Source organism: Bos grunniens, chromosome 12 (assembly GCF_055505025.1).
Source record: "Bos grunniens cultivar Pamir isolate PY7600 chromosome 12, Bosgru_T2T1.0, whole genome shotgun sequence".
Taxonomy (NCBI): Eukaryota; Metazoa; Chordata; class Mammalia; order Artiodactyla; family Bovidae; genus Bos; species Bos grunniens.
The window spans coordinates 27465416-28537995 of record NC_141176.1 but is presented as its reverse complement, the minus strand read 5'-3'; the positions used below and the strand labels follow the sequence as shown (position 1 = coordinate 28537995).

At 40.3% G+C, this 1072580-nt stretch overlaps 3 protein-coding genes and 2 long non-coding RNA genes across 25 annotated transcripts; 3 read left to right on the top strand and 2 right to left on the bottom strand.

Annotated features, from left to right (window-relative positions):
- Window positions 1-215062: 215062 nt before the first annotated feature.
- KL (klotho) lies at window positions 215063-270553 on the top strand. Of its 6 annotated transcripts, none has more exons than XM_086329410.1 (5): window positions 215063-215167; window positions 244614-245124; window positions 246123-246391; window positions 251749-252850; window positions 253387-255687. In XM_086329410.1, exons 1-5 carry the CDS (start codon window positions 215111-215113, stop codon window positions 253722-253724), a joined length of 2277 nt encoding a protein of 758 aa, XP_086185536.1. In that variant the 5' UTR covers window positions 215063-215110; the 3' UTR covers window positions 253725-255687. The 6 variants fall into 6 exon arrangements, with proteins under 6 accessions (XP_086185536.1, XP_086185535.1, XP_086185534.1 ...); XM_086329409.1 differs by lacking the exons at window positions 215063-215167; window positions 253387-255687 and adding exons at window positions 217634-218470; window positions 270294-270553; XM_086329408.1 differs by lacking the exon at window positions 215063-215167 and adding an exon at window positions 217634-218470.
- Window positions 270554-293151: 22598 nt separating this feature from the next.
- STARD13 (StAR related lipid transfer domain containing 13) lies at window positions 293152-785243 on the bottom strand. Of its 14 annotated transcripts, none has more exons than XM_086329392.1 (18): window positions 785161-785243; window positions 731789-731866; window positions 658774-658909; window positions 594029-594062; window positions 511389-511430; window positions 351149-351220; window positions 348384-348465; window positions 329399-329462; window positions 317112-318502; window positions 315746-315919; window positions 314453-314669; window positions 306526-306724; window positions 302136-302346; window positions 301471-301585; window positions 300411-300632; window positions 299456-299673; window positions 295570-295746; window positions 293152-294864 (listed from the first exon to the last, which is right to left on the bottom strand). In XM_086329392.1, the coding sequence occupies exons 3-18, from the start codon at window positions 658801-658803 to the stop codon at window positions 294747-294749; spliced, it is 3366 nt and encodes a 1121-aa protein (XP_086185518.1). In that variant the 5' UTR covers window positions 658804-658909; window positions 731789-731866; window positions 785161-785243; the 3' UTR covers window positions 293152-294746. The 14 variants fall into 14 exon arrangements, with proteins under 14 accessions (XP_086185518.1, XP_086185521.1, XP_086185520.1 ...); XM_086329395.1 differs by having other exon boundaries at window positions 314453-314612; XM_086329394.1 differs by lacking the exon at window positions 511389-511430 and having other exon boundaries at window positions 785161-785241.
- LOC147361566 (uncharacterized) lies at window positions 325651-328388 on the top strand. Its single transcript, XR_015138109.1, has 2 exons — window positions 325651-326958; window positions 327172-328388. It is a non-coding gene; the product is annotated as an uncharacterized LOC147361566 (long non-coding RNA).
- On the top strand, window positions 682095-931503 carry RFC3 (replication factor C subunit 3). Of its 3 annotated transcripts, none has more exons than XM_086329405.1 (10): window positions 682095-682550; window positions 689627-689727; window positions 916076-916213; window positions 916651-916718; window positions 920115-920212; window positions 924116-924297; window positions 925469-925605; window positions 925695-925793; window positions 929696-929765; window positions 931215-931503. In XM_086329405.1, exons 3-10 carry the CDS (start codon window positions 916145-916147, stop codon window positions 931404-931406), a joined length of 915 nt encoding a protein of 304 aa, XP_086185531.1. In that variant the 5' UTR covers window positions 682095-682550; window positions 689627-689727; window positions 916076-916144; the 3' UTR covers window positions 931407-931503. The 3 variants fall into 3 exon arrangements, with proteins under 3 accessions (XP_086185531.1, XP_086185532.1, XP_086185530.1); XM_086329406.1 differs by having other exon boundaries at window positions 682101-682517; XM_086329404.1 differs by lacking the exons at window positions 682095-682550; window positions 689627-689727 and adding an exon at window positions 914202-914395.
- Window positions 931504-978678: 47175 nt separating this feature from the next.
- Window positions 978679-981816, bottom strand: LOC147361563 (uncharacterized). Its single transcript, XR_015138108.1, has 2 exons — window positions 980221-981816; window positions 978679-979576 (listed from the first exon to the last, which is right to left on the bottom strand). It is a non-coding gene; the product is annotated as an uncharacterized LOC147361563 (long non-coding RNA).
- Window positions 981817-1072580: the final 90764 nt, after the last annotated feature.

Below are 1072580 nucleotides of genomic sequence, written 5' to 3'. Positions count from 1 at the left end.
GAATTCCTACTATGTGCTAGGCTGGCTACAGAGGACAAGTGTGATCAGGATAGTGAGTCTCTGCTCTTGCGGAGCTCACGTCCTCCACAGAGAGGTGGGGGAATAAGGAGAACAACAAGCAGTATTTAATATCATATCATATGGTAGAAAGTGTGGAGATTAGAAAAGGACAGATTGGATAGAGAGTAGAAATGATTGGAGGAGAACCTGTTTTATACACTTGGAAGCTATGTTTTTCAGTAAAATTTAGGCTCATTACATTTTTATGCTGAGTTGACACTTTTATAATTATAAAATGTCACTTGTTGTCTGTATGAATACATCATGCTGGCTTTGATAATCGATATAGCCATTACCAGTTTTGTTGTAACTGTTCTTTGCATGACAAAACTTCTGTCCTGTTATTTTCAACCCGTTTGTGTCCTTATGTTTAAAAGCGTGTTATTATGTAAACATTTTATCCTTTGGTCTTGTTCTTTTAGCCAATCTCAGAATCTTGTTTTTTTAATTAGAGTGTTTAGGCTACTTATTTTTGGTTTAATCACTGATATGGTAGCTTTTTTTGGTATTTTCTTTTTTTGCCATTTTTTTCCTTCATTCCTTTATGTTCTCCTTTTCCTACCTTCTTTTGGCTCAGTAAAGTACTTCTTGCTATATTCTCTCTTTTACTAGCTTTTTAGTTATACCTGATTGTGTTATTATTTCAGTGGCTAACCTGCAGATTACAATATCTATATTTTACTTATTATAGTCTACCCTGTATTAATGTTTTTATAACCTTATGAACAATGCAAGAAGTTGAAAACAATTCAACTTCATTTGCTGTGCCTCTACTTTTTGTTCTTTTTTTTTTTAATACATCTTTTGGTTTTAAATGTCAGAATATCAGTGCTTTCAATAATCAGTGTTCTTACTTGTTTACTCATAATTTTCTCTTTGCCTTTTTCTTTTAATTTAGATAGTTCTGTGTTTCCACGTATTTCATTTTCCTTTGGCCTGAAGAACTTTTGGTATTGCTTATGGTGCAGGTTGGGGGCAGTTAATTCATTCAGGTTTTTTTTGTTTGTTTGAAAGGTCTTAATCACACCTTCGTTATTGAAGGGTATTTTCCCTGGATGTGGAATTCCCAGATGGGCAGTTTTATTTGGCAGCTTAAAGGTTAGCATTCTCTTGTCCTCTCATTTCTGTATTTTTTGTTGGGAAGTCAGCTTAAAACCCTTTTGCTCTTTGTAGGTAACATGTCTGTCTTTTCTGGCTGCTTTTAGAATTTTCTGTTTATCTTTGTATTTAGCAGTTTGACTTTGCTGAGTGGTTTTCATTTTATTTGTCATGCTTGGGGTTTCCTGAGCTTTTGAAGCTGTGGATTGATATGTTCCATCAGTCTTGAAAGATAACCCTCACAAATTACTTCTACTCTATTATCACTCCTCTCTGACACTCCAGTTATAAATACGGCTTCCCTGATAGCTCAGTTGGTAAAGAATCCACCTTCAATGTGGGAGACCTGGGTTCAATCCTTGGGTTGGAAAGATCTCCTGGAGAAGGGAAAGGCTATCCACTCTAGTATTCTGGCCTGGAGAATCCCGTGGACTTATCCCATGGGTCGCAAAGAGTCAGACATGACTGAACGACTTTCACTTCACTCTCATTTTCCCTGTTCTTTCTACTTGTTTTTCTCTCTGTGCTTCACTGTTTTGAATATTTTCTATTAACCCGTCTTCAGATTTATCAAGTCTGTCTTCTGCCCCATCCAGTCTTCTATGTAACCCACCCGATTAGTTGATTTCAAACATTATACTTTTTAGTTTTAGAATGTCCAGTTATATTTTATAGATTTCATTTCTCTGTTGAATGTCTCTTTTTATGCTTTTCTCTCATTTATAAAAATATGCAACTGGCAGAGATTGGAATTATATAACTAACTCTTGATCATCTGTGGACCTGATACTATTGCCTAATTCTTTTTTTCTTCATTATCAGTCACATTTTTTCTGGTCACATTCCTTTCTCTCACCTTACAGGGCTTTTAATTTTTTTCTCTATTGCAGGAGAATGTGCATAAAAGAACTGAAGGATTGAAGTTGATGTGATTCCCCCCCCGACCCCCACCCCCCCAGGAGAGAATTTGCTTTGTTTTCTGTTAGGCAATTGATTACCTCAATCCATGGAATTGGGCTTGGGTTGCAGCTTATGTTAGACTCAAACTTGTTTCAAAAGTCTTGGGACTTGTGTTTTGTGAAGGCCTTTCCCTTTAGCACAGCAAGACTATAATTTCATTCAGCTTTTCCCTCCAGCCCAGACTCTCAACAGGAGGGTAGTTTTACAAAGGATCATCAAAGAAGGTTCTCTGAGAAGGTGACATCTGATTGTGGGCTTTGATGAAGTGAGGGAATCGAACCAAACCATATGAGGGGAAAAAGAGTATTATAGGCAGAGGGAAGAGTTACGTACAAAAAGTCCTTAGGGGAGAATGAGCACATTAGGGATTTCAAGAAGGCTGTGTTTCTGAAGTGAAAGTGAACAACGGATAAAAGGGCTGGAGGGAAAGTCAGAAGCCAGCAAAGAGCTAGACCATACCTGTGTGCTCTTGGGAGTTTTGTTCAGAGTTTGATGGGAATCCATTGTCTTTGATGAGTAGGAGAATGGCAAGATCTGAATCTGCTTTTATTTATTTTTTAATTAAAAATAAAAAGATGTTGGACTGAACATGTCTAAAACTGAATGCATAACCTTTCCTTCCGGGATCTAGTCGTCTTCATACATCTGAAAGTAGAGCTAGTATTCAGCTAGTAACACAAATCAGAAACCTAGAAATTTCCCTCTTTCTCCTCCTTGTCCTTATGCTTACATTCTCATCTGTCACTAAGTCCTGTTGATTTTCCTTTCTGATTGCTCCTGGAATTTTTCTACTTTAAGTTCTCATGTCTTTGTCTCCAAACTTGTCTGTCACATTTGCTCTTGCCTGAGCTCAAATTGATGTTCACAGTGTAGCCAGACCATTGTGAAATAGAGTGATCCTCTCAGCAGCAGCAGCAACAACAGATCTTGCAGTGTAAACCCTACAATCCCTTAACACTCCACTGTTGCCTTTAGGATAATGCGCCCTACACAGCTTTGCATCTTTGGTCACTCCTGTCTAGCCAGACCTTTCTTCTTAGTCTGTGTCAGCCACACTGTTCCCTTACACCTAGTTGCCGGAGGTACAAGCTATTAGGTATTAGGTATTAGGGTGCGTATAAAGGGATATGGACATTCAAAAGATAAAGTATAGTCTGTTCTTTGTGCCTGAAGCCCTCTTCCTTTTTCTGCTGCATCTAGTTGTCTCATACTCACACAACAAGAATTTTCCCCGAGGAAGCTGTTGTAGGTTTCTGTGATGAGGACAAACCCTACTATTGTATGCCCTCTTAGTTTACTTCTTTATAGAGCCTCTTAGCCCAGTTGGTATTTGGATGGTCTTACTGCCTCCAACATTGTAAGTTACATGAAGACAGAGATGGGGTTTCTGTTCACTAGTTTTATCTCCAGCACGCAGCACAGTGCCTTGTACTTAGTAGTCAAGAACACTCATTGAATAAGTCTAAATTTACCTTATTAAAATGTAGATAAATAACATGACATTATTTTATTTAAGATGAAGTCAGATAATTTATTGTGCCAGATAGCCTTACTAAAGGCTTTCCGTGTACTAGGTCACGTAGCCCGCCCTCACTGTAGCTCAGTGTGGTAGTGGATGGTGTGCTCCTTAACAGATGAGGGAACTTGAGGGTCAGAGAGTGGTTTACTCAAGCTTCCTCATCTTAGAAGTGATGCCAGAGGGGTTGATCACATCTGTTTTACTCCAGAAGTGTGCTCTCTTTCTGCTATCTCAGATATTAATCATCAAACCAATTGATGGAATAAATGTTAATGTGTCTTAAAGAAGTCATGATACAGTTCTCAAATTATGTTGGAATTTCCCAGTCAAGGAAATACTGGGCCACATTTTATTGGATACCCTATTACTATATCTCCCATTGAGAAATGTATATTTTCAACATTTTACAAAGCAACCTAGACTTGCCCAAAGGTCACAGGGTAGAGCCAGTCAGAGTTGATGGTCTGAAGTGATCTTTATGCTGCTCATTTGGACTAGAATTCAAATACTAATAACTTACTGAAACCAATACTGCTTGCTTTTTACTGAAAGCATATTCGATGCTTCAGACTGAGATCCTAGAAAGTGATGGATAAAAATGTAAGTTTTATTTACGTGACAGCTTCCATTCTTGAATAGATGGGTTTAACTGGTCTCACTAGATAGTCTTCTGTACCCCCTGGGGGCCTATAGGTATCATGAATAAAAATCCTGGAGAGGAGATGATACTGTTCACCCTTTATAGATGGTATGTGAATGTTTGGAGGGTGCTGCATACTAAAAGTGTTCATTTGGGATGTGAGATCAATCAACTTGGCTCAAGAGAGCTTTCTGAGTTGTGGTTGGGTAGTGGGGAGATAACCTGTGCAAAAGTAGCTTGGGAGAACATGGTGTGGGGCTTTGAATTACAAAGCCAGTTCAGGGAGCTACCCATGACTTTTTAGAGCAAAAGAAGCTATTAAACTATTAATGTTAGGAATTTTAATGCAACAGCTTTAGAAGAATGTGTAATACAGTTTAACGGGCTATAAATAGGGAGTCCAATTAGTTAACTCTTAAGATTAGCTTAGTAGTTTGCTCTGAAGAAGCAATTACCTTGTCATCAAGCCTCAGACTGTTCATAATTAGTAATTGTTAGATGAGTTCTATAGTTTCATTAGTCAGATAAAGACAGTGTTCACAGTAACTAACAGCCAGTTGAACATCTTTTTTGATTTGAAACCTTAACATATGTACTTCCTAAATATTTCACCAGAGAAAGGAGGTGGAAACACAAATTCAGAGCAAAAATATGAAAATTACCCTTCACCTGATCAGGATTTCAGTTACACTTCCTCATGCATACCTGTATAGCTTTTGTTTTTATGTAAGTGGGACCATGTTATGCCCTTCTACCATTTTTTCCTCTACTTACAAAGCTATCAGCACATATGGGTTTATTGCACACTTTTAACAGCTGCATAAAATTCATTGTGTAGTTATGCCATGATTTATTTAATCAATGTTCTATTGATGGGCATTTGAGTTATTTACATTTTTCACTGTTACAAATGAGGCAGTAAATGATCTTTCCTGTATGTCTTTGTGCTGAAGTGCCAGATTTCCTATAAGAAATAGACTCCAGTGTAGAGGATTGTGGAGTTCCTTGAAATTTTAAGTTTTGCCAAATTGCTTTCCCCAAAGTCTACCAGTTAATGCTGGTTTTAACTTCTGTCAGCTGATAAAAATTACTTTGTTTTCATTTGCATTTCTCCAATTAGAAATGAAAGACCATTGTCACATATGTTTTCTTTTTGATTGGCTCTTTCTAGTCCATGAACTACTTGTTTGTATTTACCTGTTTTTCTATTTAACTGTTTCTTTTTATCGTTGTTGTTACTCATCTCTGGGCAAAAAGGGAGGAGGTAGGGATGGGTTATGGACTTTAGCTATACCGAGTTACATTTTGTTATAAAAAGTACTGTAGGTTTTGGCTAGCATATATAATAAAGTGAGTTTACTTTTTATTCCATGAGCTCTGTACATATTCTCACATTATTTACTTGCTTGTTAAATCTGTGGAAGTTACCTTCTGGTGACTCACTTATCTTCTTAAGCTTTTTTTTTTTTTAACTGTATCACACAGGTTGTAGGATCTTAGTTCCCTGACAGAGGATTCAATCCAGGCCATGGTTGTGAAAGCATTTGAATCCTAACCACTGGACTGCCAGGGAATCCCCAGTTGATGTCTTCTGTCATTATTTCTGTAATAATTTGGGAGTTTTTCCTCTTCGTGAGCTCAAATCTGTCAGTATTTTTCACTGTGGCCTTGGAGTTTTGTGCTATCTACAAGATTTTTAAAAATACTTTTCTGTTTTCTAATATGTATACTTTTTTTTTTTAACATTAAATCATTTACCCCATCTGGGGACTACTTTTGTATATTGTGTGTGATTGTGTTCTAACTTTATTTTCTCCTAAGTGTGTGGTTGCTTTTCTTAATACAGTTTATTGCCTAATTTCTTTTATCTCCACTGGTTTGAAATGCCACAGGTATCATGAACTAAATATCTTTGTCTACCTGGATATGATTTTGGGCTCATGTGTCATTGATTTCTTTGTCTTTGCCTATAACCAACATATAATGTAGTTACTATATCAATATGATAAGGTTTTATATTTAGTCTGAGATATTTCCCTAAAATGTAATTTTAACAGTGTCTTATTTGTTGTTCTTTGCTATTCTGGTTATTTTCTATTACTCAGAATATCAACATCTTTACAATATTGAGTCTGCCCACTGAGATAGATTTTTTAAAAGTCCTTCCTTTCAATATAATTTTACTATTTTCTTTATAAGAATAGGCTTTGCATCTTAAAACATATATTTTACAAGTTTTTTTGGTCATTGCTAACGTTGTTATTCTATTTTCTAACTGGTTATACCTATTGTGTTACGTTTTCAGCCACTTTGCTGAACTTTTACTAGTTGTAAGAGTCTTTCAGTTAAGTCTCTTGGATTCGTTAGGTGACACTGTCTGCAAACAGTTTTGTCAGTATTTCAGATTGTTCTGATACTTACATCATGTTTTTCTGATCTAATTGTGTTGGTTGGCATCCCCAGAGCATTGTTAAATAGAAAGCATCCTGTCTTCTGCAGTTTAAGAAAGTTTCTATTTCTGTCTAATCAGGGTTATTAAAAAATAAAATCTGGAATGTGTGTTGAATTCCATGTTTGCATGTCAGTTTATGTTTTTTTAAATATATAATTATCAGTGTAATGAATTATATTAATAGATTTCATAAATAGAATCACTCTTGCTTGCTTTGGCAGGATTAACCCAACTTGGTCATCCTACTAGATCCAGCATGCCAGCATTTTACTCAGTATCCTTATGTTCATGTCGAGTATTGAGACTGTAATTCTCTTTGTTGTGTTCTCCTTACTCCAGTTTTGGTGTGAAGGGTTTTGCTAGCCTTTAAAATGAGTTGGAAAGCTGTCTCTTATTTTTCTATAAAACAATTTATATAATGTAGGAATTATCTACTTCCTGAAGTCTTCATGAAGCTCACATTTTACATTGTACTTGGTGCCTTTTAAAATTTTACTTTTTCACTTTTCCAGTAAAAAAGATTTTCAGCATCTGGGAAATAATATAGCAGACCATCATGATCTCATTCTCCAAATATAAAAGATGTTAATACTTCACTGTATTTGTTTCAGTTCTCAGTATCTCCTCCCACCCCCAACACACACACACACACACACACACACACACACACGTTCTCTGCTCTTGCTGTGAGTAAGCAGTAAAATCTCTCAGGAATGTTTAGCAAGCAATGTTTATTTACTATATTTTAAGAGTAAACTTACTATGCAAAAGATGCATTCCTAATTTTTTTTTTAAAGAAGAAATAAAATACTAAAAGATATAGTTAAAACTTATAACCTTTTTTCATTTGTCCCCTTTTCTTCACTGCTGCTGCTAAGTCGCTTCAGTCGCGTCCAACTCTGTGCAACCCCATAGACGGCAGCCCACCAGGCTCCCCTGTCCCTGGCATTCTCCAGGCAAGAACACTGGAGTGGGTTGCCATTTCCTTCTCCAATGCATGAAAGTGAAAAGTGAAAGTGAAGTTGCTTAGTCATGTCCGATTCTTAGTGACCCCATGGACTGCAGCCTACCAGGCTCCTCTGTCCATGGGATTTTCCAAGCAAGAGTACTGGATTGGGGTGCCATTGCCTTCACTAGGAGATAAATATCCTGATATTAATGTGTATCATTTACATTCATGTTTTCATCCTTGTTTTACATATGTATATATTTTTAAATGCATAGGTCTATTTTGTATATTTTTAAACTTTATGGGGAAATGCATTGTATCTATAATTTTGAAACCTATTTTTCACCCAATACTGTGTATTTGAGGAATAGGTATAGCCATGCTTATTACATGTTGTTCTATTTTTTCATGATTCAACATCTCTGAAATTAGGATGCTTCTTAAATCGTGATGTCAGATTTGATGAAGTCCAAAATTCCCTTAATTGCTTTTGTGAGGCATTCTATTGTTTGACTATATACCACAGTTAATCCATTTTTATAGCACCAATAATCATTTTTCATATTTTTATCCTTGTTATCAGATTGTTTACACTTTCACTATTACAAACCAGGGCCAAAGTGAACAACCTGTCTCATAGACAATTATTTTGAATGGAAATGTTAAACTTAATGAATATGCTTCATTAAAGCACGAGGTTGTTTTACTTTATAGTCCCACCAGCAGTGCATAAGAGCTTTTGTTTGCTTTTAATTTTTAGATTTGAATCCTTTTAAAATTAACTGTGTGTGTGCTGTGGGCTAGGGGTCTTATTTTATCTTTTTCAAATGCATAGCCATTCACCTCAGCACTGTTCCTTACTGGTTTATTCTTTGTGCTTTGATTTAAATACTATCATATACCAAGTGCCTTTATAGGTTGGGAGTATAAAATAATACTTATATTTATAATATTTATAATGTTCTAGGCTCTCTTTTGGGAGAAGGCAATGGCACCCCACTCCAGTACTCTTGCCTGGAAAATCCCATGGACGGAGGAGCCTGGTAGGCTGCAGTCCATGGGGTCACTAAGAATCGGACATGACTGAGCAACTTCACTTTCACTTTTCACTTTCATGCATTGGAGAAGGAAATGGCAACCCACTCCAGTGTTCTTGCCTGGAGAATGCCAGGGACAGGGGAACCTGGTGGGCTGCCGTCTATGGGGTCGCAAAGAGTCGGACACGACTGAGCGACTTCACTTTCACTTTTCACTTTCATGCATTGGAGGAAGAAATGGCAACCTACTCCAGTGTTCTTGCCTGGAGAATCCCAGGGACAGCGGGGCCTGGTGGGCTGCCGTCTATGGGGTCGCACAGAGTCGGACACGACTGAAGCAACTTAGCAGCAGCAGCAGGCTCTCTTTTTGTGTTCCATTAGTTTATGTATGTTCTTCTGCAACTAGTATATTTTCATTACTATAGTTTTATAGTAAGGCATCTTCCTTAATATTACCATTCAAAATTGTCTTGGCTATTTTTGTCTTTTTACACCTCCACATGAATTTTAAAATCAAGCTGCCAGAGTCTGGGAAAAGTCCTTAGGATTTTTACTGGGATTGCACTGAACTAAAAAACTGTTTTGAAAAAAATGATCATTTTTACAATATTGAAATCTTTCCATTTGTGAATATGACAGGGTAGTTGGTATCTATCTTTAATATCCATAAGTAGTTTTGTATGGTTTACTTCATAACAGTCTTGCAAACTCCCATTTTCCTTTCAACTTATTCTTCCTCATTGTCGCTGATGGATAAGGAACCCCGGCTCAGTCTGCCCTCACTCCTTTACTCTTACTCCTTGAGGGCCTTGAAAGCTTTTCTAGGAGCTGTAACTTTTATCATCTTTTTAGCTTCTTTTATAGTTCATCTACAAGTGTTCCACTTCTTCCTGAAGTGAGATTTTGGTAACTCATGTTTTCCTTGGCATGTCTAGATTTAAACATTTGTTGGATTGAGGTTTCATGTAGGCAATTTTGTTGTTTCATGTTTCTGTAATTTCTGCAATAATATTTATTCCTTTTTTTCAACTTGAATTTTTTAATTCTTCTTTAGTTTCTTGGGCTATATCCTTACTTCATTACCTTTAATCTTTAGTTAATATATATGTTGCTCTTCTAACTACAGCTTGATTACAATCCAAAGGTTTGGTTTTGTAGTGTTATCCCTTACTATTCACTTCTAAACAGCTTATAATTTTTGTTTTGAGTCTTAAGCTTAGTGGGGCTTTTTCTCCCTGCAAACTTGAAAAAAGAAAAATTCTGAATGTTGGTAGGATTGAGGGGAGGGGGTTGGTTATTTTGTTATCTTTTTGTGATTAACTTCTAATTTAACTAAATGTAGGCCAAGAATGTCACTTGTGTAATTTTGATTCTTGGTCTGTGTGAAGAAATTTTTGTTGCATGTTTCCATATGTGTCTGAAAAGAAGGTTTGTTTAGCTTTATTCACAGTGCTTTGTGTACCAAATTTTGTGTGTGTGTGTATGAATGTTCTGGATTGAACATATTTGGTTATTTAAATGTATATATCTTGGTTTTATTGTCTGTCAAACCTATTAGTTTAGGAGATAGTCTTTTTATGTGGCCAATGAAGACCATGAACTTATCCATTTCTCCTTATATCAGTTTTAACTCATATATTTCAAAGTTGGGATGTTAAAAGCTCTATGCCTGATACAAGTATTTGATACTCCTTTCCCAGCTTCCCTCTGCCATTTTGTTTCTCATCTGATTTTAAAATACCATATCACTATCTTTACTACTTATTTTTTCCCCTTCATTTTCTCTGTTCTGTTTCTAGAATTCCTTTCAGATATTCAGAGATTTTCTAATAGTCTTCCACATCTAAACTTGAACCTTGCAATGCTTCTCTAGCATGCATTTTAGGTTGTGTTTCTTGTTAAAGATTTTTTTTCTTGCCTGAATTTGACAAAATTTTAAATTTCTTTCTCTTGTGGATTTATCTTGGAGTACATGTGCATGTGTGTGTTATCTGCTTTCATTTTATGAGGGAAGATAATTGCCAGCACTTAATTTTCTGTTTGAATCCCATGGAATCCCATCTTGACTCCAGCACTTACGTTGTAGTCCTACCCATTTTCTTTTTGTTTGCTTGGGGGATGAAAGTTTCCTAAGCTTATACTTAATGCATCATCTCAGAGCCTTCCAGAGCCGCTTTAAAAAAACAAAAACAAAAGCTAATTATCTTCAGCATGTCTGGGTGTGCTACTGCTGTTTATCATTGAAAGTTGGAGTCACTTCAGTTTCTCAGAGTTCCTACTGTCCAGAGCAGCTTATTTTATGGAATTATTACTGTAGATCACCAATGACCAAATCTAATCCTTTCTTCTCAATCTTCTTTCTTCAGGACTTCTCTTTATCACCTGCTTTTGACTGGCCCTTGTGACACTGTTAGACTAGGATGTTCTTCCTATCCTTCTGAATGTCTGTTATTTTCACTATAGTGGTTTTTCTTCCTTCACCCACTCCTTAATTGACATTATAACTTCACCTAAGTGTTATCAACTTTTCTGTCCTCTTTCTAAAGGCAAGAAGACAATTTTACTGACTATTGCACACTAGAAATTGTACTTTTAAATATCCATTGATAAAGTTTATATAAAGCCATAATACTTGAGTAGAGCCACATCATATTTAACTTATACACTGATTTTAAAACCAGTCCCCATGAAAGATATGGGGATGTGACTCCACTAGCTTCTTTAATCACCTCAGCAACATATAGTATTAAAGACTGAGTAAGTAGAATTCTCTGGCGGTCCATCGGTTAGGACTCTGCACGTTCACTGCTGAGGGCACAGGTTCAATCCCTGGTCTGAAAACTAATATCCCACAAGTGGCTTGGTGTGGCAAAAAAAAAAAAAAGAATGAGTAAGTGTATAAAAGGCAAATATTTAAATAAAATGAAGTAAATATTGCAAGAAGCAGTATCTATTTTCCATTTGTCAGTGTTTTCATAGCTATCCTAAAGGCAAAGTTGTTTAACTGCCCTGACATCTTAAATACATTGGGTTGGCTGAAAAGTTTGGGTTTTCCCATAAAATGTGGAAAAACCTGAATGAACTTTTTGGCCATCTGAATACTCCCTTTTGTGCCTTTCATAGGTTTAGGACATTGATAAGTCAAATTTTAGCATGCATGGAAATCACTGCTTTGGGTTATGTATATAAAACCAATGGAGATGTAAGGGATCCTTAAGGGTACTTTCAAGTTTACCTAAAATTTATATGTCAACATTAGATTTGCCACACTCGATAAGTTTTTATTCCTGTCTATATACATTTGAATGATATGGCTACATACATGGAAAATACATTTATTGAAACTTTATGTAGATATGTTCATTCCATGTGATACTCCTTATGTAAAGTGTGGACAAACAGTGCTTTAATTTTACTGGCTCTGCAAATGTAGTAGAAGTATGATCTCAGTCAAGTTACTTGACATATCTGCGCTGCAGTTTCCTTATCTATAAAATGGCAGTAAATAACTGACTAAAACCTCAAAGTATAGTCAATCAAATAAAATTGTGTGTGCAAAGAAAAAAACTGTAGATGATGAAGTTTTCAGGTGTCAGTAATTCAGTTATTGGGATCATTACCCACTTTTGGACAAGAGGGTAATGGTTGGTTCTTAAAATATGTTTAACTGAAAAAATGAGATACAGTCATGGGGAACTGAGTTAACACGTGGGTGTGTGTGGGTGTGTGTTAGGGTATCTGTATTATATTTGCTGCCTTGGGACAGAGGTAGGGAATATACAGACTATGTTGCTGTCTTCAGTACTATCCACCTTTGGTAATTGCTCAAATTGCTGACCTTTGCCCACTGTCCAAATTATAGTTCACCTTGCCCACTCATCTTGTTTTTTTTTCTGATTTTTTCAAATGATGGTAAAATTCACCAAACAAAATTTACCATCTTAACTATATGTAAGTGCATAGTTAAGTGGTATTAATTATATTCATAATTATAGCCATCACCACCATCTATTTCTAAAACGTTTTTCTTTTGGAAAAACTGAAATGCAATACCTATTAAACAATGATTCCACATTTCCCCCTCCTTCAGGCCCTGGCAACCACCATTCATGTCAGTGGACTCTGGGGTTGCTTCTACATGTTAGTTACTGTGAATATGCTGCTAGAACATGAATGTTGCAAATATCTCTTCAAGATCCTGCTTTCAATTCTTTTGGGTATATACCCAGAAGTTGGAATTGCTGAGCCATGTAGTAATTCTTTTTAAAATTTTTGAGGAGCTTCTGTACTGTTTTCCACAGTGGCTGTGCCATCAACAGTGCACAAGGGTTCTGATTTCTCCACACCTCTGATTCTGTCTTGGTTCCTATTTATTGTATCTCTTCTGTAATCCTAAACAAACCTGAATCTGAGACTAAGCCCTGTGCTTTCTGCTTATGATCTGTTAAACATTAGGTTATCCTTTTAAATGGCCCAACTTGATACTTTGGCTATAGACCTTCATGAAATCTTATTTATCCTACATTTTAAAACCAGACTTTTTCTATACCAGTGCAACCACTGAAAAAAGGATTAAAATAAGTAGAAAACTAGAAAACTTCATAAGAGCTAAGCAAAGAAATAGCCATAAGTATATACCACAAATTATGAAGAATATCAATATTATTTGATAAGATAGTTTTTAATTTTTATAAAGAATACATAGTTGGGAAAATCTAGTATTACAGAATGACCTGCAATTAAATGTCCCAAACTCTCAGAAAAAAAATCTCTTGAATCCCATCTTCACCCTACCCCCAATGCTTAAACCTGAACATCTCTCCTAGAGTTTTATCATTCTGTACAGCTCTCATTCTGGACTTTCCTTCTCTTAGGTAAAATCTGTTTCCTAAATCTCAGGTCTTCCTCTTAGATAATTTCCTTATTTTGCTGGAAGTCATCTTCAAGTAAATTCCTAAGAAAGGGTTATGGAAAGTATACTTTGTGAGTACTTGAATGTCTGAAGTGAAGTGTAGTGAAAGTCACTCAGTCGTGTCTGACTCTTTGCGACCCCGTGGACTCTACAGTCCATGGAATTCTCCAGGCCAGAACACTGGTCTGGGTAGCTTTTCCCTTCTCCAGAGGATCTTCCCAACCCAGGGATCGAACACAGGTCTCCCACATTGCAGGTGGATTCTTTACTGGCTGAGCCACAAGGGAAACCCAAGAATACTGGGGTGGGTAGTCTATCCCTTCTCCAGTGGATCCTCCCAACCCAGGAATCGAACCGGGGTCTCCCTGCAGGCAGATTCTTTTTAAAACCAGACTTTAAAACCAACTGAGCTATCAGGGAAGCATAGTATGAACTAAGAATGTCTGAATGAATGAATGTCTGAAGATATATATTCTACATTCATACTTGCCATTTGTCCTGAATACAGCCCCCACTTCTTGTTGGAGAAGCATCAGTGATATTGTAAGACGAGCCTGGGAAAGGGATGAATATTGGTGTGGCTCTCCAGGAAATTCCACCTGCCACAGCGAGCGCCTTAGCAACAGGTGTGCTTGCCTCTTGTAGTTTCTGGCTCCTGCTCCCTTGCCTGGCACTGACCCTCAATTCCATTTTTCTTGTGAGCTCTGAAGCCCTTGGAAATGTTGACCTTTCTGACTCCTGTTCCTTGGCTCTTATTCCCTGCCTGTCAGCTTTCTTCTCTTTGGCTTTCTTTCTTTTCTTCATGGCTGCGGCTGCTGCTGCTGCTGCTAAGTCGCTCCAGTTGTGTCCGATTCTGTGCGACCCCACAGACGGCAGCCTACCAGGCTCCCCCATCCCTGGGATTCTCCAGGCAAGAACACTGGAGTGGGTTGCCATTTCCTTCTCCAATGCATGAAAGTGAAAAGTGAAGTCACTCAGTCGTGTCCGACTCTTCATGGCTATCCTTGGTCTAAATATCATTGACACTTGGACTGATATGTCTGTAGAGCTGAAGAAAGAGAAATAACGTTTGCAATCACAGTAATCCAATCCAAAAGACAAATACAACAGAAGTAATTATCCCTCTTTGCCTGTAAAGTTTTATATTTCCCCTTTCCTCTACTTCAGTCTACAGTTTTTTCTGCTGCACAACAAAACAAAAACGAGACCAAAAAAAAAAAAAACCCAACAAACTAGAGCATTCAAATGAAGAGTGACTAATTAAAAAAAAAAAAAAAGGTGGTTTTCACTTGAGGATTATTTTCTTGGCTGAAGGATTTCAAATGTGGAACAAACTTCATAGATTGATGTGTTTAGAGATCAGTGAATAAGGTGCACAACTTTTTAGAGCTCAAGGATGTGGAGCCATGATCAGAGGAAGACTAGATTGACCCTCACCACCTCCAGGAAATGTGGTGTTAAAATGTGGTTTGAGAATGGTTTAGAAAAGCTATAAGGGATCTTATATATAAGATCCCTGGTGGCTCAAACAGTAAAGAATCAGTCTGCAGTGCAGGAGACCTGGGTTTAATCCATGGGTTGGGAAGATCCCCTGGAGAAGGGAATGACTACCGACTCCAGTATTCTTGCCTGGAGAATTCCTTAAAAAGCCATGCTTTTAAGTTCTCCCCACAACCCCTACTCTGCAACACACGTGGTGAAGGGCTTGCAGGGTGTCTTGGCCCAGGCTAGGGAGCTGAAGAAGACAGCTGGAGGGAGGCTGCACATGGGCAGTGCCTGGCAAGTAATTCCCCCACCCCCCTCCCCTTCTCGCTGGCCTGGCTGGTCCACGGCACAGAATCTGGGCACCAGATGTTGAGCTTGGGTAAAGAATAGCTTGGGGTCATTTTTTTAAAAAGAGATTTTGTCTGAGAAAGTGGCTTGCCAGGATAAGGACTGTGCATCCTTAAGAGCTGTGTTGGATTCCAAGAGCCAAAGTTGAGGAGGGGGGTCCAGAGAACACCCAGAAAAAGTACTTTATTATTATCTCTTTGAGTCCTCCCAGAAATTCTGTGGGATAGCTACTATTATTATCTCCGAAACTCAGGGGTTCTGATAACAAATGTAATTTATTTGTAACCTGGTTCAGACAGCCTCTTGAGTTGGCGCCCGGGGTCATAGGAGACCCTGACCACAGAAGAAGGTGACCCCACACCCTGGACTCTAGCCTTCGTTCCTCCTTCAAGAGCTCTTTGGGAGGGCCCTTGAAGGGTGATCACAGACAGGCATATTTTGCCTTCGAGGCCCGGTCCCCGGTGCCTCGGACTTCCCGCATCCACATACAGGACTCCAGATACAGCCGGGTCACACCATTGTCCCGCTGACCTCCCAAATTCCCTGTCTCCACTTGACTCCCCGAGCTGAGTGTTCCTCCCAGCCGGCAGGGAGCTCGCGCTGAACCGCGGGTGATATCACCATCCGGGTGCCTTCCAATTGGGTGCTTTTCGTCTTCTCAGCACCGGTGATCCGATTGCTTTTTCTGTCGCAGAGCCCTACACAACATTCCAGGACAACCGAAAGAGATGATTTAACAACCCATTAATCTTGGCAGTGCCACATGGAAAACGGCAACCTGGATCTAAATTTAGGTCTGTCTGGGTCCCTCATCTAATCTGTCTCTGTTTCTACAGAGATAGGCATATTGTTTGTATGCATGGACTAAACATGAAAAGGAAATTCAACATCTTAACTTGGGGTGAAAGTGAAAGTGAAGTCGCTCAGTCGTGTCCGACTCTTTGCGATCCCCTGGACTGTAGCCTACCAGGCTTCTCTGTCCATGGGATTCTGCAGGCAAGAATACTGGAGTGGGTTACCATTTCCTTCTCCGGGGGATCTTCCCGACCCAGGGATTGAACCCAGGTGTCCCGCATTGTAGGCAGACGCTTCAACCTCTGAGCCACCAGGGAAGCCCTTGGGGTTTAACGTGGGGTAAGGGGTGGGTTTTACTGTTTATGGTTTTTAAAAGTTATTGAAAATAAAGTGAGCAGAAAAGTCACAAAGTTTTTTAAATGATAAAATTGATACATTAGGAGTCTAGGCAAAATTGTTAAAGCAAAGGTCCAAAAGATGGGAATAACAGATTGGAAGACAATGTCAGTTGTTTTCAGGCAAGAGTGTTGGCTGATTGAGCCATGGACCTGTTGTCTTAGATTAGTTTTCATTTGACATGTAAAACTAACAAATTCCTTTATGTTAAAAAAATAACTTGAAATGTCTTTAAAAAAAATCCTAAAATTTTATTATTGGTTTAAATGCTAAAAAAGTTCATTTCTTCCCTGACTCAGCATGAAACTCATGCTGCATTGAAAATTAAAACGTGGAAAAATACACCTGACAAATACTAACAAAATAAAAGCTGAGAATGGTATATAAGGAGGAGATAGATACCTTGGGACAAAAAACATTATCACTACATAATAAAAGGATCATTTTTACTGGGAACATATGTTCTAAATTTGTGCACTAGTAAAATAGCATCAAATTATATGAAAAAAGAGTAAGGGACAAATCCATTATAATAGGTAAGTTAATTCTCTCAATTATTAAGTTAAATGAAAAATTAGTAAAGATACAGAGTACCTGAACAAAATATTGATGTGTTGGGCAATTAGTGTGATGTGCAATAAACTTCAATAACATGTTTTTCTTGAGCACATGTGGATACTTTACAAAAACTGACCATGTGTTAGCCCATAGAGCAATTCTCAACAAATTTCAAAGAACTGATATTATGTAAACCACATTTTGTTTTCTGACTGAAATTCCATAAAGATAAGATTAAATTTTCCATACATCTGAAGATTGAGAGAATATATCATAAGGGAGATTTAAAATTTTAGTATCATCCATGATGATAATAGATATCAGCTGTTATGAGATGGAGCAAAAGCAATACGTAAGAGATTTATAGCATTAAAGGTTACATTAGAATACTCTGAAAATTAGTAAGCAAAACTCCTAACTTAAGATACTAGGATGGCGAAGAAAATGGCAACCCACTCCAGTATCCTTGCCTGGGAAATCCCTTGGACAGAGAAGCGTGATAGGCTACAGGCCATGGCGTCACAAAAGAGCTGGACATGATTTAGCGACTAAGCAACAAGATACTAGAAAATAAAACAATTCTTTAAAAAGTATAAGGAAGGAAGAGTAGAAATCAAAGAAACAGAAAACAAACATCTAACAGACTTAAAGCCAACAAAATTGATTCTTTATAAAGAATCTATTTATTTAGATATATTAATGGAAAAGGCACAAATAAGGTAGGGAATGAAATGGGGAACATACATATAGACAGAGAAAAGACTTAAAAGATAACAAGAGAATATCATGCACAACTTTGTGCCAATTAACTTGAAAATTTAGATAACTGACAAATTTCGAAGGAAAAAAGTATAACTAGAATTATAGAGAATCAGTAAAGATATCCTTAAAGAGAAGGCTCTAATTAATTACAGGCAAGTCCTATCAGAGTTTTAGGAAACTCTAAATCATGACATAAGCTATGACACTTATAAGTTAGATATCAAAACCACACAAATATAGCATGGGAAACCTCAGGCCAATTACATTTATGAATGTAGATTAAAAATCCCAAACAAACATTAACAACTGAGCCTAGTCATATATTCTAAAAAGAAGAGATAAACCAATGGGCTTTCAAATTTCTGGGTTTATTCCAGGAATGCATTTTAATAGAGTAAAAGAAAAAGAAAACATGATCATTTCAACAGAGGCAGAAAAAGCATGTGGTAAAATTAAACATTCTAAATAAAAACTCTTAGTGAAATAGAATTGCCTTAATCTGATAAAGAATATCTGCCAATAACAAATATTTTCCATAAGTAATTATTAGAAGTATTCCTTTTAAAATTAGGAATAAGAGAGTATAAGCATATGTGATAAAACTGTATATGTAAAAAAGTCAAGAAAATGAGAAAACTGACATTCAAGAAAGGTTATACCTGCTAGGAGCCCAAGCCTGGGACAGGAAAGGAACACAGGGTAGTAGTGGGTCTGTTCTACTTAAGTCGGGTGGTTTTATAACAGGCATTTCATTTATTATTATGCTGTGAGCACATTATATACATTTTTGTTTATGTAGTAAGGGTGTTAAAATGAGATATAGAGGAGAAACACATGGAAAATATCTCTAATTCTGGACTCTGGTGTCTCTGGGTATCTGGTGGATTTGGAGGGGAGGGTGGATACAAGAGCCCAGTGTGCTGGAGTCAAGACCCTTCAACCCAAGGACAATGAGGCAGCCGGTACCCTGCACCCTGGAGCCCTGGTTCCCAGAAGGAGAGGATTTCTGAGCAGGGTTTGCGGTTTCTCTCACTCGACTAGCTCTTGGCCCAAGTCTGTGCACTAAACAGAGGCCTGGAAGTAAACAGCCAACGGCTCTGTGACCAAAACCCTGCAAGTCCCTGGTAGAAAAGCTGCGCTGATTAGCAACACCTCTGACTGAATGTCACCTAAAAAGGAAAGGAAGATATTTCCCCCTCTGTGGAGCTCTGAGTGCACTGTGAGGGTCCGAGGAGCGGCAATGGCAAACAGGAGGGTGTAGGTTCCCAGAGGCAGCCCTGTGGCCCTTCCACGAGGCAGTACCCCTTGGACACTTAAGGTGCCAGCGGATGGAGGCTCAGTGCCCAGGGAACATGCATGGGAGCGGCCCTGTGTGTCCACAAGAGCAAGAAGAGACCCTTGGAAGTGCCTTGCCACATCTGGTGAGAGTTACTCCTCTGACTTCATCTATACTCACAACCCAGGTGACATTTCTGTTTCAGAGAACGATATTTACAAGCTGCTGCATTTTCCTTTATAGGAACGTAGTATCAGCATTAGTCCTATCTCTGTCTCTGTTTCCCTCCCTTCATCTCCCTGTACCCTTCTGATAGGAATGTTGGGCTAGTGTTACCGACCTTTCCAGCCGGGTCCAACCAGGCCCTCCTGCCTGGGGTCCCTCGCACCCGCAGAAGGAGACCAAATTTGGTTCTGAAGCGAAGGAAAGTCTTGTTAATTGATCAAAGAGTGGACAGGTGAACCCTCTGCCCTGAGGACTCGCTCTCTCAGAAGGCGGGGCTGCTATACAGAGATCTGCTCACCGGGAAGGACCAGGGCTTCTCGCGAGGCCGCAGGGCTGTGCTGGACTTGCCTCAGAAACCGTGTCCGGGCAGCCTCCCTGCACACGGCCTGCCACCGCCGCCATCTTAGGCTGAGGTGCTGCTCCTGATGCTTCTACACGCGGAATTGTGTCAGCGTGTCATTTCACACCGGGCATGCTGGACTGAACACCCGAACTGAAGTGTCGCGTCCACGGCCTCTGCATGCGGCCCCCTGTGAGCAAGTGAGACTAGACTAAGCACAAAGGAAAAGGGCGGGGGTGGTGGGGGGAAGGTTAGACTAATTTAATTACCTAGACTGTTTTTATTTCCCAGGAATTGTTAATAGGCTTCGCCGGTGACACTAGCTCTAAGCACTAGGCCCCTAGTGGATACTGCTTGTTCTTACAGGGGTTTCTAAATATTTTTCCAGAAATAAATTGTACAGCTCCCCAGGAAGTGTGCCAGTGTGCCTGGCCATGCTTTCAACGTGTCTCCCCTTCCCCGTGGCTCCCTCCCTCTCCCTCAGTCTACCGGATGGGTGTGAAGCGTGAGCACAATTCCCGTCTGTGGGGATGCTCTGCTGAACGGCTTTTGTTTCCAGAGCTGTGATGTGAGCAAGACCGCATTAGTGTTTTCATTTTGCCCTTTCTCTGGCATTGTGCTTCTTAGCTCGAAACATTCTAAACAGATCTCTTAAGAATGTTTACATAATTGTCAATGTTCTGTGTGTAAATGCCAAGGTTGACAAACTGCTTCGAGAAATTTAATTAAAAACGGAGTAAGCTTGTTTGGAAGTTGAGAAGTGGCATTTTATATGCTCCTAAATATATCTACCCATCTAGAGAATATAATAGGATGCCAGAGTCCAAGAGACACTGAGCACTTGCTAATTGATTCTCAGGGCAAGAGAATTGTTCTCTTGCATCATCAAATGATGATGCTCCAAGCCAGTTAAACAACTCGAATCTCTGTACAGCTAACAGTTGTCAAGCCCTAACAATAGTCACTTATGTCAAGCAAGAGCCTGTGACAAACTGTGAGACTTTCAGAACACCTCTTAGAGATCTTGCAATTGAGTTATTCTATAACGTTAGGATTATTCATCATGCAACATAGTTTTCAGTTAATCTTTCATAGATCAACTTGTAATGAGGTTGCCAGATCAATAAGTTTAACGTTGAAATGGCAGTCTCGCCATTCAAACAATTACAGCTGGGTGTATAAAACTGGCATTTTGTAAGGTCAGCTTTTTCCATTGGAAGCCTGTAGAAATCCTTAAATTTTAGCAAAAAGCATCAGATTCATTAATTACATGAGCTTTGTTGAGCTACTTATCAGATAACGATTAGGATTGTGTCAACAGTATGTAAACATTAACTACTGGCTAATTTCTGTGGACCTAGAGGGACCTCTGATCATATATACATGTGTGGTAAGAACACCTCTGAGGTTAATAAGAATAATTTCTGTGAATGTTTCTAATATTGAAGCTTTTCAAATCTTCTAAAATATTATTTTGAAGGACCTGGCATTATGAGAGAGTAGCAAAGAGTATACATATTTCATTAGATTTATACCTTTTTAGTATTTATTTTCTTTGTGGTTGTCAGGGTTTAATTCTTGTTTTTTTTTTTAATTTATTGGAGTATAGTTGATTTACAATGTTGTGTTAGTTTGTGTACAGCAAAGTGAATCAGTTATACATATACATATATCACTCTTTTTTAGATTCTTTTCCCATGTAGGCCATTGGAGAGTATTGAGTAGAGTTCTTTGTGCTATACAGTAGATCCTGGGGCTTTTATTTTTTGCTCCACCATTGAACCGAAAAAAAGAGTCTGAAAACTATATTAGTTCCCAGTTGGTTGTAAATAAAGTTGTTACCATCTTTGAATATACAATCAAAGTAAAAATAATATTGACAAAATGAATTATTGGCAAATTAAGTCAAACTGTGTTTATTGGGAGCAAGAGTATATTGTGGGTGAGAGAAATGATGTAGGTGCTAGTGCTGGCTTGAGATCCTGAAAAAGTCACAAGACTTTTCTCAGCCTTAGATTCCTTGTGTGAAGTGGTTAATTAGACCCAATAATCTTAATTTATCTTTCCATTCAGTCAGCTCAGTTGCTCAGTCATGTTGGACTCTTTGCGACCCCATGGACTGCAGCACGCCAGGCTTCCCTGTACATCACCAACTCCTGGAGCTTCCTCAAACTTGAATCAATGATGCCATCCAACCATCTCATCCTCTGTCGTCCCCTTCTCCTCCTGCCTTCAGTCTTTCCCAGCATCAGGGTCTTTTCAAATGAGTCCAGTTCTTTGCATCAGGTGGCCAAAGGATTGGAGTTTCAGCTTCAGCATACTAATTTCCTTTAGGAGTGACTGGTTGGATCTCCTTGCAGTCCAAGGGACTCTCAAGAGTCTTCTCTAACACCACAGTTCAAAAGCATCCATTCTTTGGCACTCAGCTTTCTTTAGAGTCCAACTGTCACATCCATACATGATTACTGGAAAAACCATAGCTTTGACTAGATGAACATTTGTCAGCAAAGTAATGTCTCTGCTTTTTAATATGCTGTCTTGGTTTGTCATAGCTTTTCTTCCAAGGAGCAAATGTCTTTTAATTTCATGGCTGCAGTCACCATCTGCAGTGATTTTGGAGCCCCCCAAAATAAAGTCTCTCATCGTTTCCCCATCTATTTGCCATAAAATAATGGGACTGGATGCCATGATTTTAGTTTTTTGAATATGAGTTTTAAGCCAACTTTTTCACTCTCCTCTTTCACTTTTATCAAGAGGCTCTTTAGTTCTTCTTTGCTTTCTGCCATAAGGGTGATGTCATCTACATATCTGAGGTTATTGATATTTCTCCTGGCAATCTTGATTCCACCTTGTGCTTCATCCAGCCCAGCATTTCACATGATGCACTCTGCATATAAGTTAAATAAGCAGGGTGACAATATACAGCCTTGATGTACTCCTTTCCCAATTTGGAACCAGTCTGTTGTTCCATGTCCATTAGGGAACATTATTTTTCTGAAACAAAAATGAAGGGGGTTCCTTATATACAAAAACAGAAGAACTGCTAGGGGCTCCTGATGGTACATGAAATTACCACATCGTATAAAACAAGATTGCTTGTGTGCTGAGAAATAAGCCTTAGCCTGCCAAGTCGCTTCAGTCATGTCTAACTCTTTTGTGACACAGTAGACTGAAGCCTGCCAGGGTCCTCTCTCTATGGGATTCTCCAAGCAAGAATACTGGTGTTGGTTGCCATGCCCTCCTCCAGGGGATCTTCCAGACCCATGAACTGAATCTGCATCTCTTACATCTCCTGCATAGGCAGGTAGGTTCTTTACCACTAGTGACACCTGGGAAGCCCTAGAGCTCTCAATTAGATGCCCAGTCTTGTTTCTTGTATCACACACTACCCTTCAACCTACTGGATGAGAAATGATATGTGTAGATGTTTCCAAGGGTGCTATGTGCCTCTGGAGCTTGCCACTGGGGTCTTGCCCAAGGCACCTAGCGAGCAGTAAGCCATCTTGAGGAGCACAACTATCTCTACGCAAATCAAGAACCTCAGGCTTTGTACTTCCTAATGTGTGTGCATTATAGAAACGCAGTTTTATGTCATTCATGGTCTTGGCACAGGTGAAAGCAATACATGTTTCTGAAGATGCTTCTCTGTGTTATGATTTTTCTCATCACATGAGCTTTTAACTATATCCTTGGAAGCATATACTAGTTCACCTCACCTCTGTTATGTTCTTTGGGGGTGTTAGCATCTTTTCTATCTGGATCCAGGGGCTACCTTTTGGCTCTCACTATTTCAGTGCCACATATATGCCCTGCAGCACTCTCTCCTTCTACTTATATACGTATCTTCTATTATAAAATCTCAGAGCGAATACAGTGTCCAGGACACTTTACATTGTTGGTACTGTTTACCTGGTTTGATTACTTTTAGCTCCAGAATCCTGATGGTAATAGAGTTAATTGGAGTCTTTAATAGAACATCTGGTTTGTGCTACAAGAAAAAGAAAATCCCCATTCAATTGACGTACACAAAAAAGAAACTGTAGTATGGCTGAGTCCCTTCTCTGTTCATCTGAAACTATCACAACATTGTTTGTTAACTAGCTATACCCCAATACAGAATTAAAAGTTTAATAAAAAAGAAATAAATGCTGGCATGTAAAAAGAAAAGAAAATGTACCCCAATACAGAATTAAAAGTTTAATAAAAAAGAAATAAATGCTGGCATATAAAAAGAAAAGAAAATGTATCACATATAACAGGAAGTCTGGCTCAAGAACCTAAGGTTCCTTACTGCTTAGCATTGTGGTTTGTCCTCATGGTTGCAAAATGGCTGCAGCAGTTCCTGTCACCACAATTAGCCTGATAATAGCAGAAGGAGAGAGGATTTTCTGTGTGTCTCTTTTTGTTAACAAAGATATCTTTTCCGTACTGTCTCCCTACTTCCAGTCAGATTTTTGCTAGTACGTCACTGACCAGAATCTATCAATAGTCATACCTTTGCTAGTTACTTGGTAAGAGGAATAAAATTATCATGACTAATTTAATTGATACCTTGTTTTATTTGAGCAAGTTAATTTATATAGGTGTAACAAGAGGTGTTGACTAATATGTAAATACTTTCTTTTTGTATATAATGAAGCTAGAGCTACATGTGAGTAAAGCTTTAGAATCAACTTCTGTCTGGAGGCTTTGTAAAGCCTCGAGAGTTGTAAATTACCTTTATGAGTGAAAGAGATTTTATCATTTTCATCAGTATTATTTTCTCTAAGACTCCCACATTTGTTAATATTACTGGATTGCCAGGAAGTGACATTCTTTACTGCATGAGGTTGAATGTCATAAGTCATAGAGCATATAGGTTTCCCTAAGAAGACTTGTAGATGTAGTCTTTGTTCCTTAATAGTGGAGAACTATAGTCTTTGTTTCTTTGTCACATCTAATTAAATGAATTTTGGGCATAGGCAATATTCAACTACATTTTGGTAAGAAAAAGACATGGTCATAAGTAGTAATTCCCTTCAGAGGTGGCTAAGCTATATTAATTTATTAGGTCAAAATTTTTTAAAATTATGAAATAGGAAATTGGTCACAGAAAATAAGGAGCTCAATAAAGATACTTTCCACACTATCTAATCTTGGTTATCATTATTGTGTAGGCCCATCAATACATGTCATTATAATCCAAAAAGTTATTTTAAAATTGCCTTGATGATTTATTAACTTATAATTTCTACCTCATGGGACACAATCTCTCACAGGATTTTTTTTTTCTTTTGAATTTTCACTATTCATTTGGGACAAAGTGTCATGTTAGGAGTATTTTATTCCAGTGTATGAGTAGGTATATCCTACTAAATTGAAAGTGAGAGATAGTTTAAGTAGTTTTCTAAAGATTTATGAAAATATTATTCACAGTGAAATCAGTACTCACAAAACCTTTGGGGAATACATATCCACCTTTGCTATAACTCATCTTTCAATTTATTGAAAATATTGAATTTATTATGCAATATAGTGGCGCGAGTGGTAAAGAATCTGCCAATGCAGGTTTGATCCCTAGGTTGTGAAAATCCCCTGGAGGAGGCCTGGCACCCCATTCCAATATTCTTGCCTGGGAAATACAATGGACAGAGGAGCCTGACGGGCTACAATCCGTGGAGCTGCGAAGAGGCAGACACAACTGAGTACACAACCATATTTATTAAATAAAAATTTTTTGTTGTATATGTGAATATGTGTGTGAATGTTCATTTACACTGGGGGAAGTGGTAATATATTTAGTGGAACTGCAAGATCCAGAGCAGACAGCATTTTCTGCTACTTGTCTTGATTTTCTTTTATACTCCTAGACACATACCCAGCAGGATTTTAATGTAGTTAAATTAGCTCATAATGGCTAACAGGAGAAAAGAGCCTCCAGGATAGCACATTATAATGTCCTTTCTGAGAAGAGTTGTCCTTTCTGCAAAATTTGGGCCTAATTGTAAAAACATTAATGTTATAAAAGCATGAAATTGCATCTTAGGGTGTACAGGAATGAATATCCTCTTTGTACTGGTAGTTTTTCCATCTATGTCACTCAGGCTCAAACACAAACAGAGAATGTTTTTGCACCACTGAGGATTGCATTGCAAAGCTGTATTGTCTGCTCAAAACAAGAGAAGGAAAGGAAAAGAAAAATACTCAGAATAGTTTGGGCTGGTCTAGAAGTGAAGGTAATTTATAAGACTGTCCTTCTCCCGGATTCGTGCTCTTGTGTTTTTCTCTGAATGTGAGCTCATCCATTCCTTGTTGACTGACAACCTCTGTGAATCCATGGGGCTTGCCTTTCTGGGCCTCCTGGCCCCACATTCTTAAATCCAGAGGATCAGGGCTGGGACAGATGGCCTGACACCACACAGACAACCATGTCATTGCCACTTAAACCCAACTTCAATGTTGATTGGTTTGCAAAGGACTATCCAATACTGCAAATGCCAGGCACCATTGCTTTGTGGAGGAAAGTGCCTCTGCACCTGTGGATAATGAGCACGTTGCCTTGACAATGTTGCAAGCCAGAGGGAAGAACAACTAGCTCCTGCTTATGGAGTGGTTTTTTATTCTTTGGTTTTAAATATGAGTAACAATTCTTTTTGGAGAAGGTGATGGCACCCCACTCCAGTACTCTTGCCTGGAAAATCCCATGGACGGAGGAGCCTGGTAGGCTGCAGTCCATGGGGTTGTGAAGAGTCGGACCCGACTGCGTGACTTCACTTTCACTTTTCCCTTTCATGCGTTGGAGAAGGAAATGGCAACCCACTCCAGTGTTCTTGCCTGGAGAATCTCAGGGACGGGGGAGCCTGGTGGGCTGCCGTCTATGGGGTCGCACAGAGTTGGACACGACTGAAGCGACTTAGCAGCAGCAGCAACAATTCTTTTGGGGAAACAGTGGAAACAGTGTCAGACTTTATTTTTTTGGGCTCCAAAATCACTGCAAATGGTGACTGCAGCCATGAGATTAAAAGACGCTTACTCCTTGGAAGGAAAGTTATGACCAACCTAGATAGCATATTCAAAAGCAGAGACATTACTTTGCCAACAAAAGTCCGTCTAGTCACGGCTATGCTTTTTCCTGTGGTCATGTATGGATGTGAGAGTTGGACTGTGAAGAAGGCAGAGCGCCGAAGAATTGATGCTTTTGAACTGTGGTGTTGGAGAAGACTCTTGAGAGTCCCTTGGACTGCAAGGAGATCCAACCAGTCCATTCTGAAGGAGATCAGCCCTGGGATTTCTTTGGAGGGAATGGTGCTGAAGCTGAAACTCCAGTACTTTGGCCACCTCATGAGAAGTGTTGACTCATTGGAAAAGACTCTGATGCTGGGAGGGATTGGGGGCAGGAGGAGAAGGGGACGGCAGAGGATGAGATGGCTGGATGGCATCACTGACTCCATGGATGTGAGTCTGAGTGAACTCCGGGAGTTGGTGATGGACAGGGAGGCCTGGCGTGCTGCGATTCATGGAGTCACAAAGAGTCGGACCTGACTGAGCGACTGAACTGAACTGAACTGAACAATTCTTTGGCCAGCAGTTTGAAAATGGCCCTTTAGAGATACTCTTTTCTAGCACATGTAAATTGATGGTAACATTCACTTTGGGATGACCTGGAATCACCTCCATCTTTCAGAGCAGGTGGAAAGAACATTGGTTCTGGAATCAGAAAGGATAGATTTCTAGTCTGAGCTTTGTGATCTTAAGCAAATTCCAGTTGATTCTTATTTTTCATGGCAATTCTTTTCTACAAAGTCATTGTGAACCCTGAATTAGCAAATACTGAACCACTGCTCCTGGGAAAATACAGGGTGAGGTTCCTGTGAGCCTCTGCTCACAGCATCTTTGTCAACAGATCAGTACATACCCTTGTTTTGTGTGTGTTTCTGTTTGAAGACAACTTATTTAATATATATTGTTGATTCATTAATATTGAACTCAGAGTCACAGCGCTGTAACTCGTGTCTGAAGGAAGCTTATTTAACGCACGTATTTTCTCTGTAAAGCACATTCCAACCTTCTTGTACGTAGGAACACCAGACAGCACCCCAGCACTACTTTTGGGGGCCATATAAACAGTGAAGTCACCAATAAAAAGCAGAAAAAAGGAAAAAAGGATGGTACTAGACTATGAAAAGGATGCAATATTATGAGATATAAAACCAGAAGGCTGAGCATTGCCTTGTTGAACCTCACCTGGAAGGAGCATGTCAGATGACTCAAATTTTTTGTGGCTCTGCATGTGATCCCAGATGAACCTGCAAGTGCCGCGAGTTTTGATTTCTGGCTACAAATACATGTTTAAGGTGTTGGTGGGTTCCTAAGTATGGAATCCACAGGGAATGAGGATCAACTGTATTTACCCACCGTGGACGCTAGTTTTCTCATCTGTGAGTTAGAGCTTATACAGTTTATTCCAGATTGCTGGGAAGAGTAAATGAGATGAGGTTTTCGCAGCACCTGGCTCATATCGGGACCTTTGTTGTTGTTCAGTTACCCAGTCATCTCCAACTCTTTGTGACTTCATGGACTGCAGCATGCCAGGCTTCTCTGTCCTTCACTATTTCCTGGAGTTTGCTGAAACTCATGTCCGTTGAATCAGTGATGCCATCCAACCATCTCATCCTCTGTCACCCGCTTCTCCTGCCCTCAATCTTTCCCAGAATCGGGGTCTTTTCCAATGAATTGGCTGTTGCATCAGGTGGCAAAGGTATTGCAGATTCAACTTCAACATCAGTCCTTCCAATGAATATTCAGGGTTGCTTTCCTTTAGGGTGGACTGGTTGAATCTCCTTGCTGTCCAAGGGACTGTGCATCAGTTCCTTCTTTTGTCTCTTTCCTGCATTCTCCCTAGGCTTGACTTAGGATCCATCCTGCTCCCGCCTCCTTCTGTCCTTCTCTCAGGTACCCTTACCCGCATCTTGGTAATCCCTGTCTGCCTCATCCTCTGAGGCTGGGTTAAGACTCAACTTTGCCAAGAAGATTTCCAGGTGATCTTGCTCCCATGCAGTCTGTACTACACATGTTAAAGTGGTAACTCTTTGAATCTGGTTTTTAGGTCTTGTTTTCTCCTAACTTGTAAGCTTATGTGCCCAAGGACCATGCCTTCAATTTTTCCTGTTTATCACAGAATAGATGCCACTGCTGGGGCTTTGAAGGTATTCTATAATTAATATGTTCAATAAATAAATGAAAGAAAGAGACACATCAACCAACCTGGGTGTTCTATACAGTATGTGCTTACCTGCTTAATGTAGTCTAAGAACAAGGTCTCTGTGACTGACAGTACTTGATTGACACCAGTGTCCTGTGGTCTGAGGATCACTTTTTACAGTTCCTCACAGCATCAGCTCATCAGAATAGAGACACAGCTCCATAGAGAGGCTGGCAAGGAGAGAAGCAGCCACATGCATGATTCAATACTGCCATTCCCTTGTCACATCTTCCTTTTATTTCCATGTTAGCTCTTGTCACAGTCAGAGATTCTCTTCGACTTTTGTTACTTGTTTATTATGCAGTCCATGAGGCCAATAATCTTGCCTGCCTTGTTTTCTACTATGTCTCCAATGCCTTGGACAGTCCTGACACATAGTCAGTGCTCAATCAATGTTTATTGAAAGAATAAATAAATAAATTCAGTTCCACTATCATCTGTCTTTTTTTTTGAAATTTTAATTGACTCGCCTATACCACCTGCACCTTTGGACAAAAATAGTCACTTTCTAGCATATGTAGATGGCCTTCCTGGGACTTTTTATCCATTTACTCTGTTATTCATCCATTCACAGGTGTATCTGCTCACTTCTGTCTTCTGTGGGCTCCTCAAGGACACAATTATTCAGCTTTGTGTTCCCAGCACATAGTGGGGATGCAATAAATCTTTCATGAATGAATGGGTATTTTCTCTAGAGAGTAGAGGTGAGAGGACAGTTGGTAAGGTGCCCCATGAACAAAATGGAAAGTGAAGAGAGAAAAACAACTTAAAAATCTAATATCATGCTCTGTGGTGTTAAATCTGCTTTCTTATAGAGTTACTTTTTTCTTGCAAACACCTATAAACTAGGGCAGGTATTACTGTTCCCATTTAGAAATGAAGACATCTACTCTTGTGGATTAAGTCTGAGGTTATTAAGTTGGTAGGTAGTGAATCTAAGATTAAAAAGCCAGGTCATTTGATTCCAAGATCAGGGCTTTTTGCATTCAACTAGGGTGAGGGTGTCTGATAAAACACAGTGAGACAGTGTTCTTTTGTGGATGATAAATGTCTGAAGGTAAATTCGCAGAGGAGAGCTGACTCTGCTATCAGATTGTTAGAATGAGTATAACCTCAAAAGGGCTATGATGGATAAGACCCATCTGGGTGTACAAAGCCTGGTGTGAGTGTGTGTGTGTGTGTTTTAATCAGAGTCTCACTATCACTCTTGTCTAGAATGGGAGCCAAGAAACAAATGAAGGAGAGCATATGGATGGGTGCGAGTAGGGAAAAGATCAGTACGGTGGCCTGTGGTGGTGAGATAGCAGCAGTGATGTGGCAAACTAGGGTTTTGATTAGCAGGGGGCTGAGTGGTACCTGAAGGAACAATGGACAGTTGGTGGGCAGTGCCTCTGCAAAGGTGAAGCCAAAGTGAATGACCCGAGCCAAGACCAAATCTTGTTAAAGCCCACTTGGTGTCCTGACCTTGGGGATCCTCTGAAGTGAGCCCTCAAAGCATGGCTTGTGTGTTGTTCCTGTGGGCCCCTTTATTCCCTCCGTACTGCACACTATCTCTTTAAACAGCTTAAATGTCTAAATTGGATTCTGGAAGAAAAATGCCACAAAGTTGCCAACCTCATTCTTTCTGTAGGGGGCTCCTGTTGTGTTCTTGGTGGGTCCTCACAGATAGTTCCTGCAGCAAAAATACTGGAGTGGCTTGCCATTCCCTCCTCCAGTGGATCATGTTTTGCCACTATCGTTCTTCCAGTGGTCATGTATAGACGTGAGAGTTGGACCATAAAGAAGACTGAGCCCTATGCTTTTGAACTGTGGTGCTGGGAAAGACTCTTGAGAGTCTCTTGGACTGCAGGAGATCAAGTCAGTCAATTCTAAAGGAAATCAACCTGGAATATTCGTTGAAAGGACTGATGCTGAAGCTGAAGCTCCAATACTTAGGCCATGTGATGCGAAGAACCGACTCACTGGAAAAGATCCAGATGCTGGGAAAGATTGAGGGCAAGAGGAAAGGGGGGTGACAGAGGATGAGATGGTTTGATAGCATCACCGACTCAACATCATGAGTTTGAGCAAACTCAGAGAGAGGGTGAATAGCAAAAGAGCCTGGCGTGCTGCAGGCCATGGGGTCACAGAGTCAGACATGACTTAGGGATTCAATGACAACAACAACATGTATGATGGAAGCAGGCTATTGAGAACCTGAGAAAAAGTCTCTCTGGGGCCCCCAAGGGTGTTCTGAATAGAAACAGGCCGTCCCCTCCAGCTCTCATGCAGCAGCCTCCCTGCCTTACATAAGACAGTTGAGGGGTGCTCAGCATTTGTGGTGTTTTCTGAGCACTGGCTGCTGCTGCAGGTGAACAAGATGTGTTGGAAGTTGGTATTGGACCCTCCAGCTTCACCCATCCCTGCCAAGCTTCACTGTCCCCCTGTTGTCCCACTGTCCCCTTGGCCTCACCATTCTTGGCCACTGATGCTTGGACCTCCATCTCCTGTGTCAGGCAGCCAGGTCAAGGCATGGATGTTCTCTATTCAGAGAACCCTGCTCTGAGAGACCACCTCACTCTAAATACTTGCCTCATTCATTGCCATAATTTTACTCTCTTCATCAAATAACCCTCAAACACACCACATTTCATGGTCTTGGAGGCAGTTCTAACTCTTGCTCCTCTTTTCCTTCCCTTTGCATCACAGAATGCCCATAGGAGTTACACCACCTATATCCACGACTACACCTTGAACTTGAAGGGGTGTTTCTCAAACTTGTTTGGAAAACAGTGACATATTATTCATTTAATTTTTAAGATCTAAATACCAAATGTTAGGCTAAAGCAGACATTGGGCTTAGTCGCTCAGTCATGTCTGACTCTGCAACCCCGTGGACTGTAGCCCACAAGGCTCTTCTGTCCATGTAATTCTCCAGGCAAGAATACTGGAGTGCGTTGCCATGCCCTCCTCCAAGGGATCTTCCCAACCCAGGGATTGAACCCAGGTCTCCCATACTGAGCTGAGCCACCAGGAAAGCCTAAAGCAGACACTATTTCACACTAATCTCTAGTGGGTGAACTTGAGGTAAAAAGATATCAGCAATATAGGAAAAAATGTATTTTGAGAAATTTTAAATTACAAAATTTCATCCATGAACATAGTTCTCCCTTTTCCAAATTAAGACTTGGGATTATGGAATTCTGGCAGCAGAGCTATTGGTGGACTTTTGGGATAGACAGTATTTTAAGCGGGGAGTGAATAAGGAGAGGGGCTTCCCAGGTGGCTTAGTGGTAAATAATTTGCCTGCCAGTGCAGGAGATGTGGATTCGACCCCTGGGTCAGGAAGAGCCCCTGGAGAAGGAAATGGCAACCCATGCCAGTATTCTTGAGTGGAATATTCTATGGACAGAGGAGTGTGGCGGGCTACAGGGTCGCAAATAGGTCCCTAGAATTTCCATGACTGCATTCTTACTCTGGAGGAAAGCTGTAAAGAGGTTGGGAAGAATACTGATAGCTAACACTTAAAATAATGACAACACTACACCCAGGTTTTTTTTAAAACCACTTTAAGATATGATTGAGATATGAAAAGCTGGACATAATTAATGTATACAACTTGAGTTTGGAGACTGTGTATATACCCATCACCATAATCAGTACCATAAACATATCCATCACCTCCAAAAGTTGCTTCCTCCCTTATTTGTTTATTCATCATTCCAGCACTATTTTAAGTGCTTTACATATATTAATTCATGGAATTGATAAAACATCCTTATGAGGTAGGTGTACTTGTACTATTTCCATTTTATAGATGGTAAAACAAAGTCACAGAGAGTTAGTTGCCCAAGATGAGTTAGTAAAGGTGAGATTTGCAGTCTCTTCTCTTACCTTCTGCCTTATACAGTCTTGCTGAGAACTTGCCCTGCTGTTTCACTAAGTCCTGTGTGTGTGTGTGTGTGTGAGTTCAGGTGTTGGCATTAAGTTCCAACAGCACTGAGACTTTGTTTTGCTCACAACAGTGTCCTTGGCCCCCAGCACTGTGCTCAGGATATGTTTGTTGACTTAATTAAGGACTAAACTTCGATTCTTCTGAGTGCCAGGCTCACGTTACTCCTTCGTTAGCAGTTATTTTGCGGCCTTCATTATGACCCAGTTTTCTTTTTTCATTCGAGTGAAAAATGATTTTGGCATTTTAACAGCCTGACTTCATTATTGATATCTTTAATCTGCCCCCACCATCAAATTCCCCTTTTGGTATTTTGTCACTCCAAATATATTTAGAAACATTTGTCTTTGTCTTTTTCTCCTTCCTTTTGAATCTATGATGTATTTTAACAAGGAGTATTCTATGAATGCAAAAATAGTTGTATTTTATTTTAGTTTATCTCCTTTAGTCCGTAATAGAGGTTAAGAATATACCCTTTTGATAACAAAGAACTTTCTTACTATCTTTCTGATTGACTGAATAGTCAAAGAAAACACCATAATTGTGTGAAATGGTCTGATTTAGAAACCAATTATAAGGAACATAATTATCTACTAATGAAATATGCATGTAAGTCCTTGGTTTGCTGCTTCTAATGTCACTGTAGACAAATGTGTATCCAGCAGTAACTTGCATAAGGTAAATTGAAAGTCAACCATTTCTAGATTGTGTCTGAAAATCTCATGACAGCCAACAACTCAGAATCAAAAATATCTATTTTTCTCCTACAAATCTCTCCCTCACTGTGTGTGTGTGTGTCTAAGGGATGTTTTCTGGTCTGAAATTAAGATTTGCTTGCTCCTCCCTTATGTCTACTGATGATTATCAAAGATTTAATCTGTGGTTTCTCTGGGCTTCAAAGGTGGAGCTGGAGGAGATTCTTTTATTATTATTACTTATTCATTTACTTGTTTACTTATTTTTGGTTGCTTGTTATTTACTTATTGTTGGTTGCACTGGGTCTTCATTGCTGCGTGGGGGCTTTCTCTAGTTGCAGCAAGTGTGGGCTACTCTTCACTGAGGTACATCGGCTTCTCATTGCAGTGGCTTCTCTTGTTGTGGAGAGAGCTTCCATAGTGCAACACGCGGGCTCTAGCAGTTGTGGCGTGTGGGCTTTAGTTGCTCCATGGCATGTGAAATCTTCCCAGACCAGGGATAGAACCCGTGCCCCCTGCATTGGCAGGCAGATTTTAGGCACTGTACCACCAGGGGAGTCCTGAGGTTCTTTTATTATAAGGATGCAAACAAACAAAAAAGGCCCCTTGCTTCCCTTAGGAAATGTATTGTTAAGAACAATCTCACTCTCTCCACGCATACATCAGGAGTAAGCCTTCAGACACAGAAGTACACGCGCAACACCAGATGAGAGCAGACAGGAGCACCTGAACAGCAGAAAAGAATAGTTCAGTTCAGTTCAGTTCAGTTCAGTCGCTCAGTCGTGTCCGACGCTTTGGGACCCCATGAATTGCAGCACGCCAGGCCTCCCTGTCCATCACCAACTCCCGGAGTTCACCCAGACTCACGTCCATTGAGTCAGTGATGCCATCCAGCCATCTCATCCTCTGGTGTCCCCTTCTCCTCCTGCCCCCAATCCCTCCCAGCATCAGAGACTTTTCCAATGAGTCAATTCTTGCATAAGGTGGCCAAAGTACTGGAGTTTCAGCTTTAGCATCATTCCTTCCAAAGAACACCTAGGGCTGATCTCCTTCAGAATGGACTGGTTGGATCTCCTTGCAGTCCAAGGGACTCTCAAGAGTCTTCTCCAACACCACAGTTCAAAATCATCAATTCTTCGGTGCTCAGCCTTCTTCACAGTTCAACTCTCACATCCATACACGACCACAGGAAAAACCATAGCCTTGACTAGACGAACCTTTGTTGGCAAAGTAATGTCTCTGCTTTTGAATATGCTATCTAGGTTGGTCATAATTTCATGGCTGCAGTCACCATCTGCAGTGATTTTGGAGCCCAAAAAAATAAAGTCTGACACTGTTTCCACTGTTTCCCCATCTATTTCCCATGAAGTGATGGGACCAGATGCCATGATCTTCGTTTTCTGAATGTTGAGCTTTAAGCCAACTTTTTCACTCTCTAGTTTCACTTTCATCAAGAGGCTTTTGAGTTCCTCTTCACTTTCTGCCATAAGGGTGGTGTCATCTGCATACTGAGGTGATTGATATTTCTCCCGGCAATCTTGATTCCAGCTTGTGTTTCTTCCAGTCCAGCGTTTCTCATGATGTACTCTGCATGTAAGTTAAATAAGCAGGGTGACAATATACAGCCTTGACGTACTCCTTTTCCTACTTGGAACCAGTCTGTTGTTCCATGTCCAGTTCTAACTGTTGCTTCCTGACCTGCATACACATTTCTCAAGAGGCAGATCAGGTGGTCTGGTATTCCCATCTCTTTCAGAATTTTCCACAGTTTATTGTGATCCACACAGTCAAAGACTTTGGCATAGTCAATAAAGCAGAAATAGATGTTTTTCTTGAACTCTCTTGCTTTTTCGATATAGACCCATGCAAAACTGGGTAGTACAAAGGAACTAGGGGGGAAAAGGGACTGTTAGTAGGACTGGACCTGCCCATGTAGGGTGGGGGAACTGAAGCAAGGGTCCTATCCCCACACTGGGGCAACTGCCTGAGTCAGAGGAGAAACATTTAAGGCTGAGAGGGGAACAGCTGATCTGTGGCAGCCTAAATGGGATGAGAATTCGACAGTCCTTGCCACAGCCATACATACCCTAGACAGCAAGGTGGCTGGGAGCTGGAGTTTAGGGATTGTGGAGCAATCCCAGGGGGAGGGCTGCTGTCGACTGTGGAGAGATGGATGGAGGGGATGTGAGAGAGGAGACTGTGGTGGGAAATGCCTGTGGAGGAAAGCCTGGCAGTCATGGAAGCAAGGTGATACTGCTGAGTCCTGCATAGGGGGTGGAGCCATAACCATAGCCTCTATCCCGCCACGCGCCCGCATTGGCAGCTGAACAATAGAGAGACTGGCCCATCAAAGCCTGATGCCCTGATCCACAGAGTAGGACCCCAGAGGGGAGGGGTGGCCCCTCTATGTGCCTGATGTGCCCAACGACAGAGAAGGACCCCAGGCAAGGAAGCCCTCTAAGTGCCTGAATGGGCAGAGCTACAGAGAAAGACTGGGCAAAGAGCCCCTCTGACCGCCAGCTACAAGAGGCTCAAAAAAAGACTCTGATAGGGCCCTAACTCCTGAGTTGGAGCCAATCCGTGTCCCTGCACACTTGGCGCCGCCAGGGCCCCCGCAAGCCAAGCATCTGCACTACCTTCACACTCAACTGTCACTGGGGCAGAGCTGCCACAGGCAACAAAAGTCTTGCACCTATGCACACAGGGTCGCTTTGTAGTGTCCGGCTCGTTGCGACCCTGTGGACTGTGGCCTGCCAGGCTTCTCTGTCAGGGAGGGGAGTTCTCCAGGCAAGAATGCTGGAGCGTATTGGCCAGTGCGGGTTGCCATACCCTTCTAGAGCACTGTGTTTCCTGCTGCCCTGGCCGCCAACCCCCTTGAGTCCCTGGTGCTGCCAGAACCCCTGTGCCTCAGGCAGCTGCACCACCTCCACACTTGGCCCTCACAGGGGCAAACCCAAGGCCTCCAGGGCAGCCTCAGGAGTAAACCCCAGTGGACAACCCATATCCAGAGGTGGAAATAAAACCACAGTTGAAACCCAGGGGCAGTGTGACTAAGGAAGAAGACCCCCAAACCCTCCCACCAGCTGTACAGCTGCAGATCAACTAGGCAGACTCTCTGTGGAATATATAAAAGGTCATTGAGAGCTCCCACAAAAGAAAACACACTAGCTCTGATAGCTGTGGACATTAGAGGCAAGAACACAGAGGAGTAGGAGCAGATTAGAATCTGAGCTACCCTCACAGCAGGTCCAGAGATGAGCACAGTGTTTGTTAGAGGACATCCTAGGGAGGTGAAGTGGACTGCAGTGACTCAAGAAAAACATTTATTGTTCTTATGTTTTGATGTGTTCTATGGATTCTTTTGGATTTTTTTTTTCTTTTTTTCTCAGTCACATTTTTTATTGTTGTTATAAACTTCTGCCTCTATACCGGGCTTTTGCTGTTCTGGGGAGATTTTTTTTCCCTCTTTTTTTTTAATTTAAAATTTTAAACCTATTATTATTTTTTCTACATTTATTCCTTTGTTTGCTTTTCCTACTGTTCTTTTTCCCTTGCAGTTAATCTTTAATATATATAAATCTTCTTTATCTATTTCTGTTTAACTTTGCATATCTATTCTTTTCTTCCTTTAATCTCAACATATTTGTTAGTTTTATTTGAATTGCTTTATACCCCCAATTGGCACCTTGCTTTAGTTTTGTTTTCCAGTTTGTGCTTTAGTTAGTTTCATTCTGGTAGACATAATTTTTGGTTCCCTTTGTTTGCCAGGTCAGTTTGCTTATGGGTGTATATGTATATGTGTATATTCAGTCACACTTTTTATTCTTGTTATGAACCCCTGCCTCTACTTTGGGCCTTTGCAGTTCTGTGGAGTTTTCCTTTTTTTCCTTTTGTCTTTCTTCTTCCATTTTTTTTTCTTTTCTCTATTTTATAATTTTAATTTTCTTAAACCTATTATATTTTCTACATTTATTCCTTTGTTTGCCTTTCCTATTGTTCTTTTCCCCTTGCAGTTAATCTTCAATGTATATGAATCTTCTTCATCTACCTCTGTTTAACTTTGCATAGCTATTCTTTCTTTCTTTTCTTTCTTTCCTTTCCTCTCAACATATTTGTTAGTTTTATTTTCATTGCTTTATTCCCCAATGGCAACCCACTCCAGTACTCTTGCCTGGAAAATCCCATGGACAGAGGAGCCTGGTAGGCTACAGTCCATGGGCTCTTGAAGGGTCAGACACGACTGAGTGCCTTCACTTTCACTTTGCACTTTCATGCATTGGAGAAGGAAATGGCAGCCCACTCCAGTGTTCTTGCCTGGAGAATCCCAGGGATGCAGGAGTCTGCTGGGCTGCTGTATATGGGGTCACACAGAGTCAGACATGACTGAAGCGACTTAGCAGCAGCAGCATTCCCCAATTGGCACCTTGCTTTAGTTTTGTTTTCCAGTTTGTGCTTTAGTTAGTTTTGTTCTGGTAGGTATAATTTTAGGTTTCCTTTGTTCGCCGGGTCGAGCTATTGTACTTTATTTTTGTTGAACTGTTTTGAGCTCCGGGAGTTGGTGATGGACAGGGAGGCCTGGCGTGCTGCGATTCATGGGGTCGCAAAGAGTCGGACACGACTGAGCGACTGAACTGAACTGATGGGTATATATAAATATGTGTATATTCAGTCACAGTTTTTATTGTTGTTATAAACCTCTGCATCTACATTGGGCTTTTGCAGTTCTGTGGAGTTTTCCTTTTCTTCTTCCATTTGAAAAAAATCTTTTCTCTTTTTTATAATTTTAACTTTTAATTTTTTTAAACCTATTATATTTTTTCTACAGTTATTCCTTTGTTTGCCTTTCCTACTGTTCTTTTCCCCTTGCAGTTAATCTTTAATGTATATAAATTTTCATCTACCTCTAACTTTGCATAGCTATTCTTTCTTTCTTTTCTTTCAATATATTTGTTAGTTTTGTTTTCATTGCTTTATTCCCGACTTGGCACCTTGCTTTAGTTTTGTTTTCCAGTTTGTGCTTTAGTTAGTTTTGTTCTTAACTGGTAAATATAATTTTTGATTTCCTTTATTCTCCAGGTCAATCTGTTGTACTTTATTTTTGTTGGACTGTTTTGACTTTGCTTATGGGTGTATATGTATATATGTATATTCCATTATGTTAAGTATTATTTGCATGATTTTGTAACTGCCATTTAGTCTGGGGTTCATCTTTGGTTTCTCATTTTTGGATATTTGTTTTAATCTTACTTAATGCCATAACAAACCACTTGTGGAATCTTTGTTCCTGACCAGAGATCAAGCCCTGAGCCTTTGGACTGGGAGCACTGATTCCAAGACCCTAGAATACCAGAGGACTAACCATGCTGCTACTGCTACTGCTGCTAAGTCGCTTTAGTTGTGTCCGACTGTGCGACCCCATAGACGGAGGCCCACCAGGCTCCCCCGTCCCTGGGATTCTCCAGGCAAGAACACTGGAGTGGGTTGCCATTTCCTTCTCCAATGCATGAAAGTGAAAAGTGAAAGTGAAGTCACTCAGTCGTGTCCGACTCTGAAAAGTGAAAGTGAAGTCACTCAGTCGTGTCCGACTCTGAGCGACCCCATGGACTGCAGCCCACCAGGCTCCTCCATTACCTTGTGCTTAATTCCAAAATCACCTGGGGGACTGGATCCCCTTATCACCAATCAGATAAACTCAAGTTTTTCCTTCATTTGATCACCTTATAACATAAGCTCCAGGGAAAAAGATTAAGTCAGATGAGGCTATCAAATAGTGAGAACTCACACAAAGGAAACCATTGTAATACAAGACCCAGCATCACCCAACCACCAATAGCATCTCTGTACAGGATGCCTCATCTAAACAACAAACAAAAATACAAACCCAATCACCAGCAGACAGGATTACCACCTCACTCAGCCTTGCCCATCAGAGGAAAAACAAACAAAAACTCAGCACAAATCTCACCCTATAAAAAGCTTACACAAACCACTGGACCAACCTTAGAGGGCAGAAACCATAAGGAAGAAAGAATTCAACCTTGAAGCCTGGGAAAAGGAGACCTCAAACACAATAAGTTAAAAAAAAAAAAATAATGAAAAGGCAGAGAAATACTACACAAATGAAGGAACAAACTAGAAACAGAGAAGTCCAGATAAATGAAGAGGAAATAGGCAAACTACCTGAAAAAGAATTCAGAATAATGATAACAAAGATGACCAAAAACCTTGAAAGCAAAATGGAGAAAATGCAAGAATCAATTAACAAAGCTTCCCTGGTGGCTCAGAGGTTAAAGTGTCTGCCTGCAATGCAGGAGACCTGGGTTCGATCCCTAGGTTGGGAAGATCCCTTGGAGAAGGAAATGGCAACCCACTCCAGTATTCTTACCTGGAGAATCCCATGGATGGAGGAGCCTGGTGGGCTACAGTCCACAGGGTTGCAAAGAGTCAGACACGACTGAGCGGCTTCACTCACTCACTCACTCACTCAGAAGAATTAAAGAATAAACCTGCAGAGACAAACAACACAATTACTGAAATTTAAAATACTCTAGAAGGAATCAGTAGCAGAATATCTGAAGCAGAAGAACAAATCAGTGAGCTGGAAGATAAAATGGTGGAAATAACTTCTGAAGAGCAGAATAAGGTAAAAAGAATGAAAAGAGCTAAAGATAGTCCCAGAGACCTCTAGGACAATATCAAATGCACCAACATTGGAATAATAGGGGTCCCAGAAAAAGAGAAAAAGAAAGGGTATTAGAAAATTTTTAAAGAGATTATAGTTGAAAATTTCCCCAATATGGAAAAGGAAATAGTCTATCAAGTCCAAGGGATGCAAAGAGTCCCATACAGGATAAACCCAAGGAGAAACACACCAAGACACATACTAATCAAACTAAGATAGACTAAACACAAAGAAAGAATATTAAAAGCAGCAAGGGAGAAGCAACAAGTAACACACCGGAGACCTCATATGCTTAACAGTTGATCTTTCAGCAGAAACTCTGCAGGCCAGAAGGGAATGGCAGGATATATTTAAAGCACTGAAAGGGAAAAATCTACAACCAAGATTTCTGTACCCAGCAAGGAGCTCATTCAAAATTGATGGAGAAATCAAGCAAAAGTTAGAGAGTTCAGTACCACCAAACCAGCTTTACAACAAATGTTAAACAGACTTATATAGTCAAGAAATACAAGAGAAGAAAAAAGATCTTCAAAACCAACCCCAAACAATTAAGAAAATGGCAATAGGATCATATAAATCAATAATTACTTTAAATGTAAATGGATTAAATGCTCCAACCAAAAGACATAGACTGGCTGAATGTATATAAAAACAAGACCCATATATATGCCGTCTACAAGAAACCCACTTTAGACCTCAAGACACATATAAACTGAAAGTGAGAGGGTGGAAAAATATATTCCAGGCAAATGGGAAGCAAAAGAAAGCTGGAGTAGAAATCCTCATATCAGAAAAAATAGACCTTAAAATAAAGAATATTACTGGAGATGAAGAAGGACACTACATGATGATCAAGGGATCAATCCAAGAGGAAGACATAACAATTGTAAATATCTATGCATCCAACATAGGAGCACCTCAATACATAAGACAAACACTAACACATAAAAGGAGAAATTGACAGTAACACAATAATAGTAGGAGATTTTAACACCCCACTCACACCAATGCACAGATCATCAAAACAGAAAATTAATAAGGAAACACAAGTCTTAAATGATACATTAGATGAGATGGATCTCATTGATATCTTCACAACATTCCATCCAAATTCAGAAGAATACACCGTCTTCTCAAGTGCACATGGAGTATTTTCCAGGATAGACCACGTCATGGGTCACAAATCAAACCTCAGTAAATTTAAGAAAATTGAAATCATATCGAGCATCTTCTCTAACCACAATGCTATGAGACTAGGTATCAATTACAAGAAAAAAACTGTAAGAAACAGAAACACATGGAGATTAAACAACACATTTCTAAATAACCAACAGGTTGCTGAAGAAGTCAAAAGGGAAAACAAAAAATTCCTAGAAACAAATGACAGTGAAAACATAACTCAAAACCTATGGGATGCAGCAAAAGGAGTCCTAAGAAGGAAGTTTATAGCAATACAATCATACCTCAAGAAGCAAGAGAAACATCGAATAGACAGCCTAACTTTACACCTAAAACAGTAGAAAAAGAAGAAGAAAAAAACACCCAAAAATTAGTAGAAGGAAAGAAATCATAAAGATCCAAGCAGAAATAAATGAAAAAGAAATAAAAGATTAATAAAATTAAAGGCTGGTTCTTTGAGAAGATAAACAAAATTGACAAACCTTTAGCCAGACTCATCAAGAAACAAAGAGAGAAGAATCAAATCAACAAAATTAGAAATGACAAAGGAGAGGTTACAACAGACAATGCAGAAATACAAAGGAGTATAAGAGAATATTCAGTTCAGTTCAGTTCAGTCACTCAGTCATGTCCAACTCTTTGTGACCCTATGGACTGCAGCACGCCAGGCCTCGCTGTCCCTCACCAACTCCTGGAGTTTACTCAAACTCATGTCCATTGAGTCAGTGATGCCATTCAACCATCTCATCCTCTGTCATCCCCTTCTCCTCCTGCCTTCAATCTTTCCCAGCATCAGGGTCTTTTCCAATGAGCCAGTTCTTCACATCAGGTGGCTAAAGTATTGGAGTATAAGAGACTATTATGAAAAACTATATGGCAATAAAATGGATAACCTGGAAGAAATGGACAGATTCTTAGAAAAGTTCAATCTCCAAGAATGAACCAGGAAGAAATCAAAATTATGAACAACCCAGTTACAAGCACTGAAATTGAAGCAGTGATCAAAAATCTCCCCAAAAGCAAAAGCTCAGGACCAGATGGCTTCATAGGAGAATTCTGTCAAACATTCAGAGAAGAGCTAGTGCCTATCCTTCTAAAACTCTTTCAAAAAATTGCAGAGGAAGGAACACTTCCAAACTCATTCTCTGAGGCCACCATCACACTGATACCAAAACCAAAGACAACACAAAAAAGAAAACTATAGGCCAATATCATTGATGAACATAGTTGCAAAAATCCTCAACAAAATTTTAGCAAACAGAATTCAGCAACACATCAAAAAGCTTATATACCATGATCAAGATGGGTTTATGCCAGGAATGCAAGGATTCTTCAATATATGCAAATCAGTCAATGTGATACACCATATTAACAAATTGAAAGATAAAAACCATATGATAATCTCAATAGATGCAGAAAAAGCCTTTGACAAAATTCAGCACTCATTTACGATTAAAACTCTTCAAAAAATGGACATATAATGGCCCTTTACCTCAACATAGTAAAGGCCATACATGATAAGCGTACAGCAAACATTATTCTTAATGGTGAGAAACTGAAAGCATTCCCATTCCCCCTAAGATCAGGAACAAGACAAGGGTGTCCACTTTCACCACTATTATTCAACATAGTTCTGGAAGTCCTAGCTATAGAAGGAAAAGAAATAAAAGGAATCCAGACTGAAAAAGAAGTAAAGCTCTCACTGTTTGCAGATGACATGATACTGTACATGGAAAACCTTAAAGATTGTATCAGAAAATTACTAGAGCTAATCAGTGAATTTAGCAAAGTTGAAGTATACAAAATCAATACACAGAAATCACTTGTATTTCTATTTACTAACAATGAAAAATCAGAAAGAGAAATTAAGGAATAAATCCCATTCACCACTGCAACACAAAGAATTAAATATCTAGGAATAAACTTACCTAAAGGAGACAAAAGAACTGTACACAGAAAATTATAAGACACTGATGAAAGAAATCAAAGATGACATGACATAAACAGATGGAGAGATATTCCCTGTTCCTGGGTAGGAAGAATCAATACTATGAAAATGACTGTACTACCAAATGCAATCTACAGGTTCAATGCTATCCCTATCAAATTACCTACCAATGGCATTTTGCACAGAACTAGAACAAAAAATTTCACAATTGATATTAAAACACAAAAGACCCAAATAGTCAAAGCAGTCTTGAGAAAGAAGAATGGAGCTGAAGGAATCAACTTTCCTGACTTCAGATTATACTACAAAGCTACAGTCATCAAGACAGTATGGTACTGGCACAAAAACAGAAATATAGACCAATGGAATAAGACAGAAAGCCCAGAAATAAACCCATGAACCTATAGGTACCTTATTTTTGACAAAGGAGGCAAGAATATACAGTGGGGCAAAGATAGCCTCTTAAATAAATGGTGCTGGGAAAACTGGACAGCTACAGGTAAAAGAATGAAGTTAGAACACTTCCTAACACCATACACAAAGATAAACTCAAAATGGATTAAAGACCTAAACGTAAGACCAGAAACTATGAAACTCTTAGAGGAAAACATAGGCAGAACACTCGATGACATAAAGCAAGATCCTCTATGACCCACCTCCTAGAGTAATGGGAATAAAAACAAAAGTAAACAAGTGGGACCTGATTAAACTTAAAAGCTTTTGCAGAGCAAAGGAAACTGTAAGCAAGGTGAAAAGACAATCCTAGGAATGGGAGAAAATAATAGCAAATGAAACAACTGACAAAGGATTACTTTTCAAAATATACAAGCAGCTCATACAACTCAATACCAAGAGAACAAACAACCCAATCAAAAAGCGGGAAAAAGACCTAAACAGACATTTCTCCAAAGAAGACATACAGATGGCTAACAAACACATGAAAATATGCTCAACATCACTCATTATTAGAGAAATGCAAATCAAAACCACAATTAGATATCACCTCATACCTGTCAGAATGGCCATCATCAAAATGTCTGCAAACAATAAATGCTGGAGAGGGTGTTGAGAAAAGGGAACGCTCTTGCACTGTTTGTGGGAATGTAAATTGATATAGCCACTGTGGAAGTCAGTATGGAGATTGCTTAAAAATCTGGAAATAAAACCACCATATGACCCTGCAATCCCACTCCTAGGAATATACCCTAAGGCAACCAGGATTGAAAAAGACACATGTATCCCATTGTTCATTGCAGCACTATTTACAATAGCTAGAACATGGAAGCAACCTAGATGCCCATCGACAGATGAATGGATAAAGAAGTTGTGGTACATATACACAATGGAATATTACTCAGCCATAAAAAGGAACACATTTGAGTTAGTTCTAATGAGGTGGATGAACCTAGAACCTATTATACAGAGTGAAGTGAGCCAGAAAGAGAAAGATAAATATTGTATTCCACATATATGGAATCTAGAAAAATGGTTCTGAAGAATTTATTTACAGGGCAGCAATGGAGAAACAGACATTGAGAATAGACTTATGGACATGGGGAGAGGGGAGGAGAGGGTGAGATACATGGAAAGAGTAACATGGAAACTTACATTACCATGTGTAAAATAGATAGCCAACAGGAATTTGCTGTATGGCTCAGGAAACTCAAGCAAGGGCTATCAACCTAGAGGGGTGGGATGGGGAGGGAAATGGGAGGGAGGTTCAAAAGGGAGGGGATATATGTACACCTGTGGCTGATTCATGTTGAGGTTTGACAGAAAATAACAAAATTCTGTAAAACAATTATCCTTCAATTAAAAAAAAAAAAAAGAACAATCTCAGTTTCCATAATCTGAGGACAATGCAACAAGATAGCCCCACAGGCCAGTCCTCTTTCTTTCAGTGTATTATTAACAGAGCCATTGCTGTCTGCTCTGGAGAAGATATCAGGGGATGCTTCTGAGTTCCAATCTCTCTCTCTGTAGGGGTTCATGAGAAGCTTGCTATAGTCTGGGTAGGAGGGCAGCATGGCCTGAGCAGGGCAGAGCACCAGTCTCCTTGGCTCTAATTGTCTAAGGAAAGGATACTGGACTATGAAGGCTCCTAGCCCCAAATGTTTGCCTCACTCATGCTTATAATGTCAGAGCAACTCTTGTTGTTCTGAGGCCAATGAAATTCATGTCACTGAAATGATCCTTTGTGCTTTCTTCTCCCCAGTACACTGCTTCAGTCTCCTCACTTACTGTATTTTATCATCTCTAAGACATGGGGGGATTATATTTTAGCATCTTTGAAATTGGGGTATGTCTTACCATCAGTGTTTTGTCGCGGTTTGATTTGGTGCTCTGGGACATAAAGTAACCATGTGCTACATAAGGGCTTCCCAGGTGGCCCTGGTGGTAAAGAGCCCACCTGTCAATACAGGAGACATGACAGATGTGGGTTTGATCCCTGGGTCAGGAAGATCTCTTGGAGGAGGGCATGGCAACCCACTCTAGTATGCTTGCCTGGAGAATCCCATGGACAGAGGAGCCTGGCGGGCTATGGTCCATAGGGCTGCAAAGAGTCAGACATAGCCAAAGCATCTTAGCATATGCTTCAAAATCTACAATGTCTCAGGTTGGATGAAATATCAGTCGTAGCAAGTCTATAGGCTTTGCAAGAATGTCCCCCTTTCCAGCCTTGTCATCTGCCACCATCTCACACAAATGGTCCTAAAGGACATGGTGTGAGTGACTTCTGACCTCCAAACGTGTGCTGTACTTTCTTACCAGGCCATCTTTGCTCCTGGTTGTCCTCTGCCTTTCATGCTTTTTCCATCACTGTCCATGGAAATCCATTCTATTCTTCAGGGTCCATCTCACTGACTTTGGCCAACCTGGACACTCCTCTGATTATTCCCAACCAGAAACCATCCCTTCCTTCCCTAAAATCCATATACAGTTCTATGTGCATGCATGTATGCCTGCGTGCTCCATTGCTAAGTTGTGTCCAACTCTTTGCGACCCCATGGACTGTAGCCTGCTAGGTTCCTCTGTCCATGGGATTCCCCAGGCAAGAATACTGGGGTGGGTCGCCATTCCCTTCTCCAGAGGATCTTCCTAACCTAGGGATCGAACACAGGTCTCCTGCATTGCAGGTGGATTCTTTACCACCTAAGCCACCAGTGAAGCTCAGGAAAGGTAGATAAATGTGACAGAGATGATTTTAAGAGAGTAGAGTGAAGTCGCTCAGTCATGTCCGACTCTTTGCGACCCCATGGACTGTAGCCCACTAGGCTCCTCCATCCATAGAATTTTCTAGGCAAAAGTACTGGAGTGGGTTGCCATTTCCTTCTCCAGGGGATCTTCCCCACCCAGGGATTGAACCCGGGTCTCCTGCATTGCAGGTAGAGTCTTTACCATCTGAGCCACCAGTGAATACCTAAGAGAGTAAAGGATGAGTTCAACTGGGTTCCCAAAGAAATCCGAACCGATGTACCTTTAACTGAAGAAGTTGCTTAAGCTGTTATCAATCTGTCCACCTCAGTGTGAATGAGTCTGGGATCCTTTCCGGAGAGCAGGTTTTAGAAGGGTGGATGTGGGCGTCATTGAAGCCCTGAGAGCAGTGGGGCAGTGCTGGGGGTGAGCAGGGGGCTCCTTCCCATCTTCCCAAAGCTGCCCAGGAGGAAGAGGTGGAGGGGCAGGTCTGCTCCAGTTTTCCTGGGGCCAAGGCTGCCCTGCCGGGGGTGGGGTTGAGGACTGTGCCAAGCCTGGCTCCACCTCCAGCACTTGCTTGCAGGAGTGCTCGTGGTGCCTGGGCGGTGGACAACCTGCGCTTGCCTCTGACTGCTCTGCCCACCGCACAGCCTTTGCAGCCGTGTGACTTGCAAGCTCTAGGTTTGGCCTAGTCGCTGCTGTACGCATCTTTCCACAGCTCCGCAAAGTCTTATTTACTCCAGCGATGGTTACACAAAGAAAGATGGGTGAGTCACTGGGGCATGGGGAGAAAGTGGCTTTCTGTCATTCTCCTGAAGACGCGGACTTAATATTGCACCGCAGGGAGGAAGCCTTTGTTATCAGACAAATAGATATTCCAGTGTGTTCTCACTGCTTGTCATTCAAGAGTCGTCTCTGCAGGAAACTTTCAACCAAGCAGGAGGATTGTTTTCTTACTCCCTTAGGTTTGAGGAATATTGAATCATTGCATTGATATGTCTTCTTATAGTTGGTTTTGTGTATTTTAAGTGAGATCTGTGGCCTTACTGTAGATCTCAAGAAGCTTGCCTTGTTTTTCAGAGCCAACATGAAAATGGTAGCATACATATACTGCTCACAAAAGACCTTGTCCTCTTCCACGGGAAGGTTTATTGGCAAAGTGGTTTCCACGCCAAAGCAACTACACATCTGTTGAGCATCTGCAAAGGACCAAGCTTTGTGCTGGGCACAGGGGATGGGAAGTTGAATAAAGACCCATCCTCACCCTTGAGTTTTATTCATTCATGTATTGAACAAATCCCTGCTCTAGGCACTGGCAATACCACAATGAGTAAAATAGAAAAAGTTCCCACCCTTGGGGAGCTCATATCACAGTGAGGGCAAGAAACAAATAATACAGTAGCAGGTGGTGATATGTCTTGGGAAGAAGGATAAGACAGGTAACCACGGAGCTTGTGTGTGTGCTGTTTTCGAGTTTTTGAGTGGTCAGGAAGAATGTGGGTGTGTGCGTAGTATTCTGAGTAAATCAGGGAGTGAGCCTCCGTTACCTGGAGGAGGAACACGCCAGACAGAGAGGGGAGCAAAGGCCCAGAGGTGTCTGAGCAACCAGAAGACAGTGTGGTTGTGCTTAGTGACCAGGCAGTAGCTGCAGAAGGTGAAGGTCACAGAGCCAGGCCAGACTTGCAGGACTTGGAGGCCACTTATGGACTTGGATTTGATCCTCTTTCATTGAAATGTCTGCATTGGAATTTCTTTTTAATCACATGGGATTTTAAAAGAGAAAACTTTTTTTTTTTTTTTTTAACTGAAGGATAATGAACACACAGAAACATACAAAAATTAGAAGATACCTGTGTACCCTGCACCCAGGTTGAGAAATAGAATTTTACCTGCGCCCCACCCTAGAGACTTCTCCCAGTCAGAGAACCGCTGTCAGACTTCTAGAAGCATAGAATTATTCTGAACTTCCTATAAGTGAAAGTGTTACCGAAAGGTTTGGGTTGCCTCCACCTGCTTGCCTCAAAAGCCAATAAACAGATCAGGTTAGTGGAAAGTTTGCTTTATATCAGATGCTGGCAACCATAGCGGAGGGCAGATGTCTGTCCAAAGGCTGACTCCCCCCACTGACAGTCAGTGGGTTAGAGATTTTATAGGCTGAGTGAGGGGACTACGGGCAGAAACAGCACAATCAGCTCTGACAGTCATCTTGAAATTGGTCATTGGTGGTCTGACCAGTGTCATCTTTATTGTTTTAGGTACAGTTAATCTTCACTTCCAAGGTTGGTTTGTTTCCATTTCTTTGAGGCCAGTTCTGGGGACTGCAGCAGCTTTTGTCATGGCTACAGTCTAGGCACTATGTAGTTAACCTCCACCTGGTGGGCGTTTCAGTATCTATGAGACAGCTCCCAGGATATGGCTCAGAATATTACCTATAGCTTTGAGAAGGACCTAAAGGTTCTTGACTACGCTTAATGACTACGTTATTATTATCGGTCTCCTTTGACTGTTTTCCTTTGTTTCTGCATGCTCTCATTTCTCTGATTAAACTTATTCTTTGACTAAAGTTTTCCACAGACAAAAGGCAGGCAGAGGACATTGTGAAGGCAAGGACCAGAGGGTCCTGCTGGGACACAGTGGAGGCAAGGACCAGAGGTTCCTGCTCCATTTCAAAAGCATACAGTGTGTAGTTTTTACATTTGGTTTCATTCACCTAACATTATGCTTGTGAGATTCTTCCATGCTGTTGTGTGTTATAATGCTTGTTCATTCTTGTTGCTGTGTAATATTCCATTGTATGAATATTTGACAGTTTATTTTATGTGGATTGTTTCCAGCTTTGGCTGTTATAGATACAGCTGCTACAAGTACTGATGTTTGTGTCTTTTGGTATATCTGTATGTGTTTCTGTTGGGTATAAATCTAAGAGTGGAATTTCTGGCATATGTATATGTTTGACTTCAGTAAATAGTGTCAGTATTCCAAAGTGCGGGCTTCCCTTGTGACTCATCTGGTAAAGAATACGCCTGCAATGTGGGAGACCTGGATTCGATCCCTGGGTTGGGAAGATCCCCTGGAGAAGGGAAAGGCTACCCACTCCAATATTCTGGCCTGGAGAATTCCATGGACTGTATAGTCCACGAGGGTCGCAAAGAGTCGGACAATGACTAAGGGACTTTCACTTTCACTTTTCCAAAGTGCATGCTTCATGTTTCACTCCCACTGGCCTTTTGTGAGAATTCCAGTGGCTTCATATTCTCGCCAACAATTGAGATGGTTTGTCTTTTCTGTTTAACCATTCTGGTGTGTCTGTAATGGTATGCCACAGTAATTTTCATTTTCCTGATGGCTCGTGAAGCTATGTTTTCATACATTTGTGAGCAATTTGGATATCTTCTTTTGTGAGAAAAATCTCTCTGCCTGTATCACTCTTCATATTTGCATTGTAATTGTATGTAGTAGGGAAAGGGAAAGATAAAAAACCTAACTCAGTTTCATTCGTCTTTCTAGAAAGTGTGCATGTGTGCATGTATGAGTGTAGGTATAAGTGTGTGAGAGTGTGCATGAATGTGTGTGGGCAAATGTGTCATGAATCAAAGGTGGATAAGGAAAATCCCTACTATATCCTTCTGCAGAGAAGCTCTCAGGTGAAGAGAACAGCTGAAAGACTGTAATTTGTGCTGCCCACGGCTGGAACTTGCCACAGATTTATAACAAGACTTGGAGAGACAGGCAGGCAGGGGAAGAACTCTTTATGATAAAAGTGGGGAAAAGTCAAGTTTTTCTGCCAGAGAGAGACGGGGAGCCAGGCGGAGGTCCTCTCAGAGTGACACAGGTAGGGTGGTGTCCAGAGTGGGTCACAGGATGCAGATGGCCCGGGGACAGCTCACACAGGTGGAGCAATGAAGGGAGAGAATTCAGTAGGTGCTGAAACTCAGAGCCAAGGATGCTGCTGCTGCTGCTGCTGCTGTCACCTCAGTTATGTCTGACTCTGTGCGACCCCATAGACGGCAGCCCACCAAGCTCCTCCGTCCCTGGAATTCTCCAGGCAAGAACACTAGAGCGGGTTGCCATTTCCTTCTCCAATGCAGGAAAGTGAAAAGTGAAAGTGAAGTCGCTCAGTCATGTCTGACTCTTAATGACCCCAGAGACTGCAGCCCCCCAGGCTCCTCTGTCCATGGGATTTTCCAGGCAAGAGTACTGGAGTGGAATGCCGTTGCCTTCTCCAGAGCCAAGGATGAGTAGTAGACAAAACAGAAGCTTTGAAGACCGGAAGGGGCCCCACTGGGAAAGGCCATTTTAAGTCTTACAGAATAAATATGGCTTCCCAGTACTGGTGGCATCATGTACACCGAGGCCGTCCGGCTCAATTCACATGTCTTTCTCCACACATGGGATGTGAGCTCCTTGGCTTATTAGAGTTTGTGGACACCCAACACAGTCTGGGCCTTTATTGTTGAATTAATCAATGAGTGAGATTAATCAATAAAGATGGGAGATAATGAAGTGAGAATAAAGAGACTGGAAGTGCTGTAGCAGACCAAATAAGTTTGAGTGATCGAGGAAGGGAATTAGATAAGAAACCAATAAGGTGAACTTCAGCTGGTCTAATATTTTCAGACTGATGCTGAAACTGAAGCTCCAATACTTTGGCCACCTGATGCGAAGAACTGACTCCTTAGAAAAGACCCTGATGCTGGGAAAGATTGAAGGCATGAGGAGAAGGGGACAACAGAAGGTGAAATGGTTGGATGGCATTACTGACTCAATGGACATGACTTTGAGCAATCTCTGGGAGTTGGTGATAGACAGGGAAGCCTGGTATGCTGCAGTCCATGGGGTCACAAAAAGTTGCACACATGGGGTCGCAAAGAGTCGGACACAACTGAGCGACTGATCTGATCTGATCTGAGCCACTGAACTGAATATTTTCAGCATCCATGTTCCCTGAGAAGCCGGGAGGGGACCTCGGCTCCTGTTGGGGGTGGGGAGTAGCCTCCATGTGTGAGCCCTGCAGGTAGAACCACCTGGGCCGTGGCTGTGATACAGACAAGGAGACTTTCCTCTGGCTGGGGATTGTACTGTTGGGTGTTTTTTTGTTTTTGTTTTTTATTTAGTATAGCCATTGACAGTTTACCTTATTATAAGAAGCGTTGCTTGAGAACCTTTGTTGTGTTTGGATAATACTAAGCAAAGCAGTGATTTATGGGCAACTATTGAGAGTAGCCATAAACCCCAGCCCTGGGCTGGCAAGGTAATACTGCTATCTTCTCTAGAAGATCCTCTCCTCAGGCTTTATTACTCTTCTTGTGGCTGTAGTTGAATAAAGTTACATTTTTATAAATTGAACATGCTTATCTGACTTGTCTTCTTAGGGAAACACACACACACACACACACACAAACAACAGATATAGTGACATAAATCTGCCCAGCATTGTGGAGATAAGGCGGAGGGGACCATGTGCAGCTGAGGTTGAGTAGATTATGTCCTGGGGGATGGGAAAATCAGGGGAAAAGGGAAAGCAAACAGTCACGTTCCTACAGCACAAGCCCTGGAAGTGAATCTTGATTCATTTCACATGCAATTCCAGTGTGCCCCAACAGCGGTGACCCTTCTGTGTTTGCTTATTTGTTTAGTAAAGGGAAACGTCCCCAGCCTGGCAGCCTTCATGAGCTGTTTGCCTGGAGAGGATCACAACTATTGAGCCATCCTGGAGGGAAGGAAATAGGGCTCTAAAAGTAGGATGTTTTTTTAAAAGGACATTTTAAAAATGACTATGAAATGTTCCATCTGAAACAAAACCAGCAACGTATTTTTTAGGACTTTATCTGTTTTGTCACTCCTGGTTCCTCAGTGTCACATAGTAGGCATTCAATAAATATGGCTTCAATACGTTTGATGGGTTTCCAATTTTTATCTTTATGAACAACTCTTCAGTGAACACAGATATCTGTGCATCTTATGATTTCCTGAGAATAAATTCTTATGACTGAAATTACTGGTCTAGAGTAGTGCTTCTTAAGGTGCCTATGAATTTTCTGGGGCTTCCCTGGTGGCTCAGATAGTAAAGAATCTGCCTGCAATGCAGGAGACCCAGGTTCAATCCCTGGGTCAGGAAGATCCCCTGGAGAAGGAAATGACAACCCAGTCCAGTATTCTTGCCTGGGAAATCTCATGGACAGAGGAGCCTGGCGGGCTACAGTCCATGGGGTTGCATAGAGTCCAACACAACTGAGTGACTAACACACACACACACACACACACACACACACACACACACACACGAATCTTCTGGGGAGTCTTGTTAAACTGCAGGATATGATTCTTCAGGTGTCGGGTGGGGCCTGAGAGCCTACATTTTTACAAAGTTTCAGGTCACGCTGATATTGCTGGTCCACAGACTACACTTTGAGACTTGAAGCACTAGATAAGCAGCAGGCAGGGCCAGCCAGTGCAGCAGTTCACCTCCGGGAGGCATATTTGAGTGGACCAGGGCCCCTGTGTATTAGGAGAAAAGAGAAAACTAACCCTTGGTCACCAGACTGTTCAGAGTGAATTTCTACTCCTCCCTCAAGAAATGTTAGAAAGGGTAAAGAAATCTCAGTGCTGATTTTTGTGATCTATTTGGAGTCAAATAGATACACTGGCAGCCCAGAGGAATTATCAATGAATTGATAAATGGGATGTGGGCAACTTGCCAATTCTTATTAGCCTCCCTCCAGGCCTCAGAGAGGGAGCACATCATTGGAGTGGTCAACTCAGAGGCAGCCTTTGCTGAGGACAGACCTACTGCTGTCTGCTCGGCTTTGCGTGGGGCAGAGTGCAAATTACTCTCGCCCTCCTGCCTCTGCTGTGGGAGTGATGCTTGCCTCAATTCTGCCCTGGGTCATCAGGAGCCCTTTCTCGGAAGAAACTTGACCCTCTATGCCTATTTTCCTTCTATCTGTGGTTTTGCCTTTTTATGTTTATTTCCAGGATCTGCTTTCTTCAAAGTAGCACCCAGGGACCCAGAGAGAAGGGAAGAAGGACAGGTGGGTCATGTGTACCCCCCTAGAACTGGTACAGGAGATTTACAAATGGAGTTTGAGTTTGGGCTTGTGATGTGGTTGACCTCCAGGGATGGTTGGAAAAGCTGCCATGATTTTATCTAGTCTTATTAACAGTTTCATTTGGAGAGATTTGCCCCTGAGGTGATTTTGTGAAATGCAATCTAAAAACTGAGTAAAGAAGTGATTCACCAAAAGCATCACTTAGCCTGCTAGGGGAAAAAAATAATTTCTTCCAATGAAGGCCTTTGTCTGCTAAGAGCCTAGTGACTTTAAAATGCTGGAAGCATATTTCAAATGCTGCAGTTATTCTCAGGCATTCTTCTGTGTCCTGTGTTTCTGCTAGTTAGACGATACAAGAGGAAATTTTGTCTTCAGCAGGCAGTTCCAGAGAACTGGCCAATGTGGGACATCATCTGGACCCCAAGGAATGTAGGAAGGGTCTCGAAAATGTGGGCTCTGCCTACACTTAGCCACGTGACCCAGCGGGGGAGGCATCCCAGAGGCACAAAAACTGTGCATGGCAATAAGAGTTAAAATAAAAACAACCCATAGACTGGCCTGATACATACAGAAGTCTAATTTTCCCAGGAGAAGCAGTCTCTCCCACTAAGCTGTTCTGTGGCTCCCATCTCATGTATACCACTCTCCTACCACTATTGCTTTCTATCTTATACAATTTTATTTATGAATTTGTCTTAACTTCCTAACTTGTAAGCTTCTTGGATACTCTGTGATGAACCAGTATCTAGTAGAGGATCAGATATAGCCAAATCAGTCTAAGAGGGCTTCCTGGAGGAGGTGACTTTCCTCCTAGATTTAGAAGAAAGTGATAATCTCTGATTTGGTGAAATTATCCTCTCAATTTTCCTTTGTCCCATTTTGTATTTCCCATTTCCCTACCTCTCTGTTCTCATTTTTAAATGTGAATGATCCTCCAGGCAATATATACATACATATATACACAAACATATTATATATGAAATACTCTTTCCTTTTAATCATCTAACCCTCCTCTCCATTTAGATGAATCTTCTCTTGTTCTTCAACTTCAGTTCCACAATCCTCTAAGACAGAGCCCCGTGATCCATGCCTCCTGGTACTCATGACTGTGTATGATTGTACCCTCCTGAGTAACCTGCTTCTGACAGATATCATATAGCAATATTGGAGGGTATCACTTTTGTGATAAGTTACAAATAAGTGTGACCTCCACCTTGTTAGCAGACTCTCCCTCTTGCCTTTGTGGTTTGCCCAGTTTGGTGAAGATGCCACATAGAGAACAGGCCCGTGTGGTGAGGGACTGAGAGTGACCTTCATGCAACAGCCAGCAACAACCTGGGGCTTCAACACACAACAGCCCATGAACTGAATCCTGATACCAGACACTGGAATAAGCTTGTAAGTGCCCTAGTCCCCACCCCAAGACTTCAGATGAAAACCCAGGTCAGCCGACTCCTCCAGCACAGCTCTAAACCCCAAGGAGAAGGACTCAGCTGTGCCCAATTCCTGACCGGCAGAAATTGTGAGATAATGAATGCATGCTGTTGAAGCCACTGAGTTTTGGGGTAATTTGTTACCTAGCAATAGATAACTGATACACTCCCCGTGACCTTTGTTGCTAGAATGGCAAGACTGAACTCTTTACCTTCTCCCTTGATCCCCCTAGTGCAGCTCCTCTTGCTTATTTATCTCCTCTTGGTCGCTCTTTAATCAGCCTCTAAACTTGGGATCCTTCTTCATTCTTTCTGCCCCTCCATCTGTTATTTTCAAGTCTCAAGCTTTGCTCATTTTCCTTGGCGATGCAGTTAACTAAGTGGAAAAAATGGCAGGTGGCAGGAACCACACAGGTGAAAGGTCTAACATGGGAGCCAGCAGTTTCTCAGTTCTCACTTCCATCTCCTGGTTTCCTTGCCAATCAACTCTGTTCTGCACAATTTAGCAATTAATTAAACATTGCCTAATATCATTCTCTGACATCTCATGGACTAACCTTGTCTTCTTAATTAAACTAGAAGCGGGGCTCAAACCTCATAATTATTTTTTCTTTAGGGCACCAAAACACGATGCTAAGGACACAGTGTATTAAAAAGGCTTGGACTGAGGTCTAAGGTTGCATGTCCTGTGGAACTACTCAGTGTGGGTCTCAATTCAGTGCCACGGGTAGAGGGCACTGCGGGTGGGCACTGGAGTGACTGCAGGTGGAGATGCAACATGGGGCAGACAGTTCCCACTCTCAGAGTGTAGCTGCTCCACTGGGGTGAAGGTGGGGTTCCTCCTTCATGGTCCCTAGGGTACTGTTAGACCTCCCGGTGCAGAGGGGTTATTCCCACTCATGTAACTGTGCTAATCAACAACACGTCTGCAGATTCCTGCTGCTTCCTTTCATCCCTTGAATCTCAGGATAAGATTTTATTGACAGCCTTAGTCTTTTTGTAACTCCTCTGCTGAACTCTTGACTCAGTTTTCTTGCAACCTTTTGTTGACTGTAACTCAAGTCATCTGTGACTGATGGAATGACAGGAAGCTCAAGGTTCAGGGGGAGCTTCACAGTGGGCAATGTGCCCACTCCCCTTGTTTGTGAGGACACTTCAGATCCAAATTCAAGGGCTCTCACCTTTGCCTGAGACTGACTCATGAACTAATTAGTCACATTTGCAGCTAATCAAGGGTGAGCTCTGGGAACAACCTGATTTATTTTCTCTTTCAAGAATCTTTTGGCTCTGACCACATAAGGAGCAAGGGATCTGCTCCTGTATCAGCAGCTTGAACTGAAATATTTGTTGAACCACAGACACAGGACATGAGGGCTAAGAATTTACAGTGAAGGGCAAAGGCTTCTGGGGCAAGGCTCCTTTGGTCTTCAAACTCACTTCCAGAGCTTGACAGGCAGGTCTCCGGAGAGCAGGAGATGGCACTTAACTTTTGATCCCCAGGGAGGGGCCAGTTTGGCTCTGCTCTCTTCTGGGTTTCCTGCGGTTCATAGGAGGTCTCTGGGGGCAGAACCAGAGGTAGGAGGAGAAGCAGAAAGCTTCCAACAACCTGACCTAAGGGAAACAGCAGGCAGAGAGGAGAATGTCGGATGTATGGCTGTATTCAGTGCACGTCTTATCAGGCAACAAGAATGTGAGCATTTGGTGGGGCAGTGGTATAGGAGGAACCAGCACTTAGCACTGCCCACTTGTACTCAGAGAGGAATACCTGGCATCAAGCGAGAAGCACTCAGCATCGCACAGTCCCAGCTCAGTACCGGGATGAGGCTTTGATCAGAGGCTGTCCCCCTAGCACGGATACAGCCTTTTGCATCACACCTTTTCAGCACCTTGCCTTTCTCAGCTCTGAGCTCAGACAGCAGACACAGGCTCTGTCTTCGTGTAATGTGTGCATCAGGTAAACACTGCCTAAATTAAAGGGCTCGCTGACAAATGATCTGCTTCTCAGCAGTGCCTCTTATACCTACTGAAAGAGAAAAGCTCCGGAAATGCAAATAAAAGCAGAAGCCTTTTGAAAGTTCCCTTGTCATAACTCTCTTCCAGTTAAGACACTAGTCTTGTGAGCGTGTGTGCACACGTGAGGTAGAGATGAACACAGCGTTGTTTTGAATGTATGTCTTGATTCTGATGATGTGGTTAAGCTAAGCACCACAAATGTGCCCTCTTCCTTCTTCCCACTTTCTCTCTCCCTTCTTCCTCCCCCTCCCGCTTTCCTCCCCCCTCCCCCTTTCACCTCCTCCTCTCAGTGGAGCATATTTACAAAGGAGGCATACACCTGGCAGGGTTTGATCCCCAGGGTCTTGAGATCTGGGTTAATTTGGCAATGAAGGACTAGAATGTCTGGTGAAAATGGTGTATCCACCTGAACATCTCTAACTAAAGGTTCCTAATTCATTGTGCTCTTTAACATCTGCCATATGACTGCAGGATTTTGCTGTTAGTGGAATTCTGGGGTCCTTAACTGTTAGTATCTAAAGAGTATATGGCAGCTGGAACAGGAAGCATGGGGTTGATCTGTGTTCTGTGTACTGAGGCTGGCTGGGGTTTAGAAACCCCTCTGCAGCAGGATTGAGTAGCTCACAGCCAGGGGCTGGTCTCCCGGTAGGGAAGAGATGACAGGAAAGTTAGAAAGCTTAGTTGATGGCATCTTTCCTAAAATCAACCCAGATTTGAACATTTGTAGGTGGGTGTGACAGAAAAACAGTGGCAATTGCTTCCTAGACATTCTTCTAATTAATAAACCAGGTAAATCTCTATGCACGTCCCACCAAGGGAGAAAAATACAGCCCTTAAAAGTTTATTTCCCCTAAGTTGGCCCTTATGCAAAACAGTTGCCTCCCCTCTGCTCACCCTAGAGTTTGCTTTCAAAGAAACTTCCAGGGGCCCTAGGTTTGAATTTCAAAGAGCTTTCAGATGGTTCCAAGCCTCTGTAATTCTAGAAACATTCAGAACAGAAGAGAGCATGAAGATGATTATTTTTCTCATCTGTACAAATAATTTCTCCTCTCCACCCCCAGCTTTATAGAGGAAAAATTGACAAATAAAAGTTGTATATATTTAAGGTGTGCAGTGTGATGTTTTGATATACACTGAAATATTCATCACAGTCAAGCTAATTAACATATCCATCAACTCACAGTTACCTTTTTTTTGGTAAGAATAATTAAGATTATTAGCAAATTTCAAGTATAAATACAGTATTGTTAACTATGTGCAAATAATTTTTAAAATCTCCAGTGGGTCAGGGTCATGGCCAAGGTTGGAAAGGAAATACATTCCTGAAATGCAAATGTAGGTTACCTGCAGGAGTGTTGTGCACTTTATACTCTTAAAACTCCTGCTTTCAGAGTCTAGGGAGGAAGATATGGGGATGGGAAGGCAGCCTGGGACTCAGGAGAAAGAGGAGGAGGAAGAGAAAGATGGTGAGTCATGTGTTCACCTACGCCTTCATCATCAGCCATGTTATTACTGAGCATCTTGAATGTACCCAGAGATGTGCTGGGCTCTGTGGGGTATAACAGTCACTGACTCAGTCCCTCCTGCCTGGATTTCAGAGACTGGCTGGGGAGCCCTGTGAGGACATCGATTCTTGAACACAAGACTGTTGTGTTATAATAGAGGTTTTAAAAAGTGTTCTGGGAAACCAGAGGAAGGAAGGATTAATGGTACTGGGGCCAGAAGGGAAGACCTGGCAGAGGAGGAAGAGAGGGAAGGTGAGTTCTTGCAGAAGGTCTTCACCCATGCCTGCTGTCTCCTCTGAGAGGGCCAAGTCCAGGGAAACCTTGAGAAACAGAACTCTTATTGGAATGCACCAAGGGCCTGAAATAAATTCAGGATCCTTTTGGCATTCAGTGATAAACAGAGAGTAGAAAAGATATTCAGAATATTTTCTGAATGTAGAGGAAATACATATATATACTTTCCCAGCATTGGGACAAGTTCCATTAAACCTGGCAGGATCCAATGAATGATTGCTTCCTTTTCACAGGGAGGCTAATGAGCTTGACAACCTAGGAGGTCTTTCTCAGTCCTCAGAACTCAGCACTCAGAGCTCAGTGCTTGATGCTTAGAACTCAGTGCTCAGAGCTTGGTGCTTGGTTCTCAGTGCTCAGTACTTAGAGCCCAGTGCCTGGTGCTCAGTGCTCAGAACTCAGTGCTTAGAACTCAGTGCTCAGAGCTCAGTGCTCAGCAATCCACATTCACACAGCCATGAAGTGAGCAGAAGCCTCACCAAGGACAGACGCTATTCTGGGATGTCAATCACTCATGGAGTCCACTGGCTTCTCAATAGCCTAAAAATACTTGGAAATGCTTCATTGTGACTCTCTGTGTAGGAAAATCCAAAGAAAACAATTCTCTGGGCTATCAGTTCTTTCTGCATTTTCCAGAAAGAGAAAGCCTAAAATGAAAGAAGCAGATATGGTTCCTGACCCTACTTTCTCTGTGGCCTCAGTGTCTTTGTCTGTACCAGGAAAGGGTGGGGCCGCTGGGGCATGAATGCTCCTCCCTGCTGGACGTCCTCTTAGACTGAGCTTTGTGCAGACTGGCAGCTGTTTGCAGTTCCTTAGGCAGTCAGAGGAAGTTTTCTCCCCACTATGTCTCTCCATGTGCCAAACTAAATTCTTTTCTGGGCAACATCTGTTCACATTTCCCATGCGATATTGTCTCAGCTGACCACAAAAATAATTACATACTTATTCCAGAGTAATCAGTTCATCTGAGTCCTTTTCAACAGGACAGCACACTTCACTGGGAAAAGTGACATCTCAAGAACAGAAGTCCTCCGGTGTGCCACAGATCAGGGAGCTTAGCAGTCAGTGCCTTGTCCTTAGGGCAGTCAGGGGAGGCAGAGATGGCTCTGCCACTTGGAGCCACGCTAGGCCTGAAGTGTCAGCCCCTTTTCCTTCCTCACTCTTTCTCCTTTGGAACAGAGCTGTAGGAGTAGACTGTGGGAGGGTTTCTCACAGACTCTGATATGAAGTTTATGGTAGGGTAGAAAAAGAGCAGAGGGTTTTGTTACAGCCAAGAGTGACACAGTTAAATGTATTGTTTCCTTTGATATATATGTAAAAGGCATAAAGTAAGCCAGCAGTGAGAAACAAAGGTAAACAGTGTGCTTATGACAAACTCATCTCTTTTTGAGCTGTTGTACATAGCCTGAGTAGGGGGGTTGGGACAAGGGGTGATCATATGAGATGCATAATGATTTGGGGGAAACAAGGTTTATGGAGCAGAAAACCACATTGGAAAGGCCACTTAAGTGTTAGGTCTTGGATGACCTTGAATGACGGGCTGAAGCTTTGGAATACATTTTATGGCAAGTCATGGGAGGGTCACCAACATTCATTTATTAATAATTGGATTTCACATCTTTCATATCTCAGGCTGTCGTCTGTGAGGACAGGGAGTATGGAGTGCTATCTGTCCCTGGGGTGTAGTGTTCTGAGCTTCACATACTTCCCTCTTCTTCCTCCAGTGGTTATTTTGCATATAACCATCTTGTAGGAAATTGGAAGCGTTTCAGGTTTCTGAGGGGACTACTACACCTTTTAAAGGCAATAATTCTGGAACTGGCCTGTGTTCATTTATTCAGCTAACTAAGGTGTCTGGTAAAGAATCCGCCGCCAATGCAGGAGACGCGGGTTCAACTTCTGGGTCGGGAAGATCCCCTGGACAAGGAAATGGCAACCCACTCCAGTATTCTTGTCTGGAGAATCCCATGGACAGAGGAGCCTAGTGGGCTATAGTCCATGGGGTCATGAAGAGTCAGATACAACTTAGCAACTGAACAACAAAAACAAATGTGTCAGATACAGGTTCTGGAGATAACAATGAGTAAATCATGGTGCTAGACTTCAAGGATCTTAAATGGGAAGGGAGACACTGAAATATGCTTTCATTATAATGTAGTCAGACAGAAATAAGCACCAGCATCTGTGGGACGACAGAGGTTTCAAGGAAAGGCTTCTTAGAGAAGATGAAATGTGCCCTGCAGAGGTTAATAGATAACTGAGAGTTGAGTAAACAGGTCAAGAAGAGTACAGGGGCATTTGAGGTTGAGGGATTGATTTGGTGTGTGCATTTTGGCATTATTAGAGTGGAGTGCTCTAGACAAGAGAGGAGCAAAAGCCAGATTGTCATAGTTGGGATCTGAATGGAACTGGAGGAAAACCAGGCAGGTAGTGAACACTCCTGTTTCAGTGACCATGCTGGTTCCAGATATGTAGAACTGGGTAATCTCAAATCCGTCTGCAAATATCTAGAAATTCTAGACAAAATATGGCAAAGATCTTTTTGAATGACTAGCTAGCTTTGAGAGAAAGAGGAAACCCCGTAGCTCTAGAAACTTGGATTTTAATGCCCACAAGGTGATAGGCTATGAGGCCATGAGCTGATGAAAAAGAGCTGGAACTGAAGCTGGAACTAAGCTCCTCCCTAAACCCACATGCTCAGATGGTTATACCCTCAGTGACAGAGTGGACTAGGAAAATCTGCATTGGCACAGAAGAGAACAGGAAGCTTGACTATTTTGGGGTGGGAGAAAAGAAATCCCTTCTCCCTCTGTTCTACCAAAATTCATAACCACACTGTATGTTTGGCCTGAGTTTTGGGTAGTGAGTTTATACTATCCATATGGTTTGGCCGATGCCAAGCCAAAAATTTTTTTAATAAAGATTGTCCCCAGACTGAGGATACAAAGAGCTAGGAGTCTTTGTAGGAATGAACGCAAAGATGTTCTGAAAGGGCAGTGTTTTCCCAACTTGGGAGGTAAAAGATTTGTACAGTGGAGACAACAAAAAATCAAGCTAGACCCCTAAAATCTTTAGATAATTGAATGGCAAAATTAATATTTTTATAATGAAAATTAATATTTTGAAAATGAAGATTCATATTTTGATAATAAAAATTCGTATTGTTAATATAAGATGAATATATTTAAGTGACTAAAAATATGAAAGGGTTTAAAACTTATAGAGCAAGATAGCATGAGGAAATAACTGAAATTTTAAAGAATCACATAGAACTTTTAGAAAAATATTGGAAAAAATTTTGTGAATAGTTTGAACAGCAGAATAGACATAGTTGAATACAGAAATAGTCAACTGGAATTTCTGAAGAGAGTTCCAAGAATGCAGAGATAAAGAGATAGAAAAATATATAAGTGATGCTAAGAAGCATGGATGATGGAATGAAAATATATAAACTATGTCTACCAAGAGTTCTCAGAGGGAAAATGTTATAAAAGGAAAAGAAATATTAGAAGAGCTAATAACTTTGAACTTAGTATTGGTAAAAGATATCAATCCTCAATTTCAAGAAACACAATGATTCCTGAAGAAAATAATAATTCCACTTCCAGACAAATCTTATTGAAGATTCAGGATTTCAAAGGCAAGAAAAATATTCGAAGAAACCAGAGAAAAAAAGATGGATTACCTAAAAAGGAATTAAGGTCTGCAAATATCCTGTTTCTCCACATAGCTTTGCCCATAATGTTTTGCATCTAGAGGCTTTTATTTATTTATGGCTGCTCCCAGACCTTCTCTGGTTGCCGTTCTTGGGCTCAATAGTTGTGGTACATGAGCTTAGTTGTCCCGCGGCATGTGGAATCTTCCCGGACCAGGGATTGAACCCGTGTTCCTGGCATTGGCTAAACCACTGGACCACCAGTGAACTCCCCAGCACCTATAGAAAATTTTTGTTTGGGGAGGGTGGGGGGATCTTCCTGTTTTGACTGGGCTCCATTCAAGGCTTACCCACTCTCCCCAGCCAAGGGGTGAGGAAACAAGCTGTTCTTCCAGGTGGGCTGGGTGAGAGGTCAGTGCAGACAGCCCAGCCCTTTCAGACCTGTGGGGTCTAACAGTGGACCAGAGCCCAGCTGGACGCCACGATCAGAGTAGCCAAGATGAGAGGGGAGATGTGACCATTGAGGAATTATAAGCTGTTTGCAAATAGGGACTGAGTTTGTCCCCTTCATGGGTGTAACCCTAGGCTTAGCACAGTGCCTGGACATGGTGATGCTTATTAAGGTTGAATTGTGTCATCCCACCTCCCGCCAATTTATATAATGAATCTTTAAACCCCACCCCCAGTACTTCAGAATGCAACTGTGTTTGGACATAGGGCCTTTAGTGAGGCCAGTAGGGTGGGCTCTAATCTACACGACTGATGTCCTTATGAGAGGAAGTAATTAGAACACAACAGAGAGATACCAGAGGCTCACGTGCACAGAGGAAAGACCATGTGTGCTCACAGCAGAAAGACAACCATCTATAATCCAAGGAGAAACAAAACCCTGCTAATATGTTATCTTGGACTTTTAGCTTCTGGGACTGTGAGGAAATAGATCTCTGTTGTGTTCTAATTACTTCCTCTCATAAGGATATCAGTCCTGTAGGACTAGGGCCCACCCTACTGGCCTCATTAAAGGCCCTATGTCCAAACACAGTTGCATTCTAAAGTACTGGGGGTGGGGTTCAGCCCCCTAGTCTTGATGTTTTATTGTGACAGCTGTAGCAAATGCATATATTGCTTCATAGACATCTTCTGAGTCAGTAAAAGAATGTGAAGTCCACTGACCTGTGACTCAGAGGTCAAGGGTAGACTTTCTAAAGTAGTGCTTCTCACACACTTGGGCACATGCAGACCACCTAGCCTCTTACAAGACTGCAGATTCTGACTCTTCAGCTCCAGGCAGGGGCCTTAGATTCTTTGCGTCTGACAAACCCCCAAGGCAAGTGGCGAGTCCAAAGACCACACTGTGAGCAGTGATGCTGGGAGTCCTGAGGCTTGCCTTTGAAAATTGGATGATCTTTAATGATTTTAGAGGAAGATAGGGGGCTTAATGAGCTCAATTCAGCAACTTCTCTAAGCACTTTCCAGATGCAAGACCCTGGGCCAGATCGTGGAGCAGACCCCCGGTGGGCCAGCAGGCTCAGCCCCACCGGGAGGAGGACACGCAAGCCAGCATGTGTCCAAACTGCCAGGCTCTCCTTTGTCTCCGGGAGAGCCCATTTTATTCCAGCGTCGGTACAGAGGATGAGGCTTCCCCATCAGTCATGCAGGGCCGCTGGAAAGACAACTTTTTCATCAAGGCTTCAGGAAAACCAGATGAGTTTTTGAAAAGAGTGGGAGGCAGCTGAGAGTTATTTGTTGACCTTGTAATTCTAAATGGGATTCTCTTTTGTTTTCCTGCCCTTGGGTCGGGATTCTGCGGGGGCATCATTCTCCTCCTGTGCCTGCTTGAGAAGGCAGCCTGCTCATGATCGTGGACAAAATGTCAAGGGTGCCCCCCGCTCCCCACTCGTCTTTTTAATGCACCTTTCTCTCAGCTGAGCAATCAAGACTCCTTTAGGAGGCAAGGGAAGAACAGTTTCTACTGTTCTCATGAATAAATAACCTATTCTTCACGTGGCTCTTTTCCCAGTGCCCTGGGGAAACAATTTGTGATGCAAATTAGGTACAAGCCATCGCTGAGAATTACAGAATGATTGAAGTATTATTATTATTATTAATTTATCAATCTATAAATAGCCTCAAAAATATCCAGGTGGCTCGGCCTGAGAGGGATGAGACAGGGTTCCATTTGATCTCATTATCAAACCCTCACCTGCATACAGAACAGGAGGTGGGGATGGTGCGGGCCAGGCCTGAGAGGGGGCCTGCCTGAGATAGCGCAGGGCAGGGCTCTTTGGGGGCTAGTGTGGGTGGAAGCTAGGATGTCTCTAAGGAATAATTTACAGAGACTGTTGAGGCTTCTCAGGTGGTTCAGTGCAGCATCCACCTGAGATGTGGGTTCAATCCCTGGGTCGGGAAAATCCTCTGGAGAAGGAAGGGGCAACCCACTCCAGTGGTCTTGCCTGGGAAATCCCATGGACAGAGGAGCCTGGCGGGCTACAGTCCATGGGGTAACAAAGAGTCAGACACGACTGAGCATACAGGCACACACATTGGATGGATCCACTGAGTTTTTGTTTGCTTCTTTCAATAGAAAGGATCCACACTCATGACTTTTGCCTTTCTCCTGTTCCTTCTGATGGTGGGAGGATGGGTACCAGTGTCCCAGCACCAGAAGCCTGAATGTGTGCCCCCCTTCTCCACCACTGGCTCTTTGAAGGAGCAGCTCAGGAGCAGAGCCGCAGCCCCCGGGTGTGTGCAGGCTGCTCTCTCTGGAGCCTAAGGGCCCCTAGGAGAGCACCTCTGGCACCAAATGGCATGGAGCTGAAAAGTCCTTGTTGCTTTTGCTATATTTCATTATATTTTATTTTCTAGTTTTACTGGGCTATAATTGGCATATACATTGTATAAGTTCAAGGTATACAGTGGGCCTCAGCAGTAAAGAATCCGCCTGCAATGCAGGAGACATAAGAGATGTAGGTTCGATCTCTGGGTTGGGAAGATCCCCTGGAGGTGGGCATGGTGACCCACTCCAGTATTCTTGCCTGGAGAACCCCATGGACAGAGGAGCCTGGTGGGTTACCGTCCGTGGGATTGCAAGTAGTCAGACACAACTATAGTGACTGGGCATGCAAGGTATACAGTGTGTTGATTTTATACATTTATACAGTGCAAAATGGTCACCACTACAGCATTAGTTAACACCTCCATCCCATCTCATAATTACCACTTCTTGGGACTTTGCTGGTGGTTCAGTGGTTAAGACTTCACCTTCCAATGCAGGGGATATAGGTTCAATCCCTGGTTGGGGAGATAAGGTCCTACATGTCTTGTGGCCAAAAAAACCTGAAACATAAAACAGAAGCAATATTGTAACAAATTCAATAAAGATTTTAAAAATGGTCCACATAAAAAAGTCTTTAAAAAATTACCATTTCTTTTGTTTTTTTGATCGTGAGAGCATTTAAGAACTATGCTGTTAGTGCCTTAAAGTATGTAATACAGCATTATTATGTACCGTACGTTAGATACCCAGAACTTGTTACTCTTATAACTGGAAGTCTGTACCCTTTGACCAATATCTTTCCATTTCTCCCACCCTCCAGCCCCTGATAACCGCCACTCTACAGGTTTTTAAAAATTCCACATGTATCAATAAGCGACACCATATAGTATTTGTCTTTCTCTGTCTGACTTATTTCTTAAGTGATAGCATAATGCCATCAAGATTCACCCAAATTGTCACAAATGCTAAAGTTTCCTTCTTTCTCATGTCTGAATAATATTACACTGTGTATATGTATATATCTCACATCTTCTTTATCTGTTTATCCTTTGATTGTTGTTTCCATATCTTGGCTATTGTGAATAATTCTGCAGTGAACAAGGAATGTAAATATCTTTTCGAGATCCTGTTTTTTTTTCCTCTGGACACATTGCTGTATTGCTGGGTCGTAGGTCATTCTATTGTTAATGGATTGAGGAATGTCCATACTGTTTTCCATAGCAGCTGTACCAACGTGCACTTCTATCAACAGTGCTCAAGGATTTCCTTTCGTCCACATCTTTATCAACACTGTTAATCTTGTCTTTTTGATGACAGCCATTCTAACAGATATGAAGTGAAGTCTCACTGTGCTTTTGATTTGCATTTCCCTGATTATTAGTGATGTTGAACAACTTTTCATGTAACTATTTGTCTTTTGTATGAAAGAAAAGACTTGTCAGGAAAAATGTCTATTCAGATCCTCTCCCCATTTTTAAATTGTGCTTTTTTTTTTTTTTTTTTGCTATTGAGTTGTATGAGATCTTTATACATTTTGGATGTGAATCCTTTATCGTGTATTCATTCTATATGATTTGCAAATACTTTCTCCCATAGATAGCCTTCTTATTTATTTATTTTTGATAATTTTTTTCTGCTGTGCAGAAACTTTTTAGTTTGATGTAGTCTTATTTATTTTTGCTTTTGTTGCTGTGCTTTCGGTGTCATGTCCAAGAAATTTCTGCTGAGTTCAACACCAAGGAGCTTTTCCCTACTCTTTATTCTAGGAGTTTTATAGTTTGGTCTTTACGGTAGAAGTCTTTGATCCATTTTGAGTTTATTTTTGTGAGTGGTGTAAGCTAGAGGTCAAGCCAATATTCTTCCCTAGAACCTTTAGGGAGAGAACAGCCCTGTTGACACCTTGACTTTGGACTTGTAGCTTCCAGGACTGAGAGATATTAAAAATCTGTTTTGTTTTTTTTTTTTAATTCTGTTGTTTTAAGCCACTCATTTTGTGTCCTTTTTATGGCATCCCACAGAAACTAGATCACTTGGCTTAGTTCTAAATCTGAATCATAGATCATTTCATGATCTTCATATACTAGTCCATTCATCTCTGCCCTTTTCCCAAGTACAAAGGAGAGCCTCCTGCTCCTGGAGTTTGGCGTACTGTACTATACTGTACTTTGCCCCTGGTCCTTTGCTCCACGAAGTCTCCTTCCCTAGCATGCCCATGTCCACCAAACAAACTCCTGCTTTTATCATTTTGGACAGCTTTAGCCTATTGTCTCGCACTCTTCCCCATCTTTCACAGAGTTAGATGTGTTCTTCTCACGAGCTCATATACCTCAGGATACATCTGCCCTGGAACATGTGTAATATTGGATTGGATAGTGATTGTTCACTGGCAGTTTTTCCCCCCACTAGACATTGAGCTCTTTAAGGACAGGGACAACCAGATCTTTTTATCTTTTGTATTCAGAGTAGTGTCTGAAAGATAGGTGCTCAGTGCTTTCGGAGCAAAGATCCTTTGATACCAGGTCACTGGGTCATATTTTTGAGACATTGCATTCTAGAATAAGTGACGTTTTACACTAAGCTTAGAGGCAGGGAGTGTCAAAATGTGGGATGCCCAGAGTGAAGGCATTGGCAACCCTTGTCTCTGCGCCAACCCTGAAAGAGTGAAGGGAATCAGTGGCTCCCTGATTGAATGCCCCACTGCTTCCAAGGTACTTCTGGATTCCAGAACGTGCTCTGTGCCAGAAGCTCAGGACTGGCCATGCATTACATTATGCAAAGTGTGAGACAGCATTTATACTTTATGGACTGTCCCTGGAGAAAATGGATTTTCCATCCTAGACTCCAATCTGATATTTCCAGGATGGAAGAGAAAAGAATGAACGCCCGGTTGCCAAGAGTTCATTTTAACCCAGAGCAGCAGCTTAGTGACGAGTTCAAGTTCACATGCAGATAGTTTGAATCCAACTGGAAACTGAATATGAATAAAAGAGGTATAAGTATGGGACTTCCCTGGTGGTTCAGTGGTGAGGAATCTGCCTTCTGATGCAGGAGACATGGGTTTAATCCTTGGTTGGGGAATTAAGGGATTTCCCTGGTGCCATCCCTGAGCCATCCCTGGTGGCTCAGATGGTAAAGAATCTGCCTATAATGCAGGAGATGCTGGTTCAATCCCTGGGTCAGGAAGATCCCTTGGAGAAGGGAATGGCTACCCACTCCAGTCTTCTTGCCTGGAGAATTCCATGAACAGAAGAACCTGGCAGGATGCAGTACCTGGGGTCTCAAAGAGTTGGACACAACTGAGCAACTAACACTTCCACTTTGTGTTTCACTGGAGAGCCAAGATCCCTCAGTTACAGGGAGCCCACAAACCTCAACTAGAGAGAAGCCCCCTGCACTGCACCAAAAGATCCCGCATGCTGCAACTAAGACCCAATGCAGCCCCAAAATAAAATAAATAGAGGAAGTTAAAAAAAAGAAAGAGAGAGGTGTAAGTTTTGGCATCTTTTGCCTTGAATTTGTAATGCCTTCCCAAGTGTTCTCCATGTTACTAACTTCTCTCCTCTTTAGTCAGTTTTCTGTGCTTCTGTTGCTGTTTTAATCATGCCACTCTCTGCCTCCAAATCACTGAAAACTCATTTCACACTGGACAAAGTCCAAACTCCGCATAGTGTCCAAATATTTCCTTTCTTCAGCTTCTCCCTAGTTTCCAGGCTCACAGCTGGCTCCCCACTCTTTTCTCCTGTTCTTGGGAAAGGACTTCCACTTAAGCTCAGCTCTTGACTTGCTGGTTATTTCTCCAGGTTTCTTTCTCTTTGGGAAGCCTTTTGGTTTCTTGACTAAAGCCATTGCTTCCTTTTTAGGATGTTCATAGAATTTTGTTGTTATAGCCCACTCTACCTCAATACTGATTTCTTTAATGAGAATTTCATCAAGTGTAACTGGAAATGGGGAATAATTTCAGTATAACACAGACATTGTGATGTTTCCTTGTGATTTTTTTCAACATGCTAATTTTTCTAGAAATCAAGGTCATGCTTTCTTGTAGAGAGCACACCTTGGCAATATATGAAGACTTAATGGAAACAGCTAAAAATCTACAGATGAGCCTTGCTTTAGTGCAAATATTGGCTGGAGGAGTGAATGGCCTCAAGCACCACTATCCTTTCCACCATTTGCTGTTTGATGAAGTTGTGCATGTGGGTGAAACTCAAAAGACATTTTTAAAATATATTTATTTACTTATTTTTGTTCATTTATTTGGCTGTGTCAGGTTTTAGTTGCACCATGCAGGATCTTTCAGTACAGTGCATGGACTCCAATTGTGCGCAGGCTCAGTAGTTGCAATGCTCAGGCCCCGTTGCTCCACAGCCTGTGGAATCTCAGTTCCCTGACCACAGATTGAACCTGTGTCCCCTGCATTGCAAGACAGATTCTTAACAACCAGACCACCAGTGAAGTCCCCAATCTGCAAAGACATTTATACCCATGTTAAAATGGGTTGGGGGCTTCCCTAGTAGTCCAGTGGCTAAGACTCTGCACTCCCAACTTGGGGGGGGCCTGTGTTCAATTCCTTGTTGGGGAACTGACTGGATCCCACATATTGCAACTAGAGATCCTGAATGTGGCAATGAAGATCGAAGATCTCAAGTACTACAGCTAAGATCAGGCACAGCCAAAATAAATAAATACAAGCAAACAAACAAAAAACCCCCAACCAACCAAGCAACCAAACAAAAAAACTTAATACATTGGTAAAGAAGATCACACTCTAAGTCAGATGTTTGGTTCTGATAAAATGATTTCTATTCAAAGCAAATGGCTGAGTGAGTCCAAAAAGGTAGAAATAGTAACACCAACTTCCCTGTATGACCTCCAGATTAAATGAGACAATATATGAGAAAGTACCTAACCTAGGACTTTGTACTTAATCACTCAGTTTCCAGTCACCTACTGACCTCACCCAGTTAAGTTTTCGCTTGAGATATTAGCCTTTTTGTAATTTCTACTTGGCTTTTTAAAGTGGTTTCCAGTCAGACAGCCAGGGTAAATGTGGGGCTCACCTTATGTGGTATTTCCTTTCTCTCAAGGATTACAGTCCTGCTTTACCTCTGTCCAGTTCTTGTAAGTAACTGTTTTGTGTATTTTAAGCAGTTTTATAGTTGTTCATGGTAGGAAGGAAAGTCCAGTGCCAATTACTCTGTTGTGGTCAGAAACAAAAGTCTCCTCTTTTGCATGTACTTAACTTTTAAAATATTTACAGTCATGTGAAATAGACATTATTTTACGTACTTTAAGCATGAGGAAATTGATTCTGATAAATCACAAATAATATGACCTAAATCACATAACTAATAAGTGGTAGAGTTGTGATTTGAACCCAGATCTTTTTGGTGGTCAAAGTCATGCTTTAACCCCTATATCAGATTTCTAAAAGGGCTTTGGTTAAGAAATTATGTTTATAGGTTCTTTTAGACATTGTGAAGATCTATCTTTATTTTTCGTGCTTAGTTTCTTATGAAGTTTTATTTATATTATTGGCATTTTTAAAAAGAACAGTTTAATAAAGGATCAGGTATAAGTTATTTCATAGGAGAAACAATTTTCTGTGGGCCAGGATCATACAACTTCCATGGAGGGAACCTCCAGAGCATTTCTGGCTGATAGATGAACTGTTGAAGTGAGGATGACAGCTGGAGTCCAAAGAATCCAGAATTGAGAGATAACGAGCAGGAAGCAAGTGAAGGTGGGAGCCCTGAAAGTAAACAGACAAAGACAGATGGGACTGGGTGGTCAGAGGAAGACCAGGAGTCTGCTGAGGGAACCGAACGAGAATTCTGTAAGAGCTGGTGAAGCTATGGTCGCTCTAATGAAGCTACAGCAGTAGGTCCAACAGAATCCGAAGTTGAGTGTCCCTGAGAAGGGCCTTAGGTTAGCATCTTTGCACCAAAAGCACCACTACTCCCTCGTGGTGCTGAGACTCCTGTCTGCATCCCCAAATTTAAACCATCTCAAGGCTGAATTCATTGTCTCTTCTATGTTACATATAGTTTGCACTCATGGTTTTCAATCCTGGCAGCACAATAGAATAATATAAAGAGCTTTTGAAGGTCTTTAAACATGAACCCTACCCCAGACAGATTAAATCTCTGGGAGTGTAGTCCAGATATTAGTTGCATACTGGAAGACACCTCAATAGAAATTATTTAATCTTAAGAACATGGAGAAAATGGACTTCAAAAAAGACAGTCTCAATGCCCCACATGATGATATTGATTGTTATGATATGCATATCTAACACACATGTAACTGGAGCCCCGGAAGTAGAAAAGAGAGAGATTGGAAGAAAAAATATTTGAAAAAACAATGACTGAAGAGTTCTCAAATCTAGTGAAAAAAATCTGTAGATCCAAGAAGCTCAGTAGAACTGAATCAGGATAAATACATAGAAAACAATCACACTTAAGTACATTAAAGTAAAAAAGCTGAAACCAAAGAGAAAATCTTAAGGTCATCCAGGGAAAATGCATTTCATATAAAGAACGACAGTAAGAAGACTGAGTATCTTCTCTTCAAAAACAATGGAGGCCAGAAGACAGTGCAACTACTGTCTTTAAAGTTCTGGGGAAGACACCACAATAGCAGCTATCAACACAGAATTATATGTCCAAAGAAAACAGCCTTAACTGTCTGTGAAATAAAAATATTTTCAGAGAAACAAAAGCTAAAAGTCATCAGCAGAAGACCTGCAAAAGAAATGTTAAAGGAAACTTTTTCAAACTGAAGTAAAGTGGCTCCAAATAGGAATTGGGAGCTGGAAAATGCAATGTAGAACCCTCAAAGAAGGGGCTCTCTGGGGTGGTCCAGTGGTTAGTGCCTCATGCTTCCATGGCAGGAGACTTGGCTCCAATCTCTGGTCAGGGAACTAAGATCCCACATGCTGCACGGCCAAAAAAAAAGGAAAAGAAATTTCAAATTTTTCTTTGAAAAAGAAATTAGGTAGGTAAATATAAAAGACTTTTTAAAATGTTTTTTAAAAATATTTTTAAATTTCAATTTATTTAAAAGACAACTCAGAGTTTAAAACAAAATATGACATTGTGTTTTGGGGTTTATAACACATGTAGAAGTAAAAACATATGACAACAGTAGCACAAAGAACAGATCTTTAAAGGGATCTTCCTCCCAGTTGTAAGCTTGTAAGATTTATACATTTACCTGAAGTGGTAAAATTTTGCGCCGAAGAATTGATGCTTTTGAACTGTGGTGTTGGAGAAGACTCTTGAGAGTCCCTTGGACTGCAAGGAGATCCAACCAGTCCATTCTGAAGGAGATCAGCCCTGGGATTTCTTTGGAAGGAATGATGCTAAAGCCGAAACTCCAGTACTTTGGGCACCTCATGTGAAGAGTTAACTCATTGGAAAAGACTCTGATGCTGGGAGGGATTAGGGGCAGGAGGAGAAGGGGACGACAGAGGATGAGATGGCTGGATGGCATCACTGACTCAATGGACGTGAGTCTGGGTGAACTCCGGGAGTTGGTGATGGACAGGGAGGCCTGGCGTGCTTCGATTCATGGGGTTGCAAAGAGTCGGACACGACTGAGCGACTGATCTGAACTGAACTGAAACTGAACTAAGTTAAGAATAACTATTGTAATCTCAAGAGTGATTACTTAAAAAAGTACATATAAAAAGCCAGTAGTTAAAATTAAATACTAAAAATATGCAACAAACCTAACTACAGTAAAGAGCATCAGAGGAACAAGAAACAGACAGCAAAAATAGGAAACAAATAGCAAGGTAGTGGGCTTAAAACCAGTATTATTAGTAATTGCATGAAATGTTGATAGCTAATTATTTCAATTAAAAGAAGATATTGTCAGGCTATTTGAAAAATAAGATTAAACCAAACATTGTGTGTACAAGATGCACTTTAAATATAAAGATATAGATTGAATGTAAAGGGATGGAAAAAGATAGCATAAAAATAATAATCATAAAAATAATAATCATAAAAATAATAATCATAAAAATGGCCATATTAAAGTCAGACAGTGGTTTGAAGGTAAGGAGTATTATCAAAGATGAAAAGAGTCATTTCATAATTATAAAGGTCAATTTATAATAAATACATAGGTTTATGAATCTATTAAGAGAACTTCAAAATCCATGAGGCAAAAACTAAAGGGTAAAACAGACATTATATTCAGAGAGAGAGGACACAAATTACTGAATTCAGAAATATTAGGAATCAAAGAGGAAATATTTTCTCAGATCCTACAGACATTAGAACAATATAGAGGGCATATTATGAGATTCTTTATGCAAATAAATATAGCAACTTGTAAAGAACTGAGCAAATTTCATGAGAAACATGTGGAATTTATCAAAACTGACACAACAATGTAGAAAATCTGAATGGCCCTATATTTATTAAAGAAATTAATACTCCAGTTCCAGATGGTTTCACTTGTGAATGGTATCATACATTTAAGAGATATAATCAATCTTACTCAAATTCCCCTAAAAAATAGAGAAGGGAGTATGCCTCAACTTGTTTTATGAGGCCAAAATAGTACTGTTACCAAAAGCTGACCAATAAATGGCAAGCAAAGAAAATGACAAACCGATTCCCTCATGAACACAGATGTAAAAATCCTTGACAAAGCATCAGCTAATTTGAATATAATAAAAGAATTATAGATCATAGCCAGGTAGAATCAATTAAAAGAATGTAAAATTGTTTTAATATTTGAATGTCAATCAAATGTTAATATAAAAGAACATACCACATTACCATCTGGATAAATGCAGAAAAGGTATTTGATAAAATTTAGCCCCCATTCCTGATAAATATTCTCAGAACATTGGAAGTAGAAGGTACCATCTTCACTCTAATAAAGTTCATCCGTAACAAACTCGGCTAACGTTATACTTAACGGTGAAAGACTGAATACTTTCCTCCTACGATTCTGAACAAAGCAAAGGTGTTTCTTTTCATCGGTTCCAACAATGACTATACACACGATTTTTGTTGGGTTACATTTACAATGGCTTTAGCAATGGTAGTATGGATAACTCCTGTCTAAATTGCTTTCAATTCTAGTTTTACTTTTTTTGGCTGTGCTACACTGCATGCAGGATCTTAGTTTCCCAATCAAGGATTGAACCTGCTCTCTCTGCAGTGGAAGCTCCAAGTCTTAGCCACTGGACCACCAAGGGACCTGTGGAAGGAAATGGCAACCCACTGCAGCACTTTTGCCTGCGAAATCGCATGGGCAGAGGAGCCTGGTGGGCTACAGTCCATGGGGTCCCAAAGAGTCAGACACGACTGAGTGACTAAGTACACAGCACCACCAAGGGAAGTCAAGTCTAATTTTCTAAAAATTATAGACCATTTAAAAATATATGAATACATCAAATAATTCACGACAAACTAAATTGCTAATGATAAAGGCATAGTAACTGTAATTCATAATTATAAATAATAATAATAATGATTTAAAAAACCCCAGCAACTGGAAACTCTAACCAACTGACAACAATGCTTACCGTACTCTAGTAGCAGAGGGTGCTTCCAGAAAATTGTGGAAATTACAAATCTGTACCCTTGTGCTTTTTTTTTTTTTGCTAAAGATTGTGTGGCTGCCGGACTTACTAGAATAATGAATAAGTGGCTTCAGTAAATTCCAGTTAATTCAGTAATTCCATGTTAATTTTGGTTTAATGAACTCTAATTTTGGTTTCTACCCATAAATCTTTTAGTTATTACTACTGAGTAGTGTTAAAAGACTGGTTGAGTGCCAGTTGGAGGGACCTATAAGAATGGAGGATAGTTCAAATTAGTTTAAGACTCACTTTTGTTTGTTTGTTTTGTTTTTGTTTAATTGCTAAGTCATGTCTGACTCTTTGCGACCCCATGGACTGTAGCCTGCCAAGCTCCTCTGTCCATGGAATTCTCCAAGCAAGAATACTGGAGTGGGTTGCTCATTTGGTAGCCCTAAGGGACTCACTGGAGAAAATATTGCTCTGGGAAAGGAGAGGAGACGGGGTGGAGAGGTGCTGTATCAGAATATCCAAGGGGAAATATGTAATTTGAAAACAATGATATATAATTTCTTTTGAATTTAAAATAATATGTTAAAGAAGTGCATGAAATTGTTTTTATGCAAACATAGAATGTATTAAAAGCTAACAAAGCACTGAGCATAAATGAAATTTGTGTAAGAGGAGTGGTGTATTCTTTCCCAAATTTATTTACTTAACTGAATCTGGTTGAAATAGAATGTATGCTCTTGGTTGAGTCTCTTGTCTCAGGTCCATAACCTGTATGTTGTCACCCTGCTTATTTAACTTATATGCAGAGTACATCATGCAAAATGCTGGGCTGGATGAAGCACAAATTGGGATCAAGATTGCCAGGAGAAATATCAATAACCTCAGATATGCAGATGACACCACCCTTATGGCAGAAAGTGAAGAGGAACTAAAAAGCCTCTTGATGAAAGTGAAAGAGGAGAGTGAACAAGCTGGCTTAAAACTCAGCATTCAAAAAGCTAAGACCATGGCATCCAGTCCCATCACTTTATGGCAAATAAATGGCAAAATAATGGAAACAGTGATAGACTTTATTTTTGGGGGCTCCTAAATCACTGCAGATGGTGACTGCAGCCATGAAATTAAAAGACACTTGCTCCTTGGAAGAAAAGCTACGACCAACCCAGACAGCATTTTAAAAGCCGAGACATTACTTTGCCGACAAAGGTCCATCTAGTCAAAGCTATGGTTTTTCCAGTAGTCGTGTATGGATGTGAGAGTTGGACTATAAAGAAAGCTGAGCGCCGAAGAATTGATGCTTTTGAACTGTGGTGTTGGAGAAGACTCTTGAGAGTCCCTTGGACTGCAAGGAGATCCAACCAGTCAATCCAAAGGAAATCAGTCCTGAATATTCATTGGAAGGACTGATGCTAAAGCTGAAACTCCAATCCTTTGGCCACCTGATGTGAAGAACTGACTCACTGGAAAAGACCCTGATGCTGGGAAAGACTGAAGGCAGGAGGAGAAGGGGACCACAGAGGATGAGATGGTTGAATGGTATCACTAACTCAATGGACATGACTTTGAGTAGACTCTGGGAATTGGTGATGGACAGGGAGGCCTAGCAGGCTGCAGTCCATGGGGTTGCAAAGAGTGGGACATGACTGAATGACTGAACTGAGCTGAACTGAACTTTGGCCACACTGGCATTTTTATTGCTCTTCAAACACCAAGACATGCTCCTGTCTTATCTTGGGGCCTTTGCACTGGCTGCTCTCTCGGCCTGGAATGCCCTTCACTTAAGTTTCATCAAGGTTCACTTCCTCATTTAACCTCTCTTTGTCCAAAAACTCGTTTTCATAATGAACTCTACCATGATCATCTTATTTAATGTGCAAACTGCCCTGCACTCCTTTCCCTTAACTATGGAATGCCCCTATCTTGCTGTTTTTTTTTTCTTTTTAATAGCATTTTCTTTCTTTCTCTCTCTCTCCCTTTCATTCTTTTTTAAGGTTTAACAAACATTTAATAAGCATCTATGTAGTCAGGTGCCTGTGGTTAGGCACCATGAAGGGCAAATGTATATAAGACTAGCTCTTGAAGAACTGTAATATAAGTGAAGGAAGAGGCTATCAAACAAATAATTAGTAGCTGCAATATAATATCTTAGCTTGCTTGGGCTACTATAAGAAGGTTCTATAGACTGGATGGCTTAAACAACAGACATTTATTTCTGACAGTTCTGGAGACAGAGAAGTCCAAGATCCAGGTGCTGGCAGATTCAGGTACTGGTGAGAATCTGCTTATTGGATTTTAGACAGAGAGACACACCTTCTATCCTGTGCTCATGTGACCTCTCCCTAAGCACTTATCTTTTTACCATAAACTCTAAAATAAATAATTACTTGTTTGTGTTATTTATTGAGACATGAACCTGTAGAGTGAGGTTTTGAAACTCAGGTCTGTAATAATATTTGGAATGTCTGTTTCCTCTCTGTTTTATACAAGGAAGATAATTTTGAACATTGTAGACCTTTTGGATTGAGCGTAAGTAATGTTCCTCCATATTTAATTCGAACTGTTCAAAAAAAACACAAATTAAATAAAACTTCTCAAGACTTCTTCTGTTAGTGTTGCTTATAGCCAGCTCTGGTCCAGTTGGCATTAGGGTTGCAGATTTGTTTGCTTTTTCACTTCTCCTGGTCCCAGTGGAGGATGCTGTGGTACACCACCCAGATGTCCTCTTCAGTGTAGAGACACTCATTTTCTCAGCTGCTTGGAGTATTAGCTGCAGATAGCTCTCTGGGTCTTGCCTTTAGCCTAAGGGAACCATCTCACCCAGAGGTATACCTCTCTCTAAGCATCCTACATTCACTGACAGGATGAAATGCGGTGCAAAATCATCCTCGACTCATCTGAGGACAGTCCTGAAGGGCCAGAGCTAAGACCTTCATTGCATCTCCATGATAATTCAATTTCTCTCTCTGCCTAATCTGATTTTTTCTGAAACTCCCTTTCAGTTGTTCTTACAACATTCTCCAACAAAAAAGATCTCCATCTCATAGTTCGTTTCCTAAGGAACTCAATCTAAGATATTTAGGACCAGAAGTAGGATTTTGGAACTGGGTTTCTTATTGGATGACTGGCAACGAGGAGCCCATCACTGGTAGATGAGGAGTTTGGAGAGTTTTTGGCAGGCTGTAGCAGGACAATTGGAGAAGGCAATGGCACCCCACTCCAGTACTCTTGCCTGGAAAATCCCATGGGCGGAGGAGCCTGGTAGGCTGCAGTCCATGGGGTCGCTAAGAGTCAGACATGACTGAGCGACTTCACTTTCACTTTTCACTTTCATGCATTGGAGAAAGAAATGGCAACCCACTCCAGTGTTCTTGCCTGGAGAATCCCAGGGACGGGGGAGCCTGGTGGGCTGCCGTCTATGGGGTCGCACAGAGTCAGACACGACTGAAGTGACTTAGCAGCAGCAGGAGCAGCAGCAGGACAATTAAACTTGTTAACCTTTCACTTGTGAATTAGAATAGGATACTGCAATACCACTGATAGAAGAGAGTGCACTGGTGGGAGCAACAATGGTAACAATGAGAGAATAAAATTCTGAGTAATAGAGTCTAGGTGGCACAGCGTTCTTTATGAGTAACAGAGTTGAATGGATTCCTTGGGACATGACGTGTTGAGAGCCATGGAGATGAGTAATGAAACATGTCTGAAGGGCAAGATAGATGCTTTGACAAGAATATTGTTCAAATAAAGCAAGTAAAAGAGATCAAGGATAGATTATCAGGAGGCTGAAGGCATCTCAGTAAAAAGTCAGGTCCTTGCCCTGTTTCTTCATCTAATCTGGTTTTAAAGCTCAGGGCCCACTGGCTGAAGGAGAAGGAAGGTTCCTGGGAGGAGGAATCCTGCAACCCTACAGCAAGTCCATACGGTAATGAGTCTCCTAGTCCTTTTCCAAAGCAACCTCCGGCAATTTGCTTGGGTAATTTTACTCTGGGGAGAGGAAAATAACCAGACATTTCAAATACTGTTGGGCACAGAGTTCTGTAATCACTGATGGTGTGACTAAAGCATTGTTATGGCCCCCTTGGTAGAATTGAGGCATGTGCATGCGTGCTGAGTCACTTCAGTCGTGTCTAACTCTTTGTGACTCCATGGACTGTAGCCTACTAGGCTCCTCTTTCCATGGGATTCTCCAGGCAAGAATACTGGAGTGAGTTGCCATTTCCTTCTCCATGAGATCTTCTTGACCCAGGGATAGAACCCGCAACTCTTACATCTTCTGCATCGGCAGGTGGGTTCTTTACCATTAGCACCACTGCTGAGATATAGAAGCCAGATAATAAATGGAGTCCTGGTCAGACTCTGTTTCACCATGGTTCCACTGGCCTGAAGACCTACTTTGCAATTATTTCCCAGATTCCTGAACACATATTTGAACTGGACATACTTGGTAGTTGGAAGAATTCCCATATCTGAGCCTAGGAGTATGCAGCAAGAGCTAATATAGTGGAGAAGCTCAGTGGAAACCTCTGAATCTGCATCCTTGCCCCAAAGGTGGTAAAACACAAATCATATTGTATCCTGGGGATAGCAGTATAGATGAGTGTCATGCCCCTTGCAGGTTTCTGCAGCTGCACTGTTGGTGTTTGGGTTTTCATCTAACCTCTCTTGAGAACATCTCCTTCAGCTTCTGATTCTCATGCCCAAATTCCCTGATAGCCCTGGTCAAATGAAAACATTCATATCCTCCCAAGAGTAAACAGGAGGTTTCCTGCATAAAGGTATCTCAAGTCAGTCTTAAAACTTAAAATGAAAAAAGTCTCTCTAAAGGCAAATACATGTGTAGGGTGAAAAGTATATTTTATATATAGACAATATTTTTCATGATGACACGGAGGATTTCATTCCTAAGACCACAACAGTGTTTCAAAAGTCTCTTTCTCCAATTACGATCTTCCTCTACTTATGATCAAGTTCAATTCAGTTCAGTTGCTCAGTCATGGCCGACTCTTTGGAACCCCATGAACTGCAGCACGCCAGGCCTCCCTGTCCATCACCAACTCCCGGAGTTCACCCAAACTCATGTCCATCGAGTTGGTGATGCCATCCAGCCATCTCATCCTCTGTCGTCCCCTTCTCCTCCTGCCCCCAATCCTTCCCAGCATCAGAGTCTTTTCCAATGAGTCAACTCTTTGCATGAGGTGGCCAAAGTATTGGAGTTTCAGCTTTAGCATCAGTCCTTCCAATGAACACCCAGGGCTGATCTCCTTTAGAATGGACTGGTTAGATCTCCTTGCAGTCTAAGAGACTCTCAAGAGTCTTCTCCAACACCACAGTACAAAAGCATCAATTCTTCAGTGCTCAGCTTTGTTCACAGTCCAACTCTCACATCCATACATGACCACTGGAAAAACCATAGCCTTGACTAGACGAACCTTTGTTGGCAAAGTAATGTCTCTGCTTTTGAATATGCTATCTAGGTTGGTCATAACTTTCCTTCCAAAGAGTAAGCATCTTTTAATTTCATGGCTGCAGTCACCATCTGCAGTGATTTTGGAGCCCCCCAAAATAAAGTCTGACACTGTTTCCACTGTTTCCCCATCTATTTCCCATGAAGTGATGGGACCGGATGCCATGATCTTTGTTTTCTGAATGTTGAGCTTTAAACCAACTTTTTCACTCTCCACTTTCACTTTCATCAAGAGACTTTTTAGTTCCTCTTCACTTTCTGCCGTAAGGGTGGTGTCATCTGCATATCTGAGGTTACTGATATTTCTCCTGGCAATCTTGATTCCAGCTTGTGCTTCATCCAGCCCAGCATTTTGCATGATGTACTCTGCATATAAGTTAAATAAGAAGGGGGACAATATACAGCTTTGACATACTCCTTTTCCTATTTGGAACCAGTCTGTTGGTCCATGTCCAGTTCTAACTGTTGCTTCCTGACCTGCATACAGGTTTCTCAAGAGGCAGATCAGGTGGTCTGGTATTCCCATCTCTTTCAGAATTTTCCCCAGTTTATTATAATCCACATAGTCAAAGGCTTTGGCATAGTCAATAAAGCAGAAATAGATGTTTTTCTGGAACTCTCTTCCTTTTTTCATGATCCAGCGGATGTTGGCAATTTGATCTCTGGTTCCTCTGCCTTTTCTAAAACCAGCTTGAACATCTGGAAGTTCACGGTTCACATATTGCTGAAGCCTGGCTTGGAGAATTTTGAGCATTACTTTACAGGCGTGTGAGATGAGTGCAATTGTGCGGTAGTTTGACCATTCTTTGGCATTGCCTTTCTTTGGGATTGGAATGAAAACTGACCTTTTCCAGTCCTGTGGCCACTGCTGAGTTTTCCAAATTTGCTGGCATATTGAGTTCAGCACTTTCACAGCATAATCTTCCAGAATTTGAAATAGCTCACCTGGAATTCCATCACCTCCACTAGCTTTGTTCATAGTGATGCTTTCTAAGGCCCACTTGACTTCACATTCCAGGATGTCTGGCTCTAGGTGAGTGATCACACCATCGTGATTATCTTGGCCGTGAAGCTCTTTTTTTGTACAGTTCCTCTGTGTATTCTTGCCACCTCTTCTTAATAGCTTCTGCTTCTGTTAGGTCCATACCATTTCTGTACTTTATCGAGTCCATCTTTTAAGTTATGTCCCAATAAATCCATCCTAAGTTGAAAATATCATAAGGCAAAAATGCATTTAATACCCCTAATCTACTGAACATCACAGCTTAGCCCAGCCTATCTTCAGCATGCTCAGAACATTTACTTTAGTCTACAGTTAGGCAAAACTATCTAACACAAAGTCTATTTTATAGTAAAGTGTTGAATATCCCACACCATTTATTGAACACTGTGCTGAACATGAAAAACAGAACAGCTGTGTGAGTCTAGCATGGTTTTAAGTGTGTTGGCTGTTTCCCCTTGTGGTCTTGTGGCTGGTTGGGATTTGTGGCTCACTGCCACTGCCCAGCATCATGAGAGATGATGGGATAGTATATTGTTAGCTGGGAAAAGATCCAAATTCAAAATTCAACGAGTGGTTTCTACCGAATAAGTATCATTTTCCCACGTTGGAAAATCATTAAGTCGAACCATTGGAGGTCAGGGAGCACGTGAAAAGTTTCAGCTTTATATTTACCTACTCAAATGGCCTATTTGAGTGGTTTTTCTAGAACAAAGGGTCTTCTGAAGGTACATTCAAGCTGTTATCTCTTTACAAACCAAATTACTTTGAAGTGGCAATGCTTTTCTTTCAGCACCACTTTCACCTCACACAGACTTCTTACATTCCTATTATGTTTTCAGAATCTTAGGGTCATGTTTTAAGGGACCAGTGCTATCTGCAAGAGAACAGGTCTCAAGCAAGTGGCCTCAGAATGGAATATCTCAGAAAATGGGAAATATCAATTCAGCAAAAAATGTGATTCTTTAAAATAGGAAAAAGTCATGTAAGATTACTCATTTTAAAAAAGGCTCAAAAGAAAATTAAAAAGAAAAAAGAAAGAACACAATTATAGATGTTGCAGAGTTTAAACATATAGATATAGGGAGTAACTTTATGCCAGTTAAGTTCAAAACTCACAGGAAATAGATCCACCTTTAGAGAAATAAAACTTACCAAAAATGACTCTGTACAAATAACAAAATGAACAGTACTAAAAAAAAAAAAAAAAAAAAGAATGGAATATCTCTCCTTTAGCATAGGCAAGAGAATGTCCTGTAGCCTCCTGGACGGACCTGAACATGAGTGCTGACCACTCCAGAGCCATAGTTTGGGTCTTTCACCATGTTTGTGCCAGTTCGAGGTCAGCTTATAAACTCAGGGTCATGTTAGCCTCCTGTCTCAGGCTCATGACAAGCAGTCTTTCTGGCTGAAAGTACAAGACTGTTTCTGATGCCTCTTAGAAAAGAGGTTGGGATTTTTGAGGATATCGGGGACCTCTCCAAGAGGGTCCTGAGGAGGCCAGCTCTGGGTAGCTGTGGCCAACCACCCAGACAGGAAAGTGACCATCATAAACTCTCATTTTGAAGAGGCTGGATTGTGTGAAGACAGCTGGGCAAAAGCCCACTCTTCAATGTGAGTTTTAAAGCCTTCAGGAGTCCCTCTCCCACTCCAGACTCTGCTAATAGAGGGGGAGACTTGGGAAAGCTGACTCATCCTGGTTAGCTCGGCTTTGCTCTGCCTCCCACTCACTCATAAATTGCTGCACAGACTGTGCTGGATAAATTGACATTAAAAGTTATTAAAGGAACAAATCGACAGTTTAGAAGATGTGCATTCATGGCAGGCATCTGCAGAACTCTGGGAGAGCTGGGGCAGGGCAGAGTGATGTGGTGAGTCATAGAGCTGGGGCCTCACAGCTCTGAAAGCTGGAAGAAATCCCAGTGCTCACAGAGGCCCAGCATGTCCCCTTAAGGAGACCACCTGAAGGAAACCCAGAGGTGACTCAGTATAGCCTTGTCTGTGGTCCTAGGTCTCACTGTGGGTTTATGTGATTATTTGGGTTTTACACAGATGTTTGCTTATTTATATCTTTTAAAAAATAATATTGCTCTTATTTTGGGCAGCCCAGTGGTAATTAATCTTGGTGGGGGTGGGGTCCGTCCTGTCTATATGTGGGCATATAGATGTCTAGCTTCCTGTCTGCTCTGATTCCAAGGGTCCCACACGTCCAGGAGGGGCACTTGCTTCACTTTCTCTTGGGTCACATCCAGCCTGGTGCTTCTTAGCATTCATCTGTTTAACTCTCTTGTTCCCACCTAAGTGTATGGTTTGCTTTTCTTCCCAGATAGGGAACTCCTGCTGTAGGTGAATATTTGGCCTTCCCCACTGTTTTGGGGAATAGGAACTTCCCAGGTGACTTGGTGGTAAAGAATCTGCCTGTCAATGCAGAGGGGACAGATTTGATCCCTGGGTCAGGAAGATCCCCTGGAGGAGGAAATGGCAATCAACTCCAACATTCTTGCATGTAAAATCCCATGGACAGAGGAACCTGGTAGACTACAGCCCATGGGGTCACAAAGAGTCGGACACACACTGCAGGGAATGAACACATGCACTCCCCAAAGATATATTTTTAAAACCTCATTTTTTAAATTTATTATCTTTGGCTGTGCTGAGTCTTTGTTGATGCACTGGGGCTGCTCTCTAGTTGCAGTATGCAGGCTTCTCATAGCAGTGGCTTCTCTTGTTCTGGAGCATGGGCTCTAGAGCGTGGGCTCAGTGGCTGTGGCACACAGGCTTAGTTCCTCCATGGGATGTGGAATCTTCCCAGACTAGGAATTGAACCCATGTCCCCTGTATTGACGGGCAGATTCTTAACCACTGGATCATCAGGGAAGTCCTCCCCAAAAACATTTTGAATGAGTGACTATGAAGCTGTTTCAAGGGCTGACAACTGGAGGAAGACATTGACTGTTACTCATAATTTGCTGTATGGTGGGAGCAAGATACATGTTAGCATTTAAAAGTCAGCTGATACATGCCTATGACTCAGGTGGTAGGTTGACTCAGGTGGTAGTGCCCAGGTCTTGTAGAAGGCTTCCTTGGGCATTTTTCCAAATAACAGTGGTTGCCAGAGAAATGACCTCTGATAGTATCCGTTAACATTTAATTACACATTTGCTGTATGCCAGACAATGTTCCACGGGCTCTGTGTGCATTAGCTTATTTAATCTCTATAACAAGAGTTTGAGCTAAGTTCTCTTATGATTTTACACATGAGGAAACTAAGGCACATAATAGATATTATGTACCTTGCCCAAGATCACACAGCTAGCAAGTTATGGAACTGGGATTTAAACTCGGACATTCTGGCTCCAAATGGCAACCCACTCCAGTATTCTTGCCTGAAGAATCCCACGGGCAGAGGAGCCTGGTGGACTGCAGTCCATGGGGTTGCAAAGAGTTGGGCATGACTGAGCGACTAACACTACTGGTTCCAAGAACTGTGCTGTTTAGCAGGACACTGCAGTGCCTCTCAGGAAGGTTTAAACACATGACACCCCACCCCTCCCTCTTACCTATCCACCAAAACTTTAAGTCCCCTTTGAAATAAGTGGCTTACATATAATGACTAGGTCTATGAGACATCCAGCAAATCTTTTCCATCTTTCTTCCCAAGCTCCTTTTTGGCTCTCAGACTTGGTAGAAGACATCCACAGTGAATAAAACTTCTGTCTAGGATTTTGAAAGCAATACTGAGCACTGGAACTGATGACAGTAATTTGGAGTCCACCGAGTTTATTCTGGAGAAATCAAGATAGGGACTGGTTGGAAATGACTTGTGATATGTATGAAAAATCCTAGGAATTATTTTGGTTTGCAGCACTCGTATTAGGTAATGTTCAGGGTGAGCCCTCCCAAGTTTTTCCCACTATGTTTCAAATGTCAGTTTGTATTTTTATGTTCTATTCCCCCAAGAGCTCTGAAGGATGTTTATTGTTTATGGGTTTAAAAGAGTATCTGCCTCTCCTACTGTGAAACCTCTGGATGATTTGAATATTAACCTTTGGTTTACCTGTACCACCGCTGGCTGCTTAAAGTGAGAAAGGGGACCACCTGGATCCAGATCTGGTAACCCGGGAAACTGCTAATCGCGTTGGGACTCAATTTCCTCACCTGTAAGGTGAAGGGAATGAATGAGATGACCTCCAAGGTCCATCCATGGTTCTGAGTACTTTTAGACATGTTTCTGGAAGGCTAAGCTTTCTACACATTTTTCTTACAAGTGTATCAAAACTTTTTATCTTTGGCACTGGGTTCTGGCATAACACCATCTTCAGACAAGCCTTCCAATCTTGGAAAATAGCATTCAGAAAAAGAAGTGATTTAAATTTTCACTCTAGACAAGTTAAAAAAAATTTTTTTTCCTAGTCTTACAAGTCATTTTCTTATTACTCCTTTCTGTAATTATTAAGTAGGCAGGGTGCCCAGGAATCAAGTAACTTTTAACTTTAGAGGACTATCCTATAGCTTCATCACATTTCCTGGAACTGCCAATTAGCTTGATTAGATTCAGGTTAATTTTTAAATTCTTAGCAACAGTACTTTTGCTACAGTATTGCACCATCAGTTCAGTTCAGTTCAGTTCAGTCCCTCTGTCGTGTCCGACTCTTTGCGACCCCATGAATCGCAGCACAGCAGTACACATATACCATTTGCCTGTCTTACTTTCAGGGTTCATACAGTAGATAGAGGGTTTCCCAGGTGGCTCAGTGAAAAAGAATCCGGCTGCCAGTGCAGGAGACTTGGGTTCAATCCCTAGGTCAGGAAGATCCCCTGGAGAAGGAAATGGCAACCTACCCCAGTATTCTTGCCTGGGAAATCCCGTTGACAGAGGAGCCTGATGGGCTACAGTTCATGGGGTTGCAAAGAGTCAGACACAACTTAGCGACTAAACAACAATGTTGATGGAAGAGTTCAGATGGTCGCTGTCAGTGCTTTCCATATAAAGTTCCCCTTTGACAGGGTGATGAGAGCAGTTTTCCTTGGTCAATCTCATTTTATGGTTGTTCTGCTTGTGTGATGACAAGTTTATTGTTTGTTCTAGATTTTTAATTTCTAAACAAACTGTTGTTATTAGCAATTGCATTAAAACAAGCTGAGGTGGACTTCGTAGACCTCTACTACATATATCTAGCTTCTACCATACTCTCATGTAAAAGTTTGTGATGCAGTGAACACAATTCTTACATGAAAATGTGGTTAATCTGAAAAGTGATGAGAAAAAACCAATTTCCTGATGCAATCTAAGTAGCAGTTTCCTTTCAAGGACAGCATGCAGGATGTTTGTTGATAAAACATTTACTCAAGATATGGCAGGCTGGGGACAGATGACCCTGTCCAGTTTCAGATGGTAGTGGGAGATGTATTCAGTGTTGCTGCCCTCATCAGGCACTTGGTTTGCTGGACAGTTGCACAGTGGCCTGTACTGTGGTCTGCAAGATGTGTGAAGCCATACTTACACTCAAGATGTGTGCAGTCAGTCACTGGGAAATATAGGAAATTATGTGATAGGTACACATAAATGTGTGTGGTAAGTAGAGGCTATCTTGTCATGGATAATGCAGGCAGTAGTCTGAATGAGCTTGCATTATCTCTTATTGTATTGTTGAATGACTACAACTATTAATTAAAATTAATTAATTTGGCTGTGCCAGGTTGCAGCACACCAGACCTTCTACCTTCACTGTGGCATGTGAGTTCCTTTAGATTCAGCATGTGGGATCTTTAGTTTTGATATTCAAACTCTTAGTTGTTGTATGTGGGATCTAGTTCTCTTACCAGGGATTGAATCCAGCCCCTCTGCTTTGGGAGCAAGGAGTCTTAGCTACTGAACTACCAGGGAAGTCCCTTAGTTTGTTTTTGATTCACTTGCCTGCTGGCAAAAATCTAAAAAACCGGCAGTCCACGTTTAATGGGAAATTAAGTAATAATTGTCTACTTAAGAAAGTTGATGATGAATATATAACTTTACCCAAAATATTTGTCAATATTTACCATCCACTCTGGGACCCATAGTGTTATTATCAACCGCATGAAAACCAGAAGATACAAATTTCACGAAGAAACATCATATCTGCTTCAAAAGCTAGTGGTTATTTTAAGAAGCCCTTGCCTGGAGAAAACCATAATTTGAAAGGATACATGCACCCCAATGTTTGTTGCAGCACTATTTACAACATCAAGGACATGGAAGTGACCTAAATGTCCATCAACAGAGGAATGGATTTTATATATATATATATAAGGTGGGCATCCCAGGTGGCTCAGTGGTAAAGAATCTGCCTGCCAATGCAGGAGACACATTAATCTTAATCTTAATGATTAATCTTAATCTCTGAGTCATGAAGATCCCCTGGAGAAGGAAATGGCAACCCACTCCAGTATTCTTGGCTGGTAAATCCCACGGACAGAGGAGCCTGGCAGGCTGCAGTCCATGGGGTTGCAAAGAGTTGGACACAACTTATCGACTAAACAGTGACAACAACAAATATATAAAAGATAACTAGCAAGAACCTATTGTATAGCACAGGGAATTCTATTTACTGCTCTGTAGTGACCTATATACCCACTCCAGTGTTCTTGCCTGGAGAATCCCAGGAACGGGGGAGCCTGGTGGGCTGCTGTCTATGGCACTGCACAGAGTCGGACACAACTGAAGTGACTTAGCAGCAGCAGTGACCTATATGGGAATGGAGTCTAGAAAAGAGTAGCTGTATGTATATGAATGGCTGACTCACTTTGCTGTGTAGCAGGAGCTAACACAACATTGTAAATCACCTAAACTCTAATAAACAATTGATTAAAAAAAGAAGACCACTGAAGATGATGAGCTAACATCAGCAGCTGTAGGTGGCGCTTCTACACATCACTCTGCCAATCATGACTTATCATTTAGATCAAATAACTATTATTCTAAATGAATTTTGCTCATTTTCAATTTCAAATTTTCTTCTTTATTTATGGATAGTGAAATAATAGCTGTTGATATCTTCGGCCAGTATTGGAGGAAATTCATAAACAGTTAAGTAAAGATGGATTCATATTAATGGCCTGAGAGTCCTCAAACAAGTCACTTCCAATAGTGTGTGTGTTTTTTCATCTGCTCCATGGTATTAAAATGAAGCTTTTAGAAGTTCATTCTGTTGAAGGGAACATGATTGTTAATGCTATTATAAATTCAGATGTATGTTTAACATTAGAGAAAAATGCTTTATTTTTATGGTGTTAATGACAAATACAAATTGTGGTGGGGCCAAGTAATGTAAGAACAATGCTTTTAGTAAATTAAGATGCTTATGGAGCATAAACATATTTGTGATTGATTGTGATGCACATATATTTTATAATTTCATCCAAAGAAGCTATAATATCTTACTAATCAAAACAGAAGATTTAGTTGTCAAAATTTACAAATATTTATACATTATCAGAGTTGTTGTAATTGAGTGACAAAATTTTTGTGGTAAAGTATTTTTGTGTGTGTGTTCATCAAAAAATGATGCATTTGATGAATATGAAACAATATTTTAGATGATCAAACATGCTTTCTCTCTCGGCTGCCAGCTATAAGCCATAGTTCATGTTTGCTCGAACCTTTGAAAACCAACCTGTGTGTTGTACAATGGTATTGAACTTTCTGCAAAAGATTCTGATAAATTTTGTTTGTATTTTGTTCGAAATAAAGTTGAAAGTTTTAAATTACTGTATTCAAAGGTTATGAAATACCAAAAACTTCAGCTTTTGAAAGCTTTTGGTAAAATTTAATTACTGAGGTAGAAAAAAGCTTGTGAATAGGAAGGCATTAAAAATTATCTCTATAAAAGGCAAGAGAAAAACAGAACAGATGAAACAATGAGATCGCAAACTATATTTAAAATTTAATTTTGAATTACTGTAATTGCATCTTGGAATATATTGAACTGTGGGAAGAATCTCTTGATGGAACCTTTACTTTAATTAAACATTTATGTTCGGTTTTAGAATGGAATGATTTTAGAAGGTCTTTGATTTTGCAGCGTCTTCATTTGGTGAAACCTTGAACATAATCATAAATAGAGACCATGTATTTAAGGAGGTTTTTCTTGTAGAAATATTTGTTAAAAATAGAGGCAAAAGATGATTCTTTTCAAAATACTTGAGCTAAAATATTTATATGCTTCAAGGTAAAGAATATTAGAGGATGAATTAAGCATTCTGCATGTCTGAGAAAGAGAGGCTAGCAGAAGTGCTGAGAGGGAAGGCAAAGCCATACCCTGCTGCTGCTGCTAAGTCACGTCAGTTGTGTCTGACTGTGCGACCCCATAGACAGCAGCCCACCAGGCTCCCCCGTCCCTGGGATTCTCCAGGCAAGAACACTGGAGTGGGTTGCCATTGCCTTCTCCAATGCATGAAAGTGAAAAGTGAAAGTGAAGTCCGACTCTTAGTGACCCCATAGACTGCAGCCTACCAGGCTCCTCTGCCCATGGGGTTTTCCAGGCAAGAGTACTGGAGTGGGTCGCCAGTACCTTCTCCGATCCATACCCTGAATTGGAGTCTATTCACATGAGGACTGATATTATCCCTTCCATGGTGCTGACTGCTGCCTTCAGGTAATGATGCCATTTTGGCCTCTCAGCTTTGACCTCTGTTTCTGACAGCTCAGGTACTGAGGAGTGGTGGCAGCCAGGTTAGATTTATTGAAGACAAAACTATGTTGTGTAACCTCTTTGGATCAAGCCCTAGGGTGGCTGACTGACATGCAAAGAATGGGTTATCTTTTTTACCTGATTATTGAGAACCTTCTCTATCATGAATGTCTCTGGCAGACATGGACCTGGGCCATTAACATCTTCATGCTCTGTAATTATTCTGAAAGATCCACCCACATATCTTAACCTAAGACTTCCCTGTCACCAGTTTTGCAAGTCTCCGAGCAAGCAGCCAATCATCAGGCGTGGCTTATGAATAATTATAGATTTACATCCTAGGCCATTTCTCCTTCCACACAAAGTAGATGACCAGATGTGTCACTTGAAGTTTTGCCCACCAGGATTATTTAATTTATCACTGCTTTCCAGGGCCATCTCTGAGCGTGGTGTGGTGGTGTAGGCTCCACTCTTGCTGGTCCCAGCGTATCACATCAATTCATCTGTAGACAAGGCATGTGCTTTACCTTCTTCTGATAATTGGACATGATGGACTCACCCTGAGGCCATGGGGGTGTGGGAGGTGGTGAAGCCGGGAAGTCAGAGCCAGCTGTTGGTATAGTTTGCTTGAACTTTCTGAACCTGCTTAGTTCTGGTTTCATATATATTAATACCACTTTCAGTTAAGAATGGAAAGTTGCCACACTTTGATTTGATGGTTTGGTGGATTTAATTCTTGATGGATAATTAAAACATGATGGACACAGCATATGACTGACAATTGAGTTGCACAGTCAACTTGGTATTCCTTGTGTGTGCTAAGTCTCTTCGGTCATGTCCAACTCTTTGTGACCCCATGGACTGTAGCCCACCAGGCTCCTCTGTCCATGGGGATTCTCCAGGCAAGAATACTGGAGTGGGTTGCCATGCCTTCCTCCAGGGGATTTTCCCGATCCAGGGATCAAACCCAAGTCTCCCACATTACAGGCTGACTCTACTGTCTGAGTTACCAAGGAAGCCCTTGGTGAGTGTAAATCCTCTACCAGATGGTAGTAGCCAGCCATAGGCTGCTTTAATAGTGAAAAGTAGTTGTCAGCAGAGGAGGGCTTGCCAGCTATTCTAATGGAGCTCCACTGACACTTTCCATACTGTTGGTTAAAGCTGCAGAACAACTTGCACCACAACCTGAAAATGCTGCTTGTGCTTATTTTTTAAATAACGTTTCTTCCCTTTAAAAAAATTATTAAAATAGAGTTGACTTACAATGCTTCAGATGTATAGAAAAGTGATTCAGGCATAGTGCTGCTATGAACATTGGGATGCATTTATCTTTTCAAATTAGAGTTTTCATCTTTCTTAGATATATGCCTGGGAGTGGGATTGCTTGATCATATGGTAAGTCTATTGTTACTTTTTAAAGAAAACTTCATAGTGCCTGCACCAATTTCCATTCCCAACAGAAGTGTGGGAGGGTTCCCTTTTCTCCACACCCTCTCCAGCACTTTTATATGTAGACGTATTAATAATGGCCATTCTGACTGGTGTGAGGTGATATCTCATTGTAGTTTTGATTTGCATTACTCTAATAGTTAGCGATGTTGAGCATTTTTCATGTGCCTGTTGGCCATCTGTGTGTCTTCTTTGGAGAAATATCTGTTTAGGTCTTCTACCCACTTTTTGATTTGGTTGTTTGTTTTGATATTAAGCTGTATGAGTTGTTTGTATATTTTGGAAATTAAGCCCTTGTCGGTCACATCATTTGCAAATATTTTCTCCCACTCTGTAGGTTGTCTTTTCATTTTGTTTATGGTTTCCTTTGTTGTGCAAAAGCTTTTAAGTTTAACTAGGTCTCAATTGTTTATTTTTTACTTTTGTTTTCATTACTCTAGGAGACAGATCGAAAAAGATGTTGCTGTGATTTATGTAAAAGAGTGTTCTATGTTTTCCTCTAGGAGTTTCATAGTATCTGGTCTTACATTTATAGGTCTTTAGTCTATTTTGAGCTTTTTTTGTGTGTGTATGGTATTAGAGAATGTTCTAAACTCCATTCTTTTACATTCAGCTGTCCAGTTTTCTTAGCACCACTTATTGAAGAAAGTGGTTTTTTTCCTGCATTGTATATTCTTGCCTCCTTTGTGCTAGAATAGTTGACTGTAAGTGCATGGGTTTATTTCTGGGCACTCTATCCTGTTCCATTGCTCTGTGTGTCTGTTTTTGTGCCAGTACCATACTGTTTTGATTACTGTAACATTGTACAGGACACTTTTTTGATTTCTGCTCCACTCAACATTAGCAGCCTGTAGGTTCCTTGGTAAATGAGCTATAGCAGCACATATCTATATATAGTATATATTGCTTCTCCAAACAAGGGAGGACCACCAAACATTGTTTTTTTCTTTTTAGTAGCTGGGACAGGTGCAGTGACTTGGTTCTTACTGTAGAGGGAAATCCACCCCCTTAACTTCATTTCACTCCACTGAACCCGTGTAGACTTTGCTATCGCAGGCCCATTTAAGTTTTCATGGGGATTATCTTCTGATCTCTGGCATGAAGATGTCTTATTTGGGCATCTAGGGTACTTGACCAGAGAAGGCAATGGCACCCCACTCCACTCCCCACTCTTGCCTGGAAAATCCCACAGGCAGAGGAGCCTGGTAGGCTGCAGTCCATGGGGTCGCTAAGAGTCGGACACAACTGAGCGACTTCACTTTCACTTTTCACTTTCATGCATTGGAGAAGGAAATGGGAACCCACTCCAGTGTTCTTGCCTGGAGAATCCCAGGGACGGGAGCCTGGTGGGCTGCCGTCTATGGGGTTGCACAGAGTCGGACACGACTGAAGCGACTTAGCAGCAGCAGCAGCAGCAGGGTACTTGACATGACCTGTTCACAAGATTAGGTCGTCAGTATAATGAACCAGGATGATGTTCTGTGAGACATCAAGATGATCATAATCCTTTCAGTATCTTTTGGATTCTTCTATATACATATATATAGTTGATATAGTTCTGGTGGGTAAGCAGTAAAGGAAGGACTGATGCTGAAGCTGAAACTCCAATATTTTGGCCACCTGATGTGAAGAAATGACTCATTGGAGAAGACCCTGATGCTGGGAAAGATTGAAGGCAGGAGGAAGAAGGGGCGACAGACAATGAGATGGTTGGATGGCATCATCAACTTGATGGATGAGTTTGAACAAGCTCCAGGAATTGTAAGACCCTGAATCTTACGTCAAAGAACTGTGGCCGTGGCTCACCCACGGACAGGTCTGCCATAAAGGAAGAGGGTGATGTTCATTTTCTGACTAACACTTAAGAACTTGGGCATGATGTCTAAATACATAATTAAAGTTAATCTTGTTGCCATTATCTTATTCATTATAGTGATTTTCTGGTTGCTTTTATGGATCATTGTAAAACTAGTTTTGAATGAGATATGTCTTTTTCAATCTTAATTTTTAAGAGTGCCTATATTCTTCAGTTGCTAAGTAACAAGCCTATAATGTGTTATCACAGTGGTTCTAGCTGAATAATTTCTATAATCACTTAGGAGATTGCCTTAATAGTATAACATCTTAAATGGTGAGAGATGACTAATTCTAGGCTGTTTGGAGAAAACTGACAAGTATTTCCTCAAAGGCAGGAGGTTCATCAGCCAACCAACATAAATTCAGAGCATGCGATGTCTTCCTCACCCACCGCAGCTCTCCTTCACAAGGTTACCACTGCCTTCAGTGTCTCCAGATGGAACAGGCACTCACTAGGAACTTTCTCAAGTTTCAGAGAGCCAAGGAATCCAGAAGGGGAGATTTTTAAAAAAGGAATATTTTTCTCCAGTGACTTGCAAAATTGCATTTATCATAAATGAAGCATGACACAAAGTAAGGCAGTGTTGCTCTAGGTCTGTCAGGGCAGAAGCACAAGCAGAGCTGAGATATGGGCAGACCACAACTGTCCTAATCAAGGGAGCCCTTGATTGGAGGCCCATCGGTGTGACTCCAGATGACCCTCTGTAGCCACACTGGAACAGGTTGCCAGGAGCTCAGAAATCTGTTCACCCGAGTTTGGAACCAACAGGGTGAATGCTGTGAATCTGAGCCTCCAAACACTGGCCGGGTTTGTGTAGTTCTCATGGGCAGAACCTACTCCAGCCCTGACTATCTTACAGAGGCCATGACTCAGGTCAGTGTGAATAAGCTGCACAAGACATGTTTGGGTCTCTCCTCATCAGAAGAAATGTTTATCTTAACCTTTCCTTCCCTTCTGTGACTGACCGATTTCCTTCCTTCACCACTAGACTTTTAGGAAGACCTGTGTTTCTTTCGCTGTCTACAGTGTCTCACCCTCCTTTTCTCTTCATCCCATTGCAGTCTGGGTCCCGACCTTCCTCCCTGAATAATCACTAAACTGCTCTTCCTGTGGTCATTCCTGATGCCCTCAGTGCCAGACTCCCTGTCCTATTTCAGTGCTCAGCCTGAGGGATATGCCTGCATGTTTGGCATGGGGCACAGTCTCCTCCTTGAAGTTTGCTTCTCCAGAGGCCCTCGGCTTCTCTCTCTCTTGATCCTTAGCCCTTTCTTCTCTTACCTCTTTCCTGTCCACCTCTTCCCTCCTTCCTCCCACCAAATCCAGAGTCATCAAGTCCATTCTACTTTGTTCTAGGCACTATGCTAGAGCTTCCCAGGAGGTGCTAGTGGTAAAGAACCTGCCTGCCAATGCAAGAGAGGTAAGAGAGGCAGGTTTGACCCCACTCCAGTACTCTTGCCTGGAAAATCCCACGGACTGAGGAGCCTGGTAGGCCACAGTCCATGGGGTCTCGAAGAGTCAGACACCACTGATTGACTTCACTTTCACTTTTCACTTTCACACATTGGAGAAGGAAATGGCAACCCACTCCAGTGTTCTTGCCTGGAGAATCCCAGGGACGGGGAAGCCTGGTGGGCTGCCGTCTATGGGGTCACACAGAGTCGGACATGACTGAAGCGACTTAGCAGCAGCAGGAAGATCCTTGGAAGAGGGCATAGCAACCCACTCCAGTATTCTTGTCTGTCCATGGAGACTCCCATTCTCCATGGAGAATCCCATGGACAGAGGAGCCTGGTGGGCTACAGTCCATGGGGTTGCAAAGAGGTGGACATTGCTAAGTGACTTAGCACAGCACACACATGCTAGGGCTGGAAATACAGAGATGAGTAAGACCTAATCCCTAATGCACTGCATATGCTAGAATCTAGAGGCAGCAACACATGAGTAAATGTTAGTATACCAACGGGCAGGTTTGGACAGGGGCATGGTGGGGGCAAGAGTCAGTTCTACATGATGGGGAGGTACAGTAGCCTCTGGAATACTTACAGTGTTGCATGTTCATTAGATGTGAAGGGCTGTCAGAGCTAAGTCATGGCTTTCCAGAAGAAAGTGTGTGTGTGTGTGTGCGTGTGGTGTGTGTGTGTGTGTGTGCGTGTTATATGCACGTGTGCCCAGGAGCCTTGAGCAGTGGAGGAGCTGTGTGGAGAGAACCTAAACTCTTTCCAAGAAGGAGACCTTATCTTAGTGCTTCAGCTGTAAGTTACCAGGAGACTAGTTAGGGAATCTGGCTTTGCTCCAACCTGCAGATGAGTCATTAATTCTTTGTAGTCCTCCTTTGAACTTTATGTTCAGGCTACCAAATTATTCTTCTGTCTCCAAGGGTGATTTTAAAAATATTTAACAAAGATATCAACACAGGTCAGTCAGAATAAATGATCGAACGTGATTCTGGAGGTCTCTTTCTGTGCCATAAGGTAAATCCTTTAGTTCCTGATCATAGAGATGTGTGTGAGTGTCTGTATGTGTGTACATGTGTGATGGGGGTGTCCTGAGGGAGGGGCTAGGGCAGTTGATAAAGAGAGGAGGAAACGTTTGGGAGTCTTGGGACAGTGCAGTTTCCCAAGGATATGAAAGTACTTCAATATTTTAACACCCTGAATACAGGGACATTACTGACTTCCTCCTGAGACTGCAAATTCTCTGAGGACAGGCCACATCTTAATCAATTCTGTGACCCTAACTCTGAGTGTAGCACTCTGCTTACAGTGAGTGATAAATTCTTACTGACTAGACAGAGGGGAATTAATGATTTAGTTTAGTAGGGCTTCCCTGGTGGCTCAGATGGTAAAGAATCTGCCTGCAATGCAGGAGACCCAGGTTTGATCCCTGGATCGGGAAGATCCCCTGGAGAAGGGAAAAGCTACCTCCTCCAGTATTGCCTGGAGAATTCCATCAATAGAGGAGTCTGGCCGGCTACAGTCCATGGGGTTGCAAAGAGTTGGACTAGCACTTTCACTTTCAATGGTTTAGTAAAATTTGGTGAACGAGTCATGCAGACCAGGTTTTGCCATGACAACAAACAGCCTCCAAATCATAGTGGCTTATTACATAAAGGTTCATTTCTTGTGTATATGACTTGTCTGTTGCAGGTCTCTGGGGCTCCTGCTGCATGTCTTCTCCCTCTGGGACCAGGTTCCTGGGAAACGGGGGTCCCTGCAACAGAGGGCAAAAGGAGAAAGTGACAAAGTGTGTTCTGACTCACTTTCTTAATGAATGAATGAATGAATGAATGGATTTATGTTTATTTTTGGCTGCACTGGGTCTTCTTTGCTCTGTGTGGGCTTTCTCCAGCTATAATGAGTAGGGGGCTACTCTCCCCTGTGGTGCACGGGCTTCTCATTGCAGTGCTTTCTCTTGTTGCAAAGCATGGGCTCTAGGGCGCAGGCTCAGAAGTTGTGACACACCCACTTAATTGCTCTGTGGCATGTGGGATATTCGTGGACCAGGGATCAAACCCTTGTCCCCAGTATGGTCAGGTGGATTCTCAACCACTGGACCACCAGGAAATCCCTGCCCCGAGTCTTAAAGCTCAAGCCAGAAGCTTATGACATGTCACTTCTTCTTGCATTTCATTGGCCAAAGCAAGCCTTATTTGTTGACAATCATTTTATTTAAAATGAAAGACAATGTCATAGGTGTAACATAATTGCTAATTCTGGACCCCAAGATGTGTCAGGGAAACAAAAGGAGATAACCTACAGTCCCTGCTCTGGAGAGGATCGCACTCTGGTAGGAAAATAGGTATGTAAACTGACAGTACAGGAGGAGCAGGCTTTAATGGTCTGGGAAGAGAGGCCTTCTGTAAACTCCATGAGTGGTTTAAGTTCCCTGCCAGCCTGTGCATGTCTGTATCCAATGAGTATTTTTATAGTCACAGTTATCAAGCTTTTCTGGGATTATTTGTTATGCTCTGTGTCTCCTCCCACCCTCCCACTGGGGAGCAAAGATGTTAAGCCAAACACACAATTCTGTTAGGAAGGAATTAGTCTTACTGGTCTGTCTCCTCAGCGTTAGGCTCTTTGTTGTTGTTGTTCCGTCACTAAGTCGTGTCTGACTCTTTGTGACCTCATGGACTGCAGCACGCAAGGCTTCCCTATCCTTTACTATCTCCTGGAGTTTGCTCAAATTCACGTCCATTGAGTTGGTGATGCCATTCAACCATCTCATCCTCTGTTGTCCCCTTCTCCTCTTGTCCTCAATCTTTCTCAGCATCACGGTCTTTTCCAGTAAGTTGGCTTTTCACATCAGGTGGCCAAAGTATTGGAGCTTCAGCTTCAGCATCAGTCCTTCCAATGGACATTCAGGGTTGAGTTCCTTTAGGATTGACTGGTTTGATCTCCTTACTGTCCAAGGGACTCTCAAGAATCTTCTCTAGCACCACAGTTCAGAAGTATCAATTCTTCTGTGTGCAGCCTTCTGTATGGTCCAACTCTCACACCTGTACATGACTACTTGAAAAATCATAGCTTTGGCACAAAATAAATGAATGAGGGGATGAATGAATGAATGAAATAAGACTTCTTAGCTTCTTGAGTCTGGTCTTACTCAGGAGCCTTATCATAATCTTTAGCTACACTTGCTGCAGTTGGCCACCCATTTCGTTGACTGCTGTTCTACTTTTCCTCTGCTTCTCTTCCTCGCACATGGCTCCTGGGAAGTGGGGATATGGTAACCCATGTTATATCAGCCTTTGTCTGTGTTGCAGGGTTTCTCCACCTCCCATGTTGTCTTGCCTTCCCTCAGTTGAGGCGATTCACACTATAGAGTTTATTCTAAGAAGCATGTGGCAGCTGTAAAATCTGTGTAGCTTTTGTTGTTGTTGTTGTTTATACTGGATTCAATAGTGTCTCCCCCAAATTCAAATCCACCAAGAAACTCAGAATGTGACCTTTTAGGAAATATATCCTTTAAAGATGTAATTAGTTAAATTAAGATTAGGTCATACTAAATTAGAGTGGGCCCTAATCCATGAACTTGTGCCCTGAGAAGAAAGAGAAACAGAGACACTGAGACACACACAAGGTGTGTGTGTCCACACACCTTTCCTGGTGGTCCAGTGGTTGAGAATCCACCTGACCATACTGGGGACAAGGGTTTGATCCCTGGTCCACGAATATCCCACATACCACAGAGCAATTAAGTGGGTGTGTCACATCTTCCGAGCCTGCGCCCTAGAGCCCATACTCTGCAACAAGAGAAAGCACTGCAATGAGAAGCCCATGCACCACAGGGGAGAGTAGCCCCCTACTCATCATAGCTGGAGAAAGCCCACACAGAGCAAAGAAGACCCAGTGCAGCCAAGACACACACACCGTGACAACAGGGCAGAGGTTGGAGTGATATGTCTGCATGCCAAGGAGGGCTGTCGATTGCCTGCAACCCCCAGGAGCTAGGAAGAGGTAAGGAAATATCCTCCCTTTGAGCAGTCATGGACAGCATGACTCTGCCGACTCGATTTTGGACTTCTGTTTCCCGAAGTGTGAGAGAGTAAATTGCCACTGTTTTAAGTCAGGCAGGTTGCAGTGATTTGTTAAGGCTGTGCTCTCGGTACTCATACATGACGAGGGTGCTTCTCTTCCTTGTGGTTCTTCACACTTCTGCACCTGGATGGTGTTCCAGCCTCCTTTGCTCTGGAAAAGAGAGGAGTGAGGCACAGTTTTACAGTAGTCTTCCACCCAAATGTCCATCCCCTGCTGGCTATGCTTGCCCAGGATGGCTGTCTTTGTTGCGCTTAGGGCATTTCAGGTCAGGCTGGAGCCAATAAAGAGACAATAAAGAAATCTTCTTAAGTCTCTAGTGGTGAGGCCAGGGGAATGAAGGGTCAAGTGGGAATTCTCTCTTCCAGCCCTGCTCTCTGGAGCCTGTGTAGGTGGTCATGAAATGGTCACGAATATAATAGATGATCTTCTCCAACAAGTCTGGTCATTCTTATAGCTCACCTCTCCTCTCTGCTTTACGTCATGCCCACCCCACTCCCAGCTACCATAGCTCCTCAACTACAGAATTGGATCACTCCCCTAATAATGGCACTAGCTCCCGTTTATTCAGAAGTATTGTGTGCCATGCAATCTATTTAATGATTTACATAACTTCTTAAATCCACACAACAGCCTTATGAAGTAGGTAATATTGCCCTCATCTTACAGATGAGGAAATCAAAATCCAGAGAAGTTAAATAACTCACCCAGTATCACATAGCCAGCAAGTTGCAGAGATAAGATTTGAACTTAGATGATGGAATTCCAAAGCCTGTGCTCTTAAGCACCACTTGTAACATAAAGAGCACCATTCAGTCCAATTCAACACACATTCCATAGAGTTACCATAAACAATTTCCAACGTATGGCTATTTTTGAAATACAAAAGGGCAATTTCATATGGTTCAAAAACTAATATATGCCAAGAACACTGGACTAGGTGCTGTGTGTAATCCGTGCAAGGTGCCTGGGACATGTAATTCATTTTTTTTCCCCTTAGGCACCATGCATAGCATCCTTACACATTAGGTGTCATGTGATGAGAATTAGTTCTGGAGTAAGACAGACTTTTATGTGAATCTAGGCCCTGCCACTTGCTGACCATGTGCTTTTATGTAAAAATTATTTCTTTTCTTTGAATGTCATTTAAACTTCCATCCCCTTTTCCATAAGATAGAGGATGTGGGTACATGCTTAGTTGTTTCAGTTGTGTCCAACTCTTTGCGACTCCATGGGCTGTAGACCACAAGGCTCCTCTGTTCATGAGAGTTCCCAGGCATGAATACTGGAAAGGGTTGCCATTTCCTTCTCCAGGGGATCTTCCCAACCCAGGGATTGAACCTGTATCTCTTGTGTCTCCTGCATTGGTAGGGGGCTTCTTTACCATTGAGCCACCTGGGAAGCCCGAGAATTGAAGACCTTTTCCTAATTAGCTGTGTAACCTTGAGTAATTCACTTACTTCTTCATGCTGCAATTCCCTCTCCTGAGAGAAGGCATTTAACTAGATGATCTCTAGGGCTTTAGCAGTTCTAACATTGACTCTGAACATACAGTCAAGTTTCTGTCTGCCTCAGCTAGGCAAATATTCACAGAGGATTTTGGAGAACTGCTAATTATGTCCTAGGAAAAAATTGAGAAAAGTTGTTCTTTAGCAAATGTTTAGCTCTGGGCTTGTAAATCATGAGTTTCTTTTTCATTGCTGAGTTTGTGTCTAATAGAAGTCTTACCTGCTCTAGGGGACTTATATCTGATGTTTGTTAGGTGTCTCATTTATAAAAAAATGATTTGCAGGCGAGGAACAAATGCTTCCTTTTCAGGAGCAGATGTTGTGGGATGAAGCAAAACATGCTGGCTAACGCCTTGTCATCCAAATTCACAGACATCTCTGGGACTCTGGGCAGCTCTGACACCATTCTAGGGAGGGAACTAAGAGGACACAGCTTCTCAATAAATTAGTCTGTTTATTCAGTTTCTGGTTCTGCAGAATAGAGCTTTGGCCAAATCACAGAGAGGCATCAGCAGGGAGGGGAAAAAAATCACATTATTTTCTGCTTTAACCAATAGCGTTTTCCTTCCCAGGCTCTGCAAAATGGACATGATTTGCTTTGCAGGCTCTTCCAGCTGTTTTGGTTTCTCTCTGGCCTTCTGGTTTCACATGTTCCTGGTTCAGTCAGACTGCTTCAGTTCTGTTTTTTTCCCCCGCCAATCATTTTTCTTTAATTTCTCCTTGCTCTTTACTGCAGTGATATCCAGTAAGCTTTTCCCTTTTTTTCCCACGTCCTCCAACTTTCTAGTATCTCTATCACCCTCTCTTCCTTTCTCTTTCTTCTGCTATGTTCCAAAAGGCTTCTTTGAATTTTGAATATTGATGTCCCTAAAATCAAATGAGAATTTTGGGAGTCATGATCATCTGAGGTAACCACACATAAGGATTTTGCCAGCTACTATTTGCTGTTCCAAGAGAATTTTGTAGCTACGGTCCTGCTCTGTTTTCCTTATGGTATTATGCAGTCTGACTTTTAACTCTGTAAACATGTTGGGTAAAAGTGGATTTTGGGAAGAAGGGCAAATTCTAGGGCATAACTGAGGTAGAGCAGTTATGAGACCACTCGAGCCTGTGAGTGTCATTTGTTTATTGTTGCTTACTCTCTAAGTTATGTCTGACTCTTTGTGACCCCATGGACTGCAGCATGCCAGGCTTCCCTGTCCTTCACTATCTCCTGGAGTTTGCTCAGGCTCATGTCCATTGAGTTGATGATGATGCCATCCAATCATCTCATCCTCTGTCATCCCCCTTCTCCTCTTGCCCTCAATCTTTCTCAGCATAGGATCTTTTCCAATGAGCTGGCTCTTCGCATCAGGTGGTCAAAGTAATGGAGCTTCAGCATCAGACCTTCTAATGAATATTCAGGGTTAATTTCTTTTAGGATCTATTGGTTTGATCTTCTTGATGTCCAAGGGACTCTAAAGAGTCTTCTCCAGCACCAAAGTTTGAAAGCATCAGTTCTTCGATGCTCAGCTTTCTTTGTGGTCCAATTCTCACATCCGTGCATGACTACTGGAAGAACCATAATTTTGACTGTATGGACCTTTGTCAGTGAAGTGATGTCTCTGCTTTTTAATACGCTGTCTAGGTTTGTCATTGCTTGCCTTCCAAGGAGCAAGCATCTTTAATTTTGTGGCTGCAGTCACTGTCATTTATTTACTACACATTTTACCAACCTCCATTGAAGATGCATGTGAAATTTTAAAGCACTGAGCTAAGGACTATAAAGGGAGATACATTACCTTATACACAAAGGTGTCATATGTGGAGCTTTTATAGAGGAGCAGGCAGGAGCAGTAAAAGGAAAAATCTCCACTTACAGCAAGACATGCCCAAGGAGATATCAAGATTAAAGGTTATGCTTCATCATAACTGATTTTAACCAGCTGAAGTAGACCCAAACCCCAAACCTCTACTGGACCCATGTAAAGACTGGACATTAGAAATGGATTTGTGTGAACCCAGCAGGGACAGACCTTTAGATTAATTTCCAGAGTGATTAATTTCCAGAGTGCTGGTTTTCAAGCTTTAATCTCTGTGAACTCCACTTTCTAGATTTATCCCTGACTTTCCGTCTCTCAACTCACTGTTCAGTGAATTTCTTACCTTGTGTGTGCTTCTTTTTGCCTGGCAAGCCAATAAACTGGGCTTTATGGGTTTTATTTTGTTATTTATAGATCTGGTAGTCTTCATTTTATTATTTTCCAGAATATAGGCTGCAGGGAAGCCAACTAATGCTTAACATCTGGCAGCAGCACGCACAAAATTCTGAACAGCAAGAACAACTAAAAGGAAAACAACCAAAGCAAACAATAAACCAACAACAGCAGCAGTAGCATAATTATGGCAAATCTCACTCATTGGACAGGGCCTTGCTGGAAATGAGGCCCACAGTAACTTCCCAGCTCGGGTAATTTCTAACTAGGCGTTGGTTTCAACTGGACTAAGCCAGTTTCATCTGTGAAACTGTTCAAAGCTAGACCTGAGTATTGCTTCTGGGTGTTTGTGTGGCCTCTTTGGTTTCACATTCAAAGTTTCACAGACTGATAAAGAACAAAGGCCATTATTTTTTTTTTTTAAAGGCCATCATTTTCACAAAAATTACTTGCCTGCTACTTTTTAATGACTCAGCAGGTATTGCTGCAAGATTTGTTTGTTTGGGTTGTGCATCTTTGACTCTTGTGTACTGATACTTGTTTTTTCTCAGAAGAATCCAGAGCCTGAGTTCATTTTGTTTTGCCGTTTTCTTTAAGAAACTCGGGAGATTTCTAGTTGCAAGTGGTGATCTGCAGCACAACTTTCAAACTCTGAAAATTATTGAAGTCCTGTACATCATTCTTCATGGAAAGAAACAGCTGGCCTTTCCCCCATAAGTGTACTTTCCTCCTACATCAAGATGCTATTATGATTTGTTTTACCCCTTATGGAATATTACTAATGTACTACATATTTGTGAAGGGAATTTATTGAAAATGTAGCAGAATCTATTTGATGTACTCCTTGCTGTAGCCTTAAAGTGGTAGTTTAGTCGCTAAGTCATGTCCCACTCTTTGTGACCCCATGGACTGTAGGTCACTGGGCTCCTCTGTCCATAAGATTTTCTAGGCAAGAATACTGGAGTGGGTTGACATTTCCTCCTCCAGGAGATCTTCCCCAGATCTGGAATAGAACCTGGATCTCCTGCATTGCAGGCAGATTCTTTACCAATCAAGCCACCAGGGAACCCAGTTGGTTTTCTGCCTCTGGCTGTGCCTGTCTTTTAGAGGGTTTGGTCTGTAATATAAAGTATTATATAGTGCTTTGCTTGTCCTAAATAAGATGAGCACCCAGTGTCTTTTATGGTGACCTTCCTGGTTCCTCCCTTACTATTATCTTAAAATGTTAGTAAGTGTTTATATATGCCTACCACCTAGGGCTTTATCCTGGGCATGTATGAAATGTTTGAGTGCATTCCTTCTGACTTCTGGCCATATTCCTCCCTCCCTTCCTTAAACATTTGTTAGCAGGCAGGAGAATGAATGTCAAAGGATCCTTGGAAAATTCAGGACTCAAGTCAAAGCAAAGGCCCCACTCAAGAGTGAATACTAGTGGCATGTTTCCAGAATACAGAGAGCAGGACAGTGTAAGCAGAGTGGTAGGAGTAGGTCATAGGAAGGAGGGGAAACAATAGTGATTTCTCTTCCTTTTAGAGAAACTTTCCCACGAGACATGGTTTTTTGGAGGATCTGTTATCATCAAATATAATTACTACCCCAAACTTTGTGGCTTAAGACAGCAATGATTTATTAGCTCTCAAAATTCTTAGGGCTGGAAATCTGGACAGTTCTCTTGCTTGTCTTGCAGTAAGAATTGAAATAGGCACAAGCACAGAAATTGAAACTGTAATCAGAAATCTTCCAGCAAACAAAAGCCCAGGTCCAGACGGCTTCACAGCTGAATTCTACCAAAAATTTAGAGAAGAGCTAACACCTATCCTACTCAAACTCTTCCAGAAAATTGCAGAGGAAGGTAAACTTCCAAACTCATTCTATGAGGCCACCATCACCCTAATACCAAAACCTGACAAAGATGCCACAAAAAAAGAAAACTACAGGCCAATATCACTGAGGAACATAGATGCAAAAATCCTTAACAAAATTCTAGCAATCAGAATCCAACAACACATTAAAAAGATCATACACCATGACCAAGTGGGCTTTATCCCAGGGATGCAAGGATTCTTCAATATCCACAAATCAATCAATATAATACACCACATTAACAAATTGAAAAATAAAAACCATATGATTATCTCAATAGATGCAGAGAAAGCCTTTGACAAAATTCAACATCCATTTATGATAAAAAATCGCCAGAAAGCAGGAATAGAAGGAACATACCTCAACATAATAAAAGCTATATATGACAAACCCACAGCAAACATTATCCTCAATGGTGAAAAATTGAAAGCATTTCCTCTAAAGTCAGGAACAAGACAAGGGTGCCCACTCTCACCATTACTATTTAACATAGTTTTGGAAGTTTTGGCCACAGCAGTCAGAGCAGAAAAAGAAATAAAAGGAATCCAAATTAAAAAAAAGAAGAAGTAAAACTCTCACTATTTGCAGATGACATGATCCTCTACATAGAAAACCCTAAAGACTCCACCAGAAAATTACTAGAACTAATCAACGACTATAGTAAAGTTGCAGGATATAAAATCAACACACAGAAATCCCTTGCATTCCTATACACTAATAATGAGAAAACAGAAAGAGAAATTAAGGAAACAATTGCATTCACCATTGCAACGGAAAGAATAAAATACTTAGGAATATATCTACCTAAAGAAACTAAAGACCTATATATAGAAAACTATAAAACACTGGTGAAAGAAATCAAAGAGGACACTAATAGATGGAGAAATATACCATGTTCATGGATTGGAAGAATCAATATAGTGAAAATGAGTATACTACCCAAAGCAATTTATAGATTCAATGCAATCCCTATCAAGCTACCAACGGTATTCTTCACAGAGCTAGAACAAATAATTTCACAATTTGTATGGAAATACAAAAAACCTCGAATAGCCAAAGCGATCCTGAGAAAGAAGAATGGAATTGGAGGAATCAACCTGCCTGACTTCAGGCTCTACTACAAAGCCACAGTCATCAACACAGTATGGTACTGGCACAAAGACAGAAATATTGATCAATGGAACAAAATAGAAAGCCCAGAGATAAATCCACGCACATATGGACACCTTATCTTTGACAAAGGAGGCAAGACTATACAATGGATTAAAGACAATCTCTTTAACAAGTGGTACTGGGAAATCTGGTCAACCACTTGTAAAAGAATGAAACTAGAACACTTTCTAACACCATACACAAAAATAAACTCAAAATGGATTAAAGATCTAAACATAAGACCAGAAACTATAAAACTCCTAGAGGAAAACATAGGCAAAACACTCTCCAACATACATCACAGCAGGATCCTCTATGACCCACCTCCCAGAATATTGGAAATAAAAGCAAAAATAAACAAATGGGACCTAATTAAACTTAAAAGCTTCTGCACAACAAAGGAAACTATAAGCAAGGTGAAAAGACAGCCTTCAGAATGGGAGAAAATAATAGCAAATGAAACAACAGACAAACAACTAATCTCAAAAATATACAAGCAACTCCTACAGCTCAATTCCAGAAAAGTAAATGACCCAATCAAAAAATGGGCCAAAGAACTAAATAGATATTTCTCCAAGGAAGACATACAGATGGCTAACAGACACATGAAAAGATGCTCAACATCACTCATTATCAGAGAAATGCAAATCAAAACCACTATGAGGTACCATTTCATGCCAGTCAGAATGGCTGCGATCCAAAAGTCTACAAACAATAAATGCTGGAGAGGGTGTGGAGAAAAGGAAACCCTCTTATACTGTTGGTGGGAATGCAAACTAGTACGGCCACTATGGAGAACAGTGTGGAGATTCCTTAAAAAACTGAAAATAGAACTGCCTTATGATCCAGCAATCCCACTGCTGGGCGTACACACTGAGGAAACCAGAATTGAAAGAGACACATGTACCCCAATGTTCATCGCAGCACTGTTTATAATAGCCAGGACATGGAAGCAACCTAGATGTCCATCAGCAGATGAATGGATAAGAAAGCTGTGGTACATATACACAATGGAGTATTACTCAGCCATTAAAAAGAATACATTTGAATCAGTTCTAATGAGGTGGGCGAAACTGGAGCCTATTATACAGAGTGAAGTAAGCCAGAAGGAAAAACACCAATACAGTATACTAACGCATATATATGGAATTTAGAAAGATGGTAACAATAACCCTGTATACGAGACAGCAAAAGAGACACTGATGTATAGAACAGTCTTTTGGACTCTGTGGGAGAGGGAGAGGGTGGGATGATTTGGGAGAATGGCATTGAAATATGTATAATATCATATATGAAACGAGTCGCCAGTCCAGGTTCGATGCATGGTACTGGATGCTTGGGGCTGGTGCAATGGGACGACCCAGAGGGATGGTATGGGGAGGGAGGAGGGAGGAGGGTTCAGGATGGGGAACACATGTATACCTGTGGCAGATTCATTTTGATATATGGCGAAACCAATACAATATTGTAAAGTTAAATTAAATAAAATTTAAAAAAGAAAAAAAAAAAAAGAATTGAAATAGGGCCTGGAGAGTCCAAGGTGGCCTCACTCACCATCAGGAGTTGAAGCTGACTCTATGCTGAAATTCTATGCTGGCTCTATTCTCTTTCCCATGACCTCTTGTCCTCCACTAGATTAGAAGAGGCTTGTTCACAGGACAGTGGTCTCACTAGGCTCTGAAATTTGTACAATGTCACTGTCTACTGGTCCAAGCAGGTCCCAAGAACATTCCAGATTCAAGGCCTGGAAAAATAGATTCCACCTTTTAATGGGAAGACCAAAGGGATATAGACCCAGGGAGACATGATTCATTGGGAACCTTTATTAAAACAACCTATCACTGCAGAAGTGGGTCAAAAGAGTGGGGATGAGGGTGGGACTAGGAAGTAGGAGGAGGACAAATTAAGAATTAAAGATGAAGGGCTCCTCTGGTGGCTCAGTGATAAAGAATCACTGAGATAAAGAATCTCCTGCCAATGCAGGAGGCATGGGTTCATTCCCCTGCCTCGGAAGATACCACATGCTGCAGAGCAACGAAGCCCATGTATCACAATTATTGAGTCTGTGCTCCAGAGCCTGGGAACTTAACTACTGAGCCTGCGTACTGTAACTGCAGTAGCCTGTGTGCCCTAGAATCCATGCTCTACAACAAGAGGAGCCATTTCAACGAGAAGCTCTTGCATGGCAACTAGCGAGTAGCCCTGGCTCCCCACAACTAGAGAAAAGCCCTCACAGCAACAAAGACCCAGAATAGCCAGGGGGAAAAAAGTTAAGACTTGAAGATGAAGTCTTCCTCGGAATCTTTGTTTTTGTCTTCAGTTATGGAATTATGTGTGTCAGCAAAGGGTAAATTGTCCCCCATGGTTTGTTTCTGAGGATATAGACTTAAAGCCACGTATTAGTGAAGGAAAACATGATAGATGCCTGAAATGAAAATTTGGCATTTAGGGGATAATGTATATATATATATATATACATATATATACATATATATAAGCAGAAACAATTAGCATGTCAAAGATATGAGGGGAAACACAAGAGTTTATCAAGCAGTTACATTCACATTCGAGGTTATACATACATATTCAAACATATGAAATGTTTTCTGTTGTCAGATAACTTTAATTCTATGGTTGAAAGTTTTAAAGATGGTTTTCTTTTCTATAACCCTGTGATTTAGGTAGGCTTTCACCAAGTTATGGGTGTGTGCTTTAACTGGGAGCCATGTGGGTTCTTTAAGTCAAGTCTCTTAGAGTTTTACAAATTTCTTATATATAATCAGGAAACATGCAAATCTTTATTAAAGGAATTGAACCTCAAAGGCATTTTTAGCTGATTTTTTAAAGTTGAATTTTAGAAGTAATTCTTGTAGTACAATTTTTATCCTTTTCATCAGTCTTCAACATTCCCTTTTATTGATTTGCTCTGAAACTAATTTCCATAGTCTTTCCGAATAGTTCCTCTTTTAGTAGATACTGTTATCTTTCTGTTGGAGCCATAGGAACACTGAAGAGGTTGTTGGACTCAAAGACTGGCTTCAGTTTACCTTTTCACATTGCGTGTCTGTTTTCTTTATCTACATGCAAAGTGGGAGAAAGTAAAATGAAGCATGGAAATAAGATGCCACAGAGATCATAGCTGTGTCTTCATTTGCTGCTAGTTTACCCTGAGTTTTTGTTTTTGCATTACTTCCTCATCTTTCTCTTCTCTTAACTTCTTGAGCTGGAATCAGCACGGCCTACATGAAATATAAGCAGCTTAGTCTTTCCTTCCATTGTAGTCAACAACCACATCCTTATAAATTGCTGTAGCTTTAGGTTTTTATAGAAAATTTCCTGGTACACCTAAAATCATTTTTAAATTAAAATTTAAAAATTTAAATTTTTATTGAAATGTGATTGAGACCAACAACATTTTTTGACAGTTTGAAAACTAATCTTCAAAGATTTGCATAGTGACTTACACCACATTTAACATATAAACACCATTTTTATTTCTTGAACCAAGACAGCTCAGATAAACGAACAAACACATGAAAAACGAGAAAATAAAAATCACTTACTTAGAGATGATCACTCTTAGCTATGTCCCAAGCTGAGTTATCCTTTTGAGAAGTATTCTTTGTTATTGTTGTTGTTCAGTTGCTAAATTGTGTCTGGCTCTTTGTGACCCCAAGGACTGCAGCTCGCCGGGCTCCTCTGTCCTTCACCGTCTCTTGGAGTTTGCTCAGATTCATGTCCATTGAGTCAGTGATGCTATCCAACCATCTCATCCTTTGCTGCCCCCTTCTCCTTTTGCCTTCAGTCTTTCCCAGCATCAGGGTCTTTTCCAATGAGGAGGCTCTTCTTATCAGGTAGCCAAAGCATTAGAGAACTATTCTAGTATGGTTCTAGATTAGCCTACCTGATCCTTTTCCGCTTACAGTCCCTTCAAATTACTCAGACAGTTGCCCTCTTTACCTTTTAACCAAAGGCAGCAGTGGCTGTTCATCTCAAGTTGCCTTCTCATTCTGCATTGGCAAGGTTTTTTTCTCCAGCTCCCTCTGTGTGGGTGTGGATGATGCTTCTCATCTCCCACTTCTCCAGAGGGAGTCTTGGGTGTAGTCAGCCTCAGCTGAATCTCAGTAAGAGAGTACAAGATCAAAACCCCAAATTGGCCCAATGCTGAAATACTGAAGTTGCCTGAGAGTGAAGTTATTACTGGGTGCAGCATCTGGTCTTTGAGTCCCAAGGCCACAAGCAGAATGTTACAGTCTCAGAAGCGTAACAATTTCAGCATTTCATGTAGTAGCTTAAGTTTTCCAGCCTGAACTCAATTAATCTCTAGTCCACTGGGGAGATCACCATGGAAATGCCACAAGTTTCTGCAATGGACGCAGTATCCTGCCAGTGCAGGAGATGTAAGAGACAGAGGTTTAATCCCTAGGTCGGGAAGTTTCCCTGAGGAGGAAGGCATGGCAACCCATTCCAGTTCTCTTGCCTGGAGAATCCCATGGACAGAAGAGCCTGGTGGGCTGCTGTCTGAAGTGTTGCAAAGAGTTGGACTTGACTGAAGTAACTTGACATACATGCTCGCACCCTGTACCTGGGGTCAACTTCCACAAACTGTGTCTGTGGGATTAGGAGTTAAGGCTGGGGGCTGGTAGCAGTTCTGGCCTCTTATCCTGAGCCTCCCTTGAGGGGCCCCACAGTCCAGAGCCTGGGAAGTCAGCCTAGCATTTCCTGTCTGCAATACTCTTCAGCCTAGGGTATGCAGAGGAAAAACTCTGGAAGGGAGAAAGGCAGCCCTAGCTTTTCAGGGGAGTTAGGAAATCTCACCAAGGCTCTGTCCCACAGAAAAAACAATCTCAAAAAACAAGGGTGCTTGATAGTTTTTAGTTCTGATTTCTATCTCAGTCATTAGAAATCAAGCTTTAAAAATAAGACCCTATCCACCATGTTTTAATAATCATCACTGGGGCTTAAAGTGATTAATAACAGAAGGCTTTTGTTTAAATATTAAACATTAATGGTTTTGTTCTGCTCTTGAGAACTGGAGGCAGACAGTTGGAAGTGAGTTCACAAAAGGCTCTGCCCCTGGGGTCTGGGTTGATGACAAAGGTGACCTTTGAGAGATGGTGCCTGTAATCAGAGGACCCTTCCAGCCCACCATGGTCCTGGGCAGCACCTTCACCAGGGAAGCATGTGACTTCACAAAAGCGTTTTGCAAGTTTTGTTTCCCAAATGACTGATGAGTCTATCGGAGAGGAATTTTATTGTCACTTGCTTCTTTTGTATGATGTCACATGGCTACACTGAGGCTCAAAAAGCCAAATCCCTTATCTTAATAAGAATAGCTATCAACTGGCACTGAGCTGACATTTTATATGCATTATTCTATTTGAAGTTGATAGTATCCCAAGGGGTATGTAATATTATTCCTATCCTCAATAACCATGAGGATATTGAGTCTTGAAATGTTGAATAACTTTCCAAGTATACCCAGCTTGTAAGAAAGATTTGGAAACCATCCTTGGGTGCGTGCTAACTCTCTTCAGTCGTGTCCGGCTCTTTGCAACCCTATGGACTGTAGCCTGCCAGGCTCCTCTATCCATCGGATTCTCCAGGCAAAAATACTGGAGTGGGTTGCCACGCCCTTTTCCAGGGAATCTTCCTGATCCAGGGATCAAACCCATGTCTCTTGCATCTCCTGCATTGGCAGGCATGTTCTTTACCACTAGCACCACCTGGGAAGCCCCGGAAAGAATCCTTATCTGATTCCGAATAACAGTCTTTTGCTTGCTGTAGCTCACCTAAGTTAATACTATTAAGTATCTAGTGCAGCTCTCTTGAGACATGACTGCCTCCCAGACCTTAGACCGTCTTCTTTTCATTTTTGAGTGATCTGTGTGTCAGGATGACTTCAGAGCATGGAAGTAGAGGCATGAATATAATAGAAGACACTGGCACTGGCTTTTACTGAGTGCTGGACACTGTTCTGAGTACTTTGTGAACATTAAGTTGTTGAAGCTTCACAACAACCCATCAGGTATCCCTGCGCTCAACACCTGAGTCACGGAGATGGTCAGATAACCAGCACGCGGGGGAGCAAGGACCAGGTGGCTGGCACCAGAGTAACCTGTGCTATTACTCATAGGTGTAGGGCCGCCTGGACTAAAATGGGGAGCGGGGAGACTTCAGAGCAGGATGAGGGCCGGTGGCTATCAAGAGTTCTGCTTGAGCATGTTGTATTTTAGGTGGAGTGTTAGGTGTCTGAATGGAGCTATCGAGAGGGCATTTGGATATTAATGCAGCAAACAGGTGGTGTGTAAAACCCCAGGTAAGATGAAATCACCTCTAGAAAATGTACAGGTGAGAGAAGAGGCCCACGGCCCCTTCCACATCCCAAGGGTGGGCAGAAGAGACAGGGTTGGCAAGGGACCCAAGGACCCCTCTGTTTCTCTTACACCTCACATCCCAGCCCACAGTGGGACCTGTGGATCCCTGCCACCCCTTTCTGTGCCCTAGAATGAGTCAACAGCAGGGCTCTCTCCTATAGTCTAGAGTCCCAGCTGACAGGATGCTCTGGTCGCCCCACCCCCCTCCAGCCTTCTTGTTTTGGGGTGCAGGCAGGCTCCCCTCAGGGCCTCTGCACAGCTGTTCCCCTGCAGGCAGTGCAATTCCCTAGATGGTCCCAGAGCCCATCCACTGTTTTGTCCACTTCTTGCTCAAATGCTACCTCCTCATAGGGGTCTTTCCTGACCATCTTATCCAAAAGCACACACCCCCTCCTTCCCTACGACCTCCTTTAGTTTCCTTCATAGTCCTCTTTACTACCTACATTATATTACATGCTCACTGACGACCTCTTCTCCGTGATGGTCAATTCCGTGACACTCTGTTAATTCTCTGCTGTGTTCCCAATGCCCAGAAGAGTGCCTGGCCCCATGGGAAACACAACAGATATCTGTGAATGAATGAATGATTGAAAAAAAAAATTAAGAGGCAGTGGTTGAGGAACACAAGGAGAAATGTGCTGTCACTGAAGGAACTGGAGAAAGTGTTTCAAGAAGCAGAATGTCCATCCATATCTGATGGTGATGATGGTCAAAGGGATGCAGTACTGACCTTGGATTTGGGTGCTGGTGGTCCTCCCATTTCACTTTTATTGGTGTGACAGACTCCTCTGCAAGGATGGCCATTGTAGCCTTGAGAGTAACAGCAAAACATTGACACAAACGAGGATGGATAGGCCTCATTAACTTAATGGTTGAATACATTATTTTTTTCGTTTTTTCTTCCAGGTTTATTGAGATATAATTGACATATGGCATTGTGTAAGTTTAGGGTATACAGCATAATGATTTAATTTACATATATCATGGAGTGATTATCACAGTAAGTTTAGCGAATATCTATCATCTCATGTAGCTATAAATTTAAAGAAATAGAAAAAAAATTTTTTTCTTGTGATGAGAACACTTAAGATTTACTCTTTTAGTAGCTTTCATATGTAACTTACAGCACTGTTAGTTATATTTATCATGTTGTACATCACATCCCTAGTACTTATTTAACTGACAAGGTTGAATATATTATGATATTCTTACTATGGAATATTATGCAGCCATCCAAAAAGAGGGAAATGAAAGTGAAAGTTGCTCAGCCATGTCCAACTCTTTACAGCCCCGTGGACTGTATAGTCTATGGGATTTTCCAGGTCAGAATACTGGAGTGGTTAGCTGTTCCCTTCTCCAGGGGATCTTCCCAACCCAGGGATTGAACCCAGGTCTCCCACATTGCAGGCAGATTCTTTACTAGCTGAGCCACCAGGGAAGCATAAAACAGGGAGCTCTATAGCATTTTCTGGAAAGATATCCAGATATATAAAATGCAGAAAGTAGTTGGAATTCAGTTTGTAGTATGAAAAACTATTTGTTAGGAAAGATATATATTTACTAAGAAAAAATTGGGATGGATAAACAACAAATTATTTCAGAAATTTTCTCTGTGGGGTTTGATACCTAGGGAGATTTTCACGTCTTATTTATACAGCTGTTTTTTAAGTGGTAGGATTATGGGAATTTTTTTTCTCTTTGCAATTTGCACAGGTTTCCCAGGTAATTTTAAAGAAAAGAAATCCATAGGCTGATTTTATATCTATTTAAATAAATAGATGAAAAAGAAGTGGAGGGTGAAGGTTGGAGACTCTGGGCCAGATAAGAGCCAGACGTCCCAGAAAGAGAGCTCCAGACATGAGTAGAAAGCTTTCTGCCCATTTGCCCCTGCTCTGAGTACTTGAGACGCCTCATACAGCTGGGCTGCTGGACAGCAGTTGTCATGAAGTGTGCTGGTCTTGAGCTCGTCACCGTGACTCTCCCATAGGGAGAAGTCTGTGGTATGTGCCAGTCAAGAGGCCTATGGAGAGTTTGCCTAGCTTATGCCAAAACTTCATCACTTCGTCACTTATTTTACTTAAACTTTTTTTTTCTCCCCAAGACACCTAGAGTCTGTGAAGTGCACTGGTGAGAACAGGGCATGCAGATCCAGTTCTCCCTCCTTCAGGGCGCATCATACATCCGGCTTGCTTTGACCGCTGAGCAGAGGGAGGTACTTGGCTTTCTTCCTAGAGATGTCAAAGCAGAGCAAAATCCACGCTATTTCAATAGGTAAGTGAGAGTCAAGGTCATCCTCTAAAACAGAGTTTCTTGGAAACTAGAAACTAGTAAATGACTCCATGGATTATATGTATATGTATATTTTATAATTTTATTTATTGATTTATTTACTTTTGGCTGCTGGCCTCTCTCCAGCTGCAGTGAACTGGGGCTCCTCTCTGCTAATAGTTGTGGTGCATGGGGTTCCCACTGCAGTGGCCTCTCCTGCTGTGGAGCACAGGCTCCAGGGCTCAGGCTCAGTGGCTGTGGTACGTGGGCTCTGCTGTTGTGGTGGATGGGCTTTGTTGCTCTGTGGCGTGTGGGATCCTCCTGGACCAGGGATCAAACCCGCATCCCCTGCATTGGCAGCAGGATTCCCCACCACTGAGCCAAATTAAACTCTACTTCACTAATGGGAATTGATGAAGGATGTTGATGCTTTTCTGTCTTCACTTTGTTCCGGGGTCTGGATGGAAGCCAGCTGTGTGTGTTAGAGACTCAGCAAGATCTCTATCTCTTTTGCAGTCAGAATTCTTCAGAGAGGTGCCCGTATTCTCATCCCTCCCTCACTTCTCCATCTTCCTCAGCTCCCTGTATTATGACTTTCTTCCCCTGGCTTCTTACTGCCTGTCTCCATCAGCTCCCTTTCTTTGGTCACCCACATGCCAGGAGACTGTCTTGTGTCTTCAGAGCCCAGCCGGGCCCTCCCTGTACAACATGCCCCAGGGCCCCAAGCTCTCACTCACCCTCTGCCTTCACCTGGGTTGTTCCCTTTGCCTGGCTCACCTTTCCCTCATTTCTCTACCTTTTGTGACAAACTCCACTGTCTCTTCCTTGGAGATTCTTCACTGGCCGCTTCCTCCCACCCTTGAGGACACCGGGGTCTTCCCCAGTCTATGTCCCCACAAGTGTGAGCAGACTGCAGGTACAGAGCTCCCTGTGCAGTGTCATCGTGAAGCTCATGTCCGCCTCTTCCGTTGGACTGTGTGCTTCTTCATCCTTAGCTCCTAATACAGTCCTTGGGGTAGGGTAGGTACTCTGCTCGTGGTGGCTGAATAAATGAATGATTCCCATGGGAATATGAAAGGCAAGCCCTGCGATTTTTCTGGGGATTCATTGTCCTGAGGATAAGCATACTAAAGAGCCACATGTGCACAATTCCCCCATCCAGGTACCATCTTGACTCCCCTTCTTCCAAGTTCACACAGAAGGTGGCCCAGGAGTTTTAAATCCCATTCCCAATTCTGTTTCTGACTCACTCTAGCCCTTTAAATTACTCACTTCCTGTCTGTGATGGCATTTGCTCATTTGTAAAACAAGGTGACCTTTGACAAGTAACCACTGAGAGCTTAAAAAAGATTTCAGAGCACCATGAGCTATGTGAATGCTAGATGCTGTGATGAATCAGTGAAGTGAGTGAGTGAACTGCTAAGCTCCCCATTGCATTGCTAACTACCTTATTTGTCAAATTAAAAAGTACTAGAACCACCCCAACAGGAGGAGAGTCTTGATAGTCACTCTTCCTCATGAATAATTTCTTATAAGGAACAGCAAAAATGACACGAAGCCAGGATTCTGGATGAAGGGGAGTTGGGTGGGAGGGGCTCTGTCTCTCTCATTCTAATTCCCACTCTCGGTGTATTTAAGTGTTTGCCTGCGAAGAGAAGGATGCTCAAATTATTATTGCCCGAAGGCGGTGCCTATGAAAGGAAGAGAGTTTATAAACGTTGCTGTGACATTTCCTTCCTAGGGGTGCCGAGTGGATCCAAGGTCGTCTTGGATGTTTACCCCTGATTTCCCCTGCGGGGAGAAGTGTCCACTCCAGTGTCATTTATCGGCATCTTTGCAATCCCCCAGGGTGGAGGAGGGCCTTCCCTCTCTCATCCAGTCAGGCCGGGGTGAGCAGTGAGTGCTGCTGCATCCTTGACCTCCCTCCTGAGTACCTTACAGGTCAGAAATAATTAGCTGATTCAATCCATGGCCAGAGGAGTGAGGCAATGCCAAATGCCAATTAGCCTGGCATATAAACACGTCACTTCCCAGCAGTCAGGTCTAATGTTGAGACAAGCACTAAAAAATGACAGGCGGTCGGAGGACGAAGGTTCCTTTTTTAGATCGTGATTGGCTTCAGGCCTAAAAGTGAGGACCTTGCTATGTTGGCTTTTCTCTTGTGTTTTCATAATAATATATGGCATGTTGCCCGATATTATGGATTTGAGTTAAGCTTTTTATCTTTCTGGTTGTAGGGGGAAATGGTCGAGTGGGGGTGGGACACTCTTGTCCCTGTCCCCCTTAAAGATGAAGATGGTGGTCTTCTTCCGGTCACCCTGTTGGGTGTTCAGGGGTCCCCTTTGCCCTTACAAGTGTCCTGAAGGCCCTGCGGGTGGAGCGCACGCTGGTGGCAGGGCAGGGTGGGCCAACAACTCACCCTGCAGGGCTTGGTGGGGATGAGGGAGGAACAGCACAGCGTGTGAAGACTGGATGGCCCATGGCTGCAGGTCTGGGTCTGGACCATGTGCAGTTCTCATTCAGGGAAAAGGTTTTCATTCTCTCCTGGGAAGGGCCGGGTGGGCTAAGTGTCTCCTTCCAGTGTTGAAAAAGACCAAAAAGCTGTAAAGCTGTATTCAGACATTTCTAAAAAGCTCAAATATTCATATGTAACCAAATATATAAAATATGTATACATAGTGTATAACTGTTTACAGTATGTCTATATGTGTGTGTTGGTGTTATATTTTGTTGTTGTTTAGCTGCTCAGTCATGTCGGACTCTTTTGTGACCCCGTGGACGGTAGCCCTCCAGGCTCCTCTTTCCATGGGATTTCCAGGAAAGAATACTGGGATGGGTAGCCATGCCCTCCCCTCCATGGGATCTTCCCAACCCAGGGACTGAACCTGTGTCTCCTGCATCCCCTGCATCAGCAGGTGGCTTCTTTACCACTGAGCCGCCAGGGAAGTACACACACTTACAAGTATTTATACATATTATACATATATTTATATATGTGTGTATATTCTCAAGATAATACCATATCTTGAGGAGCTCTTTCTCTAACCACAGTTTTCCTGGGCACTATGGAAATCACCTCCTTAGTATCTGCTATCAAAGACTATCACATAGGAGAAAAGCAATTCTTTCCAGCTAACGGTAGCCTACATGAAATTAAAACTGAAATAGGCCACTTGAGATTTTTATTCGATTTATATTTCTTTTTAAAAGTTAATTTTTATTAGAGTACATTTGCTTTACAACATTGTGTTAGTTTCTGCTGTACGTCAAAGTGAATCAGCTGTCGGGCTTCCCTGGTGGCTCAACCGTGAAGAAGCTGCCTGCAATGCAGGGAACACAGGAAACTTGGGTTTGACCCTGGGTCAGGAAGATCCCCAGGAGGAGGGCATGGCAACCCACTCCAGTATTCTTGCTTGGAGAATCCCATGAACAGAGAAGCCTGGTGGGCTGCGGTCCATTGGGTCACAAAGGGTCCGACCCGACTGAAACGACTGAGCACCCATGCACCCATACATAGCTCCCCTCCTTTTTGGATTTCCTTCCCATTCAGGTCACCACAGAGCATTGAGTAGAGTTCCCTGTGCTATACAGTAGGTTCTCACTGGTTATCTATTTTATATGTAGTGATCCCAGGGACGGTGGAGCCTGGTGGGCTGCCGTCTGTGGGTTCGCACAGAGTCGGACACGACTGAAGTGACTTAGCAGCAGCAGCAGCAGCAATAGTGTATATATGTCAATTCCAATCTCCCAATTCAGCACTCCTCCCCTTACTCCCTTGGTATCCACAGGTTTGTTCTCTACTTCTGTGTCTCTGTTTCTGCTTTGCAAATAAGATTTATTTATATTTCATTTTGAAGCTTGTATTATATTAATATCTTGGAAAAGCACTTTCAGTACACTGAATGGCAAGAGCCTGCGTTTGGTCCTCTGGCTTGGTGCTGTGATTACACCTTGGGATGTGTCTACTGACGTATGAAGTGGGTCGGGGGCTAATTAACTCCAAGAGACTACCACCCTCCTCTCATATCCAGTCCAGGCTAAGTGTCTGTATGTTTGTACATTCCACCTTTATGACTACACCCCAGAACACATTGCTGAGTCCGCCACCCCTCCCCTGACAAATATCATACGCTTAAACAACCACAACATACTGAAGCTCCATTAAGCACTAGGGGAAGATGTCAGATCTTCAGAATGTTTAGGGACCTCTGTGATTGGTGACCTTAAAACACTGCCCGTTTATTTACCTTTTGCATTCTATAGGCACAATCCCAGAAGGTTAGTCCCCAAATGTAATCTGTCCCCATATTTAAAGGGCAACTCTTGGCTCTGACAAAATTATCAGCCTCTTAACTTCTTGGATATTCTATCTAAAATTATAATTGTTTCCTAAACTTCAAGTCTGAGCTTCTCAGGTTAATATTTTACATAGCAAGTAAGATCCTTGGACATGGCTATCATATGCTCAAGCACATTATACATTGAATAACTTTGTGAACAAATATGTTAGGAATTGCATATAACTATGGTAGTTTTCGACTATATCCTAGAGTCTATAGATAGTAATCGGTTATGAGATGGGCTGCAGAGCTCAGGAGAAATCCCTGGTGGTTGAATATAGTGAATATATTTCTATATAAACTGTTTCTAAGTTCTTTTGACAGGTAAAGCAACAATTTTTAAGGTGACACAGAGATGTACTCTCACCACCCTCTAAATTTATAGTTTAATGACTTGAAAACACACACACACACACACCAGGGATAGCAAATAGGTGTCATTCTTTTTTATTTTTTTGGCCTCACAGAGCAGCATGCAGATCTTAGTCCCCCGACCAGGGATTGAACCTGTGCCCCCTGCAATGGAAGCACGGTCTTAACCACTGGACTTCCAGGGAAGTCCCAGTGGGTGTCATTTAGGAATGCCAACTGACTGGTGGAGACCACTCTGAATGCTATATTCCATAGACTTGTGAAGTGGTTAATGGAAAAACATGATAATTGATTACACATCCACTAAGGGCATGGTACAGAGAAGGCAATGGCACCCCACTCCAGTACTCTTGCTTGGAAAATCCCATGGACTGAGGAGCCTGGTGGGCTGCAGTCCATGGGGTCGCTAAGAGTCGAACACGACTGAGCGACTTCACTTTCACTTTTCACTTTCATGCACTGGAGAAGGAAATGGCAACCCACTCCAGTGTTCTTGCCTGGAGAATCCCAGGGACGGGGGAGCCTGGTGGGCTGCCGTCTATGGGGTCGCACAGAGTCGGACACGACTGAAGCGACTTAGCACTAGCACTTAGCAAGGGCATGGTGAGTGGCAGGGGCTGAGGGTAATTTTCTGTATAAATACGAGAGCTCTTTTTGTGGGGAGAAGCTAATGTAGATGAAGAATCAAATATCGCGTTGACTTGGTGTTGAATCTTTCAGTTGCATTTTTTATTTATTTATTTTACTTTTGGCTGTGCTGGGTCTTTTTTGCTGCATGGGCTTTTCTCTAGTAGTGAGCGCGGGCTACTCTCTAGTCGCAGTGCACAGGCTTTTCACTGAGGTGGCTTCTCTTGTTGCAAAGCACAGGCTCTAGGGTGCAAGGGCTCAGTAGTTGTGGCTTCTGGGCTTTAGAGCACAGCCTCACCAGTTGTGGCACACGGGCTTAGTTGCTCTGTGTCGTATGGGATCTTCCCAGATCAGGATAGAACTCATGTTCCCTGCATTGGCAGGCAGATTCTTTGCCACTACGCCACCAGGGAAGCCCTTGTCGGATGTATTTTTATTTCATCCGAGCTTGTTAAAACAACTGCAGCAGCTTCAGTACATAGTAATAGCCACCTCAAAACATCAAAAGTTCAACTAGAATTTGTGTAGTGAGTGTAAAACAAGTGACTTAGTTTAAGGCAGGAAATGGGAAAGAAAATTGGTAAGTTCATCATAAGCTAGTTATATATGAAACAATTAAGTTAAATTCATATGCTATCCTTAAACTCACATTTGCCATGTTTCATGATTCCTACTATTAACCAAAACATGTTTCACAAACCTTAACCTTCACAAACACAGAAACTATGCATTTTAATTGGGTAAAGATATGCTTTGTAGTAAAATAATTTTATAAGAGGGCCCTTATCTCTTTGCATTGGATAGCAGGGAAGAAATCTGTGACCTGCGAAGGAAAAGAGAGAAGAGCCAAATATATATTCCTTGAGACCTTTGCCTCAATCTGATTAGTTTGCAAATAGTTTCCTTTTAATTGTTTAGTTCACTAGGCCATAAATTCAGCTTCCTTATCAGCACAGAGCAAGGCATTTTCTAGCACAGCATCCAGAATAAACAAAAGCTCTCTAAACCCAAGTGATTTGCTTCATAGTTTCCCTGTGAGAGAGACTGATAATTAAAGTTGACTCTCTTCTGATTTCCTAGTTCCCCCTTTTCAAGAAGGGCTTGTATTTTTCTATTCCTCCATAGGAAAAGAAAACAAATAACAAGATGCTTTTGGGCAGTGATTCTAAATGCATTTAGAAATTGCGTTTGGCTGCTGGTCACACAGGCCTGACTGTAGTGACTTAAGCAGATGCGATTACTTTCTCTGTCTTTAGAGAAGGCTGGCCGTTGGCGTGTGCGCAGTGGCTCTGGGCACTGTCGGGGACCTGGGCTCCTCTTGACTCCGAGCTCTTCCATCTTTGGTATGCAGCTTTCCTCTCAACTTGACTCGTGGTGCAAGATACAAAGAGCTTCAACAGCCATTGCGTCTCCATTCCAGGCAGGAAGTAGGAGGAAGAGGGTCTGAGTGTTTTTCTAGAAACCTCCTGAGAAGTTGTAACTAACAGCTTACTGAATTCCAGATGACTCTCCACCTCACCCGTCTCCATGACCCTCGGCCACTGGATCAACTCTGCATTAGCCTGGACACAGTGTGCCAGTGACTCACCTCCCGCCTATCCGCAGTGGCTCTGGTCCCCAAGCTTCATCATTGCCACCCCGGCCCGAGGAGCGGTGAGGCAGCCTGGCACCCATGCTTGTGTGATTGCGAGGAGGGAAGAGTTAGTTTTCCATGGGCGAGGCTTGACTAGGGGAGCGAGAGCTGTCAGATCAACTGGTCTTAGAAGATCTTGGCTGCTGCTCTTGTGAAGTGACTCAGGAGACTGCAGAGCTGGGACTGGAGCCCATTTCCCCAAAGCACTCGGCCTTGTGGAGGAGCCTGGTTACCTGATGAAACTCACCTTTTCTGAGCCTCAGTTCTTTTGTAAACTTCACGGATTGGTTGTGATGAATAAATAATGCAATGAGCATGAGATGTCAACCATACAGTGAACGTGCTGTAAGTGGTCTTAAGAGTATTTTCCATTCCTGGACTTTGATTCTAGAACATGAATTGCTTCTGCCATGGATGAAAGACTGAGCACAGAGGGAGAAGGACAGCTGCAGTGCCTCTGCTGTTGGGAAAGATGCTCTTTCTGTGTTCGGTGCTAAAGCTCTCGTCCTGGCTCCTTTGTCAAAGCTGCAATCAGCCCATCTTCCTGCAAGGATTCAAGGATATTTCACCACACCGGCATTGTAATTCTCTTTTTGTCAGCCTTGCTACAACAGATGATACCTAGGCTGCAGAATTTAGACAGTAAATTAATGGAGGATTAAACATGCAGACTCTGGGATCTCAATTACTACGACTGCAGGGCTCCATGAGCTGGCCTGGCAGATAAAGCTTTCAGCATAGACCCTTGGGGACAGGCCTGCAGCTACCCAATGACTACCCTGTTACCACCTTTGGCTTCTCCAGGTCAGGACATAGAGTGGCCTGGCTAGTGAAGAAGGATTTTTAGAGTGAGATAATCCAATCTGCATTTGAACACTGGCTCAGTCACTTGCTAGCTGTGTGGCCCTGCAGAAGTCACTGAATACCTCTTCAGCTTAGTTGACTTATTTTTCATCTGGAAAGAAAGTGCTATGGCCCAGCTGTCATGGAACATACATTCAGTAAGCCATAACTACTATTATTATTAAACAGGGTTCATCTTTGCTATACTATCTGTATCTATATCTATCTATCTATCTATCTATCTATCTATATATATAAAAGTAGCTTTATTGAGGTTTAATTTCTATACAATAAAAATTAATTCATTTTAAGAGTATGGTTTGAGGAGTTTTGGCAAATGTATATGCATGTAATTGCCACCACAATCAAGACACAGAACCTTTTTATCATCACCCCCCACCCCCTCACTAAACTTTCTTTATAGTCAATTCCTGACTCCTATCCCTGGCCTCAGACAATCAGTGGTTTGCTATCATTATAGCTCTTGCCTTTTTGAGATTACATAAAATGGAATCACATAGTATGGTCTTTTGTGTTGGGCTTATTTCTCCTTGAATAATGTTTTTAAAGTTAATTAGTTATTTATTTGGCAGCACTGGGTCTTTGTTGCCACACATGGGCTTTTTCTAGTTGCGGTGATGGGAGCTACACTCTAGTTGCATTGTGAGGGCTTCTCACTGTAGTGGCTTCTTTTGTTGCGGAGCCTGGGCTCTAAAGTATGCAGGCTTCAGTAGCTGTGGCTAGCGGGCTCAGTAGTTGTGGCTCAAGGGCTCTAGTTGTGGTTCATGGGCTTAGTTGCTGCACGACATGTGGAATCTTCCCAAGTCAGGGATCCAACCTGTGTCCCCTGCATTGACAGGTGGATTCTTAACCACCAGGCAAATCCTTTGAATAACGTTTTTAAGATTTATCAATATGGATATGTTAGTAGTTTTTATTGCTAAATAGAATTTCATTTAACAGTTAATGGACTTTTGGGATAGTTTCAGTTCAGTTCAGTTCAGTCGCTCAGTCATGTCTGAATCTTTGCCACCCCATGGACTGCAGCACAACAGGCCTCCCTGTCGATCACCAACTCCCAGAGTTTACTCAAACTCATGTCCATTGAGTCCGTGATGCCATCCAACAATCTCATCCTCTGTCGTCCCCTTCTCCTCCTGCCTTCAATCTTTCCCAGCATCAGGGTCTTTTCCAATGAGTCAGTTCTTTGCATCAGGTGGCCAAAGTATGGAGTTTCAGCTTCAGCATCAGTCCTTCCAATGAATAATCAGGACTGATTGCTTTTAGGATGGACTGGTTGGATCTCCTTGCAGTCCAAGGGACTCTCAAGACTCTTCTGCAACACCACAGTTCAAAACCATCAATTCTTCAGCATTTCTTTATAGTCCAACTCTCACATCCATACATGACTACCGGAAAAACCATAGCCTTGGCTAGATGGACCTTTATTGGCCAAGTAATGCTTTTTAATATGCTGTCTAGGGTGGTCACAACTTCTCTTCCAAGGAGTAAGTGTCTTTTAATTTCATGGCTGCAGTGACCATCTGCAGTGATTTTAGAGCCCCCAAAATAAAGTCTGTCACTGCTTCCACTGTTTCCCCATCTATTTGCCATGAAGTGATGGGACCAGATACCATGATCTTAGTTTTCTGAATGTTGATGGGGATATCTCATTGTTGTTTTAATTTTTTATTTCTCTGATAACTAGTGATGCCTGAATATCTTTTCATATACTTATTGGCCATTAGTATATATTCTTTCACGAAATGCCCAATTTTGGAGGTCCATTTAAAAACTGGGTCCTTTGTCTCCTTATTGTCCTGCTATCATGGGTCTATTTCTGGACTCTCTCTGTTTCTCCATTCTTCTATATGCCTGTGCCTATGCCAGTGTGATACCTACTTAGGTTTATCACAAGTATGAGGTCAGATAGTGTAAGTATTCTGTTTTTTCTCAAAGTATTTTGGTATTTTTAGGTCCTTTGTATTCACAAATAAATTTTAGGACCAGTTTATGATTTTCTACACAATGTCTGCTGGGATTTTGATTAAGATTGAATTGAGTGGATAGGTTAATTTGAAGAGAAATGGCATCTTAATGAGATTGAATCTTCCAATTCACAACATGATATATTTACCCTTTTATTTAGATCTTCTTTAATGTTCCTGGTAATGTTTTATAGTTTTCAATATAAAGATACCATGCAAGTCTGATTAAATGTATTCCTAAGTGTTTTTTTTTTTTTTGATGTTTTGATGTCTGATGTTTGATGGGGCTTCCCAGGTGGCACTAATGGTAAAGAACCCGCCTGCCAATGCAGGAGACCTAAGAGATGCAGGTTCAATCCCTGGGTCAGGAAGATCCCCTGGAGAAGGGCATGGCAACCCACTCCAGTATTCTTGCCTGGAGAATCCCATGGACAGAGGAGCCTGGCGGGCTACAGGCCATGGAGTTGCAAAGAGCTGGAAATAACTGAAGCAACTAAGCATGCATACATAGATTTTCCCCCTAAATTTCATTTCTAGTTATTACTTGCTGGTATATAGAAATGCAATTGATCTTTTCATGTTGACCTCAATGCTTGTGAACTTATTAAATTCATTTTTTAGTTCTAGTAGCAGTTTTGCAGATTCTTTGGGATTTTACATATACATGATATGATTATCTTAAAAATATAGATGATCTAATTTCTTTCCAAACCACATGCTTTTGTTTGCTTTTCTTATCTACTGCATTGACTAGGACTTCCAGTAAGTCACTGAATAGAAGTAAGGGCAGCAGAAAGTTTGCCTTGTTACTGCTCTTAAGCAGAAAGCATTCAATCCTTCATCATTAAGAACAATGTCAGTTGTAGGACTCTCATAAATTCTCTTCCTCAGGTTGAGAAAATTTCCTTCTATTTCTAGTTTGCTTAGAACTTTTATCGTGGATGTGTGTGTGTAATTTTGTCAAATAGATTCTGTGCATCTGTTAAGATAATCATAAGGTTTTCCTACTTTACTGGATTAATATGGTGAATTATATTAATGATTTTCAGTTATTAAACTAATATTGCATTCCTAAAATAAAACTTACTTGATTTTAATGCATTATTCTTTGTATATATTGAAGAATTCAGTTTGCTAATGTATTTTAGAGCATTTTTGTTTTCATATTCTTGAGTAATATTCTTTTCTTCTCCAAGCCAAGCTTCAACAGTATGTGAACTGAGAACTTCCAGATGTTCAAGCTGGATTTAGAAAAGGCAGAGGAACCAGAGGTCAAATTGCCAACATCCACTGGATCATCAAAAAAGCAAGAGAGTTCCAGAAAAACATCTACTTCTGCTTTATTGACTATGCTAAAGCCTTTGACTGTGTGGATCACCACAACTGTGGAAAATTCTTAAAGAAATGGGAATACCAGACCACCTGACCTGCCTCCTGAGAAATCTGGAGGTATGCAGGTCAAGAAGCAACAGTTAGAACTGAACATGGAACCATAGACTGGTTCCAAATGGGGAAAGGAATACCTCAAGGCTGTATATTGTCACCCTGCTTATTTAACTTATATGCAGAGTCCATCATGAAAAATGCTGGGCCGGATGAAGCACAAGCTGGAATCAAGATTGCTGACAGAAATATCAATAACTTCAGATATGCGGATGACACAACCCTTATGGCAGAAATCGAAGAAGAACTAAAGAGCCTCTTGATGAAAGTGAACGAAGAGAGTGAAAAAGTTGGCTTAAAACTCAACATTCGGAAAACTAAGATCATGGCATCCTGCCCCATCACTTCATGGCAAATAGATTGGGAAACAGTGGAAGCAGTGACAGACTTTATTTTGGGGGAGCTCTAAAATCACTGCAGATGGTGACTGCAGCCATGAAATTAAAAGATGCTTACTCCTTGGAAGATAAGTTGTGACCACCCTAGACAGCATATTAAAAAGCAGAGACATTACTTTGCCAACAAAGGTCCATCTAGCCAAGGCTATGGTTTTTCCAGTAGTCATGTATGGATGTGAGAGTTGGACTATTAAAGAAATGCTGAAGAATTGATGGTTTTGAACTGTGGTGTTGCAGAAGAGTCTTGAGAGTCCCTTGGACTGCAAGGAGATCCAACCAGTCCATCCTAAAGGCTGCCAGTCCTGGGTGTTCATTGGAAGGACTGATGCTGAAGCTGGAACTCCATACTTTGGCCACCTGATGCAAAGAGCTGACTCATTGGAAAAGACCCTGATGCTGGGAAAGATTGAAGGCGGGAGGAGAAGGGGACGACAGAGGATGAGATTGTTGGATGGCATCATGGACTTAATGGACATGAGTTTGAGTAAACTCTGGGAGTTGGTGATGGACAGAGAGGCCTGTCGTGCTGCAGTCCATGGGGTGGCAAAGAGTCAGATATGACTGAGAGACTGAACTGAACTGTTTTTTTTGTAATAGTAATATAGGTTAATAAAATAAGTTAGGGAGTATGGTAAGTTAAATAAAGTCCTCATGGACTATATCCTGCCAGGATCCTCGTCCATGGAATTCTCCAGGCAAGAATAATGGAATGAGTTGCTGTTCCCTTCTCCAGGGGATCTTCCTAACCCAGGGATCAAACCTGCATTGCCGGGTCTCCTGCATTGCAGGTGGATTCTTTACTGTTTGAGCCACCAGGGAATTCCAAATAAGGTCCTCAAAGATGTGCTAATCCCCAGAATCTCTGATTATCATCTTAAATATAAGTAGAATTTTGCTAATATGATTAAGTTGATGGAATGAGGAAATTGTCTTGAAATGGGGAAATTGTCTCAGATTATCAAGATTGTCTGTAAATGCAATCATTTAATGTCCTTACAAGTAAGAGGCAGAGGGAGATTTTACACAGATGGAAAGGGAGAAGAGAAGGAGGCAGTGAGACCATAGAGGCATAGACTGGAGTAACAGGGTCACATGCCAAGGAATGCTGAAAGCCACTGGAAGCTGAAGGAGTCCAGGAAAGAGTTCTACATAGAGCCTTTGAGGGAAGCATAGTCCAACTGACACCTTAATTTTGGCCCAGTCACACTATTTGGATTTCTGGCACCCAGAACAGTGAGGAAATAAATTTCTGTTGTTTTAAGCCAGCAAATTTATGTTAAATTGTTGCACCAACCTCAAGACAATGAATACAGGAAGTATTCCCTTCTATATATTCAAAAAGATTTTGTGTAGGATGGGTACTATTTCTTCTTTAAATGTTTATTAGAATTTACCTGTGAAGTTCTCCAGACATACATTTTTTTTTAAAGCAAAGAGTATAAATTATAATTTCAATTTTAAAGAATTAATGTAGAACTATTTAGATTCTCTATTTTATCCTGAATTAGTTTTTGCTGTTTGTGTATTTGAAACACTTTGTCAACTTCATCTATATAGTTGGGTTTGTTGACATAAAGTTATCAGTAATATTTCCTATCATCCTTTTAATTTCTATGAGATATGTGGTGAAGTCCTCTCTTTCATTCCTGATATTGTTAATTTATTTCTTGTCTTTTTGGTTCTTTTTCAGTGTAGGTAGATGTATATCAATTTCATGAATTTTTTCAAAGAACTTGGTTTTAGTTTTATTGATTTTCTCTATTGTTTAATTTTTATTTTTAAACTTATTATTTCTTTTCTTTTCCTTATTTTGGGCTTTACTTATTCTTCTTTTAGCTCTTAAAATGGGAATTTTAGATAATTGATTTTAGGCTTTCCTTCATTTCTGTTATTAACATTTGAAACTATATTTTCCTTTGAGCATTTCTTTCACTAAATTCTGTAAGTTTTAATTTCTTATGTTTTCAGTTAAATTTAGCTCTGAATATATTCTAATTTGTTTTGTGATTTATTTCTCTGATCCTTCAATTACTTAGAAATATATTGCTTAATTTCCAAATATATGGATATACCCAGGTGCATTTCTGTTATTAAGTTCTAATTTTATTCTTTTGTGAGCCATAAAACACATGCTATGTGAGTTCAGTCCTTTTATATTTACTGAGATTATTTTTTTTGCCTGGCATATGGTCTATCTTGATGAATGTTTCACAAGCACTTGAAAATACTGCCGTTGTTAGGTGGAACTTCAATAAATGTCAATTTAGTCATGTTGGTTGATAGTTTTGTTCAAATTTTTCATATTTTTACTGATTTTATGTCTACCTGTTCTATCAATTACTGAGAGGAGTGTAAAAATCTTGGCTCAGATTGTTGTCTATTTCAGTTTAGACAGCTCTTGCTTTATGTATCATGCAGTTCTTTTAGTAGGTGTTGTACATGTATGACGGAGAAGGCAATGGTACCCCACTCCAGTACTCTTGCCTGGAAAATCCCATGGACGGAGGAGCCTGGTGGGCTGCAGTCCATGGGGTCGCAAAGAGTTGGACACGACTGAGCGACTTCACTTTCACTTTTCACTTTCATGTATTGGAGGAGGAAATGGCAACCCACTCCAGTGTTCTTGCCTGGAGAATCCCAGGGACGGCAGGGCCTGGTGGGCAGCCGTCTATGGGGTCGCACAGAGTCGGACACGACTGAAGCGACTTAGCAGCAGCAGCAGCAGCAGTACATGTATGATTGTTATATCTTAACTTTTTTTTTTCTTTGTCTCTGAAAAGTTTCCTTGTCTTCAAGTCTTTCTTATCTGATATTAATAGAGTCTCTATCTTCCTTATGCTTAGTGTTTGCATGATATGTCATTTTTATTTTACTTTCAATCTATTTGTACCTTTGTATTTTAAATGCTTCTGTGATAGAGCACATACAGCTAAGTGTTGCTTTTTATATGATATAAATATTTCTATCTTTTAATCAGAGTATTTAGTCTATTACATTCAAAGTGATTAATCATGTGGTTGAATTAAGGTCCACTATTTTGTCATTTGTTTTCAATTTGCATCATCTCTTTTTGTTCCTCTGTATCTTCTTGCCTGTCTTCTTTCTTTGTACATGAAATGTTTTTAGTAACATTTTGGTTTAATCTACTGGCTCTTTAGGTATATTTATTTGCATTTAAGGGGGCTTCCCTGATAACTCAGTTGGTAAAGAATCCTCCTGCAATGCAGGAGACCCGAGTTTAATTCCTGGGTCGGGAAGATCTGCTGGAGAAGGGATAGGCTACCCTGTCCAGTATTCTGGCCTGGAGAATTCCATGGACTGTATTTGCATTTAGCACTTGCTCTAGGGATTAAACATGGATCTTTTATTGATCACAGCTTATTTAAATTACAATAGGAAACTTGCCTCAGTACATGGATCCACACACATTTGTGTTTTAATATTCTTTTTGGTTTTTATTTGACGGAATGCTGTTTTGTTTTGTTTTGTTTTTTTTGATAGCTGCTAGTTACATAACCAGTGGTTGACCTCTTTTAAACATGAACTTACTGAGGCATCTGCCGAGAGAAAGTCTGAGGAGGAAATTAGAACGAGGGGTCAAGTGGTGTGACATCGTACATGTAGATTATAAAAGGCAGAGGGGCTTCAGAGAGGTTGTGGCTGATGGAGAATGGGAGAGAGGAATATTGTTGCAGAAGGTAGGACAGATCTGAGGTTCAGCCATGCGTGAGCTATGGCTTCTGAAAGATAAGGAAAGTTGGAGAGTGGGTGAGTGGGTAATATTTGGAAACTCAGTTGAGGCATTTACTTCTTTTTAAGATTTTTTTATGCAGACCATAAAGACTTTTTAACAGTCTTTACTGAATTTGCTACAATACTGCTTCTGTTTTATGTTTTGACTTTTTTGGTGGTGAGGCATATGGGATCTTATCTCCCCAAACAGAAATCGAACTCACAACTCTCTGCATTGTAAGGCAAAGTCTTAACCACTGAACTGCCAGGGAAGTCCCCGAGACACTTTTAAATTAAGAGATTAAATTAACAAAAAATGTGTTAATATGGAAAAGTATATTTTACTAGCACCTTGACTATATACCTGAGAGTAAGCTGAGCTAGGAAAACCAGTGAAAATTCTTGAAGACATTTTTAGAAAAAAAAAAAATAGAAAGAAATGAAATTAAAAAAGAATGAATGGAACTTGAATGCTTCCCATATTTAGAAATCTATTTATTAGCCTTTCTTTAAAGGTGAGAAAAATGACTCTTCATGTTTTTTCATAGTATGTAAATTTAGGGTAAATTGACAAATTCTTTTTCTTGTTATATATATTAAAGAAATTTCCCTGCAAAACACTATCAAGTGAATTGTACTCTACCCTGTTTTTTTTTTTTTTTTTTATGTTTGTCTCTTCCTGAGGAAATCTTAACTATTGCACCTGTTCTGATTCTCAAAAAAGCATCTTTAATCACCCAACAGATGCGCCAGTGGCAAAGGAAAACATGAGGTCTTGAGCAGCTCATTAGATGAACCCTAGGATAGGATTGGTTACGTTTAATTCCCAAAGCTCTCATATTATATTTCTCTTTAAGGGCTGTTGCAATATAGTTTTTATGAGCTGGAAAGTTGTCATATCTTGGGAAATTTTAATGTTTCATCTTGTCCTTTAATGTGCCTGCCAACGTATTTAAAGAGTTGAGTAAGAATTATATGTATTAGGATGATGAAAATGTTTTAACCACTTTAAATGATTTAAATCATTTTCCATTGGAAATAAATTCAGAAAGATAAAATTAATAAAGAGGCCCAGATATGCTGCCACATGGTATTGACATGGTTGAAATTGGACATGGTGATACTCCAGCATTTAATGGTTGACAGTTGAGTGTAATCAGCTGCCTCACGCAGATTTCCAAGACTCATCAGCCAGTGACACTCAGGGGCTTCATCTCAATATTTCATCATCTGTTGTTCTCACCTGCTGACAGAGGACCTCCTACCCTTGCAAATTCTTCCCAAAGTATGTTAGGGTGTTTCTGGGGGGTTTGTGGCGTGTTCCTGAAGAGCTTCTCCTAAGTTTGCCATGCCTCCTTCTCTTCTATGTCAAAGCCTGACATACAGGGAGGGAAGCGGGAGTGCCGTCTTTCCGCCCATAGTACACTCTGTGTCTTAGTGGAACACTGGGCTCATTGTGCTCTCTGTGTTTTTCAGAGGCTGCAGGGAAGCAGTACTTTTATATTCCTTGCAGTGCTCTCTCTTTCTGGGATGCAGTCCAGGAAGATGAACATGGGATAGTCTGTAGGACAAATACTGCTGTACTCTAAATAGCTGTTCTCAGTTTCTAAGGATTGATTACTTGGCCAAGTGGGATGTTTTCTTGCTTCTTGGCCTTCTAAGGGGGATTTCTACAGAGTTAGGTTCTCTGTTCTGGGAAGGCAGAGACCATACCTGACTTATTCCTCTCTTTGTTGCCACAAAGTAGGCAAATAATAAAAACTTGTTCTCTCTCTGCCTGGGGCTCTTAGGTCTTTCAGCAAAGAGAATTCTTTGGGGGCTGACCCCGCAAGTTTTTCAGAGTTGCCCAAATTTTATCTTACATACAAGCTAGAACCTTCACTAGTTTTAAAATATCTCATAAAGTATCTTATTGTAGTTACTGGGCTAAATTGCCTTCTTCTTAAACAGCTTGGAAATTTTGACAAAATTTCATTGCCCATATTGATATCACTTCAACTCAGGTGTCTATTTATTTCCCTTATTTTGTTTTTGGTTAAAGTATAGACTAATGTGGACGTTTCAATGATGGATCATGATGAAATGATTTCCTTTTGCCTCACTGCTAACAAAATCTATTGGTCTAGAGTTGCCAGAGAAAACACAAAATACTCAGCTAAATTTTAATTTCTAGTAAATATAATGAACAATTTTTTAGTATTATTAAATCTCATACATTTTGGCATCAAATTTAGTCTCAAATTTACCCTAGAGTTTATTTATTGTTTATCTGAAATTCAATTTTAATTCAGTTCAGTTCAGTTGCTCAGTTGTGTCTGACCCCATGGATTGCAGCATGCCAGGCCTCCCTGTCCATCACCTACTTTCAGAACTTACTCAAACTCATGTCCATTGAATTGGTGATACCATCCAGCCATCTCATCCTCCGTCGTCCCCTTCTCCTCCTGCCTTCAATCTTTCCCAGCATCAGGGTCTTCTCCAATGAGTTGGTTCTTTGCATCAGGTGGCCAAAGTATTGGAGTTTTAGCTTCAACATCAGTCCTGCCAATGAATATTCAGGACTGATTTCCTTTAGGATTGACTGATTGCATTTCCTTGCAGTCCAAGGGACTCTCAAGACTCTTCTGCAACACCATAGTTCAAAAGCATCACTTCTTTGGTGCTCAGCTTTCTTTATAGTCCAACTCTCACATCCATACATGACTATTGGAAAAACCATAGCTTTGACTAGATGGACCTTTGTTGGCAAAGTAATGTCTCTGCTTTTTAATATGCTGTCTAGGTTGGTCCTTAACATTTCTTCCAAGGGGCAAGCATCTTTTAACTTCACGGCTGCAGTCACCATCTGCAGTGATTTTAGAGCCCCCCAAAATAAAGACTGTCACTGTTTCCACTGTTTTCCCATCTATTTGCCATGAAGTGATGGGATCAGATGCCATGATCTTAGTTTTCTGAATGTTGAGTTTTATGCCAACTTTTTCACTCTCCTCTTTCACTCTCATCAAGAGGCTTTTTAGTTCTTCTTCACTTTCTGCCATAAGGGTGGTGTCATCTGCATATCTGAGGTTATTGGTATTTCTCCCAGTAATCTTGATTCCAGCTTGTGCTTCATCCAGCCCAGCATTTTTCATGATGTACTCTGCATATAAGTTAAATAAACAGGGTGACAATATACAGCCTTGAGGTACTCCTTTCTCCATTTGGAACCAGTCTGTAGTTCCATGTCCAGTTCTTCTTCTTTTTTTTAAAATTTATTTTAATTGGAGGCTAATTACTCTACAGTATTGTAGTAGTTTTTCCCATACATTCACATGAGTCAGCCATGGGTGGACATGTGTTCCCCATCCTGAACCCCTCTCCCACTTCCCTCCTCATCCCATCCCTCAGGGTCATCCCAGTGCACCAGTCCTGAGCACCCTGTCTCATGCATCGAACCTGGACTGGCAATCTGTTTCAAATATAATAATATACATGTTTCAGTGCTATTCTCTCAAATCATCCCACCCTTACCTTCTCCCACAGAATCCAAAAGACTGTTTTATACATCTGTGTCTCTTTTGCTGTCTTTCATACAGGGTTATCATTACCATCTTTCTAAATTCCATATATATGCGTTAGTATACTGTATTGGTGTTTTTCTTTCTGGCTTACTTCACTCTGTATAATAGGCTCCAGTTTCATCCACCTCATTAGAACTGATTCAAATGTATTCTTTTTAATGGCTGATATTCCATTGTCTATATGTACCACAACTTTCTTATCCATTCATTTGCAGATGGACATCTAGGTTGCTTCCATGTCCTGGCTATTATAAACAGTGCTGCGATGAACATTGGGGTACACATGTCTCTTTCAATTCCGGTTTCCTCAGTGTGTATGCTCAGCAGTGGGATTGCTGTGTCATGTGGCAGTTCTATTTCTAGTTTTTAAAGGCATCTCCACACTGTTCTCCATAGTGGCTGTACTAGTTTGCATTCCCACCAACAGTGTAAGAGGGTTCCCTTTTCTCCACACCCTCTTCAGCATTCATTGTTTGTAGACTTTTGGATAACAGCCATTCTGACCATCATGAGATGGTACCTCATTGTGGTTTTGATTTGCATTTCTCTGATAATGAGTGATATTAAGCATCTTTTCATGTGTTTGTTAGCCATCTGTATGTCTTCTTTGGAGAAATGTCTGTTTAGTTCTTTGGCCCATTTTTTGATTGGGTCATTTATTTTTCTGGAATTGAGCTGCATGAGCTGCTTGTATATTTTTGAGATTAATTCTTTGTCAGTTGCTTCATTTGCTATTATTTTCTCCCATTCTGAAGGCTGTCTTTTCACCTTGCTTATAGTTTCTGTTGTGCAAAAGCTTTTAAGTTTAATTAGGTCCCATTTTTTTATTTTTACTTTTATTTCCATTACTCTGGGAGGTGGGTCATAGAGGATCCTGCTGTGATGTATGTCGGAGAGTGTTTTGCCTATGTTTTCCTCTAGGAGTTTTATAGTTTCTGGTCTTATGTTTAGATCTTTAATCCATTTTGAGTTTATTTTTGTGTATGGTGTTAGAAAATATTCTAGTTTCATTCTTTTACAAGTGGTTGACCAGTTTCCCCAGTTCCACTTGTTAAAGAGATTGTCTTTTCTCCATTGTATACTCTTGCCTCCTTTGTCAAAGATAAGGTGTCCATAGGTGTGTGGATTTATCTCTGGGCTTTCTATTTTGTTCTATTGATCTATATTTCTGTCTTTGTGCCAGTACCATACTGTCTTGATAACTGTGGCTTTGTAGTAGAGCCTGAAGTCAGGCAGGTTGATTCCTCCAATTCCAGTTTTCTTCCTTTGCTTTGGCTATTCGAGGTTTTTTGTATTTCCATACAAATTGTGAAATTATTTGCTCTAGTTCTCTGAAAAATACCAGTGGTATCTTCATAGGGATTGCATTGAATCTATAGATTGCTTTGGGTACTATACTCATTTTCACTATATTGATTCTTCTGATCCATGAACATGGTATATTTCTCCATCTATTTGTGCCATCTTTGATTTCTTTCTATAAAACATCAGTGTTTTATAGTTTTCTATGTATAGGTCTTTTGTTTCTTTAGGTAGATTTATTCCTAAGTATTTTATTCTTTTTGTTGTGATGGTGAATGGAATTGTTTCCTTAATTTCTCTTTCTGTTTTCTCATTGTTAGTGTATAGGAATGCAAGGGATTTCTGTGTGTTAATTTTATATCCTGCAACTTCACTATATTCATTGATTAGCTCTAGTAATTTTCTAGTGGAGTCTTTAGGGTTTTCTATGTAGAGGATTATGTCATCTGCAAACAGTGAGAGTTTTACTTCTTCTTTTCCAGTCTGGATTTCTTTTATTTCTTTTTCTTCTCTGATTGCTGTGGCTATAACTTCCAAAACTATGTTGAATAGGAGTAGTGAGAGTGGGCACCCTTGTCTTGTTCCTGACTTTAGGGGAAATGCTTTCAATTTTTCACTATTGAGGATAATGTTTGCTGAAGGTTTGTCAAATGTAGCTTTTATTATGTTGAGGTATATTGCTTCTATTCCTGCTTTCTGGAGGTTTTTTTTTTTTTTATCATAAATGGGTGTTGAATTTTGCCAAAGGCTTTCTCTGCATCTACTGAGATAATCATATGGTTTTTATGTTTCAGTTTGTTAATGTGGTGTATTAAATTGATCGATTTGTGGATATTAAAGAATCTTTGAATCCCTGGGATAAAGCCCACTTAGTCAAGATGTATGATCTTTTTAATATGTTGTTGGATTCTGTTTGCTAGCATTTTGTTAAGGGTTTTTGCATCTATGTTCATCAGTGATATTAGTCTGTAGTTTTCTCTTTTTTTGTAGCGTCTTTGTCTGGTTTTGATACTAGGGTGATGGTGGCCTCATAGAATGAGTTTGGCAGTTTACCTTCCTCTGCAATTTTCCGGAAGAGTTTGAGTAGGATAGGTGTTAGCTCTTCTCTAAATTTTTGGTAGAATTCAGCTGTGAGGCTGTCTGGTCCTCGGCTTTTGTTTGCTGAAAGATTTCTGATTACAGGTTCGATTTCCGTGCTTGTTATGGGTCTGTTAAGATTTTCTATGTCTTCCTGGTTCAGTTTTGGAAAGTTATACTTTTCTAAGAATTTGTCCATTTCTTCCAAGTTATCCATTTTATTTGGAGAAGGCAGTGGCAACCCACTCCAGTATTCTTGCCTGGAGAATCCCAGGGATGGGGGAGGCTGGTGGGCTGCCGTCTATGGGATCGCACAGAGTTGGACACGACTGAAGCGACTTAGCAGCAGCAGCAGCAGCATCCATTTTATTGGTATATAGTTGCTGATAGTAGTCTCTTATGATCCTTTGTATTTCTGTGTTGTCTGTTGTGATTTCTCCATTTTCATTTCTAATTTTGTTGATTTGATTCTTCTCCCTTTGTTTCTCCATGTCCAGTTCTAACTGTTGCTTCCTGACCTGCATACAAATTTCTCAATTTTAATTGGTTGTCCTATTTTTCTTTTTTTGGAACAAATCATTTCTCTTTTTTGTGTTTCCACTTCTTCATCTATAAAATGGAATATCAACCTGTGTACCTCCTTAAACTAAAGCTTAGAGAACATTAAGTACATTAATATTCTTTGATAAGTAATAACTTGCCATAAAAATGAGACTTTCCCAGCTATTCATTCAACAAATGTCTGTTGTGTATCTGCTATTTGCTCTGGCTGATGTTAGTGCACATTTGCTAATAGTGGATTCAAAACAAGTGGAAGACAGGTTTTGCTTTTAAGGAGTTTTCTATCTAGAAAAAAAGCTCTATGGTCTTTTCTTTTAAATACTACAGAATAGGAATAAGTTAGTAAAATGTAGTGAGGACTGTGGCATAGCATCCTAGAGGATGCTGAGAACAGAGTCATGAGTTGGATCCAAGGACCTAATGGCTTCTTGCTGAGAGTGGATACCTTGCTGGGATACTCAGCAGGCCTGTGAGTGCTCCTGTAGAATGCCAGTAACAAAGGAGGCATTTGGAAGTTCATAAGAAAGACTTTAAAACAAGGAGGAAATTTCTCCTGTAGCATAATTTCAGATCCAGGTTTCAAGTTCAAATATGAGTTAATATGTTCCCATTTTTAATTTGAATTTGAGCTTAAATAATATCTGGATGTGAGAGTTGGACTATAAAGAAAGCTGAGCACTGAAGAATTGATGCTTTTGAACTTTGGTGTTGAAGAAGACTCTTGAGAGTCCCTTGGACTGCAAGGAGATCCAACCAGTCCATCCTAAAGGAGATCAGTCCTGAGTATTCATTGGAAGGACTGATGCTGAAGCTGAAGCTCCAACCCTTTGGCCACCTGATACGAAGAACTGACTCATTGGAAAAGACCCTGATGCTGGGAAAGATTGAAGGCAGGAGGAGAAGGAGACAATACAGGATGAGATGATTGGGTGGCATCACCGACTTGATGAACATGAGTTTGAGTAAGCTCTGGAAGTTGGTAATGGACAGGGAAGCCTGGCATGCTGTAGTCCATGGGGTTGCAAAGAGCCAGACACAACTGAGCAACTGAACTGAACTGAGTATCTGGAAAACACACTAATGTAATTTTATTTTCAAATGAGAAAGCCCTCTAGTATTCCATACAATCCATCTTCTAAGTACATATTCAGTGTGGAAGATTATTGTTTTTTCATTATTTTCTTATTCACTCAATAAACACATATCAAGCATGTACTATGTAAAATAGACAGTGTGCTAGGAATATAGAGTAGGGATTAAAAAAAAGGAATAATCTCATTGAGATGCTCACTTTACATGCTGCTATAAATGAACTCTGAGATCTTGTTAGAGGTTCTAGTAGGACAGATAAGCTTTGAGTGTGCCCTTGACCTAGGAACCATCTTTCTTGCTGAGAGAAATATCTTTTCCCAGTGAACATGATGTTTGGGTAGGATCACATGATCCAGATGAGTTGACCAACTCTGGTCTCCAAGAAAGTGAGTGATATTATAGACAGACAACCCTTCTTTCTTTCTTATTATTAATTATTTGTGCGGGATCTTTGATCTTTGTTGTGGCACGTGGGATCTTTAGTTGTGGCCTATGAACTCTTAGTTGCTGCATGTGGGATCTAGTTCCCTGACCAGGGATCGAATCCGGGCCTCTTTGCATTGGGAGTGTGGCAACTTAGCTACTGGACCTCCAGGGAAATCTCTGATGAACTTTATTTTTTAAAACAAATCAAAATCTAGTGGGGAAGACATACATGTAATGCACAGAGTTAATCATTTCATGAGGGGCATATGTAAGGTGCTGCAGAAGCAGAGGAGAAAGTGGCAGAGAAGGATTTCTGGTTGGCTCCTTAGAGTAGGCGGCCCTGGGCTTTAGAAGAGCTGGGAGCTCACCAGGGTGTAAACGTGGGCGAGCATTGCTGGCAGGATGAACATCTTGTGCCTCTGAATAGCATTTATCACTTTCTTCCTTATGGCTTCTGCTTTCCTGCCTCAAACTGTGGGCTCCTCCAGGCCTGATGGGGCTGTGTCTTAATTGTCTTTGCAGCCCATCAACTAGCTGTGTGTTTTTCAAATTGCTATTTTAGCTTGATGGACTAAAGTTGCACCGAAAATGTTTTCAAGTAGACTCTAATGGTAAGAATGGAATATGCAGAATATTCCCTCCTCAATTGGGAAGTGGGAAGTCAAAGACTTTTGGTTCAAACCCTGGTTTATCCCTCATTGGCTTGTATAATCTGGAGTATGACACCCTCGAGGAAACTTTTCCATATAAGAAAAATGTTATCTACTTTATATGTTGGTTTGAAGACTGAAAGAGATAATGTGTATGGTGTGATTAGCACAATCACATATTCACATATTAATTCCCCACACCCACTTATAACATGCTTCTTAAGCTGATTTTGAATTTAGTTGCTACTTTCGTTGGAAGAAAAATTTAAGGGCCTGGCATATAGTCCACCAAAAAGAATAAAAATTCTACTAGTGTGAAAAATAATCATGTTTATAGCCTCATACACTTTCATACATAATGCTACGTATCCACATATTGCAAATAGATTGTGTTTAGATGATTCTTTCAGGGAAGATGCTTTAATTGGCTGATGGTTGTATGTGAGTCCCAGATGTGCTCTGGTGAGATGGCATCTGGAAAATCAGGAGGCTATTTGCAGGATGCCATCAGCATTTTAAATGTTAAATTTAAAAATTCTGAATATACATTTTGCTGCAGAATCCTTACAGATAAATAATAACCCAGGAAAAGTGTTTAAGAAAAAAAGTTTTTTGAGAAAAACACCTAAATATTCTCTCCATGAATCTCTGTGAATTAGGAAGCACAGGCTGTTGTTTGATTTCAGGAATGTGGTGTGCACCCCTATTCCTTGGCAGCAGGGTTTGACTACCTCTGGTCTGTTAGACTGAGCAATTTCAGTGCAAACCAGTTCTAAATTATTATAAATATTTCTTAAACTGATATCACTCTAAATATAGACCCAGCCTTGAGAGAGGTGGATCATTTGGGGGAACAGTCAATTTCTGGAATAATAATAGAAGACTTAGCTTAAGCACTCAGCATGCATGCGTGAATGCTAAGTCACGTCAGTTGTGTCTGACTCTTTGCTCTGTAGTCCACCTATCTCTTCTGTCCATGAGATTCTCCAGGCAAGAATAATGGAGTGAGTTGCCATGCCCTCCTGCAGGGGATCTTCCCTACCCAGGGATCGAATCCACATCTCTTACATCTCCTGCATTGGCAGGCGGGTTCTTTACCATTATTTTTGTTGTTGTTCATTCGCTCAGTCATGTCCGACTCTTTGCTACCCCATGGACTGGAGCATGCCGGGCTTTCCTGTCCTTCACCATCTCCCGGAGCTTGCTCAAACTCATGTCCATTGAGTCAGTGATGCCATCCAACCATCTCATCCTCTGTCATTCCCTTCTCCTCCTGCCTTCAATCTTTCCCTTTTATGTGTTTCTCTTGATTAAAACACCCAGGACAGAGGGTTTTTTTAAGTATTTATTTATTTAGCATTGGAAGCTCAGAGTCTTAACCACTGGACCACCAGGGAAGTCCCTGGGCAGAGGATTTAAGTGGCTTGATCTGTATGAGAGAGTTAACATTCCTGGGAAAAATTCCCATGTAAGAAGGGGTGGGTGGATCCTTTGGGACAGAAGAAGTCATTTTCTTTTGAAGAATGTTACAGCATAACTTCCAATTCTGTCCTCTTCTCCAGCCATATTTTCTGGTACAGCTCCTTTCTCCAAATACATTCTGTGATGCAGACACGTTGAGCTGTTAGTGATGGATTTAGGAGGAATTCACAGAGCTGCAAAAGAGAAATATGTTGCAACATATTTTGTCTTAGCACATGCTATTGCTTTTGCCTGGAATGTCCTTCACCCTGGTGTCTGCAGTAAAGCTTTTATTCATCCTTTAAGATTCTCCTTAAGTGATAACTGTTCACTGAAGTTTGCTTCAACATCCCAAAGCAGTTAGTTGATTTTTTTTCCTCTGGGCTCTACTTGGCATATTTAATATCTCAGTCTTAGCACTTACCACACTATTTTGTAATTTACCTGCTTATTTTTCTGTCTCCTTGGGACACACTTTCTTAGCTCTCTACCAAAATCTTTACCCCATCTCTTCTCTTTCTTACTGATAGAGTCTTAATGTTGTTCAGATATCCAGCTTTAAGGAAAACTGGGCTTCCTCCTCAGCCTCTGGGAGTCAATTTTGATTAGCCTAAGCCTATAATGGTAATTGTAACCTGCCTGCCAGTAACTGGTTTTAGTTTGAGTATGTGATGCAATGCTGACCAAGGATGGGAAATCAGCGGTGGAGATATTTCTGAAGCTTGATTGCACATGTGAATCGCCTGGGATTTTTCTACAAGGTAGATTTTGAGTCTGTCGGTCTGGGGTGGAGCTGAGGAGCTACCTAATAAGTCCCTAGGGGAGGTAGATCCACATGCTTCCAGTCTGAGGACCACACTGAGTAAGTAGTAAGCTAAGGGGGGTTCTAGGTTAAGTTTCTTTACTTAAAAAAAATTTTATCAGTATTTTTTTAATTGAAGTATAGTTGATTTGCAATGTATTAATTTCTGAAGTACAGCAAAGTGATTCATATGTGTATATATATATATATATATATATAAAACATAGATAATGGGCTTCCCTGCTAGCTCAGCTGGTAAAGAATCCACATACAATGCAGGAAACCCTGGTTCGATTGCTGGGTTGGGAAGACCTGCTGGAGAAGGGATAGGCTACCCACTCCAGTATTCTTGGGTTTCCCTGGTTATGTATATCAATTCTTTAAAAAATATTCTTTTCCATTCTGGTTTATCATGGGATACTGAATATAGTTGTCTGTGCTATACTATAGGACGTTGTTTATCCATTCTATGTAAGAGCTTACATTTGCTAACCTCAACCTCCTGCTCCATCCCTTCCCCAACCCCTCCTTCTTGGCAACCACAAGTCTGTTTTCTGTATCTGTGATTCTTTCTGTTTCATAACTATTTTCACAGGTAATTTGTGTCATATTTTAGATTCCACATACAAATGATATCATATTGTATTTGTTTTTCTCTTTTTTATTTACTTTATTTAGTATGACAATCTCTAGTTGTATCAGTGTTGCTGCAAATGGCATCATTTTGTTGTTTTTTATGGCTGAGTAGTGCTCCATTACATATATGCATTACATATTTTTTACCTATTTATCTGTTGATGGACATTTAGGTTGTTTCCAGGTCTTGGCTATTGTGAGCAGTGCTGCTGTGAACACATAGGAGCATGTATCTTTTGCATTATACTTTTGTCTGGCTATATGGCCAGGAGTGAGATTATTGGATCATACAGTAATTCTATGTTTAGTTCTCTGAGGAACCTCCACAGTGTTTTCCATGGTAGCTGTTACAGCTTATATTCCTACTAACAGTGTAGGAGGGTTCCGTTTTCTCCACACCCTCTCCAGCCATCATTAAAAAAGTCTACAAAGTCTCTTTACTTCTAAAAAAAAGACCTGAGAGAAAAACAGGTGCTTTGATATCTCTGAAATCAGCTTGTGAAGTGTTTCCTGGAGCAGGTGTATTGTGATGTCAAGGAAGTAGCCAGCATACTGAGGATGACAGAATGAAAAGATGGGGATGGGACTTCCCTGGTGGGCCAGTGGTTTAAGACTCCAGGTTTCCATAGCACAGGACATGTGTTCGTTTTCTGGTTGGGGAACTAAGATCCATCTGCTGCCCAATGCAGCCAAAAAAATATTAAAAAAAAGGTAAAGAAAAACTCAGTTCTTTCTTTTTCTTTCTGTAAATTAATTAGTTATTATGCTGTGCTATACTTAGTCGCTAAGTCAGGTCCAACTCTTTGCGACCCCATGCAATGTAGCCCACCAGGCTCCTCTGTCCTTGGGTAAATACTGGAGTGGGTTGCCATGCCCTCCTCCAGGGGATTTTCCCAACCCAGGGATCGAACCCGGATTGCCTGCATCACAGGCAGATTCTTTACCGTCTGAGCCACTAGGGAAGCCCAAATTAGTTATCAGGTATAAAATATACACTATTTTTCTTGGTCATAGATTTTTTTTAATTTAATTTTTTTTAACACCAAAAACATTTTGTTTGGGGCATAGCTGATTAACAATGTTGTAATAGTTTCAGGTGAACAGGGAAGGGACTCACTCAGCCATACATATACCTGTATCCATTCTCCCTCAAACTCTCTTCCCAAACCCAGTTCTAGAGCTAATGTTGTAAAGTCTGGAACTGCGCAACCACAACACATTTTATTGTTTATGTTCCAGGAGGAGTTATTTTATAAAATGTTTATTTCAATCATGTATATGTATATAGTGTATGTATGGAGTCAAGATGTAAAATGTCTTCTAATTCTGGGTCATGGTCATAAATGTTTGAAAACACTAGCCTGGTGAAAGGGCCACTTTTCCCTCTGGGGAACAAAGCATGTACTCTGCATTCCTGCAGGAGGCAAAGCTGTTCCCCCAGCCCCACCTACCAACCAGGCTTCTGTGACATCTCCTACCCATTCTGTCTCCCTGCAGTCACCAAGCCCCATGCTCAGAAACCCAGCCTAGAGCTGTCTCCTTTCCAAACTTTCCTGACTCTCTGAGGGAACAGCACTCACTGGTGGTTCAGAGGTAAAAGAATCTGCCTACCAGTGCAAGAGATGTGGGGGTTTGGTCCCTGAGTCAGGAAGATCCCAAGGAGAAGGGCATGGCAACCTGCTCCAGTGTTCTTACCGGGAAAAATCACATGGACAGAGGAGCCTGGTGGGGCTACAGGCCATGGGGTCACAAAGAGTCAGACACAATGGAGTGACTGAGCCCTGTGATCTCCTCGTTCAGCTGCTGCCTGTACTTGGCACCGTGGCTTCTCTGAGCACCTTGCATGGCCTGGCCTCTTACTTGCTGGCTGGCTCCATGCCAGATTACAGAGATTCCCAGACAGGGCTGTTTGACCCTTAGGTCCAGATGTCTGTGCTCTGTCCCAGTGGAAAATGGACTGGGTCAGCATTTGGGGCTCAAGGGGCTTTGACAAGTTAACCACCTGGAATTTTGGACCAGATCTTGCTATGCCTGCTTCTTGGAGTGCTGAGGGAGGGGCACCTTTAGGACTTTGGTCCTGATGCTGAAGCATCACTCTGGAGACTGTTGGGAGGCACACCAGGCCTGCAAAGCCACTCTAGGAAAGGGGATGTAGAAACTCACCTCCCCATCATTTTCCCTCCCTTCCTGTCCCAAACTCAATTAGCATCCCTGTCTTCACTAGCTCTGCAAATCCATGTCTGGGGTGCTAGCACGAGAAACGTTAGCACCTTTCATTTTTTCTATATACACCCAGCTCTGCATCAGGAAATCCAATCCTGATGCCAAGGGAGAGCTTTAGAAACTTCCCATGCTATGAAAACTTTCCCAGTCTCCCTTGCTGGAATTAACTGTGCTTTCCTCCAGGCCCCTCTGGGTTCTGTTTGTGCCTCTGTTTGAGCACATGTCACATGCTGCCTCATTGTAGTTATTTGGCTTTCTGTACATGCTTCTGAGCTCCTTGAAACTGTGTTTTACTCATCTTCACTCAGCAAACTGCTGTGCATGCAGCGGGTGCTACACACGTTGTAGGGCTGATTTGCTATTATTTTCAGGGTTAAAAGTGGTCAGTGACTTCGCAGTCAATGACAGGGGTGCCAAGACCGTTCAGTGGGGGGAAAAACAGCCTTTTCAACAAATGGTGTTGGGGAGAATGCACATCCACATGCAAAACAAATGGAGTTTGGACTCTTGGTTAGGTGGTTTAGTCACTCAGTCGTGTCTGACTCTTGCAATCCCTTGGACTGTAGCCCACCAGGCTCCTTGTCCTTGGGATTCTCCAGACAAGAGTATTGGGGTAGGTTGCCATTTCCTTCTCCAAGTTGGATGCTTACCTTATGGTATATACAAAACTCAAAATGGGTCAAAGACATAAATATAAGAGCTAAAGCTATAAGACTCTTTGAAGAAAACATAGGGAGAAAGCTTCATAACACTGATGTCAGTCAGTCGTGTCCAACTCTTTGCGTGCCTGCTAAGTCGCTTCCGGAGAAGGCAATGGCACCCCACTCCAGTACTTTTGCCTAGAAAATCCCATGGATGGAGGAGCCTGGTAGGCTGCAGTCCATGGGGTTGCTAGAGTCAGACACGACTGAGCGACTTCACTTTCACTTTTCACTTTCATGCATTGGAGAAGGAAATGGCAACCCACTCCAGTGTTCTTGACTGGAGAATCCCAGGGATGGGGAAGCCTGGTGGGCTGCCGTCTGTGGGGTCGCACAGAGTCGGACACGACTGAAGCGACGTAGTAGTAGTAGTAGTAAGTCGCTTCAGTCATGTCTGACTCTTTGTGACCCTATAGACTGTAGCTGGCCAGACTCGTCTGTCCAAAGGATTCTCCAGGCAAGAATACTGGAGTGGGTTGCTATTTCCTTTTCCAAGTTGGACCCTTACCTTATGGCATATACAAAACTTAAAATGGGTCAAAGACCTAAATATAAGAGCTAAAACTATAAAATGCTTTGAAGAAAACATAGGGAAAAAGCTTTATAACATTGGTGTGCCTGCATGGTAAGTTGCTCCGGTCATGTCTGACTCTTCGTGACCCTGTGGACCATAGCTGGCCAGACTCCTCTGTCCATAGGATTCTCCAGGCAAGAATTCTAGAGTGGGTTGCCATGTCCTCCTGCAGGGGATCTTCCTGACCCAGGGACTGAACTTAAAGAGTTTCTTAAGTCTCCTACTTTGGCAGGTGGGTTCTTTACCACTGGTGCCACCTGGGAAGCCCATTCATAACATAGGATTTGGTGATAAATTCTTGGCTATGGTACCAAAGTCACAGGTAAAAAAAGAAAAAATAGACCAATAACTCTCTCACTCTAAGAATGTTTAACTTGCAGAATGGGAACTATGCTCCAATTAACCACAACTCCCCACCACCCCTCCCCTCGGTCTCTGACAACCACCATTCTACTTTCTGTTTCTACAAATTTGACTACTTTAAACACCCGTAGAAGTGGAGTTCAACCGTTTGTGGTTGGCTTATTTCACTTAGCATGAGGTCCTCAGGTTTACCTGTGTTATAGCATAATAGCATATGTCAGAATTTCCTTTCTTGTAAGGCTGAATATATTTTTTGGGCTTTTAACTTATATTTTATGTTCTGTTTCCACCTCCTGTGCTCCTCACCCCCGGCAGTTTCCAACAGGCTTTTGTACTCTTTGTTATTCTTCCTTATCTCAGGCATTTTTGCATTTGCATTACATTTTTAAGTCAAATCAAGCTGTTAATAGGCTGAAAAGTCAGTACACAAAAATTTTCAATGAAAATTACATGAAGACACTAAAAATATCATTAGTGCAAATCTATTTGTGATTCAGTTTCTTTTTTAAAAATGTATTTTATTGAAGTATAATTGATTTACAATGTGTACTAACTTCTGCTATACAGAAAAGTGATTCACGCATATATATATGCATTCTTTTTTATATTCTTTTCCATTATGGTTTATCACAGGATGTTGAGTATAGTTCCCTGTGCTGTACAGTAGGACCTTGTTGATTATCCATTCTATACATAATAGTTTGCATCTGCATCTGCTAATCCCAAACCCCCAATCCACCCCTCCCTGCCTCCCCTCCCTATCTTGGCAACCATGAGTCTGTTCTCTGTGTCTTGAATCTGTTTCTGTTTTATAGATAAGTTCACTTGTGTTGTATTTTTGGTTCCATGTATAAGCAGTGTTATATGGTATTTGTCTTTCTCTCTATGACGTCCTTCAATTAGTACGATAATCTCTAGATCCAGCCATGTTGCTGCAAATGGCATCATGTCGTTCTTTTTTATGTCTGAGTAGTATTCCATTCTATATGTGTACCACATTTTCTTTATCCATTCATCTGCTGATGGACATTTAGGTTGCTTCCATGTCTCGGCTATTGTCAATAGTGCTGCTATGAACATAGGGGTGTGTGTTTCTTTTTTGAATTATGGCTTTGTCCAGATACATATTCAGGAATGGGGTTGCTGGATCATATGACAACACAATTTTCAGTTTTTTGAGGAACCTTCATACTGTTCTCCACGTGGCTATACCAATTTACATTCCCACCAACAGTGTAGGAGGGTTACCTTTTCTCCACACCTTCTCCAACATGCTATTTGTAGACTTTTAAATTATAGCCATTCTGACTGATGTGAGGTGATACCTCATTGTAGTTTTGATTTGCATTTCTCTAATAACTTGAGATGTTAAGCATCTTTTCATCTGCCTGTTGGCCATCTGTATATCTTCTTTGGAGAATATCTACTTAAATCTTCTGTCCATTTTTTGATTGGATTGTTTGTTTTTTTGTTACTGAGTTATATGAGCGGTTTGTATATTTTGGAAATTAAGGCCTTGTTGGTCACATGTGATTCAAATTCTTGAGAATAAATAACTGGTGAAACTCAAAGAAGAACCAGTTGCAGATTACTGCTTTTGCATTTTCCTAAAATCTAAGCCACTGAAGACATAACTTAAGACTGGTGGGGATGGAATATACTGGGGGAGTCAGGAAAGAAGAGCAGTCTTGGGTGTAGCAAAGGAAAGATGAGTTTCTCAGGACAGGAAGGAATGGAGATCAGAGGGTGAAGGGGCAGCAGGGACCTCAGAGGTGAGGTTAGTGGAGGCTTGAGGTCTTTGGACTCCAGAACTTGGCAAAGATTCCATGCCTCACCTGTGAGGTGGAAGGCAAGAGCTTCAGAGGACCATGTGAGCTTGGATCTGAGAAAACCACAGCAACTACCCCCTGACTGGGGGGTAGGGGTCTTTGCTCCATTTTCCAGGCACTTCCCAAGCTTCCTGGGTTCTAGTGAGATAATGACTGATATTTAATTTCTTCGAATTCAATGGGATGGGTCTTAATTCCAAATTAAACTGACCTAAGTAGAGTGGCATTTCCATTGCACTTGAGTTTGTAGACTGAAATTCATTCCCACTATGCTCTCCAGTTTTCTTCAATCTTTCTCTCTCCTAAATGAAAAGCACTGTAATTAACTTATGTGCATTAGAGCATAGGGGTTTATAGAACAGTGGGTTAGTAGATGTGAAAACACTTTGAAAAGTTGTTAACATTGAATAAATGAAAAGGGAGAAACAGTAAAGCCTGGCTGAGAGTGAAAACCTTCATCTCATTAATCCAGAAAGCTCCAATAATCCTGAGACCTGGCAAAACTAGAGCGAGTAACTCTCTTTAATTGTGTATGATCAACAATATTAGCTCTTACTATCTTTTATCGTCAAAGGTTCCTGGAGAGCAGGAACTAGTAAGGAGCCCAGCTAACGAGGTCACCACTTTTGTATTACAATTTTTGATAAACAGAAGGGAAGAGAGGGAAGAAAGGAGAGCAAAAATTGCTGTCTCTACCTTCTTCCTGCAGTTCTACTTTGCATCTTAATAATGTAGGCACTCTCGGGAAGAATAAGTTAGAGTAAGAGTAAGCTGCTGTCAATCATTTATATTTGCACTCAACTCTTTCACTGGACCTGAACAGACTTGCTGGAGAGAGTGAATTCTGTGAATAGGCAGAGGAAGCCCCCTGCTAGCGAAAAACAACCCCCTTTCTCCAGATAATACAGGGGGATGAGAACAGACTTGGGTGACTTTGCAGTCTGGCTCAGGACAGTCTCAAATGTACCAGACCAATCTGCTTTTGATGCAGATGGAAATTTGATAATTTCTACAAGAAATGGTTCAGATTCTTGCCCTTCACTCCAGAGTTTCAGGCTTCAGTCTTCTAACAGTTTAATTCTTAGAGGATCATTTTTTTTTTCTCTTTTCCTTAGAGGCATTCTTTAGGTGGGCAGCCAGGCTCACTTGAACACAGACAATCCTGCACGTCACAGTGCCTTATCCAAATGGAAAGAAGTCCAGAGGACACAGTAATCAGGTGTGAATCTCACAAGTGAGAGAATTGTGAGGGTTGGCGGGGTGGCAGAGGAGCAGCATCTGTCTAGTGTTTGCTAGAGCACCAAGCCCAGGAGGATGGGTTGCCTAGCAGCTCCAGTCACTTCAGCCAGTGCTAGGCAACAAGATGCACTGTCAGCTGCAGCCCATCCTGGTTTTCTCCTGGTTTCTAGAAGACATGTAGGTATTTCAGAAGCATCTAATTAGCTTCGACCTCATTCACTTTACTGTCTGCATCAGGTGTCTTCTTTCTGTCTCCTCTCTACCCTCCACCCCGCTTTGTCTGATATTCAAATGCTCTTCCCACTAGGAGGGGACCTAAACCTTGCAGGGAAATTTCGTGCATTTCAGAGAACAGGAAAATGAGAATTTGTCACTTGGATTACATTAGGCATTTCCCCACTTTTCATTCAGCCAGCTCTCTGCGGTCATTTTCAAGGCTTCTTACTGACATGCAAATTGTTCAACGCACGAATAGAAATTCACTGATGGATACCAAGGAAACCAGGGCCTATATTTTATGATGCAAACAGCCATTCTATTGCCTTCTTGCTCCTTCACTGCAAGGAGAGAAGAGTTTTGTGGCGGTGCTGGATTTGTCTGATTTCTGTAGCCCGTTGTCTTCAGTGTGCACTTTCTACGTGTTAATCCTTTTTTTGCTGATTAATTTCATGATCATTATTATTATTTCTGCTTTACAGTTGGGGAAACAGAGGCTTGGGAAGTTCAAGTCTCTAAGACACAAAGTCCCTTAGTGCCCTAAGTGTCACCTTGATGCCTCCCCAAAGTTGTTGAGACATGACCTCTGTTCACTGGGAAAATTCTAATCTAGTTGAAAAAACTGTAGTAATTCTGAAATATATTATATACTTAAATCTGAGACCATATGTAATTTAGAGCGATTCAGGCACGTGGGAGTCTGCGATGTGGCTTCTTGCAGGGAATGAGGCCCGAAAAAGGCTTAAAGGAGCGAGGAGGGGTTTCAGGCTCTCCTGAATCTTCTTCCAGGGAAGCCACTAAAGGGCAAGGCATCTTTGGGTTCTGCAGGCAGGTCTTTAATTTTCAGATGGCAGCACAAAAACTGGAAACCAAGGGGGACCTAGATTGTACTCTGTTCTCCGTTTTGGTTGAACTTGAACTCACAGTTTCACAAGCCTTATTATGCCTGGGTTTTCATCACACCCACCTCTGCAGGCAGTCCTGGGGCTGAGCACACTGCCATCCATCCAGAAACTGAGTTGAAAATGGGATAAAGATTAATCCTTCCTGGCACTGCAATGCCCAGTTCCCCAAAGAGGAAACTAAAGAACAAATAGGGGAAATCAAGTGACTCAGAGCAGAAAGGGGAGAAACGAATCAGCAAGCTTGATTCAAGTTCAAAATAAATAAGATGAGGATTTATAAATGTATGAGTTCTCCCTTCATTTTTAGAGTAGCCCACTCAAAAGTCAATTGTTTCTGGAAAGGAAAGGAGGTTTATGACAGGCAAATGCTCTAATACTTAGGACTCTCCCCACCTACACACACACACACACTACAGCTTTGCTAAGTTATTGATTCTCAGACCATCTGTGAAGGGTATTATGTAGGGCAATGATCTTAAACTTTAACATACATATAAATCATCTTGTCAAAATTCAGATTCTTGGATGAGGTACGTAGATTGATGGTAGGGTTCAAGGGTTTGCATTTCTAACAAGCTCCTGAATGATACTGATGCTGGGGGTCCAAGAACTATACTTTGAGTAGCAAGGCTGTCAGGGCTTCCTGATTCAAGAAAGACAATAGGCCAGAGCATCCTGAATGTCCTTTCTGGCTGTTATTTAAGATCAGAGTATGATTTAAACTGAAACTATCAAAGGTACAAAAATTGACAGACTCGTTAAATTTTCCTCTCTTTGTTCTCTGAAAAATTCCCCGTCAACATAAGCTAATTTTCTCCCCCAGCAGCAATTAGGTTTGAAGTGATGCTTGACGTGGTATACAACCTCTCAGCATCTTTGCCCTAGCACTTTGCAATAGGTGTTACTACCTTTGTATTCACAGTGAGAAAGTTGATAGTAAGTGCTGAAGTCAAGGCTAGCATCCAGATCATTTGCCTTCAAACCCTAGATCGTACCTCTAAACCATGCATAAACACATCACAGACCCCTGAGAAGGTGAGAGGGAGCAGGTATTTATAAACTCAGCTGTGCCTCATCTGCTAGGGTTGTCACGGATACTTTAGCGGGAGGGAGGCGTGGGTTGCAGGGAGAAGTAATGTTGGATCAGTCAGCTCTGGGGGAAGACGGGGGATTGTGTTCAGTGTGACCTTTTCCACCTGGTGCCTCCTTCCTTCCTTTTTTTTTAATCTCCTCTTCCTATCTACTCCCTGTGTAGCCACACCCAGATAGGCTGCTCTCAGTCTCACCTGGCCTGGTGGACCTAGAGAAATATGACTGGAACGCATTTAAAAAATGGGATATATTTAATCTATCAATTTCCTTGTTCCAGAAGTAAAGACATTGATAACAATATGCACTTCCTCCATCACCCTTTCCAGGGTGGCTGGGAAGATTTTTGAGAAGATTGTTCAACTTCAAGAACAGAAGTTTCTTTCTCTTCTCAAACGGGGAGGATTTCTTTTGCCTTCTTCTTCTTTTTTTTTTTAATAGTTATTTATTCAGCTGTGCCGGGTCTTAGTTGAGGCACACGGGATCTTCAGTCTTTGCTGTCGCATGCAGGATCTTTTTAGTTGTGGCATGCAGAACCGACCAGGGATTGAACCCAGGCCCCCTGCATTGGGAGCGCAGCGTCTTAGCTTTTGGACCCCCAAGGAAGTCCCAAGGACAGAATTTCCAACCGTGGATTTGGAAAGATTTTCATTTGTATGTGGGGGAGGGGGGTTAGTGATGGAGGAGAATATGGAGGAGGGGGCATCGCTGCCCACAGATGCTCAGATCCACCCCTAGAAGTGCCAGCTGAGGTATGGGCAGAGGGCATGTCCCCACTCAGCACCACTATGTACCATGGCTTTTAAAAGATACTTGACACTGTTTAAAAGAAAACAAAACAAAGTCATATTAGGTGAGTTTGTTCAACTGGTTTGGAAATGGCCTTGAAGTATGAACACAGGCTGTGGAGACATAAACAATGATTAATAGCAATGTCTGCTGGGCTGCTCGAGGGACCTTTATTACATTTTATCTAACAGCCTCATTAATGGTCTAGAAGAGGTAGACGCTAACAAAACTTTAATTAAATTCATGGTGGATATTAAATTGGGAGTGATTGTGAATCTCAGGAAAGGCAGAAAGGCAACCTAAGAGGACACAAGAAGGAGAAGATAAAATAAAATCCAGCATTTAGAGGTGAAGAAAAAGGCCTTCCAAACACGACTTTCACGGAAATGACAAGGGTTTTCAGGTTCGCATGTTCTATGTCCAACACTGTCCTGGGTGCTTTGGCGGTGTGAGCTCATTTGTTCTTTCCAGTAACCTTGGGGCAGGTGCTGTTGTAATTCTTATCTTGTGGGTAAGGAGACTGAAGCAGGAAGAGGTGAAGTGGTTTGCCCAAAGCACACAAGTGACAAGTGGTCTAAAATTTAAAACAAAATCCCCTTGAGACTTTTTGTCTTTTATTTCTTTTCCTCTAGGGTTATAAAGCAGTAGTAAAACTGCTTTAAAAATGTTTCTCTTCATGTGGTTTTAGTGGAAATGTATATTTCGTGTATTAGTTTAAAGGTAACCTATTTAAAGAACTGCTTTTCAGACAGATGTTCATAGTATCCATCTCATTGCCACCATGCATTTGGGCATCCGGTCTGCCTTCTCTGAAAGGGGCAGTGACCACGGGCTCTGCCCTTCATCAGAAAATGTGCTGTGTGGTTGGGCCCTGGTGTGCTTGCTACTGCTGTGTCACCCGGCTTCTAAACAAGAGCCCGGCACTCAGGAGATGTTCAAGAAATAATTATTAAATGCATGTCTATTAGGCCACATCAGTTTTGCCCCAGCTTCCATTTGGAATTCAGAAAGCACTAGGCAGTGGTTTTAATGGCAGAGAGAAGAGCTGTGGATGCTGCAGAGTGACACACTCAAGCTCTGTGCCCTTAGGGGCTTGAGCTCCGGCTCAACAACTGCCATTCCTAACACGCAGCCCGAGTAAGGACCTCATCCCATTGTCCTTGCTGGTGCTGAGGTCTCGTGGCTAGGCTCTATCTCCTGCCTTCACAGGGTTGGGAGAAGCAATGGAGAGCAGGGCTAAGAAGGTATGTGTCAACTATGCTGCTAAGTCGCTTCAGTCATGTCCGACTCTGTGCGACCCCAGAGATGACAGCCCACCAGGTTCCCCTGTCCCTGGGATTCTCCAGGCAAGAACACTGGAGTGGGTTGCCATTTCCTTCTCCAATGCATGAAAGTGAAAAGTGAAAGTGAAGTCGCTCAGTCGTGTCTGACCCTTAGCAACCCCATGGACTGCAGCCTACCAGGCTCCTCCGTCCATGGGATTTTCCAGGCAAGAGTACTGGAGTGGGGTGCCATTGCCTTCTCCAGTGTCAACTATGAGGAACAGCATAAATTGTTTTCTTACAGCTAGGACATTACATGGGTGCTTATCAAGTTTCATATATCCCAGGCCACTGTTTGGAAAATAGTTAAGCTAGTTTAAGAATTCGAATAAATTTACTGTAACACAGAGAGGCCAAGAGAGTGTGGCTCATCTCTAAAGAACAGGTTGCAACAGACCATGCTTTCTCTCCAGGTGAATTTCAGAATCTTTGGGGCTGGGGCCCAGGAATGTTGCTCTTCAAATGCTTCATGTGATTGTCATGCTTCGCCAGGTTTGAGAATAATGACACGTTCACAAGAAAAACTGTTTTCTACGGGGTTGGTAGGAAGGGGTAGGGCTGGGAGAGCAACTGGCCAGAAGGGTTGCGGAATTTTGGGGAACCTTGACTTATACAGGAGAAGAAGTCATAGGAAATAGTGTCAAAGTCAAGGTCAGGGTGGATGTAGGGCCTCCTGTTGCTCAGCTAAGAGCCAGTGGAGTGTTTAGTGTCTGTGTCAGGAGTGAAGTGGAATCGGTAATTGATAGTTCTGGCAACTGAAGATCATCTTCCCGAGAGAGGGGAGTTGTTCCTAGTGTCAGCCTTCATCATTGATGGAACTCCTCCTCTAACTAGAGCTGCTAACTAGTTCCCCTTTCCACGGCACCCTCTGACCCACCTATTTCCCGGACACCAGAAGTGGGTGAAAGTGAGAGAGAGAGAGAGAGTCTCGGCTCTCTAGTCTGTTCTGGCTGCCATGGCTAAATACTGCAGACCCGGTGGCTTAAACAGCAGAAATTGATTTTCTCATGGTTCTGGAGGCTACAACCCTGAGATCAGGTTGTCAACAGGGTTGTTTTCTCCCAAGATCCCTCTGCTTGGCTTGGAGATGGCTGTCTTCTCCCTCTGTTCTCACATAGTCTTTGCTCCGTGTATGTCTGTGTCCACACAGCCTCTTCTTATAGGGACACCAGTCATATCAGACTAGGGTCCACCCTTATGATCTCATTTTACATTAATCTCCTCTTTAAAGGCCCTGACTCCAAATACAATCATATTCTAAGGTCCTGGAGTTTGGGGCTTCAACAGAGAAATTGAGGGTAAGGAGCATTATTCAGTCTGTAACAGAAGTGACGGCAGATTTAGGTTTTAAAAGGCTTCTCTGGCTTCAGGGTGGAGAATGAACGAAGGCCAAGACTGAAAGCCAGAGGCCGTATGAAGCTCCCCTGATAACCCAGTCTTGGCTTATGCCTCACACTGAGACTGCTGACACCTGTCTCTGGTGGGGTTTCCACCCTCCACCCTGTCTCCCATCATGACTTTATTGCATTTTCATGCAGAATATTCTAATGCTATGAAAATCTAAACACTGATTTACAAGTTATATATTTTTTTAATGGTCAAAGGAAGCACTACAAAATTTTACATTGGAGAGTACTCTCCAGATTGAGTTTTTAAAAAAGCAAAAACAAATTTAAAAAATTCCCCAATCATTTAAAGGCAAGAGGGAATCATTTTTGTAACTTAATTATGAAAACATCAGATAAATTAAATCATTTTATATTATCACATTTTTGCTGAAATGTCACTTGAAATAAAAATAAATGAACAAATACTAGCAGTTCTTTAAAATGTACTTGTCTGACTTAGAGTTTTAGAGAATGAAAGATGAGGGAAAATGATGTTATTTAGCTATTGAAAGTTTGTTTTATTTTCTAGTACTTGAGAATACAAGAAAATCTGGAACAGCAAATTAGAACAAATTAGAATCATATCCCAATTCAAATCATCACCATCATCATCACATATTCATCATAAGGAAATGCTTTTTAAAGCTTTAAAAGGCAGCAGTCTTGAAGAAGCACACCGAGAAAATAAGCCATGACCTAGAATGGAGACAATGACAGATATCAGATTTGTTAGTCTTTCAGCAATATGCATTTTGTACCCACTGTGTGCAGTAGATAATCTCAAATGTGGTGATGGGTCACCTGCATTAGAAACACCTGGGAAACATGTCACAAATGCAAATTCCTGAGCTTCATTCCAGACCAAACCCAAACACATGGACAGGAGGCTGAGGCGTCAACAACTTGAGGACATTATAAGTCACTTCAGGTGATTTTTCAGCCCAGCAAAGTTTGAGGGTCACTGTCAGAGATAAATGTATATTGTGTTATGTGGGTGGGAAAAGAGAAATGAGTTCCATGTGTCTGCCCTGAGGATATTTTTTGGCTGCAACATGTGCATGTGGGATCTTATTAATAGTTCCTTGACCAGGGATCGAACTGGCGTCCCCTGCAGTGGAAGCCCAGAGTCTTAACTACGAGACCTCCAGGGAAGTCCCTGACCCGAGAATTTACTGTTGGGTGGGGAAGTCTATTTGGAAACATGGAATCATTAGGAAACACATTATAGCATAGAATTTCTTGACTTCAAGAGAACACCGCTGTCATTTAGCCTAATCCTTTCAATTTGCAATGAGCAACTAATACCGAGAGGACTGACCCAGCCAGGATCACGCTTGGGGCATGTGCTGGGGTGAATCCTGGCCTCTGGCTCAGCATTTTGTCTACTCTGTGGTGACACATTGACCCTTACCAGCTCATTGCCTCTAATACGTTCAGACAAATACAGACAGGGGGTGGGGGGGCAGGAGGGGTTGGTTTCTACTTAAGATGCTTGGTTTTATTCTTTAAGGGGACACATAATCCTTGCTCGTTTTCCACTTTGAAATAATAAAATCTTGCAAGCATTCTTCAAAACATGGTTCTGGGAAAAACTCACCATCTGTGCTTGTTGTTGACTGAACATGGACTGGAAAAAAAAAAAAAAAGGCCATTCAGGCAGTGTTCATGCCTGTTGAGCTTCACTGATTCCAGGATTTCTGAAGTCATCTCCTGGAATTAATTTTTAACTTATCTAGGTATGTTTCTTAAAATAAATTTTTTATCTTGCTGAGGAAGAAAGTAAAGGGATCGGAGGTTATTTTGTCCTAAAAGATTGATGAGTGTTTACTATCATCGAGGAAGCAAAATGTTTTATGAAAAAACCAGAGAAGAAATAATTCTATTACATTGTGAGGGATGTAAGCGCTACAGATGGGAACTACCACCAATAAGAAAGTATTGCCATCCTCTTATTGGATGGATTTTGAAGACAAATGGATAATCCCCTCTCTTCTACTTTTTTTCTGTTTGTTTTTTAATCCAAGGCCACGGCTTCCATCGCCCTTTACATTCAAAAGTCCTCCAAATCCTGATTCCCAGCCCCTACTGGATCAAGGATGAGACGGAGATCTTCTCATTGCCTGTTGGTCCCTTGGCATCAGGTCCAAAGTTCCCAGATGGCAGATATGGTTGAAAGTTCCATGAGACTCTTGCTGTGTTCACTAGCAGGTTTATCCCCCTTCAAAATCCAGAACCTGTTAGCCTGCAGAGCTCAGAGATGCAGGGATAAAAAGCAGAGCTTTCCCATGTGGTAACAAGTGGGGCTAGCCTGGCTCATGACGTGTCCCAGGTGGCTCAGTGGTAAAGAATCCACCTGCAAAGCAGGAGACATGGGTTCGACTCCTGGGTTGGGAAGATTCCCCTGGAGAAGGAAATGGCTACCCACTCCAGTATTCTTGCCTGATGTATTCTGATCCCATGGACAGAGGAGCCGGCAGGCTACAGTCCATGGGGTCGCAAAAGAGGCGGGCATGACTTAATGACTAAACAACCCTGCTCACATCCCTTGGTTTCTGGATCCACGCCTTTTTTTCTTCCCAATGGGGACATATCATCGTCCATTGGTTACTGATTTAGCAAGTCTACTGTGTCCTGCAGGATACACTGCATCCTAATTGGCTGTTCAGCTCTTCCTGCAGCAGACAATTTTGTCCCTCTGTTAGGTCAGCAGCTTCTGGGTAATGTGATATGTGAGAGACCACAGGGGTCCCTGGTTGGGTGTTCTCCATCACATCTCCTAGCTGTAAAGGTGGCTGCTGACGTTTGTTTTGCAGGCAGCAGTGTTATGAGGACTGTGAGAATGTGAATCAGGCACTCTGCGGCTGGGGCCCTGGGAGCAAAGAAGATAAATTCATATTAGGAATATGTCAGTTCTACTCTACCATGAGTAACATAGATGGCCAGTGGGAAGCTGCTGTAAAGCACAGGGAGCTCAGCTCAGTGCTCTGCGATGACCTAAAGGGGTGGGAGGCGGGGAAGTGGGAGAGAGGCTCAAGAGGGAGGGGATATATGTATCACTTCAGTTCAGTTCAGTTCAGTCACTCAGTCGTGTCCGATTCTTTGTGACCCCATGAACCGCAGCACGCCAGGCCTCCCGGTCCATCATCAACTCTCAGAGTCTACCCAAACCCATGTCCATTGAGTTGGTGATGCCATCCAACAATCTCATCCTCTGTCGTCCCCTTCTCCTGCCCTCAATCTTTCCTAGCATCAGGGGCTTTTCAAATGAGTCAGTTGTTTGCATTAGGTGGCCAAAGGATTGGAGTTTCAGTTTCATCATCAGTCCTTCCAATGAATATTCAGGACTGATTGCCTTTAGGATGGACTGGTTGGATCTCCTTGTAGTCCAAGGGACTCTCAAGAGTCTTCTCCAACACCACAGTTCAAAAGCATCAATTCTTCGGCGCTCAGCTTTCCTTATAGTCCAACTCTCACATCCATACATGACTACTGGAAAAACCATAGCTTTGACTAGATGGACCTTTGTTGGCAAAGTAATATCTCTGCTTTTTAATATGCTGTCTAGGTTAATCATAGCTTTCCTTCCAAGGAGCAAGCATCTTTTAATTTCATGGCTGCAGTCACCATCTGAAGTGATTTTGGAGCCAAAGAAAATAAAGTCTGTCACTGTTTCCATTGTTTCCCCATCTATTTGCCATAAAGTGATGGGACCGGATGCCATGATCTTAGTTTTCTGAATGTTAAGCCAAGTTTTTCACTCTCCTCTTTCACTTTCATCAAGAGGCTCTTTAGTTCTTCTTCGATTTCTGCCATAAGGATGGTGTCATCTGCATATCTGAGGTTATTGATATTTCTTCCGACAATCTTGATTCCAGCTTGTGCTTCTTCCAGCCCAGCATTTTTCATGATGTACTCTGCATATAAGTTAAATAAGCTGGGTGACAATATACAGCTTTGAAGTATTCCTTTCCCAGTTTGGAACCAGTCTGTTGTTCCATGTCCAATTCTAACGGTTGCTTCTTGACCTGCAAACAGATTTCTCAGGAGGCAGGTCAGATAGTCTTGTATTCCCATCTCTTTAAGAATTTTCCACAGTTTGAGGTGATCCACACAGTCAAAGGCTTTAGCATAGTCAATAAAGCAGAAGTAGATGTTTTTCTGGAACTCTCTTGCTTTTTTGATGATCCAGTGGATGTTGGCAATTTGACCTCTGGTTCCTCTGCCTTTTCTAAATCCATCTTGAACATCTGGGAGTTCACGGTTCACGTACTGTTGAAGCCTGGCTTAGAGAATTTTGAGCATTGCTTTGCTAGTGTGAAATGAGTGCAATTATGTGGTAGTTTCAACATTCTTTGGGATTGCCTTTCTTTGGGATTGGAATGAAAACTGACCTTTTCCAGTCCATTGTCAGCCCCCTCAAAACTCTGTAAGCTGTGAATGGGGGACAAGTGGTTCCTCACCTCCCCCTACCAAAAATAACGTAGGAGCTACTTTCCACAAAAGGGGGAGTGCATACTGTGCTCCAAACCAAACAAACTGAGAAATCAGATAATCTACTGTATTAAGGATCTTGGTTTCAGTGCTTTTGATCCCTCAGGGCCTGGTACCATGTAGAACAATTTTGTTCAGTGGTTATATGACTGAATGAATGAAGAGTGGATGAGTAAATGAATGAGTGAATGAGTGAGTGAACAAAGGCTGGAGAATAGTCTAGATAACCTCTTGAGGTCTTTCTAACCCCGTGGTTTTATACACCTCCTGTGAAATAAGGTTCTGAAGTCTGCATTTGTGCGTGTGTGTGTGTGTGTGTGTTACATAAGCAGAAAGAGGATGGTGAGCATGACCTGGAGGTGGCAAATCTCAAGCTGCCGCAGCCAAGGGCACTCAGAAGGTCAGACCAGGGGTAACTGGGAATCTGGAATGGATGGAAAGGTGAGGTGGCAGCAGCCTGTCCACTGCCTGCCTCCTTCCCTTCCCTGTCAAGGCCCAGGTGGATCAATCGGAAAGCTGAAATGCTGGTGGGAAGAACTTGGGCATCTTGATGCTGGTCTGAAGGGAGGCCCAGGTGTTCATAGGTAACAGAGAGGGTTGAATATGATACTTACAGATGACATGGCCAGTCCACAGGACAGTGAGCTGCAGGCATGCATTTTGGAGCAACTGCTATTTTGGATTGACTGGGAACACTGTTCCATGTACCCAAATATAAGACACACATTTAGGAATGTTCTTACAGGAACCTGGAAAAGAGAATGACTCATAGAGCCTCACAGGACTGGGTAGAACTAAAAGAGCAATGGGGGGAATGTGACAAAAATACTTTTAACAGATAATTGCACTGGGGTTGCCCAGGGCTGGGAGATGCCGAAATGAATCAGAGCATCATGCCAGCTTCGTTTAGAGCACGGATCACGTCTAGGCTCCATGCCCTGTGCTCCATGCCTCATTGGTGCTGCTGCTGGAACTCTGAGCAAGTCAGCACCACCTGCCTATGGATTTCTCTTTCTTAGAGAGAAGGGCCAATGACTTGCTATCTTCCAAATGTCTAAAATTGAAATGTGTGAAATTGGGAATTGCCAACAGATTTACTGAAGCCTGGCAAAGTGTTTTGAAATTCTAGTGGGGACTTCATCACCCAGTAGAGATGAGTGACTTGTTTTTATTGTAGGAATGGCTCCCATGACAGATGAACCCAAGAGGACTGGGAGTAGGGGGGTCTCGCTGACAGAGTATGGTGTCTATATCCCATGTGGCCTGACAACCTGGGGAGCGCTGGAGCTTGATAGCCAGGATGAGCAGTGAGATAAAGAGATTTCTTTTTCCTTGATCTGTCCTCAAGGAACACATGTTTAAGAATCATCCTATGTTAGAACCTAAGAGGTATCATTAAAACTGAGTCTGTACGTGGCAGCCTGTAGAAACTTAATGTCTTCCAATGCCATGTCTTGGATTTTTATAGTTTTCTTTGGATCTGATGAGCCACACTTACCTGAATAGGAAAAGTTTAAAGTAAAAAGAATAAACAAGTCATAGGTAGTTACTAATATCATTTTAGTGTGCATACCTTTTTTGGTGCGCCTTTATATATATATTAAAAATAGAATGATAATTGTTTTTTAAATAAGCAGCAAACTAACAGAAAGGTGGTGAGGAAATACATACAAATGCACACATTCATAAAGTGATGCTAGCTGAGAGATCAGTAGCTCATTCAAAGGGTAACTGCTTGGAGGACAAGGTCTTTGAACTGGAATTTAGATTTTCAGTATAGAAGTGTCCTAGATCCTCAAGTTATCTGTCAAAAAACCAACCCCTGCCCCCCAACAAAAGGCCCTTTCTTTAGAATGATGGGTGGGCAACTTTCTGTATGTATTTGTACATAATGTATATTTTTAAAGGCAATAAAGTTCACAATTAAGAGCAGGGACGTATTATCTCACATGTTTGGGGTTGAGAAGGTTGAAGCCAACAGAAAAGATTTAGATGAAATAGGCTGGTGGCGGTGAATGCTGGCACCCTGACATAGGGGACAGTGACAGAGTGGGACCATAAAGTGGAGGCTTGCACGCAGGCACTTGTTAGAAATGCTAGGATTAAATAACTGGTGTGTGAAGAGAAAAATGGGTTAAGAAACCTAAACAGGGCCATTGTTTTTTTAAATTGAAGTATAGTTGATTTCTCCAGTGGCTCAGATGATAAAGAATCTGCCTATAATGTAGGAAACTCAGGTTTGATCCCTGGGTTGGGAAGATCCCCTGGAAGAGGAAATGACAACCTACTCCAGTATTCTTGCCTGGAGAATTCCGTGGACAGAGGAGCTTGGCGGGCTACAGTCCATGGAGTTGCAAAGAGTCGAACAAGACTGAGAGACTTTCATACACACAGACACACACACACACACACAGTTGATTTACAATGTTGTGTTACTTTAAGGTGTACAGCACAGTGATTCAAACATATATTTGTATCTATGTATCTATTTATTCCTTTTCATATTCTTTCCTCCTATAGGTTATTACAAAATATTAAGTGTAGTTTCCTGTGCTATACAGTAGATCCTTTTTGGTTATCTGTTTTGTATGTAGGAGTGTGTATATGTTAATCTTAAACTCTCAATTTATACCCACCTCCCACCCCCTGCTTAAATAGGGCCATTGTTGGAAATGAAGAAATGAATGAAGCAGGAAAGGACAATAGAGATAATAATCGATAGTCAGTGGCCTCCTCTGCCCTGTGATTTTACATGTGGTCCATCCTCATTAATGCTTGTTTTTGTAAATAATGGCAATATCATTAATAATGATTCCACCAGGAAGAAAGAGAACACTGTCAACTCCAGGAGATGCTCGGGTTGGTATCCTACTGTATTTGTGAGCATTTTCTGGTAACCCACAAACACTTGTTCTGCCATTAAAGTCTGGTTAAGGGAGTGCAGACACAGGTAATAGGATAACTAAAACCTCAGGCAGCACGCAGTAGATGCCAAGTGAAACGTCCAGGGGATGGTTGTGAAGAAGTGCATGATGGGAAAAGACCTTGTGGGCAATGCAGCTCAAGGCAGGGACCCAAATGCTTGGGCTCCCAGAGACAGTGGGAGCCTGTATAGAAAGGCATTTTTACAAATTAATTTTTACTGGAGTCTAGTTGACTTACAACGTTGTGTTAGTTTCTGCTGTATACAAAGTGAATCAGTTATGCATATTCATATATTCGCTCTTTTTTAGATTCTGTTCCCAAATAGATCATTACAGAGTACTGAGTAGAGTTCCCTGTGCTATCCAGTATAGAAAGACATTTTGAGGAAGACAGATTTGGTTGCAGATTAGAGCATGAATGAACAGGAAAGGCTTTGAGGCAGAGACAAGAGTCAGGAGATGATGGGAAAGTGCCAAACGGAAGGCACAGAGGTGGTGATGGGAGGGTTAGAAAGAAACAAGTGGAAGCATCCACAGAACCAGCTGACTGGATGCTGGGATCCAGAGAGAAGGTGTAATCAAAGGTGGCTTCAAACCTGGGAGGCGAAGAGAACCATGCTCTTCTTGGCAGAATAGATGCTAGATTTAAAAAATCAGGTAATGAATTTGAGATGTGGCAAGTTCCAGGGGCCAGGAGGCGTCCCAGGAGAGGTGTTTGGCAGGCATTTGGTGGTGGATTCTGGTGATAGTTTGGAACTGAATGGTGATGTGGGGGCTGTGTGCATTTAAGTCTTTGTAATTGAAAACTGAGAGTGGGTTTGGAGAGAAAGATGACTGAAGAGAACACCAGAGGGGTGTGCGTACAGCAGGTCTGTGGAAGGAAGCAGCATTGGTGGTGGATATGGACAAAGAACGTGCCATTAGAGGGTGAGGCAGGCTCAGAATGGTGTGGCACAGAGAGCCAAGAGTTTCAAGGAGGGATGGGTGGGAGACATGAACTATTACAAAGATCTCGGAGACAATCTGGACAAAATATCTCATAACTTCCTGCTTACAAATTGAGCTTTGGCCCTGTTCATTACTGTTTTGAAAATATAAAGTGAAGAGGAACCCAAAAGCCTCTTGATGAAAGTGAAAGTGGAGAGTGAAAAAGTTGGCTTAAAGCTCAACATTCAGAAAACGAAGATCATGGCATCCAGTCCCACCACTTCATGGGAAATAGATGGGGAAACAGTGGAAACAGCGTCAGACTTTATTTTTCTGGGCTCCAAAATCACTGCAGATGGTGACCGCAGCCATGAAATTAAAAGACGCTTACTCCTTGAAAGGAAAGTTACGACCAACCTAGATAGCATATTCAAAAGCAGAGACATTACTTTGCCAACAAAGGTTCGTCTAGTCAAGGCTATGGTTTTTCCTGTGGTCATGTATGGATGTGAGAGTTGGACTGTGAAGAAGGCTGAATGCCGAAGAATTGATGCTTTTGAACTGTGGTGTTGGAGAAGACTCTTGAGAGTCCCTTGGACTGCAAGGAGATCCAACCAGTCCATTCTGAAGGAGATCAGCCCTGGGTGTTCTTTGGAAGGAATGATGCTAAAGCTGAAACTCCAGTACTTTGGCCACCTCATGTGAAGAGTTGACTCATTGGAAAAGACTCTGATGCTGGGAGGGATTGGGGGCAGGAGGAGAAGGGGACGACAGAGGATGAGATGGCTGGATGGCATCACTGACTCGATGGACGTGAATCTGGGTGAACTCCGGGAGTTGGCGATGGACAGGGAGGCCTGGCGTGCTTCGGTTCATGGGGTCGCAAAGAGTCGGACACGACTGAGCGACTGATCTGATCTGATCTGATTACTGTTTTGAAAATATAAGTTCTTACTTTTAGAGCAGTTCTGGGGTCAAAGCAAGTGATAAAGTTAAAATTGCTCAGTCATGTCTGACTCTTTGTGACCCCATGGACTATAGTCCTGGAATTCTCCAGGCCAGAATACTGGAGTGGGTAGCCTTTCCCTTCTCCAGGGGATCATCCTAACCCAGGGATCAAACCCAGGTCTCCCTCATTGCACGCAGATTCTTTACCAGCTGAGCCACAAAAGAAGCCCAGATATAGAGTTCCTGTAACCCGCCTGTCCCAACACGTGCACAGCCTTGCCCACTATTAACATCCCCACCAGAGTGGCATACTTGTCACATTAGAGGAAGCTACATTGAAGCATCATTGTCACCCAATGTCCAAAGTTTAATTATGGCTCACTCTTGGTGTTGTATGTTGTATGGGTTTTCACAAATGTATAATGACATGCATCCATTATTATAATATGCAGAATAGTTATATTGCCCCCAAATCCACTCTATTCCATCTTTTCATCCCTCCTTCTCCCCTGACCCTTAGCAACCTATTGTCTCCAGAATTTTATGTTTCCAGAATGTCATACAGTTGGAATCACAGAGTATGTAACATTTTCAAGTTGGGCTTTTCCATTTAGTAATGTGCATTTAATGTTCCTCCATGTCTTTTCATGGCTTGATGCCTCATTTCTTTTTAGCACTAAAAACATTTCTTTGTTTGCTGTACCACAATTTATTTATTCATTTACCTACTGGAGGACATCTTAGTTGCTTCCAAGTTTTTTTTATAAATATTTTGGGATATATACCTAAAATATAGGAATTGAGGTATTGCTGGGTCATATGGTGATTCCATATGCAGTTTTTTTGTTTGTTTGTTTGGACATGTTTTCAATTCATTTGGGTAAATATCAAGGAGCACAATGGGTCCACCATATTGGAAGAGTATGGTTTAGTTTTGTCAGAAACTGCCAAACTGTCTTCCAAAGTTTTGCGTTCTTACAGGCATCTTGCATCCCTATGGAAAGTATCGTCCTGCATTCCCACCAGCAATGAATGAGAGTTCCTGTTGCTTCACAGCCTTGCCAGCATTTGGTGTTGTCAGTATCTTGGGTTTTTGCCATTCCAATAAGTGTAGTGATATCTCAACTGTTGTTTTAATTTGTAGTTATCTAAATGGCGTATGATATTGAGCATCCTTTAATATGCTAATTTGCCATTCTTACATCTTCTTTGGTGAACTGTCTATTCAGATCTTTTTTCCACTTTAATCAGGTTGTTTATTTTCTTACTGTTTAATTTTTAAAGGGTTTTTTTTTTTTAACATTTTGGATAATAGTCCTTATATATTTTATTTAAAAGTCCAAATACATCATTTACAAAAATAATATCTTTTACAAAGATTTTCTCTCACTCTATACCTTGTTTTTTTCAAATATTTTGGGATTTTTCCAGCTATCTTTCTGCTTTTGCTTTTTAGTTTAATTCCATTGTGGTCTGAAAGCAGGTATCATATGATTTCTATTCTTTTAAATTTGTTGTGTTTTATGGCCCAGAACGTGGTCAGCTTGGTGAATGTTCCATGTGAGCTTGGGAAGAATTGTGTTCTGTTGTTGTTGGATGAAGTAGTCTATAGATGTCAATTATGTCTGGTTGATGGATGGTGCTGTTGAGTTCAACTATGTCCTTACTGATTTTCTGTCTGCTGGATCTGTGCCTTTCTGTGAGAGGGGTATTGAAGTCTCCAAATGTAATAGTAAATTTACCTATTTTTCCTTGAGTTCCATCAGTTTTGCCTCATGTAGTTTGACACTCTATTGTTAGGCACATACACACACACATTTTAAGGACTATTATATCTTTTCCAATAGAGTGCTTAGTATATAAGTCAGTTGGTTTAAATTCCTGGAATGATAATTTCAACATTTCTGCCATAATCGAAGTCCATCTCTGATGCTTGACCTATCTCTTCAAGCTGCATTTTAGGATACCTTGTAATTTTTGTTGAAAGTTGGACATGATGTATTGGGTGAAAGAAGACATCTCCAACGTATCTCCCCAAATATTCTGATTAAGTAGTTTTATGGTGGGGCCCAGGGAACTGCATTTTACAAGTTTTCAGGTGATTCTGATCCATGAACCCTGTGAACCATAGTTTGGGGAAGGTTGACTCAATCTGGTGAAGTCTCAGGCCTTTCCTCCATACAATGAGGCAGTGACACCTGCTCCATGGTTTGTGTGTGGAAAGCATCTGGCTGTGAATCTGGTCTATTGAGGGTGTTCAGAAACATTGGCCCTTTTCCCTCTAGATATCATTGATGTCATTCAACCATGTGCATCCAGTGTCAGAGAGGAGACCAAAATCCCTAGAATGTGCTGGAAGTTGACAGAAGTGAGCCAGCAAATTAAGGAGCATCAAACGGCAAAGGGTAATAAGAGTCTGTGAAACACAATAGATGTATTTTGAAGAACATAGGCTGCTAACAGAATGGATTCCCACTCCCTCTCCACAAGTCAGCCATGTATGGAAATCAAAAATTCCACTCCGATGAGCACACTTTCCTGTTCTCAAATGCCAGAAACCATGGAGCAGCAAGCAGGGCTGTACCATTACCACTGGCAGCAAGCAGTTTTATAATGAGTTTTGGAAATTTGACTACTTGCCAGGCTCTGATTCATTAATGTAATATTAGAAGAAAATTAACAGGGGATATTGACCTCAGAGGACATTTGGGGAGAAGGCCAAGTCCATGCTGCACCGTCAGCTACCAAGAAAGTGAAACTGGTTTGCCCATGACCACGGGAGCTTTCAAGGTTCTTGCTTGCAATGTGTACATTCCATCGTCTTAGCTGGTGACTGCTCCTGCTGTTGCTATAGAGTGGAACTTTGAAGCACTGATGTCTATAATAAGCTAGATGAGCTCACTTGTTAATGCTTTTTCCTTCCTGTTATACTTTTCAGTATGTTAAGCTGCTATTTAACTTTGAATTGTCACAATCTGTGGCATTATATAATTCTATAATTTCTTTGCTATATAATTGGTAAAGAACTTTGCGATACTTCTGGTTGGAGGGAGATTAAAAACTATAGAGAAACATAAGGCTGTGTTTATTTAAGGGCATAAAAAAAAATTCCATCAACTATCCCCAAAATAAGCTGGGCAAAAACCATTAAGACTTCTTTATTCCTTTTCTTTTTCTTTCATGCAAAAAGTATACTTTAAACTGAAAAAAATTCCCCTTTTTCATCCATTGTTTGTGGACATAGGATATATAGCAGCAGAGGAAGAGATAAGAAAAATCTACTGAAAGCCGTCTCTGTTTAACAGCTTAAATTCAAATTTTTTTTTAAAAAAAGAAAGAGCCTGTAACGTTTTATTCAGGTTCAGCAATGGCAACATTGTCAGAATTGAAGCCTGTCTTATGGAAAGAATTTTTAAAATTATAAACTACTAAATAAAGCTTTGAAACAGAATCTGATTTGTCTATGGGGAGGGTTTGTAAAATTTTTTTACATTTATTCTTACATTCGTTCATTCATTCAACAAACACTGGCTGTTGCCATCTGGGCACTGGACAGTGGAAGGAAGGAGGGGAGGTAGTTGTGCCCTCCAGGAACTCTCTGATCGCCCTTGAATCAGCTTCCATGGAGTTCTATGTGTGCTCCATCACAGCGTGTTGGATATTTTATTGAAACCACTGATTCAGCAAATACCTGTTGAATATTTCCTTTGTGTTGAAGTGAGGGGCTATAGGGTTCCTGCCTACCCCATGGGGCTCTTGTGGGGATTAAGTGGGTTAATGCAGCTAATGTTTAGCACCTGGAGCCTAGGAGGTCTTTAATAGATATCTGAGGAATTGAGTCAGTCAACTTAATGCCCAGTGGGAAACTGTTGCTGGGAAAAGACTGATAGTGACCCTGTGGTGTAGACTTCAGTAGGATGAGATGATGGAGAAAGGAGTTTACTATCTCGAGGCAGCAATAATTCTGCATGTCTCTGGCAGTCATGCTTTTTGACCTTCTGGTCTACCCACTTTTGCTTACATTTCTTTCTTTGGTTTCAGCTGGTTTGTGACTTCTTTCCTCCCTCCCTCCCTCTCCTGCTTCCGTCCTATTATCTTTCCTTCCACCCCTCCCTCCTTCTCTCCAGGCTTCCTCATATTCATTCTATTCATACTGCTGTCATAAAACCCCACCGATATTACTCCATACAAGTTACTCAGGGTAATGTAACAGCAGCCACTGTGGGACAGGCTACCCAGGAGGATCCACAGGAACACTGAGTCATTGATCTGTGGGAGCTGGGGCAGGGGGCCAGGCTCAGCCTCTACAGCTGGGCTGACCTGAGAAAGGAGTTCCTACTATAGTTTAAAATACCTAAATACAGTGACCCTTGAACAACCCAGGTTTGAACTGTGTGGCTCCACTTATTTCAATAGTAAATACTATATTGCTAAGTCAAGTGGGCCTTAGAAAGCATCACTACAAACAAAGCTAGCAGAGGTGATAGAATTCCAATTGAGCTATTTCAAATCCTAAAAGATGATGCTGTGAAACTGCTGCACTCAATATGCCAGCAAAGTTGGAAAACTCAGCAGTGGCCACAGGACTGGAAAAGGTCAATTTTCATTCTAATCCCAAAGAAAGGCAATCCCAAAGAATGCTCAAACTACTGCACAATCGCACTCATCTCACACGCTAGTAAAGTAATGCTCAAAATTCTCCAAGCCAGGCTTCAGCAATACGTGAACTGTGAACTTCCAGATGTTCAAGCAGGTTTTAGAAAAGGCAGAGGAACCAGAGATCAAATTGCCAACATCCGCTGGATCATCAAAAAAGCAAGAGAGTTCCAGAAAAACATCTATTTGTGCTTTATTGACTATGCCAAAGCGTTTGACTGTGTGGATCACAATAAACTGTGGAAAATTCTGAAAGAGATGGGAATACCAGACCACCTGACCTGCCTCTTGAGAAACCTGTATGCAGGTCAGGAAGCAACAGTTAGAACTGGACATGGAACAACAGACTGGTTCCAAATAGGAAAAGGAGTATGTCAAGGCTGTATATTGTCACCCTGTTTATTTAACTTATAGGCAGAGTACATCATGAGAATGCTGGGCTGGAGGAAGCATAAGCTGGAACCAAGATTGCCAGGAGAAATATCAATGACCTCAGATATGCAGATGACACCACCCTTATGACAGAAAGTGAAAAGGAACTAAAAAGCCTCTTGATGAAAGTGAAAGTGGAGAGTGAAAAAGTTGGCTTAAAACTCAACATTCAGAAAACAAAGATCATGGCATCTGGTCCCATCACTTCATGGGAAATAGATGGGGAAGCAGTGGAAACGGTGTTAGACTTTGTTTTGGGGGGCTCCAAAATCACTGCAGATGGTGATTACAGCCATGAAATTAAAAGACGCTTGCTCCTTGGAAGGAAAGTTATGACCAACCTAGATAGCATATTCAAAAGCAGAGACATTACTTTGCCAACAAAGGTTCGTCTACTCAAGGCTATGGTTTTTCCAGTGGTCATGTATGGATGTGAGAGTTGGACTGTGAAGAAAGCTGAGCGCCAAAGAATTGATGCTTTTGTACTGTGGTGTTGGAGAAGACTCTTGAGAGTCTCTTGGACTGCAAGTAGATCCAACCAGTCCATTCTAAAGGAGATCAGTCCTGGGTGTTCATTAGAAGGACTGATGCTAAAGCTGAAACTCCAATACTTTGGCTACCTCATGCGAAGAGTTGACTCATTGGAAAAGACCCTGATGCTGGGAGGGATTGGGGGCAGGAGGAGAAGGGGACGACAGAGGATGAGAAGGCTGGATGGCATCACCGACTCGATGGACATGAGTTTGGGTGAACTCCGGGAGTTGGTGATGGACAGGGAGGCCTGGCGTGCTGCGATTCATGGGGTCGCAAAGAGTCGGACACGACTGAGCGACTGAACTGAACTGAACTAAACACCATTTGTAAATGCAGAGGAATTGTGCATATGGAGGGCCAACTATAAACTGTACTCAGATTAACCCCACCACTGTTCAAGGGTCAATTGTACATACACAGCCATTACTATTAATCTATACACCTACATATAAACCTGGCAGGTGAGTTCTTTACCATTAGCACCACCTGGGAAGCCCTGCTGCTGCTGCTAAGTCGCTTCAGTCGTGTCCGACTCTGTGTGACCCCATAGACGGCAGCCCACCAGGCTCCCCCGTCCCTGGGATTCTCCAGGCAAGAACACTGGAGTGGGTTGCCATTTCCTTCTCCAATGCATGAAAGTGAAAAGTGAAAGTGAAGTCGCTCAGTCGTGTCTGACTCTCAGCGACCCCATGGACTGCAGCCCACCAGGCTCCTCTGTCCATGGGATTTTCCAGGCAGGAGTACTGGAGTGGGGTGCCCTGCACACATGTAAAATCTTTTTCAGGGGAGTTTTGATATTCTGAATTGTGGAGCAAGAGTGGATGATTCCTCTGTTGAGAAACATTGAGACTAGGATGAGTGCCTGGGATATTTGAAATAAAATGAATGAGGAGTTATTGATTCTTAATAGTGGTGGTGGGGGTGTGTGTGGGGAATACCACTTGAAGAGTTCAGCTGTCATTTCCTCAGTGTTCATTTAGGTATTTTAAGTATGCAAGATTTTAGACAAAGAAAATATGTATCTTCTATACTTACAGAAAATTTTTTACACAGACCTTGTAAATAAAACCTTGTTTATTGCTTCCCAAAGGGCAGTCCCTAAACATACTCTCTGCCTTCCATGAGGGCAGTGCCTCTCCTACGTCAGTAAGCTCATGAGGGCAGGACATGTTTACTTTTGGTCACCATAAGTCCCCAGAGCCTGGTATGCTGCCTGGTGCCCAAAAGTGCTCAGTCCACGTCTACCCATGTAAAATTGTCAGATATGTGAAGTCATTTTGAAATGCTGCATTTTATAGCTCAGATACTCTAAATGAAAAATGATGATTCCTCTGATGAGAAGTACTGAGACTAGGATGAGTGACTGCGATGTTTGAAGTAAAATAAATGAAGAGTTATTGATTTTTAGTGGTGGTAGAGTGAGTGGGATGCGGGGACTACGCTGAACGGGATTCTTGACCAAGTGACAAACTAGAAACCCTAGGAGAACTAGGAGAACTTATATAGCAAACAAACATGCTGTTAAGGAATAGTTCTACTAGTGGGATTTTAAACCCTTGACGCAAATTTCAATAACATATCCTGCTTTCGGGTAGTAATTGTTTGAGGAACTGAGAATCTACAGGATGACACCCACACTTCTACAGCGGAATTCATGGTGGGGGCCCAAGGCTGGCTGTTACTGTGATGATCTAAACACTCACTGTGTAAGTGGGTTCAGTCTGCTGACGAGGGGAGGAATCATGTATAAGGAAGACGTGAGAAAAATGAAATAAATCCCGACTTCACCTTCCAAAGAATAAATTTATAGTTTAGCATCCACAAAAATGACCAGACCCAAGCCATTTGAGTAATTCCTGGTTATATGGAACCCAAACAGGTGAACTCAGCAGGACTGGTTTATTGACTAGAATCACTATCCAGTCTGCACAATTGGTGGCAATCAGTTTTAAATCAGATCAAAATATGCATGAGGGGCAAAGAAGTTGACTCAGTGGCTTACCTAAAACATAGTCACTTTCTAAGGATGAAAAATATACATAGTTAAGCACACAAAAAAATCAGGATATGATGGAAAATAAAATCTCAGTATAGTATGTTAATGAATTATTGGATTACATTGATATACTTTTGATAAGAGCTGACAAACATTCTGATCTATTTGATATATTTTCTTCCTTACCCACTACAGCATTTTTCATGATATTATGTTATTAATACAGATTCCAAACCTTCAGTAACCGTTAGTTGCTTCCTGTGTTAAAGATAATGACTTCATATAGCAGGAAAGTTTGTTTTAGCAAACTGGCAGAGTATGTCTGCAAACAGGCGGCTGAATTGGACACAACTGAAGGATTTGGTTTTCAAATTTGCTATGGCTCATTAGGATAGTATTTGGAGCAGAGGGACAATTATTTCTTGGATCCTGGTGCTTGCATAGTTGTTTAAACAGGCCACAGAGGAATGGAACGACCATATCTTTTCCTCGAATCCATTTAACCATGCATGTATGCATATGATTATTGTCTTTGGTGCCAGTGAACCTAAACACAAGAATATTATTTCTAAATGTTGCCAATATCCTTAATGGAACTACTTATAAAATGACAGTATATGAGGTAATTTTGCTATTATGTTGTTTTAACTCTTTTTTTGTTTAGTGTCAATCTCTAGCAGTTTCCTTTATTGCTAACTACTGCTGAAATGCATGGTACTCACAGAGGTGCAACTCAGAACTGTCAGACCTGGATCCAGAATCTCTACTGAAACAGTCACTAGTGCTGACCTGGTCCTAGTCTCCTCTTCTTATTCAAAACTGGTCTCCCAATTGTGAAGACCCAAACTGGGAGGGTCTTCACTTGCAATTTTATGAGGACAATAGAAATAGCCGAGGAAGACTAAAATCATACTGTAGATTAGAATGAAAACTATACACAGTTTATCAGTAACTCAAGTCTTATTCTATATAATGGAATCCCTCAATGGGGGGCCAGCCAGAGCCCAATTTATAATTTAAAAAAAATTAGGTAAATCTGCCAGCAGTTGTTCTATATAAGCAGGAATGAGACCTAGGAGTGTAAAGACATGTGTGTGTGCTCAGTTGCATATGATTCTTTGTGACCCCATGGACTGTAGCCTGCCAGGCTTCTCTGTCCATGGAGTTTTCCAGGCAAGAATACTGGAGTGGTTGCCATTTTCTACTCCTATATATATGCTGTGCTGTGCTTAGTCGCTCAGCTGTGTCCAACTCTGTGACCCCAAGGACTGTAACCCGTCAGGCACCTCTGTCCATGGGGATTCGCCATGCAAGAATACCGGAGCGGATTGCCATGCCCTCCTTCAGGGGATCTTTCCAATGCAGGGATTGAATTCAGGTCTTCCACATTGCAGGCAGATTCTTTTATTAATTTTTTAATTAATTTATTTTAATTGGAGGATAATTACTTTACAATACTGTGATGGTTTTTTGCCATGCATCGACATAAATCAGCCATGGGTGCACATGTGTCCCCCATCCTGAACTCCCCTCCCACCCTATCCCTCTAGGTTGTCCCAGAGCACTGGCTTTGAGTGCGCTGCTTCATGCATCCAACTTGTACTGGTCATCTAGTTCACATACGGTAATATACATGTTTCAATGCTCTTCTCAAATCATCCCACCCTCGCCCTCTCCCACAGAGTCCAAAAGACTGTTCTTTACATCTGTGTCTCTTTTGCTGCCCTGCATATAGGATTGTCGTTACCGTCTTTCTAAATTCCCTATATATGCATTAATATACAGTATTGGTGTTTTCCTTTCTGACTTACTTCACTCTGTATAATAGGCTCCAGTTTCATCCACCTCATTAGAACTGACTCAAATGTGTTCCTTTTATAGTTGAGTAATATTCTATTGTGTATATGTACCACAACTTCCTTATGCATTTGTCTGCCGATGGACAGCTAGGTTGTTTCCATGTGCAGGCAGATTTACCATCTGAGCCACCAGGGAAGCCCACTCCTACACACACACACACACACACACACATATATATATGTAATGTGTATATATTATGCATATATGTAATTGTGGTAAAAAATATATATAACATAAAATTTACCATTTTAATTATTATGTGTATAGTTATTGACATAAGGTACATTCACAATGTCATACCACCATCACCATTATCAATTTCCAGAACTTTTTAATCATCTCACAGTGAAACTCTGTACCCTTTAAGCAATAACCCCTCACCCCATCTTCCAAATCCTAACAACCATCATTCCAGTTTCTGTCTTTATGCTTTTTCATACTCTCGGTATCTCATGTAAGTGAAATCATACGACATTTGTCCTTTTGTGTCTGGCTTATTTCATTTAGCATAATGTTTTCAGTTTTCATCCATGTTATTATATTATATGTATCAGTTTCCTTCCTCTTTAAAGCTGAATAATATTCCACTGCATGTCTTACTACACTTAGTTCATCTATCGATAGACACTGGATTTGTTTATATCTTTTGTCTGTTGTGAATAGTACTGCTATTAACACGTGTGTACAATTATCTCTCCAGGACATTGCTTTCAATTTGGGGAGTATATACACAGAAATTAGTGGATCATATGGTAATTCTGTTTTTAAGTTTTTGAGGAGCCTCCAAACTGTTTTCCATAGTGACTGTACTATTTTATATGTGGAGTATGTATATCTTCTTTTGTATGTAATTCATTTATTGGTTTTTGGTTGTGCTGTGTTTTTGTGGCCGTGTGAGGGCTTTCTCTCATTGCCGATAGCGGGGGCTACTCCTGGCTGTGGTGCACAGGCTTCTCACTGTGGTGGCTTCTCTTGTGAGAGGCATGGGCTCTAGGCACTCAGGCTTCAGTACCTGCTGCACAGGGGCTCATGAGTTGTGGCTCGCAGGCTCTAGAGAAAGGGCTCAATAGCTGTGGGGCACAGGCTTTAGTTGCCTCGTGCCATGTGGAATCTTCCCAGACCAGGGATCGATCCCACGACCCCTGCATTGGCAGGCAGACTCCCATCCACTGTACCACAGGGAAGTCCTGGAGTACATCTTTTTTGATGCAACCTCTTTTTGACATGAAAATGTAAGGCAAGCAGTTCCTCTGTCCTGGAAGATGTTGGAAGTCTTTCTTCCTTCAGTGTTCAGAGCAGGGGTAAAAGAGGTGGATTAATGGGGCCTTATTGATGCAAAAAGATCTATATCTTAGTCCCTTTATCATCTGTATTTTATCCACTAGTGTTTTCTGCACTGGACAGAAAGAGGAACACCTCGACATGTCCCATGCTGCTTCATTAAACTCTATGGCTGTAGAACCCCAGAGAGAAACTGTTAAAATTTCCTACCATCCTATGGGCTCTGGTATAAAAAAGTTGGCAGGGCACAAAATTAACATCTTTTCTTGATAAAAAATAGTGTGACAACATTAAGTTCCATATTAACGGAAGAAATACTTTGGTACTCATTGGAACAGTACTTTGGGTATAAAAAATGACGTGAGGAATAGTGTTGCAATCTGTGTCCTGTTTGAAACAATGATGCCACCATTTAATTTGTCTGAATGGAACCTAACATGGAAGAAAAGAGATTAGGAAGGAGATTTCGATTCATTTTTAGGTCCTGCTTTTAAAATTAAGCCATTTTATCTCTTTTAAATGTGCCCCCTACCCTCCCCACACACCAGAGTCTCCTAAAATAGTTTTTCCTACATGAGTGATTAGTTTCCTTCTCTATACAGATTTTGGGGGAATTGTCATTTTGTGCCTTTGAAACAAAAGAAAATTTGATTCAGAAGATTAAAAACACATTCTTGCCTGCTCTAATTATAAAGATTAAAAGCATCGGGCCTCATCTCAACAGTGAACTTAGAGGATAAATATATGTTTGTCCAGATGTTTACCAAACTCGAGAGAGCAGTTTCATTTGTTCTAAACCCACGCACACGGAGCCTTCCACACGCTGGGTCCTGATGCCCTCCGCTGCATCTCTGTGCTGTCCAGTTTGTGAGGAAGGACAGTGACACAACTCCAGGACGAGGGCTTTGTCGGTGTCAAGAGGCACTAGACTTGAGCTATTTAAGTGGCACAAATAAACATAATGTGTGTCTTTTTGTGAGTGTTTATGTTTGTGTTTCATTCTACTCAGATGAATAAAAGACTTCTCTTCCACATCTGAGTAAATGAAATGATCAAGTAAGAATGTGCCCCACATGTGTTCAAAAGCCAAGGAAATGGCTAGCTATATTTAGGATCCTATTCACTGTAATAACACTAAAAATACTTTTTAATTGGCCCAGTTACTCCCTGATCATTGAGCTCTCCTATATAGTTTTTTAATTATCTAGGTCCTTGTGATGGTTAATTTTATGTCTCTACTTGGAGGTGTTTTGGGGTGAGATTAACATCTAAATCAGTGAACTTTGCGTGGAGCAGGTTGTCCTTCATGTTATGGGTGGGCCTCACTCATGCAGTTGAAGGCCTGAGTGGAACGAAAAGATTGATGTCGCTGGGCAAGGGGGAGTTCTCTGGAAGACTGCCTTTGGACTTCATCGGCACCATCTTGGGAATTCAGTCTGCCAGCCCACACTGCAGATTTTGGGCTTGCCAGCCTCCGTAGTCGTGGAACCAATTTTTTTTTTTTATAACACATAAACCTCTCACTCTTTCTCTCTCCCTCTCCTACTGGTTCTGTTTCTACAGACAGCCCTGACTAATATGCTTCCTTTCCTATATTTACATTTCCCTTCTGTCCCTGAATTTCTACATTTTGTAAAGTGAACTCAGATCAATATTTTATGCTTTTTCTTCTTTTAGTGGTAAACTAAGATGACTTGTTCTATATAATAAAAAAATAGATGTAAGAATATATAGGGATAAGTAGATGAGAATGTATCAGGCAGGGTTCTAGCAAGAAATAGAATTCTACCCCAAAGACTTTAACCAAAAAATGATTATTTACAAAAGTATAGACACAGTTAAGGGAACTATAACTAGGAATAGTGAAAACCTCAGGGAACCAACATTAGCAGGAAGGTTACCACCCAACAGCCTGAAGGGACAAAGGCCGTGTTTCCAGAGCCCATGAATCTTGGAGGGGCTGCCTGGCAGCGGCTGCTATATGAGGAGGAGGTGGCCACAGTCAGACTATGACTGAAGCAAGGAGCAGAGGAAGAAATACCCTGATCTTTCTCCCATCCTTTCTCTGATCTCCTGCCACTGCCTCCTGTTGTCTGAACCCAACCAGATGTCAATGGCCAGGAACTGGGAGATGCAGTCTAGAGAGCCCAGCCTCCTGGGGGCACATGACAGTGTAGAGGGGATAGATCTGGGGAGACAAATGGGATAGCTTGCAGATCTTCAAAATAGCCCAAAAGATTCTGCTAAGGACTGAAGAATAATCAACCTTCACCTCCAGTTGACCTCCCAGCTTTGATGACTGAAGAAAGCTTCTCCCAGCTCTGTGCATGAGCTTTTTCTTTCTGGAAACTTGCTCTTTTCTAGAGAGATCAGTATGATTCTACTCACTGGATGTAACATGAAAATTTATAAACCATGGAAAGAACTTTCCGGAACAGCTGTGAGTGATAAGACTGGATGGAATCAGCAAGAGGCCTATTTGCAGAGCATGAGAGAGGAGCCTGAGGAGCTCAGAAGTTGAGCCTGATTCTGAGGCTTCAAGTATTTAATTGAAAACAGAGCAGGCAGTCAGTGAACACAAATGAGTACAAAGGAAAGAAATGCTGATTACTTACAAAGATGCCCTGATGTTCTAAATCCCAATGTTCATCCATTCCTTTGGGTAAAAGCATCTTATTTTAAAAAGCAGACTCTTTGTGTAAGTTGCAGGAGGGTGGGTGGTACAGTTGTGTGGCCAACTCTGTCTTAGGAATTAACTTTTGAGATTATTTTCCATAAAAGAGGAGGTCGGAATTGATGAAGGTACATTTTGTATTCTTCACAGAATATTCTCCCAAGGTCAGCATGAGATTACAAAGGCTCCAATCAGCTGGTGAGACTCTTTTGGCCTTGTTTGCTTCTCAGTGTCGGACTTCATATATAAAGCAGAGAGAAAGTAGCTGAAGAAATAATTGTTGAATGTATCTGTTCAGTCCCTATGGTTATCACCAATCACATGTCTTAGTCTGCTCAGGCTGTTATAACAAAATACTATAGATCAGGTGATGAGATGATTAGATAGCAAAATTGAGTTTAGCTAGTGAAGTTGAGGTAAGACTGCTGATTCCATCCAATCTTATTACCCACAGCTATTCCATCACCGACTCAACAGACCTGAGTTTGAGCATACTCCAGGAGACAGTGAAGGACAGGGAAGTCTGGCATGCTTCAGTCCATGGTGTCACAGAGAGTCAGACACCACTAAGCTACTGAACAGTGAACAACATATAGATCAGGTGGCTTAGACAACAGACATTGGTTTCTCAGGATTCTGGAGGCCAGAAAGTCCAAAATCCAGGTGCCAGTCAATTTAGTTCCTGGTGAGGACCCACTTCTTGGTTTGCAGCTGGCTGCCTTCTTACTGTGTCCTCATGTGGTAGGAGGTCTGGTGTCTCTTTCTCTTCTTACAATGACACTAATCCCATCATGAAAGCCACAGCCTCATGACGTCATCTTGCCCTAATTACCTCCCAGAGGCTCGTTCTGCAAACACTATCATGTTGGGAGTTAGGACTTCAACATATAAATTTTGGGGGGGACACAAACATTTGGTCCTTGATGAGATGGTACAAGTCACACACTATGAAGATGTTTGCAAAATTGCTGCTAGGAGTATTGCTAAAATGTTAGCGTTTTTCCTTCAGCTTCACTTTAATCCATTATTCTAGTGTTTTAAATCATTGGTTTTACACATACAGGGATTAAATGTATTGCATCTTACTTCACTGGCAAAGAAGTATGTGGTCCTCCAGCTCAGGAACAGATGGCCAAAGTTTACAAAACCACTAAGAAAACATACTCAATGCATTAAAACAAAGTTCACTGCTAACACTGAACTGTTTCTTTTATATTTTGATCCATAAGGTAACAGCTCTCTAATCTGGAAAAAAGAAAACACTGAACGTCATTTAAAAAGAACTAACACCCTCTTTAGCTGTTCAGAGCAGTTTCTGTTTTTGGATTAAAAGGCACTAAGTAAAATACTTCTAAGGGAACAGTTATATGAGGCAACCTTGAAGAGAAAATTGCTGACATGAATGGTATTCTACTGTATTCAGTGTGATAAAAATGGAATTATCTTCCTCAAAATACTTTGTGAATAAAAATTTGCTAGGCAACATGACAGTAATGAAAAATCTGGAAAAGAATTAGAAAATAATTACTGTTTACATGAAAGCTATTCAATTATTTATGCAAGAAAATCTCTCAGCTTCACTATGATGTCATTCTCCAAAGTGAAAATGTACACTTGAATGTCTGTTGTTGGTCTATAACTCTATCCTTATATCTACATCTCTCTCCCTTATAGATGTTATTCTCATGGTTAATCAGAATGCCTCAGGATTTGTAGAAATAAGAAATCTAGGGAGAGGGACTTCCCTGGCAGTCTAGTAGTTAAGAGTGGTTCCTCTTCCAATGCATGGTGGACAGGTTTGATCCCTGGTTTGGGAACTAAGAGACCACATGCCATGTGGTGTGGCCAAAAATTTTTTTTTTAAATAAAAGAAATCTAGGAAGAAAATACCTTTCTGACATCACAATCAATTCATTTGTTTATTTACATGTAATTGATCAAAGTAAATTTTTGAGAGATTAAAACTATTATTCTCTGTGTCTGCAATAGGGTGATCAGAAGCTCTAGAGAGAGAACACAGGTATGTCTGTGACTCCCTTTGTACACCGTCTGACCCACTGCCATGACTTCAGGTATTTTCATGATAGTGAAGGTGAAGACCAAGGGCACCAAGTGAAGTTTGGAGTCATGGTTCAGAGGCAAAGGAGTGGCTCTAAAGCAGGGCCAGAGGGTCCATGTGAAAGAGACGAAACAAGCAACCTTTCTGGTAGACACTTCAGTCCTTGATGGAAGACTGTGTTTCCAGAAATTGAATTGAAACCTCCACTTGGGGAATTTAAAGGGACGAATGGATCACATTGCCTGTGAATTTTTTTTAACATGATAATGACTCTTAGTACCTAGAATAAGGAAATAAGAGATTACCATGAGGTAACACAAGAATGGAGAATCAGGAAGACTAAAACAATGAAACAGACAGACTGACATCATGCCACAGGGTATATATTATTTCTTAAAAGTTCAAAGATGCTACAATTTCTGTGGCATATATAACCCTCCCAATAATCCCTAAGAGGGCTTCCCAGGTACTCAGTGGTAAAGAATCTGTCTGCCAAGCAGGGAACCCAATTTTCAGTCATTTGAATGTATCCTAAGGCAATTATGCTAGTTAGATCATATGAGATGATTTCATACGGGAAACACACATTTGAATTAAATACAGTGATGATAACAATGATATGCATTGAATGCTTAACATATGCCAGACTTTTCTAACTGCGTTACTTCTATCAACTAATTTCATCAAGGAGAGAGAACAAGCATCACAAAAATATAAATTTTATTGTTGGGAAAGTAATTCACTTAAAAAATGTATCTGCTAAATGTAATAAGGTGAAAATAAAACACTGTGGTCCCCTGGATCACTGGTGACACAAAGAGGTATGATATTTATAATGTCTACCTTGGACAAGGGATTGACATCTGGAATATACAGAAAAACTTCTGTATATCTACAACAACAAAATAATCCAATAGAAAAATGAGCAAAATGTGGAAGAGGATGTTTACAGAAGAGGAAACTCTTCGAGGTAAAAAACAGATGGACAGATGCTCTAACTATTAATAAAGGAAATGAAAATAAAATAATGAGATATCACATTGTGCCCATTAACTAGGCAATAATCAGAGAGATGGGTGTTGCCTACTGTTGTGAGGATTGTGAGATTAGGAGCATCCTGGCCTTCTGGTGAAAGAGTAGACTGGGCAGCCATCTGTGAGGCAGTGACACTACTCAGCCCAGCTGAGTGTGTGTCTACGCCTGTTGAGGCAGGAGGCAATCAGATGTCCTTCATCAGAAGCAGATGGATAAAATGTAAGGGTGAACCCCCCTGGAGAACCACACTCCAGCTAGAAGCAACAGATTCGATTTTCATATAGGAGCATGGGTAGATCTTAAAGTTATAGCACTGAGTGAGCAAAGTAAGAAACAGATGAGATATATGACATAATTATATTTCTATAAATAAAAGATATATCCTAAACTATTTAACACTTAGAAAAAACATAATGAAAAAGCTTCCTGGTATTACATTTGGCAATAATTGTTTGGCTATGATATCAAAAGCTCAGGCCATGAAAGAAAAAAGTTGATAACTTGGACTTCATAAAATTATAAACTTTTGTATACCAAAGGACACTATCAAGAGAGTGAAAAGGCAACCCATGGAATGGGAGAAAATATTTGCAAATCATATGTATCTGATAAGGCGTTAATACCCGGGATATTAAAAAAACTCCTACAACTCAACAACCAAAAAACAAACAACCTAATTTAAAAATGGGCAAAGAAATTGAATAGACACAATGCCAAAGAAAATATGCAAACAGCCAATAATCATATTTAAAAATCCTCAACATCACTAGTCATTAGGGAAGTGCACGTTCAAACCATGGTAATAAATCACTTCACACCTATTAGGAGGGCTATTATTAAAAGAAAAACAAACCAGAAAATAGCAAGTAGTGGGGAAGATGTGGAGAAACTGGAAACCTATGTATCACTGGTGAGGATGTAAAGTGGTAGATCCATTGCGAAGAAAGAGTATGGTGGTTCTTCAGAAAATCGAATGTAGACTTGCCATTCGATCCAGCAATTACCCTTCTGGGTATATACCACAAAGAAGTGAAAGCAGGAACCTGATCAGATATTTGTATACCTATATTCATAGTAGCATTATTCACAATAGCCAATCAGTGGAATCAATCCAAGTGTCCATCAACAGATGAATGAATGGACAGAGTGTGGTACAGACAAAGAACAAAATATTATTCAGCCTGAAAAAGGAAGGAAATTCTGACTCATGCTACAATGTGGATACACTTCAAAGATGTTATATTCAGTGAAATGTTAGTCACAAAAGAACAAATGTTGTCTGATACCTATATGAGGGACCTGAAGTAGTCAAATTCATAAAGAGAGAAAGCAGTATGATGGTTGTCAGGGTTTGGAGGGAGGGGAAATGGGGAATTATTATTTAATGAATGCAGAGTTTCAGTTTGGTGGAAAAAATATGCAGATAGATGGCTGTGATACTTGCATCACAAGTATATGCATCACATATACTCTAATTTATATTGCAAATGCATTTACTGCAACTGAACGATACACTTAAAGTGGTTAAAATGGTAAATTTTATGTTATGTATATTTTATCACAATTTGAAAAGTGAAAAATAAATTTAGAAAGACAGAAAGATTCTGCACTTCCAATTTACGGGGCACGGGTTCAATCCCTGGTCAGGGAAGATCCCACATGACATGTGGTGTGGCCAAAAAGTTAAAAAAAAAAAAAAAAAGACAAAAATATATGTAGTTTTGATGGTTTCAGGGAAGTGTTTCAGAGAAGTTTCAGAGAAGAGTGCAGCAATTTTTTTTTAAGAAGATGGGAGAAGATGGAAATTTATGTCTTACTGATGTGAAGCAGTCAAAACATGTAATAATTCAGTGGTTGATGTTACACAGATTTTAAAATTAATGAGTTAATTAGTTCAAGAATAATTTTTAAGAGAAAATATATATTCACACAAAAGAGCAAATACCCATTTCAAGGTATTTGTAAAACACACTAGGATGTTTGATGTGGGGAGAGGAAATGGGTTGGTTACAAGGATAAAAGGGAATAAACAAATAAATGGAAAAGGAGACTGGAAACACACTTGTAATCTCTCAATTCAGTTTAATAAATACTTATTAAGGCTCTACTTTTTCCAGACACTTTATTTGCTCTTTCTGATGGTATCCAAACCTAAATATGATTTATGAACATGGCGTAATGAGACTGTTTATTAATTTTAGTCAGAGAATTTCATGTGCCACAAGAATAGAGATAAAAATAAAAATTTATTACTGGAGGAAAGTTCCTTCTGAGATCTCTTATCTTTTTTATATGGAAAGATAAACTGAAATATAATAAATGAGATTCTATCTTCAATGTAGCTTTTATCTCAAGCAATGATATTAAACCATTACAAGCTAAGAAATATAATTAAAAATAAGCCATAACATAAAAAATATGATAAATTTGGGGAAGATAAAATGTTATTTGGATTATTTGTGTATCAGTCTTTTATAAAAATAAAGCCTTAGAAGTACATTTATCTATTTCTAAGCCCAATTACTACAAATTCAACATGCCCTAATAAAATTCATCCTTAATAATTCTCAACCACTCATTAAGTCAGAAAATATTTATTAAATTCCTACCATGTACCAGACACTGGGGCTCAATTACCATTCTACATCATAACTTTCAAACTTATATCTCTACCCCAGGTTTCTCTGAATTCCAAACCCATAGCATAGTCTTCTTTATATGACTTGACTCTATCAAAAGAACTTTAAATCCAACATGTCCCCCCCAAAAAATCCTTTGTTATTCAGCCCCCCAAAAATGTTCTTTCAGTTATTTTTCTCTAGAAGAATAGTTCCACAATCCATCTCATTGGCACAAGCCAGAATCTTGGTGATTCTGGAATCATGATAAGGAATTATCCTGATCACTCTCTCTGTCATTTGTCTTATTCAGTCAATTACCACGTCATATTGATTTTATTTTTTAAGTATCTCCCCAATGCATTCACTTTCCTCCACCTTCAGTTGCCATCACAGTCCAAGCTACATTATTATCTCTGATTTCTTGATGGGGCTCTATGCCAAAAATATATCCAGCCTTCCAAATCATTCTCTACACTGAAACCAAATCTAGTCACATCATTTCCTATCCCTCCTCCCCTCCTAAAAATGAATGTCTCTTAAGTTGGAGAAAGCAGTCTTTAAGGTGGCCGGTGATGCGTTCATAGCATGCTCCTACCTTCTCTTTGTCCTCTCATTCTTCTCTCCTTCATTCTCTTTGCCCTTCCACAATGGCCTTCGAGTTAAGTCCCTCATATGCACCATGCTGCCTCCATCCATAGGATCTTTGGACATGATCTTCTCATAGATTGGAATATTCTTCCACTTCTTCTTTCTCCCCTTTTCCTTTTCCTTGTATAGCTCATCCACTCACTCACAAATGCTTATTGAAAACCTATTGCTTGCAGGCACTAATTCAGGTGTCCCTGGCTCAGTGATAAAATAAACTCCCCACCCTCTTGAAGGTTTCATTTTAGTGAGTTGAATTTAAGACTCTGGTATATTAACTCTGACTGAGCTCAACATTCCTTCTTCAGAGAAGTCTGATCAAAGTCTGAACAAAGAGATCAGGTCTCTTTGTTACAAGTTCTCAAAACCCCATGTACTCCTTGCTAGTACTAAGTCAACTCAAAATGCGTTAAAGACTTGAAAGTAAGACCTGAATCCATTAAAAGACATAAGCTCCTTGACATCGGTTTTGGCAATTATTTTTTAGCGTTCAAAGCAAAAGCAAAGGCAAAAAAGCAAAAGTAAACAAGTGGGACCACCTCAAACTAAAAAAGCTTTTGTTTAGTCAAGGAAACCGTCAACCAAATTAAAAGGCGACATACTGAATGGGGTAAAATACTTGCAAATCATGCATTTAATATCTAAGCGATCAGGACTCTTTGTTACAAGTTCTCAAAACCCCATGTACTCTTTGCTAGTACTTAGGCACAGACGGAAGGGGAAATTCCCTGGAGAGTTATGGGGTCCAGAGCTCCATGGAGAGGCAGATGTGTGTGGTGGTCATGCCTGGGGAGATCTCCCTAATGGTCTCAATTTCTCTGTGAGTCATAGTCTAGACCTGCTATGTCTAGGACTGTAGCTGCTCACCAGATGGGACTACTGAGCCCTTTGAATGTGGCCAGTCTGAAGAGATGGGTTATATGTGCAAAATACACATCAGATTTTGAAGATTTTTAATTATAAAAAGTAATGTGATATATCTCATTTTATAAAATTGCCGTGAACACAGCATCAGTGAATACTGAACCATTGCTTCTAGGGGAAATACAGGGTTGGGTTCCTGAGAATCTCTGGTTATGACATTTCCACCAATTGATCAATACATAATCTTGATTTATGTGTGTTCCTATGTAAAGACACCTTATTTAATATCTCTTATCTCATTAACATTAAGCTCATGGCCAACAGCACTGTAACTCATGACGAATGAAGCTTATCTAACACACATATTTTTTCCATAAGCACATCACAGTCTTCTTGTGTTCAGGATCAGTAGACAGCACTACAAATTATGCTTCAGTTCAGTTCAGTTCAGTCGCTCAGTCGTGTCCAACTCTTTGCAACCCCATGAATCGCAGCACGCCAGGCCTCGCTTAGGAGTCAGTTTAGACAAGAGACTTACCAACAAAAAAACCCCACAAATATAAAAAATGTGGCACTAAGTAGATTGCAAAAAGGACACTATTTATATAGGATGAGAGCCGAAACAGAAGGCAGAGCATTGCCTTGTTTGACCTCAGCTGGCATGTGAGTCAGGTGATTCAGATTTTTTACCACTCTTCACATGCACACAAATTGAGGGTAAAACAAATTTTAATGAGCAGGCAAATTTACAAAAACAGAATCAGTGATCCACCAAAAACTTGTTCAAATTAATAAATGATTCACTAAAGTGACAGGATACAAAATCAATATACAGAAATTTGTTGCATTTCTATACACTAATAACAAACTATCAGAAAGATAAGAAAACTAGAGTTGGACATGACAGCAATTGAACAACTATCCATTTATAATTGTATCAAAAGAATAAAATACCTAGAAATAAATGTAATCAAGGAGCTGAAAGACCCCCTACACTGAAAACTATAAAACATTGATGAAAAAATTGAAGAAGATAATGAGATGGTTGGATGGCATCACCGACTCAATGGACATGAGTTTGAGCAAATTCTGGGAGATAGTGAAGGAGAGGGAAGCCTGGTGTGCTGCAGTCCATGGGATCACAAAGAATCAGACATGACTTAGCAACTGAATAAGAACAAACAGTCCGAAAATTCATAGAAAACCACAAAACCCCCAAATAACCAAAGCAATTTTGAGAAAGAAGAATAAAGCTGGAGGCATCACACTCCCTAACTTCAAGTGATATTACAAAACTATAGTAATCAAAATAGTATGACATTGGCATAAAAACAGACACATAGATCAATGGAACAGAATAGAGAGCTCAGAAATAAACCAACACATATGTAGTCATTTAATTTATAACAAAAGAACCAAGAATATACAGTGGGGAAAGAGCAGTCTCCAACAAATTGTGTTGAGAAAACTGAACAGCTCTTTGCAAAAGAATGAAACTGGACCACTATGTAACACCATAGACAAAAGTCAACTCAAAATGCGTTAAAGACTTGAAAGTAAGACCTGAAACCATTAAAAGATCTAGAACAAAACACAAACTCCTTGACATCAGTCTTGGCAATTATTTTTTGGATTTCAAAGCAAAAACAAAGTCAAAAAAGCAAAAATAAACAAGTGAGACCACCTCAGACTAAAAAAGCTTTTGAAAAGAACCTGTGTCCACCAATGAGTGGACAAGGAAAATGTGATAAATATACATATCAGTTCAGTTCAGTTCAGTCTCTTAGTGGTATCCAACTCTTTGCAACCCCATGGACTGCAGCACGCCAGGCTTCCCTGTTCATCACCAACTCCCGGAGATTGCTCAAACTCATGTCCATTGAGTCGGTGATGCCATCCAACCATCTCATTCTCTGTGGTCCCCTTCCCCTCCTGCCTTCAATCTTTCCCAGCATCAGGGTCTTTTCCAATGAGTCAGTTCTTCACATCAGGTGGCCTAAGTATGGAGTTTCAGCTTCAGCATCAGTCCTTCCAATAAATGTTCAGGACTGATTTCCTTTAGTATGGACTGGTTGGATCTCCTTGCAATCCAAGAGACTCTCAAGAGTCTTCTCCAACACCACAGTTGAAAAGCATCAATTCTTCGGCACTCAACTTCCTTTATAGTCCAGTTCTCACATCCATACATGAATATTGGAAAAACCATAGTTTAACTAGGACATTTGTCAGCAAAGTAATGTCTCTGCTTTTTAACATACTGTCTAGGTTGGTCCTTACCTTGTCTCCCAAGGAACAAGCATGTTTTAATTTCATGGCTGCAGTCACCATCTGAAGTGATTTTGGAGCCAAAGAAAATAAAGTCTGTCACTGTTTCCCATTGTTTCCCCATCTATTTGCCATGAAGTGATGGGACCAGATGCCATGATTTTAGTTTTCTGAATGTTGAGTTTTAAGCCAAGTTTTTCACTCTCCTCTTTCACTTTCATCAAGAGGCTCTTTAGTTCTTCTTTGCTTTCTGGTATAAGGGTGGTGTCATCTGTATATCTGAGGTTATTGATATTTCTCCTGGAAATCTTGATTCCAGCCTTTGCTTCATCCAGCCCGGCATTTCGCATGATGTGCTCTGCATAGAAATTAAATAAGCAGGGTGACAATATACAGTCTTGACATACTCCTTTCCCAATTTGGAACCAGTCCATTGTTCCATGTTTGGTTCTCACTGTTGCTTCTTGACCTGCAAACAGATTTCTCAGGAGGCAGGTCAGGTGGTCTGGTATTTCCTTCTCTTTAAGAAATTTTCAGTTTGTTGTGATCCACATAGTCAAAGGCCTTGGTGTAGTCAATAAAGCAGAAACAGATGTTTTTCTGGAACTTTCTTGATTTTTTGATGACCCAGTGGATGTTGGCAATTTGATCTCTGTTTCCTCTGCCTTTTCTAAATCCAGCTTGAACACCTGGAAGTTCTCAGTTCACGTACTGTTGAAGCCTGTCTTAGAGAATTTTCAGCAATACTTTGCTAGCGTGTGAGATGAGTGCAATTGTGCAGTAGTTTGAGCATTCTTTGGCATTGCCTTTCTTTGGAATCGGAATGAAAACTGACCTTTGCCAGTCCTGTGGCCACTGCTGAGTTTTACAAATTTGCTGGCATATTGAGTGCAGCACTTTCACAGCATCATCTTTTAGGATTTGAAATAGCTCAACTGGAATTCCATCACCTCCACTAGCTTTGTTCATAGTGATGTTTCCTAAGGCCCACTTGACTTCACATTCCAGGATGTCTGGCTCTAGGTGAGTGATAACTCCATCATGGTTATCTGGGTCATGAAGATCTTTTTTGTATAGTCCTTCTGTGTATTCTTGACACCTTGTCTTAATATCTTCTGCTTCTGTTATACCATACCATTTCTGTCCTTTATTGTGCCCATCTTTGCATGAAATGTTCCCTTCGTATCTGTAATTTTCTTGAAGAGATCTCTAGTTTTCCCCATTCTATTGTTTTCCTCTATTTCTTTGCATTGATCACTGAGGAAGGCTTTCTTATCTCTCCTTGCTATTCTTTGGAACTCTGCATTCAAATGGGTATATCTTTCCTTTTCTCCTTTGCCTTTAGCTTGTCTTCTTTTCTCAGCTATTTGTAAGACCTTCTCAGACAGCCATTTTGCCTTTTTGCATTTCTTTTTCTTGGGGATTGTCTTGATCACTGCCTCTTGTAAAATGTCGTGAACCTCCACCCATAGTTTTTCAGGCACTCTGTCTACCAGATCTAATCCCTTGAATTTATTTGTAACTTCCATTGTATAATCATAAGGGATTTGATTTAGGTCATACCTGCATGGTCTAGTGGTTTTCCCTACTTTCTTCAATTTAAGCCTCAATTTAAATATACGTATATATGGACTATTATTTAGTCTTAGAAATGAATAAAATCATTCACAACATCTTAGGTGGACCTTGAGGGCATTATATTAAGTGAAATAAGTCAGGCAGAAGATGACAAACACCATATGATGTCACTTACATCTGAACTCTAAAAACAAACAAATCTCCCCAAAAACCCAAGCTCACAGATACAGAGAACAGTTTGGTAGTTGCCAGAGGCAGGACTGGATGGTGGGTGAAATGGTAAACGGAATTAAAAGATACAAACCTCTAGTTACATAATAAATAAGTTGTGAGGTGTAATGTATAGCATGGGGACTACTGTTAATAATACGATATTGCATATTTGAAAACATATGCAAATCCTAAAAGTAAATCTTAAAAGTTCTCATCACAAAAAAGAATTCTGTAAATGTGGTGAGAGACAGTTTGCAATATATACAAATATCGAATCATTTTGTTATATACTTAAAAATTAACATAATGTTGTATGTTAATTGTGCCTCAAAGAAACTATTTGAAAAACAGAATCAGTGGATAATAAGGGTCCAAGAAGGCAATAGCACCCCACTCCAGCACTCTTGCCTGGAAAATCCCATGGGCGGAGGAGCCTGGTGGGCTACAGTCCATGGGGTCGCTAAGAGTCAGACACGACTGAGCGACTTCACTTTCACTTTTCACTTTCATGCACTGGAGAAGGAAATGGCATCCCACTCCAGTGTTCTTGCCTGGAGAATCCCAAGGACGGGGGAACCTGGTGGGCTGCCGTCTATGGGGTCGCACAGAGTCGGACACGACTGAAGCAACTTAGCAGCAGCAGCAGCAGCATATTGGATATATTGAACTAAACAAAAAATATTATTAAAACTAATTTCACCTGTTTCTTTGTACTTTTTAATTTGGCTGCTAGGAAACTTGAAGTTATATGAGTAGCTCACATTACATTTCTATCTGACTCACTGGGCTAGATCATCTGTTAAGAGAGGGCGTCAGAAAAGGGTCTTGAGCACCTTCTTTGAAATTTTCTAAGGCCCCTCGAGTGTCTGCAAATAGCCAGATACAAACAAAAGGCTACAAACAAGGTCAACAGAAAACTTAGAGTTCTGGCCGAATTTACAGAGCTTGACAAGAGTTATAGAATAAAGTCAGAGGAAAAGTATTTTTCTTGTTCTACAAACTATCCTTGAAGCTTCAAGTCCATCGGGAACCATTAATACCCAGCTCTGAGTCTGGTTCATCACCCTGGGCCAAGCTCCTCCAGCTTGGCTCCCAAATCCTCCAGGTGCCTCAGGTGTGAGAAGGAGGTGGGGACGGGTCTGTGTCCCTCCCACCTCTCAGGAGTGTTCTGAGCGAGAATTGTTTAATATATAAGGCTCCTTTTATTTCTTTATTTTAAAGAATTTTTTTTTGCTTTTTTTTAATGAACTTATTTATTCTTTGGCTACCTTGAGTCTTCATTGCTGCGTGCAGGCTTTCTCTAGTTGCAGCGAGCAAGGGTTTCTCTCTTGCTGTGGAGCACGGGTTCTAGGGCACGTGGGCTCAGTAGTTGTAGCTCATGGGCTTAGTTGCTCTACGGCATGTGGAATCTTCCCAGAGCAGGGATCAAACCTGTGTCCTACGCATTGGCAGGCAGGTTCTTAACCACTCGACCACTAGGGAAGTTCTATAAGGCACCTTTTAAGGGATGGGATTCTGCAGCTAAAATCAAGTTTGAAAGCCATTGCCCTAAGTCCTGATAGTGAAAACTGAAGAGGCATACAGGAGAGCCCATCAGGAGGCCTGAGGTTGGAGGTGGCAACCAAGCACAGCAATGGGCCTCTCCCCCTGGGGCAAGGTGACCCTGAAAGGAATGCACTTTGCATTAGGTGACTAACTCAAGTGTTTCTGCCTTGAAAAAGCAGGTTAGATTTTAAGTGTGTCTGAAAATACTGTTTTCATTATCAGCCATTTGATACTCAAGAACAGAATGAAACTTCCAAACTGGATTCCCACTCACATTTACTTTTTGACTCCCCTCAACATTGCTGGAGGTATATTCTACAGACAGAAGACTACTGCATACTGAGATGGTATTTATCTTGAGTTTGATGAGCAGAAAAGAAAATGAAAGGATAAGATTATCTGTTTGTTTTTTTTTTTAAGATGGCTACTTAAAAACACAGGTCGATACACAATACCAATTTCTCCACATTATTCCCTCTTTCGGAAATGCCTGTTCTACCTTACTTCAGTCCCTTTTTGGTTTGCAGTGTAACATGATTTAAGGAAATTTACTTGGAATGTAAGTTGCTGAAAATTTTGTACATACTGAATAATAGTGGTCATGATTTTTATTCTTCTTTCTGTATTTGCAGAATTCTACTCTTGCTATAACGAGTTTTAAATTTCCTTATATTCATATTTCTGTAAGTGGCTTACATTTCCATAACAATAGCCCAAATAGTGAATTTAACAAATTGTAGACTGTAAAAAGGAATCCACTTCTTACCAGCCTTAAAGAAACATTCCTATTGTCTCATTGAGTACTATTGTGTTCTTTCCTGTACTAGAGGAAAATTCTATATTGCATATAATGTGAGGTGCATGCATCTTTATAAAATGTCATTCTATATCTTTTTAAGGAAACACATCACATCCTTGCTGAATTATTGTTTAATGTATACATCACAACCTTGATTTCTCAGTGCCTATTTTCTAGAAGGACACAAAATAACTATGACCCATACTCTCCTTATTTGAACACATATGGATCATGTTTAACTTAAAAGACTGTAAAGTTTGTTTTGCCAATGTTTTGCATGAACACTATTATTCTACAAGCCAACTTGCCTCCTTTTGTCTCTGATGCTTCGGTCAGTTCCTGCTTATTACTGCACACAGCACTCTTTAAGTTTTTCATAGCAATACTCTATATTCTCTTTGCAGCATGGTCTGAATGTCTTGTTATGTTTCTAGCCAAATTTCTCTATTCGGCAGATGTCTTCATTAGGCTGCCTCTGACAACTCCTATGGCTTTCCCTGTGAGGTTTCTGCTAATTCCAAAGCTATTGGTACACATGAATGGCTTACATATTTTTTCCCCTACAATGAACTTCCTTGCCTTTGTGAATCTTGAGACTCATGAAGCAACAAGCCAGCCAGGAATCAGTTTTGGTGTGTGCTTTTTACTCTTAATGAACTAAGATAATGGACGGACCCCGGCAGATTCTGACATTTCCTGGGACATGAGCTATCTGGCTGGATTTTATGCAGATCAACCATGCAATGGTAACACCTCTGCGTTCACTTCATGGTTTCCTCATTCGCCTCGCTGACTTCTGCAGGAGTACTCACAAGAGCAGCTCTCTGGTTATCTTGCAGGCTTGATATAGATGTTTTTAATCAACACTTTTTTCTGATGATAAACTAATAATCTAGAAAATCTGGAGATTATACAAACATCCAAGAATTAAAATTACTTGGAATCTTACTCCACAGAGGGAATGAGTATTAATATCCTGGTATATTTCCTTTTAGTCTTTTTGTTGAAATACACACACACACACACACACACGTGTGTATATATATGTATATTGTTGCTGTTTAGTTGCTCAGTCATGCCAGACTCTTGCAACCCGATGGACTGTAACCCACCAGGCTCCTCTGTCCATCGGATTTCCCAGGTAAGAGTACTAGAGTTTGGTTGCCATTTCCTTCTCCAGAGGATTTTCCTAACCCAGGGATCAAACTTGTGTCTCCTGCACTGACAGGCAGATTCTTTTTCAGTGAGCCACCTGGGAAGCTGTATGTCACAGGGTGTCACCGTTGAACCCATACTGTGTCCTTCTGAGTTAGACTTTGGAAATTGACTGGGCTGCTGACCTCTCTAGGCATAAATGTGTGTTCGATGTGCTTGAGGGCACAGTTCTCCAGAGGGTATGTTTAGAGAGAGGGGTGTGTTGGATTTTGTTGTGTCTCTGATGGCCCAAGTGAAGACAGAGATGAGGATCAAGGCAGCAGGGAAAAAAGTGTGGTATCTCTTTCCCACCAGGCCCTCCAGATAGAGTCACAGCCTTTAGGGAGAGAGGAGTTGGAATAGCAACAAGATGGCTTGCTTTTATGGACTTCTGAGTTTAGAGACACAAAGAATGTAGCTTTGGGGTATGGGCAACAACATGCTGGAGCCGGAGAGAAGGCCACTGCTGTATTTCCAGGCACTGCAATGTGATGTCTCCAGGGACAGAGCCCAACTTGGTCAGACATTGGCATTTCCTGCTGGGCATTATTAGCCCTTCATGTGGCTTCACAGCAGTGGACAGCATCTGGGGAATACGCTGGGTACCAGGTAGCATCCTGTACCTGAGAGTCAGATATGATCACATGGGGGTCCCTTTTGGAGAGTCTTTTAAGGAGGAGTCCCAGTTTCTGCAGGAGGGAATGAGAACAGAAACTTAAGCATCTAAATACTAGTGTGATGCCATTTGCATTTGTAGGCTAGTGACGTCTGGAACTTCCAATGACATATTTGTCTCTCTTAAAATTTGGATATATTCTATGCATACTACTGTGTATCCTGCTCTTTTACCTTAATATAATAATTCCATGTGCCTTTAAATGCCTTTTAAAGAAAGGCTTATGCTTATAAAGCAGCAGGAAAATCATCTCTGTCAGCAACCTCAGTTCAGTTCAATCGCTCAGTCATGTCCAACTTTTTGCAACTCCATGGACTACAGTGCGCCAGGCTTCCCTGTGCATCACCAACTCCTGGAGCTTGCTCAAACTCATGTCCATCATGTCAGTGATACTATCCAACCATCTCATCCTCTGTGGTCCCCTTCCCCTCCTGCCTTCAATCTTCCCCAGCATCGAGGTCTTTTCCAGTGAGTCAGTTCTTTGCATCAGGTGGCCAGAGGATTGGAGTTTCAGCTTCATCATCAGTCCTTCCAATGAATATTCAGGACCGATTTCCTTTAGGATGGACTGGTTGGATCTCCTTGCAATCCAAGGGACTCTCAAGAGTCTTCTCCAACACCACAGTTCAAAAGCATCAATTCTTCGGTGCTCAGCTTTCTTTATGGTCCAACTCTCACATCCATACATGACTACTGGAAAAACCATAGCTTTGACTAGATGGATGTTTGTTGGCAAAGTAATGTTTCTGCTTTTTAATATGCTGTCTAGTTTGGTCCTTAACTTTTATTCTGAGGAGCAAGTGTCTTTTAATTTCATGGCTGCAGTGGCCATCTGCAGTGATTTTTGGAGGCCCTCAAAATAAAGTCTGTCACTGTTTCCATTGTTTCCCCATCTATTTCCCATGAAGTGATGGGACCAGACGCCATGATGTTAGTTTTCTGAATGTTAAGCTTTAAGCCAACTCTTTCACCTCTCCTCTTTCACTTTCATCAAGAGGCTCTTTAGTTCTTCTTCACTTTCTGCCATAAGGGTGGTGTCATCTGCATATCTGAGATTATTGATATTTCTCCTGGAAATCTTGATTCCAGCTTGTGTTTCATACAGCCCAGCATTTCCAATGATACACTCTGCATAGAAGTTAAATAAGCAGGATGACAATATACAGCCTTGACATACTCCTTTTCCTATTTGGAACCAGTCTGTTGTTCCATGTCCAGTTCTAACTGTTGCTTCTTGACCAGCATATAGGTTTTTCAAGAGGCAGGTCAGGTGGTCTGGTATACCCATCTCTTTCAGAATTTTCCACAGTTGGTTGTGATCCACACAGTCAAATGCTTTGGCATAGTCAATAAAGCAGAAATAGATGTTTTTCTGGAACTCTCTTGCTTTTTCCATGATCCAGCAGATGTTGGCAATTTGATCTCTGTTTCCTCTGCCTTTTCTAAATCCAGCTTGAACATCTGGAAGTTCTCAGTTCATGTACTGTTGAAGCTTGGCTTGGAGAATACTTTGCTAGCAAGTGAGACAGTGCAATTGTGCAGTAGTTTGAGCGTTGCTTCTCTAGTGTCTCAGAGGTTAAAGCGTCTGCCTCCAATGTGGGAGACGTGGGTTCAATCCCTGGGTCCGGAAGATTCCTGGAGAAGGAAATGACAACCCATTCCAGTATTCTTGCCTGGAGAATCTCATGGATGGAAGAGCCTGATAGGCTACAGTCCACGGGGTTGCAAAGAGTTGGACACGACTGCGCGACTTCACTTTCTTTCCTTCTTGAGCATTCTTTGGCATTGCCTTTCTTTGGGATTGGAATGAAAACTGATCTTTTCCAGTCCTGTGGCCACTGCTGAGTTTTCCAAATTTGCTGGCATATTGAGTGCAGCACTTTCACAGCATCGTCTTTTAGGCTTTGAAATAGCTCAACTGGAATTCCATCACCTCCATTAGCTTTGTTTGTAGTGATGTTTCCTAAGGCCCACCTGACTTTGCATTCTAGGATGTCTGGCTCTAGGTGAGTGATCACACCATCATGATTATCTGGGTCATGAAGATCTTTTGTGTATAGATCTGGGTAGTCTTGCCACCTCATCTTAATATCTTCTTCTTCTGTTATACCATACCATTTCTGTCCTTTATTGTGCCCATCTTTGCACAATATGTTCCCTTGGTATCTCTAATTTTCTTGAAGAGATCTCTAGTCTTTCCCATCCTATTGTTTTCCTCTATTTCTTTGCATTGATCCCTGAGGAAGTCCTTATCTCTCCTTGCTATTCTTTGGAACTCTGCATTCAAATAGATATATCTTTTCTTTTGCCTTTAGCTTGTCTTCTTTTCTCAGCTATTTGTAAGACCTCTTCAGACAGCCATTTTGCCTTTTTGCATTTCTTTTTCTTGGGGATTGTCTTGATCACCGCCTCCTATACAAGTTCACGAACCTCTGTCCGTAGTTTTTCAGGCACTCTGTCTATCAGATCTAATCCCTTGAATCTATTTGTAACTTCCGTTGTATAATCGTAAGGGATTTGATTTAGGTCATACCTGAATGGTCCAGTAGTTTCCCCTACTTTCTTCAATTTAAGTCTGAATTTGGCAATAAGGAGTTCATGATCTGAGCTGCAGTCAGCTCCCAGTCTTGTTTTTGCTGACTGTATAGAGCTTCTCCATCTTTGGCTGCAAAGAATATAATCAATCTGATATCAGTATTGACCATCTGGTCATTTCCATGTGTAAAGTCTTCTCTTGTGTTTTTGGAAGAGGGTGTTTGTTATGACCAGTGCATTCTCTTGGCAAAACTCTGCTAGCCTTTGCCCTGCTTCATCCCGTATTCCAAGGCCAAATTTGCCTTTTACTCCAGGTATCTCTTGACTTCCTACTTTTGCATTCCAGTCCCCTATCATGAAAAGGACATCCTTTTTGGGTGTTAGTTCTAGAAAGTCTTGTAGGTCTTCATAGAGCCTTCAACTTCAGCTTCTTCAGCATTACTGGTTGGGGCTTAGACTTGGATTACTGTGATATTGAATGGTTTGCCTTGGAAACGAACAGAAATCATCCTGTCATTTTTGAGATTGCACCAAGTACTGCATTTTGGACTCTTTTGTTGACCATGATGGCTACTCCATTTCTTCTAAAGGATTCTTGCCCACAGTAGTAGATATAATGGTCCTCTGAGTTAAATTCACCCATTCCAGTCCATTTTAGTTCCCTGATTCCTAAAATGTCAATGTTCACCCTTGCCATCTCCTGTTTGACCTCTTCCAATTTGCCTTGATTCATGGACCTAACATTCCGGTTCCTATGCAATACTGTTCATTACAGCATCGGACTTCACTTCCATCACCAGTCACATCCACAGTTGGACGTTGTTTTTGCTTTGGCTCCATCTCTTCATTCTTTCTGGAGTTATTTCTCCACTCTTCTCTGGTAGCATATTGGGCACCTGCCGACCTGGGGAGTTCATCTTTCAGTGTCATATCTTTTTGCCTCTTCATACTGTTCATGGGTTCTCAAGGCAAAAATACTGAAGTGGTTTGCCATTCCCTTCTCCAGTGGACCATATTTTGTCAGAACTCTCCACCATGACCCATCCGTCTTGGGTGGCCCTACACTGCATGGCTCATAGTTTCACTGAATTAGACAAGGCTGTGATCCATGGGATCAGTTTGATTAGTTTTCCATGATTGTGGTTTTCATTCTGTCTGCCCTCTGAAGGATAAGGATAAGAGGTTTATGGAAGCTTCCTGATGGGAGAGATTGACTTGGGGGAAACCAGGTCTTGTTCTGAGGGACAGGGCCATGCTCAGTAAATCTTTAATCCAATTTTCTACTGATGGGTGGGACTGTGTTTCCTCTCAGGTCAGCAACTTCTCTAGACATAGATATTCTGCATCACCAATATTTAGTGTATAAGGAAGGTAAACCAGGAAGCAGATAGAGCTTGGATGTTTGTTTATTTGGAAGTAATTGACATTCAATTTCAATAAACACGTAGTCACTGAGTTCCCACTCCACAGGCACTGGTGTAAAGGAAGTGAAAAAAGGTAAGAACAGACTGTCTTAAAAAACTTCAAGTCTAGTTTGGGATACAGCATTCAAACTTAAGTAAAATTAAATAATACAGAAGTTTAATAGTAGCATGAAATATTTTACAGGAAATCACATGCTAATCCATAATGCAGACAATAGTGAGTCATCATAAAATCATTACTGGAAAGAATGTTTGAAATCATGTCACCCAAATTTCTCATTTGTGTCTCTAAGCTGGTACACACAACATGTTTGGTAGTTGTTGGTCTGTCTGCCTCCTCTGTTTTCTATGACTCAACCATCCTCTCAGGCCCTTGGGGTTAAGGGCGTCACCTGGGCTATTGCCACAGGTTAAGTCTTCTTCATAAGGGGAAAAATTCATGTGAGCACTAAGTAAAGTTTGTGGCAATGGAATGAAACTGAATATGTCAGGAACATCTTCGTACTCCACAGTGCATTCCCATAATATGTGATCAGTGAATGAAGATGGGCCACAGAAGACAGGAGCTCTGGGAAGGAGGGAAGGGCATGAGATGTCACGTTCAAAACACCATCCATCACGTGTCAATTGCATTTTATTGGGGACATTAGTGAATTCTTGTGGATCTTTCTAGTCACTGTGTAAATCTAGCTGGTATACATTTCTAGCCTTATTCCTAGTGTTAGTTGCTCATTTGTGTCCAACTCTTTGTGACCCAATGGACTGTAGCCCAGGCTCCTCTGTCCATGGGATTCTCCAGGCAAGACTACTGGAGTGAGTAGCCTTGCCCTCCTCCAGGGGATCTTCCTGACACAAGGCTCGAACCCAGGCCTCCTGCATTGCTAGATTCATTTAAAAACCCTTTCTTTTATCTTTTAATTTATTTCATATTTCATTATTTATCAATTAAATTTATATCATCAGAACAATTTTTTGAGACTTTGGAGATGTTTAAAAAATTCATTGATTTATTTGTCTGCATCGAGTCTCAGTTGTGGCATGTGGGTGCTTTGTTGCAGCATATGGGATCTTTTGTTTTGGCACACAGGCTTAGATGCCCTGTGGCACTTGAGATCCTATTTTTCTGATCAAGGAACTGCTTTTCCAGTCCTCAGAGGACACACGGAGCAGTGTAAGGGACGCCCTTTGCTGGATGAATATGGGAAGGTACCCCCAGTCTGGCCCTCCCATTGGTAGATGGAGAGGGAGGAGAAGCCTACTGCGGTCCATCAGCTGAGCTTTCTAGTGGGTGTTTTGCAGCTGGAGTGGGAGGTTAGGTGACAGAGAAATTTCTACTCCTTGACGTTGGAATATATGAGGAAGGGCTGTAGCTAACAACGTGAACAAGAATGGTGTGACCTAGTAACTGCTGTACCCAAAGGAGCAGGGAGGCTCTGTTCAATGCAATGCTTTGCTTAATTTTCCCTGGTGGTCCATTCAGAAGAGGAATAGTACGTTAAGTTTCTTGAGAAATTTCTCATTTTTAGGAGGTTCTGGAAAATAATTTAAGAAGCCATTGGAGTTTTTCCCCCCCTCCCAATTTTATACTCTTTGAACAGAACTTTCAAGCAAAAAAGGACTTAGAATGCCCTACCCTCCCGATCCTCCTGGACCTGAGGGCTGACTTGAACCTGGGGTAGATGCCCTCAGGGAGACATGGTGGGTCCCGAAGCTGCTATGAAGAGCTGGGGGAGGGGCTATTCAAAGCCAGAAGGCTAATAGCCCACACACCCACCTGCCCCAGCACGAACACTCCTGACACCACTGGCTTGAATTAGATTGATGTTCAGTGGTCCCCTTGGTGCCTTAAAATTTCTTTGCAATCACTGCCCCCACGTCTCACAAGAAGGCTCTCATGTCCCAGGGAGACAAACCCAGGTTCAGAATGAAGCCAGGCGTGTAGTTTTATCAGCCATTCACAGTACGGCATTTTTAGCACTGCATTTTTAGCTTATTAACATGCTATCTACTTAGTCCCAATAGGATTTTCTTTAATGTAATCACACACACCACTCAGTAACCGTTATCTTCATGTTGTATGTATCACCTTAAAAACTGATATCTCACAACTAGTAGCTGTCTGTAGTCTGATGGAACACCTTTTAAAGTCCTGGGGGCTACAGGGAAAATGCAGAAACCAGTGTCCTAAGGAAGCGATGAGGGTCAAGGAGGCTCCTGCCTGACCTCTGCTTTCCTGTCATGTTGCTTGTCTGTGTTTCCATTTCTCTCCTGGAGTGTCTCCTTTCACATTTTGCAGTTATGATTTGAGACATGTTCATTCTTTGAAAATCAACTTCTGCTTTTTGGAGAAATGATAAATGCCTGAACAGAGCAGAGATGTGGAAGGAAAGGGGGAAGGAACAAAAATAAGAACTGTTTTGAAGAAAAAACCAACCCAGTCTGCCTGATCACTGCATATCAGAGGCAAGGGAAAAGAAAAATGAAAGCTGACTCCAGGGTTTTAAGCCTGGAGATGAGAGAGTATCCAATATCATCACCACCGAGAGAAAGAGAAATGAGCAGCAGGGTTCAATTTGAAAGCAAGATAATTTTCTCATTTTTAAAGATATAGTTTAAAGCAACACATAGTCATCATGTCCTTGTATGATAGCATATTGGGAGATAAAAAGAAAAAATAATTAGAGGTAAATTTTGGTATACATTTTCCTGACTACTATCAATATGTGTGTTTTGAAGAATAAATTGTATCATAATTTACCTAAAATTGTATAACCTGCTCTTTTAACACTTAACGTATGTAGTAAACCTTCTAGGTCATTGCATGGCCTACTACAGTGACATTTTGAATAACCACATTAAAGTCCATCATGCATATAATTTATTGTACCAACCATCTCTTGTTGAATGTTAATGTTGTTTCAGTTTTTTTGCTACATTCAGTTATTTTACAATAGCTATTCTTGTAGCTAAATATTTGTTCATACTCACGACTCTTTCTTTATTCATTTATTTTTCAAATACATATTGAGTGCTGAACCCCATGGGATCAAAAATGAATATGAAACCACCCCAGTCCTCAAGATTCACATATTTTAGGGCAGGGAAACAGACAAGTAAATAGGCTTAAACATATGAGGCAAATGTTAGACTCTAATTCTCTGACTCCCTAGAATGTTGTATTGTTTCGAATTTAATTTAAAATGTATATCCTCAACACTGGGCAAAATATCATGATGAGTTCCTTAGGTTAATTTTTAGAAGTGAAGTTGTGATTCAACATTTCAAAGTTTTCAATCCATCTTGCCCAGTTGCTCGTGGGAAACGCTGCATCAGTTTTACCCCTGGTGATGGTACAGCAGAGGTTGCCAAGTCTCTTGTGATGTCCATGCTTCCCTCTGTCTCAGGGTGATAGATCTCCCCAAGTTGCAGCTGGCACCCAGCGTTCCAGCTGCAGATTAATTTCCTAGCATCCTTGCGACTACGTATGGCCCTAAGATTTGTTCTGGCAAGTGGGATGTGCAGGGCAGGATATGTTTGCAACTCTGGGTCCTTACTTGATAGATCTGTACTCTGGACATCCTCCTGTTGATTCCCTTGCTGACGGCTGAGAAATGGTGATAACAGGAAAACCTGGGAAACATGCTGGGGATGGCAGAGCCAGGACAGACCCAGGGGTGTCTTCTCCTAGATTGTCGTGGGAGTGAGAAATAAACTTCCATACTGTTTTTAACGCATGCATTGGGTCGGCCAAAAAGTTTGCTTGGGTTTGCATGACATCTTATGGAGAAATCTGAATGAACTTTTTGGCCAACCCACTGTTTTTTGTTGTTGTTGCCTCATGGCTCAGATGGTAAAGAATCTGCCTGTAATGCGGGAGACCTGGGTTTGATCCCTGGGTTGGGAAGATCCCCTGGAGGAGGGCATGGCAACCCACTGCAGTATTCTAGCCTGGAGAATCCCCATGGACAGAGAAGCCCGGTGGGCTACAGTCCATGGGGTCTCAAAGAGTCGGACACGACTGAGCGACTAAGCACGACGCACACGGTACAGCTAAACCTGCACTCAGTTCATATAAGCAGCATTTAAGAGAATCTCTCCCCCTGAATCCTCACCAACACCTTGCAACTTAAGACCAAAACTCCTCTCTCTTAATTTTTATTTCTTTAATGGACGGCCCAAATTCTATCTTCTTTTATTTACATGTTTAATGGTAACAGAATTACTTTGGACTTGTTAATTGGAATTTTAACAAGTTGTTATATGTTTTGCTTCTAATTTAACCCAATTTAACCTAATTTACCCTGGAGAAGGAAATAGCAACCCATTCTAGTATCCTTGCCTGGAAAATCCCATGGACAGAGGAGCCTAGAAGGCTACAGTTCATGGGGTCTCAAAGAGGCAGACATGACTGACCGAATAACATATTCACTTTTTCAACCTAATTTAACTCTGGAGTCATTCTTTACTTCTCTTTCTCAAAGGCACTTCTAACCGTCAAGAAATGTTTAATCTCTGCTTTCCAAATAGATCCAGAAATCTGACTCCTCACTTCCACGGCTACCAGCCATCCTGTTCCCAGCCCCCTTACCTCTCCCATCTTTTCCCGAAAGAGCAGGCAAGGCCGGATCCTTTAGAAGCAACACGGGTTCACGTCACGTCTCTGCTCAAACCCTCCTGTTTCCCTTCGCACCCAGAGCAAGAGCCAGTGTTCTCTGCTGTGGCCTCAACGGCCTCCTTGCTGATCCTGAGTGGGTCAGGCACACCCTGAACAAAGCCCTCCGCACTGGCTCTTCCCTCTGTCGTTTATTCTTTGACCAGATATATTCATGGCTCACTCTCACCTCCTCCAGATCTCTGCTGAAATGCTGCCTCCTCAACGAAGCTCATCCTGACCATACCGTGTAAAACTGCAAGCAGTCTTGTCAGCCTGGCAGTCCTGCTCTCTTTCCTGTTTATCTCCCTATAGCATGTATCTCCTCTGAATATACTAAATACTAAAAAAAAAAAATTTACTTAATAAGCTGCTTGTTTCTGTCTCCTTTCACTAGAATATACTTGGCATGAGAATAAGGACTTTATTGCTGCTCTATGTGAAATGCATAGGACAACACCTGGCACATAGTAGGTGTTTTGTTTCCCATCATTGCTGTAACAAATTACCCCAAGTGTGGTGGCTTAAAGCAACACATTAATTATCTTACAGCTCGAATGTTAACTTGTCGGCAGAGTTGTGTTCCTCCCTCTGGAGGTTCTAGGGAAAATATTTTCCCTTGCTTTTGTCCCTTCGAAAGGCTGCTGACATTCCTTGCCTCATGGCTGTGCTTCATGACAATCCCTGCTTCCATCATTACATCTTCTCTGATGATGTAACGGACACCTTCTATTCTTTTCCTCCCTATTTCCCTTATAAGGACCCGTGATTACATTGGGCCCACCTGGTATGTTAGCTTGGGCTTACCTAGTAACCAAATCACCGGAGAAGGCAATGGCACCCCACTCCAGTACTCTTGCCTGGAGAATCCCATGGACGGAGGAGCCTGGTGGGCTGCCATCTATGGGGTCGCACAGAGTCGGACACGACTGAAGCGACTTGGCAGCAGCAGCAGTAACCAAATACCTAGACTGGGTGGCTTCAACAACAGAAATGAATTTTCTCACAGGTCTGGCGGCTGGAAGTCTGAGATTAGGGTACAAGCTGGGTTGGGTTTGGGGGCTTCCCTGGTGGCTCAGTGGTAAAGAATCCACCTGCTAATGCAGGAGATGTGGATTCGATCCCTGGGTGGGGAAGATCTGCTGGAAGAGGAAAAGACAAACCAGTCCAGTATTCTTGCCTGGGAAATCCGATGGACAGAGCAGCCTGGTGGGCTCCAGTCCATGGGATCGCCAAGAGTTGGACCTGACTAAGCACAGCACTGCACAGGGATGGGTTCAGGTGAGAGAACTCTCTTTCTTGTTGAATGAGTGAATAAATTCCTTGGAATATTAAATAAGTTTCAGGTTTTGGTCTGGTTGCTGTACATTTAATTTTAGATCAGGCCAGACTGACCTCGCCTCTGGCATTCTAGTGGTTGTTCCCAGAGGATCTTGTCCCATACTGATGACACAGCCCCAGGTCAGTCCCCTGAACTCTTGCTCTCCTCCCGAGGAGGTTCAGTCAGCTCGTTGGATAGTGCACACTGGTAACAGCTCCCATTTCATTCCTGTTTCTGCTTTCCAGGTTTCTCAAGCCTCAGAATGCGCTGAAGCCTGGGCCACAGTATGTCCCTCTCAGTATTGCCCGCTTACGGCTCATCTCCTCTGACGCCATTCCCAGGTCACACTTCCTACAAGGGTGCAGAGGGTCTCTCCCTTCCTCCCACCATAGGGAGCAGGACTGGGGGGGCCAGTACTTCAGTGACCATAGGTTGGAGTTTTGTAAGAATGATTGGTCACAAGCTCAACTATACTATAGCTGCTACAGCACCTAAGGGGAGATATTAAACTGCCGCTCGTTTGTTTATTCATTCCACCAGTGTTTCCTGAGCACTTTGCAAGGCAGGAGGGCCCCAGGCTCTGCCCTTGAGAAGTCCACTAGAGAAAATGCTGCAGGAGCACAGAGAGAGAGAGATGGAGAGACATGTGCTTCCTCCAAACCACAAAGATGCTAATGCCCTACACCAGCGGTGTGTGGCTCCTGGGGACAGAGCTCAGACTCTCTGGTGGAAGGTGCAGCAAGGCAGATTCTGTGGGAGGGGTGATATTTGACTTGCTGTGTCTCCACCAGGTAGCGATCTCCCCGTCACAGTCACAGGGAATGTTTAGGCAGAAGTCTGAGAGGACTGGAGGAGACTCCTCCACCGGTGGGAGTTTAGATCATATGATTCCAAAGCTTCCTTCCAAGATTCCTTTTTTTTTTTTTTTTTTTTTAGGGTGGAGTCCCAGGCTGGATAAAGCCATAAGATTAGGTGCATAGGTCATGGTCAGTATCAAACATCAGAACCCACTCTGGCCAGTTTAAGCAGAAAAAGGATTTGTTTATGAAAGGATGTTAAGTCACTCACACAATGGTTGGGATGGGGCTTTTCAAAACACGGTGGAGGCTGTGCTTCCAGGAACAGGAAACCACTCCCCTTCTTGTTGCTGCCAAGTGCTGGGAGCCGGCGTCACCAGGGGGTCATCAGTAGATGACCACAGGAATGATTGCTGAGACCTGGCTTCCCTGTCCTTCCTTCCTTCACTGCCCTTTCTCTGTCATTACCATCTGCTCCTCAAGATGCAGCTCTTTCTTTTTTTGATGCAGCCTTCATCAGAATATGGGTTGCTTGTTTGGAATTTCCTTTTATGTTATAGCACAGCTTCCCCCCCCCCTCCCCCACAAGGTACAGTTGAGAAAGAAAAGAATTAGGGAGAATAAAACACTTAAATCAGAGATCATTTCCATTCACATAGCATCAATCCTTGTTTATCACTGCACCTAAAGGTACTTCAAAACTGAGTTAATCCTAATGCAGTTATTTAGCTGACGTGTTTCCTTTTTCCTCTCTTCCTGTCCTTTTTCTTTCTCTTCTGGGGTAAGGGATGGAGAGTTAGTATTTATAAAGTAAAGACAAAAGGAAAAAAATTCCCCCTCTGATTCCATGTCTCAAAGATAAGTATTTTCAACCACAAGAGATGTTTTTTTTTTTTTTTTAATCTAAATTTGCAACATAATTTATGTAACATTCTCCAGTTGGGGATTTCCCTATTGTCTGCTTTTGCAAACATCACCGCAATGGGTGTGTGTGCATGTATATCTTTATGCATTTTTTTGCTACTATTGGTATAAGATAGAGTCCGTGAAGTGGAATTTCTGGATCAGATGGCCTGGGTATGTGTATTTTTTATAGATGGTGATAAATTACCCTTTTCTAAAGTTGGAAGATTTACACAGGTTGACCAGGCTCTGGAACAACAGTTTCCCTTGAGGGCAAGTCTTGCTGAGGAGGACAGAGAGTGATGGGTGCATTTTATTTACTTATTAATTAAGTTTTATTGGATAGAGTTGCTTTACAAAGTTGTGTTAGATTCTACTTTACAGTAAAATGAATCAGCCCTACATGTACATATATCCCCTCCCTTTCCCCTTCCTTCCCATTCAGGTCACCTCAGTGCCTTTAGTGGAGTTCCCTGTGCTATGGAGTATGTTCTCATTCCTTATCTATTTTTTACCTACAAACTATTGATATTATGTATGGGTACATTTTTAGAATAGTTACTTTTCCCCTTCTCAGGAGCAAGAGGGGATTTTTCTCCTTTCACAGTAAGAATATGGTAGGGCTCATGGAAATAAAATTGGCAAAAGAGTGGGGGTTGCTTAAAATTGGGTCCCTTCAGAGCTTTTTCCTTTTCCCAGGAATTTCCCTGGTGGCTCAAATGGTAAAGCATCTCCTGCAGTGTGGGAGACCTGGGATCGATCCCTGGGTTGGGAAGATCCCTTGGAGAAGGAAATAGCAACCCACTCCAGTATTCTTGCTTGGAAAATCCCCATGGACAGAGGAGCCTGGTTGGGCTACAGTTCCTGGGGTTGCAAAGAGTCCGACATGACTGAGAAAATTCACTTTCAGAGCTTTTAACTCTCAAGCTTGCCCCAACTGAATCTCCAGAGATCTATCAATTACTGTGTTAAGGTTTCCTACTCTATTGGCTACAGCTGTGGGCTTCTGCGCCTGGTAGGTTATGCTCCTCTGTAGTTCCCCGTCTGTCTTTCCAGTTTTCAGGGCAGCAGTTTGCCCCATGACCTCACTTCTTTGATGCATCTAAGAAGAGCCATTGATTTTCAGTTTGTTCAGCTTTTTTTCTTATTGTGAGGATGGAAGTGATGACTTCCCAGTTCTTTACACGTAAACTGGAAAACTCAAACCCTTTATCTCAAATCTTTAAGTTTTCCTCAGCTCAGCTCAGTTGCTCAGTCGTGTCCGACTCTTTGGGACCCCATGAATCGCAACATGCCAGGCCTCCCTGTCTATCACCAACTCCTGGAGTTTACCCAAACTCATGTCCATTGAGTTGGTGATGCCATCCAGCCATCTCATCCTCTGTCGTCCCCTTTTCCTCCTGCCCCCAATCCCTCCCAGCATCAGAGTCTTTTCCAATGAGTCAACTCTTTGCATGAGGTGGCCAAAGTACTGGAGTTTCAGCTTCAGCATCAGTGCTTCCAAAGAAATCCCAGGGCTGATCTCATTTAGGATGGACTGGTTGGATCTCCTTGCAGTCCAAGGGACTCTCAAGAGTCTTCTCCAACACCACAGTTCAAAAGCATCAATTCTTCGGCACTCAGCTTTCTTCACAGTCCAACTCTTACATCCATACATGACCACAGGAAAAACCATAGCCTTGACTAGACGAACCTTTGTTGGCAAAGTAATGTCTCTGTGTTTTAATATGCTATCTAAGTTGGTCATAACTTTCCTTCCAAGGAGGAAGCGTCTTTTAATGTCATGGCTGCCATCACCATCTGCGGTGATTTTGGAGCCAAAAAAAAAAATAAAGTCTGACACTGTTTCCACTGTTTCCCCATCTATTTCCCATGAAGTGATGGGACCAGATGCCATGATCTTCGTTTTCTGAATGTTGGGCTTTAAGCCAACTTTTTCACTTTCACTTTTATTAAGTGAAATAAAACTTTCACTTTTATCAAGAGGCTTTTTAGTTCCTCTTCACTTTCTACCGTAAGGGTGATGTCATCTGTATATATGAGGTGATTGATATTTCTCCTGGAAATCTTGATTCCAGCTTGTGCTTCTTCCAGCCCGGCGTTTCTCATGATGTACTCTGCATAGAAGTTAAATAAGCAGGGGGACAACATACAGCTTTGACATACTCCTTTTCCTATTTGGAAGCGGTCTGTTGTTCCATGTCCAGTTCTAACTGTTACTTCCTGACCTGCATACAGGTTTCTCAAGAGGCAGGTCAGGTGGTCTGGTATTCCCATCTCTTTCAGAATTTTCCACAGTTTATTGTGATCCACACAGTCAAAGGCTTTGGCATAGTCAATAAAGCAGAAATAGATGTTTTTCTAGAACTCTCTTGCTTTTTCGATGATCCAGCGGACGTTGGCAATTTGGTCTCTGGTTCCTCTGCCTTTTCTAAAACCAGCTTGAACATCTGGAAGTTCACGGTTCACATATTGCTGAAGCCTGGCTTGGAGAATTTTGAGCATTACTTTACTAGCACGTGAGATGAGTGCAATTGTGTGGTAGTTTGAGCATTCTTTGGCATTGCCTTTCTTTGGGATTGGAATGAAAACTGACCTTTTCCAGTCCTGTGGCCACTGCTGAGTTTTCCAAATTTGCTGGCATATTCAGTGCAGCACTTTCACAGCATTATCTTTCAGGATTTGAAACAGCTTAACTGGAATTCCATCACCTCCACTAGCTTTGTTCATAATGATGCTTTCTAAGGCCCACTTGACTTCACATTCCAGGATGTCTGGCTCTAGGTGAGTGATCACACCATTGTGATTATCTGGGTCGTGAAGATTTTTTTTTGTACAGTTCTTCTGCGTATTCTTGCCACTTCTTCTTAATATCTTCTGCTTCTGTTAGGTCCATACCATTTCTGTCCTTTATTGAGCCCATATTTGCATGAAATGTTCCCTTTGTATCTCTCATTTTCTTGAAGAGATCTCTAGTCTTTCCCATTCTGTTGTTTTCCTCCATTTCTTTGCATTGATCACTGAGGAAGGCTTTCTTATCTCTCCTTGCTATTCTTTGGAACTCTTCATCAGACGCTTATATCTTTCCTTTTCTCCTTTGCGTTTTGCTTCTCTTCTTTTCACAGCTATTTGTAAGGCCTCTTCAGACAACCATTTTGCTTTTTTGCATTTCTTTTCCATGGGGATGGCCCTGATGCCTGTCTCCTATACAATGTCATGAACCTCTGTCCATAGTTCATCAGGGACTCTATCAGATCTAGGCCCTTAAATCTATTTCTCACTTCCACTGTATAATCATAAGGGATTTGATTTAGGTCATACCTGAATGGTCTAGTGGTTTTCCGTACTTTCTTCAATTTAAGTCTGAATTTGGCAATAAGGAGTTCATGATCTGAGCCACAGTCAGCTCCCGGTCTTGTTTTTGCTGACTGTATAGAACTTCTCCATCTTTGGCTGCAAAGAATGTAATCAATCTGATTTCGGTGTTGACCATCTGGTAATGTCCATGTGTAGAGTCTTCTCTTGTGTTGTTGGAAGAGGGTGTTTGCTATGACCAGTGCATTCTCTTGGCAAAACTCTATTAGCCTTTGCCCTGCTTCATTCCGTTATCCAAGGCCAAATTTGCCTGTTACTCCAGGTGTTTCTTGACTTCCTACTTTTGCATTCCAGTCCCCTATAATGAAAAGGACATTTTTTTTGGATGTTAGTTCTAGAAGGTCTTGTAGGTCTTCGTAGAACCATTCATCTTCAGCTTGTTCAGCGTTACTGGTTGGGGCATAGGCTTGGATTACCATGATATTGAATGGTTTGCCTTGTAAACAAACAGAGATCATTCTGTCATTTTTGAGATGTATCCAAGTACTGCATTTCAGACTCTTTTGTTGACCATGATGGCTACTCCATTTCTTCCAAGGGATTCCTGCCACAGTAGTAGATATAATGGTCATCTGAGTTAAATTCACCCATTCCAGTCCATTTTAGTGTGCTGATTCCTAGAACGTCGACATTTACTTTTGCCATCTCCTGTTTGACCTCTTCCCATTTGCCTTGATTCATGGACCTAACATTTCAGGTTCTTATGCAATATTGCTCTTTACAGCATCGGACCTTGCTTCTATCACCAGTCGCATCCAAAACTGTGTATTGTTTTTGCTTTGGCTCCATCCCTTCATTCTTTCTGCAGTTATTTCTCCACTGATCTCCAGTAGCATATTGGGCACTTACCGACCTGGGGAGTTTCTCTTTCAGTTTCCTATCATTTTGCCTTTTCATACTGTTCATGGGGTTCTCAAGGCAAGAATACTGAAATGGTTTGCCATTCCCTTCTCCAGTGGACCACATTCTGTCAGACCTCTCCATCATGACCTGTCCATCTTGGGTGGCCCCACATGGCATGGCTTAGTTTCATTGAGTTAGACAAGGCTGTGGTCCATGTGATCAGATTGGCTAGTTTTCTGTAATTATGGTTTCAATAAGTTTTCTTATTGACTCCTAAATCCCTATAAAATCTCTCTCAACAAAGTATATTGGATATTCCCCTGTTCCTTTTGTGTTTTATTTGTTTCCTGGAGACATTTATCCTGAAGCCATCTATCCTCATTCTCCCATCTGGAATGAGGGAGTGTGTGTTAGTTGTGTCTGACTCTGCGACCCCATGAACTGTAGCCCACCAGGCTCCTCCATGAAATTTTCCAGGTAGGAGTACTGTAGTCAATTGCCATATCCTTCTCCAAGGAATCTTCCACACCCAGGGATCTAATCCAGGTCTCCTGCATTGCAGGCAGATTCTTTACCCTCTGAGCCACCAGGGAAGTCCCCCACCCATGCCCCAGTCTGGAATGCTCTGCCCTAAATTGGCTGCATCCTGAGATTTCCTTTTGCTATAATCCTACAAATTCCCTTTGTATTTATTCTGCCTTCTGTCCTCTGTTTCATGCAATCTACATTTTCTCTTTTTTGGGGTTTACTTCCTTGTTTTCATGGAACACATTTTTATAACTTCAGGTACCTGGAAAACACTTTTAAAAGGACCTTTAATGTCTGAAATGTCTATTCTGCTGTCCCTCGTGATTATTAGTTTGGTGGGTACAGAATTCTAGGTTGAAAATAATTTTCCTTCAGAATATTGAAGGTGTGGCTCCACTCTTCTCTAATTTTCAGTGTTTCTTTTGAGAAGTCCAAGGCTACTTTGATTCTTGTTTGTTTGTTTGTTTTTTCCCTGACTTCTGGAAGCTAGAAAATCTTATCTTTATCTTTAGGATTCTGAAGTTCTACAATGGCGTGCCTTACTTTGGCTTTTTTTAAAAAAAATCATTATTGTGCTTCTCAGACCGATTTAATTAGAAATGCATGTCCTTAAACACCAAGACATTTTAGATTTTCTCCATTCTCTCACTTGGACACCTAGAAGTTGGATGTTTGATTTCCTAAATTTTCCTTATTTTTTCTTTCCTCTTTTCCAATGCTTTATTTATTTTTTGTACTGTTTTCTGAGAGATTTTCTTATTTTCCAATACTTTTGCCAATTTAAAATTTTTATTTTTACTTGTTATCATATTCTTAATTTTCAAGGGTTCTTTTTTTGGCTCTCCATTGTTCTGGGAGTTGGTGATGGACAGGGAAGCCTGGTGTGCTGCAGTCCATGGAGTTGCAAAGAGCCAAACACGACTGAGTGACTGAACTGAAATGAATTGTTCCAGTATTTATCCGTATCCTTTTCTTGTATCATAGATGCAATGTTTTCTCTTGATTTAAATTATTAATGATGGCTTTTGGACTCTTCCATGAGGAGGTCCCCTTCACCTGTCTGGTGCTTCCTGCTGCGTTCCTTTATATTTAAGAGTGAATCACTATTCCAAGGACGTGGAAGCAACCTAGATGTCCATCATTAGATGAATGGATAAAGAAGTTGTGGTATGTATATACTATGGAATATTACTTAGCCATAGAAAGGAATGAATTTGAGTTAGCTATAGTGAGGTGGATGAACCTAGAGCCTGTTATTCAGAGTGAAGAAAAAGAAAAACAAATATTGTATATTAATGCATATATATGGAATCTAGAAAAATAATGATGAACCTGTTTACGGAGAAGAGATGGAGATGCAGACCAGAGAATGGACTAGTGGACACAGCAGGGGAAGGGGCGGGTAGGACAAATTAAGAAAGTAGCATTGACATATATACACTATCATGTGTAAAACAGACAGCTAGTGAGAAACTGCTGTATAACACGGGGAGCCCGGCCGGGAGCTCTGTAATGACCTAGAAGGGTGGAGTGGGAATGGGGCCGGGAGGGAGGCTCAAGAGGAAGGGGATACATGTATAATTATGGCTGGTTTGCATTGATGTATGGCAGAAACCAATATAACATTGTACAGCAATTATCCTCCAATAAAAAAGGAAGAGTAAATATATATATTTTATATTAATATATTAAATATATTTTGTATTTGATATAAAATAAGATTTATATATTTATACATGTATTTATAAACATTTATATTTATGTATTTATACTTAATATAAATACATTTATATTAAATATATTTTATATAAATATATTATAATATATAATGTGTTTATATTATATACATTTATATATATAATAAATATATTATATTTTAATATAAATATATTTACCTTAAATATATATTATATATATAAAAGAATAAATCACTAAGAAGCTGTCTGGAATCTTTATGTGTATAGGCATAGCTTGTAACAGATGGAGTGTTACTACCAGGTACCCTGATGGAGTTCTGGAACTAGCCTGGGAGAGCATTGGGGGTCCCACTGCTGGCTATGCAGAATCTGATTTACTTAGTTAACTTTTAGTTCCCTGCTTCACCCACATTCTTCTCCATACATGCTATTCCCAAGGCAGTAGCCTCTTTGGATCCATTTCTCCAGAGAGAATAAGTTTCCTGTGGAGCTAGCAGATGAGTAGAGCCAGTCTGTACTTAGGATGGAAAGCTGGGATCTAACGGCTCCATTTTCAGCCCTCCAGCTGCCCCTCTCCTTGCACAATACCTCCGCTCTTGATCTTTTCTGGAGTGATGTTAGGTACACCATCTTGCTTCGCATGCACGTCTCCCTCAGTTAATTCACTCACCAGCCCTTCATCTTCATTTCCTTCATGTACACTAACCTCTCTCAATTTTACTGAGATGGCTATGTCTCTCCTTGTTGTATTGGGGTGGGGGAGTTGAGGAAAAAAAGGAAGTAGAAACATTTTCACTCTAGCAGTGCAATGCCCTAAGTCCCTAATGGCCATGCTCTTTGCTGCTGGACATGAACCTGGTGTCAGCATGTGTTCAGTTGGTGTAATAAGACAGTTCCAGGCTAGAGAGGCAGTGGTGTTACTTAGGAGGATAAGGGGAGGATCTGAGCCTTTGGACTCCCTGCTCCACTCAGAAGAGTTGAAAGCGTAGATACGTCAGGAGCACACAGAGCCCAAAATAGTGTCTCCAAGGTCTACTTCAGCCCCAGAGAGCTCAGCAGAGCTGCAGCTTCCTGGGAACACCTTTGCTGTTGTTTTGACTTTACGACAACAAGATCCTCCTGTAGAGCACAGGGAACTATATTCAATATTCTGTGATAAACCATAATGAAAAGAATTATGAAGAGGAGTGTATATATATGTATAACTGAGTCACTGTACAACAGAAATTAACACTGTAAATCAAATATACTTCAATAACATTTTAAAATATGCATATTTGTTGAAAAAAAAAAAGACTTCACAGAGCTCCTTTTTGTTCCCTTTCTTTTTAGTGATTTTTTGTCTACCACTCCTTGTCTTTTGCTCCTTCCCCACCATTCCAGCATTCTAGCTGCACGATCTTGTTTTTCTGCTTTTCTTAATGTCTCCATGTTTAATATTTTGGGACCTGAAAAGCCCACAATCAGCTGCCTTAGGTCACAGCTATGACTGTACGCGTACTTCACCTTTTTCCTGAAACTTCCAATTCTCCTTCTCCTTCCCCTTTCCTCTTCTGTGTACAAAGGTGTGCAGGGTTTCTCATCTTGAAAATATTTTCTCTGAACTCCGAGAACCCTTTAAGTGACCATCGTTTCTCATTCGCTCTCCTGGCCAGCTTGTCAGAAGATTATGTGCTTGTGGCCTTTATTTTTTCATCTCACACAGACTCTCACTTAATGCCTTACACTGTAATCTGGCTTAAGCCCTGTTACAATCTAAAACATCTGTCTCCAAAATCTCCAAATGATCTAATTTCTAGGTCAGATGTCTTTTCTCACCAAGTTTGATCATCTTTCCTTTTTGAAAGGCTTACCTCCTTGGCTTGAAAAACACATTACCCCAGGCTTCTGGCGCACCCTGTGTGTTCTCTTTTTCTTTTAATTCCACCCTATCCACTCCCTACAAATGGAGATAAGGCTAGCCCTTGGCTTTTAGTTGTCCTTGGATTTTTTTCAATATATATATTTTTTGATTTTTTTAAAGTCTTTATTGAATCTGTTACAATACTGCTTTTGTTTTATGTTTTGGTTTTCTTGGCCAGGAGGCACGTGGGATCTTAGCTCTCCCTGCATTGGGAAGTCTTAACCACTGGACCATCAGGGAAATCACAATTTTGATTTTTGAATGTCCTCATCCAATATCCTGGGATCAAAATTTCTGATCCTAATCTCCAATCTGTAACTGCCTTCTGAGCTTCAAAGTGATAACTCCAATTATTTGCTTAATACCTGGCTTACAAATTTGACTGACACTTCAAATTTAACATATTTAGCACTGAAGTCATCTTTCATCAGAAATTAATTACACCTCCTGATGTACTCAGGAACATCAATGGTGGTGTCGTTTTTATTTTCAGCTCATCTCAAAACATTTAAATCATCATTTACTTTCCCCTCTCACCTACCTGTCACATGCAATCAGTTTTCTTTTTTTGTATTGTCTCTCATCTCTCTTTTTTTTGGATTTTTTTACCATGCTAGGCAGAAGCCTTCCTTAACTCATTATGTACTTTACTATAGTTGCTTTTAAAGTGATCTTTCAGGTTCTAGTATCTCCCCCTCAATTTACTGACAAATCAATTGACTAATATTGTCCCCTTTCTTAAAATAAATTGAGCCATCTTGCTGTTTGCCCTTGTAGCTCCACTACAAAACTTTTCTGTGGCTCCTGAGTTGACTGACCACAAAAGCCCTTACAGATTTGAAGTTAAGCTGCTGCTGCTGCTGCTAAGTCGCTTCAGTCGTGTCCAACTCTGTGCGACCCCCTAGACAGCAGCCCACCAGGCTCCCCCGTCCCTGGGATTCTCCAGGCAAGAACACTGGAGTGGGTTGCCATTTCCTTCTCCAATACATGAAAGTGAAAAGTGAAAGTGAAGTCGCTCAGTCGTGTCCAACTCTAGCGACCCCATGGACTGCAGCCCACCAGGCTCCTCCATCCATGGGATTTTCCGGGCAAAAGTACTGGAGTTGGGTGCCATTGCCTTCTCCGGAAGTTAAGCTACTGGATTGTAAATCAACTTAGCTTTGTTTCAATGACAAATCAGCAGAACAAGGATAAAGCAGGTGGGAACAGAGCCTTGTTGCATTCCTAGTTCTTTAGGAAGGTGCATCTGATACTTAGTGGCTCTGAAAACCCCTGTGAAATGAAGAACTTACCTTACCAGCTCAGCGAAGCTCATTGCCCTAGTCTCAGTGCCTTTTCCATCTTTTGGAGCTTGTCAGAGGTGTGCCAGGGGAAGTGGAGATGTTGGCAGTTAAACTATTCCACAGTGACATTGTTTCGTGTTCTTTTTCCTGTTGTAGCATCAGACTTATCTGCAGTTTTAGTAGAGTGGGCCTGGGCTATTGCCCCCTGAAATACACATAGATGCAGGATATCAAATACGGCCGTTGCTGTGACCACGTCTCCTGCCTGTGCTAAGACAGATATTACTAATCAATCTCTTGATTGATTAGTAGACATTACTAATCAAGCCTCTTTTGTAATCCGGGATGTGGCTCCAGAATTCTCAGCATGTGCTTCAGCCTCTCTTACTAATGGTTTCATTCATTCATTCCATAAATATGAGTGCAGCAACTATAATGGATAGACATTATTCTAGGTGTTCCAGGTACTGCAAAGAAAAAACCCCATGCCTTTTCTCATTGGGCTTACATTCTAATTGAAGATAAAGGGAAAATGTAAACCAACAAGATAATCTGGGTTAGTCCTAAACTCGACGAGAAAAATAAAACAGGACAATGTGATTGAGAGTGACTGGGGGAACTACTCTGGACAGAGAGTTAAAGAAGGCTGCTCTCAGAATGTGGCTCTTGTTCTAAGACCTGACAGGAGAAGCAGGTGGTTCTGAAAAGCATTCCAGAGAGACATTGCCTTGAGGTTGGGAGCCAGTTTGGCTAGTTCCAAGGACAAACAGGAGGTGTATGTGGCTGGAACAGAGTAAAGAGTGGTGTGACAAAAAGGCAAGGGTTGTTGGTCTATTTTGTTAACTGTTAACTGTTGCATTCCCAGTGCCTAGAATAGTGCTCAGCACAAAACAAGTATTTATTTAATGAGTAAAAGAAGCTCTGATGTGATACAATAATAAAACCTGTTAAAGACTCTATCCCTACCTACATTTTCAGCCCACTATTTCCTTCCACTGACAAATAGACTATTTTTTTTTTTTTACCATGAATACACTGAGGACACTTTTTTCCTTCCATATTTTGCTTCCCCATATCCTTACCTCCCAGACTTTTTGCAAGTTTTACTATGTAACCCCAGATAGTATCATGTCTTATCTGTGAAACTTTTCCAACCAACTCAAAATAGAATACTTTCTCCTTCTGAATTCTTCAAATACCTGTCATAGGTGTCATTTGTTAACACTCAATGTAATAAACTGAACATTATTACCAACTTTGTTTGTCCTGTTTCTTCCAATCACTACTGTTGTTTTTAAGATTTTTTTTTTTAGTGTGGACCATTTATAAAGCCTCTATTGAATTTGTCACAATATTGCTTCTGTTTTATATTTTGAGTTTTTGGCTGTGAGGCATGTGAGATCTTAGCTCCCTGACCAGGGATCGAACCTGCATCCTTTGCATTGGAAGGTGAAGTCTTAACCACTGGACTGCTAGGGAAGTCCCCATCACTACTGTTTCTGAGGACAGGGGTTGTCACTTGTTTTGAAGGCTTGAACTCCTTGTGGTTGCTTTGCCCATGGTGGTTGCTGAGAGAGATTGTTTTGATGATCTCAGTATCTCCTCAGAGAAGCTAGTGTCTGTAGCTGGTGAGCTGGGAGCCCCCCCATTGGGTTGATGTTTTGTTTGTGAGTCAGTGAACCCCTTTCTGCTCCCTTCGCAGGCAAGGGCTCTGCTGGTCCCAGGAGCAGCCAGGAGAAGGGATGGGATGAAGGATGTTAGTCACCTTGACGACTCCCTTTAGGCTGTTGAAAATCATCATCACGACAAAGGTCAGTAAGTAAATTTAAATTTAAAAATCTCCTCCAATCTGTCCTCTGTACCTCAGAAACAAAAAAAAAAATCTCCTTTCCTTCAGTGCATCAATAACTTTACCTTCATATTCAAAGCACAGCAAGTAATTAATCTCTTGTTTGTGGGAGAACAAAGCATTGAATGAAACCCACATTTTAGATGTGAAAGAATCAAAATAAAACTGAACAAATGCAAAGCAGCAGCAGCAATTATTTATACTCCAGGAATCCAGAATTTAATAACCATGAACAGAACCTTGATAAACAGCAAGTTCTGGAAATAAAGTTTAATTATCATGCAATCTTTATCATTGGGTTGAATTAACTATCACCTGGGAACATCCTTGAAATACTGAAAGCTATGATGTTCAACTGGAGATACATAGGCTTTATGTACCCCTCAGAGAGAGAACTTCAAATGTGAAGCATTTATTAGTCACCTTGGTTCTACTTTTTAATCACTGCTTTAAAAATCCATCTCTTTAAATCTCTCTCTCTTTCTCTCACTGTTGGTTAAATAAAAGTAGCAATAAATACAATCTGCCCTGAGCAAACAGACCATACATCAATAAGTGAACACTTAGCCTAAGCTATTTTCCATGAGACCCATGAAGCATTTCTAATTGAAACTTAACAAGCTACAAGAAGCAGACACTCTAATCATCAGTTCTAGAAGGGAAATGTGAGCCTGGGTGCAGACATAGAAGCTTTTTAATTTATTTGGAAGAGAGTGTGACTGTATGCTTGCATGGTATAATTTTTTTTTAATTGCTGGAGTGTCATTGTTTGTTATTTCACATTTATTGAAAACTGTAGATGCCACATGTAACAGAATAGTAATGTCTTGTTCCGACCTGATGGCTTAATCTTACTAAACCACAATAATATATGCTGGCTAGAGTTGGGAATATTTAATAAAACACTGGAATAAATTTGTTGTGCTTACATTTTAAGGAAATTAATTGAAGCACCTTCATTTGAAAAATTTAAAACTTTATTGATTTTAAGTTTGTATGAAACAGCAGTGCAGGGGTGATAACTAAGTAAGAATAGATGTACCTCTAAGAAGATCTGAGTCATTGATCATAGGAGCAGGTGTGCCATGATGGAGGCATACCTGCTCTGCGTGCACATTTGTTTCATTTGAGCGTCACAAGTGTCTAAGGTGGCAGGGCAGACATGACCATCTCTATTTTATAAATAAGAAGCCTAAGGCTTGGAGAGACTGTCCCACCCAAGATCGCAAAGGAGGAGGAGCCCAGAGCGTCCAGTCCCCAGTTAGTCACAGATCAGGTCTACGCAACCTCACAGTGTCTCCACAATTTGTCAAAAGGGCTCTTTGGTGACCGGAAAGGCGTCATGATTCTATTTTGTCCTCGAAGGCGCTTGGGCTAAACCCCTCCTCCCTTTTCTCTTCACTGATCAGGGATCCAGAGTCCGCCCACTCCACCGGCAGCTGCGTGCACGGTTTGTTCAGATAAATTACTTGCCAAGCTAGAGCTGAAAGCTGAAACATGTGACTATTCAAAAAACAGATGCAAAAGGACAACAGAGGTGAATGAGAACTACTCAAAGTCCAAACCTTGGCGGTTCTCTTTCTTCTGGAAGAACAACCAACAACTGTCGTTAGACATTCACCAAGTCATTTTGCACGATCCAATTAAAGAACAAGTACTGGTTTGAAATGGTTAAAACATAACCGTAAGAGGGAGATGAAAGCAAAGTTCAAGGGAGCCTATGCGTCTCCCTTGTCTTCCTCGAAGGCGTCCTAGACTGGGGTCTTGCGGGAAGCGCCACTCGGGCTGCGCACGTGGGGCGGCTCTTCACGCGAGCATCTTCCTTAGAGACCGCAATGGAAAGTCCACCTCGGGTCCTTCTCTCCCAACATTTCAAGTTCCAACATATTTCTCCCCACCTTGCCCTCCCAATACAATCTCGGCCAGTTCCTAATCAACTCCAGTCTCATCAGTCGTTCTTCTCTGCCTCCGAGTAGGGAGAGAAGAGAAAAGCAGGTGCTTTTCCTCTGGGCGCACCCCGCTCCCACAGACCCCGCGCCGAACTCGGGAAAGTTGGGGTGGCCGCCTCCCTTCCCGGGCTCGGCGGCTTCTTCCAGGAGGGGCGCGGATGGGGTGTAGAAAGCGAGCTCGCAGGGAAAGTCCTGCAGCGGAAACATCCCTGGCTGCCCCTGGGCGCAGAGAGGCACAGGTGCTTTTTCTCCGACGTCCGAGAGCCGCGCCCGCTGCGCCGGGCCCACGATCGCGCCTCCTGCGCGGGCTCCCGCTCGCCCTTTGCGCCCCAGTCCCCCCTCGCCCTCCCCCTCATCCAGGGAGGCGGGGGGAGGCGCGGGGCCACAGGTAATCATTGCCAGCGGGGCCCGCGGGGGGAAGCGGGGGTGGGCGGCGCGGCGGGGCGCGGGCATAAAGGGGCGCGGCGCGGCGCCCGTGCGCCCGGCTCCCGCGCAGCATGCCCGCCCGCGCCCCGCCGCGCCGCCTGCGGGCGTTGCCGCCGCCGCCGCCGCTGTGGCTGCTGCTGCTGGCCCTGGGCGGTCGCCCCCTGCGCGCCGAGCCCGGCGACGGCGCGCAGACCTGGGCCCGCTTCGCGCGCCCTCCTACCCCCGAGGCCGCGGGGCTACTCCACGACACCTTCCCCGACGGCTTCCTCTGGGCCGTGGGCAGCGCTGCCTACCAGACGGAGGGCGGCTGGCAGCAGCACGGCAAGGGCGCCTCCATCTGGGACACGTTCACCCACCGCCCCCCGGCGCCTCCAGGCGACCCCTCGGCGGCCGGCTGGCCGTCGGGCGCCCCGTCGCCGCCCCCGCCCGCCACCGGGGACGTGGCCAGCGACGGCTACAACAATGTCTTTCGAGACACGGAGGGGCTGCGCGAGCTCGGGGTCACCCATTACCGCTTCTCCATCTCGTGGGCGCGGGTGCTCCCCAATGGCAGCGCCAGCGCCCCCAACCGGGAGGGGCTGCGCTACTACCGGCGTCTGCTGGAGCGGCTGCGGGAGCTGGGCGTGCAGCCCGTGGTCACCTTGTACCACTGGGACCTGCCCCAGCGCCTGCAGGATGCTTACGGCGGCTGGGCCAACCGCGCCCTGGCCGACCACTTCAGGGATTACGCCGAGCTCTGCTTCCGCCACTTCGGCGGCCAGGTCAAGTACTGGATCACCATCGACAACCCCTACGTGGTGGCCTGGCACGGCTACGCCACAGGGCGCCTGGCTCCCGGCGTCCGGGGCAGCCCGCGACTCGGTTACCTGGTGGCGCACAACCTCCTCCTGGTGAGTGCGAGGGGGCCAGGTGGAGGGCCACGCCGGGGAGAGGGCCCCTGGAGACGCCAGGGCAAGAGGGGTGTCTGACTGGGGGATGCCAATCAGAGGAGGTTCCATTGGAGCACACCTGTGCGGTTTCCTGGGGTTCACGCCCAGGGAGGGTGGAGGGCGCTGAGCTTCTTGGGTTTCCCAGGAAATCGTGGAGTCGAGAATGGGAGGGAAACCCCGCGGTGGGCGCGCCAGGGGACTGCCTTTTTTGAGGCCACCGTCAAAAAGAAATGGGGATTCGTTTCTCTCATGAGAAATGGGAGCGCCTTTCTCTTGAGGGTAGAGAATTCCTAGAGGTGAAATAGGACTAGGAGCGGCCGCCAGAGCACGAGGAAAGAAGTTTGCTTGGAAGCCACACAGACAGCATTGCTCTCTGCTAGAGTTTGTGGAGATGTCACGAGTTCAGTTTAATCCAATAAGATCTGCCTTGCTTGTGGCACAAGTTCACACTGCAGCAAACTCGAAGATGTTAAAATCGCATCTCCTGCAGAGCAGAGTTTCAACTGTCTTTCTTTGGAAGTTCTTTCAGTGGCAGGATTGAGAACTACATCCGCCAACCTTACTTAATCAGCAGGAGTGTGAAGACCCCTTGTACAGTCTTAAAAAAAGCTACCTAAGATACAGAAACTACTAAAGGGCGGGATAGATTGTGTACTACAACTGTATGTACGCGATGCTGTCTCCAGTTGGAAGGATTCCCCAGGGATGAGATTATTAGCCTGACAAAATTGATTTTAACACCCTTGTGCAAAAGGCTTAATACATTTTGGCAGAGGAGGAATTAATGTGCCATGATGACGACGTCTTCCAAAGAATTATTTCTCCCTTTTCTCCTTTACTTAGTCTTCAAGATTAGGTTCATCAATTTGAGGGTTCCTTTATAACGTCAGTTGTTTGTACACTTCTTACAGTTTTGTATCATAATAGAATATTTTATATGTATATGTGCAAACCTTTTAATAAATGGGCTTAAATGTATAACATTTGGCACAGTATTTTGGTGACTTCTGCATTTACTGGAAGACCTATTTTTAAATTTAGAATTAAGCCACATATTTTGAACAAAGTCAAGATGAAGACTCACTTCTACACACTTTTAATCGAAGCCATAGGTAATTGAGGCAGAACAGTTCCTGGGTCATTGAGTTGACTTACCACTCAGAGCTGCTGATAGTGTGTAATAAGGGCTAATTAGATTGTGTGTCAGCTCCAAAAAAACCTGCTTGCTACCACAGGTCATAAAAGAATGTTGAGTTTGTTTGACCAAAAACTTGTGATTTAGTGATTCCATATTGACATATATATATTTTTCAGTAAGATACTTTAGAGCAGTGGTAATAAACGTGTTCAGTCTGTCAGCTCTTTGAAGGAATCAGAAGACCCAAACAGCACCTGTTCATGATTGGTGATAGAAAACTATGGAAAAAGCTTGTCCCTCTTTTGGAGAAAACATAAGCAAATTTCAGTTCATGTCAGAAACAAGAGATTTGTGGACCAACTGAAGGACCAAATAGACTATTCCTGCAAAATTACTATTGTAGATTTAAATCATATGGGTTCTGTTTTTAGAATGCATGTAATAAACTCTGTATGAATATAAAACTCATCAATTGTTATTGTAACTACTTACCCATTCATTTCATACATAAGATAAGGAACTGGGACCACAGGAGCTTTCTGGTACTCTGGTATATTAAATAGTCAACACGCTTTTGACTCTTGTGCCCACTTTTTGCCTTTCGATTAACTTCCCAGTTATATTTTTGTCTCCTTACACAAAAACTTGCCAAACACTAACCATCCTTCCCAGTGGACTTTGTGTTCATAAGAAATTAGTAACAAATGGACAGTTGCTTTTGCTGATGTTGCAAACATAATTACAGTTGCTGTAAAAAATTAATTTTGCTTTCACGTATCTTTGGTTCGGAGTGTAGTCATTCTTGTATCTTATGAAGAAGTAAGTTGTTATGATCAAAGATGATATCTTTAATTATGTCCTATGAGATATTTTCATTCTGATGTTAATATTCTTTCTTGGTGTTTGTGTTATGGGGAGGGGAGTATGGAAGTTTTGATCTTATTTGAAAAGATAAATCATATTCCCAGATTTTGGTAATGGAACATTTTGGTGATATTAATAGAACTTTTCAGCCAGGTTTTAGGTATTCCTGGTAGGGGCTACTGAGCCCTTAGCACATTTATTTACATTTGGGGATCTGATGCTGGTGAAGGATTGATCTGGCCAGCACTCCTCCCCTCCCCATTCTGTGTTTCCACTAATTTACAAGTAGACTAAGGAGATGCCTTAGGGAGACTGGAAATTTGACATCCCCCCCCCCCAACCCTGTCTCCCCCCATCCCAGCACCAGATTCTTAAGAATCATTGTCTGATGGCCTGGAGGCATCAGACACAGGCAGGCCAGACAAACTGCAGGATGAATAATGGGATGGGGAAGCTTTGCTCGGAATGGAGGTCTTCCTGTTTTTTGTGGGGTTTTGGTACTGAGGTCCCCTTGATAGAAATAGCCTGTGTGTGTGTATGTATGAGAGAAAGAGACAGAGCCTGACAGAGCCAGAACTGACAGAAAGATTTCCCTGCAGAGCCCATGGAATCCAGACCGCTTTGCTCATCCAAATATAACCCGGAAAGAAGACGTTACTTCTCTCTAGCTTGAAGAGGGACTGCTGTGCCTTCGCAGCTCTAGAAAGATGGGTCTTAATGGCTCCTGAAGAACTAGTGTTAAGGCTGGTAGTTGGAGTCCAGCTCCAATGGTGCCTGGGAGTTTTTGTTCTGCCCATGGGATTCTGGGGAGGACCAGGACCAAGTTCGAGATACACATGGGACTCCCAGGGAGTCTTGAAAATGTCTGTTCAGGGAACCTGTGACAAAAAGACAACTTTTTGGGGGGGCACGGGGGATATTTACTTATTTATTTTGCTGTGTTGGGTCTTAGTGCGGCACATGGACTCTTAGTTGTGGCTTGTGGGATCTAGGTCCCCAACCAGAGGTTGAACCCAGGCCCCCTGCATTGGAAGCACAGAGTCTTAGCCTCTGGACCACAAGGAAGTCCCAAAAGACAACTTCTTTCACTTAAGGAGGTGGGGCTGGGAGATACTACTTTGGGCATTAGATACAGTACAGACCTGCCTGGTTCTGAGCATCAGTGCTCCTGTCAGCTGATCTGTCTACAGCATCTGTCCAACTGCTCTTCTCTTTCTTGACACACTTTCTTAGCTTGGCTTCCAGAACCTCACTGTCTCTCCCTTCTCTCAGCTCACTGGCAACTTCTTCCCAGTTCCCTTTGCTTATTCCTCCCTGTCATGTCTCTAAATGTTGGAGTGCTGGGGCCTCCCTCCTGGGGCCTAAGCTCTAGATTCACTCCATATGAGTTCTTTGAAGACTCTATATCCTGATGACTCCAAATTTTGAGTCTCCAGCTAGAACTTCTCCCCTGAGAAATTCTTCTTCTCCTATATCTGAGTGTAGAAGAAGAACTTCTCCTTCTCTATCTGAGTATAGAGCTTATCCTCTTTGATGTCAAATAGACATGCCACATTTAACATCCAAAAGCAAATTCCTGTCTTCCCCATCTCCATCATGGTAGCTTTGCTCTTTCAGTTGGTTGGACACCAAGGCTTAACTTCTTCCTTTCTCTTAAATCTTATGTTCAATCCATCAACCAATCCTATAGCTCTGCTGCTGCTGCTGCTAAGTCACTTCAGTCGTGTCCGACTCTGTGTGACCCCATAGATGACAGCCCACCAGGCTTCCCCGGCCTTGGGATTCTCCAGGCAAGAACACTGGAGTGGGTTGCCATTTCCTTCTCCAGTACATGAAAAGTGAAAGTGAAGTCGCTCAATCGTGTCTGACTCTTAGTGACCCTGTGGGCTGCAGCCTACCAGGTTCTTCATCCGTGGGATTTTCCAGGCAAGAGTACTGGAGTGGGTTGCCATTGCCTTCTCCAGCCTATAGCTCTACTTACCTTCAAAATGTATACAGAATCCAGCCACTTCTCTCTTTATCTAAAACTCCAGGTCCAAGCCCCCATCACATTCTGCCTGGATCACTGGAACAGCCTAATGACGGATGTCCTTGCCTCTGCCCTTGCTCCTTGCAGTTTGCCATGGCAGATATTCCCAAGGATATCATTATGAATGAACAGGATAAAGTCCCCTGTTTATTAAAATCACATTTTTTTTCTTTAAGAACTAGCTCACATGCTCCCTTTGGCCCTACACTCAAATGCCATCTGTTCCTTCTGTGGAACCCACAGTGCTTCACTCTGATGCCCCCTACCACACTTTTTCTTTCATTTAATCATTTGCTTCACTAGCCAGGTAATTCCTTAAATGAGGAAAACACATTCACTTCATCTATCCTAAAATGCCATCTTGCCCTTGGTAAGTGCTAAGTAAGTGACTTCTGGCTATTTAACAGCCTGACTTTGCCCTTATAAACTCATGTTCCTAAGATCTGTTCTCTTCATCAATTTTCTAGCCACTTTCTTATGGGACAGGGAGTATTAAATCCTAATCAGATAGTAAGATCAGTAACTATAATGGTGCAGAATCTGACATTTTCAGTAAAAATTTAAGGGTCATCATCACATGTATGACTCCATTGTAAAAGTTTCCAAACAACTTAAAACTGTCTATAATCACTATGAAACATTATGACAAAGTTTTCAGAATGGGAGATGGGGGAATTCTCCTGGCTGGTTTTAGGAGCATGTATTGGAAGTGGCTTTGTTATCTGGTTGAGCTGTCCTTCCCCAAGTAATAGTGGAGGCAATTTATCTATTAGATACATGTTCGAATTATAAGGCTATGTACTTTTGTGAAGCACTTTACCAATTTTCCGCTCATTAAAACTTTTTGGTACATTGCTGGAATAATCAACTGAGTTGAATGTTAATGTATTTTATAGACTACTGAATTCAATAGTGTATTTAATCAGAAATGGTTAAAATATCTCCTGAAGAGCTTGACTCACTCTTCTTTGAATATCTGATTGAACACAATGTTTTTTGAAGGTCACAGTCAAGTCCAAGAAAAATTTAAGAATAGGAAAAAAACTAATAAAATAATTTCAAAATCAAAGTAGTGTTTAACAATATCAATTCTTTTGAGTTGAAGAGGGAATACTAAGCATTCAAATAATGCCAATGTGCATTTCTCAAGTACAAAATGACTAAACGCACAATCTGAATATAGTAGTTAGTCATAAAGTTTGCACACAGAAGTCTTCTGAGTTATCTTATTTTTTCAAACAACATGATGTTCCAAGCCAGAATTTTAAAATTAATTTGTACAAAAAGTATGTTTCTTTGTAATTATTTCAGCAGCATTTGACTAGATTTTCAAATCAGTTTTGAAATCACCTACTTTACATAAAACATATTACCAAATACCTTTTCTGGATGTTTAAAAGGAATGTTATCTTTTTAAGGCATAAAGGAAATTTTAGGTCTAGGAAGAGAATAAAAAACAAAATTGGGAGGACGAGAAATAAAGAGAGGGTAAGTAAAAATGCATACGGTTTCTGAATCCTTCAAGATCCACATCTCAGGAAACTACAAAGTGATACTTGCAATCTCAGTTGCTCAGTTGTGTCCAGCTCTTTGTGACACCACGGACTGCAGCACTCTAGGCTTCACTGTCCATCACCAACTCCTGGAGCTTGCTCAAACTCATGTCCATCAAGTCAGTGATCTATATTTAAACAGATAAGCATAATTTAAACATATAATTATGCTTTGTTTATAGAATTATGTATTTATGTGATTAAAAATAATTTAAGCATATATTTAAACAGATAAGCATAATATATTTAAATAGATAAGCTTAACTACCTTTTATATGCTCTATCTTGATATATTCTGGGTACAGAGATAAACTAAAGTATCACCATGGCTCTTCTATCTTGGGATAAACTCTTATTTATCCTTCAAAGACTTGACTCAAGTACTCCCCTTTTGTAGTAACAAGAGGCAGAGAATCATTTACTCATTTGTGGCTCTTTGAGGCCACAGACTGTATATCATATTTTTTTTTAGCACTTATCTGAGTCCTTGGAGCAGAAGAAATACTGATACCAGTTTTAATGAATGAATAAACACAGATATAAAATAATCTTTACTTATTTCACTATGTCCTTCTTTTCTTTTTTGTAAATTGAATATCTGCAATCTGCTTTCTCACCCAGTATCTGGGAAGGAGTTTTAAAAAGTGAGGAAGAGCAAAGGAAACAATTTCTACCCAGACAGGAATGTGACCTTTGTGCATTTCCAAGGCAGATAATATCTCCATTTTCATCCAGTGGATGGGGGATAGGGAAGGAGGAGTATGTGACCTTGTGGGAGCTTCACCTGAAGGCTGCACCATCTCTTGCACTCACCTCCCATTGACAGAATTCAGTCACGTGGTGCAGGGAGCGGAGGCGTATGCAGCTGCGGAGCTGTGTGCTCAGCAAATCAATTGGGAACAGGTCATTAAGGACAAGCGGTGATCTCCCCCACACTGTCCACCTCTCAGATACATTGTGAGAATTAAAACAAAATCAGGTATGTCAACATGTTCTGAAAAATGTAAAGAGCTCTACAAAGGTGAGGTATGAATCTTTATAGTCAATAAAAGCAAAAGAACTTGAGAAGTGATCCTCTTGAGCTGTTTAGATGAAAGGAATTAGACAAATGCGTTAGAAATTGTTGCCTCACTTAACTTCATTCGTAACCCTCAGCATTCAGTGGGACAGTCTTTGCAGTTATTTCAGCAGCATTTGACTAGATTTTCAAATCAGTTTTGAAATGACCTATTTTACAATAAAACAAGTACCTTTTCTTGATGTTTAAAGGAAATCTACTAAAATTTATGACTGATATAATTTGGTATATTGACTTAAGATAAATGTTTAGTCAACTTGCATGGCTCCAGTCTGAATAGATTTTTTTTTCTTAATAACATTATTTGCAGTATGGATGTCAGAACATCAGCCATGAACCAGTATCATTTATAGTTTGACAAAATAGTCAAGGTAAACTGAAACCAGTTTTATACATTAAGCCTTCCCTGGTGGCTCAGATGGTAAAGAATCTGGCTGCAATGCACAGACCCAGTTTCGATCCCTGGGTTGGGAAGATCCCCTGGAGGAGGGAATGGCAACCTGCTTCAGTATTCTTGCCTGGAGAATCCCATGGACAGAGGAGCCTGGTGGGCTACAGTCCATGGGGTCATAAAGAGTCAGACACAACTGAGTGGCTAATGCTTTAAACATAATTTGAACAGACATTATTTCTATGTCTGTAAATGCACTATTATTTGATAATTAGAATAAAAAGGCAACAGAGGAATCTTAGGTCAGATTTCTTCTCTGGACCAACTCCTTGCAGTTGTCCTGGGATCCTCTGGCTTCTGCTCAACTATTTCTAGCAAAAGCAACCCAGCTTCTCTGAAGTAGCCCACTTGATTTTATCTTTCATATTGATTAGAAACCTGCCTCTATAGAGGACTCACCCCTGGTTGTGTCTGCCTTCCTCGTGTCAAAAAATAAAATTGTTTTTTGTGGAGACAGCTTTTCAAATATCTGAAAAGGCCACTATGTTCTTCCTAAGTATTTTCTCCTTTATTCACATTCCGGGTCAGGCCTCCAAGAATTAGAGGGAGCTGCCATTTAGTCAGGGCTCCTTCTTGGGGAGATGCAGTGGGAGAGACAGGAAGGTGGTTGAATTCTGAGAAAGCAAATGTGACCCTTGAGAGGCCTCTTTATCTTCTGACCCTTGAGGAGAAGGTGGGGAGGGAGAAGGAACAATTGACCTTTCTATTAATATCTCCCCAGGGGGGTGTGTCTTTGAGGAACAGTGCAGAATGGAGTTGGCTGTCTGTGGGACCTGCCCATGGCCATTGTCCTTACCAAGGGGCTGCGGATGGTGGAGATGACTGAGGACACCTGGAGTTGGAAGGGTGTTCTGGGTTCTGTGTCCTGGGGGCCATTGCGCAGCCACACCAGGTGAAGCAATGCCCAATTCATGCCACAGGATCAGTGGCTGGAGGGGCAAAGGGAAGGACGCGGAGGCTTCTCTTAAGATTTGATGTGCAAACCAAGTTTCAGCTGCCCCCAGGATTCAGCACATATTTCTTGTTCTGGACACTGGATCCTTACCCTACTGTCCAAGATTGCATTGACGGCTTTGGTTGTCACCTTCCTGTGGACTCAGATTGGTGTGAGGTCAGCTAAAACCTCTCAGGTTTTAAAATTTTTCCCTGTGTGAATTGCTCTTAAACCAGATTTTCCCTGTCATCTCCTTTTGTTGTTTATTTTTGAACTTTTAATCTTATTAAATTTCATCCTCAATATGTAAAGGTGAGAGGAGGATTATGACAGATGGTGAATACTTCTTAAAAATTGAACATCACCTAAATATATTAGGGTGAGCAGTTAAAGGAGTAGCAGTGCGCAAGTATAGTGGAATAGTGTTGGCCATTAAAAAGTTAATGTATGGTGATTAAAAAGTTGCTCATGGTATGTTAGTAAGAGAAAAATGCCATTTGCTGTATTATGCTTCTTACATATCTTAGCTGTGTGAGTGAGTGTGAATGAGTAGAGAGCATTCTCCAGTTGTCGCCCTTTACCCCAGCTTTTTTCCTGACATGCCAAGCCTAGATTTGCTATCCCTGCTTTCTGCTCCATAAAATTCTGTCCTGCCTGTCTTATAATATTTCACATATTTTATTGAAATAATTTGTTTCTTGGTCTTCCCCCTGCAAAGATCTCAGCTTTGTGATGCCAGGAGTCATGTTTATATCGCTTACCATTTGGGGGTGTTTCTAGATAGTGTTACAGGTAAATTTTTTTTTTCTTCTGATTGTCTGGGTTTTTTTCCCCTAATTGTTCTATAAGCAAAATGTGGTACTTTTGTGGTGGAGAAGTCATAAGAAATGTTTCTGGGAAAAGATGGCAGATTGAATTTACCCATCGAATTTTTCTCTCTTGAAACCCCATTAAACTTCAGTAACTGTTGGTTGCTCAGTTGTGTCCAACTCTTTGTGACCCCATGGACTGTAGCCTGCCAGGCTCCTCTGTCCATGGAATTCTCCAGGCAAGAATACTGAAGTGGGTAGCCGTTCCCTCTCCAGGGGAACTTCCTGACCCAAGGATAGAACCTGGGTCTCCTGCTTTGTAGGCAGATTCTTTACCATCTGAGCCACCAGGGAAACCCTTTAATAAAGTGACCATTAGCAAAGAAACAGTTAAAACAAAGAAAGGGGAATGGGCAAGAGGAGGGAAGGAGGGAAGGAGGGAAGGGAGACGGAGGAAGACATAGAGTGAAGAGAACTGTGGAAACAAAACTTTAAAAGCTCAGAAGCAGATGGTGGCGTATTCCTGACTCAGTGGATCCGTGCAAGCTGACTACTAGATTGGCTGTGGGAGAAGCCAAGAACCAATCCTACGATTGCAGATTCTCAGAGAATAGCAAGACCAGGTGCTCTGGAAAGGGTGCTGAAGGGTGTGGGTGCTAAAATGAGAACTGGTTGAAAGCTGTGTAAGAAACAGCTTGATTTCCGGATCTTATCCCCATCATCCCCACTGCTGGGCGTATGTCACTTCTCCACTTAAGGAGAAAACTCAAAGTGGATTTTCTGGAGTGTATAACATGGAAAGCATCTGGACTGAGGGACCTCAGGCATATTTGAGGGCATGAGCACCACGCTGGAAAAAGGGACTAAGTGAACATATGAGCCTGGAAGTGGAGACCCGCACCCCCTTTCCCGGCCCCTCTTTTTATTCCATCCCCAGCCCTTCTTGCTCAACAGGCTCTTGGAACATTGGCCATGTGACTTCTGCTCTCCAGGTAGGGACTGGAAGCATCTTCTCCTGGGAATCTGATGAGCTCATGTGGAAAGACCTAAGACACTGGTCCTAAAGGTTCCACAACAAAATGGCAGAGACAGAGCACTCCACAGTGAAGCTTGCAGTCAACACACCCCACCCACATGTTCCAGCCGGGGTTTTTGTTTCTCATTCTTAAACATGAGTAGACAATTAGGAATCAGCAGGATCTGAGGAAAGTGTCTAACATGAAAGACTGAGACCCACCTAAATAGAGAGGAAAAAAAGCAACTTTGGGGGGAGAAAACTTGGAGGAAACTGAGACTATATGGGGAGAAAAAAAGCTAAAAGGAAAAAGACAGTCAAAAGATAAAAATTCTAGTTATAAAAATAAGGAAGTCATAGGATGTAATGAACAGCTTTGTGATTACAGTTAGTACTGTGTTGTGTATTTGAGAATGCTAAGGGAGGTTGATCCTAAAAGTTCTTGTAAGAAAAAAAACTGTAACTGTGTTTGGTGATAAATGTTGATTAGACTTATGGTGATGGTCATTTCATAATATAGGCAATCTATGTTGTGTACCTGAAGCTAATATAACATTATATGTGAATTATATCTCAGTAAAGAAAAATAAATTTTAAGAAACCTCAGTAAACTCTTAAAGAGTTAAGAGAATATGTTGCATCTAGGAAATAGGAATAGGATAATACAATAAAATAGGTGGGGGGAAAGAACACATGGAAATTAAATATTATAGCAGACTTGAAAAATTTAATAGATTGGAAAATACAGGTGATAAAATCTCTGTAAGAATAGAGCAAGGAGGCAAATAGATGGACAATTTAAGAAAATCAGTGAACCATCCAGAGGTCCATCATTGAAATAACAGGAGTTCTGGAAAGAGAGGGGTGCAAAAGTGTTGTGTCTGGGGACCCCATTGAACTATGCTTCTCAGTTCTGTATACTTGCATCCCACATAGTCTGTGGGCTAGAACATGTGACTTGTTTTGTTCAGTGGGACAGTAACAAGTGTGACGCAAGCAAAAACTTGATAACTACTTTCACACTGAAGTTTGTCTTTCTGGATCACTCCCTCTTGAAAGTGCCAGAGATAAGGGCCTCTCTGTAGGCTACCAATCAGACCTTCTGGCTCTTATATCTCTCTGTAAGGACCCAATACAATATAGCAGGAACCAGTTCATTCTTCTCTTTTCACCGGAGTTGGAATGCTTGAATCATTGCATCGGGAGCAGCATTCCTCCCAACTAAGACATTCCCCCAGGTTACTGCTGGTGAAATACTTAGCAATTAGGGCACCATCTTGTGACAGAGGTCTATCTGGCCCCCTGAATATCACTCAGAATGGCATTCGCTTTGCCTTCTGGGAAATCAAGCCTCAGTTGGGTTTAGTTGGTCTTCTGAGAAGCAGATGTCAAGACAGCATTAGATGTGCAGGACATTTATTGATGGGCAACAACAGTAGAGTGAAAAGCGGGGGAAGCCAGAGAAGGCAGATGAGCCTTTAGGACATGATGGCTGTCTGACGCATGAGCGTGGGAAGGAGGGGGCATGGGATGAGAAGAGTCTCAGATGGCAGTATAGGTCTAAGAACCATCCAACCAGGCCCATGAGGAGTTCTGAGCCATCATTCTGAGCCATCGTTGGAGGAGTCCATGGCTTGCAGGAACAGGTCTGCTTAGTACCCCTGGCTTGTTTCAGTTATAAGGGAGTAGCCATTGAGAAGCATGGCCTCAGGGCCATTGCAGTGGAGGGTGACGAGGGTAGCAACTGGCGCAATCCGTCAATTATGCTTCTCATGGCAGGAGAACTGAGTGACACATTTTCACCGCTACCAAAAAAACCAGCAAGTTATGCCATTTAGAAGAAAGGAATGAAAATTATTTCCAACCAGAATGTATTTACCTCTACTATCAGTCATTCATGAGGGTAGAATAATGAGATTTCAAGACATCCAAAGTCTCAGAAAATACATCTTGAATGCCTTACAGAGAAGTTATTGGAGGAAGAACTCCATGTAGCATGATATAGATCAGACAGAAGAAGACATGGAATGTTCAGAGCGGTACATATAACTTGGGAGCATAATGATGAATTGAAAAATCTGCTGTGCAGCAGACCTAAGAGCAACCAGTCTGGAAGAGGGGAAGATTCCAGAAGTGTCTCCAAGAAAAATATTGGAGGCCAATGTGACCTTGCAGAAGTTTGTGCTATTGGGAAGTGTGAGAAGAATTAGCCATAGGTGCAAAGAAAACCAAGGAAGTGAAAAAGCAATGCAATAATTAACAAAATCAAGGAAAACAAAAATAAGAATGGAAACTTAGTCTTAATTACCACATTAGATGCCCAGCTGTGAGTCATAGTCATGTTGGCAGAGTAACGTCAGCATTGAATATTATTCAACCAGATCCTGCTATATAACGAAATTGCCTGTGTGAGACAGCTAAATCCTCATCCACCCTATCAGAAAGTCAACGGATCTAAAGTAGGGAAGTGTGGAAATGTGCTGTGTGCTCAGTCGTGTCCAACTTTTTGAAACCCCATGGACTGTAGCCCTCCAGGCTCTGCCCATGGAATTCTCCAGGCAAGAATACTGGAGTGGGTTGCCATTCCCTCCTCCAGGGCATCTTCCCGACTCAGGGATCGAAGCCGTGTCTCTTGCATCTCTTGCGTTGGCAGGTGGGTTCTTTACCACTGAGCCACCTGGGAAGCCCCTTGGAAATGTGTAGATATCAAAAGAAAATGTCATAAAAGTCATAGATGGCTACCTCTGGGGAGGTAACTGGGGACAATGGGGGTGGGAAGTAGGGCAGGAAACTGTGATTATTATTTTAAGCTCCCTAAAAATTAAAAAAAGAAATAATTTTTACCATCACTTAATTTTGTTGTTATAGCACATATTTGCAGCATTTCAGCCTGGAGAATTATTTTTGAATCAAGCTTTGAGGTATTTCCCAATTTTCAGATTAATGCTGTCTGAGTTTTTCATCCTTTCGATAAAATAATAAAAATGTTGAAAAGAAACAGGGCCATGAGCAAACTCCATAGGATATTGTTAGTCACCTTCTCCCAGCTGGACTGTCTCCCACTAATCATGTTTCAAACATCTATCAGTGTTTGACACCTAACAACAAATTAGTAAATTTTTGTTTAATCAATAAACTCTTAAAATATGGCCCTTCAAGCACGATTCATATATCTACAGTAGTATCCTTATATCTGTCCGACTTTTCTTCTTCTTGACCCCAAGAATATTCCAAGAAGATCTGACAGTTGTCAAAACTATTACATTGAGAGTCTATTGTGTTTTCAGACAAGCTATAAAACTGTAAAAAAAATTAATTGGGTGCTGGTTTGGCATTTATTTTATGAATCCATGTTTCTTCCTCATTTTCCTCTCTTCCTGTACTGATGTGCTTTTATTAAGCTGTTATGTAATTTTGCTCATGGGTCTGTTGTTTCTGAAATGCATATTTTATTCCCTGTTAAAAATTAAGAACATTTTCAATCTTCAGGCACCTTATGCTTAGTGATCCCTCAAAGTTTCATAATTTCATAATTATAACTGCAAATCCTTTTGGTAGGTCCTTTTTGGAGATGATGAATTTGGAAAGGCATCTAATCTCCTGGAGTGCTTTCCTCGTGCTGTGATTAGGAATCCAAGTCTAGAATGTAGTCTGAGGATAGATACGATAGAAGGCCAAGATGCAACAGAGTCAAACATGCTGGTGACAGTAGTTAAAAGGATTCTCCAGGATAGATAAAGACAATCTAAGAAAGATCTGGAAGATTAGAGCAGGCCTGGTGGTCTTCAGGAGACACAACACAGGCATTGGATTAAGGAAGTTAGATAATTGAAACGATCAGTCAACCTCCCAACGCAGTGCTGCCGTTGAAATCAACTTTATTATGTTGAGGGTAATAAACTGATTTTTAGAAATAGATGTCTTTTGTACAAATAAGCTCAACCACTCGAATATCATTAAGCGTTTGTGCCTGTTGTACAAGTCATGTACTGTATACGCAGTTTGTAATCCTAGATTTTATTTCACATAGATTCAGTTCTGCTGAGCAAGCTCAGAGTAACATGGGGGTTGATATCTTGATGAATTCATGCCTGGCTGGGCGCCCTGCTGAGAAGTGTAATGCCTAACAGGGCAAAGAGGTTGTTTCACTCGAGTGAAGTGGGCTGATGTGGGGGAAGCTGTGGCCCTTGGGGTGCATGTACCCCAAGTAAACCTCTGTCAGGAGGGAGAAGGGATGGCTCTGCCAGATTCTCTGATTGTAAAAGAAGCTAGAAACTTTGAATTTTGAGTGAAATTTCTTGATTTTTGAAGGTCATCTCAAAAAAATAAAAGTAAGCACGACATGGGTTTCCCAGGTGACACAGTGGTAAAGAATCTGCCTGCCAACGCAGGAGATGCAAGTGACGGGTTCAATCTCTGGGTCAGGAAGATATTCTGGAGCAGGAAATGGCAACCCACTCTAGTATGCTTGCCTGGAAAATCCCATGGATAGAGGAACCTGGTGGGCTACAGTCCATGGGGTCGAGCAGCTGAGCGCATACACAAGCCCTAAGGAAGTGACTGACTTCCTGGTAAATCAACGTAGGGTATAGCTTGTTCCCTATAAGGTGTTCCCATGCCTGTCATTTTGACCAGTTTTTAAGTATTTTTCTCTTAAATATGAATGGATGGCAAATCATCAAAAGATATTTAAGGAAAGTGCTCAACATGAAACAGTGAGAATAAAATACACAGAAAAACAAACCAGGAAAAAACACATTATGTAGGAAATTGAATACATGCAAACTGAAAAAGGAAGAATCAGAGAATATTAAAACATTCTTGAACATCAACAAGGTGATTGTTGATATAAAATGTTTAGTAAAAAGATTGAAAGAGAGGAAAAGAAATGCCTCCAAAGTAGTACAAAACGACCAAGAACTGGAAGCATTAAAGAACGGGGAAGAGATTTAAAATATGAAACACACAAGTCCGACGTCAAACTAACAGGAGTTCCAGAAAGAAAACAAGGCAATGGAGAGCAGGAAATTAAGAACTAATAAGGAAAATCCTCCAGAACTGAAGAACACAAGCCTTTAGCTTCAAAGATCTTTCTGAATTCCTAGCACAGTGGATGCACGGTTCTATATAGGGGTTTAGAAAGCTGCCTTCTGTGTAATCTTTCCCAAGAAGCTAAGGCATGTATCAACAAAATTACAGAGTAAATGGGGAGAAGTCGGATCTAGAAAACTATGACTATCATCAGTAAGAAATAAAGAAAAATCCTAGGATGAGAGCAGTTCTAGACAGCATCTAGTCCAGGTGGAACCAAAAGGATTCAAGAGAAGGAAGAACTCTAAGTGAAAAAGCAGAATCAGTAGAATAGAGGATATGGTAGTGAATATGATGGAGAATCACAAAAACATTAAAACACATAGGAAATATTACACAAATTTAATAATGAGGTGATTATTTATTCAAGGGAAAACAAGAAGCTGTACAAGAGAAAGGAAATGTTATAGACTCCTATCTGGCTCTGCAGTGAACAATATTTATATGAGATCCTGGGTATGGTTATTGATTAATGATTTGAATAAGAGCAAACATTTGGGAGAATTAGGGAAGAAAATTGAGAGGTGTGAAAGTTGGCTTTTTATTATTATGAAGAATTATTAAATGTTGGAAGAAGCATATTATTTAGAAATATGGTAGTACTTACTAAAAGAAACAGCAAAAAGTTAAATGTAGTTGTCTGCAGGGAGCAGAAGTGGGAGTTTGAGATGGGGTAGGAAAGATGTTTACTGTTTTTCATAAGCCTCTGATTTTTAAACTACATGAATGGATTTATTTAATTAAAATAATTTTGAAAAAACCTGTACCACTGAATAATGCTTTAAAGTTTCTGAAATGCTTTTGTGTTTTTTGGGGGGTGGGGCAGGTAGGTAAATGAGTTGAGAGGCTCAGAGTTTAGGGATTTAAACTACCAAGGGATTGAACTGGAATCAGAACCCAGGTTTTCTGAATTCCTGTTTCCAGTGCTCACTGCCTTACTCCAAGACTGAGTTCCCTCCTTGTCCTCACATTCAGTGCTCAGAATGGAGGAGTCACCAAAGTCTTCATTTATTTGTTTGTTTATTTTTTGGCTTGCTGGGCATCATGTGGGATCTTAAATCTCCGACTGGGGATCGAACCTGTGCCCCCTTCAGTGGAAACATGGAGTCTTAACCATGGGACCACCCGGGAAGTTCTGAGTCATCAATGTCTTTAACCTTCATTAACATCTGGAGACTCATCACTGCTAATTAAAACAAAACAACACTACTAACCCATAGACAACTATTCTCCTTACTATTGCTGTGTAATATGCCCAAACTTATTGGCTTTAAGAAAACATTTAATTTTGTGGGTCAGAATTAGGGAAAGGCACATCTGGGCAGTTTTTCAGTGGGCTGCAAGTCATTTAGGGTTTGACCAGGCTGGGCGTCCAAAATGACCAGACGTCGCAGAGCCTCACCAACACGGTGGTCTCAAGTTAGTTTAGACTTACTGTGCGGAAGCTGGCTTCCCCCAGCAAGCATCCCAAGAGAACTAGGAGGATGTGGTGCTGACTTTTGATTAGCCTCGATGTCATGCAGTGTCAGCTTCTGGCAGAGAAGTCACAGCACCCCCCTCCCCCTACTCCCCCCCACCCTGTGAGGAGTGCCAAGGTCACAATGTTGAGAGCCTTGGGGGATGTGCTATCTTCAGAAAAAACGTTTTGGCATAGCATCTCAGGCTTTCTAGCTCACTGTGATCTGCTGGGAATGCCTTTTTTCCATCTCCCCAGGACCTACACATCTTTCAATATATGGTTTATAAACTTCCTCCTCCACAGAGACTTCTATGATGTCCCTCAACAAGAAGCACTTTTTCTTTTCTCTGAATCCCTGTTGTATTTTTAATTTTTTTTTGATGTAGACCATTTTTAAAATCTCCATTGAATTTGTTACAATATTGTTTCTGTCTTATGTTTTGGTTTTTTTGGCCATGGGGCACATGGAATCTTAGCTCCCTAACCAGGAATTGAACCCACACCTCCTGCACTGAACCACCAGGGAAGTCCTTCCTTAATTTTTTTTTTTTTTTAAAGATCCTTCTTATGACACTTTCATTCTGGTGTCGTCATCATCACCTTGTATACCGGTGCTGCAATCTCTGCATATTCCCTGCATAATAACTTGCCTGTTGTGTAAATATTTGCTTAGTGAGATAATGATTCCATGATAATTCAAATAATAGTCACGAAAAAGTGCATTTCAATTCAGAGCTCTTTTTTTTTTTCTTCACCATTCTCATTTCTGAAAACGGAAAGAAACCAAGCAGTCTCTGAGGAGGAGTTACAGCAGGAACCGTACGTGGCTGTTTCCTGGTATTTATTGCTACTCTGTGAGAAATAAAGAAGATGGGGGAATGAAAACCATGTCATTTACAATTTGATTAAAAAGGTTTTCTTCTTTTTTTTTTTTTTCTTTTCCTTTCATGTTTAAGCCCTGTGGTTTTGAATTTTCCCTTTCGTCATAGAGGAAGACAGATCAAGCAGTTAGGATTCCAGTTCCCTGTGCTGGACGCATCCTCACTTCACAGCTGTTTAACATATCCGGCCTCAGCTCAGTCCCTGTCCCCTCACCCACTGCTTTCCAGCTGCAAGAAGGACTTGCTCTTGTGCCTTGGGGCCCTTTTATCTGGTTTTTCTCTCTGCCTGGAATGTTCTTCCTCCCCACCCCACCTCCAGATCCATAGCTCCCTCACCTCCTGTAAGCCTGTGCTCAGAAGCCACTTTCTCAAATGAACCACATCCTGAACACCCCATTTAAAATGCTTCTCCCAGCACCCCAGACTTAACAGGGACCCCTTCCTGGCTCAAGAAGCGCTTCCTGGGAACCTGGAGGAGAGAGGAATTCATGAACTTCGTAGGTATGGCAGATAAAATGCGTGAACACGAATTTTTTGGGTTTGGTTTTTAGCTTCAGAATAGAAGACCCTAGAAGAGCAATTAAAAAACAAAAACAAACGCACGACCTCTGGCATCATAGTGGCTATTAAAGAGGCAGCCTGCGATTCCTTATGCAGCCCCCCCACGGAAGCTCATTCTTTGCATTTAGTAGTTGAGCAACCCTGCAGGGGCAAGAGGCTTATGTGTGTTAATTAACACCCTTGATGAACACTGGTAAATGAATCTGACCAAAGCCCAAGTGGACCTGCTTTTTTTGTGTGTGATAAAGAATAATCTTTGGGGATTATTTATGATCACATAGGGAGACTGCAAGGAACATTTTCCCTAGACTTGGAAATGGGGCAGAGGGATGACTGGTGTCCTCCTGAGCACCTGCCCAGGTTAATCCCGTTCTCTGATTCTCTGCGGGTAAAGAAGAGAGTGCACCTTTGTTAGGTTTGCAGTTTACTGTGCATCAGGGTATTTTAAGTTCTATAAGGGTAGATGTTAATGGAAAAGATTCTTGCCTAATAGGCAATCCATATATGGATTTTGTCTTATTAAGATGGAAAATGAAAAGATTAAAATGACGGCATAGTCAATGAAAGGGAAAGGAAGACTCTTGTGAGTGTCACCAAAAACAATCGCATCTCCTCTCCTTGGCACCAGGCCTCCCTTGTTTTCATACCATTTATCACCTATTTAAAAAAATTATTTACTTGTTTTGGGCTATGCTGGGTCTTCATTGCTGCACGCAGGCTTTCTGTAGTTGCTGCAAGCAGGTGATACCCTTTATTGTGTGCGCTAGCCTCTCATTGCGCCGGCCTCTTTGGTTGTGGGCACCGGCTCTAGAGCGTGGGCTCAGTAGTTGTGGCGCACAGCCCAGCTGCTCCATGGCACTGGGATCTTCCTGGACTAGGGATTGAACCCGCATCCCTTAATAGGCAGGTGGACCCCACAACCACCGAACCATCAGGGAACTCCCCACTTATCACCCTTTAATATTCTTTTTTAGTTCACGTTTGTTATGTTTGTTGTTTGCTGTCCTTCCTCCTCCTGAGATGGAAGTCCATGGGGGCAGATGTTTTTCTCTGACTTGTTCACTGTTGGATCCCTAAGAACTGGGCCAAGCCTATAGCTGTTGTTTAGTCACCAAGTCGTATCCGACTCTTTCCTGGTGTCCAACTCATGGACTGTAGCCTGCTAGGCTCCTCTGTCCTTGGGATTTCCCAGGCAAGAATATTGGAGTGGGTTGCCAAATAGTAGATGCTTCATGAATACTTGCAGAAGGAAAATATTCCTTAATGTAGATCAGTGACTTTCAAACTCTTTTGACCTTGGCCCCAACAGTAAGAAAGGCATTTCACATGTTGACACATGCACAACAGAGAGGTTTCACAAAGCACTACTTAGCCTTATGACATGTGGTGTGCTTTTCTTTTCTTTTTTTAAATATTTGTTTATTTTGGCTTCGCTGATCTTAGTTGTAGCACGTGGAATTTTCTATCTTTGTTGAGGCCTGTGGGATCTTTCATTGCCGCATCTAGGATCTTTAACAGCGGCATTCGAACTCTTGGTTGTGGCACTTGGGATCTAGCGATCCAACCCAGGTCCCCTGCATTGGGAGTTCAGAGTCTTAGCCACTGGACCACCAGGGAAGTCCCCTCATGTTTTCAAATCAGTTCTATTTTATTTCCATTTTGAAAATTGTTGTGGCTACACAGAACTTGATTTCACAACTGGAATCTGTGGTATGAAAAACTTTGACTTAAAACCGTGTAGAAACTGCTGCCACGTAAGGCAGATGGGAAAAAAGGGGAAAGGGGGCAGGCAGATTACTTTCATTATTGGCTAAATATTTCCTATTTCTGTAATCTTATCCTGTCTCACAGTATAGAAGCCTTCATGACACATCCACATGTCACTTTTTCTTCAGGTGAAAAATGTTCTCTCCTGCAATAAAAATGAGTTATTTCCAAAGCAAAGAGCTAGAAATGAGCCTGGGAGCTGAGAAATGATCTTAAAGTCTCAGAGAGAGTCAGTTGGTTGGCATCTGCTGTTGATAAGTCAAAGCAGAAGAATTAGAGGAGCAGACAGAGGTAAATATTTAGAAAGTAAAGGTGACTGTTATGGAAAAAAACCCACTTTTCTCAATGTTGTTGAAATCAGAGAGTAGCTGTTTCATGAGGGTATTATAGGATTACTTTGGTGATTAGAGTGATAGATGTTTATTGACAGAGCCTGGTTGACTGATGGAACTTCTGATGCTTTTGCTGATCTTGTGAATATATCCCTTATCTGAGGCCTTGATCTTCTTGTTGCTTTTTCTCATCTAGCCTAAGGTCTCCCCTACCTGTTCCTTTCTCAGCTCTCATTTTGTTGCTGTTAGAAAAAACAGATGCAAACACCAGGAACTGGAACTCCTCTGTGTCTCTGATAATGCTGTGATTAATGGACCAGACAGATTCTGGTCATAAGCCGGATATTTTGTTAACAGCCTAGCATCAGTGATTTAGAAGGATTTTGGTAGCAGCGTGATTTAGTGTTAAATAGAATGATTTAACTGATGTTGATTGGTTCTGTACAGATAAATTAATGAGGCAAGAAACCTAATCTCTGATTTATTAACATATTTTCCCAGAGTGAGTTATGAAATAATTTTTAACTTCATTTGAAGTAAAACAAATGAATAAGGCCTTTTCTGTAACCTACTTTGGAAAAATCCAGACAAAATGATCATAAGTAACAAAACTCCAAAACTACATCATGGTTTTAAAAAATCTACCTTGATCTCTATCTTGTCTAGATGTAAAAGCATGCCTTTGAGTGGGTTCTAATAGAATCTCGTTTGGTTACATGTATATTAAGGACTTCTATATTTGCAAATGACTAAGCCCAACTAAAACTAGGTTAAAGAGGAAAAGGAACTTTATTAGAAAGATGCTGGAACGAGTCACAGAACTGAGCTCCAAAGACTTTGGAGATCGATCTTGAAAAGCACCATTACCATCAAAGAAGTAATAACTGGGGAAAACAGCAGTAAGAGTGGCGGTGGTGATGGTGGTTTAGTTGCTAAGTTGTATCCAACTCTTGCTTTCTTGTGGACTGTAGCTGCCAGGCTCCTCTGTCCATGGAATTTCCCAGGTAAGAATACTGGCGTGGGTTACCATTTCCTTCTCTGGGGAATCTTCCTGACTCAGGGATTGAACTCATGTCTCCTGCATTGGCAGGCGATGCATTACCACTGAGCCACCAGGGAAGCCCAGCAGTAAGAGTGATCAGGATTAATGAGGGACTGCTTCTTGGAAGAGGCAAGTCTAAACAGAAGGCAGAGAGGGATATAGATAATAGAGGAAAAAGTAGAATGTTGTTTCAGGATTGACAGATTGTCATCCAAGTTAGGTACAGGCCTGGATGAAGGGTGATGAGAAATTGACCTGAGAAAGTAACCAAAGAACCGAGTTGGGGAGTGATGAGGTACCTGTTGATAGGAAAGTGTTAATTTGTGGGACTGTATGGTTTGGTGATTGAGCTAGAAATTTTACTTGTTTAAGTGCCTAAGAGGGCTTCTCAAGTGGCTCAGATGGTAAAGACTCTGTCTGCAATGTGGGAGACCCAGGTTTGATCCCTGGGTCAGGGAGATCCCTGGGAGAAGGGAATGGCCTAAGAAGTACAAAATGAAGTCAGGCAAGCTCAGATGCTTCCTATATCCATGATTTGTGTGACAAGGTGTCAGGGAGGGTGACACCCTGAGGTGCTGGGCACAGGTTACGGCCTGGGTGATAGAAGCAGGTTCCAGGAAACTTTTGACAAACTGCACACAGAACTACTGGTTATTTGGGGGGATAAAAGCTATAGATGGCTATTTTCCAGAAATTATTTATATGCACTATTAAATGGTTATTTTGGGGGGAGGCGCCTTGAAATTCTATCTTAATGAACTTCAGTTTATAATCCATGAGGCTGTGCTGATAGAAGTAAGAGTAATACTTTGGTCTACAATCAGGAATATTAGGCTAGATGGTGTGCTTGTGTAACAGTGCAGGGTAGCTATGACTTTGAAGAAAAAGTCCTTAGATATGTAATTGTGATACTGTTCTTAGTGGTAAGAGGATGCCAAATGGGGGAAAAAAGTCTCCAGGGCTCCCTGAAATCTGTCTGCTCCTTTGACCTTTCTCGGAAGAGTGCACCTTTATTTTAGAACCAAAACAACATCTTGAGGGCTCTTCCTGGGTAGGTAGTGGGCACAAACTAGCCATCAGAATGATTTACTTTGGCCACCTGATGCGAAGAACTGACTCATTTGAAAAGACCCTGATGCTGGGAAAGATTGAACCAGGAGAAGGGGACGACAGAGAATGGTTGGATGGCATCACCGACTCAATGGACATGAGTTTGAGTAAACTCTGGGAGTTGGTGATGGACAGGGAGGCCTGGCCTGCTGCAGTCCATGGGGTCGCAAAGAGTCAGACACGACTGAGCAACTGAACTCTACTGAACTGAAAGATTTTCTCTTTATGGCCTGTATTTCAGTTATTTCATCATTGGTCTCAGTCCATTTAATTAAGATTATTTGTAGGATTAAATTAATCCTTTAAGAATTATTCCATTTCAATGTTTTAAAAATTTAAAGAATGATTTTAAAAAGTGACCCATTAAGTGTTACCTCTGAGGTACATTTGAGTGATTAATACCATCCATGTTTTCTCCAACTTCAGACTTATTTACCCAGCTGCCAACCAGGCATCTTCACTGAGATGAACCCATGACCTAAACAGAACTTAACATTTGTTAAGTGGAACATAGGGTGCCTAAGCTGAGCCTTGGTTTAATAATAGATCAAAAGAGAAATTGAAATAGAGAAGTCTGTCACTGACAGGTCCTGGAGGAAGTACGTGGACTCCTTGAGGGACCACACAGGATGACAGAGAAAGATAGAGAGAGACAGGACCCAGGACACATGCCTTTAAGAGGGTCCATGTGTGAGTGCTTTGGGGTTCCTGGGCCAGACGGGTCAATTCAAACCAAAAGCGGGCTTTTGGTAAGCATCAGGGGAGTCTCACCTAAGGGGTGCATATGGCATGTAGATGGTGGGAGGCAGGGGAGAACTGTTGATCACAAGGGCTGGTGGCGAAGTCATATTGGGAACTCACAGTAATTTGTGATTGTGGGCTGTTATCCAGGGCATGTGCTACCTTGATGGGGCTAGTGCACACAAGGTTCCTGCAGGACACAAGGTTCAACAAAAGGGACGCCAAGGCAGAACACCATGAGGTGGCTTAGTTAAACTCTTGACACGTATTTTACCAGCAATCTGGTTGGGTCCCTTAGCCCAGTCAATCAACACATAAAACTAATCATCACACTTTCCAATGCTACAAATTTATACTACATTTTTCTAAAATAATTGACCACTAAAAAAACACTTTGAATTGTTTCATATAATTTTATCCTTGCCACGTTCCTGTAGGAGAACAGATGCTATTCCCATTTGTACAAAGAAGCATGAGACAGGGCACTCAGGGCTGGGGCGCTGGGACAACCCTGAGGGATGGGATGGGGAGGGAGGTGAGAAGGGTTCAGGATGGGGGACATATGTACACCCATGGCTGATTCATGTCAATGTATAGCAAAAACCACTACAATATTGTAAAGTAATTAGCCTCCAATTAAAATAAATAAATAAATAAATAAAAAAGAAATACCTGAGGCTCACACTGGTAATGGGAAGAGGATTTGGGAGCCCAACTTAAGAGTCTTCTAATGCAGACTCCAGGTCATATCATGTCACTGCCATGGGCCGAATTCCTTAGCAGGTGGAATTTCCTTTGCCTGCTGTGTTTTTCTTTTTGTTCTGTTGATCCTTTAGGGAGAGAAGGAATAAGCATTCATGGAGACCCTACCGTATGGAAACTGTTAGGTGTTTTACATAAAGTATTTCATTTAATCCTCATTATAGCCTATTAGTGGAGAAGGCAATGGCACCCCACTCCAGTACTTTTGCCTGGAAAATCCTATGGACAGAGGAGCCTGGTGGGCTGCAGTCCACGGGGTCGCTAAGAGTCGGATACAACTTCACTTTCACTTTCACTTTTCACTTTCATGCATTGGAGAAGGAAATGGCAACCCACTCCAGTGTTCTTACCTGGAGAATCCCAGGGATGGGAGAGCCTGTTGCGCTGCCGTCTAAGGGGTTGCACAGAGTCGGACATGACTGAAGTGACTTAGTAGTAGTAGTAGTATAGCCTATTAGTGGAGAAGGAAATGGCAACCCACTCCAGTATTCTTGCCTAGAGAATCCTGTGAACAGAGGAGCCTGGTGGGCTGCTGTCCATTGGGTGGCACAGAGTTGGACATAACTGAAGCGACTTAGCATGCATGCATAGCCTGTGAGAGACACACGAAAGTTAGTCTTACCTACTCAAGTTAAGGTATATGGTCAAAAGCACACACAGAAAGTGGTGGCACAGGAATTTTATCTGCCATCAAATACCGCATATGCACTTTTCTATAGCCAAGGTCATTTGTTTCCTTGCTAAACCTCCTCTGAGCCATGTCAAAGCACTCAAGCTTAGAAGAGTGCTGTGTGAGTGTAGATGTTCTACTGTATGGCTCTGACTCGGCTACCTGCTATACGGACCCAGATTGGGAATTCTTGGCTACTCACACTTCTCCCTGGCCTTCTGACTTTCCCCATCACAGCATTTGTTCTGTGGAGGTATGTCTGTTAGGTTTAGGTCATGACTCTCTGTAGGCTTCAAACCAGCCAAATTAGGAAATTCCTCTAGTCTAACATTCTGCCTACTGTAGCCTGAATTTCTCCCTTTCTGTTCTGTTTAACTCTTCACTGATGAGATTTCTTGTCAGCTGGGAAGGGTAAGATAGGTTGATAGAGGTGAGGAAGACAGAGAAGGGTGGGGCACCTCACAAATCCAGCTAGTTCCTTGAATCACATGGGCAAAGGCCATTATTCTTCTGATCAATATTTTATTCTCTTTTTTCTTCTTAGCATATAGATAGCTACCTCAGGTCATAAATAAAATATATTTCATGAAATGAAGAATAGCAGGTATTTACTAAGAAAATAAAAATGAAAGAATGCATTATTTGATTCCATTGAAATGTTTGGCTGAACCCGTAAAAATGAGGATGAGGCCATTCTTGGACACTTGCATTGAAATGAACAAAGAGAAAAATATTAAGGGCAAGGAAGAGGATATTTGGCATATGAGTGCAAGAGCTTCTTCAGGACCAGGGAGTGGAATGAAAATTGGCAAGATCATTGGGAGAATATGAATCAAACAGAATTAGGATGGAGTTTCCTAAGAGAATATGTTAGGAGAGCAAAAGGCTGATAAATAGCTCTTGTATTTAGATACAAACAGGGGGAGTAAATCAGGAATTCAAAAGTAAGAGAAACTTAAGGAAGAAAAAAACCACTATTCTTTGTAAATATAAGGGAAACAAATGAAAATAAGATATCAGAAGTCAGCAAGGTCTTATGGGAGTCTACAGCTGATCTTATGGAGGCCAAGCCCATTTCATTGCTATAGGAAACTCCCAGCTGAGTGCTGACTGTGGACATCTGATTTCCTTGAAGCTGCATTTAAGTGTTTTTTGCTTTTGGCTTGTGTCTTGCACTCTGCAAGGGTTGGCAATAAGTCAGCAGTGTCCCAGAGTTCTGGAGAGTGGGCCAAGGTTAGATATTGGAGTTGGTTCTTTAATTTAGTGCACTGATTCTTCTTAAAGAGAAGAACAAAGATTGTGAGAACACGTGTTAGAATTTTGTTATGAGAGATGAATACAAAATATTAAATTGACTCCAACAACTTGTGTCAACTTGAAAACTCCCTGTCTCTTAGGATAAAAGAAAATATAATCCTATTTAGAAATTCCTGGTGTAATCACACATGTGGAATTGGTTCTTTTCATGAAACCTATTAATTAAAAAAGTACATAATCCAAAGTCAGTTAAGTAGTAAGATATTACAAGTTCTTATTCCATTAACTTTTCAAAGTATGAATAATAATAATACATTCAACACTAGAAATTCATATTTTTCCATGGGCTGCTAAAAAACAATGGCAATGATTCCAGTTATGGTAGCAGCTCACTGTGACCTGACTTACCTCTGGAATTATTTATTGGTTTCAGGTGACTTTTACATTGAGGGATTAGTCATTAGTTAGACTTGATGAGAAACTAGAACTGGAGTTTCAAATATGTGTTGTTTTTCTGCTCACAATCAGAGATAAATTCACCATGGTTTTTCTCTTTATAGGCTCATGCCAAAATCTGGCATCTCTACGATACTTCCTTCCGCCCCACTCAGGGAGGCCAGGTGTCCATTGCCCTAAGCTCCCACTGGATCAGTCCTCGAAGAATGACTGAACACAGCATCCAAGAATGTCAAAAATCTCTTGACTTTGTCCTGGGCTGGTTTGCCAAACCCATATTTATTGATGGAGACTATCCTGAGAGCATGAAGAATAACCTTTCATCTCTTCTGCCTGATTTTACTGAATCTGAGAAGAAGTTCATCAAGGGAACAGCCGACTTTTTTGCTCTTTCCTTTGGCCCAACCTTGAGTTTTCAACTGTTGGACCCTCAGATGAAATTCCGCCAACTGGAATCTCCCAGCCTGAGGCAACTCCTTTCCTGGATTGACCTTGAGTATAACCACCCTCAAATCTTTATTGTGGAGAATGGCTGGTTTGTTTCCGGGACCACCAAGAGAGATGATGCCAAATACATGTATTACCTCAAAAAATTCATAATGGAGACCTTAAAAGGTAGGGTTGAAGATGAAATCCTAATTTCCTGTCAAAATCCACTGGGAAAACAATCCTTAAGATGATCTTAATAAACTGTGTGAATTTATAGTTTTTAATCAGAATGTAGAAATTCATTTTGGCAACAGTAGGAATGCATTTATATAGCACCTTTCTCATCTGGGGGCTTGAGGAACTTAATTTTTTAAGTGCGTTTCATAAATGAGAAATGTTATAATGTTTATGTAACTATAAAGGTTATAATGTTTAAAATTACTTGCCTTTCAGAGTTACTACTCCAGATTTTTACATTATATTAAAGATTAAGTAAATCCCAAGATATTTAGATCCTTGTATACATTTTTCCAGCTTAGATTGCTTGTACTGAATAAAACACTTCGTATTTGTTTTTTTTAAAAAAAAGGGATATCAATATTTTCTGGCAAAGAGTAAGTAGTCCGTATCTTTAAAGACTTCATTCATTTACACCATCAAGCACAGAGGTAGGTACTTAGGATAGAAAAGTAGAACAAGACACCTTGGCCCAAAGAGCACCCATTAGAAACAAGGGAAATCCAAATAAAAACTTTTTGAAGATAAGCTTATTTGTGAGGACATTTATTTGCAGAGTTCTCTAGGTTCTACTAGCTTCCCAGGTGGCACAGTGGTAAAGAATCTGTCTTCCAATGCAGGAGATATGTGTTTGATCCCTGGGTTGGGAAGATCACCTGGAGTAGGAAATAGCAACCCATGCTAGTATTCTTGCCTGGGAAATCCCATGGACAGAGGAGCCTGGCGGACTACAGTCCATGTGGGTTGCAAAGAGTTGAACATGAGTGAGCATGCATGAACTAGGTTCTATCAGAGCCTTTCATCAGTGAGAAAGGTCATCAGTTTACCAAACATTAAACATTATACTTAATTTATGTCCTGAAATAGTAAAATCCCCAAATGCTCTTGAATCATGTGGCGAGTGCCCATCACAGGGTCACGATGCTCTTGTCCTCTTTCCTTTGCAGCCATCAGGTTGGACGGGGTGGATGTCATTGGGTACACGGCCTGGTCACTCATGGATGGCTTCGAGTGGCACCGGGGCTACAGCATCAGACGTGGACTCTTCTACGTTGACTTTCTAAGCCAGGACAAGAAGCTGTTGCCGAAGTCTTCAGCCTTGTTCTACCAAAAGCTGATAGAGAACAATGGCTTCCCTCCTTTACCTGAAAACCAACCCCTAGAAGGGACATTTCCCTGTGACTTTGCTTGGGGAGTTGTTGACAACTGCATTCAAGTAAGTCAGCTGACAAAACCAATCCGCAGTCTCACCAAGCCCTATCTCTAGTAAGTAGTGCTTCCTTATTAGGTTGTCATGGCACGTGGTCCATTCCTCAGGCCAAACATGGTTCCTTAGTGAGTGCACAAAAGGCATCATTTGGAATGCTGCACACTTCTCTCCAAAAATGTTCTTGGCTTCATCTTGCACTTTAAATCAGCTTCGAAAGGGAACAGATTTAAAATATATCCATCTTTAAGATCTGATAAGATAGTAAAAGATAAAATACTCTCTTTAATACCGTGGTTTTCAATCCCTTTTAAAGTAGTTGTTGAGTTCTTCCATAAACAAGATGTAATACAGAACTCCACACTATCTGAGATCTCGCTGGAGCTGCTGAGAAGGAGGCAGGGACATTAGGCAGAGCCCTCCTGAGGCATACCTGTGGAACCCCCAAGATTGTGGAAATACCCCCGAATGAAAGCCCTTGCTCAGTGATGCACTGATGGGAATGCCATTTCTAACAGCAGTTTTCAAGTTGAAATGGTAAGGAAGTTCTTCAAAATGGTCAACCAAATATTTATTGAGCATCCTCTATGCAGTTAGCCCTCAATATCATTCTTCATTTTTTCAGCTTCAAAGGAATCTGTTTTCTAGGGTTTGATTAAATACTTTAGTGAGCACTTTTTGGAAGCTTCGTGTGTATCTTGTTAATTGTGGGAGGGAAGAGGGCTCAGTTTTAAGGGGGGTACACAGTGAGATGAGGAAGATATGATTCCTGCTTTCAGAGGAGTCTATTGAGGGGAAATGATGGGTCACAAATAGTATGAGTGTGAACAGAGCATGGTGGCAAGTGAGCAGGGTGGTAGGGGATGGAGGTGTTGCTGAACAGAGTCTGTGTGTGAAAACAGAGACCAAGATAGAAACAAAGTTTGGTGTCCACAGACGAACAGAGCGTTTATAGCACGTTGGGTGCTTCTAGCCATTTTGTTGGTTCTGCAGGGGAGGAAAAATAACTTCCCCTGTACCCTTCTGAGTGTTTAACTGAGACCCCTGTAGTAAGAGATAGATTCACATGAGAAAAACAAACAGAAGTTTATTAGTATGTATACCTCATTTATGTATGGGAGATACCCTGAGAAGAATGAGTAACTCGCCGAGCTGGCTTAAAATTTCAGGCTTAAATATCATCTTAATAGGAAAAGGGGAGAAGTAAGTGATATTTAGGAAAGATGAATAGGCCCTTAAAAGAAGAGATGGGAGCTCTGATAGCTTGTGACAAAGTTTGCCTGAATGTGATGTTGACTTCGGATGCCCTCTTCTGTGATAACAGTCAGGCTTCCCTCATTGGCAAAACTCCCACAAGGAGATTTATGACAATCCTTTTGAGTTTCTTTTGGAGGATTCATCTCTAGCAGATAAGGGAAATTCAAAGAAAGCCCTTCGCTTGCATTTGCTATTTTTTCAAGTGCCTGAAGCTCAAAATAATATCCTGAAGGGGCATTTTAGGGGTGGTGTGCCTTGACTTCTACAGTCGTATTTTGGGGCATCGTATTCTGTTACCTTTTGGTTCAGAAGAGATATTTGAAGAGAGTGCTTGGATCTGGGAAAAGGCCTTCTAGTTGAAACGAGTTGCTGTTTCCTGGTAAATATCTAGTTGAAATCTTTGATTCATTAGGAAATAAATCAACACGATCCTTAATACTTTTTTTTCCCGCTGAGTCATATTATGCTTACATCTTATTCAGACCTCCAGTTAGTTTTAAGGACAGTCTCGACTTTAATCCCTTCCTTTGTTGTTGTTCAGTAGCTCAATCATGTCCGACTCTGTGACCCCATGGATTGCAGCATGCCAAGCTTCCCTGTCCTTCACTATCTCTCAGAGTTTTCTCAAACTCATTTCCTTTGAGTTGATGGTGCCATCCAACCATAGTAATCCCTTCCTTAAGATTTTTTAAAGATTTTAAAAAATATGAAGCATTTTAAAAGTCTTCATTGAATTTGTTACAGTATTGCTTCTGTTTTATGTTTTGGCTTTTTTGGCCATGAGACATGTGGTATCTTAACTCCCTGACCAGATATCGAGCCCCACCCCTCGCACTGGAAGGCAAAGTCTTAACCACTGGATGGCCAGGGAAGTCCCCCTTCCTTATATTTCAAAGGCAACCAAGAACGCTATGTTCTCAAGAATATCTGAGCCCAGTAGCTTGTCCTCTGAGCTCTACCTGGCTCCTTTGGGGTTTTCCTCTGTCTGCTCCGTCTCCCTCAACCCACTGCTATTTAGAAACTCCCCATTCTAACTTCTCTCCTGCAAGTGGGATCCATGGTGAGGTTCAAGTAGGATCTGAAGGGACAGAAGAGGTGCTAGTGGTGGAGGAGAGAGGAGGAAGGCGATCCCGCAGTCCATCCTGGTTGGTCCCTGAACCCTGTTCTGCCTCTCGACCTTCTGCTGAGCCCTGCTTCCTGCTGGGTCCTGGGCCACCACAGTCACTGAGGACTTGTGCTCTGTCCCATTTCCAACAGCAGCCCAGCCAGGGCTGTAATTCCCAGCTTCATCCTTTGTGAAGGAAGAGAAGGCTCTGCCAGTGTTTCTGTGCAGATGGTGTGAACTCAGGGAGCAGTGGGGATGATGTGGGGAGGTCTCTTTTACTTCTGCTCTGTTCCCCATCCAGGGATTGTGTTTGTCTTGGGAAGTGGTCAGTGGTGAGAACATTTTAAGAATACATCCTGTTTCCTCCAGAGAGAAGAAAACTGATCAGAAGCAACAAGTATGGCAGCAAAGAGGAAGGGAGATGGGGAGAGAATTCCTTTTTCTGCTTCCTAGAAGCAGTTGTTTAGACTTTGATCCAGTGCCAGCCACTCATCAGCCCTGGGGCTTTGCTCTCGGGTTGCACCGCTCAGGGTCATGGCTACCTCCACCTCGCAGAGCCGCGCAGTCGTCTCCTTTGCTGACCCAGCCAGACACAAACCACCATGACCGTGAACTCCTCCAGAAGCTCTCTAGTGGAAAAAGGCTGCAGTTGCTATTTTATTCTTTCTGCTTTTCACCTTGAGCTTTGTACTGTTTTGGCAGTGTGCTTTCTAAGCTAACTTCCTAACTGACAGAACAAAAATGAGTTTTTTGTTAGGGAAGTTCTGATAAGCATATGGGTATGTTTTAATTTACAAGCGGATCTCTATACTTTTAATGCATTATATTAGAGTCATGAAAATTGAATTTTAAACCACTGAAATTTATCTTTTCACTTCTGGCTAGTATTTCAAAAATTCCCAGTATGAATGATGCATGCATTTCACCTGAAAAAAATTTTAAATTATATCTCACCTGTCTGAGATGACACACCTGTCTGAAGTCTGATCTTAGCCTTATTCACATGGATTGTCGTTGTCCTTGGACCTAATTCCCCAGCAAAGAGGTTTGTTTTTCCATAACCACTAATGTTCATAGTAAATACAGAATCTGCTATGTACTGGGGACGGAGAGCTTTTTTTAACATTGGCTACTATTAGGGAGACATTTCTTCCATAATATACTAAACACATAACATCTTACCCTTCTGAAAGGTTCGACTTAATTATTTTTTTATTAATAAATAAGTCAAACAAATTAATGGAGATTCTATTGCCTAAATACACATTTATAAATGACCTGTATTTTAAATAAATAGACTTTTTGCTCAGAAATGACACCTTTGTATCTCATGTTTGTTTTCGGATGGACTGAGTAAGAGCTGTTGTTTTGGAACAGTTATGGTAGAAAAGTTATGAATTTTGTCAACTCAGAGCTCTATAAAAATAATCCAAAGAATTCCTTCAAGCTATGAACAGTTTCACTTCCAAAGAGCATGCAAATATTTTTCTTGCGAAGTTGAGGAAACATGATTTGTGGGTGCATCACAGTGGAAAAATACTTCTGACAGCATTCCCACAAATTAGAGGAAATGTATGCGGGGGTGATCTACACAGGACAATTCTCCAGAAAAAGCAATTTCCCTCTGACACGCTGTATTTTATTATTTTCCTTTATAAACACAGCACTGACCCCTCTAGAGAAACAGAAGCTTATTTCCAACGGGCCTGAAAAGTGCAAGGAAACCTCTGCTAGAGATTCAAAACCAAAGTTTGACCTTTGCTTTTATATAGAGGGTCAAACTCAGGAACCAACTCTGACAGGCTTATTTATGAGGAGAAAACTGGCTTAGGTGGTGGGTCCTTGGGAATAAGAGCTTCTCTGATAGCTCAGTTGGTAAAGAGTCCACCTGCAATGCAGGAGACCCTGGTTCAATTCCTGGGTTAGGAAGATCCCCTGGAGAAGGAGTAGGCTACCTACTCCAGTATTCTTGGGCTTCCCTTGTGGCTCAGCTGGTAAAGAATCCACCTGCAATGCAATAGACCTGGGTTCGATCCCTGGATTGGGAAGATCCCCTGGAGAAGGGAAAGGCTACCCATTCCAGTATTCTGGCCTGGAGAATTCCATGGACTATATAGTCCATGGGTTCACAAAGAGTCAGACACGACTGAGCGACTTTCACACGCACACACACCTTGGAATAAACTTAAATTTTTGTTTGCAAGTGGAGGGAGGATTTTGTGATTTTGACTTTGTAGTTTGTCCAGGTTTCCTAAATACTTATTTTCATTTTGTAGTCTTACAGATCAGAGATTGAGAACCATTGTTCTCATGATCATCACAGAAAAAGAATTTAGAAATTTTTAAAAGCTATTTTAAAATATCCCATTATACGTGGATGATTTCCACATTCTCTGTCTTTTTCTACCATCAGTCAGAGTGAATTTGCTAAGTTGTGTTATAGACACTAATGCCAATAAAGGCAGTAGTTTTGCATACTTCCCATGTCCTTGACCTTTAGCAAACCTCCATTTAGAATGTGATTTTAAGAAACACAATTTAATTTTAAGTATCATTTCATTTTCTGACTCTCACTCAGGTTTTAAGCTTTATCATTTTTTGTCTGTTTTTTTTTTTTTTATTTGAAAGTCTCATTTCATTGGTGATTTTTTATTCTAAAAGAAAAATGTCCAAAATACTCTGCTTGCTTAACACAGACCAGAGATGTGTGAGGATTATTAATGTTTGTCATCTGAAGTGACCTCCAAAAATTCAGATTTCTTAAAGTAACAGTTCCAGACTTACAGAGAACTGTGGGTGAAACCAATGTGCACCGAACAAAGTGGAATATTTTCTTCCCCAGGAACTTAACTATTTATGAAAAACAGTTTAAAAATTCAGCTAGGAAGGTTTCTACAGTATTTTTGCTCACCGTGCTGGCTGGTTTGTTGACAGAACCAGAGCCGCACCGAACGACTTTTCAGGACTGCCCAAGCGAGGCTAACGGTTCCTCTCCTCCCGCCAGGTGGACACCACCCTGTCTCAGTTCATTGACCCCAACGTCTACCTGTGGGATGTCCACCGCAGTAAGAGGCTCATCAAGGTGGATGGGGTTCTGACCAAGACGAGGAAATCCTACTGCGTGGACTTCGCCGCCATCCGACCCCAGATCGCCTTACTCCAGGAAATGCACGTGACTCATTTCCACTTCTCGCTGGACTGGGCGCTGATTCTGCCGCTGGGGAACCGGTCCCAGGTCAACCGCACGGTCCTGGGGTTCTACCGCTGTGTGGCCAGCGAGCTGGTGCGCGCCAACATCACCCCGGTGGTGGCGCTGTGGCGCCCGGCCGCCCCGCACCAGGGACTGCCGGCCCCCCTGGCCCGGCACGGCGCCTGGGAGAACCCCCACACCGCCCTGGCCTTTGCCGAGTATGCCAGCCTGTGCTTTCAAGACCTCGGCCGCCACGTCAAGTTCTGGATCACGATGCACGAGCCGTCCACGCGGAACATGACCTACAGCGCGGGGCACAACCTCCTGAAGGCGCACGCGCTGGCCTGGCACACGTACGATGAGAGGTTCAGGCGCTCGCAGAAAGGAAAAATATCCATCGCCCTGCAGGCGGACTGGATAGAACCCGCCTGCCCTTTCTCCCCCGAGGACCGCGAGGTGGCCGAGCGAGTTCTGGAATTTGACATCGGTTGGCTGGCCGAGCCCATTTTCGGCTCCGGCGATTATCCACGCGTGATGAGAGACTGGCTGAACCAGAGAAACAATTTCCTGCTCCCTTATTTCACTGACGAGGAAAAAAAGCTAATCCGGGGTTCCTTTGACTTTTTGGCATTGAGCCATTACACTACCATCCTTGTAGACTGGGAGAAAGAAGATCCCATAAAATACAACGATTACCTGGCCGTGCAAGAAATGACCGACATCACCTGGCTCAACTCCCCCAGTCAGGTGGCCGTGGTGCCCTGGGGGTTACGCAAGGTACTGAACTGGCTGAAGGCCAAGTACGGAGACCTCCCCATGTATATCATATCCAATGGCATCGATGATGATCCGCACGCAGCCCAGGACAATCTGAGGGTATATTACATGCAGACTTACGTGAACGAAGCTCTGAAAGGTAAGGAGCACTCAGTACAGAGGTCTCTTGGGGGTTATGCCAACTGAGAATCTGATACATAGAAACTCTCAAACGTATAAACAGACCGTCACCCACAGAGCAGGTGCTATCCATTCCTTGACAACACTGAAACAGTCCAAGTGTTAGCTAGTTTCCCCAAGGAAAGAGGAGTTTGACTAAAAGTGGAAGATGAAAAAATAACTCGGAACTATTCTAGGCTGCTCAGATCCCTGACCATCTCTTCTCCATATCAGATGGCTTCATAGCAGTCTTGCCTACTTGACGTACTTAAAGGTTGAACCCAAGTACATCATTAAAGTATGTAAAACCTACTATGTTAAATGTACCTAAGTATTTGTCTTGATGGTTGCCACTTTGTCTTCGGATAAAAGGAGCTTTACTGATGAAATCTAATTTAATCGGAAGTAGTTTGAAATGGTATTGACAGTTTCTCTGATGCACCAGGGCTTGGTAAAGGCAAAATATTGTGGGCAAAATATTTTAATAACTTTTCTCCTGTCCTTTTGTTTTTCTAGCCTATATATTGGATGGTATCAATCTTTGTGGATACTTTGCTTATTCATTTAACGATCGCACAGCTCCGAAGTTTGGCCTCTATCGTTATGCGGCAAATCAGTTTGAGCCCAAACCATCAATGAAACATTACAGGAAAATTATAGACAACAATGGCTTTCCAGGTCCTGAAACTCTGGGAAGATTTTGTCCAGAAGAATTCACCCTGTGTACAGAGTGCAGCTTTTTTCATACCCGAAAGTCTTTACTGGCTTTCATAGCTTTTCTACTTTTTGCCTTTGTTATTTCTCTTTCTCTGATTTTTTACTACTCTAAGAAAGGCAGAAGAGGTTACAAATAGTCTTGATATTTTTCTTATTTGAAATAATTATACACACACATCAGCTGTTAACATTTGCACTTCTCAGTGTTGTGAGGTAGATTTTATATATCTGACTTCTAGAAAACCTTTTCATGACATGTGCTAGGTTTTGAAATGAGCGTGATTGTAGAATATTGAATAATGTGAATAGTGCCTGAATTTGTTCTATTTCCAGGGGAGGTATGTTAAAAAAGATTGATAAGGGCCATCATTTCTGTACACATTCTCTAACAAAACATGAAGAATGGAGACCATCTTGTAATATTTCTATATAAACTAAGATGAAGAATATTTTTATCTGTGCCCATTCCAGTGTGTAATGTTTGCCTTGAAATCATAATTGCAAGTATTGGAATCAAATGTTTAGTCCTGAATAACCATTCTGAACTGCCATGATATGCCTAATGGTCTCTGTGGATCCAAGTTTCCCTTGAAAAAGAAGATGGCAGAATATATAACAGATGACAAAGGGCCCTAGGTTAGAACGTTCCTTTTAAAAGCAAGGTTTCTATCAAATACTGTTAGTATTAATTTATATATCTTTTTAATGATGTGCTTAGCAGAGCAAATTACAGAATTCTGTATCTTATATAAGTATAAAATATATTTCTTTGTATTTTGAGACACTCTCTAAGCCCCAAGTTCTTGAGGGATTTGTGTCACTATCGAGGGCCTGCACATAGGGGACTTTTACTAAATGTGTGCAGAAAAATAAGCGTGAATTATGCAATATTGGGCCCTTAAGAAAGCATAAACCGACTGTGAAATGCGTTATAGCGCAGTGGCTGGAGGGGACAGAAAGGAGGAAAAAGTCCTTGTTATGAGCAACACTGCAATTAATTTGATTATAAACTCTTTTATTTAGAGAAGACCTTGGAATGAATGAGGTGACCTTTTCTGAAAGAATAAGAATGAAACAATAACTCATTTTATGAGGAGTGACTCCACTTTCTCTTCTTTAGAATGTGCCATAATTTCTTTGAATTGAGTTTTGAAAATTCTTAATAGGTTCAAAAGCCTTTGGTCTAATAACCCTGGAAGGTTTGTTTCTATAATTGCTGAGGTCCATTTTACATTTTTTGCTGCTACTTCTGTGGAGCTAGCTTTACATGAGTTTTGCTTTGAACTTTTATACTGCAACTGGCTACTGATTTTTTAGAAAGGGCTAATCGGGTCTTATCCTTTAATGCCCCTTAAATAAATCTTGCTGATTTTCAAACAGGGAAGTCTATTACACTGGAGTTGAGGATGATTTTATAGATAAGCCAAAATGATATCAAGCAAGATAAACCAATATCATATCTGGTATAACTAATCTTGCTGACACAGGGTTCTAGTGGATTTAAAAAAACTGTACTGTATTATATATCATCTTTAGAGGTGGTATGACTTTTTTCCATGAAAGATAAGCTTTTTGGTGGTACTCTTTTAAAAATCGGGCTTACCATAAAAATCACAAACTAGGGAATAATAGTTTATTTTATGTGTATATTTTTCTGATTATAATAGTAATATATGCTCATTGTAAAAAATTTAAAATCACAGAAACTATATGTACAGAAAAAATATTACGTGTAATTTCACCACCTTGAGGTAGTCACTATTAACATGGTGTATGTATGATATTTTGTATAGTCAGATCTTATTGTAAATAGTTACGTGTTTATTAATTTTCATTGTGTACATTTCCTTTGTCATTAGTCTTCAAAAGCATGATTTTTAATAGTTGTGGAGTAACTCCACTATGTGAATTTATCACAATTTATTTAATCATTCCTATTTGTTAGACCAGTTTCTTATTGTTAATTACCGTGAAATAATGGATGTTGTTTAAAAATAATTTTCCTGCTACAATATTTAATTTCCTTCAGTGTAGAGAGAAGTAATCTTGTCCCTTGATAAAGTCTTGTAATAAATCTACTTGCAACTTTGTCTTCTTACATGATCAAATGACTAGATAAATTTCTTAAGGGTTTTCTTTTGAGTTACTTAAACCACATAGAATATGATCTGAGTGGTGAAGAAAGGGATCTGAAAACAGGAGGAGTGAACTTTGAGGCTGGAATAAGGCAAGGGTGGAGAGGGTGCCCCAGGCTAGTCCTTATGGTTGATCTGAGAGGGAATTTCAGACAGTGAAAGAGAGACCAAAGAACCAAAGGGAAATGATACCTCAGCACCGCTCAACAAAGTTATCAGGTGAGCATCAGGCTAGCTTTGAGACCCTTTGGTCCTCAGTGGGAGATTGGTTGTTCCCCATGGGCAGCAAAGAAGAGAGGGCACCTCCCAGATGAGGCTGGAAACGGGGGCGGCGTGGGGTTGGGGGGGTGGGGTTGGGGGGTGGCAGTGGGAGGGGCTAGAAAGCCTTTCTAGTCCAATGGGGTGAAGAATCCTCATTTCTTAACTGGCTTCTCTGGGCCTTACATTTTTCATTAATGCTTTATGTTGATAAATTCTGGATTTTTCACTACTTTACATGTGTTTTAAAACATATATATATATATTTTTATATATATATAGAGAGAGACCATTCTCCTGGAAGTCCTGCATCCCTTAGAACTTTTTGGGGTCAGCTCTGCAGGGGCATTAGTGGTAAGCGTGGCTCCCAAGGTCTCTGGGCTAATTTCTGTTATATTTGCTTTTCCCCCATATTGCCCCTGGTTTCTTCCTTTGAACTGGCAGTGGGGTGGGGAGGAAATGGAGGTGGGGGGCCCTGCACTTATGCCCCGTTCATTTTGCCTTAGTTTGGAAGGATGGACTTTCAGATTCATTTAAGGTCATTTTTCATTTTATTTTTTGACTTCCACAGATAGTAATTAGAATCTACTAATGCCTCAGAAGCATTTCTTAAAAAAAAAAAAATTTTATAGAGCCCTTCAACAGAGATATAATACAAGCCACATATTTTAAATTTTCTAGTAGTCACATTAAAATATAAAAAGACACTATTAGTTCAAAAGATGTGGGAAGGAATGATGGAGTTAATGAATGAATAGAATCAGCTCGCTGATACCACCTTTGTCCAGAGACTGATTTAGTAGGGACCATCTGTCAAGAAAGAGAAACTGCTGTGTATTAGGTGACACACAGCTCGGTTCTTTGTATTCAGAGGAGCGAATGATGACTTACTTGTAATAACCTTTGATAACCTGTCTTTCCAGGTGGCAAGGCAGTAAATAGCTATCCTATCATCACTTCTAGACTAATAACTAGATGAGAGGATTAATAGCTCTTCATCATTCACACTGTCCCTCAACTAGTCAGTAACCTTTTTTGTTTGTAAGACTTGTTATCAGGTTAAATTCCCTTATCTGTAAATAAAAATAGGGAGCTCATTTGGAAGGAATCTCTTTACGTCGTCTGTGGATACTTGTAATCTCCTAGAACATGTAGCTTTTTGCTCAGACCCATTACCTTTATCAGTTTTTATAACCATTAAATATTGTTGGAGTTTTATTTGTTATAGTGCAATTCCTAAACCATTTTTGTTTCATACATTTGTGGTAAATACCCTTTGATATCAAGTAGAAGTCAAGAAAAACCACAAGGAACCTTGAATAAAGAGTGGAAATGCCAGTAACAACTGTGACAAGACACCTAAAACATGGTGAAATCCCGTTTCACGACATGACTGTGACATGGTGACTGATATTCAGCTCCTTTTTTGATCCAATAGATTAGAGAAGAAAAAACACTTCAACCTACATATTAATGGAGTCAGAAAAGTATAGGGGAAAGAGTCAGCAAGACCCATGTTCAAAATTCACTGAGCCTCAGTTTCCTCATATGTAAAATGGGAATAACCTGCTGCAGCACAGTGGTGAACATAGTAAATATTCAGTAAATAAAGCACCTACCCTAGAAGTATTTTTTCCTAGACTAATTTCACTTAATGTGAGTGTGGTTTCCTTCTCGTTAATCAGATTTTTAGAGCTCAGTAACATAAAACCAGGGCCTATTGCAGTCAAATGATACACCCAGAAGCCCTTTAGTTATTTTATTTGTGGCTTTGAATATACATCTTCATAGAAAGTCCTTGGTAAAACTAAACAAACAAAAATCAGTGCCCACATTTACTTAGTAATACTAGACTCTTTTCTTGGATTTGAATTTTACAAATGTTGGATTGTTAGAATCCTGAAGATGATTTGACAGAAGATGTTTCTATATCAGATTTGTTGTGCCATCTGCCCTTTTGAAATAATCTAATGACAGGCAAAACACTTAAATTTGTTTATTTGTTATTTAGTTGGTAATAATTGGAGGCCCATTAGCTAAATTTTTATGTGATTCAAAAATGTTTGGTAGAGTTTCGGATTTTGGTATAGTCTTCAGTATGTTTATTTATGGTAATGCTAATTAATTTTAAATGAGTTTACTTATTTGATATAAATTATTTGCAACTGAAACATTGCCCCTTAATTAATTGCTGGAATAAGCTGACTTTTTTTTCCTTTTGAAAGGCTCAATTGATTAGTTTGTAAAATTCGTTTTCCTTTCAATATTATAGCGGTTGTCTAATTATGGCCGTAAGCATAAATGTTGCCTAAAGCATTTCAGCCTGTTTTGATCTCCATCTATATGTGAATCAAAGCTTTAGCTAGTTTAGTTTTGAGTTGTTAGATTTGAAAGTTCTATAGTGTTTCAAGGCTGTTGATGTTTCATCTAAGACATGGAGGGTTTATAAGTTTTTTTTTTTCCCCTCTTTAAATTATGGGTATTATAAGTCTCTGGCAAGTAGTCCAAAGACTTCAAAATAAAACATTTCAATCGACAGGGGCCGTAGTGGTAAGCCACGGAGCGGTGAAATGGAGATATAATTAGAGCTAAAGATTGACGAGTCAGGTGAAAATATTCCATTAGCGAAGGACAACACGACCAGATTTTCTTCCAAAGTGGTACCATTCTAAAATGTCCTTATTTTATCTGTGCCTGTCTTGGATTTAATGAACTAACAAAACCAACACAGTGGGGGTTACTGGTTCACCAGACTGACAAGATTAGAGCTGCAAGCTCCTTGCAGTGCAGGGGTCTGGGCAGAAGTGGTTCATAGACAGGAAGGGAGGAGGTGAGGGAAGCCAGGAAGCCCATGAAGGCTTGCTGGATTGGGGAGAGCCTGTGGGTGGAGCTGGGCCTCAGAATCAAGGGGTGCGATTTCAAAATGCAGATGACTTTTACCACAGTCCCCACTCTCTGAAGTGCCCTTGGGAAGATGGCTGCAGCACCTGCAGTTTGGCAAAGGGGGTCCCCCGAGAGAAGTGGGTGCAAGAAGGTGAGGGAGACAGAAGGACAAAGGGACTGAGCCAGTAGCTGGGATGTCAGAACTCACGATGAGTTTTGGGTTCGTATCAAGAGGGTCATGTGGAGAAGCGATGCTCAGAGAAGGTTAGTCCAGGGTAAAGGGAAGGGCGTTTATTTACAAAGAGGCTGGAGAGTCTGAGAATGATTTCAGTGCTATGAGACTGGGCCCAGTGGAGGAGGGGAGGGATGCAAAACCAAGATGAAAACTGTGAGAGAGGTGATAGCTCATTGTGGTTTTGATTTGCATTTCTCTAATAATGAGTGATGTTGAGCATCTTTTCATGTGTTTGTTAGCCATGTGTATGTCTTCTTTGGAGAAATATCTGTTTAGGTCTGTTTCCCAGATTTTGATTGGGTAGTTTGTTTTTCTGGTATTGACTTGTATGAGCTGCTTGTATACTTTGGAAATGAATCCTTTGTCAGTTATTTCATTGGCTGTTATTTTCTCCAATTCTGAGGCTTGTCTTTTTACCTTGTTTATAGTTTCTTTTGCTGTGCAAAAGCTTTTACGTTTAATTAGATCCCACTTGTTTATTTTTGTTTTTATTTCCATTACTTTAAGAGATGGGCCATAAAGGATCTTGCTGTGGTTTATATCATAGAGTGTTCTGCCTGTGTTTTCCTCTAAGAGATATATAAGGAATCTAGAAAGATGGTACTGATGAAGTTCTTTGCAGGGCAACACTGGAGACACAGACATAGAGAACAGACTTACGGATACGGAGTGGGGTGAGGGGAAGAGATGGTGGGTGTATGGAGAGAGTAACATGGAAGAACATACATTACCATTTGTAAAATAGATAGTCAATGGGAGTTTGCTGTATGACTCAGGAAGCTCAAATCGGGTTCTGTTGACTATGCCAAGGCCTTTGACTGTGTGGATCACAATAAACTGTGGAAAATTCTGAAAGAGATGGGAATACCAGACCACCTGACCTGCCTCTTGAGAAACCTATATGCAGGTCAGGAAGCAACAGTTAGAACTGGACATGGAACAACAGACTGGTTCCAAATAGGAAAAGGAGTATGTCAAGGCTGTATATGGTCACCCTGCTTATTGAACTTCTATGCAGAGTACATCATGAGAAACGCTGGGCTGGAAGAAGCACAAGCTGGAATCAAGATTGCTGGGAGAAATATCAATCACCTCAGATATGCAGATGACACCACCCTTATGGCAGAAAGTGAAGAGGAACTAAAAAGCCTCTTGATGAAAGTGAAAGAGGAGTGTGAAAAAGTTGGCTTAAAGCTCAACATTCAGAAAACGAAGATCATGGCATCTGGTTCCATCACTTCATGGGAAATAGATGGGGAAACAGTGGAAACAGTGTCAGACTTTATTTTTCTGGGCTCCAAAATCACTGCAGATGGTGACTGCAGGCATGAAATTAAAAGACGCTTGCTCCTTGGAAGGAAAGTTTAGACCAACCTAGATAGCATATTCAAAAGCAGAGACATTACTTTGCCGACAAAGGTTCGTTCTAGTCAAGGCTATGGTTTTTCCTGTGGTCATGTATGGATGTGAGAGTTGGACTGTGAAGAAAGCTGAGCACTGAAGAATTGATGCTTTTGAACTGTGGTGTTGGAGAAGACTCTTGAGAGTCCCTTGGACTGCAAGGAGATCCAACCAGTCCATTCTGAAGGAGATCAGTCCTGGGTGTTCATTGGAAGGAATGATGCTAAAGCTGAAACTCCAGTACTTTGGCCACCTCATGCGAAGAGTTGACTTATTGGAAAAGACTCTGATGCTGGGAAGGATTGGGGGCAGGAGGAGAAGGGGACGACAGAGGATGAGATGGCTGGATGGCATCACCAACTTGATGGATGTGAGTCTGAGTGAACTCTGGGAGTTGGTGATGGACAGGGAGGCCTGGCGTGCTGTGATTCATGGGGTAGCAAAGAGTCAGACACGACTGAGCGACTGAACTGAACAACCTAGAGGGGTGGGATGGGGAGGGAGGAGGGTGGGATGATCAAGAGGGAGGGAGCACATGTGTACCTATGGCTGATTCATGTCAATGTTTAGCAGAAACCAACACAATACTGTAAAGCTATTATCCTTCAGTTAAAAACAAACAAACAAACAAACAAACAAAAATGGTGCGAGAGGCTTTAAGGTGTGTCCAGAAAGCCAGACCAACAAAGGTCTGTCTAGTCAAAGCTATGGTTTTTCCAGTAGTCATGTACAGATGTGAGAGTTGGACCATAAAGAAAGCTGAGTGCCAAAGAATTGATGCTTTTGAACTGTGGTGTTGGAGAAGATTCTTGAGAGTCCTGTGGGCTGCAAGGAGATCAAAACCAGTCAATCCTAAAGGAAATCAACCCTGAATATTCATTGAAAGGACTGATGCTGAAGCTGAAGCTCCAATACTTTGGCCATGGGTGCGAAGAGCTGACTCTTAAAAAAAAAAAAAAAAACCTGATGCTGGGAAAGACTGAGGGCTAAAGAAGAAGAGGGCGACAGAGGATGAGATGTTTGGATGACGTCACAGACTCAGTTGCCATGAGTTTGAGCTAACTCTGGGAACTTTGTGAAGGACAGGGAAGCCTGGTGTGCTGCAGTCCATGAGGGTCGCAAAAACTTGGACACAACAGCAACTGAACAAGAACAAGAAAACCAGAACATTCCTAAGATGAGAAACAATAGCAGGTGAATGGAGATGTCTCTGGGGAACAATGGTCAAGCCAGTTCCTCAGCTGGGAACAGAGGCCTCAATGTGGAAGGAAAGCCCCAAACCCGATCGGAATTTCCTGGTTTCTAGTCCTGTTCTTCAATTTTCTTTATAACCTGGAGCAAGTCACCAAGTCCGTGGAGTCTTATTGTTCTTGTATGTATAGAGAGGGAGTTATCAACACCAGTAGGCTTCAACCTTGGTTATACATTAGAGTCATGTGGGAGCTTTTAAACATCCCCAGACTGATTAAATCTGATTCTCTTGGGGTGGGATCTAGACAGAGGTATTGTTTAAAGCTCCCAGGTGATTAAAATGGAAAGTTTAAACTGTGAATCAGAAATCTCTGAGCTTGAGAGTGTCTCAACAGAAACCTCCGGCAAACAGGAACAGAAGAAAACAACAACAGTACCTCTCCAACTTTATTATTCAAGACAAATGACTAGGGATCATGATTATTGCAATAGAGGATTGAGATTGGGCTCAGCGCCAAATAGGTGAAGAAGGCAGGGCGTCATGGTCATCAAGCAGGATGAAGGGGGTCAGGAATTTTGGAATTATCAGACCAGGAATGTAAAACAGCTATGATTAATATCCCAAGGACTCTAGTGGATAGAGAATACAACATACAAGGACAAATGGGCAGTGTAAGGAGCGAGATGGGAGTCTCAGAAGGAACCTCCAAGAAGTGCTAGAGATCAAAAACACTGGATCAGAAACGAAGACCGCTTGATGGGTTTTAAGCCCTTCTGTAAAGTAGACTGGACACAGTGCAGGAAAGAATCTAAAATGATGATATGAACGATACTTGCTTATGTCTTTATTAAATTTAATTTTTCTATTATATTGGGGTATAGTTGATTTACAGTGTTGTGATATTTTCAGGTATACAGCAAAATGATTCGATTATGCAGAAACATAGATCCATTCTTTTCCAGACTCTTTTCCCATTTAAGTTATTACAGAGTATTGAGTAGAGTTCCTTGTGCTATACAGTAGGTCCTTATTGGTTATCTATTTTATATACAGCAGTGTGTATATGTTAATCTCAAACTATATCCATCCCTCAAACAACCATATAGGAACCTCCTCTCCAACATCTATTAAACCAGTTAGTAAGAATCCCAAACTCCTAATCTATCCCCCCAACCAAACTTTCCCCCTTGGTAACCATAAGTTTGTGTTTAACATCTGTGAGTCTGTTTCTGTTTTATAAATAAGTTCATTTGTATCATTTTTTTAAGATTCCACATAAAAGTGATATGATATTTGTCTTTCTCTGACTTTCCTTAGTACGAAAATCTCTAGGTTTATCCATGTTGTTGGAAGTGGCATTATTTATTCATTTTTATGCCTGAGTAGTATTTCATTGTATATATTTACCACATCATCTCTATTCATTCCTCTGTTAATGGACATTTAGATACTCTTGCCTGGAAAATCCCATGGACAGAGGAGCCTGGAAGGCTGCAGTCCATGGGGTCGCTGAAGGTCGGACACGACTGAGCGACTTCACTTTCACTTTTCACTTTCACTTTTCACTTTCCTGCATTGGAGAAGGAAATGGCAACCCACTCCAGTGTTCTTGCCTGGAGAATCCCAGGGCCGGGGGAGCCTGGTGGGCTGCTGTCTATGGGGTCGCACAGAGTCAGACACGACTGAAGCGACCTAGCAGCAGCAGCAGGTTGCTTCCATGTCTTGGCTATTGTAAATAATGATGCAGTGAACACTGGGGTGTATGTATTTTTTGAATTATTTTAAGTTTAATTAGGTCCCATTTGTTTTTTTTTGTTTTTATTTTCATTACTCTAGGAGGTAGATCCAAAATAGAGAGTGGATCCAGTCTTTCTATTTCTGTCAAGGAGTGTTCTGCCTATATTTTCCTCTAAAAGTTTTATAGTTATCTGGTCTTACATTTAATATGCCAGAGTGCTCTGGCATATTTCAAAATGGTTTCTTTTCTCCTATGACGGGGTCTGCTTGAAGCTTTTTGGTTGGTTAGTTTTTGGCTGCACTCTGTGGCATGGTCCCGACCAAGGATCGAAGCCGTGCTCCTGCAGTGGAAGCGCGGAGTCTTAACTACTGGACCACCAGCAAGTTTTTTAACTCTCAGAGTTGTCCACCCGGAACCTCTGGCAATTCGTGAATTACAGTTCAGGTTTTCTTACCCTGTACTGACTTCCCACTCCAGTACTCTTGCCTGGAAATCCCATGGATGGAGGAGCCTGGTGGGCTACAGTCCATGGGGTTGCAAAGAGTCGGACACGACCGAGCGACTTCACTCACTTTCATTGACTCCTGGGGTGGTTTCCCTTCATGAGCCTCTGCTTGGGAAGGCGTGATGTCCTTTGTTTGTCTGTCTTATCTCTCCAGTTGGGGGCAGCAGTGTGCCCTGTGTCCTACCCTGTTTTATGGATCCCAGAACAACTACTGAGTTTTCAGTCTGTTCAGCCTTTTACCTGTTGTTAGGATGGAGCAATGACTTGCTGCCCATCATCACTAAAGAGATAGAGAAAGAAAGGATAGAGTCAGTGAAATGCTGTAGAGTTTATAAAGCAAACTGTGAGACTGTTGTCAACCCAACTGCAATACAATTGCAAAATATAATCCCTAACATCTCAGCAAAGATGGGCACAATTCATGGAAGATGGGCACAATTAAGGACAGAAATGGTATGCACCTAGAAGAAACAGAAGGTATTAAGAAGAGGTAGCAAGAATACCGCAGAAGGCAATGGCAACCCACTCCAGTATTCTTGCCTGGAGAATCCCAGGGACAGAGGAGCCTGGTGGGCTGCCATCTATGCGGTTGCACAGAGTCAGACACAACTGAAGCGACTTAGCAGCAGCAGGAATACACAGAAGAACTGTACAAAAATGATCTTCATGACCCAGATAACCATGATGGTGTGATCACTCACCTAGAGCCAGACATCCTGGAATGTGAAGTCAAGTAGGTCTTAGGAAGCATCACTATGAACAAAGCTAGTGGAGGTGATGGAATTCCCGCTAAGCTATTTCAAATCCTAAAAGATGGTGCTGTGAAAGTGCCACACTCAATATCCCAGCAAATTTGAAAAACCCAGCAGTGGCCCCAGGACTGGAAAAAGTCAGTTTTAATTCCAATCCCAAAGAAAGTAAAAGGTGAAAGTTACTCAGTCATGTCCAACTCTGCAACACTATGAGTTGTAACCCACCAGGCTCCTCTGTCCATGGAATTCTCCAGGCAAGAATACTGGAGGGGTTGCCATTTCCTTCTCCAGGGGATCTTTCCAACCGAGGGATCAAACCCAGGTCTCAAAGGCAATGCCAAAGAATGTTCAAACTACCCCACAATTGTATTCATCTCACATGCTAGCAAAGTAATGCTCAAAATTCTCCAAGTGAGACTTCAACAGTCCATGAACCGAGAACTTCTGGATGTTCAAGCTGGATTTAGAAAAGGCAGAGGAAGCAGAGATCAAATTGCTAACATCCGTTGGATCACAGAAAAAGTAAGAGAATTCCAGAAAAACATCTGCTTCATTGACTACGCCAAAGACTTTGACTGTGTGGATCACAAAAAATTGTGGAAAATTCTTCAAGAGCTCGGAATACCAGACCACCTAACCTGCCTCCTGAGAAATCTATATGCAGGTCAAGAAGCAACAGTTGGAACTGGACATGGAACAACAGACTGGTTCCAAATGGGGAAAGGAGAACGTCAAGGCTGTATATAGTCACCCTGCTTATTTAACTTCTATGCAGAGTACGTCATACAAAATGCCAGGCTGGATGAACCACAGGCTGGAATCAAGATTGCCAGGAGAAATATCAGTAACCTCAGATATGCAGATGACACCATCCCTATGGCAGAAAGTGAAGAACTAAAGAGCCTCTTAATGAAAGTGAAAGAGAAGAGTGAAAGAGTTGGCTTAAAACTCAGCATTCAGAAAACTAAGATCATGGCATCTGGTCCCATCACTTCATGTCAAATAGATGGGGAAGCAATGGAAACAGTAAGAGACTTTATTTTTGGGGGCTCCAAAATCACGGCAGATGATAACTGCAACCATAAAATTAAAAGATGCTTGCTCCTTGGAAGAAAAGCTATGACCAACCTAGACAGCATATTAAAAAGCAGAAGACAGTACTTTGCCAATAAAGGTCCATTTACTCAAAGCTATGGTTTTTCCAATAGTCATGTATGGATGTGAGAGTTGGACCATAAAGAAAGTTGAGCGCTGAAGAACTGATGCTTTTGAACTGTGGTGTTGGAGAAGACTCTTGAGAGTCCCTTGGACCGCACGGAGATCAAACTGGTTCATCCTAAAGGAAATCAGTCCTGAATATTCATTGGAAGGACTGATGCTGAAGCTGAAACTCCAGTCCTTTGGCAACCTGATGCAAAGAGCTGACTCATTTGAAAAGACCCTGATGCTGGGAAAGATTAAAGGCAGGAGGAGAGGACAGAGGATAAGATGGTTGGATGGCATCACTGACTCAATGGACATGAGTTTGAGTAAGCTCTGGGAATTGGTGATGGACAGGGAAGCCTGGCATGCTGCAGTCTGTGGGGTCACAAGAGTTGGACACCACTGAGTGACTGAACTGAACCGAACATCTCAGCAATCTCTCCAGCCCTGGTAGTAAAGCACAAATCTACAAAGTCCACGAAGGATCATAGCTGTTTATATGATGGACTTTTGGACAGCTGGATCTGGTTCTCTTCAACATCCATCATCCTGATTCACCCTTGTGATTTTGTTAAAGTTAAGTGGAAACTGTGCATATTTGATGCATGTGAAGATCACTCGTGGGTATCCAGGTGGCTCAGTTGTAAAAAAATCTGCCTGCCAAACAGGAGGTGCAGGTTGATCCTTGGATTGGGAAGATTCCCTGGAGGAGGAAATGGCAACCCACTACAGTATTCTTACTTGGAGAATCCCATGGACAGAGAAGCCTGATGGGCTGCAGTCCATGGAGTCACAGACAGTTGGATATGACTGAGTGACTGAGCACACACACAAAGATGACTTGCACTGATGTCTTTAAAAGTCTTTAAGAATATCGTGCTACCATGAATTTATGTTTTTATCCACAATATTTTGGAATGCAAATGACAAGTGAGTATTTTATTTCTGAATACCGTTACATAATGTCAAGATCATCATAAAATGACTTTGCAAACAGTGAGCGTTCTCCGTGCATTCATAATGGATGTCTCTTGTTGGATGTCTCTGTAGCCTTCTGTTCATTTTCTTTTCCTTCCAATGAACTCTTTTGTTTCCTTTTCTCCAGTCAGTCGGTGGAGACATTCAGGTATGAAATTCTGTGGATTTTTTTCATTCTGGTATTTCTAGCATCTACCTTCATTTGGATACTTGCTGCCGTTGTCCTCTTTGAACTTTTCACTTACATTTTTTTCCAGTAATCCCTACATGGTTTCCTGGCTTGTGTCCATTCTGCACATCATTTTGATTCGGTCACTTCTCTCTTCAAATACTTTCAATGTGTGTCACGGCTCCCCACAGTCAGCTGACATTTGCTGTCAAGTCTGTCTTCTCGGGACCTCTGGCTTGTTCACCCTCAGCCTTGCTGAATGTTAGAATCAGCACCCACCACCTCTTACCAGGACTCATGCGATTGTCTGATCGTTTCCATTAGATTAGAAAATGCTCTGAGCGGGGGACTGCGTCTTAGCTGACTTGTTATTCCCTAGCGTGTATATTAGTTGCTTGAGAAATATTTCTTACATGAATAAATACTTAATGAAAAGGGATAAAAATGCATTATAGGTGGTTATTTGAAAAGAGTTCACTTTTTTTTTCCAGTTACTGAGGCTCAGTTGAACTCTATTACCTGGAGTTTTGCCAATCAGACTTCTTTTTAGTAATATTTATAATGATAATTGGTGTTCATAGTGATTACCCCAGGGCTGTACAAAGTCTTGAAATGACTTCTCAGTTATTTAAAAGAAGATCATATTAAGATGTTTGTTTCTAGTTAACAGATTCATTATATGTATCATCATGGATTATCCATTTAAAAATAATTAAAATGTAATTAAAATTCACAATAATATCACACTGAACATTAATCTTCCTTTGATGATTAGTTCATTCAACAAATAATTAGCACACGCTAAATATGTACACGTTGATAGAGTTATTAAGCAGGATGTTCTATTTAGTCGGTTCATGTGTATTGGAAATGCCTTGTGCTTTCGCTGTGCTAGATAATGGCTCGCTGTAATTGATGCACAGTGAGGTATCTAATCACTTTTTTCGGTAGCCATTAAACAAAATATGGCTCTTTAAAACTAGATTTCAGGGGCTTCCCAGGTGGTGCTAGTGGTAAAGAATCTGCCTGACAATGCAGGAGATGCAAGAGATGCTGGTTTGATCCCTGGGTGGGGACGATCCCCTGGAGAAGGAAATGGCAACCCGCCCTAGTATTCTTGCCTGGAGAATCCCATGGACCGAGGAACCTGGGGGGCTACGGTCTATAGGGTCACAAAGAGTCAGACACGACCAAGTGACTAAACAACAACATCTATTGGCCTATTACCAATTACCATCTAATGGTGGTTACCCTTTCAGTACTAGTGGGAAAGCTGAAAACACCTAAGTGTGAATTTCTTTTTAAATTCAGAATTCCTTTTTACCAAATCCTGCTGTTGGCTTATGCTTGGAATATGTGACCAAACATCAGGTGTTTGAAAAGGCTCATCCCCGTTAAAAAAAAAAAAAAAGCCAACTTCAGAAAATGCCTGTTCTTTGTCTCTGTGTATATTACCTTTGAGTGTTGTCCCTTTGGAACTCTGCTGACAGGTGCCGTATCACCCAGTGGAGCAATCGCAGACATCAAACAAAAGCCATGTGTGTTTCTCGGTTGTATACACGGACACTCACAGCCTGTTTTCAGGTAAACACAGGGCTGATCACATGCCAACTCATGGTCACTCATACACACACACTCACACACCCTCCACACCCTCAGCTGATTCTGCAGTAGCTTCTCCCAGCTGTACTTTCTGAACGACCTTCCTAAACTAGATTCTGTCTCTGCTCCCCCGTGGACTCTGTCAGAAAGCAGCAGTGAACATCCTCTGCTGCTGCTACTGCTAAGTCACTTCAGTCGTGTCCGACTCTGTGCAACCCCATAGACGGCAGCCCATCAGGCTCCCCCATCCCTGGGACTCTCCATATATTTTACCAAAAATTTGTTAGTCAAAGCTAGCCCTTTTGTCCTCTTAGGAACATCCCTGCTGTAAACTAGGAGACTGAGCCCCGCTTATCTAGAATTGAATAGTAATAATAAACATTTGTCAAGCTTTATCTTTAAAAGTAAGCCATTATCCCTGTTTTATAAATGAAAGAACCGGGGCTTGCAGAGGTTAATCACCCACCGAAGGCTCACAGCAGGAAGGTGGAGGATTTGAACAGGCAGGATTATTCCAGAGCTTGCATGCTGAATTATGGTATGGACTGAATTTATTTCCATCATGTGGTGAATGGCTGGAAGAATCCAGAACTTCCCTGGCCTGAGCTAATTAGTCTCAGGGAAAATGAGGAGCTCAGAAAGAGACAGCCACTAATTTAAGTCATTAGTAACCATTTAAAGTTAGGGTTCACATTGGTTTTCTAGAAGAGGTGCCAACTGATTTACAAGAAGAGAGATGATTGCTGGCTTAGAGAGCTGCCGAAAGCCTCTAGTAGGACAGACTGTAAATGGCAGGTTTATGAGACAAATTACTGACTAGATTGGCAATAAAAAGTGCATTAAACACTCCAGTCCAAACCACCAGCGGGTGGAAAACCAGAAATCACCATTGCTATGTGTCTGGATTGCCGGGCAGGGCCTGTGTTGAGAAGGGCCCAGTGCTCGGTTTAATGTTCTTCTGTGACTGTCTTAAAATCCCTAATATAATTTTATCTTTGAACTTGTGTTTTGTGAGGAGGCTGATGGGCCAGTGCTCCACATAGGCCACGGAGATGCGCCAGGCAGCAGTGCACAGAAGTCGGTGGTTGGGGTCCAGTGAACAGTCCGGGCTCCTCGCGTTTGGCTCAGGACACCCATGGTGACTTGGGCAGTTCAGGGTCCTGAGGGAGTGGCCAGGACGGTACAGGGGCCACTTAGTGGCAATAACGGGGACAACAGCAGAAGTGGCAACAGGCAACGCTACAAGTCAGAGGAAATGTTAGAGGAGATATTGGAACAACACTATAAATCCACATTTAAAGTGAACTTGACTATTATAAACAGTGCTGCGATGAACATTGGGGTGCACGTGTCTCTTTCCCTTCTGGTTTCCTCAGTGTGTATGCCCAGCAGTGGGATTGCTGGATCATAAGGCAGTTCTATTTCCAGTTTTTTAAGGAATCTCCACACTGTTCTCCATAGTGACTGTACTAGTTTGCATTCCCACCAACAGTGTAAGAGGGTTCCCTTTTCTCTACACCCTCTCCAGCAATTATTGCTTGTAGACTTTTGGATCGCAGCCATTCTGACTGGCGTGAAATGGTACCTCATAGTGATTTTAATTTGCATTTCTCTGATAATGAGTGATGTTGAGCATCTTTTCTTGTGTTTGTTAGGAAACCAGAAGGGAAAGAGACACGTGCACCCCAATGTTCATCGCAGCACTGTTTATAATAGCCAAGACATGGAAGCAACCTAGATGTCCATCAGCAGATGAATGGATAAGAAAGCTGTGGTACATATACACAATGGAGTATTACTCAGCCATTAAAAAGAATACGTTTGAATCAGTTCTAATGAGATGGATGAAACTGGAACCTATTATACAGAGTGAAGTAAGCCAGAAAGAAAAACACCAATACAGTATACTAACGCATATATATGGAATTTAGAAAGATGGTAACAATAACCCTGTGTACGAGACAGCAAAAGAGACACTGATGTATAGATTAGTCTTATGGACTCTGTGGGAGAGGGAGAGGGTGGGGAGATTTGGGAGAATGGCATTAAAACATGTATAATATCATGTATGAAACGAGTCACCAGTCCAGGTTCGATGCACAATACTGGATGCTTGGGGCTGGTGCACTGGGACCACCCAGAGGGAGGGTATGGGGAGGGAGGAGGGAGGAGGGTTCAGGATGGGGAACACAGGTATACCTGTGGCAGCTTCATTTCGATATTTGGCAAAACTAATACAATATTGTAAAGTTTAAAAATAAAATAAAATTTAAAAAATAAAAATAAGTAAAAACAACCACTATTTTAAAAATTAAAAAAAATAAAAAAGTGAACTTGAGACTTATATGAAACACATTTGTACAGACAGTGAAATCTTCTAGAAAAATCATTCCTCAACAATCAGTTCTAGATGTAATAAAATGGACATTTTGACAAATTCATCAGGAATTTATCCCAATGTAATATCCCCAAATAATCCCAACAATGTCACAGCCTAAAAGTTACTCTTCATAGCTCCGGTAAGAGTTGCATAGGCAGAAAGGACCTCAAAATTGAAAACTGTCAAAAAGTATTTATAATCTTGTATTTTTAAGAGCAACCAATATTGCTTTCAAGTATATTTACTAGAAATTAAATTGCTGAAAGTAAAGATTTTGATGATCTAATAAATTTTACAGAAAAGTGAGCCAGAAAAAAGAAATCTTAAAATCAAACTATCACACTAATAAAGTATTATCATGTATTATATAATATTATGACACCAAAATGTTATTTTGAAAAAATTTCTAAAATTTAGTTGTTTCTCATGTATCACTATTACCCCTACTGCTCTTCTGAAAGTAACAAAATATTCTAAAGGAAAAAATCCTTTTGTTTTAGTACCTTTATATGAGCACATTTCCCTGCTTTTTAAACAAGGGGATTGCGTTGTCATTTTGTACTGACTCCTTCCAGCATGCAGCCCTGCTCCCAGAAGAAAGAGGTGATATTATAGGAGAACAAGGAGGGTAAGGTTTTCTACCCAAAGTCCCAGGTTCTTTTTCATCCTGACAAAAAAATACAGCCCAAAGCAGAGGGATTGGCCAGCTTGGGACTGGGGTGAGAGTGAGTCAGAGGGACTGGTGAAACTCAGGCACCTGAAGGGCAAGCCTGGGTTTGGAAGCAGTCTGCTTTTTTTCTGGTTGCCACAGTAGCACGTTAGGTGTGGAGTGACATTGAAGAGGAAGAAAGCCTGAGGAGAACGTTCTGCTTAGTCACTACTCTGGTAAAAAGTCCTGGTATATTTTATGTTTATTTTTATTTTCATCCTCTTTTTCTTCTCTCCGGAATTAGAACTGGTTTACTCAGGGCTTCCCTTGTGGCTCAGCTGGTAAAGAATCCCCCTGCAATGTGGGAGACCTGGGTTCGATTCCTGGGTTGGGAAGATCCCCTGAAGAAGGGAAAGGCTACCCACTCCAGTATTCTGGCGAATGGAGAATCCCATGGACAGCATATCCATGGGGTTGCAAAGAGTCAGACACAACTGAGTGACTTTCACTTCACTTTACTCAGGGGAGGGGTATCACCGAAGAGCCAGGTGTCTGCCCTGGGCTTGAGATTTTTACATGAGCCCAGCTTTGCCTTTTACTGCAATGAGACCTTTACAAACCATCCTTAAATTTTCTCATGTGTGGTGGTGAAGGGGCGATGACAGCTGATACATTTTTGGTGACACTGTTTTGATTCATGCTAAGGAAGCAGCCGTTTTGCCTACTATTATTGCTTTTGTGTTTGTCAGAGCAAATGTCAATACAGGGGAAAAAGACACATACCGTGTTGGTATTATTATAAAAGTGCTTTGATTTTGTTGATCCCCTGAAAGAGTCTCAGGGATTCTAGAACTCAGCAGACCACCCTTTGAGAACCACTGTTCCCTGGTGTCGTTTGGAGACCTCCAACAGCTGACGCTAAGCTCTAGCATTCAGAGAGGGGCCAGAAAGCTGAGAGAGGAAAATAAGGGAAACACACAGGACAAGCCCTGACATGAAAGAATTAAAACTCGAACCAAAATATGGAAACATGGAAGAGTCGTCAGTCGTATTTTTAAAAGACTTCCTACATGATTTATGAACAACAAATGCTAATAAATTGAAAGAGAGTAGAAATCAGTGTTGGGACTCGACTTGGTGGTCTACAAACTCAACTGGAAGTAATATTTTTAAACATAGAGCAAAAAATATAAGGAGAAAACAATCATGAGTTAAAAGAAAGACTGTTGGAGGATGTATTTGGAAGAACTAACCTGTGAATCAAAGAAGATCCAGAGAGTAGAAAAGGAACAGATGAAGAAAAGGCACTAATTAAACTAATAAAGAAGAAAATGTCCTTGAGATTAAGAAAGATCTGAAGGTGAAACTTGAAGCTATTCACCAAGTTCCAAGCAGAAGGGGCAAGAAAAAGAAAAAGTCCCCCAAGCTTGTCTGGAAAATTCTTCAACTACCAAGAATGAAGAGAAACCGTAGACAGAGATAACCAGCTACTTAAGGAATCAGCCCGCCGTATTGTTTTGTATGAAGCGCCTTAGCTGGAAGATGACAGAATGGCAGCAGAGAGAAAAGGACTGTGACCCGGATTCCTGTATCCGCTCAAGATGTCTTTCCCCTTTCAGAACAGAGGAGTGCGTGATGTGCGACAATCCAGAAGATACATCTCTCATGCATATCAGTACCAGAGGAGACTACTAGAGGGAGGACTATGTAACCAAATGTAACCAAATGACTGCCATAGCCAATACTCTGCCACCCTCCACCTGCCCCACCACCAAAGACAGGAGAACATGAGAGAGAGAGGGGAGTGCTCAAAAAGGAACATCTGTGCATGCTCAGTCACTAAGCCACGTCTGACTCTGCGACCCCATGGACTACAGCCCATCAAGGTCCCCTGTCCATGGAATTCTCCAGACAAGAATACCTGAGTTTGTTGCCACTTCTTCCTCCAGAGGATCTTCCTAACCCAGGGATCTAACCCTCCTCTCTCGTGTCTCCTGCGTTGGCAGGCAGTTTCTTTATCACAGGGCCACCTGGGAAGCCCCAATGCACATACAGTTAAATTTAAGTGGACAGTAATAGACCAGGAATGTATGCTAGCTACTCCAAAGAAGAATTCTTAAAATAGAAAGGAACTATATAAGGGTAGGAGAAGGCAATGGCACCCCATTCCAGTACTCTTGCCTGGAAACTCCCATGGATGGAGGAGCCTGGTGGGCTGCCGTCTATGGGGTCGCACAGAGTCGGACACGACTGAAGCGACTTAGCAGCAGCATATAAGGGTAATTCTAATAATAATCTAGGATGAAAAGTACTGGACTATCTCAGAGAAATCTAGAAGTTAGGGGTGAATGGGGAGAAAAGTTATGAAGCAAAGTATGTGAAAGATTTTATTTTGGTTTGGGTGAGGGCACATTTGAGAAGAACAGCAGTGAAAATATTCTAAAAGGCTGACCTTATTAGTTAGACTAGCTGAGTGAAGGAAGTAAATTAAATCTTTTTTTAAAAGAGAATTACAGAAATATGTGTTTTGTTATGAGGTCCTAGAAAGGGGATGCAAACATTTAAGGTATAGAAAGTTACGAAACAACAGCACTAACAAAATTTAAAAAGACAGTGAAAAGAAACCCAGCACCACCCCCCCAAATAGCAAAAGAAAAAAGAGGAGACAACAAAGTAAACCAAAGTGAGTAAAAAGTAAACATAAAAGTAGAAGGAATAAAATAAACTACAAAAAAAAAAAATACGAGGATTAAAAACAAGGGAAGAGAAACGCTAACAGCCAGGAGAGGTCTGAGGGGCGTGAGAACTAAACAAAACGCTATGTCCTGGATGGCATCTTGGGAGAGAAGATGGACATTAGGAAGAAACTAAGGAAATCTGCTTTTGTTTTTAGCTTCAGCAAAAAGTGGAATTACCAGGCTCCAGCAGGTCTCACGACCCCAAGGACTGGGACGCAGTGGGGCCTCTGATTCACTCATGTGCTCTCATGAGCCAGGGTGTTTTCTTTTCATCCGTCTCTCAACTCTGCTTCTTTCTTGAATGTCTGCTTCAAGGCTTATTGATGTGGTTGGAAACCACTGGGTGGAAAACTGCCAGTGACGGTTCCCGATTTGTGTCTCCTCTTTAACAGGCCATTCATCCATTGAGTCAGTTAGTCACATAAGAAATATATATTGCATGCTTACTATGTGCCAGGCACTCTGCTGTGTTCAACTATGTTTTGAGGATAAGATAAAGCAAACGTTATCCCATCCTCGTGGAGGTTACTAGATAGTAGGATATTTCTTTATTTTGTATACAAATACAAGGTAATGACAAATAAGACAACTTCCAAGAAGAAAACGTTCTTTGTATTGTCAATGTTTCCCAATCGAGTCTAGGGTGTGAAGGACTTCCTGGGAAAATGACATAAAACTGAGACCTAACTGTAAATACAAGTTACCCAGCCACTGGGGACATGTGTGGTGAACACCTTTATAAAAACTTGAAGACAGGCAAAGGGAGAGAGGTAGAAATTTAGCCTATTTCTCCTAAGCCTATAGCTATTGTAAACAACAAGGAGGAGTCAATAAATTCCTGTTTATTAAACACAGATTTATTTATGTATTGAATCCTAAAGTACATGTAGTCTTTTAGGGTCCATGTAACATTTACAAACACAGTTGATCATGTTTTTGACCACACAGAAAATCTTAATCTCAGTAAGGTAATTTGGAAAGCTAGGTAACATCATTGATTTCCTAAGAAAATATAAATTGTTAAAATTCAGTGAAGAAGTAGAAATTTTGAATAGCTCGAGAACCATAGGAGAGATTAGAAAAGAGATTAAAAATCTATTATTGAAGAAGTTAACAGAATTTGAGAATTACATAACTGAACACTATTTAAGCTTAAAGAGCAAACAATTCTGATGTAATTTAAAGACTGTAGAAGAAGACAGACAAGTTCTCATTGTATTTATGAGACCAGTCTTATTATTAATACTTTGCTGTTGTTGTTGTTTAGTCATTAAGTTATATCTGACTCTTTGCGACTCCAGCCTGGACTCTAGCCTGCCAGGCTCCTCTGTCCTTGGGATTTCCCAGGTAAGAATATTGGAGTGGGTTGCCATTTCCTTCTCCAGGGAATCTTCCCGACCCAGGGATCAAACCTGCGTCTCCTACATTAGCAGGTGGATTCTTTACCACTGAGCCACCAAGGAAGCTCAATCTTATTGCTATAACATGCTGAAAATAATACCGCAAAAAAATCAATAGTACACTAGATGCAGAAAATTCTAAATGTGATATTAGCTACAATAATCCAGAAATGTATTAACAGACTAATAAACTATGGCCAAGTAGTTTATTGCAAGCATGCAAGGTTGCATTAGTACCAGGAAATCAAGCAATGAGACTCATTACATCAATAGATTAAAGCAGAAACATAAGTGAACATGTCAATAGATGTTGAAAAGCCATCTTGATAAACATTCAGCAGCTATCCTTAATAATAATTTTAGGAAGATATGTACAGGAGGAACTTTTGTAAGTAAGATAAAGTTTATAAAACATTGGCAAGTTTAGTTCAGTCTCTCAGTCATGTCTGACTCTTTGTGACCCCATGGACTGCAGCACGCCAGGCCTCCCTGTCCATCACCAACTCCCAGAGTTTACTCACACTCATGTCCATTGAGTCAGTGATGCCATCCAACCATCTCATCCTCTGTCATCCCCTTCTCCTCCCGCCTTCCATCTTTCCCAGCATCAGCATCTTTTCCAATGGCATCAGGTGGCCAAAGTATGGAGTTTCAGCTTCAGCATCAGTCCTTCCAATGAATATTCAGGACTGATTTCCTTTAGGATGGACTGACTGGATCTCCTTGCAGTCCAAGGGACTCTCAAGAGTCTTCTCCAACACCACAGTTCAAAAGCATCAGTTCTTCAGAATTCAGCTTTCTTTATAGTCCAACTATCACATCCATACATGACTACTGGAAAAACCATAGCTTTGACTAGATGGACCTTTTTTGGCAAAGTAATGTTTCTCCTTTTTAATATGCTGTCTAGGTTGGTCATAACTTTTCTTCCGAAGAGCAAGCATCTTTTAATTTCATGGCTGCAGTCACCATCTGCAGTGATTTTGGAGCCCCCAAAAATAAAGTCTGTCACTGTTTCCACTGTTTCCCCATCTATTTGCCATGAAGTGATGGGGCCGGATGCCATGATCTTCATTTTCTGAATGTTGAGTTTTAAGCCAACTTTTTCACTCTTTTCTTTCACTTTCATCAAGAAGCTCTAGTTCTTTTTCGCTTTCTGCCATAAGGGTGCTGTCATCCACATATCTGAGGTTATTGATATTTCTCCTGGCAATCTTGATTCCAGCTTGTGCTTCTTCCAGCCCAGCGTTTCTCATGGTGTACTCTGCATATAAGTTAAATAAGCAGGGTGACAATATATAGCCTTGATGTACTCCTTTCCCAATTTGGAACCAGTCTGTTGTCCCATGTCCAGTTCTAACTGTTGCTTCATTGGCAAATGTGATTCTAAATAACAGACCATGCAAATCACATTAATTATTGTCAGGAACTAGATAAGACTGCTTATTCTTGCCACTATTACTCAACATTATTTTCAAAGTTCTAGCAAACACAGTGAGAAAAGACAGTAAAATAATTTGTCTAAATATTGAAAAAGAAAGGAAAGAACTCTTTTTCTTGATGATACTGTATTCTTGGAAAATCCAAACAACATAAGAAAAAATACTTGAATTGTAACATATATAGGTATAAAAATACATCAAAGGCAAAAAATGACCTAAACATGAAAATGGGAAAAAATAATCTGTGGTTATAATAAAATGAAAAGAAATACTGTAAGAGAATAACTGTCCTGAAAACAAGACTCAAACAAATGGAAAATCATACTAACTTCTTAGGTGTATAGGCTGAAAATAACTGAAGTGTTAGAGTTTCTCAAATTCACTATATACATGTATATATAATATTTACATATAAAATTAATTATGATATATACTGCAATTCCAATTAGAATCATATAACATTTCAAAATAATATATAATGATCTTAAAGCTTATTTGGGAAAATAAAAAGCCCAAGAATAAAATGTATAAAAAAGACTAATGAGTACAGATATTAATGGCAACTATTAAGTCATTATAATCAAATAAAGCATTAAAAAATTATTTTATTGAAGTATAGTTGGATTATCATATTGTATTAATTACTACTGTACAGCAAAGTAACTCAGTTATACATATATATAGTAATGCTCAAAATTCTCCAAGCCAGACTTCAGCAATATGTGAACCATGAACTTCCAGATGTTCAAGTTGGTTTTAGAAAAGGCAGAGGAACCAGAGATCAAATTGCCAACATTCGCTGGATCATCAAAAAAGCAAGAGAGTTCCAGAACATCTATTTCTTCTTTATTGACTATGCCAAAGCCTTTGACTGTGTGGATCACAACAAACTGTGGAAAATTCTGAAAGAGATGGGAATACCAGACCACCTGACCTGCCTCTTGAGAAACCTGTATGCAGGTCAGGAAGCAACAGTTAGAACTGGACATGGAACAACAGACTGGTTCCAAATAGGAAAAGGAGTACATCAAGGCTGTATATTGTCACCCTGCTTATTGAACTTCTATGCAGAGTTACATTCACCATGAGAAACGCTGGGCTGGAAGAATCACAAGTTGGAATCAAGATTGCTGGGAGAAATATCAATCACCTCAGATATGCAGATGACACCACCCTTATGGCAGAAAGTGAAGAGGAACTAAAAAGCCTTTTGATGAAGGTGAAAGAGGAGTGTGAAAAAGTTGGCTTAAAGCTCAACATTCAGAAAACGAAGATCATGGCATCTGGTCCCATCACTTCATGGGAAATAGATGGGGAAACAGTGGCTGACTTTATTTTTTTGGGCTCCAAAATGACTGCAGATGGTGACTGCGCCATGAAATTAAAAGACGCTTACTCCTTGGAAGAAAAGTTATGACCAACCTAGACAGCATATTGAAAAGCAGAGACATTACTTTGCCAACAAAGGTCTGTCTAGTCAAGGCTATGGTTTTTCCAGTGGTCATGTATGGATGTGAGAGTTGGACTGTGAAGAAAGCTGAGCGCCGAAGAATTGATGCTTTTGAACTGTGGTGTTGGAGAAGACTCTTGAGAGTCCCTTGGACTGCAAGGAGATCCAACCAGTCCATTCTGAAGGAGATCAGTCCTGGGTGTTCATTGGAAGGAATGATGCTAAAGCTGAAACTCCAGTACTTTGGCCACCTCATGTGAAGAGTTGACTCATTGGAAAAGACTCTGATGCTGGGAGGGATTGGGGGCAGGAGGAGAAGGGGACGACAGAGGATGAGATGGCAGGATGGCATCACTGACTCAATGGACGTGAGTCTGGGTGAACTCTTGGAGTTGGTGATGGACAGGGAGGACTGGTGTCCTGCGATTCATGGGGTTGCAAAGAGTTGGACACGACTGAGTGACTGAAATGAACTGAACTGATATACATTATTTTTCATATTATTTTCCACTATGGTTTATCACAGGATATTAAATATAATTCCCTGTGCTATATGGTAGGACCTTGTCATTTATCCACTCTGCATATACAGTTTGTGTCTGTGAATCCTGAGCTCCCATTCCCACCCTCTCCCACCCTCTCCCTTTGGCAACCACCAGTCTATTCTGTTTGCCTCTGATTTTGTTTCTGTTTCATAGAAGGTTCATTTGTTTCATAGTTTAGATTCCACATATAAGTGATATTGTATGCCACTTGTCCTTATCTTTCTGACTTTCTCTACTTTGTATGATAATCTCTAATTGCATCCATGTTGCTGCAAATAGCATTGTTTCATTCTTTTTCATGGCTGAGTAGTATTCCATTGTATATACATGTAGCATATCTTCTTTATCCTTTCATCTGTTAATGCACATTTAGGTTATTTCCATGTCTTAGCTATTGTAAATAGTGATGCTATGAACATAGGGGTGCATATATCTTCTTGAATTACAGTTTTATCTGACTATAAGGGTATTAGTTTTTAAAATAAATAAAGATGGTAGTGGAATTTGAAGGCAAATCCCAATCTAGATCTCACAATATACACTACTTTAATCTATTATGAAGCTGACATTTCACTTCAGTGGGAGAAGGAGGATACAGGCTCATCTGACCATCCATCTGGACGAGGATGGGCGTGCACACATCTCTCAGCATTTGTAGAGGTAAGTTCCACAGATAATTGAAGACTTTAAAGCAGAAAATTAAATGTGAAAATAAATCAATGAATAGATAATGAATAAATTACTTATAGAAAGAAACCTAGGAGCGTATACATACAATGTAGGGATTGTGGAGATTGTTCTTAAGTAAGACAAAAAACCGACAGCTATAGAAAACGTAAATAAGGTCAGTGGGAAATTATAAAGTTAAAAATGTGTTTGCATCACAGATGATTAAAATAAAGTTAACATCTTTAAAATACTGAGTTCCTACTAAGGAGCAACAGATAATAGAAAATAGATATGAAAGAATAATTTATCCAAAAGTAGGTATAATGGCCATAAACATATGGATACTCAAAATTATCAGTAATCAGGAAATGCAAATTAAAGTAACAATGCATTTTCCCTTTATAACCATGTATTTAATAAAAGCATAATAGAAGGATAATACCATCACTCTCTTAAGAGGTAAGGATGCACAGGAAAAGGAACTGTCATACTTTGCAAATTAAATGTTAGTTGCAGTATGGCACGGAGAAGACAACGGCACCCCACTCCAGTACTCTTGCCTGGAAAATCCCATGGATGGAGGAGCCTGGTGGGCTGCCGTCTATGGGGTCGCACAGAGTTGGACACGACTGAAGCGACTTAGCAGCAGCAGCAGCAGTATGGCAATATCTTCTGAAAATAAAAATTCACATACAGTTGGATCTACCAGTCTCATTCCTAAGAAGCTATTCCAAAGAAATGAAAACATAATATAATTTCATAAAAGTATATGGACCATGATGTTTATTAGAGCATTGTTCATACAATTAAAATTCTGAAACAAAGAGAGTCTCCATAGGAGAGTGGTTGAATTGATCTTCGAAAGAAACTTTAGAAAAATTTCATAAAATAGTATGCAGCCATTACAAAGGATAAATTTTAGCAGAGTCTGTAGAGTTGGGTAGGATTCCTATGAAGTATTTTTGAGTGACAAAAATCTAGTTGTGGAGATGTATGGTATTCTATTTCTGTAAATAATACTAATACGCAAGGAAAAAGCATGCCATGTACATATATGTGTGTGTGTGTGTTTGTGAATATGGAGATGTGTTTACAGCACTAGGTTGCTAACCCAGGAGACTTAGTGTGGTTTAGGAAGAAAGGAAGAAATAAATAAGGGTTGAGGGGCGCGGAGGAACTAAACTATTTAAAAAGCCAGCATGATCCCCATTTATGTTCTCTCTGTGGAATAATAAAAGTAAAAGAATGCCAGGCTCCAACAGTCAGGCTTTCAGTCCGTTTTCCTAAGACCTGACTTTGCCACCTTGCTGTTCTTGTGGCTGCCATTCTGTCAGCAGTTACGTTCCAGTTGGCGCGCTGGGGAGAGTTCTTTTTCGTCTCTGCAGCCTAAGTAAACACAGGCGCTTCGCGTTTCTTTATCCTTCCATTTGTCAGGTGGTGTTCCAGCCACAGAGAAAGACAGAGCATTGCGCAGACGTTCTGTTATGCTTGACTTTTTAGTGGGCCTGCCAACTGTTGCCCCGACTTCATGGTATTAAATACTTTAACAAAACTAGAAATCTATACAAGGGAACTTCTGGAGAGCTAAAATTCTCTTAATTCCTGGAGTTACAGCATAGTGGGAAGAGAAGCAGGAAACCAGCCTGTAGAAGGCTTTGCATGATAACTCCTGACGCTGGGAATGCCAGTAAAATCCCTGAGACCAGATCTTCAAGGCCAGCCACTCGGGTAATAAAGAGCATCTGCAGGGGGTGTTACTGACATCTCCAGGTGGTCCTGCCGTACAGTTACTCCCTCCCTGATTTTCTTCTTCCTATTGGGTGGTTCCTTCTTCTCTGGGGCCAGCCTTATCTCCCTGGTTTCCTTGACTTTTGTCTAATGATCTTTTTGAAGACCCACCATGTCTCCTTACTGATAGATCACATGGTTAGTTTAAACTTTTTGTTGTATTAACTACCCTTTAAGGCAAATGTACTTTTTAAGGACACTTGATACAGATCTTGGAAGGGAAACTCAGGCTTTCAAAGCTAAATGGATGGGACGATCCAGACCACACTGACTGGTGAAGGGGGTAGGGTGGGGGGTGCTCCTTTCTGCTTACGGGAAGTGCTGCGTTGTTTTCCACCACAAATGCTCTCATAGCAGACTTGTACCTCACTCCCTCCTTGCCTGTTTGTAGCCTGAGCGCCCTGTGATGAACATTTTTTGTGTGTGTTAGAAAACAACTCAATAAATTACTTTGGTGTTCATACTAATGTGGAAAGATGGAGGGTCAAGTCTGAGTATTGGGGAATAAACCTTTCATAGTTTGTCCTCAAAGGAAAAAAACAAACAAACAAGCCAAACGCCCAAAAAACAAGCTTTAGGAATTTCAGGTTTCTCAGAAACTGCACTTGACATTCTGCTTAGACTGTTGTGTTCCTGTAGAGATGGGCAATTATGGGGAAAGTATTTCTGGGAGCATGGCCACATTAAACACCAGCAACAAAAGACTCCCTGTGGGTTTTGCCACTTTGCATGACCCCGCCCCCCCAACCCGGCCTTAATCTGAATTTCAGAGATGTTCAAATACCACCGAGAAGAATGGCTGCCTCAGTTTTAAATGTGCATACAGCATGATGCTTTGAGCATCTGTTCTTTGAAACCTGCCGGATTTTGAAGCTGTGGTTATTGCGGGGACTCAGCGTTTGTGACTCCTGAGATGTCCACTCTTGAGGACTCTACCTTAATCTGTGGGCTCTGATATTTGAGGATCTGCAATCATGCAAATGTCCCCCCAGGAGTGGAAACAGTGATTCTCTAAAGCTCCTGGTGCCCTGCTAGGCATTGCCTGATGTCTCAGTGCTTGGATGCTGGGGGAGGCGCCGGGTGGAGAGGAGGCGGTGAGATGATGCTTTCGGGGACCTGGAAGCCCTTTCTGAGGCTTTTTCCCCATTCTATATTCTCCCCAATCCCTCTGTTCCCATTTAGAGCTGTGACTCTAATCTGAGGACCAAAACCAGCCTCCCACACTGGGCGTGATCTCCCCCCGAGGCTCCACTTTGGGGCAGGAAATCAGTCAGAAGGGTGCTCGTCGGGCACAGGACAGAATTCAACGAGATGGGGGACGGGCTGCTGGTGGCCCATGTGTCCTCAGGGAGAGGCCACTGGATGGGGAGGGAGGCTCTGCAAGCCCACTGCCCCGATGCCATCTTTCCCAGGCAGGCCCATCTGACGGGCATTGCCAGAGTTCGCCCCTGAACTTTCCTTTCTTGTGGTTCCAAGACTGACCAGCTGTCCCTCTGGGCAGAACATTCCTCCTGGTTTTATAGAACTAGCTTCCAGTCACTTTGAACTGGGAGCCTTTTGGTTGTTTCAAGGTGTCTGTACTGTTCTGTGTGGACCCCTGAGTGTGTTTCTCAATGGTGTTCCCCCGCTGCGTGCTTAAGATTGAAAGGTTCCCCAGTATAGGCCCGGCCCCCCCATCCCCACGCACTCCCCGCGCCCCTACCGTCTCCCACAGCACTGGAAGGAATGCAGTTGACTTTCTTCACCCCTTGCTCTTCTTAATTCAGTCTCTTGACTATGGGGTCCCGGGGAAGATGTGTTCATTTAGTGTGTTTCCCTATTCACAGGAAGGGCTTCCCTGATAGCTCAGTGGGTAAAGAATCCACCTGCAATGCAGGAGACCCTGGTTTGATTCCTGGGTTGGGAAGATCTGGTAGAGAAGGGATAGGTTACCCACACCAGTATTCTTGGGCTTCCCTGGTGGCTCAGCTGGTAAAGAATTGGCCTGCAATGAGGGATACCTGGGTTCAATCCCTGGGTTGGGAAGATCCCCCAGAGAAGGGAATGGCATCCCCACTCCAGTATTCTGGCTTGGAGAATTCCATGGACAGTCCATGGGGTCGCAAAGACCCTCAGCTACAGTCAGCCCCTGACACAGGCAGACTTGGCTCCATGGGTTTGTTCTGATAGTAAGAAAATCAGAGCAAGACCAAGTGAGAGTCTGGAATTGTTCTGCCTTGCTTTGGGCATAATTCAGTTCCTGTTTCCAACCCTCTGATTGTTTGGACTGTAGATCTGAAATAAACAATGAGTGATTGAGTTAATTGAATTCTGTCATTTCCTGTGATCTATTAAAACTTCTATTTTTGCTTAAAGTTTAAAACAGTGACCAACATTTAAAACTGAATGACTTCACACCTACTTAGATGGATAAAGTCCAAAAGATGGACAGTCACAAGTTGACAAGGATGTGGAGAAACTGGAATTCTTGTGTTCAGCCACTTTGGAAAATAGCTTGGTAGTTTCTTAAAAAGTTAAACAAAGATATACTATGTGGAGCATCAATTCTAGGTAGCTAGTGGAATCACCGGAGAAGGCGATGGCACCCCACTCCAGTACTCTTGTCTGGAAAATCCCATGGATGGAGGAGCCTGGTAGGCTGCAGTCCATGGGATCGCTAAGAGTCGGACACGACTGAGCGACTTCACTTTCACTTTTCACTTTCATGCATTGGAGAAGGAAATGGCAACCCACTCCAGTGTTCTTGCCTGGAGATTCCCGGGGACGGGGGAGCCTGGTGGGCTGCCGTCTATGGGGTTGCACAGAGTCAGGCACAACTGAAGCGACTTAGCAGCAGCAGCAGTGGAATCACACTAGCATCTCCCCTCCCCTATGGTCCAACTCCTAGGTATCTACCCATGAGAAATGAATCATTCTCCATCATTTCTATCACATTCTATTCCTTAGAAGGAGTCAAGGAATACAGCTCACACTCAGGGAGAGGAGAATTAAGCTCCAACTCTTGAAGGCAGGGGTCACATAATTTGTGGACACACTTTTAAACCATCCTCTGAGCCAGGTATGGTTCTACACTTTTCAGGAGGGAGATGTTTACTGTTGGCAAGTTGATGCTGTAAGGAAGAAATATTTATGCTTTCCTTTTGTCTTCAACTGATATAACATCATCCGTGTTAAGCATGGACCCATCCTTTCCTTCTCTTTATTCTTGCACTAAATATACCTCCCACAAGTCTTCATTGCTGCTGTTTATTTTTTGCTGTCCCCAATACATTCTGAAAATCTCCATACACGCTGGGTTTCAGACTTCCTGGTGCTGCTGCTAGATGTTATGCCCGTCTTTTGAATCTGTTCTCGGTGTTTTGGTAATTTTCATGCCATTAGATATTATGATTACCAGGGCCCTTGAGAATGCTGAGATCTTGATCATCTCTTATGGATGTTCCTTCCCAGCAGGCTCGGAAGGCTCTCTGTGCACAGGAACAAAAGCAGAAATGAATCAAAAGATGTCTTGATTAACAGCTGTGCAAATGGCTGAGAATTATAGTCAAGGGCAAGGGCTCCCTTGCCACAGGGCTGGCTGGGGATCCATCCGTGTATCTGGTTGCACTTACTGGGACGGCTGCGTGCACAGAAGCAGGGAGCATGTAGGTCTGGTACCACTTGGCAGTGCTGTGATCATGTCCAAACAGGGTCACAGGGCTCAGTGATCACACTCTCATCCTGCACCGCCCCCCCACCGGCAGGGGCTGCGAGGGGCTGGACAGAGGGGCCCGGCCGGAGAAGGGGTGTGTGTTGTCCCTACCTTGCATGCCCTTCACCGTTTCCAAGCCTGGCCTCTCCAGCAGGCCTGCCGTGTAGCTTGCTGTGTAGGCTCAGTGGGCTGCCATTTCCTATTCCAGGGGATCTCCCCAACCCAGGGATCGAACCTGCGTCTCTTGTGTCTCCTACGTTGGCAGGCGATTTCTTTACCATCTGTGCCACCAGGAAGCCCTTGTGATGGAGGCTATTTGCAACTATACTCAAAATGTCACTCTTTAGAAGGTCCACTCAGCCAATCCCTCTGAGTGTTCTCACAGCCAACAGAGCTTCCAGACTTGCACGCCTGGTCCCTGAGTTCATCATCCTGTCCTAGAGGGACCCTCCTCATTAAGGGGAAAAGCAGAGCAAAGTTCAGGTCGCCTGTGCCTCAGTCCTGGTTGGGTGATTTCGGGAAAGTCACGTGTCCTTTCTGCACCTGAACTTACTCCTGTAAAAAATAGAGATAATGGTATCTATTTCACTGGGTTGTGGTGAGGTTGACGCCTGCTATATTGTATATACATGTATTCATGTATGTGAGTATGTATGAAATCTCCTTGTAAACAGCAAGACCCGGATGGTGCATGCAGCTGTCATTGTCTTACCACTTTTTACTTAGTGGGAAGTTTATTCCATGTCTGGTTGGTGATGATCTGAAGTAGGAAGACAGAAAGCCTATAGCATACAGGGCATCAGAAAGTTCCCCAGATGTTTATACTTCTAGGTTTGAAGTTCTGGTTGACTGTGGTTCCCTCTCATTAGGCATCAAAATTCCACTCAGAATTCTGTCCTGGGAATTGCCGCTGCGGGAGAGTCTCTTCCCCGTTTGCATGGCTCATAGGATGTCACCTTGGGTCTGTTTCCAATCTCTGCATAGCATCTTGACCCTGGAATGTGGGAACATGAGGAGGTGTTTGTTTTACACTCCCTAATCCTTGAACACAAACTACAAAGTGTTCTCTGCCTTCTCAGAGAAAGACTGTCCCCATCTTGTTCTCATTCAGTTTGGAGAAGCGACAGATGTTGCTGTGTTTAGGATTGGTTAAAGTTCCTTCATTTCATGTAAAGGCATGCTAAATGCTTGCTTTGTGATTATCTGAACCCTGAACGGTGACTGTCTGAAAAGTAAACAAGGCAGCCAAACTGCAATGCTGCATCACTGCTTTAACGTTCTTTATGCTTCGTACATTCGCTGCTGGCTTTATACTGGAACACCGCGAGCTGATAGAAAACTGAGGACACATCTGTTCTCCTTTGCCACTTTCAAGTTTTTTTTTTTTAAATAATTTTATTTATTTATTTTTTGTCTTCACTGGGTCTTCGCTGCATGTAGGGCGTGGGCTTCTCACTGTGGGGCACAGGCTCTCGGCACTCAGGCTTCAGTAGCTGCAGCCTGTGGGCTCTGTAGGTGTGGCTGCCTCGTGGCATGTGGAATCTTCCCAGATCAAGGATCAAACTTGTGTCCCCTACACTGGCAGGCGGATCTCAATCACTGGACCACCAGGGGAGTCCTCAAGTCTTATTTGAGTCGAATGTTCAGTTTCATGCAGTTCTAGGAGAGGAACCCTATTCTGGAGTATGTGTTTCTTGTGGGTGGGGTCCCAGAGGGTGGCTCCAGTAGATCCCAGTGGTGGGCAGTCTCCTTCCCAGTAACTGCTCTTTGGAGAGCACATTTAATTTCAGACAACTGAATAACTTTATTTCTCCAAAATAACTTGAACTGCCTATCTCTATGGAAGTCAGCACACTCTACTTGTGGCTCAGATAGAACCAATAGCTATGCCTGTTTCATTTTTCTCTGTAGATGAGGGAACTGCAGAGAAACTGGAGGACCGTGAGTAAAACCAATGATACCCCCATATCTCCAGTAGTCTTATTTTTTGGTCCAGTGCCCGCCTTGTCTCCTTGTCTGGCATCAGAGGCTTTCTTTCCCGTTATAAGGATTTCAGACATTAGCAGGTGGGTGGGAGCTACTTTTGGAATGGGCTTCCCTGGTGGCTTAGATGGCAAAGAATCCACCTGAAATGCAGAAGGCCTGGGTTGGATCCCTGAATTGGGAAGATCCCCTGGAGAAGGGAATGGCGATAAGGAGGAGCCTGAAATGATACTACCACATTAAAAGAAAGAAAAAAAGCCTAACCCTGAAAATCACCTGGTCTTGTTCTTAGATGGTTAAAGTGGGTGGGCTTCCTCACCGACTTTTGTCCATTTGGAGTGTGCAGGAATCCAGCCCCCAGAAAGGCAGGGTCCCTTCTCCCTGGCTGGCACCTCTGGATATGGGTGCTGCCTTGGGTTTTCCTTGGGTACAAAGTTCCTGACAAAGCTGTGCATTACAGGATTGAGACAAAGCGGATACGACACACCACTTTGGAAATTTCTTCAGAAGTGCTTGGAAATGAAGGAGTTGGGGGTGGGGCGTCTCAGAGAAGAAAAGATGAGAGATGAGGTTAGACAGCTTTGTGGAGGGAAGAGAGATGGGGGGAGGGGGCAGTGGGGGGGAAGGCAGGGGCAGGTGGGAGGAGGCTCCATGGAAGAGCCCTCCTGAATTCAGGCAGAGCTCCCACCCCTGACTGTCCGGAGGCACAGCACCCAGCCTCCCCAGAGAAGCCGTGACCAGGTAGAGGAACAATCCTGCCTGCTTTAACCACCTAAGAACACCAAGATCAGGTGACTTTCAGGGTTACTTTTCTATTTTTTTTTTAATGTCATAGTATCATTTCAGGCTCTTCCTTAGTGCTATTCCCTTCTCCAGGGCATCTTCCCCACTGAGGGATCCAACCTGGGTCTCCTGTATTGAAGGTGGATTCTTTACCATCTGAGCCACCAGGGAAGCCCATTCCAAAAATAGCTCCCATCTACCTGCTGATGCCTGAAATCCTTGTAACAGGAAAGTCCCTCATGCCAGGCAAGGAGATAAAAGACTTCATTATGCAAATCTCCAGTGGAGCAGCTCCATCTGAAACTTATTCACATGAAAATATCCTCAACCAGCTTTTCAGCTGATGGAGTGACTGATAGCCCATGGAGATAGCATAGGTGTCTGCCACCCGACTCACGTGAGGACAGGCACGGGAAAGGGAAGGTGAGGAAGCCCTCACACAGCTCTGGCACCACTGTGCCGGCAGGAACCGCGTGTGGCTTCCCGAGATGGCTCGGGTTTAGGGCACATCTGTGAGTCCATGGTGTCTTGATCTTCTGGGCCTTAGGGTGGAGCCACACGGCCAGCGCGCAGATAAAGTGCTGGGTCTTCCGCTGGCTGAGTTCCTGTTTGTTGTCAGCGCTGGTTGTTCATCACATCCCAAACCTGGGGACCTGGGCATGAGAGCGAGGCGACCTGGGGTCCCTCCGCCCATTCCCTGCAGAAGGTGAGCACCTCTGGGGTCAGGTTTGGGTCCGTGAGCTGGAAGCAAAGCCCTTTATGGTTGAAGCTTTAAGTTGCCTCTTACTTGGTCCTTTCCCTGATGTGTGTGTAGTCTTAGCATAAGTGACACCTGGTGTCAGCTGTGCTGTGGGGGTTCAGGAAAGCCCTCGGGCAGTATCAAGGAGGCATCAAGGGGAGAACTGGGTCTTCTTCAGGAGCGTTCCTCCCGGACCCTCATGCCACTGTGGGGCCCAGCAGTGTACCGACAGGTCACGGTCAAGGTCAGCCGGGGTGGTGTGAGGACAGCCAAGCCTGTGAGCTCACAGGCAGGGGGCGCACCTCTCGAGAACGCCCCTAAGTATCTGGGGGGCCTTGGAGACAGGCTCGGATCTGGAACTCAGAACGAGGATTTGATCGTCTAGACCTGAGGACTGAGCGCTCCCGGGTGGACAGGCAGGCGTCCAGCATGTCTGCGGTGCTTGCGGAGGCCCGCCTTCCTCCCCGGGGTGTGGAAGAAGGGGCCCACACCTGCAAGCCTAGCTCTCAGAGGCGCCGTTTCCGCCCGTCACTGTGCTGCTTTTCCCTCACAAGGAATAGGTCTCGGCAAACTGATGAACTGATCATTCCCACCGCTGTAATTGTAGCAGCTCCGGTGGAGCCAGAGGGAAGATAATCAAGCGCGTCCTTTTGAGTAGTTCTTTACTCCAGGCCCTTGCTAAGTGTTTCCCTGACTATCTCATCTGTCTCCTTCCTCTAATTTTATTTTCCTCTGTGGAGCTCCCCTGGTCAATTATTTATCTTGTTTCTTGGCTGTTTTCTCCTCTAGACCATAAGTTCTGTGAGGACAGGGTTTTTTTTTTTTGTTTTTGTTTTTGGTCTGTTTTGTTCACTGATTTTATTCACTGTTTTATTTACTGAATACCTAGAACAGTGTCTGGCACATCTTGAGTTCTCCACGCATACTTGCCGAATGAATGAACTAATCAAACTGTCCTATTTTCTGCAAGCAGATGTTCAGCATTTGCTAATTTCAGAAACAGCCACATTTAACTTCTTGGAAGACCAGCTCATGCGCCATTCTCAGTGCTATGGGAGAGCTGAAGTAGCCACACGCAGAATGTGAGTTATTTCACTAGCCTTGGAATACTCCACACTAGGTTATGACTTCCAGAATGGCTTCTGTCATCTTTATGCCCAGTTTTCAGATGCCCAGTTCATTTTAAATACTTATAGAATGGTGTAGCATAAAGTGTCCTAAAAGATGGAGTTTCAGAGCCAAGACATGGTCCATGTTCCTAAGAGCCCACAGTCTAGTGGGAGAGTTAGATTTATTGCCAAATGATGTGGTTCATGCAGTAAGAGTACTATTAAGGAAGCAGGTGGATTTCAGATGGGTGGTCAGCAAAGCCCATGGAACAAATGATGCCCAAATAGGGTTTTGAGAAATCGGTAGGCTATCACATGATCAACAAGATGGGCAGAAGGCCCATGCCAACTCAAAGAGACGTGGAAGAGTGGCTTGGTATCACTGGACCATTCTGTGCTTATCAGGAGAGGCAGGGACCACACAACTGAAGTGAGCATGGGTTGTACCTCTAGCTGTGGGTCCTGGTCACTCTTAATGTTTCAGATGCATCCTGCTGGTGGCTGGTGGCTGGGCACCGCCACCTGGGCAGTTCAGAGTCATTGCAAGAGCTGGGTGAACAGACTTACTCCACTTGGCCAGGGTCTGTTTTATCTCTTTACGTTAACTTTCTGAGAATAAATCAGATGACTGTTTTTTTTGTTTTTTTTTTGTGGCCAGATATCAAAAGACAGTGAAGTAGAACAGTTTCACACAAAAGAATTTCATGAGGTAGACTCATAATGAAGTTTGAATTCATATACTCTAGGGTCCCTGAAAGACACTGGTTGTGTGTGGCTGCTAGAATGACGACCATGTTCTTTCACAAAGAGGAGGGAAAGGGACAGTCGGAATTCCTCCTTTTGCCTATGAAAGCAAAACTTGCAAGTAATGGGAAAAGGCATGAAGGAGAGGAGCAGAGAGCAGAGTTTGGATCATTTCTATGGGGGCATATGGTCTTTTGGGGCTGCTGTGACTTTTTTAGCCTTAGAGGAGACTGAGAGCTCCTGCTGGCTTAATGAGAGGCTACCTTTGTCATCTTTTAGAAGTAAAGCTTAGAACAAGTACAGTGACCCCTCAGTGTATGCAGGAGATTGGTTCCAGGACCCCCTTCAAGTACCAAAACCCAGGGATTGCTCAAGTCCTTTATATAAAGAGGTATTATTGTTCATTGTTCAGTCACTCAATTGTGTCCAACTCTTTGCGACCCCAGGAGTGCAGCATGCCAGGCCTCCCAGTCCTTCACTATCTCCCAGAGTTTTAGCTCGAACTCATGTCCATTGAGTCAATGATGCCATCCAACCATCTCATCCTCTGTCGTCCCCTTCTCCTCCTGCCTTCAATCCTTCCCAGCACTGGGGCTTTTCCAGTGAATGGGCTTTTCCAGTGAATCGGCTCTTCGCATCAGGTGGCCAAATTATTCAAGCTTTAGCTTCAGCATCAGTCCTTCCAATGAATATTCAGTGTTGTAGTATTTGCATATAACCTACAAACATCCTCCCATATACTTTAAATCATCTCTAGATTATTTATAATACTTAGCACAATGCAAATGATATGTAAATAGTTGTAAATACAATGGAAATACTATGTAAATAGTTGCCAGTGCACAGCAAATTCAAGTTTCGTTTGGAACTTTCTGAAATTGTTTTTCAATTTTTTTTTTGGCGTACTTTTGATTCGTGGTTGGTTGACTCCTTGGACACAGAACCCGCAGATATGGAGGGCTGATGGTACTGCACAAGGATGGAGAGCCAGAGGCTCAGACTCAGGTTTGGCTACTCTTCATGGTCCAGTGGTGCCGTAAGTTGCATCATCAAGTCTCAATTTCTTGAGCACTCAAACAAAAGGGAATGTAGCTAGAGCCCACAGAATCCTTCATAAAATACTTTAAAGGTGTTCTTACAACTTCCAGATGTTAGAACAGTGAGATGTAAAAGAAATTCCTACCCATCACTATAATGGCTTAGATACAGGTTAAGGCACCCAGACTGTTAGCCTCCCTGGTGGATCAGATGGTGAAGCATCTGCCCACAATGCAGGAGACCCAGGTTCGATCCCCGGGTTGGGAAGATCCCCTGGAGAAGGAAACGGCAACCCATTCCAGGACTCTTGCCTGGATAATCCCATGGACGGAGGAGCATTGTAGGCTACAGTCCATGGGGTCGCAAAGAGTGAGACACGACTGAGCGACTTCACTTCTTCACTTACTGTTAGTGAAGGTCTGTAGATAACAATCTATACTTTTATATAAATCTTTACATTTGGGAGAGATTTGACTACAATATAGAGGTGTGAAACTCATGGTGAGCTTTTTTCTTTTCTTTTTTTTTAATAGCATGCTACTTTATAGAGAAATCTTCTTTAGGAAGCAGGTTTTCCATTTATATAAAGCATGAAACTCAACATGTATTATAGAGAAAAGAGGGGTATATTGAATGTATATAAATTTATTTGCCTTGGCAATTATTTATTTACAATTGATGATTGATACCAAAAATCGAGGTAAAGATATACATGAGGTATAAATATATTATTTAAAGGCAGTATGTTTTATTTCCATTGGCAAGATAACAATGCATAAAATACTGTGGCATTTGACAAACAAGCTTGATGCATCTTTCTCCTCTTTTTTGTGTTTTTAAGATGCACTGTGTTGTAGGCAGCAGGGGTGTACTTAGTATGTGCATGAAAAATAAAAAGGTAATTTGAAGAGAAGGGGAGTCAGAAATCAAATCATGTTGTTTCTATTCTAAGTGTCCTCGAGATCTAGGCTTCTCAGGGTGTGGTCTTTGCCCTGAAGCTGGTTCAGAATCCAGAATCCAGAATCTCAGGCCTGCCTGATCCTGCCAGAATCAGAGGCTCATGGTAACAAGATCTCCAGGTGATCCGTGTGCTGCTGAGGCTGGAAAAGCCCTGCTCTGGGTAACAGGACACTGTTCATCCTTGTGCGCCTGTCACACCTCCTGAAAACACGCGGGCCCATCTCTGGAGTGGGACCAGCATTAAGCTACATTAAAATTCACTAACGATCCTGTCTATGTAATCTGGCATATGTGGTTAAATTTAGGATGTGAATTTGTTTTGCTCACAGAGCATTGCGCAAATGGAAAACTTTGGGTTTGCCACCACCTTCTTCGGTAGGCAAGGAAACAAAAAAAATTCCTCGATTACAATTCAGACAGTATGATTTTACTTGTACCATCCAGAACTCATTTATAGCATTTTTATTCCTCTCAATAAAAGAATTGCACAATGCTGATAAAAGAAAACATTACAATATAAAAAGAAAACACTCAGTTTTTTTTCCCCTCCAACACCAATTGCTAAATTATGATACCAATCTCTCCCTGAAATCAAACACAATAAATTATCTTCCTCTTTAGAGTTGCTGAATTACAATAAAAAAAACCCCAACTTAAAATCCATCAGCGATTGGTTAAGGATAGTCAATTTGCTTAGTCCATACAATAATAAATAAGGTTCGGTCAAATGCATAGCTAGCTTGACTAACTAATGAAGAAACATGGACTTAACAAACCTGTGTATATTTTCTAAAGCTAATTGAAGAACACAGTTTTGGTCTTAATGTTAGTTTAAAACCCTGTCTTTCAGATTGCAGAACTTTAATGAGTAATATCTTAAGAGCATCATACGTAGCAATATTAGAACTCCCTGAAGCTGTAATGGTCCAGGACTCTTGAGTGACCAGCATCTCCCTTTATCTGGTGTCCAGAGTTAAATTCAGTGCAAGACGTTGGTAAGAAAATGTCAATTAACTGTGACCATTAAATAGGCCACTGGTCAAATAGAATGACATTTAAGAACATTATGCAATGTATCTATGAAACCTCAACAAAACACAGAGGCTCCCTTTGGTTGTGAATATGCCAAGGCTATGATATTCAGCTCTAATCAGCAGGGAAGTACAGGTTCTGTTTCAGTCATTGGAGCTGACTCCAGTGGTCCGCGGGCATCTGGCATTTCAGTGAAACTGTATCTGCCGGCCCCATGGCAACTGGTAATATAGTCTTAAATCTGCTAACGACTACTCACCCACTTCTTGGCTTTAAAGAGGACTATTATTTTCCTCGCTTTATCCAACGCCCCACTCTGTTTTGAATGATACAAGCTGACAACACGTGAGAACCATTTAATGTGTTTTCCTTTGGTTGGTTAATCTTTGGTAAAACATCAGGGCGGACCACTTGTTTTCACACTTTGGTGTTAGCAGCAGATTCTGCTCAGCTTACAGGGCAGCGGGGACACAGGGCCCAGAGAGGCTTGGAAAGAACCGTGTGCCAAAAGGGCTCACCTGATCAGATGCACTCCTTTTCAAAATACGCAATTATATATAAAATTGACATTTTACATATATACAGTAAAGATAAAGATATACACACATATGTACATACGCTCTACATACATTTATTTACAGTTAATGATAGTGCTTCTTAGAAGCCTTTAAATAGCAAAATTAGGCAACGCACAAGGAATAATCGATTTAATTTTAAGTAACATAGATAAATGTTCTTGATTTTTAAAAATATTATATTAGTAGGGATGTAGCCGTCTCCAGGAAGGCTAGGAAAAGTTCTCAGAAATTCTTGCATCTTCAACATTCCGATTTCTCAGTGCTTCTGCTTTTGAGCAGTAACCTTGTCAATCGGTCTCTCTCTCTCCCTTGCTTCCTCGCGCTCACACTCTCTCACACAGTTTGCTTCCGCTTCCTCTTCCCTGAGTTTGATGTCACACTTGGGAAAACTCAGATTTTAGTCTCTGGACCCTCAGCAATGAGGGGCTGAAAAGAGTTTCTAATCCTGGCAACTTCCGCCGCACACAGATGTCCAAAGCCTTTATTGTACCATTCTGGGGAGTGACCTCTGTGGGGACAAAAACGGGCAGGGAAGTGGGAAAGCCTCTTCCATATCACAACAGTCTGTCACGGTCAACATGGCGCGCCCGTGCCCGGCCTGTCAGCTCGCCTGCCTTCCCCGGGGGGCTGCTGCTCCGAGGACCTGCGAACCTCATTCTGTCAATGCGGGCCCGTGAAAAGCCTTCCTGGCTAAGGGTTTGGTCTGTCTTTGCAGCATTCACCAGGTGCTTTCAAATGATAGCGTCCTCTCAGGGACGAGTCTGACTTAATTCAAGAATTTACGGAGAAAACCCAGTTTATATCCACCCAGACCAAGAACTCAGTTTAGCATCATGAATGCACTGAAAAAGGTTGGATTTAAATTAGTTCCTTCTCAGAGGAGGGCAACTGGAGGGAGCAGAAAAGCGTACAGGCTGGAAAGCAACATAAGAGGACTCGTATTTCCTGAGCATCTGCTATGTGCCAGGCGCCAGTGCTGGCGTTCGTCCCGTGAGAGCAGCACAACACACGTGGGACAAACGGAAAATAAAGACGGGCATGGGACCTTCTCCTGAAAGTCAGAATTTTAGCACAGCTGGAACGAGAAGTGAGGGGAATGATTCGTAATCATTGAGACAATGTGTTAATGGTCAGGAGGAGGGAAGGACAGAGCAGTAGGGGTCAGATGGGAAAGAGGGCCCTGTGCCTGCCACCTCCAGGAGCCCGCACTCACCTCAGGTCCACCCTGCAGATGTGGGTCAGCCGCGACTTGCCCGAGCCACATGGCTCTATCAAGTACTGGGAGTCCATCACCGCAGCGCGCACGCCGCCCATGAGCTGGGCTTCCTCGTGCTCCACGGACAGGGACACTAGGGTGCACATTCCTTTGGGCAAATCGGTCTTCCAGGTCCTGCAGCGCAACAAACCCACACGTGGGAATTATGGCGGAGAGAGAAAGAAAACCCTGAGCACGGCGCTGAGGCTTACGCTGACATTTTCTTGCTCAAATTCCTAGCCCAGTTACTTGGATTCAGCTAATGGTTCTCACAAGTGTGTGTAAAGCTTATACAGTGCGGTTCAAAGCAGGGGTCTCATCCCTCTGACCCAGAGGTCAGAAACGACTTTGCAATTTTTAGAGATTCTTTCCAAATTCCAAACTGAGGCTGCAGAGACTCCTGCACATTCCGGAAGGGCCTGCTGGTCCCACCATTTGGGAATCGGGACTTGCTCATTAAATTCTTTCACCAAACATCTACTGGATGTGCAAGCTATGAGAAGCCACTGAAGACACAAAGGTCCAATCAGGAGGAGAAAGAGACCTCCAGAGAGAACTCTGAAACACGCTGACAAGCACAGTGATAAGGCTGTGCAACGAGAACTGAGATCATGCACACGGGAAGGCTTCCTGGAGGAGGTGATGCTCCACTCAAGTCTGAAAGGATACATGAGCTGACGATGCTCAGTTAGAAGAAAGCTCGACACATGTGGACTGCTAACTGCTTTCAAATCCTTGAGAGGCTCTTGAGTGGGAGAAGAAATAAATACAGTTGATTTGACTCCAGAAAGCAGAGATATGAAGGTGTGTTTCAATCCAGTGCAGAGAAGAGCTGTCTCACAATGTGTACTCTTCAAAAATGGAATGGGCTGTATGAGGAGTAGTGAGCTCATTGTTACTGGAGCTATTTAAGCATAGAAGGGGGTAAGTAAGTGAAGTTGCTCAGTCGTGTCCGACCCTTTGCAACCCTGTGGACTGTAGCCTACCAGGCTTCTCCATCCATGGGATTCTCCAGGCAAGAATACTGGAGTGGGTTACCATTTCCTTCTCCAGGGGATCTTCCCGACCCAGGGATTGAACCCAGGTTTCCCGCATCGGAGGCAGATGCTTTAACCTCTGAGCCACCAGGGAAGATATAGAAGCGGGTACCACTTAGGAAAAGGTTGTAGATGGAAGTCATGAGCATCTCTGTAGCAACCATTTCTACCACAGGATATGGGTTTGATTATTATAATCTCAGTTATTAAGTCACAAATCCTATCCCCTTGCTTAGTTATCTTATCTATAACTTCATCTTCTTCTACCACACAAGAAACATGTTACCAAGAAACTTGGGAATAAGCAAGCCCAACAAATTTCTTAGCAACTTCTCCATGGGTATGAGCATTCTCTTTTCATGCATGATGCTATAATTAAGAACAAAGACGGAAAGTTGTATAGATTTGTGGGGATAAAATGGAAAAAGCCTTCAGTGACTACCACTGGAACCTCCTGAGGAACTAGAGAAAGGGATGAAGTGAGACATGAACGTGGTAATCTTGAAAGGAGACCATCCATGGCACTTTCTACCTCTTGTATCACAACCACAAGGAATTCCTGCTACAAGCAACATGTCTGGTTCATTATTCATCTTCTTGGGTGCCGAGTTTTCCTTCCTCAGCTTCATGGTCCACCCACCCTCTCCTTCAAGTCTTGGATCAAATATCAACACAGTGAGACTCTGCTCCGACCCTCTATCTTACGTATCACCCTAAGATAAGTAACCCCTTCATGGATCACAGCCTTGTGAGAGCTGGGCGATAAAGACTGCTGAGCACCAAAGAACTGATGTTTTTGAACTGTGGTGCTGGAGAAGACTGTTAAGAGTCCCTTGGACTATAAGGAGATCAAACCAGTCAATCCTAAAGGAACTCAACCCTGAATATTCATTGGAAAGATTGATGCTGAAACTGAAGCTCCAATACTTTGGCCATCTAATGTGAAGAGCAACTCAACAGAAAAGATCCTGATGCTGAGAAAGATTGAGGGCGGGAGGAGAAGGGGGTGGCAGAGGATGAGATGATTAGATAGCACCACCGACTCAATGGACATGAATCTGAGCAAACTCCGGGAGACAGTGAAGGACAGGAGAGCCTAGTAAGCTGCAATCCATGGGGTCACAGAGTCAGAAACGACTTAGTGACTGAACAACAACAGAAAAGAAATCCTAGTCCCCTTGCTTATTCTTTATTGACTCTTCCTAATAAAATATAAATCTCAAGAGAGCAGGACTGTGGTCTGTTCACAGCAGTATCTTGAGTCTCCAACAGTGCCTGGCACAAGGCCGGGATGGAATGGGACTCTAAAAATGGCAGGCGGGTGGCACTGCAGGAAGAGTGGGAGGAGGGCTGTTCCATGAACGGACTCTGGCCCTCAGCCTCCTCTAAGGGGAGTGGAGAGTGGACCATGGTAGGGCTCTAACCTACCAGTTCCCAGGGCTGCCATCCTGGAACTATTTGACTTCTTGCTTGCAACACTGAAGGTGTAAAATTTAACTTCCAATGAGATGAGTAATGTCCCAATAACTGTGTCAAGAAGCCATGCTTACAATTTCCCACATTCTCCACCAGCATCCCATTGTGGCTAAGATAAACATGTATATTTGGGTGAAAAAAAAAAATGACCCTTGAAATTCAAGGTCCTAAGGACCAATTCCAAAGGCAGAAATAGCTCATGCGAAAAGTAATCTTTAGTTTGTCATCAAGACTAGTTTAATAAAGAAACTATTTTAAATATGCATTTGGGAATTTCACCAGTGATTTTTTTTTAATACTGCTAATATATGAGAAGAGATGGTATTCACCATCAGTTATCAGTAAAAAAAATTTTTTTACTTAATTATATTTTATTTGGGTTTGTCAGTATCCTCCATCCCCATTCTTTCCGATTCAGTACAGACTCACCAGCCAACATACACAGCTCCACTGTCCCACTGCCTACTGTTAGTCAAGCATCCCATTCTAAATCCAGAGAACAGGGGTCTGGAACTCAACTCACAAATCTATTAGAAGCAATATTTCAGCAGATGAGATCAGAGTCTCAAGCCTTGTCAGGCCCTGAAATCTTTCTGGACATTCAAGTGTCTCAGCATAGTTGGATCTTCAGGGCTGGGCCAACGTTTCCTTGCATGGGGATGACTTATAAACACGTAAGGGCTTCCCTGGTGGCTCAGAGGATAAAGAATTTGCCTGCAATCCAGGAGACCTGGATTAGATCCCTAGGTCTGGAAGATCCCTGGGAGGAGACCAAGGCAACTCACTCCAGTATTCTTGCCTGGAGAATTCCATAGACAGAGGAGCCCGGCAGGCTACAGTCCATGGGGTTGCAAAGAATTACACACGACTGAGCATAGTCTGAATGTGTGAAGTTATACAGATGAATTCTGAAGTTACACACACTCTGGATGGAGAGCCACACCACTGAAGACTTGCCTTTTCCAGGCGGAGAAAAACAAAATCAAGAGAAAAGCCAGTGAGATTCAATTTGCATAATTTGGCAGAAAGTTCAGCTGGACAAACAGCAGCTCTTCTTGGGACTCTGTTCTAAGGAAATGAACGATATTTATGGCCTAATAAACCGTATGCTCTATAATGAAAGGGGCCATAAGAGAGCACGGCAGAACTGTGAATTGGGTGAAAGAAGCAGGAGGTCGGGCATGAATACGGCAGTCAGTTTTCACTGAGGGAAGTGAACTGAGGGCCGGCGCCAGTGTTCCCGGTGGAGGCTGAACTTCGGTGGGAGAATGCAGTGACATGCTTCCATCTGCAGCTCTCACCCTGCTTTTGGAGCAGAGGGTCAGGCTTACCTGAGAACCACGAAGTCCCTGGAGGGGTGGGGCGCCATGCTGTTCAGCACGTACTGATAGACTTCAGTCTGTTTGTCCAACGTTTCCACAACCTTCCACTGCACGAAGTCCTCGTCCCACAGGTGGCGCTCCCTCAACACGCGGTTCAGAACCACCGAGGGGGGCGCCTCCACCTCAGCGGAAGCCTTCCACAGCCTCAGCGGGGGCCCGTCTCCCACCTGGGGAAAGACACCCGCAGCGGCTGAGAGGTCCCTGGCTCTTCAGAACCTACCAGGCTTCACTGGGTGTTCAAGAAGCCTCATCGATTATGGAACTTGACAGTGATTCTGTACACCTCAGGTTTAAAATGTTCACCCTTAAGCTTAAGAAGAGTGGCAGTAAAAACGATAACCAGCAGCACACAGTGCTCCCTGTGTGCTAAGCATTGTTCTTAGTTTTTTATTTTCCATTTTTTTAAAATTAATTTTTATTGCAGTATAGTTGCTTTCCAGTGTTGCCTTAGTGTTTGCAAAGTGAATCAGCTATACGTATACACATATCTCCTCTTTCTGGGCTTCCTTCCTATTTAGGTTGCCACAGAGCACTGACTTCCCAGTGCTACAGGGTAGGTTCTGATTAGTTATCTATTTTATACATAGTATCCACAGTGTATATATGTTCTCTGGTAGTGGTCCTGTTATTATGTCCGTTATGCAAATGAGAGCATGGAGGCACAGACAGGAGTGTGACTCGCCCAACGTCACACAGCTCAGGGGCAGAGCCCGGCCTGGGTCCAGAAGGGTGGCTCCACAGTCTGCTACCTGGTTACATAGTCAGACTCTGGTGCAGAGCTTTGACCAGTTCCTATGTGTGACAAGCCCTGGAGACAAAGGGGCCACCTTCGAAGCAAAACAAATTCCAGGTTGTTAGATGTGGCTCTTTGGGAGTAAATTATTTTTCCAAGACCCAAGATTACCTTTTTGAAAGCAAGCTCTGTGCTGTCTGTGCTTGGACATGTGACCCATCCTTTGAACTTCTCCCTGGCTTCCTTCTGGAGGCCCTGGACAAGATGTTCCAGGTACGTGTGGAAAGTGGCCCCGCTGTCCTCCAGCTGGGCCCCCAGCTCTTCCAGAGTTGGCGGATGGATCTCAGCCTCCACATACGAATTATGAGACTGGGCCACCATCTCAAGCGGGACCTGAACCAACGGGCACACAGAAGAGCAACACAGAAATGTTGAGACTGATAGAGAAAGTGAAGTAGCGTCACCGAAAACCACGGTATTGGTGACAGGCCAGGTGCCGCAGGGCAAGAGGTGTTTGTCTGAGATCAGTGACAGCAGTCGGGAGAAAGGGCTTCTGAAAGTCAGGAAACCCAGATCTGTTTGAGGCTACATTTATTATTCAGAACATCGCCACGACTTCCCATTCATCCTTTCCATTTTTCTTTGATTTTACTTGTCATATATTTTTATTCAGTTTGGCAAAACTTGGACTAGGGAAATTTAAAAAGTGCACAGACTTAAGGGGAACATCAAACATGACTCAGAAAACAGCTTTACCTTTTTAGCACACTTTTTCCTTTTGCAAATGCCAGTTTTGCCACAAAAAGGATGCCAGAAGTCTAGTTCACTTACTCCTTTAGCATGTCTGTGGCTGTATTCATAAGCTGTCACTGATTCAGAGTTAACCGCAATTGTTCAGTATCCCCCCTCTACATACACACATACATTGAATCTAATCAAGTCCTGAGGTCACATTAAATATACTGTAGTTGGCTGGCCCAGGACCTGGCACGGAAACTTGATGCAGCCGTTTTTATAAACATCATCATCATGGTAAACCCAAGTGTCTTTAACTGTCAAAGCCTCAACTTTGGGGTTGCCTCCTCATATTTCTGGGAGGCACTATTCAGTGTACCATTGTCAAAAAAAAAAAAAAACTCAGAAATAAGCCATAAATGCAGCAACCATTCCAACTGTCTTATCGAGTTCCAAGAGCTATAAGGAAGGAAGACGGTTGGAGCCTTTCACTCACCTCAAAAAGTCTGTCACATTCCATGATCATGTGGGCCAGCCCCTGAGCCGCGGCCAGATTCTCACTGAGGTCCTTTTGATCTGGCTTCCCAGCGGCATATTTTTTCTGGATGACTCTGTAATTGAAGGGGACAACGCTCAGCGGATCCCAAACCCCAGAGCATTTCACAGGACCCAGTTCACCCCTCTGCTATCTCTTCATGCCTGGATGCCACCCAGATCCCAGACTTCCTCATTTCCAAATAAAAACAGTGACCACACATCTTAGATATCCCGAGGCAGGTTAAGAGTCTGACAAATGGAAAACCTTGGAAAAACACAAGGGCAGGAATAACTGTTGGGGGAGAAATTAATTCATTTTTCCCCAAGTTTGAAACTACTTCACCGCAAGCTGCCATGCTTGGGCCTGAAATCCAGTCTTCAAATTGAAGATTTTGTAAAACACATACAAAACAGAATTCCAGGTTTTCTGAATCACAGAGAACACTCTTCAATGCTACCTTGGTAATTCTCTGACTCTGAGCCGCAACTCCAAACATTTTCTGATTATAAACGAAGTGCTAACAGATCCCCAGGTTGAAGTGCAACGCATGTATTTTTCTTTTTTTTTAGTAGCCCTGGGGAATACCTGATTTGGGATTAGCATTCCTGTCGAGAAAAACCCACCTGGGGGAGCTTTCTTTCTTCAGTAAATTCAGGTGGAAGAGGGAGGGGGCCAGACACACGGCCAGGTTCATGGGCGTCATCTGATTCTCTTCCACCGCGTGGACCACATCGTTGAGGAAGCACAGCAGCGTCTGCAGCACCTCCCGGCTCTCGTCGGCCAGCAGCAGGACGGCCGCCTGCACTGCCTGCAGCCGCTGCTCCTTGGGGACATCTGTTAAAAAATGGGTGCCGGGCTGTCAGAGGGCCAGTCGCAGAAGGAGCCGGCAGGGTAGGGGTAGAGTGTGCTACCTTCCTGCGAACATGCTTGGGGTCCTTGGGGTCCTCGTCGTCATCAACAGTGACCGTGAGGACAGCTAGGAGCACAGAGAAATCATCGCTTTGGACCCGGTGTCAGAACCCCCAGTCTCACTCCAGAACTCACGGTCTTAACGACAAGGCTGGACTCCCAAAGAGCACCCTGTGCTGGCTTTCGATACTCACCTGTCTGCCGCCTCTTGCCCATCGCCCCCCTTCCCTAGCTTGTGAAGTATCTCTCAGGATGCCCAGGGCTTGTGGGAAGGGGAACCAGGTCCCCCCTCCTCTCAAGCCTTTCTCCTTCTGGGTGGTCCCCGTGGTGATGAAGGTGGTGGTGAGGCAGGGGGTGGGGCGGGGAGCCCTGGTCATGCAGGCTTGAAAGAGAATTGGCCTCAACAGTAAGAGGTAACTAAGAAGGAAAAATCCTAGAAAAATGGGTGCTCCGTGCTGCATTTTGCTGCCCCCTGGCTGTGTCTATCAGTGATCTTTTAGGACTGTTGCTGCTGCTGCTAAGTCGCTTCAGTTGTGTCTGACTCTGTGTGACCCCATAGATGGCAGGCAGCCCACCAGGCTCCCCCGGCCCTGGGATTCTCCAGGCAACAACACTGGAGTGGGTTGCCATTTCCTTCTCCAATGCATGAAAGTGAAAAGGGAAAGTGAAGTCGCTCAGTCGTGTCTGACTCTTAGTGACCCCATGGACTACAGCCTACCAGGCTCCTCCGTCCATGGGATTCTCCAGGCAAGAACACTGGAGTGGGTTGCCATTTCCTTCTCCAATGCATGAAAGTGAAAAGGGAAAGTGAAGTCGCTCAGTCGTGTCTGACTCCTAGTGACCCCATGGACTACAGCCTACCAGGCTCCTCTGTCCATGGGATTTTCCAGGCAAGAGTACTGGAGTGGGGTGCCATTGCCTTTTCCGCTTTTAGGACTGACTCACTGCCTTATTCCCCTCACTGTGAAAGACACCATCAGGAGCTCACTTGAGTTAAGAAGTGTGAAGTGATAATAGCTTAGTCGTGTCCTACTCTTCCTGACCCCACGGACTGCAGCCCACCAGGCTCCTCTGTCCTTGGATTTCCCAGGCAAGAATACTGGGAATGGGTTGCCATATCCTCCTCCAAGGGATCTTCCCCACCCAGGGATCAAATCCGTGTCTCCTGCATTAGTAGGCAGATTCTTTACCGTCTGAGCCACCTGGGAGAAGTGGCCTCTTCCCCACAGACATTGGAAAACTCTTGACACCACAGTCTATCCTGGAACGTTGTTATTTCTAGTCTGGCTACTAGAAGTCACCGCAGGTAACTCAGAGCCTCAATCAATGTGCTGGCTACCTGACCCTCCATTCTTGTCCTGTCTGGTAGCTCCTGTTCACCACTTCTGGATTCATGGGTCAAATAAGCAGTTCTCATGGACACTGGCCCTGCAGCAGAAGCTTGGCTGCCTGGGATATACTTGCTCTCTCTTTCTTCTCTAAGAAAGGCCATCTTCTGTTCAGGTTTGGGCTGTATTGTGCTCAGGGAGGTTGGGCCCTTCCCTCTGACCCACACTGGCCCAAACCAAATATGGTAACCCCGTTCTTCTCTCCAGTGATTGATTTAGGGGAGAAAAATGTATACTTTCTGGCCTGTGGGACCAAGATAAATGTTAGGTAGGCGCTTCTGTAAATTTATCTCCCTGATAGAAAGAGACACATGCCTGAGGAGACCCCTTCTGCTGACCTCTTGCCTTTGGATGTGATTTTGGGAAGACATGATAATGTGAAGTTGTGGCAGTCCTATTGTGACCTTAAGGGGATAACCAAGAGAGGCGTACTTCAGCCATGGTGTCCCTGAATTAACCAACTCTGGAATTACTCAACTCCAGATTTTCTGTCTTGTGCGATTACATGATGTCTTTATTGTTTAAACAACTGTTTGTTGGATCCTGTGTTTATAGCTGAGAACATTGTAACTGGTCATCTCTCTCAACAACGCCCAGAGGTTCTCCAGTGATTAATGAACCAAATATAAGCCCTTTGCTCTAATGTTCAGTGCCCTTCCTGGGTACAGGCCTCAGTCTAACTTTTGGAGTCATTTGATGCTTCACTGGACAGTTACCCTTCTGCAAGCCAGACGGAAATCCTATAATCGCCTGACACATGTGCTGTTTGCTTCACTCAGCATGTGCTCCTTGTGTATCTCAACCTTGAGTTGTCACCTCTCCATCAAGTCCTTATTCCTCATCTCAACCCCATTGGGTGCTTTTTGTAACTTATCATGGAATGTCTCCAGTTTTGCTGTATTACAGTTATCTATGTATGTCTTGTCTCCCTAAGTTGTAAGATGCCTAAGAGCAGAGTTAAGTCTTACTCATCCATGTTCTCTGCAGTGCTCAGCACAGTGCCCTGAACATAAGCTGAACTCAGTAAATGCCTGCTCAGCTAAAATAAACCCTGCTTTGATCTTTTTTTTTTTTTTTTTGCTTGTGCGTCTCACAAAGAGCTGAAAGCATTTATCTCTTGGAAATAATCTGGCTTTAACCTTAGACTGATGTCAACCATAACCCAAGAACCGATTTCATGTAAAGGCTCATATATGCTACTTCCAAACCATAAGGGAGGTTTTACTGAAAAAACACCACAGCTCAACCTCTTATGGCAGAAACATGAATTCCCTGTATTTAGGCTCCAGCAACCTGTATCACTAACTTAACCTACTCATTTTGACAAGATAATATTTATTTAGTGGGTCACTACTTTATCCTGTTTTGACAAGTGGTACTTGTTATAATCCTTTTTGATTGCAAACTCCTAAAATACATTTAGTACAGAATTCTCAATAAGCAGGAATCCTCTTCGAGTTGGATCAATTTCACGTCAAGGTCCATTTCATGCATATGTTGCTAAAAACTTGAAAGTCCACAGGCTGAGTGTTTTTTTCCTGAAGAATTGAGACTTGGACCATTAAATACTTATCGCTGACCCTTGAACAACATGGTTTGACCTGCACAGGTTCACTTAACAGGCAAGTGCTTTTTCCTGATAAATACATAGTCAGCTCTTCCTATACTTGGGTCTTGAATTTGCAGATTCAATGAACTGTGAATCCTGTACTGTGTTTATGACCTAAAGTTGTCTGAATCCTCGGATGCCCAATGGAGGATACGGAAAACTGACAGTGGGACCTGAGTGTCCTTGGGGAGTCCTGAAAGGAAGCCCATGCGGATGCTGTGTAAACATAACAGTGCTGCTGGGAAAGAGCCACGTGTTCATTTCTGCCCTTAGCAACTACCTTTAGCAGGGTGTGCCTTTAAATCAATAATTGCTATTTTTAATTATTAATTATAGGGGCTTCACTGAGCATTATCAACTTCACATCACTTAAAAAGTTCTAAGTGAAAATATAAATTAGTTGAATTAAGCTTAAGCCTTGATTTGCTTTGCTTACTTATCACCAGTTAAAATGCATGGTATTAAAATACAATTTTCCCTTGATTTCTAGTCATTTTAACACATCTAGATTTCATATATACCAAGGAAATGCTTTCTTTTTAAAAACACCTGTATGTAAAATAAATTCTATTGTGTCCCTTTTCATTTTAAGTTTATTAAAATTACATTGAAAGTTAGTTAGTTTTTTTTTTTTTTTTTTAATATATCTTACACAAACCCCTATTGAGAGAAGAAAGGTTTTTATGTCAAAAAGTATTTTCAAATGCATAAAATACAGCCTGGAGATTTTCATATCAAAGTGTGAACAAAGTTTACTCCTGTAACTTTTATATACTTCATGCATTGCGTGTAGGGTTTCCCTGGTGGCTCAGTGGTAAAGAGTCTGCCTGCAATGCAGGGGCCACAGGACGTGTGGGTTCGATTCCTGGGTGGGCGATCCCCTAGAGAAGGGCATGGCAACCAACTCCAGTATTTTTGCCTGGAGAATCCCATGGACAGAGGTGCCTGGTGGGCTACAATCCAAAGGGCTGCAAAGAGTCAGCTACAACTGAGGCAACTTAGCACGCATGCATGTATTACCTGTACGATTAAAATTCAATCTGTGTACTTTTTTTTTTTTAGGTGAATGGATGTGCTTTAGAACAGTTTGAGCACTGTACCACTTACACTGGTAGATGTGGAGGAAGGTCTCACTGAGCTTGTTGGTGAAAAGAGGCTCGGGAAGGTCCCGGAAGAACTGCTTCACCATGTCCGCCACGTCGTAAGCGGACTGGTCCTCATAGCTGACGTTCTCAGGGAAGTTCTCATTCATTTGACGTAAGGCATGGATTCGAGATTTCACACCTGATTTTCGAAAAAGACCCACCTGAAACAAACCACAGGGATGTGTCAGTGAGGCTGCCTTTGGCCCCAGATATTTTCTTCCTACGGCAAGCACCTGGGGGGTGATGGGAAGGCAGTGGGACCAGGACTTGGTAAGCTGGAATTGTGGCCAAACTAGTCAATTGTAAATTACTAATTTAGCTACTCTGGGCAGTAGCAGAACATTGACTTCCTCTCCCACAAAATGAAAATAATAATAGTACCCCATCTTACAGGGCTTCGGAGAAAATAGATGTGATTGTGCTTTGTAACCTGTCAAGTCTTAAAACACCACCGATGTTATTATTGTTTTATTGTATTGTATTTAGTTAACAAGTAGTGATTAAATACCCATTATGTATCAGGCATACTTATAACTTCTTGGAGTCATCAGTGAGCAGGCCAGACAAAATTCCCTGTCCTCTGGTTGTGTGCACTTTAGTAGGGGTTTTGAAAAAGTTCCGTCAATGGAAGGTTTGATAGATACCAGATAAGCAACCATATCCAATGCCCCTTTGAGGGAAAGGTTTATTGGGAATGTGTTCATGAAACAAAATAATATCATAAGCATGTATTTTGATTGAAAAGTCTTACTTCTACGCTTTTCCTTCTCCAGAATCCTTGTGACATAGGTTTCTCGTATGATGCACCTACTACTCTAGCTGGTGAGTTGTTAGGTATGTAAGTTACGGCTCTGGTGAGAATGATTCCTGAGTGGCTTTTCTTCAGACTTCAAGACATTGTCTTATGCCTTTTTTATTTTTAAGCACTTACACTCCTCTGCTTGACAAATAAATGGAGCAGTAGGGCACCATGGGGATGATGCCCCAACAGGGATGAGCAAGGGGGAGCAGAGCCCTGTGGGGATGCAGGGTCCTGCAGTGGTTTCCAGGTTATGCTGTAGGCTCCCCTCGAGTGGATCTGCCGCCACCCCAAAAGAACTGAGCTTCTCTGGGAGCCCAGGCTTACAGTGCATTAGTATGTCTGTTATTTTTAAATGCCTGCAGGGCACTGAGTTTCTCAAAACCAGTTCTTCAACCCTCCATCTGCACTCTTCTCACTCCCCAAGGGCTCCCTAGTTGGCCCGCTTCCACGCTCCCAGCGGTCAGAGAGGTGGGCAGTGGCCGGACCGGGAGTCAATGCTGGCTGCTCTTTCCCTGCTCTGGAGAGTCACGCCTCCCTGGCTGCTCCGTGTGCCAGGCCGGCCTCGACCCAAGCTCCGGCGTCTGAGGAGAGCTCTCTCAGTTGCTGCTATAAATGGAGAGCAGCCCTCACTCTTTCGAACTGCAGTAACAGCAAGGGAAGAATTCCAAGCAGTTGGGGAATACTCGGGGTTTTGTATACGTCAGAGGCACGGAACACAGGGGAAATTATACACCACTACTTTTTGTGGCAATAAAGACAGAATCCTTAGTAATCCTTCTCTGCATTCTGAGGCTTACCACCCCAATTCCACAGAATTGGATATTCAGGCGGAGTGTCATTTAAAACATTAATCACTTTCTTTTTGATTCTTAAGGTTTGGAATGCCTAGAAAATGCACAAACGTTGCCAAGAAGAATCTAAAGAACATTTCTCTTCCTCTGGCGACTACTCCAAATTTCATCAAAAGGCAGGAGAAGAAAGCATGTACTGTCAAAAGAAAAGTTCAAGGTGTCAGATAAGTGATTATCGGGAGTGAGACCCGGCCTCAGTGTGTTTACATCTCTAATTCTGGAAGGAGGCCCAGGACCGGGCCTCAGGGCCGTGATACACGGGAGTTCTCAGAAGCCAAGTGCCCCAGAGGTGAATTCCTTAGCGTGATTCACAAACAGGGCTCCTCCTGTGAGTTGGGAGTATTCCATCCAAGAATTCCTGTTATTATTGTTTTTGACGGTGGAGAAATACTGATCGTGTTCTATAAAAAGAATAATGCTGACAACTGTGTGTGTGTGTGTGTGTGAGTGAGTGAGTGTGTGTGTGTGTGTGTACATGGCGGGACCAGGTTCCTCATTGTCCTCTGTGCCTCGCCGGCGTGGATTCTGGTGCACGTGAGGTGCAGGTACACACACATCCCAGGGATGCTTTCTTTGTACTGTTCTGTCTCCAAGTTTCTTTCTAGTTTCAGCAGATACTGTTATTTCAACGATTTGAGACGTGTCTGGAGCTCTCCAGCCGCCGGGTCTGTGCTGCTTGTTCCGACTTCAGATCTCACAGGATGTCCAGAGGGTTGTCAGGTATTTATTTGTTCAGACTCAAATTCTGACAGTAACCTTCCCATCCCACCCTTATCTTCCAGGGGACGTGGGAAATATCTGTGGGTTCTGTGGATTTTGGGTGCTTCTGTTGGAAGTGCCAAAGGAATTTTTTTTTTTCTAAGTCTAATAAAAGTAAAGGTGGTCTGAAACCAGATTCCAGATGGAGTACTGAGGATGGCAGAAGAGACAGATGGGAAGGGCCCCTGTCATAAAAAATGGCACTGAGCTGATGGAACAAGTGCCCTACTACCTGCCTTGTTGTTATGTGACCATGGGAATTTTCTATTGTTTAAGCCATTTGGGGGCAGGGCTACAGGTTCCTGCAATGGAAAACTTCTGGTGAGGTAAGTAGAAGCTTTTTCTGGGACCAGAGGGAAGAGCTTTTCTTATCCATCATCGTAGAGCAGCCAGGGCTAGGGGTTCCCAGGATTGCCAACCATCACTTCCTCTTCAAAAAGCTTTCACAGCTGCGATAAAATGCACATTTCTGACTAATTTCTTTTTGTAAGTAAAAAGTGGAGGACCAAAGAAACCACTGAAAATGCGTTTCTTCTAGGGACACCATGGTCATTGTGGCCGATGGGAGGCGACCCCAGGCCCTTCAGCTTCATTATGAAGAAGACCCAAGAAGTGTGAAATGTCTTTCATTCGCTTCTGTGTCTGTCGCTGGCGGCCCGGTGACCTGGGTAGTCACATGTGGACGCACCTTTAGTTTAATGCTCTGTGGTTGCCATTTTGAAATTCTTTGTAATCTCTATGCACTTTTCATTTTGCACAAGACTCCACAAATTACACAGCAGGGCCTGCTCTCATGTACCAGAAAGTATGGCTCCAACATCCTCTCTTAATAGGGAAGAGTAGTGGTCAGCAATGCAAAACCCATTTCATAAGCTTCTCTCTTGCACGTCATCTTCATTTTCAGGGTAAAAGGATGAGTGATGAGTGTCCCTCTGGTCTGGTTTTACTGTCCTCTCTCTTTGGTCTTCCACCTAAACACTCAGCTTTGAAAAGCAAGGACTCAACGTGTAATTTAAAAAGACAGACCCAGGAACATCTCATTTTATGATGTTAGGTAGGCAGCAGGTGGAGGACACTTGTGCTGAGTATGAAGTGTCTTCACAGCATAATTGGGCTTTTAAAACTTGCTACTCCATTAGAAGGAGAGCGTGGGCATGAGTGCTGCATTAGAATTCAAGTTTCATCTAAATAATGTTAAATCTCCTACTTGGCATCCTGCTTATGCTAATCCTTTCAGCACTTAATGATGTTTATCAGGACTTGTGTTTCCTCTTCTTTAGGGATGTGAGCCACTAATGAAGAAAGGTTGGTTTTATCCAGAGAGAGAAAGATGCCTGAGAGCAGTATGTAGCGGGTTCTTATGTGGAGCCTTGCAGGTTTGGCCACTCACTGCCATGACTCCATACTCATCAGGAGCTGGGTATAACTTGGGTATCATCTACCCTTCTGTGTAGCTGATTTAGGGCAGAAATAAAAGCTCAGCCAACAGAGCCTGCTCCTTTCACACACTGCCATGTCTGCAATGATTCATAATCGAAGGTAAACATCCTTATTTCATCTCCAGCCAACTGCTCAGGTGAAAATGGATACACTGTGTTTCAGCACGAAGAAGATGTTCTGTACTTGGGGATGTAGGCGGCCCTGTTTCAGGCCTCTGTCTGGCTGTCTTCAGTCCTTTGTGACAACCTCCTGTTTGAGAAGAATGCTTAGCCTGAGGGGAAGGAGTGGAGCAGGGAGGGAGCCTCCCTGTCTGGGGTGAGAGGCTGAGCCTTGGGACAGCCCGAGAAGGTGGTTGGAGGGGACCACGTAAAAGGAGCAGCAGAGAAGTCGGTCAGCGTGCTTCAGAGGAAGGGCATCTTAGACCCTTTGGTCCTGCACAGTCGTGGGGCTGGGGTCTCAGGATCCTGAGTAGACCTGAGTCTTCGATTCAGAGGAGGTGCCATTGGTGAAGGAAGAACACTTATCTGGCGGGTTCTCCTTCCTTGTTCTTTGGTCTCTCTTTGTTTTCAGATTCACTGGCTTTTATTTGCTTGAGTTGGCTCTTAAATCTCTAGGATAGTCTTCCTCCTGAGCCTGGTTTTCTTATTATGTTTCTCTGCTTTCCCCTCATTTCTTACTGTTACTGCCTGCCTTCTTTGCAGGGACCAGAGGGGGCCCTCTGTGTGCCCCCCACACTCTTTGCTGATGAAGGTAGGGGGTCCTTGCCAGCACTGAGTGCTTCCTAAGGGAGGGACTGGCTAAGGCGAAAGTCCCTTTGGCATCTGACAGATTCTTTCTTTGGACGGAGACAACAGAAGGGCTGACTTGGTCATTGTGTTTACATTTACAGTCAGTATCCACGTCCACGAAATGAGCCTTTTTCTTATAAAGCTTTGCCAGCATACTGTTTTTCAGGGTAGTGTTTGTCCAGATTAAAAAAGAAAGACAGAAAATAGTTACAGGCCTGAAACAGAGACAGGGAATAAGCATAAGCCAGGGAGCAGGGGTTGATGGGGATTTGGCGCCACTTTCCTTCTCTCCATTTGAATGACTTTTGCTTCAAACAGGAGACTGGCATCAATAACAGCAGCAGTGCTGGTGATACACGTTTATTCAGAGTCTACAGAGGGCAGGACTGGTTTCCGTTCTACATAAAGACTATGCAGTGAGTGGAGTGGTGATATTACAACACATGTGTAGCCAGTCTTGTATAGGAAAAGAATTCAAAGTGACTTATAGTGATCTATAAATTAAGGATCATAGATGAGACCATCAGAGCAATAGGAAAATAAAGACAGAAAAGGAGAGCAGGAAGTAGGAATGAGGTTCACACACAAAATTCACGCATGCCCCCATGTTACATATATTAACTACAGGCAGAATGTGCATTTGGTTTCAATAATTCTCGCAGCCAATGTAGAGAGGAAAACATATCCAGCTGAATAAGCCTGGTGTACCTAATATAGACAGGTCAGTTATCCCCAAAATAACAATGCTTTCAGGTGCTGGGGGCTGAGGAAGAAAAATTCTTTGGTTCTTACAGAAAAGACACCACATGACACAATGAATAACACCATCAGCACAATCCTGACACTGAATCCATCAGTGAGCTGTTTAGGGCCACTTCTCAAAGTGTCCCTCAATGCCAGAGGTGGCATCACCCCAAAATCACTGGGGACAAACAATTCTAACGGGTGGTAGTGAAATGCATTTGTTAAAAACTTGGACCCTGGAGATAGATTTTCAAGCAAATGTTGGCTCCACCATTGACACATGGGGGCTAGCCCTGGGTGATATGGGATTGAATGAGGCAGTGAGCACAGGATACCTAATATCCCTGAAACATGCTGGGCACTTAGGAAAGGTTACAGTTATTGAGTGAAGAGTGTAGATGAACTGCAGCATTTGCTTTAAGCATTCCAGAACAAACCCTGTTTTCTCTTAATAGAACATTTGCTGATAAGCATTAGAGCCAAAGACTCGAAGAGAATCAGCCAAGAGGGGAGATGGGTCTTATATACCTTTATGAAAATTGAGAAGTTTGGAAAAACGTGTCTGAATAGCAGGCAACTCTCCACAAAACACAATCCTGGGTCTATACTGCTGCTGCTACTGCTGCTAAGTCACTTCAGTCGTGTCTGACTCTGCAACCCCATAGACGGCAGCCCACCAGGCTCCCCCAATTCCTGGGATTCTCCAGGCAAGAACACTGGAGTGGGTTGCTATACTAATATTCCAATAAAAGTACAGTTGAAGCTTCAAAGTCCTGTGCTGAAGGGCATGGTGGCAGTGCTTTCAGGACTGCAAAAGAGATTAACTAGAGTGAAAGTGGAGTTGCTCAGTTGTTTCCGGCTCTTTGCGACCCCGTGGACTCTAGCCTGCCAGGCTCCTCTGGCCATGGGATTTTCCAGGCAAGAGTACTGGAGTGGGAAGCCATTTTCTTCTCCAGGGGATCTTCCCGACCCCAGAATTGAACCTGGGTCTCCCGCACCCATTGCAGACAGACTCTTTCCCATCTGAGCCACCAGGGAATTCCCAGGGTATTGGCAAATGTTTGAGCCCACCTCTCCAAAAATTTTTCTCAGTAAAATACCCATAGACCTTCTACTTTTGATTAATGTGTGCCTTTGGTTAAAGTTCTAAAATTAAAAAAAAAAAATCTAACGCTTAACTATCAGCTTCATTGGATTGCTCCATCGGGATGTTACTCACAAATCAATTAATGTTGGGGCATCTGCCAAAGATGAGTGCTGTTGGTTTTAGACAAGTGGTCTCTTGCTTTTCTTTCTGAGAAATAACAGGCAAGCCATCCAGGCCATTTCTCAACAAAGCAGCCATCACCAGCGCAACGGTAACAGCAACCACGTTTACCTCCACTGTGACATCCAAATATGCAAAAATGTAGATGTGCGTATTATCTGAATTAAGAGTGGGAAGGGAAAAGGGCATGAGGCATCGAGTTCAATCAGTGATGGCACTGAATGAAGAAGTTACTCCTGTTCTTTTCCACTGAAAACTGCTATTTGATTCATCAAGAGACCATCCTGATTCTAAGCATGATCTCAGCACTGGGGTGGAGACGACATCAGTTCATGAGTTCGGGTGGCTTAGCTCATTCCTGTCTACTTAGCTTAAGGCCAAGGGTAAATCAATGAAAAGTGCAAATAACCTTAGGTTGGCACAGATTCTTCACACGGTATTAAAGAGTAAGATGAATAGAAGCCATTATAGAATAGTTACCTGAAAATACCCTCAATACTCAAGGTTGCAATTGATCAAGCAGAAGCATGGCTTTTATTTTGGACAGAATGTCTAATAGAGAAACTAATGAGTATTAATTAGGAGGAGCAAAAGCCTGGCCTGGTTAATCATAGACTAGGTTGCACTCTGGGCCATTCATTGTCCACCATTGAGGCGGCCCCCACAGTCCTGGAGACGGAAAATGGTCTCCAAAAATTTTGTTCAGCTTGAGCTTTTTAATCAACTCCACAAGATGAAGGGACATTTAACTTAGCTGATATTATTTTCATGTTTTACTTGCACATTTAAAAAATATATAAATAAATTTAAAAATATAAACAGTTATGGTGCTGCTTCAAAAAAAACTAATAAAGGGAGATATAAACACCTAATTCTAGTTTAAAAACAAACAGGGATAAAAGAATGCTATGAAATCAGTGGTGGCATTGAGACCGTAATTAAAAGGAAATGCAGTAGATAGCTTTACTCCCAGTTTCCGGGGAACACAAATTAGCCATCACAGGTACAAATGATCAGTGTTAGCTTTCTGCAGTCACTCCAGGGTGTCCTTCAAGTTGCCAGTGAGGAAACATCCTCGCATGGCTTGATGAGGATGTCACTTGGTCAAATTAAACAGTGACCTCTAAAGATGACAGTGCCTTTTCTTTCGGAGGCGCATGTCTTGTCTGACCCTGGACGGATCTGATCTGGCTGGTGCTCTGTGCTGCCTGGCCTGTGCCTGGGGCTGATGACCCTACCTGATCGAGGCAGTTGCTGCGTAGATACCTCAGCGCTTGCTGGATGCTCTGTGGCAGGGGCTGCCCAGTTCTCTGGACGTGAACGATGAGGGGAACGCCAAAGACCGCCTTGTCTCGATAATCAGGAACTTTCATCCTCTTCATGAACTTTGGAACTGCCCTAGAATTCACAGAAACCAGGTCATGCACGCCTCGTGGAGCACACTGCGGGGAGAGGCTGTGAAAGCAAGAGGGAAGCCAAGCTTTTGTTGGAACATCTGACAAGCGCCGGGGAATTCAACATTTCTCCCTTGATTATTCACATTACATTGGAAGGACTGTCTGTGCCCTGTGCCTCTAACTGTTAAACAGGGTGATTCACATTAGCAGAATGGATTTATGGCCCTGCTTCTAAGTGCTTGACATTCCAGTTTAACTGTGACGGACACACTTCTTAAATGATAAACACTTTAAAGTCCCCAATAAGACAAAACAAAACAAAATTAAAAACTACATCAGAAAGAAGAAATTTGGTTGGGGTTGGGGGAGAAAGAAGAGAAGATAAAATATTATGTTAATATCTTCCCTTACTTTTCTAGAACCAGTTGTACTTTTTAAAGAAAATTTTAATGCACAAGCATATGTTGATTTGACCACACAATTTATAACTTACTTATTATATTTTATAAAATATAAACTGCCGATTCTTCTTTGTGCATAATATATAACATATGACAATCAGCAGCACATCTTACGTTTTTCCAAATCCATCAAATTGTCTAAAATCGGTCCACATTCAAGTTCCAACATATGCTTTTGTGAGTTCCTTATTCCAAAGGTTTACTGCATAGTCTTGTTTTTATTAGCCAATGAAATAAGAGCGGAACTGTATTTGAAGAGTTCAGTGCTCTCAGAATGAAGCAATGCTCTAAGCGTGGAGCTCTGCATTGGGCCAGGAGGTACAAGAAACAGATGTTTTCTTTGCAAACTGCCAGAATTACTTTATGGCAAGTTTATTTTTAATGTCTCTGTTCACAACTAATCACTCTTTACTTGGAGCCTGACTGCCTTCCCTGGAAACTGACAGAGAGCTACAAATAAAGTAATGCTTCCTGTAGGCTACATCTCATCCAGGCTTTGGCAGCCCAGGGGTGGACACTGAGGAAGAACTCTGGGCAATTTTTGTTCCAGAAAACTGGCAGTGAAGAAAACAAACAGATTCCTCAGAACTCAGAAAGCAAACACTGAAGTGCTTGCCATCACACACTGAGCCCTGGAATAAATGGTCTGCTCCAAGGCGAATGGGCTACGCACCACGTCCAGCCGTGCTTGTTGGACATGGAGTGTTTCTCCATGATGGCCGTGAGGCGGAGCAGCGAGAAGCGCTGGAGCAGGTTCAGCTGGCCGGCTGTCTGTCCGCTGATGTGGGGTGATGCCGTAGATGGCTGTGGCTGGTGTGAGAGCTGGAAGCTGTTCCACCGGAGTCGCCTTTACCGGAAAGACCGTCAGAGAAGCCGGTCACAAAAGGGATGGGTTTTTCAGAAAACATGGGATATTACCAATTTTTAAGTAGCTAATCAAAATAGTTTCCGAGCCAAGAGAGTTACAGAGCAAATGGAGCAGAAAGACACAAAATGCACAGAACAAACAGAAGAAACTATTTTGGAAGAAGTCATTATCTGTTTCATTGGTGGTGATAGTTGCTCAGTCGTGTCCAACTCTACGACCCCCATAGACTGTAGCCCGCCAAGCTCCTCTGTCCCTGGGATTCTCCAGGCCAGAACGCTGGAGTGGGTTGCCATTCCCTTCTCTAGGGAATCTTCCCGACCCAGGGATCGAACCCAGGTCTCCTGCATTGCTGGAAGATTCTTTACTGTCGGTGCCACCATTAGGAGGCTTAAATAAGTGATATAATAAATGTTATATGTTAGTTTATTCCTAAATCCATTCCCACAGTGTTGAAAGCACCTGAGACTGTGTGTGTAAGAAAGAGAGAGACGTTCAGACAGACAGAGGCAGAGATAGAGATCACACACATTTGGGAGCTGTAGAGTACAGTCACACTCCCGTCCTGACTCCACACTCTGACTTGTGACAGGTGTAGATGAAGCTCTCCTGATGTGACCGTACAGCAGTGAGCCCGAGAGACATCACTGCCTTGGGAGAGACCCAGCAACACGTACAGTAGGGCTGTTCCTACTGGTTACCCCCTTCCAGGCCATTTATCTAAGGTGCTTGTGAAGTGATCATAGTAAAACAGCTTTTACGTGCTTTGTATTCTGCATTTTAAAGTCAAAATAAACATATGAAGTACTGCATACACCTTAGATCTCAGAAATTTCTCATAGAACTTTTTAAAAATTTAAGATTTGGCAAAAGAGATGCTTGGCAAGGTCATGGGAAGAGCCTGTGCACGGGCAGTGGGCCTGGTTATCAGTGCTTTGCACATAAGAAGCTCAATTTTTTTTTTTTTTTGCATAAAACCAAGATTGAAACAAATGTGAGTTAACATGGATTCAATCTGCACAAAAGACATACTACTGTTCAAATAATTCCCAACCACGTACATAGCTTAGACCAGTGTTAAATATTTAGAAGGTACTCTATAAATGTCTGTTAAACAGACCATAATTATTATGAAATGGATTTAAACCTCATTTCACAGAGCCATGCCACCAACCTGTTTGGCCTGGTCAGAGAGGCCCCTACTCCTGAGTCCCTCCTTTCTCTGACCCCAGTGGCCTCTGACTCAGTAAGAGATGCTCCATCTCTTTCCATGTCACTGGGTGTGGTCCGACCTTCAGAGACAGAGTTGCCTTCGAAATCCAAGGTGATCTGATTGGGAGAGGGGAAAGGGGAGAAGCCAGCCTCTCCGGAGCTGTGTGTCTGTGGTTCGGATAACACGTTTCTGGACCAGTCATCCACCACCTCCTGGAGCCCGTTGATGTGATGGAGGATGTCATCCAGGTGAGGGAAGAGGTCATCCTTTTCCAAGTCCAGAAGGTCCCCGGTGCTGGCATACAGGTGGGAGCCGGGGACGTTGTCGTAGATGCTGACCCTACTCGCCCTGTGGCAGGACCCCACGAGCCTGGGCTCCCTGGCCCCCGGGCCGGGCTGTCTGCCCAGGGAGATACTCCCGGTCCTCCAGCTCGCCCCGTGGCTGTTGTCTGTTGGTGAGAGGCTTTCGATAGAGAGCGCCTTGGGGAAGGTCCCTGGCTTGTGGTCCTTGGGGACGTGCACCACCAAGTTCTCTTGCGAGTGAAACTCGTGCGCGTGGTGCTTTCGGTCTCCCGCGTCCTGCAGCGCTGTCCCCGCCAGCACGTCCAGGTCTTCTAGGTACATGCCCCCGCGCTTGTGGGCCTCCTGGCACTTCCGCTCCTTCAGGCCGGGCGTGCTCCCCTCGCTGCTGCTGTTCTCCGAGGGGCTGCTCTCAGCGCCCCACTTGGTGGCGCCAGGAAGCCCGGCACTGCCGGTGGCGGGGGGCGAGTTCTGGAGGTGTCCGTTTGGGATCTGGACGCACTGCATGGCCCTGAAGGACTCGGGCTCCTGCTGCAGCACGGGCCCGCTGATCACCAGGCCCCCGGGCCGCCCCTTGTGCCTTCCCTGCGCGCCTTTCCCTCGCAGCGTTTCCATGCGTTTCAGGAACGACTTGGCTCTGGCCCGGCTGGGCTTCTCATTCTTTGGGTGCAAAGGGTGCTGGAGCCCGTCTTTGGAGGACGGCAGGAGGCTGTTGCCCACCAGCGCGGCGTCCAGCATGACCGGGCCGTCAGCGCAGTACTGCCCGGGGCCCTCGAAGGCCTCCCGGCCGACGCCGTGACCACCAGGCTGGCTGCGGCCGTCGCTCCCACCGCTGCTTTCACTGTGAATGGAGCAGACCTCGGGCTCGCTCAGATCCGTGAGGACGCTTTCACTGCTGGTCGTGTTTTTCATCCTAATGTCTCCCGAAGACCCATTTCTGTCTCCTCCAGGAAACAGTGTGTGGAGGTCGTCCACGCGAGACCACCGGCGGCTGGTTCTTTGGAAAGTCCATTTGTTGCTGATGCAGAGATCTTCCTCATCAGAGTCGTCACCCTGGAAAACAGCAGCAGGATGCTAATAATGTACGGGTGGCGGGGGTGGAGAGGGCAGTCTGGGGAGCGTGGGCATGGTACCCCTGCCATCTCCTTCCCTCCCTCCATGGGTGGACCCTTTTGCTGGTCCCTCCACCATCTTTATTGTCCTGGATGACCTCTTCCTTCCCAGAAGCTGGAAGATCCCTTTCCAACCCGTCCAGCTCTCTTCCCTTCAGTTTTCCTTCCTTCCTTCCTCTCTAAGAAGCTTCGTGGACCAATTGCTATTTCCTTCTCCAGAGGATCTTCCCGACCCAGGGATCGAACCCGGGTCTCCTGCATTGTAGGCAGACGCTTTACCGTCTGAGCCACCAGGGAAGCCTAACCATCTGGCTAGACAGGCTAAATATAAAACACCTGCAGTTCTCCCTTTTTGAGTAGAAACTTAATCTTGCCATAGAAGGCACTCACTTCTTTCCCTAAATCTCTTTACGGAGCCCTAAGACCATATTTCTAGCTTTCCTCTTCTGAGCCTCAGAGTCACTAGATCTCAAGCCAATACTCCTTAGTCTCCCAGACTTGATTCTTAGCATATGTTCCCATGTAAGTTAACAGCCAAATTATCTCCAAATTCCTGCAAGTGGAAATTTGGGAGCCATTCTAGAGATTCCTGGTGGAGGAAGGTCCCATCCCAGCCAGCACCACCAGGCCAGCCTTCTTGTTTTTAATTAGCCCTGGATCTGAGTGCCTTCCTGGAACACGGGTATCTGGGTGCTATGGCCCTACCATTTTCCCCTGTCATACACCTCACACATTTCTCTTACGTCTGGGTTCTGCCTGAATTTGTAGCCCCTGAGATAGGAGAGTCTGGATTCCCTGAATCCAGAGATGGCTTTGTTTATCTTTGCAAATCCCTGGGCCTGGCCCAGCACAGATGTATAAATAATTTCCTTTCCAGATGAACTGGATCATCCATTCCTTCCTTCTCTTCATTATGTGTATTACCAAGATCCGACTCTGAAATGGTTCTCAAATCTGCTCCCTCGTTCATATCTTCACTCTCCTTCCCCAGTGTGGGCCCTTGGCACCTCTGGCTGGGTTATTACAGTGAAAACCGGGCCAACATCCTCTCCATCTAAACGGCTTTCCACAGTGTAATCCAAGTGTGATCACAGGGTTTCCCGGTTTAGACACTTTCTGTTCCCCTTAGCTCTCCGAAGTCTGGGTATGGCATTTTCAACCTGACTTTCAACCTGAAGCTCTTTCGACCTAACTCCAGTGTGCTTTTCTTATGTTAGCGGTTCCTCCCCATCTTCTGCATTCTGCTCCCTGACCTGCAACTAGGCCCAACACCCAGCTCTGCGACAGGATCAGGAGCCTAAAGGGTTTATATTGTCCCCTGTCCTTCCCTGATCCCTGACCATTCTTGGGTACTCAGCTTCATGGGTCTCTTTGAAGCCTTCCTGACAGCCCCAAGGCAGTGACTATGCTTCCACTGTGCTCCTGTAGCATTCGGTTTAGATCTTTATAACATTTGTTATAATGCTATCTTAATCTCATGTCCCAAGCACCTACCCTCAACTGTTACAGATAAACTGAGCAGGACCAGGGCCTGCTTTTCTGTGTTGTATTCATATTTATATCCTCCCCAATGCCGAGCAGAGAGTAACTGCTCTCTTTCTCTCTATGTGTGTGTATGTATATATATATTAATTGGACTAAGTGTTATTTCACTTTACTTTGGCATCCGGTTCCAAGCCCTGGTTGCCAGTGCAAGCAGTACCAGTTAGACTTAGGTGACTGTCTGAAAGTTGCTTACTCTCTCCGAAGTGCATTTCTACCATTTATAAAATGGGACTGAAAATTGGTTCTGCATCATAGGTTTGCTTCGGGGATTACATGAAATAATGCACTGACCAATCCTTCACTGAGGAGTATTTTGCTTATTTGTTATTTTCTCGTGTTTGTTCAGATGCGTCTGTGCTTCCTGTGCGTGTAAGATAGACGGCTTATCCATCTTTCTATATATCTGGCATCCACCTTAACTCCTCTGGACATCGCAATTATTAACTTCAAGGAAAAGTAAACAGATGCTCAGTCAGTGAATGTGGGATTCTTCCATTCTTATTCCCTGAAAATCTAGGTTCACAGGGATTAGACTAAATGACAAATTTGAACTTTCAAGTATAAGGTAGAAGAAAGTAGAAAACCATGGCAATCACAGAGAATTTCATAGCTGTGGCAGCATGGTGGGAAATTAGCTTTGAGTTTTAAAAAAGTTGCATAAAACTTTAGCGAAAGAGCTTAAAAAGTTGCCCAAATGGAAAAAGGGCAAGACTCTAGGATGAAGACTCAAAAATATCCTTTCTTCATAGTATTTTCTACCTCTTCTTTCCCTGTGATGGATACAATAAACCCTGACATCTGAGGGCCATTTAAATATCAGGTCCTGTGACAGTTTGAAGGTTGAGTTTATTCGATTTTCATGTCGTATTTCAGGAAGCTAGGAGAAGTTGATATTAAGTAAACATTATGAAAAAAACCTTTTAGCAAATAGTTTCTGAGAAGGCAAAAGAAGGATATGCTTTTAAAGAAAATACAGATATTTTAAAATAGAAACTACAACATTTAGTGTTGGCTCCAATGAGCTCTCTAAAGCAATCCCAAACTTGGTTACTGATGCTAGCAAACCACATACTAGTTGGAGAAGGACTTCTTTATGTTGGTTTAGAAAAGATGCCAAGCCGGGCACTGCGGGCTAGGGATGGAAAGCCCACTCCTGTCTGCTGGGCTCTAAGACCTTATTATACTGGCTCTGGGCAAAAAGAGATATTTACAACCCAACCAAGGCATGTGAAAAAGTGGTAAACTCCTAGGGAAAAAGGCAAACAGTTCAGGGAAATTTTGCAGTATTTAGATGGTTTGAACCAAAACAAACAAACAAAAATCAAAGCAATAAAAAACAAAAATAAAACAGAGAAAAAAGGAAAAGATATCTATCTTCTTTAGTATGCAATTATCAGAGTACATCCAGAGGGTACTGACATGATTCTGTGTCTGTTTTTTCCCACTGGTGCAGGATCTTTGAAACTGATAGTGACATACAACTAGAAATATATTGTTTAGTTATAAATGGATACTAGAGATGCAAGGTAAAACACCATAAATATAATGAACACTGTGTATGTTGTATATGAAAGTTGTTAACTGAGTAAGTCCTAAGAGTTCTTATCACAAAGAAAAACATTTTTTTTTCTTCTATTCTTTGGCATTGTATCTCTGGGATGATGGATATTCACTAAACCTACTGTGGTAGTCATGATGTATGTCAGTCAAATCATGCTGCACACTTTAAACTGATACAGTGCTATATGTCAATTTTACCTCAATAAAACTGAAGAAGGAAAAAAGGAAGTAATACAGCCCTGATAATAGTATATGGAACATACTAAGTGCTCAAAACATGCTAGCTATTCATTAAAAAGAAAAAATTCCAGCACAACTCAAGGCACATATACAAATTACACTAAAGCTAAATAAATAAATACATAAATTTATGCTGTCACAGTTATCTTTATCCTCTGATTTTTTATATTCTAGTTTAGTCCATTTCATTTTTTTTTTAAATGTTGTTTGCAACCCACTAGATTCACCTGATAACCTACCAATGGGCCTTGATTCACAGCATGAAAAACACCACAGTTTTAGTTTTTTATACACTCATGGCCCACCAGATGGTTAGGGACATAGCAGACTCTCCAATAATAAATGTAAGGTGTACTCTTTAGGAGATGATCAGATTTCATCTTTTTTTTTTTTTTTTTCTTTTTTTGAGGCTAAACACAAATAGTTTGTGATTATTTAGAAATGCAAAATGGAAACCTCTAGGAGTCAGATGTTTTTATGAGAAAAAGACACACCAAACTAACTTTATTCTCTTATCTCAACCATTTAGTAAACCAGGGAAATACTAGGGACACGGTGTGTCTGGATTTCAGCCAGGAACTGACAAAAGGCCAAGACACCGAACTGCTGGAGGCTACAGAGCGTTTTGTGAGTAGCTGGTTGAGTACCTCCACCAGAGAGGGTGATGGAAAGACTGAAAGCGAATGATGCAGGATGCCTTCAGGCCGTGTCCATTTTAAGAATAAGTTGAATGACTCAGAAGGATTCATGTTTTTAAACTGTGAAGATGGCGCAGATTATTCGCTAGGTGATCTTTTTTGTTGTTGTTTATTTATTTTTAATTGGAGGACGACTGCTTTACAATGTTGTGTTAGTTTCTGCTGGGCAGTGAAGTGAATCAGCTGTAAGTATAAGTGTGTCTTCTCACTTCTGGACCTCCCTTCCACCCCGCCCCCATCCCATCCATTCAGGTCTCACTAAGTGATCTTAAGCAAGGCACTCACTCTGAGGCTCAATTTTCTCAGCTGTAAAATGGAAATGATAACAACGCACATCTGGCATGGTTTGCCAATAGAATCAAATGAGATTATATGTGAAAATGCCAGATAAATCTTAAAGTGCAAGATGAAACTAATTATTGTTCTTAGAGAATACTGATTTGAGATGCGTAACGATCTGAACAGAATTGAAGGATGGCCTGTTAATAAGATGAAATTTCATGAAGTTAAACACGAAGAACTTAACTTCACAAATCTATTATAGAATGTGTGGGATGAAACAGTCTTCGTTCCTATCAACAGTCTTGAGAGTTGTAGCGGATTTAGGCTTAATATGAGTTAACCATGTAATGTGGTAACCAAACCAAGACATCCACCTTAGGATATCTTACCAAAAGCATGGATCTCAACATTTGGGAGGTGCAGCCCCATTGTATTCTGCACTGGTAACATATATTAGGAACAATGGGCCACAGCTTAAAGTGCACAGGGAATGGGATATATTTCCAGAGCAGAGTAATCAGGTTGGCCAGTGATCTAGACATCACAACCTTCTATGAAGGATGATTGAAAGGACTAATGGTTTGGTTTAGGAAAAAGGAACTCGAGAACAGTACAACTCAAAGTGTGGCCAAGGGGCTGACAGTCCCCTAAGCAGTCTTCAGAGAGGTGAGTTCAGACACTGAGAGTAAATATTAAAACCATTTGTCACCATTTGGCATGGCTGTGTGATCCAAGTTCATGATCACTGGACTTATCTTACTAAATGGGGCTGAGACCAGCTTGTGTGTTGGGCTCACAAGGTCCATGTTACATGTGACATTTCAAGATCAGTTTATCTAGCATAACCCAAAGTGTATAATGTACAGGATCCATTGTTTTACAGAAAGACTATTGTAGAAACTAGCTAGTGACGTGGATTAAAGATGAATTTTGACAATATAGCATCACTTACTTCATTTTGGTAAAAGTAAAAAAGAATAGCCAAAGCTTTTAAAAATTACTTTAAAAACCTCTTTATTTTTATTTTTTTAATGTGTATCATTTTTAAAGTCATTATTGAATTTGTTGCAATATTGTTTTTGTTTTATGTTTTGGTTTTTTTGGCTGCAAAGCATGTGGGATCTTAGCTTCCTGACCAGGGATTGAGCCTGCACCCCCCAATTTGCAAGGCAGAGTCTTAACCACTGGACCATCAGGTAAGCCCCACTCAACATATTCTGAGAAACTGGCTTCTTTATGATGGTTAATATTAAAACAAAGAAGCATATGAGATACACATTTTCCCCTGTGAGTGGTTTCTGTCAATCAAACCTAAATTCGATAACAAACAGAAAACTCACCATGGGGAATACTCATAGTCATAGTGTTTGATTGAAATGTGTGTATAGACATTTAATATGGGGAATTGGTATTTCAAAGTAAACTTTTTGTTTAGTTCTGACAGCTGAACAACAGAAAAAAAGTTGCAAATGCAATCATGATTCTGCATATTAATTGCCTAAGTATACACTTTTAGTAAAAATATGAACAATTTTTGTAATTCTTTTCTGTTTCCTGTTATATTTGTTCGAGTTATATTTATTGGAATGCAATTTTGTATCTGCAAAGTCTTTTAAAACATTTAGTCTTGTATTTTCTCTAGTACAATTCTTAGAGATTATCTAATGATTGTATCATTCATATTTCTAATATTATTTATGTTTCTAATAATTGTTTTGTAATGAATTTTACAAAAGTATCTTGGTCAGTGGCAGGCTGGGAAGTTTTTAAAAAATTGATCATTCTCTGTAGACAGTTTAAGAAACTTTGTTCTAGATTGAATAGAGGTCAGAAAACTTTCTGTAAAGGGCCAGATAGTAAATATTAGAACATTACAACTAATCAACTCTGCCTTTGCAGCCAAAAGGATGGGTGTGGCTTTATTCCAGTACAACTTTCTTTACCACAGCAGGAGCAGTAGCTTGCTGAGCTCTCATCTAGACAAAGAAGAAATCCATATTCTGTGCCTCTCCAGAGAGAAGAGTTGGAATCAGATGGGCACGTTTACATCAAGTCAACTTTTAGCTTATTATATGAAAGACTTCCAGTAGTTAGGAGAAAATAAATTGCCTTGCATTTTAATGAACTCAAGTCTAGATATTTATAAACAGAGGCTGAGTGAATTGTTGGATGCTCTGAAAGTAAATCTTGTCCTGGATAGGAGGTTGGAAAAGATGAGCGAAGAGCTCTTCTCACTCAAAGATCCAGGTTCGAGGATATTCACACATAACACTCTTCAATGTAAGATGTACTACTTTTTAGCCGAGGGAATGATGGAATGAAACGTAACTTCTCTCATTTGCTCTGCTGTTTGGAGCTGCCAGGTGGTTTCTTATTTGACGGGACATTTGAGGTTATGAAAGGCAATGGGGGGGAGGGTGCAGGCGGAGGCTCAGACCGGGCCCCCTCACAACAGCTGCAGCTCCTTTGAAATGCCCACGGCAGCCAGGCCAGAAGGTGCTGGCTGCAACGTGGCGATTAGTCATGGTTTCTGTGTTGCTTTCCACCTTGGGGTCATGATTTCAGAGAGCTTTATTAAAACCGTGACTTTAACCAGGACCTTCTTTGGAAGCTGCTCGTCCTGCCTCAGGAAATCTTGGGTAGGAGTCCTGTGTGTGTACGCATCTCTCTCTTTCTTCATTTAACAGAGATCCTTATTGGAGTCTTTAGTCTCTGACTTTAACTTTGAATAGAACCCACATCACATTAACACTGACTGTAATGAGGGGATTTCAGTGTTGTCATAAAGCAAGTGTGAATTCTGTAGGACATAATGAAGGAACAGTTTTCTGAGAAGGAGTAGCTTTGCATGTGCCTTGGCGTTTTTAATTTAGAGGAAACTTCAAACTTCTTTTGGCTTTTTCTAAAAAAGTGAGAAGTCATAGCTGAAATTAAAATATGCTTCAGAGACAAATGCCAAAAACAGACACCGCAAAGGGAAGGATTTTGTCTTTTTTAAACAAAATCTGACCATCTCTTTACACTGGAAACAGGAGCCCATATGAGCCCACAGATGTAAGAGTTGGCTACTCCACAAGTACATGGAAATTTAGATGTGTATCTTCCATTAAAGTTGACTGGAGCTGGGTGGCTGAGCCATCCTGTTCAGAAGCACGGCCCTGCCACTTGCTGCATTGCAAGGGGAGGAGCCTGAGGCCAGTGGTGGGCAACGGCTGGGTCCTCAGGCTCTCAGAAATGCGGGGGTTTAGTAAGTCTTTCAGTGAGATGCATGGCCAAGATTGAGGACACTCTACCTGCTTCTCATGGGGAAAGTAATCTTGAATCTTTAGAGGACTGCTTTTCTCTTCTGCAAAGTGGTAAGGTGCGATTTCAGTTGTCCTGGAGCTTTACGAGTGAGTGGTATTTGATGTACAAGGAAAGTGCCTGCCTAACTAAGTATGAATGAGGCTTCACCATTGTCATCTATTTCTGGATTTTGTTTTATTTTTTTCCCCTGTCTTGGGTCAACCCACCAAACTCTTCAGAATTAAACAAAATCAGGTGAGAACCAAATTCAAAGCAGAGCAATGAAACTCATGACTCTTTTACCACGAGAGATCCAAAGGTAAATTTCCACGAAGACATTACATAAATTGTGGACTTGAGTACAAAAAGCAAGAAATATCCCTCTTCTAAAACAACAATAAAAATACTTAATTGTATATATTGCTGAGGAAGCCCTTCCGGGTCTCAGGCCGAGGGCCAGAAGCTCATGACAATACATTTCTGAATCTCTCTCAAGGGCCAGGAGGGGCAGAACAGCTCGGTTCAGATCCTGCCTGTGCCGTTTCTGAGTAGCTCTGGGCTTCCCTGTCCTTCGATCTCTGCATCTGTGACGTGGGGTTAATGATGAGCAGTGACCTGGCGTGGAGCGGGCACTGTGGGCACCTTCTCATCACACCAGAGTGCTAAGAAGCACACACAGCCTTCCTGAGGCCCTGAAGGGAGAAGCATGACCGCATTCCCGGTGGTGAAGCCATTTGGGGATGACATTCTGGGGAATTAAACACGTCTGGGCCTCTGCAGATTGAAGGTGAGCATTATATTTCTGTTTCTTGGATTGATTAAAATAGGGACAAGCCCAGAGGAAATGCTACTGTCTTTTTTTTTTTTTTCCTGCCACACTAATTCCACAGTTAGTTAAAGCTCTTGTGGTGTTTGGTTCTCAAGTTTCACTTTCTACCTCTGATCATTTAGCCTAGTCCTAGTCTGTATTTAGTTGTTGTTTTTTTTTTTTTTTTTTCAGTAAAATAAAGGATTGGCAGAAGCGCCAATACTCTGGCCACCTGATGTGAGAGCCAACTCATTGGAAAAGACCCTGATGCTGGGAAAGACTGAAGGCAAAAGGAGAAGGGGGTGACAGAGGTTGAGTTGATTGGATGGTATCACTGACTCAGTGGACGTGAGTTTGAGCAAACTCTGGGAGATGGTGAAGGACATGGAAGCTGGTGTGCTGCAGTCCATGGTGCTATGGAGAGTTGGACACAACTGAGAGACTGAACAATGACAAAGGGCTGGTCTGTGACTTGTGTAAGGAGCAGATCGTAGGGACATGTGCCACCACCAGAGTCTCCTATGTAGCTGCTTAGACCACAGCCACCAATATGCATCACGGCTAAGATTCACGAGTGGGTGGAGATCACTCACTGGATTTATTTATTTCAAAATTCAGGCCACGAGTCCCTGTGTTACAGTGTGGAAAGCCCTGTTTTATTCAAGTGCCTGCATCTGTGGGGCCCACAGCTAAGTAGGGGCTGTAAGGGTATATGCCACCATAGCCAACGTAAGGCATACATTAAGAATGTCAGAATGCCGAAGGGACCAATTTACAGAGGAGCTTCTGTGAAGGTAACATGGCCTAATGCATGTTATTCAAGCCTGTCCCACATGTGGGTTTTGAAATGCTGGTGATAAGGGAAGAATTCAATCACACCACTTGGTTGAAAACAAATCGTGTCGTTAGTCTTCGGCATTTGTGTTTGTGATATATAGCACCTAAGGATCTGCACTGGCAGCCGGACAGACCAGCCACACAGGCGTGGCTGCGCTTGGTTTAATAAGAACCATGTGTTACAACCAAAACAACATCTGACCTTCCTGCTTCAAACAGTGTGTGTACTTCTCAAGGGCTCTATTCAGCCAGATAGCTGTTGGGACATTTATTCCCACATTTTTCATTTTTCTTTGACCCGGACAAATTGCCCGTGTTTTAATATATTCTCTGGATATTGTTTTTCACCATTTTACCTCCTTAGCTTGAATCTTTGGTTCCTAGCTCAAACCCCAAATTGTTTTGAAGGTGAGGTCAACCAAAATTCATTTGCGCTTTTTTTGGGTGCTATTTTAGAGCAGAAATTCAGGCTAAAGTTATTTTTAAAGATTTGGTTACTCGGGAGTGACTTAAAATCCATGGGCTGTAATGACTTCTCTGTGTAGACCAGAATAAAGAACACTTTCTTACAACTCAGGGATGTTTTCTCTGCTTCTTCAAAATATAGTGCGGCTTGACTTGTTACATACTGAAGATGTGAAATGAAAAAAGTAGCTAACGATGTTAATTCTGAGTTTCCTAAAAGGATCAATTCAGTGAGAAAGAGAGGTCTTTCAGCACAGTGGTTATGAGCCTCAGTTTTGGAGTCAGACACACCTGAAGTTGAAACCCTGCTCCTCCACCAGCTAATAGATCACAGGCAAGGGACTTAGCCAGTTCAGGTTTTATTTCCCTTCTCTAGAAAACAGAGACCCTCTGCCACAATGCATGAAATGCCATAACATAGCTTGTGGAAAACAGTTAAGTCCTCAATAAAGTATAGCTTTGTTTCAGAACTGAAATCGCCAGCCTTACTCCTACAGAGGGAAAAATGCCTGCAAAGTCCTATAAGAGAGAGGAAGTGTAGTGATTCGGGAAACTGAAGGACGCTCCCTGTGACTAGAGAAAAGGGCAAGGGGTGAGAATGGAGAGATGGGGTGAGTTCTGAATCCTGTTGTTACCCTCTCCCTCCACCTGCTCAACCACGATGACATGAACCAGCCTGACAATGATCACATCCTGAACTGCACTTGAAATAAAATGCCATAGGAAAGAATGAAGCAGAAGACACCGGGCATAGCCCACCCCATAGATTCTGTTTTGCATTCTCTTAATCTACAAATCACTGGAGAACTTGAGTCTAATATAGAGTGGATATTTACAGCTAAACAAACTTCTGAAAGATTATCATAGACAAGGCATTTTACGTTTGTATGCAAACCCTCTGATCAAAACTAAAGCAAAGTGAAACAGATGTTAGCCTAGGTTCCTGTCGGGCTGAATCATGATGCTTATGATAAGACGAGATTTTTGGAGAATAAACACATATTACGGTCAGTCATTTCAGAATTTCGCTTAGGTTTGTGTTGTTTTTAATTTGTGAACGCAGCTCGTCCTGCTGGTACAGCCATGGTCTTAGTAAGGTATAGTAAATTGCACCTACCTTTTTCCTTTGGAAGTTCACATCAAGTTTCATTGAGGCACACTTGTTCAATGTATTTAGTCGTCTAAAAGGAAAGAAAAATGTGATCATTGCTATCACTAATGAACCTAAATCTTTCCAGTTTGATGATTCTCATCAGTTGCCAGTGAAGCTGAAAGTGCAGAAACAACCAACTACATCCCAAGAAAGGACTCTACCAAGAGATGGTACATGATAAAGTGTTCCCTTTTGTTCTCCAGACCTGAGAGGACCTTCCATGAAGCTTACCAAATCCCTGCTGCTTCCCTTTCCATCATTCTTGGAACCCATGGGAAGTAATTTTAAGCCATATTTTCACCAGCCCCTCATTTCATCTGCCACTTTGACCTTCTCTCCAGTCTATCCTGCTAGTCCCCAAATTTGGATCAACTCAACCATCTCTCTTCTCTCTTGCTCTTGTGTATAAATGGGAAAAGAACTCACATTATAGTGCTGAATTATATATGCCATGAACTGAATTGTGTCCTCCCCAAACTCACAGTTTGAAGCCCTAAACCCCAATGTGATTGTATTTGGAATATGAAATGATTAAGGTTAAATGAAGTCATAAGGTAGAGCCTTAATCCAATAGAATTAATGTCTTTAAAGGAAGAGACTGATTCAATGGACATGAACTTGGGCAAACTCCGGGAGATGGTGAGGGACAGGGAAGCCTGGCATGCTTCAGTCCATGGGGTTGCCAAAAGTCAGACACATCTTGGTGACTGAACAAAGGATGAGACACCAGAGCACTCCCTACCTCTCTCTCAATCAGCCATGGGAGGACACAGCAAGAAGGTGGCTGTCTGCAAGCTAGGAAGAGTTCTCACCAGAAACCAAACCTCACTGGCACCTTGATCTTGGACTTCCCAGCCTCCAGAACTGTGAGAAAATAAACTTCTTTTGTTTAAGGCACCCAGTCTGTGGTATTTTGTTTTAGCAGTCTGTGATGACTAGTACATAGCAATACTTACATTTTGAAATTCTCCCTCAGCTGGGCTCCTCAAATTGCTACCCAGCATTTATTTCATTTTTTTTCTCTCTGTAGACATTCATTCTCATATCATGAAAAATATCACAATTCCTCAACAGACCATTGCCAGTGAGAAAATACAGCTTAAGTCATTAATTACTTTAACAGTTCTTTCCTTCCTCATAAGAAATGTTCATATTCTTTTTAAAAAATATTTTTCTTTATTTATTTGACTGTATGGCATGCAAACTCTGAGTCGTAGCATGAGGGATCTAGTTCCCTGACTAAGGATTGAACCCAGGTTCCCAGCATTGGGAGCGTGGAGTCTTAGGAACTGTACCACCAGGGAAGCCCAAGATGTTCAGATTATTTTTCAAAGCTAACCCTTTATCCTGTGTTTGACTGTAACATCCACCACATCATGTGGGTTCTTTTTACTCTGCATAGGAATAAAGAGATATCAGCTCTTAAAATAAACTAGATTCTGATGATGGTTATCTTCTTTCTCTAGCCTGGACACCCTACCTGAGCTCCAGAGCTAGACTTTCAGCTACTCACTGGTCTCATTCATCTGTGGGGTCCTCCTGGCCCTTCAAACTCACCTATGAAAACTGAACTCACTGTATTCTCTTCAAAACCTGATTTTCCTGTTTAAAGTCTTGTCTTGATTAACAACATCACCAGTAAGTCAAGTCACCCAAGCTAGAAAACGGAGTCATCTACCTGTTAATTAGAGCTCCATGATGTCTTTGAATTTTGCCTCTTCTGGGTCGTAGTCAGTCTCGTCTCATCTTTTACTTAGAGTCAGGAGACAGACAGCCTGTTAAATTGGTTTCACTAATGCTTCACATTGAAACTAGTTCTTTTTGTCAGCTTCTTATCATGATATTTACTTAAAATATTTAATAACTATCCTCATTTTCAGCCATCTCCAGTTTCCCCACTTACTAGACATACATTAGTGTCAACTACGACGGGCAGTTATGGACTAGAAGCTGGTCACCTAGTCTGAAGCTATCTTCTGCAGGTCCTTTGCTCCTGTAGCTGATAGCCAGTTCCAAATGTGTTAAGGTCTCTACCTAAGAACTAAAAGTGTTATCTGAGGTGCATTATGTACAGTTGATCTTTGAACAACATAGGTTCGAACAGTGTGGGTTCACTCAAACACATTTTTTTCCAATAAATGTACTGGAGGGATTTTCCTGATGGTCCAAAGTCTAAGACTCCATGCTCCCAATGCAGGGGGCCAGGGTTCGATCCCTGGTCAGGGAACGAGATCCCACAAGTCACAACTAAAATCTGGTGGAGCCAAATGAATAAACAAATAGGAAAATTTTTTTAAGATTTGCAATATTTTGAAAAAAGCTTGCAGATGAACCAACACAATACTGAAGTAGAACAATGTTGGAGAATTGACACTACCCAACTTTTAGACTCACCATAAAGCTATAGTAATCAAGACAGTATGATAGTGGTGAAAGAAGAGACAAATCATCAGTGGAATAGAATAAAGAGCCCAGAAATAGACCCACACAAATAGAGCTAAGCAATCTTTGACAAAGGAGTAAAGGCAACACAGTGGAGAAGAGATAGGTGTTCATCAAACAACGTTGAAAAAACTGTACATCCACATGCAAAAAAAAGTCAGTCTAGACACAGATCTTATACGCATCACGTAAATTAACTCAAAATGGATCACGGAGTAAATGTAAGCACAAAACTGTAACACTCCCAGAAGATAACATAGGAGAATATCTAACTGACCTTAGGTTTAGTGATGACTTTCTAGATACAACATCAAAGGCATAATCTATGAAATAAATACTTGACAAATTGGATTTCATTAAATTAAAAACTTCTGCTCTGTGAAAGACACTGTCCAGTGTATGAAAGGGTATGACATAGGCGTGGAGAAAATATTCATAAAAATAACATCTGATAAAGGACTGTTATCTAAAAAACACACAAAACAACTCTTAAAATCAAAATAATAAAACAATCCAATTAAAAAAAAAAAGACAAAAATCAGGATACCTCACCAAAACAAGATACACTAGTTGCAAATAAGCGTATGAAAAATGCTCCACATCATATATCATTACAAACTTGCAAATTAAAACAACCGTGAGATACCATAGCATGCTTATTAGAACGACAACACTCTAAAACACTGTATTACCAAGCGCAGGCCAGGATGAGGAACGGCAGGAACTCTCACTCGCTGCTGGTGGGAGTGCAAAATGGTGCAGCCCCTTTGCAAGACAGTTTGGCAGTTTCTTATAAAACTAAACACCTTCTTACTATACATTCCAGTAGCTGCACTCCTAGCTATTTACTCAAAGAGTTGAAAACTTAGTGCACGCAAAAACTTGCACAGGAATTATTTTTTAATCCATAAAGATAAATATTGTATTTCTGAAGGACATATATACTTAAAATATAAACCAATGTGACCCAGCTTTTGCAGCCAACATGCCCACAGTAGCAGTGGGTGTGAGGTGCTACTGCACAGGGATGTTTAGAGCAGCTTTATTCATAATTGCCAAGACTTGGAAGTGATCAAGAGGTTCTGCAGTAGGTAAACGGATAAACTGTGGTACATCCAGACAATGGAATGTTATTCAGTCCTAAAGAAGTGAGCCATCAACCCATAAAGAGACAGGGAGGAACTTTAAATGCATATTACTAAATGGAAGAAGCCAATCTGAAAGGCTACATGCTATGTGATTCCAACTAGATGGGATTCTGAAAGAGGCAAAACAGTAAAAAGATCAGTCAGTATAGGGACAGTAAAAAGATCAGTGGTTACTACTGGTTAGGAGGGAGAGAGGAATCCCAGGATGGACAGAAAGGGTAGAGGATTGTTAGAACAGTGAAATATTCTGTATGATACTATAATGGTGGATACATGACACTACACATTCGTCAAAACCCATAAAATGTATAAGACTGGGAGTGAAGCCTAATGCAAACTATAGACTTTGGGTGACAAGGATGTGTCAATGCAGGTTCACAGTTGTGAGGTATCACCTGGGTGGGGGATGTTAATGGTGAGAGAGGCTGTGTATATGGGGGTACAAGTGGCAGAAGAGAACTCCCCAAACTTTGTGCTTAATTTTGCTGTGTATCTAAAACTGCTCTAAAAATAAAACCTATTATTTAAAAATGTAATCTTTGTTTTATTCATTTAAAAGTCATTTTATTTCTTGGAGTTTGAAATTACTGATGTAAAGCGATCTGCATTTCTTTTGCTCTGAATCTACTTTCTTATTAGTACTCAATTCTATCTACAAAATTGCTATGATTTAAGACATCTTAGAAATTCTGGATACAATTTCAAATATCATATGCGCAATTATTCAGTTCTTCCTCTCATGACAGATACGTTTTTCCAATCATCATGCCATATACTTTAAATATCTTATAATTTTATTTGTCAGTTATACCTCAATAAAGCTGAAAAAACCCAACTGATTTTTTCAGCTGGGAACAAAAGACAAAGAGGGAAAACACTCTTTATGGTGATCTGAGACTAGGCAGACATTCTCAGCATGGTGTAGCATCAGTCTGTATTTATCTTCTATAATGTAAACAGTGGCTAGACTCTCCAAGAATACAAAATGGATAAAACATACACCCTGGTGAGATGGAGATGCCTCTTTAAGGAGTGGCTGCTTCAGGTAAAAGACCATGTCATGTAACAGAAGGATTCACAGCCCTTTATCAAAACCACCATGAATTCTGCTATGACTGTAGCCAGGCTGCATTTAGGACAAATATTAGCATCAGTATTTGTTTCCCTCAGACTTAATGATGGGGCTTCCTAGGTGACTCAGGCGGATTCTTAATTGAGAATCCGCCTGCCAATGCAGGAGACGCGGGTTCCATCCCTGGGTCAGGAAGATCCCCTGGAGGAAGAAATGGCCACCCGCTCCTGTAATCTTGCCTGGGAACTCCCACGGACAGAGGAGCCTGGAAGGCTATAGTCCCTGAGGTCGCAAAGAACTGGACAGACTGAGCAACTAAACAACAAACAACAAAAAGCACTTAATGGTAAGTAACATAAAACCCTTCAGAAAACCTGAGTTGGTCTGTCACTGGTGGCCCGGAAAACTATCCCTGCATGAACAGGAATTATAAAATGTGTTTTCTTTGCTGCATGAACAGTGTGTCTTCCACTGGATTAGAGCCTCTTTTGAGAGGAACCATAATTTATTCTTCTAATCCACCTAAAACCTAGCAGGAAATTTTATACAGGATAGTCTCTGTAGGTTTTTCTTTTAAACTGAACACACTTTGTTTACATTGGTCCAATCAGCGACTGGTTTTAGTCACAATAGACCTTGTATAGTCAGAAGAGCAGAACTATTCCCCACTGAATATGACAGGCTGAGAGCTGCACCTCATTTGCATCTCTAATGCCCAGCACAGGCTCTGGTTCAGAGAGAATCCTCTAGGTAAATGTTTGCTAAGGAAATACTAGAACCTGGTAGGCTCTGAGGACCGACTGGCCTGACCTCTTTTATTTTCAAATGAGGAGACTAAGGCTCTGAGAGAAAACACTTGCTCAGGGGAACCATGCATCAGCTAGACAGCTGGACTTCGCCCTGTCCAGAGATTTCTCCACTCCAGCCTCCTCAAGGAGGATCCAGGAGGCCTGGGACATGACAGCCTATGTCCTGGACCTTGCACAGGCTGGTCAATAAATGATAGTTTCCTTCCCCTCGCTACATTTTCCATGGAAAGAGGAAACCCATGACGCATATTGAAGCTGTGCAGTTTGTGCTTTGGGCAAACTGGATTTACGTGTTGACATAAGCAAAGCAGTTTGACCCTTTCAGACGGACCGCCCACAATGTCCATGGCTACCAGAACCTGTTAATTTCTACTGTTGTCTTCAGAAGGCTTTAGAAGGGTTCATGCATTAGTAAAGGAGAAACAGTCAGAAGTCTCATTTTAAAAGTGAAACTTGAAGTTCTGGAGGGAAAGTCAACAGGAAGAGAAGAAGCTGAGATACGACCATCTGACAGTGGGCACCACGTTCCAGGAACAAGTTGAGGGGCTGAGAATGCAGAGGTGAACCAGATATGGTCCCTGCCCGTGGGGATCTCACAGTCCTGAGTGGGATATAAATATGATGAACAAAAGGAAAAGCAATTAACTCTCAGGACACAGAAAGACAAAGCCTCCCAGAGGAGGCAGTATTTAAGCAAGGCGATGAAGGACGGAGAGAAATTTGCTGCCCAGATGAAAAGGACTACAGGCAAAGCCAGCAGTCATTAACTGGAGCTCTCTAGTCTCGGAAGTGCAAGGATGTGAGCAGGAATCACTGGTGGGATGGGCAGGGGTCAGATCACGAAGAACCAAAATGAAGATGTTAGAGCAATCTGCAGCAAAGGGGAGCTACTGAAGGAGTTAGGAGAGTAATGTAATGCCACTGCATGCCGGAGACAAAACTGGGGGCAGGATGGAGATGGAACTGAAGAAGAACAGATGGAAGACAGTTAACAGTTTAGGTGAGAGATGGCAAAGAGGAGCAGAGGGGAGTGGGAACAGATGAGGACTTAGCCACTGACATAGAAGTGTGGGGGCCGGGGAGAAATAGAGGGTGACTCCTGGGTTTCAGGCTTTTGTCAATGTGCCTGTGTCAATTAACAGAGAAAACCAAGGAGTAGGGAGGGGCCAGGAACTGGGATTCAGGGAAGAGACATGAGGTCATGTTGGGATGCCTTGTGACATCCAGACCCACTTCGGAATGATCAGCAAGTAGAGGATATACACAGAGGATACATAATCATTAAACCAATCTTCCAGGGAGAATTCAGTGCCCTGGAAACTGCCATGCTAAAGGCCTGACTGGAGCAGGAAGAGCTGGGCTGGGGGAAGGTGTAGTCAGAGACATGGGAGGTCAACGGAATCAGCTCAAAGTGGTCCTGGAAGCCACAGAAGGAGCATTACACAGAGAAGGGAGCAGTTGGTTCACTGTATCAAATATTTAAGAGTAAGTGATACATAACATAAAATATGCCTCTTGGGTTAGCAGTCATTGCAGGCAGCAGCTTCAGAGAAGCCTGAGTAGAGGGCTGAGCTGTGAGTGATTGCCGTGAAGAAGTGTAGCTCTGGAGGAGAGAGATTTAGGGCATTTGAGGAGAAAATGAATAATTGATTGCCACACAATATCCTCTCACAGGTAGAAGCGTTAAAATAATTTGTGAACTGACAGGTTATTTTCTTCCAGGTTCCAATGCAATTTAACAAACATGTATTGAATTCCTGCCCGGCACATGGCCGCAGAGCACCGGGAGCCCATGACGTACCGAACGAGATGTGGTTCCTAGCAGTGAGCACTGTGCAGCCTGAGGGGCGTCCCTCGCCTCCCCAGCTAAACCCGCGTGACAGTGGGGCCAGCGCGCAGCGAGCTGTGCCCGGGCTGCCCTGGCTGACGGGACACCCGGGAGGGGAAGGAGGGAAAGGCAGGCAGGGTGCCTGCTGGGGGCGTGGGGACCAGAGGGAGATGGGGAAGGTGGTCGGGGCCCGGTATGAGCGGTGTCCAACTCGGTCACTGTGACAGAGCCGGGGAGACACAGAGAGGCCCTCTGCACTTGGCACATGTACGGGAGCAGTGGCGCCCTTTCCTTCTCCTCTTAGATGCATATTTTACCTTTAAACCACCAGACTCTAGACGGCTCATGAGGTCTTCCGTGCTGACTTAATGGTCAGTTTCCTGGGCTATTTTTCTAATACTCCTGCCAAAAGCTCAAGAGGAATAACAGGCAGGGGTGCGGGTTCATCTCTGACATGCCATTCTGATTAAAGCTGAAGCCTGAACTTCTCACCCTCCTCGCCAGGGTCAGAGGTGAAAGGTCTCTAGCCCCGTCTGCTGAGGAGTGCCCTGGGCGTGGCCCTCAGAGACAGTCGAGAACAAGTCACCTGGTCCAGGGCTCAGAGGTGAGCGTCCCTGGGAGCAGCGGCTCCTCCTTGCGGGGCCTGGGAAAGGTCCCCTGTCTGTCTGGGGGTTCACAGAACAGACTCTGCAGAGCAGGGTGGAGACCTCTGCCACACACACGTGTCCGGTGTGTTCTCGGCCAGGGTGAGGCTTTTCAAATACCACAGGCCATCCAGCAGGACGGCTTTCTGGTGTCTGAGGGGAAAGAAAGGTGTCACCGGAAGTCACAAAGGGCTGTCATCAGGCCACAGCTGAGCCAGGGGAGGCCATGCCTCCCCCTTGCTGAGCTGTTCACTCTGGCTGTTCTTCTAGCAAGTGGTCCTGGGACAGCAGAAATGCTGGCTCCTCTTCCGGCCCATAACCCCACAAACTGGCCCTGGATATCAGTGGAGGTGTGGGAGAGGGATGGTAAAGCATGGACTGATCTTGCTATATGATGTCGTTCAAGGGGGAGAGGATGTACATGTGGCACTGTATGAGTTGCATAATATATATTTTTAATTGACTTACAGTTGACAGACAACATCAGATAAGTTTAAGGTGTATGACATAATGATTTGATACTTGAAATGATCATCATAATAAGTTTAACGTCCATCATCACACATAGTTACTATCTTTTTTCCCTGTGATGAGAATTCTTAAGACCTACTCTTTCAGCAACTTTCAAATATGCAATACAGTATTGTTAACTATAATCACCATGCTGTACATTACATCCCCAGAAAATAATCTGAAATTAGTAGTAGCCTCTAATGATGAGAGTTTTGGGGAAGAGTGCAAGCTCCCTCCGCAAACTGATCGAGGACATCAGCCACAGTGGCCCACAGATAAAGAGCTAAAACAAAAGAATAGGGGCCTCACAGGTGGCACTTGTGATAAAGAATCCACCTGCCAATGCAGGAGACACAAGAGACGTGAGTTCCATCCCTGGGTCGGGAAGATCCCCTGGAGGAGGAAATGGCAACTCACTCCAGTATTCTTGTCTGGAAAATTCCATGTACAGAGGAGCCTGGCAGGTGACAGTCCATGGAGTCACAAGCAGTCGGACACGACTGAGCGACTAAGCACACAAAAACAAAAGAACAGGTTTTCTTGGACTTCTTCAGTTTGTGGATTTCAAAGTTTAAATTCACGTATGCCTGTACTAGAGAAGTATAGCTTCTTAACTTCCTTAGCTTTTTAACTTTTCACAAAAATTGCATCTAATCCAGATAAAATTTCTCCTGTGAGAATTAGGCTGGGTTGAAGCAAGGGTCATACCAGAGATTTCTGAGAAAACTGAAAGAAAGCAAAACCCTGGGGGGAACTGGGGGGGAAGAAACACTCACTCCCAGGTGCCGAGGGGCATCTCTCGGCTCCCCCTCTGCCTGCCCTATAGAAGTGGAGTCCCCCTTGGTCAGCCCCGGTCTTCTCCTCCCTTTACTGTTTCACTCTCAGGACCTCATACCTTTTGTGCGTGGATGACATTGCACTTCTGTCTCAAGCTGAGGGCCTGTCCAGCTCCAGCCCCACATGCCCAGCTGCACACTCGACGCCTTCACTGGCACCTCCAGGCACCTCAGCTCACCACCCCTTCCCCCACCTCCAACTGGACTCCTCTTGCCTCTCTCCTCGGCTGTTTCCTGACTCAAGGAAAGGCGTCACCACCACACAGCTGCTCAAACCTGGAGGAATCTGGTGCCCCTGAACTCCGAACAACAACAGCAATAATAATAATACCTGTTATTCATAGGTTCTGGTAAGAATAAAATGAAGTCAATGTCAAGAACTTAGTATGCTAGTCAGCACATAGTAAACACTCCCAAAATGATAGCCATGGTCATCAATTTTTTATGTGCCAAAGCAAGTCATTTTAAAAAAATATTGCTAATGTTTTTTACATAATGCAATACAAATAGCTAAACACACATATATAGAGAGAGATATAAACTCCTTCTTTAGCCTGCTATTCTACTTTGTAGCTTCTTGGGTATTCTTCCTAAAGTTATTTTGCATAGGTGGTTGGAAAAGTTTATATAAGAGACCATTAAAAAATTTAAAGATCAATTTTTAATATAAATTTATACACGTATATATGAAATCCCTACCTTTGACCTTTCTATATCTGTACTTGTCTTGGCCACCCCCATTCTATATAGACTACCTTGGGGTGAGGTTTGTGATGGAAAGTGGGGTGGGGATGAAGATGCCTTTTCTGCACATTAATTAGTCAAATAAAAGAAACAAAAGTGAAAGTTCAAAATAACCACATCAAAATTTCATGTGTTCTTGTCTGAGTAATTCCTACTGGCCTTTTAGGGTCATTTTTCCAGGAAGTTCTCCTGGTCATTTTTCTAAAACGCTCTCCCCCTTAGCTCTCCTGCACCTGTACTTATAGCGATCACACCATTTGTCCACGTGAGTCAGGGTTTACTCAATTCTCCACCTAGGTACTATGGGCATTTGGGGACAGATAATTCCTTGTTGGGGGGCACACTGTGCCTTGTGGGAGGGAGCCGCATGTCTGGCCCCCACCCATTAGATGCCAGTAGTATCACCACAGTTGTGACAAGCAAAAATATTCCCAGGCCTGAAGACAGGATCAAACGCTGCCCCCACCTCGGACTGAGAACCACTTCAGGTGAAAATTCTGTCTTATTTGTCTCCATAGCAAAGTAAGGCCCTCAAGACACAGCCTTGATGAAGTGACCTTAAGGAAGAGATGACACAGTGCCACCACTCTCCACAGTGAATCAGTTCTGAACTCTTCACAAGAGAACAGAGTGTGCTTTAAACTCTTACTCTAATTATTATTATTTTTAAAAGTTGAGGTCCATGATGGCACAAATGCAATCAGAATTTCTAACCTTGGGACTTACGAGTTAAATTCGGAAAAATCACAAGGCAACATAGACATCTTGGGAAGAATTACCTTTAAAGGAAGAAATTAAAAACAAAACAAAAAACACTCCAAATCGTGTTTCACAAAAAGACCTAAGCTTTCTTTGGAAAATGCCAGAAGCAGCCTGTGTGTCTTTGAATCCTAGCACTGCTATTTACGAGCCATAAATGGGCAAGTTATTTCATACCTCCGTGCCTCTGTTTCCTCATTTGTAAGATGGGAATAGATATTACAGTCTATCTTATACGATTATTATGGGAATTTAATGAGTAAATATTTATAAAATGCTTAGAGGAGTGCTTGCCAAGCACTTTGTGGCTTATTTATTTATTTATACTTTGGCTGCTTTGGCTGCTCAGATGCGAGGGCTTCTCTTGAGGAGCTCAGGCTCTACAGTGTGTGGGCCCCATAGTTACAATGCACAGGCTTAGTTGCCCTGAGCTATGTGGGATCTTAGTTCCTTGATATGGAGTGGAACCTATCTGTTGCATTGGAAGGAAGATTCTTAACCACTGGACTACCAAGGAATTCTCCAACACTTTGTGTTTTGAAGAAATGAAATCACTGCTTACTGGGATTTGTATTTAACTTATAGAGTTAGAATTTCAAAGGTGGAAGTGACCGTGATTATTATGTAATCATCTATATCCTTCTCCCCATGATTTGTCTGTGGTTTCAGTTCAGGTAATTGTCACAAATTATTATGTGCCATAAATGAGCTTCCCTGGTGGCTCAGATGGTAAAGAATCTGCCTGCAATGCAAGAGACCTGAGTTCGATCCCTGAGTTGAGAAGATCTCCTGGAGAAGGGAAAGGCTACACACTCCAGTAGTCTAGGCTGGAGAATCCCCATGGACAGAGGAGCCTGGTGGGCTACAGTCCATGGGGTCACAAGGAGTCGGACATGACTGAGCGACTAAGCACAGCACAGAAACAGATTATACAAAATATTGTATTTTATGATATTCTTTAAGAGGAAATTTAATAGTATATTATCAATTTTCATAAAAACCACTATTATTTAAAATTATTAATGTTATTTAATTTACTCAGATCAAATGGTGTGCCTTTGTGTGTGGAGGTAAACTGTAAAAATCATTTTTGTTGGCACTCTCGGGCACAGTCTCCCTCGTCCCGCATGATAACACTGCCATTAGTTGTTCTTTTAAACGCAAAGGGCAGTGACAGATGAACTGTAACCTTAGTCAATTCCATATCTTCACGAAACAGCACTGAGCAAGGTGAATGTCTTTGTTTTATACATGCTATAATGAGTATTTATTAACAGCATAAGTTAGGCAGATCTAACATTAAATTAGAAATTCAGAGATCATCTTGGGCATCAAAGCTCTATGTTATTAACAGCAGTCTGAACAAATACCCCAAACCAAAATGCTAACAGAACACGCTACTTCTAGAAAGTCTCCTTTGGGAGCTTTCATGTGCTGCAGTTTGCCTTAAAGGTGACAAACCTAGCAAGGTATTGCGACACCTTGGCTATGCCTATATTCTGATACTGTTACAGTTTCCAGTAGCTCATCCAGCTATTTTAGATTTGCAATTAGCTTTTCATTACTCACAGGGGAAATTATTTTTCAATTAAAAATTCAATCAAAAACCATCAAAACAGAATTATAATGTGGTTGCTAAGATAGCAGAGACTGCACTACTATTCTGACTGGCAGTAACAGATATTTACAGATGCCTTCTGTGCACTGGTGCTGGCAGAGTTGAGAAGCAATGGTAAGGGGCGATCACCATTCTGGAGGTTCACCCCTTCACTAAAGACAGCAAACCTGTCCTGTCTTCAGCAAGACCTGAAAATGAGAGCCACACACCCACATGTACCCAGGCAAGCATGAGCCCTCCCTGTCAGCAATGTCCTTACTACCATCTACAAATTTTTTATAAATCTATAAAAGGCTAATACTACTCAACAACTCTCAAAGTATAAATGGGGACCCAGGACATTAATTGTCTGGCAGGACATTAACTGTCTGTCCAAACATGAGAGAAACTTTCAGAAAACCAAAGGTGAATAAAGTTCTTGTGGGTAACATTTACAGTAGGAGACCTTCAGACCTCTGGTCTCTGTTTATCTACCTGCCAGAAGCCACCTGCCCTCTGGCTATGGTTCCCTGTTTCCTTTAGGATTCTGCATTGGCTCAGCATTTCAAATTCGCATGAGAAATGTGGAGCCCACAAAAGTTTTAAAAATAAAACACGAGACCAGCTCCATCACTGTGTCTGCAGTGCACGAGGAAGAAAACGAATAAAATCACAAGCCCTTACTTCTCTCTAGGCATCAATCATAACATACCATATAAGTGGGTGAGTGTCTAATTAACCACTCATCAAACTCAAAATTTTAAAAGTGCTGTCACTCCCCTCAGGCTGGAAGTCTTCCTTCTGCCTGCTTTCAGGAAATCTGTGTCCTGAAGGAATTCATAAGGAAGGCAAGGAAATTCCGTGTGTGTTCCTTTAGCCAACCTACCTCCATCTCTGCCTTCCTATTCCATTGGCGTCCTTTGATCCACCTGCTGAGACTACTCCTTTGGCCTCTGCTCTATCCACTGCTCCTATGCCCTGAGAATCTCAGCTCACACACTGCCGGCCAAACGCTTTCCTTATATCATAATAAGGATGAAACAGCTGCCTAAAGAATTACTCCAATGATAACCTCCTGCCACTCTAATGCAAGCTGAGCCCTTATCAAGGGCATTGTGGTATCTGGTGTTGTTGCATCCCTGCTCAGTCCCTCAGTCGTGTCCGACTCTTTGTGACCCCATGGACTGTAGCCCACCAGGCTCCTCTGTCCATGGAATTCTCCAGGCAAGAATACTGGAGTGGGTTGCCATTTCCTTCTCTGGGGAATCTTCCCAACTCAGGGATTGAAGCCATGTCTCCTGCATCTCTTTCATTGGCACATGGATTCTTTACCACTAGTGTCACCTGGGAAGCCCTCTACAATATAAGGCTTTCTGATTTTTCTGGCTGACAGCTATTATTATTCACAACCTTATATCTTGAAATGATTCCTGTACTGGCTAATCTATAACATGTCTGAAAGGTATGTTTTTTTTTAAGTAGACTTTAATGGAAAAGTCCAGAACTTAGTCAAGGGACCTTAGATCACATGCAGCAGTGAGCAGATAAGGATTTATCACCCACATGTTTGACACTTAAAGTGTGGCCCACTCAGCCACATACATCATCAAATTAACAGAACTGCACATTTAGAAGCAATGTTCACTCCTGAAATCCTGAGTTAAAAATATGTAACAGATTTGTATTCTTGGTTTATAATGTAATCTTTGATTTATATTTCACAATATAAATTTAAGAATCTATGCATAAATTACTAGAACTAATGACTAATTTTAGAAAGGCTGCAAAATACAAATGAACAATATATATATATTAGCAGTGAATAATGGGAGACTGAAATGATAAAAAAAAAACCCAGCACCTCAAAACATGAAATTCTTAGGTACCTTCAAGTATGTATATTACCCATATGCTGAAAATGACAAGTCAGGGTTAAATAGAAAGAAATCAAAGGAGACCTAAATAAATAGGACTGTGTGTTATGAATCAAAAGACTTGTCTGTTAAGATATCAATTATCCCCAAATTGATCTGTAGAGTCAACACAATCCAAATCAATACTCCAGAGGATTTTAAAAACAGATATCCATGAATGGTTTCTAAATTTATATGGAAAGGCAGAGGATCTAGAAAAGACAAAATAATCCTGGCAAAGAAGTTGGAGGACTTACACTATTGGATTCCAAGACATACACAAAGCTAAGTAATCAAGTGCCATAGTGATAAAAGAATAGACACATGGATAAATGGAACAGGATAGAAAGTCTAGAAACATACCCATGCATATATGGTCAATTGATTTACAATACAAGTGGAAAGGCAATTCAATGAGGAAAGTATAGGCTTTTCAACATGGCGGTCAACCAATGGGATACTGATAAGCAAAAGTATGAATCTTGATCCATACTTTGTACCTTATAAAAAATTAATGGATCATCACCTTACACATAAAACACAAAACTGAAATTTCTGGAAGAAAAACAAAGGAGAAAATAGTGACCTTATGTTAGGTAATATTTTTTATGTGTGACATTAAAAACATGAAAAAAATGAATAAATTGGACTCCAGTAAAACTTAAAACTTCTTCGAAAGACATTGTTAAGAGATTGAAAAAACAAGCTACATGCTGGCAGCACATTTCAAAACTCAGTAAAAAAACAAACAACCAAATTTTTAAAATGGGCAAAAGACTTGAACAGACAAAAGAAGATGTATCTTACAAAAGAAGATATATGAATGGCAAAGAAGCACAAGAAAAGACATTCAGCATCATTACTCATTAAGAACATGCAAGTTTAAATCATGACAAGGAAACACTAGACACTTATTAGAATGCTTAAAAACAGAGCTAAACAAAACCAAACAATACAGAGTACTAACAAAGGTGTGGAGCAACAGAAACTCTCATACATCATTGGTGGTAATACAAAATGGTATGGTCACTTTGGAAATGTTTGGTGGGTTTCTTATGAAGTTAAAATATACTTATCAAATACATCCCAAAGCCCCATTCCTAAGAAATTACTCAAAATAAATGAAAACTTATGTTTATACAAAAACTTGAATATGAATGTTTATAAGGGCTATATAATCACCAAGAAAGAAAAGAAAGAAAGAAAGTGGAGTCGCTCAGTCGTATCCGACTCTTGTGTAGCCCACCAGGCTCCTCTGTTCATGGGATTTTCGAGGCAAGACTACTGGAGTGGGCTGCCATTTCCTTCTCCAGGTGATCTTCCCAAGCCAGGGACTGAACCCAGGTCTCCTGCATTGCAGACAGGCGCTTTACCATCTGAGCCACCAGGGAAGCCCATATAATCACTCAAAGTGGTGACAACTCAAATATTCATTTGGTGAATGGACAAACTGCAGTAGTATATCCACACAATGGAAGACTGTGACTGATACACACAGCACAGATGAATCTTAGGTGTATTAAGTAAAATGAAGCCAGACTCAAAAGCCTGCATAATGTTTGATTTCACTTACATAGCATTCTGGAAAAGGCAAAACACTGGGCACAAAAACCAGATCAGTGGTTGCCAGGAGTTGGAAGCAGGGGTAGAAGTTGATGACAAAGGAGAACCAGGGAGTGTTTAGGTGATAAAGCTGTTTCATATCTTGGTTGTGGTGGTAACTACATGACTGTAGGCATTTGTCAAAACTCAAAGAACTGAAAATAGTGAATTTTACTTTAGATATATACAGAACACCTTGACTCAAAGAAGATATAGATTTAAAAATTCCATTGAGATGATTTTAAATTGAATTTAAAAATTTAATTGCATAGATTTCATTTATATGTGGAACCTAAAAACACAAAATAAATAAATACATCTAAATAGAAACAGAGTCAAAGATACAGAAAGCAAACAGGTTGCCAGATGGGAGGGGTGGAAGGAGGAGAGAAATAGGCGAGGGAGATAAAGGGGTACAAATCTTCATTTACAAAATAAATGAGTCACCGGTATAAAATGTACAGCGTGGGGAACACAGTTAATAATTATGTAATATCTTTGTATAGTGATAGATGACAACCAAACTTACTATGGCGATCATTTTGAAGTGTATAGAAATATAGAATACTAGGAACTAACATAGTGTTGTAGGGCTAATATTTCAAAGACAAACAAACAAACTTACAGAGGAAAAAAAATCAGATTTCTGGCAACCTGAGGTGGGAGGAAGGGGCAACTAAATCAAAGTGGTCAAAAGGTACAGACTTCCAGTTATAAGATAAATCAGTCATAGAGATCTAAAGTACAAAATGATAAAGATAATATACACTGCTGTGTGTTTTGTATCTGAAAGTTAAGGAAGTAATTCCTAAGAGTTTTCACCACAAGGAAAAACACGTTTTTTTCCCCTACTTCTTTAATTTTATATCTATATGAGATGATAAATGTTCACTAAATCAATTATAAACATTTCATCATGTATGTAAGTCTAACCTTAAACATAAACAGTGCTATATGTCAATTATATCTCAGTGAAACCGGGGGAAAAACAACAAAAGGCATAATTTGACAATCAAGTAAATATCTATAAGTATGCAAGAAAATGCAATTGGGAGAAAGATAATTAATGCAATACAATTAACAATAAGAAATATTTCTTTTAAAAGTGTCAAGTGGCTTCTCTGGTGGTCCAGTTGTTAAGAATCCACCTTGCAATGCAAGGGACACGGGTTTGACCCCTGATCTGGGAAGACCCCATACGCTGGGGCAATTAAGCCCATGCACCACAACTACTGAGCCTGTGCCCTAGAGCCCGCAACCCACAGCTACTGAGCTCGTAGGCTGGAACTACTGAAGCCCGAGCACCTGAGCCTGTGTTCCTCAACAAGAGAAGCCACCGCAATGAGAAACCCGCGCACCGCAACGAAGAGCAGCCCTCGTTCGCTGCAGTTAGAGAGAAGCCCACGCAGCAATGAAGACCTAGCACAGCCAGTAAATAAGTCAATCTTTTTTTTTTAAATGTCAACCGATTAGTAAAAATACTCTTGGTTAAAACTCAGAGGGAAAACTCAGGATGAGGTGCTGGTGGAATAGTTCTGAGGTGAATGAAGGCTTGGGGTGTGCATCAGACATCCTGAGGAGAAAACACTGCTGTTCCAATTCATTGCCTTTAAAGAATTACAACAAAACTATCCAATCCTCTTATAAATGCTCACAAATGGCATTTTGTGCTTGTTTGTTTTCGAGTTCAAATAGCCCATCCCTGCAATTTGTGATTTGAAGAGTTAGTTCTCTTCTCTTCACCCACATAAGCAAACCCACAGCAATGCTTTCCTTGAACATTCAGAGACCATTTCCTAACACGACTCTATTTTCTCTTCATATAGCAACCCTAGAGAAAGCAGCTATGAACACAGAAATATAAATCTATGTCTAAAGAATCAGCAAGCCTATGATTATTTCACAATATTCTAACATACATTTGTCTCTCCTATCTTGACAAGTTTCCTCATCACTACTTTCTTCTTAAACTGCTATCTTTTGTATGTCAAATGCAGAATGTACGAGAAAAAACATTGGACTACAAGTGACGAAAACTTGTTTAAGGTCAGTTCAGCCCATTACTAGCTCTGTAGCCTTGGAAAAAGGACTCGCCTCCTGAAGCTAATATTTATTTCCAGCTCTGACTTCTCTCCAGGGCTTTAGTTAAAAAACCTCCAAGCTAATTTCCTACAGACACACATGACCTCACATGCACATTTAATTGTTCAGAGATATTTGATTGCATTGGCATCTTTCATTATTACTCAAATTACAATTGTTTTATTTGCTCATCTATGCATCAATTCTTCAATTAGATTTCTTCAACCAGATTATATATTCTTTGAGGGGAGGGAATTATTCATATATACATCTTTGTCTCCTTTTATCACCTATCACATACTGAAGGTGTAAATTATTTCTGAAAGCAGATATAATTACTTGAGCTTACATATTTCAGTTTGCTGATATAATCATTTGTCTTAAAAAATACAGCTAAGTTTGACATACTCATGGAGTTTAACAACGTCTTCTCTGACCACTCATATTCTGGTCCCTCATGCTTCCTCCTCCCAATAATCCACTCACACTCCATCACTGTCTATAGCCTCAGCTTGTTTTACATTTTTAAAAATAGAATTTAACACTCTCTGAGATAATATCTTCTTCTCCTCTCTTTTTCTCTCACTCACCATCTCTTTGACTCAATCTGTAGTCTGAAGCTTCATGCTGCTGCTGCTGCTAAGTTGCTTCAGTCGTGTCCGACTCTGTGCGACCCCACAGATGGCAGCCCACTAGGCCCCGCCATCCCTGGGATTCTCCAGGCAAGAACACTGGAGTGGGTTGCCATTTCCTCCTCCAATGCATGAAGCTTCATACTAGAACTCAAATTCCATGAAACCAGGGACTGATCATGCTCACAGTAAGACACTTATAGCCTGGCATACAGTAGGCATTCAATAAGGACTTACTGAATTGTTGTTGAACTCACCCCTTAATACAGTGACAACTATTATAGACATTTAACAATTGAAAGAAACAAAAATATTTCACATGATTTACCTGTAAAGAGGTTCTACAAGGTCCTTTTCAAGAAAATCATGATCGTTCTTGACAGCCACAATGTTGATGGGAAATTGCGAATCTGAAAGAGAGACAACGGAGTTTATGAGGCTTGTTTTATCTGAATCAGCAACGATATCTTCAGGCCACCACATTTCTGTACTCATGGCTAATCTTAACTGCAGTTACTCTCCACTGACGGGTGTGTTGGTAATGTTTAGAGAGCAGGATGCTTACTTTAACCCCAATAAATGTTTTTAAGGATACAAAAAAACATGCAATATGAAAATAACCAAGTGCTTGACCTTGGATAGGATTGCTAAATGCCTGTATTTTTATCCAGGCATGCGTCAGTTGCTCAGCCTTATCTGATTCTTTATGACCCCACTGTCCATGGGATTTTTCAGGCAAGAATACTAGAGAGAATTGCCATTTTCCTCCTTCAGGAGATCTTCCCAGTCCAGGGATTTAACCCAAGTCTCCTATGTCTCCTGAATTGCAGGTGTATTCTTTACCTGTTATAGCTCATCGTTATCATAGACATTTGCCTGCATGGAGAACTTCTACACTCTCACCATCTACCTAAGGTGGAGGTTGCTGACTTCTCTCCTGATCAGTTCATGAGATACTGATCAGGATAGAAGTTTGGCAGATTTCTTTTTTGAAGTTTCCAAAAATACCTGCAGCTCAATGGTCTCAAGTATTTTATTTTGTAGCAAAACCTTTTTCTTTTTTTAAAAAAATATTTTATTTACTTATTTTTGGCTGTGTTGGGTCTTAGTTGCAGTGAGTACGCTTCTCTCTGGTTGTGGTACACGGTTCCAGAGCGCACAGGCTCAGCAGTTGTGGTCACAGGCTTAGTTGCATGTAGGATCTTAGTTCCTGGACCAGGGACTGAACCCTTGTCCCCTGCACTGGAAGGTGGATTGGTAACCACTGGTCCACTGGTCCACCAGAGAAGTCTCTGTAGAAAAATCCTGTTCCAAACTTGTAACTTTTCTGTAGAAGTATTTGTTCTAATTTTTATTACATTTATAAATGGCATATGAATGACTGGGATTTTAATTATGACTCTTCCATCTCATAATCTTGTAAAAATCACTTAACCTTTTTGGGCCTCTCTTTCATAATCAGTGTGTCAGTAGTGGAGGGTGGGAATAATGGTTGCTTAGCCCAAAACTGTAAGACCCTCTTTCTTGTCTAAAAGGCTATGATTTTATGAAAGTTTTTATCAGAAATTCTAGACCTCAAAGCACCCTCATAGATATGCTCTCTTTTATCCTCAAAGAATTTAAGAGAGAGAAGTAGGCTTTTTTAAAATAGAAAACTGAGCTTCTAGGTGAGTAGGTGTGATTCACCAGTGAGTAAAAGTTAACTTTGTTGATTCTTTCCATCCTATGTGAATTTTATGCCATGAGAAACTATATCGTTCAGTGTACTAGATAGGCTCTATTGAGCCCTACAGATGCATGCTCTGCTCTTCTGTAACCCGGTTTGTGCCCAGGATCAGCTGTGTGGATGGTGTTCAGTGGGGTCCATGTCCACTGCCTTATTTTGTTTGGCCAATGGGAAGCCCCAGCTGGAGATGGAGGGAGGAGGGAGTGTGACATCAGGGCATTGCCCTCCTGGGTCTTCTTCAGGGGAGCTGTCATCACAGCTGAGTCCTCTACTCCTAAGCCTACTCTGAGATCCCCTCTCCTTCTGGGTTCATCTCACCTTCCGTTTATGGCTTTGGGCCTAGGGTACAAGCTTTGGGCTGCTACAAGCTTTGGGCTCCTGAACTGTTCCTTGTGGTCTCCTATGCCCTGCTCACACCTCCATCATGAACGCTTTTAGGAATAAGGCCTCCACAGATTGTCCTGAGTGTGCCATCGCTCAGTGCTGGGATCCTGAGTAATTCACTATACATTAGGACTCTCCAAGAAGGAGATGCGTTGGTTATAACTTTAGGTGTAGACAAGATATGGGGCTTCCCAGGTGGCATGGTGGTAAAAAAAATCCACCTGCTAATGCAGGAGACACAAGAGATGTGGGTTCTAGCCTTGGGTCAGGAAGATCCTGTGGAGTAAGACATGGCAATCTGCTCCAGTATTCTTGCCTGGAAAATTTCTTGGACAGAGGAGACTGGTGGGTTACAATCCATGGGGCTGCAAAGAGTGGGAAATCACTGAGTGACTGAGCAGTGCATATTAGTAAGATATAGGAGAATAAGTTTATTAACTGTCAATGAAAACATCAATGGAACAAAGTATGATGCTAGCAATAAAAACATTTTACTTTTAAAACCCTGAAAAATAACATCTGATTCATGTCACGTCTTAAACATTTTCATGTGAGGTAAAAATCTCAAGATAAATTAGCTTTGTTATTTCTAAGAAATTCATTTATTTTACTTTCAAGAAAACTGAGAGCAGTGATGAAAAAAACAAGTAAGAGGATAGGGAGGAAGTGCAGAAAAAAACTGCTGCTGGCAGAACACTGGAAGGAAAAGGTAGAGTTGTGATTGGTGGTAAAGACATGAGAAGCAGAAAGTGAGAAGCAAAAGAAAAGAAAGGAGAAACAGGGAAGGGCAGAAGGTGAAGCAGTCTCAGGAAGCGACCCTAATTCCTAAACTGGCATCAGTTTATGTCCTGGGCATTGCAAAGGCAGGGGGAAGGAGAAAGCCAGGAAAAAATGGTTGAGAAAAGACTTGCAAGTCAAAAAGCACCACAGGAAAAAATTTGAATTTATTCTCTTTATAAAGAGAGAAGAAAAGCCCAACCTACCCTCGTATAGCTGAGCGTACTGCGGGAAGCCAGCAGCGCGGAGCCAGTCACATGCTTCCTTCGCCTCGATTTCTGAAAAACACAAGAAAAGGAAACGCACTGAGTCTCAGGCCACCCACTGGCCTCTACCTCCTCAATCAATAGGAACTGGTGGGCACTGTGCAGGTTATTACAAAGCAAAATTGTTCTCCAGTAAGTCTGTACAAGAAGCCTACTCAGAAATGGGTGTAAAATGAGCAGGCATCACAAAGGTGCTTGTTTCATGTCTGCTAAGATTATCTTCGATGTCAATCCGTACGTATTTGGATAATAGCAAAACCACAAACTGCAGAACCTAGAGGCTGAGTTTTAGTCAGGGAAAAATGTATTATTTATACACTAGGGAACCCGAGGACTAGGGAGAAGGAGGAAGTACTTCCTTAAGCTCTTTTTTTTTTTTTTTTTAAACTTTCATAGATAAAGCTAAGACTATTTATGCTACATTCCTTTATTCTTTTACTCTGGGGATAATGAAAGAACGAATACAACTGGGCAGGCTTGTGAAAATGTATTTTCTCATGAAGAAAGCTATTACAAAAATCCAGTGTTTTATTATTGCTTTAGTTTTACTAATGCTTTAATTCCAAATGCCTTGTAATAAGATGTTCATTCATCAGGCACATTTGAATGATTTCAAGCTGCAGAGTGCAGCAGGCAAGAGTGAAGCTGATTATCTGGAAATGAGACAGGTGTTTGATGGGGCTGCTAGAATCTCTGAGAGCCAGCCTCAAGCAGTTGATATGTCCTTTGGGTGACCAGTTTTGGTGTGGACATTCCAAGAGTGCACAGGACCACCTGCCTGGAGAACTTTGGAGAGGGATGGGAGAGTCTCCAGTATGTGAACCAGGTCACTTTTTGACCTTGTGAATCCTGGATCATTTCCCAACCACAACTCTTAGATAAATAGGAATGCAAGGGAAAAAGAAGTTCATCTGTCAGAAGTCTAGGTTCTCCAAACAAAATTAAACAGCTGATTATAACAGGTCTCTACCCAGGCCCCTTTCTCTGCTGTTGGGAGAGAGCCCGGTCAGGTCATTGCATTTTCATTTACTCTGACGTTCATTTCTCCCTGTAGCCAAAGTTGGAGAGTACAGGGTGTTCTTAGGTCGCTGCACTGAAACAATCCATGCTAGCATCAGCTGTGGGCCAGAGACTACAGTCTACATTGAAAGCTCAATGTCTATGCAGCACGCTGTTCAATGTGACAGAGCTATCTGATCCATGTTAGGAAAACAGAACAAAGGCCAGATCATCCACAGGCTCCAAGGGAAGAGGAAAAACTTACAGGCCCACTGATTTGGTTGGACATGGGTTGAGATATCGGAGAAGGCAATGGCACCCCACTCCAGTACTCTTGCCTGGAAAATCCCATGGACGGAGGAGTCTGGTAGGCTGCAGTCCATGAGGTCGCTAAGAGTCGGACACAACTGAGCGACTTCATTTTAACTTTTCACTTTCATGCATTGGAGAAGGAAATGGCAACCCATTCCAGTATTCTTGCCTGGAGAATCCCAGGGACGGGGGAGCCTGGTGGGCTGCCGTCTGTGGGGTCACACAGAGTCGGACATGACTGAAGTGACTTAGCAGCTTAGCAGCAGGGTTGAGATATATCATTAAATTCAGGGAGACACAGTGTGCTGTGGCCCCCATCCCAGAGTCCCTGCTTCTTTTGGCATCCTCTAAGCCCTTGCCATTTGAGAGACTGACAATTTCTAAATCTTGAGTTTCTTCCTCTGACACAAGGATTTTTTTGCATAATTACTGCCAGCACTGACCAAATAGGTACACATTCCTGCCTTGTACATATTATTCAGAATTATCTGGGGCACCAAGCTGGAAACAAAAGCTCCAGAAAGCTTTTCTATGAGGAGGGGTGAGCCCCATGACTGCAGTTCAAAATGAATTGGCTGGATTGTACTGTATTGGCTAACTTGGGTTTTCCCTTTGAAAGGTACAAAGGGCAATTATTATAAGTCTCCAAAGTTGTATTTAAGACTCATTTCAGAGTCCTTGGGCTTCCCTGGTGGTTCAGATGGTAAAGAATCTGCTTGTAATGTGTGAGACCCAGGTTCAATCCCTGGATTGGGAAGATCCCCTGGAGAAGGAGATGGCAACCCACTCCAGTATTCTTGCCTGGGAAATCCCATGGACAGAGGAGCCTGGTGGGCTACAGTCCATAGAGTCGAAAAGAGGCAGACACAACTTAGCAACTAACACACTGAGAGTCCTTATGTGAAGGCTTCCACTTTGATAACTACACAAGTATTTCAGGGGAAGGAGAAAACACACATTCTGACTGTTACACGGAGAAAATGTGATTACTCTTGGTCAAAGATAGGCTGCTGCCTTCTAAATTTTCAAGCTTCAGATTTGCTTTCTTCTTCAATATACTACAGTACCTAGTGATGAGAAAATACCCGATTTCTAGACATGCTCTAAACAGTCATAAGTCAGCAAGTCTCAGAGAGGAAGCACAAAATTCTGTTACACCAAGTAGCTGAATAGCATGCCTTTTTCTACTTTATTTTTGCTTTTACTGTCATCGAAATGCAGTGTTATGCAGAAGAGCCCCAGAGAGACAGACCATTAGGAACAAATGGGGGAGACTTGAAAGGCAGGAGCTCTGCTACACAGGAAGCTCAAAGAGGAGCAGGAAGTGAGCTCGTAAAAGAGCACACACTCCGCCGGATGCTGGGTAAGGAGGACGGAGAGCTGGGGGAGAGGCGGGCAGCAGGGTCCTCACAGAAAGACTCTCTTTGGGACTGAGACTCTGGTTGGGCAGTGAAACAGGGCTTGGGCTAGCCTGGGAGATTTTATTTACAAGGCTCTCTACATAACTTTGTTTTGTTTTTTTCATAAGAGCAACACAGATAATGAACCGAAACTCTACCCATATGTAAACATGAATAGTCAAATCTTAATCAGAACCCAGTTAAATAAACTGATTGTTTTCAATGGATAGACATTTTGTTTTAAGTCTTCCAGGCAAACAATAGAAAACTGCAATTAGTAAATAATAATAAGAAGCCATGTCCCAGTCATGATGGATACCTACTCCTCAACCATCACTTCCCATACCCAACTTGCTGTTCTATATCTGGAATATCTCCCGAACACATTCCCCCTACTTTTGATATTTTCTGGGTTTTGTTTGCTTGTTTATTTTGGTTTTTGTGTGTGTGTGTGTGTATGTGTTTTTTTTTAATACTTCAGTTGTGTGCAAGGCATGTGGGATATTAGTTCCCTGACCAGAGATGGAACCCGAGACCCCTGCATTGTCAGTGTGAAGTCTTAACCATTGGACCACCAGGAAATCCCAACTCTTGATATTTCAGTTTAAGGGCATAACACACTCTTGTTTACCACCAAAGCAAACAAACAAACAAACAAAAATGGAGCATAATTAACCACTATCAAAGATGATTTTGCCCATTAAGTTGAGTTGGAGGAAAAAAGACATAATTTCTACTGATTCTCCACAGTGCCTTCTAACACCTATCAGCCAAATGCTAATGTTTCCCAGGGAATGTCACTCTGCAATGGCCAAAATGACTGGAGAATTAGGAAGGAATCATTATTGACAGTTGTCATCACTTCACAAATATCTACGTGAAGAGATATAAATGACATTTGAGGAGAATGTGAAAATCTCTTTTCTGCTGAGCTGTTGATAGCCAGCACAAAATTATATTGTGACGGTTTTGTTTGTTCTCCATTTGCAACCCACACTTGGTCCTGCAGCAGGTCCAGGGCTATCAGGCAAAACACCAACCGTCTCCTGCAGCAAACTTAAGTGTGGGGAGGAACCAGAGAATGCCCTTGACAGACTAGCCTATTGATCTCAGGCATGGTTACCGCACTGTTACTACAGAAAATTGTTTGGCTCGGGATCATGATAGGATTTCAATAGAACTACTGCAATTATTACATGTAAAAATAATTTCTGTTTTACTCTAGAGTATCTATTTTTGCCTGCCCAATGTCCTTCCCCCTTTCTCCAATAACAGAGCCTCTTCTGCTGGTTCAGGTGGGGCCGCCACTCCTGGTCCCCTCCAACCACATTCCTTGGCTCTATCGCCACCACCCACATGGAATGATCTGCTCCTTAAAAGAACCCCTGATGCTGGGAAAGACTGAAGACAGGAGGAGAAGGGGACGACAGAGGATGAGATGGTTGGGTGGCATCACTAACTCGATGGACATGAGTTTGAGCAAGCTCCGGGAGTTGGTGATGGACAGGGGAGCCTGGCATGCTGCAGTCCACGGGGTTGCAAAGAGTCGGACACAACTGAGCAACTGAACTGACTAACTGATCACCACTGCCCACATGGAATGATCTGCTCCCTAAAAGGGCCCCATTCCCCGAAGTCCAAGGGGACCAAGGAGCTTTGGGATCTCACATCAACAGTTGTTTGGGGGCTGAAATCAACTGGTTGAAAAGGGAGGTATTCAGTTTTTCTATCGGTAGCTTGATGTGCACAAAAACCAAGCACACTTTTTCAGTTGATACATCCAGAAGATGGTGTGGTGCTTGGCACGCTCTTCCATCACATATCTGTGATTCTGCTTGGGGGAAGGTCACTCACTTTGCCTCAGCTGCCTTTCCTACATGTTTGGACCCTGACAGGACCTCCAACCAGAGTCAGACACAGCAAAGGGACGCTGTCCCACTGGCTGCCCAAGTCACTGACCATCGATGGGCATGAGCACAAAGTCACCGTGGAAACTGTTGTGGCCGGTGACACTGTTTCTGCAAAGTATTATCATGTTTCTTAGTTACACATGTTCAGTGTTAAAAACTTATCATAACAAGGAAAGGCACAATGAAAGACAAAAGTCAACCCTTGCCCCATTGCTAATATATAACTAGATACATGTTATTTGTCAAAATGGTAATGATGGTAATATCTTTGGTTGACTACTTTTTGCATATAAGAAAATACACTATGAATATTTTCCCATATCACGGTGTTGTTGGTAAAAAGATTGTTTTGAGAACAACACTTATTTTTTAAAATACCTGTTCTGTGAATACTGCCTGTTGAGCTGATGACATCAAGGTAGCCAAGAGGAAACAGTTCAGGAGGGCTTCGTCAACACATTCTGATTGTAGTGAAGGCTAGAAGTCTATGTGAGTTTAAAGAGATTTACAAGCTGTTTCTTTGATGTGATGTTTGCACTTTCAGGTGGACAAGGCTCCAGAGGGCCTAAGTCAGGAGTTATACTGAGTGCAGCAGATTTACCACCCAGGTTTGTAGGCCTCCTTTCATGCCACAAGCTCGCTCAATTTTTAAACTGGTGTTTCCAAAGTGCTCAGAACAGTGTGTTCTCCCAGCTAAGAATTTAAATACATTTTTTTGGTTTACACTACTCTTGACATAGAAAATACTTTTTCCAGAGCTAACCCAAAGGGATGCTAGTCTTTCTAAATGACCAAAAATTCAAATTAGGGCCAAATTAAATGGTATTGTCATCAGAAAATTAGCTGGCTAGAAGAAACCTGGTTTACCATGGAAAGTTGAGGGCACCTGTATTGATGTTGTTCTTACAAATCTCCTGGAATGTTGATGGACAAACTGACCTCAGTTTAAAAATGTCTTAAACATTCTTAACATTCATTCTTAAATACTCATTAAAAGTACTCAAGACAAGTGGGGGAAAAAAGAATTCATGGCTCTCCATGTGATTTTAAAAAGTGGGCTTGAGAACAGTGTTTTTTTTTTTTTTTTTTTCCATTTAAATTGGCTGACAGGGTGGGCAACCTGCTTCTGAAAGATTATGGATGACTCAACCACCACAAGATGTCTGCAGTCGACACAATTATCACTATTAAAGCATATCCAAGGTATTAACATTTCAACAGGCTCATGGCTGTTGGCTTAGGATTGTTTACATGGCTGAGTTAGCTTCATTAGTAACGAACCTCTTCAGACAAATGACTCCTTTGTCTTCAGATGGAATTTCTCCAGTGAAGTCCCTATTTATTGAAGCTGTATTTATGTGGCCATAGGCTAGGCCAGGGCTTCCCTGATAGCTCAGTTGGTAAAGAATCCGCCTGCAAAACTGGAGACCCTGGTTCAATTCCTGGGTCGGAAAGATCTGCTGGAGAAGGGATAGGCTACCCACTCCAGTATTCTTGGACTTCCCTGGTGGCTCAGCTGGTAAAGAGTGTGCTGGTAAAGAATCTGCCTACAATGCGGGAGACTTGGGTTCGATCCCTGGGTTGGGAAGATCCCCTGGAGAAGGGAAAGGTTACCCAGCCTGGAGAATTCCATGGACTCTATTATACAGTCCATGGGGTCGCAAAGAGTCGGACATGACTGAGCAACTTTCACTTCACTTTAGGCTAGGCCAGATTTGTTAAAACCAATGCCAGAGCATCCATGCCATCTATATAGAGACGTGAATGATGCAAGTATTGATATTATATAGCACCAGGCACTATGACCACAGTCCTTCTCCTGGGAGGGCTTTATAACCCTAATCACAGGTTCAGGAGGAACATCAAGTTTTGTAGTAGCAATGGACTTTGATTTAGATTCCCTGTCAGGGCATCAAGATGCATCTTTTTTGCATCCTTTGAATTACGTAGTGCATTTACAACAATGTGTAAAAGGCCTGAATAAGTCTTAAATGTACACCAAATTTAATTATTTTCTAATGTGGATAACACTTTATTTCTATGAGATTCCAAGTTACTAATTGAGTTAAAATACAGGTTTTATTTAGAATAAATTTAAGACTATTCATCTCTGAATATCCAAATCAGTGAACCAAGTGATAATCACTTGGTTCACCTCCCTATAATTTAAGGCAACCTTTTTTTCTGATGTGTAGAAAAGTATCTTGCACTCAGCTAATAGATAACCATAGAAGAAAGAAATAGGAAGATGTATATATCCCCAAGACACCTAATAGTACTCTACTAAGATGGAGATTCATGGCTGTATTTATGTGTACTTTTCCCCTGAAAGCAAGAGTTACAGACATGCTGAGACACACTATTCCATCACCAATTTTTAACACTAGTCTTATTTCTCAGGTTATGAAATATCTTTGCAAGCTGGATTCACAGCAAATCTAGTCACTTAAAAGTAATTTCTGTCACAGTGAAAAAGAATCAGGCAAATTCTATATCTAAATAGGAGGTCTATTCTTAGTTACTCAAAAGTTGTTTTTAATCTCTCTTTTTCAGCCTTTTTTTGGGGGGAAATCATATTATATATATATATATAATTAATTATTTACTATCAAATTTTAAGATAATTATAAGTTAAATTATATATTAAAATACATTTAATATAAATCATACATACATTTTTATATAAATCATACATACATTTTATGTAATCATAAACTTAAAACTCTAAATAGAATTCTGTATCTATGTAGTTACAAATATATAATGAAAACACACACACACACTCTAAAATGTTCTTAATGGTCCCCTACTCTTTCCAGCTGCCAGGGAGCTTGCAGTTCTCATCTGACTGGGAAATGTGTACTTCCCATCCCACTGATGTCTGGGTTGGCTATGTGACCCACTCTGGCCGATGAAACATGGGCAGAAGTAATGAATGGGAGTTTCAAGCAAAACTCTTCAAGAGCTATCCCCTAGTTCTGTCAGCTCCCCTCCCCTTCCCTTGACCATGAGGTTGGAACATCTCAGACAGAGGCTGTTCTTCAGCCTAGGCCCCGGAATGATGACACAGCGGGCACAAAGCCACAGCCAAGCATCTGCGGACATGTAATGTGAGCAGGCAATAACCTTCTGTTGCTTTATGCTACTACAACTTGGGGGACAACTTGTTACAGTGGCATAATCTGACTTAGGCTAATTTAGCACAGCTGCCAGCTGCTCCTTTTTATAAATGAAGCAGAGGGATGTGCTGAGAACTTCTATTTCAACTTGATGCTGTTCCTGGACATCCATTAGTGTGTCAGAAATGAACATGATCAGATTGCATAAGAATTTCCGCCTCGAAGTCTGCTTCCCTGTTGATGGTGCCTGATCTCTGCTGCTACTGATGCTACTAAGTCGCTTCAGTCGTGTCCGACTCTGTGTGACCCCACAGACAGCAGCCCACCAGGCTCCCCCGTCCCTGGGATTCTCCAGGCAAGAACACTGGAGTGGGTTGCCATTTCCTTCTCCAATGCATGAAAGTGAAAAGTGAAAGTGAAGTCGCTCAGTCGTGTCCGACTCTTCAAGACCCCATGGACTGCAGCCCACCAGGCTCCTCCGTCCATGGGATTTTCCAGGCAAGAGTACTGGAGTGGGGTGTCATGAATGTTAAAATGTAAACAATTCTTTCACACTCATCTGTCACGTGCATCCACATGTGTGTGCACACACATTACAAACATACACCTTCCCCTCACCTATACACTTACACCATAGAAAATCAAAATTTCAGCAACTGAACAAGGGATATAAATACTATTCCCCTGGCTCATATTCCTAAGAGTATGGAAAAAAAAAGAGATTATACCCCTGGCCCCTCCAATCAATCTCAAAGAAAAAGAAAACAGAAAATATATCTTCTACTAGCCAAATAGTTTCTGACCAGATTGTTTGGACTTGAGTTTTCCATGAGGCACAGTAGCTCCTTATCCTCGCCTCTCATTTGGTACAGACTGTTCCCATCAGGCGTGTGCGGTATCTCTCAGGGAGGCTGCATGCACACACAAGCACATGAACACCCCCAGCTCTGCGAGTTCGTCGAGTCACTGCCTACCACTAAATCCCAGGAGATTCTTGGGGATGGAATCAGTTATGCAACTGAAAATGCAACGTAGAGGAACAGAGAGCGGATTCAGACAATTACAGATAGGGTTGTAATTTGCCAGCCTTGGTCAAAGTGCCTCCATATTGACCCACCAAGATAACAGAATCTTGGGACAAGGGTATGGGATTCTGGAGATAGCTTCTCTCTCTTACTTGGCTTCTTTGGCTTCTCTTGGAAAGGTGGAGACTAAGAGTCCCTGGTAGCTGACCTGATGCTGGCTCTCAGGAACAGAGGCTCACAAGGTAACTACCACAAGGTAAGCCCAGCTGCTGGTATCAGAAGGGACCCTACATACTCTCTGTGTCGTGCCCATGACTTTCTGTTCAGGGAAGGGTGACAGTTTTGGACAAGTCCCACCACCACTAGGAAGTCAGGTATCCTGGCCTTAGACTGGTATTCTTCTATCCTATATAGCTTTAAGACATTCTTTAAATGTTAACAAAAAATTATTCATGTCTTTAGGGAATCAAACCCCTTCTCTTATCTATTTTCAGACATATGTGGAGGTCTATATTTATAAAGGCTTATCTGCTATTCCAGCTGCTTAGCCCAACTCTTTTATAGCTGTGGGTACTCCAATTACACCAGAAGCTTTCACGATATCAGGGAAAACTGTACCACACAGGCATCAGAAGAAGCACAGATCTGTCTGGATAAAATAACTGCAATAACCTTTTTATGTCTTTTTACTCCTTGAAGGGCTTGCACAGCAAGATACAACATCACCAAAGCTTCTGACTCCCAGCTTAGGGCTTTGTGCAGCTCTGATATCTAGATCAATCACAACTAGTGTTTACTTAATTTAATCCCAAGATCAGATGTGCACAACTCAAGTGTAATTTCACTATCTGACTATATATAAAAGCTTGATGGTGTGTGTATGTGTGTGTATTTTATTTTTAAATATTTACTGGGATAAAATATTTCCTGAGAAATTTTCAATATATCTTTGCCAGTTTTCTGGAATGCTCTCTACTTTTATGCAGTGGCAATGGTTCTGTGAGTGATTTTCTAAACATGTATAATTTATCCCAGAAAATCAGGGCTGGATTCAAGAAATTAGGTTTTTATTAGGTCTTCAGCTACAGATTCATTTTCCTCCGTGTTCTTCAAGGCCAAATAGGCCACCGAGCTTAGAGGTTCATGCTCTAAATATTGGGATTTCTATTTTGCAAATCATTAATAGACACTGACATTATATATTCCTTACAGAAAGCAATTTAAAATGAATAGAGGGAGTTGAAATATTTTTACCTGATTTAAAGTAGGGGTAGATTAAGCTCCCAATTAAAGGAATAAAAAACAGCTTGTACACCAAAACTCCCTTTTTCATCAAACATAGTGATACATTATTGATTTGTGTCACACTATAATCTACCACACGGCCTATTGATATTAAAGTCAACTGAAGTGGGACCCCCTCGTGGCCCAGTGGTAAAGAATCGCCTTCCAATGCAAGGGATGTGGGCTTGATCCCTGATGGGGGAACTAAGATTCTGCATGCCTTAGGGCAAATAAGTGCTTGCACCGCAACTATTGAGCCAGTGCATCACAACTAGAGTCCACACAAGGAAGATCCTTAGTGCTACGACAAGACCAGACAAGTCGACTAAAAATAATAATAAAATAACAAATAAATGTTACAGAAAAGTCAACTGAAGCATCCCGTAGATATACCATGAATGCAATCAAATAGGCTTTAAAAAGTAATATAAACTATTAAAAAACTTTAAAAGTTTAAAACATGATAAAAGTTTTAAATCCTCTAATAGTTCAATTTGTATAGTAGATAACTTCTAATTTTGAAGAATTCTTTGAGCTTTAGTAATTATTGTTACAAAATCTTAATTGGACCTCTCCAGATTTTAAGAACATAGTAGGAAATGGTGGAAATATGTAGTTATGTAAACACATGACTACTTATAAACAGAAGGGGTCTGGGCAACTCTAACTCTTGTACAATATAACTGTAATTTAATTACTTGACTAGCTTTGGTGGTGATGGTTTAGTCTCTAAGTCATGTCCAACTCTTGCAACCCCATGGACTGCAGTCCACCAGGCTCCTCTGTCCATGGGATTCTCCAGGTAAGAATACGGAGTGGGTTGCTATTTCCTTCTCCAGGGGATCTTCCCAACCCAGGGATTGATCCTGGGTGTCTTGTGCTGCAGGTGGTCTCCTGCATTGCAGGCAGATTCTTTACCGACTGAGCCACTGGGAAGCCCATACCTTTGAGCATATAACAATTTTTATTAATGATGGCCTTGACTAACCTGCTCCAGTACTCACTGAATTCTGGTATAAAAGGAGTATTTCCCTTAAGAACAGAGTTGAATGAGAGATAAAAGCAACTTAAAATTTCCTCTTGAAGGAAGTCAAACAGAAGAGTATAAAAATCTAAATCTAAGATTTGAAACACCTGCAAGAAGGAAGGAAAAAATGAAAGAAAAATTGCTTTCATTCTACCATCTAGAGATCAACTAATAGTTTGTTGGCACATATATAATTTCTCATTCTTTTAATATGAAGATGTGTACATGTATGCAATAAAATTGCAATCTGCTTTTTCAGTTGACAATGCCTTCTGAACCTCTTTCCATGCCAACAGATATCCTTCTTAAACATTCTACTTGGCTGAATAAAATTCCTACTGTAGCCATGACTTTAAAGAGCATCTTCTTTTATCAGTTCAGGCTTCCGTAATCACAGGTTAAAAACAATAAATCCAGTTCTCTGGAGGCCTTCATTCTAAATAAAGAATTTTGCCAGAATGTGCATCCTGGTAAATGTACTTCAGGACTTTTGGGTTGATATTTCTCTATTATTCTACATTCCGGATTAAGACACATCTCATATGGTTTTGATTTATATTCTCAGCAGACTTCAAAAAGGAAATTCCAAGTGGAAGTTTATTAATACACCAGAACTATGTTTAAATGATGCTACAGGGATGTCTTAAACTAACACAAGTCAGGAAGTTCAAAGTTGAGGTTAGATCCTGGACCACGTTCCCACCTCTTCCTCCTTGGTATTTGGAAAGTGGAGATTTTATGTAACAGCTATTTTGCTTGTCGCTGACCTCCTGCGTATGTATTTAGATAATTCCCAAGATGAATTTCAAAACTTTATGTAATTAGCATTTTCTAAAGGCTGTTGCTGCAGTTTCAAGGTTACATCTAAAAAACAAAACAAACTAAATAAAGAAAAACTCCCCATCTTGTTTTAATGATTAGATGAATATGTGGAGTTCTATGTGACTCCTAAAATCTTTTAAATAATCAAAAGCAAAATGTGACCTAATTTCTAAAACTAACAAATTCATCAAGAGTGTGTCTCTTTAGAACAAAATAGCTTTATTTTTGTGCAGGGTTAATGTTATTGCTTTAAAGAGGAGTTCAAAACAAAGATACGTTCTGATTTCATTCTGCTCTTAACTAATAGCATATCTATTACTTAAAGAAAAGATTCTTCTCGTGTTCAATACATATACTTCATTTCATGAATTAACTTTTTAAAAGAGCCTGTCAATTTGTTTAGAAAACATTCCTTTATTTGAGGGCATACGCAAGCTAACTGAATATAAGAGGTAACATGGCTTGCAGTGGTTAGAAGCACTGACCCCCACCCCCTCATTACCTTCATGTCTCTGGCTGGATTCATTTCAGCATGCCTATAAGAGGGTCTCAGGGTCAAATACCACCTGTTTCCTACATACAGATTCTTCTTATGATGAGAATCCAACAGTTCTCAATTCATTTTTTAATTCTATAGATTTCGTTAGACTCTGTTAAGTAATATATCACACGAAGCCTTGCTTCTCACAATACAATGCTGTTCAACAAGATGTAATGAGAATCATAAATGAAATGTGGCACTTTGAAAATGGTATTAATAGTCTCTACCAGCTGCTGCTTTCAGGATATGAACACCAGATTGGGAAAGACAGTCTTGTGATTATAGCCTATGATACTTTATGATTTGTTCACCAGTTAATAAGTAAAATATTAACAATTTAATATTTTTAATTTTAAAAATTAGCTTGATATGCGAGGCTCTCAAGGGCAAAGATATGTTTAAACATACCAAACACATCAGAATCCTGGGAAAGAAATCTGTATAAGACACATAGTCTTCATTAAGGGATATGCTGTCAGAAGGTTATTTTTCCAAGTTAAAAAAAAAACAAAATGCAAAAAAAACTGAACAAATAAGTAAATCTTGAGCAAGGGATATGAGCTTCCTATGGATTAACTGCTGGGAGAAGTTGAGGGTTAATGTGGAGCCCAAGGTCATTGGCCTTAGGAGGTCACGAGTCTCCCAAAAAGGCTTCTTGTCAAGGTCATTCCCACTATTAAAAACATCCCAGGTGTTTTTTCAGGGATCTACTTTGTAAGGAGTCAACTGGGAAACTAGTTCAAATACCATTCAGATACTTCAGTCCCCACTTACATCCAAAAGAAAAGAAATATTTTACTCTAAGGCTAAAAATGATTATAATGGATGTTTCATGATCACTCAAATTATACCCAATGGTGAAGAGAAAATTTCAAAAGCAGTCTTCTTTGAGCCTTTTGTTTTTTCAAAATAAGGAACAGTTAGTACACATTAACACACACATATTTTTTAAATTGAGATGAAGTCTGTCTTCTTTAGGTTAATGCATGGATTGAAGGGCCTGAATCCAGAGGTTTTAGAAGGAACCGAGGTCTGGGAACTCCTTTGTATGTAAACATTTTTAAATCAGTGCTTTATTTGCTGAGGCTACATACCTTTCATGGAATTCTAGGATCCACTTATTCTACCACTAAGGAACTTCCATTTAGCCCAAGAAAGACAAAAGTTATGTACCTTAAAAGAGGGCCAGCCTTTTCCTGCTTCGTTCCCTGAAAGCAACTAATTTTTCATTTTGGAACTTAGAAAGTTAAATAATTTATTTCTCTGTCTCTGTCTTCCTCTCTCTCTCTCTCACACACACACAAACAGGCATATAGGCACACATATTAATACAGTCTATAAACATGTCACAGGTAAAACTACAAGCATCCTTAAATAAATATATAGATTTGTGTATCCTCTTAAATTATAACATTGCAAGTACACATTACCAGATTGGAAAGCATATTTGCACGTCCAGTTCTTGGCCCAGGGCTTGGCAAATGAATGTTGACTAAAAGAGTGAATGACTATATTATGAGGAAAATATTTATAGCTTTAAATATTTACAGGCCAATAAACACCTAAAGCGTTTTTCAGATATTCAGGTCCCTCCAAACTCACAGGGCCTGTTGTAAATGTGGGAACGTGTATTGTGACTGTACTTTGCAAACTGTAAAACTCTATGCAAAAAAAAGAAAAATAAGGTATTATATCCTAGAGCAGCAACATCTGTGTAGATGTCAATGTTGCCGATGTTTTCTGAAGGGCGGGGCATTTGGCACAGTCCCAGAATGCACTGGGAGAGTCCTTCCTGCTGGCAGCCATCCCTTTCCCTTTCCTCTGCATGGAATCCTTGGGAATTCCAAGGCCAGAGATTACTGCAAGATTTAGTCTTGGAAGAATAATGGTGAGAAAACATTTCCCTGTTTTTGCACAAAGGAATCACTCTCCCCTTGTTAAGATCAACAAACCTGATTGGGACATATTCATTCATACTTGAGAACAATCGGACAAAACCACAAAGAACAGCATAACATTTTCAAATGTTTTGACCACGGTCTTGAGTGAGAAACATCCTACATATAGGCTTCCTAGGTGGCACTAGCGGTAAAGAACCTGCCTGCCAATGCAGGAGTCCTAAGAGACGCGGGTTCGATCCCTGGAGAGGGGCATGGTAACCCACTCCGGTATTCTTGCCTGGAGAATCCTATAGACAGAGGAGCCTGGCGGGATACAATCCATAGGGTCGCAAAGAGTGAGACACAACTGAAGTGACAGCACTCATGCACACAACTACATAGAGTTTTGAGCAGGTACTCACATAACCACAGAATGAAACAAGGTTTCACAAAGTAATAATTGCACTTTGTACATATGCAACGCCACATGACATTTTCTGCTCTCTTCCCTTCTATTAAAAATCGCTATGAATACCCATTAGCTGACTTCATGACCCTCAGTTTAAAGAGCGCTGCCTCAGATGACACTGTTCTGTGAGAAGCATCTGGTTAAATCAATGGATAAACTGAGTCTAGTGCTAAGAGTCTGACAGCTGGTGGTCTTCCCAGACTCCTTCCCACTCATGAATTCTTCGTATTCTCAGAAATTCAACCTCAAGACCTGTTGAGTTCACCTCTTAAATGTACTTCTCAAACTCCAACCTGCCCACCTCCATTCTCTCTGCCTTAGTTTAGAGCCTCATCGTGTTCCCAGACTACTGCAACAGACTCCTCTAACAGGTCCCCCTGCTGTAGGATCACTCTCCTTAGGACTCCTTTGTGCCTCTCTGTCACCCACAGAACAAAGTCACAGCCCCGTGGCTTGGCCCACAGTGCCGCCCCTCACCTGGCCTCTGCCTGCTTCCAGGGGCTCAATGCCCTCTCTGGGGTCAGCTGCTGGAATGGCAGGGAGTTTGCCCACCAGCCCCATGGTGAGGTCTCATGTCCCACAAAAGAGCTTGTGCTGCTTCTTCCCTTTTGTCTGTCACATTCTTCCTACTTCTTTTTCTCGTCTTACTCTTCTATCATGATTCAGCTAAGGCGTCGTCACTTTCTGAATCCCAGGTTAGCTTGTCCTTTTCTGGACTTTTGTACATTTTAGTCCTTACAAGTTTAGACTGAAATGCTCTTGTTAACACATCTGTCTCCCCATTAGACTACAAGCTTTTCAAAGGCAGATGTTGCCTGATTCACTTTTTGCCTCTAGTGCCTGGCAGACTACTTGGAACCTAGTGTGTTTCAGGCAAATATCCTTCAATAAATCTGCTGAAGGAGAGGAGCCGAGAAGTTCTGTTTCTGTTTCAGTATCCCTTGGGTACCCATATTTCACCAACATTGCTCGACATTCATCCTAAACTGGAATGGACTGTTGCTCCTTTTATTAATTCATAGTAAACGACCCCCAGGTACTGCTGGTCAAAGGTTTTTGGTGAAGGTACCTCTGGCTCCTGTAAAAAGCTCTCTTGCTTTCTCCTTTCCTGATTTGACTGAAGTAGGCTGAGGGGCACATGCTGGGTTGTCATACCTTCCTGTTTCATTCCATTTGAGAAGTCTGCTGCTACTGTTGCTGGAGCTGAGGATGGGTTGAATGCCAGCTCCAATCTTAATCAATAACAAATCAATGACATGAGATCTCATGCAACTTAGGTCTTCCAGATGACCTTCTAGAGAAGGAGGGCAGTTCTGGTGATGAGCAAAACGACTTGGGTCTCCTCAGGAGCAGATCTGACCCTAGTTCTGTCTGGACCACCCAAGATCTCCCTGGATACGTCCTGGCAAACAGCCAGCTCCCTGAGGCTTCCCTACTCATTCCTCCAAGGGAATCATTCACTCATTCCATGACAGCACTGATAGGGAAGTGGGCATGCTTTCAGTCAGAGTAAAACGATGCCTCTCTTGAAATGTAACTACACTAGAGTAGAGAAATGGAGTAGAGTAATCTCCTTTGTTGAAACATAACTACACCCAGCCATGACTATTTCAGTTCTCAGGAACAGAGGAAAAATGTATGATATACTGAGGTCACCTTCTTTTGGGCAATCGATTTAGTTGGGTCTGCCTGGAAGACACTCCCCTTTATCCTGTTTAGTTAAAGGTTTTCCTTCCTTGAAAATGTGGCTTGTTGGACACCTCCTTCAGGAAGCCTTCCCTAAACCCTTACAGCACTTATGCTCTCTACCCTTGCATGATCTCTGGCTATCCTGAATTGTTATGTGACTTATTATATGGAGCTGTGACTTCCATTTCTTTGTAGACTTAAAGTCTGAGAACAGTGAATTTGTAAACAGTAGGGACTCAATATAGATTTGTGGCTGTTATGGCTACTGTTAATAACTAACAGAATAACAAGCTCATATATGGACATTGATTGATTGATTGATGATGGTAGTGATGATTGCTAGCCCTTGTTCAATTCTAGAGACAGGAAGGTAGCCAAGGGGAAAGGAATGAAATTCTTTAATGAATAAAGTAAAGGCAGGAGTAGATATGGCAAAGTTGAGATTGACACCCCCATCTCCACCCCGAGTGCAGCAGTGGAGAGCAGCACAGAGTAGATGCTCCCTGCAGAGGGTCTCTGAACAAACTTCATTATGTGTGTAACATTACACACTTCAGAGTAGCTGGAAGCATGTGAGATAAACTCCATAACAAGGAAGGGCATTTTGTATACAGCTACAGTTCTGGTCCCTGGCACAAGGCTTTGGACTTTACTCTGTGTTTACATTTGTTGGACAAAATGAATTATGTAAATTGACAAAGAGCAGGCACTTAAAAGTTGGAGCTATTATTATCAACTGAAATGAGTACTTTTCACATTTTCCCACCGACATACTCAAATGGCAGAAGAAAATAAACAGATGTCCTCCATGAATTATTTGCCATTTCCACCCATAGAGAGGACTGCAAAAAGCTTTCCCTTGAATTTTAAGAAGACCAATGCTCCAAGATGCACCATCACGGACTTTCTGGGGCCCTGAAGGGACTTAGATGTAAATTTAAAAGAGAATTTCATTTTTAGAGAGATGATTTATCATTATTTTAAAATAATGGCTTCCCCGAACACTAGGAACTGTGGAATTTGGGCGAATTCCAGCTCCATTTGAGACGGGACGACATTGCTGGACCCAAGTCTGACTAGAATGAACCGCGAGTCACACAGGCATTGGGCAGCTGACAGCTAGTTGAGCTTAGATCACAGGACGGAGGCAGAACTTCTGCTCAGCACTGTAAGATGCTGGTTTGAAAACAAAGACATCTTAAATACATTTCTATAAAAGAGCACAAGAGCTCGTGTTCTGAAGGCAATCTGTGCATTTTGTTCAGGAACGCAAACAACATCCTTCAAGGATAACTTCAGAGATGGAACCCAAATTTGATCCCTCACTCTACTGCATAAAATCCTTCAGAACTCATAAATCCTTCCAAAGTAAAATGCAAACTTCTGAGGACAGCGTACGATTCTTGAGCGCAGTGACCTCGTGAAGGACTTGGTGTGTCCTCCTGCGTCTCAACTGGGCACACTGCCTGGACGCCAGCAGTACAATCAAGTCCCTGAAACTGGCACCTCTGGCTACTCCCGTCTTCTGCTCCTGGTAGGTACTTTCCCTAAGTCTAGAAGGACTTTCTCCCACTTGATCTGACTAGCTAAGCCTTATTCTTCCTTTCCCGTCTATTTCTTTAATTCTCAGCTCTAGTTTTACCTTCTCTGCCAAGTCCTTCTTGACCACCCACTGCCCACCACTCAAGTAAGTAAGGGTCTCCCAGTCGTCTCTCCTTGGCACCCTCTGTGTGCCTCTGGCCCGGTACTTACCCTGGCACTGGAATTTCTGGTTTATTCTGCTTTTCTGTTTCCCTCCACAGGCATGGTCTTTGTCTCACGTGCCAGTACAGTGCCCGGTCCCCCAAAGGGGCTTGATTAATGTTTGCATTACAAACCGAGGAAACTTCCAGCACAGAGGCTCAAAGAAACTTAGAGCAAGGAGTAAATGATAGTCTCCCCCATGCTTCTGGCCTCTGACAGCGAGGAAGAACCTCACTGCTCCCCTGTGACCTGTGAGGCAGCAGCAAAGATTCCAAACCTCCACACTTCCTTCCCTACTGTTTTCATTCACATTTTAAAAAAAAGAAAAAAAAGGAACACCATGGATTTGCACCACAGCCTCAAAGTACAGTCACCGGGAGAGAGGATTACCTTGGGAACAGAAAGAACCACACATTTTCTCATGAATCAAACTCTTAAACAGAACTAAAATGTAAGGTGAAGTATGTTCCACTTACTCACATTTCCAACAGAGTGTTTTAGTAGCGAACAGAACTCTCTCCTCATCAAGGAAGCACTCAAGAATTACGTTAAAATTCCAGTGGTTAATCTTTTCTTTGAAACTTTCAAATCTTTCTTACATGCCCTTAAAGAACCTAAGTATATAGTTTTAAAACATTCCGCAGTTGACTACAAGTAGCAAAGATGATGTTTCTAAAAGACTTCCTCCTTCTTGGTACAAAAAATACCCTTGTGTGTCCTGTAGGTACTCATGTTCATAACTGCTTTAAATTCTGTGCTTCTCTTCGCCGTCAAGTGTGGTTTCTATTTATAGTCTAAACAGCATATTTTTAATTACATGTTCCATAACTGTCACTTACTTCATAACACACTAATGGTATCAGCAAATTTGAAGTTAATGGTCCCAAGACAACAACAAAAAACAAAAACAAGAACAAATCCATACCTCTTAGGTTCACGAGTTCTAGGTTTTAAAATTCTCTTTGGCATAACGGTTTCTATTAGTAAAACCCAGACTGCACTAATTTATGAATAAATTCTGCCAGAAACATCCTATGAAACTCTGCTCCCAGGATTTGCAATCATTCTTTTCAGGCTTCATATTGACACCTCCTTGTCTCCAATCATGCTGTGAAAATAAATGGGGAACGACTCACAGCAGTGCTTGGAGATGCTCATCTGGGAAACTGGGGGAGGCTCCTGAATGCTGATGTCACTGTCATTTTTGAAATTCCAGCCCTGGCCACTCTCCCATCTGGGCTACTTTTCTAATCAGGAATTCTCTCTCCCAGCCTTCCCTCACTACCCACTCACCTGACCCCTGGGGGAACTATGAGTCACTTCCTGTCCTTTCAACTTGTGGCTGAACTTCCTCTTCTGTAACTGCCTCAAACTGGGGGGGTTGAGATGAGAAGAACTGGAAGGCAGACAGAGGGCAGAGGAGTCCCTCTCCATCCATATTAAAGTGAGCTGCCGAGCACAGCCGACTCTGGATTTCTTAGAAGATAAATGGTCATCATTACAGTAATGTCCTGAATTGTGCATTTTTACTACTTGATTTACCTCTAGGGTCCTGATTCCATTCTCCACTTTTCTGCTGCTAATTTGCAACTTCAGGAAGGATGGAGGGTAGAAGAAATAAAAAGCAAATTCATCAATCTCACATTCATGAAAAGTCTGATGGTGCAAATCTGAGACCTACTCAAAAATAAGTTATTGGAAGGGCATCTGTTTCATTGAAACTAACCTCCCTATTTGTCATTAATATAAATTGGATGTAGTAAAAGTCTTAGCTTTCCAGTTCAGCTTTTTACTAAGAGGATATTTTTACTATGGTAAATTTTTTAAATTAAGAATTCAAAAATTACAGCAGAGATAAGCTAAGTATTTAACAAACATACGGGTGGAGGGTGACTCCCAGCCTCCCTTGGAGGTGGTGACGGAAGTCTGTGCAAAGGCACAGGGGTAGTGATTTACCTTGCCCTGTCCTCCACCCACCAGCGGAAGTACCAGTGCCCAGGAGACCTTGGAAGCTTGATGCTTTGTCAAGAGAGCCAAGGTTGGCCTGCACCAGGAGCAGAGTATCTTGTCCTCAAGGCAAACATACTTTTAGTTGGCTGAGACTGTAACACTTTGAGGATAGGAACTGCAACCTTCAGATCAGATCAGATCAGTCGCTCAGTCATGTCTGACTCTTTGCAACCCCATGAATCGCAGCACACCAGGCCTCCCTGTCCATCACCAACTCCCGGAGTTCACTCAGACTCATGTCCATCGAGTCAGTGATGCCATCCAGCCATCTCATCCTCTGTCGTCCCCTTTTCCTCCTGCCCCCAATCCGTCCCAGCATCAGAGTCTTTTCCAATGAGTCAACTCTTCACATGAGGTGGTCAAAGAACTGGAGTTTCAGCTTTAGCATCATTCCTTCCAAAGAAATCCCAGGGCTGATCTCCTTCAGAATGGACTGGTTGGATCTCCTTGCAGTCCAAGGGACTCTCAAGAGTCTTCTCCAACACCACAGTTCAAAAGCATCAATTCTTCGGTGCTCAGCCTACTTCACAGTCCAGCTCTCACATCCATACATGACCGCTGGAAAAACCATAGCCTTGACTAGACAGACCTTTGTTGGCAAAGTAATGTCTCTGCTTTTGAATATGCTATCTAGGTTGGTCATAACTTTCCTTCCAAGGAGTAAGCGTCTTTTAATTTCCTGGCTGCAGTCACCATCTGCAGTGATTTTGGAGCCCAGAAAAATAAAGTCTGACACTGTTTCCACTGTTTCCCCATCTATTTCCCATGAAGTGACTGCAACCTTATCTGACACCAAATCCCCCCTTGTGCCTGGAAAAAAGCAGGTATCTGGCCAGTGTTCATTGAATGCAGTGATGAAAGTTGGATGAGTCATAAGAGTATACACATGAAAAATCAAAATGCACAACAGAAGTTAATTCTGAGAAAAATTTCTGGCATGCTTTGCTCCTACGTGCACATAATCAACTTCACTCTAAATATCACTAGGAAACTCTTTTGTCTTTTATGTCCATTTTTGCTTTCATGGAAAGCACCCAACTTTCAATATGCACCACACACTAAGATAGATTGTGAAATAATTTCTTGTGAAAAGGATTCAGTTCAGTCCCTTCTCCTTGACGTACCCACCTCCTGCCACCCCTGAGAATAAACCCAATCTCCGTTGACTGAACAGATTTATTTCACTGCTCATCAGCTTTATAGAGTACGAGGCATTTAAAAAGCAATTTGGTGTTATCAAGACTTTAATGAGAGGATGCTGACTGTGGGAAGGTTTCCTGGCCTCATGTTCTCAGCATGAAGAAACTTCTTGCCCCCATCAGACTAGTCCGTGAGAATGACGGGAGGTTAAGATACTTTTGCCTTAATAACAATAACAAAATCCACAGATCCCTTGCTGCTGCTGCTAAGTCACTTCATTCGTGTCCAACTGTGTGCAACCCCATAGTCGGCAATCCACTAGGCTCCTCTGTCCCTGGGATTCTCCAGGCAAGAACACTGGAGTGGGTTGCCATTTCCTTCTCCAATGCATGAAAGTGAAGTCGCTCAGTCGTGTCCAATTCTTAGCGACCCCATGGTCTGCAGCCCACCAGGCTCCTCCGTTCATGGGATTTTCCAGGCAAGAGTACTGGAGTGGGGTGCCACTGCCTTCTCCGACAGATCCCTTACATATTTGTAATTATTTTCAGGCTCAACCTGATTTCTAGGTTTAAGACTGTGAAGTGACCTTTGGTGTTTCCTTTTCAAACTAACTGTGACTGGATCCAGGGACAGATGTGTAGGGCCTATCAAGGAGGTACCAATGACTCCACATCTTGTATTTATGTTTCTTTTTTTGTCATTCAAAGGGGCTTCTTCTCTGGTGGCTCAGACAGTAAAGAATCTGCTTGCAATGCAGGGGACCTGTGTTCGATCCCTGGGTCAGGAAGATCCCCTGGAGAAGGGAATGGCGACCCACTCCAGTATTCTTGCCTGGAGAATTCCATGGACAGAGGAGCCTGGTGGGCTACAGTCCATTGGATCCCAAAGAGTCTGACATGACTGAGTGACTAACACGTTTACATTTTTTATCATTCAAAAATGTTTCATTTCCTTCCTTTTTATTGTTTAGGAATTAACATCAGGAATAACATTCATAAGGAAGAGATACATATTGAGATTTTAAAAATTCCTTAGTATATTCACAAGAGGTGAAAGCAGGCACATTTACAATTTGGTTGGAATCTCCAAAGTGGCTTTTATCATCTAACACTAGTATTTAATGACTAGATATAACTAATTTTTTTTCTCTTTTTTTGGCCACAAGGCTTTTCTGATCTTAGTTCCCCAACTGGGGCTCAAACTCATACACCTTACAGTGAAAGCACAGAGCCTTAACCACTGGACTGCGAGGGAGTTCTCTGGATATAACTGATCTTTAGTTATAAAAAAAATGAGGCAAGGGGCAGAGGGAGGAATGAGAAAGGAGGAAACTACAGCAATAAGCTATCCTCTGGCTGGCACCTAGATGGCGAGTCCAGCACTAGTATTTCAGCACCCTGGTATTTTATGACCTGGCTGCTGTGTACAAGCCTCCTTCTAACAAAGAAAGGCCCTGTTGTCTTTCCTATGTATTGGTGCCATTATTATGGATAGTATGTAGTTCATAGCTATTTCTCAAGTCATAAATTTTGACTCTGTTCTCAACTTTATCTTTCTAAGCACAATTTTTTTTTGCTTGGCTCAGTTCTTCTCCCATCTACAGAACGGCTTTCTGTGCCCTTTGCTCCCTGTCTGCCCTGTCCTAGGTAGTATTCTGGATTTCATCGACTAAAATGACCACCTTAAGCTTCACCTCTCTTTCAACTTCCACCCACTCTAAATCACTTTAAATACTACTGCAAAAATGACGATTCCAAATCTAACTCTAGATTTATGTTATTTTGAAATTTAGCTGCCCAACTCCCTCCAGGATAAAACAAGCTTCTCACTGTACTAGGTACCCTGTGATCACCCAGTAAGTTCACATTAATCCATGAGTAAATATTTGGCTAAAGTTCTTTGTGGCTAATGAATGCCCTGTTTGGCCTTCATTTTGCCTTGAGCTTGTTTTATTTAACAAATATTTTAAAGATTTACTGAGATAGGCATGAAAACAAAACCCCAAGTGTTTTTAAGCCTGCAGCTTTTAGGATCGCCATCATGATAGACCAAAAATAGAGGATGCAGTTGTAATATTGCACTCATTTTTCAATGTGCCCAACATAAACAACATACTGTTTTAGAAAAAAAATCCAAGCATTCAAAACAAACATGCAAAAAACTGTGTTACTTCAATGCATTATTATACTCAAAAAGACTTTGGAATTTTGTAAACAATTTACAAGGTATGTTTAATAACTTATGACTTAAATAGTTACTAAAATGAAGCCATGTTTTTTTTCTTAAACTATATACATGATTTTCAACTTTTTAAGTGTATTTTTCTTTAGGAAGCTTTAATGATTGGCCCACCACTGATTAATAGATAGTATTAGATGGTAAGCTAAGTAATTTTGAAGGCCTTGAATTTGATTTTTAAAAACTATTTGCTTAGTCATAGTCCATCCTGTTGTGTACCAGGAGGTTTATAAAAATTTCCTTTTAAATTTTTTTGGGAAAAAAATGTATATATTCAGGAAATTAGAAAAAAGGAGAGAGAGATAGCCTGTAGGAATCAAAGATGTTTATGGAATAAGTTTTTGCTCCGAAAGAGAGTCAAGAGATGCCAAATAAAATAATCAACTGACCAGCTAGTTGTGTGACCTTGGGCACAACACGGTGACCTCCCTGATCCAATCTTCTCACCAATAAAATGAGGTCCCTTTTAGGGCTCTAAAATGCTATGATTTGTAAGATGAAACGTTATGCTGAGAGTATCTGAAATCAACATCTCCTTGGTACAGGGTCACAGGACTCCAGAGAAGATAAAGCATACGTACGTTCAGGAGACACGACCCCAGACTCTACCCACACCCCTGCTACCTGAATCCAAGAAAACCAATATAGGAAAGTTGTAGGAAAGTTAGGGTTGGTCTAACACTTTGTTGCTAGGAAACCATTGTTGATGAGCTCTAATCCAAACGTCTGTGTGATTTCATACTGTGGTCTCTGACACAGCAAGCAAAGCATCCCGAGAAACCGTGGCCTCTGCGGCTGCATCTTTGTCCTAGACATTAACCCCAACTGGTTCCTTTTCTTCAATTTTATCCTTAAATGTACCGTTTTTGATCTCTCTCTGTCTTGTCATTCAATTCTAATAGAGACAAGAAGACAGGACTCTGACTGGAGGGAGATGAATAAAAGTGCATTTTTAAAGGCAGTCAATTATTATAAGACAGTTATTAAAATGTCTGGGTAAATGACCTCACACTGCACTCAGCCTGCAAATCCGCCAGGCAATCTGGCCCTGGGTGTGTGCGGCCCTGAACTGCTGTCTCTGAAATGGAGTTATAGGAATATGTGGACTGGAGTCTCCAACTTCTCAGTCAGTCCCACCACACCTGACACCATATCGGGCACACAGTGCTATAGTAAAACATGCTTGGGCAACTTACTAAATAGTTATTATCAGAAAGGCCAAAAAAGAAAAAAAAAATTCTAGAGCCTATGAAGGCTTTTAGGCATTTTGTAGTTTGACTGGAGATAAACATTTGCCATATTTGGAGTGTTTCCTAAACAGAGAATAAGCTACTTACAGGCTAACACAGTATATTGGTAACTTTGCTTCCATTATTCATTAACCTGTTCATCATAATCGTCCTTACTTGTTATTGGAATTTGCATTCTTTGAAATAAATACTGTCACTAGAATATTACAGTGTTCAAAATGCATATTCATGAATGTTCTCCCTGATACAAATTATTCGAGGAAGTTTTATAGGGTCCACAGCCTCCATTCGATTCTGGTTTTAATTCTCTCTTATGATGCTCGAATATTGTGTTAGAAGGTATCTGCATGATTATTGTTGATACTATGTGCCAGGCATTGATGCTAAATGCTTTATGCTCTGAACACAATGGTTCACTTCATCCTCACAACAACCTCTACAGTGGTATTATCATCCCTGTCTCACACAGGAAGGAACTAATGCTCAGAGAGATTAAATAACGTGTTCAGGCCACACAGTGGAAGCACTATGAGGCAAACCACAGGTTCTGCTCCAGTTTTAGTCCTCAGCATAACTAAATGGGAATAAGTGATACCAACAGAAAAGCTCTTCCAAATCTTTTTGAAAAAAGGTAGGGTTTAAATTATAAATGAAAAAAAAGCAACCAAATGAAAGAAAACATTCACTCACATAATTTCTCCATTTATTTATTCATACCTTAATAGCCATTAAATGCATATGTCATCACTGCAACAGAGAAGCTGAGGTGCAAAAAGAGAGGTGATGGTACTTAAACTGATGAAAGTGAGGATTGTCAGTGATAAGGAGGAGGAGAAAAGCTGATGCATCAGGCAATATTTTCCTCAAGGTTTTGACTTTCTTCGGAAGGTTCTAGGTGGAGACATTAGGGTTCCAGGCAGGCTGAAGTCTCCAGGAGCTTAGGAAAAGGTGAGGAGCAGAAACAATGAGGGCATCATACTGACAGCATTTTTACAGGCCATACACCCAGAGGAAGCACAGAAGCAGGTTTTTCGGGTGTGACCTTGCACCGTCCTGAGACTCTGAGGCAGACATCGCCATCACCACTTTGGGGACCAGCAGCAGCAAAGCGTGCACGCAGATGGGGACAGGGCCGGGATTCAAACCCTCACAGCCTGAAGCCTGAAGCACTCTTCAGGGAGCCTCAATGCTCCAAGTGGCCCTGCTGCGGTGTTCTAGCCAGGCAAGCGGCAAACAAGGAGACGAAGAGAAGACCCTAACTTGAGGGGGCAGAACAGAGAAAGTACACAGAGCTGTAAAATAAATGAGGAGGTTTATCTGACAATCTGTACTATTAATTAAATTTAGCTATCTACTAGCCAAGTACTCTGAGGCTCCATGGTGATTATCAAGCCAGTCAGAATTCCTTATAGCACTGCTAACTAAGTGTGAGAGGGATTATGCTCTTTTTCCCCCCTTTCAGGGCTGACGCAAAAAGAAATTTCTTTAAAGTTGAGGTTTTCATGTTGTTTTTTTCAGTTAGTTACTAGTCCAGAATTATCCCAGAGGTCTCAGGGATTGTTAGAGCTTCTTTTCACTCATATAGGGAAAAAGAAAGAAAGAATTCTTCCTAGGTAGAAGCAAGAGCACAGAAATACTTTTTTCCTGTCCCTTCTTGCCTCAGTCTGGACTTATAGTCAATAGACTTAACTCAGTAGAAAAGCCACAGGAATGGGGCAATGAACACAGCCCATACCTAATAACCTGATAAATAAAAAAATAAAAATCAGATGACTTGTGAACCATAAATATACTTCACTTTTTAAAAACAGATTGCTCAAAAACAATGCTATTACCTTAAAATCATGTGCTAAATGAACTTTTGTAAATAAATCTTAAATATGGAGGGCTAGTTAGTATTTCATTTTGGGAATATTCTGCTATGAAATCCAGTTTACGAAGGAGATTAACTTTTTTCACTTTAAAAAAGTGTTTTGACTGAATCTTAACACACAAGAACCACTCCCCTCTCCGATATATGTATCTTGTAAATGTAGATTCTTTTATGGGAAGAGTACATAAAATAGGTTAACAAGCATTAAGCGAAGGCACTTAAACATCATGTTAAGGATTCAGAATGCTACTGCTTTATTATAAATTATAATTTGTATGTTTGTTAGTACAAAACTTTTCAAACTTATAATGGTTTGTTGGTTTGGGGCAGAATATAGGACAAATTTAAAATAGTTAAGAATTAAGATGAAAAGAAAAATGGTTCTCAATTCCCAGATACAGGCTTCTTCAGAAAAAGTGAAAATGAACTTTTTTAAAAATGAGAAATGAATTATAAACTGCTCTTTTTTTTTTTTAAAGGATATTATGTATACTGTTAGTCATTAAAAAATGACTGTAGAGACTGAGTCACGTTTTTCTGGTGACACAGCCCCCTCTTGTAAAAACATATACACATACCAATATGCTATGTGAGCTGCAATCTTGCAGTGACTTCAAGGAAAAACTTGTTTTTATAAAAGAACTCATATGTTCCCATGCTTCTTCATTTCTTGTGCAAGAACTTTTCTGAGATTTGAGTAAATTGTGTTTTATTTATTTTCCTTTGTTCTTCCCTTCTTACTGGAAGAGAACATTATCTGGAGATAATCATGTTCAAGGAGAATAAATCATGACTGAGGAGATGATTTAAGTCAATGAACAATAATTAAAGCGTCTAATGCGGCCACTACTTTGGATATGGCAACTTAATTTTACTGGGACAACACATTTTATTCTAAGGCATTATATGAACTCACAGCAAAGGGATGTTATTTCAGTAGCCTCCAATTTCATCTTTGCAGATTTAGTCTGTCTCTAACCCAGCTGACTGAACTTGAAGTTGTGTAGTGGTGGAAACATAGAGTGAAAATCCTTGGCCTGTTTCATCAGAGTCCCTGGAGTTTTTGTTTTTCTCTCTGCTTACTACCCCGTAACTCGCCAAATCATTATTCCTATTCACTGAACTATCAGCAAGCCTGTCTGGTGTTCCAGCCACCTGGAGCTGACAAATATTTTCCTACTATGAAGGACGCCATAGCAACCAGGCTTGTGGCATGGATACAAACCAGGCACAATGCTGCTACAATTTAAGGTGAGAAACAGACATATAGCACCCATATCAGTATTATCCCAAAGAATGTCTTGAGAACTCCAAATTCTTTTATTTTCTGGGACTAAGTGTTTTAGACACAAGATGGCAAATTACCTTAGCCCTAAGAGAAGGAAGGAAGTAATTAAGATAGCAAAAATCTTATGTTTCAACTGTCCATTTCTTACAGCCAACGCCACCTTGGACACATTAATGAACCTCTCTGAACCTCGGTTTTTTCATCTGTAAAATGGAGATAGCAATCTTGCCTCAAAGGATGGCTGTGAGGATGAAATGAGCTTGTATCTGTACTGTGGTTGGCAGATGAGAACCATATAATAACCAACAGCTTGTGTCACTAGGTTAAGGAGAGGGGCAATGACTCTTTATAGGGCATGAGGGAAATGGTCTCCAAAATAGGATGCAGATGAATATATTAGAAATTTCCATTTGTGTCTATTTTAAATATTTAAGTATTTTTTGATATTTTAAGAAAATGTTATGCCAGGATTCAATATCAGGATTTGATACAAGGCGTTAGGCTCCCCAGGTGGTGCAGCTGTAAAGAATCCGCCTGCCAACAGGACATGCAGGATCCATCTCTGGGTTGGGAAGATCCCCTGGAGGAGGAAATGGCCATCCACTCCAGTATTCTTGCCTGGAAAATTCCATGGACAGAGGAGCCTGGCGGGTTATAGTCCCTGGGGTTGCAAAGAGTTGGACCTGACTGAGCGACTGAGCACACAGAGCACACACACCGCACCCCTCCCCGCCTTAAGCTGCAGGTCTGCTAGTGTATTCTGAGGGAGGGCGAGAGTCAGAGTACAGAAGTGGGGCACTGGTCCTCATATGTCCATGCACATTTCCAGTACTGCCAAGCGTCACGATGTATGGCAGCATACATGTACCTGATTGAGAAAATACGTGGAATACATTGCTTGGTGGTGGTCGTTTAGTTGCTAAGTTGAGTCCGACTCTTGCGACCCCATGGACTGTAGCCTGCCAGGCTCCTCTGTCCATGAGATTTTCCAGGCAAGAATATTGGAGTGGGTTGCCATTTCCTTCTCCAAGGGATCTTCCTGACCCAGGAATCAAACCCGGGTCTCCTGCATTGCAGGCAGATTCTTTCCCAACTGAACTACAAGGGAAGCCCAATACATTGCTTACTTTTAATCAAACTAACCTTCATAGAATGGAGAAGTCACTTAAAAAGATTCTTGCAGAGAAAGTATGGAGAGAAGATGATATTAATTACTAGCGTAAGTAGTCAACCAGAAAGTGACAAAGTTGAAATTTCCCTCCCTCCAGTACTGGGACTACAGCAGATCACATCTACAAGGTAAGAACGATGAAAATATGTTCAGACCTGACAAGAAGTCAACTGGAATAATTAAAATTCTCTAGAAGATTGTTCGAAATGAAGATGTATGCAACTGTTGATGATCTTTGGCCTTTATGACTTGAGATAATTAATAACAGTGGAACATGTATTTTTTATAAAAAATGCAGGGAGCTCCCTGGCAGTCCAGTGGTTAGGACTCTGTGCTTTCACTGCTATGGCCTTGAGTTCAATCCCTGGTCAGCGAACTAAGATTCCACAAGCTGAGTGGTACACCCCAAAACAAAAACAAACAAAAAAACACCCCCAAAACAGAAATTACAGATAGCTATACAGAGAATACCACTCAAAATCTTGTTATTTACAGGCGTGTACATTCGAGAGTGTGAAGCCACTATGCTTGGAAACATGGGGTAAAGATCTGGCATATTGGAGGGCCGTTTCTGATCACATGCTTCCCAACATTTTCTTCTCAACCTGGCCTACGCTGCATTTTTACCACACACTGGGGTAAACGACCAGGCTGCTGGAGCCAGATGGAGTCTTTGGCTACCCCAGACCCTGCTCAGCCAGCCCAAAGGCTGAGAGGATTAGTATCTTCAGCATCCCTAGATCCATTTAGAGCATACCCACATCCATGAGATGCACCTCAGAGCATGCTGATTGGAAACTCAGTTTTACAGACAGGTTTAAGCAGGGCTTCCCAAGTGGCACAGCTGGTAAAGAATCTGCCTGCTGAGGCAGGAGTCACAAGAGATGCAGGTTGGATCCCTGGGTCAGGAAGATCTCCTGGAGGAGGAAATGGCAATCCACTCCAGTGTTCTTGCCTGGAGAGTTCCATGGACAGAGGAGCCTGGAGGGTTAAAGTCTATGGGGTTGCAAAGAATCAGACATGGCTGAGTGCACACACACACACACACACACACACACACAATGGTTGAAAATTACAACTATTTGGTTTTAACTGAACCAACTCTATACAAGAGGGAAGAGAATATTTTTTGTTTTTGTTTTAATATCGACCTCTTAAGGATCAGCCCAGTAAAAGTTGTCTGTATTGTGAGTGGGCTTATTGTGAGAAGTTAAATATTACGTTATCTCATTCTCTCCAATCTAATGGTGGTTTAGTAGCTAAGTCATGTCTGACTCTTGAGACCCCATGGACTATAGCCTGCCAGGCTCCTCTGTATGGGATTTCCCAGGCAAGAATACTGGAGTGGGTTGCTTTTGCCTTCTCCAGGGGATCTTCCTGACCCAGAGATCGAACCTGGGTCTCCTGTATTGCAGGCAGATTCTTTACCAACTGACCTACCAGGGAAGCCCCCTCCACTCTAATAAAGGAATACATTCTGTATGTTTAGAAATGTTCTGTCCTCTCTGTCAGTAAGCACACTCCTCTTTTGTATGTTCAGCATTCAGTACAGCGCTAATCACACAGTAAGTGCTAATATGTGTTTGCTGAACAGATAAACAACCAACAGGTAAGCTAAAAACACTGTTCATCAGTCCTTATATTCACATGCTATAGAGTTCTTTTCCTATCCCTCTCAGCAGCTAGATCAAACTTTGCAACTGATTACCAGTTCCCAGCCCTCATCCCATGCTACTTACTCACTCATGGCTGATTTCACTTCTTCCTTTGATGAGGTCATCCCGACCACCCTACAAAACTGTCTTAACACCAAATACTTGGACCTGAGTCATTTGGTGTAAACCCACGCTCCCCCTCTCCCAAACCCTCTTTGACCTTTTCCTTATTAGCCAAACCCACCAGTCACAGAGGGATGCTTTTGTTGAAATATCTCCCCCTTTTCCTCCTCCTTCTTCTGTCCAGGACTGGCTCAACTAGACAGTCATCTGAGCACCCCAGACTCACCTGCACCAGAGCCTTGGCCTTTTCTGTTTCCTCATTTGACATGCTCTTGCCTCAGAATCCACATATACTCTCTTCCATTCTCCTTCCTTTGCATCTTCATTTGAGTCCCTTCTTCAAAGAGACTTTCCCTAGACACCTTTTCAGAAAACTTAATCCCTCTTGCTCACATTCATACCATCTTGCCCTATTGTACTCATTTTCCTTATTAATTGCCACTAAGATAAACATTAACGTTGTTCCCTGTATGTCTTCTCCATTAGAACATAAGCTCCATGAGGGCAGGAAATGTTCTGCTATTTTGCTCACTGATATGTCTCCATAGCCTAAAATAGGGCCTGATGCACAACAGGTCCCTAATTAATATTAGTTGATGGAATGGAGGGATATGGGCTGTGGATGGACCCATACATGGTATCATTGCTTCCTCTCCAATCTACCCTTTTACCAGAACATTCCTCCCAAATTACAAGTTAAAAATCACCTGGTAAAGAATCTGCCTGCAATGCAGGAAACCCGAGTTTGATTCTTGGGTCAGGAAGATCCCCTGGAGAAGAACATGGCATCCCACTCCACTGTTCTTGTCTGGAAAATTCCATGGATAGAGGAACCTGGCAGGCTACAGTCCATAGAGTCACAAAGACTTAGACATGACTGAGCAACAAACACTTGCACTAAAAATCAGCCTCCTCATAAACTGTCAATAACCATGTGTGACTTAGGAAATAATATCTAAAAGCCTTCAAAGCTCTAACCCCAATTGCCTTTTCAGCCCCATTTCCTGATGCAGCTGTCTCCTCATACCCCCCGAAGTCTAGTCATGCTGACCACTCAGGGGAAACCCTGTGTCTATTCTTGAACACGTACAACACTTTAAAGTGTTCATGTTTTGGGACCTCCCTGAAGGTCCAGTGGCTAAGACTCAGCACTCCCAGTGCAGGGGCCCTGGGTTTGATCCCTGGTCAGAGAACTAGATTCCACATTCCACAACTGAGAGTTCATGTGCCGCAGCAAAGACCCAGTGCAGCCAAATAACCATAAATACTTAAAAAGTAAAGATAAATATTAAAAATAAAGTCTTCGTGTTTTTTGACATATATTCTTTTATCTATGAATGTCTGTTTTCTATTTTGCCTTAAATTAACATCTCTTGGTGTTTCCTGGCTGTGCTCAAATGTCATATTGTCCATGGAGCTCTCTGATTCTTCCAGCTGATTTAAATGTGTGCTCCATAGTGTATCTCCTTATGCCTCTAATTAGTATAAAAGTCATTCTCCCTTGAACTGTGTCCATATTTGCCCCAAAGACGGGACTATAATATCCCTGAGCAGGTGTTACAGGTCTGTCTGCTTCTCATAGCTCCTCACACTTAGTCAATGATCAATAAATGTTTGTTGAAATGCAATATGCAATGTTACTAGCTATGGATTTCGAGACAAGAGAAATGAAGTAAGATAGGGATTTAGATCCTTTACAGAAGTAATATACCAACACCAAATCAGTGAATGTCAGGGTGACTGAAAAAAAAAATAAAATTATAGCTTAAACCAACACGGAGTCGGAGACTTTGGTAGTAAACTCTAAAGCTACACATATCTTATTTTTCTCTGCTGTAATGCCTGGCACGGAGAAGTCCTTAGTTTGGAGTTCGACACTCTGCTGAAAATAAACTGCTTTTATTTAGACTGAGCACCCACTATTGTTGTTTAACCATCTTGTGGTTTTATTCAAGTACTTGCAAGACCCAAAGAACAGCAGACAGAATGCCTCCATGTTACATAAGGGTTCTTTTCATGGAATAATTTATGGTTAATTCAAGGGTATCTCATGTGCGTGCTGGGTTTCTCCTCCCCAGACCTGCTCATAATGTGTATAGTGGCTCCCTGGTCAGGCCCAGTACAAACGGTCCAATGTGCAGGATAATAAGCACATGTGGAAAGAACAGTGGTTCTCAGGAGATTGTTCTAAATCATTGTTCTCTTGCAGCAAGTACAGAACCAGTAATTCCAAGAAGCTTTTAGAGCATAATCTTCTCTGAGGCAGTAGAGTGAGCTTAAATTCTAGACCCACAAGCAATAATTCAGACAGCATCCAGCTGCCTTTTGCAGACTGTAGAGTAACGGGCCTCCCAGAGGCTCCTGTGCAGAGGCTGAAGGGGAAGGGCACTACTGCCTTGAACTAACTCCCTCCCCTCTGGCTTGCTGTCTGCACTCACGCCCTTCCTTGGTATTCTGTCAGAGCTTCCTGCGCTGGGGATTTCAGCAGCTGGCTCTCTTACACGCCTCTAGCTCAGGCAACCAGCCTGGCTCGACTCAGGCTACAAAACTGACCACCTTCACTTGGCGTTCGAAAGCTGCCACCAAGGTGTAAACTGCCACGCCAGGGTGTAGGCCACCACACCCAACTACCCTGGGAAGGCGCTTCTCCTCACTCTCACAGCTTAACTAAGAAGGAAGCCACTTCAAGGAGCTTTCCTGATTATGAAGATTCAGATTTCCTCCAGGATTTCCTCTCCACTCTTCCCTGCTCCCTCCACCCATGACCTGATGCTCTGACATTTACTCCTGGGCTGGTTGTGGCCCATGTGGGGATTTATTCGCCTGTTTATCAACTGGGTTTGTATTCATTTTGAAGTTGGCATTCCTTCACTGTTTACACAGGGAGTGCTCTGAAGCAGGGATTGCTTTACTTGGTGGGCAGTATGCCCAACAGGACCATTTAGAAATGTCTTTAAAGAAGGCATACGCTTTTCTGCCCTTTTTAAGACAAGGCGGCCAGGCCCGCTGGGGAAATGTCCTGCCCGTCAGCAGTTCTTTGCTCCAGCTTCTTTACCAAGAGCTTCAGGGAAGGGCATCACGAGTAGGGGTCCATTTCAAGGATTATCCCAAGAAGTGAAAAAAAAAACCCTCCCTCTTGAACAAAGAGGTGAGTGATGGACAGTAATCTCAGCAGTGAGGCCCTCAATCAGTTTATTGCTGAAGCTGTAAAACTTCTAAGTCAGTTCAGGGTTCAACTGACTACAGGGCCCTGATTTGAGAGGAGATTATTTCCTGTATTCCTGTGGTTTATCCTGATATAACTTGCAGAAACTATTATGATAAAATGGCTTTACTTCTGCCAGTTATTCCATGTAAAAGGAGATTAAATGAGGGATTATAAAAGGCTTCTACAATTTACATAGTTTTCTTCATAGTCATTTAACACGTAGATTCAAGTTTTCCCTTTTTAACTGTTTTTTAACTTCAGTTCAAGAAAAAAGTTAAACCAGTTAGAATTTCCATCTCTCTCAGTGACAGTCTACTTCTTAATAAAAACAGATAAGACAGGCCTTTTAGGCCTCTCCTGATGCTAAGATTATTGTTTCTTTACAGAGTTTTAAAACTGGCCTCAGAGATTACCTTATTTTCAACAATTTCTAAATTAAAGAAACAAGGGAGAGGAGTAAAATTATAAGCCTGGTAAGAAGTTGTAAGGAGAAGGCAATGGCACCCCACTCCAGTACTCTTGCCTGGAAAATCCCATGGATGGAGGAGCCTGGTAGGCTGTAGTCCATGGGGTCGCTAAGAGTCGGGCACGACTGAGCGACTTCACTTTCCCTTTTCACTTTCATGCATTGGAGAAGGAAATGGCAACCCACTCCAGTATTCTTGCCTGGAGAATCCCAGGGACAGAGGAGCCTAGTGGGCTGCCATCTCTGGGGTCGCACAGAGTCGGACATGACTGAAGCAATTTAGCAGCAGCAGCAGCAGCAGCAGCAAGAAGTTGTAAACTTGATGGCTTCAAGTATATTCCTGGTTCTTTGCAAAGAGTCTAAAAAAGGCAGCATTGAAGTTAACACAATTATATATAATTGATCAGGTAGACTGTGGATCATTAAAAACTTTATTATGATTATTAAGATAATGCTAGTGTCAATTGATTTGCCATTTTTCATATTATTTATGAATAATATCATGCTGTCTTTGGAAAGCTTTATCTACTGTGTTTGTTTTTTTTTTTTAAACCACTTCCTTAAGGTAATTTCCTAGAAGGGGATTTACTGGGTAAGAAGGTCTTGATAAATGCAGCCAAACTGCTTCTCAAAAAGATGACTATATTTTCTTTTTAAAACATATCTGCTAAGTCACTTCAGTCGTCTCCGACTCTGTGTGACCCCATAGACGGCAGCCCCCCAGGCTCCCCAGTCCCTGGGATTCTCCAGGCAAGAACAATGGAGTGGGTTGCCTTCTCCAATTTTCTTCTCCAATGCGTGAAAGTGAAAAGTGAAAGTGAAGTCGTTCAGTCGTGTCCGACCCTCAGCGACCCCATGGATAGCAGCCCACCGAGCTCTTCTGTCCATGGGATTTTCCAGGCCGGAGTACTAGAGTGGGGTGCCATTGCCTTCTCCGTTTAAAACATATCTAGTCACAAATAAATCAAGGCTCTCTCCTAATAGAGAGAATTGATTGATAGCTTTAATTTTTAGTTATGTGCTGTGTGCTTAGTCATGTCTGACTCTTTGCAACCCCATGGACCATAGCCCACCAGGCTCCTTTGTCTACGGAATTTTTCAGGCAAGAATACTGGAGTGGGTTGCCATTTTCTACTCCACTGGATCTTCCTGACCCAGGGATGGAACTCACATGTCTTGCATCTCCTGTATTGGCAGGCAGATTTTTTACCACTACGCTCCCTGGAAAGCCCTGTTTTTCAGTTAGCTAAGTGCAGTTAGTAAGATTCAGGTAGGACTAACTCGGTTAACAGTTTGTCTACTGGTGATGACAGACACCAGACTAAAACAGTCTATATGCTATCACACTGTAATGAGTACCCACAGATGGGTACTCAGACTCCATCCTGAAGGATGTGTGATGATAGTATACCATGAATGAGTTAATATCTTCAGAAAGATACCAAAAGATTGACTTGTTCATTCATTCCACAGACATTATTTGATCACCAGCCACTTATAAGAAGAGTGCCCAGAAGGATGGTTTTGTTTGGAGTGTGGTGGTATTGGCAGCTGAGATTGGCAGGTCTGACTTCTGATGCCGTTTGCACTATCCTAACTTGCTCTCATGTTCATCACTTCAAAAAAAATGGCTTAAAATGAAAACACACTAAGGGTCCTCTCTTTTAATATTTTATATGTTGTTGTTTAGTTGCTAAGTTGTGTTCAACTCTTTGTGACCCCTGATATCACAGCCTGCCAGGCTCTTCTGCCACGGAATTCTCTAGGCAAGAATACTAGAATGGGTAGCCATTCCCTTTTCCAGGTGATCTTCCTGACCCAGGGATCGAACCTGGGTCTCCTGCATTGCAGGCAGATTCTTTACCATCTGAGCCACCATTTATATGCATATATATATATATATACACACACATATATATATGTTAGAAAATATTAGGTAACCTAGTTTGCACTATCATTCATTTCCTTGTATCAGGAATTTTAAAAATTATATATATTTAAGCATACTAGACCAAAGCAGCATTGCACCAATCTTAATCCAACTTCTACAACTTCAACCTGTTTGGGAGAATGCCTGGTATTTCACAATGCCAGAAACTGTAATGAGAAAATCAAAGGATAATTCCACATAAAGAAAAAAGATCAGTACAAGTATCTTCAAGAGTAGGTTGTTGCAAACAAAAGTACTACTGTGTAAAATTACAGAATCTTCTTTCCAGTTACCCAGAATTTTTCAGCTTTTTCAGTCTAAGGAAACAGGCAACTTCATAAATGACATATATACTAAAAAGTAACAGAGCAAGACACATTATTAATATCTTGCTGACATTTAAAGTGTCTCTGGAAATCAGAGATGGCTAGAATTATTCACTGTATTTTTAAGCAGTGAAACAGATTTCTTAAAAGGTTAGCTATCTTTCTTAAGATCACCAAAGTAGCAGCATAAGGGTAGTGGCTGAAATCCAAGACTTCTGACTGTTACCTTGGTCCTTGCAATAAATTAAAAATGTCTTCACCCAGTCTGACATGGGTATTGTTAGAAACTGGCAAATATTCTTTCACAAGTTAGAAAAAGACCTGGATGCTACCCTGTTACAAGTCAGCATATGTCAGCACATGTGAACTTAGCTCTCCGGAAAATACTGGCTGGCAAGCTGATATCCTCACACACGGATACGAGTCTATGTATCACGAAGAGTATGTTCCAGAATTTCAGAAAGACTGTCTTGTACACATCTCTAAAATTTCACTGCCTAAGCTGCGATGAGCCTAAGGAGAACTGTGTCTACTGGTATTTTCTTTCTCTTACTCCTCAAATCTAATAGGAAATAGGTTAAACTTCTGAAAAGACAATAAGACAAATGTTCAACTTTCAGTTTCTGACTCCCCGCAATGAGAAAAGACATCAATGTGGCATTTATTATGAAACGGGTGGAAAGGGCCCTGTAGAAACCATATGGTTGCTCGTAATGGCACAATCTCATTCAAAGGTGCCGGGACACTAATGAGATCAGGATGTCAGGAAAAGCAGAAATAGATCAATACTTCTCCCCCACTTGTGGTCGCCCCACCATCAGTCACTGTGCTTGCCCTATGTAAATGAAATCAATCAGCAAGGATTTCTGTAAAATGCATGAAGCAGTTGTCTTCTGGACTCTCCCAGAAGATAAATGATTCCAGACGTTGGACTGCAGCCATGTTCCCACACATGCTACAAAGTTCTGACATCCATATTGGGCCATAACACTGAGTGGTTTTGTGAGTTTACAGCCAGTGCTTCCACTTCTGGTTTGGACTAGACAGTTGGCTAACGCTGAGGCAAAATAAGCCCCTTTTGCCTGTGTGAATTGTAAGAGAACTGCCTTTTTCTAATACAGGGGCTCCTGTGATCCGCCTCAAAACTTCTTGCTATTGCTCATATAAGCTTATGATTCCAAAGCACTACTGTAGACCTGTCCGGAACTACACAAATCTCAGCGTAACAAAACATATGACATGTGACATCAAATGCAGACTACTTAGATATAACATACAACAACACAAACAGCACAAGTCCAACTTTGTTCTAAAACTAACACCTTTGAAAATGTATTAAACACACACAGCAGGATTGTTTTACATAGCAGCTTATAAAGAAGATTAAGAAGCAGCCTCCTTTAAAAACTACATCAACACAATAACGTTATTAGGAAAGGCACGTAGAAGTTTAGATCACATTTATGACTATTTATGCAACTGATCCCAGGGAAGTAAAGATCCAATAGACAGCATTTTCTGTCAGCCTCTTAAATCTGAGAGATGGGTACTTTCTCACTAAATTACCTTTAAGGAAAGATTCCAGTAATTTAGCCCATAGTTCAAAAAAATAAGACAGTTCTGATATCAGTATCTCTAGTCTATCTGAGATAAAAGCAATTCTCTGAGGTTAAATAGAGTAAATAAGTATCTTCCTGTAACTTTCCAATTCACTTTAAAGTGAATAATCAAAATGAGACACTGATTTCCATATTAAATCAAGTTCTTGTTAAACAAGATTGTCTTTCTAGATATCAAGTTTACTACAAAGAAAACTTTATGTATCAATAACAAAAACTCCCAGTACAGCTAGGAAGTAACTGCTGTCTTACCCACCGCCAGGACCTCTTCTATGAAATACAGGCTCACTTTGTTTAAAACGTTCTTAAGGCTGTGCTGTACCTTTGAAACAAAACCACTCTCTTCTTCATTTTCTGCCTTCTTGAAAATCGCTTCTCCGAAACTGACAGATGGTGCGTCTGTCACTGAGTGTTTCCTCTTCGTTATCTCTGCCAGCTAATATTTCCCCTGTGCTTAGCTGCTGTCTGTGAGGCTGTGTTCCACATCATTCTAGCCTGATCAATGGTGTGCCTGGTTTGAGGTTGGTTTTGGCCCCGCCTCCAGCTCTAAGAGGAAAAAAAACCCCGAAAACTCACAGCTGGATTTCCTATAAATCCTCTCCTTCCAATCTGGCTCTGTAGCTATGGCACATACTAGAGGGAAAAGCTGCCAGTCACAAACCAAGAGGGGCGATCCTTGCCTGAGGTCCCCTCGTGCCAGTGCCCAGTGTGTAGGTTATATAACAAACCCCATGGTTAGCTGACCTGAAACTTCACAGGGCAGGAGGAAGCATTTTCACCAGGCTTAGGTTTTTCCATGCCTAGTGAGTCTCAAAAGAAGATGCCTGTGACTGAAATACACACACACACACACACACACACACACACACACACACACACACACGCAGGAGGAAGCATTTTCACCAGGCTTAGGTTTTTCCATGCCTAGTGAGTCTCAAAAGAAGATGCCTGTGACTGAAACACACACACACACACACACACACACACACGTATTGCACATGACTGAATATTTTTTAACATGTTAAAATTATGAAAACTGATTCCAAGGAGAAAATGGAAAAAAAAATCCAAATAAAAGAGTATCAGATTGGTATGCTTGCACTTTTCTATCCTAAAACAGAGGTCATCATTCACATTTAGATGACACTGTAGCCCCTGAAAGACAGGATCTGCTGGTACTCATACTACCAATGAATTCTGTGAGTCAAGAGAAGGCATGGGCTGCATTTCAGGTTCGAGAGAGAGAGAAGACTGCTCCACCAAGTATAGTTGACCATGCAACACCAGTCTGCTCTGGAATCACTAGGGCATAGGGAGCACTTTCGGATTTACATACTCTGCACAGTCCACAGTAGTCAAACCTGACCAGGTAGAAAGGCTAAATGTCTACTGCAAATAGCCTCGTGAGTGCTGTTAAAATAAGGCTAAGGATTTGAAGACTGCACCAGGACCCAGAGTCAGAAGACCTGGATTCAAGTCACAGTGGCTTGGACAGTGGCCCCAAACAAAAAAGGCACAGGGTAAAGATCCAGAGACCAAACAGGTGATTTCAAAATTAAAATAAGATGATAAAATATGCTGTTGTTACTATTTCAACTTTTGTATTGTTCTTTTCAACAACAGAGAGAATATTAAATACTATTAATATTGAATCTGGCAAAGGATGGTACCAAACAAAATACCACTACCTGTGGTAAGGAAAGATAAAGATAAAAAGATCTGGGAATAGCATTCAGGATACCAAGTGCATGCTGAGGATAACAATAACTCAGATTTTGAATATCTGAACTCTATAGTGAGGGCAGACGTGGTAAACATAGGTCAGAATGGGGTTGAGTAGTAAGTCTGAAACCTTAGTTGTCCTTCTGCATTTTCACAAAAGAATCTGGGAACCATCACGTCTCATCAGTCTTTGAGTCCCTTAAGAGCAGGGATATACACAATTGGTGTTCACTAAATATGTGAATGAGTGAGAAACTGAACTAGATAAGAGCCACTCACTGTAAACGAGGAATTGCAGATGATAGTGAGAAACCCAGCTTGCAGTTGGAAAATCAGGTTCTTCAAGGCTGAGACTCCGTGTGTGTCCTTCCAGTACTGTCAAATATGAGGTTGGGATTTGTGGGGAAAGCAGGTTTCTGGGTCACTCAAAAGAGAGGATCTCTGCTTGTGGACCACTGATCCGATCCAGCCTTCTACGCTCACCCCTAACCATCTCCCCTTCCTCATTTCTTCCCATGAGAATGCCATCTGCTGACATGAGTGTGTGTCAAGAACCAGGATGTTTACAAACATCTCTTTAATGAAAGTATGTGGATTGTTAGAGTAAATTCTTCCTAATAGGGGATGGAAGTCCTTGTTGGCTGTGGCTGGCAAGAAGTAAGCTTTCCAAATCCAGAGGAACTCTGCTCTGTGTGGGCTGTGTCAGGGGCAGCTGTGGACCCACCAGGGGCAAGGAAAGGCAGATGCGTTGGGTTCCTACTCCTACTCCGCCTGCCTCCCACTGCCAGTGTGTTTTTGAGTTCTTGACCAAATGCACTGGAAAGTTAACCTACTTTGATAATGGCTTCAGGTGTTTGATCTCTTTCCCACAAGCTGAAAGATTAGATTAATTTGGGGTAAGAGAATTTACTGAGTGTGAAGGTTTAACCTAATGAATCCTTTTGCACATCTATGATATGCAAGGCATTCTACGAGGCTTTCAGCAGATACATGCTTGCAGTAGCAGGTTTACCACGGGCAACACGAAAGATTACAATCCAAAAGAGGATATGAGAACAGCGGGGGAGGGAGAGTGCAGCTGGGGCGCAAGGGGGAGAGATCACATCGTTTGGGGAGTGGGGGGTGGGAGAAGCAGAAAACACGACTGGGGTGGTAGCATTCAAGTTTGGGGAGGATCTGCGTGGGCAGAGATGAAGGAGGACACGTGAAAGAGGAGGGCTCTCCCGCAGGAAAGAATGAGCCCAAAGGCACAGAGGCAGGGACAGAGCAAGCTCCGGAAATGATGAACCATCTGCTTCTGCTGAAGCACAGAAAACATATGGGAGAATCACGGGGGTATGAGACTCCCAAGGCAAGGAGGAACCATAATGTGGTGTGGTCTTGAGTGCCGGGAGGGGGTGTGGCGAGTTTATACTAAGTTCAACCAGCAGTCCTGAGCCTTTGGAGATCTTTGAGCATAGTGTAACATAGTCTGAGCAGTGAAATCAAGAAACACTATTTAGGACACCTGGAGTCACAGGCAAATTTGACCTTGGAATACGGAATGAAGCAGGGCAAAGGCTAATAGAGTTTTGCCAAGAAAATGCACTGGTCATAACAAACACCCTCTTCCAACAACACAAGAGAAGACTCTATACATGGACATCACCAGATGGTCAACACCGAAATCTGATTGATTATATTCTTTGCAGCCAAAGATGGAGAAGTTCTATACAGTCAGCAAAAACAAGACCAGGAGCTGACTGTGGCTCAGATCATGAACTCCTTATTGCCAAATTCAGACTTAAACTGAAGAAAGTAGGGAAAAGCCACTAGACCATTCAGGTATGACCTAAATCAAATCCCTTATGATTATACAGTGGAAGTGAGAAATAGATTTAAGGGCCTAGATCTGATAGATAGAGTGCCTGATGAGCTATGGAATGAGGTTCGTGACATTGTACAGGAGACAGGGATTAAGACCATCCCCATGGAAAAGAAATGCAAAACATCAAAATGGCTGTCTGGGGAGGCCTTACAAATAGCTGTGAAAAGAAGAGAAGCAAAAAGCAAAGGAGAAAAGGAAAGATATAAACATCTGAAGGCAGAGTTCCAAAGACTAGCAAGAAGAGATAAGAAAGGCTTCTTCAGAGATCAATGCAAAGAAATAGAGGAAAACAACAGAATGGGAAAGATTAGAGATCTCTTCAAGAAAATCAGAGATACCAAAGGAACATTTCATGCAAAGATGGGCTCGATAAAGGACAGAAATGGTATGGACCTAACAGAAGCAGAAGATATTAAGAACAGATGGCAAGAATACACAGAAGAACTGTACAAAAAAGATCTTCATGACCCAGGTAATCAGGATGGTGTGATCACTGACCTAGAGCCAGACATCCTGGAATGTGAAGTCAAGTGGGCCTTAGAAAGCATCACTATGAACAAAGCTAGTGGAGGTGATAGAATTCCAGTTGAGCTATTCTAAATCCTGAAAGATGATGCTGTGAAAGTGCTGCACTCAATATGCCAACAAATTTGGAAAACTCAGCAGTGGCCACAGGACTGGAAAAAGTCAGTTTTCATTTCAATCCCAAAGAAAGGCAATGCCAAAGAATGCTCAAACTACTGCACAATTGCACTCATCTCACACGCTAGTAAAGTAATGCTTAAAATTCTCCAATCCAGCCTTCAGCAATATGTGAACTGTGAACTTCCTGATGTTCAAGCTGGTTTTAGAAAAGGCAGAGGAACCAGAGATCAAATTGCCAACATCCGCTGGATCATGGAAAAAGCAAGAGAGTTCCAGAAAAACATCTATTTCTGCTTTATTGACTATGCCAAAGCCTTTGACTGTGTGGATCACAACAAACTGTGGAAAATTCTGAAAGAGATGGGAATACCAGACCACCTGACCTGCCTCTTGAGAAATTTGTATGAAGGTCAGGAAGCAACAGTTAGAACTGGACATGGAACAACAGACTGGTTCCAAATAGGAAAAGGAGTACGTCAAGGCTGTATATTGTCACCCTGTTTATTTAACTTCTATGCAGAGTACATCATGAGAAACACTGGACTGGAAGAAACACAAGCTGGAATCAAGATTGCCGGGAGAAATATCAATCACCTCAGATATGCAGATGACACCACCCTTATGGCAGAAAGTGAAGAGGAACTAAAAAGCCTCTCGATGAAGGTGAAAGTGGAGAGTGAAAAAGTTGGCTTAAAGCTCAACATTCAGAAGACGAAGATCATGGCATCCGGTCCCATCACTTCATGGGAAATAGATGGGGAAACAGTGGAAACAGTGTCTGACTTTATCTTTCTGGGCTCCAAAATCACTGCAGATGGTGACTGCAGCCAGGAAATTAAAAGACGCTTACTCCTTGGAAGGAAAGTTATGACCAACCTAGATAGCATATTCAAAAGCAGAGACATTACTTTGCCAACAAAGGTTCGTCTAGTCAAGGCTATGGTTTTTCCTGTGGTCATGTATGGATGTGAGAGCTGGACTGTGAAGAAGGCTGAGCGCCGAAGAATTGATGCTTTTGAACTGTGGTGTTGGAGAAGACTCTTGAGAGTCCCTTGGACTGCAAGGAGATCCAACCAATCCATTCTAAAGGAGATCAGCCCTGGGATTTCTTTGGAAGGAATGATGCTAAAGCTGAAACTCTAGTACTTTTGCCACCTGATGCGAAAAGTTGACTCATTGGAAAAGACTCTGATGCTGGCAGGGATTGGGGGCAAGAGGAGAAGGGGACGACAGAGGATGAGATGGCTGGATGGCATCACTGACTCGATGGACATGAGTCTGGGTGAACTCCGGGAGTTGGTGATGGACAGGGAGGCCTGGCATGCTGCGATTCATGGGGTCGCAAAGAGTCGGACACGACTGAGCAACTGATCTGATCTGATAAAGGAGAGAGTGAGGCTTCTCCAGCGGCTCAGCAGTAAAGAATCTGCCTTCAATGCAGAGATGCAGGCTCAGTCCCTGGGTTGGGAAGATCCCCTGGAGGAGGGCATGGCAACCCAATCCAGTATTCTTGCCCAGAGAATCTCATGGACAGAGGAGCCTGGTGGGCTACAGTCCATAGAGTCACAAAGAGTTGGACATGACTGAAGCGACTGAGCATGCACACACACATACAGATGAGAGTAGGCAGACTGAAACACTTAGGGGGCTATTGTAATAATTTAAGCGACAGGTCATAAAGACTCAAATTTGAAGGATGAGGGTAAAAAAGGAATGGTTCTATAGGCAGTTGCATAGCTAAGAGAATCAAAGGAGATAAGTCAAAGAAAATACTACCTTGAGGGACTTCCCTGGAAGTCCAGTGGTTAAGACTCCATGCTCTCAGTGTAGGGGGCATGGGTTTGATCCCTAACTGGATAAATGAGGTCCCTGAATGTCGAACAGTGAGATAAAAAAAAAAATACTACCTTGATAAATTTTTTTTTGGAGATATTTGCAGGCATGTGTAAAAAAAAAAAAAAAAAACCCAACTTTTAATTTCAGTAATATTTGTAATCACTGAAGATTGCAAACTACCTAAATGCCCACCATCAGGAACCTTACAAATAAATTAAGGTACCTTCATAGAATGAAATTCTATATGCAGATATCTAAAATATACATGAGGCACCACCTGCAAGGCAGGAGACCCCGGTTCGATTCCTGGGTTGGGAAGATCCCGTGGAGAAGGAATAGGCTACCCACTCCAGTATTCTTGGGCTTCCCTGGTGGCTCAGATGGTAAAGAATTTGCCTGCAATGTGGGAGACCTGGGTTTGATCCCTGGATTGGGAAGATCCCCTGGAGGAAGGCATGGTAACCCACTCCAGTATTTTAGCTTTGACAATCCCCATGGACAGAGGAGGAGCCTGATGGGCTACAGTCCATGGGGTAGCAAAAAGTTGGATGTGACTGAGCCTGTACACGCACCGGGAAGCTGAGGCAGAGTCCTGGTGATAGGCACCAGACTGCCAGTGGTTAAGGATTATTTGTAGAAGAGAAGTTATAGGCAGGGAGTAAATTTATGTCAAAGAAAGAAAAATACTGAGGAGTGGAATGAGCACTGGGTGGGACTCAGGATTTGAATTTTGCTTTCAGATTGGCACCTGTCTTCCCCAGAACCAGGTCAACCTAGGCACTGTATGACCTAGCCACATGTATGTGTGAGTTCTGCCCACAACCATCAACTGGAAGATGCCAGAAACCTGTCTAATCCAACTCTGCCTATATTCATGGTCAAAAGACCAATAGCCACGTGTCCCAGGTAAATTAGTACTTGAAAAGGAACACTGTCCATGTTTGGGACAAAAATGCTTTTAAGGATCAAACCAGGTAGCATCGTAAAGGGCATGACATCTGAAGCTTCCCATTTTTATCAAAATTCTAGGCATAAGAAGTCATCTACGTATTACAAGTAATTTCCATGCCCATGTGTAAGTACAATGCAAGTTCATGTAGGAAGAACAGCAATAATAATTAGGCCTGATCTGCTGGCCCTCAGTTTTGTAATTCTTAAGCTGGGGACTAATACTTCAATCACCAATTCCTTTCTTTTCAACAATAGGACATCTTTAGTGATTACATAGGAAAAATAAAGTCTAGCCTCACAGGAGGGGTGTGGAACCTCAACAGCAAACCCTGGGGGTCTATGGCTGCTGTGTGTTGTTAGAAAGGCACTGATCCAAAAGGTAATGGATATGACTCCTTGGGGATGTTGTTTTCTTCGGTGTACAGAGCCAGGACAGACAATTAAACATTTCTCATCAGCTCTGTAGAGAGGAAAACACACCGAGGCAATGGGGACGTGACAGAGGAACACAGCACATCGATGGAAGAGCCTTTCCGACTTAACGCGCAGACAATTTGCCTTGTGTGCGGAATTTGTGCAAAGCAAATTAAGAGTAGGATTTCGCAGCTGGTGAGGGCAGTATGGCTTCATGAATCAGAGTATGTTCTGTCTTTCATGCAGTGAAACAAATTACTTTATGTCCCAAATGCTTGGGTTTTAATCTTGAAACTGCCCGGTACAAGCAGCGTGAGGATGGACAAGTGACTTGAGATTTCTCCTTGTTAAATGGATAACAGTAAGGCAACTGTTAGGGGTGCTGTGAAGATCAAGTGGGTTAATACATGTAAAATGCTGGTATAAGAGCATGGAGCATGGTATAAGCTTTCAATAGGTGTTATCTACCATTCCAGAGGGAGAAAGTAAAAATATAGGTGATTACGACTACACTTAAAAGGCTGATTCTGACTAACTGCAATTCAAGTAACAGAACCCTCTGTAAGAAGAGCTAATTGCAGTACTCATCCGTAATGTACTTTAAAACACTTGAGCATATATGGTTGGTGCTATTAATACATGTGTGTTGTTTAGGTTAAGTTAAAACCCAGGTGCTGTCAGCATCAGATAAAGCATTCAGAGTCTGAGACAATCTAGCTGGCCTTCTGACAAGGGAGCCTGAACTTCAGAATTGGCTGTTACAACTCCTCCTTTGTAACCATTTCCACATCAACAATCCCCAAGTAGCATTCTGAGAGTCAAAAATGGGTTTCAATTGGTGAAAATTGTTACACTGACTAGCATGCTTGGTGGGATTAAAGTGTCCAAGAAATATATGTTGACATTTCAGTGTAAAAACCCAGTAAGACCTTGATCTGAACCTCTGTTAATAATGCCCCAGTCTAAAGCCCTAAATAGGCCTAGACCTGTAATCAGTATGATTTGGTTGTAAGATTTTGGAAAGAGTAGTAGTTGATCCTTTTTTAATTCAAAACTTGCTTCTTTGACCACCCTTGTTTACCAAAAAGGACCTAAGAATTGTGCATGATCAATCTGATAATCTTAGTTCATGTTCACAACCATCACTTTTAGAAGATTCTGTTTGCCTGATGCAGGCTATAAGGGTGAGACAATCTGTTTTTGGAATCTGGGTGTTTGCCTCAAGCTTCTTTTGAGTCTTTTATATAAGGCTGTGGTTGAAGCATCTAAAAGGAAAGTGAAGAAGAGCTGGAACTTCTTGAAACTTGTATTTATCGATTTATGTTGGGAGGGGTGTGTTTGCTTGTTAATAAAAGTCAATGTATCTGACAGAATTTGGTCCTACATTGGATTATCAATATGACTCAGTTGTGACTTTGGGGGAGAGTAGTTGAGACCTTCTTTTGCCTCAAAAGTTCTTCTTTGACTACTATTATCTGGCAAAAAAAATCTAAGAGTTGTGCAGGACCAATCTGATCATTTTTGTTTACTAATAAAGATGGTACAGAGCTCGGAACCCATAAGGCATTTAAGAATACCAGCAAAAGTTCAAAGTTTGCTTGACTAAAGAGCCTAGGACAAAGATGCTTCTTTTGATCATATTTGCTTTAGATATTGAATTCTAAGTAATCCACCAATTTCTTAGCAAAAAGAAACTAGGAAAAAAACACATCAGAAATGTACTACTCATTATTTGCTTTATGCTATGAATATAATTATAAGTATGAAATCTTATAGTATAGGTTCTTATCCTGTAGTATATAGGTTCATTCACTATTAATAAATTTTTATTATCTTCACAAAGTAAAATCAAAGACTGTAATACATTCTGCTGCTGCTGCTAAGTCGCTTCAGCCGTGACCGACTCTGTGAAACCCCATAGACGGCAGCCCAACAGGCTCCCCCGTCCCTGGGATTCTCCAGGCAAGAACACTGGAGTGGATTGCCATTTCCTTCTCCAATGCATGAAAGTGAAAAGTGAAAGTGAAGTCGCTCAGTCGTGTCCAACTCTTCGCGACCCCATGGACTGCAGCCCACCAGCCTCCCCTGTCCCTGGGATTTTCCAGGCAAGAGTACTGGAGTGGGGTGCCATCACCTTCTCCAATAATACATTCTAATAACTGATAAATATAACTATAGATATTTTCTTTAAAATATTTTAATTACATCAAATAATGCTCATTGTAAAGTTTTAAACAAAAGTCCCCTTTTTATCCACAACTCCTAATTCTACTTCCTTTCCTAGAGCTAATCACTATGAACAGCTTAGTGTCTATTTTCTGAACTTTATATATATATATGTAATATACACATATAACTTTTCATGTATATATAATATATACATGGGCTTCCCAGGTGGTGCAATGGTAAAAGAATCCACCTGCCAATGCAGGAGATGCAAGAGATGAGGGTTTGATCACTGGGTTGGGAAGACCCCCTGGAGGAGAAAAATGGCAACCCACTCCAATATTCTTGCCTGGGAAATCCCAGGGACAGAGGAGCCTGGAGGGCTACAGACCATGGGGTCGCAAACAGATGGCCATGACTGAGTACACATACACACAATATGTATACACACATATTTCATATGTGTAAAATACACACACATTGCTACATATATGTACATACATCCATGTTGTACACCCATTAGATAATTATCTTTACATAAATAGAATCATATTATATGTATTATCCAAAGACTTACTTTGTTCACTTAGCAGTCTTAGAGATGTTCAAATGAACAAATGTAAAAGCTACTAGCTTAACCCAGTGGAATACCAGTGACTATTTAGTCAAAATCTGGTACCAGTGAAGCAAGGCCAAAGAAGTCACGCTGCTCTAGAATGGAGTCAGAAACACAACTGTACTTTTCTAGATGGGTCATTTGTCAGATCTGTCCCTTCTGTTCCTCTCCAATAACTTTAAACCCTGGACAGTGTGGAAGAACAGATGGATGAATGAGTGACAACACAAAACTCACATGAATAAAAAATTAATTGCGTGGACGAATGGATAAAGAAATTGTGGTATGTGTATACAATGGAATATTACTCAGCCATAAAAAAGAACATTTGAGTCAGTCCTAATGAAGTAGATGAACCTAAAGCCTGTTATACAGAATGAAGTAAGTCAGAAAGAGAAAAACAAATACCATATATTAACACATGTATATGGAATCTAGAAAGATGATACTGATGAGCCTATCTGCAGGGCAGCAGCGGAGATGCGGACAGAGAGAACAGACTTGTGGCCTCAGTGGGGGAGGGTGGGATGACTTGAGAGAGCAGCATGGAAACATATCAATTACCATATGTAAAATGGATAGCCAGAGGAAATTTGTTCTATGACTCGGGGAACTCAAACCAGGGCTCTGTGAGAACCTAGAGGTATGGGATGGAGTGGGACAGAGGTTCGAGAGGGAGGGGACATACATATGCCTATGGCTGATTCATGTTGATATATGGCAGAAACCAGCACAATATTGTAAAGTAATTATCCTCCAATTTAAAAAAATACAATAATTAAAAAAAATTGAGTGGAATTTGGTTCCTGTACTTGCTGTAGGTGACAGACTATCCCTCTAGCATGCCCACAGGTATCGGGAGTCTGTCTGCTTTTTTTATACCCCATTTTAAGCAGAAAATAAATACCACCTTCTACGGTTGAGTTTCTTTTACTTATGGCACTGAAAACGTTGAGCTTTCAGATTCGGATACTGAGTTGCGTGGGTGCATGTGCCTTCGGAGCACGAGCAAGCAGCGGCGTGTGCTAGTCTGCAGGGGTCCTGCAGTCAGGCACAGGCAGGAGCAGGTGTGCACAAAGAGGGCTCTGTGACTACCCACAGTCTCTGGGGTCATGGAACCCATTTTCAGGTTGCAACTTGTGGTTTTCACGTTCTCAGGATACTGTGTGTGCCTCCAACACAATTTCAGTAGCAAACATTCCAGGTAATGTTGAAAACCAAACAAGCTCAAGTTTATGTTGTGCTCTAAAAACAAACTCTCCCCAAATCCCTTTTCTAGCATTTAACATCCCTAAAGCTCTGTTTGGAGAAAGAAATGGCAACCCACTCCAGTATTCTTGCCCGGAGAATCCCACGGACAGAGGAGCCTGGAGGGCTACAGCCCATGGGGTCCCCAGGTGTTGGACACTACTGAGCGACTAACACACAAACAGGTTTAAAAAAACACAAAACTATCATATAATTTCTACTACATTAATCCCTTTTCTTTTTCTAGTGAAAAGTTACTTTTCATTACAAAATTACAAATTTTCTCTTTGTTTCTAGTACATATTGTTTAACACGGAAAGTTCTGCGAAGCCTGTTATGTTTTCAGGTAGAGGCAGCCTACTATAATATATTCTCAGTTTGAAGTAAATCAAGGTAACTGGCTGGAGCACTTGGATTACTGACTGGTTTTTTCTTAACTTTCTTCATCTGAAAAGATTACATAAGAAAAGTCTGAGGCACATAGGCAGCAGGAGGGCTCTGAATGAACTGAAGGAGCAATGACAGCTGTACATGGAATTCAAATGGTAAGAACTTAATTCCACATCAGGTACAGTTTAAAAATGTCAGCACTGCCTTATCTATGTGATGCTCCACTGTACGTGTAGGATTTCTACTTCAATCCTTGTAAAATTCCAAGTTATAAACTTCTGGTTTCTATTACATAGAGGAAAAAAAAGAGTAATAGAGGCAAAGCTTGTCATAAAAAGTTAGCTGTACCTTGAGAAGTCCTACTGAAAATGGAGAAAATAAAATCATGCAAGAATAATTGGGTTCACCACTGTGGGCTCAGAAGAATATAAGCCATGAGGAAAAAAAAAAAAGAATATTCATCTTGGCAGCATCTCTCTGACAAATCTGAGGCTCTGGAGAGCTGGCTTGCGGTTTCTGTTGCCAAGGAATGGAACCTACTTTGGCACTCGTGTGGTAGGAAGGTATGTGGAGTTCTGGCATCCAGCAGCTGAGACCAGAGAAAGTCAACAGGTGGGCAGAAAATATAAACTACCTGCTGGGGCGACGCCAACTTCACAAATAGTACACGGGACGATCCCGCAAGAATGGACTTGCCTCTTGGAAACTGGCACCAGCGTGCTTCAGGATTGTCTACCCTAATTCCATGCCTGTCTTTTCCTTTCACTCCTACTGTTAAGTAACCCTTCACCTTATTATACTGGTTTACGTTTTCAACGGTGTTATCTTTAATTCTAGGTGGAGAAATCCACAATTCCTGGGTGTAACACAGAAGCCCGCTCTAATTATGATGCTAATGGCGACAACCAGGGAGCCCGGTTTGGAGGAACAAAGCCCCCGTCACATGACGGGTCAGGCTGATCACTTTCTAAACTGGATTTCTTCCACTGCTTTGAAGTCACCAGTCATTGAGGCTCTGGAGAGCTGGCTTGCGGTTTCTGTTGAAGTCACCAGTCATTGCCTTGCTCAATTTGTAGGCAGCCCAGAGTTCTGACTTTTATTCAGGGTTACCATCAGAAATCGGATTACGGAATTTTTAATGCATGTGCATTATAATGCAATGAAATTTCAAAAAAAAAAAAAAAAAAAAAAGAGTCTCGGATTGCTCTTTTAAAGTTAACTTTGAAATTTCAGAACAAAAGCAGACCTAAGTAGATTCTGAAACTATCATGAGCAGCATCTTTTTAAACCTTGCAAACCAAAAGCACATCCCTCACTTTTTTGCTAATATCTGATTGCTTTCTAATAAGCGCTCTACATGATTTGATCTAAACCAACTTCAGAACTAACTTGGAAGCCTACTTATCTAAGAGGCTCAGGCGTGCTCAGATCCTAAACTGGTTCCTCATTTTGCTGTGATGCATGGGTGGCCGTGAGCATTCCTGGCAGCTATAAGGCATTTGCTAATGTATTTGGCTTTTAAAGTTGTTAATCATACTTATCAACACAGGCAAGCAGTACTGGCCACAAAAGATTAGCTACTCTACTACAATGGTCCCAATAGTCCCAACCCAGGAACATCAGCACCAAGTGATAACTACCTCAGCCAGCTACAACCATCAATGACTTCAGAACTTATTAAAAACCTTAGCTTCTAATAAATCCCAGATTTTCTTTTCCATCACCGTAAATACACACACACACACACATACATACACACACACACCCCCTCCCCTCGCTAAGACCATTTGCAGTGCTGTATATTGTTTGTATTTTTAAAACAGCTAGGATGCACTTTAGAATACCACACATATTTTGAGTTTTAAAGTGACCTTTACTGTTAAGGGTTTCAGGTGCTACTGAACTCATACGAAAAAATGTGTATAATAATCAGGAAAGAGACTGCTTTCCAGGGAAACTAAGCCTTGTTCAAATCCTTTGAAAGCATTAGATGCTAACTGCAGTTTTTCTCCTAGGCACACAAAACATTGTTTTATTTAGAGAACAAGAAAATAATTCACCCAACTCAGAAGTGAGTGCATCAGAGAATTCATAAATAAAATTAGTATTGGAGGGGGAATAGATACCTAGAGCTGAGCCTGCTAGTCTCTGGTGAAATCTGGTTTTCACTGAAAGACTCTTGCATAACAGACTGCGTGCTCATCAGCAGACATATTTTCGTTAAAGTGCCCAAGTCTGGGGCATGGTGTTCATTCTTCCCGGCCCATCTTTATCCCACAAGGCTAATATTAGCATAACTTCTATAAAACAAAACCAGTAAAGGTTCATCTTCTATTTCAATTCTCAGAGAACTTTCTACACAGTGACCTTGAGGTAACCTGTGACCCATCCACTTTGTAATATATCATGGTTTATATATATATACACACACACACACACACACACACACACACACACACAACCAAACCCAGTAATGCTCTATTCTGTTGACCATGGAAAAGTTGGAGTTTGGAACCATGCTGCTTGAACATGATAACAGTCCTCATATTTGATGTCAGTTTCATCACTTGGGCTTCCCTGGTGGCTCAGATGGTAAAGAATCTGCCCGCAATGTGGGAGACCTGGGTTTGATCCCTGGGTTGCGAAGATCTCCTAGAGGAGGGCATGGCAACCCACTCTAGTATTCTTGCCTGGAGAATCCCCATGGACAGAGGAACCTGATGGGCTACAGTCCATGGGGTCACAAAGAGTTGGACATGACTGAGCAACTTATATTGTTGTTATTGTGTTCATCACTTGGAGATGTGGCTACTTCATGGTTTATATATGGACTGAACCACTGTGGGAAACAGAGATACCTCACTTTCTAGGTGTCTTCAAAGGAATGCAGAATACTATTTCCCTAAAGTGTCTAAACGCAGGCCATTCCAAAAACAGAGATGGACCAGATAGCTTCTTGGGATGAAGAACATGATCAGTAATATTTGACTAGATGCTATCCAGGTGGCCCAGTGGTAAAGAATCCACTTGCGAATGCAGGGGATGTCAGAGATGTGGGTTTGATCCCTAGGTCAGGAAAATCCCCTGGAGAAGGAAACGGCAACCTGCTCCAGTATTCTTGCTTGAGAAATCCCATGGACAGAGGAGCCTGGCAGGCTACAGTTCACAGGGTTGCAAAGAGTTGGAAATGACAGCTGCTGAGCAGCCGTCCATGACAGCCCACAAGACAAGAAATTTGAAAGATGCCCCCCAACTCCCTGCCCAGCTCATTGTTTTTGGTGACATGTGCAAACAGTAGTGACAAAGCATCTGCAGAGGTGAGGACCAACTGGAGACCTTCCCAGTCTTAGAAACTGAGTCTTCTATCTCTATCATTTCAGTTAAGTTCAGTCGCTCAGTTGTGTCCAACTCTTTGTGACCCCATGGACTGCAGCACACCAGGTTTTCCTGTCCATCACCAACTCCCAGAGCATGCTCAAACTCAAGTCCATTGAGCTGGTGATGCCACTATCTATCTCTATCTATCTATTATTCTATCTGTCACTATCTATCTCTATGGTGCCTTGAAAAACTCTCTCCATCCAGCCTGCTCCTGCCAAACGTGTCACTTGTCAGGCTGGGCAATGGGAAGAGCAAGAATCACTTGTTTTCTGGACAAGAAGCCATGTGGCTGCTCAGAGGATACAGGGACTTTTGCAAGGGATGTAGGGCCTATAGAGCCATCAAAGTGACCTCAGGGTTTCTCCACTCACTGCTGTGCTGGGTGATGGTGCCTCATCAGGCAGCTCTTTCAAAACAGTAAGATTCAAGGGAAAATCTGAGAGAGAGAGAGAGAGAGAGAAAGCAAGCAAGAGAGGGCAGTGCAGCCCCACTGGGAAGAATGCCACTGAGTCCTAAATAAGAAACACTTTGTTAAAAATATTTTCACAAACTTATAAGCTTTTGCACAGCAAAACAAAACAAAACAAAACAAAAATGACAAAAAAACTATAAACCAAAACAAAATGACAACCTACGGACTGGGAGAAAATATTTGCAAAAGATGTGACCAACCAGAGCTTAACTTTCAAAATATACAAACAACTCACATAACTCAATATAAAAAAACAAAAAAACAAAACAACAACAACAACAAAACCCCCAAAGAACCCAATCAAAAATGGCCAGAAGACCTAAATAGACATTTCTCAAAAGAAGACATACAGATAGCCAACAGGCACATGAAAAGATGCTTAACATCGCTATTATTAGAGAAATGCAAATAAAAACTATAATTAGGTTTCACCTCACACCAGTCAGAATGAACATCATCAAAAAGTCTGCAAATATGAAGTGTTGGAAGAGCTTCCCTGGTGGTCCACTGGTTAAGAATCCACCTTGCAATGCAGGGGACGTGGGTTCAATCCCTGCTTGGGGAACTAAGATCCCACATGCTGCAGAGCAACTAAGCCTGGTGTGCCACAAATAGTCTCCGTGCTCTGGAGCCCACTCGCTGCAACTACCGGGCCCGGAAGTCACAATTAGAGAGTCAGCATGCTGCAGTGAAAGATCCTACGTGACACAACAAAGATCCGGCGTGTCAAATAAGCAAATATTGTTTTGAAAATGCTGGAGGCCATGTGGAGAAGAGGGATCCCTCTATCCTGTAGATAGGAATGCAAATTAGTGCAGCCACTATGGGAAACAGTAAGGAAAACAGCACCTCAAAAAACTAGAAACAGACCTACCATACGATCCAGCAATCCCACTCCTGGGTATATATTTGGAGAAAACTCTAATTCAAAAAGAAGATACATGCACCCTAACGTTCATAGCAGCACCATTTACATTAGCCATGACATGGAAGCAATCTAAGTGTCCACCAACAGATGAATGGATAAAGAAGATGTGGGGTGTGTGTGTGTGTGTGTGTGTGTATAGATATATAAAGTGATGGAATATTACTCAGCCATTAAAATGAATGAAATATTGCCATTTGCAGCAACATGGATGGACCTAGAAGTAACCAAATAAGTCAAAGACAAATATTATATGATTTCACTTATATTTGGAATCTAAAAAATAATATAAATGTATTCATTTATAAAACAGAAACGACTCATAGACACAGAAAACAATCTTATGGTTACCAAAGGGGAAGAGGAGGAGGAGAGATAAATTGGGAGTTTGGGATTAATTGGCACACATTATTATATATAAAACAGACAAACAACAAGGATTTACTATACAGAACAAGCAACTATATTCCATATCTTGTAATAATCTATAATGGAAAAGTAACTGAAAAAACTATATATATGTCTATGTGTATAACTGAAACACTTGGCTATATACCTGAAACTAACACAATATTGTAAATCAACTATCCCTCAATAAAAAAAATTTCAAAATTTAACATTAATTTTTTTTAATGCAAGTTTAATTAAAAACTACCAGCCCAGAAATTATGCTGGTAATTGCCCAGAAAAGATAAGGTACTTTCTTTTCCATCAAGAAGCTCTCAGAGTAGCAAGGGAGGAACTGATTATTTCTAAAAAGAAAGGCAAAGGATAGCAACATTTATTGAGTGTCCATTGCTATTTCCTTCTCCAGAGGATCTTCTCGACCCAAGGATCAAACCTGCGTCTCTTGCATCTCCTGCACTGTCAGGCGAATTCTTTACCTTTAGCCCCTACTGAGTGTCAAAGCTTGGACAGCAGTATTCACAGTAGTCAAAAGGTGGAATCAAGCCAAGTACTCATCAGTGGATCAGTGGATAAACACAGCGTGGTATATTCGTACAGTTAAATATTGTTCGGCTTTAAGATGGAAGGATATCCTGACATGTGTTACAACACAGCCTTGAAGACATTATGCTAAGTGAAATAAGCCAGTCACAAAATGACAAATACTGCATGATTCAGCTCATTTGAGGTACCTGCTGCAGAGAGAGAAAGTAGAATGGTGGTTGCCAGGTGCTGGGGGGAGGGAGAGATGGGGAGTTGTTATTTATTGCGTGCAGAGTTTCAGGTCTGCAAGATGAAAAGAGGTCAGGAGATGAATGATGGTTGCATAACAATGTGAACGTACTGAAACATTACTGAACTCAATGTTTATTTAAAGCAATGCTTTTTCCCATAACCGATATTTCCTTATTTTGTTGAATAAAATAATTGAAAATTTCTGAATGTTCATATATCTACACAATTTAACATTCACTTAATACACTAAAAAGAGGTTATGATGGTAAATGTTATGTGTATTTTACTAAGTTAAAAAAATTGTTAATAATGTCAAGATGGCAACAGCATAACATTAAACCAAGGCTGGGCCCTTCTAACATGGGGCTCTGTCATAAACTTCAGGGCGGTGTGCCCATGAAGCTGGCCCCCAAGTCCTTGTCATGCTCTTAGAGTATTCACCACTGCTGGTCCGTATGGGGGATGTCCTCCCATTAAACTGTGAACTCCTTCAGAACAGTTTGATTCGTTTTACATTCCTGCATCATCACACACATATATATTTGATGCTAGAAGGTATGTATTATGTTCTTTGAAATTAATTCATATTATAAATGAAAAAATATAGACAAATTGTTTCATTAAAAAAAATAAACTTACAAGCATTCATAAATGAGGCTAATATATAACTAGCAGATACAGAACGTTTCCAGAAATACTTTCTGCTGCCTCTCCCTGCAGCATATTTAATGTCCTTTTCTATTGCGCGTCTGTTTCCTTTTCTTCGTAGTTCTCTGTTAGGGATGAAGAAGGAGTACAATATATATGCTAGTCACATAACATGTATATGGTAAAGCCCCAATAATATGTATATGGTAAAGCCCTTATTCCTCTGCTGTTTGAAATAAGATTTCAACCATGAGATTCCTCTTTGGCACTGCCTAATGTGGCAGAGGGAAGGCACTGGTGACCTGAAGAAACACGGCTCTCAGTCTAACTACTATAATTCTTATTTGTTCCCAGGTTGACTCTCACTGAGACTGAATTAATTTCGTGTTGATCACTGGTCCGTAAAACAGTGATAAATTAAACGATTGGTAAATACAATGACTTTCAAAGAGAAAGAAGGGTTAGGAATCCCATTTTCCATTTGGGGATTACTACAGAATTTCATTTCTGAAAAGAGATCACAGATTAATTTAGTTAAGAGCTGATAGTCAACTAAAAAAAAGAAAAACTTTGGTGGAAGTCATCCAACTTGTCCTAGATTACCCAGCATTTATTGGCAGTTTTGAGAGTCTGGGGAGAAAGTTATTAAAAGTGTTATCTGAGGACAATAGTTCAGACAATGCACTACAGGGTTAATAGAGTTTTCCCCTTGGTTCTGCAAGGACAGTGGTTTTTCATTACTTAGTTTATAGGTCTTTTCCATATACATGATGCTGCCACATACTGAATTTTGGATAAATGAAGAGTCACTGTATCATTAGCTTAGAGGTTATTAAACACTTAGCATTTTCATTTCCTTAAGCGTAAGTATCTTTGATATATTTTTGTTTTATAAGATACAGCCTTGTGCTCGTCTCTTAAATCTTTTCCTTAATTAAAATAAAATCCCTTTATATCAGTATGTGTCTTCCTTCTAGATTCATTTTACCAAGGTAATTTAGATTTGTGAATATTTAGGTCTATAGTTTAATTTTACTCCTTCCTTTATCTTTCTATGACTAGTGGTAACGTTTGATTACAAATTTAGAAAAACCACATAACTGAAGTAACACTTGTTCCCCATGACCTGCTCAAGTTCCAAATAATTTATTCTTAGAGACTAATTTTATCTGTGCTCTTTCACTCTTTTAAAAACAAATCATTCTTTCAACCCAACTAACTATTCCAATTCCTTCACTTTTGCCTCATAAAAGTACAGAAAGTATATTAAAAGGCTACTGCCTGGCTATTGCCAAAAAGCGGTAGGACATTTAGATAGTAGTTTCCAAATTTAATTCTATTATCCAATTAAAAGAATTTAGTAAACAAACAATTGGACAATATGTGTAAATGTAATATCCAGCCTTCACTGAATAATTGATGCTTTTGAACTGTGGTGTTGGAAAAGACTCTTGAGGGTCCCTTGGACTGCAAGGAGATCAAACCAGTCAATCCTACAGGAAATCAGTCCTGAATATTCATTGGAAGGACTGATGTTGAAGCTGAAGCTCCAATTCTTTGGCCACCTGATGTGAAGAACTGACTCAACTGAAAAGATCCTGATGCTGGGAAAGACTGAAGGCAAGAAGAGAAGGGGACAATAGAGGATGAGATGGCTGGATGGCATCACCGACTTGACAGACATGAGTTTGAGTGAGCTCCAGGAGTTGGTGATGGGCAGGGAAGCTTGGCGTGCTGCAGTCCATGGGATCACAATGAGTCGGAAACGACTGAATGACTGAATTGACAGACTGAATACTCAGCCTAGTCTAGGTAATGTTTAGATAAAGTCTATTACTCTGGTCCATACTATAAAAAATACTACCTTTCATATCTTGAAATAGTAATTTTTAACCTTTTTTAGGTTTCAGGAAAGTTCCACTAAAGGTATGGCATAGGTATATAATTTTTTCTCATAATTTCTGAAGTTTTAAAGAGATAAGAGGTCTCTAGATTAAGAACCCCAGCTCCAAAGAATAAACAAAAACAAACTAATTTGGCTCTTTCAACAAAGCAAACACCATTCCACTTTAATAGCTTTATGGGGGCTTCCCAGGTGGGGCTAGTGGTAAAGAATTCATTTGTCAATATAGAAGATGCAAGGGTGGCCAGTTTGATTCCTGCAGGAGACACCAGGGACACGGGTTTGATTCCTGGGTTGGGAAGAATTCTTGCCTGGAGAATCCCACGGACAGAGGAGCCTGGTAGGCTACAGTGCCTAGGACTGCAAAGAGTCAGACACGACTGAAGCGACTTAGCACGCACACATAAAATACCTCAGCGACACCTCAGTGATCAGCTGCTTGTAGTCGGTCTCATCCACTACCTGTGAGCTTTGCTCAAGCCTCTGATGTGAAATCTCAAGTTGTCCCTCAGCAGATAGATACCCAGAGAGTCATCCTCTTGAAAGTTTCATCCCCAGTCCTTTCTGTCATAGTTCAAGGTCTGATGGACCTTGCAGTGATGGACTCAAAAGGATCTCATTGTCCTCATACACAGCTCAAATATGATCCCCAGTGGTTCAGCTCTATACAGATTAAAACACAGGGCTAATTTGTTCCAGAACTACATTCCATGTCAATACCTTGAAAATATTTTGCAAGTTTAACCCCAGAGGCAGTATGAATGCCCTCTTCCAAACAAATGAAGCTAGTCTAATTCTCAGGGAGAAGAGACAGTCGTGACTACGTATCTGGAGCTAAGGATTCCATTCCCCAAAACCACTCTCTCACCAGCAGAACTGCTTGGCATTGGGCAAAGCAATTCATTTCAAGTTCAGGATAAGGTTCACACTTCTAATACCCTGAATAAAGTACTCCAGGACCTTAAATACACTTTAAGGGAATTCCCTTGTGGCCTACGTTAAGAAACTGTCTTGAAATCCAGGGGACGTGGGTTTGATCCCTGGTAAGGGAACTAAGATCCCACAAGCCTCAGAGCAACTGAGCCCGTGCGCAGCAACCACTGTGCCTGAGTGCTCTGGAGCCTGCGGGCCACATCTAGAGAGTGAGTCCATAAGCCAAACAGAAAGATGACGCGGTGAAAATCCCACCTGCCTGCAACTAAGACCTGACGCAACCAAAGGAATAAATAAATATTTTAAAAACAATAAATTCATTTTAAGTTGGAAGTGACTGTGGAGGGGGAACAAGAAGGGAGGTAAGATGCTGGATGCAAACAGAGGTACCAAGGACAAATGTGGCATACTTCCCCAACTACCAGTTTTATCCAGGAAAAGCACTGCAAGGAACAGCTCATGAGCTGACAATCTTTACTCAGTGCAGGAACTGTGCTAGCGACAGCAGACAGAGTGATGATGAGAAACTTTCAGAATACAACACTGTATTAACTGATGGGGAGTTCAAGTCCCAGCAGCATAAACTTACAGATCCTTTGCAAGTTAACTTAAAATAACAACGGAATGCATAGCCAAACATGTGATAGATAGCAAAACTGAAGAGCATAGAGAAGTTTTAATTCCCTTCTGTGGGGGTGGGGAGGGGAATTATAGATAAAAGATAGGATTTAACTTGGGTTTGTAAGGGTATGAAGAATTTTACCAGGTGGGGAAGTGGTGGAAGGGAGGGGGTACTTCTGGCAAGGGGAATGTAAGAGCGAGGCTCATGGAAAACCACTGAAGGCTGAGAGAAAACCAGGGTGGATTCTGGTCTTTGGAGAAGGTGGGGGGTTGCCTCTGGACAATATTACTTCCCACTTGTGTTTTTATGGAGGCATATTATTTTCAACTCTCTTGAGATGAAACACAAATTATTAAACTTAAAATGTCAGAGATTTAAAATTCTTGATAAAAAATGAATTTAGAGTACAGTTGATTTAAAATTATTATTCGAAGTTAAAATTCAGCTGCTGTTACAGAGACTAAATAGACAAAGAAACTCATTCCACTTGCTATCAGGCAGCAACTGACAACTTGATGATACCCTATGGTTAAAGTCACCCAAGAATTTGATTTCACCATTTTTCTCATCTTCTATGCCTTCAAATGGACTACTATACTATTAAATTAAAAACCCGATGAAGATCATGTTTTGGGACTGTAGGCGGATTCTTCACGGTCTAAGACACCAGGGAAGCCCATAGGTCACACCAGTTTCACATATTTGAATACAAGATTTCTGCAGTTCCATGGCATGTCCACTAGAGGCCTGTGAAGAGCTTCTTTCCCCGAACACAATCATAACCAAAAAGGCTAGATTTAATACTAGAAGTATTGATCAAGTATAAGTAAGACAAAGATGGAATTGATAGATAATCTCAACAATAAGCACCTTAGTGGTGGATAAAATCAACAAAATGTAACCCTCTTTCAAAAACTCCAGGATACTGAATTGTGAAACTTACAAAATTCCTAATACGGAACTGGAAAAGCAGAGTAAAAAGAGGTAGGGTTTGGAAGTCTTCGCCAACAGTTCCAGAAGGACAGCAGGCCCTGGCCAGCTCTGACTAGGTGGCCGCAGGCACTGAGTGGTGAAATCAGCCTTTATAATGACGGCCAGGGCCCTGTAGGGGCTTCTGAGGAAAGAGGGCTTTCAGATCTTCAAACACACACCACATACAAAAGGCATGCGACAAAACAGAGGCCAGGTTCCTGGGTGGGAAAGCGTCTGGGAAAGTAAACAAAGTAGTGATTTAAGACAGATGGGCCAGGCAGGGGCTTCCTAAACAGTGACTCCAAGGAAGCAAACAGAGGAAGACAGATGAGCGATGGTGAGAACACTGAGAGACAGAGTGAAACAGGCCGTTGGCTTCAGGGGAGAGAGGGCCACTTCAGGCAAAAAGCACGCAAGATGTACTCGGCACTGGAGGACAGGAGCAGGACTAAGCACGCGCAGCAAAGATTACTAGGAAGGGTGAGATGCCTCGCGACAGTCCCCTCGCCATCCTGGCAAACTCAAAGCAGAGCTTCAAGCACGTGTCAGAAAACACAAACAAAACAATCAACCACACCACACATACGTGCGCGTGCGCGCACACACGCACGCACAACTTCTATTTACAGAAATGGCTTGTTTTTCACAAGGTTTGGTTAATTAACAATCAGGAAAGAGTTGCACAGGGTTTGAAGAAAGAACCCTTTGTTCGGAAAAACCTGTGAAAATATTCCCTCAGCAGCTTGTAACTTTCCCTACAGATCGCCCCGGCCCTGAGGACAGGCCCAGGTGCCAGAGGCCCCTGTGATCCCACACAGAGCACACATTCAAAGGCAGCAGCATTCTTTGTTGTCCCCCAGGAGTTAAGCCTTAATGGGTTTACAATTCGCCGGGCTTTTTTGGAGAGCGGCTTGGCGGTTGCTGCCTGCTGCCAGAAACGGAGCCGAGACAAGGCCTGGTGAATCCCACAGCTGTTGTGGCCGCTCTGTCGCAGGGAAGAGCAGTTGCCTGGGGCATTTCAGAGACATGCAAGAACACGGGGAGACTTTATGAACCCTGGAAGGGAATCTGCAAGCACTGTGAGCAGATGGTCAGTCCACATGGTGGAGGGAGGATTTCGGAGCTGTGGTTCCTCCCTGAAGACCATGGCAAATGGTGATTCACTGAGTCTTCGATAAATCCTTTGTGGGGAAAAGTGTTCAACTATAATGTAATATGGCTAGTTAGCTTCATACTGTCACAGTCCTGACTTCTAAACCTCAACAATCACCATTTGGACAGGAATAAGCTAGTCCATCTTACCTCAATTAAAAAGAAAAATAGGTATGGCACTTCTGTTGGAAACAGGGAAGCTATTCATCCTGGTCCACTGGGTTTCAGGAGATGCCTGCCTGAAACAAGCCTCCACCATTACTCCCTCCAGCCCCGACTTCAGGACAAATCTTCATCTTAAACTGAGACACATGGATGGTGGGACAACACTGACACTTCTGAGAGTGGTGACTTCACCATCTTTTGCAAGCTGTACTCACTTTGTTTTCTTTCCCCATCATCCTTCTGATCAAAGGCTGCTTTTTGATACATAGAATTCTCTTTTGCTGAAATCTCAACTTATTTCCTGTTCTCCTCCTGTTGACTCATCTGAGAATCACATGATCTCTCCTAAAAGGCTATTTATTTAGTCAATTATGAGACCCAGGGTCAGTCTTTACTCATTTTGTATCTGAATGACTTATTTCTTCAGGTCAAGCAAAGTACTCTTTCTTTAAGTAAATCCCTGAGAAGGATCAGCTAGATAACCATGGAGGAGACGAGGACCACAAACTGTGAGATGCTACAAATCTGATGAAGGAAACAGAAACACTGGGGAGAGAATTCTAATACCTGAAAAGGGCTAAGACTGAGGTGTAATCAGAAAGCTGTGGCCATATAAGGAGGAGAGAAAATAATCTTTAACTCCTACTGTAGAGATAGGGACATTAGTTTTAAAGGAGATAGAATTTAAGATGGCCATATATAGGGTGATCTATCACTCCAGTTTTCAAACTGAAAGTCTTGGGTTGCATGAAATCCTTCAATTGAACATTCAACAATTAGAGATGAGAGTTTATCTCAAGGGTTTGAGACAAGGTAAGGGCGAGTCTCAACAGCAGTGGGCAAGCTGCCCCAGCCCTGGAGGTGCGGACTCAGTGGCCATCGGGGCATTAGGCCTTGGGGAAGGGGGTGATATCCCGTCAGGCAGGACGGCAGGTGCCCGCCTCTCATTGTGCATCTATTTTGTGTCCAGCGCATTGCACAAAGCTCTGTGGAGACAAGGCTCGGGGCCTGGCACACAGTGGTGGCTGAGTGGCTCTCTCTAGACTGGACATAAAGCCCTATAAGCTTTACAATGGACCCCTGCAATGCACACAGGCTGACTTTCCCAGGCCAGCATCACTACCCTGCAGGCATATGGGTTTTGAGAGCCCTGCACTAAGAGTAAGGAATTGAAGGAGAAGCAGATTTGGGGAGTTGATAAGATGTTGTGGACTCTGAGTATCACCTTGAGTCGATGGTATCTAATAAAAAACGTACAGTGTGCTGTTATATTTATTATCTCACTTTCGAGCTTGACACAGACCCACGAGGTAAGAAACTGAAAATTTGAAGATGGCCTTGGTCACACGGCTGTAAGTAGCAAAGCTGGGATTCACACTACAGATCACTCTTTCCAGGACCAGTGGCATTTCTCTAACTTTTTAAGTTGACTAAGTTTTATCTGAAATTTGAGTTGAACAACCGATTCAGTGTCATCTGAACGTTTATACTCTGTTCAGTCATCTAGTGGCTGGATAGTACGTCAAATCACATAGACTCCACCACCAATTGAAAAAGCAGTCACTCAATTTACAACCACTCGTCACCTCTCTTTTCCTCTAGAATCTTACAGTCACACTCAGGAAACCCCAGTAATGTAGATCAAGTGCTTAACCTATGAGGCACTGTGGATAAGACAAAGATACATCGAGTTACACTGATATACACATGTGACTTAAAACTATGTGTCTCCATAGAAACCTTTGCTTGGCTGGCTGTATCTGAAAAAATTCTCTTTAAGTACCTGGCGTGGGCCCCCTCTGAAATAGTGATTCGATCAAGCAGAGGTGGAACATCTACTCTCAAGGTGTAGACTTTGACTATTACCTGCTTCTTTAGGCTTAAAATGATTTTTTTTCCTGTCATTTTGTCCTCAAGGGGCTTTAAATTTTGTTCTTCCGAGAAGATGCTCCTGAGGACACCAGCCCCAGTGATTGTCAAAGGTACCTGCCTGTCTTCCTCTTTCTATAGTTCCATGGCTTTGAACTCATCACACTGTCTTCCCTCTTTCCCTCAAATGCTTTAGGAACTCACACCCCCAAACACTTGCATGACTGGCCATGGATTTCTTGTTAGTCAAACAGGACTGCTTGCTATGAACACACTTCCAAGGTTTTTGAGAAAATTAATTATGAAGCTTGAGGGAATCTGACGTGAAATAACAGGCCAGTTTCTTTTCTTTTCTTTTTTTATTTCTGTTTTATGTTTTTTTCTTGTTTTTTCTTTTTTTGGGTGGGGGGTGGCTGTGAGACATGTGAGATCCTAGCTCCCTAACCAGAGATTGAATCCCCACCCCCTGAACTGGAAGCTGAAGTCTTAACCACTGGACTGCCGAGGAAGTCCCAGGCCAGTTTCTTATGACTTATTGTTTAAGGAAAGCTAAGATACTGTGATGTTAGCTTTCTATCTCCACCAAATTAAGCTCTCTTTAGCCTAAGTAAGTCACCTAATCTGATATATCAGTTCCTGTGTGTAAAGTGAAGACAATAATCTTTACCTAGCTCACTGGGACTGCTCAGTTTAATTATGACTGAAAAATGGCTTAAACAAACAAACAAACTCCTTTGTAAACGTGCCATAACAACAATTGCACATAATTTTAAGTAATTTTAATTTCAAATTTTACTACTCTTTTTGTGGTATCTTTATTCATTTATTCATTCATTCATTTTCTGATTCCTTCCCTATCCAATTCTGCTTTCAGAAATAAAAAAATAATAATAGTAAATTTGTGTGTAATTTTCTTCATTTCCTGCTTTACAACATTTTAAGAATATTAAAGATTGTCAAAAAAAATACGAAAGAGCTCAGAAAAAGATCACCCTTGTGATCTCTGAGTCATCAATAAGATGACTTTCAAAGTTCAACCTTCAAACTAGCAGCAGCAGCAGCACTTAAGACCCAGTTCCCATGGTGTCCCAGGAGGTACCCTGGGGCACCTAGTAAACATACAGGGGCATCTCGAAATATTTTAACATTTCAAGGGACTCACAGCAATGCCAGGCATCTATCAGACACTGAGAAAACTAGTAGTTCCAGGTAGCTGACAAGGGCAGTACGAGCTCATTTCAGCATTCCTTTCCATGAGGCCACCATTTGCGAAGCTGGGTTTTCGACAGCTGCTGTGATAAAAAGCAAGTTCCCTGTTGAAAATCAATGTGGAATAGAGAATATGGCGGTGACATCCAAACTGATTCCAAGGTGTGAGAAGCTGTGCAGTCTCCACGAGTGTACACATCCTATTATTAACTAGTTGTGGTTATTAATAATGAAATTTAAAAATTATTTTTTCCAATTTAAGAGTATTGTTTTTTAATGCCTAAGTTGTTAAGACATAAATACTTTTTAAGTTGTTGGAGTCTAACTACTTAAAATGGAACTGTGAGGTATTTCTTTCCTCCCAGAAATAGGGTTGCCCCATAGGTCTGGCAGCCCAACCTATGGGCACAGTGTTTTGAGAGAACCATGGACCAAGAAGATTTGAGAACTTGCTATAAATGCAAATTCTTAGGCCCCACCTCAGGCTCATTGACTCAGAAACTGTGGGGGTGGTAGGAAACCATCTGTGGTTTAACCAGGCCTCCTGGTGATTCTAGTGCACACTCAAGTGTGAGAACCACTAAGGCAGGGCATGTCCTAAAAGCGAAGCTATGTGGTAGGGCCTGTGGATGTTCAATTTGCAAAGTAATAATAGAACAATCTGAGTTTGCATGAAAAAGTACAGAAATGGCCCAAATGGGGCAAACAAAACAAAATAAAAAACCAACATAAACCAATCTGCATAAAGACACACACACACTGGTATCTAGATATATACGTGTGTGCTCAGTCATGTCCAACTCTTTGTGACCCCATGAACTGTAGCCCGTCAGGCTCCTCTGTCCATGGGACTCTCTGTGCAAGAATACTGGAGTGGGCTGCCATTTCCTCCTCCAGGGGATCTTCCCAACCCAAGGACTGAACCCGTGTCTCCTGCATTGGCAGGTGGATTCTTAATCACTGAGCCACCTGAAAACCTGCCTATAATCTTTCTGCTAGCCTATAATTTTAAAATAGTGAAAACTTGCTGAATTTTGAATAATCTGTGCTTTACCTTTTTCCTGTGGTGTTCTAGAGAGTACACAATCCCTTTTGATTCTGAAAACCGAATCATTTTATCACTGAGTGTTTCCAATTGTTGAGAATGAATCATACGGCTTCCTTCAGAGGACCAGATCTAAGGCTACTCTTAAAGTCATGATCCAAAGTTCTTGACAGAAATTTGGTTTTCATTCTCCTCTGCCTTAATAATACCCTGCAGGGCACACCTCACACAAGCTGTTGGCAGTTCTGTGGAGAAGAGTAAGGAAGAACGATAGGCGAGGAGACCACTGGGGATGGTGAAAATGCACGGCTGTTGGAGCGTTAGAGGTTTTGAGTAAAACCTTCTTTACTGAGGAGCAGATCTCAGTATTTTATCCCAGTTAATCCCATTAAGCCTTTGTACATATGCAGAGATTTCCCAACTTTTGAGTACTAAAGCAGGAGCTTTCTGCAACAATCTTCCTTGGGAGCTCCCCTACTTCCTTAGCAAGATGCCCGCTGAATGTTAAGCATAGGAAGAAAGCTGTCCAGAGAGTGCAGAAGAGAACCTTTGTTAACTTGACACCTCTTGTGTTGGAGTCATTTCGCTGTTTGACTTTGAGGGGATAGAAAGCAAGCCCCATCAAGGATCAGCTGGGCCTCCATTCCTCGATTCCAGCGCCTCCTGCTCATAGTAGCAGCTCAACAGATATCTTCAGCGTTCTTACACAATGTGTTGCTTTTTAGGAATTAATTTATCACTATCTTCTGAAGTCAGCACAAATTCATTTGCTTCTCCCAAATATTTCAGTCTCCTCTTCAAAGTTTAATGCTTTTTGACCATTATTTCATAACAGAAATTCTTTCCTCCCTTGGCTATGCTCTTATTAAATTACCCTTCATTTTCTCGGCGTAGTTCTTCCTTCTCCCTCTTCTCATGCATATGCTTCTCATGGATGCATAACCTCTTCTCTTTTATTCCTACACCAGCCTTTATAGCCTCATCCACACCGAGGAATTCAGCTTTCTCCATTTGCTGATGACATCCAGACCCATCTCTACACTCTGGACCTCTCTTGAAATTCCACCTTCCTTTGTCCTCTTTACAAGTCCCAGATTTCCAACTACTACCTGATTATTGAATTCACCCAGGACCAAACTAAATTCATTCTCTTTCCCGGGAACTAGATCTGTCCTCTCGACAAACTCAGGATTTTTAATGGGACCGGCATTCTTAGCTAACTAGGTAAGAAAAGAGAAATGCATGGAGATATCCTATAACTCATGGTTTTCCTTAGCCCTCACTATCCATGCACTCATTAATTCATAAAACATCTGTATATTGAGTAGCTGCCAGATGAAGGCACTGGGTCAGTGCTGGACATTGAAGACTTAGTCTTTTCTTTCTGGAAGGTAAATACATCTTGTTTCTTAATATTTTATTCTTCCTTTCTGTTTCCACCATTAACATAGTTTGGAGTAGCCTCCCTTTCCATTGGGACTATTTCGATTGACTCTTGTTTTGATTTTCCTGTTTCCAGAATCTTCTCCAAGTAGCCCTATACCTTGGTGCTAGATAAATTTTCCTAGGTCACAGCACTCATATCAGTGTGATCCTTTCATCAAAACCTTCCAATTTTCCCTTAACCTCTCCACCCCTGCAAGGCCCACTTGATCACCCTTGTCAAATTTTTCTAGGGAAAAACCTGTTACCATCTCTCCTGATACTCTGGAAGACACTGTATCTTCTCTGAAAAGATTTTTGCCTTTAAAATAAACTCACTGGGCTGAAAAAGAGTCTTTTGTGACCCAAAATAAAATGAAACTTCCTGTCTGGCAAAAAAAAAAAAAAAATCAGAGTATTCCAGACTCAGAACTGCTTCAATACCAATGAGAGCTTTCTCACAAAGTGAGATAGATCAGATTATGTCTTTCAGAAACATATCTTGTGTAAACCAAACAGAGTAATTAATCACTAGTAATTACAAACATACTGGTAGAAAGTAGAAATACATTCTGAGACTAGCTCTTCCACTGACTAGTTGTGGGTGACCCTGGATTACTTCCAGCTTGGATATTCTAAGACCCTGTTAAAATAGCATTCAGTTTTCTCTGAGTCACTCATACAGAGATACAGCACCACACAAAGCCCTAGGAATTCACCAGCGAACGCAACAGACACAACCAAGCTTTCTTGGAACTTTTCTTTGTTGGTCCAACTCCTGGCTAGTTTCAAAGACAAAGTCAGATGGTAAAACTGAAGATTTGCCTTAAGACTAAGGCAAATCTTTCATTTTTCCTGAGGCACTGTAACAGACTAAGATTGGCTTAAGACCAAGAGCTTAAAAATGGGGTCAAGTGAGGTGAAAGATTTGGGGAAAACGAATACTCAGCTCCCTAAAGATAAAGTGAGTGATAAAAAATTTTGCATTGGAAGAAGAGCAAAATTCATCTTCTTTTGGTTTGTTTAGTAAGGAACATAGTGGTTTTGAATTTTGGGATCCCAGGACTTTTTTTTTTTTGCCATGAAGGGAGAAAGGTTCAATTTTAGGAATTAAAAAACAGTGGAAAATCCATGAGCTCTAGGATGAGAGAATCTCACTTAAGATCCAGTTTTATTATTCAGTAGTTGTGGAACACTGAGAAAGTAACTTATCATCCCTGGGCTTGAGTTGATTAATTTGTGGCAATAATAATAACTAACATATAAGTTCATATTATGAGTCAAGTGTTATTCTAAGCACTTTACACACATTATCTCTTTAATTCTGTGAAAGTCCAATGAGAAAGGATGACTTTTTTTAATGTGGTTAAAAAAAAAGCACACAACATAAAATTTACAATCTTAACCATTTTTAAGTGTACAGTAATTTTAGTGTTATCTATACGAACACTGCTGTACAATAGATCTCTATAACATTTTCATCTTGCAGAACTGAAACTCTTTACTTATTAAACAACTCCTCATCTTCTCCTCTAGGCCCTGAAATCGGCATTCTACTTTCTGTTTCTGTGAGTTTGACTCTAGGTGCCTCACATAAGTGAAATCATACAGTATTTATCTTTTTATGATTGGCTTATTTCCCTTGGTATAATGTCTTCAGGGCTATTCTATTTTGTACCATATGACAAGACTTCCTTTTATGAGACAGAATAGTATTCCACTCCATGTATGTGTCACATTTTCTTTATCTTTTCACCTGTTGGTGAACATTTATTTATTTATTTATTTTTCACCTCTTCACTACTGTGAATAATGCTGCAATGAACATGGGTGTGCAAGTATCTCCTGGGGATCCATTTTCAGTTCTTTTGGCTACATATGAAGAAGTGGAATTGCTAGATCATATGGTAACTATATTTTCATTTTTTGAGGAAATGCTATACTATTTTCCATAGCAGCTGCACTGTTTTACATCCCACTAACAGTGCATAAGTGTTCCAATTCCTCTAAATCCTTACCAACACTTGTTATTTTTTATAGTTTTGATAATGGTTATCTTAATAGGTTCAAGGTGATAATACCTCATTTTGTTTTTAACATGAATTTCCCTGATGATTAGTGCTGTTGAGCATTTTCCCATGTGCTGATTGGACATTTGTATATCTTCTTTGGAGAAATGTCTATTCAAGTCCTTTGTCACTTTTTAATCTAGTGGGTTATTTGTTTTGTTGTTGCAGTTGAGTAGTAGGAGTTTTTGATATATTTTGGATATATAGCTCAGAACATTTTACTGTTGGTTCTACGGGGAAATGTCCCTCATTTGAATCCACTCATTTATTAACTTACTTGTTAGTAAACTGATGATAATTTATCCTAAGATGTAACATGTCACTTCATAAAAGCAGATCAGACAGAAAAGACAGAACGGTGAGAACTCAGCCAGAACGTAATCGTCATTTTCATTTACATCCTTGAAGGGACACTTATGAAAGAAAAAAAAAAATCTCTCTTGAATGCAAAAGACAGCAGATGTGTTTCTAGAGTCTTGTGTTCCGAGAAGAGAATGACTTTCAGCCGTAATTGAATCATTTGGGGCCACACTCTGTGGGCACCCTAAGGTGATTATGCTCAGAAAGGAGGCTTTCAGAATGTCATTTAGCAAAGGAAAACATGGCTAGATACCAGTAATAAACTAATGCCCTTGAGCTACTCATTTTTTATTGCAACCTAATTGAAACGTACAAATTGCATAATGCTCCCTGCTTGTGAGAGGGGCAGGACTGAAATTCAGATGATTGATTCTGAAATTTAGCCACTAAGATAAGGTTTCTTCTTCAACAGAAAATATGTCAGTGATCTAATTTCCAAGCAGCCAAGATAAGTGGAACTGTCATTCTGTCCTCCGATTGGAAAGGTTCTTTGTCTTCCACATGAAAAGAAAACTGCACAGATACATTTTTGTTCCTAAAATAGATTTCTTTTCTTTCATTCATTCATTTTTTAAAAAGTTATTTAAAGAATAGATTAAATTAACTGTGTTAAACTCAAGGGGCCAGATTCTACGTTTAAATGCACACTCGCGGTTACTGCATGCAGCAGAAGAGAGATACGGCCTAAGGACAGCAATTACATTTTATTTGCTATACAAGTGGGGATATTTGGAAGATGCAGGAAGGGGGAAGGGAAGGCCTATTATCCAGAGGAACAACACAAAGTGTAAACTCAAGCTTGGAAAATTCTTAAAAATTATAATTCCTTTTGTGTGTATGTTGGTAGAAAGGAAACTATACTATACTTGTAGACACAAAGGCTTTGTCCTTCTGAAGCAGAAGAGAATAAATCCCAGGGTTACAATTTAAGACAGAGCATCAACATGAATCAAGAGGAAGTGACTGAAGACAAATAAGTGTCTGTCTTATTTCACAAAAGAGAAATACAGAGGAGTTATCGTGCTAGCACTGGATAAAACATGAGCTATTCATTCACTTTGTTTGTGCCTAATGCACCCAGAAACACGCACATGGATCCCTACTCAACATCGACTGGACTGTATCAGAGATCCTGACCTTCTTATGTCTGTCTTTGTCTAAGTCTGTATGTCTATGAGCACAAAAGCATCTCGGAAAACTGCAGATTTATTGTAACAAACACATCTGTCTAAATTTGTGTTTCATATCTCAATCAGTTTTACACCTCAATCACCACCTTTTTTTGATTTTATTAAATTCTACTGAATATATATTTGTTGAGAATTTTCTGTGCATAATAGTGGGGCAGACAGGCTCAACAAAGGATCCAAAGACAGTCTCAACCTTCACTCAGCTTACTAGACAAATAAGATAAAAATATTCATGACCATAAAACAAAAACAGATAAGGAGAGAGAGAAAATGGAACATACAGTGGGATTTCAAAGATAAGAAAGATTATATCTATTGGCAAGAGTGTTAAGATTGCTTCATGGGAGAAGGGCCTCGAAGGACAGATAAAATTTCGGTGAGCAATGATGAAATGACAGTGGTGTGGTTAGGCAGAGTTAGTTATAGATTGGTCCAATTTAAAGGAATGGCTGGGAAAAGGCCCAGAAGAGAAAGTGCATCGTGGCTGAATTCGGCTGGAGCTGAGATGCCAGGAGGCAGAAAATTAGAATGGAAGGAAGCTCCAAGTGCACAGTCCATCCATGCTCAAGTGAGCAGGCAACAGGACAACACGAGGCGTACTGTGCTCAGATGGTGGGTAAGCACGTACAGATCCAACATGAAGCTTCCACAACATTGTTTCTAAGACAATTACTCCACATGACCAGCATCTCTCTCACTTTTTGGAGCTAGTCTTTTTATAACATTTTCCCAAGGGACTCAAGTCTTTCCTGGTGGCTCAGTCCGTAAAGAATCCACCTGAAATGCAGGAGACACAGGTTCAATCAATCACTGGGTCCAGACGATCCCCTGGAGAAGGCACTGGCTACCCACTCCAGTATTCTTGCCTGGAAAATCCCATGGACAGAGGAGCCTGGCGGGCTACAGTCCATGGGGTTGCAAAGAGTTGAACACGACTTATCAAGTAAACCACAACCACCACCAAGGGACACAAACGTTCTACCATATATGTAACAGCAAGTTGCCAAACCACATGATCCAGTTATATATACAAAGGCTATATAATCCCTTACTAGTGAGCACAAGAGCCCTAAACCATACATTTTGTTGCCATCTCCCCGAAGGCATGTTTCTCAACACTGGTTGCATTATCACATAACCCGAGGTGCTTTAAAAATAATGATAGGCAACTCCAACTCTGATCACCCCAGCCAGTGGGCCCAGACACCCTAGGTATCAACAGCTTCCAGGTGATTCTAATGTGCTTACAGGGTTGGGAACCACTGACTGATGCAAAGGACTTTTCACTCCAGTAATTTACATGATATTCTGAGGGGTCCTGATATCACAGCACTTCAAGACCTGACAAGGCTAAAAAAAATTAATTTCGAATAAATGGACATATAGCATTTTAAACTTAGATTTCTATTTTTAGAAATAAGTTTTGAGTTTCAAATGAGTCAGGGCTAAGGTCAGGAAGAAGAGAAAGATAGGGAAAAAAAGGAAGAAGAGAATGCAACAGTAAATTTTTAATGACAAAGGAATTGTTCAGTTCAGTTCAGTCACTCAGTCATGTCTGACTCTTTGCAACCCCATGGATGGCAGCACACTAGACGTCCCTGTCCTTCACCAACTCTCAGAGCTTGGTCTAACTCATGTCCATCGAGTCAGTGATGCCATCCAACCACCTTATCCTCTATTGACCCCTTCTCCTCCTGCCTTCAATCTTCCCCAGTATCAGGGTTTTTTCCACGGAGTCAGTTCTTTGCATCAGGTGGCCAAAGGATTGGAGTTTCAGCTTCAGCATCTGTCCTTCCAATGAATATTCAGGACTGATTTCCTTTAGGATTGACTGGTTTAATCTCCTGCAGTCCAAGGGACTCTCAAGAGTTTTCACACCACAGTTCAAAACCATCAATTCTTCGGTGCTCAGCTTTCTTTATAGTCCAACTCTCACATCCATACATGGCTACTGGAACAACCACAGCTTTGACTAGACAGACCTCTGTTGGCAAAGTAACATCTCTGCTTTTTAATATGCTGTCTAGGTTGGTCATAGCTTTTCTTCCAAGGAGCAAGCATCTTTTAATTTCATGGCTGCAATCACCATCTGCAGTGATTTTAGAGCCCAAAAGAATAGTCTCTCATTGTTTCCATTGTTCCTCCATCTATTTGCTATGAAGTGATGGGACTGGATGCCATAGATCTTTGTTTTTGAATGCTGAGTTTTAAGCCAGCTTTTTTACTCACCTCTTTCACTTTCATCAAAAGTCTCTTTAGTTCTTCGCTTTCTGCCATAAGGGTTGGGTCATCTGCATATCTGAGGTTATTGATATTTCTCCCGGCAATCTTGATTCTAGCTTGTGCTTCATCCAGCCCGGCATTTTGAATGATGTACTCTACATAGAAGTTAAATAAGCAGGGTGACAATATACAGCCTTGACGTACTCCTTTCCCAATTTGGAACCAGTCTGTTGTTCCATGTCCAGTTCTAACTGTTGCTTCTTGATCTGCATACAGGTTTCTCAGGAGGCAGATAAAGTGGTCTGGTGTTCCCATCTCTTGAAGAATTTCCCATAGTTTGTTAGATGATACTAAAATTGAATGTCTATGACAATCCTGGGCATGTGAAAATGTGTTAGAGATTCATGCCCTTGTCTTCACACAATAAAACCCCTGACTTTGGTCTTTAGATACAGCATCACCTCCTTTTGGGGTGATGAATGGCAGGTCGGAAGCAGGTCCTCTGGTAGGAAGTTCAGTGACCCCTATTCTACACTAATCTCACCCATTTCTCTGTTCCTCTTATTTTTTTTTTTTTTTCTGTCTCTCTTGCTGCTGCTGCTTCTCCTTCTTCTTCTTTGCATTCCTCTCTGCTTCTGCCTTTTTGTGGCCCCGTATTTTGTTTTCTCTTCTTCCTTCCCTTCTTTCTTCATCTCTCCAATCACTTCATTTCTTCTTTACCAATACCTACATCCTTAACATCTCAATTACACAATATTTTAAATTATTAGTTGTATTTAATGAACAAGCTTGACACTTCTTAGACTTTAGGGTGGGAAGTTGAACATATTATCTAGTTCTCTTTAAAATATATTTTAAATAATAAAATGTATTATTTTCTACTTTATACTTTCTACTAATACTTGAGGCAGTAGTTTCTGATAAAGAAGAAAACATGAAACAGAACTCCTTGTCCCCTTGTAAGATACTGCTGATAAAGGAGGAGAAATGAACGCTACATTTCATAGGAAGCTATCACAAGGGAATGTTCTTCATGCAAATTCTCATGATAAAGGTTTGACATTCTACATGGCATTAACATGATGGCTAGTTTTATAAATTAAAATGAGAAAAACAAGTTGATAACAATATGACACCATTCCCTAAATATAGGGAGGATTTAGGAGTAGGGAAATCAACACACACCCAGAGATTATCACCAGCCACAGACAGCTGTCAATGAATTTCAGTCTCAACAAAACACATTATCAAATGACAGCCTGGTTGACCAAAGAGAAATCACAACACCATTCCATACAAATTCTTAATCTTATATATTCATTTTGTCATTGTTTTTCTGTCTGTAATGGATTTCTTAAAATGAAGTCAATCTATGCCCAGGATTTCTTAAGAACGAATCTCAAAAACATTTCTTCCAAAAATCCTTCCTTGACCTTCCCCCTATTTTCTTTCAATGATTTATTTTCTTATTTATTTCCTTAGCCGCCTACAATGTGCCAGGCACTTTGCTGGTCAGTTTCCCAACTTTCATTTCTAATTGCTGTAACAACCTTGTGATACAGACATTTGTAGCACCAATTTATAAATGAGAGAATTAAAGCTCGAAGATGTGAAGCAAACTGTCTGTATCACAATGTACGTAAGCAGAGCTGGTATCCAAACTCATATGTTTAATTCTGATGCCAGTATTCTTTCCACTTCCTGTACCAGTCTCACATCTCTCTTCCCAATGCCATCGTAAACTGATCATCTGTCATTTTAGTATTATCTTATTGTAACTTTGCATGGCCCAATTTTGTCTTCTCATTTAGACTAAAATAGTAAAAAAAATTTTTTTTTTTTTTAGAAAATCATATCCTAAACAGTGTAAGCAGTAGACATTACTAGACATTGTTAAGGAAAATCAGCTACTTTGGGATATCTATTACCCTCCACCCCAGCTCACACATTTCAAGCTGAATGTTCACTATTCACTGTCTAGTAATCAGTGTTGCCCTTAAAATAGAAGAGTTCAGTAGAGAGTTAAGGATGTGACATGGAATTAACAACACTTGTTTTACAAATAAAGGTGGTACAGATAAAGCCTAAGACTGCATCCTTTTAAAACCATTGCTTCATATTTCTGGGGTTCAAAACTCATCTGAAACCTTTTGAAGTCATGTCTTCCAATTCTGTATACATTTTGAGATAAACCTAAATAAAAACTTTAAACTATTCCTATTTAATTTTAACTGTTTTTGACCCATTGTTCCATCCTGCTGAAATCTTTTTAAAATTCTTAGTCTGCTAATGAATATGCTTACTACCCTCCCCAGGAAGCCAGCAACCCTTGTGTACTGCTACTTCCCTAGTCCGAATCCCCTGGGCCCCTCAACCTGTACTCTGGAAGCACTTCTGTTATTGTTCAATAGACTGTCAGCTACTTGAGGAAAAGGTTGTTGTCTGCCTTGTTCACTAGTGAATCCTGGGATCTAGCACGGGGCCTGGCATGGTGTGGAGGCTCAGTATGTTGTGAATACATGAATGAATAAATGGGGAAAATAGGGATAGGAAAGAAAGTGAAAGTTGCTCAGTCATGTCCAACTCTTTGCAATCCCACGGACTACAGAATCGATGGAATTCTCTAGGCCAGAATACTGGAGTGGGTAGCCTTTCCATTTTCCAGGGGATCTTCCCAACCCAGGGATTAAACCCAGGTCTCCCGCATTGCAGGCGGATTCTTTACCAGCTGAGCCACAAGGGAAGCCCAAGAATACTGGGGTGAGTAGCCTATCCTTTCTCCAGTGGATCTTCCCGACCCAGGAACTGAACCGGAGTCTCCTGCACTGCAGGCGATTCTTTACCAACTGAGCTATCAGGGAAGCCCAATAGGGATAGGACTGAGACAGAAAGGGAAGGAAGGCATCCTAGAGAAAGGAGAGAGGGGAGGACGGGTTCACAGACCAGCAAGATGTGGAGTTTGGAATCTAAAGTGCTTTAGTTACAAGTTATGTCATATCTCCAAGCCTCATATGTTTAACAGTAAAATGTCATAATAGCAACCTCATGAGACTGACCTGGGAATGAAAGGAAGTGTGTGTGTGTTGTGTGTGTGTGCTCAGTCGTGCCCAACTCTTCCACTCCATGTACTGTAGCTCGTCAGGCTCTTCTGTCCATGGGATTTCCCAGGCAAGAATACTGGAGTGGATTGCCATTTCCTTCTCCAGAGGATCTTCCTGACCCATGGATCAAACCTGCATCTCCTGCATCAGCATACAATGGCTCGTTACTTCTGAATCACCGGGGAAGCCGGAAAGGAGGTGGTGGTGTATGTGCAAATATCTAGTGTCCAGAGTGTGACCCACTGGAGGTTGTCAGGCTGCCCAGGTTCCCCTGGCTCTGCTATCAGGGCTGCCAGTATGATCAAACAACAAGGTTACGTGATTTGGAGCCGTCTCGGGCCCCTGGAGTCTTTGGGCCTTGTCCTCTTTGTTTTGCCTCTCTTTCCAAATGAATCACTTCATCAAAATGAAACATCTACGAACACAGTATGCAAGGTTCGGATGATTCATCCAGCCCAGCTGCGGTCATTGTGAGAAAACCCTGTGCCTTCAGGACAGTTACAAAGACTGAATAGTTTCTGCAGGGTTTTTGGTTTCAGTGTCATTTATTTTTGTATTTTCAAAGAGGAAGTGTGCAAGACATCATTATGTCAGCAGTGGGCAAAAGGCTGGTAGACTCTTAATAAGTGGACATACATGTTTACACTTCCCAAAGTTTCTCTTTCTGTCAAAAGGTCTAACCTGCTGTTGGTATCTCTAGGTTGGGTTATTTCTTCCCTTGATGGTAAGCTTAATAAAATACATTTTTAAGTTGTAGGTGGAATTTTGAAAGCCTGTTTCTGCAAACCTCAGATTTGGCACCTTATTTTGCTTGTCAAGATTTCTACTTAAATAAGTAACATCTAATCCTGGACACGGATTAACAAGTTAATTCCTTTCCTTTTCAAAATGGACCAATTAGCAAAACCCTATCTCTGCAGATTTCTGATAAAGCCTAAAAATCAAACAAAAGTTGTATTCATCTTGAAAGGGTATAGCCATAAGAATAATCACATATTAAATAAAGTATTCAGATCATTGCTATGTTTAATATTTCCCATATGATACATGGCCCTCCCGTACCTAAAAAAGAAAACATCATCATCTCCTAATTCAATTTAGTCTGCTTAAATATATGATTTAACCAGACTTCGAGCAGCTTTGATGTCTCAGAAGCTGCCCTTTATTTGGAATTCCCTGCCTTTAATCCCTTCTTGGTTACCACACCCCCACGTACTGCCTATTTTTGACAAGGGGGCGATGAGAACATGGGTGAGGCTGGCTGGCGTGGCCTGAGGGCCTCAAGAGGCTCCTCCAGCAGCAGCGATAAAGGAACGCTAGACATTCCATTAGGAACACTGAAATAGCTGCCTAGCAGTCCCCTGTCATTTGTTCTAACCACACTGAGTGACTAAGGTTTTCACTCTACGGGCTGTATTTAGTTTTCTCTTCCTCACACTTTTACATATACTAAACAGCTGGTTTCAGCTTTGAATAGTTCTCACTTCATAAATCCTAATGTTTAAGGTCTATATAGAAGGTTTCTAACACACTATTGGAGCTGCCAGAAGAAAACCAATTTTGTCACTGTAAAGAGTACTGATCTAGCAGGTATGTATGCTAGGATCACATACATCACAAGTGATGTATGTATCACTTGGATCACAGGTGACTTGTTCAAAATCAAACAATGAAAGATCTCATCCAGAAGAACAGTGTCTGTGACTTTTTCCACATCAAACGATTTAGCAATATTTTCATCTGAAAGTACTTTTCCAATTAAACTGGATTCCACACACGTCACAGAAGTTTACAGTCCTGCCAGCATGTGGTGTGATTAGGATTGTAAAGGGCAGAAATGTGTTTCCTTTGCAGAGAGCACCGGAGAGACTGTCGGCTTAGAGAAGCAGGTCAGTGCCTGCCCACCTGTGCCCACTCTACTCACTAAAGAGAGGGTCTGGCCCATCCTGTTCAAATTTCACATAGCTTTAGGGACACATAAAAAGGTCACAGCCAAGTAGTTTTTCCACGAAGCCTAGATCACAGTGGCTTATGGTATCTCTAAGAACCAAAAAAGAATCCTACCTTTATATTCCAGAGCACCGTATTTGTGCCCTGCCCAACCCATCTCCACAGTCCTGTAGACAGCATGGCTTCTGGGGTCTTAAGAAGATGTCTGTGGACAACTTACACTTCCTAATAGATGTCTGAGACCCTAGTGGAAATATAGCTACTATATTTCTTTTTTATGCTACTATTCTTATCTCACTCTTCAACTTTCCAAACTAAAGATAGATTCTAACACAAAAATCATTTAAAAAAATACTTTAAGCTGACAGACAGCATAAACATGGTTGATCATGTCCCAACTGGGTTAGAATGTTTCATCTGGAAAGAACAGAATTATCCCAGTGAACATACAGAGCTGAGGTGGAGTGCTAAACGAGTGCTCTGCCCACAACGTGGGCCACAGGACTTATTTGTGACCATGATGTTGAGCATGATGTTTGGATGTAACCAAAGTGCTGGTGGGCAAGGAAGATGCTCTCCTGAAGGATGAGAGTGTGCGTCCAGCCATGAGGTCAGAGTGGTCTTCTCAGCCAGCTCTGTGGACAGGAGGCCTTGTGTGCTTCCTGGGGCCCCACTTATGATCCACCAACATTTCAGGTAAATTCTACTGATTTATGTCAAGTGTGTCTCTGATTTGTAAGCATATCATCAAACTCTGGAATGAAACTTTCAAAATAGTAATAATCTAAAGATGATGTTTGGATTCCAACTAGACTGAAAGGAATAGAAATAAAGTTCTCCCTCCAATGGAAATGAGTTTACTGAGTGATGAACAAAACACAAAGGGTTCCTTGTTAACAGGTCTGCCAGAGTCCTCAGTGGAACTGCACACCCTAAGTGGGCTGCCATTGTGTATGTTAGTCACTCAGTCGTGTTCAACTCTCTGCGACCCAACGGACTGTAGCCTGAGAGGCTCCTCTGTCCATGGGATTCTCCAGGCAAGAATAATGGAGTGGGTTGCCATTTCCTTCTCCAGGGCATCTCCCTGACCCAGGGATTGAATCCAGGTCTCTGGCATTGCAGGCAGATTCTTTACCGTCTAAGCCACCTGGGAAGACTCCCATAAGTTGCTGAGAAAGCACTAATTAGTGGCCCTTCTGCTGACTTTCCCCCAAAATGACATTCATAATGATGGTCTACAAGTAACATACTGTCCTTCATAATCACCAAAGAAACAGTACTGGTATTGGGGTCAATTTTTATATTGTTGATGTTGTTCAGTCACTCAGTCATGTCCAACTCTGTGATTCCATGAACCGCAGCACACCAGGCATTCCTGTCCTTCACCATCTCCTGGAGCTTACTCAAACTCATGTCCATTGAGTCAGTGATGCCATCCAACCATCTCATCCTCTGTCCTCTCCTCCTGCCCTCAGTCTTTCCCAGCATTAGGCTCTTTTCCAATGAGTCAGCTCTTCACATCAGGTGGCCAAAGTACTGGAGTTTCAGTTTCAGCATCAGTCCTTCCAATGAATATTTGGGGTTGATTTCCTTTAGAATTGACTGGTTTGATCTCCTTGCTGTCCAAGGGACTCTCAAGAGTCTTCTCCAACACCACAGTTCAAAAGCATCAATTCTTAGGCACTCAGCTTTCTTTATGGTCCAACTCTTACATCTGAACATGATTACCGGAAAATAGCTTTGACTATACAGACCTTTGTTGGCAAAGTAATGTGTCTATGTCTATATTTATATACTTATATATTTAATTTTTACATTAAAATATAAGTATATAAATATAGACATATAAGTTTGAATAACTTTATATGATCTCTTTTCAGTTGTGTTAGTTAACTAGGCCTACAGTGCTAGTTAACTAAAGGAGCTGAATATACACTCAACAAAAGCAAAAGGATTCATTTTCAAAATTAATTTTCAAACCTGGTTTCAGGGAGTGCCAAGGTCTGATTTGCACCTCAGGCCTGTTGCCAGCCCTGAGCTGTAACTGCTCTGGTGTATGGACCTGAACAGGTGAGGGACCTAAGAAACTCCCCTGGGTGGATGATGTGTATTTCATCAACGGTGCCCCTGCCTGTCCGGCCTCCCCACGAAGGCTCCTGCTGGCCTGGGGAGGTGCCAAGGCTCCATTCAACAGTGCTTCCATTTTGTCAACAGGTTTCTTGCAGATCACTGCCAGTCACCTTGGCTCCATACTCTTCAACATGGTTTACTTACATTCCTTCTGAACCCATTAACATTTAAACCATTTTTTTGAAATGTAGGTAACATTTTTTTTCAGGTTTTTTAAATCTTCTATTTCTGTTTCCATGGTAATTTCAGCTTCCTAACTTTATGGATGTGAGAGTTGGACTGTGAAGAAAGCTGAGTGCCAAAGAATTGATGCTTTTGAACTGTGGTGTTGGAGAAGACTTTTGACAGTCCCTTGGACTGCAAGGAGATCCAACCAGTCCATTCTAAAGGAGATCAGTCCTGGGTCTTCATTGGAAGGACTGATGCTGAAGCTGAAGCTCCAATACTTTGGCCACCTCATGTGAAGAGTTGACTCACTGGAAAAGACTCTGATGCTGGGAGGGATTGGGGGCAGGAGGAGAAGGGGATGACAGAGGATAAGACGTCTGGATGGCAACACTGACTCGATGAACATGAGTTTGAGTAAACTCCAGGAGTTGGTGATGGACAGGGAGCCCTGGCATGCTGCAATTCATGGGGTTGCAAAGAGTCGGACACGACTGAGTGACTGAACTCAGTCGAAATGAACTGAACTGAACTGATTTGAACTTTAAACCACTTCTCAACTTACAATTGTTGCTGCTTTTGCATTTATCAGATCAGAATTAGTTCAAATGACTACAAAAATTCTCCTTAAGCCTAATCATGACAACCACATCAACAAATGTGATGGCAGAAATGAAATGATGACCTCTTGATTCCAACCCATCTATCCAGGGTGAGCCAGACTGAGATTTCAATAAAGAATAATTTGTTTATGTATTAAAAATTTTAAGTTGAAAGTAAATAGAGAAGTTTCTGTATTTGAGCCACAATGTTTGCAGTGAAAATAAAGAACTCAATCCTTATGCCAATCTCAAATATATTTAGAATACAAAATGATGGTGCTTAGAGACTTACTATAAAGCTAAAGGTTAGAGAAGTTTTTTAAAATGACTCTAGAAGATGAGAAAAACAGATGAAGTGCTAAAGGTTTAAGAACAGTGCTAAAGGACAGATGAAGGAAAAGGTTCCAGACAGAAAATTAGTATCACCAGTTATTAAACTTGTTGATTAGAAGTGACAATGATTATACCATTAGAGATGTTCATTAAGGCAATCTGAACTCTGGAGCTGGAAGAGAGGTGCAAGGTCTGACCTGCAGATGTAGATGTGGGAATCGTCCCTTTGAAATTGGTAATAAAAGCCATGAATGGGAACAAAATCTTGGGGAACACAGAGCTGGGGCAAGGAATAAGATTTGCTAGCAAAGGCATCAGTAAAAATGGTCAACAGAAGCAGGGGAATACACTGCCTGTACAGTGCCAAGTCAACACAAGAAGAACTTTAATAAGTAGGCTGCTGCTTCTGCTGCTAAGTCGCTTCAGTCGTGTCCAACTCTGTGCAACCCCATAGACGGCAGCCCACCAGGCTCTCCCGTCCCTGGGTTTCTCCAGGCAAGAATATTGGAGTGGGTTGCCATTTCCTTCTCCAATGCATGAAAGTGAAAGTGAAGTCGCTCAGTCGTGTCCGACTCCTAGCGACCCCACGGACTGCAGCCTACCAGGCTCCTCCGTCCATGGGATTTTCCAGGCAAGCATATTGGAGTGGGTTGCCATTGCCTTCTCCAATAAGTAGGCAGAGACCAGTAAACTCAAAAGCTTTTTCTCATTTGCTCTACCATGGACTGAATGCTAAGCACTGAAGCTTAGCACTGAATGTGACTAACACCAGGGCAGCTGCCTCAGTGCCTTAGAGCTCAAATATCACTGGAGAGGGGTAAACCAAAGTGGGGTGGGGATGATGGGTTGATTTGAAAATAAAAAAAAAATGTAGATTATCATTAAAAAATAACTTGTAGGTAACTTATATAATCTATGAGCATCACCAACAAATGATTTTACCCTTATTTTTATGGATTGAGATTATGTCATCATGAGAGTCATAAATTTTATTAAGAAGGATGTTGGTTATTGTTATCAGAATCTGCCAGTCTTTTTAGTTCCACACAAGAGGGCAACAGAAACAAAGCAGTGAGGCCAAATATCAGTTTGAACATCTCTGGAAATTTGCATTTAACAAGAAAAGATCATCATTGTAAATATATTTTCCAATTTGTAACAGCTGAGACTCATAAATGGCAACGGTATGGCATATAACAGCTGACAGATTATCAGCATGTGTTGGCAAGAGCCCTTTGGCTATTAAAAGATAATTAAAACTCACTATAAGCTTCTAGCTGCTTCATTTAGTCATTTTGTTTTATATGCATGTGATAAGACTGATTCATTTGAAATGAACAGCTCCCCTTCATCAGCTTCTCGGGTTAAGCTGGTGAGCAATAGTCCCTCATCTGCAAATATCTTTCCAGCTTCAAAATTTATTCAAAGCATCATCCTCTGGCTGTAGCATCGATGGTTCCAGTTACCAAGGAGAACTGGGTTCAGCCTTCATCTGGCATAGTTAAAGCAATAATTATTAAGCAATAGCCGACTCTATTTTGTCATTGAAGTAAATGCTTTCATAACCATCTTCTTAAAAAATAGATGTACCATAGAGCATTTGTTCTGTGTTTTCAATTAAGAAAAAAATAAATAAAGAGAGCAAGTTTTTTAACTGAATTTCAGTTAAACTTGGAAATAGCTTAATGACTATGAAGACCAATAATACAGGAGCACATTATCTCAAGGGACCATGAACCTTCCATCACAGGGATTAGGAATTTTAAAAAAGGAACGTAGAGGAAAGCAGTAAAGGACAGTCTTTTTAGTATGCACTGTTTAGACTCTTTAGCTAAAAGGAGTAAGGATGGATTAGCACTGTTTCTAAGTGTGGGGTAGAATATTCTGAGAACTATTCTTGCAGGTTTCAATGAAAGATTTCCAACTTAATTCTATGTGTGTGTGTGTTTTTTCTACACAAGGACCAAATAGAGGCACATACACTTTTACAGCCAGACTGAATTAGAGGAGTGCTCCTGTGACCGGGAATTATCTGTGCAGGGTTATTACAGAGCCACGGCGACAGATGCAGGTCTCTGCTTCCACAAGGAAAGCAAGGTTTCTCCTTAATTTGATGTTCCAAGAACAGCCTGGGCTTTTGCATACCTCGAGGCTCATGAGATTTTTCTTCTGTAAACTTCTTTCTTTTCTATCTTTGCCTGGGTGTCTCCTTCAGAAGCCAGCTGGAGCACCCCCTTGTCTGGGGAGCCTTCCCTAAGCACTCAGTGTAGACTCTGTGGCCCCCATGGCATCCAGCGTTCATACATACGCTGTACTTGTGTCCTGTGCTGTCATTACCTATGTACAGCCTCCCTCCTCATGCCAACTACAGTGGAGAGCAGCAACCTTGTCTTGTCTTGCCCAGATTATAAAAGGAGCTAAATAAACAATACATAAATACATGAGGGAATGGATAAGACAAATGATCTTTTGAGGAAGAAACTGGTAAAAATTTACACTATTCTCATTTTCATAGGGGCTGATAATATCCTCTTTCTGAAAAGAGGGTATTTGGTAGAAATTAAAAATTAATAGAGAAACTTATTGATAAGGAAGATATCCAGGCAAGAATATTTACAGAAACGGAAGGGACCTCTTCCAAATAGGCCTCTCATCATTTTCTCCAAGATTAAATTTCACACTTGCTTTGGTGTCAGTCCCCATGATTGGATATAATCTCAACCTTGGAGGATATCTCCTTTGTCCTTATGTTACAATCCTTGGTCACATGTGCATAGATGTCAGTCAAAGAGCACATGGAAAGTGGTCCGGACACATTTTTAATAAGTCTCTGGGCTCAAGGCCAAAGGCCTCTCTATGTATGCTTAAGTCAGGGCCAAGAAATCACCAAAAAGTGATACCATTTTCGTTTGAGTTTAAAAATCATTTCTGATAGTCCACCAGAAAGAAAACAAAGAGCTGGTTTATCTTTGCCTATGCAGGCCCTTCCTAAGCTACGATGGCCTTCCTAATCTCCCCTTCTCATCAGCATCAGCTCTTTAATCAATGATAAATACCACCTGACCTCATCAATACTGGCTTTACTCTGCCAAAGAAACTTCAATGGCATCTTAGCATCACAAGCAAAGTCAACTATTTTTGCTCTTTGGTTTTAAGTAACACATCTGCTCTGCAGACCTATAACGGATTCCTGGTTTTGTTCTTTTCTGCCTTTAAAACAACAGTTTTCAACCACAGGGTCACAGGCACACCAGTGTGAGGTATATGACAAGTAATATCTACTACAAGATTGCTGCCACCCTATTTGCTAAGCACTTATATCAGGTGTTTTTGAACATCTATAGTTCTTACAGCAATCCTCTGAGGTAGCAGTTATTACACCAATTTCTAAAAGGAACCTAAGGCACAGTGGAGATAATGTGTCCAAGGTCAGATAGCTAGTCCTGGTAGAGTGCCAATTCTACCCTAGGTCTTTCTGACTTTTATGGATTAAATCACAGTCTTCCACATAGTTAAAACATACACCTGATTTTAAGTATAAGTTTGCTCACACTCAAAATCATCACTTTTAATAGCATCTTTCACATTTGTTGAAGGAAAGAGGGAGGGCAGATTTCCAGCTAGGAGACTACCTTCCATGGTGCAGCCCCAGTGGCCAACCATTGCCAACAGGGCTCCAGTTGCTGGGACTGGTTTACTCTGGTTTCATTTTACGGTCCTCCATGTTATATGGTGTATACTCAAGTCACTGAGATGTGTTCCATTAAATGGTGTGTACTCAGTTTCTCAGTCGTGTCTGATTCTTTTTGAGCCCACTGTAGCCCTCCAGGCTCCTCTGTTCATGGGATTCTCCAAGGCAAGAATACTGGAGTCGGTTGCCATTTCCTCCTCCAGGGGATCTTCCCAACCCAGGGACTGAACCCAGGTCTTCTGAGCCGCCAGCACTGGCAGGCAGATTCTTTATTACCACTGCGTCCCCTGGGAAGCTTCCATGTTATATGGGGATGCTACCAAATCTGAGGCCTAGAGAGGTGTAAACATCCACTTTAGTCTGTTACTACTGAACAGAGATTGAAAACTGACTTTGAAGTCTGACAGATACGTTCCTGAGACCAAGCCTGGACAGTGTCCAAGGCACAGTGCTCCGCCAGCCCATGGAACCACCAAGAGCCGCTAGAATTATTCAGATGCTCTCAGGTATATGTTTTGTACATTCATTCATATCCATAGATTGGAGCATTTTTTTATCTACATTTGATAGTCTTTACTTTATCAATACGTTTACAGAAGAATTCACAGGTTTGGATTTGAGATTCTCCATAGTATAATACCTCGGTAAACAGGATTTCCCCCTAACTGAAACTAAAGGTATTTCCTGAATAAACGTGGAATCAAGAATTTCCAGGAAGTCTGGTAACTTGAATCAAAGTTAAGACTTCTTCCTCTGAACTCCCCAGTGGAATCCCGTATATTTTTATTAGAGTATATCCCTGATGTGATTATTTAAATTAAAATTTGTCTGCCTTGCAAATCCCTATAGGGCAATGACTATGACCTCTTCATCTTTCAATGTACAGTCTTCAGAGAAAATTCGGGCACACACTAGGCACTCAAGAGATACTTGTAAAAGGAATGAACAAAAGGATGGATTCGCTCATATCTAGGTAATTTTACATTTAAATCTGTGACTCTCAACCGATGATGCTTTCTTTTGCTCCCTTAGGAACACATGGCACTGTCTGAAGACACCAGACATTTCCAGTTTTGTTTCTCAAATTGCGGGGAGGACTCCTCTAGTATCTAGGGGGTAGAAACAATACATGCCTCAACATACTACATACATACGGTTGTCTCTCACTGCAACACATGGGATAGCTCCCATAAAAGAAGACTTATCTGGGCCCCAAATGTCAACAGTGCTGGGGTTGAGAAACCCCAAATTAGATACTGAAGATCTACAAAAATTCCATAAGCAGACAAGAGACTGCAGAAATAGGCAGGTTTCCTACTAGGAAAAATGCTGTGGCACCCAGTCAAATCACTTACAGAAAACATTCCACAGAAACACAAACCCAACTGGAGCTCACAGGTGGTCATTTTCATCTCATAGCTCATTTCTGTTCTCCCCACAGAAGCCTCAGCCCGTCTTTGGATTTTCAGAAGTCAGCGTTTGTATGCTGACCCATAGCCCAGAATAACCCAAAGAACGAGACTTTCATTCAGTAACAGTGGCATTATTTTTTATTGTGGGTCACGGCTTATAATATGCAATTCAGCTAAAAGAGAGAGATACGAAACATTCGAGATGACTGGCAGGAGAAAACTCTAAAAATGCTCCAGCACAACAGGGAACTAAAATGTCACAGGAAATTTTTTTCTTGAAAATGGAGTGGCTTATGAATGCTTCATTCTTCCCAGAACAGTTAAAACACTGTGTGGGCTGGGCTGCCTGAGTTCGGAAGGCAGGCCGCTTGTCCTTTGTTCTCTTGCTCACCCGTAGAAGGCTTTCCCTGGTGAACTGGGGCTCAGGAGCAGTGAGGAGATGGGAGCAGAAGATGCTTCATCTAAGGGAAGATCTGGGGTGAATTTATCCTCCCTTTGGAAGTAGAGAGACTGCTTCAAGCTCGGGACCAGAGACTAAGCAGAGACAGCTGTGTCTCTCACTGCAGATCATATCTGCCTGACATTTTAACTATCATCTGTTACCTGAAGACTCATTTGTCCAAGGCAGAGGGAAGCCAGCTCTCGCACTGACATGGAATGCAAAGTGATGAATGGGCCCACCGGAGAGGAGGACTCACAGCCAGGCATTGGGTGGCATTAATCAGGTGTCCCGTCTGCTGGGGGCCTGCCTTTGCCAGACTCCCCGTGCTGTTTTCTCTCCAGTTAGAGCACGGGGGCCCTAGCGGGCGGTGCTGGACCGCAGCTGCTGTTTTTAGCTTGTCTCTTAGATGTGACTGGGACTCCAGAGGGATAATGAGCGTTTCTTTTTTGACAATCTGTGGACGATCCAAACTTTCTGGGATTTAGATTAATTTCCTGTTTGGCATGTTTGCAGGATGAGAAAACAATTATCTCCAAAATTACAAGTAATTAGCTGTTTGCTTGTCATTGTAAGATAAGATCTTACAGCCCTCCCACAACACAGCCAGAACACACACACACACACACACACACACACACACGGGTACCCTGTGTTTCAGTTTTTCAGTTGTTAAGTCTCCTTCTGGGAGGTTAGAGCACAAATGCCACTCATGCCTTATCCTATAGTCTTAACCAAGCCCATGTGAGCACCGCACCCACCTCCTGAAGGGGAAAGAAGACACGGGAGCACCATGTCCTTCACGGGATTTGTGCTTATTAGCAGAGGTGTGATGTACATCGCATTGCCCGGGGCACGAGAAAAGTGCGAACGACCACTCCCCGCTCCAAGTTTGCTCTCTCTAGGCAAGTGCTAGGCTGGCTGGAGTATCAACAGGAGGTGAGAACATGAGACTGAGTATCTCAAGATGGCTGTCGAATTCTGGCCCCATCACTGACAGGCTGTGGACCCTATAGCAAGTCCGCGAGCTCCTCTGAGGCCCAGTTTCCTCATGTTTATAAGGGAGATTAGAAAAATCCCCTGTAAAGCAGAGTTTCCCAGCAGTGGCAGTATTGGCATTTGGGGCAAGATCATTCTTTGGTGTGGGAGGCTCTTCTGTGTATTGTGGAATGTTCGGCAGCATCCCTGGCCTCTATCTATTGGAAGCTACTAGCACCTACGCCCCCACCCCCAGTTGTGATCATCAAACTATCTCCAGATATTGCCAGTTGTCCCTAGAGGGTAAACTGTCCCTGCTTGACGACCACTGCTATTTTAAAAAAAAAAAAAAAAAAAGCCATCTTCTTTAATTTCTTAAGAAAACAGCATCCAGGAACTTAAATTCTATCCCTAAGGATTCAGGGTAGCATTAAAAAAAGAAAAAGCAGAAGCAGCAGCTCTGAGTAAAATGAGAGAACTCAGAGTTCTCATCTGTGGAAAATAGGGTTTCAGATAAAACTGAGAACCATTTGACTTCGCTTGGAGACCCTTCTCCAGCCTAACCTTGGAAATTCTGGATTTTGTTCTAATTCTGGGCAACAAGTCGGGGTGGAAGGATATTCTCCTTTGCACAGGGTATTAGGGCTTAAACAATTTAATGTATGTATGGAACAACGCCTGTAGCTACTCATGATGCTATCACAATGAAAGAACTAGTGCAATGCAGTATACACAGGAATGTCACTGAGGCAGTCTCTGCACACCTGGGGGCAAAACCACACTGCATGATGACTCTAGCTGTAGCGCTTCTTCCAGCTGTACAATTCAGAGCAACGAATCAATCCGCCAAAGGCCGGCCACATGCCAGCAAGAATGGCAGGAACCCAGACTTTGGGCTTCCCTGGTGGCTTAGCAGTAAAGAATCCGCCTGCAATGCAGGAGCCGAAGGAGACCGGGATTCAATCCCTGGGCCAGGAAAATACCCTGGAAGAGGAAATAACAACCCACTCCAGTATTCTTGCCTGTTGAATTCCATGGACAGAGGAGCCTGGTGGGCTCCAGGCTGTGGGGTTGCTAAGAGTCAGACACTACTGAAGTGGCTTAACAGTAGCACTAAGCTAAGCTAAGTCACTTCAGTCGTGTCCGACTCTGTGTGACCCCATAGACGGCAGCCCACCAGGCTCCCCCGTCCCTGGGATTCTCCAGGCAAGAACACTGGAGTGGGTTGCCATTTCCTTCTCCAATGCATGAAAGTGAAAAGTGAAAGTGAAGTCTACTTGGCCAATGTGAGTTACAAAACCTATCTGTGAATTCTTTGGTCCTCCTCCCACCGAGTAGTGTTCTTTTCCCTTGAACCTGGGCAGATCTTTATGATAGAGCAAAAGAGACCCTATACAGACTTTGAGGGTCATCAAGAGAAGGCACGTGCCGTTGCCTTGCTCTTCCTTGCAAGGCAGTCTCCATGCTGTGAGGAAGCCTAAGCTGCCGCCTAGAGAGGACACAGGGAGATGTTGCTGGCAGCCTCTGCTGAGGCCCCACATTTCAGGCGGTCAGTCCCGGGAGTGAAGGAGGCTTTGGATGATTCCAGTGCCCAGTCATTGAGTCATCTACAGCCTGCAAGTTTTTTCCAGCTAAAGTCACAATCTTAGATTGAAGGCAGGAGGAGAATGGGACAAAAGAGGGTGAGATGGATGGAAGGCATCACCAACTCAATGGACATGAGTTTGAGCAAACTCTTAAGAGATAGTAAAAGACAGGGAAACCCGGCCTGCTGCAGTTCATGGGGTTTCAAACAGTCAGACATGACTGAGTGAATGAACAACAACAATAAAGTCACAATCATCATGGAGCAGAGACAAACCATTTTTATTGTATCTTTTCCAAATTCCTGACCCACAGAACCTATGAGTGTAATAATGGTCATTTAATGCCACTAAGTTTGGGGTGGTTTGTTACACAGCCACAGTCATATACCTTCATGAGTTCAACCACTGCCGCTCAATGAATGTATTCACTGGGGAACTTGGGTCTTGTAGGATTAGCTCAGCCGGGGGTTGCACCAGAAACAGAATAGGTTTCCACTGTGCATGGTGAGGAGCTTAAGGCCACACACTCACCAGTGCTATCTAGAAGTCTGTCTTGTGGCCTGGAAGTTGTAGAGGCTGTGATTTTTCCTGTGCGATCCACGTAAAGAGCAGACTGATCAGCAAGAAAGGGTTTATGTTTAACTATCAGACGAGAATGTTAAGTGTGAACCCTGAAGGGAAGACACTCCCTTGGGAAGCCAAGAACCTTCAGGAACTGGTAATTGGGTCAGTAGTAGGCTGTCCTAGAGAATAAGCTGGTGCTGACCCAGAGTTTGAACCATGACCTCTAGTTTTTGCTTCTTGGGAGAAGTCATGGGAATAAGTGTGGCCATTACCTTCTGAGAAGAGAGACTTTGCCTGACTCACCATGATCTTTTGCCCATCTTGATGTGTAGAGATAGTCATCTTGATAAAGAAGGAGAGAAACAGACTGGACTTGAGGGAAATGGTGAAAAGTTGTTTTCTAAACAGGGGTTAAGAGACTGAGTGTGTTGAAAAAATAGAATGTGTGCTTTCTAGCAGAAAATTCAGTATCATTTGCACATTATCCGAGCACACAAACTCTGTCCCCTGGGGGCTCTTTAGGCATCTCATTTAATTGGAATTTAACCTGTGGCTAGATTCAGAATAGGAACTACAATTCAGGCAAAGAAGTAAAACTTTATATTAATAGCTCTTATAAAAAAACCTCTATATGAGTATTTTTATTCAGTACCAGTGGGGTGCCTGCCTAAGGCTACTATGCGCGATTTCACACTTCATAAAATATTTAAACATCTTTAAATTACTTCTAGAACAGTTCATATTTGAAATTCTTTTTTTTAAATAAAATAATGACTGACTGCTTAAGAATTTGGTATAAATGAGATCATGTGCCCTATAGACCCATTTGTTTATTGGGTTCTCTACAAATTAATCTGGTTTCAAACTATTTCGGCAAACTGGCCCAATATAACTAGTGTTTTGGTTTACTCCTGTTTCTAAAATCAGGCACTAAATTTTGTTTGTATTTAGGTATATAATACTCTTTAAAAACCCTTTCTTTGAGAAATGAAATCATTCAAGCCAATTTGTAATGTCTAGGGGTTTGGTAGCACTAGTAGTAAACAATCCACCTGCCAATGCAGGAGACGCAAGAGCCACGGGTTCAATCCCTGGATCAGGAAGATCCCCTGGAGAAGGAATGGCAACCCACTCTGGTCTTCTTGCCTGGGACATACCATGGACAGAGGAGCCTGGTGGGGCTCCAGTCCATGGGGTCCGAAAAAGCAAGACATGACTGAGCATGCACACACAGGAGTTCAAAATTTAAATCTCATTATTGCATATATTAAATTCATTTCATATTAGTACTTAATTTTATTTATTCCTTACTAGTAAATCGTTGAATATGTATCAGAAAATAGAATAGTTGAATAGTCTTATCAGAAAATTCAATTAAAATCCAGGGAAACTTCCATTGTAAGCTGACCCAGAATTTACTGAGCAAGAGTTACTGATAATATAAATCACTTGACAGGTGTCTCCAAGTAGAATAAAAATTTCTAGTAGAAGATATAGTAATAAATTCAAACCAATGAATTCTTAACATAGTGAGTAGGGGAAAGACATGAAGAGATAAATTGGTAATTGGGAACATTAAAGTTTTAAGGGCTTGTAAATATTCTGCTATTCTGAAAAGTTACAGAGCTAAATTCTATGTTTATCATTTCTTTATCACCACAGTTAAAATCCTCGGCCGTCGGGGTAAGGTAATCACTGTAACAACAAAACTAAACTATAATGCTTGAGCTGTGGAAGAAGATAGAGTCAGCAAGCCCTGGGTTCAAGTCCTAGTTATTTGGGTTAAATGTGAACAAGTAACTTTAGCCTGTCTGGGTCTCAATTATTTAGCCTTTTGCTGACTCATTGGAAAAGACCCTGATGCTGGGAAAGACTGAAGGCAGGAGGAGAAGGTGACAACAGAGAATCAGATGGTTGGATGGCATCACCAACTCAATGGACCTGAGTTTGAGCAAACTCCAGGAGTTGGTGATGGACAGGGAAGCCTGGCGTGCTGCATTTCATGGGGTCGCAAAGAGTCGGACACGACTAAGCCACTGAATTGAACTGAACTGACAATAGGAACACCAACAGTACCTACTATTATGAGAATTAAATGAGACAATTATTTATCATGCCTAGACACAGTCTGGCCAAAACATATGCTCCTTGATTATTATTCGCTCTCTCCATTAATTCTGACAACTTCAAACCCATGTTCACTTACTTATCATTCTAAACGACTGTTTACAACCAACTACTTCTCTACTCAAATTCTCTCAGTAGCACCCCATTACCTACCACAGAAATTTCAAATTCACTGAAGTCTGGCCTCAGGGTTCTTTTCCAACCTTATCATCTCATTTCCTACAACCACTCATTTCACCAGATTTAGAATACATTTTTTTTTTATTAAAGTATGGTTGATTTACAATGCTGTGTTAGCTTATGGTATACAGCAAAGCGACTCAGTTATATATATATTTCATATTCTTTTACATTATGGTTTATTATAAGATATTGAATATAGTTCCTGGTGCTGTACAGTAGGACAGACTACATTCTTCTTTTTTTTTTTTTTGGTAGTAGCTAATTGCCAGCTTTTTTTTTTTATAAATTTATTTTTAATTGGAGGATAATTGCTTTACAATATTGTGTTCGTTTCTGCCATACATCAACATGAATCAGCCATAGGTATACATATGTCCCCTCCCCCTTGAGCCTCCCTCCCACCTCCCATTGTATCCCGCCCCTCTAGGTTGTCACAGAGCACCAGGTTTGAGCTCCCTGCAGCATACAGCAAATCCCCACTGACTGTTTTACATATGGCAGTGTATATGTTTCAATGCCACTCTCCCAATTTGTCACACCCTCTCCTTCCCCAACTATACAGTCGGATGGACTACATTCTTAATTACTTAAATGTTACTTTTCAATTCATTCTGCTGCCCTATTTAGAATGAGTTCCTCTGATTTTTGCCAGTGGAAACAGTCTCTTTCCATAGCTCAGGCCCAATAACCTTTTTTCCTTATATTACAGCCCTACTGACAATGCACTCAATATAAACGCCTATGTTTTGATAACCTGTTAGTCATTCTTTTGAACTGTCTATGTTAACGATAGTTTATGTCTTAACTCATTTAATTGTAATCTCCTTGAGGGCAGTGATCATGCTTTATATGTTGACAATTTTCCATCACATTCAATATCAGCAAAGATTGTGCAATTGACTTTGAACAGTTATTTATTGAAATACTAAGTTAGAGTCTCCATCAGTTACACTAATCGAGAGGAAGTGATACTAATTCCCAAAATGTAGCCGCTTTTAAATATTTGTGTTAGTTATTGCAATGTTACCAAAGATGATTTCATGAGAAATTCTCCACCAACCCAGTCCTCCCAGGGGGAGCACAAATGCGAGTGCCGCAGCATTAGAGGGGTAAGCGCTCTGTAAATTATGTACCTTGACTTTTTGAGAACTGAGAAGAGCAACAATGCGCTTTTCACCAGAAGGGAGAGTTCCATGTTCTTAGACGAGTTGTTCACAAGGAATTAATCCACAGTGGAATGGACCACTTTCAGTTTCCATTCTGTTTCCTTTTCAGACAAATGAACGTACATTGAGCCCTGAGTAAGTGCTTGCCTCTGTGATAAGCACTTTGCATGGGTGATAACATTTCATTGCATTAACAACTCCAGGTCATGGATGCTATTATTTTTATTCCCATTTTAAACGAGGATACAGCCATACAAAGGTCATAGAACTTGCTCAAGATCACAGAGCCAATCCATGCTGGAACTAGGATCTGAACTCAGGTCTAGGAAACACCAAAGCCCAGGTTTTCGTTCACTGCACATTGTACCTGCAAACTACACAGCCTCCCAGAGCCAAAGGAAAGATGTCTGAGAGAATCCTTCTCTGATAAATTAAGACTCTGAAGACTTCCAAAGTCCCATGTCAAGTTATTTGTATCAATCACAAGACACGATAATTTATTTAAATGGCTAATCGTTGAGCAGAGCCAGCTAGAATCAAGAAATGTGTTCTGCTAAGATAAAGGCCACAGAGAAACTTAAGAGCATCAGGAATCTGGGTGGTGGTGGAGAGGCGCTAGTCTCACCCTCATATGCAAGACGGAAATCCATAAGAACAGGCCCAAACATAGGAGCCGTACAAAGCAAGCCCCAACTCTTTAGTCCAAATAGGTCAGTTTTGCTGGAGCAAAGGTTTTAGGAAGCCTTCACAGGCTTGGTTTATTCTCCATCAAACATACTCCTTCCTCTTAATTCATAAATGCACCCCCCAAATGCCACTGTACTGAAGACATTCAGCCTTTCCAAGTAAAAACTACACATACAGAGTATTCAACAAAAAGAGTTTCACAGTGGTCTCAGCTTAGTAATTGCCCTTCTTCTTGGAATCTAACATCATAAGCACACTCAAACACTGAAAACAAAACAAACAAAAACTTGGTATCAAAACTACGGGACAATCCCCCAACATCTAGGGATATGTTGATAAATTGTGCCTGCTTTCACCTTTCTTTCCCAAGGCCACGCAGGCCAGGCTGTGCCGGGCAAGGTCCCAGGAAAGCACTCGGCACATCCTTCCTTCATCAGATATCTGGGCACATGACATCAGGTTCCTTCAGGCTTCTCGGACTCAGGCAGTCTGCTGGGACCATGGTTAAGATCTTTCAGGCCTCCAGCTCGACAGCCACACCAGGCTATCCTGCCTAAGAGGACCATCCACACTGCCCATTAGCCTTGGCAGAAAGCCCAGTTTATACTGGAGATTCTTAACATGGAAAGCATATGATCTATGACACATTGACTTGTCAAAGTCCCCGAGTCTGTCACACAGTATCTTTCACTTCAGAAGGTTTTATTCTGCTCATGACAATGGGAAGTTATTCTGTAAGAGTGAATTAGCTGAGTAAAATATACGACGTAAAATTCTTGACATCTCAGAAAGGCAGAAAAATAAGAGAAAGTGGAGTTTAAAATGATCCTAATTAATGATATAGATTACCTCACAGCACATCAAATATATAAAAAGAAAATATAAAATAAATTTAAGAATTAGTATACCTTGTCTATTTGGAAAACAACTAAAAACAAAACAAGACCACAGAGTGGCACATTACTTTCATATCCTGGAGGGGGATATAAATTATTATTCAAGGAAGAGAAGCAAGTGTGGTGATGTTTTGTGTCTAGCTGAGGACTAAAGAGTTGGGGCTTGCTTTGTACGGCTCTTGTGTTTGGGCCCAGATTCAGGTCCAGAGATCCCTAACAGGTGCCCTGACATCACTTAGCCATGTCAGAACTGAGGATGACAACTTCTGTTTGAACTGATTTCACACTGATTTTTTTCCCTTGATAATATCGCTGAATAGCAGGAGCTGGTATATTATTCCCATTTGATAGATGAAGAAACTGAGCCACTGACAGATTAAATAAAAGTATCCATGGTCATCAGGTCACGACAAAGTTGTCCTAGAACCCAGCCTCCTGCCTTCCAGTTCCCCAAGCTTGCCCTACAGTCCAGGTTTCTCTTTTCACTGGAAACATCTCTATTCTACTTAAGACTCATGGTGGTCCTTTGCTCTCAAGATTCATTTTCGCTGTAAAGTTTTACAGCTGCACATAATTTGTGTGTCTGGTTGTTTTACCCATGATCTAGACTGCTTGTATTGAAGAAGCAGTGCGATCTATACTATGGGTTATTTCTTTAAAAACCAATTATCTGAGAAAACCTCAAATCACATGCAATCAACTACCAAAAAATTAACCTTTTCTCCTTAGAAACTCCCTTCCCTGAGCACTCGCACAAGCACAGTCAGTTCATCAATCTCTTTATGTAAATAGCAGTCATGCAACAAGGGAGGAGGTCTGTTTATTATTTTTGATCCTGTTTTTGCTTCTGGCAAAATTTCACAAACAGCAGAAGTTGGCAGAACATTGATATTTTCTTCTGACTGGCTACTGTTCTCCAGATACAAGTGCAGAGCACAACCGCGACTATTCTGGTCTGCAGGCCTCAGCCATGACTGAGGTCAAAATTGCAAAATCTGGAGGGAAAAAAAATCTCCATCCAGGGCTTCTGTTTGGAAATGGAGACCCTGGTTTAACATAGGCTTTCATTCCAGTATAGAACTGATGAGTTAGAGGTCTAGAGTCCAGAGAATACCACAGGTCTGACCTATTTCCCACCTGGATTCCCACCTGCAAAGGCCCACGGTTAAGATCATGTGAGCCACTGAGCTCAGGGGGTCCTAAGAGTCCTGGGGAAACCTGCGGGCCTACAGCATCCACCCTTAGCACTTTCTAGGAAGAAGGGCGGCATTTTGCAGGATGGGAAGTAGGGAAAGGAGGTTGGGGGTTGAGGAATCTGTTCTTTCCCTCTATTATGCTTGCTCCTACCTAATCTTGCTAGATTCCTTGCCAAAGGCCAAATGCTGCTGCCCCAACGTTTATTTTGGACAAAGGGTCCATGATGAAGAGCAGCCAGCCCTCAACAGGGTGGCGGGAGGGCAGTTAGTATGCAGGATGATCATGAGAAATTGCTGCTGGTTTGGAAGTAAAGTCCTCCAACAACTTGAGGGGCTGGTTGAGTCCGGAGCTGGGGGTGGGGGTGGGGGTGGGGGTGGTGGTGCAGGGAACAGACAAGGTCCAAAGTGATGATAAAAACAAAACACACTGCTTGGATCCAGGCAGACTCACTTACATAATTATAAGGGTGCTGGGGTTTTCCGTAGTGAATGACGTGGGCTTCAGAATCACACAGACTTGAGTTAAAAGCCCAGCTCTGCCACCTACTTACTGGGAAACTCTGGGAAAGTTACCTGACTCTCTGAATCTTTGTTTACTCATTTGAAAAATGAAGGCCTGTAAGTGTAAGGCCTTGAGTATTAGGCCTTCCTAGTAAATTTAACTCTCGTGTCTTCATGAAAATGAAATAAAATAGTAATATATGTGCTGAAAACAGTCTTGGGTACCTAATAGGGAACCCTCAATAAAAGTAGGTATAAGTATACTGTTAGTGTTTTAAAATTTTTGTAAACATTTCAAGAGCTAAAATTTGAGCCATAAAAGTTTTAAAATGTCAAACCATCAATCCCAGACCCAAATATTTGATCTAAATGCATAGAAACATTAGTAAACTGTGTTGCCTCTCCATGACAAACCCCGACTTACACTTTTCTTTTCACTTGGGTGACCCAGTGGAAAAGTTCTGCTCAGCCCAGGAGGCATGGCTCGCCTGTACCTCGGGACACAGCTGCGTAGACTCCAACAGTCAGAAGGCAGCATGACTGACAGTTAATGAGCTGAAAAGAACCTGTCTCCATTCCACAGCATTCCTGCTTTATGGAACAAAACAGAATAGAAGCTGCAGTGTCCACAGCCAGTTCCCCCAAGTAACCAACGATGGGACACAGAGACAAGAGAGAGAGGAGAAACCTCGTGTGAAACAGAAATAGAATGGCTCCAAGAAACAGAATTAATTGTAGAGCTGGAGGTAAGGAAGTAATTTTACTCTACGTGGAAGAGGGAAAGGAAAAAGTTGGACTCTGAAACCATCTCTACCCTACCAGTTAGTTAATGTTTTACAACCATATTGCTCACTGCCAAGTTTCCTCATTAGATCAAGTGAGTCTATATTTATCGATAGAGTCCACTCAAGGAAATGTGCTTTGCCATACAGCAACACCAAGTGAAAATTAATCTGCTTCCAAAGGAACAACTTGGGAAAAGGAGACTGGAAACATTTCAAAGTAGGAAAGTTGCATATGCATTTGTCAGGTCTCTGAACATGGCTTCCTGATTTGAGATGATTAGGACTATCTTACACACTTATTCAAAAAGACAATGCACATGTGACCGCTCCACAATCTCATGCATTCTACCAGTGAACACATTACAATTATAATAGCTTTTCAGGGTTTCCAGGATGCTGTATGTAGACATCAAATATTTAATCTTACAAAACAAGGCTTCTACAAAGTTCAAGATTAACATTTTAGTTATGATATAAAAGACTGGACTAACTAATATTTCTATTCCGTTAGTTTGGGGGTACCAAAATGGAGGAGGACCTAAGACTACATGTAATCCATAAACAAATGAAGCAAAAGAATCCATGTTGACTTAGTCCATTCAACTCTTAAGGACAAATTTCAACAAAAGTTAATGATCACATTCATATGCAGTCTTTCACCATGGAGGAATTCAACAATTATGAAGAACAGCCCTCAATGAAAAGGAATGAAAGCTTTAGATGAAATGGGCAACGAAGGCCTCTTAAATAACTTGTTTGAATTAGTTTGAGAAACAGAGTGCTTAATTTTCAAATTGCCAACTGGTCATTAGAAAGTTTATTTACATTTTACAGCATTTCTTTTCTATGAATTCCTCTGTGCAAAGACCACTGTAATACTGAAAAGTTTCTACAAAATTAAGAAAAATCTCAGTTAACTCGCAAGTGGTAGAGAAACCGCCTGCCAATGCAGGAGACATAAGAGACGCAGGTTCAGTCCCTGGGTCAGGAAGATCCCCTGGCAGAAGGGCATGGCAGTCCACTCCAGTATTCTTGCCTGGAGAATCCCATGGACAGAGAAGCCGGGCAGGCTACAGTCTATAGGGTCGCAAAGAGTTGGACATGACTGAAGCAACTTAGCAAGCACAGAGTTAATAGTTTAGAAAAATCACATGATGACAGGGGAACTCATATATTACAGATAAAACCATCAGCTATGTAGAGATAACCATCTACAGACTGGCCAGTGAGGCTTGTCTAGAACCTTGCTCCCACCCCTCCCCACGCCCACCCTGACGACCTCCCTGGCCTTCACTCCAGTCTAGCAAAAGCACAGCCCCCCTTCCCCAGCACTGCTGCTCTCTCTCCTCTTCACAGTTTACCACCAAGTCGTTCCCAGAGCCAGGAACATTTCCTGCCTCTTTTATTGGCGGAAGGTGGGGATCAACAGACTTTGCTATTTATCTTTATGAGTTGAAACTCGGCCTAAACCCACCACTTCAGGTCAGTTCAGGGCAACTGAGAGAGTAACTGCTGTGCCCAGGAAACCACAACTGGAAATGACAATGTTTTTCATTATGGCTTAAGATAAAAAACAAAATAATATCAACCCCTCTGCCCCCCTCAACACATACATCTTTTGTTTCAGATTTTGCGCTGGACACTTTCTGAGGACACAAAAAATGGGGCAGTAGGTATGCCTGCCTTAGCAAACTTGGTATACAGGACATAATTTATTCATTTGCTTATATAGTACCTTGAAGGGCCAAATGTACATGGATGTTTCTTACTATATTTTCTTATATTGAGCCCTAGTCTTTATATAAGAATGGTTGGAATGTGATTGTCATTGGAATTGTGAATCTTTCTTATTTCTTATAGTGATTTTAAATATTATAGATAATTTGGGGGTAGGCAGTGGTAACCCACTCCAGTACTCTTGCCTGGGAAATCCCATGGGCAGAGGGGCCTGGTGGGCTGCAGTCCATGGGGTCGCACAGAGTCGGACATAACTGAGTGACTTCACTTTCACTTTTCACTTTCATGCATCGGAGAAGGCAGTGGTAACCCACTCCAGTATTCTTGCCTGGAGAATCCCAGGGACGGGGGAGCCTGGTGGGCTGCCGTCTATGGGGTCGCACAGAGTCGGACACGACTGAAGTGACTTGGCAGCAGCAGCAAACTTTCAGAGGAAAATGATTTTATGACTACTGTATTTTTCTTTCCAGTGTGCCCTCTGGTGAATACAAATGTGTATGAAATGCCACTGTTCACTTATAGAGACGGAATACTAATCAAAGGTTCTTGGCATCCATACGCATGATTTTCAAAATTACCAGGAAGAGGAGAGTAGGAATGCAGGGAGAGAATGCCTTCTTTAGCTCAAGATACTGACATGTAGATTAGTTATTTGGTGACTGCCAGTTCCTTTACAATCTCCACTCTCTCCTCTACGTGTTTTATCAGAATGTTAGAGACGTGGCAATGCAAAACACTGGTATTTTAGTCAGCTCTGCCTCTGTCAGACCTCTACAATTGTTAGGATTCCTATGGTTTGTGAGGGAAGTCATTTGAGAGCCTAGCCGGACATTTTGGATGTATTTCTATTGATTTCTTTTTTCTAACAGCATTAGCATGTTCTCTAATTTTAAGTCATTTTCTAACCATTCCATTTAAATTCCTTTTGACCCTAAGCTTCTCCCCAAAAAGAGAATTCATGTCTTTTCAAATAATAGTGTATACATTTTCACAATAATCTGTGTCTACCCTGCCCTACACTACACCATTCTACAGTGATTGCCATGACCCTGTATGACTTTATGGCATAGGGATTTGGGCGACATGATATGGTCTAATTCTTCATGCCTTCTGTTGCAGCCTCTTGATATTCTGTGGATTTCTCTCAAAAAGCATCAGTCATAATGCAGATGTTAATTCGTTATCTCTTTGCCAGCAGGAGGAAAAAAAAAAAACCTTAAGAATATCTGTAGTCTTCACGGAAAACTTGGTAAGTTGCTTATACAACTGGACCAAACAGATTTTACTATTAAAATGACCTATATCAGGTCACTTTATTCTGTCGTTCTGAGAGGGACATTATGTAACCAAGGATACAACTGGACCCTGAGTTAGAAATTGACTCTGAGCCACCAGGGAGAATTTGTGACCCCTAAAGAGTTTTCCTGTTTCTTTCCTGTGGGGCAGTGACTCCACTTCCCAGCAGTAATGGAATATTCTGAATTAGCTGCTATAATGTCGGACTCTTTTGGAACTCAACTAGAACTTCGGCTTTATTGTAGGTTAGACAGATCCAGAGCTAAAAAGCAATCATTTCTCTCTTCTGGCCCAGTAGAATGTATTTTGTAGGGTTACTTGAAGATTATTTGTACTATGATTATAATGGTTAACTCTGCCCATATACCTGCCCCGTCAGTTTTCTGCTGGGCAAATGTGCAGAGGCCACCTAATCAGGTTAGGATCTTCCTTTTTATTTTCATGAAAGATATCATCCTGCATTTACCCAGCTGATTTTTAAAGTATATGGAGTTGGTCTTATTTGAAAACAGAATACTTGCAATGTTACTCTGTAAGATATAATCTCAAATTATTAATTCATCTAAGAAATATGTTCAAAGAAAATGATCTGAATGAACCATCCGGCCCTGCACTTTCCTAAACCAGACTTTCTAAAATGTGTTCCTTGGGGAATGTGGGTTTCACATGTGTCACTTCCTGGTATCCAGTAAAAAAATGGTTTAATGATGAAATATGTGAGTTTAAACAAGGTTAAATTACTTTCTGCAGGGTTTCTCTGAGCCTTTCATAAATATGAATTTCCAAGAAAGGAAAGGTGATGTAGTTTTTCTCAAAATTACTTAACCACAAAAACTTCTTCCTCTTGACTATCCATCTGTCTAAGTATCCATCCATCCATCTATGTAACGAGAGTTCTCAGACACAGTGAAATCGTCTCCAGTTTCCATGCTATTTCTAGGTCAAGCCAGGGAATCAGAGGATTACATACTGAACCCCCTTGTTGTGAGCCGCCCACTCCACCCTCAAATAGTTTTACTGAATTAAAATTTATTGTTATGCCCCTACTTTCACTGTGGGATGCTGTAAGGGGTTTGCTACTGAATCCATTATAAGAATGTTAAAAAGCACAATGGGATATTTTTATGAGAAACTGCTCCTGTATATCAAGGGTCAGGGAAAGCTGTGCTGCTATGTTTTCACCTTACAGACATGGCAAATCTTCCCTGATCATGTGTTCCTCTTTTCTTGGATTAGGAAGGCTCAAGCTAAGCCTGCAGCATGCTTTTAGTAGTTATTCAGGGCCTTACATTATAAATTTTTATATAATATCTCTATCTCTTTTTATCTTATTAATTGACCTACTTAAAACTCAACATTCAAAAAACGAAAATCATGGCATCTGGTCCCATCACTTCATGGCAAATAGATGGGGAAACAATGAAAACAGTGACAGACTTAATTTTGGGGGCTCTAAAATCACTGCAGATGACGACTGCAGCCATGAAATTAATAGACACTTACTCCTTGGAAGAAAAGCTATGACCAACCTAGATAGCATATTAAAAAGCAGAGACATTATTTTGACAACAAAGGTCCACCTAGTCAAAGTTATGATTTTTCCAGTAGTCATGTATGGATGTGAGAGCTGGACCATAAAGAAAGCTGAGTGCTGAGGAATTGATGCTTTTGAACTGTGATGTTGGAGAAGACTCTCGAGAGTCCCTTGGACAGCAAGGAGATCCAACCAGTCCATCCTAAAGGCAATCAGTCCTGAATATTCATTGGAAGGAGTGATGCTGAAGCTGAAACTCCAATACTTTGGCCACCTGATGTGAAGAACTGACTCATTGGAAAAGATCCTGATGCTGGGAACAACTGAAGGCAGAAGAAGGGGATGACAGAGGATGAGATGGTTGGATGGTATCACCAACTCAATGGACATGAGCTTGAGCAAGCTCCTGGAGTTGGTGATGGACAGGGAAGCCTGGCGTGCTGCAGTCCATGGAGTTGCAAAGAGTAGGACACGACTGAACGACTGGACTGAACTGAACTGAATCAACCTACATTTTTCCTTTTTACCAGATTCATCTTTTTTAAAGCTGAGTTGCATCTTCTCTGAACTACCTCAAATCCTTTAATGAGGTAGAATGTAAATTAATACATAATGTCTTTACCCACACCAAAATCATATTCAGATTGCCCCTGAGGAGACAAAAGATGATTTTCACATGATCCTCATTTCATTCAAAGATCTGGTGTGTAATGCATGATTATCTTCTTGTGTCTTCTTCCCTAGTCTTAGCACCTCATTCTCACAGCTAATGAGATGCAGGGACAGAGCACATGATCATCTGTTCCACTAAATTTCCACCAATGTATTTTCCTCTATATGGGCTCAGTGGTAAAGAATCCTGCCTGCCAATGGTTCAGTCCCTGAGTTGTTAAGATTTCCTGGAGGAAAAAATGGCGACCCACTCCAGTATTCTTGCCTGGAGAATCCAATGGACTGAGAAGCCTGGTTGGCTATAGTCCATGGGGTCGCAAAGAGTCAGACACAACTGAGTAAGCATGCTTTTTCCCTTATATATGAAGTTTACTAAAACCCACTTGTTTTCTATCTAAGTAAGTCTGGGCTGTCAATTGCTCAGACCACTCCTGGTGATTTTCTTTCTTTTTTGCCCCCCTAACTTGTGCTTCTAATTAGCCACAATTAGCTTGCTGGGGAAATGGGGAACCTTGTTTTTATAAGAGTTAACCAGTGTCCCAAATTTACTAAGAATTAAAGCACTGATTATAGGATGGGGACGGGGGAGAAATGAGGAAAAAATGAATCAATGAATTTCTGTTCACTTCAACTAATGTCACAAAATCTGCATCTGGGAAGGGTGTTTATAAGCTCAGAACTAATAAGCTCAGTGGAGTGCAGCTATGAAAGTCACAATTTGGTTAAAGTTAAACTCTCAAGTTTTATATGTGTACAAGCATATTGCTCTTTGATAATTTCCTTCTAGTACTTATTTCTTGACTGCTCACAGTTTTACTATGTGATGACTTTTAAAGTGTTATTCAAAGTTAATTGACTTAATTCACTAAACAGATTTTCCTGTAACTTCTGGTTGAATAGTGTCCTTTCTGTACAGGCCCTTCAGTCCACCAGCACAGAACAGAAAGAGGCTCTGATTTCATGAAATGTGAATTTCTGACAGTATTTTTTTTTAAAGAACTTTTGACCAGCACTCTCGCATGACTGACACATTCTCACTCCGTTTTCTGTGTTCCATCTGTCTTTCTGTGGGTGTATTCATCCTCTATTTCTGAAAGTAGTTGACTAAGAGAATGCTAAGCACAGAGAAAGGGCAATTCCAAAAAAAAAAAAAAAGAAAGCCAGAGAATTATTTAATTTTGGCTGATGCTGCTCAGTTGGTGGAGGTCTCTTACACCAGGGATGAGCAATGCCACCACTTAGGTTGGGCAAATCCCCAAGATATCATTTGATGGGCAAAATTCCAGCATATCATTTGACTTGATAGAGGCATGAGAGCGAATACATCACTAATGCCCAGTTCTATTCCCTGTGAACATAAAAATGGCAGTTTATTCTACTCCAGTTGAGTTCAGGTGCTAGCTCTAAAAATAGTCTCAGATAAAAAGTCAATGAAAGTGCAAGTCCAATTTTCACTAATTCTCCTATTAGTGAAATTTCTACATTCTACATTTTCTATCAAGAAAAGAGTTTTTTTTTTGTGTGTGTGTGTGAGCATGGGAGGTATACAATTCTCTGATCCCTACAATCCTTGTAAGAGGCCAGGTATTACAATAACTCTATGGTACAGTCCAGGACTCCTGAGAAAGAAAGGTTTTACAAGTTTCTTTATAATTATAACTAACCTTTACAGTTAAAGCTTATACGGACATTTAAATAGTCCACAAGACTGGACATCCTAATGTTCCTAGTAAATTGATAATGAGAGAATTAAACAGGTAACAAAGAAGCATGCCCAGGTAGATGTTGAATGACACAATAAGGAAAGTGTAAATAAGCATTATCTTTCTCTTAAGGAATAACCTGTGATCACAAAATACTAGAATTTTAGAGATGAAGGGAACTTCACGTTTATTTAATTCAAACTCTTTCATTTTATGGAAGAAGAAAAGAATGGCCCAGAGAAGTTGTTACTTTCCCCAGATCACACAATTAATTAGCATCAGAAGTAGAATTAAAATCTGATTTCCATTTCACTATTTCCTTGACAAGATGTAGAAAAATTAGACATCATTGATTTGTTCCACATTAGATTGCTGCTCTGTTTCCCTTTTGGCTTTTGTCACTCTGGATTTAAATTTCCCAGCTTTATGCACTCTAGTTCAAGGAGTTACTGACTCAACCACAGAAAGATCCTGAGAACCAGAATCACAGTCGGACCATCTCATTTCCTTGTCAAGAAATGAAGGCCCAGTGAAAGTCTGAAACTTGCCAAAGTAAAAGAATAAGAGAGTGTCTAAACAGAGCCTGCATCCCTGTCTCCTCTTTTTTCTAGAGTTCAGTGGACTTTATTGCAATCAGATCCATTTCATGCTATTTAAGGCATTAACATATTTTTTACGTTTAATAGCATGATGAATTCTTTCAGAAAGCAAGTAATCACACTTATATATCTGCCTCAGTTTGAATTTTCCTAGTAAGGTGTGTGTGTACAGACTTAAGCATGTACAGATGTAGCAAATAAATTGTAACCATCTAATGACACAAAATCCCCACTCTCCCCTTCCATGGCCTAACACGCTCTTCCTCTACTTCCTTCGCATCCTCCCTCTTGTCCACTCCAAGTGCCTGCCTGTGAGGGAAAAAGGACCATTATTATTTCCATCCTCTCTCCCTATAACAATTTCCCCATTGATTCAGCAAGATTGTGGGGTAAGGATTATGAGCAATATGACTTACGTGATAAGTTTTTACTCTGCGAAACAACACTCTATTTTAAACATTGCTTCTCTTTTTAATTGGACTTAAGACTCCAGAACTAAAGAGACAGCTAGAGAAACGGTGCATGTATATTTTAGAGCATACCCTGAAGATGAGCAAGTTTAGATTCATCCTGGGTTTTAGCAACTCATTCTGATCCTATGCATCATCAAAGATTCCTTTATTTCCCTTCTTTGTTTTTCCCTCCCATGAGTGGATCTACTGTTGAATCATGTCCATGCCATTCAATGATTATCTCATTGTAATGAGGTCAGAGAGGAGCAACTTACTCCTGTTTGCACTGTTCCCAACAGCCATGAAAGACTATGTCTTCATGCCCCCAAACTGTATTAATACAATGCCCAATCTTTCTTGAAATGTCTATAGCAGAGCAATGAAAACCATTTTCATGAAGTGGCTGTCATTTCAAGATACCAATAAGTGAGCTACAAAAACTAATGATGCTATTAATTTAATATGCACTTGATAAGCTTTAACTGAATGACTGTAGGCCATTAGTAAAATAACCAGACATCATGTACTGTTGGGTACTAACTGCTCAAGGAAGGTAAAACATATAGCACTTTGTTCCACCAGAGAAATAAGACCTGACTGGAAGTCTCATGATGATTCTATGATATGGTTCAGTGCTATATCCTGAGTAGAAAAGATTGAAATATACAATTCAGAAATCAACCACAGGTTCGGTAGTTTAACCCTCACTATAAAAACTAAAAAATGGTTTAGAGTATGATTGAGCATGGTCTCTACAGATACATTCAAATACCAGTTCTTACTATGTATAACTTTGGAGAAATTATTTAAACTCTGTGTACTTCTGTTTTCTCACCTTTAAAATGGGTATAATAATAGTACTCACCTACAAGGATTTACTTTTTGAGGATAAAATGAATTGAAATACATAATATAAAACTTTCAGAGCAGAACATGATACATTATAAATGTTCAGTCAATATTCTCTACTATTACAGTAAATCAATGTATTCATACAGTAAACCCAGTAAAATCGTTTTGCTTCTGCTTTCTCAAAGTCTTATGATACAATTGCACATTGTATTATTAACTCACCACCTAACTCATTATTAACAAATAACAAGCTCCTAATCATTGGACTGTTGGAATTCTTTCATGCTTTACCTATGATCCTAACTGTCACTTAATTTTTAGGCATTCATTAGCTTCAAATATTCCATTGCCCAATATAAAAAAAAAGTAAGAATGCTCAAATTTTCTAATTAGACAAAATGAAACACTGACACAGAATACACTTTCAATGATCATACATGTGTTCATGACGTCTCAAGTCCTTACTGGAAAAATAATCTTCATTCCAGAAAGAACATCAATAATTTTTAATGAAATAAATCACTATAACTTCATTTAAGGAGATTTACAAAGATATTTCAAATTATTTGTATGCAATGTTTCTAACATAATACACTTTATGAGCATGCTGAGGAACATTTACAGAGCACAGACTATATAAGCCATCAAACTGTCACCAAACATTTATTGAGCCCCTATGTCCATAATGATGATGATGTCTGGTAAAGCACTATTGTTAGAAATCTCTAAAACTAAAATGGAGCTGGCTTTTATTCTAAGCCTAGTGTATTTTTAAATCAAGCCACAGGGAAATGATTACTTTTGTTTCTATTCAACCAAGACCTGCACACAGAGTTTATGGAATGACATAATATCCTTCCTGAAATCAGACCGGTATGTAGGACCAGTATCCTTCACACATAACCAGTTCCTGAACCTTTAAAAACAAATCCTAATTTCCAAGGAAACAATCTCATCAAATGCTGCTCACTAGAATACATATTGTTCCTTTTGGAAACATTACAATAAGATTTTCATGATTACAAACCCCAGCTTCCCCTCTAAAATTCAATATAATCTTAAACTCATTTAAGTGGAAGTTGTATTTTTGTAATGGCTCTAGAAAATCCTGGTCAATTTATGTATCACCAATATAATAATTTAGCTATTTAGTTAGTCTATGAGGCGCTGGTTATAAAACATCATAAACATATTGTACGTGTTTAGGTATGTGTGTATGTCTTTTAAATGGGCAACTGAAGTTTCTTAGGAATGCTCATCTTTCTACTCTACACAAACCTATCCTAAGATAAACAGCACATTTTAAACTATTTCTGGAGCATGAAGAGTTTTTGTGATTTTTTCCCCCCTTGAGAATAAAAAGGGACACCTAGCAGCTTGTAATCAGTATCCTCTCCTGTCTGCCTTACAAAGCTGGTGCTTCTGTCACAAGATTTGTTTTGAGGTTAGCAGACACTTTTATCTTTTACCAGAAGAACAACATCAACAGATCAGTGGCAACTGCTGACATAAACGTACAAATAGGCAGAGAATGTGATTTTGGTTGTCAGCCCAAGGGCCTTAAGAATAGAATTTTAACTTTCTCCCTTCACTAACAGTATTCTAAAGAATCTTGGCAGGGTGGAAGTTAGTTCTTCCCCCTCTCCTAATTAAATAAACAAGTGTCCAAGTTTTAAACGTGACAGAGTGTGAGGAACCTGCTGAAAAGTTCCTAAAACCCGTACTGAGGAAACCTGTCTCGTTTATTCTGTAGACACACATTAAGTCTTGGAGATTGATGGTTCACTGTCCCATCCTGAAGTTTTCTGTGGACTTTACCGTTGAGTTATGTGGCAGCTAAGTGCTGTCACTGTTTGCCTAAAACGGCAGCCTGGAAGTTATTTCTGAAAGGTATGCGCGCCGTGGCATAGAAATCCATATATTGTAAAGTGAAAACAGTCATTTTTAAAAACGGGGTTAGCATGAAAGAGAGCCCACAGAAATCAGAATTAGCAACAGCCTTCCGCTACCAGCGACTCACCTTGTTGAATTTTAGTCACTAGCTGATGGCGTGCTAGAATCCGGCTCATCCTGTAAGGAGAGCGTCTCGTAGTCTGATCAAATCGCAAATACATCTCCTGGCCCTCAGGTGTCATGGCATTTAGATAGTAGCAACCTGAAGCTGGGGTCCGGGGTCCCTGACTCAACATCCCGACAGACTTTCTTCTGCCCCCTCAGTCTGCCCTTGTGGCGGTTTCCGTCTGCCTCCAGCCTCAGTCACTGAGCGAGGCACCCAGCCCTGCAGAGCTCAACCGACCCAGCGATTTTTAAAAAAAAAACAAAAAAGGAGTGCCAGGAGCTACAACTCAGAATTCCAGCCCTCGGTTCTCACGTGACCTCGCAGACCCAATCGCAGGGAGGCAGGAGACGGGACGGGGCGCGCCCGGCCGCGAGCCCCGGGAGAGGCAGGTCCCGCAGATCTGATCGCGGCGCAGTGCGGGAACCCCACACGAGCACTGCCCTGCCCTGCCTGGCCCTGTCCTGCCTCCGAGTTGACGAAGCCCGGAGAAGCGGCACTCACTGAGAGTTCAAAGGAAAAGAGAGAGGGAGGAGAATACGGCAGTAGAAGAAAAACAATGCCTGGGCACGGGAAAAATCATTCTGGTGGTGAAGGTTAGGGAAAGCACGCTCGCCTTCTCCCGGGCAGCTGCAGCCCAACCGTGTAGGAGATGGGTGTGACAAACGACGTACGCGAAAAGCCGCTTCACATAAGCATAAAGCTCTGAGTATAAATTACCACCCTTCATTACAAAGAAATAAATAAAGCTTTTCCAGTGAAGAGTAAACTTGAGGTGCTTTAACGCCTGAGTAAACGCACTCCAGGCCCCTGACCCTTGGCATGGGAGGTTGAGAGCTCTTACGGAGGAGACTGGCAGAGGTCAGCGTCTTTGTTGAATATCTACCCCTTTAAATTTTCCACTTCCCCAATTTTTTAACCACCCAGAGGCAAAATATTGATATTTTGAAAGTACCTCTCACACTTAAGACACTGCCAGGAATCACTGTAAAAATGCAGATTCATGCAAAGCTGCTGTCACCAAGCTGCTTGGGATCAATAGAGAAGTTATGCAGAAGTGCTAATACAGGCTTACAGGAAAGGGGCCTCAAAAAGACACAAGAGCAATGTTAGAGGAAGCAATATTATTTTTGACTGAGGTGATGAGAGCAGGCCACACAGAGAAAGAGACCTTTGGGTGGGATTTGAAAAAAAAAAATGGGTGGGCTTCTGACAGGCAGAGGCTGAGGAGGATCTGTGCCCGCATGTGTGGAGATCTGGAACCAGAGTGTGTGTTTAAGGAAACTGCCAGTAATTCCACTTGGCCGTATCCAAGTATACATATGGGAATAATTAGCGTTTTCCCTCTATTTTTTCTCTCTAATATTGTTTGATGTGAAGAGGAAAAAAAAAATCCATAGAAAACATGTTATCAAATTCTGAGCCTGGGGCTGAAGGAATAAAGTTCTTTGAAAAAGAGGCATATGGCCAAGTTGTTCTTATAGTTGGCTGACTCAAACTTAAATATAGCCTGGCCTGGGATTTCGAATCCTAATAATGAAAAACTCTCAATTGAAAGTTCAACAGGGCTTAAATTAGGGCCTCAATTCTTGCTGTGTGTGTCAGACCTAACATCTTTCCCTGTGGAACCTTCTGCAATTCTGGGAAGCAGCTCATTTCGCATAAATATCTTACTAGATAAAAGTGAAAGTCACTCAGTTTTGTCTGACTCTTTGTCACCCCATGGACTGTAGCCTGCCAGGCTCCTCTGTCCATGGAATTCTCCAGGCAAGAATACTGGAGTGGGTAGCCGTTCCCTGCTCCAGGGGATCTTCCCAACCTAGGGATCGGATTGAACTCAGGTCTCCCACATTTCAGGTGGATTCTTTACCGTCTGAGACACCAGGGAAGCCCTATTAGGTAAATGAACACCTTAATAAAGATCCCTAGGACCTTCACTGGAATATATTCTCTCTCATGGCAATTGTGAACCTCTTCCGATAATCATGCAAAGAGGAGGTAAGGGTCAGGTTTTCAAGTCAGCATTGATACAGGAAAGAAAAGGAAGCTCTCATGGGTCATGGTGTTCTTTTTCCATTGTTATTTAGGATTTGATCAGAGTTTTTCTATTCCAGGGGATCTTTTGAGGACAGTGAAAGGGATCTAATATCTAGTGCCGCTTATGCAGGAAGCCTGGGCATGCATGGCAGAAAGGCTTAGCACTCCACTGCAATATTAGATACTCTGGAGGTCCACTCCCCCAGCTCAGATCCAGCACTGGCTTCTGTCTAATGGAGATAAAGATGTCAGCCACCTTGTGTACACCTTTTGGTTTGATAGTCTAGTGCTGAGAACGTCCCTGCTGTAAATACCCACCAGTTATTACTTTTCAATGGGAGAGTATAGAAGAGTAGAGAGAGCAAGAAGAAAGGACCTTGAATATGTTCTGGAAAACTAAGCAAAGGGAAGGAAACACAGGAAATGATATATACTTGCTTTTGAGCTGTGGATAACACTTAAAGAAAGACTGACCATTCCCAGTACCAACTTTGTAGTTTAATACTGATGTGGCTGCATTTTAAAAATAAATAGGAATGATTCTTACTAAAGCACTGCAGTGTATCCTGGCCAGGTTACCATTTGAAAAAATCACAATGCTTCCTTTGCACAATAATGAACACATGAATACTAAAAGTCCTGAGGTGTTGATATATGTAGACAGATACAAAATGTGAAACATAGTATTTCATAGGAGATGGCAATGAAGAACAAGAATTGAATGCAAATTAGAGGAAAAAAGGAATCTGAATTCCCTGATTAAAAGAAAGCCAACTTAGAAGACAGCCCAATTTCTCTAAAAATCAGTCTTGAGTTTTAATAAAGGGATCTATGAAGGATCATGTATAACATCTTTGTTTTCCCTGTGTCACACCCAACTTATTTTTTTATGGTTAAAGTGTGTGGATGCTCAGTTGCTCAGTCGTTTCTGACTCATTGTGATCATATGGACTGTGGCCCACCAGGCTCCTCTGTCCATGGGATTTTCCCAGCAAGAATACTGGAGTGGGTTGCCATTTCCTCCTCCAGGGGATCTTCCAAACCGAGACTCAACTTCTGTCTCCTGCATCTCTTGCGTTGTCAGGCAGATTCTTTACTGCTGCACCGCCTGGGAAGCCCATTGTTTAGAGTAGTATCTATAAATCTATACAACTGCTTACCATGGTTTTGCCATTTTGTGTGTTCAGAATACCATATTTAAGGCAGGTAAGTAACATTATTTTCTCATTAGTATCATTAATGTCTTATTTTATGCTAATGTATTGCTATGAATCCTAAGCTCTTTCAATGAATTCTTTTATCATTTGGCCCCAGTGTTAAAAGAATCACCACTGGGTGGGCAGTTCTGCTTGTTGTAAATGTAAAATCAAGAAACTGTTGATAATTTTTCCCCGGGCTGAAATGCCCTCCATGCATCTCGTGGACAGAGGTCTTCCTCTTCACTGGTGAGTGAGTGGGTGAGGACCAGACGAATCAGAGAGGGAGAAGGTGCTGAAAACCCAAGATGCTGGATTTCCTCCTTTCCAATTCCTTCAAAAGTGAGGAAAATGGATGGTACTAGTTTTTAGTTTTCACCTACTTTTCCTCTTTCCTAATTTGGTCATTAAGAACAATCTTCACTCAGACTATTCAGGAATGGGATAAACAGATCAATATTGGGAACCAACAAGAACAGTGAACAGGGGAATGGAAACGGGAGAGTGGCTAACAAAGCTAAGCACCCACTGGTGCTAAACCTTATGCCATTTACATGTCACATCTTTAATTAATCTCTATGGAAACTCTCTGTGCTACCCTATTGATATGATTTTCTGGAAAAGGAAATTAAGACCCCCAGAGGTGAGCAAATGTCCCCGGTGATACAGCGACCAAGCGTAGAGCTTCTGTGTATCTCCAAGCTGATGACATTTTAACTCTTTCCACTATTACACACGAGGGACAGGAAAGGGAAAACTGTGGCACTAAAAGGGTGCTAGGGAAATTGGATAAGGAGAAAATTTTAGGAAGAATATACTGAAAATCATCTTAATCCTATTTAATTGTATGTGATGGAAATATGGGTATATGGTAACTAAATTCTTGCAGTGGTTGAGATCAAGGTGCCGTTAGAGTAATATACACAGCCCAGAGCCTTTAATTAGACCAGTGAGAACTATGGGCTGCTTCTGGAGTAACTTCAGCCTGAGAGCTGGAGACCCGCCCATTCCTTCCCCAATCCTACAGTGAAGAGGCAGCCTGATGGCCTCTCTGTTTAACAGCTCCTCTTCTGAAGGGTAGGCTGTTTGCCCTCTGCTTTCTACTCGTCCTCAAGACTAACTCTGCATATTGGCTGGCCTCTACAATGGCATTTCTTCCTAAGGCAAACACTCCAAATACAGCCAAAACTCTGAAATTTGACTTCTAAACAAAACTTTTGGTATTTAAAAATTTTTAATCTTTTGATAGATGATCCCAGATTAGCGCTGAACAGAAATTTTGTGTACACGTGGCAGAAAGTGAGGAGCGCTTTTACAGAAGCCAGCAATGTCTCATTGTGCTTTCATCTGTCTGCTGCTCCTTCTGTTCCTTCACGCACATTCCAGCCTGTTCAAAGGGCGCCAAGGCAGTTCTGCCAAGTAGGAAAATGTTTGAGATACAAGTGGTTGGTGGAAAGAAAGCAGAACCAATCTGGAGGGTTGCTTTTGAAACTACTTGAATCCAAAGGTTGTAGTTTCATGTCAAAGCTTCCTGTGGGCACTCAGGCTCATTTCAAGAATTTCTACCAGTTGATTTGTGATGTATGTGCCCCATTTTTTGTCAATAAACTTTTTCAATATGCATACACCACATGCCTGATAACCAATGCAGGCAAGCCAGGGATATTAACATTCTCAGCCACGACCAGGACCATGCACAAAAGGTGTCATTCTCTTCTGATTCAGTTTTTCCACCTCTAGGCCATGTCTCCCACTTGAAGTCCAGATCTTATTGCAAAAACTTCTGGGTGGTAATGGATTTCCTTTTTTTTTTTTGTCTCAGCCCTCGTTGCTCTCTTTAGTTAACTTCATCTCTGTAGGCCTTTCAGAGCACATTCTCTGCCCTCATTCTATCCCCTGGGAATCCAGCCATCAGATCTAGTTCATATGGCCAGCGATTTGGCCTGACTTGTCCTGGGCTCACTGCCTACACCCATCCATTTCAGCCAAACCAAAATTCTTTCACTTTTATAAGTTGTTTCAAAGATCTGGAACTGTGTGCTTTCCTACTCTTTCACCCTGTCAAAACCTACTGCCTTCAGAAACAGTTTCATGACTAATGCAAAAACTTTAGTATTAACAGTCATGTTAATACCTGTAAATATTGGTTATGTGACACATTAATTAGATTAGATTGTTACATGCTAATATGGAGTCCATTTGTTCATTTGAACTATTATACACATAATGTTTTTATATCTTGGATTTGGAAAAGGTATTAAAAATCTTCCAATCCAACCACCCAATGATTACACAAGTCACGGTCAGATCAATGAATGAATGCTCTACCCAACAAATATGAAGTACATTACCTCACTGAGGACTACAAGCTGTTTAAGAAAGTTTTTGCTTATAATTTCAATCCATTGGTTCTAATTCTGTCATTTGGAATTAGGACAAATCTATTCCTTCTTCCATGTGCCTGTTCTTCAGATATTTTTAGAAAACCAACCTCTTATAAGACTTTCCTTTCATAGGTTAAACATTTTCCATCAAACCACACAACTTCTAACTATTTAGCAAGCTGACTGCTGTCTTTTGGATCTGCTCCAGTCTGTCAGTATCCCTTTAAAAATACTGTTCTTACCCTAAACTTAAGCTCTAGACATGGCCAAGCAGAATAGTACATGGTACAGGGTGTGGATACCTCCTGCTCTCAGGGGGTTGTACTCTTGTTGATCTAGTCTGAGATAATGAGAGTTCTTATTTTTTTAATCTATATTTACTCAATCATTTATTTAGATGGCTGGATGGCATTGCTGACTCGATGGACGTGAGTCTCAGTGAACTCCCGAGTTGGTGATGGACAGGGAGGCCTGGCGTGCTGCGATTCATGGGGTGGCAAAGAGTCGGACACGACTGAGTGACTGATCTGATCTGATTAATGTTAATTAATTAATTAATGCCTGCACAGCACTGCAGTAAGTATGAAAGATACAATGGTGAATGCGATGTATTTGTCCTTGTCTCAAGGGACAGTCTGGCAGGGAAGACAGAAAAAAAAACTCACTATTACACGAATGTTAAGTGCTATGTGGGAGGCTGTCTCTATCACCTCAGACTATGTTAGAGTCAATATAAGTGGTGTTTCTGTGTTTTCATAAGATCTGTTGTTAAATGAGTGTTCTCTATCCTGTAATTAACAAATGACCTTTCAAACTTAAGAGCAGGTTTTTAAACTTATTAGAATTACTGTTGTAATGTTGTTTAGTCAATAAGTCATATTCGACTCTTTGCAACATCATGGACTGTAGATGGCCAGGCTCCTCTGTCCGTCGAATTTTCCAGGCAAGAATACTGGAGTGGGCTGCCATCTCCTCCTGCAGGGGAATCTTCCTGACCCTAGAATCAAACCGTCATCTCCTGTGTCCCTGACATTGGCAGCCGGATTCTTTACCAATAGCGTCACCTGTGAAGCCCCAAGGAATTGAGATATTTTTAATTCCTGATTTTCTCTTCCAACAGTTTTCAGTTCAGTTCAGTTCAGTCGCTCAGTCGTCTCCAACACTTTGCAAACCCATGGACTGCAGCACACCAGGCCTCCCTGTCCCTCACCAACTCCCAGAGTTTACTCAAACTCACTGACTTGTCCATCAAGTCGGTGATGCCGTCCAGACATCTCATCCTATGTCATCCCCTTCTTTTCCCACCTTCAATCTTTCCCAGCATCAGGGTCTTTTCACATGAGTCAGTTCTTCGCATCAGGTGGCCAAAGTATTGAAGTTTCAGCTTCAACATTAGTTCTTCCAATGAACATTCAGGACCGATTTCCTTTAGGATAGACTGGTTGGATCTCCTTGCAGCCCAAGGGATTCTCAAGAGCCTTCATCAACACCACAGTTCAAAAGCATCAATTCTTCAGCACTTAGCTTTCTTTATAGTCCAATTCTTACATCCATACATGACTATTGGAAAAACCATAGCTTTGACTAGATGGATCTTTGTTGGCAAAGTAATGTCTCTGCTTTTTAATATGCTGTCTAGGTTGGTCATAACTTTTCTTCCAAGGAGTAAGTGTCTTTTAATTTCATGGTTGCAGTCACTATCCGCAGTGATTTTGGAACCAAACAAAATAAAGTCTGTCACTGTTTCCACATCTGTTTGCCATAAAGTGATGGGACCAGATGCCATGATCTTAGTTTTCTGAATGTTGAGCTTTAAGCCAACTTTTTCACTCTCCTCTTTCACTTTCATCAAGAGGCTCTTAAGTTTTTCTTCACCTACTGCCATAAGAGTGGTGTCATCTGTATATCTGAGGTTGATATTTCTCCCTGCAATCTTGATTCCAGCTTGTGCTTCATCCAGCCCAGCATTTCTCATGATGTACTCTGCATATAAGTCAAATAAGCAGGGGGACAATATACAGCCTTGACGTACTCCTTTTCCTATTTGGAACCAGTCTGTTGTTCCACGTCTGGTTCTAACTGTTGCTTCCTGACCTGCATACAGATTTCTCAAGAGGCAAGTCAGGTGGTCTGGTATTCCCAACTCTTTAAGAATTTTCCACCAGACAGCCAAAGGCTTTGGCATAGTCAATAAAGCAGAAATAGATGTTTTTCTGGAACTTTCTTGCTTTTTTGATAATCCAACAGATGTTGGAAATTTGCTCTCTGGTTCCTCTGCCTTTTCTAAATCCAGCTTGAACATCTAGAAGTTCACAGTTCATGTACTGTTAAAGACTGGCTTGGGGAATTTTGAGCATTACTTTACTAGCGTGTGAGATGAGTGCAATTGTGCAGTAGTTTGAGCATTCTTTGGTATTGCCTTTCTTTGGGATTGGAATGAAAACTGACTTTTCCAGTCCTGTGGCCACTGCTGAGTTTTCCAAATTTGCTGACATATTTCGTGCAGCACTTTCACAGCATCATCTTTTAGGATTTGAAATAGCTCAACTGGAATTCCATCACCTCCACTAGCTTTGTTCGTAGTGATGCTTCCTAAGGCCCATTTGACTTTGTGTTCCAGGGTATCTGGCTCTAGGTGAGTGATCACACCAGCGTGATTATCTGGGTCATGAAGATCTTTTTGTATAGTTCTTCTGTGTATTCTTGCCATGTCATCTTAATATCTTCTGCTTCTGTCAGGTCCATACCATTTCTGTCCTTTATCGAGCCCATCTTTGCATGAAATGTTCCCTTGGTATCTCTAATTTTCTTGAAGAGATCTCTAGTCTTTCCCATTCTATTGTTTTCCTCTATTATTTTCACTGATCACTGAGGAAGGCTTTCTTATCTCTCCTTCCTATTCTTTGGAACTCTGAATTCAGATGCTTATATCTTTCCTTTTCTCCTTTGCTTTTCGCTTCTCTTCTTTTCACAGCCATTTGTAAGGCCTCCTCAGACAGCCATTTTGCTTTTTTGCATTTCTTTTTCTTGGGGATGTTCTTGATCCCTGCTTCCTGTACAATGTCATGAACCTCCATCCATAGTTCATCAGGCACTCTGTTTATCAGATCTAGTCCGTTGAATCTATTTCTCACTTCCACTGTGTAATCATAAGGAATTTTATTTAGGTCATACTTGAATGGTCTAGTGGTTTTCCCTACTTTGTTCAATTTAAGTCTGAACTTGGCAATAAGGAGTTCATGATCTGAGCCACAGTCAGCTCCCGGTCTTGTTTTTGCTGACTGTATATAGCTTCTCCATCTTTTGCTGCAAAGAATATAATCAATCTGATTTTGGTACTGACCATCTGGTGATGTCCATGTATAGAGTCTTCTCTTGTATTGTTGGAAGAGGGTGTTTGCTATGACCAGTGTGTTCTCTTGGCAAAACTCTATTAGCCTTTGCCCTGCTTCATTCTGTACTCCAAGGCCAAATTTGCATGTTACTCCAGGTGTTTCTTGACTTCCTACTTTTGCATTCCAGTCCCCTATAATGAAAAGGACATCTTTTTTGGGTGTTAGTTTTAAAAGGTCTTGTAGGTCTTCATAGAACCGTTCAACTTCAGCTTCTTCAGTATTACTGGTTGGAGTATAGACTTGGATTACTATGATATTGAATGGTTTAATCTAGCAGTTTAATCCTGCCTGTTCTTTAAGGTAGCTAGTGAAAATACCTACATTCTAAAAGTATAAAATAAACAGTTAAGTGTGCTTGGAAAAAGGTAAAGAACAGGTGGAAACATTAAGAAAGCCAAGTTTACAGACACACACATCATACAACCCTGTATATTTGCAGGAAGTGGCTAAAAATGTGGCTTAAGACTCCTAACAGACAAGACAAAAAGGAAATGAGTCAATTATGAGATTTAATATATTCACAATATCAAAACAGGGCAGTTATTCAAGATAAACAGAGATTACCAGGTATTGAGAAACTCTAACCACCCCACCAGGGAAAATTTTCCTGGGTTCTCACAAAGAATCGGCATCCTCAATGATGCTGGATATGGGCCATGGTTTCTTAACTGACACTTCAATGGCAATAATAGTGTGATAACAAAGCACTATTTAGGGAAATTAGTTCTAGGATGGTCCCCATAGAAAACATGATTTTAGTATGCTAGCCTGTGATCTTTAAGGTATGTGTTGAATTGTATCACTTCCCTGCTTAAAGTACTCCAAGTTTTCTATTCTATCTGGAAAAAATTCTGGACTTCTTACTTGGCACATGAGATCCTATGCAATCTATTCCCAGCTAACCACTTCCACCTCATCACAATCTCCTCACTCGCCGTCTCTAGACTTGGCTGCCTTAGAGTCTTCTTTCTACATGTGCCACTCCTCAGCCTGGAATGTTCTTCATGGAGTCCTTCCTATTGCTGGCTCCTTTTCAGCTTGTAAGCATCAGTTTAAATGATGTAATCTCAGACACGCCATCCTGTTCACTTTTGCTAAGCGGAAGCAGCACCTCATTTGTTAGCTCTATGATGGTGGCAGTTGAGTTGCTAAGTCGTGTCCGACTCTTGCAATCCTACAGACTGTAGCCCACCAATCTCCTCTTTCCATGGAATTCTCTAGGCAAGAATACTGGAGCAGGTTGCCAGTTCCTTCTCCAGGGGATCTTCCTGCCCCAGGAATCAAACCTGGGTCTCCTGCATTGCAGGCAGATTCTTTACCAAACTGAGCTACAAGGAAAGCACTAGTGCTTTCTAAGTTTGTATTCACCTAGTTATTTGCTCGTTCACCTATGCGTTACTTCTTCTTCTCGGTAGATTGTTGTGTCTGGACCATGTTTCTTTCACACACATTCTATGTACCCCACCACAAGGCCTGGCACATAGGAGAAAATCAGTAGCAATTGGTTGAATAAATGATTGAGTAAGAAACTGAATAAATGATGATTAAACTTTGCCAAAGATAAAATTTAGAATGTCTAGAGGAGTAAATGTATATTTTTTAGGCAATCATTTTAGATATTATTGTTGTTACAACAACTTGGATTGGATAAGAATTGGACAGCAGATAATTCAAGGTTATTTCCCCCCTTCCCCCAAAAGAACCTGAAATACGCATATTTTGCTTTGTTAGTTAAAGGAAGGAGGAGGCAATGGCAACCCACTCCAGTACTCTTGCCTGGAAAATCCCATGGACGGAGGAGCCTGGTAGGCTCAGTCCATGGGGTCACACGGAATCCGACACGACTGAAGAGACTTAGCAGCAGCAGCAATTAGGGGCAAAAGTATATGCTTTGAGCACCAAAGAGAGGACAATTTAAGGCCCCTTGTGCAAACCAGGGAGCCTGGAGGAAATGAGAAATCCTTTCTCCACAGAGAGAGGCTGTGAAGATCGCTCAGTCGTGTCCAACTCTTTGCAACCCCATGGACTGTAGCCTACCAGGCTCCTCTGTCCATGGGATTTTCCAGGCAATAGTACTGGAGTGGATTGCCATTTCCTTCTCCAGGGAACTTCCCGACACAGGGATCGAACCCGGTCTCCCACATTGTAGACAGACGCTTAACCATCTGAGCCACCAGGGAAGTCCACAGAGAGAGGCTGAAGGGCATTAAAAAATAAAAAGTATCTTCATTAGCTTTGAATCAACCTCAAATTTTGTAAGCATGCCTCCTGTGTCTTCAGTTAAAAAGTTTAACACCATTGGCCCAAGTGTTCTTCGGGGACCCATTCTGCATCTGGGTTATCAACCACCTCTATTTCTTCATGCTCATAAACATCTTTAAATAATTTTTTCAAAAATTATCGTGGAGATTTTAATTAATTTGTTGTCTGATATTTCTAGAACCTATATATTTTTGCCTTGATTGAAAATAAGTGTAATTGCTAATTTGGGGTATTTTTCTTTTCTTTTTAAAAAAATTGCTTATATTATTAAAATGGATCATTCAGTCCCTTAGTGGAATTTGTCTGTTATTAGAGACCTATCCTCATCTGTATCCGATTTGATTTTCTAATCTCCTTTTCTTATCTCGAACAAGAGTGGATATATTTCCTTTGTGTTGACTCAAATTAGAACCTGAATATGAAAGGGAAGGTTGCTCATTAAAGAAATCCTGTGATGAATCCTTTGGTACATTTTGTGTTGATGTTCCACAGTATCTGTTTTTTAAATGTCTGAGCCTGCCCACAGAGAGGCCTGTCATTATTAAGATGGTATGCTGGAACCAGAAGGTTCATGACTGAGATTACTTTGCCAACAAAGGTCCATCTAGTCAAGGCTATGGTTTTTCCAGTGGTCATGTATGGATGCGAGAGTTGGACTGTGAAGAAAGCTGAGCGAAGAAGAATTGATGCTTTTGAACTGTGGTGTTGGAGAAGACTCTTGTGAGTCCCTTGGACTGCAAGGAGATCCAACCAATCCCTCCTAAAGGAGACCAGTCCTGGGTGTTCATTGGAAGGACTGATGCTGAGACTGAAACTCCAGTACTTTGGCCACCTCATGTGAAGAGTTGACTCATTGGAAAAGACCCCTGATGCTGGGAGGGATTAGAGGCAGGAGGACAAGGGGATGACAGAGGATGAGATGGCTGAGTGGCATCACCAACTCGATGCACATGAGTTTGAGTGAACTCTGGGAGTTGGTGATGGACAGGGAGACCTGGCGTGCTGAGATTCATGGGGTCCCAAAGAATCAGACACGACTGAGCGACTGAACTGAACTGAACTGAATCAATATACAGGTTGCACTGAATTCACAGGACACAACTGAGCGACTGAACTGAACTGAACTGAACCAATCAATGAGAAGAATGTCCATGAGCTGATCATGCACCCTGCAACCTTCATGCCTAATGTTGTCTTTAAAACTGTTTCCAGAAATCTGAACACAAAGGAGTCTAGGTCTTTTGAGCATGAGCTGTCCTGGATCCAGTCCCCATTTTTACATACAATTGCTTTCCATCTGGTATCATTCAACAGTTGGATACTAAAGTAAAGTTTGGAAATAACTACAGCCCACAAACTTAGGGCCATTTGAAAAGACCCTGATGGTGGGAAGGAGTGAAGGTGGGAGGAGAAGGGGATGACGGAGGATGAGATGGTTGGATGGCATCACCGACTCGATGGACATGAGTTTGAGTAAGCTCCGGGAGTTGGTGATGGACAGGGAGGCCTGGTGTGCTGCAGTCCATGGGGTGGCAAAGAGTCTGAGTGACTGAACTAAACTGAACAAACTGAGGGGGATTAATAATGCAATTGCACTACTTATATATTTAAACCACATATGACTTCTTGGATAAATTCAGCTCAGTACACTAAGAATATGATAGAATGTTTTCCCTCTTTATTCCTAATGTAAGACCTTTAATCTATACTTTAAAGAATGGAAAGTGGTGCCAGGAGGAGCAATGACATTAGAATACATCCCATAAAGAGAGAAGCACTAGGAATTTGAGAAGGTAGCAACATAGCTCTCTCAGTCAGTCAGTTCAGTTGCTCAGTCATGTCCGACTCTTTGCGACCCCATGGACTACAGCACGCCAGGCCTCCCTGTCCATCACCAACTCCCAGAGTTTACTCAAATTCATGTCCATTGAGTCGGTGATACCATCCAACCATCTCATCCTCTGTTGTCCCCTTCTCCTCCTGCCTTCAATCTTTCCCAGCATCAGGGTCTTTTCAAATGAGTCAGCTCTTTGCATCAGGTGGCCAAAGTATTGGAGATTCAGCTTCAACATTAATCCTTCCAATGAATATTCAGGACTGATTTTCTTTAGGATGGACTGGTTGGATCTCCTTGCAGTCCAAGGGACTCTCAAGAGTCTTCTCCAACACCACAGTTCAAAAGCATCAATTCTTCGGCACTCAGCTTTCTTTATAGTCCAACTCTCACATCCATAAATGACCACTGGAAAAACCATAGCCTTGACTAGATGGACATTTGCTGGCAAAGTAATGTCTCTGCTTTTTAATAAGCTGTCTAGGTTGGTCATAACTTTCCTTCCAAGGAGTAAAGGTGTTTTAATTTCATGGCTGCAGTCACCATCTGCAGTAATAGCTCTCTAGAGCCCTAGATATTGGTTTGAGTGGAACTTGGAGGTGATTCGGAAGACAAATTTCAGGACTTAGGGCTGGGCAACAAGAGGAAGGTCCTCTTTCAGGTTTGAAAGAATGATTTAACAAAATGTGCTTCTATGTAATAGTATAATTTAAATATGATTTTTTTTCTGCTGATGTTTTGTTTGTCATAGAAACAAAGCCACTAATTAATTCATGTTACAGTTTCTTTAACTCTTTCTTAGTAAAATAGTTCTGATGTATATTTCATGCCAGGCATAGTGCCAGGCACCAAATGCCCAAAGATAAATAAGACACTATCCCACTTCTCAACAGTATGATTTATCACAGGAAAAGTTGAAGGTAGTTACAGTTATAGGGCTGTGTTACAGGTGCTAAGAAAGAGGTGTGCAGAAGGTGGGAAGCGAGGAGGGTCAGCTGAATCAGAACAAGAGTAGACTCACACACAGCAGAAAAAACTGTGCTAAGGCTGGCAAGATGCAGAGCTGGGTAAGAAGAAGGGGAAGACGATATTGGGGGGAAATACCCACGAAGAGAATAAAAAACACAGAACTATTTTCCTTTGCTAAACCTTCTTCTTCAATTATTGAGAGATTAATATCTCCCCCCCTTTTTTTGGCTGCTCCACATGGCATGTGGGATCTTAGTTCCCCAATCAGGGATCAGACCCATGACACCTGTATTGGAAGGGCGGAGTCTTAACCACTGGACCATCAGGGAAGTTCCTCTTGAGAGATTAGTATTTCAAGTTGCTGCATCATAGAGAACTTTCTAAGTTCAAGTTGGAAGGACGCACCTTTCTACCAGCACTCCTCCTGACTCGTGTCCCCTGGTCTCCACCAAAGCTCTAATGTCGGGGGGATATCTCTCTGCTGTGGCTATTTCCTGGAGGTAATTGTCCTTTTAGCAGAAGGACTATGATGGATGATGGTAAGAACAAAGAGGCAAACTGAATTCAGGGGTTACAGTCTTGGGCCAAAGTTAGAGGGCTCTACTGGGAAGGCAGCGACAGCATGAAGTCCTGAAACTCCCCTTCAGGCGGTCCTCTGGCTTGGGGAAACAAGCTATCCTTTGTCTGATCATCTTTCAAAATTGGTACAATTCTACTTTTAAAGGCAAAGCAGATTTCTAAAACTGCATCAGTAGTAGCTTCCCTTGAAGGTTCCTTATGCTGATGCTCCTTTGAAATAAGGGAATAAAAGGGCATTGTTTGGCTTTTACGCCTGCTCTGGATGGCCTTCCTGGGGGTGCGGTGGGGTGGTTCTTTACGTTAGAAAGTATATGTGTGTGTCTGTGTGTGAATATATAGAGGTTGTCCTGAGATTTCTCATGTTCATATTTCTTCAGAGCTTGATGTTTATCAAAGCACACGGTGGCCTCTGGCCAACCTCTGAGAGCACATCATTATCACGCTGTGTCTTGTGACACGGACCTGTTTAAACAGACCAGGTACAACAGAGACAGCCGGGTGTGGTTACCTTCTCCGCATGCTGCTCCACCAAAATGACTCAACTCTAATCAATCACAGAAAATACTTACGAAGCACCAGAAATGTGTCTGCTGCATAGAAGGACAGAACATACCAAAAGCTACTCTCAATCTTTGATGAATTTAAAATACCCTCTTTTCATTCTCTGATGTTGGAGCTTTCAAAGGCTGTCCTTAGCCTTGGCTTATTTCTCAACACGAATTACCTTAGAAAATCTAGTCCCATGTCATTTTGATAATCAATCAAGTGTACTCCTGCAAATCAAAAATGTAGAGCACAAAATGGTGTGGTATATGCTATATTACAATTAAAAAATTTTTTTATTCATTGTAAAAAAAAAAGATTAGAAGAAAGCACACCAAAAATGTATTTATGACCATTTTTAGAATAGTGGAATTATGGGTCACATTTTCTATATATTCTATCATATGACTAATTATATTGCTTTTATAAAGAGGGGATTAAGTCTAACAATTCACATCAAGAAGTGTGGAGAAGGAGCCTCAGACTGAGCTTATTTCCAGTTGCCTCTGTGTCTCACAGATGGAAGACAGAGACAAGAAAAATCTGCACGGAAGAGATACTAACATGACTTGAACTTCCTTAGTGCCTCACATGATATCAGGCAAGACCCCAGCGTTCAAAATAAGAGAAAAAGAGAGAGAGGAAAAAAAGTCTATTGATTTCCTTTTCAAAAATGCCTCTAATATCCATTCCTCCTTGCATTATTGCTCCCACCATGTAGGGAACAGTCCTCTTGCCAAGATGATTCAGTCAGTTCAACTTGTGTCCCTGTCTTCCCCTGTCTCCTGAATACCATCTTGCCTGAACACCATGAAACGGTTAGCCTCTCAGGATTCCACTTCCGTTGTATTTTTCTCCTGTTACAGAGCACTAAATAACATCCCAGGTCTACCACTTACTGTTTTAGTCTCTTAAAGCCTTCCTTTCCTCATCTACATGGGTTTATATGGATACATATTACTTATCTCATACACACATAAGGGGCCCAAGTACTATATGTGATTATCAGTTTATTTCAACCAAATACACGAGCTGAAAAGGATTTGGTGTCATACTTTCTGAATGTTGCCTTTTGGGAAAGATTCAGTGGGAGTGCTAAGAACTACCAACTATGCAGACCCAGTCTCTTGGAATGGAAAACTATCTTTTCAGCTATTTTAAAACTTGAGAGAAATAATATAAAATAGTTTTACAATCATTTACCAAGAGCTAATATTTACTTCAGCTTTAGAGATTCACATAAGCATACTAAAATTCTCACCAGCCCCCCCAAAACAAGCAAAATCCATTTAAATAATATAGTGGTGACATTGGGAAGCAATCAGATAAAGTGATCTATTCACTTTTAACCCAAATACTTCCTGAAAACTTACTTGAGTGCTATTTTTACTAGAGTACTTAAAATTCTAATTTAAAAAAGAAACTATTAAAAACATTATCCTTTTCTGAGAATGGAGGAAGAGAAAGTGATTTTAGAGTTAAAAAAGCAAAACAAAATAAAATTGGCCTATAATTTCTCAAATCTTAACTCAGAAGGTCCCTTGGGGTCTGAGGTCAGGGCTCAGAAGTCATTCTGTGGTTCTCTTGAATTTTATATCAAGGCAACCCTTCCACACTGTACTTGTACCATCCTGCTCTAAGAAATTAGGTGAATGGACTCAAGCATTTGGAATCAATTTTATTCAACAATTATTTTTTGAACTCCTACTCTGTGCCAGACAATGTTCTCAGTGCTGGGACTGCATCAACAATTAAGATAGACAATCTTAATTGTCCTAATGAAGCTTGTGTTGTAAACAATGAATATAATAGCATGGATATCTTTACTTATGTGAGTCATCAAAACTGGAGCTGTTTGCAAAATTTTGTGCATATTTTCACTTTTCACCTTTTTAGAGCATAGGTCTTTGGATTTCATCAGATTTTCAAAAGATGCTGTAACTATCAAAATATTTTTTAAGTGGCTTTAAAGTATAGTTCTAGAACCCTTAGAACTGTGGCTTTGGAGTCAAATCAGCTTGTACTCAAAGTCAGGCTCTGCTAGTTATTTAATATATGAAAGTGTTAATCACTCAGTCATGTCTGACTCTTTGCAACCCCATACACTGTAGCCCACTAGCCTTCTCTGTCCATTCTCCAGGCAAGAATTCTGGAGTGGGTTGCCATTCCACTCTCTAGGGGATCTTCTTGACCCAGGTCTCCCACATTAGCAGGCAGATTCCTTACCATCTGAGTCACTATGGAAGCCCCTTTTTAATATATGGGCTTGGACAAATAAAAATTAGCTCACTTTTCTGCATCTCAGTTTTCACATCAATAAAACCGAAGTTAGGTCTCATGAGGCTCCTGTGAGAGTTAAATTCGATTACAGCCATGAAGCACTTGGCACACTGTGAGGTTACCACCCTCCTCCACGCTCCCATCTCACGGGTTTTGATCCAAAATATGAGTGAGAAATCTGAAGCAAGTTCAAAGACAGGATGGATTGCCTTTGACAGCTAGGAGGTTCTCATCCTTAGAAGATCTCAATTTCAGTGTTATCAGTCATAGTGGAGACATCATAGGTTAGCAAGGAAGGTCCTAACTAAGAGTTTATGATTCTGTGAAATCACCAATATTATATGTACCAAACAGATAAGATGCCTAGGCTTTTCTTTGGAGAGGATTTTATGAGCCAGTATATACAGCCAAACTTTGATTCCATGAGTGAAATAAATGCTTATTCTAAGCTATATGATAATGTTTGGTATAATTCTCTTATTATAACCCAGAGAGACAATACTCTTTATTAGAATTAAATTATCTTTGATTTGTTTAGAATTTGGTAACTTTTAAAGATTTTAAATTATAAACGTAGGCTCTTTGTTTCACTTGGTGATGCAACAACCCTTTAAAACAATCCTTTGAAAGGACCTGCCAGGCGTGGCTTGGTTTTTCCCCTAGCTGCTCTTGCAGCCTCAACAGTCACATCCTCCTTCTTGCTCTGTGTTCTTGGGACAGTGGCTTTCTTTCCAGGGTTTTTGAATGTGCAGTTCTCTCTTCTTGGACTGTAACACCAACTATCCTAGAGTGACATGAGCAACTACTGCTCAGCACACGTTCCCTCAGGGGTACTCTTCTTGTCTCCCTCTGGAGCACCCTGTACTTCTCTGTTGTGGCTTCTGTCATAGCTACATTAGCGCCACTGTGATGTGTTTTTTTTGGGGGGGGGGATTGTTTGATTAATATCTGTCTATATCCCTAGTCTGTACATGCTATGAAGGCAGGGACCATGTGTATTTCTGCTCATTACTGGATCACAGCACTTAGCCCAGTGCCTGGCACATTTTGGTAGAATGGAATGCCGGATGAAAGGCACAGGCACAGATGGTATTTTCACCCTGCGTGTGAGAAAAATAAAGTGATTTGCATAAGGGGATCTGACTACTTGGTGAGGACAAAGCATGGGGACTGGGGGACCTAATGATTAACTGTTACTTTATCCCTCCTCCCTGACATCATACCTTTTCTTCTGCATTGAACTCTAACTAAAGATGTCTAATATACCTTTTACTTTAGTATGTTAATCTAGGTTTAAAGTCAGGAGTAACCTCGGAAAATCCAAAGCTGTTGATACATGCCAAACATCACTCCCAGTCAAGTTCTTCTGCAGGGAATTTCCACCTTGAGTTTCTTTTTCTTAGAAAACCTGGACTCATCCATTTATTTTAAAATTGTTCTCAGAACTGCAGCTCTTCTTTCATTCTTGTGTCTACAAGCAGAATACATCCTCAGGAAAACTTCTCACATAGTAAATGGAGGTAGAATTAGCAGAGGAAAGATTGATGCAAGCAACAGTGCAACATTAAGTCAAAGGAAAGTCACTGTGCTGCCCTGTGATGGTAAGGTCAGAGAAAAGACGACACAAATGCACACCTCCCTGGAGGAAGAGCAGAAGAGGAAGGTGATGGCAACACCAGCCACACTGCCTAACTGTGATGACATTCCATGCATCTGGCACTGTACCAAGAGGCTCTCTAAAGGAAGAGCTGACTCTAATGTTAAGTGTAAACAAACACAGAAATTAAGGTCATTCACCTTCAAACCTAGCTGATTTGATAACTCACTTTTTTTTAAGCATTATATGCCAGCCACCCTAAGTGTCTTACAAACTGTATCTCCTCTAATTCTCAAAAAATCCCTAGGAGGTAGTTAGTATCTTTTACTGTTTTAATAGATGAAGAAACTAACTACCCAACTATCTTGCTGACTCCTAACTCTTCTAGCTCCAAGAGTTTCACATGCTTAGAATTTGTAAGTTTCACATACTTAGTTTCCAGAGTTATCTTTTAAAGTATTTGTTGTTGTTAGTTGTTAAATCATGTCTGACTCATTGCAGCCCCATGGACTGTAACCCACCAGGCTTCTGTGACCATGGGATTCTCCAGGCAAGAATACTGGAGTGGGTTGTCATTCCCTTCTCCAGGGTATCTTCCTGACCCAGGGATCTAACCTGTGTCTCTTGCATTGGCAGGGGGATTCTTTATTGCTGAGCCACCGGGAAAGCCCCTCTAAAGTATAGTTCTGATATATTATTCCTTCCACAGTATAGTTCTGACATATTATTTATAAACATCAAGAGGTCCCCCATTGATAAAAGGATGGAATCGAAATTCTTCAGTCATGGTGGACTCCCTTCTTATTGCCTGAAAAAGGTCTTATCTGTGATGCACCTCTCTTTGTTCCCACTCATTTGTCAAGACTTGACTCAAGGCTGCCTTCTTTGGGAAGACTTTCTAGGCCATTCTTGCACTCAGTTTCCTCTCACTTCTGCATTACCACAAAAGTTATTTCTAAAATAGCCAGTGGGTACTTCACGTGGATATGCTTTGTATTATCTAATTACTCTTATATTAAAAACTTCCTGAAGACCATAATATGCCATGAACATCTCTGAACATTCCTCTTTCCAGTCTTATGTATGGCTGCCTCAGAGAGGCAGTGCGATATGGCAGAAAGAGCAAAGCTTGGGACCTAGGAAGACTTAGGTTCAAATCTTGGCTACTCTTACTGGTTAGGTGGGCTTCCCTGGTGGCTCAGCGGTAAAGAATTTGCCTGCCAATGTAGGAGATGTGGGTTTGATCCCTGGTCCAGAAGATTCCCTGGAGAAGGAAATGGCAACCCAATTCAGTGTTCTTGCCTGGGAAATCTCATGGATAGAGGAGCCTGGTGGGCTACAGTCCATGGGGTCGCAAAGAGTCAGACACAACTTAGCAACTAAACAACAACTGGCTAGGTGGCCCTAGACTTCACTTATATCTCTCTTAGCCTCAGTATCCTCACCTGCAAATTAAAGCATAATGATGTATATCCTGGGTCAGGAAGATCCCCTGGAGAAGAGATAGGTTACCCAATCCAGTAATTTTGGGCTTCCCTGGTGGCTCAGCTGGAAAAGAATCTGCCAGCAGTGCAGGAGACCTGGGTTCAATCCCTGGGTTGGGAAGATCCTCTGGAGAAGGGAAAGGCTACCAACTCCAGTATTCTGGTCTGGAGAATTCCATGGCCTGTATAGTCCATGGGGTTGCAAAGAGTTGGACATGACTGAGCGACTTTCATTTTCAACCTATGCCACTATAGGTAGTAGAGCTCAAGAAATTATTACTAGAATTTATGATTGATGGACAATACAATAACTGTTGGCCAGATTCCTAAAGGAGCCTAAATTCACACAAGGCTTATTACATTGAACACTGGTATTTATAATAAGTATCACGACTATCTGGCACTTGTCAGGGAGAAATGAAGGAAGAAGAGTCTACCATACGCCAAAGACATCCAGGGAAAACTAATCGTATGAGTCGAAGTGGTAAAGTAATGCAAAGCACAGGGCACATGCAGTAAGAGGACTTCCAGAAGCCTTCTGTGGTTGAACCATCATTCCAGGTTATGTCTGATACCAAGTTTTCATACTGAAAACCTTACCTAGGATGCTAGGGCAGCAGGAAGCCTCAACAGATTCTAATCCTTTGATACTCAGAGTGGCATCAAAAACTAGCAACGTGGGGTCAGCAGCTGGGAGTTCGCTGGAAATGCAGAATCTCAGGCCCTGTCCCAGATGTATTAAATCAGAACCTGCATTTTAACAAAATTTGCAGGTGGTCCATGACTCATTAAAGCTTGAGAGGCATGGTTCTTTCTCATATAAGCCCCTTTTTCCATCAATAAAGACAATGAGTTTGTGGACTTCCCCAGGTTGTGAAACCTCCTAACTATAGACACAGGCACTGGGCGAGGGCCCTTGATTTTGAGGGTTTTGATCTTTCTGCGGAGACACAGGTATCTTACAAGGTTAGGTGAATATTTTAGGCACCTTATTTTTAATATCATATCACAAAAAGTAAAATCATTTTTCTCAAATATCTTATTGATTTAAATGGCCTTTAGTTCTAAAAAGGAGCTAAATTCTTCTGTTGGTACTAAAATAGTTTAAAGCCTTAAAGGAATGTATTTTAGTACTTAACATTAATTCTATGATTAAATTCTAAAACTCCTTACTTTTAAATCTTAAGAAAAACATTTATCAGCATTCCACATGATTTTAAGAAAATCACCTTAAAAATAACTTGTTTTCCCTGCAGACATAAAGATAAGAATGCTGTATAATTTTTAAACTCCATGTCTCTGAATCAAGGTATAACTTTGAAGTAACAGTTAAAATAAAAAAAGAAGTCAGTGCTCTCATGAACATCTACACCTGTTGAAATTCTACCGGTCTCTTCAAGATCTCGGAGAAGGCAATGGCACCCCACTCCAGTACTCTTGCCTGGAAAATCCCATGGACGGAGGAGCCTGGAAGGCTGCAGTCCATGGGGTCACTGAGGGTCAGACACGACTGAGAGGCTTCACTTTCACTTTTCACTTTCATGCATTGGACAAGGAAATGGCAACCCACTCCAGTGTTCTTGCCTGGAGAATCCCAGGGACGGGGGAGCCTGGTGGGCTGCTGTCTATGGGGTCACACAGAGTCAGACACGACTGAAGTGACAGCAGCAGCAGCAGCAGCTTCAAGATCTACCCAAAATATTATTAAAATTTATAAATTTTACTTATAAAACCATTGTGCCCCCTACAACAAGACATGATCTTGACCACAGTGAGCCCCTAAAACATTTTGTCCGATTTCTCTTTGGCTCCATGTTTTCTATCATAGCTATTCACTTTTCAAATTTCCTCTATAAAAACTTAAAATGAAACATTTGAAACTTCATCAATTCAGCAAATATTTACAATAATCTACTATGTATGTGAGTCTAAGAATACAGTGATGAACAAGATTGAAATAGTTACTATCCTGCCTTCAATAAGTTTCTATTGCAGTTACATATTAAGAATGCTGACTGCAATTAGCTGACAACATAAAGCCCAGGAGAGCTTCAAGTTATTTCATCAATACACTGAAGTTGTTAGTCTCAAGCCTTCGGTGTCAGATTGACTATAAGCACCACGTAGGTTTATTATCCATTTCTTCACCAAATATTTTATCAGTACCTACTGTACCTCAGTCACTAAGTCCTCAAAGAAGTGAGAGATGATGATTCAGCGTGAGTTTAAGAGAAGTGTTCCACATAAGCCTGGGGATAAAGTTAGGGATAGGTGGAAACTTACACCTTTCACTTTCTGTGTCCTCTACAGTGATTAGCACAACACCTTAAACCAAGTAAACACATAATTTCTTTATCAAGAACATAAAATTTACCTTGTGGTGTAGACAGCAAATCAGTAGTGAACGTCCTCATTGGTAAAACGTATCCATGTTGAATATAATTTTACTAGTGGGAATATTCATTAACTCAACTATTTACTTATAGTGAGTACCTATTATGTGCCATGCACTATATGCTAAGCAGTAGTGTAAAGAAATAAGATGCAGATCTCTCCGACATGAGGGAGAAAATAAGTAACTAATGAAGGTTCTTTCTAGCAAGTATTAAGTACATTAAAGCACAGGATTCTACGGAAATACTCCGGCAGGCCTTGTCATCCATGAGCAATCTAGGGAGGGCTTCAGATCCAGTTTAAAGGTTGGTATATATTCTTTCTATATTTATCTTAGTGGTAGATGTGCACCTGGGATAGACATTACAGCTCCACATTTTATGTTCATTTATTTGTGCTTATGCCACATCTACCACATTTCCCTTTGGAAAGCACACATAAAAATGTAAACCTCCTTGGTTACAAGCTACCACCAATTATTCATTTATAATCAAATATTTAAAATGACTGGTAAAAGAGCAATTGTGGTGCTTCTTTCTTAGGCAGTTTTATCAAAGGGATCGTTCTTTGCAGAAGTTTCTGGGCAGACTTCCCTTGTTTCATTCCGGCATTGGGTTTCTTGGCCTTCAACACAAAGGGACTATATTTGGAGGGACAACAGTCCTGCTCCACAGAGCTTTACAGTAGCAATTGATTCAAGAGATCTGGCAAAACCCACTCTACTGATAGTCTCTGGAGGAAGAACAATTAAATCACAGCCATCTCCTCCTACGAAGACTGTCACTGTCTCTAGAATTAGTTCATTTCCCAATTAACTGTTCTTTATTTCTTCCTTTGATTATTCTAACTAAAATATTCCTGAAAATGTAAGTGAAACACAAACAGTGCATGGAGAAAATAGAGCAGGAGTGAGCATGCTTGGAATGGATGCAAGAACATAGCTTATGTCAGAAAAGCATCTATCAATTTGCACATCTGCATTTCTTGAAGGAATTAAACTTGAATCCTATCAATCATCTGTTTACTTTTTTTTCAATTTTTTAATCAAATATCTTGGCAAAACATGGTTTGTCTTGTAGGATTACCAGCTTCCTCTCACATGGCGCCTGATGGTTGTCCCCAGTCTGTGTGTTGTGAGCCTCCTTTGTGCTCTGAGGTCAGCAAGACCACCAAGGATCTAACATTGGTCACTGCCAAGCTTTTACCAAGTACTTAATTCTGTGATTCTCTAATAAGCACAACTTCCTGCAGACGAAATACTTATCTCAGACAGCAATTTAAATTTAATGGGAACCACTGGTTGTATACTGGGCTTCCCTGGTGGTTCAGACAGTAAAGAATCTGCCTGTAACGCAAGAGACCCAGGTTTGATCCCTGGGTGGGGAAGATCCCCTGGAGGAGGACATGGCAAACCACTCCAGTACCTTTGCCTGGAGAACTCCAGAGACAGGGGAGCCTGGCAGGCTACAGTCCACGGGGTCACAAAGAGTTAGACATGACGGACTGACTAACACACACACTGGTGTGTATTAGACATAGTGCTGACTTTCAAGAATTCAGTCAGTTCAGTTCAGTTCAGTCGCTCCGTTGTGTCTGACTCTTTGTGACCCCATGGACTGCAGCACGCCAGGCCTCCCTGTCCATCACCAACTCCCAGAGTTTACTCAAACTCATGTCCATTGAGTCAGTGATGCCATCCAACCATCTCATTTTGTGTTGTCCCCTTCTCCCCTGCCTTCAATCTTTCCCAGCATCAGGGTCTTTTCAAAGGAGTCAGTTCTTTGCATCAGGTGGCCAAAGTATTGCAGTTTCAGCTTCAGCATCAATCCTTCCAATGAATATTCAGGACTGATCTCCTTTAGGATGGACTGGTTGAATCTCCTTGCAGTCCAAGGGACTCACAAGAGTCTTCTCCAACACCACAGTTCAAAGGCATCAATTCTTCAGTGCTCAGCTTTCTTTATAGTCCAACTGTCACGTCCATACATGACTACTGGAAAAACCATAGCTTTGACTAGATGGACCTTTGTTGACAAAGTAATGTCTCTGCTTTTGAATATGCTATCTAGGTTGGTCATATGTTTTCTTCCAAGGAGCAAGCGTCTTTTAATTTCATGGCTGCATTCACCATCTGCAGTGATTTTGGAGCCAAAAAAAAAAAAAAAAAAAAAGTCTGTCACTGTTTCCACTGATTCCCCATCTATTTGCCATGAAGTGATGGGAACAGATGCCATGATCTTAGTTTTCTGAATGTTGAGCTTTAAGCCAACTTTTTCACTCTCCTCTTTCACTTTCATCAAGAGCCTCTTTAGTTCTTTGCTTTCTGCCATAAAGATGGTGTCATCTGCATATCTGAAGTTATTGATATTTCTCCCGGCAATCTTGATTCCACTTTGTGCTTCATCCAGCCCAGAATTTCTCATGATGTACTCTGCATATAAGTTAAATAAGCAGGGTGACAATATACAGCCTTGACATACTCCTTTTCCTATTTGGAACCAGTCTGTTGTTCCATGTCCAGTTCTGTTGCTTCCTGACCTGCATACAGATTTCTCAAGAGGCAGGTCAGGTGGTCTGGTATTCCCATCTCTTTAAGAATTTTCCAGAGCTTGTTATGGTCAACACAGTCAAAGGCTTTGGCATAGTCAATAAAGCAGAAGTAGAATTCAATAAGTTTTCTTAATATAAAGGTTCTATCTGGGCAGTTCTGATCTAAAAGAACCTACATTACTGTGAGTTCAGGCTCATGGAGGAAGCCATGACTCTTGGAATGATACACTTATCCTTCTTTCTTTGAACACTTCATGAGTCTCAAGTGAGATTAGGGATTTGTGGATTCAGGTGATGGATCAGGGGATCAGGGCCCTAGAAGAAGCTGCAGAGCTGAAGGAGGGAAGTTAGAGTCTTCACAATAAAGGCAATAGTGAGAACTGGAGTTGTGGGTCAGCTGTCATAAGGAGACATCTGACCAGAGGAAGGCAGAAGAGAAGATGGTGCATGTCTACATTTACAAGCACAGGCAGACACACTGAGGCAGACAGTGGGCAGAGAGGGAGGAGATCTGGAGGGAACAGTCATGGCCAACTGTTGTTTCATTCGAAAACACCGAACAGTGATACTAAAAAGCGCTGGCAGGCAGCTGTGATAAACTGAAATAATCATCCTAGGCTTAGGACCTTTGTCAGAGTTTGTTTTAACTTTCAGAACATTGCTTTAAATTTCAGAACATTTGTCAGAGTTTATTTTAAATATGCAAGTTTTCATTGTGTGCAATAATAGCAGAAAAGACAGCCATATGGAGGTATCAATATTCTCAACTGGGAATGGATGAGACAGGAAGAGACTCTTTGGAATAAAAGGTTTCCCTCTCAGGAGAGGATTGAGGATGGGGACAGTTTATACTATTAAGCCCTGACCAACCTATTCCTAATTTTTGTATTTTTCTTCTATGCACCATCACATTTCTAGTAACTGACAAACATTATAAATTAACTACCTTGGGTTCATTTCTTAGAACCTTCATGTGGGGTGCACTGATATGCTGTACTGCAGAGAAGGAAGGGGATGTATGTGGAGAAATAATACAGACTTGTTAAGACCTTTGACTTCCCAGTCTTTGGACAATCAGGAATACAGAACACACAGAGAACACCATCTCTGCTTGTTTCAACTGCAAGTCTAGATGGCAGCAGGCAGCTGTCACTCACTTAGTTCTTGGGGGAGCATATTGCTGGATGCTGGTGGTTTTTCTGGTATAAATCAGTTAAAGAGAAGATTACACGAAAGGAAATCATTATGGGATTGAAATAGGGAAATACAATTTTTAAAAATACCTTCCTAGGATCACAATAGAATGCTTTGCACCCTCCAGCTTTCCTCTCTGTAAGTGAAAGTTATACATCTCTAAGCTGTAATTCAGTACCTCTGTACAGACTGATAAATAGCAGTAATTACATCATTGCAGGCACCCTAGGAGGGCAGGTTAATAAAATACTGCCAGTTCTTTTGTGATGTTAAACTCATATTGCTGGTTCTTTTTCTTTCATATTTATAAAGAACAGAAAACCAAATGAATATGAGCATTCATAAAATGTTATTAATATTCTGAATTTTTCAAAAATAGAATATTTCCTTATTTCATCCTGAATAAAATTAAATATATTAGATATAATCTTTCAGCTGCTATTCATTGTGTATAATACTTTTAGAGAAAGTAGGATGTAGTAGAAAGCAAATGGAATTTAACAAAGATTGGGGCTCAAATCCCAATTAAGTGACTTCATCAGCTGGGCTCTTAAGAAGCCTACTTAACCTCTCTGAGCTTTTGTTTCCTTATTTGTAAAATAGAGATATGAAGTATCTACCTCATAGCAAGATTTTGAATTTTAATTCAGAGAACGTGCTTTGCTAACTGTAAATATTAATTGTAATGTTACTAACATGTTTCATCATTTGTAGCCTAAAGTTATTCATTTCTTCATTCATTTAGTTTAAAAAAGTGGACTCCTTTTAGGCTCTGGGCATACAAACATGAAGTAGGCTCAGGAACAGTAGGCAGTCATGACAGGAAATGAGGCCAAAGGTGGCACCAAGTCATGGTCTCAACATAGGTGGAAAATAACAGGTAAAAAACTTTGATAATAAAGTGATTTTCTTTCACGTGGATTATCTTATGAAGTTCTATGTAAAAGAAGATAGTGTGATCATTTTTTTTTTTTACAGTCACTGAAAAACACTTTACTATGAGGAAAAAAAGAAAAATGCTATAAGATTTGTCCACTATTGAATATGCAGTTACCCATCAGAACAAATGATTGATGGTTTTCTTTAGACAGTTGTGCTTGAAGCACTGCATGAAATATCCATGTTTTGCTTTACAAAATATACATAAAAGCTACAATAACATCTAATCGATAAAACATTCTTACTGCTTATCTTACAGTTTCCTTTGCTTCGACTTAAATTCTGAGGTTCCATAATTTAAGTCCATGCATTTATTAAACAGAAACAATTCATTTTGCCTTAAGGATAAAATGCTCTATTCCTTTTTCCCTTTTTCTTTTTCTCTGAATGGCAATCATAGGTTCTAGATGCCACCTAGCTGGGGAAGATAGTCCTTCAAGTTGGAATTCCCTTATTAAGGGCATTTTCCCCTAAATTCCTATCTGGAGAACCTGTATCATGTCTTTCCTACTTCTTTTGTTTTTGATCCTTCCCTTGCCTTCACCCTACCCTATCCTCTCATTTTCTATGACTCTACATGTCAGCATCTGTGCTTGACTCATGGTGCAGGTAAAGATAAAGAGATGGCATCACTGAACAAGAAGAAAATGAGAACCCTGTCCATTTCAGTGTTTTGGGCATGCATGTATGTTACATTTTTTTCTATGTAGACTTGTCCCTTCCAAATGAGTCAGTTTCTATAGCAATGACAATTTATTGGAGTAGACATGTGGCAGCAAGACTTTCCTCTACAAATCAAAACAAACAAAAGCTTGGTTTGGTGAGTATGTGAATGACTGTTACTGGATTCAGAGACTTAGTAGGTAAGGGACACTGTTTACACTATGCTTTCTGGATTTTATCTTGGAACATCTCATTCAGATCAACGTGACAACAAAATCTGTATAATAAACAACCAAAATTCCATGAAGAGTGATCTCTTGAGCCAGATTTATTAGAATTCTACGAGAAGTCTTTTCTTAGGTAATGACATTCTCCATTCTCCCTTAGCCAACTGAGGTGGGTTCCAAAATATTTAGATCCCAGTTAGTAGAGCTGAAGTTTTCAACCCAATAATTTCTTTTTAATCACCTAGTAAGGCAATTATCTTTGTTGCTGAATATTTTCAAAGTACTGTAGGTTATCTGGAAACACGAATAAGTAAGAGATGTATAAGCACTTAGTAAAAAGAAGTATAATTTTAAAAATTGTTAGGAAGATTTTAATTTATCATAAGTTCATTGTCCTACATAGAGGGGTTTTGGGGGGCAGGGATGGGTGCTGGGGCTGGAATTTTTTGTTTGTTTTTTCGTTGGTTTCTCTCTCTCTTTTTTTTTTTTTTTAAAATAAACAAGGCATTTAGAATGTAGAATCTGCTACCCCAATGGGAAATTACATTACCATGTAACATAAATAAATTCTTCAGTCAGTTTAGTCTCTCAGTCACGTCCTACTCTTTGTGACCCCATGGACTGCAGAAGGCCAGGCTTCCCTGTCCAGCACCAACTCCTGGAGCTTGCTCAAACTCATGTCCATCAAGTCAGTGATGCCATCCAACCATCTCATCCTCTGTTGTCCCCTTCTCTTCCTGCCTTCAATCTTTCCCAGCATCAGGGTCTTTTCAAAGGAGTCAATTCTTCACATCAGGTGGCCAAAGTATTGCAGTTTTAGCTTCAGCATCAGTCCTTCCAGTGAGTATTCAGGACTGATTTCCTTTAGGATTGACAGGTTTGATCTTGCAGTCCAAGGGACTATCAAGAGTCTTCTCCAACACCACAGTTCAAAAGCATCAATTCTTTGGCACTCAACTTTCTTTATAGTCCAACTCTCACGTCCATACATGACTACTGGAAAAACCATACCTTTGACTCAACAGGCCTTTGTTGGCAAAGTAATGTCTCTGCTTTTTAATATGTTATCTAGGTTGGTCATAACTTTTCTTCTAAGGACCAAGTGTCTTTTAATTTCATGGCTGCAGTTACCATCTGCAGTGATTTTGGAGCCCAAGAAAATAAAATCTGTCACTGTTTCCATTGTTTCCCCTCTATTTGCCATGAAATGATGAGACCGGATGCCATGATCTTCATTTTTTGAATGTTGAGTTTTAAGCCAGCTTTTTGAATGTTGAGTTTTAAGTCAACTTTTTCACTCTCCTCTTTCACTTTCATCAACAGGCAAGATCTTTAGTTCCTCTTCACTTTCTGCCATAAGAGTGGTATCATCTGCATATCTGAGGTTATTGATATTTCTCCTGGCAATCTTGATTCTAGCTTGTGCTTCATCCAGGCTGGCATTTTACATGATGTACTCTGCATATAAGTTAAATAAGCAGGGTGACAATATACAGCCTTGATGTACCCCTTTTCCTATTTGGAACCAGTCTGTTGTTCCATGTCTGGTTTTAACTGTTGCTTCTTGACCTGCATACAGATTTCTCAGGAGGCAGGTAAGGTGGTCAGGTATTCCCATCTCTTTAAGAATTTTCCAGTTTGCTGTGATCCACACAGTCAAAGGCTTTGGTGTGGTCAATAAAGCAGATGTTTTTCTGGAATTCTCTTGCTCTTTCTATGATCCAAAAGATGTTGGCAATTCAATCTCTGATTCCTCTGCCTTTTCTAAATTCAGCTTGAACATCTGGAAGTTCATGGTTCATGTAGTATTGAAGCCTGGCTTGGAGAATTTTGAGCTTTACTTTGCTAGCTTGTGAGATGAGTGCAATTGTGCGGTAGTTTGAACATTCTTTGGCATTGCCTTTCTTTGGGATTTGAATACAAACTGACCTTTTCCAGTCCTGTGCTCACTGGGAGACCCACATAATAAATTCTTACTTTTATTAATTAAAGTTCACACGAATCCAGGCAGAAGCTACCAAACCCCATTGAATATTTCCATTTGTATGTTCCTCAGACATCTTGATTTGGGGTCAGTAATCCTAGAATCTGTGCTTCCATCTTGCTATGGCTTCATGCCTAAAAATCTTTGTGCATGCTGCTGATCCTTGCCAGAGAATCCTTCCCTCCTTCCATCTTTGGTGAATTTCTGCTTATTCTTAAAAATTCATTTTGACGGTCACCAGTTTTGAAGAGCATTTTGCAACCTACTTGTCCAAACTTCCACCTTTATCTAATTTATTAGCTCCCCACAGAACACCGAGAAAAATTTTCAGCTGTCCAGTAACTGGATTCAAACCCGGGTCTGTCAGAATACCAAAGCTGGTGTACTCCTCTGATACTAGTGCTTAATTGCCATTTAATACCTAGTAATCAAGTTAAAACTAGAAGTTGTTCTTTTATAATCACAGTACCTGGCCGTATACTCTGTTTAGAATGTATGTGATTACTAAGAATATTTAGCTTATATCAATAGAATGAGACAGAGGGAGAGCCCACCCTTATACTGACATTACAAAGGTTTATGTAAAATCTGAATGATGTGTGTAATCTATAACATCCTTGGGAAGAAAGAACATAAAACACTTTCTAAAATACTTTTATCAAGCTAGAACTCAGCTCCCCTTGGATAACCCTCTTAGTAATGCAAATGTGAAACAAGAACTACAGAAATTTGATTTAGCACCTGAAAGCTCCTGGTAAAACTGCCCTTCTCCACTTCATCCAATTCACCAAATCCTTCCATTCAGCTGATATCTTGCAAGAATATTCTGTATGATCCAAGTTTCTGATCAACCTCTTTCAGAAGAGGTTGGGATTCACCGACTGTGTATTTGTATGCATATACCAGTCTTCACATTTTATATGCACAGAGACTTCCTTTAGAGACTTTCGAATGGCTGCCTGAGGCAAGAGAAGAATATCCTTAAAGACTCTTATGTGTCTCAGTGATTATCTACCAATAGCAATGGCATTTATGGACTCTTTATGGTCCCTTCATAATTAAGTGAAACAATGTTTACAAATTTCAGGGACAGTGTACTTTAAGACAAATCATCCCAGACTTTGAGATTTAATAGACTTTTTAAAAACTGAAGTTATCTACCTTTTAGTTTTTTTGTCATTTTTATATTTAAAAAATGGCATTTTAGGGATTTCCCTGGTAGTCCAGGGGCTAAGACTCTTGCTCCCAATGTAGGGGGCCCGGGTTTGATCCCTGGTCAGGAAACTAGATCCCACGTGCCACAACTAAAAGTTCCCAAGCCATAACTAAGACCTGGCACAGCCAAATAAATAAATACAAATAAATACTAAAAATGACATTTTAAAATCAAAAAGAAGAAAGGTCAAAGCCTTATAGTAAAGGAAAAATGGTCAGTTAGAGGCCTCATATAACATTTTCCCCATGAAGTCATTAAATGTTCATTGGACTGTCATTCAGGCACCAGTATTTTGACGGCAATGGCTGATGCACCCAGATGGTTGTACATTTATCTTTAAAGTGAATGCCATGGGCTTTTGTGGTATCTTGAATCCTATTTAACATGTGGCTCTTGAAGTTAGTAAGTGTACCCCTTTAAAACTCAGGTTCATAGAGGCATTGAGCTTTGGTAATAAAATGGAAATAATTATCATGATGTACACCGTCCATAGGGTCACAAACAGCTGGACACAACTTAGTGACTAAACAACACAATGTTATATAAGATCGCATTTATTTTAGCATGATTTATAAGGGTCTTCACACTCTACCTTCAGCCCTTCTCTCTAACCTGTTCTTATTTCAGGCATCCCCTGGACACATGTGCTCTCTCTCATATGTGGTCCCCCATCAGATATATGTCATTGGACCTTCTTTCCCAAGAAAGCATCCAGTCATCCATCAAAACACAGAAGTGACTCCTCTTTTGTAAAGTTTTCCCAGTCATTTGGTTACAAAGCATTGTTTTTTTTTTTTTTTTATGATAAGCAACATAGAATACCAGCAGCCTTGGTTTTGTTGGTAATTTAAAAAATAATAAAAAGAATAATATAAAATCGACACTTTACAGTGTGACTGTTGTGCGCCAGAAACTATCCCAGGATGGGTTTTTCACTATCACTAGTCTTCATATCATTGTTGTATGAGAGGTATTATAATCACTGTTTTATAGATGAGGGAAAATAAAGTCCAATGACTTAACTAGTCACTTGCATAAGATCACCAAAAAAGTAGGTGATATTACTGGAGTTGAATTCAGGTGTTTCTGACTCCAAAGCTTGTGCCCTTTCCAATACATTGTGATCCCTCTGAATTGGATCTCAAATTACAAGCATCAACAGTGTTATCAAGCATATATTATAGCACCCCTGTGAGATTTACGTAGTACTTTCACTTCTTCACTTCCTCTCTATCCTGAATAACCCACTTCTCCATGTTTTTGTTCCTACCACCCCAGCACAACCTCATTTCTTGAGGTCACCAACGACCTCCATCTTGCCAGTTCAATGATAATTTCTCAGTCCCTATCTTTCTAGACTTCTCAGAAGGTTTTGACACTTTTGGTCACACCCTCCTTCCTGAAATTCTTTATTCACTTGGCTCTGAGATATCACACTCTCCTGGTTTAGTGCCACTTCAGTTCATCATAGGGTTCTTCCCCTGTTGACCTCTGAGACTATAGTGCCCCATTCCTTGCCCTCCTCTTCTCTGCTCACAGATACATATCCAACAAAACTGAAAACATATGTTCACACAAAAATATGGACATGGATGCTCACAGGAGCATTATTCATCATGGCCGAAAAGTGGAGACAATCCACATGTCCATCAACTGATGAACAGATAAGTAAAACGTGGTATATCCATACAATATTATTCAGTCATAAAAAAGGAATAAATACTAACCCATGCTCCAACATGGATGAACCTTGAAAACATCATGTTAAGTAGAAGAAGCCAGACACAAAGGCACCCACTATATCATTCTATTAAATGAAATATCCAGAACAGACAAATTCATAGAGACATAAAGTAGCTTAACTGTTGCTAAGGGTTGGGAGAATGAAGAAATAGATGTGACTACATATAGGCATTTTGGGGTGATGAAAATGTTCCAGAATTAGATAGTGATGATGGTTGTACAACTTGGTGAATGCACTAAAAATTATACTTCATAAGAATGAATTTTATGTGGATTATATCTCAATTAATTATTTTCAAAGAATGTGATCTTAACAGTAATTAGATTATCTCCTGTGATATTGGAAAGGCAGCACAATGGAAAGAGCACTGACTCAGGAGACCTGGGTACCTACCACATTTCTACTACCAAGATCACTGTGATGGTGAGTCAATCACGTAACTTCTCTGGTCTTTAGGGAGAACTTGTAAAAGAAGGATCTAGATTCAAAGATGATCTCTAAAGTTTCCTTCAGTCCCGTAGCTCACTGTTTCTAAGTCTATAAAACACCCTCAACAGAGAAAAGATGCATATTTCTATGCTTCTTATTATACTTCCCCAGTATAGATGAGGTGCTACAGCCTGAGCAGGGAGAGCACCCCTTTGGAGGAAACAGATATCCAAGTTGAAAGCCCTACCTGCCAGCTTGCTAACTGCCTGACCTGAGACAAGTTATTTCATCTCACTTCACCTCAATCTCCTCCTTTGTAAAATTGTGGAATAGTAGTGCCTACTACTATAAATATTAAATGAGCTTATACTTTAGAGAGCAGTCATCATGAAGCCTAATAATAGATGTTTAAAACAAAACGAGGTGAGGACAGCTTTTGGCTACATCTAAGAGCAATTGTTGAATATCTAGATTGTAGCAAGTCATGTGGAGAAGGCAATGGCACCCCACTCCAGTAATCTTGCCTGGAAAATCCCATGGACAGAGGAGCCTGGTGGGCTGCAGTCCATGGGGTCGCACAGAGTTGGACACAACTGAAGCGACTTAGCAGCAGCAGCCAGCAGCAGAGGTCCTGATATTTATTTAACATGAGAAAATAGAGTCAGCTCTGTTGAGTGAGATGGGCCAGGATCTCTTACTCTAGGGCTTTTTTTTTCCCTCACAGAAGCCACCCAGTGTGGAATCAGGGCACCCCAACACCTGCGCCGGGATCAGGGCAGCACAGGCTTCTTAGAATAGCGTGTGTGGGGAGTGGGAACTAGCATGAGAAAAGGCGTTCTGAATGGGACCCTAGTGTGTCAGGTCCTCCTCCCAGGGCTCCTCACATGACTTTTTCAGAACCTGGAAATTCCCAAAGCATATTCATACTACACATTTAATGTATGTTTCTCCAGATCACATTTCTACCCACAGACTTAAAAAATGAAACTGGACTAGTGAACTTTGAATCGAAGTGTCACACCCTCCATCGTTTAGGTGAGTGAACACTCTAAACAGTGTGTTCTTCCATAAGAAACACATTGTTTAAAGGTGAGTCACGAATTAGTCGTATTTCTAATTGTGGAGGTATAGAATAACCTCTAGATTTTTAAGAGCATTTAAAAGTTACACAACTTTATGGGGATCATTAAACACTGGGTGTTTAAAATAATATTTAATATATTTAATCTGCTGGAAATAACACTTCCATTGTTTAAAATGGACTGACATTTCTCTGCAGGCTTGTTCCTTCCTCTGTGCTTTTCCTTCCTCTGTGCTTTTTCTGTGTGCCCAACAAGACTGATTCCTACAATTTCTATTCATGAATATAATAATAAATAATAAAGGCTGGCACTTTAAGTATTAATACTTAACCCTGTTCCATCACCATCCTCTTACATATATTAATTAATATCACACAACAAAATGATAATCCACCCTATTTTATAGATTATAAAATTGAGTTTGAGTGGTGATATATCTTTTCTCCAGCCACACAACTGTGAGAAGGTACTAGCAGACACAGAACCAGGGCTCCCCTCCTCTCTGGACCTCATCATGGCCACAGACCTCCCTCTCCAACCAAGTAAAATTTGTCTCTTTTCACAGGCCTCCTACAAATGATCTTTGCTGATTGGAATTTGCTTTCTTCTTTATTCTTTCGGCATTTATACACTAAGTTGGTAGAACATTCATTTGTGATTTTTGGCAATTTTTGGAATTTTTAAAAGCATCATCAAATATATTTTGTGTATCAGGCAAACTTTTTATTTATTTATAAAGAAGAGACTCTGTTTTCTCTCTCTCTCCTTGTTTATTCTGCTATGACCTGTGAGCAAAAGAATATTCTCAGTAAAGTAGGTGCTCAGCAGATCCCATCAATTCACCACTCATTAATCACAGTGTTGTGATTAGCATGAGTGCAGCAGCCTAACAAATATTCAGTCTCATTTTGAAATTGACTTCATTTACCAATTTCATACCACTACTCACCACTGTATTTAATATCCTCACTTATATTACTTTTCAAATCTGATGACAATTAACAAGAATGGCTTAAATTTCTTCATAATGTACACAGTGTACGAATAAACTAAAATTAAGCCCCAAGTCTTAGTAACAAGAGTCTTCAAAACAATGCAATCAGTAAAATCTTGTCCGACAGGTGGAAGGAGCCCTATGTCTGTGGTTTATGCTGTCCTCTGCATAGTTGGCTGAGAAGTTAAACCACCAGAGTGCATTAGAAAATGTATCTTGTATTTTCATTTCCTAAGAAATGAACCAGAAAGTATATTTTGCAACTTGGAAAGGCGTGTTTTCCTCAAATAAAACTTGAACTCTTACATCTGCTCATAAAAATGTAGAGCATCTTAAAATATGAACAAATGCTAGAGTTTTAGGGATGACAGAGCAGCTGCTGCATATGCAGATGTGATGCAAAGGCTGTGGAAACATTATTCAGCTATTCAGAAACAGAATCTGAAAAGCCTTCTATTTTGGTACACAAGAGTTGATTTATTTTCCCTTTTTTAAACCAGTTCTTTAACCAGAAGTTAAAAAGAAGAGACTGTCATATTTAAAACCTAAATCGATATATACCACGATAATACAAGATAGCTCACATTTCTACTAATCTGAACTAATATTCCAGTTTTTGAAATATATACAAAGCCACCGTAGATACTAAATTAAGCTTGCCATGCCATTATGAACAAGCAGTATTATGATTTTCTCATGAGACACAGAAAACAATTTTTTTTTTAGAAACAGGTGGAACAGAGACAGGTAAGAACTGTAACAGAATAAGAGAATTCAGAGGGAAAATGAGCATCACGAACCAGAGCCACCATGGTACACACAGAGAAAATGTGAAGGGGGTCTCCCAGGAATGTGTGATGCTGTGTTCACAATGCCCACCAGCTTTGTCCCCTACTGATTCTCTGTCTCCATCCACTCCAGTGGCCTTCCAATTCCTGTTCTAACCCAAGTAGGTGCTTTCCTGACTCGGAGGCTTCACAGAGGCTACTCCTACAGCCTTAAATGTTTTTTTTTGTTTGTTTTTCTAAAAAACACCTTTCTGCTTAAACATTTATACTGCACTCTAGAACTTAGCTCAAAATGCTGTTCCTCAAGGAAGCATTCTCCAACCCTCCAGATGCTGTCAGTCTCCTTGCTACACTCCTACAGCACCTTTCCTTCTGTACAGCACTTTCCACAATTGTAATTAAATAATTAAAAGTGCTATTTGTTGTATAAAGTCATTGTATCCCCAGACAGCAAGCTTTAGGAGATCTTTGTTTTTCAATTGTCAAAGTTCCCTGACCTCAAGGACAGTGCTCATACCTTCACCTCCAAGCACTATCTCTGATCTGCCTTCTCAGTTTCCTATACTCTCAACTTGAAACTCTGACCTTCAATTAAGTTAGTGCCAGGCAACAGACCACTGGACCCCACGAAATGGCTCTGGTGAGAAACACCCTCTTCCCTTGCTCCTTGGACCAGTCTGATTTGTCTTCTAATGTTATTCCCTTTTGGTCTAGTTTCACAGTCTCTACTGAGAAGAAAGTAACAACAACCAAAGGGATTTGCTTGCATTCCCTTTGGAAACTTCATAAGGCTATTTCCACAGTTGACGATCGCTTGGACTTTGGTGGGGAGGGAAGCTTTTTTTTTTTTAAGTACAATATTTCACAACAGCTGAAATAATTTTCTGCCAAAGTCTGTTCTAAATTCAGCATGTGTTTTCTCTGTATGTACAAGGCAGCCAAAGGTCTAGAGATATAATGTGATATATGAATTTAGCACTTCAATATGCAAAAACAGAACAGATATTTTTATATACTGCTAATGATAATAACAACTACTGACTCTAAAGTAAGCAAATCTATATTTGTTTTCAAGTTAAGGGTGTTACTTGAGAATATTCGAAAACATTTGCTAAAGGGGTGTGAACAGTGTAGACTCTCATCAAAATCCATCTGTCTGAATCTATTAACTGGCATTTCCCCAGCTGGGGCATTCCTGCATAACAAAAGCTCCATAATTATGTAGAGGGTGAGGGCTGATACCTAACTTAGACACTGGATTTATTTTATCCAGAATTAAAAGTTCAAAAAAGTTTTGTCAATGTGTGTCTTTACGACTCAACTATATCAAACACAAAAACAAAAGGTGATATTGAATAGAGAATTCAAGTTCAAGCTTCAAAGTCAAGGTATTTATCAAGACTATTTTCTCTACTTAGAAAAAAGAATGCTCCACAACTTGTTCACAAAAACATCTTGCAAATGCTCATGTAAACTCTTCAGGGAGAGGTATGTGCTGTTTCCTCACCTTCCTGTCCCCTACTGATCTGACTGCTTTCTACTTTTCACTCAGTGTTTAATGAAGACATATGTGATTTTTCAAAATGTGTTTTCCAGGGATTAATACATTTGGATTACCTAAATTAAACAAAAACAACTCCATTTCCATCATATTAAAAGGTTCTGTTTTTATGTGTCTATTGAGCACATTGAAGGTAGTAATAAATACTTGCAGATTGATCATCATAAGCCTACAATGCAGGAGACCTGGGTTTGATCCCTGGGTCCAGAAGATCCCCTGCAGAAGGGAAGAGCAACCCACTCCAGCATGCTTGCCTGGAGAACTCCATGGACAGAAGAGCCTGGTAGGCTACAGTCCATGGGGTCACAAAGTGTCGGACACGACTGAGCAACTAATACTCTCACTCTATCGATCTCCTATATCTATGTCAAGTTCACGCCTAACACCTTCCCTTCTGAAAAGTGGAGTGCTTTTCTAGGCTCTGCAGGAAATGTTATTCTTACTGGCTCTGGCTGGGTCTGTCTCACTGTCATTAATTTTTTTCTTCCTTGTATATCAAAAGTATATATTATATATTTTCTCTTTGTAGTAAGTAAACTGAAAGGATTCGGAACCTAACATCAAAAAGTCTGCCGTTAGTTTGTTTTGAATATTGTAGGCTACTTGTCACTCTCTGAAAACATCATGGACACAACTGAGCTTTCAGGGCAAACAGTCGTACTTCCTATTGATGCTGTATCGTGAACGTTCAACTTAACTCTTATCTCTAGCCTTTATTCAACCCTAAAAACTGACATATCAGGATATAAGGCCTCAGTAGCTCCAGAAGAGAATGGGATGAGGCCCTTTCCCAGACACTCTGCTTGCTGTCACTAAGCAACAGCTCTGCCCATAGGCACCACCTGATTATGCTATACACAGAGAACAAAGAAAATGAATAGACAAAATTCAAAATTAATATAAAATCGTGATATGAGCTTGAATCCCTTTCTTCAGAAAACCTAAAAATGTGAGATACTTTGAAGACTTTTAATTTGAATCCCCTTCTCTTGCCCGTCCTGTTATGAGCTGGATTAAACTACAAATGCTACATGCCAAAAGGACAGGAAAAGGAGCGGAGGAAGAGCCAAAAAATGTATACACTGCCTCCTGAATCGTCTGACACATAACTTATGAACCTTAGAAATTCGTCCTCAGTCCTATGAAGTCTAACATTGTCTCTGTTATTGACAGCAGAGAAGTAAAGCTGGAAGAATACGTAATTCAATAACTCGTGAGATGGGCAAAGGAGATTTATCCCCATCTTCCTCTCCTCCAAAAACATAAGCACTACATTTCAACAGAGTTAAATATGAGAGCTTCCTTTCAGAACAACTGTAAAAATCACAGGATGTATAAAATCATTTTCGTTGGTAAAAAGAATAAACAGGAAATCCCCTGCATCCCCACCTGGCATTACTCTAGCTGCTCCTTGTGCTGGAGGAGTCTTGAAGAGATTTATCACACCAAAGCTTCTGTGGGAGCTTTCTTTACCCAAGCACCACTTTGAACACTGAAGTTTTACAGAGGCCATCAACGTAAGAGGTTAAATTTGAAATGAAGTTTCATTTTGGTGTATTTCAGTCAAGTAGAGTAAACCACACGCTATCCTTTCTACTGAACTCATATCCTATGTACTGAACTTAAAACAAAACTGTTGTCATTGGTTTTCTTCCTGTACTCAGGCATCTAGAGAAAAGAAAGGAGGCCATATTTAGAGCACCCACTATGTGATAAAATGGTGTCTTTGAAGTGTGTCCCACAGATCTAGACCTTCACAATTTTCTGGAAAGCATCTTAAAAATGCAGGTTCCTGGATCTTCTTCTGACTTTCTTGCCAGTGGATCCCAGATTATGTAAGTTGAAAGAGCACAGGGACCTTCTCCGTGGTCCAGTGGCTGGGACTCCACAATCCCAATGCAGGGGGCCCAGGTTCAATACCTGGACAGAGAACTATTAATAGATCCTACATCCTGCAACTAAAAGGTTCTGTGTGCTACAACTAAGACCCAGTGCAGACAAATAAGTAAATAAAACATTAAAAAAGAAAAAAAGGGCATCAGGTGATTCTTCTGTACTGAAACTTGGGAACTAATTAAAATGAATGTCTAAATGCTTTCACATAGGTTATCTTATTTAGTAATTTAAGAATGTATATACAAAGTAGAAATAGACCCACAAACATAGAAAACTAAATTAGGAGTTTGGGATTAACACATACACACTACTATATATAAAACAGATAACCAATAAGGGAGGTCTTTGTCATTAGGATAAAATAAAATAATGCTTATTAACACAATCAATGGCACGTGTGTGCATGCCAAGTTGCCTTAGTCATGCCCGATTCTTTGTGACCCTATGGACGGTAGCCTGCCAGACTCCTCTGTCCATGGGGATTCTCCAGGCAAGAATACTGGAGTGGGTTTCCATTTCCTTCTCCAGGGGATCTTCCCAACCCAGGGATTGAACCTGGGTCTCCTGGAGTTCCTGCACTGCAGATTCTTTACCACTGAGTCTCAGTGTAGCTGTTGCCCTTTTTACTAGGAACCCCATGCTGCTGCTGCTGCTGCTGCTAAGTTGCTTCAGTTGTGTCCGACTCTGTGCGACCCCATAGACGGCAGCCAGGCAAGAACACTGGAATGGGTTGCCATTTCCTCCTCCAATGCATGAAAGTGAAAAGTGAAAATGAAGTCGCTCAGTCGTATCCAACTCTTAGTGACCCCATGGACTGCAGCCTACCAGGCTCCTCCATCCATGGGATTTTCCAGGCAAGAGTACTGGAGTGGGTGCCATTGCCTTAGTTATGACAAACCATTGCAATGGTTTCAACCAGAGTGGAAATTTCTTAATCATTTTGGAAGGTTGACCAGAGGGAGAAAAAAAAAAAAAAGTAAGAGGAACAGGGTAAAGGATAAATGGGAGTTTTCTCTGTTTCAACAATCTCCCTAAATTGAGCTCATAATTGCCTTGAGGTCATAAGTACATTATTAATATTTCCCACATTCCAAATTGGGAAGTCGGGTCACAGTAAGATTTCTCAGGGGGCCAGTAAGTTATCAGTGGAGGTAGGAATCAAATTCAGCCTTGTTTTCAGTTGGGTTCTCCAGCAGTTCACTGCCTTTCATATGCAGATCATTCGTTATGCAATAATTTAATTCAATGCTTTTCATAAAGAATGTCACAGAAGGGCTGCTTCATGTGTGTTACTTTGTTGTTGCCCTGGTGACATTTGAGGAGCCCTCAGGCGACCATGGATAGCTGAGGATTCCAGAGAGCAGCTCCATGTGAACAAAAAGGGTGAGTGTTCCAATGCAGCTGTTCAATGGAGAGTCTCAAGTTGTGCACCATGAATTAGTACTTTTCTTCTGGCTTTTTTTTCCCCCCTCTTGCCTCTAGTCAGCATGTTAGATAAATCCAGCTTTACATGAGCTTATGCATAATCAAAGAACTCAACTATTTTTTATGAAATTTTATAAAACTTTTTAACCATTGACCTAAAACCATTCTACGTATATACTAAAGGCAGAGAGTCATCAGATTTCTTATAAGAATCACAAATAGTTGGAAGCTCCTTAGAAGAAAATATTTTATCATATTCATTTTTGTGTCCCCTGTTCCAGGCACTGTAATTTTGCATAACGTGGGACATCAATAAATGTTTATGAATGAATAAATACAGCCTGTGAGATCTATTTCAGATCTATTTTCAAGAGGGTCCTTTTAAAGTAACTACTGCCCAAAAGCCCTATGAAAAATAGATCAAGAACTCACATTACTTTCATTGCAGAAATTATAGACTATCAAGTGTCTGTAATACATATACCATGCATATTTCAGACACTCATTTTAACGTTAAATCTGAGTAACCACACCGAGATTTGGAGTGAAAAAGCCCCAGTAAGTGAGGCTGAAAACTTGGGAGTTCACAGGAGCTCTTATAGGTTCTGCTAATTTAACAGAAGCCGTCTTTAAGAGCCACAGAAGACCTTAGGTTCTCTGCAACACCCAGGCAAGCAAAGAGGCTCTAACCATTAATCAAGTTGTAAAGCAAGGCAACTTAGAAAAGACGATATAAAATCAGTAAAGGGGAGGAGGGTTTGGGGGAGAATGCACATGTATGGCTGAGACCCTTTGCTGTTCACCTGAAACTATCACAACATTGCCTGTTAATTGGCTATGTGTGTGTGTGTTAGTCACTTCAGTTGTGTCCGACTCTTTGTGACCCCATGGACTGTAGCCTGCCAGGCTCCTTGTCCATGGGATTCTCCAGGCAATAATATTGGAGTGGATTGCCATGCCCTCCTCCAGGGGATCTTCCCAACCCAGAGATCAAACCTGCGGCATTCTGCATCTTCTGCATCATAGGCAGATTCTTTACTGCTGAGCCACCAGGGAAACCCTAATTGGCTATAACCCAATACAAAATAAAAAGTTAAAAAAAAAAAACTAATATGATCAATAAGAAAAAAGGCATATTTTTCCATTAAAAAATCAATAAGAGCCTGTGATGCTTATACCACATGCTGGTGGAGAAAGGAAAATGGATTCACAAAATCATGAAGTCCTGGAATTAGAAAATAATTTATAGGCTGTCTATCTGATACAGCACTGGAAATCACACATGAGATCCACAAGTTTGTCATCTGGCCTCTTCCCACCTCTCCGGTCTTCCCTTCACCGGTTCTCCTTCCTGACCCATGGCCCCAGCAATACTGATTTTTGCTGCTTCATGCCTCTGTTTCTTTACATTGTACTTGCTCCTCCTCTTCCTTAGAGTATAATTTTTCTTCCTAGAGAGATCTTCTCTGACCACTGGATCCAAACCAGCACTCCCTTGCATTCTCCAGGTCCTTCTTTATAACACTTAACATCTTATGCATTTGTTTACTATTTATTATTATCTATCTTCCCCAGTTAAATGGAAGACCAATGAGGGGGCTAAATTTGTCTGGTTTGTTCACCACTGAACAAGTAGCTGGGACAGTATTTGCTGTAGTAGACATTTAATAAAAATTTGCTGAATAAGTTTAGGGTTTCCCTGGTGGCTCAGTGGTAAAGAATCTGACTGCCAATATAAGAGATGGAGGTTCGATGGCAACCCACTCCAGTATTCTTGTCTGGAAAATTCCATGGACAGAGGAGCCTGGTGGGCTACATACAGTCCATGGATTTTCAAAGAGTCAGACATAACTAAGTGACTGAACACCCACAAGTAAGGTGAATGAATGAAAACCTGGAGTCAGTCTCTGTAGAAAAAAATGAAAAAGCCATACGATTTAGAGGATTTCACCCCCCAAACCTATTTTATCTAGTGTTATGATTTTTATTAATGGTCAAGAAGGAACATTTCCATCTTAAATGAAAAATTAATATTTAAATTTCAACCATATTTTCTTCATTTTCCCCAGCTTAATATGTGATAACAACACCTGTGTTCATTTCCTTTAGCTGTAAAATGAAAAATGCCAATTGCACTTTGGAAGGATGCTGGAGGACTGGAAAAGGTTGTTGTTATTGTTCAGTCACTAGATCATGTCCAACTCTTTTGCTACCCTATGGACTATAGCCCACCAGGCCCCTCTGTCCATGAGATTCTTGAGGCAAGAATACTAGAGTGGGCTGCCATTTCCTTCTTCAGGGGATCTTCCTGACCCAGGGACAAACCCACGTCTCTTGAGCTGGCAGGTGGATTCTTTACCACTGAGCCACCAGGGAAGCCAGGGAAAGGTTTGTTGCTTAAACCCACAAAGCTGACAGGTGTGCCAAACACCTTGGGGTGGGCGTGGTTCATGATAGGGCAGGCAGAGTTTGAGGCCACCAGAGGTAAACTCAGCACTTGAGAGGGAGCAATCATATTCTTTTAATGTCCTTCAGTTATTGAAGCCATGAGTCAGGATGCCAACAAACACTTATATCTCATGGGAAAGGCTTTGCTCCTGAAGGTAAATAAGGCACCATCATTCCCTCAACAAGTTTGTATTCTAGACTGATTTCAGATACAGGAATTTTGCTTATGAAGGGTACAGTTACATTTGAATGCACCGGCAAACCCAAAAGTCACTTGCTGTGACTTGGAATCTAATCTTAAGTTTATGGCTAATGAGATATGTGACCTGGAAGAGGTTAATTGAATCTCTTCAAGGTTCAATCAGCTTGTGTGAAATGAACAGCCTGGACAAGATAATCTGCAAGCTTTCCACATTCTCTAATAGTTCATGATGTCTTGAGCTAAATAGAAAGAAGAGAATGTTGGCCTAAATTTGCTCAAAATATTGAAGAGTTTGAATGAACAAGTATCATCTCTATCAATATCAGTCCACCTTTTTGAATCTTGCTAGGAAACTCCAATACTTTGGCTACCTGATGTGAAGAACCGACTCACTTGAAAAGACCCTGATGCTGGGAAAGATTGAAGGTGGGAGGAGAAGGGGATGACAGAGGATGAGATGGTTGTATGGCATCACTGACTCGATGGACATGAGTTTGAGTAAGCTCTGGGAGTTGGTGATGGATAGGGAAGCCTGGCATGCTGTAGTCCATGGGGTTGCAAAGAGTCGGACATGACTGAGCGACTGAACTGAAGTGAGGAACTGATTCACAAAATAAGAAAAGGCATTCATTCTTTTATTTCTTCAACAACTCAGTTATTTTACCATGTGGGTTTATAGTAAGAAGTAAAAGATTTTCCTTAATGTCAGACAAAGTTTCTCTCAGTTCAGTTCATCAGTCGTGTCTGACTCTTTACGACCCCATGGACTGAAGTACACCAGGCTTCCCTGTCCATCACTAACTCCCAGAGCTTACTCAAACTCATGTCTATCAAGTCGGTGATGCCATCTAACCATCTCATCCCCTGTGGTCCCCCTCTCCTCCCACCTTCAATCTTTCCCAGCATCAGGGTCTTTTCCAATAAGTCAGTTCTTCCCATCAGGTGGCTAAAGTATTGGAGTTTCAGCTTCAGCATCAGTTCTTCCAATGAATATTCAGGAGTGGTCTCCTTTAGGATGGACTAGTTGGATCTCCTTGCAGTACAAAGGACTCTCAAGAGTCTTCTCCAACATCACAGTTCAAAAGCATCAATTCTCTAGCACTCAGCTTTCTTTATAGTCCAACTCTCACTATTAAAGTTTCTCTAATTTAGGACAAAAGAACTCTTGCTGGTGAGGCAAGAACCAGACAAAGAATTCAGCAGAGTGAATGGAAAGGCACAAACTTGAAGTTGAATGAAACTGCACTTTACTAGCTGTTTTGGCCTCGGCTAAGTTTCTTCACTTACCCCATCCTTAAAATGGGGATGATAACCATGACCTCAGCACGTGGCTGTGATGTTTCACAGGATGATGGGGGAGAAGCACTGAATCGGGGCCTGACACGCAGCAGATCCTCATGGTCTTCCCACCCACCAAAGGGCACTCAGCTATGGAAGGGGGAGATGGTGACCAGGTGGGAAGGACTTGAGGAAGGCCTTGAAAGTGAGTAGGATTTAGGTAGGCAGAAGGGAGATAAAAGGATTGGGACTGGAAGACATTTGTGTAGCTTAAGGCATGGAGTCTGAAATAAACTTTAGGGCCATTTTTTAGTTACTGGTGAGAGGAGAGTGCCAGGCAGGCTGCATACACACAACAACAAAGAAAATCACCTAGGAGCCTTGTTAAAAATGCATACTACACACTCCATCCCACCGCCTCCCCCACGCATGGTGGTGGTTTCATCGCTAAGTCGTGTCCGACTCTTGTGACCCCATGGACTATAGGCTGCTAGGCTTCTCTGCCCATGGGATTCTCTAAGCAAGAATACTGGAGTGGGTTGCCATTTCCTTCTCCAGGGGATCTTCTTGACCCAGGGATCGAACCCAGCATACATACTCATATACACTGTCTCCTGGGGATGATTTTGACTGCTCAGGTCTGGGGAAAGTATTTTAAAGAGGTTTTCCAGTGATTCTGATGCTTGGTCAGGTTTGGGAGTCACTGGGTTGAATTAACAGCAACTGACTGAGCTTACAGAGCAGAGCTCACGCAGGGCAGCAGGAAAGTGAGCCCAAGGGCAAGCTCGAGGATAGGAGCCTGGATTCAAATAATCCCCTGGCCCTCTCTGACCTTGGGACCATGGACAGTCACACAGTATTTGCTCTGAAGCCTAGGTGTCAAATAAGAAAGCACATGAAACCTTAGCACAATGCCTGGCTTACAATTTTTATCCTCATTTGTCTCATAATGTAGTAGAAATCAGAGCACCCACCCTGCCTACCTTAAAGGACTTTGCTGCTGATGCTAAGTCACTTCAGTCGAGTCCAACTCTGTGCGACCCCATAGATGGCAGCCCACCAGGCTTCCCCGTCCCTGGGATTCTCCAGGCAGGAACACTGGAGTGGGTTGCCATTTCCTTCTCCAATGCATGAAAGTGAAAAGTCAAAGTAAAATCACTCAGTCGTGTCCGACTCTCAGCGACCTCATGGACTGCAGCCCACCAGGCTCCTCCGTCCATGGGATTTTCCAGGCAAGAGTAGTGGAGTGGGGTGCCATTGCCTTCTCCATAAAGGACTTTAGTGAGAACCTATTAATTTTAAGCCACTATTAGAACCCTTAGTGGAAAAACACAACTGTACAGTGTTATACAAATATTCAAGATCATCATTAATCATCATCATCATTATCATGGGGACCCTGTCTAGGATGCCAGAATGCTACGGTCAGCTCCCATCTATTAGACCCATTGGTAACTTTGAGGTGACACTGGGGCATGGCTGGGGAAATGGTTCTGCTTTGTCACTACAACACCCAGAAACAGTCATCCCTTCCTAAGTGCTAGACTGTGATTGGGGTGTGGGTCTTGGAGTCATCAGAATCTCACAGATCTTATAATGACCTGTAGATCATTCGAAATGTGCCTCTCTCATAAATCTATATCGGAGAAGGCAATGGCACCCCACTCCAGTACTCTTGCCTGGAAAATCACAGGGATGGAGGAGCCTGGTAGGCTGTAGTCCATGGGGTCGCTAAGAGTCAGACACAACTGAGCGACTTCATTTTCACTTTTCACTTTCATGCATTGGAGAAGGAAATGGCAACCCACTCCAGTGTTCTTGCCTGGAGAATCCCAGGGACAGGGGAGCCTGGTGGGCTGCCGTCTATGGGGTCACACAGAGTCGGAAACGACTGAAGTGAGTTAGCAGCAGCAGCATAAATCTATATAACGACAAGTAGTAGTTCCTTAACCTCTCCAAGCCTGGGTTTCCTCATGCATAAAGTGGGGACAATATCAGCACACAGGGTCACACCATACAGCTGGGTAAGCTGTGTGTGCCCTACACAGAGCAAGCAGCCAAAGGGGGCCAGGGAGGTGGACATCCCAGCCCAGGGTGCACTCACCTAGCCATATGCCCATGGGGCTGCACTTTCTAAGAGAAGGCAGTTTCTAATAGCTTTCTCATTCTTGGCCGGGAGTGGAAGCTTTTTTCTAAATCACAGCAAGCTTCTCTGTGTGCTAACAGGGACCCTGGGAGTACTTGCTCTGAAGCCTGGGCATCAGATGAGAAAACACGTGAAGCCTTAGCACAATGCCTGGCTTACAATAGGGTCCAATTCAGGGTAGCTGAATCTGCCTACTTTTTTCCTATTCAGGACTACGCAAACACATTCTTGTTTGAAGTAGCTCAAGAGAAATGAAATGCACACACTCTTCTTTTTATTCAATTGCGCAAATACTTTACATTAAATAATGAACCTAACTTTCAAACACAGAAACACGTCTTCTTTTGTTTTTGGTTTTCTTTTCTTTTTTTTTTTTTACATCATTAAATGGGGACTTCTAGACATAGCAAAGGAGGCTCTAACCTATGCAACGTTATGAGCCTAGACTCCATCAACTTTAGTATTCTTCACAGAGATAGATGGACATCCTGATAAAATAAAATGTGGATATGTGCTGGGAATCCCTGGTGATAAATGATAGGCTTTATTACTACCTCTCCTAATTTCCTTTTCTTAGTAAGTAGTCCTAGGTGAAATCTAAACGGGAAATAGCCTTAGTGGTTTTAATAGCAGTGGTTTAATGAATAACCTATTATGGATATTGTAAATAAATTTTAAATTATGAAACAGATTAATTGTTTTCAAAAACAAGCCATGGATCTGAAAGTTTAGCGTACCACGAATGGGCAATTTGTCCCAACCTCCTATTTTACCTAACCAATACAATACTTTTAAAAAACTATTAAAATATTTGCTTCAATATACATAGTAACAAAATACAATCATTATAACTCTGCAAACACCAGGGGTAAAATTATTGCCTTATTTCATAATAATGCTGCCAGAATCAATGAATAATAAAAGAAAACAAATAACTTCTCTTTTGGGAGATCACCTTCCCAAGAGCATGGGGCACACAGCCTATGGACTGTAGACTGTAGATGCTCCGGGAAAAGCTTGCAGGCTCCTCCCAGATCTAATGTCCTGTAATTTTACAAGTCAGTTTTATCTTAAATAATACAAAATTATCAATGAGAGTGAACTCACCAATCAAGACATGACTATACAAGAGACTAGCTTCTGAATGCAGGATTAGCTACATCATTTGCTCTACCCAGTATAAATAAAAATGTTGGCCCTTCATTCAACAATGATTAATAATTTCAAGATTGTAACAGTAGAGCTTAAACCAAGTGTGGGGCCAGTCTGAGCACTGGGCCCTGCCTGTGTGTGTTTCGGGGAGATTCTCCTGGTGACTGCAGGCCCTGGACTCCTAGCTTGTTCTCCTCCTAGTTCCTTTTCCAATTCTGGCAGATGTAGTTCCAATAACAGAAGGTAGCATTCCAATAACACAAAGTACCAATTAAGTTGCTGCAGTTGATGGAAGTTAGGTAACCAGAGAGGCATGGGAAATGACATCGGCAGGTATCCTGGGGTATACTTCTGAGCTTCTGCCCTTTCCTAGTCTATCGAAACATCCAATGAAATCCAGACAGAAAAGGAACTAAGACTCAGGGCATTAAGCTTCCTTTAGACACACAAGCTAGTTTTATAGACTCATTGATCTTTAAAGTTAAATACGGCCTTAGAGATTATCTAGTCCAACTTCTCTCATTTTAATTAGGCCTCCATCAGATTCCCTTTAGGCCAAGGACATGGAAATGAATCTTGGTTGCACAGCTTTAAAGCTGATGGTATTTTGATGAACAAACTGTAATTGATGATCTTTCAGAAAGATAAAATGTTAGTATAATGAATGATTCATGCTATAACACTAACAGACTTGCACAAGATGCTGCCAACCATACTAGCAACATATGTACTATTTGATTTATTTTTAATTCCATTCATATCAAACTAATCTTTTAGCTCTTTGAAATCCCTAAAATGGGATCTAGAATGGGTCCATTAAATATGGAAACAAGGCAGATGAATCCAGGTATGAAGCGAGTGGGTGGTTTAAGGCTAGAGCAAAAAGCATCTCTTGCTTATCAGAAAACATGTCTATTCTTCACAGAGGATGCATCTATGCATCTATATCCATCTGTCTATTTATTTGTCTTGTATTTTTTAAAATAAACTCTTATACAATGTTAATTAAGGAGTCAGACATTATGCTAAATGCTTTGAAAATATTAACTCATTTAATCCTCAGGAGAGCCCTATGAGATAAGTACTATGCTTGTCCTCCTTTCTAAAGATGGGGAAATTTAGGAACATCAAGATTATTTATCTTGCCCAAGGACCCACTGACTAAATGGTGGAAGCAGGATTTAAACCCACGTAGCCTTGCTCCAGTAACTGCTCTTAACCAGTGGTCCCCAGGCTTTTTGGCACCAGGGACCGGTTTTGTGGAAGACAATTTTTCCACAGATGGGGTGAGGAGGGGATGGTTCAGACAGTAATGTAAACAATGGGGAGCAACACATGAAGTTTTGCTTGCTCTCCAGACCAACGCTCACCTCCTGCTGTGTAACCCGGACAGAGGTACTGGCCTGCAGCCCAGGAGTTGGGGTCCCCTGCTCTTAACCACTATACCCTGATGTATGCCAGTAATCTTTCATCATGCCAGAACACCACTAACCCCCACCCTCCATTACATTGTACACAACAAAAGTAAAACAACATGGCTTCAAGATACTAGGAAATCTATGTTCCCAGCATTGTAGCCATAGCTATGCCAAACATTTATATCAACACTATGGCTGAACTGATGCTAATTTCACAGATGTTAATTACCATTACACAGCTGTGACTTTATACAAATGATGATATCTCAAACAGCTTCAATCCTTTTTCCACCACTACAGTGTTCTCTAAATGGTTAAGAGTAATTTTTCATTTGTCATTGTTGCTTTGATTTAGATTCAAGAATTAGAAATCAAATACTTACCATAAAGCCGCTCTTCTTTCTTTCCAAAAAGAGTAAAACAGCCTATAAGACAATGGTTGAAATATGTAAAAGCTTCTCTTTTCCCCACTTATCTTCATTCTAACAATTGCTCCTCTTTAAACCTATTGCTTATGAATCTTTTCTTGGGACTAAAATAAAGATGCAATTTATTTCCAAGACCATGGGGACAACTCCTCTTGGCTAAGATACGTGCAATCCATCATGTTTTTCAAGAGGTCTGCAATGAATGCAACTCAGCATCAGCCAAAAAAGAGAAGCCACCTTTGTGATGTCATTGTGACAAACCATACATTCTTATGCGGCAGTAGATTAAGTTTAACTTACACAGTCACACCTTCCAGTTATTAAAATATTTGTACTTTAAGGACATTATTCTAATGGCAATTATTAAATTTCAGTGGAAAACACTTTTAAAGATCCTTCAAGAAAACTGGTCGTGTTTTCACTTTATCCAGATGTAGAGAGGATAAGAAGCATATAAGACTTCCAGTTAAAATCACTGCTGGTAAATATATCACTTTTCATGAGGTTGTATAATTATCTCTGTGGTCCATTTAATTTCATATATAGGAAGGAGAAAGAAGTATTCAACAACCATGGTATGCCATGATGAAATATAGATTAAAATATGCCCCACTACACAAAATAACAACCATAAGGTTCTGAACATTTTATCTTAGATAAAAATGTTACTAAGGAAATATTCTGCCTGAGAAGATAAGATAGCTTAACACAGCAGGTTTGCAAATACAATATTGTGTAGTCATGGTGCATTCTATACTGTCCTTTAGCATTTTCTGGAAGCCTGTTCTATTTCTGGTTAAACAGATGAGTTAAGTGATTTGGGTGGCATAATAAATAAAATTTGTGTGCTTTGCCAGGATAAAACCACAGTCCTGAATTAATATCCTGCACTACAGTCCCAACATGCTTTGACAAGGATGCTGTTTAATGGCTCAATAAATACTTATTGACTAAATACAAACGTGACAAAAATGTTTGTCCTTCAACTCGATTGCTTTAGGACCAAACACTCAAGGATTTTGGGGAAAAAAAAATGGCACGCACCCAGGAACATTGCAACACTCTTCAAACCATGCTTGTTTTCATTTTGCAATATCCCTAAACTTGCAAAATAGGCTTCCCTAGTGGCTCAGATGGTAAAGAATTTGCCTGCAAAGCTGGAGACCTGGGTTCAATCCCTAGGTTGGAAAGGTCCCCTGGAGGAGGGCATGGCAACCCTACTTCAGTATTCTTGCCTGGAGAATCCCCATGGACAAAGGAGACTGGCAGGCTACAGTCCACGGGGTCGCAAAGAGTTGGACACGACTGAGCGACTAAGCACACACACAAATTTGCAAAAGGGAAGAATAGAAATATACTGTTGGATAAACCCCTAAGTTGTTTTGTTCAACAGAAGATTAAAAAAGAAAAAAAAAAGAATATATATTAATTTCATTAGATGTGCTCCATGTCCAAGTAAGTGACCAGCTTGGTGACTAACAAAAATGGTATCAGATGGTCTTCTTAAGGAATTTTGGCCAACTGGTAGGGCTCCTGTCTCCTATTCAGAGAAATCACCCACAAATAACTAACATGGTCCTTTCTTTGCTCCAGCTCTAGGAAGAAACCGTTACTTCCAAGGGTTAGGCAGCATATTGTATATTAGGTCATATTTAAGTTATCCTCATTAAAAAAAACACAAAAACTTAAAGACTTGGTTACCTATTTTTCTCTGAGAAATTTCGCTTCAATCATCTTTATTATGGAAAGACCATAATTGGTAAAAGTCAGCAAATGATGCAACCTTAGAAAATTCAATATAGTATAGAACCTTTCTTAAAAGCTAAACTTTGATTAGCCTATTCCTAGATATAAAGATATTGGAGAAATCACCTTTCCAATATAAACTTCTTACCCCACCACATATGGGGCCAACAAGTCACAGTAACCATAGAAGTATTCCTTCTAACACCATTTTTATCTAATCAACTATATTTTAATTTTTATGGGGGCAACCTTAAGAAGTCTTTCTTTTAAATGTCATTTAAAATTTACTTTGCAGTATCATTTTTAAATTAAAAATGCATATTTTATTAATAAAGTGAGATATATTTTTACTATTATTTTTTATTCATCAACAGTTCTGGGATCAAGTAAATCTGTCACTAAAGATTATTTAATATATCACTACTATTATTCAGTCACCAGAAGGCTGAGTTTAGGAACAGGGCTGCTTTTTCTTATTCTCCAGAAATTTAGCACATGTATATGTACATACAGTATGTACAATATGTATGTACAGTACATACAGTACATACATATTGTGCTCTAAATAAAGGATACTCTAGGACTTGGTCCTTGGCATCTCCTCTTAACTATATTCTCTTCCTAAGTAACCCCATCCAGTCCAAAGGCTTTATTCTATAATAGTCATATGCCAATAACTCTCAGATTTCTATCTCTGCATTTGACTTTTCTCCCAAGACTTTCCTTATACATCTAAATCTTTGACATTTGCTTAGGATATCTAATGGGGCTTCCCAGGTGGCACAGCAGTAAAGAATCCGTCTGCCAATGCAGGAGATGCAAGAGACATGGGTTCAATTCCTGGGTCAGGATGATCGCCTGGAGAAGAAATGGCAACCCACTCGGGTATTCTTTCCTGGGAAACCCCATGGACAGAAATGGGCTACAGTCCATGGGGTTTCAAAGAGTTGGACACAACTGAGCGACTGAGCACACACACACACTGGAATCTAATAGGTATCTTTGCTCTGCTGCTGCTGCTGCTGCTGCTGCTAAGTCGCTTCAGTCGTGTCCAACTCTGTGCGACCCCATAGACAGCAGCCCACCAGGTTTCCCGTCCCTGGGATTCTCCAGGCAAGAATACTGGAGTGGGTTGCTATTTCCTTCTCCAACGCATGAGAGTGAAAAGTGAAAGTGAAGTCACTTAGTCGTGTCCGACTCTAGCGACCCCATGGACTGCAGCCTACCAGGCTCCTCCATCCGTGGGATTACTCTTCATCTGGCTTATGCAAAAAAAAAAAAAAAAAAGTGTCTCTTGCAATTGCAAGATACAAATATGCCACGTGTCCCTATCTCAGCCCATGGCCTTACAAACCTAGGGGCTCTTGAACCCTCTCCATCAGCCTCCAACTGAAAATGTCAACACTGTCGTCCTACCTTCAAGACATATCCCAAATCTGTCCCATTCTCTCCATTTCCATGACTGTCACTCCCACTCGTGCCACTGTTTCTCTCTCACCTAGACCACTCCAGTAGTAACTTATTCAAGTCCTGTCTCTCCTCTGTTTAAAATCCTTTGCTTATTGCTCAGTCATGTCCAACTCTTTTGACCCCATGGACTGTAGCCTGCCAGGTTCCCCTGTCCATGGAATTCTCCAGACAAGAATACTGGAGTGGGTTGCTATTCCCTTCTCTAGGGGATCTTCCCAACCCAGGGATTTAACCCAGCTCTCCCACATTGCAGGCAGATTCTTTACCCTCTGAGCCATCAGGGAAGCTTGCTTATCACACGCAGAACCGAATCCAACCTCCTTGCCCTGGCAACAAAGCCCAACTTGATCTTATAGCTTGGCTCTACCCATACCTCTAACGTGATCTCCTACCACCTACTTGTACCACCTTTTTTCTTATGCTCCAGGAAAACTGGCCTTTTTTCCCCCTGTCCCTGTATAATAACCAGCTCATTCCAACTTCACTTAAGCAAAACTTCTGTTAAGGACTTAGACTATGATCTTGCATCAGTACTAGACACAGACTTCTGTGAGTTATCATATGGTAGTTAACACAGGTCAGTGACTCTGAACCTGGACTGTGCACTGGAACCATCTGCAGAGCTTTAAAAAATACTGATCCCTGGACCCTAAGTGAACTGAATCGGAGTCTCTGTGAGGCACTGAAACATTCGTGTTTCTGAAAGGCTCCAGGTCACCCTGTGGGTAGCTAAGGCTGAGAAGAACCCTGGCACAGGTAATGTGCTCTCTTTCTCTGATTTTCATTGTATATTTGCCTGACTCAGATTTTTTTTTCTTGTTTCCCTTTTCAAGAGATGTTTAAAAAGTAAAAACCCAACAGAGTAGGATAGGGTGTTCTTTACAGTAAAGTGAGAATAAAAAGGAAAAACATATATAAAACAAATGAAAAGGATCAGCTAGTATCATCGTGATCCTATACTTCTTGCTATCATGGAACCCCTTTAGATTTTAATAAGGAACATTTTTATGGCCCGTGTTCTATTCTTGATCCCACTCTGCATTAAAGACCCAATCTCATGTTTACATCACATCACAGGATGCTGCTGTTGACTTTGAGGATGAATAAACCTGTTTTAACATGACAAGAACTCACTGAAATTTGGTGGAATTAGCATTTCTAACAAAACTCAAACTTTTCAGTGCTTTAGGTTAGTTTTATTTTGAGCACCAATATAACGTCCTGTGTCTAAGAGAAATGATTTAGAATGAGACAATGAAAGAGATCAAAAGACTTCGACATCAATTAGTTTACAACCTACCTAAATATTGTTATGTGAGTATAAAGGAATCAAATATATGGATTACATCTCCATCAAAACAGTTAGGTTTCAATAAAGGAGCAGAAAGCTTCAGAAAACTCATTTGGATTTTTTTCAGACCTTAGCTTTTGAGAAGTAGTTCAAGCTGCTTGCATGCGTACTTGGTCGCTTTAGTTGTGTCCAACTCTCTGTGACCCTATGGACTGTAGGCCACCAGGCTCCTCTGTCCATGAGATTCTCTAGGCAAGAACACTGGGGTGGTTGCCATGCCCTCCTCCTGGGGACCTTCTTGACCCAGGGATTGAACCCGGGGCCTTCTCTGTCTTTTGCATCACAGGCGTATTCTTTACTGCTGAGCCACTGAGGAAGCTGCTTACAAAGACCAAAAGCTAAAGGGTGTGCTTCTGTCTAGAGAATTTAATGATGCTATAAAGGTCAAGAACTGTCATCAGTGGTGGCTGATTAGGGAACTGGAGAGGCCAAAGAAACTGTCACTCATCCACCTTGAAGAAACATGCATTGAGGCTTTATGACATTTCTTTCTTGTGGCCTTTGGCTTCTTGCAGCGGTAATAATGGGCTGAGCACACACATAAGGGCCCCAACAAGGCAGATAAATGACTGTTTGTTTGTTTCAACTCTTTATGAGCCCATACACTGCCCAGCCCAATAGGATGACTGGGGGGCAAGCACTTGGTGCATAGGCTTCTCCTTGTCACTGCAGAGGGAAAGAGTAATTTTTCCAATTAATTTACTTATTCTTTTTAAAACTAATTGCAAATGACAGAGAGACTTGGCAAAAGGAATTGAGGTCCATGTGTCTCCGTAAGGCCCATGGAGAGGCAGTGTGGTATAACACAAAGTGGGCACAGGTGACCTTTGACTTCTGACAACTTGAATCAGAACACTTGTTTGAACACTAACTAACTTTGTCATCTCAGGAATAAACAACAATTACCACCATTATTACAATGATCAATATTGAGATGACAGGTGAGAAAAACTCTCATTGACCCTTATGAGGATTAGAGTCTTAGGTAATTAAGAAGTACATGTTGGCAAAAACACCACAATCTGATGAAAATCTGGCAGCTACTCCAGAACTGCAAAGCCCAAGCAGAGCTCCCAGTATCAGTTCTTCTTTACCAATAATGCCTTTGTATAATTTTGTAATGAAGTGAACATATTTGAACATCATTCAAAACCTTATCCTTCTATCAGCTTCATTATTTGTATCATTGTGACGAGCATTAGGAGACTCTTTCCACACAGAAATCGACAGGCTTCAGTATGTTTAAACAGTTCTACTACTTCTTATCTTTTTGTCACATTGACAAGGCAGAACTTTCATGAAGAGAAAAGTGAGTTAGAATAAGGATTTCTTGCCTCAGGATGTTAAAAAGCAAAAGAGAGCATCAGATACCTTCAGAATGCTCCAGACAAAAAATACAAGTTTGTTATAAAGCACTTGGAATACTGTTCTATTGACTAAGTGTAATAGGAAGAAAATTTTAGATGGGACTTCCCTGGTGGTCCAGTGGCTAAGATTCCATGCTCCCAATGCAGGGGGCCAGGGTCTGATCCCTGGTCAGGTCTGATCCCTGGTCAGGAAACTAGATCCCGCATACCTGCCACAACTAAGACCTGGCACAGCTAAATAAGCAAATAAATACTGAAAGAAGAAAAAGAAGAAAATTTTAGGGAAATTAAAGAAGTACCAGCACAGAACTTTTATATGATAGAAAAAGATAGGAAAAAAAAAAAAAAGCCAAGAGCCCCATCACATCCCTTGAGGGGGCAGATTCTCTCTGGGGTACACTCATATAGTTGGTTATTATGACACTGTGAAGTAAACCATATAAAGAAGGCTTTTACAAATGAAAAACACTTTCACCTAGAATTGATGCCAACATTAATAACGTAAGTATTTCAGTGCCTCATAGCCAAAGTTCCATATTTTAGCTACCTTTGCAAGAAAACCCAAGAAAATCAATTTGCATCTAAAAGCTCCTTCATGGAGTTGGCTTGGTTTTGTGGCAGGCATCCCAGCTCGCTTAGAGAAGCAGAGGTTGAAGTCTCTTCACAGGGGATTGTTTGGTCCCAGTTGAATAACCTGCTGGCATCTGCTGTTAGCAGAGTGGTAAGCAGATTATGGGTGAGCAGATATTAATATTCTGATTAAACATTTTAAAACCTCACACCACTACTTAAAAAAAATAATTACACTACTCTGGGAAAACTCTTACACTTAACCATTCTGAAGCCACTTTTAGTCTTAATGTCTATATTTCATTATCTTAAAAATCTCTACCTATTGCTTACTTTGAATCAAAACTTTTTCTCTCCACTGCCCTAACTAAACTGCAGTGTCTAAAATCAGTGTGAATATATGACTTCCCTGGAAAATCGCAATGGTTTTCAGACTTTACATTATGCTCTCTTCCTTCCCAGATCTCCTTTTTAAACAGACAAGGCTGCAGTCATCCTTGGCCTCAGCTTCTATAAAAACCCAGCACAGCCTTGGCAGCCCTCCTGGAAAGACTTCTTGTTTCCTGAGGATCCATTGATTTAACAAACTTAACAAACTTAATAACAGAAGCTATGAAGGAGACATTTGCAGTAAGCATTCTGCAGTAATGAGCAACAAAATTTACTAGACCACAATAATTTCTCTAACACCATCCATCATGTAGATTATACAATTTAGCATGATAACCAGTAAAGTTATTAATTGTTATTAATTGAGGTCTGCAGTGAACATACAGGTCTTAAAAATCAACAGTAAAACTAGTGAGTTACCACAACTTATTTCTGGGTTCAGACTACAAAGTCTGTTTATTTCTTGGGTGCTTACTAAATGCGGCCACTGTATTGGAGAGAAACTATGGGATGACCAGTCTATGCTGACACTACTGAATGTTGGAACCATCTATGATCCCCACTTCTAATTTGACCAGTTAGGTTGATAAAGATCCAGCTCAAGGAGACACAGACTTTGGGCATCTACTCGAGAATGCTGTCAGACTGATGGAGATATGTGGCTGCATGGGAGAAAGGGCAAAACATCTTGCAAAGGACTTCTATAGCTCTTCGAGAGAAACAAGGGGGAGGAGCCCAGAGGAGGTTAACTCTTCCATCCCACCCTTGGCAGCCCTGCCCTTTGTCCAGGCGTCACCCCTTCTTCTTCTCCTGACCTCTCTTCCACCCCTGTGGTCACTGGCCCACTCAGGAGATGCTGCTGGAGACAGAGTAGGCCAGAAGATCCAGAGACTCCACTAACAGTCAGCTCAGGGGGCCCTTCCATCCACATGCCCTCAATTCCAGAAATATCTTCCAGCTGCTAACACTTGGGGAAAGCAGTCCTAAATCCTACACTGCCTGGGGAGGGTGCTGTGGAGTAGGGCTTTCTTCCCTTATTGTGGCAGGTATGATGTGGTGACTGACCAGACCTAATGCTCCAGCATGGACTCTGAGAAGGCTCAGACCACTTCCTACATCCCTGGCCCTACAAGGTGGTAGCTCCAAGGAGCATGCCCAGAAGAAAGACCACAGCCAGGAAGCTGGAGAAAGAGCTAAGGAGGAGACTGGCCTTCTGACCGAAGCAAGGATTCTTAATGACCTCTTGGCTCGGAATAATCACCTCTTCTCTTCCTCTGATTCATGAGCAATGGATTCCAAAAGGGAGGCCCCTCTTTCGCAGCCCCAAAGTGAGGAGAACCTGATCCACAGCTGGACAGAGGTGGTGGGCAGCTATCAGCCAGCACCAACCACTGTCCATCTGTCTTTCCCCAAATCCTCTACCCCGTAAACATCTGTCTCCCAGAGCCTTGGGTATGCTCCCTGGCCTTGTCTGACTCCTCCTCCCACACAGGCAGTAGACGCGTCCCTCGTGGAAAAGGCGAAGCTGGGAGAGGAACCACTCTCCCGGAGGGCCGCTTGGGCTGGGCACTCATTCATTCACAGGGCTAGGGCGGGTGGATAGCGGCGGAGCCCGGGCCAGCCCAGGAAAAGCGGCCACTTAAGAAAGACTCCCCAGGTAACCCCCACGCCGGCTTCACGCCGGGAGCGCAGCGCCCTGCCAGACTGTCAGCGCGCGCGGGGCGGAGCCCACACCCACCACCAAGTCCAGCGCGCGCAAAGACTGAGCGCGGTGAGCCTGGGCGCTCCGACCCGGTCCAGCGAGGGGCTCGGAAAACCTGTGTCGGAGCCCAGAGCTGCGGCGGGACGGTGGGCCGGGGCGGGCGACGCGGGCCGCACCTCCTCCTGCCCCCGCGCAGTCCCGAGTCTTGGGGCCACCGACCTGCCAGCCGTCTCTCCCGGACGTTTTTCCACAGCCGATCCCAGGCTCTGGCAGTGGAGTCCCGCAACTGCTCACTGATTGACCGCCTGAGCTGCGTTTGGAGAGGTTTCCGCTTGCCGGTCATTTTAGATCCGTCCTCATAACGACCAGCGGGGCTTGCCACCGCCACTCCCGCGTGGCCCGCAGCTCAGACTCCCAGCGACTCGGGTCGCCAGACGTGGGACTCACGCTGGGGTCCCGGGACCAGCCGCGGGCGCGACATGGGACCTCCGCCTTCCCGCGCAGCGGCCGGGATGCGTCTCCACTGCGCGCGCTACGCAAGGGCACCTCTGCGCTCCGTCCACTCCTCTACTCTGTTCCCACTTTCCCTATCCTCCCTCCCCTCGGCTCGGCGCTCCTCCGCTCCCGTCCCCTCCCGTCCTTCCCTCCCCCTTCTCTCCGGGACGGTCTGGCGCCCCACTCCTTCCCCCAGCGAGCTTTTTCTTCCTCCCTCCCTCCCCTAAATCTGACAGCATGGTTCGGATGGGCCCCCAGTTACGGAGTTTCCACCCCTCTTTTCACTCAGAGACCAGGGGCTGAACCATATTCTTCCCATTTCTCGATACTTTGCATTTTTCACTCACAGAAACCGCCACCATTACAACCATTACAAAAATTTTACACTAAGCCACAGCTGGTGCCGAAAAAGCTCATCATGGTTTTCCTGAATTCAAGTCACTTGAAATGGGCTCCTCAGTTTGGCCTTTATGGAGTTAGATACTGGTGCTCTAACAGAAGTCTTTTCTGGTTTCATGAATGAAATGATCTTCAGGCTGCAATCTACAATCAAACTAAAATTATTTATTCATTGCATAGTCATTGAGTGTGAGGAAACTAATCTGTAAATATTAAAGTCAAATCATGAGAAGCCTACATAAAATAAACTTGCATATTCTGGTAAAGCATTAAAATATGTATACAGTTAGAAAAGTAGGTATTATGAGGAAGTGAAATGTGAAAATAAAAGCGTTTTAGCCAATAACATGAAGTAGGCTTATAATTTGAAATCAACCCTGATTCTTGCAGGGACAGGGCAGGAAATATACCGAATCTTTTAAGAAATACCTGAGGAGGTGGTGTCCAAGTCATTTCTCTGGGCTCTAAAGCCTGCCTCAAAAGGTGAAGACAAGCTTCAGGGTGTCCTCCTCTTCTCAAAGCTTTGCTTTTAAAGGGCTTGGAGGACCTTTATAGAATGTAATTAAGACATCTGATGTACTCAACGATGTGAGATGTGATGAATGTCATACATCTCAAGTTTGGCTAGAGAAACTAAACTATTTCAAAACAGAATTTCTGAATTATTTAAACAGTAAAATTGCTTGAAAATCAATTTACAAAAAATACAAAATTGCCTTTGTATCGGATGCTAAATAAGAACAAGAATTTAGTCAGCTGTTTTGTTTTTTTTTTTTAATTCAGATGCTCCATGTGAAATCTGAAAATTAAACTATCCAATCCTCTCTCTATTACATAAATTGCTATTGACTTAAGGAGTAGAAATTAGCGGCTTCCTAAAGTTTCCATCTGCAATTCTATACCTTTAGTAAATATTCCCTCCACTAATTTATACTGTTGGTAGAAAATGGGGGGGGAAATGATGTTAAAAACCATTTTTATTGTCTTATACTCTCTTATTTTAAATATTCAACAATGTTCTCGACTGAAATACTTTGGAATGAGCTAGAAGGTAGTGGCTGAGCTGAGCTTTTCTGTGCCATCCTGGTAAACCTCTGAAATGATCAGCTATGAAGCAATAAGTCATGGATCAGAAACAGACTTGAAACTATGGCGGCCAGTTGTAAACTAATTCACATTGCTTTCTGGACTCATGCCAAATACCCTTTTGATTACATCCTCTGTTTTGTTTGCATGTAGTAGTAAGGAAATGCTCAGCAAGAAGCAAGATTTGTGTTATCTTAAAGTGACTGCTGTACAGTATAATGACAAAACGTTTCACAATTATGTTCCCAGGGAAGCGGCGTATTTAACTTTTAAAAAAGGATCTCTAATTGAATCAAACAGAGGCAGTCGTTGTTACATTATATGCACTGGAATAGAACAATACAAGGAGCATTCCAGCCATTTCACTGATCATTTAGCTCTAAAGATCCTGGGCCCTTACTTATTGATACTTTCTACTTTAATACATATTTTATATTCAGATGTCATCGATTAGGGGTTTTCTTTTCAGTGACTAATTTGAAGATAAATTCTGGCCTTGCAGATTTGTTTAGTTCTGTCTGTTGAAGGGGCCATGAATTCAGGACTGTGCAACAGAAGCCAAATGAAAGACTAGAGGGATATTCCCAGAACAGAACAGGTGCTACACAGCACAACAAAGTTCCCTGACTGCCCAGCTGCTGACCCTGCTGGAGGGAAGCTTACCACTGTGCAGATGCAGCAGCCACAAATGCAAGCTTTCTGAACTCAGTGGGGCTACTTGGAGACCTTTATACAGGTCCTTGTCTGTGGGGTCACACGGAGTCGGACACGACTGAAGCAACCTAGCAGCAGCAGCAGTATCCACTCCCATTTTCCAGGAGTCCTACTCCAAAGCTGAACCTTAAAGATTACCCTGCCTCCTGGGGTCTTCACCTTGAGCAGATGACAATACCACCTACTTCGCAGAAAAGAAATCAAGCAAATCCTTATTCCTGTTGTTGTTGTTGTTCAGTCGCTAAGTTGTGTCCAACTCTTTGTTACCCCTTGGACTGCAGCACACCAGGCTCTCCTGTTCTTCATCATCTTCTGGAGCTTGCTCAAACTCATGTCCATTGAGTTGGTGATGCCATCCAACCATTTCATCCTCTGTTGTCCCCTTCGCCTCCTGCCTTCAACCTTTCCCAGCATCAGGGTCTTTTCCAATGAGTCAGTTCTTCACATCAGGTGGCCAAAATATTGGAGCTTCAGCTTCAGCATCAATCCTTCCAATGAATGTTCAGGACTCATTTCATTTAGGATTGACTGGTTGGATCTCCTTGAAATCCAAGGGACTCTCAAGAGTCTTCTCCTGCACCACAGTTTGAATTCTTTGGCACTCTGCCTTCTTTATGGTCCAACTCTCATATTTATACATCTGCATGGAAAAACCATAGCTTTGACTAATATGGACCTTCGTTGGCAAAGTGATTAAAAAGTCTCTGCTTTTTAATACACTGTCTAGGTGTGTCATAGCTTTCCTTCCAAGGAGCAAGTGTCTTTTAATTTCAAGGCCACAGTCACTATCCACAGTGATTCTGGAGCCCAAGAAATAAACTCTTACTGCTGCTACTTTTTCCCCTTTTGTTTGCCATGAAGTGATGGGGGCAGATGCATGATCTTAGTTTTTTGAATGTTGAATTTGAAGCCAGCTTTTTCACTCTCCTCTTTCACCCTCATCAAGAGGCTTTTATGTCATCTGAATATCTGAGGTTATTCATATTTCTCCCGGGAATTTTTGATTCCAGTTTGTGATTCATCCAACCTGGCATTTTGCATGATATAGTCTGCATGTAAATTAAATAAGCAGGGTGACAATATATGGCCTTGTCGTACTCCTTTCCCAATTTTGAACCAGTCTTTTTCCACATCCAATTCTAACTGGCTTCTTGACCCATGCACGGGTTTCTCAGGAGATGGGTAAGGTGGTCTGGTACTCTCATCCCTTTCAGAATTTTCCACAGTTTGTTTTGATCTAGAAAAATACAGAAAGTCAAAGATTTCAATGCAGTCAATGAAGCAGAAGTAGCTGTTTTTCTGGAACTCCTTTACTTTGTCCATGATCCAGTGAATTTGGCAATTTGCTCTCTGGTTCCTCTGCATCTTTGAAACCCAACTTGTACATCTGGAAGTTCTTGGTTCACGTTCTGTTGAAGCCTAGCAATTTGATCTCTGGTTCCTCTGGACATCTTTCTGTTTGTTTGTTTACAGGCAGACCTTGAGCAATGTTAGATCTGTCTGATTCAGCAGTGTGTCCTCAGCATCTAGATCACCCCTTGACAGTTGTGCTCAGTAAAAACTTGCAGAATAAATGAGTGATTTTTCTCTGATACTATATATCGTTTACTTTGCTAATGGATATTCCTGAAAATTTACCTCTAAACCTACGCTTCTGACTCTATGTCCTATGTTAGCAAAGTAACAAGAGACAAGAGAGAATCTTGAAGACATTCTGAACCTTTTCTCTGTCTCTCCATCCCCGTAGTTACGTTCAGGTTTTCTTCTCCCCCCGCCCTCCACCCCTGCTGAATTTCAGCATAATGAGCTTCACATTAGAAAGCTACTGCTTTCACTCGGTTCTATGTCTTTATACATTTCTTCTGCTTGAACACCTTTCTTCTGATTTTTTTCTTCACTCAACCTTTAAGAGTCAACTCAGATGTCACCTCGTCCTGGAAGCCTTCCATGAATCCTGGTGGGTGAATGTTCCTCCTCTCCTGTGTTCCTCCAGCACCTTGGGCCCATCTCCAGAGAAGCACACATCACAGAGCACCGTAGGGGGGCAACTGTCCACTTTCCTGACAGCCTCCCCACTAGTCCTGAGTTTCTACAGTGGAACTGATACTTTTATTTCTGAATCTCTTGCACCTTTTCTAGTGAACAGCACATAAAGGCTCATTTACTGACTAAATGAATTTAACATTATAGTTTTGGATGACTGGTTATTACTAGAGTCTGTTCCTTAGTATAAATACAAGTCTTAATTATGCTTGTGGCATCATTATCACTCTATTTACATAAAGTTTATTAATTTTAAGCAATTAATGTTGTTTAAATTAGTGTGTTGAAATTAGTCCTGAATATTCTTTGGAAGGACTGATGCTGAAGCTGAATTCCTGAAAAAGAAAATCAGCCCTGAATATTCATTGGAAGGACTGATGCTGAAGCTGAAACTCCAATACTTTGGCTACCTGATGGGAAGAACTGACTCCTTGGAAAAGACCCTGATGCTGGGAAAGATTGAAGGCAGGAGGCAAAGGGGACAACAGAGGATAAAATGGTTGGATGCCATTACCAACTCGATGGACATGAGTCTGAGCAAGCTCCAGGAGTTGGTGATGGACAGGGAATCCTAGTGTGCTACAGTCATGGGGCCATAAAGAGTTGGACATGACTGAGCGACTGAACTGAACTGAATACGTATTGATGGTTATAGATTTTTAAACATAGAAAAGTATAAATAGAAACATTAAAAATATCTTTAATATTACCAGAAAGAGTTATAAATTTTCCTTTTCAGTTTTCTCTTTAGAACACATAAAAATTAGAATAACTTTTATATCAAATTTTGAAAATTTTCTCATTTAGCATTATATTGGGAGCATTTTCCCAATTTATTGTTGTCTTTTGAAATACAGACTTAAATGAATATATAGAATTTTGTTGGATAGACATAGCATAATTTATTTTTAAACTTTCATCATTTTGGACACTTTATTTCAAATTTCTGAAATTACAGACAATACTGTCAACAACTTTGGCAAATGGGGACAAATTTTTTTTTCTTTCTCTTCTTCATGCTGTATGATCAAGGCCTGTCACCACTGTCACCCCCAACCATAGGTAATAAGCAGGTACTGCCACCTATCCTCCTATACATATGAAGCCAGTATCTCTGAATTCTCTTAAATTCTTATCTTTTCCACTTCTTCTCCCATGTTCAACTCATCTGTGCCATCACCCTTATGCCTAAGAATGGAGAAGGGCAGTCTACTGTTTACTTCAGTATTTTGTTGTCAGAGCCTTTGTCCCAAGCCAGCAATCCTTTGCCAGGAGCCTATGGTCACAATCCATTATCTCCTGTTTCTCAGCTTTTCTGTAAGAAACTGCCTGGGTTGCTATGACCCACTGCTGCCCGCCCTGCATGCCCCAAACCCCCGCATAACAGAAGGGTGAAGAGCTCACGGGCCTCTCCCCCTGCACATTCCCTCCCCAGGAGAGATGAGATATAGCAACTGTTCCTTCCATGCTCCCTTCAGGCTACGTTTAATCTCGTATTATCTATTTGTTCATTAAAAAAAAACCAAAAACTGTTTCCAAAAGATCTAGAGAAGCTGGCGTTCATTTTGGGTCCTGAGCTCACAGTCACCAATCTGTGCTTGTCCCATTAATTAATTAAAACTTCACTGAACTATTGTGGAAGCAATATTTAGTGTTAGCTGTAAGCTCCAATCAATATCTTTGGCTGTGCTTAATATCTTCGTGATGTAAACTAGTAAATGCCTGAAATTTTCACCGTGTCTCTAGCTGAGTCTTGTTCTTGTTGTCCACTGTGACTGTCTCACCGTGTCACCACTCTCCTCAAGGCCCAGGCACACTTAAATTTTGTTTTTTCTTTTGCTTTATTGTGATAAAATATACCTGCTGCTGCTACTGCTGCTAAGTCGCTTCAGTCGTGTCCGACTCTGTGCGACCCCAGAGACAGCAGCCCACCAGGCTCCCCCATCCCTGGGATTCTCCAGGCAAGAACACTGGAGTGGGTTGCCATTTCCTTCTCCAATGCATGAAAGTGAAAAGTGAAAGTGAAGTTGCTCAGTCGTTCCCAACTCTTAGCGACCCCATGGACTGCAGCCTACCAGGCTCCTCTGTCCATGGATTTTCCAGGCAAGACTACTGGAGTGGGGTGCCATTGCCTTCTCCGAAAATATACCTAATATATAATATATATCATTTAATTCTTCATAAGTATACAACTGAGTGGTATTAAATGCATTTACAGTGTTGTATGAGCATTACTACTGTCTATCTAATACTTTATTTCATCTCCAGTAAAAACCCTGTACTCTCCTTTGCCCTCTCTGTCTTCACCCCCTGGTAACTTTTATTCTCCTTTCCGTCTCTATGAATTTGCCTCTTCTAGGTACCTCACATAAGCCATGAACACTTTCTTCCTTCCCACCTTCCTGTAAACACTCTTCTGATGCTTCACAGAGAAAATAGAGAAACTGGCAGCTCCTTGAATGCACACACTCTCTGGCCTCAGGGCCTTTGCACTACTTCCTCTGCCTTGACACACTGAGCTCCACAGAGTAACAATTTCATGCCCCCATTAGGTTGTGATCCACTTGAAAGTAGGAGGTAAGCTTTTAATATCTGTGTCAGTTCAGTTCAGTCACTCAGTTGTGTCTGACTTTTTGCAACCCCATGAACCGCAATATGCCAGGCCTCCCTGTCCTTCACCAACTCCCAGAGTCCACCCAAACCCATGGCCATCGAGTCGGTGATGCCATCCAACAATCTCATCCTCTGTCATCCCCTTCTCCTCCTGCCCTCAATCTTTACCAGCATCAGGGTCTTCTCAAATGAGTCCGCTCTTCCCATCAGGCAGCCGAAGTATTGGAGCTTCAGCTTCAATATCAGTCCTTCCAATGAACACCCAGGACTGATCTCCTTCAGGATGGACTGGTTGGATCTCCTTGCAGTCCAAGGGACTCTCAAGAGTCTTCTCCAACACCACAGTCCAAAAGCATCAATTCTTCAGTGCTCAGCTTTCTTCACGTCCAACTCTCACATCCATACACGACCACTGGAAAAATCATAGCCTTGACTAGACAGACCTTTGTTGGCAAAGTAATGTCTCTGCTTTTCAATATGCTATCTAGATTGGTCATAACTTTTCTTCCAAGGAGTAAGCATCTTTTAATTTCATGGCTGAAATCACCATCTGCAGTGATTTTGGAGCCCAGAAAAACAAAGTCAGCCACTGTTTCCCCATCTATTTTCCATGAAGTGATGGGACCAGATGCCATGATCTTCGTTTTCTGAATGTTGAGCTTTAAGCCAACTTTTTCATTCTCCTCTTTCACTTTCATCAAGAGGCTCTTTAGTTCTTCTTCACTTTCTGCCATAAGGGTGGTGTCATCTGCATATCTGAGGTTATTGATATTTCTCCTGGCAATCTTGATTCCAGCTTGTGCTTCCTCCAGCCCAGCACTTCTCATGATGTACTCTGCATATAACTTAAATAAGCAGGTGACAATATACAGCCTTGACGTACTCCTTTTCCTATTTGGAACCAGTCTGTTGTTCCATGTCCAGTTCTAACTGTTGCTTCCTAACCTGCATACAGGTTTCTCAAGAGGCAGATCAGGTGATCTGGTATGTCCATTTCTTTCAGAATTTTCCACAGTTTCTTGTGATCCATACAGTCAAAGGCTTTGGCATAGTCAATAAAGCAGAAATAGATGTTCTTCTGGAATTCTCTTGCTTTTTCCATGATCCAGCAGATGTTGGCAATTTGGTCTCTGGTTCTTCTGCCTTTTCTAAAACCAGCTTGAACATCTGGAAGTTCATGGTTCACATATTACTGAAGCCTGGCTTGTAGAATTTTAAGCATTACTTTAATAGCGTGTAAGATGAGTGCAATTGTGCAGTAGTTTGAACATTCTTTGGCACTGCCTGTCTTTGGAATTGGAATGAAAACTGACCTTTTCCAGTCCTGTGGCCACTGCTGAGTTTTCCAAATTTGCTGGCATATTGAGTGCAGCACTTTCACAGCATCGTCTTTCAGGATTTGAAATAGCTCAACTAGAATTCCATCACCTCCACTATCTTTGTTCGTAGTGATGTTTTCTAAGGCCCACTTTACTTCACATTCCAGGATGTCTGGCTCTAGGTGAGTGATCACACCATCGTGATTATCTGGGTCGTGAAGATCTTTTATGTACAGTTCTTCTGTGTATTCTTGCCACCTCTTTTTAATATCTTCTGCTTCTGTTAGGTCCATACCATTTCTGTCCTTTATCGAGCCCATCTTTGCATGAAATGTTCCCTTGTTACCTCTAATTTTCTTGAGGAGATCCCTAGTCTTCCCCATTCTATTGTTTTGCTCCACTTCCTTGCATTGATTGCTGAGGAAGGCCCTCCTATCTCTCCTTGCTATTCTTTGCAACTCTGCATTCAAATGGGAATATCTTTCCTTTTCTCCTTTGCTTTTCACTTCCCTTCTTTCACAGCTACTTGTAAGGCCTTGTCAGACAGCCATTTTGCTTTTTTGCATTTCTTTTTCTTGGGGATGATCTTGATCCCTGTCTCCTGTACAGTGTCACGGACCTCCATCCATAGTTCATCAGGCACTCTGTCTATCAGATCTAGTCCCTTAAATCTATTTCTCACTTCCACTGTATAGCCATAAGGGAATCCCCAGTGGAATATAGTGCCAATACATGGTAAGTGTTCAATATATATTTATTGAATGAATACAATTTGGAGATTGGGGTTATAAAGTGGCCGGGGAAACTAGGTGTGCCCGTGTGTTTGTTATCCATTGAAATGTTGAAATATTTAGCATTAATCCATAAAAAAGATAGAAACTGATAAATATGCACACACAGGTCCAAGTCACAACTGATAAAAGAACCAAGAATGACAGGACATTTAACATTACTATAGGTAGTTGTTATTAACCATTTAGAACATTTTATCAAGTTGGTTAATTACTTAGGATTTTTTTCCTCCCAAACTTGAATTTTACAGTTGAGAAGACTAATTTTGTCATAATTTAATGTCCTCTTTCCACCCAAACTAGGGTTGGAGTCTAAAGTTTTCAGAGTTAAAATTTAATTGCAGTCATCCATATCACAAATATACAGTAGAAATGAACTGGATTATCCTTAATAGGTAGGAGTGTTCTGTGAAGTTAACATGCAAGGTAAACATGTGACTCTCTGAAGAGGACTACAGTATTGGAAAAAAAAGAAAAACCATATCCTATCTGGGGAAAAAGATAATATTTTGATTGATAAAGTATACGCTATGCTAAGTCACTTCAGTCGTGTCCGACTCTGTGTGACCCCATAGACGGTAGCCTACCAGGCTCCCCCGTCCCTGGGATTCTCCAGGCAAGAACAGTGGAGTGGGTTGCCATTTCCTTCTCCAATGCATGAAAGTGAAAAGTGAAAGTGAAGTCGTTCAGTCGTGTCCGACTCTTAGCGACCCCATGGACTGTAGCCTACCAGGCTCCTCCGTCCATGGGATTTTCCAGGCAAGAGTACTGGAGTGGGGTGCCATTGCCTTCTCCGTGATAAAGCATACATGGTTTTAAAGAAGAATAGGATAATGATTAAGAAAAAGAAAGAAGCTATAGAGTATGGATAAGGTCTGAAGGACAGAAGTTAAAGGATAGAAACCAGAGGAACAAAAAGGGACTCCAGTAAAACACATCAAAGTGTTGGGCAGAAAGAGAAGCTGCTGGAATTATATTTGGAGAGAAGCAACTGCAAGAGGTAAAAACCCTGGAATAAGAACCAGTTGGGCACCTTCCACGTAAGCGTGAAGTGTCACAAAACAAACTGATTTAGGTTCAACTGAGCCTCAAGCAGGAAAGGAACTGAGTTCCCTGGAGAGTGAAGAGGGGGATTCCTAGGAATAGAAGAGGGTCTGGGTGTTGTTGCAAACAAAAATCCATAGCCTCAGAGGATTCTAATAGAGAAATCTAGAGGTTAATGGGATTTGAGAAACAGAGGTGCTGGAAAGGATTGTTCAGAGGCTTCAAACTGGGCAAGGGACACTGAACGATATAAACCCACACTCTTGATGCCCACCAACCATATACAGCTGGCGTCTGGCATTTCACTCCATTGTGACATTGTGAAACTGTGCATTAGAACAGTTCCTCATGCTGGACGACAGCACTTAGGGCTGGAGATGGGAGTCCTACCAAGGAAGTGAAGGTAGGGTGACAAGGTTGGAGACTCCCCTGGGTTTGCTTTCGGTGCAGCCAAAAGTAAACCCAGGATTTTCTAGCAGATGAAACATCACATATTTCATCAAGGGGTTTTGTAGATAAATCATGGGAGAGCTGAATACAAAATGCAATCCCTCAACTTTCAATATCTTGAAGAATAAATTGTGTTCTCTGGAACCCTTGCACATGAAGTATAATTCACTGAAGGTCAAATGTCTTACCAGGAAAGCATTTTGCTCTGTTTTCTCTCTACTCATATTTTTCTTGGTATAACTAGTAAACATAATAATTTTCACTTGAGACATTAATTATCCCTGTTCACAAATCTTGTTACTTTCTCTTTAATGACTTTATGTTATTTTAGCCACTTTCATGTTCTTAAATAACATCTTCATTTAAGATATTAACGGTATACCATACAATTCACCTATCGATTATTTTAAGCAAATGTTTTCTTAATACTATTGGTTGGAGATGTGCATCATAGGGTTCTATGGCTTTTATCCCTGTGTATAGCATCATAGACACAAAATAGTGTAAATTCATTTAGTAAGCAAGTGTATGTATACTTTATATGCATACGTGCATCATGCGTGTGTACTCAGTTGTGGCCGACTCTTTGTGACCCCATGACCTGTGACCCAAGAGGCTCCTCTGTCCATGGGATGTTCTAGGCAAGAATAGTGGAGTGGGTTGCCATTTCCTCCTCCAGGGGGATCTTCCTGACCCAGGGATTGAATCTGCATCTCTTGAGTCTCCCTTGGCTATGATTTTATTAAAAATACTTGTGAATAATATTTCCTAATATTACATCATAGTTATCTTAAAAAAAGACAGGATAAAGGATAGAACCCTGACACAGATACTGGAGAGATTTAATAAATACTTCTAAGACTGATAAATATGTTTGTTTTCAGATTTACAGATTTACAAGATACAATGAATTCTTAGGGCAGAGTTATCTCCAAAACTTTACTTCATTCTTCCAAAACAAGATTTCTTAGAAATAAATATTTTAATGTCTGTGATCCTAACCTTAGTTCTGTTATTATTTCTGTAAGGTCATAAAAACCTAACAGGGCACCTGCTTTTTATTTTAGGTTTCTATTTTCTCCTTTAAATTTCCTAAGCACCTGCCTAAACCACCTAACCAAGCTTCCCTTCCTTCACCACCATTCATTCTTGCCGTATGACGCTGTTAGGTTTTCCCTTAGTTCACTTAGCTTTTCAAACACCTGCAGTTCAACAACAAGGATAGTATTGTCTGGCTTTTTCATTTAGCAATGAGTTGATTTACCTGTCAAGATAAACTTCACTGTACATATTACTGGCTCTCTGGATTAATGCCTTATAAAACAGCACATTTGCACTGTTCTATGCCCTTCCTAAGCATTAAACACTGATTTCATTTGATAGGCCGAATACTATATCAACATTTAGTGAAAGGAGCTTATTGCTGGGGGTTCAAAGATGAACTGTTATGAAAGTGAACCTTTTGTATTCAAGCTAAATGTTTATTTGTTATGAGGGACCTTCAGCAGTTAGGACAGGAGTTATCCATGTCCTGTAAAAGAATATTGTATAGGTATATAGTAGTCCAAGTTTACTTTAAAAATACATTAAAATAAATATACAGCTAAATGATTAATGACAACATTAACCGCATGAACACTCATCATCCTCTGCCACTATGTAGATAAATATATCAAGAAAAAGGGAAATGTAGAATTTTCATCACATCAGAGATGCACTATATCATTGTCCAAATGACTTAATTTTTTACAAAATGAATGTTAGACATAAAAAAATAACGTTTCCAGATCCTCTTTTAATTTATGTCTAATAAAGCAGATATATGGGTAATAATACCGAGCTGAGTTTTGAAACCTGAAGACAGTTCTCTGCCTTAAACAGTTAATCAACGCCACATACAAACTGGCTTCAGTTAAATTCAGTCTAAGATAGCTGTGATCTGGTTAACAAATAAACAAACAAACAAAAAAGTTACAATTATTTTTTTCCCAGTGGTGAATAACACCTAAAAAATAAAAAGGACAAAAATGTTTTAAACTAGTAAAAGCAATAATAAATCTTGCTTACAATATTAAAAACTATTCTTTATGTCTTAATATCCATTTGGTTAAATCTTGAGTGTTGTATCCTTAAATTTACTAATTTAACCTGTTGTAGTTCTGCTTTCTTCTTGGTGGGAAGAATATACCATGGTGAAATGGCAGCTAGGCATGTATCTAATATGCTTTTACCTTATTGTGCTATGGAAGCCAATTCACAATGATTTGGTGAAAGACTCAGTTGGAACTCACAGGATTTTTTTCCTTGCCAATATTAAACATTTTAGTGAAATGTGGTAAGTATTTCAAATTGAACTATATTTAAGAAGGTTTGTTGTGCTATGTGAATTTCAGAATTTAGTAATTTCTCACACTGTGGGTAGTTCCTAATGAATGCATATCAACAAAGATCTGTTATTTTCAGATATATAACCATTTGGGAAAAGTGCCCAAAGGGCCCAGTAGCTGTAAGAACTCTCCTCCCACTTCTGATAACAGGGCTTGTGATTTCCTTCCCCTTCCTCCTTCCATCACTGCTGTTTGGTATTGCTTATGTCCCCAGTCTCTCCCTGGACTTCAAATACTTCTTATTTTAGGGGAGTAAACCCTATGAGTAATCCCTTTCCCTACTTCCTCAAGGCACCCCTCCGCCAGCTCTTCTTCCCCATGTGTCCTGGGTTAAGCAACATCTAACCAGTTTCCATCTCACATCCTGGCCTAGCTTCTGTAATACAGAAAGACTCCTTCGATTAAGTGGTATTTGTAAAAAATGTAGACAAATCTAATGGCCTCTTTGTATTCAAATATTATAATTAGTCACTCAACAAGTCATTCAGTCACTCAACAAGTACTCATTGAGTACATCCTGAATAACAGACCTCGGAGGGGTCCATGGTGCAACTGTCCGTCCCTATTACAGGCTTTGAAAATGAGGAGAAATAATGAGAGTTTAGGAGGGAACAATTTATTCCTGTTTCCTGCTTACTATTAATTAGCAGGAAAACAATAACAAAAATCTCTGTAAGCTTCAAGTTTAGTAAACATTTTATTGTGTGTGCTTAGTCACTCAGTTGTATCCTACTCTTTGAGACCCCATGGACTGTAGCCAGCCAGGTTCTTCTGTCCAGGGGAATTCTCCAGGCAATAATACTGGAGTGGGTTGCCGTGCCCTCCTCCAGGGGATCTTCCCAACCCAGGGGTCGAACCCAGGCCTCCCACATTGCAGGCAGATTCTTTACTGTCTGAGTCACTAGAGGGCTAAAGATTTTATTAGCCCTCTAGTATGTTCTGGACTATGTGCTTGGCTCTGGAAAAAGCAATATTAAGTGCAAAAGACCCTGTGCTATGGGGGGTCTTAAATAAGGGTGTGGATTAGGAGAGCTCTGAGAATGAGAATGAGTTTATGTCTTGGACAGAAATGAGGTGCTGGCTGTGGACCTGAAGGCAGTCGATTAAGACCAGAGCCAGAAGAGGCATAGTGAGGAGTGAGCCCAACATTCAGAGTGTTTTCGAGGGGTTTCAGTAGGCAGGAGTTTCTAGGTTCCAATCAAGGGACCTCCTGGGAAACCCCCCCGCCCCCCCACCAGTATTCATTGCTAGAGATCCCATCACAGTCTGCCCCTTCCCATCATCACAAACATCCCCTATTGGAATCTCTGACCAAGACCTTGGAACCACCAGGGGCAGGCTTGGGAAGTGAGTGAGGCTGCCAGATTTAGAAAATAAAAGTGCCAGGTGTCCAGTTAAGTTTGAATTTCAGATAAACAGCAAGTAATTTTTTATTAGAAGTATATCCCATGCATTATCTGTATTTGTATTGGTCTGTATTTTATCTGGCAACACTAGAAATGAGATAATATTCTTGTCTCTGTTGCCCCATCAGGGTGACCCAGACACAAATTCAGAAATACTTTCTCCCGCTTGTGATTCTCAGCTTCTCAAAGCATTGAGGCATTTAGCAGGAGTCTTTGTGGTTGTCTTTCTGTGCTGTTACAGATGAAATCCTACACATATACAATGCCCACTCCAAAAAGACTTGTATGTTAATAAAAAACCTTTTCTAATGGATACTTATTTATCTGTCCTCAGCAAAGTTAATGATCTGGAAATAACTCTAGTGGTTCAAGGCAAAAAAATAAAAAATCAACTTGAGACCATCTTTACTGAGTACATATTTGTCTTCTGATCAACTACCACTTGTTTGAAGCTTGTAAACAAAGAAGTATTTAAAAGTTTACTTTCTCTTTGTTTAAAGAATTGTGTCTATGTTCATTGACATAGACATACATAATATATTAGGTGAAGTTTATCTTAAAGGCAGTTGGGAGAAAAATCTCCCTTGTTTTGGGAACCACTTATCATTAATGGAATAAAGAGTCACTAGGCTTGGTAAATATTAACCAATATATTTGATAATATAAAACAATATTTTATAATAAGAATCAAATATAATATAAATAACATATTAATAATATATAAAATATAAACATGTGTGCTCAGTTGCTCAGTCGTGTCTGACTCTTTGTGACCCCGTGGACTGTAGCCTGGCAGGCTTCTCGGCCTGGTATTTTCCAGGCAGGAACACTGAAGTGGCGTGCCATTTCCTACTCCAGGAGATCTTCCCAACCCAGGGATTGAACTAGTAAATATTTAATAATTCAAGAGATAGCAATAGATTCATAATCTTTTAATTTTTCTAGAAGCTTGTGATTTTTATATTCTAAAGATAAACGATCATGACCTCAGCTTACTAGAAATGGATATAAGTTACAGGATAAAGTGCATAATCATATTGTTCGTGGCCTTTATTTAAGGTAACAGGCTTTGTCTTTTTCAATCTAGTTCAGCCACTTGTAGAACAAGTTATAGCTTCTCTGCGTCTCTGCTTTCTCATCTGTAAAACGGGGATAAATCTCTACCTCACGGGTCTGTAGTATCGATTAAATAAGATCATATTTATAAAGCATTTAGAACAGGGCCTGGGCACATGTAATTGTCAATTACAATGAGCGCTTTCAAATTAATTGATTACAGATAATTATACTTACCACTCTGACCCTCCTAGAAGAGGAAATACATTTTACTAGCTACTTTTGCTGAATTTGCTAGTTCTCATTCTTAGCTGGGTTTGGGCAATAGGGAACAATGGTTTGCATACACAGTTTCAGAAGGACAGCAAGAAATTAATATACAGCCAAAATCTGCTAATACCACTTAAGTTGAATTTCATTTTCATCATACCTTTCTCATTCTTAGCTGGATATGGGCAGTAGGAAACAACATTTTTCATACTATAATTACTTTCAGCAATAAGAAATTAATATACAGTGAATATCTGATAGGATCGTTTTTAATATCCTAGGATTTATCTTAGTGTTTAGTTATAATTCAATAGATTTCTTGGAGTTTTGTGTAGCATTCACATGAAGAATGCAATTATTAGATAGAATTAAGAAATTACTAAGAATATTAAGGAATAATTAAAAATCTTTTAATTTTTTTTAATTTAATTTAAATTAAATTAAATTTAATTTAATTTAAAAAATCCTTTAAAAATCTCTCAAAAGGTTTAGGACCAATTTGCATCACCTCTAAATGAATGGGTGGAAGATGTGCTAACAGATTTCATATAGTCATTCTTTGTCAGTAGAAAGAATTTCATTATCTGTCAGTTCTCTCCTTTAACGTCAGTGCTTTCATCATCTGAGCAAAGAGAAATTTTGTAAAGCTAACAGTCTTATCTGTCTTCACCTTCACTGGTATCACATACTGTAGAAAGCTCAGTTCTGTTTTTTTTTCTTTTTCTTTCTCTATAAACTTTGCTTAAACATCTGTGAAACACTACATCCTCTCTGAAGAACTAATAAGAAAGTGTTCCCTCCTTGAGTCTGTGTATGTAGACAGTGACAATTATGTATTTCAGACTGATGTCATGGAGAATGTCACACTAGGTAGCATTTTGTAACCTTGTCAAATACATTCACATTCTATTTTTAGCATTCTTCTTTCAATAGTAAAGTTAGGATTCAGAAAATTTCAATATTTAATAAAGGAACATCATGTAGACTCCAACACTATGCCTGATTTGCTCCAATTAAAAAGGCAAGAATTGAGGAATATAGTGGTTATCAAAAGGATCAACTGAAGGAAGGCCACATGCAATAATAATAAGGACACTGAACTGAAATGCTGCCCAGCCTGAGTCTCATCCTGGCACTGCTGTTAAGAGCTATGCCATGTTAGCTCGGTCCCTTAACCTCACCAGTTTTCATTTGCTTCCTCATTTATGAAGTGAGAGAAACAGAACAGATATCCTCTTAAATCTCTCTTCTAAAATCATGCAATTTCAGGTAAATGTTTAATACCCAACATATGAACTCCTCCATTGCAATTAAAGGGTTTAATATAATACCATATTGCTTTTATTCCAGAAGTGAAACTAAGAAAAGTACTCACAAAGTTCACTTCTGTTTCAATTCCAACTAAGGCTCAGATAAATTGACTTAAAACAGTAGATCTTGTCGGAACACCTGCCACATTTGAGACTTAAGACAAACCAATCAGAAGAGGGAAAGTCCACAGATTTCCTGATCTAACCCTCTATTTCTTTTAATGTAAACAGCCAGATAAATCACTTAAAAACACCGGTTAGTGAACAAATCAACAGTAGTGCGGGTGGGGTGGGGTTAAGCACTAAATGTAAACAGTCAGAGGAAATTATGTAACCTTTATATATCTGAAAGGGCACAAAAAGTTCTTCCCAAATTGGATCGTTTATCATAAAGTCAGGGGTTTAGCAAATAGAGTAAATAGAGAGTTATGATGAAAGGCTAAGTATGACCCTCTTTAACTACCCACACATACTCTTTCAAGACACCTACTTATGTGCATAAATGAACCATTATTAGTTCTTATGTTAATCTAGTTGTCACTGAACTATAGTTACTCTGTCCTTATGTTTTGCACCAGGAATACTAAGTGCTTGACTCATGCCTTTGAAGCTGTTTCATAATTTAGAGTAAAAATGACCCCAGGAAGGCAATCTCTTATGCCTTCTTAAATGACCTTCTCTTGTCTGACCTTTTATTGTAAAATATCAAGTAACCCTTTGTTGGGATGCCCCACTAGTTACTCAATGGGGTTTTATGTAATCCTCTCAAATTTGAACCAACTAGAACAATCAGAATTTCCATTAAGCTACAGAGGGCACTAGATACCAGCAGTACACAACCAACATTACTCTATACCCTTAAGACAATTGTGGTAGAAAGTTCTTGAACTGAAAATGAATCACGGAGCAGAAAGACCAGAATGCAAGTGAGTGAAAGAACTGGAATTGTTAATGGAACTCTTGTTAGTAAAAAAAAAAAAAAACAAACAAACAGTAAATGCAGTTCAGAAATAATAAAGAACCTATCACTCCTTTTTTCTTTTCCATGCTACAAATATTCATCAGCTTGTCGTATCAGTGATGCATCTGATCACAGTAGGACCAGCAGGAGTCAGGCTTCAGGGTACATTCTGAATTTTCATAAACATCCTTTCAGTTCAGTTCAGTCGCTCAGTCGTGTCCAACTCTTTGCGACCCCATGAATCGCAGCACGCCAGGCCTCCCTGTCCATCACCAACTCCCGGAGTTCACCCAGACTCACGTCCATCGAGTCAGTGATGCCATCCAGCCATCTCATCCTCTGCTGTCCCCTTCTCCTCCTGCCCCCAATCCCTCCCAGCATCAGAGTCTTTTCCAATGAGTCAACTCTTCACATGAGGTGGCCAAAGTACTGGAGTTTCAGCTTTAGCATCATTCCCTCCAAAGAAATCCCAGGGCTGATCTCCTTCAGAATGGACTGGTTGGATCGCCTTGCAGTCCAAGGGACTCTCAAGAGTCTTCTCCAACACCACTGTTCAAAAGCATCAATTCTTCAGTGCTCAGCTTTCTTCATAGTCCAACTCTCACATCCATACATGACCACTGGAAAAACCATAGCCTTGACTAGATGGACCTTTGTTGGCAAAGTAATATCTCTGCTTTTCAATATGCTATCTTGAAGAATAAAGGTTGGTCATAACTTTTCTTTCAAGGAGTAAGCGTCTTTTAATTTCATGGCTGCAGTCACCATCTGCAGTGATTCTGGAGCCCCCTCAAAATAAAGTCTGACACTATTTCCACTGTTTCCCCGTCTATTTCCCATGAAGTGATGGGACCAGACGCCATGATCTTTGTTTCTGAATGTTGAGCTTTAAGCCAACTTTTTCACTTTCCTCTTTCACCTTCATCAAGAGGCTTTTGAGTTCCTCTTCACTTTCTGCCATAAGAGTGGTGTCATCTGCATATCTGAGGTTATTGATATTTCTCCCGGCAATCTTGATTCCAGCTTGTGCTTCTTCCAGCCCAGCATTTCTCATGATGTACTTTGCATAGAAGTTAAATGAGCAGGGTGACAATATACAGCCTTGACGTACTCCTTTTCCTATTTGGAACCAGTCTGTTGTTCCATGTCCAGTTCTAACTGTTGCTTCCTGACCTGCATACAAATTTCTCAAGAGGCAGGTCAGGTGGTCTGGTATTCCCATCTCTTTTAGAATTTTCCACAGTTTGTTGTGATCCATGCAGTCAAAGGCTTTGGCATAGTCAATAAAGCAGAAATAAATGTTTTTCTGGAATTCTCTTGCTTTTTTCGATGATCCAGCTGATGTTGGCAATTTGGTCTCTGGTTCCTCTGCCTTTTCTAAAACCAGCTTGAACATCTGGAAGTTCACGGTTCATGTATTGCTGAAGTCTGGCTTGGAGAATTTTGAGCATTACTTTAATAGCGTTTGAGATGAGTGCAATTGTGCGGTATTTTGAACATTCTTTGGCATTGCCTGTCTTTGGGATTGGAATGAAAACTGACCTTTTCCAGTCCTGTGGCCACTGCTGAGTTTTCCAAATTTGCTGGCATATTGAGTGCAGCACTTGCACAGCATCATCTTTCAGGATTTGAAATAGCTCAACTGGAATTCTATCACCTCCACTAGCTTTGTTCGTAGTGATGCTTTCTAAGGCCCACTTGACTTCGCATTCCAGGATATCTGGCTCTAGGTGAGTGATCATACCATCGTGATTATCTGGGTTGTGAAGATCTTTATTGTACAGTTCTTCTGTGTATTCTTGCCACCTCTTAATATCTTCTGCTTCTGTTAGGTCCATATATTTTCTGTCCTTTATCGAGCCCATCTTTGCATAAAATGTTCCCTTGGTATCTCTAATTTTCTTGAAGAGATCTCTAGTCTTTCCCATTCTGTTGTTTTCCTCTATTTCTTTGCATTGATCGCTGAGGAAGGCTTTCTTATCTCTTCTTGCTATTCTTTGGAACTCTGCATTTAGATGCTTATATCTTTCCTTTTCTCCTTTGCTTTTTGCTTCTCTTCTTTTCACAGCTATTTGTAAGGCCTCCCCAGACAGCCATTTTGCTTTTTTGCATTTCTTTTCCATGGAGATGGTCTTGATCCCTGTCTCCTGTACAATGTCATGAACCTCAGTCCATAGTTCATCAGGCACTCTATCAGATCCAGTCCCTTAAAACTATTTACTTCCCTGAAAATTCACTTTTTCGAGTAACATTCTAATTCCCAAATGTCTTTGATCATGGGACAGCTCCTACCCAAAGACAGGAGTTGAAACTTTCATATGACTGTCTCACAACTAATTTCTCATCTGTTTCCTGTCATACAACACTAATTAATTTTCAAAGCCTCCCAATGGAGGTGTCAAAATTCTAAATTTAAGGACAATAATGGGAAATTTTCAGAACATAAAGCTTTGTTTATATACTCTAGTAGAGTTCAAACCTGAAAATGTTCACAATTTGAAGTTCATCAATCTCATTGGATTCATCCCAAATGATTTTAAAGCAAAGTCAATTTATACTTAGTTTCATTTTATCACAAACTTAAGGGCAGTGATACATCATTAATTAAGCATCATTTATGAGTAAGTTTAAAAATATGAATATTTATCAAACACCCTTTGAAGATACTGTAGAAGGGATATAAAAATAGTTCACACTATCAACAGAGTGAAAAGACAATCTGTGGAATAGGAAAAATATTTGCAAATTGTGTATCTGATAAGAAGTTAATATCCAGACTATATAAAGAACTCTTATGACTCAACAACAAAAACAAAAACCAAACTTGGTTTGAAAATGAGTGTGTGCATGCTAAGTCACTTCAGTCGTGTCTGACTCCTTGCAACCCTATGAACTGTAGCCTGCCAGGCTACTCTGTCCATGGGATTCTCCAGGCAAGAATACTGGAATGGGTTGCCATGGCCTTCTCCAAGGAATCTTTCTGATGCAAGGATCAAACCCACATCTCTTACGTTGGCAGGCAGGTTCTTCACCAATTGTGCTACCTGGGAAGCCCCCAAAAATGCCCAAAGGACTTAAATAGACATTTCTTCAAAAATATACACCAGTGGTGAATAAGCATATGAAAAGATGCTCAATAATCATTAGGGAAATGCATATTGAAACCACAATTTCATACCATCCCATTAGAATGGCTATTATTAGAAACAAAACCCAGGGGCCTCCCCAGTGGTCACATGGTTAAGAATCTGTCTGCCAATGCAGAAGACACAGGTTCAATCCCTGGTCCAGGAAGATCCCACGTACCACAGAGCAGCTAAGCGTCTGCATCACTACTAGCCCATGCACCTCCACTACTGAAGCTGGTATGCCTAGAGCCCATTATCCTCAACAAGAGAAGCCCCTGCTGTGGCAACTAGATGAAAGCTGGAATGCAGCAATGAAGACCCAGCACAGACAAAATTAAATCAAATAAATAAATAAATCTTAAAAAAAAATAAAGCAACAAAATCCTGGAAATAACTAGTATTGGCAAGCATATGGAGAACCTGGAATCTTTGTGCGGTCCTGGGGGGGAAATAAAATGGAATGGCTGCTATGGAAATCCGTATAAAACTTTCTCAAAAAAATTAAAATTAAGAAATGAATTACCATAGCAATTTTACTTCTGGGTATATGCTCCAAGGAATTAAAAGCAGGGACTTAAACCGACATTTGTACACCCATGCTCATCGCCGCATTATGCACAATGACTAAAAAGTGGAAGCAACTCAAGTGTCTATCATTCAATGAATCGGCAAACAAGATGCAGTCTGCACATACAATGGGATATTATCCAGCCTTAAAATAAAGGGAATTCTGGCACATGCTACAATGCAGACAAACCTTACAGAAACTGTGCTGAGTGAAATAAGCCAGAAACAAATGGACAAATACTGTATGATTCCACTTATATGAGGTACTCAGAGTTGTCAGATTCAGAGACATAAAAGAGTGGTGGTTGCCAGAGTTTTAGGGGAGAAGGGAATGAGAGGTTAATGTTTAATGGGTATGAGTTTCAGTTTGGGACTATAAAAAAAGTCCTGGAGACAGATAGTAGTGGTGGTCGCACAGCAATGTGAATGCACTCAAATTCCACAGAACTGTGCACCAAAAATGGCTGAAATTTTATGTCACCATTTTTTAAATTGAAGTATATTCAATTTATAATGTTGTGTTAGTTTCAAGGGTACAGTAAAGTGATTCAGTTATACATTTATATTAATATTTTTAATTGTTTTCCATTATAGGTTATAATAAGATATTGAATATAATCCCCTGTGCTATACTGTAGGTCCTTGTGTGAATATTTTACCACAATAAAAAAATAAATGGTTTGTACCCATATTGAGCTTACAATATAAGTGAGGAAAGGAGTGTGCATATAAAATTAATATCTGAATACCTTTAATATAATGTAAATGAAATAATAAGACAGTAGAAATTAAATACTATGGTGTTCAGAGAATGCAAAGACAGCAGTTGTTTCAGGAAAGTTTTATGGAGTATATAGTGGTTGAGGTTAACCTTTGGAAGATTAATACAATTTCATTGAGTGGAGAAGGTGGGAGCCGGTAGTCTACAAAAAGAGACCAGTATAAACTAGGTATGGAAGCCAAAATCTTGGGGTGTGGTTTTAAAACTGTGATTCTTCCCAGTTAGATTAAAGGGCAGAGTAGTGCTTCTCAAACCTTACTGTGTACACAGATCACTTGGGAATCTTGCTAAAATGTAGATTCTGATTTTACAAATCTAAAGGTAGGGTCCAAAATTCTTCATTTCTAATAAGCTCCCAGGAGATACCAATGCTGATTTGGGTAGCTCAGGTCTTGAGTATATATGCCTAAAATGTAGATCAGTCCAAAGCTGAAGACTTGGAAAATTAAAAGTCTGTTTCTGTACTTCAGAGTTAATAGAAAACCAATGAAACTCTTCTGGGTAGGGAAGTCCTATTACTGGAGCTGTTTCTTAGGAAGATTAATCTGTCAGCAATGTGTAGTGGGGGTAGAACGGGTAAAGACAGACACTGGGGAGACAGGTTAGAGGTCCATGAGAACTATCAGTATTAATGACTACTAAGAGGGCTTCCCAGGTGGTGCAGAGGTAAAGAATCCACCTGCCAGTGCAAGAGACTCAAGGGACATGGGTTTGATCCCTGCATTAGGAAGATCCCCTGGAGTAGGAAATGTCAATCCATTCCCCTATGCTGCCTGGAAAATTCCATGGGCAGAGGAGCCTGGCAGGCTACAATCCAGGGGGGTCGCAAAGAGTCAGACATGACAGCACAAAACAGTAAGAGGCTATTAGTAGTAACAAGGCTAGATGTGGTGAAGCCTGAAACAGGCAAGTGGGAGTGAAGGTGCCAAGGGTGAGACATGGTGAGGGGACAGTGCAAAGGCAGATGTGTGACCTGGTGTCTGACATGCAAAGGGATATATGAGGAGGGAAAGTTTTAAAGTACCAATGGCTACAGTAAGCATACAATCAGGTTTCCCCAAGACATTCCAACTTTATGCCTGTCATCCCAGAAAAATTATTAATAGTGGCCACTTCCGCCCTAAAAATGCCCTGAAAGTGAAAGTTGCTCAGTCGTGTCTGACTTTTTGCCACCCATGGACTGTATAGTCCATGGGATTCTCCAGGCCAGAATACTGGAATGGGTAGCCTTTCCCTTCTCCAGGGGATCTTCCCAACCCACAGATTGAACCCAGGTCTCCTGCATTGCAGACAGATTCTTTACCAGCTGAGCCACTAGGGAAGCCCCTCAAGTGCCCTATATTGGGTAATAAATAATATAACCACCATAGCATTATGTTCAGGTGACTAACAGGATGTAAAGGAGAGTTAGGCTGGTTTGTAGTGGGTAGAAATTGGGTGATAGTCATTCACTTATTCAATGTTTACCCAATGTCAACTATGTGCCAGGCATTGATCTAAGTGCTGAGGATACTTGAGTTTAAGTAAAAATGATAACACCCACAAGGTCTGTCCTTGTGGAGTTTATGATCTTGTGGAGACCAACACAACCCAGAGGTGGGGGAGGGAAAGAGCAAGCTAAAGGTGCCCCCAAGACTTACACCAGGGGTAGTATCAAGCATCAAGAAAGAGGGGTTAGAATTTGAAAGGGAGGTAGACGCAGGTTTAGATATAGATATGGAAATTTATGGAGGGATGAAACTTTGAGAGTAAGTGGGATGCCTCCCTGAAAATAGACTTGAGGAGAAAGAAGAGACTGTGGATAATGCCTACACTGAGAGGATAGACAGAAGAGTCCATGAGCCCATGGAGAAGCATTCAGAGAGGTAAAAGAATTTCCAGGTATAACAGAAGCTAGGGAGGTAGGGAGGTCAAGGGCCCTCTGGGTAACAATACCAAAAGTTCTGAGAAGTCAAGCAGACAAGGTCTGAGAAAGGTGGGGAAGGGGGAGGGTCTGCTTTGGGAAAGAAAGCACTATGCCCTGGGAGGCAATCCATGAGATGCTACATGATATTCTGCATATGAGAAAGAGCAGTATGGAGAGTCTTAAAGTGCCAATTTATTCTTAGATGATAATTTGTTGATATAATATACGTATTTCTCACTGCCATTTTTTATTGTTAATAAAAACCTTCTTGTAGTTGTTGTTTCTGAAAGTTTGGAACAAGATAAAGCAAAGCTCCAAGCATCTCACTTCTCATCAATAACTAGGGCATAATGTTTCTCACAAGATTACTCTGAGAATGGATTATAAATGGCACTTACATGCTTTAAAAATTTAAAGTAGCAAACAAGAGGCATATTCTAGTAAAAAATTCAATTTTACTTTATATCTTTTTTCTTATATGAAGGGACATTTGGGAAGAAAGATTGAAAGTAGTAAGAGGTATGTGTGTGAACCTAAGGATACTGAATGAAAAATACTGAGCTTTCTCTGAGAGGTAAAAGCTAATTTATCTATCCAGAATTGTCAGTACTAAGACCATGCCTAATAATCCCAGTAGTTTTGGACTGTATAGTCCATAGAGTCCTTGCAAAGGGTCGGACAGGACTGAGCGACTTTCACTTTCACTTTCACCTGACCTCTTAAGGTACACTCCCCTCCACCTCACTCCACCCTGCCTGCTGCTGCTGCTGCTAAGTTGCTCCAGTCGTGTCTGACTCTGTGCGACCCCACAGACGGCAGCCCACCAGGCTCCCCGGCCCCTGGGAGCAACACATCACAAATACAGTACTTGAAGAGGATGAGAATACATTCTATTTGTGATACTTTTAAGGAAGATGCTACAATATTCCTGGATAATTTCTATCAGAATTGAAAAAAACTACACTTATCTTTTTAGCTTTCTCCTTGTCCTATGCACAGTGGTTGGACTGGGACAGAAGAAAATAGAAATTGATTGAATGAGTAAATTAGTAATGACACATCTAAAAGCCAAATGAATAAAGAACTGTTATTAAACCATTCCCAATAGCGAATACAATTCTGGTAGGAATGTGTGGTAACTTCTCAGTGGCTCAATGACTACTTTTATAGCTCTGGATCATTGCTGGGGGTGGTTATTATTTGTTGAGTGAAGCAACTGAGTGAAGCTTTATTTTGATTGGTGGGGCGGTGGGTTACTTAGTGTCTGGCGGTACATCCCTGGGGGTGTTTGGACTTTCCTTGGCTATCCTACTTATAGTTCATGGAGTAGATTCCCCAGGGAAGAGAACGGTTACACTTAAAATTCAGGATGCAGGCAGGCATGGGTTAGCACAGCATTCCAAACCCTCTCCGCTCTGGCTCAGACTTTCAGGTTTGGCTTTGACTCCCAGGACCAGCCTGAGCCTCCACTGCTGCCACGCTGAGCTCATTACTCCAAACATACCAAATGCATTCCAAACTCTGCCCATTCTCCTTCCTGACACGTAAGTAAATCTTACCTTCTGAGGTCAACCTAAAGCTCTAAATCCTCTACTATAATTTTACCCCCTGCTCTGGTTCTCAAGGAATAATTCCATTCTCTGAAACCTGTGTTTATTATTAGATACACACATTTGACACTTAGTAATATGCTATGTCAATTGTCATTTACTTGCACCATCACCCAGATGAAATATAAAACTAGATCAGTCTTCCTTATAGAGTACCCACGAGAATCGAATAAGACAACACATATTTAAAGCATCTTGTAAAGTAGCCCAAATTAAAAATATGCCCCAGAGAATTCCCTGGAAGTCCAGTGGTTAGTGCTTCCACTGTGGAAGAGAAAACTGGGCTGGACCCAGATGGTGAATGGCCTTATAGGCTCAGCTCAGAATTGTAGACGTAATTGCAAAAGCAGTGAATTGGCAATAAATTCTAGGACCAAAAATATAATGACTTTTTCCTAATTTTAGATCACCTACATGAGAATATAGGAATATTAGGTTCTGAGGAATGTGTAGTGTTTCTAGAGAGAAAAAAAGGTCTCCTCCAATGAAATGTTTGGGTGATAATAAGTACTATGTTACCTCACAATAATTTTACAATTTACATTAATACAAATTTATTACACATAGGATGCCTACTTAACTTTGTCTAATCTGCTGCTGCTGCTGCTAAGTCGCTTCAGTCGTGTCCGACTCTGTGCGACCCCATAGACGGCAACCCACCAGGCTCTGCCGTCCCTGGGATTCTCCAGGCAAGAAGCTTTTGTTAATCACGGAACTCTTTTGATTCTTGTTCCCATAGAACACCTATGAAACACCTCATGTGAACGTGAACATGAAGTCGCTCAGTCGCATCCGACTCTTTGCGACCCCATGGGCTGTAGCCTACCAGGCTCCTCTGTCCATGGGATTTTCCAGGCAACAGTACTGGAGTGGATTGCCATTTCCTTCTCCAAGGGATCTTCCCAACCCAGGGATTGAACCCGAGTCTCCCGCATCGCAGACAGACGCTTTACCGTCTGAGCCACCAGGGAAGTCTAAACACCTCACAGTTGACCTATACTCAATAAAGATGGACCCCAGCAGTGGCTGTATGTGTACAGGTTACATATCCCTTTTTCAGAGAAGCATTCATGAGAGAACTCTCAGAATTTTAGAAATCATAATTCCTCAATTATTCAATATTAAGACTCTCTTTTAAAATTTTCTCAAACATTTTCAACATTATTTTTATGGAATATAAGTAATTTATTTCTGGATATGGTTTTACCTAATGATACATCAAGGTCAAAGTAGGGGACACAGCTGTCCTCTCTCGGGTTTATCCTATTTCCTATACAGAGACACCTGGCTTGTCTATGACTACAGAGGATTGTAGCAATCACGTCGAATTCTGTAAGTGTGCAGACTTTCCCAGCCCCCATGCAAGTGCAGAGACCAGGCTGCGCTGCAGGATCATAAATGTAGCAGGCTATACTTTATGGGCACTAAACCATGTGGAATACAAGTGCCCTTAGCAGAGTTATCTGAAGTTCTAGGTTCTCTTGGGTAACTGTAGGTCATTTACCCTAAATTTTAATTTTTATTTCTTCTGAGAAAATCAAATTTCAAGTTAAACTCATCCAGATACAGAAATTGTGCCCTCGCTCCCTGGGCTTTCACAGAGCTGTCTCCTACCCCTTCCCAACTACCTCTCTTTCACCTCCTCTCTCCCCACAGGCAACTCCTATTATGGCTTCAGCTGAAATGTCACCTTTCCTACCACCCTCTCCAGACTGTTAACTCTTGGAATACTATTTATCTTTTCATACTTTGCATTGACACAAGCTCTAAGTGTATAAACTGGCTACAACCTAGACCTCATTTTTAGAATTTAGGCTGGCTTAGATTTCATATTCGGAGAAGGCAATGGCACCTCACTCCAGTACTCTTGATGGGAAAATCCCATGAACCGAGGAGCCTGGTAGGCTGCAGTCCATGGGATCGCTAAGAGTCGGACATGATCGAGCAACTTCACTTTCACTCTTCACTTTCATGCATTGGAGAAGGAAATGGCAACCCACTCCAGTGTTCTTGCCTGGAGAATCCCAGGGATGGGGGAGTCTGGTGGGCTGCCATCTATGGGGTCGCACAGAGTTGGACACGACTGAACCGACTTAGCAGCAGCGGCAGCAGATTTCATATTATACAGAAATGCTAATTCACTGATAGCTTATTGATATAACAGCTTAATTTTTCTATTTGTGAATAAGTAGTTGCTATTAACATTACTATTAGTGAACGATCTAAATTAACATTACTATTGGTGAACAATCTAAATTACCTGCCTTTAATTGTATTCCATGATATCTAGCTTCTTAAGTAATACTCTATGTGTAATACAATTCTTAGTGATGGCAGTTATACACTTCAGTACTTCTAGCCTCATGTCTTATACTATCACTTAACCACACTACACATAGTTTGTTTCTTTAATTTATTCCATAAATCACTCTTCCTATTCCTTTTATTATTCCTGTGGATCTCTTCAAACTTCTTTCAATTTATCAGTCCCTTTGTTGCTCTGGAGGATTAAACCAAAGCTACGACTCTGTGTGTTTAGAACTCAGAGGTCTGAGCTGGGCTGAAGGGTGAGTGAGATCTAGCTGGATCTTCCATAATGAAAACAATAATATTAAAAAACAAAACTCAGGACATCAAATGTTCAGAACACATTTAGGTTTCTTCATAAGACATGTAATATTTCTCCCACCATTTCCCTTTGGTTGCCCCAGAGAAATGCCACACGCTTAGTGAATGTTTCCTTTGAGGTTGAGTTCCCATGGAATACTACCTTACATGGAGAGGAATCTGGCAAAGACAAGTGGAAATCACACGTGGTTAGAGTTTCATTTGAGAAAAAAAAAAAACTAGAAAACCCTCTTTCTAGTCATACCCCTGTTCCACTTGCCTGGTCCCTCTGTCTTTCATGAGTTTGTTTTCCTACCAGAAGATTTCTCCCAGTGGGGGTGGAGGGCTGCGCAGTTTGGACAGTTAAAGTACGCAGCAAGCAGCTTGTTCAAGGGCATATCATTAGATGATTAATATGACCTGACGGACCAAGACAACATAGAGGCTAGAATTCAAACTATGACTGTGTGGTTCTACTTAATGTGTCACCTGCAAGATAAATTAGCCCTGGGAGAGCAAGTTGGCTGGCGAGCCCAGCTCTAAAGCTGAGATGGTGAGTGTCTTAAGAACACTGCCTTGCATGATGCAGTCCAATCATAGACCACGATCAGATGAAAGGAACACTGAGATTGACTACACACAAAAACATTTTGAATCTGACAACCAGTAATCACAACTAGATGGCCCTTCCTCAAGCTTTGATCCCTGCTCTTTACCACTTTGTGATAACTGAAGGGAAATAATTTTCTTCAGTTTTCTGAACCAATGGCTAAAGAAATGCAGTGTTGTCAGCCAAGCCAAGAATCAGGGAGTGTGTGTGTGCGTATGTGTGTGTGTGTGAGAGAGAGAGAGAATGTTAAATCAAATCACATAAGACCATTCAGCATGGCTTGTTAAGCACTGACCAATCAATACTTCAATGCCCCTTAAGAGTATGTTGAGTCTATAGGCCAGAGAAAGCAAATGCTTTTGAATCAAGTGAATTAATACTAATAAGCTCCTAACAACTTAAAACATCTACCAGTAAGCAGCACAAGAGTAAGTAAACCTGTAAGTACCAACAGTACAATAGTGATTTAGCACAAAAAGAGATGTTAGATATCCTAATTTGAACTGTAGAATAAGAACTCAAAACACAAAGCGTTAGAACTAAACTAATGGTCAGTTATTACACCATTTTCTATAAGGATGAAGTCCTCAAATTCTCTAATCCTTTCATCTCCTGTGGCACCCATATCCTGCCCTCCCCTTAATCCTTACTCCAGACACCTCTACCCCAAAAGAATCTTCTGGGCTGAGGGAAGACTTGATTTAGTTGCCAAGTCCTTTCTGACTCTTGCGATCTCATGGACTGTAGCCCACCAGGCTCCTCTGTCCATGGGATTTTCCAGGCAAGAACATTGGAGTGGGTTGCCATTTCCTCCTCCAGGGGATCTTCCCCACCCAGGGATTGAACCCATGTCTCCTGCATTGCAGATGGTCTCCTGCATTGCAGGCAGATTCTTTACCACTGAGTTACCAGGGATGACACTCAAATCCTATCCTCTCCTTAAGCCTTACTCCAGCCACCTCTACCCCAAAGAGTCTTCTGGGCTGAGGGAAAAGAGAGGTGCTCTATGGGAAGACCCAAGATTATGAACCATAGCAGAGGGCAGGTGATCTACATATAGAATCAAAATAATGTCAGAAGAGAAAGAGGCTCATCCCGAATCATTGCTGGCTTTATAACAGATCCTCTCTACCGACGAGAGCTGCCTTCCTTACTCTTCAATATCAACCCTTTGAAAATTTTGAGGTTGGAGACTGGTTGAGAATAGAATGGCATTTTTTTTTTTACTATCTTCTCTGCAAATCCTTCTAGTATCTTGATATGGAATTGGGGTGAGGGGTGAAGGGACCTAATGTTTTGACCTCTACAGGACAGAATCTTGGCTGAAACTCATTACAAGGGTTCTGCATTATCACAGAGTTACAATGAACAGAAACATCTAGTCAGTGCCCATGTTATGCTGGAGATTCAAAATGAAAAGACATGGTCATCTGTCTTGGGGACCTGGCAGTGGAGGAAGCACTACCCTCTCCTCTGCACTCTGTTCAAGTAGTCTTTGCTCTCTAAGCGCTTGAGTATGTCCTGAACCGTGAAGCTGGAAAAGGGAAAAGCACATGCGTGAAGAGTCTGAGGGGTTAGAGTTTAAATGGTGTGTTTCTGTAAGGCTGGGACTGTGATGAGTTTCTCTTGCCCGACCAAGAGAGATGCCAAAATCGGGAAGTAAGCAGAGCCAATGGGAGGTGGAAGTCAGGGACCAAGAAGGCTCAAAGGATATCTACTGGGTTGCAGAACAGTAGGAACTGGAAATAACTATCAAGGCTGGGAGTTTGAGAACTAAAGGAAAACTTAGCAAAAATAGCTGAGTTTAGAGTAAATGGGCTGAGATCGAGTGATGGGCTAGAATAGGCCATTGTTTGGGGCTTGCCCTAACTTGCCAGCAGGGGTGTAATATTGGAGTGGGTGGCCAGAGTTAAGGGGCAAGTGTAACCACAGGGCTGGTCTTGCGTGAGGAACACTGTGTAGGCTGGGTAGGGGGAGATCTTGAGCCCATGTGGTTGTTACTTGAAGCCTTTAGAGATGGGGCACAGGCTGAGCTCCTCAGTTGGGGAAGCTGCTTAAGAGAACTCAGAGACTACTGGTGAGATTCCTACTTTCCTTCTGGGTTGGTTTTTTTAAATTCCACCTTTTCTTCAGAACTCAGTTAGCTACATCTTTCCTAGAACCTTGCTGTGATATCTGTTTCCTCAGAACTCTTACAGGAGCTTGGAGATTAGTAACATGCCACCCTGCATTGCCAATTTACCTTTGTAAACACACCTTTCCTTTGACTTTCTGAAACATAAGGACCTGAAATAACCTCCATGGTTCTCTGCCCTGTGGCCTGGCAGCTGCACTGACATTACTCACACTGGCAGGCTGAGATCTGCCACGGCCTCGGAGATCAATCCTCATATCAGTAGCCTTCCAACAGGTGTTTAGCATTGTGCTGGTCTTGCTGCTGGTGATGCTGGTGTCCCAAGCTCCCAGTACCTTGCTGACTCTTAACACTTTTGTCCATATTATCGGTCCTTCAGATGGAAGAGACTCTGCTAAAATAATCCTTGCTACATTAAGTGCATACAACTGGTATATAAGGAAAAATGACCCCACTGGTTAAACAGTTCTGGAAGGAAAAGAGGTCCTTTCCCCTCTTCACTCACTACAGAGAACTACAGCAGAAGGAACTTCAGTGGAGGTAGGCTGAGGACCCTTCTGGTGAAGGAGACAGGAAGGTGAGCTAGCCAGGGCAGACACAGATTGCATCATCTCCATCACCTACCATCCCTAGCTCTTTAGGTAAATATTATACTGTAATAAAGTGAAGTGAAAGTCTCTCAGTCGTGTCTGACTCTTTGCGACCCTATGGACTATAAAGTCCATGGAATTCTCCAGGCCAGAATACTGCAGTGGGTAGCCTTTCCCTTCTCCAGGTAATCTTCCCAATCCAGGGATTGAACCCAGGTTTCCCACATTGCAGGCAGATTTTTTGCCAGCTGAGCCACAAGGGAAGCCCAAGAATTTTGGAGTGGGTAGCCTATCCCTTCTCCAGGGGATCTTCCCGACCCAGGAATCAAACTGGGGTCTCCTGCATTGCAGGTGGATTATTTACCAACTGAGCTATCAGGGAAGCCCCTTACTGTAATAAAATGGGTATGCAAACTTTTTACTCATCATGTAAGTAATGACAACAGAGAATGACAACAATGAAACACTTCATTAATTCCCTTGAGAAATTAATCATTCTCTAATATTCAAATCATATGTTGACATTTAATTACTTACAGAGTTATAAATGAAAATTAAAAATTATTTCCATTAAAGTTATGTTACATGACCATATAGTCTAATAGTCATGTCAGTTGTAGGTAAAATCCATTTCTATATTAATCTCATTTTATCTTCATTTTTGTTGTTCATGGTTAGGAAGAATGTCCTAATTCTTGAGGTAATTTTGACCTCAATATCTTCAGAAATTTGGAAATAATTCAAAAGGATGTTCAAAGTTACATTGTTAAATATCTGAGTTATTTCCAGGTCTTATTTTAAAAGATCAATCGAAGAAACAAAAACAACAGTGATTGACCCTTCCGTTGTACAGGAATAAATAAGGGTATGGAGGTCACTTTCAACAGCATATATTTCAAACTGTGAATGGAGCCTGTGAAATCCAGATAGAAAGGAAGGTGTTAGAGGCTAGAAAAGATAAGACACTCAGAAAAATCAATAAAAAGCATGTGTGAAAAGCTTACTTTATGAACAGTACTTCACAAGCTATTGCTAACAAGCACAAAAGAAAAAGAAGACACAATCTCTGGGTCTGATAATTTTATAAAAGCTAAAAGAACTGCTGAGCTCAATTTAATTTCCAAAATCAGAGCCAAAAAGCATACCCTGGCTTTGGTTACACGGTTGCTTTGTCCAGCATTAGCTCCAGAATGACTGACAGAGATCAACTGCGGCAGGGTTTGCTTTACTGTCAACCACGTGCTTCAGAAGAACTCGAGTTTTGCTATTGAACACCCTGTCCAACTAACTTGGGTAGAACAAGTTGAGGATTCCAAAGGTGCCGGTTTTGTCCCTTTTTACAGTGCGAGCCTTATTCTGTTTTACAATGACAAATGGCACTTGCATACACAACCTTTTCATAAATTTGTCACAAAGCAGAAACAAGAGGATAAGATGGATCAGAGTAAATCAATTATTGAAAATAGAGGTCAAGGCACATACTTTGCTTGTGCCAGGAATGTTATGCTCAAGAATGAGGAGGGGGTTATTATTTCTGGCCCAAGAAGCAAGGGAGTTTCTGTTTCAAGCACTTTAGAGAATAAACCAGACTAAACCATACAGCTTTAGTTCTGGTGAAAATTATGCTGGTGGCTAGGAAATCCTCTCTAACACCAAGATGCAAGAGTTCTTTACATTTTATATGCCACTTAAAGTGCATATTGAAAATCTGTGATCCTCTTCCACCTAAATGAGTATATGTAGAATATTTTCAGGTGTAGTTGCACAAACTAGTCTCGTCTGTATTTCTTTTCCAGTATGTATCCATTTCAAATGACATATCATTTGAATTCTTTAAAGCAGTCAGCAGGGTATGTTTTTAGTTCATGTGTGTGTTTGTGTATGTGTTACAGAAAAGTAGATTTTAACCCCTCTCAGTGATAAGAGAATATCAGAGTCTAGGTTATAATAAAAATACAACTAGAAAACATCATTAATAATGGTTAAGAACATTTACAAGGAAAATTCACTATTTCATTTTATGTGCAAATAAACCACGCTATCTTAAGATGTGGAAAACAACTGAGATAAATTTTAACATTGTTATTGCTTGCCTAGGTAAGGAAAATCAGAACCAACATCATGCACAATTGGCAAAATTATTTTACTAAAATCTTGACTGATTGGATTTTGTACAATTTACTTTAAAGTCAGACTCAAGGTTTTGTTTCCTTTGTTTTACAAGCTGGAACATTATTGTAACTCAATGTTGCAACAGTAGTGACTCTTTAGCAAGCCAAGTGTACAGAGTACTTACAGGATTGATACACAGGCCAAGCACTCTTCATATTCTTTAATATATAATTTGGAAATATTTCTTAAAAACCTCAACACGTCTAGGAAGGTTATTATAGATGTGATGGTGGTGGTGGTTCAGTGGCTCAATCGTGTCCAACTCTTTGCCACCCCATGGACTGTAGCCCCCAGGCTCCTCTGACCATGGGATTCTCCAGGCAAGAATACTGGAGTGGGTGGCCATTTCCTTCTCCAATAGATGTGACAGAATTTATTATAAATGACTTTTAGCTGGACTTTACAAATGATGGAACAGGGAGTATTTTGGTAGAAGTGCCCAGGACAGCTCAGGGAATCAGCATGGAGCACATACCCTATGTTGTCAATTCTGGGTCAATATTTACTGACCATCCACCACCAATATCTCTATCCTGAACTGGGCTGTAGGAATCACTCAGTGAGACTGCCAACAGCCTTTCAGAGCACCACCTACCCACCATGTGAGAAGGACTTCTTGGCAAGATACCAAAGAAAAATCTCAATGCTAGTATGATATTTTGAAAAGAATCCAGCCAACTATAAAATAACTAACTTCTGAAAAACTTCATAGTGTAATATCTTAGAACACTATTGCTCTAATGGGTCTTACTTAGCATAGTGTTCCACTAGACAATATTCTAGGATGGGCCAGTTTTGGCATCACGTCACCAAACATATCAACTGTTTGGATTCTGTTGTGTGATTTTTTTCCTCAATATTTTGTATTGCAGGAGGAGAAAAAACACAGAGAAACTGCGTTGCTCATGATTACATAGACATCCCTATAGACCAGTAGTCTAATTCACTATTACTTGTCAGAAAAGTAAAATGCCTAACCCTAAGCATCCTGTTATATGCTCTGCTTCTCCACCGTTATTATTCCTCCACCTCAGTTGTGTTTGTTGATGCACATTCTTTGCTCAGTGCTCATGCCCAGGGACTCCATGCCAAGCAGGCTGGAAGTGTGGACAGGAAATTATTATACAAAGTGAAGGACTCATATTGCCTTTGAATGTGAAGGGTCCCATGCTCATTTAGCCTATCACCATGTTTGGTCTGATGTGGTAGAATGAATGCAGTAATCGAGTTTTGCATTTACTTAACCACATTATTATATTCTGTTTAATTAAGAGAAATCAAGTCTTACTGTCACCTAATATGCACAGGCAGGAACACTTTTTTGAGTACTGATTGGGAGTCTAATCCTTTAAGTCTCACATGGGCTATCTTTCCACTGACTTCCATTTAAATTTTGCTGGCATGATAACACAGGATAGAGTCCTGAGTAAACAAAATGTAGAAATCAGGCTTTGTTTAATTATTCCAAAGCCCTTTGTCTCTTACTTGTAAGGTACAAAATGGCAAAGGCTCTTGGCAGATGCCTAAGAGCTTTTATAACTGATGTTGAGATCAGCTGAAACAAAGACTCATTTGTTGAGTTCTAACTTCAGATGCTGGCCTGGCTTTTCAGAGGTAAACCTTAAGTGTTTGCTCTAGGATATGGATAAGAGTTTTTTTTTTTTTTTAATTGACTTGCCAATCCTTTCACAAGGCACTACTGCATATTATGAAATATTTCTTACCTAAACATGAGAAACAAATTTAAAACACAACAGTAACATATGCCTAGAAAGAGAGGCAACCCTAGGGAGAAGATATTCCTGGGACTCAGGAAGACTTGCTAAAATCCAGATTAGAGTAAGCATTTGGAGATGAAGAAATGAATTAATTAGCATTTATATAAAGGTGGCAAAGTGATCACCAATAAGGAAGGCAGCATGGTGTAGTAAGCTGTGCACAGGCTTTGCAGTGTAGGCAGTTCTGCCTTTTGGTGCTTGGCCAAGTTGACTAAACTCTCTGAACCTCATTTTTCTTTTATAAAGTGAGTCTACCTATCTGCCTTGAATATCTACCTGCCTCTTAGGTAGAGAGTCAAATTAGATTATGTTCTGAAGGTGCTTTGTCGACTATAAAGATCTATACAAATGAGAATGCTAATAAAATAATATCTGATAGGATAATCACTATCAGAGTAACAATATTTGCTAACATTTAAATGCTGCTGTGCTATGTCACTCAGTAGTGTCCGACTCTTTGCAACCCCATGGACTGCAGCCCGCCAGGCTCTTCTGTCCATGGGGATTCTTCAGGCAAGAATACTGGAGTTGCCATGCCCTCCTACAGGGCATCTTGCCAACTCAGGGATTGAACCCAGGTCTCCCACATTGCAGGCGGATTCATTATCATCTGAGCCACCTTATTCCATCAGACACTGCTTTACAGGAATTATCTCAGTGGGCTGCATTTTATTTTTATCCTCATTTTACAGAAAGGAAACAGAAAGTTGGACAGGTTGAATAACTTAACCAAGGTCTCCTTGGAATCCACATTTGTGCTTTAACATCCATTCTGAATTGCCTTCTCCACTATAACCATTATGAATGCTAACTGAATTTATTTAGGGATGATTTCTGTGTTTTCACATTTTACATTAAAGTGATCTTTCTTGTCTGACATTTAATTGACTAGCCCAACTATGAACTCAATGGCATCTAATACATGTTTTCTATATGCAGCACACTCGTAAAGGTGTAAGGAAATAATTAGCAAAATAGAAAGTTTGGATTTATATTCTAGAGTGACAAAACTTGCATGCAGAGGGAAAGTTGTAGAACATTTAAAAATAGATATAAAAACCAGTGCAAAATTATGTGGGCTGGATTGTATATAATTAAATCCTAAAGAGTGGATTGCATGGAATCCATGCAATCATACAATCCTAGTAGTGCCTTGATTTTTATGACCAGTTATCTATTTGAAAAAATTCTTTTCTTACACTATTAAGAGCCTAATCCCTGGGATGATAGTCCTATGTGTTGGTCTCTAGTGCTATGAGGATTCTGGAATTGTACTCTCCATTATGGTAGCCACTAGCTACATGTGGCTATTTAAAGTAAATTTAAACTAAGATACGACTTGAAAATTTCACTTCCTCTATCCCACTCAGTTCAGTTCAGTTCAGTTGCTCAGTTGTATCCGATTCTTTGCAACCCCATGGACTGCAGCACCCCAGGCTCTCCTGTCCATCACCAACTCCCAGAGCTTGCTCACTAGCCATATGTCAAATACTCAGTAGCTACATGTGGCTTGTGGCTATGGTACTGGACAGTGCAGATGAGTCTCCACCATGGAAAAAAGTTGTACTGAGCATCACTGCTCAAGAACATACAATCAGTAAGTATCTTTCTCTGCCTTAGTCTGGTGGAGCCTACAGAAATGTCAAGTTATCTATGTAATCACATCAGAGGATTTTTAGGTACATTTAGTTGTGGAAACTCTTGGAAAGAGGTGGGACTTAGTGTTGATCAACAGGATGGAAAATTGAGGCATCAAGGTTGGAGAATTATCTGAGTCCAACTCTTCTGTGCTCCTTAGTAAAGTGCAGGACTCACCAGTACCATGTTTATATCACCTGTGCAGAGATGAGAAGAGTGGGCAAACAATACTGGCCAGAGTGGTCAGAGCTGTTCAGAGAAGGCTTTTTGTTTGATATGGCCCAAACAAATACATGGAAACTTGAATGGCCTTCTGATCTGGTTATGGTGTAAAGTGATTTCAGAATGGTAGAATCTCTAAGTGAGACAATAGCAGGAAGCCGTGTTGAGATTACAACTAGGTTCAAATTGTAAGGGACCTATATTCCCTCAAATGTTTTGACATTATCTATTAGGCTGTAAGGATCCATCAGATGTCTTCAAGCTGTGGAGTGACATGACTGACACAACTTCATTTTGTAGGAAAATAACTATGGCAGAGGTGAGGAGGGTGTTTAGGTTACAGGTTGAGAAACAGCTTCTGGGTTTCCCCTTAGTAGTGTTATTGTGCCGAATCACCAGTTATAATACCTCATGGCTCAAAATAAGAATGACTTCAAAATTAGCTACAATTTTTTTTTTACATTAAACAATAATGACACTAAAAGGACAAATCAGTCCTTTGTTAAATACATACTGGTAAGATGGATCATTAGCATGACCTGGAAAATTCAATCTCCTACTGAATAAATGAGAAAAATTTGAAAAGCAGCTTAAATCCATTCTTGATTAATGGATTTATATTTATAATGTTTTAAATTGGTTTTAAAAGATTATGAAATGAAAGAGTTGAAATAATGAACAATTATCAGGCTGGAAATAAAATGAGATGGATAAAATATGAAAGATGAGAAAAGATGAGAGCAGAGCCTGAGCACTCTCACTGTGCTAGTGTTTGGTTCCTTTGGGGAAACAATTTGGTAAACTGAGTAATACACTCTTCCTTCGATTTTTCCTGATCTACTGACTCAGTTCTGAGTTGTCAAAATAAGTGAGGCTATCCTGGAAACAACTTCTCCTCTGATCAAACCTCAGACTGAACCCTTGGTTTATGGATTGTGAATCATTGTGTCTAGCCCCAGGATATGGGTGTCCAATCCCCTAACTAGAAGGAGGAAGCCACCAGTCTTGGTAATCAGTCTGAGACCGGAGGTCTTGATTTATGAAGGAAGAAAGAGATACTTCTGTTCAGGCCTAAAAGATTTACTATTATGTACATTAGAGCATCAAAGAAGTCAATCTGACATTTCCCCAAAGGTTTAGATGAATTGCCTTTTCAAACAAGGGGGAGGGAGCAGCCACTAAGGCCTTTGTAATGCCTCCCTTATAACTATATATATTACTTGAGTAGCCTTGGTGTAGACAGCCTCACCCTGTTCAGTTCAGTTCAGTTCAGTTGCTCACTCACGTCGACACTTTGCGACCCCATGGACTGCAGCACGCCAGGTTTTCCTCTCCATCATCAACTCTCGGAGCTTACTCAAACTCATGTCCATTGAGTCGGTGATGCCATCCAACCATCTCATCCTCTGTCATCCCCTTCTCCTCTCACCTTCAATCTTTCCCAGCATCAGGGTCTTTTCAAATGAGTCAGTTCATCTCATTCAGGTAGCCAAAGTGCTGGAGTTTCAGCTTCAGCATCAGTCCTTCCAATGAATATTCAGGACTGATTTCCCTTAGGATAGACTGGTTTGATCTCCTTGCAGTCCAAGGGACTCTCAAGAGTCTTCTCCAACACCACAGTTCAAAAGCATAAATTCTCTGGCGCTCATCTTTCTTTGTGGTCCAACTCTCACATCCATATATGGCTACTGGAAAAAGCATAGCTTTGACTAGACAGACTTTTGTTGGCAAAGTAATGTCTCTGCTTTTTAATATGTTGTCTAGGTTGGTCATAGTTTTTCTTCCAAGGAGTAAGCAATTTCATGGCTAGCAGTCACCATCTGCAGTGATTTTGGAGCCCCCCAAAATAATGTCTCTCATGTTTCCCCATCTATTTGCCATGAAGTGATGGGACTGGATGCCATGATCTTAGTTTTCTAAATGTTGAATTTTAAGCTAATTTTTTCACTCTCTTCTTTCACTTTCATCAAGAGGCTCTTTAGTTCTTCTTTGCTTTCTGCCATAAGGGTGGTGTCATCTGTGTATCTGACGTTATTGATATTTCTCCTGGCAATCTTGATTCCAGCTTGTGCCTCACCCAGCCTGGCATTTTGCATGATGTACTCTGCATATAACTTAAATAAGCAGGGTGACAATATACAGCCTGACGTTCTCTTTTCCCAATTTGGAACTAGTCTGTTGTTCTATGTCCAGTTCTAACTGTTGCTTCTTGACCTGCATACAGATTTCTCAGGAAGCAGGTCAAGTGGTCTGGTATGCCCTTCTCTTTAAGAATTTTTCACAGTTTGTTGTGATCCACACAGTCAAAGGCTTTGGCATAGTCAATGAAGCAGAAGTAGATGTTTTTCTGGAACTCTCTTGCTTTTTTGATGATCCAACAGATGTTGGCAATTTGATCTCTGGTTCCTCTGCCTTTTCTAAATCTAGTTTGAACATCTGGCAGTTCATGGTTCATGTACTTTTGGAGCCTGACTTGAAGAATTTTGAGCATTACTTTGCTAACATGTGAGATGAGTGCAATCATGCAGTAGTGTAAACATTCTTTGGCATTGCCTTTCTTTGGGATTGGAATGAAAACTGACCTTTTCCAGTCCTGTGGCCACTACTGAGTTTTCCAAATTTGCTGGCATATTGAATGCAGCACTTCCACAGCATCATCTTTTAGGATTTGAAATAGCTCAGCTGGAATTCTATCACCTCCACTAGCTTTGTTCATAGTGATGTTTCCTAAAGCCCACTTGACTTTACATTCCAGGATGTCTGGCTCTAGGTAAGTGATCACACCATCATGGTTATCTGGGTCATGAGGATCTTTTTTGTATAGTTCTTCTGTGTATTCTTGCCACCTCTTCTTAATATCTTCTGCTTCTATTAGGTCCATACCATTTCTGTCCTTTATTGTGCCCATCTTTGCATGAAATATTCCCTTGGTATCTCTAATTTTCTTGAAGAGATCTTTAGTCTATCCCATTTTATTGTTTTCCTCTATTTCTTTGCACTGATTACTGAGGAATGCTTTCTTATCTCTCCTTGCTATTCTTTGGAACTCGGCATTCATGGGTATATCTTTCCTTTTCTCCTTTGCCTTTAACTTTCCTTTAGTTGACCCTGTTAACATCCCTAAAAGGCATCTTTAGACTGTATCTCTGCTTCAGAAAAGTATCAATATAATGTTCTGTTATTCTGTCCCAGTTTATGTATGCAATTAGTTTTAGCTTTATGCAAAAATATATGCAACTTAAAGCTTAATTATTTTTGAAGACTGTTCCATAAATTGTTGAAAATAAACAAACAAACGAACTAAAAAACACAGGGACATCTGCCTTTATCATGCAAGGTAACTGGTACTGGGTTTATTATCTCATTGTAAACAAGAAAAATTGGACAAAATTTATAAAATCAGTGTTTCAAACAATATAGAGGAAATAGTGTAAGCTTGCAATCCCTGAGAGAATGGAACCAGGTAAGTTGAGCTCTACAATCACCCACAGTTTTCTTCTTGGAAACGCTGTCAGGCTTGTCCTGCTTTAACAATTAGTACTAATATTCATCCTGAAACAACTACATATCCATATGGGAAAAAATTAACCCTGATATTACCTCATGACATTCACAAAAATGAATACAACATAACAGCTAAAACTATAACACTTTTAGAAGACAACATAAAGTCAAGATTTTTTTAGGATAGGAAAGGAATCTTAGAACACAAAAACATGAACTGTATGAAATTGAATAAATGAATTTCATCATCAAAATTAAATTCCTCTTCTCTGAAACAAAGTGTTAAAAAAATGCAAGCCACTGAGTGAAAAAATATTCAAGGTATCTATTTCTGAAGATACATATGCAGAATACATAAGAACTATTTAACTTACTAATTAAAAAGACAGGAATCTTAACAAAGATCAAACACGAAGAACAAATACTAAAAGCAGCAAGGGAAAAACAACAAATAACACACAAGGGGATTCCCATAAGGATAACAGCTGATCTTTCAATAGAAACTCTTCAGGCCAGGAGGGAATGGCAGGACATACTTAAAGTGATGAAAGAAAATAACCTCCAGCCCAGATTACTGTACCCAGCAAGGATCGCATTCAAACATGAAGGAGAAATCAAAAGCTTTACAGACAAGCAAAAGCTCAGAGAATTCAGCACCACCAAACCAGCTCTCCAACAAAAGGTAAACGATCTTCTCTAGACAGGAAACACAAAAAGGGTGTATAAACTCGAATCCAAAACAATAAAGTAAATGGCAACAGGATCATAATTACCTTAAATGTGAATGGGTTGAATGCCCCAACCAAAAGACAAAGACTGGCTGAATGGATACAAAAATAAGACCCATGTATATGTTGTCTACAAGAGACCCACCTCGAAACAAGGGACACATACAGACTGAAAGTGAAGGGCTGGAAAAAGATATTCCACGCAAATAGAGACAAAAAGAAAGCAGGAGTAGCAATACTCATATCAGATAAAATAGACTTTAAAACAAAGCTATGAAAAGAGACAAAGAAGGACACTACATAATTATCAAAGGATCTATCCAAGAAGAAGATATAACAATTATAAATATATATGCACCCAACATAGGAGCACAGCAATATGTAAGACAAATGCTAACAAGTATTAAAGGGGAAATTAACAATAACACAATAATAGTGGGAGACTTTAATACCCCACTCACACCTATGGATAGATCAACTAAACAGAAAATTAACAAGGAAACACAAACTTTAAATGATACAATAGACCAGTTAGACCTAAGTGACATCTATAGGACATTTCACCCCCAAAACAATGAATTTCACCTTTTTATCAAGCGCACACAGAACCTCCAGGATAGATCACATCCTCGGCCATAAATCTAGCCTTGTTGAATTCAAAAAAATTGAAATCATTCCAAGCATCTTTTCTGACCACAATGCAGTAAGATTAGATCTCAATTATAGGAGAAAAACTATTAAAAATTCCAACATATGGAGGCTGAACAACATGCTGCTGAATAACCAACAAATCACAGGAGAAATCAAAAAAGAAATCAAAATATGTATAGAAATGATTGAAAATAAAAATACAACAACCCAAAACCTGTGGGACACTGTAAAAGCAGTACTAAGGGGAAGGTTCATAGCAATACAGGCATACCTCAAGAAACAAGAAAAAAGTCAAATAAATAACCTAACTCTACACCTAAAGCAACTAGAAAAGGAAGAAATGAAGAACCCCAGGGTTAGTAGAAGGAAAGAAATCTTAAAAATTAGGGCAGAAATGAATGAAAAAGAAACAAAAGAGACCATAGAAAAATCAACAAAGCAAAAAGCTGGTTCTTTGAGAGGATAAATAAAATTGACAAACCATTAGCCAGACTCATCAAGAAACAAAGGGAGAAAAATCAAATCAATAATATTAGAAATGAAAATGGAGAGATCACAACAGACAATACAGAAATACAAAGGATCATAAGAGACTATTATCAGCAATTATATGCCAATATAATGGACAACTTGGAAGAAATGGACAAATTTTTAGAAAAGTACAACTTTCCAAAACTGAACCAGGAAGAAATAGAAAATCTTAACAGACCCATCACAAGCACGGAAATTGAAACTATAATCAGAAATCTTCCAACAAACAAAAGCCCAGGTCCAGATGGTTTCACAGGTGAATTCTACCAAAAATTTAGAGAAGAGCTAACACCTATCCTACTCAAACTCTTCCAGAAAATTGCAGAGGAAGGTAAGCTTTCAAACTCATTCTATGAGGCCACCATCACCCTAATACCAAAACCTGGCAAAGATGCCACAAAAAAAGAAAACTACAGGCCAATATCACTGATGAACATAGATGCAAAAATACTTAAAAAAATTCTAGCAATCAGAATCCAACAACACATTAAAAAGATCATACATCATGACCAAGTGGGCTTTATCTCAGGGATGCAAGGATTCTTCAATATCCACAAATCAATCAATGTAATACACCACATCAACAAATTGAAAAATAAAAACCATATGATTATCTCAATAGATGCAGAGAAAGCCTTTGACAAAATTCAACATCCATTTATGATAAAAACTCTCCAGAAAGCAGGAATAGAAGGAACATACCTCAACATAATAAAAGCTATATATGACAAACCACAGCAAACATTATCCTCAATGGTGAAAAATTGAAAGCATTTCCCCTAAAGTCAGGAACAAGACAAGGGTGCCCACTCTCACCACTACTATTCAACATAGTTTTGGAAGTTTTGGCCACAGCAATCAGAGCATAAAAATAAATAAAAGGAATCCAAATTGGAAAAGAAGAAGTAAAACTCTCACTGTTTGCAGATGACATGGTCCTCTACATAGAAAACCCTAAAGACTCCACCAGAAAATTACTAGAGCTAATCAATGAATATAGTAAAGTTGCAGGATATAAAATCAACACACAGAAATCCCTTGCATTCCTATACACTAATAATGAGAAAACAGAAAGAGAAATTAAGGAAACAATTCCATTCACCATTGCAACGAAAAGAATAAAATACTTAGGAATATATCTACCTAAAGAAACTAAAGACCTATATATAGAAAACTATAAAACACTGGTGAAAGAAATCAAAGAGGACACTAATAGATGGAGAATTATACCGTGTTCATGGATCAGAAGAATCAATATAGTGAAAATGAGTATACTACTCAAAGCAATCTATAGATTCAATGCAATCCATATCAAGCTACCAATGGTATTTTTCATGGAGCTAGAACAAACAATTTCACAATTTGTATGGAAATACAAAAAACCTCGAATAGCCAAAGCAATCTTGAGAAAGAAGAATGGAACTGGAGGAATCAAGCTGCCTGACTTCAGGCTCTACTACAAAGCCACAGTCATCAAGACAGTATGGTACTGGCACAAAGACAGAAATATAGATCAATGGAACAAAATAGAAAGCCCAGAGATAAATCCATGCACCTATGGACACAGTATCTTTGACAAAGGAGGCAAGAATATACAATGGAGAAAAGACAATCTCTTCAACAAGTGGTGCTGGGAAAACTGGTCAACCACTTGTAAAAGAATGAAACTAGAACACTTTCTAACACCATACACAAAAATAAACTCAAAACGGAGTAAAGATCTAAACGTAAGACCAGAAACTATAAAATTCCTAGAGGAGAACATAGGCAAAACACTCTGACATAAATCACAGCAGGATCCTCTATGACTTACCTCCCAGAATATTGGAAATCAAAGCAAAAATAAATAAATGGGACCTAATTAAAATTAAAAGCTTCTGCACAACAAAGCAAACTATAAGCAAGGTGAAAAGACAGCCTTCAGAATGAGAGAAAATAATAGCAAATGAAGCAACTGACAAACAACTAATCTCAAAAATATGCAAGCAACTCCTGCAGCTCAATTTCAGAAAAATAAATGACCCAATCAAAAAATGGGCCAAAGAACTAAACAGACATTTCTCCAAAGAATATATACAGATGGCTAACAAACACATGAAAAGATGCTCAACATCACTCATTTTCAGAGAAATGCAAATCAAAACCACAATGAGGTACCATTTCATGCCAGTCAGAATGGCTGTTATCCAGAAGTCTACAAGCAATAAATACTGGAGAGGGTGTGGAGAAAAGGGAACCCTCTTACACTGTTGGTGGGAATTCAAACTAGTACAGCCACTATGGAGAACAGTGTGGAGATTCCTTAAAAAACTGGAAATATAACTGCCATACGACCCAGCAATCTCACTGCTGGGCATACACACCAAGGAAACCAGAATCAAAAGAGACACGTGTACCCCAATGTTTATCACAGCACTGTTTATAATAGCCAGGACATGGAAGCAACCTAGATGTCCATCAGCAGATGAATGGATAAGAAAGCTGTGGTACATATACACAATGGAGTATTACTCAGCCATTAAGAAGAATACATTTGAATCAGTTCTAATGAGGTGGATGAAACTGGAGCCTATTATACAGAGTGAAGTAAGCCAGAAAGAAAAACACCAATACAGTATACTAACGCATATATATGGAATTTAGAAAGATGGTAACAATAACCCTGTACGTGAGACAGCAAAAGAGACACAGATGTACAGAACAGTCTTTTGGACTCTGTGGGAGAGGGTGAGGGTGGGATGATTTGGGAGAATGGCATTGAAACATGTATATCATCATATGTGAAATGAATCACCAGTCCAGGTTTGATGCATGATACAGGATGCTCGGGGCTGGTGCACTGGGATGACCCAGAGGGATGGTATGGGGAGGGAGGTGGGAGAGGGGTTCAGGATAGGGAACACATGTGCACCTGTGGTGGATTCATGCTAATGTATGGCAAAACCAATACAATATTGTAAAGTAATTAGCCTCCAATTAAAATAAATAAATTTTAAAAAGTTGACAAAATATTTGAACACATCATAAAAAAGGATTATTATTGCAAATAATCACTTAGCACATTAAAAAATGTTCAATATCATCAGTATCAGGAAATTGCAAACTAAAATCACAATAAGATATCAGTGCACACAAGTGTTAGTGATGATGTGCAGCAACTGAAACAATCATGTATTGCAGGGAAGATATAAAAGAACACAAACACACTATAAAGTGCCCTGGTAGTTTTCATATACACTTAAAATATAACTCAGCAGTCTCACTCTTTGATATTTACCCAAGAGAAATGAAAACATATATCCTTGCAAAGACATTTAAATGAATGTTCAGAGCAGATTTATTCATAATAGTCTCAAATAGGGAACTCAAAAGTCCATTGACAGGTGAGTGGATACACAAGCTGTAGAGAATGTATAGAAGGAAATACTTCTCAAGAAAGAAAAAGGAACAAACACCTCATGAATGAAAAAAACACAATTGATCTCCAGAACATTATGTAAGAAAGCCAGAACCAGGACAGAACATTCTATGTGATTTTGCCTATATTAAAGTCTAGAATAGGCGTAATTAATTCACAGTAGAAAAAGGCAGATTACTGGTTTCCTGGGGCAGCAACTGAAGGGGGGAAAATATCTGCAAAATGGCACCAGGCAACTTTTTGGATGGTTATTCTTGATTGTGATGGTGGTTACATGGGAGATACAACTGTCAAAGCTCATCAAGATGTATACTAAAATGGATGCTTTTCAGTACATGTAAATAGTACTTCAGTAAAGTTGATTTAAAAAGAAAAGACCCACAGGTTAAAATAAGATTAACATGTTCTATCAAAATGACCCAGAACCAATCTTAATCATACACACACACACGGATGGCTCTGCCAAGCTTTCTCAGCTCCCTTTCCCCCATTTTCTCTCATGGGACTTTTCTTCTATAACATCCTTGCAAGTTTAATTTCAGCTTGATGTCAGTTTCTTGGAGAACCTTAACAAAAACACAATCCAATATTTGATCACCTTATATCGCAATCAACACCTACTGATGACTCCTCTGTGCTTATGTTTATCCCTATTAAATTTAATCATATTGGTTTATGGCCCATTGTTACAACACATCAAGATATTTATGGATCATGATTTAATCATTTTTTACATCTGTTATATTTTTCCACCTTTTTGACATCAAAAAATCAGTGAGTAGTTAATATGACTTCTTTTGAGTTCTGAATAAAAGTATTGGACTGGAATAGCCAAATGATAGATCTTTTAGTCATGCAGTCAAAATCTTTAATAAGCTTAACAGTACAAAGAGGTTCATGTTTTCATAAATTGAATAAATATTAGAAAATTATAGGAATAGTAAAGTATATGTAGCTAGAAGGTAGATAGTATCCTTATACTCAAACTGTACATCTTCTCCTATAGCATTTTGCACACAGAAGGTGTTTATAATCATTACCAACAAGATAGCAATGGCATCAAAAAATGTAAAAAAATAATATTTGAAACAAGTGATCTTTTGTAGTTTGCTTTAGAAACAAGTTGTTTCTAAATTTTAGGGTAGAGAGCACAGCATAAAAATTTTAGTTCTTAGAACAGCAATAGCTACCTATTAAATGAAATAACTTTTAAAAGCAATGTAATTGAATTCCCTGAAATAAGGACTTAGTGGTTTGCTTCACTGTGTATTGTGATTGTTTAAAAAAAAAAAAAGCACTTAGCTTTAATTCTTTCGTAATAATGGCAAGTTTTGTTTGTGTTTAGATTAAAAATGATTGTGTGGGAGTTATGTGTTTTCTAAACTAATTGTTTTAAGAATAATTTGTTCAGAGGCCAAGGGAATGCCTGGCAAGCAAGAAAGAGAATAAACTATTCTGAAAATTCATTTTTATCATGGCTATCCATCCTCATAGTAAAAATACTTTTTATACCACATACTTCAGAGGATTTATCTTTCATTAGCTCATAGATTTCATGGGATTTTTAAAAAAAGAAATGCAATAGGCCAGAAATAAACATTTTGTGATCAATTTTGTCATTAATAAGAAGCTGAACCTAGACATGATTGCAAGTGTGTGCACCATTGTGGTGAAAATAGTCATCATGCTGAAGGTTGCTGTCCCTCAACAAAGTTTCAGTCTAGTTAGGTATCAAACTACAGGATACAGACTGCTGTTTTCTACTCTACACTTTTAGAATTCATGAACATATTAAATATTTCATAAAGGGAACCAAAGCACCCATTAATCTCCATTTGCTATATGGATAAGAAAATCATAGCAACTCAGTGGTTCAATTTTCTATGTAAATTCTGGTTAAAACTTTTCTCCTTTTGCTCCCTTGGATTCTACTGTTACTCTAAGTGTGATTAATAGGGATATTCTATTACATGTTTCTTTTCAGACCTCTTGAGTCATAAACAAACTTTCATCTTTAATTAGTTTAATAGCTAGTGTTATTGATGAGCAGTAATAATCAGAAGAGACTGATGATTGCTGGGTTTTCATAGCTGAAATAGATGATAATTAGGTATGTTTTTCCTATATAGAAGAAAATATATCTTATAGCTCCTGTGATACACATGAAGAAACTATACAAAAGTACCATAAAAGACATCTTGGTAAGTAGCAGATTCAAACAGGATAAAAAGGAACTGGATATCAGCTAACATAACTCTTTCCTCAACTGAATTATTTCTTTTTAAAGTCTTTTTTTTTTAAAAAAAACAAAAGTCCAAAAAAGGATGTGTTTTCCCATAAACAAAGAAGACTGAAGTAAAGTTCTCTTCTGTTATTTAGTTGAGAGAGAGAAAGACTGACTGACTGTCTGATAGATAAAAATCAAGAGCCTTAAGCAGAAATAGTGCAATATTTTCATACTGGCATGAGTACTTCTGATGTTTGGAATCCATGGGTCAGGTGACTGGACTAGGTAGTGATCCAGAAAGAGAATCTGAGATATGTCCCTTGAGCCACCTGAAGGCATGACTAAGAACAAGTCACTCTAAACAATAAAGTAAGCATGAGGGCTAAGAAAACACCAGATGTGGGCACTGAGCTAGAACTGAACATTTTGTGAAATGACAAGGTGTGTGCTTTCCTCTAACCAGACAGAGATGAGAAGAAAATGTTGCACCCTGCTGAGGGGCTGGGAGGACGTCAGAATCACTTCCGGGACACTTTTCAAGCCACATTTTTGCCTCAAAGAAATTTTGGCAACCTCCATCTCTCTCTCTCTCTCTCTCTCTCTCTCTCTCTTTCTCTGTCTCATTCTCATACACACACACACACACACACACACACACTCACGCACACACACACACACACACACTACTCAAATTCTACGGATTTGACTGTTCACTTCTGTGAACGTGACAACTTACTGTGAGTCGAATCATCAGTATCTGTGTTTTGTGTCTCACTTATTTCTCTTAACATAATATTGTCAAGGTTTTCCATCTTGTAGCATGTGTCACAATTTCCTTTATTTTTAAGGCTGAATGTATACACCACATTTTGTTTATCTATTCATCTGTGGACGGACACTTGGGTTAGTTCCACTTACTCCTTTGTTTTAAAGTAACTAATATTTAGTGAAACAAAAGGATTACAACATATACCCTTAGAATGGAGTTTATTGTTATGTTTTATTTTTTAAAAATTTTAAATTAATTATTTATTTGAGCTGCACTGGGTCTTCGTTGCTGTGTGAGGCTTTTTCTCCAGTTGCAGTGAGCGGGGTTTACTCTTTAATTGTGGTGCACAGGCTTCTCACTGGTGGTTTTCACTGTTTCAAAGCATGGGATCTAGGGCATGTGGGCTTCAGTAGTTGTAGCACATGGGGTCAGGAATTGCAGCTTCCAAGTTTTAGAGCACAGGCTCAGCTGTTATGGCACATGGGCTTAGTTGCTCCACCGCATGTGGGATCTTCCTGAACCAGGGATGGAACCCAAGTCTCCTGCATTGGCAGGCAAATTTTTTACCACTGAGTCACCAGTGAAGCCCTTACGCTCTCTTTAAACTTAGGAATTAAGCCTATTTCCTGGAACTAGATTATCTGACCATGGCTTATATGATCTTAGGCTATTTTATCTCTCTCTTCACCCCCCCACTTCATTCACTTTTCTCTGGCTGTTTTTGCTCTTCATCTAATAGGCCAAATTCACTCTTATCTCCAGGCCTTCACCAGTGTTGTTCCCTCTGCTTGGAATGTTTCCTCTCTTCAAGTTTCTGGATAGCTCTCTCCCTTTCCTCAAATCTCTGCTAAAATGTCACCTAATCCAAAAGCCTTCCTCTGACCAGCCTCTCTACCAGCATCAACCAGCCCTACCTCTCTTTCGCCTGTTATTTCCATAACAGCCATCACCCTAATTCATATATTGCCTTCTTTTTAATCACCTACTTTTCCTGCTAGAAAGAAAGTTCTGTGAGGTCAGGACTTGTTGTTGTTGTTTTCATACTGTATCTCCATACCTAGATCTGTGTCTGGCAAATAAGAGGCTCTTTTATTTATTTGCAGGCATTATTTATATATTTCTTACTAAGTGCCAGGCACTGCTCTAAGTCCTTTACAAATGTTAACTCATTTCATCTTTATAATCATCCTAAGAAGTAGGTGCTGGGACTGTCTATATTTTACAGGTTAGGAAACTGAGGACATAGAGATATCAAGTAACTTATCCAATGTCACCCGGCTGGTATATGATGGAGCCACAGTACAAATTCAAACAGTGTGGTTCTTTACCACAATTCTGTGAGTGAAGGAATAGAGAAAGTGACTCTTAAATTACAAAATAAGAGGGAAGGGGTTGCAAATTTTCTCCTTTCTGTTGTGTGTCTTCATGTTCTTTCTAGATGACAAACTATACTGTGAAATATAGATTCTACGGGGCAGAGGATGGACTAAGCAAATTTCTTTATTGCCTTTCCCTTCTGCTAGCAGAGAAAAGCCTTGGTACATGAATTTCCATTTTTCTCCACTCTTGGTATGACGTTCAGGGCTTGGTTATGGGCAGTGGAAGTTAGCATAGCGCTCGCCTGACTAACCAAAAGTCCAATTTGTTTCAGTACCTAGAGGTTGGGACATACTAACACCCTTCTTGTAAGAATTAATCATTTATATTAATATCTACCAGTCTTCACTGGAAATGCAAATACCTTACCAAAAAGGGAAGACACTTTGGAATTTCAAATTCCCTTTATGCTATACACCAATATCAACCTTTGGAGCCACGTTTTTTCCAGTTTATTCTCCTTACAATTTAATTGTTCCTGTTTTTCTCATTCAGTGTAGTTTCTCCTCTCTTCCCTGCTGTGTCCTTCACCATGTAGCTTTTATTTGATATAGTGTCTCGGAATTTCCCTAACGTGCCACTTCAGTTGAACCTGGAAAACACTGAGGTGATTACTAATTCATTGCTGTCTTCTGCTAAGTGCTTAATGCAAGCTTAATAAAAATCAATAGCTGTGTGTGCTTTCCCCTGTAGGAATATTCTTGTGATTTATGACTAGGTTCGGTAGTTGTCAGATGATTTATTGAAAATATTCTAAGATAATCTACCACCTCCATTTTATTGGTGTCATGAACGATGTTAATGGTCATATAAGTGGAAGTAGAAGCAGGGAGCAGCTGGAGAAAAGCAGGTACTATACACTCTCTTCTTCAACAGGCTTGTTGTGAGCAAAGAGCTAATGATGTGGAATAAAGACATCTTGCCTGATGTGAATAACATTCCAAGAAAATTAGAATTAGGATGTTAAATGCATGTCTAAGCACAAGGCCAAGGATATAAACTTATGTAGCCATCTGGCTTTATCTCCTACCTGAAAACTCCTTATTTCTGATAATAAAGAAGGACTTGTAATGGACCTCCCCATCTGCAGCACCACCCAGAAGGCTTGACCTTCTGCCCCCTCTGTAGTGGAGGAGACCCTTGCTCTACAGAGGGAGACCTCTATGCAGGATGGATAAACCTCTGTTTGTGCTAAGACAGAACTGCTGCTGCTGCTGCTGCTAAGTTGCTTCAGTCATGTCCAACTCTGTGTGACCCCATAGACGGCAGCCCACCAGACTCCGCCATCCCTGGGATTCTCCAGGCAAGAACACTGGAGTGGGTTGCCATCTCCTTCTCCAATACATGAAAGTGAAAAGTGAAAGTGAAGTCACTCAGTTGTGTCCGACTCTTAGCGACCCCATGGACTGCAGCCTACCAGGCTCCTCCGTCCATGGGATTTTCCAGGCAAGAGTATTGGAGTGGGGTGACACTGCCTTCTCTAAGACAGAACTAGATCCTTCCAATAAAATAATTTCAACTTTCTGTTTTCAACTATCCTCACAAACAGTATGGCACAAGGGGGTGATAAACTGCCTGAGCTCAATTTTTCTAGATCCACACAGAACACCTCAATTCTCTGGCACAGAGCCTCTGCAGTCTGTGTTCTGCATGGGGCTTTGCAGGAGGTGGCATCTCCCAGCCCCAATTCAACACACGGACAGGACATTCTGCTATGCTAAAGGAAGAATACGGTTCATTTTCTTTACAACTCCTAGAAACATGATGTTTCTTTCTAGCTAGGCTTCCCTAACTCCAGCTGCTTTGAGTATCAAAACTGCCTGTAAACATTTAGTGTTCAACAAGGTTTTTCAAAGGTGAAACTCTTTCATTTTCTACTATTATCACCACAATACCTACATCTTCAATTAGTTCATGGCAACATCTGAATCAAAATATTTGAATTCTTCAAAATATTGGGACATAGGAGTATATATTATATTATTTATACGATTAGCGATAACTTGAGTAAACTGTAGCTTTTAAGTTCAGAAAATTCCCAAACAGTACACTCCTATCATTCTCCAGAATAGAAGGCACAAGGATGACAGATAGCAGGCCAAGACCTGCCATCACCATTGTCATGGTTTTCCCGTTTGTTTTCTTATTTGTCAGAGCTGGACTGATTCACTTTAGATGCCATGATTTTTACTGGGATTTCAGCAGATTGTTTACTCTTCAAGACAGCACCTTGCCTTCCCTGACAATGCACTTCTACTGTAATATCCTCCTCTTGATCCTTGTAAGGTCTAAGCATCCTGGCAGGCTGCTCCACTGGCAGTGACCAGGCTGATGTTCTGAAGAAATGCAGGGGAGGTGGGAAGAGCCTCCCACTCAGAAACAAGCTAAGAGAGCTCTTTATTTCAGCAGGCACAGAAAGTGATATGTTTCACTGGAAAGAAATTTTTTAAAAAATAAAGAACCACTATTCTTTGTGAGTGTTAGCTGAAGAATCATTCTGATTCTTCTCTATATTCTTTAAACCAGGAGGCAGCTGCTAGCCTCATTGGTGCCTTAAAAATTCCTTGGTCCAATTTTGCATTCTGTACTGTTTTAGGTGACTTACAAAGCAGTTGGCAAATGGTTAAGGCCATTCCATGGGTTCTGTATTACTGAGGACACCACCTGTACAGCCAGCTTTGGGTTAGACTCTCTTCAGGTTTCAGTAGAGCACAGATGGATACACCATCTCAGCACAATTTTGTCAGTCAAGTGATAATAATCTACATGCTGTTTGTAACAACAGTCTCCCTGGAGGTCAGCAGAGGATGCTGGAGAGCTTTAGGGAAAATCTCAGTGGGCGAGGGTGCGGTGAGAATAATAACAGGGGCCAAGTGTTAATAGATCTTTAACTTCTGATGGCCTTTGACGGGGTGAGTGAGCTTCACTCATAAATTCCGAAGAAATAACTCCACCCAAAGCTTGATTCTGAATTTCCAAGTATGCACTCACTTTCCTGCAGGATCACCTCTTACTGGGTACACTGACTCACCTTAACTGAAAGTGTAAGTCTGGAGGAATCTGCACCAAGCCCAACATGTGAGTACTCCCCCTAAAAGCAGGGAGGGGAAAGTAAGCAAGAGCACTAGAATAGGATGAAGAGTCTGGGAAATTGGCATCTTGTCCTGGCTCTACCACTAACCACTCATTTGTGACAGTAACTCTAAGAAAGTCACCCAAGCAAGGTTTCAGCTTCCTTGTCTATAGGGTGAAAAGGATGGACTAATAATCTTTTATCCAGCTCCAGCATTCTCTGAATCTAAATAATTGATGATCAATCAAATTATCTTCCTGAGGATTTCTGTGAATTTTATATTTGGATCTCTAAGAGGTAAACAGAGAAAGCCTAAGAGTTTGGGAAGCAAAAGCAAGTTAGTGATTTACCTCCAGTTTTATCCATTTATGTGGAATCTTGTAGAAATAACACTGGAGTATTATAATACAAATTGGAGTCATAATATTTAGTATTTAGAAAAACCAATATTCTGACGTTGCTCTTAAAAATGCCAGGATAACTTTATATTAAAGATAACACAACATATAGAAAACTGTAATTAATCTTAACTATAAACATAGGTGCAAAAAACTAAAATTTAAAGGTAGCAGATATTCAGCAATATATTAAAATAATAATATTTTATGTTGAAACAATAAAGGAGAGCATATAAGAACAAGAAGAAAATATGAGTGAATTATGCTGTAATCTAGGTATGTGGACCTGTTTTCTACATTTGATCCAAAGTTCAGATGCAATATAAGAAAAGACAGATTCAACTCAAAGTAAAGCATCACAAGTAAAACAAACTTTTACATGGCAAAAACTCCTTGATGAAAGGCAGGTGACAAATCAGGGGGAAAATATTGTTAATATATATTACAGATAGAGGGCTATTATCCCTAATATATTGGAAACTTTCAAAATTCAAGAGTAGAAAAAGACAAAAAATGGACAAAAAGATGGGCAAAGGATAGGAATAATAATTCAAAAGACATAGAAAACACAAAACAACCATTATACATATGAAAAGACACTTATCTTCATTCACAATAAGAGAAATGTAAATTTAAAGTTCACTGCGATATCACTTTCACCTACCAGACTGGCAAAATTAAAAGCTTGAGAATATATTCACCTGGTGAGGCTGTGGGACCAAGCACTTTTACATATTGCTTGTGTGAATGTAAATAAATCAAAGCATTTTGACCAAGCAAAATTATTCTAATTTCAAAATTCAGACTTATATTGAAGGAAGTAGGGAAAACTACTAGACCATTCAGGTATGACCTAAATCAAATCCCTTATGATTATAGAGTGGAAGTGACAAATAGATTCAGGGATTAGATCTGATAGACAGAGTGCCTGAAGAACTATGGACGGAGGTTCCTGACATTGTACAGGAGGCAGTGATCAAGACCATCCCCAAGGAAAAGTAATGCAAAAAGGCAAAACGGCTGTCTGAGGAGGCCTTACAAATAGCTGAGAAAAGAAGAGAAGCTAAGGGCAAAGGAGAAAAGGAAAGATGTTCCCATCTGAATGCAGAGTTCCAAAGAATAGCAAGGAGAGACAAGAAAGCCTTCCTCAGAGATCAATGCAAAGAAATAGAGGGAAACAATAAAATGGGAAAGACTAGATCTCTTCAAGAAAATTAGATACCAAGGGAACATTTCATGCAAAGATGGGCTCGATAAAGGACAAAAATGGTATGGACCTGACAGAAGCAGAAGATATTAAGAAGAGGTGGCAAGAATACACAGGAGAACTATACAAAAAAGATCTTCATGACCCAGATAACCACGATGGTGTGATCACTCACCTAGAGCCAGACATCCTGAAATGTGAAGTCAAGTGGGCCTTAGGAAACATCACTATGAACAAAGCTAGTGGAGGTGATGGAATTCCAGTTGAGCTATTTCAAATCCTGAAAGATGATGCTGTGCAAGTGCTGCACTCAATATGCCAGCAAATTTGGAAAACTCAGCAGTGGCCACAGGACTGGAAAATGTCAGTTTTCATTCCAATCCCAAAGACAGGCAATGTCAAAGAATGCTCAAACTACCACACAATTGCACTCATCTCACACACGCTAGCAAAGTATGCTCAAAATTCTCCAAGCCAGGCTTCAGAAGTACATGAACCATGAACTTCTAGATGTTCAAGCTAGATTTAGAAAAGGCAGAGGAACCAGAGATCAAATTGCCAACATCTGTTGGATTACCAAAAAAGGAACAGAGTTCCAGAAAAACATCTACTTCTGCTCCATTGACTATGCCAGAGCCTTTGACTGTGTGGATCACAACAAACTGGAGAATTCTTAAAAAGAAGAGTGCCTGACCTGCCTCTTGAGAAATTTGAATGCATGTCAAGAAGCAAGTTAGGACTGGACACAGAACTACAGACTGGTTCCATATAGGGAAAGGAGTACGTCAAGGCTGTATATTGTCACCCTGCTTATTTAACTTATATGCAGAGTATATCATGAGAAATGCTGGGCTGGATGAAGCACAAGCTGGAATCAAGATTGCCAGGAGAAATATCAATAATCTCAGATATGCAGATGACACCACCCTTATGGCAGAAAGTGAAGAGGAACTAAAAAGCCTCTTGATGAAAGTGAAAGAGGAGAGTGAAAAAGTTGGCTTAAAGCTCAACATTCAGAAAACTAAGATCATGGCATCTGGTCCCATCACTTCATGGGAAACAGATGGGGAAACAGGGAAAACAGTGAGATGATTTATTTTTTGGGGCTCCAAAATCACTGCAGATGGTGACTGCAGCCATGAAATTAAGACACTCCTTGGAAGACAAGTTACGACCAACCTAGGCAGCATATTAAAAAGCAGAGACATTACTTTGCCAACAAAGGTCCGTCTAGTCAAAGCTATGGTTTTTCCAGTGGTCATGTATGGATGTGAGAGTTGTACTATAAAGAAAGCTGAGTGCAGAATTGATGCTTTTGAATTGTGGTGTTGGAGAAGACTCTTGGACTGCAAGGAAATCAAGACAGTCTATCTTAAAGGAAATCAGGCTTGAATATTCATTAGAAGGACTAATGCTGAAGCTGAAACTCCAATGCTTTGGCCACCTGATACAAAGAACTGACTCATTGGTAAAGACCCTGATGCTGAGAAAGATTGAAGGCTGGAGGAGAAGGGGACGACAGAGGATGAGATGGTTGAATGGCATCACCGACTTGATGGACATGATTTTGAGCAGGCTCCCAGAGTTGGTGATGGATAGGGAAGCCTGGGGTGCTGCAGTCCATGGGATCGCAAAGGGTCGGACACGACTGAGCGATGAACTGAATCCTGAATTTGATCAAGCGACAAGAAATCCCATTTCTGGAAAGTAACCTTTACACACTTTTGCCATATGAAAACACATATGTTTAATATCATGCTTTTCAGCATTACTTGTATTTGCAAAATTTTGGAAAGTACCTAACAGCCCAAACATAAGAGATAAGTTGGTTAAACTGTGGTTCATACACACAGTGGAGTGCTATGTAGCTATTTAAAAAATAAATTAATAAAGAATCTCAAACTGATAAGAAGCACTCTCCAGGATATACTGTTATGTGACACATGAAAATACAATACAGCAAAAATAGAATGCTAATTTTGTGGGAAAAAAAGAAGACAAAAAGTTCACATGTATTTGCTTCATTTTTCAAAAACAAAGGGTGAGTTAACCAGAGAGAGTGCTTTATCATTTGATAAAGCAAATGGAACAAAATTTTTTTTAAATGATAAAATATTAAAAATTGGTCAGTCTAGGTAATGGTTATATAGTAAATCTGTCAATGAGTATACATGCTTTTTTGGACTATTTTTGGAAATTTCCTTTAAGTTAGAAATTTATTTCAAAAAGAAGAATATTAATAATAGTGTAATAATCACAATACATTACCACCAGTGAAATTATTTCTCAGAATGCAGAAACGTTTTAAATTAGGAAGTCAACTTTTAACAATGATAAAACAGACAAATTAAAAAGGAAATTAACATTAATATGAAAAGGTCATTTGATAAGACCATGCAACTATTAATTAAAATGCTAAGATAATAATAATAAAGATTAAAATTTGATGAAGAATATTTATTGAAACTTAACAGGAGATTTACTCTAAAAACTGAAACACATTTAAACCATTGCAATCAAGTCAGAAATGCAATAAGACAGAAAAATAAAATATACTAGTATAAATAGTATACTAGTATACTAGTATAGTATAAATAAAATATACTAGTATAAAATATAAAATATACTAGTATAAAAATAAAATATACTAGTATAAATATTGGGGGAGGGGAGATAAAACTAGCCATTTTCCCCCCAGATACTGTGGGTTTTATCTGCCTGTAAGAGAAAAAGATTTTACTTTCAATAAAATAAAATGACTGAAGAGTACAGAGTTAACTGAACTAGACTAAGCCCTCCTCAGAGCAAGTCTGGAAAGAAACACATCAGTTCTCAGCTCGGGCTATCTTATGTACATGAGTCCCAGAAGGTTCAATGGGCAGAGGTTGGGAGTAAAGGATCATTACAATGTAATTTGAAAAAAGAGGAGAGAAAAAGTTCACCAAAACCATATATAAATGTATGTATGTGTGTGTGTGCACATGCTAACTCACTTCAGTCATGTCCAACTCTTTGCGACCCCATAGACTGTAGCCCACCAGGCTCCTCTGTCTACGGGATTCTCCAGGTAAGAATGCTGGAGCTGGTTGCCATGCCCTCTTCCAGGGGATCTTCCCAACCTAGGGATCAAACCTGAGCCTTTTTAGTCTCTTGCAGTGCCAGGCAGTTTCTTTATCTCTAGCACCACCTGGGAAGCCCACATATGAGTGTGGGCAATATGCATTAAGAAACTAGAAGGTGACAGGGGAATTAGATCTTCATGATCTTGAGTATGTCTATAACATATTCTTAAGAAGAAGAGTTTTATAGTAATACATTATTATGCATTCATTTCATCTAGACCAAACCACACACAAAAAAGGTTTGAATGTTGGGTAGACTGCAAAGATGGCTGGTAATAATCCCACCTCACCTCTTTTGGGGTAATCTGTCACACAGCAATAGGTATCTGAGATATGTTTAAAGGTATGTGAATGCTTAAAGAGAAAAGAGAATATTCTAACAATTTAACTATCAAAATTGGTTGCTTCACAGTGGCAGTAAGAATGAAAGAGGGGATGATTTACTTTTACTTTATATATCTTACATTACTTCTCCAGCTTGCCCAAGCATATATTATTTTCTAATTTGAAATAAATCAATTAAAGAAAATTTTTACAAGAAGAAATAAAGCATTCGATTTAGGTTTCTTTTGTTTCTTTTTTTTTTTTTTTTCTTAGAATTGGGCCTGGAAAAGTGTCTTCCTCTTATTTTATGGTTATTTACTGGTATTTGCCGCAGCATTACACAGACCTTAGTTTCCGATAGCTGTGTATAATACTGGTCCCATAAACATCTTTATAAATCAATTATCTTTTAAAATAAGGGCCAATGCATGTGCATGGAAAATGGCTGTGGACTGGCAACTAAAATATTCTTAATCTTTTAAAAATATGCTATAAAAACTATGCGAAAGATATTAACAAAATCGATTTAAGAATATTTTTAGTAATGCGATCTGTAAAATACATTTTTAAAGTGCATTAGCTCACAAAATATTTTATCAACCTGTAAAATTTTTACTAGCTTTCTCTGTTCTTAACAGTGATATAGCAATGATAAGTCTGCAGGAAATTTATCAGAAGCATGAGAAATGATGTTTTCACTGTGGGTTGCAGTTTTCGTTTTATTAACTTTTATATTTATTGAACTCTTGATATCTTTAGGATCTTCCTGGATTTCTTATAGGCCCTAAAATTCCTAGCCAAGGCTATGTTCATTAATTCATTTCAACAGATTTAAACTTACAGTGTCTATAATATGCTGGACACTGTGCCAGGTGCTTGGAGAAAGAGAATGATAGTTTTCTTTAAAGCAGAAGAATTGTCCATAACTAGATAATGATCCGTATGACAAATAAAACATTTAGAAAAACTAAATAATGTGCTGCAGGTAAAGCCACAACAACTAGACAAAGTAGATTCCATTTAAGCTGGTATTCAAGACAGCAGACAAAATGGGGAGCTGCATTCAAGACAGACAGCAAGAATGGACGTGTGGAAGAGCACGGTATGATCGAAGAAAAGGTAGTTCGTAAGGACGAAGGAACCTGATGGACAGACAGTAGAGATGACAGACAGAGCACAGTATTGCAACTAAGTACATAGGCTCTTTTTCAACAAGGGTGTCAAATCAGTAGAGGAAAGATAGTTTTTTCAGCAAGTTAATGCTGGAACAATTGGATATCCACATGGGAAAGTCTGGAGTTAGACTCCTTCCTTAGACCACACACAAAAAATTCCAAGTGATCACAGGCCTAAATGCAAGTGCTAACACCACAAGACTTTTAGAAGAAAACATAGGAGTAAATTTTCATGAACTTGGGTTAGGTTAGGCAAAGCTTTCTTAGATATAAGCAACATAACAAACAGAAGCAACAAAAGAAAAAATAAACTGCAACTCATCAAAGTTTTAAAAATTTGTATTTCAAAGAACGTCATCAAGAAAGTGAAAAGACACCTCACAAAATGGGAGAAAATATTTGCAAACCGTATACCTGATAATGTCTTGTACACAAGAATATATTTAAAAAGTCCAAAACTCAACACTTTAAAAAGACAATAACCCAATTTAGAAATGGGCTTAGGGACCTCCCTGGTGGTCCTGGGGTTAAGACTCTGCAATTCCACTACAGGGGACACAGGTTCAATCCCTGGTTGGGGATCTAAGATCCCACATGCCACAAGGTGTGGTCAAAAATAAATTAAAAAAATTTTTTTTAATTTAATGGGCTTAAAAATAACTTTAAAAAGCTTAACAGACATTTCTTCAAGGAAGATAATGCAAGTGGCCAATAGGCATATGAAAAGATGTACAATATCATTAGTCATTAGGGAAATACAAATTAAAACTACAAATTCATACTCACCAGGATGACTATAAAGTCAGATAATAATAAGCATTGGTGAGGATGTGGAGAAATTGAAACCCTCACACATTGTTGGTAAGAATTTAAACTGATATAGTCACTTTGAAAAACAGTTTGGCAGTTCCTTGAAATGTTTAACACAGAGTTACCATATGACCCAGCAATTATAAATATGTACGCAAGAACAATAAATACATGCGTGCATGTTCAGTTGTTTAGTTGTGTCTGACTCTTTGCGACCCCATGGACTGTAGCCTGCCAGGCTCCTCTGTCCATAGCATTCTCCAGGCAAGAATACTGGAGTAGGTTGCTATTTCCTCCTCCAGGGCATCTTCCCAACCCAGGGATCGAACCTGCGTCTTCTGCATCTCTTGCATTGGCAGGTGAATTCTTTACCATTGAGCCACCTGGGAAGCCCGAAAAACATATGTTCACACAAAAACATGTAGATGAAGATTTGTAATAATATTAATCATAAGCCAACAGGTGGGAAGAATCCAAATGTCTGTAAATTGATGAACAGATAGATTAAATAAGGCTTATCCATACAACAGAATATCACTCAACAATAAAGAGAAATGAAGTACTGATATGTGCCACAGTGTGGATGAACCTTGAGAGCATCATGGGAAGAGAGTTACAAGGCACAGGAGACCACATATTTTATGAGTCCATTTATATGCAATGTCCAGAATAGGCGACTAGAGGGTAAGATTGAGGGGAAATGCAAAGTGACTGCTAATAGGTGTGGGGGGATTGTTACTGGAGTAATGAATATATCCTCAAACTGATTGTGGTGATGGCTGCACACCTTTGTGATTACAGTACAAACCATTGAATTGTACACTTTTTTTTTGAGTTGTACATTTTGAATGAGTGAAACATTTGGTACACAAATTACATCTTGAGTTATTTTTTTAAAATCTATATCCTGTTTAAAAATAAAAGCACACACACTAGTGCTGGATCACTTAGGCTGGAATCTATGCTTTACACTGAACCAGTAATGAAGCCCCAAGCTACTTAGTTTCTCTGTATCCAGTATCTTCATCTGTAAATGAGTGAGTACTTTCAGCTAAGGTCTCAAGGGAAATTTTCACAGAGGTAGAATTTGGCCTGGCCTCAAAGACAGTGTTTTTATAGATTTTGAGATAAAGACCTTTAAAAGGAGGAGAGAGGGACTCCCAGCTCTGGAGGACCCACTGTGTGCTAGAGTCTGTGCTATGCATTGTGTACATTACATCATTTAATGCCCTCTGCTTTGTACTTATGAAAAAAGCTGACTCTGAAAGTAAAGTGATTACATGACGAAGTAGGGGTTCAACTGCAGGCCCAGAAGCAACTGTGTCTGGCCTGAATGATGTTTGTGAGGAAGGAAATACAGACAGCTAGAAGAGGGACTGAGGTGTTGTCTGACAGCGTGGGAAGGGAGTAGGGGTAAGTTGCAGTCAGACTGTTAAGGAACTCTGATGGCCAGACAAGTTTTCTGGATTTCATCCTATGGGTGATAGGGAACACAGAATTGCTTATTTTTTTTAAAAAAGGCCATAAGGAGTAAGGATGTGGATGTATTTTACACGTAAAAATCTAAATTCATCTTGTATGTTATTATATAACTCAATTGTACCTTTCAGAAACCTTACAATATAACTCAAAATTGACATAGTCTAACAAGCATGTGTTTACTGAATTTTCCAGAAGAGAAATTGGTTTGCTTCCACAATTGGAAGATGACTTTCATAGATGAATTAAAATCCTATCCAAGGCTGAGTTTGTTAATTTGAGCTGCTGATTGTTATCAAATGTCAGATTGATTTTGATGTGAATTTTAGAGCTAAGAACAGATAGAATAGAGCTAAGAATAGAAGTTTTAAAACTCACTGAAATGCTCAAAAGATGAACAAAAGTTGTGGTCTCACTTTACACAGGAGTTCAGTGAAAAGGAAAACCACCATATATGTAACTATTTAAATGGAATAGCGGGTTTGCACTGTATACTCATTCATTCAGAGGTGTTATTTTTTTGACTAGAAGCATGAAATTTTGCTTATGCCTCCTACTTGGAAAGAGATTCTTTCAAGGCCATGAATTTAAGCAGGGTGTCCAGCAAGCATCTGAAGTGTCTACAGACTGTTAGAACTAGCATGCCACAGTTGGCACCAGGCAGTTGGAGGAACAAGTTGCAAAATACACTCTCAGTCCCAGTCTACGTGGTATCCCAACCTCAAGTCATGCTGCTAGATTCGTGCCTGCATGTGGAAAGTCAAATGCACTGATGTGCTTTCCCTCCAAGCCAATGATTCTTAGTAAAGATCTTACATTTCCTAGAAGCGTGCAGTTGGGGAAGGAAATGAAGGAGTGCATTTTTGTTTACTGCAATAATTAGGAGTTTCTAAAGAAATGGGAATACCAGACCACCTGACCTGCCTTTTGAGAAACCTGTATGCAGGTCAGGAAGCGACAGTTAGAACTGGACATGGAACAACAGACTGGTTCCAGATAGGAAAAGGAGTACGTCAAGGCTGTATATTATCACCCTGCTTATTTAACTTATATGCAGAGTACATCGTGAGAAACGCTGGGCTGGAAGAACCACAAGCTGGAATCAAGATTGCCAGGAGAAATATCAATCACCTCAGATATGCAGATGACACCACCCTTATGGCAGAAAGTGAAGAGGAACTCAAAAGCCTCTTGATGAAAGTGAAAGTGGAGAGTGAAAAAGTTGGCTTAAAGCTCAACATTCAGAAAACAAAGATCATGGCATCCGGTCCCATCACTTCATGGGAAATAGATGGGGAAACAGTGGAAACAGTGTCAGACTTTATTTTTCTGGGCTCCAAAATCACTACAGATGGTGACTGCAGCCATGAAATTAAAAGACACTTACTCCTTGGAAGGAAAGTTATGACCAACCTAGATAGCATATTCAAAAACAGAGACATTACTTTGCCAACAAAGGTTCATCTAGTCAAGGCTATGGTTTATGGAGTTGGACTGTGAAGAAGGCTGAGCGCCGAAGAATTGATGCTTTTGAACTGTGGTGTTGGAGAAGACTCTTGAGAGTCCCTTGGACTGTAAGGAGATCCAACCAGTCCATTCTGAAGGAGATCAGCCCTGGGATTTCTTTGGAAGGAATGATGCTAAAGCTGAAACTCCAGTACTTTGGCCACCTCATGCGAAGAGTTGACTCATTGGAAAAAACTCTGATGCTGGGAGGGATTGGGGGCAGGAGGAGAAGGGGACGACAGAGGATGAGATGGCTGGATGGCATCACTGACTCGATGGACGTGAGTCTGAGTGAACTCCGGGAGTTGGTGATGGACAGGGAGGCCTGGCGTGCTGTGATTCATGGGGTTGCAAAGAGTCAGACATGGCTAAGCGACTGAACTGAACTGAACTGAACTGATCCTGCCTTTTATCATACACATAAGTCTGTTATTACTCATCTCAACCCTGGTTTTATTCTAATTCCATCCTTATCTCCACTCCTTCATATTCCTATACCTCTTCCATCAAGTGGCTTCTTATATTCTTACCTTTTTTAAAATCCAAACCTATTCATTATAAGTATCAGATTGCTTCATTATACCTTTTAATATCATCAAGCTGAATATTATAAATTAAGTACACAATCATTTAACTTTCTTTTTGGTTTCATTTATTATAGTTAAGTTATCATGTTGGTTTTTGAAATTATATGAATATCTCGTCCATAAATTTCCTTTCAGAGTAGTAGGCTGGGTGTACTTATTCATTATGTAAAACTTATTATAAATTGTTACATTAAGTGGTCATAGTACTTCTACAATAATTACATTATTATAATTGAAACTTATAATTGTTACATTAAGTGGTCATAGTACTTCTATTACTGAAACAAAACACTTCTCATATTTTATATCTGAGGAAACAGAATGTGACTTATTCAAGATAACTAGTAAAGAATGAGCTTTGATATCTTAAAAGTTAGAACATCTTGACTTCTCCTTCTTTTTTTCGATTTATGGCCTTGTGTCCACCGTTAAAATGCTTTATCATGCATCATTTGGGTACTCAGTAAACACAGGTTGTTGTTTTAGGTGAATATGGGAACTTTGAACAGATCTAATTATTATTAATAATAATAAGGCAAGTAATTGCCACCATGCACTGACCACATGTAGGCATCAAACTCAGTACTCTCCATCTGTTATCCATATAACCCACATAAAAATTATGCCCGATATGTATATTAGTAAAATGAGGCTTATTTCAGTAACTGAAGTTCAGTCAGTTCAGTTGCTCAGTTGTGTCCTATGCTCTGCAGCCCCATGGACTGCAGCATGCCAGGCTTCCCTGCCATCACCAACTCCCAGAGCTTGCTCAAACTCATGTCCATTGAGTCGATGATGCCATCCAACCATCTTATCCTCTGTTGTCCCTTTCTCCTCTGGCTTTCAATCTTTCTTAGCATTAGGTTCTTTTACACTGAGTCAGTTCTTCAAATCAGGTGGCCAAAGGATTGGAGCTTCACGATCAGTCCTTCCAGTGAAGATTCAGGCCTGATTTCCTTTAGGATTGACTGGCTGGATCTCCTTGCAGTCCAAGGGAGTCTCAAGAGTCTTCTCCAATACCACAATTCAAAAGCATCAATTCTTCAGTGCTTAGCTTTCTTTATAGTCCAACTCTCACATCCATACATGACTACTGGAAAAACCATAGCTTTGATTAGACAGACCTTTGTTGGCAAAGTAATGTCTCTGCTTTTTAAGAGACACTTTTTTTTTAATGCTGTCTAGGTTGGTCATAGCTTTTCTTCCAAGGAGCAAGCGTCTCTTAATTTCATGGGTGGCAGTCACCATCTGCAGTGATTTTGGAGCCCAAGAAAATAAAGTCTCTCACTGTTTCCACTGTTTCCCCATCTATTTGCCATGAAATGATGGGACCAGATGCCATGATCTTAGTTTTTTGAATGTTGAGTTTTAATCCAACTTTTTCGCTCTCCTCTTTCACTTTCATCAAGAGGCTTTTTAGTTTTTCGCTTTCTGCCATAAGGGTGGTGCTATGTAGGACCACCCAAGATGGACGGGTCATGGTAGAGAGTTCTGACAAAACGTGGTCCACTGGAGAAGGGAATGGCAAATCTCTTCAGTATTCTTGCCTTGAGAACCCCATGAACAGTATGAACTGAGGTTAATAGGCATGAAAATGATTTGTTACAGCATATGCATCTATTAACTGACAAACAAAAAGATTGAAACTTTTTCCAAATGATTTGTCTGGAATACTATATTACTTACCTCAAAGGATTGTTACAAACATAAAAATGCACAATTATTTCATTCATTCATTCATTTGACGAAAATTTATCAACAATCCCGGATGTGCATGTGCCAAGGAAACAAAAAATGATCAATCTTGGTCTGATCTCAAGGACCTTGCAGTAGAATTAATTGACTGTTACAGGAGCCATGACAGGGAGCATCATAACTTGTCATGTGCTGGGTTTACTCTGCTTGGGGGAGTAAGGGAAAGTTCAACAGAGGGATTAGCCTCTGATCTGCCTCTTGAATGTGAAGAGGAATTTAGCAGGTGGGGAGGTCAGGGAACATCTTGTTTCTCCAAGGAGTGAGAGAGCAGAGTGTGCTCAGTGGACAACATGGGAGATTAAGGTGCTGGCCAGCAAAGGAGCAGAGGGGCCACCATGTGTCCAGATTGGAAGGTTCTGATGCCGGGTGAGAAGAACCACAATTGCCAGCTCTTGGTGATGGTGCCCATACATTAATGTGATTTTGGAATCTCTGTTCCTCTCTTAGAGGAGGATGTTAACAAAAGACATACACATAAATTTGAGGGCTGTAACTGAACAGTATTCAACGATTAAATTCTGTAAAACATAATATGGGGCAAAATATTCTTATTTTAAAGAATATGTTCAACTTTTTGGATTAGGACAATGTTTCATAAAAAGTCCCATATTTTCAAATAGATAATTTCAGTGCTACCTAGGGGAAGGGGCAGCTTCACAAAACACCTGGAGCCTACAAGAAATCATTTAGACCTAGCAGTATTTCCAAAGACTGAATAATGGCTAGAGATAAATATACATCAAAGTTATTCATCTGTAGTAATGGTGCAGTCAATATGATTTAAAATTTTCCATGGGACTATATTTATTTATAATAAAAGTGCAGTGAAAATAATGGTGTGTGAAAGATGCTTTCAAGAGTATATATTTGAATACAGCATACTTATATAAGGCAATTTCAAAAGCAAAAGTTATGGCTGCCTTTTAACTCTGGTATTTTCCTTAATGCACTATTTATAGAGATTGCAGTTTTAAGAATAATAAATATAAACATTGACTAATCTCAAATCTATTTATAAGATGTGGGTATATTGTAAAACTGCAAAATGAAATAATACTTTATTTTCAACATTAACTTTATGTAAGAAACCAACATGCTATGCATAAAAGTAGAGAGATCCATTTTTATTAAAAGTAGCAAATAAAAACATAAAATCATGCTGTTATTAAACAGAAATTTTTTATATTTTCCTTTCAGTTCATGAAACAAATAGGGCATAAGGTGAAAAGGATAGGTTTTGGCTTAGGTCTATTACTTGCAATAAATGGTACTGAAAAACAAAATGCATTAATACTTCAATGCTCCTGATGGAAGAAATTATCCAGAACAAAGAAAGATTCTCTTAACAAGATATTCTTCTTTCCCTGTTGCCAACAAATAAGTTTCCAAGTGCTGTAACTGCTTTTCTGCTTTCTGGTCATGGTCTCCTCTATTCCAAGTCTTTTACCCTCTAGAAGAATAGGCCTAATTTTCAAAGAAACAACAAAGGGGAAAATCAGGTACTGATTTGCCTTTTGTCATTTAGGATTTGCTCAAGTCTGGCTTCTTCCAAGGCACTATGGAAGCAACAACAGGGTCTCCCTTGGTGGTCCAGCGGTTAAGACTCCAACACTTTCGTTGAAGGTGGCACAGGTTTCATCCCTGGTTGGGGAACTAAGATCCCACATGCTGCATGGTGCGGTCAGAAAAAAAAAAAAAAAAAAGAAGAAGCAACAGCAGCGGCCCTAAGATCAAACCTCTTGGTTTGCTTCAATTTTGGTCTCCAGAACTCATTTTTTATAAATGATTACTATTACTATTTATGAGGGAATTTTAAAATAAAATTTCATTAAATATTTGAAACAGTAATTTTTCTTAGATTTTAAGGATCCTCCTGTGTCCTTGCCATATTTATATTCTAAGTTGCAGAAATATAAATATAACAGAAAATATCCACATGTTTTGATCACTTTATGTATTGTTTATTCTCTTCCTCACAAACTGTGAGCACCTTGATGGAAGGCACTGTCTTGTCCTTCTTTGTATTCATTATGTAATGAATCATAATGCTTATTCAATTTAACTCAATAAATTTATGAATACATAAAATACAGTGGTTGAGTTTATGGATGGACAAGCAGTAGCAACTAACAACTCCCAGTCCCCACCCCCACCCGACTATACTCCTTGAGAAGTATTTGTTTAATGAAAAACATGGACAGAAGAGCCTGGAGGGCTACAGTCCATGGGGTTGCAAAGAATTGGACATGATTGAGAGACTAACTCTTTGATTTACTTTTTTTTACATGCGCTTAAAAATCAGATAGAATCAAGTTTAAATTCCAACTTTGATACTCATTGAGCAATTTAATCTCATTGATCCTTATTTTTTATATGTGAAAACTGAGGACAATACCCCTTATGATATAGGGCTTCTTGAGGATTGAATGAGTGAATATTCATAGATAATCTATCATAATCTGGAACACAGTAGGCACTCAATAAACATGATCCTCTATTTCCCCCTAATACCCCAGACTTAAAATTCCAGTTCTTCAAACTGGGTACCTAGCAATGTGCCAAGAGTGTCACAAAGCAGCTGGATAAACACAATGGTTTTCCTCCTGCATATATGTTTTTCTATGGATGGTACATAATTGTATTAATATAAAACAATTGTTCAGGGATTCTTCTACTCATCAAATGTTTTTGAGCATCTGTTATGTAGCAGCAGCCTGCTGAGCACAAGGGATAGTCTAATGGGAAGAAAGAAAGGAAGGAAGATGGAAGGAAAAAATCAAATTCCGACAAGTGCTGTGAGGGAAACAAAGAGACTGCAGAGATAAAAACTGGGGTTGGGGGAGCCAACCTCTTCAGATAGAGTGTGCAGAGAAAAGTTTTAAAAGCAGTGGATGCAAGTTGGATGATGAGAAGACAGCCATGCTAAGTGCTGGGGGACAAACATTTCAAGTGGAAGGAGTAGGAACACGAAAGTCACCTGAATTCTTCAGGTAAAACAAATGTCATCTTTGCTGGTTTGACAGTTTCCCTGACTTCCTGCTACATGGGAGTCTTTCAGATACTTAGGAAGCACTGCCCTGGAGAAGACTTTGAACACCAGCTGCAAGAGGTAGGAATGGTGGATAAAAACCACTCTCCTTTCCCTCGGTATTTAAATTGGCAGCTTCCAAGGGCTATAACTAAGCATCCAGAATAAGCTGGCACAACTCAAATATGGAGGGAAAGAATGTGAACTAGATTTATATAGCTCTTAAGCTTTATGTGGCACTTGCATTTTATGATAGAGATTCATACAAATTAATATAAAATAAAACCAAGTTTCCTCTCCGCATACACTGGATGCTTTCCTTTTGCCTCATGTGGGCATACTGCCACAAATGGTAATGGCTTCTCTTTATATAGCCATAGGAAATCACAATTTGAAAACGTATTAAGTGATTGTAACTTTCACTAGTCACACATTTACTGACAAGCTCTGGTTTTGCTAAAGTAATCTTAAGAGAAGGAGATTCGAGTTGGGTAAGTTTCTTGAAGGAGGGATAATTTTATCTCATTTATCTTTGTGTTGCTAAGACCTTGCACAGTGCTAGGGACATAGTAGACGTTCATTACTCTGAATTAAAATGAAGCTATAATTTTCAGTTGAGATTGGTGAGGGGCACTGGGGATTTCTCGCTCTTGGGCATCTGTCACTACAGTTAAATTCCAGTGAAATGGAAGAATGTGAACATTCCATAGCATATGCTTCTATTCACGGTCACTGGATTTGGCTGCACTTTTGACTACCTGCATATTCTGCATCTCTAACACCTGGGAAAATTCTTTTTGAGACAGTCTTCATACTCTCGATAATGGGTCTAACAAAATGCCGTACCACATGAAGCTGAGGGGGCAGAAAGTAATTAAGTGCTTCCAGGAAGGAGGAATACTTATAGCCATGAAAATCCCTCTGAGACTGTGCTTAGAGGAGTTGTCCCTGCTACCCTAATGAAATTATGGAGAAAAAAATGTAAGCAATTTCTTCAGATGTGACCTTATTTTCCTTAGGTTTTCAAATGGTTTTCTAAATGGAAGAGAATTTCTTTTCTTTTTTACAATCTGGAAGCAAAAATATATGTTGTATGAGAAAAACAGCATGCCAGTGCAAGATTCAAAATTCTTGATAGTGAGCAACACTGGAATTTGGTCTCCTACTTACAAATTTGAAGAAAGAAAAAACACACCCCATGAGAAACTGAATTTAAGGTCAGATTAAGTCAACCATAACCATATGGGTTAGCATTTAAACATTTATATTAACTTTTCAAAATGAAAAGTCATTAGGGAAGTCATACCATAGTATGTACCACTCATTTCCATTTTGACTTTTTATCTCACAAAGGTCACAGTATGACAGGCACAAACTCAGAATTTACTCCATTTGTTATCATAGCAAATGTTTCTTCTATTACTAGGCTAAAATATTTTGTCCGGTTGGACAGTTTAAACTCCTTCAAAAACAGTGTAGTTACTTGGCGACACCGTCTCTTAATTTGTTAGTGAGTGTAACGCTGACTGGCCTTAGACCACTGCCTCCTTGTGCCTCCGCTTCTATTACACTGGGCTCCCCATTTATCCCTTTCCAGTGACTGAGACCAGAGGAAAATAGAGATCATACCATTCTAACACACAAGAAAGAATCATAAGGAATCACCTTACAAGGACAAACAGTGAGGTTGCGTCATGGCATGTCCTTCTTCTATGTCATGTTATATCTTATGTCCCTATATACTCAATAGCCTATTCTGTCTGACCTCCATATTGCATTTTGGTAAAGCATACAGATAGAAGCTCTTGAAACCTCCAGTCAAGAAGCAACAACGGGAAGCCAAAAACTAGGGGAGCTGACTTCACATCTTACAAACAGCAGGAAAGAATGACCGCTAAAAATTTAAATTGTTAATTTAATTTGAAAAATGAGATTAAAAAAAAGAGGGCAGCTGTAATTGAAAAGTCCAAACTTATGGATGGTTTCACATTTGCATGGAAATCTGAATTAGGCTTCAAAAATTCTCCTCTGATTTATGTGTGCAGAAAAATTGTCCTCAGACACCCTTCACCAATACTTCCTATTCCCAGAGCACTTTGCATAAATATTTATGTGAAAACTGACTTGACTCTTTTCTAGATTCTGCTGGCTTGCTTGCCAATGCCAATGCTTTTTTTTTTTTTATGTCAAGATGAAACACTAGCTGGCAGAGTAGATAAGCAGCTAAAAACTGAGTCTCTGGTAGACTGAACCCCCACTGCACGATACCTGGATACTGAAGGATAAGCTGCACATCCAATCTGGTACTTTTATACCAGATCACAGCCATCAAAGCTGAAATTCCTCATTGGAGATTTGTTAGAAAAGTACTTGTCATTTCTGGCCAGAAGTTAGTGGGAGTTGTTTCTTATTTACTCTCTTGACTGTAATTTTGTATGATGGAAAATATCCTTTAACTATAACAAGTTGGGTTTGCTTATGATAAAAAGAAAATAAATCTATCACATTTTAATTAAAACCTTAGCACGCTGCTTATTTGTGTAAATCCCCCATTTCGTGATTTCTGGACTGAAACAGTCTTTGCTGACGTAAATGCAAGATCGACCCCTTGAGCTTGAGTTGGAATTTTAACAAAAAGTGATGAAGCACAGAGTGTTCTACTTAGGGCATAGTTTACAATTTGGGACACATTCATAAGATTTTAAAAACAGGTGTTGCTTATATCCCACTCAGGTGTCAGGTGGTTGAGGGTTATGTACCATTAAGGTCTCAAATATAAAAATGCATGCATGCATGCATGCTAAGTCACTTCAGTTGTGTCCGACTCTACGATTCCACAGACTGTAGCCTGCCAGCTCCTCTGTCTATGGGATTCTCCAGGCAGGAATACTGGAGTGGGTTGCCATGTCCTTCTCCAAATATAAAAATGGATATGGACAAAATTGTGCATGCTTGATGCTATAAGCACTTCACAGAATGGCAGGAGCAACTCTGTTTGGTGATTCTTGGTACAGTTGGTGGGGCCAGCACATTATCAAGGATGTTTTTGTGATGCATTTCCAGCCAGTCACTTTGCCTGGTGGTCCAGTGTGAACGTCTCCTTGCAAGTCTCCCCAAGAGATAGAACAGTAGATGACTATATCCAGAGACCTTTGCAAAGCTGAGGCTAATTTAAGCTGAAGCTGAGATCTTGGGTTTTTGAATAGGAACTAAAAGTTTTCTCCAACAGATTAAAGAAAAAGAGGCCATTGAAAACAAAAATAATGATGGTTACCAAAAATCAGGGCAGCAATACAGTATTATTTTTAGTGGCACTATTTGACAAATTTATTTCAAAAAAGGCCCTAAAGATATTAACTCAGAAACAAGAAGTTTTAATTTTTTCATTGAAGTTTTCCAGAAACACATTATCTTCCACATGTGAAGAATGTGGATAATGGAATCACACGAAGTTTTTGAAGTGGTTTCCTTTCAAGTGTAAACATTTAAATGACCATATGAAGTAAGGACAAATGAGAAGATTCAGAATGATGTGTCCACAATGACTGGTCAAATAAAGAACTGTTCAAATAAAACAACAGTTGCTAAACAGATGGTAAGAAGTGATGGTTCCAGGGAGTTTTTCTTATTTTATGTAGTTATTGAAATAAGAAAGTCAATAAATTAAGATGCACTTTGATTTATGCATTACATAAATTTTGACTTATGTATAACATTTCCAAATATAGCAGATACAACAATAAAAATTGCTACTTTTCTTTATTTGTCAAGAGGACTTAGCAGTTGTTTTGGTACAGCTGTTATTTTCTTACTACTTTTTCTATAGTACATATTTCAAGACAAAGTCTGGTTATGCAAAGGAATTTCTTTTTTAAGTTTCCTTAATTTTTTTCACATATAACAGTATAGTACTAATAGCTTCAGATGTATAATGATTATTTTTTGCTATATATATATATATTTGTATATATAGCAAAGTGACTACCAAAAGAGATATAGTTATGCAAAGTGATTTCTGCATGTATGAATTAAACCCACTATATGTCTGCATGAAGACAAGGGAAAAACTAAGTGAACCGATCCAGTCTTCAAGATGTAGAATACACTCAGATTTAACATCATACTGTGACTATCAATTACTCTGCAAGACATGTGGTATGCTTAAATTTATAGCAACTAGGCAAGGCTCTTTAAACAACTTTCACAGACAATCAGTAAAACAGATTTCCTCAAAGAGACTTACCTGCTCTCTCTTTGCTTCGTTTGTCAGAGAGCACCTGTATTAAAAAAAAAAAAAATCAAGACTCTCTTAATATTTCAAATTTATGCTGCCATCATTAAGAATATCATCGAGTTTGAAAAAAAATCAGATTGTAAAATTAGAACTGAATTGCCTTCAGAAATGAAAGTAAAATGCCAATTAGGGTAATGCATGATTTTAGTGTGCACAAAGAATCTGGAATAATAAAAGTAATACTCATTGACAAGGAAGATGCCTGAATCTTATTTTTCTCAGATTTATGTACTTTTCTCAGGCTTATGTCAAGATTTACACTATACTATGCATCCATTTAGCAACTAGAGGAAGACTGATGTCTAGTTTTTGTCGTGTACTCTGCTGTCCTCATGTCACCAATAACCTCCAATAACCTCCTTCGTGCTAACCAGCAACAGTACAAAAACTGAGCCAGCTGAGCACTCCTCCCATCAGAAACTTGATCCTTCTGGGCTCCTGTTCTCCCACAGTGCCTGCTTGTACATTTCTAACCGGTCCTTCTCATTTTCTCGGTGGATTCCCTTTTTGCCTGGGATCTTTAGGCATATTGATTTAATTTACTTTTGTTTTATTTTGTTTTTCAGACATGTTGCAGGGCTGGCTTCTCTTCTTACTTTGCACTTTTTCCAGGGTGATCTCATCTACTTTCCATCCATACTCTGATAACCTCCAGATTTATATCTCCAGCCCACGTCTCTTAACTTGAGCTTCAGGCCAATATAGGAAACTGTTTATTGGACATCTGCATTTGGAGATTTCAGACACCACAAAGCCATGTGTTCAAAGCTCAACATTATCCACCCCCTCACATAGATACCCAACTCCCAAACCAATTCTTTTTCTGTGTTCCCATCTTAGCGAAAGGCAACATAAACTGAACGTATGTGTCCCTCCTCAGATTGAGTTGTTGAAGCCTAATCCCCAGTGTGATGGCATTTGGAGGTGGAGCTCTAGGAGGTAATTTGGTTTGGATGAGGTCATGTGGTTGGGTCCCCCACAATGGAGCTGGTGCCTTGTAAGAGGAGGAAGAGCTCAGAGTTCTGTATCATGTGAGGACTCAGTGAGGAAAATGGTGATTTGTAAAGCAGGAAATGAGTTTTCACCAGATACCAAATCTGTCAGTACCCTGATCTTGGACTTGAAGACTCCAGAACTATGAGAAATAAATAATTGTTGGTATGTTGTTTAAGCCACCAAGTCTATGGTATATTTGTCATAACAGCTCCAACGGATAAAAAACAATCTATCTACCTGGTTGCCCAAATGGGAAACCCAAGGATCATCTTTTTGTTAAATTCTGTTGATGCCTACTCTCAAATCTTGCTTGAATCCATCTACTTATTTTCATTTCTACTTCCACCTCCTGGGCAACATTCAGGTCATGCTTAGATAATTGCAATAGCTTTCTAACTTCTAGCCTGACTCTAGTCTTATCTCCCTCCAATCTATTCAGCACCCAGTGTGATGTTTCTAAAATACAATTTGATCATGTCACTTTTCTAATTGGAGCTATCCAATTGTTCCCCAATACCCTAAGAATAAATAGAGTTTAGAGGTTAAGATCTTATGCCTAGCTGCATGACCTTCAGAAAGTTTTTCAATTTCTCCAAGCCTCAATCTCTTCAGGCAAATGGGGTTGCTTTGTGTGATGTGCTGAGCAATAAGTATGGCATAGAAGAGACATACAGTAAATATTTATTGATTATTTTGAAGGAACGTCTTAAAAACAGAGACTTACATTTTGTTAACTCTTTCAAAGCATAATGATAATTTGAATAATATTCTTTGAGAGTCAAGGATGAAAGATGCAAAATGTTGATGCAGTTAGAGCTTTTTCCTCAATATCACAGTTCCTCCCACCCAATTCTTATTCTCTCTCATCTTATTTTATGTCTCCATTCACACTTACAGTGGGTAAGAGCAAATTCACAAGAAACTTGATGACTGACAATGAGAAGAGTCAATTTTCCCAAGGACATTCACATTTTAAAGGGCACCATCTGATGACAAACACCAAGTACTGAATCTCTAATGATAAAACTTGAGATAGTGTGAGACAGAGGAGGAGAAAGCTCTCTCCACATTTCTCAAATAATATCAAGTAGGTGACTACTTCCTGCTCTAAAGAGAACTCAGTCAATGAGAATAGTGCATCATATTTAAATGTCTCACTTGATTTGGAAGCAAATATATCTAATGACTATTTGACTTGGAATAGCAAGTAAAATAAAATTATGAAGTAGATAAGTTTTGTTACATGAACATAATAAAACATTAATAATTATTTAAAATATCATAATAATATTTTAATAACCATTCAACATAGAAATAACCCAGCAGGATTCTTCAAGTTCAACTGTTGAAAAATTCTCAGTTATGAGCTAAGACCAATTCCTGCAGAGAAATGTCAGCTTGAGGGCTTAAAAGGGAAACAAAAGTAAGTAGACTTCCTCATCTAGTCCTTGAGATTGAGTGCTAACAGAGCTACTCACACATTAATAATGACAATAATAATAATAATTAACATAAGAAACTAAAAGTCAGATTACTTGATTCCAAAATAGATAAATGCAATAGGGATTTCCAGATAAACAGAAGTACTCAACAAATGTATGGTCAAGTATTATTTAGTTCTAAATGTAGAATGATGCATTAAAAGGTGCAGAGCTTGAATCTGGTAAATATATGTGCTTGTGTGCTTGCTAGGTCACTTTAGTCGTGTCCAACTCTTTGGATCCTATAGATTGTAGCCTGTCAGGCTCCTCTGTCCTTGAGATTCTCCAGGCAGGAGTACTGGAGTGAGTTGCCATGCCCTTCTCCAGGGGATCTCCCTGACCCAGGGACTGAACCTGTATCTCTCACGTCTCCTGCATTGGCAAGTGGGTTCTTTATCACTGGCACCATCTGGGAAGCCAATTAACTAATTTTAATTAATACTAAAAATATTAATGTTGTCATGATGAGAAAAAAGTAGAAATTAAATGCCTAAAATTAAAGCAACAAAAATTAGTGTTATTGAAAATAAAATAATGAAAAATATTACTAAATTTTAAAGACATTGGAGGTATTTGAAAGTGAACCCCTAATGCATGTTAACCATTTCAACAGTACATGACAAATTAGATGCAGAAGTATAGCTATGGACACTCCTTTCCCAGGAAAAATGATGAGACAAATATTAAATATACATATATATATATATATTTCCTATGCTGTGTCAGCTCTAAAAAATTTGTAAATGTGATGGTGAACATACATTTCTTTATGGATATTCAACAATATTTTCCCATAATCATTTTCATTAAAACTCACTAGGTGACGGGACTGGGGGGAGGAGGGAATGGGGAGCTGCTGTTTAGTGGGTATAGTTTTAAGATGAAAAGAGTCTTGGGGATGGAGGATCGCACAACAATGTGAATGTACTTATGCCACTGAAGGGTACACTTCAGTGGTTAAGATAATAAAGTTTATGTTTTATGTATTTTTCCACAATTAAAAACACACAAAGAAATCTCTAGATGCACATAGCCTATTGCTACTTGTTATGTTTAAACTCCCACTACCTTACACTTCAAACCCCTCTGTTTGGAAATCCAAATAGAATAAATCTAAGATCCAAAATATGACTTATGGGCAGATAATAAAAGAACTGCTACTAACCTGGAGATAATTATTTATACTCCCTAAAGTCATCATGAGATTACAGTCATCTCCAGAAGCATGAAGAAGGAAGAGAAAAGGAAGTGGGATAATGGCATTCACTGATGCCAGAGCAATTAGATGAAAAATCTCCAGGCAACAAATGGGTTATTTCTCTGGATATTTTATTATTTGTTGAGTGTTTAGCCAACATGTAGAAACACCCATGTCTAGCACTATGCTGGGTGTTTAACCCTTTCTCTTTGTGGGATAGATGGCTAAGGGCAGGTAATTATCCCGCTGGAGATTCAGGAACTCTAGAATGGTTAGAAGTGTAAGCTGGAATCAAGATTGCCACAAGAAATATCAATAACATCAAATATGCAGATGACACCACCCTTATGGCAGAAAGCGAAGAGGAACTAAAGAGCCTCTTGATGAAAATGAAAGAGGAGAGTGAAAAAGCTGGCTTAAAACTCAACATTCAAAAAACTAAGATTATGGCATCCGGCCCCATCACTTCATGGCAAACAGAGGGGAAACAATGGAAACAGTAAGAGACTTTATTTTCTTGGGCTCCAAAATCACTACAGATGGGTGACTGCAGCCATGAAATTAAAAGACGCTTGCACCTTGGAAGAAAAGCTATGACTAACCTAGACTGCATATTAAAAAGCAGAGACATTACTTCGCTGACGAAACTCCATCTAGTCAAAGCTATGGTTTTTACAGTTGTCATGTATGGATGTGAGAATTGAACCATAAAGAAAGCTAAGCGCCAAAGAATTGATGCTTTTGAACTGTGATGTTGGATAAGACTCTTGAGAGTCCCTTGGACTGCAAGGAGATCAAACCAGTCCATCCTAAAGGAAATCAGTGTTGAATATTCATTGGAAGGACTGATGCTGAAGTTGAAGCTCCAGTCCTTTGGCCACCTGATTTGAAGAACTGATTCAGTGGAAAAGACCCTGATCCTGGGAAAGATTGAAATCAGGAGGAGAAGGGGACAACAGAGAATGAAATGGTTGGATGGCATCACCAACTCGATGGACATGAGTTTAAGCAAGCTCTGAGAGTTGGTGATGGACAGGGAAGCCTGGTGTGCTGCAGTCCATGGGGTTGCAAAGAGTTGGACATGACTGTGTGACTGAATTTACTGAGAATAGTTACAATTATCTCATGGATAAATCCTAGTAAAGTTCTCTGAAGTATGTTTGAGTCACTTGCCTCATCTGGTGAGATTCCCAGAAGGTGTTAAGTTTTTGATACTGGTAAAGCAATAGTAATTATAAAGCCATGTTCACACAGACAGTCTAAGAATAACATTTTAGGAATTGGTTTTATGAACATGTATTTAGTAGACAATTGTGTTTTGGAACAAATGTATGAAATCTGGATGAAATGCAGATATGCATCCCTTGTCACACAGACAAATATGCAGATTAAATGAATAGAACAACTCTGCTGCTGCTGCTAAGTCGTTTCAGTCGTGTCCGACTCTGCATGACCCCATAGATGGCCTCCTACCAGGCTCCTCTGTCCCTGGAATTCTCCAGGCAAGAACACTGGAGTGGGTTGCCCTTTCCTTCTCCAATGCATGAAAGTGAAAAGTGAAAGTGAAGTCACTTAGTCGTGTCCGACTCTTCATGACCCCATGGACTGCAGCCCACCAGGCTCCTCCGTCCATGGGATTTTCCAGGCAAGAGTACTGGAGTAGGTTGCCATTGCCTTCTCCGAGAACAACTCTAGACAACCATAAAAACATCCAGATAATTTTTATTGGGAAGCAATGGCCCTTGGGGCTTGTGATGATCAATCAAGTCAATAAATACATTGACTATTATTGTCCAGGTGAAACCAAAAACCTGTTTCATCACCTGCTGTTCTTGAAATACAAAGGGCCCATTTGTTCCTAGTGCCCTCATAGTAAGCCTTTAAAACTAAAAGCAGCAGATAAAATCCCAAAGTAAATAAACTCTTACGAAAACATGTAAGCCATTTTACTATTTGCTCTTTACTTTGTCCAGAATTCACCTGCTGGTTTCAAACTCAGTAAACCATATTTTGCAGTGACCCTGATTTAAACATTACAGAATAATGTCTAAGTAGAAATGAGCTGATAAAGCTAATACCAGATTACCACTGGAAAGCTGGTTTCTTTAGACAAATATAAGGGATATATTATATACTGACTTTGGCTCAAATAACTTAAGACTCGTTGACTATGAGATAGCTGGTTTTATATCTCAAAAAAACAAACAAAAATCCTTTTCCTAATCTCCCTCATGTTAGCTCCTTAAAAGATCATGCACAAACTATATGTAAAAATGAAAAAGAAGAACAAATATTTTAAAGTATTATAATCTGCGATTTCAGAGCTATTTCAAGGAGACCTAAAAGTTTCAATCGCAGTATCAGTTCATGAAGAAATAAGATGAAAATTTAATGTTCTTTAATTGCCATACTAAATTTTCATTATTGACTTTAATTTTGATTTCAAAATATTCCAAACATGGCCTTGTAGAGAAGTTTCCAAAATTTTTGATTTCTGTAAAAATTCTTTATAGTGATTCTTACCGAATTGTCAAAGTTATTCCTCCCCTGACTCATGCTGAGAAAAGGCTGTAGTAATTCTTTGTGGGACTGTGGGGAGAAATAGAAACCAACAGATTTCCTCACAAATAACTGCACTATGAAAACTAAAGAAAAAGCTGCTAAAAAGGCTAGAGAGAATGTATAATATAATTCAATATTTACTCTTTGTTTTCATTTGATCTTCACTCATTTCTTTTACACCTGAGATATAGAAAGTAATTCTTGTTTTAGTGCTATATGAAAATTTCAATACATCTGAAACATAAGAGTCAAATGAAAATCTACTTTTGTGGACTGAAAAATATTTTGATTCAGCCCATGATGTATAAATCTTTCTACTTCTAAATGTAAATTTTGGTATATGTACAATAGGATTCAGATACTTGAACAGAAGTAGTCGGTAATGCATAATTTCAGACATTTAACCTAAATACAGAAACAAAAAAAAAAAACCTTTACTAGTTCAGTGAGTATAAAATGATGCTATTTAATAAACTATGGCATTTTAATAAGGATGCCTGACATCTGGTACTGATAAAAAGGATTTTATATTTTATAGTTAACATTTAAATAAAAAACATTACTATAGTTTTGCTATTTATCACAGGCCACAGATGGCATAGGTCACATTTGGGTGGCTTCATTTCCTTTTTGAATAGTTTATATAAAGACGCCACTTGTTTTCTCTCTTTCTGTGAATGCTTTATATAAGGTTTGGATCAAGTCCCAGAAATGAATAAATGAAGGAAGAAAGGAATGCATCAAATGAAAACGAAGTTTCTTAATAACAAAACTGATTATAGAATTTTCCTGGAACAAGTTTAGTTAATAAAGTTCATTCTAAAACAATGATCCAAGGAATTTGCATCTGGATAAATATTTGAAGTAACTTTTCCAGAACTGCAAAACCCCATAAGAACCTCTAAAAGTTCCATCTTTTGAACAACTGTATTTGCTCTAGGCAAAGTGGACTAATCCTTTGATTCAAGACAGGTTTGTCAGGAGCCTATGGAAGCAGCAGCTGAGCCTGATCCTGCTGAGACAGTCAGGCTGCTCTGGAGCTGTCCAGATGCTCTCTTTGTCTCTAGAGCATGCATCTTCTTGTCCTGCTTTCTCAGACTTCGTGTGTTCCACTCTTTAGATCCTTTGGTGAGGGTCCTGCTCCAACTTGGACATCGAACAGTGGTGTCCCTGACTCTTGACCCCAACACACCGGCTCTTGACCCTTTCCTCTAGAAGATGTCACTGGCATCTGGTCCTATCATTTCATGGCAAATAGGTGGGGAAACGTGGAAGCAGTGATGGATTTTATTTTCTTGAGCTACAAAATCACTGCAGATGGTGACTACAGCCATAAAATGAGAAGAAGATGGCTCCTTGGAAGAAAAGCTATGACAAACCTAGACAGCATAATAAACAACAGAAACATCACTTTGCTGACAAAGGTCCGTCTAGTCAAAGCTATGGTTTTTCCAGTAGTCACATATGGATGTGAGAGTTGGACCATAAAGAAGAGTGAGTGCTGAAGAATTGATGCTTTTGAATTGTGGTGCTGGAGAAGACTTTTAAGAGTTCCTCAGACAGCAAGGAGATCAAACCAGTCAATCCTAAAGGAAATCAGTCCTGAATATTCATTGGAAGGACTGTTGCTGAAGCTGAAGCTCCAATCCTTTGGCCACCTGATACGAAGTGCTGACTCATTTGAAAAGACTCTGATGCTGGGAAAGATTGAAGGCAAAAGAAGAAGAGGGTGGCAGAGAATGAGATGGTTAGATAGCATCACTGACTCAATGTACATGAATTTGAAAAAGCTCCGGGAGATAGTAGAGGACAGAGGAGCCTGGCATGCTACTGTCCACAGGGTTGCAAAGAGTCAGACATGACTTAGTGACCATTATAACAGCAACAAATCAATGCAGTAGTATAAAACATACATCATATAATTTTTCATTAAATTTTGTTATAATAATTGAAAATCAATGAGTACACTTACACAAGCATTTATCAGATGATAAGGACAGAAATATTATGTTATGAGACAAATAAAAGCTCTGAATGCAAAGTCAGTGGACTAACCTGTAACAACTGGGAGTGTGAATTAATTAGCTTAAAATCAAACATTTTTTTCTCCTTATTGGTTGAGAATTCTTGTAATCATAAAAAATGTTTGGTTTTATGATTTACCTTTGAATTTCCTAGCCCAGTACAATATCACAGACCTAGTAAAAATACTTGCAATGTCTTGATCTGGTTATCTAGATTTACAAGAGGCATGATCCACCCTAAGATAATTGGTAAAAGTAAAAGACTCCAAGATTTGATAATCTAGAAGAGTAGGTAAGGTGTATGCTGCTGCTGCTAAGTTGCTTCAGTCATGTCCAACTCTGTGCGACCCCATAGACGGCAGCCCACCAGGCTCCCCCGTCCCTGGGATTCTCCAGGCAAGAACACTGGAGTGGGTTGCTATTGCCTTCTCCAGGTAAGATGTGTATATGTATATGTGTATATATATATATATACACACACACACACACAAACACACACACACCCCAATAGAAAGCTATTCAATGAAGAATTTAGTATGACAAAGAATGAACTGATTTTAATAAGTGCAATTAACACTACTTTATATATATCTTACAGATATTAGTGAAAGAAAATTCACTACATTTTCATGTGCTGTTGAAAATCCAGCTGGATGAAGATGAAGTTGAGTTCTCTACTCTGAATGAGATCACAGTCTAGAGCAGAAGACAGCCCCAAAGGGAAAAGATTGTGATCGTTTGGAACCAGTAGAGGTGACTATAAGAAATGATGGTTGCTCAGAGAAAGGGTCTCATATAAAGAATCAGGGGGAGGTTTGTGTAGAGGGTAGTATTTAAGATCATTCTTGATGAATAATTTCACTGGGAAAATAAGGCGGAGAGGGGAATTCCAGACAGAAGGGACAACATGTACAAAGGAAAGGGGCAGAGGGGAGGGAAGCATGAGTCTTTGGGGAAATACTGTAAACTAATTATAGGGAAGAGTGTAAAACAATGGGGTTAGAAAGATAAGATGGGTAGATGATAGAGGAATTTGTATACTATATGAAGTCCTTGGGAATATGTATACTATATGAAGGCCTGTGGGTGATAAGGACTCTAAAACTATAGGCTTTATAATGGTAATTCCCAAAGTGACATGAGGGATGCACTTGAGGAAGGAAGAGTTTGGACACAAGCTCAAATAAAACCAAGACCTGCTGAAACAGAAGGACATGAAATAGACTATCTGTGATGACGCGGTCATTATGAGTAATATTTAGGAGGGGATGAAGAGCAAGGGAAGTGAGAGAGGGAGGGAGAGAGGTCATCTTGGGTAGTTTTCAGGTTTTGACGCAGGGAAGGTGGTTCACAGAGGTGTCACGCTAATGAAGATGAGCAATAGGGGAGATGGTCAGGGGTTTGGAATATAAGGAATTCTACTTTTAGACACATTGAATTTGAAAAGACTGAGGGACACGCAGTGGGGGCTGTATAAAGAAGCTGGAGTCCAGGAAAGTGGTCTGGACTGAATGAATACAAAATATCTGTGAGAATTCCAGCTCTGAAAGAAGATGAGCTGGTTAGGGAAAGTGTGCTTATAATCAAGAATAGGAGAGGCAGAGACAAGAGTCTGGGGGCATTGCAGTATTTACTACGCTGAAGGAAATGACGAGACGAGGGTGATAAAGAGTATGACAAAACGGGAAGATCTTAAGCAGGAGGAGTAGGTAGATTAATAGAAAGAAGTTGAAAATTAACAACCCAGAAGATTCTAAAACTTGGTAATTATGAAGTGATCTTGGCTAGATCCAGGGGATAGAAATTTGAACAGGATAAATTAAGGAATACAGGGGAAATAAAGTAATCTAATCCCAAGAAGCTTGATTTAGAGAGGTTGAAGGATGAAAAAAGTGCTAGTCTTGGAAAGCAGTTTCTTGGAGGGCTTTTGTAAATTTGAAGAGATTTTAGTACCTTTAGGGCCTGAGGAGGAGGAGCTCAGTGAAGACTGCAGTTGCAGTTGTAAGGGAGCAGAGATCCTGAGGAGGGAGCAGGCAGCCAAGAGGGAGGGAGGCGGGTGCAGGGCCTGATGGGGAAGAAGACAAGGAGGGTGGGGGCTGACAGCGTGGCTGAGGTGGACCAGCAGCGACAGTGGATGAAGTCAGGGCAGCGAGCGGTGGCGCACCTGAGGGGCTGCAGGTTCTCGAGGGATGTGGAGGTCAGGACGAGGGAGGTCTGGAGCTGAAGAGGAGGCACAGGGGAAATCTATTTACCGATGCAGAAGCAGCACAGTGTTTCCTTCCTGCAGTCCTCAGACTACAGTCTCATACTCAGATATATTTATACTTCATATAAGTATAAAACTATGCTGTAGCTATTTCACAAATTTATCTCTCTTCTCAAGCAAACGGTGGATAGTGGAAAATTATGACGCACCTTTCTATTTCTTTGGAGGCATTACGGTACTGTATATCAGAAAAACCTGGGGTTTTGAGATAGACACATTGAGTTTGAGTCTTGAATCTGTCGGTGACTAGTTATACGGTTTTAGGTTACTTTTCTCCCCTGGCTGAGACTTAGTTTGCTTATCTGTAAAATGGAGATAGTAACACAGTCCTCATAAGGACACAAGGATTAAATTTAAAAATTGTGTGCCATCTCTCATCCATGGCATCCAGGACCAGATTGGACACACGATAAACTTCATTTGTGCCTTCTATGAGGAGCCTGGAACACCTATGTGCATACATGAAAATATCCTTCTCTTTCAATTACTATATTCACTTTCATCTCTAACTTTGAAAATACTGCCTTCCATTAAAGAAGGTATGGAAAAGCCGCCATTCCATCACACCTTAATTCTGTCCTTTGGTGATCATACCTTCCTCCTGACTGTTAGGTGTGCTCAAGTAAGGAATCCAGATCAAGAGTTTGGTTTGGCTCTTACCACATGGCAGGCCTCCTTCGGCAACATCCCCTCCAGGTTTGACTGCTTTGTAGGCCTATTTGCCTTGGCTTTCAGGCTTGTTTTTATAGACCAGTCCTGCCAACTTTTAAGATTACACAAGATTATAGTGGCATATTTTATTTAATGCTTCGTTTTCTTTAGAAGAGTGGTTTTTGGTTTTTTAAAAAAACAAACTCCTCATAAGCCTGATGACTTGCTCAGCTGAATATAGGCCAACTGAGAAGAATTGGGTCACCAAGTTCTGGACACACAGCCCTGGAAAATGTCAGGAGTTGGATGGTCTACTCCTTTGTCTGGACCCAGCTCAAGTAACTTCCTGAATGAATCCTAAGTGCTTTAAGAAATAAAAGTACTCTTAAGAATTTGTTTTCTTCTATGTATGGAAGAAGCACTGGTGATACTGGTTTGGGGGGAGCATCCTTTTCATTTTGAATTTGAAAACCACAGGAAAATCAGTAGTTTAAGGAAATGCCAATAAAAGATGAAGTATCAGTTCAGTTCAGTTGCTCAGTTGTGTCTGACTCTTTGTGACCCCATGAATCGCAGCATGCCAGGCCTCCCTGTCCATCACCAACTCCCGGAGTTCACCCAGACTCATGACCATCGAGTCGGTGATGCCATCCAGCCATCTCATCCTCTGTTGTCCCCTTCTCCTCCTGCCCCCAATACCTCCCAGCATCAGGATCTTTTCCAATGAGTCAACTCTTCGCATGAGGTGGCCAAAGTATTGGAGTTTCAGCTTTAGCATCAGTCCTTCCAATGAACACCCAGGACTGATCTCCTTTAGAATGGACTGGTTGGATCTCCTTGCAGTCCAAGGGACTCTCTCAGGAGATAATAATAATGTAGTATTGCTATTTTATCTGTGTTAATGGAGATCTGGGACTTTAAAACTATCTACCAAAATCTAATTTGACATCATCTTTAGATATAAATAACTGTATAGACACTTTGCGGTATGCTGTAATTTAAATATTAATAAGAAAAGAAAAGCATTTCCAAAAAATGAAAAGTTAGAAAAACAAAGATGAGGGAGGTCATATTTTTGGTCCAGCAATTTGGTCCTCAACAGCAGGAAAAAAAAATGGCCTGACTCCTTGCTTCTCTGTTCCTGCCAACCTCTGTGTAAAGCTGCTCATGAGTAGTGAAAAGAATAAAAGGAATGTAGCAGGAAGAAGAAACTTAAAAAGCAAGGCTGGTGAGTTAATGACATGAAACCCACATGGTATATAGATAGTCCTTAAACAACTACAGCTGACTTTTTTTTCTCATGTTGACTTAATGCCTGGTCTCCTAACTTTAAGGGCTTCTGACTTGCGGTGGCTGGAAATGTGCTGGTTGGATCTTCTGCTCAGGAAGCAATAGCTCCTCTAGATCCACCACCTTCTTGGTGTTGAGGCCATGCTTCCTGCAGGCTGCTCCTACCCAGTGAGTGAAGCTGGTGGGGGTACTAACACAGCCCTTTCTAGTCAGAGGCAGGACATTTCCTATGCACGACTTTGTTACAGGACTTCCCACTGGTCTGGCCAAGCCTTTCTCGGAACTACACTTGGTCTGCAACCCCTCCTTCCCGCTCTCCTTCTGTAAGTGCCAGACCTCCAATATAGTAGGGAGGCTACTCCCAGTTTTCTCTGATCCTGTTCTCAACAAACCCCTTGCATGGTTAATCCTACCTTGGCATCTGCCTCTTGGCAGACATGATTTAACACATTCATCCAGTATCTTTTATTTGTTTTACACTCACAAGTAGGCATATACACAGAGAAAAGTTGAAGCAAAGAAAGATTTAATAAACTGCCAAAGGAGATATGATAACTCAAACACCAATCTCTGCTTCATCTTGAGGCCTGAGGCTCCTGAAGCCCCACAGTCTTTCACTTAACCAACATTTATTGAATGCCTCCTATATGCCTCCTACGGCTCTGGACCCTATCCTAAGAGTAAAGGACTCCTTTGAGTGGCATGCTCAGATTCGTGATATAATAAGATCATTCTGTTGCAAAGCATAGAAGTAACTCAAGGGAACAAGGCCAGAGGAGAGGAGGCCAGTTTGGAGGCTGGTGCAGTCATCCAAAGAGAAAACGGTAGCACGTGTGAGAAGAGCCCCAGCATAGATAAAAGAGGTGGGGAGACATTTAACTGGAAATTTTAGTGATTCAACATATATTTACTCCAGATCAGCCCTGCCCTTGGCTACACTCTGGGAAGACAGGAAACAACAGACACATTCCCAACTGTTCAGAAGCATTTGAATGACTTCTGGTCAGAGACGTGTGTGTGTGTGTGTGTGTGTGTGTGTGAAGGAACTTTTGCTCAACTCAGTCACTTAAAGCCCAGAGATATAATGGAAAACAGGAGGCGGGGGGACCTCCTACACCAATAAAACAAGAAAATGGCCTTGTGCCTAAACCACAGACTATGACACACAGAAGTCAATTACAGTGGGAAGCTCTGCCAGAACAAGGGTGCTGAGAGTGGCCCCAAACCTCAGACTCTGAACAGGATGCAGACTTCCCCGAAAATAAGTGTCACAACAGTAGAAGGTCTGACTAGTGACCCTCTGATTAGGACAACTAGTACAGGGGAGTTTGGGAGAAGTGAGGAGTGCCTTGGGTGATGTGTCTGTCCTATGGACACCCTGGTCTGGATTTCCCTTGGAAGGGCCCTTCTGAGTACTGAACTGTGTATACACCATGTTTATTATAATTATTCTTAATCTTGTGACTTTTCATTTTTACAGCTTTATTGAGGTATAGATGACCCAGAAAAAACTGCATAGATTTAAAGCATACAATGTAGTAACTTTGGACATATGCATATATCTGGGAAAACATCATCACAATCAAGATGCTAACCATCTACTCTCCAAAGTTTCCTTGTGCCCCTTTGTAATCATCTTTCACACCCTCTCTTGCCTCCCACATCCAGTCGCAGACAACCTGTGATCTGCCTTCTTTCACTATAGATTAGTCTGCATTCTTAAGAATTTGATATAAATGGAATCATGCAGTATTTACTGTTTTTCCTAGCTTCTTTCATTTAACAGAATGCATTTGAGTTCCAGTCCCTTTAATTTTAGCCATTCTAATAGGTATTAATTTTTTGTGGTTTAAATTTTCATTTCCCCAATAACTAATGATACTGTCACTTTTTCATACTTACTTACTTTGAAGAAATTTCCTTTGAATCATCTGCCCATTTTTAAAATGGTTGATCATTTTTTCATCGTTGCCTTTATGCTGCTGCTGCTGCTGCTAAGTCGCTTCACTCGTGTCCGACTCTGTGTGACCCCATAGACAGAAGCCTACCAGGCTCCCCCGTCCCTGGGATTCTCCAGGCAAGGACACTGGAGTGGGTTGCCATTTCCTTCTCCACATTGCCTTTATAGAGTTCTTCATATATTACGTATACAAGTCTTTTATCAGATAAGTGATTCGCGAAGATTTTCTTTTAGTCCGTGGCTTCTCTTTTCATTCTAGAAGTTCTTAATATTGAAAATGTCCAATTCTGTAACGGATTATTTATGGTTTCAATCTAAGAAATACTTGCTTTACCCAAGGTCAGAAAGATTTTTCACTTGTGTTTTACGGGTTTAGATTTTACATTTGTCTCTGATCCCTTTTGAGATAATTTTTGTTAGTAGTAAGTCTGAACCAAGGTTCCTTTTTTCACACATGAATATCCCATTATCTCAGTACCATCTGCTGAAGAGACTGTCTTTTCTCCATTGAATTGCCTTTACCCTTTTTTCTGTCTTCTTTTGCATTACTTTATATATTTTATGGTGCCATTTTAACTCAATTGGTTTATAAGCTGTAACTCTGAATTTTGTAGTTGTTGTTGATTAGGTTCTTAGTCCTTAGATTGGGGTTTACAGTTTACATCTTTGACTTACTGGTCTACTTTCAAGTAGTATCACATCACTTCATGCATGGTACATAAAACTCAAAACACTTCTCCGTATTCCTCCTCCTTTAGGACTGTAACCTTCATACATTTTATGTCCACATCTGTTATAAACTTCCAAACACAATGCTGTTGTATTTGCTTTAAACAATTATTTTTAAAGAGATGGAGTGAGTGATAGTTGCTCAGTTGTGCCCGACTCTTTGCAACCCCATGGACTGTAGCCTGCCAGGCTCCTCTGTCCATAGAATTCTCCAAGCAAGAATACTGGAGTAGGTTGCCATTTCCTTCTCCAAAAGAGATGGAAAATATTTTTAATTGCACTTACCTGCATATCCATCATTTCCCACACTCTTCATTCCTTTGTACAGATCCAGATTTTCATCTGGTATCATTTTCCTTTAACCTGGGGACTTCCTGTAATATCTCTTATAGTATAACTCTGCTGGTAATGAATTCTATGATTTTTTTAATGTAAAAGATAGTTATTTGAAAGATATTTTTTCATGGTATGGAATTCTACTTTAAATATATTATGCCATTGGCTTGCATTGTTTCCAAACAAAAATCTGAGGTCATTTTTATTTATTCCTTTGTATTAAATATACCTTTTCCCTCTCTGATGGCTTTTAAGATTATCTTTTATCATTGGCTTTAAATAATTTCATTGTAATGTGTGTTAGTGTAATGTGCTTTCAGTTTTTTTATGTTTGGAGTTTTCTGTTAGTTTTGTGGGTCTGAAGTTTTCATTAAATTTGGAAAAATTAAGGGACTTCTCTGGTGGTCCAGTGGTTAAGACTCTGTGCTCCCAACAGTGGCTAAGACTGAGTTCTCAGTGAATGAGGCCTGGGTTCTATCATTGGTCAGGGAACTAGATTCCACCTGCTACAACTAAGAGTTCGCATGCCACAACAAAAGATCCTGCATGCTACAAAGAAGATCAAAGATCCCAAGTGCCGCAACTAAGCCCCTACACAGCCAAATAAATGAACTTTTTTTTAATCTGGAAAAGTTGCTATTCTTTTTGCAAATTTTTTTTCTGTTTCCCCTTTTCTCACTTCCAATTACATGTATATTAAGCTGCCTAAAGTTATCTTGTAGCTGATTGACTTTTAAAAGAATATATTTTATTTTTTAAATCAATTTTAGATGTATAGCAAAGCTGAGTGGAAGATAAAGAGTTTTCATATACTGTCTACATAAACACATAACTTCCACCACTATTGACATCCTCCACCAGAGTGGCACATGTATTAAAACTGATGAATTTACACTGACACATAATTATCACACAAAGTCCATAGTTTACCATAGAGTTCAATCCTCGTATTGCACATGCTATGGGTTTAAATGTATAACATGTATTCAACATTGGAGTATCATAAGAGCAGAAAAAAACTTCTCTGTTCTGCCCATTCATTCTCCCCCCTCCCCTAAGCCCTGGTAACCACCAATTTTTCACTGTTTGCTTGTTTTTGCCTTTTCCAAAATGCCACATGATACTGCAGAGCTTTTTCAGATTTACACATTCAAATTTCCTTCATGTTTTTTCATAGCTTGATAGCTCATTTCCTTTTAGCACTGAGTAATAGCTCATTGTCTGGATGTATCACAGTTTACTTATCTATTCATCTATTTTTTTCCATCTACTGAAAGATATCTTCAGTTCAGTTCAGTTCAGTTGCTTAGTCGTGTCCAACTCTTTGCGACCCCATGGACTGCAGCATACCAGGCCTCCCTGTCCATCACCAACTCCCAGAGATTACTCAAACTCATGTCCACTGAGTTGGTGATGCCACCCAACCATATCTTAGTTACTTCCAAGTGAATAAAGCTGTTTTAAACTTTCAGGTGCAGGATTTTCTGTGATGTAAGTTTTTAACCCCTTTGGATAAATACCAAGGAGCTTGATTGCTGGATCATATGATGAGAGCGTGTTTAGGTTGTAAGGAATTGCCAAACTGCCTTTCAGAGTGGCTGTACAATTTTCCATTCTCACAAGCAATGAATAAGGGCTCCTACGGCTCCATTTCCTTGTCAGTGTTTTGAATTTTGGCCACTCCAATTAACATGTAGTGGTATCTCATCATTGTTTTAATTTGCATTTCTCTGATGATGTCTGATGTAGAGCAGTTCATATGCTTTTGCCACATGTAGATCTTCTTTGGTAAAGTGTGCTCCCTCCACATTCTTTTCTCTTTGAGTTTCACTTTTGATAGCTTTTATGTTTTCAGTTTCACTCACTGATTTTTCCTCTGTAGGGTTTCAACTATTAGTCCAATGCAGTGCATTTTTTTTTCACCTCACATATTCATTTCTAGAAGTTTATTTTATAAATGAACTTTTATAAGTTCATTTTATAAATATATATTTTATGTCTCTGCTTAACATACTCAATCTTTCTTCTAGCTTCTTGAACACATGCAATGTGGTTATAATAGAAATTTTAATGTCCTTGTCTAAGAATGCTATCATCTGTGACATTTCTGAGTTTGTTTCTATTTATTACTGTTTCTCCTTATTATGAGTCACATTTTCCTACATTCGTGATAATTTTTAATTGGATGCCAGTCTTTGTAAATTTTTCCCTGTTGAGAGCTGAATATTTCTGTATTCCTATAAATACTCTTGAACTTTGTTCTGGGATGCAGCTAGATCAGTTGGAAATGATTTAATCACTTGTTTTTACGCTTTGCTGTGTGGCATCAGAGTAGCAGCCTTTACTCCGGGGCTGGTTTTTCACCACTACTTAAGTGATTCCCTTTGAGTACCCTACTCAATATCCTGTAAATTACAAGGAGTTTTTTCTCTCTGGCTGAAGAGAACACAAACTATTCTGAATCCTGGGTAACTCTGAGATTGCTATCTTTAATCATTGTTAATGGTTCTTCCGTTGTCCTTGGGTGGTTTCTTCACCTGCATGTGCTGATCAGTACTCAGCTGCAGATTTGGGAGTAGTAGAGAAACTCTCTACAGCCTCTTAGAGCCCTTTCCCTCTGTGAAGCTCTTCCACAGTATTTTACCTTAAATTCTAGCTGAACTGGCCTCCCTGTGATACCAACATTTTCTTATAAGTCAGGGAGACAGTCAAGGTCCTACTTGGGTTCCCCCTCCCTACACTGCAGCCTAGAAATTTTCCTTAGACAGTAAGCAGGGGCAACTCTAAGGCTCATCTTGTTTGTTTCTCATTTTCCAGGGTTCACTTTTCTGTGCTGTCTAATGTCCAATATCTGAAAATCTTTCTTTTATACATGTCATCAGTTTCTTTAGTTGCTTCCAACAGGAAGGTATATCTTGTTCTTGCTATTCTATTGTATCTGGAAGTGGAAGTCCCAAACTATTCTTGTAAAATTAGTTTCTATCATCTATCTATCTATCTATCTGTTAAGAGATTTATGAAAGGAAGGTCAATAGTGTTAGCAAAGGTTGTTTCCAGGTCATGGGCTTGGGGTAATATTTTACTTCTTTGTTTGTGTTTTTCTTTTCCTTAATTTTTAATGTTGACATACATAGCTTTTACTTTTTAAAAAGTTTGTGACATACATCTCATAAATTCAGAAAAGAGAAGAAATTAGGACATATTGAGGGCCTGCTCTGTGCTCAGTTCAGTTCAGTTGAGTCGCTCAGTCGTGTCCGACTCTTTGCGACCCCATGAATCGCAGCACGCCAGGCCTCCCTGTCCATCACCAACTCCCGGAGTCCACTCAAACTCACATCCATCGAGTTGGTGATGCCACCCAGAAATCTCATCCTCTGTCGTCCCCTTTTCTTCCTGCCCCCAATCCCTCCCAGCTTCAGAGTCTTTTCCAATGAGTCAACTTTTCGCATGAGGTGGCCAAAGTATTGGAGTTTCAGCTTTAGCATCAGTCCTTCCTAAGAAATCCCAGGACTGGTCTCCTTTAGAATGGACTGGTTGGATCTCCTTGCAGTCCAAGGGACTCTCAAGAGTCTTCTCCAACATCACAGTTCAAAAGCATCAATTCTTCGGCACTCAGCTTTCTTCACAGTCCAATTCTCACATCCATCCATGACCACAGGAAAAACCATAGCCTTGACTAGACGGACCTTTGTTGGCAAAGTAACGTCTCTGGTTTTGAATATGCTATCTAGGTTGGTCATAACTTTCTTTCCAAGGAGTAAGCGTCTTTTAATTTCATGGCTGCAGTCACCATTTGCAGTGATTTTGGAGTCCCAAAAAAATAAAGTCTGACACTGTTTCCCCATCTGTTTCCCATGAAGTGATGGGACCAGATGCCATGATCTTCGTTTTCTGAATGTTTAGCTTTAAGTCAACTTTTTCACTCTCTCACTTTCATCAAGAGGCTTTTTAGCTCCTCTTCATTTTCTGCCATAAGGGTGGTGTCATCTGCATATCTGAGGTGATTGATATTTCTCCCGGCAATCTTGATTCCAGCTTGTGCTTCTTCCAGTCCAGCGTTTCTCATGATGTACTCTGCATATAAGTTAAATAAGCAGGGTGACAATATACAGCCTTGACGTACTCCTTTTCCTGTTTGGAACCAGTCTGTTGTTCCATGTCCAGTTCTAACTGTTGCTTCCTGACCTGCATATAGGTTTCTCAAGAGGCAGGTCAGGTGGTCTGGTATTCCCATCTCTTTCAGAATTTTCCACAGTTTATTGTGATCCACACAGTCAAAGGCTTTGGCATAGTCAATAAAGCAGAAATAGATGTTTTTTTGGAACTCTCTTGCTTTTTTGATGATCCAGCAGATGTTGGCAATTTGATCTCTGGTTCTTCTGCCTTTTCTAAAACCAGCTTGAACATCTGGAAGTTCACGGTTCATGTATTCCTGAAGCCTGGCTTGGAGAATTTTGAGCATTACTTTACTAGTGTGTGATATGGGTGCAATTGTGCAGTAGTTATTGCTGTTATCCCACCCTACATACATATTTACTACATATTAGGCATTGTGTTAAGCACTTTGTATGGATTATCTCATTTAATCCTCAGAATAATACTATGAAGAACATATTATTACTATTTCTTTTTTTATATAGAAAATGAAACTGAAGTTTATGTGGTTCAGGAAACCTTTGCTTCACAAGTAAGACTCAGAACCAGGAGTCAGCCCTGAACTGCCAGATCCAAGGCTCATCTCTTAACCAATACACCAGGATCTTTCTCACTTATAAAAATATAAACTCCAACTAATATGACATTGTAAATCAATTGCATTTGAATAAAATAAATATTTAAAAAACAAATTCTGGTAATATTAAGAATCAAGAGTTACAATGCCATGGTTTCTGTGTCTTTGCACCTTAAGACGGTAGGTGTTGTGAGAGTGCATCAGAGGGAAGAAACACTGAAACCATAATCACAGAAAACTAGCCAATCTGATCACATGGACCACAGCCTTGTCTAATTCAAGGAAACTAAGCCATGCCATGTGGGGCCACCCAAGATGGGCGGGTCATGGTGGAGAGGTCTGACAGAAGTCAGACCTCTGGTCCACTGGAGAAGGGAATGGCAAACCACTTCAGTATTCTTGTCTTGAGAACCCCATGAACAGTATTAAAAGGAAAAATGATAGGATACGGAAAGAGGAACTCCCCAGGTTGGTAGGTGCCAAATATGCTACTGGAGACCAGTGGAGAAATAACTCCAGAAAGAATGAAGGGATGGAGCCAAAGCAAAAACAATACCCTGTTGTGAGTGTGACTGGTGATAGAAGCAAGGTCTGATGCTGTAAAGAGCAATATTGCATAGGAATCTGGAATGTTAGGTCCATGAATCAAGGCAAATTGGAAGCAGTCAAACAAGAGATGGCAAGAGTGAACGTCAACATTCTAGGAATCAGCGAACTTAAAATGGACTGGAATGGGTGAATTTAACTAAGATGACCATTATATCTACTACTGTGGGCAAGAATCCCTTAGAAGAAATGGAGTAGCCATCATGTTCAACAAGAGAGTCCAAAATGCAGTACTTGGATGCAATCTCATAAACTACAGAATGATCTCTGTTCATTTCCAAGGCAAACCATTCAATATCACAGTAATCCAAGTCTATGCCCCAACTAGTAATGCTGAAGAAGCTGAAGTTGAATGGTTCTATGAAGACCTACAAGACCTTTTAGAACTAACACCCAAAAGAGATGTCCTTTTCATTATCAGATCAGATCAGATCAGATCAGTCGCTCAGTCATGTCCGACTCTTTGCGACCCCATGAATCGCAGCACGCCAGGCCTCCCTGTCCATCACCAACTCCCGGAGTTCATTCAGACTCACGTCCATTGAGTCAGTGATGCCATCCAGCCATCTCATCCTCTGTCGTCCCCTTCTCCTCCTGCCCCCAATCCCTCCCAGCATCAGAGTCTTTTCCAATGAGTCAACTCTTCGCATGAGGTGGCCAAAGTACTGGAGTTTCAGCCTTAGCATCATTCCTTCCAAAGAAATCCGAGGGATGGTCTCCTTCAGAATGGACTGGTTGGATCTCCTTGCAGTCTAAGGGACTCTCAAGAGTCTTCTCCAACATCACAGTTCAAAACCATCAATTCTTCGGCACTCAGCCTTCTTCACAGTCCAACTCTCACATCCATACATGACCACTGGAAAAACCATAGCCTTGACAAGATGGACCTTTGTAGGCAAAGTAATGTCTCTGCTTTTTTGGCCCATGTACTCATTGAGATACTGGTTAACATGGAGTTCCCTTCACCTTCAGTATTGATGAATAATTATAAAATTGGAATAACTTACATTTCATTCGACAAATGTTTAAGGAATGGTGTTTACTAGGTACTTCTACAGACATTGCATACATGATTGTGAAGTGGAAACACTGGTGAAGAGATGATACTAGAGGAGAGGGGACAGAAAAAACCTAATAAAAGTTTATAAGTATTAGTTGCACGCGAGAATCTGTGTGACAGTAAAGGCAGGCATTTTTATCCCACTTTACATAGAAGGAAATTGAGATATCTGTTTTAAGATTAGTCTAATCCTATACAAGGAGCTAATGACAGAGCCAGAAATAGGACCCTGGTCACCTGACCACAAGCATCCCGAATAATCTATTCCAAGCAAGATGGAAATGAAGGGAAGATGATGTTCATAAGACACCAGCTATACTGTTTTTAACAAGTCAGTGTTAGGTTGATCTAAAAATATACAGGAAGTGTTTCTGTTTTTCCATAGGAAAAAAAGAGTATGAAATTGCCCTCACCCTATAGTCACACACAGAGAAGCAGAGATCTGTCTTCAGTGATGTGTTACAATGATCCTTCTGTGTCATTCAAAAATAGAAACCAGCCATGCAGGGTAGCAGCTGCTGATTCCTCAAAATGCATGACAGTGATGGCTGAATCACAATATTTCATGCTTAGCTTCTAAGTACACAGATCAATTTAAGAAAACTCTCAATTCTTTTTTATTTGGGTTCTGCTTCTAGAATGGGGAGGAATATCTCCCTCAGGAGGTTATTTCCATTCTAAAATATAACATGTGCACAACTGTGTTTTAGAAGTGATTGATTACCAGAGTGGATACATTCACCATTCAGTCACATTAGCTCCCTGCTTTTTTTGGCTCTGTGGGGAAAAAGGCACGTGACCATCGGATTTTATGCCTATCTGTAATGAAAACATGTTTCCCCTTTTTAAGGTAAAACCCAATGACCTTCCTCTGAAATATTCAAGGATTTTTTTGAAATAGACACAAATCTTTGTGGCATTAATAAGCCAAGCAGCATTAGAGACACTTCTAACCCAAATTTACTGTTTTCTACATAACTAAAATAGGAAATGAGGTTAACTCTACAGAAAGAATAGTCTTTTATTGTGGGTTCTTTACATAAAGCCAATTTGCAGAGAAAGATTCAATATTCTATACTGACGAATTCATTTTTAAAACAAAAGGCCAGAAAATGAATTTATATTACATACTCACCTTTAATCAAATTATAAAACAGATCCTGCCTTTATTTTTTAACCTATAATCTCGAATGGATTGAGCCAGTCTTTTTTGTTGTTGTTTTTGTTTACTTTTTATAACAAGTCTTTTTTATTTAGAACTTTGTCATTAGCTTGTCATTATTTTCTAAGTTCAATCATTAAAAAATAAAAACACATGCCAGAATTTCTCAACCTTGGCACTATTGACATTTGAGGCTGCAACTATTTTGTCATAGTGGTGGGGTTGGGGTGAGGAGCTGTCCTGAGCATTGTAGATGTTTAGCAGCATCCCTCATCCCTATCAACCAGACACTGGTAGTAGCGTCCCCTAAACTGTGACTTGTATCAATACAAGCCAAAACGTTTCCAGGCATTGCCAACTGTCCTCTAGCAGAAGCAGAGAAGCAAAATCACTCAGTTGAGAACCATGGGCATATACTAATGCTTTTATATAACTCAGTGCAGCTTATTGCTCAGTACTGAAAACTAAGACATGAAACAATTCATCATGCAGCAAAACTGCATCCAGGAAATGCCCTCAGCAGCTCAGCTTTCTAGTTCATTTAGGATAGTGTAGAATCACGTGTATGTGAAGGAAGGAGCTGGGGCTCTTTAAGTGAGAAGTTGATCTAACACTGCAGAGAATAAGTATAAACAAATTATTCACCCTGTGCTTTCCCTACAGTCCTGGGGTTCAATTTAATCCTGGCCAAGTCCATTCTGTTTCCTCTTCCTAGAATATCTTTGTCGTTATGCTAACTTCTATTTCTTCTTTATAGTTTATCTTGTCATTATCTGATTGGAAAATGTTGACTGTCTCAGACTGAATTAAGAGCTCTGTGCTCCAGCAACCAATGCTTGCATACCTCTGCCATAGCAAAAATAGCAAAGTACTGACTACATTTGTTTACCTGGTATAGCTTCTCTTAGTTCATGATTAGTTCCTAGAGGGTGGGGATCATATCTTATCTTTGAATCTCTACATTTAGCATAGTGCCTGATGAATATAATATAAGCCTATAATATACATGGTGGCTCAGAAGTTAAAGCATCTGCCTGATGCGGGAGACCTGGGTTTGATCCCTGGGTTGGGAAGATCCCCTGGAGAAGGAAATGGCAACCCACTCCAGTATTCTTGCCTGGAGAATCCCATGGACGGAGGAGCCTGGTGGGCTACAGTCCACGGGGTCACAAAGAGTCGGACACGACTTCACTTTCACAATATACATAGAGGCATACTATTAAATGAATGAATGGCATTCCAAACATCATTATACTAGCATGTAATAGCTCCTTTAGATTTTTATGCAGGCTGTGAGAAGGAAGTAGAAAAATCAGAGGGAGGTAATTTGATCCTAAATAATTCATAGTCTGGTAAGGCAAACTACACCTTTGTTTTGCTAACAACCTAAGCAGTATGAAAATATTTATAGTCTATTATATTGTAAACACATTGACATTATCACTTAATCTTCATAATGACCCAATGTGGAAGGTACATTATTGCCTTCATATATTGTTTATGGTGAAACTGAGGCTCAAAGAGGTCTGTAACTTGCCTGTAGTGACTGACAGAGTTAAAACTTCACCCTTTTAGACTACAAAGTCACATCATCTTTCCTGATACCTGACAGGCTCTTGTTCTGTGAGTGTCAAACTACTGAAATTATTGGTGAGGACCTAAAACTTTGAAATGTTGTTCCTGGGGTACCTTATCAGAAACTCCTAAAAGAATTTTGAAAATAATTATATGATAGTACATGAGTTTGAGCAGGCTCCAAGAGTTGGTGATGGACAGGGGAGTCGGGAGTGCTGCAGTCCATAAGGATAGCAAAGAGTCGGACACGACTGAGTGACTGAACTGAACTGAACTGAACTGATACTTTTGAAAGTTGCATATCTAAAACTTTTCACTATACATTTAAATAGCAGTGAAGGATATAAGTCCTGTAATATCGTAAATAGGGCTCCCCCAGTGGCTCAGTGGTAAAGAATTCACCTGCAATGCAGGAGATGCAGGAAAGGTGGGTTTGATCCCTGGATTGGGAAGATTCCCCTGGAGGAAGAAATGGCAACCCACTCCCCAGTATTCTTGCTGGGAAAATCCCATGGACAGAGGAGCCTGGTGGGCTAGAGTCCATAGGGTCACAGAGTCAGACGTGACTGAGCAACCGAGCACGCATGCCCACACATATTGTAAATACTATACTTTATAATGAAATTGTGACATCACTCTTTTCAATGCGTCCAGTGGAATCTACATTCCATAACAATTCGATTTCCACCATTGCTCACTTTTAAAAAATGAAGTAAAATAAAAGGTCAAATAACAAATTGGGAAAATAATATTTGTGGCATATCACATTCAAAGGGTTTATATCTAATTAGGTGCCTCTGGGACTTCCCTGGCAGTTCAGTGGTTAATACTTTGCCTTTCAATGCAAGGAATGCGGGTCTTATCCCTCATCCAGGAGCTAGGATCCCACATGCCTCAGGACCGAAAAAAAAAATACAACATAAAACAGAAGCAATATTGTAACAAATTCAATAAACAACTTAAAATGGTCCACATCAAAAAAATCTTTAAAAAAGAAAATATTAGGTGTCTCCTAATGGAGGAAGACAATGCAATCTATGAGGTAATCTCACCAAAAAATATTGAACCACAATCTATTTATGCTTCTAGATCCAACTGCTTACCAATTTACAGGAAATACAGAGAACAAAGGAAAATGCTAAATGCAATCATCAAAGTCCAGTCTGTATGAAGCTCTACAGAATTTTTTCAACAATAATTTGATAAGGAAAAAGTTAAGAGAGAGAGAGAAAAAATAGGGGAAGATAGAATCTATATTTTAAGAGACTTAAGAGCTAGAAAACCAATTTTACTATGTAGACTTTATTTGGTTTCTGATTTAAACAAACTTAAAAAAATATGGATTGGAAATATAACCACTTGGTATTTGATGATACTAAAAATTACTGATAATTTTAGGGGTGATAATGATATTGTGTTTATGGTTTTTTTAAAGTCCTTATTGCTTAGAGATATATATTAAAATATTTACACAGATGTGTAAAATATTTACACAGATGAGTTGACACAGATGTCTTAAATTTGTTTCAGAATAATATAGCTTGGGGAAATGTGTGCCAGATTATAGATGAAACAGGATTGGCATGAGTTAGCTGGAAGACAGTTACATAAGTGTTTATTTTTACTCTTTCTAATATTTTATAGGTTTGAAAATTTTCATGATGAAGAGGTGAAAACATCCATCAGTTGGAAATATTATAGTGTTTCTTTTCCTTGAGATCTACCCCACCTACCCATCCTAATTGTATCCTAATGTAAAGAGAGATCAATAGAAAGCTTTTTATTGAACACATTCATATTTCTGAAGCAAAAATAAATATACAAACACAGGTTTCTAAGTTTTAAATTTTTCATTTTAAAATTTCTCTTACAGTGATAATGATGGTATTAAAAGTATCTCCTAGGTTTTTAAAATTATTGATAATATGCAATTGATTAAAATTTAAAAATGGACATTAAAAACACTGATGAATAACTGTCAAAGATAAAAGTAAAATTTTATTTTAATTCATCTTTTCATATGACAAGTGAGGAAAGGTTTTGGAGACTTGGTTAAGGAAGGCTTTGTATTTTTAAATGTCCCATTGCTTGGTGCACCAGACAAAATTCAAGCAGAATCCATTTTGAAGTCTTGCAATACTCTAATAAGGAAAGGCTTCAGATAAAAATTTGCCCACTAGTTTGTATTTTTAAATTTTCTTTTTCTTTTCTTTTTTTGGGGGTTAAGCAAATAGTAAGAAAGTAAATAATCAAACAATAAGAAAGAAAATGCTAACCTTACAGCTGACCAAAGGGCATACATTGATTTGGGGATATTCTTGACCACTATCGTGACTAGAGTCTGGATTTGGATTAGATAAAAAACCTCCTGGATGCATTTTCTTATAGAACCATCCCAAGGGATCCGTCCTAGCAGGTAAGTCACAAGATTCTGAAGTGAGTCAAGGTTGTGAAGTCCTTGGCTGGAGGGCTCAATGATGATCCAGAATCAACCAGAACTACCTAGAGGATTTTTAGTAATAATATGATTTTGGAATGAATTTTAACTGTGGATGAAAATCTAGAACAACTGTGGTATTCTAAGACTGTCTGGTCCAGACTAGAAGCCAATTAAAATTAAAACATGACATATATATATTAAGTCCCAGGGCCAAATAAATAAGTGAGCAATCAGAAAGAAAGATGAATAAAATTAGAGCTTAAAACATTGATAATTAATTTTCATCATATCTTAGAATGTTTAAAAATTACTCTAAATTATAGCTATACATAAAGTACATGTGTTTCCTTAGTAAAATGGAGTGAGACATTTACCTAAACAAAGGCAATTCTAAATATTTTAGAGTTATACACAATGTGTACATTATTAAAAAGAAATCCAACATGGCAAGTTCCATATTCCTTAGGATGTAGTCATTTCCAAGTTGGGGGGTTGGGAGTTAGGGAAGAAAAAAATCAATAAATAAAGATAATTAACCTCATAAGATAATACTTACTAGATCCAAATTTATTCAAAGCATAAATTTCACTTAAACCTCAAAAAATCGGTTTAAGGAGACACTTTCCTCCAACTCTGGTTTTATCCCTTTTTATTCCTTTTACTATTATAACTTTTGAGACAAGTAGAAGTAAACTATTTCAATATAGGAAGTAGAAAATGGCAGATTCACATATTGCAGATCTCTAATATTCTAAATGAATTATTATGAGACATTTGTATATGAAAACTATGGATATTTACCCACTAACTCCAACTTGGTAAGTTGCAAATGCAATTAGGGAAAATGCATTCAGATTGCCTTAAATTAAATGAGTGCCAAAAATAAGCAGATGACTAATAATTTTATTACTATTTAGTTCTTCTGAAATTCAAAGGCATTTTTAACTACCAAAGTGAAACGATCCATGATGTTACAAAAGGTAAGTGAGATGAGTTTGAAAAATTAAACATATTTGTATTAGAATACTTTTGACTTTCAAAAAGTGCTCCAGAAAATTAGAAAATTGTCATTAGGTATAACATAGCCACAATATTTAGTTCTGAAACATAAAAATAATGCTTTGTTGGCATAAATTCATTTTAAAAAGAAATAAGGATTAATTCTTTGAAAGGAAAACAACATAGATTATAAAGTCCTGGAAATTTTTTTGTGCTGTATGATAGTATTATAGAAATGGCTGAGTCTCACTAATTTCCTTAAATAGAGCTCATAAATTGGTCCTCTAAGGGCACAGAATCCCCATTATTCACTTAAACTGAGATCAAAGGAGGTAATAGATATGCAATCACTTTGAATTTTAAGAATGTCGATACAAATATAAGGTACTATCATTATTACTAAATAGTTAAATTCTCATACAACTTTTCAATTTCAAATTACCACAAGGATAAAGAAGGTCCCTGCAGAGATGAGAGAAGGAAACAAAGGTGACAGTAAAATAAAATGAATTAATTATCAGGTATATTTTGGTGAGTCGGAACTAATAAAATGTGGAAACATAAAAAAGTGTTCAGTTTAGACTGCTGAAGATGAAAAACATTCATCGTGGGCCCTTGACTGCAACATTATAAATCATAATCAAAGTGTTCTTCGGTGATTTCAGTCACACTTTAAGATCAGTCCTGACCTAGAGCAGTGCTAGGGACAGAGTTCTTTCTCAAAATTTGGACCAGAGACTCCTGACCTCAAGGGCCACTAACAGAAAGTGAAGGGCTTTGCAGTTTAAGTGTGGTTGTCAGGCAATGAATGCACAAGGGCTAAGGTGGCACCCAGAAGACCAGCAGCTGCTTAATTGGAAGCTACAAATTCTTTCTTTTGTACATAATAAATGCTTTGCATCTTTCCTTATCAACATTTGTTTCCAGGTATGTGATCTGCTTGGCTTATGTCTTCTACGACTCTGTCCACTGACACATTTCTTTACCTCATTATAGCCACTCCTCTCCCCTACCAACTCCTCTTCCAAAGTATATTCTCATGTATTTTAATACTGCCTGCTTCCTGTCTGCCAGAAAAAGGGGGAATGCATTCAGATCAGTACCTCCGCAATGACCTTTTTTGGCTGAAGTAGGATAAGCAGTTCATCTTTGACCTTGGATGGATTCCCTCCATGTAGGTAGTGCTGTCTGCTCTATTGCACCATTGGAAACCTTTTTCTGTGAGGGAACCAGTTATTCAAAGGCATTTTTCTAAACTTATCACTAGCCTGGAATAAACATTTATTATTAAAACAACAACCTTTAAAAAGTACAGTATCAGTCTCTGTCATATCATTTTGTGCAAGTACATGATAAGTCGCTTCAGTCATGTCCAACTCTTTGCAACCCTATGGACCATTGCCTGCCAGGCTCATCTGTCCATGGATTTCTCTAGGCAAGGATACTGGAGTGGGTTGCCATGCCCTCCTCTAGGGCCATGTCATTTTACCACTTACAAACTCTGTGACCATGGGCAACTTAGCCTCCCTAAATATGGTTTCTAGATCTGTAAAATGAAGAATTTAATAGTCCCTGCCTCATACCACTGTGGGGGGATTCAATGAGATAATCCATTGAGAGCTCTTAGCATTGTCCTAGCACAAAGTGAAATCTTAGCAGTAGCTGCTGTTGCTGTAGTTATAGTAGTAGTGGTTGCTTTCTATTTTGTCATCCTTATATATATAATAGATATGCTTTTTAAAAGCTCCTGGGATCTAGTTAGTCCAATTCCCACAATAATAATTTCATATATATATATATATACACACACACAAATAATTTGGGGGTATATATAGATACATAAAAAATAATTTAAATGTTAGAAATCTACGAAGTTACTTTAGCTACATGCCTTATAAACAAAAGGAGCAATTAACATATTTCAAATAGTCCATAAAAAGGAATGAAAGAAGTTTCAAAACATGAACCTAGGGTAATGCTCTACAAGGGGGAGAGAAATTTCTGAGACTATAGGATATAGGGGAGTGAGCATCTTGTGAAACGTTTCATGAGATGTTGGTGTACTCACACTCCTAGAATGCTCTTAATTTGGGCACCTTTATAACCCTTTCTTGCTCATAGGTGTTAACCTTGGTCTATTGTGATACCCTTGCCGTCTTTAATATATAGCTCTTCCTTTCAATTGGCTTCCATGGTGGCTCAGATGGTAAAGTGTCTGCCTGCAATGCGGGAGACCCAGATTCGATTCCTGGGTCGGGAAGATCCCCTGGAGAAGGAAATGGCAAGATGGTAAAGCATCTGCCTGCAATGTGGGAGACCCAGGTTCAATCCCTGGATTAGGAAGACCACCTGGAGAAGGAAGTGGCAACCCACTCCAGTACTCTTGCCTGAAAAATTTCACGGGCAGAGGGGCCTGGTGGGCTACAGTCATGGGATCACAGAAAGTCAGACACGACTGAGCGACTTCACTTTCACTTTCCTTTCAACCATAGCCACTTTCCTCAATTCACATACTTCTCAAAGTTTATACTTGCTAATTGTTATTCATCTGACACTCACCTTTTGTAATCTGGCTTCTGACTCCATCACTCACTGAAAATATTCTCTCCATGACCTCTCAGATATGTCCTCCTATTTGCCAAACCCAAAGGTCTCATCTCAGTTCTAGTCACCCAGGAATGCTTTAAAATGTCTACCTCTCCTTCCCCTTTAGTCATAGCTTCTTCCTTGGCTTTCATGCTACTGCCCTCTCTGGGATTCTACTGTGTCTCTGGTCGCTCCTCTTCTTCCTCTAGCTTCCCTTGCCCTCCTCTTCAATGTAGAAATGCCCTAAAGTTCTATCCTTAGTCTTCCTCTTTCTCATTATTCTTTCCTATAATTACAATAATCTCTATTTTAAAGACCCAAACTACCCAATCTCCACCTCCATCACTACAGTTCCAGAGTGGCATGCTTACTGCCTCCTTGAGGCATCCCTCTACTTAAGGATGACCCCCTCTGTACTTTATTTTCAATTATTTGCACCTGCATTAACCCTAGCCTTCCAAAGTAGATATATCAATATTATATTTGATTTGCACTTATATCCCAACCCCATATAAATTCAGCCACCAAACCCAATTACTTCCATGTCTGCAATATTTCATTTCCAGTATCTGGTTCTTTCTCCCTCAAAAATCTTCAAAGGATCTCAACTGCCTCTAGAGAACAGAATGAAAATTCTTTAGAATAAGATTAAAAGATTACCAGTACTTGGCAAGAATCTTTCTTTTTTACTTCAATCTCCATTATCTTTCTTTGTGAATTCTTTGCTTTTTCTCCAACTATTTCCTGATAACATCAATCACTTTCAAGCTTTTGAATCTTTGCCCATGATGTTGCCTCAACTTGGAATACCCTTTCCTTCTTTCCATCTACTGAAATCCAACTATCTTTCATGTTCAGATATCAGCTTGGCTCTGTAGTCTTCTCTGATACTGACTCACAGAATTAATCATTCTTTACCCTATGATCATAAAGGATTTTGTGTTAACATGTATTCAAAACTTCAGGTCATGCTTCCTTAAATATTCTCTACTTGAATTTCAGACTCACATTTAATTGCCCAATAATCATCTCACTGCATTTATCCTCAAGTCCTTCAAATTTAATCCATTGCCACTTGAACATACCCTTCCTGACTGGACTTGGTGTTCCTCCTGTGCTGGATGTCATCCTTGATTCTTCCATCTCCCCTAACCTCTCACCTTATGTAATTGATAAATGTAGATATCTGAAAACAACTAACCCATTAAAACTTCTCGTTACACTTTCTTTTTATGAAGTATTTCAACTTTAGTTGAAAGTACCAAGTGATTTACTTACTCATCATCTTCTAGGGCCAAAATTTAATGTGTTGATTTTATTAATCTGAACAACATCGGCTTTGCATTTAAAAAATTCAAGAAACAGCCAAGGGTCATGGGGCTAATCACTTCAAATTACTTTTCTTTCCTAATCTCTACCCACTTTGCTAGTTTTCCTTATTTGCATGAGGATTCTCAGAGAATTATCAGATCAAAAATATGACCTACCACATCCTTTCCTTTTTGAGGGATGAAAATAATTTTTGAGGTCATTCTTGAAATTGGAACATTGCTGAAAAGAAAAAATCAAGTGGATTGATAATTTTGAGCTTAAGGAGAAACTCTGGGTTAAGCAAAACATGGATGTGTCATGAAATCACAACATTGCTCATTAAACATCCTGTTAAAACAGGATGTTTAAACTTTCATTTAAAATTATCATAGCAATAATTTTATCTGAGATAAATTATAACTTAAAGTTCAACTTTAATTATAATTGACTTTAATGATAACAGTGTGAAACCTTATTTCACAAGTTTGCGTATTTTGTTGTTGTTGTTGTTGGAATTTGAAATAAGGAATTTCAAATGCACATTTTGCTCTGGATTAATAATCTGAAGTCATATGCTGGTAGATGCTAGTTGGTATTAACTATGCCACATGGACAGGTGACATGCTTATGATATATTAAAAAAATTTCCCAGTGGCAGATGGGCAGGCTGTTTTGAGTAAAAGATTAAAATGAAAGTTCTATGCTGAGGCTAACTAGTGACAGAAACAGACCTTGGACATTTTTTCGTTGTATTCCTGGTGTCTGTCACTACATTAGGCACTCAACAAGTATTTTTGAATAAATGAATGAGAGAAGGTTGAGTCAGCTTAGGGAACATCAATAAGACACTGGAAATAATAGTGCTTTGATTAAGAGCTGAGGAGTCAAAATAATTTATTAGGAAAAATCTAAGAATTTATTAGAAGAGGAGATGTTCTAATCTAGAGAAATGTTTAGTTTGTTTTACTTTTTAAAATCCAATGAAAGGGTTTAGCAAAAATTTCCAAGAGAATGAATTATATGGTATGTGTAATCAGTGAACTGTGAGTTATATTTCTATGTCGAAGTTTACTTTGGAAGTTTAAGAGAAGAGTTTAAAAAATCTGCCTGCAATGCGGGACACCTGGGTTTGATCCCTGGGTTAGGAAGATCCCCTGGAGAATGGAAAGGTTACTCATTCCAGTATTCTGGCCTGGAGAATTCCATAGACTGTATAGTCCACGGGGTCGCAAAGAGTTAGACACGACTGAGCAACTTTCACTTTAACCAGTATAAGAAAGCTAGCCCCACTCTGTTGTAGACTATACTCACCAGGACATCACACTACTAAGGTTAGCTGCTCACCTCAAAGGTCTCTTTACAACTGGGACAGAAAGAGCTACAGTTCTTTTCAGAACTCCAGCCCATAGCACAGATGGGCTGGACATAGCAGACATTTCCTCCCCATACAGACTCAGACACTGCCTTCTCAGTGTGGCATTCACCAACCACCCAACCTAGAATTGCAAACTCTCCACTTCCCCTAGCTCCCAACTGTTTCTCTCTTTCTCTCTCTTTTTTTTCCCCCAGCATACTTACTGCCATTTGACATACTACATATTTTACTCAACCTTGTTTGTTGCTTTCTCACTCCGCTAGTGTGTACTAGGAGGGCAGAGATCTTTTCACTGTTGTATTCCAGTCTCTAGAAAAGTACCTGGCATTCAGTATGCCTCCTGCACATATTTGTTGAATTGAATGACTGAACTAGTACTTGGAAGTCAGTCAGTTCAGTCATTCAGTCATGTCCAACTCTTTGCAACCCCATGAACTGCAGCACACCAGGCTTCCCTGTCCATCCCCAACTCCAGGAGCTTGCTTAAACTCATGTCCATTAAGTCGGTGATGCCATCCAACCATCTCATCCTCTGTCGTCCCCTTCTCCTCCCGCCTTCAATCTTTCACAGCATCAGGGTCTTTTCCAATGAGTCAGTTCTTTGCATCCGGGGGCCAAAGGACTGGAGCTTCAGCTTCAGCATCAGTCCTTCCAATGAATATTCAGGACTGATTTCTTTTAGGATTGACTGGTTTGATCCCCTTGCAGTCCAAAGGACTCTCAAGAGTCTTCTCCAACACCACAGTTCAAAAGCATCAATTCTTTGGCACTCAACTTTCTTTATAGTCCAACTCTCATATCCATACAGGACTACTGGAAAAATCATGGCTTTGACTAGATGGACCTTTGTCAGCAAAGCAACGTCTCTGTTTTTTATTTTATTTTTAATTTAAATTTATTTAATTGGAGGCATGCTGTCCAGGTTGGTCATAGCTTTTCTTCCAAGGAGCAAGTGTCTTTTAATTTCTTGGCTGCAGTCACCATCTGCAATGATTTTGGAGCCCTCCCACCAAAAACTTGGGAGAACAAGGTTTTTGGAACAGAGTACTTGGAAGAACAGGGTCTAAGGTACGCCAGATACCCAGGTTATGGAGAGCTGAGCAGTAAGAGCCCTGGTAGAAGCAAATATCAGAGTGCATGGAAAGAACTTATAAACCAAACTGTTGGAATTTAAGGCCTTCCTGCTCTATCTCCCCTGGCCTTTGCACTAGTTTTCTCAATGTATTTCCAACACATTGCATTGGGTCATTGTCTACTACCAGTAAAAAGGGCCGAAGCTAGACAGTGGCCAACAGGAATGAATGGTAGGATTGTAATCCCAGTAAAACTGGCTAAAAGTTTGGACAAAATAGCTTTTTGATTGAAATGGAGACCTAGCTTGGGTTTTTCTCTCTATAGTTAGCAAAATAAGGGTGACCAATTGGCCACTTAGGACAGCTACCAAATATAGAACTTACGTAGCGGTTGTATAGTGGTTAGTTACAGTTCAAGGTTTTCTCTGCTGCTACACCAAAAAAAGAATAATTATCCCAAACCACTTAAATACAGTAGGAAACATAAAAACAAATGCACCCCAAGAGGGTAAGGACTCTCCTTAGGGTTCCCACGACATATCTTCCAAAATCAACAGTGTGGTTTAGCTGAATGTTATCAAAGCTCACTAGCCATACATTCCCAAGACATGACTCAGTGATTCTCTATTTCCTGCCTAAACTTCCTTCAGCTCTGGACCTCACTGTGAGCTGGCTTTCATGTGTAGCAGTGCAGATATTTCTAGCTCAGCTCATGTAGACTATAAACGCTGTTCCGAGAATGAATATACAACATGTGAGACTAAAATGAGAAGTCAATTTATTTCCCAACTTTCTCCACTCTTGTCATTGTACCTGCCAATTAAAAAAAATATTCAGGACTCTATCACTTCAGGTTTTCTTTGATTATCACTTAAAACTTTCAAAGAAGTATTTGTGTTTTAGAGAACTGCTATGAAAATGCCAACTCTAATCTAAATTGCTCTATACGTGGTACTATCTGAGAAACCCTCAATGATAAATGATAAACATTTACAAGGGCAACATGAGCTAATATTAAAGAACTGAAAAACTTGAACACTGTCTTCATGTGACTCTCTTACTTTCTTGTTAGTCTTGAGTAAAATATTTAAATATTTATGTCTCAGTTTTCCCATCTTCTAAACAGGATAGAACTGCTTGCTATGTATGTTACCTTTGAATAAAGCTGATAGAAAGGAGGAGAAGGTTATGGATGGTTTTTAATTGTTTTGTATTATTTTATCTTCTACCCTCCTCCTGTAATAAGTGATTTAAGTCAGACTAAGAATGTTTTTACACTTAATGTGTTTTATTATTTTTAGACAAGGATATTTTTGAAGCAATTTTTAAAATAAGAAATTACAATAACATAGTAAATGCACATCCATCTAAAACAGTGCATTATTATTGTTACTAACGTATGTGTGTGTGTGTGTGTCTGTGTGTGTGCTTAGTTGCTCAGTCATGTCCGACTCTTGCAACCCCATAGTAGCCTGCCAGGCTCCTCTGTCCATGGGATTAACAATGATAATTATTATTATTAAATTACTTCGAATAGTCAGTTCCTAAAATATATTCATGGTATAAATTTCCTTTGGGTCTCATTTTTAACATGCAAATCTCTCCCTAACATATCATCCTACTTGATTATGCTATTTCCCTATTCTCATACACAATATTAATATTATTATTCAAGTATTTATTCATGTCAGACACTTGCTGCTGCTGCTGCTAAGTCACTTCAGTTGTGTCCAATTCTCTGCAACCCCATAGATGACAGCCCACCAGGCTCCTCTGTCCCTGGGATTCTCCAGGCAAGAATACTGGAATGGGCTGCCATTTCCTTCTCCAATGCATGCATGCATGCTAAGTCACTTCAGTTGTGTCCAACTGTGTGTGACCCTATGGACAGCAGCCCACCAGGCTCCTCTGTCCACAGGATTCTCTAGGCAAGAATACTGGAGTGGGTTGCCACTTCCTTCTCTAGTCAGACAGTTGAGTCATGTTAATTCCTTTGTCCGAATCATCTGTATGCCCAGACACATATGATATGGTTTTAAGTGTTAAGCACATAAATGACTCCCACGTTTGTTAACTCTCTTTGTACAATACCTAGGACAGTAGCATATACAGAAAAGTGCTTTTAAATTTCATAACTCTGTTGCTGCTAATATAGTTTCTGCAGAGTCACTGCTGTTTTTAAATACAGAATAAATGCGAGCCATTTTGTCTCAATATCAAATGCCAAGTTTCAAATTCTATTATTTTTTTTTTGATTTTTTAAAACTAGATGTAGTCTCATTTCAGGATAAATTTTGGTCATGTGATAATCAACCATATTTTGCTGCTATTTTCCTACAAGTATCATTTTTCTCAAATAAACACAATCTATATAAAAAATAGATGTCTTCTGGAAGAAATCTGTTTGGGCTTATTTTCACTCCAGACTTCCACTGTGGTTATTCTTTTATGACAGGAAAAATAAATGTTGGCTTTCCTTAGAGATTCTGAGAATAAAAAAAAAATATGCTTAGCTTAATTAGAATGACCTCAAATGAGTGCCATCATATTCTAAGACTTATAAGCTTCCAAAAGCATTCATCTAACTGCTGTCCTGGAAAAATTGATTAAGGCACTCTTTCATGCCCATATATAGTTGCTGATGTTATGGGCTGGACATTCAGATGTAACCAAAAACATACAGTCTGCTTCCTTTCCGTGAGGACTAAATGCGTGGTTTGTTTCCTGAAAATTGTCAGTCGTCTTGAGGAGTCCCTACAGGGCTGTTCTCAGCCTGACATTTCATTTCCACTGTTAGCCAACAGTGCAGCTGCCACTGTGGCAAAGAGCATCCCACCCCCAACTGCAGCTACGCCTGGGCTTTATGTCTATTACCTTGGGCCATCTCCATCTTGAGAAAGAAGTGTGAAAAGTTTTCCAAGATCATAAAAATATTTCGAAAACAGGTGGTGATACCAGTTTGTAGTGCTACCTCACAGCTAAATCACAAAGTCACCCCTCCTATCTATCTTTACATCGATCTATTTATTTACCTTGTCTCTTCAATAGGAAAACATTTCAAGTTCATTCAGTGGTCAACTTAGTTGATGTATTTGTTTTATGTATTCTCAGTTGTAAAGCCCTACTCTATTTAGAGTAATTACCATATTTCACATCCATCAATACAGCCAGGTATTGCTGTATCTTCTCACAGACCTATGAGTCCCACTCACTATGAAGAGGATTGAGCGTGGTGAAGGTGGAATTTAAAGTGTAAGGGTTCCTGGAGTGTATAATGCTTCAAACTCTGAAATTATAAATGATTTGGAAGATACACAGTTATTTTTGTGGTTCTAGTATGTTACTTTGGTACCATGGGAGTTCATAAATACAGATATACAAGGCTCTATGATATGAAATGATAAGTCCTTTCCCCATGTGCATCAGTAACAACCAACTTTTTAGTAGAATAATATTATATGTCATTAAAATAGTGTCCAATAAAAAAGAGGTATGGAAACAACAGACTGATTTCAGTAAAACCAACTAGAATGCCACTGTTAACTTCCACGTATTGTAACAGAAGTTTTAAAAGGATCTATTTCTCTGGAAACAGAGAAAAATAGCAAATATACTCTGAGTCTGGAGTCAACATAAAATATTTACAAGCACAGCATGACACCTGATATGCTTCAATTGTGGGAATTTAGAATTCTCCTCTGCTATGTTTGTGCTGGGAAATGGAATGTTGTCTCCATGTTGATGAACAGTTATAATGGAAATGATATGGGCTGGAGTTACATTAGAGATTCTTAGAGTCCCTTTATTTCAGCATATTTCTATGTGTAATGAACCCAAAATTTAAAAATACTTGCATTTTTGTGGTAGTTAAGAGATAAGGTAATAGGACTTCTATCATACTGAGAAAAAGGTTAGACTTGCTTCAGGTATAAAAGATAAGCAGTAAGACTGAATGAATCTAAATGCTTTCTAAGAAATTTTAATAACATAAAATGATAATTTCAAATAAAATCTTTGTAAGACGAAAGACAGATAATTCTCATATTAAAATGCCGAAAATTACAGAGAAAGAGAGAGGAATTAAAAGTAACAACTACATACAGCTGTGACCTAAAAGTTAAGGTAAAAATGATGTGGAGGATATTCATCGTGCTTCCTGCACATTTGCATATGCAGTGCTTTGGAAATACTAATTAACTGAGAGTAAATTTGTAATAGTTCTGAATTCTCCCACCACAACTAAACTATTTGAAACTGTATACTGCAGTTCAAACCCTGGCACATGAATTACAAATTATTTGGTCCAGTACTCTTATTTTTATGGATGAAAGAAGTGAGGCTAAGAGAAGTTGAGAGATTTGAATGAGTTTACAAATTTTTGATGAGTGAAAGTAAGGACATGGTTGAGGCTTCTTAAAACCTTGGCCAGCCATCTCTGCAGACCAAGTGGTTAGTTCATGCTAATTTCTATTATTTAACATTTACAATTATTTATGCTGCAATAAAAAAAAAATCAAGGTAAAGTAAGCATTTGAAAACCACTTGAGAAAGGAAACAAGATGGACCATTTTCCATAGTACTGTATGAAATGCATATGTATGAAATTTTTTCTATGCTGTCTGGGGTCCAATTCATATCATTTAGCTATGTGTTTTTAAAATTATCAAACTTAATAGCACCTGAACAGAAGATTTTAGAGATGATCAATGAAAAATTCTGCTTGCTGCTAAATAAATCCATTCTGGGTGCTCTTTGGCTCGTTTATTTCTTTAGAAACGATCGATTGAGTGCTTAATGAATGCCTCAGACTGTGATGACTTCTTCCAACATTTTGTTTATATATTTAGCAGTAAAAGGAATCAAGTGCTGCCAAGTATTAATAAAGTAGAACTGACTACAGCAGGGCTTCTATCATGAGGGCAGCATCACTCACAACAAAGTTAAGCAGTGAGTTGGAAAATTCTAACCATAATTCTAGTTTCTAGCTTCATGATATGAAGATATTAATTTTTTAACAGTTAAACTTATAGAATGAGAATAATGAACTTGTTTAAGGTTATTAAGTGATGCTTCAGAATGTTATAATTATAGGATGCTTGCTCTTTAAGGAACACTATATTGACTACTGAAAAAAACAGTATGATGTTATTAATATTACGCTAAGAAAAATAACAACAAAAACGTTACCATATCACACTTCCTTCTACTTAATTCCCTTCCAAAGTTTCCATATATTCTCTTAGAAGATAAATTGTATCAGGAGGATGGCAGCAAGAGCTGTTCTATTTGAGATATTGCTAGAAAGGTCCTACTTCTGTGATAAAGCCCTTCGATTACAGCCTGCATCGTGGTCTGCCTCAAAGAAAGCTTGCTTCTCAAATCTGGCACATGACAGCCAGGGTGTTCAAACTGAACAGAGGAAAACCAACACTTCCATCTTAACCAATGTGAATCTACAATCAATGCTTGTTGCTCTTGTAAGTGTGGAAAGGAAAGAGGAAACGAATATTGAGTGCCCTCTATATGGCAAGTGGAGCATTGTTTCATATTTATTATACCATTGTAGCATTTGTACAAAATGTCCCCAGTTTTCCATGAATGGAGAAGCCAAGTTAAAAATCCAACATTAGTTAGTTGGCAAATTGTATTATAGCTAGAATCCAAACCTAGGGTTTCTCTATTTCTGAAAAAAAAAAAAAAAAAAATTCCCTTTGTAATTAAATAAAAATATAAAATTTCATACTGAATGAATTCACAAATGTTTTTTACAAAAGCCACAGTCATTTCATAAAGATGCAATTTCATACACAGTAGGACAAAATTACTACAAACCAGAAAAATTGTTTATGGTTTTGCATACTTACAAAAATAATACCCAAATATTAATATCCCTTAAAATTATTCTTAAGGCAACCTAGTAGGGTAGAATAGGGTGGGAGGAGGGAGGGATGATCAAGAGGGAGGGGACATAAGTATACTTATGGCTGATTCACATTGTTGTATGGCAGAAACCAACACAAGAATGCAAAGCAATTATCCTCCAATTAAAAATAAATTTAAAAATTATTGCTAAGGAACAAAACATTTTAAATAAAAGTAAGACAATTTTTAAATTTTTCTGGCAAACAAGTTTCCCAAGGATCAATATTTCCTGACTTCTGTTAAATCGACACTTCCCCCACAACTCTCTAAGGAAATGCAGAATATTTCAAGTCGAGTTTGACACGTATCACCAAAAATGACAAAACTGGAGTATTTCCCAGTGGTTAAAATTCTGTGCTTTCACTGCCGAGGGCACAGTTTCGGTCCTTGTTTCAGGAACTAAGATCCCGTGAGCCATGAAGTGTGACCAAAAAAAAAAAAAAGACAAAAATGGCAAACAAAAATCAGCGGATGAGCCAAAACAGCAGCTCAATCTCATGGTTCTTTTACAGTTGATCTCAAAAAAATGTCTTTATTTCAATTCTTACAAGGCTGAAGTTTTCAAAGTGTGGTCCACAGATTCCCTGTGATCTCTGAGATGGTTCAGGAGGTTTGTGAAGTCAAAACTTTTTTTTTGTCTAACAATAAGATATTATTTGCCCTTTTCACTATGTCGATACTTGTACAGATGGTGCAAAACACTAAGTAAAACTGTTGATACCTACAGACTCCATACACGTCAATGCCATGGACAAGCTGGGGAAAAATACCATGCAAGTTTCACTTGAAGATGACCTTGATGAAACAAAATGAATTATTTTATTAAATCTCAACCCTGAGTATATATCTTTCTAATATTCCCTGTGACAATATAGGGCTTCCTATAGATAGGTGGTGCTAGTGGTAAAGAACCCACCTGCCAATGCAGGAGACACAAGAGATGTCGGTCCGATCCCTGACGTGGGAATATTCCCTGGAGAAGGGCACAGAAACCCACTCCAGTGTTCTTGCCTGGAAAATCCCATGGACAGAGGCGCCTACTGGGTTACAGTCCGTGGGGTAGCAAAGAGTTGGCCATGATGGAGCATAAATGCATGCATGCATGCATATTTTAAATTAGAACATAAATTTTTAATTATTTTTATAAATTTATTTCAAATATAGAAAATTTCTAATTTATAATATAGTAGATATCTGTACTATTGCCTGGGAAGTCCCATGGATGGAGGAGCCTGGTAGGCTGGAGTCCATGGGGTCGCTAGGCGTCAGACATGACTTCACTTTCACTTTCATGCATTGGAAAAGGAAATAGCAACCCACTCCTGTGTTCTTGCCTGGAGAGTCCCAGGGACGGCAGAGCCTGGTGGGTTGCCGTCTGTGGGGTCGCACAGAGTCGGACACGACTGAGGTGACTTAGCAGCAGCAGCAGCAGATATCTATAGTTATAACCCATATAAACAAAAGCTCTGGTCCTTGATAACTGTTTTAAGAGCCAAAGGGTCCTGAGACAAAAATATTTGAGATTCACTGTGCTATAGAAATAATATGGGTTTAATGATTATATGATGATATATAACTAAGAATGAATTGTGTTTAGTATTTGCCTTTTTTCCTTTAAGCTGGCTTAACCGATGTAGGGGACATGGGCTTTAAAAATTATTTTTTATTAAGCTATACATGTTCAGTTCAGTCACTCAGTCATGTCCAGTTCTTTGCAACCCCATGGACTGCAGCACGCCAGGCTTCCCTGTCCATCACCAACTCCCCGAGCTTGCTCAAACTTAAGTCTCTCAAGTTGGTGATGCCATCCAATCATCTTATCCTCTGTCATCCCCTTCTCCTCCTGCCTTCAATCTTTCCCAGACTCAGGGTCTTTTCCAATGAGTCAGTTCTATGCATCAGGTGGCCAAAGTACTGGAGTTTCAGCTTCAGCATCAGTCCTTCCAATATTTGAACACCACAGTTCAAAAGCATCAATTCTTCGGTGCTCAGCTTTCTTTATGGTCCAACTCTCACATCCATACATGACTACTGGAAAAACCATAGCTTTGACTAGATGGACCTTTGTCAGCAAAGTCATGTCTCTGCTTTTTAATATGCTGCCTAGGTTGGTCATAGCTTTTCTTCCAAGGAGCAAGTGTCTTTTAATTTAATGGCTACAGTCACTATCTGCAGTGATTTTGGAGCCCAAGAAAATAAAGTCTCTCACTGTTTCCTTTGTTTCCCCATCTATTTGTCATGAAATTATGGGATCAGATGACATGATCTTCATATCAGGTGGCCAAAATATTGGAGTTTCAGCTTCAACATCAGTCCTTCCAGTGAACACCCAGGACTGATCTCCTTTAGGATGGACTGGTTGGATCTCCTTGCAGTCCAAGGGACTCTCAAGAGTCTTCTCCAACACCACAGATCAAAAGCATCAATTCTTCTGCGCTCAGTTTTCTTCACAGTCCAACTCTCACATCCATACATGACTACTGGAAAAACCATAGCCTTGACTAGATGGACCTTTGTTGACAAAGTTGCTTTTTAATATGCTATCTAGGTTGGTCATAGCTTTTCTTCCAAGGAGTAAGCGTCTTTTAATTTCAAGGCGGCAATCACCATGTGCAGTGATCTTGGAGCCCAAAAAAGTAAAGTCAGCCACTGTTTCCACTGTTTCCCCATCTATTTCCCATGAAGTGATGGACCGGATGACATGATCTTAGTTTTCTGAATGTTGAGCTTTAAGCCAACTTTTTCACTCTCCTCTCACTTTCTGCCATAAGGGTGGTGTCATCTGCATATCTGAGGTAATTGATATTTCTCCCGGCAATCTTGATTCCAGCTTGTGCTTCATCCAGCCCTGTGTTTCTCATGATGTACTCTGCATAGAAGTTAAATAAACAGGGTGACAATATACAGTCTTGATGTACTCCTTTTCCTATTTGGAACCAGTCTGTTGTTCCATGTCCAGTTCTAACTGTTGCTTCCTGACCTGCATATAGGTTTCTCAAGAGGCAGATCAGGTGGTCTGGTATTCCCATCTCTTTCAGAATTTCCCGCAGTTTCTTGTGATCCACACAGTCAAAGGCTTTGGCATAGTCAATAAAGCAGAAATAGATGTTTTTCTGGAACTCTCTTGCTTTTTCAATGGTCCAGCAGATGTTGGCAATTTGATCTCTGGTTCCTCTGCCTTTTCTAAAACCAGCTTGAACATCTGGAAGTTCACAGTTCACGTATTGCTGAAGCCTGGGTTGGAGAATTTTGAGCATTACTTTACTAGCGTGTGATATGGGTGCAATTTTGTGGTAGTTTGAGCACTGTTTGGCATTGGCTTTCTTTGGGATTGGAATGAAAACTGACCCTTTCCAGTCCTGTGGTCACTGCTGAGTTTTCCAAATTTGCTGACATATTGAGTGCAGCACTTTCACAGCATCATCTTTCAGGATTTGAAATAGCTCAACTGGAATTCCGTCACCTCGTTCTTCGCTTTCTGTCATAAGGGTAGTGTCATCTGCGTATCTGAGGTTATTGATATTTCTCCTGGCAATCTTGATGCCAAGATGCATGTATACATGTAATGTTGTACAAATTTAAGATGTACTAATGTGTTGGTTTCATACGATATATTGCAGTTTGACTACCGCCATAGCACAAGGTAACATATATATCAGGTCACATGATTATCATTTCTTTTTTGTGGTAAGAACCGTACCACGGAGCAGTAGGATCCCATGAGGACAGTGTACTGCTTCCCAGTTTGAGGTCCACATGGCTTAGGAAAGAAACAGACTGCTGAGAGGAAGAATCCACAAGGGCTGAAACCTGACTGATGGGCTTGACTCTGAAAAAAACCTATTTACGGAGAATTCAGGAAATAAACAAACAACAAGTCTGTCAGGAGAGACAGCACATTGCCAGAGAAAAGTCCAGGTTCACCAAATAGCCCTGAGAAAGCCCACTTCGCAAGGCAATTCCAGCCCTCAAACCTGCACTAAAAAGAAGGGAGGAACTAAAATGTTACAGCTGTTAGAATAAAAGCCTCCCCAATGTCCATCTGCCATGAAGCTATGCAGGACAATGGTAAAGGGAGTTCCTCCCAGAAAGGAGGGAGAGAACAGCTAGATTCTTGAACAAAGAACTCCATCTACTGCCAGGCCATGTCCAGCATGAGATGATTGTGATGAACCTGAGATCACTATTTAGGCGTTTCCTCTCTTTCCCCTTTTCAAATCGAAGTTTTATTGCAGCAATAGTGTTTTTCTTTTTCTGCCACTGCCTATTGGTAGTATTAAATGTATCATTTAGCCAAAGGATGCCAAGCCATGAAGAGCTACATTTAGACGCAACCAAGAAAAATGCTGTGACTTAAGAGATTTCACAATCAAAGTTGAAGGTGGTAACTGGATGAGCCTAAGAGTTGTCTTCCATTAAAGTGGAGGGAAAGACAATATTCCTGGTAGAGGTTATACTTGCTTTGTATTAGCCAGGGTCATCTTGAGAATTTTAAAATGGGAAAGAAGGTATATATGGATGATGGTCAGACAAGGGATGGAAACATAATGGGGGGTGTAGTTAACTTGGGTTTATCCTGCCCACAATCTGTTTGGGAACAATCTCTTCCCATTCTGAATGCAGGTGGTTTGAGTGGGGCCAATCACACCTCTGGGCTTCCCTAGTGGCTCAGATGGGAAATAATCCACCTTCAATGCAGAAAACCTGGATCTGATCCCTGGGTCAGAAAGATCCCCTGGAGAAGGGAATGGCAATCCACTCCAGTATTCTTGCCTGGACGATTCAATGGAGTTGCAAAGAGTTGGACACGACTGAGTGACAAATACTACTAGCACTGCTAATCACACCTCCTGGTTCTACGAGTAGGTGCATCCTAGGAGTTTGACCAATTAAGTACTCAATTTATTCAACCATACTGACTAAGTCCAAGGATGGTCACATGATCTAAGCCAGGCCAATAAAAGCTCTCCTTGGAACTTTTTGATTTTTTTCATTAGGAATGCCAGCTGCCAGTACACAATTTTTAAAAAGTATTTATTGAATTTGTTACAATATTGTTCCTATTTTATGTTTTGGTTTTCTGGCCACAAGGCATATAGGATCTTAGCTCCCTGATGAGAGATCAAACCCATACCTCATGAACTGGACAGTGAAGTCTTAACCACTGGACTGCCAGGGAAGTCCCTAGTACACAATCATTGCTAGTCATTTTTTTTCTACATTGTAGGGAGTATCTCCCTGATAATGAAGCCAAAACCTAATTTGGTAAAGCAGAGAGAGAAGTGAGGCTTATTTTGAGCTCCTGGATCTAACCATATACCTAAAGTTAGACAGATAAGTTCTGGCTTTTCAAATTATTTGAGTCAGGAGATTCCTTTTTATGTTTATATGGTTAAGCTTCTGACAGTTTCAAGCGAAACAATCCTAACAAACACAACTACATAAAATGATTTAAACATGTTTTTTATTCTTTCAAAGAGAGATAATTGAACTAAACAATTTCCTTTAAAAAAAAAACTGATATACTTCTGGATTCCAATATGTATTTGTTACTTTAGCAAATCTAGCATCTCAGTAGAGAAACCACTGATTAAGGAATCAGTGGAAGAAAAAAAAAATTACTGTAACTTGAGATGGTAATCAGTTCGGTTCAGTTCAGTCACTCAGTCGGGTCCAACTCTGCAACCCCATGGACTACGGCATGCCAGGCCTCCCTTTCTATCACCAGCTCTCAGAGCTTGCTCAAACTCATGTCCATCAAGTCAGTGATGCCATCCAACCATCTCATCCTCTGTCATCCCCTTCTCCTCCTGACTTCAATCTTTCCTAGCATCACAGTCCTTTCCGATGAGTCAGTTCTTCGCATCAGGTGGCCAAAGGATTGGAGTTTCAGTTTCAGCACCAGTCCTTCCAATGAATATTCAGGACTGATTTCTTTTAGGATTGACTGGTTTGATCTCCTTGCAGTCCAAGGGACTCTCAAGAGTCTTCTCCAATACCACAGTTCAAAATTAGGTTACTAAGGTCACAAAAATTTCTATTAGAGGATAATCTGCCTGGACAAGGTGATGAGTGCCAAGTCATTTTTTATATCCTACTTACATTCAGAAAAACTTTGTGTGTCTTTGCAATAAAAGGCACTATGTAATAAAACCACCAAAGCAAATTAAAAACAAAAAGATCCAAACTACAAAGTGAAAAAGGAAATAGTTGAACTGAAAATCCCAGGTTGAGCTTCAAGTGCATGACTTGTATCTGAGCCTCTGAAGAGGCAAAGCAAAGTGAATATTGAAGTTTTATGTCATGTCTTAAAGGAAACAGTTCATCAGAGAGAAATTATCTTATTTCTAGTGTTAAAGTCTAGAAATAACTTATTAGTTTTTCAGACACTGGCACCAAATTATATAATTGAATCTTTAACAGAAGCTTCATAAAAAATACAGATATATTCTTCTATGGCTATTGGAGAAAAAGTGAAAGTCACTCAGTTGTGTCCAACTCTCTGCAACCCCATGGACTATATAGTCAATGGAATTCTCCAGGCCAGAATATTGGAGGGAGTAACCTTTCTATTCTCTAGGGGATCTTCTCAACCCAGGGATTGAACCCTGGTCTCCCTCATTGCTGGTGGATTCTTTACCAGCTAAGCCACCAGGGAAGCCCACTGGAGAAAAAACTGACCCTTAATTAAAGCTCAGATGCCTTAGTTAAATTACACATCTACAAAGGCAATTCAAGAGGGAGGTTAAAAACAAAAAAAAAGATAAAGTATATATATTCTCTTGTTGTCAAATGGCTTGATATTTGAGCAGATTTTATCAAGTATTGATATTATAGTGAAAGGCAGGTGAGCATGGCATGTCCTTTAAGACCACCCCCTCCAACAATCAGCAGTTGGTTCATAAAAGCTTGGAATAAAGTTATACAGCAAAACACTAGAAACTAAAGACTAAGACCAATCAAAAAAAATTATAAGAAATTAAGGGCCTAAAGCAGATTGCTGACTAAAAGGATTATCTACATACACATGTTTTACAATGAAAATCAAAACCTTACTTGAATTTCTTCTAAAATGAAGAGTAAGAAACATTCTAAGAACATGTAATAACGAGGTTTCAAAAAAGACAAGAATTAGAGTCTTTAGAACAGAGATTGTTTTCTACTTAATACTTCCTTTTCACTCTACAACCATAGCTGAAGTCAGGTTCTTGTAAACTTAATTTAGACTTCTGCATTACCTTTCTCTCTATGTTTCCTACTTGTGAATTTAGTTGAATTACTCTTTGTCATTAAATTACTTTGACCATGTTGATCAGTTTCTTATAAGACCTATTGTGTTTTCTAAATGCTATAAACTGAAGACTACATGTTACACTTGCAAATCTTTCTAATTTTTAAAATCTTTCTGTTTTTTTTTCTTTCCTCTTATTTTTGGCCTGCTTTTTAATTTCCATCATCCTTGTTAATGCCTCCCATTCTTCTTGGAATATAATCTGCTTTCAAGCTAGCCACAGTCCTCTGGGCTATATGATATGGATATTTATTATCCTGTTGCTAATATTTACACAGAGAGCAAGGAACTCCTCCTCACCCCTCTGGAGGGATTAGGACTGGAGGAACACTTTGGTCCCTTTTTTCCTTCCTTATTTAATCCTCCCCTCTAGAGAAGGAGTGTCTTATCTCAGAAGCTGGTAAACTACAGCCCAGGGCCTGTTTTTGTATAGTCCACATATATTTTCATATTATAAATGGTTGGGAAAAAATGAGAAGAGTATTTCATGCCACATAACATGTATATAAAATACAACATTGTATCTCCTTCAAATTTATATGTTGAAGTCCTAACTCCTGGTTCTTCAAAATGTGGCCTTAATCTGCTTTTGTGCAGATATCATTGGTTAATGCTGGTTATATGGGAATTGAGTGGGCCCCCTGATCCAATTTAACTGATGTCCTTATAAAAAAGGGGAAATCTGGACAGGTATATGTACACAGGGAGAACATTAGGTAAAGATGAAGGCACAGATCAGGGAGATGCTTCTACAAGTTAGCTAACGCCAAAGATTGTCAGCAAATCAACAGAAGACAGAACCAAGGCACGCAGCAGATTCTCCCCCTCACAGCCCTCAGGAACCCACTCTCTCTACACTTTGACCTCAGATTTTCAGCCTCTAGAACTGAAAGACAATACATTTCTGTTGCTCAAGCCACACATTCTGCAGTACTTTGAAGTCTTAGCAAATGAACACAACTGCCATTCTCACTTATCTACACATTGTCTATGGCTGTCCCCTGCAACAATAGCAGAGCTGAGTAGCTGCAGCAAAGACTGTAAGGCCTCAAAATCTAAAATGTTTACTATCTGGTCCTTTATGGTAAAAGTTTGCTGATTCTTGGATTTATCTGATTGATGAGGTAGGGGAAAGGGTCACTAGGCATACACAGCCCATTCTCCTTGTTTCTTTTGAGAAGTGACTGGTGACCCTTCCTCAGCCCTTCTCTCCTCAGCACAGGAGGCCTGGGAATGTCCAGCTGATCTATCTGGGACCAACAAGTGAGTTCCATTCAGGATAAAAGGAAGGTGGAAATACGAAAGCAATTTTAGGTCTAAGACATGGTCTCCAATTTAGATTTATCAGTGACAACACTTTTATTATAATCTCTTTCTGACACCTGTATATATTTCTCAGGTGATTTCATATCTGGAGGAGAGAGTTATAATGGTTCATTGGCCCCAACCAAACCTCAGCTTCTTCCTCCTCATATCAAGAGTGTTGGAAATCTCATTTCCTTCTTGGAGTTTCTCCAAAAAGGAAGTGAGTGCCGATTTATTTTTTAACCTGGCCATATCCTCTCTGAATATGCAATTCTCATGACTCATTCTTAAACTCTAAACCACATAAAACCACTTGCACTAATGGTCACACAAAGTTTAGATGACTTTTTTTTTAACACTAAGACACTATGAATTTATGTATCTGCATGTCCCTTTACAGATCTAAATTACTCTAACCTTCCTCAGATTTTGAGCTCTTGAGCAGGTTTTTAACTTGAGGTCTGGGTTGATTAATAACCAACACAGTGTTCTGCTAATTAATGTGGTTTCCCTCATTAATAAATAAGACCCTAACAATCCCTTGCCAACAGTGTTATTATACAGACTCATAAGGAAAAGATGGAAAAGATGGTGATGATAAATATGAGCTACACAGTTTGAAAAATAATTTTTAAGCAAAAATTAAAAAATCTAGATATATGTCTGAGAAAGAAAAATCAGTCACCAATCTGTCATCCAGAGCTCATTAGTTTACTCAATTAACCCACTGATAATTGTAGAAAATACCTATTACACACAAATAGTCTCTGATGTCCTGGGGCATGAAAAACAAGCTAAAATGAACAATTGGTGAAGGACCCTGACATTCAGGCAGAAAAATCTGATTTTGATCTGATAGATATTCATAAAGAGTAACTGAGAAAATGGAGTGTTTGGGAAAATCATTTTAGCAGTTAGGAATGTAGAGATCTCAGCTTGATAATCTAAACTGTGGACTTGTGTGACCAGTGGGAAGGAAGGGCAGGGTAGGCCCCACAGAGCCTGTTGGCTGCAGGATCTAAGGGTATTCAGGGAGATAACTCATGCAAAAGGAAGACAGCTTTGTTTGAATTCTGTGGGGGCTTGATACCTGGATGTTTTTAGCACTTATGGACCTCCAGGGACAGGGGGATACAAAAAGGGAGTGGAAAAAAAAAAAAAAGAGCAGTTTCCTTAAAGACTCTGTTGAGGGCAGCGTTTAATAGCATTTGTAACAGTGGATGCTGGGGTGGGGCAAAGGTCACTCTCCCACTCAAGGGGTGATCTTTCAGCTGGAACCCTGAGCCGCGTTAGAGAACAGCCCAGAGCTGGACCAGACAAGTGAGCGAGCACAGTGCTTGGGCAGCCTCAATACCTTCGGAGAGTTTCAGCTGCGCCACAACATGGGCGTGATAGTTGACATCATGGACTCCAAACTGGATCAAAGAATAATAAAAATGGTACTTGCCACCACCGTGTAGCCAACAAGTCAAGTGCCAAACATGAGCTTCTACTCACCAACACCGTACCCCCACCAAGGTTTCTAGGAGAAAAAAGACCCTAAGACTTGTTGGCAGAAATTGTAGAGGTGGAGTTACAATAAATGGGAGCCTCAAAGCTCACTTTCAGTGTGGTATGTATGAGCGGCTACAATGAGTGTGTTGCTTCCGGGCTGCATGGCCTGGAAAACACAACTGACAAAGTGGAGGAGGCGATGTGGTACTGGAGTGCTGGTTGTATTAAATATCAGCTGTGTGACCTTGGCCGAGTCATTCAAAGATTCTGAACTTCAGGTCTTGCGTCAGAAACATGGAATCATTCAAGTGTTCCGACAAGGTTATGGTGCAGCTCAAATGGACTTATGTGAGAGCAAACCCTATTGTTTATTTAAAGTGCTATAATTATCATTATAGGGAGTATTTGCAGAACAGGCTATTTATAAAAGGGTTCTGAGTGCACTGATTTCCAGCTGTCACCTGATATAAAATGCTTTTGCATCTTCCAAAGCCATTTTCCAAATAATTTTTCTCACGCAATTGTCTCGGCAAAATCTAGAGGCACTTGAAATGACTCCTTTTAGGGTATGTCTGTGTACCACTCAGAGACACAACTGAGAAAATACAGCTGTAGCTGGCACAGAAGAAATGAAGCATAGAAAAGCCTTTGGGGCAGTAGAAAGTGGGGACCATAAAAATATTGGCCTTATTTTAACATTTCTCAGAGTACATGAGAGTCAGTAGGTGATCTTGTTGGTAGTGATTGGTCTGCTGGGAAATCTTAACTTTAAATTGCCTGCCAATCTCTATTTTGGTGTCCAAGAAGAGCCATTTATCACTTTTATGAAGCCACTGAAAGCCCACATTGAGGGGGAGAAAAAATAATTATCAAGTAGTATATGCCCTCCCACTAAATACATAATGAGAGTAATGGGCTGAAGTTTCTAAGGATGGGCAATAAATGTTTTGATAAAACAAATCTAAGATTGCCCCCAATAGAAAGTTAGCCCTCCCTTACCTCCACTAACTCTCTGCCACCTGCCCAGGGGAGCAAGTTTCCAAGATTTAATGATGCACTGGGATGATGGATTTTCCATTAGATGTTCCTAATAACTCTTCTCCACAGAACAGTCCTTTCTCTAGCCAATAACAATAAGCCATGTCTGTATGTGAATTTCACAATTAACAAAGCATTTCATACAGATACAATTTACTTTATTGCAGAAAGGAGATTTGAGGGTCACTTAACCTCAGGGAAGCAGTTATACATTTTACTTTAAGGACACTGGATCCCCTTTTTTGTTAGGTTTACATGTTCATAGGGTTTTTAAGAGTCATCACCTTCGGAGTTCACCTTTACTTCCACTCTTGTGCCAGGGCAGAGCTGTTTTTCTCATTTACCTTAAGGAAACCAAGATCATTGTTGAATGAACTCCAGGTTCATCCTGCAATTCATGGTAAACCCTGATCCCTTTATATCTACCTGAAGTCTAACTCAGTAAATTCTACCCTAGTCTTCCTTAACCAGTCTATTTCTTGAGGATAATTGTCCAAAGTTAGGTAATTCTCTTAATTATTTTCTCTCATTATTTTGTTAATGCTCTCTCTGACTTAGATGTCATAAGAACTTTTACTTATTTGTAACAATTCATTTATAAATAAATAAATGAAGTGATTCAGATCATCATGTCTTTCCTCCTGGCTATTTCATATAGCTCCTCTATCCACGGGATCTCTTGAAGTGTGACTGGTCTGAATGGAGACACACTGCTGATGCAAAATCTACAGCAGATTTAAAGGTCTTAGATCTCAAGAAGAAAAGTAACATTTCAGGGTAATTTTTGTGCATTGATTATGCATGACACAGGATGCTTGGGGCTGGTGCACTGGGATGACCCGGAGGGATGGTATGGGGAGGGAGGTGGGAAGAGGGTTCAGGATGGGGAACACATGTACGCCCATGGCAGATTCATGTTGATGTGTGTCAGAACCAATACAATATTGTAAAGTAATTAGTCTCCAATTAAAATAAATAAATTTAAAAAAATAAAAAATAAAATGACAACATTTTAATACACTGGTTTCAATAAAACATATTATTAAATGAATTAATTTCACTTGTTCCTTTTACTGTTTTTTTTTTTTTAAGATGCTGGAAAATGTAAATTTACATACACGGGTCAAATTATACTTCTATGGGCAGCACTAACCTAGAGCTTTTAACTTTACATTCTAGGTCTTTATCCTTCTTCCCCTCCTCCTCCCTCATGCTTAATTCAAGCCCAAATCTCCTGACCCATTTTCCTTTTCTATGGCACTAACATTCCCACTGAAGTAACAACTTTGTTTGATTACCTCTATCTTAGCCAAAGAAGAGTTTCTCAGCCCACATGTGATGGGGGATAGATTTAAGTACTCACTACCTCTCACAGCAAGTATCCTGGCCCTAAAGTTATTCTATTAGAAAAAAATTTTTTTTCCTTATTATGGAAATAATGTCTGGAGATTTAACACAAGGTAGGCAGAACAATGGCAGACTAGTCACAGGTATTCCTACTGGTCCTGGAAAGCAGAACTGACTTCCTGGAAAATCACATCCAGAAAGACAGTTCCACAGAGGGTGAAACAAATTTAGTCCTGATATTCAAGGGAATGCACAAAGATTCCTCTGAGAATGTGGAGTTAATAAAAATGGATGGTGAAACTGGTTGTGTTTTTCTTGAAGGAAGTTCACAGGCAGTATCAATCCAGCCCAAGGGAGCAATGGGGCTAAATATTTTCCAAGTGCTTGCTATAAAGAGCAAAGCTTATTTTCTCCATTGTGGTCTGTCATTATTTTTACACTTCTGATGTTTTTACAGCCAAATCAATCCACACACAGACATGTTTATAATAAACCATTACAAAACCCTGATGTTTTCTAACTTACAATGACCAGAATATAGAAAGAACCACTTGCCCTCTTCATGTCTTCTCCACCTTCTGCTTCCTACCAGTCATTCTTTCTTTCTCCAGCCTTAAGTTCTGTCTGGGATCCATTAAGAAAACACTTAAGGCTTTGAGAAAATCAGTAAAAAGGCTGGGGGAAAGCAGGGACCCTTTAAGGGGCTGGTCTCCAGAGTTCTGCATCCCTCACCCATCTTTGAAATAGCTTTCTGTGCATTGCTGGATTTGTTTTTATCCCACTGTGTTATATGTCAGAATTACACCCCCACCACCCTCACAGATTTATACAGATTTATTTGGGTTAAAAAAGCATCTTTTTTTTAAGATAACACCTCTTTATTTCATTTATTTTGGCGGCACCATGTGGCCTGTGAGATTGTACTTCTCCGACCATTAATCCAACTGGAGCCCCCTGCAGTACCTCTGGACTACCGGGGAGGTCCAAAGAGAGAATCTTTTAAAAATGCAAAATATTCCTGAGAGTGTTAAAGGACTTTCAGATTTTTACCTATTGGTGTGAATTATTCAATCAAATTGTCTCTCTGCTCCTTCACCCCCCACAAGTGATCAGCAGCCTTCTCACTGCTGGTCTTCCTCAGTGATAAGCACAGAAATCTAATTTCAAAATTAGGGAACAGAAAACTGCCTACATGTGGCTCCTCCTTAAATCTGCCGAGATATTAATATTTTAGCAGTTAAAAGAGCCATGTCAAGTCTTTCAAAACACTTTATGGCCAATTCACAGTGTTCTTTCTTGCAGAACACTGGAATTGCCTCTTGAATTTCCTCCAGTAAAATATAGTGAAAACTAGGAAACTTCATCTTTGCTTCATGAAAGTAGGAGGCAGTATGGGACACCAGGGTATGGTCCTATGATCTTAACTGTGCAGAAGGAAATTTCATCTTTGGCTGCAGCTGTTTGGAGAGGGTAGGTGATGGCCTAGTTCACTAACTTAATCACCCGTTCACTCTCCAGGAATAGTTTTGCAGTTACTAAAGAATGTGTACCTCAGGACACACTGACATTTTTGACCAGAAAGTCACAGTCACTTCTACACTCTGTGTATCTTTATGGAGACTTTCCTGGACGTTTAAAGTCCTTAGGACTTTTCTATGTTGTTTATGGGCCAAATCCATCTAGATCACCTAATCAATGGCTGTGCCAATAAATGCTGTCTTTCATGGGTCACTTCACACATGCTCTACTCAAAAAGCCACAGAAAACATATCCTCGAAGATTAAAATGTTCTTAATCCCTGTTCCAAGTTCATAACACAGAAAATCAAAAGTGGAGAAACTTTGAAAAACTTAAGAAATCATTATTTTTTCCAGTTTTAGAGGAGATGATGTATTAGTAACACTTCTAAGCCCTACATCCAGGCTGCCCAACACCAAAACAGCAACCCTCACAAGGTTCTACACAGAGTAGGCACTGAATAATATTTGCCAACTGACTCGTTCTATGTACTTTTAAAATCACTACTGTGAAATGCACATCCTGTCTTACTCGTAAATGTATTTTCTCTAAATGTCATCTTACTATAGATATCCACTCATTTTCAGTTGCCATCTGGTGTGCAACTCTGGCCCAGGTGTATATATGACATAGGTTTGCAGAGGGAAGGACTTATTACCATAGCCCATGCTGCTATCCATTCAAGCCATAGAGGAAATGTGTGGAATCAGTAAAAGCTATAAAACAAACCAAACGAAAGCCATGAATTTTTCAGATGCGTCATGTTTTAAAATACTTTTCAATAATTCAGAGGAGAAATATGCTTGGTTGGTAGCTGGGGTGATCTCATGGGCAGACACATCTCGCCAGGGCTTTAGGAATGCAGTGGCCACATGAGGCTTGTGACTGCATATTTTCAACTCCACAACTGGGCTGTGGTCCTGAAACAGATGTCATTTTACACAGATGTGGCTCTGTATGTACTAGCTCCAGTAAATACTTTCTAAATCCGCAGGGGACAAAAAGGAAGAACCTAGAATAGTTAGTCATAGTTAATCATGAAATACAACATAACTACTAGTGTCTTATTCTCTAGGGTGTTACTTTTTTAAGAACAATAATGAGCATCTACTGTACATCTGCCGGACCACTATTTACATACAGAGAGTCCCTGGGAATTACTACCTTAGTCTGGTGGCCAAAATAACTCTGCTTCCCCATAGCCGCTGCTATGAGGCTATGTTTCACACGTCCTTCTCATCATTCCTTTGACCATGCAAAAATCCTCTGAACTTCCCCACTGCAGACCAAAGCAATGATCCATGGAGTAGTTACGCTAGAAACGATGGCAGGGAGGAAGGAAGGAGAGGCTGGATATCTCCTGCAGCATCATCAACTGAGGCTTCTCCTCGCTTCCATTTCTATTGCTATGTCTCCTCCAACTAAGGCACAGGATCACGTCAAATCTCTAGCCCCTGTTCCATCCCAGCTCTTACACAGCCCCCAGCTATTTCTTAATTCTTGCTTAGCTTGTTAGCTTCCAGGAAATTCACTGAATACAGGTGGCCTCCAAAGTATAGATAAACATTGTATGAGACCCACCACCTGTCTTATCTCCTTCCAACATTCTTTTGGGAAAAATAAAAAAGTATTCAAAGAAGGATTTTATGTGGAGCCCCTTTGCTCATAACCTCACAACTTCCAATGGAAACCCTTAGACAACTTGCAAACCGTCATCCTTGCAAAATACTTTCTCATTCGTCAAGGATTGAAAGATGTAACAGTTGAAAATAAAGAAGGTGGCAGTGGAAAAGTTAGCAAGATACCCAAACTCCAGTTCTCTCAGAGGGAAAAAAAAGAGAGGGTGACCAGAAATCTGACCTGGGTAGGAAAAAATTCCTCTAGAAATGTCTCCTAGATTGAAAGTCTTCACCATTACAATGCTTCAATTTTTAACATCCTGAAACCCAAAACTTGTTGTGGTGTGAATGTATACACATCTTCCTTTCCAGTATTAAAACTTTGCTGAAACATTAGCCTAAATGTGTCTGAGTAGCAACTCCTCCTATTACTCCACAATAGAATAGAGACCCTACTGAAATAACTAGAATATACTACAATCTGAACATTTAACGAATGCCTATAATTTTCAGTTACTGTGCTAAGTAAGCACTTAGGTTGCTGAGACAAGTGACACAGTCTGGACTCAAACTGCTTCAAGGTTGGTGAAAGGAAAAACAAAGAAATACATAAGTAACATTATTGTGACAACTGCTAGAAGAACAGGACTCTTCCTACAGACTGAGTATTGAGAACCTAGCAAAGGGAATCAATGTGATGAAGACAGAATTTTAAGTTAAAGGCATGAATGATTCAAGTATGAAGAATAAAGAATCCCAAAGTAATTTGATGTGGCAGGAATATTGAGCAAAAGATGGAGTAGACAAAAAAGAGAGAGAGACACGAGAAGTGGGCAGGGCTAAATCATAAAGAACTTTGTCTAACATGCACAGAAATTTGAGTTTCTACCCCTCACCCCACCCGCCCAAAAAACTGAGGACATAGAATGATTTTCCCAAAGAACAGAGATATGATCAGATTTAACTTTTTAAAAGGTCACTCTGTTTGTATTTTAGATAATGGATGAAGGGTATATGATACCAAAGACCAATTCATATGCATGTTAAGTCACTTCAGTCATATCCAACTCTTTGAGACCCTATGGACCATAGCCCACCAGGCTCCTCTGTCTATGGGATTCTCCAGGCAAGAATATAGGAGTGGGTTGCCATGCCCTCCTCCAGGGAATCTTCCCAACCCAGGAATCAAACCCACATCTCTTGGGTCTCCTGCATTAGCAGGCGGGTTCTTTACCACTAGCGCCACCTGGGAAGCCCCCAAAGATTAGTTAGTAGGCTGCATTTCAGATGAGAGATGGCTGAATCAGAGCAGTAGCATTAGGGATGCAAAGGAGATGAGTTAACACTTCATTCGAAATGCAGGCTGGAGAGGACATGGTGACAACGAATGTAAATTTAAGAGAGAAGAACAAAACTAGGGTGACTCCAGGTTTCTGGTTGAATGATGAGTTGACTGAAAGTGTCTTTCACTATGATATTAATAGAAGACAGTAAAATTCAAGACTGAGTTTGAGGTGCACCAGAACATGTAGTTTAAGATGCCAAGACATCCAGTCAGGCACAAGTGCCTGGGGCTCAGGAGGGAGATGAGGATATAGACACTGGTTATGGAGAACAGACCCAGTGGAGCTGGCTAGACCCCACCCCACCCCACCCATACTTCCCTGCCCAGAATATAACTCCTTGCATCACCCTGTCCTGTCCCTTCCACCCACCCACAAGTCTGGGAATTAAGCATAAATCAGAAGCTGCTTGTGAGTCACTGGCTTCAGAAATGGGCTTGACCTGCTCACGTAAGGTGAGAACAGAGATCCAGAATAGCCCCAGAATTTCAACTGGTTGCTGTATGGCTTTGCTTTCTTTTAAATACCATTCTTAGCCTTGGCAACCTGGCTATCTGAATTTATAATCTGGTCCCTGGATTTTCTGTTTCTGTCAACCAAACCTGGACTGTCCCCTTAGTCAGGTCACAGTCTGCACTAGCCCATATGATATTTTCATAAAAATTGGGAAAAAATATCCTCTTTGGCTGGCATTCACCATCTCAAGGACTCACAAATTGGGGAGCAGAAGATACCTTTGTGCCAATTAAAAAAGGTGACACTTGCACAGGGCATATCATCTGTATGTGCAGCTCTGAGCCAACTTCAGACTGAGATATCTGACCCTTTGTTGATGATGTTTATGATTAGTTTAAGCCCTCAGCAGTTCTGGTGTCTCACTTATACTGGCAGCTACCATGAACAGCTTTCTTCACTTTCCCCCTAGGCAAATGACATCTGAGATGAGTAGACAGAAATAGTCCAATGAAGGTAGAGGCCCATATTCCAAACTTTGGAAATGTTCTATTAAAAGTATATAGAAGTCTTGACAAGCAATAAAGGGTTTGACATCTTGATCCTTCATCCTTTACACAGCCTTGTGGGAAACCTGCCTCAGGCTTGCAGAGGCCTTGCCCTCAGTATTTGGCAGCCAGGGCTACATTTAGAAATGAGGACACGTTCCTCAGACATATTCCACAGGGTAGTGAATCTGGCACATCTTTATGAGTAAAACTGTTCTGCAGCCTAGCCTGAGAAAGTAAGAAGATTACAGTAAGTCAGATGAATAAATGTCCATTGCATTGACATAAATCTCTGTGGAAAGATTTTTCTCCTATCTTGGAAAAGATCTAGCCAGTGGCAAACTTCCTCTATTACGGGGGCCTCTGAGTTCATGACATATTCAGAGGAAACAGAAGTGAGTTGACTCTTTAGAAAGTATTCCCTAGAAAAGGAAAACAGCAGCGAAAGTTTTCAGAAACTTGTTTATCTACTCAAAAATTCACAGGTAGAACAGCAAAAAGAGTTCTTCTGCCCAACTGACTCCTGTTTGCATGCTGCCCACTTATATGTGAACTTGGAAGGAATGCCTATGGCACATATTGATGGTGAACAAAAGAAAACAGAGAAAGATTTTTCAGAGGCAATATAAATCCCAGTATTAATATCTGAGGCTATGTATTCCTTTTCTCCACCACCTATGTCAGTGAGAACTGGCCGAGGACTCAAATTATATATTGTTCTGAATGGGCCAAAATATGAAATAATCTCAGATTTCTTACTTAATAGCTTATAAAGTTATCCTGTCCCTGTCTTAAATTAGCTAATGGAAATAAATTACCTGTCCTGGGATAATTAAGAGCTTACTGTAAAAACAAAGTAACCAGAATGAAAAAAAAAAGAAACATTAGAAAATCAGCTAAGATGGGTCCCAAATGCCTCTTTAATAAATTACATTCCCTTAAAAGGCAACAACCCAATGGATTATAGCATCACATTAAAGATAATGGCTTTCTCCTTTTTAACGTCCATTGTTAATCTTAAAAAAAGAAAATCAATAGATTTGTAATAAATCCTTTCTTCTTGGGCTGAGAAATGCTCTAAGAAAGCCTTGAGAAACAGTTTAATATTCTCTATCAGTCATTCTTCATCAAAAAGAAACAAAATGTGGATCACAGTAAACATAATTAAAGATGTGCTATATTTTTCTTTTCTTTTTTAAATTAAAATCAATTGTTTATTAAAAATACATTTTTCCAAGCAATTTTAGGTTCATAGGAAAACTGTGTAGAAAGTACAGAGATTTCCCATATACCCACTGATGGAGCCCACACACATACAGAGTCTCCCCCATCAGAGGGGTACCTTTATTACACTTGAACCTGCATTGACACATCAGGGCTTCCCAGTTGGCACAATGATAAAGAATCTGCCTGTCAGTGCAGGAGATGCAAGAGACGCAGGTTTGATTCCTGGGTCCTACTCCAGGGAAGGTCTCCTGGAGAAGAAAATGGCAACTCTCATTAGTATTCTTGCCTGGGAAATCCCATGGAGAAAGGAGCCTGGTGGGCTATAGTCCCTGGTGTTGCAAAGAGTCGGACACGACTGAGTGACTGAGCACACACACACACACACATTGACACATCATCATCTACAGTCCATAGTTTATCTTAGAGTTCACTCTTGCTGTAAATTTTATGGGTTTTGAGAAATGTAAAATGACCTGTATCCACCATTATAGTATCGTACAGAATAGTTTCACTGCCCTACAGATCCTCTGTGCTCTACCTGTTCACCCCTCCCTCCTCCCTAATCCCTGGCAACAACTGATCTTTTTACAGGCTCCATAGTTGTGCCTATTCCAGAATGTCATGTTGTTGAAATTACATAGTATGTGGCTTTTTCAGATTGGCTTCTTTCAGTTAGTAATATGCAATTTTCCCCCAAAGGCATTACAAAATTCCCAAGGCAATGAATGATGTGGCAGAAAGGCAAAAAGCATACCAGACTCAGGTATTGGTTTTGCCCCTTTGGTTAAGTTATTTACTTTTCCAAGATCTTGGTTTGCTCATCTGTGAAATGAGGATAACATTAATACCTAACCCACAGACTTCTATGAGTTGTTAAAATCAGGTTTCTTTCCTTAAAAAAGGGAGTTAATAATGCCTACGTTGTAGGGTTGCTGTATGGATTAAAAAGGCAATGTGTGTGAAAAGGTTAGCACCGGGACAGGAACATATTACACATTTAATAATAGTAGCTGACATATCTCATTTTAATGTGTGCTGAATACTTTCTCTTTGACCTTCTAAATCACTCTCTGCTCTTTTCCGTCGTCCTTTGTGGGACACAATTGCTTAAGAATGCATTAAATGAGTGCCCTTCCCTCCTGGTTTCCTGATAAGTTCAATATAGAAAGAAAAAAGGTAGAAGCTGGGAGAGAGATGGATGTTTTCTCCCTCTGCCTATTCTCTATTCTCTATCAAGCTGGAGTCTGGCTGTGGCTGCAGTCCTCTTCAAAGGGCAAAGATTCTGCTGGGCAACCATCTTATAGTTGCTTAGTTCAGTTTAGTCACTCAGTCGTGCCCGACTCTTTTTGACCACATGAACCACACCACACCAGGTCTCCTTGTTCATCACCAATTCCCAGAGTTCATCCAAACTGACATCCACTGAGTCAGTGATGCCATCCAACCATCTCATCCTCTGTCATCCCCTTCTCCTCCTGCCTTCAATCTTTCCCAGCATCAGGGTCTTTTCAAGTGAGTCAGCTCTTAGCATCAGGCGGCCAAAGTATTGGAGCTTCAGCTTCAACATCAGTCCTTCCAATGAACACCCAGGACTGATCTCCTTTAGGACAGACTGGTTGTATCTCCTTACAGTCCAAGGGACTCTCAAGAGTCTTCTCCAACACCACAGCTCAAAAGCATCAATTCTTTGGCGCTCAGCTTTCTTTATAGTCCAACTCTGACGTCCATACATGACTACTGGAAAAACCATAGCCTTGACTAGATGGATCTGTGTTGACAAAGTAATGTCTCTGCTTTTTAATATGCTGCCTAGGTTGGTCATAACTTTCCTTCCAAGGAGTAAGCATCTTTTTAATTTCTTAGCTGCAATCACCATCTGCAGTGATTTTGGAGCCCAGAAAGATAAAGTCTGATACTGTTTCCACTGTTTCCCCATCTATTTGTCATGAAGTGATAGGACCAGATGCCATATTCTTAGTTTTCTGAATGTTGAGCTTTAAGCCAACTTTTTCACTCTCCACTTTCACTTTCATCAAGAGGCTCTTTAGTTCTTCACTTTCTGCCAAAAGGGTGGTGTCATCTGCATATCTGAGGTGATTGATATTTCTCCCAGCAATCTTGATTCCAGCTTGTACTATATCCAGCCCAGCATTTCTCATGATGTACTCTACATATAAGTTAAATAAGCAGGGTGACAATATACAGCCTTGACGTACTCCTTTTCCTATTTGGAACCAGTCTATTGTTTCATGTCCAGTTCTAACTGTTGCTCCCTGACCTGTATACAGGTTTCTCAAGAGTCGGTCAGGTGGTCTGGTATTCCCATCTCTTGAGGAATTTTCCAGAGTTTATTGTGATCCATGCAGTCAAAGGCTTTGACATAGTCAATAAAACAGAAATAGATGGTTTCTGGAACTCTTGCTTTTTCGATGATCCAACGAATGTTGGCAATTTGATCTCTGGTTCTTCTGCCTTTTCTAAAACCAGCTTGAACATCAGGAAGTTCACGGTTCATGTATTGCTAAAGCCTGGCTTGGAGAATTTTGAGCATTACTTTACTAGCATGTGAGATGAGTGCAATTGTGCAGTAGTTTGAGCATTCTTTGGCATTGCCTTTCTTTGAGATTGGAATGAAAACTGACCTTTTCCAGTCCTGTGGCCACTGCTGAGTTTTCCAAATTTGCTGGCATATTGAGTGCAGCACTTGCACAGCATCATCTTTCAGGATTTGGAATAGCTCAACTGGAATTCTATCACCTCCACTAGCTTTGTTCATAGTGATGCTTCCTAAGGCCCACTTGACTTCACATTCCAGGATGTCTGGCTCTAGGTGAGTGATCACACCATCAGGATTATCTGGGTTGTGAAGATCTTTTTTGTACAGTTCTTCTGTGTATTCTTGCCATCTCTTCTTAATATCTTCTGCTTCTGTTTCTGTCCTTTATCGAGCCCATCTTTGCATGAAATATTCCATTGGTATCTCTAATTTTCATGAAGATATCTCTAGTCTTTCCCATTCTATTGTTTTCCTTTATTTCTTTGCACTGATCACTGAGGAAGGCTTTCTTATCTCTCCTTGCTATTCTTTGGAACTCTGCATTCAGATGCTTGTATCTTTCCTTTTCTCCTTTGCTTTTTGCTTCTCTTCTTTTCACAGCTCTTTGTTAGGCCTCTTCAGACAGCCATTTTGCCTTTTTGCATGTCTCTTTCTTGGGGATGGTCTTGATCTCTGTCTCCTGTACAAAATCACAAACCTCTGTCCATAATTCATCAGGCACTCTGTCTATTAGATCTAATCCCATAAATCTATTTCTCACTTCCACTGTATAACTATAAGGGATTTGATTTAGGTCATATCTGAATGGTCTAGTGGTTTTCCCCACTTTCTTAAATTTAATCTGAATTTGGCAATAAGGAGTTCATGATCTGAGCCACAGTCAGCTCCTGGTCTTGTTTTTACTGACTGTATAGAGTTTCTCCATTTTTGGCTGCAAAGAATATAATCAATCTGATTTTGGTGTGACCATCTGGTGATGTCCATGTGTAGAGTCTTCTCTTGTGTTTTTGGAAAAGGGTGTTTGCTATGACCAGTGTGTTCTCTTGGCAAAACTCTGTTAGCCTTTGCCCTGCTTCATTCTGTACTCCAAGGCCAAATTTGCCTGTTACTCCAGGTGGTCTTGACTTCCTACTTTTGCATTCCAGTCCCCTATAATGAAAAGGACATATTTTTTGGGTGTTAGTTCTAAAAGGTCTTGTAGGTCTTCATAGAACCATTCAACTCCAGCTTCTTCAGCATTATGGGTTGGGGCATAGACTTGGATTACTGTGATATTGAATGGCTTGCTTTGGAAATGAACAGAGATCATTTTGTCATTTTTGAGATTGCATCCAAGTACTGAGTTTCAGACTCTTTTGTTGACCATGATGGCTACTACATTTCTTCTAAGGGAGTCCTGCCCACAGTAGAAGATATAATGGTCATCTGAGTTAAATTCACTCATCTAGTCCATTTTAGTTTGCTGATTCCTAGAATGTCGACGTTCACTCTTGCCATCTCCTGTTTGACCATTTCCAATTTGCCTTGATTCATGGACCTAACATTCCAGGTTCCTATGCAATATTGGTCTTTACAGCATTGGACCTTGCTTCTATCACCAGTCAGACCCACAAATGGGTATTGTTTTCTCTTTGGCTCCATCCCTTCCTTCTTTCTGAAGTTTTATCTCCAGTGATCTCCAGTAGCATATTGGGCACCTACTGTCCTGGGGAGTTCATCTCTCAGTGTCCTATCTAACCCTGACCAGACTTTGGTAATTAATCTCTTAAATTATCTCTTTTGTGATAATTTAAAAATTTCTGTTGCTTCCTGTCAGACACATATTTTCCCTTATGTTTACTTGCAAAATTATTGTTACTCTTTTACTTTGTAAACAACCAGTGAATCATAAAATCCAAAACCATAAACAACCCTATAAACTCTTACATGTTATCCCTAATATCCCTCTATATCCCAATACTGTTCAGAATTTTATGAAGATCTACTTTTGGATTCAAATATAAAATGTGAAAAAAGTTTAGAAATTTAAGTTATAAAGATTAAAAACTGTAAAATATTTATAAAAAAGGCTAGTCAATTTTTTATTTATTAAAAATATACCAAACACAACAGCAAAAACAAATTCCTGGGAATTATTTAGCTTGGTAGAGCAAAGACAATTATTTAAATAAAGTGAACTTAGTGTTCATAAGTGATGTTTTACAGATATATTCCCCAATCTGATGCCTCTTTGCTGGAATGCTCATCATAGAGACGTGTACTATCTTATTAGGGAAAAGCTTTATAATAGTAATTCAAGGAAATCTTCAACTGCATCAGGAATTTTCATTAATAATTAAGAAATTAATTGAAGTGTATACAATCCCCTGCTATAACTCTACATATCACAATGGACTACCGATTTTATCTTAAAATCACAGAATGCATTTTTTTGCAATTTTATAAATATTAACTATATATGTTTTTCATTACAAATCATGTTACAATAAAAAGAAAGTCAACCTTTATGTTTAACTTAAAACACAAAAAGTAACAGAGAATGTTCAAGTATGGCACTCTCTTCACTGCATGAGTGGGGCACTGCACTACACCCGGAATATTCTGTAAGAAAGCTACTCACTTGAGTTTTTGGCCGAGCTCCCGTTGACATTTGGTTTGGCACACCATCAAGATTCTGAATGTTTCCAGTTTTATTTCCACAAATTCCCTCCTTCTGATGATTTTTCTAAAAGATTAGTCTTCAGGTTTATAGAATTCTGTAGAAAACATTTTTAAACAAGTTTTACACACATGAAGAATTATTCTTAGGAATAATTCAAGTGAATTATTTAATAAAAACACATTTTTAAAAAACCAGGATTGTTTTGAAACCTAACATAAAATGTGAGAATATTCCTAAATAGTAATTATTTTTCCAGAGATATTTATACTTAGGCTCAGTAAGATCAACCCTGGTAAAGCCTGTGAACTTGTAAATATAAGTTTATAAGTAAATATAAGTTTAAACTACCAAGGTAATACATAGTACTATATTGCCATGTATTTTAAAACTTTTTAAAAAACAAAACCAAAAGTTTGTTAAAAACTTGAAATAAGAGGTGGCTCATTTAGAGCCACAGTATTCTTTTAAGCTTTAAGATCTCAATTTATATATTTTGTACTGAAAGTGAAAGTGTTAGTCACTCAGTCGTGTCTGACTGTTTGTGAGCCAATGGACTATGTAGCCCATTAGGCTCCTCTGTCCATGGAATTCTCCAGGCAAGAATACTGAAGTGGGTTGCCATTTCCTTCTCCAGGGATTGAACCTGGGTGTCCTGAATTGTAGACAGACTCTTTACTGACTGAACCACTAGGGAAGACTTATATTTTGTAACAGCAGGGAACAAATTATAAAATTTTATTTTCAAAGGTTAGGTGTAGAAGTAAAACGAGTGAAGTAAAGTTGTCAGCATAAAGAGAATCCTAAACTTTTCAAATACAGAATGAGTTTCTTTTCCAAAATGTTAGATTAATTCTTATTGGTGTCAAGTTTTCCTTCACTAATTCTTTCCATCACCTGGAAGTCTGCCACATCTCTGTGTCCACTTGCCTTATGTAAGTTACCTAGAAGCCTCTACTGCAGTGTCCTGTCCTGGTTTATTGCTTCTGGAAAAAGGACCAATGTTTTCAGAAGAAGAAAAGGTTGGAAATGTGAATTTTTCACTTAACTAAAAGTTTAGTCACTGCTCATCAGGTTGTTCTTCAGGGTGGAAAATAATGTATCTAGAATACACTGGCTTATGTGTAAATATAGCACTGTCAAATACTGACTATATAAACTTTGACTTAATTTCCTCAAATCTAAATTTAATCACCTATAAAAGAATACCTTCTGACTTCTAGTGAACACTTCTTTGTGCCCGGCATATTTGGCCAATGGAATGTGAGTACAAAGGAACATGCCAAGTCTGAGCAGAATCTTTAAATATTCTGCATGGAAATTATAGTTTTCTTACTCTTGATGCTTATAGAAATTCTACAGTGGGGAAAAGAAATACAGTGATGAGAATAATAATGATATGCTGTGCTAGTAATAATATGGTTTACATATTTACATTTTGGGAAGAATTCCCCATTTGATATTTTGAACAGAAATTTACTAACTCAAAACTGTCTAAGAAGAGTTTAAAGGACATAGAAGAGTGTATACACATTATACCCTTGAGAAAAGACCATGAAAGATCTAATGGGATCTTGTCTTAATTCACATGCACAGTGATTTTAAAAGGTATGAAAGTTATTAAATTAGGGGAAAAACACTGACAAATTAGAACACATTGGACAGGCAGTCAGGGGTGCTGGCAATACAGTGAGTTGACCAATGAGTTGGCCAATAAGAACTACAGTCTTCTATTGATAATGTCTATTTCTGCTGGCAGGTGTGGACAGTTTGACCTAGTACCTAGAGGAATAACCACTGGGGGTTAATTTATAAAATGAGGATGATGCTGGCTCCTGTTTCAATAGGGTGCTACATGCAAATGAAAGCCCCTTCAGTACTGTTATGGTGGCTGTTGTAACACAGCCTCTTTTTCTTTGAGAAGTTAGGGACTGCATTTTATTCAGGAAAATCTAACATCTGATGACAGAATATTAAGCACAACAGCCTGTGTATGATACTTTCATATGGACTACCTCATTTTTTTTCTTCTTAGTAATTCTGTGAGGTAGGCCCTTGTTGGTTGAATTTTATAAAAATAATTCCTAAAGAGAACAAGTTGCTTGATTAGGATCACACAGCAACTGAGAGTGCTAAGATCTCTTGATTTCTTCTCAGTGACTTCTTTCTTCCTCCATATTTCTCTTTGTATCTTGGCCCAGTCTCACTTCCACAACCTCTCCAGTCTAAATCTCAGCAAAGGTCTGTTCTATCACTGTCTTCGGTCAGCTAGATAATGGGTTTGGGCTCCTGTTAGCCCTACTGAAGACAGATACCTATGAAGACAAGGAAATGGGGTTCTAACTGTAGGAAGGAATTAACCACTAAAACCCAGCTGTTTTGCAGGGTTCCTATGGCCCAGACATGGCCACTTACAGCACTTATTGAAAGTATGCTAGCCACTTTATAATTTTGAAGCTTGTTATAAATAAGATTCTTTCATAAAATTACATTTTCTTAGTCCTGTTTCTTGTATATAGTAATTCAGTTGATTTTTTAACCTGATGATGTTTCCATAAATATTTGTAAGCCTTCTGATCAGTTTTATATATTTTGGGGGGATTGTCTTTGTACTCTGACACAGGGGACAAATAGTAATTCTGTTTCTTTACCATTCCTCATATTTTCCTTTCTTTTATTTTCCTTATAAATAAGCTAGGCCTCCAGTCAGGGGTGGAAAGAGAAGACATTCTGCCTGATTCTATTTCTGATTTTAAGGAGAGTGCTTCCAATATGTCATCATTTAACCATGATACTGACTGTACTGGGTTTTATTTTTCTAAATCATGCAGTTTTTCTTTTTATAAAAAATTTTTATATGAAAGGATGCTGAATTTTACTGAATGCATTTTCTCCATGTATTAAGATGATCAAATTTTTCTTCTTTAATCTCTTAATTTATAAATTACATTAATCTTACCATGTTAAACCAACCATGCACTTCTGTATTATATTATCAAAGTACCCTTCTAGTTTTTAAGATTATTTATCATAATGAAGGTTGGAATTTGTCAAATGCCCTTTTGATAACTAGTCTTATCGATGAGCCATAGTAATAGATTCATAATTATTAAACTATCCTTATATTCTTGAGACCAACTGTACATGGTTGTGGGAAGCAGTTCCTTTTAATTTTTTTGATTTTCACTTTGGGAAGAATTTCTTTGGTCTTTTTGAACCCATATTCATTTTTTTGTCCTATTTTGTGTCAAGAAAACACTGGTTTCATAAAATACATATGCAAGTTGTGCATCTTTGTAAATAAGATATAGAAAATTTATATTGCATGAAAATTATCCATTTTTTGAAAATCTCAAAGAACCCATAGACAAAACTGTTTGACCCTTAGAGGTGGTTTGATAACTTTAAAGATTTCTCCTATTGGTTTATGGTCTATTTTGATAAGTAACTACTGAGTGAATTTTGACAAAAAATGTTATTATATTGTCTATTACATGAAGTTTTTCAAATTTATTAGCAGACCTATGTAGACTCTTGCACTTTGAAAATCATACTGTATTTGATATTATAGCCCTCTTGTTTCTGTTCTATTTATATTGTCTAGATGAAAGAGCCTAGAATTTAGGTTAAACAGACTCAAGGTAGATAAGCCAACTCACTTGTTAAATATCAGCTTAATCACCACTGCCTCTGGGAAGCCCTTCATCACTCCTGGCAGATATTTCTGTGAACTCCTATATTTCCCTAGCAAAACATTTGCCTTGCATAATTATTGTAATTTGTTTAATGAGCAGCTTCTATGTTAAACTGTGAGCTCTAGGAGGGTAAAGAGGAGGTCTGATTAATTTCCCACCAAATACCTAGCACACTGTTTGAATCAGAATGAGTATTCAATAAATCTTTGTTGAATGAACAATACTTTTTCCCATGTCCTTCTCTGCTTGTCTATTCATAAAATCATAGTTATAATGGGTTTTTATTGCTACCATGCCAAGAGAGGAGAAGAGTGATTAAAACTGTGAGCTCTGGAGCTAGAGTAATGGGTTCAAAGTCAGGCTGTGCCACTCACTAGCTGTGGGACTATAAATAAATATTTCTTCTTTGTATTTCTGTTGCCTCAACTGTAAAACCATAAATAAATAATTTTGCACTCACTAGATTGTAGGGAGTTTATATGTGTGAAACACTTGAAAGTGTGTCTGGTACATAGCAAGTTGTGAATTAATGTTAGCTATTGTTATGTTAGTACATCACAGGTAAATGAATGGATAAAAGAATAAAACTGCAAAAACAGAGAAAATACGATATGTGCTCTGCCTCTGGGCTGTTCTGAGGATCAAGTGATGTGAGTTTTAAATAATGACAAGCATTTGAGGTGTTTTATTAACATCATTACAAATGGGAAGCCCTAGTGGCTAGAGGAACATAACTGTTTTCTTTGGAAAAAATGGATAAAGGCAAAGAAATACTTAATTAGGTTTTGTTCCTTACTGGAATTTATTTTTATCCTCTACTACAATACTTTAAATACATAGTTTTAACAGTTTAATTTAATATTTTTGTAACTACAACATAACCAAACAAGAATTTTTCCTGAGACTTAGCTTTTTGAGAAATAATATCTGACTCTGAAATATTTTTTTCCTGGATCTTTATCCATTACTTACCTTTTATAGTTCACATTTTATTTAAACAATGTCTCTTTGTTTTTCCTACTTCAACAAGAAAACTTTTAAATGCTATCCTTGTAGTATTTTCAAAGTTTCCTATGTATAGGTATTAGCCCTAGAATATTAAACCTCATTGATGTAATAATCATTGAATTTTTTCTGCTACATACAACCAAGCCATGACACAGGATTGCAAAAAAAAAAAAAACCCAAATAATAAAATTATCTTCCTAATCTTTGTTTGAATTTCATATAAAGAAAGTTTAGGAAAAAATTCCTAAGATAAGACATTTACGCTTATGCAAATATAGCAAGGAATGAGGTGGTTCACTGCTGTTGATTGTCCAAACTGGTGTAGCATGCCATCCTTTAATTTCTTTATTTGCAAAGAAGACTCTCACTAGCTAACTGACTTAGAGATTGAAGATAATTAATTTGATCTTTTTTGGAGGAAAGCACAATGTTTATAAAGAAACATCCATTTTAAAAACAACTAAAATATTTTATAACACTTAAACTATTAATATCTAATTGCAACAGCATGTATAAATCATGTAACATGAATTTTGATCCCAAATATAAATGGTCAAAGCTATGCATAGACTGAAAGTTGCCCTTGCCATTTATTTTTCAAGTAATAGATTAGTTCTGTATCTCAAAAAAGCTTATGTAATTAACTTTCAAGGAACACTAAGAATACAAAGAAGAAATGTAAGCACATGTGAAAATTTTCCCAACCTATGTAATTTGTATTAAATTTATTTTTGACAATTTTTGTAATCTGTTCTTCCCGTAACTGAGACTAATTAACTTATCCTGCTAAATGACCAAGAAAGACATTTGATTCCAGATCTATCTGAGAAATGAGAGACCTTCATTTTTCATATTCCTAAAGCTGGATACAAAGAGTCCCTTTCTCCATCAGAATAATGATAACTACCATTTATTTAGTGCTTGTATTCAGTGTAGTGAAAGCAGGCTGCTGGCTAAATTCAGGTCCTGATTTCTGTGCTTACTTTGGTGACTTGAGCAAGTTACTTAAATTCTCTATGCCTCTGCTGTCTCATTGGATTAAAATGGGAATATTAATAAGATCTACTCATAAAGTTTTATTTATTACTTCCCATTTAATTTTTGGCCCATATTTTACCCAGAATATTGTCACAGCTTCAAGATGCCGGAGTTTTAACTGCATTGTATTCTCTGTGAGAGCTATGACTATACCCTTTCTGATCAATCACCACAATACATCAGCAACATGAACAGACTAAGAAGAAAGCGCCATACTAGTTGAAGAACTAATACGTCTCTTTTAAATCCTGTGATATGATCCATTAAAGATGGATAAAAGTGACAGAATAAAACATGAGATGTGTGAACACAGAAGACTCACATGATGCACAGTTCTACTTAACATAGTGATGTGTAAGACAAGCGTTTGTAGTCTCATGGCCTTTTGTTTGTTTTTTCACTTGTACATAGTTGATTAGGTAACTGCATCTTTTCCCTGCACCCAAAGGCTTTCTTAGGTAAAGTATCTTTGGAGCTAATCAATTTCCGGTCTCTTCTCATTCATTCACTCATATGCCAAGCACTGTCCAAGTGCAGTGAAAACAAAATAAACACAACATATTTCCTTTAAGAGCTCTAGTCTATAGAGAAAATGTCACGTAGACAGATAATATTACAGGCAGGGATTTAAGACAAAGTATCATATAAAATGATATGAGAACACAGACAAAAGAGTAAATAATTCTGCCTGGGGAAAAGGAAGAGTTCATAGAGGAAATAACCTTTAACTGAGTTTTGAAGGAATAATACTAGTATTTCAGAGAGAGGGAATCCCAAGGGCATGAAAACACAAAAAGAATACAGCATACTCAAACAATAGTAAGGATTTTTATCTGATTCCATCTATTGATGCCTAGGGGATATGGAAGCAAATGATGTATGAAAATGAAATGTGGTCCTCAGATAAAATGCTACATATTAAGGAATTTGACTTTTGTCTGTAGGTAACAGGAATCTTGTGGATTTTTGTTTTTGTATTATATTTTACAAGACTTATACTAAGAAATATAAGGAGATTATATAAATATCAAAAGATTTTAAACATGCATTATAGACATCAGTATCTCAACATTTCTCGTTGGAGTTTAACTCTCCCTTGCCGCTCTGCTCCCTCCTCTCTGTGGTCAGTTTTTCAAAATAATATTTTTATTGTAAAGGAAAGTACAAATATAGAAAAGTACACAAAACAGATGCATAGCTTAATGAATTACTCAAAGGTGAACAATCTAACCACCATTGGGTCAAGAAGTAAAAGTGTCCCTGAACTTCCTCTCCACAATGCAAAACACCTCTAAATACTCCACACCAACTGCAAGCCCATTCTTCCTTCTGTAAGGAATCATTATTTGTTTACATTAATTATTTCCTTGCATTTTTCAGTTTCAGCAGTCAAATATGTACCCTATAATGCTAGTCTTGCTCCTTTATATATTTTTTGGTATGTTTTTTAAGCCTTGTTTAATCCAAAACTTATTTTTGCTACAAGTTATCTATTGAAAAACCTAAGAGTTTTTCTACATAGTTTTCCAGTCTCAATTTTACAAACTGTATGTCTTTCTGGTCATGTGATTACCCGAAGATGATTCTCTAGTAGATTTCTTTAGAAAGGGATAATGAGCCCCTGTGCCGTTTTTACAAGTCAGTTTTGCTAGATACAAAATGCTTGATTCACTTTTTTTTCCCTTGAGAGTATTAATAAGATAAACTTATTTTCTATGAGCATAAAGTGTTGCTCTTGAAGTCTGATAATTATCTAATTGAAATGTCTTGTAAATCATGTGTTCTTTTCTTCTTTCTAGATAGTCAAATATTTTATTTTTCTTTAAACCCAGTACACTACAATATCTTGGTGTTAGTCATTGTGGATCAATATTCTTAAGTATATAATGAGTAACTTCAAATCCTTATTTTAGAAAAAATTTCCTGAATTATAATTTTCAGCATTTCTTCTGGTTCCTTCAGTTTTCTTCTTTGATATCTTGCTCTTTTTCTCAGTCCCTTTTTAAAAGTTACCCAAAGTCCTTTAAAAATTACCCAAATTGGCTTAGCCAGTAAAGGACCTGCCTGTAATGCAGAAGACACACTGCTGCTGCTGCTGCCGCATCGCTTTAGTCGTGTCCGACTCTGTGCGACCCCAGAGACGGCAGCCAACCAGGCTCCCTGTCCCTGGGATTCTCCAGGAAAGAACACTGGAGTGGGTTGTCATTTCCTTCTCCAATGCATGAAAGTGAAAAGTGATAGTGAAGTCGCTCAGTTGTGTCCGACTCCTAGCGACCCCATGGACTGCAGCCTACCAGGCTCCTCCGTCCATGGGATTTTCTAGGCAAAAGTACTGGAGTGGGGTGCCATTGCTTTCTCTGAGAAGACACACAGGGGACATCTATTTGATCCCTGGGTTGGTAAGATCCCTTGGAGAAGGAAATGGCAACCCACTCCAGTATTCTTGCCTGGGAAATCCCAAGGACAGAAGAGTCTGGCAGGCTACAGTCTATGGGGTTGCAAAAGAGTCAGACATGACTTAGCAACTAAGCATAACAAAAGTCATAAAAAAACGTTTTAAAAGTTTTAAAACTTTGACTTTTACTCTTGAGCACTCTTAATACACCTGCAGTTGAGTTGTGTGTATAGTGAGATGTGTGTACAAATTCTTTACCTGAAAACACAGGGTAAAAGTTTGTTTTTGGGGGGTTACCAAAAAAAGCTGTGCTTCTGAGAAATCATTTATTTGTATCTCATGAAATTATAAATTAATTTGATTTATATATGGTGTCTGACTCAGACCTGAGAAATATAAAAGTATAGCAGTGGCCACATCAGCTTAAGGCAGCAGAGCAGACAGAAAGAGCCATGTTAGGAGCTCTTTTACACAAAAGCAGGCCAAGAAAAGACAAGTGGTCTTACTAACCATACGAACATTGACCGGAGAGATAAGCCAAAATATCTTTTGGAAGTGGAAGTGTTAGTCACTTAGTCATGTCTGACTTTTTGCAACCCCATGGACTGTAGCCTTCCAGGCTCCTCTGTCCATGGGGATTCTCCAGGCAAGAATACTGGAGTGGGTTGCCATGCCCTCTTCCAGGGGATCTTCCCAACCCAGAGATTGAACCCAGGTGTCCCGCATTACAGGTGGATTGTTTATCATCTGAGTCACCAGGGAAGTTGGAGAAGGCAATGGCAACCCACTCCAGTACTCTTGCATGGAAAATCCCATGGATAGGGGAGCCTGGTGGGCTGCAGTCCATGGGGTCGCAGAGTTGGACACAACTGAGTGACTTCATTCACTTCACTCACTTCATACTTTATCACTGGAGAAGGAAATGGGGTCGCAGAGAGTCAAACACGACTGAAGCGACTGAGCATGCACGCACACGCACACACCAGGGAAGCCAATGTCTTTTAAAAGAGATTCAATGCAATCCCTATCAAGCTACCAACTGTATTTTTCACAGAGCTAGAACAAATAATTTCACAATTTGTATGGAAATACAAAAAACCTCGAATAGCCAAAGCAATCTTGAGAAAGAAGAATGGAACTGGAGGAATCAACCTGCCTGACTTCAGGCTCTACTACAAAGCCACAGTCATCAAGACAGTATGGTACTGGCACAAAGACAGAAATGTAGATCGATGAAACAAAATAGAAAGCCCAGAGATAAATCCATGCACCTATGGACACCTTATCTTTGACAAAGGAGGCAAGAATATATAATGGATTAAAGACAATCTCTTTAACAAGTGGTGCTGGGGAAACTGGTCAACCACTTGTAAAAGAATGAAACTAGAACACTTTCTAACACCATACACAAAAATAAACTCAAAATGGATTAAAGATCTAAACGTAAGACCAGAAACTATAAAACTCCTAGAGGAGAACATAGGCAAAACACTCTCCGATATAAATCACAGCAGGATCCTCTATGACCCACCTCCCAGAATATTGGAAATAAAAGCAAAAATAAACAAATGGGACCTAATTAAAATTAAAAACTTCTGCATAACAAAGGAAACTATAAGCAAGGTGAAAAGACAGCCTTCAGAATGGGAGAAAATAATAGCAAATGAAGCAACTGACAAACAACTAATCTCAAAAATACACAAGCAACTCCTGCAGCTCAATTCCAGAAAAATTAACAACCCAATCAAAAAATGGGTCAAAGAACTAAATAGACACTTCTCCAAAGAAGACATACAGATGGCTAACAAACACATGAAAAGATGCTCAACATCACTCATTTTCAGAGAAATGCAAATCAAAACCACAATGAGGTACCATTTCACGCCAGTCAGAATGGCTGCCATTCAGAAGTCTACAAGCAATAAATGCTGGAGAGGGTGTGAAGAAAAGGGAACCCTCTTACACTGTTGGTGGGAATGCAAACTAGTACAGCCACTATGGAGAACAGTGTGAAGATTCCTTTAAAAACTGGAAATAGAACTGCCTTATCACCCAGCAATCCCACTGCTGGGCATACACACCAAGGAAACCAGAATTGAAAGAGACACATGTACCCCAATGTTCATCGCAGCACTGTTTATAATAGCCAGGACATGGAAGCAACCTAGATGTCCATCAGCTGATGAATGGATAAGAAAGCTGTGGTACATATACACAATGGAGTATTACTCAGCCATTAAAAAGAATACATTTGAATCAGTTCTAATGAGGTGGATGAAACTGGAGCCTATTATACAGAGTGAAGTAAGCCAGAAAGAAAAACACCAATACAGTATACTAATGCATATATATGGAATTTAGAAAGATGGTAATGATAACCCTGTATGTGAGACAGCAAAAGAGACACAGATGTACAGAACAGTCTTTTGGACTCTGTGGGAGAGGGAGAGGGTGGGATGATTTGGGAGAATGGCATTGAAACATGTATAATATCATATAAGAAATGAATCACCAGTCCAGGTTCGATGCATGATACAGGATGCTTGGGGCTGGTGCACTGGGATGACCCAGAGGGATGGTATGGGGAGGGAGGTGGGAGGGGGGTTCAGGATGGGGAACACATGTACACCCGTGGCGGATTCATGTTGATGTATGGCAAAGCCAATACAATATTGTAAAGTAATTAGCTTCCAATTAAAATAAATAAATTTACATTAAAAAATAAAAATAAAAGAGACTAACTTACCCAAGAGATACACCTGAAGGAGAAAGCCACTTGAAAAGGCACTGGGGTTTCAACAGAAAGGATCTTGGTGGGGTGAAATCTGATGTCTACGACTAAGTGTTGGTTGAAGTCCTCAGTGGTCACTCAGGAAAAAGGACAATATTTGAATACTGTAGTTGGAAATTCCAGGCAGAAGAATCTAAAGAGCCTTCTTTAAATATCAGAGTCCCCAGACTGTCAGTTCCAGATTGTCACAACAGTGGCCATGTAAACCTGAGTCTTTTTCTCCAATCCTTTTAACAGTGGTCCATCCCTGGAGGATCAGACCCCAGAGCTTGCACACTGCGTGAGGAAGCAGTGAAATGAGAAAGAAACAAAGGAGAACCCAAACACTGCAAGTCTCTCAGCCTGAAACACTCTCAACACTGAGGATAAGCTTCAAATAAGGTAAGACTATGCAGTTGTGAGATTACGCATGGCCTGGAGATTCAGAATAATTAAGTGACACTTCTTGTGTCAAAAGGTGACCAAAGGATGTTTTTGTTTTTAATAATGATTGGAAAATCTATGAGACCCACCATGGAAATCATTTAAAAGGTGAAGAACTAGTCCATTCTATAGAGTTGAAGGTAGACAGAAAGAAAAAATAAAGCTTTCTTTTCACCTTATAAAGTTATTTCTGTTCAGGAAAAGATTACATTTGGTAAAAAAACAAATTAGTTTATGCTGACATAGATTGAAAAAGGTCAGGAATAACAAGATTAGGTCAATGTTAGCTTAAAACCATGGTCCTTGTTTACAATTGGAAAGTTTGATGTCAATCAAAGCTTCAAACTCCTGAGTAAACTTGACCTGTTCCATGGAGAACCCATCCTGATCTGACCATAAGGACTATTAGAGATGGTGTGTAGACAACTCTTGGCACATACTAAGCCCTTAACAAATGATGGCTCTTCTTATTCTGCCCTTCTTTGCTATACAGTTGAGACACACCACCTCACACTTGATCATAAGGTGTTTCCCATTGGGTGAGTGTCTTTTTTTTTCTCCAACTGATATCAAAATTATTAGAATACTGGTTAGAACTTTGAATCTAGAATTTTTCAACAATAATTGATGACTGATCAATAAGTAGATATAAGAGTTAGGACATCACAACAGAAATGTTTTGGGGTAGGCCAGGCAAACCAATAAGCAGCCCTAAAATTGCAACCTTTTGTTAGTCAACTTTTCACTTTTTCTGTCTCAAATTTCTCATTATTAATCAAATGTCTCTTTATTTTATGCCTTGAAGTCTTCTATTATTAAACATCAGGACTTTAAAAATTATGTTATTTTGTGGTATCAGACTTTTGGAATAAGATTATCTTCTTTGGAATGGTACCCAAGTTCGGTGAGAGCCATATGAATTAACTGGATAACAATACTTCTGTCCATGTAAAGTTGCCTCGAAGCAATATACGAATATTCTGCACAAAGCATGGAAAGAGTTGGTGAAGAAGTAGAAAGTTATAACAGAAAAGAAGGGCGTTTTCTTTTTAGATTTAAATGTAATTCTACATGTAGACTTTTGAATTCAATGTTTTTAAAAGGTCTCTTGCTCTTCAATTACTTTAGTTATGTAACCTTTGTTTTAAAGATGCTTACAACTGGAAGTTTTATTTTTTTTCATACCCATATTTTGTGATCGTGTACAATGTTATATAGGAGAAAAAGAATATGGGGATCTTCCTGACCCAGGGATCAAACCTACATCTCTTAGTCTCCTGCCATAGCAGGCAGATTCTTTACCACTGTGCCACCTGGGTATATTTTTTTTTCTAATATATTTCCTTTAGACACAGAATTCACTGCTGAAACACTGCTAAAAATGGTTACAGAACATTTACATGCTCTTTGGATATATTTTCCTTTTTAATCTAGTCACTAAGTGCCTACTACAAGCACCATGAGGGTAGGATTTGGATCTGTTTTAACATTACTTTATAAAAACAATCTTAAAAAAAAAATCTTGTTTCATTATTCCATAAGCTATGGCCTTCTGTTACGCAAACTATGCATTACATGTGAAACATTAACCCCAAAGACAGTAGGGAAAACTAAAATGAACTGTTTTCTTGATGAAAGAAGACATCATCCCTTTCTCATCTAGTAACTTTTTCAAATTCTGCACAGAATATAAGGAAAAGCAAAAATCAGTTTCCATTACTGTATATAAATCTGAATATGAGTAGCCAAAAGTTTTTTAACAAGTAAAAAAAAAATAACTGGAAATTTTAGCTCCAAGTATTCCTTTAAATGTTGATATTGGTGACCTAAAAGCAGTGTAGGTTAGATGATTAAGTATTTCATCATGATAAAAATTAAATATTGATGATTTAAAATAAGTCTGACTCCTTGCGGCCCCATGAACTGTAGCCTACCAGGCTCCTCCGTCCATGGGATTTTCCAAGCAAGAATACTGGAGTGGGTTGCTATTTCCTTCTCCAGGGGATCTTCCCAACCCAGGGATTGAACCTGGGTCTCCGCCATTGTAGGCAGATGCTTTACCATCTGAGCCACCAGGAAGTCTCAAAAAATAAGTTTAGGAAGTAAAATTTATTTTTGAACTGTAACAATTCCACATTAATACATCTATGTAAAAATAATTTGCATTTTAAGTTTTATAAGAGAAAATTTTAGGCAATAAATTAAGGATATAATTTTTTGAAAAATTTAAAGCTTCAAGAGGTAGATAAACTGAGAGCAAATGTCAATTATTTTGATTTTTTAAATAATTCAATTATATGGTAAAAGGATATGACAAAGGTGTTCTTCAAAGTGTGTGTGTTTGGGAGGTAGTTCTTAGAATATATCATGTTGTTTTGTACTAATGTCAACTTTATCTTGACTATATAAAGCTTATTCTTTTTCTCACCACAAAAACTGAGGTAAATACATTCTATCCCTCAACCCTCAATATGACTATTTGTGCTTTGGGGATAAAGGAAAATTTGAACCCTTATTTATGACTTATTATTTCTCTACAATAACCCTATTCAGGGAAATGAAGGGTACATTTGTTTTACTGATTCCATCTAAGCACATTATAAAAGGCAAGATGATGGCCAGAAGATCTATACTTAAATTATTGGAATGTAACAGGATTGAGAAATCCCTTATGGAACACATAGAGATCAGATCTGACACTCTACCTCGACCTGATTAGGATCTAGAATAAGAGTATTTAGTGATTTTTAAGACATTAATAGAGCAGGGTTATGGGAAAGCTAGTCTAGATTTGGCATTTCATTTTCTGTGTGCCTGTAAGTGAACTAAACATATGACTGTTCCAAAGGAAATACAAATAAGTTTACCGATTATAGAAAAGATACAATTTAAAAAAAGGAAACCACAGTGATACAATTAAATAACTGCAAATTCAAACATGGAAAACAAAATGGTGCAGTATGACAGAAATGGTCAATAAGATGATAAAATTGTATTGTCATTACTTCTTTGTACATTTTTAAGTAATTAAATTAGAAAATTTAATCTATGTGACTAATTTGGATAATTTTATGATCATAACTATGAGAATTAAAAAAAATCTGTTCCAAGCTACATTTGTTTATTCTACTATTAGGAAAATGAAAACAAACCACTAAATAATAAAGCAAATCAGCCTCAGAAAACAGAATATTCAATTTTGAAAGATATTTTCTTATGGGAGAATCTCCTACTGGGTACGAGGATGTTATGAAATTACTCAGTCCATTCTTACTGTACAGCCATAATGCTCCCTGGTAGGACAGGAATTAGGTACACATTAGGGATGGGTATGAGCAGATACGATAAATATTGAAGACAAGGCTCTGTATTCAAGCAGTTTACAATTGTCTGTCAAGGCTCTGTATTCAAGGAGCTTACAATTTCCCTCATAGTTCAGTTCTTAAAGAATGTGCTGCAATGCATGAGATCTGGGTTCAATTCCTGGATCAGGAAGATCCCCTGGAGAAGGAAATGGCAACCCACTCCAGTATTCTTGCCCAGAGAATCCCGCAGACAGAGAAGCCTGGCAGGCTATAAGTCCATGTGTTGCAAGAGTTGGGCACGACTTGTCGACTAAATCAGAGGTTAAAGCATCTGCCTGGAATTCGGGAGACCCGGGTTCGATCCCTGGGTAGGAAAGATCCCCTGGAGAAGGAAAATGGCAACCCACTCCAGTACTCTTGCCTGGAGAATCCCATGGAGGGAGGAGCCTGGTAGGCTACAGTCCATGGGGTCACAAAGAGTCGGACGCGACTGAGCGACTTCACTTTCACTTTAGCGACTAAATCACCACCACCACCACAACTGTCTGAACTAGAATCATTTAAAGAGCAGAGTTAAAAGGGAAAAGCTGGAAGATAGTTCTTTTAATGAACATTCAACTACAAAATAAACTAGTTTTCCTCTTTAAAGTAAGTCCTCCACCAGCATGCTGAACAGAACTTCACTCCATTGTTTGATAACAGCCTATTCTCTAATCTCTGGATGAATCAAGCTAATTATTAGTACATTAGAGCAGAATTCAAGTTCTATTTTATGACACTGCTTCAGTTCAGTTCAGTCACTCAGTCGTGTCCGACTCTTTGAGACCCCATGAATCGCAGCACGCCAGGCCTCCCTGTCCATCACCAACTCCCAGAGTCCACCCAAACCCATGTCCATTGTGTCAATGATGCCATCTAACCATCTCATCCTCTGTAGTCCCCTTCTCCTCATGCTCTCAATCTTTCCCAGCATTAGGGTCTTTTCAAATGAATCAGCTCTTCATATCAGGTAGCCAAAATATTGGAGTTTCAGCGTCAACATCAGTCCCTCCAATGAACACCCAGGACCGATCTCCTTTAGGATGCAATGGTTATATCTCCTTGCAGTCCAAGGGACTCTCAAGAGTCTTCTCCAACACCACAGTTCAAAAGCATCAATTCTTTGGCGCTCAGCTTTCTTCATAGTCCAACTCTCACATCCATACATGACTACTGGAAAAACCATAGCTTTGACTAGACGGACCTTTGTTGGCAAAGTAATGTCTCTGCTTTTGAATATGTGGTCTAGGTTGGTCATAATTTTCCTTCCAAGGAGCAAGCGTCTTTTAATTTCATGACTGCACTCACCATCTGCAGTGATTTTGGAGCCCAGAAAAATAAAGTCAGCCACTGTTTCCACTGTTTACCCATCTATTTGTCATGAAGTGATGGGACCAGATGCCATATTCTTAGTTTTCTGAATGTTGAGCTTTAAGCCAACTTTTTCACTCTCCTCTTTCACTTTCATCAAGAGGCTCTTCACTTTCTGCTCTAAGGGTGGTGTCATCTGCATATCTGAGGTTATTGATATTTCTCCCAGCAATCAGTACACTGGTCTATTGGTTTGTTAGTAACACAAGTCACTTGGAAGTCACTCATATTAGAGCTTCTTTAAACCAAATTTTACTCTAGGTTATTCTAATAAGTTTCATTCTAGGTAACAAACACTATTTCAGGATTTGTTAAATAGCAGCAAGAGAATGAAACAACAAAGTCTTGCATTTGAACACTAAGTAAAAGTAAAACCATTTCAAATGAACAGTTGGTCTTTCAATAATTGGAAAAGCTATACCTACACAGCTGGGAGGAAAGATATTCCACTATTTTTGCATCCCAGTGTACTGGTGCAGTGCTCAGTATTTAATAGAGGTTCAGTCAATGTTTACTGAATAAAATAAACTACGTGATGAGCAAAAATCTGCAAATATTGTGGATTCTTAAACATGGCTGCCAGACAGGGAAGTTATGGCTTACCACTTCCCCTTGAAGTTAAAATTACCTTTCTCCAGAAAAAAATTGTATAGGTAATAATAGAACCTATCATGTATCAGACATTACAAGCAGTATCAGCAGTATCATTTTTTTAAGCCCATCTTTTTTTTTTTTCTTTTTTTTTTTTACCCTGGAAAGCAGACATCTTCTTGGTTTTCAAATTAGGGAAACTGAAGCTTAGAAAACTTAACTTGCTCAATTTCACCCATGGAAGAAGTGGTACGATCTGGGTTAAAGTCTGGTCATTCTGGCCTTTCTATAGCACAAACTGGGGGGCAATGTATATAATTATTACTCGAAATTACAGTAAGAAATCAAATCCATTCTCTGTCAGGGAGCATATATATGTGTGTGTGTGTGTGTATTATTATCTATAAAAAATAACAGGATGCACTTCTTCCTGCCTGACTGTAACATGTACTTGTATTGTGAAAGCACCAATGGAGAGAGACTGAATTTACAGCTATAGCACAGTAACGTTTGGTTTGGCATGGAACAACAGACTGGTTCCAAATAGGAAAAGGAGTACGTCAAGGCTATATATTGTCACGCTGCTTATTTAACTTCTATGCAGAGTACATCATGAGAAATGCTGGACTGGAAGAAACACAAGCTGGAATCAAGATTGCCGGGAGAAATATCAATCACCTCAGATATGCAGATGACACCACCCTTATGGCAGAAAGTGAAGAGGAACTCAAAAGCCTCTTGATGAAGGTGAAAGTGGAGAGTGAAAAAGTTGGCTTAAAGCTTAACATTCAGAAAACGAAGATCATGGCATCCGGTCCCATCACTTCATGGGAAATAGATGGGGAAACAGTGGAAACAGTGCCAGACTTTATTTTTCTGGGCTCCAAAATCACTGCAGATGGTGACTGCAGCCAGGAAATTAAAAGACGCTTACTCCTTGGAAGGAAAGTTATGACCAACCTAGTAGCATATTCAAAAGCAGAGACATTACTTTGCCAACAAAGGTTCATCTAGTCAAGGCTATGGTTTTTCCTGTGGTCATGTATGGATGTGATAGTTGGACTGTGAAGAAGGCTGAGCCCCGAAGAATTGATGCTTCTGAACTGTGGTGTTGCAGGAGACTCTTGAGAGTCCCTTAGACTGCAAGGAGATCCAACCAGTCCATTCTGAAGGAGAGGAGCCCTGGGATTTCTTTGGAAGGAATGATGCTAAAGCTGAAACTCCAGTACTTTGGCTACCTCATGCGAAGAGTTGACTCATTGGAAAAGACTCTGGTGCTGGGAGGGATTGGGGGCAGGAGGAGAAGGGGACGACAGAGGATGAGATGGCTGGATGGCATCACTGACTCGAAGGACGTGAGTTTGAGTGAACTCCGGGAGTTGGTGATGGACAGGGAGGCCTGGTGTGCTGCGATTCATGGGGTCGCAAAGAGTCGGACACGACTGAGCCATTGAACTGAACTGAACTGAGAACCATCATCGGAGAAGGAAATGGCAACCCACTCCAGTACTCTTGCTTGGAAAATCCCATGGACGGAGGAGCCTGGTAGGCTGCAGTCCATGGGGTCGCTAAGGATCGGACACGACTGAGCAACTTCACTTTCACTTTTCACTTTCATGCACTGGAGAAGGAAATGGCAACACACTCCAGTGTTCTTGCCTGAAGAATCCCAGGGACGGTGGAGCCTGGTGGGCCGCCGTCTATGGGGTCGCAGAGAGTCAGACACGACTGAATCGAACTTAGCAGCAGCAGAACCATCATAGTTCCTCATTGGAAGGAGGCCAGGGCAGAAGACAGAGTCAAGCAAACCCTAAAGAGAGTTAAGAGTATTCTTTAGGAAGCCATCTGTAGCTAGAGGATATTACTTCTAGGAGGCCCTAGAGACACCTCCAGAAGCAAGAAAGCAAGTCACTGGTGTGTCTTCTGGTTGTTTCTGATGTGTGGGGACAAGAAGTGGTGACAACGGTACAGAAAAAAAGAGTACTACCTTTATGAGCATCATTGAGATTCTCAGAATAAAGACATTTATTTCTGCCAGTAATAGACTTAAAAAAAGTAGTCTCACCCCTATAAACTGTGATCTAGAAAAGCTGGGTAAAATATAAAATATATCTTTTTGATAGCATCTTGAAAGGACAAGATCCTAAGGAGAAGGTGCAGAGAAGTCTGCTATGTTCATCTCTGCTTTTCCCCTTGACTCATTTGCTAATTTGAAAGTTATTCCAGAGTCTGAGAAATCACTCATAAAGAGTGATTTAGAAGCAGGTAGCTTAGAAGCAGGGAAGCCAAGAGCTTTCAGGAGTCCCATAGTTCTGAGAAAATATAAATTGTACTTTAGAGGCAACTAGGAAGGAAGATGGTGACTGTAGCCATGAAATTAAAAGACGCTTACTCCTTGGAAGGAAAGTTATGACCAACCTAGATAGCATATTCAAAAGCAGAGACATTACTTTGCCAACAAAGGTTCATCTAGTCAAGGCTATGGTTTTTCCAGTGGTCATGTATGGATGTGAGAGTTGGACTGTGAAGAAGGCTGAGCGCCGAAGAATTGATGCTTTTGAACTGTGTGGTGTTGGAGAAGACTCTTGAGAGTCCCTTGGACTGCAAGGAGATCCAACCAGTCCATTCTGAAGGAGATCAGCCCTGGGATTTCTTTGGTAGAAATGATGCTAAAGCTGAAACTCCAGTACTTTGGCCACCTCAAGCGAAGAGTTGACTCATTGGAAAAGACTCTGATGCTGGGAGGGATTGGGGGCAGGAGGAGAAGGGGACGACAGAGGATGAGATGGCTGGATGGCATCACTGACTCAATGGGCGTGAGTCTGAGTGAACTCTGGGAGTTGGTGATGGACAGGGAGGCCTGGCATTCATGGGATCGCAAAGAGTCGGACATGACTGAGCGACTGAACTGAACTGAACTGAGGAAGGAAGAGCCTTTAAAAACACCTCAGGCTTTCAGTTGGGACAGAAGAAGGGCCACCCTAGGAGTAAGAATGAAGCTGAAATAGGCTAGACCTAACAGACTGACAGCCATTTAAGCTAAGGTGTTTTGCTCTGAGCCTAGTTTCCTAACAGAAGCAAAAGTAAAATCTTCTCTGGAAGTAAAAAAAAAAAAAAAAACAAAACAAAAAAAAACATGACTCAGAGCCTAAAATTTTTCACAAAGACAGCATTCCATTAAGAATTTCTGGGCATACTAGGAAACAGAAATAAGAAAAGGGAATAGAAATAAGATCCATAGACGACCTAAATTTTGAAGCTATTAGGCCCATGTCAGAATTTCACTAGAGAACAATAATCTACAAATAAGAATCCAATACAAATTCTGAAGTTGAAAACTATGACTCAATAAACTAAAAATACAATTTAAGTACATTTATAATAAATTAAAAATTTTAAATTCATTGATAATGAAAGACATGAGATACTTAAGAATAAATTTAACAATATATGTGCAAGACTTCTATGCTGAAAATTACAAAGATCAAAATAAATAGAGGGAGAGATATGACACAATCATAGACAGAAAAATTCAGTAGTTTTAAAATGTCAATTCTTCCCAAACTGATCAACAGATTCACCAGAATTCCAACCAAAATCCCAAAAGACTTTTTAGAAATTGAAACATCAATTGTAAAATTTATATTAAAATGCAAAAAACACACAAAACGTAGAATGGCCAAAACAATAATGAAAAAAACAAAAGGTGGGTAAGTTGGCACATGGATACATCATGCTTATCAAGGGAACTGAATAGACTCAGAAAATTACTTGATTTTTGACCAAGGTGCAAATGTGATATCCAGCAGAGGAAAGGAGAATCTTTTCAACAAACGCTGTTGGAATAACTGGATTCTTATTTTTCAAAAATAAAGGTATCACCCCCTATTGTTATATTAATACAATATAGAAAAATTAACCTTCAGTGCATTCTAGGCCTAAATGTAATATACTGTGAATATTAAAAAGATAGTAAGAGGGCTTTATTTACAACTTTATGCTAGGGAACTTTAGTATTTGGACGATATGTATAAATTCCTAGAAAAATACAACCTGCAACAACTTTTCTTCAAAATGTTGTTAAGAAAATGAAAGGTTACAAATTGGAATAAAAATATTCACAACACACATTTTCACCAAAAAAAAAAAAAAAAAAAAAGTATACAGGGGAAGGAGAAAGGAGAGGTATTATTCAAAGGGTACAAAGTTTGTAAACACAATCACTAAGTCTTAGAACTCTATTGTACATATAGTCCCTACAGTTAAGAATGTTGTATTAAAATTTGCTAAGAGGGTAGAGTTTATGCTAAGTGTTCTTATCACTTAATAATAAAAATTGAAAGCAGGAGGAAATTTTTAGAGGTGATGGGTTTATTTATGGCATACACTGTGGTGAGTTTTGCGGATGTATACTTAACTCCAAATTTATTAAGTTCTATATATATACATGTACACATATAGGTGTTTACATAAACATGTACAGCTTTGTTTGCCAATCATATCTCAACAAAGAAAAAAGATGTGTTCATAGTATGCAAATAACTCCTACAACTTAATTACAAGGAAACAAACTCAATTTTTATGGGTAAAGTTTTCAACATACTTCACAAAAATGAAATAACACTATATACCCATTCAAATGGCTAAAACTAAAAACAATCTCAACTGTTGCCATGTGATTGAAAGATTCATCATTCTGTGAAACTAAAGGAAAGATAAAGAGGCAGATGCAAGTTGACTAGATGGTGGGAAGATGAGAGAATTCTTGGCGAGGCTCACAACTCTTTTTCCAATAAGGATGAGGCAAAATCACTGGTTGAGGAGAAAGTTAGTGATTCCAAAAGTGTAGAGAAAGAATGAGATACTTCGTTTAAAGCGAGCAAAATAACTACAGAAAAGAGTAGGAGAGACCATTTGGATGAGGTCACATTAGTCCACCCAATTGTTAAGCTGCCTAGGTGTAAGTACAGGCAAGAAAAGATAAACACGTGAATTCATTTATGATCTGGGTTTTGCCAGGAAAGCAGAAGTCAGGGACAAAGAGTTGAGGATATTCACAGGGAACTGGCTTTAATGCCACTATTTGTGAATATATACATATAGCCAGAATTAATTAATAATTCTCTACTATGAAGCACTATGCAAGTTACTAGTATAATGGTGGCAAAACTAAGCATTGTCTCAATTTAAGGTTGGTTATATACCAGACACAGGGAAGACTGGAATGTACCGAAAGTTAAAATAAGCAGCTAAATGCAATATTTCCAAAACTGAACCATATAATGAACTTACTCCTTATTCTACGCATTCCATTTGAGGTCTAAAATCTATCTTTCCTGTCTTCCTAATCAGGCTTTCCACATCTATTTGCTTTAGCTCTGACCTTTTCATGGTCTTTACCTAATTTTACCTAAAGGAAGGCTAATATTTAAATATTAGTGTTTCCATTACTTCCCACTCCATCTTGCCTCCTTCTCACACTATTGGTGATGAGTCTTCAATGATCCTGTGGTATTGCCCACTTTTTGGAAAAAAAATTTTTTTGGCTTTTCACATAAATATAGTATCAAGGTACTCCTCAACCCACAATTGCTCTCTTTACAACACCTACAACCAAAACCATGAAAAGGTTTCATCCAAAAATCGTAAAATGGCTACCGCAGGCTATCTTTCTTGTATTCCCCAGTCTGTTTCTCTCAGTATAACTGCTGAAAAGTCTCTATTGCTCTGGCTTGCACAAGTACTTAGTTTTTATGTAGGCAGCAGACTGGGAAGAATTCTGAAATACAAAGTTAAAAGTGTTTACCAAAGCTGAAGAAATTTCTTGGAAGAACGGAGTACCTTGCATCTGACACTTTCAGAAACAGTCTAAAATTAAAATTGGGTGGGTTCACACAGATTTTATTTTTGCAACCTTCTTGGTTGTTTCCATGTTGCATCACAAAACAAAGGCAGTGAACTCTCACAAGTTTACCACGATCCGTCTTTTAAGTGGTTTGCCTCTGACTCGTAATATTGGAAAAGGGACATGCTGTTCCTTTCAAACACTTAGCACGGACAGCCTTACTTTAGCTAAAATTTGATAAAGACCAAGACCACACCATAAAACACAGAATATGAAGTGTTTTTGACAGAAAGGGAAAATAAAGCTAATTAATTCCTTAAATTCTGAAGCACTGCTAAAAGACCAAAAGACATGCCTCCTTACATAATAAGAAGCGCTTTTATGTTCCTTATGAATAGTGTATTTGCCTGCATTTCTTTTTCTTAGTGACACCCCTACCACCTCAGGACTGGTGCTTAAAGACACAGTGGGTGGGTCAAGCCGGTTCAGGAAGACATTTAGAAGGAAAGGCTGGGCCCATCCCAGCATTGGGACTGCGCCCAGCAGGCATTTGGCTCACATAATACTCTAGAGGAAAATACAGCTCGAGTATACCATTAATTTTCCACGAAGATTTCCAGAAACCTGACTCACAGCCAGAAACTCAAACTCTGTGGGCAGGAAGGAAAAAAAAAAACCTACTACACCACCATTTCCGCCTTGCCGGGCCAGCAAACGTGCAAATATGGAGAAAGACGTACGGGCTGCGCATACGTCCTCACAATGCGCAAGCGCACGGCGAGGCCCCGCCCCCTCGCGCTCCCGCCGAGGCGCGCGCACCAGAAATCAGCCCCCCACTAGCGCCGCCCGGGGCTTCCGCCCCGAGGCCTGACGGTCGCCGTTCGGTTCCGGTTCTAACCCCGCCCTCACGCGGTAACCCTCCAGAAGTCTTAATATCCGGGACCAGAGGCTGGCGCCAGCGCGCACTTCCGGCGACGGACGCAGAGGAAAGAATCTGGTGACGCTTCTTCCCTTCTACCGTGCCGCCCAGGCTCTGGCTCTCGGTGCGGCAGCGCCATCTGGTGCTGAGTCTCTCGCTGCCCGCTGAGGGGGCGCGCGCCCTTCTCCCGGAATCTTCCAGAGAAAATGTGGCCTGGGCTTTCGTCACTCGCCCTCGGAAAGGGAGAGACCCGAGCTTTCGCCCTGCCGAGTTCTCACGCAGGAGGTACTTTGTAGGACTTCGCAGCGGAAGCGACTTGTACGTGTTAGCTATAAATACCGAAGATGGAGAGGAGGCTGAGTTCTTTCTCTAGTTTTAAGTCCAGAAAAACAGAACGTTTTTTTTGTTTCCTCATGACTTGTTCCTGAATGCCTCTCAGGCATTCTTCTTAGTTATCAATTCATTAGTCCCAAGACAAGAGTCCCCTATTTCTGTCTTGGGTGGGAAGATGGCACTGACCTTGTGGCTTAGACTGCTGTGTACTATAAAAGCTTTTGTTTCCTTTTGCTTATTAAAACTGTTGTAAAAACATGCAGCATGTGTCTGGAGCCCATGAGGAAGTGGGGAATTTGCTATGAAAACAGGCTAAAGAGATTTCAGAGAGGTAGTCTCAGGAACACCCCTGGTGTATGTAGGTTTGTTTGCCTGGCGTGTTTCTATGAGATTAACAGAAAACGTCATTTCTCCCAAGTCAGCAAAATCAACGTAAATTCTCCCTGAATGATGCTTGGAAACCTCGATTTTCCTGAAAGTGTGTAGACCGGATGATATATATGTAGGTAGTATTGGGTGGTTCTTCTTTATTGGAATGGTGTGGTAACCGAGTATGGGAGTGCTAGTGAAAGCTGGTGAAGCAAGTTTCCTATAGACTCCAGCTCCCACTGTCTAGACTGCTCTACCGGGCGTTTCTCCTACTCGTGGTTCTCAAACTCACTAGATGTCCGCTCATTAGATGTCCCCTCATTAGATGTCCCTGGAAGGCTTATTAAACCAGATGGGTCTTAACCCGAAAGTTTTTAACTGGGAACGTCAGGGGGTAGAATTCTATTGGGTTGTCGCAATGTTCCTTCCAGTTTTCCCTTAAGATGTTAAGGAAAAAACCCTGAATGAATTTTTTTGCCAATCTAATATAATAGCTCTGATAAATTATCTGGTGATACTTAATACTTAGGTCCTTGGTACTAGGATCACACCTGCAATAATTTGGAGTTCAGGGTTACTTTGTCAGCACATGCAGTCATGCTCGTTTGGTTGGATGCTAATGATACCAAAACTGGAGAAATCCATTGTTGAAAAGTAATGAACTAAGCACTAGATCCAGAAAATTCCACATAAACGAATATTCACAGTTAAAGCCGCTGCTGCACATAAATGTGTTCTATAAATTATAATGTGATAGAGGGTGCTGTGATACCAGGTATACTAAATATTTCAGTGATTTTTGGTGGAATTTCTGCCCTTCCCATTAGCTATTAAAAGTCAGTAAATCAGAAATGACTAGAATTAAGGACAAAGTTGCTATACCCTAACTTTCTCATTTTGCTTTTTGGTAGACACCAGGCTTTTCCAAAGTCCTTTAGCATATTGCCAGATTCTTTTGTTTTTCTAAATCCTCTACCAACTCTATTCCACCCATATTGCGCTGTTTATTCAGTACAAATATATACAATGTTTTCATTTGTAAACATGGTCATCTCATTTGTGAAAATTTTTTCTCTTCAGTTAATTCTGTCAAACCATGACTATGTCACTGCATTTACTTTCAGTGAAAAAAAGTGTGCTGTGCACTGTGAGTTTTATCCTTGCACATAATTGAAATACAAATATTTTTGGAGAGGTTGTATGTGCAAAGCTGAAATTATTTCTAAAACTTTTAAAAAGTTTAGAGTGTTTGCTCTGATGTTTGATGAAAAATAACTGATATACCCTTGATTTGCAAATTAATATTGATTAAATATCAATGATTAAAGATCTTTAATATTGATTAAAGATCAATGAGGACTTCCCTGGTGGCTCAGGAAAGATGGTAAAGGATCTGCCTGCAATGCCGGAGACCCAGGTTGGATCCCTGAATTGGAAAGATCTCCTGTAGAAGGGAATGGCAACCCACTCAATTTATTCTTGCCTGGAGAATCCTGTGAATAGAGGAGCCTCGCCAGTTACTGTCCATGGGGTCTCAAAGAGTGGGACAGGTCTGAGCCACTAACGCTTTCACTTGAAAAGATCAGTGAAGACAACTGAAATGCTACTTTGGCAATAATTCAGTAAAGTTTTTATGAGTCAAAAGCGATTTTAATAATGGCCTTGAAGTAAATAAAGGAATGAATTCATTGTGAGCACACTGCATAGAAAACTTCTTGATACAACATAGGTTCCTGAAAAAGGACTAAGGCTATTGCTGTGGAGTAGACTGGTGAGGAGAAGGAAATGGCAACCCAGTCCAGTATTCTTGCCTGGAAAATTCCATGAACAGAGGAGGCTATTCTAATACTAAGAATTAAACAAGACTTAAATTGTTTTAATATACATTGTACTATATACAACTGTTAGTCTATCTTCAGTTACACAAAAAATAAATGATGACCCTTAGGGTTTTAAAAACATAGTTAAAATGATAGCTAACTCAAATTTTCCAAAGAAGAACCAACATTTTCATACAATGAAATAGCCAGTAAATCTCAAAATGTGGATCCCAGCATGACTTCAGCATCACTTGGGAATTTATTAGAAATATAAATTCTAGAGCCAAATCTCGACCCTAATGAATCAGAAACTGAGGGGAGAGCCCAAGTTTTAAAATGTAAAAATCAGTGTTTTTTTCCTAAGTTCTTCAAGCTAGCCTGATGGGTGTCAAAATCTGAGAACCACAGAATTAGATAAGATATTGGAAGTTTAAACAAAAATTCAAGCCTCTTGGAATTAAGAAATAACCATAGTGTGTAAAAGGAAACAAAGACTACAGAAACAGATTTCTCTGAATAAATACTATGAAACTCCTCTGTGTGAAGAAGATACTGTGCTAGACGCTTGAGGATTATTAGTGAACAAAGGGGTAGAAATACAGCTCTCACTGAGTTTTCATTTTAATGGAATTATGTACTGCTGCTCTAAAAATATTCTGGCTAGATTTTTTTTATTCTATGAGCAAGACTTTTATTAAATAATTTAGAAAGTGGAAAAGGAGAAATCAAAAGGAAGACTACAGTAAAGATAAAAGCAATAATAGTAAAAGTGTAAGAAAATGGGGAGGAAAAGGTAAAGAAACCACAAAATAGTAAATGTGGAACATCCCATAAAGATTAGAAGTGATGGAGGAGTTATAACATGTAGAAAACATGTTAAATGTGTACATATAATTTATCGCTATCAAATTTGAAAATCATGAAGTGGATGATTTCTAGGAAAATAAAAAACTACTTAAAAATCTAATGGTATTCTACCAATAGCATGAAAATATTTTTTAAAGTTATCCAGTAATTACTTCCCCCAGCAAAGGATCCAATTCTAGGTAGTACTGGTGAAATCTTTTATCCTTAAGAGAAATAAGTAAAACCACATATAGAACATAAAGAAAATATAGAAAGCTACCCATTTCATTTTTTTACTTAAAAAATTTTTTAATTGAAAGATAATTGCTTTGCAGGATTTTTTTTTTTCTGTCAAGCATCAACATGAATCAGCCATAGCGGATTATACATATGTCCCCTTCCTCTTGAACCACCCTCCCATCTCCCTCCCCATTTCATTTTACTAAGCAAATAAAATCAGCCTACTAAATCCTTGAGAAAAAAGCATGAAAAATACATACCCACTCTTACTTATGATTATGCATATGTGTAATAGCACATAGTTTATTAAAAGAATAATTTACCATGGCCTGAAAGGGTCTGTTCTTTGACTATAAGTATGACAGTTTGTATTACTTTTCACAAATATTCATTCTCCGTTCCCCACACTGTTGAAGGAGTTTATTTCTATACCTCATTGATGCTGTGCTTGACCATGTGACTTGCTTTGGCCAGTGGAATCTGAATGGTTGTCAGATTAGCCATTTTCAAGCACAAGCATTAAGAACAGTTGCGTGATTCACTCAGTCTCTCTGTATTACCCCCTCTGCTATGATTACTCTTGCTCCTTCAGCCTGAACACAGGGAGAAGACAGTGGAGCAACCTCCAGTCAACCTGCAGGCTGTAACAGAGCTTTCAGTCCACTGCCTTAATATAACATGTGGTTTGTTTGTTTGTTCTGGTTACTGCAGCAGAAGCTAATAAAGATGTTTCAGTATCAAGGAATGTATTGGTATCACATTGTATCAATAGGTAAAATAAGAAAATCCTGTATAATTTTATTCATTGTGTTTACAAAAGTCATTTGGGAAAATTCTGTACTTAATTCTTAAATATTTTTCCAAAAGCATAACTTAGAAGGCTAATTCCTTCGTATGTTAGGATGTCTATTTCAAACCAACACCCGTTTTAACCTTATTTAAAAGTAAAATACTGTCATTCCCTTTAAAAGTGGGATACATAGGGAATTCTGCTCTCACCAGTTTTACATTGAAATGTCTTGCAAATTCAAGAGAATGTAATAGGAATGTAGTGGGTGAGAGAAAGTATTATTAACAGAAGATATGCTAGTTTAACTTGGAAGTTGAAATGACTTACTGAAGATGGTTAATGATGCCTGTTGGGAGAACACGCCCTTGCTGCTATTTATTAACTAAATGACTCTGGACAAAACTGATCCTCTCCTTACTTCACAGATATCTTCACTTAAAAACTTGAGAGAAAGATATTAGGTCTTAATATCAGAATTCAGGTAAAGGGTTTTGTTGACTGTGATACTCCATCTTTAGTTAATATTAGGTTCATTTTTATAGTCTGACTTATTTCTGAAGACCCACATTTGGAGATAACCATGTTTCTTCCTCAGAAATGTACATGACACAACTGTGGCTGTGGAACTTTGCCAGACACAGGCTTCTTAACTAGGGAAGGAAGAACCATCAAAAGTAGTAACAAATTAAGGTTAATATTGTCATATATTTGCAGTTAAGACTAGCATTCTGCACAATATAATGGGCTTTCAGTACATAAGATTTCTGATAGAGAAATTCATAAAGAAATGGAAGTTGTAAAATCAAGATTCTTTGTTGTTCTTGTGGAATAATAATGGTTAGGTATTCGTAAAGGATGCTGTCAATGTTTATTCATCCCCTTCCTGCCTCCCTTATCTTTTTCTTTCTGTACTTTTATTTCTCACTTTTTTGTTCCCATTAGGAAAATTTCTTATAAAAAAATTTTAAATATTCTGGGTTTATGGGTCTATCAACTTCCACATGCTTACATTATATTCCTTGGTAATGAGTTAGATATTTAGAGTCCTACTTCTTACTTGAAGTAGACATTTGGTGACTGATCATGTGAAAAGAGAAACAGACTTATCAAAGCAACACCCAGCTAGATGAAATCATCCTGCCTCTCATTCAGGTCTGTAGGGCACCATTGAGTATATAAGTTAACATGAGATAAGATATCTTGTGTAAACAAATCCTAATGTTGCTCCTTTAGCCATAGATAACAGTGTATAAAATAGGATACTATGTTGCTCTTTTAGAACTTAAAATAAACTGAACTTGATACTTTAAAATTCAGACTTGACTTTAGGCATTTTACTGACTTGTGATCATTTCCAAGAAATGATTATTTCCAAGTAGCACAGTAATTCTCCACAAATCTAGGCGGGAAAAAATCTCCTTTTGAAATTTCACATAATATTCCTCAAAAATGTTTTGAGACCTGTAGCCATTAGTTTTATGATGAGCTTATTCAGGGAAATGGTTTCTTGCTTTTTTGAAGCTTATGAATTTAAATTTTTCATAAGATTTACTATTTTATTATTAGGTATACTTCTTGATGATATACTTGATGAAGTGATGGCATCCAGTCCCATCACTTCATGGGAAATAGGTGGGGAAACAGTGGAAACAGTGTCAGACTTTATTTTTTGGGCTCCAAAATCACTGCAAATGGTGACTGCAGCCATGAAATTAAAAGACACTTACTCCTTAGAAGGAAAGTTATGACCAACCTAGATAGCATATTCAAAAGCAGAGACATTACTTTGCCAACAAAGGTCCGTCTAGTCAAGGCTATGGTTTTTCCTGTGGTCATGTATGGAGGTGAGAGTTGGACTGTGAAGAAGGCTGAGCGCCAAAGAATTCATGCTTCTGAACTGTGGTGTTGGAGAAGACTCTTGAGAGTCCCTTGGACTGCAAGGAGATCCAACCAGTCCATTCTGAAGGAGATGAGCCCTGGGATTTCTTTGGAAGGAATGATGCTAAAGCTGAAACTCCAGTACTTTGGCCACCTCATGCGAAGAGTTGACTCATTGGAAAAGACTCTGATGCTGGGAGGGACTGAGGGCAAGAGGAGAAGGGGATGACAGAGGATGAGATGGCTGGATGGCATCACTGACTCGATGGACGTGAGTCTGAGTGAACTCCGGGAGTTGGTGATGGACAGGGAGGCCTGGCGTGCTGCGATTCATGGGATCGCAAAGAGTTGGACACGACTGAGTGACTGATCTGATCTGATACTTTCTTCAGCATGGTCATTGTCTCATTCATCTTTGTAATCCTTAGTACTGGGCTTTTGTCTACTATATACTGGGTGCTCTGGAAATATTTTTTTGAACTGCTATTATGTTCTTTATTGGAAACTCAAAATGGGATGCTTTGGGAAGGTTCTTTATATTGTTATGTTTTATTTCCCCGAAAGAGCACCTACATTTTTCAGCTAAAAGAAATCTCATTTAAGCACAAAACATGACATTCAGATACAGCTTAGCTTTGGCAGGATTTGAGTACAATTGGAATACAGTAAAGCTAGTGAAGTCACTCAGTCGTGTCCAACTCTTTGCGACCCCATAGACTGTAGCGTACCAGGCTCCTCCATCCATGGGATTTTCCAGGCAAGAGTACTGGAGTGGGTTGTCATTTCCTTCTCCAAAGGATCTTCCCAACCCAGGGATCGAACCCAGGTCTCCTGCATTGTAGGCAGATGCTTTACCGTCTGAGCCACCAGGGAAGCCTGATCAGAGAATAGAGGAGTTAAGGTACTTCAAAATATCATGTAATTGGTATTACGGACTAAATGTGTTCTCCCTGAAATCATATGTTGAAGCACTAACACCCAGTGTGAGTGTTAGGTGGTGAGGCCTTTGGGAGGTAATTAGGTTTAGATGAGGTCATGATGGTGGAGTCCCCATAATGGTATTAGCGCACGTAAAAGAAGATGAAGAGACACCAGAGCCTCTTCTCTCTGCCATATAGGGACACAGGAAGAAGACAACCTTTTATGAACGTGGAAGAGAGCCCTCACCAAGAACCAAAGCTGCTGGTGCCTTGATCTTGGACTTCCAGCCTCCAGAACTGTGAGAAATTCATGTCTATTGTTTAAACCACCCAGTCTATTGTATTTTATTCTGTAAGCCTGAGTTACATGTGGGCATTATTTTCATGTTCTGGGAGCTTGATATAAACTATTAATAAGACAGTCACTCACATTGTAGGTAATATCCTGAGTTGGTATATATTTATTTACCTGTCTACTCAACTGCATCATAATGTAACATTTTTGAAAGTATTTTATATATAAATTTTTTCTCTAACAGAACTTTACCTTGGTTTACAAACTTAAGTTCAAATTTATCTTTAAAAATGTCAAAACAGTCTCTCTATAGACTGTTTCAAAGCATAATATCTTAGGGAAACAGGAAATTTTTTTAAAGGGAAAAGGATTAGCCTTCAAAAGAAGAAAGGCCTGGGTTGGTTTGTTTTTTCCACGGAATCTAGTTGACTGGAAAAAATGGGAAATGCCACCTGAAAATGTGGGAGAACTGAACATAATAACTTGGGAATATTGGACCACAAGAAAGGGGTCCTTTCAGGCATCATTAAAATTGTTGCCAGGTGAAACAACAAATCTTGGCAGCAACAACCCAGAGAGAACCAACCCCTTTAGAGAGTATGTAAGTAAAGAATCATTTTGTGTACACAAGCTATCCACCATTGAAAAATTCTTAAAATCCCTGATTACTTGTCTTAAATATTGATATATATGTATTTCAGAATCGGTAATATTATCAGGTAAGTTTTAGCTTTATATTTTTGTGCTTTGGTTAGAATGAAAAGATTTGGGAATACCAAATCAGAGTCCTTCAAATAAAGCCCCACACAGTTTAAAGCAATCTTGTGTTTGGTTTGAGTTCTTTCCGTCTCTCTTTTGCAGTCTGTTGATAATAGTTCCACAGGCTTGCATTCTTTGTATGGATGGCATATTTTTCTCAGTGCCTTCAGTGCAGGCATCAATAAGCTTTAGAAAAGTGTTATTTCTCTCCAAGGCCACTGTTGATGCCACTGCATTAAAAAATGCTTAAGAATCTTGTCTTTGTGTTACCTTCTTACCTCCTTAACCTTTTTCAGTTTCTTCTTTGAGTTTGCTATAGAAGTTCATAGGTTTGTAAAGTTATTAATCCAGATAAACTTGGAAGGATTTATTTGTGTGTGTTGGGGGCTGTCTGGATTTCTGACAGATAGACGTTAGCTTTGCACAAAGATTAAATCCTGAATGTTGTTAATTTAAATTAAAAAAGAAAAAACTGATTTATAGAATTTAGAGTTCAAAGTGAAAGTTAAAGTCACTCAGTCCTGTCCGACTCTTTGTGACCCCATGGACTATACAGTCCATGGAATTCTCCAGGCCAGAATACTGGAGTGGGTAACCTGTCCCTTCTCCAGGGAATCTTCCCAACCCAGGGATCAAACCCAGGTCTCCCACATTGCAGGCGGATTCTTTACAAGCTGAGCCACAAAAGCCTTTGCAAAAAACCTGAACATTTTTTTTGACACACTGATAAAAAATTATTTACTTAGTTCTTTTGTTTGTTCTACAACTGTTTGCACCCAAATAGAAGGTGTTTTTCCTTTGAAACTGTGTATGTAGTCCTTGTGATTACTGCCAGAGATATTCTTTTTTGTTATTTTTAATTTTCAATTCTTAGAAATGCCTCTTTTCCTCCATTGCATTTTTTCTATTTTTAAAATGTCTTTGTGAATGACTTTAGATGTGTATTACAAATTGGACTTCAGAGGTCTGTGCTGGCGTACCTGACTGAAAGTCTTGATTGCCTCTTCCAGTGTATCAAGTTTAATTAATAGCCATGAAAACTTCAGACTGCTCTTCATTTTAAATTCTCCTAAATGAGTTGCTTTTCAGTGGTGCTAGCTAATCCCTTGTAATTCAAAGTCATCAAAAAATCATATGATAATGCTTTTCGTATAATACAGAAATAATTTACAGCATTAGTCAAACAGTTTCAAAGGTGTCATTATTTGATAATTACCCCACCCCAGGGCCATTATTGTACTACATAATGTGACTAATGCTGTGTCATTTTTTTCTGCTGAAACTACAGCCGCAAATTGAAGAGTAACACATTCTGGCCTTTGGTTTTCTCAGTCAGCCTGAAAAAATTGGTTGTCTTTTTCAGCTTTAGCAGCTTAATATCTCACTTCAGGTTTTGTTGTTGTTTTTTTTTAATACATAAATATGTGACGGTAACAGTGGAGATAACATTTCCACTGCTATCTGAGGATAATAGATGAGTTATATTCTTGAATGCTGTTTGGTTCCAAACCTCATTTCCTTGTTACGTTTTAGCTATGAGATCTAGAGCCAGTGTAAATTTTGGGATTAATGTACGTTAGTGGTGATTTTTTTAAGAACTATGTCCAAATTTAGAAAGTCAAATCTTCATATTTATTTCAGCTGTTTCCTATGGGATTGTTTTTTTTTTTTAACTGAGAAAGTTCTGTCATCAGTGATTTTCTTAATAACCATGCCCCCAGGTGACTCACACCTTTGTTTATTCTTCAGTGTGGCTACATACACCTTTTAGCATATATGGCCTTATTTATTACTCTCTTTCCCTAGAACAACCTTTTTCCATTCCCATGTGTTCATTGTCAACACTTAAGCACAGGTCATATGGCACTTCCTCCATGATACCTTTCTGGATTCTCCACAAAAAAACAATAAATCTCTTTTTTCTTCTGAAATGATATGGTATATACTTTTAACTTCTCATGCTCAATAATTAGGAAAAGTACACCTAATTAATAAAATGTGTACCTCTAATTCTCCAGAGTTCAAGCATCCTGTCTTATTCATTCTGGAGTCCTAAAAAGCTATCACTGTATATTTGTTAAAGTAAATGAACTATGTATATAGCAAAACAATGTTACTTTTATGGGTAAAAGGATAAATTTAGCTCAGTTGACTCATTAAAAAAATGAAATCGTGTTTTGCAAATATACTATATGATTAAAAATATCAATAATTATAAGTAAAATTGTATACATTTTAGAGGATTTCCTAGCATAATAGTTGGAAGTTGAGAAGACAAAAACAACCAAGGAAATCCTTGTAACCAAGAATCACACTGAGCATAAGTGTTGCAGAAGCTGTTAAAAATGAACAGGGTAAAATACTGCTAAGATTTTTTCCCCCCACTTTTTTTTTTAACAGCTTTATTGCTTTTGGTCAAGTTAAAAGATTTTTAAAAGGTGTATTTTGATGAAGTAGGTAATCTATTTGGTGATGTTAAATAGAGGGCTACACCAGTAAAATTTAAAGAAAGCAAATTACCCATGGATTCTGGAATCTTTGCATACCACTGTGATCAATGACCTGAACCTCCTAACCTGGGGATGGAGAGCACATGAGACCGTCAATTGCCTGTAGGCACCTGCAGATTCTCACTCAACCCAAGATCTGCCTCAAAAGCAAATCAAAGAATTATGTAATTGATAGACATCATTATTGGCAACTCACAGCCAGGGATTTAATTCAAGACGCCCTAGCTGTTCCCTTCTCTTTCCTTCTCTAATAATAACCTTCTTAGTTATTCATCCTTCAAGACCCAAATCAATGCCATTTCTTGGGAAGGCTTTGCCATGTGCAATAAATTACTTTCTCCTTTGTGCTCTTAAAGCACTTGTCCCTATATCTATTATAGAATGTACCACAATTCTTACAACTCCTCATTAACTGCCTAGATAGGGACTAAGTAAAAGAGATTGTAGTACAGGTTAAGCCACTAGCACAGTTTCTGTTATTTCTGAAGACCTATATAAGAAAAGATTTTCCCCTTTCAGTATAATCATAGCACTTCATTTTCTGATCAACATTCTATCCTTTGTTTTAAGGCTGCTCTCACTTTCATTTCTGTGGAACCTGCAAAGGAGAGCTGTGGAAGCTCATATTATCAACGTCATGGTGAATAGTGCCAGAACCCCCATGTCTCATGAGAATTATTAGTCAAAGTAACCCGGGAGAAGTGAGAAATTTGCCAGGTCAGTGACACCTAGTTTCCCAACTGGACATCATTAATACAATTAGGCACTAAAAGGGGCACTGCCCTCAGGTACTACCTGTTACTAGGCAATCCTTGCAGTATCTGAAATTCCATCCATCCACAGTCTGTTTCTCATCTCCTGTACCTTATAGAAGGCCTGCAGTCACTTACCATATTATATAGGTTCTAGCATGTACACTAAATAATTTTGTATTTTGTTTTAAGTTTTCAGCTTCTTCTCAGTTGTCTAATTTGATGGTTCAGTAATTTCTTATTCTTCTACATCTGAAGTAAGCCATTGAGTGCCCTTCCAGTATTTCCACAGTGCATTTCTTGTGCTTTACTGTACTGATCAGCTTTTCACAAACTAAGCTTCACTTGGTCATCATTTAAAGATTTATTGCTGAAGCAGAATGCTTACACCCTGCCTGCTACCTACAACAGCCAGTAATATTTTTTGCTCCAAGAAATAAATACGAAGACTTTTAAATAAAACTCCTCTAACAAATATTCTGGTAAGAATAATAAACACAAAATAAGATTGAAAATGGCTAAAATGTAACTGGAGAGCACAGTGAAAAATGAGGACATCTTTGTGAAAACCACGATTAGTGACCCAGGGAAAATCACGTGCAGTGTAAATAATAAACTGTGGCAAAATACTATACAAAAAAGATGTTTGTGACTCAGATCACCATGATGGTGTGATAACTCACGTAGAGCCAGACATCCTGGAATGCAAAGTCAAGTGGGCCTTAGGAAGCATCACTATGAATAAAGCTAGTGGAGGTAATGGAATTCCAGTTGAGCTATTTGGAATCCTAAAGGATGATGCTGTGAAAGTGCTGCACACAATATGCCAGCAAATTTGGAAAACTCAGCAGTAGCCACAGGACTGGAAAAGGTCAGTTTTCATTCCAGTCCCAAAGAAAGGCAATGCCAAAGAATGCTCAAACTGTTCCACAATTGCAGTTATCTCACACACTAGTAAAGTAATGCTCAAAATTCTCCAAACCAGGCTTCAATAGTATGTGAACTATGAACTTCCAGATGTTCAAACTGGATTTAGAAAAGGCAGAAGAATCAGAGATCAGATTTCCAACATCCTCTGGATCATCAAAAAAGCAAGAGAGTTCCAGAAAAACATCTACTTCTGCTTTATTGACTATGCCAAAGCCTTTGACTGTGTGGATCACAACAAACTGTGGGAAATCCTCAAGAGATGGGAATACCAGACCACCTGACCTGCCTCCTGAGAAATCTGTATGCAGGTCAAAGAGGAACAGTTAGAAGTGGACATGAAACAACAGACTGGTTCCAAATTGGGAAAGGAGTACGTCAGGGCTGTATATTGTCACCTGCTTATTAACTTCTATGTGGAGTACATCATGAGAAATGCTGGGCTGGATGAAGCACAAGCTGGAATCAAGGTTGCCAGGAGAAATATCAATAACCTCAGATATGCAGATGACACCACCCTCATGGCAGAAAGTGAAGAAACTAAAGAGCCTCTTGATGAAAGTAAAAGAGGAGATTGAAAAAGTTGGCTTAAAACTCAGCATTCAGAAAACTAAGATCATGGCATCTGGTTCCATCACTTCATGGCAAATAGATGGGGAAACAATGGAAGCAATGAGAGGCTTTATTTTTCTGGGCTCCAAAATCACTGCAGATGGTGACTGCAGCCATGAAATTAAAAGATGTTTGCTCCTTGGAAGATAAGTTACGACCAACCTAGACAGCATATTAAAAAGAAGAGATGTTAGTTTGTGCCAACAAAGGTCCATCTAGTCAAAGCTATGGTTTTTCCAGTAGTCATGAATGAATGTGAGAATTGGACTATAAAGAAAGCTGAGCTCCGAAGAACTGACGCTTTTGAACTGTGGTGTTGGAGAAGACTCTTGAGAGTCCCTTGGACTGCAAGGAGATCCAACCAGACACTCCTAAAGAAAATTAGTCCTGAATATTCATTGGAAGGACTGATGCTAAAGCTGAAACTCCAATACTTTGGCCACCTCATGGGAAGACCCTGATGCTGGGAAAGATTGAAGGCGTGAGGAGAAGGGAACAACAGAGGATGAGATGGTTGGATGGCATCACCAACTCAATGGACATGAGTTTAAGCAAGCTCTGGGAGTTGGTGATGGACAGGAAAGCCTGGTCTGCTGCAGTCCATGGGGTCACAAAGAGTCAGACATGACTGAGCGGCTGAACTGAACTGTGGCAAAATATAACTTAAGTGACAGTAGGTAAAACTTCATGAGGTGGAATCAGCTAGAGACTATAAATCAACAGGAGAATTAAAGCTTGGTAATACTTAAACAATATGGGATTTCATAGAAATAGTGGTCAAAAGGGAAAATGACCAAGCTATAATTGATAAAACTTAATATGGACAAATCCAGGAATCAGATCTTCATTTAATTTATATAGAAAAGTGATAGCAATAGATCATTCCAGAAAAATTGAAATGAAAAAAGACAAAAGTGAAAATGGCTCAATTGCATTGTGTAGAGAATTGATCTGTTGGCTAAACTAGCTTAATAAAATTTGCTCTGACATATTTTTTCATCAAAATCAGCATACTTCTGACTGAAATATTTATACTTACTAACACAGGGTCAAAACATCCCCAGTGTCAGAATATCTGTGTCAAATGCTCTGTGCACATTTCATGCTGGGAGTCCCTTTTCTCTTAAAATTACTGATGCTTCGCTTAGAAGTCTGTGTATAGGGCCATGCATCACTAACTGTTAATAAAATATTAAAATGTGTTTATGAGCTTGCATTTCTTTAGGAAATGAGATTATTTTTAAAGATATTGTTATTTAGGAATTTTCTGATTTTACCATCACTTAAATGAATATTTGAGATACTTTAAAGCTTAAGGTGTTAGGGAGAAAATGCTTGGGAAACTAAACCAACTTTGTTGAACAGACATTATTAACTTAGAGGTGTTATTCCTGAATAGTTGTTCCCAGTCTCTTTGCAGTATGGAATCTTTTATCATGATGTGTGTTTTTATGGGGACTCCTGCCATCTTGCTTTCATACTTATAGTAAATCATCATAAAGACAGAGAGGAATTTTGGGCTTGCAGAGAGGGTAGTAAATAGGTATGAAAAACCTTGGATGAACTTTAGAAATGCCAGTGTTGAGTGAGGGCCTGATTTGGTAGCAGTGATAGGTAAACTACCATGTAGCTCACTGGGGCCAAATGACTTTTGTAAAGTTCTGTAAGGTGATTAGCACACTTCTGGGACAATTATTTGTAATAAAACTCTAGAAAACAAAGAGCTTTGAAGCTTTTCTTAAATATTTCCTAGGGATAGCAAGCATTTAATAGAAATAGTATATACCAGAGGTCAGCTATCAACTAATTTTACTTGTTATCCAGTCTAGTTTTGGTGTGGTGTCCCCTGTCTGAACAGGCCTGCTATCCAGCAGCAGGCACTAAATGATTGAGTAAGAATTAGTTTCTTGGGTTGTTGAATATATCAGAAAGTCCCAGCATATGAATGGGGAGATTAAAGAGTGAATACACTAAATCTATCAGTTCGGTCGCTCAATTGTGTCCAACTCTTTGTGACCCCATGGACTGCAGCATGCCAGGATTCCCTGTCCATCACCAATTCCCGAAGCTTGCTCAAACTCATGTCCATCGAGTCGGTGTTGCCATCCAACCATCTCATACTCTGTCATCCCCTTCTGTTTAGTATATTTGTAAGGCCTGGACATAATTTATAGAATTTTCATGTAGCTATATATTTATCCAAGGGAGATTTGTTAACATATTTCAAAAATATTCATTAATATATATATATACACACACACAGTTATACATATGTATGTATATGTGTGTGTGTGTTTATCCAGCTAGTGATGATCAGTTGTTCCCTAATTACTGTATGGTTGCTTTCATATCAGATCAGATCAGATCAGTCGCTCAGTCGTGTCCGACTCTTTGCGACCCCATGAATCGCAGCACGCCAGGCCTCCCTGTCAATCACCAACTCCCGGAGTTCACTGAGACTCACGTCCATCGAGTCAGTGATGCCATCCAGCCATCTCATCCTCTGGCATCCCCTTCTCCTCCTGCCCCCAATCCCTCCCAGCATCAGAGTCTTTTCCAATGAGTCAACTCTTCGCATGAGGTGGCCAAAGTATACTTTCATATATGTCTGTATAAAATTCAGAATAAACTGAAGAAGAAATATATTTGAGCTTTACTTTTGGACAGAATGATTCTAATGACTTATTAAGCTAAGGAATTGAGTTTTCCTATATATCTACCTTATCATTTTTTAACTACCAATAACCATTACTGTGTTAATAGAAATCACAATTGTAACTGGGTAAGAGAAAATGAATATGGGAACTTCCCTTTTGGTAAACTAGCCATTCTGGTTTAACTGAGTGTAAACAGCACCAGGCACTAATAATTGAGTAAGAGTTAGTTTCTTGAGTTGTTGAATATATCAGAAAGCTCCTGAAAGACCTAAGAACCTCGGCTTCTAAGAATAAAAGAAAAAAACAAAAACTCATGCTTCATGAAAAAGCTCCTGGGTGAACAGATCAGGAACATAAGCTATCAGTAATACTAGCTTAACTATCTAAAGGACTTAGAAAAAGCAGCCCAGGGTGGACAACCCAAAAAGGCTGCTGAAGCATCCAATGTGTCAGGTAAAGAGACAGTATCTGAAGGTAACACAGCAGGTCTTCCCACCCAGCAGGTCCCAAAGTCAGTTACTTACAAATCTTGATCTTCTCTGTTTGACAGAAGCATGCTTGCCTTTTCATCTCAGATCCTAATCTTCATTGTTGTGCATGCAAATCTGTTTTACATTATTTTAAAAAGAAGCTTATTTAGCATTAGATCTAGAAATTTTACATATTGAAGGTGGGGAGAACATTAAGTTATATACATGATGTATTAAATGATTGACTTAAATATAGTGAATAATCTTGTATATGATGTTATATCAATGTTATTCTTTATCAAAAAGCAAGAAGAGCAATATGCTGCTTCCCATTCATATCTCACTGGTAAAAGTGTAAAATGGTCAAATACTTTGAAGAACAGTTTGACAATATTAAATATGACCATGTGTGCTAAGTTGCGTCAGTCTTGTTCGATTCTTTGCGACCCCATGGACTGTGTCTAACCAGGTGCCTCTGTCCATGGGATTGTCCAGGCAAGAATACTGGAACGGATTGCCGTTTCCTCCTTCAGAGGATCTTTCAGACCCTGGGATCAAACCCACGTCTCTTGCATCTCCTGCATTGGCAGGTGGATCCTTTAGTACTAGCACCACCTGGGAAGCCCTAAATATGACTGTTCAGTTCAGTTCAGTCTCTCAGTTGTGTCCAACTCTTGGCAACCCCATGGAGTGCAGCACACCAGGCCTTCCTGTCCATCACCAACTCCAGGAGTTTACTCAAATTCATGTCCATCGAGTCGGTGATGCCATCCAACCATCTCATCCTCTGTTGTCCCCTTCTCCTCCTGCCTTCAGTCTTTCCCAGCGTCAGGGTCTTTTCCAGTGAGTCAGTTCTTCACATGAAGTGGTCAAAGTATTGGCATTTCGGCTTCAGCATCAGTCCTTCTAATGACCGTAAATATATATATAAATGTCATGACATGAGCTTATGCAAATTCATAAGAAAAACACCATTTCCAGGAAGCCTTCCCTGAATCCCCTGTCTGGGCTGATTAGGTAAATTATTTATGAATAAAGAAGAGCTTATATTTAAAAATAGGAAGACATTTTGAGGATTTAATACCTTTACATGATGATTAAGTCATGAAGTTAGAGGAAAGTGGCATTAAATGAGAAAGTCAGTAGAAGGCTATTTCAGCATAAAGGTAACATCTCAATTAGAAGAGGAAGATTTAAAAAAAAGCCTGCATCAGTCAGGAAATGATAATTACAGCAAGTATTTCATCACAAACTTAAAATTTAATGGATTTATATTATTTGACTTTCAAACTATAATATACAGTATGCATATACCAACTATTTTTTGTCCTGTATTTGGTTATGATAAAATGGGAACAGAATAAATTATCAACTAAACTTTGAGGCAGAGATATTAATTTTCCTTTTGATTTAAGAGATTAGAATACAGATAAAATAAATAAATAGAGTTACTCTTCTTATGTTAAAATTTTGCTATCCAAAGAAAAAAAAGCATGTGGCTGGTTTTTTCTAACCACAAGTTTAATGTAAAGAATATTCTGTTTTATTGGCTCTTTAAGCTAGGCCTCCCTCTAGGTGCATCAATAAAGAGATTAGTGAAAGAGTATGGGATAGGAAGTGACAGTTTCTAAAATCCAGCTACCCATTCTCAAGCACATGTTACATTATTTGAGGATATGATTTTTCTATCAATTAGATGGTAATACCATTCATCTTGGCACAAAATAAGCAAAATTTTGGATTGTATCAAGGTATCAATAGATGATTTAAACTTATAGTTAATGTTACCAATTTTATCTCCATATAAAAGCATGCTAATGACCTCTCCCCCACTTTTCTGAACTAGAGTATTATAATGTATTAAAAGGGAATGTAGAGGAGCCATACTTCAAACATTTATAAGAAGCATACCTATGTAATTATGTAACAACTCATCACTAAATGGATTACTTTTTCTTCATTTTTGCCCTTATCTAATTTGTTTCCAAAATGTTTACTGAAATCTCTTCATGATGCATATCTTTCTTCCTTATTAGACCGTAGGCTGTTGACTTAATTTAAGGGAATGCTCCTGACTTAGATTCCTATGGAAGAGTTTCATAGAGGGGCAGCTGTGGGAAAACATAATCCCAGCTATTCCTCCTCTCGCACTTTCAAGATCTGTTACCTCACACATATTGAGTCCTCCATTAAAAGCAAGGGTTATAAAGCCATGGTTGGGAAAAAAAAAAAAAAAACATCATGCTGGGTTTTGTTCAGGATTTGTTTTGGAATTTTCTTTGAAGCTTTAACTGAAAGATGTTTAGAGAGACATGGCTCAAGGGAGGATATATAAATACTGTCTTCTACTGTTCCTGTGGTAGTAAATGATGTGCTCCCATTAGATGATGCTTCTTAACATCATTCATGATGTTCCCCCAGGCGTCCAGAGATTTGGAGGCATTGCACTGCACCTTGCTCTTGGTATCCCTAAGGAGGAATCCTTTGGTGGAGGTTCCAGTCCCCACAGATTGGCAGAATTTCTAGTCTGATGTCTGATAGCTCCTTCTGTGCACTTTTTAAAGTTTCTGGGCATTTAATAGATACATAAGGGAAGACATCTGCTTCTCTCTGAAGAGCTCAGATTCCATTCTGATGAGTATTATGAATTAAGGAATGACAAGTAGAATTACCTTCATTTTTGGTTGGCTTGGCAATTAAAATTCACATTACATCCCATCACAATTACCCAGGTGGGAAACTCTTCACAAAATGAACCAAATTCTTTCAACCCCTAAAATCTTTATCACAAATTCAACTTATTTTAGGGTTATTTTGCTTTTGAGAATGAACAAAATTTCCAATGTATTGGTAATTAAAAATTAAATGTGGTAGCTGTCTATAGTGCTTGTATCTTTCTGCATATTTTGTATTATTTATTAGTTACACAACTCAGATACTGAGCTTGCTCCCCAGTCAGAGAGACCTGGGCTATGCTCCTTGTTTATACTGTACCACATTCTTGCCCCCTGTTGTCAGCAGTAATTTTGTGTTCAAGTTCACTAACTCTCAAACAGAAACTTGAACAGATTCTAATGCAGGGAGTGGTACGTTATACCCTTTCCCTCTTTTCATGAGAGAAAGATGCTATGCAGGAGTCCAGAAATGAGACATTACGTGGTCTGTAACAAGTGCCTGCCAGCCACAGAAATAATCCGCTCACCTTTTGTAGTGTGACTATGTGTTGTGAGAAGGGTAAAATTTAAGAAGACCTAGAAATATTCTTCTTCTGGGAATTAAGAGCATGGGAGCTTATGAGAACAGGGAAGGTAAAAAACCCAGTGCATAGATGGTTGAAAAATAAAATAACAAGAGGGACTATTAGATTAATGACTGGAGGGTCTTAAGTCAGCAGCCTAGGAAATATTAATTAAATTTAACATCATAAACAGAGATAAATTTTTGTATATTTGCTCAAATAAACAAGCAAAGTGAAATATCTCATTTTTGCTTCCCTTGCCTGCAGAATAATTTCCTAATCTTCAGTTTTAAGTTGTCCCTAGCTTATCTTTCTGGATGCTAGGTTTTCTTTCATATAATGCAACTTCTTCAAATGACTCTGGGTTATAAACCACTTCTCTAAATACCTTCTCTACTATTTTCTAAATGTAAACTTTAATGTACTAAATGACCCAGGACATATATCCCATTTCTACATTATTGTAACAAAGAATCATGGCTTTGTAGCTTCTGTTCTTTATTCTTTAGGTCTCTATAGTGAAAAGTGATGGTTATGGGGTTCCTGTTCTAATTACAAGAATAGACTACTACAGCTCCAGTCAACCCTTGAGAAGCCTAAATAACGCATTTATGTAAGAAACAGCTCATTAGCCATAAAAGTTAAAAGTATAAAGTACAATGTGTATCTATATATAAAAAAAGTGTTAACATTTAAATTCACATAAAGATTATAGAGTTCTCTGGGAAATGTATGCTCAAGTGAAGTATCTGATACTGTACATGCTAACCTATTTACTTATAAATCTTAAGTGAATGTCTGTGAGGTCAGTACTTCATTGGATCCATGCTTTATATACACAGTAAGTCCTAAAGAAGAGTTTCCCAGGTGGCACTAGTGGTAAAGCATCTGCCTGGCAATGCACAGGATGCAGGAGACATGGGTTTGATCCCTGGGTCAGAAAGATGCCCTGGAGAAGAAAATGACATCCCACTCCAGGATTCTTGCCTGGAAAAGTCCATGGACAGAGGAGCCTGGCAGGCCACAGACCATGGGGCCCCAAAGAGTCAGACACGACTGAGTGATTGGGCATAGAGCACAAGTCCTAAGGGGAGCTTACTGATCAATTTATTCTATTGAATAAATAATATGTATTTTAAGAGTTTCAAAAATACTTTGAGATATATTTTATTTTTCTTTATTTTTCATATTTTTTCTAGGGAGTTTCCTCTTTTGCTCCCATAATAAAAATCATGTAGACAAAGTATCTATTCAAATTAGCAACTTTAGCCTCTTTTTCTAAGATAACACCAAATTAAATGGAAAATTTTGCCTCTTGATCCATTGCCTATTTTTGTTGCTTCATGGTCAGAATGCCCTGCAGTAGCACAACAGAAAGAAAAAAAAGAAAAACTTTGAAGGAATCTGAGCCTAGAAAGATTTTAGGTAGCACTTATCAAACAGCTACAAAAATATGTAACACCTTGTAGAATTTTTATATGAAAAAGAAAACCAACAGGATGAAAGGATTCTGATGCTAACTTTTGAACTAACATGAAATAAATTCAGTTTCATGGAATTACAAACCATTTCCACAGTTAAATAGATTGCACTTAATTTTGGTTCACCTTTATTAATTTTCTCTCCCCATCTAGTCTGGAAAAGCTTTGAAGGGAGGAACCCTATTTTATAAAAGATAAAGATACCAAATAATGAAATTAATTTGTATATGTGGCAAATGTAAATCTGTCACATTATAATTATGCATCCTACAGTTTATCTTGAGGCAAGCAAACAAAACAACATATACATGAGTTAATTCTACTCAGCAATAACAATTTTATTTCACCAAAACAACAGGCTAAAGTCGGTTTTCTCCTGAGCACTTTAGGAAAAAATAGAGTATTTATTCCACTATAAAAATTACAGAACATTTATTAAAGTCCCCGTAAGACTAGTGGCTGAAAAATCGGTCTGTCTTCATGTACGCAAAAACCCTTGGTTTTCCTGAAAGTCACTACATGTCTCTGATAACAATTATGGCAACAGATATTAGGCATGTTTTGAAGTAAATAGGTATTCTGAGACATCTGGAGTAAAAGAAGATAATCTATGAATTTTACATTATAAGAATATTAAATATAACTTAAGTAGATTGTTCTTTATATTAGTTCAACGTAGGAAACTGGATTCAGAAAATACCTATATTTAGGACACCCTCTGGCCTGGCTTTTTACCTTTCTCTTAACCACCAGTGTCCTGGAACCCTGCTGTTAGACATCTGTTTCCCAAAGCATATTGTATATAACATTGGTGGGCAAGAACAATAGTTTTATTATATATCTAATCACAAACTGGAATCAAGATTGCTGGGAGAAATATCAACAACCTCAGATATTCAGATGAAACAACTCAAATGGGAGGAAGCAAAGAGGAACTAAAGAGCTTCTTGATGAGGGTGCAATAAGAGAGTGAAAAAGCTGGCTTAAAACTCAACATTCAAAAAACTAAGATCATGGCATCCGGTCCCATCACTTCATGGCAAATAGAAAGGGAAAAGGTGGAGGCAGTTACGGATTTCCTTTGCTTGGGCTCTAAAATCATGTGGGATGGTGACTGCAGCCATGAAATTAGAAGATGACTGCTTCTTGGCAGGAAAACTGTGACAAACCTAAACAGTGTGTTACAAAGCAAAGACATCACTTTGCCAACAAAGGTCCATATAGTCAAAGCTATGGTCTTTCCAGTAGTCACGTACTGTTGTGAGAGCTGGACCATAAAGAAGGCAGAATGGCGAAGAACTGGTGCTTTCAAACTGTGGTGTTGAAGAAGACTCTTGAGAGTCCCTGAGACAGCAAGGAGATCAAACTAGTCAATCTTACAGGAAATCAACCCTGAATGCTCATTGGAGGGACTGATGCTGAAGCTAAAACTTCAATGCTTTGGCCACCTTATGTGAACAGCGACTCATTGGAAAAGACCCTGATGCTGGGCAAGATTGAAGACAAAAGGAAAAGAGGGATGAGATGGTTGGATGGCATCAGTGATGCAATGGTCATGAACTTGAGCAAACTGCGGGAGATGGTGAGTGATAGGGAGGCCTGGTGTGCTGCAGTTCATTGGGTCGTGAAAAGTCGGACACTACCTGATGACTGCATAACAACAAAATATGCCTTAGAGTAACAAACTTCAACACAGCTTGATGAAATTTTGTTGAATCTTTTTCTTTGAAAGGCATTTATAAAGAGCATTCTTAGTGATTTTGTTATTTTTTAATGCTTTAATAGCTAACTTGAAACCATTAGCAGTCTGATGGCACCTAGATGTACTGATCTTTAAATTAGTTCTTTCAAGTTGTCACTTCAGTTCAGTCGCTCAGTCATGTCTGACTTTTTGCCACCCCATGGACTGAAAGACGCCAGGCTTCCCTGTCCATCACCAACTCCCAGAGCTTGCTCAGACTCCTGTCCATTGAGTCGGTGATACCATCCAACCATCTGATCCTCTGTCATCCCCTTCTCCTCATGCCTTCAGTCTTTCCCAGCATCAGGGTTTTTTCCTGTGAGTCAGTTTTTTTGCATCAGGTGGCCAAAGGATTGGAGCTTCAGCTTCATCATCAGTCCTTCCAATGAATGTTCAGGACCGATTTCCTTTAGGATGGACTGGTTTGATCTCCTTGTTGTCCAAGGGACTCTCAAGAGTCTTCTCCAATACTGCACTTTGAAAGCTTCCAAGTTCTATTATTCAGTAAAAGCAACACCCAGCATCTCTGAAGGATTTCACATTTTACAAAAGTCCTTTCAAATACATTTTATCATTAATCCTTATCACAGTCCTGATTAGTACGCATAATTATTTCCATTTCTTAATTACAGACACTGATTCTTGATTACCTGATTTGCATAAAGTATGACAAGTGTATGCAGCACAGACCTTGGATTCAAACTAAACTGAACCAAGTCCACCTACAGGATATTTGGTCATGACACTGGCAGTCATGATGGTGAAAGCCTCTACTCTATGGAAAAATAAGCTCAGAGTAAAATGGGCAGAGAGCTCTTCAAGAAAATTAGACATACCAAGGGAACATTTCATGCAAATATGGGCACAATAAAGGACAGAAATGGTATGGACCTAACAGAAGCAGAAGATACTAAGAAGAGGTGGCAAGAATACACAGAACTATACAAAAAAGATCTTCATGACCCAGATAATCATGATGGTGTGATCACCAATCAAGAGCCAGACATCCTGGAATGCTAAGTCAAGTGGGCCATAGGAAGCATCACTGTGAATAAAGCTAGTGGAGGTAATGGAATTGCAGTTGAGCTATTTCAAATCCTAAAAGATGATGCTGTGAAAGTGCTGCACACAATATGCCAGCAAATTTGGAAAACTCAGCAGTAGCCACAGGACTGGAAAAGGTCAGTTTTCATTCCAGTCCCAAAGAAAGGCAATGCCAAAGAATGCTCAAACTGTTCCACAATTGCAGTTATCTCACACACTAGTAAAGTAATGCTCAAAATTCTCCAAACCAGGCTTCAATAGTACATGAACTGCGAACTTCCAGATGTTCAAACTGGGTTTAGAAAAGGCAGAAAAATCAGAGATCAAACTTCCAACATCTGCTGGATCATCAAAAAAGCAAGAGAGTTCCAGAAAAACATCTACTTCTGCTTTATTGACTATGCCAAAACCTTTGACTGTGTGGATCACAACAAACTGGAAAATTCCTCAAGAGATGGGAATACCAGACCACCTGACCTGCCTCCTGAGAAATCTGTATGCAGGTCAAGGAGGAACAGTTAGAAGTGGACATGAAACAACAGACTGGTTCCAAACCGGGACCATTATGTCAAGGAAAGGAAAAGGAGTATGGGAAGGAGTACGTCAAGGCTGTATATTGTCACCCTGCTCATTTAACTTATATGCAAAGTACATCATGAGAAATGCTGGGCTGGATGAAGCACAAACTGGAATCAAGGTTGCCAGGAGAAATATCAATAACCTCAGATATGCAGATGACACCACCCTCATGGCAGAAAGTGAAGAGGAACTAAAGAGCCTCTTGATGAAAGTGAAAGAGGAGAGTGAAAAAGTTGGCTTAAAACTCAACATTCAGAAAACTAAGATCATGGCATCTAGTCCCATCTCTCCTTGGCGAATAGAAGGGGAAACAGTGAGAGACTTTATTTTGGGAGGGCTCCAAAATCACTGCATGGTGATTGCAGCCATGAAATTAAAAGACGCTTGCTCCTCAGAAGAAAGATTATGACCAACCTAGACAGCATAGTAAAAAGCAGAGACATTACTTTGCCGACAAAGATCCATCTAGTCAAAGCTATGGTTTTTCCAGTAGTCATGTATGGATGTGGGAGTTGGACTATAAAGAAAGCTGAGCACCGAAGAACTGATGCTTTTAAACTGTGGTGTTGGAGAAGACTCTCGAGAGTCCCTTGGACTGCATGGAAAACCAACCAGTCCATACTAAAGGAGATCAGTCCTGAATATTCATTGGAAGGACTGATGCTAAAGCTGAAACTCCAATACTTTGGCCACCTGATGCGAAGAACTGACTCATTTGAGAAGACCCTGATGCTGGGAAAGATTGAAGGCAGGAGGAGAAAGGGACAACAGAGGATGAGATGGTTGGATGGTATCACCAACTCAATGGGCATGAGTCTGGGTTAACTCCGGGAGTTGGCGATGGACAGGGCGGCCTGGTGTGCTGCAGTCATGGGGTCGCAAAGAGTCGGATATGATTGATCAACTGAACTAAACTGAACTTAAGGTGGGCTTTCAGTTTTTAAAAGGTTTTTCCCTCATAAATACTACATTATGAAATATCAGCTGTTTAATATTGTTGTACTTAAAAAATCAAGAGGCTCATCAGGTATGAGAAGGGAAGGAGTCTGTGTGTTTTCCTGTATCTAAATTTTACCTGAATAAAACAAGAAGGGAATTATTAATAACCAATAATGCAATGAAGCAAAAGGATATAAATAATCACAATTATTGATAATAACATAAGCTCCAGAGTAGAGAACCCAGAAAAGACCCACACAGATTTAATCAACTGATCTTTGACAAGGGAACACAAGCAATTCACTGAAGAAATGATAGTCTTCTCAACAAATGGTGCTGGAACAATTGGACATCTGCATGGAAAAAATATATAAATCTAGAAATAGACTTTACAGCTTTTGCATAATTGACTCAAGAAGGATCCTAGACATAAATTTAAAACACAGAACTATAAAACTCTTAGAGGGTAACATATAAGACAATCTAGATGACTTTGACTTGTATGATGACTTTTTAGACATAACACCAAAAGCATAATCCAGGAAAAAAAGTTAAAAATTCAAAACTTCTGCTCTGTGAATGACACTGTTAAGAGAATGAAAAGATCAGATAAAAATAACTTGAAAAATATATATCTGATGAAAGACTGATATTTAAAGTAGAGAACCTTAGCATGCAACAGTAAGAAAACAACCCAATTTTAAAATGTCCAAAGAACTTGAACACCAAAGAAAATATACCTTGACAAAATTTCATAAATATATGAAAAGATACCCAACATTATCTTCCAAGGGGATCACAAATTAAGCCAACGATGACATGCAACTACATACCTGTTAGAATGGCTAAAATTCAAAGTATTGACAGTACTAAACAGTGGTGAGGATATGAAGAAAGAAGAACTCTTTTCCATTAATGGTGAGAATGCAAAATGGTAAAGCTTTGGAAGATAGTTTGACAATTTCTGACAAAATGAAACATACTCTTACCATATAATCTTGCAGTCGTGCTCCTCAATATTTACCCAGATGGAAAACTTATGTCCACACAGAAATCTGCATGCAAATGTTTATTTCAGCTTTGTTCATAATTGCCAAAACTTGGAAGCAACCAAGATATACTTCAGAAGGTGAATGAAATAAGCTGTGGTGCATCCAGACAATGGAATATTACACAGCATTTAAAAGAAATGAGGTACCAAGTCATAAAAAGACATGAAGAAACTTATATATGTAGTGCCAAAGGGAAAGAATGCAATTTGAGAAGGCTACATACTGTATGTTTCCAGCTATATGACATCCTGGAAAAAAACAAAATAATGGAGACAAATGAAAAGATAAGTGGTTGCAAGGAATTCTGGAGGAAAGATAGAGCCATGAATTGGTGGAGCACAGGTGATTTTCAGAGCAGTGAAACTATTCTGTATGATACTATAGTGCGGATATATATCATGAAATTTTTGTCAAAATCCATAGAATGTACGACAGAAAGAGTGAACCCTAATGTAAACGGTGGATTTCAGTTAATATGTTAATAGTGACTAATCAGTTGCAATAAATGTACCACATGAATGAAAGATGTTGATGATAGGGAAAATAGTGTTGGGATAGGGAAAGAGGGAGACATGAGGTATTTGGGAACTCTGTCCTTTCCACACAGTTTTTCTGGAAACCTAAAATTGGACTAAAAATAAAGCCTATTAATTTAAAAATGCATTTTAAAAACCACATGTAAACCTCCCCCCAAAAAAAGAACTCCGCATTTATAAAAGAATGTGAAGGAGGTAGATGAGTTGTAATAATCGAAGGAAATCAGTTTGATTCAAGGCCAGTATGGCCCCACTTTGTACCTCCAGAAGCAATATAGACTGTTGTTATCATGACCTTAGACTTAGAAAATACACACACACACACAGACACACACACACACACACATATATATAAAATGTCCAACTCCCAGGGGAATACAAAAATTATCGAAACTATCATAACTGAATACTTCTTAAGCCCAACTCTTAAGCTCAACTTTAATATTCATTCAAAAATTACAATTGCAGTGGCCTTAAGGACATATTAATGTTCTCCTGTTTAATTTTGAACTTGCTAAACAAGTTTAAATAAGTTAGAATTTGATTTATTAAAATACATCATAAAAGTGAGAAAATTTTCTAGACAATTTTTAAATTAGCTTTCCCTCATGCCCATTTTCCCTGTAATTTAGCTTTTGAGAACAGAAGGCTATTTGTTAGACTATTTCAGTATTTATCACTCCTTCATTAGAATTCCTATCCCAAAATGATTATAGAAAAAATTTTCTGAGGATAGTCACCCAAAGCTTTTCCCACCATAATCCTGTAGGATTTGAAAAAAATTTGAAAAACTTTCTAATCAGTGTATTTTTAGGATATCATTGGACTCCCAGTGGACCCAAGATCAACTCTATAGCTGTTTTGGTAGTTAGTTATTGTAATACGGTAACCCTGTAACAGATTACATAAAAATAAAAGTTTACCAGCAGTATCCTTTTGAATTTGTTAGGTCTCAGTAAGACTTTTATTTCCGTTGTGTTGTCAAGGTATTTCAGTTGATGTATTTTTCATCCCATTTTACATATATAGTACATAATTTCAAACCATGAATATTTATAATACCAAAGTAACTAACTTATGGAAGGAGGAATTTATTATTAATTAACTCAGAAGGAATTGATTATTTTTAAAGCTACAGTACTTCATGGTAAAGATAATAACATTGAAAATGAATGATTTGATGAATAACTGCACTTGAGTACAACAGTGCTAGGCACATACATATAAATAGGTAATTGAAGAACGGAAGACTGAATGAGTGAACGAATATGTACTCCTTAATAGGAGAGGCCAAGAGGAGCTACCCCACGTCCAAGGTAAGGAGCAGCGGCTGCGCTTTGCTGGAGCAGCCGTGAAGAGATACGGCACGTCCAAGGTAAGAGAAACCCAAATAAGATGGTAGCGCTGAGAGAGGGCATCAGAGGGCAGACAGACTGAAACCACAATCATAGACAGCTAGCCAGTCTGATCACACAGACCATAGCTTGTCTGACTCAATGAAACTAAGCCATGCTGTGTGGGGCCACCCAAGACGGATGGGTCATGGTGGAGAGGTCTGACAGAATGTGGTCCACTGGAGAAGGAATGGCAAACCACTTCAGTATTCTTGCCTTGAGAACCCCATGAACAGTATGAAAAGGCAAAAAGATAGGAAACTGAAAGATGAATTCCCCAGGTCAGTAGGTGCCCAATATGCTACTGGAGATCACTGGAGAAATAACTCCAGAAAGAATGAAGGGATGGAGCCAAAGCAAAAACAACACCCAGCTGTGGATGTGACTGGTGTTAGAAGCAAGGTCTGATGCTGTAAAGAGCAATATTGCATAGGAACCTGGAATGTTAGGTCCATGAATCAAGGCAAATTGGAAGTGGTCAAACAGGAGATGGCAAGAGTGAATATCAACATTCTAGGAATCAGCGAACTAAGATGGACTGGAATGGGTGAATTTAACTCAGATGACTGTTGTTTATCTACTACTGTGGGTAGGAATCCCTTAGAAAAAATGGAGTAGCCATCATGGTCAACAAGAGTCTGAAATGCAGTACTTGGATGCAATCTCAAAAACGACAGAATGATCTCTGTTCGTTTCCAAGGCAAACCATTCAATATCATGGTAATCCAAACCTATGCCTCAGCCAGTAACACTGAAGAAGCTGAAGTTGAACGGTTCCATGAAGACCTACAAGACCTTTTAGAACTAACACCCAAAAAAGATGTCCTGTTCATTATAGGGGACTGGAATGCAAAAGTAGGAAGTCAAGAAATACCTGGAGTAACAGGCAAATTTGGCCTTGGAGTACAGAATGAAGCAGGGCAAAGGCTAATAGAGTTTTGCCAAGAGAACACACTGGTCATAGCAAACACTCTCTTCCAACAACACAAGAGAAGACTCTACACATGGACATCACCAGATGGTCAACACTGAAATCAGATTGATTATATTCTTTGCAGCCAAAGATGGAGAAGCTCTATACAGTCAGCAAAAACAACACCGGGAGCTGACTGTGGCTGGGATCATAATTGCCAAATTCAGACTTAAATTGAAGAAAGTGGGGAAAACCACTAGACCATTCAGGTATGACCTAAATCAAATCCCTTATGATTATACCTATTATATCATACCTATCAAATCCTTATATGATTATGTGGAAGTGACAAATAGATTAAGGGACTAGATATGATAGAGTGCCTGATGAACTATGGACACAGGTTCATGACATTGTACAGGAAACAGGGTTCAAGAACATCCCCAAGAAAAAGAAATGCAAAAAAGCAAAAGGGCTGTCTGAGGAGGCCTTACAAATAGCTGTGGAAAGAGAAGCAAAAAAAAAAAAAGGAGAAAAGCAAAGATTTACCCATTTGAATTCAGAATTCCAAAGAATAGCAAGGAGAGATAAGAAAGCCTTCCTCAGTGATCAATGCAAAGAAATAGAGGAAAACAACAGAATGGGAAAGACTAGAGATCTCTTCAAGAAAATTAGAAATACCAAGGGATCATTTCATGCAAAGATGGGCTCGATAAAGGACAGAAATGGTGTGGACCTAACAGAAGAAGAAAATGTTAAGAAGAGGTGGCAAGAATACACAGAAGAACTGTACAAAAAAGATCTTCACGACCAAGATAGTCACGGTGTGATCACTCACCTAGAGCCAGACATCCTGGAATGTGAAGTCAAATGGGCCTTAAAAAGCATCACTATGAACAAAGCTAGTGGAGGTGATAGAATTCCAGTTGAGCTATTTCAAATGCTGGAAGACGATACTGTGAAAGTGCTGCATGCAGTATGCCAGCAAATTTGGAAAACTCAGCAGTGGCCACAGGACTGGAAAAGGGCTGTTTTCTTTCCAGTCCCAAAGAAAGGCAATGCCAAAGAATGCTCAAACTACTGCACAATTGCACTCATCTCACATGCTAGTAAAGTAATGCTCAAAATTCTCCAAGCCAGACTTCAGCAATACATGAATGATAGACTTCCAGATGTTCAAGCTGGTTTTAGAAAAGGCAGAGGAACCAGAGATCAAATTGCCAACATCTGCTGGATCATCGAAAAAGCAAGAGTTCCAGAAAAACATCTACTTCTGCTTTATTGACTATGGCAAAGCCTTTGTGTGGATCACAACAAACTGGAAAATTCTGAAAGAGGTGGGAATACAAGACCACCTGACCTGCCTCTTGAGAAACCTGTATACAGGTCAGGAAGCAACAGTTATAACTGGACATGGAAGAACAGACTGGTTCCAAATAGGAAAAGGAGTACGTCAAGGCTGTTTATTATCACCCTGTTTATTATCACCTTCCTTATTTAACTTATATGCAGAATACATCATGAGAAATGCTGGGCTGGAAGAAGCACAAGCTGGAATCAAGATTGCAGGGAGAAATATCAATAACCTCAGATATGTAGACACCACCCTTATGGCAGAAAGTGAAGAGGAACTAAAGAGCCTCTTGATGAAAGTGAAAGAGTAGAGTGAAAAAGTCGGCTTAAAGCTCAACATTCAGAAAACGAAGATCATGGCATCTGGTCCAAAAACTTCATGGCAAATAGATGGGGAAACAGTGGCTGACTTTATATTTTTGGGCTCCAAGATCACTGCAGATGGTGATTGCAGCCATGAAATTAAAAGACACTTACTCCTGGAAGGAAAGTTATGACCAACCTAGGCAGCATATTAAAAAGCAGAGACATTACTTTGCCAACAAAGGTCCATCTAGTCAAGGCTATGATTTTTCCAGTAGTCATGTATGGATGGGAGAGTTGGACTATAAAGAAAGTTGAGTGCCAAAGGATTGATGCTTTTGAACTGTGGTGTTGGAGAAGACTCTTGAGAGTCCCTTGGACTGCAAGGAGATCCAACCAGTCCATCCTAAAGGAAATCAGTCCTGGGTGTTCATTGAAAGGACTGTTGTTAAAGCTGAAACTCCCAGTTTTGGCCACTTGATGTGAAGAGCTGACTCATTTGAAAAGACCGTGATGTTGGGAAAGATTGAAGGCAGGAGGAGAAGGGGACGACAGAGGATGAGATGGTTGGATGGCATCACTGACTCAATGGACATGAGTTTGGGTAAACTCCGGGAGTTGGTGATGGACAGTGAGGCCTGGTATGCTCTGGTTCATGGGGTCGCAAAGAGTCAGACACAACTGAGCGACTGAACCAAACTGAAACTTAACAAGGGAAGATTACTGACATTTATTGAGTATCTACTAGGCAGAGGCATTCATTATCATGAAACACCACAGTCAATTCTCATACAAGCAATTAAAGATGAGAAAACTGAGACTGAGAAAGGTTAAGCTGATTTTTCAAGGTTACACAGCTATTAAATAGCAAGGTGGAAAGCAAACTTGGAAGTGTTTTTGACCCTTATTATATTTTATTTGTTCTATATTGCCTTAGAGAGTTGACTATGGAGATGTGAACATTTATGAATGAATGAATTATGAATTTATGAATGAACATTTATGAATTCTCAAATATCAGTTAAAAAAAGCCTTTTCTTCTCCATGTTTTGATCTCTGTTCTTTGCCCAGTAAAAGAAAGTTGAATTAAGAATATGCTAACTGTCCTTACATAACCTCAGAGAGCCCTGACCTCTCTGGTTCCACACAGCATATGGATGCCAATGTCCAGAGTGCCCTGAGATGGGCCCCCAACCTAACTTCTTTCTCAAGGAAGTTTCTAACTAAGCTATGAGAAAGAATTTCATTTTCAAAGAGAAACTTGTTAACCTACATCTATTTCTAATTGATGTAAAACAAGAACTGGGATCACGTTTCTCATATCTCTAACCTAGTTTCAGCCTCCACCAATTCAAACTTTTCCTGGGAAGGTCAGTATAGTGGGGATGAGCAGAGACTTTTTTCAGCATCACCTCCTCTAATCCACTCCTTTTTGCCCTGAAAGTTTTCTGTGAACTCTGTTTTGAGATGCCGTTCAAATTTCATTAATTTCATAGACCTACTGACACCAGAAAGATTGTTTCAGTTGCTTTGTGTTTTCTTTTGCTACTTGAAGTCAACAGAGTTTACTTTACAAAAACTATCACTGTTAGTCAACTTTAATAATCATAAACCTAGTGATAGTCGCATATCTATTATAATCCAAATGGACACATGGAAACAAACATTATTATTGGTGTGAACCTTTGAACCCTGACTAACTCATATGCATTAAGAGTTGACATTATGTGAAGGAATTATCAATGGAAAGATTGTCCTACCGAAGAATCTCTAGCTGACATTCCCATTTAGGACCAAAATGTGCCTTATTTCCCACTTTTCTTTCAGCACTGGGTGCTGAAGTGGCTTCTTAGTCTTTGCACAGCTTTATCTCAGACTTTTGATGGCTCTAACAGTTGAGTCTGTACTTCCTTTACATTTTGACAGACAGGCTTTTCTCTGTTTTTATACTTCAGCATCAGTCAACCCCTAACCATGATAAATAATAACCTTGTATGCTCCTTGTTCTCTTTTCTGATGTTTAGGAAAAGGCACCATTAACCCTTGACGTTCAAGAAAATACACCAATGCATCTATTTCCCTGTTACAGCCCCACTAGAGTGAATTTCAGCAACTTATATCTTCAAACCATATGCCACTGCACCCAAATGTGGATTAATAAAATGTGGCACATATATAGGATGAAAGATTATTTCACCTTAAAATGAATGAAAGTCTGGTATACACTGCACAGTGGATGAACCCTGAAGACATTATATTAAATGAAATAAGCCTGACTCAAAAGGACTAATACTGTAGGATTCCAATTATATGAGGTACTTGGGTGACCAGCTTCATAGAGACAGAAGATAGAATGGTGATTGGAGAAATGGAGTGAAGGAGCCAGTGCTAAATGAGTACGGTTTCAGTTTGGGAAGATAAAAAATGTTTAGAAATGAATGGTGGTGATGGCTGCACAATAATGTGAATCTATTTAATGCTACAAACTGTACACCTAAAAATGGTTAACATGGTAAATTTTATGTTGTATGTTTTTACCACAATAAAAAGTAAAAACTTGAAAAAAAAACAAAAATACAACTGGAAATGACTAAAGAAATTTAAGAACGTATATTTAAGAAAAGCACTTTTGTTATTCAGTCAATAAATACTCTATTTTTTAAAGATAAGAAAGGGAAGAGATTAATATATTAAACCTTATTTTAATAGGTCAGAAGTGAGGCCACAAGAGGTTAAAATTCTGAGTTAAGAAAACAATATGGCAGAGCTACAACTAGAACTCCTACAGAACTAGGACAGCTACAACTACAACTGTGACTCCCAAACCAGAACCTTTCTATTCCCACAGAATCAATTCCCTTTCTTTTTGTAATAGCTGATATTTTTGATACATAGTCCTTAGAATAAAGGAAGGATGGCTAAACTTCTGGCAAAAATATTAGTAGGTTTCCTTAGTATTGCATTACTTACAGCTGAATAATGTTCCCAGGCCTGCTGCCCTCTTGATAGTCAGAATAAGGCATCTTGACCAACATGCCATTTAGTGGAAGAGCCAGATGTTAGATGAGCACACAGACCAGTTATCTGGTCCTTTTAGTCTTGTTAATTAGTTGGTAAATCAGACATCCAAAGTTGTGCAACGTATTTTGGTGAGGGATGGCCACAGTGTACTTATGATCATAATGTATGAATTCTAGCATGTGCATTGACCTCTGAGGGAATTTCCCCTCTCCCATCCTACCTTGGGTGAACTTGCTCTGACATTAGTTCTCACTTGAGACTTCTGTCAATCACTCAGAATTTGTGCTTGTGACAGCAGTGATGCTCTCCACTTCTCCCTATTTGACTAATTTTCATATAATATTAAACACGTTCCTTGTAGTTAAAATCTTGCAGCACTAGAGTCTTCATCTGACTCTTGATCAGCAGTAATGGAGTTATATAAAACTGCCATGTCCAGAAGCCAGGCCATCATGTGAATTGCTTTATCATCTTGTCTCTAATCCTAACGTCAGCCCTGCAAAATGGGCTGGATTATTTTCATTCTGAAGATTATAAAACACTCAGATTAAAATGGTTTTATATGATTCCTTATAAACAACTACCTACATACCCTTGAATTCTTCTGCTTCTCACTCATTATAGTCATTGCTGGTTCTTAAACATTTCTTTAGTGCTCCTAACTCCCAGATATCATTCAGATCTTTCCTCTACACTACACCTGCCTAAACTCAGGTCAGTTCAGTTCAGTCGCTCAGTCGTGTCTGACTCTTTGCGACCCCATGAATCTCAGCACGCCAGGCCTCCCTGTCCATCACCAACTCCCGGAGTTAACCCAGACTCACGTCCAGCGAGTCAGTGATGCCATCCAGCCATCTCATCCTCTGTCGTCCCCTTCTCCTCCTGCCCCCAATCCATCCCAGCATCAGAATCTTTTCCAATGAGTCAACTCTTCGCATGAGGTGGCCAAAGTACTGGAGTTTCAGCTTTAGCATCAGTCCTTCCAAAGAAATCCCAGGGCTGATCTCCTTCAGAATGGACTGGTTGGATCTCCTTGCAGTCCAAGGGACTCTCAAGAGTCTTCTCCAACACCATAGTTCAAAAGCATCAATTCTTTGGCGCTCAGCCTCCTTCACAGTCCAACTCTCACATCCATACATGACCACAGGAAAAACCATAGCCTTGATTAGACGGACCTTTGTCAGTAAAGTAATGTCTCTGCTTTTCAATATGCTATCTAGGTTGGTCATAACTTTCCTTCCAGGAGTAAGCGTCTTTTAATTTCATGGCTGCAGTCACCATCTGCAGTGATCTTGAAGCCCAAAAAAATAAAGTCTGACACTGTTTCCCCATCTATTTCCCATGAAGTGATGGGACCAGATGCCATGATCTTAGTTTTCTGAATGTTGAGCTTTAAGCCAACTTTTTCACTCTCCACTTTCACTTTCAAGAGGCTTTTTAGTTCCTCTTGACTTTCTGCCATAAGGGTGGTGTCATCTGCATATCTGAGGTTATTGATATTTCTCCCTGCAATCTTGATTCCAGCTTATGTTTCTTCCAGTCCAGCGTTTCTCATGATGTACTCTGCATATAAGCTAAATAAGCAGGGTGACAATATACAGCCTTGACATAGTCCTTTTCCTTTTGGAACCAGTCTGTTGTTCCATGTCCAGTTAGAAACAGGGTGACAATATACAGCCTTGACATAGTCCTTTTCCTTTTGGAACCAGTCTGTTGTTCCATGTCCAGTTCTAACTGTTGCTTCCTGACCTGCCTAGACTAGTGCTTCTCAAATTTTAATGTGAACCTTTAGTATTACCTGCATATCTGGCTAAAATGAAGATTTTGATTCAGTAGGTCTAGGGTGGAACGTGAAATCTTGCTTGTCTAATGTTTTTTCAGATGCTGCCAGTGAGACTGATCCTCAAATCATAGCTTGAGAAGCAAGATTCTAAAGCTGTGCTTCCAGTATGGAAACCTTTAACTACATATGGCTGTCAAGCATTTGCAGTGTGCTAGTCTGAAGTGATCACTTTCGCGTGTGTGTGCTCAGTCATGTCCGACTGTTTGCGACCGTATGTACTAAAGACCCCCAGGCTCCTCTGTCCATGGAATTTTCCAGGCAAGAATACTAGAGTGGTTTACCATTTACTTCTTCAGGGGATCTTCCTGACCTAGGGACTGAACTTGCATCTTCTGCATTGCAGGCAGATTATTTACCACTGAGCCATCAGGGAAACCCAGTCTGAACTGAGATATGCAGCAAATGTACACACTGGATTTTGAAGACTTAGTCTAAAACAATGTGAGTAAAATACCTAATTTATATTGATTGCATGTTAAAATACTTTGAACATGTTGGGTTAAATGTAATGCATTATTAAAATCAACATTGCCCATTTGTTTTTTTTTTTTCCTTTTAAATTGACTCCTGGAATATTTAAATTTGCACATGTGGCTAATGTCTTTCCATTGAACAACACTGCTGTAGAGAATCCTGAATCTCCTCCACTCATTCAAATGTCTCTTCTTTAAGACCTGGATCAAGTAACCTTCCTCTAGTGTTTTCCTTATGTTCTCACCTCACGTGACCTCTCCTACTCTTCTAGCTCCCAGGGCCCATTTGTCATTTAGCACACACTGCCTTGTGTTGCCTATATCTTGCTGACTAGGCAGTGAGTTCCTGAAATTCCAAGCTTATATATCATTACTTATTAGATTGTATCTTATTCCTCTTTGCTTGACAACCCCTAGAAAAGAACCTACTTTCTAATAGATTTTCAGTGGTGGCTGCCGAATAAATTAGCCCTAAAAATCTTCTGTGACTTTGTATGTCTCAAAGTGCTAAGCACTATGCAATTAAAAAAGAAAGGTCTAAATTAAAGTGTGAATCAGTTCCAGCCAACTTCAGTGCAATGATCACTGTGTTCTTGGGGCTGCCTGACCTGCTGTCCTCTCTGCTAAGAGAATTCTCCATAACTGTAATAGAAACCTAATCAAAACATAATTAGGAAGGCAAACTACTGTAAAAAGCCATCATATAATGCATTCTAACAAGAGATTGGGGGATTATCTGCACCACTGGTTTCCTCCTTTAGGATAATTAAACGTTGATTGAAAGAGAATTGCTTAAAAATAAAGAAGGTGACTGCTTCTCTTCAGTACGATTGTCGTAATTGAAATGAGGAATTTGAGAAGGCCCTTGGCTAGAAGTAAGGGACATGTTCCAAATGTTATGTCAGACAGGATTTAAGAAGCATTTACTCATCTTCAGTTTGAGGTTCAAGGATCGTTGCCTTCTAATGTACTTCCTGGTAAACATTCATTCATTCATTCGTTTATTCTTCACTCACCCACTTTCTCACTCACTTATTTACCCCTTCACTTAATTCAACAGGCTTACTTCTTCACCCAGCAATCTATGGAGCACCTACAGTAAGTCAGGTACTGGTGAACCAGGATTCATGAGGCAGTTCAGTGCAAGAGACAGACACCCATAACATCTTAAATAAAAATGAGCTTTCAGATGATTCTCTTTCCCTGCTAATTTCTGAACTAGGTCTGGTACCTTGTTTAATTTTCTGACCAACCATTCATACCCCAGTATCACTATGCAGTTTGGAAAAAAATAATTTTATGTCCTCAAAGCATTTTGAAAGGGGCATTAAACATATCTAGTCCCAAAGATGCTTTGAGGACCTACTATTTTTTTTTCCAGACTACAATTTTTTAAAAAAGGTCCTTGGCACTTGTATACTACTACTACTACTAAGTCATTTCAGTCATGTCCGACTCTGTGCAACCCCATAAATGGCAGCCCACCAGGCTTCCCCGTCCCTGGGATTCTCCAGGCAAGAACACTGGAGTAGGTTGCCATTTCCTTCTCCAGTGCATGAAAGTGAAAAGTGAAAGTGAAGTCGCTCAGTTGTGTCCAACCCTCAGCAACCCCGTGGACTGCAGCCTTCCAGGCTCCTCCGTCCATGGGATTTTCCAGGCAAGAGTACTGGAGTGGGGTGCCATTGCCTTCTCCAGGCACTTGTATAACAGAGCAATATTATGGAAAATAGTCCCTTAATACTTTTGTGTTCATTTCATTTTTAAGACATGCCTGATTCCTGTCAATAACATCCTCCTCCAAGAGCTTTCTGCCTGCTCTGGTCTCAGTTGCCATAGAGCTCAAGAGGTTCTTCTGCCCCTGCAAGGCAAGGGCAGATAAATTAGTCAGAATCCGCATCTCAGAGAACTCTACCTGTCATTCACTGCATCCATCCACTCTAACTTCTGGGTGTAAGGTCCAGCTAATAGTACCTGAAGTGATATTGTAGACTACTAAAGAAAATTCTCACTGTTGGAACTTTATTTATAGAAAAGGAAAGAAATGCCAGTTTGAGAACTAATTTTCCATTAAAAAATGCTTATTTGCCTGTGTTACATGCATGTATCAGTGGATGAGATTGTATGACCTCTATTAGAATATAAGTTCTTGCAGGGCAGGAGTCTTGTGTTTTTCCACATGTAGTGCTCAGTAAGGTTTTACACAGTGTGCTCAGAATGGTTTTATAAATTGAAACAATATCTATGACACATAAGCTAGGCATGATGGAAGGGAAAGGCATTAATATTTCTGAGTCTCATTTCACCACTGTCATCAGGACAAATTTAACAATTCTTTCTCAGAAAAAAAAATCTATTTGATATCCCACTATAATCATATTCTTTGAGAAAAATGATTCTGTTCATTTTTCAGGGGCTACACATGGCTGTGTATTTGAGGAGCTCCCTGTAGCCAGGCTTCATATGACAGTCATTAATCCAGTGATGACTTTGGAACAGGAAAAAATTAATTTCTTGCCCTGAGATAGATGGAGAAAGAAGAGAAACATAAAAATCTATTATTTGGACAGCTTTAAGCTCTGACCTACTTAAGAAAGCTAATGCAATAGTGATGTTCATTCATTAATTAAAATTCTTTCAGTGTGCATTTTATATTAATCATGTATTTTATATTCATATTATGCATTAGGCTTGGATGTCCATATTACTAACACTGATAATTAAAGATCTGCCAGAAGCCTGCTTTTTAGCAACGTAGTTTGGAATCATAGGAAGCCAATATCTGGCATATAATTTGTTACCTATACTGAAGATTTTTTCCTCACCCAAATTTAATCAGAATTAGTTCACTTTATTTTAGTTAAAAAGCAATGAAGCCAAATGGTTTGAGACTAGTGAACAGATTTTTAAAATTCAGCTTTAAAAGATTCTTTTTTTAGTTATTCAAGCATATAAATCAAATCATCTTTCGTATTCAAAATATGAAAATAATTATTAAAATTTGTACCAGTTTTCAAGCCATTGTTTTATACCCTATATGTTTAATTCAATTTTTTTTTTTTTGCCATAATTTATCCCCAAATCCGAAAGGTTTATTTCAGATCTGAGATCAGGAGGGAGTCATAAGATAATTAGAAAGAAATATAGTGTGGCTTAGTAGACTGATGATGGGATAGAACCCTAAGGCTTCATGCCCTTGCCAGGGATTAACTATTTACAGGAAATGGGAGACCCCAGGCATCAGAGGTGCAGTTGTGAGCCCTGACAATCTAACACTTTGGAACAAGAATGTCTTTTGAGGACTTAAAAGAATCATTTTATAAGGGGAGCAAAAAAGAAATACTTTAAGATCATAGGGCTTGTTAATAGCTAGCTCCTGATTCCATCCCAGGCCACCTTTTTGGCACCAGGGTACGCTGAGAACTTGAAAAAATCGAATGCATTGAAAAAGTTTTGTTTGTTGAGAAAATTTTTGACAAAATTCAACAGATGTTTATTGATTACTTTCTACCAAGTGGAACTAATACAGCCCTAACTCTGAACCCTTTCAAAAAGTTCTGCCCTGTATATGGGCTGGAGTCTATTGGAAAGAGAACTAGATTGGGAATGGTTCGGCTCAGAACATTATCAGGAGAAAATGGAAAGCCAGTGGGACTACGGAATGGTGCCGGGCAGCTGATAGAGGAATGGGAAGATTCCTGAGATGCTTGGCAGCACAAGGGGTCAACATTCCAGGGCTGAGGATCTGTTTGTGTGTGTGTAAACCATGACAAGGACGTTCACCAAATTGTGGAGTGGAGGATGTTAACTTTTCTTAAACTCTCAAGACCTAACCTCAGCTTTTCCACTTCCTCTGCACTCAGGGCTTACCTGTTGGCTTAGACAGTAAAGAGCCTGCCTACAGCGTGGGAGACCCTGGTTCCATCCCTGGGTTGGGAAGATCCCCTGGAGAAGGAAATGGTAACCCACTCTGGTCTTCTTGCCTGGAAAATCCCATGGATGGAGGAGCCTGGCAGGCTACAGTCTGTGCGGTCGCAGAGTCGGACACGACTGAGCGACTTCCATTTCACTTTCACTGTACCCACAACCTCTGAACTCTCTCCTCTGGAATAATTAGACCCACATGACTTCCAACTGAAAATTCAGCCCCATACCAGTCTTGCTTAAGTCAGGAAAGGATTTAAGAAGCCAAGTTCAATTCCAAGGGGCCACAGCATAAGTTACTACATTCTCTGAACTTGAGCTCCAAATACTAATACCAGTCTTCTTATTCCAAGACTACCCTCTCTTAAACTGCCTCCCAACCCCCACTGTGTGTCTCAGTCTCTGGATTGAATTCCTGTGTCAGATACATTTGCCCAGCACATCTCATCTCTCTAGAGATGGGATCAGTTCCTTTCTCCTTTATCCAGGACTGACAGAATCCCTGAAGGTGGTAATTGCCTGGGCTCTTCAGGTAGCAGCTGCTTCCCTAATTTCTGTGATGTCTTTCTATCCAACTTTGAAGATACCCACTATGTTCTGAGCCTTGCACGGGTTTTAGGTTCGACAAGACCTACCTACCAAGTTCTACGAGAAGTCTTGTTTGAAGTACTGACTCTGCCAAGGCTCTTTCCACCATAATTAATTATCCCATTTCTGGTTACATCACAAGATCCCACAAAAGGTAAAATAACCTCTAGGGTATAATTTGCTTAAACAGTAAAATTTAGTTTGTTTTCCAGCAGACCTTACTAAAATATTAGGGTTACTTTTTAAATCATTTATTTTTAAAATTTTGGTAAAATATAAATAAAATCCAAAATCACTGCAGATGGTGATTGCAGCCATGAAATTAAAAAACAACTTGGAAGGAAAGTTATGACCAACCTAGACAGCATATTAAAAAGCAGAGACTTTACTTTGCCAACAAAGGTCCCTCTAGTGATGGCTATGGTTTTTCCAGTAGTCATGTATGGAGACTACATATATGGAGATATGAGAGTTAGACTATAAAGAAAGCTCAGTGGCAAAGAATTGATGCTTTTGAAGTGTGGTATTGGAGAAGACTCTTGAGAGTCCCTTGGACTGCAAGGAGATCTAACCAGTCCATCCTAAAGGAGATCAGTCCTGGGTGTTCTCTGGTAGTTCTGATGTTGAAGCTGCAACTACAATACTTTGGCTACCTGATGTGAAGAGCTGACTCATTTGAAAAGACCTTGATGCTAGGAAAGATTGAGGGCAGGAGAAGAAGGGGACAACAGAGGATGAGATGGTTGGATGGCATCACCAACTCAATATACATGAGTTTGAATAAACTCTGGGAGTTGGCGATGGACAGGGAGGCCTGGTATACTGCGGTTCATGTGGTCGCAAAGAGTCGGATATGACTGAGCGACTGAACTAAACTGAAAATAAAATTCAGAGATTCCCTGGAGAATCACATGGTGAAGAGTCAGCATGCAATGTGGGAGGCAATGTGGGAGACCCGGGTTCGATCCCTGGGTTGGGAAGATCCCCTGGAGAAGGAAATGGTAACCCACTCCAGTATTCTTGCCTGAAAAAGCCCATGGCTGGAGGAGCCTGGCAGGCTACAGATAATTAAATGAGATAATTATCTCATTTCTGGTTACATTGTGAGATCCCACAAAAGGTAAAATAACCTCTAGAGTATAATTTGCTTAAATAGTAAAATTCAGTTTTCCAGCAGACCTTGCTAAAATATTAGGATTATTTTTAAATTATTTAATTTTTAAATTGTGGTAAAATATAAATAAAATTTTGGAGAAGGCGATGGTACCCCACTCCAGTACTCTTGCCTGGAAAATCCCATGGGCGGAGGAGTCTGGTGGGCTGCAGTCCATGGGGTCATGAGGAGTCAGACACGACTGAGCAACTTCCCTTTCACTTTTCACTTTCATGCACTGGAGAAGGAAATGGCAACCCACTCCAGTGTTCTTGCTTAGAGAATCCCAGGAACGGGGGAGCCTGGTGGGCTGCCGTCTATGGGGTCACACAGAGTCGGACACAACTGAAGTGACTTAGCAGAAGCAGCATAAATAAAATTTAATATTTTAACCATTTTAAGTGTCTAGTTTAGTGGCACTAAATACATTAATATTGTTGTGCAACCGTCACCACCATCCACCTCCAAAACTTATCTTCCCAAACTGAAATTCCATACCCATTAAACACTAACTCCCCCAGCCCCTGGCAACCACCATTCTACTCTCTGTCTCTATGAATTTGACTGCTCTATGAGTCCCATATGAGTGGAATCATATAGTGTTTTTCTATATATGACTGACTTAGTTCACTTAACATAATGTCTGCAATCCATGTTGTAAAAGGTAACTAAATTTCCTTCCTTAGTAAAGATGAACAATATTTCATCACATGTACATATAGTCTTTGTTTTTTTATCCATTCATCTGTTGGTGGTAACTTGGGTTGCTTCTACATTTTTGCTGTTGTGTGTGATGTTGCTAGGAATTTGGGTGCACAAATGTGTGTCAAAGTACATGCTTTCAGTTTTTTTGAGTGTATACCCAGAAATGAAGTTGCTAGATTATATGGTGATTCTATGTTTAATTTTTTGAGGAACCTTCATATTATTTTAGAATTACTTAAAAACTCTGACATTGAGTAAGAACATCTTGCCACCATCTCCTTTTTATATTAACATATATATGTATAAATATATGTGTATATATATGGTGATGCACAGGGAGGCCTGGTGTGCTATGATTCATGGGGTCGCAAAGAGTCAGACACGACTGAGCGACTGAACTGAACTGATATATATATAATAAAATCTTCAATAAACATAAATGAGATGTGCATATATAGATGAACTCTAAACAAATGACTTAATGTTTGTCCTTAAGAACAGATTCACTCAGGGGAGCTAAATACCAATTAAAGCTTATTGCAAAATAATAGAGCAGTAATTTGGAAAAGTTTTTTTGTGTCAACATGACACAGATTTTAGCAATTATGGAGTGGCCAGATTTAAATCCCAGTGATTTAATCACACCCTAAAATACTCTACGAATTTTTGCAAGACAGCTGTATTAAAACCAACAAACACAGCTTCTAACTGGCTTTCTACAAATTATATTGAAACTTAAATGTTAGAACAGCCAATTCTTTATTCATTTCTCTCTGGGATTTGTAACCTGAGTTTGAAATCAGATGCTCTTCCAAATACTACCAAATTGACTGCAGGGACCATCAGCAAATCATATAATACGTGAATTGATAGTGTGTTCTAAGCTGTGATTTACTAAGTTGATGGCTACTGTCATTATTAGGGGTTGCCTGAACATGGAAACAGCATATATTTATCATAGAAATTGAAAAGTTATATTTGTTTCAATCATCTTGTTTTAAAGGCTAACTGTTGGTCTCTTCATCATGGTTTATGTCATTAACCCACACAGTGATATAAATGGCATATATGTCATCACTGACCATTGCTATGCTCCTGTGTTTCTATATATTGATTAAGAGAATTATCAAGACTCTTCCCATTTAGTCACACTATCTTTATTCCACTATGTAGTGGGTGGAACAGTAGGCATTGGTGAAATGTAGATAAATAAGATTTGATCCTTGCCTTCAAGAAGCTCAAACTCTAATCTGAAATTGGATTAATGTTAATGGCTATTAGTTGGTAGATTTAAACTGTGACATGTCTTACTGACAGAAAAATAAATGAGTGAATACTGCTGTTTATTCTGCAATTTTTCCTCAATAATGTGCCTATTGGTCATGTCATCTTTACCACTGAAACCCAGCCTCTAGGGCACTCCTCACATGGCCATCAAGGAGCCCCTGATCTTTTCTCCCTGGGTTGGCATTAATGTTTTTTTTGTTGTTGTTGTTGTTGTTGTTGTTGTTCTCTGAAAACATCAGTTATTTTATTAAAGTTCTGCCCAGTTGGAAACCCACAGCTATCTCCCACTTCTTGGAGAGGGAGAGCAGGCAGGCAGAGGGGAGCCCAGGGTCTTCAGTGAGGAAGTGAGGAGTCTCAATTTCTTCCTGCTAAGCTCTTCCTTCTACTGCCAGAGATTTTGTACCTATAACCCACTCACACAGCTTCCTTTGAACTTAGTCCTCCCTAGAACTATCACATAGAAAAACATGGTTTGATGCATGTCAAATTTCCTTAGGAACTTTTGATTTTAGGATAGAAACAAAAGGATAAAGGGAAGAGGTCCAAATTTTATATCAAGCTCTATCCACAAATGTCTCTGAAGGAAAATATTATAGCTGTGCCCTTAGGCTCCTAGTCAAACTCAAATGATTTTAGTGTCTTTTTGTTAATGTCTTTTTGTTCATTCATCTATCCCACTAAAACTGTCTTATATAATGATTTGCTTATGTATTTATCACCCCTGGTTAAAACCAAGGTCCTCAAGTGTAGAAATAATGCTGCTATCATATAATGTGAGAGAAGAAATCATAACTTTTTCATAATTTCCATCAGTAACTTCTCCTCCTTTTTTTGATATAAACATAACTGATGTTTTCTCAGTCTTATGTAGAGAATGAGTAAAGACATCTTCAAAAAAACTTTGCCAGTTTTTTAATTGACCTAAAACATATAATCTAAGTAAAAAAAAAAAAAAAAAAAAAAAAACCTTCACCAGAATTGCAAATATAGCTTCATAACAAATCTCTTAGCTCCAAAATTTATTTCTTAAAATTCTAGATAGAAATTTTGGAGGTGCCATCAGGGGATGGGTCTTTTTCATCTTTGGTTCACTAACTTGTAAATCCATGCCAAGAAAGCAGTAACCCTCCTTAATGTTTCCTGAGTGATTCATGATCATAAGAAATCTGGATCTCAAGAGCTTTCTTTCCTTTATAACAAGTTAAGGAAATATTCACAAACTGTCATGATGTAAGAAAGTTTCTGGCAGTGATATCTGCAAGGAGGGAGTTTCAAAACGTGGAAACTTCAGAAAAACATCATCCAGTTGTTTTTCTTTCAACTTCACTTGAGAAACAGCCCCATCTTTGATCCTCTTGTGCTTGTTTTTATTTCAGACATCCTGACCTAAACTAAGTGTATGTTTTGCTCCCGTTAATTTATTTGAAGGGGCTTCCCAGGTGGTGCAGTGGTAAAGAATCCACCTGTCAGTGCAGAAGATGCAAGAGATGTGGGTTTGATCCCTGGGTTGGGAAGATCCCCTGGAGTAGGAAATGGCAACCTACTCCAGTATTCTTGACTGGAAAATTCCTTAGAGCCTGGCAGGCTACAGTCCATGGGGTCACAAAGAGTTGGACACAACTAACACACACACACACACACACACACTATTTGAAAAGCAGCAATTAAGGAAACATTGATGTCAGCCTTGAAACATTTCACATGTTCTGTGAACTCCTTCTGCAATGATTACACTCATAGCACTGGAAATAGACCCTTTCCTTTAAGGAGCCCAAAAACTTCCAAAGAAAAACACCTTGAACTCTTTTCTTTAGCTTGGTAATCTGGTGCGAAGTTTGAGAATTTCAGCAACACTCTTAAGAAAGATTCCTATCCTTTTTTTTTATTTTTATAGACACTTCTCTATTTTCATTAGTTACTTAATAACCTTGTTCATCAGTTTCCTTATTAATAAGTAAAATCTGCATTCCTGGAAGCTCAGATGAAGATAATTGGCTCTACCCTCCTCATTAAGCCTTTGGAAGACACTGTGGACAAATAATCTTAAATTACTCTGCCTTGCCAACTGAACATTTCCTATAAGCAGGTCTTTTTATGGAGGAGTTTTTATCAAAAACAGCACTTTTAAAAGGCAGTGCACAGTGCCTGCTGAACTAGCAATGAGAGAGAGACAGACACAGAAAACCACTGAGAGAGAGAGAGAGGACTCATGTTTTAAACAGAATACCAGCTAATAAGTGTGAAAGGAATGGATAGAACTAAGAAAATCACCATTTTACAACTGTCAGTATTAATACATGATTCTGGCAAGATCAGGATCAGCAATAGATGCTAAAATCATCGGCTTAAAAGTTAATGTGGAACTAAATCACATAATCTCAAAGTTTCACAATTAACATTACTTAAAAATACCACAAATGAAAAATGTACCTTTATTATGAAGAGCTTAATCACCGTCTTAACTAAGTGATCAAACAGCCTTACCAGTAGGGAAACCACTTGATTTTGTTATCACCTGATTTTGTTTAATGTGATATTATAAGTATACAAGATCACTTATGTAATTTTCTTGGTAAAAATGTTTAGCCTATATCATTTCATAAAGAAATAATATACAAATTTAGGATGTGGCACTTTCCAGAAAATACTATTCTGGACTCAGAAAAAGTCAGTGTCATGAAAAACAGACTAGAGAGAGGACACTAGAGATAAAAGTGATCAAGAAGACCAAACCAAAAAAAAAAAAAGGAAGATAAAAAAACAAATGTATAGTGCAAATCTTAATTGGATCCAGTATGTTAAACATCTTAACATACTGAAAGAGTATTAAGACAGTTGGAGAAATTTAGGAGACAAAGGCATAAACAACAGACTTTTGAACACAGTAGGGGAAGGAGAGGGTGAGATTACTTGAGAGAATAGCATTGAATCCTGTACATTACATTATGTAAAATAAATAGCCAGTGGGAATTTTCTGTATGACACAGGAAACCCAAAGCTGGTGCTCTGCGACAACCTATTGGCTTAAAAGTGGGATGGGGAGGGAGGCGGGAGGGGGGCTCAAAAGGGAGGGGACAGATGTATGTCTATGGCCTATTCATGTTGATGCATGGCAGAAACCATCACAATATTGTAAAGTAATTATCCTCTAATTAAAAAGAAGACAATTGGAGAAATTTAAATATAGGCTGTATTAGATGATAGTCAATTTACTTAATTTTCATGGATAGTTAATAGCATTTTGGGTGTATATATAATATAAAGTATTTGTAAGTTGCTGTTTCTCAAGTAACTAAATGTTGTTGTTTAGTTGCAAAGTCATGTCTGACTCTTTGCAACCTCATGGACTGTAGCCCTCCAGGCTCCTTGGTCCATGGGACTTTTCATGCAAGAATATTGTCGAGGGTTGCCATTTCCTTGCTTCCCTGGTGAATCAGAGGTTAAAGTGCCTGCCTGCAAAACAGGAGACCCGGGTTCTATCCCTGGGTTGGGAAGATCCCTTGGAGAAGGAAATGGCAACCCACTCCAGTATTCTTGCCTGGAGAATCCCATGGACAGAGAAGCCTGGTGGCCTACAGTCCATGGGGTCACAAAGAGTCGGACATGACTGAGTGACTTCACTTACTTACTTACTTACTTCTTCAATGGATATTCCCAACCCAGGGACTGAACTTTCGTCTCCTGCTTGGAAGGTGGATTCTTTACCTCGAGCCACTTGGGAAGCCCAAGTAACTAAATAGTTAAGCCTAAAAATGCATATACACATACGTACAAAAAAAGCAAATGGATAAAATGTTAATTTGTGAATCTAGGTGAAGTCCATATGCTATTCATAATCTATTTTTGTTCTAGGCTTAAATTTTTCTAAAGTGAAAACTAGGGAGAAACAAGGAAATTATAAATAAACCCTTGGCCAAATCATTATAATAAGTTAATACTGTAATAAAAATTATAAATCAGCCTTTTAAAAAATTATTTTTTCCCCCTGGATCTTCCATGTAACAGGCCTGAGAGCTTAAATGAATTCCTTAACCTCTGAGTGAATTTTTCTAATTTATAAAATGGAGACATGTTGCTCATTAAAAAAAAAAAAATAAAGAGATCAATGCTATCCCTCAACTTGTGTTTGAATATTTCCTCCATGTATTATGTTATGAAAGAAGAAAATACTCCCATTATTATCATTCTCCTCTCATTTATTTCCTTTCTCAAATAAAATGGTCACAAAAGGAAAAAAAAAGTCACTAGCACCTTTCAGTAAAATGGAAATTCTACTCTTGTCTTTTAGTAGACAATTGTCATGTTGCATCTCAGGAGACAGTGGAAGATTGAAGGTAAAGAAACTGGAAAATTATTGTTGCCCTGAAGATCACTTCTATTTGTTGCATCATTATAAAGAGTAAGGATTAAACTCAATTAACCATCTTTTCCCATGTTTGAAAGGATGTTTTTTACTCTGTTGTAGCTAGTGGACCTTGATTTCTGTTGCTAGGAAACCTGGATGACTCTTTTTAGTCCTCATGGAAACTGTACTTGTAATCACTTTGGCTGAGTATTGGCTGTTGGCTCGATGCCAGCTCAAGGAAAGTTCACCTCAAACCCTTGCAAGGTACTCTAGTAGTGGAAGCTGTGCTAGCCCTAGGGGGCATGGTGGAAGTGCTTCAGGGGCTTCCTAGGGGTGGGCTAGAATGGCACTTTCTTCTTCAACAGAATTATTCCACTTTGATCTGCTTCAGTGTTAGACTTAATTTGAAGAAAGTGCTTTATTGGAAGAGAGAGCAAATTTATCTATAAAAAAAGCCCTGACCTAATTTACCAAAAAACAACTTGAATCTCTGAGAAGTGACTTGCCCAAAGTCGTGCAGCTCATAAACACCAAGGCTGTGGATTAAGCTGCTGCTTCTGACTAAATTGCTTTACATTATCTCACACTTCCTGTTACTAGGACTGAATACACAATATAGCCACACATACAATAGCAGTGTTTAAAGATAATATGAGATATCATGAACAATGATCCATGGTAATGGATTTGTGAAGTTTGACAAATGGATGATTTTGTAAAACAGTGCTGCTGCTACTGCTAAGTCGCTTCAGTCGTATCCGACTCTGTGTGACCCCACAGATGGCAGCCCACCAGGCCCCGCCGTCCTTGGGATTCTCCAGGCAAGAACACTGGAGTGGGTTGCCATTTCCTCCTCCAATGCATGAAAATGAAAAGTGAAAGTGAAGTCGCTCAGTTGTGTCCAACTCTTAGTGACCCCATGGACTGCAGCCTACCAGGCTCCTCCGTCCATGGGATTTTCCAGGCAAGAGTACTGGAGTGGGGTGCCATTGAGAAAGTTTTCCAGCTATCATTGTTTCTTTTCTGTTGGCACAAACTGAAAGTAGGGGAGGGAACACAGCTATACTAATTAGAAAGGCATAACAAAACTTTCAGCATTGATATGATTGTCCACACAGAATAGTCTGAAACTTATACAAATTATTGGAACAAATAAGGAATTTTGGATTTTATCAAGATAGTGTATAGAATATGAAAATATCATTTTCTTTTCTATAAGTGAGCAACAAATAATTAAAGTATATAATTGTAAAAGATATAATTTATATTAACTAAATTAATAAGCTATCTAGAAATAAATCTTAACAAAAATGTTCATATTTATAAAGAAAACATTTGTGAAAGTTTATTGAAAGATATAAATGAAGACCTTGTTAAAATCCATGTTTTTGTGTATGAAAAGATTATAAAGACATCAATTTTCTCCAAATTAATTCATAAATTCAATATAATTGCAGTCATGTTCTCACCAGGATTTCCTGAAGAACTGGACAAGCTGATTTTGCAGTCTTATGGAAGAGTAAAAGGTCAACAAAAGCCAGGAAAATCTGGAAGAAAGAAAAGTAGGGGAAGGAAAAAAAGGAAGATAAAGATAAAAATTACTTATACTAAGACTTTTAACAAAATTATTATAGTTTTAAAGGTATAGTATACTGGTTTAGAGATAGAAAAAGTGATCATTGAGAGCATGAAGACATTAAAAACATACTCTAGAGTAAACTTGGGATATGACAGGCAATGTTGTAAATCAGTGGGAAGAGGGTAGAATTTTCAACAAATTGTGTGGGCCAATTGATTACATACGGAAAAAAATAACATTAAACTTCTTTTTCATGACATACAAATTCACATTCCCAAGTGGCTTAAAGACAGAAAAAAAAAAATTTAGGAAAAACATGGAAGATGTATATACTCAAAGACTTAGGTTCATGGGAGTAGAGGGTGTAATAAATATGTTGATAATTTAAAGAGAGAAAACGTAGAAGAAATTTCAGTATGTAAACCTAGAGTTCTTTTTTTATAAAATCACAAAATACCAGTAAATTATAGAGAAAAAGATGAATACATCTAACTACTTTAGAAAACAAATTTAAACTACATTAAAAGTTAAGAGAAAGCGTAAACAAAGTGAAAAGGAAAGTCACAGACTGGAAAAATCTATGGGAACCACTTATAAACCCCAAATTTATAAAAAATCTCTACAAGGAATTCCCTGGCTCTCTAGTAGTTAAGACTCCACCTTCCACTGCAGGGGAATGATGGGTTTGATCCCTGTTCAGGGAACTAAGGTGTCACATTCCAACTGGCATGACCAAAAAAAATTTTTTTAGTATGAATATAATTCTTGTAAACTCTTATAATACATCTTAATGAAAAATTAGAACTTAAACATTCAACTATTAAAAAAAAAAAGAGAGAGCTACAATAACACAGTAGAAATGTAGCTAAGGGGCTTCCCAGGTGGCGCTAGTGGTAAAGAAACCGCCTAATAAAGCAGGAGACATAGGAAATGGGGGTTGGATCCCTGGGTGGGGAAGATGCCCTTAAGGAGAGCATGGCAACCCACTCCAGTATTCTTGCCTAGAGAATCCCATGGACAGAGGAGCCTATTGGGCTACAGTCCTTAGGGTCACATAGAGTCGGACGTGACTGAAGCAATTTAGCATACAGGCAGTGTAGCTAAAAGCTTATTAAGAGGCAGTTTAAAAGCAAGAGACACACATGAGCCAATTGCATATGAAAAATGAAAATACACTCAACTTCACTAGTTGAGCTCAAGTTTACTAGTTACCAGGAAATTGAAAAATAAAACAGTGAGCTGCCATTTGAGGCTATCAGATTAGCAAAACATAATCTATTGACATCAAGTTTTGGTAAATACATGTTTCTGGAGGGCTTGTAAATTAGTACAACTTCTTAGAAAACAATTCTGCTATCATTTGATTAAGTTAATTATGGTTCAGCAAATGTACTTCTAATTTATTGAGTGTTTACTTAAATAAATACTAGATATACATGCTAGAATCAATGCATAGCAGGTTGATTGTATTCTTTGTGATAAAGTGGGGAAAATGCATGCCCTTGAATAGAAGGCTAGATTTATTTTTTTAATTTGAAGTAATATTAAATAATCTTAAGGCTAAATTTACCAGTACTTGGAATAATAAACTTCAAAAACATTAGTTTCAGTGCAAAAGTTAATCTTAAAAGATAACTGTATTATTCATGTAAGTTTAAAAAACACACAAGATCATTTTTATATACAATTTTATGAATAAAAACGTGTGATAAAAGTCCTAAAAACCACGTGGGAACAATCCATGTTAACTTCAGGTGGTACCTCCTAGGTAGGAAAGGATGAAGATGGAGATTTACTGTATCTTAAAATTATGTTTCTTTTAAAAAACAAAACAGAATAAAACAGATCTCTTTCAAATAATAGTAACACATAGAAATCTTGGGTGATGATTACATGAGTGTCATATGATTCACTGTATAGTTTGGCTATATTGTTCATTTGAAACAGAATTATTCATTTGATTTTGGCTCCTAAAAAGGAAGAAACAGGAAGTGGAAAATCATTTACACTCAAGGACATAGCCCTCGTCAGTTCTGCTGAGCCTGGACTGAGCTCAGGTTTTTCACCGGAGGACCAGCCGGAGCCCGGCCATTGGCTGATGATGTCTGTCAGGAAGCTGCATGGAGAGGGCCTACTGAGGAGACCACTGAGCCCTCTGCCTCTGCCCCTGGCAGCTGAGCTCTGCCCTTCTCCTCTGGGGAGCCCTGGAAGGCTTGATACCAGAGTGAGTGAGAGGACCCAGCGGTGGCACAAAGATTCGTGGCCAGATACCAGGACACACAGGAAGTTACAAGAGAAAAGCTTTCTGTTTCAGCTCCACCCATTGACCTTTGGTGGGTGAGTTTTCAGTAAAACAGCAACATCTTCTGAATGCTCGGAGGAAAGGCTTTATAATCTGGGGGTAAGACGCAGCTTCTAAATACAATTGATGTGGCTTTCCTGCCTTCGTTCAGGCTATCCTTTTTCCACCACATAATCTTCCCATTGTCCACACTGATTCCTGTTTGTTTTGGCAGGGTTAACTGCTGGCAGGCCTCCTCCAGCTGAGCTCCTCATCCTCCACTGTGCAGGGGTTACTGAAGCAAGAGCAAGCTTTCCCTCAGTCCCCGGAACAGGAGCCAAGTGTGACACAAATTGTGAAACTTGTTTCTGGTTACCAGGAAAACTTAAAGAAATCCTAATCAAGCAAAAAATTGACAAAAATCTTTCCAACATTTGAACAAAAAAGGTATTTTTCAGGTCTTAGATTTATGGAAGTCAGTTCTCCAAACCCAGCCAGACTTTCAAACCTCCTATTCTTTGCACTATGTTATTTAAATACACTGTAAATACCCTCTGTTGCTCTAATACCAGGTCCATATTGTGCAAGACGACCATGGTCTGAAGACCTTGTTGAATTTGAAAGAGGCAGAAGTTCCGTTTCTGGCGCATAAACTTGAATCAGGACTAGGGTAAGAGTGCCAAAGAAGTCCACACTCTGACAGCTAGACAAGCAGGCCATTTATTTGGAAAGACTTTGAATCCCTTCCCAGAGCAAAATGCAGCCCTTTATACTCAGCAGGCTTGGAATAAAATCGTCTTAACTGACTCGATCAGTGTCCTGAATTTTAGGTTGTAGGAAAATGCAGCTGATAACTTGGAAATGAAGAAAGAGTGGAAAACTAGGTCCTGAAAAGATGATTTCCTCATTAGGGTTCCTGCCATATTTTCTAACTTGTGTGTTGGGCGAGGATTTATATTGTTTGTTGAAAGTACTATCTCTGTGACAAAACCCGAAGTCTGGGAGGAAAACATAAAAGGAATGAAGAAAAAATGGAAAATATGACACCTCCTAATAAAACTTATAAAACCCACATTCATCAGTCAAACAACCAGATTTACTGAATAAATATTGTATGTCAGGTCCTGTAAATACATATGACCAAAATAAATAATGACTAAGACACAGTCCTTGTCTTTAAAGAGTTGCGGGGGGAGTGGAGGTGCAGGCTAGATGATAAAGGAATAGTGATGATCCAATATGTGTGTGCCCCAACAGTGGTGGTGAAGACACTTACTTGACTTTCCTTGGGCAGAAACTTGCAACAATAACAAAAAAGCACAAATTTAGTATGTGAATGATATCTTCCTACGTGTACTCTTGTTCAGTGTACAACCGGAATAGTTTGCCATGATGATCCAGCACTACAAGATGGAAAAGAAGCTGAATCAGAGGAAATCAGGCACAACTTCTCTTGAAATGTCCCTGCATCCACCAAGCCTTGGTACTTGAATGCAGAGACCAGATCATCCTTTAAAACTTCTCCAGGGAGCATGAGTCCAGGGAACCCATGTTCTTATTCTCCTATCTAACCCTCTCCTAGAGGGGCTTCCCAAGTGGCACTAATAGTAAAGAACCTGACTGCCAATGCAAGAGACATAAGAGAGGTGGATTCGATCCCTGGGTTGGGAAGATCCCCCGGAGGAGGGCATTGGCAACCCACTCCAGTATTCTTGAGAATCCCGTGGACAGAGGAGCCTGGTGGGAAGCATATTGTACACTATGGCCATCAAACAAACCTATACACATATTAATTCAAATGTCTCATTCAAGTTATCTCTTAAAGAGCTCTTGGGCGGGGAGCTCCCCAGACTCCTGGGGGCTGGACTTCTAAGAAATCTGAGAGACCCAGCATGGTTCTAGCTTCACAGCAGCCCTGTCAGGGGCTCATCTGGACCTACCCCCAGTTAATCTGTCATGCAGATTTACTGCTTTCAGTTAATAAATGCCTAATAACTTCTCTTTCAATCATTCCCCCTCTCCCCCCAACCTCTCCCAAGCCTGCCCAGATGTGAAAGAACTCTTCTGGGTAACTTGAAAGTTCAAGTTGAGGCACTGAATCAGAATGAATCCTTTCTCCTTTCTCAGAGTTTTGTTGAAATTAATAAACTCTGCTACATAGGCATCAGGGCTAAGAGGCAGGTACAAAGATAGATGGAAATAGTCCCAAGCAGCAAATAAGAACACTCACATTTATAGCTTCCAAATTATTTTCATATGTATCAATATTTACAACTTTGAGAGGTCAGTATTATTCTGTGTATTTTTGTAGGTAAAGTGGCTGCAGCTCTGAGAAAGAAGTCCAAACTTGCACAAGTAGTATGCATTGACGTGGGACCTGCAACAGACACCTCTGCTCTAAGTCTCATCTCTTTCTACAAGTGCTGGCTACGTCTCTAGTCCAGAGAGGAAAATAGCATGACTTGTGTCACAGCAATGGTGCAAACAGAGTTGTGGGCACAGGGGGTGAGGGATATATGTCCCAGAAGGCAAGGTGAGGTGGGGGTGCTGAATGGGAAACCTAAGGGAGCACAGATGGTATTTCCACTGACAAGCTCAAGTGAAAAGGCAGGTCAGTATGAGGAATGGCCCTAGGACAGCCATATATAAGAAGGGAGAATTTCAGGTCTGGTTGGAAAATGTCAAGTGAATAGTTCGGCACAACTGGTCTAGATTCTGTGCAGGCTGCAGAGACAGGGAAGGAAAATGAAGTAAGGGCAGTGGTCACAGGCCAGGCTGCTGAGTGCACCATGAGCTCAGTAGCACTGGGAGCCATAGGGGAGGGGCAGCTCAGATGTGGGCTTGGAAGGAGAGATGTTAATTTAAGAGCAGGGTGAAGAAGGGATTACCAGATGGGACAGAAGATACATCCAGATACTGTCAGGGCCAGCTAAAGGAGGGGGGTCTCTCAGCAAGAGCTGCGACAGTGGCACCAGAAGACAGTAGCGTGCAATGACTCGAAATGCCCATCTATTTTCTGAGGTTTTCAGTCAGTTCAGTCTCTCAGTCGTGTCCGACTCTTTGAGACCCCATGGACTGCAGCACACCAGGCTTCCCTGTCCATCATGAACTCCCTGAGCTTGTTCAAACTCATGTCCATTGAGTCGGTGATGTCATCCAACCATCTCACTCTCCATCATCCCTTTCTCCCCCTGCCTTCAATGTTTCGCAGCATCAGGGTCTTTTCCAAGGAGTCAATTCTTCGCATCAGGTAGCCAAAGTATTGGAGTTTCAGCTTCAGCATCAGTCCTTTCAGTGAACATTCCGGACTGATTTCCTTTAGGATCTGAGGTTTTAAACGCACATAAACGTATGTATTTGCTTCCCTGGTGGCTCAGAGGTTAAAGCGTCTGCCTGCAATGCGGGAGACCTGGGTTAAATCTCTGGGTCGCGAAGATCCCCTGGAGAAGGAACTGGCAACCCACTCCAGTATTCTTGCCTGGAGAATCCTATGGACAGAGGAGCCTGGTGGGCTACAGTCCATGGGGTCACAAAGAGTTGGACACGACTGAGCGATTTCAGGAGAAACATATATATTAAGCAGTCCCTTAATTCTTTTTTAGTGGTGAATCCTATTTATCAGATATCCCTTCTTGTGGAAGCCAATTATATCTATTTTTAAAAAAAGCATATTAAAGCAGAGTTGCTCTGGTAACAGTGAGGTGCTTGGGAGCCCAGAGTACCAGCTTCCCTGGGTGCGCCTGGGCTTAGCTTGAAAATCACCTCTCAGGTGGAATTTAAGTGCTGCCTAAATGCACATTATCTCTTTGGACACATTGTCTCAGTTTTTGTTTCATTTTGTTTTTTGAAAAATTGAACTTAGATTCTTTTATACTGTCTGTGACTGATCCTGATCAAATATTGCTCTGTAAGAGTTATAAAATCTCAGGACTCAGGAAGATGCCTGGTCCCATTGATGCAGATGTTGGTCTTAGCTGCATTTCCAGCCAGTCAGCCAGTTACACTTCTACATGCTTGGGTGCAGCAGTGACCGTTGACAGTCTCAAGGAGTTTATAAACTAGTGGGAAGACACATAATAAGTTCACAGGAGCAAATAACACTTTTAGATATTATAATCAAGGACTGTGAAAAAAAATCAAAATGATATAATTGAGACGAAAGGAGACTGGGAAATCTGAAGAGATGGTATTTGAACAGCGGTCTGAAAGACATGAAGGAGGAAGTCCCATGTAGACCTGCGTTTTAAACGGCAGGTCCAGCAGGGGCCGAGCTGAATCACTTGGTGTGTTGAGTATCTCTGTGGCCTTACAAAGCCTTTGTGGCTGGAGAGTGCCTAGTGAGTAGGAAACAAGTAGTATATGGGGTTCTCCTTTGGCAGGAGCAGAACAGTAGATCTTATTTCATTCTAAATATTTTAGGAAGCTGTCGGGGAATGAATATTCTCGTGTGCATTGTTACCCAGGCTGCTGGAAAATTCAGCAGTGGACTTTGAAGGAACTAGAGTGGAAGGAGAGAAGCCAGTTCGGCAAGAGGATGCTGTAGGTGTCAGAACTTACTAGTCAACAGAACTGACCGGTGAATTTCAATGGGACGTTATAAGTCAAGAGTAATTCATAAGAACCCTATGTTTTTCTTAAGGAACTTGGTAGATGGTGGTGCTCTTTACAAAGTTGGAGAGGACCTGGGGTAGAAGTTGATTTAGCCTATGGCATGGGTTGGAGAGTGTATAGGATAGGAATCGATAGTTCTTCTTTGGCTCCTGAGTAGCAGAGATCCAAGAAGAGATCCTGAGGGGGCGGTTGGAGGCTGGTGCTCAGAGTAAAACTGGGCTGAAGATACTGATTTTTAGATTTAAAAGATCAATCAGTAGTACTATGAGTGTGGAAAAGTTGGCTTAAAACTCAACATTCAGAAAACTAAGATCATGGCATCTGGTCCCATCACGTTATGGCAAAGAGATAGGTAAACAGTGGAAACAGTGACAGACTTTATTTTGGGGGGCTCCAAAATCACTGCAGATGGTAACTGCAGCCATGAAATTAAAATATGCTTGCTCCTTGGAAGAAAAGTTATGGTCAACCTAGACAGCTTATTACAAAGCAGAGATGTTACTTTGCCAACAAAGGTCCATCTAGTCAAAGCTATGGTTTTTTCAGTAGTCATGTATGGATGTGAGAGTTGGACTATAAAGAAAGCTGAGCACTGAAGAATTGATGCTTTTGAACTGTGGTGCTGGAGAAGACTCTTGAGAGTCCTTTGGACAGCAAGGAGATCTAACCAATCAATCCTAAAGGAAATCAGTCCTGAATATTCATTGGAAGGAGTGATGCTGAAGTTGAAACCAATACTTTGGCCACCTGATGTGAAGAACTGACTCATTTGAAAAGACCCTGATTCTGGGGAAGATTGAGGGCGGGAGGAGAAGGGGACAACAGAGAATGAGATGGTTGGATGGCCTCACCGACTCAATGCACATGAGTTTCAGTAAACTCCAGGAGTTGGTGATGGACAGGGAAGCCTGGTGTGCTGCAGTCCGTGGGGTTGGACGTAGTCAGACACGACTGAGCGACTGAACTGAACTGAGCTGATGAGTGCTTACTCTATGCTAGGCACCACTGGAAGAAACATACTTTCCATTGTCAGAAAAGTGCTCCTCTTAGAACTGGTTCCTGGAACAGCACAGAGCTAATGCAGGCAGGACTTCACCTTTGGGCGGGATAGTATGATGCAGCACCCACCTGGTTTCTGAGAAGAGATTTTGCAGGGTAACCATCTGGCATCCTTTGCGGAGCACCAGGTCTTTGGCACAATTCTGATTTTAAAACCACCACAATTGGGCTTCTGTGAAACACAGTGCTGTGTAAATCTATGGTGTTAAGAGATATCATCTTGACATTTTAGGTACTGTTCCAACAGCATCACACTGCACCCAAACAAAGAGGTCTTTCAACGTGGTCTGTGTTAAACCTGAGATGGAAATAGCTGTGTGGGAAAACAAATTTCTCATGGGTTGTACTACTCACACCAGTTAATACATACTGTGTATCTATGGAATGTCCAGGTGTTTAATTTCTTTGAACCAACACTTGTTGCTGCCAGTCCTTAAATGAACTAGTTTAATGTTAACACTGTAGTACTATTCGTTATTTATGTTATTTGTACTATTTATGTTGTGTTGTATTCTTTAACATTTCTAACTCCACAGAAGCAGCTGTGCCAAGCATATCAAAAATACATTTCTTGCCAGAATTAGATTTGCCTTTTAGAAAAAGGAAGGCAGGATGGCAAGAAAGAAAAGGAAGGAAGGAAGGGGAGGGAAAGAGGAGGTGAGAGAGAGAGAGAGAGAGAGGGAGGGAGAGAGAGAAGAGGGAAGGAAGGAAAGAAGAAACTCACTTAAAGGTGAGCTCTAATGGGACAGGTAGTATGCTGATGGTTTTAATAATCAGCACCAAAATATATTAGACAATAGAAACGTTCTGCTCTTTCTTCTGTATATCTATCATTCTTGGGATGCCAGTCTCAGAAATCTAGACTAGGGGAGTTTTGAGAATTGTTCATATATCTATCCATCCATCTATTAAGTCACCAAAAAGGGAATATTTCAGTGATAGTGGATCAGGGCATAGGAAAGTCTATGATATGCCAGGCAGGCACTGTCCTAGATACCGAGGTATTTGTTTATTCTCTCAGCAAATATTTATGTATGCCTACTGTGAGCCAAATACTGTGTGAGGCATTGATGATATACTTGTGAAGGAGAGAGATGGTATCTGCCCTTAAATTAGTTTGTGCGTGCCAAGTCACTTCAATTGCGTACGACTCTTAGTTCTTGCCTTAGTAACTAAATAAGTGAGTACCTGGATATTAGTAAGCAGCAGAATGTATAAATACAGGAATGTTCATTAATTGTAGCAATGCTACAAAATATGGTCATTTTTCAGTATATGTGGGTGATTGACTCCAGGACTCCTAAGAATACTAAAGTCTGGGATGCTCAAGTCCTTTATATAAAATGGCATAGCATGTGCATGCTCAAGGCAATGGCACCCCACTCCAGTACTCTTGCCTGGAAAATTCCGTGGATGGAGGAGCCTGGTGGGCTGCAGTCCATGGGGTCGCTAAGAGTCGGACACGACTGAGCGACTTCACTTTCGCTTTTCACTTTTTCATGCATTGGAGAAGGAAATGGCAACCCACTCCAGTGTTCTTGCCTGGAGAGTCCCAGGGACAGGGGAGCCTGGTGGGCTGCCGTCTATGAGGTCGCACAGAGTTGGACGTGACTGAAGCGACTTAGCAGCAGCAGCAGCAGCTGTGACCTCATGAACTGTAGCCTGCCAGTCTCCTCTGTACATGGAATTTCCCAGGCAAGAATACTGGAGTGGGTTGCCATTTCCTCCTCTAGGAGATCTTCCCAACCCAGGGATCAAACCCATGTCTCCTGCAGTGGCAGGTGGATTCTTTACCACTGAGCCACCTGGGAAGCCCCAAAAGGCATAGTATTTGCATCTGTATTTGTATTCACATACAACCTATGCACATCTTCCTGTATACTTTAAATCACCTATAGATTACTTACAATACCTAAAGCAGTGTTAAATTGCCAGTACATGGATAAATTATGCAGTTGGTTGAATCTGGGGATGTGTAACCCAAAGGTACCAATGGTGAATATGGGGATTGGAACCCGAAGGTACAATGGCTGATAAGATTTCGTAACAAGAGGTCCTCACCTGGGATGGGACGGAAGTGCGGGTGAGGAAATGATGTTTCATTTGAGACCTGGATGATAAGTAAAATGGAACCAGGGAAAAGGGCACTGGGCAAGGACTAAGAGGACACAGTCCTAAAGGAACCATAGATCTAGATGTGGAAAAAGGACACACCCATTAGTAAGTGCATTATGACCTGATGTTATCAGTGTCATAGAATGGAACTACAGGCATAGAGTTCTTTTGTTCTTAGTTTATACTACTCCATTCTTGGTTTTCTGTTTTGTTTCTATTCTACTTTTGTTTTTTAATTTAGGCCACCTGGGGTTGACTACAAGCTCCATCACCTAGGTGTGTGAACTTGGATTGATACAATAGCATTGTAAGATTCTTGTGAGGATTGAATGAGACAGTCATGCCCAGCACAGTGTCCAGTGCATGTTAGGTGCTCAGTGTGTTTGGTTCTATTCTCCTTGCACATAAGCAATCAATGTACCCTCCATGCTTGTAAATGACATAGGAGAAGGGAACATTAGAGGACACTTAAGAGATGAAGAAGCATTTGCCTTAGCCTTGAACTGATGACAGGTTTTCAAATAGTGTCAATGATGCAGGAAATTGAGGAGAGGGCAGGTGAGGAGAGCCATTATATTATAATGAAAGGTATAGGAGCAGGATGGTATATACAAGGAATATTCCACTTATACCACAGTGCAAGGTAAATGGAGGGTCAAGTGAAGAATGAGGCTATATGAGTATTTTAGAACAAGATTATTTTGAATTTTGAATGATAAGCTAAAAGAATATTTACTTTATCATATAAGCAATAGAAGTCCTTTAAGAGTTTTAAATAGGAAGAAAAAATGGTCTTAGTGTAATGGGTAGGGAAAAGAAAGTTTTAAGGCATTGAGAACATTTAGGAGACTTTATCTGGGCATGACTTAAGGGTGAGTGTAGCAAGAAGGAACAAACGGGAAGAAATTACAAGCCAAGAGCTGGATGTATCTGGTAATGGAGTCTATATGAGTGCTGAGAGAGGAAAGGGTTATCTATACATCTAAGACCATGGCATCTGGTCCCATCGCTTCATGGGAAATAGATGGAGAAACAGTGGAAACAGTGTCAGACTTTTATTTTTCTGGGCTCCAAAATCACTGCAGATGGTGATTGCAGCCATGAAATTAAAAGACACTTACTCCTTGGAAGGAAAGTTATGACCAACCTAGATAGCATATTCAAAAGCAGAGACATTACTTTGCCAACAAAGGTCCGTCTAGTCAAGGCTATGGTTTTTCCAGTGGTCATGTATGGATGTGAGAGTTGGGCTGTGAAGAAAGCTGAGGGCCGAAGAATTGATGCTTTTGAACTGTGGTGTTGGAGAAGACTCTTGAGAGCCCCTTGGACTGCAAGGAGATCCAACCAGTCCATTCTGAAGGAGATCAGCCCTGGGTCTTCATTTGGAAGGACTGATTCTAAAGCTGAAACTCCAGTACTTTGGCCATCTCATGCAAAGAGTTGACTCATTGGAAAAGACTCTGATGCTGGGAGGGATTGGGGGCAGGAGGAGAAGGGGACAACAGAGGATGAGATGGCTGGATGGCATCACCAACTCGATGGACGTGAGTTTGAGTGAACTCCGGGAGGTGATGATGGACAGGGAGGCCTGGCGTGCTGCAATTCATGGCGTCACAAAGAGTAGGACATGGCTGAGCGACTGAACTGAACTGAACTGACTGATCCATCTAATGATTAAGCCCAAGTAGAACAGTGAACATTGATGGGGATGTCAACAAGAGCTGTTGCTTTCAAGGTGTTCTCCTTTCCTACTCCCCAGAAGAGTTGAGATAGGCTTTGGCATCAGAAATCTTATCTTAAAGAGTTATGACATACTGAGATAAAACCCATAACAGTCTGCTGAAATAAAGAGCTAAAATTTGGCTAATAGATTTGGGCCACCTAAAAAGATGAATTTGACCATCATCCATATGAGGTTAATGGTTGAAACTGTAAAAATCCATATATTCAAGCCTTGGAGCCCTAACATTGAGAGAACAAGAGGTAGAAGTTGGAAGTAACATGGGAACTAGGAGACCACTTAAAGATTTCACTGTTATGAAAACAGTTTTTTTTTTTTTATTCTGACTAATTTGAGATGGCATGATAATGGTCTTGTTTTGATAATGTCAAATGCTTTATGGAAATGAAGGATAGTGAGAAGTTTATAAAGGCCAGTAAATAAGGGGTGTATAGTATGAAATTGGACTTTTTAGATGGCTCAGTGGTAAAGAATCCACCTGCCAAGCAGGGGACGAACGTTCAGTCCTTGGGTCAGGAAGATCCTCTGGAGGAGGAAATGGCAACCCAGTCCGGTATTCTTGCCTGGAGAATCCCACTGACAGAGGAGCCTAGCAGGCTACAGTCCAGGGGGTTGAAAAGACTCGAACATGTCTTAGCGATCAAGCAACAACAATATAAAAGCATTAGTGGGAGAGAAGCTGTAGGTGTGATGGTTCTATTTTAGATCAGGGAGAACTTCCCTGAAATGGTGAAATTTGAGTTGAGTTCTAAATGGCATAAGGAACTATATCCATGAAAAGCAAGGAGATGGTTCTAGATAGATGGAATGGCAAACCTTTCTAAGTCAGGAGCAAGTCTGGCACATGTAATGAACAGTAAAAAGGTTGGTATAGCTGGAATGAATATTCCATTTGACAGGTCAAAATGATAGCATATTCTAAAACGACCCTCTCCCCAAAGCATTAACTATCCATTGATGGATTTTATACCTCTCAACTTAATTTGTTAAATAAAGTTGTTAAACACAAGTTGCCTTTGTGTAAATTGTCTCAATAGACAGTTTCACTTCTGACATGCCAAGTCAACTCCTCTTCCAGTTCAGGCTACCACAACTGTGATGGCCAAATACCACATTAAAGTAGAGTCTATGCCTAGAAGTGCAGTCCACTTCTAATTATACTTCACTGATATTAATACAACAGTAAAGTCAGTCCATTGGCAAATTTATACAGAATCAACTTTTTTGCAGCTCTGTTAAGGTATAACTGACATATAAAATTGTAAATAATGAACATTTTCACTGGAAGTTGCTAGTCATTATTTCAAATGTTCTGAAAGAGGGGTAAAGGTGTGTATCCATTTAAACCAATAAGTTTGCTATATGCTGCTCTTAGCTGTCTTTTTTGGAAGTGAAAATAGTGCTACCAGTCGGAAGTTTTTGTGTGTTCCAGCTTGTTTGTTAGAGATTTCTAAGCAGAGCCAAATTTGTGACTTGGCCTGAATGTAAACATTCACATCATTCATGATGATTTTTATTGAGCTATCACTTTGTCAAAGTCTAGAAACTAATACACATGTGTTTTAGGGAAACACTACAGTTTCTAGGTTAAATCTACTTCAAATTAGCTAAGTGACATATATGAGAATTATGGATGGCACTAGATGGCATTTTTTGGTATAAGTTTATATACCCTATAAGCTGGCACCTTCATATGGGTAAGAATATAAAAAAAACAGAAAAGAAATACTGCTGAGTTTTAACATCATTTTTTGAACTCTCAAGAGCCAAAGAATTGCTGGGCAAAAAATATTGTCTCATTGCCTTTCTGCTTGGCCCCATTCTATCAGGAACAGTATCTTGTATTGTAAATCTTTTATTTGCTTCTAATGTGGTAACAATCTCAGAAGGTTTGCAAAGTCTTTTAGATAAGTAATAAAGCTCGGTATCATTTCATTTATGAATATAAAAGGAATAAAATACATGTCAAAGGCAAATGAAAGCCTTTTATTGAATCAAGTATAACCTACATAATATATTCCAGCAGTTCTTGTTCTTCTTTCATGTTTATATAATTTTTGTGTACTTGCAAGTTTTCAAGCTTGCTTTTATTATCTGTTACTCACAGCTGCCTCATGAGATAAGACTGAGTAGCTTGCTTAAAAGGCAAGGTGCCAGAGGAATAGAGAGATGAAGTCAGTTTCCCAGAGCAGCCCAGCAAAGAAGTAGCTGATCCAGATTGCAAATTCTGGTCCCTCGGTCCCTTACTCATTAGTCACTAAGTCTCAGCTCCTCTCATTTCTTCACATCCTCAGAATTTCTTACTCCCTGCTTGTTTTAATGAGGCCCATGAGACTTTCTTTTGGTTGACTTTCACATACTATTCCTACCACGCCACCACTTCCCTACCCCTAGGAAGATTTACTCTAAAGCCTACGGAAAAGTTAATTTGCTGATACTTATTCCAAATCGGCCTATTCCAGCTGCTGAGTATTGCTTTTCCCTCCAGAGGTGTAGATTATGGACATTTCCTACAGTGATTCAACATACCTGGTCTCCAAGATCCAGTCCTGAGTCCTGGACTGCAAATCCCTCATGACCTTTATCCTCCTCTTTGACTTGCTAATAGAACCTTATCCAAGGGCAAAGTATGGAAAAAATAAAGAGGAAGGATTTTTGTAAACACCCAAGTCTGTGGAATTTTATCGTGTTCTTCACAGTACAAGATATGCTCTAGCCCATATCACTACCTGCTGAAACACGTTTTCTTTTTCTTTTTTTTAACACTGACCACAATTTTAATAGCACAGGTTTTCTTGTACATATTCTGTCCTGAAACTCCCTGAGTGCCACAGCCCTAATCTTTCTTCACCTTCTCTCTTCACTTTCTTGGCAATAATATGGTAACCATATTAATACCCCTTGCATCCTTACTGCTACAGATAATATGGTCCTAGAGTCCTGAGGTAGAAAGATTCAGATCTTCTTAGGCAAAAATGAATTCAGTTGGCATTCATTATGAATCCCTTTGAGATACAAACCTGCATTAAAAAAAAATATGTTCTCATCTTTGTAATTAGATGCCCAGTCCTTGTTGTCATCCCAGTGTGTATAATATATACTGGTGGAAATGATCAGTAGTTGGTCCAGGCCAGGGCAGTATTAAATAAATCACACTGATTTTATGAGCCTGGAGTTGTACTTGGTAATCTCTGGCACAGTAATCTTTGGCCAGCATAAGCAGTAGAGATTTATAATACCACATGGTCATCCAAAATATATCACTTTCCTATTAAGGCAATGCCAGGTGACATCCATCTATCCAAAACCATTAATTGAGTTATCAAAATAGCCAGGTGTTATGATAAATTAAAACCACAATTTTCTTGTGTCTGTAAAATCAGAGAGATATTAAACAGAGTTTGATTTCAACTTTATTTTCTAAAAGCACATAGAATGTCCTCATCATGTTCTTTGCTGGTTGATAGTGTATAAAAGATAGGCTTTTATCTTGTTGATGATTGAGGAAGTGCTAGCATTTCATGTCATAATGCTGACTTCTCTGCATCATTGTACAAGATATGTGGATACAACTGAGAGCTTTAGACTAAAAAAATGCTGAAGCTAGGGACTACTTGCATTTTTTATTTTAATCAAGTCTGAATGGAAGCTCTATCTTTTGCATTTTGATTAATATTTAGATTCCTAGGATAGAATGGTAATTAGGATTCTATAGGCTACTAATTCTTACTTAATATCCTTAAATATCTATGTAAATATGAACACTTCCAGTATTCAAAATGCCATACTCAGAGATTAGGTTTAAAGTTTTCATGATGTCTAGTAAGCAGATAAAAGTAATTTGTGGTAGAAATTGTGGTTATAATAGTGGAAAGAAGGAATGTGATCATGATAACTAATTTTCACTAGATTTGAAGTAAAAAGAAAATCACCCATCACAAAAGCCTAAATAGATTTTAATGGGTAATAGTCACAGTGAAAATTCCTGATTACAGTGTTGCCTTATAGAAACCAGGCAACACTGGTCATTTTTGTCATTATAATGAAATCATGACTATTTGCATTTGTCCCCATAATTTATCGAATGGCACGCATTGATGCAGGTTGATTGTGATGCTATCATCCTGTAACTGACACACATAATCAACCAACTATAGATAAAGGGCACGTGAATTATTGAGGCTAGGCTCGGGCATCAACTCTTGAGCTTTGCACGGTCACATCTGGGCCAGTTCCATTGCTTGCTCACTCTAGAGTGTGTTCCTGAACATTCTGATGTTAAGCACTACTTAGATCAGATACATTATTTAGAACCTTGTAAATTAGTCTATGGCATCCTGTCAGAATTATATTTTGATTACAATATAATTGTGAATCATATTCAGAAAACCATTGGTAATAGCTTCCATTTCACTGTTACGTTTTTATACCTTTTTACATTAATTTTGAGGTATTTAGGAAGTAGTTTTACTCCAAAGGAAAAGGAAATGGCAACCCACTCCAGTACTGTTGCCTTGAAAATCCTGTGGACGGAGGAGCCTTACAGTCCATAGGGTTGCAGAGTTGGACATGACAGAGTGACTTCACTTTCACTTTACTCCAAAGAGAAAGTAATTTATCTCAAGTGTGGAAAAATGGGTCATAATCAAAGTGGGAGCTAAAGCTTTTATTGTTTTTTGTAGAAAAAACCATAATATTGGTAGAATAATTAGCAATTTTATTATTTCTCTTCACTGGTATGTATTTTATTTTTAAGCCTTATTACGTATGGTTTCACTCTGCTAGAAAAATATATGTTAGAGGGAAATAAGTCTATCAGCTCCCTACTTTTCTACAAGAAAAAAGTCTCACTGTTTTCTTTGTATCAGTCACTATGTCATGATATCCTATATGCTAATTTTTTCATTTCTATTTAAGAGACAACAAGCAAGGTATAATGTCTTTCAAGAGCACAATTCACAGAACTGAGTAATGATCAATGAAATGATATCCTAAGGCCTGAATAAACATAGCATTAGTGCTGGAAAATGTCAGTCTTCTTGCTTCAAAAGGGCAAAAGTGTTACTGGACCCAAGCTGGTATTTTTCATTTTGTATGATGGACTTATTCTGAAATTCACCAAGATCATTTAATTCCTATTGAGAGGTGTATGTTGAATTGTAAATGACATCAATGATGTAATAGTGCTCGATAATGTCAGCTATATTCAGCCATTTCATTCATTGTATTTAACCCTCTGTGCATTTAGAAAGTCCTTATCTTATACCTTCTTGTTATAAAATGCTGCCCAATGCTATTTACCAAAGGATTTGATGGTTACTTTTAATCATATGGTACCCTCTTTTTTATGGCACATAAATGGAAGTCCTAAATGACTACTGGCAGATTCTTATAAACAGAATCATAGATCACAACCCACCTACCTTATTTATAAGATGGATCCAAGGTGTACTTAATACAAAGAAACAAAGTACACTGAAATATATATCCAAGAATATATTTTTCATATGTATTCCTTACTCAGTATCCAGTTTGTGTGTGTGCTCAGTTGCTCAGTCGTGTCCAACTCTTTGCTACCCCATGGATTGTAGCCTGCCAGGCTCTCTGTCCATGGAATTTTCTAGGCAAGAACACTGGAGCAGGTTGCCATTTCCACTTCCAGGGGATCTTCTCGACCCAGGGATCCAACCCACATCTCCTGCATTGGCAAGTGGATTCTTTTACCACTGTGCCACCTGGGAAGCATGTATCCAGTATAATGGACATTAAATTGTGAAAAAGACGAAAGAAAAGTACTATCTTCCTTAACTGTCCTTCATAGGACACTAAGCTGCCTCCTATTTACACTCTATTGAGCTCCACATGGGGGCTTCCTTGGTAGCTCAGATGGTAAAGCACCACCAGCATGCAATGCAGGAGACCTGGGTTTGAGCTCCACATGAATGATTGGCACAACTTATAAAGTGTAATCACTGCACAGAACAGCCAGGGGTTATTTGATTGCATCTTCAGAATAATGTTTAAAAGGGGGAAAAAGCATATGATTCTAAGTTTCATTATTCAACCATTTTCTGTAAAAACCAATTGCAGAATGGAAGAATTTAGCCTGGCATACAAGGTTGTGTGGAGCGGGTGATGTAATCTGGGACCCGCACTTGAGCCCTGCCTCTCCACCCAGGGCGGTGTTGGTAAGTGAGCTGCTTAGTGAAGAGCTCATTCTCACTGCTGACCACCCTCGTGGGGATCCCTATCTGAACTCTGTGCACAGGGCCTCAGAAGGATCCAGAGATGACAAGACCACATTTGTTTCAGCTTTCAACCAAACGGGTTCTTCAGATGGTCCAAACACTACTCCTTTGTCTATCAGAGGACAAAACTACATTTGATAACTTAATGATAGTTTTTAATGGATTGAGAAGAATTTTTTTCAAAAAATGGCTACCATATAAATATGATTTGTTTAAGTAACCTCATTTCCCTCCTATCTTATGTCAGAAAGTTAGCCTTCTAATGTACCTTATTCATGCTACAACCTGATCTATATCCCTGGGCTAAGAACTTTTGAGTGGCATCAATCCATAGCATCTGAAAGCTTTTGCCAAAGACGTGTCAGAACTCCTTTAAGGAACACATCACCCATGAATTCTAGACTTACACAACACCAGTGACCTCACAGTTGAAGTATGCCTTAATGATCCAATGGTAGAAGCTGTTCTGTAAATACATGGAATAGTTCTTATTGTTATCAGTGGGCGTTTCCTAGAACTTCTGAACTGTTTCTAAACCCACAGCCCCATGGTGTTTTCAAGGTTTGATTTACAAAATAAATAGGCACCTAAAAGATTTTCTCTTCCAAACCTTTAAAAAAAAAAAAAATTAGATCTGAGTAGATACCTCAAAGCCACTTTGTGTCACCAGAATCCTTTCTCTAGGTCTAAAATCCTGAAAGGAGCTATAACAGGTATATCAATTCACTGCACTGCTTCTACTTGGAACAAACCTAAATGATCTAAATCACTGTTGCTTTGCTTTAAACACACACACACACTTCCTTTGTTCTATTTCTCTTTCACATAGCTGGACTACCTCTCTGAAGGAGAGAAAAACAATGATCATTGGCCCCCGGGGAAAGTGTGTAGCTGCAAATGAAGGGTGGAGTGAGGTGGTGAAACAGTGGGAGTGCTTGTGTTGGCCTTCATTTCCTCCACGATTCCTGTGATTTCTGCTGCCAGAGCCTGGTGGATGGCAGACCTTCAGTGGGGACAGGGGAATGGCAGCTGTGTGCCAGCTCTCCCTCGGAGATATTACCAAAGAGGGCAGGACATTTGAGACACATTTTTTTCTTTTACCATAAATTATGAAACGAAAGAGTATGATATGTACCTCAAGAATTGAGCCAAATTCTTCCCTTTGCTTTAGAAAATTCTCCCCTACAGTCAGAGAAACCTTTTTACAGTACCCACTTGGTGAACTCTTCTCTCCATGCACATGATAAATGAAAGAGGAGCACAGCAGAGCAGAGCACAGTCTATGGAGCCATACTCCCCTGCTTCAAATTCTGACACCTACCATTTACTTTGTATCCTTGCTTTAATCTTCTTGCCTGATGAATGCAAAGTAAATTCTTCATTGAGATTATTGCAGTTGTTTTTGTTGTTTCAGACTTGTTTCACCAAGTCCTATCAGACTATTTGCTACCCTATTTACTGCAGCCCGCCAGTGGGATTTCCCAGGCAAGAATACTAGAGTGGGTTGCCACTAGAGTGGGTCTAGACCCACTAGAAGTGGGTCTCTTCACCAGGGGACCTTCCCGACCCAGGGATTGGACCTGAATCTCCTGCACTGGCAAGCAGATTCTTTACCACTGAGCCACCCAGGAAGCCCATACAAATGCTCAATACATGGTAGTAAATATGATTATGATGATACTTCTATGCCCTGACAAACACTTTCTCCTTAGTCCTCTGTTTTAAAGAACATGAGAAATAGAATTTTTACTTATTTTTCCTGAAAAGGAAGATTTGTAGATTCTATAACTTCTCCTGTCATTACTTTTGTTGAGATTACACTTTGGGTAGAGAAATCACAAAACTCACCATCCAAATTGGGACACTTTTGAGAGTGAAATGGAGTGTTAATCTGATGGGGCACCAAGGCAACAGGCATAAACTGGGGCTTTCCCTGGAAAACTGAGAGTTTGGTGTCCTAATTTTGGCACTATTCAGGAAGCTAAGGTCCTAAACCTTCTCCTTGCTTAAAGGTCTGAAACACAACTGGAGGAAAAAGTGCTAATTTTCTCAAAAGTTTATTCTTGTTTGAAGAAGGCTAGGAAATAATTGCACCTGCTATTTTATCCAGGAACTCCATTTAAAAAAAAGACACAACTGAGTCAAAATCACAAAGGATTATTGCTGCTTTAATATGCCATGTCCAAAACTGGCTAGGAGGTCTTCAGGACCCCTGGGTTTTTTGTCCGACCCAGCAGCTAATTGGCTGTGTTATCACAGCCCAGGTCCCAGTTATGCCATCTGTACAATCAGGGAGTTGGATCAAGGGACCTCTGGGATCTCTAACAGTTTAGAACTGTTTTTAATCTCCTGTAGTATTAGTACTGAATAATAATTTCAGTAATATTATCTTTTCTAAACTCAGATTTTGCATCCTTCTTGAAAGTAGTTTTCAATTTAGGTTGTGAGCAACATGTTACTCCTGAAAGCACCATGAAGGAATAAAATAATACTCTTTTTTTTCATCTTTACTGGGAGTGTTTTATATGCCAGACATCACTGTTTTATTTAAATACCTATCTCTATGAGGTAGGTATTTAATTTTAATTTCTCATGTAAGAAAATTAAGCCAAAGATATAGAGCAGTATAGGGCAAAAGTCAAATTTGAACCCAGAATGTCTGGCTCCATGGTCTGTGCTCTGCTCTGCAATATACCCTTTCATACAGCCTGTGCATTTAAACCCTGCAATAAACCTTTGTAGTAGGTACCATCATCATCTATTAAGAGGGGAACCTGAGACAGAGAAGTAACTAACCTCTTGCAAGGTCTCACCAGTCTACGCTGAACCAACATGAATGACATTTTCCACCAAGCTTCTTAAGAAGCAGATCATGCTTATTATTTTATGGCTCAGGGGCTTTGACAATGACTCTGCCAAAGACCAAAAGACAGTTTCTAATCGACACACAAATTTTATCACTTGGAAAGAAATTGAAGGAAGCTACAACATACTAACCCAGATAATTTGCTTCCAGGAAATACTTTAAAAACCTGAGCTAAATTGATTTTAATTATATTGTTACATAAGATTCATATGAAATCTGAAGTGGTGTTTGAGTTTTGATTCTTGCAGAGACCATTTTTTAACAGGTGAAAAAGTATTCTTGAAACATCAGGTATGGGACTTGGTTTTCCAGACACCTTTAAATAGGAATTTGATTTACTTTAATCATAGTGCTAATACTGTCTTTTGTTTTACATATTGTGTAAACTTTTACACTTTTCAACCAAATTGTGTTTCTGTGTATTTATTCGTTTTATTTAGCTAAACTTTTGAGGGCATCTAATGACTTCTTTCCATATTTCCTCTTACCATATTCTTTTGACAGTTTCTCCTGTGATGAGTAAATATGTGTTACTTCTTATTTATATAGGTTACCCTGTTTCAAACTCTGAATTTGGAAACTCAGTGTAAGATAGATGGTGCTGGTTATCTGCTCCAAGATTTTTATGACAATCAATTTGGAAATACTGTATACATAGACAGGCCTTACTTTTTAAAATATAGTAGCAATTCATTTACTTGAATTATTAGGAAAAGAAATAATTCAGATCAGCAGAAGTTATATTGGATTGACATTTCTGTAATAATACAAATTATAGATTCTATCCAACCTGATTTTGTTGTGACCACTGACTCTATACCTAAGTGTCCTTCTATAATATTACTCTGTCAAAAAATCAGGCAAGGGTAGAACAGTAGGGATAATGAGATAGGTAATAATGTAAAATTGTTATATATCGAAAATGTAAGACTGAAGTACAGAAGGGCTACCGTGGTCAACTGAACGATGAGGGCATTGGCAGTAAGCGCATGCCATACAGACTTTCCAGCAGGGCAAGCATTGCAGGAAGTCATCATCAGCTCTCTGAAGACATTTGTCTTTAGACATTTGGGGAGGTTGGCTGTTTCCCAAGTATGTTGTGAAAGGGAACCACTTTTCCTTTTCCTAAACTCAGAGATTATAGACTATGGGTGAACTACCTAAGCCTTTAGTCAGTTAGAATCACTGATTCAAAAACATTTGTGTACCAGCCATTTTTTCTTAAATGTTGAATATAAAGTAATAAATGAAACCAATAAGCTCCCTGCCCTCAAGTCTAAGGGGAAAAATAAAGTAAACAAGAAACAGGTGATCAGCTAAGACTGCCAAATGATGGCAGATGCTGAGAACAGATAAAATGGATGATATGGAGGAGAGGTGAGAGTGACTTGGAGGGGGATACTTAGGGTAGGTGGTCAGAGAAGCCTCATGACGAGGCGCTAAGAGTGGAGATAGGTCACAGGGACACTTGGGCAAAAGACCATGTGGGCTGAGGGAGAAGCAGTTCTGAGGCCTTGAAAGTCAGCTGTGTGCTAGGATTATGCTGGAGATGGGGACTTTGCTCTCATGAAGTTCACTGCTCTAATACGAAAATAAGACTCATGAATGACACAGAAAACAAACAAGCAAGCCATTGCAGCATAACAAAGGTCCCCTCCTATGGCTGTCATGGCAACAGAGAAAGAAAATGATCCAGTCTCCTTGGACAGAGCAACAGGTCAGAGGGAACCTCCCAGGGCAGTTTGCCTAGGGCCTTCCAGGTAGGTCATCAGTGGCAAAGCCAGATTTCTCACAGGGTTTCTCAATCGTTTTCCAGTGTTTTCTATCGTTTGAATTTCATCGTATTCCCAGGGGACAGAGAAAACCGACTGAAAGTGAGAAAGCTAAGAAAAAATCCCTCAAGTAAAGCCAGAGAAGCACCTACATGATTTTAGAGATGGCACCATTTATATTTATTGAGTCTAATGCTGTACTGAACTTGTAAAGAAAAAAAAATTCGAACATCATATATGGGGCTTCTGTATAGAAGATCAACACTTACTATGCAAAAGCAGTTATTCAGTACAGTTATAAGTCCAAAAATCTTTTTCCCTAAGACAAAGGGATTTTTCATGTGTTTAATTTTTTCCCATCTGAGTATCAACTGTAGTATAAAAAATCATCTGGAAACCTTACCTGGAGAAAGGAGTCAAGGATGGATGTTGGGTTATGTGGCAGGTTTCCTAAAGCTGTGTACAATCTACCATGAGTTGGTTTTTTCAGTTACAGTGAGAAATACCTCTTTTCTGGGCTGCTACCTAGTTTTTCCCTAACAGACCCACAAGGGTCAGGGCTTTCTATTTCTTAGGTACCACTTTTCATTTTGCTTTCCACATTCTGGGTCCTGTTTTGCCCAGAGGTCCTGACCCACTGCCCATTTCTTTCTTCTTAAACCACAGTCCTCTCATGAAAACAAATGAGCTTTCCCCACAAAAGGCCTGTAATTAGAATATAAATGCAATATTCAAATAGCCTGTAATTAGAATATAAATGATATTCTAATAGCTCATGCAAATGAGAATGTTAGTGTATTATGAGTCTAGGCGGGAAAGCCTCCAACCTGGCAAATCTATTTAATGTTTCACTGGAAACAGACTGCCCTTCTTTCTCTAACTAAGACAGGAGATCTGGAGTCTGCCATTTAATGATAGATTTGGCACATGGCTTTGTTATTTGTCAAATAACTCTTATTTTGACAATTACTCATGAGACCCTTCAGATGGCAGATCCTTAGGTTCCTTAGGTTGTATATGTCCCGCTCAAAATTTGATTTGAGGAAGATTCCTGAGGCAATGGGAGGAGGTCAGTACATCGGTGCCCTGGTTGGGACTGATCCCAATCTCACATCAAGAAGAAAAGAGTGGGAAACACACACTTCTTGGCTCCTTGATGGTAGATGGAGAATGGGAGCTGTTTTTCTTTTCTCTTTGCTAATTAAGGAAAGCAGGGAGCACAAACTTTACTGAGTGCCTACTGTATTCTTAGAATGATGCTGGGTGTTTGTTTTCTGTTTTGATTTTCAGAAAAAAAACCTGTGAGATACTGATTATTATTCTTGTTTGTAGAGATCAGCAAACTGAATTTAATAAAATTTAATTGAGTTGTTGAACCTTGTAATTTTTTGGAGTAAAAACCTACTCTGTCCCAGAAAAGCTATCAGGACAGGGGAAAAAAAAAAAACAAAAACACAGGATTTTGATGTTTTTGTTATACTAATGTGAAAAGGAAAAAAGCACACAGACTTTAAAAGTTAATATCAAGATAAACTATCGCATATCAATGACAGATTCATGTGTCATCCAACAATGCAGTACTCCTGCCAGGCTCTAGGCTCCAAATAGATAGTAGTTTGTTTTTTCACTTTTGTGTCTTCCGATCTTTCCTTTTTCATGAGCCAACTTAACAAGTTGATATCAATACAGAGTACTCACAGGAGGGTAGTTGAAGGAATGGCTGAATTCATAAATTAATGAGAGTTATTGAGACAATCTTAATTTTTTATGGTTATGCAGGAGAGAAGGATAACAGTCTGGAGAGTCAGGTTTGGGAAGTGAATTGTGAATAAAGTTAAAGCTTAAGAAATATACACCTGGATTTAGAAAATATCATGGGGAGGGAGGTATGATTAGCAATGCAGGGAGAAGGCTATGTGTAACAGCCAACTTGAGAAAGGGCTTCTCTGATGGCTCAGTGGATAAAGGATCTGCCTGCAATGCAAGAGACATAGGAAACGCAGTTTTGATCCCGGGGTCGGGAAGAACCCCTGAAGGAAAATGGCAACCCACTCCAGTATTCTTGCCTGAAAAATTCCATGGACAGAGGAGCCCGGTGGGCTACAAAGGGTCTCAAAGAGACAACTGAACAACTATGCATAAACACAACAGAGGCATTTAAAGAAACAGGGAGGATCTGGAGAAGGGAATGGCAGCCCACTCCTGTATTCTTGGCCTGGAGAAATCCGTGGACAGAGGAGCCTGGCGAGCTACAGTCCATAGGGTTGCAAAGAGTCAGACACAACTGAGCAAGTAACAAGCACAAAAACCTGAGAAGATCTGAGTACAAGTCTGGGGACCTGGAAGGAGCCCCTGTGAAGGAAGAGAGTCAAGGTTGGGAACAGGCAGGTGGCTGCTCCGACAGGTTGCTAAAAGAACTATGCTCTCCCTGTGCTCTTTTCTTTGTTTGCTTAAACCTTACAAACACCTCTGAGGTGACTGTTGAGAGCTGCATTTACAAGTTAATCAACAGATGCTCAGAGACTGTAAGGAACCTGCCCTGAGTCACACAGCTATTAAATGACACAGGTGGGATTTGGTAGCATCTGGCTCACACCAGAGTCCCTGGTCTGTTGACTGCTTTGTGTTTCCTCAAAGGCTGCATGATGGTGGGGGCCGTGGGGTCCCCCAGATACTGCAGAGGGCCCAAGAACTCTGGGAACAAACAAGCAAACATAAATTCCTTCCTTCCTTAAGAATAAATAAAGCTGAGATCAAGGAAGATCAGATTTGGACTGAGGCATGAGGTCAGGGTGAACTCACACACAAGGACAGAGTTATTGAAAAGAATAAACATTTATTAAGCAATTACCTTGAGCCCAGGGCCTGGAAGAGATGGATTACTGCCTTAAGACTAAGGCCTTAGGAAGGAAAGACCTCTGATTTTATTACTAAGTATGCATGTGTGTTTCTATACAAAATATATTGCTTATTCCTTGAGATTCTCTTGCATTCCAGTAAATTGACTTGGGTAATTAGTGCACACACACATACATACATGCGCATGCACACACACAGAAACACACACACACATATACATGCAAAGGATGTTTAGGAAAAGCTGAGCATCTTCTGTGTCTGGCTCTGAGCCCAGTTCAGGAAGGCTAGTCCTTGTACAGATGCCTCTGATCAGTCCTCAGAGCGGCAGGGAATGCTGACTGTCTTCTTCTTTGCCTGAAACCTCCGTAGGGGAAGTTTCCTGCCCACTGTAGCTGCTGAAGGGGAGTCCTTCATTCAGTCCTTCAGTTCCATCTGTCCTGGACACCGCTGGCTGGATGAAAGCTGGGGCCCTTGGTACAAGCAGCCAATCCATGTCTGGCTAGAGACTTACAATGCGGTCTAGAACAAAGGCAGGCTTAACAATCAGGATTCTCTTTGGGGAATGAAAATTGAGAAATAAATCCTTGAAATCCATTTATGCATGAGGTTCAAGAAAGGAAATAGCTTTATTATTTTTTCTCTAACCAGTGCCTTCAAATACCTTCCTGTGGATTTCCCGTCCGTGCCTCTCTCTCTGGCTGATTCCTCAGGCAAATATCATAGGTTTCCATTCCCTTTCAGTTATTAAAAAGATGGCCTTATTTCCTTACTTTAGAGATTAAAATTCACTTTAATGTATTGAGAAGTGCAACACAGTTCAGTTTTAAAATTTCAACCTCACACCTAATTCAAAGCTGTCACGCACCCTCCAAACCCCAGATGGGGACTAACTCCAGGCAGAGGCTCCACAAGGGGAAGGGAAGCCTGGTCTATGTTTTCATTCACTGTTGCCACATTTCCTATTCTGTCTCCTTTTCCTTCTACCCTTGATGTGTTAGAGGCCTCAGAGAAGCACCAGGGGAAAAGAGCGAACATCTTTTACGTGATGGATGCTGCTGTAATTCAGTTATTAACATCAGCTGTACAGCAGTTTTTTAATGTTGCTTCCCCCAAAGGGCACATGTGTGGGTTCTTCACAGGGATTGTCCCCAATCCTAGGCAATGCACTTTCTGACCTCCTGAAACTTCCTCTCAACATCCTCCACCCCCAGCACACACACACACACACACACACGTGCACACGCACGTTTGCTTCTCATTTCTAGTTCTTTCTGCAGGTAGCTTCTTGCTTCTAGTTCTCTCTGCAGGTAGGAATCCAGGGAGGGAAAACTCTCAGACCATGTGAGGGAGCTGCCTGTTTCTGCTGTAGTACATACAGTACACACTGGGAGGTGTGTGTGTTGCGGGGGGAGGTCTCAGTTCCCTGCCCCCACCACCCACCACTCAGCTGGGGTGCGGGCTGCTCTGCTGCCGCCTGCCTGCTCACTTGTGCTTTCTGGCTTTTATAGTCAGCCTCTGCCTTAAGCAGTCTTCAGGCCAGGAGCATCGACCAGGCACCACATGCTCAAGTGCCCAAACTCTCAGGGACTCACACCCAGTTTTCTCAGGAACTCTCTGCTGAATGACACCACAGTCCCTGAGCTGTCATGGGCCTTTGATTCTGCAGTTCACAGTGACTTCCAGCTGGGGGGGGACATGACAGTCTCTCTTGGGGGGCAGGAATCTTCCATTTCTCTTGCAGTCTTCCATTTCTCTTGAACTTGATTTAAGGTGGGGCTTTTTTGGGCTCCAAAATCACTGCAGATGGTGACTGCAGCCATGAAATTAAAAGACGCTTACTCCTTGGAAGAAAAGTTATGACCAACCTAGATAGCATATTGAAAAGCAGAGACATTACTTTGCCAACAAAGGTCTGTCTAGTCAAGGCTATGGTTTTTCCAGTGGTCATGTATGGATGTGAGAGTTGGACTGTGAAGAAAGCTGAGCACCGAAGAATTGATGCTTTTGAACTGTGGTGTTGGAGAAGACTCTTGAGAGTCCCTTGGGCTGTAAGGAGATCCAACCAGTCCATTCTAAAGGAGATCAGCCCTGGGTATTCTTTGGAAGGACTGATGCTAAAGCTGAAACTCCAGTACTTTGGCCACCTCATGTAAAGAGTTGATTCACTGGAAAAGACTGATGCTGGGAGGGATTGGGGGCAGGAGGAGAAGGGGATGACAGAGGATGAGATGGCTGGATGGCATCACCGACTTGATGGATGTGAGTTTGCGTGAACTCCGGGAGTTGGTGATGGACAGGGAGGCCTGGCGCACTGCGATTCATGGGCTTGCAGAGGGTCGGACACAACTGAGCGACTGAACTGAACTGAACTAACTGAGCAGCTCACACTATACATACTTTCCTACACTTCTGCAGCAACTTACCTAATTCAAACTACTCTTTTACATCAGTGAGCTCTCTGTTGCCTGCTGCCCACCACCGCCACCCACCCCATTATATTCTGATTTTTCATTTAGAGAGGCAGATGAAGAAGGGGATGGGGAGTTAGGGTTGAAAGACCATTCTGTCCACCTCTTATTAAGGGTTGGAGGGTGGAAGTTTCTGGCCGCTTTTCTGTATTCTCTCTAAAGATCAGAGATTCTTAGTACCTGCTAGCTTCAGTGTTGCAGCTTTAGCTAAAATCCTAAACAAGGAAATTAATAAACAGAGAAAATCATCAGTAACCCTTTTACATAATGACAGGGATGGAACCTAAAAGGTTGAGAAGCTAGAGGGACAATGATGGACCACCCATGTACAAAACAGGGCTCTGGAGGAGGGCTGAAGTATGACAATCTTAGGATAAGATCAATATCTTTGTAGCCCAAATTTCTTTTATTCATAAAATGGAAAAAGTAATGCTATGTGCCATTGAGTTGTAAGGATTACATCAGGTAATTGTCATAAAGCATTCATTTCTCATACCATGCCTGGTATGTAGTGAGTGCTCAATAAATATTAATTCCTATGAGTGAGGAAAAGTATGTCTTGGCGGGACGCCCCTGCCCCTCAGGGTCCCTTTGCATGGGCTATAATGTGAATAGTGCCCATGTGGGGGCACAATATGGATGTACTCAAGGGTGTCTGAGACACTGGAGGATAGAGAGTAGGCAGCAAAAAACAGATAATATGACGGAGAGAGAGAGGGACACTGGAGTAGGGGAGGGGTGAAATTAGAGATTATCAAGCCATAGAAGATGGGGAGAAGTCAGTTTCCCCAGCTGGCTGCTGGTAGCTTCCCAGTTCCTGTCATTCTACCATTCCAAGCTGATGATTGACAAAACAAGACAAAATCCAGTTAGCAACTACTAGAGTCGACTTTGGTGAGTCTCTGTTCCAAAACAATGAGGGTGCCTCCTGGAACACTTCACTCCCTCCCAGGGAATCTCTCAGGTCAGATCTGAGGACAGCCATTCTCTGCAATACTTAGGGCTAATGGAAGCAACCAGAACTCTGGAGACTTCCCTGTCCAGGTGCCTGAGCTGTTTCTGATGCCAGACTCTAAAAATATATATATCTTCCAAAGAAATAAGAGGAAGAAGTTATTTTCTGACCAAAAGGTTATTTTAAGGTACTGATAGTGTCTGTGAAACTGCCTGGACATCAAATTATTTTAGAGAATGTACAATATTTTCTATCATGTGCATAGCAACTTAAATATGGGCTTTTCTAGAAATAATGGCACTCAAATATTCAGAGTACTCAAATATTCAGATGGCTCCATTGTAATAATATCCATGTGATAAATTTGCATTTGCATCATTGGAGAACAAAACCCTTAAGTCAGAAACAATAAATTGAAACACATGGAAATTTTCTTTCTGGAGGGAATCTTGCCACCGCTTTACTGCAAGTTCTTTGCTGCTAGCTTCTGGTGATAGGTTGCTTGCAAAGATGGACACAGCAGTCCTTTGCAATGTGACCTTGCCATGCCCTCCATCAAGAGGTGAAGTTTATTTATCCTTCCTCTTGCCTCTCGTCTGGCCTCAGGACTTGTGTTGACCAATAGAATATGGCCGAAGCTGAGTCTTATGATCTGTCACCTCTGCTTCAAGAGGCCTTGCACCTTCCACTTTCTCCCCTTTTGCCACCCTAAGACCTTTATTTACGGTTAACCTCCTTGAGGTTAACCTTTCCCTGGAGGACCCCAGGGAAAGAGTGGCCTCACTGACAGGCAGTGAGACCATCACTACCAGAGGACTGTATATATAGGTGACCTCAGGCAAGACCAAGCAGCAGAAGAATCACCCAGCTGACCTTGGGGCAAGAATCCACCCAACTGCTGACCCACAGAATTGTTAGCAAATAAATAGCGTGTTCAAGCTGCCAAATTGTAGGGTGTTTTGTTACAAAGAAATTGATCATTGATGCAAGGATATGCCATTTTCCTCCCTGTGAACAGGGACTCTTTTGCTGTGAGCAGGAAGTAGGATGGTCCATTAACATCACTAACCAATAGTAGAACTGAAGAAACTTCAGTCTCAGAGGATTGTCTTGTTGGGAGATTATTGTCATACAAAACCATTTTGTTGTTAAACAATGTGAAGAGCAGGAGCTCTGCCTCCTAGAACTGGAGGGAAGTGGCATTTCAGTCGGTGGCAGTACTTGCTCTCTGAGTGGTGTTTGATATGTGGAAAGGTTGCCAAAAGAAATGCCTAGGGGAGGGAGGGCATTCTTCTTTAAGTAAGGATATCATCTAGGATGAATCTTATTTGCATATATCAGCCACGCCCTCACAGAGGGATTTCCCCTTTTCTTTCCCATCTGCCAACTGTAGCAACTAATTGGGAATTCTGTGACTTTTCCAGCTGGAGGGTATTACACAGAGCACACATCTGAATAATAACTGACACCAGCTGTTGTCAGAGAGCTGATAATAATTTTTTTAATGGAGAAAAAGTTTATCAAAGCCAGTGTAAAATTGGTTTATCCAGTTAAGGCCAATTGTAAGAATAGGACCACATGTGCTGACTTTTCAAACAGAAATTGAGTATGTTCCCGGTCCACAGTCCTGTTCTTTCTCATTGATGAGCTACAGTGGAATGCAGCTAGTCTTGATCCAACTAATTTTTCCTCCTTGACTGAGAAGAATAATTGTTGTGTTACTCATATAAAATCTCAAAATGCAGCATGGTGAAATAAATACCATGTTGTTCTTTTTCTTGTATCTTTCTATCAGTGGCCTCCTTGTCGGGAAGATATTCTGCCCCTGCACCTAGCATGTGTGAAAAGAGTATGTTAAGCATTTGTGGATTCAATATAAAGACATTCAAGGGCTCCAGAAATTTCTGCCCAAGAATCTTTCAAACTCCCACACATCTTGGCCATGAGCTTCTCGGCACCTGTGTTGGCCCTGGAAGACCTGGGTGATGGGAAAAGTCAGGGTGTCTCTGGGGATCAAAATGTTGGTGCTTAGTTTATTTTGTCATGCAAAAGACTTGCTTTAGCAAAAGGAATTAGAGCCTTTTATCATTTTGCACCATTCACATCATACTGAAGTTCAATTTTTAAAAAAAATTAAATATAGTTCAACTCTAACCAGTCCAAAATTCTAGTCAAAGGGCAAGGGCAGGAGTTGAAATGTTATATGCAAGTCCTTTAAAAAAGTAAAAAGTACCATCTAATACAGCAATTTTATTTGTTGACTTTTAAATAAAACTTTTTAACTGTAATTTCTTGGGCAAATAACAAATTCAATGATAAATTTTAATGATATGAAAGTTCTTCATACACAGCAGGTTGTTCTTTTGAATTTAATAATTATATAAAGAAGTATACAACACATTCAAAATATAAAATGAATGAATTCAGAGAAAAATGTACCTTGAAGTAAGAGGCTTTCACTAGTCTGAAAAATTAATTTTAAATATATCTGCATTTTATTGATGTTGAAACAGTTTCTCTATACCTCTGATGTATATAGTTGTAAAAGGGTCTGGCTTGTGTCTGCCCTTAGAAGAATGCAAAGGGATTTGGTCTCTTTAGAAGAAGGTGAGGATCACGCAGAAATTCAAAGTATGTTTTTATTTTTATTCACATTTCATGAGACTCAAAAAAAATTATCTCAAAAAATATTTATTTCAGTCATACTAGTAATTCCACTGATTTACTCTGTTTGGAGAAAGAATATATTCAATATTTACAGTTAACAAACAGCTCTCATAGTGTGCTTATTCCAGTTATGCACATGGTCCAAGGGGAGAATCTACTACTTTAGGTCATCAGAGGTCATTCAATAGCCCTGCTTGCTACCCTGCTCTTCCTATTCCAGTGCATGACCTGAATCATGAACTGTAGTTTGGCTTTCTATGTATTTATTTATCAAATTTAAATACTTAACCAAATCCTGTTTGTTTGTTTTTTAATTCTAACAATGACAATCCTAGGTGGAAACTGTCTCGAAGGACCTTGAGCAATAAGCTTGACACATCTAGGTTATTGAATCCCTGTCTCATTATGTGATTTTTTAAAATTCAAGATGGTATAAATGAGAAAGATCTAGCATATGTTTTGTTCCCATAGAATTAGGCCTTACCATTTAGAAAAATAGTATCGAAAATCTTTTTCTGACTTATGTGGAAAATAAGATGATGTTTTTCATCATTATTTTCATTTTATTGTCTATTTCACTAGGTACTCAGTGAATATATTCATTTTTTAGAAACACTGTTATCTCATATAGGGTAATGGTGAGATGACTGTTTGCGGATGTAAAAAACTTAAGATCTGGTTCCATCTGCTGTGTAACCTTAGGGAAATAAAATGAAGACATCTGCCATTTATTAAAGGCTTACTCTGTCCAAGGAGCTAAGAGAGTACTTTATCAGCCAAGTTTTATATTAATCTTTTCAACACCCTATTTGGTAGGGTGATATTAATGATATTAATTTTATGTCCAAATGCAAAAACTGAATCTCACAGTGGTTAAGTAATTTTCTCAGGCTCATTAGCTGATGAATGGATTTGAATCCAAGTCTTTTAGATGCCAAAGTCCATGCTCTTACCTGCTTCAGGTAAGCTGTAGAGTCAGCAGCTCTGGGAGCAAATCTCAGCTCTACCACTTATTAGCTAGGCAGACCCGAGAAGTTTCTTAACGTCTGTGTGCTTTCATTTCCCATTTGTAATATAGGAAGGGTACTATTTAGTCCAGAATACTGGGAGGGTTAATTAAGACATGTTAACAAAACAGTTTCCCATATAGTAGTCCATAATCCACAATAAAAGTTCATTCCTTCAGTTTCCTCCTTCCCTGGGCTTCATTTTCCCCTTCTATGTATTAAGGAGGGCCTTAGAGGTATATAAACTTCAGAAAGCAGCTGGTGCAGTCTCTTCAGTGTATAGGTGAGGAAACTAGAGAAGAAGCAACATGCCCCAAATCACAGTTGGTTAGTGAGTAGTTAGTGTTCTTATAGCAATAGTTTTTATTTTGTTATTGGAATGAGACTTGGACTTAATTTGACCAAATTACCTAAACCTGGGTAATCTAGAGTCTATATAATTAACAAAATTCTAGTTTTTGTATTTTGTTTGTTTTTGAGTTTTAGCCCAGGCTCCTTTACACAGTTATTGCAAATATACTACATGTAAAAGACCTATCTAGTTATTGCTTGGCAGAGTTGTCAAATGACCCAGCAATTCCATTCCGGAGTATATAAACAAGGGAAATGAAAACATATGTTCATGCAAAAATGTGTACATGATTGTTCATAATGGTCAAAAAGTGGAAGCAATATAAATGCTCTTTAGCTGATGAAATTAATAAAAAGTGATATATCTATACAATGGAATTATTACACTATAACAATAGAATGAGGTACTAATATGTACTATTACACAAATGAAACTTGAAAACATTATGCTATATGAAAGGAGCCAGGCACAAAAGTTGTATATCATATGATTCCATTAATATTAAATATCCAGACTAGGTAATTTTGTGAATCCTAAAAGTAAATTAGTGATTGCCAGGAGATAAGGAAGGAGAAAATGGAAAATGCCTGCTAATGGGTATAGGTTTCTTTCTGGAGTGATGGAAATGCTCTGGAATTAGCAGTGATGACTTAGTGTTGGCAGTATACTACACTCACTGAATTGTTCAACTTAAAAGGGTAAAGATTATGGTATATGAACTAGACCTCAAAAAATCTGAATAACATAAAGAAAAGGGTTGAAATACAATTTGGTGAAAATTAAAACAGGTAAATATCTAAGAAATATTCTGCCCATGGTGCAAAAGCTGTTAGATTAATTCCTGATTTTACCTTGGTTAGTCAGATATGGAAAGTTTTGGAAATACTTCTGCCTGATTTTTACATACCTCCAAATCTTCTGTAGCTAACTAAACTGAAGGAGACTTTGATCAAAATAATAATCCTCAGGAATCAGACTCTGTGGCTTGTTATTTTGCTTCTCCAATGCCAGTCCTTGTGGCCCTTGACAGGCCACACCTCATGGAGGAGCTCATTTCTCTGTTTGTAAAAGAGTCTGCTTGCCCCGTCTCTAGGTCTGCTGGACGAATGCTGAGAAATAGGTGCACAAAATAACAGCATGGCATTTTACAGTTCTGAATGCTGTAGAAACACAAGTTAATAATAGGAATTTGTCTTTCTTACAATTAACTTTAATTGGACAAGCAGACCTAATCCCTAATGCCTTTCCAAATTCAGAATATAATTATTAGTGAGAACTTAACTCGAATTTAAATGTTACTTTATAGTTAAATGGGCATAAACAACACTAATGAACCTTAATAAACTTTTATTTTGAATAGCATGAGCTAAAATCCCGCCTAAATATTATGCAGCTGAAATCAGGCCTCCAGCAATGAATACTTCTTTCAGAGAAGAAATATGTTTACTGACAAGAAATGATGATATTTTTCTATGACTGTCTGTAATATATCAACCCAGGAAACTAACATATTACAGTCAACATTTAATGACATACAAATCTGTAATAAATAGAGACTTTATTAATCACTACAATGCTCTCTCTGATCATCCCAGATAGGAATGATCCTATTGTATGTATATGCTCTTGTGTCTCCTTTATTGTATCTATTTATGTTTATATTTGTTTCTCAGTATTAGATGCAAGCCTATGAACAGCATCAACTATGGTTCCTCATCTTTGATTCCCCAGCATTAAATATAGTGATTGGTACGTAGTAGATATTTTACAAATGAATAAATGAGTGAACTAACCAGTGTAAATTGTTGGTAAATTTCCATATGAGCTTGGTGTAGGCAACAGCCAGAGGAAGGTCAGGAATTGGTTCCTGGGATTGCTGCCATGTACAGCTCAGGTTTCAAGTCCTGAGGGAAATGCTGTTGCTTTTCAAGTCCTGAGGGAAATGCTTGATGAAAGTGAAAGAGGAGAGTGAAAATGTTGGCTTAAAACTCAACATTCAGAAAACTAAGATCATGGCATCTGGTCCCATCACTTCATGGCAAATAGATGGGGAATCAGTGGAAACAGTGACAGACTTTATTTTTGTGGGCTCCAAAATCACTGCAGATGGTGACTGCAGCTATGAAATTAAAATATGCTTGCTCCTTGGAAGAAAAGTTATGACCAACCTAGACAGCTTATTAAAAAGCAGAGGCATTACTTTGCCAACAAAGGTCCACCTAGTTAAAGCTATGGTTTTTCCAGTAGTCATGTATAGATGTGAGAGTTGGACTATAAAGAAAGCTGAGCACTGAAGAATTGATGCTTTTGAACTGTGGTGTTGGAGAAGACTCTTGAGAGTCCCTTGGACAGCAAGGAGATCTAACCAGTCCATCCTAAAGGAAATCAGTCCTGAATATTCATTGGAGGACTGATGCTAAAGCTGAAACTGCAATACTTTGGCCATCTGATGCGAAGAACTGACTCAGTGGAAAAGACCCTGATGCTGTGAAAGATTGAAGGCAGGAGGAGAAGGGGACAACAGAGGATGAGATCGACACAGAGAGGATAGCATCACCAACTCAATGGACATGAGTTTAAGTGAACTCCGGGAGTTGGTGATGGACAGGGAGGTCTGGCGTGCTGCAGTCCATGGGGTCACAAAGAGCTGGACACAACTGAGCGACTGAACTGAACTGGGTTTCTAGAGAGACTTAAAGTGCTGATGCTTGAAAATGGGCAACTTACTAGAAGCAGAGTTTTTTAGTGCAGAAGAATTTAAGAAAGTTAGCAATGCCATCCACTCACAGTCCATGCTGTCATACTCCCATCTTACCTTTGCATTTACTGTTTCCCCCCACTCTTCTGTTTAAATTTGCAACACCTTCTCCCACTCCTTTCCACTTCCCTGCTTTATTTTTCTCCATAGCAATGGTCACCATGTATTCTAACTTTTTATTTACTGCTTGTCTCCCCTTCTGCCCCACCAGAGTCTGAATTCTGATTTTATATAGCCTGCCTTTTTCCTGCTCTATATTCAGTGCTGAAAATAGTCCTTGGGAATAGTAGCTGCTCAGTAAATGTTATGGAAGGAAGGTGTGAAGGAAGAAAGGAAAGGGAAGGAAAGGAGGGAAGGGAGAGTAGAGGAAGGAAGGGGAGAGGGGGCTTGGAAGGAAAAAGAACATTAGGAAAAAAGAATGGAAGGGAAAAAGGGAAGCCTATTCTAAAAAATACGTGAACTCCTGGCAAGCTTTTCAATACATTCAGGTAAACTTGTGGATGACTTACAGATTTATTTTTCTTGGCTCACAAAAAAATTTTTCATTAAAAAAAAGCTGAAAAATTTCCATAGAATATCAGATTATGAGCTTTTCTCAAACAATCAGGTCTGGTTAATTGGGCCTGTGCTCCCATACCATGCCAGTCATCTAGATGTGGGCACATGGGCTAGAATGACTTAATAGGCCAGAGAATTTAGGGATGGAAGCTGATGTCTCTCCCGGATTTGCTGAATGGCTTGGAGCGTCTCACTATGGATATGTAGCCCAGGAAGTCCTCAGAATAATTTAGATTCTTATGGAAACCTGCATTTCCAAAGGGATTTAAATGAGCAGATCATGCCCAGGACTTTAAGTCCTGGTTCACTCACACCAGAGACCCCTGGGGCTTACCTGAGAGGGGCAGGTGTGCCCAGACAAACCCTCTACTGACCCTCTGTCCCAAGAATTTTCCCTGGAGAACCTGAACCCTGAAGCCTTCTAGTGAGGATGTTGGTGTAGATATGTTAAGACATGTTCACCCACTGCAGTGATGGTATCACAAATCCTATTTAGCTCTAAAGTATGTTTAATATATGATTCTGCCCCCATGCATCTGTTCATTCATTCAATGAATTCATATTGCGCACCTACTAGGTGCCAGGCCATGTACTAGGTACTGTGTATTCAAGTATTGAAGAAGACGCATGATCCCTGCCCTCACAGACCTCAGAGTATTACCAGGAAAGAGAAACGGGTAAATAATAAGTGATCGCATATTGCACAGGATGGTATCAAAACACAGCAGAGGCTCTGAGACTGTGGACTTAAAGTTCAACATGTAGAAAATATGCAGATGTTCAAAGCTTTTTCCTAAACTGCTTGAGGATAAGTTCTAGGGAAAATTGAGTCATTTTAAAATTTATTCTTCTAGGATACTTACAACATATATAAGCTTTCTCTGGAGTCCTTAATTTATTTTGAAATTTTTAGATGTAATTGTCTAAAGGCCACTTTGTCTCAGTTTACCTACACAAATATATGAAAATATTTTTATCTAAGTAGCTGAGCCCACCCTTTTGCATAAATCTGATCAATCTGAACACTTTCTCCAACCTACCTAAATTATTGCTATTTTCATTACTAATACTACTTATACCAGTAAATCTATCTACTATCATTTCTAGTTATTACTTTATTCTATAAATTATGTTTTTATTTTACAGTGTACACAGTAGTAAATATTATTTATTGTGGTAAATATATAAAACATAAAATTTTAACCATTTTTAAATGTACAGTCAAATATATTCACATTTTTATGTAACCATCACCACCACCCAGAACATTTCATCATCCCAAGCTGAAAGTCTATACCCTCTAAACAATAATTCCCCATTCCATTCTTTCCCAACCCCTGGTAATCACTTTTGTTTCCATCTCTAGGCATTTGTCTGTTCTAGGTGCCTTATATAAGTGAAATCATACAGTGTTTGTTCTTTTGTGATTGGTTTATTCTGCTTAGCATAGTGTCTTTGAGTTTGGTCCATATTGTAGCATGTATCAGAATTTCATTCCTTCTTAAGGCTGAATGGTATTTAGTTGTACATATATACCACATTTTGATTATCCATTCATCAGCTGATGGACATTTGAATTGGCTATTGTGAATCATGCTGCTATAAACATAGGTGTACATATGCTTATTATGTTCATGTAGTGCTCTTAATTTTTCAAAGTGCTTTTGTGTTTACAGCTCATAAGCTCTGTGGGAGATAGAGTAGTTAGTGTTTTCCTCTTCTGGCAGATAAGAAGTCCAAATTATTGAAAAATTAAGTCACTTATTAATAGAGGGATAGTTTCTGACTCAGCCTAGAGAATCTTTTTCTTATCATACTTTTTATTATTCACTCCAGTAATCCCTTCACCAGCAGGGATGCAAAAGGAAAAATATCCTCATTGAGTTGCAATTGTAGGGCAGAACAAAAGTCTTCTTTTAGTTGGACATGCTAAATGAAATCGGCCTGCAATTTGGGGAAAAAATCAGTTTTAAAAATTTATCTTTCAAATATCATTGGCAGCTATTTTTTCTAGCAAAATAACTCTGGGCTAGCTAATCCAGACCTAGCCTTCTCTCTTCCCCCTCAACTGCACTATCGCTCAAAAATTCAGATTTCCCATGTACTCGAACGTGGAAAGTATGTCTAGAACCCAAATAAAATATCTAAATCTTGATTACTCATGGGCTTAAATCATACCTGATACAGTTTCACATTCTGTTCTTGGATAACAATCTCCATTAAATTCCAGAGATACCAATGCTCTGTTTGAACAGAGATTTTCAGAAGTTGAGAGGCCCTCAGATGACCTTTGAGGGAGGAGAGTGGGGGTGAGGCACATCTGTGGCAGGGCCTGCGGACCATGTCCCAGATGCTGCCCTTCCCGGCGAGGGTCCTGCCAGTTTGTGCCGGAGCATTTGTGTAAACTAAATTCATATGCTCCTTTATGTTAATAATATTAGGCTAGATTTAGTTTTTTTGAAATAGGGCTATTATGTGTACTACTACTTGTAGTTTCTATTGGTTTAAAAAGATATTTCTAACAGTTAAAACTGCTCAAAGTAACACTTGTGTTAATTTGATTGTATATTGACACACTATGGCATGTATAAAATGACATTAAAATTTGCTTTGTCTTGAAAATTTTGTGATTGAAAGACTACTCGAAACTCTGGCAAAAACTGTTTGAAATCATCAATACTCTTCTTAAACAAGCTTAGAATTCCAGTCAGTCTGTGGCTGGTCAAGGGAACAGGATACCCTTAATTTGCTCTGTGGCCCCCAGCAAATCAAACCAAGTACCTTCACTTTACAGTCTTGTCCCCCTCCCACCCACCCACCCCCCACCACCTTATCTTAAGTCAAGAAGTCAAGTGTTTGTTTTATACCTCAGCATGGTCCAGGATTGGGCTGTTCTCCATTGAGGATACAAAAAAAGAGGATGAAATGCCTATTCTTGGGGACTTTCCAATCCAGTTCTGTTGAGAGAAACCTACCCCTCTTTACCAGATGTGACTCCTAGGTTTGTAGCTGTTTTCTGAGGAAACAAAGAAATAGAATTCCGTGGAAGTCAATGGCATGCTGTGCTCTAGCCCTTCTTGTCGTTGCCTCAGAAGAGATCACAAAGGGTTAAGATTAATGTTTAAAGCTCATACCCATTAATTTGAAAACAGCCACAACCCCATTACTCACATGGGTAAAGAGACATAAAATCTTCCTAGAGAGGAAATATAAAAAGCTGATGAAAATCTGAAAAAAAAATTTTGGTCTCAATGGCAGTAAACAAGAATAATACAAATTAAAATGAGACACTGTTTTCTCCATATACTTCATAAGTTTTAGAGAATATTAAATTCAGTGTTGGTGGGAGTGAGGTGAAGTGTTTATTCTCATTAACTGCTGATAGTAGTTTGAATTAGAACTATATTTCTAGAAAATAATTTTCTAGTATCACACAATATTGCTTTTAATGATAGAAATCTTAGAACCAGTCTCAGTAAGTGATCAAAATACATTATGGACAGAAAATTGATAGCATTTTAAAAAATAGAAAAGTTGTAAACAAACTAAATGTTTAGTTGCTTGGGTATAGTTTATTACATTTTATGTACCAATAAATGAATTATTATGCATCAAATATTCACATGAATCTTTTTATCATAAATTTTTAAAACATGGAGAAATATATTTGTCATATTTTAATTAACAAAGAGTAATACAAATTATATATAGTTTGGGATCAATTATTTTGGAATAGTAGAAAAAGAACTACAGAAATATATAAAATGTTAACATTGGTTATCTATAGGGGAATGTTTATAAGTGATTTTTTTTCTTTTATTTTTAACCTTTTATATATTACACAAGTATTCTGTAGCAGTCAGAAAAAAAATATGTAAAATAAGTGGTCAGAAAAAGAAAAAAAAAGTGGTCATGTGGATGGATATCCAGAACATGGTTCTAAGAATAGAGACTGTGAAAATATTGTTGACTTATTTATTCTTCCCATCTACTATCTGTCTGACTTTAGGGTAAATCACATAATTTATGAAGCATGTATTTTCTCACCTATAAAATATCATATTAAACCTCCTCCCAAGTTTGTTAGGAGAATCATTTGAAGTGACAAATATGAAAAATACTTTCAAGATTATAAAATACTAAGAAAAACCTAAAAGATGAAGTTGACTTTATGACATTTCTATGTGGTGACTGTCAAGTGTGAGAGTATAGGCTGTGGCCATACAACATAAAGAAACCACAGGCTTAACTGAGGACAAATTCATAACCCACTAGGTACCTAGTCTAGGGCCTTTCTTTGTGCGGGTTACTGCCCATAGCATTGGCGATCAGGGAAAGTGGTGGTAAGGGACGGGCAATATAAAGCTCAGTTGGCAATGCAAGCCAGGCCATGAAGGGAATTAAAAGTCAGGCTGAAGACTTGATAGGTTTATCATCACTGGTTAAGATGGAGGCATATTAGGTGTTTCATTTGCTTTGAGCCTGGGTGAGACACCTGGTTTGGGGATAATGGTGGCTCAGACAGTAAAGAATCTGCCTGCAATGAAGGAGATCTGAGTTGATCCCTGGATTGGGAAGATCCCCTGGAGGAGGACATTTTGCCTGGAGAATCCCCATGAACAGAGGAGCCTAGAGGGCTACAGTCCACGGGGTCATAAATGTTGGACACAACTAAGCAACTAAACATAGCACAGCACAGCATAAGAGTGGCCAATCTGCTGGATAGACTTAATGTTCAGGGGAGTGGAAGAAGGAGTCTGGCTAGGTCAGAGTTTTGGCAGTTCCTGAGATGATGTTCTCAACAAGAACTTGGTAGGAGGAAAAGAGTAAATGTCAGAGAGATTTCTCAAGGAGAGAACTTGTGACAGACGGAACACAGAGGGTAAAGGAGAAGAAAGACTCAAAGATATCACTGATATGTCTTCTCTGGGAGATGGGAAAAGGGCTGCATTCCTTATCAATCCCGCCTAAGAGACTGAATGTACAAGCCAACAATGGCTAGACCAAATGTAACAACCGAGCTCTGAGGCCAGCCTCTGAGCAGTGAGCTCATCAGAGTCAGGACTTGGCAAGAGATGGTCAAATTCCCTATTCTATTTAATCCCTGCTTCCAACTCAAGAGTTAATTAGCCAAAAAAAAAAATGCTGTCCTAACCAATCATATGGGATGCTGCACTTCTAGCTAGCCCTCCTCCTGCTGTTGCCAGCAGTGTCCAGAAAAATCACACCTTTTCTCACCTTCCGATTTTCCACTATAGTAGATGTCATGTCAGAGAAGGCAATGGCACCCCACTCCAGTACTGTTGCCTGGAAAATCCCATGGAAGGAGGAGCCTGGTAGGCTGCAGTCCATGGGGTTGCGAAGAGTCAGACACGACTGAGTGACTCCACTTTCACTTTTCAATTTCATGCATTGGAGAAGGAAATGGCAACCCACTCCAGTGTTCTTGCCTGGAGAATCCCAGGGACGGGGGAGCCTGGTGGGCTGCCATCTTTGGGGTCGCACAGAGTCAGACACGACTGAAGCGACTTAGCAGCAGCAGCAGCAGGTGTTATGTTCCTCTCCCTTCAAGTCCCTGAAGTGCATGTGATGGTGGCTGACTCCCTTGTTACAGTAAACGCTAAATAAATTACCTCTGTTCTCATTTGGATGGCCTTTATTTGTTTCTGTTCTCCCATATCTATCCTCAGTTCAGTCACTCTTCGCAGTAGTATTATCTGGCAGACAATTTGATGATTTGAGAAAAAACATCACTAGGAATCACTTCTATCCCTCAAACTAATTCTGTGGCTTTGGACCATCTCTTAACCCATTGAACACCCATTTCCTGAATCTGTAAAATGAAATGTCCATCACAAGGTGATGAAATTCTGTGTCCTGGTGTTCAGAAGACATAGTCTGTCACATTGTAGGCTAAAGTCCAACAGATCCTTAACTATCTACACATATATTTCTGCCTTTAATTTTCAGAAGGAGAAAGAGAGAAGGAAGAGGGAGGAAGGAGAGCACAGAGGGATGAAGGCAGATAGGCTCTCTCAGATCTGATCCAGTTTAAAGCTTCTCTAACAGGGAAATGTCTGGCACCATTGTGATCATCTGGGTCATGAAGATCTTTTTTGTACGGTTCTTCTGTGTATTCTTGCCATCTCTTCTTAATATCTTCTGCTTCTGTTAGGTCCATACCATTTCTGTCCTTTATAGAGCCCATCTTTGCATGAAATGTTCCTTTGGTATCTTTGATTTTCTTGAAGAGATCTCTAGTCTTTCCCATTCTGTTGTTTTCCTCTATTTCTTTGCATTGATCGCTGAGGAAGGCTTTCTTATCTCTTCTTGCTATTCTTTGGAACTCTGCATTCAGATGTTTATATCTTTCCTTTTCTCCTTTGCTTTTCACTTCTCTTCTTTTTATGGGTATTTGTAAGGCTTCCCCAGACAGCCATTTTGCTTTTTTGCATTTCTTTTCCATGGGGATGGTCTTGATCCCTGTCTCCTGTACAATGTCACGAACCTCATTCCATAGTTCATCAGGCACTCTATCTATCAGATCTAGGCCCTTAAATCTATTTCTCACTTCCACTGTATAATCATAAGGGATTTGATTTAGGTCATACCTGAATGGTCTAGTGGTTTTCCCTACTTTCTTCAATTTAAGTCTAAATTTGGCAATAAGGAGTTCATGGTCTGAGCCACAGTCAGCTCCTGGTCTTGTTTTTGCTGACTGTATAGAGCTTCTCCATCTTTGGCTGCAAAGAATATAATCAATATGATTTCAGTGTTGACCATCTGGTGATGTCCATGTATAGAGTCTTCTCTTGTGTTGTTGGGAGAGGGTGTTTTTTAGGACCAGTGCATTTTCTTGGCAAAACTCTATTAGTCTTTGCCGAAGTCAAGTGGGCCTTAGAAAGCATCACTACGAACAAAGCTAGTGGAGGTGATGGAATTCCAGTTGAGCTATTCCAAATCCTGAAAGATGATGCTGTGAAAGTGCTGCACTCAATATGTCAGCAAATTTGGAAAACTCAGCAGTGGCCACAGGACTGCAAAATGTCAGTTTTCATTCCAATCCCAAAGAAAGGCAATGCCAAAGAATGCTCAAACTACCGCACAATTGCACTCATCTCACATGCTAGTAAAGTAATGCTTAAAATTCTCCAAGCCGGGCTTCAGCAATATGTGAACCGTGAACTTCCTGTTGTTCAAGCTGGTTTTAGATAAGGCAGAGGAACCAGAGATCAAATTGCCAACATCCTCTGGATCATAGAAAAAGCAAGAGAGTTCCAGAAAAACATCTATTTCTGCTTTATTGACTATGCCAAAGCCTTTGACTGTGTGGATCACAATAAACTGTGGAAAATTCTTCAAGAGATGGGAATACCAGACCACCTGATCTGCCTCTTGAGAAATCTGTATGCAGGTCAGGAAGCAACAGTTAGAACCGGACATGAAACAACAGACTGGTTCCAAATAGGAAAAGGAGTACGTCAAGGCTGTATATCGTCACCCTGTTTATTTAACTTATATGCAGAGTACATCATGAGAAACGCTGGACTGGAAGAAACACAAGCTGGAATCAAGATTGCCAGGAGAAATATGAATAACCTCAGATATGCAGATGACACCACCCTTATGGCAGAAAGTGAAGAGGAACTAAATAGCCTCTTGATGAAGGTGAAAGTTGAGAGTGAAAAAGTTGGCTTAAAGCTCAACATTCAGAAAACGAAGATCATGGCATCCGGTCCCATCACTTCATGGGAAATAGATGGGGAAACAGTGGAAACAGTGTCAGACTTAATTTTTCTGGGCTCCAAAATCACTGCAGATGGTGATTGCAGCCATGAAATTAAAAGATGCTTACTCCTTGGAAGGAAAGTTATGACCAACCAAGACAGCATATTCAAAAGCAGAGACATTACTTTGCCAACAAAGGTTCATCTAGTCAAGGCTATGGTTTTTCCAGTGGTCATGTATGGATGCGAGAGTTGGACTGTGAAGAAGGCTGAGCGCCGAAGAATTGATGCTTCTGAACTGTGGTGTTGGAGAAGACTCTTGAGAGTCCCTTGGACTGCAAGGAGATCCAACCAGTCCATTCTGAAGGAGATCAGCCCTGGGATTTCTTTGGAAGGACTGATGCTAAAGCTGAAACTCCAGTACTTTGGCCACCTCATGCGAAGAATTAACTCATTGGAAAAGACTCTGATGCTGAGAGGGATTGGGGGCGGGAGGAGAAGGGGACGACAGAGGATGAGATGGCTGGATGGCATCACTGACTCGATGGACGTGAGTCTGGGTGAACTCCGGGAATTGGTGATGGACAGGGAGGCCTGGCGTGCTGCGATTCGTGGGGTCGCAAAGAGTCGGACACGACTGAGCGACTGATCTGATTTGAACAGGGAAATGAGAGGCCCATGGTTTCCAAACTCCCTTGAATGAGGAGACCAGTGTCTGTTTTACTTGCCTAAACCTGACGCTACAGCACCTGTTCCTCCTCCAGTCTGAGCAGTGATAAAGTCTGACCTCACTGCTCTGAAGAGGGCCTGGCACCCTGTAACAGGAAGGGACGTGTCCAAGTGCAACCTCTGCAGGAGGAGGAATGAGAATTAGGCGGCACAGACACCAGTGGGGACTAGTTTCTGTTCTGTCCTCACCCCTCCAGAGATGAAACAGACATTTATTTGACGCTAGCGATTACAGGTCCTTTCCAATTAGAACTCAGGAGCTGGGAGGGAAAATGTAGGAGTGCTGAAGAGGCACTGATTTTTCAACATCACATTGTATTCTACTTGGCACCTTTTTCACCACGTGAGACTACCCATGCAGGCTTTCTTGATTCTACATATTCCTGCATCTACATATTTTCTTGATTCTACATATTCCTGTGATCCATTGTCACTCATCATACACATTAAATAAGGATTTAGTTGCAGACGCATTCAATTCGCTTTCACAGTCATTGAGTCTTTGGTATCATAGTGAGAAAGAACAAATCAACATTTGGGGTTCAACATAAATAGTACATTTCTTCTGAGGTTTTCTTCTCTGAGGAAGCACAGAGCTACAATGACTGAATTCTGTTAAAAGTTTGAGGCATTCACAGCTTGCTGCATGTGGATGGACTTACTAATACTCTTTCTCACCTGGAGGAAATAAGTTGCTTGTTTTGAATTTCAGTTATCAAATTGAAAAACCTTACTCCTCTCGACCAAAAGGATACAATGAGACAGTGTGGGAGAAACTGTTTATAAACTATGTTGTAAATGTCACAATGATGAGCGAACTGGAGGCCAGAAGAGATGGAGTCCCTGTTACCAGGCCACCCTTTCAAGGTCAGGCACCAATCAGTGAAGCATCTAACAACACAACTCAGGTTCCTTAAAGGCAAGTCCCTGCTCCTTATTCAAGGTAATTCTTGATCACGTTTTAACCTGTGACTCATTGTACATAAAAATCAGAATAGGACAACACCTGAACCCTTTGACAGCTTATGCAGTTTATGAAAATCTTCAAGAAAGCACCCCTGTGGCATTTTTCATATTCTCAAGGTATATATGATTCCCCATGCCCACCCCCATAAAAGACAGAAAAAAAACATTAAGAACTCTTAATCTAATGCTATAAAACATGGAGGAGGATATCAAGTGAAGGACAAAAAATAAGAAAACAATCCATGGATACTACTTGATCGTATCATGGTCAAGAAATAATGGTTACTTTTGTACCTCTAAGTAAGTAATAAGAACATTCAAATTATTCCTTTTGACCAGCAGCTCAAGAGAAACGATGCTTTTTCCACCAGCTCCCTTCTCCCAGTTCCTTTGTACTATTTAATTTTGATGAAAAGACAATGCCTAATAGGATCATTTCAGAATATGGAGGAATTACTACCTAGGATATTTTTTCTCTTGCAAGGAAAAGTGCTTGTTTATTTTGGCTTTCCCATGTTTCTCCCAATAATGAGCCTAAGTAATGTTGTTGAACTAGAGGCTGGCCGGCTTTCAGAAGCAGCCATTGAGAAAGGACTGATCTGAAATGAGAGAAGAGGGAACCATTAAGCTAAAAATAAAATGAATGCCAAGCTTTGACTCTCTCCAGGGTTCTCTTATGTGTCATAACTTATGCTTCATGAAGGTCCCAAGGGGGGAGGTCATAAGTCAGTGTCACTTGGCTGGTTCAGTGCAGGCCATTGGGCTAAATGTGTCAGTATACTCTGCCCCTGACCACAGGGGCCTGGGATAAACCAAGACATAAAATAACCTGACTTGCCCCTGAAGGAAGAGAAGCTGCTGCTAAAATGAGACTTGGCCTTTTAGTAAGGTCTACACATGCCTTTGACCCCAGGGCTTTTGGCAGAATTTCTGGGAATGGCATGCCACAGCTTCTTAATCTGTAAACAGCAGAAAATTTATACACCATCTCCATGAATCTCAGAAGAAATGGCCAACAATTCTCTGAATGCATGCTATTTAAATGTTACAGATATATGGTTCAGGACTCACTATACAGAATCATAGCATTTATGGGTAGCATTATGGATGGAATCTTAGACGCCATTTTAGTCTAGGAATTACACACAAGCTAGAGAGAAGACTCCTTGGCAATGTTAATTGAACACAGTGGTTACAAGCTGAGACACCTTGTATCCAGTTGCTTGGTTTTGAATGCCAGTTCCATCCTGCACTGTTCTACCTCAGTGTCAGCATGTGAAAACTAGGAATAATTCAAGTTTCTACGTCATAGGGAGCTCTGAAGAGTAAGTCAGGTAATAATATAGTTAAAGTGTTTGGGATATCTGTCAAATTAAGTACTATATAATGTTTGCTCTTATTGTTGGAGAATTTCACACAGTGCTACATAACGCTTATTATACAGCTTTTAGTTCTTATTAACCACAAAAGAACCTACATGTATTTGAGAAGTGGTAAATCATGTATATGGGATACATTATCTATTCAGTTTACACAGCGTTCATTGGAGAAGGAAAAGGCAACCCACTCCAGTGTTCTTTCCTGGAGAATCCCAGGAACGGGGGAGCCTGGTGGGCTGCCGTCTATGGGGTCTCACAGAGTCGGACACTACTGAAGAGACTTAGCAGCAGCAGCAGCAGGGAATATTCTTGGACCAGTTTTGGTTACTAGAAGTAAATTCTCTTTCCCAGGGTATATACAGGGTTGGAATGGAGGCTAATTAAAAGCAACAACAATAGGAATTAAACACTTTATTGAATGTTCCAGTTGCCATGCTAGCTGGCTTACCAGGCGTGATTTTATTTCATTCTCCTGACAGCTCTACCAGGTTAATACTATTATGATCTCTATTTTTACCCATGAGGAAACAGACTGATAACCCTTACATGCCTTTCCCAAAGCTGGCATGTTGCAGGGCCTAGCTCTAAATCTTAGGCCGTGCTGTAAGTCACACTATGTACTGACTTCTTTCCAGTGACTCTAAGAGCGATGGAAATCATAGGTTTCTGAGAATCACTTGCAGACCTGGGATAAAGACTCAGCCTTGAGCCAATCATCAACAGATACAGATGGTAAACAGGAGCACAGACACAGGAAAGCAACCCTTGTAGAAACAAATGGAAAGGAACGCAGAAGTCTACCATGTAAACACAGTCCTAGCAGTGGCACAGGGAAAAGAGGTCAGCTCATCGGTGGTTTCCCTTCTCTCCTGAGTCTTTCTGTCATTCAGAGTGAATTCATGCATTTTCCAGCCTCTCATGCCTTGGCTCGGCTGGTGTGTTCCACACTGTCTCCTGGATCTCAGATGGTCCTTGTCCTTTGAGACTTCCACAATTTGTTCCACTGCATCTGAAATCTTTCCCCTGGTTGCTGACACAATTGAAGACTATTTTCTTACCTGACCCTGTCCTACAGGGTCCTGACTGTCCAACCATACTTTGTTATAAAATTTAATCAATTATTCTTAATCTTGTAGAGACTTAAAGGTTTCCCCTGCCCTTCTGGGCTAACTACTACCCTCCTCTCTATATTCACCCACAGATGCCTCAGTAACCTTGAAATGAAAAGATCCTTTGGAATAGGAAGTCTTAAAGTCATCATATGAATTGACCAATAATTTGGACTGTAGGATTCAAGGGTAGTTCAAGGATGGAATGTATACTCACAAGCAACAGAAATCACGCGGGTTGGGCTGTAACTAAAGGCTTGCACTGTAGTTGGCGCAGGTCTCTGCGTGTAGCATGTCGCATGCATACTCCTCCATTATGTTTCTAACAATGTCACCAAAGGCCACATTGCCTCGTCTACAATGTATAGAATTTATTACTATCAACCAAAATTACAAAGTTTTATTTCACAAGCACAAGTTCTTCCAACTGGTATTTGTACATTTATACTTACAAACCAACTAAATAATCTTATATTTGTCATTATTGTAAAGGTCTAGGGAGATTCAGATCATTATTCCAACATGTTAAGATGTGTTTGGATTTTGATGATGTCAAAGCAATAATATATTAAGAAATTTGTTAAACATACACTTATCTAAAGTGAAAATATTAGGATAAGACCAATAACAGAGTTTTTTTAATAAGCCAACACCAATCAGCTCCCCCTATCCCCAGTTGCTAAGAAGTATCTCTAAGTATGTTCATTCAACCAGTTATTAATCTTCTAATTGCATTAGCTCAGCTCATATTTCTTAATCTTGTCTCCAATAACATCATGAAAGAATTACACAATGCCCCACTGAAGTTCATGTGGTAAGTAGTATTTCGTCTATGGCATTTCCTTGAACAATGTTTCCCACTAATTTGGCCAGATTTAATTTAGCTAAAAGCAATTTGACAAAAAACAATTTGTTCAAGAAGACAGTTTTGTCAAAACAACGATCTAGTTAAAACAGAATAATGCCAATCGGCGTTTTTTCAAAGTTGGTCATTTTTTGTATACTCTGGACAGAATTGTGACCCATTTTTCACCTTATATATTTTTGTTCATATTTTGCCTTTTCTCAATAGTTTAATTTCTTAAATTTCTAGCTCATTTCCAGTTAGTTATTCCTATTAAGCCTACTTATAATGTAGAATGAAACAATCTGACTATTCAGCAATTAATTAGAATGTAAATGTCTATCAACTGATGGATTATTTTTAAAAAATATACTAGGTTTCAAATGCCATATGGTAAGTAAAATATCATATGTTAGTCATCAGAAACACATATTAAAGCCTATCATACTCTAATGTGAAATCATTGGTCAGCCCTATTTAAATATCATTATGTTAAACAATTTTTTTCTGGTTTGTATTTATAATTTTCCCATAATGAGCATGTGTTTGCTTAAAAAGTCTAAAATAATACATAAATCACAGTGATGGTCTATTGTTTAATTACTTTATTAGCTTCAAATAATTAGCTCCTTTTGCTTGATGCTTAGGTTTTCTTGAGCGATTCCTTAATTGTTCAAACTTTTTCAATAAAGACAGAGTAATTGTTTGAAGATAAAGGATGTACATAGTGATATAAACAAAAAGTTCTGAAAAGTGTAAAATAATGTTTACAGATACCTACAGCTTTATAAAGCTGTCCTATGTTTTGTCACCCATAATGATGGAAGATCTTCATTTTCAACTAATTTATTGTGTTGACCAATTTGCTTTAGATCAAATTACCTTTGGCTATCTGCTTTTACATGCTGTCTACCAAGCTAACAATACATTAGAGAAAAGAAATGTGACCATCAAGGTGATTTTTTTTTTTTTTTTTTAGTAAATCTATTCTAATTCTAGGAATCCACTAGCATCTCTTTCAGTTGTTCCACAAACCACTCCTTTAATAAACCATTTTTGAATCTTGCCAGTTTGCGAAAATTAAGCAATATGTCTAAGTTCCTCTTGAAACTGTCTAAAGACAGCAATGGTGTCTTTGGACACCTCCTACTTAACTTAACCTCCTACTTAAAATAAGCGCTGGCAAACGTGGCTAGGATGACGTCCAGGCACTTTATTCCAAGTATTTTCTCAAGGAAATTGCTCAACTTCTCCACCATCTGGCATCTCTATAGAATCACATCAAGAATATGACATATATTTAATATTCTCCCACCCTATAGGTATCCCAATGCTATTTTTCCCTTGACCCATCTTACTGTTACTACTGTGATTTTAAAAACCAGTGTGGTTCCCAGGGCCATGATTGCTGCTTGACCCTGTTCTTACCTCCTGGTCTACATTTATGGCTGTCTGAGAGGGCAGGCATATAGGAGTCACCAAAAGCTCCTGGAAATTGCCAGCCATGTCTCCCTGAGCCCTGTGGTGCTGCTACCGGTACCTAGGTGATAGGTTGTACTTTCTATTATTTTGCCTAATACACCAAATTACATAGATAAAATATTTAAATTATCTTCCATCTTGTCTGTGAAAGGATATAGTCAGGTTATTAACTTTTAAGTCATAGTCTTCACTTTCCTAGAGCTTTTAAAAAATAAATGGTCTAACTGTATCTCTCAGTTTTTGTTTACCTAGATTTGCATGCTGGGTAATCTCAGTAAAAACTTATAGAATTATTGAAGGAATGTGCGTCACATGGGATGTGAAATTGTAGAAGATAAATTCAGCTATTCCTTCAGCCTTCCATTCATTCAATAAAAAGTGAAAAAAATAACAAAAGGAAACTATTAGCTCTAGAGGCAAATGAGATTCTTTAAATATGAGTTCTGTAATGGTGGTGATTTCAGCAGGGTTTGGTTGTTAACAGTGACAGAGAATTCTTGTTCTTAGTCTTATAATTCTAGTGCTTTTGTCTACCTTTTGGGAACTTCCTCCAAACATTGTGATGCTGAGAAATCAGAGTCTGAATGCAGCTATGAAGAAAAGACTCAAGATTTTCAAAGATGAAAAACACGAGAACTTCAGTGAATCAATAGAGGAGATGTCATCCTTAGATAAAGAGAGAAATCTTGAAAAAAAAATTATGATCCCTTATTAGGCAGTTTTTCCTGAACGGACATAGGCAATATATTTCACCTTTGTTCCTCCCACAACTCTTTTTTTTCCCTCCTGCTTTTAATTTTACTAAAATAAGAAAAGGAATTCCTAAGAACGGCTGTGATATAGTGTCTGGTTAACAAAGCTAACACATTGCCTAAATATTTATTCTCACGTACAGGGTATTTGGATTGCAGATGTGCAGAAATATTGTCAGGTTAAAAATAACTCTTCCCACAAGGCGGTGGTGCACTGGAATGCTAATCCAAGCCCACTGCCTATCCTTGTGAACGTCGCATCCTGGGTGTCCTAGCTGTACAAAGTAAACAGCCCCAGCCTCATTTCCTTAGGAACCTCACCTTTTCTCTTGAGCCATTAAAAAAAAAAAAATTTGTGCCGAGACTAGCAAGAAACAGGGCAATGAGAGAAGGAGAAAAATCCTCAGAGAGCCACTCTGCATTCTCCTACATTCTTTTTTGTGTGCCTGGTGAGGGAATTTTTTTCTCTTCAGGCCAAAGGTAGCTTAGACATTCTAATCCTTAGAGTAAGTACTTTGCTTAAACCCTGTGCAGCTTATCAGTAATGTGGTTCAAAGGCTAGGCTCATGGAAATACCTGGGGCCAGGTTAGGCAGCTTAATCCTGGAAGGGAGAATGCCTGGAAGGCAGATGGCGTCCTGGTCAGGTCCCACCTGTACTGCCACTTCAGACTTCAGGCAGGGTGCCCTCGCCCCTCTGGGGTTCACCTTCTCAGCCTGAAAACCGAAAGCAACTTGTATCCCAAGAATGTGCCCTGGAGGCAGTATAACAACATAGACCACAAGTCATGGGGAGAAAGACAATGATGAGCAAGAATCTAATTGATCTGTGTGGATGCAGGTTGGTGCTGTCCACAAAAAAGGCACAAAAAGAGGTTTGAAAATCTCAGGGAAAGTTTAAGATACTGACAGTTAACTTAGTCCTCATGGAAGTGCCAAAGGCAAACTAGGAGAGAAGAGGCACCTCAGCAGAGATTTAAGAGAAAAGAAGTAGCATGAATATAGGTGTTGGTCTTCTCCTTTATGGCCTGCAGAGCACAGACAGAAGATTCAGCATCTTCTCTTCCCCTCCAACAGAGAGAGATTTTACAGTGATTCTCTCTTGGATCATTTGGATACCTGAAAGCATCCCACCTGAAAGTATTCCACCCTTGGAGTCTGAACTTGAATGAAAACATTAAAAGCACCTATAAATTTCTACGGAAAGATTGGGATTTTTGTTAACAGCATTAGACAAGTAACTGCTTTACATGTATACTGTCGAACTTGTTCTGTAGCATCTTTTGTCTGACAAGCCTCTGACTCTTAGTCTGCATTAGAGTAACTTCTAGCCTCCCAACTTCATTTGCCACAATCACAAGGAACTGGCCTGCACACAGCAACACCTGATCCCAGCAGTTTCCACCTCTTGCAGAGCAGTGCCAACACCACTGTAACAGCAGGTTTCACTAATTCCCCTCCCATGCTTAAATTAACAGGCAGCCAGCGACACTTAAGATACAGACCCGCAGACCTGGACTGACATTTGGTTACAATTCCACTGGGCTTTTCTCTCTATAGCACTAGTCCTGCATACAGACCCATTTTCAAGTGGCAAAGATAATTTGATCCCATTTTAAAGGATACTTATTACACTGAGAGCAGAGAAAAAACCTGGCCTATCCTGGGAACGTTCACACAAGTTTAAAAGTATAACGTATCAATGTGACTATTTCATTTTGGAAGAATTTTTTTTAAAGCAATGGGTTTGTGGGGTTTGTTTGTTTTTGTTTTTGTTTTTTTTTGTCTTTTTAAATCAGAGCTATATGTGCATGTTTGACAGTGAGCTGTTATTCTTAAAGGCAGCAGGAGAAGGCAGCATGTTAAAGTTTCACATTAAACAAAAAAGAGTTTTAAGAAACGTCCTCAAATTACATTCACAGTTTGAAAGTTCAAGAATTGTGGCTGAGCCCTGCTTACCTTACAGTTTCAGGTCCCAAGGGGTCTTTAAATTTAAAGCAGTACATCAACTGTGCAGGACTGATTTTCTTGCATAAAAGTCTAATCTGTCATAGCACCCAGCTCACCGGGAGGAGCCAGCCTCCTGTTCCCGAGCACCAATGAGGGAACCAAAGGAGCACATGTGGGAAGTGGCTTCCCTGAAAACCTGTCACGGTCTGCACATGCTCTCTGTGACGGAGGTGCCAGATCAACCTTGGCTGGAAGCTCACAAAGCACCTCATTGTGAGTCCCGGACATCTCTCTGGGGAGAAGAAAAGGTTATTAAAAAAAAAAAAAAAAAGGCTCTACTCAATCTGAAGTTTTCATGCTTTTGTTGGAATGGGCCTCTCATTCATTAAAAATATAGAGGAGCTATTTTCTGTTAATCAGCTTCCTGGGGAACAAGTATAACTAATAATAATACATCTATATATTGAGATAAGAGGGGAAGCTTATCTTTTCGAATTCTGCTACTTACTGGTCCTGGCTGGTGTGAAGGAGGGCTCCATCTCATTACTTAGAAAAGGGTCTACTCCGTAAGAACTGACAGGATGCTTTATTGGAACAAAACTCACATTTATGATTATGAGTGCAACAATAATGTTTGTTAGCTTGGACCCACCAGGTCCAAGGATAAAATGAAAATCTACCGTATCTCTGTTATAAAATCATCGGTGACACTGACATAATTCAACTGGACTCTCCCATCAAGTTAACTGGAAGTCATTGTGAGAAGGAATTGCACATCTTCTCATGGGACAAAGATGTACAACGACCAGAAAAACATTTGCCTGTGACCTTCATAGACACCTGCTTTAATGTGCTATAGAAAAGCATTATTGAATGAGGGGGGAAAATGTCAAAATACTCAAACCTCTTTAAAATCCAATGTTAAAGTCTTGATCCATGACTACCCTTTTCTTGGAGTTTGATGTTCAGTCCTTCTGCCATCTTTGCTCAGACACTAGCCTGAAGCAGTTTATCACAGTGAGCAGGTAGCTATGGCTGTAAATAAGATAGAAAAGCAGCACCATGAAGTGGAACGAGGAGACCCATGTTCAAGTTCTGGTTCTGTTTGTATCATCAACTCTAAGCTCAGGAAAATCTTTAGGTCTCTATGGGTCTCATTTTTTTTGTTTGTTTGTTTTTTTCCTGGAAAGTGAGGGAGTTAAACTAGTCCAGAAATGGAAAAGAGAATGCATGCAGTCTCTGAGTGCAGTTCACTGGGCAGGGGCTAAAGTGAGATGGAAACATGAGTCTGTATTTCAAGGGCAGGTATTCCTCCCAAAATAACTGAACCCAATTGAAATGTGCACTGAATTATACTAAATCCACTACTTTTTTTTTTTTTTTTAAGCTTGATTTTCAAATATTTTAAAAATGTGAAATCTAGTTATTATATATGTGAGTAACTTATTCAAAATGCTTAAAAATACTGTGAATACCAAATAAAATCTGTCTGCTGGTTAAATTTGCCCTTCAGGCTATCAGTTTAAGTTTGGCAACTGCTGCTGCTGCTGCTAAGTCACTTCAGTTGTGTCCGACTCTGTGTGACCCCATAGACGGCAGCCCACCAGGCTCCCCGTCTCTGGGATTCTCCAGGCAAGAACACTGGAGTGGGTTGCCATTTCCTTCTCCAATGCATGAAAGTGAAAAGTGAAAGTAAAGTCGCTCAGTCGTGTCCGACTCTTTGCGACCCCATGGACTGCAGCCCACCAGGCTCCTCCATCCATGGGATTCTCCAGGCAAGAGTACTGGAGTGGGGTGCCAGTGCCTTCTCCGAAGTTTGGCAACTAGGTAATCTTAAATCTTATCCTGCTGGAAAATAAATAATCCAGGGAAATTAGTCTCTAAAAGCAACTGTCTTTCAGCATGGTTAGCAGTCAAAGTAGGTCTTAAAGAAAAGACTTCCTAGTAATTTGGGGTGAAATTAGGGACCTTTGCTGCCCTGCTCTATGATGGTGACCACATGATGAGTGACCTCATGCATCCAGTTTTCCGTGGAAGAGGCTGGAGTAGGACCTAAGGGATCATTAACACTGTAAGAATCTGATGAAGGAAAGGAGGCAGGAGAACACAGGGGAGAAAAGAAAAGATCATTCCAGTAATATAAAAACCAACTGAAGGCAGGGCTATCAGTCTTATCTCAAGACTGAAATGCCAGAATTAAAAGTTCCAGTAGGGTTCACAATAATTAGCTAAATTCAGAAAGTTAGAGGAAGAGAAGATTTCTTGACTTGAATAAAAGAGATGTTGGGTGGTTGAGTGGGGTGGAGATGCGTGCAAAGCAAAGTTGACTGAATAAGCCCTTTCTACATCAAAAGGTAAAGTTAACATTGAGATTACTCAGTCCTCAGGGTCTGAGCCATCTGAGCAATGCTGTCCTTTGTGAGCCACTGGATGAGCTCTAACTGGGCGGAGAAGGCCACTTTATGACTGCTGACTCATCCTTGTGAGGGAGAAGGTGCTGACTCAGCAAGGACCCAGGCCAAACTCCTGCAAACATGCTCAGTAAACATTTGTCCTGGCTGATGGACCCTGGCCAGGAGACTAGACCAAAGACCAAGACAGGGAAGTGGTGGTTTAGTCTCTAAGTCGTGGCCGACTTGCGATCCCACGGACTCCTCTGTCCATGGAATTCTCCAGGCAAGAATACTGGACTGGGTTGCCATTTCCTTCTCCAGGGGATGTTCTGGACCCAGGATTCGAACCCAGGTCTCTTGCATTGCAGGCAGATTCTTTACCAACTGAGCTACCAGGGAAGTCTAATCCTTCAAGACTCAGCTCTAATCTCAATCATTTTATTCCAGGAAATCCCTCTCTTAACCTCTTAGGCTGCCTTTCTTATAGAATATCTTTTATTTTATTTTATCTTGGTATAGTACTTAAAGTGGATTTTTATTTTTATTTTTTTGTCTACTTTTCTGTCTACCATATTAAACTATGGATTGGTTGAGGTATGACTATCATTCTCATATTTCTTCAATCCAGGAATTTAGCACAGTCTATGTCTAGCTCATGTAAGTAACTTAATAAATATTAGTTGAATGAATTAGTAAATAGAAGTAACTGGGAGAAATACTGTGCATTATAAATGCAGTGAAATTAAAGTTATAAGGCAAATATTTGAGAGAAAATTAAGTTTAGATGAATTTTTTCCTATGATAATTATTTTTTCTCAAAAGTATAGTTAATTTTTTTTTTCAGTTTCATGCTGTTGTGGGTTCTTATTTTGTATTTGTTCAATATAACATTCCTTATTACCATGTTTATTGCCTTTGCCATAACTCAAACTTTCTAAGCCTTCTTATTTATGCTTCCTAAGCATCTGAATGCAGAGTTCCAAAGAATAGCAAGAAGAGATAAGAAAGCCTTCCTCAACGATCAATGCAAAGAAATAGAGGAAAACAACAGAATGGGAAAGACTAGAGATCTCTTCAAGAAAATTAGAGATACCAAGGGAACATTTCATGCAAAGATGGGCTCGATAAAGGACAGAAATGGTATGGACCTAACAGAAGCAGAATATATTAAGAAGAGGTGGCAAGAATACACAGAAGAACTGCACAAAAAAGATCTTCACGACACAGATAATCACGATGGTGTGATCACTCACCTAGAGCCAGACATCCTGGAATGTGAAGTCAAGTGGGCCTTAGAAAGCATCACTACGAACAAAGCTAGTAGAGGTGATGCAATTCCAGTTGAGCTATTTCAAGTCCTGGAAGATGATGCTGTCGAAGTGCTGCACTCAATATGCCAGCAAATTTGGAAAACTCAGCAGTGGCCACAGGACTGGAAAAGGTCAGTTTTCTTTCCAGTCCCAAAGAAAGGCAATGCCAAAGAATGCTCAAACTACCGCACAATTGCACTCATCTCACATGCTAGTAAAGTAATGCTCAAAATTCTCCAAGCCAGGCTTCAGCAATACATGAACCATGAACTTCCAGATGTTCAAGCTGGTTTTAGAAAAGGCAGAGGAACCAGAGATCAAATTGCCAACATCTGCTGGATCATGGAAAAATGAAGAAATTTCCAGAAAAACATCTACTTCTGCTTTATTGACTATGCCAAAGCCTTTGTGTGGATCACAACAAACCGTGGAAAATTCTTCAAGAGATGGGAATACCAGACCACCTGACCTGCCTCTTGAGAAACCTATATGCAGATCAGGAAGCAACAGTTAGAACTGGACATGGAACAACAGACTGGTTCCAAATAGGAAAAGGAGTACATCAAGGCTGTATATTGTCACCCTGCTTAATTAACTTATATGCAGAGTACATCATTAGAAATGCTGGGCTGGAAGAAGCACAAGCTGGAATCAAGATTGCCAGGAGAAATATCAATAACCTCAGATATGCAGATGACACCACCCTTATGGCAGAAAGTGAAGAGGAACTCAAAAGCCTCTTGATGAAAGTGAAAGTGGAGAGTGAAAAAGTTGGCTTAAAGCTCAACATTCAGAAAACTAAGATCATGGCATCTGGTCCCATCACTTCATGGGAAATAGATGGGGAAACAGTGGAAACAGTGTCAGACTTTATTTTTCTGGGCTCCAAAATCACTGCAGATGGTGACTGCAGCCATGAAATTAAAAGACGCTTACTCCTTGGAAGGAAAGTTATGACCAACCTAGATAGCATATTCAAAAGCAGAGACATTACTTTGCCAACAAAGGTCTGTCTAGTCAAGGCTATGGTTTTTCCAGTGGTCATGTATGGATGTGAGAGTTGGACTGTGAAGAAGGCTGAGCCCCGAAGAATTGATGCTTTTGAACTGTGGTGTTGGAGAAGACTCTTGAGAGTCCCTTGGACTGCAAGGAGATCCAACCAGTCCATTCTGAAGGAGATCAGCCCTGGGACTTCTTTGGAAGGACTGATGCTAAAGCTGAAACTCCAGTATTTTGGCCGCCTCATGCGAAGAGTTGACTCATTGGAAAAGACTCTGATGCTGGGAGGGATTGGGGGCAGGAGGAGAAGGGGACGACAGAGGATGAGATGGCTGGATGGCATCACTGACTCAATGGACATGAGTCTGAGTGAACTCCGGGAGTTGGTGATGGACAGGGAAGCCTGGCGTGCTGCAATTCATGGGGTTGCAAAGAGTCAGACAGGACTGAGTGCCTGAACTGAACTGAACTGCACTGAACTGAATGACCATCTATGGGAACGTTTTAGTCAACAATGAATGTACACCTGACAGTTCACATAAATTGGCCACCTTCAAATCTCATGTTGCTCTAACAATTACCACAGAGGGAGTGGAGGTAATTAACTCAGCTCTGAACTGTTACATGGCAACCAGTGACAGCAGCAGCTCATACTGCCACCAGTGTTCGGGGACCAAAGAGTGGAGTAGATAGAATCATTCTTTCACACATAGATTTGGAACTAACTAGAGAGAGCCTCCACTGTAAATTTTAAAAATACAAGATTAATTATTCAAGATTTCAAGTGAATTAAATTTATTCTGACCGCAAGATTCTATGACTATTTGAGAAACTGATAAATACAAAAAATAAAAGAATGAAGGCAAAATTATGTAGATGATTGTTTTTGTTATTTGTAACTGAATAGCAAACTATCCCCCAAACATAGTAGCTTAAAGCCTTTATCTTATTATCTCTATAGTTATATAAAATGATTGGGCCTAACTGAATTAGTCTCTTGCTCCTAAGCTGCAGTTATATGGGGTTAGATAACTGGTTATCTCTTGTCTTTCTTGATAATAGACATACTAAAGGTATAAAGTGATATCTCATTGTGATTTTGATTTGTGTTTCTCTAATGTGGTGAGAAGGAAAAGGCAATCCACTCCAGTATTCTTGCCTGGAAAATCCCATGGACAGAGGAGCCTGGCGGGCTACAGTCCATGAGGTTGCGAAGTGTCAGACTTGACTGATTGTGCGTGCACACACACACACACAAATGATTAGTGATATTGAAAACCTTTTTCTGTACCTTTGTATTTCCTCTTCAGAGAAACTCTATTCAGGTTCTTTGACTTATTTTAATTAGGTTAATTGGGTTTTTCTTTTTTGCTATTGAGTTGTGTGAGTTCCTTGTATCAGTTAATGACATAATTTATTAATTTAATAATAATGGCTGAATGTTTGTTAATTTTGTTTACCTTTCTAAAAAATAGGTTTGAGTTTAATTGAATTTGTTTCTATTGTTTTTCTGGTATTTATTTATTTTCTGCTCTGTTTTTTGTTATATCCTTGCTTCTAATTTTGAGCTCAGTTTGTTTTCTAATACCTTACATTGTACAGTTAGGTTTCTTATTTGAGATCATTCTGTTTTCCTAATGTCAGTAGGCATTTGCCACTATAAATTTTTTTCTTAGTACTGCCTTTGCTGCATCCCATAAATTTTGGTACATTGTATTTCCATATTCATTTTCCTCAATATTCAAAAAAATTTTTCTCTTTTGATTTCTTCTTTGGCCCATTGATGGTTTAGAAGCATGTTGTTTAATATCTACATATTTGGGAATTTTCCAGTTTTCTTGTAATTGATTTATAGTTTTATATCATTGTGGTTGGCAAAGATACTTGATATGATTTCAGTCTTCTTATATTTCTTAAGACATTTTTTGGTAGCCTAACATATATATTTACCTTTACCAGTGTGCCGTATATTTTTTTTATTCAGTTCAGTTCAGTAGCTCAGTCACGTCTGACTCTTTGCAACCCCATGAACCGCAGCACGCCAGGCCTCCCTGTCCATCACCAACTCCTGGAATTTACCCAAACTCATGTCCATTGAGTCGGTGATGCCATCCAAACATCTCATACTCTGTTGTCCCCTTCTCCTCCTGCCCTCAATCTTTCCCAGCATCAGGGTCTTTTCAAATGAGTCAGCTCTTCACATGAGGTGGCCAAAGTATTGGAGTTGCAGCTTCAACATCAGTCCTTCAAACCAGGACTGATCTCCTTTGGGATGGACTGTTTGGATCTCCTTGCAGTCCAAGGGACTCTCAAGAGTCTTCTCCGACACCACAGTTCAAAAGCATCAGTTCTTCTGTGGTCAGCTTTCTTTATAGTCCAACTCTCACATCCGTACATGACTACTGGAAAAACCATAGCCTTGACTAGATGGACCTTTGTAGCAAAGTAATGTCTCTGCTTTTTAATATGCTATCTAGGTTGGTCATAACTTTCCTTCCAAGGAGTAAGCATCTTCTAATTTCATGGCTGCAATCACCATCTGCAGTGATCTTGGAGCCCAATAAAGTAAAGTCAGCCACTGTTTCCCCATCTATTTCCCATGAAGTGATGGGACCAGATGCCATGATCTTAGTTTTCTGAATGTTGAGCTTTAAGCCAACTTTTTCACTCTCCTCTTTCACTTTCATCAAGAGGCTTTTTAGTTCCTCTTCCCTTTTTGCCATAAGGGTGGTGTCATCTGCATATCTGAGGTTATTGATATTTCTCCTGGCAATCTTGATTCCAGCTTGTGCTTCATCCAGCCCAGCGTTTCTCATGATGTACTCTGTGTATAAGTTAAATAAGTAGGGTGACAATATACAGCCTTGACGTACTCCTTTTCCTATCTGGAACCCAGTCTGTTGTTCCATGTCCAGTTCTAACTGTTGCTTCCTGACCTGCATACAGGTTTGTCAATATTTTTATGTTATTATGTTGTTTCATTTCAGCTTGAGGAACTCCCTTTCACATTTTTTTTTTTTTTTTGGTAAAGCGGAGCTAGTGGTGATTAATTCCTTCAGCTTTTCTTTGGAAAACCGTTTCTTCTTCAGTTCTGAAGGACACATTTTCCAGATAGAGTATTCTTGGTTGGCAGATTTTTTTTCCTTCCAGTACTTTAAATACATCATCTTACTCCCTTTTGGCCTGCAAAGTTTCTACTGAAAACTCTGCTGATAGTCTAATGGGGGTTTCCTTGTACATAACCAGCTTTTCTCTTGCTGCTTTTAAGACTCTCCTTGTCTTCAACACTTGACACTTTAATTATAGCGCATCTCAGTGTGGGTCTCTTTAGGAGTCATCTTGTTAGGTACTTTTTGGATCTGGTGTCTGTTTCTTGCCTTAGGTTAGGGAAGTTTCAGCCATTATTTCTATGAATAAGCTTTCTTTCTGTCTTCTCCTTTTAAGATCTATATAATGTGTACATTTTTCTGCTTAATGGTGTCCCATGAGTCCCTAAAGATATCTTCGTTCTTTTTTCTTTTTGTTCCTCTAATTGGTTGAATTCCACAGTCCTGTCTTTGAGTTTACTGATCCTTTCTGCTGCTTGATCTAGTCTGTTCTTGAACCTCTCTATTGAATTTTTCAGCTCAATTGTTGTACTCTTTAGCTCTATGATTTCTGTTTAATACTTAAAAAAATATTTTTAAAATACTTTCTCTTTGTTGAAATTCTAACTTTGTTCATTCATTGCTCTTCTGACCTTGCTAAGCATCTTTGTGAGTGTTATTTTGAACTCTCTATTGGATAAATAACTTAGCTCCATTTTCCTTTACTCTCTGCATCAGTTTTTATTCATTAGATAAAGCAGTCACCTTTTTAAGTCTTGACAAACTCGTCTTATGTAGTAGGTGATCCTTGTCAAAAACCCAGCCCCAGCTTCTGGTTGCCCCTCAAACCTTTACATTCCACCATCTTTTTCTTAGTGGTTCTCAGTAGTTGAGGCTGTGCCAAGATTCATCAGTGTTCCAAAAGTGAACATCACAGTCAGCACCTAGATGCAGGCTGGTTAGAAGCTAAACCCTTAGAAGCAGCTGGGAAAGTGTGTAATTAAAACCCCTCACAGGGAGACGCTAGGATATGAATGTTTTGCCTGTTCTCTCTGTACTTTACACAGGTGAATATCTGTGGGAGTTGCTTCCATTCCTGTTTAAAAGCTGCTTCTTTGTTTGCTATGATCTTGTGAGATTCATGAATATAAATCCTCTTGGCTATATAGCTTGGTGATTTAGGGGCCCATCTCCCAGGTGGCAGCCATAAGAGTTTGGGCATTAGATGTGAGCACAGTCTCATTCCAAGTAGATACTGGTGACTTGATTTTAATGTTTGAGCTAGGGATAGAAGGTAGGTAAAGTGCCCATTGGTTCTTTTGGGCACAAAAATGCATGCTAGTCAGAAATTGGATATTCAGGCAGCAGCTTGTAACATATGCAGTCAGACCCCTTTTTGGAGAAGAAAGACTGGGAGTGGGTATTTTTGCCTGGTCCCTCTGCACTGAGCCCAGGGAGGATAGCCGTAATGAGTGTTTGCACACCCATTAAGAACTGCTTCTCTGATGCAAATTGTATATAAGGGATGAATATCCAAAATATAAAAAGGACTCTTACAACTCAGTAACACAAAAACAAACAAATTTTAAATAAGTTTTTTTTTTTTTTTTTAATAAAAGCTGGGTAGAGGAACTGAGTAGATATGTTTCCAAAGAAGGCATGCATGTCATTAATAAGTACATGAAAAGATGCTCCACATCAGAGAAATGCAAATAAAACCTCATGAGTTACCACCTCATAGCTGTTAGGGATGTCTGTTATCAAAACGATAAAAGGTAAGTGTTGACAAGGATTCAGAGAAAAGGGAACTCTTGTACACTGTTGATGGGAAAGTAAATTGATGCAGCCACTGTGGAAAACAGTTAATCAGGAAATTCAAAATAGAACTACCATATGATCTGGCAGTTTCAGTCTTTTGGGTATGTATTTGAAGGGAACACAAGCACTATCTTGAAACGATATCTATACCTCTATTTTCACTGCAGCATTATTTATAATAGCCAAGACATGGAAGCAACCTACATGCCCATGATAGATGAATAAAGAAGATGTGAGAGAGAGAGAGAGAGATATTTATATTTATATGTGTATATATATGATTTACTATAAAAGATATATATGTTTATATGTATATATGATATACTATAAAAGATATATATATATATATATATATATATATAATACATGTGATAAAAGAAGAAAATCCTGCCATTTGCAGCAACATAGATGGACCTTAAAGATATTATGCTAAGTTAAATAAGTCAGACACAGAAAGACAAATTCATACAATCTCACTTATATGTGGAATCCAGAAAACCAAGCTCATACACACACAGAGTAGATTGGAGGTTGCTAGAGCTGGGGGTGGGGCTTCCCTGGTGGCTCAGACGTAAAGCGTCTGCTTACAATGAGGGAGACCCAGGTTCGATCCTTGGGTTGGGAAGATCCCCTGGAGAAGGAAATGGCAACCCACTCCAGTATTCTTGCCTGGAAAACCCCATGGATGGAGAAGCCTGGTAGGCTATAGTCCATGGGGTCGCAAAGTTGGACATGACTGAGCAACTTCACTTCACTTCAGAGCTGGAGGTGGGTAAAATGAGTGAAGGTAGGTGAAATGGGTAAAAGTGGTTGAAAGATATAAACTTTATGTAAGATAAAATAAGTCCTGGGGATGTAAGGTACAGAATGGTGACTATAGTTAATGATACTATATCATGTATTAAAAGTTGCTGAAAGTAAATGTTTCAGCAAAAAATTATAACTGTGAGATGATGGATATTAACTAAACTTACTGTAATCATTTCTCAATATATACATATATCGAGTCATCATGGTATACACAAAAACCAATACAGTGTTATATGTCAATTATGCCACAGTAAAAGTAGCAGGGGAAAGAACTGCTCTTTGCTGTAGTTTTGTGATACATGTGAATGCAAGCCCTATTGTCTTTCAGAACGTGATGTTTTGGGATCCCACCCCTCAGTGGGAGTCTTAAAAGTTTGGATGCTAGATGTGTGGTCCAGATTCTTTGTTCTTCAACAAGAAGTTGGAAGTTGGGGGTTCCATCCCAATTGTATGGCCTCGTGCCAGGGCTGGTGGGGTTTATGGTGAGATTGTGTCTCAGAGTTCCCACCCGTTTTGATGGTGTGAGCATTTTCTTATTTGCTTAATGTGTAGGAGTCACCAAGTCATTTCTGAATTTCTCTCAAAGGGACTTTCTGCTTGTATAGCTGTACATTCAGGTGTCCATGGCAGGAGGGAGGTTCAGGAGACTTCTTTATTGCCATCTTGGTCCACATTGGGATGAATCCCAATCTTGATCGAAAGTGAACATTCCAGGGAAGGTATAGCAGGTATAGGGAAGGTAAATGGGAAGTTTGTTCGGTATCACATCAGTAATATTTGAAAATAGTCCTGGTTCCATCTTCCACTAGCTAAATCTATTGTTTGATGGGGGAGGATAAGAAGGAGGAGATGAGGGGATGCATTTTGCAGGATAAATAAGAAATAACCCATACCTGACATAAAAATCTTGGGTTCAAATCTAGACTCTCAGCAACTAACTGTATCATCTTTTTCAAGTTACTTTATTTCTCTAAGTTTCTGGCTCTTCATTATTAAAGCCATGATAATAGCTGCCATAATAGGTGCCACAGGTACCTGCCTGTGGCAATTTTTTTTAAAGGACCAAAACTTCTTTGACACTCTTCCTAAGAAAAGATGGGATCTACATGCCTTACTCTTGAATCTGAGCGGGTTTGCAATTCCTTCAACCAGTTGAGTGTGGCAGAGTCAGTGCTGTGTGGTTCCTGAGGGTAGATCATAAAAGGTCTTGCAGTTTCTACCTGGTACTCTTGGAACACTCGCTCTCTGATGTCTTTCGCAGGTACACTACCTGTTAGAACCCAGGTGTCGTGCTCTGAGAAGCACACATCACCTGAGAAGTTGTGCAGAGGTTGTACCAGTCAACAGTCCTAGCCAAACCCAGCATTTTAAGTCGTAGCTCGGGTGCCAGACATGTCTGTGAAGTTTTTGGTTGATATCAGTTCCTGTTTGACTCACCCCTAGACATTTTGAAAAACAGTTACCCCTGCTATATCTCTGCTGTATCAATTTCCAAGTCAGTATTCATGTGTGTCATAAAGTGGTTGTTGTTTGATGGTGGTAAGTTTGGAATAGTTTGTTGTGAAGCAGTAGATAACCAGAACACTACACTGCAGGGATGTGAGGGTTGAATGACACAGCGTCTAGAACTATCAGGCATACAGTTGCATTAAATAAATACTGACTTTAAGGCACATGAGGGACATCTGGATAGCTGTTTCAATTGTGTAATAGTAGTATTACTAGTTGTAGTAGTATTAGCAATACCCACTAACATTTTCGAGTACATCTGATGTGCCCAATACTGTCCTAAGTGCTTTACCTGCAGTAACACACAGTCCTCAAGTAACTCCACAGTGAAGGTACTCTTAGTGTTGCCATTTCACTGAGGAGAACACTGAGGCCCATATAGACGTTAAATCTCTTGTATAATTCACACAGCCAGCACGTCAGTTGGACCAGGTTTCAAACCCAGGCAGTCTGACTGCAGGGCCCCTGCTTTTAGCCACACTGTCCTGTGAAGAAGTGTGAGCTGGGCTGGAGATGGGGACGTGGGGGCTACTGACCCCAAAGCCTCGAGAGTGGATTTTCTCAAGAATGGATATAGGGTGATAAGAGAGAGAAATGTGGGCCCTGAGAAATCCAACTAGCAAAGAGAATGGCTTAGAAGATGGAGCAAGAGTGCTCACCAGTGGGAAGGGTGTGTGGCAGGAGTGTAAGGAGGGAGCAGCCTTGGAAAGGCTGGAAAACAAACCTGTCCCTGTCCCAAGGGGCCCAGTCTTCAGGGTCAGGGAGGAGGTGAAGTACCCCACTCAGGAGTCTGACTGTGAACACTGAAGGTGTAGACCTCAGTATTACTATATCTAAACCCATAGCTGAAACATGAAAACTTTGCTGGTGTATCTGATTAACATCTCATGGAACAAAAGACTGGTTCCAAATAGGAAAAGGAGTACGTCAAGGCTGTATATTGTCACCCTGCTTATTTAACTTATATGCAGAGTACATCATAAGAAACGCTGGGCTGGAAGAAGCACAAACTGGAATCAAGATTGCTGGGAGAAATATCAGTAACCTCAGATATGCAGATGACACCACCCTTATGGCAGAAGGTGAAGAGGAACTCAAAAGCCTCTTGATGAAAGTGAAAGTGGAGAGTGAAAAAGTTGGCCTAAAGCTCAACATTCAGAAAATGAAGATCATAGCATCCGGTCCCATCACTTCATGGGAAATAGATGGGGAAACAGTGGAAACAGTGTCAGACTTTATTTTTCTGGGCTCCAAAATCACTGCAGATGGTGACCGCAGCCAAAGACTCTTACTCCTTGGAAGGAAAGTTATGACCAACCTAGATAGCATATTCAAAAGCAGAGACATTACTTTGCCAACAAAGATTCGTCTAGTCAAGGCTATGGTTTTTCCTGTGGTCATCTATGGATGTGACAGTTGGACTGTGAAGAAGGCTGAGTGCCGAAGAATTGATGCTTTTGAATTGTGGTGTTGGAGAAGACTCTTGAGAGTCCCTTGGACTGCAAGGAGATCCAACCAGTCCATTCTGAAGGAGATCAGCCCTGGGATTTCTTTGGAAGGAATGATGCTAAAGCTGAAACTCCAGTACTTTAGCCACCTCAAGCGAAGAGTTGACTCACTGGAAAAGACTCTGATGCTGGGAGGGATTGGGGGCAGGAGGAGAAGGGGACGACAGAGGATGAGATGGCTGGATGGCATCACTGACTCGATGGACGCGAGTCTGAGTGAACTTCGGGATTTGGTGATGGACTGGGAGGCCTGGCGTGCTACGATTTGTGGGGTTGCAAAGAGTCGGACACGACTGAGTGACTGATCTGATCTGATCTTCTCATTGAAGACCAAGATTCTTTCTCCTGGGAGAGCCCTCAAGTTTATTTGCAACAGCCAAAGGTCTAATTGTTTCTATAAATTGTAACACCCTAACGCTGGAGACATGCCAGACACAGAAAAGCCAGTTTGCTTACCCCTTCTTCCCTCTGCAGTGATGACCTTGGGAAAGCTCCCTCTAGAGATACAGTGAGCTGTGCTGAGAAGTTGACCTCAGGAGCCTCCCCCTTACTTCCTGACACACAGTCTACTCCAGGATTAGTTATACAAACTGGGTCACGTGGTTGGAAATAGAAGAATGATACGTATTTTCATCTTATATGTATAATCTTTTTATGTATGTTATTAAGGGTTGTGTCCATGACTTGAGTCCTTTAGTTATAAAAGAAAGCGTTGGAACAGTGACATTGAGCTACAAGTGGAGGTGGCGTTCTGAAGGGACTTCTGGCCCAGGAAGGGAGGGAACTTGCCACCCATTCCGTGCCAGACAGAGTTTATCAGGAAAGGACTTCTTGTGAGAATTCTGGGTGTGGGAATACCAGAGGTTAGAGGTGGGCAGGATCTAATTTTAAAACAGAAAATTCATTTTTAAATGAAAGTAGTCCTAACCATTGCTTTTCTTTTTGAATACACAGTCTAGTGGGATCATTCATTTTAAACATTTTCTTTGAGGTCAACGACCTGGCAATGCAATGGTCTCAGACCTTTCCCCTAGGGCTATTCTTTCTCCCCACACACTTTCCTCTCAAAAACTGTAAATTCTTAGGCTTTTCTGTCTCCCTGACAGCTCATTAGCTATCACAGGAAGATAGATTTTCATCTGCAGTCTGCCAGGGCAGAGAAAATGTTTATTAATAGATTTCTCCTCAGGACATAAGCTCTAATTGGCTCTCAGATTTGTTGCTTTAGCTCTCATATTCAACAGCCTGAATGAAGGCTGCCCTCAAGTGTTTTAAAGGCCCTAGTTTTGGGAGTGGTTTGGTTGAAGGATGTTGTACAGTTAGTTAGACTTGAGTTTTCACCCTTGCACAGAATTTTTTTTTTTTTTCCCATCTGGACCTCTGGTTCCTCATCAGCAAGACAAGACAATAAATATGTACCCCACCAGACCCTTGTAAGAATTCAACATAAAGATGTAAATTAAGGATCCAGCACTTTGCCTGACAAACTCAATTCCTAAATTCCTGTTATCTGCCACTGTCCATTCTCACGTTCTCTTTCTTCCTCAACCTTCCTTCTCTTATTTCTTTCTTCCTGACATTAAAAGGACCAATTTCTGATTGTTCCTTCTTGAAACAAATGAGCTATTCATGGAGAAGTAGGACAGTCCTATGGGAGAGAATACAAAGGAGCATCAGCCATCCCGTCTCATGACTCTCCTACAGTGGCCCCAGCTAACTCAGTCCCTGGACAGATGACATAGCGAGATTTTGTGAATTAGCATGTCCCCTAGCTGTCGTCCTGAAGGGGGTACCTCACTGGTGTCCCATTCCTGTGATACACAGTTCTTTTGCTGTTGAAGCAAACTTGATGATTCCTGTCTGCCTTTTGACTTCAGAGTAGCTGAGTGGATTTGGATGCTTTCCTCTCTGTGGTCATCTTCCTGGACACCCTGGGGAGACCTACTCACCCTGGGAAAGGCTGTGATAGGTTCTCCCTGTGGCTCTTTAGTGTGTCTTCATGTGGCTGGCCACTGAGACACAGAATCAAGAGGCAGGTTGCCATCATTTCTTTTTCATTGTCTAATGAATCAAGAGTAGGCATGTTGGCTCAGATTCAGTAGGATTCCCACATGGGGAGATACAGCTCCCATATGTACCGAACAATGAAAACTCATTGTAGGTCTCTAACCAACTTGATCTATCCTAAGGTGACTTTAAAACCCATGTTCTTTTTCTATCACAGGGAGTGGTGATTAGGAACATGTGTTTGTAAATCTGAAAGATATTTCCCACAGGTTTTGAATTAAGAAAATTAGAAAACTATGGGTACCATGGATTTTTCTGTTGGGTTGGTCACAGCCCCACCTGACAATTTTGGAAAGCCAGTGTTATGGCATCTGATTCTAGTGTTCACTTTCAATGTTACATCTGAGCCAGTTAAAAATGTTTATTTTTATACCAAGCATTATATGTTCCACATGTTCTATAGAGTTTGCATCTCTAGGTAACTTCCATTCTATCTAAACTTATTAGTCACTGGTATAGTCAACCTCAAATATATTAATATATTGCTTTTTATTTAAGATCTATTATTTGTTTTTAATTTTCATGTAGAACTAACTTCCTCAAAGAGTTGTCTTTGTTTTATTCAGTTAATTACCTGAGATTTAACACATAGTAAAAAAGTGAATTTTTAACTTCTTAATCTGAAGGGTGACAGCAAGATGGTGCCCTGGGCTGTGATTCAGAATTAAACTTATTTATTCAAAAAATAAATGTAGCTTTTACACTTTATACTTTTCCCTCAGTGGTGAATTAATCTCTCTCTTCTCTCTCTGTTCCACGTGCTTTATGAATATTAAGTCATTTAATTCTAGTAATAACTCCATGTAGAGAGATTATTATTGCCCCCATTTTATAGATGGGAAGCTGAGGCAGAGACTAAGTAATTTACCCACTATCGTATAGCTAATAAGTGGCAAAGCCTGGATAGTCTCTTGTTCTTATTTATTTTAGTTCTGTTTCTATTTGTTTTCACTAGTCAGACCCTAACTTTCAGTATGATATAATTCATTCACATAACAAGATGTCCCTCACATGCGAGCGGATCAAGCCTCACTTTCCAGGAAAGCATGAATTTAGAGCTGTGCTGATCCATTTCACAAAATTCTCTGGTGACCAGAAGTAAGCATTTGCAAGACATCCAGCTTTATCAAGGGTGCAGGAAGAGATGCAAGCTGACAGGCCCCCAGGAGTCAAACCTGGAGCCCCTCAAGTGCTGTGGGCTCCGCCACTGGGCGCCCAAGCTGTGCAGCCACGTGTGGCCTCACTCACAGCAAAGTTTAGGTGCTTTCTCTCCATTCTATTCCTGTGTCTAACTCCAAGTCACTTTTTCTGCTAAGATGTATTTTCTCTTCTGTGCTTTGTAATTCAGCCCTGAACCCAAGTGCTTCCTGCTCTCGCTCACCCTTGCCTATTTACGAGCAAACTCCCTCTGTCCTATTTGCCAGCCAAGAGCACTCCGGTGGAGAGAACAGTTCTGGGCATTCTGCCTGGTGTGAGGCCAGCATGTGCTACTTGAAAAGGAGCTTCCTCTAATGCTCAGAAAACAACCTTTCTGGCTCTTTCATGCAGCCCCTGCCCTGTTTTTATTTCAACCGGTAAGAAAAGAAAGACATATACATTTGGAACTGGAATTCTAGAATCACTGGGCTGCTGGAACCCCATATATCCTGATTATTTAATCTGGCCTCTGTTTCTGGATGATGGACACTTGAGTATATCAGCCCTAAAATCATGAGATTCGGTCCAATTTGAAAAGACTCTCATGTGGGGATTGAGGACATATGGGAAATGTCTTTCCTGTATCCTCAATTTTGCTGTGAACTTTAAATTGCTCTAAAAAACCCACAAAGTCTCAGTACACACACACACACACACACACACACACACACACACACGGTGACCAATGTGGCTAGAATAGAGGGAATAGAAAAAATTTCCTAGAAAATAAAGCTAAAGAATTATGTAGAGAAAAAGGCTGTAAGAAGAGAAATTCCCTTGTTTGTCATGTGACAGACATCTTTTATGTTTGCTGGGCTGAACCTTAGTCATCTCTTTATCTAGCTTTGACTCATTTATCAGATCTCAATAGAATCATAAATTCCTAAGAAAACCTTCAGATCCCCATGTAGTTTAATGGCCAAGTCAAGCACCCATTATACTCTGTACTCTTTCATAACACTCAACATGAATAAAATAGAATGATTAATTTGGAATTATTTGCTTAATGCCTGAGTTCCTCCAAATGAAATAAGTTCCAGAAGATCAGAGCTGCATCTCTCATGTTCATCATCTATGACCCAACACCTCTCGCTGAGCCTGACACTCATGAGTTGCTGGAAAAGTACTTGTCAAAAGAATATTAAGTTCAGTAGATTGAGGAGAAAGAAAGTGAAGCTTTTAGCTGATCTTCCACTGGTTCTCACACAAGGATGTTAATGATCAGTTCCTTTCTCCCCTATCTCAGGAAGATACCTGGCCCAGAATAAGTATAAAAATAAATGCAGCACTTAACCCTTCTTATAAAGTGTTCCCTCGCTGTGAGTGGCTTCTTCTCAGGCTGAGCTTCTCAGACAAAGAATGACTCTCCAGTGGTTAGCAACCCTCAGTGAAGAAAAGTCCAGTAGGTGGTCACTACTTCATGACTCTGGAGGTCCAGATACCATAGAAGTAGCCACTTTAGATCAGTTTGTTGCCCCTATTCTAGTTTTTACAAACCTAAAACAGTGACAAACTTTATTTTTTTGGGCTCCAAAATAACTGCAGATGGTGACTGCAGCCATGAAATTAAAAGACACTTCCTCCTTGGAAGAAAAATTATGAACAACCTAGACAGTATATTAAAAAGCAGAGACATTACTTTGCCAACAAAGGTCTGTCTAGTCAAAGCTATTGTTTTTCCAGTATTCATGTATGGATGTGAGAGTTGGACTATAAACAAAGCTGAGTGTCAAAGAATTGATGCTTTTGAACTGTGGTGTTGGAGAAGACTCTTGAGAGTCCCTTGGACTGCAAGTATATCCAACCAGTCCATCCTAAAGGAGATCAATCCTGAGTATTCATTGGAAGGACTGATGTTGAAGCTGAAACTCCGATACTTTGACCACCTGATGTCAAGAACTGACTCATTGGAAAAGACCCTGATGCTGTGAAAGATTGAAGGCGGGAAGAGAAGTGGACGACAGAGGATGAGATGGTTGGATGGTATCACTGACTCAATGGACATGAGTTTGAGCAAGCTCCAGGAGTTGGTGATGGACAGGGAAACCTGGTGTGCTATAGTCCATGGGGTTGCAAAGAGTTGGACACAACGGAGCAACTGAACTGAACTGAACTGAAATTTGTCTTGATGGCCTTCTCTGATCAAACTCTACCTGTTGTGGTAATGTTTGATAACAGTGACTATAGTCTTTTATTGTTTCAGTTCAGTTCAGTCACTTTGTTGTGTTCAACTCTTTGCCACCCCATAGACTGCAGCAGACCAGGCTTCCCTGTCCATCACCAACTCCCAGAGCTTGCTCAAACTCATGTCCATTGACTCTATGATGCCGTCCAACCATCATCCTCTGTCATCCCCTTCTCCTGCCTCCCAGCATCAGGGTCTTTTCCAGTGGGTCAGTTCTTTACATCAGGTGGCCAAAGTACTGGAGCTTCAGCTTAAGCATCAGTCCTTCCAATGAATATTCAGGGCTGATCTCCTTTAGGATGGACTGGTTGGATCTCCTTGCAGTCCAAGGGACTCTCAAGAGTCTTCTCCAACACCACAGTTCAAAAGCATCAGTTCTTTGTCACTCAGCTTTCTTTATAGTCTAGCTGTCACATCCATACATGACTACTGGAAGAACCAAAGCTTTCACTAGATGGACCTTTGTCAGCAAAGTAATGTCTGTGCTTTTTAATATGCTGTCTAGGTTGGTCATAGCTTTTCTTCCAAGGAGCAAGCATCTTTTATTGTTTAATCTCCTCTAATTATAGAGTTCTTTTTTGTGCTGGTTGTTTCAAAAATCTGATTAAGATATTTTAGATTTAGCAGTTAATTGCTATGATAACATTTAATCTGATGATTCTTAAATACAGTCAGCTATGGAATATTGCTTGTTTCCATGCTTAGCGGCTTGGTCTGTGTTCTAATGTGTACTTTCCAACTTATTCTCAGGGTTTTTATGATGTTTGATTTTTGCTCTGGAAGTTTTATGAAGGGCTTCTGGCCGAGAGTGAAGCTCCTGACCATGGCATTTTTGAGTCTGGAGAAATTGTAGTTTCTCTCCTTAAAGATGAAAGTTAACCTTGTTCCCTTTTCAGAAGAATTTAGGAGATTATTACACATTCACCAGGCTTTATGAAATCTATTTTATTTCCTTTCATATTTCTAAAGTCTTCACCTTCAAAGAGAGCAAGTTTACATCATTTCATAAGAAAAAGAAATTCACCTCTGATCTGATGCATTTTTGTCATCTTAGTATTTTCTGCCATATTACCTTTTCCATGGAGATCTTAAGGAGCAAACATGAACTCTGTGGCTTTGGGTATAAAAAGTGGGCTACTGCTGCTACTGCTAAGTCACTTCAGTCATGTCTGACTCAGTGCGACCCCATAGATGGCAGCCCACCAGGCTCCCCCATCCCTGGGATTCTCCAGGCAAGAACACTGGAGTGGGTTGCCATTTCCTTCTCCAATGCAGGAAAGTGAAACGTCAAAGTGAATTCGCTCAGTCATGTCCGACTGCTAGCGACCCCATGGACTGCAGCCCACCAGGCTCCTCCATCCATGGGATTTTCCAGGCAAGAGTACTGGAGTGGGGTGCCATTGCCTTTGTGATGCCTCCCACTCACAAGAATAAGAAATGGACAAGGACAAAATCCAGTCACATATACACTCAAGTTTGTCTCCTGGAAAATAGTAAATTCCTATTCGCCATGACTCCAGAAGTGTGTGTATCTCTACTTAGAAATAGCTATAGTCTATCTCTCAGGAAAACTGGAAAACAAACCTCACTCATTTTGAATAGTGTAAGGGGTAGAGAGGGGCAAGAAATCATCTTTCACAAAATGGACAGAAAGCGCTCAGAAATCTAATCAAGTCCCATCAGAAGCACAGACCCTCTGTGTTTGGAGCGCACATTTTCTTTCTCCAAATAAGAGTATTTGATGTGCCTTAGGAGGTGAGGGGAGAAAGTGGAGAGGAATTCAAGGCAGGTCCCAGCTCTCCTGGACTGTTTATGATCTAAGACATGTTCCCAAGGGGGGTTTTTCTAGTTCTGAGCCTTACATGCTTCAAAATATACATATCAAAAGCATCACATATTCTCTGTAGCAAACCTTGAAGCTAAAAGTCTCCCTTAAATTGAGGCTTTTCACCTCTGACACAAGAAACTGTTAAATCCCTCACAGCTTCCTGTGTGTAATGGAGTATTCCATCCACCCTGGCTCCATGAGTGATAACACAAATCACCCACACTCAGCTCTAGCTTTTCCCAAGCAAACATTAATTCAGACTTTTCCCTTACATCTTATAAAGAACCCATAAAGCTGCCTTGACCACTCAACAAAGAGATGTTCAAAAGCAAAGAAAATGATACTAAAATTGCGTTTGTTTTCTTTTCCTTTTTCTTAGTTTTTTTAAGCCTCTTTTCAATGCTCCCCTCCCCTCCGCTGAGCTATTTTCCTGAATTATCTCAAGTAAGAACGCTCTGTCCTGGCTTCAAACATTTTTCATCAAAAGGGGAACATTTTCAAAAAGGGAAGTCATAAATATTCTTCTAGACATAAAATAGGCACTTTTGAAAAGTGAAAGACAGACTGGATTTTTACAAATAAGTTTGCTCCATATTTTAGAATCCTTTTCAAAGTAAGTTGTTCAAGAGACCATAGCTGTATTTCCACCCCAGTAGTTCAACGGTCTGCCCAATAGCATTTAAGCAACAGGATAAGTACAGGATTCCTGGCCTTGGAGACTCACATCTGAGACTATTCTTGTGAAAAATTGCATTTGCTTTGCTTTCAGAGAGCCAAAGAGTGTGATTAGGACTTCAACTTTTTCTTGACCAATGATTTTGAAGTATTATAATTTTTGACAGTGTTTGTATATAGGTAGTATATAGTATTTATTAAACTTAACTTTATTGCACTTTACAGATATTGCACTTTTTACAAACTGAAGTTTTGTGGCCACCTTGCATTGTCAGATGATTAGCATTTTTATTAGCAGGAAGTATTTTTAAATTAAGGTGTGTACAATTTTAATTCGTAATGCTATTGCAAATGTAATAGAGTATAGTGTAGTGTAAACATAACTGCTCTATGCACTGGAAAGCCAAAAAACTCATGTGACTTGCTTCATTGCAATATTCACTTTATTACAGTAGCCTGGAACCAAATCTGCAGTATCTCAGGGTGTCTGTATAAAATTGGTGTTCACATATGTACTGTAGATGTGTAACATTCAGAGTTGTGTTTTGTTTCTACCATGCTTTTCTGTTTAATATGTCCTTTTTTAGCATTGCTTTGTCTGGTATCTCAGAAAATGAAGGATGCCATTAAATTCATTAAAGGACAACGTGGCGCATGACAGAAATTGCCCAGACACCACATTAGGACTTGTGGCAGGAGTAGGTTTGGCCTCAAATAGAAATAGATTTGAACCAAATCTTAGCCCTTTTCTAATGCTATGTTCTAGAGGCAATTTGTTTAAACTCTATGAGCCTCAGTGTATTTATTTACAAAATAAAGCTAGTAATTCTGCATGTATCATAGGATTTTTACAAAGATTGGACTACATATTTCTAAAATACCTTGATTAATGACTGTCATATGTGAGCTCACAAAAATAGTAGTTTGACTTAATACTAATAATCGTAATGGCCCAACAGGAGTGTTGCAAGAGTGAGTATGCAGGTTTGGTACAACTTACTCTGTGAACCTGTGAGAGCCAGAGCTCCTAAGCATCTCATCCAGACTCTGATCTTCCACATCCTTGAGGACAGGAGGATGTCCATCCACCACAGGAGGGCAAATTGGTCCTGTGGCAGCCGTGACACACGCTGCAGCTAGCAAGTGGTAGAGTGCTTGTGAATAGCAGAAAACAGGTGTGGTACCTGCTGGTTTGCAAGCTCAGAGGAAGGCCTATTAGTCCCTGGTATGCTGCTGCAGCTGCTGCTAAGTCGCTTCAGTCGTGTCCAACTCTGTGCGACCCATAGACGGCAGCCCACCAGGCTCCCCCGTCCCTGGGATTCTCCAGGCAAGAACACTGGAGTGGGTTGCCATTTCCTTCTCCAATGCATGAAAGTGAAAAGTGAAAGTGAAGTCTCTCAGTTGTGTCCGACTCTTAGCGACCCCATGGACTGCAGCCCACCAGGCTCCTCCATCCATGGGATTTTCCAGGCAAGAGTACTGGAGTGGGGTGCCATTGCCTTCTCCGAGTCCCTGGTATAGCCTTAACCTAAGCCTCCAAGAACTTAGATCCAAAAGCACATTCTTAACCATGTCATTTCCCAAGAGAGACTCCTACGTTGCCTCCCAGAAGTGTCTGATTTTACATGCCCAGGCACTTGACAAATGCTCCAAATTTCCCATCACGTAGCCTCCACCATGTATGAAGCACATGCACAGATTGTTCCCAGCCATTACACTGGGCTCCCAACAAGCTGCAGATGAGTTCTAAATTCAAATAGAAACTTTGGATAAATGCCACTATTTGAGTATCCTATGGGATTAAATCATGCTGATTGTCACCTTAAGTCTTATTGAGAATGGAGTGGGGATATAAGTCAACCAACCAGTCAGTTGATCAATACATACCACTACCTGACTGCACCAGGAGCGTCACCTTGCACAGAGATGTTTCCTGAGTATGAGCACTCCCTGTTCATTCCAGATCTTGACCCAATACTTACTCTGCATTCCACAGCCCATGGGTCCATCTATTCTAGAGACCTTCTAAGGCTTTTGCTAAAACTCAACCCACATAGAGGGTTGTGATACTCATTCTAACCATTTTAGATCTTTCCCAAAGGTGGATACCATAGTCTCTTCTCTCGGTCACTGCCTAGAATTGGGCTGTAAATGCAGATATCCCAGAACCACAACCTAGTATTTATTTCATTGTCCACAATCTCTGTATCTTGTATATTAGATTGGAATTCCTAGTATGGATACTTCTTGAAATAATATCTACTGTTTGGATATAATTTTGTCCTGAGTTTCAGCTCTGTCTTACAAGGGGCAACAATTGCAGGTGGGTTTGTAGATGAGGGAAAAAAATGGAAACAGTGACAGACTTTATTTTCTTGGGCTCCAAAATCGCTGCAGATGGTGACTTCAGCCATTAATTAAAAGGTGCCTTCTCCTTGGAAGAAAAGCTATGACAAACCTAGACAGCATATTAAAAGCAGAGACATTACTTTGCCAACAAAAGTCTGTCTAGTCAAAGCTATGGTTTCTCCTTTAGTCATGTATGGATGTGACAGTTGGACCATAAAGAAAGCTGAGTGCCAAAGAATTGATGCTTTTGAACTGTGTTGTTGGAGAAGACTCTTGAGGGTCTCTTGGACTGCAAGGAGGTCAAACCAGTCAATCCTAATGGGAATCAGTCCTGAATATTCTTTGGAAGGACTGATGCTGAAGTTGAAGCTCCAATACTTTGGCCACCTGATATGAAGAACTGACTCATTGGAAAAGACCCTCATGCTGGGAAAGATTGAAGGTGGGAGGAAAAGGGGATGACAGATGATGAGATGGTTGGATGGCATCAGCGACTTGATGGACATGAGTTTGAGCAAGCTCTGGGAGTTGGTGATGGACGGGGAAGCCTGGCATAGGGTTGCAAAGAGTCAGACACTACTGAGCAACTGAACTGAACTTGTTCCCTCAAAGCATGCACCTTGCTTTTGTGAGCAGAACCTTTCCTGAGCTCAGCTCATTAGGCCCTCATGTTGATCTGTGGTCCCTACCTGTCCCCAGTAGGTATGAACCTGTCTTATTATTACACCAGACAAGTTAGATATCTTTCTAATCAGCTCTAGATAAAAATTCTAACCATATGATCATTGCATGTAATGTTTGGCTTACAAACTCCAGTTAGCTTTCCCTAACCTCTTCCAACAACACAAGAGAAGACTCTACACATGGACATCACTAGATGGTCAACACCGAAATCAGAATTTATTATATTCTATGCAGCCAAAGATGGAGAAACTCTATGCAGTCAACAAAAACAAGACCAGGAGCTGACTGTGGCTTAGATCATGAACTCCTTATTGCCAAATTCAGACTGAAATTGAAGAAAGTAGGGAAAACCATTAGACCACTCAGGTATGACCTAAATCAAATCCCTTATGATTATAGAGTGGAAGTGAGAAATAGATTTAAGGGCCTAGATCTGATAGATAGAGTGCCTGATGAACTATGGAATGAGGTTCATGACATTGTACAAGAGACAGGGATCAAGACCATCCCTATGGAAAAAAGAATGGGAAAAAGCAAAATGGCTATCTGGGGAGGCCTTACAAATAGCTGTGAAAAGAACAGAAGCAAAAAGCAAAGGAGAAAAGGAAAGATATAAGCATCTGAATGCAGAGTTCCAAAGAATAGCAAGAAGAGATAAGAAAGCCTTCCTCAGCAATCAATGCAAAGAAATAGAGGAAAACAACAGGATGGGAAAGACTAGAGATCTCTTCAAGAAAATTAGAGATACCAAGGGAACATTTCATGCAAAGATGGGCTCTATAAAGGACAGAAATGGTATGGACCTAACAGAAGCAGAAGATATTAAGAAGAGATGGCAAGAATACACAGAAGAACTGTACAAAAAAAGATCTTCACGACCCAGATAATCATGATGATGTGATCACTGACCTAGAGCCAGACATCCTGGAGTGTGAAGTCAAGTGGGCCTTAGAAAGCATCACTATGAACAAAGCTAGTGGAAGTGATGGAATTCCAGTTGAGCTATTTCAAATCCTGGAAGATGATGCTGTGAAAGTGCTGCACTCAATATGTCAGCAAATTTGGAAAACTCAGCAGTGGCCACAGGACTGCAAAATGTCAGTTTTCTTTCCAGTCCCAAAGAAAGGCAATGCCAAAGAATGCTCAAACTACCGCACAATTGCACTCATCTCACATGCTAGTAAAGTAACGCTCAAAATTCTCCAAGCCAGGCTTCAGCAATACGTGAACTGTGAACTTCCTGATGTTCAAGCTGGTTTTAGAAAAGGCAGAGGAACCACAGATCAAATTGCCAACATCCGCTGGATCATGGAAAAAGCAAGAGAGTTCCAGAAAAACATCTATTTCTGCTTTATTGACTATGCCAAAGCCTTTGACTGTGTGGATCACAATAAACTATGGAAAATTCTGAAAGAGATGGGAATACCAGACCACCTGACCTGCCTCTTGAGAAATCTGTATGCAGGTCAGGAAGCAACAGTTAGAACTGGACATGGAAAAACAGACTGGTTCCAAATAGGAAAAGGAGTACGTCAAGGCTGTATATTGTCACCCTGCTTATTTAACTTATATGCAGAGTGCATCATGAGAAACGCTGGACTGGAAGAAACACAAGCTGGAATCAAGATTGCCGGGAGAAATATCAATCACCTCAGATATGCAGATGACACCACCCTTATGGCAGAAAGTGAAGAAGAACTAAAGAGCCTCTTAATGAAAGTGAAAGTGGAGAGTGAAAAAGTTGGCTTAAAGCTCAACATTCAGAAAATGAAGATCATAGCATCCGGTCCCATCACTTCATGGGAAATAGATGGGGAAACAGTGGAAACAGTGTCAGACTTTATTTTTCTGGGCTCCAAAATCATTGCAGATGGTGACTGCAGCCATGAAATTAAAAGATGCTTACTCCCTGGAAGGAAAGTATGACCAACCTAGATAGCATATTCAAAAGCAGAGACATTACTTTGCCAACAAAGGTCCGTCTAGTCAAGACTATGGTTTTTCCTGTGGTCATGTATGGATGTGAGAGTTGGACTGTGAAGAAGGCTGAGCGCCGAAGAATTGATGCTTTTGAACTGTGGTGTTGGAGAAAACTCTTGAGAGTCCCTTGGACTGCAAGGAGATCCAACCAGTCCATTCTGAAGAAGATCAGCCCTGGGATTTCTTTGGAGGGAATGATGCTAAAGCTGAAACTCCAGTACTTTGGCCACCTCATGTGAAGAGCTGACTCATTGGAAAAGACTCTGATGCTGGGAGGGATTGGGGGCAGGAGGAGAAGGGGACGACAGAGGATGAGATGGCTGGATGGCATCACTGACTCAATGGACGTGAGTCTGGGTTAACCCCGGGAGTTGGTGTTGGACAGAGAGGCCTGGCATGCTGCGATTCATGGAGTTGCGAAGAGTTGGACACGACTGAGTGACTGAACTGAACTGAACTTAACCACCAAAATGTCACATCTTCAATGAGTTAAGTCAGTATCACCAAATGCTTCCATTTTATATCCATCTTACTGCAGTTCTTTGTTTTATCATTAATTTGTAAGTAATTCCACTTAGAGGGTGAGTTCCTGGAGTACAGGCATAGTGTCTAAATTACCTTTACATCTCCAGTTCTATTCTAACACATAGTAGGTGCTTAATGGATGTTCATTAAACAAATGGATGAATAAGGTGCTCTTAAATTTCATAATTATAGAATCTGTTACATAACTCATTTAATTCTGAAGTCTATAATTGCCAAAAGGTAGAGAAAGAGATTGCATACACTGTCTCTGTTTTCCACATGCTTTTTCCATAACAATGAGTGGTTGCTCTGTCCTTTATGAATTTTAAAAACAAAAACAGAATAGGGGCAGCTGCCATTTATTGAGTACTTGCTGTTAGCCATGTCCCACACTTAGGGATTAGATACATCAGCTCAGCTAATTGTCGTTCACATCCTGCCTTATTTCCATGTTAAGGAATAGGAAACAGTGATACTTCTGTTCTATCCATGCCTGAGAAACAGGGCTTATTGAGTGAGGGAGAAATACTCTCTTTTCCAAGCATCAGTGTGTCAAACTTCGTTTTCATTTGATACTCTGGGCAGTGTTCAATCCCTGAGCACACTAAACTTGTACTATTCTGTCTTCTTAGACCAGAAGCAAACAAGAATCAAGAGGTGAAACCAAGTTATGAATCTGATTTTCTAACTTTACTTCAGGATAAGACTTCTCACCCTACTAGTGTGTCATAGCTAAAGCTATTACACTTTGATTTTTGTCAGCTGTTCAGAGATGAAATGGATTTTCAGTCCATTTCCTTAGTGTCACAGGTATCAGACATCTTTGATCAGTGGCCATGTGAGTGCTCAGGAAGAAAGAAGTTAACCATTCAGTTAGATCATCTGGATAAAGCATGGCAATCAGTAATATGGAAAATATTGTAGACAGGTCAACCGTCAAGCATAGTCTGCTGCCTGAGTTAGAAGACTGGATTTCCCTTGTGTGGATAAGAAATAATCTGGTCCTTAACTTTTATCTGAATATACTTTACAAGGGAGAGTTCAGAGTCTTCAGACCTAAAATATTACATACTAACTCTTAAATCTCATACCTGGAGTCTTAATGCAATTTTCTACCATGCAGAAGTAACATATTAGAAAAAAAATACAGTTTTCCAGGAATAGCTCAAATGTTAGTAATACAAGATCTCATATTTGTGTAAAGGTAGCACATTGGCTTTTTCCTTTAGTTTTAAATTTGACTTTGAAATCATACTTGCAAGCACAAAATCCATAAAGAATGTAATAACAAGCTGAGTCTAGGCTGGAAAGAGTCTAGCAACAGTATCCTTTCCCCTGACAGCAAGCCAGAACAGGTAGCTCCTGTGAGGTTGTGGAGTGAAATGGGCCAGTGTTGGGTAGCGAAAAATAGCTTAATTTTGCTGTACCTTGGATTTCTGAAACCATGAAAAATCTCGGCAGCTTTGCTATTGGCAAAGAATGACAACCTTGTTCCGCTAAAACAGCTTTTCACACAGTAGGCTCCAGGAGCTTTTCTGTGAAGCATAACTCATCTCTGTAGAGTGGGGCGAGAGCAGGCAGAAGAGGAACGTCAGATCAGATGACTGCATTCAGCTGTCTTCTAAATAAAATACCTGTGCTCTTCAGTCCTAGGAAAAACCCCAGGCTCCAAAACCTCAACTTTGTTGTCAGTCTTGGACATCAAACTTGTAATCTTTGTTCCTCATTTACACATTTCTCCCCAAAGGATTAGACTTTGGATCAGAGAATTCCCTGCCTCTTTACCATGTCAGTGCTCGTAACCCATCCATCAGTTTAAATCAGGAAAGGGCCTCGACTATCAAAAATAATATGTGAAAATGGGAAAAAAAAATGCATTCATATTAAAGTGAAAGAAAGTGAAAGTGAAGTCTCTCAGTCGTGTCCAACTCTTTGCAACCCCATGGATTATAGCCCACCAGGCCCCTCTGTCCATGGGATTCTCCAGGCAAGAATAGTGGGTTGCCATTTCCTGCTCTAGGGGATCTTCCAACCCAGGGATCGAACCCAGGTGTCCCACATTGCGGGCGGACACTTTACCATCTGAGCCACCATCCATATTACAATACTAGTAATTATGTATTTCAAAATATAACCACCAGATGACCTTCAGTAGTCATCAGCTACAGCCAAAATTTGAATCACATTGACCATTGCATATGTAATGTTTATTCTACAAATTGCAATGACCAAGAGTTGCTAAAACCCCTTCCCCACCCCACCACATATCTTATTACCAGTTGTCACGCAAAAGCCATGAGTAAATGACACTGAGTCCTTCTTCATTTTCCCTCTACTTTAGTTTTGTTTTCTGATTAAAAGAAACCAGAAACACTAACCATATGATTTACTACAAATCCAAGTATAATGTATGCTGCTGCTGCTAAGTCGCTTCAGTTGTGTCCAACTCTGTGCGACCCCGTAGATGGCATCCCACCAGGCTCCTCCATCCCTGGGATTCTCCAGGCAAGAATTCTGGAGTGGGTTGCCGTTTCCTTCTCCAATGCATGCATGCATGCTATGTCACTTCAGTCGTGTCCAATTCTGTGCAACCACATAGATGGCAGCCCACCAGACTCCCCTGTCCACAGGATTCTCTAGGCAAGAAAACTGGAGTGTGCCGTTTCCTTCTCCATTAATATGATGTGTAAGTACATTTAATGAACTTACGTTTATGAACACACTATCTTACAATATGAAAAATAATGAGCTAAAATAGATTCATGCAAGCATTGCAGTTGTTTTTCATTTGGAATAAAAGTTTGGCCCAGCCTATAAAATCTATATTAAAAGAGTTAAATAACTTGAACAAAGGAAACTTGCTTATTATTAATAAAGGAGATAGACTCAAAATTGAGTGAGATTTGTATTTTCTCTGCAACGTGGCAACATTTTAAACAAGATAATGCCATTTCCTCCCCTTCAGTAAACAGCTATCAGTTCATGAGTCACTCTGTAAGCCTTCTACAACTGGGCTGATAAATACCATCCATCATCTGTTGCCCAAACTTATGAAATCCTTGCCAACGTCACTTTAGGACTTAAATTTCTACTTTATTATATTCTTCCCTTGGAAGAAAACTAAAATGGTAAAATTCCTGCATAGACTTGTAGAATTTTATAACAGGGACAAAAACAAACTAAAACATTTTTATGCTAATTTGTTCTCAACAGTTATATTAATAATGTTTTTCTGATTAATGATAATGCTTTTCCAAAGGAAAACCACAATGAATCTTTTTTAGCCCAAGTTTAACCGAAATTATCTGAGGTAACTCCAGATGATTCATTTAGAATTACCAAGATTGTCAATATATACACACATATATAGTCATATATATAATATATATACACACATGAATGTGTATGTGTATATGTACATATATATACACATACATATATTTTCAGAAACCTCACAGATTTCACTTGACTACTAGCATTTTAATTGACCATAAACTAGTGACTGCTTTCTAATTTAATCATTAGGCCAGGCTCATATATTCAAATAATGTTATCATTCAAAGTGCGATAGTATGTTGGGAAGTTTTTCTTTTTCCCTTTTTGTATTAAGGTATAATTTACATACGGTAAAAATCATCACTCGTTTTAGTATACAGTTTCTATGAGTTTTGTTTGACAAGGGTGTACAGTCATGTCTCCACTACCATAATAAAGATGTGGAAAGGTTCTGTCACCCTTCTGCCTAAAATGTCCCTCATACTTTGTAGTCAACTCCTTTTCTCACCTCCTAGCACTTAGCTACCACAAATGTTTTCTGTTTCCATAGTTTTGTATTTGAAAAAAAGAATGTTATATAACTGATACATTAGAGTATGTCCCTCTTTGAGTCTGGCTTCATTAACTTAGAAAAATGGATCTAAGATTCATCCCAAATTGTTTCAAAAATCAGGAGGTCAAAAGGGCGGGACTGGGATGCTGACAGAGGGAAGGCATACAAACTTGTGCGGCGCACACCACCCTCCCGGCAGAGCCGAAAGAAGAGCAAATAATCCCCGTGACAGAGTGCAGGCAGTGAGAGGAGACAAGTGCACATACACCCCGCAACACAGAGAGCGGGCACGGGGGACCGAAACAAGTCCACACGAGCCCCACGACACAGAGACCAGCCCGGGGAGCTGAAACAAGTGCACGCAAGCTCCTTGACGCAGACGGTGAGTTCAGGGGACTGAGGGATGTCCACACAAGTCTCTGCGACGCAGAAGGATCCACACAAGCACCTACCTAGCAAGTTTCGGCCAGCAGCACAGGGCGGGACCGGGGAACAGAAGTGCCGGCAATGATCCCAGGGATAAGTAGGGGACGGCAGCACTGCAGTTACGTTGAGAGCGCCACTGTGAAGCAGCTGCGGAAACAGACAGGCCTAGCACCACGAAAGCTGGAATGACTGCCCAAAGGCATACTGAAACCCTAGACACTCCAAAACCTACTACTGGACACTGCACTGCCCTTCAGAGAGAGGAGATCCAGCTCCATCAACCAGAACATAGGCACAAGCTCTGCCACCAGGGAAACATACCCGGACACTAACTAACCCAACCCCATCCACAGGGGCAGACTCCACAAACAAGAACTATGACCTTGAAAACCCCTTTTTAAATTTTGTTTCCTTTTTCATTTTTTTCTTTCTTTTTTTTTCTCTTATAAATCACACTGTTTATTCTCCCAACATATCTCCACCTTCACACTAGCATTTAGTGATGCTGTGGAGTTTTCCTTTGTTTTTCGTGTTATCAAAAAAATAATAATTTTAAGATTCTTTCTTCTTATAAATCACACTGCTTATTCCCCAAGATAGTTCCACTATCACATTAGCTTTTTGCAGTGCTGTGGAGTTTTCCTCTTTGTTTTCCTTGTTAAAAAAAAAAAATCATTTTAAGATTTTTTTTTCTTATAAATCACACAGTTTAGTCCCCCTACATATTTCCATCTCCATGTTAGCCTTTTGCAGTGCTGTGAAGTTTTCCCCTTTGTGTTTCTTGTAAGAAAAGCAAGAAAAAAATTCATTTTAGTTTTTTTTTTCTTTTTTTCTCTTTCTCACTTTTCTTTTTTCTTGATGAGTTTTATGGATTTGGTTTGGATATGTTCAACTGCTTTTCCTACTGTTCTTTACTGGCTGTAGCTATTCCTGCTACTGCACTGCTAAGTCACTTCAGTCATGTCCGACTCTGCAACCCCATAGATGGCAGCCCACCAGGCTGCCCCATCCCTGGAATTCTCCAGGCAAGAACACTGGAGTGGGTTGCCATTTCCTTCTCCAATGCATGAAAGTGAAAAGGGAAAGTGAAGTCGCTCAGTCGTGTCCAACTCTTAGCAACCCCATGGACTGCAACCTACCAGGCTCCTCTACCCATGGGATTTTCCATGCAAGAGTACTAGAGTGGGGTGCCATTGCCTTCTCCAGTAGCTATTCCTGAATATATGTAAATCTTTTCCACACACGTCTATTCATCTTTGCTTTTCTATTTTTTCTTTTCTCTCTATTTTTTTAATATTCTTCTCCACCCCTTCCTTTTCTCTTTCCCTCTCTTCTCCTCTTTCTTTTCTCTCTCTCTCTTTTTATTCTCCCCTTTTTCCTTCACTCTTTCTTCTTTCACAAAGTAAGTTAAATTATTGAGCTCTGTATGCTATATTCTGCAGTTGGCCTTCTGCTCATGCTCAGATTTTCAGATTGAGCATTAGCTAACTTTGCTTTCAATTTGTTGATATCACCTCTGGTTTCCCTTGCTCACCAAGTCAGTCTCCTGTACTCTTTTCTTTAGAATGCTTTGGTTATAACTCTATATGTGGAAGTGTGTGTGTATATGTCCCAGTATTTATGTAATATCTACTGTATCTCTTACCACTAGAACACAGGCACAAGTCACCCCCAACAAGAAATCAACACAAACCACCCAACCAACATTTCCCTGCAAGGGCAAAAATCAAAAGGAAGAAATAATACAACCCTAAAGCCTGGGAAAAGGAGACCTCAACTGGAGCAAGTTAGAAAAAAAAAGATGATGAAAAGACAGAGAAATACAACACAAATGAAAGGGCAAGGTAGAAACTCACAAGACCAAATAAACGAAGAGGAAATAAGTAATCTCCCTGAAAGAGAATTCAGAATAATGATAGTAAAGATGCTCTGAAGACTTGAAAATGGAATGGAGAAAACGCAAAAAGCATTTAACACAGTTAATACAATCACCAAGGACATAAATAAACAATAAGCAGACAGAGATGAATAACACAATTACTGAAACTAAAAATACTCTGAGAAAGTGAAAGTCACTCAGTTGTGTCTGACTCTTTGTGACCCCATGGACTATACAGTCCAGGGAATTCTCCAGGCCAGAATACTGGAGTGGGTAGCCTTAAAAATACTCTAGAAAGAACCAATAGCAGAATAACTGAGGCAGAGGAATGGATAAGTGAGTTGGAGGATAGAATGGGGGAAATAACTGCTGAAGAGAAGAATAAGGGAAAGGAATGAAAAGAACTGAGGAAAGCCTCAGAGAGCTTTGGGGAAATGTTAAACACACCAGTATTTGAATTATAGGGATCCCAGAAGAATAAGAAAAAAAGAAAGGCACTGAGAAAATTTTGAAGAAAGTATAGTTGAAAACTTCCCCAACATGGGAAAGGAAATAGTCAATAAAGTCCAAGAAGCACAGAGAGTCCCCTACAGATTAAACTCAAGAAGAAACACATTGAGACACACATTAATCAAGCTAACAGAGATTAAGCACAAAGGGAAAAGCAACAAGTAACATACATGGTAAATCCCATACAATTAACAGTGGATCTTTCAGCAGAAATTCTACAGGCCAGAAGGGAATGGCAGGATATATTTAAAATACTGAAAGAGAAAAACCTACAACCACGATTACTATACCGGCAAAGATCTCATTCAAAGTTGAAGGAGAAATCAAAAGCTTTACAGACAAGCAGAAATTAAGAGAATTCAGCAACACCAAACCAGGCTTGCAACAAATTCTAAAGGGACTTACATAGCCAGTAAACACAAGAGAAAGGAAAGACCTACAAAAGCAAATCCAAAACAATCAAGAAAATGCCAGTAGGAACATATGTATCAATAATTACCTTAAATGTAAATGGATTAAATGCACCAACCAAAAGATACAGACAGACTGAATGGATACAAAAACAAGACCCATATAAATGCTAGCCTACAGGAGATCCACTTCAGACCTAGAGACACATACAGACTGAAAGTAAAAGGTTGGGAAAAGATATGCCATGTAAAGGGAAACCAAAAGAAAGCTGGAGTGGCAATCCTTATTTCAGACAAAACAGACTTTAAAGAATATCATAAGAGACAAAGAAGGACACTACAGAATGATCAAGGGATCAATCCAAGAAGAAGACATAGTAATTGTAAATGTCTATGCACCCAACATAGGAGCACCTCAATACATAAGGCAAATACTAACAAGCATAAGCAGAGAAATCAACAGCAACACAATAATAATAGGGGGACTTTAACACCCCACTGTTATCAATGGACAGATCATTAAAACAGAGAATCAATAAGGAAACACAAACTTTAAATGAAACATTAGACCAAATGGACCTAATTGATATCTTCAGGACTTTACATCCAAATGCAAAAGAATACACTTTCTTCTCAAGTGCACATGGAACATTCTCCAGGATAGACCACATCTTGGGCCACAAATCAAGCCTCAGTAAAATTTAAGAAACTTGAAATTGTATCAAGTATCTTCTCTGACCACAATGCTATGATATCAACTACAGGGGAAAAACAGCAAGAAACAAACTCTCACAAATTATTGGAGATTAAACAATACATTACTAAATAACAAAGAGGTTACTGAAGAAATAAAAAAAGAAACCAAAAGATTCCTAGAGACAAATGACAACAAAAACACAATGACCCAAAACCTATCAGATCAGATCAGATCAGATCAGTCGCTCAGTCGTGTCTGACTCTTTGCGACCCCATGAATCGCAGCACACCAGGCCTCCCTGTCCATCACCAACTCCCAGAGTTCACTCAGCCTCACGTCCATTGAATCAGTGATGCCATCCAGCCATCTCATCCTCTGTCATCCCCTTCTCCTCCTGCCCCCAATCCCTCCCAGCATCAGAGTCTTTTCCAATGAGTCAACTCTTTGCATGAGGTGGCCAAAGTACTGGAGTTTCAGCTTTAGCATCATTCCTTCCAAGCAAAAGCAGTTCTAAGAAGGAGGTTTATAGCAATACAGTCATACCTCAAGAAGCAAGAAAAGTATTGAATAAACAGCCTAACTCTACATCTAAAGCAGCTGGAAAAAGAAAAACAAAAACCCCCAAAGTCAGCAGAAGGAAGAAGGTCATAAAAATCAGAGCAGAAATAAATGAAAAAGAAATGAAAGAAACAATAGTAAAGATTAATAAAACTAAAAGCTGGTTCTTTGATAAGACTAACAAAATTGACAAACCACCAGCCAGACTCATCAAGAAAAAAAGGGAGAAAAATCAAATCAATAAAATTGGAAATGAGAAAAGAGAGGTTACAACAGACAACACAGGAATACAAAGGATCATAAGGGAATATTATGAGCAACTGTATGCTAATAAAATGAATGACCTAGAGGAAATGGACAGATAGTTATAAAAGATCAACCTCCCAAGACTGAACCAGAAAGAAATAGAAATTATGAACAACCCAATTACAAACACTGAAATTGAAACAGTAATCAAAAACCTCCCCAGAAACAAAAGCCCAGGGCCAGATGGCTTCACAGGGGAATTCTACCAAACATTCAGAAAAGAGCTAATGCCTATTTTTCTGAAACTCTTCCAAAAAATTGCAGAAGGAAGACTTCCAAACTCATTCTATGAGACCATAACCACCCTGATACCAAAATCAGGGAAAGACAAAAGAAAAAAGAAAATTACAGACCAATGTCACTGATGAACATAAATGCAAAAATCCTCAACAAAATTCTAGCAAACAGAATCCAACATCACATTAAAAAGCTCATACACCATAATCAAGTCAGGTTTATTCCAGAGATGCAAGAATTCTTCAATATACACAAATCAATCAATGTGATATACCATATCAACAAATTGAAAGATAAAAACCATATGATCATCTCAATAGATGCAGAAAAAGCCTCCACAAAAGTCAGCATCCATTTATGATAAAAATGCTTCAAAAAATGGTCATAAAAGGAACCTACCTCAACATAGTAAAGGCCATATTTGAAAAGCCCACAGCAAACATTATTCTCAATGGTGAAAAGCTAAAAGCTATCCCTCTAAGATCAGGAATAAGACAAGGGTGTCTACTCTCATGACTATTATTCAACATAGTTTTGAAAGTCCTAGCTACATCAATTAGAGAAGAAAAAAAATAAAAGGAATCCAGATCAGAAAAGAAGTAACACTCACTGTTTGCAGATATGATACTATATCAGTTGGGTTCAGTTCAGTCGCTCAGTCGTGTCCGACTCTTTGAGACCCCAGGAATCGCAACACGCCAGGCCTCCCTGTCCATCGCCAACTCCCGGAGTTCACCCAGACTCACGTCCATTGAGTCAGTGATGCCATCCAGCCATCTCATCCTCTGTCATCCCCTTCTCCTCCTGCCCCCAATCCCTCCCAGCACCAGAGTCTTTTCCAATGAGTCAACTCTTCGCATGAGGTAGCCAAAGACTGGAGTTTCAGCTTTAGCATCATTCCTTCCAAAGAAATCCCAGGGCTGATCTCCTTCAGAATGGACTGGTTGGATCTCCTTGCAGTCCAAAGGACTCTCAAGAGTCTTCTCCAACATGGACATGGAACAACAGACTGGTTCCAAATAGGAAAAGGAGTGAAGAGGAACTAAAAAGCCTCTTGATGAAAGTGAAAGTGGAGAGTGAAAAAGTTGGCTTAAAGCTCAACATTCAGAAAACGAAGATCATGGCATCCGGTCCCATCACTTCATGGGAAATAGATGGGGAAACAGTGGAAACAGTGTCAGACTTCGGCGCTCAGCCTTCTTCACAGCCCAACTCTCACATCCATACGTGACCACAGGAAAAACCATAGCCTTGACTAGACGGACCTTTGTTGGCAAAGTAATGTCTCTGCTTTTGAATATGCTATCTAGGTTGGTCATAACTTTCCTTCCAAGGAGTAAGCGTCTTTTAATTTCCTGGCTGCAGTCACCATCTTCAGTGATTTTGGAGCCCAAAAAAGTAAAATCTGACACTGTTTCCACTGTTTCCCCATCTATCTCCCATGAAGTGATGGGACCGGATGCTATGATCTTCGTTTTCTGAATGTTGAGCTTTAAGCCAACTTTTTCACTCTCCACTTTCACTGTCATCAAGAGGCTTTTGAGTTCCTCTTCACTTTCTGCCATAAGGGTGGTGTCATCTGCATATCTGAGGTTATCCATATTTCTCCCGGCAATCTTGATTCCAGCTTGTGTTTCTTCCAGTCCAGCGTTTCTCATGATGTACTATGCATATAAGTTAAATAAGCAGGGTGACAATATACAGCCTTGACGTACTCCTTTTCCTATTTGGAACCAGTCTGTTTTTCCATGTCCAGTTCTAACTGTTGCTTCCTGACCTGCATACAGATTTCTCAAGAGGCAGGTCAGGTGGTCTGGTATGCCCATCTCTTTCAAAATTTTCCACAGTTTATTGTGATCCACACAGTCAAAGGCTTTGGCATAGTCAATAAAGCAGAAATAGATGTTTTTCTGGAACTCTCTTGCTTTTTCCATGATCCAGCGGATGTTGGCAATTTGATCTGTGGTTCCTCTGCCTTTTCTAAAACCAGCTTGAACATCAGGAAGTTGACGGTTTACGTATTGCTGAAGCCTGGCTTGGAGAATTTTGAGCATTACTTTACTAGCATGTGAGATGAGTGCAATTGTGCAGTAGTTTGAGCATTCTTTGGCATTGCCTTTCTTTGGGATTGGAATGAAAACTGACCTTTTCCAGTCCTGTGGCCACTGCCGAGTTTTCCAAATTTGCTGGCATATTGAGTACAGCACTTTCACAACATCATCTTTCAGGATTTGAAATAGCTCAACTGGAATTCCATCACCTCCACTAGCTTTGTTCGTAGTGATGCTTTTTAAGGCCCACTTGACTTCACATTCCAGGATGTTGGCTCTAGATGAGTGATCACACCATCATGATTATCTGGGTCGTGAAGATCTTTTTTGTACATTTCTTCTGTGTATTCTTGCCATCTCTTCTTAATATCTTCTGCTTCTGTTAGGTCCATACCATTTCTGTCCTTTATAGAGCCCATCTTTGCATGAAATGTTCCCTTGGTATCTCTGATTTTCTTGAAGAGATCTCTAGTCTTTCCCATTCTATTGTTTTCCTCTATTTCTTTGCATTGATCACTGAGGAAGGCTTTCTTGTCTCTCCTTGCTGTTTTTTGGAACTCTGCATTCAGATGTTTATATCTTTCCTTTTCTCCTTTGCTTTTCACTTCTCTTCTTTTCACAGCTATATGTAAGGCCTCCCCAGACAGCCATTTTGCTTTTTTGCATTTCTTTTCCATGGGGATGGTCTTGATCCCTGCCTCCTGTACAATATCACAAACCTCCGTCCATAGTTCATCAGGCACTCTATCTATCAGATCTAGGCCCTTAAATCTATTTCTCACTTGCACTGTATAATCATAAGGGATTTGATTTAGGTCATACCTGAATGGTCTAGTGGTTTTCCCTACTTTCTTCAATTTAAGTCTGAATTTGGCAATAAGGAGTTCATGATCTGAGCCACAGTCAGCTCCTGGTCTGGTTTTTGTTGACTGTATAGAGCTTCTCCATCTCTGGCTGTGAAGATTATAATCAATCTGATTTTGGTGTTGACCATCTGGTGATGTCCATGTGTAGAGTCTTCACTTGTGTTGTTGGAAGAGGGTGTTTGCTATGACCAGTGCATTTTCTTGGCAAAATTCTATTAGTCTTTGCCCTGCTTCATTCTGTATTCCAAGGCCAAATTTGCCTGTTACTCCAGGTGTTTCTTGACTTCCTACTTTTGCATTCCAGTCCCCTATAATGAAAAGGACATCTTTTTTGGGTGTTAGTTCTAAAAGGTCTTCTAGGTCTTCATAGAACCATTCAACTTCAGCTTCTTCAGCATTACTGGTTGGGGCATAGGCTTGGATTACTGTGATATTGAATGGTTTGCCTTGGAGATGAACAGAGATCATTCTGTTGTTTTTGAGATTGCATCCAAAGCCAAAAGAAACTATTAGAAAATTGCTAGAGTTAGCAAATTCAGCAAAGTCGTGGGATACAAGGTCAATACACAGAAATCACTTGCATTCCTATATACTAATAATGAAAAATGAGAAAGAGAAATCAAGGAATCAATACCATACACCATTGCAACAAAAAGAATAAAATATCTAGATATAAACCTGCCTAAGGAAACAAAAGACCTGTATATGGAAAACTATAATACACTGATGAAAGAAATCAAACATGACATAAACAGATGGAGAGATATTCCATGTTCCTGGGTAGGAAGAATCAATATTGTGAAAATGACTATACTACCAAATGCAATCTATAGATTCGGTGTGATCCCTATCAAATTACCAATGGCTTTTTTCACAGTACTAGAACAAAAATTTTCACAATTCATATGAAAACACAAAAGACCCCAAATAGCAAAAGCAGTCTTGAGAAAGAAGAATGGAGCTAGAGGAATCAACCTTCCTGACTTTGAACTATAGCACAAAGCTACAGTCATCAAGACAGTATGGTACTGGCACAAAAACAGAAATATAGACCAATGGAACAAGATAGAGAACCCAGAGATAAACCCATGCACCTATGGGTACCTTATTTTTGACAAAGGAGGCAAGAATATACAATGAGGTAAAGACAACCTCTTCAGTAAGTGGTGCTGGGAAAACTGGACAGCTATGTGCAAAAGACTGAAATAAGCTCACTACCTAACATCATACACAAAGATAAACTCAAAATGGATTAAAGACCTAAATGTAAGACCAGAAAGTATTAAACTCTTAGAAGAGAACATAGGCAGAACTCTTGATGACATAAATCAAAGCAAGATCTTCTATGACCCACCTCCTAGAGTAATGGAAATAAAAACAAAAATAAACAAGTGTGACCTAATTAAACTTAAAAGCTTTTGCACAGCAAAAGAAAACTACAAACAATGTGAAAAGACAACACCCAGGATGGGAGAAAATAATAGCAAGGGGAACAGCTGATAAAGAATTAATTTCCAAAATATACAAGCAGCTTATACAACTCAATACCAAAAAAGCAAACAACCCAATCAAAAAGTGGGAAAGGGACCCAAAGAGACATTTCTCCAAAGAAGACATACAGATGGCTAACAAGCACATGAAAAGATGCTCACCATCACTCATTATCAGAGAAATTCACATCAAAACTGCAATGAGATACCACCTCACAACAGTCAGAATGGCCATCATCAAAAAGTCTACAAACAATAAATGCTGGAGAGGATGTGGAGAAAAGGGAACACTCTTGCATTGCTGGTGGGAATGTAAACTGATCAGCCACTATGGAAGATGGTATGTAGACTCCTTAAAAAGCTAGGAATAAAACCACCGTATGACCCAGCAATCCCACTCCTAAGCATATACCCTGAGGAAATCAAAACTGAAAGAGACACACGTACCCCAGTGTTCACTGCAGCTCTGTTTACAATAGCTAGAACATGGAAGCAACCTAGATATCCATCAACAGATGAATGGATAAAGAAGCTGTGGTACATATATACAATGGAATACTACTCAGCCATAAAAAGGAACACATTTGAATATGTTCTAATGAGATGGACAAAACTAGAACCCATTATACAGAGTGAAGTAAGTCAGAAAGAGAAATATAAATATCGTATAATGACACATATAAATGGAATCTGAAGAGATGGCACTGATGAATTTATCTTCAGGGCTGCAATGGAAAAACAGACATAGAGAACAGACCTATGGACAAGGTGGGAGGAGAGGAGGGAGAAGGGGAGACGTATGGAGAGAGTAACATAGAAATTTACGATACCACGTGTAAAACAGATAGCCAATGGGAATTTGCTGTGTGACTCAGGGAACTCAAACAGGGGCTCAGCAACAGGCTGAAGGGTGAGGTGGGAAGGGCGATGGAGGGAGGTCTGGGAGGGAGGGTTCATGGGTGTACCTATGGCTGATTCTTGTTGATGTATGACAGAAAACCACAAAATTCTGTAAAGCAATTATCCTTCAATTAAAAAATTAAGAACAAAATCAGAAGGTTATTCCTTTTTATTGGTGAGCTGTATTCTATTGTAGAAATGTGCTACAATTTATCTCTTTTCCAGCTAAGGGATACCTGACCAGCCATTAATATTATCAATGAGAGTCTATATTTTTAATAAAAATATCCATGACTCCACCAACTCAAGGTCTTTGATTTTGAATGAATTTGATTTTTTGTGCAAAGGAAAGATTAAATCTCAGCAGAAACCAACTTTACTTGCTCCCTAGTTGACAATTTTGCCTTGAGCTAACTTTTTAAGTTTCTAGAATTTTGCTTAATTTGAAACAGTATCCTGATTACATTTCTCTTCTATACAATAGCCTAAGGATCTCTAGCAATTGAAACACAGTCCTTTTAGTTTTAGTTTCCTAAAATTAAAACAGAAACTGCAAATATAAAGCATTGAAAGGCACTCATACTCATATTCAAAACATCACATGGTTTATACCAATTATCCAGAAAATTGTCTCTTTTCCTTTTTTTTTTTTTTTTTTTTGCTAATAAATGACTTTTTCAGAGATAGCTAATAAATGAATTTTTCCTGTCCCAGTTTCCCTATTGAAAATGAGGACACTGGTACTTCTTTCTTACTTATCTCAAGGGACTAAGGCTATGTTTGAGAAAAATGAGATGTTTTGTGTCTAAACTTCAAAAAAGAGACAGTGTGGAGAGCCCGGAGTGTCATTAGTGCAGGGAGGAATCTTCATAGCATGTGAAATGCATGTTCTGATAAATAAAGAACAGGCTAATTTTTTCAAATACAACAAAAATATACGAGAACACTATGCTGCAGAGAGGGGTACAATCAGCTTCTCTATCCTACATGTCAACACAGAACCTGCTTGGAACCAGGCATTTAGGACCATCACAAAATCTTGCCCTTTGTGTGACTTCTGCAAATTGGCAAATCTTTGCAAAGTCTCCTCTCTGCTCTCCTAAGGAAATGCTTATAGCCCTGTGATTGAAAACATCATCTTTTCAGGAGGAAACTCCTTGGTCTTACTTTTGAAGATGCATAAATACCATATAACAGCGAGATCTACAACTTATTATAGGATAAGAACAAGTATAGATCTCTATATTTTTATTTGTATCTTTAAACAAAGAGCCAATGGTGAAATGATCCATTTTAGTACTGATTTGATTAATAAGGAAACTGGAAGACTGAAAGCTCTATATTGTCACTATTGTGTTTTTATCTCACTTCTCTTGTTTTCAAGCAATTGAAACCATAACAACAGAGATCATGAATCAGAAAAATGAAAATATAGCTGGTACATAAGTGAGGAGACGTTTATGACTTTTATATGCTTTGTCATTTCACTTTAGCTCTTGAATTCCCCTGAATTACTCTGGGGAAAAGTTGCTGTGAACAACACAAAGCAGAATTTTTTCTGACATTAGGTATATCTCATAGTCATAAGATCTATAAAAAGAACAGCAGAAGAAAAGTATTTTAATAATAAGTTTCACTTAGGTCAAGAAGGTCACTTAATGTAAAACTATTTGGGGGACAACACAGAGGGTTAAGTCAGTTCTTTGCCCCATCCTTAAAAATGAATGGGCTTGTTTTGAAAAGCATAACTCTTATTGGTAATTCTAGTGACCTGAATTTATTTTTGGTCCTAATTTCCTTATAAATATTATTGGGATTTAATTTGTAAGACTATTGACTATCTCCAAATATTAAATTTAAATTGGTTTAGGAAATATGTCATCTATTTATTACTTATCTGGCTTAATGTCAAATATTCACTGCATTTTGGTTTTAATATCACTTCTTTGGAGTCTGTCACCCTTAGGTGTCATGGTTCCTTCTCTCTCAGATACTTATTTATACGTCAAAGAAAACTGGAATTGTCTTCAAGCACAAAAGAAGAAGTATTTCTTGTCTCTCTTGCTTTATTTTCTGTTATCCAAGGAGCAAGCCATCAAAAATTAATGTTGAGAGATGACAAGTATCTTGGCCATTCAAGTCAGTAGCAAAAATAATATTTTTTTCATGGACTTTGTACTTCCATAAGTGTGAATTATTCATGAAGTGCCAGTTTGGGTAAAAGTCAGTTCAATGATAGATTTGAGCCAGCACTAGGAAATTTGCTAAGGAAAGCTACAATATCATAGGGCTTCAACATTTAGTCATGCAGTTAAAATGTACCTCTATTCTTTCACTTTTGAACTCAACTTCTTAAAGTTTGTAAGTTAAAATTTCATCAAGAACCAATCATTTTCTAAACTAGAATTGACCTTTAGTATTGAATTATTATAGATGATTACCCCTAGGGATCTACCAAGAAAAAAGAACAGCATTTTGCCTAGGAATCAGTTAACTTATTTTCCATGTCCTAAGAAAAGAGACAGAAATTACAAGCTAGCGCCTACTTTGCCCTCCAAGATATACATTTAGCTTGAGTCCCAGAAAAAAAAAAAAAAGGAAAGGAATAACCAAGACCACAGTGGTTGATTTCAGAGAACAAAGAAAGGTCAGTCATTCATACTGTCCTCCAGAGAATTCCCTCCACCGAGTGTACTCTCATTTGTCTCAAGGTAACAAATATTCAACTAAACCTAGCTTTGGTCTTAGTCCAAGCCCCTGAAAAGAAACTAGCCACCATTAAGTCACATGACTTGCTTATGCTTTTCCAAGTGATTTCTTAGAGATAAGTTGAATTTCTTTGATCTGTCTCCAGTAAAGTACTTTTAAGCAGTCCAGCATTAAAATGATCAGAAACTAGTAAGAAAGGATTCAGTAAGGTAGCACAAAACAAGGCTTACTGAACGGTAGAGCTGAGAAGGTACAACCAGAACCACTAAAAGGAAAATGCAAGTGAATGAAAGGGGAAACTAGTTGGAGAAAGTTCACTACAGGTTTTCCACAGACATTAAGAAATAGCCCAGAAAGACCTTGTTTTTGTATGTGAAGTGAAGTGAAAGTCGCTCAGTTGTGTTCGACTCTTTGTATAGTCCTTGGAATTCTCCAGGCCAGAATTCTGGAGTGGTAGCCTTTCTCTTCTCCAGGGTAGCTTCCCAATCCAGGGTTCGAACCCAGGTCTCCTGCATTGCAGGCGGATTCTTTCCCAACTAAGGCATGCTGCTGCTGCTGCTGCTAAGTCGCTTCAGTCGTGTCCGACTCTGTGCGACCCCATAGACGGCAGCCCACCAGGCTCCTCCGTCCCTGGGATTCTCCAGGCAAGAACACTGGAGTGGGTTGCCATTTCCTTCTCCAATGCATGAAAGTGGAAAGTGAAAGGGAAGTCGCTCAGTCGAGTCCGACTCTTAGCAACCCCACGGACTGCAGCCTACCAGGCTCCTCCATCCATGGGAGTTTCCCAAAGGGAAGCCTATTTTTGTATAGTTCAACAAATGATGTGGGAGTGGGGACTGTCATAAAATATTTCAAAATGTATGGCAAAAACCATCACAATATTGTAAAGTAATTATCCTCTAATTAAAATAAATTAATTTTTAAAAATGCAGGAATGTCTTATATGAAACACATTATGCAAACCAAATTTAAGAAGCTAAACTGATATCTCTTCTGTCAATGTGTCTTTTCTTAGTGCTTATTTCCCTTGTTATTTTAGGGAAAATTGCTTTGAAATGGAATTTTCCAAATTGCCATGACCTTCGGAATCATGCTTGAGGATAAGTCTCAAAGGAAAAAGCTGAAAATACATAAGTTATTCTAATGCTTTGGATTGTCTTTCACGCTGCTTATATTCTCTTCTGGGAATAAATGTAGATGGCTCAATCAAGAGGCTTTTTCTCCCAGTACATCTAAGAGGTTATTATCAGAGAAATGCAAATCAAAACCACTATGAGGTACCATTTCACGCCAGTCAGAATGGCTGCAATCCAAAAGTCTACAAGCAATAAATGCTGGAGAGGGTGTGGAGAAAAGGGAACTCTCTTACACTGTTGGTGGGAGTGCAAACTAGTACAGCCACTATGGAGAACAGTGTGGAGATTTCTTAAAAAACTGGAAATAGAACTGCCTTATGATTCAGCAATCCCACTGCTGGGCATACACACTGAGGAAACCAGAAGGGAAAGAGACATGTGTACCCCAATGTTCATCGCAGCACTGTTTATAATAGCCAGGACATGGAAGCAACCTAGATGCCCATCAGCAGATGAATAGATAAGAAAGCAGTGGTACATATACACAATGGAGTATTACTCAGCCATTACAAATAATACATTTGAATCAGTTCTAATGAGGTGGATGAAACTGGAGCCTATTATACAGAGTGAAGTAAGCCAGAAAGAAAAACACCAATACAGTATACTAATGCATATATATGGAATTTAGAAAGATGGTAACAATAACCCTGTGTACGAGACAGCAAAAGAGACACTGATGTATAGATCAGTCTTATGGACTCTGTGGGAGAGGGAGAGGGAGAGGGTGGGGAGATTTGGGAGAATGGCATTGAAACATGTATAATATCATGTATGAAACGAGTCGCCAGTCCAGGTTCGATGCACGATACTGGATACTTGGGGCTGGTGCACTGGGACGACCGGAGGGAGGGTATGGGGAGGGAGGAGGGAGGAGGGTTCAGGATGGGGAACACAGGTATACCTGTGGCAGATTCATTTCGATATTTGGTAAAACTAATACAATATTGTAAAGTTTAAAAATAAAAAAAAATACATTTGGGGCATCACTAGAAAAGTATAAATTAAATGTATTCACACTTCCGTGTGAAACCATGATTCTATGTACCTTTACCTCAACCACGATCCAAAGAAAGCCCAGAAGAGGACAGTAATAGGAAGACAACAGGGAGAAAGTCATATGGCATAAACCAAAACAAAATATGCTAAGTAAGGATGTGATTGGATTCAGTTTAGTCACAACTGGTTGATTTGAACAAGGGGGAATGGGATGCAATATTCTTAATGTAAAAGTTTACATCAAAGACCCTCTACCAGCCCGTTAGCATACTTTCAAGTTTCCTTGTTATCCAGCCCCTTCTTCCCTTGGTAGGCACCAGGGTTCTCTTTCTCATCTTCTGTCTCCGATCCCACTTCCACCATACCTAAGTTCTAGCTGTCTTAACCTTCTTTCTGTGCTCCAGGTGTGTTATACTCTCCCCAGACTTTGATAGTATCATCTCTGCCAATTCTCAGTCAGTTGCTCTTTCATCTAGAACACTATCCTTGTGCACAAGATATCCCTTAAAGTCATCCTAATTTAAGGTGTCTTCTTAGCTCGTGAGGGTGTATGAGTCAAATTAGGCCAGTCAGATTCTCTTCTGGGAATTTGGTTTGGAATCTAAGATAATAGTCCATTTCAGTTCTTACTGGAAATTGGAAGAGAGGTAGACTCATCTGGGCTTCCAGTGTGGGGCATTCACACTCTGCCATATGCATGTAGACAAAACAATGGTGATGATGATGATAAAATCCAGGCTGCAGAGAGTGAAAAGGTGCTCGAAAGAAGCAAATATGCTAGATCGTGTGATTTCAGTAAGATAGAGGAGAAGAACCAACTGCTTTTCTTCCTGACAGCTCTACTTCTTACCCTTTGGGTTTCCCAAGAATTACCTCTACCCATATGTTAAATAACCAATTTTTGCTACCCTCAGTGGGTTCCTGTTACTTGCAACCAAATAATTCTTGACTCAGACAGTCCTCCTGTGTGTGCTTATAGCACTCTGTCCTTTCTCTACCTTTATAGATGCTACTACTTTGCATTAGCTTACTTATTGACCTAAAATTTTCACTGAGCTATGCCTCTGTAGGACAGGACTAAATGTGTCAGGGTCATAAAATCTATCATGGTGCATTTTAAATATAAGAACATAAATATTGTTGAATGAATGATTTCTTACAAAACCCATCTTGATGCTACTTGGCTTGGGTATACCATGGGGCATTCTCAATTTTCTTTCTTTTTTTTTTTTTTTTTTTTTTTTAGTGTTTAACATGTGCAAGGGCTCTTCTTTTTTTTTTTTTTTTTTTTTCTAATTTTATTTTATTTTTAAACTTTACATAATTGTATTAGTTTTGCCAAATATCAAAATGAATCCGCCACAGGTATATATGTGTTCCCCATCCCGAACCCTCCTCCCTCCTCCCTCCCCATACCATCCCTCTGGGCCGTCCAGTGCACCAGCCCCAAGCATCCAGCATCGTGCATCGAACCTGGACTGGCAACTCGTTTCCTACATGATATTTTACATGTTTCAATGCCATTCTCCCAAATCTTCCCACCCTCTCCCTCTCCCACAGAGTCCATAAGACTGTTCTATACATCAGTGTCTCTTTTGCTGTCTCGTATACAGAGTTATTGTTACCATCTTTCTAAATTCCATATATATGCGTTAGTATACTGTATTTATGTTTTTCCTTCTGGCTTACTTCACTCTGTATAATAGGCTCCAGTTTCATCCACCTCATTAGAACTGATTCAAATGTATTCTTTTTAATGGCTGAGTAATACTCCATTGTGTATATGTACCACAGCTTTCTCCATTCACCATTGCAACGGAAAGAATAAAATACTTAGGAATATATCTACCTAAAGAAACTAAAGACCTATATATAGAAAACTATAAAACACTGGTGAAAGAAATCAAAGAGGACACTAATAGATGGAGAAATATACCATGTTCATGGATTGGAAGAATCAATATAGTGAAAATGAGTATACTACCCAAAGCAATTTATAGATTCAATGCAGTCCCTATCAAGCTACCAACAGTATTCTTCACAGAGCTAGAACAAATAATTTCACAATTTGTATGGAAATACAAAAAACCTCGAATAGCCAAAGCGATCTTGAGAAAGAAGAATGGAACTGGAGGAATCAACCTACCTGACTTCAGGCTCTACTACAAAGCCACAGTTATCAAGACAGTATGGTACTGGCACAAAGACAGAAATATTGATCAATGGAATAAAATAGAAAGCCCAGAGATAAATCCACGCACATATGGACACCTTATCTTTGACAAAGGAGGCAAGAATATACAATGGATTAAAGACAATCTCTTTAACAAGTGGTGCTGGGAAATCTGGTCAACCACTTGTAAAAGAATGAAACTGGACCACTTTCTAACACCATACACAAAAACAAACTCAAAATGGATTAAAGATCTCAACATAAGACCAGAAACTATAAAACTCCTAGAGGAGAACATAGGCAAAACACTCTCCGACATACATCACAGCAGGATCCTCTATGACCCACCTCCCAGAATATTGGAAATAAAAGCAAAAATAAGCAAATGGTACCTAATTAACCTTAAAAGCTTCTGCACATCAAAGGAAACTATTAGCAAGGTGAAAAGACAGCCTTCAGAATGGGAGAAAATAATAGCAAATGAAGCAACTGACAAACAACTAATCTCAAAAATATACAAGCAACTCCTACAGCTCAACTCCAGAAAAATAAACGACCCAATCAAAAAATGGGCCAAAGAACTAAATAGACATTTCTCCAAAGAAGACATACAGATGGCTAACAAACACATGAAAAGATGCTCAACATCACTCATTATCAGAGAAATGCAAATCAAAACCACTATGAGGTACCATTTCACACCAGTCAGAATGGCTGCGATCCAAAAGTCTACAAATAATAAATGCTGGAGAGGGTGTGGAGAAAAGGGAACCCTCTTACACTGTTGGTGGGAATGCAACCTAGTACAGCCACTATGGAGAACAGTGTGGAGATTCCTTAAAAAACTGGAAATAGAACTGCCTTATGATCCAGCAATCCCACTGCTAGGCATACACACTGAGGAAACCAGAAGGGAAAGAGACATGTGTACCCCAATGTTCATCGCAGCACTGTTTATAATAGCCAGGACATGGAAGCAACCTAGATGCCCATCAGCAGATGAATGGATAAGAAAGCTGTGGTACATATACACAATGGAGTATTACTCAGCCATTCAATTTTCTTTCTTATGTGGCTGTCTAAGGTTTCATGAGGCTTCCCAGGTGGCTCTCGTGGTAAAGAACCCGCCAGCCAATGCAGGAGACATAAGTGACATGGGTTTGATCCCTGGGTCGGAAAGATCCACTGGAGTAGGAAATGGCAACCCACTCTAGTATTCTTGCCAGGATAATCCCAGGGACAGAGGAGCCAGGGAGACTACACTCCATGGGGTCACAAAGAGTCAGACATAACTGAAGCAATTTAGCATGCCCAAGGTTTCAAGTCAAGTCATAGCCCTTGATTCCAAACATCATTCCAGTGTATAACAAGAAGAAAGCATTCTGTATATAGGAGTATTGTCTAAGAATTATTCATGAATTTGTGGGCGTAAGGTTAGAGGGCTACACAGGCTTTTATGTTTTGTCCCCAATTTAAAATAGTGAAAATACAGAAATGTTGTCAATATACAAATAAGGAACATGAAACTTTTAAAAAGAAATCCAGTCTGTCTTAGTCACTTACCTGATTGAATATCAGAATCACCTGGAGAGCATTTTAAAAATACAGATTTTGGATTCCACCACAATTTCAATGAAGATTGTTATAAAGCTTTTTGAATGATTCTGAGTTCCAGGGAATTTTCTTGCCTACATCATCCTAAGTTGCTCTTAGATCAAGTTGGAAAAAAACATCTTGAGGAGTTATAGACATCCACAATGTAAAAATATATAAATTAGACCTTATGGTAACTGCTACCACCCATTCAATTCATTCATAAATAATTTATCAAACATTTCCTCTATCTACTTCAAGAGTCTACTTAAGAACATGTTCAAAGTGGAATGGAGTTTTGGGGTCAACCTAAGAACAGTATGATTGTAAGAAAACAACAGCAATTCTTAAACAATCTTCTTTATACCCTTAACTCATCAAATTTCTTCAGTGAATACTTGTCTGAATATGAAATTGTACCATTGCTATTTAGCTCATTAAAAAATTCCTCAATGTTTAATCCACCCCAAATGCCATTCTCAATAGAAATGTCTTGGATTGAAAAGATCTCCAAATGAAAAGGGAAGCCAGTGGGCCCTTAAAGTTCCTGGGTCTCTGAAATAAATGTAAAACATAAAACTATATAAGCCTGCATTGACAGAGGTCTCTGGAACTCGATATTTAAAAGCAATAGATCCGAATTAGCAAATTATTACTTTAAGTAAGGAAAGTCCCCACCAACTTGACTATTGAACCTTTTGCCTTTGAGCTCCTCGCGCTGCCTAGATGCAAGGTGTCACCAACGGCTTAATTCCCCAGGTGAAGGGGTCAGGCCATGCTCCTAAGCCACCGACTGTGATTCCAATTGGCCATTTTGAGTAGTTCACCTGCTCGGATTCTAATGCTGAAGGAGCCTCCCAGTGCTGCCGGGGCTCTGAAGAAGAACTCACAGCTGCCAGCCACCTCTCATCAGGGCATCTCAGCCCAAGAGCTGAGGAGCATAACCATTCTTCAATAACTTGCCAAAGGCCACTTTACCAGGTTGAGTCAGAATTCGAACCCAGACACCGAACGCTGAGGCCGACTTTCCTTCTTTTTTAAAAGCCCGCCTCCTAACCATTCCGCTATGTTGTCCTTGAGAATCCGATGACTAATCATAAGCGAGTGGGTCGAAACCTGGATTGAATAAATGACCAGTGCTCTCCGTACCTCCTGCAGTGTAAATGTCGGCCGGCACTCACTTCCTGAACTTTCCTCTGGACACTTTGACCAAAGTTCGGGTCACTGAGTCTCCGGAGTCTACAGAAGCCTCGGTGCCCAGCTCCAGCTGTGCAGTCATGTCGCTGCACCCTGTAACACCACTACTCCGGAGAAGTCTTTACAAGTAGTTTCCCTCCTAGAGAAACAGGTGAATAAAATTGACTCCAGCAGATCTTTGACAGCTCCAGGCTTCTGTCACTCTGGAGGCAGGAGCCATGTGCTGTTCTGACTCGCCACCTGTACAAACCCACACACAGCGAGGAAAAGCCACAATAAAGAGAACTCCACAAACTGCCAGAATACAGAAAGGACACCCCAAACTCAGCAATTTAAACAAGATGAAGAAACAGAGGAATAGCCAGCAGATAAAGGAACAGGATAAATGCCCACCAAACCAAACAAAAGAGGAAGAGATAGGGAATCTACCTGATAAAGAATTCCGAATAATGATAGTGAAATTGATCCAAAATCTTGAAATTAAAATGGAATCACAGATAAATAGCTTGGAGACAAGGATTGAGAAGATGCAAGAAAGGTTTAACAAGGACCTAGAAGAAATAAAAAAGAGTCAATATATAATGAATAATGCAATAAATGAAATTAAAAACACTCTGGAGGCAACAAATAGTAGAATAACAGAGGCAGAAGATAGGATTAGTGAATTAGAAGATAGAATGGTAGAAATAAATAAATCAGAGAGAATAAAAGAAAAACAAAAGAAATGAGGACAATCTCAGAGACCTCCAGGACAATATTAAACGCTACAACATTCGAATCATAGGGGTTCCAGAAGAAGAAGACAAAAAGAAAGACCATGAGAAAATACTTGAGGAGATAATAGTTGAAAACTTCCCTAAACTGGGGAAGGAAATAATCACCCAAGTCCAAGAAACCCAGAGAATCCCAAACAGGATAAACCCAAGGCGAAACACCCCAAGACACATATTAATCAAATTAACAAAGATCAAACACAAAGAACAAATATTAAAAGCAGCAAGGGAAAAACAACAAATAACACACAAGGGAATTCCCATAAGGATAACAGCTGATCTTTCAATAGAAACTCTTCAAGCCAGGAGGGAATGGCAAGACATACTTAAAATGATGAACGAAAATAACCTACAGCCCAGATTATTGTACCCAGCAAGGATTTCATTCAAGTATGAAGGAGAAATCAAAAGCTTCTCAGACAAGCAAAAGCTGAGAGAATTCTGCACCACCAAACCAGCTCTCCAACAAATACTAAAGGATATTCTCTAGACAGGAAACACAAAAATGGTGTGTAAATTCGAACCCCAAACAATAAAGTAAATGGCAACGGGATCATACTTATCAGTAATTACCTTAAACGTAAATGGGTTGAATGCCCCAACCAAAAGACAAAGACTGGCTGAATGGATACAAAAACAAGACCCCTACATATGTTGTCTACAGGAGACCCACCTCAAAACAGGGGACACATACAGACTGAAAGTGAAGGGCTGGAAAAAGATTTTCCATGCAAATAGGGACCAAAACAAAGCAGGAGTAGCAATACTCATATCAGATAAAATAGACTTTAAAACAAAGGCTGTGAAAAGAGACAAAGAAGGTCACTACATAATGATCAAAGGATCAATCCAAGAAGAAGATATAACAATTATAAATATATATGCACCCAACACGGGAGCACCGCAGTATGTAAGACAAATGCTAACAAGTATGAAAGGAGAAATTAACAATAACACAATAATAGTGGGAGACTTTAATACCCCACTCACACCTATGGATAGATCAACTAAACAGAAAATTAACAAGGAAACACAAACTTTAAACGATACAATAGACCAGTTAGACCTAATTGATATCTATAGGACATTTCATCCCAAAACAATGAATTTCACCTTTTTCTCAAGCACACATGGAACCTTCTCCAGGATAGATCACATCCTGGGCCATAAAGCTAGACTTGGTAAATTCAAAAAAATAGAAATCATTCCAAGCATCTTTTCTGACCACAATGCAGTAAGATTAGATCTCAATTACAGGAGAAAAACTATTAAAAATTCCAACATATGGAGGATGAACAACACCCTGCTGAATAACCAACAAATCACAGAAGAAATCAAAAAAGAAATCAAAATTTGCATAGAAACGAATGAAAATGAAAACACAACAACCCAAAACCTGTGGGACACAGTAAAAGCAGTCCTAAGGGGAAAGTTCATAGCAATACAGGCACACCTCAAGAAACAAGAAAAAAGTCAAATAAATAACCTAACTCTACACCTAAAGCAACTAGAAAAGGAAGAAATGAAGAACCCCAGGGTTAGTAGAAGGAAAGAAATCTTAAAAATTAGAGCAGAAATAAATGCAAAAGAAACAAAAGAGACCATAGCAAAAATCAACAAAGCCAAAAAAAAAAAAAAAAAACTATAAAACTTGTAGAAACCAAAATGGGAGAAAATCTTCAACATCTAGGGCTAGGTGAAGATTTTCTAGTCTTGCCATTAAAAGCAGAATACGTAAGAGGGAAAATTGATCAGTTGGACTTAATCAGAATTAAAACATTTGCTTTATGAAGCTGATGTGAAGATGGCGGGTAAGAAACAAACTGCAAACTGGGAGAAAATACTTGCAAACCATATGTGCAACAAAGAACTTATATCTAGACCATGTAAGTTTTTCAAATTCAACAGTAAAAAATATAAATCAAACAATCCAATTAGAAAATGGACAAAAGATGTGAACAGCCATTTCATTGAAGAGAATACAAAGAAGCACATGAAAAGATGTTCAACATCATTAATTATTAAGGACATATAAATTTAAAGCCCCAATGAGATGCAACTACACACTTGTCAGAATGGCCACAGTAAAAATGAGTGATAACAGCAAATGCTCATGAGGATGCAGAGGAACTGAATCACTCATTTTTTTGCTGGTTGAAATGTAAAAGGGCATAGCCTCTCTGGAAAATGATTTGGTGGTTTCTAATAAAACTGAACTTGCCATATGACTCAGCAATTGTACCCCTGGGCATTTACCACAGAAAAATGAAAAAAAGTGTGTGTTACATGGAGTCATTACAGGAACTTTCACAGCATCTATATTAATATTAGTCCAAAACTGGAAACAATTCAAAAGTCCTTCCATGGATGAATTGTTAAATACCATGGTATACCCATACTGTGGGAATACTATTGAGCAATACAGAGGAACAAACTATTGGTATATACAATCTGGTGGACAGAAAAATGCACCCCCCCAAAAAAAATTGTATGCTCTCTGATCTCTGGAACCAGTGAATATGTTATATTACATGGCAAAGGGACTTTATAGACCTTAAAATAGATTCTTTTGGACTATTTGAGTGTGTCCCATCTAATCACATGAACTCTTCAAAGAATTTTCTCTGGCTGGAGTGGAAGTGATATGTCAGAAATCATAAAGCTTCCAAGTGTGAGAGGGACTCATCTGTTATTGCTGGGGGAGGGCCAAAGGGAAAGTATACAAAGGATGCAGGCAGGCACTCAAACAGGGACTTCTCCCCACCGACAGCCAGCATGGAAATTGGGACCTCTGTCCTACAAGTGCCAGAAACTGATTTTGATCAACAACTTGCACAAACTTGGAACCACTTTATCCCCAGAGCCTTACAGAAAGGCGCACAGCCTTGATTTATGCCTTGTCAGATTTTAAGCAGAGGTCCAGTTGTGCTGTTCTTGGACTTTTGACCTTCAGCAATGTGAGATGAAAGGTGTTTGTTGCTTTAAGTGGCTGAATTTGTGGTAATTTGGTGCAACAACAATAAAAAACTAGTACAGTAATAACTTGGGTGGATCCCGAGGGAAGTTTGCTGAAAGAAAAAGCCCAGTCTCAGAGTGACAAAATTATGGAGATAGAAAACAGATAACTGCTAAAGGTTAGAAAGAAGTGGGGAGGGAGGTGGAGGTGACTGTAGCTAGCATGATGTATTCTCGTGATAATGAGATAATTCTGTAATCTGCAGTTACACAAATCTACACAAGTGATAAAATTGCGTGCAACTCATTACATACACGCTCATGAATGCATGTAAAATTGGTGAAACCTAAATAAGGTCAGTGGGCTGGGTCAATGTCAATATCCCAGTTATGATATTACCCGTCTAAGGGATTCTTGCCCACAGTAGTAGATATAATGTTCATCTGAATTAAATTCCCCCATTCCTATCCGTTTTAGTTCACTGACTCCTAAGATGTCGATGTTCACTCTTGCCACCTCCTGTTTGATCATGTCCCATTTACCTTGATTCATGAACCTAACCTTCCAGATTCCTATGCAATATTATTCTTTATAGCATCACACTTTATTTTCAGTACTGGACACATTCACAACTAAGCTTTATTTCTGCTTTGGCCCAACGGCTCCATTCTTTCTGGAGCTATTAGTAATTGCCCCCTGTTCTTCCCCAGTAGCCTACAGGGCACCTTCTGACCCGGGGGGCTCATCTTCCAGTGTCACATCATTTTTTTGTTTTCATGCTATTCATGGGGTTCTTATGGCAAGAATATTACCTTATAGTTATGATGGTGCCATTGAGGGAAACTGGATTAAGGGTACATGGGGATCTCTCTGTATTATTTCTTACAATTGCATGTGAATCTACAATTAATTCAACTTTAAAAGGCTGATTAAAAATGATTTAATAGATATAAAATACATATGTTAAAAGTAATATTTTATTACTATCTATGTATTAATGATATAAAGCCACTATCTTTGCTTAAAAATTAATATAGTGAAAACAATAGAATTAAGTACATTAGAACATCACTCTTTTCATTTTAAAATGAGCTGAGGAGTAGAGTGAAGTTCAGTCCTGCCCATGTCTTGTTTAGTTACATTTGCAATATTAGAGTTGTCTTTCAGCAACACTTTTTCTGCAAAAATCCCTTTAGAGGACATTTGCCCTTCTGGTGACAAATAGTTAAAATTGGATCATAGAATTCACAAATCCACTTAACGTAATAAGTTAGCTTTTTGTTGTGGCTGTAACAAATTACTACACATGTTCTGGCTTGAACAATACAAACTTATTACACTATGAGGTTGGAAACCTACAATGGGTCTCACTGAGCTGATATCAAAGTGTCAGCTGGAACGTGTTCTTTATGGAGACTACAAGAACGATCCTGTTTCCCCGACTGTTCCAGCTTCCAGAGGCCACCATGTTTCCTGGCCTGTGGCCCCCTTCCAGCAGTCACATCACTCTGACCTCTTGTCACATCTTTCAGAGATGCTCCTGCCTCCCCAGTTCATTTACTATGAGGACCTTGGTGATTACATTGGGTCCATCCAGGTAATCCAGACACTTTCCCCATCTCAAGTCTTAATCAGATTGGCAAAGTTCCTTTTGTCACGTGAGGTAATCTGTTCCCAGGTGCCAGGGGTTCCTGGACAGGTTTGGGAGTCAGCATTGTTCTGCCAGCCACAAAGGACGCACACAAAGTGCAGCGTGTGCGGGATGCAGAACGTGTCCCGGTGTGTGGGGACTCCATGTCACCTAGTGGTGGTACCAGCATGCCCTCAGAACATCTCACTGCTAAGTTCCATGACCATTTCAGACGCAGACTAGAGAAAGCCATCAGTTTAATTCCTGTATTAAATACTGTCAAGGCATAATATCTTTTTTTAAAGTTTATACATTTTATACATAGACAGACATTCCAACATTCTCTCTCGAGGCCTCACCTGATTGCCGTGGACCTCTGAGATAGAGGGCTCCAGTCGGAGGCCACTGCTCTAAATAACCAGTATTTCACATTTCCTCATATCTGTGCAGCAACACTCAATTTACACACTGTGGTCATAGTGTTTCACTCTGTGGCATTGTTAATTTCACAGAAACAACACTGAGAAGCAGATAAATTTTACACTTTATAGGTGCAGTTTTTTAAGCTCAGAGAAGTTCAGGAACTTGATGAAGGACAAAGCTATTTTAACTTCACTGCTAGGTGAAGAACCTCACTTCATACCAAAGCTCACACTGAGAATGGATTCTGGGTAAAGAAGGAACAGATTTTCAGTATTCGGGGAGAGCATCCTAAACCTTCGGAAGGCAGCAGTAGTAACAGCAGCAAAAGCAGACAGTCTGGTTCAAAATGCAGAGTAATTTCCTGTTAATTACTGAGATGGCAACTGATTTCCTGATGCACAAAACTTCTATATGACCAGGACCAAGTCCAGTAACAAAATCACTGGGGCTCAAAGAAGCTGGGACTGTGCAATAAAGAAAAGCTGTATTATTTTCAGCACATTTTCTTCTTTTGTATTTTATTAGGTCACAAATGGTTCTAGAGTTTTTTTCTGTGGCTGTCTTTTGGAGAGGACATTACAAATGATAGTGATTCCATGACAGACATTCTTTCTTCCTAAATGGCTCAGAGAACTCCAGAGGACACAAGGCTATTTTTATACACTGGAGCATGGGCGTCAGTAAGACAGAACTGCTGGGCTGGTGTCCTTCCGATAAAGGGAACAAATGCATTTATAAGCCCTCTTGAAAGGATGAAATAAAGCTCATGGAAAATCAGGGAGAAGCAGATGTAATTATACAGAGAATCACAAGACACAGACTTAGAGATAATTTGGAACAGTGTGACTGAGCAGCAGAGGAATATGGAAATTTGTAACCGATAAACAACAGATAATGTGTGCATGTATGCTCAGTAGCTCATTTGTGGCTGACTCTTTGCAACCCCATGGACTATAGCCTGCCAGGCTCCTCTGTCCATGGAATTTTTCAGGCAAGAATACTGGAATGGGCTGCCATTTCCTACTCCAGGAGATCATCCCAACCCAGGGATGGAACCCTCATCTTCTGCATTGGCAGGCAGATTCTTTAACACTGCACCACCTGGGAAGCTAAACAGTTGTCAGTTCAGTTGCTCCATCGTGTACAACTCTTTACGACCCCATGGACTGCAAGCATGCCAGGCTTCTCTGTCTGTCACCAACTCCTGGAGCTTGCTCAAACTCATGTCCATTGAGTTGGTGATGCCATCCAACCATCTTATCCTCTGTCATCCCCTTCTACTCCTGCCTTCAATCTTTCCCAGCATCAGGGGCTTTTCCAATGAGTCAATTCTTCACATCAGGTGGCCAAAAGGATTGTCATTTCAGCTTCAGCATCAGTCCTTCCAATGAATATTCAGGACTCATTTCCTTTAGGATTGACTGGTTGGATCTCCTTGCAGTCCAAGGGACTCTCAAGAGTTTTCCCCAACACCACAGTTCAAAAGCGTCAATTCTTCGGCACTCAGCTTTCTTTATAGTTCAAGTCTCACATCCATACATGACTACTGGAAAAACCATAGCTTTGACTACACGGACCTTTGTTGACAAAGTAACGTCTCTGTTTTTTAATATGCTGTCTAGGTTGGTCATAGCTTTTCTTCGAAGGAGCAAGCGTATTTTAATTTCATGGCTGCAGTCACCATCTGCAGTGATTTTGCAGCCCAAGAAAATAAGTGTCTCACTATTTCCACTGTTTCTCCATCTATTTGCCATGAAATGATGGGACTGGATGCCATGATCTTAGTTTTTTGAATGTTGAGTTTTAAGCCAACTTTTTCACTCTCCTCTTTCACTTTGATCAAAAGGCTCTTTAGCTTTCTTCACTTTCTGCCGTAAGGATGGTGTCATCTGTATATCTGTTATTTATATTTCTCCCAGCAATCTTGATTCCAAATGTGCTTCAGTTGTGGCTGGGCTGAATTTTGAGAAGTGGTTTGAAAGATCTAATGGACAGGTTATCTACATGGTATTTAATGGAGTTTAGCTCCTACATGGACTTGTTTATTATTCTTTTAAATTAAAAATGAAAAAAAAAATTGGTCTGCACTGTGTAGCATGTGAAATATTAGTTCCCCAACCAAGGAATGAACCCATGCCCCCTGCATTGGAAGAATGGAGTCTTAACCACTGGGCCACCAGAGAAGTCCCTGATTTACTCTAATATTTAACTAAATGCTAATTTTGACCCCATGCATCATTTTATATATTCAATCCATGGGTTGGAAACACTGATCTTCAGACTGCTGAAGAGCAAATTAATTAGACCTGGAAATGGTTTTTAAGCTACAAGTAATAAGAACCAAATATTAGAAAGTGGCACTAAGACAACAGCTTGTAAAGAGTGTATAAGTCTCTGTTTGCTGGAATAATTACCCATATGCAAGACCTGCTTACGCAAGCCAAATCTCCTAATCGATTTACTTCAAAAATAACAGTGAGGTCACATTACATTAGCAAGGGGAAATGGAAAGCAGAATTAATTATCTCGATACCATAAACTAGAGTAAACAAATGTTGCTTCAATTATCTGATTCTTTCACTTGGGATGCGAATGGTCTGAATTTCATTGTTCCTGAATTTCACATTGCTGAATTAGACGGTCTGAAAGAGTCAGAAAACCAGATTTTCTTGGAGGATTTTTTGTGAGTGACTCCCATACACTTGAATTTGCTAGAATGTGACTTACAAATAAGCTTACATACTGGCCAAGAATGTGGCCAGCGTCTTGACTTTCTAGTTTTATAAGAATGCAAGGTGAAATTGTCAAAATACTATTTTCCTAACTGTCAACCAATTCAGAGTTACCATTATAGGAAAATAAAATAGCCTGTAGGAAGCAGGGTGAACACATTCACTGTTATTAGATTTTTACCACAGTAATAGTTCTATATCTTCCAATTTCACAGGTATGGAAAATTTAGAAAACACTTAATTTTAGATCTATATATGACAGATTGCTCAAAAGGCTGGGAATACAAGTGAAGAGGAAATCACTTTGGACCTGCTGAAGTTTACTTTTATTTTTCAAGGGCTTTTGTGTTAAAGATGACTGAAAATGTTAAAGCCAGATGGAATTAGAATTACTTAATCTAGTGGTGCTTACTCACCAGTCATGAGAGTAAGTGGGCTGCTTGCCTAAAAGTTTCTAATTTCTCTATTTCAGATAGGAAAAAAGCTTTCCAGGGTTTAGGGGACTCTAGTTTTTATTTTTTAAGTGTAATTTCTAGACCCTGCCCTGGATTTTCTGATTAAACAATTCTGTGGTATGATCTTTAATCTGTACTTTTAAGAAAAGCTTCTCACTTGAACCAACTATTTGTGGAAACCTGGGATGCTCGCAGAGTCTCTTTAACTTTGGAAGTGCTGAATCTGAAGACTCCTAATCCAGGGTGAGGTCAGATGAGGGAGGGAAGAGGATCCATGCTCCCTGATTTCTAATCTCTTTTTGATTCTCACTAACCAGTCTGCTGACAAAAATCCTTTCTATCCCATGTGAATGTGTATGTGGAGTGAGAGGAGTGGGAGGAAGTGTGGAATTCGCAACCCCTTATCTTCACAGAGGGGAGACTATTGACAGTAGGGATTGATAATTTACCTTTTTCTCTTCCCCAGGAAATTTTAAAACCAAGGGAAAAAAGTTTAACTGGTTGATAATTTAATAAATGAAACCTTATGGATTAGATAGCATCTTAATGTCTCTTCTAGCCCTAATTTTCTATGCTTCCGTAATTTAGCAACAAAGGAACCCACTGGCACTGTCACTTTCTTTTGTTAAGACGGTTTCCCCCAGAAGCTTCCTCAACTGAAAGAAACTTACATTCCTCTTCTTTCTTTCTACTTAGCTTTTCTCATCTGAAAGGATAACTACCAGGTAAAGACTTAACATATGCAAAACCTTTCTCTCCCTGTCTTTGGCACTTGCTTAACACTTTCCAGATGAAATCTACAGACAGCTTCAGTGGCTGGGCCTGCAGCTGGTTTAGCATAAATGCAACAGCACCACCTTGTGTTGTGTTCCTGCGAAAATTTACCTCCAACAGGACAAAAGCAAGAGTGAGGAGGGGTGGAGCAGAATGTAGCAAGGAGACCCCAGTTTTCTCTACTGAAAACAGTACTGCATCAATTCCCTAGAAAAACATTTGTCCACTGTGTGCATGCCATGTCGCTTCAGTTGTGTCCGACTCTTTGCGATCCCATGGACTATAGCCCATCAGGTTCCTCTGTCCATGGGAATCTCCAGGCAAGAATACTGGAGAGGGTTGCCATGCCCTCCTACAGGGGATCTTCCTGACCCAGGGTTTGTCTACTACCAACCTATAATAATTTTCACCTATTTTATATATATGTATATATATATACATATTCTATTAAATATACATTAAATACATCTATATTAAATATCATATATGCTACTGCTAAGTCGTTTCAGTCGTGTCCGACTCTGTGCAACCCCATAGACGGCAGCCTACCAGGCTCCCACGTCCCTGGGACTCTCCAAGCAAGAACACTGGAGTGGGTTGCCATTTCCTTCTCCAATGCATGAAAGTGAAAAGTGAAAGGGAAGTTGCTCAGTCGTGTCCGACTCTAGCGACCCCATGGACTGCAGCCTACCAGTCTCCTCCATCCATGGGATTTTCCAGGCATATATATATATAAATCTAAAAGGTGGTTGGGAATTGGAAGAGCAGAAATAAGCATGTATTAATACAAGTTTCAGTTCAGTTCAGTCACTCAGTCATGTCCGACTCTTTGCAACCCCATGAATCACAGCACGCCAGGCCTCCCTGTCCATCACCAACTCCCGGAGTTCACCCAGACTCACGTCCAGTGAGTCAGTGAAGCCATCCAGCCATCTCATCCTCTGTTGTCCCCTTCTCCTCCTGCCCCCAATCCCTCCCAGCATCAGAGTCTTTTCCAATGAGTCAACTCTTCCCATGAGGTGGCCAAAGTACTGGAGTTTCAGCTTTAGCATCAGTCCTTCCAATGAACACCCAGGACTGATTTCCTTTAGGATGGACTGGTTGGATCTCCTTGCAGTCCAAGGGACTCTCAAGAGTCTTCTCCAACACCACAGTTCAAAAGCATCAATTCTTCGGCGCTCAGCTTTCTTCACAGTCCAACTCTCACATCTATTCATGACCACAGGAAAAACCATAGCCTTGACTAGACGAACCTTTGTTGGCAAAGTAATGTCTCTGCTTTTGAATATGCTATCTAGGTTGGACATAACTTTCCTTCCAAGGAGTAAGCGTCTTTTAATTTCATGGCTGCAGTCACCATTTGCAGTGATTTTGGAGCCCCCCAAAAATAAAGTCTGACACTGTTTCCACGGTTTCCCTATTTGCCATGAAGTGATGGGACCGGATGCCATGATCTTCGTTTTCTGAGTGTTGAGCTTTAAGCCAACTTTTTCACTCTCCTCTTTTACTCTCATCAAGAGGCTTTTTAGTTCCTCTTCACTTTCTGCCATAAGGGTGGTGTCATCTGCATATCTGAGGTGATTGATATTTCTCCCGGCAATCTTGATTCCAGCTTGTGGTTCTTCCAGCCCATCGTTTCTCATGATGTACTCTGCATATAAGTTAAATAAGCAGGGTGACAATATACAGCCTTGACGTACTCCTTTTCCTATTTAAGCAAGCATAATACCTTAGTGTATTTTTAGAGGAAAAATTATAGTCAGTTTTAATTCCAGAATGCTCAATAGTAAATGCACACTTAATACCAATTTTTTTTCTAAAGATTCTTCTATATTCAGAGAGGTAACTTTTGAATAATGCATTTGTCTATTAATCAGAGGAAAAGATTTTTCACAAAACCTCTGTCATAATAGTTCTGTCATGGGTAAAATAGGTTATTATGGGTAAAATCTTTATTTCCCAAGTACAGTTGTAGAGTATTATTTATATTTGAATCCTCTATGGGATAAACTGAAAAATTTATATCTATCTCTCTCTCTCTCTCTCTCTATATATATATATATATATCACCATGGGACTGAAGGACTATACTAAAAGAGACACCAAATAGAAATATTGCCCCACTAAATATGCTACTCTTGTATAATTTTTTCACTAAAAACAACATAGTTAATTAAGGAAAACTATTTTCAATTACAATTCAAAATGTCAATATTAGTATAACAAATTAGCAATTCTTTGTCCCTGAAGTCATCTGGAAAATTGAGTCTGAGTCCCTACAACCTACTCATGATTATAGGATGGAAAGTTACAGGATTAGAAAGCAGAAAACTGCAGAGCCTTGCTGAGACTTGTCACACAGCATACCTTACCCCAGAAAGTCTTGCAGAAGGCTCAGCAATGCTAATTTTAGTTGCAAAAGGAAGATTTTGTTTTCTAAGTTTATATGTTACTGTTGATAGTCTGCAGAGTATAAATTTACTGTGCTGAGATAATAACTTTGAATGAAGACTACAAATAAGAAGGAAAAAAAAAAACAAAAAACTCCCTTAATTGACCATGTTGTTTCTGGTGAAAAGAACCCACAAGCAGAATATTTGGTTGGGCAATATTTCTATTGTTTGGATAAAAGTTTTTATATACTCCAATTAAATTACAACCTGATTTATAAAAACTGTAAATTTATGGTTAAAAGCATGTAATATTCAAGTGTTAATTGTAAACTTGATGGGCATTCAGCATGTATCAGTTGACAAATATGATGAAAATGCCCTTCTTCAAGCAAAGATATTCTAAAAAACCTCCAGGAGCTCCTCATTGGCCTGCTGATCACAGCTTCTGGACTTGTCTTTCTAACCACTGTTGTTTTCCTGCACAAAGCCTCTACCCCTTTCTCCAAAACTGCATTCAGGGTGACTCCCCACCAATGGGCAACTACCTAGAACAGAATGGGGACTTTACATTTGCTCCAAACCTTCTTTCTCTTCCATTAGACTTCCACTGAAATTTTATCTCATTCAAATGCCTTCCCTCCTTAGCAGAGAATTACTTCATACTCCTCACAAAATCCAAATGTAGTCAGCCTTTAGTCTTCACAAACAAACTCTCCATCTTGTCCATTACCCGCAGAAGCCAGGTTTATTTCTCCACTCCCCAGGTTCTATGGCTCAGTAACTTCAAGTGCATTTTAAATTAATTCAAATGAAACATTAATAGGAAAAGAAATAATTTTTAATTTCTGCAAATGTTTTTATTTTTACTCTGACATTTGATGGTTGGTAATAATAATCCCGTCAGAGTCTTAGAGGAATTGCTCCTCTGTCTTTTAGATTCTGGTAAGTGTGATGCCTGCTTCTTTGTATTTGATCTATTCATTATTATTATTATTATTATAGATCTTTTGTACTCTCTTAAAAACTTAGATTTTCTCATTATCTCTGCTGTTTTGAAACTTAATAATAATTGGCATTGTTAGGAAATCTCCTTGTAAAAAATCTATAATGCATCCCAAAGCAAAAGAGAATTTTAAAAAAATTGTTAGTTGAATTGTATCATTTGTTGTCTTTATCATGGCCATTAACTGTTTTATTTTTATCAAATAAATATTGAAAATATTGAGAGAGGTCTAATTTGTGTCCTAAGGAGATTACAGACAATTTTTAGTTTCTCTATTGCCAGCTATGTGTCTTCCTACTCAGGGGGCAAGATGTGACTATTTGCTGATAATGGAATAATACTTTTTTTTTTTTTAATAATACTTTTTTAGAACGGTGGACCAATTTTAGAGAAACTATTAAGGTTTACTAATGGTGGTGGGTTAGTCTGCTTGGACTACTATAAAAAAACACCACAGATTGAATACCTTAACAGAAATTAATGTTTTCACAACTCTGGAGGCTGTAAATCCAAGATCCAAGTGCCAGCAGGAACGGCTTCTTGTGAGGCTGTCTTCTGGCGTGCAGACAGTCGCCTTCTCACAGGTGTCCTCACATAGCCTTTGTGCACACACACAAAGAGAGAGCTCTCTGGCGTCTCTTCTTATAACAACACCAGTCCTACATTTTGACTTTAGCGTATGAATTTCTGGAGGCACAATTCAGTCCATAACATTTCACCCCTCTGAACTCCCCAAATTTGTGTCCTTTTCATGTACAAAACAAATTCAACCCATCCCAGGAGCCCTAAAATTCTTAACCCAGTCCAACATCAATTCCAAGTTCAAAGTCTCATCTCAATAGCATCTAAATCATAGATAGATGAGACTTGAGGTGTTATTCATCCTTAGGCAGGATGGAAATGTCTTTCCAGCTGTGAACCTGTGAAACCAGACAAGCTATGTACTTCCAAAATACAGTGGTAGGATAGGCATAGGTTAGCTAATCCCACTCCAAACTGGAGAGATTGTAAACAAGAAGAGGGCAAAGAGTCCTAAGCAAGTCCAAAACCTAGAAAGGTGAATTATATCCATCTTAAGACTTGAGAATATTCTTTTGTGGTCCAGTGATCTGCCTGCAGGGCTGCTGGGCAGCAGAAGCACCTCGAACAGTTTCTAGAACATAGCAGACTCCTAATACCACCTTACCCTCTTCCTTACTAAGTTTAATAGAAAGAACACAGTTTTCCATCGTCTGAAATCTCTAATTCTAGAAACAAATAGATCTGTATTTAAATTGCTTGCTCAGTCATGCTGACTCTTTGCAACCCTGCGGACTGTAACCTGCCAGGCTCCTCTGTCCATAAAATTTCCCAGACAAGAATACTGAAGTGGGTTGCCATTTCCTCCTCCAGGGGATCTTCCCAACTCAGGGATTGAACCTGAATCTCCAGTCTCCTCCATTGGCAGGTGGATTCTTTACCACTGAGACACTTGGGAATCCTGTATTTAAATTATGGTAGTTCAAATGTACATTTAGTAGAGTTTGGTGTTAACCTGTTGACTTCTTATTTTAGTAGAGAACATGCCACCCACTCTGTAGTGAGCTGGTCACTTAAATGACTATTATATAGATGTTTGAGTCAACCAATGATTGGAACTCTGAAAACAAATCCATGCAAATCAAGGAGATTGTGAAAGCCTTAAATTCTCTATAGTTTGACTAGTGAATTAATATCTACACCCTTCTTTGGAATGCTCAAATAACTTTGAAGTACATCAAGATCATTAGCAAGTTTGCTAGAGACAGGTCAACCTCTTCAGTTTTGGCCCTGAAGTTTCAATCTACTTTTCTCTATACCTAAACGCATTAAATGGAGAAGGCAATGGCACCCCATTCCAGTACTTTTGCCTGGAAAATCCTGTGGACAGAGGAGCCTGGTAGGCTGCAGTCCATGGGGTCACCAAGAGTTGGATACGACTGAGCGACTTCACTTTCACTTTTCACTTTCGTACATTGGAGAAGGAAATGGCAACCCACTCCGGTGTTCTTGCCTGGAGAATCCCAGGGATGGGGGAGCCTGGTGAGCTGCCGTCTATGGGGTCGCACAGTCGGACACGACTGAAGCGACTTAGCAGCAGCAGCAGGAGCAAAGGCATTAAAAAATATATATATATATATAAATTAAATAGCAAACATTTCACATTTAAATTTTTTTTTCATAATCTTGACAAAATAGTAAAATCTTGAACCTGCGTTGGTAGTGGGAGTGATAAATGTGGTATCACCCATACCCCATGCCAGAAACCATAACAGTTGGATCCGTGTAGTGTGACCTTGGCAAATATACTCTGTTTTGTCACTGGTATTTATAGGGTAGAAAAATATTAAAACCAACACAAATTACTACATCATTGAAAATATGATAAAAGCAATGAAGAAAAACACTCAGTTGAAGGCACTGTAATACAGGTTACTGCTGCATATGCTGAGCACAACACAGAACATCTTCTTTCCAAGGGTTTGACTACTTTAAATTACATTCCTGGAGTGCTCTAAGAAAGGCATCCATACTACAGGAGATGATGAAGGACAAGTTAGGAGAAAATATTGATGGACCATCCTTACTCTCAGTGTAAATTGTGGGGAAAAAATCCTTTACAAAAATTCCCATAGCCTAAGCTCTGCTGTTGAAGCAGACCACAGATCCATGGCAAGCTTCCACAGAGTACAGATTGAAAATTCTTGTGTAGAAGAATAGTCTGCTTGTTTTCAGAAGAAAGGCGGGAAAAGGGCCTGCAACCACACCCACCAATGATATCACCATTTTCCAGAAGACTTGTCGTAAAATGGTGCCTGCTTGACTGGACAGAGAAAGCCCAGTTGCATCCCCACTCCTGATGTGAGCCCTGTGCCAGGACCATGCAGAACCTTAATACTACTTTACAGGGCGGATCTCAGTCCTCCCACTTTCCTCCTCACAGTCCAAACTCAAATGCTAACTTTGACCTTCCTTTCTGCCCCTGCTGTCAACACACCCCAGCACTGAAGCAAAAGAAAGCTGAATCTTTTCCAGGAATAGCTTCAGTCTCACCCAGATGAAAGGCACGATGCCAGAGTGAGGCAGTCTTGTTATTAATCAACCTTGATTTGCAGAAGATGACACAGTTGCAGAGGCTGTGCTTTAAGTACCCTTTCAACCGTGATGAAAGTCAAGCATTATTCAGCCAAGTTCTAAGTGGCCACTTTAAATCAGTCTGAAGGCTGTATCATTTCAGTGCTAGAGGCAGGAACTGAAAACAAATAATGTGCTATTGGTAAACTACAGTGAACTCTGTGATTTTGAACCTTGAGCATCTATTCATGCTTATAGAGGTGAGAGTTCATGCCAGGGAAGCTTGGAGCTACTGGAATATAGCAGAGCTGATTCTGTCCAATTTGACTTCACGAGCATTGAAGTGAAAATTTACTTTAAATAGTCAAGGCTGAGGAGATAAAAGATCCTGGAAATCTATACATCCAATCCCTTGGGAAACATTTCCAGCTTAACTAGTTGTAAAGTGCATTGCTTATTTTAGAGCAGCGTGTGCATAAATCACCCTTCCAGGCCATTCGAGTTCCAGCCCTTTACATAGCCTTCAGCAGTGCCGTTGGTTTGCAGTTGGTGCCCCTCTTCTGTCCTGAGCACTCGTAGCGCTCATTTTCTGCTCAGTATTTTATTCAGTTTGTGTTCCATTGAGAAATGAAAAGATCATGGGCTATAGTGTCAGGTGGATCAGGATTTAGACACCAGTTTGGGCACTTCTGAGCCATTTGCTTAACCTCTTTGAACTTCAGTTTTCCTCATTTGTACAATGGAACAATTAGGATAGTTCCTTGTGCAAGGTAAGGATTTTACATGGTGACCACTAGCAGAAGTAGCAGCAATAGTGACAGCAGAAATATTATGCATAGTATGTTGTCTTTCTCCTTGAAAAACACCATTCTTGAGAAAAGAATCACACCCTATATTTGTTCGGTATCTCTCAGCATTGCTAGCGTGAGATGCAAGTGACACTGTGTAAGTATCAGTTGAAACATACTGACATGAATGAGTTGGGTATCAATACCTTTGCCCAGTTAGGATAATGGGACAAGAGGCGTGACACCTGTTACACTGAAACGGGGCTTCATTTTAAATATAAAAATAAGAATGTCCTCTTTCACAAAGTGTTTGAGTTACTTTAGGGTATGGAGAAGAGGAAAAAGAAAAGATCAAGAAGGAAATGAAGTAAAAAAGGAGAAATCATAAGAACTAAGAGAAGAGAACCTGTATTTGTTGAGCACTATATGTTAGCACTTTGCACAAAATCCTCACTCTGTGCTGAAATTTAAATCCTGTTCATCTCAGAGAGCTTAAATAAACTTGTCCAAGGTCCCTCAGCCAATACATGGTAGAACTTAAAATTATACTACGGGCTGTCTTCCTTCAAATGTGGGTTCACAACTCTGTGCTGCCACCCTCTTGGACCAGAGAGTTAAGAATTGCTGTATGCCAATTTTTATCTGCTAACTTTCACCCTGCTCTTCACATAGAGTGATATATAACTTATCATTCAAAACAGGACAGGTTTGAGAGTAAGGGAGGGAACTATTGATAAGCTCTCCAGGACAAGAGCCCAAATGTGAACTGCCTTGGGTAAAACTTGACATTTGGCCACAACCACTCCGAAGAGTTGTCTACCCTCTGAGCTTCCTTAGCATTTAATGAGTCATGCTATTATACAATTCATACTATTCGCTCTCTGAATGGCTCTTGGGAAGATCATTAGAGATTCCTCCTTCCTGTCCTGCCATCCCTAAATCACAAGATACTTTTAGTCCTCATTTCATTTGACCTCTCATTATATTTTATTCTCATGGTGATTTCCTCTCTAATATTTTTTATCCTCTTGGCTCATGGGATGCAGTACCCTACTAGACATTCTCCTGTAGCTCTAGCTCCGCTGACATGTTCTCTTCTACCCTACTTTTAAATACTGGCGTTCCCTAAGGCTTGGTCAGAGACCCTATTTTTTAAGATCTAATTTCTTTTTATGTGCTCTTCTTACCCTCATAGCTTCATATAACCTCTTTAATTACCACCAGATTTATATTCCCAGGCCAGATCTTTCTTCTGAGCTTCAGGCCAATAGTTTACTCAACAGTGATACTTGGATATTTAATAGGTACTTCAGCCTCAATAAGCGCAAGCCTCATTTCTATCTTCCACTCCCAGAAACTCAGTTTTTCCTTAATGATCACTAGTTCAGTGAATGACACTGCCATCTGTCCAAAAGTATAAGTTGGAAACATCCTTCTCCTCTTCACCCACTCTATGCAGGCAGTTGACCATCCGTGTTGAGTGTGCCTTCTATCACCTCTCCTCATCTCTTCTTTCACCATCTTAGTCCAAACCAACATTGGCTCTGTCCCCATTTATTATAATGGCTTCTAGACACTCCACATCCATGCTTGCTTCTAACTGTCACTCTCCAGCATCTGAAACTCTCTTGCTTTAACTCAACCCTCTTCCCCCATTGACTAAAAAATATAGTCACGACCTGAAAGTAGAGAGTTATTTTATTTGGTGGGAATAAATAAAATTTATTTATTTTAATAATAAAATGTTATTATTTGTATAGGGAGACAGCATCTCAGTAGCTCTGAGAACACTGCTCCAAAGAGGCAGGAGGGGAGTCAGGCTGTATACAAGCTTGCAACAAAGGGAGCAGGCAGTCTGAACATCAAAGATCAGGTATCAAGTTAAGGAATTCAGCATTCTGTGTATCGGAACATGCAAGCCTCTGAGCTCACTGAATTCATTTCCTTTCATAGGCACCTCAGCTATCTGGGGCCAATCCTGTTTCCTTGTTGTCCTATAGATGGCTGCTTCTTGCACTCCCCTAGCTCCTCAGCAGTCATCATAGGTAGTGGCAGCATCCGCTGGATCACAGTTTGGGGAGCCCTCGTTCATATTTGGAGGCCAGAAATCACAGAGGGCTGTGACATTTCTTATTTATATCATATATCTTGATATGGCAAATCTTGATAATTTATATCATATATCTTATATCATATCTTGATATGGCAGGAGATACTTTCATTTCACATCCCTCTCTCTTCCACCCTACTAATCTATTGGATCCTCAAACATTCCATGATCCTTCTTGTTTTATAAGCTTAGAATGTTCTCTTTCTCCACCCTAGATAACTTATTTATTTCCCAGGTCTCAGATTAGAAGTCTTTTCCTCAGAGGAGCTTTTCAGAGATCCTGGACTAGGGTATACCAGCCTGTCAGACATTTTTGTGGCTCCCTGTAATCTTCTTTTGAGGCATTTACTAAAATGCCTCAAAGACTGTCCCAATCGTGCCTTATAGCACAACATAATTTATTAGATATTAGGGTTATTCTAATGGTCTTGGGCAGGTTCCACAATATCACTTAAGAGCTGTTATTAACATCCAATGGCCAGGATGGACCAGAGGCTCATAATCTTGAAATTCCATTGGTTCACTCACTTTGAATTTCATGTATGAGACAGTGATTTGTAGTGAGGCAGTTTGGTGATGTGACATGGAACAAGAGCCAAATAAAAATGTTGTGAGAGGCCCTCTAAATTCTAATCATGAACTCTTTCTCTGGTCAGAAAAAAAGAGGCAGACAGACCCAGAGTGCTGGTCAGACAATGAAGAAACCAGAAAAGACACAGGTAAAGTCAGGAGAACTGTGAAATGGCCATGCCTTATACAAGAATGAATGATGACATGTATGAAGAGGTCACAGAGCTGGTTGGTGATCCCGAATCTTCTGTATATACACAGTTGTAGGATTCTACACCATCCATAATGATGCTGTTAAATATAAAAGGTGACAATGTGCTAATAAAAGATGTAACCTTGAATCTGATTTCTCTAATGAGCACAGTTTGTTGAAATTTGTCTTAATACCACATAGTTACTCTTCATATAGTTATTGCCATTTAAATTAAGTATTAGTTTTAGCAGGATAATTTATCTAATCACTTGCATTTAATGTTCTTGATACTCCTAAGTACTTTAAAAACTCATTTGTGGGCAATTAAAATGCACTTTTATATCTCTAAATTGTATATTCTATTAAAAAGCACTTTAAATGTAGCGATACACCATAAAAATTCTATTTGCATGTCAGGTTTACATCTATCAAAAATTGCTAGGATATATAAACTGAGCTTTGCATTTATGTCAGTGTTCTTTTCCTCAGAGTTTATTCTTCTTGGATATCCAGCAATGTGAGAGTTTCTGTCAAAACTGCACTGATATCCTTTCGAAAGAGGCTTTTCGTTTTGGAGCTGAAGTGAGATGGAGGTGAACAGAGGTTTCAAAGTGAAAGACGAACTTCTCTGCAGATTTGAGGAAAGAGTTGAGAAAGCATGGTGAAAGGTGAAGGAAGGAGGTGATTGCAGATGACCGTGGGAGATCAAGTGTGGAGATTATTCCCTGACTTGTCTTTACATGGAACCCAGTGTAAAGGTAGAGGTGTAAAGGTGGACGGGCTGCAGTCATGGGGTCGCTAAGAGTCGGACACGACTGAGCGACTTCACTTTCTCTTTTCCTTCCAAGCATTGGAGAAGGAAATGGTAACCCACTCCAGAGTTCTTGCCTGGAGAATCCCAGGGACGGGGGAGCCTGGTGGGCTGCCGTCTGTGGGGTCGCACAGAGTCATACACGACTGAAGCGACTTAGCAGCAGCAGCAGCAGAGAGCAATTAGAGGGTTTATCAGATTCAAACCCAGTTGGACAGCTAACCTGGTAACTAAGGCAAAGAGACTCTGAAGAAAACTACAATTCATTTTATAACTATTGAACTGGAAATAACTGTAGAGGTCATTTTGTTCAGCCTCTCTTAGATTACATATTTTAAAACTACAGCCAAGATGTATGGCATTATCTGGGATCTTGATAAAAGCAGAGAAAGATGTTTTTCTGGAGATACTCAAAGATGAGTAAACACTCAGTTAAAAGAATGGATATTATTTAAATAGACAAAGAGAAAATTGAGAGATGATCTCATCACGATTAAAATAGTGATCTGAATACATAAGTCAATAATCAATGACACATGTAACATGTAACTATTTTATTGAACAAGCTTGATTTAAGAGGATATAGGCCAATCTTATTCCCTATCGCTATTCTCTTTTAATCTTTCTGTGTTGAGTAGTTCTTTACCTACCCTTTGATGAAATTTTAGGAAATTGTCATACTTCCAGTCCAGGCCAGTCCAGTGTAATAATCATAAAATTGCAAACTCTCTTCCAATGTAAAATATTGCTCCCTTTCCAGCTCATGTTGTCCTAGGCCACTTCTTCCCTCTCTTCTTTTTGCACCTCTCCAGAGTTAGCAGTGGAGAAGGCGATGGCACCCCACTCCAGTACTCTTGCCTGGAAAATCCCATGGGCAGAGGAACCTGATGGGCTGCAGTCCATGGGGTCGCTAAGAGTCGGACATGACTGAGCGACTTCACTTTTACTTTTCACTTTCATGCATTGGAGAAGGAAATGGCAACACACTCCAGTGTTCTTGCCTGGAGAATCCCAGGGATGGAGGAGCCTGGTGGGCTGCCATCTGTGGGGTCACACAGAGTTGGACGTGACTGAAGCGACTTAGCAGCAGCAGCAGCAGCAGAGTTAGCAGAGCTAGAGACTAGGGCAGCTGAGGCATAGAATGGTCTAGCTTGGCTGACATTGTGGTCATCTGGTTTGGATGCTTTCTGAATATGGCAGATTCCAAATTCTGATTCTTTCTTTCTGATATGCTTGTTGGGTTCTCTGGAGAGACCTTCTTCCCCATGACCAGTGTCCTCCCTCCTATAGTCACATAAAGCTTGTGTGCTCAAAACTTTCTCTTTCCTTGTTCATTTTTCTTGCTAAGGACTGTGCTTCCTGTGGCCTCCTTCATATTCTCTATCTGGTGGAGCACTGTACTAGGGGCAGAGAAAGGACGGAAAGGATGTTCTTTGCTAGAAATTTGACCGCAACTTCTCAGGAAGAAAAGAGTTGGAATTTCATGGAAAAGTCAATGAATTGTGGAAGTCTTCCCTGAAAAACAGTTTATCTGAGAAATGGCCACTTGACTAAACTGTTCTTCACACTGTGCTACCCAATCTGAGACCCTTAAACCAAGCCCTGGTGGCATTGTAGGCAAAAATGACCATTTCATCTGAAAACTATGGGATCTGACCTTTCTGGAAGTATCATACCTGACTCGTGTGTCTTATGAGCCTCTGTCGTGTATGTGGGGAAACACAGCCATCCTTATTCTCTATGAAGATCTGGTTCCCTCTGTTGGGGACCAGACTCCATATTGCCTGAGGAGCAGGCTAGGCAGTTTTTACTTGCTCAGACATCAATGAGTATTTGGTGATAAGCCAGTTTGACTGAAATGAGACAACCATGTCAAAGCTTTCTTAGTTTCTGCTTTTGGGATAATTGATAACCTTGGATTGCTCCCCACCTCCTGCCACTCCAGGTAAGATACCTAGAAATGCAGACGAGATGCCAGTCCAGGTTCAGTGCACGATGCTGGATGCTTGGGGCTGGTGCGCTGGGACGACCCAGGGGGATGGTATGGGGAGGGGGGAGGGAGGAGGGTTCAGGATGGGGAGCACGTGTATACCTGAAATTTTTTTAATCTTAAAAATAAAATTAAAGAAAAAAAAAAAAAGATTATGAAGGAACTTAAGAGTTGCCAGAAAGCTAAAACTTAGTTCTTTAAACACAAAATATAAGTACTTCAAAAGAAAATATATGAGGATTATCTTGTTGCTAATCTCCTGTTAACAACGTGAAATAATGCTTTCTAAAACCCCATGAAAGGCATGGGAACTGGACAATTCTCTTGATAGTTTGCATCTGGAAGGATGGCTGCTTTCATAGCTACAACAAAGATGTGTGTAGCTAGACTGTCTGTAGCTTCCAAATCTTAACACTCCTGAAATTTAAGTACAAGGACAGTAATGGAAAATATTGAGAAAATGGAGGGTATTAACTGAAAGTGTTAAGGAGAAAGAAGCCCAATGAATACAGCTTGCAAAAAAAAGTCAGAAATGGGAGTAAAAAGAACATTATCACATTTTGATTCATCTTCCACTGTATCATTCAGTGATTATAATTTGACCACCCATGTCGCGAAGTCTCCACAAGGAGCCTTTATAGAAAATGAAGATGGAAACAATGAAGTAATCCTGCCTTCCTGCCTTTATAATTTAAGGTTGTTTCCCCAAATTCTGTTATTGAGTGTTATGCCCACCAAAATTTCCTATGACTCAAACTATGGGATTATTATGCTTCCTCCGGGAAGCACTTTATAGAATAATAGCATTTATTATTAGGAATGCTTTTTTGAAAATCAGCCAAATTTTCTCATTGTCCAAGTGAATCCAAGATTTTGGCTATAATTTCCCTGACCACCCCCAAACAAGTGCTTCCTTTCACTCCGTGTGGATAATACTTTAAGTTTCATTTAGTACTTGAAACAGTGTAAGTTCCAAAGAAATACTGGTTGAATGAATATTTCTAGATGAATGGATTGATGAATAGATGAATTATTTTTACTCCATGTCTTGAATCCTCAGTCTGCTTTCTAAAAGTCTTTGATAGGGATAAATTTTAGGGGGTGAAGGAGGGAAAAAAGGCATCTTCATGCCCACCACCCTTCAGGATGGGTCCCACTATCCAGCAGATTTGGGACACTGATCGTGCATTGGTTTGCTCAGGCTGTCATAACAACATACCACCAACTGGGCGGTTTAAACAGTAAAAACCTGTTCTGTCTCCATTCTGGGAGGCTAAAATTCCAAGATCAAGGAGCTGACAGGGTCCTACCTTCTGAGGGCTGTGAGAATCTGTTCCAGGCCTATTACTTAATGAGAAGTAGGTTTGTTGACAATCTTTTGGCATTCTTTGGGTTCTAGATGTGTTGCCCCAATCTCTGCCTTAATATTCACATGACATTCTCCTTCTGTGCATATCTGTGTTCAGATTTCCCTTTATAAGGATATAAGTCATACTGGATTAAGGGCCTACTCTATTTCAGTGAAATCTCATTGTAGTTTAAACTAATTATCTGCACCCCTATTCCAAATAATATCACATTCTGTGGTTCTGTGGATTAGAAATTCAGCATATTAATTTGGGGGTGGGGCACAATTTAATCATAACAGATAGAAGCCATTCTTGATACCTCCTTCTCCCCTACTATCCCATGTCTGGGCACCAAAACAATTTATTTTACCTCCTAGTTATTTTAGTATTAGCCTACTTTCCTCATTTCCCTAGTCCAAGTTACCAGAGTATCTTGATTACTCCAGTATCCCCCGACTTCATCACTCTGCTTTCAGTTTTCCCATGGTCTATACAAAGTGGTAATTTTAAAAGGCATATTTGGTCATGCCGCTCATCTTTGGAATCTCCCTGTGGGTTTGTGTTGGCTTTACAAGCCAGTTCCTACCATCTTCACCAACCTGCTTTCTTGCCCTGCACTGTTCACTTTTTGTTTCCAGTCATACTGGATCTTCTTTGAGTTTCTCCAATATACTAAACTCCAACCTACCTCAGGCCCTTTGTTACACGCTGCTCCCCTGCCTGGAGTACTCATTTTCTCTCTCTCTTTTGGGTAACTTCTTCATATTCGTCCAGTGTCAGCTTATATGTCACTTCTGTACAGAAGCCTTTCCTATGCCCCACAAAAGGTTGAGTTGCATTGTTTGCTTTTATGGCACACTGAAGTCACCTTTTTAGTACTTACCAAAACATAATCAATTGCTTTCCTAGTAAATACTTGTTTAATTAATCTCTCTGCTGTAGATTGAATGTTTGTGTCTCCCCACCCCAAAATTCATGTGTTGAAACATAACCCTTACTGTGATGGTATTTGGAGATGGGGACTTTGGGGACTGATTAGGTCATGAGGGTGGAATCCTCATGAATGGGATTAGTGCCCTCATAAAACAGACCTCAGAAAATTTAAAAATAGATAAAGAAAAACAAATAAAAAGCCAAAAGAGACCCCAGAGTCTTCCTTTGCCTCATATGAGAACACAGTGAGAAGATGGGCATCTGAGAACAGAGAATTAAGCTCTCACCAGACACCAAATCTGCTGGGGCTTTATCTTGGACCTCCCAGCCTCCAGAACTATGAGAAGTAAATTTCTATTGTTTATAAGCCACTCAGTCTATGATAGTTGGTTATATGAACAGACAAAGACACTCTCCTATTAGACTTTAAACTCTTCTTCCCACATAAAAAGGGTACAGAATGAAATGTGTGTGTGTGTTCGTCGCTCAGTCGTTTCTGACTCTTTGTGACCACATGGATGGTAGCCTGCCAGGCTTCTCTGTCCATGGGATTTTCCAGGCAAGATACTGGAGTGCATTGCCGTTTCCTTCTCTGCAGAATGACACGTGGCCCTTCAGAAAAGATGGGGACTCTGGACAAGTCACTGATTCTTGCTGATACAGCTTCCTCATCTTTATCTGCCTCAAAGGATTAGTATGGGGGTCAATCAGTGGAAAAGAAGTGAGCTATGGCTAATGAGCTGCTTAGAGAGAGGCAGAGGAAGTGGGGTGAAATCCTGAAGTACCTCCAGGAGGACTGAGGCAGGAAGTGGGTGGGGATCAGTGCAGCTGTGTAGAACAGGGAATTCCCCTAGGGTATGGGAAATGCTACAGCTTCCAGTTGGGAGGATCCACAACAAAGCAGATTATTTCCAGATTTTGCTATTTATAAACTAAAACAACCAAACAATGGGGGCATTCTTGTAAAGCTTCAGTTTTCTTTAAAGAAGAAATAAATACTTTTTATGTTCCAAAAACTGTTGTTATTTTCAAAAGGATGCCTGAAACAGAGATTTCTCCACTGGCCAGTGTGTGCACAGCCACTGCCTCTGCTGGCAAGACTGTTGAATAGAAAACCCTTACTTTTTTTTTTAAAGAAATTCAATCTTTGTACTTTTTACTGATCCACAAAATGGTACGTTCAGAACTGTTGTCTCCTTCCCAAGAGGGTATCCCAGGAGTCAGCAGCTGTGTAAACACACACAGTTCAGTTAAGCAATATTGGGGATTGATGATATGAGCCACATGTACATTTTTAATCTTGTTTAAAAAACCAAACAAAACAAACAAAAAAACCCCACCATAAGCACAAGTATAAAGAATTGTGATGAGCCACACACCTGCAGGGAGCATGGTGACCCAGCGTGACAGAAATGAGGTACTCTTGCATAATGGCGGGTTGGCGGCCTCCTTAGAAGAGAGCTTTTCAAAGATGTGGCTGGAAGAGAGTCCATTATTATCATTTCACATAAAGGATACTGGTAGCTGGCCATTAAAAAAGGAAAATTACTGTTCCATTGTTCCTGTATGTAGGCACAAACCATTTGTTACAAATTTAGCCAGCCTCACTGCCAGCCTGCTCTGCAGAGCCAAGTCAGAATGAGCTTCAGCAGTCCAAGGCGTTCATTTGAATAAACTTGCTCCTGTGACGGATTGCCTCAAACTTGCTCACCACACATTTTATACAGTCTCCACCCTCTTTAAAGCAGCTTCTCCTTAAATGCCATTTCTTCATTTTTTGGATGCTTGGTGCTTTTTAATTGCCTTCTCTTGACTTAAGCTTCTTGAGGGCAGGGGCCACTTCATATCTACCTTTATATCCAAACATATAGCACATCCTTGTTACAAACGGATGCTCATTTTGAGAAACAATTTCTCACTAAATGTTCCCATTTTAACAAGAGCACATGTGATACAACAATGCTCTTCTCTGAGTTCTTGATGTCAAATTACCAAAGACTATGAGTGAGTAAAGTTGCTCAGTTGTGTACGACTCTTTGCGACTCCATGGACTGTAGCCTACCAGGTTCCTCCATCCATGGAATTTTCCAGGCAAGAGTACTGGAGTGGGTTGCCGTTTCCTTCTCCAGGGGATCTTCCTAACCCAGGGATTGAACCCAGGTCTCCCACATTGCAGGCAAACGCTTTACTGTCTGAGCCACCAGGGAAGCCCACCAGGGAAGCTACTATACAAAATGATAATAGCAGCTTTGGCAGTATGGTACGGTATCACCTGTCCACAAAGCAGTTTAAAAATTAGCATATTCTTAAACTAGGAGTTCTAAAATTTATCCTAAAGGATAGGATAAATCTTGGATTTGTTCTAAGACTTAGCTACAAATAAATTCAATGCAGCATTGCTTATCTTATTTGAAAACTGAAACTAAACTGAGTATCAAACATTTAGAGATTTGTAAGCTAAAATTATGTGTTCGTGCTAAGTCATTTCAGTTGTGTCAGACTCTTTGCAACCCTGTGGACCGAGCCTGCCAGGCTCCTCTGTTCATGAGATTCCCCAGGCAAGAGTGCTGGAGTAGGTTGCCAGGTTGTAACCATTTTATATGAGACCAAACACGTTTGAAATCTTTGCAAATCGCTTTTTTAAAGTGAGACCCCCCCCCACAACCCCTCCATGGGTTCATTCTAGAATGCTCAATGTTACCTAGTTGAGAATGAACATTTTTTATTTTTTGTCAAACCACTTAATCATATTGTTCTCTGCCTATCTATAAGCAGCCTGCCAGTTTAGGCTTTCTGCCTGTACCTTTATTATAAGCAGCAATGCCTAGTACATCACTGCTTTGTTGTCTTCCCAATGTCCTAAATAGTTTTCAGGTAATAAATTAGATTCTCAAGAAAATGCAGTATTTTATAGCATAATCCTACCTAGTTTAAGAAGACATTAGCTCAAGCAGGCGAAAGGATGCTGTTCTTTGTCTGAGACCCTGGAATCCAGTCTTGACTTTACCAGGGCCTGGCTATGTGTATCTATCCAAGGACTGATGCTTTTCTGAGGCTCCTTTTCCTTATCTATAAAACCAGGAGGTTGTCACAAGATGATCTCTTAAGGCTCCTTTCAGCTTTAAAAGCCTTTGCAGTGAAATTATATGGAAACTGTCATGGGGAATAATTCATCATCATTTTTCAAAGATCTGGGGTATAGATCATGGCATCCAGTGACAGCAATCTCCAGGAGGAAAAGTCACTCGGTGTAAAATTCACTTGTCCATTCTGCCTCCCAGAGGCCAAGAGACAGAACTCATGTAGCTTTCTTCAGTTTCCTTAGCAGAACATGTGGATAAATGCATAAACTCATAAAATAAAATGCAAGGGATTTGAAATGAGCACTTTCCACAAATCACAATTTATCAAACCACCCAAATGGAATGGTAGTTTTTTCTCCCAACACTCCCCCGCTGCCCCTGCTGCCCCCCGCCTTCTTTCTTTCAGCAAGTTGTAAATTCAAGACCACTTGCCGTGCCTGTATTTGGCCTGGGAGTTTCTCCTCCAATAACTCAACCCCTGTGATGTATCTCCTAGGTGCAGCTTTTGCAGAAATTACTTAATAAATCAGTGGTTGACATACATTTTTATTCCCCCTGGGGTTGTGCACTAAGCATTTTCTACAACCTTTGGGTTTATTTCCCTTGAAGACATTGATCTTAGAGAAGGGATTACTTTCAATTCAGTCTTCAGTTGCTCAGTCATGTCTGAATCTTTGCGACCCCGTGGACTGCAGCACGCCAAGCTTCCCTGTTCGTCACCAATTCCCACAGCTTGCTCAAACTCATGTCCATCGAGTTGGTGATGCCATCCAACCAACTCATCCTCTGTCATCCCCTTCTCCTCCTGCCCTCAGTCTTTCCCAGCATCAGGGTCTTTTCCAATGAGTCAGTTCTTCGCATCAGGTGATCAAAGTATTGGCGTTTCAGCTTCAGCATCAGTCTTCCAATGTATATTCAGGACTGATTTCCTTTCAATTCAAATGCGTGTTATATTTGGAGTTTTCCAATATATGGCAGGACGGTGTTACTTTCTTTAGAAGGCACTACCATAGTCTTGTTCTTTCCACCACAGTCCCTAGATAAGGGTTCATCTGCCTTCATTGTATGTACTTTGCTGCTGCAGCTGCTGCTAAGTCACTTCAGTCGTGTCCGACTCTGTGCGACCCCATAGACAGCAGCCCACTAGGCTCCTCTGTCCCTGGGGTTCTCCAGGCAAGAACACTGGAGTGGGTTGCCATTTCCTTCTCCAAGTGAGGGACCTCTAATTATGTTTTAAGAGATATAGCACTTATTATGTTCCAAATCTTCTAACTTAAACTAGTTTCCCCAATCCTTCTGGAAAACATTGGATAAAACTTTCAAAATAGTATATTGTACATGTAGAACAGGCTTCCCAGATGGCGCTAGTGGTAAAGAACCTGCCTGCCAATGCAAGACATGCAGGAGACTCAGGTTCAATCCCTGGATCAGGAAGCTCCCCTGGAGGAGGGCATGGCAACCCACTCTGGTATAGACAGAGGAGCCTGGTGGGCTATGGTCCATAGAGTCTCAGAGTCAGACATGACTGAAGCAACTTAGCATACACATGAAGAACATGACCTTAAAATGTTTCAGTGAAAAATATTATAGAATCAGTCTCCATGTCAATTTGAAGAGATAAAGAAATATCATCATTATTTTATAAAATTCAAACTGAGTTATAGAATTTGTCTAGTATTTTACTAGGTTTGAAGTAAATTAGGAAAAATACCAAGTCCTATTGGTTGCAGTGAATATTTGTCTTCTTTTATTAGACATTTTGTTTCTGTGTAGTTTCCCCATCCATCAGTCCCTCCAGCCACTATCTATTCAACGCCCACTAGTATGTGATACTATAATAACTATGATTTTGTACTCAATTCCAGGATTTTTTTCCCCTACACCAAGCAGTTCTCCATTATCAGCCGAATGCCCTGTAATTCAACTCAATTATGACACTATCTACCTGGAAATAGCATCAGATCACACAGCCTAAAGGGCTCAGTCCTACAAGACTGCCCACCCCTTTTCCAGACGCTAGTGTTCTGAGCAATCTACAATATGCTGGAAGTTCTCAAGACCCCCGCCTCGAGTTTGATTAATTTGCTACACTGACTCACAGAACTCAGAGAAATATTTTACTTACTAGATCATCAGTTTGTTGTAAAAGAATATAACTCAGGAGCATCCAGATGGAACAGCAAGCTATGGGGGAAAGGGCACAGAGCTTCCATGCCCTCTCTGAGCCTGCCACTTGCCCAGCACCTCCACATGCTCACCAACCTGAAGCAGCCTGTCCTTTAGAGTTCCTATGGAGGCTTCATAACATAGGCATGACTGATGAAATCATTGGGCATTGAACCAATGATTGAACCAGCCACTCTCCTTTCCCCTGAGGTCAAGGATAGAACTGAAAGTTCCTACCCTCTAATCACAGAGTTAGCTTCCCTGGCAACCAGCCTGTCCTTAGTTGCTTTCCAAAGTCAAACACCAAACACCACTGTGGGTGTTCCTGGGAGTGTGCAGCACAGTGACTTGTGTCTAGATATTTAAAACTTGAACCTGAACTCTGACAATGTCATAGTAGAGGTGAAATACAAGTTCTATGGATGTGCAAAGGAAGGGGAGGTGAAGAAATGGTAGTTGCGGGATGACTAATGATTGTAATATTATGGAAAATTGGTTTTTTCTTAGTCTCTATATAAACTCTTGGATATTAACTGAATTTGTATTTTATAGTATTTATGTGTGGATACAATAAATATTATTACTGTGCCAGTTAAAAATAGATAGTCTAGTCTCTGAAGAAACTTTGAAAGAGTGTTCTTCAGAGCTACATGAGCTTATTAATAATAAATCATCTTGCTCCACTGTTAATTGTATTTTTCCCTAAATTTTTCCATGAGTAAAATGACTGCATCTCCATTTTGATTTGTAATTAAAAATTCTGAAAGAGTTCTAAACTCCTCTTGAATCTACCAAATCTGGCCTAGTAAAAGCCATCTTCAATGACTTATGTGAATACCTGTCAGAATTAATTGGATTGTTACTGAAAGTTCATGAAATGCCATTCATTGCCTTTTAAAATATTCATAATTTCAAGTTTACATCTTGATGACTTTTGTTTCCTCCTTCAAGTTGTCTTTTCCCAGAGTTAACTCTTACTTCTCTGAATTCCTATTATAGCCTCTTTCGGAAAGTGCTTCTGCCATTCACCATGTCTTGTATTATATGTTCTCTGGCGTTACACTGAGAGGCATTATGTCTTCCTATTTAGTTTGTCATCATCTTCAGTGTCAGGAAGTAAAAATGTCTTCTATTTCTTAGCTATTTCTAATATGGTCAGCTTCTGCTGGCTTTGGCCATGTGGAAGTGTGAATGAATGAGTGCCATGAACCTGACTTGTCAGTGCTGGTCAGTGATCTGTTGATACTCTGAGGCTATAATTCAGTTTGGTGGTTAGGCCCCTGGGCTGGAAGTCAAGAGACTCAGATTCTATTTCCTGTTTTCTATGACTTTCGATGGCTCATTTAAGCTCTCATTCCCTCCCTCCGCCCCCACCAATAACTTGAGGGAAGAATCTCTGTCTAGACCAGTGGTTCTCAGCCTTGACTGCACCTTGAAATCACACGGTCATGGACTTCTACCTCCAGAGATTCTGATTTTAGGGGTCTTGGCACTGGGGTTCTGGACAGGTCCCCAGGTGATTCTGTTGGGAAGATGAGGTGCAGAACTTGTTTAGAGAACTTCAGAAATGTTAATGCATGCTGATACACTGGTGGGATGCTGTCCATCATCCCATATATGCTTTCTTCTAGGTTCTGCTGCTTTGCCTGTTATACCTCTCTGAGTCCATTCATCTCCTCCTCCGCATTTCACATGGTACTGTCCAGCAATTTTTTAAACTTCCTTTTCTTCTTCTCAGATGCTTCTCTTGTCATGAATGCGGCTTTCCTAAAGCAAATATAAGCGTATCCCTTTCATGCTAAAACTCTTCACTGTAGAGTTGAGTACTTGCTCCCCAGAATTACAAGCCCTACATAATATACACCTGGCTGCCTCTCTAACCACATGCACGAACACATCCCCCCTTAAACACTGTCTCCCTCTGTGATGTTCCATGTCTCTGTTCTTGTGTACCTACTGTTCCAGCTATAGAGGGTGATACCCTCCTCCTCTTTCCCCACCATTCACTCGTTAATCACCTTCTACTCTAAGACTTCTGGACTTCTATCAGCAGACATGACCCTCCCTCTTCTATGTTACATATGTATTTTATACATACATCTTTACTCTTCTCATACTGTAATTATTTAAATACATGTCTAAAGTTTGAGGATAGAAACAGTGTCTAATTTATCATGTTTTCTTAGTGCAAAGCATGGAAACTTTTACAGAGTGGGAACTCAACAAAGTTACTTGAATTAAGTTAATTTATATTAATAAAGAGTTTGGAATTTCTTAAAAACAAGTACAAATATACTTGGCTTTAAAAAAAAAAGAGAGAAAGTCTACTCAACAGGAAGACTTCTCAGATCAAAATTTCATAATTTACGTACATCTGATACAGGCACTATAAGGAATTTGTAAAGTTAATTGAATTCCTATTTTTGCTTTTATAGAAACCCAAGTTATTAATTGAACAGATATTCATTAAGTTCATTCTATGTGCTACGACACTTGCTGCCCTCAAGGAACTCAGTGAGACACACAGACAGGTCCAAGAGAATTACAGTTGTAGAGTGACGCAATGCTATGACAGAGGTAGGCACAGACTTACCTCTGGGGTCAGCCAACCTTGTCTCTGGGACATTCTCAGTGTAATGGCTGAAAATTCACCCCTTTTCTTTCTCACTCAAGAAAGCATCAGTTCAGTTCAGTTCAGTTCAGTCGCTCAGTCGTGTCTGACTCTTTGTGACCCCATGAATCGCAGCACACCAGGTCTCCCTGTCCATCGCCAACTCCCGGAGTTCACTCAGACTCATGTCCATCAAGTCAGTGATGCCATCCAGCCATCTCATCCTCTGTCGTTCCCTTCTCCTCCTGCCCCCAATCCCTCCCAGCAGCAGAGTCTTTTCCAATGAGTCAACTCTTCGCTTGAGGTGGCCAAAGTACTGGAGTTTCAGCTTTAGCATCATCCCTTCCAAAGAAATCCCAGGGCTGATCTCCTTCAGAATGGACTGGATCTCCTTACAGTCCAGGGGACTCTCAAGAGTCTTCTCCAACACCACGGTTCAAAAGCATCAATTCTTCAGCGCTCAGCTTTCTTCACAGTCCAACTCTCACATCCATACGTGACCACAGGAAAAACCATAGCCTTGACTAGACAGACCTTTGTTGGCAAAGTAATGTCTCTGCTCTTGAATATGCTATCTAGGTTGGTCATAACTTTCCTTTCAAGGAGTAAGTGTCTTTTAATTTCATGGCTGCAGTCACCATCTCCAGTGATTTTGGAGCCCAAAAAAATAAAGTCTGACACTGTTTCCACTGTTTCCCCATCTATTTCCCATGAAGTGATGGGACCGGATGCCATGATCTTCGTTTTCTGAATGTTGAGCTTTAAGCCAACTTTTTCACTCTCCACTTTCACTTTCATCAAGAGGCTCTTTAGTTCTTCTTCACTTTCTGCCATAAGGGTGGTGTTATCTGCATATCTAAGGTTATTGATATTTCTCCCAGCAATCTTGATTCCAGCTTGTTCTTCTTCCAGCCCAGCGTTTCTTATGATGTACTCTGCATAGAAGTTAAATAAGCAGGATGACAATATACAAGCATAATCAAATGCAAACCATATAAAATATAGTATTATAGGGATGATCTTGCATACACTCAAGACTTTGACTTTTGATACACTAAAAAACAAGAGAGTTTTTTATAGGTGAATAATTCACAAACCTTGACACTTTAGCTATTATAGTAACACATTCCTTGTGACATATCCTATTAATAGAACTAAACTTGCAACATACAAGTTTATCATGCTACCTATTTTGGGTGGGGGGAGGAGGGGAACCATTTCCTTAGTGTTTTTTTAATAATTTAGTCTTGCAAAAATTTAGATTTAAGTATATAATCTTTTAGGAATATATCCATGCATATTGTAACCAAGGTCATTTAGTGCTGGCAAGAACTCAGATTTAACTGGTATCACCAATGTAAGATGAGTGGATAGTTATTATTTTACTTCTTTGATGCCAATTCTATCTCCTCCCTTCAGTTCTTTTAGTCAATCTGACTTTCTGAGAAAGAAATCTCTCTACCATTAAATATATAAAACCCCTAATTTCAGACTAATTTCCTTTATCAACTTTGAACCTTAACACATTTTGTTTTATTTCCCCAAAAGAGCATTAGTGATTGATGGGGCAAGATATGGTAATAATGTAACATATATATACTAAAATAAATGAAAATAGCTACATGGAATCAGAACATGAAAGATTGGAATAAGCTGAGGTCCAGGTTCAATCCCTGGGTCTGAAAGATCCCCTGGAGAAGGAAATGGCAATCCTCTCCAGTATTCTTGCCTGGAGAATTCCACAGACAGGAGAACCTGGCAGGCTCAGTCCATGGGTTGCAAAGTCGGACATGACTGAGCAATTCTCACTTTCACTTTCAAGGTCATTACACAGAGACGATTTCACTTAATCTTAAGGTACATCTGGTATGTCCTCTTGATTCTACCTGATCTCATTACAAGTATTTCATTAGGCTGAAGGCAGTAACTCTACTTCATACTCTATAACCCTCTATAACCCTCAAATCTACACTGTGCTACACCACTAATTCTTTTTGCAACATCAATTGCTAAAAAGATCACATATATATATATATAAATATATAAAAGAACATATATATATACACACACATACATGTATATATGTAGATACACACATATATATGCAAATATTTCCCATGCCTCTCTTGACCCACCTATAAAAACAGATTAAATTATTTATTTTGACCAAAAACATTCTGAACGTAGCACCTTAGACTGCTCGACCATCTTGTTGGCACCAAAATCATTCTGAAAATAAAACAGTTTGCATTTATAGGGTAAAAACCCAGTTTTCTTTTTTTACAGTGACAAATGTTTTAATGACATGTTCTTCATGGCAATAGAATATAATCTTGAGATGAAGGAGATGAAGGACCAATTCTTTTATTTCTCAACCCTATGTGTTATCTTATTCAAAATACCTGGTGACTTTTTGGCAACATAGATAAGCACAGCAAAGGTCTACTGTTACTGTTGTGAATCTAAAGGATTAGACTATGATCGGACTTCTGTAGGATATAATCTTAAAACAGATATTTTGTTGACTTGAGGTTTATTTTTTGAGGTTCTCCATTACATTTATGTTTTCTTTCGTGCTTCATTTTCTCATTTTCATTCTGTCAAAGCATTGGGCACTGACTTGCACATATGTTTGGGGCCTACATGAAAGCAATGTTTTACATGAACCATCTTGGTATCAGACCTATAAAGCAGTATTTAATTACCATTTAGGGGGAAAATGGGTATGTCAACTTATTTCATACCACAAATATAAAATTGAATTTTAATACTTTAAACCCAACTCAAAATTTACTTTTAGATGATAGCTGACATTAAACCAGGTCCTAGGAGAGAAAGAAGAGTGAGCTATGACTTTCCCATTTTTGACCAAGTGGATTTTGGCCTTTTTATGGCACTGAGTCTCAGTTTTTCTCCCTGAAGACCATGGTCTCCCTGTTACAGTCATTTGTAACTAGCATGTAGGACGGACAGGGGATAAGTCCAAAAGTCTCTTACCACGGCCAAGTGCACTTCCGTTCCATGCATATTTAGCTCTGGGGATCACTCATTGCTGGCAATGAGTAAGCCCCGCATCCCCTCTCTTCCTTAGCTCTTAGATTGTGCCAGGCCTGTGCTAGGTGTGTGCATATGATATTAAGCAAAAGCAGACAGGGCTCCTACTCTCAGGAAGCTTGTAGTCATGTGGGGAAAAGAGACATTAACCAAGCAATCAGACAAATAAGTAATGCACTGTGACAAGTCCTAAGAAAGTGAGTCCTTGGTTCAATGATAACATTGCTATAAAATCTGACTTCACTTAGGAGTCAGCTGAGGCTTCTTAAAGAAGTGAGCATGGTGTCAGGGTCTGGGTCCCTAACCAAAAGGTTAAACAGAAACAGAAATCCAGGAAATTGAGACCAGAACTCTTTTTTTTATCTCCACTCAGAAATTTTACTTTTATTATCAGGATAATTGAAACAAAAGATTCTGAAGGGTCATTACTAAACTGAGAACTTGCCACAATATTTAGACCCTGAGCAATTCTTCACCCTAATGTGCTTGCCTACAAAAAGGAACAAAACTACAAAAATATAACAGATGACATTCAAGCCTATGACACAGAGGTCACCCTTAGTTACCGCATTTTTGTGTTTGCTCTTTAGATAAGGTCCAACCTGCCCACTTTGTTTTCAGGCAATTTCTGTTCTAGCCCATGAACTCATGAACGCCACAGGGGGCAGTGGGCTCTGCACCGCCCCAGTGCACTCTTGCTCAGCTGAAATAATCTTTAGTTCACTGGCTCCAGTCACACATGACCTGCTGCTTAATTGCCATGGCTCTTCAGTAGCCTTTTAAATCACCTTCTACCCCAAAGTGATCTTTCAGTACTGTAGCATTGTGAAATGATGCCATAGCCAATTCTGTGTTTTGCTGTTTTGTCAATTTTTCATTATTATTCAAGTTAGCTTTGCTTAAGGAAACACCGTGCCCGTGGTTGAGTTCACAAAAAGAGGACAGAAGTAAATGGATTGTTAGAACCCGAGTACACTGAGGGCTAATGTTGCCAATGTGTTTTCCTTTCCTTTGTACCCAGCTCTCTTGTGCCCGAGGCAGGTGGCAGAGGCCAGCAGTGACCAGTCTTTTCAGAGATGCTTCAAAAGACTGAGCAGAGCTCATGGCATCAACAGGCCAGAAACAATAAAAGGCATAAGACCAGGACTTCTGAAAGAGGGAACGTTGCGCGTTCAGATGCGTCACTAGATGGCAGTGTTACTGAAGTTCCTTCTGAAGAGGCCACGCTGACATTATCATTGCTGTTTTCTTGACAAGTAGGAGTAATAAATAATAGCTAGTATTTATCAAGGTCTGATGTACCAAGTAGTGCATTAAATGTTATGTTCACATGAACATGATAGGCAAAATGATGATCCTCTTTTTGCAAATAAGAGAGTAGAGTTTTAAAATAGTTAAATCACAGCAGTAGGAACCAGGAACCTAAGTATTTTTGAGATTATATATAGTTTAGCTCCCAATTGCATTATCCTATAGGTGTTCCTGAAGCTTTCAGCTTGAAGATGAAGAAATCGAGAAGGAAAGGTGCTAGTTAGGTTTCTTGCTCAAGGTCACACAGCTGGGAAATGAGGAACCAGGATCTGAACCAGGTTGGTCTAACTCCAGAACTTACACTCTTAAACACTCCCTCCTCCCTTTTGCCTGCAAAAGAAAAAGGTTAAATTTACACATTATTCTTTCTGCCCTGCCTGGGCATTAGAGACTCTTAGAGTATCAATAACTTGTGAATCTCAATTTATTTTTGTGATGGTACTGGGGGAAATCATCAAAAGAAGAATGCTCTTATCCTAAAAATTAACTCACAACATTTCCTGAGGATTCAAGTCAATTTCCCCAGAATTTGAAAATAAAACCCTTCATACTTTAATAGAATGGCTTAAAAAGACTCATCTCCTCCATGAAAGAAGAAAGTACTCATCTCCCTTTCATTTCAAACTTGAAATTGGTAAGAAGCCTATGCCCTCTGTTCTTGTGCAAGTTTGTAAGCCCAAATCAAATTTCCCAGAACTGGACAATGAAGAACTGCTGCTGCCATCCTGATGAAACCTTAAAGACTTCTGATCCTCTTTAACAACATACTGTTAGCCAGTGTTTAAAATTATTCATCATAATCGAATAATTATAAAATCACACAGCCCATGCATTTTGGAGTTTTGTTTTTAGAGTCTCTCAGTGCAAGGTAGTTAGCTGACATTTTGTTAAGTATGGTGAACACTTACAGGGCGGTGCATTTATGGTAAGACAAGTTGTTTTTAGAATACAGTGTAAAAATATAATGTAATGTATAAGATCTTGGAGAAAGGATTGAAAGGGGATGGTAAGGCAATAAAGGAAATTTACCCACCTTGACCCAGTAGGTGTCAATTTTAATAGAAACACTTATGCTCATATGCTAAATTTTACTTTTCTCAGATATTTCTTATTTATTTATTTATTTATTTATTTATTTTCTGGAGGATTGATTCTTTGTATTGCCTGCAGTCACCACTCTGTTCCAGATAACTATTAAAAGAAGCAAAGAAACTAAATCCAAGAAACCACTTCAAAATTTAGCCTCTACCAGTACCTAATCCAAGATATCAAGAGCCTTCCAGATTATATAATAAATTAGCTGGCACTACCTGCCAGATAAGAATGATGACCAAAATTCTAGTCAACCAGATGACAAAATTCTAGTCAACCAGATGACAAAGATGACAACCAGATGACAAAATTCTAGTCAACCAGATGACAAAGGAGGGGAATGACTCAAAACTTCTCACCGCTTCTTTAAAATATCACTCCCTAACTGAGTCTTCTCCCAGTCTTTGAACCAAAGAAGGATGGTTTAGTAACAATTCGAAGTCATTAGAATTTGTTACTTCTTGGATTCCTTTTGTGTGACACGGGGTATGTGGATCACAATAAACTGTGGAAAATTCTGAAAGAGATGGGAATACCAGACCACCTGACCTGCCTCTTGAGAAACCTGTATGCAGGTCAGGAAGCAACAGTTAGAACTGGACATGGAACAACAGACTGGTTCCAAATAGGAAAAGGAGTACATCAAGGCTGTATATTGTCACCCTGCTTATTTAACTTCTATGCAGAGTACATCATGAGAAACGCTGGGCTGGAAGAAGCACAACCTGGAATTAAGATTGCTGGGAGAAATATCAATAACTTCAGATATGCAGATGACACCACCCTTATGGCAGAAAGTGAAGAAGAACTAAAGGGCCTCTTGATGAAGGTGAAAGCGGAGAGTGAAAAAGTCGGCTTAAAACTCAATATTCAGAAAATTAAGATCATGGCATCCGGTCCCATCACTTCATGGGAAATAGATGGGGAAACAGTGGAAACAGTGTCAGACTTTATTTTTTTGGGCTCCAAAATCACTGGAGATGGTGACTGCAGCCATGAAATTAAAAGACACTTACTCCTTGGAAGGAAAGTTATGACCACCTAGACAGCATATTGAAAAGCAGAGACATTACTTTATCAACAAAGGTCTGTCTAGTCAAGGCTATGATTTTTCCACTGGTCATGTATGGGTGTGAGACTTGGACTGTGAAGAAAGCTGAGTGCCAAAGATTTGATGCTTTTGAACTGTGGTGTTGGAGAAGACTCTTGAGAGTCCCTTGGACTGCAAGGAGATCCAAGCAGTCCATCCTAAAGGAAATCAGTTCTGAATATTCATTGGAAGGACTGATGCTGAAGCTGAAACTCCAATACTTTGGCCACCTGATGCGAAGAGCTGACTCATTTGAAAAGAGCCTGATGCTGGGAGGGATTGAGAGCAGGACGAGAAGGGGATGACAGAAGATGAGATGATTGGATGGCATCACCGAGTCAATGGACATGAGTTTGGGTGAACTCCGGGAGTTGGTGATGGACAAGGAGGGAGGCCTGGCGTGCTGCGATTCATGGGGTCGCAAAGAGTCGGACACGACTGAGAGACTGAACTGAAACTGTCTCACTAAAGCAATTCTCTAAATCTAGTTAATTTTGATCCAGCATAAAAGTAAACTTAGAAGAGATGTTTCATTTAAAAGAGTTTATTTCTGAGCAGCTACGATGATAGAGGTGAGGTATTAGAAATTCTGAGATTAAGGAGAATGTTTTCCTTACATTAATAATAGTTTCTTGGAGAATCACTGGTTGCCTCTTAAAACCTATTAGAAATAGCAGAGGAGTTGATAACTCTGGGAAGCCTGGTGTGCTGCATTCCATGGAGTTGCAAAGAGTCAGACATGAGGGACTGAACTGAACTGATAACTCTACTTATGTTTTTCTCTTTTACTAGGATAGGCTCTGACTTTCTTTCTTTTTGGCATAGGTGGATTTTTTGGAAAACTTTAATTATATCACTTAATCAATAAGATGGTCAAATCAAAGAAGGGAGCTCCAGTCAAGGGCAAGAAAATACTTTTCCAAAGTATACATGATATATGGGTAATTTTGAATTCAGTGGTAGTCAGAGTGTAGTTTCCTCCTCAGTTACCTTGGACGTTAAGGCTCTGGGTCATTCTAATATGTACGAGCAAGCTCAGATGTTCAATCACATCTGACTCTTTGCAACCACATAGCCCATAGCCTGCCAGGCTCCTCTGTCCGTGGAATTTTCCAGGCAAGAATACTGGAGTGGGTCACCATTTCCTACTCCAGTGGATCTTCCTAACCCTGGAATCGAATCTGTCTCCTGCATTGGCAGGCAAATTCTTCCTGGGAAGGCTTACTTCTAATATGGATAACAATAAGAAATATATAGGAAAAAGTGACCTTGTATATGTGATTCCTGTAAACCAAACTACTGGTAGAATAGCTTTGTGTGCAACAAACAACAGATATTTTTTGCACGCAATAATTTTTCTTCCTGCCGAAGAACATTTCACAGGGTATATATGTGTATATGAATATTGTAGGTTTAGTTTAGTAGTTTAGTAACTTTATGGACTTCCCTGGTGGCTCAGACGGTAAAGCATCTGTCTACAATGCGGGAGACCTAGGTTCGATCCCTGGGTTGGGAAGATCCCCTGGAGAAGGAAATGGCAATCCACTTCAGTACTATTGCCTGGAAAATCCCATGGACAGGGGAGCCTGAAAGGCTACAGTCCACGGGGTCACAAAGAGTAACTTTATGGACCATAACACTTCAGAAAAAAAGAATGATTTTGGGGGGTCATCTTCAGAAGGCCGTGACAAATAAATCTTGGAGACAGCCAGAATGCTTTTCTTCTTAAGTATCTCATTTATTGAATTTAGTTACTAGTTCTCTTCAAGAATGTTTGACAAGTGAGCCTGTGGCTAAATTTTACTTGGGCTCCTTCAGCAACTAATTCTGGCCTAACCAGCTGCTGTTTTATCTGCTTTTCCTTCCTATTGTCTCTTCCAACTAACTCCTTCAAATGCAAATATATTATGTGTCTCCTTCTCCAAATATAAGCTTCCTAAGTGCAAGTCCTACCTGTTTAGATCCCTGTAGTAAACCACGGAAATGCCTCATACTCAAGGCTAGCCCCCAGCTTTCTTTGCACTTACCGCCTCTTAAAACTACACCCAATCTGTTAAGTGTCTATTTGCATGTTTGAAAGAGCTTAGTAAGTCATCTTGTCTTGGCAAAGTATACTTTTAATTTTTAAAAAGTAGTTTTATGAAATTATTTTTCATAGTGAAAAAATTTCAGTAATATAGATGACCATAACATGGAGAAGTACAAATTGACAAGTAATACTTTTAAATCAAAGTTAACAATTTTAGTTTGTAGCATTTCTGGTGATCACTTCTGTAATATCAAGTATATGCAAACACCTTGAAATCTTGTTTAAAAAATTGTCAGCAGCATCTCTTGTCTCACTGATGTGAAAGAAGCATTAGTTTTACTACCCCATCTCTTCTGCTTGCCCAGGTTTTGATGGTTACCAAGAGTTTTGATTCTTCTGGAGGTTTTCTTCTAAGTAATTCAGATAAACCTCTCTTCCTTGACTGGATGACTCTCTTTACTCGCAGTAAAGGTGAGGATGTTTTTGATCCTTGTACTCCTTTCTACTTTCTCACTATTTCTCTCCCACTCCAGTTTCTTCAAGCTATCTTGTTATTTTCTTTGTTAAGACAGGCCAGATTTGATGGCTAGTCACTCAGGTTTTCTACTTTTTTTCTCTTGCTCTAGATTTTAGGAGATTTCTGAAAGGGCATTTCTCAGAGCGTCTATTGAATTTTTCATTTTGGAAATCATATTTTTTAGTTATCAAGAAATATCTTTTTCTATGATCGCTCCTTTTTCATGGCAGCCTATGGCTTGTTTTATGGTTTCAATATCTTCTCATATTTCTCTGAGGATATGAAAAAGAAATTTTGGAACTCTCTTCTATCCCTAAATTACAAGTTTTCTCTAAAGTTAGTTGTTCTACTTATTCCTCTTTGTGTTTTTCATTTGTGTAAATTTATTCTCTCAAGTATCTACTGATTATGTTTTTGCCTGAGCTTATTTGTGAATCCTAAGTAACTTCTTTGAGATCCTTTTGTCTGTGTTTTTATTCTTCGAGACACAGGTCCCCTTTTCAAACACTGTTTGTCTCCGCTGTCATGCTGTGGTTGCCTAGTATCCATTGATCTGACGTGGACGTGTTTGTGTATCTAGAAGCAATACTAATATCCACACTGGTACTATGCATGAGGGTTCTAGGGAGGTCTGTTGTGGCTCCAATATGAAAGAACTTCCTCACTTGCCCACAACAGACTGCGAAAAATGTGTTTACATAACTTTGTTTACATAGTTTTACATAAAACTAAATTCATTTGATTTATAACTTAGTCCCTTATTCTGAGATCATGTCCTTTGTTTTTCTTGGTATTAGAATCTCCTTCCTTTTATGAATTACAGTGTTGGTGAAAACAGTCATCTTTTAAATGTCCTTTCTTGGCAAAATAAAGGCTGGAAACACATTATTTGAAGCTTTATAGGCTTAGACATCCATGTAATGTGGAACTCCAGTTTTCCTAACTTCTAAATTATGTTCCAACTGTCAAATTATGTCAGATTTTCAAGTTGTTTATGTAGTCAAAGGATAAGAAGGAAAAGTTCATTTGAATTAAATCAGGATTATTTGCATATGTAGATTTTTACTGTCTGTATTATTTTGGATATTTTATCTTTTGTAAGAGGACGCTGAGGGAATGAACTGATGTGATAGAATAAATTAGGAGACCTAGAATCAAATTCCCAGCTGTGCAGTTAACTAGAGGTATTTGCTTATTCTGGTTCTCAATTCTTATAGTTTAAAAATTAGGTAATGAGCAAGTAGTAAGACTCATTTTGGTAATAAAATGTAGTTTAAAAATACATATAAAAATGCAAAAATATGTATAACTGAGTCACTTTGCTGTACACCTGAAACTGACACAACATTGTAGATCAACTATACTTCAGTTAAAAGAAAATAGGAAAAAATGTTAAAAAATACATATGGATAGAATGTATGTATATGTACATGCATATGTGTGATTATATGTGTGTCTATGTGTGTACTTGTATACACATACATATGTATACACATGTATACTTGTATGAATATACACACATGTATATTGAATTTTGGGAGAAATTTATCATTTTTACTAATAATAGAATACTTTTCAATCATTGTTTATAACTGAAAAGTTTATGGAAGATTTAAAAATCCAGGAGTGAGTTTCTGTAGGGGAGACCCAAAATTTGGAAATTTAATGAATATACAAGAATACTGCCAATATTTGAAAAGTAAAAAGAAATTGAACGATATGGGATGACTGGAAATTTTTTATGAACACCAATTTGCTGATGGGCTAATAAGCACTTACTTTGCTGATCTTGCAGTTAGCTACCTAATTACTCAATCTGGGCATGCGAATGCGGTCGTTTGTGTATAAGTGTATGCAGGTGCAAATCTGCGTTAGTAGTCTTAGGATCTCACTTAAAACTTGGTCATGATCTTTCATTTCTCTATACTTGAAAAGTCAAGACCCCAGTTTTCAAAAATAGTTGCTGAAACAAAAAGTGAAATCTGTATGGGCAAGATCATGTTTTTAATGCAATTGCCCTCCCTAGATATCTATATTCAAATCTTCTAAAGCTATTGCCTTACAACAAGATTTCTAACTAATTGATAATAGTTTTTAAAAATGATGTGTTACATGTTATTGCCAACATGAATTCTTAAGAATTTTGGGGGTCTTAGAGACCCCAAATCAAAGACATAAGAACATGATTAAATGCAGTGAGGAATGCAGTTTGATAATGCAATTATACACAATTCAGTTCAGCTCAGTCACTCAGTCGTGTCTGACTCTTTGCGACCCCATGAACCGCAGCACGCCAGGCCTCCCTGTCCATCACCAACTCCCAGAGTTTACCCAAACTCATGTCCGTTGAGTCAGTGATGCCACCCAACCATCTCATCCTCTGTGTCCCCTTCTCCTCCTGCCTTCAATCTTTCCCAGCATCAGGGTCTTTTCAAATGAGTCAGCTCTTCGCATCAGGTGGCCAAAGTATTGGACAATTATATGCATATAATTGGAGAAGGAAATGGCAAACCACTCCAGTACTCTTGCCTGGAAAATCCCATGGACAGAGGAGTGTGGTAGGCTACAGTCCATGGGGTTGCAAAGAGTCGGACACGACTGAGCAATTTCACTTCATTTCACTTCAGATGCATATAATATAATTATACAAATTAGATTTCTTATATTTTTGCTGTTGTTGTAGTATGCCTGTATTGTTAAGCTATATTGTTTACAAGTCACTAGTAGTCACTGTTTAGAAAGACTTTGAGGGGAAAGTAAAACGTATGCTTTAAGATTCAGCAGTTATAATAATATCTAACTGTTGTATGGGACTCTGAAACTTAAAGAACATTTTCCCACATATATTACCTTGCTTGATCCTGCAATACTCCCGTAGGCTAAACTTCATTTTAGAATTAAGAAAACTGAAGCTAACAAAATAAACTTAATGCCATGATTTCACAAGTATTAATTCACATAGCAAGATTTTAAACCTAGAATACTGTTTTAAATTCTGGGATATTCCCAACATCATACTCAATAGTGAAATGCTGAAAGCATTTCCTCTAAGACCAGGAATAAGACAAGGATGCCTACTCTCACCACTTTTATTTAAGATAATACTGGGAGTTCTAGCCATAGCAGTCAGACAAGAAAAAGAAATAAAAAGAGTTCAAATTGGAACAGAACAAGTAAAACTGCACTGTTTGCAGATGACATGGTATATATAGAAAATTCTTAAGACACAATAAAAAAATAAAAGTAATAATAATAAATGAATTCAATAAAGTGGTAGAATATAATATTAATATACAGAAACCTGTTATATTTCTATACACTAACAAAAAATTATCAGAAAAAATTAAGAAAACAATTCCATTTGTGATTGCATATGAAGTAGAAACAGACTCATAGATATAGAGAGCAAACTATTGATTGCCAGAGGAGAATGGGGTAGGGGAATGAATGAAATAAGAGAGTAAGATTAAGTACAAAATTCTAGTCAGATAATAAATAGGTCATGGGGATGCATAGGGAATGTAGTCAATAATATTTTAATAACTTTATATAATGACAGATTGGTACTACATTTATTGTGATGATCATTTTGTAATGTATAAAGCATATAATCCCTCTGCCATTAACCTCTTAATATGGTAAATCAATTATGGTTCAATAAGAAATAAATGGATAAATAAGTTAATTGACTCCGGGCTCCTTCAGTAACATCACATTGCTTTAATTCTGTTGTTTGTTCTTGGTTTTGCATGTTAATTTCTGCAACCCACTCCCTCCCTTAACGTTACAGAATTCTTAATCTCAAAGAGCATGATTTCCTTTTCAGCATTTTGCATGGTACTTAGCACAGTTTTGTACATGAAATTAGATACCTTCAAAATACCTATTTATTGTTTATTACTGAGGAGGTAGAGAGCTGGTGGCTAAGCAATGAAGTTCATTTTGTGAATTGATCTTAGCGAAGCTGGTGTTGGAGCTCAGCTTTCACCAGCGGCCTCGTGCTCTCAGCCTCTGCATGTGAGGACAGTGTGAAAACCGTGCCCCAGGACGTGGTGAGGAAGGGCTGCTGGGGATGGCACAAGCTATGCATTTTGGCATTGCAGAATGTACTCAAGACATGACAAGCCCTTTTCATTTCTGTGTCAGGTACCCGGGTACCTCTAGTTTGTAAGACTGGCATGTTTTTCAAAGTAGAAGTTATGGAAGTTATCACAGTAAAAACTCCAGAGTAATCTCTTATATAACAGATTCTCATTCACGAATGAACATTCGATTCTATTGAAACAGGGGCCTGAGGCAGTTTCATTTCTCTACTCTAAAGAAATTCTTCATTCTTTGGAGATCTGCTCTGAAATTCCCATTCAGGCACTTTTACCTCAACATCTAATTTTCTTCTAAGATGCAAGATTGAATAAATAGCTCAGGTTGTTTAAGAAACTATTTCTGGAGGGAATAAACATTCTCAGATCTTGCTAGTAAAGCTATTTTCATTGCATTCTGTGGACTTAACAGTTACGGCTTTACCAAATGCACCTGCAGAGGGCAGTGTGTGGGAGCAGCCTAACGACTCCAGCCGCAGATTCCCAATGCAAGCATGCTGCTGGGATGGGGGAGACCTCAATTTCCGTATATACACAATCAGGATTTTATGAGAACATCTGTCTCACCTTTTGGGCTGCTTTGCTTAATCATTTGAGTGCCCAAGAGAATTCCTGCTGAAGGCAGGTGACAGGGTACAACGGGAGTAGGGTCCTATCTTCAGGACCCTTTTGGTTTCTCTCCTGAATATATCTCAAGGCTTACAGGGGTGCTACTTGCTCCTCTATCCAGTCTACTTGCCAGTGAGTAGTTGAAAGGATTTACAATGAGACAGTTTATTTATCCCATTGACACCACAGCAATATTATGCTTAGGTGACTGTCAATAAAAAGAGATATAATGACAGCTGCAGTTATTGTGTTCTGACATGTTATGTTCCAGACACTGTGGTAAGTTCTTGTTATTTAATTCTCACAGAAACCATAATACAGGAAGGAAAACAGAAACATCAAGGTTTGAATAACTTGCCAGTATATATCCAAAAGGTATTAGCAGGATTTGTACTCACTCCTGATGCCAAAGCCAATGCTCTAACCCTCTAGGTTGCACTGACCTTGAGTTTGGTAAAAAGCCTTCTTTGGGGAAAGAAATGTACTTATTTGGAAAAATAAATAATTCTGCTGTTAATATTTGGTAGCCTTTTCTATGACCAGCTATGACCAACCTAGACAGCATACTAAATAGCAGAGACATTACTTTGCCGTCCAAGGTCTGTCTGGTCAAAGCTAAGTCTCTTCCAGTGGTCATGTATGGATGTGAGAGTTGAACTATAAGAAAGCTGAGCACCAAAGAATTGATGCTTTTGAACTGTGGTGTTGGAGAAGACTCTTGAGAGTTCCTTGGACTGCAAGGAGATCAAACCGGTCAATCCTAAAGGAAATCGGTCCTGAATATTCACTGGAAGGACTGATGCTGACGCTGAAACTCCAATACTTTGGCCACCTGATGCGAAGAACTGACTCATTGGAAAAGACCCTGATGCTAGGAGGGATTGGGGGCAGGAGCAGAAGGGGACAACAGAGGATGAGATGGCTGGATGGCATCACCGACTCGACGGACACAAGTTTGAGCAAGCTCCGGGAGTTAGTAATGGACAGGGAAGCCTGGCGTGCTGCAGTCCATGGGGTCACAAAGAGTCAGACATGACTGAGCGACTGAACTGAACTGAGCCTTTTCTACTTGATAGGTGAAGTTCAAATGGATAAATTTCAGAGAATTTTCAAAAAGGAAAGGGAAAGCATCTGGCTACTTTCAAAGATCTGAATAGACCAAGGTGCCTGGGTCCTCATGCCTTCTGTGTCACCTCCCACTTCCTCATGACAGATCTCCACACCCTCTTCCTTTATACTTCAGCAGCCTCTAATTGCCTCTGTTCATACCTCTGTGGCTCTGCTGTATCACTCCTTCTTCCCAGAGTGCAGCCCCCAAGTTCTTTATCATGAGAATTACTATCAATTCTTCAAAGTCCAGTTCTGACATCATTACTGGGGCAGTCTCCTATGACCACTCCATGTAGATGAGAACCCTCCCTGCCCTCCACCCACTGCCCTTTTCAATTTCTTGTAGCCACGCTTGTCATTGCATTTATCACACTGTGTTGTCATTTCTGCCTTGTCTGTCTCTCATATCTCCCCAACTGTAAAATAAAATGCACAGGAACTGTGTTAAGTGTTATTCACCTCTGTATCTTTGCTGCAAAGCCTGAAAACAAAAGTGCTTAATGAATGTGGTAGAACTGACTTGAAAACGTTTCTATACTAGAGGCATGAGCTACTTCAATAGTATTTCAAGATGAATGAGGTTAGAATCTTGAAAGCAGTGCACTGTGCTTTCTTCTTCTTCAGTTGTAAGTGTATTAAGGATGAAAGATGTGTGTGTACTACTGCAAATGTTTCTGGAAATACCCCAGAAAGGAAGAATGAGACATACAGCCCACAGCTCACCATTACAGAGGCCTTTGGGTTGGGAATTAATTATAAGAAAAACAGCTGCATCCAATTGATGCAAAAATCACCTGTTTCCTTTCATGTTGTCATTAAGAATTGTGGGTGTGTGGCTTTTTATTTTTTATTTATTTTTTTGCAACAGGCAAAGAATTTAATGCTACAAAATGATGTATGGTTTGTAGTTGCTTGAGCGGGTAAGCGTTGTTTGCCTCAACCACTGTGAACTTATTTGTTCATCAATCATTTCAACAGTGTGCTACACACAAGGAAGTACGTGGTTTAAAGAAGAATAAAACCTTGACAGAATCTGCCCAGAGCCTTCTGATGTTTGTAAACCTCTGACTGCCTGGTTTGTAGACTAGCTTAAAGAGAAAGTTCACAGAATTCAATCATTTAACACAAGAGATAGATATTTTCTTTTTTAATTTGAGAAAATTCTCACCAATAATTAAGACATTTTTATCTATCGGTTCAGTTCAGTTCTATTGTTCAGTCATGTCTGACTCTTTGTGACTCCATGGACTGCAGTACACCGGGTCTTCCTGTCCATCACCAACTCCCAGAACTTGCTCAAACTCATGTCCATCAAGTCAGTGATGCCATCCAACCGTCTCATCCTCTGTTGTCCCCTTCTGCTCCTGCCTTCAATCTTTCCCAGCATCAGGGTCTTTTTCAAAGTCAGTTCTTTGCATCAGGTGGCCAAAGTATTGGAGCTTCAGCTTCAGCATCAGTCTTTTCAATGAATATTCAGGACTGATTTCCTTTACGATGAACTGGTTGGATCTCCTTGCAGTCCAGGGAACTCTCAAGAATCTTCTCCAACACCACAGTTCAAAAACATCAATTCTTTGGTGCTCAGCTTTCTTTATGGTGCAACTGTCACATCCATACATGACTACTGGAAAGACCATAGCTTTGACTAGACAGACCTTTGTCAGCAAAGTGATGGCTCTGCTTTTTAATATGCTATCTAGCTTGGTCATAGCTTTTCTTCCAAGGACCAAGCGTCTTTTAATTTCTTGTCTGCAGTCACCATCTGCTGTGACTTTGGAGCTCAAGAAAATAAATAATCTTTCTCTGTTAGCCCTTATCCTTTCTCCTAGGAGAGACAAGTGGAGCCACAGGAAACCAGTTTGAAGTTACAACTATAGAGAAAACAGTAAACTTAACCAGCAAGTCTAGGTAGAGTTTAGGCCCTTTACCTCTCTCAGTGACATTGGGCAATTTCTGTCACCTATTGGAACCTCTGTCCACAGTTGTAACTTTGGGATAATATGTGTCATGATTATATCTCAAAGAAAATGACTTTCTGAAGATTGTGACCTTGAGGTCCTTGAAGTTGCAAATTTAACTTTCAACACTTCAAATCTGAGACATCTGCTCTCAGGCTGTTTGGAACGACCAGAAGAACCTGGGGAGAGTGTCTGTCTCCTGATGAGTGGAAGTGGAGAGGTGTGTGGAAAGCCACTTGCAATTCACACGTATTTAAAAAGCATAGGACTGAACTTCATGGCAGAGTGATGGTAGACAAAAAAGCTTGATTTAAAACCATCCCCAACTTAAATGCTTTTCTTTGCTTCCATATTTCTGGCTTTGCAAGGCCTTGATTATCTCTATTATTGGATATCTCCAAATCAAAGGCTGATAAAGGTCACAGATACTGGTCATACGTGTTGAGGTGTGTAGCTATCAATCTATGTTTGCCCAGTTGGACTCATGACTTGGGTACAGCAGTCATCACTGCACACAGTAGCAGCTCAGTATCCTGGACTGACTCTTTGACGCTTACTCTCCCTGCTGATCTACAGGTTACACAGGTAGTTGACCCAGTTACCTGCATAGCCAGGTCATGTTCAGTGCTACAAAAACTGCCTTTCAGGATACTTTTAGGATATCTCTTTCTGCTGCCCTATACTCCATTCATTCACGGACAACATCTCTCCTCATTTTCTTCCAAAGTTTTAGGGAATGAAAAAGGCAGAAAGAAAACCACAAGTGTTGAGGATAAGCTAAGTATGAAAGTAACACTGGAATCATATACAGTGACCATATTTCCTAAAACAAGAATTGTAATTTGTGATCTGACAATAGAATAGGATATTTAAAATCCAAACTCAATTAGAAGACTAGAATACATGGTTTTCTTGTTGAACACAGCTTCAGTAAGATGTCAATATATTTTCAAGGTGTAAAAGATGATAGGATCGTTTACAAAGTTGGATAATTCATTGTCAGAGAGCATTAATGGAATAGGTAGGAAGATGGGCTTGCTGAGATTTATTCTAACAAATTCATTTATTCCTTCATACATACACTCATTCAATAAGCAGTTATTGAATATCTACCACATGCCACGCTTACTCCTTGGAAGGAAAGTTATGACCAACCTAGATAGCATATTGAAAAGCAGAGACATTACTTTGCCAACAAAGGTCCGTCTAGTCAAGGCTATGGTTTTTCCTGTGGTCATTTATGGATGTGAGAGTTGGACTGTGAAGAAAGCTGAGCGCTGAAGAATTGATGCTTTTGAACTGTGGTGTTGGAGAAGATTCTTGAGAGTCCCTTGGACTGCAAGGAGATCCAACCAGTCCATTCTGAAGGAGATCAGCCCTGGGATTTCTTTGGAAGGAATGATGCTAAAGCTGAAACTCCAGTACTTTGGCCACCTCATGCGAAGAGTTGACTCATTGGAAAAGACTCTGATGCTGGGAGAGATTGGGGGCAAGAGGAGAGGGGACAACAGAGGATGAGATGGCTGGATGGCATCACTGACTTGATGGACGTGAGTCTGAGTGAACTCTGGGAGTTGGTGATGGACAGGGAGGCCTGGCATTCTGTGATTCATGGGGTCGCGAAGAGTCAGACACGACTGAGCGACTGAACTGAACTGAACCACGTGCCACGGACTAATGGAAACAGGGTTAAAATTAAGGTGAATTTTAGAAAATAAAAGTTACATCTTTTGTACCCTGAATTTGTGGACCCTTACATATGTATTACCAATCATGACTGTGAAGAGCCACTTACTTATTCTGCTTCCACAGAAGATTTTGTCAAGTTTGATTTCCAAATTTTAAGTCAGATATTTTGGAAATGATAACAAACTTTCTAGACTAGGACAAGAATGATAATTGAAGGAAAGTAGGATTCACGAAGACGTCACCAAGGCATTAACGATAGAAGTAATGGTGAAAGGAACTGCTGTTTACCAAGCACTTACTCTGTGCCTGTCACAGTCTAGGCACTTCTTGGATACGGTGTCCTATTTCAATGGCTGCCAGAGAGGGCAAGACAAAACATAATATTAACTGTGCCATGCTTCCTTAAAACCTCTCAAAGGCATCTAGCAAGTCATGAGGAAGGAATCTCGCTGATTTGTTAAAGCTAGCTACCTAAAATCAGTAGATCCATCTGAAAACCAGATAGTTCAACAAGTAGAATGCTATAAGAAGTCCTGTACCTGTCTCGTGTACTCCACACACACCACCTGATGGTTAGAGTAGACACTGATGATGAACTTTGTCTCCTAGTTCCACCAATAAACTGCTTTTCCAAACTCGACTTTCCACATCTCATCACTGACCCTAAAATTTATCAATAGAAAAGCTGAATTACCAGCTACTCAGAGTCTATAATTTCATACCTCTCTGACTTAACTTGCTCATCTTGCCCCTCACCCCCAGCTATGAATTCCTTTAGTGACCTAGTTCAATGTTGTCTCCTTAAGTTGCCTCCTTGGCTTCTTCAACTGTAGGAAGTCTCTTTCCTCAGAGTTCTGTAGCGCGTATCTTGTCCTCTTAGGACAAGGACCTTGTTCCTCTTTGAATTTCAGTTGCAGGTTGTACTTGTTTTCTTCTCTATTCTCAGGACAATTGTTAGCCATCATCAAGCAGTTAAATCCTTCTTTCTACACCACAGAGTCCATATGGGAAACAGCTCTGTCACAAACCAATATCTGCAATTTGGAATGTCTGCCCTGATGACTTATGCTTCGGGACTTAAGTTTGAAATCTCTCTGTATTGGTGATTTTGGTATTTCTCTCTCCATTAGAAGGGAGATGTCTGTGATATCAGTTGGGGTTCTTGGGTTGAAAGCAGCAGAAATGGATTTTGGATGGAATTTTTTTGGTTTGTTTAAGTCTTTATTAAATAAAGACTACACAGAATCCCAAGGAAGGCAGAAGAACCAAATATAAAGCAGAGACCAGGGACTGCCACAGGTGTCACTGCCAGGAGAGGCAGGTCATTCTCACTCAAAATCTATTACTGGGATGAGCCAAGACCAGTCATTTGTTGTAATTAGTTTTGGATCACTCTGATTAAGATTCCAAGTCTTGAGAGAGAGGCTGATTGGCCAGTCTCCGTTTACTTGCCTGCCTCTGGCTGCTCTTAGAGGTTGAGAGGCCCCTTCAGCATCTGTTGTGAGAGGATTTGATCCCTTGATCTGCCATCAAGCAGCTGTTTTCTACTTTGTGCCACTTTCGGACCATTAGTCCTTCAGCCTCATGTTAAAAACTATGTCTCTTAAAGCCTATACCCCTTCTGAGAGAGATAAACTCTTGACTGTCATCTACACTTGATGGTTCTTATTTTACATGTGTTGTTAAAATAGTCTTCACATTGTTGACAGCTCCCTCCTTTTCCCCAACATCTTCCCAACCCAGCAGGAGCTGGATCCTATTGCTTTTCTACTCAGTCCTTCAAACTTCAAAGTTCTGGCTTCTCTTTATCTGCTCACTCAAATACATCTGCATTTCTCAGTATCATGGACACGGAGCCATGCTGCCCAGATCGCCTGGGGGAGGGACTTGCTGTCATAGCAGCTGTGAGTACAGACAAGAGACAGCTTTCAGCTCAACCTGGTGTGGCCTTGGCTGTCCCTCACATAGGATCTGTGCCCTTTCCAGGACGCATATCCAATGACTGACTAAGGCAGGATACAAAGGGCTGGTCATTGTGGCCGAATAAAGGACAGTTCCGATAGGTTGTTCACCTAGAGAGACCCTCTTGGGGACGGCATTGCAGCTCAGCTTCTCCCTTTGCCTAACCCTGCTTCTTCCACACTCCTTCTGCAGGTGTGTGTTCCAAGTGCACTCATTCCTCAGTGAACATCTTGAGCACACAGCTCTGTCTCAGAGGCCACATCCTGAAAAACCCAGACTCCAGCATGTGAGGTTTTTTCTTTATCGCCTCTCTTTTCACACTGCGTAGTTTTCCTTGCTCATCTCATCCACTGTGGCGATGTCAATTACCTCTGTTACACTGAAGTCCGTATCTCCTGTCTAGATCTTCGTGAATGCTGGATGTGCATATTTAGGCTTTTTCTTTACATTTCTACTTGGATGGCCCATAAACATCTTAGATTCAAGGCAACCAAGACTGAATTAGTTTTTTGTTTTGTTTTTTCCAATATGTTCATTCATGGGGTTCTCAAGACAAGAATACTGAAGTGGCTTGCCATTTCCTTCTCCGATATTTTGGTCCCCTGATGTGAAGAGCCGACTCATTGGAAAAGACCGTGATGCTGGGAAAAATTGAGGGCAACAGGAGAAGGCGGGGAACAGAGGATGAGGTATTTGGATGGCATCACTGACTTAATGCACATGAATTTGAGCAAACTCTGGGAGATGGTGAAGGACAGGGAAGCCTGGTACGCTGCAGTTCACTGGGTTGCAAAGAGTCAGACACAATTTATTGACTGAACAACAACAACAATTCTTCTTTTTAATCTTCATGATACTTTTTCTCTGATTTCTTGGGGGCAAATATCGCTCTCTGTGGAGGACAGGGATTTGGATCACTCAAGTAGTAACATGTTACTTCACAGGGAGATGGGCAGAGCATGCTTGTTGGTGATACTATAGTCTCCTCATTGGCCAGTCTCGAGAAATTGCTTTCTCATCCACCAAAAACAACAGTAGAAATTTAGGTCAAATCTTATGTGCCTTGACTGCATGTAAATAAGCTTAAACCCATTACAACATTTTTTCCTTTTTTAAATATAATTTTTAAAGATTACTTTCCCCAATTGCAGCATTTTTTTTGAAATGTGTAACCAGCAGTTTGGTAAAATGTTGAATCACTGTGACATTGATCTGGGTGTTACTGTAATCGCTGGCCAAACATACATGTTTTGGGAAGGTTCTGTCTTTGTAAAAGATTCACCCAGTTTTAAAATCTTCTCTCTTATGACATTTGTACTGGTAGCATTTGTGTCGTGAAAGAGAGTACAAATAAACACATATGTAACAAACTAGAATTTGTTAGTGTGACCTTAGCAACTAAAAAGGCAGCTGTACTTCATTGAAGAAAAACAGCAGCAGCAGCAGCCCTCTGTGACGCAGGTGAATCCTGAGTTGCTCTAGAGCTTCGTGATACTGAAAACCATTTCCTGGACAACCGTGAAGGGGAATGGTAACATAAGACATAGCTAAGACAGCTGCCTGAATCTGCAGCTCTATGGGTGCTTTTTATCCTGGGACCCTCCTATCTAGCAGATCCTTCAAAATGACCATCACTGTCCTCTCCCAGCCCAGCCTTTGAAGACAGCACCTGATTATCTCATGGTTTCCCTGTGTCATCCACACAGTTTATGTCCTATCAAAATGTTTCCATTGGCAAGTGTCCAATTATGAAAAGTTTTACATTTTGGTGGCTCTTAAAAGTGTTTTATGGGCATAAATAATGAAGATTTAAAACTTTTAGTATCTAAAGAAGTACCAATAGACACATGCCCTTTACTTTTAATCTCACCACTCTCAGATACATGCCATCTTGAAGCATCTTAAAGACACTTGCAGTCTTGAAGAAGCTAATTAAACTTGCATTATCTTGGTACTTAAAGGCAAAGTCCTGTTTCTAATGTAGGCGGTTTGCATTTATAAGTTCTGACAAGCTGTTTGGTACCAGACAGCCAAAAGTGATGAACAGTCTCAGCAGATTAAAATGTAAATTTGATTGAAGAAAACAATCTACAAAAATTTATGCTTCTGTATAATCTATGTGATTAAATGTTACTTGTTTCAAAGCTAGTGTTTCTGACACTTCCAATTACAGCTTTTGGAAGTTTTATTCCACATCATTTAATCTATTTTAAATAACTCTCCCTTTTAGGCTCTACACATAATAATGCATGTTAGGCACGAATCTCCAATACAAATTTAGAAATAATCTTTGTCCATTCTGCACCAAGACTCATTCTATAAGGAGATAACAAGCTTTAAAAGCTAAGTATTCAATCCTCTTTCTTATACTGGACCTCAGTATAGCTATAATTGTCCTTTTTTTTTTTAATTGTGGTAAAACACAGAGCATAACATTTATTCCCCTAACCACTTTTAAGTATGCAGCTCATTGATATTAACTGTAGTCACATTGTTGTGCAATTACATGTCTAGAATATTTTATTTTGAAAAACTGGAAATCTGTATCCCTTGAACAGTAGCTCCCATTCCCCACTCCACCCAGCCCCTGGCAACAACCCTTCCACTTTCTATTTCTGTGACTTTGACCACATTAAATACCTCATATACAGGAACTCCTACAGTATTTGTCTTTTTGTAACTGAATTATTTCACTTAGCATAATATATTCAAAATTCATGATGCAGGATTTGTAGCATTTATAAGCTTTTTTCTTCTTTAAGGCTGGATGATATTCTGTTGTGTGTATACGCTATTCTGTTTATCAGTTCATCTGGCTATGGCCATTTGGGTTGCATCTCTTGGCTACTGTGAACAATGCTGTATTGAACATGGGCGTGCAAATATCTCTTCAATTTCTGCTTTCAGGCCCTTTGGCTATACCCAGAAGTGGGATAGCTGGATCATATGGTAATTCTATTTTTAATTTTTGAAGAAAACCCCATACTGTTTTCCATAGAGGCTGCAGCATTTTATATTCCCTCAGAGCTATTGTCCCTTTTATTACAGATTACAAAAACTAAATATTGAATGATGTTAATAATTATTAAATAATAATAAAATACAGGTAAGATTATTCAGTTCAGTTCAGTTCAGTTGCTCAGTGGTGTCCTACTCTTTGTGACCCTATGAACCACAGCACGCCAGGCCTCCCTGTCCATCACCAACTCCCAGAGTTCACTCAGACTCACGTTGATTGAGTCAGTGATGCCATCCAGCCATCTCATCCTCTGTCGTTCCCTTCTCCTCTGCCTTCAATCTTTCCCAGCATCAGGGTCTGGCTGTCATATAACTGAGTTTTCAGTGCTTTGCATTAGTTTGAAGCAGTACATTTGGTGGTATGCCATTTTGCCATGCTTTAGTTTAGTTTTGTTTTTATTCATGGATTTGGAATCTCAGAGCACTGCTCTACCATGTGCTGTGTGCTGTGCTTAGTCGCTCAGTTTCAGTGTGTCCAGCTCTTTGCGACCCCATGGACTGTAGCCCGCCAGGCTCCTTTGTCCATGGGGATTCTCCAGGCAAGAATACTGCAGTGGGTTGCCATACTCTCCTCCAGGGGATCTTCCCAACTGAGGGATTGAACCCAGGTCTCCTTCACTGCAGGCAGATTCTTTACTATCTGAGCTACCAAGGAAGTCCTGCTCTACCGTCAACTATTATAAATGAGACTTCCATGTATTTCAAAGAAAATTATAAGCCAAGGAAAAGAAAGAAAATTGCCATTTCCAACGGTTATCTTAGTCTGAGGAAAATTCTCTGTGAGCTGCTAGGGTAGAATTTGCCCCATGAAGTGAGCAGCATCACCTTTTGGCATTGTTGTATTGACATCTTACCTGGGATGTAACATTGCACCCCTGCCTGGTACTTCTGGGTCACTCCTGTTGCAAAAAAGCTTCCTGGATTCATCACGGCTTCACTTGGTGGAGACACCCAAGTATCGTTGGAATTTACGTGTGTACGTGTGTGTGTGTGTGTATTGTTATTGTCAGAACTTTACCATGGTTTTCCAGAAGATAAAATGATTTCACATATATAAAAACACTTTTAACTCCAAATTGATCTGTACAGTTAATGCAATTCCTATTAAAATTCAGCAAGGTTTTTTATAGACACAGATAACCTTTGAAAATTCACATGCAAAGGCACAGAATATAGACTAGATAAAATAGTTTTGTGTGTGTGTGTGTGTGTAATAAAATTTTATTATTAAAGTATAAAGGAGATAGAGAAAGCTTCTGACATAGGCATCAGAAGGGGGCAGAAAGAGTACCCACTTTCTAGTGTTAGCAATGAAGTTATATAATCTCCATTGAATCCAAAGAATGTCTGGAGGTTGTAAAGACCTCACCAGACCTACTCCCATAATTTACATTTTAAGATGACAGAACTGGCCAGAAGGTTTAATCCAGTGACTGTCCTCAGGCAGGATACATTATTGTTATATAATCCTTGTAAAGACCAGGTCTACTCCCATAATTTACATTTTAAGATAACAGAATCAGAGAAGGCAATGGCACCCCACTCCATACTCTTGCTTGGAAAATCCCATGGATGGAGGAGCCTGTTAGGCTGCAATCCATGGGGTCGCTAAGAGTCGGACACGACTGAGCGACTTCCCTTTCACTTTTCACTTTCATGCATTGGAGAAGGAAATGGCAACCCACTCCAGTGTTCTTACCTGGAGAATCCCAGGGACCGGGGAGCCTGGTGGGTTGCCGTCTATGGGGTCGCACAGAGTCGGACATGACTGAAGTGACTTAGCATACTCCCATAATTTACATTTTAAGATAACAGAATTAGCCAGAAGGTTTAATCCAGAGACTGTCCTCAGGCAGGATACATTATTGATATATAATCCTAAGGAATGTAGAGAAGGAAAAAAAGTTTGTCCTTTCTTCCTCCTTGAGAATTCCAGACCCCTCTTTCCTTGAGGACCCCTAGACTCCTTATCAACCTGCCTAGGAAATGACTCTCTCATTCCCCCCTTTTCTTTTAGGAGAATTTGTTGCCTAGGGAAAAGGAACATCGTTCTCGTTCCATTAACTGCTTCCGAGCTGACAAGGGGTGTTGTCCCTAAGTTGGTGAGGTAACATATTCTCCTAATCCTCATATTGAGGATATCTGATCCAGGGGCCCCAAATAGTAGTTGGAGGAAGCTACAGCAGTAGCAGGAGTTTGAGCAACCATTTGTAACTTAAAAGCTTTCATGATAGTTTTGAAAAAGAAGAATCAAGTTGGAGAAATTACCTAATTTTAAGACTTACTACATAGAGTCAAGATAATTGGCAGAGAGTAAGTACCTAGATCGATGGAACAAAACCGAGAACCCAAAAGCAAACCCATACAATACACCCAACTGATTATCAAAAGCACTCTAATAAAGAAAAGCCCTGTATTATCACAAAACCCTATTTTTATCGATTTCAGCCTCTCTGCCTCTGGATTTTTATTTGTATCATCGATTTCAGCCTCTCTGCCTCTGGATTTTTATTTGTATCATCTACTTCAATTTGCAGTGCCACCTTCCCAGACTGCATGCTTCTCCCCACCTTCAGAGAAACCTTCCCTGATCATTCCGGCCTGAAATAGTATTTTCTACTTCTAACTTTAGGAAGAAGCGTTTAGAATTTCTGGTCAAGGGTCTAAAATGGGAAGTTAAAAGATATTATAGTATTGAAGATTAAAGCAAAAGACTAAAGTAGGGTAAAACTCAACTGCAGAGGTTGCCATGGCCTGATTTTTTCTGCCAAGTTTTAAAACTCTTCTGACGAGGGCCAGTAAACGTGTTGAGGCAAAGAGCTATTTCTGTCTTATTCACTGCTAAATGTATCCCTTTATTTGGCACATGAATTTGCACATTGGGCTTACTAGGCATCTAGGCAGGCCCTGAGCCCAAAAAGGCAAGCAAAGGCCAAACACAACTCTTGAACTTCTGTGTTTTCACTACACCATCTAGTTCTCAAATCAATTACCCTCAGGAAGTATTTGTTGACAGACTGAATGGCTAAATTGAGGTTACAGAATGAGGGAAGCAATAGGAGTCACCCCACAAAGACCGAAAGACATTGCATAATGGAGTATTTTCTACCTAACATTTGTCTAGCCTCGACTTCCCAGAAGTATAGCATGCACGTTTCAGCCAAATCTTCTGTTTGAAATAAAAACAGGTCTCTGGCTACTAAACAGTCCCAGCATCAAGGCTCAAGTCTCTAGTAAAATGGCGATAAGACTAAAACAGAAATCTCTTTTCTTTGAGGTTTCCATGTGGCTTCACACCTGCCAGTCCCTGAATGGCTTCCCTACTGAGTGGGGTCAGACACACAGTGGATGTGCCAAGTAGACAGTGTACTGTAGCTAATTTTAAAATGCACAAGTGCCTTGAAGAATGCCAAAGGTGGAAATGTACTGCCTCAGGATACATCAGATAGAATCATAAACACTCAAACATCCAGAGCAGTGCCAAACCTGGTCTCCAGACTGAAGCCCTGAAAAGGAGTTGTGGGGCTTAGTTTCCTTAGCTGTTGTTGTTCAGTCACTATGTCGTGTCCGACTTTTTGTGACCCCCATAGACTGTAGCCTACTAGGCTCTTCTGTTCATGGAATTTTTCAGGCAAAAATACTGGAGTTGGTTGCCATTTCCTACTCCAGGGGATCTTCCCAACTGAGGGATTGAACCTGTGTCTCTTGCATCTCCTGAATTGGCAGGCAGATCCTTTACCACTGTGCCACCTGGGAAACCCCATGTAAATTATACCTGAACATAATTGATTTTTTAAAAAGAATAATGAGAACCATAAAAAAGAAAAACAGCAATGAGAGTGACCATTGGTTTGGTCTTGAATAGAAGCCAAAGCTTGACTTCCAATACAAATTAAAAATCTGACCATAACTTCAAGATAAGTATTCTGCTGGGCTGTTCTATCCAGGTGCAGCACTCAGAGACTGGCATAATACATTGGAAAGCCTTTTTTTGCTTCTTTACAAAAAATTAGACTTTTTTAAATCCTCCTCCTCCTTTAAAGCTTTTCAGGTCAATTTCTCCAAGCCCTAGGGACCACAGAGGTTTGATCATGATGCTAAGACCGTGCTGCTAACATCCCCAGAATCTATAGAGTAAAAATGCATCTGGGCATAGGACCACAGGCCTGGGTCTGGAATGCTTTCCTGCTGGTTTCTGGCCATACATATAATGTGTTTTCTGGCCATACACACTAGATCTATGATGAATCATCAGCTCGGAAACACTTTCTACTTTCAAATCCTGTCCTGAACCATTTGGCATCATTTCTTTTCCTTTAGAATTTTTGTGCTCATTGTGAGAGTGAATGAATTTGGTCTTGTTAATAACAATGCCTGATAAACAAAGGACTAATGCTAATAACAAAGGACTGATTCTGAAGCTGAAGCTCCAGTACTTTGACCACCTGATGCGAAGAAGTGACTCCTTAGAAAAGACCCTGATGCTAGGAAAGATTGAAGGCAGGAGGAGATGGGGATGACAGAGGATGAGATGGTTGGATGGCATCATTGATTCGGTGGACATGAGTTTGAGCAAGCTCTGAGAGTTGGTGATGGACAGGGAAGCCTGGCATGTTGCAGTCCATGGGGTTGCAAAGAGTTGGCCGTGACTTTGCGATTCACCTGAACTGAATAACAATGCCAGCCATTTCAGCAGTATTAAAAGAACCTTTTCATTCTTTAGTGTCAATTCTAACACCATCTCCTGAGGGAGGGCTCCCTTGATTACTTTAGTTAACGCAGGCACCTCTCCCCTTACACCCTTGAGCCACCCTCAACCACTTTGCCATGCGTGATTATCTTTACGGTGTTCGTCAATATCTGAAACGATCCTGGTGCTTACTTATTGTCTGTCTCCTCCTTGCTAGAATGTCATCCTGTGAAAAACGGGACCAAGTCTACCTGTTCACAATATCCTGAAAACAGTGCTCAACTCAGAGCAGGTACTTGAGGAATATTTTGGAATGAATTCAACTATACAGTATGGGAAGACATTTAAACAGTTATGTAGAATCTACATTTGAATTCTCTCAAATATCTCTGTTTATATACTTCAACTGTAAATATCGTTAAAAATATAAAGTTAGATTCCAAGTTATTTGTCACTTACTGATGAGAGATCTGTAGACAAAAGTTGCCAAAATGCAAATTGCTTTTTAAAGCACTTTAATTCCCTTATAAAGATCTTTTAAGTTCTTAAAGTAAAACTAAAGTTTGGTCTCAGTGAATGTTCTTAATATTATTAAACTATTAAGCAGATACACATATTTGCTTTATCAAATATCAAATTTAGTTATCAAAGAACTTCAGCTGATTTTTTGCCCTTTTCATGGTTCAGAAAGTCCTATTTCAAAACTGTAAATAAAAGTGAACTGAAAATATGGAAATGCCAAGGTAAATTCACCAAGTAAATAAAATTGCAATAAAGAGAGGAAAAGATATGCAAACAAAACAGGCAATGTTCTGTTTTCTTTGATTTATTGCTGAAGGAAAAGAAAAAAAGTAATGATGATTCAACACTTCTGAAAACCTTTGTCATTTTAAACTATTTAATGAAAAAGTTATAAAAATGCAGCATGAAGAAAAACATAAAAACAGAAATTTCCATCAGCTTAGAGAAGAAGTCTGAATGAAGAGTACAAAAGAACATTTTATTTTGAATAGAGATTTGTTTCTTTTCTTAAGTGCATGAGTTTGAACACTTACCCCAAGTTTGGGTCTCATTGTCTTTGGCCCCCTTGACATCACAAAAACTTGTTTTTCCACCTGGGATTGGTTGTTGTAGTGGGTTGAATTGAAAATTATATCCATGTCATAATCCTTAGTACTTGCACATGTGACTTCATTTGGAAATAGAGTATTTATTTAATTTAGTGAATGGAAGATACTTCAAATTCTGTAGTGGCTGATAATTTTCAGAAGTTTCAAATATATGATTTCATATAACCTCATAATGGCCCCCTCAACCTGTCTGCCTCTGTGCTGTCCCTCCCTCCCCACTGGTAATCACTACTTTGTTCTCTGTATCCTGTGAGTCTGTGAGACTGTTTCTTTTTTGTTTTATTCACTAGTTTGTGGGGTTTTTTATATCCCACATATAAGTGATAAATACAGTATTTGCCTTTCTCTGTATGACTTCTTCAACTTATCACGATTCCCTCTGAGTACATCAGTTTTGCTGCAAATGGCAAAGGAAATAGGACCTTTACAGATAAAATTAAGTTAAAGGTTTCCAGATGAGATGATCCTGGATTTTGGGTGACCCCTAAATCCAATAATTAGTGTTCTTCTGAGAAAAAGAAGAGGGAGATTTGAGACATACGGACAGAGGAGAAAAACCAGAGGGAAAAAACAGGGGCAGCAAATGGAATGATGTATTTAAAACCAAGGAATGCTAAGGATTGCCAGAAGAGAAGCTAGGGGAGAGGCATGCCGTAAATTCTCCCTCTGAACCTCCAGAAAGAACCAACCCTGCTGACAACTTGATTTCAGACTTCTGGCCAACAGTGAAAACTTACATTTCTGTTGTTTCATGCCACCAATTTGTGGTAATTTGTTACAGCAGTCTCAGGAAATAAACACAGTTGTACACAGCATACCTCATTTTATTGCCCATTGCAGGCATTGCGATTTTTTTACAAATTGAAGGTTTATGGCTACCCTACCTCTCGAGCAAGTCTGTGCTTAGTCTCTCAGTCATGCTCGATTCTTTGTGACCCCACGGACTGTAGCCCCCCAGGCTCCTCAGTCTATAGGGATTATCCAGGCAAGGATACTGGAGTGGGCTGCCATGCCCTCCTCCAGGGGCTCTTCCCAACCCAGGGATTGAACCCAGGTCTCCCCCACTGCAGGTGGATTCTTTACTGTCTGAGCCACCAGGGAAGCCCATGGAATACTGGAGTGGGTAGCCTATCCCTTCTCGACGGAAACTTCCCAACCCAAGAATCGAACTGGGGTCTCCTGCATTGCAGGTGGACTCTTTACCAGTTGAGCTACCAGGAAAGCCCAGTTTGTGTCATTTTTCCAACAGGACTTGCTCACTTCATGTCTCTGTGTCACATTTTGTTAATTCTAACAATATTTCACGGAGAAGGCGATGGCACCCCACTCCAGTACTCTTGCCTGGAAAATCCTATGGACAGAGGAGCCTGGTGGGCTGCAGTCCATGGGATTGCGAAGAGTTGGACATGACTGAGCGACTTCACTTTCACTTTTCACTTTCATGCATTGGAGAGGGAAATGGCAACCCACTCCAGTGTTCTTGCCTGGAGAATCCCAGGGACGGGGGAGCCTAGTGGGCTGCTGTCTATGTGGTCGCACAGAGTCGGACACGACTGAAGCGACTTAGCAGCAGCAGCAGCAGCAGCAACAATATTTCAGAACCTCCACCAGTAAAAAGGTTGTGACTCGATGAAGGCCCAGATGAGGGTTAGCATTTTTTTTTTTTAGCAATAAGTTATTTGTAGATTAAGGCATGTACAGGTTTATTTTAAGTCATAATGCTATTGCACACTTAATAGACTATGGTATAGTGTAAACATAACCTTATATGCACTGTGCTGTGCTTAGTCTCTCAGTTGTGTCCAACTCTTTGTGACGCATGGACTGTAGCCTGCCAGGCAACTTGATCCAAGGGGATTCTCCAGGCCAGAATACTGGAGTGGGTTGCTATGCCCTCCTCCGGGGGATCTTCCCAACCCAGGGATTGAACCCAGGTCTCCTGCATTGCAGACAGTTTCTTTACTGTCTGAGAAACCCCCAAATTCAATGACTTGCTTTATTGCTATATTGGCTTTATTTCAGTGGAACTCAACCTGCAAGATCTCCAGTGTGTGTCTGTTATGACTTAAGTAAACATCTAGTCAAGGCTATGGTTTTTCCAGTAGTCATGTATGGATGTGAGAGTTGGACTGTGAAGAAAGCTGAGCGACGAAGAATTGATGCTTTTGAACTGTGGTGTTGAAGAAGACTCTTGAGAGTCCCTTGGACTGCAAGGAGATCCAACCAGTCCATTCTGAAGGAGATCAGCCCTGGGATTTCTTTGGAAGGAATGATGCTAAAGCTGAAACTCCAGTACTTTGGCCACCTCATGCGAAGAGTTGACTCATTGGAAAAGACTCTGATGCTGGGAGGGATTGGGGGCAGGAGGAGAAGGGGACGACAGAGGATGAGATGGCTGGATGGCATCACTGACTCGATGGACATGAGTCTGGGTGACCTCTGGGAGTTGGTGATGGACAGGGAGGCCTGGCGTGCTGCAATTCATGGGGTCGCAAAGAGTCGGACACAACTGAACGACTGAATTGAACTGAACTGAACTGAAACTTTTTTTGTCTAAAAGTTTGCAGAACAAGGCATCTTGTTACTTTGTAGACCATCATGGGGCACTGTAATCTGTATCTCTGGGAAGCAGCCTTTGAACGGTCCTTAACGAAAGCTTCTTTAGGCTCTGCTGCATTCTAGAATTTACTTTGGGGAACAACAGTGACAATTTCAAGACTCAGGAAAAAGAAGCTCAACCACCTGGGGGCCAATTGAAAGCTCTACTTTTCCACTTAATAACACTTAACATTCTTAGGGGACAAAAATCATTTAGTAACAACATCCCTAGGAAGTAAAAGCAAGTTTTCCTTGAAATGATTGCTTGGCAGGCTATTCTTTATTCAGTGGTTCTATAATATTTTGATTTTAGTTTGTCATATGAAAAATGTACTTCAAATTGCTAATAACTAAGTAAAAGTAGAGGAGGGGTGAAGATGAGGGCTGCATTCTTCAGTGTGTTTACTACATTCACTAAGGGCTTGGGCTATATAATATTGCATTTATAATTTTATTGTTGTTTTGTTTCTAAGTTGTGAAACAAAAGTTTGTGACCCCATGGACTGTATCCTGCCAGGCTATCAGCCCATTTTCCAGGCAAGAATACTGGAGTGGGTTGCCATTTCCTTCTCCAGGGGATCTTCCCTACCCAGGGATCAAACCCACATCTTCTGCACTGGCAGGTGGATTCTTTACCACTGAGCCACCAGGGAAGCCCGACTTTATAATAGATAAAAATTTAGAGCAGTTCTATTTATTTAAAATGCACTTGAACTTTCAAAGCTCATAACTTTACCAACACCTAGTCACAAAATGGCACCCCATTCCAGCACTCTTGCCTGGAAAATCCCATGGATGGAGGAGCCTGGTAGGCTGCAGTCCATGGGGTCGCTAAGAGTCGGACAAGACTCAGCGACTTCACTTTGACTTTTCACTTTCATGCATTGGAGAAGGAAATGGCAACCCACTCCAGTGTTCTTGCCTGGAGAATCCCAGGGACGGGGGAGCCTAGTAGGCTGCCATCTATGGGGTCCCTCAGAGTTGGACATGACTGAAGCGACTTAGCAGCAGCAGCAGTCACTTAAACAAGAAATTTTAGAAACATTGCTGACAACACTTCTCTGTATCCTCAAATTCCCCAAGTATTTTCTAAATACTTGTCCTTTGTTGAGGTGTCTTAGAAATGGCTTATATCATAGCAAGACTAGACGTTCATAGCATGTTTTCAACCGGTCTCCCAGCTTCATTATCTATTTATTCCAATCCTATTTATTATTATTTACTATTACAAATAATCTATTATTCTATTTAATCCACCATCCACACTATTTCTTGGGTTATATTCTTTTTCTAAAACAAGTCACATGATGAGATCAGATCAGTTGCTCAGTCGTGTCTGACTATTTGCAACCCCATGAGTCACAGCACGCCAGGCCTCCCTGTCCATCACCAACTCCCAGAGGTCACCCAGACTCATGTCCATCTAGTCAGTGATGCCATCCAGCCATCTCATCCTCTGTCATCCCCTTCTCCTCTTGCCCCCAATCCCTCCCAGCATCAGAGTCTTTTCCAATGAGTCAACTCTTCGCATGAGGTGGCCAAAGTATTGGAGTTTCAGCTTTAGCATCATTCCTTCCAAAGAAATCCCAGGGCTGATCTCCTTCAGAATGGACTGGTTGGATCTCCTTGCAGTCCAAGGGACTCTCAAGAGTCTTCTCCAACACCACAGTTCAAAAGCATCAATTCTTTGGCGCTCAGCCTTCTTCACAGTCCAACTCTCACATCCATACATGACCACAGGAAAAACCATAGCCTTGACTAGATGAACCTTTGTTGACAAAGTAATGTCTCTGCTTTTGAATATGCTATCTAGGTTGGACATAACTTTCCTTCCAAGGAGTAAGTGTCTTTTAATTTCCTGGCTGCAGTCACCATCTGCAGTGATTTTGGAGCCCAGAAAAATAAAGTCTGACACTGTTTCCACTCTTTCCCCACCTATTTCCCATGAAGTGATGGGACCAGATGCCATGATCTTCGTTTTCTGAATGTTGAGCTTTAAGCCAACTTTTTCACTCTCCTCTTTCACTTTCATCAAGAGGCTTTTTAGTTCCTCTTCACTTTCTGCCATAAGAGTGGTGTCATCTGCATATCTGAGGTGATTGATATTTCTCCCGGCAATCTTGATTCCAGCTTGTGTTTCTTCCAGTCCAGCGTTTCTCATGATGTACTCTGCATATAAGTTAAATAAACAGGGTGACAATATACAGCCTTGACGTACTCCTTTTCCTATTTGGAACCAGTCTGTTGTTCCATGTCCAGTTCTAACTGTTGCTTCCTGACCTGCATACAAATTTCTCAAGAGGCAGATCAGGTGGTCTGGTATTCCCATCTCTTTCAGAATTTTCCACAGTTGATTGTGATCCACACAGTCAAAGGCTTTGGCATAGTCAATAAAGCAGAAATAGATGTTTTTCTGGAACTCTCTTGCTTTTTCTATGATCCAGCAGATGTTGGCAATTTGATCTCTGGTTCCTCTGCCTTTTCTAAAACCAGCTTGAACATCAGGAAGTTCACGGTTCACATATTGCTGAAGCCTGGCTTGGAGAATTTTGAGCATTACTTTACTAGCGTGTGAGATGAGTGCAATTGTGCGGTAGTTTGAGCATTCTTTGGCATTGCCTGTCTTCGGGATTGGAATGAAAACTGACCTTTTCCAGTCCTGTGGCCACTGCTGAGTTTTCCATATTTGCTGGCATATTGAGTGCAGCACTTCACAGCATCATCTTTCAGGATTTGGAATAGCTCAACTGGAATTCTATCACCTCCACTAGCTTTGTTCGTAGTGATGCTTTCTAAGGCCCACTTGACTTCACATTCCAGGATGTCTGGCTCTAGGTGAGTGATCACACCATCGTGATTATCTGGGTCGTGAAGATCTTTTTTTGTACAGTTCTTCTGTGTATTCTTGCCATCTCTTCTTAATATCTTCTGCTTCTGTTAGGTCCATATAATTTCTGTCCTTTATCGAGCCCATCTTTGCATGAAATGTTCCTTTTGTATCTCTGATTTTCTTGAAGAGATCTCTAGTCTTTCCCATTCTGTTGTTTTCCTCTATTTCTTTGCATTGATCACTGAAGAAGGCTTTCTTATCTCTTCTTGCTATTCTTTGGAACTCTGCATTCAGATGTTTGTATCTTTCCTTTTCTTCTTTGCTTTTAGCTTCTCTTCTTTTCATAGCTATTTGTAAGGCCTCCCCAGACAGCCATTTTGCTTTTTTGCATTTCTTTTCCATGGGGATGGTCTCGATCCCTGTCTCCTCTACAATGACACGAACCTCCGTCCACAGTTCATCAGGCACTCTATCTATCAGATCTAGGCCCTTAAATCTATTTCTCACTTCCACTGTATAATCATAAGGAATTTGATTTAGGTCATACCTGAATGGTAGGGGTTTTCCCTACTTTCTTCAATTTAAGTCTGAATTTGGCAATAAGGAGTTCATGGTCTGAGCCACAGTCAGCTCCTGGTCTGGTTTTTGCTGACTGTATAGAGCTTCTCCATCTTTGGCCGCAAAGAATATAATCAATCTGATTTTGGTGTTGACCATCTGATGATGTCCATGTGTAGAGTCTTCTCTTGTGTTGTTGGAAGAGGGTATTTGTTATGACCAGTGCATTTTCTTGGCAAAACTCTATTAGTCTTTGCCCTGCTTCATTCCGTATTCCAAGGCCAAATTTGCCTGTTACTCCAGGTGTTTCTTGACTTCAACTTTTGCATTCCAGTCCCCTATAATGAAAAGGACATCTTTTTTGGGTGTTAGTTCTAAAAAGGTCTTGTAGGTCTTCATAGAACCGTTCAACTTCAGCTTCTTCAGCATTACTGGTTGAGGCATAGGCTTGGATTACTGTGATATTGAATGGTTTGCCTTGGAAACGAACAGAGATCATTCTGTCATTTTTGAGATTGCATCCAAGTACTGCATTTCAGACTCTCTTGTTGACCATGATGGCTACTCCATTTCTTCTGTGGGATTCCTGCCCACAGTAGTAGATATAATGGTCATCTGAGTTAAATTCACCCATTTCAGTCCATTTCAGTTCGCTGATTCCTAGAATGTCGACATTCACTCTTGCCATCTCTTGCTTGACCACTTCCAATTTGCCTTGATTCATGGACCTGACATTCCAGGTTCCTATGCAATATTGCTCTTTACAGCATCAGACCTTGCTTCCATCACCAGTCACATCCACAGCTGGGTATTCTTTTTGCTTTGGCTCCATCCCTTCATTCTTTCTGGAGTTATTTCTCTCCACTTATCTCCAGTAGCATATTGGGCACCTACTGACCTGGGGAGTTTCTCTTTCAGTATCCTATCATTTTGCCTTTTCATACTGTTCATGGGGTTCTCAAGGCAAGAATACTGAAGTGGTTTGCCATTCCCTTCTCCAGTGACCACATTCTGTCAGCTCTCTCCACCACATCATGTGAATACAAATTCCTCAGCACAATACAAAAGACCTTTTCTTATCTTTAGTGGTCAATCTATGCACACAAAAGTATGAATTCTGTGTAGACAGAATAATAATTCTGAACTAACATTACACTCTTTTAATGGAGATACAGGCTAGTGTTTCTCAAACTTTAATGTATATAAAAATCGCCTAAGGATCTTATTAAAATAAAGACAAGAAGGATGGGTGAGGCCTGAGCATCTGTGTTTCTAATTAGCTGCTAGGCATTGCAGACGTTGCTAATTCAAGTACCAAACTTTGAGTGGCAAGGATAGAGTGAAGCCTTAAGCTAAATGTCTAAGTAAACACTTCTCTCTCTGAATACAAGTGTGGGTCCTCTTCCATTTCCTTTTTGGTTCTCTGCCAGCATCTTCTATGAAAGCCCAGGTAATAGAGCAAAGTCCTTGAAGACAAAGACCACAAGTCCTTCCTCCTTGGGTCTCTACTCCAGGGTCTAGCACAGCGTTCTGACATACTGACACATAACAATCGTTCCACAAGCTGTCTACAACTATAATAACAGTTAATAGGTTATTTTATCACAAGAACTTCACAGACATAGTGCTGAGGGGCTGCAGATAGGACCTTGAAAGCGGGGGACTGTTTTTCCAGTTTCAGTTTGAGTCAGGTGTGGGTTAGCCACTGAGTCTAGCCAACAGGATGTGCCGTATGCTGCTCCAGACCCTGGCCCACAGGAACATTCCACGTGTGGTCCTGCATGGTCTGTTCCTCCATGGGCTTGATGCAGACCCGTGTAATGGCTGTGGAAGCCAGCTGGTGAAGATGGCAGAGACAAAAGAGGGAAGGAGTCTGTGACCCGGTATTACTGATTGGAAGAGAGCCACCTGCTGTTCAGAACCACTCATTTTTGGTCTTTCAATGGCACGCCACTCCAGTACTCTTGCCTGGAAAATCCCATGGACGGAGGAGCCTGGTAGGCTGCAGTCCATGGGGTCGCTAAGAGTCAGACACGACTGAGCGACTGCACTTTGACTTTTCACTTTCATGCATTGGAGAAGGAAATGGCAACCCACTCTAGTATTCTTGCCTAGAGAATCGCAGGGATGGGGCACCCTGGTGGCCTGCCATCTATGGGGTTGCACAGAGTCAGACACGACTGAAGTGACTTAGCAGCAGCAGCAGCAGCAACTAAAAAAGAAAAGCCTTGTCTTTTTTGAACCTTTATAGATTTGAGGGTCTGTTTGTATGGTAGATTGCTTATCCTACTTAAAGCAGTTGGAATTCTGTAATTTGGCAGAATGATGCATGATATTAGTGTCAGATCAGTGTTGCTTTTAAACTGGTTATGGTTTTCAATTTTGAGGGAGGGATGCTTGTAAATATAAATTCCTGTTAAATTAGCTTTCTTTTTATATACCCACTTAAAAAGGTGTCTTAACCAGGCTATTTGTATACCATAAAAACCATGTTCTTATTTGAATAGTTGCTGTTTTATTTAGAATTTTAAAAAACCCACTTTATTTAGAATGTATCTAGTTTTACCAGTGAAATGCAACATATAAATTGCAGATCTAATGTTTTTGTTACAATAATTAGTAGCAAAATTATGAGTAAATTTGAGATACTAAGGGTTCCTAGGGAAATATCTAAAATAGAGATGTTTTCAAACATGTAACCCACGAATAAACAGAACTGCTTTTTGAAACTATATTCTAGTGACTAACATTAAAAAGCACCATAGGAAAGGATATGATAATTCAAAGTCACCTCTCTGGGTGAGCAGTTTCTATAAAATGCAATCATTCCTCCAAGTTGGGAGTAGGAAGGATGAGGAATATAGCAGAATGTTTGAATAAAAATGTCAGACATAAAAAAAGTATAAGGAGTATAGGGAAAATCAAAAGGGTTCTGTTAGAAGTTATTACTAACCCTTGCAATTTTACTTATATAATCGTATTGTTTATAATAAAAGCCTTTCATAATTATTGGCAGTAACATATATTGTCCAACTCTTAGAATAAATGAAACTAAGGCATTTCTGAGCCTTTTCATTCCAAAAATGGAACAGAGAAATTGATTTCCATATAACAGATTATTGTGTAGATAAATGTCAGATATGCTTTGCCTTACATCTGTGAGTATTATTTGTGGACAGGTTATTATTTATAGAAAACGTGATTTGTCTTAAAATATGAAAAATATAGGTAAGTGTGTTTTCTTATATTATACATTTTTGAAAAACAAACAAGCAAAACTGCATTAACCTACTGAACCAGAGTAAGAGTCTTTCAGATATTAGATATCAGTTGCCAGGAATTCCTGATACTATGAGGCAGAGGATGTTGGCATTAATGGCCATCAAACAGACCCCTCCTTTCTTTTAGTCAAATGTTTCTGTTTCTGCCTTGACCGGAGTTTTCTCTCCCAGATCAAGCAGGGGGAAATAAATCAGATACTGCTATGATTTGAGTTTTCAATTTATTTCTTCTCTTTCTGAGGTTTGAACAAAATGTTACAAGGTGTAAGCAGAGTTTGCAAGCCAAGGAGGGAGGCTGAATCTGGCCTGTAGATGAGTTCTGTTGGTCTGGACAGTGTCCTTGTTTTTCTCAGGAGATTGTACAAAATCACTGTGGATGGTGATTGCAGCCATTGCTTGCTCCTTGAAGGAAAGTTATGACCAACCTAGGCAGCATATTAAAAAGCAGAGACATTATTTTGCCAACAAAGGTCCATCTAGTCAAGGCTATGGTTTTTCCACTGGTCATGTATGGGTGTGAAAGTTGGACTGTGAAGAAAGCTGAGCGCTGAAAAATTAATGCTTTTGAACTGTGGTGTTGGAGGAGACTCTTGAGAATCCCTTGAACTGCAAGGAGATCCAACCAATTCATCCTAAAGGAGATCAGTCCTGGGTGTTCATTGGAGGGACTGATGTTGAAGCTGAAACTCCAATACTTTGGCCACCTGATGTGAAGAGCTGACTCATTTGAAAAGACCCTGATGCTGGGAAAGATTGAGGGCAGGAGGAGAAGGGGATGACAGAGGATGAGATGGTTGGATGGCATCACTGACTCAATGCACATGGGTTTGGGTGGACTCCGGGAGTTGGTGTTGGATGGGAAGGCCTGGCGTGCTGTGGTTCATGGGGTCGCAAAGAGTCGGACACAACTAAGCGACTGAACTGAACTGAACTGAACTGTACAAAAAAGAAATCTGGCCTGGAGCTTCTTTCAAAACATTAAAGTTCTATCATTAATGGTTCAAAATCCTGTTTGTGGGTGATAAAGTGAAGCTGAGGGGCTGCCACTCCCTTTTGGTGGGAAGAAACTTCCTGCCTTCTCTCCCTGTTTTATTCTCCCAAAGCGTAGATCTTGCACTTGCCTGTCTATACCATGCTAGCATTTTAGTTTGTAACTCCTATAAAGAGGAATGTAGAGGATATATGGAAATCAGGAAGAACACATCAAATAATATCAGTTAATGAGCTACTGTGATTACAGGAAAAGCATAATAATGCTGTTAAATTATTTTATCTAGTTAATAAAATATAATAATTAATTTCTGAGAGAAAAAAACAAATCTATATTTTCCAAAAACAGTGTTGCAATAAACTGACCTAAAGCTGTCATAACAGACTGGCAGGCATCCTAGACTATCATCTCCACATCCCAGTTGCTAAAACCAACATTCGCTGGTATGCTGTTCCATTTTGTAGAAATATCTCAAAAACTGGGAAGTTTAGGAACTGATAAAGATCATGGTAAAAGAAGGAGTTTCACACAAAAATGTGAATTCTTTAAAGACAGGGAATTCTTCCTTTTGGCAAAAATACAGATAAAAGTGGAAGGTGAAAAGAGTGTTAGGGCTTGCAGGGCCCTTAGGAGTTATGTAGCCCAGGCTTTAATTTTGCAATTGAATCCATTCACCCAGAATCAAACTAGGAGCTAAGATGAAGTCAGGGGTAAGGTGAAGCCATGACCTGAGGCCCAGCAGAGAGCTTTTCATCACTGAGAAGATCCCTGGGGAGACTGCTCGGGGTTTTAGAACCATTTGGATGTTTGAGTTGAGAAGAATCAGCTTAATCCTATTACCTTACCTGTGAGGAGGTAACTGGAGATGATTCAGGACATAGGCCAGAAAGATCCTCATTAAAACCAGGAGGACCACTCAGCGCAGTCTCTTCCTTGGCCTGTTCAGCCTCTTCTCATGCTTTTCTCCTCTGTGTTCACTCCTCTTTGGCAGAATAAGTGTTTCAGTATACCCCGGAAGCTTCCCTATTCAGGGCCCATGCAATACACTCTTCTCCCTTTCTGGCTCATTCCACTGCTCAAGCTTCATCCTAAATGTTACTTTCCCAAAGAAACCTTTCCTGACCTACCTGATTAGGTGGGTCTACCTAGAAGTCCCATTCAAAACTGTTAGCAAAAGAAATAACTTCACTTTGTTTGGCATTAGAGGCTAGTACATTCTTTGGGGTCACTTTGTTTTAATCACTGTATTGACTTAAACTTTACTTTTCAAATTATATAATGAAAATGTTAAAGGTTCCACAGTGCTTGTTATGCAAAATAGGATCCCTGTTCTGATTTCTGCTCAAACACCTTATTTCTGCTTCCCAGAAAAAAACACTTTCAACTCTGTGTGTGTGTGCATGTGTGTGTATGTGTGCATGTGCATGTGTGTGTGTGCGTGTGCATGTGTGTGTTGGTGTTAACTCTATATTTCTTAATAATATATATTGCAGTTTCTTGATTTTGAAAATTTAGCGGCTGATTGCCTACTATAGAAAGTGAAGTCATATCTCTTTTACATCCCTCCCTTCTCACACCTAGACACACTTCCCCTCCCAGTGCACTTATATCATAATTTCTGGTTAGATAAGTATATGGTGTTCTTACTATTCTGAATTTGTGTTATGCACAATTGAGCCACATGATAAAATGCTATAACATTTCCTTTTTTCAGAGACTACATATTCCTTTTATATAACTTTCATGTTCCCGGTTCTTGGTAACTGTCCTGTTTTCTCTTTGGTTAGTTTTTAGTGTACTTCTTGCTAATTTATTCCCAGACTCTCTTGCATATGTATAAATCTCATCTCAGGATGTGTGAGCACATCAGATAGTGATTTCATCTTCTGGGGATAGCCATCCTCCTGCTCCAGTCTAAATAGCTCGTTTACCACACTGGCTCTGCCACTGTTGCCTGGAACTTTCCTGCACTGTTGTGTACAATGCCCTCTTGCTCTCTTCTACTGTGGGATCTCCTGATTTCTAGGTTCCTCTCCCAGAGGTTACAGATTACTCATTTCTAAAACATTAGGATGAAGTAATATCAGTGACAAGAGCCATAGAACCTCAAAGGAATAAAGGCACTGCCTCCTTTTTACACTAGATATTTAATCACATTTTGTGTTTTTAAAGTTGTAGTTGTTTTTTTTTTATGCCATTTCATGTAAAATAAATCTTCCCTTTTAACAGCTATGAGTGACTATTTTTAGTTGTAATATATTACCTTTCAGGAAGGTAGCAAGGGCAACTGAAGATATGTTAAATATATATCACCATCAAATCATGTGGATAAAAGTGCTTTTTCGCTTTTGAAATTACAGCTTCATATATAAAGGATTGAGTAACATGGGTGACAGGTTTGTAATGTGCTCAAGTGGGACAATTTATATTTTATGATTCCTAAGATCAAAGAGATGAAATGTACAGTATTCAAATATGGGCTTAAATACTTGTAACTAGCAATCCCAAATGGAATCTTAGTTAAGATTTGTAAAACAGTATGCACTAAACATCTTTTCAAAATAATATGCCCTAAGTGTTAGTTGCTCAGTCATGTCTGACTCTTTGCGACCCTTTAGACTGTAGCCCACCAGGCTCTTCTGTCCATGGGATTCTCCAGGCAAGAATACTGGAGTGGGTTGCCATTTCCTCCTCCAATATGCACTAAACTACAGTAAAATTAAGAACTTCTGTTCATCAAAAGAAACCATTAAGAGCGTTCAAAGCCAAGTTACACATAGAAAAAGATATCTACAATACATATGTTTGAAAATAAGTCATTAAGAGACAAACTAGTAAAAAAAAAAAAAAACACAAAACCTTGAATAGCATTTTACAAAATAATATTCTGATATCCAGTAGGCATGTGATAAAATGTTCAACACCATTACTTATTCCTCTATCAACCCACCAGAATGGCAAAAATTAAAAAGGCTTACTGGTTGATGAGGATGTGGAGGTACTGTAACCTCAGTGTATTGCTGGTGGGAACATAAAGTGACACAACTGTCATGAAAAACACTGAGGGGGCTACTCAACAAATTAAACATGGAATTACCATATACTGTAGTAATTCCACTTCTGGCCATTTGCCCCAGACAATCTGGAATCAGAAGCTTGAACAGATATTTGCACACTAATGTTCATAGTAGCATCATTCACAGAAGCCAAAAGATTAAAACAACCCAAATGTCTATTGATGGATAAGTAGATAAATAAATTATGGTATATACCTACAATGGAATGTTATTCAGCCTTGAAAAAATGAAATTCTGATACATGTTACAACATTGATGAACTTTAAAGGTATGAAAGTACGTAAAATAAACCAAACATGAAAAGATAAATACTATATGGCTCCACTTATAAAGGTACCCAGATTAGTCAAATTTATAGAGAACATAAAGTAGAATGCTGATTGCCATAGCCTGGGGATTACCAGCACAGGGAGTTACTTTTAATATGTGCAGAATTGCAGTTTGGGATGATGAAAAATTTCTGGAGACAGATAATAATGATGATTGTACAACAATGTGAATAAATATATTTAATGCTACTGAATTGTACACTTAAAAATAGCTCAAGTTCATTAATACCTGTGTTCTTGGAGCATAAGTGGATGAGGAAACAGATAATGGATAAGAAAAAAATGGTCAGATTCTTGTCCTTTGACAGCATGGGCACAAGCAGGGTCCTACTTAGTACATAGGCCCAGTACAGAACTGTGTATTGTGAATTACCATCCTCAGGGGAGAAAACCTCAACCAGTAGGGTATAAGAACGTCTCCCCAGCCCTCCTAAATAGATGATTCAAAGATATACTCTATACATTCCTCAAAAAGTCTCCAGAGGGGTCAAGCTCCAGTTGCTCCTCGAAGTGATCTTGATAATACAGGGTGCTCTGGCTTTACGTTCTCCTCTGTTTCACTTTTCTCAGTCTCTCACTGATGATCCATTTGATCTTCTCCTGCATAAATTAACCACTTTGTTTGGGGGAGAGGGTGGATCACTCTGGCCTAAGATGAAGGAACTTGGTTTCCTACTATCAAGGGCCTCAACTGTCCCCTAGAGCCTCAAAACCCTCCTCTGGATTTTCTGCTTCGAACTGGCCAATGAACAGAGAAAGTATGCAGGAGGACCCAGGAGTTTAAATTGGATAGGAATGGAGGTAGGACTCATCATTGCAGACCTGCTTTCTATTGGCCAGAACTCAGTCACAGAATTCCACTAATTTCTGAGGAAGCTGGAGAAAGCATCCCTGTCCCCTCAGGAGGAACAGGAAAGAGGTTTGGTGAATACAGAGCATTGTCTCTGCCACAATTTACTATGAATTTTCCATTCATAATCTCTTCAAAATTTTCTCTTAGTATTTAATTTTATTTCTAAAGTGCAGAAAGGGATCTGCCTATTAATTCTGTGTTAAATGAGGGAATGGAATTATAACATGCTTTATTATAAGTTCTATTTACCAATTATAATTGATCATTGACCATAATCAGAGAAAATTATAAGAAAAAGGGTCAGAACTTTCTCATTTTTATTAATAGAGGCCGGACACCAGCAAATTTTTCTGGGTATGCTCTCTGAAAAAGAAGGTCCAAATCTGTCCAAGTATATGAAAAAAGAAGAAAACTCATAAGCACAGCGGTAAAGCCAAAGTTACATATATCCTTTTATGCCCTGAACTGGTCTCTCAGCTTCTTGCAACCATGAAATTTCTTCCTCTTTAAAGAAACAAAATTAGATCCAGCCTTAAGAACCTTACTCCTGATTCTGGCAAGAACCAGCTACAGGTTTGCCCCAGAGAAGTGCACTGGGCTGAAATCCTACGTGGAAAGGTCTTGAGGTGGAAGTCTCACAGGTTGTTTCAGAAGTTTTTTGCGAATAGAGACTGTGTCTTTTACTTGATGTTGTTATTAATTGTGCCGAGTAATTTCCTGCACATATGAATAATTCAGTAAATATGATGATTCAGAGAATACAGTCAATTCTTGTGTCATAAATGAATGAGAGGGGGGACCTTGATAGAAGGTTATTACACATATTGGAAATTAATTTCTGTCCCGTTGCAGTATTTAGGATTCTGAACAATATGTAAAGTAAAAGTGTAAGTTAAACATGTAATTAAAATTACATACATCGAGAGAAGGGTATTTAAGAGGTGCAGTTTGAGTTGTCCCATTTCTGTAGCTTTTTCACGACCTTTTAGATTCCTTAGCTTTAAATCTATTAAGAATCTTGAGGAATGGAGGTCAGGAAACGTAATGAAGATTACATCTTAATTTTAGCGGTTTACTCAATAGAGCTTGTTTTGGTCCCTGCCACGTGAGACAAGTCCCAAGCCGGATATATTCTGGTGCCAAATACAGAACTCCACAAGGTAAATAGTTGGTAGGTTTCGATGGAAGGAACGAGTGAATGAATGAACGAATGAAATGAGTTCAGAATGGTGGTGTCTCTGAAGTACCCAGATTTGACTCCTAGAGTATCAGAGACAATTTTCCAGTTTTGCTTAATAATTCCTGTACTATGATAAGGGTGGGAGCAAAGAATAAATTATTAAATGAAACAATGAACATTAATAAATAGGCGGTTCCGACATTGCGACCAATTTTGTCCAAACTAGGCTTCCGTAGTCTTTCCGTGCCTAGCTACGCGAACACGCCGGTAGTGATGTCGCGAGATTTGAAGCTCGCGGGAAAACTTGTTTGCGGGTCTGTGAGGGGGGCGCGCGCGCGGGGCATTCGAGTGTCTGACCCTGGGAACTCGGGCTGGAATGAGCCTCTGGGTGGACAAATACCGGCCCTGCTCCTTGGGACAGCTGGACTATCACAAGGAGCAGGCGGCCCAGCTGCGCAACCTGGTGAGTCGGCGGGACGAGGCGGAAAGAGCCGGGGGAGGGGAGGTGCGCCACTCGGAGGTTTCGCGCCCCTCAAGAGCGGAGCTTCGCCCTCCGGCTTTAGAAGGTGTCAAGTGCTGTGGAGAAAAGTAAAACAGGGACGGGGACAGACTGTGGGGCCGGGGACTGTGCTTGCAAACAAAGTCTCCTTGAGAACTGTCCTCTTTGATTTTCTTAACCATGGGATATATTTTATTTCCTTTGTCCCGTTTTTTATTGTATAGGGTTTGGAATAAATATTTGGACAGAGATTTAATATGTTAGTCTTGAGTTAATAGATTTGCTTTTCAAAAGTATTCACCTGTCTACGTTTTAATCTTCGACTTAATAAAACAGAAACACTTGCAGCATAACTTTTATTTTTGCTGGGATCGAAATTTAAAAAATGAAGGCTGTATTTGTGGAGCACCTCCTTTTTCCATGCACTGTATTACGTGAATAGTTCCTTTCCTTGACACTTTATTCTTTCAGTGCCAGCGATAGATAAGTTTGTAAAGTATTAAAGTTTACTTAACAGCACTTCTGTTGATACTTCTTTATTTTTAAATGGTTATTTATAAAATTACACTCCACAAGATTTTATGCTTTTCAGAAGGTTAAGGTCTGTGTCTTGTCATCTTTATAACCTTCACAGCACTGACCCCCAGGCCTGACTTGAGCATCAGAATCACCTGTGAACATATTTAAAACACATAGTGTAGTTCTGTAATACAGAACTGTCAGCATCCTACTCCATTCTTTTGCTCTTAACTTGTGAGATTACACAGACCTGACTTCCAGCTCCCTGCATCTGCACTTGCTGGAGGCTTTTTCCTGCTGACACCACTAAGCAGATTTGAAATGCCAGGGAATTAACACCTTATCCCCCATTTTCTTTCCCAAACTAGCAAAGGTTTGAGGAGAGGTAATGTATCATACTGCAGCTTCCCCATTCCTTGGGTGGTTTAATACTGTAATGTATTTTCACACTGGCTTCAGGTGTATCCCCAGCAGGATCAAGCTCCAGATGTCCAGAGTGGTTTTTAAGTTGAAAACACTTGTTGGCTACCTTCTTTCCCCACTTTACTTTCCTTCTCCCCTACAAAGTTTTCCTTTACCTTCCAAATAAAACCAAATGCACTCATTTCTCATCCAAGGGACTCTTTGTAGAAGTGCAAACTATGGCAGTCATCACAGTCTCAGTTATTGAATCTTAATCTTGTGAATGGAGTCCTGGAATTAATCAGTCTTTTATTATAAGTATTTTTAAGCACATCTGATAGTCAGCCAGGTTTGGGATTTCTTGCTTTCTAGCATATAGTGTTGTATCTTACATGTACTGTGCTATCAGTTCAGTCACTCAGTCGTGTCTGACTCTTTGCGACCCCATGAATTGCATCACACCAGGCCTCCGTGTCTATCACCAACTCCCGGAGTTTACCCAAACTCATGTCCATTGAGTCGGTGATGCCATCCAGCCTATACAGCATTAATTCCAGGGGAATAATCGATTTCATAGTTAAAGATATGTCTGTCTCTATGTTCATTCACACACACGTGTTTTTGAACTTTCCTAGAGACAAAATATTTCATACATAGAAAGTAGTTTCTACATGTAGGAGCAGTGGCTTCTCTAGGGAAAATGCCTTATCCTTTTTATTCCAGGTACAATGTGGTGACTTTCCTCATCTGTTAGTGTATGGACCATCAGGTGCTGGAAAAAAGACAAGAATTATGTGTATTCTACGTGAACTTTATGGTGTTGGAGTGGAAAAATTGAGAATTGAACATCAGACCATCACAGTAAGCATTTTAGTTTGAAACAAATATATATGATTACCTCCTTTAAAAACAATTTTTATGAGAAACACAGACACTATTCAATAATGTGTTATTAATAGTATGTGTTTATTTTTGTGTATTAGCATGGAACAGGCTGTGAAAGGGCATATGCAGATTGTTTATAATGATCTGCTGTTAGCTGGGGATAGTTTGGAGGTTTCTGGAGGTAAAGGAAAAAAGTGATCCACGAAAAACAAGATGTGTGATATGACCTAGTGTATATAAAAACATGTTTACCTGCACATTAAGAATGGGGCTAACATTAGTGGTGATTATCTAAAGTTTTATTTCTTTAATAAGCATAAATTGTTTATATAATTTAAAAAAACAATGAAATACAGATAATAGGAGAAATAGCCAATAAACATTAAAAAAATAACTATTTTCTTCGTCCACAGACTCCATCGAAAAAGAAAATTGAAATTAGCACTATTGCAAGCAATTACCACCTTGAAGTTAATCCTAGGTAAGTGGATACTACATAGAAATAAGCATTTTTAGAATAGTGGTGTTCAGACTTCTTTTTTTAAAGAGTAGAATGGTTTTTTGATATAAAATCATGTATCAGATCAGATCAGTCGCTCGGTCATGTCCCACTCTTTGCGACCCCATGAATCCCAGCACGCCAGGCCTCCCTGTCCATCACCAACTCCCGGAGTTTACTCAGACTCACGTCCATCAAGTCAGTGATGCCATCCAGCCATCTCATCCTCTGTCGTCCCCTTCTCCTCTTGCCCCCAATCCCTCCCAGCATCAGAGTCTTTTCCAATGAGTCAACTCTTCGCATGAGGTGGCCAAAGTACTGGAGTTTCAGCTTTAGCATCATTCTTTCCAAAGAAATCCCAGGGCTGATCTCCGTATAGAGAGACAAAATATAAAACAAATGAAAATGAAGCTGCCCTGTGTGAAACAGGGAGCCTAGAACCTTTCCACTTTCCCTTCTCTCTGAGACCCCTCCCCCAAGTCAAAAATTTTTAATAATTAAGTTCTTGCTCTATAAAGCTCTGTGTGTTACACAAAGTACTTTGAATAGTCAGTAAATTTTTGTTATATTGACTTATTCAGAACTGGTGAGCAAAGATGTCTAAAAAGTTTGTAAATGCCTGAGAAAATATTTTATAAAGTGAATTTGGGTTACTCGTTCATTCTTTCCATTTTCTTTCAGGTTTTGGATTAGAGGGTATATTGATCTAATAATATTGAGAAGGACATGATGGCTGTTTAAGAAAATAAACTAAAGCTGATTTCTTTGCCCTCTTTTTCTGATTAAGAGTTCTTCTGTAGCACGAATAGTCAATTGGAGATTAAGCTCTTTGTTTTTCAGGTCTTTGGAATTGACATTCAACCTAAATAACCAGGTGACTTATTTTGGTTTGTGAGGTACAGGGCTTAAGTGCTAAAGCAATGATATTGGTATAAATGATTGGTAATGCCTATAAATCAACAGCTTACAGAGTTCTGTTTTGTATCCTGAACTTCATTTGCTTATCCCATCCCCTTTCTAAGACCTTGAATCGACTCTGCTGATACTGGGAACAACTTGTCTAGGCTTGTTCTCTCACACACCTTTGCTAGTTTGGGGATGGAGAAGAAGAACACAGATCAAATTTGTTTTAACAAGTTATTTTTATATTTTGAGTAGTTATAGGTAACTAAGAAATTAGCTGTGACTAGGTATTAACTGGGAGAAGGCAATGGCACCCCACTCCAGTACTCTTGCCTGGAAAATCCCATGGATGGAGGAGCCTGGCAGGCTGCAGTCCATGGGGTCTCTAAGAGTCGGACACGACTGAGCGACTTCACTTTCACTTTTCACTTTGGTGCATTGGAGAAGGAAATGGCAACCCACTCCAGTATTCTTGCCTGGAGAATCCCAGGGACGGCGGAGCCTAGTGGGCTGCCGTCTATGGGGTCGCACAGAGTCAGACACGACTGAAGCGACTTAGCAGCAGCAGCAGCAGGTATTAACTATAGTGGATACAGAAGTGTCAAAGTATTTGGTACTGTTAATAGCTACGTCTCTTTTTAAGTGGCTTACTCCTTGGATCTAAAGTTATGACCAACCTAGACAGGATATTAAAAAGCAGAGATATTACTTTGTCAACAAAGGTCCATCTAGTCAAGGCTGTGGTTTTTACAGTAGTCATGTATGGATGTGAGAGTTGGACTATAAAGAAGGCTGAGCGCCAAAGAATTGATGCTTTTGAAGTGTGGTGTTGGAGAAGACTCTTGAGAGTCCCTTGGACTGCAAGTATATCCAACCAGTCCATCCTAAAGATCAGTCCTGGGTGTTCATTGGAAGGACTGATGTTGAAGCTGAAACTCCAATACTTTGGCCACCTGATGTGAAGAGCTGACTCATTTGAAAAGACCCTGATGCTGAGAAGGATTGAGGGCAGGAAGAGAAGGGGACAACAGAAATTGAGATGGTTGGATGGCATCACTGACTCAATTGACATGAGTTTGGGTACACTCTGGGAGTTGGTGATGGACAGGGAGGCCTGGTGTGCTGTGATTCATGGGGTCGCAAAGAGTTGGACACGACTGAGTGACTGAACTGAACTGAAACTTAAGAACATGTTTGGTGTTTTCAGTTATGTTAATCAAATTGTAGTTGAGTATAGGAGTATGTTTCAGTTTGGTTCAGTCGCTCAGTCGTGTCCGACTTTGTGACCCCATGAACCGCAGCACGCCAGGCCTCCCTGTCCATCACCAACTTCCAGAGTCCACCCAAACCCATGTCCATTGTGTCAGTGATGCCATCCAACCGTCTCATCCTCTGTCATCCCCTTCTCCTCCTGCCCTCAGTCTTTCCCAGCATCAGGGTCTTTTCAAATGAGTCAGCTCTTCCCATCAGGTGGCCAAAGTACTGGAGTTTCAGCTTCAGCAACAGTCCCTCCAGTGAACACCCAAGACTGATCTCCTTTAGGATGGACTGGTTGGATCTCCTTGCAGTCCAAGGGACTCTCAAGAGTCTTCTCCAACACCACACTTCAAAAGCATCAATTCTTTGGCGCTCAACTTTCTTTATAGTCCCAACTCCCACATCCAAACATGACCACTGGAAAAACCATAGACTAGACAGACCTTTGTTGGCAGAGTTATGTCTCTGCTTTTTAATATCCTGTCTAGGTTGGTCATAACTTTTCTTCCAAGGAGCAAACATCTTTTAATTTCATGGCTTCAGTCACCACCTGCAGTGATTTTGGAGCTCAGAAAAATAAAGTCAGCCACTGTTTGCACTGTTTGCCCATCTGTTTGCCATGAAGTGATGGGACCGGGTGCCATGATCTTCGTTTTCTGAATGTTGAGCTTTAAGCCAACTTTTTCACTCTACTCTTTTACTTTCATCAAGAGGCTTTTTAGTTCCTCTTCACTTTCTGCCATAAAGGTGGTGTCATCTGCATATCTGAGGTTATTGATATTTCTCCCAGCAATCTTGATTCCACCTTGTGCTTCATCCAGCCCAGTGTTTCTCATGATGTACTTTGCATAGAAGTTAAATAAGCAGGGTGACAATATACAGCCTCGACATACTCCTTTTCCTATTTGGAACCAGTCTGTTGTTCCATGTCCAGTTCTAACTGTGCTTCCTGACCTGCATACAGGTTTCTCAAGAGGCAGGTCAGGTGGTCTGGTATTCCCATCTCTTTCAGAATTTTCCACAGTTCATTGTGATCCACACAGTCATTAGTGATCCTAAAACACTTCAGTTTTAAAGTTTTGTGAATGTAGTGTCACTCAGTTTGCTTAAAATTTTAATCACTGAAGATCTTCAAGATTTTTCTTAGCTTACAAGTAAGGGTTAGTACTTATTAAATATTTGCATGTATATATTTACCACTACTTTTATTTTATATAGTGATGCTGGAAATAGCGATCGGGTAGTAATTCAGGAGATGTTGAAAACAGTGGCACAATCACAGCAACTTGAAACAAGCTCTCAAAAAGATTTTAAAGGTATGTGATAATTTTTTTATTTTGGATGAGGCAGGCACTTAAATTATAAGTAATGGGTATAAGAGGAAAATATAATGAGGAATGTAAATTCCAACCATTTAGCAAATATGTTATTAACCTGTTCTGTGCCAAGCACTATGCCACCTTTTTTTTTTTTTTTTTTTAAATATGTAGAAGTGAAGAAGAGAAACATAAACTCTGTGCTCCAGGAATTTATAGTCTAATGGAGTTGAATTGTGTCAGAAAGAGAACTGTTTGTGCCACCTATTTGTTTCTTTAGAATTAATAAAATATTTAGATTAGTAATGGAAAAAGAATTTTAAAAGGGAATTACATGATTTACAAATAATGATTCTTTGAACAAAAGTTATATGTTCATTATTAAATATATTGCTAAACAAAAGAAAATTCAAATCAGCTATAATCCCACCATCCAGAGACCATTACTGTTAACATTTCCAGTGTTTTGTGCATAACACCATATATTTTTACAACAAATTTTCTGATATATATGCCAATATTTAATGTTTTTGACATATTTTGCCAAAATCTTCATTTGAAAAAAGATATAGATTTGTGCTACTGCCAGCAGTATTTAGGAATGCCCATTTCTGTCTAACATTTATTATTTTTAATCCTTGTCAGATTTAGTGGAGAAAATAAGCTATACTTTTTCTTTAGTGAATGTGATAATTTTACCTTTTTTTCATTGCTCATTTTACTGTTGTGTGAATCATCTTACGTATTCCAGCCTATTTCTTATCTTTTCTCCTTAATCTGTACATTTCAAAATCAAAATTTTTTTTTCAAATATTTTTTGTGGTCTTATAATTTTTCTTCTTAGTTCTCATTATTATCTTACTGGATCATCTAATGAAACTGCTTTGTATTTCTGGAGTAATCCTCACTACAGTTTTTAAAATATTGTGCTGTTTTCTGCCTAGCAATTATTTAGTTTTGCATTATTTTTTTACTGCTATCCTGTCAGATATTGTGATTGATCTCCTTATTTTTATTTATTCTATTCGGTTTGTGTTCGATTTCCAGAATTTGTCATTGGGAATCATTGTCTTGGAAGAGAGCTTCATTTTGTTATTTTTAGTCCACTGGTCTGTCAGATCTTATTGCATCAGGGTCCCTTAGCTCTTGTTCATGAATTGAACCCTATGGATGCTGTTCTCAGATTGGCTCATATATTCAGTGTGCTTTTGTGGGTGATTTAAGGTTCTCCTGTTCTGAAGATATCAAAAAACTGGTGGATCCTAGCCACTTCTTCCCACACGTAGTTTCTTGTTCTCACTTACTTATATTTAGGGTTCTTGGGGACAGCTTGTCACCTAGTTTCAATGTAAATGTTGTCTTGGATCTTGGAATCTGTTCTTTTATGGGAGAGATTCAAATGCTGCACTGCTATCACTGTCATCTTCTTGAAGTAATTTAATACAATGCTGGATTCAGTCCCTGCATACTGAATTTCTCAAACACTTTAAGGCCAATCCTTGATTATGACCAGGTAGAATCCTATTATACAAGTAACCAGATATCTTTATCCCTTATTTGCTACATCTCTTGTGACAGTGTTTTCCAAAGTATATTCCTTAGAATGCTAAGATTTTCTACAGAAGTACACACCTCAGTGAAATATTTTGGGTAAATGCAGCACACTATATCCTTGTCTTGGTGATTTTTACTGCATATAAGTATAAAAAGACTACAGTAGATTCTGCAACAAAATAACCTCTTTAGCTTCATTATCTTAGTGTTTGATCTTAGATTTTTTTTTAGTATAAATTTATTTATTTTAATTGGAGGCTAATTACTTTACAATATTGTATTGGTTTTGCCATACATTGACATGAATCTTCCACGGGTATACATGTGTTCCCTATCCTGAACCCCCCTCCCATCTCCGTCCCCATACCATCCCTCTGGGTCATCCCAATGCATCAGCCCCGAGCATCCTGTATCATGCATCGAACCTGGACTGGCGATTCATTTCACATATGATATTATACATGTTTTAATGTCATTCTCCCAAATCATCCCACCCTCACCCTCTCCCACAGAGTCCAAAAGACTGTTCTATACATCTGTGTCTCTTTTGCTGTCTCGCATACAGGGTTATCATTACCGTCTTTCTAAATTCCATATATATGCATTAGTATACCGTATTGGTGTTTTTCTTTCTGGTTTACTTCACTCTGTATACACTAATAATGAGAAAATAGAGAAATTAAGGAAACAATTCCATTCACCATTGCAATGAAAAGAATAAAATACTTAGGAATATATCTACCTAAAGAAACAAAGACTTATATATAGAAAACTATAAAACACTGGTGAAAGAAATCAAAGAGGACACTAATTGATGGAGAAATACACCATGTTCATGGATCAGAAGAATCAATATAGTGAAAATGAGTATACTACTCAAAGCAATCTATAGATTCAATGCAATCCCTATCAAGCTACCAACAGTATTTTTCTCAGAGCTAGAACAAATAATTTCACAGTTTGTGTGGAAATACAAAAAACCTTGAATAACCAAAGCAATCTTGAGAAAGAAGAATGGAACTAGAGAAATCAACCTGCCTGACTTCAGGCTCTACTACAAAGCCACAGTCATCAAGACAGTATGGTACTGGCACAAAGACAGAAATATAGATCAGTGGAACAGAATAGAAAGCCCAGAGGTAAATCCATGCACCTATGAACACCGTATCTTTGACAAAGGAGGCAAGAATATACAATGGAGAAAAGACAATCTCTATAACAAGCAGTGCTGGAAAAACTGGTCAAACACTTGTAAAAGAATGAAACTAGAACACTTTCTAACACCATACACAAAAATAAACTCAAAATGGATTAAAGATCTAAACGTAAGACCAGAAACTATAAAACTCCTAGAGGAGAACATAGGCAAAAGACTCTCTGACATAAATCACAGCAGGATCCTCCATGACCCACCTCCCAGAATATTGGAAATAAAAGCAAAAATAAATGGGACCTAATTAAAATTAAAAGCTTCTGCACAACAAAGGAAACTATAAGCAAGGTGAGAAGACAGCCTTCAGAATGGGAGAAAATAATAGCAAATGAAGCAACTGACAAAGAATTAATCTCAAAAATATACAAGCAACTCCTGCAACTCAATTCCAGAAAAATTAACAACCCAATCAAAAAATGGGCCAAAGAACTAAACAGACATTTCTCCAAAGAAGACATACAGATGGCTAACAAACACATGAAAAGATGCTCAACATCACTCATTATCAGAGAAATGCAAATCAAAGCCACAATGAAGTACCATTTCACGCCAGTCAGAATGGCTGCTATCCAAAAGTCTACAAGCAATAAATGCTGGAGAGGGTGTGGAGAAAAGGGAACCCTCTTACACTGTTGGTGGGAATGCAAACTAGTAGAGCCACTATGGAGAACAGTGTGGAGGTTCCTTAAAAAACTGGAAATAGAGCTGCCATACGACCCAGCAATCCCACTGCTGGGTATACATACTGAGGAAACCAGAATTGAAAGAGACACATGTACCCCAATGTTCATCGCAGCACTGTTTATAATAGCCAGGACATGGAAGCAACCTAGATGTCCATCAGCAGACGAATGGATAAGAAAGTTGTGGTACATATACACAATGGAGTATTACTCAGCCATTAAAAAGAATACATTTGAATCAGTTCTAATGAGGTGGATGAAACTAGAGCCTATTATACAGATTGAAGTAAGCTAGAATTTTTTTTTAATAAAAATAAATTCTACCATACCTATAACTTTTGTATGTCTTCTCCAAAGGGAAAAGTAGTATATTAGGCTTACTATTTAGGATTTCACTCTGAATAATGAGAAAGATAAATACTCAAAAGTTTGTTTTGTTTCTCCTTCACTCAGTTGTGTTATTGACGGAAGTTGACAAACTCACTAAAGATGCTCAACATGCCTTGCGCAGAACCATGGAAAAGTATATGTCCACCTGCAGATTGATCTTGTGTTGCAATTCTACGTCTAAAGTGATACCACCTATTCGTAGTAGGTGCCTTGCAGTTCGTGTGCCTGCTCCCAGCATTGAAGATGTAAGTCAAGTTAAATTTTTCAGAAGAATTCAGTTCAGATTCCATGCATACTGTGTGTACATCCCTATTATGTTTGTTCTTGTAAAAACGTAGTGAACTATGTCAGCAATTCAGAAATAGCTATGGCCTAGATGCTAACTCAAACCATTATAGTAGTAAATACTAGATATCAGTATATAGAAAATGTTCTTTTCTTTAAATCATCTTTTTCTTTAAATAGGTAGTAATTGTGGATTTTATAAAACTAAGGGAAAGCTAGTTATTTAGTGGCTTCTACCTCAACCTGACTTAACTGGCTTATAGAGGAGACTTGAATATTTAGGAAATAGATTTTTCAAGAAGATGATTTGGGAATTCCTAGTCCCTAGTTCAGAGACCAAAGTTAGTTTGAATCAACATAAAGTGTATTTTTTTTTTTCCTTTATCATTCTTAATGCTGCTGCTATGGCTAAGTTGCTTCAGTCATACCATTCTTAACAGCTATCAGTAAAAATGCCAGTTTCTCACAATAAGCAAGTTTCTGCTGTTAATAGGTTTGGGGTGATTTTAATGCAAAGTAGGGATAATAAGTGACATTGTATTGTGAGTTTCACTTGTAAAGATTTTGAGAGTTTTAGAGTTTAAAATGTTTATAAAGCAGCAGGACCACCAGGTTATGTCTCTCCCATGAGTACCATTCACGTCTTGGTGCCTGAGTTGTGTCCAGTTAGGCTTGTACAGCTCAACTTGGCAGCCTTGTGAGCAGTGTTTTTGCCACCAACCTGTGGCCCTTTGTCTCCAACTCCCTGCTGCCTTGAGGAGGCTGGCAGGTATGGAAGTGGGACCAGATCTTTCTCCAGGTGCCCATCTAGTTGCTGACTGTACCTGATAGCTAGGTTAGACCCCTGGCTTCCTGCTGAAGGAACAGTGGATTAGGGTAGGGTAGTGACCAAAAATGAAATGGCAACCCACTCCAGTGTTCTTGCCTGGAGAATCCCAGGGACGGGGGAGCCTGGTGGGCTGCTGTCTATGGGGTCGCACAGAGTCGGACACGACTGAAGTGACTTAGCAATAGCAGCAGTGACCAAAAAAAGAAAGGTTGGGGTTCTGTAACAATATTCTTAACAGAAATTGTCTCAGCATGCAGTTTGGCAGATTGCTCATTTTTGTTACTTTATTATTTTATTTGTAGATTTGCCATGTGTTATCTACTGTGTGTAAGAAGGAGGGTCTAAATCTTCCTCCACAACTGGCTCATAGACTTGCCGAGAAGTCCTGCAGAAATCTCAGAAAAGCTCTGCTTATGTGTGAAGCCTGCAGAGTGCAACAGTGAGTAAAAGGGGTCAGTTACTACAGGAATCATGTTGTGATATAAACCACTTTCGTTTAATTTATTGTGTTCTCTTTTTGTCATGTAGATATCCTTTTACTGCAGATCAAGAAATCCCTGAAACAGATTGGGAGGTGTATCTGAGGGAGACTGCCAATGCTATTGTCAGTCAACAAACTCCACAGAGGTAACCGCTATAAAAGATCACCATAAAAGTTTGATCACTGAGACAGTACAGATATTCTAAGTTGTAGATTAGCTGTTTTATACTGATACCATGCCATGTAGCATTATAATTAAATTTAAATTATAAAATACTATACTTCTAAAGAAAAAGTAGAGTTTTAGACATTTAATGGTTCAGAATAGTTGGTGTATGATATCATGGCTTTTAAGAAGCTACTGGCATGCAAGTATGGAACTTACACATAAATTGAAACAAATTTTGGAAGTTTAAGGTTTTTTTCCCCCCTCAGAATCTTGGATGATTTAATATTAATGCATAGCATGATGTGTCTAGCTTTCTAATATTGAAGATAACACTGTATAACTTTGTAATTGATGTGTTATAGAAAGACACTAGACTGTGTGTAGACTTCCAAGTTCTTCTAATTTTTAGCTAAGTGTCCTTAAGCAGGTAACTTTATAAACTTAGAGCTTCAGCTTTTTCATTTGTATAATGAAGAGAGATTGTGTGATAGTGGTTTGAGAACTAGAAGACTCCGAGCTCATGTGTGATGATAGGCTCCATTAAGAATAATACTGTGTATGTGCCGTCAGTATGTAGGAAGTATTTTGTGCATATCTGCTGCACAGATGTTTCTGTTTGCTTCTTGGGTCTCTTATTCAGTAGTAGACCACACTGAAAGTACTTCAACCATAGCCAACGGTTGGATTTGTTATGACTTTGATTGAGGAGGGCAATTGGCTCTTCTCCAAATCAAGAGTGACAGTCTTAAGGCTTGGTACTTTTGGAAAGTCTGGTGAAGGTTGTGTAAGCTCACTGAGACACAGTCTCCTACTTTTTTTGCCTGTCTGAAATGAGAAACCCATCTTTGGACTTTAGAGAGGGTTATTGATTATTTTAGGAAACAGACTAGATTGAGTGCAGCCACTGAAATGTCAGCTTCCTTGGTTTACGTGAACATAATTGGGAGAAGGAATATACTGTGTTTCTCCTCTTGGGTGGTATATCTGAGAATTGTTATTTTTATAAGAAATTCTCCAAAGGAAATTGCAATATGTACTGTTGGACAACCATAATAGATTAGAGGAGGTGAATGGTCATAGAAAATCGGTACTTAATATTTTATCAAAGTTTGCATTGAATTCCTCTTCATCTATTTTAGTTGAAGAAATAGTTTTCGAAAAGTGCCAGATGTTTTAAGTAGATTCTTGAGAAAAGAAACCTTGACTTTAGGATAAAGTGTGCATTCCATTTTGTAAATACTGTCAGGTAGTGAAGAAATCTCAAGTTTTAAGGAAATAAAATTCAAATGAAGCATGTCTTAGGAGCTTTTTACTTTCATAAAATATTTCCACACCAAAGGTGACTTTTCTTGTTTTTGTTCTGATTTTAAAGAAGAAAAATTGATGATAATAGTTGAACTTTCCCACTCTTAAGGAGATTTAGGTACAGATGTTGCAATATTTGACATTATTAAATGTATTTTTAAGACTTAAGTTGATTATTACTTTTCTTAATTCTGCTGCTGCTGCCCGTTCCTCCAGTTTCCAAACAAATTTTGACAGCTCATAAATGAATTTGTCCAGGAAGAAGTGCTGCTGTTCCCTATTTAGATTAACAGATTTGGGATTTGATGGCATTGTGTCTTTAAAACAAAATATTCCTCTTAATTCCCGAAAGCCTTGAAGCTGTCCAGAAATACTAGGATGGCCAGTGTCATTTTGAACATTGGTCCGCACAGTACCAATGACTCCTGATTTTTGACCCTGTAGTCTAGCTGTAATATTTATAGTCTTGATTCTTTTTTTGATACATGTTAGGAAATTTCTTATTTTCTAATGTGATATGTGTCTGTGATATGTGCTCAGAGTGTCCAACTTTTTTTGACCCCGTAGACTGTAGCCCCGCAAGCTTCTCTGTCCGTGGAATTTTCTAGGCAAGAATAATGGAGTGAGTTGCCATTTCCTTCTCCAGGGGATCTTCCTGACCCAGGGATCTGAACCTGCATCTCTTGCATCTCCTGCCTTTGCAGGCAGGTTCTCTGCTCCACCTTTCTCATGTGACTAGCAGCTTATATCTGATGAGCAATTATTATGCTGACATTTACACTATTTCATTTAATTCAAATAACAGTCCTATGAGGAATGCATTATTACCATCTTACAGATAGAAAACTGATTCTTAGCAAGATTGTTGCTTTTTTTCAGGGACATTTGGTTAGTAAGAGGCAGAGGCAGTTCTAGAATACCATGTTTCTCTGATAGAATAATTTGTACTCATTATCACTTGTAACCTCCAAGGGATAATGACACCGGCTTAATAATGAATATATTAATGTTTTAGAAATGAAATCATATTAGAAATGAACTCAGACTAAGAGAAGCATGAGAACATGTGTGAGATGCACACAGTATTGTTAGAGTACAGTTTTATACGTAAATATATTGTGAATCAGCTTTTTAGAAATAAGCTATATGCATTATTAAAATAATTTCATATCATCTGTCATTTATATGTTAAGAATCAGATTTTATTTGGGGTATATACTGTCATGTCCAAGAGACATTAAGGCCTTTGGAATCAGACTTGAGGTAATGCTGCTTCAACTATATAAGTTTTGCTGGAAGCTTAACCTCTCTGAACTTCATGTTCTCTTCAGTGAAAGAGACTTGTGTTTGTGAGAAATAGTGTACTGCAGTGAACCTCATACAGATAAGAGATTAAATAGATGCTTTGGCAGACACTGGAAGGGTATGGGCTAAGACAGATTTGTGCTTAAATCATGGCTCTGCTATGGTCAACTTTGTCAGGTTATTTAAACCATCCGGGCCTTAGTTTTTTCTTTAAAAAAAAAATGGAGATAATGCCTCACCATAGCTGGTATGGTGACTGAGTTAAATTATTGTCATAGTGTCTTGTGCATAGCAGTTGCTCGAAAAATGCTAGTCTTTTTTTTACTTTACTTAGTTTTATTGTGGTACAACTTCATACTCCTAGAATCTCAGGAAGGGGGTCTTAACTTCTGCTTTGAAGAAATCTTTTAAAAATCACTTCCCTGCTTGATCGGAAATATAGAACATAATGTGGTCTTATTTTGGTAAAGATTCAGAACAATATTTTTTCTTTAGGGGTAGGTAAGTATATTTAGAAAGATTAAGTTACTTTTGTAAATATAATTTGTCACTTTTCTTCTTGCTGTTTTAATATGTTACATGTGTATTTCCCTCATTAACCCTTTTTCTTTCTGAAAGTGTTATGAGAAGGGCCTAGAATTATGATCTTACAGAACCCTCCAACAAATGGCCATATTCACTTAGCCAGCCTGGGTTTGTGCCCACCTGTACCCTCTTGTACTGCCCTTTCTATGACAAAACAGCTTTGTTTCTCTGCCATAATTTTTTTTTTTACTTTGCAGTTGAGATGATAACATTATGTTATATTCATGGTTATATTTTCTTTTCTTCAGTAATTGACTGATTATTTAATATTTTCATAACCATTTTCTCATTTCCTATGTATCATCTATCTGGAGAAGGAAAGAAAAATATTACTTGATGTATCATTAAAGTATATTAAAATTCGTGGTGTGAATAAGCTCAACCCTTACTATGCGTGAAGTCTTCTGTATTTTCAGTGTATATATATATAAATACTGTGTGGGTGTGTGTCTATATATGTAAATGAATATAAATGTTGTCTGACTTTAAGACAGTTCTATAATTTTATTTTAGAAAAATGAACTAAAGTTAGGAAAAGCTCCCATATATGTATCTTAAATATGATAAGCCATTGAAGAAAATGTTTGTATTGGGATGTATAATTCTTAAAGTAAGATGGCACAGTAGGTACTTAGAAAAATGATCTCCTGTTTTCATTACAAAGTATTGTTTTGTTTTGTTCAGGCTCCTTGAAGTTCGTGGAAGACTGTATGAGCTTCTAACTCACTGTATTCCTCCTGAAATAATAATGAAGGTATTCTGATTTCAAATCTTGTACTGTCTATAACCATACAATCTGGTTTGATTATGTGGTATCATGGCTTTTGCTGCACAAAGATATATTGTCAGTTCTTTCTGTCCAGCTCATTAGTTCAGCAGATACTCAGTCCAAATTGTATGGAGCTTGTAAGGTGTGCCAGTCACCGTTAGGAGTGTGTTGAAGGAAACAAGGGTGGGCCTCCTTCAGAGAAGTTACATTTTGGTGAAATGGAATGGGAAACAAGAAGCAAGAGGATTTCAGAATGGTCTAAGTATTATAAAGGCAGTGACCAGGTAAAATGATAAAAATGGAGGGCTGAGTTATGGAAGATCAGTGATGGCTTCTGTGGAAGGTATGTTTAATCTGAAACTTGAAGGATTGAAAGGTGGATCCATGCAAGTAGTCAGGGAATAGTATTAATATTTTAGACAGCAAGCCTCAGTGCACTTGAAAATTGAGGTTAAAGAAGGTGGTAGTGATTTGTGAGGGACGACTTTAGGTCTGGTCTAAACCTAATCAACTCTCTAGCTAGAAAGATATTGTAAATTGACTGTTACCTCTTAGGCAATACAAGACTTTTTATTTCTTTGTATTTATTAAAATTACATGAAAAAATTCAAAAGTGAAGATTCCCCCTTCTGTTTTCATAAGACCTCTTTTCAAGTCACACTGAATTGAGTCTATATATGTATGTTTCACGGAGAAGGCAGTGGCACCCCACTCCAGTACTGTTGCCCAGAAAATCCCGTGGATGGAGGAGCCTGGTAGGCTGCAGTCCATGGGGTCGCTAAGAGTCAGACACGACTGAGCGACTTCACTTTCACTTTCCACTATCATGCATTGGAGAAGGAAATGGCAACCCACTCCAGTGTTCTTGCCTGGAGAATCCCATGGACGGAGAAGCCTGGTAGGCTGCAGTCCATGGGGTCGCACAGAGTCGGACACGACTGAAGCGACGCAGCAATGTATGTTTCACAAAGCTTTAGTGTCTTTTACACTACTATGCTTTTTAAATTCAGCAGTGTAGTATGGATGCTGTTTCATGACAGATTTACCTCATTCTTTTTGGTACATGACTGGGATTTCATTGTATGACTATACCAGTTTTTTGGATATAACCCCTGTGTTACAACCTGAAGTGTTAGACTTCAGGTTGTCTACAGATTATTATAATTAATAATGTTACAGTAAGCATCTTTGTACTTAAATCTTTGCACCCTTGTAGATTTAAGTATTTGAGGTTGAAATATGATAGATAACTACCACATTTTTACTCTAGAATAGTATGTTCTTTTGGATGAAGTCTGCTGGTCCATCAAAAATAAAAAGGAGAACATATCAGTATTTAAGTTTCACTTCCTTTTTGAATGAGAAAAGTAAAGCGTGTTTAGCTAATATTTTTTTAATTGTTACTTTTTAAAATTGCTATTTATCTTTCTTTAGGGCCTTCTCTCAGAACTTTTACATAATTGTGATGGACAACTGAAAGGAGAAGTGGCCCAGATGGCAGCTTACTATGAACATCGTCTACAACTGGGTAGCAAAGCCATTTATCACTTGGAAGCGTTTGTGGCCAAATTTATGGCACTTTATAAGAAGTTCATGGAGGATGGATTGGAAGGCATGATATTCTGACATCTCTCAGTAATTCTTCCTAATATTTCTCAATATCATCATTTATGTTCAGTTTATATTGGAAGAGCTACAGATAAAATAAACTAACATTGCTTAATTAAGTGTTATTTGTGTGGTTTTTTTTTTTTTTTTTGGAAGGGGGACGGTAGTAATTCTTCTGAATTATTAATCATTATTCTCTGAGTTAAATAACTGCTCCTGTACTATTGAAGTGTATTGAAAGGATACAACTGAAAACTGTAGAGTCTAGGAACATGATTTTAATTACTTTAAAAGTATGTTTTCCAAGTATGCAGTATTGATCCTCCCATTTCCATCCACTCTCTCCCCTGCTGAAGGAAATTTACCTAAAAAATCAGGGTTTGTTTTCTTACCTCCAGATAACCATTTTTGGCCACAGGTACATAAATTTTTGCTTGGCAAGTCATTATCTTTAATCATATTTTCCCTCAACCAAGAATTATATTTTTGCAGCATATATAGGAATTAATTTTGAATTATAATAGCATGGGTATGGAGAAAATTGCATGAACCATCTGTTAAAACTGTAGAAATCCAGCTTTTAATTCAGTGATTCAGATTTGGTATAAGGTTGACTATTAAGAAATAAAGATCTTTTTCATTAATACTTGAGAGTCTTAAAGAATATCCATCATATAGTTCTGAAGCAAAGGTATATTACTGTTGAAATTATTCTTTGAACAAGTGTGCTGTTATATTATTGGTCCTATCCTTTGGAACATTCTTTATTCAGAAATCTGGTTCATGGAACAAAGGGTTTGCTTGACAAAAGTCAATGACAAGCTCTGTATAAGAATATTGGGAAGATCTGCTTTTGTAGCAGTTGGTGCTAAGTAATCAGGAAGTGTTTAATTGGCGAAGACACAGCTACACACTCACTGAAAAACCTAAACCTGGGAAACTGTTCAGGTTAAGAGGAATGATGGTTGCCCTTTTTATGGGAGCAAGTGATACTAATCAGGCCCCATCTGGAAGTCTTAGTCCTGGTGGCTTCATGTTAGGAGGGATATTGATATTGTAATAGAAGAACTGGGAAAGTGAGGTTTGGGAGAGCTAAGACTGTTTTAATTTGTAGGGGGGAAAAAAGGGAAGTAAAAAGTGTGTCCCAGAGATTAAATGCTCCAGAGATCGTTGAAGTCTATCCTGAGTCACCAGGACTCATTGTCTTCCAGCCCTGTGTGAGCTCTGGTAATTATTCAGCTTAGTTTCCAGCAGATCTTTCCCTAGTTGTATTTTGTTATCGGCTTTTTTCTCTTTGAAGAAATGCTCAATGTGAAGTTATACTCAATGTATTTGCAGTTTATTAATTAGCCAAAGATGCAAGGCATGCATTATGCAGATTTCTGTTGAACTTTTCTGTGTAACTCTCCCCTTTCCACATTTCTGCCATGCGTATTCAGCCACCCCAGCCTCTGAATTCTCTTTTTCCCTCAACTCTTCGTTACCACAATTGTGTGAAGGTGTTGATTCCTGTAAATCACTTATCTTCCGTAGTTCTTTAAAATGAACAGAATTAGAAGTTTAGCAAATGTTGATAGCAATACTGTTTACAATAGCCAAGACATGGAAACACAGTAAATGACTGAGCATGATTCCTCTCAGGTCCCTTGGTTTATGGTGCTGGATTCCACAGCTTGCTCAAAGGCATTTCTGCCCATGGGTGGATGTCAAATTTTGTTGTTGGCAGACAGACAAAAATGAGGTACATCTTAAGCTGCCATGATGCTGATATCACTCCCCTTTAGTTTTATGTTTTAATAATACAAATTTTTGTACATAAAATATTAGAAGTTGTGCAATATGCATCACACACACAAAACTCTTGCTATGTTTTTTCCTTAAGTACTATTTTTTACTTTGAATTATAGCAGATCTGAGTAATAGGAAATTTAAATGTTGTTTCCAAATTATAGCACTCCAAATCATGAAATACATTTCTTAAAAATTAGAAAATCAACCCTTGGCAGCAGTTTTCCTTGTACCTAGTTCTCAGGAAAGTCATAGTCATCATGTTTTTTAAATTGATGAACTAAATTTTACTAGCTGTTTGCTCTTAGGTTTCTTTCCCGTTTACAGTTCCTATGGAAATTTGTGGAAATACGAAATGTTATCATGAGGTGTTCTTTATCAGGTGTTTGTAGTATGCAGACTTAAAAATAAATTGCTTTCCTCTCAGTAAAGGAAAAGTGATCCTTAAAAACCTTCACTGATGTTTAAATTACAGCCTAATGCTGGTTACGGACACTGTAGGGTACATTTGTGGCTTGGTACTTTCTGTGCCTGTTTCAGCTCTTTTGATGCTGATTGCTTACTAAAGTTACTGTCTCTGTTAGATAGCAGCATAAGAAACTTTAGCAACTTCCTAAAGTGCAGCTGTGCAAGATAATTTACAGCAGTAGGCATGGAAAGAGCTTTACAGTCTTTCCAGAATAACATTAAATACCTTTATATGAGGCACTGGGTTCGATTCTTTACAGGCATTCTGTTATTTAGTTCTCTTAATCTTGAAGTTGTCCTTTATTATCCTGTTTTGTAGATGAAGAAACTGGATCTAGGTAGGTGAGCACAGACTCCCCTCTAATACATTCACAGCCACCAACCAAGATATAGGCCCTTAATACTGCCCAGCAAACTCAACGTTTCTCTGATCAAGTCTCTTTAATGCCTTTGCCAAAACTTCATTTAGAGCAGATAACCTTATCTCCTTATCAGCCAACTACCAAAACAATATGTATGTATCCTATATTACTATATGTTTATTTGTATGTATCCTGTTTACTCTGTGCATTCATATTTTCTCTTGATACAGTAGAGAAGCTGTTCATCTGTTTATAATCCCATGCCTTGGATTTTACTGATTTTCACTCGTCTGTAGAAACCTACAATGTCTTCTATCCTTGTCTCTCTTGTCCTAAGACCCTCTCTCAAAATTAGATTCTTGCTTTGGTTTTTATTTTCCTTAATATCATCCTATTAAAGTTTCCAACATAACAGAAAATTGAAAAAAAAATGACAAAATTCATACCAGTAGTTTATAGTGGACATGTAACTGCATTTGCTTTATCACATATCTATCCATCCCTCCATTTTTAGTCGTCTTATATTTTTGCTGGATTTCAAAGTAATTACATTTTCCCCCCAAGCCTTTTAGCCTTTAACTAGTCAGTTTAATAAGGGAAGAAAAATATATAACAGGCATAAGAAAACAAAACGATGGAGGAAAATTGGTTTTTTTAGCAGATGAAATTATTGTTTACCTAAAAAACCTAAACAGTTCCTTTAAGAAATAAGTGAATTTAGCAAGCTTATAAGATATAAAGTCAATATACAAAAACTAATTGTATTTTTATGTAATTGAAGTAAATAACTGGAATATAAGGTTTAAATAATTCCATTTACAATACATCAAAAAATCCTAAAATACTTAGTAATAAATTAATAAACTGCTCAAGACCTATACATTGAAAATAAGTGATTGTTAAAGAACATGTGTATAAATGTAATGCTATGTCTTGAATAAGTTGAGTGCATAACATAGGTATCTGCTGTCTTTACACAAAGGTCAGGCAAAAACGATATTTGAATTGTTAAAAGAAGTCAACTTCCTCATGTTGGAAAGGAAAGGAAAATCTGTTCTTAATTTTTCCCCACTGCCTATCTCCTGCTTTACAAAGATTGAATTCTTTAGTTGATAATACAATGCGTCTAACCATTAAATCAATCTGATTTCGATGTTGACCATCTGGTGATGTCCATGTGTAGAGTCTTCTCTTGTGTTGTTGGAAGAGGGTGTTTGCTATGACCAGTGCGTTTTCTTGGCAAAACTCTTAGCCTATGCCCTACTTCATTCCATATTCCAAGGCCAAATTTGCCTGTTACTCCAGGTGTTTCTTGACTTCCTACTTTTGCATTCCAGTCCCCTGTAATGAAAAGGACATCTTTTTTGGATGTAAGTTCTAAAAGGTCTTGTAGGTCTTCATAGAACCATTCAACTTCAGCTTCTTCAGTGTTAGTGGTTGGGGCATAGACTTGGATTACTGTGATATTGAATGGTTTGCCTTGGAAACGAACAGAGATCATTCTGTCGTTTTTGAGATTGCATCCAAGTACTGCATTTCGGACTCTCTTGTTGACCATGATGGCTACTCCATTTCTTCTGCGGGATTCCTGCCTGCAGTAGTAGATATAATGGCCATCTGAGTTAAATTCACCCATTCTAGTCCATTTTAGTTCGCTGATTCTTAGAATGTTGACGTTCACTCTTGCCATCTCCTGTTTGACCACTTCTAATTTGCCTTGATTCATGGACCTGACATTCCAGGTTCCTATGCAATATTGCTCTTTACAACATCGGCCCTTGCTTCTATCACCAGTCACATCCACAACTGGGTATTGTTTTTGCTTTGGCTCCATCCCTTCATTCTTTCTGAAGTTGTTTCTCCACTGATCTCCAGTAGCATATTGGGCACCTACTGACCTGGGGAGTTCCTCTTTCAGTATCCTATCATTTTGCCTTTTCATACTGTTTATGGGGTTCTCAGGTCAACACTGAAATCAGATTGATTATATTCTTTGCAGCCAAAGATGGAGAAGCTCTAAAACAGTCAACAAAAACAAGACCAGGAGATGACTGTGGCTCAGACCATGAACTCCTTATTGCCAATTTAAGACTTAACTTGAAGAAAGTAGGGAAAACCACTAGACCATTCAGGTATGACCTAAATCAAATCCCTTATGATTATACAGTGGAAGTGAGAAATAGATTTAAGGGACTAGATCTGATAGGGTGCCTGATGAACTATGGACAGAGGTTCATGACATTGTACAGGAGACGGATCAAGACGATCCCCATGGAAAAGAAATGCAAAAAAGTAAAATGGCTGTCTGAGGAGGCCTTACAAATAGCTGTGAAAAGAAGAGAAGCGAAAAGCAAAGGAGAAAAGGAAAGATATAAACATCTGAATGCAGAGTTCCAAAGAATAGCAAGGAGAGAAAAGAAAGCCTTCCTCAGCAGTCAATGCAAAGAAATAGAGGAAAACAACAGAATGGGAAAGACTAGTGATCTCTTCAAGAAAATTAGAGATACCAAAGGAACATTTCATGCAAAGATGGGCTCTATAAAGGACAGAAATGGTATGGACCTAACAGAAGCAGAAGATATTAAGAAGAGATGGCAAGAATACACAGAACTGTACAAAAAAGATCTTCACGACCAAGATAATCACGATGGTGTGATCACTCACCTAGAGCCAGACATCCTGGAATGTGAAGTCAAGTGGGCCTTAGAAAGCATCACTACAAACAAAGCTAGTGGAAGTGATGGAATTCCAGTTGAGCTATTCCAAATCCTGAAAGATGATGCTGTGAAAGTGCTGCACTCAATATGCCAGCAAATTTGGAAAACTCAGCAGTGGGCACAGGACTGGAAAAGGTCAGTTTTCATTCCAATCCCAAAGACAGGCAATGCCAAAGAATGCTCTAACTACTGCACAATTGCACTCATCTCACACGCTAGTAAAGTAATGCTCAAAATTCTCCAAGCCAGGCTTTAGCAATACGTGAACCGTGAACTTCCAGATGTTCAAGCTGGTTTTAGAAAAGGCAGAGGAACCAGAGATCAAATTGCCAACATCTGCTGGATCATGGAAAAAGCAAGAGAGTTCCAGAAAAACATCTATTTCTGTTTTCTTGACTATGCCAAAGCCTTTGACTGTGTGGATCACAATAAACTGTGGAAAATTCTGAAAGAGATGGGAATACCAGACCACCTGACCTGCCTCTTGAGAAATTTGTATGCAGGTCAGGAAGCAACAGTTAGAATTGAACATGGAACAACAGACTGGTTCCAAATAGGAAAAGGAGTACATCAAGGCTGTATATTGTCACCCTGTTTACTTAACTATGCAGAGTACATCATGAGAAACGCTGGACTGGAAGAAACACAAGCTGGAATCAAGATTGCCGGGAGAAATATCAATCACCTCAGATATGCAGATAACACCACCCTTATGGCAGAAAGTGAAGAGGAACTAAAAAGCCTCTTGATGAAAGTGAAAGAGGAGAGTGAGAAAGTTGGCTTAAAGCTCAACATTCAGAAAACGAAGATCATGGCATCTGGTCCCATCACTTCATGGGAAATAGATGGGGAAACAGTGGAAACAGTGGCAGACTTTATTTTTGAGGGCTCCAAAATCACTGCAGATGGTGACTGCAGCCATGAAATTAAAAGACGCTTACTCCTTGGAAGGAAAGTTATGACCAACCTAGATAGCATATTCAAAAGCAAAGACATTACTTTGCCAACAAAGGTCAATCTAGTCAAGGCTATGGTTTTTCCAGTGGTCATGTATGGATGTGAGAGTTGGACTGTGAAGAAGGCTGAGCGCTGAAGAATTGATGCTTTTGAACTGCAGTGTTGGAGAAGACTCTTGAGAGTCCCTTGGACTGCAAGGAGATCCAAGCAGTCCATTCTGAAGGAGATCAGCCCTGGGATTTCTTTGGAAGAAATGATGCTAAAGCTGAAACTCCAGTACTTTGGCCACTCATGCAAAGAGTTGACTCAGTGGAAAAGACTCTGATGCTGGGAGAGATTGGGGCAGGACGAGAAGGGTATGACAGAGGATGAGATGGCTGGATGGCATCACTGACTCGATGGACGTGAGTCTGAGTGAACTCTGGGAGTTGGTGATGGACAGGGAGGCCTGGCATGCTGCGATTCATGGGGTCGCAAAGAGTCAGACACGACTGAGCGACTGAACTGAACTGAACTGAACCATTAAATATTTTTGTGTAAGGTCGTCCTTAAGCCATTTACACATATGCTTCAAGCACTTATTCCTACTGAAGTTGAGCCTTTGGGAAATTAGTTGGTAGGTAATAATCTGGCCCATAATCTTGTGGGAAATCAATTTCCAGACATTTAAATAACAGACCTACTATGAATATATTCCCCAAATTGTGGAATTGAAGAAGACTGAATTCCAAAATTGACTTTCTGATATAAAATTTCATGAGAATGAATTAACGTTGATATTGTGAAACACTGATATTTGGAGTGGGATTTATTAAATTGTAATGCAATATTGGAATATTATCCTATCAGAATTCACAAATATCTTGAGAAAACTTGCTCTCAGTATGAAAACCAGTGAGCAAAGAATTTAACCTTGTTTCTAGGCATTGTTACCTGGGAATAATCATTCCCCATTTCTAATATTTCCTTCCTGTGAAGTAAGATCTATTAATGTATTAATGTCATTTGAGATCTCTTTCTGTCCTTTATTCATCCAGCTCTTAGAGAGATCAGGTGTCTTACTTGACTGTTAACTTTTGGAAGAATAAATAAACCTGCTTGACTTAGCTCCAACTTTCTTTGTTTTTGGAATGAACATGTGTGTTCTTGGTTCTAAATCTTAATTAGTCAGGCTTCCTGAATACATACAGGAAGACCTATCTGTGTCTAGCATTGGACATCCTCAGCCCCCAACAAACTGTATCCTGCAGACTGCCCTCTATCAGTAGCAGGTGATATTTGGCCTCCTACTTTTCTGTTTTATTGTACTTTTCAACTTGTTTTAAGCTGAATATAGATTAAGGGTGTTATTTATTGGGGAGGGGCCCTCAGAGGTCTCCAAATTTGGTTTATTCACCAGCAGCATTCAGAAATAAAGGTAAGAAAATTTCAAGGGAGGAAATACGGGGAGAAGATTGTGCATCCAGGGCCCACATTGCCAATGGGTCTTGGACTTTACTTTGGGAGGAAAAAAAAAATTTCCTGGTTACGCTTATTTGAGGCCAAATATGTTTTTCATACTTTTGTACTTGGCTTTGAACTTCTGTATTCTGAGAATCTTTAACTGTCATGAGGTATTTTGAACTTAACAGGTGACTATGACTTATGACTTACTCAACTTACGTGAGAGCGTAAGACAACACTCTTAACTTGTTAGGGGCTTCAGGTAGACTCCTTACTGCATAGGCCTTACTTTTCCTTGATTGAGGTGAAGATTCCATTGTAGAGAAGAGTTTTACAACTCTTAGACACACTTTGGCTAAAAGAATATCTGCCACTTATAAACCACAAGGCAGCTACATTCTGCCTGTAAACAGAACACTAGAGATGCTCTAGCTTTATACAGTTAGTACCAAGGCTATTTAGATGATCTTGATTGGAATTTCTAGGTTCTCTTTCTACTTCAGCATCAAGGAGGACCCTCTGGAGGGACTGACAAACCTTTATTTCATGTGACACTTCCTCCAACAGACTCACTGTCATATCACAGAATCTCAAGTTGGCTCTATGTTAATGTCATAACCTGTAATCCTGGCTTGATACTGAGACCCAAATTGTCACTTCACCCTTGTCCCTGTATTTGATGGAATGAACAAATACGGGTTTTGAGCCCTTATTAGAAAATACCATCCCTTTAAAATAGAAAATCAACTAAAGGACATGATTACAAACCCAAAGGTAGAAAGAAACAAAGATTCTCTGTGCCTGGAATTGTTTGCCTCTTAATTCATTTGCTTAGGAAAACAGGAGAAGCGGCAATGGCTTCAAAAATGTACTTTAGTTTTACTATCAAACTCAGAAGTAGTGAAAGATTAAAAAAATGAACACAGACCAATTAAGCTGGAGGAAGAGATTTTAAAATCTATTTTAAGGAAGAGTAAAGAGGAAAATGGCATCTTAAAAATGAGGTTCAATTCAGTCGCTCAGTCGTGTCTGACTCTTTGCGACCCCATGAATCGCAGCACACCAGGCCTCCCTGTCCATCACCATCTCCCGGAGTTCACTCAAACTCAAGTCCATCGAGTCGGTGATGCCATCCAGCCATCTCATCCTCTGTCGTCCCCTTTTCCTCCTGTCCCCAAATCCCTCCCAGCATCAGAGTCTTTTCCAATGAGTCAACTCTTCGCATGAGGTGGCCAAAGTACTGGAGTTTCAGCTTTAGCATCATTCCTTCCAAAGAAATCCCAGGGCTGATCTCCTTCAGAATGGACTGGTTGGATCTCCTTGCAGTCCAAGGGACTCTCAGGAGTCTTCTTCAACACCACAGTTCAAAAGCATCAATTCTTTGGTGCTCAGCTTTCTTCACAGTCCAACTCTCACATCCATACATGACCACTGGAAAAACCATAGCCTTGACTAGATGGACCTTTTTTGGCAAAGTAATGTCTCTGTTTTTCAATATGCTATCTAGGTTGGTCATAACTTTTCTTCTTAGACCAATATAAAAGGGGATTGAAACTGCTCAAATTCCCACTGCTTGAAAAGATATTTATGTTATTAGATCAGAAATAATCACTAGAATTCAAACGAATTTAACAGCAGACCTGAGTTATTCCCTCAAGAAAGGCCAGCTCACTGAGGGATGACTTCTGAAAGCCAAAGGTCCTCACTTGGAGCAGTTGGCAAATCACTCCTTAAAAGAGTGGGACAGCTGTACCAAGTGGTTATTAAAAAAATTGGGGCAGAATTGAGGGAGGGAATCCTTGTGAAATATTCAAAACATTTCAGGCGGGTTTCCAAAAAAAATGGATGATGATGTGTTGAAACAGTTGAAACAGGGTGGCAGAAATTCCCATTTCTCTGAGGGAACTTACTTACCTTTGTCAATATATTTATGAAATGAGGATTCGAAAAGAAAGTAGAGACAAAATGTGATGATGTCTAGATGTGACAATCAGAGAACAAGTCCAGGATTTGATTAAATGTCATCTGATGGAAGAATATTTCTAGGTAGAAATTACCCATCTCATTGAGAGTAAGGTAGACAAAATTTGCACAGTGAACCCAGAACTTGCTGATTTCTTCTCTATGATGATGATGGTGAATTCAGAGTAGTTTTTAAAATAGCTGTCTGGACCACAAAGATGAAATAAATAGAAGAGAGGTTGCCAAGTTTCAGCAAGCAGCATTAGCTCCCACATGGATTAGAGAAGGAAAGCGGCCACTTTAAGAAGTAGATTACATTGTTAAGAGGCTGGAATAACATTCCTCAAACTAGTAGGTAAATAGCAGAGGAAAATTCAATACCAATGGTATGTCCTAGTATTTGAGAAAAAGATGTAGTTGAACAAAAAAACTACTCAGACACTGGGACATTCAAAACTAGTTTCCCCAGGGGCACAGCTTCAGAAGCATCAGAATCACTTAGTGCAGGAATCTGTTCAGGGTGGATCTTCAGCCAAAACAAATCAGGAATGTAGGGGACCTTTTCCCTAGGGGTGACTTTCATTGCCCAGGCAGTCCCAGAGCCAGAGGCAGTGAGACAGCCACTGTGGCACAGGACCAAAAAAACCTTTTTCTGAGACATGGTACTCTAGAACCTGTCCTTGGGGCAGCGTTTAGGGGCCCAAGGCTTAATGGGAAAATGGAATTAAGAGGTCCTGGATATGCTGGATGTGAAAGAAACGTACTTGAAGTCCTATTATTAGAGCTGCTCCCATTACAGTTAATCTAAATGTGCAAGGAGGCAGAAATGCCTCAGATGACACTGAGGATGCAGGAAGCATAGTTTCTTTTTTTTTTCCTCACAAAAATGTAAATGTAGAGAAATGTAAATACAAATGAAAGGGCTAAATGAAAGTGTAGTCTCAAAGTAGCTTCTTGCTGCTGCTGCTGCTAAGTCGCTTCAGTCGTGTCTGACTTTGTGCGACCCCAGAGATGGCAGCCCACCAGGCTCCCCCGTCCCTGGGATTCTCCAGGCAAGAACACTGGAGTGGGTTGCCATGGCCTTCTCCAAAAGTAGCTTCTTGTTGGGAGTTAGGAGAATTTTCCTCCTTTGGCTTTAGTAAACAGGTCATAGAATCCAGACAGTGAGTCTTGAATGACAGACTTCCTAGTAGGTTGAATCCAAGAATATTTTCTTTTTTTTCTCAGATATCATCAGATTTTTCTTAGAGTCTTGGTAGCCCGGGTTCTGGGAATGTAGTTTTGTAATTGATGTAAGGGTAGGAGATTGCTTCCCAAATTAGATGGATCTGAAAAAAGCCTGTCATCATTTTCTGTGTCCTGTTAACTGTTAGAGCTTCCCTGGTGGCTCAGATGGTAAAGAGTCAGGCTGCAGTGCCTGAGACCCAGATTCGATTCCTAGGTCAGGAAGATCCTCTGGAGAAGGGAAAGGCTACCCACTCCAGTATTCTGGCCTGGAGAATTCCACGGACTGTATAGTCTGTGGGGTCACAAAGAGTCTGACATGACTGGGCGACTTAGGGATCTTTAGAAGTGAGGCTCCTGAGGGTCTAGGAGCTATTCATAGTAATTGAATTACTATGACTTCTGGGACTTTGGAAACTCCAAATCCATTCCAGAGAGAAACTATTGTAGTTGCTGGACAGACCCCACTCTACCTAGGCAGAAAAATACCCTTTGCTGAGCCTCAGTACAATAACAAGTCGGAATGGTTTTTGTTTTGTAATTGAACTTTAACACACAAGAATTTAATTTTAGACTTTAGTTCCCTTGGATTTGCATTTGAATTTCAAGTTGTAAAAGAATTTAGTCTTTGGACTTTAATTTCTTTCTTGGACTGTAATAATAGAAAGGAAATTGCACTCAAATTGAAGCATTACTTTATAGGCATTTTATTATCAGAGTATCTTCAAGATAGGATTTAATCTCTGCAGAACCTCTGTCATGCTACATTGGACAGCATATATGGATGTAATTTGGGGCAGAAAATAGAATAGAGGATATGTTTTCAACTTTTGGTATGGAGTGGATTCTAAGTTGATTCTAAGTTGAATGTGTAAATCTGACCCATTTCAGATTCTTGAGGGGACAACTTTTAAGCTGCCTGCTGCTAGATCCAGGATGAAACCCAAAAGAAGAGAGACTGCTGTAGAGTTTGGTCTCATGAAGGTAGCCACATGAGAGGTCTCTTGAGGGAGACAGCTACAACTCTTGCTGACCATAGGTTTTGATGGAATAAATTTCCACATATTGAGGTATGAGGAAATCATTTTGGGTTTATAACATGATTTGGCTTGAACTTTATGCTGACTTAAAACAGCTTGTCTTACAGCACATCAAACATACATGTACATCTACTTTAACCATTAAAGAAAAGAGTGTTGGTTGTCGTTCAGTCATACAAAAGGTTAAATCACAACTCACTGCAGTCACCCCACTGGCAGTTTGCCCTGAAGGGAATTCAGGAATGGAAAAGAACAAGAAAAAAACAAGTTGAAGCACTCTGCCCTTTAGATATATTGGAGCTCCTAAAAAGTTAAGATCCATCTCTGAGGAAAAATTTAAATGACTCCAGATTCTTGCATCCTTCTATACCTAGAAAAACACTAAATCACTAAGTTGAGATATCTGTTCTTTGTGATTAGCTGTAATTTTTTACCAAGATATATATTTGACTATGTGTATTTCCCAGCCAAAAAATTTATGTGTACTGACTCTTCTACCTCTTCAGAGCAGTTGCCTCAGAGTTACTGAGAAGCTCTTTTCTGGGCTGTAGTCCTCAGTGTGGCTTGAGTAAAGCTCTCTCCTATTCCTATTATAGATTTTTAATTGATTCTTTATATCCACAGCTTCTTGCTCAAGCCCCATGAGTTAAGGGAATCAAAATCTGGGGATTGTGCCTCGTCCCTACTCCCAGTGCTTTGTTCTTGTGAGAGGAGCTCAAGTAGTTAAAAGTTGTGGGCTTCCCTCTACGCCATCAATAACCCTGCCTCTGAGAAGATTCTTAGCCTATGAGTCCATTTTGAAGGAATAATTGCTTGCTCAGCTCAGCTCCTGTCTTTCTCCACTTGGAAATGAGCATGCCTGCTCCCCCATTATTCCATATGGGAGTCCTACCCTGGTCCAGTGCTTCTATGCCTAACTGGGTAAGTCTGCCCGATTCTGGACTTCATTGTTAGTGAGTCCCAAGATATAAGATGGATCTTCCAACTTGACCTTTACCAGATATAAAAATGATACTTTGGTTTCATTTTTTGACTTACAATGTAAACTTTGGTTTTCTTTGCTCTGTTAATACCTAGTTTGATTACTTTTTCAAAGTCCTTAATTTCTTAATCAGAAATGCAAGTCAATTCAATAATAGTTATTCAGCACCTACTATATATTACTGTGCTGGACACCAGTAATACAGAAATAAACAATAATACATTAGATGGTAAATACTTATTTACATATGTTAATATTAGAAAAAATATATATATATATATTATAAAGTTAGTACAAAGGGCTTCACTGATCACTCAGTAAAGAATTTGCCTGCAATGCAGGAGACAGGGTTTGATTCCTGGATTTGGAAGATCCATTAGAGAAGTGATAGGCTACCCACTCCAGTATTCTTGGGCTTCCCTTGTGGCTAGCTGGTAAAGAATCTGCCTGCAATGCAGAACACCTGGGTTCAATCCCTGGGTTGGGAATATCCCCTGGAGAAAGGAAGGGCTAGCCACTTGAGTATTCTGGCCTGAAGAATTCCTTGGACTGTATAGTCCATGGGGTCGCAAAGAGTCGGACACAGCTGAAGGACTTTCATTTTCACTTCTCAGTACAAAGGAAGAAGCAATCAGTGCCTGGTAGTTGGAGGTAGGCAGCTCTCATGGAGAAGATTTCTGAGCAAGATGGCTAAGCAAGGGAAGCATATTTTTAACAGAAAACAGTACAAAATAACCACATGGGCTTAATGATGTACATGTTGTATCGGATACTGAAAATATTTGGTAATTCCTGAACATAATTTCTATGGAAATCAGGATGGAGAGGTAGAAAGGACTGGATCATGACCATTTGAGAAGCTTAAACTTTGACAAAATCTTTTTTCTTTCTTTTTTTTTTTAATTTTATTTTATTTTTAAACTTTACAATATTGTATTGGTTTTGCCAAATATCGAAATGAACACAGGTATACATGTGTTCCCCATCCTGAACCCTCCTCCCTCCTCCCTCCCCATACCATCCCTCTGGGTCGTCCCAGTGAACCAGCCCCCAGCATCCAGTATCGTGCATCGAACCTGGACTGGCAACTCGTTTCATATATGATATTATATGTATTTCAATGCCATTCTCCCAAATCATCCCACCCTCTCCCTCTCCCACAGAGTCCAGAAGACTGTTCTATACATCAGTGTCTCTTTTGCTGTCTCGTATACAGGGTTATTGTTACCATCTTTCTAAATTCCATATATATGCGTTAGTATACTGTATTGGTGTTTTTCTTTCTGGCTTACTTCTTGTGAGGAGGAGCCTTTGAACAGCCTTACCCTAGAGAATGATTGGTTTACAAAACAGACCAAATGACTTCTAGGTTTCTTTTTACCTTTACAGTTATCTGATTTGTGTTTTGGAGCTTGCTGTAAATTTAGAACACTTATCAGCTATCCTAAATCAACTCCTTACCATATTGTATTAGGATTAGATCGGATTAGGTTTGGTTGCATATACAGCCAAAAATAAAATAATAACAATGGGTTAAACATGACAATTTATTTCTCTGAAGTAAAAGCAATTTAGTAGGCTAGTCTTGTGGTTTTAAATGATTATTGATAGTCAGGATACTTCACACTCTTCACTGTATTAATACAAGCCCTAGAGTACATACTTTGTCCTTATATTTCAAGATGGCAGCTGGAGATCTGGACATCATGGTCATATTCTTGTATGGCAGCAGAAAGAAGGAAAGTTTAAAGATTTCCTAGAGGTACCTTCTATACTTTTACTTCTCAACGTTTGGAATTTATTTCTGTTGGTCACATCTTGGGTTGGAGAAAAACCAGGCATATGACTGTAACTGAGTAATTCTTTTTTTTTTTTTTTTTAATCAGAAAAAGTGAAAAATGAATATCGAGACAGGCAGTTAGCTGTCTCTTTTCCAATCATGGAAAAAAGAGGTATCTCTTTACCTATTTAAGTGGAAATAAAAAATTCAAAACCGTAGGCTATTAAATACAGAGGAGAAAGTGTTGTTCACAGAATTTATTTTTCCAGTATTAGTTCTTAGTCCTACTTTTTTCTTTAAACTATGGCATCACAGCCTCTGAATTTGAAACTCCATTTATAACACACATAATGTATGTCCTCAAATGCTGAATGCATGCTTGGCAATGGGTGGCCACGTCATCCTTCTCTAACTCCTGGCACTTTGGATAAGCTGTTTTCTTTCTCTGGGATACTTTTCCTTTCCTTACGTCTACTAATTCTGAGTCACTGCTGTTTTTCCTAGAAGAGTAGGTTAGGACTCCTTCCTTGTCATAGTGACCGCAGTAATTTGTTGTGATAGCTTCTTCATTGTCAGTCTTCCTAGTTGGAAGTCTGTTAAGACTGGGAACAGCATGCCCTTCAGCCACTGGGATGTGATGAGTGTGTATGTTCTCTTTCAGTGACCCCCCCCACCCCACCTCTCAAGGAGGCACATGCAAAATTTTGCTCTGTGGAGTTTTCTCTGGTGCCTCTCATGCTATCGTCTCTACCTGCTGTCACCTCACCATGGTGATAAAGGGACCCATTATGGCTTACGTCTTGCATAGTCTCTATTGGAACTGGGCACTGGTCTCTATGCTCAGATCCCCAAACCTATCTGGGATTCTTTCCCCTCACCCCCTACCAAGAGTTTTGGCCCTGGTGATAATGTTCAGAATCTGTTTTCAGAGACCTGTGCCATCTAACTCTCTAGCTTTCCTCTTATACTTCATATTTCTTTCCTCATAAATTGTTATCCCTTCTAAACTACTTTGCCTAATTTCACATACTTTCAAGTTTATTGTTCATGACATTATGGTTTTATTTGCTGCTCAAAAGTCAGGCTTTTGAGACTAAAACAATATCTTTTTGCTTTTTTTTTTTTTTTGCTGCAAGTTTCAGAAGTCTGCTTTAAAACTTGGAAGCTAAGGATGAACTATTTTCACCTGCCCTCTTATCCTTTCCCTAAGATGTCCTTTCCCTGAAACAGTCCTTTCCCTACATGATTAAAAGAGAGGGTCATGAGGCAAAAAAAGAATTTTGAGGGGAAAAAATAGATGGATTAATAACAAATTAATCCAATATATTTATATGTGTGTTAGTTGCTCAGTCATTTCTGACCCTTTGTGATATTGTGGACTGTAGCCTGGCAGGCTCCTCTGTCCATAAAATTCTCCAGGCAAGAATACTGGAGTGGGTTGCCATTTCCTTCTCCAGGGGATCTTCCTGACCCAGGGATTGAACCCGTGTTTCCTGCATTGGCAGGCAAATGCTTTAGCATCTGAGCTACTAGGAAAGCCCTAATATATTTATAATAGGGATAATTATAATATATTTATAATAGGGATAATTATAAATGCTCCAAAAAGATAGAATAGGAAAATAATATAAGGTAAAACTATAAAATTATTTAATATTTAAAAGTATTTTTATAACACAAAATCTTTATGTTTTAATGAGTGAAGAGACTTGTATATGAAAGCAACTGTATGCAAAGATCACAGCTTTATTAAAATACTGGGCGAGAAAAGTCATGAGGAAAATAAGCACAATTTTAGCAGTGATTAGGTAGTAAGACTATACATAATTCCTGTATTTTACATTTTCTGATTTTTCCCTATAAGGAACATGAAATATGTTTATAATCAAAACATTATATATATGATATATATACATATTTACATGTATATATTTATGGTTTGACATAAGTAATAAAATCTCCTATAGACAGGCCAAGCAAACACCGTCCCTTGTATAATGATGGCTGAATAAGAATATGTCTCTATTTCTATATATTTTTGTACATCTATTTGTACATCTATTTTTTGGATGAGGGAAAAGAGCCAAGGAAGAAACCTGAAGTAACTAAGTCCCCCACAAGAAAATCAGGGGATGTGGAGGAGGAGGATAGAAGTTTGTGACTGCTTGGAGCTGGGCTGGGGGCTGCCCTCAGACACTTGCTTAGATGCAGATGTATGTTGTTGTCTGCCACCACACAAACACTTTTTAAGACATATTCTATATTACAGAGCTCTAAATATTGAAATTAGTCTTTGTAATTCTTGATTGTCCTCCTCTCCAAACTAGACATTCCCAGGTACTGCAGGTTTTCATCCTGTGACTTGATCTCCAGGCTCCTTGTCCTGCTGGTTGCCTGTCTCTGGATGTGCACCTCGTTATCCCTCAGCTTCTTAAAGTGACAGATGACTCCATATGTGGTCCAGGCAGCTCTGAGGATAGAGAAACTGCTTGTTCTTTCCCTCTAGGCTCCAGCAAGGAGAGAAGAAAGAGAAATGAGCTGTGTTATGTTTGTCTGTGGCATGATTTGCCTGTCACGATTTGCCTCAAATCAGGGGGAGGTTACTTTGGCAACAACCATTTTACAGCTCTTTAAATAACCTCTTCCTGGTTAGTGATACTTCATTTTCATAAAATAAATAAGCCCTGCAGTGGCTTATTAAAGTAGCCAAACTCTTTTCTTCTCTCTCTCATTATTTGAGAAACATATTCAAACAAATCATATGCTATTTAAAAACATATTGCTGTGTAAGTGAAATATAGCAGTTAAAGACTATATGTTAATTTCAAGATTTGTTAGGGAAGTAATAATAAACTTGATTTTAACATAGCATTGAATTAATAATATCAGTAAAGTGGTCTCTTTTTTAACAAGCATGTTAATTAATGCTGATTGCAGGATGGCTTTGCAAAGGGAAGAATGAACGTTTCTATATGTTTGAACGTAGAATCATTGTAGTTCATTGCTATGGAGGCAATTCATCTTGTAAGGACAAACACGACTCTGTTTAGAAGCTCCAAAAGTTATTTCTCACTTAACAATCTCTTGCCAACTCCAACTGAGCCATACAAAATACTGCAACCAATTACAGTTGGTGACCTTTACAGTAAAAGTAACCCTGAAAATGTAAGAAATTTTTTTTTACGAGAAGTAAAAATGCATATTCTAAAGGCTCAAAACAACTTTAAGTTTTACTTTAGATGTAGAAAAATGCCTGCAAAAATATGCTTCTTGATATTTCACATGTTATAATATGAAAAGATACTCCACAGGGTTACTGGAGAAGTGCTATCAAACAGTGTTATAGATTTATTTATTTCTATGTATCTCACCTTTGGACATTTTAAGATGAAGTGCTTGTCCTTTTAATTAATCAAAAGTGCTGTTCCCTTCCAGTTAGCTAGGTCACTCAGATCTCTATTCAACATTTCCCCCCAGTTCTTTGGTTTACTTCTAGTACTGAAGAATTAGGTCTGGTAATTAAATCCAGTATCAGCAGAGTTTTGTCAAGTTTATTTAGGTTCCATGCAAAATGGAATCCCTTAGGGAAAGAGAATTAATATATTGTGAAATATAATTGCAGAGAACTATATTTAAGTTATTTTTGAAAAAAGAGCTTAGAGACTTCCCTTGACTTAATTCAGCTTTAGTATCTTTATGCAAATCTTTTCATTTATAGCTCCCATCCTTTATAATTAGATGTGTTCATATATTTTCTGCTGACTTTCTGCATCAAGAAGCTGCTTTTGTCAATGATTTTATATAAATCAGTATGTCTCCCACTGATTCATGTACACATGTAGACATATGTCAACATATCTTGATATTTTAAATATTTTTAAAATGAGACAATTATTGATATAAAAAGTTAGAATGTATATATAAATATATAATGCATAATACTTGTAGTTATATCATATATGATTATATACTTTTAACATTTTGTATTTTGATATGTGTATATTTTGATTCATACCTTTGATAGTTGTGTCTTAAATTTCTGAATACTTTTATCTGTTTTTACAACTGGCAATTTAATGTCCTGAAATTAGAGAGGGAGTAGGAAAATCAGCGTCCAAAGATATAATGAGGGTTGCTGTTTTGAAGTCACTTCTAAGGTCTAAAATGTAAAATCTTAGTTCATTCCTCAAGTTTCCAGCTGCACAATTTCATCATAGAATGGAATTTACAAATGACTGTCAGATTCTCTTATCTATAATAAATTCTTAAATGAATTTTTCAAGAAGGGTTGTAAAAATGACTTCCTGGAGGTCCTCAAGAATAATGTTTCCCACAGAGAACTTTGGTTTGTTTTGTCTGTTAGTTGGTTTTGATTTTGCATGTAGGAGTATTTAGAATGATGTTCCTTCTAAACACAAACTCCTTTTTCAGTTCAGTTACTCAGTTGTGTCTGACTCTTTGCAACCCCATGGACTGCAGCATGCCAGGCCTCCCTGTCCATCACCAACTCCTAGAACTCACTCAAACTCATGTCCATTGAGTTGGTGGTGCCATCTAACCATCTCATCCTCTGTTGTCCCCTTCTGCTCCTGCCTTCAATCTTTCACAGCATCAGGGTCTTTTCCAGGGAGTCAGTTCTTCTCATCGGGTCGCCAAAGTACTGGAGTTTCAGCTTGAGCATCAGTCCTTCCGATGAATATTCAGGACTGATTTCCTTTAGGATGGACTGGTTTGATCTCCTTACAGTCCAAGGGACTCTCAAGAGTCTTCTCCAACACCACAGTTCAAAAGCATAAATTCTTCGGTGCTCAGCCTTCTTTATAGTCCAACTCTAACATCCATACATGACTAACAAACTCCTTTTTACTGACAGATTATTTTTGTCATGATATTTATAACCACATTGTTATGGGCTGAATGTTTGTGTTCCCCTCTCCACCAGATTCATATGTTGAAATCTAATCCCCTATGTGACAATATTTTGGAGTTGGGTCTTTTGGGAGGTGATTAGGTCATAAGGGTAGAGCACTGAGGAATGGGATTAGTGTTCTTTCAAAAGAGATCTCAGGGAGCTCCCTTGCCCCTTCTTTCATGTGAAGACACAGGGAGAAGACTGTCATCAATGAACCAGGAAGCAAGACCTCACCAGACATTGAATCTATTGGTGCCTTGATCTGGGACTTCCCCGCCTTCAGAAATGTCAGAAATACATTTCTGTTGTTGACAAGTCACCCAGTCTATAGTATTTTGTTATAACAGTGAGTGGACTAAGACATACATTGGTGACCTGTGACTGAAAAAAATTTATATATACACATACACATAATACATGTATGCAGATACGAATCTGAAACATAAAATCAGATGGTTAAAAATAACTATTTTTTGTAACTGAGTTTAGTTTCCATTCATGGTTCATACTCTGCTAGGTAGTAGATGTTACATCTTCATCAATTTAGCACCCATCTCCTCCCCAACCCAGGCTGTGTTCATGCGAGGAGAGAGGGATTTGGAAGAAGGCAGAGAGGCTCTGTGATGTTCAGGCACTGAAAAGGGCTATATGCTGTGTGAGTCTTTGTCATAAAGCCATTCTGGCTTCGGTTGAGACACCCTTATTCCCACTGATTTCGGGTCATTTCACACAGGCAGTTGCTATGTCTTCCTTGTTTCAACTTTCTCAGTCACAGAGGAGGTTTCAATACTGAGTCCCCTCGGTCATGTTATTTGCTTCTTTAGTGCAGTGGAATAATTCTTTTGTTTGACACTGAATGTGCATCCCAGCCCTCTATGAGACCACCTAAGGCTCCTGTTTCAGATTTCTCACTTCATTGCTGTGTTGACTCTGTTCTCCCATGTATGCTGAGATTGGGAACCCTGGGATCTTGCAAATATTCATGGTTCTACTGGGCACAGGGCACAGAATTCCTTTGTTCTGTGTCTTTGAGACGTATATCTCCAGGTTTTTATAGTTTTCTCCCCTCCTCACTCCTGTGACTTAGCCAGGAAAGTAACTTGTTAAGCCTCAGTTCCTCTATCCATGACCTCATAAACATCTAATTGTTGAAATCTCTCCCTCTGTTGTTTTTTTCCCCCTTACTGTATCCTTTAGTTCTTGGATTATTTACTTAGGCCAGCTGAAAGGAGAGGAATGGTAGTTACAAGATGGAGGCAGTAACATATCTGAGATGATACAGTGAATTCAAGAAGACTGAATGTAAGAAATAGAACATGCCTGTGGGGAGGCACCTTGCTTTGGGGAGTATGGGTGGTGGATCAAAGGGTCAACTAGAGATCTGCTTACAGAGTGGTGGGGCTGGGGAAAGACTGGGTGGATCACTGATAGCCTGAAGTTTATAGAATTTTTTTTCCTCAAAGCAGTGGGAAGCCTTTGAAAAGCAGAAAATTATTTAATCAAAGAAATGGGATAGATACTAGAGAATTTCCAGAAATATTGGAAAGGAATTGGCATGGTGAATGCAGGAGAATGACTCAAATATGACTCCAAGAACCCAGCCTAGATGATGTGAGCTTGTTCTGTTGGAAGACATGGAATACCAAAGATAGAGGTATTCTTTTTCAGTGGCAACTTTGAGATGTCTGACATGTAGTTGGAAATGTGGGGTTGGAGTTCAGAGGAGATAAAACCTAGGCATGTGGCTATAGATGAGAACAAAAACATCAGTAATTGACTGTAGTTGAAGCTGAAAAGAGATAAGAAGATAGAGAAGAGAAGAGATCATTGTCAATGTTGAAGAATGTTCTGACACTAAGGAAGAGAGGAAAAATTTGGAGAATGAAGGCACATATGGAAGGAGGGGGATTTTCAAAAGAAGAGAATGATTACTAGCATCAAATGTTATAGGAGAATTTTCCAGAAATATGGTGGCTTTGCTATCTACAGTAATCCTCTCAGTTCGGAACACCTGAAAATTCTGTGAAAAATGTGCAAAAATATTTCTATAAGCATCGTTGACTTCAGAAAGTAAAGGAAACTTATTTCACAGTACCTTTCCTTGAGGGGGTTGCCTTGTGGGAAGCAGTTCTTCCCTCTGCACTCACCCACCCTTGTGATGTCTCTCAGCCTGGAACATGAGTACATGCTGTGAGTGTGGGTGGTGGAGGAGTGGGGACTTGGGAAATTGCAAGGCAAACCTAGGAGTAAAAGGTAATGTTAAGAAAAGAACTGCAGGTCTTTGCTAGTTCACATCAGCAAAATCTGCAGGGAAATTAATTCTGAGGAAGCCCTATCAAGGAGAGGAGAGCATAATTACAGATCAGACTGGATTTATCAGTGCAAGCCCACACTTCAGAGATTCTGTATCTTGTTGCTGGACCAAATGACTAGAAATAATTTTAAATGTTGACTTGGCTGGTTGAACGAAAATGGGTTCACAGAAATCTAGAGTAAGTAAGCTTGATCTATCAGAAAATACTTGGTCTAATGTAGCCTACATCTACCAAAGATAGAAGTGCTTGAGTGGATTAAACAAGTATGACTTCAATCACGGTGCCCTCCTCGAGGTTTCAGATGAAACTGTCTTTACCACGGTCTTGAGTAATGTCAATGAGGTGAGTAATTTTGAGAGGTGGTTCAGGGGTTCTTTTCTGTAGGCTGAAATGGCAATGGGCTTCCCAGATATCTCAGTTGGTAAAGAATCTACCTGCAATGCAGGAGACCCCAGTTCGATTCCTGGGTCAGGAAGATCTGCTGGAGAAGGGATAAGCTACCCACTCCAGGCTTCTTGGGCTTCCCTTGTGGCTCAGCTGGTAAAGAATCTGCCTGCAATGTGGGAGACCTGGGTTCGATTCCTGGGCTGGGAAGATCCCCTGGAGAAGGGAAAGGCTACCCACTCTAGTACTCTGGTCTAGAGAATTCCATGGACAGTATAATCCATGGGGTCACAAAGAGGTTTTGCCAGAGTTGTGGTCTCATAAACTCAGTGGGATTGGGAAGCAACTAGATGCCCAAGCCGAGTAATGGCATTTAACTGGCAGAAGAAAAGTGACATCATTACCTCCCTGGGCAGTTGGAATAATAGTTGGAAGAGTGTGACCCATACAGATTTTGGAGGTAGGTAATTGATCATGGGATTACTGATTGGAAGCTCTCTTTGGTCCTTCTTGATGTGTTAAAATAAAAAAGAAATCTATCTCTAGGTGTGGTGAAAGGGGCCTGACTTGAGCTCTTATGATGGGAAGCCATAGATCCTCACCCAGTTCCAGCCCTGAGCCACATCTCAAACCTGATGGAGCCCCTTGCGTGAAGGCGGGTCTGGGGCCCTTCAGAAAGAAGATGCTGGAGTTATAAGTGTAAACTCTTTATGACTAGAATGTTACACACTAGTTGTGTAGGGTGTATAGCTATTTGCCATGGTAAATGGGCCCAGACATTCCAGGAAGGTTTCACAATGGTCCTAACTCAAGTGACCTGAATTCCACTGAGGTCCCAAGAAGAATGGGGATTTTAAAATGTCAGATAATAGAATTTGACCCAAGTCGACCTCACAGTAGATCCAGTGGGTTTCTAAATATGGTTATTTACCTAGTTCCTGTAAGTTTAGATACATATATATGAAAAGATGAATACGTGTATTATATACACAGAATAGCTATCCTGAGTAATTAGCAGGTGTCTTCATTAGTTTCTTGACTCAAGAACTGAAGTAAGGGCTATTATGGTAGGAAAGGCCAACTGGAAGTTAAGCTACAGTAAAATAAAACAACGGTTGATGCCCACAGGGTTAAGTGGATTTATCTCTCTTTCACTAGAAACAGTAAGCTTTACAGAACAGTGCAGTGGACTATGCAGTGCTCAGCCTTACTGCCAATACCTTGTGAAGCTGGACACTGTCTTACAAAATCAGAATGCACTCTGCACCAGTAACTGAAACATGCTGCTCTTTCTTCTGCAGTTAGAATGTGCATGTCCAAGAGTAATAAACTGGAAGTGAGGGGCTGTTTTCTGTCCCAGTGTCTTGAGTGGATTCTGTTAGTAATGTTAGTGTTTTGGGGACAAATGCTTTTTCCAGAGGGCATACAATGATTGAATTGGAAGCTAAGCTTAACCATTTATTATTTTTTTAGTTTTTTAATTTATTTTTAATTGGCAAATAGTTCCTTTATAATGTAATGTTTGTTTCTAGTGTTCAACAACGTGAATAAACTGTAAGTATACATATATCCTCTCCTTCTTGAACCTCCCTCACACCCAACAGCCACACTTTAAGGTTGTCACAGAGCCCTGGATTGAGCTCCCTCATCCCATGTTATACAGCAGCCTTCCACTAGCTATCTATTTTATACATGGTAATGTGTATGTTTCAGTGCTACTCTCTCAATTCGTCCCATACCCTCATCTTCCCCTGCTCAGTCTACAAGTCTGTTCTCTGTGTCTTAAGCTTAACCATGTAGATGACTCATACTTCTGTGAGAATGGGAAAAGGAGGATCATAGTGATAACTTGGATGATGGATTCTGACTCTCCAGAAGAAATGAGGTTTCATTTATTCAAAAGAGAAAGAGATAAGTTTAGATAATTCCCTGAGCAGCATCCTGTTATCACTCCATTGAGCAGTACGTTAATATAAAAATGCAGCAGACCCTTCTGGGTTAACTCACAAGGGCTGAGAACCCCCAGGCGGGAAAGAAGGTTTGTGTTGTCCATGTGACTACAGACCCCATAACAGTTACAGTGCTCGCTGAAGAATCTGTGCAACAGAGGAGAGAACCAGTAACTATCAGCTATAGCCTGTGACTAGTATTTCCTTCCTTGCTACATGATGTGTAGATTTGTATGTGTTAGTCGCTAAGTCATGTCGGACTCTTTTGCGACACCATAGACTGTAGCCCACTAGACTCCTCTGTCCGTGGGATTTTCCAGGCAAGAATACTAGAGTGGGTTGCCATTTCCTTCTCCAGGGGATCTTCCTGACCCAGGGATCAAATCCACATCTCCTGTATTACAGGCAGATTCTTTACCTGCTGAGCTATAGTCTAACTAATTTTCTTTTTCTTTCCTACCTCTTTCTCAAACCACTTTAAAATAAGTTTTGTTGGTTAAATTTACAGTTAAGATCATATGCCTGTAGAACATTAAACAGACACCTAGCAGAAATGGAGGGAAAAAAGAACATGACTCAGATATTAGACTTGGAACTAAAGACAGTAACTGGCAAGGCTGAAGGTTGCCTGCCTTTGTTGGGAGGAGCTGAAGGTGTCTGAATTGTTTGAGGAGCATTGCATTAGTGTATGAGGTAGGAGTATTTTCCAGTGAAGAGTATATGTGGATATCAGATAGGAAGAGGACTGGGCTGTGTTAGACATCTGCTATTGTTTGGCTACCAGCATCCAAGCACTGTTGGTTTGTGGGAAATCCTTCAGAGAGTGAATCTTGGTGGAGGGAAGGCCTTACTTTCTGAATCTGATTTTCATAGAATCTGAAATGGCCAGCCATTGCTCCTTGGCTCTTGGTGCTGCGGTAGAACTCCATTACCTGGGCTCGAGTATTTCAGTGTTCCTGGGAGAATGGCACAAAATTCCATGCCAGTGAAAAATAGTCCTTGATGCTAGTTCAGTAATGACAGTGAGCTGAGCAGGGGCAGTGGTTAGTGTCAAACTGCTAGAGGCAATGACATGAAGTGTCTGGTGGTGGCAACACTGAGTTGTTTCTGTGTTGATAACCAGTGGTGGCCTCCTGGCACCCTGCTGTTTATTGTGCTCTGGTCCTGTCCATTTTCTCAGCCTAGCCTCTCTAGCCTTCCTGTTGATGGAGTTAGCAACACAATATCCCTTCAATAAATGCCTTTCTGCGTCATGAACTTAGTGATATTTGGTCTCTGTTGCTTGCAACCCAAAGCCTTGACCTTTACAAGACTGATTCAAATATAACATTTGATTTCTATCTAGGGACAACGAGCCACAAAAAATCTGCAGTGGAAAACACTGCAGATTCTTAAAAATTTTTGTATGATTATTTTCTTTACTCACCTACTTTTTCACGTAACAAAGTAAAAAGTAGAAAAAAGTGTAGAATAACTTCCACTCATGGAAAATTAAACCCTTTGCAGGGACATAAATTTTTATCTACAGAGAAGAATACTGTTGAATTTCTCTTGTGTTTAGTGGCAGCAGAGTTCTGCGTTTATGCCTTCCATCTGGGTTAGTCACCCTTTTCTTCATCTAGTTAGTTCCACTGCTGGATGGAGCTAACCTGCAGGCGCAGGAGAAGGTGAAGAGGGTACTTTAGGTCCTGCAGGTAAAGTGAGCAGAGAGAATAGGACTTCATTATTGTCTGGCCTTCAGGAGGAGTATTGCAAAGATCAGCACTTTCCACACTGTGAAGTTTCACTGTCCCCCAGCATACCTCTTATATATTAATATGCTAAAATAGTTTCTAACACCCTTTTAAAGTTGAATTTTGGAAGGCTTCCATTTTATTATTCAAACTTCCAAAGTCTCCAGATTTCTCAAAATGGTCCTTATTAAAAAACAAACAAGCCACCCTCTGTAAGTCTGAGAGAAAGGAGTATACCTCTCTCTTATCCTTATGCTTTCTAGCGTCACAAGGAAAGGAGCTGTCTTTTAAGTTGACAAAATACAGTGAATGTTCTCATGTCAGAGTAGCTAAATACCTGGAGTTTGGTTCTTAAAAGTATACTCAAATATTTTGGCCTCTATTTTGATTTTGGTGAAAATGTCCTCAGCGAATCCAGCAAGTTAAAAGCAATTAACAGCCCAATTTCAGTCGAAAATTCCTTTGCACAGGGCTAGTGAAGGTTAATGCATCGCCTGGCTGTTCCCCTCAGCCCACTTTCAGCACCAGGTGCCTGGGTGGACTTATGTATTCTGAAGAAGATAAACATAGATAAAATGGTGGGATTCCTTTAATCCATTTAATCTTTTATGTATTGAGAATAGAGAGTGGTACAAAGATCTATTTTGTTCAAAAAGCCAAGTCATACAACATCTCGAAGATGGCAAAGTAAGAAAGAGCTGACATCATGTTTCTAAATTTAAAACATTGTGCAACAACTACCTGGAGCAAAAGCAGAAAGGTTTTGAAGGCCAAATAATGACTTTTAGTTGCTGGAAGGCATCCACGTTCAACAGTCTGTCAGGAAGAGACAGGTGGGGCTGGCTCACCACCTGGGGTGCAGGCTGGTACAGGGCTTTTATTAAAATTACTGCACAGGAGCGGAGAAGATAAACACTCAGTGGGTGTAGTGAAACCACCAGGCCATATGTTTGGCCTGAATGGAAAGTCTCCTTCTCCAAAATAAACCTACCTAAGGCAGGCACCATCTTTAAAAAAGAAAATCTTGGGTACCAGGCAAATGCATTCCAGGATTTAGAAATATAATTTGTATGCTGCTGTGTCTTCAGTGCCAATGTCTATGATTTATGATCTTGCTGTACAGTTGCCTGAGGTTATATTACAGCAGGGAGAGTGTAAACTGAATTTTAGATACCATCTGAAGACGAGAAAGATGTTAATTTAAGTGGCTCTGCCCACTTAGCATCATGTCCATCATAGACTTTCAATGCTAGACAGGACTTAAGAATTAACAGAGTAAAACCTTATGGTGCGGGGTAAGTTAAAGTCCTGAGAGATAGTATGATTTGTTTACAGTCCCACAGCTAGCACTAGCAAATGTAAAACCACAACCAGAATCTCCTGACCCTCAGTCCTTTGCTCTCTTTAGCAGAGAACATAACTTCTCATTGTACTAGTTTCACATGGCTGCTGTAGCAAATTACCACAAACTTAGTGGCTTAAAACAACACATATTTATCATCTAGCTGTTGTGAAGGTCAAAATAAGTCTCACTGGGCTAAAGTCAAGATGTCAGCAAAGGAGACTGGGTCCTTCCGGAGGCTCTGAGGGAAATCCATTTCTGTGCCTTTCTAGCTTCTAGAAGTTTCCTGCCTGCCTTGTCCTGTGGCCCCTTCCTTGCACTGCTCCAACTTTTTGCTTTTGTTATTCCATCTTCTATTGTTCACTCTGATTTTCCTGTCCCTTCTTATAAGGACCCTTAATGATGACACTGATCCCAGCCAGCTAATCCAGGATTATCTCCAATCTCCAGATACTAAATCACATCTGCACAATTTGTTTCTAAGGTTTTGCACCACATAAGGTGCCATGTTGACAACTTTCAGAGATTAGGATGTAGACATCTATAGGGGGGCATTATTTTGCCTGCTACTCCACTCTACTTTTCGTTATCCACTCTCCAGCTGTCTGAAACCAAACAAGATAGAAGGCAGAAGAGATTCCCGAGGCCAACCTCATGGAGCATTGAAGTGGTTCTCTTCACTTAAAGCACTTTTGCCTCCATGTCAGTTTCCCTCACCCCTGCATGAGTAGGGAAGGGGCAATATCACTATTTTACACATTAGTAAAAGAGGGAACACTTAAGAGGTTTTGTTCAATTAGAGGCCAGTCCCTAAGGCTTACCTGCTTGTACCAAATAATATTTAAGAGCACTCAGTGCTTACAACAGTATTCAAAGTTCTTAGGTTTCTAATTTTTTGTTAATACTCAGAGCAGGTGACTTCATTCATTCTTTTAATCGTTTTTTTTTGTTGTTGTTGTTAGTGTTGTTTCATCAGGAGATAAGAGAACATTAGCCTAGTATCTGTGTTATATCCTTGGGCAGAATATGTGGTAAATAACACATATTCATAACCTTAAGTATATATAAGTCGCTGGATCTGAGCATAGAGGTACCCGTTTTCAAAGCAATGGAGTGAGGAAGACATGGGAGAGGATGAGGCCTCATTAGGGAGGGAAAGTCATCACCTTGAAGAGTGATTTCTGTACTATTCACAAATGGATTAAGCTTGTCACTCTGAATTTCTTTCTTGGGAAGAAAATAAAAATATTTAAAATTTATATGAACCATCCCAGTTTCCAAATAGTCCGAACACTTGGTGTTTTATTTTATTAAAACAAATATAGTAGGTGCTCAGTAAATGTTTTTGGTGTGTTGAATGAGTGAATTTCATCATTGGGTGATGGAATTTGCCTGAAAAATAAGGATGTTTTCATCTGGGCTTGTTTGCTTCCTCTACAGTCAGTGATGACTTAAAGGAGTCATTTGACTCTTAAATTTGAGTTAAACAAACAGACACGTGGTCAGAAAAGTGCCAGGTTTGGTTTGACTAGGAGACAAAGTTGAGGGAAAATATTTTCCTGGACTCAGTGGGGCCTTCAACAGTGCTCAGAAATAGTCACAAAGTAGTTCCTTCTATCCACCCACTGTCTCAGTGTAACTCCTCACACCCAAGTTTCTTACATGGGGGCAGGGGAGCATCAACAATTACAGAGGGTACTGTGTACCCCAAGGGCAACTGTGGAATCAGAGCCAACAAATGTATGAACACCCACAGCCCTTTTCAGTCCCAGGCCTTTTTAAATAAATGGTTTCATTATACTCTCTCAAAAACTTTGTGAAGCGGGTGTTGCTCCCATTGCACAGATTAGAAAAACTTGATAGAGGTTAAGTGACCTGATAGGATGGAAGATCCAAGTTTCAATGCCCTTGTTTTTCAACTCCAATTCCAGTGCTGTTTGTCTTCACCCTGTCTTATCCTACCAGAAATTTCTATTAGGGAAAAGACTGAGGAAACATTGATAGAAGGTCTGCAAAGAAGTGAGGTCATAAATTTAACATATCTTCAAAAGGAGGATTAAGGGTGACAAATGACAGAAAGCAAGGATTGAACTTTTCATTTCGCAATGGGCCACAACAGCAGAAGCCCTAGCATCTTGAATCTTGGGTCCACCATTTGCTTACTGCGAGACTTTGAACAAGACCCTTACTCCACCTTTGCTCCATTTCCACATCTTTAAGACGAAGTTAGGGATGACACCTGTTCACAGAGTGGTGGTGGTTGTGAGGATAATACAATAATTCATGCAAATCCAGTTTATGGTACACAGGAAATGCTTCAATAAGTACTAATGATGGTTATTTGAGGGAAGTCAAAGATGTCTACAGTGTTTAATTCATTTTTATCAGAACTAGTCTTTCTTTAAGCTTCATTCCTTGTTCCATGGTGCAAGATTTTGAAGTTTTAGATTATTATTTTCCGGATGAATATCCTGGTCTGTCAAAATTTAATGCTTTTGCATGTGAAATTTTCCACTTTAATTTCTCTGTAGAGCTTTAATGTTATTGCTCTTTTTCTGCAACATTTTCAAGATGTCCCGTTAGGGGTATTGTTTTAATTTATGTGCCACCACCCTCTTCTGGACTGTTTATAGAGAGGTTATATACTAAATATGATGAACTGATTATTTTTAAAAAAAGCCATCATCACTCATCCCACAGAACACTAGCTAATCATTGTTTAAAAGTGAAAGTATTAGTCACTCAGTCGTGTCCGACTCTTTGTGACCCCATGACCTGCAGCCCATCAGACTCCTCTGTCCATGGAATTCTCCAGGCAAGAATACCAGAATGGGTTGCCATTTGCTCCTCCAGGGGATCTTCCCGACCCAGGGATCAAACCTGAGTCTCCTGCATTGCAGGCAGATTCTTTACCATCTGAGCCACCAGGGACTTTTTCAATGATTGTTTAATTATTAACAAACACAACTGGGCTTTAGTAGAGGTTAGACCCTGGACCAGCAACCAGGTAGTTCGGGTTCTAGCCTGGCAATGCCACTTACTAGCTGGGTGCCTTTTCTCTGAAATATTGCTCTCTCCTTCCATCTGAGGTGTAGTGGTTCTAAGAAGGTTGTGAATCTTTAACTGAGAATGACTCAGTCTGTGAGAAAATATGTGTCTGGTTAATGTCCTTCCAGATGGTAAACCTGAATAAAATCTTTTGCTTCAAAAATGGAAGCAGGCAAGACAACTGATTTGTCAGGTTTGAGTGTTCTTTACTTTTATTTACAACCTTACTCTCAGGATTATTCCCTTCCCATTATTTCTCCTGCTTTATGTCAACTAAGGATAGAAAACCTTGACCTGGCAGGCAGGATCTCACTTTTACTTTCCTTTCCTCCAGTGCTGGAACAGGAATTCTGAGTGCCCACCTGTGCTTTTGGTATTGAGAACACAGCAGGGTATTACGACTTTACCGGAGTCTTCTAAAAGACCACAAGATGGGGATGTTACTCCACAAACTTAGGTCTTTTCACAAATAATAATCTTGAGTACCTACTAAGTGCTTGGCATTGTGCCAGGCTCTGGGATGACAGTGATGGAGAAAAGCAGACCTTGTTCAGTGGAGTATGCAGTCCCTTGGAGAAAGCAAATATTTGAATGTGAATTTCTCAGTCCACTTAGTTCTGTGGTAACAGAAATGCAAGGGGCTGTAGGCATGCATGGTAAGGACCCTAAATACAATTTGAGAAGATCCGAATGGAGCTCTTGGAGGCTCCTTGAGGAAAACAGTGTCCGAGCTGAAACCTGCAGGAGGACTAAGCATTACCTCAGAGCAAACTTCTAATCTAGGCAGAAGAATGGTGTGCCCAGAGACTCTGCAGGAAAAGTGAAGTTGGGTTTTGACATAAGTGAAAAACGTCAAATTACAGTTGAAACTCTGGAGTGGAGAGTGGGGAGAGTTGGAGTTGGGCTTATCATAAAGGAACGTGGCCACATACAGTTGCTAGGGCAGTGGGAAAGCAGGTCCTCTTATACTGATTTATCCACTTGGAAGGCCTTTCTTATCCTTCTCTAACATAATCCCTGTGTAGGTGTACATGTTGTGTTCTCTAGGAAATGGTCCCTGACCCACCAAGACTGGGCTGAGATCCTCGCCCGTGGGCCGTGTTGTATGCTGTGTGCTTTCCACCCGTCATTTATGCCGTGGTTGTCACTGAACTCAGCTGACTGGAATTTGAGTCCTACCTCCCCTGCTTCCTGGTAAGCTTCTGGCTTCAGATTTCTCCTTCAGAAAATAAGGCCAGTAATAGCAGTGGTCACAAAGGGTTTTGTGAAACAATCTGGAAGCACTTGGCAGATTGCCCAGTGCATAATATGTGTTGAATAAATGTTAGCTGTTGATACTTATCATCCTAAACATTAGTTGTTGATGTCCATTATCCTGGACTGAAATTTCTTAATCTCTTGTCTGCTTATCATTTTATCTTCCAAGATTCTTAAAGATAAGAATCATATCTTATTTTACTATTACAGCTCCTGCTCCTACCACCATTCCTGGAAGAGGAAGTGCTCAATCAATAGTCATCCAATGAATGAGAATATTCATTGTCTTTTCAAGATAATCCTGTGTCACAGTTAAAGCTGTCAGCTGCATGGTGGTGATACTGTTGAAGACTGTGTGTAGTGAGTCCCTCTGTGATCTGTTCCCTTAGGAAATGGTATTTCCCTAAGGGCAGAAAACATATCTGACTCGGGGTTTTAGAATCCTTATATTCAAGTTCTGCTGAAATCCTTCCTTTAATCAATGTCCATTGCTTTCTGAATTTAATGACCACACTTATAAAACTCATTTAACCTTAAAAACTTTTAACTCAACAAGAATACTCATGTAAAGAATACTCAACTCTTTTTAAGCAACATAGACATATATTCAATAGCATGTAAATTTACTTTTACTTGATTTAAAAACAGCTATAGATAGTTTTACTTACTATAATTAGTTGAGCACTTGGGGATAATATGACTAGTGATTTATTTTAGAATTTCTTACATATGAAATTGTGCTTAACTGACTTCTAAAAAGGTATGCATTTCTCAGTAGTTGAAAGAGCATGAGATTATAAGCTAGAGATCTAAATTCTACTCTTGGATCTGCCTCAGATAAGCTTTGCAACCTTGGGAAGTCAACTTTCCTTTTATGAACCTCTATTTCTGCTTTATTGACTATACCAAAGCCTTTGACTGTGTGGATCACAATCAACTGGGGAAAATTCTTAAAGAGATGGGAATACCAGACCACCTGATCTGCCTCTTGAGAAATTTGTATGCAGGTCAGGAAGCAACAGTTAGAACTGGACATGGAACAACAGACTGGTTCCAATTAGGAAAAGGAGTACGTCAAGGCTGTATATTGTCACCCTGTTTATTTAACTTATATGCAGAGTACATCATGAGAAACGCTGGACTGGAAGAAACACAAACTGGAATCAAGGTTGCCGGGAGAAATATCAATAACCTCAGATATGCAGATGACACCACCCTTATGGCAGAAAGTGAAGAGGAACTAAAAAGCCTCTTAATGAAAGTGAAAGTCGAGAATGAAAAAGTTGGCTTAAAGCTCAACATTCAGAAAACGAAGATCATGGCATCCGGTCCCATCACTTCATGGGAAATAGATGGGGAAACAGTGGAAACAGTGCCAGACTTTATTTTTTGGGGCTCCAAAATCACTGCAGATGGTGACTGCAGCCAGGAAATTAAAAGACGCTTACTCCTTGGAAGGAAAGTTATGACCAACCTAGATAGCATATTCAAAAGCAGAGACATTACTTTGCTAACAAAGGTTCGTCTAGTCAAGGCTATGGTTTTTCCTGTGGTCATCTATGGATGTGACAGTTGGACTGTGAAGAAGGCTGAGCGCCGAAGAATTGATGCTTTTGAACTGTGGTGTTGGAGAAGACTCTTGAGAGTCCCTTGGACTGCAAGGAGATCCAACGAGTCCATTCTAAAGGAGATCAGCCCTGGGATTTCTTTGGAAGGAATGATGCTAAAGCTGAAACTCCAGTACTTTGGCCACCTCATGCGAAGAGCTGACTCATTGGAAAAGACTCTGATGCTGGGAGGGATTGGGGGCAGGAGGAGAAGGGGACGACAGAGGATGAGATGGCTGGATGGCATCACTGACTCGATGGACATGAGTCTGAATGAACTCTGGGAGTTGGTGATGGACAGGGAGGCCTGGCGTGCTGCGATTCATGGGGTCGCAAAGAGTCGGACACGACTGAGCGACTGATCTGATCTGATCTGATTTCATCTCTAAATTTGGCCAAATTGAGCTGGATTTTAGCTCAGGTTCTCTCTGTATTCCCAAATCCTGTGATTTGATATCTTTCTGTTCAGACGATGATCCAGTTGAGCTTCTGGCAAAATAGACTGGTGTGGATTAAAAGCAGGCATTAATTTCTTTTTTTTACTATAAAACTTTTACTGCAACTCTGCTTTTCTGGAGAAAAGCTAAATGCTGAAAGTTAATATTTATTGAGTTCCAACTATGTGAAGTAATTTACATGTATTATCCAATTAAATTCCATTGTAACTCCAAATGAGTATTGTATCATTAGACATATTTTACATGCAAGGGAGTGAGGTTCAGAGAGGTTGAGCAATTTAGCCAAAGTCACAGCTAATAAGTAGTAGCAATGGACTAATTCTAGAGCCCACTCTTTTATTAGCCATTTTGCTAAAAGAAGCCATTGACTGCTTTTAGAGAGGATCTACTATTTGTTAGGCACTGTGATAGTGGTGGTTTAGTCGCTAAGTCATGTCTGACTCTTGCGACCCTGTGGACTGGGCACCTACCAGGCTTAGTCCAAGGGATTCTCCAGGCAAGAATACTAGAATGGGTTGCCATTTCCTTCTCCAGGGTGGTAGGCAATAAATAGCCATTCCTTCATTTAATGCTCACAATTTTGTATATTTTCTTTGTAAGAGGTACTAGAAATTATACAAATGTATATTAGGGAGAAAGAAAGTCCACAAACATAAATAGACAGAACCTGAGACATTGATATGGAAGATGCTTAAGCAATATAAACACAGTTTTAAAGTCTCAAGTTTTTCTCTTAGACTTTATCATTGTCTACAAAACTAGCTGCTATTTTATTTGAAATTCTTTTACTCTGGAATTAATAGAAAATAAATTCAGTTACAGATTTTGCTCTCAAGAATTTTGGGTTTATACTCCACTTAGGAATGCGAGATTGTGGCAGCTTAGTAATATCTCAGCCTCAGTTTTCTCTTCCATAAAATGAGCATAATTCCTATCTTGTAGGGCTGTTATATTTATTAGGGATAATGTATGCAATAATTTGGAACAATGTCTAGAATATAGAAGATGCTCAATAAATGATAACTGCAGTTGTTTTTATTATTGTTATAATTATTGTTTCCTTTCCCACTCAATTTTAAACTCCTAGATATCAGGGGTAGTATCTTTCCATGGTGATTTTCAGATAACAAGTATGCAAAAATATTTGTAAATAAAAAAAAATTAGGTGATGCCCTATAAATCCTTTTCATTATTATAAATAGTTATAAATCCTTTTCATTGACTGACTTGTTTAGAAGAACAGATTTGAACTTAGATGAGATCCCGCAAAAGTAATGGATGCTCTAGAAATGGATATGGAGGAAGCATGTTCACCAGAGAGATACAGAAGAGGAAGAATTGTAAGAATTTGGTCAGAAAGTGTAATGATGAGGGTGGAGGTAGGGAGTCTCTGAATAATTGAACTTCCAAGCTTTAATGAGTCAGGGAAAATGGGAGAAGCAAGTTTAGGGTGGAGAAGAATTTAAATAGTTTAGTTTGAGACATGTTAAGTTTAAAGTGTGTGTTAGGTAGCTAGAGTTGTTTAGTCGCTAAGCCATGCCCAACAATTTGCAACCCCATGGACCTGTCAGGCTCCTCTGTTCGTAGTATTTTCCAGGCAAGAATACTGGAGTGGGTTGCCATTTTCTTCTCCAGGGAATCTTCCCAACCCAGGGATCTAACTTGAATCTCCTGCACTGGCAGGTGGATTCTTTACCGCTGAGCCACCAGGGAAGCCCAAGGTAGCAAGATACATGAGTCTAAATAGATGACATGTAGAGTGTTTCAGAGGCTCTTGAGAGAGTGAACAAAGGAAGTTCAGAGCTTTTGGCAAGTATATTAAGAATAAGAAGTTTTAAAGTAGTTTTTTAGGCCTCATTAAATCATAGTTTTTTAATGGCTCATATGAGAACTCTAAGCTGTGCTTTAGAAAAAATCCTAAGAATTTCCTCCCACTTCAAATGTACGAGACCTACTTTTCTATTTTGATACTAACTTACAATATTTTACTGGCCTTTTGTTTTGAGAAGCAGGTTGAATTTTTTAAAAGTGACAAAATGGAAAATAAAGTCTCATCTGATAACATTAAATCCAAGTAATTTAACACAATAGAAAAATTATCATAGTGCTATTATAAATAGAATTGTGCATATTTTTCTAATGTTCTTAAAGATTATACCATTTCCTTGCCCTTTTCTTAAAACAAAATAGATTAGCTAATTTTATCCTCCATGATGAGAACATTAAGTGTCATTTTCAGGCAAACAACCACTCTGCGTTAGCGGTTCTCTTCATGGGGGCTTAGCTAAAGGTCTGCTCTCTTCCTCTGCCCAAATTTGCACTCCCTCCTACAAAGTTCTGGCTCAACTGGCCAATTAGGAAGCCTCAGTGTCTTAGGGAAAAAAACTTCTGGGAGCTGAAGAACCACTGCTTAAAAAAAAAAAAAAAAAAAAAAAAATTCTGCTTCCCCACAACTACCAAAGAAGAAATTAAAAAATTAAAAGTTATATCAATTAAACTGAGTTTTAGGAAATTTGTATATGAGGTTCTTATTATTCCTGTGAGTCTTCTCTGGTGGCTCAGTGGTAAAGAATCCACCTGCCAATGCAGGAGATATGAGTTCAGTCCCTGGGTTGGGAAGATCCCCTGGAGAAGGAAATGGCAACCCACTCCAGTATTCTTGCCTGGAGAATCCCATGGACAGAGGAGCCTGGTGGGCTCCTGACTGCAGGCAGATTCTTTACTGTCTGAGCCATCAGGGAACTACATATCTGACTCAAATTTAATTTGCTTCATGCAGATTTTTTTTGAGAGGGATATATGATTTTATAAAATTTTATCATGTGTGTAGATTTGTATAACTTCTACCACAATCAGGATACATAAGTGTTCCATCACTATGAAGAAACTCCATTGCTCTACTCCTTTATAGTCATACATTCTTCCCAATCCTAACTTCTAGTAATACTGATATATTTTCTATCACTATAATTTTGTTATTTTGAGACTGTTTTATAAATACGATTGTGCAAGATGTGTTTTTGGTCTACTTTTTTTTCACTCTGCACCTTAAGATCCATTCAAGTTGTCGTGTGTATCAATGTTCATTCCTTTTTATTGCTGAGTAGTATTCCTTTGTGTGGATGTACCACAGTATGTTCACCTGTTCACCCACTGAAGGATATTTGGGTTGTTTCTAGCTTTTCCTTCTTGCAGGAAAAGCTGCTGTGAATATTCAGATAGAGGCTTTTGGGAGGACAAAAATGTTCATTTGTCTAGCATAAATGGCCAGACACATAATTGATGGGCCATGTCTTTTATAGTGGAAATAATTGTTAACAACTGAATGTATATATGTGTGTATTTTTTTTATTAAAATGATCGAGTATGCTTAGCTTTACAAAAAGTCACAATTTTGTCTTCGTTTTTGTCATTTTGCCACCAATGCATGAAAACTTCATTGTGAATAGTAATCAAAGTTTTTTCTTCTTTTTTTTTTAGTTCTTATAGTTATTATAAAATACTCCATATTTTATTCCCTTTGTTGTACAGTATATCCTTGTAGCTTATTTTATACCTAATAGTTTGCACTTCTTACTCTCCTACCTCTATATTACTCCTCTCCCCTTTGGTAACCACCAATTTGTTCTCTGTATCTGTGAGTCTGCTTCTTTTTTGTTATATTCACTAGTTTTTTTTTTTTTTTTTTTTTGTATTTTTAAAATTCCATCTGTAGGTGGTATTATGCAGTACTTTTCTTTCTCTGCCCTACCTATTTCACTTGGCATAATGCCCTCCAAGTACATCCATGTTGCTACAAATGGCAAAATTTCATTCTTTTTTGTGGCTAAGTAGTATTCCGGAGAAGGCAATGGCACCCCACTCCAGTTACTCTTGCCTGGAAAATCCCATGGACGATGGGGTCGCTAAGAGTCAGACATGACTGAGGTCGCTAAGAGTCAGACATGACTGAGCAACTTCACTTTCACTTTTCACTTTCATGCATTGGAGAAGGAAATGGCAACCCACTCCAGTGTTCCTGCTGGGAAAATCCCAGGGATGGGGGAGCTCCATAGGCTGCCATCTGTGGGGTCGCACAGAGTCAGACACGACTGAAGTGACTTAGCAGCAGTGTTCCATTGATATATGTACCACATTTTCTAAATCCATTCATCTGTTGATGGACATTTGGGTTGCCTTCATATCTTATCTATTATAAATAATGCTTCTTTTAGCACTGGGGTACATGCATATTTTTAAATTAGTGTGTTTTTTTTTTTTTTTTTCTTTTTTTTCAGATATATATCCAGGAGTAGAATTGCTGGATTATATGATAGTTCTGTTTTTAGTTTTCTGAGAAATCTGAAAATTGTTTTCCACAGTAGCCACACTGATTTACATTCTTGCCAGTGGTATGCAAGTGTTCCGTTTTCTCCACATCCTCACCAACATTTGTTATTTATGTTCTTTTTGATGATAGTCATTCTGACAAGTGTGAGGTGATATCTTACTGTGGTTTTGATTTGCATTTCCCTGATCACTAGTGATGTTGAGCATCTTTTCATGTGTCTGTTGACCATCTGAATTTCTTTCCTCTTTGGAAAAATGTTTATTCAGGTCTTCTGCCCATTTTTTAATCAGGTTGTTTGTTTTTTGATGTGGAGTTGTATAAGCTTTTTCTATATTTTGAATATTAACTCCTTATCTGTTACATCAATTGCATATATTTTCTCCCATTCAGTAGGTGTCTCTTTATTTTGTCGATGGTTTCCTTTGCTGTGTAAAAGCTTCTGAAACACTTTTTTTTGAAGCAACTACATAATACTCTTCCTGATCAAAGCATACTGAACAGTTTACAACTCAGAAACATGACATTCCACCACCTTTTCGGGTGCACTCTTTTGAAAAATACATGATGCCATCTTAGAGAAATCCTGTCACTGACCTTTCCTATTCATTAGAGGCATGCTACAGGGTTCGGCCTGAATGCATCTGCCTTAACCAAAGCATGCTCATTTTGGGGAAATTCTATTTTTACTTGTTTACTAATTCTTCATGTTGGAAAGTGAGGTCAAGTAAACACTTGGTCAGTCCTAAATTATAGTTATAGACACTGAAAACTGTTTAGAACCTAGCCTGATTTAGAAGAGTAGTCTTTGAAAGCCCCAGAAGGAAATGACCCAGTTACTGTGGTTTCTACTGTATCTTCAAAGGCACCATTTTTTGAATTGTCCCTGACTGTCAGAAATATGTTGGAGATGAGCCTTGTAAGGGTGCCAAGCCTCTTTTGTTCGTAAAGAATTTCTCCCTACAATCCATCCAGCTGAACCTTGTAATTATAGCCAGAGCCTCACTCACCATGGTGACCATGGCTGCTGTTATCAGATATTAAATCTATTGATCTTGAGCATAGAGAAAGTCTCAGAGTTTTCAAATGGCTCATGCAGTTCTTTCTCCAGGGATGAAGTATGTTTTAGCTTCTTGTGGGCTTCTAAAGGCTTATCTTATCTCTTGGCATAATATATTCTTTTGATTTGCAGATGTTGTTACTCCCTAGGTCCTGATGCAAACCAGGGGACAGAGGAAGAAGGTAGTCCAAGGAATGCAGAGTTCTTGCATTTCAAGCCACCTTTTTTTGTGCCCTGTAGCTCTCACAGCCAGGTCATTTCCTGAACTCTTCTAATCTTAAAGTTCAAGGTAATTCTTTTATTCTCTTAGGCTGTGTTGGGAAGATAGTGGGCTCCTTTAAACCTTTAGTGAATAATCCCTATAGGCTTGTTCGTCTATCCTTAGGCAAAACTGGTCAGTTTGAAATACGGCTGAGATTAGCTATTGCACTATGTTATAGGGCCAAACTGTTTTATACTGTATGTAGTTAAAGTACTATATCATTATATTACCATGTAATATCATACTATGAAAATATACTCATTTGAGAACATCATACAATAGATAATTTCGGTATTTTTTCAGTAACATGAGAAAAAGCTATATGTATTATCAGATTGTGATGGTGTTTCTTGATAATGTGTGTTGCGCTTAGTCACTCAGTCGTGTCTGACTCTTTGTGTCCCTATGGACTGTAGCCTGATAGGCTCCTCTGTCCATGGGATTCTGCAGGCAACAATACTGGAATGGGTTGCCATGCTATCCTCCAGGGGATCTTCCTAGCCCAGGGATCGAACCCAGGTCTCCTACATTGCAAGTGTATTCTTTACCGTCTGAGCCACCAATGTTTCATATGAATCAGTAGACTGAATAAAGCAGGTTGCCCTCCCTAATGCAGGTGGCCCTGATCAGTCGCTTGAAAACCTGAATAGAAAAAAAAGGGGCAGATCTCCCCCAGTGAAAGGGACTCCTGTCTGACTGTTGAGCTTAGACAGTAGTTTCTTCCTGCCTTTGGACCCAAACTGAAACATAGGCTTTTCTTGGGATTTCAAGCACACTGGCTTTTGTATTGCATCTTATGTTATCAGCTCTCCTGCTTCTCAACTCTTTAGACTTGGACTGAAACTATATCATTGGTTCTGCTGGGTCCTCTGCTTGCTTACTGCAGCTTTTGGGTCTTAGCCTCCATAACTGCATGAGTCAATTCCTTGTAAAGTCTCTCTCTCTCTCTCTCAATAGGTAGATAGATAGATAGACAGATTAGTTCTATTAGTTTCTGGAGAACCTAAGAGTCAAATCACAACAAGCTTTCTAGATCAGTAAGCACCCAGTGAGCCACCTCAGAAAACAGAGAGAATGGTATCTCTTTTGGGTCTCAAGTGAGCTTTTCCTGAAACTCCAGGTCTCCAAACCACAAAAGCCTTCTCTCTGGTTCCTTAATGACATGGAGCAGTTTCTGAAACTCTTCCCTCCAAGTCTACAGTGTGTTTCTCACTTTTAAGACTTTTCAGCAGACTCTCATCTTTCTTTTAAAACAAATGCCAAACTGGTCAATTTACCTTTTTTTTCTTTCTAGAAAAATGCAGTGCAAATCATTAATCTTCTTAAGGGAAATATTTTGGAGAGTTCTTCAAGTAGTTTAATACTTGATAATTTTACCCTTTTTGACTTTTAGTGGGTCCAGAAAGAGAACGAAATTTTATTATCTGTAATTTTTTAATTCCAAATACATTGGAGACGCTGTTACATATACTGTCAGGGAGAAAGTGACATAGAACATGTAGAACATGCGTATGCTAAGAGAAAGAAAAATAATTTTTTTAAAAATTATGGTCTGATTCCCAAATACTTTTCAAAGGTATCTAAAAGGGTTTGACTTTAATATAGGATTTGGCAGAAGAATTATTTCTGATTACATGCTTTTCTGCTTTGTAACAAGATTTAAATTGGATCACTGATTTAAAATATTCATTTTGAGAATTATTTCATAAAAAAAAATTAAGAAGATTAAATAGTTGGTGCTTTTAACTGTGGTCTTTGAAGACAGCCAGATTCTGTTAAAAGCTTGTTCTTCATTGTGTTTTTGTTCCAAATAATCTCTATTGGGATGATTATTGCTAATATTTAAATTAGCAAAAGAAGCAATTACTTCTATTCTTATTAAATTAGTATGAATTAAATCTATATGAATTTTTTCTTTCTGAAATTTTGCATAACAATTAAATGATGTCTCCTCCACTAAACAAGTGTTTTTGGTTGCGGATTTAAGTGTAATTTTAAAAATGATCTGCATTCACAATTTTTCATCAGTTTTATTTATCTTGGAGAGATTTAATTTTTGATACATAATAACTTAGGACAGTTAAATATGTCTCAGGACTTATTATTTCTTAATAAAAAATAGCAGATGCAGCAATCCCTAAATTTCTGGTCCAGGTTTAGGGATATAAAGATATTAGATTTAAGCAGAGCATAGAGTTTATAAATAATCTTCATTTTCATAGAATGAAAATATACTACCCAAAGTCTTTACCTCACAAATAGTTAAGATAATTCAATAAGTAGTTAACAAGGGCTTTGAGCTACTGTGGACAACAGAAAAATAGAGATCACAAATGAACTCAGGAGTAGCCCTTTCAGAAAAGGAAAGTATGCAAATAAAAATGACTGCCAACAGTAAGAAAGACTGACTATATAATTAAAGACTTACATTTCCATAGAAAGTGATGATCAGGACATGTAGTGTCTACATGAAACTGAGAAGTCCAAGTTTGATCATATGTATTGAGTTGGCTAAAAAGTTCATTCGGGTTTTTATGTTAGATGTTACAGGAAAACCCAAATGAACTTTTGGCCAACCCAATAGAACCTGGGTGTCTCCTAGTGTATTATTTCCCATGTATGTCTGCTGCTGGAACTACTACTAGGCCAATCAACACTTGAAGGTCAGTAAACACAGATATTGGAGATTTCTTTATATATCAGTTTACTCAATCTTTGAATCTCTCTTGATTTACTGACCCCGAGACAAATAAATAAGAATCACATATTGCAGAATAGTTTCCAATTTAATGTCATGGGTAGGGTTTTAAGGTTCTATGGCAATGTAAACAGTTTTGTCACAGCCAAAACCCTATATTTTGAGGTTGTGATCAGTGTGTCACTTACACAATCAGAAGCATTAATCAAACAACAGATTAAGTAACACTATGTACATATCATTATATATACAACAACAAAACATAAGCCACCGTCCCTTAAGAACATCATTATTTTGATATTGAGAACAGAAGTAATTAGCATCATACGCAACTAAGCACAGCAGAGTTAGCGGAAGAGCAAGACCAATTTGAGTTTAAAATTCCTAGTAGCTTTTTCCCATTGGCACGTAAGTGCAGATTGCCTTGTCAGGCCAGATATTAGTGAAGTAAGCTTTCCAATCTTTGTTCCTAGTTTTTTTTTTTTTTTGATGTTCAAATTTGGTGAACAATGTTAGTGGGTCATTTGAGTTGAATATTAACAGTCACTGGAAACCCAGTCAACAATATTTAGTGTGCACCTACAAGGTGTGAGACACCAGGCTTTCTATTTTAACAACCATATTTACAATCTACTTTGACCATAATGAGGGAATAAATCAAGGGAATCTGCCTCAGGCACAAAGATCTAAGATCATGGCATCTGGTCCCATCATTTCATGGGATATAGATGGGGAAACAGTGGAAACAGTGTCAGACTTTATTTTTTGGGGCTCCAAAATCACTGCAGATGGTGACTGCAGCCATGAAATTAAAAGATGCTTACTCCATGGGAGGAAAGTTATGACCAACCTAGATAGCATATTGAAAAGCAGAGACATTACTTTGCCAACAAAGGTCTGTCTAGTCAAGGCTATGGTTTTTCCAGTAGTCATGTATAGATGTGAGAGTTGGACTGTGAAGAAAGCTGAGCGCCGAAGAATTGATGCCTTTGGTGGTGTTGGAGAAGCTGTGGTGTTGGAGAAGACTCTTGAGAGTCCCTTGGACTGCAAGGAGATCCAACCAGTCCGTTCTAAAGATCAGTCTTGGGTGTTCTTTGGAAGGAATGATGCTAAAGCTGAAACTCCAGTACTTTGGCCACCTCATGCGAAGAGTTGACTCATTGGAAAAGACTCTGATGCTGGGAGGGATTGGGGGCAGGAGGAGAAGGGGACGACAGAGGATGAGATGGCTGGATGGCATCACTGACTCGATGGACGTGAGTTTGAGTGAACTCTGGGAGTTGGTGATGGACAGGGAGGCCTGGTGTGCTGCGATTCATGGGGTCGCAAAGAACTGGACATGACTGAGTGACTGAACTGAACTGAAATATTGTTTACAAAGTTATGGGTAATTTTTTTTCTTGCTATTTAAATTTTTATTTTGTACTTAATAAAACAGTTCTTTCACACCCAGGTTTTTGTCAGTTATCACTATTATGCCTGCAAAAAAAGGAGGACATAAGTAAAAGAAGTTGGTTAACATGTTTCTCAGGTAAAGACAACTGCATCACAATTGTCATTGACTCTCAGCAATTGTAATACCATCCTGATTTCAGATGTTAAAATGCAAAAAACTATATATATAAATATATATAAACAATTCACTCATGTACTTGCTACCTTGCTTAAAATGCAGAGCAATTCTTAATATCACCAAAGCCCCTTGTACACACCTCTCTCCTTTCCACAGAAGACGACTACTAACCTGAATGTTGTACTCATCATTCCCTTGTTTTCTCCAGTTTTATCAAATATATATCATATATATATATATATATATAGTTTGGACATATTTTTCAAGACAGTTTGGCTCTGAGAAGTCCTACCAAGCTCAACTTAGGCCAGCATTTCTACCCCCACTTATTTGGCCATGGAAAATATGTCCAGTGTAGTATCTATTAATTTCTGAGGAAGTAGTGTTCTGAGGAATTCACGTGGGAAACATCAGCATGTCAAATGTAGAAGGATTTGCTGAGAGGAAATGGTGGGTAGGCAGATTGAGGCCAGATTGTAGAATGGCCTGAATGGCACTTGAGGGAATTTGGATTTTATCCTGATGGTGTCAGAGCCATCTGGCCTGTTTGAAAGGACGTGGCATGATCTGACCTGTGCTTCAGGAGGGTTCCTCTGGAGCAGGAGGATGGATGAAAGTGGTGAGAGACTGGAGGTAGGAAAACTAATTTGAAGACAGTTAACAGAAGCCCAGTAAAAAGTGATGAGGGTGTGAGCTAGGCCATAGAAAGCAGTTCAAAAAGATAAAAACGAGTAGAGGAAGGACACTTCAGGTACATTTACCAGTACTGGTTGAAGAGCAGGAGTGAGGAGATGGATGCTTAACAGACAACTCAGAGGGTTTGAGCATGGTGACGAAAAAATAATTGGTGACTTTAAGGGAAAAAGGCAGGAAGAATTAACTTTTTAGAACAAGTTTAGCCATAGAACAAGGTACAATCATCCAATCATTCAGTAATTTTTTTTTTTAAATCTGTCAACTATCATGGCTGACTAAAATGTCTCTTGTTTGTATCTCCATCAACAACAATTTGATATTCACACACAGACCAGAGTCCTTTTGTGGAAGCTGTGGGATCCAGCACTTAGGCCAAGAGACCCAGGGCAGCCTAATGCATCCATGCATCAGTCTGTAGGCACATAGACTTGGTCCTGGCTGTGGATGCCGTATCCATCCATCTTTCTTTGTTACTACTGACCGTCTCCCTAGTCTATGCCTAGAAAGTATTTCCTGATGTCTCCTCAATTTCTCTTGCATTCCTGTGAACTTCCTCACAATTCCAATCCTGTATATTTGGGACACAGAACTTTAAGCAAATTTATATGATGCAAAACTCCAGTATAATACAAAGACTAAAAATTCAGATATTTCCAAGTACATATATTCTGTGTGTAGGTATGTACACATATGTATAATGCTGTGCTTATACATATAGATTTGACATTGTAGAAATGAGCGTCTGATATTTTCATCCAGATATTTATTTTATGTAAATATTTACGTAGTGTAGTGACTATAGTCAGCTGTGTGCTTTAGGTCACATTTTTTTTTTCTTTTTTTGTTCATTGATGGGTGTAACATGCAGATAATCAAAAGATTTGCTGCAATCAAGATGGAGTAGATCTATCATTTCTCCTTGATCTACCATATTAGATTAGCTTAAAAGGATTTGGTTTTAAGTAGAACACATTAGTCATTATCCACTAAGTACCTTCTTGTCTTCAAGTTATTTGCAAATTGATTGTATCAGGGTTTCTGCCAGTATTTTCTTAAGTATCCAAGTGAAGGTTACTTGTCTGTTCTGCTTGTTATATGACTCGTGACTTCATTTAGTCCTCTACTGGTGACAGATTTCCCTGTTAACACTTCAAGATAAAACCCTTAGGGAACCCGATATATGAATAAAAAGAACACATTAAAACCAAGGTTGTGGAGTGGTTTCTATTATTAGAGTTCCTACATATGAAATTCTGCTAGTATTTCAAATGCATATACGATGCTTAAAAATACCATTGCCATTCTTAGTTGTGTATTTAATATCAGGCTTAGCAAGCAAGACTGAAAAAGCCTTAGTTTGTTAATTTTTACAACCACAGAACATGATAGACTCTTCAGTTTTGTTAAGTGATCATGACCTAGAAGGAAAAAAAAAATTGAAAATTTTAATTTTTAGGTTTTTCACTTTATTATATATAATAGAAAGACTATATATAATAGAAAGTCAATGTTATTTCAAGAACTGTATGATTGATAAGCAATAGTATTCTGTTACTATGGATAAGTATCTCATTTAAATGTGTTAATTTTATATATTGATATACCTAGAAGAAAGCATGGTATAAAATTAATAGAAATGGATTTAGGAGTCCCATAGACCTGGCTTAAATCTCAGCTGGCCCACCTACAATCTGTGTGACCTTGGGCAAGGAACCCAAGCTCTTGAAGGCTCAGTTTCATCATCAGTAAGTTGATGGTGGTGGGGTATTTCCTATATCATCAGTTTGTAATGGTCTTAAAGAATACAAATTAAGCTCAGTACAACATTCCAAAAATTCATAGCTTTTCTGAAGAGAAATGGGAACTATAATAGGAAAACCTGCTGAACTATTTTGAGACAGTCACTTTGCTCATGTCATCAGCACAGGCGCAATACAGTGGCATCTGAATCACCATTGTGTGGTGTCCAGGATAGATTCAGGTCTAGTTTGAAGCCAGATTAACATTATATTGGTTTTCAGATTAGACAGAACTACCCATATAAGGTTGCTATACTACATGCATGAGCTGTGAGATTACTTTTAGACATGGACCGAATAGTATTCAGATAATAGAGACAAATAGAAAATTGGTACAGGCTGTAACCAAATCCATAATCTATAAATTAGCATCTTTCTCTACATGCCAGCTATATAAAGAGTAACACATTACTATGAATTGCACTAGCAATGACTCAAATCAAAGCTAGGGCCCTTCTCACCCTGCCCAGCTTAAAAAGTGACCCTCAACACTCTCTGGGACCTTTTTGTCAGGAGGTTGTAGGATTACTCCTCATCCTCAAAATGGTCACTATCATTATTATCAACATGTGAATAAATATATAAGGTCCATGAAGTTAGGGTCCTTGAATATATTGAGCACCAATATATCCTTAGATCTTAGACATCTAATTTATAGTGTGCTATCAAACAGTATTTGTTGATTAATAATCTTGAATAATAACCAGCCTGCAGAGTAAATTGAGCTGAAATTTTGCTGGCTGAGGGTTAAAGAGTAGCTTAGTCCTCTGTTGGTTAACTCTTATGATTTCTAAATGTTTTTCCAAATGTCTATATATAATTTCTTGCCTTACTAAGCACAGTCTAGTGAATGTAATTGCAGTCTCTCAATGATGTGATGTATCATTACAGTCTCAGGATTATCGTGCTAAATCCAGTCTCTTCTTTCAGCTGCAGGTATAGATATATGATGGGTAAGAGCTGGGATGAAGAAAGTGTGGCCCTGAAACATAAATTTAAGATTTTCATTAAAATAAATACCTATTATGAATAAGTATTTTGTCACGTATCATGTTCTAAAATCCACATGGATTTTAGATATTTGTAGGCTTCTGATACACAGGATCTGGAAAATTTTTACCACAATGAAAATTCTGTTATCACTCAGTAGGTGAAGTTTTGTTTTATTCCAGAAACTGTGAGTTCAGTTCAGTTCGGTTGCTCAGTCGTGTCTGACTCTTTGTGACCCCATGAATCGCAGCACATCAGGCCTCCCTGTCCATCACCAACTCCCGGAGTTCACCCAAACTCATGTCCATCGAGTCAGTGATGCCATCCAGCCATCTCATCCTCTATCGTCCCCTTCTCCTCCTACCCCCAATCCCTCCCAGCATCAGAGTCTTTTCCAATGAGTCAACTCTTCGCATGAGGTGGCCAAAGTATTAGAGTTTCAGCTTTAGCATCAGTCCTTCCAATGAACACCCAGGACTGATCTCCTTTAGGATGGACTGGTTGGATCTCCTTGCAGTCCAAGGGACTCTCAGGAGTCTTCTCCAACACCACAGTTCAAAAGCATCAATTCTTCGGCGCTCAGCCTTCTTCACAGTCCAACTCTCACATCCATACATGACTACTGGAAAAACCATAGCCTTGACTAGACAGACCTTTGTTGGCAAAGTAATGTCTCTGCTTTTCAATATGCTATCTAGGTAGGTCATAACTTTCCTTCCAAGGAGTAAGCGTCTTTTAATTTCATGGCTGCAATCACCATCTGCAGTGATTTTGGAGCCCCCAGAAAATAAAGTCTGGCACTGTTTCCACTGTTTCCCCATGTATTTCCCATGAAGTGATGGGACCAGATGCCATGATCTTAGTTTTCTGAATGTTGAGCTTTAAGCCAACTTTTTCACTCTCCTCTTTCACTTTCATCAAGAGGCTTTTTAGTTCTTCTTTACTTTCTGCCATAAGGGTGGTGTCATCTGCATATCTGAGGTTATTGATATTTCTCCCTGCAATCTTGATTCCAGCTTGTGCTTCTTCCAGCCCAGCGTGTCTCATGATGTACTCTGCATAGAAGTTAAACAAACAGGGTGACAATATAGAGCCTTGATGTACTCCTTTTCCTAACTGGAACCAGTCTGTTGTTCCATGTCCAGTTCTAACTGTTGCTTCCTGACCTGCATATAGGTTTCTCAAGAGGCAGGTCAGGTGGTCTGATATTCCTATCTCTTTCAGAATTTTCCACAGAGATGGGAATACCTGTTATATACTATGGTATACCAGGAAAATCAATGTGCTAGCTGCTAGGAATAGATGACTGATAGGACATTGGTTTCTGCTCTTGAGAATAGACTCCTTGACATTTAACCATGATTTAATATATTATAAACATTTCTATATATCTCTATAAGAGATATTTCTACATATCTCTATAATAATATGTAATTATAAGATACTGTGTTTGACTAGAAGTGCTTATTCTTTGTACAAGAACTTCCCAGAAGAGGCAGTATTTGAGATAAGTCTTAAAGGATGAGTAAGTGTTCACCAAGGCCAAGGTCATCATGTTATACAGCTCCAAGGAGCACCATCATGGTGCATCTACATGATGACCCCTGAGCTTGTGCTCCTGGGGAAGAACTCTTTTTTTGTATATGAGTTAGGATTATTTCAGATACAAATAAACAGAATGTTAGAGAAAGTGACTTACATAGTAAGAGGTTTTATTTTCTCAAAATCCAAAGGAATGTGACCCTAGGGAGGTTCAGGCGCATGGCTGTGTGAGCCAGGGTCCTCCATCATTTCACTCTGTTGTCCTCAGCATGCTGGCTTATGTCCTTAGCTTTATCATCCATGGTCACAAGATGGTTTCTAAAGCTCTTGGAAATCATTCAAATACAGGGGAAAGAAAGTGAAGCAGGTGAGAAAACTCTCCTTGAAGTTCTCTTTTTTTTTTTAAGGGAGGAAAATCCTTCACAAACATTACCCAGAAGATTTATCCCTATGTCTCAGATAAAACTTATCCTATGACCATTACTATTAATAGCTACAAAGGAGATTGAGAAAGCAAGGAAATAATATTTTTTAACTCTATTGTGTGAAACAGCCTCTACTAGGAGAAAAAATAAGGGGAAGAAAAGTTCTCGACACATTCTGAGGACAATGTAGAATCATACACTATTTATTGTTGTTTAGTTGCTAAGTCATGTCTGACTTATTATTTTTTTTGCAACCCCATGGACAGTAGCTCACTAGGCTCCTTTGTCCATAGGACTTCCCAGGAAAGAATATTGGAGAGGGTAGCCATTTCCTACTCCAGGTGATCTTCCCAACCCAGGGATTGTTCCCGTATCTCCTGCATTGCAGGCAGATTCTTTACCACTGAGCCACCAGAGAAATTCATATACTGTTTATTAGGAGAATGAAAATATTAGATTTGTATTTTAGAAATATCCAGTTACAGTACAGTGACTGAATGGATAGCTCAGGCCAAGAGTGAGTGCAGGAGTATCAGTAGGGGACTTTTTCAATTTTTTAACCATGCTGTATGGCTTGTAGTATCTTAGTTCCCCAACTAAGGGTTGAGTCTGGGGCCCCTGGCAGTGAAAGCCTGGAATCTTAACCACTGGACCACCAGGGAATTCTCAGCAGGGGACTTTTATAATAACTAAGGCAAGACATATTGCTGGCCTGGGGATGGAAATAAGTGGAAGCACGACAGTGGTGACTGGCCTGGTAATTGATGGACATGTGAGTGGGTAAGGTAGAGGAATCGTAGACGAATTGCACTCGACAGGCTCTGTAGATCAGCCCCCCATCTGACAGTGCCACTCCCAAGCAGGGGGCTGTGGACTAAGGACAGTTTGGGGGTCTAGAAGGGGTCAGAAAGAAATAGAAGTGAGTTTAGTTTTGGACCCATTTGAGTTTGGAATTCTTGTACATCACCCAAGTGAATGCTGTCTAGCATAAAGCAGGCAAGTGAAAATGTCAGTTAATGTACAGAAGCCTCATGACTAGTTATTTTCCTAAAATGTTTTCTGGGAAGGTCGTAAAACTCCCTGGACAAGGACATTTGCTATCTATGCTAGACTCTGGGGGTTTCTAAGCACCCAGGACAGTCCCCACAGGCCTTAGACTGAGCCCAAAGTTCTGAGCCAGGTAACTTGCAGGAGAACAAGGAATATCTCAAAGAATCTAAAGGAGGAAGCTGGAGACACTTTTAAATCTCTTCCTCATTATTAATCCATATGAAGTTTTTCTGAATGCACCAAGCTGCCCAAGTAGTAAATGAACTAATTTTGTGATCAGCTTGAAGGACACAGCGGTTAAGAACATGGGCTTTTGAGCAGATAACTCTGGTTTAGAATTCCAATTGTGTCATTTACGCTATGACCTTAGGGAAATTAATCTTTCTAAGCCTCAATTTCTTTATCTATAAATGGGATAAAAGTACCCAGTTAAGTATAAAAATACCAAGCTCATCAAACTGTGGTAAGGATTGAGTGAAATAATGTATGTAAAGTTGCAGGAAGTTGCAGCATCTGGCAAGTAGTGAGTCTCTCTGGTAGTCACTGTAGCCATTGTTGTTATTATGAGACATCCAAGGAAGGCAGATATCCTCCTCCCCCTGTTTCCCACAGCAACTGGAAGTAAAAGGAGCACACAACCACACCCGTTCATACAGATGTATGCAGAGCCACACCCGTTCATACAGATGTATGCAGAGCATGTGACTATGTATTTATTTGTAATAACAGAAGACCATTATTTTCTTGCTTTAAAGCCATAACCATGTTGTTCCATGAGGATATGAAAAAGAAGTACATCCTGTTGCTAAGTGACATGCTCGTGTAATTACTGGGGAAACAGATGGCCGATCAATAGTAGACAGGTAATTGCCTTAGAGATGAATTTAGTTAAAGATTGGAAATGATGATAAAGTATACTGTTCTTATGATAGTGGTATTAAGGCAGTTCATGGTCAATTATAATAAAAAATCATGTTGAAAAGAGCATCTTATTTCTACTTTAAAGCTGATAGGAAGCCAGCATTTGCTCTATTATTGAGCCGAGCTTTGGAAGAAATAGAAGCACTTATTGTGTTAGACAAACGCATTGTTCTAGGCTACTTTTCCTTCCAAGGAAGGAGTTGACTATTGAAAATGTCCAGTTACCTATTCATTCATTCAACCAACACTTATTGAATACCCACTATTATTCTTTTATATACTTTGGCCACTAGATGCGAAGAAGCGACTCATTGGAAAAGACCCTGATGCTTGGAAAGATTGAAGGCAGGAGGAGAAGGGGACGACAGTGGATGAAATGGTTGGATGGCATCACCGACGTGATGGACATGAGTTTGAGTTAGCCCCGGGAGTTGGTGATGAACAGGGAAGCCTGGCGTGCTGCAGTGCATGGGGTTGCAAGGAGTCGGACACGACTGAGTGACTGAACTGAACTTTTTCCCTACTCTGTACATCCTTCCTCTACTTTGCCCTGACATACTCCCAAATAACACACAGATTTAGAAATGGGCACCTTATACACACATGTGGCTGCTGGCAGGGTAAATTGGAACAACCTCTTAAAAAGCAGTATGTGTGTAGAAGTCAGGCACAAAAAAATATGGCAGTTGAGCCAACAATTTTACTTCCTTGGAAATTTACTTGAAGAAAATAATTCAGAAAAAGTGGAGGGAAAAAGTTGTTTCTGTGAAGATATTTATTGTAGCATTATCTGTAATAATAAAAGAATTGGAAAAATTTAACGTTCAATACTAAATAACAAGAATGGAATCCTACATTAATTCTATATAATGTTATGCAGGTATTCATAATATTTGTAGTCTCCTTTGAAATCAGTACATAGTGATCTCTTAGATAAGATAGTTTGCAAGAATTCTCCTGTTCTATGTTTAAAGCTATATGAAAGATGAGCATGAACTACAAAAATAACTGGGAAAGAGCAAACAAAAATGAAAATAGTACGTTAGGAGAAGGGAATATTTTTTTTCCAATGTAAAATTTTATTTTAAATTTATTTTAATATTATTTTATATTAAAAATAAGTACTACAAAGAATTGTTTTGTACATGGTCAAAATTCTAAGATGGCATCTTGAAAGTGGCAGATAAAAAGGCTTTACTACTTTTTGCATTCAAATAATATGAGAGAAATAAATAGTTCTGTTTCTTGGTGTTTTATCTCTCTTGTTTTCTATTGTGAGCAGCATTTACAAGTATATTGAATTTCTCTTGCTTATGAATTCAACTGCTGCTGCTTTTCCACAAACAGCCTTAATCCTTTGTTTGGCTGTCATAGTTGCTACTGCTGGAATTATGATGCTGCCAACAGAGAATGCAAGAGCTAAAATGAAGAGGTTTTTAAAATGTCAATGCATACTTCCCCCCTTTTCTGGATATTATATATATGTGTATGTGTGTGTGTGTGTGTGTATTAATGTAGGATTGCCATTCTTTATATGTATGCTAATGCTATGCTAAGTCACTTCAGTCATGTCCGACTCTGTGCGACCCCATAGATGGCAGCCCATCAGGCTCCCCCGTCCCTGGGATTCTCCAGGCAAGGACACTGGAGTGGGTTGCCATTTCCTTCTCCAAAGCATGAAAATGAAAAGTGAAAGTGAAGTCGCTCAGTCATGTCTGACTCTTAGCGACCCCATGGACTGCAGCCTACCAGGCTCCTCCATCCATGGGATTTTCCAGGCAAGAGTACTAGAGTGGGATGCCATTACCTTCTCCACTTTATATATATAAATATTATAAAATATTTGTACATATATTAATTCTATATAATAATAATTATATATATAAACTCCTGTTAAATGTTAACCTTGTTCAGAGTTGGCCTAGAGCAGAGACAATAAAGTTTACTTAATCTGAAAACATGCTCTTTACGCTATGTTTATTATTACACAATAACATAAATATGTTCACTAACTAGTTTATCAGCTAGCAGTGAAGAGAGAAAGTGGAAATGCTGGCTTTCCTGAGAGTAGATTTCCATAGTTTTCCTCAGTTTCAAGCTAAGATTTTCTTTTCATCTTTTTCCCCCAACTTACTGGATTCTAATTTTTAATTACTCAGGATAGTTTCCCAATCAGTGTCAGGGAAGGAGAGACTAAAGTTGTCTACTTTCACAAATATATCACTATTATTTACTGATTGTATGATTAAATACAGAAATCAATGACTAAGATTATTCATAATGATTGATTTTAAAATTTAGAGAGGATAACTCTGTCTCTAAATGAGAGAGCTTCATTTAGGCTAAAAACTTGTAAGGAAAGTGCTCGCTTGCCAGAGATGCCAAGTTGCAGGTGTCTCGTATTTCTGAGCCGCTGAGGGCACATGCGACCCTCCGGAGTATCTTCCCAGCCACCTGCTACATACTGAAATGGTAATTCCAAAACTCCTTCTTGAGATACAGAATTGAAAGGAAAATATTTGAAAATATGTTTAAAGACAGGAAAAAAATAGCAAGCAATGGGCTTCCTGCTTGCATATTATTCTACTCAGAACTCACCCTAAACAAAGATCACTGCTGTCCTTTGGTGACAGAAGCAGATGTCTCGAAGAGGTACGAATCACACAAAGTCAGACTTTGCCCGGGGAGGCAGGAGGAAGCATTCTTCATTGACAGCCATCTGGATTTTGACTAGACGAAATGAGATAATTCAAAATATTGCCTCGTAGTCCCCATGGAGGCTTGGCTAATCGTACCAGTGATGACTTCACCAAGGCCATTCATGGGGAGCAATTGCATTTATATGTATGTATATATGTGTATATATGTATGTGTAAGCTCATGTGTGTGTGTATGTGTTTGTAAAAATTTTTCATTTCATTTGCCCAATGCTTTTTTGGCTTATAATACTTTCCTCACCTACAAGAATACTGACAAAGTTTAACACCAAAAGTCAAATTTGTTATTTTGATTTTTTTTCCCCAAAATTAAAAATGCAACTTCCAAGTGAGTACAGGGGACTTTGAGACATTAATCTGTTAAATTTCAAGGCCCTGAAATTTTGAAACTCTGAAGAGAAGGGAAAGATACTGGATACATACCCCAGTTTTGAGGTGCTGGCAATGTGAATGGATTTGCAGAGAAAACGGTGGTCCACATGTCCCCTGTACAGTCCTTGAGAGACATGATCACAGGCCAAAGCAGTTTCTTGTCAGCCTCTTCCTTTCACAGAACACAGGTGTGGTCCTGGGTAGGTAACTCTATGTGCAAGACAGGAGAGGCTAGGCTTCTGTGGGCCTCTTTATTGTAAACAGATTTTTAAATGAAACAGAACCTTAATTTCCAGAAAGATAATCACAGGCATGGAAAGGAAGTTTAGCCTAAAGTGCAGGAAGCAGCCCGCAGGTCTAATTTTAGCACTGTGAATCTCAGCAGCATCCTTTAAATATTGCAGAACACTCTGCTGTTTCTAGGGCCTCTTCAGGATCTATTTGAATATATTAGGATCAAAAGAGCCCTCCTGTTTCCTTAGAGTTAAGCAAGCGCTGCCAGTGGTCCTATTTTAGCTGCTTTAGTTGTGTTCCGTGCACCATATATGGCTCTTTATACAACCTCTGCACTCCAGGCCAAACACAACAAAAACTGTTTAATTTCTTCCTCAAAACATCTTGTTTCATATAAGTTGATCTTTTCATGACTCTAAAATTTCCTTATTAAAAAGAAATGACAGGATCCCTGGGATTAGAAACCTTACCTGATAACGCTGTTATAAAAGTGTCAGGATAAGATTTTCCTCATTTAAAAGTGAAATGAAAGCCCTTGATCAACTCCACTGGGAGGACTCGGAGCATACAGACAATCCACTTGGATTTTGCTAGAAAATCTTTGTTTCTTGAAGCAGCTGGTAGAATGGGGTTCAGAGATGGATCTGAAGGATTTCTGATTTTAAGAAGCTCAAAATAATTATGGACTCCACTCTCAGAGTGCCCCTTGCCCGTAAAGCATGTAACATATGCCACTGCTGGTATTACCCATAGCTCTGCGGGGTGCGTATAACAGTTAGGGACACTTGGATTCAGAAAGGTCCAGAAGCTTGTTCAAGATCATCTGGCAGTTGAGTTTCAGAGCTGGGATTTAAACCCAGGTCCCTGGACTCTGTTCTTTCTATTGCATTGTTCTCTCTGGCCAAATAACTTGAAAAAAGAAATGCCACGTAGACATGCTGCAGACACATTAGTTTGTGTGAATACATTCCATTAACAGTATCTATTTGGTCTGGAATCCTAGCAATTTCAAAACTCTGCAACTGGAGTAGCATGATTATTACTGCCAGTCCTGAGCCAGGAAGCTGAGATTGAAACCTTCACATTTATTTGGCCACTGGGCTGTGTGATTTGGGGTTGTTACTTTTTTGGAATTAGATTTCTTGAGTTTTAAAATGTGGACAATAGCATTTTCTTCATAGGACTATTGTGACAATTAAATGAGAAAATGCTTGCAAAGTGCTTTTGAGTAATCAATTCAAGGTAACTATTGTCACCAAAACTTGGAATTATTTTTATTTCCCCCACCCTGTGTATATGGGGGAAATTTTTTTACAGAGGAAAATTTTTGGAGCTAATTATCTTGTGACTTGTTACACAACCTCAAATAACTACCAAATAAATAAAGAAGGCTGATGCACAAACTTTGCCAGTGGCGAAGGGCATTGCAGCAGAGCATTTACTGGTGGATGGGAAAGACAGAGGCTGTCACGCCCCATTACTTCATAGGCTAACTCCGTGCTGACTCAGCCAAAGGCAGGCAGTAATCACAGCCAAGTTTATATGTTGGAGAATTGATGCGGTCATATTTCCTCATTCTCGAAAGCAAAGTCAAGAAAAAAGGGTGATCAGAAAGTTTTTATGGCTCTAATCATGATGCTGACAGCTTCAGCTTACTTGTTTGCTTTTAGCTCACCTTTGTAATTTGGAGTGGGCTGCCTGGTCAAAACTGCAGGTAGGGCAGGGGAATCCCCCCTGTCTTTTGACCATTTTGGAACAAAGAATGTGTCAGTTCTTATTTATCTTGCAGAGGGTAATTGATTTGGGATGGTGGTAAGTGTTCAGATGGGATTTCTAGAGAACATCTATCTTAGCACACCACCCCGCCACCAACCCCACACAATCAATACTAGTTATGCTAATGATGTGATCACCCCACAACCTCAGAAATTCTGAAGAGCATGTGCGGGAGCAGTCACAGTGCAGTATTCAGCTCTCTCTTTGTATTTTTAATAGTGGAAATAAATTAGAAGACCATGTATTTGACTACTGTTCTGAACTGACAAACCCATTGTTTTCTTGTTAAATGGTACTAATTGTGGTTGTCATGGAAACCTTGAGGTACTTAGGCTGAATTGTCCAATCTATTTTTTTTTTCCTCTGTGAGAGATTATTTCTTTGGCTGACATTGAAGTTCCCTCTCTAGAAAGCTATTATATACATATATATACTCAGAAGACACTGCTGTATGTTAAGATCCTCAATAAATCTGTTATATTAGTTTTACTTGTACAGTGGTTATGAGAATCAATTTGCTTCAAATATGAACTGAATACTTAGAACAATTAATAAAATCAGTTGGCAGAATTTTTTCTTCTTTGCCAAAAATTTTGATGTAAAACCTGGATTTTGAAAAAAAAATCTACTTGCTTTAAAATGCTCGTATCATTTTTATTTCTATATAAATGCTTTAAAAACACCATTTTGCAGTAACCTTTAAAAAAATAGAAAAATTATATTAAAGAATCCTGTCTGCTTCATATTAATCCCATGGGCAGATTTTCATGGAGAAAAGATAAATATTCATGCAGTATAAATGTGGAGAGGAAGAAATCTCCGGAGTCTAAGGGTCTTAGGGAAAATATTAGACCCACCAGCTATTAGTTGTAGGTACTTTACCTGGGTTTCAGTATCCTCGTGTGTAAAATGAAAGTCATGACTTTGTTGGATTGTCATAAATTTGAAGCATAGTAATACATGTCATACTCCTGGTGCAGTGCCTGACAGATAGCAAACACTCAAGAAACGTCACTGCTGTTCCAGTCTATCACGTATTTGGTTCATATTATGAATCTTAAATGGAGTTTCCCTGGTGGCTCAGACGGTAAAGCGTCTGCCTGCAGTGCGGGAGACCCAGGTTTGATCCCTGGTTTGGGAAGATCCCCTGGAGAAGGAAATGGCACCCCACTACGGTACTCTTGCCTGAAAATTCCATGGACTGAGGAGCCCAGTAGGCTACAGTCCATGGGGTCGCAAAGAGTCGGACACAACTGAGCGACTTCACTTTCACTTTCACATGAATCTTAATTATTTATTTTAATAAAAGTGAACACAGAGAGTAAATAAAATTTCCCACGTATTTGGTATGTACCTCAATTAATAGCTTATGCATATACTTACCGTATGACATTGTTAGTCACTTATTAGTCACTCAGTTGTGTCCAACTCTTTGTGACTCCATGGATTATAGCCCTCCAGGTTCCTCTGTCCAGGGGATTCTCCAGGCAAGAATACTGGAGTGGGTTGCCATGCCCTTCTCCAGGGGATCTTCTCAACCCAGGGATTGAACCCAGATCTCCTGCATTGCAGGCAGATTCTTTATAGTATGATTCTTTACCATATGACATTACCATTGTTTAAGTATCTTTATCCCCACAGACTGAACAATTTACAGATAGGAACTGCAGTCTATAAAACAAAGAAAACGAAACAACACATTGAAAGCACCAAGTAAGGTTAGGCTACTCAGTGATGATTTCCTGAATATCTACTATTTCCTCTGCCCTGTGTTAGTTGTGGGGAACTAGTAGTGAGTGTGGCAGATGAATGTCTTTCCTCCTTGGCCATTATGGACACACCTACAAGAGTGGACGCTAAGTGCCCAGAGCAGTGGACCGCAGGCCCTCAGAGCACATAGCAGCTTCCTTACTCACGTGGAAAGGCATAGAGCAGAACCAACGCAGGTTTTCCCAAAATGACTTCGAAGCAGAGAAATGTAGATGTGCAGCTTGGATTGAAAGAAAATTGGAGAGAATATTCCAAACAGAAGGAAATGCAGTTGTAAGCGTTTGAAGGTCAGAAGCCAAAAGACAGTTTCTTGAATTTCTGAGGCTGCAAGTTCCTAGGAAAGAATCTCAAGCTTGTACAAACCCCACGCTAGTGAGATTGATCCGCTGGTGTTTTAGGAGATTGCATTTTTTTAATCAACTGCAGGATCATCTCTGTAGATCTGTGTCATAGGCTGAGGTTATACCTCTGATAGGCCCTGATTGTGCAGCCTTTCAAGATGACTTTGGAGCAACACACCATTCTCCCCATGCACCCTTGGGTGAAGAACAAAGGCAAAATCCAGGCAAAATCCAGGGTTTCTTTGGGATTTCTGCTTGCTTATCTGATACTCTAAACTTCAAACACAGTTTCTCATGAGGCTGCTCACTCCTATGCTAGTTAGGCAAGGATTTGAACTAATTATTCGATATTTTAAATAAGGTGTTATAAGGGTACCCAGAATTAAGGAAATTGTAAAACCCAGCACTTGGTTGGAGTCCAGTCAGAGAATTCTGGATTTGCCTCCTGGCTCCTGCTCTTCAGATCTAGGAAACCTCCAGTGCTTTTCCCTTCTTCTGTCTGTCAGGGTTAGGAAAACCTACCCAGACGACTGCTGTGAGGATTACGTGAGATGACCTTCATTGCTTGTTTTCATTAGCAAATGGTAATTAATAGAGGAATTTTTTAAAGCCTCAGCAACATTTTCTCTTTTTTCTTCCATGTTTTATTATATACCTTTATTAGAATATAATTTATATACTATAACATCCATTTAAAATGTAAAACTCTGAATTTTAGCATATGCAGAATTTCACAGTCAGCATCACAGTCGCATTTTAGGATATTTCCATCACCCCAGAAAGAATACTTTTGAATTTCTTTTGTGTCTGTGGATTCCTAATTGTGTTCAGGAAATGTTGTATTTAAGGATCCAGGATAACCATTCTATTTACTAAATAACCACAGGTTGTCATTTTGCGATTTATCATTTGTGATATTAATTCTTTTGGCTATACACCCTTGATACACTTCAGAATAACCATCTGCATTTTACTTATATGCCCAAGTATTTTGGTATTTTTTAGTAATTTAATGTATTTTAAAGAATATATCCTCTGATAACTTCCTTCCAATGTCTCTTTATGTATGAGTTAAGGAGACGTGAAAAGCCCATGGACGGCTGCAGTCTATGGGGTCGCGAAGAGTCGGACACGACTGAGCGACTTCACTTTCACTTTTCACTTTCATGCATTGGAGAAGAAATGGCAACCCACTCCAGTGTTCTTGCCTGGAGAATCCCAGGGACGGGGGAGCCTGGTGGGCTGCGGTCTATGGGGTCGCACAGAGTTGGACACTACTGAAGCGACTTAGCAGCAGCAGCAGCAGCAGCAACTCATAATACTTGTTGATATTATTAAGAGATGTTGAAATAGTCTTTAACATTTTGTACAAAGAATATTTCATTATTATTGGTGGTACTTACTCAAATACACAAAGTAGAAAAATAACAACAAATACTGTCATGAAACCTCTGTGAAAAATGTGTTTTTTTATTGTTTTATTATGAAAATGTAGTCACTGAAATCATCTTGTCACTAGAAACTCTTTGAAAAAGGGCAGACGCTTGTAGAATGGTGGTATGCTGTGGATTCAGGCATGTATCCGAACTCTGGTTCAAACTCAATCTTACCAGTTAATGCTGTGCTTAGTCGCTCAGTCATGTACGACTCTTTGTGACAGTGACCCCACGGACTATATCCCACCAGGCTCCTCTGGCATGGGGATTCTCCAGACAAGAATACTGGAGTGGGTTGCCATTCCCTTCTCCAGGGGATCTTCCCAACCCAGGAATTGAACCGAGGTCTCCCGCATTGCAGGCAGATTTTTTACCATTTGAGCCACTAAGGAAGCCTTACCAGTTAGTAGCTGTGGGATTTTATACCAAGTTCCTTAGCTCTTTGGGCCATAGCCTTCTCGTTTATAAAACAGAGGTGATAGTAGAGTTGTGGGAATTAAGCTATCACATGTAAATCAGTTTGGTACGGTGCCTGGCACACAGTAAGACTCAAAAAATGGCCACTGTAATTTTATTGAGTTGTAGACTACTAGGGTATCGATAAAGGAATTATTTACCAAGTTTAAGAATACGGGAGTGACTTCCTATTATGGAAATTATAAATGTGGATGAAGAAATTCCTTTTATCTTCAGTTGGGAATCAAGTCTCCCCCTCTGACTGGGAAATGACAAGTTATTCAACAATTTGTGCTTGTTCTCAGTCACTTCAGTCATGTCTGACTCTTTAGTCCACCAGGCTCCTCCGTCCATAGGATTCTCCAGGCAAGAATACTGGAGTGGGTTGCCATGCCCTCTTCCAGGGGGTCTTCCCCACCCAAGGATTGAACCTGTGTCTCCTCCATCTCCTGCATTGCTGGTGAATTCTTTACACTGAGCCACTGAGGAAGCCCCATTCAAGAACTAAAGATAAATGTTGGTGTACCTTCTCCATGGCACAGTGAGAGAATTATTGAATCATAATCTGATTTTGTTCTTTAGTTATGAAGGAGGAGGCAAGACTTCAGTATTTCCCAAGAAAGACTGGCAAATCACAGACTTGACTCAGTAGCAGAAAAGACTACTGGAGAAGCAAGCAGTACTCAAAAATGGGATATAAGGTTTTATATTTACACACTGAAATTCATGACTGTAAATATTATCAGTAATAACTGCTACAAAAGCTAGTCCTGTCCAAGTTGTTTGGTGATGACAAGATTGGTCTTCTGTCATGAACCAACAGTCAGGGACTTAGGGAGTGTTTGCTCGGAGGGTTTGCCTGTGCCCCAAATTAGACATCCGTAGGTATGATGAGTTGGGCACATTAAGGTGTGTTAAATATGCTGCTTATTAAATTTAAGGTGTCTTCTGTATCCTATCATGTTATCAGCTCACCTGTACTTCACCCAGCTCTGCCAGGAGGATGGGTCTGGAGCTTGGCCACTTCTCTGGTCTTGTAGGCTCTGTAGGCTGACATCCCAGGGCTCCTACCTGTTATCCTTTCCCTGCTTTACACCTGTACCTTCATCCTTAATGCCAGCTCCACCAGTCACTTATGCTTAAACGTGTACAGGGTGGATTAGTTTTATGTTGTTGCTGTTGCTCAGTCGCTGAGTGGTGTCCGATTTTTTGCAACCGCATGGACTGCAGCACGCCAGGCCTCCCTGTCCATCACCAACTCCCAGGGCCTACTCAAACTCATGTCCATTGAGTCAATGATGCCATCCAACCATCTTGTCCTCTGTTGTCCCCTTCTCCTCCAACCTTCAATCTTTCCCAGCATCAGGGGCTTTTCTAGTGAGTCAGCTCTTTGCATCAGGTGGCCGAATATTGGTGCTTCAGTTAGTTGTATGCCATCCAGTCAATTAGGCAGGAACATGTTTTGTATCATGTTTGAATGAGAACCAAGTGTCTGGGAGGAAATTGAACTCTTATCTGCAATGGACTGCTACCTTAGAAAACAGAGTTGTTCTTTGTAATTGAACATGCCTATCTTTGGTCCTGATTTAGGATTACAGCTAAAATAAATTTTTCAAGAGTATCTTGCAGGAAAGTTTTCAAAATCTATTTGTCCTTGCCTGTTCTGAAATGGATGTATAGGGTTTATAGTTTTTTCAGAATTTGAAACTTTGAACTAAAAGATATTAAAGGAAAGCTTGTTCAGTTGCCCAGTCGTGTCTGACTCTTTGCAACTCCATGGACTGCAGCATGCCAGGCCTCCCTGTCTCTCACCATCTCCCAAAGTTTGTCCAAGTTTATGTCCGTTGCATTGGTGATGCCATCTAGCCTTTGACATCCTCCTCTCCTTCTGCCCTCAATCTTTCCCAGCATCAGGAACTTTTCCAATGAGTTGGATGGTCACATCGGATGACCAAAAAGGAGTGTATCTAATTGTTAATAAAATATGATATTGCATTTATTATATTTGATATTTTAAAATCACCAAGAAAAGTAAGAGAAGAGAGAAGTTTCAGGAACATTCCAAATTTGGGAGAAATCATCCTAGAGGATTTGGTGGTGATGACAAAAGCAGAGGGTACTCTGATGGATAGGAAAATACTGTTGGAGTGTTAATATACCTCTCTTCTCCACTCACAGCCAGTAAACTTATGTGTTTGCTTTTTTTCTCCCCAAATGTTTAATTATATATGATAGGAGAATTTTGCCATATAAACAAATCTCTGACTTTACATCATAAGCCAGTGTTGACTTACTTTACAGATTTAATTAATGCTAAACCTAATGGAATAATTATGTCATTAACACTTATTAAAGGTTATCCTGATTTGTAGTTTTTGAGAAAGATCACATAGTCTCAAATATTTCTCAAATATTCCAAATGTGGTTTTCATGAAGTAGCCTTAATCCCCCTTAAATGTCATTACTAATAGAAACCTAGGGGAATGTAGCAAAGTGAAAGAAAAAAAAATTACTCATAATCTTCATTCATCCTTGAATAATATTAACATTTTGATTTATGCATATACTTACTAAATTAAAATATTTGAACACATACTGTTACTCAATTCTTTATCCTAGTTTTTTCATAGACATTTTAAATTATTTCTTATATTATTATAATTTGACAATTAGATTATTTTTAATTTGTGTTATTGTTAATAGCATCAAGGTAAATATCTTTTAGGCTTCCCAGCTGGCGCTAGTGGTAAAGAACCTGCCTGCCAATCCAGGAGACATAAGAAATGCAGGTTTGATCCCTGGATTGGGAATATCCCCTGGAGAAGGGCATGGCAACCCACTCCAGTATTCTTGCCTGGAGAGTCCCATGGACAGAGGAAGCTGGCGGGCTACAGTCCATAGGGTCGCAAAGAGTCAGACACAGCTGAAGCAACTTGGCACAAACATCTTTTGGTCTAAATCTTTGTCTGTGTTCCTATTCATTTCTTTAGAATTGAGAACTGGAAGGAATTTCTGAGTCAGAGTCAGCATTTTAAAATTCTTAATGTAGCTTGCCAAATTGCCTTCTAAAATGTTTATGGTAATTTAAACTCTAAGCATTGAGCATTTTCTTCTAATATTTGACAATGTTATAAATAAAAACTGAATTATATAGGTTTAGCTTCCTGTTGTTCATTACTAAAGAGGCTAGCTACTTTCACATTCATGAATGAGCTTTTTAAATTTTCTCTCTGTGACTTATCAGTTCGTGATCTTTAGTTACTTTCCTCTTGAGGATTTGGGAATTATCTTACAAGTCATATACATTTTCACGGAGTCTTAGTGGAGATAAAATGAACTTTGGGGAAAGGGTGGACATGGATATCTCAAACCTGTCTTCCAGCATGATCCCTGCCTTCCTCACCTCCTTTATTTCTTCTGGAAAATGATCACTATCATTTAGCATCAACTGTCATTTCATCATGTATTTCTAATGCTACCAAGTGATATCTTGCCTTCTCTCTCTCTCTCTTTTTATCTTCAGGTGTTCTTTAAGAAAGAAAGTGAAATCGCTCAGTCGTGTCCAACTCTTTGTGACCCCATGGCCTGTAGCTTACCAGGCTTCTCGGTCCATGGGATTTTCCAGGCAAGAATACTGGAGTGGGTTACCATAGTGGTCATTTAAAATTGGGATGAATTTAGAATTGGACTACTTAAGGATTTAGGTATTGTCATTGTTCTCCACATCTTTGATTTGTGAATTCTGTATCGTGAACATATTGTACTGTGAAAACTTCCTGGGTGCCAGCATGATCAGATTATCCTGATAAAAACAGATTTTTCAAAAGCTGATTGGCTGAATGGTCTGGTACAGGAGAACATGATCAGTGGGTAGAAAAATGATACTTGCTGTTCATAATGGTAATGAAAGTGGAGTTGACTCAAGAAGTACCTGTGGATTCAGTTGTATTGTGGATGGTGGTTTGTTTCAACCGACCCAGTGGTTTCCAGTCTTTAGCCTGCATCAGCAGCATCAGCACAGGTGCTGGGTCCCACCCCAGAGTTCCTAATTCAGGGGGTCCTGTGTGGGTCAGGTGATGCTGATGTTGCTGGAGAACTCCTGATCTAAGCTGAGAGCAGAGCATAAGCTTTCTGTGGTGCTGATCCATAAAAGGGATCTGTCAGTGCTCCTAAGTCTTTGCCAGCTGAATTGGTATCCTCCAGGAGGCCAGAACTACTGGGAGTGTGCTGTGGTCCAGCAGAAATCCCACGTAGCTCACCTCCAGGGGACCCATTCCCATGAGAAGGACAGTTTCTACAGTTACGTGGGGCATGCATATGTGGCCACACTCAGAGGCGCTGAATACTGACGTTGGAAATGATTTCTCCTTTATGATATCTGATGTTGCTTTTAAAACTGAAAGTCTTCCTCTCCTCCAAGAGGCTCCCCCAAACCCAATCCAAAGGTCAAATTCATATTTATGATTTTCTTTCTAGTTTTTTTAAATGGATTTTCATTTTTTACATGTAATTATAGATGAAGTCAGTATCTTTTCATGCTTTCTGTGAGGTGAAGATTAAAATAGTTTATTATTTCTCCAAATGGCGATTTTTCTCAACACATTTTGAATAAAATAATTGTTTTTCACTGGTTTATCATTCTGTCTTTCTCATTTGCTATATATGTATTTATATTCCAATACTATTTATATTGCCTTGACTTTGCTAGCTCATTTATTCTATGAGTGTTTGCTATGTTTCAGGCACTATGGAGACATCAGGATAAATAAAACAGTCATGAATAAAACACATGTGGGCTCTGCCTGCATGCAATTTACCATCTCAATAGTCTGTTCTGTTCTCCTCTCTATTCTTGCACAGTTAGCACACTGGTTTTAATTGTTGTAGCTGCAGAACATAGTTTAATTTGTTCCTCCTCATTAGCTTATTTAAAAAAAAAAAACTTAGTGATTTTTGTCTGTCTATTCTTCTAAATATATCTTAGAATCATTTTGTAAAGTTTCAAAAAGAAGAAGAAAACTCCTTGTAACTCTGATTGGAATTATCTTATAGTATATATTTATTTGGGAAAACCTGATATCTTCTGTAATATAGTCTTTCCCTCTCAAAACAGTATTGTTCTCTCCCACTTATTGGGGTCTTCTTTCATATTTCCTGTGTTATAACATGCTAGTACTAAAATATGTTAGTTAGGTTTATTTTATAAATATATTTTGTCAATGATGCAAGAGATTTCAAGAAGCTTAAGAACTGGGTCCCAGGAAGGAAAGAGAATGGAGGCTGTCGAATGGAGAAGGAAAAGTATAGAGAAAGGATTGCCCGAGCAAGCACGGTCAGCAAATTCTTACATCATCAAATAATTGTGTAAAATAGTATACGATCCATAGTGTCCAAATCGATATAAAATATCTGTCTACATCTAATCTTCTAGGTATAATTTCCTAATATTCATAAGTATCTCTGTATATATAGAGAGATCTCTCTCCATATCTCTATCTATGAATACTTATAAAGTACATTGTAATGTAATTTTTAAATAGTGGCCCCTGAGGAATTTTCCTGGGATCAGGACAATACAACTGGCTTTTGCTATGCAGATTTGCAAACATCGGTTGAGACTTGTAAACCGACAACTTTAAAGGACAATATGTCCACAGTCTGCGTGCCAACTGGCACATGCTGATAATGTCTGACAGGCCTCTCTTGTCAAAGCTTTGAACACCTAATAAATATGATTGTACTCTCTTTACCCTTTGAAAAACCAGATACTCATTTTTCCCCTTTCGACTACAGATGGTGATATCCTAAGAGCTTTGAGCCAGCTGCTCAGCCTCGTTGATGCAAGTGCTTATGGAAGACAATAAATTCTTCAAATCTGGGGTTGTTTTTCTTTTTCCTTTTCCAGCTTCCTAATACCACACTGATAGCAGAGGATATAAACCTCAGTAGCAATTTCAATATTAGAGGTTAGAAAACCCATGGAGATCTGGGTGAACAAATGAAGAATGTGCAACAATCGCATTAAACCTGTCCTACATCATTTGGAAATGATGTCTTATTGTGTTAAAATGAACTGCTGGTCAGTGCCAAGGAAACAATGTATTCTGAGAACTTATTATTGGTTTAGTGATTGCTTTTTATTACCATGGCTTCTATGGCTACTGCTATTATTGGGCTAGATGCTCATCTCTTTTAACTGCGATGTTCAAAGAAACCTAGCTGCGGTGAATATAATTGTTACCATTTATAACAGCAGGCCAGGTCAGATTCTCATCTTCTCTATCTGTGGTGTAACAAAGAAATAGTAAATCAGTGCGATGGTAGAATTTAATAATGCATGAAGAACTTCATTGTTGGTGATGCTTTTTTAAACGATGGCTTAGGGAATTTGAAAACAAGTAGGGAAAAATTTCTTTTTCTTGTTAAGAATCACTGACACTCTTGGGGGGAAAAAAAATCTCCCAAGAAGTTAGATGAATAAAAGGGAAATGATTTGTTTGCTTATATCTTTTTAAAAGAGAGAAATATAAAAAATTCTGAATATCTTTTGTAAAAGTTAACATTTGGGGTTTTAAAGCTTCACTGAATTGTTACATTCAATTTAGGAAAAAAAATATGTCATTTAATATGATGGGCAACAAGAGACTCCAGGATGGAGGAAAGGAAGGAAAGGAAAAGCACGTGGCAGAGAAAGGAAATGAGCTGTGCGGAGGAGACAGTGAGAGAGGCAGGCAGACCAACACTGAAGGGCAGGCGGCCGGGGCAAAGAGAAAACAGTGGGAAGAGAAACGGGACAGGTAAATCAAATCTTTAAAAACAGAGCAGAGACATGAAGAAAAGAATGTGTAAGAAAATAATGGACAGGGAGGAAGTCAGAAGGAAACGTGATGAGGAGGCAAGAAGAGGACGAAGGGAGCGATGGCAGGTGACGAGGGGAAAGGCAGAGGGTGCTGTCACTGAGTTCTGGGATGAACCGTGCATTTGACCAGGATCCCAGTTGTTTTCTTGGGCATCAGAATCAATAACCACCAAATCCTCTGACAGCCTAGCCTCTGAGCCTCTTCTTTTTATGTGAATAGCTGGTGTGACTTGACTACTGGCTGCTTACTCCTCACAGCCTTGGCCTTTATGATCCATAGAGAAGTGATAGTGAAAGTCGCTCAGTCGTGTCTGACTCTTTGTGACCCCACGGACTGTAGTTGGCCAGGCTTCTCTGTCCATGCAATTCTCCAGGCCAGAATACTGGGGTGGGTAGCTGTTCCATTCTCCAGGGGATCTTCCCAACCCAGGAATCGAACACAGGTCTCCTGCCTTGTAGGCAGATTCTTTACCATCTGAGCCACCACGGAAGCCCTTATGATCCATGCTCACCCTAATTCGACTCCATATCAATCTTCCAACAGGTTTATCCATTTTATATATATTTAACAGTATCTTTCAGTGTTCTTGATTTTCTCTATTGAATTAATCGTGTCTTATTTTATTAATTTCCAATTAATCTTGGGGAGAGGTGTTAATTTGTTCAGTTTTTATATAAGGTCTTGAGTTGAATTCTTAGATCATTGATTTTCAACATTTCTTTCTTTTCTGATATATCAATCGCAGGGTATGTATCTCTTTCTAAGGATGGCTTTAACTGCATTCCACAAGTTTTATTATGTCTTATACTTACTATCATTAAGTTCAAAATATTAAAAAATTTTTCATTGTGATTTCTTCTTGATCCATGAATTAATTTAGAATTATATTATTTAATTTCCAAACAAAAGGGCATTATCTCAGCCAGAGAATATTCTCCATATGGTTTTAATCTTTGGAAAATATATTGAGAAATGCTTTATAGCCCAGTATATGGCCAGTTTTGGTAAATACTGCATTTGAGTGTGAAAAGCATACATATACAGCAATTAATGTGGGTGCTATTTTATATGAAATGTATCAAGTTTGTTAGTCATGTTTTTCTCATATTCATCATTTTACTATACTAACTTCTTTTTGAGTAATAGAACACTTCTATTTTTCATTTTAATCTCAGTTACTTTTGTCTATTATACTTTCTTTTATTATTATTTAATGCTTACCCTTGATTTATTGCAGTCTAATATAAAAATATTACTTTTCTCCAATTCTTTGATTATGCTGGAATCTTAGAATACTTTAACTCCATCTATTCCTATTTTGCCTTTCACATTATTGTATCATATACTTTTGGTAAATTTTAAATTCTGCAGCCCATTACTATTATTGTTTTGTACAATCAAATTTGATTTATATTTATCCCATTATTTACCACTTTCTGCCACCATTTCAGTTCAGTTCAGTTGCTCAGTCATGTTTGACTGTTTGCCACCGCACAGACTGCCGCAAGCCAGGCCTCCCTGACCATCTCCAACTTCCAGAATTTACTCAAACTCATGTCCATTGAGTCAGTGATGCCATCCAACCAGCTCATCCTGTGTCGTCCCCTTCTCCACCCACCTTCAATCTTTCTCAGCATCAGGGTCTTCTCAAATGAGTCAGTTCTTCGCATCAGGTGGCCAAAGGATTGGAATTTCAGCTTCAGCATCAGTCCTTCGAATAAATATTCAGGACTGATTTCCTTTGGGATGGACTGGTTGGATCTCCTTGCTGTCCAAGGGATTCTCAACACCACAGTTCACAAGCATCAGTTCTTCTGCCACCCTTTATTCCTTCTTAAATTTTATGTTTTTGTTTAGAACTGTTTTCTTTTGCCTGAGGAATTTCCTTTAGAATCATTTTAGAAAAGTCAACTGGTGATGTTTTTCCATTTTGTTTGTCTCAAAATATCTCAATTTTACCTTCATTTTTGAAGAATATTTTCATCAATTGTTTAATTCTAGTTCGAAACTTTATTTTTGATACTATATATATCCTTTAATTATCTTCTGGCTGCCATCTTTTTTGTTAAAAATTTAGCCCAATCTTATTTTTCCTTTTTTGAAAATAACGCAACTGTTTTCTGTGGCTATCTTTAAGATTTTTCTGTTTCTTTAGCATTTATCACTTTTACTATGAGATAAGACTAAGTGTGAATTTATTATTTTTTATGTCTTGAATATGTGGGTTGATGGTCTTCATTTGTAGAAGATTATAGGACTTTAATACCTAATTTAATATTGTTCCTGCTTCATTCTCTATGTTATAATTTTAGAACCCTGATTACATTAATCAATTTTTAATCTCACCTATATATTTCTTATATTGTTTTCTGAATTCTCCATACTTTTTCATGCTTTAATCTGCATATTTTCTATCTTTCTGTTCAGTAAAATAATCATTTCCACTGAGTCCAATCTACCGATGAACTTATCTCTCCAGTTGTTTATTTCAGTTGTATTTTTTAGTTACAGAATTTCTATTTGATTTTTAAAAATACATTCTACTTTTATTCCATAATTCTCTTATCATCATTTTTTTGGACATATTAATCACAGCTATTTTAATGTCTGCAGCTGATAACTCTCATGTCTGGATTATCTGTTGGTCTATTTCTAAATTCTATTTTTTTGTCTTGATAATGTTTATTGATATACCCAGTAATTCTTAATTGAATGCTAGACACTGTGTATGATTATAATAATTCCTTCATGGAGGGAATTAATTTTAGACTATGATAAGTTAAAAATAGAGGTAGATCTCTTTAATTCATTCAGGGATAGAAGTGACTCCAGTCTGGACGGCAGCATTTTTCAAAGCCTTGAGTATGTTCAGTCTACTCTCAGGATGTTGCCCTTCAGAGGCTGCATCTGAAAGCTAGGGTATTCATGGTGACTTCACCTCCTTGATGAGCCCTGAAATTCAACTTTTGTCTCCAGAACACAGTGAGATTGCTTATCACTCTCTCTTTTAGCTGACACTTTGTTCTGGACTTCTTCGCCTGTATTCTTGCACTGCTCATGATTCAGCAAATGCTTCAAAGGGAAAAGCAGAACTTATTTTTGGTTTTACTTCTCTGCCCTTCCCTTCTCTCAGGAATTTTTGACCTTCAAGTTCTGGCTTCTTGGTCTGATGCTTTCAATTGACTTTAAAATTTTTATACGGTCTTCCTAGTTGTACTCGAAGGAGTGTTGATCTGCTGCAAGTTAGTGTTTGCACAGCCAGAAATTGTTCTAAAGTCTTTTTATGATGTTAATCATATCGATGATGTATGGTAGCATTTTGTGCTTTTTCTAACTCCAGCTTGTTTGTTCACATTATTATTATTTAAATGATGTAGCAAATAAATTTCATGTGTGATACTGTTGTGTAATTTATTTTACTGTTTATGTAACATATGAACATACTTTGTTTTATTTTGCTTTGCTTTATTATGATTCACAGATACTGCATTTTTTTAAAAATTAAAGGTTTGTGGCAGCCCTGCATGCAGCAAAACTATCAGCACCATTTTCCCAACAGCATTGGCTCGTTTCATGTCTCTCTGGTACATTTTGGTGATTCTCACAATATTTCACACTTTTCATTATATTTGTTATGGTGATCTGTGATCTTTAATCATACTGCTATCCGAGCCCTGACGTCTCAGATGATGATCAGTGGGGACAAATGTCACCAGACCAACAGTCCATGACTGGTACAAAACAACTCAGAAACCTCGACAGCACTTAACTCAGCACCTCAGAGAGATCAAGTCACTGTCAGTGAGCTTTAAGTTTTCCTGAGCATAACATCGGGGAAGGCAATGGCACCCCACTCCAGTACTCTTGCCTGGAAAATCCCATGGATGGAGGAGCCTGGTGGGCTGCAGTCCATGGGGTCGCTAAGAGTCAGACATGACTGAGCGACTTCACTTTCACTTTTCACTTTCATGCATTGGAGAAGGAAATGGCAACCCACTCCCGTGTTCTAGCCTGGAGAATCCCAGGGACGGGGGAGCCTGGTGGGCTGCCATCTATGGGGTCACACATAGTTGGACACGACTGAAGTGACTTAGGAGCAGTAGAGCATAACATATTTTGGTCTTGTTATTCTACCCTCCTGTCTTCTTAGGCATCTTTCTTCCTCATATACTAGCTTAATTCACACAGTTAGCTTTGTCTGCTCCTTCCATGATTAGATTCCTCACATTTCTCTGTCTTGTTGATTAACATTCTACTTCCAAATGCCATCTGAAAGTACTCCTCACCCCGTGACTTTTCATTTAAACTCTTCTTTTCTAATCCTATAATGTGAATGAGGCAACAATTGATAAGAAAGATACGGTATAAAAATAGACCCATAGAGTAATCATCCTTACCACTTTCCATATTCATGTAATACTTAGCACTTCATAAATGTTAACTAATTAGACTTCAAAATTTCCTTATAAGGAAATATCTCAACACTTTCCAAGGCTGGGAATCTTGGAGTCGTCTTTACCTCTTTTCCTGTATCTCATACCTATATGATAGAGAGTCTTATTATTCTTTCATTTTTTGGTATGTATTTTGCTCTCTAGTTTTATTATCATAATTTAAGCCCAGATATTCCGTATTCCATGTCTGGAGTCCTGCTGCTGGCATGTAGGATGTGCCTCTCACTCTGGTTGTCTCCACTGACATAATCTGCATGAAGCTTCGTGGGGAATATTTCGGAAATGACCAGTGTGAATATCACTGTCTGCAGAGTACAAATGCTGTGCTTGCCTGTCCAATTTCACTATTCCCTTATTCTCTCAATAACACTCTGCATTTAAAATGGAGGCTGCTATCACAGCACTGCCTTCTCCTATAAAAAGAGCTGTTCCCATGATCCAAACTACCCTAGCCATTGTCAAGGCACATAAATATTTTAAAATGCATAAATGTTTTCTAAAGCAAAAAATGTGAGAAGAATGATACTGCTTTACATTTTTATAAATCTCTTTAGTATTTGGCTTAATAGGCAAACTTGGTTCTGCGTTCAATCTGTATAATATATTGTTATAGTTAAATGTATATATTGTATAAAGAAAATATGACCTCTGATAGATATGTTATTGGAAAAGGGATGATTATTTTAATAGCCCTTTTTATTATTACTGATATTTGTCTTTGATATTATACTAAAACTTGACAAGTGGTAGTTTCTTAAAGGTTAGTTGCAATGTGGGATCTGAAACCACATCAATGACCTTTTTCTACTCAGTTTTAATAAATTGCACTGACCTGTTATGTCCTTTGAATATGTTTTTACCTATATGTGACTTTATCATGTGTTGATCATTTGGAAAATATGAGTTCACTGAGATATGCAAATATTGACATACTGCATTATAAGATGCCAAAAAACCACATTCCAGCCAACATCACCAGTGACCTCATCAGAAAAGTCTTTGTGTCATACTCACAATGGCACACACACATGTTCTAAAATTCAAAATGAGAAAGCTCAAATTTTATAATCTGCAGTAAACACTGTCCAGAAAATGTCAGATCTTAGTAACCACAGTTTATCTGTTGTTCCGTCAAGTTAAAACAGTATTCTGTGTAAATGTGGCTAGTCCTGCTCACAGCTCAAACAGTTGCCCAGGTACTTTTCCTTACCACTTGACTATATTTCGGTAAGAAGCAACAGTGTCTTGTATACACTTCCTATTTTGTTACACAGAATATTAAAAACTTGTGTTCTCAAGAGTTGAGATTTAATAAAATTGATAATTTTTACTGTTTTCCTCAATAGCAATTGTTAAATAAAAGTGGCTTTAATTTTTTTTTTCTATGACCATGTGGCAGTAAACAAGTGACTTATTAGTACAATTTAGAGCCTCTGCTGAAGACACCAGCAATTTTAGCCAACATTGCACTTGCATCATTAGAGCAAATATCAACACAGTAAAACAGGAAATAATGTCTTAGTATTAGTATGAAAGTCGTTTGACCTTGTAGATCCCTGAAAATGCCTTGTGAACCCTCCAGGCATCTGTGAATCATACTTTAAAAAATGCTGGTATATAGAAATGCTCTTTTCACTGAAATTGCTAAGCTTGTAACCAGATATTTTGGGCTTGCCCCAAGCCATGTTCCTGGGCAACATGGAAGAAGGCTTCTAGAATTTGGAAGGAAAGAGGCCATCACCCAGGGAAGCTGAGCTGAGAGAAGAGACAGCTCTGACAATATCTTTCCCCATCCAGGATTTAGCCTTGCCAGAAGATCTGAACTTCTGGTTAATACAGACAGTATATTTTCTTTTTAGCCTAAGAAAGTTTGAGTTGGAGTTCTGTTCCTTTTAGGCAAAAGGTCACCATTAGTTGGCTCTGATTATGCATCCAGTTTCCTCCACTATCTTAGTCCAAGGTCCCCACCCACATGTTTATTCCTACGTTTACCTCTTACACGTGTGCATATTCTTCAGGATACCTCTCATCTGTGCCATTCAAATCCTGAGGCTACCAGTGTTCTTGAAGACTTCTGCTGATAGCTCCCTTTCTGAAATCTATCAAGCTACTATCAGTATAATAATTTTTAGTAGTGACTTACTCTCTGATTCTTACATGAGTTTTGATCTTACCAATCTAATTACAAGGTTAGTTTCCTGATGACAGAGGTCATGTTTTAAGTTCTATTTATGTGCTCAAGGCACACCACTGTGGGTACTGTAAATAATGCTTTTTTGTAAAAATCCAATAAATTTTTTTTAACATCTTAGTCAAATAAATGGAGCAGTTTCCTTCAGAAAACTGCCGGCTGTCAACCTTCTGGAATAAAAACAGGTATATAGTGAAACATCAAACAGTAGAACTACTGGCAAAATCTTTTTATAGTTTCAAACTCATACAGGTACCTAAATATCATCAGAAGCTGACAAAGTGAGGATAACTGTGCATGCTCAGTCATGTCTGACTCATTGAGACCCCATCTGGGCTCCTCTGTACATGGGATTTTTCCAGGCAAGAACATGAGTGGGGTTCCATTTCCTTCTCCAGAGGATCTTTCTGACCCAAGGATCAAACCAGCATCTCCTATGTCTCCTGCACTGGCAGATGGATTCTTTACCACTCAGCCACCTGGAAGCCCAAAGGATAGTAATAGCTACTGTTTACTAAGTGCCTTCTATGTGATAAATGATAGCCTCAGTATTTTATGTTAAGTTATCTTTGATCCTCACAATAACCCAGAAGGGTAGATGTTACAATTAATATCTTACATATGAGGAGTTAGATTCAGAGAGATTAAATAAATTTTCCATGTAGCACAGCTTATCAGTGGGGTAGCCAAGATTCACAAAGTCACTGGCTTTAAGTCAAGTAATGTATTACTAACATGCATAAACACTCCCAAGAATAACATTAGATTTAACTGAACATTTATTTGTTGAGTGCCTCTAGTAGAAAGCGGGGGCTTCCCTCATAGCTCAGTCAGTAAAGAATCTGCCTGCAATGCAGGAAACCTGGGTTCGATTCCTGGGTTGGGAAGATCCCCTGGAGAAGGAAATGGCAATCCACTTCAGTACTCTTGCCTGGAAAATCCCATGGACAGAGGATCCTGGCAGGCTGCGGTCCATGGGGTCGCAAGAGTTGGACACAACTGAGCGACTAAAGCACCAGTAGAAAGCACTATGCTTGGTGTAGTAGAAGATCGCAAAATGAGAAAGGAACCTCTGGCCTAGCCTAGTGGTGTTCACTGTTTTTGTGTAGAGAGCAGTTTGCTCAGCAAGCAGTTAGACTTGAACACATATAATGCACAATCCTTGTTAAAATATAGACAGTTCCCAAAGAACAGAATTGAATGGCATATGCCTTGAGGGTGCATCTTGTATCGAAAAGTCAGTTGGAAGCAGTTCTCTTTAAATCTCTTTCTAAAATTGGTCTGAAGACAAGTGATTATAGAAGTAATTAAAGAGAACAGGTAAAGAAGCTGTATTACTGTGGAAGTAATATCCATTCACCTGTGTGTGGACATTTAGGTTGCTTCTATGTTTTGGCTATTGTACGTGGTACTGTTATGAATATCAGGGTGCATACATCTTAAAATTAACTGGTTAATTTAAACATAAGATTGTGATTGAATTTAAATATGAATGGACTGCTGCTTAAAGTATATCCTTTGATTAACATGGGTTATCCTAAATATGTATTTATGTGTGTGTGTATGTATATATATTATGTATATATGTGTGTGTGTGTATATATATATGTATATCTTTTTGTTAAATAGCTTCATGACACTGGGCTAAAAAAAGTTAAATCCCCCACAACTCCCAGTGGTGTCTTGGAGGCACAGAAGTTTCACACACACTGTTATTCTCCCAGCATGACAGAGTATATGGTATCTCTCAAATATTTGCTATTACAATCCCCAGTTTTCAGCGAGCTTACTGAGGTCCGTGGTCTACAAAACTTTAATTCCTGATGAGTCTTTCAAAAAATAAATGCTGTTTCTCAAACTAGAAAAAGCAGCAAAGTTTAACAACTGTGTCATTCACCAGTAATCTACCATTTCTCCTCTTTTTGTTGACTTATGTGCTTTCCCTTCAATTCCATGAAAAAAGGCAGACTTCTCTTTGAGTTCCCAACAGTGGGTAAAAAAGCCCCTGCTTACCTACTTCTTTTGGGAAAGACAAAAAGGAGAAGAAATTGAAGTATATTTTCTTTCCCTGAACTGAGATCAATTAAAAATACATCAAGAATATTGAAAGAAAAGTCAGATCAGTGTGTGGAAATTAGCAGTTGGATTTCTAGGGAGAATGGCCTAATGGACCAAGTGTTATTTAGTTCAGTCTCAGAAGTAGTACACAGTGGTGATTTCTGGGCTCAAGTGCTGCAGAATATTTCCTGACGACAGTTTGTGAATACAGATGAACACAGCAAATTGTGTACCGTCTCAGGACCGCTGAAAACAAGACTAATACATTTCCTTAAATTCTGCTGAACCAGCATATTAGAAACGCTGCAGAAATTTTTCTAACTTAAAAAATATACCAAAAACCACTTAAGGTACCCAAACCTTAAATCAGTGATCATATAAAGGTAAAAGATTTTGTTTCTTAGAAGAGCTTCTGCATCAATAACATATAATAGAAAATGTAGAGTCACAGAGAATGAATTGGCATCCCAGGAGGCTCTTCCACACTTAAGTGTGTGACCCTGAACAAAGCACTAAATAGCTATCTAGTCTTTGTTCTTATTTATAAAATGGGAAGATAACTCCTGCGTTAACTATCCATGGGTATGTTCTAACAACCACATCAGAAAACTTGTTACATGGTGATAAACTGTAAAGTTCTATATGTATGTTGGTTACTGCTGCTACTGCTGCTGCTAAGTCGCTTCAGTCGTGTCCGACTATGTGCGACCCCATAGACGGCAGCCCAGCAGGCTCCCTCGTCCCTGGGATTCTCCAGGCAAGAACATTGGAGTGGGTTGCCATTTCCTTCTCCAATGCATGAAAGTGAAAAGTGAAAGTGAAGTCGCTCAGTCGTGTCCGACTATTAGCGACCCCATGGACTGCAGCCTACCAGGCTCCTCTGTCCATGGGATTTTCCAGGCAAGAGTACTGGAGTGGGGTGCCATTGCCTTCTCCCATGTTGGTTACTAACAACATATAATCTTGTGCTCCCTCTTTCTTCCTTTCTTTTTGTGTATGTGTCACTAGGGGCAGAAGTGAAATGAAGTGAATTGAAGTCGCTCAGTCCTGTCAGACTCTTTGCGACCCCATGGGCTGTAGCCTGCCAGGCTCCTCTGTCCATGGGATTCTCCAGGCAAGAATACTGGAGTGGGTTGCCATTTCTTCCCCCAGGGAATCTTCCCGACCCAGGGATCAAACCCAGGTCTCCTGCATTGGAGGCAGACGCTTTAACCTCTGAACCATCAGGGAAGCCCCACTAGGTGCAGAGCTGTGCAGATTTATCATATACATCTGTTTCTATATATCTATTTGACTTCCCTCCCTCTCTCCCTTCCTTCCTTCCTTTTCTTTTTTTCTTTAAAATGGTCCTTTATTACTGTACTTCTATATATAAACAAGTGTATTGGTAACTCTTTTCCAGTGTTGAAAGATGTGGGTAGGTTATTTCATTCTTCCTCTTTTCCAGTTTTGGGAGATGTAGGTAGATTATTTTATTCTTTCTTTTAATATTATGCAGCTTCCCAAGATTTTGTTTAAAAAAATCATGTTGAAAAGCTGAAGAGAGTAATTCATTTGCATCAGTTTTTCCAGAGCCCCATTGAACAACCCAACCTGTATTTCTTCTTTGCAAGTCATGACACCTAGGAGAAAAGCCTAACTGGATAAGCCCTGAGATAAGGGGGGGTGGGCCGTTGACCTGTAGTGGCAAGGGTCCTGCTGCAGGATACAGGTGAAGCTTTCGGCTTGATAAAGACTTAGGAGCAGTAGGAAAGCAGGAGGAAGAAGAGCTCTGGAAATATTTGCACCTCCTTTCAGCTTTTATGGTAAAGTAGAGCTTTTCAAACTGGATGTTCCAGTATTTTCACAATTAGCCTGGGCTGTATGACAGAAAATTGGGTGAGTATCAGCCTTGAGAATTGGTGTTTTCCTAAACTCGCTTTAGAAACAACTGCAGATAGCCTTCTAGACCTTTCTGCCATCCATTCTGTTTAGTTAGTATTCATTCATTACTATTAAGTATTTTGAATGTCAGTTTACTTAGTTCTGTAGACCTATTTAAAAAAAAAATATGTGTTCAAATATGTTTAGACATAAAGAGAGATATGTAACAGTCAGTGTCTCCAAACATGCTTAGGAGCCTCTTTTCCCCCCGAGTAGCAGCTCATGGGCCCAGAGATTCACAGAATTAACTTCAGAAGCACTCCTGATATGTTTTAATGATCCTACTTGTCTTCTGGCCTTAAATTCCTCCTCTTTGTAAGCATCTCCCTCCTGTTGCCTTAGCTCACTTTCTAAAACACAGTTGCTGCTGCTAAATCGCTTCAGCCATGTCCGACTCCTTGCGACCCCATAAATGGCAGCCCACCAGGCTCCTCCATCCCTGGGATTCTCCAGGCAAGAACACTGGAGTGGGCTGCCATTTCCTTCTCCAAAACACAGTTATGAAGGGGTTATTCTCCTGCTTACAAAGTTGATAACTTCTCATGTCTGCAGAATACAGGCCAAACTCCTAATCAGAGCTTCCAAGATTCTTTGCCCACTGCTACCTACCCACTTGCTTACACTTGTCACTCTCAATCTTTCCTACAAGGTCCATGTGTGACCTTGACACATGATGACTTTGAACACAACAAAGGTGTCATGGCTCCTCTCTCATCCTTGTCATCAACCCCAATCCTGCAGAGCCCAGTGCAGATTGCATTCTTTCCATGAGGCTCTTCTCAGTCTCCTCACTCAAGATGAGTCTCTCCATCCTCCTCTCAGCTCTCATGGCAGTTAGTCTACATTTAGAGGATGGCCCAGGCCACACTGTCGTTTTGTTGGGCAGTGGTGTCCATTTCCATCTCCTCCATCTGACAGCAAGCTCTACTGGAGGCACACTGTGCTCATTCCCTAATAGCCCATCTGCCCTCTCCTGGCTGCCTAGTGTCTGCCTTCACACCTCACTCCGAAGTTTGCTATAATTTCTTTCAACAACCAAGGATAACTGAGAAAACAAATCATGTCGCTGAAAAGCCCTGGATCAAAAGGTCTGTGCTCAGAACCAGCTGTTAGCCCTGAAGGGTCATGGAGGCCGGGCAAGTTGTTTAAGATTAGAGGCTCTATTTCTTCAAACGATTAATGAAGAGTCCAGCCCAAGTCCAGCTTCTCTGCAGTTTGTCTAATCTAGTATGTATTAAGATCTATTGGAATATATATATTTTTTAATTTGTGCCATCATGCCCATCTGACAGTCTCAGAAGAGTTAATCTCCTTTCCCTCTATTGTAAGTGCATTCTCTAGGGATAAATTATAGGTGTCTTTAGTCTAAGCTTTCTGGCCACTTTGGATCTATAACAAAGGTGTTCTAGGAAGCTCTTTCTGTAAATGAACTGTCAGAACAACATGGGAGAAGCCAGTACACAGACAGGGAGTGACAGCAAGAAATCCCACTGCCTTGAGTCCCACAAACTTCCTCCTCACTCAGTTACCTTAACAGCCTGCCCACCTTCCTTCAAGCCTCACATCCAGGCACAGGTGGCCTTTAACATGTGAATATGGTCATTACTACCTGCCATAAATCTTCTAATGATCACTTTTAATATCATGCTTAAATGACTGGCCGAGTGACTCTTCATGATATGATCCCTGCCCCTCTCTTTTGGCCACTCGTTTAGTCACTTATTATGCTGTCCATAAAATCACTAGCTGTCCCCTCTAAAATATGGGACTACAAGTTAAATTTTAGTTTCAGATGAAAAAAAAAAATGTTTTAGTACAAGTATGTTCCCAATATTGAATGAGACATATGAAAATATTATTTTTTGTTTACCTGAAATTCAAATTTCACTGGGCATCTTGCATTTTTATTTGATAAATATGGCAGCTCTACCTGTTACACTATGTGGTCTCATGGGCCCCTGCCTTCCCCCTGCTGTCACTTGTCCTTAACATTCTCTGCTCCTCCCTCACACCCACAGCTCATTTACGACTCCCTCCATTTCCTCTGAAGAGTCCCCATCACCTCCCATTTTAATTTAGATATTTCTTTGTGGTACCCTGGGTCCATTTCTAATATGTACTTATAAAAACTTATTGCAACCGCTTACTTGTATATTTATCTGATTCACTAAACTAGACATTTCTCAAGGGCAGGATCCGTGGTCTATTCTGTATATCTCTGGAAACTAACAGTGTCTGGCACACGGTAACTCTTTAATAACATTTGTTTGACGAGCCAAATGGTGCCATTTTATTAGCATTCTAAAGCACATACAGAGAAACACATGGCTAGAGGCTTAGGTTTCCTGGTAGAAGAAGAGGGTGCCAGATGTGAAAGCTGCTAGCTAGTTTCCAGATGGTCACCCTCCCAGCGCCTTTCAGGGGACGGAGGTGAGCATGCAGACCACAGACGCAGCAGGAGGGCCACCCAGGAAGGCAGAGTCAGGAAGGTCATGGCCAACTAGCAGAGACTTAGAACGCAAGCATGAGATAGGAGACAATGCAGTCAGGAAGCCTTTCATCTCGGTCCTCACAGAATAAGTCAGAATAATAATTCAACAGGAAGGGAAAATTGGATTGCTTAGCTGATAAACATGGGCTAGCCACGAAACCCTTTCCTCTAAGAATTTCAGCAGAAGAAAGGGATTGGCACTGTCTGGCCACACCTGTTTTAACAAAGCTCAGAACATAATAGGCATGAACAAGCAGCTTCAGAGCTCACAGCAAGCCCTCCTGCTGGGGATACTAGGAGAGTGGCAAATACTTTTGAAGGCAGGTGGCAGTTTTCCTATTTCACTCTGTGAATTAGCAAGAGAAGTGAGGAGGGTTATGCAGGCAGAGACCTGGTGAATCTGCCACGAAAGGGAAAAAGGAACACTGGCTGTCAACGTTTATCAGTGTCCTAGGAGCCCAGCTCACCCTTGGTTTAACTCATTTCTTAATCAGAAGCTTTCCCCCGCATTTCTGTCAAGTTCTCTCCTTTTTCTTCTCATCAGTGTATTTCTACCCTTCAGCCCTACTCCCCAGGTGAATGGATTTTAGTTTAGTGGACCTTTAATGATATATATGCTACTGTCCTACACTTTCAGAATGAATATTAATAGCCTAAAAAATATTCATAACTCTCACAGCATACTTGTTCTAGGAATTATCCTAAGGAAATAATCAGAGGCTTAAAGAACATAAAGATTTATGTTCAATGACACTCATTACAATATTGTTAAAACACATAAATCTGAGACATTCATGCAATGAAATACTAAGGATTCATTAAAATAATATAAGCATAGTTAATAGTAGAGGGAAATGCTTGTGATTGCTATTGTAATGAGAGAATAAAAAACGCATGTAACATATATATTACACACACGTGTATATATGTATATGTTTACATATAACAAATACAGTGCCAAATATATGGTAAATGATTTGAGTGAATAAGAAACAATAAAGCATGGAGTTAGAAGCATTTGGCTTAGAATCATAAAGACTTAGGTGTACCACTTTTTACCTAATATCCTGGGAATTTACTGGGGCTTAGGATGTCATTGCAAAATAAGGGAAATAGTAATTGTCTTACAGAGTTATTTTGTGGGTTTATATGAGAAATCATTTGTTAAATGCTTAGTACAGACTTATCATGTCAGTTTAGTTCAGTACAGTCACTCAGTTGTGTCTGACTCTTTGCGACCCCATGGACTGCTGCACACCAGGCCTCCCTGTCCATCACCATCTCCCAGAGTTTACTCAAACTCATGTCCATCGAGTTGGTGATGCCGACTTCTCCTTCTGCCCTTCTGATCCCCTTCTCCTCCTGCCCTCAATCCCTCCCAGCATCAGAGTCTTTTCTAAGGAGTCAACTCTTCTCATGAAGTGGCCAAAGGATTGGAGTTTTAGCTTTAGCATCAGTCCTTCCAATGAATATTCAGGACTGATTTCCTTTAAGATTGACTGGATGAATCTCCTTGCAGTCCAAGGAACTCTCAAGAGTCTTCTCCAACACCACAGTTCAAAAGCATCAATTCTTCAGTGCTCAGCCTTCTTCACAGTCCCACTCTCACATCCATACATGACCACTGGAAAAACCATAGCCTTGACTAGACGGACCTTTGTTGGCAAAGTAATGTCTCTGCTTTTGAATATGTTATCTAGGTTGGTCATAACTTTCCTTCCAAGGAGTAAGCGTCTTTTAATTTCATGGCTGCAAATCACCATCTGCAGTGATTTTGGAGCCCCCAAAAAATAAAGTCTGACACTGTTTCCACTGTTTCCCCATCTATTTCCCTTGAAGTGATGGGACTAGATGCCTTGATCTTCGTTTTCTGAATGTTGAGCTTTAAGCCAACTTTTTCACTCTCCTCTTTCACTTTCATCAAGAGTGATTTTGGAGCCCCCCAAAATAAAGTCTCTCATTGTTTCCATTGTTTTCCAATCTATTTCCCATGAAGTTATGGGACTGGATGCCAAGATCTTTGCATTTTGGATTTTGAGTTTGAAGTCTGCTTTTTCACGCTCCTCTTTCACTTCCATCAAGAGGCTCTTTAGTTCTTTGCTTTCTGCCATAACGGTGGTGTCCTCTGCATATCAGAGGTGATTGATATTTCTCCAAGAAATCTTGATTCCAGCTTGTGATTCATCCAGCCCAGCATTTCACATGATGTACTCTGCATATAACTTAAATAAGCAGGGTGACAATATATAGCCTTGACGTACTCCTTTCCCAATTTGGAACCAGTCTGTTATTCCACGTCCAGTTCTAACTGTTGCTTCTTGACCTGCGTATAGGTTTCTCAGGAGGCAGGTAAGGTGGTCGGGTATTCCCATCTCTTTCAGAATTTTCCACAGTTTTCTGTGATCCACACACTCAAAGGCTTTGGCATAGTCAATAAAGCAGGAGGAGATGTTTTTCTGGAACTCTCTTGCTTTTTCAATGATCCAACGGATGTTGGCAATTTAATCTCTGGTTCCTCTGCCTTTTTTAAAACCAGCTTGAACATCTGGAAGTTCACAGTTCACATATTGCTGAAGCCTGGCTTGGAGAATTTTGAGCATTACTTTACTAGCGTGTGAGAAGAGTGCAATTGTGCAGTAGTTTGAACATTCTTTGGCATTGCTTTTCTTTGGGATTGGAATGAAAACTGACCTTTTCCAGTCCTGTGGCCACTGCTGAGTTTTCCAAATTTGCTGGCCTATTGAGTGAAGCACTTTCACAGCATCATCTTTTAGGATTTGAAATAGCTCAACTGGAATTCCATCAACTCTGCTAGATTTGTTCCTAGTGATGCTTCCTAAGGCCCACTTGACTTTGCATTCCAGGATGTCTGGCTTTAGGTGGGTGTGACCCCACGATGGGATCACACCATCGTGGTTAACTGGATCATAAAGATATTTTTTGTATAGTTCTTCTGTGTATTCCTGCCACCTCTTTTTAATATCTTCTGCTTCTCTTAGGTCCATACAATTTCTGTCCTTTATTGTGCCCATCTTAGCATAAAATGTTCCCTTAGTGTCTCTAATTTTCTTAAAGAGATTTGTGGTCTTTCCCATTCTATTGCTTTCCTCTATTTCTTTGCACTGATTGCTGAGGAAGGCTTTCTTATATCTCCTTGCTATTCTTTGGAACTCTGCATTCAAATGGGAACATCTTTCCTTTTCTCCTTTGCCTTTTGCTTCTCTTCTTTTCTCAGCTATTTGTAAGACCTCCTCAGAAAACCACTTTTCCTTTTCGTATTTCTTTTTCTTGGGGATTGTCTTGATCACTGCCTCCTGTACAATGTCATGAACCTCCATCCATAGTTCCTCAGGCACTCTGTCTATCAGATCTAATCCCTTGAATCTATTTGTCACTTCCACTGTATAATCATAAGGGATTTAATTTAGGTCATAGAAGAATGGTCTAATGGTTTCCCCTACTTTCTTCAATTTCAGTCTGAATTTTAAAATATATAATTCATGATCTGAACCACAGTGAGCCCCCAGTCTTGTTTTTGCTGTGTAGAGCTTCTACATCTTTGGCTGCAAAGAATATAATCAATCTGATTTCGGTGTTGACCATCTGGTGATGTCCATGTGTAGAGTCTTCTCTTGTGTTGTTGGAAGAGGGTGTTTGCTATGACCAGTGCATTCTCTTGGCAAAACTCTATTAGCCTTTGCCCTGCTTCATTCTGTACTCCAAGGCCAAATTTGCCTGTTACTCCAGGTATCTCTGAACTTCCTGCTTTTGCATTTCAGTCCCCTATGATGGAAAGGACATCTTTTCTGGGTGTTAGTTCTAGAAGGTCTTGTTAGTCTTCATAGAACAGTTCAGCTTCAGCTTCAGCTTCTTCAGCATTACTGGTCAGGGCATAGACATGGATTACTGTGATACTGAATGGTTTACCTTGGAAATAAACAGATATCATTCTGTTGTTTTTGAGTTTTTGAAATGCACTACCAAGTACTGCATTTCAGACTCTTTTGTTGACTGTGATGGCTACTCCATTTCTTCTAAGGGATTCTTGCTGACACTAGTAGACACAATGGTAATCTGAATTAAATTCACCTATTCCAGTCCATTTTAGTTCACTGATTCCTAACATGTCAATGTTCACTCTTGCCATCTCCTGTTTAACCATGGATCTACATTCCAGGTTCCTATGCAATATTGTTCTTTACAGCATCATACTTTCCTTCCATCACCAGTCACATCCACAACTGGGCATTGTTTTTTCTTTGGCTCCATCTCTTCATTCTTCCTGGAGTTATTTTTCCATTCTTCTCCAGTAGCATATTGGGCACCTACTGACCTGGGAAGTTCATCTTTCAGTGTCATATCTTTTTGCCTTTTCATACTATTCATGGGCTTCTCAAGGCAAGAATACTGAAGTGCTTTGCCATTGCCTTCTCTAGTAGACTGCATTTTATCAGAACTCTCCACCGTGACCTTTCTGTCTTGGTTGGCCCTATAGGGTATGGTTCATAGTTTCATTGAGTTAGACAAGGCTGTGGTCCATGTGATCAGTTTGATTAGTTTTCTGTGATTGTAGTTTTCATTCTTTCTGTCCTCTGATGGATAAGGATAAGAGGCCTATGGAAGCTTCCTGATGGGGGAGGCTGACTGTGAGGGAAACTGAGTCTTGTTCTGATGGGCAAGGCCATGCTCAGTGTATCTTTAATCCAATTTTCTGTTGATTGTAGGCTGTGTTCCCTCCCTGTTGTTTGACCTGAGACCAAACTATGGTGGAGGTAATGAAGATAATGGCGACCTCCTTCAAAAGGTCCCATGCACACCCTGTTACACTCAGTGCCCCTGATTCTGCAACCGGACACTGCTGACCCATGCCTCCACCAGAGACTCCTGGACACTCACAGGCAAGTCTGGGGCAGTCTCTTGTGGGGTCACTGCTCCATTCTCCTGGGTCCCGGTGTGCACAAGGTTTGTTGGTGCCCTCCAAGAGTCTGTTTCTCCAGTCCTCTGAAAATTCTGTAATCAAATCCCACTGGCCTCCAAAGTCGAATTCCTTGGGGGTTCTCAGTCCCTTTGCCAGATCCCCAGGTTCAGATATCTGTTGTGGGTCCTAGAACTTTCCTAACAGTGTGAGAATTTCTTTGGTATAATTGTTCTGCAGTTTGTGGGTCATCTGCTCAGCTGCTGCTGCTGCTAAGTCGCTTTAGTCAGGTACGACTCTGTGTGACCCCATAGACGGCAGCCACCAGCCTCCCCCGTCCCTGGAATTCTCCAGGCAAGAATACTCTAGTGGGTTGCCATTTCCTTCTCCAATGCATGAAAGTGAAAAGTGAAAATGAAGTCGCTCAGTTGTGTCCGACTCTTAGTGACCCGATGGACTGCAGCCTCCCAGGCTCCTCTGTCCATGGGGTTTTCCAGGCAAGAGTACTGGAGTGGGGTGCCATTGCCTTCTCCAGCTCAGCAGCTCTATAGTGGGGTTAATGGCAACCTCCTCCAAAAGGGCTTATGCCACAGGCTGTGTGACGAGCCTTATCACTAGGAATTTAATAAATGACATTTTTATTAAAAAGCATGAAGTTCAAAATATTACCCTATGTATACCAAACTATTAACGTGTTATCACTAGATAATTATATTACATGTTTCAATTTGTTCTCCATGCATTTTTATTCTTAAAATTACCCATAGTGAATAGGTATTTCTTTCATGTTATAATTAAGCTATTATAGTAAATAAGTTGGCATAAAGCTTGCAACAGCTAAGACATTTCTTCAGCAATAAAGAATGCTTTGTTTTCTTTTATCTTTAGAGACATGGTGAAAAAAATCTTAGGGATATTGTCAAAAATATGGCATGATCAAATAGGGATCCTGCGTAACTCAGTAGTTCCTGGCAGAATGTGAAAATTCAAAATGGCTCTAGCCTCCTTAAGCAAAACCTTAACTCTGAAAGCCAGTCTGTAGGCATTGTGTATGTGTTTGTGTTACACTTATAAAGTTTAATTAAAATTACCATACACTGAGATCGTGTAGTTTCTTAGAATCACACTCAGCAGCAAGGCCACCGAATTATGTCTGATGAAAGACAGTATGAGTGGGAGCCATACTTAGTAATGCAGGACAGGATAAATCTTCTCTAGTTACACACCTGATTAAACCCTTGAACAGCCTTATAGAACAACCTGATTCATTTAGGGATATTTTCAGTTTGCTTGTTGATGTTTTCTTCACCCTCTGTTGCTATCATGGACTTCTGGGTTTAGCAAACTTGTTGTATCTGTTCTTCTGCACTCATTTCTCTCTGAGGAATGACAGTTAATAATGAGAAAATGAGTGTGTTGTCACAAACAACATTGAGATTGAGGAGGGAATTGACAGGAGCTGCAGCAGCTGAAATCTTACCAACAGGAATACCACTCTCAAATAAAGGCAATTTTATTTGTCCAATGTGACAAAGGTTCCTACTAGTTAATTTATAATAAACTCTAGGTCCACGTCTAGTGTGATGAAATGACAGAGCATCTTAGTCCAGAAATATTTTCACAGAGAGATGCGATTTTTGTTATCAGTTATACAAGTAGTAAGAACAGAGATTGAAGTATTTTCTGACAAGTGCCCTTTTGTCAGCTATGAAAAGACTTCTCCTTTCTGTCCTCTGCCCTCAACCATCATGCAAGTCTTAACATCATCCTAGTCTACTAATTCACAGAATCACTGCCCTCTCTCTAGAATTGTTTGTTCTGCTGTTGGCCTCTCTGTATTAGAACCAGCAATTCTGCTGAGGTTCAAATATGTTATATGTTCATGACCTTAGTTACAGTTTATAATTTAGACAATGTGATAATTTAGGAAGCATTAACAAGTAGAAAGGAGGCAATATCATAATTATCCCAGAAGGAGGTGACTGTGTGCTTAGAGAACTCATGAGACATAGGAGAGACACGAGATAATATTCTAAACCTAAAACTTTTGGCAATAATTGATTATATTAATTATTATATATTATATAGAAATTATAAATTATATTTTATTTTAATTATAATTTGTAAAAGATATGATTTGCAACAGTTGTTCTTCTATGAGCCAGATGGATGCATATTCCATTCAGGTGGGGGAATGACATGTTACCAAATCCCTCCCCTCATTTTGAGCCCTGGGCCTCTAAATCATTCAGGCTCATTCAAAGTTTCACAGTGTGGATTTTGAAGAGGTTCACACTAGTTTGTGGACATAGAATTTCATCACAGTGGATGAAATCCATAAGGGAATAAACATCATAACATCTTCCCCATCTTCCTTATCTCCTCCCAAGGAAAAACATTCTCCTCGAATGTTACCCAGACTGGTTGCCTCCAGGTAGACCATCTTTTATATTCTCACCCCAGGGCTGCTTTGGCCACTTCACTACCTGGAAATTATGTTTTGTTTAGCAAGATGGTAGTGAGTTGAATCGTAGCCTCCCCAAAGGATATGTTCCTATCCTGTTCTCTAGAACAGGTGAATGTGACCTTATTTGGACAAAGGATCTTTGTAGATGTGATTAAGTTAGGGATCTTGAGATAAGATCATCCTCGATTATACCAGTGAGCCCTTAACCCATGGGAAAGTATTCTCATTAGAGATACACAGAAGAGACAGACAAAAGAGGAGGCAGTGTGCCCACAAAGGCAGAGAGAGGAGTGGTACAGCCACAAGCCAAACAATGTGACCAGAGCTGGAGTGGGCAGGGAGAAGAATCTCCTCTAGAGCCTCTGGATAGAGCACAGCCCTGCTGATGCCTTGAGTGTGGATTTCTGGCCTCTGGAAGTGTGAGAGAGTAAGTTTTGTTCTTATAAACTACCTAGTTTGTGGAAATTTGTCACAGCAGCCACAGGAAACTAAAAGAAGCAAGTTCTAGAGTTAGCCAACCAAGATTCTATTCCTGCTATGACCCTGGGGATGTTGATAAACCTCTCTACAATTCTTATCTATAAAGTGGGGATGATAATAATAGTATATCATCCAGAAGGCTACTGTGACGAATAAGCTGTCTATATATTATTATTACTGCATCTGTATAATTAAAAGGTCAATGAAGGGGGCTTGCCACTGTTAAGATATAAAATGAGGCATATTAAAAATGTTGACTTGCTTTGAACAAAACATTTCAGTCTGGCAGCGCCAAACAGGAAGTGGTTAAGAGTGTTCCTCTAGCAGGAGATCTGGGAAAGGCATTTAGAGAAGTTATGGAAACAGAGTAAGGAATTATATGATTGGCTACAGCTTAAAGCCTAGTTGGCTGTTCGTGATGGGTTTTCCTCTGTTTCAGTTTCATAACCTTGAGGTATTTACAGACTTAGATTTTGGTTTGCTTACAAAGCTGCCATGGCATTAGAGCCTCCTTAGTCTAATGGGACCCTTATTTAACTAATTTAACAGCCTGTTGGAGAGAAGGGTGTCTCTAAACATGTATTGCAGTCACCACCTCTTACCAAACAGAAACTCTTTTTGTCATTTAAAAGTCAGCTTTGCTTCAGCTTCTGCTCAAACCATTTTCAAATATCCTGGAGTCTGTGTTTCACCTGAGCTCCCCAGACAGAATTTTGCTAGCACTCCTCCTGACCTACAGCCTCACTTTGACACACTAAAAGGACTGACCTTGTTTCATGATGATCTCTTATCAGCTGGATGCTCTTTAGTGATGTTGAATATTTATCTGTCTTGGCCTCATTCATTCATAGCTTGCTATAGACTGTATATTATGTATTTTTTATATCCTTTATGGAATTTGATACATAGTAGGTCTGTGATAAATAATTGAATGCCTATAAATGCTTCGCACAGGCACAAAAGGAGGAATCAAGAATATGTGATAGCTCAGTTGGTAAAGAATCTGCCTGCAATGCAGGAGACCCTGGTTCAATTCCTGGGTTCGGAAGATCCGCTGGAGAAGGGATAGGCTACACACTGCAGTATTCTTGGGCTTCCCTTGTGGCTCAGCTGGTAAAGAATCTGCCTGTAATGTGGGAGACCTGGGTTTGATCCATGGGTTGGGAAGATTCCCTGGACAAGGGAAAGGCTACCCACTCCAGTATTCTGGCCTGGAGATTTCCATGGACAGTATAGTCCACGAGATCCCAAAGAGCTGGACACGACTGAGTGACTTTCACTTTCAGGCACTTTGGTTGGCTGCTAAATCCTGATAATGCTAAATAATGTTTTGGCTTCCCTTGTAGCTCAGTTGGTAAAGAATTCACCTGCAATGTGGGAGACCTGGGTTCAATCCCTGGGTTGGGAAGATCCCCTGGAAAAGGAAAGGCTATCCACTGCAGTATTCTGGCCTGAAGAAGTCCATGGGGTTGCAAAGAGACGGACACAAGTGAGCAACTTTCACTTTCTCTCATGCTTGTGAATGTTTGCATGTACTTTCCATTTTGCTTGGAATATGCTGACTTCTACTCTTCCTGTATGTGGCTCAGATCATGAACTCCTCATTGCAAAATTCAGAATTAAATTGAAGGAGGGAAAACCACTAGACCATTCAGGTATGACCTAAATGAAATCCTTTATGATTATACAGTGGAAGTGACAAATAGATTCAAGGGATTAGATCTGATAGACAGAGTTCCTGAAGAACTGTGGAAGGAGGTTCATGACATTGTACAGAAAGCAATGACAAGACCATCCCCAAGAAAAAGAAATACAGAAAGGAAAAATGGTTGTCTGAGGAGGCCTTACAAATAGCTGAGAAAAGAAGAGAAGTGAAAGGCAAAGGAGAAAAGGAAAGATGTTCCCATTTGAATGCAGAGTTCCAAAGAATAGCAAGGAGACATAAGAAAGCCTTCCTCAGTGATCAATGCAAAGAAATAGAAGAAAACAATAGAATGGGAAAGACTAGAGTGTCTTCTTGAAAATTAGAGATACCAAGGGAACATTTCATGAAAAGATGGGCACAATAAAGAACAGAAATGGCATGGACCTAACAGAAGCAGAAGATACTAAGAAGAGGTGGCAAGAATACACAGAAGAACTGTACAAAAAAGACCTTCATGATCAAGATAACCACAATGGTGTGATCACCCACCTAAAGCCAGACATCCTGGAATGCTAAGTCAAGTGAGCCTTAGGAAGCATCACTATGAAAAAAGCTAGTGGAGGTGATGGAATTCCAGTTGAGCTATTCCAAATCCTGAAAGATGATGCTGTGAAAGTGCTGCACTGAATATGCCAGCAAATTTGGAAAACTCAGCAGTGGCCACAGGACTGGAAAAGGTCAGTTTTCATTCCAATCGCAAAGGCAATGCCAAAGAATGTTCAAACTACTGCACAATTGCAATCATCTCACATGCTAGCAAAGTAATGCTCAAAATTCTCCAAGCCAGGCTTCAGCAATATGTGAACTGTGAACTTCCAGATGTTCAAGCTGGATTTAGAAAAGGCAGAGGAACCAGAGATCAGATTGCCAACATCCGTTGGATCATTGAAAAAGCAAGAGAGTTCCAGAAATATACCTACTTCTGCTTTATTGACCACACCAATGCCTTTGACTGTGTAGATCACAACAAACCACGGAAAAGTCTTCACGAGCTGGGAATGCAGACCACATGCCCTGCCTCTTGAGAAGTTTGTATGCAGGTCAAGAAGCAAAAGTCAGAACTGGACACAGAACAACAGAGTGGTTCCAAATCGGGAAAGGAGTATGTCCTGGCTGTATATTGTCACTCTGATTATTTAATTTATATGCAGAGTATTATTATTGTTATTAAAGTCACTCAGTCATGTCTGACTGTTTGCGACCCCATGGACTATACCATCCATGGAATTCTCCAGGCCAGAGTACTAGAGTGGGTAGCCTTTCCCTTGTCCAGGGGATCTTCCCAACCCAGGGATTGAATGCAGGTCTCCCACATTGCAGGTTGGTTCTTTACCAACTGAGCCACCAGGGAAGCCCAAGAATACTGAAGTGGGTAACCTATCCCTTCTCCAGCAGATCTTCCTGACCCAAGAATCAAACCAGGGTCTCCTGCATTGCAGGTGGATTCTCTACCAACTGAGCTATGAGGGAAGCTTCTGTATATCATACAAAATGCCAGGCTGGATGAAGCACAAGCTGGAATCAAGATTGCCAGGAGAAGTATCAATCACCTCAGATACACAGATGACACCACCCTTGTGACAGAAAGCAAAGAAGAACTAAAGAGCCTCTTGATGAAAGTGAAGGAGGAGGGTGAAAAAGCAGACTTAAAACTCAACATTCTAAAAATGATCATGGCATCCAGTCCCATCACTTCATGGTAAATAAATGGGGAAACAATGGGAACAGTGAGAGATTTTATTTTCTTGGGCTCCAAAATCACTGCCAGATGGTGACTGCAGCCACAAAATTAAAATATGCTTGCTCCTTGGAAAAAAAAGTCATGACCATCCTAGATGGCATATTAAAAAGTAGAGACATTACTTTGCCCACAAAGTTCCAACTAGTCAAAGCTATGGTTTTTCCAGTAGTAATATATGGATGTGAGAGTTGGACTATAAAAAAAGCTGAGTGCGAAAGAATTGATGCTTTTGAATTGTGTTGGATAAGACTCTTAAGAGTTCCTTGAACTGCATGGAGATCAAACCAGTCAATCCTAAAGGAAATCAGTCCTGAATATTCATTGGAAGGACTGATACTGAAGCTGAAACTTCAATCCTTTGGCCACCTGATGTGAAGAACTGACTCCTTGGAAAAGACCCTGATGCTGGGAAAGATTGAAGGCAGGAGGGGAAGGGGACGATAGAGGATGAGATGGTTGGATGGCATCACTGACTCAATGGACATGGGTTTGAGTAAACTCTGGGATTGGTGATGGACAGGGAGGCCTGGCATGCTGCAGTCCATTGGGTCACAAAGAGTCGGACACGACTGAGTGACTGAACTGACTGCCTGGCTCTTCCTGTAGCTCAGGCTTCAGAGGCTCCACCTGCTAATCATATCCACAAAACCCTCCACCTCTCCTTCAAAATACCCATCTCACAGTTTAATTTGTGTCTTTTTCAGAAGACTATAAGCTCCATTAATTGGTATCAGAAAGGTTTATCCTTGCAGGGATTCCTACATCTAGCTCCTCTTCTGGTCCTTAGCCAGTCAGTCAGTTCAGTTGCTCAGTCGTGTCTGACTCTTTGCGATCAATGGATTGCAGCATGCCAGGCCTCCCTGTCCATCACCAACTCCTGGAACTTACTCAAACTCACGTCCATTGAGTCAGTGATGCCATCCAACTATCTCATCCTCTGTCATCCCCTTCTCCTCCCACTTTCAATATTTCCCAGCATCAGGGTCTTTTCCAGTGGGTCAGTTCTTCACATCAGGTGGCCAAAGGATTGGAGTTTCAGCTTCAGCATCAGTCCTTCCAATGAATATTCAGGACTTATTCCCTTTAGAATTGACTGGTTGGATATACTTGCAGTCCAAGGGACTCTCAAGAGTCTTCTCTGAAACCACAGTTCAAAAGCATCAATTCTTCTTTCCTCAGCTTTCTTTATAGTCCAACTCTCATATTCATACATGACTCCTGGAAAAACCATAGCTTTGACTAGATGGACCTTTGTTGGCAAAGTAATGTCTCTGCTTTTTAATATGCTGTCTAGGTTGGTCATAGTTTTTCTTCCAAAGAGTAAGCATCTTTTAATTTCATGGTTGCAGTCACCATCTGGCAATGATTTTGGAGCCCAAGAAAATAAAGTCTCTCACTGTTTCCACTGTTTCCCCATCAATTTGCCGTGAAATGATGGGACCAGATGCCATGATGTTAATTAGTTTTCCTGTATTTAATAAATATATATTGAATAGATATTGAAATAGATATTGTGTCAGCATGTAACAAAAATAATAGTTATTTTCTCTTATTTATCTTTGATCTGGTATTTTTCTCATGAACATACTTTTTCTACGCACAATATTTTGTCAGGAGTAAAGCATAGGACATGTTTATTACACTTTTATTAAGGATTTAGGGACTTAATGAACTAATGGAAAATACTACATTCACAAATGAACACTTTGAGTTCTCGGTCCTTCTTTTGGATAATTCGTAGCTCTGTAGTGCTAACATGAATTTCAAGGACAGCAAAGATATAAGGTCTTAGTTTTCTGATAAACCAATATGCAATTAAATTTGTTTTCCAGGGAAATTTTATGGGAATAAGACAAGGAATGAGCTAAAGTTACCCTGTGATGGACAGGGAAGCCTGGCATGCTGCAGTCCATGGCGTCATAAAGAGTTGGACACAACTGAGCAACTGAACTAAACTGAACTGAAAGTTACCAATTGTATTGGCATAGTGATGAGATAAATGCAAGAGAAGAAATAAAATTTCATTCCCTTCAAATACTTTGGTAGAATTTCCAATCCTGTATGCTGAGAACCCAGTCCCTTGAGATGATCAATGAAAAAGAGCTTACTGAGCAAATTAGTTTCAGAAATACTATTATTTATAATCCCCTTTGGAAAGTATAATGTGTATTAGCATATTAAACACTCTTCAGTGTCCTAATGTTAAGAAATTGACTTAGTTTAAGCCAGTGATTCCTAAACTATTCAAACAAGGTGTTCTCAAACTTACATGACCACAAACTTTTTGTGTGTTACAAGTCATACCTATCAACCTTCTGAGGAAATTGTGTTCTTTAAAACACACTTAGAGAAATTCTGTAGTAGTATAATGATGGGCATAAAAATTTTAATTATAAGATAAATGCGTAACAATTATTACCACACTTGATTTGGTTGTACCTCCTAACCATTGTGTAGGGTCAACACCTTACCTCTAAATTCACATATTTAATCTTATCAAATGTGGCCAAGCATCTATAATAATTTAACTATCTGACCATAGTGTAAGTTTATAGAATGAAGAACAGCCACACATTTGTCTAAAGCTTAAATTACTTTGTCTTCAGTCACAATTAATAGTTTTTCTAAGTACTTTCTATGTATAGATTACTAATAATCAGTAGAAAGATTAATATCCAGCACTGTTGGAAATGTCCTCAAATTCATAAAATTGTTATGAACATCAAGCTAGCAAAATTAAGAGATGACACTTTGTAAATTGCAAAGTACTTCACTAAGTGTTTCACCACTATATTTGGTGCAGACCTTTCCACAAGGAGGATCATCATCAATATCCTTAAAATTACATCTCACGTTGTCTTCAAGCTCTGGTTATTAGAGAGAAGAGACACAGAACAAGGCCCTGAAATTTTATCTTGACAAATTGGGCTGCAAAGACCTGAAATTTCATCTGAATACTAATGCTGGTATTGTGTTGACTCTACCAAGCCAAGCTTGAACACTCAGGCTTGCAGTTCACCCACCGTACAAATTTTCTTCATTACCACCATGTCCTCACATTCTAAAAGCCTGCCTTGCAAGAAATTACACTCATTTGAACACTGTCAACAAATGAGATCTGACAAGTAAACATTTTGCAGCAATGGGATTTGAAATCTGGACTTTGATTGTCTTCAATTCCTGATGATATCATATCCAGATTCCTCATGTGATGTATTAAAATTGTCCTTCCTCCTTGAAAAGCCATGGGGAATCAATATAGAGTGAGAATTTTTAACAAGCTGCAACACCTCAAAGCTGAAGCATTTAGTTGGTGAAGCTTGGCACACCACCTCTCTTAAGGTGAACCTTGAAAATGGTGAGAAACAATCTGTTGTATGAAGTCTGTTTCACCTGCCATTTTCCTACAGAGACTGTTAGTGACTCCCAAAGAGTAGTCTAGATAAGTGCTTTCACCAGCTGGCACTCAGGAAAATCCCAGAATTGTCTTTAACGTGCATAGGACAAAGGCCCCTCATAACACCCCAGTGACCATTTTCAGGGAGTTACAATAAAATCACAGTGCATCGTTTGTTACAGACTTGAGCTCTCATAACTTCCATTTATACAGTAGAACTGGAGGCCTGAGAATGATGTTCTCAAGTGGTGCTGCACCATAGAGAGGTTCAACTTCGAAGTCAAAAGGCATTTCTAAGTCCAGATTCTTTCTGTTACTTGCTAGGGACTCTGGTTATCACTGGTGGTGGTGGTAGGAGATTAAACTTCCCTGGGTCTTAGTTTTTTTCCCAGTAAAATAGGAAAAAATGCTCTGTCCAACCTACTTCACAAAGGTACAGCAACAACAGAAAATACATGTGTGCTCATTCTGTGAGTATAAATGGTTGTCTTAGTTTGAATTCTCCTAGAACCAAATCCTGAGATAAGAATTTGGGGTGCAGTAAGCTCCTTGGAAGGAAAGCCATGACAAACCTAGAAAGCATATTAAAAAGCAGAGTCATCATTTTGCTAACCAAGGTTCATACAGTCAAAGCTGTGGTTTCTCCTGAAGTCATGTACAGATGTGAGAGTTGCACCAGAAAGAAGGCTGAGAGCTGAAGAACAGATGTTTTCAAGTGGTGGTGCTGGAAAAGACTCTTGAGAGTCCCCTGGACAGCAAGGAGATCAAACCAGTCAATCCTAAAGGAAATCAGTCCTGAATATTCATTGAAAAGACTGATGCTGAAGCTGAAGCTCCAATACTTTGGCCACCTGATGCTAAGAGCCGACTCATTGGAAAAGACCCTGATGCTAGAAAAGATTGAGGGCAAAATGAGAAGGGGGCGGCAGAGGAAGAGATGGTTAGATAGCATCACAGACTCAATGGACATGAGTCTGAGCAAACTCTGGGAGACAGTGGAGGATAGAGGAGCCTGGCGTGCTGTAGTCTGTGAGGTCACAAAGAGTCGGACATGGCTTAGTGACTGAACAACAACAATGCCAACAATTTATTCGGAAGATAATTCCAAGAAATAACAGTAGAGGAAAGGGAAAAGAGACAGTGTTGGACTTGGCTTCCAATAAATTATCATTGTGCACAACTGACTTAATCTCACTCGGGAACTCTAGGAAGCCGTGTAAGACACGTCTCAGAGTTGTCTCACCTGGGAACTGGTGCTACCGTGTGCTTACATACCAGCTCTGTTCAGCCATTAGGAAGGCTGTCCTAGGGGAGGGGAAATTAATTCTTGACACTTCAGCCTGTCAAATGCATGAGTTGAGTGGTTTCAGAGGAATCCAAGGAAAGCCCTTAGGCAAAGAGCTGTTGGTCCTAGTATTTGGAAGTAGCCTAAAGTGCACTTAAATGGAGAGGGCCGGGGAATATGAGCTGCATATTGACGTTATACATGAAAAAGCCCTCATGTACAGCTGAATTCATCTTCGCGAACTTCTTAGACCTTTTCCCTCCTATTCCTCAGAATTTGAGCCACCATCATGATGTTTGTGAAACATTTCACCTTTGAATTTATATAAAATTCTTCAAAAAATACCTATGACCAACTTATAGTACCGTGATGCTTATTTTGCAATGTAATGGGAATGGTACAAATTGTATACATCATTCTGAATTACTAATTTTTGTTCAGCAATTACCTTTGAAAACTATTCATGTTGAAACATTTAGCATTTTCAGTTGTCTGTAGCGAGAATCAGCAACTGTTGTCTGTAAAGGGCTAGATAGTAAATATTTTAGGCCTAGAAAGTCATATAGTCTGTCTTACCAGAATTTTAAGTTTTAATGTGATTAACCATCAATTTGTTTCATGGATTATGTTTTTGAGGGTTTTATAATTTATAACCCTCAAGACGGTGTGCACATTTTTTCAATATTTTGTTCTGGTAGCAGAGTCCCTTCCAGGGCCCATGTTTACGGACAGAGTCCAGCTGCAGCTTCACATTTAGCTCGGAGCCCATAACCTTTACTTTCAGTCCTATGTTGGCATTGAAATCTACTGTCTGAAATGCATACCCAGCCCTCAAATTTAAGACAAACATTTATATTCAACTGTAGTTCTCCTCAATTTAACTGTTATATACAATCATTTAAGTTTTAGATTCCACACTAAATGCTAACATACAGTATTTGTCTTTGACTTATTTCACTAAGCTTACTGCTCTATAGATCTGTCTGTGTTGTTGCAAATGGCAGAATTTCATTCTTTTTTATGGCTGAGTAACATTGCATTGCATATACATACCACATCCACTCATCTGTTAATGGATATATAGGTTGCTTCCATGTCTTAGCTATTGTAAATAATGCTGCATGTATATCTTTGAATTAGTGTTTTTTTTTCCTTTGGATATACACCGAAAAGTGGAATTCCTGGATCATATGGTAGTTCTATTTCTTTAGAATTAATTAGCCTAATCCTATAAACTTCCTGTGACATCTGTTTTTCTGTTCTTGCTTCTACATTTCCCATTAAAGTCACCAGAGCTGTCATATAAGCTCTTACTATTCTTGCCTGAAATTTTTAAGTGGCCTCTTTGTTTTCAGTCTATTTTCCCTTCAGTCCATCTTTCTCTGATATGAGTGGAATTTTTAAAAAATTAAATCATTTCATGCTTAACCTCCTTCAGGAGGAGATTATAGAGTAGTCATGCTTCTATCTTAGGACCTAAAATCTTCACCTAATTTCTACTTGCTGCATCTGTCAAGATACTACCGCCTATGGGCATGTTTCCTTTGTTCTCCCCTTCTTCCTCACCTAGCCTTCTTAACCATCCACACTTTTTTCATTTATCTATGCTCTGTAATACCATAGCATTTCTGCATACCTTTAGCATAGCTTTTACCAAAGTAACGTGTGATCAACCATGTGCTTATTTCAATCTTCATTAGACTGTAAGTACCTCGAGGTCAGAAAGATAGCTTTTTTGACTTTATATTCCCATTAATTAGCTCAGTGCCTGATATTCAGTCAGCACCTAAATTGGATGACACAAATAGGCACCTTATTCCTTTAAAAACATATCATATGTGGTATATGTTATCACCTCCACTTACCTACTTCAAAAAGGCTTGATTTTCTTTCTTCTGTAGGAAATTGTTTGCAACTAAACAGTTTTTATTCAGTCAGCAAACCAAGAATAGTGAAAGGAAAAAGAAATGAATTCACCCTGCAGCCAGTAGAGAGATTGATATTATGGGTGGCCATTAATACAATTTCTTAGCCAATTCCCAGAATTTTAATCAAATTGTATAAGTATAGACAAAGGAAAAGGGTGATTTTGCTCTCATTATTAAAACTAAGCAAGGGCAAAGATTTCAGAGTCAGAAGAGGCCAACAAGCAGCAGCCTTCTGGGAAAAACAAAATGTGGAAAGAGGTCAAAATCTAGGAGAAAAAGAAGATGATTTTCATTTCAGGCAGAAGCCTTTAATTTTAATGATCTTTATTTATTAAAAAGATCACCTGTGGTCTTTTTAAGTAGAGTATGTGCCACTATGATTGACAGGGAGAGAATGAAACTATAAGAGGGAATGACTTGGCTAAAGAAAATTTCGAGAGTTAAAGGTGAACTTTGAACTGATTATTTAAAGTATTAGGGTTGATAAGGTTGTTATTCATAAGTCTTAATAATTTATTGAAAAACAAATTATTTAGATGATGAAAAGAGCAGCCAGCATACTATCAAAAATCTGTCTGGTAGCACTTGAAACACTTTGTATGGTATCAGAAGTATTACATTCATTATAACTACTGATGTTATTGTTATTAAAAATGAAAGTCCAGGTACTAGGCAAATAAGCACTAGGGATGCAATGTATAGTTATATATATATAACTGCAGCTTACTCCTTGGAAGGAAAGTTATGACCAACCTAGATAGCATATTCAAAAGCAGAGACATTACTTTGCCAACAAAGATCCATCTAGTCAAGGCTATGGTTTTTCCAGTGGTCATGTATGGATGTGAGAGTTGGACTGTGAAGAAAGCTGAGCACCGAAGAATTGATGCTTTTGAACTGTGGTGTTGGAGAAGACTCTTGAGAGTCCCTTGGACTGCAAGGAGATCCAACCAGTCCATTCTGAAGGAGATCAGCCCTGGGATTTCTTTGGAAGGAATGATGCTAAAGCTGAAACTCCAGTACTTTGGCCACCTCATGTGAAGAGTTGACTCATTGGAAAAGACTCTGATGCTGGGAGAGATTGGGGTAGGAGGAAAAGGGGACGACAGAGGATGAGATGGCTGAATGGCATCACTGACTCGATGGACGTGAATCTGAGTGAACTCCGGGAGTTGGTGATGGACAGGGAGGCCTGGCGTGCTACGATTCATGGGGTCGCAAAGAGTCGGACACGACTGAGCGACTGAACTGAACTGAAACTTAACAATAGAGATAATGGATGTTAACTAAACCTATTGTGGTCATTCCACAGTATATGTAAGTCAAACCATCATGTACATCTTCAAATTATACAGTGATATATGTTAATAATTATTTCACAATGAATGTGGAAAAATAACATAAAAGCTTACCATGAACATTATAGTGTATCAAGCAGAACAAAAAAATCCATGAAAAGGTACACATCAAATAAGTTATCGAGACTTAGAAAAGTTAATGGTACTAGATTGCAACTGCAATATATATATGACACAGCAAATATTTTGTTTCTTTCTTCAGAGAATATTTTATGTCAGACATCTCATTTTCCACCTCTAGCAAAGAGGCCAATCACATCAACAAAGAGAAAAAGGCATGAATTATACAGTTTAGAGAAAAGCTTTCATGTTTGCCACACAGGACATTATGGTCTATGGATTCAGAAAATAAAGGTTAACCCTTTTAATTCTTCTAATGTATACTGAAAGATAATTTAAATGACCATGAAATAGACTGAGATGGCCCTCATCCTTTATTTGTTTAGTCAACAAATGTATATTGAGTATGTTCGGCATAAAATAGACCCTCAAGCCCTAAGTCTCTGCCCTTTTGGAGCACATTCTCTAGTTAGAGTGGAAGGGGTTCAGGAAGTAAGGAAGCTGAAATAAGGGAAGCACATCCAGTTCGCATCCCAGCAGCCCTTCTCCCCTCAGTGCAGATGTCCCCGCACGCTGCTGTCAGCCCTGGAGGCTCCGGGTGTGGAGGCTCACCCCAGAGCCTGCTCTGTCTGGACAGGTGGGAGGCCAGGCATTTCTGGGAGCATCTCTCAATATAGACAGTTACTTGTAAATATCCCAGCTATGTTGACTCTCAGGTGGGATAACTCCGAAGGCTGTGTTCTTCCAAGGTTTTCCAAGTATGTGGGGCCCCAGTTGCTCCACAGAGGAGCTCACCCTTACTGCCGCTTTTTCTTTACAGTCTCACCTATTCCCCACTATTTGTCTGTGTTTCTTTGTAGTACCTCCCAAACAAACTGTTCACACTGGATTCTTTATCTTAGAATTTCCTAAAGTAAGCCAAACAAATCAGAAGGTCATAGGTTAAGAAAAAAAAATTCAAACAGGGAAGGGAGACATGGAGAATGTCACTATACGTCCTGGTTTTATTGATGTTCTAAACTGCCTGGGCACTGTGTTCCCAAATATTCCCCACTTTAATTTTAGTTTCCCCCAAAGCAATTCTAAGACAAGGATTTGATGTGAGTTATTTACTTGAGAAGTAGTCAAAGGAAGCACAGGAAAGGAAAGGAAGAACAGAAGGGAAAGAGAAATTGAGAAGGAAGGAGAGTCACTAGAAGTTATGTTACTTAGAGCGTTTCCTCTCTGGGCACTTCAGGCTCTATGCCTGAGGAATGGGGTTGAACATGTTTCAGATGATGTTGGGAAAGCCACTCTGGCAGCAATGGGACTGGAATTTGAATGAAGAAATGCAAATATGGATACTATTTATGTGACTATTGCACAAATACAGGTGTGATAAGATCTTGAACCACAGTGGCAATCAGTAAGCATCACTGAGTTTGAGGATAAAAGACTCCAATTGATGAAACTCAGTGCCTATAAGTACTTACAGCTGAAGGAGAGAGACACTGAAGATTCCTCCCAGATTTCTGATAAAGTATGTGGGAGAGCAATTGCTGATATAGAGAAGTCAGTTTGCTGGGTTGTGGGTGGTGATGATGAGTTCATGTTGGACTTACTGAGTTGGACATGTAGAAATACAACCCACCCAAGTGTGAAGGCCTTTCACCTCTTATCTATGAAAGAAAAAAAAAATGGGAGAGGCAGTTGATAAATTTGAAGAAAATTATCAATAGTTTTAAGTGCTTTAGAGGGAAGTCCTGTTACCATTAAAACAAACAAAACATATTCCAGGTTAAACCCTATGAAATCGATAATATTTGAATGTTTTTGATCTATATGAAATATCAGTTTCATATGGTCTATCAAATATTCATAGTTCACCAGCTTTGGGAAAGAACCTTACAAGGGATCTTCCTTAGATTTCACTAAGGAAATAAAGATTATTGTGTTGAAAATAACCTTCCAAGGGAAATAAAAATTGGTGACAGAAAATTTATCAAGCCAAAATATCTTCTTTTTATTACTTCCCTTTCCTGTCTCATAGGACAGGCCTGGGTAAGCCAGTAGAGAGCTCTGACCTGGGAGGTAAGTGGTAGTGATGGGGGGCTCTTATTGGAATTCTACTCTCAAGAACTCTGCTGGAGAAACTGGATTTTCTGTAGAAACCAGTATTCTATAGCATTTCCCCCATGGAGCAGCATCTCTTGGAACTTTAAAGATGTAAGGCTTCATGAAAATATCATTTATCTTTCATGTAAGTTAAGCTGAAGAATTCTTCTTTGTTAGCGAAAGGGAAGAGTAAAACATTTTTGTATTTTTCAAATAGAAGGGGAAAAAATAGGTGGAGAAATGATATTTTCCTTGGTGACTGATGCCAGGAACATTTTGTTTTGATAAGTTCAATTCTGCCATCATTATATTACAGTCAAAATAGAGTTTTTGACTGCATTATGCATTTCTCTTCTAAGCTGCTCCTGCTGTCTGGAACTGAGATACTTCCAGTTCAAGATTATTTCTGCCTTTCAGATTTACACTGACATTAGTATAAACCAAATGAAGAAAAATGAAAATATATTCATGCAGCTGTTTCTGCATATCACCTTTAATCTTCCATGTACTTTAAAATATGTGCTTCTCAGAAGAAGAGAGAGATCTATTTTTGCTTTATGTGAGTATAAAAGTAACTTGTTACCATGGCGATATATATTTTTTCCATCCTGTATTTTCCAAACACAGTCTTTGCTTCAAGTTTTGGGTAAACAGTCGCTCTCTCTGTCCTCCATTTATAGTACCATGCTCCACTGACCACTTCAGGTCAAGCGCAAGCTAGTCTACAAGATCAAGTACCACATTTGACAGAGATTTTCATTTTTTGGTGCTTGTGTCAATATGAGCCTGTTGACAGAGTCAGGAAGAGGGCATTTTATATTCTGAGACCCTTGATTTGGTAAGTGCTCAAGTTTAGTGTTCCAATTTCCATGCCTTCTTTTCCTCCCAAAAAAGAATCACTGCCTATTTTAACCCTATGTAATCCCAAATCCAACCCAGTCAGTATTCAGGTATCATTGCATTCACCAGGCTGGCAATCTTTAGTGGCTGCTTTTCTATTAATTCTGTAAAATATTAGGAACTGGCAACCTTTTAGTTGTTTTGTAAGCAAAAAAAAAAAAAAAAAAATCAGAGGCCTAATTATTTTCAACCTAAGGAAGTTGCAGTAGAAGAAATAAAGTAAATAGAACCTGGTGAGTCAATTTATAGGCTCAAAGGAATTAAATAAATCAACAATGAAAGAAAATTGCCTTAAAGACAAGACAGATAAGGGAAGATGGAGAAAGAGATGCACCATCAGAGAACCATTTTTAGCCTAAGTTCTGAGTATATACTGCTTGTATGGTGGTGAGGGGAGGTGGGAGAGGCGGATTTGAAGGGGGAAATGGAGAACTATGTGAGGAGGAAAGGCAGCGGCAGATAAGGACACTGTGAGATAGGAGGCCAAGTTTAGTTCTGGTATTTGTTATGAGAACAAACCAAATATTAGTGTGTCAAAGTGTGAAATCCCCAAGCAACATCAAGCATCACCTATAAATTTGTCCACATAGCCTGCTTTGGATGGGACAAAAGGCAAAACACAAGAATAGATCATTTATGTATAAGTTAAATGTTGAATGTCTACCTGGGTAACGCATCAGGTAAGCCTTGAAGGAAGTAAACAGGAGTAATGTAAAGACTGAATAGACTGAAGGAAGCAGTTTTATGTAAACACATAGAAAATAGTTAATAATTCAAAACCTTATATGAGCTGTATACATGTGCTCAGTTGCTCAGTCGTGTCTGACTCTTTGCAGTTTCGTGGACTGTAGCCCTGCCAGGCTTCTCTGTCCATGGGGTTTTCTAGGCAAGAATACTGGAGTGGGTTGCCACTTCCTACCGCAGGGGTTCTAGATAGCTCAGGTTTATTGCATTTTGGAGGCAGTGGAATTTCCTTCCACTGTGGGGGATTGCAGACCAAGATTAGAACCACCTTTTGAAGAACAGGCTGACGGTAGAAAGATGCAAAGAAGAGGGAAAGGAACCCCCATTCTCCTCTGGGTACTGATGATAGAGTACACATATGAAGGAGATTGTTGATGGAATAGGATGGGTTGGACACCACGTCTCAGAATCAAGGCTGAAATAGGCTTCATACCCTCTTTTCTGAATTTCGACATCAATACCCACAGAGATCCCACTGGACTTGAAGTACAGACTCAGAACCTTCACACCCAACCAGCTGGATAAATGAGGACCTCAAGATTGCCATAAATACCCACTTGGAGACAGAAAATAAAGTAGTTAGTGCAAGTGAAGAGACAGGGCATGTTTGGCAGTGCAGAACGTGCAAAAGGAAATGTGAAATCTGTTCTGGCTTTTGGCACCACCAACAGAACCACCAAAAAAAAAAAAAATGTGTTTCAACAGATGCTGACTTCTAACAAAATTCACCACTGCCCTTTGCTTTATGAGGAGTATGGGCAACCGAGATGCTGCATTTTACCTTCAGTATTCTCCTAGATAGACAGCAAAGATTTGGAGTTTTATCCTTAACAGATGGAAGTAGAAACAAAAGAAAAAGGAAGCATATATTCCCTCTCTCCCCTCAGGCCTGCCAAAAGCCAAACACTATTGCAGGTTCTTTCCATATACCAAATTACTTCACAATAACCCAATGATGTAGGTATAATTGACTCCATTATACAGATTCTGTATTCCTGACTATTCACTCATTGGAAGAACTGACTCTTGACTTTGTTGGAAGGACTGATGCTGAAGCTGAAACTCCAATTCTTTGGCCACCTGATTCGAAGAACTGACTCACTGGAAAAATACCCTGATGCTGGGAAAGATTGAGGGCAGGAGGAAAAGGGGATGACAGAGGATGAGATGGTTGGATGACATCACTGACATCAATGAACACGAGTTTGAGCAAGCTCCAGAATTTGGTGATGGACAGGGAAGCCTGGTGTGCTGTAGTCCATGGGGTCTCAAAAAATCGGACATGACTGAGTGACTGAACTGAACTGAACTGATTATACAGATAAACTGAGACTTTGGGATTGAGATACAGGAATTTAGCCAAGGTCAAATAACAAATAAGTGGGCAGACCCGAGATCTGAATCCCTATCCATAACTCCAAAGCTCACATTCTAGACATATATACAAATTACAGTCATCCAACTGAAGTTAGGCAACACATCAGAAACTATGGCTAATCTACAAAGGATCATGGCAAGGCTAAGGAATTAAATTTATTTTCAGGCAACCCAGAGCTTCTGGAATATTTTGTTTGATCAAGGAAGTTGCACAACATGGCATACTTTAATTTGGGGTAAAATTCAGCCTAGAATATATATAATAATGTGAAAATAAGCCACTTGGCATTTAAAAGTTGTTTTGAATAAACAAAGGACATTTATTACTGCAGGTTGGCAGGACGTGGCTGATTGAGGCTGGGCTTGGCTGGATGGTTCTGCTTCAGACTGAGGCTCCTGACACCTCTGTTTCTTACTGTGCACCTGTAGGCTGAGATGGGATGTCTCTGTTGCATGTGTTTCTCATCCTTTTTGTACCAGTGGTTTAGACAAGAAATGTTATTCTCATTGTGATTGGCATGGTTCAAGGCAGCAAGCAGAAACCCACTGGCCTCTTAAGGTGCTGGATCAGATCTGACTCACACACCATCACTGACACTTCACTCTATTGGATAAAGCCTGTCACTCAGTTTAACTCAAAGCCAGAGGGCAGGGAAATATATCCCACCCTTTTCCTGGGAGAAACTTAAAGGTCACATGGCCAAGGGTGTGAATGTAAGGAGGACTGAAGAACTGAGCTGATAATGAAATCATCCCCATCCGATAATCATTATGAATCCCCACTGTAAGTACTGGGTAGGTTCTCAGTTTATAGCTTCTATTAGAAAGATTGTTACTTTCAGTTAAACTCAATGTTAATAATAGAACAAGAATAGTAAAATCCAATTTTCTGCACCTGGGTCTTGATTTTATATCCTCAACTGTAAAACAAAAAGGTGTGGCAACCTCTGTGGTCCCTTCTAACTCTGTGTTTCTAGGTTTTTATTATTCTCCCTCATCCTGTTGCTTTAAGTTATAACAAATACAAACGTAGTCAAATGAAATTTCTACTCTAATGTATATTCTATAACAAATTAACAGAGAAATACTTAGGAAATTTTTCAAAACTGTAAGTTTCAAAAACTCCAAAGATATGCTCAAATTAAATTTTGATTTGAAAATTTGAGCTGTACTCATCACAGAATAATCACAGCTAAAACCTTTGAGATACCTGTGTCTAATACATATTTAATATCTTCTTTATATGGAGGAAAAAACACGGATGCAATATCATTATTACAAAGCCCAATAGTTCAAAAGTTCTCTTTTAACAAATGTGGAGAGACTTTTTGAGCATTACTTGAAACAGCAGAATGCTGAGAAAATACATTTGGGCAACCTCAGTACGAGTCTTTTTACATCTCTGGACTCCTTCCTTATCCCAAGCCCTCTCTCCTTTACAGCAAGGATTATCTTTTCTTGGGATGTTTCTGACCTGTGGGGACACAGAGCGATGGATGGAAGCCGTGGGCAGGGCTTGTGAGGGAAGTGATTGGCAGCTGTTGCTTCATGAGGCTTCAGTGACAGGGAGGGCTGAAACAACTGTCTACCACCTGCCCCTCTTCTTGGTCCAGCTTCAAGGCCACTCCCCTATTTTCTTCCATTTTCTCTTAATTTTTACTTACTTAGTTGGTAATATGGCATTTCACTTGAGCTTTCATGAATAGATATTTTGCTCATATATCACCTTCTTGTATATTACCCAAGTCCTTTAGCTTTCTGGGGTTACTATATCCTTTAAGGTTGAATTAAAACTGATTCATACCCGTAACATACATGGGGGAACCCAGCATAATTGCACCAACTCCAGGTGTTCTGGGCTCTGATTTCCTCCCAGCCACTCTGGCCTCGAGTCTCCACTGCCCTGAATCTTTGAGCTCCTTGAGCCCCCACCTCTAGGATGTGCCTTCCTTTCCACACCGTGTCGACCTGCTGACCCTCCCTGTGTCCTTCTCTCCTCCCCAAATTTCCACAGACACAAGGATGGGGATTAAGTAAACTTTGCAAATGCTGGGAAGATGGAGGAAAAACTCTGTAATTATAAGTCCCTCAGCCGTGCTCTGTGACCAGGTCTTTCTCATGGGGAATATTTCCACTTCATCTCCTGGTTCTCGTGAAGCTCCTCTCTGCAGTGCACCTTGTCTGCCTCTCAGAAGAGAACAATAGGCTCCTGGCTACTACACGGAATGACTGTCTGTAGTCCTTACCCTAAACCAAATTCCAAGGGACTTTATGTACACACAGACCATAAAGTACTTTACTAAACCAAAGTTTTTTCTTCTAGAACGATTCACATCAATTTCAGCAGCACAAAGCCTTGATAAGGCAGTAGTTCCTTAGTCTTGGTTGACTTGAATGCTTGGGTGGGACTGTCTTCTTTGAGTATGGACACCGTCGATGCTACCGATAGCCAGTCATCACCCCATACCAACATTCACAGCAGGAGGGGCTGCAGTCATTTTGTTTTCATTGTTGTTTTGAAAAAATGTTTTTATTTCTTATACAGATGAATATGACACCTAAGATACAGAAAAACATGGTGAAAAGCACTCCAGGTGGGTAGAACAAGTTGCCATAGTCCAGTATAGAGGCAGGGATGCTGGGGTAATGCTATAGAAGCAGTCCAGTTTGTGTTTAGGAGCCCATGGCCTATAGATGATGAGGGTGAGAAGTCTGGACGTGTATTCTGGATCTGGCTAAGGGGAGCCTGGATGAAAGGCATTTGAGCTTTTCTTTGTGAGGGATTTCTGTCACTCACAAAACCAGTGATCACTCAAGCCAATGATGGTTTTTCAGTAGAAGCTTTGATCTTTACCATTTTGCCTTAGGGAAATAGTTCATGAATAGGATGAAATCAACTGTGGTGGCCAAGTGGGAAAAGAGAGACACAAAAATCCATAAAAAGACTATTGCAGACATTTCTCTGTATGCATTGTGTGTAATAAATACAGAACTGAAGCCGTTTCTTTTAATACGTCAGTTATGTGCTGGGCATCTACAAAGGACGTGGAGCCTGTTTGGTTTATTGTTTATCGTCTCAGTGAATATCCTGTGGGTTGAAAAAGTCAGTGCTATTATTTTGGGTGGTAATTCTCAAAGAAAACCTGATAAGAAATTTAGCAGTTAGAAAGAGCTTTTCTACTCATATTTGGCAATCAAAATACTTTGGTATTTTCTACACAGTATCAAATTTGACTTCAACAGAAGTAAGTTGCACGTTTGCCAGTGTTTGTATCGCAGTTGCAGCGTGGGTATCTGAGCCCCTCAAGGTGGGCCCAGCCAATACAAGGATCAGAACTGACTTTCCTTTAGAACCATCTCCCGACAAACATTGTAACCTTGAGTTTTGTGAATAGATTGTCTTCCAGAGGAATGGAATTTGCTTAATTCAGTGTCACCAATTCCATCTAGAAGTCAGCCTCCAAATCCATCATGCACACACGTGTGGTCTGGAGTTTGGGGAGAAGGGGAACAGCAGACGATTATAGAATGTATTCACTTTCTACTTCACACTTTTCTGTAATTGTTTTCATTTCTTCACATGCATAAATTAATTTTATAGTAAACATAATATCAAAATAAATAAGCAAAGCAAGTCATCCCAGGGCACAATGTTATTCCTACTGCTTAGTGGTGACTTGACTGGGGCATCTAAAATTAAGTTGAGAAACTGAAGTGTAACAGCTGTTTCAGACTTCTGGTTCAGTTCTGTTGAACTATCTGAAAGTAGAATGGAGGTTAGTAAGAATTAAGGGAAATTACATCTAATACAGCATGTGGAGCTTCAGTCTATATTCTTAGGTCTATTTCATTTCTCTCAAGAGACTACCTGCTAAGATAAATCAACTTTAGTAGTTTAATACAATTAGGATGAAGTCAGAGTTTGAGCTGCCTTTTAACAAATTCTCCTTTAACATTAGAGTGTTGAATCTACACGATGGGTTCTGGTCCACACAGAGAACCCTAGAAAAAAGGGAAAAGATAGCGGCATAGTTACTAGACATTAGTGAGGGATTTATTACATACTTGTTTTTATCCAAGCCCTGCAATGGGGCTTTACTTATGTGGACAAATTAATACCCACTGATATTCATTGTATAGATAAAGAACTGAGTACAGAGAGGTTGAGTTATTTGTTAGAAATCATGGACTAAGTGATGGAGTCATTTCTTAGAAACTTTTTGTTTCTGAAGTCTTGCTTTCACCCCATAAAGTATGTTCCTCCTGATTAAGGTATAATCAATCCCTTGAGACTTATCTGAAGTAACTGAGTGTGTATAGCCCAGAAAAGGCAGAGCCAGGATGGTGGGCACTGCATCCCTTTCCTGCCAAAGCTCAACTTGGCAACATTATTCCTAGAGGTTGGACTTCAGGATGATAATGCAGTCACCAAGTAAGGTTGATTTATTTACTTTTAATGAATTGGTGCAATTGCTCAGACTGATCAGTAAGTAAACATCCTGCCAGAGAGAGATGCAGACAGGGAGAAGCAATGAAAACAAATTCCTAGTTCCTTTAAAATTGCTTGATGTGATTTTGGTTGGCAGCCCTGGGAGGAAGCCCTTTTCTGGTTAAGTTCTGATTATGATTGCTATGCAGTTGTTTGCCTACCTTTCTTGCAGTGCTCGCTGCTCTTTGGGTTCAGAAGTAATCACTCTGCTGCATTTAAAGTGAGGAGGAGGACTACCAGAAAAATTCCATATGAGTGAATATAAGTGAACACATTCTATCAGCAAAACAGGAGTATTGAGTTGGTGACTTGCAAATGAAAGACAAGCAAATCAGCATGGTGGGCAGAGTAGCCATCCAGACCTAATCCTCAACAAGAATGTGCTTTCCTGCTGAGTCCCTTCTGCTCACAGCTTTCATCCATGTTGCCTGGATGATGACTGGCTCAGCCTTGGTCCCACAATGGCCTGGTCTCTGGCCCGGGCAGAGATTTGCAGCAATCATTGTACCTCAAGAGAATGGAGATGGAAGTGTTTTTCCCCTAAATTACTTGGAAAATTGCCTCCATTTCCTTTTTCATTTTTGCTAGAGCAGGGCTGGCCCTTAGCTGCGAGGGTCTAACCACCTAGGCCATTACTGGGGGACTTCTGCAGGGCTTTTTCTAAAGGCCATTTTGTAGTCACTGTCGCCTAGTTTAGCTGCTGGAACACTACAGCTTTGAACTTTCTTAGTTTTCTTCTCACTGAAAGCCCAAGCTACTTGTCAGATTTCAAAAGGATTCAGCATATGCCAAATGGTAAATGGGGAGCATGATGAAAATTAGCTGCTCCATATTTACACACTTGAATATGCTCAGTTCAGATGTGTTTTTCATGTTACGTTTTCTGTGAAGAGAGTCCTTGATCCCCTTAAATAAAGGGTCCTCCCTAAGGAGAGCAGGCTAAGCTTTCAGGTAAGATCTCCTTGAAGCTACTGATATTGATTCAGTTGTTACATATGCAAATTTATAAAGATCTAACACATTGAATGTAATATATATTGAGTGCCTACTTTGTTCCACATGCTCTACTTATTTCACTAAATTTTGAAAGGAATCTTATGGTCAGGCATTTTCCTTATGGTTTTGTAGATGCCTAACTCTGGAGAAGGCAATGGCACCCCACTCCAGTACTCTTGCCTGGAAAATCCCATCGACGGAGGAGCCTGGTAGGCTGCAGTCCATGGGGTTGCTAGGAGTCGGACACGACTGAGCGACTTCCCTTTCACTTTTCACTTTCATGCATTGGAGAAGGAAATGGCAACCCACTCCAGTGTTCTTGCCTGGAGAATCCCAGGGACGGTAGAGCCTGGTGGGCTGCCGTCTATGGGGTCGCACAGAGTCAGACACGACTGAAGCGACTTAGCATCAGCAGCAGCAACTCTGGATCATATCTTTATTGATGCCGAGATGGTATCCAGTTTATTCACATCTTTATTTCCAGGAGAAAACACAGATCTTGCTTAAGACAAGTAGTTAATGAATGTTCGATGAATTAACTCTGACCCTCAGTGGATGTTTGTTAACCATTGAACTGAACTACAGTACTTGAGGAAACTGAGGATTGGAAAAGTCAAGTGACACGCCGAGACCACAAAGTCATTAAATAGCGGGTCAGAATTCAAACCGATCCTGAACCTTGTTTAGGAACCATCTATTCAGGCCCGAACTGTCAAGAAGCCCTCCCACAAATCATTGATCTTGCTTCTCTCAGCACCTCTGTGTGGAGGACCATTACCGATGGATTACCAAGCCTGTATGTATTCTCTGGGACACGCTGCCTCCCAACTCACAAATCTGGTTCTCCCTGGTGCCGAAGCAGGGACCATTCCCAGTCTGGGGACCCTCGCAGAAGTGACTGATTTATTTCTGACAGGACAGAGATGGGGAAGAACATTTTTCTTCTGTGATGGGGGGATAGTTGGCCACTGTGTTCCCCCTTCCTTGCCTTGGCAGACAAAACAACGCGACAGCGCTGAGCACACAGAAAGCTAATCCGTGGTGGCGCAGAGGCCTTGGCTGGGAGTAGCTAACGTGTTCTCCTCAGAAGGAAACTGCATCCTGAAGTCCCAGTGAAGTGGGAGCTGAGCTGTGCATTGTTTCGGTATTTGATCAAGAAGTTGAGAACAGACTAGACAGGGAGAAAGTCAGCCAGTGACAAAGGCTACAGGAATTCTGACTCACAAGAAGATTTGGTAGGAAATGCAAATGCCTGAAACAAGCAGATTCCAAGGCAAGAGAAAAATCAAGAATGAGGAGGAATGTGGAAGATCAGGGAATGACTCAAAATGTCAATGTTAGTCAATGGAGTTTTGTGATATAACTTAGATAAATTGTCGTATGATTTTCAGACTTAGGTCCTGACTTATCCAAGTCAATACATATAACTCTTGGAATGTTTAATTCTTCTAATGAATTGATTTTATTTAAAATATATGTGAAAGTTGCATCCAACTCTTTGTGACCTCATGGACTATACAGTCCATGGAATTCTCCAGGCCAAAATACTGGAGTGGGTAGCCATTCCCTTCTCCAGGGGATCTTCCCAAACCAGGAATCAAACTGGGGTCTCCTACATTGCAGGCAGATTCTTACCAACTATCAGGGAAGCTATATATATATACAATATTGAGGAGAAAATCGAGCTAATCGGTTAAGCTTCTTTACTCTAACATTTGATTTCTAATCACTGGACTAAAAGTCCCGTGTTTTAGTACAAAATCTTCCCTTGCTTATAGAAGGTCTTTTGATCTCTGAAGCTCAGCTCCTGAGATGGTGGTGCAGCACCCTGGAGCCTGTGTCTTTGGGTTCCTAACTTGCCTCTAAGCACCATCTATCTGTCTGACCTTGGGCACGATTCTTAGCTTTTTTTCTGTGCGTTGGTCTCCCTGTTTCTAAAATGAAAAGGACAGTGGTAGCGACCTCATTATTTATCTGTAAGAATGTCATGTGTCACAACACATAACGCGTGTTGATCAGAGCACGGCAGGACGAACGTGTCACGACGGGGAGATGAGAGCTCGAGTTGCTCCATCCCCTAGTTGTTGTGAGGATCAATCGACTGAAAGAATGCATCAGTGTGTATATAATGCACGTGTGCTTAAGTAAATGAGATGCATTCTTGTCATTATCAAGTAATTTTGCTTTCTTTTTGGTCTGCTTGCTGATTTTCCTCAAATTGCTTGATGAATGTGCAATTCTCCCTAAAGAAACAGGGCCCTCATGTCAGGATCTCTCTGTTTAGAATTTCTTTTGTATTCTTTCACGTCTTTTGACAATGTTTGTAACATTGGGCTGTTTTCAAAGCCCCTTCGGAGACATCTGCATTGCTGCACCGGAAATGGTGCGTGCTACAATTCTCCCTTCGCAGATGAAGGAACTGGGGCTCAAGGAAGTGAATTTTCCTGCAGCCCAAGGAGGGAAGGGGGTGTGTAAGAGGCAGATCTATGTTATGAACCTAGTTTCCATTCCATGGTCCATGCTGTCTCCACCTTAACTGGGCCTCTTGTAAGTGATTACCTACTGCATCCCTCAGTCCTTTCAGTCTGGACCGCTCACCCGGCTCACGTGCCGGCTCCGGGGCACTTCTCAGCCAGGCAGGAGTCTACACCCACCTTGTGACTAACTGGGGGAGTCTCCCTGAGCCCCCTATTCCTCACCCGCCTATTTCCCTCGGGTAGGGGCTGACCCTGGTGTTCACCTCCCCAGGTACTGTGCACGGTCACGCCGGGCAGCCCAGGAAAGGCCGGCGACTCAGAGCAGCAGCTCCATCAACCTCTTTTTAAAGCTCCCCCTTTGCTGAATGATTGCAATAATTGCACCGCCATCTCTGCTGTGTGAAGTTGCCCTCCCAGGGCAGCAGGTCAGCAGCTAATCAGCTGTCCTCTGCCCCTCGGAGACATTTGGGCAACCTGCCGCTGCAGCTTTCAGCTGCCTGCACGCGGGGCTCGGACCCATGTCCGCATCTGTATTCCCAGCCAGGCGCGCGCGGCTCGGTGGAGCTGAGGGTCAGGACGCTCCCGCGCTCTCAAATCACTCCACAGCAATACTCTTTATAGATCCTATTATTGTCAGTAGAAAACAATTTTGAGGCCTGTATGTGATTAGGGCATATGGCCAGCTGGAGGCATTTGAAGAAAATATCTTTTTACATTTCCTTTTATTGAATTCGGAGAATTTGTGGTTTAATGCCGTTTCATACTGCATTTCAATACAGCAAAACTTGGCCGAAAGATTTTTTTGTAAAGCTACAGATGGATCGTGTAACGCTTTGATTAAATAGTTGTTAGTGAGTCGCATTTCCCTGAACTCATCCAGGGCTTTTCTCTTATGATGGTAATTCTCACCTTTGATTTCATTATTTTACGAAGGAAGACAGAAGGGAAATGAAATACAATTTAACGAGTTGTTTTTTTTTTTTTTTAACTCATCCAATATGCAAAAAGAGAAACCTAGAGGACGTACAAAAAATCAGCTGGCTTACTGCCAAGCTTTCTAGGCATGAGGTTTTTTATAATAAGATCTAAAATCACTGGTTATAAAATTAATAAATTGATTTTCTGATTAAAATGTAACCAACCTTCAAAACCATTTCTCCTCTTTACCCCTAAGACACTCTTTCATTCTGTGTGCGTAAGGCAATGTATCAGGAACTTGTCAGTGATAGCATGCTGCTTTCCTTATTCTTGTAATGAAAGGATATTTAACAGTGTATTGTTGTATCACTTTTATTGTGTTTATGATTTTGCTTTCTCTTTTCTGGAAACTCAACTGCACAGCCCTAGAGAGCAGAGGTCTTGTGTTTGGCATCTTCCATTTTCCCCCTACTTTGTAACAGGACTGTATCTCACAGGTAGGAGGCGAGATAGGCAGAGGTGTTCTAAGTCCAGAAAGGCTGGTAACACACAAAACCCAAAACTATGTGACTTATACTGAAACACAGCTATTTAGTACTTTAACATACTGGATGAGTACTGTGTAGGGTTTTTGAAGTAGAAAATAGAAAAAAAAAAATGTAGAGAAAGAGGGTCTGTTTTTTCCTATAGGATCCCCAGAGACAGTTGATCTAGATGGTATTTCTTCCCATCTGTGGTGAGACTGCTAGCTATTTACCAAAATCTGTTTCCTCTCCTTCCCAGCACTCAGCCAGAACTCATTTTCCAGTTGCCCTTACAGTTTGGTGTGGCCAAATTATATTCATAGCAAATGGAATATGAGGAGAAGTGACATTTTCCTATACTGTCCTGTCCCTGCCTAAGGCCTGGCATAAAAATCTCCCACACATGTTCTTCCACATTCTCCCCATTTTTTGCTGACTTTGAAAGACATCTGTCAGAAATGACAGTCATTACTAGCCTGGTGCCCTGAATGTCTGAGTGGAACAGATTGATCCCCACTGACCTAAACCACTCTAAGACGCCCTAACTGTCGTAAATGAGAAGTTTCTGTTATTTGGAGGCATTACATGCTGGGCCTGTTTGTTACTGCAGTTCCACATACTCTAATACACTGTTGGGTCAGGATAAATGCTACATCTAGCTGAAAAATGAGAGCTCATTGGAATTAGATTCTCAGTCACATTGGTAGAACATATTATCCAGAGAGACAGATCAGATAATGCTGATGTGATATTACAGGTTCTGCCCTATGTAACTAGTAAGAACCTTCTGTATAGCACAGGAAACTCTACTCAATACTCTGTAATGACCTATATAGGAATAAAATCTAAAAAAGAGTGGATATATGTATAACTGATTCACTTTGCTATACAGCAGAAACTAGCACATTATAAATCAGCTACACTCTAATAAAAACTAATTAAAAGAAATAAGGTTCTACCTTTACTGTAGCATTTCTCAAAGTGCTATTCAGTAAACATCCAGAACAAACTCAGTGGGCCATCAGGTCAGTTCAGTTCAGTTGCTCAGTCATGTCTGACTCTTTGCGACCCCATGGACTGCAGCACGCCAGGCCTCCCTGTCCATAACCAACTCCTGGAGTTTACTCAAACTCATGTCCATTGAGTCGGTGATGCCATCCAATCAGCGACTGCCAAATACTCACTGCCAAATTAATGATGATGCTTGGAAAAAGCAACACTCTAGACTTCAGCAAGAAGGACAAAATGGATCCCAAATGAATACATGCACCATCTGGAATTCTGCATGGGGATAGGAAAGGATTTTTGGAGGCTCAGAACATCTTTGAGACTTCTGTGTGTATATGTGTCAGTGTTTGAGTGTATGTATGTGTATGTTCAAAGCCTTAGACTTCTTTTCCTTACTTTTCTTACCACTGCTTTTGATATCAGCCCTCTGTGATGGCCTTCTCCCAAGTAGGTATGCCTAAGGGAAGCAAGGGTTGCATATTAACTATTATAATACATCCAGTAAAAGCAGAAGGTAGGACTCAGAAGTTACGTGCAGCCATTTTTTTGTTGTTGTTATGGAGGATGTGGAATTTGCATACCTAAGATGGGCTTCCTGGGTGGCTCAGTACTAAAGAATTTGCCTGCCAATGCAGGAGATGTAGGAGACGCGGGTTCGATCCTTGGGTCAGGACGATCCCCTGGAAGAGGAAATGGCAACCCACTCCAGTGTTTTTGCCTGAAAAATCCCATGGACAGAGGAGCCTGATGGGCTATAGTCTATGGGATTACAAAGAATCAAACACAAGTGAGCACTTGGCACCTAAGATTTATTTAGTGCATTTGCTTGTTTTTTCTAAAAACGTCTGAAGTTTTCTGCTTTCTAACTTTGTACTTTTAACCTAGAGAATTATAGTTTCATCCAAGGCCCAAAATAATGATTCACTGTCATGTCTAGGTTTATTTGGCTAGTTATGAGATCTAGAGGCAATTCAGGATTTTCATTTTTATCGCTATACATAAAAATCTGATTAGCAAGTACTTTTCAGTGATCTCATTGTCTTTCAGAATCACCTCTGCTTTCCTACATTTGAAATTATGCACTAATTTTTAAAGGAGCCTGCTTTTTTGGGGTCTCTTTCAAGCTGTCTGTTGGTCTATTGATGGGAAATTCACAGGAATTTTTTTTCTTTGCTTCTGATTGGCTAAAGAAATGAGTGAGGGTTTCTGATATGCACACATGTGTTAATCTTAAGCTTTATTGTTTAATTTGAAAGTTAAAGTTAAAAACAATGCCACGTATGAAACGAGATGCTAGTCCAGGTTCGATGCACGATACTGGATGCTTGGGGCTAGTGCACTGGGACGACCCAGAGGGATGGTCTGGGGAGGGAGGAGGGAGGAGGGTTCAGGATGGGGAACACATGTATACCTGTGGTGGATTCATTTCGATATTTGGCAAAACTAATACATTTTGTAAAGTTTAAAAATAAAATAAAATTTAAAAAAACAAAAAACAATGCCCAGCAAGTGTTTCTTGTCTTCTTTTTAACTGGAGCTAAGTCTTTAAAAGAGAAGGAGCCTCAAGAGGGAGGGGATATATGTACACATGTGGCTGATTCATATTGTTTACAATAGAAAATAACACAACATTGTAAAGCAATTATACTCCAATAAAAAATACTATATCCTTCAAAAAACATAATGGACTATCTGGCAGCACCACACTCACTTTTCTGCCTGCGGTATTTGGATCGGAGTAGTGGTTGATCCCTTGGAAGGCTGGTGAGCTTCTCTGACAGAGAACCTGCCACTTGTTCACTGTACACAGAGGCACTTCATAGGTTGCTGCATTTATGTGTGATATTTTTTTGGTCTGTGTACATATTTGAGTTTGCAACCTTGGATTTAATTGTTAAACTGCCTTTGTATTTCAAAATGTATGAGAAACCAATTAGAAAAACTGTATATCTGAAGAAGATTTTAGTCTGTTATTCATATATTCTAGGTGGTTCAGCACCAGAAAAAAAGCTCTATGCCATTCATTTATGAAAGAGAGTATAAAAACTCAAAATAAAATATTAACCATGTTTTAAAAGACCAAGAAGTATTTAGTCAAGCATTGCAAGAAACATTAACATGGGGAAAATATCATTGTAATTCATTATATTGACAGATGAAAAGAGGAAAAATAAGCCTAATCATTTTAATAGATACTGAAAAGGAATTTGACAAACTTTAATACCTATTCATGATTTCAAAAAACAAAAAAAAAGATTATTATCATATTAATATAGAATAAAATTTCTTTAACTCCAGAAAAAATATGTACCAGAAATCCCAAACTGATGGCACCTTAAATGGTGAAATGATAGGTGTGTTCTTCTTAGTTTCAAAAGTAAGATAAGGAAGCCTGTTGTCACTGTCAGTAGTCAAAATTGTGTGAAAAGTCCTAGCTGTGCAATGAAATAAGGAAGAGAATGAATGTGCATGAATATTGGCAAGAAAGAGAAAAACGCATTGAATGGATGTACTGTCTACCTAGAAAAAGAATAAAATCAATTAGCAGCCTCCTAAAACTATATTTAGCAAGGTGGCCAGACACATCAGTGGATAATGAGTTCATCAGTTATACTTGTGTGCTTGGTTACTTAGTCGCTCGGTCGCAACTGACTCTGCGACCCTTTGGACTCTAGTACAACCAGGCTTCTCAGTGCATAGATTCTTCAGGCAAGAATACTGGAATGGGTTGCCATGCCCTCCTCCAGGGGATCTCCCCAACTCAAGGATCAAGCCCACATCTCCTGTGTCTCCAGCATTGAAGGTGGATTCTTTACCTGCTGAGACACTGGGAAAGCCCATCAGTTATGCATATGTAATGTGTAATAAAACTTTAGTTAAAACCCTTGAACAATTTGGACAATGAGATTAGAGGCTTCTGGACTGGTGAATGCATGGATGTCCTAGGAGGGTGGCGTGTCCAGAGGGAACATGGAAGCTCTATGTCTCCTTTCCCCCGCTTACCACACCATACATCTCTTCCATTTGACTATTCCTGAATTATGTATTTTATAACTAAAATGTAATCAAAAGTACAATGCTTCCCTAAATTCTGTGAGTCATTCCAGTGAATTCTCAAACATGGAGGGCTTAGTTGGATGTTGTTCAGTCGCTTAGTCATGTCTGACTCTTTGTGACCTGATGGACGGCCGCATGCCAGGCTTCCCTGTCCTTCACTGTCTCCTGCAGTTTGCTCAAACTCAGTCCACTGAGTCAATGATGCCATCCGAACGTCGTCAACTGGGCAGCAGTGTGAAGGCGTAGAGGCTGCATTCTCAATTGGTGTCATGGAACAAAGCCTTTAATGGATGGGATGCATGCTGACTCCAGGTAGTTAGTGTTAGAAGTGACACGGATTACAGTACACCCAGCTGGTGTTCAGAGAATTAGAGAACTGGTTGGTTGTTGGAAAGACATAGTAATGGTTAACAAAAAATAGTAAAAGTCTTGTAGAGGAAAAAAAATGTTAAATTGGCATATGTAAAAAATTGAGCACACTTACAGGCCTGCAAAAATTAAAAAAAAAAATGAGTTTGAAACAGCTCTCATCAAGAGTTCCCTCTGAATGTCACAATCAAACTGTCACGTGTTCACTTTTGCAGTCATTATACTGTCCAGTGGTTAAGACTTCACCTTCCAATGCAGGAGGTGCAGGTTTGATCCCTGGTTGGGGACCTAACATTCCACATGCCTTTTGGCCAAAAAGCCAAAACATAAAACAGAAGCAATGTTGTAACAGGTTCAATAAAGACTTTAAAAGGGTCCACATTTTAAAAAAATCTTTAAAAAGAAAGAAGAAAAGGAATCATTATAACTAGAAAAAAATTATTATTAACTAAAATGCTATAATATTATATAAATATTGTCTGGAATATATAGAAAGAATGATACACATGAGCATATCCATTCTTCACACATGTGCATGTACACATGAGCAAAGAATCACTCTGGAAAGGGACTCACAGAGACGCAATGGAGAAGCACATCTTCTCTGTATCCTTATGCACCATTTGATTTTTTCCCCTAGTTTATCATGTGCAGGTGTTACCTTAAAATTAAATAAAATAGAGAAAAATTAAAGCCATATTGTTACTCATATTTTGCAAATGAGGAAACTGGAATTTTAAGTAGTTTGGGGCTTACTTATAAAACCAGGTTAGACAGATCCTCATCCAGAGCTCCTGCTATACTTTCCAGCATGAAAATCATAAATCATTCATATCAAAGCCCAGGACCATCATGGAAACATATGTATTTTAGATAACAAATAGCAACATGAAGTCCTGATACCCTTCTATGCCATTAGGAGCGCTTAGGATCATGAGACTGTTCTCTCAGCCTGATGAAGAGGACATGAGACTGCATCATCACATATGTCCATAGAATAATAATTATTCTTAATAAATAGCCTGGCTTTGGTTCCAGTGCGTGGAATCCTGAAAAGGAAGATCTGGTGGTTTTCATGCAGCATTTTGGGAGTCTGTATGTAGCCTTTGAAGGGGGAGATCTTTTCTGCCTTTTCTATGGATGAGTACTAGATGTACACACAACATTTGAACTTGTCTTTCCTATTTCCATAAAATGCAATAGAGTGCCAGGTGCCAGGCTAAAAGGGTTTGCGTTTGATGATACTCTTATTTTTTTTGATGATAAAGATCAGGTAAAAACAAAAGTAGCTGTATTAATTATGCCATGCAGCAGGTGAACCAGAAATTGTGTAGGTGGCACATTTCCATCCCTGGGGTATTTTATGACAGCTATAAAGCTATAAAAGGACTGATTTGCGAAGGAAACACTGACAAGCTTTCAGAATAGTGGTGCAAATGACACCACAAAGATTACAGCTATATGACATGTTTTCTTCTCATAAAATTTAAAAGTTTCAATTAAAAGAAAAAAACCAAAACAACCACCACTTTCTTTTCTTTACTTGGGCTGCTGAGGAGATTCCCACCAGAGCTTGAAATGCAGAGAATAAGTAAACTGCCACTATCATAAGTGAGTAGCAAAGAACGACAACAGCAAAAACAAAAATCCCCACCGTAGCGATCTATGTACACAGCTAGAAGTGAACAGAGTAACAGTCACCAGACTACACCATTTGCCCATGCCAACATCTCGAGATTTCCCCAGCTGCATAACTGCTCACTTTCCCTCAGCCTGTCTGCCGAACCCCCTCCCAAGTATGCCTCAGTGCCTTCCCAGATGGAAAACTTGTGACGAGTTATTTTCTGGGAAAGAAAAAAAACCAAAAAACTGGGCCCTTAAGGGCTTTCCAACAAGTGTTCTGCAAACAGAACAATATTACTTCTTAAACCCCAAAGCTGTCTCATCAGATAGCCTTCCTCACCTGCTCTTCACCATCAGTGCAGGTCATGCTGAGTGCCCACTGCCTGCGTTCATGCTGGAGATTTGCAGTGAGGACAAGCCTTGCGGTTCTAAAGAGGTAACAAGCAGCACTTGACCAAATGAAATCTACACGTTGCTGCTTTCTATTTTATGATGTCCTTGTTGTTGTTGTTCAGTCACTCAGTCGTGTCGGACTCTTTGCAGTTTCAGGGACTGCAGCACACCAGGCTTGCCTGTCCTTCACCATCTCCCAGAGCTTGCTCAAACTCATGTCCATTGAGTCAATGATGCCATCCAACCGTCTCATCCTCTGTTGTCCCCTTCTCCTGCCTTCAGTCTTTCCCAGCATCAGGGTCTTTTCCAAGGAGTCAGTTCTTCATATCAGGTGGCCAAAGTATTGGACTTTCAGCTTCAGCATCAGTTATCCTAATGAATATTCAGGACTGATTTCCTTTAGGATTGCCTAGTTTGATCTTCTTACAGTCCAAGGGACTCTCAAGAGTCTTGTCCAAAACCATAGTTCAAAAACATCAATTCTTAGTGCTCAACCTTCTTTATGGTCCAACTCTCACATCCATACATGACTACTGAAAAATACATAGCTTTGACTAGATGGACCCTTGTCAGAAAAGTAATGTCTCTGCTTTTTATTATGCTATCTAGATTTGTCATAGCTTTTCTTCCAAGGAGCAAGCGTCTTTTAATTTTGTGGCTGCAGTCACCATCTACAATGATTTTCGAGCCCAAGAAAATAAAGTCTGTCACTGTTTCCATTGTTTTCCCATCTATTTGCCATGAAGTGATGGGACTGGATGCCATAATCTTCATTTTTTTGAATGTTGAGTTTTAAGCCAGCTTTTTCACTCTCCTCTTTCACTTTCATCAAGAGGCTCTTTAGTTCTTCTTCGCTTTCTTCCATAATGTTGGTGTCATCTGCATATCTGAAGTTATTGATATTTCTCCCAGCAATCTTGATTCCAGCTTGTGCTTCATCCAGCCCAGCATTTCGCATGAGGTACTCTGCATAGAAGTTAAATAAGCAGGGTGACAATATACAGCCTTGATGTACTCCTTTCCCAATTTTGAACCAGTCTGTTGTTCCATGTTTGGTTCTAACTGTTGCTTCTTGACCTGCATACAGGTTTCTCAGGAGGCAGGTAAGGTGGTCTGGTATTCCCATCTCTTAAAGAATTCCCACAGTTTGTTGTGATCTACACAGTCAAAGACTTTAGCATAGTCAGTGAAGCAGAAGAGATTTTTCTGGAATTCTCTGCTATTTCTATGGTCCATCACTGGCAATTTGATCTATGGTTCCTCTGCCTTCTCTAAATCCAGCTTGAATATCTGGAAGTTCTTTGTTCATGTACTGTTGAAGCCTAACTTAGAGAATTTTAAGCATTACTTTGCTAGTGTGTGAGATGAATGCAATTGTGTGGTAGATTGAACATTCTTTGGCATTGCCTTCTTTGGGATTGCAATGAAAACTGGCCTTTTCCAGTCCTGTGGCCAGTGCTGAGTTTTCCATATTTCCAAAGGATGTTCTTACTTTCTCATTAGTATTTGGGGGTGGATGACTGGTAAAAGGAAAAAAAAAGTCAGAGAGGAGAAAAACTGTTTTGAAAAATGTGAAAAGGGAAAAGCAAGCTTTATTTCTAAAATGAAGAGGCACAGAAACTGGGGTAAAAAGGTGTGAGGAGGATGCTGAAGAACAGTTTTTTATGACTTAATTTTCTATTAAATTTCTATTTCCTTTTGACAAAAAAGAAATAAACACAAATTGTTCAGGCTTCTATATCTGTTCTTGTAATCCCACTCTCCCCAGAGAGCCCATGCTGGAAGTGGGGAGACCTGATAAGGAGCTTCTGCCGACATCCGAAGGAGCTTGAATTAGGAGAGTGATGCCAGAGCAAGGAGATGGACCAATAGCTGTTTATGAGGTAGAATGGCCAGGTGTTTCTAATGATCATCACAGGGAAGGAATCCAGAAAGCAGACAAAAGGCAAATATAAGGTCTCAATTTCTGGTCTGGACAAAGACATGTTGGACTGGCAGTTCAATGCCCTGTGATACTGGGTAAGGAACTCAGAGGAAAGAGTAGGCTGACGCTGAAGGGAAAGAGACTATTTCAGCTTAGAAAAGAGCACATATGTGGTGGTAATGGTAGACTGACCAAGTTTCAAGTGTAAGGGTGAAATGATCAAGCTCACTTTGTGTATTGAAAAGGAAGGAAGTGGCTTCCTCCTTAACTCTCCCCTCCTCAGGGTGTCTCCTTGAAAATAGCAGGAGTCCTCATTAAACTTCTGACCTTGAATTTCACAAGACAAGGTCACGAGCCTTCTGACCTTGGAACCCTTAAACACAACCTCTAAGATGAACTTGGAAGTCTCTCAGAAGGAAGTGTGTCCTCTTATCTCCAATGGAGATGAGAAAAGTTGTTACTGTTTTTCTTTTTTATAAATGAAATTATGTGAAATTCTGTTCAGACTTAGAGACACATTCCAGCTACCTTTTTTATGAATGTAAAACTGATAGCACTCAATTTTAAACTGTTTTCTCTCCCACTTCCGTATTGTTACGGAGGGGTCTGGTGTTGGTAGGATCGTTTTATTTCTCCAGCAAGTAGTCATGAAATGCATGAGTGCAGATGCCCAGAAACATTTGATTATATGGACATGACATTATTAACTTATAAAATGTCAGAAATCATCCCCAGAATATAAAGAAAAGGAGAGTGGGGTTGGATCCCTGGGGATAGGATCAGGCCATGATACGATGCTCACAGGAAGCGTGCAGGAGTTGATCGAGGAGGAGGAAGTGAGAAGAAATTCTGGCACCTCTTGTTCACTGTGCTTAGACACACAATAGTGTTTGATGAATGAATAATGAATATTGTCAACCATCTCCCTGGCTTGAAGGTGGGAGAAGACACTGATCTGTAGTAGAGAAACATTTTACTGAGGCTTGGTTTGGTTGTTTTTCATAGCTCAGGCTATCACCTTTCCCTATTAGCCAAGATCTTTTGTCATTTCTATGTCAGAGAGACAGAGAAAAGATGACACCAGTGCAATAGGAACTCCACTGTCTGATAGCAGTTTTTTTCACCTTTACAGGATCCAGTCCAGAATGGAAAGTTAACTTTAGCTGATTATATCTTTTTGCTTTCCTTTATCCAGCAGTGATTCCTCAGACTTTGTTTATCTTTGGTGATATAGATGCTTTTTAAATATTAGGCCAGATATCTTGATTTAGGTTTGATGTCACTTGATTTGGGTTTGATGATAGTTCATGATTTTCATTGAAATGTAACCCAGGTGAGATTTTGTCCATTATATTATTATAATGAGAGATATTATATTCAGATATTATATTATTATATTATATTCAGAGACAGAGAATGTCTGGTTGCTCCTTAGAGGTGATGTTAATTTTGATCATTTATTTAAGGTATTGTACAGTTGCTCCACTGTACACTGATTAATTTCCCTTTTGTGATTATTAAGTGCTTCGTGGGGGTACTTTTGACAACTGTGTTTTTCCCTTAGATTTAGAGGCTATTGAGGATTCTTACCTCAGTCAGTTTTAACTATGATGTTTGCAATGTAGTGATTTGTTTATAATTCTATCATTTCTCTAGTATTTATTAGGCAGCATTATCTTATAAGAAAGAATTTTCCATTCTCTCTCTCATTAGTTAATTCATTCATTATCAGTACCATCTCATGGGTTCTTATTTTATCCATTGGCTTATAATTTGTCATGATTTCCCATATTTGGTCAGAGGAGCCTCTTAAATCTTTCTTTTGTTTCTCTTTTTATTAAGGAATTTACGTGCATATGATAAAATTCTCCCATTTAATTTATACAGGGTATTTGTCACCACAATTAACATTAGAACAGTTTGCTTATCCTAAAACATTTTTGTGCCTGTCATGGCTGATTTCTTCATACCAGCTCCAACTCCTGGCAACCACTGATACGTTGCCTTTTTCTGGACGTACAAGTAAATGAAATCAACTTGAATCCAATTTGGTAAAGATTATTTTAGAATACCCATTGCCAAATTTGCTAGCATTTTGTGTAGGATTTATATATGTATATTCATAAGTGAGATTGTATTTAAATTTTCTTTCTGATTCTGTCCTTGCTGAGTTTGAGAATCAAGTTGTTGTGGCCTCATAAAATTATTTGGAAAATATCACTTTTTATAATTTTCCAAAGAATGTATCAGACATAAGAATGATCCATTCCTTGAAATGTACACAGAACATACCTGTCCAAGCTTGGTGTCTTCCCTTGTGAGAAGGCTTTCAACTACTCTTTCAGTTTGTTCAATTATTATAAGACTCTTCAGGCTTTTTATTTCTTTCTGAGTTAGAATTGGTCAATTATTTCTAGGTCTCTGACCTAGTATGAAAGCTTCAAGATTAATGACACAAAGTTATTCATAGCATTCTCTTTGAATTTTGTAATCTGTGCTTTATCTGTAATTATGTTCTCTTTTTAAAATTCCCAATGTAGCTTATTCATACCAATTTCTCTGATGAAAATTTGTCAGAGGCTTATAATTTTTACAGAGTGTGTATTTTAAGAACCAGATATTGAATGTGTTAATCGTCTCTCTTGTATGTCTGTTTTCCTTTTGAAACCATAGTGGAGAGAATAAAGATTCTTTAAAGGATCTCTTCTCTGGCAGGTGGATTTTTTTTCTGGCCCATTTTTTACAATAATATAGTCATCTTCGTGTTCCTGACCTAATGTCACAGCCCACCTTCGGCTTTGCCACTTTAAGTGGTTCTAAGGTTTTGTTCGATTCTAAGTCATCTCCACAACTCTCCTTTTGCCCCCAGGACAAACAGATTCTGGGTTAAGAGGTTATTTCTCTCATTTGCTTTCAACTCATTTTTTCCCTGGGGGGTGTTTTACATACTGTCCTGTAAGCTCATCAATGAATTTTAAAATGTGCTTGTTATAAGTTATCCAGAGGATATTATAAGCAGAGGGCTTTCAAAGATAACTAGCCTGCATGCACTTAGGAGCTGAGAAGTCCCTTTAATTAAAGACAAATTTAAGCTGAAAGTAAAAGTAGAAAAGAAAAAGTGATTCTGTGTAGCAGTGCTGTCCAATAGAACTACAGTGTGAGCCATATACGTGATTTTCACTTTTCTGGTAGCTACCTTAAAAAATGGGAAATAGGTGGAGTTAATTTTTAAAATAGATCTTATTTGACTTGGTAATATCAAAATATTACTGTTTCAACACAATCAGTATAAAATTATTAATTAAATAGTTTACATGTTTTTGCACTAAGCCTTCAAAAAAAAAAGTATTTTTACACTTATAGCACAGTTCAGTTTGGACTAGTCACATTTCAAGTACTCAGTGTCGTAGTGGCCACAATACTTGATCGTGTCATATATGGTGTCTTCACCATGTTTTTATTATACCTATCTAGCCTGGTGGGCTGCAGTCCATGGGGTCGCAGAGAGTCGGACACGACTGAGCGACTTCACTTTCACTTTTCACTTTCATGCATTGGAGAAGGAAATGGCAACCCACTCCAGTGTTCTTGCCTGGAAAATCCCAGGGACGGGGGAGCCTGGTGGGCTGCCGTCTATAGGGTTGCACAGAGTCGGACACGACTGAAGCGACTTAGCAGCAGCAGCAGCAGCAGCAGCAACAGCAGCAACAGCGGTCTCTCAAGTCTTCTAAATCTTCTTTGCCTTTACCTCTAGAAAATAATGCTCGTATTCTCTATATGGAAAGAGAAAAACTTTTCAGAGCTTTTTGGGTTTAACAAATTTAATTCATATAAGACCTTCATATTGTCAAAATATTTTTCATTGGTCTCAACAATTATGCCTTGTTAAAAGCTACTGCATACCAAGAATGGAGGTGACATTTCAGTTTTGGAGTTTAAGGCTTTGGAATAAAAAAAAAAAACAAACAAAAAACAGCCATTTGGTATGTTTAGAATTTGTATCCATTATGGTAAAATGGGGAAGCAAAATACTTCAGAATATTTGTGAGTGCTCTATTTTAGGAGCTGAAAGATCACGCTAATGAATTTAAGAGATAACTTCATACTTATTATCACACTGAGTATTCCACTGGATGTTTAAAAAGCAAATGACCTATCACATATGATACCTGCCATGTACTGGGCTGTGTTTCAGGGAACTGGAAGTAGGAATAATTCATTCCTGATGTTGTGGAACATCTCACAGTGGTGAGATGTTATTGTGGTTCCAAGTATTGCAATGAACATAATTAGTATTATTATTTATATGTTTATTATCAATGTGTGATATTCTTAGGTAGACATGAAATAGAAGGTGTACAATTTTGCCTATGTATATCGAGAATTTGGGAGAAATTTTCCTAGAGAGGCTGTACTTGATCCAGGTCTTGAATAATGTTCCAAGTCATACATGTACATTGACAATGTTGTCAATGACCACTGAGTAAGTTTAATGTATGGAGGCTGAGTGGTATTCCTAATGCAACCATTTAATTATAGCTTAATTTTTAAAATATTTACTTCTTTGCTTCAGTTTCTTTTTTAGATATAGTCATGATCATTGAGAAAGCAAAGTAAAACATTTTAGAATGATTAAAAATGTTTGCCTTTCTTGACAGAAATTTATAATAGTTTAAACAAGCAATTTTTCCCCCTGAGGAAAGACACTCATTTTAATAGTATGATGACTGAAAATAATTGACTCAAGATTTTTGGAATAACAGCACTGTGAATTATCTGTCTTTGTGTATGAAGGTTGTTTCCTAGAGCAAGAAACTTAATTTTTTCTTAATTTTTTAATTTCTTCTGAAATAAAGTTGGTATAGAATTCCAACCTTTCTTTAGAATTTATGGACAGTCTTTTTTCTCTCTGCCTTTCTTCCTTCTTTTCTTTCATCCAACTAAAAACCAAATGTTGTCCCTTAGTGTGAGGATTGCAGCTCCTTAAGTGGAACAGGTATGTCTCAGTGATAGTACTGTTGAGTAAAGGCAAGTTACAAACATTTTCACCAGAATGGAAAAATGCATAAGAGTAAAGCAAGTTGCTTGTCATTGACCTTCAGTCATTTTTAAGAGTCAAGGACAGTGGTTAGTATTTCAATTAACACCTTCAGAAACTGCCGCTGATGAATGAGTAGCACCGTCGTAAATGAAGGTGAATCTTCCTTGGGACGTTCTGTGCACAGCAGTCTTTTTGTCAGGGAAAATTGAAAGCTACCAAAAATCTCAGAGCAGAGAGGACAGGAGACTACCACATCAAGGCATTTCAAATGCCTGAGTAAAGGCACAGTGGAGTCATTTCAAAGGCATTGAAATCCTTTGATCTGACTGTGGTGAGGACCAAAGTGTCATTCGGCCAGTGGGTAAGGAGATCACTGCCATGGGTCTGTGCAAAATAGCAGCTCTTTGGAGTGAGAAGAATAGAAAAGCAAACTATTCCCTCTCTGCTAATGTTGCTCAAAAGGAAAGACTGTATGTCACTTCAGATGGAGTTATAGAGCCCTAACAGTGGTTTGATATTGGATTTTAAATGCTCTCTAACTATATATTCACAATGTAAAGTCTGATGATAAATAATCATTTAGCATACAACTTTCCTAAATGATTATTGAAGAGATAAATGCATAGCATGATGCAGCTCTACTAAAGCCAGAATACATAATTACCTCTTGACCCCCTTCACTAAAGAAGCCATGTGTCTCACAAAGTGAATTTAGGAAGAGCCCCATGTCCAGTGGGGTGTGCCTGGAAGGTGCTGACCTTTCTCTCCAGCACAGTGCTGGGTGTGGGCAGGAATTCAGTGAGGTGCAGGATAAAAATGCTGAGCAGTTTTCCAGCTCCTCTGAAGTCAAGTCTTGGCAGTACGACTTCATTAGTTTTATTAGAGCATCATCTATTCCCTAAATGGCACATGGATCTCAATTCAAATGTAAGCAAAGAAATATAATACAAAGACAAACATAACTTGTTTGGTGATTATCCAGTGTTTATAAATATTCACACCCTGGCTCTCCTCCAGGGAAAATAAGAGCATGGAAAGCTAATTGTATGATTCATGTTTCTCAGTTCGGAGAAAATCATTAATCTGCTGTGGACTAAATTCCCTTATGCTAAAAAAGTGGGGAGGAACATTAAGTTTTGTATTAGATTGACCTCTTCTGAAAAGTTCTGTTGATTTAAACTCTGTGACTCTAATGCATTAATATCTCAGGGATATCTCAGATGTCAAAATGATTCACTTGACCTGGTCTTGGCCATTTTGGCTATGCCAGTAGCTAAACATGGTTTGGTTCCATTTTCTTCATGCCCCAGCTGCTGGTATAATTGATTTTCTGATAGAACTACTATCCGTTCAGTTCAGTTCAGTTGCTCAGTCGTGTCCTGACCCTTTGCGACCTCATGGACTGCAGCACACCAGGCTTCCCTGTCCATCACCAACTCCCAGAGCTTACTCAAACTCATGTCCATTGAGTCGGTGATACCATCCAACCATCTCACCCTCTGTCGTCCCCTTCTCCTCCCACCTTCAATCTTTCCCAGCATCAGGGTCTTTTCAAATGAATCAGTCCTTCGCATCAGGTGGCCAAAATATTGGAGTTTCAGCTTGAGCATCAGTCTTTCCAATGAACATTCAGGACCGATTTTCTTTAGAATGGATTGGTTGGATCTCCTTGCAGTCCAAGGGACTCTCAAGAGTTTTCTCCAACATCACAGTTCAAAAGCATCAATTCTTTGGCGCTCAGCAACTCGTCTCATTTACTTCACTGTGCTTAGTCGTGTCCAACTCTGCAACCATATGGACTACAGCCTACCAGGGTCCTCTATTCGTGGAATTCTCCAGGCAAGATTACTGGAATGGTTTACCATTTCCTACTCCAGGGGATCTTCCCGACCCAGGGATTGAACCCACATCTCTTTTGTCTCCTGCATTGGCAGATGGATTTTTCTTTTTTTTAACCACTGAGCCAGCTGGGAAGCCCAAACTAAAACTCTGCACCTGTTAAACACTAGGGCAGAGTACCTGCATGCTCGGTCATGTCTGAATGTCCTAATCTCTTCTTAACACTTGCAACACTTGCAATGTCCTAGCATATACTTTAGAACCCTAATCCTATGAGTTATTTGGTGAAGAGAAAAACAAAAGGTTTCTGTAGTGAAATAAGTGGGAAAAGTTACGTATCCCCTTTCTTGGAGAAATAAAACAAAGATGAACAAATTAAAGATTTTGAGAAGTTTAAGTACACTTAAATAGTTTAAATATGCTGAATCCATCATTTCCCCAAACTTATGTGACCAGAAATCATTTTAAGTCATTAACTCTTAATATGCCAATGTTCCTAGGAAGATTCTTTGCAAACATTGTGCTACATTTTTGTTTGTGATCACTCTAAGGTATTATAATTGCACTTAAATTGTGGTTTTTCATTTCCCATAGGGTCAAGTTCAAAACTACCCAGCAGGGTACAAGGCTCTTTTCTGATTATCTCTTGAGCTCATTTCTAAACACTCCCTGATATACTTCCCCATTCTCAGAGTACGCTCTGCCCTCTAATACCTCCTGTGCTGTGCTCTTTGTTTGGATTCCCCTTCCTTTCATATCCTGATAGAAAATTCCTACACAGCCTTTATGTCTAGCTCAGGCATGGCCTCCTTGTGGGAGATTTCCCTGGCCATCACCCCACCCATCCCATAATCAGCAGGCTTTCTGTGCTTGTTCTCCCTGCTTCTAGGACACTCTGTGTATAACTTCTCCTGGTATAGATGTTTTTTGTTGCAGTTGTTTTTTTGCACCTGTCTTTTCCACTGTGGTTCAAAACTCTTGACAGCAGGTGTATTTGTAGTAATATCTTTTAAAAGTGGGTTAAAGTTAGACTTCAGTGAAGTTTGTTAAAAGAACAAATTAATATACGAGGAAATTGTCAAATACATAATTGTAATGGTAAATGGAATTTCCAAAAGAGAGTTAGATAAAATTCTCTTGAACTCTCCTTGGTAAGGAGAATGTAGAAACTATCTTTATTTTTATTTTTTTGGTGCTATTTGTTTTATTTCCTGCTTTAAAGCAGTAATTCATATTCTTATAAGCAGACTCTATCTGGTGAATTTGTGAAAATTTTACATAAGTTGGAAAATACCTTACAGATCTCCCAGTCCACTTATTCAGACATGTGGACAATTGCAGCAGACTCTGGTAAGGTCTATTATAGTCTTTGTATGGGTATTTAGGGAGCCCAGAAGATCACTATATAGCTATTTTTTTGTGGTGTGTAGGTGGTGTAGTGTTCAAGACAGCATGCAATAGACTGTGATATTAAGCATAACCACAGGGAGGATTCAATTCACCATGCTTAGAAACAAATGCAAGCGCTGAAGGGAAATTTGAATTTTAGGAGAATGCTGAAATGCAATATTGGAAGCAAGATCAATGTTTCCATTAGTACAGAATCATCAAGTAGAGACAAAGCAAAAACCAAAATATAACTTTGCTACAGCATAAGGGGGTATCTTTGCTCAATACCCTGTTTATCTTCCTGCATTAAAGTGATAAATGAATTTCTAACTGCCTTTGAGATTTCATAGCTCTCAGATGCAGTGCTTTTCTCTTTTGAGATAATTTCAAAGGAAAAATCAAATATTCCAAAAACCATGCAGGCAATGCTTAGAATGTGTGGGCAAAGGAATGAATCTCTTTACAATTAGTTAGAAAAAGTAATTTCACCTTCTATCTGTTCTTCCTCCAAGATTTTTTTTCTTCAGAAAACTGAGCATGGTTCAATAAGGACATCACCTTAAAGAAACATTTCCCAGTGATGATAGTGTTTGATAGTACGTGATTCAAGCCCTCCTGATTGGTGAAATACGCTGCTTTTAGACTCAGCGATGATGTTACTGTATCATGTCACTAGTCAGTCATATACTTTGAGTCCCTTCCTAGCCATCTGCCGGGATGCTTTCAGGAAAAACAACACTCATTAATTTTTCTCTTCAATAAGAATGCACTGAGCTCCACTTTGTGTTAAGCATTGTATCAAGAATACAAGATGAATGAAGATTGTTATCAAGATCAGAGTGGGGGAAGAAAAAAGTAGCTTTTGCAATGCAATGGTATAGTTTTGTTTCAGGCATAAGAGTAAGGGGCTATGGGAGTGAAAGTGAAAATATTGGAATGGGAAATATTCATCCAGACAACACACATCAGAACAGCTTGCTGACTAGCTGGGTTACATGTCCAGTTTGTGGCTAGGTCACATAGTCCTCTATCAACCTGTTCAGCAACTCGATCTTGTTAGAATGATGCTAGACAGGCCCCACTGTGGGATGTTGCGTCTTACTTGGATGGAAAGTATCCAGTTAGAGTTGCATCTATTTATGAAACCAGCCTTTTTTCTTTCATGGCCAAAAAATCTATATTTTACCACTTTTTATGAGAAACAAAGAAGAACAGGAAACTTGAGAATGATGTATATGTGCATCATCTTAACTATGTGATAGTTTCACAGGTATATACATATGTCAGAACTTACCAAACTATGACCTTTAAATGTTTGCAATTCATTGTGTATTGATTATACCTCAAAAATCTGTAAAAAGTAATACGCTAGGTACACTACCACTATAAAGAAAGCTGAGTACAGAGGAATTGATGCTTTTGAACTGTGGTGTTGGAGAAGACTCTTGAGAGTCCCTTGAACTGCAGGGAGATCCAACCAGTCCATTCTAAAGGAGATCAGTCCTGGGTGTTCATCAGAAGGACTAATGTTGAAGCTGAAACTCCAATACTTTGGCCACCTAATACGAAGAGCTGACTCATTTGAAAAGACCCTGATGCTGGGAAAGACTGAAAGCAGGAGGAGAAGGGGATGACAGAGGATGAGTTGGTTGGATGGCATTACCAACTCAATGGACATGGGTTTGGGTGGACTCCAGGAGTTGGTGATGGACAGGGAGGCCTGGCATGGTGCAGTTCATGGGGTCGCAAAGAGCTGGACACGACTGAGCAACTGAACTGAACTGAACACCACCACTAGACAAATCTGATAGATCACTAATATTTTAATAAACAATTTCCACTAATCAGAGATTTAAACTTACTGGGTACCCTATCTCTCAATCTTGTCTTCTATTGTATCAATCTTGTCTTCAAATGTATCAAGGGCTGCACTAGATTGGATTTCAAAACTTCTCTAGACAGAGAGAAAGACACTGTTCATTGGGGTTCCTGTGATAGAGGGGGCATTAGTTTGAGTGGGGGTGGGCAGCAGATGGTGAATTGCAACTAATTCCTTGGAAGACTTTTAGAACTGGGAGGCCAGTACACAATAATTTGAAGGCTGTTTCGAGCTGAGATTAATTTTCAGTAAGATATCAGGGCTCAAGGCCTGATGGAGAGAGAGCTAGTTTGGAATAATGGAGCTGGAGACCCTAGGAAGGTGCTAGTTCAGCAGGGGCTAGTTTTGCCTTCTTAATCATTTAAACACATCATTGCAGCACAAAGAAAGAAATCAGTGTGGGATGAAGGGATGTAGATGAGTACAGGTTGAGACCTCCTCATATCCTTTCTAATCCTCAGAGACCTAATGACTCAAAGATTAGGAGAAAAAAGAAAACAAATAAACCACCACGCAAAAGAAGCAAAAGTTCCTGTAGCTTTCCCTTCTTGTCACCAGAATTGTTCCTTAGTGCCTTGGTGACTCCAGCCCAATAAAGCAGGATGTTCTCATGACGTCAGGGAACTTTTGTGCAGACACTGAGGGAGTGTGCACTGATGGAGTGCACACACTGTACTTCATACCTGTGAGGCACCAAGGGGGGAAGGGCTTTTCTGATGCCTGTCACAGATGTTTCTCCTTCCTTCCCTACACACTTTGTGGCCAGCGTCCCATTACTGTGTTAGAAAGAGGCTATGCCTCACCTGGCATACGTCAAGCTGGGCTGGGGTCAACTCAACCCCTTTGCTCACCTCTCTCAGAGTTCTTCTCCTTCTGGATATAAATGCCTATTTTCTTGTCTACATTCTCCATGAGGTATGTGCTTGCTCAGAGGAGGGACCAAGTTTACTTTGCACCCTGCTGTGTCCTTAGCACAGTGTTAGGTATGCAGTAGGTACTCAGTTAACACTGCTAAATGAATGGATGGATGGATAAACAGATGGATGTGTGGAAAAATCTTTCTTATATATCCTTTGTTGTATATCCAGACATGTGAATTGACTTCCCAATGTCTCACCAACATTACATTGGCATTCCATAACAGTAAAAAGCAATGAACAGAACTAAACAACTCAGTCAGCAGAAATGTTGTCTTCAGCCCTTTGAGATTTGTGTAACATCTCTAGACCAAATCTCAGCAGCTAAATGAACTCCAAAGCAGGGACACCAGTAGTCACTCCAAAAATTCCACTCAGGAAGATGTACCCCGTATTCCCCTTGACAATGGAAAGTTTCTTAAACCACTCTTAGTAATTTAGTTCAGGGAAATTTAATAACATCTGAACCCAATAAGATTTTAAATTATAGACTAGTTTTAAATTATTAACGGAAACACTTCAAAGTTTAAGGGTAACTGTAGTTCTTTCAGAGATGTGTCTCTCTTTAAAGATGAGGTCCAGGTACATTTGTTTCTTTCCTAAAGTTAATAAAGGATAAAGGATCAGCTTAATAGTTATACATCAAACACTGGAAAGTATCTTTGGAGAAATCAGGATACTTTGGTGGAGGACATTGCTATAACAGATATTCTGCACTCATTTCCCTGACTCTAGGCTTCAAGATGGAGAAGGCAATGGCACCCCACTCCAGTACTCTTGCCTGGAGAATCCCAGGGATGGGGGAGCCTGGTGGGCCGCCGTCTATGGGGTCACACAGAGTCAGACACGACTGAAACAACTTAGCAGCAGCAGGCTTCAAGAATGTCCTCCAGCCCCTTCCAAAACCCTAAACTCATCTCTTACAACTCAGCTTAAGGATCACTTTCTCTAAGAATCCTTTCCAGACACCGACCCTCCTGTTACCCAACATGACCTTGTAACTGAAATCTCTTCTTTGAGCTTCGCTTTTTCTTATCCAAATGTCAACCACAACAGCAGTAACATATAGTGTACATCTCCCAACAAGACCATAAGTCAAGCCCTTAAGTGTGGTAATAAAAATTTATTTGATATTGTGTTGTCAGCATTTTCAACAACATTCAGCACATTAGAGGTGCTTAATAGTGCATTTGAAATGATTCTCTTTAGTCCTCCCTACCCACCAGTCAGTAATGTACTTTTTTTTTCCTTTGAAATATTTTTAAATTTTTAAATACTTTTATTTTGAAATAATTTTAGATTTAAAGAAAGTTGCAAAACTAGTATGGGGCTTCCCAGGTGGCTCGGTGGTAAAGAAACTGCCATTGTAGAAGACATGGATTCAATCCATGGATCTGGAAGATCCCCTGGAGAAGGAAATGGCAACCCACTCTAGTATTCTTGCCTGGAAAATTCCAAGTACAGTGGAGCCCAGAGGGCTGCGGTCCATGGGGTTGCAGAGTCAGATGCATGCGCACAAAACTAGTATAGACAGTATCTGTGTTCCATTCGTTCATCAGCGTCTCCTGATGTTCACATCTTCCATGTCCATGATACCATTACCAACATTAAGAAATTAACAATACCCTTGGCGCAATACCCTATAGATTGTATTTGTATTATCTACTCAAGTCATATTTTATGCATCTGTGTCAGATGTTTCTGTCACTTAGAGAACTACAAAGGTTTTAGGAGCTCCATGTCAGGCACCAGAGGCAGAGATCAACTCACGGTTTTCTATTATTCCATGTCTAATGTGTGCGTGCTCTGTCGCATCTGACTCTTTGCAACCCCATGGGCTATAGCTGACCAAGTTCCTCTGGCCATTGGATTCTCCAGGCAAGAATACTGGAGTAGGTTGCCATTTCCTTCTCCAGGGGATCTTTCCAATCCAGGGATCAAACCTGGGTCTCCTGCATTGCTGGCAGACTCTTAACCACCTGAACCACCGGGGAAGCCTACTTCATGTCTACTTATGACAAAAACATAGAGCTATTTCCTTAATGCAACACAGCCTCCATCCCCTTGCATAAAAAGATGCCTGCCCGTGAGCTTTTAGTCAAAAGCTTTCAATGAAGTTATCAGTGACATCTGCTTGCCTTGGGACAAGCAGAATCATGATTTATAAAGAATGAAGAAAAAGTGTGCTTATTTCATAAAAATGTGCCTGTCAAACTCCTAAAAAAATAGAGAAGACTGAATGGTTGTGTGTTTTTGCTTTGAGTGGTTTGGGCCACAGGTCTGCCCCCAGCAGGACTTTTTACTTCTATTAGTTTAGTCTATTAGATTGAAATTGCACAATGAGGTCTTATCACTCTAGTGCATCTCAGACGACCAAGGGTTAGTCCTAAATGATGATTCTGGATCAGGGCTGTTCTGGGGTTCCCTGCTTCCCTGCTCGTTCTTCTTAGGAGGCATTGCTGGTGCTAACACCTGAATTCTTTTTACCTTCAATCTATTACTTCAATCTCCCTGAGTGTGTTTTCAGTAGCTCAGTCATGTTGGACTCTTTGCACTCCCTTGGAGCCTACCAGGCTCCTCTGTCCATAGAATTTTCCAGTGGGTTGCCATTACTCCATCAATGTCCCTGCTGCTGCTAAGTCGAGTCAGTCGTGTCCAACACTGTGTGACCCCACCAGGCTCCCCCGTCCCTGGGATTCTCCAGGCAAGAACACTGGAGTGGCTTGCCATTTCCTTCTCCAATGCATGAAAGTGAAAAGTGAAAGTGAAGTCACTCAGTCATGTCTGACTCTTCGTGGACTGCAGCACACCAGGCTCCTCTGTCCATGGGATTTTCCAATCAAGAGTACTGGAGTGGGATGCCATCGCCTTCTCCATCAATCTCCCTAGATGTGCCAAAAACAGGGATGTCAAGTTATGCCAAGGGGGAAAAAAATTTACCCCTCAATTACATCAAGAGAGAGGGAGAGGACAAAAAACAAAAAAAAACTGATGAAACAAAAATTTAAGGCTGCAGATCCAGAAAGGTTTACTATAAAGCATATAGTGAATTCAAAGCATTTCAGCCAAAAGCAGAATGCATATGCCTCCAGGTGGAATTCATATTGCACCTCAGCTTGATCTCTGGCAGTGGCAAATCCACACCTGTTGGAAGCAGCAGGGAACCCAAGTTCAGGGGCACAGCCTTCTCTTACTCAGAACTAAAGGAAGAGCTTGGGAAGAATACACAATAACTCTCAACCGCGAATTTGCATCAGAATTTTTAAAAATCAACTAGAAAAGCAAACAGAAATGTTTCTGCATCTGGATGAACAAAGGGTGTAGTCTTGTAGGGAAATATGTTATTTGCATGAATATACAAGCCCTGTAGTAAATTCTTTGTTCAAACCTCTATGGAGAACTACTGAGCAAATAGACAGAAGCGAAATAGGAAATGAAATGCTTCGGTTGCAGCCGTTCTTTAAAGAATATGTTAATTCCTTAGATATTGGGCAAAATTTCAAAAGGCTTCTGGAAGAAGCAACACAGTGCCCTGGAGGTTGTTTTCCTGGGAGCAGAAGCTGGGGAAAGTCATTGATCTTGGCCCACGGGGGCTGGCGGCACTATCCCTGCAGGCACTGTCTCTGGTCACTGGGAGAGGCCTCCAGCCACCCACTGGAGTCAGTGCTTTCACGGTCTCTTTGAGACTCAAGCATTCCTCACTCTTCAAAAGATTTTTTTTTTAAACTATAGTCAGAGTGTTACTCAAGGATAGTGGCCTGGTCCTATTTCTTTTCTAGAAGTGCCACTTAATAGGGGTATGATTTTACACAAGTCATAATCTCTCTCACTGCCTGTTTTTTCAAGTATGAAATAGTGATAAATATACATGTTGTATGAGAAAGAATGAGAATACATGTGATCTAGCATGTGAAAGGAGAAGGCAATGGCACCCCACTCCAGTACTCTTGCCTGGAAAATCCCGTGGACCGAGGAGCCTGGTGGGCTGCAGTCCATGGGGTCGCTAAGAGTCGGACACAAAACTGAAGCGACTTAGCAGCAGCAGCAGCAGCAGCATGTGAAAGAGCCCAGTAGAGTGCCTGGAATAAACGGGTACTTTTTCAATTTCCATTGTGTAAAGAAGGAAGAATGCTTAAGTATTTAAAAGGGACTGATAATTTCCCAAGTGAGAAATAATTGCGATCTACTAATACAAATATCAGATGGGAGAACTATTTTTAAATTAGATCAATGATATCTCGAAAACAAAATCTAGAACAAAATGCTCCATACATAATACCTTTTAATGTTTATGGAAAGCAGACACTGCATTTTGCTACTTCTCTTCCAGGAATTAACAGAAATGCAAATTATATAATTAATCTTTCAAGTTCAAGGCTAGTCTAGCCATTCTTGCCGCCCATTGTTTCACTTCTGGGATGCCAAAGTTGCTAGGACTTAGACAACCAGGACTGATTGTTTTTTAGGCAAGATAGTCAATGCCAAGTATGCATTTCATTTTTAGTTTTTATTGTTATTTTAAAACTTAATTTAGAGAAGAGCCAAAAAATCGAAGGGAGTGCATTTTCAATAAACTTTCAGACTCTTGAGAAACTTTCATAACAAAATTAACAAGGCCAATTGGACAGAGAGTTGGCACCAAACTAACTCATAACAGGAAATGTATTTGTGTGTTATTGTGTTTATTTTTAGGAAAATGGAGCCACTAATATTGACTTCTGCTCGAGAAAATGAGTTTCCATTTACTGTGATTCATATATTGAAACTAAGAGTTTCCATTTGTAGAACTGTCATTGTCAGGCTTTATGTAGTTCATCTCATTTGATCCTCACCACAAACTTTTTATTATCTCCATTTGACAGATGAAATCATATCTCATAGCTGTGGCTCCTGGGATGAGTTCAAGTTGAAAAGTAGAGACCTAAGATAGTAATAAGGAATTGAGTAGGATAAGCATAAATTTGTTAATATTGGGGTGCTATTTTAGGTTTTTCTTAAGTAAAGTAAAAATTATAGGTTGTTCCTTTGAGAGAGAAATTTTGAAAAGAATAAATTTAAAACATTAGCGTTTGGGACATCTGCCTTCATCCACAAAGGATTAAGTGCTATGAGCTTTGCTGTTCCACCATAACAACCAGAAAAACAAATAAAATATAGAAAATAACTACTTTCGCACCTTAAACAGATGATGTGATCCTAACACAAGGGAAGTAAATGAGATGAGCCCTATAATTGCTCCAATTAGGAGGCAGTTTGAAGGTGTAACACAAAGAGGAGGACCCAAACAAAGTCCAGAGTTTTTACTGAATTGAAGAGACAGACATCAGAAATCAGGCAGCTGAAATTGGAAGGGAAAAATAGCACAGCAAATAGATACAGAGACAGAGAGAGACAGGGACAGAGAAGCCAGAAGAGAAGGAGAGAGAGTGCTGGAAATTTTCAGCACATCTTCGCAATCTTTGACTGAATATCAACAAGTGCATGCAAACGTTGAAGTTCTATGAGGCCAGGAGGGAAAGCAGTAGACAGAATAATGCCTGGAGTTCACATAGAATCCATAATATCAGAACACCTTCCTGAATAGGTAGAACATTCAGGAAGATGTTGCCTCAGTAAATGGACTAAATTAGCCCTAGACTAAAGATTGCTCTGAAAGTGAAAAGTGAAAGTGAAAGTTGTATAGTCATGTCCAACTCTTTGCGACCCCATGGACTATACAGTCCATGGAATTCTCCAGCCAGATTACTGCAGTGGGTAGCCTTTCCCTTCTCCAGGGGATCTTCCCAACCCAGGGATTGAACTCAGGTTTCCCACATTGCAGACAGATTCTTTACCAACTGAGCCATAAGGGAAGCCCAAGAATACTGGAGTGGGTAGCCTGTCCCTTCTCCAGTAGATCTTTCCGACACAGGAATCGAAATGGGGTCTCCTGCATTGCAGGTGGATTCTTTACCAACCTGAGCTACCAGGGAAGCCCAAAGGTTGCTCTAGGCCTGCCTTAATCAAGCTTAAAGCAACTGTTGAAAGAAACTGATCTCAAGGAAATTAACTACATGCCAAACAAGTTCAATAATATAAAATCTGCAATATTTAACATTCAATAAAAATTAGCAGAAAAGTATAAAAGCAGGAAAATATGACCCATAATCAATCAAAAGTAACAGAGCTAGAAATGGCAGAGATAGTGTTATTAGCAGACAAGTACCTTAAATTTTAAGGCTTGAAAGAGCTATCATAAGTGTGTTCCATACACTCAAGGTGTAGTGGTTTATTTGCTACCTTGTGTCTGACTCTTGCAATGCCATGGAAAGTAGCCTGCTAGGCTCTTCTGTCCATGAGATTCTACAGGCAAGAATACTGGAGTGGGTTGCCATTTCCTTCTCCAGGGTATCTTCCCAACCCAAGAATAGAACCCGGGTCTCCTGCATTGCAGGCAGATTCTTTATCAACTGTGTAGAGGGAAACATGAACATGCCTAGAGGAGAAATGGAGTACATTAAAAACAACAACAACAAATAGAACCTCTGGATATGAAAAATACAATAAAATGAAAAAAAAAAAATCACTGGATGGGATTAAGTAGATTAGATACCGCAGAAGAAAAGATCAATGAATTTGAATACATAGCAATAGAAACTATCCAAAATTAAGCACAGAAAGATAAAAAGATTGGAAAAAATAAATTAACAGAGTATCAGTGATCCTTTGGGGCCATATTAAGAAGACTAATGTGAAATTTGAGTCCAGGAATGGTGAGGAGTGTATTTGACAAATAAGATACAGATGGGATTTATTGACACATAAAGTCAGGAGGTGGACCTTCAGGCTTACTATATTTAAGTGCTCAAACAATGTCAGGAATATGTCTATTTCTTCTCTTATTTCTACTTTCTCCTGAATTTTGGCTTCAACTGTAAGAAGGTTCTCTTCCTGAGACAGGAAATGGCCTTTCACAGCCCTGTGTTTATTCTCATCCCATTTTCCCATCCCAGGAGAGAAGAGCTACTCTTTCCCAGTCTTTCCCAGGACTTTCCCAGTCCTTCCCAGAAATCCAAGGAATGACTCTGATTGGCTCAAGGTGATCTAGGTGCCCACTTGGACCAATTCCTATTGTCAGAGGCTGAGGAACCCTGACTGACACATCCTGGATCAGGTGCCTTACTGTGCAGAACTCCTATTGGACGGCCTGCAAGACCATGGGAATGGGGAGAGGAAATTTCTCCAAAAATTATAAGGGTACTAAGTGAACAAAAGCAACAGATGTTCATAATGCCATTCTTTAGATTCAGCTCACCCAAGAAGGACTTATTATTCACACTGTTTGCCTCTGAAATACTGCAGCGCTGAATTTGGCAATTTGTTTCCTAAGGCTTTGTGCCATTACGTGTGTCATTGTGTTGAATCCATAAGTGAACTTGTATAAACATTTCCCTCCAGCTAGATATTAAGTGCCTTGAGAGCAGTGACCATGTCTCATATTTTTTTAATCTTTCCCGGTAGCTGGCAGAGTGTCTCTCAAATGACAGCAGAATGAATGTTTACTTTGATGAATTTATTGCAGGGACTAGTCAAATGCTCCCATTAAGCTGAGGAGAAATTAGATTGGGTAAATACCCTCACCCTTGTATTATCCTGAAAGAAGAATAAATTGTTCATTAAAAACTAGTTGGTAAGCAATTTGCACATGAAAAACTGGTTTCTTTCTTTTCCCTCTTTCTTTTTTTTTTTTTTCTTTTCCCTCTTTCTTG

What these genes read in the sequence shown, in the direction of transcription:
- KL (XM_086329408.1), top strand. Translation starts at nt 217,652, where the DNA reads ATGCCCGCCCGCGCCCCGCCGCGCCGCCTGCGGGCGTTGCCGCCGCCG. An exon ending in TGGCGCACAACCTCCTCCTG is followed by an intron (nt 218,471 to 244,613) that starts GTGAGTGCGAGG and finishes TTCTCTTTATAG; the next exon opens with GCTCATGCCAAAATCTGGCA. An exon ending in CATAATGGAGACCTTAAAAG is followed by an intron (nt 245,125 to 246,122) that starts GTAGGGTTGAAG and finishes TTTCCTTTGCAG; the next exon opens with CCATCAGGTTGGACGGGGTG.
- STARD13 (XM_086329389.1), bottom strand. Translation starts at nt 460,848, where the DNA reads ATGTTGAGTCAGGGACCCCGGACCCCAGCTTCAGGTTGCTACTATCTA. An exon ending in GCAGCAACTGCCTCGATCAG is followed by an intron (nt 306,725 to 314,452) that starts GTAGGGTCATCA and finishes GGTTTGTTTCAG; the next exon opens with GTGGGTCTTTTTCGAAAATC. An exon ending in AATGTGACAGACTTTTTGAG is followed by an intron (nt 300,633 to 301,470) that starts GTGAGTGAAAGG and finishes CCGTTGGTTCAG; the next exon opens with GTCCCGCTTGAGATGGTGGC.
- RFC3 (XM_086329404.1), top strand. Translation starts at nt 914,309, where the DNA reads ATGAGCCTCTGGGTGGACAAATACCGGCCCTGCTCCTTGGGACAGCTG. An exon ending in GAAGCCTGCAGAGTGCAACA is followed by an intron (nt 925,606 to 925,694) that starts GTGAGTAAAAGG and finishes TTTGTCATGTAG; the next exon opens with ATATCCTTTTACTGCAGATC. An exon ending in CTCCTGAAATAATAATGAAG is followed by an intron (nt 929,766 to 931,214) that starts GTATTCTGATTT and finishes ATCTTTCTTTAG; the next exon opens with GGCCTTCTCTCAGAACTTTT.